This window comes from Bos indicus x Bos taurus, chromosome 11, assembly GCF_003369695.1.
Source record: "Bos indicus x Bos taurus breed Angus x Brahman F1 hybrid chromosome 11, Bos_hybrid_MaternalHap_v2.0, whole genome shotgun sequence".
Lineage (NCBI taxonomy): Eukaryota > Metazoa > Chordata > Mammalia > Artiodactyla > Bovidae > Bos > Bos indicus x Bos taurus.
Window position 1 is genome coordinate 27463816 of NC_040086.1, and position 1153433 is coordinate 28617248.

Genomic DNA, 1153433 nt, shown 5'->3' on the forward strand with positions numbered 1-1153433 from the left:
CATACCTCGTCTTGCTTGTTAATTCCACACAAATGGGTGTGTCTGCCTGTGAGACGAAAACTTTCCAGTGTTCCTTCCTCCTCCCTGTGACACACACAGGCACACAGGCAGCCCAGCCTGGTATGGTAGCAAGAGCAGCCCCGGGGTCAGATCCTGCTCTGTCATCTGCCTGCTAAATGAGCTTGGGTAAATTATGACACCCCTGCAAAACCAGCTGACTCATTTATAATGAGGAGCCAAGAACAACCTGCTTCACAGAGCAGTAGACAATTTACATGAAGTTTCAGGAACGCTAACAGTGAGTATTCATGAAGCCCAGCATCTAGCCTGTAGTCAGCATTTTAGTGAATCTTCTAGTCTCAAGGCTGGACATACTATAGCTCCACAAACACTCGTTGGCCTGCGGTCAGTTCTGCACATGTGTTAAACTGGGAGGCCATATCAAGTCACTAGACCTGTCCCCTCCAAGGCTACACCTTGCCTGATGGCCACACTTAGGACTGATGGGAGTGAAGCCCTTAAGGGCAAGGACTGCCTCTTCTCCCTCACACTTACCAGCAGCTGGTCTAACTCGGTACTTACAATGGGAGACACACCCCCCAGAAGTGACCCTGGCTGTCTAAAATCCTGTCCAGAAGAAAATTATTGAGAGAAAGCTGAAAAAGGAAAAGCTGCCCTCCAACATACCCAGAATCTTGCTGGAGATGGAAACGAACAGGGATGGAAACATGACAGCAGAAAAATACAGACCGTTTTGAAGTCTGCCCACCTGGGAGTCAAGCCACATTGAAAATCAATAAGGCATCAAGGCCGGGAGCACGGAAAGCGGACTGGATACCTGCTTAGGCCTCCTTTAAAGCAAGGAAACCTTTGAAGTTGCAGACGACCAATAAAAATACAGCTGGCATTTACAGCTTCGACTCCTCCTGCCTCTGCTTTTCACCAAGTACCTCAAGCTGCAGCCACAGTCACTCCAGGCTGGAATGTTGGCCCAGGACCACAGGGCCCATGCCGTTGACAAGGCCAGTGGCTCCTGGCATGCACTGGCTAAGGACTGGTGATTAACTCTAGGCATGCTGGCACTTTCCCAGGACAACCCTGGCTGGGGTTCTGCACACCAGATGCGGTGGCTGAGGTCCCCTTGGATTACTGTAGTAAGGTGAGTTCTGTCAGAAGCGGTCAGTCATGGCCAAGTTGAGTCCCGGGGAGGCTGCTGTTTGCATGGGATGCTTTCCATCCATTGCCTTGTTCTGTGCTCTCTCCTGAAGGCCTGTAACACGAGAAGGATGAACCTGAGGGAATGACTCCCTTCCACCTTACCTCAGAAGATGGAGGCATCCAAACAGCAGGTTTAAGCGATTAGTGAAAATGGCAACGGAAGTTATAATGAAAGGGCCCTAGAACCCAGCTCCCAGGCCAGCGCTGACGACTTAGGATGCTGCAGTTGGAGGCCCTTCTCACTTCTCTCATTTTAGGGAGCTCCGTAACTTCGCTGTCCTTTCAATAAGCACATAATGAGTTCTCAGAGCTCGAGGCTCATGGTCCAACCCAGGAGACAAAACTGAGAGACAGAAAATACCCAACAAAAAGACTGATAAAGGAGTCTTAGAATGAATGGAAGATAGTGTACCATACAAAGTATATGGGCAATGTCAGGCCTAATGACCAAGCTGAGTCAATAAACAGAGAACTATTAGGAAATTCATTAATCAAGGTCTTGTTTATACGCCTATTTGTCAACCAAACTATTTGTTTGACTTGTGGCCTCCCTGGTTTATTACGGTCATTTCTGTCATCAGCGGAGCCGGGCTGCAGGAATTTCACACATTGGCAGGGCCTGCAACTGTCTTCCTCTGTTGTCTTGGTTGCCTCCTCCAAGAACCAGAGCTCTCATCAGGGGCCGAGATCTGTCTTCAGTTAACAAATAGCTGCTCTTTGTAATCCAATGGCTCACCGGACCTTAATGAATTGATTTGCTAATCACTGTTTCCTGTTTCCAGAAGTTGACCTCTGAAGCACCCTCCTGCTCCTAGGGGAATGTCATCAGGAAGAAACTGCAGGCTGAAAAGCAACAGCAGGGTTGAGGGGACTAGCAGCTCTCAGAAGAACCTGCGGTCCTGCCCTACCTGGATGTGGTCTTACAAGGTCTCTCACTACCGCCTCCCTCTACCCCGTTCATTTCCTTCCTGCCGACTTGGCTCATGACTGCCCACCCCACCCCCAGCCCAGAGATCCAGCTCCTCTAGAAAGCCTCCCCGAGACCTTGAAAGCCAGAAAGGATTTTGTCCCGCCTCGGGCTTTCAAACTGTGTGTGTGTGTTAGTTGCTCAGTTCTGTCCGACTCTTTGTGGTCGTGTGGAATCCACCAGTCTCCTCTTTCCTTGGAATTCTCCAGGCAAGAATCCTGCAGTAGGTAGCCATTCCCTTCTCCAAGGGATCTTCCCGACCCAGGGATTAAACCCAAGTCTCCTGCATTGCAGGCAGATGCTTTACCATCTGAGGAACTAGGAAAACTCTCCAACCACTCAGTCCCAATGATTGTCTCTGCTCTGTTCTGTTGGCTCTGTTCCTATGCAGCTTTGCAAACTGCACTTCAGCTAGTAGCTACTGGGTAAGTTTTTGAGGGCAAGCCAACCTTAAGGGTTTCACAACTTTGCATCCTTTCTCCTTGGCCCGACTACCCAACACACACACACACACATAAAACGCGGACCAACAGAGAGTACCCTGCTCTGTTATGAAATGTAACTTTCATTAGGGGTTTTACTTCCCCCTAGACCCTAAGGTACCCCTGTTGAAGGCCCTGCCCACAAGCAAATAGAAAATGATAATCAACTTGGCAACCACTTCTCTACTTTCATCTCCTAAGCTGAACTAATTTCTGGGGTTTCCACCTCCTCTGAGCCAGTGCTTCCTGTTGAGGAAATAAATGTCAAATGATTTCACCATTCAGAGTGATGATCACAGTGGATTTCTGGGTAGCAAGCAGGCAGGGGAGGCCCCCTTTAAAAAGTAGACATCCTTGATTACTTTGAAGGGAAAAGGGTGAAGGGCTTTGAGGGGAGTGGGACGAAGGGTCAGATTTCTCCAGAATGACTCAGAGTAATACCTCCTCTCAGCAGCCACCCTATGAATTCTGACACATCTCAAAAAACAGGAGTCTGGAAAAAGCAGTCAGAATCTCTTACCTTCTGCAAAAAGCTACTGTGCACAGTCTGTCCCTTTGTAGTTTGAAGATTTTTTTTTTTTTTTTTAAATCAAACCATCTTGGAAAAATCAAAAAGCAGATGCACCCATAATTGAAGTTGGCAAGAGCAACAGAAACCTTGTTATAGGTGTTACAGGCCCTCATACCCCAATTAACCTGGGGGTGCGGGAGTGGAGGGGCTGTGGGTTTCTCTGCACAGACGTCTCGGGGGAGAGGCCCTGGTGGGCAGGAGATTTAGGTACCCTGAGATCCTTCTGGAAACTAAGGCCCAGGACCCTCGGCCAGTCCTGATGTAGAATCACTCTCCAGCATTGGGAAAGCCACATCCAGGGGAGTCCTGGCCCCGGGCTAGTCCTGGAGAAGTGGGGCTGCTATGCGGCTGCCAGCCCACCCGAGAGAGAGCAGGGAGCACCCACAGCCCCGACCCGGGGCCGAATTTTACTACCTGCCGTTTACCATTCTGACGGGAAAACAAATTTAAAACACCTGGGCATTTATGTCTCTGATGGGTCGAGTTGCACTGTTCCATTATATTAAATAATCCAGGCGGTGTGCTTCAAAGGCTGCCATCTCCAGGAGGGCGGGCTCGGGAAGAGCCTTGTGCGGGTTCAGAGGTGGAGGCTTGAGAGGGCCCAGGGTTTTCACCTGGGACGCAGGGCCCCTCCAGGCCACACCCTGGCCCTGCCGACACACCCCTGCCCCAGACTTGATGGCAAAATGGGATTCACTACACGTGATCCGGTCACACAGCTCCATAGGTCAAGCAGAGAGGAGGTTGGGGTCGATAGAACACTCAAAAGGCTAAGACTGGATGGCGAGAGCGGGTCAGAAGAAGCTACGGGAATGTTTAGGACACATTTGAGACTTGGGGCCCAACAGACCTCTGAGGCTGGGGCAGCCAAGAGCAGCACGGTGCTGGGGGTGGGGTGGGGCAGTGCTCTGGCACCCTCCAGAAAGGAGCCCTCAGTGTTGACACTGACAGTGGGTGGGGGGTCCAGGGCTTTCCCTGAGCTCAGGAGGTGAAGACCACCTGCCCGGGAACCACACAGATGCTTGAAGACTGAAATCAACAGACTGGTTTATGGGCTCACACAAAATCCTCCTTGGAAACTTCCAGAAAATACCAGAGGAGGGGTAGGGTTGGGCTGTGAGCTGCTCTGGGCCTGGACTGAGGGCTGTGAAGTTCCTCAGCATTTGTTGTCTGTCTGTGAAATGGAAATAAGGCCTCCTGCTCCCTCTACTCACAGCCCTACTCTGAGGAGCAGAAGGGTATTTCTGAAAGCGTATTGTACACCTAGGATGATACAACTGAAGGACTTACCTGGGGTTTAGAGGTTAAGACTCCACACTCACAATGCAGGGGGCACAGGTTCCATCCCTGGTTAGGGAGCTAAGATCCTGCATGCAGCACAGTGCGGTCAGAAAAGAAATGATACAGCTGAGTTCCTGTTAGTGCAGTTATGAACAGGGAGACTGAAGAACATCTCATAGCTGCAGCAGCAGGAAGAGAAAGGCTGGAGGAAGGGGTCTCACTCCCAACCTTTTTGCCGTCCAGCCCCCACCCTGTAGGGCCCACTCCCTCCTCCCTGTATCTTCTCCCAGCATCTCTGCATGTCATGACTCCTTCCAGTCTCTGGTGCCATCCAACTCAGCCACAGCATCAGGGTGTAGAGAAGCCACCACCATGACGTCTCATCTCTGTACAGCTAAAAGGTTTGCTAGAACAGGCGTGCTCTTCGGTTTCACAGCTGCTGTGTGGATATAATCAGCCCATACACACGTGCAGCAGAACACTTAGGAAGCTGCCTGCCTCGGACCAGGGCTTCAGAGGCCCAAGTCCCAGACCTGGTCTGCCTCCGTCTAACTGTGGCCTCCAGGGAACACATCACTTCACCTCCTCCATCTTGTTACTTTGCAAGTGAGTCCACAGGGCTGCAGTTCATGAAGCCTCCCAACCCCTTCCATGATTCTTGACCTTGGCGGCCCATGTGAGTCATCTGAGGGACTTCAAAATAGAGCTATTGCCTGGGCTCCACTCCCAGAAGTCCAGAAGTTTCTATGTAATAGGGCTGGGATGGAACCTCAGGAGATTGCATCGTGTAAGCACAGCTGGAGATACTTGCGCTACTTGCTGGGAGGATTTTATTTAAGCAACAGTTCAGTCTACGTGGAGTGACCGGGGGCCCGAACCCAGAAACCCTAAGAGGGAGCCCCTGGGAGTCTCATTTCCCCTCCCAGAAAAAAAACGCTTAAAAATTCAAAAAGCCCTGAAGGTGATTTCATGGGCTTCCCTGGTGGCTCAGGCAGTAAAGAATTTGCCTGCAATGTGGGAAACCCAGGTTTGATCCTTGGGTCAGGAACATTTCCTGGAGAAGGGAATGGCTTACCCACTCAGGTATTCTTGGCTGGAGAATTCCTGACAGAGAAGCCTAGTAGGCTATAGTCTATAGAGTCACAAAGTCAATGGAGTCAGACATGACTGAGTGATTAACACTTTCAAATGATGGTAAGAGGCCACCAGCTGTCCTACGTAGGTCTGTTAAAAGTAGGCCCAGCCATGGCCTCAGTGTTAGTTGAGTTCACTGGACACAGAAATACAGCACTGAACTACCTGGTCTCCTGGGTAGGATAGGTCTGTGCTGGAGAGACCCCCAAGATGAAGGGGCCCTTTGAACCCCCATGCCATCCAGGCAGCATCTGTGATCTCTGTGTGGTCAACCATCCCTCTAGGCCTCAAGGGAACCAAAGACCTGGGGGCCATAGTTTGCTCTCCCACCATGTAGAATGTCTTCTGAGCGGACATGAGAGAGACCCCAGAAAGTCACTGCTCTGTGGACTAGAAGGGGAAGGACTTGGGGAGCAGTGAAAAGTTCTCCATCAACGAGTTTAAAAGAAATCCTCTATTTATCTTCAAGGATACCAAATGACAGATGTTGGAGCTCAAAGCAGCCTCCAAGGAGCACCTACCTGCTGGCAGGAAAGTTCCTTATCCCTGTGTTACCTCTGCCGTAAAAACCCAGAGGAAGGGCTGATGATGCGTAGTCCATTGGTCTGCTCTAATGAAATAGAGTCATTTCTAGTTAACCAAACCCCACCTGAATGGGTGCAACTGACATGCTTGGAAAGACTTTCTTTCTGAAGTAATAAAAGTAACACTTTCCCTTGATTGCATGTTTGATTCTAATGTGCTCGCACAGAATGACACTTCACATCCTCTTTAGATAAGTGAGGCAGGTATCAATATTAATGTCACTGTTTTACAGACTAGGCACCTCATGTCTAAAGTGACAGGGCAAAAGCATTCTGTAAACCGGGTCTCCTGACTATCTGCCATGGACTCATCTCCATCTCATGTTGCTGATAGCAGTTCTCTCTTCAGCTACAACCAAGCTTATACCATTTGCTTGTTCAGGAATTTATTTTTAATTTAAAGGCATATGTTGTGTCCTCACTTATAAAGATGTAAAGAATGAAATAAAATTCTGTCTGAGGTATGTTCCCAGCTTTGCAAAGATGTGTATGCATTTGTCCCTCACATGAAATAAAATAACCAAAATAAGATAATATTATAGATATTAAGATATTATGGTCCATGGTTATCTATAGACAATGAGACTGTGGTTAACTTTCTTCCTTTTGCCTTTCTCTATATTTTAAGCCCTTTAAAACGAGCACATGTTGATTCTGAGAGTTTTGAAACAAGGTATTTTAGAAACGGAGTTTTGCTTTAGCAAACTGTGCAAGAGTAAGCTTCAGCTTGGCCCCCCTGGATCATCGTGAATTTCAAGATGGCACCTATCCAGTTGGGAATGACAATCCCCAAGGGAGGGCTTGTGGCTTAGCACCCCAAGCGAAGCCCCACATTTATGGCTGTTAGCCATTACAGTGGCTGATTTCTCAGGGATCACTCCAATTAGGGTCTTCTCCACGGCTTACAACACCGCCCTCTGACTTCAGACAGGGAGCATCTGTGGTACAGCTGGAGCAGCAGGGTTGGAAAATCAATCACTGCCCAACAACTGTGCGACTGATGGCCCATCAATCAGAAACACAAGGCATTCGCTCCATTTATAAGACACGTACATTCTGCAGCAAATCTGCAAATGCAATAAGCAGCCCCAGCGATGGAGAAACGGCAGCACCAGTCACTTTGGACTCACAGGGATCGCAGGCCAGCACCACCAGTAAAGCACGATTGGCTCTCCGAGCCCCTGCCATCCTCAGGGACCCTGAGTCCTTCTGGTACCCACAAGCAGGGCTGGCTTTGGGATTTTTATTGGCCCTGAAAGCTACTTGTGCTATAACTCTGTGGGAATGCATCAGTACTTGAATTTCTTTGAGATTTTCTAAAATGCCCATTTCCTCCTTCCTTTCTTTTCCCTTTGCCTTCCCTTTCTCCTTTTTTCCTTCTTTCTAACCTCCAAATGTTAAAGGAGAAATGTTTGTTCCCTAGATTATGGTCAGGTGATGACCAGATCTGTGGGACTTTAATACTCACCCACATATGAGCAGACTTCTGGGGTGAATTTACTTTCTTAGTAGCCAAAAGGCTTTGCCACAAGGCCCGTCTGTACAAGATATGACTCACATAGTATTTCTGAGGCCCTGGGTATATAGGTTCTGAATAAATATATGAATAAAACAATCCAAGTTCACGTGGAAAAGCACCAAAGCTGCGTCTCTTCCCTGCAGGACACCCTGATGCTGCCTGGTGATAGCTTCTTCACCAGCCCCTGGAGGAAGTTGTTGCACTTTGACTAAAGTTGTGGAAAGATAGTCCAGCCATTATCATTGGCCCCTACCAGGATCATTTAATACATTCCTCTTCGAATAATAATAATGAACATTATCTGCTGTTGTGTGCTCTGTAGATGATCTCATTTGACCCTAAAATTCTTGTGAAATAGTCATTATTCTTATTACAGATGAGGACTTTGAGATGGAACTAAGGGGAAGAATATTTCATGAGGATCTCTCAGTGATGTGCCTGGCACCATGCTAAGTGAAAGTGAAAGAGTTGTCCAGTCGTGTCTGACTCTTTGACACCCCATGGACTGTTCCAGAGGAACAGACCAGGTTCCTCTGTCCATGGAATTCTCCAGGCAAGAATACTGGGATGGGTTGCCATTCCCTTCTCCAGGGGATCTTCCCAACCCAGAGATTGAACCCCAATCTCCTGCATTGCAGGGAGACTCTGTACCATCTGAGCCACCAGAAGCACTTTTCAAATGTGAGATTATATATTTCTTAGGACAACCCTGAGCAGTGTGGCATGTATATATTATTAGCCCCACATTATAAATAAGGAATTAAGGCTTGAAAAAGACAAAGAATCAGAGAGGTTGTAAGACATGCCAAGGTTATAGGATTTAAATCCAGGACTTCTGACTGCAAATCCTCAAAGCTTTGGGACTACAGATTTTGAGCTAAAGTGTGGTAGAGGTGTGCAGGCTTCCCACGTGGCTCAGTGGTAAAGAATCTGCCTGCAATACATAAGACACGGGTTCGATCCCTAGATTGGGAAAATCCCCTTGGGAAGGAAATGGCAACCCACTCCAGTATTCTTTATTTATTTATTTTTAATAATTTTATTTATTTTTGGCTCTGCTGGGTCTTCACTGCTGCACGGGCTTTTCTCTAGTTGCAGGGAGTGGGGCCACTCTAGTTGTGGTGCACGGGCTTCTCAGTGCGGTGGCTTCTCTGCTTGGGGAGCACTGGCTCTAGGATGCTCAGGCTTCAGCAGTTGTGGCTCCCAGGCTCCAGAGCACAGGCTCAGAAGTTGTGGCTCATGGGCTTAGTAGCTCTGCAGCATGTGGGATCTTCTCAGATCAGGGATCAAATCCATGTCTCCTGCACTGACAGGCGGATTCTTTAACACTGAGCCACCAGAGAAGCCCCAACTCCAGTATTCTTGCCTTGGAAATCCCATGACCAGAGGAACCTGGTGGGTTATATAGTCCGTGGGGTGGCAGAGAGTTGGACGTGACTTAGCGACTGAACAACAATGGTAGGGACATAGCTCTTTAGGTCATTTGGTTAAGGAACCAAGGAATTCTTTTTAGCAACAGAGGGTTGGACCAGGAAAACCCTAGAGTGGTCCAGTCTGAAGTCCAAACTCACTCTGAGAAGAGTTCCCCATGACCCACCCTAGTCCATTTCACCATCAGGCTGGAATTTGGCATTCTGGGGATACCATAACTTGCATATGCTGCACCAGGCCATGTCTTCTTGGTCCCTGCCCAGATCCCAGAACTACAGGCTCTACTTGTTCCCCAGACGATGCTTCCTGAAGCCCCAGGATCCCCCACCTGCATTGTTTGGGGAAAGAAATGTTGAGCTGCCTTGCCCTCAGCTTTGGGGGCCTTTCTTTCCCTCTGTGAGCCCGGAGCACAGGCCATGGGCAGGAGTGAGTGCTACCGGGACTCCATTCCCCTTCTGAGAATTGTAACTGTCATATTACTACAGGGTCAGAAAACTCCAGGCAGCAGAACCAGACTGCCAAACCACAGCATGCCTTGGGGCAAGCTATGAAACAACAGAGCAGGCAGTGCGCTGAGAGCCTGGCTGGGTTAATGGTGTTCAGAAATAATAATTGTGGTGAGCAGTTATTGAGCATTCACATGTGCCAGGTGGGAGAGTGATTGAACTTTTCAGTATGGTTCCCAGGGGAGGCATGAGGCCCACTGGGAGGAAGATAAAGGGAGACAGATTTCAGGTTTTAAAGGGTAGAACACAGCCACACAGAGATTCAAAGGGCCGCCTTGAAGGCTCGAGGCTCCTCCTCACTTGAGTTGTTCGACCATAGTGTGGACAGTCCTTTGCTGTGATGTTGGAGACAGAATCATGGAATAAGGGAGCACCGGGTAAGATCTCCAGATTTTAACAGCCCTTCCAATACTGAGTTTTCTGCAATTCTGCTTCTGTGTTTTAGCCATGTGCCTCCTCTCTTCCATCCTTCAAACCAAGCATTCATTAATATTCTCCAGCTCTTCTGGGTAAACGCCACATCCCCAAAGCTCCGGGAGAGGCCAGGACATGAGGCCTTCTTTTCCTGTGTCCCCCCACAAAAGTTTAAGACTGTGCCCCACAGCTTCCCATCATCTTGGCATTAACTAGTTCATGCATGGAGGCCTCCCTGTACTCCAAACTATAGCAATGTTAGATACAACAGGCAATGAGAACATTACAAAGACCTAGTCTCAATAGCTCAAAATCAGATACATACCTCTGAGGACTTGAAAGCAAGTAGAAAGACAAGCTAGCAAACAGGCAGCAGCTTAGCTCTTGCAGGATAACAGGGTCCAAGAGGGCTGCAAGGAGGTCAATAGCTAGAGCCAAACTCAAGGTCTGAAACCGGGGGTCGGGGACACGGTGCAGCCTCACAGGCAGACAGGGGCCCAGCTGCCCACTAGCTCAGGACAGGAGAGCTGGGCCACAGACACCAGGGTCTAGACACACTGAGTCTAGACAGGATTCCTGGGACACTGTGTTGGGACCCTTCAAAACTGCTAAACAGAGGAAAGAGTGGAGAGAGAGAGAGAAAGAGAACTAAATTTCAAACGAGCTTGCAAACAAAACTCCCCAGACCTCAGAGAAAGAGGCTGAAAGATCAACAATCAGGAAATGAACTTACTCCAAATGAAATGAAAATAAAAGAGAAATCTGAAAGCAAAGTTTGAATAAGCATGTTTAGGGAAGGAGGTCGGAGAAGGCTCTGGCACCCCACTCCAGTACTCTTGCCTGGAAAATCCCATGGACGGAGGAGCCTGGTGGGCTGCCGTCCATGGGGTCGCTAAGAGTCGGCACGACTGAGCGACTTCACTTTCACTTTTCACTTTCATACATTGGAGAAGGAAACAACTCACTCCAGTGTTCTTGCCTGGAGAATCCCAGGGACAGAGGAGCCTGGTGGGCTGCTGTCTATGGGGTCCCACAGAGTAGGACACGACTGAAGTGACTTATCAGGGAAGGAGGTACAAGAAGAAAAATCAATGATAGTTTAAAATTTGTGAAACAGAGAAGAAATAAATTAAGAAGAGGGAGAGAAAAATAAGCAAAACTATAACCTTGGAATTAAAAATAAAGTTGATGAAATAAAAAATGTAAATTCTACATGGGATAAGGTTAAAGAGAGAACTAATAAATTAGAAGGTAGTACCAAATAGGAAATAGCAACCCTACTCCAGTATTCTTGCTGGAAAACTCCATAGACAGAGGAGACTGGTGGGCTGCAGTTCATAAAGTAGCAAAGAGTGAGACACGACTGAGCACACACCTAGGTAATTATTCAGAATGCAGCATAGAGAGAAAGAGAAGTTTTAGGTATGTATTATATACAATGCATATATACATATATACTGTTTAAGAGACATAGAGGATAGATTTACACATATATATATTTTAATTTTTATTTACTTATCTGGCAGCACCGGGTCTCAGCTGCAGCAAACTGGATGGGATCTTTAGTTGCAGCATGTGAGATCTAGCTCCTGACCAGGGATTGAATCGGGGGGCCCCCCGCATTGGGAGTGTGGGGTCTTAGCCTCTGGACAACCAGGGAAGTTACTCAAACATATATTTAATAGAAGCTCCATAAAAAAAGAATAAAATGAATAAGAGAAGGAACATTCAAAGACACGATGCTGGGAATTTCCCAGAATTGAAGAGATAAAACTCCTTGACTAAGAGTCATTCCTGAGTACAGATCAGGATCAAGAAAAACAACTTGACCTATCACCATGCAAATGCAAATCCTAGGAGAAGAGCGACATCATCAGAAGCTCCTGGAGCCTGCCAGGAGTTCTGCGTAGGCACACTCAGGGAAGGCCGGGCCTAGGAGTGCTAACTTCTTCCCTGGTCTCTGTAACAGGAGCCAGCTTGGTCCTCAACACCAAGCAGGAATGGCCACTGTCCTGCTCTCAGGTCCAGCCTGGTGCCCAGGGAAGCACCCACAAACTCATGGTCCTGGGGAAAGGGGGTCTGTCAGCTTCCTCCTGGGAAGCTTGCTTCCCAATCCAACAAGCTTTTTTTTTTTTTAATAAAATTTATTTATTTGTTTATTTGGCTGCACCAGATCTTAGTTACAGTATGCGGGATCTATTCCCTGACCAGGAATTGAATCCGGGCCCCCAGCATTTGGAAGTGTGGAGTCTTAGCCACTGGACCACCAGGGAAGTCCTGAACAATTTTTTTATAAAACCTCTGAGAGTCACAGGTAGCCCTCTCTGACATTTGCAATGAACATGGAGTCCAGAAAATTTCTCTGTCACTGAAATCATGTTTCTTTCCTGGTTCCCTAAGAAGTGTGTCTTTTGGAAGGCATTGGAGTCCTTCTTTCACTTTCACCAATTGCTGTTTTTCTTTACCTTGTGACTTTTGGTTTTTCCCACAGTATGTCACTCTGGAAAAAAGTGTGGAAATGGGGCTTTCACATGTTGGAGACAGAGAGCAAACTCTTGTTTGGAAAAAAAAATCTCCAACCTGGAGCCCTCAAGCCTGAGTCAAACTTTCCACGGAATCAAGATCCCTACTTGCAACTTGAGAGGTAAAATTAAGTTGTAATATTCCAGCAAATAGCTATTGCTACTCAGAATGCTACTCCTGGCTCCCTGGCTGCATCACAAACCGATGTGGAGGCAAATTTAATTACCTGTCAGGAACTAAATAAAAGGTTTGCTTCATCTAATACTCCCAGCGTGCAGGACAGCTATGAAAACAAGCCTGATGCTCAATCGATCTGCTGTTTACAGAGGCCCAAAGAGAAGCCGAGACACACAAGTGGGCTGCTTGAAGCTTCTGGAAATTTAAATATTCCTAATGCATTTGTCTACTGTTCCCTCTTCCTCAGCTATACTCAAAAAAAAAAAAAAAAAAAAGGAAAACAAACAAACCACTGGTCACACACAAGAACTCTTCAGATATTCCTTAAAAATATTCCATAACAATCCTTCTTTTTAAATGTCCAAGATGGCTAGTAAGGCAAGCCCCACTCCATTAGCTTATCCACACAAGAAGGCTCATCTCTCTCTGAGAGAAGCTTGTTTTCTGGGGTCCACTATCTATTCTTCAAGACTTTTAGGCTATCTTTTATTACCACCAGCATCGCCCATCAGTTGAGTCATAACAGAAAGAAACTTTGGCACCAGGACACTCTGGTGAGGTAGGTAGGCTAAGTTCACATCCGTTGCTCTAAACTTCAGTTTCCCCAAATGCAACTTGGAGAAAATTGATGCTGAAGCTGAAGCTCCAATACCTCGACCATGTGATGCGAATAGCCAACTTCCCTGATGCTGGGAAAGATTGAGGGCAGGAGGAGAAGAGGGTGGCAGAGGTTAGATAGCGTCACCGATTCAATGGACATGAACCTGAGCAAACTCTGGGAGACAGTGGAGGATAGAGGAGCCTGGCATGCTGCAGTCCATGGGGTTGCAAAGAGTTGGACACGACTTAGTGACTGAACAACATCAACAACAACTCTACTCCCAGGGTTGCAGCAAGCCTAAGTGTGATGACGAGGAAAAACCAGGGCCATCCCTGGAGGTGCTATGATTGTAGTTAATATGGATATTAATCACTGAGAAGCTGGATGACCAGAGGGCAGGGAGAGAGGAGAATCCATTTTCATGGAAGCTGGAGGTAGAGGTTGTGGGTAGCACCACTGAGAACAGAAGGAAGGGACAAGACAGAAGCAAGCACAGAGCGGAACCCATGGCATGAGCTGGGCAGGAGACAGCTGGTTCTGGGCATCACCAGGACTCTCCTCCAAGGCTCTGCAGAAAGCAGAGTCAGCCCATTACTGCTGTTTCAGGGGAGATGCTGAAGAGGCGCAAGGCAGCAGCTGGTTGGTAATAAAGGGCAACATCAGACCTGGGGAGCAAAGTTTCTATTTTTAAAAAGCGTTCCTGTCTAGGGCCAAAAGCCAGCAGAGCTGGGTTGTAGGGTCAGACTCTACATTGCCAGTCCCTAGAACACATTACTTTTAACTTCTCAGAGCCTTGGCTTCCTGATCTATAAAATAGATTCTGAACCGGTTCATGACTTTCTTTAGTGAAAATCATTCTGGAAACCATGATTGCACTTTGATGGGTTCTACCCCCTCTTCCCTAGGATCCTGGAGGACTTTGATGAGTAAACTGGGTTCAAAGTCCTCACTCTGGCCTTAGGAGGGATGTGAGAGAAAGGGGAGCCTGGAGCCACCCCAGAGGCAGTGCCAACCTGGGTCTGGCTCCTAAACCTCAGGTCACTGGTCAAGTGGGCACTTTTTTTTTTTTTTTTTTCCAATTTAAAGGCCCCAGGCCCTCGGCATGTGTGTCCTAGAAGCCATCTGTCCCCAGATCTGACACCCAGGCACTCCCCCGACCTCCAGCAGAGCTCTTGGGACCAGAGAGGCTTCGCGCCCTTTCTCCAGACGCCTTCCCCCTGCTTCCCTTCTTGTCCCAGACAAGTGCCAGGACTAGATGTAACTCCCCACCTCTACTGGTGCTTCTGTCACTGGAGGGGCCCCTGGGCTCTATCCATAGGGAGCACTTCCCCCAGGAGCAGCTTCTCAACCTCTGTGACCTCCACTCCTCCACCTGTGCCCCCGCAGCCCCCCACTGTGTTGGCTCTCAGCACCCAACAGGCAGGTGAAGCCCTGCGGCATGTCTTCAGCTGTCACTCTGTTAGAAGTAACTGGAGAGAGAGGCTCAGGTCAGCCCCACAGGTCTGCTGCCAGGCCTCCCTCCCCCACCCCCACCTACACAGGCACATGGGCACCCGACGGGGGATGGGGTATGTGGACGGCACTGGAAGCCCCACAGGCCACCAGAGTAGAGTCTCATCCCCAAAGCCCTCAAAGGGGCTGAGGACAGTCTTAGTCCTGACCTGGCCAAACTCAGGGAGGCCCAGGCTGACCTAGCACAGCTGACCGTCTAGTTAATGATGGAATAGATAACAGCTTTTAGAGATCCCCTAATTGCTTTATCCAAGAGCAGGGAAAAGAAAGCTGCTCCTGCCATTGCTTTAATGATGCATTATCAGGAAGGCACGGCATTTTAAATTTCTCTCCATGGTGTTTTCTTTTCTTTCCTAAGAGTGCTAATAAAATCTCTAACCCACGTGGCAGCCCCACTGCTCATCAACTATTAGCTGCCCTCAGGCTGCATCAGTCTGTTTATATTATAACTAAGGCTGAAATATGCTGCTTGCTCAGTGCAGGCTCCCTGGGGGCCAATGGGGGAGCATGGCCAGCCCCTCCCTGGTCCCTCCCACCCCAGTTTGGGGAAGCATGGCCCAACAGAGGCCTTGCCTGAAGCCAGCTCCTTTGGACAGTAACAAACCACTACAAGGATCTATGATCCATTCCTAGAATCCTGGTTTAATTATTTAAGAAGAGTGCTTTTGCTGCCCCCAAGCTCCACTCCCTGGAGCCTGAAGAATCATTGTTCAATGCTTATTACCACCAGGGCCCCCAGGCACCGTGTGCCAGAGACCTCATTTCAATATTTACCACTTAGATCACTTAAGGGCTGTCAGCTTTAATAACATTTTATCAATTGGATACTTATATTATTCACAGCTTCATAAAAGTAACAAGACCTGCCTTGGCATTTCAATCATAGCTGGGCTAATTTCAGTGACTGCTCAGGGATTTTGTTGTTATTAACGTTTAGATCTTACGTGACTGCTTCTCTTCCTGGATGCATAGTACATGAGTTGGCCGAGTGGTGGACAGTGGAGAGCAGGCTGCACGGACCTCTGCCCTGGGCATGTGGTCAGCAAAGGTAGGATCCAACATATCCACAGGTCAGGCTGAGATGTTTCCCCAGTTGTGTGACTCCTGCGTGGTGGGTAGGGTGACCCAGGGCTCTGTCGGTTGGGAACTCTGCTCGGCCTTGACTTGACGATCAGGCCCCCAATTCACCTTCTTCCTTCTGGCTCCTAGGCTGCAGACACTGTGGACTGTCCCCTGAGCCCCAGAAAGCAGCGTTCTCTTCCACAAGACTCAGTCTGGAAAGCTTCTGCTCTGTCCTCCACCTGCAGAACACTGAGCAGCCTTCCAGTCTCACCTCCAAGATCACCTCCACCATGAAGCCCACCCTGCTTCCCAAAAGCCTGCATCGTGGTGGCTGCTTGGAGGTGCTCTGGAGGCAGGCCGTGCCCATGAGTCCACTGTGCACCTTTGGACAAGTTCCTTAATTTCTCTGTGCCTCAGTCTGTTCATTTGTAATTTAGGGTTAGTGATACTTCATAGGATCACTATCAGGATTAATAGATGTGAAGTCCTTATAACAGGGCCCGGCACACAGTAAGCCAACTACTATTATTGTAGGTTTAGAGTGGCCTTCTGAACTTTCTACAGAGAAATTTGCCCCCTCTCCTCTGCGTACATACACCGCCACTTCTCTCTCGGGTGGCTGGTTGTCATTCACCGCTGAGCCCAGGAAGGCCCACTCAGAGAAGCTGTGACTCCCTTACTTTTGTGTGGTTGTTGTGGCTGACCAAGCAGAACTTGTACCTGGGGAGCCAGGCTTTCTCGCAAGGAGATGCTTCTCATTCTTATCTACTGCATGAAGACAGACTCTGTGGATCCCCCAAGAAAAAGCCTGTTTTTTGTAATAGAGACTTACAGGAAGTCAGTTTCTCACAAGTACTCCCAAGAAAAGGTTGTCACATCAGCAGGCCCCATGGGGCAACCTGTGCCCCTGGAGAGACAAGGAAGGGGAAGACTGGAGCCAGCTTCTCTGGTCCTTCCGCCAGGAAGATTACAGCCCGGCCTGCCACTCGTCCCCTGGCAGCCGGAGTTCTCCATACATACACAGATATTCCAGAACTGCCAGGTTCTATTTGTGCTCCAGAAACTATACAGGTTCTGCCAGTAAATTTCTCTATTCCTTGAAGCTTCTTTTTCTATTAGAAAGACATTAGATGCCTCCCAAGTTGGGGGAGGGCTCCAGGGTTTCCAGCCTCTCTGGGGCGGTGTGTGTGTGTGTGTGTGGGGGGGGGAGCTATGTGAAGTAAGACCTGTCCCTTTTGACACCCTGGGCTGCCTGGGTTCTGTCCTTCCAAATGTCCTAAATTGCAGGAGAAATCGCCCTGACAGACCCTCCCACTGACAGACGGTGTCTTTTGTTACAAACAGAGGTGTTGATCCTTCTCTAATCAACAGCTTAATTAGGTCTGCTGAGATGAAAGAGTCATTTTTCCTTGGGGAGTTAATATTTATAGACCACCCTCTCCCCAGCCCCTGCACTGGAGGTGTTAACAACTCGAGGGCTAAATCAAATAAAAATTATAAAACTTATTTCTCCACTGTACTAAAATCACTGGCAAACTCAGAACTCTCCAGACTATGGGCTGCCTACAGAGCAGCTTCGTTTGTGGCAGGAGAGCCCAGCAGAGGTTGGTGGCACATGGGAAGCACTTGTTGAATTTTGAGAGTGGAGAGCCAGCTGGATGGTTCTCTTCTCTAGGTGGAGTCACTAGGACACTGTGGTTAAGAGTCAGACAGACCTGAAATTGAATGCTCGTAGCCTGGCCACTCAGCTGTACGGTATTGGACAAGCTGCTTACCGTCTCTAAGTTTCAGGTTCCCTGGCTGTTAATTGGGACAATGATAATAATACTTAATTTATAGGGTTGTTACTCTGAAAGCCTGTAGCACGATTTTTGACGCATAGAAGCATCTTTGCACTGGCTGCTAGGAGCAGAGATCTGGGCAGCAGAGGGGGAGGTGACAATTAAACCTTAGAGTCTCTGTTTCTAAGGAAAGTCTCTGGGCAGCTTTTAAGCTCTCTCATTTCATAGACTTCTCAGTTCTGTTAAGAATGTATTAGGCTCCCTCATAAGGGAAAAGAAAATCAAAACCACAATGAAACACCATTTTATATCCACTAGGGTGGCAACAATAATAAAAAATCCAAAAAACAGAAAATAGCAACAGTTGGCTACAACATAGAAAAATTTAAGCCCTCATATATTGCTGGTGAGTATGTTTAATGGAGCAACTGCTGTGGAAAACAGTTCAGCATTCCTTAAAAAGTTACACATATAGTCACCATATGACACCATCCAGCAATTTCACTCCTGGACATATACCCAAAATAACTGAAAACAGATTCAAACAGATACTTGTACATCAATGTTCATAGCATCATTATTCACAATAGCCAAAAAGTGGAAACAACCTAAATATCTATCACCTGCTGAATGGAAAAACAAAAGGCAGTATGTCCAAACAGTGGAATAGTATTCAGTCATAAAAAATAATGAAATGTAATACGTGCTATAGCATGAAACTTAAAAATATTATGCTGAGTGAAAGAGGACAAAAGCTGGACAAAAAGGGCATGTATTGCATGATTCTATTTATATGAAATAGCCAGAATAGGGAACTCTGTAGAGACAGACAGTAGATTAGTGCTTGCTGTGGTTACCCACCTCCATCTCCCCACACACAGCTGTGGGGTGTAGGTAGACGGGTACAGGATTTCTTTATGGAGTGGTGTGAATGTTCTGGAATTAGTGATGATGGTTGTACATCACAGTATACACTGCTGCTGCTGCTGCTAAGTCGCTTCAGTCATGTCCAACTCTGTGTGACCCCAAAGACGGCAGCCCACCAGGCTCCCCCGTCCCTGGGATTCTCCAGGTAAGAACACTGGAGTGGGTTGCTATTTCCTTCTCCAATTCATGAAAGTGAAAAGTTAAAGTGAAGTCGCTCAGTCGTGTCTAGCGACCCCATGGACTGCAGCCCACCAGGCCTCTCCATCCATGGGATTTTCCAGGCAAGAGTACTAGAGTGGGGTGCCACTGCCTTCTCCAACAGTATATACTAGAGACTACTGAATGGTACAGTTTAAAGTAGTAAATTTCCTATGCTGTGAACTATATCTCAATTAAAAAAATAAAATAGAGACTGTATTGGGCGCCTAGTGGTCTTACTTTCAACACATCCATATATACATGTCCTGCAGGCAGCTTCCTTCATCACCTTGTTGTCTGAGACCAGAACCAACAACTATTTTAAAGGTTAAGCCTCTACAGTATAAAACTTTTACAAACACTTTACAATTTGAAAGCCAGCTTCCAATTTGATTCTTATGCCAGCCACGAAAAGGGGTATTATTTTCACTATTATAAAGATGTGGAAACTGAAATTCAGAAATATGAAGCAAAATGGCAGATGAATAATAAATAGAAAAGTTGGAACTGGAACTCAAGCCTTCAAAGTCCAACACCCTCTGTTTCCCCTACCGATCAAACACAAATTGACAGATGGTTCCCTCAGATCATAACAGTGAGCCGGTTCCCAACAGTGTTTGGATTACCTATGACTTCAGCCATCCACCTCACCTACGTGGGCAGCATTCCTGATTCTATCCGTTCCGGGCCCCCACAGCGCAGACTCTGCAGGTCAGAGAGCCTCACACACAGGAGCAGCTCACCCAATTGCCATCCCACCCAGGCAAAGAGTTTGTCACCCATCCAGCTGCCAGTGAGTGAGTGAGTGAAAGTCGCTCAGTTACTCTTTGCAACCGCATAGACTATACAACCATGGAATTCTCCAGGCCAGAATACTGGAGTGGATAGCCTTTCCATTCTCCATGGGATCTTCCCAACCCAGGGATCAAACCCAGGTCTCCCGCATTGCAAGCAGATTCTTTACCAGCTGAGCTACAGGGAAACCCAGCTGCCAGGTGCTTCCCTGAATGTCCCGCTGCATTTGACATTGACTGAGCACCAACAGGGGCAGTAAGGAAGTCCCTGTTTTTGGTTATTCTGTCTCCTTCCTTCCCTACATAAGTCTTACTCTATTTGGAAGAAGCCTTCTCCCGAAGTTCAGAGGCTTTTAGATACAGAGGTGAACCAGGTTTTGAGAGCATCATACCAGGGGGTCAGGAAGAAAAGGACAGATATGAAGGAACTGAGAAGGGTGAGGAAGGCTTTCTGTTCTGCACTATTGGGATGGGGAGTGAGCAAAAGGGAGAAAGGGGAAACCAAGGAATAGAGTGAAAAATGTGCAGATTGTGTGGAGGGACTCCTGAGGAGCCCAGCCTGCTTGGAGCAGAAAGGGCAGAGACAAGACTGGATAGCAGAGGGTAACTGGATTTAACCTACAAACAATAAATGCAGGAGAGGGTGTGGAGAAAAGGGAACCCTCCTGCACTGTTGGTGGGAATACATATTGATACAGCCACTATGGAGAACAGTGTGGAAATTCCTTAAAAAACTAGAAATAAAACTACCATATGACCCGACGATCCCACTACTAGGCATATACTCTGAGGACATCATAATTGAAAAGACACATGCAGCCCAATGTTCATCACAGCACTATTTACAATAGGGAAGATGTGGAAATAATCTAGATGTCCATTGACAGGTGAATGGATAAAGAAGTTGTGGTATGTATACACAATGGAATGTTAGCCATAAAAAGGAACACATTTAACTTAGTTCTAATGGAGTGGGTGAATCTAGAGTCTATTATACACAGTGAAGTAAGTCAGAAAGAGAAAGACAAATATCGTATTCAGTTCAGTTCAGTTCAGTCACTCAGTTGTGTCTGACTCTTTGAGACCCCATGGACTGCAGCACGCCAGGCGTCCCTGTCCATCACCAACTCCCAGAGCTTGTTCAAACTCATGTCCATGGAGTCAGTGATGCCATCCAACACATATATATGGAATCCAGAAAGATGGTACTGCTGAACGCATCTGCAGGGCAGCAATGGAGATGCAGACACAGAGAACAGACTCGTGGGCACAGCAGGGGAAGGACAAGGGGGACGATGGAGACAGCAGCACTGAGATGCACACATCACCGCATGCAAACAGATGGCCAGTGGGGAGTTACCACCCGAGGCAGGGAGCCCAAACCTGGTGCTCTGTGATCACCTAGAGGGGCAGAACAGCGTGGGAGGTGGGTGAGTGGCTCAAGAGGGAGGGGACATACACAAGACCTATGGCTGATTCATGCTGATGTATGGCAGAAACCCACACAATATGGTAGAGCAACTATCCTCCAATTTAAAATAAATGAATAAAGGGCCATGACCACCAGCATGAGGAGGAGGCCACTCCAGTAGGCAGTGGGGAGCTGTTGGAACTTCTCAAGTAGGGGCCTGACATGAGAGTTTATAAGTCTCCGTGGTATAAACTGTCCACATGGAAAAGTCATTAAAGAGAAAAACACTTGCTCATGGGCCTCTGATGGAGTTTCTGTGGGTGGCAAAAAGGCTTTAAAAAACCAAGTTGAAGATTACTTCTGGAGGAATAGAACCAATGGAGTGTAATACTTTTGAACAAAACTTCCTAATACCCGCTTTTTTATTTTACCTCCCAGAACCTCATTGGAATAGACACTGACTCCCTTTGGAATCAGTCAGATTTAATAGGTGCAAAGAGAATGGCCTCATCACTTTTTTCTGTAGTCACAATAAATTATTTCTTCTTAAGGCTGAATGTGACCTTGAAGTCGTTGATACTTCCACGTTGATATTTGTTCCATGCTGAAGCTGAAGCTGAGGTTCTAAAGTCACATCCTTGCTAAACTAGTATAGCCTTTGCCTGCACACCCACAGTGACAGGGCTGTCACTGTCTATTAGGTAACCTTCTCTAGCTTTAGAAATATCTGGCTTTTTAGAAACTATTTCTTTGGATAAAGTAAAAACCTGACTTCTTGTGGGCTCCTCTCACTGACCTCATTCCACCTCTCAGGGCCATTTAGAAACACATTTGCTCATCCTTCCACATGATGCCCTTCTATGTTTTAAGCCATCTATTAGATATGCAGATGATACCAATCTAATAGCAGAAAGCAAAGAGGAACCAAAGAGCCACCTGATGATGGTAAAAGAGGAGAGTGAAAAAGCTGGCTTAAAAGGCAACATTCAAAAAAACGAAGATCATGGCATCCGGTCCCATCCCTTCGTGGCAAACAGATGGGGGGAAAGTAGAAACAGTGACAGACTTTATTTTCTTGGTCTCGAAAATCATTGCAGATGGTGACTGCCACTACAAATAAAAGAGGCTTGCCCCTTGGAAGAAAAGCTATGACAAACATAGACAACATATTAAAAAGCAGAGACATCACTTTGCTGACAAAGATCTGTATAGTTAAAGCTATGGTTTTTCCAGTAGTCATGTACAGATGTAAGAGTTGGACCATAAAGAAGTCTGAGCGCTGAAGAATTGAGGCTTTCAAACTGTGGTGCTGGAGAAGACTCTTGAGTGTCCCTTGGACTGCAAGGAGATCAAATACCAGTCAATTGTAAAGGAAATCAACCCTGAATATTCATTGGAAGGGCGGATGTTGATGCTGAAGCTCCAATACTTTGGCTGCCTGAAGAGTTGACTCATTGGAAAAGACTCTGATGTTGGGAAGGATTGAGGACAAGAGGAGAAGTGCATGACAGAGAATGAGATAGTTGGATGGCATCACCAACTCAATGGACATGAGTCTGAGCAAACTCCAGGAGATAGTGAAGGCCAGGGAAGTCTGGCATGCTGCAGTTCCATGGGGTTGCAAAGACTCAGATACGACTTGGCAACTGAACAATAACAACAACAACAATTATATCCTCAGTACCTACTGGATGAGCCTTCTCTTTGTATTTCTTATGTGACACTGATTGGAAGCTCTAAGTCCTAGTTAGCTTGCTCTTTTTTTTTTTTTTTTTTTACATTTCACTTTCTAGAGAAGAAAAAATTCATATTTTGCATTTCTTCTGAGATACTTCTGAATTTCCCTTCCATGGCTCAGCATTGCATCGAAAACTTTACAGTAGGCATGGCTTTATCTCCTTCTCATCCTCCAAGTGTTACATCTCAGAGCAAGGCCATGCATGGATAGAGAGCCACAGTGGGACCTGGAAGCAGACCCATCAGCTGGGGTGTAGCAGGTTCTGGGAGGAAGTCAAGTACAACAGCAGAAGGTGATGTCTAAAGAGCATGGAGACAAATAGCAGCAGCCCTCAAGGAGTCAGTCCAAGAGGGAAGGTCTCAAGGAAAATGTCCCCACAGATCCAGTGATGGACATTCAGGAGCAAGTGATACCCCAAGAGCCAGGCAATAGTCTGCCTTAGGAAGGTTTTGTAACAAGTGGCCAAGCCTCAGGCCCAGGGCCCTAGTTTGGTGTAGGCAATCAGGACATAGGCACAGAGCCCCAGATCTTGGTCTGAGTGAGGGGCTTGTACTTGGCCAGGTGGTATGCCAGTTCTGATTCATTAGTAGAGAACCCTGGGGCACCATTTTGAACCAGATTCTGGTCCCCTGCTGCTGGTCTAGCCTCTTCTCTGCCCTTTTTGCTCCAGGCAGGTTGAGGTCCTCAGGATTCCCTCCACATACCCTGCACATTCTCCACTTCATTCCTTGTTTTTCTCTTCCTCCCATTCTCTTACTCCCCATCCCAACAACCTGGAATAGGAATCCCTCCTCACTAGCTCTTTTCAGCTTCACATCTAGCTTTTCTTCTTGACCCAGATAGCTGGATGCCCCAACACCTGACTCATCTAGATTCTAAGATACCATTCTAAGACTGCTTCCAAGAAGAGTCTCGTGGTTGTTTGCCAGTGTCACTTCAGACACAAGAGGCAAGAGGAGTGTCATTTCCAAACTAGCTACAAGGTCGTCTGCTAGACCTGGGGCCAGGGTAAAACGCAAAGGGCATCAGTTGGTACTTGACACTGTTGGCTCAGAGATTCTTCAATCCCTCCTGCTGACGAACGGGATCCAGGGAGTAGAGTGCAATATAGCTGAGCCTGCACAGGTCTGGGGAGAGAGAGTCTGCCGAGGCTGGGTGGACAGGCAGGCCCGACAGTCACAATCTTCAGGCCCCCAACACGAGGCTCTGGCCGTATAAATCCCCCAAATCATGCTGATTCTTGACTTTTCTCACTTTAAGTGGTAAAGTTATGCAATCAGAAAAGCATTCTGCAGAAGCAAATTTTACAGTGAATAAAAGGAGAATTCCTATTCTATGTTAAAAAAAAGGGGGGGGGATGTGGGGTGGAGAAGACAGTGAACGTGAAGGTGGAAATAGTAATAAAGAGATAGACTTCTATCATAGTAACGGGGCAAAATATGTGAAACTTACAAATATTTAAAAGTTTCACATCACTACTTGGAAGGTAATCCTGCATGTGAAACCTGTAAAAGAAACTGGCTGGATTTTCTCTGAATGATATTATTGTAAAAAATCCACATTGCTAATGAGGCACAGGAAAGTCAGAGGAGGCCACCAGGATGGACCATGGCAAAGGAGGAAGGGTGGCATATCCTGAGATGTTTGGAGCCTGTCAGGACATTTGAGTAGGATTTTATGCAAATCCAATCAGCTCCCAAATCGGATCACAATTATTTAACCCATTATCACTGGTCCAGAATAATGGCAGACACATTATTCTTACCAGTCCTCACTCTGTCAAGACGAGGAAAAAAAAATTCAAGTGTTTACTTTGATTATTATGCATCCTGTTATGAGCCCCATCGTCGCTAAGTGCATGGAGCACCTTTAACTAAAGAAACTAATTGCAAGCCACTTTCAATATCTCTCGTTTTTTAATTTAATGCCCTCAGAGAGATATAATTGGGCTGGAGGGAAGAATTTTCACTGAAGTCATGAATTTGCTATATAAATACAAACAAGAAAGAAAGCTAATACAGTAAGGGAATATGGGATTAATTTTGAAATTGTCTGATTAGTGGATTGCTGCCCATCAATAATTGCCTTATATTTTCCCAAGGCCCTCTCTTTATTAGAGTCTGGCACCGCATCTGCCCACAGTCTGTCAATCAGCCTGTGCAGCTGGGAGGGTCTGCAGAGAGACCGCAATTGGAAGCCTGCTGGGGCGCCTTGTTAGACAAAGCAATATATCCCAGACGTGAAAACACTGCCATCTCGACTCTGGCTGCTAACGTCTTTACACTCAATCCTCCCATGTTGGAGAAGGGACTCACTGTGATTAGGTTTGATTTTTAAAAAGGATAAGAAAAAGTCACAATTGTTTCTTTACCTGTGGTTTACATGCCTGGGCTCGGATAGAGTTTGAGGTCACAGAAGCCTTCCCCCTCACAGTAGTGGCTGAATTGCCTATAATGTCATTAAAAAGAGCTTGGCAACAGCTGGAATTTCTAAAGCAACACTGGTGTCATGAGACAACTAAACATGCTTCATACATTCAAAAATTATGAAAGATTATCACAAGGGTTACGAGCAAGTGTGCAGATGGTGGGTTTCTAACTTAATTAATGCTTAAAATCTGGAATGTTCCTCAAGCTCCCAGAACCCTTCCTGTCTATCCTCTCCAGGCCTGATGTTCCCAAGTTCTTAAAGACTCTTGATCAGAGAGAGATGAGGAGGGTCTGTTGACTGAACTCACCATAAACATCTTTTCAAACCACACAGACACACACACAAAGTTGCAGCCTGGCTAATGATATGTTTATGCCATGTCCATTTCCAGAAATATTTATGTCTATCTTGCCAGCAATCAGCCAAAATATACAAAAATGGATTTGCATGTAAGGATGCTTCGTTTGGAAGACAAAATATGATGATAATAGAACAAAGATGGTTCAGAGCATGCTCTTTTCTTGTTTTTTTCTTATCATCTACTGTTTTCCTTTTCTGTTTGGTAAACCGAGCATTTGTTTTAGATTGGGATTTTGTTCTTGTGAGGTAGAAAATACTGGGGCCAAGACTCCTACAGCACCCAGAAGGGTTTATTAGCTACTGAAGTGCAATTTCCTCTCAAAGTCCAGGTCCCTGCTTTGCCCTGTGGCCAAGACTAGCCTTGGCACCGTCCTCCACGAGGCAGTGTGGACCTCTAGGCCTGCCCCTCAGCACGTCGGCAGCCTGTGAGGCTCGGGGGCTGAGGTCTGGAGGACGGAACTGGAGCTCCTCCAGTCTGGCGTGATAGAAACACAGCTGGTACACTGAGGACTTGGAGGGTTTTCATTCGGAAACCTTGGAAATGCGTCAGCTCTCCTTCCCTCGAGGTTCCATTTGAGTCCCGGCCCGAGAGTTGCTCACGCCTCCCTCCCTCATGGCTGTGTCTCCTGCCCTGAGAGACTAGTAGGAGCAGGCTCACTGGCGCTGGCGCTTGGACGGCCAAAACCACCCCGGTGGGGCTTGCTGCCCAGGTCCACACTGCCCTGTGAGTTAGCAGGCCCGGGGCTGCTCTCAAGATGTCCGTCTCCTTCTGCCAGGTGTGAAGGCGAATTCCTACAGCAAAGTTGTGAGAAGTAAGAGAGAGAATAGAGTGGAAGCGATTTTTAAGCTGTAGTGTAGAGCTTTCTGCCCAAGTAAGGGGCTATTTTGCTATTAACAGTACTAGCATGGGAATTCCGTGGTGGTCCAGGGATTAGGACTCTGCTCTCACTGTTAAGGGCCTGGCTTCAATCCCTGGTTGGGAAGCTAAGGTCCCACAAGCTGTGTGGGACGGCCAAACAAATGACGACACCAGAGAAACTCTCATAACTGCTCGTGTGGCAGTACTGAGGCAGCTACCTTGGCTGCTTGCTGGGCTTCCGGGGGGCCACCAGCTCAGGCCACAGGGACACGGGGGCCTGGCTCACACCAGCAAACTTCCTGGGTCCTAGATGCAGCCCCGGAGAGAGGGGAGTGTCTTCTCTACCTCTGTTCCTCTTTTCCAATCTGCTGCCTCTCCAAGGCCCCTCAGATATTGGACCTCTTCTCACCCTAACCCCAAGGAAATCACAATCTCTTTTCCTTCTGAATCACGAGCCTCAGTAGAGTGAAGTAGTGGCAGGCCAAGTCTTCCTTTCAGGGCTTCAACTGGCTTCATGGACCACCACAGTGGTAATGGCTACTCCCCACATGCAGCCACCTTTTCTCTCAGGTTGATCTCATTGCCCCTTCAGAAGGTCTCAGCCTCTCATTTGTCTACCTTCTTACCTCACCTATGATACTTTCCTGATGTCCTCCAGTGGCCCAGACCTGTCCCGCTTTACAGCCCATCCATCACCTCATGGCTTTCAACTTCATCTCGCTCCATTTTTTCCGACCACACCAGCCCTTGACATCTCCTCCTCCTGGACTCCTGTGGCATTTGTGTTGGGTAGTTGCCACAGACGATGGTCAGTGGGCTTGTTCCATTCTCAAGTGTTGGGAGTCTCCTAGGTGTTCAGCACAGTGCCAGAGCTGAGCCACACCAGAACACATATCCTGATGTCATGTCTCATGCGATGTTTGTGATGTTCAACTGTCTGGCTTGATTTTAAGCTCCTGGAGAGCAGGAACCATATCCTACTCTGTATTTTGCAAATGTGCACAGTTATCTGTAAATAAACTTTGAGGGTCTTTGGAAAAGACCCTAATGCTGGGAAATATTGAAGGCAGGAGGAGAAGGGGAAGACAGAAGATGAGATGGTTGGATGGCATCACCGACTTGAGTTTGAGCAAGGACATGAGTTTGAGCAAGGACTTGAGTTTGAGCAAGGACATGAGTTTGAGCAAGCTCTGGGAGTTGGTGATGGACAGGGAAGCCTGGCGTGCTGCAGTCCATGGGGTCACAAAGAGTTGGACACGACTGAGCAACTGAACTGAACTGAACTGAAACTTTGAGTGAGTGACTCAGGGATAACCAGGTGCTACAGAGGTTCAAAGGGCAAGCTTGAACCACAGAGAAAACAAGGTCTAGAATATCAAAATAATGGTACTCCAGTTAAAATGACAATGTCCCTTGCCTCATAGATGGCCTGCCCCATAGTCTCCAAGCACATTGCATGACAGATGAAATTAAAAAGTCACACCATATTCGTATTCTTGCTCTAGAACAAAATAATCAACTCTGTGGTTCAGATGCAAAACGGGAAATTGGTTGATGCCCTTGGTTTCATGGTTCTTGGTCCAAAGGCAGGCTCCCCACTTGCAAATGAGGCCAAATAGCCACTTGAGACCTAGGGCTTTGGCCTAGAAGAGGTTGTCAGGACCTGGCCCAGAGCTAAATTCATGAGATACTCAAGGTCACTGTGGGACAGGAGCCTTAGTCACCAACACATAAGGCTTAGTTCTGGACTGGGAGGCCCAGGAAACCAAATGGAGACTTCCACAAAACTGCTAGACTGGGGTGATGAGCTCAGCAGTAGCTCTTCTTCCTCTTCCAAATTGACGAGTGCTGGATTGCCCCATGCTCAGTTCTTGGACCTCTACTCTTCTCCATCTACATCAATCTCTGAGTAACTCTATCCACTCCCATGGCCCTGATATGACCACTGTGCTGAGGATGCTGTATTTACATCTCCAGGTTTAAGCTCTTCCTGAGCTCCAGATACTCAGATTTCTGATAGCATCCCAAAGTTCCTATGTCCAAACATACCTCCTGATTCCTGCCCCAAACCAGCTCTGCCTCCTCCTCTATTCTCAGTAAATAGCATAACCACTCATCCAGCTGCTGAGACCCAAATCTAGGGGGTTTTGAGTTCATTTTCTCTCACACCTGACATGCCACTCCTCAGCAAGGTCTGTTGGCTTTATCTTCAGAAGAGATGCTGAGTTTGATGAGTTCTCACCACCTCAGCCCCTTGCACAGTACACGAAGCCAGCCAACATTTCTTGCCAGATTGCTGTAGCCATCTAGCTGGCCATCTTGCCGCTCCTTTGTTCTCTACTCTCTGTTCTCCACACAGCAGTCATGGTGGTGTTTTATAATCATAAATCAAAACATGTCGGTTCACTACCCAAAATCTCCTGGCTTTCCCTTAGACTTAAAATAAGATCTCAAATCCCTACCTGATGTGACCTTATTTCCTATCCAGCCCTTCTTGCACACTGGACTCCAGACATATGGGTTTCTTGCTCTTCCTTGAACTCAGCATCCTGTTTCCTGCCCCAGGACATTTCCACATCCTTAACGTCCTTCTCTGCAGCCATGAAATTCAAAGATGCTTACTCCTTGGAAGGAAAGTTATGACCAACCTAGATAGCATATTCAAAAGCAGAGACATTACTTTGCCAACAAAGGTTCATCTAGTCAAGGCTATGGTTTTTCCTGTGGTCATGTATGGATGTGAGAGTTGGACTGTGAAGAAGGCTGAGCGCCAAAGAATTGATGCTTTTGAACTGTGGTGTTGGAGAAGACTCTTGAGAGTCCCTTGGACTGCAAGGAGATCCAACCAGTCCATTCTGAAGGAGATCAGCCCTGGGATTTCTTTGGAAGGAATGATGCTAAAGCTGAAACTCCAGTCCTTTGGCCACCTCATGAGAAGAGTTGACTCATTGGAAAAGACTCTGATGCTGGGAGGGGTTGGGGGCAGGAGGAGAAGGGGACGACAGAGGATGAGATGGCTGGATGGCATCACTGACTCGAGGGACGTGAGTCTCAGTGAACTCCGGGAGTTGGTGATGGACAGGGAGGCCTGGCGTGCTGCGATTCATGGGGTCACAAAGAGTCGGACACGACTGAGCGACTGATCTGATCTGAACGTCCTTCTCTGGGATCTCTGTATAGCTCCGTGCCCCAATTCACTCTAGCCTCCACCCAAACGTCACCTTCCAAAAAACATCTATCCTGTCTACAGCCCCCATAGCCCCACATCCTTGCTGCTATTCATTTCCTTTCCTGCTTCATCAGTCTTCACATCAACAGTCTGAAACTATATATTTAGTTGTTGACACTGCCCCATTCAAGACCCATGAGGGTAGTGATTTCACTGCTTTTGTTCAGTTATAACCCCTGCGCCTGAATTGTACTTGGCACATTAAAGGCACTCAATGGATATTTGTTGAGTAAATAAGTGAATGGGTAAATAAATAATAGGTAATAAGCTAATATAACATTGTTACCCTAATTAGCATGTATACAGTAACTCTCAAGGAGTAATTTTTTAAAAAAAATGGGTTTCTTTGTGAGGGGAAAAAATGGTCCCAAAAGAAAGAAAAACACAGAGGGTGATGACCGGACAGATAGATTATAAAGAGAGCCTCTAGCTCCCCTAATAGAGTGAAACACAGATGGCAGAAGTTTGGAAAAGGATGTCATGGGGAGGTATGCCCACCGCCCTCCACCAGCACCCCCACTCTTGCCTTAAGAGCTCTCAACCATGACTGCTTTCATCCCAGCTTTCATTTAGCACAGCAGAATGAAGACCAGATTGGAACATCTGAACAAGATGTCACCAAAGGGCCAGGGGGACTGAAGGAAAGGCTTGGGTATATAGTGGGTGGGCACCAGGAGCTGTGAGGTCACAGAGAAGGAGGAAAGAGCTCCAGTTATGACATTTCGCCAGGGCCAGTCTCGCTTCCAGGATGGGCCTCTTTGAAAAAGGTAATATAAACTTCGGTTGGTTGAAGAAGCCCTTAGAAATGGATGTGGGAGTGTGCTTCTACTTTTACTTGTTCACTTCAGTCTCTCTCACCACCCATGCAAGCTGGTAGATTTTAATCCCAATTTTTCCAAAGCAAACACTGTGCTTGCAGGCAGGAGTTGAAATTAGGTCTGCAGGACCAGAAAGCTTTTGAAACACCTTGGGTCACCCTTCCACCAGAACCCACTGAACCAAGGTCCCTTCTCTTGCTGGCACCTCAAGAACATTGCATGAGTTGGCTTACATTCCATGGTCTTAAAGAATCTACAAACATGTGTGCTGGCTTGTTTTAAAACAAATGCTATCACCCTGATTCCCCAATGAGTCACACAAAAGTGGGCTGGGGAGGGGGGAGAGGGGAAGGGAAGGGGATGCATAGGGGACGGAAGGCTCTGAAGCAAAGCTACTCCCTAACGATAGGCCAAAACCTTGCTGGAAACATGACTGATGATGTGATAAGGGGTGCCCATGCCCTACCATAGTAAATGCAAAACAGGAATTGCAAGGTAACATTGCATATAAAGGACTAGGTAATGGACTGCATATTAAGAACACAGTTTCCATTTAGTCACTTGGAACAGAACAATCTGCAGCATAAAAGGAGAGGAAAATTTGGCAGGGCTCACTGTGAGCTGGTGAGGAGGCATGAGCGGAGAGAATTCCTAAAAGAGAACCTAACTTAATCAATCACTGGAAGCAGGAGACCAAAGGCTGCCTTCGGAAATAGATCAAAAGAGTTGTATGGGCCCAGGCGTGCACACACCGTATCAATCTCTGGCCCAAGCACGCGGGGCTCCAGGCATCACCTCGGAAGCATGCCCAGAGCAGCCTGGTTTTATTTGTAAATGCACAGGAAAAGCCTGAAACAATCCCAGAACAAGACTGGTGGGGCAGCGGCCAGGTGGGGTAGGAGTCAGGACCAATTGGAAATTTCCTCTGGTTCACTTTCTTACTGATTTCATTCCCATGGAACATACACCACATCCATCTTTAACCTGACAATTAGTGGGACCCCATCTAAGAGATGGGAAAGGGCCTGAGGCAAGAAAGACCAGACAGGCCTGGCTCACACCACAGACAGAGGACCCGCCTCTGCTTCCTGCATCCACATGAGCTGGACTCCAGTGACAGGCCATGCCTGTGACCCATCTCAGAGTTTCAGACTGGGCCCAGCGGCCAGCCTTTGTTCACCTAACATTCTGCACAGATAAGCGACCAGCTAGGTAGCTTTTATGTTTACACAAAAGGGATTAACTATGAACTTCATGGAGCAGGCAATGGCACCCCACTCCATACTCTTGCCTGGAAAATCCCATGGATGGAGGAGCCTGGTAGGCTGCAGTCCATGGGGTCGCTAGGAGTTGGACACGACTGAGCGACTTCACGTTTACTTTTCACTTTCCTGCATTGGAGAAGGAAATGGCAACCCACTCCAGTGTTCTTGCCTGGAGAATCCCAGGGACGGGGGAGCCTGGTGGGCTGCCGTCTATGGGGTCGCACAGAGTTGGACACGACTGAAGCGACTTAGCAGCAGCAGCAGCATGAACTTCACTGTCCATGTTTTCTTTTTTTAAAAATAGTCTGTTTATTAATATCCATTTGACTGTGCCAGCATTCAGTTGCAGGCTGCAAACTCTTAGTTGCATCTTGTGGGATAGAGTTCTCTGACCAGAGATCTATCTCCAGCCCCCTGCATTGGGAGCAAGGAGTCTCAGCCATTGGACCACAGGGAAGTGCCGGTTGTCTATTTTTTTTTTCTCACTTGAGGCCTGAAGGCCACAAAGTATAGTATGTCATGAATGGAGGACCCAGGTGAAGAAAGACTGATGGAGTGTTAACACTGTAGGGTGAATTATAACTCACCTAGTCCTGTACTGACAGATAGTTGGGTTGTCCCCTCACCCCACTTTTTCCCCCCTATTACAAATAATGTTGCAGTGAACATTCTTGTAACACAACTTGGTGAACTCTTGCAGGTATATCTGTAGGGTAAATTCTTAGCTCTGAAACTAGTCTTTGTTGCTGTTGTTCAATTGCTCAGTCATGTCTGACTCTTTGTGACCAAAATAGGTTGCAGCATGCCAGGCTTTCCTGTCCTTCACCATCTCCCTGAATTTGCTCAAACTCATGTCCATTGAGTCAGTGATGCCATCCAACCATCTCATCCTCTGTCATCCCCTTCTCCTCCTGCTTTCAGTCTTTCCCAGCATCAGGGTCTTTTCTAATGAGTTGGCTCTTCCTCATCAGGTGGCCAAAGTATTGGAGCTTCAGCTTCAGCATCAGTCCTTCCAATGAATATTCAGGACTGATTTCCTTCAGAATGGACTGGTTGGATCTCCTTGCAGTCCAAGGGAGTCCAAGAGTCTTCTCCAACACCACAGTTCAAAAGCATCAATTCTTCAGTGCTCAGCTTTCTTCACAGTCCAACTCTCACATCCATACATGACTACTGGAAAAACCATAATTTTGACAAATGGACCTTTGTTGGCAAAGTAATGTCTCTGCTTTTTAATATGCTGTCTAGGTTTGTCATAGCTTTTCTTACAAGGAGCAAGTATATTTTAATTTCATGGCCGCAGTCACCATCTTCAGTGATTTTGGAGCCCAATAAAGTCTGTCACTGTTTCCATTGTTTCCTATTTATTTGCCATGAAGTTATGGGACCGGGTGTCATAATCTTCATTTTTTTTAATGGTAAATTTTATTTATTTATTTTACTTTTTAAAATATAAATTTATTTTAATTGGAGGCTAATTACTTTATAATATTGTATTGGTTTTACCATACATCAACATGAATCCGCCACGGGTGCACACGTGTTCCCCATCCTGAACCCCCTCCCACCTCCCTCCCCATACCATCCCTCTGGATCATCCCAGTGCACTAGCCCCAAGCATCCTATCTCATGCATTGAACCTGGACTGGTGATTTGTTTCACATATGATAATTTACATGTTTCAATGCCATTCTCCCAAATCATCCCACCTTCTCCCTCTCCCACAGAGTCCAAAAGACTATTCTACACATCTGTGTCTCTTTTGCTGTCTTGCACACAGGGTTATCATTACCATCTTTCTAAATTCCATATATATGCGTTAGTATACTGTATTGGTGTTTTTCTTATTGGCTTACTTCACTCTGTATAGTAGGCTCCAGTTTCATCCATCTCATTAGAACTGATTCAAATGTATTCTTTTTAATGGCTGAGTAATACTCCATTGTGTATATGTACCACAGCTTTCTTATCCATTCGTCTGCTGATGGACATCTAGGTTGCTTCCATGTCCTGGCTATTGTAAACAGTGCTACGATGAACATTGGGGTACACGTGTCTCTTTCAATTCTGGTTTCCTCGGTGTGTATGCCCAGCAGTGGGATTGCTGGGTCATATGGCAGTTCTATTTCCAGTTTTTTAAGGAATCTCCACACTGTTCTCCATAGTGGCTGTACTAGTTTGTATTCCTACCAACAGTGTAGGAAGGTTCCCTTTTCTCCACACCCTCTCCAGCATTTATTGCTTGTAGACTTTTGGATCACAGTCATTCTGACTGGCATGAAATGGTACCTCATTGTGGTTTTGATTTGCATTTCTCTGATAATGAGTGATGTTAAGCATCTTTTCATGTGCTTGTTAGCCATCTGTATGTCTTTGGAGAAATGTCTGTTTAGTTCTTTGGCCCATTTTTTGATTGGGTCGCTTATTTTTCTGGAATTGAGCTGCAGGAGTTGCTTGTATATTTTTGAGATTAAAATTCTTTGTCAGTTGCTTCATTTGCTATTATTTTCTCCCATTCTGAAGGCTGCCTTTTCACCTTGCTAATAGTTTCCTTTGTTGTGCAGAAGCTTTTAATTTTAATTAGGTCCCATTTGTTTATTTTTGCTTTTATTTCCAATATTCTGGGAGGTGGGTCATAGAGGATCCTGGTGTGATAATCTTCATTTTTTGAATGTTGAGTTTTAAGCAGCTTTTTCACTCTCCTCTTTCACTTTCATCAAGAGGCTCTTTAGTTCCTCTTTGCTTTCTGCCACAAGGGTGATGTCATCTGCATATCCGAGGTTGTTTGATATTTCTCCTGGCAATCTTGATTCCAGCTTGTGCTTCATCCAGTCCAGCATTTCACATGATGTGTTCTGCATATAAGTTAAATAAGCAGAGTGACGATATACAGCCTCAACTTACTCCTTTCTCAATTCGGAACAAGTTTGTTGTCCCATGTCCAGTTCTAACTGTTGCTTCTTGACCTGCATACAGATTTCTCAGGAGGCAGGTAAGGTGATCTGATATTCCCATCTCTTTAAGAATTTTCCACAGTTTGTTGTGATCCACATGGTCAAAGGCTTTAGCACAGTCAATGAAGCAGAAATAGATGTTTTTCTGGAATTCCCTTGCTTTTTCTATGATTCAATGGATGATGGCAATTTGATCTCTCGTTCCTCTGTCTGTTCTAAATCCAGCCTGAACATTTGGAATTTCTCGGTTCACACACTGTTGAAGCCTAATTTGGAGAATTTTGAGTAATATTTTGCTAGTATGTGAGATGAGTGCAATTGTGAGGTGGTTTGAACATTCTTTGGCACTGCCCTTCTTTGGGATTGGAAATGCAAACTGACTTTTTCCAGTCCTGTGGCCATTGCTGAGTTTTCCAAATTTGTTGGCATATTTACTGCAGCACTTTCATAGCATCATCTTTTAGGATTTGAAATACCTCAGCTGGAATTCTATCACCTCCACTAGCTTTGTTTGTAGTGATGCTTCCTAAGGCCTGCTTGACTTTGCACTCCAAGATGTCTGGCTCTAGGTGAGTGATCACACTATTGTGGTTATCTGGGTCATGGAGATCTTTTTTGTATAGTTCTTCTGTGTATTCTTGCCACTTCTTAATAAATTCTGCTTCTGTTAGGTCCATACCATTTCTGTCCTTTATTGTGCCCATCTTTGCATGAAATGTTCCCTTAGTATCTCTGATTTTCTTGAAAAGATCTCTAGTCTTTCCCATTCTATTGTTTTCCTCTATTTCTTTGCACTGATCACTGAGGAAGGCTTTCTTATCTCTCTTTGCTATTCTTTGGTGATAGAATTCAGATGGGTATATCTTTCCTTTGCTCTTTTGCCTTTTGTTTCTCTTCATTTCTCAGCTATTTATAAGGCATCCTCAGACAACCATTTTGCCTTCTTTTTTCCCCTTGGGGATGGTTTTGGTTACCACCTTGTTCAAGCTGGATTTAGAACAGGCAGAGGAACGAGAGATCAAGGCATTAGAAACTGAGTATTTTGCCTCTGTTGGCATGTGCTGAATTCATTGTAGCTTGAAGCCATAGGAGAAATGACAATTCTTGTTTAATAATTTCCGCCCATAACTATTGTCAAGAATGCATTGCCTCTAAGAGCAAGGCTGTGAGAGTACACAAGGGACAAATTTATGAAAAGCTCTGGCTCTTATCTATCTTATCTATACCCAGTACTCTAAGAATTTTAGTATTAACATTTTTAAATGATGTATCAGATCAGATCAGTCGCTCAGTCGTGTCTGACTCTTTGTGACCCCATGAATCGCAGCACGCCAGGCCTTCCTGTCCATCACCAACTCCTGGAGTTCACTCAGACTCACGTCCATCGAGTCAGTGATGCCATCCAGCCACCTCGTCCTCTGTCTTCCCCTTCTCCTCCTGCCCCCAATCCCTCTCAGCATCAGAGTCTTTTCCAATGAGTCAGCTCTTTGCATGAGGTGGCCAAAGTACTGGAGTTTCAGCTTTAGCATCATTCCTTCCAAAGAAATCCCAGGGCTGATCTCCTTCAGAATGGACTGGTTGGATCTCCTTGCAGTCCAAGGGACTCTCAAGAGTCTTCTCCAACACCACAGTTCAAAAGCATCAATTCTTCTGCGTTCAGTCTTCTTCACAGTCCAACTCTCACATCCATACATGACCACACAAAAAACCATAGCCTTGACTAGACGAACCTTTGTTGGCAAAGTAATGTCTCTATGCTATCTAGGTTGGTCATAACTTTCCTTCCAAGGAGTAAGCGTCTTTTAATCTCATGGCTGCAGTCACCATCTGCAGTGATTTTGGAGCCCAGAAAAATAAAGTCTGACACTGTTTCCACTGTTTCCCCATCTATTTCCCATGAAGTGATGGGACCAGATGCCATGATCTTCCTTTTCTGAATGTTGAGCTTTAAGCCAACTTTTTCACTCTCCTCTTTCACTTTCATCAAGAGGCTTTTGAGTTCCTCTTCACTTTCTGCCATAAGGGTGGTGTCATCTGCATATCTGAGGTTATTGATATTTCTCCCGGCAATCTTGATTCCAGCTTGTGTTTCTTCCAGTCCAGCGTTTCTCATGATGTACTCTGCATATAAGTTAAATAAACAGGGTGACAATATACAGCCTTGACGAACTCCTTTTCCTATTTGGAACCAGTCTGGTGTTCCATGTCCAGTTCTAATTGTTACTTCCTGACCTGCATACAAATTTCTCAAGAAGCAGATCAGGTGGTCTGGTATTCCCATCTCTTTCAGAATTTTCCACAGTTTCTTGTGATCCACACAGTCAAAGGCTTTGGCATAGTCAATCAAGCAGAAATAGATGTTTTTCAGGAACTCTCTTGCTTTTTCCATGATCCAATGGATGTTGGCAATTTGATCTCTGGTTCCTCTGCCTTTTCTAAAACCAGCTTGAACATCAGGAAGTTCACGGTTCACATATTGCTGAAGCTTGGCTTGGAGAATTTTGAGCATTACTTTACTAGTGTGTGAGATGAGTGCAATTGTGCTGTAGTTTGAGCGTTCTTTGGCATTGCCTTTCTCTGGGATTGGGATGAAAACTGACCTTTTCCAGTCCTGTGGCCACTGCTGAGTTTTCCAAATTTGCTGGCATATTGAGTGCAGCACTTTCACAGCACCATCTTTCAGGATTTGGAATAGCTTAACTGGAATTCCATCACCTCCACTAGCTTTGTTCATAATGATGCTTTCTAAGGCCCACTTGACTTCACATTCCAGGATGTCTGCCTCTAGATGAGTGATCACACCATCGTGATTATCTGGGTCGTGAAGATCTTTTTTGTACAGTTCTTCTGTGTATTCTTGCCATCTCTTCTTAATACCTTCTGCTTCTGTTAGGTCCATACCATTTCTGTCCTTTATCAAGCTCATCTTTGCATGAAATGTTCCTTTGGTATCTCTGATTTTCTTGAAGAGATCTCTAGTCTTTCCCATTCTGTTGTTTTCCTCTATTTCTTTGCATTGATCGCTGAAGAAGGCTTTCTTATCTCTTTTTGCTATTCTTTGGAACTCTGCATTCAGATGTTTATCTTTTCTTTTCTCCTTTGCCTTTCGCTTCTCTTCTTTTCACAGCTATTTGTAAGGCTTCCCCAGACAGCCATTTTGCTTTTTTGCATTTCTTTTCTATGGGAATGGTCTTGATCCCTGTCTCCTGTACAATGTCACGAACCTCATTCCATAGTTCATCAGGCACTCTATCCATCAGATCCAGACCCTTAAGTCTATTTCTCACTTCCACTGTATAATCATAAGGGATTTGATTTAGGTCATACCTGAATGGTCTAGTGGTTTTCCCTACTTTCTTCAATTTAAGTCTGAATTTGGCAATAAGGAGTTCATGGTCTGAGCCACAGTCAGCTCCTGGTCTTGTTTTTGCTGACTGTATAGAGTCTGCCACAAATCTTTCTGAATTTCCACCTTTCTTGGTGATAGAATTGGGAGAGTATTCCCATTTAAGGCATGAATCATGCCTTAGTCCATATCAGATGCACTTCTGCATGATTTTGGGGAGGAGGAAGGGAAGCAGTCTACACTAATTTCCAATGTTTCCAGAAGGCTAGTGTTGCATCTAAAAATGAAATATACATCTAAGTTCGGGTCTCATGTTTTCTTGAACACTTATTTCAGACTGGTAGGGGAAACATTTTCATTAATTTTGCCAAAAGATGGTGGGATGCTATGAACTAATATTTGTTTATTAATCAATTATTCTTTTCACATAAAGTTATTAGATTTATATTACATATAATATATATTTTATATTTATTTTAATTTTTTTACATTCCTAGGACATTATAACAGGAATGTTATATTCTACTGTAAATAATATGTATAGCAACAATGATTAATAAACTTTTTATAAGTCCTTCACTTACTGATGGTCTAATACTTTCCTTTTGTTATTAATATTACTTTTCACAAAGTAATTTAAATTGCATCCTTCAAAATAGAATATCTATGAGAATGAAAACACAAGTCATACTGAGAGAAACATTTGCAAGACATATCTGATAAAGGACAGCCACCAAAATAGACAAAGAACACTTAAATTTCAGTAAGGAAACAACAATCCATTAAAAAAAGGGGCCACTGACACCTCACCAAAGAAAATACACAGATAGCAAATAAACATATGAAGAGATGCTTCACATAAATGCAAATTTAAAGAACAATGAAACACCACTACACACCACATACAATCGAAAACACTAACAACACAAAGCGGTGGCCAGGACACTAACAATACCAAATGTTGGCAATAGGAACTCTCATTTACGGCTGATGGAAATACAAAATATCACAGCTGTTTCAAAGACAGTTTACTTTGGTGGTTTCAAAACTAAACATACGCTTCCCACGAAATTCAGCAATCTCACTCCCTAGTCTTTACCTAAAAAACTTGAAAACTTATGTCCACACAAAAACCTGAACATGGGTATTTATGGTAAACGTAATCACAATTGCCAAAATTCGGAGACAACCAAGATGGTCCTTCAGTGGTGAATGGATAAATAAACTGACATATCCAGGCAATGGCATATTATTCAGCACAGAAAAAGAAATCAGCTATCAAGCTATGAAAAGACATGGAGTAAACTTAAATGCATATTACCAAGGGAAAGAAGTCAATCTAAAAAGGCTATATATTGTGTTTCCAACACTGCTGCAATCTAGAAAAGGTAAAACCAAGGAGACAATAAAACTGTCAGTGGTTGCCGAGGATTAGAGGTGAGGGTGAGATGAACTGACATAGCTTAGAAAGAGGCTGGATAGTTCTACACTGGTAGATACATGTCATTACACATTTGTCTAAACCCACAGAATGTACAATACCAAGAGTGAATCCTAATGTAAGCTGCAGACTTTGGGTGATCATGAAGTATCAATGTAGGTTTAACAATTTTAACAAATGTACCACTGTGGTGGGCGATGTTAATATTGGGGGACCTTATGCAAGTTTACGGAGAAGGATATATGGGAAGTCTCTGGACCTTCTGCTCAGTTTTGTTGTGAACTTCTTAAGTAATAAAGTTGATTAAAAAAAATAGAACATCTACCATTGTACAGGTGTAGGATAAAATGTTCCCAAAACATAAACTAGAACATAATATCCTGAACTTTATAAAACCAACTTTATTTAATTAGAGGTAATTCCTCCTTCTCATATTTTGATGTGATTTAATAATATCAAACACATAATTATAAACATGCTTCTTTTCAATCATTAAATAAATTACTAACTTCATCTCTAACATCTGTGAAGTATCCAACTCTGTCCACATTTTAAGACATTTTAGGATGTTCTAGAAAACTGAAATTCAGCATGATTATACTTTGTTCACAAAGGATTTATAATTTTCAATTTTGTCTTTCTTTTTTAAATCTCAGTTTAACAAATTTAAGCTATAAAAATGAGATTTATCTAAAAATTACAAGAATAAGTAACAAAAATTTCAAGTCTTAGAATGGCTCTTTTGGCAAAATTATGAGAAATTGAGAAAAAGAAAGATTTTAAAGATGAGGAAACAAAATTTTTTGCAAAGTGGGTGGTTTCTAATTCCTGGGTTTCAACAAAATTGAGGGAGGATCTAATCAACTTATCAGTGATAGACCATTAAAAATAATATTTGATTATATATTTGCATATAACTTGAAGGATTTCCAAGACCTGATTGATATTATAAAATAAAACTCCTTTTACCTCCATCTAGTTATTTATGTAAACATGGGTTCTCTGCTCTGACAGCTAAAAAAACTAAAAGGAGGAACAGAATTGATGCCAAGCCTGTCTCAGGCCTGACATTCTGAAAATGTCATACATGAGTATTTACCTGTGGTTACATGAACTAATAGAGAAATGCCTCACCAATATCATTATGTGATAACTTTCAAATAACTTTAATTAACATTTAGGAGACATACAGGTATAGGAAGTTAAAACAAATTAAGAAATGTTTATTGAGGTATACTTGACATATAACATTATTATTAGTTTCAGGTGTACAACATAATGATTTGGTATCTGTATATATTGTAAAATAATCACCACATAAGTCTTGTTAACACATGTGATTTTTATTGCAGAGTAATATGATAGGGTAATCAATAAAAAATTTTTAAAGTAATGATGTTACATTAAGATAAAGTTATATGGAAGAAATGGAAAGGAAATATAAGTTGAAGGTAAGAGGAAATGATGTACAGTATTTGACTACTAAAGAGAACTTACTCATGTATTTTGGTGTACATCAAAGCATTATGATATTTAGATCTGAATGGATAATTGAAAAGCTATCTATGTAGAGCTGGGTTGTAGTTCGCTGAATCTTGGTCTATACCTAAGGAAGTGATAGAGAAAATGTAAACAATGCAGATGAAACTTACAAATATGTCCTGTCTGTAGACATTACATTGTGAATAGCAAAAAAGGAGAAAACAACAACAAAAAACCCCAAATGAACTATTCTTAACAATATTCAAAAACTGCCATCCAATTCAGTAAAGATATCACACATGCCACACAATTGATGAATGAATGAAATGCCAACATGTCTTCACTGCTTCACTTCCATCTCACTTGTTAACATTAACAAAATATATTCTTCAACATCCACGTTGAAACTACACTTGCTGAGCCAGTTGTTAAATATTTATCAGCAGCATGCTCTATACTGAACTTAAATATGTGGTTCTTTAGTTCATCTCCTTTTGTTTGTAAAACAAATTTGGTCTTGAGGTAACTTCTGCCACCAGCCTATCCATTTTCCTCTTGTACTGTGCCCCAAGGATTTAGGTCTTACATTTCAGGATAAGTCCCTCAAATCTGAGAAACACACTTGGTAGTTTGCTCTGAAACCTGCAGGCACAAATCCTCTGCTTATCTCTGCATGCTCTCCTGCTTGAGCTCCACAGCTTTTTTGTTTCATCCAGACCAAAGAACCTCTGCCTTTTAATCAAGATACTTATATTTAAAGTAATTATTAATGTATTAGGGTTTACAACCACAATCTTACTATTTGTTTTCTATTTGTCTCATCTATTCTCTTTCACTCTTCTTTCTTGCATTTTTAAAAAAAGTTTACTCATAGTTTTTATAATTTCATTTCCTTTTTGATAAGCTGATTAATTATACATTATTTTACTATTCTTTTCATGGTTAAAGATTATAACATGCATCTTGATTTGCTAGAATCTAACAAATTTGTATTTTTACCAGTGCCAAGACTATGGAACACTTTATTTATGGTTTCAATATCACAGTAATGCTAGCCTCATAGAGGCTGAACCAAAATATCATGTAACATTTAATAATTGCAAATATATTTATTATAATTTACAGATTAGTTAACAGTTATATATACAAGATAATTTTATAAAGTCCCAACAAAAACTGGTTACATTTAAATCATTAGATCTGAAGAAGTCAATTTAAAAGTCTTCTAGTCCCCTAACTTCACCTTCCCTAAATTATAAAAAAAATCAAATCTGATAGTTTTGATTTCAAGTTAAAAATGATGAGATGGTGTTATCACATTTCAATACTCAGAAAAGGAAAATTTACTTGTCTGCACAAAGCCTTTCATGTGTTACATTATATATAAAGCACCATTCCAAGATTTTAAGTGTGTAAAATGTTCAATTAAAACTTCCAAGGATTTTGTTTCTAAGACTGAAGGTTTAACTTTGTTCTAACAACTAGGATCTGGACAAAACTGATAAGAATTATATTTCCCTTGTCCAGCTTTAAAATGGTCCCTTTGGTCCTTTCTCATTAATGTCTGATCACTTCTTTTAAAGGAGGGTAGTAAATGGAAGAATTCTTCAAGCTTTTACGTATTTGGTAGTGAGGTTGGAATCTCAAAGGAACAATTCTCCAAAATCCAGCAAATGTAAAGTGTTAATCGCTCAGTCATGTCTGACTCTTTGCGACCCCATGGACTGTAGCCAGCCAGGCTCATCTATCTGGCCATGGAATTCTCCAGGCAGGATACTGGAGTGGGTTGCCATTCCCTTCTCCAGTCAGAACTGGTAAAATTTCTTTTATTAAATGTTTGGTTAAGTTTCCCAGTAAAGCAATCTAGTCCTGGAGCTTTCTTTGTAGGAAGATTTTAAATCATAATTTAATGTCTTTAACAGATAAAGCATAATTCAATTTATCTATTTCTTCTTGAGTGAGCTTTGGTAGTTTGTGCTTTTCAAGAAATTTGTCTATTTCATCTGTTGTTGAACTGATCGGTATAAAGCTATTTTTTACTTGTATTGCTTTTAATATGATTAGGCTCTATAGTTACATTCCTGCTGTCATTCCTGATAATGGTTAACTTATGTTTTATTGTTGTTTTTGTTTTTCTGATCAGTCTGGGTAGAAGGTTATCCTTTTCTCTCTCAAAGAGTCAGTTTCTGGTTTCATTGACTTCATTATTTTTCTGTTTTCTAATTCATTGATTTTTGCTCTTGTGTACTACTGTCTTTCTTCTGCTTGTTTCCATTTGCTCTTCTGTTTTTTAATTTATAAAGGTTGAAGCTGAGATCATTGACAAGACTTGAAGGGCAAGGATTCCAAAAAGAATGGTGGTATATTCTGCAAAAATTTCCTTTCGCTGAATTTGCTGATCTTAGATGGCTTATGTACCACAGGGCAAAGACCAAAGGAAAGAGTGTTACCTAGGACCCTGGGAAGTCAATCAGATCCTTTGGCAATCCCTCAGACTGGGTGGCAGAAATTGTAGAGATCTGTGCCCACCAATGAGGAAGGGCCCTCATATTCTGCCCAGACTTCCACTCTAGGTGTATGGCTCAGTAGGAAATAGAGCAGTAGGCACAAAAGACTGAAACCTACCTTCAAATGAGCTCATCCCAGATTGGCTTAACACGATCTGTCTCTACTCTTACTGACTGCTAAATGGCAGGTTAGTCTTCTCTGATACATTAGCCAGGGCCTCAATTTATATATACAGTTTTCCCTTCTCATGTCTGGCATTCAATCAAAGAATTACCAGACATGCCATATGTCAGTTCAAATGTGCTATACACAATGTTTGCGGTCTTGGCTGACGTTTAAAAGTGAAAGTCTCTTAGTTGTGTCTGACTCTTTGCAACCCCATGGACTATACATGGAATTCTCCAGGCAGGAATACTGCAGTGGGTAGCCTTTCCCTTCTCCAGGGGATCTTCCCAACCTAGGGACTGAACCTAGGTCTCCCTTATTGCAGGCAGATTCTATACCAGCTGAGCCACAGGGAAGCCCAAGAATACTGGAGTGGAGAGCCTATCCCTTCTCCAGTGGATCTTCCTGACCCAGGAATCAAACTAAGGTCTCCTGCATTGCAGTCGGATTCTTTATCAACTGAGCTATCAGGGAAGCCAATTTAAGAAATTGGTTGACATTTAAGAAATTAAAAATAGAACTACTATGTGGCCCAGAAATTTTAGTTCTGAGTATTTATCTGAAAGAAATGAAAACAATAACTCAAAAAGATTTATGTACCACCATGTTCATTGCCAGTATTATTTGAATAGAAATAACTAAAGTGTCCATTGATGGATGAATGGATAAAGAAACTGGTATGTTCATATGTCTATGGAATATTATTGAAAATATTGCCATTTGCCACAATATGGTTGAAATTAGAGGGCATTATGCTAAGCAGACAGAGAAAGACAAATATTGTATGATCTCACTTGCATACGGAATCTAAAAACAAAAACAAAAAAGAAGCTCATAAAAGAAAGTAACTGTCCTATTAGACCCCAGAAAGGTTATCTTCATGAAGAAAATAGATTTTATTAAAAGGTAGTATGGTGAAGAAAATGAATGTTTTAAAGTTATGGTGAGGGACTTCCCTGGCAGTCCAGGGGTTAAGGTTTTGCTTTCCAATGGAAGGGGTGTGGGCTCGATCCCTGGTTAGTGAGCTAAGACTCCACATGCTTCTTGGCCAAAAATCAGAACAAAAAAAAACAACAGAAGTGATATTAACAAATTCAACAGAAAACTTTAGAAATGATCCACACCGAAAAGAATCTTAAAAAAATAAAGTTATAGTGAATGTACATATTGTATATGCTTCCCAGCTGGCTCAGTGGTAAAGAATCTGCCTGAGAATGCAGGAGACGCAGGTTTGATCCCTGGGTTGGGAAGATCCCCTGGAGGAGGAAATGGCAACCCTACTCTGGTATTCTTACCAGGAAAATCTCATGGATAGAAGAACCTGGCACACTACAGTCCATAGGGCTGCAAGAGTCAGACATGACTTAGCGACTAAGCACACACACTGGATATACCATAAATAATCTTTATATAATATATATATTGAAAAGAAAAAAAGAAAAGTAATTGAAAGCTTTGGGGGGTGCTGTACAAGAAATGTAGAGCAAAAAAAATACAAGGATACTTTTCTTAGAGTATCAAAAAGACAACTTGTTTGACATGATACTTGGAACATTTTCCTCTGTGAGTTAGTGGTATAGGATTATGCGTCTTTCTCTGAGGCTCCAATAACACTGTTTTACTCCATGGCTCACAATATTTATACAGTCCATAATAATTTAACCAATTTCTATTTTTTCCATTTTTAGAGTAGCTTACAGACAAAAAAAAGTACAGACACTTAATTACAGTTACAGAGAAGAATATAAATGCCATGAATCATAGTGTAGTAAAAATAATGGAATACTAGCAGATGTTGCTTGGCAACAGAGAGAACAGAGAAAAGAAAAACAGAGAAAAAAGGAAAAAGAATTGTAGATATGTTTATTTTCTTAGTTACAAAGTAAAGAATCAAAATATATATAGTCTAAAGTTGATGGACAAGAAATAGAGGTTTAAATATGTTTGAAAAATAAAAAGAACTTAATAATAAAATAATCAATCTCTCATTTTAAGATGGAACAATAAAGAAGTCTCTGACTGTGTTACAAGCTCAATGTGTGTGTCCCCCGCCTCCAAATTCATGTTGAAACCCTACTTCCCAATGGCCTTTGGGAGGTCATTAATGTTAGAAGAGGTTGTATGAGTGAAGCCCTCATGGATGCAATTACTCTTGTAAGAGTCATGAGAGCACTTGCTTCCTATCTCTTTGTACCATGTGAGGACGTAAGAAGACAGCAGTTTGCAATCCAGAAAAAGGTCCTCACTAGAACCCAATCATGCTGGCACCCTGATCTCAAAAAAAATTCCAGCCCCTAGAACTGTGAGATATAAGTTTCTGTTGTTTATAAGCCATCCAATGTATGCTGTTGCTTATAGAAGCTGGAGTTGACTAAGACTGAATCTGCTTTCTGAAACCAATCTGAAACAATAAGAATAAAAATGGAATAAACACTCCATTTAGGAAGAAATCAGGCAATACTTTTGCCCTAAACTTTAATATTTATAAAGAGGAGCTGCTGCCAAGTACGTGAAAATGTGACCAGAGAAAGAATCCCAAAAGACAATACCCATGGTTGCAGAGCTCAGGTAGAGTCAACAGTTTTCCAAGGCAAAAATCAAGTTCCTTGTTTGGGGAAAAAAAAAAAAGGCTGAGGTTTGCAAAATGGCTCTAGAATTCTCCATGATCTGTTTTGAAATCATACAGGCATGACATTCTGCAAAAACATTTTTTGAGGTAACAGAGAAGCCAAGGTTAATGAGTGGCCCTGAAGCTAGCAAGTCTAGTCATTAGAATTCTGTGAAGTCTGAATATACACTCGCACTCACAATAACGTCCATTAAACCCTGTACATGCTCTGAGTTGGGACAATGTTTTGTTGGTCCAGAGGTTGTTCAGAGCCTCTTACATCTCTCTCACATTTTTCTTCTCTATATAACTGGTCCAGAAAGGAAAAATGAGAACAAAAAAAAGGAACCAGGAAAGGTTTCATGACTCTCTGAAAATACTTTAAAATACTGAATTATACACTTCAAATGGTAAGTCATATTGTATGTGAATTGCATTTCAATAAAACTTTCGAAGAAGGAACCAGGAGACAAAATCATTGTAAGAAAAAGGCAAAGGAGAAAAGAAAAATTCAGCATTAATCAGATAAAAATTTATTGTGGAATACTTGAAAATTGTGACCCAAAACTTCTTTCAGATTCAAATAATTCTATGAAAAAGTGGACTACATGAATCAAAAATCCAAAGCACTGATTAAAGAACGGAAGAAAGAAATGATAAAGTTGACCTGAGTGAACCTAGGAAAGATATAGAGAAGTAATGACATACAGAAATGGAAATTGCAGGAAGGAAGAATACTTGTTGTTGCAAACAAGCTAAAGAAATGGAGGACAGGCTCAAGAAAACAGCAAAAGAAAAGGGAAAAAAAAATTTAAGGAATTACAGGAAAAAATACATTTAAGACAGATTGGATGTTCAGTTATGCATTCAGAAGACAGAACAATCAAGCACTCAAAAAATACTCAAAGTATAATTCAAGAAAATTATTCTGAAATAAAGGATTTGAATCTGTACCTTTAAACAAGCACATCATTTTCCAGGAAGAACCAACACTAGAACTAGAACACATCCTAATAAAGTTACTCAACTTCAAAGATAGGATCTTTCAGACAGAAAATCAAATCACCTCAAGGGGAAGAGATAGAAATCAAGCTGTTTCATACTTCTTTAAAGCAACATTCAACATTGTAGCAATTTACTGCCTCAGTATTCTCAGGAATCCTATGACCTAAGAACTTTAGTTCCAGCCAAAGTATAGTTTAGGCATAAAGATAACCTGCAGATGATTTCAAACATATAAATCCTCAAAGAGCATAGTTCCTATGAATCTTTCTTAAAAAAAAACTATGCCAAAAATTGTTTGTCAATTGAAAGACAAATGAAAAAAGTAAATAATTAAGCACTCAATTTAATGAGTTAGAAAAAAGAACAACACAGTAATCTTAACAACAACAAAAAGGAGATATTAGTAAAGGTAAAAGCAAGAATTAAAGACTAGAAAACTATAGAACAAATAAACAAATCTCGAGAAAGTTCCTCAAGAAAAAACAAAATGGTAAAAAATTTAGCAAAGCTAGTCAAACAATATAAATTAAAAAAGAAGCACATATATAGATATGAAAAATGAGTATAGAAAAATAAGCATAGATACTTAAATTTTAAAAATTATAAGAATATATTGTTCAGCTTCATGCAGATACCACAAATAGGGAAATATAAACTATTAAAACTGACCCCAATAAAGGAAGAAAGTTACAGATAGGTCAATTTTTAGAGAATTTTATAAGTGAATTCTATCAAATCTTTATGGAACATGTAATTTTAATATTATTTAATGGTTCCAGAGTATTAAAAGGAAAGTTTCAAAAATCGCTAAGTTGTGTCTGACCAACTCTTTGTGATTCCATGGACTGCAGCATGCCAGGCTTCCCTGTCTTTCTCCATCTCCCAGAGTTTGCTCAAATTTATGTCCACTGAGTTGGTGATGCTATCTAACCATCTTATCCTGTGCTGCCCTTTCCTCCGTTTGTCTTCAGTCTTTCCCAGCATTAGGGAATTTTCTAGTGAGTCATCTCTTTGAATCAGATGGCCAAGTATTGCAGCTTCAGCATCAATCTTTCCAGTGACTATTCAGGGTTGATTTCCTTTATGATTTCTTTTACAAATTCCTTTACGATTTCCTTGCAATCAAAGAGACTCTCAACAGTCTTCTCCAGCACCACAATTCAGAAGCATCAATTCTGTGGTGCTCAGCCCTCTTTATGGTCCAACTCTCACATCCATACATGACTATTGGAAAAACCATAGCTTTGACTAGAAAGACCTTCATCATCAAAGTGATGTCTCTGTTTTTGAATATGCTGTCTAGGTTTGTCAAAGCTTTTCTTCCAAGGAGCAAGTGTCTTTTAATTTCATGGCTGCAGTCACTGTTCGCAGTGATTTTGGAGCCCAGGAAAATAAAATCTGCCATGTCTTTTACTTTTCCCCCCTCTATCTGCCAAGAAGTGATGGAACCAGATACCATGATCTTTGTTTTCTTAACGTTGAGTTTTAACCCAGCTTTTTCATTCTCCTCTTTCACCCTCATCAAGAGGCTCTTTAGTTCCTTGCTTCACTTTCTACCATTAGAGTGGTATCATCTGCATATCTGAGGTTGTTGACATTTCTCCCGGCAGTCTTGATTCTGGTCTGTGTTTCCAGCCCAGCATTTCTCATGATGTACCCTGCATATAAGTTAAATGAACAGGGTGACAACATACAGCCTTGTCTTACTCCTTCCCCAATTTAGAACCAATCAGTTGTTCCACGTCTGGTTCTAACTGTTACTTCTTGTCCTGCATACAGGTTTCTCAGGAGACAGATAAGGTGGTATTCCCATTTCTTTAAGAATTTTCCACAGTTTGTTGTGATCCACACAGTCAAAGGCCTTAGAGTAGTGGATGAAGTAGATGTTTTTCTGGAATTCCCTTGCTTTCTCTATGATCCAGTGAATGTTGGCAATTTGATCTTTAGTTCCTGTCTTTTCTAAACCCAGCTTGTACATCTGGAAGTTCTCGATTCACATACTGCTGAAGTCTATCTTGAAGGATCTGGAGCATAACCTTACTAGCATGTGAAATGAGCACAACTGTGCAGTAGTTTGAACATTCTTTGGCATGGTCCTTTTTTGGGACTGGAGTGAAAACACCTTTTTCAGTCCTGTGGCCACTGCTGAGTGTTCCAAATTTGCTGACATATTGAGTGCAGCACTTTAACAGCATCATCTTTTAGGATTTGAAACAGCTCAACTGGAATTCCATCACCTCCACTAGATTTGTAGTAATAGAATCTAGTAGCACATAAATCAAATATACGTCATAATTAAGGAACACTCATACCAAAAATGCAAAGATGGATCAATATGAATGAATATATTAAGCAATACAGCTTAAACATGTATCAAAAGAGAAATACTATGTGAACATTCTTGCAGATGCTGAAAAGGTTATCTAATAACATTTCAATATCCCTTTCAATAAAAAAAATCTTATTAAAAGTAGTAATAGATGAATAGTTTGTTAACATGAAAAAATACACATATCATTAGAAATGCCAAAAACTATACAGTGAAACACTGAGTTGTAGTAAATTCAGAAACAAAACAAGAATGCATACTATGACCAGTATTATTTAACTTTGGCCAATACTAGCCAATGTCATTAGAGAAAAAGAGGGAAAATTACAAGGAAAAGGAAAGGGAAGGGAAGGAAAAGGAATAAAACACTATTCTTTGCAGGTGAGATAATATTATGGCAGAAAATCAACTTTAAAAATCATTACAAGATTTAGACAATTTAGTAAGGTAGCTGAGAGCAAAATTAAAACACGATCAATAATTTACCAATATATGAACAATCACCTAGAAAGTATTCAATTTACAAAAACAAGAACTACAAGAGAATACCTAGGAATAAATCTAAGAAATGTACAAGATTCACATGAAGAGAAAACGCCAGGGTCATGCACCTGTCAATGTTGCTTTAGCAGTGCGGTCAAGATGCCTAGTGGAAGTTGAAGCCGCACTTCCTGCGTGGCCCCTCCTGCCAGCTGCGTGCCTCAGATGACAGCAGCGCCCAGGTCAGCGCCCATAGCTCAGCCACCAGCAGCAGCTCCCCCCTCTGCCGCTGGTTCCCCTGCTGCTGTTCCCCAGCAGCCAGGTCTGATAGCCCAGATGGCTGTGGGTTCTGCCGTGGGCCACACTCTGCATCACGTCATCACTGGGGGCTTCAGTGGGGGAAGCAATGCTGAGCCTTCAAGCCCTGACATCACTTACCAGGAACCTCAGGGAACCCAGCTGCCATAGCTGCAGCAGAATGGCCCTTGCTTCTATGAGGTGAAACAGTTTTCGGAGTGTGCCCAGAGCCAAGGTGACCTTAAATTTTGTGACGGTTTCTGTGAGGTGCTGAAACAGTGCAGATTGGCCAATGCTTAAATAAGAAGTTCAAATTGAAGATATGAAAAATTACCTCTCGTGGCCATGTTGATTTAGCATTTAAAATATAATAATGAAGATGTTAAAACTCAACATTCAGAAAACGAAGATCATGGCATCTGGTCCCATCACTTCATGGGAAATAGATAGGCAAACAGTGGAAACAGTGTCAGACTTTATTTTTTTGGGCTCCAAAATCACTGCAGATGGTGACTGCAGCCATGAAATTAAAAGACGCTTACTCCTTGGAAGGAAAGCTATGACCAACCTAGATAGCATATTCAAAAGCAGAGATGTTACTTTGCCAACAAAGGTCCGTCTAGTCAAGGCTATGGTTTTTCCAGCGGTCATGTATGGATGTGAGAGTTAGACTGTGAAGAAAGCTGATTGCCGAAGAATTGATGCTTTTGAACTGTGGTGTTGGAGAAGACTCTTGCGAGTCCCTTGGACTGCAAGGAGATCCAACCAGTCCATTCTGAAGGAGATCAGTCCTGGGTGTTCTTTGGAAGGAATGATGCTAAAGCTGAAACTCCAGTACTTTGGCCACCTCATGTGAAGAGCTGACTCATTGGAAAAGACTCTGATGCTGGGAGGGATTGGGGGCAGGAGGAGAAGGGGACGACAGAGGATGAGATGGCTGGATGGCATCACCGACTTGATGCACATGAGTCTGGGTGAACTCTGGGAGTTGGTGATGGACAGGGGGGCCTGGCGTGCTGCGATTCATGGGGTCGCAAAGAGTCAGACACGCTGAGCGACTGAACTGAACTGAAAGTGTGACAGCACCCATTAAACCTCTCTTTAATCATTAATAGCTTTTGTGCTTCAGGACTGTGGTGGAAGAGGGTGTAGTCACTATATAGAAGTTCATTGAGATGGTATTGATTTTGGGGTTGGGCAGAAGAGGCGGTTGTGGTCTTGTAAACAGTGCTTTTCTGATGTTATTGTTTGTGAATTAATTAGAATAAAGCGATTTTCTTTCTAAAAAAAAGATTCACATGAAGAAAACTTTGAAGGACTTCAAAAGGTCATTAAAAAGTTCTTGAATAGATGGTAAGACACACTTAAATAATGGAAAATGATGGCAATCCTCTCTAAATAAATATATAAATTGAACTTTTTCAAGAAAAATACCAACATTAATATTTTGGGAATAAAGCTAGAAAACAGTAATGATAGAGACTAGCCCTTACCAGATATTGAAAAAAATCATGAACGTTATAGTAATGAAAACAGTTTAGTACATGAAGAGAATAGATATCCCAGGAGTAGATGCAAATAAATACTGGGATTAGTTTCTGATAAAGCTGGTATTTCAAATCAGTGGAGTAAAATGATATATTTAATAAATAGTATTAGGATAAGAGGGTAGCCATCTGGAAAATATGAAATTGGATTTGGTCTTTCACTTACAGAAATGTAACTTCTAAATAAGAGTATTAAAAAAAAAGGTAACAGAAATGATATACCTGAATTTGTAAAAATTTTCATTTTCTGTATGGCATGGCAAAAAATTTCAACATTTTTCACTTCCAAACATTCATTTGGTTATCAGACCTATTTGATCACTTTAAAAATATTTTTTCCTTATTCAAATGGTTTATATGTCCAACCTCATCTTTCATTTAACTATATTGAAAATATTTATTTTATAATCTGTATCTTATAATATTAATATGGGAAGACTCTTTTTTTCCCCCTGCTGTCTCTTATCACAGTGGTTTGTTTCTTATTTTTGTTTGGTTTTAAATTTTTGACTGTGACAGCTTATTCCTTGGACTTTTGAGGGAATTCTTCAGCGAAGACTTGCATTTAATTCCATGGATGCCAAGGGGCACAGTCATTTCAAACAATATTACATGATTTTGAGACCACTTGGTAGTATGAAACCAGTGCTAAACAGTATTTTTTTTTCTAATTCTCACTTTGATTGCTTCTTTGACAGTGAGTTATTTTTAAACTTCATTGTTTTTTGCTACCCTCGATTATTCTCCATGAGCATTCTGCAAGTGAACCTTTATAAGTACAACCTCACTCAGGTCTTGGTTAATCGCTTGCCTAGTATACTAGAAAAACCAGTATGTGTGGTCTACAGCACCGATGTCTCTGCACTTAGGGGAGAATGCTCTTTTTCCTTTGTGTGTGTATGTGTGTCTTTAAACTGTATGTAGTGGCATGTCTAATCCAGATCTTACAAAATTACTCCATAGAAAAATTTACAGACAAAATCTCCTAAGGAAGACATCAGTGATGAATTGAATCACCTGGTTTCACCTGAAAACAATGGAGTCCATTGAATCAAGGCAGTCAAACATGCCTCCTCCGAGGACACAGAATTGATTTGTTTAATTTCTGAAAGGTCATCTGCCCTGGGAAAGGGAAGGGGAATTCTGCATTCTCGTCCATGGTCTGTAACCTCATCCCTGACAGCTGCAGGGACACGTGCACGGGAGGACTCTCTCCTTCCCCTCCTCCCACCTCCTGCCTTGCATTCACACATAGCTGTGTGGCAATTTTCTTTTATCACCATGGCCTGGGATGGGCTTTACTTGCTAGGCATCATGTTCTCCACAGAGGCTTCCCATGGGAAAGTCTTTCTCAGGCCCGTCAAATCACCAGACCAGGCATTTTTTTCCATCGTGGGTTCATTCTTGGATTGACCTCAGTGCATCAAGTCTTGATGAGTGTACATATCCATGCTCAGCTCTGTCTGAGTCAGTGCCTTTTCACACTGTCTTAGACATTCCCAGCTCCACAAGGCAAAACACAAGGCAATAGAGCCCAAATCAAGCCAAAGCCAGGCTCCCATGAACCTGTACCTTGACTGCTGCAACTGCCTCCTAACTTATCTCCCTGATTTCTATCCCTGGGACCACCCCAATGCATTTATGCATGTCTGCAAGAGTAACTGTCCTCAAATTTAACTGTACATAATTAAATGACCACCATCACCTTTCCTCCACCAAGAATCTTCAGATGATCCTCTTTGCTTAGAAAATCAGGTACAAATGAAGAGTGTCAGGAATGATGGAGAAAAAGGTTAATATAACAAGCTCTATAAATAGTCTTTTGCTTTCTTCTTCCTGCCAGCAAATTTGGAAAACTCAGCAGTGGCCACAGGACTGGAAAAGGTCAGTTTTCATTCCAATCCCAAAGAAAGGCAATGCCAAAGAATGCTCAAACTACAGCACAATTGCACTCATCTCACATGCTAGTAAAGTAATGCTTAAAATTCTCCAAGCCAGGCTTCAGCAATACATGAACCGCGAACTTCCAGATATTCAAGCTGGTTTTAGAAAAGGCAGAGGAACCAGAGATCAAATTGCCAACATCCGCTGGATCATGGAAAAAGCAAGAGAGTTCCAGAAAAACATCTATCTCTGCTTTATTGACTATGCCAAAGCCTTTGACTGTATGGATCACAGCAAACTGTGGAAAATTCTGAAAGAGATGGGAATACCAGAACACCTGACCTGCCTCTTGAGAAACCTGTATGCAGGTCAGGAAGCAACAGTTAGAACTGGATATGGAACAACAGACTGGTTCCAAATAGGAAAAGGAGTTCGTCAAGGCTGTATATTGTCACCCTGTTTATTTAACTTATATGCAGAATACATCATGAGAAACGCTGGGCTGGAGGAAACACAAGCTGGAATCAAGATTGCTGGGAGAAATATCAATAACCTCAGATATACAGATGATATCACCCTGATGGCAGTAGGTGAAGAAGAACTAAAGAGCCTCTTGATGAAAGTGAAAGAGGAGAGTGCAAAAGTTGGCTTCAAGCTCAACATTCAGAAAACTAAGATCATGGCATCTGCTCCCATCACTTCATGGCAAATAGATAGGGAAACAATGGAAACAGTGGCTGACTTTATTTTTCTGGGCTCCAAAATCATTGCAGATGGTGACTGCAGCCATGAAATTAAAAGACGCTTACTTCTTGGAAGAAAAGTTATGACTAACCTAGACAGCATATTAAAAAGCAGAGACATTACTTTGCCAACAAAGGTCCATCTAGTCAAGGCTATGGTTTTTCCAGTCGTCATGTATGGATGTGAGAGTTCGACTATAAAGAAAGCTGAGCACCGAAGAATTGATGCTTTTGAACTGTGGTGTTGGAGAAGACTCTTGCGAGTCCCTTGGACTGCAAGGAGATCCAACCAGTCCATCCTAAAGGAGATCAGTCCTGGGTATTCATTGGAAGGACTGATGTTGAAGCTGAAACTCCAATACTTTGGCCACCTGATGCGAAGAGCTGACTCATCTGAAAAGACCCTGATGCTGGGAAAGATTGAGGGCAGGAGAAGCGGACAACAGAGGATGAGATGGTTGGATGGCATCACCGACTCGATGGACATGGGTTTGGGTGAACTCTGGGAGTTGGTGATGGACAGGGAGGGCTGGCGTGCTGCGGTTCATGGGGTGGCAAAGATTTGGACACAACTGAGCATGTCATTCATGCTCAGGACAGACTAAGCGACTGACCTGACTGACTGACTTGACTTCCTGTCCTTTCTTTTCTCAAATTCTTTAATAGACATAAAATTATATAAAGTAATAATTACTTATGCACTGTTGGGTTTGAAATATATATAGGTGTAACAGTAATATAATATGATAACAAGAATAAGTTCAAAAGTGGGGAGAGACAATAGAGTTATCAGGAGTAATGTTTCTGTCTCACTGGGAATAAATTCATTTCAAAGCAAAACCTTTTGATTAGGTGTACCTGGTAAGCCTAGAGAAACAATAAGCAAATAGCTCCAAAGAGTTCCAAGTAAAGAAAACTACAGACCAACATCTGTTATGAATACAGATGCAAAAATCCTCAACAAAATACTAGCAAACCAAACCCAAGAATATATAAAAAGGAGAATACCTTGTCTAAGTTTGCTAGGGTTGCCATAACAAAGCACCACAAACTGGGTGGCTTAAGCAACAAAAACTTCTTCTCTCTCAGTTCTGCAGGCTAGAAGTCTGAACTGATGCATTCGCAGGACTGGTTCCTTCAGGTTCCTGAGGTATCTGTTCGAGGCCTCTCTCCTACCTACTTTAGTTCCACGGTTTGTGGCAGTGTAACTCCAATTTTCAAATGATATTCTCCCCATGTGCATGTCTAGGTCCAAATCTCTCCTTTTTATAAGGACATCTGTCACATTAGATTAGGGTCCACTGTAATTCAGTATGAACTCATCTTTAATTATATCTACTGTGATCCTATTTGCAAATAAGGTCACATTCTGTGGTCCAGGGAGTTAGGACTTCCACATACACATTTTTCCAGGGACACAAGTCAACCTAAAACAAACCATGACCAAGTGAAACTTATCCCAGAAAAGCAAGACTTGTTTACCATTTAAAAATTAATTCATGTAATACACTATATTAATAAAACAACAATCTTCACGATAAAAATATTAAAGAAACAGGAATAGAAAGAAACTTCACCAATCACCAAATAAAAGAAACCTCACAACTAAATCATACTTAATAATAAAAGACTGAATACTTTCTTTTTCCTTAAGATCAGGAACAAGACAAGAATTTCATTGTCACTACCTCCATTCAACACTGTGCTAGAGGTTCTAGTCAGAATACTCAAGCAAGACAATTAGATAAAAGGAATTCAGATAGGAAAGGAATAGGTAAAACTTGCCTACATTCATAGATGGCATGACCTTATAATCTACCATCCTAACAAATTCACTAAAAAAACTATTGTAAGTAATAAATGAGTTCAGAACATTTGCAAAATAAAATCAATATAAAAAATCAATTGCATTTCTATACACTTACAGCAAACATTCAGAAAATGAATATGTATACGAAAGCAATTCCATTTATAATTGCATCAAAAAGAGTAAAATACTTAGGAATAAATTTAACAAAAAAAGTACAAAACTTAAACTCTGAAAACAACAAAACATTGTTGAAAGAACTTAAGAAGACCTAAGTAAATGGAAAGACATCTCTCCTGTGTTTCTGAATTGGAAGATGCTATACTGCTAAGATGCAATACTTCCCAAATTGATCTATGGATTCAATGCAATCCCTATCAACATCTCAACTGATTTCTCTACAAAACTGATAAGCTGATCCTAGTATCTTTACCAAATGCAAGAGATCCAGAATAGCCAGAACAACTGTGAAAAAGAACAGAGTTGGAAGACTCACAGGAAACAATTTCAAAATTGCTACAAAGCTGCAGTACTCAAGACTGTGTGGTATTGGCATAAGCATAGACATAAAGATCAATCAAACAGAATTTACCTACATGTCTATAGGACAGAACTCATGGTCAACTGATTACTGATAAGAGTGCCAAGATAATTAGATGGGGAAAACCATCTTTACAACAAAGAGTGCTAGGATAACTGGATATTCACATTCAAAAGAATCAATTGGACCTCTACCTCAGTCCATATACAAATTAACTCAAAATGGATCAAAGACCTCAGTGTAGGAGCTAAAATTACTAAACTCTTAGAAGAAAACATAGATGTAAATCTTTATGACTCTCAGGAAATGGTTTCTTTCTTCTTTAGAATTTTATTTGGCTGTGCCAGGTTTTAGTTGCAGCATGCGGGATCTTCACTGTGGCAGGAAGGCTCTGAGTTGTAGCATGCAAAATCTGGTTCCCTAGTCAGGGACTGAACCTGGGCCCCCTGCATTGGGAGTGTGGAGTCCCAACCACTGGACCACCAGAGAATTCACTAGCCAATGATTTATTGAATATGACAGCAAAAGCACAATCAGAGGAAAAAAATAAACTGGATATCATAACAATTTAAAAAAATGTGTTCTTCAAAGGATACTTTCAGGAAAAATTATTTAAAAGTCCAGAAGTTACGATAAAGTTTTTACAAATCATAGATCTGATAAAGGACTCATAGTGAGAATCCATAAAGAACTCCTACAATATAGAAAAAGTAGTCAAAGAGTCTGAACAGATGTTTCTTGAAAAAAGATATACAAATGAATAATAAACAGAAGAGATGCTCAATATTATTATCCAGGAGAGAAATGCAAATTAAAACCACATTGTGAAACCATCTCATACCCACTAGGATAGATATTATAACCCTTAAACATTGCTGGTGAGGATATAAAATGGGAAAGCCAGTTTGGAAAAAGGTTTGCCCAAAAGGTTAAACACAGTTACCATTTGCCCAGCAGTCCCACTGTTAGGTATATACCCTAGAGAAATAACAACAGGGGTACACAAAAAACTTGTATGTGAATATTCATGGCAAAAAGTGATAAACAATCCAATGCCCTTCAACTTATGAATGGATAAATAAAATGTGGTATATCCATACAGTAGAGTATCATTCAGCAATAAAAAAGAAATGAAGTACTGGTACATATTACAACGTGGATGAACTTTGAAAACAGTATGCTAAGTGAAAGAAGCCAGTCACAAAATGCCACATTTTATATTATTCCAATTATATGAAATGTCCAGAAAAAGCAAGTCCACATGGATAGGAGATCACTGGCTGCCTAGGGCTGAAGGTATGGAGCAACTACTAATGGGTACAAGGTTTCTTCTTAGGGTAATGAAAATAAATTCTAAAATTTATTACAGCGATGGTTACACATGGGGAACACATGTACACCCATGGCTGATTCATGTCAATGTATGGCAAAAACCACGACAACACTGTAAAGTAATTAGTCTCCAATTAAAATTAATTTATACAAAAAATTTATTACAGTGATAGTTGCAGAACTCTGTGAATATACTCAAAATCATTAATTTGTACCCTTTAAATAATGAATTATATCTCAATTAAGCTGTTACCAAAACCAAAAGCCAAACAAGAGCAAGGTAATGTTCCAAGAGACAAATATTTCATTGCAGACTATTTTCCTTGGTCCTGGCTCTGTTCACTGGGGCCAGCAGACTTTATTAGTGAAGAATTGGCCAAAGCCCAAAGAAACTCTCTTCATCTGTGCTTTGCCTTGAGCAATTTATTTTTAAATAACCCTTTGTCAAATTAGACATACGCAGTCTGGTTTTGCATATCCTCTCCTAGGGTTTTTGATGTTTTTATCTTGGGTGGGGCACTGAGGCTATGTTTTCCTTTTTAAAAGATGTGATGGGTTAAGAGCCAATTAATTGTCAGTTTTAGTTTTCTTGGCCCCTGACTCCTGTCCATTTGCAACTCCAACAGCTTCCAGTATCAATCACACAGGAGCCAAACTCTCCATGAGACACAGAGATTTTCCCACTGCTTGAATTTCTAATTTCTTCTTTAATGGACCTGCAGCTTCTGCTCAATGTTCCTAGAGATCTAGGTGGGAGGAAAGTAGTCTAACGGGACCTTGTAAACAATGAAGGAACAGAGGTTTTTGGCATCTAGGTTACTGGGTGCTGCTATAAATTGTGAAGCCAGGGCTGGGGAGGTTCTGGGGCTGGTTTGCTTGAGAGCTGGTTGGGGAGACTGGGATAGAGGTGAATTTCATATGTACAGAATAGCAGCAAGGGGTAAGAGAGGGAGAAGAAGGGGACAATGGATTCATGAGCTAGTGGATCATGTAAGCTAAGTTAGTTTGGAGGAACTTCAGTCCTAATGCTCTACAGGCTGTACTGGACCTGTTTATGAAGCTCCCAGACTCACTCACTTCCTCCTTAGTCAGAAACTCCATCAGAAGCACTGTTTGCAATGGTTCATACACTTATCATGAGACACAAGATATGCAGGTACTGATATGGAAAGATGTGTATGCTATATTGTTAAAAAATAGGACAACATATATATAATCTGACCCTGATTTTTAAAAAATCTTTATATATGGAGTGTATGTATAGAAAAAGGTTGAGGCTATACATAAATTATAAAAGGTGACTACATCTCAAATGACAACTTTTATATTTCATTATTTATACTTTTATACCATATGTATTTCCAACAAGGAAAAATAGAGATAAAAATAAAGTTATAATGACCAAAAATAACTTCAGATGTTTCCTATAGGTGTTACTACAGGTAAAGTGACCGTATGTATATCTTACTTAGTTGTTTTGGTTATTGAAGTAGCAAATTATACCAAATTTGACTCAGTTGGCCTTTTGACTTTTAGCTTCACAGAATCATTTTAACCCGGTGAAGCAAAGAATATGAACAAATGTTGGGTTTGACTTTGAATGGTGCCACCTTCTCCTTCAGGGCCAAGAGACTTAATCCTGGGAAGCAGGTGGGCAGATGTCCAAAGATCAAAGAACCAGCCACTGGGGTGGAGAAAGGCATTCAAAGGCTTGCTCCTTTCAAGAAATTTCCCGAGTTACTGCAGACCTGGCCATAAGGAGATGGAAAGTTTGTCACAAGTAGGCCATGTTAGGAAGCAGGGTGTCAGTCTTCTGTTACTTGACTGCTTTTGCAAAATACTGCAACACATCTGGAGACTTATACTTGGCCTAATTGCTTGGATAAAACAAGACCTGAAACAAAGCGAAGCTGGGCTATTCCAATGCTTTCTCTCCCTCCTTCACCCCATCTCTCTCTATACCACTGTATCTTTAGCTTTTTCTATAGGACTGAGCTACATAACATTTCAGACCTGTCACAATGGATGAGCTATAGAGTTGTGACAAATTCTCTGGTATTTGAGAGGTTTCCCTGTAGTACTGAGATTAATCATTTATTTCCTTTCTTCAGGGTTAGACTCTTAAAAACAACATTTAGTAGGGGCATACTAAATCTTTTAGATTCTTGATATGAGGTCAGAGAATAGCAGATCTTTTCTGGGGGTGGTTTTTAAATTAATTTCTAAAAAGGTAATTTTTAGTGCTGACAGGACAAGAGTCTGCTGATCCCACTCTCCCTCTAAATAATAAATGCAGCCATCATGCACAGAATCATCCTCACCATATAAAATGAGTGAGTGGGAAGAAATCTATATCTTTCTTCCTGTGAAATGGACTGCTCTGGCAGTGAGCCCAGTCATTCAGGAGTTCTCCATGATCTGTTATTTAAATCCAACTCATTATGACTGATTTTAGGCAGGAAGCCAAAATAAAAAGATCAACTATATATATTTTTGGTTTTTCCATCCTATCCTCTTTCCACCTTCAATTTTAACACAAGTGCTAACTCTGAGGTCAGGGTTAGATGTACAGACACCTCAACACAAGCACTCCATTAATCCAAAACCAAGCATTCCAAAAGGGTCTCGTGGCTTCAAATGCGATGGGATGACACTATATTCTGAAACAGACAGCAGCCAAGTTTAACTCCAAAATGCCCATGATATTAACTTGAAATATTCTTTGCTGCAGCTTAAATTCCAACTCCTCTAGGCTGCAGACATCATCAAGATACCATCCCCAGTACCTGGCACAGGGTCTCAAGCGAAGTACTCAACAAATTTGGGGTCTTTTGAATGGAAGCTTTAGGTCTATAGGGCCATATTTCCTATATTTTTTCTTGCATTCCACAAACATGGCTATTTAACCACTTCTTAAAGACCTTCTATGTTTGCTTGTTGTTCTTTAGAATTTTTATTTATGTTTAATTCATCTGCAACTAGTTCTTGTGTTAGTATGGTAGTATGATTTTGCCCCAACCTGAAATGCCACTTTTAACATATATAAATTCCCCTTGATTTTGAATTCTCTGTTTATCCCTCTCTTCTGTTTATCTATTCCTGTGCTAGTACCACACCATTTGAATGAAAGTTTTGGAGTATACTATCTGACAGGACAAATCCCCTGTATCATCCAACTCAATTACTTTTTAAAGATATTGATTTGACCTTTTTCACACTCTTCCAAATAATTTTAATTTTTAAAGCTTAAATAAACAAACATAAAAAGCAAAGGTAACTGAAATGACAAAGTTTGGCAAAAGTAGATATATCTATCTATCTAGATATGATAATTTTTTTTAATTTAATTTTATTTTTAAACTTTACATAATTGTATTAGTTTTGCCAAATATCAAAATGAATCCGCCACAGGTATACATGTGTTCCCCATCCTGAACCCTCCTCCCTCCTCCCTCCCCATACCATCCCTCTGGGTCGTCCCAGTGCACTAGCCCCAAGCATCCAGTATCGTGCATCGAACCTGGACTGGCATGATAATTTTTGAAGGACTGATCTTTCTACAGTATCATGTCTTCTAGTCTAGGGACATAATGTATTTTAATATGTAGTCAAGTTTTATAATTTTTCTGCATATTAATCTTGCACATTGTTAGATTATTTTTAGATATTTTATAGTGTGGTGTTATATAGGAACTGTTTATTTCATCATATTGTTTTACATGCTTAAGGAAAACTGGATTTTTCTAAATACTTACAGTTAACCATTTTATTGAACTCTCTTAGTAGCTATTTATTTATCTAATCAATCAACATTTGGTGAGTACTTAGCACAAGCCAGGCATTTTCCTACATAGAGGGGTAGGGACAGCACAAATCTTATGTTACGGAATGCATTTTGCTGTAAACCTCTGTTCACCCCCCAACAGCTGAAATAAATGTATGAAGGTTTTGTTTTTCTCACACAGCATTAAGTCCAGAGTAGGCAGTTAGTTCAAGGTTGCTTTAGTAACTCCATAATGACAAGACGGATTCAGGAACTTGCTATCTTTCTGTTCAGCAGTCGCTATCTAGCGCTGGAGATGTACTGTCTGGCCTCCAGCACCTCTACTTTCTATGTGCATTCCAAGCAGGAAGGAGGGCCAGGGCAAAGGATAAGGAAAGCATGATAGCTGAGCCTGACCTCCTCACTCTTTCTGGCCTTGTGTAGAACTCCAGCCCATGGCTTTTTCCCATACTCACTAGCCAGAGTTACCTCACATGACCACATTCACATTATTAGTCAGATTACTGCTCCCCTCAGATGAGAATTCCTTTAGTAAGGAAGAAGGGGAGAATTCTGAATATACATGTAGCAGGCTCTGCCCCTACAGAGACATTCAAATAACTTACAGCTGAGTGTCTTAAGATTTCCAGCAACCCAGCCCTTGGATCTCTCTCTGCTATTATTTCTATTCATTCCATTGGTGATCATATTCAGTCTCATGGCTATAAATACAGTTATATGCTGCTGCTGCTGCTAAGTCACTTCAGTCGTGACCCCACCGTGCAACCCCATAGACGGCGGCCCACCAGGCTCTGTGCGACCCCAGAGACGGCAGCCCACCAGGCTCCCCCATCCCTGGGATTCTCCAAGGAAGAACACTGGAGTGGGTTTCCATTTCCTTCTCCAGTGCATCAAACTGAAAAGTGAAAGTGCAGTCGCTCAGTCGTGTCTGACTCTTAGCAACCCCATGGACTGCAGACTTCCAGGCTCCTCTGTCCATGGGATTTTCCAGGCAAGAGTACTGGAGTGGGGTGCCATTGTTATATGCTGGTGACCACCAAATACACATGTCTATCCCAGCCTTCTCCCCTGAACTTCAGACTGAAATAGCCAACTACCTATTTGTTCTCTCCACTTAGATGTATAATGAGTATCTCAAATTTAACCTGTCCAAAATGAACTTCTTTGCTAAAACTTCCCTCCCATCTTAGTAGGTAATACTTTCATCCCTCTGGTTCCTGTCTGCCTCCCATCTTTATCCAAATATCCCAGGAAACCTTGTCTGACTCAATCTTCCCCTTCCAACTGTATTGGGAATCCTACCACTTCTCACCATGTCTAACACTAACATTCTGGTCCAGGTCACCATTATTTCCTACCTGCATTACTGCAACAGCCTCTGAAAATCATTATCCACATATAGAAGACCTTCCTCTTCTCTAATGAGCTTAGCCTTGTTCCCCTGCCTCTGCTACTTACTCCCAGGATCATTCCCTATGCATTGTTACAAAACTACCCCCAAAACCTCAATTTTTGAGTTAAACATCCAACTTTTCACAACTACTCTTTCCCAACCATTACACCCTCTATTAATTTCACTATTAACATTCCATCAGGACCTATAATCCATCATCAATCCCATTCTTTCTCACTGCTTCTCACTTTCCCCTCATATTCTTAATTTTCTTCTTCAGTTTAGTTTAGTTCAGTTCAGTCGCTCAGTCATGTCCGACTCTTTGCAACCACATGAATCGCAGCACGCTAGGCCTCCCTGTCTATCACCATCTCCCGGAGTTCACTCAAACTCACGTCCATCGAGTCAGTGATACCATCCAGCCATCTCATCCTCTGTTGTCCCCTTCTCCTCCTGCCCCCAATCCCTCTCAGCATCAGAGTCTTTTCCAATGAGTCAACTCTTTGCATGAGGTGGCCAAAGTACTGGAGTTTCAGCTTTAGCATCATTCCCTCCAAAGAACACCCAGGGCTGATCTCCTTCAGAATGGACTGGTTGGATCTCCTTGCAGTCCAAGGGACTCTCAGGAGTCTTCTCCAACACCACAGTTCAAAAGCATCAATTCTTCGGCACTCAGCGTTCTTCACAGTCCAACTCTCACATCCATACATGACCGCTGGAAAAACCATAGCCTTGACTAGACGGACCTTTGTTGGCAAAGTAATGTCTCTGCCTTTGAATATGCTATCTAGGTTGGTCATAACTTTCCTTTCAAGGAGTAAGCATCTTTTAATTTCATGGCTGCAGTCACCATCTGCAGTGACTTTGGAGCCCCCAAAAATAAAGTCTGACACTGTATGTCTCTTACTGGGCTTAAGTTCCATGGTCAATAATTTCTTTGTTCACATGACTTCAACCTTCTCGCCCTTCTGTTGTATTCACTTGGCAACCTCCCAAACCTGATTAGATCCATCCTTCTACCTAACCTGGACCTGTACCGCCTAGCTGATATAGCTAAAGAAATATAGAAGCAAACTAACTGATCCTATATTCAACTGATCACTAACCCAGTAGACCATCTAACACTGCTTGGAAATCATACTCTATTTCCCTGGGTTTTTTCATTTTTTTCTTACCTTTTCTTTTCTTCTCAAACTTTCAATTCCTTTCCCCTCTGAACTTCAGTCTCAGTCTTCTCTTGCATTTCAACGAGAAAATAGAAGTAATACAAAGAGATCTTCCATGAGCATCCATCATCATATCTTCCTAACTACATACATCTGTGCCCACATATTCAGTCTTCTCTATTTTATTATGGATGGACTCTTTGTATCCCTATCTTAAACCAATCATTTGTGCACTAGATCTATTCAATCTCATCCACCCAATGATCCCATTCCAGTAATTCTCCTCTTCATCTTCTGTATCAAATTTTACTGGATCTTTTCTATTTGTATATATTACTATTTCTTCTGTTTCTTTTTTTTTTTTTTAAGATACAATTCTCCCTTACTCCATTTTCCCCTTCCAGCCACTTTTCTATTTTTCCTTTACAGTGAAAACCCCTGAAAAATTATCTATATTCACTATGTCCAATCTAACTCCTCCTACACTCTCTCAAACCCATTCCAATAAGGCTTCCATCTCCACCATTTATCAGAAACAACTCTTGTTGAGGTCAACAAAACATCTGCCCCAGTTGACTAGTGGTCATTTTCACATTTCAGTTAAACCTCCCTGAAACATTTTCTAACTTCTCTGTAAAGATCAACTCATCTATTATATGCTGTCACTATTATATTGCTTATCATGCTTGTGATTTTATATTTTTATGTGATTCTTAATGAGTCTTTTTTCCTCAATAAACTTCAAGCTCCATAAAGGCAAGGATAATCTCTATTTTTCTGTAACAATTTTATGGTCAGTGTCTAGGACAATGCCTGGCACATAGGAGGCCATCAACACAATTTGAAAAAACAAGTGCTTTATTATCATCATCCCTGTTTTAAACTTGGGAAAAAGAAGGCCCAGAGAAGTAAAGGTACCAGCTTAAATGCACACGTAGATTATTGGTAGAACAGGAATTAGAACTAGTTGAATATACCGACCACCAAGCATCATGCTACATTATGGAGTTATGAAATAAATGAAATGTGCCCTCTTCTCCCAGAGCACTACCATGTTTGGGCTGAATAGGATAAATCATGAAACCTAGTTCAGTATCAAGTCCTCCTTGTGTCTCCAAGGGCTTAGCTACCAGGTCAACAGAGATGAGTCACACTGTTGACTACTCTGGTTCCTGTATTCAAAGTGCCCAGGGAGAAGGCCCTTTCCCTGAAAGCATTTGTTTAACCAAGTATGGTGATGGGTGTTAACCAAACTACTTGTGATCATTTTGCAATATATACAAATATCAGATCATTATGTTGTATGCTTGAAATTAATATAATGTCATATGACAACTATACCTCAAATTTTTAAAAAAAGCATTTGCTTGAAATTACATTGCAGGCTTCAGAATAAGACTCTTTGGGTGCATATCACTCATCGATGATCTACAAACTATGAATCAGGAAGAACACAGGGAGGAGTGAGCAGGAAGGCCAACTTAAAGTTACAACATTAAGATCCACTGTTAGTTGAAGACCAGTAAGAGAGAAAAAGCATTTCAGAAATGAAATCGTCAGGCAAACAGGAATTGCATTATATACTTTTAAAGAACCCACGGCATTAAGAAGATCTACGTAAACCAGCTGGAAGGCTGCAAATTTTGAGAAACATGAACCATTCGCAACTATCAATAAACATGCTGTGATTTACCACTTTGTAAGGGACTGTTAGTATTAAGGGCTTCCCTGGTAGCTCAGATGGTAAAGAATCTACAAAGATGATCATATGATTCATTATATAAAATGGGGCACTTTGGAAACAAAAAGAAGCACTATTTAAAATTATGCCAGGGCAATGACTGTCCCAGGTAAACAAGCAGGATTGGCCACCCTCTTTAGTAACCATCTACTCATTATGCATTAAAAAAATAAAAATAAAAACCAGGTACTTAATCTGTTATGTAAATGAGTCCTTCAGTGAAATCAACCACAGCAGCCAGAATGGACAAGATACCAGTCCAGTGTGGGCTCTGTTTAAATCATTTTTACCCTCTATGATCCTGCTAATATTTACCATCTCCACTGGGAAAAAAAAAAACAAACGAGAGTTAAGAGTCACTGGCTTTATCTAGTTTTTTTGTCCCTTTGCACCGGATATATTCAATCTATAGGAGGGGGCCATTTCTATCCCCATTTGGAGTTTAATATTTATGCTTATGAAAGAATATGCCTTTCTGTGATAAGTCAAACAAAATGTCATTCTTCGGATTTCTAGAGACTTCCATTTTCCCCAAAGGCACAGCTGGCTTATACAAAATTTGTATGAATATGTGCCATATTTACTTCGATCAAGACTGATTCTTAGATAATTCACTGAATTAACACAGCAAAAACAAGATCACTAACCACAACATTTTATTGTAGAGATCAATACACATATTCTGATAATTAATTTGAGCTATTCACTTAATGGTTATGAAAACATCAGGATCTGTTTAATTGGTATATTTTGGTTTGCTAGGCAAGAGAAAAATAACAAGTCGAATCCAAAGGGCCTGATTTTTTTTTTTTTAAAGTCTATAAAAAGAGAGGATTAAATACTGCCAGTTCTACTATCAAGAAACATTATACGATTTTTACGAAGATAACTCCACATAAGTCCAGCAAGGCGTGTTGGCAAGTAGAAGTGAAACAGTCTATTATACAAAATGCAAAAGGATTCAAAGATGAATTATAAAAAATAAAATTTTGGTCAGAAAATCATTACTACATGAAGCCACATAAAGGTGTCTGTGAGCTGCTTTTTTTAAAGGGAAAAGAAATCAAGCCATTAGCTCTCTATATTCAAAAGGAAAAATAAGGAAAATGTTTGGAAAATACTTCTGATATTAAGTGAGTTCTTTCTCATCTGCCATCCAGAGTGCACAAACATCTAACTTATTCTTGCCAACCTACAGAAGTGAGGGAATAAAACCACTGCCTGGCCATCAGTGGCACACTCACAACACCCGAATGAGATCCAGGGTAATCCTAGATCGGGGAATGTCAATGTTGAGTACTCGGACTTCCACTCTTTCTCCAGGGCCCAGTCCAAGACTCCTTCTCTTCTTCGTCTTAGAAAGTTTTGCTTCTGTTACATTTCGTATGGGAATCAGCCCTGATCTCCCCACTCCTATATCCACAAAAATTCCAAACAAGGTGGCATTCTCGACTTTGCCTGTAAGAACTGTCCCAACCTGCAGGTCTTCCAAGCAGACTATGCTTCTCTTGAAATCAGGTTTATCGAAATCTACAACAAAAGGGGAAAATGGACAGTGTGTATAAATAATGTAGACACAACATAATTTAATGAGTAAGTATTGTATACATATCAATTGTGTGCCCAGACCAGTATTAAGCATTGAGGGGAGACATAAAAGGAGCTGAAGATATATGCCTGCCTTCAGAGAAAAGGCATCCTAGTTGGAGAAACAGCATGTGCAAAGTAGGAACAATTCAAGAAAGTTTACTCAAACACTATCTTCTCCTCAAACTCTATCTTGCTAACCTGTGAACATTAGCACATACATAAGGGACTCAAAAGAGTATAGTGGCTTATTTTCTTCTTTATGAAGAGGAGATGAGAAAATACATTTGCTCAATGAATATGCAAGGCTAAATTACAAATATGGAGAAAATAAGATCCTTGTTGACAGAAGAATGGGAGTTTTCCTTCAAGTGACTGAATTCTCAAAATGTTTAAAGTGGGTAGAACATCCATAAATATTTAGTCAAATGTGAAATTTAAATGTTCTTTCTCACTTCTGCCCCCAAATTTTGAACTCAAGGATCAATTCCTATCCATTTTGAATAAATTTATCCAATCAAAAAGAATGGATTCTTGATTATCTATTGCTCAGAAACCCAGATGGGCCAGTACCTTATGTCCTTTCTCTTCTTTCAATTCAATTCATAAAACATTTATTAACTCCTATTAGCACTCTACCAGGTACTCAAGAAACAAAGATGAAGCACAGATCTCTACTCTTGAGTTTTTACAGCCTTCTTTCCCTTGTTCATGCCAGTGTACCGATACATTTCTCTGTTCATTAACACTACCCCCCACCAAAGACAGACACAAAGCCTGCTGAGGAATCATGGCTTAAGTTAAAACAAAACAAAAACAACAACAAATGTTTTATGATGGAGAAGGTTACAACTAGCAATTGAAACAGGGCTTTTGGATTATCTGTGGATTCCATTTACCCATGCTCCTCTTGGCCCCCTTTCCTAGGATTACTGAATGTTGATTCTAATAACAAAGAACACATTCTATGCTTGGATCTCCTTTTACTAAGACCTCATTTTCCCCTCCACCCATTCCATTTCCTTTTCCTCCACAGCTGTTGGCTTTATCCTGATTACTTGTTAAAACTATCCTTTACATTTGTATTAACAACTGGTCGTCTCTTGGTTCCCTTCCCCCAGCCTAACCATATTGAAATCAAGGTTTTCTTTTAAAAAATCCACTTAAAAAAAAAAAATCCACTTTTTACCTTTACAACAAAACAAAACCCCTCTTTAAACCTTAAATCTCATTTTCCTCATGAAAAAGAAATATGCTAACACTAGAATTGATTGTGTAGAATTCCATCTGATGTTCAGGTGTGAATTCCAAAAATAAAAAGCCCACTGAATACGCCATTACTCTCGGCAAGGACTGTGTCAAAGCAAAGGGAAACCAAGTTGTTGATCATGGTCAGAGGTAGGATGGTCTCTGAGGCCCCACAAGTATTGTTTTTATACTTAGAAACTCTCCCTCTTTCTTACAGAGGTCCAGCAGCTACAATCCCCAAGGGTTTCTGATCAGCTGCTTAATTTTGCATGGAAAATCAGAGTCAAGAACTACTTAACATAGCCCAGGCCACTGAGAAATTAGAAAAGCCTCCATGTACCAGGCAAACTTTAACACTTTGATTGCCAAGGCTACATACTCAGTCCCCTGTCACCAGGTTGCTTCGGATGAACACAATTATGGAAACTAACTGGCGACCAGAGTGTTAATAACATAGAGTTGATTATATCACCAGAAAAACAGAAGACAGGATGAGTATAAAGAAAGAATGAGGCAAGAAAGGAAGTAATTTTGAGAAAATGGAGGACAGAAAAGAGATGTAACATAAATGTAGAAACATTCAAAATACTATCTGCTCCTTTAAACATATGACTGTCTGCCTTTCTTCCTGATGATGCATTTAGTGTTAAAATGAAAGTTCTCAGACATCTAGAAACCTGTGACTTATGCTAGGGCAAAAGTCAGTTCCAAAGATATCTATTGGAAATTTCACTTGAAACAATGATAAATACTGCAGTAACTGGTAAGCTCAATTCAGAGCCCAGGTGTATGTTTCTGCTCAACTAGAGGCATCATCAGGTAAAGACCAACTTAGCTGTTGGTTGTTTAACTCAGCTTTGTAATCTGAGGGCTGATCTTTGCTCTGAGTCTACAGTGTAACTGAGATCATGGGAACAATCAACATCAAGACTGAAAAAACCAAGATGGACAAGAAAAGCCGGAACAGAGCATATTTGCCAACCTTCTAATGTAGTGGTTTTAGCACAGCACTCCCACCCTGCTTGAAAGCCACTGCTCACTGCTAGACAACACCTATGGAATTCACACCTAAGAATAACTGCAAAGGGCGAGGGATTTGTCCACGGAAGTATTCACTTTGGATGGACCACCCAGGAGGCTTCTACTCCTACATTTTTGGCATAGGTCTTACTGTATGTTTTATTTTATTTTTCTCCAACCTTGAAATTAATTTCAAATTTACACAGATATTGAGGGAATGGTACATTGAGCTTGACAGATGAACACAAATTCCCCCAGACCTTTTCAAAGAAACCACCTCAACACAGCATAACCCAGGATGAAATGAGCCAACCCCTAAACATGGTTATCATAAAAATGATGTGAGACAAGCACAGATTCATTTAAATCTCAGGGCTTCCTAGTCAAATTTCCTTGGGAAGTAGGTCATTTGATACCTTAATTCTTTCTCACCGGGTCATTGCTCTCAACAACTATGGCTCTTAAACTTCCTTCACCATCTACCTGTGCTGAAAGCCATGAGACTTTTAATTAGAAGGAAAATCAACAGAGAGAGAGAATCTTTTTTCTTCAGAGTGTTCACTGACACAGAATCCAGGAACTTGGAAGGCTGTAACTCAGAAAGAAGATTCACTTTAATTTGTGAACTGAATGCTTTACCTTGGACTTCTGACTCTAATGAGGTAAAAACAGTTACAAAAGGATTAGGAAAAATGTATGTCTCCATGAACATGCTAGCACATGCATGACGTGTTTAGTCTAATGTGATGGGAAATAAGCCTGGGAGGAAGAGTCTGGAGACCTGGCCTCAACTTCGGCTCTGGATACTTACTAGCTTCAATGACTTTGAAGGAAGGTTCCTGCGCTCTAGTTTTCTCATGGAGAGAAAGGCAGAACGAGGATCCTGTGGCGCAGGATCACTGTGGGCTACTCAAGTGAAAGGTATTCACATTCATCGTTTACCTGTTCGAAAGTCAAAGCTCTCGGGCTGGCTGAGACCATCTACGATGACCTGTAAGGTGTGTACTGTTGTTTGCAATCTTTCTGCAGTTTTCTCCATTCCTTCTTTTTCAAGGAATGAATTTATTTTTTGCTGCATTTCTGGCTTTCCAATCTCATACAGTGTCCCTCCAATGAATGACAAAAACCTGCAGAGGAAAAAAAAAAGAAGAACCCCCCCCACCACATATTAATAATATTACTTATTTTCCAGTCTACTTACATAAATCACCCCTATTCATCTCAGATCCATACATCAATCAATCAACTGGTCTCTACTGAAAATCTACCATGTGCCCCATGCCATAAAGTTGATCTGTCTTGGGAGAAAAAAGGAAGAGGATGATTTGAGGTTTTTGAGTTACTTTCCAAAGAAGCTCCTGCTCAGAATCAGCATCAGAAATGTTTTACAGTGCAATGTTCATTAGAGTTTAGTGCCAGATATATTTTCTAAATAAGGATACCTATATTTGCTTCATGTTTCTGCAAATTTCAGTTAGGAAAATGTTTTGCAGTTAAATTACCTATTAGGCAAACAATGAATTGCTGCTATCAAAATCCAGCAAAATACCCAACAAGGATTGCCAACTTTTGACAAACAAATCACTTTATCCATATGCCATATCTCTGTTCTTTACTTCTGTGTACCCATGGTGACAGTGTAACCTGTGCAAGCATATGCTCAATCTAAGAATTCTCCATCAACGGTTATGCCTCGCATGGACTAAATCATATCGAGTATATTAAGGATTCAGAAGTCAACAGAAAAAGGATGAGAGGATTATCAAAAAGTGACTTCTTCCCCAAATGGAAGCTCTGCAAGGAAGATCTCACTTACATAACCTTATGGTGAATATTACTTTATGTACTTAATATATTACATACCTGTAATATGTAGGGGACTATTTGCCTTTCTCAATTTCCCTTTGCTATGTTTACCATTCCCCATGTTTGTTTAGCTGCCTCTCAATTATTTAGCTTTGGAGTTCAGTAATGAGCTAATCAAGAAAAAAACAAAGGGTTAAAGATGAATTTCCCTTCAATCTCATCTGAATATTAAGTAAGCTATAGCTTACTTTCTTGATATTCCTTGGCTGTGTACTTTTCCACATCGTTAAGTTCAATTTCTTATGATTAATGGCTCTTTAAAAATGTCAACACAGTAATCAGATAGATAGCGATACTAATGCCCCCCAATCCTTTCCTCTAAGGATGTCTCTGGAATACAGGCAGGGGAAAAAGAAACTGTTGGGAGGCTTGTCTATGTTTAGAATTGGGATGTATCCTATTTGCTAGGTTACTGCATCACAAAAGGAATGCTTGTTATTTCCAGTCCTTTCCCCCCACTGTTGTGTTCACCTAGAGAAGGCCTCTGTAGTGATAATCTGGTAGTGACAGTCTGTTATCTAGGGGAGAAACTCTCTCATCTCTCATTTAACCATGGAATCTCTTTGAGTTCAAATGTGTAATCCTCCTACATTTCCAAAGTCATAATTTTGGTCAAAAACAGACTGATGAAAATACAACCTATTTTCTTTAATATATTTTCGTTAAGGGTCTCATGAAAGACTAAGGAGTTAGTGCTTGGGCTCCTTTTTTTTTCCTTTTAAATGAGCTTCCATCCCAACTGGTGGCAAGTGAGTTACACACTTTATGTCTGTGTGTCCATGGCTTCCTGGGCCCATGGACAGGCGGTGATATCTTTAGTGTTGATAGGTATCTGTTAGTAGCATATAACGGCCCTGGTGACAGGCAACAGCTGCTATAGCTCTGACTGACGGGGCAGATGACACATGGCAACCTCTGCCTGCAGCAAACTTCCTTGCACAACTTCCTAAATAATACCGGCCCTGCTGAGCAGACTTCCCTGGTATTTACCCTCTTGGCTTGATTGGTCTGCAACTGGCTATTCAGCAGAACATCTTTCAAATCCCCAAGATTCTGGCTTACAATCAACAATTAAAAGGCCAAAAAAGTATATTTGTGGGTTGAAGATTCATAATAAACTTGAATAGCATTTTATAATTAATAAAATAACTAAAAGAAACTTCCCAAAGTACTGGACATGTCTTGGCCTCAACAGCAAAAACACTGGCTCAGGAGGCCACTTGGAGACTTAAGGTTTTGTGTGCATGTGTATATAACTAACTGATACTCAAGTCACTTCAATATAAAGGATTCTGTTTATAGTGGCTGCAGATACACAAAGAATATTGGTCTATTTAACCTGGGTGCATATTTTATATATCATTTTCATCCTCACACACACAAGCCTGAGGGCACTGGTAATTAAAATCAATAAAAAAGCACCAAATTGTACTCCTAGCTAATGCTTCAGTATTGATCAACCCTATTTTTAAATGACTATGCAACAGAGTCAGATGCTTTTTTATTTTGAAAACTTTCTTAAAGTTACAACAGGGTTGCATAAAATGGAAACTAACAAACAAAAGGGAGACTATAAAATGAACTGGGAATAGCATTGCGTTTGACCTCTCTTTAATTTAATTTCAAAAATATTCAATTGTAAACCATAGGAAACAACGTTTTTTGCTCAGTAGCCACTTAATAAACATGTGTTCTTTAAATACACTAAGAATAACTTATTCTACATTATTCTGAATTTTTACTCTAGAATCAACTGTGATAAATAATATCAAACATACAGCTTCATTTTAGAAATAAGAAATACTCAACACAAAGTACCTTCTGGCTCAGAAGTATCATATAAAAACACAGTATACTTTATGAAGCTTAGAACTAGAATGTGAGTGAACGTGTTCTGAAAAAATAGTGCTTGATAGATGTTCTCATTTAATCTTGACAATAATCCTAAAAGGTAGGTATCACATCATACAGAAAGGAAACACCGAGCTTTCGGGAGGTTAAATAACCTGCCTATGGCCTCATAGCTATTGTCACTAACTGGAGTTTCAGGCTACACACATCAGTGTATGTCTGTTCATAACTGCAGTTATGTCAAAATTAAAGTGTTATATTTGGTTAAGATATAAGACAATACTTTGGGTAACATTTCACCAACACGATTTAATGGCAGATTAGTTTTAAATATTAGAGAGTTAACATTGATGAATCCAACAGAGAAATTATTATATAAACGTATTTAAGTAGAGAATTCTCTCAAAAGTTCATGGGTTATTAAAATCATAGTCTCATTTTCTTCACTGTCTCTGAAAGGCTTTTTCAGTTTGCTAAGGACTGCTGTCTGAGCTGCTGTTTCTATTTAATATGTAATTTCATCCATCTTACTTAAAGTCAGAAAGTAGCATAAATGCAACAAATAAGCACATCATGTTCTTTTAGCACACATCTGCACAAAGTTAAGACACAGACCTTGCAGCAGAGAGAGGCTGCTTGTTTTTCAAACAGAATGCTATATAAAACCTAAAATCGCTGATATCTTCAACAGAAACTTGTTACAAATGCAAGTTCTCCTCCTCAAAGAATAAGAAAAGTCTTTGTGATATTTTTCTTGAAGAATAAGAAATTCTCAAGATTCATTAGACTTCAGATATAGCCATTCAGTTTTATGTAATCATTTCCAGCATGGAGAGAGAAATTTAGGAGCCCAGGACTCATTACATTAAAGCAACATGATATCCCACAGAGCACAGAAAAATCATGGTGATGCAACTCCATCACTTTAAAAACAACTTAATATTAACATGTGCTTTGTGGGCTAAACACGTAAGAGTTAAGGCTCCACAAAGAATCATGCTGCAAGGGCAAAGTACTCCTAGTTGTCCATCCATGCAAGATACTTTTAAAAGAGACTTTCATACTTGTTTATTTTTATCCATTGGTTTTACTCAGTCTTAAAGTAATCATATCAATAAGCCAATAAATGCAAGAGCACAGTCATTTTAGAAAAAGTAGTTACAGATAAAGCAGACAGCATCATCTGTAATACAGACAGACATTTAACAATTTAAAATAAAAGAGGTAACCTGTCCTTCTTATCTGTGATTATGATTATAGAGCAAGTGGTAGGACACAAAAGAAAAGTTCAGTTTGTTATACTGAAACCCACAGATTCTATGTATTTAAAACCTATTGCTTTGTATTAAAGACAATGTAAATTCCAACATGGTAAAGGAGGGAAATCCACTACTCCTTTACGCTATTTATGGGAGCTGAACTCACCTAGATGAGCATGGAGCAGCACACTTTAGTTTTGCTTAGACCAGTGTGGCTTTACCACATCTGCTGTTTCAGTAGTCAAATCAAAGGGGTGGCAGTGTGAACTGCACTTTAATCATCATCAAAGAATCTTTTCAAATCTCTAACCTCTATTAAACCAAGAAACTGAACTGGGCCAGAATCCTTCAAAATCTTCACTGATGTAAAATCCACAAATAATGGTAAATTCAAGTAGAGGGCATTTACAGAGAAGCCCACACACAGAACAACCTACGGGGCTCAGAAGCTAGCAGGTATCTAGTGAAGGTAATACTGAAATGGTTTTTGTTAGCGTATCATCAACCACAGAAAGTTACAGCGAGTAATTTTTCATAAGAATGTAACAGCTTTTGAAAATTTATACACTGCAGATAAACTTTTGGAAAAATGCAACCCTTTCAGAAAGGGTAACCAAGGTTACTTCTGAAAACTCTTTGGGCAGCAGGGGGCACTTCTAGCGTCATTGCTTGGCACCATTTAGAGTGTCTCTGGAGTACTTCCTGCATCTAAACATACTCTTGGATCTGTAAGCAGCAGAAAAAAACAAGAGCCAAAAAGAAACTACCACAGATTAACGGATGCGGTCTGTCTTCCAAGAGACTTGGTATAAGCATCAGACTGTTAACCTGATTCTAACTTCTGAAAAACTTAGCAAATGTTTCCTCCTTTTTCAAAGGTCTATTACACGTGCATAGAGGCTGGATACTTGATGTATGCTGCAGTAATTGTGGGAGAAAATATCCTTAGAAAGCGGTTTTATTTTATTTTAGCAGTTTAGTAAAGGGAATGAATTTTGTTAAAAAAAGAAAACAGTTAAAGTGTGCTTATATAGACATCCTCTAAAAATCTGAGATTAGAATGATCTCTTTAGAAATAGCTGAAGAAGACATGCAGTTACAAAATACCTAAGATCAGAGAAATAGTAACCAATACCACAAAGAATAAGCAGCATTGATTTTTATGTAGGTTTTCCTATTTCAGAACCACAGTGTGATATACTGTGTAAGTATAATTAAAGCTATAATTTAAAAAACCTAATGTATATATACATACATCCAAGTGCACATGAAAATACAAACATGGAAAGGCATCATGTACTGAAAATGTTGTGATTACTGCTCTAAAGATTTCTAAAATCCTGTCTTAGAAATAAATTTATAAGTGACAAAGGAAAATCAGTTTTCTTACACTTGTTAAAACAATAATCCCCCATCAAAAAAAAAAAAGAAACAGGAAAAAACCCCAACAACCCAATTGCTCAGTTTGATCATCCTCTTTCCATTGAGCCTGTGTTGTTTTAAACACACTCATACACACACACACACACAACATCTTCAAATGATAAAGATTTGTTTAAATCAAGGCTCTTCAAAGGCATGAGACAAAATGCTGAAGTGAATTAAAAATAATTTAGAAAATCATTCAGTTTTCCTCAATAAATATTTATTTACTGTGGAAAAAGACTCTATGAAACATGATAACAGAGCCTTTGCCCTGAATGAGCTTAGTCTAATTTAAGTAATGACAGTATATCAGAATTAATTATCTTCTACTTATATCTGCTGTTTTAGAGGTAGGATTTTACATACAGACAAATATGTTGAAAGTGCTCAGTAAAGATGACTTCATTTAATTCTCTCATAAATTTACTGTGGATACAGATTTGCAGATAAAGAAATTTAAACTCATACAGATTAAGTGACCAGCCTAAAGTCACACAGCAGAGACCACAAGGCTGTAGCTAAGGTAAAATTCGTTATATACCATATCTTCATTAGCACTGCTTACTGTTTAACTCTGGGAGGTTTTCAATGTAGACAGAAGATTTAGGTCCCAGATAAAATCTGGCACAATAAGTACCACTGCCTGGGAGTAATTTATTATTATTTTTTAAACCAAATTCAAAGAAAAAGTTTGGCTCTTTTTGAGTTACTGAGTAAGAGTTGTATAAAATTAAGTTAGTGGTTTCAAAGACTGCAGACTCTCTACAGCTCAAAAGCACTGTGCTCAGAATTCATATAATTTAATTTACTGTCTGTAAAGCCATAACGTGGATTAGTGCCTGTGAATATTTGAAAGAGGAGGGCAAATTAAAAAGCAGTATTTTAAAAAACATATAGGCTCGTGATAGCAGAGCTGAAATGAAAAAGCTCTGGCACTACTAGGGGATAAACTCCATGTACTGGAATAAAGAACTTTCTTCCTTGGGAAATACCCTTTATACTATGAAATCCATCCTGTCTAGGAATCCTTCTTTCAAGAAATTTGAAAATGTTCAACACCTGCCCTTTCCATAAATCTCTCCAATTGTCCTCTGAATGGGCAGAGCCATTTTCATTCCATTTAACGGTTGGGCAATTGAGATCAAAGTAATTTGCTTATGGTCACACATAGAGTCAGAAGCCAGGCTAAGATTAAAATCCACAGTGAGAGTGGGGACAGGAAGGGGAGAAGGGAGATAATGGGAGACTAAATCAATACCTGACCGTTTCAGGCTCCAGACCGAGCGATCTAAACCTGAAGAGAGAGGAGAAGGGGAGAAGGAGAAGGGCAAATATGTTGGAAGATGGAACAGACAGAAGCAAGCACTATGGCTGGCTGGCAACTCCCTCTCATTGATTACAAGGTTTCTCCAGATATGCAGGAGAGAAAGCAGTGTTTTTTCAGTTCCAGGACCCAGTGTTAACATTAATTAACAATGTTAATTATATTATAATTTAACTATACCTGGATCACATAGTAAAACATTTTTTTCTCCTGGGCAACTTACAGTTGTAAATCAGCCCCACTCCCCTTTTATGACTCAAGTGGACAGCCCCTTCTTAATCACAACAAAAGTAACAGTGATGACTAGAGCAGTAATAACAGCTTACTGTCTCCCAGGTGCTAAGATTTCTATATACATTTAATCATGCCATCCCAACTTGTCATTGTTCAGTCGCTATGTTGTGTTCAACTCTTTGTGACTCCATGGACTGCAACAAGCTGGGCTCCTCTGTCTTCCACTATCTCCCAGAGTTTGATCAAATTCATGTCTAGTTAGTCAGTGATCTAACCGTCTCATCCTCTGTCGCACCTGTCTCCTTTCGGCTTCAATCTTTCCCAGCATCACCATCTGTTTCAATGAGTTGGTTCTTTGAATCAGACGGCCAAAGTATTGGAGCTTCAGCTGCAGCAAAAGTCCTTCCAGTGAATATTCAGGGTTGATTTCCTTTAGGATTGACTGGTTTGATCTCCTTGCAGTCCAAGGGACTCTCAAGAATCTTCTCCAGTACCACAATTCGAAAGCATCAATTCTTCAGTGCTCAATTTTCTTTATGGACCAACTTTCACATCTCCCATCCAAAGAGACAGGTAACATTATCCTCATTTAACAGATAAGAAAAATGACATATAGGGAGGTTGAATAACCTAGGCAGTCTGGCACTGCTCTGCCTCCAGAGTAAGCTAGCAGGAAGTTAGGTACTATCTTGGGTTCTTCAGCTTCCTATTTACCTCTGCCAGGCTTGCCCAAAACGTCATGTGGTGTGTGTTAGAACAGTGAGTAAGACATTAGACATGACAGTCAGTTCCTAAGTATCCACATCCTGGTCATCTGATTCTCTAGTGGGTAGAATCTCTTTCATCATCTTTCTCTTGTATGAAAGCACTTTCAAAAATATGATGAATGCTACTTCCTGGGAATTATAGTAAGCTATCTGGGTATTTAATTAGAGTACTAACAAGGGAAAAACAAACACCAAAAACTGCTTTCAGTAATCTGTCCTTTTTATGATCTTTGTATTTTAGGTTTGGTCTCTCTTTTGTGATGTTATGTCTCTTTATGAAAAGGCAATATAATACTGTCTAATCATAGCTCCATAGAAGAAGTTAATGTGCAGTAATTGATACACACCCTGAGACATCACTTATCAAAAGCCAGAAAAGATTCTGCCTTAATTTTCATGTCTGAATGCTGCCAACTCTTGTGAGGCAAGTCCAGAAAAATTTAAGATCTTTCAAACTTACAAATAACTTCTTAGGTCTGTTTACCTAATCTTCATTTATTTTACAGCATTTGTAGCTGGGTTTCTTTTCAGGCAAGTCTCCCACAAGGAAATATGTTTTTATCATTGTAAAAGTTAGTTGGCACGCAAATGCTGAATAAAGCTGTGGTGAATTTTAGATGTGGGAGGTGTGTCAGACATACTCATTAAACTAAGTGACTTACCCTCAGAAAATTACAAATCACCACAAGTCAGGGGCCTTCTGAGTTTGCTCACAGTTGAAACTATGAATACCAATGTTCTACTGCTGCCATTTTGTTTTGTTTTTTAAATAAAAACAACCTCAACTTCCTGTGTTACAGCTGCTTATTAGCTAGAAGGCTTCTTGCTGGGCAGAAAGCTGAAGTTGGAAAGAATGTGATAAAACCTCTGAAAGCAAGGCTAAAAAGAAAAAAAGAAAAAGGAGTTCGGAGGTGCTCAATCCTTGAACAGGAATGGGAAAGAAACAGAGATTGAGATGTGCTCAGTTGTTAAAGGTCTTCCGTATGGGCTGTCAAGCTCTCTGGTTTGACTTATGTTAGCTCCATGGCAGTGCACAAGGCAGGGTCTCCACAGGGACTCTCTACTCCTAGGCCCCCCAAGGGCTTTTAGCTCAGGAGCAATAGTTGGGATCCATTCCTTGTTGAGTTAATTCTACTTTTGTAGGCCTTTCTCTCATCAGCTTCACTGAGATATAATTGATATATAACACTGTATAAGTTTAAGGTATACAACTTAAACTTATAAGCTAAGGTGTACACCTGACACACTTATAATAGCAAAATGATTACCACCACAGCCTTAGTATAATACCCTCATCGTGTCACATAATTATCACTCCTTTTTGGGGATGGAACACTTAAGATCTACTATCTTAGCAACTTTCAAGTTTATAATAGAATATTAACTATAAATCATCATGCTGTACATTATATCTCCAGAACTTGTTCATCTTATAATTGGAAGTCTGTACCTTCTGATCAACTTCTGGTCTTAAAACCTAAGACAAGTTCCCCCCCGCCCATAAATAAAGAATAAATACTGCTTAGCTTTTGTACAGATTTCCTGTCCTCAAGAAAATATTTTGTGAGGTTAAATGATTATTCCTGTTCCAGACCTGAATTTTAAGTTGGTGGTTGTTTACTCTCTGAAAACATACTTCTCCACACTGATCCTAAGGGTCAGAAATAGGAATATTAGCAATAATAAAAGAAATATCACATTACTAATATAATAGTGCAGATACTGATGTAAATCATCCCTTGATACATGACTTTCCTATGGTGCCGTATGCCATATTCCTGCTAGAAACTAATCTTTTAAAAAATTTTCCCTGATGACCAAAACAGAAATAATTATTAACTACTAGCTAAAGCTTTATCAAAATGAGTGCTGAGTGACAATCCTGACATTAAATTTCCTGCCATTTTTCAAGTTAAATCAAGAACATAACAACTAACTTTCAAGCTTAGCTATCTGGAGTGAATCAAATTCTTAATGCAGCAGATTCTCTGGGAGAGTGCCAGGCCTCAGTGTGACGTGTACAAATCAGCATAATCTCAGCGCAAAGCACTGCCTCCTGGCACCTTATTTAAGAAAAAAGGGAAACTGGATACCTGCCTTTGGCTCTCCTGACCAACCAGAATGGCAGGACAGAACCCGAGGAGGTGTGGGGAAAGTGGCAACCCCTCCACAGACTGCTTCTGGGCTTCATTCTACTCACAGCAGTGATTGTATTCATGGCCTGCAACAGCCAACACGATGAAATCACTCACACTTGGAGACATCATGACAATTTCTGGATGATGGCAGAAAGTGGGAAATAACCCTCTCTCATGGTCAATGAAAAGAAGGAGCATTGAGACAGATGTTCTAGGAGGAAGTAAGATAAAAACGTGGTTGCTTCTTTTAGCTTTTAGGGAGTGAAGAATGGGAGACCAGAACGTTTCTAGTCTGTAAAATCTACGAAGTCCTGCACTCTAGACACAGTACTCTATGAAGGCATGGCATTCAACATGGGAAGGTCATAAACCCCCTTTGATCCACAAAGGATTCTAAAAGAAGCATTTACTCACCACAATGGCAGAAAGGATGACTGAGACCTTCTGGCAACAGTTTTGCTCACACAACTACACTGACCTCAGTCAGTTGAGACTGAAGAAAAAATATTTAAATTGGGGTAAAGCTAGACACTTCATTTTGCTCTATTAAAATCATCAACTCCTAAATATAATTAGTTCTGTTTCCTCAGTCTTCTCCTATATAGTCATCTTTCATTTTTTATTGCTGTCTTTTATTCTTTTACTAAATAAATAACGCCATGTCAATCTGTATCCTAAAGCCACACGATGAGGAGAAATCACTGAGTGGGGGGCCTGGTGATCCAAATTTAGTTCTTTAACTTCTCTCTTCCCCATAACCCTCCATTACAAGTTTCCACTTCATCTTCCAGTGTCTCTGGTATTATTTTTGTCATTCATATTTACAATTATTGTCTTTCATACCCTTCATTCAATCTGTCAGCAAATAATATTGACTCTTCTTTAAAAACATACCTAGATTCTGACAACTTCTCACCAACTCTTCCATCATCTTAGTCTCAATCATCACCAGCTTTCACCTGGATTGCTGTACTTAGTCTAACTGGTCTCCCTGTTTCAACCACGACTTATCATGTCCCCTTAATTTAGCAAACAATGGATCCTTTAAATGTACAAATAAGAGCATGCCACTCTTCAGCATAAAACAATGCTGTGGCTCCTGACTTCACAGAATTAAGGCCAAGTCCCTATAGTAGCCTCCAAATGCCCTTCTGACCATATCTCCTACTTTTCTCTCCCTCGCTCACTCTGCATTAGCCACCCTGGCTTCCGTGCTACTCCTTGACCTTGCCAGGCCAGCTCCCACATTAGGGCCTTTATACTGCCTGGTCCCTCTTCCTGGAACACTCTTCCCTCATATATCTGCATGCACAGCTAAATCCTTTACTTCCATCAAGACTTTGCTTAAATGTCACCTTGTCAATCTGGTCTACCCTGACTACTCTACTTAAATTTGCAAGTTCTTATCCATAACCCTGGTAATCCTGATTCCCATTACTCTGCTCTTCCCTTTTTTCCCCACTGTTCTTGTCACATTTATCACACGGTTTATTCATTATGCTTATTGTCTACTGTCTGTGACCTTGAGAGCAGGGACCTTTGAATGTAATCAAGATTGCAGAACAGTACCTGGAATATGGCAGGCACTCACTTGGAAGGTATGTGTTTAATGAATAAATGAATAATTTGTTAATTCTAGCTCTGATTAATGGAAAGACAGTTGTGCCATTAACCATTCATCATGGGACAAAAGGGGAAGACCAAGCCTTTTTGTTTATTTGTCTGCTTGTTTTTGTATAGGGCTAGTGAGGAGGACTGATGGGAGAAGAGGGAGTTATAAATGTAGGGAAAAAGAGGATACAAGTTGTACTTTTAGATATATTGAGTTTGAGTTGTTAAGATATTCCTGAGAAAATCTCTCACAGCCAAATGGAAAGGGAGAGCTAGAATTTAGAAGAAAGGCCTGGACTAGAGATGTGGAAATGCAGGACTGGAACTGGCAGTGGAGGGGTGAGAGATGAAGACAGTCATATGAGTGGATGCACTCAATCAGAGGAAGATAAAGAATAAAAGGAGAAGGTGAATAAGGCAAAAACCTGAAGAATATCTACATTGAGAGGGCCAGAGGAAGAAGAGAAGTCAGAGAGGATAGAATGTGAAAACAATCATGGAAGATCAGTAAGCTAATGGAGTCAAAAGTAGCAGAATAGATTAAGTGGTTTAAGGACAGAAAGAGACCACTTTTTGACAATTAGGAGGTTATTTGTTGAGAGAGTGATTCCAGAGTGGTAAGGACAGAAGCCAATCTACAAAAGCTGGGAGAAAACAAGCAGTGAAAATTAGAGGCAGATAATTCTTCTGAGACGTTTGGCAATGAAAAGAAGGAGCATTGAGACAGAAGTTCTAAGAGGAAATAAAAAAGTGGTTGCTTCTTTGAGCTTTTAGGGAGTGAAGAATGGGATACCAGATTAGCAATAGGTCTGTGGGGCAAAACAAAAGCAATAAATGATGGAGACATTAAGATACAAGAGACAGTCATAACATTTTATAAAGAGAAATAGAATCAGGAGATGGAAGGGTAGGTCAGGGAAGTGTGGGACAGAATGAGTAAAGATAGGGAGATAATCTCAGGAAAGTGGTTCTGAATTTTTTCAGTGAAGTAGGACACATCAGCTAAATGTGAGCAGATCCTGAAATAAGTAAAAGATTGAGAACAGAACGGGTTCAAAGGACTATTGAAATAAAATCTATCTGTGGCAATAGTAGATTTTTAATCCCATGTTCTTATACCTTCTCTAATATGGATTTTCTTACTATGCTTTTAAATTGACATTTATTGAAGACCTTGCATTATTCCTTACTCTTTCTCGCTTACTTAAAAACATTTTCTGGCAGAGGTGAGTACAATTCTAGGATGAATATGCTACTGCTGCTCTTCACCCACCTCTTCTCTTAAAATGATGGTGACCAAACATTGTTACTATCAAGCTGCTTATTTTGAAATGTACATGTTTCATTCTAAAAAAAAAAAAACATAACGAAAGGAATTATTTTGGGTGCAGTACTCAACGAAACATCGTATTTGCAGCATAACAGCATAAAATTCTGCATACTCTACATGAAGAATCCATTTTCTACAGAACCCTTAATAAAATAAAAAAGGCAAACTTTCCTTTATCAGAGGAATAATGTTTTCCCCAGAGGAAAGACAGAGTCTAATCTCATGTGATGATACAGAAGAATACCCAAAGACAGCATATTCCAGATACTTTTTTTTTTCCCTTAAGAAGCACACAAAACACAAGTCTTGTTATATTTTTGTGCTGAACACAGACTGTCTTTAAGGGTATGATTCCCTTAATTTGAAAGGCAATTATGATTACATTTAAATCTGGCTCCACACTAGCTTTTTAATTGTGAGCTCAGGTTTTGGAGTGTCATAGATCTGGTTCAAATCTTGGTTTCACCAGTTGAATTATCTTAGGCAATTTACTTCACCCATCTGGGACTTTGTATACTTAAAGAAGTGGTAATATTAATAGCACTAACCTTATACAATTGCTGTGGGGTTTAAACAAGTTGATGCTTCTAAAGTGCCTGGTAATGAGGATATACTCCATGAAGGTTTGTTTTTATTAACTATTCCTCAAATCTGACCTATGCTATGTTTTCCTATCTCCATCTCTTTTAAACATCTCTTTTCCTCCTTCTACTGGCTGAAACACCTAGCCCAAATGCCATCTCCTGCATGAAACCTTATAAGAAATTCCAATCTGGAAATGAAATCTTTCTCCTGTGAACAGGTTTGTGTTTCAAACTTAGCAAAAAGGGAACCCTCTTACACTGTTGGTGGGAATGCCAACTAGTACAGCCACTATGGAGAACAGTGTGGAGATTCCTTAAAAAACTGGAAATAGAACTGCCATACGACCCAGCAATCCCACTGCTGGGCACACACACCGAGGAAACCAGAACTGAAAGAGACACGTGTACCCCAATGTTCATCACAGCACTGTTTATAATAGCCAGGACATGGAAGCAACCTAGATGTCCATCAGCAGACAAATGGATAAGAAAGCTGTGGTACATATACACAATGGAATATTACTCAGCTATTAAAAAGAATACATTTGAATCAGTTCTAATGAGGTGGATGAAACTGGAGCCTATTATACAGAGTGAAGTAAGCCAGAAAGAAAAACATCAATACAGTATACTAACGCATATATATGGAATTTAGAAAGATGGTAATGATAACCCTGTATGTGAGACAGCAAAAGAGACAGAGATGTATAGAACAGTCTTTTGGACTCTGTGGGAGAGGGAGAGGGTGGGATGATTTGGGAGAATGGCACTGAAACATGTATATTATCATATGTGAAACGAATCGCCAGTCCAGGTTCAATGCATGGGACAGGGTGTTCAGGGCTGGTGCACTGGGATGACCCTGAGGGATGGTATGGGGAAGGAGGTAGGAGGAGGGTTTAGGATGGGGAACACATGTACACCCATGGCATATTCATGGCAATGTATGGCAAAACCACTACAATATTGTAATTAGCCTCCAATTAAAATGAATAAATTTATTTATAAAAAAAACCCCAAAGGGCTGTTAGCAATTACTGACTTCTGTCATGGGTATCTGTGACTAAGTTTCATCCTCCCTGTTTTGGTAGGCTCCCTGGGACCATAAACCACCTCTATTCATTTTTATATTCTTTAGGCCGTACCACGGCACTCTGTACATTCAAAGTGATGAATGAAATCATCAACAATAAAATTCATAAGAGTAAAAAAATGAAACTATAAAGAACATGAAGAAAATATGGGAACACTGAATTCATCTTAGAAATCACGTGTCTTAAGAAAAAGAATAATACAGTTACTTCATAAAAAATTAAACATTCATATTTCAAAACATATCTGCATTATAAACAGATACAAAATTAAACTAGAAAAAAATCTCAGCCCATATGAAACACTTTAATATTTAATAGAGAATCCCTATACATAAATACAACTTTTAAGTACTATAAATAATAAAAATAGTAAAAAAAAAAAAAAAAAAAACTAGACTTTTAAAAACCACTAAATGACTAACTTAGGTTACAAAATACCATGATCTCAGTTTTCTAAAATATGAATGTGAGAGAGAATATCATAAATACCAAAGTAAAAAGACTTAATGGCTTCACATTTTGGTGTATTTCTGGGAGTGACATCATGGTAGGGTAGCATTAAAGCTCTTTATGTTTCTACCATTTTCCTAATATAACTAAAAATGAAATTTACTGCAATGGAATTTACTTTCACAGGACTGAAATCAAACCACTGATGACCTAATCACATCTGTAATGAGCTTCTCCTCCCTGGGAAGACCCCTTTGTAACATCGTATGAAAAGTATGAACTACCTATGTTGAGTGATGTCTGTACTAAGTATAATCGAAAGTTAGAAACCGCTATCACAGTTCCAAAGTGGATAACGGGGATGGTAAGCAAATTTAGATAAATTACCATTTTTTCCTCTAGATTTTAAAGGTCAAGAGTGGAATTTCATGTAGAGAAATTTTCCATGAAAGAGTCCTCAAGTACTCTGCTTCTGAGAGACAAGGCTACTCCCAAAGAAAGCAGAGAGAAGGATGAAGTCACTGGTAAGGGCTTTTATGCTCCACGTGCAGAAACTAGCCTATGTAAAAGCTGGCAGAGAAGTCCTGTCTAATTTAGTCCTGTCTAAATTAAAGATTTCTCAGGTTTGAACATTGCTGGTGGCATTATAAATCAGTATGTTACTTGGCAATGTACATTAAGAGCCACATAAACTTTCAAACCCTTTGGCAGAGTAATTCCACTTCTAGGAATCCATCATAAGGAACCACTACTAGTATGACTATTAGCTTCCCAGGTGGCTTAGTGGTAAGAATCTGCCTGCCAATGCAGGAGCTGCAGGAGACTCAGGTTTGTTCCCTGAGTCAGGAAGATACTCTGGAGAGGAAATGGTAACCCATTCCAGTATTTTTGCCAGGATAATCCCATGGACAGAGGAGCCTGGTGAGTTACAGTCCATGGCACTGCAAAGAGTCGGACATGACTGAGGATGCACACACGAGTACTACTATTTCTAAACTACAGTCCAGTCATTAAATGGAATATTATTTAGCCTTTAAAAAGCAATATGCAGAAACCAAAAATGTGTGCTTATATTAGAAAGGAACTTGAAGAACATATAAACCACATTCGAACTACATCATGGAAACAAACAAAAGTGTATATTAAAAAAGATACTGGCTTGCATACAGCAAAATGCTAATTTGGAGATGACAACTCTTGCAAGAAGTCTATAAATCCATGTGCATATATGCATCTTCTCAAACAAACACTAAAAATACAATTACTGTGAGATCACAATTTTTTTAATATTAAAAAAATGAGAACCATGTGCTAGGATTAAGAATGGGACAAGGATGCCCATTCTGACCACTCCTATTCAATACAGTACTGAAAATTCTGGCTGTTGCAATAGGCAAGGAAGAGAAACGAAAAGCATGAAGATTAAAAAAAAAAGTAGTCTATTTATTTGCTGATAATGTAATTGTTTATATAGGAAGATTTAAAGAATCCACAAACACCTACTAAGATCTAGTAAATGAACTTATCAAGGTCACAGGATACAAAGTTACTATTAAAAAGCAATTTTGTCTTCACATATTAGCAGAAAACAATCAGCAACAAATTTTTAAAAATTCTACTTGCAATAGGGTTTAAAAGCATATTTAATAAAACATATGCAAGACCGCTACACTAGAAACTAAAAAACACTGTTGAGAGAAATGACAGAAGTTTTAAATAAATGGAAAGATAAAGTAAGTCCACTATCAAAAGACTCAATAAATATTATGAAGACATCAGTTGTTCCTAAATTCACCTATGGACTCAATATAAGCCCAATCAGAATCCTACCAGGTTTTGTTTTTTTTTTTTAATGTAAATTGACAAGTTCATTCTACAATTTATAGGAAAATCAAATCCTCTAGAATATTCAGAGCACTGTTGGAAAAACAAAGTCAGAGGTCTTACACTATCTGACTTCAAAATTCAGCATAAAATTATAGTAATCAAGATAGTATGGTACAGACAAAAAGATCAATGAAATAGAAGAGAGAGCTAGAAATAGATTCACACTTACAGAGTCTTCTATTTTAAACAAAGGCACAAAACAATGGGTAAAGAGAAATTGTGTTTTTGTTATTGTTTTTTAAAACGGTGCTGGAATAACTAAATGTTCACAATGAAGAAAGAAAGTGAACCTTGACCCCTAGTTCAAATCATATTAACTTCAGATATATCACTGAATGTAAAAGCTAAAATCATCAAGTTTTAAGAAGAAAACACTGAAGAATAGATTCATGACTTGAGATAGGCGAAAGATTCTTAGCACATACAAAGAAGTAACTTCATATGGAAGAAAAAATGGATAAATTAGACACCAAAATTTCAAAACTTCTGCACATTAATAAGAAAATAAAGAGGTAAGCCACAAACTAGGGCAAAATATTTGTGGAACATATATTTGACAAAGGACTAATAATATACAGAATATGTTTTTAAAATTCTCGTGACTCAATAATAAAAAAAACAACTCAATTAGAAAATGGCTAAATGATATGAACAGAGGGTTCACAGAAGAAGATATACAAATGGCTAAGAAGCACACAAGAAAGTGCTCAATGTCACCAGGGAAATGCAAATTAAAACCACAGAGATACTACCACAGACACAAATACACGAGAATGGCTAACATTAAAAAGACTAATACCAGATGATGGCAAAGAGAACTGTTAGCATTGTTGATGGAAGTTTAAAATGGTACAATTAATTACACTGGAGTACAGTCTAGAAATTTCTAAAAAAAAACTAAACACCTGATTTATGACCTAGCAAATCCTCTCCTAAGTATTTTTCCAAGGTAAGTGAAAATAATACATGTCAACAACAAAAATTATACAAGAATGTTCAAAGTGGCTTTACTCAAAATAGCCAAAAACTTGGAAATAGGCAAAGTTCCTTCAGTAAGGAGAATAAACTATGGAATAATCATACAATGGCACAATTATTTAGCAATAAAAAGGAACCAGATACTTGTTCATGTTAAAACATGAATTTAAAAAATCTCTAAATGTTGAAAGAAGCCTTACACAAAAAAGTACAACTGTATGATGTCATTCATATGAAGTTCAAGAAGAGGGAAACTAATCTTTGGTTGAAAAATGTGAACATGTGGTCAGCTCTGAGAGGCTAGGACAGGGATTATGTTAACAAGGATTATGCTAGAATATGGGATTCTATTAATCCCAGGGATTATCTGGGAAGGGGTACAAAGAAACATTTTAGGATGATGGTAACGTTTTTCATCTTGATAGAGGTTTGGGTTACCAGATGTAGGTATTTATTTGCCAAAATTCAGCTCTTATACACCTAAAATTTAAATGTATGTGAATTTTACCTCAAAAGACAAAAAGATCAAGAACTACTGAATTCTAGTTAATGATATACATGCCAAAGTATTAGCTAAAAGTGTGCTGATATCTGCAATTTTCTTTAAAATATATATAAAAAAGAAATGGACTAATGGACAAAAGATGGATAAGTGAAAACACGGGCATAACAAAATATTAATGCTAAAATCTAGGTGAGGGTATATTGGGATTCACTGTAAAAATTTTTTTCAACATTTCTCTATGCTTAAATTTTTTTATAATAAAATATTGGGAGAAAAAAGATATCACTGCTGATGTTGACAGAGTATTCTTTTTTTTGTATTTTCTAAGTTTTCTATAATGTTTATAGAAATTTCTAAAATGTTTACAATCTTAAACATTTTAAAAGAAATTAAATTACATTTCTTAAAATAATCAAACATAAATTATTTTAAAACAAGTTAAAAATCTTAGATTCAGTGAAAATTAAAATGTCCACTATTTTTCAACTGTTTAGTTCACTAGAAGTCTTAAGTACGTAGTTGTGTAGCAAGTCACTATTTTTGAACTAATTAAAAACCGTGAACTAATCAAATGTGGTATTAAATTTTTTTCTTTTAATGTCTAATTTTAAACTTTCCCTTGTACTCAAACCTTTCCCTGTGTTAATTAATGTATTCTCATTAAAAGTGTATCATTTCTTAGACTCTATAATAACTAAGCAGGGCAATATTTCTTATGAAATCTGAGAGCTGGCTGTTTACTGAAGGCCTTTATCTTTAGATAAGCATAAGCTTTAAGCCAGGTGCTAGTCATTTGTGTCTTGTTAATTTCCAAAACAAACAGAGGAGAGTGCCATGCAATTTCCATTACACACACTTCACCATTAGGACCAGGGTTTATTAGCTTGACACTGCTCCAGGAATAATGGTTTCATTCCTCACTGAAATAAAATAATGTGCCACACAACTCAGCAATGCGGAACTTCTCAAAAATGTTGTCATGTTAAACACGGTCATATTTTTAAAGTCTCCATTATGTCATAACAAAGGCCATTTGCTGTAGAGAACTCATTGTGAGCACAGAGAATTCCCACAGGGGCCCCAGACTTACCTCATTGCTGTGTCATACGATTCCGGGTGAATACAAGTTTGGTCCAAAGGATTTGGCTTTAGTACAACGTTCACTGTAGTTTTGCTCCTTTTCTTGCCTTGCTTCTCATTTGTGACCTCAACACCTGCTGAAGCTGTTACAGCAACTCCCTGAGTTTGGCCTGCAGATTCAGTTTGCTGACTACTGTAACCATTCAAAACAGAAAATAACAAACTTCTGTAAAGCAATTATCTTTTAATTAAAAAATAAAATAAAATAATACTATGTTTCTGTCATAAAAAAAAAAAAACACTATGGGGGGATGTGGGAGGGTTAAAGGGTGGGCAGAGGGTTAGAGTCTTTCATTAAAAATGAGCTTACTTCTCTGCCAAATAAATATACACAAACAGCCACCAGATTTTGACCATGCACTTCACAGACATTACCACTTATTTGTTTAAACCTATTAATAGGGCTTTCTGTTACTTAAAGCCCCAAACATTCTTAATTGATTCTGCCCGTGTAATTGGCATTCTAGGAGAGAACAGAGAAAAACAGACGAAAATAAATTAAATGAGGAGGAGAAAGAAAAGGTGATTTCTCAGAGCTGAAAAAAAACAGAAGCTCCAAAAAAAAAAACAAAAAAAACCCACAAGCTCCCCAAAGGAATCTACTGAGTATAAAACAGAATGAATGGGAAAAGAATGACTAGAAAAAGACTCACATTTGACTTATGACAGGGAAACTTTAGAATTTAAAAAATTAAGAGATAAAAATAAAACATTACTTTGAAAGGAACTAGAATCAAACTGGCATCAGTTTTCTCACTGACAAACACAGACACCGGAACATAGTGGAACAATATTTTAAGTCTGAGACAAAATGATTTTGAATCTAGAATTATATACCTAGGCAAACTACAGTCAAGTTAAAATCACTTTCAGACATGTAAGGACTGTGGTATAACCCATATAATATACTCTCTCTGAAAAGCAATTCTTGAGTATGAACTCCAGCAAAAACATTGAGTTCAAGAAAAATGATAATGTGGGCTATAAGAAACAGTGATGAGTACAGGAACCATAAAAATCACTAGGTTAAATAACTGTTCATGAATATTGTAAAAAATGTATAAAAAGAACAGTCTGAAACTAAAATCCCAGATTATCTCACCACAGGACACAGCATTGAAGGGAAGAAGGTTGGGAAGAGACCTTTGGTACTACTTTTCTCTAGGAGGAGTACAGAGACACCTATTAACTCCAGAGACCAATCCAAATCAAATTTAAAGATAATAACCAGAAGAACAGAAGAAAGATACAAAAGCTGAAATTACTAAGAGGAGATAAAGATGAGTAAGGAAGACAATCTGATTTCGGTGTTGGCCATATGGTGATGTTCATGTGTAGAGTCTTCTCTTGTGTTGTTGGAAGAGAGTGTTTGCTATGACCAGTGCATTCTCTTGGCAAAACTCTTTTAGCCTTTGCCCTGCTTCATTCTGTACTCAAAGGCCAAATTTGCCTGATATTCCAGGTGTTTCTTGACTTCCTATTTTTGCATTCCAGTCCCCTGTAATGAAAAGGACATCTTTTTGGGTGTTAGTTCTAAAAGGTCTTGTAGGTCTTCATAGAACTGTTCAACTTCAGCTTCTTCAGCATTACTGGTTGGGGCACAGACTTGGATTACTGTGATAATGAATGGTTTGCCTTAGAAACAAACAGAGATCATTCTGTCATTTTTTGAGTTGCATCCAAGTACTGCATTTTGGACTCTTTTGTTGACTATGATGGCTATCCCATTTCTTCTAAGGGATTCCTGCCCACAGTAATAGATATAATGGTTATCTGAGTTAAATTCAACCATTCCGGTCCACTTTAGTTCACCGATCCCTAAAATGTTGATGTACACTCTTGGCATCTCCTGTTTGACCACTTCCAATTTGCCTTGATTCATGGAACTAACATTCCAGGTTCCTATGCAATATTGCTCTTTACAGCATTGGACCTTGCTTCTATCACAAGTCACATCCACAACTGGGTGTTGTTTTTGCTTTGGCTCTGTCCCTTCATTCTTTCTGGAGTTATTTCTCCACTGACCTCCAGTAGCATATTGGGCAGCTACCGACCTGGGGAGTTCATCTTTCAGTGTCCTATCTTTTTGCCTTTTCATACTATTTATGGGGTTCTCAAGGCAAGAATATTGAAGGGGTTTGGCCATTCCCTTCTCCAGTGGATCACATTTTGTGAGAACTCTCCACCATGACCCGTCCATCTTGAGTGGCCCTACACGGCATGGCTTAGTTTCATTGAGTTAGACAAGGCTGTGGTCCATACGATCAGATTGGCTAGTTTTCTGTGATTGTGGTTTCAGTCTGTCTGCCCTCTGATGACCTCTCTTAGCACCTACTGTCTTACTGGGGTTTCCAAAGAATAGCAAGGAGAGATAATAAAGCTTTCCTCAGTGATCAGTGAAAAGAAATAGAGGAAAATAATAGAATGGGAAAGACTAGAGATCTCTTTAAGAAAATCAGAGATACCAAGGGAACTTTTCATGCAAAGATGGGCACAATAAAGGACAGAAATGGTATGGAACTAACAAAAGCAGAAGATATTAAAAAGAGATGGCAAGAATACACAGAAGAACTATACAAAAAAGATCTTCATGACCCAGATAATCATGATGGTGTGATCACTCACCTAGAGCTAGACATCCTGGAATGCAAACTCAAGTGGGCCTTAGGAAGCATCACTACGAACAAAGCTAGTGGAGGTGATGGAATTCCAGTCGAGCTATTTCAAATCTTGAAAGATGATGCTGTGAAAGTGCTGCACTCAATATGCCAACAAATTTGGAGAACTCAGCAGTGGCCACAGGACTGGAAAAGGTCAGTTTTCATTCCAATCCCAAAGAAAGGCAATGCCAAAGAATGCTCAAACTACTGCACAATTGCACTCATCTCACACGCTAGCAAAATAATGCTCAAAATTCTCCAAGCCAGGCTTCAGCAATACGAGAACCGTGAACTTCCAAATGTTCAAGCTGGATTTAGGAAAGGCAGAGGAACCAGAGTCAAATTGGCAACATACACTGGATCACTGAAAAAGCAAAAGAGTTCCAGAAAAACATCTATTTCTGCTTTACTGACTATGCCAAAGCCTTTGACTGTGTGGGTCACAATAAACTGTGGAAAATGCTGAAAAAGATGGGAATACCAGGCCACCTGACCTGTCTCTTGAGAAATCTGTATGCAGGTCAGGAAGCAACAGTTAGAACTGGACATGGAACAACAGACTGGTTCCAAATAGGAAAAGGAATACATCAAGGCTGTCTATTGTCACCCTGCTTATTTAACTTATATGCAGAGTGCATCATGAGAAATGCTGGGCTGGAGGAAGCACAAGCTAGAATCAAGACTGTTTATAATAGCCAGGACATGGAAGCAACCTAGATGTCCATCAGCAGACAAATGGATAAGAAAGCTGTGGTACATATACACAATGGAATATTACTCAGCCATTAAAAAGAATACATTTGAATCAGTTCTAATGAGGTGGATGAAACTGGAGCCTATTATACAGAGTGAAGTAAGCCAGAAAGAAAAACACCAATACAGTATACTAACGCATATATATGGAATTTAGAAAGATGGTAACAATAACCCTTGTATGCGAGACAGCAAAAGAGACACAGATGTATACAACAGTCTTTTGGACTCTGTGGGAGAGGGAGAGGGTGGGATGATTTGGGAGAATGGCATTGAAACATGTATAATATCATATAAGAAACGAATCGCCAGTCCAGGTTCAATGCAGGATGCTTGGGGCTGGTGCACTGGGATGACCCAGAGGGATGGTATGGGGAGGGAGGTGGGAGGGGGGTTCAGGATGGGGAGCACATGTACACCCGTGGCGGATTCATGTTGATGTATGGCAAAACCAGAAGCATAAAGCAGAGACATTACTTTGCCAACAAAGGTCCATCTAGTCAAGGCTATGGTTTTTCCTGTGGTCATGTATGGATGTGAGAGTTGGACTGTGAAGAAGGCTGAGCGCCAAAGAATTGATGCTTTTGAACTGTGGTGTTGGAGAAGACTCTTGAGAGTCCCTTGGACTGCAGGGAGATCCAACCAGTCCATTCTGAAGGAGATCAGCCCTGGGATTTCTTTGGAAGGAATGATGCTAAAGCTGAAACTCTAGTACTTTGGCCACCTCACGTGAAGAGTTGACTCATTGGAAAAGACTCTGATGCTGGGAGGTATTGGGGGCAAGAGGATAAGGGAACGACAGAGGATGAGATGGCTGGATGGCATCACTGACTTGATGGACGTGAGTCTGAGTGAACTCTGGGAGTTGGTGATGGACAGGGAGGCCTGGCGTGCTGCGATTCATGGGGTTGCAGAGTCGGACACGACTGAGCGACTGATCTGATCCGATCTGATGGTAAAATCAATAAAATACTGTAAAGTAATAAGCCTCCAATTAAAATAAATAAATTTAAATTAAAAAAATTTTTTTAAAGCACTAAAACTAAAAAAAATGTATGTAGAGAAAAATTTCTAAAAGGTGAAATACAAGTTGATAGTAAGCACAAATAAAACAAAATTATTAGCCAAAAAAAAAAAAAGACTGCCAGGAGAAATATCAATAACCTCAGATATGCAGATGACATCACCCTTATGGCAGAAAGTGAAGAACTAAAGAGCTTTTTGATGAAAGTGAAAGAGGAGAATGAAAAAGTTGGCTTAAATTCAGAAAACTAAGATCATGGCACCTGTTCCCATCACTTCATGGCAAACAGATGGGGAAACAGTGGAAACAGTGTCAGACATTATTTTTGGGGGCTCCAAAATCACTGCAGATGGTGACTGCAGCCATGAAATTAAAAGACACTCCTTGGAAGGAAAGTTATGACCAACCTAGATAGCATATTAAAAAGCAGAGACATTACTTTGTCAACAAAGGTTTGTCTAGTCAAGACTACCGGTTTTTCCAGTAGTCATGTATGGATGTGAGAGTTGGACTGTAAAGAATGCTGAGCACTGAAGAATCAATGCTTTTGAACTGTGGTGTTGGAGAAGACTCTTGAGAGTCCCTTGGACTGCAAGGAGATCCAACCAGTCCATGTAAAGCAGATCAGTCCTGGGTGTTCATTGGAAGGACTGATGCTGAAGCTGAAACTCCAATACTTTGGCCACCTGATGGGAAGAGCTGACTCATCTGAAAAGTCCCTGATGCTGGGAAAGATTGAGGGCAGGAGGAAAAGGGGACAACAGAGGATGAGATGGTTAGATGGCATCACCAACTCAATGGACATGAGTTTGGGTAAATTCCAGGAGTTGGTGATAGACAGGAAGCCAGGGCAGGCATGGGGTTGCAAAGAGTCGGACACGACTGAGCAACTGAACTGAAGTGAAGGAAGACAAGGAGAAAAACAGGAAGGAGCCCTGTTAACTGACAAATGTAACAAACTGCATGAAAAAAAAAGAATCAGGAGGCATGAAGAGAAAATATAAAAGATGGAAGTTCAAACATATCAATAAGCATAACTTTGAATGGATTAAGATTAAGCAAAAACAGAAAATCTATGAGTCATATAAAAAACTGAACATCATAGAAAGTTTGAAAATAAAAAATACCAAGCATATTCTGAAAAGGCAGATACGGCAACAACGTTAGCAAACAAAATAGATTTGAAAATAAAAGCACTCAATAAGATAGCAGTAGTCATTCTGAATAAATGCATGACCCATCAAGGAAATATAATAGTGGTGAATCTTCAAGTCCTTCATTACCAGTTGAAAACAACTACGGCTTTGAAATAACCCAAATGTTCAACAGAGCACTGATTAGATTAAATTACAGTCCATTTATAAATTAAATACTGTGCTGGCATATATAAAGAATGATATAAGTCAATAAGTAATATGTGGAAAGAGACCCAAGATATATTACTGAAACAAAACAAGTTTCAACTAGTTGTATACCATAAGTTGTTCTGTATGCATTTAAAAATAATAGACACATATATATAAGCTTATATAAGTATACATTTAGTTTTGGAAGCAATAATAAGAAACTATTTTGAAGGGACAAGTTGGGGTACACTTTTCACTTTATTCTTTTTTATACTGTTTGAATTTACTAACCAAGTGCTTTACTGGTTAATTAATCGATTCTTCCCACTATATGAAGTGTCACCTTTATCATAAATTAAATTCCCTCTGTGTTTTAGTGTATTGCAGACTCTATTCTGTTCTACCTATTTCTACATCAAACCCAAACTGTTTTAATTACTATGGCTTCAAAATATATTCTGCTTTTCAGAGGGGCTGGTTTTCCCTCAGTCTTTTCCAGAAAAAAATAAATGATTATAACTTTTGTGTCAGAAGAAAAAAATACACAATGAATGAATCAAGTAGTTCCAAAGCTGCTGCTGCTAAGTCGCGTCAGTCGCGTCCAACTCGGTGCGACCCCAGAGCAGCAAATGCATAAAAGCCAGTCTTTTATGACTACAAAATGCTAAGACGTTCACCCAATTTCTTTGCTTTTTGTGCTACCAGGATTAGAAAGCAAGAATTTAGCTCTTAGTTTACACATCTGCTAATTAATGCCTTGGCCCGTTTTCATTGAGGAAGAAGCAGGGAAACTCAATTATGCTGCCCCCCCCCCCTTTTTTTTTTTGGCCACACCCCCAAGGCATGCGGAACTCCACTGACCAGGAATGGACTTTGTGGCCCTTGGAGTAGCAGCACATTGTCTTAACCACTGGACCACCAGGGAAGTCCCTCAACTATGCTTAGGGGAACAGCTGTCACTCTGAAGTGGTCATTGCAAAGTCTTCTTTGTAGCCTCATCTTGTGCCAGTCCTTCCACTTGTGGTGCTCCGATCACATTGCCCTTAGCTTCTTTTCCTAAGTGCACCAAAGTGGTCCTGCCTCAGGCCGCTGCACACATACTGTCTGCTCTGCTTGAATGCCTTCCTTCTGATCCCTATGTGACTGGCTACTTCATTTCATTCAAAACTTGGCTCAAATAACTTTTCAGTAAATAACTCATATAAAGCAGTTTATTGCTCCCTAAGATACCATCATATTGCTTTGTTTTAATTTTTATAACACTTATCTGAAACTGTTTTACTAGTTTATTTATTGTCTGTCTCATTTATTAAAACTTAACTCCGTGAGGCCAGTGAATTTGTTCATTTGTTCACTGCTGTATTCCCAATGCCTAGTAAAGATTAAGATAGTCTACACATATTGAATGAAAGAATGAAGAAATGAACAGCTAGGATTTATGCCAGTGAGAAGGATGGGTAACAGTACAAAAGTAGCTTTATATTAGAAACGACAGTGTACACTTTAATAATCACCTGCAAAATGTTCGAATATAATCCTGGTTGACTCTGATGAAACCAGCACATTGTTGGAAAGATTTTGGACCCAGCCCTTTCACTTTCTTCAGCTGTTCTCGGTTGATGAATGGCCCATTTTTCTCACGCCATTCAATAATATTTTTGGCTCGGTTGGCATTGAGTCCAGCGATATGCCTAAAAAAATAAACAAAATGAGTAACGTGGCCAGTATAATTGTTCTAAGAGAACTGAAAGAAAAGATGGCATGTAAAGAAACATAAAAGCAATTGCAATTATATCTTTCATATGTCTCTAAGTTCAGTTAATCAAAGGTGGGTTATGTCAAAAAGACAAAGGGGAAACAGTTTTCCAAGAGGAGTGAAGGACAGTAGGAAGCAAAACAGTGACAAAACCAGGGCTGTCATAAAGATGCTGGCAAACTGGGGAACAGAGGTGTAAGAACACTACTTTTCCTACAGTATTTCTACACTAGTTACACTACTTGTATTTCTAAGGCAAGTAATAATTCTGCCTATTCCCAGTTAGCTTACAAAGTGATTCAGGAGCAGAAGTTACCATAGCTACAGTTGCGTTGTACTATCTTATTTTTTGTCAGCCTGTTCTCCTCAGTAAAGACTTAAACGGTGGAAAGGCACTTATCCATGATAAAAAATACTCTGTCATTAGGTAGTTGACTTGATGTTAATTAGAGAATCTGAATTCTATTATAGAATTCCATATATTGAATTATGGAATGTTTATTACTATGGTAGAAAGTTGCTCTTGTGTAGTTGCTAAGTTGTGTCTGACTCTTTGTGACCTCATGGACTGTGTAGCTTGCGAGGATCCTCTGTCCATGAGATTTCTCAGGCAAGAATTCTAGAGTAGGTTGCTATTTCCTTCTTCAGTGGATCTTCCCAATACAGGGATTGAACTTGCCTCTCCTGCTAGGCAGGTGGGTTCTCGACCATTGAGCCACCAGGGAGGCAACACCTTAAAATGCAAGGGATTATTTTCTGCTGTTCTAATTTCAAAGCAGAAGGATCTAGATTTTTTCCCAGAGGTCCAGAATTTCCAGACTTGTATAATAAATGTAAGATTAGGAACAAAAGAACAGCTCTTCTGTAACCCCAGGGGAAAAAACAGCATGTAAGTCATGATAATAGTATTAATATGATGAAGATTTTGATATGTAACTTGAGGAATCAAGGTAAAAATATGGTAACCATATACCGTGTTCCCTCAGAATTTATCTTCTGGTGATGGCCAGCTTTGACAGATGTAAGCAAGAGACTGAACTAGTGAAAAATATCTACCTATTTATTATGTGATGGGAAATGGCTCTTTTCCATGTTAACCTTATTTAAATTCTATTAGTGACTCAATGGAGAAGGCAATGTCATCCCACTCCAGTACTCTTGCCTGGAAAATCCCACGGGCGGAGAGGCCTGATAGGCTGTAGTCCATGGGGTTGCTAAGAGTTGTACACGACTGAGTGACTTCATTTTCACCTTTCACTTTCATGCATTGGAGAAGGAAATGGCAACCCACTCCAGTGCTCTTGCCTGGAGAATCACAGGGACGGGGGAGCCTGGTGGGCTGCCGTCTATGAGGTCACACAGTCGGACACGACTGAAATAACTTAGCAGCAGCAGCAGCAGTGACTCAACAGTTATCATATGCTCTTCACTTTAGATTTTCAGTATTAAAAATTATAATATATATGAATTGTTATGATTATTTTCTTAAATGATGTCTTCCTCCCTGGCTGATGACTTAAAGCAATGTATGAACTGATCAATTTTCTATACTTGGCAACTTCACACGTGTCCCCTTGTTCTAACTGAGTTTGGACAGTCAGTAAAGAAACTTAAGATTCTGTAATCTTCAGCCACAGACTTCCTGTCTCACCTTAACAAAACTTCTGAACAGATGTTAATATCCACTCCCACAAAACTGACACATTCTTCTACAACACTGTCCAGTGTTGCCTTGAGCAGAGTCTGAGATACATCGTGCTGAAAAGAAAGATCAAACATCAATCAAAAGTAAAGAATGTGGAATTCTTGGACTATTCCATTACTTTGCCTGTATTACAGGTAGCAGGCTAAGACACAGCAAAGTCAATTTGTTCATTTCTCTTAAACACTGTTTGCTGATGTAACTGACCTAAACTTTAGGAATCTGTGTTTCATACTCTCTACTTAAACACTTGAGTACAACAGCACCAGTATTTTTCCTTTAGCTTGCCATAAAAATTACCTCTCGAGTTCGTTAAAACACAGGTTGCTGGGCCCCACACCAAGAGTCTTTGATTCAGTAGGTCTGGGTTGGGGCCTGAGAATTTACATTCCAACAAGCTCTGCAGTACTGCTGCTGCTGGTTCTGGGAGCACACTGAGCCAATGCTGGTTACTATTATTGGCCCGCCACCTTGAAGTCTTGTCTTCACTTGCATGTGTATTATGACCCTTTGTTCTTAAGAGAAGAGTGAACAGGAAGGAGAACATGAATATTCAGTAAGTTTGACAGTAAACCGAACTCTCATATTTCATGAAATTGAAGAGCCTATTGCTTATAAGTCTTTTTTTCAAAAAAAAAAGAAAAAGAAAAAGATGTCCTTTTCATCATAGGGGACTGGAATGCAAAAGGAGGAAGTCAAGAGATACCTAGAATAATAGGCAAGTTTGGTCTTAGAGTACAAAAAGAAGCAGGGCAAAGGCTAACAGAGTTTTGCCAAAAGAACACACTGGTCACAGCAAACATCCTCTTCCAACAAGATAAAAGAAGACTCTACACATGGACATCACCAGATGGTCAATCCTGAAATCAGATTGATTATATTCTTTGCAGCCGAAGATGGAGAAGCTCTATACAGTCAGCAAAAGCAAGATCAGGAGCTGATTGTGGCTCAGATCATGAACTCTGTATTGTAAAATTCAGACTTAAATTGAAGAAAGTACGGAAAACCACTAGACCATTCAGGTATCATCTAAATCAAATCCCTTACGATTATACAGTGGAAGTGAGAAATAGATTCAAAGGATTAGACCTGATAGAAAGAGTGCCTGAAGAACTATGGATGGAGGTTTGTAACATTATACAGGCGGTGGTGATCAAGACCATCCCCAAGAAAAAGAAATGCAAAAAGGCAAAATGTCTGACCAGGCCTTACAAATAGCTGAGAAAAGAGAAGAAAAAGGCAAAGGAGAAAAGGAAAGATAAACCCATCGGAATGCAGAGTTGCAAAGAATAGCAAGGAGAGATAAGAAAGCCTTCCTCGGTGATCAATGCAAAGAAATAGAGGAAAACAATAGAATGGGAAAGACTAGAGATTTTTTCAAGAAAATGAGAGATACCATGGGAACATTTCATGCAAAGATAGGTACGATAAAGGACAGAAACGGTATGGACCTAATAGAAGCAGAAGATATTAAGAAGAGGTGGCAATAATATATAGAAAAACTATACAAAAAAGATCTTTATGACCCAGATAGCCACAATAGTGTGATCACTCCCCCAGAGCCAGACATCCTGGAGTGTGAAGTCAAGTGGGCCTTAGGAAGCATCACTATGAACAAAGCTAGTGGGGTGATGGAATTCCAGTTGAGCTATTTCAAATCCTAAAAGATGATGCTGTGAAAGTGCTGCACTCAATATGTCAGCAAATTTGGAAAGTTCAGCAGTGGCCACAGGACTGGAAAAGGTCAGTTTTCATTCTAATCCCAAAGAAAGGCAATGCCAAAAAATGTTCAAACTACCACACAACTGCACTCATCTCACATGCTAGCAAAGTGATGCTCAAAATTCTCCAAGCCAAGCTTCAATAGTACATGAACTGAGAACTTCCAGATGTTCAAGCTGGATCTAGAAAAGGCAGAGGAACCAGAAATCAAATTGCCAACATCCGCTGGATCACTGAAAAAGCAAGAGAGTTCCAGAAAAATAGCTATTTCTGCTTTATTGACTATGCCAAAGCCTCTGACTGTATGGATCACAATAAACTGTGGAAAATTTTTCAAGAGATGGGAATACCAGACCACCTGACCTGCCTCTTGAGAAATCTATATGCAGGTCAGGAAGCAACAGTTGGAACTGGACATGGAACAACAGACTGGTTCCAAATAGGAAAAGGAGTGTGTCAAGCCTGTCTATTGTCACCCTGCTTATTTAACTTATATGCAGAGTACGTCATGGGAAACGCTGGGCTGGAAGAAGCACAAGCTGGAATCAAGATTGCCGGGAGAAATATCAATAACCTCAGATATGCAGATGACACCACCCTTATGGCAGAAAGTGAAGAGGAACTCAAAAGCCTGTTAATGAAAGTGAAAGAGGAGAGTCAAAAAGTTGGTTTAAAGCTCAACATTCAGAAAACTAAGATCATGGTATCTGGTTCCATCACTTCATGGGAAATAGATGGGGAAACAGGGGAAACAGTGTCAGACTTTATTTTTTTGGGCTCCAAAATCACTACAGATGGGATTGCAGCCATGAAATTAAAAGACGCTTACTCCTTGGAAGGAAAGTTATGATCAACCTAGATAGCATATTCAAAAGCAGAGACATTACTTTGCCAACAAAGGTCCGTCTAGTCAAGGCTATAGTTTTTCCAGTGGTCATGTATGGATGTAAGAGTTGGACTGTGAAGAAAGCTGAGCACTGAAGAATTGATTTTTCACAGAAAGAGGTAATTGGAGGTGGTAAATAATCTTGGGCTTCCCTGGTGGCTCAGATGGTAGAGTCTGCCTGCAGTGCAGGAGACCTGGGTTCAATCCCTGGATTGGGAAGATCCCCTGGAGAGGGAAATGGCAAACCACTCCAGTATTCTTGCCTGGAAAATCCCATAGACAGAGGAGCCTGGTAGGCTGTAGTCCATGGGGTCGCAAAGAGTCGGACACAACTGAATGAACATGTCCATTGATAGAGGCAAGAATCATCAGTGAATTCTATACTCAAAGAGTATTGAAAATAATAGCTCCTCAATATAATACTTATCCTTACTGCTTATGATAAAATTAAACACTGTTTTTTATTTATATTTTTAAATTTAAAAGAATAGACTCAACAGTGTACCACATAGGCTCACCGTCTTCATGTGTTCTGGACTGGAACAAATTTATGAACATCTTATACTACCCATGAAATCTTTCTGAATGTTTTTATTTGAGGGTTAAAACCCCTTGTATATAAATATAAATAAAAAGCAGTGTTTAATTTTCAATTATGTTTTACTGTATAGAGTGACATATACATATATGCAAACACATGTGTGATGAGTATCTTGATCATGGTATAAAATATATTTCCTACTGTGTATCATGATCAAAAGGTATAAAAAGTAATGGGCTAAGCCAATATCACCAGTCTCATTCCACTTATCCAGTTACAGGAAATAAAATGTGAGGGTATATCTTCTGAGGCTTTCAGAAAGAGACATCCCTCTCAAATATAGACCCATGTCTTTTCTTCTTTTCATTCAAGTATGCCTCCTGCAGCTGGAGTAAGCATTATCTTATGTCACCAGGACTGGCTTGAGGATCAAGCTGTCTCCCTGAGTATGGCAGGTAACACATCTGCAAAGACTCTGGATCTTCCTGAAATCCTGTATTAACCAGTTCTGGATTTCCTGCCCACTCTGCCCCCGTCCCAACACACACAATGACCTTCTAGCAATGACATTTCCTTATTGTTTAATAAAAGAATAATAAATTTCCTTATTGTTCAAGTCACTTGGAGTTGGGATCTCTGATGTTTTTCTAGTTGAAGCAGTCATTTTATTTAGGGGCTTGAAGTCTAGTGGCAAGACTAAACAAACAAAAACAATGAACAATAACCATACTACCAAAGTCCTTGAGATTTTACTGTCAGGCACTGTTATAAGGCTTTTATAATACTATCTAATTTAATCCTCACAACAATTGTAAAAAGTTTGTGCATAATTTCACAGAATTTATTCTAAGGAAATAGCAAGACTATTGTTCAAAGGTATGTACGTATGTGTGTGTACAACCTAAAAATTCACCCAGAAGGTACTGATACAAATAAATGATGAAATAACCACAACATGAATTATTATGAAGTCATTACAAAGCATAAGGCAGAATAGCTATTTTTTTAAAAAGTCCTTTAAAAAAATTTTACAAGGCTAATGCTCTTAAAAAAAAAAAAAAAAAAAAAGGGTATGTCCAAGATAACAACATACTAGGTTGAAATACATTTTAAATCCCTCTAGCAGTTAGACTCATGTAATAAAAATTTTTGCTGTCATCTATAATCCTGGATTTTGCCTACATTCTTCCCCAACTATTTGCTTACAAAAGTACTAAAGAGTTAATAGTATTTTCTAAAAGTAAAAATCATATATGATTAGGGGAGGGAATACTGAACAGAGTTCCACATTGTCCTCATAATAGTGTCTTTGACATTAAATCAGAGGCATTGATATCTGTCATTCTAAAAACATTTTCTAAGCAACTACTATGTACCAGACACTGTGTTAGCTGTGCTCAGTATTGAAAGTATAGTAAAAACCATATGAATTTCAAGTCTTCAAGAAGCTCAGTTTACATCTGCTGAAAGCTGGGCTGTGACATACCACTCTACTGGTAGCCATGAGTATTAGAGGCAGGAGGATCCCAGGACTGATTGTGCTAATCGTCAAGGACTTGATGCCGCTCGCTGTGGCCTGCGGCTCCTGGGCCGGTAGCGCCGCTCTTGGTCGCGCTGACTCGTAGTGTGGAACCGCGGGTCACGGGTGCTCTTCTCCGGCCACAGATTAGCCAAGTGCCGCCGAGGCCATCGGCCCCGAGCCTCCGCCATGGACTTCGAGGACGATTATACACACTCTGCTTGCAGAAATACTTATCAGAGCTTTAATGGAATGGATCGTGATTATGGCCCTGGATCTTACAGAGGGATGGATCGTGACTATGGCCATGGATCCTATGGGGGTCAAAGATCCATGGACTCCTACTTAAACCAGTCATATGGCATGGACAATCACAGTGGTGGTGGTGGTGGGGGTAGCAGCCTATGAGTGATTTTGGAAGCATTCATAGACCTGGAATTGTTGTTGACTATCAAAATAAACCCACCAATGTGACATTTGCTGCTGCAAGAGGAATAAAGAGAAAAATGATATAACCATTTAATAAGCCTGGTGGAACCTTTATCAAGAAACCCAAGCTAGCAAAACCTGTGGAGAAGATGAGCCTCAGCAAATCACCCACAAAAACTGATCCTAAAAATGAAGAAGAAGAAAAGCGGCGAATTGAAGCTCGGAGAGAGAAACAAAGATGCAGAAGAGAAAAAAACAGCGAGAAATATGGAGATGGATACAGAATGGCATTCACATGTTCATTTTGTAAATTTTGAACATTTGAAGAAAAAGATATTGAACTCCATCTGGGAAGTCCTTCACATCAGGAAACATTAGATCATATTCAAAAACAAACCAAATTTGATAAAGTGGTTATGGAGTTTTTGCATGAATGTATGGTAAATAAATTCAAGAAAACATCTATTCGTAAGCAACAGACAAATAATCAAACAGAGGCAGTCAAAATAATAGAAAAGGATGTTATGGAAGGTGTTACTGCAGATGATCACATGATGAAAGTAGAGACTGTTCACTGCGGTGCTTGCAGTGTGTATATCCCTGCTTTACATAGCTCAGTTCAGCAGCACTTACAATCTCCTGATCATATCAAAGGAAAGCAGGCTTATAAGGAACAAATAAAAAGAGAGAGTGTCTTGACTGCTACAAGCATTTTAAATAATCTAATAGTGAAGGCACGATACGAACGTTTTATTAAGGGTGAGAATCCCTTTGAAATTCAAGATCATTCTCAAGATCAACAAATAGAAGGAGATGAGGAGGAAAAGGAAAAGATTGACGAACCTGTGGAAGAAGAGGAGGAAGAAGAGGAGGAAGTGGGGAAAGTAGAGGAAGCAGAGGAAGTAGGGGAAGGTAGAGGAGTGGAAGGAGTGGGGGATACAGAGGAAGGAGGGGATGTAGAAGGAGAGGGGGAAGTGGGGGCAGTGGGGGAAGGAGAGGGAGAAGGGGATGGGGTAGGGGAAGTAGAGGAAGAAGAAGCAAAGGAAGAGCCTGTCGGCTTTTCTGTTGAGCAAGCAGAAGAAAATTAAATATAAGGTATTAGTCAGTTTTAAAAGAAGCTTTAAATTTTGTCCCAATGTGGAAAAGGGTAAGAATTTCAGTAGTTTAAAATATAAGAGTTAACACCCATGTTGCATGCATTCCACACATTACAATTTGTTTTATATAATTTCTAAATGTTTGGCATTTGTTTAGTAAAATTAAGGTAAGACTATTTTAGTTTAGTTTTTATAGCTACCTAACTTAGTTTCAAGAAATTGAATTTTTAAGCTTAATTTTTATTACTTTATTGGTGTTGAGGATAACAGATGTGTATTGTTAGTATGTTTGTTCTAATCATTTGAACTTAAATGCTGCTCTTGGGAGTATATATTCAAGTGTGCATTAATGTATTGAATACTTACCCTAGAACAGATAAGTTAGGCAAGTATTTTGTGCTCTGTGTATTTTTTTACTGCATTGGACATTGAATATAGTAATTTGCGTTAAGATACGCTTAAAGGCTTTTTGTCACCATGTTTCCCTTTGCAGCAATAAAATGTTTTTTACAAAATTTCAAAAAAAAAAAAAAAAGGACTTGATGCCAGGAAAGATGAATTGTTCAATTTTTTTTTAAAGTTACCTTATTCTGAATTCCAGGGCAAGTTATTTCAATTTTATAAACAGACTGTTTCAAATTCAAAGAAATATTGTTTGGGTCATTAGAGTTTTACCTAAAATTTACAGGATTTTTAAAAAGGAATATAAGCAGTCATTTATACTCGTCAGCTTTTTTTGAGGTCAGAATCCACATTGTTATTATTGCTCTACCACAAACTTCTAAAGAATTGCTGATCTAAACTGCTCTTTTATTTTTTTTTTTAATTTGGTCCTAAGCACTAAAATTATCTCACAATTATTTCAAAAAATCCTCTCAGATGGAACACTGTCTGTAGACTACAGCAACAAAATTTCACTTTGCATATTCCATATACACTTTAGGTTTATTCCCAAGTGGTTTTCTGATGCACCATTCTTGAGTATTTTCTTTAGCAATTATCATTCACTCATGTCCCTTCTTGTTTCTTATTATTGTCAAAATGCAAAATGCACTTAGAAACTAAAAACGTAAAAACCTTTGCGGGAAAAGTCTAGCCAATTTCTAATAAGGCAAGTTCATTTCCTCATCTTACATCTACTTTTCTTTGGTTGACATGTGACAGTTTAAAAGTCATCCAGAAATGTGTGGGTTGAGTGACCCATAAAAGACAGAACTGACAGAAGAATGGAAAACATTTGAGAAAACAGAAAATGTGTATTTAACAGTAGTTCCTCCTACAATTCTTCGAATCTAGTATACAAGAGGTCTTTCTATACTTCCTTTAAAGACTAAGACAATGTTCAGCACCATAGAAATACTGTATGTAACACTGTTTTACTAAAAGTAAAAATCAGATACATTTAGGGGAGGGAATACTGAACAAAGTTCCATATTTTCCTCATCGTATCTTTTTAAAACCTTGTATGTTCTCTACTGGATCATACATATTTACATGTAACAGACAAATACTCTTGAAAAGTCTTGAAAAAGACTTTAAAAATATTTCTTCATAAGCAGATTCTTTTGAAAACAGATACTAAAACTAGCAGAACATCTTTGTTTTTTTAAATGAATAAACCATAGGTACAATGAACAACTCACTGTGCCTATGGGGCTCTGGGATTAAGATGGCAAAAGGCATTTCAGCACGGGAGGTACTTTTCTAAAAGATCTGGAAACAAATTAAAGAACAGCCAGTGGTTGTAATGGGAAAAAACAGCCTAGAAAGACATTCTCTATGTAAATCTTCGTCCTCTCATAAAGCATATGAAGAGTATGCTGGAGACTCCTTTACTGCTAACTCAGTATTTAGGCACCCAATTTGCATTAACTTATACCACTCAATTTAAAACCGTTTATTCGAGTTAACTTGACAGAAAGATCGCTAGGACAATGACTGTCTTCTCTGTTCTGCAGAAGACAAATGGAAACTAATTTTTAAACAAATCAACCTTCCACTCTGACTCTAGGGCTACAACAGCTCCACTCCTAAGGTTTGGATCTTCTGGGTCTCAAAGGAGTCCCCACACTTGTTCAGTGAGGTCTCCCCACTTCTGGACAACCAGAATTTCTGTTTCCAGGACACTGCATAATCTCTGAAATCTCCATTCAGCACAAAACTCCAGTACTTTTTATATGCTGGTCTTAAGGAGTCTTGGCCTAAATATGTGCACCTTAGTATCTGCTCAAAGACATTTTTGAGAAAAACAAACAAGACTACTACTTTTAGCTATAACAGAGTAATTGGTACCAGAGTACTTTTCCCACCATGAACAACTATAAAACTGGCTAAATACTTGGCTACATATACCCAGGGCACCAGGACAAGACTCTATAGACCAGGCAAAAAAAAGCAGCTGTCTGGGAGTTTGAGGCTATACAGAGATTTCTGTGACTGCAGAGCAGGGAGACATAGGAAGTCCTGCCTGTCACAGTAGGGAGACCTCACTGATCATCCAGGTATTTTGCTGATACCTCTGAATGGTCAGGCCTTAGAAATGGGACTATTCTAGTCCTAGGGTAAAGGTTACTCTACATCCATTTTAAAAAACTTTATAATAATCCTTTTCAGACTCATTCATTCTACCAAACATTTAAGGAAGAAATTGTACCAGTTCTCTATAATCTCTCCCAGAAGATAAAAATAGTTTTATTCATAATTGCCAAAACTTAGAAGCAACCAAGATGTTCTTCAGCAAGTGGATGAAGAAATAATCATGGTACAATCAGACAATGAAGTATTACTCAACACTGAAAATAAATGTGCTATTAAGCCATAGAAAGACAGGGAGGAAACTTAAATACATATTATTACATAAAAAGAAGTCAATTTAAAAGGGCTGCACACTGTTTGATTCCAACTCTATCACATTCTGGAAAAAGCAAAACTATAGAGACAATAAAAAAGATGAGTGGTTGCCTGGGGTCAGAGAGGAGGAAGCAGTCAGCACAGTTGAGAGTATCTTCAGGGTAATGAAACTATTCTGCAAGATACTACAATGCTGGATACGTGTCGTCATGCATGCGTGCTCAGTTACCTGGTTGTGAATGACTCTTTGCGACCCCATAGACTGTAGCCCACCAGGCTCCTCTGTCCATGGGATTTCCTAGGCAAGAGTACTGGAGCAGGTGGTCATTTCCTCCTCCAGGGGATCTTTCTGACCCAAGGATTGAACCCACATCTCCTGTGTCTCCTGCATTGGCAGGCGCATTCTTTACCATTGTGCCACCTGGGAAGCCCACGTGTCATTATATATTTGTCAAAATCCATAGAATGTACAACATATTTAGAGTAATTAGCCTTAATATAAACTAGGGGCTTCCCTGATGGCTCACTTGGTAAAGAATCTGCCTGTAATGCAGGAGATCCCAGTTCGATTCTTGGGTTGGGAAGATCCGCTAGAGAAGGTGCTAGGCTACGCACTCTAATATTCTTGGGCTTCCCTTGGGGTTCAGCTGATAAAGAATCTGCCTACAATGCGAAAGACCTGGGTTCAATCCCTGGGTTGGGAAGATCCCCTGGAATAAGGAAAGGCTACCCACTCCAGTATTCTGGCTTGGAGAATTCCATGGACTGTACAGTCCGTGGGGTCACAAAGAGTCAGACACAGCTGAGTGACTTTCACTTTAATATAAACTATGAACTTTGGGTGAAATGATGTGTCAGTATATTCACTGAATGTAACCTGTATCACCCTGGTGTGGAATGTTGATAGTGGAGCCAGTGGAGGAGGCAATTGTGCATACACAGGAGCAAGGGGTAATGGAAACTGTCTTTCCACTCAATTCTGTTAAAAAGACATAATAACCTTTATAAGATTCAATCTGATCTGATAATAAATTTACTGATTGCTAGAATAAAATTCTAGACTAGAGATCTCTTCAAGAAAATTAGAGATACCAAGAGAACATTTCATGCAAAGATGAGCACAATAAAGGACAGAAATGGTATGAACCTAACAGAAGCACAAGATATTAAGAAAAGGTGGCAAGAATACACAGAACTATACAAAAAAGATCTTCATGACCCAGATAATCACGATGGTGTGATCACTCACCTAGAGCCAGACATCCTAGAATGCGAAGTCAAGTGTGTCTTAGGAAGCATCACTATGAATGAACAAAGCTAGTGGAGGAGATGGAATTCCAGTGGAGCTATTTCAAATCCTGAAAGATGATGCTGTGAAAGTGCTGCACTCAATATGCCAGCAAATTTGGAAAACTCAGCAGTGGCCACAGGACTGGAAAAGGTCAGTTTTCATTCCAAACCCAAAGAAAGGCAATGCCAAAGAATGTTCAAACTACCTCACGATTGCACTCATCTCACAAGCTAGCAAAGTCATGCTCAAAATTCCCCAAGCCAGACTTCAACAGTACATGAATCATGAACTTTCAGATGTTCAAGCTGGATTTAGAAATGGCAGAGCAACCAGAGATCACACTGCCAACATCCACTGGATCGTCAAATAAGTAAGAGAGTTCCAGAAAAACCTCTATTTCTGCTTTATTAACTATGCCAAAGCCTTTGATTGTGTGGATCACAACAAACTGTGGAAAATTCTGAAAGAGATGGGAATACCAGACCACCTGACCTGCCTCTTGAGAAATCTGTATGCAGGTCAGGAAGCAACAGTTGGAACTGGACATGGAACAATAGACTGGTTCCAAATAGGAAAAGGAGTACGTCAGGGCTGTATATTGTCACCCTGCTTATTTAACTTATATGCAGAGTACATCATGAGAAACACTGGGCTGGAAGAAGCACAAGCTGGAATCAAGATTTCCGGAAGAAATATCAATAACCTCAGATATGCAGATGACACCACCCTTATGGCAGAAAGTGAAGAAGACCCAAAGAGCCTCTTGATGAAAGTGAAAGAGGAGAGTGAAAAAGTTGGTTTAAAGCTCAACATTCAGAAAACTAAGATCATGGTATCCGGTCCCATCACTTCATGGGAAATAGATGGGGAAACAGTGGAAATAGTGGCTGACTTTATTTTTTGGGGCTGTAAAGATCACTGCAGATGGTGACAGCAGCCATAAAATTAAAGGATGCTTGCTCTTTGGAAGAAAAGTTATGACCAACCTAGACAGTATATTAAAAAGCAGAGACATTACTTTGTCAACAAAGGTCCATCAGTCAAAGCTATAGTTTTTCCAGTAGTCATGTATGGATATGAGAGTTGGACTATAAAGAAAGCTGAGCACAGAAGAATTGATGCTTTTGAACTGTGGTGTTGGAGAAGACTCTTGAGAGTCCCTTGGACTACAAGATCAACCAGTCCATCCTAAAGGAATCAGCCCTGAATATTCACTGGAAGGACTGATTTGCTGAAGCTGAAACTCCAATATTTTCGCTAGCTGATGCGAAGAGCTGACTCATCTGAAAAGACCCTGATGCTGGGAAAGATTGAAGGTGGGAAAAGAAGGAGATGACAGAGGATGAGATGGTTGGATGGCATCACCAACTCAATGGACATGAGTCTGAGTAAACTCCAGGAGTTTGTGATGGACAGGGCAGCCTGGCATGCTGCAGTTCATGGGGTCGCAAAGAGTCGGACATGACTGAGTAACTGAACAGAACTGAGAATAAAATTCAATACTCTTTAAAAGAAGACAACAAAATCTGCAGCTCCAAAAACATAATATCCACGATGTCTACCATACAATAAAAAATAACTGGACACAGAAAGAAGCAGAGAAATATGACCCATATCAGAGTGAAAGTGTTGAACACTCAGTCAATAGAAACCAATTCAGAATAACCCAGATGTTGAATATAGCAGATAAGAACTTTAAAGTAGCTAAAACTTAAAGGAAAACATGATTATAAACGGACTGATGGGAAACAGCAGCAGAGAAATGGAAGCTGTAATAAATAACTAAATAGAAATTCCAGATCTGACAATACAGTACCTGAAATGAAAAATTTACTGGAAAGGTTTAACAGCAGCTTAGAGATGAGTAGAAGAAAGGGTCAGTGGTCATGAAAGTGTATTAGCTGATCAGTCGTGTCTGACTCTTTGAGACCCCATGGACTGTAGCTCACCAGGCTCCCCTGTCTATGGAATTCTCCAGCCAAGAATATTGGAGTGGGGTGCCATTCCTTTCTCCAGGGGACCTTCCCATCCCAGGGATCGAACCCAGGTCTCCTGCATTGTAGGCAGATTCCTCACCAACTGAGCCACCAGGCAATCAACCAATAGAAATCATCCTTTCTGAAGAACAGATATAAAACAGAGAGGGAGGAAAAAGCAGAGCCTTAGTGACCTGTGAGACAATATCAAATATCTAAATATGTGTATACAGAGAAAAAGAGCAAACAGGGATGATAAATATTTGAAAAAGTAGTGGCTAAAAACCCCTCAATATTTTCAAAATCATAATGCATACATCCAAGAAGCTCAGTGAACTCACTACCAACAGACCTAGACTACAGAAAACGTTAAAAGAAATTCTTCAGGCTAGAAAACACACATACACACGAGTATATGTGTATTCTAATCTACTTAAAAGACATATGACCATTTAAAGCAAAAATTATAGCACTGTACTTTGGGATTTATATATATGAAAACAATCACACAAATAACAGTAGAAAGCTGGTATAATATTAACTCTAAATAGACTGTGAAAAGGTGAGAATATAAATTGCAATCCCTAGAGTAACCATTAAGTAAAAAATGCAAGAAAGTCCAGGTGAAAAGTCCATAAAAGAATTAAAATGGAAAATTAAAAATTATTTGATTTTCTGCCAAAGTAAGGCAGAAAAGAAAAAACAGGATAGAAAAACAGATGGGGCAAACAGAAGAAACAGCAAAATTGTAGACCTTAATTCAACTCTATTAATACTTACATTAAATGTTAATAAGGTAAATGCTTCAATTAAAAGGCAAAGATTATCAATCAAGATATAGCTATATATTGTCCCAAAGAGGCAGAGTAAATATAAACAAATATGTTGGAATTAAAAGAATGGGGAAAAAATATCATGCAAACACTAAGACTGCAAAGACTAAAGTAGCTATATTAACAGCAGACAAAAAAAGATTTCAATGAAAGGAGAATTAACAGAGAAAATATGTATTACCTAACTACAAAGCTTCAAAACATTTGCAGGAATTCAACTAATAAACATTTATCTAAGGGAAACTTTTACAATATGCCTCCCCTCAAACCTTGTACACAAATATCTATAGCATTTTTATTCACTAATAGTCAAAAACGAGAAATAGTCTAGGCCATCAATAGGAGAAAGAATTTTTAAAATGCATAATTTCGTATAATGGATTACCATTCTGCAACAAAAAAAGAACAAACTGCTGATACATACAAAAACATTGATGAACTGAAAAAACTTGGATGCAATGAAATATGAATTATATGTCATTTATGTAAAATTTCAGAACAGACAAAACTAATGTGTGGTAGAAAAAAACAAGAACAGTGCTCTGTGTGTGGGAAGGGGCAGGAGTGAACTTTCTGGAATGATTGAAACATTCTACATCTTCATAGATGTGAGTTATGCATTTGTCAAAACTCATTGCAGTGTTATCATTCTGCCCTTTTCTATATGTAAATATACCTTAAAAAAAAAACTATAAATAAACAAAAACCCCATCTAAGTTTCTGAAACTGTTAGGCCAGATGATCATTTTAGGAGGGATCACTGATGCCCTTCATTACATATCTCTCTCAGGATTTATAACTCTAGGGCAGCTATCCAGGGTTTTTGGTTTTTGGAATCTGATAATAGACGTCCTCCCCAGATGGCTCACTTTTTAAACCCAAAAGCTAAGTCTTTTCTATATACAGTAATTTTCAAAGTCAGAATCATTCTCAGCATCACTTTGGTAGATCACATGGAAACTTAATGAAAAGAAGCATGTGGTTAAATGGCCCAAGTGTGCTAATTTGCTTCTTGTTTGGTTCTCCTTCCATAATTATCAACATAAGATACTGAAGAAGTTTCCCATGATGATTAAAATTTAAACAAAATGTATACTTCTTTATGAATCATGAAGCTAAAAAATAAGTCTTTTCATAAATCATAATTGTCCAGTGTTTAAATTTTAATCTAGCCAGGCTTTCATTCTGTCTTTAAGTAGGTGCTCCTATGTCCCCTAGTGGATACAGGTCGATACGGTGTAAGAAAGCCAAGTAATACTGGCTAAGTAAAGGTACATAAATCCTAAATGTCTGCCTTGCCCACAGACTTTTCCAAACCAGTGCCTTACACCATCTAATTTGCTGTAAACAAAGGAAAACATTAACACATCTAACTTAGGCCACACCTATCTGTTCCATGTGTGGTCACGTCTAGGGCCTGGGCTAGCACATACTCCTGGCTTATGACATATGCATGAACAAATGCATACCAATTAGCTAGACATTTTGACCTAACATAATACAAAGGACTCAACATTTCCACTATAAATCTCTATTTTTAGAAATTTATAGCTTAGTCATAAATGTGAACTTTAGAAAAATTTAGGGTGCAAAGATTAGCCACAAGAGGGAAATTTCCCTTCTAATAAATTAAAACACAGTGTGTAGAAAGTCTGATCTGAAACTATTGTGTATGTGGTGCATATACGAGAGAGGGCGAGAAATCCTTGTGCACAGAACTTTTGACAGCCCGGTGTTTAAACTAGGGGTGAGGTACAGGGGTTAGGGTTAAAAGGAGGTATTACTGCAAAGTAATAAAAAAAAGGTCTTTTTCCTCCTCAAATGGTAGAAACTAGGTTCCTTATGGATATTTCCAGTAGTAAGTTCTAAAGATATATTTTCTTTCCCCCAATACACATACATATATGTGGCCACACATGCAGCTAGACACAAATTGGCTTCCAGTCCATTAATATTACAGACAGTAAATTTTCCCCAATTACACCTGAGGCTGACACCACAAGCACAGGATCCACATTAATGGGTTTCCATAGGAGCTGAATATTAATATGTCAGGTAAGGTTCCCTTTTGTGTGCAAGTCTGCTGCCGCTACATGACTATGACAGCAGCAGGCTCCGGAGGTCAACGGAAAGTGAGATGGTTACTCCATACCTTGCCTCCTGCACTGGTGGGACTGAAGACAGGGATCCAAAATACTGCCCCCCAAAACACTCTTACCCCCATTTCCAATTTTATTTTTATCCACAATACTTATTATCATCTGCTTCACATAGGTTTGTTGCGTAAGTTAATAAAATATTTACGTCTTGTTTGCTGCTACATCTTAGTACATAGTAGGCGCTCAACTGTATCGCTGTTTTAATGTGTATTTCCTTGAAAACTGGTTTAATTGAGGATCTCGCTGTGTGTTTTCCATTTAGACTTTTCTCTGCACTCCCCCTTACTAACACTATGCTTCTTAGCACGTGGTAGATACTCAATAAATTAGAACTTGACAGGATAAAGGAAGGAACCCCAGAAACAAATTTGTACCAGTTTTGTTTTTGCATTCTTCTTACTGAAGTTGGAAATTTGGTTTAAGAGAAAGAGTTGCCTTAAAAGGAGGTATTAGTGACATGGAATTGGTTGAAGGCATTATAGTAATACAATTTAAATTCATATTATAGAATTTAGGACTTCCCTGGTGGCTCAGACAGTAAAGTGTCTTGCTTACAATGTGGGAGACCTGGGTTCGATCCCTGGGTTGGGAAGATCCTCTGGAGAAGGAAATGGCAACCCACTCTAGTACTCTTGCCTGGAAAATCCCATGGACAGAGGAGCGTGGTGGGCTAAGGAATCGATTAACAGTAAGCTCAGAAGGTGATATTTAAAAATGAAATCTAAGGTACCCTAACATAACATGTTAAGAATGACCATAGCCACAGGTTCTCTCACTTCAAGCCACCAAATACTCTGGCAAATAGTTTCTGGTAGGTTTCTAGGTTAATAAAGAGTACTGGTTAACTCAGACCTTACTCAGAGACTAATCTCTGATGCTTCTAATTCGAAAAGCTTAGGTATTTTCCTGGAAATTGAGTTAAACTTAAGTTTCTGTCATTTTGAACATGAGCTAAGTATAAGCATCCTTAAAAGAAGCCAAAGAACCTAGGAGATTTGGACCCAGAATGCAAAGAAACCCTCAGGAAGAAAGTCCTGATTTGCCAACTCCCAAGTCAAGACTTGTGAGACTCATTCATGGGATTCCATTTACCACAGACAATCTCATGGTCAACATGATTAGAAAATGATTAGGCACCTCTAGCAGAAAGGTCAAAAAGCAAACCTAGGTATGTACCTTGATACAACTAAACGTTATTTTTAGACATAATCTTTTCTTTAAGGCTCAATATAGTATAATGATTCATTTTCCCCAAATATCTCTATGAGTCATGGCAGAATTGGGCAAAATCAAAAATATTTGATGCATAGAGCAACTACACCATTCATGGACAAGGATTAGGTTACAGAGTTCAAGAAAATACAAATTAGAGAATCTGTAAGAGGGATACAGATGTTCCTAACTCCTCTTTACCAAGTAAAGAATTCTAGGGCATAAGAATTAAACACTGGTCCTTACAGGATCAACTATGCAAGCAAGACCCAAGTGCAAATAATTCATCTTATTCATTCCTCAAACCACCAAGGGGAATATTCTGTTAGAGTAAATCTCAGTTTGGAACTGACAGTTTATTTTAAATAAATTTGGGTTTTAGGGTGAATTAGCAACTCATTTCCATTTTAGTATGAAAGGATTTAATTTTTTTCTGATACTGAGAGGAAATGGGAGGAAAAGGTAGTCTAGCTGCCTTCTTTATGTACCTCCCTCTTATAATATTCTAAAAAAACTTCTTTCCTTCTCTTTGAGGCAGGAATGTCTTTTATTCATAAGAGGTTTGTAATGGGAGAAGGAAATGGCAACCCACTCCAGCGTTCTTGCCTAGAGAATCCCAGGGACGGGGGAGCCTGGTGGGCTGCCCTCTGTGGGGTCGTACAGAGTCAGACACGACTGCAGTGACTCAGCAGCAGCAGCAACAGGTTTATAATAAATGAATCAACCAAAGTCCTTCATTCCAATGGGAAGCAGTAGTAAGCTTCACTCCCTTTAATAGTCACTCTGACCTAGGTTACATTTAAAATCAGCTTGGCTCAGTCATGTAGCTCAGTTGCCTTCGACTCTTTGCGACCCCATGGACTTTGCCTGCCAGGCTCCTCTATCCATGGGATTTCCCAGGCAAGAATACTGGATCAGGTTGCCCTTTTCTTCAGGGGAATCTTCCCGACTCAGGGATTAAACCCGAGTCTCTTGCGTCTCTGGCATTGGCAGGCAGATTCTCTACGACTGAGCCACCTGGGAAGCCCCAAGAAAACCAGCACTTTTATCATTAACTGCTGTAGGAGACAGATGCTGAAGTGACCCCCATGATAGTCACCTCTTGGTGTTCACTCCTTGTGTAATTCCCTCACCCTGAGTGTGAGCAAGACCTGCCACTTGCTTCTAAGCTGTGGAATACAGCAAAGGTGAGAGGCACTCACTTCAGTGATTAGCTGAGGGTGTAGAGGAAAGGCAATTTTCCTAATGTCTTGATGAAGTAAGCAGTCACGCTGAAGAAGCCCATGTGACAAAGAACTATGAGTGATCTCCAGAATCTGACAGAGGGCTACAGCCAGCAGCTGGTAAAAAGCTGAGGTTCTCACTCAGTCAGGAAATGAACTCTGCCAACAACCTGAATGAGCTTGGAAGTGTCCTAAAGAGACTCAAAGCAAGCAAATAAGAAACTTTCTAATGCTTGTAAGAATTCACTCACTTATTCATTCATTCATTCAATAAATGTTACAAATATTTATTGTCTATTTTGTACCTGGCCTTATTCTAATTAATGAGAGTACAGCAGCAAACATATAGAATATACCATTAAATAAATGAATAAGAATGACAACTTGTGATAAATGTTATAAAGGAAATAAACAGAGAAACATGATAAAGGAATTAAAGGTGGCTACTGGGGTGACTGGGAATTGATTCTTCGAAAAAAATATATTAAAACTGACACTTGAGGAATGAGAAGGAGCCAGCCGTGGAAAGAGCTGGAGAGATTATTCTAGACTAGGAAAAAAAAAAGTGCAAAAGCCCTGAGGTGGGAACAAGCTACAGTGTTCATGAAACTGAAAGGAGGGCAGTGTGACCAGAGCTCAGTGGGGGTGAAAAAGCGGTCACCTGGAGAAGCAGACAAGGACTGCACAGGTCCCATGGCAAGGAGTTAGAATTTTATTGTTTTATTTTATTCTTCGGCTGGTGCTGAAGGTGAAGCGCCAATACTTCGGCCACCTGATGTGAAGAGCTGACTTACATTTAAAAAAAAGCATGATACAGAAAATGGATTGAAGAAAGACAGAAATGGAAATAGGGAGTCTTGATAAGAGACTTTTTTAGCAAATCAAGAGGGAGATGATGGTTGTCTAGAGTCAGGTGGTTGGAGTGAAAAGAGGTAGATGAAATTAGTAAAGCAAAAAAGGAAGAATCAAGGATTTTCATAAAAGTGATTTTTTCAAATAAGACTAGGATTTTGTTTTAAACTTGGGGGAGGCAAGGAGGTGAGTAGAGGGAGGCCAAGAGTTCTTTTCTAGACATGTTAAGTTTGAGAGGTCTGTTAGATTTCCAAATTGAGAGTTCAGGTTGGTCGGTAGATAAGTGGAGTTTGGAGTTTGGGGGACAGATCTGTGGTGGAGCATTCTAAGTACGAACCTCTTAGCATGCAAATGGGACGAAGATAATAAATACTGAAAACCTTGGGAGGGAGGCAGAGCTTAGGGACAAGAGCTGGCTGCATCAAGGAGCACAAGTGGAAATGGGCATACTGCGATTAGCTAAATAAACAAAAACCTAATGTGATTTTTTTGCAGTCCCCATGTGCAAATAATTCTGAAATGCACCTTTTAAAAAAAGAAGTAACTACCTACTTGTCTTGTAAGGAATGCTGCTGTCTCCAGAATCCTTTTAATGTACACCTAATAATTTTCATTGGATGAGGTGTGTAATCTTTAATGACAGGTATGGCATAAGTCAATGTCTGTGACAGGGTTGAATTTTCATAATTCAGGCAGTTGATACTACCACAAAGGGGCGAAATACAAAGTATTACAGAGAAGCTGTTAAAGTTCTTCAAAAGTCTTGTAAAAGAAAACTCATTTTATATAATAACACCAGAAAATATTGATATTGGGTGCTAATAGGTATCAGGAATTTTACAATGCTAACAATTCATCTTCACAATCCTGTGGCTGTTACGTTATATTGTTATTATTTCCATTTTACAAAAGAGGAAACAGACACAGAGAAGTTAAATACGTCGCCCAGTGTCACACAACCAGGGAACAGCTGAAGGCAGAGTCTTGAGTTGGAGCTCTAAACACGACGCCCCTGTTTCACGTAAGTAAAGCAGTATCAGTTGATCTAGCAATGCAAATTCCAGCTCTCCTGAAAAGAAAACCCACTGACTTCAACTATTTTATTTTTTAAGGAAAAGTTTCGTAACAATCTGGAACACATTTTTTTTTTGTTTACAAGATAATGCTTTCTCTTCACTTATAAGGCTTACTATGACTAAAAATAATCTGACAAAATAGACATGTTTTAAAAATTCTGTATTACACTGTTCTTATTACAAATCTTATGTAAATGGTAAGAGTGTCTATGCAATAACAGAAAAAAAAAAAAGATTTCTGAAGGAAGTACGTGGTAGCTTGCTTTGACAGGACACTTGTCTTTTCTATCATGAAACTATAATTTACTTTCTCCTGTTCCCTTTCCCTCTAATTTTTCTATCCCTCTGTCACTAAGAGGGATCCACTGCAGCATTTTACTTGACAGGCTGAAAATAGTTATGATTTGCCACCTAACCAGCTCAGCTATGAACGCCAGGTGCACTACTTTCTCAAAGAAAACCCCGACCATCTCCATCCCTACTTGGTTCTGTCACAGCGGCAGCACAGTAAGTACAGAGACTGGCACAGTATGCACGTGTCAGAGTCAGAAGAAAAGGATTATGTCCCTTCCACCGACAGTCCTCTTTCCTTTTCCTGGGTAACAATATTAATTCTGAGCAAGTTCCAACTTTGGTTGTAAACAACCGCATTTTCAAAAAGGGGAAAAGCAAAATTTGAAGATTACCCATCTTCCTTCTGTTGGCAAAGAGTGCAGGTGAAAAGATGTCCAAAGGTCTATCGGAATCTCACAATTTTAGAAATGGAAAGGTTTACAAGAGGTCATATATAGTACAACCAATCAATTCACAGATGAGAAAATCTAAACCCAGATAGGCTTTATCTGTTAATGTACTTTCTACCATGAAAAAGAACTACAACTTGAGTTTCCTCAGTTTGGTTTTTCTATAGCCACGTTTCAAAAGACAACATATTCAAGCAGACACTCGAGGACACAAAAGAAGGCAAAACCGAAAGCTACTAATTGAACACAATATGATGAAATAGAATGGCTCCCAAAATTCAGTTCATGACAGAGTTTTCAGTGGTCAATAACAAAACGAGACAAGGAACAGTGTGAAAGTTTTTCACCCAGATCAATTTATTCAATCTAAAAACTGTCCTTGACTATAGTATTATGACATTCCTACTATTTTGGTACTAAAATAGTCCTTATCGTACTAAAACAGTCCTTTCCTTCTTATTTGTGACAAGGAAAAAATGTGGAAACATGTCAGTTCTCCACAGCTCTACTACACTAGTTATCCGCTGATGTTGGTCAAATTACGCCAACACTTAGCAGCTTAAAGTAATGAACTTTTTATCTCACACAGTTTCTGAGGGTCTGGAGTCCAGGAGCAGCTTAGCTGGGCACTTCTCTCAGTGAGTCTCTGATGAGGCTGCAGTCAAGATGTCTGCTGGGACTGAAATCATCTGAAGGCCCGAGTGGGTTGAAGGATACGTTTCTAAGATGCTCACTCATTATTACTCTTGGCAGAAGGCCCAAGTTCCTTATATATTGTTGGCCAGAGGTCTCAGTTCCTCTCCATATGAGTATCTACCAGGGCTGCTCATGACATGGAAGTCGGCTTCCCCCGTAGGGAAGTGATCCAAGAGAACAAAAGCATCCAAGACAGAGCCACAGTGTCTTTCACGACAGTCTCAGGAGAGACATACCATTACTTCTGCCATACTGTACTGTCACAAAGGCCAGTACAATGAGGGAGGAGAATACATCAGAGTGTTAGTACTAAGAGGCAGGGATTATTGAGCACCATCCTGGAGACTGGCTGCCAGAACCATAAATGTTCTAAAAAATTATTTTACCAGTCTTTGAAACCAAAAACTGTAGGAAGGACATAAAAGTTAAATGATTATTGTTCTAGTTGTAAGTAAAACACTAGCTAGTTAGTGATGGATAAGTCACCTCATATTTTAGGCTTCGGTTTCCTTAGACTTAAGAAGGTTGGGTTTGACAGTCCTTAGCTACCTTTTGGTGCTTAACATACCACAACAGTTGTACAGTGGGAATGATGATGATGATGACTACAACAAATCTGATACGTTGCCCAAGGCCAGTAAGCTAATAAATGGGGAAGCCAAATTTTGAACTCAGGCAGCTGGACTGTGCGGTCTATCCTCTCCTAACCTTAGGAAACAAATGAGGATGAAAAGTAGTGAGGAAGACCAAGCAAGTCACGTAACATTTTGCTGCCTTACTTTCATCAACTGTAAAAAGGAAAGGATAAATACCATCCTATCCCTATTAAGTACTTCATAAATACTAATTACTCAAAGCTATGGTTTTTCCAGTGGTCATGTATGAATGTGAGAGTTGGACCATAAAGAAGGCCGAGTGCTGAAGAATTGATGCTTTTGAACTGTGGTGTTGGAGAAGACTCTTGAGAGTCCCTTGGACTGCGAGGAGATCCAACCAGTTCACCCTAAAGGAGATCAGTCCTGGGTGTTCATTGGAAGGACTGATGTTGAGGCTGAAACTCCAATACTTTGGTCACCTCATGCGAAGAGTTGACTCATTGGAAAAGACTGACGCTGGGAGGGATTGGGGGTAGGAGGAGAAGAGGATGACCGAGGATGAGATGGCTGGATGGCATCACTGACTCGATGGACGTAAGTCTGGGTGAACTCCGGGAGTTGGTGATGGACAGGGAGGCCTGGCGTGCTGGCCGTGGGGTTGCAAAGAGTCGGACACGACTGAGCGACTGAACTGAACTGAACTGAACTGAAGATAATGCAGAAACCTGTCTTATCAACTTGTAACAAAAAAATGCTTCTTGTAATGCAAAACTTACACTGTAAAATCATCATGCTTACAACTGCTGCGGTATCACTTTCAGATGACTTTGGTAACCAACATCCAACAGCCAGCAAACCTTGTGTGCAAGCTTAGAATGGGAAGTGGGGTAGATAATTTTTAACCTTGGTATTTTTCTTTCTTTTTCCTAAGAACTAGTTTTAATTTCACAGAGAAACTTCATAATAGCTTAGTTTTTAAAATAAATCTTTTATTTTGGTTAATATTTTTTTGAGAAAAACATCAAATACTATGCAAATAAATGGACCAAAGACCACACTATTCAACTATAATGGTTTTAAGACATTAAACTACAATGGTTTTAAGCTCTTTATCTTTCTCTTTTCAGTTAATAATAATAATATACATATGCTACTTGGAATCATATTCAGAATAATTTCAGTTATGTCTTTTCTGTATTTCCTCTGATTGTCTTCAGTTCCCCAAATACTAATGCTCCCCTGCACCAGAACTAGAAACCACTGGGGGAAATCCTTTGGTACCAATAAGAAACAAGGAAAATCTATGACTCTGTAATTGTTTCGCGTTCAGTAAAGGCAACTTTCTGGCATGAAAGCAAGGCCAGAAGTCAGTATTTGAGAAAAAAATGAAGTGAAAATTTTCACAAACCTTGCCAGAGGATGAACACAAAAAATAGGGCCAAAGGAACATTATCAAATTTGCTCTCCATTTTAGGAACTCAAGGAAGACAAAAAGCAATTCAGGAATAGTAAGACAATGTTTCCCCTGCTTTTAACTGTGACAGCAGGAAAAAGCATTTAATGTTTTAGGCATTCAAGAGTGACAACTGTCTTTCAGACAGTTGGAAAGAACTTGGAAAAACAGTTGTTGGAATAAATGGAATGTGTCTTGGCTTCTGTGGTCAAAATTTCTGGGACTCAGCTGAAACAAGATTCTGGCCTAAGACTTATATGGTTTTCATCACCCTATAAACATTAACATTATTGATGCGAACCTGTCACTTGAAATATTTTACCCATATCCTCAAGAAAAAGAATTTTCTTTTTACTCATTCATCTCTAGTGACAAATTTGTGGCACTTACAAATTTAAAAGGCTGTCAAAATCTAATAATGAAATCTTGGGGGGAGTCACGTGGGGACACAGATCAGAAAGAACCAAAATTAATTTCAGAGGATTTACTACATAGGTTAGGGGTCACAATGAGGTGAGTTTCTCCCTACAATGTGAAATACACAGAAGCAATACCTTCCTAGGAGTAAAGAAAAAGTAGAAAAGAAATTAGTGCTAGCCAAGCCATGGCATGAAGTTAGAAACACCTTATAAAGACCAACACATAGACGGCATAGAAAACCACATGTTGTCAGTGACTTAAATCCATGCCCAGACCCATGCTTCTCTTAACAATGGCTATTACTAACAGTCAGATATATCTTTCAATTATTGATAACTCACCTAGGAAGCTTTTCCCATCTCAACAGGGATTGAATTTAAAGGCTTGAGTTCTATAACGCTTTCCCAGGGAAGTGTAACAAAAATGGAAAGACAGTTCAAAAAGAAACAAAGCCAAGGCTTTTTCCTTTCCTGTGAAATACCTCCTATTAGAGAAAAGTTCAATTGGCTAAGAGAACATTATCCTCAAGGTGTCCTCTGGCAGAAGGGGGAAGTCTCAAGCTGATGCATTCACTCAGGGGACACAGTTGACGGTGACTTATGAGGTGCACTAACTCGGGGAGAACCTCTAGAGAGGCTCTGTCCTGGGATATGTCAGAGATCACATTGTATAAAGCCTGGGTGGGAAGAGTTAACACGCCATAGACTGATTCCAGCAGGCTGACTTCACACAAAAGGAGATGGCCTTCAGCACTGAGCATTGTGGGGAAAGTAGCCCAGTGTTTAAGATAATCCCGAAAGAAAGCTGGGGTGGTGAATTAGGCCACAACCTCAAAATGTCCCCAGTGCTGGAAATGCCAAGTCTAGAGTGCTCAGTCCTCTTTATCACACTGGGGATGGGCTAATGGTCCCCCAAACACAAATGCCAGCTAGCATAACAAGAGCAGAGACAAAAAGCTCTGCCACACTCCACCACGACTGAGGCTCCCCAGGCCTAGGAGGGGACCATCCACGCCTACTCTTCAAACCTAAAATCTCACAGCCTAGGGATGAGGGATCCTTTTCCCAAGCCTGAGTTTTCAGGTGTATGTTCTGGTCCTTTGAAATTCTTGTGTACAGTCCTCAGATGCAAGAGGCTAGAAGTAACAGATGCTGTTCAAAGGTCTGGTGGGTACGCTGGTCAGGTCATTAAGGTGAGTCTGCTGCACATTTGTTTTGGTTTCATAGGGTTACTGAAAAAAATTACCACAAACTGGGTGGCTTATACCAACAGAAGTTTATTCTCTCACAGTTGTGGAGCGCAGAGGTCCAAAACAAGATGCTGGCAACTTGTTCCCTCTGGAGACTCTGAGGGACACTGTGTTCCACGCCTCTCTCCTGGTTCCACTGCTGCCGGCGATCTTTGGCACTCCTTGGCTTGCAGCTGTATCACTTCACATTCTGTCTCCACCTTCACATGTTGTTCTCTCCATGTGTCTGTTTTCTCTTCTTACATGGACACCAGTCACTGGATTAGGGCCCACCCTAAGCCAGTTATGACCTCATCTTAACCAGTTATACCTACAAGGACCCTATTCCCAAATATGGTCACATTCTGAGGTCCTGGGTAGACATGAATTGTGAGGAGACACTACTCAACCCAGTATACTTTCAAATTCTCCACAAGCAGCATCCCAAATGTTTATTCCACCTTTCCAGCCAAATATTTACTCCACCTTTTCTTGTCAAAAAAGAAAAAATTGTAGGGTTCTTCACTAAGAAACTAAAAAGTTTGCTCTGAGGAAAAAGTCTTCTGAAGTGTGGCAGGTAGAGATTCCCAGTTTAAGAATAGCTATCTTCCCTTAAGAGATCTTGATAAAGCAAAATCTGCTAATAAATAAACTCGATTGCATATAGCAAAGACAGCATATTAAAAAGCAAAGACATCACTTGCTGACAAAGGTCCATTTAGTCAAAGTTATGGTTTTTCCAGTAGTCATGTACAGATGTGAGAGTTGGACCATTAAGAAGATGGAGTGCAGAATTGATGCTTTTGAGCTGTGGTGCTGGAGAAGATTCTTGACAGTCCTTTGGACTGCAAGGAGATCAAACCAGCCAATCCTAAAGGAAATCAACCCTGAATATTCATTGGAAGGATTGATGCTGAAGCTCAAGTTCCAATTCTTTGGCCACTTGATGAAAATAGCGACTCCTTGGAAAAGATTCTGATGCTAGGAAAGATTGAAGGCAGAAGGAGAAGAGGGTGGCAAAGGATAAGATGCTTAGATAGCATTGTTGACTCAATGGACATGAATTTGAGCAAACTCTGGGAGACAGTGAAGGACAGGGAAGCCTGGCATGCTTGCAGTCCATGGGGTAACAAAGACTCTGACACGACTTAGTGAGAACAGTAACAACGAACTCTTACATAGGAAGAGATTACCAAGATTCTCCGAAGAAACAGAGAGACGAAACAAATGAACAACAAAAAAAGCAGGAGAAACAGGGAAAGAGGGAAAATCTCTTTGGTCTGTATTTTTAGGAAAAGTAAAGAAAATATTACACCACCCCAAAAAGAACCCAAAATAAGAAAGTTGTATCATATAAAAGGGGAATTAGAGATCAAGAAACATTTCTTGGAAATGAAAAATGATTACCAAAATGAAATATTTAAAATAAAATGACTAGAAGATAAAATTGAGGGCTTCATCAGAGCAACAGCAATGACAAAAACCAAGAGCTGAAATTTTTAGAAATGAGAGACAGAGAGGTTCCATTTAAGGGGCTCATTTCTATCTTAATGGGATCAGAGAAAACAAAGAACAAGAAATCAAATCCCTTATGATTACACAGGGGATGACAAATAGATTCAAGGGATTAGATCTGGTAGACAGAGTACCTGAAGAGTTATGGGCTTAGGTTCGGAACACTGTACCTGAGGCAGTAACCAAAACCATCTCAAAGAAAAAGAAATGCAAGAAGGCAAAGTGGTTGTCTGAGGAGGCCTTACAAATAGCTGAGAAAAAAACAGAAGCAAAAGACAAAGGAGAAAGAGAAAGATATACCCAAATACAGAGCACAAGATATTTTCCTAGAGTCGAAGGAGACCTTCAGATTATAAAGGTACAAGAAGCATCCAGCCCACAGAATGAAAAAAACTGAGTCCTGTGTATACAAAGGAAGATGCAAAAAATCCTGCAGAGATGTAAAACACAGGTCACTCTCAAATAAATCAGATTCAGATCACCACCAGCATCACCAGATGACAGAAGACAATAGAATGGACGCAATACAATCTCTGAGAAAATATTATCTGCAACCACCTAAAATCCTGTATCTTGTGAAAATATTACTCAAGTGTCAAACATCTTTTCAACACACACTATTTCAGAACACTTCAGTTATCTATCAGCGGTAGGATTTTAATTAGTGCTTTTTCTTTTTTTTTCTCTAACTTTCCATGTACTACTACTATGATAAATGTATTCATCATCAAAGTTTTTATAAAATTATAATAAAATTATCAAGATATTTATAAATGTCTTTATCTTTATTATAAAAGTATTTACTTAATGAACACCCTTTCTTTAGAGTTTAAAGCAGAGGTTACTTCTACAATTTTCTTCCTATTCCTATCACTCATAAATAATTTTTTAAATTTATTTTTAATTGGAGAATAACTGCTTTACAATGTTGTGTTAGTTTCTGCTGTACAACAATGAAATCAGCTATAAGTACATATATATCCACTCCCTTTTGAGCCATGACACAATATATTTTCTAATTGGGATTCAGATATGACAGTTAAGTGACTTAACCCTCGTAAGATCATTATACATTCTGGAGATCATATTTTTTTTCTTCCATATAGAAACCAATTTTCTACCTCTAATCAGAATCTCTCAAATTGGTTTCTTTTGTCTAAAGAAAATTAAAGGTGAAACAAAATATATCTGAGATAATAGGCATTAAGTATACAGGACTATGAAAGTTGGATATCAAAGTATTTACCAGAGAGCTTTGTTTTTATATACTTAGATAGCGGAGGGGTTATGTTACGTTCCTGAGAATGTTATGTAACAGGAACTGAGCATATCAGAATTACATATTTCAAGTCAATACAGTTGTACAAAAGAAATAGGTATACTTATTCCTTAGTACAGAGAATAACATTTGTACCAAGTTTTCATGGTATAACACCAGTATTTCCTCTCTATATCTTAACACATAACGTATAATGACAAACTAAAAATGAATTAATGTGGTTTAATAAATTATTAACAATAACAGTAAAACCCCTTTCTCTTTTAGTCTGTAACATGCATAAACAAGAATGGCAATTATTACTGTAGAGTCCTCTTGTCAATAATCTAAGCATGGTTAAAGATTCGCCGTGACACTAAAACATAATTATGCATACAAGTTAACTATTAAGTTAACTTTAAGAGCACTGAGTTTGACTCTAAGTAGATTTAGCTTCAAATCTCACCTCTACTATGAACAGATTCTTAATCTCTTTGAGCTTCAATTGTTTCATCAATAAGATGGGGGAAAAATAGGACCCAGCCTTGTAGAACAGTGAAGACTAGATTATATGATTAAGTTTTACTCTAAGACTGGTACTAACGAGTCAACAAATAGTAACTATTACGATTAACATCATCTCCACTACTGCTATTATCATGTGTTGGGTGGGCAAAAACAAAAACCCAACACCGAAGTGGACCATTCTCCTAGCGACAGAAGTATTCAGATCAGGCACAAAGCTGTACAAATAAAACATCTGCATCTCAGAGGTCTGGGAGATTACACAAATGTATGAATCAGGCCAGGAATGAGAGATGGGGAGAGGCTGGTGGTACACTGGAGAGGTTTGTGCCCTCTCCTAAAGGCATACAAACAAATTATTTTAAAATTCCAGTGCTAGCCAAGCAAAAATCCTCTGCTGGTAGAATATGGCCTATGGGTGACTGCTTTTCACCTCCTGAACTAGGACCATTACTCAAGCTGCCCTGAATGAAATTAGAAAACAGGATTTCTAGATTTCACTGTGTCACTACTATTTTTTCCCCTAGTTTCTTGGTTATAAATCTGTTTTTGTCCCAGAGGATAAAAGTTACAGGTTTTAATTACAGCATATTAGGAAAGTACACAGGTGCATAAGGGAGAAGAAAATAATACACAATCTTATCATTCAGAAGCAACTCAACCTGTAGGGATTTTTCCTTCAACTTTTGCTAGGCAGATTTTTTTTTCCATGATACAAGTATGAATCCAGCTTTTTGACAGGATATTTGAACATTTTATTTAAGACTCGTAGAAACTTAATATTAAATAATCGTAAATTACTCAATTATATGGACACACTTAATCCAGTCTTTTTTTTAAATTGAACATTTTCTCTTTCTCAGTTCAATTATTATAGGTAGTACTATAATATGTTTATACATAAAATTTTAAATTAACTTGCTCCCCTGGGACACAATTCCTAAAAAAGGATTGGTCAAGACAAAATAGGACATTTTAAGGTCCTTTATACATAGTGTCGGTCTACACACTGCAACAGTTACAAAGGTTGACATGCAACCAAAAGGACAGTGGAATGCCTTTCTGGCTACCTGTTAACCAACCATAGATCTATGGGTATTCTTAACACTTACATCAAATTAAGTTACCAAAATTGTTCCTTTCACATCATCAAAATAGGGGACATGCATTTAAACTCTTATTTAAAAAGTGATTCTGAAATTAATGTCACTATGACTTCAATGTTATATTATTTTTACTAATCATGCATTAAAATGTATTGGCCCTCTGAAATCCTCTATATTGATACAAATGGATATGGTATGATTTTATTTCAATTATCTAAGTTATTGGGGGAGCAAAACCAGGGTGAGATATTGAAATTTAGGGACAGTATCAAAATTACCATTTTAGCCAATATTTTCCCTGAATATCAACTCTGAATTTCTTTTTCAGAGCTATAAGAATAAGTTAAAACACTGAGTCTTGTAACATACTCAGAGGGCATTCTGTCCAGCATTAGCTCACACTCTTGTGTATACGCTACAGAATGCAAAGTCTAGAATCGACCTAAAAGTAAAGCAGCAGCAACATGCCAGCTTCAGTTAATACAAAATGAATAATCATCCTAAGTCAGCTGTTTAATTAAATGTGCAATGGTATGAGTTGAGAATTGTGAAGATCGGTGCTTCAGAAAGTGGTCAGGATCTACAGTGATTATCTGTCTCAGCTCTCTACCTTAAGACAGACAGGTGAAACCAGGTATCATGTGTAGATGTTCAGAGTTAATACCTCCACATAACACAATAAATAGTGCCCTAAACTTCGGAAATAAAACCATTGTTTTACATTTCCCAGTAGATAGCACAGGACCACAAAAAACCCACAAGCTAAAGATACTAAGTTTCCTAATTTATCTCATAAAATTGTTATATGGAAATCAAATACAAGAACAACTAGGCATTTGAAAAACTAAAAATCATTGCCATTAGATGTTAAGAAATTGAGGTACTTCGAAGCACTAATAATCAGTTAACTATAATAAGATATGGAATTCAAAGTTCCTTAAGGGCAGGGATCATGTATTTTGTGACTCCTATGATTTATAGCATATTGCCCTTGAAACTGAAGGCAGAATATAATTATTTGATAAGTATATTAATAATATTAATAAGCTATATTTGTATAGTATCATACACAGAATATTTTTCACATTATTTTAACATAATGAATTAAATTGTTAAGTCCTGGTAGCAACATGTTTATAAACATATTAGGTCTTCCATACTGGGAGAAACAATTGCAATATTCCTAAAATTTTTGTGCTCTGTAACATTAATTGCAAAATAAGTTCTTCTCAATTAACATCATAAAGTAAAGCACTGTCCTGGTCCATTAGATGTTCAAGGGAAGGAACAAGGGAATGACTATACATGTCAATTAAAGCAATTACAGAACAGAAAGATGTTGGGATGAATATCCATCAAGTTAGTTTTAGAACATATAAGAAGCATCAGAGTTTTGGAGGGGGGAAAAAAGGCAAAAGTGCCCTATCTTGGCTGAGTAGCACTATTAAATTCAGATGCAGGGTTCTATTTAGTTTGGACAGGTCCCAGCCACAGAACAAAGTCAGTCTGTCTTAGTACCATAACTGAATTCTACAAGTTAACAGCTTTTCATGAAAAGCTGCCATTTCAAAATGTCAATCAAATCTGAGCATAAGTGGGAACTCCTGCAGAAATAACCAGCTGCAGGTTTGAAAAACATTTTTCACTGAAAGTGGAAACACAAAAGATGTTTGAATGGGATCTCTTTTCATTCCTGTAACAGTAGACGGCCATTTTCACAACATCAAGGACAGAAAACAGAGGACAAAATTGCAAATAATGTCTTGAAAGGACTATTTGCAGGGGTGATGACTGATGCAAGTTACAAATGACAGAATTATTGGCAAACGGGAACTCATTAATATGAAATTGTTTGCTTCTCATTAACTGATCACAGTCCCAGACTATTCTTTTAATTGCATCTAAATGATTATGCCATACAGAATGAAATGTAGCCTCAAGTTTTGACATTTATTTCAATTTCTTTACAGAAATTGATGAGGGTATTGCCTGACTTTCTGGGGGGAAAAATCCACCAATTGTAGTTTATGAACAAATAAAAAAGAAACATTATTTCACTTTTCAGAAAGTCAAAGATGGTAAAAAATATCATGCATAAATAATGCACCTTTCTTCCAAGGAAAATTCCCTTGTAAGCAATGATGCAATAAAGTGAAACTAAATAACAGAGTAATAAATATGATATACTATCAGAGTTTATGTAGAAAGGAATGGGACTTACTCAGGGAGATGAATATTAGAAAACAAGACTCTACAGAAGATCTGCCACCATGCTACATCTCCAGAGGCATGAGACAGCATAAAGATCAATCAGAAAATAACTTTTAAAGATTGTTTCACAATTTGAAGAAAGTTATACAATACAAATATCCTTTTTTACATCACACACTTCAACAAATCTTTTTTTTTTCCATTTGTTGGCAGCCAACAGAAGAATTTAAGTTCATAGTAATGATGATTCCTCTTAACACCAATGTAATTGTCTATCTATGCAGTAGAGATGCTATCAGTGCTGATTTCCTTTTATACAAATGAAAGGTAAAATTAAAAGTAGTGTAAAAGTCTCTATCCATATCTTGAGGTTCTATCACAATTTGGGGGGGCAAATCTCCCAACAGTTGAGATTTAGAGAACTTGTTTGAGCCTTGTTTATTTATTGTACCCATGTACCCTTATTTAATGTAACCTATATTGTCACTTAAATATAAAAACAAAAAAGTAATTTAGACATTAAGACTTTCCAACCTCAGATAAATGCTAAGAATTGTTCAAATCAAAAAGTGCTTTCATATGGCACAGGATAATTCATGGACAATAGAATCTGTCTTCTTTTACTTCATAAAAAAAGTTACTTCTCTTTCATTTTCAGAAATTCAGACTTTGTTTTTATTGACATAAAAATTAACACACAACTATCTCAAATGCAGATTTATTTAATTTTAGTAAGTATGGTCTTATTAACATAATTATCTCTAGCCCAAATTATGATTCTAGCCCAAATTGTGGTTTCACTCATATTTGTATACCTGGAAATTTCTCTTGGGCTCATACTCAACAAGAGCCAAGCCTCCAAATAAGCATCTAATAATATTTGTATAGAAAATTAAGCAGAGATATAAAGTCTCACTAATCTCTCTCAATCTTTCCAAAAGAGCTTCACTCATGTTCAGAATATACTATTCACATTCTCCATTTTAAAGAGAAAATACAAACTCTTTTATCCTAATTTGAGTAAATGAATTCAATTTTAATATATATATAAATACACGATAGTTAAGCCTTGGCTCAACAATACTTTCTGCTTTATTTTAAGAACTTTTCACTTAGTATGATAGCATTCATAGGTCTTCCTAAGAGAACATTCAATATTTAGTTCCAAATGCTTTTAATGCTTGTGTTCAAACAGCTGTATGAGGTTGTGGTGCTTATTTAAAAAAAAAAAAAAAAAAAAACTGTTGGGCGGGGGGAGGGCATGAGTTGGTTACCAGTTGTCACCCAAAGATAACAGTTACTTTTATTGGGGTATTACAAATGCAAATGGTTAATGTGGTATAAACTGTATACTAGATTTTAGTTAGAATGTCTAAAGCTATCACACGAGGCATTCATCTGCGTTCCCTGTTTATGGGAATGAAATATGTAGTCATTTGAAGTCCACAATATGTATACTGTGTTTGTAATAACTGCAGATTTTACAAGCACATTATTCTTTCCATTAGGATTAAAACCTCACCGAATAGCAATTTGTGAAAGAATTCTAGCAGGGCCCCGAGCCCAGAACTCTGACCTCTGATGAGATGCTTGGCAGCAACAAACTCTGGGTCTAGGCAAAACATCTGGTTTGAGTTAGACTTCCTGAAAAAATAGCCCCTGTACTGGGGAAACTGGTATTCACTCAGCTTTGTATATATTCTTTGACTGACTTCAACACTGCTATAGGAAAAAAGAGAGAGAGAGAAAGAAAAGACTTTGCCAGAATGCTTGTCAATCACGACAGACTCCTTGGTGGCCTCTCTAGAATTAAGCTCTTATTAGCTAGAACAGTCTTTCTTTCCATATTTCTTGGGTATCTCCCCCCACATTACAGCCTAATAGAATGTACAATAACTTCAAAATAAGTTCAGATTTTTGACTAGCAAACACAACAATACATTACTTTTAATCACTCAAGAGGAGGAATCTCTGGTTAATTTTGACTTATTCTATTTACATACATGGAGAGGAAAAAGGTAAGACAGTAGTGATTGAGGGTTCCTATAAATTTGGTAAATACTAAAACTGAAAAAAAATTAAATGGTTCTAATCAAGGTTCCTTTCTTCTAAAATGATAAACTTAAATGTAGTAAAATGTTTGGCTTCTCTGGTGGTTCAGCAGTAAAGAATCAGCCTGCAATCCAGGAGATGCGGAGACGTGGGTTTGATCCCTGGGTTGGGAAGATCCCCTGGAGGTGGAAATGGCAACCCACTCCAGTATTTCTGCCTGGAAAATCCCACGGACAGAGGAGCCTGGCGGGCTACAGTCCAAGGGGTTGCAAAAGAGTCGGACACGACTGAGTGACTAAAACAACAAAGTAGGACAACAACATTGAGTATTTATTGTGAAGAGGTTCTCTGAAGTTTTGCAAATTTAATAAAAACCACAATTCAAAAATGATTCTTCTGATAAACATTCTAGAGAAAAATGATCTGAATTAACATGAAACAACAATTTGACAACAGGGGACTATTTGAAAGCTCTCCGGCAAATTTTCATCTTCTGATTAGCAGGTCTAGTACAACAAATATGGGATGGAAATCCATTCACTGCAATTAACAGTTCACTTAAACTCGTTAAAAGGAGACCATTAAATTATTTCACATTCTTATACACACTATTTTTTAAAAAATATAATTGACTTATAACATTGTGCTAATTTTGTATACAGAAAGTATACATCCACTCTTTTTCTAGATTCTTTTCTCATACAGGCCATTACAGAGTACTGAGTAGAGGCTTTTGTGCTGTACAGTAGGCCCTCCTTTCTGGTTACATATTTTATATACAGTAGTGTGCACATGTCTTTTGAAGCACTGTTTTTATATATCAGACTGAAATTGACCCCAATCTATGTATGGTGCTAAAAAACAAAAGGCCAGCATCAGGTGAGTTGTTATAGCCAAAGGTTAATGTGTGGACCTAAACATAAAAGCAGGATATTCCAATGCAGTACTCTCTACCTTGACTGTGACTTGATTTGAGTCTCTAGTAAAAGCAAATATATAACCCAATTTATACCACTGTCAATGTATAAGATTAAGGTCATACGGGATTATAATTCAAAGTGTGATTTCAACTTTGAAGAGCCTGGGAGAGTTCTGTCAGTCTCAGAGGATGGTAAATTGACATTTTACCTTTCTATATATCATTTTAATTTAATTATTACCTTTGTGAACAAAAATACAAACTAATTTATATTTAGTCTTTGGGAGAATAGCGTGGGACAGAATGCAAACTAATAGTTGTACAAATTTACTTTAGGTACAAATTTACTTTTCTGCCCAGTGGCACTGCTAAAGACTCCACTGAACAGGAACACGTTGCTTCAACATGTATGAGCAGTCTGCAAACCGTACTTTTACCAAACTTCAGGAAGCTATTCATGAATAACTAAAGATTATTTATGCTCTGCTTAAACACTGAAAAAAAACTCTTATTGATCAAACTCAAACCAGAGTCTGCTCAACGCTCCTCAGGACCTCGTGAGACACATGTATGTGTCTGCGTACTTGTCACAAAGTACATGGTGTTTAATGCATGTCACAGCCCTCATTCAGCAAATTATAAACTTGGTACTATCTCCAAATGATACAATTTTTAAAAATTGATATTTCTACCACAAAGTCTGATCATTTCTGTTATAATCAGAATCAATAAAATAATCATGGAAAATAAAAAATTTTGCTTCTCCAAGCTCTGTTTCTTCAATCCATGATTCTTATACATTTTAACATGAAATGTTCCTTTGCCAACTTTGAGTAAAATACCATAGAGCTTAACTTCAGCACTTCCTTTCTCTACACCCTTGCAACCTTCTTTTGTACACACACCATACACACAATCCCTCTAATTTCTTAGTTCACTATGAACTGAAATGTTTCTTTGAGATACTCATTTTGATACAAAATAACAGTTAATAATGAACAAAAGCGGCAAACTTCTCATTTAAATTATTTTTGAGAGAATATGTCATAAAATTAAATATAGATTAATAATAGCAACTTACTGTAAACACATATTTACTTTTCCACTCAAAGCAAGGATAAACTAAAGCTATAGTGTTCATTTTAGAAAGAAGGAAGAAGCATTTTTAAAACTGTGTAAGCATGCGTGCAAAATTAAACATATTTATATACTGCAGAAATACAGTAATAAACTTAAGGATAAAGTTTTAAATATAATCATTACCTGGGATGCACATATAAATTATTTTTGAAAGTCTGCTTTTCCTTAAACCTGACCATGAAACAATTCGTATCTGAGTCAGAGCACAAACGTCAAGGCATATGACTTGACACCTGCAGGGTTTTGTCTGATGATAAAAGAGAAAGTTATTATCCTAATTCTGAAGGCCACTTTGAGAAACCCTCTGAAGCACAGGGAAGGGGATTCCTCTGTCATCCTCTTTATGACAGAAGTAACAAAGAAAACACTTTCCTCCTGACCAAACTTTGGAACACATGTAGTCCAATCCTGAAAGTAGAGATCTAAAAACTGCGTATGATAATGAATAGTAACAAAAACTAACACTGGCGATTTTCTATTCTGGTAGTACTTTTATACTGGAATTAAACAGCAATTTTCTTTCCAAAAGGCATAAAGAGCATTTCACTGCTAACCCCCTGCATTTTTTAAAGCTATGGCCACAAAGGCACATTTATAAAATAAGCCCCCACTTGTTAAAACTGTAACATTGCCACCATCACTAGAGTTTCACCTTAGTGACTTAAACAAATATAAATAAAGTAATAAACACTATATGTTTTATAGAGTTCTATGAACCAGAAAAAAAAAAAAAAAAAATCACCTTACAAAATAACCTCTTGGCAAATGCAAAAGAAAAGCTAAATTTGGTTTGCCCATATTTTCTGAGTTCCCAGAATATAAGAAGCAGCTAGGGGAAACTTATTTAACTGAAAGACTTTTGCTTTTTTCATTTTCCACATTAGCCTTTTTGGAAAGCAAGGGGAAAAAGTATTAAACAGGAAAGGATGAAAGAAGCAGAGAAGGGCAATTGATGCACTAAGAAGTAAATGGGAGTTTAAAACTAGGTATCTTTCATATTTTAGGTTTTAAGATGACCTTGATAGAAATCTTTTTACTGACTGAGGTTAAATGTTGAAAATGAGCTCTGTAAAAATCATACATGATGACTTACTATGCTGAGTGGTCAAAATGTTCGGTAAGTAAATAATTCATTTTGCTTTCCCATCATTAAGATATGGTAAAGCTCTTCATGTTACTGCTATCTGATGGCTGTAGTGTAAACTGTTTCATTCAGAACTGAGGAATAAAAATTTTTATGGCTACTGTCATATGAACAACTTAAAAATATATTGTTTCAGACTTGTTAATATACTAATGGAGATTTTATAGAGTTTAAATATAATTTTTGAGTCATCACCTGTATAACAGCAATAACAACAACACTTATTTTATAGAACTCCAAATTATATACAGTTGAGTAAATTTTAATTTGTTTTCATTTAAGGTCTTCTAAAGTTGAGACCAGCATGTTGAAGAAAAATATTAAACTATCTATAACGCTGTGTCAACATATGATGCTACCGGGAATGGTAAGTGAATTAATTTTCCAAGGAAAATTAATTACTTATGACTTACAGTTGTAAAAGCAAACAACGTAACACTGGATTAGGGCACATTTAATTTCTGTTTGTAGTAGCGATTAAATTAATTTTATATAATTCATGGTATGTAATGGAAAGCAGAACAAAAATGAAATTCTAGACAATGACTGACACAGAAAAATGTATATATTTATGAAGCCAATCCAAAAATAAAAGTCATGGATATTAATCACTGGATAATAAAACAGTAATTTTAATAGCTCTATAATAATGGATTTTTAGCACAGTTTTTGGGAAAGCTTTACTGAAAAAAGTCTAACAGAGAAACAAAAAACTGTAATAATAGCCTGTAACATCTCCTGAATCTCTCCCTCTCCCCATTAAAAAGGCAGTCAGAATAAAGTTTTGCACATCTTTTATTTATAATGATAACTTTTGTTCATTTAGATTTTGGCTACATGAAATATATCAGTTAAAATTAAATACATCAGTAAATAACTGGGGGATGAAGTTCTTAAAATTACAACTAAACTCTCTTCCCCTGATACCCAAAGAGCAAGGTGCTTCTAAAATGGATCATCTGTGATTCATTTAATTGAATTATGTACCTGAGTACTACTAAGACAACAGATTTTGGCTAACTAATAGGGCCCTAAGAATACATGTACAGCTGTACATATAAAAATATTCATCTTTATACCCCACCACATCCTACCTGTTCCAGTTAAGCTAGACATAACCTTTTAAATTTGGACTCCATGGTACAGCTCATGTATTAAAGAACTAAGTCTTGTCCTGATACAAATTGTAATTAAATAGTTTAAAGTAACTATTAGAGAATGAAATGAAAGAGTATAAATGCATCCAATTAACAGAAATAAAAACTAAATAAAAATAAATAATAAAAAAATAAAAAGAAATACATAAATATATTTTCCTTAAAATTTCACCTTTTTATAAATTTTAAAGTATTCCCTTTTGTAGTTGCACCATCTATCACAAAGATAGTATCCCACATTATCTTTAAAAATATATAGGTATATAGAGAAAAATTATTATTTATGTAATGCCTTTGAGAATGAAGAGAAAAAATTACTGAATATATTCTAAATTCCATTTTAATCTTAAATCTATCAAAGGAAGAAGAATTTGTGACATTACTTTAGAGTTAATGAAAATAAAAATTTGTGGCACCATAGTTTTTAAGGGATTTTTTTGGGGAAGTAACTCAGTACTGTGAAAAGATTTGTTAAGGAGAGACAATCTGCCATTCCTAGAGAAGCTGTGATTTATTCATGATTAGAAAATGTTTTTGCTCTATTTTGGAGAATAAAACTAAATAAAGCAATAGAAACCTCACCTTTCTGGCTTGTTTTCCTAAAACCCAGGGTTACTCTTATTTCAAAATGGACCTCACTCAGCATAATCCAGATTGAAAGGGGTTCGTTTGTAAAATGTCCTCGATATGTTCTCTTGAGGTAAGGGGCACATTCAGCCTTTTTTTTTCCCCAGCTAGTAAAACTATCCAAGGAGGCTGTAACATCACCTTGGACTCTCAGAAAATTTAACTTTCCTTCCATTCTTGGCTTCCACATTGGAACAGGGTTGTAAGAAGACAGAAAAAGAAAGAACAAAGGAACAAAAGTGTGTCCTTCTGCACGAAAAAGAAACCTATTGTGGTGCCCACATCAGTCCTGCCTCACACCACTCAGGAAAAGAGAGCAAAGGCAAGAAAGACAAGGAAGAAGAAAAGGGAAGGAAAAGCAGGGAAAGAAAGAAAGGGAAGGAAGGGGGAGAGAGAGAGAGGGAAAGGAGGAGGAAGGAAGAAAAGAATGAAAGAGAAAGACAGAAAGAAAAAAATGAGAGAATACAGAATCCTTTTCTGACTGGCAGTAGAGTCCACAAGACAGGGAAGTTACACTGAAACTCCCTCGTTAGAAGGCACACACAAAACACTCGACATTCTCTTAAGTCTGAAATGAATGTCAGAACTTTCCTCGAGCATCCTTCTTTTATTACAACCCACATCCATATTTCAGTAGAATCACTACAGGGGAATCACTAATTTTTTATCTAAACTATGACGTTTTGGCAAATGCTACACAACCAGCTATAAATCTACAAGCCTCAAATACTAAAGATCTGGTAATTATATGATGAGAAACAGCTTGATTATGGGTAAGGCAAGGCAGGCTGTCAACAAACAAACAGCTGTTTCTTATTGACAACCCATAACCAAATTGTGCATCCCAACCAACGGAGGAGTTTGTTTCTGTTGTTGCTGTTGTGTTTGTTTTTGACTATTCTCCCTTCTTCTCCTCCCACCTCCAAAACACTGAGTCAATTTAAACATTAGATGTGAACCACAACAGAAGAATCAGATACGCAAGGATAACAAGTAAAGCACTATAGACTTACAAAACATTCTCTAGGTAATAACTAACAGAAGTTTAAAGTGTACTTTCCAGTTCAACTTCAAATGCCTATCTGTCCCTGAGCAACACGTCCTGCCATTACTATTTACATGAGGCAGCTCAGGCAATGGGCCTGTTTCCTCATTCCTGGATCATGACCACAGCAACACCGCCACTCTGATTCTTTGTTCTGGAAGCCTTCCCCACAGATTCTTCTGTCCTCCCTTCTAGCAGAGGCCATGAACATGCTTATACCTGCCAGTGTGAAGTAAATGACCTCTAAGGTCTCCTGTGGCTTGAAATTTAATGATTCTGGGAATACTTGAGAAGATTTGAATAAATAACAGGAATAAACAGAACCTTAACATAAAAGATTTAAAAACAAACCCACCAGCATAAACGGAATCTGCTTACTTTTTATTTTTGGCTGTGTAGCTTGTAGTTCCCCAACCAGGAACTGAACCTATGCCCTCAGCAGTGCAAGTATGGAGTTCTAACCACTGAACCACCAAGGAATTCCCTGGAATCTGTTTGATGATTCCATCATATGAAATAAAATCACTTTCACATTACACCTTCAGGCATTTTCATATATATATATATATACACACACACACACACACTCCGTTTAACAGTCATTCAGAAACCATATAGGTAACCCGATTTTATTTTTCAACAAGGCATGAAAAAAAAAATTACTTTCCCAAAGTCACGAAGCAAATGCAGCTAAACCAAAATAAGACCACAGCTCCCTTTGGTGCCCTGGGGCTTTGTGTTCCACTTCAAAGAACCACATTGAAATGAGGAAAGGACCAGTAAGAATGTTTATGCAATTTCAGTTTAAGTTCCCTTTAAACACACCCTGAATTATAACCACCCAGCAGAAAGGAGGGGCATATGTCAATGAGCACAGTTACATGCCCCAGGTATGACTAAGTATTTTAATCTAGAATCCAAATTTCCTTTGCAGACTTAATGATAAACAGCATTTATCTACAAGAAAATAGCTCCTGTCTCCCTCTCAGTGTTTCACTTTATTTAAACCATGCCTTTATTCCCTGGTATCCCAGTTGGTGAAGAATCTGCCTGCAATGTGGGAGACGTGGGTTCAATCCCTGGGTTGAGAAGATCCCCTGGAGAAGGAAATGGCAACCCACTCCAGTAATCTTCCCTGGAGAATCCCCATGGACAGAGGAATATGGCAGGCTACAGTCCATGTGGTCGCAAGAGTCGGACATGACTTAGCAACTAAACCACCACTACCATCAAGCATAATGGGCTGGATGTCTGCCATGTTCTGCTGCCATCGTGGGGTCTATGTTCAGTTAATACTACTCTGGTAGCAAGCCCATGAATTCATTGTTTGGAAAACTCACGAAGTTGCTTAAATATATCAACACACATCTGAGTAGGTTTCAAATCATAAATGAGAGCAGAATCTTTTTTTTTTTGGTAAAGTCTGGTTGTATTTCACATCATATGAAGAGAGGGGACTTGAATAAGGGACAAGGGAACAGACTACCTCCTCCAAAAGCAGCCCACAGGAGGGTGGAAGGCAGACAAAGAAAGAGCTACATAAGCAAGAGGACACCACAGGAGAAAACACAGAGAAAGGCAGAGAAGAATGGAGGCCACACATTTGGAATCAAGGTTCCCCCATGCTTTTAAAATAACTGGTGTGTTCCACATTGGTTTGAGCAGGACATTTAGGAGGGGGAAAAAAGTCACAGACTTAAAGCCAATCCCGAAGAATAATTTTTAAATCTCAATCTTTTAAAAAGTAACCAAACCATGATGAAGGCAAATTCATGTGGTGTCAAATATAATGTCTCTTGAAATGTCCAAAACATGAATTCATTCTACTAGTGAGGATACCTGGAAGTTTTGAGGAGCCCAACCAATGTCACTAAAATTAAGTTTTGCCTACAATCCAATTCCTTTTAAAATTAAGTTCCTACCATAGTGTGGGACTGGATGGTCATTACTAATCACTGTGGCTGAACCAGTCTCAAAGTGCACACATTCTCACCAGGACTGACAGCGCATGATGACTAACAACATAACCAGGGGCACCAGTGCCCCCTCCCAGACCACCCTGTTTACATAAACCACAGGCCCGGACCTCCCTCCTCTACACTGCCTCTAAACTATACAAATAATGCTTCTCCTGGCTTTTGCCAACTCTCTGGGCAAGTGCTATGAGGGAATGACATAATTTTTACAGCAAATTGAAGGCTCTGAAGAGATATGTGGTGTGGCATTCCAAAGCAGCAGAGATAAAGCATAAAACTGATTGTCATCCTTACTTTCATAGTCTTGTAATACGCCAGGTACAAAATGCTTTAATGAATTCTATCAGTTAAGACTGACTGATTTCTGAATTTTTCTGTTTATAAGTGGTTGGTACTTGGCACATCTGGAAAAACGAAGGGGTCTTTCAAAAATACCACCAGGAAGATGACCTATTTTCCACCAGGTTCACATCACCAGATGATGCTGGATATGGCACAACTCCAGATAAAACAGCCTTTTCTTGGCCTCTCAGTGGCTGTTTATGAATATACAGCAAGTGCTTTATGCCCCTGCAAGCGCGTTAGGCGGACGGCTCTTCTTCTGGTTTCCTTCCATAGTGTGTGCACTTCTAGCTGGCAAGACATTCTCCCCTTCTCCCACAATCCACTCCTATTTCCAAATAAACGTTTGTCAGACACTATTTCACCTGAGATTAATTTTCTTTTCCACTATAGGATCTGTTTATAAATGCGCCCAACAAAAGGAAAGAACAGGTGCCTCACTTTTCCTTAACTCGCATCTGGTACCAGACAGTCATCCTCATTGTTGGAGGGTTTAGCAGACTGATTTACTCTATGGAGTTCTCCTCTGAACTACGTGTGGGCTACCTGGAAACCATAGAGATGTTACCCTCTTCCCTAATGCCCTAACACATAGCCCCTTCTCCCTCCTACCCCCTGCCCTTAACTTTTCAGTAAATACCCAAAATAAAGGAAAAATCTTCCAGTTTAAAATTGGGCAAAAACATTAGTGGGGGTGGGGGGGAGTGAGCCATTTTGTAGATAAACTTCATGCTCTGCTGTTGAAAGTTAAGGTCCACAAATCAAAAAGCAGTCATTTCTACAGAGCTAGGCTTTTCCACCACTCTCTCAGTGAATCACGCTGTGGTTAGTTGAAAGTGCTGTTCACATAATAAATTAACCACCTCATTTCCTTCATCACCAAAATATACATAGCACCCCCATACAGATTTGTTTTAATAAAAGTAATAAAGCAAGCCCAGAGGTTATGGCTGTTATGACATAATCACACCTCTGAGATTTAAAAACACTCACTTGCACATCATGCCTCAAAAAGTCTTTGCAAGCACCCCCCTCCAACAAAACTTAACTACACTCATACTCTCTGACCCCATTTATTTCAAATAAATAAGGAAACAAAAGCCTTGTATACAGCAGGAGAAAATTCTCCCTTTCAATTAGATATTTGAAAAGAAAATACATCTTTTTAAATAATACTGTATAATAAACAGCTTGGATAGCCTGATCTAGATTATTAAAGAAAATGTATCACCAGACTTAACAGTGCACAAAGAAGGCAGCCAACTAGCCTACTGTTTGCATGGTCAGTTATGTCCAGCTCTTTGTGACTCCATGGACACGGTAGGCTAGTGGACTGTATAGCATACCTTCTGTCCTTTCCAGCAAGAATACTGGAGTGGGTTGCCATTTTCTTCTCCAGGGGATCTTCCCAACCCAGGGATTGAACCCAGGTCTCCTGCACTGGCAGACAGATTCTTTATCACTGAGCCACCTGGGAAACTCAACTAGCCTACTTACTATCTCACTTCAAACCTAAGATAACTTCTAAAGTTACTTGTTCAAAAAGAAAAACAACACATGTATTTCCTTCTATGTAAGTGAGAAACAATCTTTATTTTTATATATATACAGGCAAATTAATTTTTCTTTTCTGTAATATTTAAAATTATGGAGAATAACCCAGGGGGGAAAAAACTTCTCACCAACATCTTTTTTCCTGAATACAGATGTTTCCCCTTAGAATGCCTTTCCACAGTCACCAGAAGAAAGGCACTGTAACACAACTGTCCACAGCATAAAAGATTTGGTGGACAAATGTGCCTGCCGTGAGTGAACTCATACCATAATTTAACAAGGCCAGTTTTCCTGTCTCTGTACTGCATTACAACCACTTTGCAGGCAGTTCATTTCTGATCTAAATTCTATCAAACTCACAGCCCTTTCTATAGGATCATGCATTTAATGCATATTATCACTGTGATGATGAAGCCTTCCCTTGAATTTAAAATATAACCTTACTAGTAATTAATTTACCAGTGCAATTCTTAAAGCCCATGATCAATATCTACCCTCAACACACATATTAGAGGAATGAGTTGATCAACATTCTTGAACAATATCAGATACTCAGAACATAGTTTTTAAATTCTCAGAACTGACTCTAATATTTACACATTTTATTTCTCCTCCCAATTGCTATAATTATTCAGCAAAATAGATAGTAATATGTACACGAATGCCGGAAGTAAACACTTTTTTGCAACACTCGTATTCCACTATTCTTTGTCTGTAGACTATCCATCCACACATAACCAATGTCAGGTCTAACCAGTATACTAAAAACTTCCTTAGACCTTTGTGGAAAATAAAGATGAAATTTTACAGAATTCCGTAAGCTTACATTTTAATAGATAATTTCACTTTAAAAGAAAGTCTATTCCAATGAATTTCATGACAACAAATTTTTTTTCATAAAGATATTATACTGTATTAATCAAAGATCCTCAGAAATACTGTTGTACTAATTTAACCACAAAGAACATTCCTATGTAAGTATGCCCTCTGATTGAAGTATTATTTTTATAGAAAAAGGGATGGCCTGTGTTGTCAAGGGGGAGAAAGGAATGAAGAGATACACGCTATGAAGAAACTCTGGTTCTTTCATTCTCAGCAATCCTTGACTTTCCACAGTCATTCTCACTCTAACCACATGGCTATTCTAATGCTTTCTGCTCCTAAATTCTCAAACACTTTTCCGAAAAAGAGATTCATTAAAATACTTGTAACCAGTATTTTTGGTTTACCACACAAAAATTTTAAGTGAGAGGCTATAAAAATTCAAGCTATGTTCACAACAAGTTAAATACAATAAATAAGCAACTATACTGATAATCTACCATTTGTTCATCCATTCAGCAAATACTTATTGCATATCTAGGTACTAGGTCCTGGGAGCCGTGGATAGAGGTGGAAACACCATGAGAGTTTACATTCCACTAGAGGAGAGATGGTAAACAAAAGAATACTGTGATTTCAGAAAACTTAAAGTTCTTTTTTGGGGCAAGGGTGAGGGGTATAAAACAGGAGGCTCCTACTTCACAGAGAAAATAAAACTAGTCTCTAGGCAGGGGCAAGCTCTCCCTGTTCTGCTCTCTTCACTTCTTCCCAGACACCCACCATCCCAGGAGGTTCTCTCTTCTGAACTCTGTCAATTTCCTTTCTTAGTCTATTTCTTAGTTTAAGCTGTGGGTGTCATCTCAGGCACTGAGCTTCCTTTCTCTCTGACATCTTCTACTTCTCTACTTCTACCTTCTTCCTATAACATTTAAACACATTTAAATTTCAACCTCCTTTGAAAACTCTTTTCTTTAAAGAACTGTATACACCTGTTTCGAAGTGCTCACCTTTCATTCAGTCCTGTCTACTTCTGATTTCTGCCTCCACCACTCCAGTGAAATTATTCTTGTTATGGTCACCATCAACATTTTTAAAAAACAAAATGTGAAAACATATTTTCAACTCTTAACCTACCTTTATTCTTTTCAGTGTTTTACAGTATGAATTTTTGCTTCTCAAATGCTCATCTCCCTTAGATACGCATGTCCTGATTTTCCTTCTACATTACAAATACTGTAACGTGCATTCAAAACACCTGGAAATCTTGTTAAAGTCAGATTCTGATTCAACCAATCAGGGTTAGGGCCCAAGAGACTTTTAGTAGGGCCTCGTGTTACTCAAATTGTAATTCTCAAACAGCACTGATATCACCTGGGAGATTTGCACAAACACAGAATCTCATGCTCCACCTTAGGCCAACTGAATCAGAATCTGCATTTTAATGAGACCTCATGAAGGTTTTTTTTTTTTTTTAACTGTATATTCAAGCTTGAGAAGCATTAGAGATCAGTGGTTCTCAAAGCTTAACCATTAAAACACAAATTCCAGTGCCCTACCCATTGATTTTGTGATCCTATATGTCTGGGAGGAGGTTACAAGAATATGCATTTCTAACAAGTTCTTAGATGATATTGATACTGCTGATCCAGGGGCTGTACTTTAAGAACCAATGGTTCTCAATCCGGCCTGTACATTAGAATCACCTGTGGAATTTTAAAAAGTTTGTTGATGTCTAGGGCTCACCCCAGACCAATTAAACTAAAATCTCTGGGGACATGGCCTAAAGGCTGGGATTTTTAAAAGCTCCCCTGCCTAATCTTAAGGTTTCTAATTTAGGTAATTTAGGAGCGTGTTGGTGAGAGGGGTAGTGGTGAAAAGAAAATAGTACAGGATGAATGCTAGTCATATTATGTAACATTATTACAACACATTATACTATAACTCCTTAAACATCTGTTCTACCCAACTCTGCCCTGTAAATAAACACTAGAAATTATAACAGTCTACAGGTTTGTCCTAGGCCATGTCTCAAATGATCATTTCAAATAATGGAACAAAACAATATTTAATTCTTAAAATTCAGAGAAGAATCCAGTATTTGCAAAGTGAAAAAAAAAAATCAAAGACAGTGTTAAAACTCTGCATTAAAAGAGTATTTGATTTGGTGCAAAATCAAGAGTCTTGAAGATAAAAATTTGAAAGAATAGTATGAAGAGAAATGTAGCCTAATAGGAAAGTATTTTCTCATTTTCACTGGGAAATTAAAACAGCTGTATTTTTCTGATTATATAAATCCTCACTGTAAAATACACACACACACACAAATGTATAAGGCAGAAATTAAAACCAACTGAAAGCCAAAGTTGCTGAGATAAAACACCTTTATCATTTGACCCAGCTTTCCTGCATCTTTTTATAAAATTTGACTTATTTAACAAAAGGTTGTAGAGTATATTATAAGGGACACCATGAGCCCACCAAACAACTTAAGAAACACGATATAAACAGAGTAGAAACTCCTGGTGCGCCTCTCCCAGTTCTCAATCCCCTCCCATCTCATGCCCCACTCACGGTAACTACTACCTGGGATTCCAGTGCCTATTTCAACGTTCTTACTGTATATATTGGTATTCACAAACAGTATGTAGTATTGTTTTTGATATTAAACATTTCTATATTGATCATAAACTACTAGACGTATTCTGCAACTGCCTTCTCTCTTAATGTATTTTATAAGGTTTATCCAAATTAATGTGGGTAGCTCTAACTGGGTCATCTTTGCTCCTATATAATATTCTGCTGCTGCTAAGTCGCTTCAGTCGTGTTCAACTCTCTGTGACACTATAGATGGCAGCCCACCAGGCTCCCCCATCCCTGGGATTCTCCAGGCAAGAATACTGGAGTCGGTTGCCGTTTCCTTCTCCAATGCATGAAAGTGAAAAGTGAAAGTGAAGTCGCTCAGTCGTGTCCGACTCTTAGAGACCCCATGGACTGTACCATCTGAGTATGCTACAGTTTATTTTTCTGTTTTTCTGAAGAAGGACATAACAAAAAGTTTCCAAATTTTTTAGTATTATAAATAGTGCTTCAGTGAGTTTCTTGCAAATGTCTTCTTGTGCACATTTAAGATAATTTTTCAAGGCTATGGATATCTAGCAACAAAACTGTTAAGCTGAAGAGAAGCCCCATCTCCCACTTTACTAGCTTCCAGTTGCTCTCCAAAGAGGTTATCAGTTTATACTTCTACAAATAAAGTGTAAAATTCCCAACGCTCCACATTGTTGAAAACATTTAAACTGTCAGATTAATTTTTGAAAACCAGAGAGGTTTCACATTGAAAACCATGTTGACTAGTAGTTTGCATTTCCCTAACTACTAGAGTAATAATTTTCTTCCTATCTTTATTTTACGTGTGTGTCTCTGCTTGTGTCAATTACCTGTTTATGTCCCTTGCCTATTTTTCTGTTGAACTGTTAAACTTTTTTTCTCTTAATTGTAGGAGATCTTTATAAATTATGGGCTCTTTATAGATTTTAAGTGATGCAAATACCTTCTCCCTGTCTGTGACTTTCTATGTAATATTTTCTGATTCAGAGATATTTTATATTCTAATACAATAGAACTTTCTATAATTGAACAAAAACAAGTAATTAATTGACCTTCTCTGGGAGTATGAATTTATATATTAGAATTTTCTAGTTATTCCTAAAGTTTTAAAATGTCTTTTCTGGGTGTGTTTTTTTCACTTCTGGAAGAATTATCCTTCCTATGTTGAAATACTAACTCTAGTATTCTATATATATATCTGTATATATTCTAATACAATAGCCACAAGGGATTCCCTGGTGGCTCAGAGGTTAAAGCGTCTGCCTGCAATGCAGATGAGGGTTCGATCCCTGAGCTGGGAAGATCCCCTGGAGAAGGAAATGGCAACCCACTCCAGTATTCTTGCCTGGGGAAGAGCCTGGTAGGCTACAATCCATGGGGTCGCAAAGAGTCGGACACGACAGAGTTACTTCACTTTCCAACAGAACTTAAAAATCTTTTTCTCTGTGGTAACCTTTAGTGTCTCACGTGTAATTTTTTTTCAGTCATTCATGATAAACCTAGTTTTAAACGCTGTGAAAATACTTTAAAGTTTTAGAAATCCTAACAGTGACTTTTGTGCTAATATATGAAATCAGAAAGTGAACTTAAAGTAGAAACTGAAATTGATCTAGTTTCACTGTCCAAGGTCAATGACAGACAAAATGTAAGTAAACAAAAGATAAAGGAAATTAGATATTTCATTGTTAATAATTCAAGGCACTATTTGTAACAGGTTTCTCAAATCACACTAACACCTCACATTTCTTTTAAAGATAAGTAATGGTGTTTTACTAGGGTGTGTGTATATGTACCTGGCTTATTACATCGGCAGTGATTTCCAACAATCTAAGAAAACTATAGTTAATATTTCAACATAGGAAGGACAATTCTTCCAGAAGTGAAAAAAACACACCCAGAAAAGAAATTTTAAAACTTTAAGTTTAGGAATAACTAGAAAATTCTAATATATAAATTCATACTCCCAGAGAAGGTCAATTAATTACTTGTTTTTGTTCAATTATAGAAACAGCTCTGTTATGGTAAAAAGTAAATGAAATACCTGAATTCCAAGACTAAATTTGAATTTCATGTATGAATACATGGTAAATCAGAGATTCAAGCAGAGCTAGTATCCTGGGATCTAAAGTTGAGGGACAGGATTGTGAAAACATTTGGCAAGAAACTCATTTATGTGAATAATGCCTAATTTGTAGAATAATTTCCTCTTATGTTTCTTTAACCTTTGTGTTTTATTGATTTCAAAATATTGATTTAATATTGCATAGAAGGCAAAAATCCAGGTCAAGTCATCTAAGTGGATATGCATGGGACAGACTTTTTTCTATATACCATGTTAAAGTAACACATCATTAATGGATTAAAATGTTTAAAATGATTTGGACAAATAATACAGGACAGGTGAGAATCCTTACTACCTTTTACATACGTACAGTAAAACATTTCATAATCCTTACAATATTAACTATAAAATAATTTTTTAACAGAGTAATGCCACAACCGAAGAGTGGGTTTTTTGGGGTCTTGTTTTGTTTCTCTCCAGAACTGATCCTATAGAAGGGGTGGGGAAGTAAAGTACAAATTCCCACCTTTGAGGTTTAACCATGAAAAATTTCAGCTGGGAAGATGATTTTTCTTTTACAATGACTCCTCATTATACATAATAATGAGGAATAAAGATGGCCTGGATAGAGAAAATCCACTAAGGATTTCAGAAACTCATTTTGGAAAACCATTTCACTCTCTAATAACATCAAATGATCTAACAGAGAGGCACAAAGGAGAAAAAGGGGACTGCCCTGTCTTTCCTACTTTACTGTGAATGCTCATGAACAAATACAGGTGTTAATGAGCATGAAAGTATCTAAAACATGATCCAAGGAAGAAATAAATAGCAAGTAAATCCGACATATTCAAGGTCTGCTCTCTTGATATGACAAGGCCAAACTAAACCATCATTCCCCATGTCCCACAGAACTCAAACAGAGCCAACCCAGCATCATCCTGCTCTCACCCTGGAGTGTTTTCTTGGGAGTAACACCAAGCCACTTTCCAGCAAAGTCTTCAGGGGTCAGTTAGGGATATGTTGTCATTCGACCACACTGGCTGCCTCTCTCTCCAGAAATAATGACAGGCATGTGTTTTTGAAATCAGCTCTCCCCATTTTCTAAGACAAGGATTGGAGTGCTGCCTTGAGCATTTTAGCTGTTATTAAACCAAAAGTATTTTAGTTTCTATTGAAATAATAATATTACAGCTTCTATTATTTCATATAACTATTTAACATTCTTTCTTTGAATAGCTTTCATTTCTAAAATCGACAATGTTTGTCCAGCTACTCATAATTTAAATCAGAATAAATACAAGTATTAAATTTACACTAAAAGCACTTATAGATCCCAGCTAAAAAGAAATCCAGTCCCATTTTGGTTGTACTGGAAGTCTATTTTATCAAGGCTTAAAATTAAGTGGTCCATTGACTGGGAAATGGAAATATTTATTTTACAACACATTTTTCCTAATATATAATCACTACAGAAAGTTCGAAAAAAGGTAAGAAAAAAAAAAAGAGAGAAAAATCCCTAATCACACCAACAAAGATATAAATATCAGTCAACAGCCAGTTACTTTTTTCCTTAAGTGTAAATGCACATCTCTAATTCTAAAACACAAATTGGTTTTATTCTGTATCAACAACTTTTTTGCAATTTAAAGATATGTTAGGAGCAATTTCTCATGGCATTAAGTCTGCCTGGAAAGCCTGAATTTTTAATGGCTGTATAATACTTCAACTGGGAGATGTGCCATAACTCATTTAACTCTTTTCCTATTGTAGTTGCTTCCGACATTGGTTGTAACGGCAAACTTGTATGTGAATCTTAGAAACAGTTTTTATTATTACATTAGAAGAGACTCCAAAAGAAAGAAATACCAGGTCAAAGCAATGTGTATTTTTAAAATGGATCATGATAGGTATTAACTATTTACTAGAAATAACAATTTATATAACACCTGCAGTGTTTATGAATGTTCATTTTACTGTATCTTTTTTATTTGCACAGATATTTATCACTTTATTACTACTTTACTCAATTATTAGGTTGAAATAAATATCTCTTTGTCTAATTTGGGTTTTTCTGATAGAGAAAATTTATATATATTTCATCCATATAAATGGTATGTAAAGTCTCCATAAAATTTTGTCAATGTTTTATAGGAACCAATAAATAAATGTATACAAATTATAAGAAAACACCAAATTCTAATAATAAAATATGTAGTTACCATATGTACATATATATTTGTGGCCAATAACTTCCCTACTTCATCATTTGGCTTTTTTTTTTTTTCATCATTTGGCTTTAAACTGTAACACAGAAAATCCACTCTAAGTATATATTCAAGAGAAATGAAAATACACATCTTAAAAATTTGTACACAGTTTTACTGTAAGTTCATATCTCTCTAGATACAAAGCCAGTAGACTAGATTTGGATGGATCCACTAAACAATGCTATCTCACCTAAGAACTGAATATCTAACAGTAATTTCTTGCTGCCTGCTAACCAATACCTATTTAGAATTAAAATAAAAATAAAATAGAAACTTGTACACAAATGTTCATAATAGCATTATTCATAAGAGCCCCAAAGTGGAATTAACCCAAATTTCCATGATCTGATAAATGTTTAAACGAAATGCGGTATATATACATACAATGAGGTACTATCACCCACAAAAAGAATGAAGTTCTGATACATGCTATAGCATGGATGAATCTTGAAAATATTATGTGAAAAGAAAGAAGTCAGTCACAAAAGACCACACACTGTATAATTAAATTTGTATGACATATCCAGAATAGACAAAGCAATAGAAACAGAAAATAAATTAGTAGTGGCCCAGGGCTGGGGACGGAAAAGGCAATGGCACCCCACTCCAGTACTCTTGCCTGGAAAACCTCATGGATGGAGGAGCCTGGTAGGCTGCAGTCCATGGGGTCGCTAAGTTGGACACGACTGAGCAACTTCACTTTCACTTTTCCCTTTCATGCGTTGGAGAAGGAAATGGCAACCCACTCCAGTGTTCTTGCCTGGAGAATCCCAGGGATGGGGGAGCCTGGTGGGCTGCCGTCTACGGGGTCGCACAGAGTCGGACACGACTGAAGTGACTTAGCAGCAGCAGCAGCAGGACTGGGGAAGGAGGGGGTGCTGGAGAGTGACTGCTAATGGTTTCTTTCAGGGTGATGAAAATGTTCAAAAATTAGACAGTGCTAACAGTTTCACAACCCTGTGAATATATGAAGCATCTTTGACATGTACACTTTAAGTGGATGAATTTATGTATGGTATATGATTATATCTCAGTAGAGTTGTTTTTAAAATATATGTCACTATACTGTGGTCTGTTAAAGCCCCCACCAAAAAAGTGAACTTGTCTCTTGTTCTAATTTTCAGAAGTGTTTAATACTGCATATTTTTCTGAAGCTATGCTGTTAGCATTCTATAATGCTCAGAGCAATTATATTTTCTTGGGATACTGTTCCACAATTAATATTAAATAACCCTTTTTGACCTTGACCTTTAATCTTAAATGCATTTTGCCTTAAATTCTATTTCATCTCACATGTTGATGTTGCTGACTTTTCATTTATGTGGAATATTTTTCTCCAAATTTGAAATATCAAGGTTGCTTTTTTCTTGAACACGTGTACACCCGTGGCGGATTCATGTTGATGTATGGCAAAACCAATACAATACTGTAATTAGCCTCCAATTAAAATAAATAAATTTATATTAAAAAAAAAAGAAGTACCTCTTGCACATAGAGGCTTCCCTGGTGGCTCAGTTGGTAAAGAATCTGCCTGTAATGAAGGAGACTGCTTGCAATGTAAGAGATCAGGTTTGATTTCTGGGTTGGGATGATCCCCTGGAGAAGGAAGTGGCAACCCACTCCATTCTTGCCTGGGAAATCCCATAGCCTGATGGTCTACAGTCCATGGGGTCGCAAGACTCGGACACACACATCTCGGTGCTATATTTTATTTGTAAAAGTCTGAGATCCTATTCATAGGCAAATTTAATGCTTTCACTTTTACCTATTAGTACACTTATTTCTGTCATCATATATTTTATTTATTTACTATACGTTCTTATTTTCTTTCCTCTACCTTTGGTTGGAATGTTAAACTTGATTTATTTTTTTACTCTCATGATTTATATTAAGTGTCCTATTTGTGGTTATTACTCATATATTTCAGATTATGTTTCTCTAAAAAAATTAAAGAGTTAATCTATATTTGAATCTTTTTCCTGAAAAAGAGTCCTAATATTCTATCTCTTTTCTTCTACTCTCCCGTATTTAGTTGATCTGCTCCTGACTAATTTAAGGATGAACCTTATAGTTAAAAAACTATGACTTAACAATACAAATACACTTTACTGGACATTTGTGTATTGTAAAGCTCTCTGCTGTTTCCTTACTTTGATACCACTTCCTCAAGACATGACCTCCCACTTTTTGGACCTCCAATCCCACACCCACCCTCCCACATTAGGCAGGAGAGCTAGCATAAATAATTCTTTCAAAGAAGGTCTGTAACAATCAGAGAAGCTGAATTATTACAGATCCAAAACTATTTTTATTTTATTTTCCTCTCACACTGAATTGCTGGTTTGCCTGCATACAGAATTACAGGTTCAACATAAATTTTTTCTCAACTTCAAAACTACTGCATTTCTATCTTCTATTACTTGTTTTAATCAATAATAGAGCTAATATCTACCTGATTTTTCCCTTTGTAGGTAAACTGTTTTTGCTCTCTGGAAGGTCTTAAGTCAGTTCCTCCTTATTACTAGCATTCTGAAAGTTCACAGGAAGGCATCTGAGTGTAGGTCGTTTGTCACTCTTTTATTTAGTATTCAGTAGGCCTTTTTAGAGAAGGCAATGGCACCCCACTCCAGTACTCTTGCTTGGAAAATCCCATGGACGGAGGAGACTGGTAAGCTGCAGTCCATGGGGTCGCTAAGAGTCAGACACAACTGAGCGACTTCACTTTCACTTTTCACTTTCATGCACTGGAGAAGGAAATGGCAACCCACTCCAGTGTTCTTGCCTGGAGAATCCCAGGGACGGGGGAGCCTGGTGGGCTGCTGTCTATGGGGTCACACAGAGTCTGGCACAACTGAAGTGACTTAGCAGCAGTAGCAGCAGGCCTTTTTAGAAGACTTGTCTATCTTCAGTTTGGAGAAATTTCATCCTATTATTTCTGGGATCATAACTCCCCTCCACTCTCGTTTATCTGAAGTTCTATTAGATGCATGTAGAAGCTTTAGATGGAAAAGGAAATGGCAAACCACTCCAGTATTCTTGCCTGGAGAATCCCATGGACAGAGGAGCCTGACAGGCCATGGTCCCACAGGGTAGCAGAGAGTCGGACATGACTGAACCAACTAAGCACAGAAACTTAAGAAGGCACTCTATATTGTACGACCTTTTGTTCATGCTTCCTACCTTTTTAAGACTACACCCTAAAGAATCTAACTCAATCTTCTACTTCATTAATTTGCTTCTAGCTGTGTCCACTCTATTTCACCTATGTGTTGTTTTTTCTTTTTTTAAATCTTAACAATTAGATTTTAAAATTCTTAGATTGGCTTAATTTCATTCTATTCCATGTTTGTTTTAGAAATGTAATAACCTTTCCTATGTTACCATGAATGTTAATCTGACTTATTTCAGAGTCTGTTGCCTGTTCATTGTTTCTTTGAGTATTGTTTATTTCTTAAGGTTGGAGCCTCGTTTTTCTATCATATGTTTTCCTCAAACATTTAGTGACTCTTGGCAACAAGGTCATTTCAGAGACTCTCTGTGTCTGTCTCTGTATAATGGTTCTGTTCACTACCATGAGCCTCAAGTAAAAAATGTGGGATATGATGCCAGGTGTCATGTACATGTTACAAGTTTGTCTTCCAGGAAGAAACTCCTTGAGCTTTTTGACAACCAAAGGCTACCTGAGGGATCACCAAGCCTCTCTGGCCTCTGTATTATACAGGCCTAGCCATTCTATATGTACCTCCTTACCTAATCCTGCAGACCTCTCCACTCTTTGAATATGACTCCGGTTAGTGAACACTACTCATCTATATATTTTGGGGGTGTGGCTCCACCATGCTTTATTTTTCTGTGGATGTGACTCATCAGGCTTAACATCTTTTAAGAATTCTTATAATTTCGATCCACTGGTGGGACCCTTTCTTGTTTTCCCAGACTATTATCTGTTGATTAACATAAGTGAGTATTTATATAAGTACAGACACATATGTACACTTTTTCTGTCCTCTTATGGAATTTGGAACATGCCAGCGGTGGTGGAAATGTAGTTAAAGAATAGCATGAGCTCAGCCTACTATCTTGATCACTTTCTCAGTGTCATTGTTTGCTCAAGGGTACTCTAGTGTTAACATGGCTATATCTCTAAATCTCAGACTCGTATATCCAACTCTGAGCTGATACCTTTTCTTGTATTTCTTACAGGCACCTCAAATTTAACATGTCCAAAACTGGATTACTCATCTTATCCTCACCAAATCTGCTCAGGTATCCTCATGACCCTTGCAACAAATTCTTCACAACTCCTTTTCACTCACATCACCAAATAGTCCCTACAAAATACATTTTATTTTTTTCCATTTCTACTGAGTGCCATTAACTTTGTCCCAGCCACCATTACCTTTCACCTAGAATAGTTAGTCAACGTTCAAAAATACAAATCAAATCATGTCATTCCTCTGCTTAAAACTCTTCCATTACTTCTCATTGCTGTTGGAATCAATTCCACAGTTTTTCCACATTAAACACTACTCTGAATCCAAATCTGGAGACAAGGTCCCTGCTATTTACTTAAAGACCTGATGCCAACAGGTTATTAGCCTCCTGGGTTATATAAGTTCCCCTTTCCTTTGTTCCACCATCTTGTTGAGGTATTCCATAACTTCACCTTAAATTAATATAACTTCTCTTAACTATGATGCCTGTATTATAAAACTGCTATAATAGGTATACTCTTTAGATACTAGGTATTTTATCTATCTGTAACTAGATCGTCCCTTTAGGAACCATCCTTGTTGAATGAACAAGTCCAGTTAAAGCTTTGGATGCCTCTTGGTTTAACTTACTATAAAATGGGAAAACTCCAGTTAAGTCCCATATATGACAGGTTAGTCCAGGCTTTGATAGTGTGAGCCTGGGTAAAAATCCTAACTACTCTTGGACATGGCTTCTTTTCCTGTCAAATGAGGAGGGTAGGGTTGGATGATCTCAAAGGTCTCTCTCTTCCATTTCTAGTGGTCACAGATCCTATGATGTAATCTAGTATTTCCTTAGAGAAAATACAGTACCTATCACTCAAATTTCATGAAAATTGTACAGAGGGTAATATTCTCCTTCAGGCCTAAGTAGAACTTTCACCAGAGAGAAAATAATTCAACTTGAGGTTTCTGGAGACCACTTAAACCAATATGGATTCATTTTACCCAGATTTACTGTCACCCTCAATTGCCTAAGGAATACAAACTCAAGAACTGAAAATACAATAGCAACAACAATAAGCACTATTACTACTATTATTGCTACTACTACACAGTAACAAAAATGAAAGCTTTTAGCTCATACTGGGAAATGACAAAAACAAACTATAATAATCTAATAGGAATGAAACAGGAAAAAAAAATAACAGTAAGTACCAAAGGCTTCTTCTGGAAAGATCAATAAAGATCAATAGTTCATATGGGTTTACCAAAAGAACCAACATACTCCGCTTTATCCACATCCCCTCCACTTTTATAAAAACGTTAAAAGGAGAGGCTCTTCAGACTTGCATCTAACATTTTAATAGTGTCTAAACTGATTATAACCAATTCTGAGTCTTGATCAAAATCATAAATACCAGTATAAAAAACTCACTCCTTCCTTAGTAATTTATAATACCTAACTATCGTTCTGCAAACTGTACAACCGTTGAAAATGGGAACTTATTCCCACTGACAATTACTATACCAAGGTTTGAGTACTGCTCTCTTTTTTTTTTGTTTTTAGTACTGCTCTCTTTATTGATGGATTTCATAAATTAAATGGCCCACATTGCTTTACCTGATACATTCCAACTCCGATGTGCTTTGGCTCAATTTTCACTAGCTCAGCTAATGGATCTTGTACACGCCTTGCTATGGAAACTGAAAAAACAGAATCAGAAAACAAGTATGGCTTAATGTGAAAAGCAGTATCCAGATAATTACTGTTTTAGTTTCTTATAATACCAGCAGTTATCCCTCTTTATTCTTCCCCCCAAAAGACCAACAGTTTAACCAAGTTTCAGTCTCCCCCCCACCCCATACAAAAAGTGAATGCAAAACTTCAGGATTGATTACGTCACCAAAACTCCTAGGCATTGCTAAGCTCAAATGCATTGAAAGGGTTATATATTTGAAAAACAAGTAAAACAGTTGCTGTATTTACACAATTACCTGTTCATTTGTTAAATACAGTATGCAAGGACACCTCACAATTTAAAGAACAAGTAGATATTGTTTTATTTCTAAATAACCCTGCATTACTATAAACATGATCCACATCTTTGCATTAAATATGCTTATTAAGACTACATCTTGATAATGATGACTAATGACAGAATCATATCTTACTGCAATCAGAGATCAAGTTAGCTGGCTAGTGAATATACTTGTATCGCCTTGAATATGACTGCAAGATTAGTCTGGGAAGTGATCTGCATGCTAACTGCTTGCTCCTAACACATGCACAGTCCTAATTACATCCCTTTCCTGACCATCACATCGCATTTTTAAGAGACTTGAGAGTTAACTTCAAATATTGCTTTACTTGTGTCATGATTTTTACTTAGTCATCATTTATTATTACCTTTTTTAAAACAAAATCTCATAACTAATTTAGCTTATAAGACAAATTTAGTTGGAAAAAAGAAATTTAATATGAATCTTTAGTTCAGTTCAGCTGCTCAGTTGTGTCTGACTCTTTGCAACCCCATGGACTGCAGCACACAAGGTTTCCCTGTCCATCACCAACTCCCAGAGCTTGCTCAAACTCATGTCCATTGTGTCGGTGATGCCATCCAACCATCTCTCATCCTCTGTCGTCCCCTTCTCCTCCGGCCTTCAATCTTTCCCAGCATCAGGGTCTTTTCAAATGAGTCAGCTCTTTACATCAGATGGCCAAAGTATTGGAGTTTCAGCTTCAGCATCAGTCCTTCCAATGAATATTCAGGAGTGATTTCCTTTAGGATGGACTGGTTTGATCTCTTTCCAGTCCAAGGAAGTCTCAAGAGTCTTCTCTAACACCACAGTTCAAAAGCATCAATTCTTCATCAATATGAATCTTAAGGATAATTAAGGCAACTCTTTTTTTCCCCCAAGTAGTATAGATGCATTGAGTGTTTACATATGAACAGGATTCATTTTCTAAACACATGAAAGTTAGTCAATGTCACCTACTCATATAGAAGGTTGGATAAAATATAAATTCATTAAGTGAAAACATTAAGGTCGTTAAAGGAAATTCCATGGCTGTTTTTGTGTTAAATTGTTGAAGGACTGATAAAAGAAGTCACCTCTTAGAAGTGACTATCAGATTCTCCTGATGTGTGCCACCTCTCATCAGAGATAAGATCCATTGTAAACATCAAGTTCACTGCACAGTCATTCAAGTCTTTTTCACATCTTTTACTAGTATTGCTAAGAGATAGTGACAACGGCAACTTGCAAAACAAGCTTAGAGAGCAATAAGTTGGTATCTTATAATCTGCCTATTTCTCCCACAGAAGAGATGGGAATTCCAAGGACTTCATATACACCTATCTTATCAAATTTCACATAAAGTTAATTAGTGCAAGCATGGAAGTATAAGTGGTTTCTTCTAATAACCACATTTATAGTTACCCATTGAAACACATGCCACCAGAGACATACCTGGTATTCTCTAAAAACAAAAAAGTGAGCCCTCCACATCTGTAAGTTTCACATTCACAGATTTTGCTATGGATCAAAAATGTTTGAAAAAAAATTCCAGAAAGTTCCAAAAAGTAAAACTTGAATTTTCCGCATTAGCAACTATTTACATTGGACTTACAACTGTTTACATAACATTTACATTGTATTAGGTATTACAAGTAATCTAGAGATGTTTTAAAGTATACGGGAGGATGTGCACAGCTTATATGTAAATATTACACTATTTTATATAAAGGACAAGAGCATTCTTGTGTTTTGGTACCTGAGAGGGGTTTCTGAAACCAATCTCCTAAGGCTACCAAGGGATAATTGTATTATTTCTTTATTCTAGCCTTTATATATATAATACAATAAGAATGATTTTCAAACATATACATACATTGCAAAATACTTTCAGATTAAAGAAACAACAGTAAACCAAGCTAAGGGAACAGGCATCAGAACATATGCTGCATAGGAAGGCAATATTAGAAGTTCAATAAAAGTATATCAATAATACATAAATCTTTCAAATCTACACCTTCAGGAGAACCCACATTATGAAAACCTAAAACTCAGAAAGTGGTTACAGCATTGTATGTAATTGGTAAGTGTGAGTAGATCCCATATTTTAACATTTCTGAGATACATAAAAGGATTTTCAACTGTTTTCTACTGGATTCCCTTCCAACAGTTCACTGCCAGTGTATCATTTGTTCATCCAAATATTGCTAAATATTAGCAACGATGGATTGAAAATGATGGTTTCTAGACGCCATTAATTCTACAATAAGTCCCAAGGGCTTCTGGAGTTACAGTGTACCCAGTAAACAACCCTTGACAAAGATCTAATATTTCTAGGATTGGCATTTCACTTTCAGATGCTGTTCGTTCTGTGAAGTATAAAAACCAAATATGGAAGAGACAGAGGCAGGAGGAGAAACACAGATGAATACTATTTAAAGTAGAATTTGAAAAGTAGTATGCTCAAGCTTTGAAGAGAAGATGGAGCTGTTTTTCTGCTGGCAGGATAACCAAGAGAAACGTTATGCAGCAAACAGTACTCATTTAATGATCAGGCTAACTACAGATTTCTGCAAGTTAGAGACAGAGAAGTAGTTCAGGCAAAAGGAGTCTAGTAGATTGCTGATTCAGAAAATGAAAACAGAGTAAGAGTCATGGCCCCAACCTTGCGGCACACTCATTTTGAGTTAGAAAGGAAAAGGAGGAAATGGTGGCAGAGGCAGAGGAGGAATGGTGAGGAAAGTATAGTAAAAGGAGTAAAAAAGACTTCTGGAACATGTTGAACACAGAGTCACCCTATGTCCCCGAGTTTTTACTTCTAGGTACATACTCAAAAGAAATGAAAATATCTGTCCAAATAAAATCTTGTACATGGATGCTCATAGCAGCATTACTCATAGTAGTCAAAAAGGTGAAAACAACCCAAATATTCAACAACTGATAAATGGATGAAAAAAACATGGTATACACCAGTATGGTGGTACATTATTTGGCAATAAAAAGGAATGGGGTACTGATAATACGCTACAGCATGGGTAAACTTTGAAAACACTATACTAAGTGAAAGAAGCCAGTTGGTCACAAAAGACCTCACGTTGTAATGACTCCATTTCTATGACATATCCAGAATAGACAAATCTGTACAGACAGAAAGAAGGTCAGTGTTTTCCAGAGACTGGGAAAAAGAGAGGAAGGGGTACAAACTGCTAATTGGTATGGGGTTTCTATTTGAGGCAATGAAAACGCTCTAAAATCGGATACCGGCAATAGTTACACAACTGACTATACTAAAAAATGATGACATAAACTTTAAAGGGTTAATTGTGTGCTATGTAAGCTGTATCTCAATGAAGTTGTTACATGTTTTTTAAATGCAGAATGTCCAAATGTATGGCAAATATTATCTATTTTTTCCCACATATGATGCCAACGCTTCTCTGTATCATAGTTACTATTCACCATTGTTCAGGAAATTCTAGTTAACACAATTGGAACAGAAAGAAGACACGATTACTGAAAAGACAGAAATTAGATTACTTATTATTATTTGCAGATGATGACTGTCTTCTTAGAAAACCCAACTAAGTCAACTGAAAAAAATATCACAACTAGTAAGATTTCAATCAGTTGGCTGGTTTCAAGACACCCACACAAAAACTGATGCTCCATCATATGCCATCAACAACCAATAAGAAATATCATGAAGGAGAATCCATTCACTGTCTCTGTGTGCATGTGTGTGTGTATTGCATGTAAGAAAAATAAAACATGCATAACCTGTGGAAGGGATCCCAGACTGAGTGAAGATTAGCATCCTAAAAGGTAAGCAACCAGAGCTACAGCCATGTGCAGTACCCCTGAAAGCAGCATTCTCCCCTCATTTATAAGCTGTCTTATATGCAAAGGATAAAAGGAAGTATATTGGTTTTGGTCTTTAGATCCATGAAACACCTAGAATCTTAAAGCTTCCAGAGCAAATAAATGTATTGCTTAGAAGACTGTACTAAACTGTGCTGTCTTTAAAATTTTCTTTATTCTGTTATCTGAGACTATAAAGTGGAAATTTTTCAAGTTCAAAACTCACTTCATTTTTGTACTTCTCCTTGCCATCAGACAGCAACAGAGGAAGACAGGTTAATCCCCATGCTGTCTTTTATTTCATTCAAGAACTCCAAATTAGAATTTTTTCACTGTAAAAAGCTGATTAAAATGTAACTGCAATGCTCTTAAAGCACATCTTGATCCTCTAATCAGTAATTACATTTTTCAATAAGGAGCTGACAAATCTGTTGACCTAATATAAATAATCTGTATCTTGATTGCAGCACTTGTGGTGACCTGACTAGCATAAGCTTTTAAAAATTCATAGATGGTATACCTAAAAAGGGTGAAATTATTTTATGTAAATATACCCTTAAATGAGTGAAGTATCTTTTCTCTAAGGATATCAAGCTTTTTCTTTATTTTTCTTCTTTCTACATAGTCTCTACTTCTTCCATGTAGTGCATACACTCCACCCCCTGCCTCATATTTTGGCATCTGTCTTTAACAGTATAAATTTTCCTTACATGTTAAGTGAACAACAACTTTCCATCAGAGGCAGGGTACTAAAAACCTGACTGTAAGTGCTTTGCTCAAAGGTGAGGTTTGTCAGTTGTGGGCTTCACTACAAGGTAATTTGGCCATTTCTCTGTGAAATCTCTGATCTCGGTTTCTATATGTATTTCCTCTTGTGTTGGTTGAATCCCCTAATTTCCTGCATGGAGGTTTTAGTTCTCTCTAAGGTATCTTAAAGCTCAACATTCAGAAAACTAAGATCATGGCATTCAGCCCCATCACCTCATGGCAAATAGATGGTGAAACAGTGGTAACAGCAGCTGACTTTATTTTTGGGGGCTCCAAAATCACTACAGATGGTGATTGCAGCCATGAAATTAAAAGACACTTACTCCTTGGAAGGAAAGTTATGACCAACCTAGACAGCATATTAAAAAGCAGAGACATTACTTTGACGACAAAGATCCGTCTAGTCAAGGCTATGGTTTTTCCAATAGTCATGTATGGATGTGAGAGTTGGACTGTAAAGAAAGCTGAGTGCTGAAGAATTGATGCTTTTGAACTGTGGTGTTGGAGAAGATTATTGAGAGTCCCTTGGACTGCAAGGAGATCCAACCAGTCTATCCTAAAGGAGATCAGTCCTGAGTAGTCATTGGAAGGACTGATGTTGAAGCTGAAACTCCAATACTTTGGCCTCCTGAGGTGAAGAGCTGACTCATCTGAAAAGACCCTGATGCTGGGAAAGATTGAAGGCAGGAGGAGAAGGGGACGACAGAGGATGAGATGGTTGGATGGCATCACTGACTTAATGGACATGAGTTTGGGCAAACTCCAGGAGTTGGTGATGGACAAGGAGGCCTGGCGTGCTGCAGTCCACAGGGTCGCAAAGAGTTGGACACGACTGAGCAACTAAACTGAACTGAACTGAAGGTATCTACAACATCAAGTTAATAATTATTTAATCCATTTTTTTAAATAGGTATTCCCACTCTTGTGTATAACCCATGTCTTCTGGTGCAGAAACCTATTTAACCCTCACTAGAGAGCAATTTTCCAGTCTTCTGCAAACGTCGAAGGAGAGTTACTCAGCTTTGTGGACTAGGTCTAATTCATTTTTTTTTAACTGATGTGAATTGCACATAACACAAACTTAACCATTTTAGGGTGTAACTTTCATTGGTATTTAGTACACTTACAATATTGTGCAAACCACCACCTCTATCAAGTTCCAAAATATTTTCATCACCCCCACAGGAAACCCCGAACACATTAAGCAGCCCCTCTTCACTGTCCCCTCTTCCCAGTCCTTGGCAACCACCATCCAGCTCTCTGTGTCTGCAGATTTGCCTATTCTGGACATTTCATATATATATATAAAATCATACAATATGTGACCATTTGTGCTCAGATTCTTTTGCTTAGCATGTTTTCAAGGTTCATCCATGTCATAGCATGTATCGTTACTTCATTCCTTCTTATGACTGAAAATATTACTTCATCATATGGACAAACCACATTTTGTCTATTCACCTGCTGATGAAGATTCAGCTACTGGACCAGTGCCAGTTTTTGGGTATTGTAAATAGTGCTGCTATGAGCATTTGTGTACACGTATTTGCTGAGTACCTGCTCTCAATTTTTTGAGTATATACCTGGAAATGGGATTGCTGGGTTATATGGTATTCTATGTTTAACTTGATCTCATTGTTTTTTAAAGAGACTTTTAATCCATCTTCTTATTTTAGACCCATTCTCAGCCCTCCCGAGATACTTCTAACAGTGCTTGGTGTAGTCCCTAAGTCCTCACGGTTTCTGTGATCTATTTCAGGTTAGTTCTGTTTTCAACAATGCTGTCTCAGTATTCCAATTTCTCAAGCTGGCTGAATCTCAGCTGATTTCCAGCTTCAAAACTATTGTTGCTATTTTCTCTTCCCTATTCTCCTTGTCCTAGTAGTTTATGCCTCCATTCTATCAAGTTGTTGTCATTTTAATGAGATTTCAGAAGAGAGTGAATGATATTTAAACTTCATTTTAAATCAGAAATCCAAAATAAACATTTTAATACCAACTATCTACCATTCTACTCATCCAATTTAAATCCTGTCCGTATAATAAATTTATTATGAGGGGAATGTAAGCATATATAAGGATAACTTCTGTTTTCAATAAGCTGATAAACTGGTCAAAAAGACATAGTAAGATAAAGGTAATTTTCTTACATATGTTTAACACTTGTAAGAATGGTGAGGTTCTCTTATATTTGATACAGTAAACTTATGGAGGGTTGAAAGGTAAAACCCACACCCATAGGTAGGTCTCAAATGAAGTGTAAAGTCATCCCCAGCATCAATCACTAGGAAAGAGAAAGACTCCCAGTCAGAAAACAGGAATTGAAAAGGAAGTGGGGCCCTAGAAAGTCAAGAGTAGAGACTCGCAGTTTCAACATTTGATTCCAGGACCAGACACCATGAAGACTCAAAATGTCTAGGTAGTATTTTGAGTTGATATGGATCAAAGTTGTTGCCAATGTGGAAACAAGCTAAGACAAAGAAAGAAGGCACATCTGCAGTGAATCACAAACTGAAGACACAGCTAGGTTTTGAAATCAGAGAGGACTATATACCAATTCCCTTTTTTATTATTTGCTATTTTAATAGTCTTATTAGAGCATTATAATTTTGTTCCCTAATAATACTGTGCAGTTATGTATCCACACAGGCCAGTAGTGGAAAGGAAATAGCAGCAAAGGGGAAGTTTGAGGGACTGCCACCACCTATGTAACATTTTTATCAAATACCCTGTTAGATGACTATCTTTCAGTCTCAACTTGGGAGGGAGGCTCTGAATTTTATTTTTTTGTAAAGTATTCCTTTATTTTAGAAGTTAATACACAAAATATTATGTACACACTTACTTGGCTATGTGGCCTCTTTAAGCCTTGGTCTCCTCATTTGTAAAGGGGGAGTAATAAATGACTCAGGGCAATTGTGAGGATTAAATAAAATAATCCTGGTAATGTATTTACCACAATGTTTCACATATATTAAGTGCTTAAAAAAGATCAGTGTTAGTAGCTCCCACTATAATTACCCTAGGTATTCCTCCTCTTAATATTTTATTACTATTTATATAAGGCAAGTATCAAAATAGAACATGTCAAGGAGGCAGAGACCCCATTGAGTTGGTGTGACAGGGAAAAATTTCACTGAAGAATTTGAGCTGGGATCTGAGTTTGAAGAGGAGATCATTATAGACAGGTGACTGTATCATAGAATGAACAACTGAAAGGAAACTACAAGTTCTTTTGGATTATAAAAGAAGTCTTTAACTTTAGATTAATGCAAAAATTTTCAAATACCTATCTCCAGGTATATATTTCAAGAACAGTCAATGAAATTTGATGAGAATCTTTAAGGGGAAAAAATTAAACAAGAAGTCTATTTCCCCTAATTTGGCATTTCCTAAAACTGGGGAGTTAAGATACACAAACTACTAAATATAAAATAAAGAACAAAGATATATTGTACAGCAATGGGAATTACAGCCATTATCTTTTAAGAACTTTTAATGAAGTATAATCTGTAAAAATACTGAATCACAATGCTGTACACCTAACAAATATAATACTGTAAATAAATGATACTTTGATTAATAATAAATCAGTAAACACACACACACAAGTCCTTTCTAACAAAGCAGTCTAAATATCCACCTATTACACAGAAAAATGCTCTGACCAGATCTATATTTTGCTTGTGATTCCAATTACTTTAATTAGATGTCTCAAAATATCTTAATTCCTTCATACACAAGATTTAAACTATTCCACAACACAGAAATCAGAGCAATTTTATACAACTAAAATCAAATCAGGCTGATTGAAACAATACACTAATGGCAATTCATATTAGCAAGACAAGAGAAACTGATCATTCAGCAAATATTTTGCAACAGACTCAAAGTCTGTAACTGTTTATGCATTTGCACTTTAAATATTTTTATGTTAACATATTACTTTTCTCCAACAAAAAGCTGTTAATAGTAATATTTCATAATAATAATGAGAGCTGAGAGTGTTTTACTGTACTACTAACTCTGCAGCATTTAATTTTACTAATAATGTTTTGGGCTAATTTTTCACCATACTCTAGAATACTGTGCAGTGTTCCTTAAAAGCAGTTTTCTTCCGCCTCTTTTCCATAATGCACAGTATTATTCCAATCAAATACTTTCTTTCTAATATGCCCGTAATACAGCTTCTAAAATTCCTTAGATATTTAAATATTTTGCTTGCTCCAAATTTAAGTCCAAAATACTAAAATCACACGCTTTTTGATGGTCCACAGTTTCTTACCTGCACTTCTCAAATTAGGGTCCAGTTCTGGCATCTCTTTGTTAGCTTCAGGGCTGACACTGTAGATCGATGCTCCTGCTTCACTGACGATACTGAGAAGAAAGAAAAGGGGAATATTATTTGCCAAACTTTCTGCCTGCCCAAAAAAAAAAAAAAAAATGAGTGAGAATAGGTATTATAAGAGAACTGAAGGGCAAAGCACTCTCTTTAAATTTCAATGGTATCTATACTATTTGATTATTCATTAATATAAGTGATTAAGCAATGTTTGTTTCTTCACATAGGAAATACACAGGCTTAAATCCATAATGAATTCATTCAGTTGTTTTCTGTCAGTAGTAATAAGAGAGAGTTTATAAATGAACACAATGGATACTCCTCCATGAGGCCAACAAAATTTTCAGAATACTTAGCTTCTCTGGTGCTTATAATCCATTTATGACTCTTGTCTGAATTAATCATTCTAAAGCATCTTGGAAAGCACAGACATGTATGTGGATACGTGCATATGTGGATACACACAAAAACTATTTCCATAAATGCTGCCCTGTTGTTGTTGTTTAGTCGCTAAGTCATGTCTGACTCGTGGCTCCATGGATTGTAGCTCACCATGCTCCTCCATCCATGGGATTTCCCATGCAAGATACTGGAGTTGGTTGCCATTTCCTTTTACAGAGGATCATACTGACCCAGGGATCGAACTTACGTCTCCTGCTTGGTAGGCAGATTCTTTACCGTTGAGCCACCTGGGAAGCCTTCACCATTATTATTACTTGGTTATAATTAACAACAACAATGTGAAAAGGAAGATCAGACACCCTACTTCTTTTCAGGAGGGTTTCAAGTCATCCTTTCAGTAAACTTGAAACATTATCACTTTAGGCAGATTTTAAATCATTTCTTGTTTCTTTAATCCAACCATCATACAACCTCTTTCTTTCTTCTCTGGCTCCATATACTTTACAAACCACACTGGCAGCACTCTGTTACAGATGACAGTTGTACAGAGGTTGGCATTTGTACAGTTTATCTAACATTTTAAAATGATGGGCTTTCTTTATGATATAATATATTAAAAATCATCTACTTTAAGTGTTTACAATACCTTTGGTTCTCTACCATGTGACTATCTAGGTGTCAAGATTCAAAAGTAGAAACATGGTTGGTGGTGCTTAATTTTTGATCTACTCTTAGGAACCTCTCCCTTTCTTGCTCTTCAGTAGTTACTTCAATTATGAGACAAGTTGAGCAGATAACTTCTAACATATTGCTCCACTGTAACCACTCAACAATGATAAGTAAAATGTGAAACAGTTAGTTTGCTACTCCAAAGAGTTCTTTGCAGAACTCCTAATTGAACTTTGATGATTATAAGCCTCTGAGACTTGAGAGGATTACTTGGGGCAACAAGAAGATTTATATATTTTTTGCAAACAAGATCTATTATTCCAAATTTCCTAACAGGGAAAATGAACACTCTTCAATTGGAAAGTGAGGCTGCTCATCTTGTTCCTCATCAAACTCTCATCAAGATATAGTAAGAGGTACATATTACATACAAAGCACAAAGCCAACCCCTTTATGTAACTGAGGATAAGAATATTCAGCCACCAGCTATGGAAAATTTAGTTTCAAACACAAATGAACACTCAGCCTAACAAAGTTCTTTTCCAAAAAAGAAAAAAACCCAGAGTATCCATGAAGTGCAGGCAGGACCAATTATTAAGAGAAAAGAGTATTTTAAAAAATCTTACCACAAATTTATATTCTGTCATTGCCAGAAGCCTCCAAAATTACCACTATTTGAGCAAAGGGAACTTAAACGGTAAATAAAAATTCCAATTAACTGTGGGCTTTAGCAATTGGGTACCTGAGAATTTTCTGGGTGATTCACTGTCTCTTGGAAGTTATAATTCTCAAAAGACTGAGGGAAACTGTTGCAAAGAAAAACACTCAGATAATAAATATTCCTCCAAATACCATACTGCCACTTCTTTTAAACAGAGGAATACAAAACAGATGTGACACGCTGCACCCAAAGATTTTAGATTAACATTAATATTAAATCAATACAAAATGTAGTAAATTTTATATGCTTTAGTTACTAGATAGCATGGGTCCAATAAACAGTTCAGTACTAAGCACAGATCAGGACGCTTAAATAATTAAATGAACAGAAAAACCTCAACACTGATTACTTCAATATAAAACATATAAGGATCTGAGAAGTGTATGTAGCAAGAATTAAATGAAATAAATCAAGCTGGGAGTGGTGATGATTTTTTCCAGGAGAAGCTGCTAAGAACAAAAGTTACAGCATTTGCCCTCTTCCTTTTTTTTCTTTCATATTTAGAGTTTAAGGATAGATATTATATGTGAGATTTTACAAGGTGCTCTGCTTATTAGGAAGTTTCCTAATAAACTATTAAAAATTATTCCAATTATCTCTAGCATATTTTGAGGAAAGCAAAAGTAAACTTTGCACAATATCCAGATATCTAACATTTAATATGTATCATATATCACAAAACAAATTTCACTCAGGTGTAAACTAATTAGGCTCATAATCTTAGCAATTTGATTATTTTATTTATTTTGCCATAAAACAGACAAGACTTTGAGCAAAATTTATAATTTTGGGGAAATTTAACTAACACAGTTCTATCTGAACTCAAAAGTTTTAAGATTATTACAGTACTTAAAATACCTTCAAATTGCTTGTTTTGACAAATGTGTAAATAAATAATACGGTATCTCAAACTTTAAATATACAAAACTACATTTCAGAAGTGTGCTAATTCTCTAGAATGAAACTGATCATTCTTAAAGCACTTTATCTAAATCAGCACTAGAGTCTTTCTAGGTCTTTTATTAAAAAATAAAATATATATATATAAACCACACTCATAACCTAAAAAACCAAGTGTAATGCCCATAATATAGATGCATTTACTTTTAAATTCTTTGAAAATGTTTTAAACAAAAAGTCTGCAAGTGAAAAACACTCATTTTTGTTATTGCAAGTAAAAGTCAATGCCGTTACATAAATCTGTAAAATAACATTTACAAAAATAAATATAATTTATTTTTAAAAATATATTTAGACCACAGAATTTATTTCTACACAGTTTATAAGTCTCTTCTACCAAGAAAAATTGTACATTGATGAATCTTTTAGAGCCACACTTGCAAGTATTTTTCTTACAGTGACTACTCATTCTGATAGTAAAAGAGTGGTAATTCCTTTTGCCAAATTGAGACGAAAGAATTACTTTTATGAGAGAGGAAAACTAGCTGTTTTTTTTTTTTTTTTTTTTTGTTACTGGGCTAATAGTTTTCATATTCATTTACAAGGTTGCTTGAAGCCTCAGTATGAGTCTCCTTCTCTCTTCTTATTTCCCAGATATGAAAATAGCTTTTCTGTTTTTCTTATTTTAAAATAAATCACATGCTTCCTATGTTAAAAAGAAAATTTAATTCAAAGTTAACCTACTTAAATGAAAACAAAATTTATATTTAGTAAGGTACCAAAAATCACCCAGGACATATTTGCTTAAACTAATAAAAGCTGATGTTTTCAATTTTTACAAAAGTATACTAGAATTTCTTAAATTTTATCAATATCTAGCAGTTTCCTTTTCCTCCCTCCTTCTGCCTACCAAAAAAAAAGGTACTAAAAAGTTCTGATGCTAAATGCATAGCTCATTTCACTAAAGTCTTAAAAATAATTTATCTAAAAGAAGTTCTTCTAAATTTTCAGACTGAGAAACATTTATATGAAAAGAAGGTAGGTAAATGACTTGACTTAAATTTCTTAACAAGTAAGACAAAGTGTCTAAAAAAGTTAATCATTTGCTTTGCTATGAGGTAATCTGTTCTGAAGTATGAAAGAATAGTTGTTTGTATTTTGGGGATAGGAGTCAAGGCCAAAAACTAAATCACCATAAATAAGGATTTACTGTTTAAAGAATACTTATTTTTTTTAAAATCAATTTTAAATTCCTTTATTTCGTGATGAATTGTCATTTCAGGGAGTCTCAAATGAGCAATATCTAGTCACTTTAAAAACTAAGGTGGGAATTCCCTGCGGGGTCCAGTGGTTAGAGGACTCTGTGCTTCCACTGCAAGGGGCACGGGTTCAATCCCTGGTCGAGGGAACTAAGATCCTTCAAGCCTTGCATGTAGCCAAAAAAAAAAAAAACTAAGGTAATCTGGTGATCCTAAGGATGCCAGGAAACAAGATCCCACACTGTTAAGGATGTTTAAACTGTAAAACTCTTTTCGGATGGTAACTTGAAAATAAAGATCAAGTCACAAAATAGCCATTCTTTCTGAACTGGCTAATATGTTTTTAGGAACTTATATGAAAGAAATTTTAATTTACACAAAAAAATAAATAGTGCTATTAATCATAGCACGGCTCTGAATGAAAGAACCTGAAATCAGAATGCCTATCATTAAAGGGTTCTTTAATGAAAAACTATACTGTCATCAGAGTATTGTTGTGAAGCATTAAGTGCAAAGGCTGGTTATAAAACTATGACATAAGACCAATTTTGATATTTTTAAAATATAGGTATATAAAAAGAAAAAAGAAACATTTATGGTAATGTTAACAGTGCTTAACTATCAGTTATTCCTTTAAATGAATTTTTGTTTCTTTAAATTTTCCTGCAATAACTATTTATTTGTAAAAATAAAAAGTTTATAAAATTCAAGTTTAAAATGACCATTGTTTATCTGGCCAGGAGATCTGGTATCACATAATATCCAACACTCTTTTTAACCAAATTTTCTTTGAAAATTATGGAAGTTATTTTGAACTTAAATGTGGGTAAACATCATTGGTTAGTAATAACCTCCAAACTTGACTCCTGTGAGACCTCAAACAATATGATATTGTTTTATAACATGAAAGACAAGTGACTAAAAAGAAAAGTCAAGAATAACTCTCAATTTGTACATACAGGTCAAAAAGCAAATGCATGATGAAAAATTTTACAATATACAATATATTATGTGTCTTTAAGTTATAACTTAGTCCTTGGCCTGTGAATCAATCTACCAAGTCAATTAATCCACCAAGTGAATCACCACAGCAAAATCAATTCACTATCTACCACAAAAAAGATGTGAGGTGACATGGTTATACACCAGGAAAGTAGTGTGTGGAAAAAACACACACTAAAGGCAAAATATGGTGAAACAGAAATAAAGCAGAAATACACAACCTCAAAATTACAAGGACACCGAAGGAATTTACCTGTAGGTATGTAACACTAGCACCATCTGGTGGAAGACCAGTTAGAAGCAATTCTCCAACTATCACAGTTTTTTTAGAAAATTTCTGAGTTATCTTTCAAAGAATGAGCATTTTCCAAAGAGAATGAGTCTAGCAACGGTAGAGTAATTACACAGAGGACCCATAATAAGCCTATGAGAACTTAAAATGTCTACCAAACAGAGGGTCAATGTACCCTGGGATGGACATCCCATCATATCCACAAAGCAGAATTTTAACCATACAGAATTCTCTGGGCTACTTTTCCTTCAGTGTCTCATATCATATCAGATGAACACCGTTAACCCACAAAAGAAACCTAAAAAGGACAAACCCAAATTAGCAACTTCCAAACAGAATTGTAATTTGGAATTTGGGGTTCCTCAAAGTACCAGCTACCTACTCTCCTGGCCTCTACACTCAACAATGGTACTCAGGCCACAGGAGAATCTAATTCTGGTTTATGTTTAAAATGACACTGAGCTGCTACAATGTACCGCAATGAGTCAAAACAATTACATTTAAATCACTTTTACGGCTGTCAGTGGGCCATTCACAGGTAAAGATGACAAACATCACTGGTACCTTCAAATGCCATCATGGGGAAAGCCAATCACCAAACTGAGGGACAAAGACACAGAGCTTCTCCCCATTTGTAGGTGGCTGGGCCCCTCTACCGAGGCAGAGCAGTTTCTGACAAAGAATGGAACCAGCAGAAACTATGGGTCTCTACCATTCTCCAGGGCAAGCGTTCCTTTCATTTTCTTTCTCCCTTCCCTTCACTGTCTTCTGTTTCCCTTGGAGAAGAAAAAAAAAAAAAAAAAAAAAGCCTCCTTGCCACCCCCTCTCCCCCCATCTACATTTGAGTCCAACATGAAGTTGATACAAGTAATGCAGGATACCACTAAATGAAGCTCATGGAAAAGACAGTCACAGGAGCAACCAAGCAGGAGGCCTGATGCTTAAGTGAGTTTACACTGGGCACATGGAGAAGAGCCCCACTGTACCAGGACTAGAAAAGCAGGCTCAGAGAACAGAACACTAACCATGGAATAGGCTGTTGTTTGCAGCAATACTGTAAACATTTCACATTCGCCACTAACAAGTTCCCAAAACTAAGCAGCCAAGGAAGAAACACTCATCTAATTTTACAATTAAACTGTGCTTTGGTCAACATTTTGAAATGTCCTGATTTAAAAAGCATGATGTTAACCTCCCTACCATCCTTACTGCCCAAACATAAAAAATGTGCTTCTCCTGATTCTTGCCGTTAACTTCAAAACTGTCAGATTTTAAGGCATTCAATTTGTATTTACTCATATAATAACAGATTATCTGTTTGTTTATTCTTGTTCAAATGTAATTCTACATTTAGATATAAATCTAAGAGTATTAATTAGCATTTTCTTACAAAGGGAGGTTTACTTTTTCTTTTTTATGCCTTTTATCTTTTTCAAGCTTAAATAGATCTTTGGGAATTCATCCACTAATAAAATATGTGGAATTCAGACTGCTATGGCATAGACTTTTTTCAGAATGTAACTTATTGCAAGATATATTATTCCTTTATTATCCATCCAATAACAGAAGTCAGAATGAGAATTACCAACTTAGAGGGTTATAATATTTTGCTAATAATAATGCTGAATAATACAATTGAATTATTAAAAGTTTTAAGAACAAAAAAAAAGGAGAGAAGCAAAGAGAAAAAGACAATGAGAAATAAAATAATTACAGAGAGAGACAGAAACTGAGATATACTTTACCAGCAGCTAATACCTCAGTTCTTTTTACTTATAGTTGAATAAAGTTTTGGAAAAAACAATGGTTTGTGCTACATTACCCGATATTCTCCCAAATGCTATTGCTGACAATCTCAGTGAACTCCACTAATAAATCATACACATTTTATCATTTTTAACACCATTACTCATTCCTCCTTTCCTTCCTTATGTTTGTTTCTACTTCAAACCCCCCACCCTGCCAACCCCTCCTTTCTTCTGACATGAACTTATACCTCTGCAGAAGTCATCCTACCCGCCGTTTAATGGTGACCTTATCCACAAACTTCACCTAACACATTCACCAACCAGCAGTCTCCAGTTTGAATCATAAGACCCTTTTCTGGGACAACCAAAAAACTTCAGAATTTCTTTTGGCCACCCAGATAAAGCTCAGGGGAAAAAAAAGAAAAAACATACAAACCCTGAAAGCACACGCCAAGTGTAAGATGACGACTCTAGATTAACTGCTTTTTCTAATCGTGCTTCTCAAAAGTCCACTGAACAGACAGAGGGAGAGAAGGAGTTATTCAGTTCAGCAGGCTGCTCCATTTACTTCTTTATCTATGGTCAGATCTTTACTTTTTGGGATCACTGCATATTTCTGGCTCCGCTATATTATACTGTGTAAATATTTAGGAGAAATAATTCCTTTCAAGGATCTAAACTTCCACTGTCGTTATGGCAAATGAACCTGTTTATGCTACGTTCGTTAAGTAACAGCAAGTCTACAAGAACACAGGGATTTACTAATATATGTGGTACACAAACATCACAATCATAAAGCTTCTCATAGGGGCATATCAAGAACATGAAAGGCCAGTTTATTTTTACTCCCACTGCCCTGTAATTTTCTTTAACTCTATTACAACAATCCTTAATTCAAACCTTTCCTACAGTTACAGTAACAGGGTAGACTGAATGTATGTAAAGCTGTACCCAAACTACCCACATCTCCATTTAACCTTCCTTGATTCTCATGTGGTTATCAAACTCAATGCTGCATCAGAGTCTGCTGAAGGTTGTTAAAGTACACACGTCCAGAGTTCTGGCTTTACTGGCATGGAGAATTTGCATTTCTAACAAGTTCACTGGTGATGCTGATGCTGCTGGGACCATACAGGTTTTAAACCTTTACTGAGGTATAATCTACATTTCATAAAGTTCACCCATCTTAAGTATATAATTCAATGCTGTATGACCATCACCAAAATCCAATTTCAGAATATTTCCATCCCCAAAAGATCCTTTGGTGCCCATTTGCAGTACTCATTCCCATCACCAATCCAAGGTATTCACTAATTTACTTTTTGTCTCTAGACATTCACCTGCCTGGACATGTCATATAAATGGAATCATAAAGTATGTGGCCTTTCTGTCTGGCTTCTTCACTTAGCATAATGCTTTTGAGATGCATTCATGCTGTAGCATCACTACTTCTTTTTTATTGCTAAATAGTATTCCACTGTTCTAGAAATACTGCATTTTGTTTATCCATTTATCACTTCAAAGAATTTGGGGTTGGTCCAAGTTTCTGATATTGTGAATAATGTTGCTATAAACATTTATTTACAAGTCTCTGTGTGGACATACATTTAATTTCTTTTGGACAGATTCCCAGGAGGGGAAATACTGGGTTGTAAATCCATGTTTAATTTTTAAGAAACTGCCTAGGTACAATGAATAAAGACTCCAGTTTGTTCATTTCCTAGACAATACTTGCTGTTGTCTGTCTTTTTTTACTGCAACTGTTGGAGAAGGAAATGGCACCCCACTCCAGTACTCTTTTCTGGAAAATCCCATGGATGGAGGAACCTGGTAGGCTGCAGTCCATGGGGTCGCTAAGAGTCAGACACGACTGAGCGACTTCACTTTCACTTTTCACTTTCCTGCATTGGAGAAGGAAATGGCAGCCCACTCCAGTGTTCTTGCCTGGAGAATCCCAGGGACGGGGGAGCCTGGTGGGCTGCCGTCTATGGGGTCGCACAGAGTCGGAAACGACTGAAGTGACTTAGCATATTCTAGTGGTCATGAAGTGCTATCTACTTGTAGCTTGTTTTACATTTATTAATTATTGATGATGCTGAACATTTATTCAATGTCTTTGTTGGCCTTTCCTAATCTTCTCTAGTGGAATATCTATTCAAATCTTTGCCCATTTTTAATCGGCTTGTCTCATCGTGTTCTTTGCCTATTCTAAGTACAAGTCCATCATCAGATACATAATTTGCAAATATTTTCTCCCAATTTTTGGCTTGTCTTTCCATTTCTCTAACGGTCTTTTGAAACATAAAAGTTTTAAATTCTAATAAAGTCTACGACTTTAAGAACCAGTGTTCTAAAGCCTCAGGGAGGCGTGCCAGGGCACGCGCTCAGCCGTTGCGCGGAGGAACGAGGCAGAGCCGCACAACCGCTGCCCGGTCTGCTCTCGGTCCATCCCGCCCACCTGTCTGCCCGCCCAGCCGCAAGGCCTCCTCCGCCATGGGAGTGCAGGTAGAGACCATCTCTCCTGGAGACGGGCGCACGTTCCCGAAGCACGGCCAGACCTGCGTGGTGCACTACACCGGGACGCTGGAAGATGGAAAGAAATTTGACTCCTCCCGGGACAGAAACAAACCCTTTAAGTTTGTGCTGGGCAAGAAGCAGGTGATCCGAGGCTGGGAAGAAGGGATTGCCCAAATGAGCATAGGTCAGAGAGCCAAGCTGACTGTCTCCCCAGACTACGCCTATGGTTCTAGAGGGCACCCAGGCATCATCCCACCAAATGCTACTCTCATCTTTGATGTGGAGCTTCTAAAACTGGAGTGACAGAAACGGCCTCCTCCCTGAAGTCCCTATTTTCCGATGTGCCATGGAAAGATATGGCACCTCCAGCTACCTACAAGTCTGTATGGAGCTTCTCCTGATGTTCCACTACTCTTCCTATAACCATCTTCCCTAGTTGAATGTGTTCTGTCACTAGCGTTGCTCTAGCACCTTCCTCCTCATATGTGTGCTGACGTGAACTAGTTGCCATAAACCTCAAGTTACTCATTTTAGTTTGTTTTTGTTTTGGGGTTAGGACTGAGTTTTAGTTCTTTGGCTCTAGGTTTTCAGTTAAGTATTAGTCAGGTATTAACAGCACAAGTAATGGATTAAGTTCAGAACAGGAACTGGTGTGTGGAGTGGGCGGGACAAGGATATTATTTAATTTTATCTTATTTTATTTTGGATGAAAGTTTTCTCTGTTATATATTAAACATTCTTACTGCTGCATTGCAAAGCCATAGAAGACCTGAGACGCTTTTCAGGGCCAAACTATTCTCCAAGTTGAGAGATGTCCTTGGGCTGAATTAAAAGCCCTGCTGCTGCTGCTAAGTCACTTCAGTCGTGTCCGACTCTGTGCGACCCCATAGACGGCAGCCCACCAGGCTCCCCCGTCCCTGGGATTCTCCAGGCAAGAACACTGGAGTGGGTCGCCATTTCCTTCACCAGTGCTTGATGCTGGCTTTTCTTTAAAAAAAAAAAAAAAAAAGCCTCAAAAAATTCAAAATAAATAGTAAACCCTTGAAAAATGTGAAAGCTTAATGGCTTCCATTCACATAAGCAATATGCAAATATCACTCACAGTATCTGCTTTTCTGTTTTGATTTAGCAAAGCCTATCACAACTATCACCCTAAACATATTTAATCTTTTTAGAAGAAAGGGAATAAAGAACTTGCAACTAGCTGGCTTTAATACATTATAGAATGAATAAATTCAGCTGCAGGTGGGCCTAGCTATCACCTGAGAACAGTGGATGGCATGCTGGCACTAAAGAACATGGACCTCTGTGTCAGTGTTTTCAGAGTCACTCATCAGTCAGTATATGCATTTTGATACCATTCTTAAGAATATAAGTATAACTCAAACAGAGGCTCTGTATCAACCTAGAGGGGTGGGATGGGGAGGGAGTTGGGAGGGAGATTCAAGTGGGAGGAGACATATGTATACCTATGGCTGATTCACGCTGAGGTTTGACAGAAAACAAAATTCTGTATCTGTAAAGCAATTATCCTTCAAGTAAAAAATAAAGAATATAAGAAATATGTCCACCTTACAAACTAGAAATAGAAGTAGAAATAAAGATAAATGGTGTACCATGGAAGATAGTATAGAAAAAGAGTGTATTATTTGAAAGAATACATTTATTTTGAGGTTTCTATTTTTATTCGTTTTTCATATCAGGGCATTTAAAATAATTCATATACAAGTACAGCCCTTTCTTTGTTGAATATTTACTGTACCTTGAATGAAGAAGAGTCAAAGATTGCAGCTAAAATTCAAATCTTATCTAGGATCATAACTTGCAAATGCATAAAACGTACTTCAGGAATATACAGGATACATTTGATTCGGGTAGAAGCAATATTAAGATGATTCATTTCAAGGGTAAAACCCAAATGACTACATGCTTACTTTATTTTTTTCCTTTTTTCTTGATAACTTTAAACTATCTTGTATTGGGGTATAGCCAATTAACAATGTTGTGGCAGTTTTCTAGGTGAACAGTGAAGGGACTCAGCCATACATATACGTGTATCCATTCTCCCCCAAACCCCTCTCCCACTGATTATCCATGTGCAAAAAGCAAATTGTAAGATAAACTTATATGAATAAGTTTACTATTTCTATAACCATGACCTAAGACACAGATTCTGTGATTTTATGGAAAAACTACAGCAATAAGAAGGATCCAGTTAAAAGATTAAAACCCATTTCAATTTGCAAAAGAATCCTTCTTTATATACTTCAAGCCAGTCTAGGACCCAAAGCAAGAAGCTTTGTATACTGAAGAACTCCTAGGCCTCTACTATAAAATGTTTTCAAATATTTATGTTCTAATTCATGGACCCTGTTCATAACACAAAAGCCATTAGTCCTCATTGCCTTTCAGTTGCTGGAGATGGATTTTATTATTTTATTAGTCTTCATAAATTACAATACAACGAATAAGTCTGATGGCCAATACTCATTCTCCTTTTTCAGTGAGCCACCCAGAGTCACTTAAGAAGCTGTCCAAAGAGATGTCAGAGAATACAGTTTCATAAGAGATCCACAGTCTCTCAAAATAGTCTGGCTCCTAATAAAAACTTACAAGGCATCTTATCCAACTACTTTACATTTTCTGTAATTCAAAATAACTACAGTCATTGGAACATCTTTCCCAAATTATACAAAATTAAGATATTACCATCTCTGCAACATTACTGAACTTGAGATCCTAGATAAAGATAAAGACATAAGAATCAACTAAAAATAAATTTTTAAAAAGAAATACAGAGCTTACTCAATAGCCAACAACCAATTATAATTTATTCATAAAATAGAAAGGTAAGAAAAAGCAAAATAATAAATTTTTTAAGCCTTCATTTTATAACAGTGTTCAAGCCCCTTCTTCAACCAGTTAGATTCCAGTTACTAGCAGGAACAAACTCAGCAGGTTACCCTACTTTTCCTCCTGTCCTTATTTACCAATCAGTCCTCTGATCTTAGAACATCAAGGCTCAATGGGGAAAAAAAAAAAAAAGGAAGCAGCAGCAGCAAGGACCTCAAACAGGAGGTCTTACTTTGACAGTTATCTGTGTGTCCATCTGTATGATAATATGATCGTAAGAGAAGCTCATCCTCTGAAATCTACAATTTCCTAGTGAGGTTCTTCATAACAATAAGGTGCAAGGAGAACTGCATCCCCTGCCCCCAACTCTCACCATTTATCCTGTGAAATCCAAAGGATAATCACTAAAACCTTTCCTTATACAAACAGCAAATTAATATCATGCATAATAGGTACAAAGGAGAACAAGAACACATAAACAACTTTGATGCTTTTTTTTACAAATCTGGGTGCCTCTCTCCAAACTAACAGAACTGTACTACTATAGCAATTCATCCATCTATGAACGAATGCCCTCAGCCTATTTCTGAGAAAGGGAAGAATGATCAGTTATATCTGTCTTCATCTTGTCTGAAAATCTTGACATTTTTCAGTAAGTAAAGGTTCCAAATGGCAGGTGTCAGAATGTCTTAGCCTCACATGTGGTGCTGGAAGGCAGGAAAAGCAGCAGCAGCATGTGGTCATGTCAGAGCAACACAGAAGCTGCCTAGGGAGCACATTCTGAAAAGAGCAAACCTCAGACTCGGTTAAATCAATCTAGTGCCAGATGCCACTCTCAGAACAAAGGTGCGGTGCCAAAGACTAGCTGCCCAGAGAAACATTCAACTCAAGGCTCTCACAAAAGGGAAAATAGCTGAGTGCAATGGCACCTGTCTATATCCTGTCTGATAATTTGGTCAAACCAGCTCCTTCAACGCAGAGGCAAAAAATGGTCAAAGAATTCTTTGCTTAGTCTACAAGTAAGTATTATTTCCTCAAAGCCATTTTCAGTTGATCTGAAATCAACAACATGAATCTCTTGCATTTCTGTAGTATTTATAGCTTTTTGTAAGTGCTTTAAGATCTAATTACTATAAGGAAGTCAGAATCCTAAGTATCCTCTTCATTTTACCTGTGGGGTTAGAAAGAACCAGAAGTAAATAAAATTAAATCAAGATCACCTGAAACTCAAACTCAAAAAGGAAAAACTAGTCTCTGGACTGTAAGGCCAGGCTTCTACCTACTTAAATACCACCCTCTGCCCACTTCTCACAGCCCAATCATCTTTTCACAGGTTTTTTCAATAACTAGAAAACTTTGGGGCCTTTTGAAAGTGTTTTTGTGAAAGTTAATCAGTAAGTATTTTTGTTCCCAGAGATTCACATATTGGCATGATGGTCTACTTTATTTCTCCTATCTCAGTCTAAGAAAAAGAAATGATTTCAAGGAAAACTCAAAGCAGGAGATACTGTACATTCGCAAGTGTTGGTCAACTGCACCCGACTCTTTGTGACCGGGCTCCTCTGTCCATGAGACTTTCCAGGCAAGGATACTGGAGTGGGCTGCCATTTCCTTCTCCAGGGGATCTTCCCAACCCAGGGATGCATAAGAATAGGTTATTTGTTTAGAAAGGAGCATTCACTGTCAAGTCATCTGGTTAGATACAACAGAAACTGAACAAATTGGGATCCATTCATATGAGTAGATCCATTCAAGGAGCCTAGTGTGCTGTAGACCATGGGGTCGCAAAGAGTCGGACATGACTGGGCAACTGAACAACAGATGAGTAGTACACAGTTAACAGTACAGCCATGGAAAAGAACATTCAGTATCATTTAGGTTTTTATATTCTACTGAAAAATACAAAGGGATCCCTGGGCCAAGGATTGATACCTCAAAACACCTGATTTCTTCCCATGCCTCAAAAGACAAAACACAAATAAGAACCAGGACTTCCTTGGATATTCAAGTTAAGTATTTTAAAATAAAATAGTGTCCAAGTGAGAACCTTTGGAAGCGTCCAGAACAAGCATGGTCTTCCAATTCTTGCACAAATTGGTTTCTTCCTCAACATTTCACTCCCTGTGGCTACATCACTGAAATGTATTTATTTGCTGTACCCTTTTAGTGCATATTTTCAAACTAAAATAATTCACCAGAGTCTACATTATCTTGTCTTGCCTTTTAAGCAACTATAGATACTATTCTTCAACTCTGTGCAGCTGGCTCAAGTAATTTCTTTGTAATTTTCAGATCTGAGGCCAATTAACATATATAGCACAGAAAGGATAAAAGTAAATATGAATTAACACAGACCTACAATCAAATAAGGACTAAGAGTACTCTCAGATACATATTCCTGCAGTCTGAAAATCAAATGAATAAAATTAATTATTAAATAAATGGAAATTTCCTAAATTAATTTCTTATTCACCACTTAGTCTGCAAATTTCTATAAAACAGGTCATTTTGATATGATCATTTTCCATGTCTGCTGTCTTTTTCCTACACACTTTGCTAACTTAATTGATTCCAGACTTTCCAGCATCTCATGTTTTTATGCTTTACTCATTGAAATAGAGGGATTTGTTTTTTTCATTAACATGGATAAAAACCAATTTGGGTTCATGTTTGGAATAACGATGAGTGTTGGTAAAAACAAAGTGTGATGCTGTTGTCAAGGAATGTTTATTGTTCAAAATCATGCAAATGATAAACAGACACATGAAACGGACAAGCTTTGTGCTGGCATCGAGTTTAGTATATATTTCAACTGAAATAAAAGCAGAACTAGGACAAACCAGAAACAGATATCTCATAATTTTCAACGTCACTGTAAAGAGTGATGCTAAGTCATCAGTTTTTTTCACTCCACTAAAAAGCAAGAGTATAAGCTAGGGTACTTAAATGTTAGCTGGTTAATGACACCAACTGCAACCTCTTTAATTAAGCCTATGCTTATTAAAGGCACTGAACATTCTCTTAAAATCTTCTGATCTCTTTTGGTATCCCTGGAAATTTAAAATCTTAATTGTTTTGGGCCTTCTTTTGGGCAAATGTATTTTATCTCTACACTGCTCAAAGCTAAAATGAAATCATAACTGGGGGTGGGGGGAGGATCCCAAAACTAACAAATGAAAAAACATAACCTCCTGGTCTAATCTTACCTAAAAGTAATGACATCTCCCCTATCCCTTCATAAAGTTTCCTGCTCCTAGTTCTTAAAACCTGGCCAGTAGATATTCATACAATTTTAAAAAAACAATATACTAAAGAAAGCTGGAAGGTTGTTCGGATACTTAGTCCTGCTGTAGCTTAATGGTATAAATTCTTGAAAATTAAAAACAAATATAAAGATAACACAAATAAAAAGAAAGCTAAAGCTGTGTTCTTGAGATTCCCAAAGGTAAGAAAGGAAAAGAAAGTTACAGCGGTCACTTAATATGTTCTTAACATCATGTGTAAAGAAAATCTCTGACATAATCTGATCCTGAAGAATTTAAACTACAGACTTCCTGATTCCCCAGTGCTGGCAATCACATCCAACAGTAACTATGCACAATGGCTGAAAGAACTTTTAAAATTATTTCATTTCTTCAAGTTTGTTTTAACTATGAAGTCTCCATTTCCAAAGTAAATTTTAAATGACTTGATGTTCTGAAAATGTATTTTATAACAAAGGGCTCCACTGAATTTTTCCTGATAATTTCTAGTTTACTAACTCAAGCGTAGGACAATTATTAGTAAAATTACAATCTCAATAGTAATATTAATGTTTCATATCACACACCTGGCATCATATTTCAACATTATTTTCATCTGAAAGTTAAAAAACAGAAAGATGTTAGAATACAAACCCAAGTATACCATGTTAGAGTACCTTTGAGTTTTTATTCCTAGAAGAAAACTGAATAGTGTTTGTTCTTTATGAGAAATTACAAACAATAAATTGTTAGATATCATAAATGATTTTACCAAAATAGATATAAAATCATAAATCTTCAAGAAAGAAATTATTTACAGTCATAGGCATTCTTACACAATGATATGAAAGATGCTTTTCTTCTTTTTCCCTTATTTAAATGAGAGGGAAAACAGAAGAGAGAAAAGGAGGGAAGGAAGGAGAGGGAAACAGACAAATGTTTTCAGGGAAGTGAGTGAGCAAGCACACACATACACATTTATGACTGGCAAATCCATTAAAACATTTTTTTCCCTCTTAAATATTTTTCACTTAATTAAGTAGGATACAAAGTAATAATGACTTGTAAAGAAGTAACAGAACATAACCAATTGACTCTGAGCAGGCTACTTCTCTGGAGAAGGCAATGGCACCCCACTCCAGTACTCTCGCCTGGAAAATCCCATGGTCGGAGGAGCCTGGAAGGCTGCAGTCCATGGGGTCGCTGAGGGTCAGACCTGACTGAGCGACTTCACTTTCACTTTTCACTTTCATGCATTGGAAAAGGAAATGGCAACCCACTCCAGTGTTCTTGCCTGGAGAATCCCAAGGACGGAGGAGCCTGGTGGGCTGCCATCTATGGGGTCGCACGGAGTCGGACACGACTGAAGTGACTTAGCAGCAGCAGCAGCAGCAGGCTACTTCTCCAAATTATCTACCCAACCCAATACCAAGGAGATACATTGATCAGTGAAATGAATGTATTTTCCTCACCTGGAATAAATAAATCACTACCATCATGAAGGTCCGTCTAGTCAAGGCTATGGTTTTTCCAGTGGTCATGTATGGATGTGAGAGTGGGACTGTGAAGAAAGCTGAGCGCCGAAGAATTGATGCTTTTGAACTGTGGTGTTGGAGAAGATTCTTGAGAGTCCCTTGGACTGCAAGGAGATCCAACCAGTCCATTCTAAAGGAGATCAGTCCTGGGTGTTCTTTGGAAGGAATGATGCTAAAGCTGAAACTCCAATACTTTGTCCACCTGATGTGAAGAGCTGACTCATTGGAAAAGACCCTGATGCTGGGAGGGATTGGGGGCAGGAGGAGAAGGGGATGACAGAGGATGAGATGGCTGGATGGCATCACCGACTCGATGGACATGAGACTGAGTGAACTCCGGGAGTTGGTGATGGACAGGAAGGCCTGGCGTGCTGAAATTCATGGGGTCGCAAAGAATCAGACACGACTGAGCGACTGAACTGAACTGAACTGAACCGTCATGAGCAAGTTCGAGAGTACCATTTCCAACTTTATCTACTGGTTAAAACACAAAACCGCACATATTAGAAACACACACACACAGAAGGAACAAAAAAAGCACTCTTTACTGTTCTATCACCTATTTCCCAGGTTTAGAAAGCAGGCTTCTCGCAGCAGATATTTTTCAAACACCCACTTCAGTTTCAATTTGGTCCTTAAAATATTCTCCAAAACACTTGGAGAAACATAGATTTCTAATTTTTCAGAAATAAACTACCATGCAGGCTTATGTATTGTGTATGCACTATTTGCTTCAGCTTTACTTCTCCGATTAAAAATGTAAATTCTTCATCATACAGAAAGAGATACAAACCAAGTAACTCATATCTGAAATTAGTCTCTTCCACTATTTTCAAAGGCCAAGGGAAATTTTTTTTAAAGAAACAACACTTCTGAGTTAGAAAGATGTAGACTATGACATAACTAAAGAGGCAAAAAAAACTTACATATTTTACACCTAAATTTATTGTCCCTATGGAATGTTGTGTTGTCACACAGATCAGTATTTATTGCATTACCCCCACATCCTAATATCTATAGAAAAGAGTCTTTCAACCATGTAGGAGTACTTTAGGTGAAGTTCCTATGAAAACACCTGCCAAAGATCTTGAACTATCATATGAAGTGGATCACAGGGTTTATAAAGTGCTGCAGACGTTCAAAGGCATTCCCTGCCCTGAGTATCACAATCACAGTGAGAGACTTCAAGCACATGCCTAAGTCGTTTCCCTGAATTGTTTCTTGTCAAATTAAAATCTCAAAAATTAGGCTATCAAATGCTGTCCCTGAGGACTCTAGCTCAACCCAAAGAGCAGCTACCAATTAGTAAAGTCGGGTCTTCTAAGGGGGAAAATTCTTCTTTTTCTATTGGTATCTGAAATTAGCAGGGCCCCCAACAAAAAGTTTCATCTCAGCAGTTAGTTTAAGTGCTACTGATAGCTATAATCACATGCAGGCTGCAATTTCTTTTGAAACGCTTTTCAAATGAACAAATACAAAGAAAAAAGAGAAACACAAGTGTTTTCATAGTGAATGACTGCCTAGGATGATAGAGGTATAAAAAGCCAAGGCTAGAGATCCAGATATACATGAGTATTGTGAACTAACAAACCAAAGTCAAATGAAATCCTTGCTCACTCTTTTGACAAGGTTAGTGCACTCATCCCTTAGCACAATATACAATTGAATTTCAGGTTGTAGAAGGTGCTTCAGGAAAATAAAACCCACCACAAATCATTTAATGTTTCTCTATTAAAATCCTCTAAGAAAAACATTTCCTGTTCACTTTTTTTCCCCCAAAGCTGCATATCTCTTAGAGACTGCCTTGGTGAAGCGTTCATTTGTTAGCGACATAAATGTGCAGATGTAATAGATGTTCTTTAGTAGCCAAATCATACTGTAATTTTTTCACCCAATATCCAGATGAATGTATATAGTGCAAGATGTATAATTTATCCACAGAAGAGAAAATCATATTCATGTGCTAGAAAGAGCTACTGGTTGCCCACGAACTTCCCCCAAAAGGTTCTAAAACTTGATTTCAAAGGACAAAAATACAAGCAACAAGCCAAACGTGCTCACAGAACATGACTATTTACATGAGGCATGCGTTTAAGTTGCCTAGGCTTACAGTTTGGCAAAAATCATTATATTACCTGTGGCTACTAAAGTAATTAAAAAGGTCAATTTGAACTGTGGCAAGAGACATTAAAAGCAAAATTTCAACACTATACATATATATTCCCATGTATACAATCCTTCTTCACTTTTCACAAAAACCCTCTTTGATTTCAATTATCAAGCATTTCCCAATGTTGCGGCTTTTAAAGCCTTCGTTCCCAGACACTACGTTTCTTGGCTTTGTGGCTCAAGTGATGACAAACAGATCATTTCCTATTCTCTCCACTTACCTCATCATCAACAAGACTGTTAGAATCCAGTTACGTTAAGAATTATTTTTAACAGCCACCTTCAATTACAAATGTTTGACATGATCACAGACTTCCAATGCTAATCCCCTTTCAAGTTGAAATACCCACAGAAGGGCCCTTTGAGACACACAGCATGGCTATTTGCTTTGCTTTGCCTTATCCTGCAAAGCTGCTGAAATACATTTGAATCCTTTCTCTCCTCCCCCATCACTATCATACATTTCTTATGCAAAGTTACGTGCAGACCCACATGTTTTTGTCTGACAAAGCAGTTTTCATGGATAATACGTTTTTCCTAAGTATACCTCTAAACCCAAAGGCTGTTTTTAAAGAAAAGAAACATTTCATGTAATTGACTCTCATTTCCCCAAGTTCCCTACCTACAGACTATCTACCTTAGTTTACATATATTTGTATGACCTGAGTATATTTAATTTCCAGAACTTTATTGCTAACCACTCGGTTTAGAAACTTTCAGTCTTGTATATTCAGGAAGAAAGTCCGCCACTTAACCCAATGTAAAGAAAACCTGAATCTATAAAGAATAAAACTATCAACAAACTAAATAATACTTATCTTAGTTGAGGAGAGTTTTTTAAATTTCAAAGAATACAATTTTCCAGCACACCAAATTCAGGCTTTTATACCAAAGGCACAAATCTAAGTCTCTACTATTTCCAAGTGACAACCAACTGGGATTGAACAGAAATCAATGTGTAGGTGGACTTACTAAAATCTGTTCTTAACTTGAATTTTCATAACTCAAATTCCGTTTTAAATGCAACAAGAGAGTTCATGAGCTAAAGGAACTATGAAGTGAATTTTTCACAGTGCAAAGAATTCACTGGTAAAGCAACTGAACATCTATTCAATTAGGAACTTTTAACTTCTGATTTTGTGTTTAGAGTTTGCAGAAGTAATACTTTTCTTTAAGCCTGTATCCTATCTGTGTTAATCATTGAAACACAGACCTCTATGTTCTACTATTACAACAAAGATAGCTCTATGCCCTTAAGCTACATCTAGTTTATGCTCCCAAGGGAACCGGGAAGAGGTGAACACATCCCACTAAAGACCAAGTGAAAAAAAAATTTTAAAGACCAAGTGAGAATACAGTAACCAATCACAAATTACCCTTGGAGTATACTCCTCAGTTAACAGGAAGCAAAATTAGAAAGTGAAGGGAATCAGGATATGTTACTACAAGATATGCCACTTTGACAGAGTAATTATTTTAAGCTGAAGGAGTGTGAGAAATGGAAAGACTCTCTGACCTTCCCTTTCTACCCTGAAGCAGGTCATAAGACTCCCATGTGAGAGGTGTTGTCCTTATACTTGGAGGAAAGAAGCAGCCTTATCTCCAAAGGTGATAGAATGTTGAGAGGAATTTAAAATCACAGACCCTACTGTTTCCCCCAGTTTACTAACCTTAGCTAAAATCCTTCATGCCTCCTGTTATATTTATTTCCCCAAAACTTTCTACTCTTCATCAAACCAAGTATAAAAATGCTCAGGCTTAACTGTTTCTTTGAATTTTTTTCTTTATGAAGGTTCCTGTGTCATGTAAAACATAATTAAATACACTTGTATGCTTTCTCTACTAATTTGTCAGTTTAATTTTCAAGCCCAGCTAGGGGCCTTAAGACAGTCAAGTAACCATCCCCCCTTCCCCCATTTGTTTTCTTCACAAAATAATACTTTTAAATTCTTACTAAGAGTCTTATTAACTCCTGTAACTTAATTCTTCACAAATTCCCAGTTGATGAAATCACATTCTATGACTCAGTGACCTACTGATAAAGCACATAAGCTGGGACAACCGATTTTGGAAAGGCAGCAGTGGGATAACCAGTGGTGCTAAATACAAACCTACCTTCACATGTACATGAGTATGAAGCTCAACAAAAATAAATATGAGAAATAAAAGTTATCTGGCAACTCGTCCATGAAAGAAAAAGAAAAAAGACTACTTTATGGCCACATATTATTTCCTAAAGTGCAAAAACATTCTTTGAAAACACATCCCAACACAGATAATTTAACTAGGACTTATAGTTTAGCTAACTTTCAAGGTGAAATTAGGCAGAAAAATAATTTTCTTAGATGCCTGCACAATCCATGACTGAAATGAAAACACAAACATGTCACACTCTGGACTCTTCTCAGCAAGAATAAAATGGAATGGGGGAGAGAGGGTGTTGGGACTGAGACATTCTAGCTCCGTCACTATGGAAATCAAAGAAGAGTCTGACTCTAGGTTTCCAGAGGAAGTATCTATTTTCTTCACAGTCTCTCTAGAACAAATGCTTTTCAAAGAGTTCAAATTCTCATTGAAACTACTTTAAAAAGTATTAACAACTTTCTAACACCTTCAAAATTATTAGCACAATTTCAAAGCATTTCAAACAAAATTCCAAGTCTGTCTTAGATTATGAACAGCTATAACGAACCGTATTTTTTAATTAAATATCCTTATTCCTTTAATCACTTCATGTCACTCTTTAATTTTAAAAAAATTCTAAATCTCATGAAAAAACATACCTCCAAGCAATGTAACACCTGGAAATCAGTAACTGTGATTTTTTTTTTTTAGTAAACCTTGTCTTGTCTTCTTTATTGCTTATCTTCTCTATTCTAAAAAAAATTCTCCTAATCAAGTACTCAGCCTTGATTTTAAACATAGGCAAAAGGAAAGGAAGAAAACAAATAAGCTCATTTGAAAGTGTCAGAACTTAATGTGTTCAGTTTGTAAAAAAGATTTGAGATAATACTGCTAAACACTGGCTGGCTTGTAAAAGCTGGCTTGAAACTCAACATTCAAAAAACGAAGATCATGGCATCCAGTCCCATCACTTCATGGCAAATCAGTGGGGAAACAATGGAAACAGTGACAGACTTTATTTTCTTGGGCTCCAAAATCACTGCAGACGGTGACTGCAGCCAAGAAATTAAGACACTTGCTCCCTGGAAGAAAAGCTAAGACAAATCTAGACATCGGATTAAAAAGCAGAGACATGACTTTGCCTACAAAGGTCTGTATAGTCAAAGCTATGGTTTTTCTAGTAGTCATGTATGGATGTGAGAGTTGGACCATAAAGAAGGCTGAGCGACAAAGAATTGATGCTTTTGAACTGTGGTGTTGGAGAAGATTCTTGAGAGTCCCTTGGACTGCAAGGAGATCCAACCAGTCCAGTCTGAAGGAGATCAGCCCTGGGATTTCTTTGGAAGGAATGATGCTAAAGCTGAAACTCCAGTACTTTGGCCACCTCATGTGAAGAGTTGACTCATTGGAAAAGACTCTGATGCTGGGAGGGATTGGGGGCAGGAGGAGAAGGGGACGACAGAGGATGAGATGGCTGGATGGTATCACTGACTCGATGGACGTGAGTCTGAGTGAACTCCGGGAGTTGGTGATGGACAGGGAGGCTTGGCGTGCTGTGATTCATGGGGTCGCAAAGAGTCGGACGTGACTGAGCGACTGAACTGAACTGAAAACTTATATTTATCTATAACACATCAAAAAGTAGGGGGAAAGATAGGTATTCATTAATGTTGGATTGTATAACATACACATATACAACACAGAGGTATCTGAGATCATGTTCACCAAAATAATAATCATGACCTTTTGATGGTGGAGTACAGATTATTTTCCACACTCTTTAGACTACTTTTTCTGCTCTTTAGACTACTCTGTACTGTTTGAACTGCTTACAGGAGTACATATTTACACACAAACACAAAAGTGTTCTTAATTTGTCAGTATTTAGTGTATAGGTATAGAAGACACCTTACAATTTCACAAAAAAAAAATGGTTAAAAAAAAAAACTAAAACATTTAAGAAAGAAGTCATACCAATTCTCTACACTCTCTCTTAGAGAACAGAAGAGGGAACACTCCCTAACTCATTCTATGAAGTCAGCATTACCCTACTACCAAAACCAAACAAAACACTACAAGATAGGAAAACAACAGTACCAGGATCTCTCAAGTACATAGATATAATGATCCTGAACAAAATATTAGCAAATAAAATCTAACAATGTACTTACATATTGAATAGGATATATCCCAGGAATGCAAGGCTGTTTAAACATTCAAAAAACAATTAATATAGTCCACCCATCAACATGCTATAAAAAATCATCACAGCAATAGATGCAGAAAAAGCATTCCACAAAAACCCAATACCCATTAATGATAAAAAGTCTCAGTAAATTAGGAATAGAAGGGAACGTCCTAAATTTGATGAACATTATCTACCATTAAAAAAAAAAAGCATAGCTAATATTATACTTCTTGGTGAGAAACTACAGGTTACCCACTAAGATTAGGAATAAGACAGGGATGTCCCTCTTACCACATTTTTTTCAACATCACACTGGGAGTTATATCTTACACAATGTGACAAGAAAAGAAAATGTACACAGGGTGGGAAAGAAGAAATAAAATTATCTTTGTTCACAGATGATATGAGTGGGAAGGAAGAAATAAAACTATCTTTGTTCACAGATAACATGATTATCTATGTAGAAAATCTGGAAAAAAAAAAAAAGAGCAAAAAAAAAAAAAAATCCTGGAACAAATAAGCAATTGTAACATGGTAGCAAGACACAAAGTTACTGCATAAAAGTCAATCGCTTTCTATAAACTAGCAATGAACATGTTAAATTAAAAACACAATACCATGGCAGGGAAGCAGGATCAATGGCAGAATGAGGAGGATATTGAGCTTAACCCTCCTTATGAACACATCAAAATTACAACCATATATAAAGCAACTGTCATTTAATATGACCTGGAGACTAACAGAACAGTTCTACAATTAAGGCTGTAAAGAATGAACCACACAGAGTCTGGTAAGAGGGGAGGAGAAGTGATCGAGTTGGGACTCACACCCGTAGCACGTGACCCAGGAGAGTGCGGAATATCACAGGCTCAAAGAGCCTCCCTGAGGAGTAAGATGTTCAAGCCACGTCGTAAGCACCCCAGCCCTGGGGTCCTACACCAGGCAAACAAAGCCCCTTAGTCCGGTTTGAAAACCAGCGGGGCTTTCCAAAGAGCTCTTTAAGAAACCAAAACTCAGCTCTGAAAGAGCGCTCACATTTCTCCCAGTCCCAGCACAGAGGCAGCAGACTAAAAACGGCCCGGTGTTCTGGTCAGCTTGTTGGGACGGCCCCAGGGTCCACACTGGGCTCCTGCTCCAGGTCCTCCTGCTCCGATGCTATCCCCTGTAAGGAAGAGACTGCCACTGCCACTGTACTACAGTAAGTAGTACACATATTTGGAGGGAACAGAGCTGACTCGAGCCACGGCCATGCTATGACCAGGGCAGAAGCAGTCATTGCTGGTGCACCCGGCCATGTCTGAGCACACGCTTGGGAACAGCAGAACCAGCTCAAGAGTGCAGCTCCAACCCCTCTACCTTCAACCCAGGCACGCACACAGGGGAAAAAGTTGAAATGGCTAGGCAGTAAAGTCCCAAGGCCTCAGGCCCTGGACACCCCCAACTGAGGCAGCATCATACTCCACCTGGGAGAAACTCAATCCCCTCAGGGCTCCTGCTCCATCCCAATGGGCCTGAAGCCTACCCGCCGTTGGGCAGTGACAGCCACTGAATACAGTGGAAGCCCTTGCACCTGGTTCTGTCACTGGCCCCTCCAACTCCAGCCCTTGCTCCTACCAAGGTGATGGCTGCCAGCACATCCCAGGGGAAGATGCAGCTGGTGCTCACTTCAGATCCAGCCTGCCCACTAAAGCCACAGGGCACACATACATTGCCAAGGAGAACTCCTGTACAAGAATACACCTTCCATACCTGGCTAGGTATCTGCTTCACCTAATTTCATAGAGTCAAGAAAGATAAACAAAATGTGAAGAGAGAGGAATATGTTTCAAATAAAAGAAGATGAAGAAAAAAAAAATAAAACCTAAAGAAACAGAGGTAATTAACCTGATAAAGAATTCAAAGCAATAGAAATAAGGATGGTAACTGAACTGGGGAAAAGAATAGATCAACATGATGAGAATTTTAACCAAGAACTAGAAAATACAAAAAAGAACAAGACAAAGTTTAAGAATACAAAAACTGAAATGAAAGATACACTAAAGGGAATTAATAGCAGATTAGGTGATACAGAAGAACACATAAGCTATCTGAAAGAGAATAATGGACATCACCCAAACAGAACACCAAAAAGAAAAACAAATGTTAAAAGATAAGAATAGTTTAAGAAACCTCTAAGACAACATCAAGCATACTAACATTTACATTATAGGGTCCCAGGAGAAGAGAGAAAAGGATAGAAGATGAGAATTTCAAACTTTCAAAATTTCAAACAGTTCAAAATTTCATGGAATTATGACTGAAAACTTCCCAAATCTAAAGAAGGGAAATGATATCCTGATATAGAAAGCAGAGTCTGAAACAAGATGAATCCAGTGACCCACACCAAAACATGTAACTAAAATGTCAAATGTTAAAGAGAGAATTCTAAAAGCAGCAAGAAAAAAAAAAGGAATCACATACAAGAGAACCATATAAGGTTATCAGCTGATTTTCAGCAGAAACTTTGCAGGCCAGAGCAAGCAGCATGACATATTCAAAGTGATGAAAGAAAAAACCCAACAATCTAGTATAGTCTCTATGCACCAAGGTTATCAGTGAGCAGGGTTTTAAAATCCTCCATTGTTAACTATATTAATATCAATTTCTCCCTTTTTATTGGTTAACATTTGCTGTATATATTTAGGTGCTCCTATATCAAGTACATATATGTTTATGAATGCTGTATCTTCTTCTTGTATCCATCCCTTTATCATTATAAAATGCCTTTCTTTATTACAGACTCTGTTCTAAAGGTTACTTTGTCTGACATGAGTATTGCTAAACAGCCTTCTTTTTGCACTGAATATCATTTTCCATCTTCTCACTTTCAATTTGTGTGTCTTTTGCTCTGAAGGGAGTCTCTTGTGGACTGCTTATAGCTGGGTTTTTGTTTTTTTTTTTCTACCCAATCAGCCACCCTTATATTCTGATTGGACAGACTCACAGATACAGAGAACCAGGTAGTGGTTACCAGGGGTGAGATGGGGGTAGGGAAAGGCAAAATAGGGGATGGGAATTAAGAGGTACAAACTACTAGGTATAAAATAAATTAATTACAAAGATGTAACATGAAGCACAGAGAAAAGAGCAAAACTTTTATAATTTTAACTGAAGTATAATCTATAAAAATACTGAATCATTATTTTGTACAATACTGAAAACAATATTGTAAGATAGATTTTAAAAAAATTATATTATCCAAAAACAAAATACTTAAGTATAAATTTAACAATACACACATAAGATTCATGTATAAGTGAGTAAAACTACAGAACTCTGATGAACAGAATCAGTGAACTAAATAAAAAGGGAGACAGTCCATGTTCATAGATCAGATCAGATCAGATGAGTCGCTCAGTCGTGTCCGACTCTGCGACCCCATGAATCACAGCACACCAGGCCTCCCGTGTTCACAGGTAAGAAGACACAATACTGTTAAGGTGTCACTTTTCCCCAGCATGATCTACAGATCTCAGCGTGTTATTTTATAGATATGAACAATCTACAGTTTACAGCTGACTCCTGAACAACATGGATTTGAACTGCACAGGTCCACTTATACACAGATTCTTCTTTTAAATAAATATACTGGAAAATATTTTGGAGATGTGCAACAATTTTAAAAAACTCAGCCTAGAAATCATTTAAAAATTAAGAAAAAGATACATCATGGATGCATAAAATATATGTACATACTAGTCTATTTCATCATTTATTACTATAAGATAAACAGAAGTCTTATGAAAAGTTAAAATGACACTTACAGACTGTATATGGTTTTATTCCTAGTCAAGAGAAATATTAAATCTTAATTGCAATAATACAGTACGACTGTAATAATTCCAGAGCCACCACCTGTTGCTACTATACTAAGAGTATCTGCTTAAAACACTGTGTGACGGTAATAATCATCATCATCTCTCTAATAAATTGTGTATCACAGTGAAAAGTGATCTCTTGTGGTTCTTGCATATTTTTCATTGTGTTTAGTACAATTCCATGAACCCTGAATAACACCACATAAGGTGTAACTAATGATGCTGGAAGTGCTCCAAGAAGCAGAGATGTCATGGCATTACAAGAGAAAGTTGAACTGCTTGATATGTACCATAGACTGAGGTCTGCAACTATGGCTGTCCATCACTTTAAGCAAGGTAAAGGAATCTAACATAAGGACCACTGTAAAAAAAGAAAAGCAAGTTTGTGAATCCATCAATGCAGCCATGCCAGCAAGCACAAAATCCTCACCCTTTTTGCAAAATACCTTTTTTATCTCATACTGGAAATGCAGCTTTTATGTCAGTGTGACTTGAGAAAAAGTGAAGTCATTATATGACAACTTAATGCAAAGGGGAGGTTAAAGATAGAATTTAATGCTAGCAAAGGATGATTTAATAATTTTAGAAAGAGGTTTGACTTAAAACATATTAAGATAACAGGAGAACTAGCTTCTGCCAACCAAGAAGCAGCAGACAAGCTTCTAAATGCCATTAAGAAAATTATTAAGGAGAAAGGATATCTGCATGAACAGATTTTTAATACAGACCAAAATGCCCTATTCTGGGGAGAAAATGCCACAAAGGACATTTATTAGTAAGGAAGAAAGGCAAGCACAAGACTAAAGGCAGGAAGGAATAGGCTAACTGTACTGTTCTATGCAACAAAACTGCCCTTATCTAAAAAGCAGCTAACCCCTGAGCCTTGAAGGGAAAAGATAAACACTAGCTGCCACTCTTTGGGTTCTACAAGAGGGCCAAGGCAACAAGTATCCTTTTTCTGAATTGATTCCATCAATCCTTTGTCCCCGAGGTCAGGAATATCTTGCCAGTAAGGGACTGCCTTTTAAGTTCTTTTGAAATTGGACAATGACCCTGGCCCCATGAGTTCAACACCAAAGAAGTCAAAGTGGTTTACTTGCCCCTAAACACATCTCTAATTCAGCCTCTAGATCAGGGGGTCCATTAGGACCTTTAAGGCTCATTACACACAGTATTCTATGGAAAGGATTGTCAACACTATGGAAGAGATCTCCAATAGAAAGATCATAAAAATCTGGGAAGGACGATACCACTGAAAATGACTTTGTTACAGAAAAATCCACAAAAGCCATCAGGTCTGAAACAGTAAATTCCTGCTGAAGAAAACTGTCCAGACATTGTGCATGACTTCACAGAATTTACAACACAGACAATCAAGGACATCATGAAAGATTGTGGATATGGCAAAAAAAAAAAAGTTTGGGGGTTAAGGGTTTCAAGATATGGATCCTGGAGAAATTCAAGAACAGACACCATACCAGGGTAATTAACAGAAGACTTGATGGAGGTGAGTACTTCTGACCCAGTGCCAAACGAGGAAGAAGATATAGAAGAAAACTAATTGACCTTATATAATCTGACATAAGGGTTCCAATTATTCAAGACTGCTTTGGGCTTCTTGTACAACATGGACCTTCTATGATACAGGGTCTGAAACTAAAGCAAACAATGGAAGAGGGACTGGTGCCATACAAAAACATTCTTAGAGAAATAAAAAAGCAAAAAGCAGAAATTACAATGTGTTTCTATAAAGTGACACTCAGTATGCCTGCCTCTCCTGCCTCCCCTTCCATCTCCTCCACCTCTTTGGCCTCTGCCATCCCTGAGAAAGCAAGACCAAGCCCTCCTCTTCTTCCTCTTCCTCCTCCTCCATCTATTCAACATGAAGACAACAAGGCTGAAGACCTTTATGATGATGATCCACTTCCGCTTCATGAAGAGTAAATAATAATTATGCCATACAGGGAAGAAACTTATCTGTTGTGTATGTGTGTGTCTGTGTGTGAAAATCTAGCAACTGTACAGCAAAAACTGTTTGTGACATTTTTGTGTCATCATCACCACCTAAGAATCCGCAATGTATAAAACACTGTGTGCAAGACTGTATTGAAGTGGAAAGCCTAAGCTTATATATGCATAAGGAGAGTGATATTTAATATAAAATTAATAATGTGTTAGTTTTCCTACTGTTTTATTACTTTGCTCTCACAGAATTTCATTACTGTATAGTGTGCCAGTCTTTCTCCTAATTGGAGAAATTGCGTATCAGCCCACAGTTACAGGTAAGTGGTTTAAAGAAATAAGTAACAGTATTTCTGATAAGGTATCATAAATATAATTGTATTGGTATGATGCAAAAATTTTATAACCATTCATTCATCAGTGCATAGGCCAGGCCACTGTGAAGCAATCGTATTGATTACACTAAACTACCATAAAGAAATCATATTGCTACTTCTTTATTGTCAATGCCTGAATCATTATACCTATAGATATGAATTTCTTTTTTACAACTTTTGACTTGATGTCTGCTGCTGCTGCTGCTGCAGCTGCTAAGTCGCTTCAGTCATGGCCGACTCTGTGCAACCCCATAGATGGCAGCCCACCAGGCTCCCCCGTCCCTGGGATTCTCTAGGCAAGAACGCTGGAATGGGTTGCCATTTCCTCCTCCAATGCATGAAAGTGAAGTCGCTCAGTCGTGTCTGACTCTTAGCGACCCCATGGACTGCAGCCTATCAGGCTCCTCGTCCATGGGATTTTCCAGGCAAGAATACTGGAATGGGGGGCCACTGCCTTCTCCGTTTGAGGTCTAGTGTTAGTAATACTAATTATATAACATTTCTAATATTTTATATCATATAAGATGATAATGATGTAGGTACTGATAGGTGATTCACCTTGGAAACAGATAACTTAGAGTATCAATAAATAAAGTACAGCACTATAAATGTACTTACTCCTCATTATTTTCTTAGCATTTTCTTTTCTCTAGCTTACTTTATTATAAGAATACAGTGTATAATACATACAGCACAGTTGATTGACACGTCAATTAACTGTTTATGCTAAGGCTTCTGGTCAACAGTAGGTTATTAATAGTTAAGTTTGCTGCTGCTGCTGCTAAGTTGCTTCAGTCTTGTCTGACTCTGTGCGACCTCACAGCCGGCAGCCCACCAGGCTCCTCTGTCCCTGGGATTCTCCAGGCAAGAACACTGGAGTGGGTTGCCATTTCCTTCTCCTACGCATGCATGCATGCTAAGTCGCTTCAGTTGTGTCTGACTCTGTGCAACCCTATGGACAGCAGCCCATCAGGCTTCTCTGTCCACAGGATTCTCTAGGCAAGAATACTGGAGTGGGTTGCTTTCCTTCTCCAAAAGTTAAGTTTAGGGGGAGTCAAAAGTTATACATGGGCTTTCTTTGTGGCTCAGCTGATAAAAAGTCCTCCTGCAATGTGGGAGACCTGGGTTTGGTCCCTGGGTTGGGAAGATCCCTTGGAGGAGGGCGTGGCAACCTATTCCAGTATTCCTGACTGGAGAATCCCCATGGACAGAGGAGCCTCATGGGCTTCAGTCCACGGGGTTGCAAAGAGTTGGACACGACTAAGCAACTAAGCATAGCACATAAAAGTTATACATGGATTTTCCACTTTGAGGGTGTGTTTGGTGCCCCTAGCCCCTATGTTATTCAAGGGTCAAGTGTATATGAAGAGGCAACCAACATAATACTGAAAGAGAAGATCAAAGTTGGAGGACTGATATTACATGACTTCAAGACTTACTATAAAGCTACAGTAATCAAGACAGTAAGGTGTTAGTGAAGAATAGACAAATAGGTCAATGAAACACAACAGAGAGCTCAGAAATAGGACCACATTAATATAGTCAACTTATCTTTGACAAAGGAACGGAGGCAATACTATGGAGTAAGGACAGTCTTTTCAACAAGTAGTGCTAGATAAACTAGACTTCCACATGCAAAAAAGTGAACCTAGACACAGATTCTACATCCTCACAAAATTAACTCAGAGTGGATCATAAACATAAAATATGAAACCGTAAAACTCCTATAAGAGAGATATAACCTTGGGTATGGATATATGACTTATTTAGATATAACACCAAAGGCACAATCCATTAAAGAAACAACTGAAAAGCTGGATTTCATTAAAATTTAAAATTTCTGCTCTGTGAAAAACAACGTCAGAGAATGAGAAGACAAGGTACAGACTGAGAGAAAATATTTACAAAAAACTATCTGATAAAGAATTTTTATCCAAAATAGGCAAAGAATTCTTAAAACCCAACAGGAAAACAAACAACTCTACTTAAAAATGAGCCAAAGAAATTACAGGCACTGTACCAAAGAAGGTACAGAAACGGCACTAAGCATCGGAAAAGATGCTCCAGGCCGCCAGGTCCTGCCTGCGGACCATGGTGACAGTGGGGCACTTCTCCAGGACCTCGCCTCAGACAGATGTTTTACCAATGGTACTGTATAGAAGGAGAAGTTCTGAGACTACTGTAAAAATAAGACTGATAACTGGAAGCAGGAGGCTTAAGTCCAAACCCTGACTCCAGGGAACATTAATTGACAGGAGCTCATCAAACGCCTCCATACCTACACTGAAACCAAGCACCACACAAGGGCCAACAAGTTCCAGGGCAAGACATACCAAGCAAATTCTCCAGCAACACAGGAACACAGCCCTGAGCTCCAATATACAGGCTGCCCAAAGTTACTCCAAAACCATAGACATCTCATAACTCATTACTGGACACTTCATTGCACTCCAGAGAGAAGAAATCCAGCTCCACCCACCAGAACACCGACACAAGCTTCCCTAACCAGGAAACCTGGACAAGCCACCTGTACAAACCCACACACAGCAAGGAAACGCCACAATAAAGAGAACTCCACAAACTGCCAGAATACAGAAAGGACACCCCAAACTCAGCAATATAAACAAGATGAAGAGACAGAGGAATAGCAAGCATGTAAAGGAATAGGATAAATGCCCACCAAATCAAACGAAAGAGGAAGAGATAGGGAATCTACCTGATAAAGAATTCCGAATAATGATAGTGAAATTGATCCGAAATCTTGAAATCAAAATGGAATCACAGATAGAGAGCCTGGAGACAAGGATTGAGAAGATGCAAGAAAGGTTTAACAAGGACCTAGAAGAAATAAAAAAGAGTCAATATATAATGAATAATGCAATAAATGAGATCAAAAACACTCTGGAGGCAACAAAGAGTAGAATAACAGAGGCAGAAGATAGGATTAGTGAATTAGAAGATAGAATGGTAGAAATAAATGAATCAGAGAGGATAAAAGAAAAATGAATTAAAAGAAATGAGGACAATCTCAGAGACCTCCAGGACAATATTAAATGCTACAACACTAGAATCATAGGAGTCCCAGAAGAAGAAGACCATGAGAAAATACTTGAGGAAATAATAGTTGAAAACTTCCCTAAAATGGGGAAGGAAATAATCACTCAAGTCCAAGAAACCCAGAGAGTCCCAAACAGGAGAAACCCCAGGCGAAACACTCCAAGACACATATTAATCAAATTAACAAAGATCAAACACAAAGAACAAATATTAAAAGGAGCAAGGGAAAAACAACAAATAACACACAAGGGAATTCCCATAAGGATAACAGCTGATCTTTCAATAGAAACTCTTCAAGCCAGGAGGGAATGGCAAGACATACTTAAAGTGATGAAAGAAAATAACCTACAGCCCAGATTATTGTACCCAGCAAGGATCTCATTCAAATATGAAGGAGAAATCAAAAGCTTTTCAGACAAGCAAAAGCTGAGAGAATTCAGCACCACCAAACAAGCTCTCCAACAAATACTAAAGGATATTCTCTAGACAGGAAACACAAAAAGGGTGTATAAATTCGAACCCAAAACAATAAAGTAAATGGCAAAGGGATCATATTTATCAATAATTACCTTAAATGTAAGTGGGGTGAATGCCCCAACCAAAAGACAAAGACTGGCTGAATGGATACAAAAACAAGACCCCTACATATGTTGTCAAAAGAGACCCACTTCAAAACAGGGGACACATACAGACTGAAAGTGAAGGGCTGGAAAAAGATTTTCCATGCAAATAGAGACCAAAAGAAAGCAGGAGTAGCAATACTCATATCAGATAAAACAGACTTTAAAACAAAGGCTGTGAAAAGAGACAAAGAAGGTCACTACATAATGATCAAAGGATCAATCCAAGAAGAAGATATAACAATTATAAATATATCTGCACCCAACATAGGAGCACCGCAATATGTAAGACAAATGCTAACAAGTATGAAAGGAGAAATTAACAATAACACAATAATAGTGGGAGACTTTCATACCCCACTCACACCTATGGATAGATCAACTAAACATAAAATTAACAAGGAAACACAAACTTTACACAATACAATAGACCAGTTAGACCTAATTGATATCTATAGGACATTTCATCCCAAAACAATGAATTTCACCTTTTTCTCAAGCGCACATGGAACCTTCTCCAGGATAGATCACATCCTGGGCCATAATAAATCTAGCCTTGGTAAATTCAAAAAAATAGTAATCATTCCAAGCATCTTTTCAGACCACAATGCAGTAAGATTAGATCTCAATTACAGGAGAAAAACTATTAAAAATTCCAACATATGGAGGCTGAACAACACGCTGCTGAATAACCAACAAATCACAGAAGAAATAAAAAAGAAATCAAAATTTGCATAGAAACGAATGAAAACGAAAACACAACAATCCAAAACCTGTGGGACGCTTTAAAAGCAGTCCTAAGGGGAAAGTTCATAGCAATACAGGCATACCTCAAGAAACAAGAAAAAAGTCAAATAAATAACCTAACTCTACACCTAAAGCAACTAGAAAAGGAAGAAATGAAGAACCCCAGGGTTAGTAGAAGGAAAGAAATCTTAAAAATTAGAGCAGAAATAAATGCAAAAGAAACAAAAGAGACCATAGCAAAAATCAACAAAGCCAAAAGCTGGTTCTTTGAAAGGATAAATAAAATTGACAAACCATTAGCCAGACTCATCAAGAAACAAAGGGAGAAAAATCAAATCAATAAAATTGGAAAGGAAAATGGAGAGATCACAACAGACAACACAGAAATACAAAGGATCATAAGAGACTACTATCAGCAATTATATGCCAATAAAATGGACAACGTGGAAGAAATGGACAAATTCTTAGAAAACTACAACTTTCCAAAACTGGACCAGGAAGAAATAGAAAATCTTAACAGACCCATCACAAGCACGGAAATTGAAACGGTAATCAGAAATCTTTCAGCAAACAAAGCCCAGGTCCAGACGGCTTCACAGCTGAATTCTACCAAAAATTTAGAGAAGAGCTAACACCTATCCTGCTCAAACTCTTCCAAAAAATTGCAGAGGAAGGTAAACTTCCAAACTCATTCTATGAGGCCACCATCACCCTAATACCAAAACCTGACAAAGATGCCACAAAAAAAGAAAACTACAGGCCAATATCACTGATGAACATAGATGCAAAAATCCATAACAAAATTCTAGCAATCAGAATCCAACAACACATTAAAAATATCATACACCATGACCAAGTGGGCTTTATCCCAGGGATGCAAGGATTCTTCAATATCCGCAAATCAGTCAATGTAATATACCACATTAACAAATTGAAAAATAAAAGCCATATGATTATTTCAATAGATGCAGAGAAAGCCTTTGACAAAAGCCAACATCCATTTATGATAAAAACTCTCCAGAAAGCAGGAATAGAAGGAACATACCTCAACATAATAAAAGCTATATATGACAAACCCACAGCAAACATTATCCTCAATGGTGAAAAACTGAAAGAATTTCCTCTAAAGTCAGGAACAAGACAAGGGTGCCCACTTTCACCATTACTATTCAACATAGTTTTGGAAGTTTTGGCCACAGCAATCAGAGCAGAAAAAGAAATAAAAGGAATCCAAATTGGAAAAGAAGTAAAACTCTCACTGTTTGCAGATGACATGATCCTCTACATAGAAAACCCTAAAGACTCCACCAGAAAATTACTAGAACTAATCAATGAATATGGTAAAGTTGCAGGATATAAAATCAACACACAGAAACCCCTTGCATTCCTATACACTAATAATGAGAAAATAGAGAAATTAAGGAAACAATTCCATTCACCATTGCAACGGAAAGAATAAAATACTTAGGAATATATCTACCTACAGAAACTAAAGACCTATATATAGAAAACTATAAAACACTGGTGAAAGAAATGAAAGAGGACACTAATAGATGGAGAAATATACCTTGTTCATGGATTGGAAGAATCAATATAGTGAAAATGAGTATACTATCCCAAAGCAATCTATAGATTCAATGCAACCCTATCAAGCTACCAACGGTATTCTTCACAGAGCTAGAACAAATAATTTCACAATTTGTATGGAAATACAAAAAACCTCAAATAGCCAAAGAAATCATGAGAAAGAAGAATGGAACTGGAGGAGTGAACCTACCTGACTTCAGGCTCTACTACAAAGCCACAGTCATCAAGGACAGTATGGTACTGGCACAAAGACAGAAATATAGACCAATGGAACAAAATAGAAAGCCCAGAGATAAATCCACACACATATGGACACCTTATCTTTGACAAAGGAGGCAAGAATATACATGGATTAAAGACAATCTCTTTAACAAGTGGTGCTGGGAAAACTGGTCAACCACTTGTAAAACAATGAAACTAGAACACTTTCTAACACCATACACAAAAATAAACTCAAAATGGATTAAAGATCTCAACGTAAGACCAGAAACTATAAAACTCCTAGAGGAGAACATAGGCAAAACACTCTCCGACATACATCACAGCAGGATCCTCTATGACCCACCTCCCAGAATATTGGAAATAAAAGCAAAAATAAACAAATGGGACCTAATTAAACTTAAAAGCTTCTGCACAACAAAGAAAATTATAAGCAAGGTGAAAAGACAGCTTTCAGAATGGGAGAAAATAATAGCAAATGAAGCAACTGACAAACAACTAATCTCAAAAATATACAAGCAACTCCTACAGCTCAATTCCAGAAAAATAAATGACCCAATCAAAAAATGGGCCAAAGAACTAAATAGACATTTCTCCAAAGAAGACATACAGATGGCTAACAAACACATGAAAAGATGCTCAACATCACTCATTATCAGAGAAATGCAAATCAAAACCACTATGAGGTACCATTAGCCAGTCAGAATGTCTGCGATCCAAAAGTCTACAAGCAATAAATGGTAGGAGAGGGTGTGGAGAAAAGGGAACCCTCTTACACTGTTGGTGGGAATGCAAACTAGTACAGCCTCTACGGAGAACAGTGTGGCAATTCCTTAAAAAACTGGAAATAGAACTGCCTTATGACCCAGCAATCCCACTGCTGGGCATACACGCTGAGGAAACCAGAATTGAAAGAGACACGTATACCCCAATGTTCATTGCAGCGCTGTTTATAATAGCCAGGACATGGAAGCAACCTAGATGTCCATCAGCAGTTGAATGGATAAGCTGTGGCACATATACACAATGGAATATTACTCAGCCATTAAAAAGAATACATTGAATCAGTTCTAATGAGGTGGATGAAACTGGAGCCTATTATACAGAGTGAAGTAAGCCAGAAAGAAAAACACCAATACACTATACTAACGCATATATATGAAATTTAGAAAGATGGTAACGATAACCCTGTATACGAGACAGCATAAGAGACCCTGTTGTATAGAACAATCTTTTGGACTCTGTGGGAGAGGGAGAGGGTGGGATGATTTGGGAGAATGGCATTGAAATATGTATAATATCATATAGGAAACGAGTCGCCAGTCCAGGTTCAATGCACGATACTGGATGCTTGGGGCTGGTGCACTGGGATGACCCAGAGGGATGGTATGGGGAGGGAGGAGGGAGGAGGGTTCAGGATGGGGAACACATGTATACCTGTGGCGGATTCATGTTGATATATGGCAAAACCAATACAATATTGTAAAGTTAAAAAAAAAAAAGTTAACATTAGTAAAATAGCATGAATCATTGAAGAAATGTTATTACAGTGGGAGATTTAAATGGAATTTTCATTAATTGACAAATAATAACTAGCAAAATAGTACGGAACAGCATAGTAACAAATATGATATAAAAAACCTGTAAAGAATTCCACTTTCAATAATTATTATTGTTCCTTATTTGCAAGCACATATGGAACATATACATGTAGTAGTTATGATGCAAATCTCAGCAATTTTATTGACAATTTATTATGCATATTGTATTCTTTAACTACCATGTAATTAAATTAGAAGTTAGTTTTCAAATAATGAATTAAAAAGCCAATATATTTGTAAATTAAAATAAAAATACTTAATTGAATTATATAATCTTGAATCATTAAATGAAAAAAAGAAAGAAAAGATGCTCCACATGATACATCATCAGTGAAAGGCAAATTAAAATGAGATTCCACTACATAAATGTAAGAATGGCCAAAATCTGAAATACCAACCACACCAAAAGCTGACAAGGATACAGAGAAATAGACAACTCTCATTGACTGTTGGGGGGAATGCAAAATGGGACAGAATTCTAGAAGATAGCTTGATGGTTTCTTATAAAACTAAATATACTGTTCCTGTACAATTCAGCCATCACGCTTCTTAGTGTTTACCCAAAGGAGTTAAAATTTATTATCCATACAAAAACCTACACACAGATGTTTACAGCAGCTTTATTCATAACTGCCCCAAACTTGGTAGCAACCAAGATATCTTTCAACAGGTGAAAACAAGTAAACTGTGGTACACCCAGACAATGGAATACTATTCAGTGCTAAAAAGAAATGCACTGTCAAACATAAACAGATACAAGGAAACTTCATGAGTAAGTGAAAGAATCCAATCTGAAAAAGCTACATACTATGTGATTACAATTAAGGGACATTCTGTAAAAGGCAAAATTATGGAGACAGTAAAAAGATCCGTGGTTGTCAGGGGTTGGGGAGAAGCAGGGAGAGATGAACAGGGAGAGCAGAAAGAACTTTTAAGGCAGGGAAACTACTCTGTATGATACCACAATGATGGATACAGGCCATTATGTATTTTATGTATTTGTCTAAATCCACAGACTATATACTACACCAAGAATGAAACCATAATGGGAATTCTGGACTTTGGTAATTATGATATATCAATTTAGGTTTATCAATTTTAACAAATATACACTCTCTTGGGAGATGTTAATAATTGGGGAAGTCTGTGTGGTGTGCAGGGGCAGGGAGAATAAAGGAAATCTGTCTCTTCTTCTCAATTTTGGTGTGAATCTAAAACTGCTCCCCAAGACAAACAAACAAACAAAAACTAGGTATTTCTACCATATGTCAATATGTGGTGTAAGGAATTTTAAAACTGCTCTGTACAGGAAGGTAATCTGTTAATGTAAATGCAAGGTAAGATAAGTTCTGGTTATACAGAATCCATACATTTAGTCAAGAATACACCCTGTGCTACACGCTGCCCTATATCCAGAGAAAACATCATAAACGGCCTCCCCGAAGTCCACAGAATTATATGTTAGTAAATATTTACTAATTGTTAAATTGAAAGAGTATATAACTCAATACCTAAAAACACATATACTGATACTCAGTCACAGAATACCATAGCAATAAAAAACCCACAAAATTTCCACCCCCCAAAATCAATAGCTGTCTATAAGAGTTATACTAATTCATACACACTACATCAAACACAGTATATGAAGATATCTATCTCACTACATACTCATCATCATTAACTATTTTATTTAAATTTAAAAATAAATTTAAACATTATCACGGAGAAGACTCTTGAGAGTCCCTTGGACTGCAAGGAGATCCAACCAGTCCATCCTAAAGGAGATCAGTCCTGGGTGTTCATTGGAAGGACTGATGTTGAAGCTGAAACTCCAAAACTTTGGCCACCTGATGCAAAGAGCTGACTCATTTGAAAAGACCCTGATACTGGGAGAGACTGAGGGCAGGAGGAGAAGGGGACGACAGAGGATGAGATGGTTGGATGGCATCACTGACTCAATGGACATGGGTCTGGGTGGACTCTGGGAGTTGGTGATGGACAGGGAGGCCTGGCGCGCTGTGGTTCATGGGGTCACAAGGAGTCGGACACGACTGAGCGACTGAACTGAACTGAAAACATATTCTTCCTATTGCTTTGCTATGCTTATTTTATCTTTTAAATAGCCTTTTTGGCATTTTCTATTGTATTCAGTGATCTCTATTCCTATTTTTTGAGTGCTTTGTAATATGTTTAATTTGAACGTAGCATTTCAATGTAGGAATCAACTTTTACATTAATGAAAGTTGTCATTTTAACAAATTGTGATAACAAGCAAGTCTAAAAAACAAGTAGGTTTCAGCAGGGCAACTAAAAGCAGGAAAGTGCTAAATCTCTCAGAAGAGATGACAGCTCTTTTAGGGCAAAGAGAAGCTGGTGTGACAAGCTTTGAGTAGGTCTAGTGAATTCATTGAGCAATAATTTCTCAGAAATTTCCCACTGACATTACATAAAAGTTAACCCTTGAACTAAGTCTTTGAATGCAGTTTTAAAAATAACTTGATCAATTTGATATTTTAACTTTTTATGTATATACAAAAGTAAAATATGGGAAAAAATGTAAGTCAAGGAAATTCAAAAAGCTACTGTGTATGTGATGATAAAGCACAATGTCATAATTGTCACTTTTTTCCTTAAAGGTACATAAAAAAACGGTGTGTCTTAAAAGTGATAACATCTTAAATTCATTAAAATACAATAATATATTTAGCCCCCACAATAACCCTACGAGTTAATAAGTATTATTATTGTGCATATCTTTACAGATAGGAAAACTGAAATGCAAATAAATCACCCAAGTATATAAAATAAAATATTAAAGTTAACCTGACTCTTCTGTGCAATACTGACCCTTCAAAGAATCTACTGAATATTTAAGTGATAATCCACAACACCTCCCAAGTTACTTTAGTCCTGCTACATGAGATTATTTTCAGCAGAATGAATAGGACAACAGTACTGTGTAGTAATTTCCAAGCAAGGCTGGCAGCACTTGTCAACCCAGGTATTTGTGATCAGAGTGAAAGAGCGAAGAAAGAATGGAGGGACAGGCAGAAGATTCAAAGCCCCAGGCCATGCCTCTCATTACCTGAATCCACAGTACCTTGTTTGGAAAACCACAGCTAAGGATAGGGTAGGTAGTAATCTTCCACTTTACCTTTTTACAACCTGCCCAGGGCTTTCTTAAGAATCAACTAAGGAAACATCTTCTTTACATTTTTGACACTCTATAAAGGAACAGTTTGGAAATGGACAGATTACAGAGTAATGACCCCAAATTTTTCTATACGAAGAACATAGTTGTATTCAAGCAAATAAATCATTTTAAACACAAATATCTCACTGATTATTTGTTTACATTAATGCGCCAATTTACAAACTGTCAAAGCGTGTGTTTTTTTTGTTTGTGTACCACTAAAAGAACTTATTTCCATTTCATTTTTCCTGAAGAGAAAGGACAGAGTTAGGTTTTCTCTATGAATTTCTCAATGTGAACTCTTGAAAATGAACAAGGTTGAAAAAAGAGGTAAGGAATGGATGAATCCTAGTTAAAACAGAGCACAGAAAAAGAAAATAAAAATTTTAGTTTTCTCAAAAACAGAAAAGTAAAATTATCAGTTGCTTCTAGAAACACAAAGGGAACAACTTTACCAAATTCTCATATTCAAGGGTGCTCAACTCTACAACGTGCATACCCCTCTGCCCTTCATCTCACCTCATTATCACACCTCTTTCAGACTAAAGCTTGGCTTCCACTGGCCCAGGGAAAGGAATGCCTTTACCAGAGCAAAAGCTGTGCTTCCAAGGATCTAGATGGCCATTTGGGTGTACAAGGTTATCTTTGATTAAGGTTTATTTTCATTGTGCTTTCCCTCCATTATACTTTTATTTCCTTAAATACATTCAAGATATGTACACTATATTCTTTATGTGATAATCCCAACAACTGCATGTTTGTTGATTCAAAAGCAGATCTGTTACTTCTGCTAACTTAGGCACATATATTATGTGATTTGTGTGTATTAATTTGCTCTGGAATTTTAGCTCTAAAAATCTTTGATGCCTGGGTTTAATGCATTTTCCCTTCAGAGAGGATGAAATCTGCCTTTGCTACATAGCAGAGGATGACCCTTCTAAATACTTAATCATTTAATCCCTGGAACATCCTTATAAAGTTGCTCTTCGTGTTTAAAAAAGATATATCTAAAACATAAGACACAGAAAGGACAGAAGTAAAAGAATGGAAAATTACATCCCAGGCAATTACTAATCAAAAGAAAGCATTTCCAGATGTCAGTTAAGGAGGGCCCCAAATCAACAGCAGCAGGTTCCGTGGCCCCAGTGGTACTTCTGGGCTATCACTGGGTTCAGTTAGGCCCATACCTGCAGAAGTGTATTTGTTCAAGTTATGAATCTGGCTTTATTGAAGAGTATCTGGAAGAGATACCCCTGGCAGCCAAGGATACCTTGTGAGAAAGTAGATTCACACCTGTTCACACTGACAAAGAGCAGTTTGCTTTCGGCATCTCTGATGACAGCTACAAAAGCACAGTTCTAGAATATATAAATAACTCCTACAAGTCAGTAACAAAAGACAGACAAGCTGATTGAAAGGATTAAGGCACCTGAATAGACTTTTCACCAAAGAAGAGACACAAACAGCCAATAAGCAAATGAAAAGGTGCTCAACACCATTAGTCACTGATGCTGCTAAGTCATTTCAGTCATGTCTGACTCTGTGTGACCTCATGGACTGCAGCCTACCAGGCTTCTCCATCCATGGGATTCTCCAGGCAAGAACACTGGAGTGGGTTGCCATTTCCTTCTCCAATGCATGAAAGTGGAAAGTGAAAGTGAAGTCGCTCAGTTGTGTCCGACTCAGCGACCCTATGGACTGCAGCCTACCAGGCTCCTCCATCCATGGGATTTTCCAGGCAACAGTACTGGAGTGGGTTGCCATTGCCTTCTTCCACCATTAGTCACGATGGAAATGCAAATCAAAACCACAATGAGGTATCACATCACACCCATTAGGAGTGCAATCATCAAAAAAATAAAAGAAGGAAAATAATGTGTTAGCAGAATCCTTGTGCACTGTTGATAGGAATGCAAAATGGTGCAGCCACTGTGGAAACCATTTTGTCAGTTTCTCAAAAGTTTAAACGTAAAATTACCATACTATCCAAAATACCTGAAGGCAGGGACTTCAGATATTTGTACACTGATGTTCACAGACACCATTATAAACAATAGCCAAAAGGCAGAAACAACCCACATGTCCATAACAGTTGAAAGAATAAACAAAAGGTACTATATACAAACAAGAGAAAATTATTCAGCCATATAAAGGAATTAGGTTTTGACATATGATACCACATGGATGGAGCCTGAAAATACTATGCTGATGAAAGAAAACAGACAGAGAAGGAAAAATATTATGTGAGTCCACTTATTTAAGGTATGTAGAATAGGCACATTCATAACAGAAAAAAGGTTACTAGGGGTGGGCAAAAAAGGTGGTAGGACAAATTCTTACTTAATGGGTACAAAGTTTTGGTTGTATATGATGAAAAAGTCTTGGATACAAATGGATAGTAGTGATTGTTACATGACATTGTGAATATATTTAATACTAATGATCACATACTTATGAGTGATTAAAATAAAAAATAACATGCTATGTATACTTTAGAACAGGAAAAACAAATTTAAAACAGCACTGGTGATAAATAAAAGTAAGTAAATAAAAACTAAAAGGATAGAAATAACACAAAGTATGTTCTACAATCAAAATAGAATAAAATTAGAAATGAGAAATAAATTTGGGAAATTCAAAAAAATATGGAAACTGAAAAATACACTAGTAATTAATTGATCAAAGAAAAAATCAAAAAGGAAATTAAAAATAGTCTGAATGAAAATAAAGGCAAACACCAAACTTTATCAGATAAAGCTGAAGGATTGCTTAGAGGAAAAACTACAGCTGTAAATGCTTATATTAAAAAAAAAAAAAGAAAAACTACAAATAAAAAAACTTAAAATGTCCACCCAAGACACTGGATAAAGAAGAGCAAACTAAACCCGAAACAAGCAGAAGGAAGAACATTAAAAAGAACATAAATCAATGAAACAGAGAAGAGAGAAACAATAGAGAAATTCAATGAAATAACAAATTAGTTTTTAGAAAACATCAACAAAATTGACAAACTGTGAGCTATACTAACCAAGGGGAAAAAGAGATGAATTAAATTAATAATGTTAGAAAAGAGGACATTACTACCGATGTTAAAACTATAAAAATAACTTTAAAGGAATAGTAAGAAAAATACCAATAAATTAGTTAATTTAGGTGAAATGGACAAATTCCCTGAAAAGACAAAAACTACTGAAAATGTATGACTGAATTTGATTATACCAAAAATTAAAAAAAAAAAAAAAGAACACCAATCCTCACAAACTTCTCCACATAGAAGAAGGAACACTTCCCAACTCATTCTATGGGGGCTGTAGTTGTACCCTGATACCAAAAGCAGACTAAGACAGCAACAATAAAATACAGACTAATATTTCTTACAAATATGGATGTATAAATTCTCAACAGCAAACCAAATTCAGAAACATATAAAAAGAATTATACACCAAGACCAAGTGAGACTTACCCCAAGAATGCAAAATTGGTTCAACATCCCAAAATTAATTAAAGTAATATGTCATATTAACAGAATAAAAAAAAATTCATATGATTACCTCAATAGTTAAAGGCAACTGACAAAATCCAACATCCATCCATGATAAAAAAAATTAACTAAAAAAAACATGAGGATTAGAAGGAACTTTCTCAACCAGATAAAGGGCACATAGAAAACAAAGCAAAGCAAAAAAACCCTCATAGTCAACATCACAGTTAATGATGAGAGACTAGATGCTTTTTCCTAAGAATGGGAACAAGATAAGGATTCTACTCTGGCCACTTCTATTCAACACTGAATTGGAGAATCTAGCTAGGGCAATTAGGCAAAAATAAGATTCACCCAGGTTGAAAAGAAAAAAATAGTACTATCTCAATTTATAGGTGGTATGATCTTATATACAGAAAATCCTAAGGAATACACTAAAAAACTGTTAGGACCAACTAATATGTTTGGCATGTTTGTAAGATACAAGATTACAAAAATTAGGCATGTTTCTATACACTTGAACAATCTGAAAATGAAATAAGAAAATTCCATTTACAATAGCATCAACAAGAATAAAATGTCTAATAATAAATTTAATAAAAGATAAAATTTTACTCTGAAAACTACAAAACACTGTTAAAAGAAATTAAAGATCTAAATAAATAGAAATATACCATATGATTGGAAGATTTATTGTTAAAATAATAAAACCTCAATAATCTCCAAACTGATCTACTCATTCAATACAGTCTATATCAGAATCTCAGCTGATTGCTTTGTAGAAATTGACAAACTGAACCTGAAATTCATATGAGATTGCAAGGGATCCTGAAGAGCCCAAACAATACTGAAAAAGAAGGACAAAGCAGAGGACTCACATTTCTTGATTTCAAAACTTATTATAAGTCAGTGATTATCAACATAATGTGACAAGTGGCACTAGGATACAGAAACAGATCAGTGAAAAAGAAGCCACAAGTAAACTCACACTTTTTTGGTCAACTGATTTTGATAAGGGTGCTAAGATCGTCCAACGGGGACTCTTACCATGTATAAAAAGACAGTTAACACATATAAAAGTTAACTCAAAATGGATCAAAGATCTGAATGGAAGAGCTAAAACTATAAAATTCTTAGAAGAGAACATATGAGTAAATCTTCATGACCTTGGATTTGGCTAAGGATTCTTACATATGACCTCAAAACATGAGGAACAAAAGAAAAGTAAGACAAACTGGATTTCAACAAGATTTAATATTTCTGTGCTTTACAGGTGATCATCAAGAAAATAAAAACACAATCCACAGAATGTATCTAAAACTTATAAAGAAGCCTTTAAACTCAATAATAAAAAGACAATGTAAATAAAAAATGAGCAAGGGATCTGAATAGATATGTATCCAAGGAATTTATACAAATGGCCAATATGTATACAAAAAGATGCTGGATGCCATTAGTCATCAAAGAAATGCAAACTGAAGCCACAGCAAAACACCACTCCATACCCACTAGAATATCCAGAACCAAAGAGTCTAATAAGTGTGGTGAGGTAGGAATGTAAAATGATACCAACACTTTGGAAAACATTCTGCAGTGCCTCAACCAATTAGAGTTACCACAGCAATGCTCCATATGTCTACACAAAAACTTATACATGAATGTTTATAGCAGCATTATTCATAATAGCCAAAGAGTATAAATAACCTACATATCCATCAACTGATGAACAGATAAACAAATCATAGTGTATTCATACAATGGAATATTATTCAGTCATAAAAAAGAACCACCATGTAAAAGTGAAAGTCACTCAGTCACTCTTTGAGACCCCATGGACTATACAGTCCATGGAATTCTCCAGGCCAGAATACCAGAGTGGGTAGCCTTTCCCTTCTCCAGGGGATCTTCCGAACCCAGGGATCAAACCCAGGTCTCCCGCACTGCAGATCGCTTCTTTACCAGCTAAGCCACAAGGGAAGCCCAATAACCATCTGATACATGTTACAACACGGATGAACCCGGAAAACACTGTACTAAAAAAGCAGACAGTTACCAAGACCATATATGCTATGATTTCATTCATATGCAATGTTCAAACCAGAGAAATCTACAGACACAAAGACAAAAGTAGATCAGTGGTTACTTACAGCTGGGAGGAGATGGATGGGGACTGATAGCTAAAGGAACAGGGTTCTTTTTGAGATGATGAAATGTTTTAAAATTGATAGTGGTAATCACTGTACATATCTGTGAATATACTAAAATCACTGAATTGTACACCTCAAATGGGTAAAGCATACGGTATGTAAATTACAGCTCAATAAAGGTGGTGTTTAAACAAGATAAATGAACTGAGACTGCCAAAACAAAAACCTGTTTTTTTAAGAACCCAAATGTCCACCAACTCTAAAACAGAAAAATATTGTATAATTAATGAATCATAGTTATATATATACATATACATACCAAAATGAATGAGTCTACAAAATAATCCTGAGTAAGAAAAGCTACTCACAGAAGAATACATGCAATAGGATTCTATTTCTATAAAGCAGCCATTATGCAAAATAGGAAGGGAGTTATTAACACAGAGTTCAGCAGAATTACTATTTCTGGAAGGAGTGATGAGAGGTGTATTGAAGAAGGGATAGACAGAGGGCTTCAAAATATTGATAATGTTATTTGTCTTCCAAGCTGAATGGTGAGGACACAGATCATGTACCCATTGTTTAAATTGTTTAAATTATATAGTTTCTTTTGTTTGTAGGGTGTATTTTCAAAATATTTTTCAATGTGTTGCTAACACTTGGGTCTAATCTGGAAAACATACCTTTTATTTTTGTATCCTCCTCAGCCCTTATAGAATTATGTATCCACATAAATATACATGTATACATACTCTCCATATACATATCTTCCAGGAGGGAAGGGTTCCCAGTTTTAAATCAGTTCACACTTTTAAATACCAACATAGGCAAAACACCAAACAAAGTACTCTTCTAGAAGCATGGATAGCAAAGTCTCCCTAGCCACAATTTGCCAAATAACAGTTACACAAGTAGAGCAGTATAAAGAACACTGTGCTTTCTGTGTCACAGCAGAAATACATAGAAAGTTTTATGAGAATATGAACGAAAGCAAGATTAATTCCAACTGCAGACACTTAAAGGGGTTCATGGAGGATGTGGCATCTCAGACAAGACCTGAGATATAGGTATTTTATCTCAGACATCTCATACTCATCTCAGACAAGCCCTTACTATAGCCCTGAAATTCAAGTAACCACAGAGGATGAGGAAAGTGTATTCCATAGAAAGAAAAGAGTATGAATAATAATAACTTATTATTATTAAAATATAATTTTTCTTATACATTTAGTAGTTACAATAAAAATGTCATTGCTGTTTAGTTGCTAGGTATTGTCTGACCCCTTTGAGCCCCACAGATGGCAGATAGACAAGCTCCTTTGTGCATGGGATTTCCCAGGTAAGAATACTCGAGTCGATTGCCATGCCCTCCTCCAGGGGATCTTCCCAACCCAGGGATCAAGGCTGTGTCTCCTGCATTGGCAGGCAAGTTCTTTACCACTGAGCCACCAGGGCAGCCCAATAAAAATAGCAGCAACTAATATTTACTGATTGGATACTATGAACCAAGCACTATTTTAAGTATTTTTAAATGTATTACTCCATTTAATCTTAACCAAAATCCTATGGTAGATACTACTATTATCTCCACTTTAGAGATAAAATAACTTGTCATTGTGGCAGTAAGAAATGAGGCTATAATTTGAATCTGGCTCCACAGCCTGTTCAACTACAAAAGCGGCAGAAAAAAAAAATCAAAATAAACCACACATGTTTAAAGAACAAATAGTCTAATTTACTTGGCATATAAGAATTATTGATAACTGAGGACACTTAGTAAGAAGAGAAAGGGCACTTAAGTGGAATCCACTGAAAACAGGAACCAAAATATTACTGTAAACAAACCAGATCAGAGGACTTAAATGAGGCTACCCTGCAAAAAAAGATACTGAAAATGGATATATTTAGCTTATATTTAATAAAATATAAATTATAACTATGCTAATTCTTATAATGAATCAACTGTGGATCATAATATCAAATTATATGAGGCCTTAATGAATGGCTGGAGAAGGAAATGGCAACTCACTCCAGTATCCTTGTCTGGAAAATCCCATGGACAGAGAAGCCTGGTGGGCTATAGTCCATGGGGTCCCAAAGAGTCAGGCACGACTGAGTAACACTTACTTAATAAATGGCATCAATGGCATAACAAAAAGATAACTGTGCAGACTCAGATTACAAATGCTTGAATGATCATGTCTTGGGTTGAAAGGGAGTATAAGAGATTTACATTGGGAAAGTAGTTTGAAGCCAGTTTATGACAGGCTTAAACTCTCAAAGGAAAAAGACTGGCAAACAGGAGACAATGAAAGGAAGAAATAGGAAAAAACAGTCCAGAGAGAGAATTGACAGGACTTGCTGACAGTCTGAATGGAGTATGTAGCAGAAACATAAATTAAAGATCACCAATTTTGTGACCAAGGAATTGCTAGACCATCAACAAAGGAAGAGCTAACAAAAGAACAACAACAACAAAAGACACATGAGGAAAACTGGCACCGGGAGCCAAAGCAAGGAGTTCAGTTTGGCTGAAACAGAGGGGAAACTCAGGAGACTGGCAGTCAGCCACTGAAATTTGAGTCCAGATCTCTGGAGAGAACCTGAAACTAAGGATGTAGATTTAAAACCCACAGATGCAAAAGGAGCTGCATAAGTAGATGGAGAAATTATCAAGGAAAAGATATACAGAAAAGATAAAGGGAATGAAAAAAATTGTTGGGCGTTATCTAAGAACAAGAGGTGCAAAGATGCAAAGAAAAGATGACTATCAAAAGTAGAAGTAAGACCATTCAAAAGCAGTGGGACAAATAACAGACTATGAAATTGAGGAGTACAGATGAGCTGGATCAAATATTAAATGGAATATTTCACTTCTATGTTATAACAACAACAAAAAAAGGGATGCTATTGCATATACCAAATTTTGGAGACAAATTTTCCCTGAAAATACTAAATTCTCAGAGAAATTAAGAAATCAGTCCCATTCACCACTGCAACAATATCTAGGATTAAATATCTAGGAATAAACTTACCTAAGGAGACAAAAGAACTGTACACAGAAAATTATAAGGCACTGATGAAAGAACTCAAGGACAATATAAACAGATAGAGAGATATTCCATGTTCCTGGGTAGGAAGAATCAATATTGAGAAAATGACTATACTACCAAACGCAATCTACAGATTCAATGCGATCCCTATCAAATTACCAAGACCATTCTTCACAGAACTAGAACAAAAAATTTCACAATTCATATGGAAACACAGAAGACCCCGAATACTCAAAGCAGTCTTGAGATAGAAGAATGGAGCTGGAGGAATCAACCTTCCCGACTTCAGATTATACTACAAAGCTATAGTCATCAAGACAGTATGGTATGGCACAAAAACAGAAATATAGACCAATGGAACAAGACAGAAAGCCCAGAAATAAACCCATGCACCTATGGGTATCTTATTTTTGACAAAGGAGGCAAGAATATATAATGGGGCAAAGACACCCTCTTCAATAAATGGTGCTGGGAAAACTGGACAACTGTATGTAAAAGAATGAAATTAGAACACTTCCTAACACCAAACACAAAGATAAACTTGAAATGGATTAAAGACCTAAATGTAAGACCAGAAACTATAAAACTCTTAGAAGAAAACATAGGCAGAACACTCCATGACATAAATCAAAGCAAGATCCTCTATGACCCATCTCCTAGAGTAATGGAAATAAAAACAAAAGTAAAGAAGTGGGACCTGATTAAACTTAAAAGCTTTTGCACAGCAAAGGAAACTATAAACAAGGTGAAAAGACAACCCTTGGAATGGGAGAAAACAATAGCAAATGAAACAACTGACAAGGATTAATTTCCAAAATATACAAGCAGCTCACACAACTCAATACCAGGAAAACAAACAACCTAATCAAAAAGTGGGGAAAAGACCTAAAGAGACATTTCTCCAAAGAAGACATACAGATGGCTAACAAACACATGAAAAGATGCTCAACATCACTCATTAATTAGAAAAATGCAAATCAAAACCACAATGAGATATCACCTCACACCAGTCAGAATGCTGCTGCTGCTAAGTCACTTCAGTCGTGTCCGACTCTGTGTGACCCCACAGACGGCAGCCCACCAGGCTCCTCCATTCCTAGGATTCTCCAGGCAAGAATATTGGAGTGGGCTGCCATTTCCTTCTCCAATGCATACATGCATGCTAAGTCGCTTCAGTCATGTCCGACTCTGTGCAACCCTATGGACAGCAGCCCACCAGGCTCCTCTGTCCACAGGATTCTCTAGGTAAGAATAATGGAGTGGGTTGCCATTTCCTTCTCCAATCAGTCAGAATGGCCATCATCAAAAAAGTCTACAAACAATAAATGCTGGAGAGGGTGTGGAGAAAAGGGAATGCTCTTGCACTGTTGGTGGGAATGTAAATTGATACAACCACTATGGAAGACGGTATGGAGATTCCTTAAAAAACTAGGAATAAAACCACCATATGATCCAGCAATCCCACTCCTAGGCGTATACCCTGAGGAAACCAGGGTTGAAAAAGACACATGTGTCCCATTGTTCATTGCAGCACTATTAACAACAGCTAGAACATGGAAGCAACCTAGATGCCCATCAACAAATGAATGGATAAAGAAGTTGTGGTACATACACACAATGGAATACATTCGGCCATAAAAAGGAACGTCTTTGAGTCAGTTCTGATGAGGTGGATGAACCTAGAACCTATTATACAGAGTGAAGTGAGTCAGAAAGAGAAAGATAACTGTTGTACTCTAACACACATACACGGAATCTAGAAGAATGGTACTGAAGAACTTATTTACAGGGTAGCAGTGGAGAAAGAGACATAGAGAATAGACTTATAGACATGGAGAGAGGGGAGAAGAAGGTGAGATGTATGGAAAGAGTAACATGGAAACTTATATTACCGTATGTAAAATAGATAGCCAATGGGAATTTGCTCAAACAGGGGCTCTGTATTAACCTAGAGGGGTGGGATGGAGAGGGAGATGGGAGGGAGGTTCAAAAGGGAGGGAATATATGTATACCTATGGCTGATTCATGTTGAGGTTTGACAGAAAACAACAAAATTCTGTAAAGCAATTATCCTTCAATAAAAAAATAAATTAAAAAAAGATATTAAATTAAACAGAACAAATTCAGTTTACATTTTTCCATCTAATAAAAACCTGTCACTAAGGAAAGGGAGCCAGAAGGAAGACAGCAAAGAAAAACATTAGTAAGAAAATGAAAGAGGATGAAGAAATCAAACCTGAAAAACCTAAGATACTTCAAAAGTCCAAGACATTCCTAAGAGATTCTCAGGTTAGCTTTCTCTGTATACTTCTCATAACTGCCCACCAAAAACCATGAATGAGAAAAATATCAAGTCCCAAATTGGAAAATTTGAGCAGAAGTTCTTAACATCCTATCTTTCTGCACCCAACAAAATTTTATTAAAACAGAAAAGAAGACCAATTTCCTGGTAAAAACTTTAATTATTAGTCTTTGCACTAAAGGCTAAGCTAACTAAAAGTAGCATTTCATATTTAGAATCAGACACAGAATCTCCCAAAAGGTTAAGAGGTAAGGGTCCTCTAATAAAGCAATAAAGATAAGAAAGAAATAGGTTCTTGTTTTATGACCAGTAAATTTTAATTCAAAATAAGTCTAAGTCCTGGAAGACAAGGAAATCACTGAATCCTAGACATTAGAGCATGTGGCCTGAAGAGAAAGGAACATCCTCCAAGTATTTCTCATTATACACTGAAGACACATTGTAGAGGCTTCTTCACATCTTTATCTTTCCTCAAAGTTTTTGCATTTTGCCCACACCAACATCTTAATTCTGAGCCAGAGACATCTACGATATATTACTGTCATTTAAAATAGCAAGTAGAATATGACAATGACAATGATGGCGACATCATGATTTAAACCACGGAACTGTCTGAATTTAAACCTGTTGGGAGTTGGGGGGATAGTCTCACTTCTTGTGGTCCCTTCTGTGGTTCATGAACCTTGTGTTGAAAGGAAAAATAAAAATACTTTGCAGAATAATAAAAATTTTGGGTAAATGAAGGAAATATAAGAGTCAGTCAAAAATATACTGATCAACTGCTAAGCTGGTGACTTGCAAGTTCAAACTGTTTATCACTAAGTAACTAATACACGTCACTTATAACCCTTCACTGTTGACTCTTATCAATCAAGCTTTACATTAACTTATAGCTAATAAGTTTGAATATTATGCAGCAATATTTAATAATAAGTGCAATAGTAGGGCCAAATCATGTGGTTTTTAACAATACTGTTCCTAAATCAGATAGGATACACAAAATCTCCAAAAAAGTCAAAAGCATTAGTTATTATGTCAATCAAAGGCCTCCACAACTCTGCCTCAGCAAAGCTAAAATGCTTGCAAAAAAAGATCCTGATGACTTTTTTTTAGGCAGCTGCACTGCTCCCAATTTCCTATGACTATGATGAATCATGTGAAATTATTAAAGGAACCTAGCTTGTATGCTGAAAAAGATGCTGTTAACCGTGAAGGGGGACGCATAAGAGGTTGAAGAAAGTTGTGCCATGAAAGGAAAGTCATACATCTTCCAGCTTTCATTCTACTACCTATTTCCTAATATCCATTTCTCTCCATCCCAAAAGTCACTCTTCCTAATGCCAGGGGTGAGCCATATATGGCTTACAGGAATGGCAGCAAGTTCTGCATTTCCCATATATCAACAAATGGGCAAGATAAACTTCCCCCACCTCATTCCTTAATCACAGATTCAAATGCCATACAAACTAAATACATTGCTCACTTTCAATACACACTTAGTAAACTATCTCCTTTCAGGAAACCTCTGTAGCTTGTTCTATATTGACAAAAATAGAACATCTGTTTGTCTATCTCAAGTATCTGCTTTCCTTATAAAGAAAAGGCCATTATCAAACACCTCTATGTCAATGGTAGTGCTGGTTTCTTATATTATAGGCAAAATGTTTTAGTACCAGGACCAGGTCTGGACTGAAATTTATTTTCCCACATAGGAGAATAAAAAGTTAGTTAAGCATGTAAGTGCAAACAAAAGAATTAAACAAAATTAAAGAATATCAAGAGAATATGCTATTTTTAAAGCATTCTAATACTACACAAATACATTTTGCATGTGTGCTCAGTCATGTCCAACTCTTCTACAACCCCACAGTCTGTAGCCCACCAGGGTCTTCTGTACATGGAATTTTCTAGGCAAGAATACTGGAGTGGGTTGCTATTTTCTTGTCCAACAAATACATTTTAACAGATACTAATTACAAAAAAAGTTATTACAATGGATTTTAAAAGACTTCCAAAAGTCAAGTTTATGTTAGTAAGTTGAAAATATGAATCTGAAAACAAGTAAATTTCATTTTATAAGACATTCTGTAACTCCTACTCTTTACTATTCAGATTAAGATGTTATTGTTTAGTTGCTTAGTCATGTCTGACTCTTTTGCAACCCCAAGGACTGTAGTCTGCCAGGCTCCTCTATCCATGGGATTTTCCATGGCAAGAATACTGGAGTGGGTCGCCACTTCCTTCTCCAGGATGAAAATTAAGATAATTCATGGTAAAGATGATAGGAACAGATCTACAGACAATCCTTGTAATTATTTTAAAAGCAAAAGGTTTTAAATATTTCTTCTTAAGTAAAAGAAACATCCAACAAATATTTGTGAAACAAGGAAGGAATCAGTTTCAAAACTGAGCTATAGGAAGTTCTACCCCATATATTCAGCCTAAAACAGAGACAATAAATAGACTCTAAAACACTGGATTACAGGAAAATAAATATTCCACAATACATATGGCAAGCTTCTTCTGAGTCCTATTTCCTTTGTTCTTAAGACTCAGTTTCCCACATTACTATGCTTAAAAACCTTTTCTCAGATAACTCAGTAAAGAATAAGCAGGCTGTGAAGTTAAACTAGTTAAAACAATCTCTGAATAAGATACTGACATTGCCTTTTATTCTTGCTTTCACAGAGGTCTGATGAATTCTCTTTGGTCACCTTCTTCAGTCTTCTTATAACCCAGATGAGCACCTAATCACTCGGATCATAAGCACCACACTGGACTAAACACTACCCAACCCGAAGGAAAACACAAAAACAAACCATCTCGGGTGGAGCACGGTTGAAAAAGAATATTTCCTTAACTTCTCATTTACTCTCTTCTCTAGCTAACCATTGCCACCCAACCACCACCAACTGCTACCATAACACACTCCACCCCACTCAAGACTTGAAACAACTGCTTTAAATTTCTTTTAGTGCAGCAAGCAATAGCTTGTAAAAGGATGCAAACCAGCTGAAACATTTGACAGACAGTGCTAAATACCAGGGAATTCCTATCAACCATTTTACTTTAAAAGGTACTTTGATGTTGGCTATCTTTCATGTACCTCTTTCATGGCACATTAATAAAGAAAACGGAGCTGAAGTAAATCAAGTCCCTAGGTCACATCTAGAATTACAGCACTGTAGATACCTGATGAAATACGGATTAATGCTGCATGAGTAGTGAATAAATAAAAGCTCTTCTACCCACCAATCAGGCAAGTTTTACAAGTGCTTCTGAACTTTATTCTGCAACTAGACCTGAGACATCTTTAATCCCCTATGCCCCTGAAACCTAATTATCATAATGTGAACCCAAATGTTAGGGTCCCTTCAAAATGCAAGTGCTGTGAAGCAGGAAAGTAATGGGAATTAAGCTGGGTGTAACCTTAGAAATGTACAGATGTGGAGAACTTGAAAGCGGCTATTTCAATAAGTTAGGAGAGCGTAACACAAAGATTTAGCCAGATAAAATACATTAGAATCAAAAGGTGCGCCCCTCAAAAAAAAAAAAAAAAAAGATTAAAACACAAGTAAGGTGGATTCAAAAACTACTGTTTACAAATAGCAATTTCTGGTCCCAGAATCTTCAAGTTCTATGTAACCAAATGAAACAGATCTCAACGACAAGGAATTCCAGTACTTTTTTCACCGTTTTAATGCAACTGAAATATGAAACAGAGCCATAATATTTCTGCATAACCCAAACAGTTCTAATTTAAAAAATTTAATGTTCCCAAATAATCAACTGAATATATTTTTTCAAGTACTGGTCAAATGTGGGGGACAACAGCAAGCTGTTTAATGCCAAAGAAAAGAAAAGCATGAATCAGAATAAGCCAGAGTTGACAATCTCAACATAAAACTTGTTCCATTAGTAACCTGTTGATAAGGCATTCACACATCTAATTTATTCTAGGAACTATGATCAAAAAGAAGAGTTAAAATTACATAATATAAACACATTCTTTTCATATTCACAATACACTGGTGTTCACTATAACACAGAATTCAGCATAAATCAGGCTCTAATCACAGAGATGGGTTATTTACAGTCCCAAAAGACCTACATTACAACACTATAATATGGTTGCTAACTTCACCAAATACATATTTTGAAAAATCAATGTAATTATTTTGTCTACCTATTTATAAGCATGAGAATCTTAAAAATATTTTTTCTACTCAACCATGTATCGATGACAAGTGTTTATCTGACGTATGCACTTCAAGAAATAACTGAACCATCTATATATAAAATTGAACTCCACTCTGCTTTCAAGATCACAGTAAAACACGAGCATATAAGAATAAAAGACTTTATGTACACAAACTAATAAGGGCAGAGAAAAAAATGTAAAACAATTGCTCAAAATAAGGCATTGTTCCTGCCATTTCTAAAGGTTATCTAAAACACTCAACATTCCAAAGTTCATCAATTCTTACATTAATGTTGAACATATTTAATTTACATTTTTGGTTGTTATAGCAAATACACTTGTCTAAACAGAACATCTGTTTTGGTTATAATACACTGTATCTTTGGCAAGAACCTACAGAAAAACTAACAAAAACAATCAAGACTCTTTATTGGATCTGGCAACAAAAGCAGATTTGTAACCAAAAACCTAGAGACATGAAATGACCATCACTGGGCTTGAAGCCAGTTCTAATCTAAGTCAATAAACAAAGATGTGCAAGAGTTAAGGGGAGGAGAGGGAAGCTGGGGTAATTCCTGCAGATACTTAAGTTGGACTTGGGAATACAGAAACACATGGATTACAAACTGCTAGACCATATTTTATTTTGATCAAAAACTGTCAAACTGAATCTAAAACCTAATAGTATTTTAAAACCACACACACAACATAATTATTCATTCCTTATGCCTCCCTTTCCAACATACCTCACTGAAATGGTCTCTCTATAAAGGTATATTTAAAAAAATATTTGGCCATTTCAACAACATGAACATAAATTATACTGGATGTACAGCAGTTTTATTTTTAAACTTACTCAATGTCACAAACATCCTAGAAAGTAAGCCTTATAAACAACAGTCTAGTGTTTATAATAGTCAAAGAAATGGAGGAAGAAATACCAGTAGGTGAAAGACAACAAAACCCTAGAATATCACAGCACATTTTCTCAAGCCATCACTGTACTCTGTCCATGGGATCTCCCAGGCAAGAATACTGCTGTGGGCTGCCATTTCCTTCTCCAGGGGATCTTCCCAACCCAAGGATCGAACCTGTATCTCTTGCATTGGCAGGTGGATTCTTTACCACTGAGCCACCAGGGAAGCCTTTCCTGTATCCTATCCTTTTATAGTAAACCAGTTGGGCGATTAAACTGTTTTCCTGAGTTCTTTGAGCCACTCTAGCAAATTAATCAAACCTGAGGAGGGTTTTCAGAGGTTGGGAACTCCAATCTACAGCTAGTTAGTCAGTCATAAATACAGGTGACAATCTGGGGGTGGGGAGGAGTTCACAGTCGTGTGGGACTGAGCCATTGGCCTATGGAATCTAAGCTATCTCTAGGTAGACAGTATCAGAACTGAACGGCAGGGCATTGAACTGGTGTCAGAGCACTGCCTGTCATATACAGGGGACTATACATGGGGAATTCCCCCAAACTTTGAAATTCGGTGAAGGAATTCAAAAGAACTCAACCCAGTACACAATACGTATGTGCAACTAAAACAAATATTCATGAAATAATACTTAGCCTTACTATATGAAATGACTCTATTTTCTATTGTTTCCTATTTAATTTTTTTAATGCTGCTAGGACCCACTACTGCCTTCACCTTCCACTAATGGGCTGCAATCTACAATTTGAAAAACATGGCCTTACAGAGCCGTATGACATGGAAAAGATGACAATAATGACACAAGTCTGGATAACACAGATAAACAAGGACATAAATTCATCATGCTTTATTTCAGCCTGGGTGGTTTCCTTAATGTATCTCATACATCACACCACACAAATAGAATTCCTATCACTAAAAGACAAGAGTATTTGTTATATCTATCTCTACCAAAAATGTCACTTCTTGTCCCTCTCTATCCACTTACCTTGCTTTTAATTCTCTATATAGAATTTATCACTAATTGACATAGTATATAAACACACACACACACACATATATGCACACACTTGTGCCTTTATCATCTGTTTTCCTCCCTAGAATAAAGGCTTCAAGAAGGCAGGTACCTTGTCTGTCTTGTTCATTGCTCTCACTCCCAGCACATAGTACTGCACCTGCCATACAGTTTGGGTAGGAACATACTTTGCTGATTGCATGAGAGCACCTCAGGTGGAAGGATCCCACTTGCCCCATGTCATGTGATGGGGCTTCACTAGGACCAACATGTGAATATAAGCAAAATAGATGCAAGAACAAGCATAGGAGAGAAAAAGAATAAAAAGGGGGAGAGCTGCACTAATCTGCTGATCCCCCTTTTAGAGTAAGCAAGGATATATGAGCCAGATAGGTCTGCAGGAGGAAGTGGGAGGTAAGCCTGAAAGAGATCCTGTTTAAGAGGTGTGTGTACACTCAGTCATGTCTGACTCTACGAACCCATGGACAATAGCCTGCCAGGCTCCTCTGTCCATGGGATTTCTCTCAGCAAGGATACTGGAGTGGATTGCCATTTCCTCCTCCAGGGGATCTTCCCTACCCAGGGATTGAACCTGTGTCTCCTGCATCAGCAGGCAGATCCTTTACCACTGTGCCACCTGGCAAACTTCTCTGCCCCAGAGGACTGAGTAGCAAAGGATATCAGAGAACAGCCTGCCTAAAGCCTGGGTCTAGAGAAGGAGAGACATAACCAGAGAAGATATATGCCAAGTCACAGGGATCGCAGTTCAAGGATCCTATTGGTGAAAATCTCAGAAAACAAAAACAAAAGTTTTTCAAAAACACCCCATAGAACAATGAATCAGCAACAGTAAAGGTGCCACTGAGAGGACTCTCTCCTCTAGAGTCTAGTCTAGAAGGGCTAGGCTTCTTTTCCCTATTATCAACTCTGAGAACTCAGCTTGGAGAAAATTCAGCTAGTGAATTAGAGAGGAAGAGAAAAATAACAAGAAGGGAAAAGGAAGAAAGTTATGGCTCCTGCAAAACCCATTAGTACAGCAGTATTTCCCAGAGTGACATGGAATTTAATTTATCTCAGGTTTGGAGCTTTGATTATTACACTAGAGAAGATATTATGATTGCTAAAATGAGACTACCCTAATGACTAAAAGGAAATGAAGAAGCTGAGATCTCTCCATTATTACAGGCAAGAATGAAAAGAACTACTCTAAACATGATTATGAAGCAAAAGAGAAATTAAAAGTTTTCTTCTTGCACTGTTTTGAGTCTATCTCATTCAATTAATCATCTACATATGATAAATATTTGTTGAATGAATGAATAAATAAAGTAAAATAACTATTAACAGAATAAAATATAATGAAATATTAATATCATTCTCTGAGTGGTGAATTACAAATTATTTTTATTTTCCTTCTATTTTCCTGGACTTTTCAAAATTCTTCCGAGCATACTTTTTTAAAAAGGCTAGTAAACTGACAGAGAACAATATCATGTACATATTTCATAAGCATTCATACCCAGAGGAAAAAGAACCAAATAGTTCTTAACCTAAAAGCATAAACTGAGGGAATTCCCTGGCAGTCCAGTGATTAGGGCTCGGCAATTTCTCTGCTGCAAGTGGCAAGGTCAAAAAAAAAGAAGTATAAATTGAGATGATTTTAAATGATCATCTTCTAAATCGCACACCAAATTTTAAATTTAAAGCAGACTAAAGACAGAAAATTAAGTAGTGACCATGTTGCCAGTAATAGTAATAAACTGGTTAGATGCATCAACAGTTTATTGAAAACAAATACAAACACTAGATATAATACATCTTCTTAAATGCATTAGCGAGTTGGCAAAAAAAAAAACCCAAAAAACTCTAGCCAAAAAAAAAAAAAAAAGGGGGAAGACAAAGAAGAACACAGGAACCTTGATTTCTGAAGCTTACTTTTACCTGAGGGCATTGCTGAACCAGGTGAATTTTATGGCCTCAGAGAGCTTCACAGAATTAGAGAAGAGCTTCACAGAATTAGAGAAGAGCTTCACAGAATTTGTCTTCACAGAAGACAAAACCCAGGGTCCACCTGGGTCTTAGATGGTATTAATAAATGATTCCTCCAACAACCCTCCCACATATAAAGCTGATATCAAAAAGTTTAAATCTGCAGTATATGGGTCAAAGTATACCCTGTACCCTAACCCCAAGATATTGCAATGACAATGGACTATCTCAGACCTTATCACAGGAGAAATCTCTGATGAGAATATGGAACCATAAGCCATCTCTTTCGTTTGCAGCCGAAATTCACACTCCTGGGTGGCCAGCAAAAAAAAATCAAGCTGAGAATTTAATTTAAATGATCCCAAACTGGTAGTGTCTACAGGAGCCTGACAGAAGGAAATACAAATCCTCTTTGAAGAGACTCAATCAATCCAGGCCTCAGTGAATTCCCACAGACAAAGTTCCATGAAAATAAGGAGTTTTCAATAAAAACTAACAGAACAAAAAAAGGAAACAAAGCAGAACCAGCAGTAACAACAGAAGGCAGAAATAGACTTGCAAGGATTTTAGATATTAGAATTATCACAGACTACAAAGTAACAATGCTAAGTATAATTAAGGAAGTAAAAGATAGGTTTAAAAATATATTTAGGAACAAGTGAAAAACTGTAAGATGATCAAGCAGATTTGAAAACAGTTTCTAGATATAAAAAAATAACTGAAATTAAAAATTAAACAGATGGATATCAAGTCTCTACAAATTACATTATAGAATCAACTCCCAAGCAAAATAAGGATGCCCATTAGCACAAACTGAAAGGCTGATTCTGCAATTTATGTATAAGTGCTGGGGACCTAGAATAGCCAAACAATTTTGAAAAAGAAGTATGAAGTTGAAGGGCCACACCATCTAATTTCATCACTTATTAAGCTATACAAATCAGCACTAGTAGTGTTAAAGATACAAAGATTAGTGTAAAGACATACAATTAAACAGACAGACTCTAGAAACAGATCCACACATATATGAGCAGCTGATTTTCAACAAAGATGCCAAAGCAATTCAGTGGGGAAAAGAAAATCTCTCAACAAAAGGTACTGGAATAATCCATAGCCATATAGGAAAAAAAGAACTCCTTACCGTATATAAAAATTAACTTTAAATGAATCACAGACCTAAACAAAATTAAAGCTATTTCTAAAACAAAACACACAGGAAAATCATGGTGACCTTAGTTTTTTCAAACATTACTTACATAAGACAAAAGACAAGAACCATACAAAACACCCTGATAAATCCAGCATCATCAAAACTTAAAACGTTTGCTTTTCCAAAGACCATGTTAAAAAATGAAGAGTGGAGACTGGAAGAAAATGTTTACAAAACATGTACTTATAGGCTCTGAACTCAGAATAAATATAAAAAAATATAAAATACTCTTAATAATAGGAAGAAAAATAATACAATTTTTTTAAATGGGAAAAAGATCTGGACAGATACTACATGAAGAAAATACATGGATGACAAATAAGCAAATGAAGATGCTCAACATCATTAATTGCTGGGGAATGTCCATTAAAACCACAATGAAATGTCACTACATATCCACTAGGCTGGCTGAATTTAAGACCCCCAGCCAAAGCAAGCAGATTGATAAGGATGTGGATAAGCTGGAACTCTGATACACTCCTGGTGGGCACGCAGAACAGTAAAAGCACCTCAGAATACATTGTGGCAGTTTCTTAGGTTAAACTATACCTACCATACCACATAGCCATTCCACTCCTACTTACATACCCAACATGAATGAAAGCATTTTGTCTACACAAAGACTTGAACAAGAACGTTCATACAGCTTTATCTGTAATAGCCAAATACCAGCAACAATTCAAATGTCCATCAACAAGTAAATGAACAAACTAATTATGATTTAATCATACAATAGAATATTCAGTAACAAAAAGAACTATTGACAAATATAACATCATGGATGAACCTCAAAATAATTACACTGTATGACTATATACTGTATGATTCCAATTACATACAAGTCTAAACAGTGCAAACTAATCTATAGCTACATAAAGCAAATCAGAGGTTACCTGGGGGAGGGAGGGTTCAGGGAAGGCAGGACGGATTACAGAGGAATATGAGGAAATTTGGGGGGTGGTGGGTATGTTCATTATTTTAATTGTGGTGACAGTTTCATGGGAGAACACATATGTCAAAACCTAGGAAACTGAAAAAAATTAAATATGTGCAGTTTATTATATGTCAATTCTCTCTCAATAAAGCTGAAAAAGTAACAAATAGGACTTCTAGAAGTGAAAAACTACAGCTTCTAGAAATGAAAATTCAATGGATGGGTCTGAAAGCTAAAGAAAAAGCTGGTGAATTGGAGAAAAGATCTGAAGAAAGCAACCAAAAAGCAGCTCAGAGAAATAAGAAATGGAAAATGAAAAGAGAGAAGTTAAAAAGCATGGAGGATAGAATGAGAAGGCTGAGTAGATGTAAACAGAATTTCAGAGGTAGAAGAGAGGGTAAAATGGGACAGAGGTAATATCTGAAAAGTGATGGCTGAGATTTTGAAGAACCAAAAAATATCACTCTACCTATTCAAGAGGCCCAGGAAATTTTAAGTATTAAAAGAACAAACAAAGAAAGCAGTATATAGAATGCTACCTAATAGCAAAAAGGAACAATAAAAATTTTGATATTTTATTTCTCATCAACATATATATACCCTTCTGACTGAGTTGTAAATAATAAATTTGAAAACAGAAATGTCCAGAAGAGCTCTCATTGGAAAAGACCCTGATGCTGGGAAAGATCAAGCACAGGAGGAGAAGGGGGCTACAGAGGACAAGATGATTGGACGGCATCACTAACTCAACGGACGTGAGTTTGAGCAAACTCTGGGAAATGGTGAAGGACAGGGAAACCTGGTGTGCTACAGTCCATGGGATTGCAAAGAGTCTGACACAACTGAGCAGCTGAACAACAACTGTCTCCTCAGCTCATTACAAACACCATACTAAATACGCCTACAAATAAACACTGAAATTGTGGTCAGATGTCTGTACTGACAGGCTTAAAACTAAAGATACATCAAATATAGTAAACAATCCAGCTGTCAAATGACAGGAAATGCCAAAAATATGATATAGCTAAACAAGAGATTAAGGGAAGGGAAAGTGACAGATATAAGGAAGGAGGGAAAAAGGAGAAAAATGACGGAAGGATAAAGAGAAAGGAGGGGTGCGGGGGAAGCAAAGGAGGAAATCAAGTGGTTCTGCTGTTTACAAAACCGCAGAGTTGGCAAACAGAGGCCTGAAGGGAAACTGGCATCCTTCCATATTCAAAACCACCCTGAGGTTATTTCACAGCCTTCTACTTTCTATTTCTGTTATCTAAGCTTATTGAAGTTCTCTCCTTAATTTTTGGTTTCTTAGAGAGTAAAGCTTCAAAGCAACCATACAAGTAACTGAGAGGATAATGAGGTTTTGTGACTTCAAAACAAAAAGTCAGAAGACAGAAAGAAAAGTTTCAAGCATGATACAAAACTCATAAGCCATAAAGAAAAAGATAAACACAAAGTTTGAAAACAAACAAAAAAAAAGATAAATAAATAAAATTCAGGACAAAAAAAAAGATAAATAAACTGGAGAAAATAAAATACGAAATTCTACATGAAATAAAGCTCAAATTACAAACACAAAGATGGGGAAGTGATTTGCAAGATTTGCAAAAACTGTAACAAACTAATCATTAATATAAAGACAATTTACAAATCTGAACAAGATGAACAATTAAGAACAAAATGAAAACTTTCAAAAGAAAAAAAAATGGACAAAGGACACAAACAAGCCACTCATACACAAAAAATACAGAAATAGGAAATGAATATATAAAATTATATTTGACCTCATTAATAATGGTGTGCTGTTCTAAGCACATTATACTACATATATAAACTCGTTTAACCTTCATGATAACTCTAAGATGGGTACTTTTATTATTTCATTTTATGCATGATGAAACTGAAATAGACAGATTTACTGGTATGAGAAAATGAAAATATACGAAGTAGGGGAAAGGTTATAACAAATACACAGTGATCAAAGTCATTTGTAAATTGCAGATTTTAGAATAGGAACACTAAGAGAAGGTGTGAATTAACAGCACTAAATTCTGTTTTCCATATTCTACTCCCAGGTTTAAAGGAGTCTCATATAGTGTTCAGAGAAGGCAATGGCACCCCACTCCAGTACTCTTGCCTAGAAAATCCCATGGATGGAGGAGCCTGGTGGGCTGCAGTCCATGGGGTCACTAAGAGCCGGACACGACTGAGCGACTTCACTTTCACTTTTCACTTTCCTGCACTGGAGAAGGAAATGGCAACCCACTCCAGTGTTCTTGCCTGGAGAATCCCAGGGATGGGGGAGCCTGGTGGGCTGCCGTCTATGGGGTCGCACAGAGTCAGATACGACTGAGGTGACTTAGCAGCAGTAGCAGCATATAGTGTTAACATTAATATTCAACAATTTAAGTTAGTAAATATTTATTGAGATGCATCTGTAAGTATAGAAATACACAATGTGAAGGAGGTAGAGACAAATAAAACATGGTACCCTGATTAAAGAAGGTATCAATGTAGGAGAAACCAGATACAATACATAAAAACATAAATGTTTCATAAGAAGCTAGTGATTTCTACCTTTCAATAAATTTCACCATTACTACATAAAAGGAAACATTTTTTTTAACAAAAGGAGAAAGAGGAATTAAAAAAAGAGAGAAAATAATCAAGTGTGACATTTTAAAATGAATGGGAATAAATACTCAGATATTAAAAAAATAAAGTGATATCTACTATGGGCCAGAGAATTGATCAAATCATTCTAGCACATACTTAAAACAAATGATACATGTAATACTGTGTAATTCCTTTTCACAAACACTTCCAACTTTAAACATGTGTGACAAACTAAGTTCCAACATGTTATAATCTACAACTTAATCCAGATTTTTTTTTTCCTTGATAACTGAGATTGAAGCTTTGGATGATTTTCTCCATAGAAGGTATAAGTGCCAGAGTTTATTTTAAGAGAAATGACTGAGACAGAAGCTGGATAGATGGGTCAGAATGCATGGGGTTTACAAGTTACAAGATGAATCATGCTGTATGGCAGAAAAATCAGGGCAAAAGTTGTTAGAAGAAATAGATAAGAAGGAACGTGCTGGTGGATTGTCAGGAAAAGTTTTTCAGGATAAATAAGTACCTGAAAGAATTATAGGAACGCCCATTAGATTATCTGTTCAGGAACATTAAAAATGACTGCCAGAGAAAGCTTGGAAATTTCAACTTAAATGTAGCTTGCAATGTCATTTCAAGGCACTGGATGAGAAAACATGGTTTCTTCATAAAGGTATGTTGAACTGGCAAAAGGATAACAAAATGAAATTGTGAACAGCTGATTTTCCTAAAGCTCACACTGTAAATTCTGATTATATATTTGCATCATTTGAGGGTTTCAAAAGCACATAATAAAATACTAGCAAATATACTCCAAAAGTACATTAAAAGAGTGATATACTATGACAAAGTTCACATTAGAACTGCAAAGATTGTTCAACTGTAGGAAACCTACTACTTTCAGAATTCAGCATATTGATCAAAAGAGAAAAAAAAAACCTCTTTAGAGAAAATCATGGCAAAATTCTGAAAAAGCATTAATGTTATCTTTTACTTTTGATTTTTTAAGTACAATAGGAATCTGTAGTTTTAAAACCCTCATAAATAAAGACTATTTCCTTTAAATGATTTTTAAAAATATATACAAAGGTAGTAACATACTTAAGGGAAATACTAGAAGCATTCTAATAAAACTAAAGGAGGGGGAAAAATCCCCTATCATTACTATTTAATAGCTTTTCAAAGATACTGCATGATACTATTAAAGAAGAGAAGAAAATAAAAAGGTTTACAACTAGAAAAAGAATTGATAAATTCAATACCTTTTATAAATGATATGATCATATACTCTCTTGAAATTCAAGAAAATGAATTGAAAAACTAATTATAAAGAATGAAAGAATTCTTTACTATGGTTGGGGAACAAAATTAACATCCTTTATAGAGATACAAAGTAATATAGTAAAGCAATTCTTAATACAACACAAAAAGAAATATTAAAGAAAGTTTTAATATTGAATATGGAAATAATTATAAAGAAAACTTCAAAATGTTATTACTGAAAGCAAAAGCATTCCCTATTTCTTTCCATTTTCTGATCTATTTACACATTTATTGCATTTTTAGTAGGCCAGGTATTAAAGCATTCCCCACTTTAATGATGAGGGAAGAGAAGACCAGAGAGGCGGAGTAAGCCTTCCAAACATGCATAACTAGCACATGGTGACAACAAAAGACAGACCCAGATTTTTCTGGCTCCAAAGCTCACCCTCTTTCTACTACGACACACTGCTGCAAGTTCAAGAAAGGGGAGAATCTCTAAGCAAATTCAGATAAAATCCAACAAGTCTTCAATATTTAATGTCTTTAATAAAGTTCTATTTACAATCACTATAAATGTATGCAAGATATTTATATCAAATTAATGTGAACAAGTTAAACAGAAATCAGAGAAGTTGTCAGAAAGAAACTGAATTAGCTATGTCAGGTCCTAGTCTTACGTTCTCAAAAGGACTGAGTATATGTGTGCAGTTCCCAGAATAGCGAAGATTCACAGTACTTCCTAGACTGACCTAACCAACATGGAGAGGGAAAAAAGCTAAGACAGACAATTCAACCTGATTCTATCCTGAATCATGATCCCATGTCACCTACAGATTGACCCTACCCTTCTAATCCCCTTTGGTTACCCTGAATTTGCTTTTCTAACATCGTGATTATACTCCTGGCATAGAAAAGTGAAAAATGCAGTGAACAGTCACTCAGTCGGTCCAACTCGTAGTGACCCCATAGACTGTAGTCTGCCAGGCTCCTCTGTCTATGGAATTCTCCAGGTAAGAATACTGGAGTGAGTAGCCATTCCCTTCTCCAGGGGATGTTCCCAACCCAGGGATTGAACCCAGGTCTCCTGCACTGCAGGCAGGTTCTTTACCATCTGAGCCACCAGGGCAGTCCCTTGGCATAAAGAATATACTACAATACAATTCCATGTACCAAGGAATACTACACTAAATAAAAGCCCCCATCTTTTGGCCTATCAGAATGGATCCTAGCATTCTTCTTCCTGTACTGGGTTTTGTTTTTGTTTTGTTGATCCTGATCACATACTTATTAGCTGAATTACATTTTTCAAAAAGCAGTGGGAGATGGCTTCTAACGTGTTTTCCCCTAGATATCATCCATTGTAACTATCTTCTCCCGTAGTATTCAACTCTAGGATTTAGCATTCAACCGTCCTTTGGAAAAGGGAAAGATGGCTATTTGAGGTTTAAAAGGAAAGTGAGGAAACAATGGTGAATGAAAGCAGAATTACTACAGATCCAGGAGCAGAACTACTACAGATCTAGGTCCTGCTAATCCAAAGCTATTTAGAAGTCAACTGTATGCCTTACAAGATGAAAGCGTGTGATGAAGAGACAAACGAGATAGGAACATCAGAAAAGTTATCAATTTTTAATACTTACCTTAGCTCTCAGTTCCGAAGACTAATAATTCATAGACATCAAATTGAAACACATACATTACCATATATAAAATGTAATAGCTAGCCAATGAGAATTTGCTGTATGACATAGGGAGCTTAAATCTGGTGCTCTGTGACAAACTAAAGGGGTGGGATGGGGTAGGAGGTAGGAAGGAGGTTCAAGAGGGATGGGACATAAGTATTTATGGTTAATCTATGTTGACATATGGCAGAAGACAATATAATACTGTAAAGCAATTATCCTTTAATTAAAAATAAATAAATTTAAAAAAAGAAAAACTTTTGCAGAAGAAGGCTAAGCTATCCACAATCTATAGCTGCTGGGCTTGGACACCGTTCTACTTAGTCACTAGTTAGCTACAGCCTCACACGATGTACAGCCTGAAAAATCCCATGAATCCAAGCCCTAAGTTGCTGCATCTGAAAGCCGTTTCAGGATACTGAAACTCAACTCGTTTCAGAAACTCAAATTTCTCCAAGAGACAGACACTTTACATTGTCCTGCAAAGCCCTTAAGAATGGGAAGAGGTGATACATGAGGACAAAAAGGTACACATCTTAAGAAAAAGAAGAATTCATCACTGAAGAACTTCAGAAGTTCCTTTGCCTCTCAAAAAAAAAAAAAAAAAGAAGAAGAAACATTCCTAACATCCTTACCAGTAAACGACATCCAGTGGTGCAAAGTAGTTGTTCATTATCAGGTCAGCAAAGTAAGCTTCTGTTTCCCGGCAGGCAGTTCCATTTCCAATCACCACTGTGCTGCAGCTTGAAGAAGAAACAGAATGAAAAAAAGGCATGAGATGATGAGATCAAGGCATGCTTATAAATCAATCAGGAGAAAATGGACAGAATGCACAAACAATATTATATGATGCTCGTATTGTCTCATATATCCAAGCAACCTCTCCACTATCTCACAAGGGCAGTGCAGACTTATGTAGAATAAAAGACACTGCCTCTGCACTTGGTATTATAGGAGGTCATGGAGAAATGTTTTATGATCACACAGTCTCAAAAACAGTTAGCTTTCTCCCCACCTAGAAGTAACCAAATTTAGGCAAGAATAAGTGAACACTTCAGTTCAGTCACTCAGTTGTGTCTGACTCTTTGCGTACCCCATAGGCTGCAGCACACCAGGCTTCCCTGTCCATCACTAACTCCCAGAGCTTGCTCAAATTCATGTCCATCGAGTCGGTGATGCCATCAAAACATCTCATCCTCTGTCATCCCCTTCTCCTGCCTTCAATCTTTCTCAGCATCAGCGTCTTTTCCAATGAGTCAGTTCTTTGCATCAGGTGGCCAAAATATTGGAACTTCAGTATTAGTACTTCCAATGAATATTCAGGACTGATTTCCCTTAGGATTGACTGGTTGGATCTCCTTGCAGTCCAAGGGACCCTCAGGAGTCTTCTCCAACACTGCAGTTCAAAAGCATCAATTCTTTAGCCCTCAACTTTCTTTATGGTCCAATTCTCACATCCATATGTAACTACTGGAAAAACTACAGCTTTGACTCTACAGACCTCTGTTGGCAAAGTAATGTTTCTGCTTTTTAATATGCTGTCTAGATTGGTCACAGCTTTTCTTCCAAGGAGCAAGCGTCTTTTAATTTCACACCTCCAGTTACCATCTGCAGTGATTCGGAGCCCAAGAAAAATAAAGTCTCTGTTTCCATTGCCTCCCCATCTATTTCCCATGAAGTGATGGGACCAGATGCTATGATCTCAGTTTTTTGAATGTTGAATTTTAAGCCAGCTTCGACTTTCCTCTTCGACTTTCATCAAGAGGCTCTTTAGTTCCTCTTCACTTTCTGCCACAAGGGTGGTGTCCTCTGCATATCTGAGGTTATTGATATTTCTCTCAGAAATCTTGATTCCAGCTTGTGCTTCATCCAGTCCGGCATTTCACAAGATGTACTCTACATACAAATTAAATAAGCAGGGTGACAATACACAGCTTTGACTACTCCTTTCCCAATTTGGAACCAGTCTGTAGTTCACATCTGTTTCTAAACTGTTGCTTCTTAACCTGCATGCAGATTTCTCAGGAGGCAGATCAGGTGGTCTGGTATTCCCATCTCTTTAAGAATTTTCCACAGTTTGTTATGATCCACACAGTCAAAGGTTTTGGCGTAGTATTTCTGGAATTCTCTTGCTTTTTCTATGGTCCAATGGATGTTGGCAATTTGATCTCTGGTTCCTGTGCCTTTTCTAAATCCAGCTTGAACATCTGCAAGTTTTCAGTTCACGTAATGTTGAAGCCTGGCTTGGAGAATTTTGAGCATTACCTGGCTAGCATGTGAGATGAGTGCAATTTGCAGTACTTTGAACATTCTTTTTGGCATTGCCTTTCTTTGGGATTGGAATGAAAACTGACCTTTACCGATGCTGAGTGTGGTCACTGCTGTGTTTTCCAAATTTGCTGGCGTATTGAGTGCAGCACTTTCACAGCATCATCTTTTAGGCTTTGGAATAGCTCAGCTGAAATTCCATTATTTCCACTAGTTTTGTTCATGGTGATTCTTCCTAAGGCCCACTTGACTTCACACTCCAGGATGTCTGGCTCTAGGTGAGTGATCATACCATCAGGGTTATCTGAGTCATTAAGACTTTTTTTTTTTTGTATAGTTATTCTGTGTATTTTTGCCACCTCTTGCTAATATCTTTTGCTTCTGATAGGTCCATAATGTTTCTATCCTTTATTGTGCCCATCTTTGCATAAAATGTAACTGAAATGTAATGTAACTGAATAAGAGAACATTCTAAGCCATAATAAAGAACTATGACTGAATTATGTGGTATGTTTTCAAGTAATTTCTGAAGCTTCCAACTACTGCCAAATCCATTCCTCAGATCTATAAAAAGAAAGAAAGAGAGGGAGGGAGAGAAGAAGGAAGGAAGGGGAGGAGGAAGAAGAGAAAGAGAAAGCCCAAACTGAAGAATTAAATGGTCACTTTTGCTTATATTGGACTTCCCTGGTGGCTCAGATGGTAAAGCATCTGTCTACAATGTGGGAGACCTGGGTTCGAGCCCTGGGTGGGGAAGATCCCCTGGAGAAGGAAATGGCAATCTACTCCAGTACTATTGCCTGGAAAATCCCATGGACAGAGAAGCTTGGTAGGCTACAGTCTGTGGGGTTGCAAAGAGTCAGACACGACTGAGCGACTTCACTTCACTTCACTTTGCTTATATTACCAACTTTGTTTAGTGAAGGCTGCAGAAGCGGGCAGCATTCCTCCAGTCTCCAAATAGCAAAGTTCTCCAGCAATTTGCCCCAGCATGGTTTAACATAGCTCCTTTCCTCATACCAAGGCACTTCCCTTAATACGCCACTCCAAATTAGGAACTTCAAAGGTTATCTCTGATTGGCTGAGCCACTAAAGTACTCAAAAGGTTACTTATTTTCATACTTGAAATTCAGCAAAAGCCTCTTTATTTTCTCTGCCTCTCGGAAGCCTTGTCCACAATGCAGGTATACCACGTCAGTATGAAGTATCTGACCTTAGGAAAAAATAAAACGAATAAGCCATTTTGTAAGAAATTACAAAACATAAAACACCACTGATTTGATTAAGCAAGTTGAAACTGAAAAGCAAACTGGTTTTTAGAAACGCAGTCTGAATCTTTCTTTATATATATTATACATATATGATTTCTTTTTAAAATTTATTTATTTTTAATTGGAAGATAATTGCTTCACAATATTATGCTGGTTTCTGCCATACATTAACTTGAATCAGCCATAGGTATACATACGTCCCCTCCCTCTTGAACCTTCCCTTCACCTCCCACCCAAACCCACCCCTCTAGGTTGTCCCAGAGCACAAGTTTGAGCTCCCTGCATCATTCAGCAAACTCCCACTGACTATCTGTTTTACACATGGTACATATGATTCCATGCTACTGTCTCAATATTCTTCAATCAGATACCGCCATAAGGACTCTGAAATTTTGTTACTTTCAGAGTTACTAGAACTCTATTGTGCTACACTAAATCTTTACTAACTGGATAATATACCATGATACCTAAAAGAGAAATGATTTTTAGTAACACTTAACATCAAAAATAGTAAAAGCTAACATTTATTTAAAATTTATTATATATCAGAGGGTTATAATACTACTCTATTTCTTCCTTTGAGTTATAGATACATAAATTTCTTGACCTTGTGTAAATTTTTTAGCTACATACTTGTTAACTATGACCTTTTCTGTACTAAACAATATTTTGGCCAGAAATACATTTTAAAATATGAGGGTAACTACCTAAAGAATAGAAGTGATGAGCTAAATGACCAACTTAGGAAGTTAGGAAAAGGACAGTAAAATAATCTCAAAGAAAGTGTAAGGAAGAAAATGATAAAAGTTAAAAAAGCAGAAATAAATGAAACAAAAAAGAAGAAAATTCATATAACAGAGAAGACCAATGAAGTTTAAAATTAAAAATCACCTGTTAAGAAAAATACATAAATTTAGCAATACCAACCAAGAAAAATAACGATGACATAAATAAATTATATTAGAAATGAATTTAGAAGATGCAGAGAGATTACTATAAAAACTTTGTTAATTTAAATTAGAATAAATTCCAGAAAAGTCTTAAAACAGACTGAAAATATATACGTGTATATGCATGTATGTATATATGCATAAAATTTTAAAAAGAACTATCCTATAAACAATACAAATACAGTAAAAGATAAAAGCCATATGAGAGCTCAACAAATACAGGAAAAAACACTGACAAAATACACTACCCATTTATTAATACTATAAAAAAGCATAATATACAAAAAGAACAACTGGGACAGCAAAATAAAAAACCCATGAATATATTTATAAAAAAATGTATCCCCACAAAACCCAAAAGATGAGCAGGTGGGAACAATGAACCAACAACCACCAAGGCGGATGTGTATCAGCATCTCTATCAGACAAGGCAGAGCGAAACAATGCAGAATCTCATGGACCTGAGATCGGAAAAAGCCTCAAAATATCAGAAGGTACTTCCCTGAAATTAAAACTGGTTCATTTCACACCAGGAAGTAAAACTGAAAAAGACTTCTGCATACTCTAATTTACAGATCAGTATAAACATTGCACAGTAAGTTCAGGAAGGACTGGAAAACTCTGATCTCTGAACTCTTGAAACTAATCCATAGGATATTCAAGACAAAATGTCACAGTGAGAAAAAAACTGTTCAGAATCGTATCCACACTGGGCTTCCCTAGTGGCTCAGGTAAAGAATCTGCCTGCAATGCAGGAGACCTGGGTTCGATCCCTAGGTTGGGAAGATCCTCTGGAGGAAGGCATAGCAATCCAGTCCAGTATTCTTGCCTGGAGAATCCTCACGGACAAAGGAGCCTGGTGGGCTACAGTCCTTGGGGTCACAAAGAGTGGGACACGACTGAGGACACAGCAAGGACAGTATGGCCGAAAGGGGCAAAAAAGTCTAGATAAAAGGGAAGAAAGCAAATTTTAACAAGTATAAGGCTATCTCTCTTTCGAAATAGATATAAAAGTTTTTCTTCCGAATAATTTGGAAAAAGTAGAAATGACAGTTCTAGAGATATGCAGCTACCCTAAACCAGCCTTCATTCCTAAAAGTTGAGTAAAACTCATTTTATGTAAAATTAAGAAAAGTATCACAGTCAAATTTCACATAAAATGATTATTTCTCAAATCAGGAAACAAAAATGATTAGGATATCCTTACAGAAAGGTGTGCCCCCAAACAGGGAAAAACTGTAACCTAATATATAAAAATACACAAAACAAAACAAAAAGATTATAGAAAATGAGAATAAAATAAATCATAACTAGGAAATGTCAGAAATAAGATGAAAGAATATAGGAATTAATTAAATGTGAAAGAAAAAGTTATTCCAGAAATGGAAAACTTAAACCAAAAAAAAAATAAGAAAAATGTAAATAATCAAAAAAAAAAAAAGGTGAAGAAGTTCACCATAGAACCATAACCCATTTTTTTATCAGTATCAAATGGAAATTCAAAACCTTAAAAACATAGTACCTTAAATAACTCAATGGATGGATTTAATAGCACATTAGACCCTAAACCACTTCAGTGTTCTTGCCTTGAGAACCCCATGAACAGTAGGAAAAGGCAAAATGATAGGACACTGAAAGAGAAACTTCCCAGGTCAGTAGGTGCCAATATGCTACTGGAGATGAGTGGAGAAATAACTCCAGAAAGAATGAAGGGATGGAGCCAAAGCAAAAACAACCCAGCTGTGGATATGACTGGTGATAGAAGCAAGGTCCGATGCTCTAAAGAGCAATATTGCATAGGAACCTGGAATGTCAGGTCCATGAATCAAGGCAAATTGGAAGTGGTCAAACAGGAGATGGCAAGAGTGAATGTCGACATTCTAGGACTCAGAGAACTGAAATGGACTGGAATGGGTGAATTTAACTCAGATGACCATTATATCTACTACTGCAGGCAGGAATCCCTTAGAAGAAATGGAGTGGCCATGATAGTCAACAAAAGAGTCCGAAATGCAGTACTTGGATGCAATCTCAAAAACAACAGAATGATCTCTGTTCATTTCTAAGGCAAACCATTCAGTATCACAGTAATCCAAGTCTATGCACCAACCAGTAACGCTGAAGAAGCTGAAGTTAAATGGTTCTATGAAGACCTACAAGACCTTTTAGAACTAACACCCAAAAAAGATGTCCTTTTCATTATAGGGGAATGGAATGCAAAAGTAGGAAGTCAAGAAACACCTGGAGTAACAGGCAAATTTGGCCTTGGAAAACAGAATGAAGCAGGGCAAAGACTAATAGAGTTTTGCCAAGAAAATGCACTGGTCATAACAAACACCCTCTTCCAACAACACAAGAGAAGACTCTATACATGGACATCACCAGATGGTCAACACTGAAATCAGATGATTATATTATTTGAAGCCAAAGATGGAGAAGCTCTATACAGTCAGCAAAAACAAGACCAGGAGCTGACTGTGGCTCACCATGAACTCCTTATTGCCAAATTCAGACTTAAATTGAAGAAAGTAGGGAAAACCACTAGACCATACAGGTATGACCTAAATCAAATCCCTTATGATTATACAGTGGAAATGAGAAATAGATTTAAGGGCCTAGATCTGATAGATAGAGTGCCTGATGAACTATGGAATGAAGTTCGTGACATTGTACAGGAGACAGGGATCAAGACCATCCCCATGGAAAAGAAATGCAAAAAAGCAAAATGGCTGTCTGGGGAGGCCTTACAAATAGCTGTGAAAAAAAGAGAAGCAAAAAGCAAAGGAGAAAAGAAAAGATATAAACATCTGAAGGCAGAGTTCCAAAGAATAGTAAGAAGAGATAAGAAAGCCTTCTTCAAGCGATCAATGCAAAGAAATAGAGGAAAACAACAGAATGGGAAAGACTAGGGATCACTTCAAGAAAATCAGAGATACCAAAGGAACATTTCATGCAAAGATGAGTTCGATAAAGGACAGAAATGGTATGGACCTAACAGAAGCAGAAGATATTAAGAAGAGATGACAAGAATACACGGAAGAACTGTACAAAAAAGATCTTCACGACCCAGATAATCACGATGGTGTGATCACTCACCTAGAGCCAGACATCCTGGAATGTGAAGTGAAGTGGGCCTTAGAAAGCATCACTATGAACAAAGCTAGTGGAGGTGATGGAATTCCAATTGAGCTATTCCAAATCCTGAAAGATGATGCTGTGAAAGTGCTGCACTCAATATGCCAGCAAATTTGGAAAACTCAGCAGTGGCCACAGGACTGGAAAAGGTCAGTTTTCATTCCAATCCCAAAGAAAGGCAATGCCGAAGAATGCTCTAACTACCACACAATTGCACTCATCTCACATGCTAGTAAAGTAATGCTCAAAATTCTCCAAGCCAGGCTTCAGCAATATGTGAACCGTGAGCTTCCTGATGTTCAAGCTGGTTTTAGAAAAGGCAGAGGAACCAGAGATCAAATTGCCAACATCCGCTGGATCACAGAAAAAGCAAGGGAGTTCCAGAAAAACATCTATTTCTGCTTGATTGACTATGCCAAAGCCTTTGACTGTGTGGATCACAATAAACTGTGGAAAATTCTTCAAGAGACGGGAAAACCAGACCACCTGATCTGCCTCTTGAGAAATTTGTATGCAGGACAGGAAGCAACAGTTAGAACTGGACATGGAACAATAGACTGGTTCCAAATAGGAAAAGGAGTTCGTCAAGGCTGTATATTGTCACCCTGTTTATTTAACTTATATGCAGAGTACATTATGAGAAACGCTGGACTGGAATAAACACAAACTGGAATCAAGATTGCTGGGAGAAATATCAATAACGTCAGATATGCAGATGACACCACCCTTATGGCAGAAAGTGAAGAGGAACTAAAAAGCCTCTTGATGAAAGTGAAAGAGGAGAGTGAAAAAGTTGGCTTACAGCTCAACATTCAGAAAACGAAGATCATAGCATCCAGTCCCACCATTTCATGGGAAATAGATGGGGAAACAGTGGAAACAGTTTCAGACTTTATTTTTCTGGGCTCCAAAATCACTGCAGATGGTGATTGCAGCCATGAAATTAAAAGACGCTTACTCCTTGGAAGGAAAATTATGACCAACCTAGATAGCATATTCAAAAGCAGAGACATTACTTTGCCAACAAAGGTCCGTCTAGTCATGGCTGTGGTTTTTTCCTGTGGTCACATATGGATGTGAGTTGGACTGTGAAGAAGGCTGAGTGCCGAAGAATTGATGCTTTTGAACTGTGGTGTTGGAGAAGATTCTTGAGAGTCCCTTGGACTGCAAGGAGATCCAACCAGTCCAGTCTGAAGGAGATCAGCCCTGGGATTTCTTTGGAAGGAATGATGCTAAAGCTGAAACTCCAGTACTTTGGCCACCTCATGCGAAGAGTTGACTCATTGGAAAAGACTCTGATGCTGGGAGGGATTGGGGGCAGGAGGAGAAGGGGACAACAGAGGATGAGATGGCTGGATGGCATCACTGACTCGATGGATGTGAGTCGCAGTGAACTCCGGGAGTTGGTGATGGACAGGAAGGCCTGGCGTGCTGCGATTCATGGGGTCATGAAGAGTCGGACACGACTAAGCGACTGATCTGATCTGATCTGATCTAGATATACCAGAATAAAGGATTAATTATTAAGACAGTCAGTGGAAAATAAAAGAATGGAAATAGAAGAAGAAATTGAATGATCTAAAATACGTGTAATTAGAATTCCAGAAAAAAGATTCAAGAAGTTCTACAAACCTCAAGCACAATTCATGTTCTCCCCTCAAAACAAACAATACACACACAAAGAACTATTAAGTATGTAAGAAAACTTTTGAAAACCAAAAAGAAAAAATTTTTTCGGTAGAGGAAAAAACTATTACCTTCAAAGAAACAATAATAAGATTTTTGGCTGATTTCTAAACAGAAACTATAGTAGTCAGAAAAGAAAAAAGACGTCTTTAAATTACTGGAAATAACTGCCAATCTTGAATTCTATACCCAGCAAAATATTTTTCAAATCTGAAGGCAAATCAGAAACTTGCAGTCAAGAAAAAAAAAATTGAGACAATTTTTCACTACCTGATCTACATTAAAAAGTAACAGGCTAGAGTTTTGGGAAGAAAGAAAATGATCTCAAATGGATACAGAAATGTAGAAAGAAAAGATAATAGAAAGGGCAAATAAATGAGTAAACAGGAAAAAAAAAATGCTGACTGGACAAAACAATAAAAATGACTTGTGGTATTTAAAATATATACAGTATTAAAATGCATCATAGAGGGAGGAGCTAAGATGGCGGAGGTGGACGGGGAGAACACTTTTTCCCCCCACAAATTCATCAAAAGAACATTTAAACCCTGAGTAAATTCCACAAAACAACTTCTGAATGCCGGCAGAGGACGTTAGGCACCCAGAAAAGCAACCCAAGTCTTCGAAAGGAGGTAGGAAAAAATATAAAAGACAAAAAAAGAGACAAAAGAGGGAGGGACGGAGTTCCATCCGGGGAAGGGAGTCTTAAAAAGAGAAAAGTTTCCAAACACCAGGAGTCCTTCTCACTGCCGAATCTGTGCCGAGCCTTGGAAGCACAGAGGGCAACATAACAGGGAGGAAAAATAAATAAACAATTAAAATCCGCACATTGTGAGCCCTCCGGTAACTCCCCCAGCGGAGAAGCAGAGCAGACGCCTGCATCCGCCATTAGCAAGCGGGGGCTGGGCAGGGAGGCGTGGCGCGGTCTGCTTTGCAAGGAACTGGCCTGAATACCCCGAGCGCTATCTGAGCGAAATAATTTGGGCTAGCAAACCAGACTGTGGGATATCTACCATGTGAAAAGCCAGCCCTAATCTAAGACACCGCCAGGCCCACGCGGAACAAAGGACTGAACAGAGACAGCCGGCGGCAGACCATCCCCCTCCGGTGATAGGCAGCCAGAGCTGGAAGGGGACAATCGCAGCCCCAGAGAGACATTATCTATAAAACTGTAAGCAGGCTTCTTTGCTAACTAAAACTTCTTGGGGGTCTGGACGGTCAACATCTGCCTGAGAAGGTGTGCCGGTGCACACCTAGATAACCGAGCAGGGCGGGGAGGCGATATGTCGCAGCAGTTGCGCACGCCAAACACCTCATCACCTGAGCCGCTCGGATCTGGGAAGGGCACAAAACGCGGGCACAAAACACAGGCCCAACCGAGAGTCTGCGCCTCTGAGGACTACCCGAGTGCCTGAACCTGAGCGGCTTGGACCTGGAAGTGCAGGCAGCCCAGGGCCGGCCACGGATGGTTCCCGGTGGAGCAACCTAGACCCTGAGCAGCGTGGGTAGGGAGGCCACACGCGCCATGAGAGGGGGCGGGGGGGCAGGGCAGACCCAGTGTGGCTGAGGCACTGTGAGCACATGCCAGTGTTATTTGTTTGCAGCATCCCTCCCTACCTCCCCTCAGCGCAACTGAACAAGTGAGCCTAAAAAAAAAAAAAAAAAAACTGTCCTCCACCATCCCCTTTGTGTCAGGGCGGAAACCACACACTGAAGAGACCAGCAAACAGAAGAAGCTATAACAGAGGGAATTGCCTTGGAATCTACAGGCAATAGATTAAAACCCTGTGGTTAGTACCAACTACATAGGAAGGGGCCTATAGATGTTGAGAAATATAAGTCAGACCCAGGAACTAGCAAAAATGAACTGAACCCGCAATACTCACAACAAAACCAGAGAAAGTCCTAGATATATTTTTACTATTTTTACAATCATTCTTTCTTTTTTTCTATTTTTAATTAAAAAAAATTTTTTTAAGTCCTCTATTATTCCTTTAATTTTCACTTTTATAACCGATTACTTTGCAAAAAAAAAAAGACCCCATTTTTTTTAAAGCAAACTTCATATATATATTTTTTATAATTTTTTTGACCTTATTTTTTTTTCTTCTTTTCTTTAACATTGTATTTTTGAAATTCCAAACTCTACTCTAGATTTTTAATTTTAGCTTTTTGGTATTTGTTATCAATTTTGTACCTATAGTTTTTTTTTTTTTTATAATTTCTGTGACCCTTTTTTATTTTCTCTTTTTCTTTTTCTCTGTTTCTTTCTCTTCTTCTTTTAAATAACATTGTATATCTGAAATTCCAAACTCTATTCTAGATTTTTAATTTATGCTTTTTGGTATTTGTTATCAATTTTGTACCTGTATTTTCTTTATAATTTATGCGACTTTGTTCTTGCTTGTTTTTTTTTTCTCACTCCTTCTTTTTCTTCTTCTTTTTTTAACATTGTATTTTTGAAATTCCAAACTCTACTCTAGATTTTTAACTTTTGCTTTTTGGTATTAGTTACCAATTTTGTACCTGTATTTTCTTTGTAATTTTCACGACCTTGTTTGTTTTTGTCTGTTCGTTTTTTTTCTCTTTCTTTTCCTTCTTCTTTTCTTTAACATCGTATTTTTGAAATTCCAAACTCTACTCTAGATTTTTAATTTTTGCTTTTATGTATTTGTTACCAATTTTGTACCTTTAAGAACCCAATCTTCAGTACCCATTTATCACTAGGGAGCGAGATTACTGGCTTAACTGCTGTCTCTCCCTTTGGACTCTCCTTTTTCTCCACCAGGTCGCCTGTGTCTCCTTCCTAACCCCTCTCTACTCTACCCAACTCTGTGAATTTCTGTGTGTTCCAGACAGTGGAGAACACTTAGGGAACTGATTACTGTCTGGATCTGTCTCCCTCCTTTTCATTCCCCCCTTTTATCCTCCTGGCCACCTCTGTCACCTTCCTCCTCCTTCTCTTCTCTGTATAACTCTGTGAACAACTCTGAGCGGTCCAGTTGTGGAGTGCACATAAGGAAGAGATTACTGGATAGCCCACTCTCTCCTCTATTGATTCCACCTCATCTCATTCGGGTCACCTCTAACTCCCTCCTCCCTCTTCTCTTCTTCATATAACACTGTGAACCTCTCTGGGTGACCGTCACGGTAGAGAAACTTTTCATCTTTAACGTAGATGTTTTATCAATGGTGCTATATAGAAGGAGAAGCTATGAAACTACTGTAAAAATAAGACTGATAACTGGAAGTAGGAGGTTTAAGTCCAAACCCTGACTCCAGGGAGCTCCTGACTCCAGGGAGCTCCTGACGCCAAGGAACATTAATTGACAGGAGCTCATCAAATGCCTCCATACCTGCACTGAAACGAAGCACCACACAAGGGCCAACAAGTTTCAGGGCAAGATATACCAAGCAAATTCTCCAGCAACAAGGAACACAGCCCTGAGCTCCAAAATACAGGCAGCTCAAAGTCACCCCAAAACCACAGACATCCCATAACTCATTACTGGACATTTCATCGCACTTCAGAGAGAAGAAATACAGCTCCACCCACCAGAACACCGACACAAGCTTCCCTAACCAAGAAACCTTGACAAGCCACCTGTACAAACCCACACAGAGCGAGGAAAGGACACAATAAAGAGAACTCCACAAACTGCCAGAATACAGAAAGGATACCCCAAACTCAGCAATTTAAACAAGATGAAGAGACAGGAATACCCAGCAGATAAAGGAACAGGATAAATGCCCACCAAATCAAAAGAAAGAGGAAGAGATAGGGAATCTACCTGATAAAGAATTCCGAATAATGATAGTGAAATTGACCCAAAATCTTGAAATCAAAATGGAATCACAGATGGATAGCCTGGAGACAAAGATTGAGAAGATGCAAGAAAGGTTTAACAAGGACCTACAAGAAATAAAAGAGAGTGAATATATAATGAATAATGCAATAAATGAAATTAAAAACACTCTGGAGGCAACAAATAATAGAATAACAGAGGCAGAAGATAGGATTAGTGAATTAGAAGATAGAATGGTAGAAATAAATGAATCAGAGAGGATAAAAGAAAAACGAATTAAAAGAAATGAGGATAATCTCAGAGACCTCCAGGACAATACTAAATGCTACAACATTCGAATCATAGGGGTCCCAGAAGAAGAAGACAAAAAGAAAGACCATGAGAAAATACTTGAGGAAATAATAGTTGAAAACTTCCCTAAAATGGGGAAGGAAATAATCACCCAAGTCCAAGAAACCCAGAGAGTCCCAAACAGGATAAACCCAAGTCAAAAAACCCCAAGATACATATTAATCAAATTAACAAAGATCAAACACAAAGAACAGATATTAAACGCAGCAAGGGAAAAACAACAAATAACACACAAGGGAATTCCCGTAAGGATAACAGCTGATCTTTCAATAGAAACTCTTCAAGCCAGGAGGGAATGGCAAGACATACTTAAAGTGATGAAAGAAAATAACCTACAGCCCAGATTACTGCACCCAGCAAGGATCTCATTCAAATATGAAGGAGAAATCAAAATCTTTTCAGACAAGCAAAAGCTGAGAGAATTCAGCACCACCAAACCAGCTCTCCAACAAATACTAAAGGATATTCTCTAGACAGGAAACACAAAAAGGGTGTATAAATTCAAACCCAAAACAATAAAGTAAATGGCAACGGGATCATACTTATCAGTAATTACCTTAAACGTATATGGGTTGAATGCCGCAACCAAAAGACAAAGACTGGCTGAATGGATACAAAAACAAGACCCCTACATATGTTGTCAAAAGAGACCCACCTCAAAACAGGGGACACATACAGACTGAAAGTGAAGGGCTGGAAAAAGATTTTCCATGCAAATAGGAACCAAAAGAAAGCAGGACTAGCAATACTTATATCAGATAAAATAGACTTTAAAACAAAGGCTGTGAAAAGAGACAAAGATGGTCACTACATAATGATCAACGGATCAATCCAAGAAGAAGATATAACAATTATAAATATATATGCACCCAACACCGGGAGTGCCACAATATGTAAGACAAATGCTAACAAGTATGAAAGGAGAAATTAACAATAACACAATAATAGTGGGAGACTTTAATACCCCACTCACACTTATGGATAGATCAACTAAACATAAAATTAACAAGGAAACACAAACTTTAAATGATACAATAGACCACTTAGACCTAATTGATATCTATAGGACATTTCATCCCAAAACAATGAATTTCACCTTTTTCTCAAGCGCACATGGAACCTTCTCCAGGATAGATCACATCCTGGGCCATAAATCTAGCCTTGGTAAATTCAAAAAAATAGAAATCATTCCAAGCATCTTTTCTGACCACAATGCAGTAAGATTAGATCTCAATTACAGGAGAAAAACTATTAAAAATTCCAACATATGGAGGCTGAACAACAAGCTGCTGAATAACCAACAAATCACAGAAGAAATCAAAAAAGAAATCAAAATTTGCATAGAAACGAATGAAAATGAAAATACAACAATCCAAAACCTATGGGACAATTTAAAAGCAGTCCTAAGGGGAAAATTCATAGCAATACAGGCATACCTCAAGAAACAAGAAAAAAGTCAAATAAATAACCTAACCCTACACCTAAAGCAACTAGAAAAGGAAGAAATGAAGAACCCCAGGGTTAGTAGAAGGAAAGAAATCTTAAAAATTAGAGCAGATATAAATGCAAAAGAAACAAAAGAGACCATAGCAAAAATCAACAAAGCCAAAAGCTGGTTCTTTGAAAGGATAAATAAAATTGACAAACCATTAGCCAGACTCATCAAGAAACAAAGGGAGAAAAATCAAATCAATAAAATTGGAAAGGAAAATGGAGAGATCACAACAGACAACATAGAAATACAAAGGATCATAAGAGACCACTATCAGCAATTATATGCCAATAAAATGGACAACGTGGAAGAAATGGACAAATTCTTAGAAAACTACAACTTTCCAAAACTCGACCAGGAAGAAATAGAAAATCTTAACAGACCCATCACAAGCACGGAAATTGAAACTGTAATCAAAAATCTTCCAGCAAACAAAAGCCCAGGTCCAGACGGCTTCACAGCTGAATTCTACCAAAAATTTAGAGAAGAGCTAACACCTATCCTGCTCAAACTCTTCCAGAAAATTGCAGAGGAAAGTAAACTTCCAAACTCATTCTATGAGGCCACCATCACCCTAATACCAAAACCTGATAAAGATGCCACAAAAAAAGAAAACTACAGGCCAATATCACTGATGAACATAGATGCAAAAATCCGTAACAAAATTCTAGCAATCAGAATCCAACAACACATTAAAAAGATCATACACCATGACCAAGTGGGCTTTATCCCAGGGATGCAAGGATTCTTCAATATCCGCAAATCAGTCAATGTAATACACCACATTAACAAATTGAAAAATAAAAACCATATGATTATCTCAATAGATGCAGAGAAAGCCTTTGACAAAATTCAACATCCATTTATGATAAAAACTCTCCAGAAAGCAGGAATAGAAGGAACATACCTCAACATAATAAAGGCTATATATGACAAACCCACAGCAAACATTATCCTCAATGGTGAAAAATTGAAAGCATTTCCTCTAAAGTCAGGAACAAAACAAGGTTGCCCACTTTCACCTTTACTATTTAACATAGTTTTGGAAGTTTTGGCCACAGCAGTCAGAGCAGAAAAAGAAATAAAAGGAATCCAAATTGGAAAAGAAGAAGTAAAACTCTCACTATTTGCAAATGACATGATCCTCTACACAGAAAACCCTAAAGACTCCACCAGAAAATTACTAGAACTAATCAATGATTATAGTAAAGTTGCAGGATATAAAATCAACACACAGAAATCCCTTGCATTCCTATACACTAACATGAGAAAACAGAAAGAGAAATTAAGGAAACAATTCCATTCACCATTGCAACGGAAAGAATAAAATACTTAGGAATATATCTACCTAAAGAAACTAAAGACCTATATATAGAAAACTATAAAACACTGGTGAAAGAAATCAAAGAGGACACTAATAGATGGAGAAATATACCTTGTTCATGGATTGGAAGAATCAATATAGTGAAAATGAGTATACTACCCAAAGCAATTTATAGATTCAATGTAATCCCCATCAAGCTACCAACGGTATTCTTCACAGAGCTAAAACAAATAATTTCACAATTTGTATGGAAATACAAAAAACCTCGAATAGCCAAAGCTATCTTGAGAAAGAAGAAGGGAACTGGAGGAATCAACCTACCTGACTTCAGGCTCTATTACAGAGCTACAGTTACCAAGACAGTATGGTACTGGCACAGAGACAGAAATATTGATCAATGGAACAAAATAGAAAGCCCAGAGATAAATCCACACACATATGGACACCTTATTTTTGACAAAGGAGGCAAGAATATACATTAGATTAAAGACAATCTCTTTAACAAGTGGTGCTGGGAAAACTGGTCAACCACTTGTAAAACAATGAAACTAGAACACTTTCTAACACCATACACAAAAATAAACTCAAAGTGGATTAAAGATCTCAACGTAAGACCAGAAACTATAAAACTCCTAGAGGAGAACATAGGCAAAACACTCTCCGACATACATCACAGCAGAACCCTCTATGACTCACCTCCCAGAATATTGGAAATAAAAGCAAAAATAAACAAATGGGACCTAATTAAACTTAAAAGCTTCTGCACAACAAAGGAAACTATTAGCAAGGTGAAAAGGCAGCCTTCAGAATGGGAGAAAATAATAGCAAATGAAGCAACTGACAAACAACTAATCTCAAAAATATACAAGCAACTCCTACAGCTCAACTCCAGAAAAATAAATGACCCAATCAAAAAATGGGCCAAAGAATTAAATAGACATTTCTCCAAAGAAGACATACAGATGGCTAACAAACACATGAAAAGATGCTCAACATCACTCATTATCAGAGAAATGCAAATCAAAATCACTATGAGGTACCATTTCACGCCAGTCAGAATGGCTGCGATCCAAAAGTCTACAAGCAATAAATGCTGGAGAGGGTGTGGAGAAAAGGGAACCCTCTTACACTGTTGGTGGGAATGCCAACTAGTACAGCCACTATGGAGAACAGTGTGGAGATTCCTTAAAAAACTGGAAATAGAACTGCCTTATGATCCAGCAATCCCACTGCTGGGCATACACACTGAGGAAACCAGAATTGAAAGAGACACGTGTACCCCAATGTTCATCGCAGCACTGTTTATAATAGCCAGAACATGGAAGCAACCTAGATGCCCATCAGCAGATGAATGGATAAGAAAGCTGTGGTACATATACACAATGGAGTATTACTCAGCCATTAAAAAGAATACATTTCAATCAGTTCTAACGAGGTGGATGAAACTGGAACCTATTATACAGAGTGAAGTAAGCTAGAAAGAAAAACACCAATACAGTATACTAACGCATACATATGGAATTTAGAAAGATGGTAACAATAACCCTGTGTACGAGACAGCAAAAGAGACACTGATGTATAGATCAGTCTTATGGAATCTGTGGGAGAGGGAGAGGGAGAGGGTGGGGAGATTTGGGAGAATGGCATTGAAACATGTATAATACCATGTATGAAACGAGTCGCCAGTCCAGGTTCAATGCACGATACTGGATGCTTGGGGCTGGCGCACTGGGACGACCCAGAGGGAGGGTATGGGGAGGGAGGAGGGAGGAGGGTTCAGGATGGGGAGCACGTGTATACCTGTGGTGGATTCATTTTGATGTTTGGCAAAACTAATACAATATTGTAAAGTTTAAAAATAAAATAAAATTAAAAAAAGAATAAATAAATAAAATGAGGCTCATAACTGAGCCTACTCCGTAAAAAAATAAAAAATAAAATAAAATGCATCAGGCATAAATGTATCACAACAAAATATTTTTCAAATATTTTGATGTGGGATAAATAAAGTTATTAATGTCTGAACCCAGTTAATCCTCAATATCTCCCTTGTGACCCAGTGAAGGGCATAAAAGTAAAAGTTGAGTGTTTAGGTCAACAAACAGGACAAATAGGAAGTATGATTCTAATTCCCATATCCCTTTTTGTGAGTAAACCATCTTCTATTCCTTGAAAATTAAGATTATTTCCACATTCTCATGAAATACATGAAGTGAAATTTATGACCAATGAACTTCTATACCAAAAAAATGAAATATATGCTTACTAGTTGGAGAAATTACAGCTAATTTGCAACCGTGCTTATAACCAGGATCCACTCCCATCAAGGTACGCCCTGGGACAGGGCTTGTTAAAAGGAGCTGACGAAGATTCCGTCCAAACATCATTACTGACTCCTTCTCTGCATCTGATGTTAGTTTGGCTCTTTAGAAACAGAAAAGGAGAAGAAAAAAGATAAAGTATTCAGTTTTTAGTTCATTCAAATTTTCGTCCAGAAAAAGAACACAATTTATTTTGTACAATTATTCCTCACTAGTGCATTCATTATAACAAAGTAACTTAATTGAAAAAAAAAATCACATACAAAATTGCATTGAGTCTCTTTTTGCTAATTTCAATAATACATGTACCACAAACAATTTTGTGGCATCAAACCTGCAGAGTTTGTCATACTGCCCTTCTTCTCCATCTGCTCTCCCTTATATAAGTAATCTACATGTACACAGATATTTATCTGTGTATATGATAGAGACAGAGTATATCAAGATTTGGACATTACATAGAATGTCAAATTGAAGTTTATCAGCTGATTAAAAATATAAACATATGATTAGTGATAAATTATTGAACCCAAGTAGCCTCCTCCATCAACTTAGTTTTATACCTTTCACCTAAATATCTCTCAATGCCATCTTCTCATTCTATTCCATCCCCTTTGGCGTTCTCACAGTGATGTGACATGATCACAGATACTAATATCAGTCCAGAACCATACCTCATATAAATAACTTTCCAATTTTATCCAGAGAAGCTTTTAAAAGTCAAATTTTAAAACTTTTTCTAGGATAAAAACATACATGTCTGTACTGGACTTAAGGGCTTCCCCAGTGGCTCAGCAGTAAAGAATTCGCCTGCAATGCAGGAGATCCAGGTTATATCCCTGGGTCGAGAAGATCCCTTGGAGGAGGGCAAGGCAACCCACTCCAGTAGTCTTGCCTGGAGAATCCCATGGACAGAGGAGCCTGGCGGGCTACAGTCAATAGCATCGCAAACAGTCAGACACGACTGAAGCTGAAGCAACTGAGCACATTGGACTTAAGAGGCATTTGGAAACTAAGTTTTACATCATTCATCTACTTAACAAAAGTTCTTAATGTATTATCTACTGAAATTCAAAAAGAATCTATAAGAAGTATCTCTTCTCTATTAGACAAGGTTAAAAAAAAAAAGTACATACCAATGGCCACAAAAACAAAAGCAATTCAGAGCACGGGTCAGTGTTGAGATAGAATTATCTACATATCTAAAGGCACACATAGCTAACTAAAGCTAACAAACATTTGTTTTGGGGGCTTAATTCAGTTTCTTAAGGCTTTTCCCCCATTTTGCCTAATATTTCAACATCATTCTCCCTGTATTTAGCCAAGCAACATGCAAATATCATTATAAGTATTTCTAAATCTTCACTTTTTATTTATTGAGTGAGCATCTGCATTCAGTCTTACATAAGGTACTGTGATCAGTGTGAGAGATACAAAACTGAAAAAAAAAAAACCCTGCCCTGGAGATCACTGTTGAGTGAAAGAAACAGAAAAATTCAACAGATGAGTACAATATACATGACAGGGATGGCTAAATTAGGAGAACTTCCTAAAAGAAATGTCTTCTCAGGTGAATCAAGAAGGATAAGTAATAGTTAAGCAAACAAAGGTAGGAAGAGTGGCTGAAGAGCATAGGAGAAAATATTACAGGCAATAGAAACAGCATATATAAAAGTTCATGGCTCATTTATAGAAAAAGCAAGTAATATCACACAAAAAAGTAAAAAGAAATATCAAGACAAAGGGCTGCAGAGGAAAGGTTTTTCTAAAGAGCTTGGATTTCATTCTGGAGACAAAGAAGATCCACTGAAGGATTTTAAGTTAGAAGAGTGTGAAATAATCAGATGGGAATTTTAGGACAGAAATGTGGAACATGTATTAGGAAATTCAAGACAGAGATCATCTATGACCCTAGTACAGTTATTCAGATAAGAAACAATGATATCCTGAACTAATCACAGATGTATTTTCTCCTAGTAAAGATGGAGATAAAGAGGAGCCAAAATCAAGATACAATAAAAGACAGTATAGAAGACAACATTTGATAATACTGATAATGTAGTCTCGATGAAAGAGGTATGCGTAAAAAAAGGAAACATGGATAACTGATCATGAAGTCAGGGAAAAAAAAATGTAGAAGCAGACTATGAATCTTAGTCAACTGAGTAAAGTAGCTGCAAAATAATACAGTCTATATGATCTCTTTTAACATGCACACATGAATGGAGAAAAAGTCTGGCAAACTAAGTAGTGGAAGTACGTGCTTTTTTTTTTCCTTTGTGTTTTACTCATTCTTTCAATTTTTCTACATTTGGACAAATTTCTTTTTAATTAGAGAATTAAAGTACTTCTCTTTAAGAAACAAATCTTAAGGGGTTTTCCCTCTCAACGCTGTTAAGGTAATCACAAGTGTTTCTACCAAGTGACACATCTGTAGACAATGTCTGCAAACCAACTTATGGACTGGAATTAAGATATATTTTTTTAACTACAGGCATTTTAGAAAAAGGGAAGGGAAGTGCTCTCGCTTGCCACTGCTAAAGTCAGAGAAGAATTATACATTAAATATCCCACACCAAACTGAATATATTAAATCTCAATGAGATCATTCTACAGGCAATAAAAATACTCACATCAAACATATACAAAAATGTCAAAAGCACCACTGGATGTTATAATGCAAATAAGAAAATGATAAATATATAGCAAAAAGGGAATTAAAATTTTAGTAAGATAATTTTTTTTTCTTCATTAAGAACAAAAGCCCTTTTTAAAACATTATATCCCAGCACTCAAAAGCAAGTTATGTTACTTCACAGACTTGAAATGAGATAGGGTTCCAAAAGAAACAATATATTTAAGGGATGTCTGGGCTAAAAAGGATGAATCAAGACAATGAACGACCTTGATAAAAAGAAGTTGGACAGAAAGGAGCTATATGTCCTTTTTAAAAGTATCTGCTCACTCCCTACTCTAATGCCTCCAAAGTCAGCGGTCAGGTCCAGGAAAGGAAAAAGAGACATACACAAAGGCTGCTATAAATTCTAGTGAGGCTGAAGAGATGGCTACAATTTCTAGTTTTTGGTGACTCTTGCTAAAACCTTTAAATAAGTCAGAATAAAGAAAATCTATAGCACAAAGGAAAGAATATATGAAGGCATGGCTGGTGTCTAAAGGCTAACTACCAAGATAAAGGTTAGAGAGAGAGGTAGAAGAAAGGGTTTTCACCTCCCAACATTTCTGTCCATCTCCTCCCCTACAGATAATTCAGTACCTCACCTCTTTTGCAGTTCTTTGTAAACCTTAGTTCTTCTGCTAGTCCATTTAGATGGTCACTTTAACAGTCTCATAATATTTGCTCATCACTGCTGATGATTATTCCTCCGAACAACTCCCATTTGGAGTTTAAAACATATATATTAGCTTTCTCTCATAGTAACATATTCCTCACGCACTCTACTGATTTCCTTATGCCTTTTTTGGCTCTCTTACCTCTGAAACTGCTGCCAACTAACTTCTCTATTAACTGCTTAGTTTGTTTCTCCCAAGCCAAATCTCTCATCAATAAAACCATTTGTTTGGCTTGGTTGTCAAACTGAAATACTGGTATTGCAGAACTGGAAGGGGTATACATTAAGTGGTCAAGATTTGAAAAGTATACTGTAATTAAGAGCTATGTTTTGTGATCTATGCATGTGAATGCCTCTACAGATTGAAATCTAGGCTTAAATTTAAGACTCTGTGATTCTGACTCACTTCTCTGGCTTGGTTAATGGATCGACAAATATTTACTGCACGCTTTTATGGGCCTATTACCATACGTAAAAGTAAACAGTACACAAAGTTAAATAACACAAGATGCATACCTGAACTCTCTACAAAGGAGAGGATAAATAAGGCGTTTAAAGGAATCATCCAGTGAGTTGTATAAGATCTTCATTAACTCTGGCCTTGCAAAGCCACGTGGTCTCCACCTGTAACAAAGAAAAGCCTATACTAACACTGATGAAACAAGAATAAGACCATAAAAGGGCTCCTGGAAGAGGAGGGGGAAGTGGAAAAGAAAAGGGGGGGAAGAAACTTTACTGAAGCCAAAGTAACATAATCTGTGAGGAGAGGCTGTGATGTCTGAAAATTATTACTATGACATCTGGAGTTCTTATTTTTAAAAACCTGGTAACCATGGTCACACACAAAACTTAAGGAAGGAAAAACCTATTCTGGGGAGAGTCCCCAAGGCATTATTAATAATGGCCAAAATTGTTAAGCTATAAGAAAGTCACAAAAATTACTGAAGCGCTGCTACAGACTGAATTATGTCCCTAAAATTAGTATGTTGAAACCCTAACCACTAAGTTGGATGGAGATGTGGCTGTTGAGAGATAATTAGGTTTAGATGAGGTCATGAAGGCAGGGTCTCCATGATGGGATTAGTGCCCACATAAGAAGAAACATCAGATACCTGCCTCTCCACAATGCCAGGTGAGGACATAATGAGAAGCAAGCCAAAAAGAGGGTTCCCATCAAAATCCACGTCAGCCTGACCTTGATCTTCGACCTCCAGCTTCCAGAACTGGGAGAAAATTTCTATTGTTTAAGCCACCCAGTCTATGGTATTTTGTTATGGCAGCTGAAGCTAAGACAAGCACTGTATCCTTCTTTCACTATTTCTTAATCTCTTCCTGTGGAGAAGGCAATGGCACCCCACTCCAGTACTCTTGCCTGGAAAATCCCATGGACGGAGGAGCCTGGAAGGCTGCAGTCCATGAAGTCGCTAAGAGTCGGACACGACCGAGCGACTTCACTTTCACTTTTCACTTTCACGCACTGGAGAAGGAAATGGCAACCCACTCCAGTGTTCTTGCCTAGAGAATCCCAGGGATGGGGGAGCCTGGTGGGCTGCCATCTATGGGGTCGCACAGAGTCGGACACGACTACAGAGACCTAGCAACAGCAGCAGCAGCAGCAATCTCTTCCTGAGAGTTAAAATAGATTGAGTAAAGGAGAAACTCTGTTTTTTTCATTGCCTCTTGTCATTCTTGAGTAGAACTCACTCTATTCCTGAGGTTGTACTGCTCTATTAGGCAGTATATCTGCACACATACTGATAAATATAAATATCAGAGAACCCATCATTAGTAGAAATTTGAGAAAGAATAGTAAGATAAAAACACAAGCTAAAAAGGACAAACAAATTCAGCCCTACCCCTTCTGTTTTCTCTACAACTACAGCATTTCTGCCTGCATCCTTCAACGGCTCTTGAATAGAAAAATACTAATATTTTATCAATCGTTCTTAATAAAACATTAATATACACTGTCATCTCCCTTACTTATCTCAGCTAGGAAATTAACTAAATTTCAGTGAACAAATATTTAAGCATTTATAATATGATACAAGAGCTTCCCTGGTGGCTCTGTGATAAAGAATCCACCTGCAATGCAGGAGACCTGGGTTTGATCCCTGGCTTGGGAAGATCCCTTAGAGAAAGGAATGGCTATCCACCCCAGTATTCTTGCCTGGAAAATTCCATGGACAGAGGAGCCTGGCAGGCTACAGTCCATGGGGTCACAAACGAACACAACTGAGCGTGCATAAAGACACACACACACACACACACACACACACGAAAGGCTACAGAACAACTAACTGAATCCCTTCCATAGAAGGGTATTACTTGAGTAGAATACAGTTTTGCTTCTTAATTTGAATGAATGCAATTTTATGTAGAACATATATCCTTCCTTCCATCCAAACCCTGTTTCTCCCTACTGTCACCTATTCCTGATGTCATGAGAGGTAAAAGAACTAAGATGTGAATTAAGGCACAGTTATTATTTTTATATTCTGTCGCTGTTATAGGCATACCTCAGAGATACTGTCAGTTAGATAGGTTCCAGACCACCACAATAAAGTATCACAATTAAGTGAGTTACATGACGTTTTTGATTTCCTAGAGCATATATAAGAGTAATGTTTATACTATACTGTAGTCTTTTAAGTGTGTAATACTGTTATGACGATGATTCTTCCTCTAACTCAACAGTTAAACATCTCTGAATAAATACTAAGAAGGGCAGCACTTTAATTAAAATCCCACAATACAAAAGACATGGTACATAAGATGTGTACAATGAAGCACACAGATTAAGACAGAGGTCACAAACCTCAGATTCCTACATGGGTCAAGAAAGTACTGTAAAACTGGGGCTCTGTTACAACCCAGAGGGGCAGGCAGGGGTGGGAGGTGGGAGGGAGGTTCAAGAGAGAAGGGACATAAGTACACCTATAGCTAATTCATGCTGCTGTATGGCAGAAATCAAACCAATATTGTAAAGCAATCATCCTTCAATTAAAAATAAAGAAATTAAAATTAAAAAAAAATTTTTTAAAGAAAGTACTATAAACAAATGAAAAAGACCCAGGGCTTACATGTGTGTTTTTGACAGAGACATGCTTTGCTAACCCCTTTAGACAAAGAAACATACTCCACTTTGGCAAAGAAATACACTCCCCCAATTTTGTATCTATAGATAAAGGTAGGCTCTCTCCATCTAGCTTTCATTTTCCCATATTTAAAAGAGAAATGGATATAGGGTACAGTTCCCTTTAAATCTACTACATGACAATCTACTACAGAATCACTTTAGTGTAGCATTTTCTCAAAGTGATATGACAAACATTTGGGGACAGAATGATTTACTATACGACTATCCCATGCACTGACACTAAAAGCTAATTTTAAAAAATAAAAAAGGCTAGTGGCCAGTAATTCATTCACTATTCATATGATATCTGATAAAATTTTGTCTCAATTATCCTTAATGAACAAAAGACTTCAAATATACTATACACAATATGTTTCTGTTAATTCATCTTTTTCAAAAAAGAAAAAATGCTCTTTAGAAAAGATTTGGAGAAGGCAATGGCAACCTACTCCAGTACTCTTGCCTGGAAAATCTCATGGGCGCAAGAGCCCGGCAGGCTGCAGTCCATGGGGTCACGAAGAGTCGGACACAACTGAGCGACTTCACTGTCATTTTTCACTTTCATGCATTGGAGAAGGAAATGGCAACCCACTCCACTGTTCTTGCCTGGAGAATCCCAGGGACGGGGGAGCCTGGTGGGCTGCTGTCTATGGGGTCGCACAGAGTCGGACATGACTGGAGCAATTTAGCAGCGGTAGCAGCAGCATAAAAGATTTATATGATACAGATTAAACTGAAAGTCCTTCTTCCCAGAAATAGCAATTATTAATAATTCTTACATACTTGCCAGACAGTTCCTATTTCAACACACACGTTTTATAAAAATGTAAAAAAGATACATATCTATCCATTGTTTATTTTTTAACACAACGGACATCTTTCCATATAGATCTCGATAAAGCATTTTTAAAATGAAAGAAAGAAATTCTGTAAAAACCTGTTTTGTATGCACCACTTGCAGAACTCTTTCTTTACTCCATCAGGAATGTTAACCTTGACAGTCAGTATCTTCAAATTTTCTCCACGGTTAATTGCCAGAATCTGAGTGCAAACATATAGAGTAAAGAATGATGATCCACAAAATACATAAATGATCAATTTAATCAGTCAACACTTGTGAAACAAATTGGGTGGTTACCCAGGTTACAGTTCTATCAGTTCATTTATTTATCAAGAATGTATTCAAAAACACTCATTTTTAAATACTTTTTTCCAAAATAAAATAGAGCTACAAAGCCTATGACAGTCACAGGAAGAGACTTCAGTGATCTAAAATCTCATTTCAGATTCTACTAACTCAAAGTTTTTGATCACCTAGAGCTCCAAATTACTGTAGATGGTGACTGCAGCCATGGAATTAAAAAGACACTTGCTCCTTGGAAGAAAAGCTATGACCAACCTAGACAGCATATTAAAAAGCAGAGACATTACTTTGCCAACAAAGGTCTGTCTAGTCAAAGTTACGGTTTTTTAAGTAGTCATGGATGGATGTGAGAGTTGGACTATAAAGAAAGCTGAGTGCCAAAGAATTGATGCTTTCAAACTGTGGTGTTGGAGAAGACTCTTTAGAGTCCCTTGGACTGCAAGGAGATCAAACCAGTCCATCCTAAAGGAAATCAGTCCTGAATATTCATTGGAAGGACTGATGCTGAAGCTGAAATTCCAGTACCTTGGCCACCTGATGCCAAGAATTGACTCACTGGAAGAGACCCTGATGCTGGGAAAGACTGAAAGTGGGAGGAAAAAGGGATGACAGAGGATGAGGTAATTGGATGGCATCACCAACTCAATGGACATGAGTTTGAGTAAGCTCCGGGAGTTGGTGATGGACAGGGAAACCTGGCGTGCTGCTGCAGTCCATGGGGTCGCAACGAGTTGGACATGACTGAGCAACTGAACTGAACTGAGAGCAGAGGTTCCTTACCTCTGGGATCTACTGCCTGATGATCTGCGATAGAGCTAATGTAATAATAACAGAAATACAGTACACAATAAATAGAAGTAATAGAAACAAAGCGCACTATAAATGTAAAGGGCTTAAATCACCCTGAAACCATCCACTCCACATCCTACCCCACCCCCACACCCCAAGCCTATAGAAAAATAATCTTCCACAAAACTGGTCCCTGGTGCCAGAAAGTTTGGGGACTGTAAACTAGGCTTAAAAGGATATACTTCCTTCATTTGTTAAAAGACATCACTAAGATAAATACAAATATGCAAAACTCTAAGTGGAATATTTAACAACTACTAATCATTACCATTTATTGAGCACTTACTAATTGTCAGGTCCATCTAAGCACTAAATATGTCACCTCATTTATCTTCAAAGCCACCAGTAATGCATGTGCTATCATCTTACTTTTATATGATAATTCTTCTAAAACTAACTTGTCCAAGACCAAAAAGCCAGCAAGTAGCAAAGGAGGAATTTAAATTCACATCAAGCTGTCTCTGCTTTTAATCAGTATATTAAAAGAATTAATTATTTTAAAACACATTAAAAACACTCCTCAAAAACAGCAAACAAAGCAAACCTAAAGCAAGCAGAAGGAAGAAAATAATAAACAATGGAAGGGAACTAAATAAAATACAGAATAGAGAACAACAAAAAATATCAACAAAACCAGAAGCTAGGTCTTGGAAAATATCAGCAAAATCAACAAGCCTTTCAATAGATGACCAAGGCAAAGAAGGAGACATTCCAATTATCAAAATCAGGAGTGAAAGGAGCCATTAATATGAATATTATAGAAATAAAAATAAAAGGGATCATAAGAGAATACTACAACTATATACCAAATTAGGTTAATCAAATGAACAAATTCCTAAAAAGACACCAACTTCCAAAATAGAACAAAAAAGAAACAGAAAATCCACAATGATCCCTAACAAGTAAAAAGATAGAATTAATAATTTTAAATTTTCCCACAAGGAAAAACCCAGGCTCCTATGGCTACACTGCTGAATTCCACTAAATATTTAAAGAAGAATCAATACCAATTCATCACAAACTCCTCGAAAAATACAATAGGAACAAAAAAAGCTTCCTGATTCTGTTTACCCTAATACCAAAACCAGACAAGAACACTGTAAGAAAAATGTAAAGACTGTTACTTCTTAGGAATATAGATGCAAACATTCTCAATAAAATACTAGTAATAGTAAACCAAACTCATAAACATACTTAAAAAATTATACATGAGGCTCAAAAGGGATTAATTCCAGGAATGCAAGGTTGATTTAATATCCAAAAAGCAGCTAGCATAATACATCATTAACAATAGAATAAAAAACAAAAATTACATGGTCGTGTCAATAAATGCAGAAGTAATAATTGAAAAAATTCCAGCACTTGTTCATGATAAAAAATACAGAGTAAACTAGGAACAGAAAGCAAACTCTTCAACATGATAAAGGTACATACAAAAACTCCACAGAAAACATAATATTTAACAGTAAAAGACTGGATGTTTTCTCTCTACGATTACAAGAGTGTCTCCTCTTGCACTTCTAGTCAACACTTTATTAAAGGTTCCATCCTGGAGAATTACCCAAGAAATAAAAGGCCTCTAGATTGAAAAGAACGAAGTAAAACTATCTCTATTTGCAGATAATATGCTCTTGCTTACACTAAATCCTAAGAAATTCACTATAAAACTATTTGAACTAATACAGTTCAGCAAGGTTGCAGGATAATCAGTTTCTACACACTAGCAATAAACATTAGGAAAATAATTTTTTTTAATTCTATTTACCATACCACCAGCAAGAATAAAATACTTAGGAATAAATTTAACAAAATACGTTTAAAACTTATACTCTTGAAAACTATAAACATTTTTTTTTTTAATTGAACCCAAATAAATGGAAAGACATCCCAGGTCCATGGACCAAAAGGCTTAATATTGCTAAATGGCAATAATCCCCAAATTAATTCATAAACTCAATATAAGCCCTATCAAATCCCAGTCGATTTTGTTGCAGAAATTGAACAAACTCCAAGATTCAAACAGAAATTAAAGGGACCCAGCATAAACAAGTCAATCTTGTTTAAAAAAAGAACAAACCTGGAGGACTGTTGCTTCTCAATTACAAACTACAGTAAACAACAGTGTGGCATTAAAGATAAACATACAGATCAACAGAATAGAACTGACAGTCCAGAAATAAATCTATACATCCACCATCAAGTGAATGTCAGTAACGGTGCTAAGACAGTTTAATGGGGAAAATAGCCTTTTTGGTAAGTGACGCTGGGACAATGGGTGGTCACATGCATAAGTATGAAGTTGGATTGTTTCCACACATCATACACAAAAATTAGCTCAAAATTGATCACACCCCTTGATATAAGACACTTAGAAGAAAATACATGAGAAAATACATAGTCTTAAGTTACATACAGCCTTAGGTAAAACACCACAAGCATAATCAACACAATAAAAAAACTACACAGATGACTTTAACAAGATTATACTCTCTAAACCTCATAGAATACTGTCAAGAAAGTGAAAAGAAAGCCCTCAGCAAAAAAATTTTTTAAAGTTTTGCAAATCATACATCATACAAAGGACTTACACCTGAACATACAACTCATAACTCAACAGTAAAAAGACAAAACCTAACTAAAAATATTCAAAAGGGCCACAGACATATTTTTCCAAAGATAATATAGTAATGTTCAATGGGTACATAAAAAGATGCTCAACATCAGTTTTTACTAGAGAAATGCAAATCAAAACCATAATGAGATATGACTTCATAATAAAATGGCCACAATAAAAAAGACAGGGAGTAAGTACGGATTAGGATATAAAGAAACAGAATCCTCATAAACTGTTGGTGGAAAGGTAAAATAGTGTAGCCACTTTGGACAACAATATGGCAGTTCTTCAAAAGGTTAAAGAAAGATACTATATAATTCAGCAATTTCACTGCTACATAAAAAAGGAAAAGTATATATCTTTTTGAAACTTTATATAAATTTTAAAAGTATTTTCAAGTAAAATGTTAAATACAGAACAAATTGTCAAAGTTTAAAAAACTATAGATACTTTAAAAACACTTTAAATATATTTGAGATATTTCTAAGGTAAACACTGGCAGAAATAATCACTTAAAAATAAATTTTTAATGCAAAATAAACTTTATTTGGGGCTGGACAAAACCTTCAATGTCTGCCAGCTCTCTAAAATAGTGAAAGGAACACTCAACAGTAAATAAAAGTTCTTTATCCAAAGATTTATAGATAATAAATTCATTCATGCAGAATACAATAATAGAGTAGAAGTTATTTAATCTTTATTTATTAAAATATAATACAAGGCCATTCTCACCTTTGCTCCAGAAAAGCACCTAATTCTGCTTTATTGACTATGCCAAAGCCTTTGACTGTGTGGATCACAACAAACTGTGGAAAATTCTGAAAGAGATGGGAATACCAGACCACCTGACCCGCCTCTTGAGAAACCTGTATGCAGGTCAGGAAGCAACAGTTAGAACTGGACATGGAACAGACTGGTTCCAAATCGGGAAAGGAGTACATCAAGGCTGTATATTGTCACCCTGCTTATTTAACTTATATGCAGAGTACATCATGAGAAACGCTGGACTGGAGGATTCCACTGAAGCTGGAATCAAGATTGCTGGGAGAAATATCAATAACCTCAGATACGCATATGACACTACCCTTATGACAGAAAGTAAAGAACAACTAAAGAGCCTCTTGATGAAAGTAAAAGAGGAGAGTGAAAAAGCTGGCTTAAAACTCAACATTCGGAAAACTAAGATCATGACACCCAGTCCCATCACTTCATGGCAAATAGAGAAACAATGGAAACAGTGAGAGACTATTTTGGGGGCTCCAAAATCACTGCAGATGGTGACTTCAGCGATGAAATTAAAAGACACTTGCTCCTTGGAAGAAAAGCTATGATCATTCTAGACAGCATATTAAAAAGCAGAACTCAAAATGGATTAAAGACATAAATGTAATACCAGAAACTATTAAACTCTTAGAAAAGAGAACATAGGCAGAACACTCAATGACATAAATCAAAGCAAGATCTTCTATGACTCACCTCCTAGAGTAATGGAAATAAAAACAAAAATAAACAAGTGGGACCTAATTAAACTTGAAAGCTTTAAAAGGTGAAGACAGCCCTCAAAATGGAGAAAATAATACCAAGGGAGACAACTGATAAAGAATTAATTTCCAAAACATACAAGCAGCTTATACAATTCAATACCAAAAAAACAACCCAATCAAAAGGTGGGAAAGAGACCTCAAGAGACATTCCTCCAAAGAAGACATACAGATGGCTAACAAGCACATGAAAAGATGCTCAACATCACTCACTGTCAGATAAATGCAAATCAGTAAAACCACCATATAACCTAGCAATCTCACTTCTAGGCATATACCCTAAGGAAATCAAAACTGAAAAAGATACACATACCCCAGTGTTCACTGCAGCTCTATCTACAATAGCTAGAACATGGAAGCAACCTAGATGTCCATTGTCAGAAAATGGATAAAGAAGCTGTGGTACATATATACAATGGAATACTACTCAGCCATAAAAAGGAACACATGTGAATCTGTTCTAATGAAGTGGACGAAACTAGAGCCCATTATACTTAGTGAAGTAAGTCAGAAAAAGAAATATAAATATCGTATACTGACACATATATATGGAATCTGAAGAGATGGCACTGATGAATATATTTTCAGGGTGGCAATGAAGAAATGGACATAGAGAACAGACCTATGGACAAAGTGGGAGGAGAGGAGGGAGAAGGGGAGATGTATGGAGAGAGTAACACAGAAATTTACAATACCATGTGTAAAACAGAGAGCCAAAGGGAATTTTCTGTAAGACTCAGGGAACTCAAACAGGGGCTCTGTGACAGGCTGAAGGGTGGGGTGGGAAGGGAGATGGGAGGGAGATCTGGAGGGAGGGGAAACGGGTATACCTATGGTGGATTCTTGTTGATGTATGACAGAAAACCACAAAATTCTGTAAAGCAATTATCCTTCAATTAAAAAAAATTTTTTTTTAAAGCAGAGACATTACTTTGCCAACAAAGGTCCATATAGTCAAAGCTATGGCTTCTTCAGTAGCCATGTATTGATGTGAGAGTTGAACTATAAAAAAAAAGCTGAGTGCCGAAGAATTGATGTCTTTGAACTGTGGTGTTGGAGAAGATTCTTGCGAATCCCTTGGACTGCAAGGAGATCCAACCAGTCTATCCTAAAGGAAATCAGTCCTGAATATTCACTGAAAGGACTGATGCTGAAGCTGAAACTCCAATACTTTGGCCACCTGATGCGAAGAACTGACTAATTTGAAAAGACCCTAATGCTGGGAAAGATTGAAGGCAGGAGAAGGGGAGGACAGAGGATGAGATGGTTGTATCACCGACTCAATGGACATGAATTTGAGCAAGCTCCAGGAGTTGGTGATGGACAGGGAAGCCTGGCATGCTGCAGTCCATGGGGTCGCAAAGAGTCGGACATGACTGAGTGGCTGAACAGAATTGAAAGATATACCAGAAGTACTGTAGATGACAGCAGCACTGAATGTAAAAGTGGTACTATTAAAAGGCACAGAAAGTGAGACATCAGTGAAAGAAGCTATTATTAAAAAAGAATAGGCTGAGTTACAAATCCATGTTGTGGAAAGGAGCACACTAAGGAACCAACGTACAAAAAAAACAAAAGAAAACAAGATGCAGCAAGAAGAAATAATGTCAATTTAGTAGACAGCTACAACAGCTCTTCCTACAGTATTTGGAGAAGGAGTTCCAGCCACTGTTGTTCCTTCATCACAGTCTGTCATCATTCTCCCTTGCTGCTGTATTCTGGGATGCTATATGCTTGGCTATCTATGTGGAGGCTGAAAAGCAGAGTTCAGAGTTGGGGACATGAGGCCTTAGCATCATAGGGATGGAAAAATCATCTTTCTGAGCTGGCATATCATCACTCTAGCCTCCAAGATAACTGAAAAATTCTCAAAACACAGGGCTGTTTTTCAAAACTGACATTACCCAAAACGCTCTACTTTCTCAGGTCTTAGTATTGTCACTTAGAAAAGTGTGTCAATCACAAATTTAAATGCAACAACAACTAACTCAGAATGTCACATGTGCTATGCATACTAGTTAAAATGCAGAAACCAAAATGTTTTTTGGCATTCAAAACAGAAGTATTATTCATATTTATTATTAACAGAATAAAACGATTTTTTCCAAAGTCGCAATAAAATTAAATCAAATGAAAGGAGACAATGTCTAACAGCCCAATAATTTCTGCAAATGGAATTTTAGTAGTTTAGTAACTGGTTTTGCTAAAAATTATTTTTCATTAGGCTGTATCAGTAGACAATAAGTAGGTAAGTAAAACTTCACTCTAACAATTTTTCCAATTATCAGAAGTATGCACTTTACCCCATGTGATACACTGTACACAAAAGTAAAAACAGACAACTTAGATATAACAGTGAAACACTTCAAAAGCTCAAGAGCAGGGACCATGTCACCTATATACCCTAAGAAGGAACAAATGCACAGTTAGTGTTCAAGAATGTTTGTAGCATAACTGAAGATTCTTTTTTGTTACACACACAAAAATAAAAAAAAAACATTTTCAAATGTATACCACCGTATAAGTTTTCAAAAATTTTAGTGATGATAATTAAACATCATTATGAAAAGTAATACATTCTAGTCTTTTTCATTCAGTTCAGTTCAGTCGTTCAGTCATGTCCGACTCTTTGCCACCCCATGAACCACAGCACGCCAGGCCTCCCTGTCCATCGTCAACTCCCGGAGTTCACTGAAACCCATGTTCACTGTGTCGGTCATGCCATCCAACCATCTCATCCTCTGCTGTCCCCTTCTCTTCCTGCCCTCAATCTTTCCCAGCATCAGGGTCTTTCCAAATAAGTCAGTTCTTCACATCAGGTAGCCAAAGTACTGGAGTTTCAGCTTCAACATCAGTCCCTCCAATGAACACCCAGGACTGATGTCCTTTAGGATGGACTGGTTGGATCTACCTACAGTCCAAGGGACTCTCAAGAGTCTTCTCCAACACCACAGTTCAAAAGCATCAATTCTTCCCAGCACTCAGCTTTCTTTACAGTGTAACTCTCACATCCATACATGACCACTGGAAAAACCATGGCCTTGACTAGATGGACCTTTGTTGACAAAGTAATGTCTCTGCTTTTTAATATGCTGTCTAGGTTGGTCATAACTTTCCTTCCAAGAAGTAAGTGTCTTTTAATTTCATGGCTGCAATCACCATCCACAGTAATTTTGGAGCCCAGAAAAATAAAGTCTGACACCGTTTCCACTGTTTCCCCATCTATTTCCCATGAAGTGATGGGACCAGATGCCATGATCTTCATTTTCTGAATGATGAGCTTTAAGCCAACTTTTTCACTCTCTTCTTTCACTTTCATCAAGAGGCTCTTTAGTTCCTCTTCACTTTCTGCCATAAGGGTGGTGTCATCTGCATATCTGAGGTTATTGATATTTCTCCCGGCAACCTTGACTCCAGCTTGTGCTTCTTCCAGCCCAGAATTTCTCATGATGTACTCTGCATAGAAGTTAAATAAGCAGGGTGACAATATACATCCTTGACATACTCCTTTTCCTATTTGGAACCATTCTGTTGTTCCATGTCCAGTTCTAACTGTTGCTTCCTGAGCTGTATACAGGTTTCTCAAGAGGCAGGTGAGGTGGTCTGCCATTCCCATCTCTTTTAGAATTTTCCACAGTTTATTGGGATCCACACAGTCAGGGGCTTTGGCATAGTCAATAAAGCAGAGATAGATGTTTTTCTGGAACTCTCTTGCTTTTTCCATGATCCAGCAGATGTTGGCAATTTGATCTCTGGTTCCTCTGCCTTTTCTAAAATCAGCTTGAACATCTGGAAGTTCACAGTTCACGTACTGCTGAAGCCTGGCTTGGAGAATTTTGAGCATTACTTTACTAGTGTGTGAGATGAGTGCAATTGTGCGGTAGTTTGAGCATTCTTTGCCTTTCTTTGGGATTGGAATGAAACTGACCTTTTCCAGTCCTATGGCCACTGTTGAGTTTTCCAAATTTGCTGGCACATTGATTTCAGCACTTTCACAGCATTATCTTTTAGCATTTGAAAAAGCTCAACTGGAATTCCATCGCTTCCACTAGCTTTGTTAGTAGTGATGCTTCCTAAGGCTCACCTGACTTCACATTCCAGGATGTCCGGCTCTATGTTAAGAGTGAGTGATCACACCTTCATGATTATCTGGGTCATGAAGATCTTTTTTGTACAGTTCTCTGTGTATTCTTGCCATCTTTTGTTAATATCTTCTGCTTCTGTTAGGTCTATACCATTTCTGTCCTTTATTGAGACCATCTTTGCATGAAATGTTCCCTTGGTATCTCTAATTTTCTTGAAGAGATCTCTAGTCTTTCCCATTCTGTTGTTTTCCTCTATTTCTTTTATTGATCCCTGAGGAAGGCTTTCTTATCTCTCCCTGTATTCTTTGGAACTCTGCATTCAAATGGGTATACTTTCCTTTTCTCTTTTGCTTTTTGCTTCCCTTCTTTTCACAGCTATTTGTAAGGCCTCCTCAGACAGCCATTTTGCTTTTTGCATTTCTTTTTCTTGGGGATGGTCTTGCTCCCTGTCTCCTGTACAATGTCTTTTTCATTATCTTCTCCTTATAATAGTAAAATTCAGAAAGGAGGACAAAATAAATTTTTTAAATGATTTCTTGAGGAATTCCAGGTTTAAAGAACATTGGCAGTGTCCTGATTCCAAATCGCCCTCATCCTTGTATAAACCAATAAAGTAAAGGAATAAACAACACAGGACCCACATCTTCAGTTCTTCTAGAAAACAGAAAATGAGACTGACATCTGATTTCCAAAAACAAACAAGCAAATGAAAACATGCGACGCAAGACAACAGAGAAACATATTTGACAAACATAAGGAAAGGAAATGCAAGGAAAAAATATACTGAGCCAAGCTGTCCTTCAAGTATCAAGGACAAAGGAAACAATTGTGACTGTGTCATAAAGTCAGAGAATACAGGTGAATCTCAGAGATACTGAAACAGATTCAGCTTCAGACTACTACAATAAAGCAACTATCACAATAAAGCAAGTCATATTTTTTGGTTACCCAGTGCATATAAAAGTTATATTATACTGTAGTCTAGGTATACAATAACAATATGTCTTAAAAGAAAAAAATGTACATACCTTAATTTAAAAGCGGCTATCACCAAAAAGAACACAAATAACAAATGTTGGCGAGGATATGGAATAGGGAACCCTGTACACAGTTGCTGGGAATGTAAATTGGTGCAGCCACTGGGGAAAACAGCATGGATGCAGCCACTGGGGAAAACAGCATGGAAGTTTCTCAAAAAACTAAAAGTAGAACTGTCATATGACCCAGGAATTCCACTGCTGAGTGTATATCCAAAACAAAAACACTAACTCAGAAAGATACATGCACCGCAATGTTCAAAGCCGAATTATTTACAATTGCCAAGATATGGAAGCAATTTAAGTGTCCTTCAACAGAAGAATGGATAAAGAAGATGTGGTATATATCAACACACACACACAGCCATAAAAAAGAAGAAAATTTTTGTCATATGTAACAACATGGATGAACAGGGAGGGTATTATGCTAAGTGAAATAGCCAGATAGAGAAGAAAAATATTATGATATCACTTATATGTGGAATATAGAAATACAACAAATTACAGAATACAGCAAAAAAAGATACACGGATACAGAGAACAAACTAGTGTACCAGTGGGGTGAGGGAATGGAGGAGAGGAAAAGATAGGGGAAAGGGATTAAGAGGTACAAACTAGGGACCTCCCTGGTGGTCTGCTGCTGCTGCTGCTTTTAAGTCGCTTCAGTTGTGTCTGACTCTGTGCGACCCCATAGACGGCAGCCCACCAGGCTCCCCCATCCCTGGGATTCTCCAGGCAAGAATACTGGAGTGGGTTGCCATTTCCTTGTCCAATGCATGAAAGTGAAAAGTGAAAGTGAAGTCGCTCAGTCGTGTCCGACTCTTAGCGACCCCATGGACTGCAGCCTACCCGGCTCCTCTGCCCATGGGATTTTCCAGGCAAGAGTACTGGAGTGGGGTGCCATTGCCTTCTCCACCTGGTGGTCGAGTAGTTAATAATTCACCTGCCAAAGCAGGGGACATGGGTTCAACTCCTGGTCCAGGAGGATCCCACGTGCCATGGAGCAACTAAGTCTGTGTGCCCAACTACTGAGCTAGGGCTCTAGAGCCCATCCTCCACAAGAGAAGTCACCACAGTGAGAAGTCCTCACACCACAACAAAGAGTAGCTCCTGCTCTCTACAACTAGAGAAAGCCTACATGCCACAACAAAGATGCAGAGCAGTCAAAAAATGAAATAAAAATAGACAATTTTTTTAAAGGGTTACAAACTATGTATAAAATAAGCTACAAGGATATACTATACAACACAGGAAATATAACCAATATTTTATAATGACTATAAATGGAGCATAAACCTTTAAAATTTGTGAATTGATATACGTAACCTGCCATTTATATAAAATTGTACAACTATATTTCAATAAATATTTTAGAAAAATTTTAAATACTTCATTGCTAAATAATGTTAATTATCATCTGAACCTTCAGCAAGTCATCATCTTTTTGTTAGTGGAGGGTCTTGCCTCAGTTTTGGTGGCTGCTGAATGATCTGGGTGGTGGCTGCAGAAGATTGGGGTGGCTATGACAATTTCTTAAAATAAGACAACAATGAAGTTTGCCACATCAATTGACCCTTCCTTTCTGGAACAATTTCTCTGTAACAGGCAAATGCTGACAGCATTTTACCCACAGTAGAACCTGGAATCAATCCCCTCAAAACCTGACACTGCTTTACCAACAAAGCTGATGTAACATTCTATTAATAAATCATTTGTTGCCATCTCAACAATCTTTCCAACATCTGTACCAGGAGCAGATTCCATCTCACAGAAACATCTTTCTTTGCTCATCCATAAAAAGTAACTCCTTGTCCATTAGTTAAGTCACAAGATGATAATTCTTTCACATCTTTAGGCTCTACTTCTAATTCTAGCTTTCTTGCTATTTGTATCATAGCTTCAGTTATTTCCTTCACTGAAGTCTTGAACCCTTAAAAGTCACCCATAAAGACTGAAATCAACTTCTTCCAAATTCCTATTAACATTGATACCATATCTCTTCCCACGAATCACAAATGGTCTTAATGGCATCTAGAATGGTGAATCCTTTCTTGTTGTCCAGTCCCTCAGTTGTGTCCAACTCTTTGAGACCCCATGGACTGCGGCACTCCAGGCTTTCCTGTCCTTCACCATCTCCTGGAGCTTGCTCAAACTCATGTCCATCGAGTCAGTGATGCCATCCAACCATCTCGTCCTTTGTTTGTTGTCCCCTTCTCCTCCTGCCTTCTATCTTTCCCAGCATCAGGGTCTTTTCCAGCTCTTCACATCAGGTGGCCAAAGTACTACTGGCGCTTCAGCTTCAGCATCAGTCCTTGCAATGAATATTCAGGGCTGATTTCCTTAGGGTTGACTGTTTTGATCTCCTTGCAGTCCAAGGGATTCTCAAGAGTCTTCTCCAACACCACAATAAGAAAGCATCAATTCTTCAGTGCTCAGCCTTCTTTGTGGTCCAACTCTTACATCCATACACAACTACTGGAAAAACCACAGCTTTGATTAGATGGACCTTTGTCAGCAAAGTGATGTCTCTGCTTTTTAATATGCTATCTAGGTTTGTCATAGCTTTTCTTGCACGGACCAAGCGTCTTCTAATTTCATGGCTCCAGTTACTGTCTGCAGTGATTTTGGAGCCCCCCAAAATGAAGTCTGTCACTGTTTCCATTGTTTTCCCATCTATTTGCCATGAAGTGATGGGACCAGATGCCATGATCTTCATTTTTTAATCTTTTCTAGAGGTTTTCAATTTACTTTGCCCAAATCCATCAGAGGATTTTCTATAGCACCTATAGTCTTCTGAAATGCATTTCATAAATAATAAGACTTGATAGTCAAAATTACTCCTTGCAGACTGGATGCTGTGTTAGGCATGAAAACAACATTAATCTCATTGTACATCTCCATCAGAACTCTTGGGTGACCAGGTGCATTGTGAATGAGCAATAATATTTTGAAAGGCATCTTTATTCCTGAGCAGTAGAACTCAACTGTAGGCTTAAAGTATTCAGCAAACCATGTTGTAAACAGATGTGCTGTTATCCTGGCTTTCTTTGTTGTTCCATTTATAGAGCATTGGTAAATGAACATTGGCTTCAATTTCAAGTCACCAGCTCCATTAGTCCCTAACAAGAGAGACTGTATCCTTTGAAGCTTTGAAGTCAGGCATTTTTTCCTCTCTAGCTATGAAAGTCCTAGATGGCATCTTCCTCAAGTATAAGGCTGTTTTTTGTCTATAATGAAAATCTGTTGCTTATTGTAGCTACCTTCATTAATTATCTTGTTAGATTTTCTGGATAACTTGTTGCAGCTTCTACATTAGCATGTGCTGTTTCACCATTTTTTTCCTTTTTTTGGTTGAGCTAAATAGCACAAAAGGTCTTATTTCACCAACCAGGACTCAATCCGTGCCCCCTGCAGTGGAAGCATGGAGTCCTAACCACTGCACCACCAGGGAAGTCCCCAGCTTGCACTTTTAAGTTATGAAGATTGCTTCTTTCCTTAAACCTCATGAACCAACCTCTGCTAGTTTCAAACTTTTCTTCTGCAGCCTCCTCAACTTTCAGCCTTCACAGAATTAAAGATAGCTTGGCCCGTGCAATGGCACCCCACTCCAGTACTTTTGCCTGGAAAATCCCATGGATGGAGGAGCCTGGTAGGCTACAGTCAATGGGGTCGCTAAGAGTCAGACACGACTGAGCGACTTCGTTTTCACTTTTCATTTTCATGCATTGGAGAAGGAAATGGCAACCCACTCCAGTGTTCTTGACTGGAGAATCCCAGGGACGGGGGAGCCTGGTGGGCTGCCGTCTATGGGATCACACAGAGTCGGACACGACTGAAGTGACTTAGCATAGCATAGCATAAGGAAGTGTTACTGCTGCTTTGATCTTCTACCTAGACCACTGAAAATTTCTCGATATCATCAAAAGGCTGCTTTTTATTCTTATCATTCTTTGTTCCTTAGAGTAGCACTTTCAGTTTCCTTCAAGAATGTATCCTTTGCATTGACAACGTGGCTGCCTATTTGGCACAAGAGGCTAGACAGTAGCCTATCTCAGCTTTTGGCTTATTTTTCTCACTAAACTTAATCATTTCTAGTTTTTGATTTAAAGTGAGAGATGTGCAACTCCTCCTTTCATTTGAACACTTACGGGCCACTGTAGGATAATTAAATGGCCTAATGTCAATATTATTGTATCTCAGGAAATAGTAAGATCCAAGGAAGAGACAGAAAGGAGAACAGCTGATTGGTGGAGCAGTCAGAACACACACAGTACTTATCAATTCAGTTTGCTGTCTTTTACAGGTGTGGTTGTGGCACCCCAAAACAATTACAATAGTAACATCTAAGATCACTGATCACAGATCACTATAACAAACACTTAAAACTTTGAAATATTGTGAGAATTATGAAAATGTGACAAAAGAGACATAAAGTCAGCAAGTGTTGGAAACTGGTGCCAACAGACTTGTATGACACACAGTTGTCACAAACCTTCAATCTGTAAACTAGGCAGTATTTGCAAAGCATAATAAAGCAAAGCACTATGGAATAAGGCATGCCTGTACTATACACATAAAATCTTCTTGAGAAAACATTAATATAAGAGCAGAGGCCAGCAAACTATGGCCCATGGACCAAATCCAATCCAACATCTGTTTTCACAAACAGAATTTTTTTAAAAACACAACTGTGCTCATTCCCTTACATACTATCTATGACTGCTTTCCTGCTACAGTGGCAGTTGCGAATTTGCAGGAAGAGCCATCCAGCCTACCAAGTTTAAAGTATTTTCTCTCTGGTCATTTACAGAAAAGTTTTGCCAACTCCATACTAGACTAGAGAATCAGCTTCAATCAGCTAAAGGAAGACTATAAATTTTTAGCAAAAGAACCAAGAGCAAGCATTTCATATAATTGAAAAGTTAAGATTAAAACAAGGGTGGAATCAATTTTCATTAAGAAAATACAAGTTGCAATCCTGATGTCAAAGTAGACTTCAAACTAAATAATATTAAACAAGATAACACTTTATAAGGCTAAAGTCACATGCTGGTTTTAGAACAGAACAGGGGAATACATGCTGTTAAATATGGTATCACCAAAGTGGCCGAGGAGGAAATTCTAAAATCCAAACCTTTACAGAAGTAACAAGCTGGCATAAAACGGTCAGATTCAATTTTTTCATAACTCTGAAATCCAATCAAAAACTTACAACAACCAGAGGAACACAAAAAGAAGAAAACTTATAACAGAGGAACACTAAAAGAAGAAAGAAGCTGCAGAATTTTTGTAAAACAGCACTTTTAACGTACCCACTTACCATCCTCCACTCTCCAGTTCAACAGTGGTGGTACTGATAAGAGCCTACTTTTCTGGTGCAGGTTGCTAGTACTAGAGGGAGCAATATGGACCTTATTCTTAAAGACTTGTGATTATGTGGTTCGGTCTGTTTCATGCTTCCTGAGGGTTTGGCTCAAGGACTTGCCCTTGTTTTGCCTGTCACAGAGCTTCCCCAGGGCATATGTCATTTCCTAGGTGGTATCTGTCCAAAGTATTTAAAGGCAATGTGTTAGCTGCAGTCTCAAAGGTAAAGGGACACTTGGGGATAAGGAATTATAATTAGAGCAACATCAGATAGACCAGAAAACTGGGAAAGGAAGAAGCCAGTAAATGAGACACTTGAGGGAAAGAGGCATTTTTAAATTTCTGCATATTTTAGGGAATCTTAGAGGTCATGTGTCTTGTCTAGTACTCAGGACTAGACAAGACACTTGCTCTGAGAAGACCTTAACCTTTCACTTCTGTCTGACCTTTGAGTTCCATGTAAAGAGGAAGTGAAGGCTAAGGTAGAGCTGTAAACACACTCACTAAACATTGATGAATGTCCCAATGAGAGCAAATACGCAGGATGGGGAGAGAGTTATTTGTTTTGGCTCCAGGGATTAAGTAAATCTCTGTCAAGTAACCAGATGTCAACTAAGCTAATGGACCATAGACTTCTGTGTATTCATGATAGAGAATACAGACTACAGAAACAATTTAGAATTCCCTAAACAAACCACAAAACAATAACAGCAATAAAAACAAATGCTGGGGAGGAGGAGAACCTGATTTTCAGTGTTGACAACTTATTAAAACTGCCAAGTTTTAACAACAAATTACAAGGCAGGCAAACGTTCACAGGAAAAAAGAAACTAATAGAAAACTGTCTCTGAGGAAGCTCAGACATTGGCATTAATAGACACACTTTAAATTGTCTAGTCAGAGCTATGGTTTTTCCAGTAATCATGTATGGATGTGAGAGTTGGACTATAAAGAAAGCTGAGCACCGAAGAATTAATGCTTCTGAACTGTGGTGTTGGAGAAGACTCTTGAGAGTCCCTTGGACTGCAAGGAGATCCAATCAGTCCATCCTAAAGAAGATCAGTCCTGAGTGTTCATTGGAGGGACTGATGCTGAAGCTGAAACTCCAATACTTTGGCCACCTGATGCGAAGTACTGACTAATTTGAAAACACCCTGATGCTGGGAAAGATTGAAGACAGGAGGAGAAGGGGACGACAGAGGATGAGATGGTTGGATGGCATCACTGACTTGATGGACATGAGTTTGGGTAAATTCCGGGAGTTGGTGATAGAGAGGGAGGTCTGGAGTGCTGCAGTCCATGGGGTTGGACACGACTGAGCAAGTGAACTGAACTGAACTGAACTGAAACTGTTATAAACATGCTCAGTTAAAGGAAATCTTAGACAGAGACCTAAAAGAAACCATGAGAATGCTGTCCCAACAAATACAGAGTATCAATAGAATTGGGAATCATAAAAAAGAACCAGAGAAATTCCTGAGCAAAGAAGTACAATGACTCAAATGAAAAATTTACTTAAGGGTTTTAATCGTCTATTTGAACAAGAAGAATCAACTTGGAAGATATGTCAACTGAGATTACACTCTGAGAAGAAAGAAAAGAAATGAACAGAGCCTAAGAGACTCGTGGGATACTCTAAAGCATGCCAACATACATTTAACAGGAAAACTCAGGAGAGAAAAGGGCTCAAAGAATATTTGAAAAAATAATGGCCATAATTTTCCCAATTTTGATGAAAAACATCTATATACACAACCAAGAATCACAACAAACTTCAAGAAGAATAAACTTGGAGATCCACAGCAAGACAAATTATAATCAAATTGTCAAAAGCTAAAGAGAATCTTGAATGAAGCAAGAAAAGTAATTCATCATATGTGAAGGCTCAGTAAGATTAACAGCTGATTTCTCATCAAAACCATGTATGTCAAAAGATAATAGAATGACATATTCAAAGTGCTGAAAGAAAAAACTGTCAACCAAGAATTCTACATTCACAAAAGCTGTTTTGCAAGATAAAAAAAAAAAACAAAAAACCTGGAGATTGGTTGCACAATAATGTCAATATACTTAACATTACTAAACTGTACCCTTAAAAACAGTTAAGATAGTAAAGCTTGTTATATGTATTTTGTCACAACTAAAAATCAATTTTAAAAATAAGGAGAAATTAAGATTTTTCCAGAAAAACAAAATCTGAGGGGGTTGACCCAACCTACATGAAACATAACAGGAAGTCCTCCAGGCTGAAATAAAATCTAGACAGTAACTCAAAAGCATACAAAGAAGTAAAGAACACTGGTAAAGATAGCTACACAGGTAAATATAAAAGTTAGTGTTATTGTATTATTGGTTTGTAATAAAAAAATTTTTTTCTACAAGTTTAAGCAACATTCCACATATAACCTATAACTACAATTAGGATAAGAATTAGTAAAATGAAAAATGAGATTAAAAGACACATATAATGACTATAATTTATATAACTAGGTGAGATTTCTCATACTTTATTCTAAATCAGGTATCTCTAATTTGTATTTCAAATGGAAAGGATCCAGAATTGAGCTCACATCCAGATCAAATCTTTTTCTGGGAAGGAAAGTCTAATAAGAAAGATCATCTGCCAGAGAGCCAAGATACCTAGTGTTATATTTTTAGCTCTGCTAATAATTCTCAGTATCATTTACTAACTTCTGTGGGTCTTGAGATTCCCATTTGTGAAATGCAGAGGATATAAGAAAATTATAAAAATTTATATGAAGGAAAAAATAGCTGATTGAAAATTCTTTAATTCCTTAGTAAAAAAAAGTAATAAATCTGAAGAATTATCATTATTACTACTACCCACATGAATAAGCAGTTTCCTTATTTACCTGATGATGTTGGATGTTTCTTATATTGCATGAGAAGTTTTGATAGAGCTGAAACTTATCAATATCTTTTTCATTTACTTTTTTTGAGGACACTTTTGCCAAAGATGACTGGATATGAATATATCTATCTTGGCACCTGTTCAGATACACAAGTATTCAACCACAAGTAGTTATTAACATGTATTTCAGTAAAGAAACACATTATACAGAAATAAGATTAGCAAAAAAGTAAACAAGAATTACCAAATAAGATTTTTTTATATATGATGCTCAACTATAAAAATGATATTGACCCATGAAAAAAGGACTCCTCATTTATTCACGCTAGCATAGGTCTAGCATACCTAGCATAGCACAAATCTATTTATATATCAACCCAGGCCTCCTATAAAACATCTAAATGAGTTGAGATACTACCTGCAGTTACCCAAGAGACCAATAATTCTGGCCTAGATATCATCCTTTCCTAACCGCTGAGTTAGGGAGTCAGAACCAATTTAAAGCTAAAAAGAGGGGAAACGATAATATGTCAGGACAGCTTCCAATGACAATTTAGAAATTGAACCAAATTTCAGCAGTATGATTACTTATAAAAACACACTTAAAAACCTGGGCAATTAATTCTTCTACTTCAACTCATTTCTATGAGGGCTACTGAGGAAACAGAAAATTTTTCTCCCTTATATCAACAAAAACCCTGATAAGCAACAGTAGTCAACTGGTTCATCTCCACCTTTGCTCTCCTCTGCACAGCTCACACAGCTAGAGATGTTAAGAGAGAGGAAGAACAGACCTCTGCAAAAAAAAAAAAAACAAAAACAAAAAAACTGTCTTTCGATATACAGAAGAAAAGGAAAGACAGAGTACCTAAAAATGGGGTTTTTAAATAATGTCTTTTTTTTTGGAGGCATAAGATCCATAAACCCAAGTAGTGTCTAGGTCAAAAGGTTTTACTTTCTTATAAATGGTGTGACACTATGGATAAGCTGCTCTCTCCATCACCTAAAATTCATTTTGAGGTCATCACATTTATCCATACCTGATATTACACATTTCCAAGGTAATCCAACCACTGGTAAATACTAGAAATGACATATTATAAAATTAAGTACATACATCACTATTTGCTGAAAAAGCAATGCAACCCACTCTAAATAGTTATGAATTGCTCTCTAGCATATACTGCATTATGCAGTGGTTTTTAAACCATGTTCCTCAGAGGCCTCTGCTGAGGTGCTTCAGAATAAGGAGGATGAACAGGCAGAGTTCCAGGATCCATGCCCAGAATTCAATCAAAACAACTTGACTTTTATCTGTTTCATGTACTCGGGTTCTGTTGTTTGAACAAAGAATTCTGCTACTAAAAAAATTTAAAAAAATTTTTAAGTCTGAAAGTACAGTTTTAATGAGCACTGGAATTAGCACTAACTGTGCAACCCTTAACAGCATGTGTCCACAGAGCAGAAAACTCTCCAAGAGTTACTCACAATTTCCGAATGAAGTCAAGTGTGTCTTTGTCTTTAGCAATCATGTCTGCTAAAATATGCTGCACTCCTGTTTCAATATCCTGGAGTGCGGAAAGCCCTTTAGGAGAAGGGTAAGAAGGAAAACAAAAGCAAGAACTAGAGATTGGTTTTTAAATCTATAATTAAATCACAATAAATTTTTTCCAGTCAAAATAAAACCTTAAACCGACAAATTTAAGACAGAAACGTATCATAGCAGTGACAAGCTTCCCTCAGCATTGAAAACAAGCCTCCAGAAACCGTAATACAGGGCCTTAACATACCATATAACCTAGTGGTAAAAAAATGCAAGTCTGGAGCCAGCTGCCTGGTCTAATCCTGGCTCTACCATCTACCAAATGTGTGCTGGGCAAGTTACTTGTCGTCTCTGTGCCTCAGACTCCTATAAAAACGGTAATAATAGTATCTACTTCATGAACTATTTACAAATATTAAGTGTGGTTATAGGAAATACATATGAATAGTCATACCCCAAGGTATACTACTTCATTCCAGTTATAAAAATTCTCCTTTACAAGGAATTTTATTAATATCCCAATTTTGTTTATGAGGCATTTATTCACATTTTCAATACCTATTTGAAATAGGTCTCAAATCTCAAATAAGCACAAAACAAGAGTCATTATGTGGCTGTTCATCTTACAGCTGAACTGTCTACTAATGGTATGTTAAGTTCTCTCCAAGTGCTTTCAGTTTGCTAATTTACAGCAGTGTGTCTTGCATATTATGGTCCCTGCAATATCAGCTTATATACCAAGAAATCATTTGCAATGCATTCCTTCATTTCTTTTGTCTTTATTGTTCTGTTTCCATTAAAGCTTTTTCTTGCATTAAAGCTTCAATTACACAAGCACGAGTATCATGTTTTTCTAAGAGCACAGATTTAATGAATAACAGGTAAAAAAGACAAAGAGAGCAGGACAGACTCACAGAATAATTAATAAAGAGGAAATAACTTGTTGGGTTGCATTATGATAACTGATCTTAACTAATGATGTAATTGCATTTATTTCAAGGAAATTTGGTAACTGAAATAGGTATCCTGTTTACATTTTAAGAGAATTTCCCTATGAGGCAATTTTCAGGAACAATCTTTGATAGGTGGAAGGCTATATATATAAGAACTTTGAACAGCTATGGCACATAGTAAGCAGTCAATAGATGTCTGCTCTGTGTTAGCTTTCTCGCTAGACCAGTCTTTATCCTAGAAAACGACTCACTATGCACTCATTCCTGGGGTCCAAAAGTACCTCAGAGTATCATCACTCAAAGTTTAAGGAGAGTACCAGGGTGAGAAGTCAGTAGTAAAAGGGGAACCTACAATGAGATCAATTAATGAGAGAGAACTGAAAGAGGAAATTATAGATTTGGCGATTAAAACAAAGAGTTTTTGAAAAGTTCACATTATTGAGGGAGATACAATTTGTAAACCTTATGAATTTAACGAACCATATGTAATTAAAATTATTCAAAAGCTCTAGAACAATGGATTGTATAGTCTAAGGACCCTAAAATAAAATTATACTACATACTTGCTAAAAATATAGATTCTAGACTGTGGCATTTTATTGTTTTACAGAGCATCCCAGATGATTCTGATACTCATTAAATCGTAAAGAAACCATTGGTAGGGAGGTGTTTTGAACCACCTCAGAGCCAGAGTGCTTAACAACAGGTAGAAACATTCAGCCATTCCAAAAGCTCATCCAAATTACAAACCCCCCATCTCAGTCCAACTAGGGAGAGAGAATTGAAGAGAGTCTTGTGTGTTTTGAAAAAGCACCTTGTCTCATCAGAGAGAATTGTTCATTGGGGCTTAATACAGCCAAGGATAACAAGAGTTCAAAAAGTTTAGCACCTCAGTAAAATCAGGAGAAAATAATGTCCAGAGAACCAGAAAATCATATCCCTTGCCTTGCAGTGAAAGCTTTACAGCCACATGCTCTTCAAACCTCCACAATTAAAAAACTGAACACTTCTCTTCAGCTTATCTGCACTAACACCACCTCATCTTACTTACAAAGGGGCAATTAGCTACTCCTCCTTGTACAGGGATATTCTGGATCTTCTAGGATGTAGTCCATTTGTAGCACAGGCTATCTTTCTGATTTGGACCAATTCTTGTTGGTCTGTGGTAATTAAAAGTGCCTCCTATGTTGAGAGGGTGGCGACACTGAAATATCTGGTTTCTGAAATACTTCTTTGAGGAATGATGGGAATAAAGAAAATACTTATTTAGAAAAACAGTAAGGAACAGAGAGTAATCATGAGGATGTATGTGGCATAAAGAAGGAAGAAACAGAAGGGAAAAACATTCCAAGCAAACTTTGAAAAGCAATTCAAAGTTGTTTAGAATTGATTACAATACTATGTTTGTGATTAGAGTAAAAGAAAAAGGGAGAAAAGCAAACAGAGAAGTTCTTGTATGTGTGCTAGATGGCTTCTGGGATGTGTAACTGTGCTGGGCCCAACCTACCCCATTATCAGAAGTATTACCTAGTGCTCATCATCAGATAGTGCATGAGCATCACCCCACAGGCCAATTAAAAGATATAAGGTTATCAAACATACTGAATAGGAATTCAGTATGTGTGTGAACTAAGGAAAACTTTGTACCAGAGGAGGTGAAGAGTAGAAGGAAAGGAAACAGACCAGAAGTTAAAAATAAAACAAACCATAAATCATTGTGCATCTAACATTTTGAAAGCTCCAACATTTGTAATAAAACATACCAACACTGGGCTCAGATAGTTTCCACTGTGGCTAACCTCAATGCTTGGTTAAATAGTTGCAGCTAACATTAAAATATTAAAGTTGCAACCATTTGAAAATATAACAGAAAATACACATTAAAAAATTAAACTTGAATTTTACTCATTTCAACCCATTTCTAAATTCAAATAATACAAATTTGCTTTTTCTTATCATTACTGCCCTTTTCAATACAGATATTAAGGTGGGTGTACTTGGGTATGAGCAGATATTCATATTTTCACAGACACACATACTCAATTTTTCCAACTGCAAATCTGTATTTGCCAGATTATTTTTTAAAAAAACACAGGTTTCAGTACGCTGCTTCTCTACAGTTTAGTACATCCTGCAGATTTTGTTATCAGAGACTGCCCCCTACAGACAATCTCCCAGCCTAAAGAACAGAAGGTCAAAAAGAACTAGAATGAGAGCAGTGATCCCTAGAGAATCAATCTCCCCATTCAATCCTGTCAGAGCACTCCCTGAAAAAAGCCCCCACTCTTACTTAAAAAGCTCTCACTTCAAGGCTCATTTTGACAATAAAACCAATACACCTTGACATGTATCATTTGTCACTTTCCTTGGGTTTTTCTTAGAAATCTCTCTCCTTTACCCCTTTCCTCTTTCATCCTTTCCTGTACATGTACACACACTGAGATAAGAAGATACACTTCAGAAAAAGACAAGCATTTTACTCATGGAGAGCAGAAGTGTGGGAGTAGGACTTTCTTTTACAATTCATGTCTGTCTGAATTGTTGAAATTCTTTCTAAAGAGAAGATATGACTTTTTAATTGTAAAATCTTTATAAGTTTTTAGAAATGGGATAAAGGTTTTAAAAGAATATAGGAATATCTGCATAATCTTGGATGCAAAGGGAATTCTTTAAAAAGAAAAAAAAGCAATTATCTTAAAAGAAAAGATTAATAAAATTGAAAAGATAAATAAATCAACTATGATAAAACTAAGACTCTATTTACCAAAAGATACCATAAACAAAGTGAAAAGAGAAGTTACAAGTTGGGAGGAAAGATCTGTAACACATATAACTCCGAGAGAGAATATCTAAAAAATACTCACAAATTAATAAGAAAAAAGAGAAACAACACAACAGAAAAATGAGCAAAAGACAAGAACAGGCACTTTATCAAAAAAGGAAAGCTAAATGGCTAAGAAAGAGATATACTGGGATTTGTTTTATTAGAATAATTTGCCCTTTATATGCTATACTATTCTATTGTATTACTTAATGAAACAATTTTTTAACCTAAGTTTTTAAATTAGAAAAGAAACAGGAGCGACCTTTTTAAACAATTAAGTACCTTTCACATTGGGTTTAATATAAGAGAGAAGACTCAGCTCCCCTGGGTTCTCCAGCAGTGTCCTGGCTGCTCCTTCTAATCCCAACTGCTTTGCTCTCTGGGCTTTGGTGCCTTTGCTCCCAGTTTTATATGGCGCTGACTAGGGTAAAAAGTCAGAAAGCATACCCAATCAATAAATTTTAAAAAGCAAAAGTTAAAATTAGGACACAAAATGAGAGGACATGCAAGAATGCTAAAGACATCCTCTTTTCAACTCTTTCTTCTTCCTTCAGAGAGGAATTAATACTAACAAAGAATACAAGATGTATAAAAACAGTTATTCCTTATCAAATGCTTTATACTTTCCTACATGCTTACAGTCAGCTATTTGCTTAGATTCATTCCCTTTACAAACTCAGTGCTTGGGCTGCAAGGACTACAAGTTCTCAACTCAAGCAAGCTCCTCTAAAACATGTCCACACACAATGCTTCTACTTCTGAGTACATGTTCACTACTCAACCCACCTCCACCTGGCTTCTCTTTCCATACACCTTGCTGAAAGTGGTATCACAAAGAGCCATAATGATCCCCTAATTACCAAATAAACATTTTTTAGTCCTTATCTTGCCAAAACTCCCTGCTATATTTAATTACTTAAGACCACTGATCATTACCTCCTTCTATGACTCTCTGCCTCAATCCTATGGGTACCTTATCTCCTGATTCTCTTCATACTTCTCTCACTATTCTTTCCACGTTTCCTTCTTAGGCTATCCCTTCCTCTATCCATGCTTCAAAAGTTAGTTTTTCTCAATGGTCTACCCTGACCTGCTTACCCTATGATCTTTCCTTGAGTGAAATCTTCCATTTTCATGGCTCCAAATACCAACTACATGCTGAAGACATTCACATCTGTGTCTCCAGCTTAGCACTCTCTCTCAAGCTTCTCACTTCTGTTACCTACTCTTTTTCCTTACTCGACTGGGAATTCCTTGAAGACAAGGATTATATATTAGTCATCTTTTTAAATCCAAGTGCCTAGCACACACACAAAAAGGTTTAAAAGATGTTTACTGAATAAAGAATATTTTGTTGAATTAAATAACGATGGTGGCTGATGACTCTGTGGCTTTTTATTTCTAGCTATTTTTTAACTATAAAAAGACACAAATTATAATATATTCAGGTAGGTATTACATTAAATAAAAAGGGTTCCTTACCACGTGTTCTAGTTCTTCAAAAGTCTTACAGTTCAGCAAAGCTTTTAACAGGCACTCAGACATCTTCCCCTCCTTTTTAATTTTTTGGATTGTACTATGAGCCTTCTTTGCAACAGCCCTGAAAATAAAAATTTTTGTAATATATAATAATATTGATATTATGGGCTTCCTTTTGGCTCAGCTGGTAAAAAATCTGCCCACGATGCTGGAGACCTGGGTTTGATATTATATTGATATATTATATTCTAACACTCAGATCTCATTTAAGTTTCACCAATTGTTCCTATAATGTCTTTGATACTGAATTCAGCTAAGAATGAATTTTATGTAATTGCTATGTGTCTACAATCTCCTTCAAGCTGAAATAGTATTTTAGTCTCTCCTTGGTTTTCAGAATCTTGATATTTTAGAATATATTATTATTAAAACCTCTCATCCTATTTTATTACCTGTTATTATTTATAACCTGTCTAATAATAGTACTGATAAAATAACAGGCAGAAAGTTAGAGAGATGATAATATTAATTAGTAAAAATGATTGATGGAAAAGAAAACTAAATCTACTTATGAAAAAAAACAAAAAAAACAAAACCCAAAGGCAGCAGATTCTAAGTTAAACAGGAAGAAATATGCAGTCCTTCGATCACACCTCTCTGTGTCTTTTACATTCCTGATAGCCCAAGACTGCTTTCAGAGACTGAAGTCTACCAGGATCACTTTGACAAAAGGCCAAGGAGCCACTAACTTGCATATAAGGGGGAGGCGAGGCATCTTCAGAAGAAGTTTACTGTCCATAACCATAGTCATTTTTTAATTCACTTTTTTAACAGGGACTCTCAGTAAGAAATATATTTTACCCTGCAACCCAATATATACACATATAATTTCATATTCATTAGGTTTGTGCAAAAGTAACTGGGGTTTTCAACCACGAATTTTAAATCATTTTAACTAGGCTCAAACACATCTTTATTAATCAAAATAGGAACCATTATAATCAACACATTTTTAACAATGAGAAATAAGCTTGCTCTTTTGTGCAGCATAAAAATCTGTGCTTTGGGATTTGACAAACTCAAAAAGCATTTTCTGTCTCCTGCTGGTTGTGGAAGCATTTTCCCTGCAAAAGTTGTCGAGATGCTTAAAGAAGTGGTAGTCGGTTCGTGAGAGGTTAGGTGAGTATGCTAAATGAGGCAAAACTTCGTAGCCAATTCATTCAACTTTTCAAGTGTTGCTTGTGCAACGTGCAGTCGGTTGTTGCTGCAGAGAAGAATGGGGTCCTTTCTGTTGACCAAAGCCAGCTGCAGGCATTGCAGTTTTTGGTGCATCTCACCAATTTGCTGAGCATATTTTGCAGATATAATGGTTTCACCGGGATTCAGAAAGCTGGAGAGGATGAAACACCACCAGACAGTGACCATGACCTTTTTTTGGTGCAAGTCTGGCTTTGGGAAGTGCTTTAGAGTTTCTTCTCAGTTCAACCACTGAGCTGGTCGTCACTGGTTGCCATATAAAATCCACTTCTCGTCACACGTCACAATCTGATCAAGAAATGGGTCACTGTTGTGCACAATAAGAGAAGAAGAGAAGACAACCCTTCAAAACAATGATTTTTTAAAATTTTTGGTCAGCTCATGAGGTACCCACATTATCAAGCGTTTTCACCTTTCCAATTTGCTTCAAATGCCAAATGACCATAGAATGGTCGACACTGAGCTCCTCGGCAATTTTCTCACGTAGTTTTAAGAGGATCAGCTTTGTTGGTCCTCTCAATTGGTCATCGTCAACTTCCAATGCTGGTCACCACACATCTCAGCTTCAAGGTTCTCATCTCCTTTGTGAAAGTTCTTGACCTACCAATGCGTGTGTACATGTTCGTTAGCAGTTACTGGGCCAAATGCATTCTGATGTTGTGAGTTATCTCCACTGCTTTATGACCCATTTTGAACTCAAATAAGAAAGTTGCTCAAGTTTGCTTTTTTCTAGCATCTTTTCCATAGTCCAAAATAAATATAAAATAAACAGTAAGTAATAAGTCATCAGCAAAAAAACATAAAGCGAGAAATGCACATTAAAAAGATGTATAGAACAGTCTTTTGGACTCTGTGGGAGAGGGAGAGAGTGGGATGATTTGGGAGAATGGCATTGAAATACGTATAATATCATATATGAAACGAGTCGCCAGTCCAGGTTCGATGCACGATACTGGATGCTTGGGGCTGGTGCACTGAGGCGACCCAAAGGGATGGTATGGGGAGGGAGGAGGGAGGAGGGTTCAGGATGGGGAACACATGTATACCTGTGGCAGATTCATTTCGATATTTGGCAAAACCAATACAATATTGTAAAGTTTAAAAATAAAATAAAAAAATAAAATAAAATAAATTTTTTAAAAAGGTGTATAACCATAACCACATTTATTAAGAATGTATTTCAATATCAAACAGCAAATTTCAACAATGCAAAAACCACAGTTACATTTGCACCAACCTAATAATAAAGTTATATAAACACATGATAGTTTCATCAAACAATATTTACCTTTATTACAGAAACTGCACTCATATTTCCTATTCTCTATTTCATTTTTGTTAAAGTGGTAATGACCCACTAAATTAGTTTCATTACTCATTGATGAGTAGCAGTTAACACATTGAAAACCATGCTCTAGTCATAGAAAAAGCTTAAGAAAAACAGATACCATACCTAATAACCAAAAAGAAATCTCTGTATGACATAAAAAGATCTTCTAAGTCACTACTAATCATTGCCACACTTACTAACAGAAATAATCCTCTACTAATATTTAATGTATTCCTTTATTAATAGATGTCTAGAAATTGAATTCTGTTGTAGCCAAAATGCTTTTTAGAGAAAAAGAAAATAATAATAATAGTAATCTTGACATAAAGCTCCTATCTGTCCCGCACTCAATAAAAAACTAATTGGTAGAATACTTTTAATATTTTTTAAGTTAACTATTCCTGCTTTTTTGTGACACTCTCCCCAATTCACACCCCTAAATCCTTAAATTTTCTTCATTACTTTGCCTTCAACCAAACAGAGAGCTTACTTCAGAATTTGTAAACTGCTGGACTTCTAGACGTGGCCTGTAGATGATTTTGCTTGACCTACAAAATTTTTTACATCAAAATTCAGATTACTGGTTTTTCAAAAATGGGAAGATCCAGCAATTTGAGTAGAGAAGACTGCATACTATGATCTGTTAGAGATGAGCAGTGGTTGGCCCTCTTAGGATCTGTCATCTCCGGTTTGCAGCCCTTTAAGCTTGATTATATTAGACTAGCCCTGGAAGATCTGACTCTGAAACCACTTGATTAAACTGTCATTTATATTTCTGGGTTGGCTAATTGATTCTGCTTCTCAGTGAACTATAACTTCCAACATATTAGCATTTGAATCCTCCTGGCACCAAAAGAAATTCCACAAAAGGGATAGAAATGTTAGTGAGATGCAAGTCCCTCCAAAATTATTAGGCTTGTTCTATTAATAAAAATAATCCTTGGCGCTTTTAGAATGGCTTGATGGTAAGATTATATCCAATTTAAACCAGATCCTTGTTAAAGAACACAGGTATCAACAACACAGCACCTGGCAGGTAGGATACATGTAGTAAATAAATGAATGGGGAAGAGTGTTTAAATAAACTCTACCGAATAATATAGTTAGATACTTATAGTCTCTGGTATGCTTATTTCTGAGTTCTTACAATAAGTCCACAGGAATAATATTTTTAAAGGGTGTTTTCCATTCTATAATCATAAACAAGTTACAATCCACTACCATTAAATTACTATATCCTTTAAAAGACTAGAAAAGGGAAATATACATTATTTCCTAGCAAACTTGATACTTTTAAAGAACTCTCCTTTTAATAGAGACTTTAAAGTTATTAAGAGGACAGTTTTACAAAAGCTATTGAAGATTTAGATGAAACTGTATTTTCCTGAGTTTCATGCTGGTAGTTCTAATTTTGCATTATGCAAAATCACTTCTATGAGAGAAGATGACATTCAAACTCATATTAATAATGCAAACCACCTTTTGTAGATTCATGCCCAAGCTATGCATGAACACATCAGCAGAGGGACTCTGAATACCTCTAAATAAGTAAAATGAAGTTGGCTTTCTCTTTTAGGAGGGGATTGACTATATTCAGATCACAATAAATCAAGAAAACAAAATATCAGCACTGTTAAAATATACTATCACTCTCTTTCTCACTGCTTCCACTCATCAGCTCACATACCCTCTTTCCCCTTACACAAAGCTCACCCCTGCCCAGGTTTCTTACCGTAGCTCCTCTAGAGTTTGTTGAACTTCTCTCAAGGAATCAGCATCAAGATTATTAATAAGCTCTCTTCGATAACGTATAATGAAGGGAATTGTGTTATCATCATTAAAGAGACGGATAATATTGGCACAAACCCAAAGTTCAATATCAGTTCTCTCAGATAAAACCTGCAAATTAAGCACATTAAGTGATTTAAAACCCTGAAAAGTAAACATATTATAATATATGGTTTAAAATATAATATCAAATAATGTTTTCCAGTCACTTAGAAACTAACTGCTGTGGTTTTTAAAAAAGAGAATTGCATGAAATATAGAATATATATTGATAACCACAGAATAGTCATTTCACTAATTCAATAAAACCCAATAAAAACCACTTTGTATCATCCAAATTCTACAGGGCTCAATGAGATACGTATTTTTAACCTTTCAGATTGGCATCAAAGATTAAAAAGTTGGTAACTCATTGTGTTGGCATAAATGATGGGAAAAGGCACTTTCAATTATTGCTAATGAGAAAGTACAATGCTATAACCTCTGGAGGAAGAACAATTGGCAGTATTTATCAAAATTTATAACGCATAAACTCTATGATCCAGCAGTTACACTCCTGGGAATTTTGTTCTGACATATTCATACTTCTGGAAAATGATACTTATTTACAGTGATATTTTTTTAAGAACTTTTTCTAGTCTGGTAGAAGTTAGCAAAAACCAGTCTACAATGGGGAACTGGTGAATAAATTATACACCCATGGAGAAGAATACCATGTAACTTACTCTTGTATAATCTGATATGGAATGAATTACAAGAACTTGGAACATGGCTTATTTGGGGGAAAGGTAATTGGTTGACTTAGAGCTAGGGCAGGAAGATCCTTCTGTGTCTTTGGCATTGTCTATGATTCCCATTTACCACATATTCAAAATAATTATTTTTTTAAAAAGTCTATAGGTCTCAGCAAAAGGTACATGTAAGCAGAAAAGTTCAGAGAAGTCAGCCTGGAGAACAGAAAAAATAAAATCCAATTTCAGTTACTGTTCTCAAAACCCAAGTGGATTTTTAAAGTAAAGCATGAAAGGCATATGTTTTATTATTATTTCAATCCTACTGCTCGAGATATGCCAAAAATTAAAGAAAAATTCAAAACTTAATTAAAGAACTGTCATTATCAACTTGTCAAAAAAATCAAGGCAATATATAAAACAGACTAAATTTCAAAACAACAGATGAAATAAATGGCTGAACTCCAGAGACTATTGAGGATACTTTCATTCCTCTGTTTACCTGAAATCCTTTAGGCCTACATCTTATTATGCACTCTGATGAATTAACACCAACTCTCTGGTGAGAAAGTCAGCTTCGTATCTCCAGCCCTTGCTCTCTTCCGCATGAGCTCTGGACTCATTTAAGTAAGCTACCTGATGTATTCTCTTGAAAACCTATTAGGCATCTCAAACTGCGTTCATAAAAGTATTGGTCTTCATTTCTTCCCCACAACCCAGACTGTCTTCTACTGTGCTTGCAGGCTTCCCAGGTAGCACAGTACTAAATAATCCACCTGCCAACGCAGGAGGTGCAAGAGACATGGGTTTGATCCCTGGGTCAGGAAGATCCCCTGGAGTAGGAAATGACAACCTGCTCCAGTATTCTTGCCTGGAAAATTCCATAGACAGAGAAGCCTGGCAGGCTGCAGTCTGTGGAGTCTCAAAGAGTCGGACACAACTGAGCAACTGAACTGAACTGATTCTCATTTTACAGGTATAAAAACTGATGCTCAAAGAAGTCAAGTAAATGGCCAAAAGTCCCACAAGCTATTTACTCCTCTTTGAAAATTTGATTTGTGGGCAAAGCAAGATGATATTCTTCAGGCAAAAGTACAAATTAATCAAGTTGTCTCACTTCTCTTCCTGAATCCCACTGCAGAGGAGACATGGTGCCGTCATGGTGTCCAAAACCCCTAACAAAATGGCCTTCTCTCCAAGTAGCCTGAGAATTTACTCTTCAAAGTCTATATTCCCACCTTCTCAGTTAAAAAAGAAAACTTCTGGGTATCAACAACTAAACTATTGCTTTAATAATCCAGGCAGCATCTGCAGTTTAAAATAACTTATATTTAAATTAAATAACACTTAAATGACTAGCACTGAGAGAAAAAACTTTTTATTCTTTCAAAAATCAAACCAGCAACTGGATACTCCCTTCTGAAATGCTCTCTATTACTGCTATTGACTTTATTACATCACTTATTTTACCACACAAATAAGTTTCCTAAAGACTGCAAAAGGAAAAACTATGTATGATGTTAGAAGTCAGAAGAGTGGTTTTAGGAAAGGGGACACAGGACTGAGAAGGGGTATAAAGAGATTCTAGGCTGCTGGTAACGTTCTGTTTCTTGATCTGGAAGCTTATTACACGTTTACATTTTTGAACACTCATGAGGTGTATACTTTAGTACAATTTTCTCCATATATATTTCAGAAAGTTTGTTTTAAGGCCCATAATAAATACCTCCAGCTAAATTATAAAAAACAAGGGTCAATCCAACTGTTTTTACTAAATTCCTCCTAACAAGTGACACATGCTTATGTGTAAAAGTGCTGTGAGAAAGTTAATTCAGAGACATTCGTCTCCTTCCCACTTCTTTCCCCTATTCTGTCACCCCGTGGTCTTCTTCACCCACATATTTCCACATCATCTCTTGCAAGAATGGGGAAAATGGCTAATAAGTAGGTTTTGCTCACTCTTCTCCCCTGATTTAGCAAACATTACTAATATATTGCATATGGCTCCTCTACTCCACCTCCCTCAAAATAGACTACATAATAGCAATCACCACTTCAGGGCATTTAATTTTCTCAAAAACTGCTTGTAGCTAGTCATCTCTTCAAATTCTTATAAAGGTTATGGTATTCACAATATATTTGCTTAATGATATAATATACTTTAACAAAAACTAATTTCTTAAGGCAACCACATATTTGCAGTTTGCAGAAAAGCAATGAAGTAGGCTGTTTCTCCCCGAGGAGTCTGGTGATCCCAGAACCTGATTAGGAAATAGATACAAAGTGTGTTTATAGGTAAAGTCCCTCCCCAGATGAGACAGTGATGCTCCTGAAAAAGTTATGGAACTTTAGAGTTGGAAAAAAAAAAAAACCTCGAAAGAAAAAAGTTAAGAGGATCAAGGTATCATGGTGGGCAGGGTCCATGGTCCTTAAAATGAAGGAAATATAAATAACATTTCCCTCATGTTCAAGACAATAATTCCTATACAGTTAATTTCCATCAACCATTCCTTACTAATGAGATACTTGTCAGAACTTCCCCAAAGAACTTGGGCAAACATTTCATTTTGTGGCAGTTAATATGTATACCACAGGCATTTCATTGAGGCTCACTCAAATGTTCAAAGCCTTCCTGATTGTCTTGCTGACTGACTTGGCACTGCTGACTCTCACTCTGCTCTTCCTGTTTCCCTTTAACACCTGCCACTATTCTCAACCATGTTTGGCAGATAAAATGATTCTCTCTCCTGCTAATGGAAAATAGTATAGGACAGGAAGTCCATATATATGACAAGATTTAAAAGTAATTCAAGATTAGACAAGGATGACTGTACCTGGTTAAATCTTTTAAAAACCCCAACAAGTAAGTCACACCTAAAGTTCCCCAGGCAATTTTCCTAAACCCATCTAGAAAATGCTGAGCTTACTAGTGGTCCTCAGGATGCTCAGAGAAGGTCGCAGCTGAGCCAACCACTTCTCCCAACTCACATGCAACGGAGTGGCACATTCTGAGAACAGGCTTGTTTGAGCTGCCAAAAATCACTATTAATATAAGGAGAAAAGATACTTAGAATTGAAAGGAAAGACAAGCACATTCATACTACCCAGATAATACGGTCAAAGGCCATAAAACAGTTCTAGACCTGAAAGCTTGCTTCCATTTCATATTCAAACATCTCATGGACATTCCTGCTACCGATTTACAGATGAAACTTTTACTCCTGGCTGCTCTTCTTCTGCCACTCACCCTATGGCAGCTGGGAACCTGTTCTCACTGTACGCTTTTCCCTCCTCACTAGCTAAAACTAATGGTAAATGAAGTGTGGGGCTATCATCTCCCACCTTTCATAAAGAAGTAGGGAAATCTGATCTGCTTTCTGATCTGCCAAGAGAAAACAACAACTCAAACAGAGAAGGGGTGAAAATGGGTGATCATGAAATCTCTGAAATAGAGAAAATTGAGAAAATGGCTTCCTCAAGTCCTCAGTTTTCCAATTTCTGGTTCAAGGCCTTAGGAGACTTGATCACGCTTTGTCCTTTGCATTCTTCGAAAGGCCCCTGCATCCTCTTTTCTGCTTAAGCTCATTAGAAGCAGGATTCTATTACCTGTAAACAACTGTCATAGGTAGGGTTATTTTCATTTCTTTCTTTTACACAGATTATGAGATATGGGTGTGAAGCAGAGTTTCATAGAATAACTAACCCCTGACTTCATTTTGCAAAACTTATTCCCATAGTTCAAGAGACTTCCTGTGCTTTGAAACCTTCCCCCTCCTTCCTACTCAGGGTCAACTACTAGAGGTAGATCTATGTCAACAGCAGAGATAGGCTGAAAAGTTAAGGAGAAGAGACGGGAAGTGGGACACACCCACCTGCCCCGGTAGGTCTGGTTTGGAACCAAGGGATGTGCATGTTAAGAAAGCCTTCAGGGTGAACCTGATGCAGGCTGTTTTAAATGTCTTTTAAAACATTTCCTTGTAGGCTTAAGTGAAAAAAAGAAAAAAAAGGCATAGAAAGGAGCCTAATTATGCAGTTTCTCAATTTTGGACTGTTCAGGAATGAGAAGAAGGCTATGAGGCAACATTCTATTCCTTAATGAGTCAGAGAGAAGAAAAATCATAATTAAAAGTTACGGGCAATGTTCAACTAGTAGGTAATAGAAAAGGCAGCATGGGTAAAAAGAACTTCCTTTGAAGAGAAAGGTAACACACAGACAATTCCAGACAGAGAAGTGGTATTTCCCAGCAGAGGCACTGGGCTCTAGAGCAGTATTTCCCAGCAGAGGAAGGAGCACTCGTCAGAATCACCATGCGTCAGACAATAAGGAGGGAGGTGATCCCCATCCACCCTGAGGGGTACTGCTATGATTAAGTCTGAAATGTTTACAGAGTGTGTGGGGGTGGACAAAACATTGGGAATCATTGCTTAATGAGTCACTCCTCAGGTCTTCTCTATCATCCTCAAAGCTAGTCAAAGAAACTGGAAGAAATATGATTTTTCCTGTAGTAATAAATATAATTATGGGAGCCCAAGTTGGAATTCAGATAGAAATTTCCTTTAAGAAGTTACTAGGCAGAGAAGGCAATAGCACCCCACTCCGGTACTCTTGCCTGGAGAATCCCATGGATGGAGGAGCCTGGTGGGCTATAGTCCATGGGGTCGCTAAGAGTTGGGCACAACTGAGCGACTTCACTTTCACTTTTCACTTTCATGCATTGGAGAAGGAAATGGCAACCCACTCCAGTACTCTTGCCTGGAGAATCCCAGGGATGGGGGAGCCTGGTGGGCTGCCGTCTATTGGGTCGCACAGAGTTGGACACAACTGAAGCGACTTAGCAGCAGCAGCAGCAACAGCAGCAGGCCTGGTTCATAGTGTATTACAACATTACACTAAGAGTTAAATAGATGTACTAACAGCCAATGACTTAATCACTTGCACTGCTTTTATGGGGAATTACAGTCCAAGGACAAAGCAAAAACGTACCAAGGAACTTAGGAGGGCCCAATCTGTTGAGGTGATCTGTCTACAGAATACATGTTCACTAGAACACCATGGAAAGAAATCTACTTTCTTGAGGTCACGGCTTTTAACTGAAGAATTAATGACAATAAGCTATAATACCAAACAACGTACCCAAGAGCCAAAGCCTACAGGAACCACTGGCAAAGTGACAAGGGAACTGAAAACTCCCAGGTCTTCCCTCACCCCATACCAGTCAAAAAGAATCAAACTGAAGTGACAGAATAAGGCTGTGCATACCTGTACTATGTCCCAGTTCATTTCCACCTCCTCAATATTACTGATATTTTCTGGAAGCCTGACAGGCTGCCCCTGAGGACATGTTTCCGTCTTCACTTTCTTCAAAGGGGGCTGACCACATGTAAAGTAGTCTTTGTTCTCCTCTTCCTTACACCCACCTTCCCACATGGCGCTAGTGGATGGTATCTCTGTGCTATTATTTCTGCTCTCTAAGCTGCTGGCTTTGTTGGCTTCTTCATCAGTTTTCAGCTTTTTAGTCCTCCGAGCTGAAGGTGACTGAGCTGAATTTTTCCGTTTTGTCTTTGCTGTTTTCAGAGTCTGCCCAGTCTCCAATTTGTTTTTGTCTTCTAAATCAACATCGGCAATAGCGATAGAGTTATTCTAGCAAACCACAAAGAGAACACATGAGAATTAGAAGATTAAAAAAACCAATGGACCTGGAATATTATTTAGCAATGAAAAGGCACAAATTATTCACATACACAGTAATTTGAAAGAATCTCAAGGAAATTGTTGAGTGGAGAGAAAAAGACAATCTCAAAAACTTACATACTGTACAGCTGTATTTATATAATATTCCTGGAAAAAATGAACGGTTACTTGGGGGGGGTCAGAGTTGGGGGTGGAAGTTGGGAGGGAGGTGGATATGGCTATAAAAGGTCAATACTAGGGATCCTTGTGGTGATGGAACTGTTCTGTGTGGTGGATACAGAGACCTACACATAGGGTAATCCTGCATAAAACTAAACACACATATACACACACATGCATACAAATGAATACAAATAAAACTGGAGAAATCTAAGTAAGATCACTGGGATTTTATCAATGTCAATATCCTGGTTGTGATATTTAACTATAGTTTTTCAAGATGTTACCATAGGGGGAAATTAGATAAAGGGTACATGATATCTTTCTGTATTATTTTTTACAACTGCATGTGAAATTACAATTATCTAGAAATAAAAGGTTTCATTTTTTTTTAATGAGTAAAGGGAAGGTATACACCTGGAAGAAAAAACAAGATTTAAAATCTGCAATCAAAAGTCAACGCTTTATGAGAGAAGAGTAACACAGGCTCATAAAACTCAACAGGCTACGCCTGCCACCCGTTTTGCTGAAAGAAAACATGGCAGGACAGCAAGAGTATCAGGCATTTTTTCTTCGTAGGAGTCTGCAGGGCAGTACACACAGGTGTCCAGGGGTTATTCTCTGGACCACCCACCTGCCGGGTGACAGCTCGGGAATGAAGCAAGGACATCTGGCACTTGTTTTGACACTAGAGTGGGAAATAAAATACAGACCTTGCCCCATGGAATTTTCAATTTCACAAGCTAGCCTGTTTTCAGTTACCTGAGTGAAGCAGATGGCACAAACTCGAACAAAAGAACTCCCAAATTAAATGTCAGTAAATATTCACTTTCCTCTCCTAGCAGATATTTTTTCCCAGAGTTACTGACTACTGAAAATACTAGAAACTACAAACCACACCCTCATCCTAACGCCCACCCATCACCACCTAACCTGGAAACTATATACATTAAATAGCCCTCTCAGTATTGCATTTGTAATTGGAACAAAATGGATAAGAACAGAGGTACAAAAATAGAATTTCCCCCGAAGTCCATAAGAGCTGATAATAACCTGATCAAATTAATTGACATAGCTAAAGAAGGAATATGTCAATCATACGAGAGTTCTCAGCCCCAGAGGAACAGAAAAAGGAGATCTGTAGAAAGCAAATATGATCAGCATTCTAGGTAATGCACAAAGAAGAGAAAAAGTCAGAAAACAGATTTTGATTAATTTGGTCCCAGTGGTAAGACTGGCGTCTTGTGAGATGGATACATCAAACTACCTTAGATTTATGCAGTTAAAACATTCAGTTCTTAGTGTGACAAGCAGAGCACCTTGACCACATTAGGTATTCAATAAACCCCAAAAATTTATCTAATTCTCTTAATCTGAGCCCATGATCATCAAGTAAATTTCTGATTATTATTTCTCTACTTACTTCAGCCTCCAATGAGAGACAGTGCTAGTTATAGGAACTTAACTCCTTGTGATGGTTTTATCAAAACTACGCATTATTAAACCAGCACTCTGGTCTTATACAGGCTTCCCTGATAGCTCAGTTGGTAAACAATCCACCTGCAATGAAGGAGACCCCGGTTTGATTCCTGGGTCGGGAAGATCTGCTGGCGAAGGGATAGGCTACCCACTCCAGTATTCTCGGGCTTGCTTTATGGTTCAGCTGGTAAAGAATCCACCTGTAATGCGGGAGACCTGGGTTTGATCCCTGGGTTGGGAAGATCCCCTGGAGAAGGAAAAGCTACCCACTCCAGTATTCTGGCTTGGAGAATTCCACGGACTGTATAGTCAACGGGGTCACAAAGAGTCGGACACGACTGAGCGACTTTCACTGGTCTTATATACTCTTACGACAATGGCTGGTATAAAAATATCAGAGATAGAATGGTTTCTGAAATGCTGAAAAAATTCACGTTCGTGACTTAGAAACCCAGTTCTATGACTTACTATCTGTGGTCCATGAGCAAGTCACTTAACATCTCTTGCCTTGGCTTTCTCGTCTATAAAACCAAGATAATTACAGCACCTGACTCAACAGGTTGTGAAGAATAAATAAGATCATACAAGTGGAGTGTTGAGCATGTTGCCTGGCTAATGATAAGTAATCAAATATCTGCTGATACCACCATCATTATCATGGCTACTACACCCAGACCGATTACTAGGAGAGAGAAAAGGAAGTAACTTGAAGAAATAAAGAAAAAGTAAAATGACTTAAAGCTGGGGAGTTCAAAATAAGAGAAAAACTAACAATCATAAATTAGATACTTAACAGTATCTTCAAGTACTGGAGTCTTCAAGTAAATTTTATCTAATGTTTATCAGTGTTTCTCACAGACACAAGATCCTTTCAAGAGATCTGCAAGTTCACAACTGTTTTCATAATAATGTCAAGGCACTTGACATTTCACTAATGGTACAAGAGCAATGGTAGCAAAAACCAAGATAGTGCACCAAGCCATACTAATAATCACTGCTCCCTTCACTGTCACACACTTGCAATAAAACAATTGTCAGTTTCACTTAAGAATGAATCAGTATAAGTTATTAATTTTTAAAATTTCAATCCCTGAAAACACACCTTTTTCGTATTTATGCTCTGTACTGAAATGTATGTAAAGCACAAATATTCACATAAGGAACTTCTGCTGCAGGCCAATGCATACTGATGTGCAGTGGTTGTCTCACAGTAAATCTGTGAACCAGTATTTTCCAAATGTTGTTGTTTAGTCGCTAAGTCGTATCCAACTCTTTGTGACCCCGTGGACTGTAGCCTGCCAGGCTCCTCTGTCCATGGGATTTCCCAGGCAAAAATGCTGGAGTGGGTTGCTATTTCCTTCTCCACAGGATCTTCCCAATGCAGGCACTGAACCCACATCTCCTGCACTGCCAGGCTGATTCTTTACCACTGAGCCACCAAGGAAGCCTCATCATTTGCCTAAAGACCAACACATAATGTTACAAGTTCATGCATGGGTAAAAGATCCATTCAAATAACACAGACCAACAGATTTTAATGTAATAGAATACAGTGTTGTTACAGATTCCACAAAGAAATCTTTTAGAAAGTACCACTTACTGAGTTTGGATATAGTATCAAATATCCACAATTATCTAAGACATTACAACATCACTTACTTTTCCAAATACATACCTGTGTAGAGGCCTTCTTTTTTATTTAAATTATCTTCTATCTTCTATACGTCAGACATTAAAGATAATTGCAAAAATGTAAAACAACATCATTCTTTCCATTAATTTTTGGTTGTTTTGAAAATATATACCTATTTTTCATTAAAACATGTTATTTGCATTAACACGAAATAGGTTTAATAGTATTTTTAATTAATCAATTATTTTCATTTTTAATTTCTAATATGGTACATATTTACAGATATAAACCACATAAGCAAAAGTCCCTTAGGGTCCTTAGTAAGTTCTAAGAGTGTAAAGAAGTCCAACGACCAAAAATTTTGAGAAAAGGTAAATCTAAGCATGTTAGGAGAAGGCAATGGCACCCCACTGCAGTACTCTTGCCTGGAAAATCCCATGGGCAGAGGAGCCTGGTAGGCTGCAGTCCATGGGGTCGCTAAGGGTTGGACACGACTGAGCGACTTCACTTTCACTTTTCACTTTCATGCATTGGAGAAGGAAATGGCAACTCACTCCAGTGTTCTTGCCTGGAGAATCCCAGGGACAGGGGAGCCTGGTGGGCTGTCGTCTCTGGGGTCGCAGAGTCGGACACGACTGAAGCGACTTAGCAGCAGCAGCAAGCATGTTTAGATCAAAATACAGATGAAAACCATATGGCAATATTGCTCCATTTTAAAGCTTCTAAGATTCTACAGCCTTCCCCAGTGACATACTCAAGCTTAACAAGCCATGAAAATATTTTTTCTCCTTTATTTAACTTGAATCTTTGACAGACTGAAAAATCATAGTACATTTTCTTTCGCCTTCATGGGTTTTTTAATCACTCATAACACTTCAAATGCTAATTAGGTAGCCTATGACTAAACCCAAAACTCCAGGAAGAATCTGACCATCCTTCTTTACACTGTCTCTGAAAGTTGTAAAGTGTCTAAATCAAAAAAGTGATTCATTATCTTTACCAGTTCAATCAGTCAGTAGGCCTTGGCCTTGACCCCCTTATGTTGTACTGTGTGAGCTTGACAGCTAACTGGAAAGGGATATGGAGTCAAGGGAAGGCTTCTTTAAAACTAGATGTAAAAGCATTTTTATACTCAGAAGCAATTTAGGAAGAAAAGCTGACAAGAAAAAAGAAAGGAGATTACAGAGGGAACAGAGACCCTACACAAGAGAGCATGAGATAATAAGCCCAAGAGGCAAACCCATCCTTGGTAGGAGGAATGACACTTACTCCACGGCAACAGGATAGAAGGTGAAAACAAATATGAGCAGATCATTATTTAATTGGTCATTATTATTTAATTGGTCTCAGCTTGGTCATGGGAAAATGAGAAATATCATATATTCTCAAATAAATAAAAGGCAATGGCATCAGCTGAGTGAGAGAAGGGAAAGGAAGTGAGGAAGTTTAAAGAGAAAAAAGTCGAAAATCAAACTTGCTGGAAAAAAACAGTAAGTCTACCAGGTATTTCTGATGCAAATCAAGGGTCTGAAGTTATGAATCTAATGTAAAACAAATCGGTTATGAATCTAATGTAAAACAAATCAAGTCACTGGTGAAGCTGTTTTCTGCTCAGTGCAGGCAGAAGCTATGGCTCACCTAGTGCCTTGGTTTAAGTCAGCCATGTAGGATCAAATAAAAGGAGGACTGGAAAAGGTCAGTTTTCATTCCAGTCCCAAAGAAGGGCAATGCAAAAGAATGCTCAAACTACTGCACAATTGCACTCAACTCACACGCAAGTAAAGTAATGCTCAAAATTCTCCAAGCCAGGCTTCAGCAATATGTGAACCGTGGACTTCCAGATGTTCAAGCTGGTTTTAGAAAAGGCAGAGGAACCAGAGATCAAATTGCCAACATCCGCTGGATCATGGAAAAAGCAAGAGAGTTCCAGAAAAACATCTATCTCTGCTTTATTGACTATGCCAAAGCCTTTGACTGTATGGATCACAATAAACTGTGGAAAATTCTGAAAGAGATGGGAATACCAGACCACCTGACCTGCCTCTTGAGAAATCTGTATGCAGGTCAAGAAGCAACAGTTAGAACTGGACATGGAACAACAGACTGGTTCCAAATAGGAAAAGGAGTACGTCAAGCCTGTATATTGTCACCCTGCTTATTTAACTTATATGCAGAGTACATCATGAGAAACACTGGGCTGGAAGAAGCACAAGCTGGAATCAAGATTGCCGGGAGAAATATCAATAACCTCAGATATGCAGATGACACCACCCTTATGGCAGAAAGTGAAGAGGAACTAAAAAGCCTCTTAATGAAAGTGAAAGAGGAGAGTGAAAAAGTTGGCTCAAAGCTCAACATTCAGAAAACTAAGATCATGGCATCGGGTCCCATCACTTCATGGGAAATAGATGGGGAAACAGTGGAAACAGTGTCAGACTTTTTTGCGGGGGAGGCTCCAAAATAACTGCAGATGGTGACTGCAGCCATGAAATTAAAAGACACTTCTTGGAAGGAAAGTTATGACCAACCTAGATAGCGTATTGAAAAGCAGAGACATTACTTTGCCAGCAAAGGTCCGTCTAGTCAAGGCTATGGTTTTTCCAGTAGTCATGTATGGATGTGAGAGTTGGACTGTGAAGAAAGCTGACTGCCGAAGAATTGATGCTTTTGAACCATGGTGTTGGAGAGGACTCTTGAGAGTCCCTTGGACTGCGAGGAGATCCAACCAGTCCATCCTAAAGGAGATCAGTCCTGGGTGTTCTTTGGAAGGAATGATGCTGAAGCTGAAACTCCAGTACTTTGGCCACCTCATGCGAAGAGTTGACTCATTGGAAAAGACTCTGATGCTGGGAGGGATTGGGGGCAGGAGGAGAAGGGGACGACAGAGGATGAGATGGCTGGATGGCATTACCGACTCGATGGACATGAGTTTGAGTGAACTCCGGGAGTTGGTGATGGACAGGGAGGCCTGGCGTGCTGCGATCCATGGGGTCGCAAAGAGTCAGACACGACTGAGTGACTGAACTGAACTGAACTGAAATAGTCTTACTATTTACTATTCAATAAAAAGTGATTATGTAATCTAGGTTAGATTAGGTAGGAAAAGAATGGGCTGATGGACAATGACAGAGCTCTAGAGTCAAAGGATTAGGTAGTGGATCTCAACTCTGACTATACATAACAATCACATGAGGAGCTTTAAAAAAGTAATACCACTGGTACCAAGCTCACCTCCAGAATTCTTCGGAAAAGGCATCTAGGCATTGGCATTTTTTTCAAGCTCCCTAGGCTGAGAACTGCTAAGAAGTTCTGAAGAAACGGCAAAACTGTGGCAGTGAGGGCATCTGAGCAAGTAGGGTAGTAAGACAGGAAACAGTGAACTGATGGCACAAAAGTGAGATAGACACAATAGAAATGTCAGAGGTAGCACAGCTTCTGGTCATGACAAGATTCAGGTTGAGATCATGAGCAGGGGAGTGAAGGCAGAGAAGAAAAAGTCACTGGAGGTGTGGAGGTTAAAGAACCAGGAACACAAGGTACTAGACGGCTCATCAAGTGGAGAGGGAAAGCACTGAGAAAAATTACAGAAGATGGCAGAGAGGAAGATATGAAGCTGCAGCTAAATTCTTCAAATGAAGAGGAATGGCCAGTGGAATGGCAAAGTATAGCAATATGGAAAGGAAGAGACTGAATAATGGATTTTGTCTACGATGCTTGCTAGCAACAGATTTTAAAATTATTAAGAGACTACCAATTCTAGCTCCACCCAAAATAGGGTTTTCAATTATTTTGTTCAGTGGTGGTTACACCAAGGTAAGACGAAAAACCAATGAAATGAAATCTTCTAAAATGCTCCATGTGTTTTGACTGAGCTAGAAAACTAGCTCAATATCTCTTGAGAGGCTTCCCATGTGAATTCTCTTTTTCCCTTAAAAAAAAATATACATACATCAAGCATAATGGAAAGGATCAAGAAGTCACCATGACAAGGGTTCTTAAGTTGTACGCTCTTAAAATAAACTTTAAAACTTAGAGGATGGGCATGTGCACGTGTTCCGGAAGAGAAAGTTCATAACTATAATCAAATTCTCAAAGGGTTAGTGACCCCAAAACAAAGAACCAGGCAACTAAGATGTATTTCCTAATTAGACAGCCAGGCTGCTTTTAAGTGCAGCTATGCCACCCTTAATAAAAGACCTCCAAACTCTTGTAACAAACAAGTCAATACTTTCTTCAGTTCAATTCAGTTCAGTTGCTGAGTTGGGTCCAACTCTTTGCGACCCCATGGACTGCAACATGCCAGGCCTCTCTGTCCATCACCAACATCTGGAGTTTACGCAAACACATGTCTATTGAGTTGGTGATGCCATCCAACCATCTCATTCTCTGTCTTACCCTTCTCCTCCTGCCTTCAATCTTTCCCAGTATTAGGGCGTTTTCAAAAGAGTCAGATCTTCATATCACGTGGCCAAAGCATTGGAGTTTCAGCTTCAGCATCAGTCCTTCCAATGAATATTTAGGACTGATTTCCTTTAGGATGGACTGGTTGGATCTCCTTGCTGTCCAAGGGACTCTCAAGAGTCTTCAACACCACAGTTCAAAAGCATCATTCTTTGGCGCACAACTTTCTTTATAGTCCAACTCTCACATCCATACATGACTACTGGAAAAACCATAGCTTTGACAAGATGGACCTTTTGTTGGCAAAGTAATGTCTCTGCTTTTTAACAAGCTGTCTAGGTTGGTCATAACTTTCCTTCCAAGAAGTAAGTGTCTTTTAATTTCATGGCTGCAGTCACCATCTGCAGTGATTCTGGAGCCCAAAAAAATAAAGTCTGTCACTGTTTCCACTGATTCCCCATCTATTTCCCATGAAGTGATGGGACCAGATGCCATGATGTTAGTTTTCTGAATGCTGAGTTTTAAGCCAACTTTTTCACTCTCCTCTTTCACTTTAATCAAGAAGCTCTTTAGTTCTTCTTCGCTTTCTGCCATAGTTCAGTTCAGTTCAGTCGCTCAGTCCGACTCTTTGTGACCCCATGAATCACAGCATGCCAGGCCTCCCTGTCCATCACCAACTCCCGGAGTTCACTCAAACTCACGTCCATTGAGTTGGTGATGCCATCCAGCCATCTCATCCTCTGTCGTCCCCTTCTCCTCCTGCCCCCAATTTCTCCCAGCATCGGAGTCTTTTCCAATGAGTCAACTCTTCGCATGAGGTGGCCAAAGTACTGGAGTTTCAGCTTTAGCATCATTCCTTCCAAAGAAATCCCAGGGCTGATCTCCTTCTAATCTGCATATCTGAGGTTATTGATATTTCTCCTGGCAATCTTGATTCCAACTTGTGCTTCATCCAGTCCAGCATTTCTCATGATGTACTCTGCATGTAAGTTAAATAATCAGGGTGACAATATACAGCCTTGACGTACTCCTTTTCCTATTTGGAACCAGTCTGTTGTTCCATGTCCAGTTCTAACTGTTGCTTCTTGACCTGCATACAGATTTCTCAGGAGGCAGGTAAAGTGGTCTGGTATTCCCATCTCTTTCAGAATTTTCCACAGTTTATTGTGATCCACATAGTCAAAGGCTTTGGCATAGTCAATAAAGCAGAAATAAATGTTTTTCTGGAACTCTCTTGCTTTTTCGATGATCCAATGGATGTTGCCAATTTGATCTCTGGTTCCTCTGCCTTTTCTAAATCCAGCTTGAAAATCTGGAAGTTCACAGTTCACGTACTGTTGACGCCTGGCTTGGAGAATTTTTAGTATTATTTTGCTAGCGTCTAAGATGAGTGTAATTGTGCGGTAGTTTGAGCATTCTTTGGCATTGCCTTTCTTTGGGATTGGAATGAAGACTGAGCTTTTCCAGTTGTGGCCACTACTGAGTTTCCCAAATTTGCTGGCATATTGAGTGCAGCACTTGCACGGCATCATCTTTTAGGATTTGGAATAGCTCAATTAGAATTCCATCACCTCCACTAGCTTTGTTCATAGTCGTGCTTCCTAAGGCCCACTTGACTTTGCATTCCAGGATGTCTGGCTCTAGGTGAGTAATCACACCATCGTGATTATCTGGGTCATGAAGATCTTTTTTGTATAGTTCTGTGTATTCTTGCTGTCTCTTCTTAATATCTTTTGTTTTTGTTAGGTTCATACCATTTCTGTCCTTTATTGTGCCCATCTTTGCATGAAAAGTTCCCTTGGTATCTTTAATTTTCTTGAAGAGATCTCTAGTCTTTCCCATTCTATTGTTTTCCTCTATTTCTTTGCATTGATCACTGAGGAAGGCTTTCTTATCTCTCTTTGCTATTCTTTAAAATTTTGCATTCAAATCGGTATATCTTTCCTTTTCTCCTTTGCCTTTCATTTCTTTTCATAGCTGTTTGTAAGGCCTGGTCAGACAACCATTTTGCCTTTTTCTATTTCTTTTTTTTTTTTCCTAATTTTATTTTATTTTTAAACTTTACATAATTGTATTAGTTTTGCCAAATATCAAAATGAATCTGTCACAGGTATACATGTGTTCCCCATCCTGAACCCTCCTCCCTCCTCCCTCCCCATACCATCCCTCTGGGTTGTCCCAGTGCACTAGCCCCAAGCATCCAGTATCGTGCATCGAACCTGGACTGGCAACTCGTTTCTTACATGATATTTTACATGTTTCAATGTCATTCTCCTAAATCTTCCCACCCTCTCCCTCTCCCACAGAGTCCATAAGACTGTCCATTTCTTTTTCTTGGGAATGGTCTTGGTCACTGCCTCCTATACAATGTCACAAACCTCCATCCATAGTTCTTCAGGCACTCTGTCTATCAGATCTAATCCCTTGGATCTATTTGTCACTTCTACTGTATATTTGTAAGGGATTTGATTTAGGTCAGACCTGAATGGTCTAGTGGTTTTCCCTGCTTCTTCAATTTAAGTCTGAATTTGGCAATAAGGAGTTCATGATCTGAGCCACAGTCAGCTCCTGGTCTTGTTTTTGCTCACTGTATACAGCATCTCCATCTTTGGCTGCTAAGAATATAATCAATCTGATTTTGGTATTGACCATCTAGTGATGCCCATGTGTACAGTCCTCTCTTGTGTTGTTGGAACAGGGTGTTTGCTGTGACCAGTGCGTTCTCTTGGCAAAACTCTGTTAGCCTTTGCCCTGCTTCATTCTGTACTCTAAAGCCAAATTTGCCTGTTACTCTAGGTGTTTCTCGACTTCCTACTTTTGCATTCCAGTCCCTTATAACAAAAAGGACATCTTTTTTGGGTGTTAGTTCTCGAAGGTCTTGTAGGTTTTCATAGAACTGTTCAACTTTAGCTTCTTCAGCATTATTGGTTGGGGCATAGACTTGGATTACTGTGATACTGAATGGTTTGCCTTAGAAACGGAGATCGTTCTGTTATTTTTGAGACTGTATCCAAGAACTGAATTTCAGAGTCTTGTTGACCATGATGGCTACTCCATTTCTTCTAAGAGATTCTTGCCCACAGTAGTAGATATCATGGTCATCTGAGTTAAATTCACCCATTCCAGTCGATTTTAGTTTGCTGATTCCCAAAATGTCGATGATCACTCTTGCCATCTCCTATTTGACCACTTCCAATTTGCCTTGATTCATGTGGGCTGCCGTCTATGGGGTCGCACAGAGCCAGACACGACTGAAGCGACTTAGCAGCAGCAGCAGCATGGACCTAACATTCCAGGTTTCCATGCAATTTTGCTCTTTACAGCATCGGACTTTACTTCCATCACCAGTCACATTCACAACTGGGTGTTGTGTTTGCTTTGGCTATGTCTCTTCATTCTTTCTGGAGTTAGTTCTCCATCAATCTCAGTAGCATACTGGGCACCTGCCGACCTGGAGAGTTTATCTTTCAGTGTCCTATCTTTTCACCTTTTCAGACTGTTCATGGAGTTCTCAAGACAAGAATACTGAAGCACTTTACCATTCCCTTCTCCAGTAGACCATGTTTTGTCAGAACTCTCCACCATGACCCATCTGTCTTGGGTGGCCCTACACAGCATGGCTCACAGTTTTATTGAGTTAGACAAGGCTGCAGTCCACGTCATCAGACTTGTCAGTTTTCTGTGATTGTGGTTTCTTAGCTATAGGTAAAACCTACTCACCTACCCACTAAAAGTGTGTTAGTGAAAAGTTTGCCTGTAAAGATGAAGAAACAGAGGTACTGGCTGATAGGAGAAAAGATCAACTAAATAACCTTCAATTATTCTTTTATTCTTTCACTGCATATTAAAAGTTTTGCATTTTAGAAATGCATAATTCTTTTGATATTGCAACAGAGCCTATAATTTATTGTTGTTGGTGTCTTTTAATCCAGATTGGTGCAGATACAGTGTTTGCTTATGGCAAGACAGACATATGTGCCAGGTAATAAATATTCTTCTTCCTCCAATGTGGTAGATCTGATGGTAAATACCATTAAGACCCCTGGCAGAGGAAACCATTGATCCGCAGTTTCTGCCATTTACCTGGTTTTTCCTAGTCCATATAAGGAGAAAGTAGCATCACTAATTAAGAAGACACTGCAGGGTGCTTGGCTGCAATAAACCTGTGCCCGCCCTCCAAAAAAAAAAAAAAAAAGACACTGCAGGGTTCCCTCTATCCAGCTAAGGTACCTACCAGCTCCTCCTTGACAGCCACGTCTTCCGAGCCATCACTGATCTGCAGCGTGTTCTTCACTCGTGGTACTCTCTTTGGTTTGGATACCTTGGAAACAGGTGGCTTACGGCTTCTGGGGACTTTCTTTTGGGGTTCCCAGGCACTGTCCTCCTTATCATCTTCAGAGGCAGATGATCTGAGAGTAAAACGACAGAAAAATTTTCGGGAAACAGAAGCCAAATGCTAAAGGTTTCTGAAAAAGAGACATACGCTTCTTGAAAAAAAAGAAGGTAGATGTTTAAAATAAAATGTAGTGATGTGAATACAGACTATGAACTGAACCAAGAAATTTGACCAGAAATACCCTCCAATACACTGTAAATCACAGGTCTCCCTTCATTTTCCTCTTACCTAACCAATATACACAACCATATACTCAAGACATAGAAAATCATTTATTACCTTAAGTAGTAAATAGTAAATGGGTCATGTCACACCATAGTCATGGTGAGGTTTTCCATTTTTAAACAATATCTAAAGACATTTTTGATTGTTACTACTTGGGTGGGGGAGGGGAAATATAACCAACTTGGGTGGGGGAGGGGAAATATAACCAACTAATTGTTACTACTTGGGTGGGGGAGGGTAGAGACCAGGGATGCTGCTAAAGATCCTACAAAGACAGTTCCCACATCAAAGAATTATCTGGTCAATAGTGCTGAAGTTGAGAAACTGCGCTCTAAATCAACATAAAAAACTCCTCTACTCCCATGGATCGTATATTCTAGTGTAAATATTATATTATATACTTAGTTGGTCACTTCCTCCTTGTTCAACAGTGTATCATCAACACCTAAACAGAGCCTGGAACACAACTCTGTTCAATAAATACAGTGAGTTCAATAGATATTTGTTGCATGAATGAATGAAGAAACAAAGCTTTCTTCCAAAAAAATGACTTCTGAAGTTAGTAAATGACAGAATGCATATCCTTAAAATATACATCATTCTCCCACGCCATGTAAAACAAGTATGCTTACAACTCAGAGAAGGAAGAGAATTCATCTTTGGGTATCACAGTCTGGACCTTTGCTTTTGCTCTTCTTGGCAATGATGACATCTGGAAGAAGAAATATAACATGAAATCATCATGATTTAAATCACTTGCATGACTGATAACTTATTTTGTCTACAAAATGATGTGCCATTGAACACTAACACTCCAATAGCTCTTCCGCTAGAAAATGCCATAGGAGGAAAAAAATGACAATCACTCACAAGCCTGAACACTTGTTTTCCCTTCTATGGCTGCCAATTATAAGGGCAGCTAACAGCCTTCCAATAATTTCAAAAGCCTGGTGAGCGTGGGCCATCTTTGGAAAAATGTAAGTCCTATAGGGTGAGAACTCTTAATTTTTTTCCCAGAATTATAGGCTTGCATATACTCGAAGTATTATTTGATAATTTATCAGACAGCAAATAATAAAGTCCTTTATTAAACTGTATCTCAAAGACAAGAAATGTCTTCCCTCTTCTTTATCTTCTTAAGAATACAGTTAATGCCAATCTACAAAGCTGACAGTCAATTACATGATGCTGACTGACTAAGCAGCCAGGTTGTTCCTAAAACAAGATAATTTAGTCCCTTATTATAAAATTTCACAATATTTAAGTAGGATAATAAATCACAAATCCCACTAAAAAGTATTTCACAAATTCAAAGGCCCAGCTCTAAATTAAAAAAAAAAAGAGTCAAACAGCCAGAGATGTCATACAATACACAAATTTTGCTTTAGCTGATAAATTTTACTACCTAAAGGATGTAGGTCAAACCTAAAAACTACAATGGACTCTAACACGCTTGTAAACCTTTCAACAAGTTCCTAAACCAAGCCTACATTATAATGCCTCTGTTCTAATTCCTGCTGGAAGAAGGAACACTTCCCAGAAATACCAAAGGGGTTGTCACAAAAAAAGGGAACACATCCTCCTGGCAGCTATCCCTCAACTCAGTACAGTGGGTACAGAAATACCGGACAGGAAAGCACCCAGAGGGAACCAGGAGAACAAAAGGAAGTAGACAGAAAATTCTTCCATCTTCTCCTTCACCCCCTTTTTGGAATTTTATGTTTCTCAAGGCCATCATTCCTTAAATAAGTGCTCCTTGATACTGATTATAAAGGAATGGATAACTTGTGATTTCTGTGTTGAATGTATTGTACCACAACAGAGAAACAGAGCGTATGATACGATGGCATTTCAAACCAGGACAGAAATGAATTATTCAATAAGTGGTATTACGACAACCAGCTATCCTCTGCAGGAAAACAAGTGTTTAATTCTTGCTTCCACACCATGAACTAACAATACATTCCACACTGATGATGTAAAGGTACCAAATTTTTTTAAAAAACTACAGTACTACAAAAATTAAAAAACACTATTTTCATAACTTTGAGTGGAGGTGGGAGAATAAAGCTTTTTCTAGGCATGACTCAAAATTCCAAAAGCCTAAAAGATTAGCAGATTTTACTATGTAAAAATTAAACCCCCAAGTCAGCAGTGGGAGCATTTCAGAACCAAACCAATTTTCTCTGCTGCTGCTGCTGCTAAGTCGCTTCAGTCGTGTCCGACTCTGTGCGACCCCACAGACGGCAGCCCACCAGGCTCCCCCGTCCCTGGGATTCTCCAGGCAACAGTACTGGAGTGGGTTGCCATTGCCTTCTCCGAATTTTCTCTGCAGTATCCTCCAAAAAAAGCACAGGACACGGTATCTGATACCTCAGAACTAAGGGTAAAGGGAGTACGAGCTGGGTATATGTTGTCTGAGGCAAAGGAATGTCTCTACAAGCTCTACTCTGCTTCATGAAATTAACAAACGCCCCTGGAAAAAGTCTGGAGGTTCCTTCTCCGGAGAAGGTAAAACAGAGTCTCTAAACTAGGGGATACCAAGTACAGCTGTTGGTAGGGGAACCATACAGAGATTTCCGGTCCCCTTCTCCCACTGTGCTCCCAAAAAAGCTGCCAGGCAGATTCCTACCATCTAGGGAGAAGTGTGTAAAGACTCTTCCTTGTGAATCTCACCCGCCCAAGAATAAAAAGCTAAAGATACTAAGCTCCCCACAAACAACCAATTCAGTGTGCCCTCAGGCACAGAGCTGAGGATGCAGCTGCTTCTGCCCGGGACAGGATCTGAGAGTCAAAAGGGCGCTTCCTCCCCCACCTCCATTCATTTGAGGTATGAAAACAAACTAGGTCTATCTACCCGGCTTCCCCACAACTGCGCTTATGTACTAAGTGCTGAAATTTGACTGAGAAAACGCGCCAGGTGACACGCAGCAGCTAGGACGGGTTTTCCGAGGGGGTAGGGTGTGGGATACTGCAGTCAGTACTATGTAATGAAACTCCTCACTTTAAAAACGGATGTTATTCCCCCAGTGATCGCTCAGAACTTTTTTAATGGTCCCAAAAATATCGGAGCCCGGGCACCTGGCTCCAGCGAGCCCGCAAGAAGCCCGCGAAGGCGGACGTTCGGCTCACCTTCCCGCCCGGCGTGTCTGAAGCTCCGTGAGTCTGTGTGCTAGACAACATCTTCCGGTTCCCGCCGGAAGTTTTTCAAACGCCGGAAGTCCCGCCTGGCTCCCCCCGGACTCGCCGCTTAGGCGCTCATCTCCCAGAATGGGGTGGAGCCACGCTGAACGGAGGCGGGGCTAGAACGAGGATCTCGTTGAAGCTCTGGGGTGGGACCCTTTCCAGGACTTGGGGCGGAGCTCGGACCCGGACCGGTCGGAGATGGGGCGCGAGGTGTTTGGAAAGGCCGACCCACCTTCCTGTTTTTCTTATTTTTCCTTCTCTTAATCCGCTTTGTTTTTATTTTCTTCTTTCCTCTTTTAAACTTTTTTCAATTATGTTTCTGTTGATTGCATTATTTGTAATTTGCAATGGAAAAATGAAAAACAATCAACCTTTAGCCTTTCTAACGTGAATGTTAAATATCGGTAATTAACTTTCCTAAGGGTGTTTCTTCGGAGAAGGCAATGGCACCCCACTCCAGTACTCTTGCCTGGAAAATCCCATGGACAGAGGAGCCTGGTAGGCTGCAGTCCATGGGGTTGCTAAGAGTCAGACACGACTGAGCGACTTCACTTGCACTTTTCAGTTTCATGCATTGGAGAAGGAAATGGCAACCCACTCCAGTGTTCTTGCCTGGAGAATCCCAAGGACCGGGGAGCCTGGTAGGCTGCCGTCCATGGGGTCGTACAGAGTCGGACACGACTGAAGTGACTTAGCAGCAGCAGCAGCAAGGGTGTTTCTTAAACCCGGAGATAAGGGTTTGCTATAACTTTAGAGGCATATCCAAATTTTCCCTCTTCTGATAAGCCTTCAAAGGTCCGTCAAGTCAAAGCCATGGTTTTTCCAGTAGTCATGTAAGGATGTGAGAGTTGGACTATAAACAAAGCTGCACACCAAAGAATTGATGCTTTTGAACTGTGGTGTTGGAGGAGACTCTTGAGAGTCCCTTGGGCTGCGAGGAGATCCAACCAGTCCATTCTAAAGGAAATCAGTTCTAAATATTCATTGGAAGGACTGATGCTGAAGCTGAAACTCCAATACTTTGGCCACCTGATGTGAAGAACTCACTTATTTGAAAACACCCTGATTCTGTTGCAGGAAGGCGGACCCCTTCCAGGACCCGAAACTGGGCACTTGTCTAACACTCGGAAATGAATTGTCTGAGGAGACACATGTGTTGACAAAGCAAGAGATTTTACTGGGAAAGGGCACTCCGGTGGAGAGCAGTAGGGTAAAGGAACCCAGGAGAACTGCTCTGCCACATGGGTCTCAGTCTCAGGTTTTATGGTGATGGGATTAGTTTCTGGGTGCTCTTTGGCCAATCATTCTAATTCAGAGTCTTTCCTGGTGGCACATGCATTGCTCAGCTAAGATGGATGCTAGTGAGAGGGATTCTGGGAAGTGGACGGACACACAGTGTCTCCTTTCAACGTTTCCCGAACTCTTCTGGTTGGTGGTGGCTTGCTGCTGGTGCTAAGTCGCTTCAGTCGTGTCGGACTCTGTGCGACCCCATAGACGGCAGCCCACCAGGCTCCCCCGTCCCTGGGATTCTCCAGGCAAGAACACTGGAGTGGGTTGCCATTTCCTTCTCCAATGCATCAAAGTGAAAAGTGAAAGTGAAGTCGCTCAGTCGTGTCCGACTCCTAGCGACCCCATGGACTGCAGCCCACCAGGCTCCTCCATCCATGGGATTTTTCCAGGCAAGAATACTGGAGTGGGGTGCCATTGCATTCTCCGGTGGTGGCTTACTAGTTCCGTATTCCTTATCAGGATCTCCTGTTATAAAACAACTCATGCAAATGGTTACTATGGTGTCTGGCCAGGGTGGGAGGTTTCAATCAGTGTGCTTCCCCTAACAATTCTGGGAAAGATTGAAGGCGGGAGGAGAAGGGGATGACAGAGGATGAGGTGGTTGGATGGCAACACCAGCTCAATGGACATGAGTTTGAGTAAACTCTGGGAGTTCGTGATGGACAGGAGGCCTGGCGTGTTGCAGTCCATGGGGTCGCAAAGAGTTGGACATGAGTGAGGAACTGAACTGAACTGAACGGATAAGCCCTCACAGGGTCCTTGAGGTTTATGGGAGGGTTTAGCCCTAGTGGGGCATTCCTGGTAGCTCAGATGCTGAAGAATCTGCCTGCAATCCAGGAGACCTAGGTTGGATCCCTGGTTTGGGAAGATCCTCTGGAGAAGGGAATGGCTACCCACTCCAGTATTCTTGTGGTGGGCTACAGTCCATGGGCTTGAAAAGAGTCAGACACTACTGAACAACTAACACACTTTAGATCTAGCAGCATTACTATCTTACTTAGGTGTCTTAGGCAGCTTAGGGGAGACACCTATCAAGATGGTAGAATGGTCAGTGAGAGCACCTCTTCCCACAAGTACATCAAAAATACATCTAGGAAAAGAAAAAATACACCTAGGATTCCCCTGGTGGTCCACTGGTTAAGAATCTGCCTGTGAATGCAGCAGACACAGGTTCAGTCCCTGACTGGTGAAGATTCCACATGCAGGTAAGCTGCGCTGCCACAACTACTGAAGTCCATACACTCCAGAGACTGTGCTCTGCAACAGGAGAAGTCACTGCAATGAGAAGCCTGTGCACATTAATGTGAGAGCAGCCACTGCTGGAGGCAACTAGAAATAGCCCATGCACAGCAACAAAAACCCAGCACAGCCAAAAATAAATAAGTGAAAAAAAAATTTTTTTTTAATGTGTATGTGTGTGCTCAGTCATGTCTGACACATTGTGACCCCATGGACCATAGTCAGGCTTTTCTGTCCATGGAATTTTCCAGGAAGGAGTACTGGAGTAGATTATCATTTCCTACTCCAGGGGATCTTCCTGACCAAGGGATCGAACCCACGTAGCTGCATTGGCCAACGAATTCTTTACCAGTGCACTATCTGGGAACCCCAAGTACATCTATAGCTGGAATAGTTCTCACAGAATACCTACTGACACAATAATTCAAACACCCAAAATTGAAAGAAAGATCTCCACGAGACCAGGTAGGACAAAAAGGGAAAAAAGAGAGGAATCCCAGGTACACTGCCAGGCACACCAATTTGGAAACTCAGTTTACTCAAGAACTTTCTTGTGTTCTGGGCAAATGCTTTATGTCTCTGGATTTTTTTTTCCCCACAGTCTACCTCTCTATCTCACTCCTTACCTGATAAGGTACCCTGCACATATGAGGGGTGAGTACTCATGAATTAATTTACTTGAAGCAAAGGCAGGTCCCAGTTATCTAACTTTCTTGGGCAAGAATAGAAAAATTCCTTTCATTTTTAGATTCTTGAAAAGTGCTGTGTGTTAAGTCCTGTTAACTTAGTATCCTAGGTGAGATGTCCTCCAGATCCATCAGCTTCATTTCCCTTCCCACAAAACACAAAAACAGCTCCTGCTGTTTATTTTGATGAGGCCAAGTATCTTAACCCCACTTCTATACTCTAAGCCCCACTTCTTTTTATAAACTGAATTTCAAAGCTATTATAAAGGCCTCCCCAGAAATTCTTATTTCATCTTACCTTGAATATATTTTCTCATAATTAGTCCTCAATAGAAATGAAAAATGACGTTTTTGGTTGTTGTTGTTGTGTTTTTTTACTAGGTGCATTAAGCTCTAAGTGCACAGAAAGAGCCCAAGACCTTAGACTGTAAAATTAGGGAAATAAGACTGCTGTTAGTCTAGATTAGAATTTAGCAAATCAAAACCCCACGGATTTGTCTTAGAAGACTCTAAGCAACCTCCCATGCTACTCACTGATTTCCAGCAACTCTAACATACTGAAGAGCTGAGCAAGCTTCAGATCCTTTGGGTGCTAAGTGAACATAATTTTTATTGGATAATTTTTGCAATGGGGAGTAAAAGAGGACTCTAACGTTATTCAGGCCCATTCTTCTATATCTAAGATCCTGGGCAATAAGGATCCATTTCTGAGATTGATTAGGGATTTTTTTTCTTAATTTGAAGCTCTAGGTTGCCTTTTACAATAGTTCCAGGAGATCTGGAACTCTGCTACAATTACGGTGGGTTCCACAATTTCTAATTTTAAAAGACTACTAGAGCACACATTACAGTTTAGATTTGGGGGAAGTGAAGCCAGGTCATAATCAACAACAACAATTTCCTATTTATTATTCACCTAATTTTGATACTGAATTGTGCTACACAGGTTTAAGGTAGGGGTAAATCAAGCTGAATCAATATTCTACAAAATCTTTGGACATAAGTTCTGCCCTGAAAGAATTTATAAACAAAACTGAGGACTATATATAGTCACAAGAGACTGCAGACAAGACAGTCTAGATTCAAGGGCTAGGTTGTGCGTGGCAGTAGCCACATAATCAGTGAGAACGAGAGTAGGGCTTGGCCCCACAGTGCTGGATCTTGACTCGCCTCTCCTCCACCAGGGATATTTGTCTTTCAGCTGGGAAAGAAAAAAGATTACTAAGCCAAAGTAAATAACCTGGTAAGGTTTTAGACATCAGTCATCAGCCATATGGGGCAAATAAAAGCTAGGGCAGAATCCTCGAAAATTAATGTAGGTGTTGACTTACTCCAAAGGCAAATAAGACAGTCCAGAACATATTTCCCTTGGAATTTTGCAAGAAAGCCACTTACACTAAAAGCTGTCAAGGGAAATTTGTAATCACTAAGTATAAACCAGACTCCACTGCAAAAACTGCCTTTTCTCTCTAGGACCCTGCCCAGTGTGTTGTTTAACTTTGGATCTTAAGTGCTGAATTCCAAGAAATTCATGGATTTAGAATCACAGCCTGGAATAATCTGAACACCCACCTGAGACTCATGCAGTAGAGTTTAGGAGTAATGAAAACATGTCTTGGATTTTCTTGGAGGTTATTTATTTTCTTGTTCCAAAGCAAATAGCTCATTGTATGATATTCATTGGTATGCATTACTGTAATAGTAATAACTTACAGTCATTCCTCATCTACTATGTTCCAGGCACTAAGTTTATACTTTTATATTATGTGTCTATTTTATTAACATATCAGCTCAATGAGATGTTGCTATTATCCTCTTTTTATAAAATAAGAAGGCCAAGGTATGGGTAGGTTACATAACTTTTCTAAAGTCATGTCAACTATTAAATTGCAGATCTGGAATTCAAACCCAGTGATCTGCCATACTCCTATCCAGTACTCTTCATTAAAGATATCCACATAGTACCACCAACTTGAAGCAAAGGTCTTTTCTTTCTCCATTATGGTGGCCAGTGTAAGACTCAGACTCTTTGAGATGCTCAAGAACCATTGAATCTCTAAATGCACTAAATAAATTACTATCTTCCCACCTAAAATAGAACAAAGCCATTCTCCCTATTAACTTCAAACTAATTTAAGTTCCATGAGAAAAAAATTTTTTAATATAGATGCAACGGTTTCACCCACTAAATTGTAAGATACTTGGATCTAAGTCCTGGAACTAAGTCTTAATCATTTTGGTCTCCCTTTCTCCATTTTCTCCCTCCACTGACACAAGGTCTAATGATATTGACAAATAATAGGTACTCAATAAAATAGTAGACTAGCTCTTGGTCTCAAGAATGTGCCTTGAATAAAAGAAAACCCTTCCTTGTACTAGAAAATTAGTCTAAAGTTCCTGCAACACTGAAAATGGGTTACCATTTTAAAAATCAGGTGTACTTTTGGATTTTGTTACTTAGAGCCAGTCACCCAACAAAGGCAAAAAAAAAGGGACTGTTTCAGGTTAGAGGATGTACAAATTGAAACTGAGCCTATTTCATAAATTTCTGTGTTGCTTCCTGCCCCTCCACGCTCCCACTGTCGGAAGTTCTCATTTCTAAACACTAAAACTAACGGGCTTCAGGACTTTCCTGGTGGTCCAGGAACTCCCAATGCAGGAGACCCGGCTTCCATCTCTAGTCAGGGAACTAGATCCCACACGCTGCAAATAAGAGTTCGTATGCCACAATGTAATCCCACAGGCTGCAACACAGACCCAGTGCAGTCCAAAAAATACCTAAATAAATATTTTAAAAGCAAAACAAAGCAGATTGGCTTCAATGAGCTTCTCCCAATAACTCAGTCAGGAACTTAGGAATTTCCTGCAAGATCTAAGAGATTGGGAAGCAGAGAGTGAACTGCCTCTGTTTCCCAGATGAGAAAGGAGTTTCTTGTCAGTGAGGTAGACTAGGCTGGTAGATAAGTTCCCAAATTTAGACTTCCCTGTTACTCTTTCATTCTGACTGGGAACAGCAGCATAGTTCCAGAGTGCTGGTCTGGTAATGAAGACATTGTTCTGGCCCAGAGTGAGATTGTCAGTCTTTCTTCTGTGTAAGAGAAATAAGGTTCAAGGGATTAAAATCCTGAGTTTTGAAAAAATATTAAATTGATCTTGAGAAGGCATCAGTTAAGCCTGAGGAAATTAATTGTACAGATTTTTCAAAGAAATGGTTATTCAGGCATCATTCATAAGAATTACATACATTTAAATTTATTTTACATGAAGAAAAATTGTGGGCTTTACTTATTACACTAGAATATAAATTTAATCTTTACCTGAAAACTGAATTTTGCAGTGTTTTGTTCACTTAATCTTTTACAAATCCTCAAAGTAATTTTTGTAATAAATGTAATTAAAAGCAACATTAAGAGGGAAAAAAGTCTGGATCATAGATAAAATACTGTATCTGTTGCATGGCCCACTGTTCCATCTTCACCTGCCTGGCAAATTCACCAGCTCAATCACTGACACTCAATCAGTTGCTTCCATGCACAGACAAATTGCAAATTTTTCTCCTGGTGAGTTTCTCATCTTCTAGTAGTGTCCAGAGACCATCTCAAAGACCTAAAATATCCATTGAATAGCCTGAAAGCCAAACATAGACACTCCAGAGAACTCTTTAGGATCCTAATGATGACGTGGCTGGTTGAGTTGTGGGGAAGGAATGAAAGGCAGGATAGTGGGCCCAGATTTATTTTGTTTTTCACCACAGGAAGCCATGTCTGAAAACTCTATACATCAGAACCAGTACTTGGTTTCCAGTACCTTGAGTTCATCCTGCAGCTTAATAGCTGGAACTATCCTGCAAGGTGCTTATTTGAAACATTCATTCAGAGTTTTAATACTGGAAGCTTCATAGATGAACTGAAATTGAAATTTAGAAAGCATCATGTGTCAGACCAGTCTATGTCCAAATTTGTATATTTTTGTTGTTGTTGTTTAGTTGCTGCTACTGCTGCTGCTGCTAAGTCGAATCAGTCGTGTCCGACTCTGTGCGACCCCATAGACGGCAGCCCACTAGGCTCCCCTGTTTCTGGGATTCTCCAGGCAAGAACACTGGAGTGGGTTGCCATTTCCTTCTCCAATGCATGAAAGTGAAAAGTAAAAGTGAAGTCGCTCAGTCATGTCGGACTCTGTGCGACCCCATAGACGGCAGCCCACCAGGCTCCTCCATCCATGCTAAGTTGTATCTAATGCTTTTTCGACCCCATGGACTATAGCCCGCCAGACTCCTCTGTCCGTGAAATTTCCCAAGTGAGAATACTGGAATGGGTTGCCATTTTCTTCTTCAGGGGATCTTCCCGACCCAGCTATGGGACTGGCACCTCCTGCATTAGCAGGCAGATTCTTTACTAATGAGCCACCAGGGGAGCCCTGTTTTTGTTTTTAAGTCAGATTTATTGAGTATAAGTTACATAGAGTAAAACTCAACTTTTAAATTTTGACAAACATATACATTCATGTAACCACCACTACAATCAAGATGTAAAATATTTCTATCACACACACAAATGTCCCTTGGTAGTTAACCTCCTTCCCCATGGCCAGCCCCCTGGGAACCAATGCTTGGTCTCTGTCCCAATAATTTCACTTTTCAGACTGTTATATAAGCTACTTCACACACTATGTAGTCACTTGAGTCTTTTTTTTTTTTCGCTTACTAGAAAAGTGGAAAAGACCCACTTACTGGGTCTTTGTTGCTGCATGCGGGTTTCTCTTGAAGCAGCAAGCGGGGGCTACTCTCTAGTTGCAGTGTACAGGCTCTAGAGTGCACAGGCTTCAGTGGTTGCAGCTCACAGACTCTAGAATGTGGGCTCAGAAGTTGTGGTGCGGGCTTAGCTGCCTCACTGCATGTGTGATCCTCCCTGACCAGGGATCGAACCTGTGTCCCCTGCATTGGCAGGAGGATTCTTAATCACTGGATCACCAAGGAAGCCCAATAGAAGGCATTTCAGATTAATCTATATTGTTGCATGTTTCGGTAGTTTGTTTCCTTCTATTGCCAGTGAGCATTCCATTGTGAGAATGTTTGTTTAGCCATTTGGCAACTGATGAAAAGGTGTTTTCTTTCCACGTTTTGGCTCTCATTAACAATGCTGCTATGAATACTCACATACAGGTTTTGTGTGGACATAGTTTTCATTTCTCTTGGTAAATAAATACCTAGGAACAGGATTGCTGAGTCACACAGTGAGTGTTTAGCTTTATAAGAAACTACTAAATTGCTTTCAAAAGTGGGTGTACCATTTTGCTCTCCCACCAGCAATGCATCAGAGTTCCAAATGCTCCACGTCTTCACAAGGATTTGATATTGTCAGGTTTGTCTGTTTGGTTGTTTTTTGGCCATTTAATAGGAGGACAGGGAAGCCCGGGGACAGGGAAGCCTGGTGGGCTGCCGTCTATGGGGTCGCACAGAGTCGGACACGACTGAAGCGACTTAGCAGCAGCAGCAGGTGTATAGGAGTATCTGATTTGAATTTTAATTTGCATTTCTTTAATGTCTAAATAACACTTATTGGTAATATGTTTATTTGCCACCTACATATCCTCTTTGATGAAATGTCTGTTCAAATATTTTGACATTTTCAAGTTGGATTTTTAATTATTAAATTATGAGTGTTCTTTACATATTGCAGATACTAGTCCCTGATTAAATATGACACTTAGCTTTAAGAGCTGTTATTGTAGGCAACTGCCATCATAATGGCACACAGAAAAATGATTGCTTCTCTGATTATGAAGAAAACTCTACCACAGCCAAGTGTTTTTCAAGAGACTAGCTAACAGATGGTATCAAAACCACCAGTCTTTTTACATACATAAAATTTCCTCAACCCACCATTACCACAGTCAGAAAACATTCTTTGTAGAAAAATGGCCTAACTTCACAGTGAAAGATGATCAAAGTATGAGCTTAAAATACTCTAAGTATTTGTTACCCTAAAGGAATGCTTTAAAATTGAGAAAATGCCACCCACGAGCTTTAGCAAATAATGTAAAAGTTAGCTAAACCATAATGTTCATACAACATAAGTGGGTGTTTTGTTTAGACTGGACCATGACCTGAGTATAAGAAAATACAGACAGTTTACTGAGAAACTCCTGTTGGATTCTGAAAGTTAGAGAGTTTAGCAGAAGTAGGTGTTCCATATATAAGGACCTTTCATAACTTTCTGAGTTTTTTGTTAGTTGGGAAACCCAGATTTATAGTTCTTATAACTTTTAGGCCTATTTCTAGAAACCATTAGCTAGTATTTCTCAAAATTTTATGCACATTAGAATCATGGGCAGAACTTTTTAAATAGTGATTCCCAGTCCTTGTGGTGGTGCTGAAGCAGATTCTTGAGAGTCCCTTGTACTGTAAGGAGAGCAGACCAGTCAATCCTAAAGGAAATCAACCCTGAATATTCACTGGGGGGACTGATGCTGAAGCTGAAGTTCCAAAACTTTGGCCACTAGATGAAAAGAGCTGACGCATTGGAAAAGACTTTGATGCTGGGAAAGATCAAAGGCAAAAAGAGAAGGGGGTAGCAGAGGGAGAGATGGCTAGATGGCATCATCGACTCAGTGGACATAAATTTGAGCAAACTCCAGGAGATAGTGAGGACAGAGGAGCCTGATGTGCTGCAGTCCATGGGGTCACAAAGTGTTAGACACAACTTAGCAACTGAACGATAACAACAATCTAGAACCTAAGATCCCAACTGAGTGAGTTTGCCTGATGAAGGTGTTTATACTGGCCTAATTCTCAACATGTTCTTAACATGAAAACTTAGAGGACTGAGCCATAGTAGTATACTTTCTAAATATAATGTTTTATGGTGCTTAACCTTAAACATGGCCATCCTAAAGGTGGCCAAATAGCTCCTGCTAGCCACACTGACTGTTGTGGTGTGTGTGTGACTGTTGTGATATGTGCTAAGTCACTTCAGTGGTGTCAGACTCTGGGCAACCCCATGGACTGTAGTCTGCCAGGTTCCTCTGTCCATGGAAATCTCCAGGCAAGAATACTGGAGTGAGTTGCCATGCCCTCCTCCAGGGGATCTTCCCTATCTAGAGATGGAACCTACATTTCTTAAGTCTCCTGCAACGGCAGGTGGGTTCTTTACCACTAGCGCCACCTGGGAAGCCTGACTATTGTGGTATAATTTATTAATTGAAAATAGCTTTCAAAAAAAAAAGAAAATAGCTTTCACTTAGGGATTGCTTAATATTTGTAAGGTATTCTAGCAATTACTTTATAAACTTTTTCATTTTGTTTTTAAAATAATTTTGAGGCAGTTGAACAATATATTTATTTCCATTTTAAGATGATAAAACTGAAACTTAGCACACTCACCCAAATTCACCCAAAATTATACAGCACTATTAAATAAATGTATCACAAACTAAAAAAAATTAGTTTTATGCCAACTAGCTTTATATCTACAACTAAACTCTTACATATTAGTTATCTATTGCTGCATAGCAAATTATCCAATAATTTTTTTTGTAAATGTTTTAAATAACCTCTTGGTAAATAAACTGGATGAACTGGAGTTCAGAAAGAGAGTCTAGATGAGTGAGAGTGCATATTCAAAGACTATATTTGTCAATCAAATTAAACTTCATGTTAAAAATAATGTTCCCAGACTATTTCATAACATAGCAAAAACTTCCAGTTAAAAGACAAGTTCTAGGAATGTAATGAACAACATAATGACTATAGTGAACAATATTATATTGTATATTTTAAAATGATTAAGAGTAGATATTAAAAATCCTCATTACAAGGAAATGTTTTATGTCAGTTGCTTGTTAAATAATTAACCTTATTAAAAAGTAAATTTATATAAAAGTAGGTCTGTCCTAATTCGAGCAAGTATTTTTTCTGTACCCCAGCACACAAACCACTGAAAATTGTTCCTTTTACTAATGGGCCTTTAAACTTTCTTCACCTTGCAGCAGCCTGTTGATTAGAGGGAACCACAAATGCCAGCAAGAACTGATGGTAATCACCCTGGAATCTGTCGTTATCCATGCCCAACCAGCACTAGCTAGTTGGATCCTATCTACATCAAACTGGAAAGCTCTGGCCCTGAAAATTCTTCCTCTATTCTGTATTGAACTTTTTTAGCTTTTTTTTTTAAATAGGCCTGATATCTCAACATAGCTCTGGTAGCTACTATTTGCCATCCAACATTGCTAGAATTGATTTTGCCTACTTGAGATTTAATACTACTTTTGTGTGTAGAAAACATTCAGAGTGGTCTGGGAAGTGGCTATTTGCATTTCTAAATATCATCATCAATCGGAATGAATCAGCAATGCTGGTTTAGTGACACGCATTACTGCTAGCATCTTAGAGTCATTCATTGCATCTGCCTCCTGGCTTATTTAGCAAACACCATGTATGAGCTATCATGGTAATTTAATGGTTGCCAAGTGCTTTGGTGCCAATTAAAATGTTTTTTTTTTTTTCCTTTCAAGATATTTCTCTCCTCCTCTCCCTAGATGCTGCTAGATGGTTCTGCTGAAAGTCAACATCTCATAAAAGCAGAGCATCTGATATACTTATGCTTTGCCTTATGGAACAATTTCATCAGTAGAAATGTGAAGGAAGCAATGAGAGGAACAGCTATAGTGAACTCAATTTTAACCAATAAAGATCTGGTTGGTGATTTGAAAGTGACAAAAAACTTGGGGAAAAGGGATGATGTCAGTTGGAGAGTGCCTGGCCAGGCTCAATGCTGAACTTGGGTTGAGAGTGGGATATATGATGGCACAGTCATGACTAGGAACAAACAAAACTGCACAAATCTGAACGAATGTAACGGTGGCAGGAGGACCCAAGTCCTGTTGCACTTTTAGAATTTGAATTATTGTTCAATTTTTCATTTATTAACATAATTATGGGATTCAAATATTGAAGGATACAAAAGGGAATGCAATAGATATCCTGTCACCTCTGCTCCCCAGTCACTTAGTTTTCCTCCCTTTGAGCAATATTTTTTTAACCAGTTTCTTACGAATTCTCCTAGAGAAACTTCTTTGCATGTGCAATTAAAAGAAATAATGTACTTTATCAAATGTACGATCCCATTGATTACAAAATGTACCATTATTATGCTTATATACTATATATATATATATATATATATATATATATATATATATATATATATAAAGTATGGAGCTTCCCTGGTGGCACTAGTTGTAAAGAATCTGCCTGCCAATGCAGGAGATACAGGAGATGTGAGTTTGATCCCTGCATCAGGGAGATCCTGTGGAGAAGAATATGGAAACCCATTCCAGTATTCTTGCCTGGAGAATCCCATGAAGGAGGAGCCTGGCAGGCTGCAGTCCATGGGGTTGCAGAGTTGGACACAGCTGAGCGGCTGAGCATAGCACAGCATACTATATATATATATATGTTATATGGTATTCTATATTATGTGGCATATATTATGCATACAGTATAATTATAGTATGTTATACTACTAGACAAGAAAAAAATTAAAAATCACTACCAAATAAATTACTATTTGCCATCAATACAATGAATTCTAATTTCAGAGACATCCAAAGTGTGAAAATACATGCATTTTAGAATCAATGAAATATGCGCTATATTTTTTTTCCAAATTTTACACAAAAGATTGTAGCCTATGTTTATGATTCTGTACTGTCTTGCTTCACTCAACAATATATCCTGGAGCTTATTTCATATCAGTACTTAAGGTATTTTCTCCTACTTTTTTATGTGGGAGAACTGTGAAAGAAGACTTTAACAAATATGTTTTAATATAGAAAGTGAAAAAGAAAGGAATAGGACATTCTTTGGGAAAGATAGTGAATAAACTGCAGATGACTGAAAGAAAACTCATAACAACCCTTATTTTGCTTGTTTTTTCTCCAAGGATAAAGATATTGGAAAGTTGGATAGGATAAACAAAGATAAACAAATTGGAAAGTTAAATGAAAAAGGACTCAAGTTTGCCATAAAAGTAAAAAAAAAAAAAAAAAAAGTAAGACAAAATCTAAATAATTTACAGGAGTTAAGGCATTTGAGCCTGAACAAATATAAACACAGTACTAAAAGAAACACATGGAGGTGATAAAATCATTTGGGGTAATTCTGTGAAATAATGAATGAAAGAAGAGGTGAATAAAGAAGCAGTAAAGGATTTTTACAAAAGGGGAAAATATGAGTTACAGGAAATATAGGCTAGTAAATTTTCCTATTCACAAGTTTTAAAATACACAATTAAAATATGATTTATTAGCACTTAAGTAAAAATTTCATGCGTGCTTAGTCGCTCAGTTGTGTCCGACTCTTTGCGGCCCCATGAACTGCAGCCCGCCAGACTCCTCCATCCATGGGGATTCATCAGGCAAGAATACTGGAGTCAGTTGCCATGCCCTCCTCCAGGGGATCTTCCCAACCCAGGGATCTAACCCAGGTCTCCCACACTGCAGGCAGATTCTTTACCATCTGAGCCATCAGGGAAGACCAAAAATGTCATACTTATTTTAAAATTAAAATTCTGGAGAGGGTGTGGAGAAAAGGGAACCCTCTTACACTGTTGGTGGGATTGCAAACTAGTATAGCCACTATGGAGAACAGTGTGGAGATTCATTAAAAAACTGGAAATAGAACTTTCTTATGACCCAGCAATCCCACTGCTGGGCATACACACTGAGGAAACCAGAATTGAAAGAGACACGTGTACCCCAATGTTCATCACAGCACTGTTTATAATAGCCAGGACATGGAAGCAACCTAGATGTCCATCAGCAGATGAATGGATAAGAAAGCTGTGGTACATATACACAATGGAGTATTACTCAGCCATTAAAAAGAATACATTTGAATCAGTTCTAATGAGGTGGATGAAACTGGAGCCTATTATACGGACTGAAGTAAGCCAGAAAGAAAAACACCAATACAGTATACTAATGCATATATATGGAATTTAGAAAGATGGTAACAATAGCCCTGTATACGAGACAGCAAAAGAGACACTGACGTATAGAACAGTCTTTTGGACTCTGTGGGAGAGAGAGAGGGTGGGGTGTTTTGGGAGAATGGCATTGAAATATGTATAATATCATATATGGAACGAGTCGCCAGTCCAGGTTTGATGCATGATATTGGATGCTTGGGGCTGGTGCACTGGGACGACCCAGAGGGATGGTATGGGGAGGGAGGAGGAAGGAGGGTTCAGGATGGGGAACACGTGTATACCTGTGGCAGATTCATGTTGATATATGGTAAAACCAATACAATATTGTAAAGTTAAAAAATAAAATTAAAAAAAAGGAAAAAAAAAAAGAGGTGATTAAAAAGAACCAGAAGAGATTCGCTGGAACTGTTATGCCACAGCTAGGTTGCGACTCTGGTGAGGGGGAAAGAACTGAAGAGAAGCTTGCTGTGCAAACAAACTAAACAATTGCCCTGCCAACAGTCAAGTGACTGTGCCCTACACCTCTGCTCTGAATGACATGAAGAGCAGCAAGGTGAAAAATGGAACAGGATTCAAGTCCTGCTGCTGACACTACCCTAACCTCAGAAAAGTCACTCATTTTATTTTTACTTATCTTAAATAAGACTTCATTTGTTAATTCCTAAATTTCTTTCTGTGAATTATTTTTTTCACTATAATCTGGTTATAACTATATTGTTGTTGTCTAATCACTAACTCGTGTCTGACTCTTTGCGACTCCATAGACTATAGCCCACCAGATTCCTCTCTCCATGGGATTTTCCGGGCAAGAATACTAGAGTGGGTGGCCATTCCCTTCCCCAGGGGATCTTCCTGACCCAGGGATCAAACTCATGTCTCCTGAATTGGCAGGCAGATTCTTTACTGCTGTGCTACCAGGGAAGCTATAACTATATTACAAAAAGCTATATATTATCATTATAATCTAGAAAATTTGTAAGATCAAGAGTTTGTTGCTGTAAGCAAAATGTCTGATGTCTTTCATGGTACCTTTGTGGAAATGATAAAGAAATGTGGGTTAGGTTCCCATCTAGTTCCAATTAAGCTAATGTTTCTACACAACAGGTTGGTTAATAAATCAAATAAAGACATAGGATTGGGAAAACCAGGGTTCAAAATCACCTCAAATTTCTGAAAAAGTACCTGAATTCAATAAAGGGAAATTTAATAAAGTTGATCCTGAACTCCTCTGTTTTGTTTTGTTTTTTGCTGTACCTGTTTGCATGTGGGATCTTAGTTCCCTGCCCAAGGACTGAACCCAAGCCCCCTGCATTGGAAGCATGTAATTTTAACCCCTGGACCACCAGGGAAGTACCTCCTCTATTTTGATTGTTAAAAAAAAATGTTATTTATGGTGTGGAGAAATTAGAACCTTCATATGTTGCTGGTAGAAATGTAAAAAATGGTGCAGATGCTGCGGAAAACAGTTCCTCAAAAATTTAAACATTAGACCTGCCATCAGTTCAGTTCAGTTCAGTCGCTCAGTCGTGTCCAACTCTTTGCGACTCCATGAATCGCAGCACTCCAGGCCTCCCTGTCCATCACCATCTCCCAGAGTTCACTCAAACTCACGTCCATCGAGTCAGTGATGCCATCCAGCCATCTCATTCTCTGTTGTCCCCTTTTCTTCCTGCCCCCAATCCCTCCCAGGATCAGAGTCTTTTCCAATGAGTCAACTCTTCACATGAGGTGGCCAAAGTACTGGAGTTTCAGCTTTAGCATCATTCCTTCCAAAGAAATCCCAGGACTGATCTCCTTTAGAATGGACTAGTTGGATCTCCTTGCAGCCCAAGGGACTCTCAAGAGTCTTCTCCAACACCACAATTCAAAAGCATCAATTCTTCGGTGCTCAGCTTTCTTCACAGTCCAACTCTCACATCCATACATGACCACTGGAAAAAACCATAGCCTTGACTAGACGGACCTTTGTTGGCAAAGTAATGTCTCTGCTTTTGAATATGCTATCTAGGTTGGTCATAACTTTTATTGACTATGGCAAAGACTTTGACTGTGTGGATCACAATAAACTGTGGAAAATTCTGAAAGAGATGGGAATACCAGACCACCTGACCTGCCTCTTGAGAAACCTATATGCAGGTCAGGAAACAACAGTTAGAACTGGACATGGAACAACAGACTGGTTCCAAATAGGAAAAGGAGTATGTCAAGGCTGTATATTGTCACCCTGCTTATTTAACTTATATGCAGAATACATCATGAGAAACACTGGGCTGGAAGAAGCACAAGCTGGAATCAAGATTGCTGGGAGAAATATCAATAACCTCAGATATGCAGATGACACCACCCTTATGGCAGAAAGTGAAGAGGAACTCAAAAGCCTCTTGATGAAAGTGAAAGAGGAGAGTGAAAAAGTTGGCTTAAAGCTCAACATTCAGAAAACGAAGATCATGGCATCTGGTCCCATCACTTCATGGGAAATAGATGGGGAAACAGTGGAAATAGTGTCAGACTTTATTTTGGGGGGCTCCAAAATCACTGCAGATGCTGACTGCAGCCATGAAATTAAAAAGACCTGCCATATGACCCAGCAATTCCATCCCTAGATATATACCCATGAGAAATGAAGACACGTGTTCATACAAAGACATGTACATTAAAGTTTATAGCAGCATTTGTAATAGCAGAAAAGGGAAACAACCCAATTGACTATCAGTTGACAAATAGGTGAGTAAAATATAGTATATCCAGACAATGGAATATTAATCAGCCATTAAAAGGAATGAAGTATTGATATATACTACAAGATCAGATCAGATCAGTCGCTCAGTCATGTCCGACTCTTTGTGACCCCATGAATTGCAGCACGCCAGGCCTCCCTGTCCACCACCAACTCCCTGAGTTCACTCAGACTCACATCCATCGAGTCAGTGATGCCATCCAGCCATCTCATCCTCTGTCGTCCCCTTCTCCTCTTGCCCCCAATCCCTCCCAGGATCAGAGTCTTTTCCAATGAGTCAACTCTTCACATGAGGTGGCCAAAGTACTGGAGTTTCAGCTTTAGCATCATTCCTTCCAAAGAAATCCCAGGGCTGATCTCCTTCAGAATGGACTGGATGGATCTCCTTGCAGTCCAAGGGACTCTCAAGAGTCTTGATGAACCTTAAAAACATTATCCTCAGGGCTGTGTCTTTATTTCCTAATTGGAGGAATCTATGAATAAATTAGGCAATCACTTAACAATTGATTTAGATCATGTGAATTCCTTTTTACTGCCAGAGAGGGTTAATTAGATCAGATTGTTTTGTGGCCTTTTCTAGACTTCTGTATCACTGACATTTTTTCCCCCTTTGTGTTCTTCTATCTTTTACTTTCATTATTTTCTTTTTAATCTCAAGAAGTGCATCCTTTTATCTATATTTTAATTTATACGAAAATTTTTTCCTTTTGTTGAATTAGAAAAGTTGACAATAAATATTTCTCCAACAACAACAACAAATTATCCTCAGTGAAAGAAGACAAACACAAAAGGCCACATATTGTATAAATGCATTTATATAAAATATCCAGAATAGGCAAATCCATAGAGACAAAAGGAGATTAATGATTGTCATGGGTAGGAATAGAGGCAATGAGAAATGACTGCTGAGAGGTATGAGGTTTCTTTGGGTGATAATGAAAATGTTCTGGAATTAGATCGTGATGATAGTTATGCAATCTTGTGAATAAACTACACACCACTGAGTTGTACATTTGAAAATGATAAATTGTATGGCATGTGAATTTTATCTTAATATAAAAAAATTAATTTAAAATGTATTTACAGAAAATCAATATGGCAGAATAGACTTCATAGTTTAATAAGATGAAAAGAAAACTGTAATTTTGAGTTGGCTATGACCTCTTAATTGACTGAAATGGCTGCTTAAGAAACTATGCCACCTTGAATTTTGTTAACACTTCCTGAGAATGTATTGGGAACTAGCCAAGCATTTCCAGGATCATCAGAACAATTCTGTAAATGGCTCCTGTTATCTTCATTTTACAGAAAATGAACCTGGAGGTTAAGTGACTTGCCAGAGAGCAATCAGGTAGGAAAGAGAGGGGCAGGCTTCCAGGGCCTACATACTTATGTATGTGACAACTGCACTGTACTTGTGTTAAGAAAAGATGAAAATTCAGATCAAGGGAGTGATAGCCTGACAGCCAACGACACTAATCATACTTCATCTTGGCCACTGTGGCCAGGTCTGAAAACCATGGTTTTAGGTTATGTGCACAAGCTCTTTGATGCTGCTCCCTTCAAAAGGTGAAGCCAAACTTCCCTCCTTGAGTGTGGGCTTTGCTTTGGAACTGGGTTCTATAGAATAAGAAGGAAATAATAGTGTGTGATTCTGATATTAGGACATAAAACCTATTATGTCCCTCTTGCTTTCTCTTTTGGATCAGTACCTCTAGAGGAAGCAAACTGCCATATGTTGAGGACACTCGAGCAGTCCTATGGAGAGGTCCACACAGTGAGGAGTTGAGCCTTTTAGGAACTCGGGCCTCCTGCCAAAAAGCAGCAATAACTTGCCAACCATGTGAATGGGCCTTCTTAGAAGCAGACCTTCCTGTCCCATTCCAACCTTCAGATGATTGACTCTTGATTGGGACCTTAAGAGAGACCCAGAGCCCAGAACCACCCCTAAGCTATTTGTGGATTCCTGACTTTTTGGAATGATGAAAATGTTCTAGAATTACATTGTAATGATGGTTGCACAACCTTTAGTGAATACATTAAAAATCCCTGAATTGTACACTCAGAAATGGTGTAAAATAATATACAGTTAAAGCTTCAAACAGCTAAGTTTTAGAGTCATTAGTTTCATAGCAATACATAACTTTAAGGGACACTGAAAAACCTAAATGTTTCCCAAAAAGGACAACCAGGAGGTCCCTAGGGTAAAAGCTCTATCATATGTGGAATGCACTTGAGGTATTTTTGTCTGGACTAGGGGAGTCTGATGAGGACTTGGCTTCTGTATGCAAATATCTTCCAGGAGGGTGACATCAGCATCAAGGCTGAATAAGATGCTCCCTCATCGTGTCCCCTCAACAGTAACAATTCAGTATCCATCCATGGACAAAAGTGCCTTGTGGGAGCTGTGGGATCCAGCGTCATGACAAGGGACCTGGGAGGAATTTTGCACACTTGTGCATCAAGTAATAAGCATATAGACCCCAAAGCGATGAATGGGCTCAACCTCTCTTGACCATGGACTGAGAGCCCCTGGAAAACATTATCTTAGACACACACCTATGGATGAGAGATCTTTTGTCGAAGTCCAGATTTCCAGAGGAGGTGTATCAGCAAGCAGTTGGAACAAAGTAAATGAGCTGGACACACTGGAAGAGGTTAGTAAAGACTGGAGGACATGAGTGTTACTTCAAATACCAAGATAACGATGCAGAACTTCACAGAACATGAAAAATCATGAAAACATGACACCACCACAAGCTCATGATAATTTTCCAGTAACTGACCCCAGTGATATGGAGATCTATTATTTTCCCAACAAAGTATTCAGAATAGCTGTCTTACGGAAGCTCAACAAAACTAAGAGCTGTTTTTCTGAAAAGATAAACAAAATTGACACATCTTTAGCAAGACTAAGAATAAAAGAAGATATTCAAATATATAATTCAAAAATAAAAGAAGAAACATTGCAGATGATATCACAGAAACATAAAGAATCCTAAGAGACTATGAATAATTATACATCACCAAACAGGACAATCTAGAAGAAATGGATAAACATATGATATGAACATATGATATAACACATTAACATAATGAAAGATAAACATTATATGATCATTTCAGTAGTTACCAAAGAAAGCATTTGACAAAATACAACCTCTTTCATGATAAAAGCTCTCAATAAATTGGGTATAGAAGGGATGTACCTCAACATAATAAAAGCCATGTGTGACAACCTCACAGCTAACATTATACTCAAAGGTAGAAGGCTGAAAGCTTTTCCTCTAAGGTTAGGTAAAAACCAAGGGTTCCCACTCTCACTGCTCCTATTCAACATGGTACTGGAAATATTAGCCAGGACAGTTAGCCAAGACAAAGAAATAAAAGGCATCCAAATAGAAAAGAAGTAAAATTTTCTCTGCAGATGTTCTGATCTTACATGTTCAGTTCAATTCAGTTCAGTCGCTCAGTCGTGTCGGACTCTGCAACCCCATGAATCACAGCACACCAGGACTCCCTGTCCATCACCAACTCCCGGACTTCACTCAAACTCACGTCCATCGAGTCAGTGATGCCATCCAGCCATCTCATCCTCTGTCGTCCCCTTCTCCTCCTGCCCCCAATCCCTCCCAGCATCAGAGTCTTTTCCAATGAGTCAACTCTTCGCATGAGGTGGCCAAAGTACTGGAGTTTCAGCTTTAGCATCATTCCTTCCAAAGAAATCCCAGGGCTGATCTCCTTCAGAATGGACTGGTTAGATCTCCTTGCAGTTCAAGGGACTCTCAAGAGTCTTCTCCAACACCACAGTTCAAAGCATCAATTCTTTGGCACTCAGCCTTCTTCACAGTCCAACTCTCACATCCATACATGACCACAGGAAAAACCATAGCCTTGACTAGATGGACCTTTGTTGGCAAAGTAATGTCTCTGCTTTTGAATATGCTATCTAGGTTGGTCATAACTTTCCTTCCAAGGAGTAAGAGTCTTTTAATTTCATGGCTGCAGTCACCATCTGCAGTGATTTTGGAGCCCCCCAAAATAAAGTCTGACACTATTTCCACTGTTTCCCCATCTATTTCCCATGAAGTGATGGGACCAGATGCCATGATCTTCGTTTTCTGAATGTTGAGTTTTAAGCCAACTTTTTCACTCTCCTCTTTCACTTTCATCAAGAGGCTTTTTAGTTCCTCTTCACTTTCTGCCATAAGGGTGGTGTCATCTGCATATCTGAGGTTATTGATATTTTCTCCTGGCAATCTTGATTCCAGCTTGTGCTTCTTCCAGCCCAGTATTTCTCATGATGTACTCTGCATATAAGTTAAATAAGCAGGGTGACAACATACAGCCTTGACGTACTCCTTTTCCTATTTGGAACCAGTCTGTTGTTCCATGTCCAGTTCTAACTGTTGCTTCCTGACCTGCATATAGGTTTCTCAAGAGGCAGGTCAGGTGGTCTGGTATTCCCATCTCTTTCAGAATTTTCCACAGATTATTGTGATCCACACAGTCAAAGGCTTTGGCATAGTCAAATCTTACGTGTAGAAAACCCTAAAGATGCCATCAAAAACCTGAGAACTAATCAGTGAGTTTAGTAAAGTTGTAAGATATAAAGAAATCAGTTGCACTTCTATATACTAACACTGAGAAATCTGGGGGAAAAAAAGAAAGAAACTTTTTATGCAGCCTATGAAGGAATGAGCAGCCTTTCTCTGTGTGACTCTGGCAGCCAAACAAACAAACAAACAAAAAAAGGTAGATGTGGATTACAATTCTTACTAGTGAAGCATTTGTTTACAGTCATAACTGATCCACATGAGCAGGGGACTCTTAAAGAGTTAACAGGAGGCTCCCACAAAATGTTTCTGTGTGGGTTCCCTCATGGGAACACGGGATATCTCCTTGGGGACATCTGAAAGCACCACCACCACCCCACTGTATAGAATCCTGTTTTAGGATATTTACTTGCAACTCAGAGTGGACCACAGCTCAGCTGTTAGTGTAAATGGGTATAAAGAGCTGTCTTCTCTACATCAAATCATAAGCTATTGGAGTTCAAGATCTCTGACCAGTGCTGAACGCTGGGCATGAGGAGATGGCTAAGGTGATACTTCACAATAGTATTATTTACTTCCGCACAGGCTTCTAGAGTTTTCAGTGTGCTTTTACATTGTTTGATCTCTCATTTAAGATCAACACTGCGAGTAGGTGGCAGGGATGACTCGCCTCTTTTGTACAGAGAAGGCACAAAACCATTAAGTGACTCACCCAGAAGCACACAGCTGGTAACTGGTCAGGCAGGGACTCAGAACCTGGATCCAGTCCAAGTTCTAAGAGAACTGTCACAAGGAAAGTTGAACTGCAGAGAAACAGATCCTGCTGGGCAGTGTTCAGGGGAGATTCGGTAAACTCTAAAGCTAAATAGAGCAAACAGACCAGTGAAGGAGAGACCAATGTTGCTGTGTGTTTCCAGAATGTTTTCAAGACTGTCTTCCACCTGCCTCTTCTAAACCAACCAAATTACCCGAAGGAACAAGTGTGTGGTTGCAGGAGTGAAAATCAGATAGTTGAACAGTTTCCTTTCCTGGAAAAGGGCAATAACCTCCTAAGTGAGATGAGTGTGAAAAGGAAGCATCATTTCCCAGACCGTGGGGTGCAAGAGGGAAATTGGTGACAATAATCAATAAATTTGACGGTTTAAAAACGTATATTCTTCATGGTAGGCTTAACCCCTTTTCTCTTACAAGTGTAGCTGGTGCTTACTGGGAAATTCCTTGTAAGAACTGGAGGGAAATGGAGACTCTGGCTCTGGTCCCAGTGACACTATCTGAAAGTTAAAAGCCCAGCTCAAACAGGGTGAATACACCTCTTCCAGGGCAGTGTGTTCTGCAGGCTGAGGGTAGGTGGATTGGAGCACCGGTGAAGTGGAAGAAGAGAAAGAAGTCAGTAGAATTGCCTCCTTTTTCAAATCGACTTTTGGTTCACTCTCCTGTTCACCAAACCTGGGTTGAAACAAGCTCCAAAGCCTGAGATAGGCAACTGCCCTTATTGTTTCATTTTTGAGTGACCCATGGTCCCGGGGTTTACTGAGCAGCTCAGGTCTCTAGAGCGCGATGTTAAAGCTCTGTCATTTCATATTCAATGTGGCATGTCTTCCTTAAGCAATGAGCCCAGCCACACTTCATCAGAGAGTTCATTGCTCCCTTCTGAACACATTCTGCTCTTACAGTGAAGGAAGTGACAGAGAAGCCAGCATCTAAGGCATCTCACACTCATTCTTTGCCCTCAGTCTTGAGCCTTTCCTGACTTCCACCGGGAGGCGGCATTTTCTTGTATGGAAAACAGGCATTGGAGCCAAACAGACCACCATATCCTGTTTCCATCACTTAGAAACAGTGTGACATCATTCCCCTCTGAGCATCAATTTCCCCATATGAAACTGGGAAAGATACTACTGCTTACCTCATGCAATGCTCATGAGGATTGAACGAGGTCATACATGTAAGCACCTAGCACGGGGCCAAGATCACAGGACCTGCACAATGCACGCGAGTGCCTTTGCTCTTAGCTTCCATTCCCAGCTGCCAGTACCTCCAACTATGTCAGTTAACTGGGCAGGTTCCCCCAAGAGGTGGGGTATGAATCTTCCAAATGTGTCCTTCTTGTAGAAACTGGAAGGCCCTTAGAGAGACAGGGCCCTCTGAGTGCTACCCCTCTTTATGAAGGAGGAAAGTTGGTACTGAACGATCTACCACTACATAGCTGACTCCCTTATGCCCAAGGGTGTGTGTGTGAAAGATAAACAGCCAAGATGAGGAACAATGTCTACAGCCAGGGTTGGAATGAAACATGTGACTAGAAGGAGTTCTGAATTCCTCTTCTTTTTCAAAACTTACCTTATCATTTATTTATTTATCTTGGTTGCACTGGGTCTTCACTGCTGCATGCACCCTTTCTGTCGTTGCTATGTGCAGGGGTCACTGTCTAGTTGCAGTGTGTGGACTTCTTATCGCAACGGCTTCGCATGTTGCAGAGAGCACAGGCTCTAGGCTCCTGGGCTTCAGCAGATACAGCTTGTGGGCTCTAGAGCTTGGGCTCAGTAGTTGTGGGCATGGGCTTAGTTCCGTGGCATGTGGGCTCTTCAAATCCATGTCCCTGCATTGGCAGGCAGAGTCCCACCCACTGGACCACCAGAGAAGTCCTGACTTCATCTCTGAGTATGGACTAGGGACAGGCTAACTGGCTCACTGAGGGTTGAGGCTGGGACTCTGAAGAAAGGTTGACTCTGGAGAGGCAGTGGATTCCTCTCCGTGACCTGCGGGCGTCCCTTCCTGGGTCTTGATTTCATTTAAAGGCCCAGGAAGTGTGTGCCACCTAGCTTGGTTTCCTGTGGCTACTGCAACAAATTACCATAAATCAGGAGGTTTCAAGCACCAGACATTTCACGCCCTCACAGTCTGGAGGCCAGAAGTATGAAATCAAGACAACCACAGTCCCTTATTCCCTCCGGAGGCTCTAGGGGGAGAATCCTTCCTTACCTATTCCAGCGTCCAGTGGTGTGAGCATCCTTTAGCTTTCTTGGCTTGTGACTTCATCACTCCAGTCTCTGCCTCTGTCTTCACATCACCTTCTCCTCTGTGTCAGTCAATCTCCCTCTGCTTCCCTTATAGAAGGGTATTTGTCATTGGCTTTAGGGTCTACCCAGATAATAGAGGATGATCTTCTTATCTCAAGATCTTTGACTTAATTACATTGCAATGACCATTCTTCCCAAATAAGGTAACAGTCACAGTTTTAAGAATCAAGTTCCAGAGATTAGGATGTAGACATATTAGGGGGCCACTATGTAACTCATTACACCACACGAACCCTTTTAGAGAGCTGCCCAACTAACTCACAACAATGTGAGTCCAAGTATTAATCCTTCTCAGGGTCTTTGCATTATAAATGTATTAATCTAAAAGAAATGGGCAATGATTAATTCAAAAGGAAAAATAATCACTAGCAGTAGTATTTCAGATACTATCAAAGAACTGTTTCTTTTCATCATTTTCTCCTCAGAAAGTGCCCCAGAAGATACCCCTCACTCCCAACTCTCACTGTATAGTTTTTTTGAACTTTAAAAAATAATTTTATTCATTCATTTTTAGCTGTTCAGTGATTACCTTTTCATTAAAAATAATTTTTTTTCTCTCTGTGTTTCATTTTGGGTTATTTCTATTGCTATGTCTTCAAATTCACTCAGTCTTTTCTTTTGCAATGTCTTCATTGCCATTAATTCCATCTGATGTGTTTTTCTCCTCAGATACTGTAGGTTATATCTCTACATGTTTGTCTTGTTCAGTTCAGTCCAGTTCAGTTGCTCAGTCATGTCCGACTCTTTGTGACCCCATGGAATGCAGCACACCAGGCTTCCCTGTCCATCATGAACTCCTGGAACCTACTCAAACTCATGTCCATCGAGCTGGTGATACCATCCAATCATCTCATCCTCTGTTGTCCCCTTCTCTTCTTGTCCTCGATCTTTCCCAGCATCAGGGTCTTTTCAAATGAGTCAGCTCTTCGCAACAGGTGGCCAAAGTATTGGAGTTTCAGCTTCAGCATCAGTTCTTCCAATGAATATTTAGGACTGATTTCCTTTAGGATGGACTGGTTGGATTTCCTTGCAGTCCAAGGGACTCTCAAGAGTCTTCTCCAACACCACAGTTCAAAAGCATCAATTCTTTGGCACTCAGTTTTCTTTACAGTCCAACTCTCACATCCATACATGACCACTGGTAAAATCATAGCTTTCACTAGATGGACCATTGTTGGCAAAGTAATGTCTCTGCTTTTTAATATGCTCCCTTGGTGGGTCATAACTTTTCTTCCAAGGAGTAAGCGTCTTTTAATTTCATGGCTGCAGTCACCATCTGCAGTGATTTTGGAGCCCCCCAAAATAAAGTCTATCACTGTTTCTGTTGTTTCCCCATCATTTGCCATGAACTGATGGGACTAGATGCCATGATCTTAGTTTTCTGAATGTTGACCTTTAAGCCAACTTTTTCACTCTCCTCTTTCACTTTCATCAAAAGGCTCTTTAGTTCTTCTCCGTAAGTGTGGTGTCATCTGAATATCTGAGGTTATTGATATTTCTTCCGGCAATCTTGATTCCAGCTTGTGCTTCATCCAGCTCAGCATTTCTCATGATGTACTCTGCATATAAGTTAAATAAGCAGGGTGACAATATACAGCCTTGACGAACTCCTTTCCTGATTTGGAACCAGGTTGTTGTTCCATGTCCAGTTCTAACTGTTGTTTCTTGACTTGCAAACAGATGTTTGTCTTGGGTCTTTTTAATATTCCTCTCTCTATTTAAGCTTTTGAATATACGGCATTCAGTTATAATAACCATTTTAATGTCTTCATCTGATAATGTAACATCTCTGCCAGTTCTGGATCAGGTTCAATTGATTTGTTTTTCTCCTCATCATGGAACATATTTCTTTGCTGCATTGCATACCTGGTAATTTTTTATTGGATGAACAATTGAAATTTCAGCAGAATTTTTGGCAGATATAGGCAAGCTGACTCTAAGATATATGTAGAAAGGCAAAGGACCTTTGAAAAAGAAAAACAAAAGTTAAAGGACTCACATTACTTACTTTTGAGACTTATCTATCCTAAAGCTAAGTGATTGAAACAATGTGGTACTGGTGAAAGTTTACACAGGTAGATCAACAGAACAAAATAACAGTCTTAGATCCTCATGAGTATGATCAATTTGTTTTTTAAGATAGATTGTTTTGTTAAGATAAAATTCACATAGCACAAAGTTTACCATTTAAATCATTTTAAAGTTTATAATTCATGATTAGTTGATTTTTAATGAAGGTTTGAAGGCAAGCCAGTGGATAAAGGACAGTCCTTTCATAAAATGAAACAAGAAGACATCCACTTACAAAAAAAGGAAAGAACTTCAATCAAGACATCAGAATATAATTTATAGGAAAATTAACTTCAAATGGATTATAGATCTGAATGTAAACCAAAAGGTATAAATTTTTATTTAAAATTATGTGAGAAAAAGTTAAGCAAAGAGTTCTTGAGAATGTGAAAGTGTTAGTCCCTTAGACGTGTCCAACTCTTTGTGACCCCTTGGAATGTAGCCCACCAGACTCCTCTGTCCATGGAATTCTCGAGGCAAGAATACTGGAGTGGGTTGCAGTTCCCTTCTCCAGAGGATCTTTCTGACATAGGGATCGAACCTGGGTCTCTCACATTGCAGGTAGATTCTTTACTTATGTCTGAAAAAAGAGAAAAAAAAATGATCCATAAAAGAAACACAAAGGAAAACTGGACATCACCAAATTAAAAGTTTTTGTTTGCAAAAGACATTGTTAAGAGAATTAAAAGGCAAGCTACAAACTGAGAGATAATATTAATAAATTATATATCCAACAAAGGACTTGCATTCAGAATATGTAAATAATTTTCAAAAATTAACAGTAAGAGAACAACAATCTAGTTTAAAAATAGGCAAAAGTGTTGAATAAACACTTCACCAAAGAAGATATATAGATGGATGATAAGCACATCGAAAATATGCTCAACACTGGGGTGGGAGGGAGAAATTAGGAGTTTGGGGTTAAAATATACACACTGCTATATATAGAGTACATAACCAGCAAGAATCTACTGTAAAGCACAGGGAACTATGTTCAATATCTTGTAATAACCTATAATGGAGAATAATCTAAATATATATATATATATGAATCATTTTGCTATACCTCTGAAACTAACACAACATTGTAAATCAATTATATTTTAATAAAAACTTTAAACAAAAAAAGATGCAGCTTCATTGGTCATTACGAAAACATAAATTAAAATCACAGATATTACTAGACACCTACTATTAGAATGACTAAAGTAAAACAACGACAAAACCCAACTGAAAATATAAAGTATTAGTTAGGATGCAGAACAACTGGAACCTTCATACATTGCTTATAGGAATGCAAAATGGCACAGACACTCTGAAAACAGTTTGACGCTTTCGTATAAAGTGAAGTATGTATTTACTATATAATCCACCCTTAAAAAATGAAAACTTATCTTCATACAAAAACAGATACATGAATGTTTATAGCAGCTTTATTCATAATTACCACACACACACACAAAAACCCCAAAACTGGAAACACTCTAAATGCCCTTCAGTGAATGAATGGCTAAGTAAAACATAGTCATCTATTCAATGACTCTCTACTCAACAATAAAAAGGAACAAATTATTGATATGGTCAACAACATGGATAAGCTCATTTTTCTAAGTGAATGAAACCAGTCTCCAAAGGTTCATATTATATGGTTCCATTTATATGCTAGTGCTGGTGCTAAGTCACTCTCAGTCATGTCTGACTCTTTGCAACCCCAAGGACTATAGCCCACCAGGCTCCTCTGTCCATGGGATTCTCCAGGCAAGAATACTGGAGGGGGTTGCCATGCCCTCCTCCAGGGGATCTTCCAGACCCAGGGATCAAACCCATGTCTCTTATGTCTCCTGCACCGGCAGGCGGGTTAAGGCAACACTATTAGGATGAAGACCTGATCGTGGGTTGAAAGAGGCTTCATGGGAAGCAGAAATTCAACAACGTTAAAACAAGGGAATGATGGTGATGATGGAACTGTTCTGTATTGATCAGGGCGGTGGTTGTACAAATCTATACATGTGTTAAACTCATAGAAGCATACACACAAAGAAGTACACTTCACTCTTTTAACATAAAAAAGAGGTTACAAATATTGAAGATGTTGTGCTCAAATGTTTAAAATGCTAAGGATGCACCAGCAAAAAAGTTTGGAACTGGTGCAGGCCCCTCATTTTCCAGTTGGGAAAACTGAGGCCAGAAGGCAAAAGTAACAGAAGTCCAAATACAAATCAACTACAGGGGTGGATTTTCTCTTGGGAAATATCTCTGATGCCTATCCCTTACTGCAGGCCCACCCAGGCAGGTTTAAATGGGCTTCTGTTTTTCTTCAAGCAGTTTCTAAATTCAGAGTTTTCTGTAAGAGACATCACTTTACCGACAAAGGTCCATATAGTCAAAGCTATGGTTTTTCCAGTAGTCACATATGGATGTGAGAATTGGACCATAAAGAAGGCTGAGTGCTGAATAATTGATGCTTTCAAACTGTGGTGCTGGAGAAGACTCTTGAGAGTCCCTTGGACAGCAAGGAGATCAAACCGGTCAATCCTAAAGGAAATCAACCTTGAATATTCATTGAAAGGACAGGAGCCGAAGCTGGAACTCCAATACTTTGGCCACCTGATGCAAACAGCAGACTCATTTGAAAATACATTGATTCTGGCAAAGGTTGAGGGCAGGAGGAGAATGGGGTGACAGAGGATGGGATGATTGTATGGCATCATTGACTCAACGGACATGAGTTTGAGCAAACTATGGGAGATACCGTAGGACAGAGAAGCCTAGTGTGCTGCAAGGAGGGGTCCCAAAGAGTCGGACACAACTTAGCAACTGAACAACAACAAAAATCAGAGTTTCCTGTAGGAGACAGAATAGAATCATGGTTATATGAAAAGTTAAAACAAAATCAATCTGAATGAAAAAATATATATACCTTGTTTTACAGAGCATGTAGTCATCACGAGCCTGGTTCCTGGTAGACAGACCTAAGAGGAAATGTTTGCAGGATGCCTGAGGTTGCAAAAACAAACACACAGATAGACTCTGGGCCACTTGTGTCTGAAACCTGGCTCTGCAACCTCCTAGCAGTGGGACCCTGGTTACATCGCTTAGTTTTTCTCCAGTTTACTTGCTTCATCTTAAAAATGCACCCTAATTTAATATGCTGCATTGCAGGTGGATTCTTCATCAACTGAGCTAACAGGGAAGCCAAATTTAAAGTGCTACTATGAGATAAAAAATTTTTTCACTAGTCATTATAATACAACATAGTATTCCCTTATCATGGGTTTTAAAATGTTAAAATGTAACTTTAAAACCATGTCTTAGAAGTGGAGAAAAATGGTAATACCTATTTCATTGGGTTGTTTTAATGATTTAAAGAGTTGTTATATGTTAATGCCTGGCTCAGAGTTCTCAACCAGTAGAGAAAGAACTATTATGATTATTAATATTGCTGCTATTGTTACTACTACTACCACTACATTAAGAAGTGAAGAGTGGGACTCACGATGCAATAAATGGTCACTTACCCCTCTCCTTCCACCCTGCCTTTTCACATGCCCTACCCTCTTTGCTGCTGAATTTTCAAGTTCTGGCACAAGCAAACTCAGAACGCATGGACTCACCAGAGGACAACATGAGAAACATTTACCACTTCTCCATTCTTGCTCGAGAGAAACCACAACGACACGCTCTGTTCCTCATTGGCGAGGGCAGTTCTTGCACTGGCATGTACCCTGGTTCTCACCAGATGAGGGAGTCAGAGTGGGAGCCTAAACGAATTGAGCAAGGTGTGTGTCAATTGTGCACTGATGGACAGGGGAGGGGAGGCCGTGTCCAGGGTGGCAGAAGGAGCATGCATCTGGTCTGCACTTTGAGCTCTGCCATCTGCCCCAGCTCACCCCGTGTTCCAGAAGCTCAGCTATGCAGGTAGCCCGACTCTGTTTCTCTGAGAGACACAGATAAATAATCACTACTTTCAGCCATCGAGGGTTCCAGTTGGGTTAAATGGCTGGAAAGCTCAACCGCAGCTACAAGTGGAAGCTGGTTAGCCGCATGATTTGTTTCCTTATTATTCGTATTTTTCTTCAAGTTCCTGAATATTTTCTGCAGTCCTCTGTCTTACTGTAGGGAGGAGCGGTAGATAAGAAGGGGTACTCCAGATCTGGCCTCAGGGCCATTCTTAGTGGAGTGCTGGGCCCAGGGCAAACCTCTGTGTGCCTGGACCCTTCACACCAAAACCCCACTATCCAGTGGCCAGGTCTGTCAGTGCTAGAGAGAGAAAGGATTTTATTATTTTTTTTTGTAATATTCCTTAGGGAGTCAGTCTGTAAAGGAATTTCCTGAGACCCATTCAGAGGCAGTTACTGTACCTGGCTGTAACACAATGCCCATTGTCATTCTATAAGGCGGTTGTTACAAACCCCTGTTACCTTTGAATCAAGCAGGGCCCACTGAAAGGCAGATCATTTGCCCAAGATCCTAGAACCAAGTCCCTGAGCTTCCAAATTGGACTCCACCCCACTCTGTATGGCTTCCCTTGTGACTCAGCTGGTAAAGAATCTGCCAGCTATGGGGGAGACCTCGGTTCAATCCCTGGGTTGGGAAGATCCCCTGGACAAGGGAAAGGCTATCCACTACAGTATTCTGGCCTGGAGAATTCCATGAATAGCATAGTCCATGGGGTTGCAAAGAGTTGGACACAACTGAACAACTTTCACACTTTCACTTTCCACTCTGTACTGTGCTGAAAGGACCAGCCAGCCTGCCCAGATTGCCCAGATGACAGGGCTGAGGGCTTTTAATGAGAACCCCTGGTCTGCCAAGCAATAACTAAGGATCCTTTCTTCCTTTCATCTTTTCACTTAACAAACATTTATTGAGAGTTTAGTCTTGTCCTGGACCTAGGAATACCACCAGGGAATCTGACACACAGTCCCCCAATCAGGGAGCTTGCAGAGTAATGGGAAAGATAGATATAAAAGCATCCTTAAAAATTCCAAGTACAGAATAGCCTTACAGCTGATGTTTGTGTCTGGTGACTTGCTCACCACCCCACAATTTCATCCCACACTGCACTGCAGCATCTCCAAGGTCAGCTAGAGGGAAGACCTTGACCAAGTTCACTTGGGGGTTGAGTGCATGCTCCCCCACCAGGAAACAGTAGGTGATGTCTCCCACCATGCCACAACATGCACTGAAGTTGAGGGAAACTTGGGCTGTTAATGGGCAGGGAGGGGGCCATTATTCCAGAAGGTGATAGCCTCTCTAGACACCAGCACACTGCTTTCTCCTGTTTCCTCACCTCTACTTTGAGTTGCACTTGCATCTCTTTCCCAAACTGCAGTGTCTTTGTAGCTCTTTTTAACACAAAAGAATGAGGTAAATGAAGAATGGATGAAATTTGCACATAGGTTAATCCAAATGGATCCTCCTAATCTCCAGTAAAGGGGGAAGAACCAAGTGGGAAATAGAACTCTTTGCTTACCAAAGAGACACACTCTCCTCATCCTAGACTGGTTCCCAGACTCCCTTGCAGTTAACACATGGCCACGTGACTAAGTCATAGCCAATGGGATGAGAGCAACCTGGCCTTTCTGGCTCCATGATCCTTCATGATCTTTTCTCTTTCTGGATGGGTCCATTGGCTACAATCCCCAGAGTGACTGCTGCAGCCTGGGAAGAACAGGGCCACCCCTCTGACCTGTTATCCTACTTACTACTGTTGGGTGAACAAAACATAAACATCTATTGTATTTGAGTTTTTGTACATTTGAGGGTATACCTGTGAGAGTAGTTAGCCTACCCTAATTTAAACAGAATTATATAATTATATTCAAACAGAATATAGCCCACAAGTCCTGCCACCTCCTGGAAGCCTGTCTGGATTTCTCCCTTCTTTCTACCACTTAGACCTCTATCAAAGGCTACCTTATGTTGCTTCTTAATCATTTCACAGGAACATACACTAAAAGTTAAACTAGGGACTCATGTCTTTCTTCTTTTTTAATTTTACGTCCTGCGTCACAAAGAGATGCTTAATGATTTTGGATTAAATTTTTTCTTCCCTCGGGCATTTAGTGGCATGTTCCTCCACCAGGAATGCCCTTTCTCTTTGATAAGGTAGCCCATGTCTGTGCTCACTTTCCATCTCTCTTCCTCCAAGGGGGCTTCCCTTACCACTCTAGGTCATAGTGATCTTCTCTTCTTTCAAGGTTTACAGTACCTTTGGTCACTCACCTGACATTTTCATCAAGAAAATATTTGCATTGTCTTAGCATTCTGCTTCAGATGGTAAAGAATCTGCCTACAATGTGGGAGACCTGGGTTCAATCCCTGGGTTGGGAAGATCCCCTGGAGGAGGGCATGGCAACCCACTCCAGTATTCTTGCCTGGAGAATCCCCACAGACAGAGGAGCCTGGCAGGCTACAGTTCGTGAGATCCCAGAGTCGGACACAACTGAGCGACTAAGCACAGCACAGCACAACATTTTTCAGGATAATTATTACATAATAATTCATTTAAGAGATAAGCAGAGGAAGAGAAGAACAAATGAAACTGAAGAGGAGAAGCCATGGAGGTAAGGAGAACATTTTGGAGAGCTCAGACACCATGGAAAGAGAGCATTTCCAGGGGAAGAGAGCATTTCAAGGAGGGAGGAGAAAACAGCATCCTATGCTGCCAAGAGAGTGGCCAAACCAGGTAGATTCCAAAACAAGGCTGGGCAGGGTAGAAACGACTGGAACCCTCCATGAGAGAGGGCTCAGTGACTCTCATGGCACAGGCTGAGGGAGTGGATTGTAAGGAAGTAGAGAATGTGAGAGTATGTGATGCTTAACTTTAGGGAGGGGGCAGAAGAAGTTTGAAAGGTAGCTGGAGAGAGATGTGAGGTTATGAAGAGTGCAACATATTTTTTAGGATGGGTGAGACTTATTGAGGGGAAAGAATGGTGGAGAAGGAGAGGAGCAAGGGGTGACCAGCAGCAGTCTCTGAAACAGAGGAGTGTGTAATAGATCCAACACAAGTTGGGGCTTGAGCTGGAGGGACTCGTTTCCATGACAACTGGTGGGATGGAGAAATGACACTCCTTCTTTCTCGCTACCTAAATGGTTTTGGGTTAAGTGGCAAAGTCAAGTCAGCCCCCAGGTGATGACATCTGTGTTTTTTTCATACAAGGAAACCAAGTTATGTGCTGGAATGAGGGGAGTAACCTCTGAGGGGACATCAATGATCTGCTGCTCCCAGTGTTTCCCATTATGGATGTGACTTTTCCTGTGTGGTTCCCTGGCCATTTCTCATGACCCTCACCTCAGCTTCAGGAACTGACTTGCTGTCTTAAGAAAAAAAGCAGGGTTGGTCTCTGGCCAGTCAGGAGGCCCTTTGAGTTCCTGCTCCTCAAAAATCTGGACCCCCATCGCCTTCATTTCTGTTCTTCCTGGACCTAACATGGGTTTAACTGGCAAACGGATGGCCTATTGCTCTAACGCAGCGATAGGAACAGAATTCTTTACTTTGAGAAGCCTAGTCCTTAAAAAAATTAAAAAAAAAGACAGCACAATATTCACAGCATCTTCATACAGCTAGTGACTGGATCTCTCCCCTGCTCCCGATGGGCATGTGGATAAAGCCAATGGTCACATACCATGTTGTCCTCCCCTTGACCTACCCCTTCCACTTTAAAAGATATCCTAGTGCTCCCAACACATGGAGCCCCGGCCCCGCGGATTCCGAGGAAGCAGAGGCGATCAAAGCGCCGGAGAAACCGGGCTGGGCACGCTTACTTCCGCCAGAGGGCGCTGTCGGCTCGCGGAGCCCGGCGCCGTAAATGCAGGCTCTGAGTTGCCACCGCGACCCGCCCAGCATCCCGGGGAATTCATCACTACAGTCCCTGGTTGCCTTGGTGCAGAGAGACCCAACCATGGCCAAGGACCTTATCTGGGTAAGGAGGGGTGAGGCTAACAAGATCTTGGGACAAATACTTGGAGAGTGCAAAGTTGTACCTACTATGTCCAAGATACTGGGGAGCAAGTATGGAGATGCTTGCTCCCCAAACTGCATCTCCAAACTTTAAGACTTTTTAGAGAAGGAACAGAGTTAAGACAGATACCAGACAGGAGACTGCAGTGCTGGCCTTGCAATGAGAAGTGAGGGGGGGGCGGAGTTCAGGGAGGAGAATTCATAGCTTCCGCTGGAGGAATAAGGTCTGAGTTCAGAGAGGGTTTGGGTATTGAAGGAGAGAAGGAATTGCCAATTATGCATTGCACATTGGTTGCAAAAGAACCTGTGAGCTTAACCAGCTCTCATTTTACATTTGTTATACCTATACATTTGTTATCCTTATCGGTGATGAGAGGCAATATTCCCTGCCATGGAGCCCCAAGTCCTTGATCCTGAAAAGTAAATTAGAAATTCAGTTCAGTTAAATCGCTCAGTCGTATCTGACTCTCTGCGACCCCATGGAGTGCAGCATGCCAGGCTTTCCTGCCTTTCACCAACTCTCAGAGCTTACTCAAACTCATGTCCATCAAGTCGGTGATGCCACCCAATCCTCTCATTCTCTGTCATCCCCTTCTTCTCCTGCCTTCAATCTTTCCCAGCATCAGGGTCTTTTCCAATGAGTTGGTTCTTCACATCAGGTGGCCAGAGTACTGGAGCTTCAGCTTCAGCATCAGTAGTTTCAATGAATATTCAGGACTGATTTCCTTTAGGAACGACTGGTTTGATCTCCCTGCAGTCCAAGGGACTCTCAAGAGTCTTCTCCAATACCAGGTGGAAATGGCTTAACCAAATGTCCAGAACATGTTAGTGATCTATAACCTAATCTGAACAGTCAGATCCATCATTCTGCTAATTGATAAAATATCCACAGGGAGCCTCAGGAAACAGCTGTTACACTTGATGCAGGTATCGTAAAATCATATGCTGAAAATACATCTGACTGCTGTTACCAGAGAAGATGTAAAAATAGAGAAGTTGAGGAATAATAGAGTCCTTTTGTTTTTAAGATGTGTCACCAAAACAACTTCAGGAAGAACTCTATCAATACTATAGTTCTCTGAGAATTACTGTTGTCTAAATGCTGTACCTCACCAAGGCCAGTTAAACTGCAAGTCAGTACGTTAAAACAGACTTGGACGTTAGGTTTATAGAAATTTTGTTTCCAAGGAATTAAAATGGGATTGGGGTTATTATCATTACATGCATTGCATTAGTTCCAGTATGACAATGTAGAAGAAGAGTGAACTTCAACTAGGAAGTTCAAGCATTTGTTCTGACCTCTAAGTAGTGTTTTGGTTATTACTATTATTTTTTAAAATTTTCTTGTGTGGCAAGGCAGTTAACCTCTCTAGGACTGAGATTCCTCATTTAATAGAAGAATTTAGTAAGAATTTAGAATATAGGCCAGGTGATCTCCCAAATCCTGCAGAGTAAAACAAACAAGTCTTCGTTCTGTTGAGTCCAAATGCTTCCTTAGTGCTGACTCGGATCTGAAGTCACTTGAAGGACCTGCAGGTTCTGAGAAGTTAGATGTATCAAGGGAAGAAGAACAGGAGCTTAGGTGGTTGCTAGTCTGGTAGTTGGATTCTCCAGTTACTGGAAGATTCTGTATGCAGTGACCCAGGGCCATTGGGTTGCAAATAGTCTTACTCTGATTGTGATGGTCATGTGCCCTTAAATGATCACAGAACTTTCTGACTGTGCCATTTATCTGCCATTTACCATGTGCTACCTTGAATTATCTCTGTGTACCTGTTATTTGAAGACAGTGTCTAAGGCAGTCTTCAGTGCTATTTGTCAAATATTCCAGGCTCCTCACCCTGCAGGTGGGAGAACTTCTCAACTCACTTGCATATGAGGAAAAGAGGCCATGTGCCTGGTTCTAGCCAACAACTAGTGAGCAGACATAGAGGTTAGCACTTCGAGTGGGCTATTTAATTGCCTAACACCCTCTCAGGGTTCTTTTGCTCTCTGCCTGTGACCAGCTAGGTCCCCAAAAGTGACTTTTCTGTTGGTCTACATGCAGGAGTGGGGAAGATGCTTATGTGGACAACCCTACCATGGACTTACAGCTGTGTGAGAAGAGATCTTTGTTAGTTTTAGACTTTGGGATTTGGGGACTGCTTATTACAGCAGCATGAACTGGCCCATCCCAACTAATAAAGTGTCATTATGTGTCATCATCTTTGTTTCTCCAGTGGTCTAAATGACTTGGTATTCAATACTGACTGCTGAATAAATGAATGACTACCTGAATTGATCTTCCTATCTCCCCAGCCAGAGCAGGAATCATCAAGGAGCGGGAGTATCTATTTGTCCTCCCTAGAGCAGTCGATCCTAAAGGAAATCAGTCCTGAATATTCATTGGAAGGACTGGTGCTGAAGCTGAAGCTCCAATACTCTGGACACCTGATGTGAAGAACTGACACATTGGAAAAGACCCTCATGCTGTGAAAGATTGAAGGCAGGAGGAGAAGGGGATGACAGAAGGGGCAGTGGTTGGATAGCATCACTGACTCGATGGACATGAGTTTGAGTAAGCTCTGGGAGTTGGTGATAGACAGGGAAGCCTGGCGTGCTGCAGTCCATAGCGTCTCAGAGTCAGACAAGACTGAGCGACTGAACTGAACTGCACTGAGAGCACCTGCCCCAGTATTCTGAACGTAGCAGTTCTCAGTAAAGATGGATGGATGAATTTATGGATTTCAGAGTCCCAAGATGCAGCCCAACATCAGAGCCAAAGACAATGTGGCATGTGATATTATTTTCCATATGGCACCTGAGGGAGTAGGGCTCAGGGTCATGGGAGCTGAGGAGGGAGGGATAGCAGGTCATTTCCCACCCATTATGCACTTTTAAGTTCTAGAGTTCCCTCTGATCCTTTCATCTCTTTGTAGAGTGTGACTGAAGCTTGTCTCTGAGTCACTGCAACAGAGTTCAGAGCAGAGACAGGGCCAACATAAGCAGACATGGCAGGCCAGACATGGGCCAGCAACAAGAGGGTGGGCCTAGGGTGGGACTAGAAGCTGGGCTGGAACTCAGGTGGGAGTTAGGCCAGGGCAGGGCCAACCAAACTCTACATGGTTTTCGTTTTGTTGTGCTCCTGCATATTCCCATCACAGGGCTCAGATGGTTGAATCTGCTCCACAGAGCACATGTGGAATCTATGAGAGACCCTAACCAGGCAGACCTTTGCAGAAGCCATTAACATCTCACGAATGGCGAAGACCAGCAGAGCAACAAGGCTGCGAATCTGAATGTGCTAGTCTAAGGTTTGGACACCCCTCCTTGATTCCTTCTACTCAGCTCAACAATATCCATAGACTGTTTCTTTTTTGATCAGATGGAGGGTAAAGTGTCCTCAGACTTGGATCTTCTGTCTCCCTGACATCCTGTGTTTGGGGTGAGTCTTTTGGAGGAAAATTACGGAAGAGAAAGTACCTATCCCTGAAAAATTGCTTTTTTAAAAGTATGAACTCCCATTATGCTGCTTCTCTACCTTAGAAGGATCAGTGTCGCTCAAGGAGGAAGTTCCAGCTTCCTTCTTAGGCTCTACAAGGCCTTAGTCCAACCTAGCTCACCTCCTCTCACCTGAAAGGCCAGGCACACCCGGTTCCTTACTCATCCCAAACAGCCATGCTCTTACCTACCTGAGCTCTCTACACTCTGTTCCTGTTGCCTCCAATGCCCTTTTCTCTCCTCTTTGCTTTTGAAGAAACTCCTGTTGAAAAGCCTAGGCCTGCTGGGTGATGCCTTCCCAGGCAACTTCAGGCGAAGTGTTGACTCTTCTTTCATGCACTCCCAGAGGCTGGTACAGCCCTCCATTTGCAACTTATCATACTGCCCTGGGGACTCTTGCTCCACCAGCCTTTTTTCACGAGCCTTAATTTAATCAATTTATTTTTAAATTTTTATTTTATATTTTTGGCTGTGCTGGGCCTTTGTTGCTGTGTGCAGGCTTTCTCTAGACGCAGTGGGTGGGGGCCACTCTTCATTGCAGCGTGCAGGCTTCTCATTATGGTGGCTTCTCGTATTGCAGAGCACAGACACTAGGCGCCCAGCTTCAGTATTCGTGGCAAGCAGGCTCAGTAGTTGTGGTGCATGGGCTTAGTTGCTCTGAGGCATGTGAGATCTTCTCGGACCAGGGATTAAACCCACGTTCCCCGCAGTGGCAGGTGGATTCTTAACCATTGCACCACCAGGAAAGTCCCTAAGATCCTTAATTTTAAAAGGAGTCACCGTCCTTATCAAACTCTTCTATCATTTTTTTTCTCTTCCTCTTCCTCTCCCAAAGATAACAAAACAACCAGGCCATAGTTGGATTCTAAAGGGTGTTTTGTAGTAGGCTCAGTTGCTAAGTTGTATCTGACTCTTGGCAATCCCATAGACTGTAGCCTGTGAAGGATGTTTTTAGTCCCCTGGTCCTGGACGCAGGAATCTGGTCGAAGGGCCCTCAGCCTGAGCTGAGGATTGGAGACTGATCACTTCCTCTTGGCAGAGAACTCGAATTCTGGTTCTGGTCTGGTCTGATTTCTGGTAGGGCCGAGTTCCAGTCCTCCCTTCTCTGGAGGCCCAGGGAAAAGTCCCATAACGCCTGGGTATCTGTAGGTGGCAGGAGACGTCTGTAAGGCCACCCCTTTCACCCTCCTCTCCCGCCTCCTCCCCCTTCTTCTTTCAACCTGGCTTCCTTTCCTCCCTTTGAAATCTTTGATGTTAGTACTTGGATCTGAAGTTCTGTGTCTCTATAGGAGGTTTTCTGAGAGACTGTATTCTTGTATTTAAGGGCTTCCCTGGTGGCACAGAGGTTAAAGCGTCTGCCTGCAATGTGGGAGACCTGGGTTTGATCCCTGGGTCAGGAAGATCCTCTGGAGAAGGAAATGGCAACCCACTCCAGTATTCTTGCCTGGAGAGTCCCGTGGACAGAGGAGCTTTGTGGGCTACAGTCCACGGGTCACAAAGAGTCGGACACGACTGAGTGACTTCACTTTCACTTTATACCTAGGGCTGTCCTGTCTTTCAGGACTATACAGGGGCCAAGAGAAGGATGAAGTAGGCAGTAATTATTGATTGGAATTTTACATTCTAAAACCTCTGCCCTGCAATGGCTTGTTTTTCTTTTCATATGAAATCTGGAGCAGTGGGTTATTTTAGATCCAACTGCCCACCCGCAGGTAAATTTAAAGGTTTTCCCCTAAACAGACTCACATCTGGCATCTCCATGGTGCCCCTAGAGGATATATATTTTCATTTAGCTAAGTTTGAGAGGTGAATGGTGAGAGATTGATTTAGAAATAAGGATATAATAATTGTCAGGAAATTAGCAATGTTTTTATATAGACAACCAATATTCTCCCTTTTTATTTAAATATTCTTCCAACACAAAACAGAAAGTTTGTTTGGCCAAGTCTTTGAGTTACCCCACCTTCCTCCACCCCCAGGCAGAAAGACTTGTAATTGAAAGGAAAGGTCACCCTGGGATTGGTCACATCTGAGGATTGTAGTACAATTTATTCACATGGTGCAACAAGAAGTCTGTTAAGAGGCAGATGCAGCCTTTCTGTATCCCTACCCCGGTCCAGGGAAATGGTATTAGAAACTTGTAGGTTATTGGTTTTAAGAATGCCTAGTCCCTGGGACAGCAACAGGCCTATTTAATAACACTGGGGTTCTTGCCTGGGGAGGAGGAGGGGGGACATAAGAAGATGCCAAAAGTTCAAATTTGGTGTGTCTTTATTTCTAAATATATTTCCTGTTACAAACATAGAAGAGGAGGGATTTTGACCACTGTCTTCAATCCTTGTACTTGTCTGTTTGCTGGTAAGATAGGACTCACTCAGAAAATAGTAGAGAAAAGGTATGAAACACTCAAGAATTCCTCCTTCATGAAATCTATGCTGTTCTCCAGTTCCTCACAGAGACGGGGCTGGGGCAAGGCAAAGGAAGCCCTTTTCTCCCGCACGAAATTTCAGGGGTGCCCAGAAACTCAGCAATATAAATACTATTTTAATGTAATATCTAAAACTATTTTAAAATGTGGATATTGTGTGCATCTTGGAACTCTACATTCATTTTTATTTTTTCAAAATATCATATTAAAATATTATTTATCTTGATGGCCAGTTTGTTGGTAGCCCTTCAATTCTGCCTCTTTGTCAGGCATCTTACGAATCTCTCTCTAGCTCTTGCTTGGCTTCCAAACGCATTTGTAGAAGATCAAGCCCATCACATGCCCCCTGAAGGGGGAAACATGCTTAATAAGAATAGAATGGTGGTAGAAGCGAGGAGGAAAAAGTTCTGATGATCAAAGAAATAAAGTTAACAGCGATGAGATATCCCACCTGTGCTTTGTCAAACTGACAAATTTTAAAATATGCCTCCAGCTGGTGGGAGTGGCCCTGGAAGGCAAAACTTTTACATCCAGACTTTTTCCATGGGAACGGGACTCTTCTGTCTCTGACTGTAGGCTGGCTCTCTCTACCCTGCTGCTCCGTCTAACTTGGAGGGCTGCGTGAAATTACTGGTAAGCTCGAGAGAGCGCAGTAGCTGGAGCCCTTCGGAGAGGATCTGCCCAGGACTTTTCTGATCATTTTTGCAACCTGTCTGCGGCACTTAGTACCCTGTCGTTCCAGGGGTCTGCCTCCTTCTGCGCCTTTAAGCCTTTTTAAGCCTCTAAGCCACAGACAATGATAACTTTCCTTTTTTTTTCCACTGAGAAAAAGTGATCGAGAGGTGGGTTTTAAACTTGGGCTAACCAGAGTCGAAAGATAAACACAGCTTACCACGATTCCTACAAACTCCCTGACTTAACTTGGCACGCGGGCGAGGGCCGAGGTTTTCTTTTTCCGTTTGCACAACACCCCACCCCCCGCCCCCCGGCTCGCAGGTTGCGGAGACGACCTCTTCCCAGGGCTGTCCTCCTGCAGTTCCAGGCAGGGCCGCGCCCCGGACCTCCGCGCTCTCCGCCCCGCCCTCCCAGGTTCGCGTCCCCAGGCGCCAGGCCGTCCCTCGCCTTCCCCGTCCCTGGCTCCCCGCGGAGGAAATTCTTCCCCAGCAGCCCAGGGCCCGCCTCACGTGATCAGCTGCCGCCGCGGCTTCCAGCGAGAGTTTAAAGGTTACGGAGGAAATTAACACGGACACAGCCCACAACCCCCAGTCCCCGCCGGAGGACGCGCCCCGTTTTCGCGCAGCTGGGACGGCCGCTGTCAGCGCGCTGATCAGAACCCTGTCCCCCCCCCAAAGGGCACAGGCAAAGTCTAGAGTAAATATGAAGTCACTTTGTAAAATATAAACAAACACACGAACCGAGCCGGGGTGTTACTAAGCTTTCTCTTGCCAACAAGTTCTCGCAGCCCGAGAAGTTTGGGACAGACCCCCAAAAGGGAGAGTGCCCCCAAAGAAAGGGAAGAAAGAATAAGTGTTTTAAAACTCACACAGAGCCTTGCACGCCCCTCCCTTCCCCCCTTCCCCCACCACCGCAGAGCAGAGCGTCTCCGGACAGAATGACAGACAGACCGACCAATACTCCCGCAAGCTGCCCTGGCCAGCCACGGTCAGAGTAGGGGTGGGGCCGAGGGAGGGTCTCGAGTCCTCTGCAGCAGCGCGACCCCTGCCACCTCTCCGCTCCCGGCTGTAAAAGACAGTGCTGGCCGCAGAGCCTGGAAAGATGCGTGGCCCTCTAGTCTCCTGCGGGAGACCACAGACCAGGTATCCACAGCCAGCGGACCCGCATCCCCCCGCCCCCAAGGCCGCCAATCCCCCGGGTCCCGCGCGGGGTCCCAGTCCCGCTCCCCCGCCGGCCGCCGCGACCCCGAAAGGCTCGCCAGTTCTCGACAGTCCTCTGCTGGGCTCACTTTTCCCGTATTGCTCCCCCAACCGGCAAAACTTTCTATTTCCCCAAACACCAGGGCGCGCGCGCGCGTGCGCGTGCACACACACACACACACACACTCACACACACACACACTCACACACACACACACACACACATACACACTGACGTCTTTTGCGCATTTCCTGCATTAGAGGGAGGGAGACTCGCTCGCACACCGACGGAGGGAGAAGAGACCGAGGGGGAGAGCGGGCGGGCAGCGAGCGAGCGGCAGCTGAAAGCCGGGACGCGGGGAGCGCGGCGGGCGGGCGCCGGCGCCCGGGAGGTGGGGCCGCGCCGAGTCGCAGTCCCGGCCCCGCCGCGCTGCGCACCGCCCGGTGCCGGCCTGCGCCCCAGCCGGAGCCGCGGCCACCCCGACTCTCGAGCCCGCGCGGATGTGAGATTCCCGACTCCTGGCGCCTCCCGATCGCCGACTGCGGCGCGGCGCGGCTTCGCCCAGGAGGAGGCGGCCGGGCTGGCCCTGTGGCTTGTGGATTTTTTTTTTTTTTTAAATTTGGCTCCGAGGAGGACCATTTCCTCTGGACATGCATCCCTCCGGGTAGACTGCACATCCCTGGGTCCATACCCCGCCCCGCGCGGTCAGAGGCAGGCGCTGGGTGTGCGAAGAGGATCCGGGTGGAAATCTGCGCCCCCGTTCTGGTCCCCGCCCCGTCTCACCGCCCCCTCCCCCTCCTGGAGTCGAAATTTCCCGGGGATTATGTTTCGGAAAGGTAGGTAAGCGCCCGGCTCGGCGCCCACTACCCGCAGCCCCGACCCGGAGAGCCAACGAGGCGACGAGACAGCCCCCGCGGCTTTTTCAGCGGAGCGGATAGCTCGTCTCCTCTTCTGGAGGTGCTGCTGGTGGGGGGGGCGGGGGGAGAGACTTCTCCAAACACGGACGTCCCCCAGCTCTCCCCCCTCCTTGTTTTCCGTTAGGAACCCGGCGAGGAAATACATGCACTGGCTGAGAATCGCCCGCGCCAGGGCGCAACACTACAAGGTGTAGGGAGAGTGTGGGGTGGGGCGAGAGGGGACCCAAGAGTCCCGTGCTCGGAGCGCCGCGGCGTCGGTTCTTCGTTCCTGCCCTCTGGGCGGACGGAGTGACCCCGGCCCCCACTCCCCGCCCCGACCATGGTAGTGTTCAATGGCCTTCTTAAGATCAAAATCTGCGAGGCCGTGAGCTTGAAACCCACAGCCTGGTCGCTGCGCCATGCGGTGGGACCCCGGCCGCAGACTTTCCTTCTCGACCCCTACATCGCCCTCAACGTGGACGACTCGCGCATCGGCCAAACGGCCACCAAGCAGAAGACCAACAGCCCGGCCTGGCACGACGAGTTCGTCACTGATGTGTGCAACGGGCGCAAGATCGAGTTGGCTGTCTTCCACGATGCCCCCATCGGCTACGATGACTTCGTGGCCAACTGCACCATCCAGTTTGAGGAGCTGCTGCAGAACGGGAGCCGTCACTTCGAGGACTGGGTGAGTTGGGCGCCTCCTGGTCCAGGAACCAGGCTGTGGGGTTCCAGGGGCAGAACTCACGACCTTGGCTTTGGTCGTGGGGCTCAGGGATTTAGTGCCATTTGGGGTGTGTGTGTGTGTCTCAATTACCTTGGGGAAGCACATTCCACTTAGTAGTTGGGGAGAAGTAGCTACTGGGGCATGGAAGATGAGTCTTGGAAAGAGGGTAAGGTCCTCTGCCCTGTCCAGACAGCGGGCGCTACAGGGACTTAGAAAGCTGGGAACCCCAAACTGCTGGTGCTGAAGCTTGGCGGAGAAGCCGGCTCCTTCCGCCAGGAGCGTGGTGGGCTGGTTGTGTGTGGGTGGGTTCCTCAGTCCTTGGAGAGGCACGTGGAGCCCTACACTGAAGGCTTCTTGCACGTTCTGGCTTTGTCCTGAGTAGCCGAGTGAGGAGCTGTTTTATTTTTCCCTCCTGGATGAAGCTGGCTCATTTCTATTCTGTTGTCTGGCAGTTAGCTTATCTTCTGACATGCGGAGAGAAAAATTTCTTCTCTAGTCCCCTCCAGGGTCCCAGAAACATGGGCCGAGCTGGGTTTGCCCAATGCATTGTCCATCCATCCGGAACTAGCACTGTATTCTACAAACGGTTCGGCTTGTGATTAATTGGCAGTCAGTGCTTTGAATCCGACTTAAAGTTACATGTTTCCCTGTTTTGATTCTCAAGACACTGTGCCATGAGATACTATTTTTGAGACCAAGTTAATTGATTACACTGTCAAAATATTAGGGGCTTGGTAATAGGCCTTGTGCACACACTCTAAACCAAATGCATTGAACCTTGGCACTCAGAGAAACAGGGAGAAGCAACCTTGTTTTAGCTCTTTTTTAGAGGGAAGGTGTTAAATTAGGAAATGATTTTCTTTATTTTTATATTTGTTACATGTTTCCAGGGAGAGCAGATGTGACTCTGGGTGTATATAGTTTTAGGGTTCTTTGGTCTACACAGAGAATACCTGATCCTCGTGGAGAGATGTTTAATTATTGAAAACAAATAACTTCATGATGTCCTATGGTCAAAGGTTGCACATGAATCACCTTGGCATATCACCTTACATATAAATACGTACATACATACATACATATATATATATATACCTACCCACATATATGTATATATACACACACTTTTTTTAAGGAGATGGAATCTTCTGGGAAAATAGGAAAAAGCTTTTCGTCTCCCCTTGATGCTCCTGGCTGTGATGTAGTCTGCCCGAAACCATGGTTACAGGGCTTACAAGGAAGCTCCAACAAACCACACCAAGTACAACCCTGGGAGATTTGTGGCTTACACTTTGGGAAGCAGGCAAACCTTTATGGAATCCCAAAGAACACAGTGTCATTCCATTCCATTCCAGTTCACCAATGGCCCTGGCCACTGCCCCCCTCCCACCACCGGAGTTCCCACTCATTTCCCATTTCCTGTCCACTGGCCTTCAGTCCTTTCACCCATGAAAGTGGTGCATCTCTGAGGGGGAGCTGAAGGGATAACTAATTTCAAAGCCAGATCTTAACACCAAAATCTGTGGTTTTCAAGTTGTTGTTTTAGGACAGGAAGGGGAAGAAAAAAATATGACTATGGTAGTGAGGAAATGAGGCTTTTTGCCGTGTATTCAGATGGAGTTGGACAGTGAGGCGGAGAGCAGGTAGGGTGAACAGCACGTCTGCTTTTCTCCACAAAACAGATGCTAGCTGGAGGGAAAGGTGTCTGAGTGTCTCTGATGATGCTTTGCCGGGGCCCACCCAAATCCTGGGTACATTGGCTCATGATCCTCACTTTGGAGCATGTCCAGTGAAGTGTGCACTGGACACTAGTCTTGGTCGTCTGTCACTCTCTGAGGTACTCAGATTCACATTGGACTTGGCCCTGGACCGGATCACTAGTGATAGGCAGTTTTCACAGCCAAGGATGCTGAGTCCCAGAGCAGCTAAGTGGGTTCCTGAGGTCACAAGACAAGCAGACGGGGCAGGGTTGGAAGGAGGGACCACAGCTCCTATTGCTCACAGCTTGCTCAGTGGAGAACTAGGCCCTCTGGTCTCCTAGTCTAAGTCTTCCTGCAGATTCATGTGCTGTGACCCTGATGTTTTTATTGTACATGATAATTTAAAGTGCTTTCAGAATCAGTGTCTCTTTTGCCTTATGCTATGCTATGCTAAGTCACTTCAGTCATGTCCGACTCTGTGCGACCCCGTAGACAGCAGCCTACCAGGCTCCCCCGTCCCTGGGATTCTCCAGGCAAGAATACTGGCATGGCTTGCCATTTCCTTCTCCAATGCATGAAAGTGAACAAGTGTGAATTAGGTGTTGGTAGATTAAAAAACTTGAGATACAGAAAGGCCAGAGTCACAGGATGGATGAATCAAGTAGTGGAGCTGGTTCTGTTGTCTGGAATTGTTTTCATGAGGATGGTCCGGCCGCACTGGTTCTTCCAACTGAGGGTGAGGACGTAGCAGCAGACGTGACTGGACTGTGGAAGCAGACAGGTTGTACCTGGGATGGCTAAGGTCACCTTTCCCATCCCTGTCAGCCAGGGGACACCCACAGAATCACACCTCTGGGTAGAATTTCCTGGGCTCCAGCCTCTGCGCTCTTCACCTGGCAGTAATGAAGAGGTGTGGCTGAGAAATCTGGCCTGGAGTAAGGAGATGCAGAGGGCATGCAACAGCCACCTTTCTCATCACTGTGGAACATTTCATTCAGCTGCGTGATGAATTCCCAGGTATTCACTGAGTTCTGTTTTGCACTCAGATCCAGCCAGGAACATTTAGCTCTTTGGGTAATCCAGGAGTGAAAGAGACCATGGGTTACTCTCAGGAGGCTTCATTTCACTAGGGAAATAACACTGAATACTCATAGACCCTTAAGTAGCAATTAGGCTCTAAATTAGTGGTACCTTAAGTATGTTACAGGAGTTCCAAAAGGGAGTATGCTGGGATGGCTGGAAGAGTCCAGAGGTTCCTGGAAGGAGACTTGAATTGGGGGTGAAACGATGGGTAACATTTAAAGAGGTGTTTATGGGAGAAGACAGTGTTCCATGGGCACAGACATGCTGGAGTAAAGGCGGAGCGTGCCTGGGTCAGAAACGCGTGGCTGAAACTGAGGGCGCCTGTCAGGAGAGGACCGAAGGTGAGGCTCCCCAAATTTAAGACTTTTATCTGAGTACTGCCAGTGCTATGATGGATTTACTTAATATTTTAAAACAGTAGCTCTTTGATTTCCCACTTAAGCCCCAGTATTTGTGAAATGACAGGTTTGGATATGGTAGTTACAGTTTTTCTTTATTGACATTAAACTAAACGTTTGTCTCTAAATGAAAATGAAAAGCTTACCTCAGGTGCCTCTTAAAATCATTAGTACTATGGGGGCTAATGATTCCACCCCTTGGAAACCGTGGGATAAAGTTTGGAAAATTGAGGTGTATTCTAGAATGTTTAAAACCAGACTGAGATTGTTATTCCCCAGACAATGAGAGACATACCTGTTATGGTGACAAAAGGGGTTGCTTTAGAGAAAGCTCATTGCATAGAGATGGGCAGATTTCACCTGTACTCAGAGCAGAATCCCATGAAACACAATTGCTGTAGCTCACTTCCCCAAAACTGTTAGAGGTGATAACTCTCCTCAGACTTCAGTGTGCAAGAGTCACTGGGTGGGGTCATTAAAAATCCAGGTCCTCCTGCCCCACTTTCAGAGCTTTCCATTCTGTTGTTTAGGACAGAATTCTCATTTAGAACAAGCTGTTCTGGAGATTCTGACCAGCCCATACCTTGAGAAACACTGAATTAGAATAGAAACTGCAGGCAGGGGAAGGCTTCAGATAATGAATATACCAAGATCTTGTGCATAGAAATGTCCTGAGATTTTTGAATAGATTTGTTTTTTAAAATTTAATTGTCTAATTTTTTAAAATTTATTTTTAATTGGAGGACAATTGTTTTGCGATATTGTATTGACTTCTGCCATACAACCACGTGAATCAGCCACAAGTACACATATGCCCCCTCCCCCTTGAACCTCCTCCCCACCCCTCTAAGCTGTTACAGCGCCGGCTTGAGATCCCTGTGCCCAAACAGCAGTTATCTATTTTACATATGGTAGACGCTGATGCTGGGAGGGATCGGGGGCAGGAGGAGAAGGGGACGACAGAGGATGAGATGGCTGGATGGCATCACTGACTCGATGGACTTGAGTTTGAGTGAACTCCAGGAGTTGGTGATGGACAGGGAGGCCTGGCCTGCTGCAATTCATGGGGTCGCAAAGAGTCAGACACGACTGAGCGACTGAACTGAACTGAGTGTATATATATCAGTGCTACTCTCTCAATTTGTAACCCCCTCTTCTTCACCCGTGAATAGACTTGTATAATTCCCAGTAGCTCAGTTGGTAAAGAATCTGCCTGCAATGAAGGAGACCCAGGTTTGACTCCTGCGTTGGGGAGATCCCCTGGAGAAGGAAACAGCAATCCACTCCAGTATTCTTGCCTGGCCCACCTGGATAAATGGATAAAGCAAGATTTGTAAGCAGGATTGGGTAAACTAGAAGCATTAGGATTCCTGAATGGATGCTGGTGGAGCAGCACTCGCATTTAGGACAGATGGTGGGGTACTAGGGGAGCAGGAGGATGGCAGAGAGGGCGGGTACAGCATGTGGGTTACAATTGTCTCGTCCTGTCACACTCTGGAGTCTGCTCGCTATATCCTTTGCTCAGTTCTCTCCTTCCTGTCCCCAGACTCTGAAGTTATCTTTGGTTGGTGTTGCTCCCATGCTTCATGCTACAGAAGAGGCCCTCATCACAGTGGCAATGACAGAAAGTCATTTTCTGACAGGTGGTTTGGTGGAGCACCTGAGGGCAGAGCTCTGGAGCCCGGCTGCTTGGGCTTGAATCTCATCTCTATTACCAACCACTTGTGAGACCTTTAGGGAGCCATTTAAACTGTGTTTCTGTTTCTGCCTCTGTAAGACGTGGGCAGTGGGACACGTTCCCACCTGTAATGCACCGGGCTTGTCCTGGGGATGGAAGGACCAGGTAAAGCACATCAGCCAAGGGCTCTGTGAATGTTTAACCACTGTAGCTATTGTTGTTATGTCCCCCTAAACCTACCATGGCTAGGCCCTAGAGAGGGGTCTTTATTGGTCTGAATATTATACAGGACCTAAGGAAGCCAGTTTTTCATAGCCTCCAAAATGTTTTTCATTCGGGGAGTCTCATTTGGCAAGGAATGGGGCACTCATGATTCTGTTTCATTTTTCCAAAGTAGCCCATTGACAGGGTCTCTCAAAACTATCCCAACCATGGAACGTCCATGGTGGTCCAGTCTTTAAGACTTCTGCTTCCAATGCAGGGGGTGTGGGTTTGATCCCTGGTTGGGGAGCTATATCTTACATGCCTCATAGCCAGAATACCAGAACATAAACAACAGGAGCGATATTGTAGCAAATTCTGTAGAGGCCATTAAAAATGGTCCACATGAAAAAAGAATCTTAAAAATTGAGGGGAGTAGTGAGAGGGTGAGATGTATAGAGAAAGTAGCATGGAAATTTACAATATGTAAAATAGATAGCCAATGGGAATTTGCTGTATGACTCAGGAAACTCAAACAGGGACTCTGACAATCTAGAAAGGTGGGATGGGGAGAGAGATGGGTGGGACGGGACATGGGTGTACCAATGGCTGATTCTTGTTGATGTTTGACAGAAAACCACAAGATTCTGTAAAGCAATTATCCTTCAATTAAAAAAATAAAGTGGCAAAAAAAAAAAAAAATTATCCCACCCTGCTGACACTGGGAGATAGGCTGATGCCCCTTTTGGAGAGGTTGGGTTCAGGGGGATGGGGTACCCCCTGGACCCCAAAGCCCTTGGGGAGAATCTTCCAATGCAGAAGCCAAGGAGAGGGGCCTAGTGGCCCAGATGCTATGCCCTGGACAGAGCCTGAGGACATACCCGTGTTCTGGTGAAATTACCCCAGGAAATTGCTCAGATCTGTTCTGGTACTGGCCTGAGCACATGTGGGTATAAACAGCTTAAAGGCCCATCTCTGTCTTCAGGGATTTTGTAAGGCAATCTCTCAGAGGATCTCTGAGACCTCTCTTATCATTTAGACAGAGTGAGGTGGGATTGTCCGGAAAGCAGTGTGGAAGGACTGGGAAGAGTCCACACCCACTTTGTGGGCACCTATGCCTTGAACTCTCCCAGCAACTGGGGCTCCAAGTATCTCCCTGCTGATTCCCTACTGACCTCTATATTGCTGTTGTTTTTGTTTAGTCGCTGATCTTGTCTGACTCTTTGTGACCCCGTAGACTGCAGCCCGCCAGGCTTCTCTGTCCATGGGACTTCCCAGGCAAGAATACTGGAGTGGGTTGCTATGCCCTCCTCTAGGGAATCTTCCCCACCCAGGGATCGAATCCACTTCCTGCATTGGGAGGTGGAGTCTTTACCATGGAGTCACCGGGAAAAGCCTATACTTAATATCTAAGGAAACATTGCTTCCCATGGTACGTAATTGGTTATTTAACAATGCAATTCTTGCCCCAGTGCTCCCACAGAACACTGTTTGACAGTGGGCCCTGAAGTTAAAGGGCCACGGGCCTCATATGCTGTCGGGCCTTGGCTGCTTGTCTGACCGGCAGCAGATTTAATGAATATTTGAGACCCTCAGCTCCCTAGCTCCTCAGTAGGCCTCTTGCCCTGAATCCATGAGCTCTAATTGCAGGATGCCTGGATCACTCACTAGCTGTATGTCTTTGGGCACGTGACTTACACTCTTGAAATCTGTTTCTTCCTTTGTACAATGGAAATATAATAGTTCTTACCTCTTAGGGTTGTTGTGAGACATAAGGGAATCTGTGTAAAGTTCTTAGCAAGGGGTCAGGCTACTGTATGTTCTAACAGTTTTATTAATATTTAATGGGTTGTGTGTATGTGTTCATAGTTTTAGAATCTTAAATCAGAACATATGGTCCAGTGAAAGATATTTTTCCCTTTGTATTTATATGAGAAGTCTCACATGGTCTAAAAATATACATATAAAATGTATTTATATGAGAAGTCTCACATTGTCTAAAAATAATGTTAACTTAGTTATACTTAACAATTGGCTTTTTGGAAATTTAATAATAGAATTACTTGAAATGAAATTGTTTTGGAAAGTCTAGAACTGTGGCTGCTGAAGTCAAAGGTTAAGTATTTATTGAAGTATATGATTAATTGGAAATAGGGATATTTGGGAGCTTCTGTTTTGGTTTTGCTGTACTGAATATTCTAGTTTCATGAATTTAAATACATTCCCAATGCTGTTGTCTCTTAAGTTCCTAATTCCATCCCATATCTGCTGTTGATATTCAGAACTCGTATAGGTGACTGCCTTCTTGTCATGGCCATTTGATTGTGTAAAGGGCATCTCAAACTCAATTATGCCCCAAATTGTATATGTGATGTCTCCTCTCCCCATTTTAAGCCTTTCATAATTTTCCTCATCTCAAGAAATAGCAATTCCACCCTTCCAATTGCCCAGGCCATTCCTGACACCTCGCATTCTCATCCACTCCATATGCAATCCCTCAGCAGTGTCTGTTTTCTCTGCCTTCAAAATAAGTCTCAAGTCTGATCATCTTTCCATACCTCTGCTGACGCTGCTCTGGCCTAAGTCCCAGCCGTCTCACACCAAGATTATTTCAACTTCTAACTGGCTCCCGCCCCCTACCCCAACTCTATCAGATCATGTCACTCTGCTCACAAACTTCTCAGGGTAAAAACCCAAGTCCTTATCACCATCTGTAAGGCCACCATGTCCAGGCCTCCGGTTACAACCTCTATGACCCCATCACCAAGTATTCCTCACCTGTTTGGTTCTCTCCCAGTCATATTCACCCACTTGCACCTGTACACTTACTGTGTTCTTTGCACCTGCTATTCCATCTTTCTAGAACATTCCTTCCTCAGATACACTCATAGTTTAAATCTTTACTCAAATATTATTGGTACAGTCTCAGTAAGGCCTTTTCTGGCAATCTCATCTAAACTTTTACCCTTCTCCTTGACACTTTATATGCTCTTTTCTTGCTTTATTTTTACTTTTTAGCTCTTATCTGTCTTATAAAGTATATATTTGCCTATCCTCATTGATTATCTCGAACACAAGAACAGAGGTTAGATAAATGCAGAGGTTGTTGTTCACCGCTCTGATCTTGGTACTCAATTCCTGGCACATTGTTGAATTAAAGAAAGCTTTTAATCAAACAAAGGTGTATTCCCCTAGCATCGACTGTGGTCTAGTGTTGTGGTAGACAGTGGGGGCTTGGGAAGACAAAGTGGTGGATAGTATCATTCCTGACTCTGATGAGCAGGAAATCTAGTTGGGAAGACCAGTAGGATAAGCAGGTGAGTGAATTCCTTAATCAATCTTTCTGTATGGTTGAAAGAAGTAAGGAAATGGTAGAAGAAAGGGATATTTTATTTTATAAAAATCTATGGGATCCTGGAAGGTGTTTTTATGAGAGAATGCTGTATTATTTCCATGAGGCAGTTTGCACCAAGCTGAAGCGTCTCCATCAGGTGTGAGGTTTCTTTTTTCTTTTTCAATTTTTTTCCTCAGCCTGCTGAAGTGTGTGTGTGTGAAATTTGCTCAGTTGTGTCTGACTCTTTGCAACTCCATGGACTGTAGTCCACCAGGCGCCTCTGTCCATGAGGATTCTCCAGGCAAGAATACTGGAGTGGGTTGCCATTCCCTTCTTCAGGGGATCTTCCCAACCCAGGACTCCTGCATTGCAGGAAGATTCTTTACCATCTGAGCCACCAGGGAAGCATAATTGACAAATAAAAATTGTATACTTTTAGCGTGTACAATATGATGGTTTACTGTGTGTGTATATATATATATATACACACACACACACACATTGTAAAAGCTCAAAGCATTATTTATTTATTTGAAGTATAGTTAATTTCCAATGTTGTATTAGTTTCAGGTGTACAGCAGATTTATTCAGTTTTATATATATTCTTTTTCAGATTCTTTTCCATTATAGGTTATTATAAGATATAGATATAATTTCTTGTGCTATACAGTAGGTCTTTGTCAAACCATTTTTACAAGTGGGAACTGTCACAAAAAAAATAAAGTTTCCAAATGCCAAATAACCATTACAGAGCAAAATGATGGTCTGAGGTTTCTGAAGGACGGAATTGTGTACCCTCTGGGTACTGAGGACCCCTGCAGAGTGCTGTGATAGGGGGAGAAAGAAAAGATCCACTTGTTCTCCCTTTGCAGAGTTTAAAATCAAGTTCAAATTCTCCTAAGGGCTTTAGAGACAACACCTTTTGTAATTGGCAGCAACGAGAAGAGAAGTGAAATTTTACGTTCCCGTGGTTGAACTCAGAGCTCATTGAAACACATGCAGACAAAGCTTCCAGAGTCTTCACTTGGAACTCTGGAGCAGGCCTGCAGTATTTTACATAAATAAAAGCTACATTTGGCAAAACATTGTGTTTCTCTCCAAGTCCCTCTGGGTATATACGGGCTTGTTAAGTAATTACAATCTATTATAATGCTAATCAGCAGGCTGCACCTGTTTGAAATCTAATTTTCTGGCAGTAACTCATGAAAAGTGGGCAGAAGTCTGCATTGTGCTGGGAGAACAGAGGGGACAGGGACAGACTATTGTCTTTGAACTTTGCCGACCTCTAAACAGAATGGAAATTCCGGACAGAGTTTGATTGATCTCTGTAGTATCTATTGCCTGGGAGGAGGAGGGTCACAAGCCTGTCACCAGATCCAAGTTCAGGAATGAAGACCTAGGGAGGGCCTCATCTCCCGTCCTGGTCCTGTCAACCTCACCTTGAAGTCTCAGACAGGTCACTTTCCTTTGCCCGCAAGGAATAAGCTCATTGAGCTATTGTCCCAAGTTCCGGATATAGTCAGATTCAAGAAGAATTTGGAAAAATCAAGGTGGGTGCACCTGTGATTAATTATTGAGGAAAAAATAGACTTGGAGCTTGCTTATGACCTTCTTGAATAAATGTGTTTGTTTTTTTCAGATGAGAGCACCTCTTGGTGCCCATTGTCTTTCAGATGTAAGTATCTTACATCTTAAGTATGTTAAGCAGGCGTCTTCCCCACCAGTCAGAATATGAGCCACTCAGAAGGAGCAGGCTAACGTACTCACTCATCTGTGGGTTGAGTAAAAGGCTGCCTATTTGGAGTCTCAAATAGACAGCGCTCTTTAATCAGGCTGACTTAGATTCTGCACCTCTTAGAAACTCATCTTCCAGTCCAGTACTGAAAAGAAAGATGGTGGAACTCACAAAAGATTCTAACCAGTGGACAAAGAGGAGTCTTTCTTCATTGTTCCAGCCATCCTTTCAGCCAGTTAGCGAATATTCATTGAATACTTTGAAGCTGATCCCTGATCTCATGGAGTATGTGATCTAGTAGAAGATACAATATTAATCAAAGAATAACATAAATATACTAGTATGGAAAGTTACAACTAAGAAGGAGAGTTGTTCACAAGCCTTTCAGAGTCTGGGGACACCTAAACCTCACCTCTTCAGGGTTGGATTGACTAACACCTTTTTCTTTCCCCGAGAAATTCACTGAATGGTGAGTCAGATGACTTCTATTACGCAGTAGCATTGGACCTTAGATTCCACATGTATGAGAGCAGGAGAGCGTAGGCTAGAGACTTTGTAAGGCCTCTGTAAACAATGGTCCTGACTTGGCTTTCTGCATTTGGGGCTTTGACTATGTTCAACTAGTGCAGGATAATATTTTATCTTTATTGTTTTCCATGAAGCTAACTCTCATCTCCTCTGAGAAACTGTCAGTGTCTGCTTTTTCCCCTTCTCATCTTTCTTTCTTGTTGTGATCAAAAGCACAAATGCATTTTGAAAGCTCACTTCTTTGCCTAGTGTTCAAGGCCCACAAAAACACATTGATTAATATTTTTAAAATGGAGCCCTCTCTCTGTATCCTTGAGCCATTTGAAAGATATTCTGTAAACAAATAAAGCAAGCAGAATTTATAGAATGCAGGGTCTATGAATCCATCTCTCTGCCTTCCAGACTGATGAGCCTTTAGGCCATTTTGGGAAGCTAATAGAATCATCAATCAGCTGGCAAGGATGGAGCATGTGATCGGCCAGTATTTGCTAGCGTGTTTTTCAAAACACTGGAGTCTTGTAATGTTTTCAGGTTGCTGTGATCAAAGAATTTGGGAAATGTTACAGAGTCAAATATACATGTTATTAGCACCATAGAACTAGTGTTTTGTGGACAAATTTGTAAAGCATTATAGTTAGAAAAAAGAAGGAATGGACTTTCGTCAAGTGGGTCATTTGGGGATTCAAAAGTAATACCCTTTTATGAAACAGTGAAGTCAAAGAACGGTGGGACTTTGAAGGAGAGAGGGAATCACTGTCGATTCTAATAGATGGCAGGCGCTTCTTGGCAAGATTTGGATCTAGTCCTCGTAGAAAATGGAATCTGAATAGATAGACAAGGGAGTCTCTCTAAGTTGAAAGAAGAGCATAAAGAATGTTAGGCCATTTCTAGCATTTTGGGTTATGAGGGAAGTCAAGAAATTAGTGAGATTAAAGTAAGAATGCAATCCAAAAATAATTGCTTCACTAAAAAAAATATACACACAAAACTCAAACAATGAGATAGCCAAAGAAAGGGAACAGTGCATAGAACCTGGTATTCATTCATTAATCTGTCCATCCATCTAGCCTGCCAGCCAACTAGCCAGCCAGCCATTCAACAAATACTAATATATGTTGAATACCTTCTATGTTCCAGGAATTTTGCTCAGAGCAAAGTGTTGACAAAATCTCTCATGATGTATTGAACTATTTATTATCAAGGAAATCTATCCAGAGGGCTAACCTCAATCTCTTATGCCATATTTCCAGTTAATTTTCTATTGTTTGTTTCTTGATAGACTTAATAGAGATGAAGAATAGCTTTGTAGCATCCTTCATGTAATTGAGTAGTGGCTTGTCCAAATTCATGAACGTTAAAAACTAGTGTAGTCTTTGGAGTCAGTCCATCCTAGACTGAATTCTAGTTTAATCAGTTTTGGCTGCATGCTATTGGGAAAATTATTTAACCTCTCTGTACCAGTCTCATTATCTATAAAAGGGAAATAACAGCTATCTTGTAGAGTTATTATAATATTAGATAAGTAATATAGTAGGTTTGGAGAAGGCAATGGCACCCCACTCCAGTACTCTTGCCTGGAAAATCCCATGGGCAGAGGAGCCTGGTAGGCTGCAGTCCATGGGGTCGTGAAGAGTCGAACACGACTGAAGTGACTTAGCAGCAGCGGGAGCAGCAGCATAGTAGATTAGCCAATAACTTCAGATTTTTTCATAACATCTTATGGAAAAACCTGACTGAACTTGTTAGCCAAACCAATAAAAGTACCCAACTTCTAGCAAATTTAAAAACATAATAGTTAATTATTATTGGTAAATATCTGCAATTAATATTTATTACCAGATACAGGTAAAATTGTGCTTCTGTCCTAAGATTTTGCTCAGTAATACTCAACTAAGGAGTCTTAAGCAAAACCTTTTTTCAATCCCTACTTCCCTCCCTCTCTGAAATGAGCTAGCAACAGGAATTTGAGGTTTGCTAATTCCATGTATGCAGAACTAGAACCCCACTCTTGGCCCTTCTTTAGGCGACCCCCTTGGTGGGAGTTGCAGTAACATAGATGACCTGCCCTTGGACTCTCTTTGGTCCTGATGGATGGACCTTCCCAACACATTGCTCCCTCTTGTATTTTTGCTTTTTCGGCCATGCCACACAGCATGTGGGATTTTAGTTCCCCAACCAGCGATCGAACCTGTACCCCCTGCATCCCTGCATTGGAAGGGCAGAGTCTTAGCCATTGGACCACCAGAGAAGTCCCCCTCTTACCTTTTTAAAAAGCAGAGACAGCATTGCATTTTGATCTGAACATCACCTCCTTAGCTTGTGGGCCTAATGTAGTAACTGAGTCTTGAAGGTTTTTTAACAGCCAGATTTGCTGTGGTCCAGGGCTCATCTCATGGCTCAGTTGGTAAAGAATCCACCTTCAATGCAGGAGACGTGGGTTCGATCCCTGGGTTGGGAAGACCTCCTGGAGAAAGGAAAGGCCACCTACTCCAGTATTCTGGCCTAGAGAATTCCATGCACTATACCGTCCATGGGGTCGCAAAGAATCTGACACGACTGAGCGACTTTCACTTTCAGGTGTACCCCCATTTCTCTGGGCCAAGGCAACTGCCTTCATTGCCCTACTGTGTGTCTCTTCTGTAAACCCAGCCTTCAGTGCAGTGCACACTGACTGCTCTGTTGTCCCAGCTCATAGGCAGCACCCAAAGCTTCTCCACTTAGAGAGTAGGACTTTGCTTTTGACCCAGACATTTTAGTTGCTGGGCTTCCCTTTTAACTCAGCGGGTAAAGAATCCACCTGCAACGCAGGACACCCCGGTTCAATTCCCGGGTCGGGAATATCCGGTGGAGAAAGGGATAGGCTACCCATTCCAGTATTCTTGGGCTTCCCTGGTGGCTCAGCTGGTAAAGAATCTGCCTGCAATGCGGGAGAACTGGGTTTGATCCCTGGGTTGGGAAGATCCCCTGGAGAAGGGAACAGCTACCCACTCCAATATTCTGACCTGGAGAATTCTTTGGACTGCATAGTCCATGGAGTCTGAAAGAGTCGGACACGACTGAGTGCCTTTCACTTACTTACTTACCAAGAGTAGAAGAATAGCCAGTCTTTTGAAAAGATTGTGTATATACTTATATACTTGTAAGGAACATTTACTTGTTAATTTTCTAAGACCCTGGTCTTTAAGCTCAGATTTCATTTTATATAACTTACATTGAAGTAACAAAACTGAATGAGGTAGATAGCTCATCTTCCCTTCTTTATGGATCAGTTTTCAGAAACTGCCTTTTTCTTCTCCTCAGTCAGAGAAGTCCTTTCCTTCCTTCAAGTCTTTCTTTAGACTTCACCCAGGAGCAGGAGGTCTGGTTCTTTTGTGGCTTTGTGACTTTGTGAAAATTCACTTAACAGCCTCAACCTTTAGTTGCCTAGTTTATGAAAAGCATTAATATTATTTTTCATCTTAGAGAAAACGATAGCATTTAAGTTCCAGGTGCCTGAGCACTAACTCATGATGATAGTGTTAGAACTGGTTTTGTATCTTTATTAGTCTGGGTCTCTGGAATCCAGAGGATTTGTGTGGGAGTTGTATAGTGGTACTAAATCCCCTTTCTGGGTGCTCAGAACCAAGGACAGTCTCCCTCCACCCCAGCAGCTTATAGGATAGAGTCCAGCCCCATTATCCTGCTAGACGTTAAAAGCCCTGCATGGTTCCCTCCCTCTCTCTGCCCCGTTTAATGGATCCCACATCCTCTGTGCTGGGAACTGCCTCCATGAGGGCTTGTTTCTGTCCTTCATGCCTGATGTTTTATGGTGCTCTGATCCCCCAAGTCTGTCTTCCTTGGTTAGTCTTACCACCCAGCGAAGTCTTGTCCTTTTGGGGGCATTGTTTCTAGAACTCTCCAGGCTACCTTTTGGCCTTTGGAATCCTGGTAACATTTTCCACTTGTGCCCCCCAGTTACAAGTATTGCTGTCTAGCGTTGACGATCCCATACTCCCTATGTTCTCTTACAGAGGTAGCTAAAGTCCCAGGGGAGAGGAAAAACACGTGCCATTTTGTGTTAATGTTTGGCATGTTGCCTTGAATATAATAGATACTTGCTGGGTCGGAACATTTTAACATTAAATACAGTAAGATTTACCTAAAAAAATAGATGCTCTTTAGATACTTGTTCTGAGTGTTCTGTCTCCTCCTGTGACAGAAAAGAATGTAATATTTAAAGAATAACACACACACATCTGCATGTGCTTTAAAAAAGAAAAAAGCAAGAGGGGGTGCTGGTACACTGGGAAGATTTTTATCTTTTACTTTTATTCAGCATTTAAAAAATTAATCAACTTTATTTTCTAGCGCAGTTTTGTTGCTGTTGTTTAGTCACTAAGTTGTGTCTGACTCTTTTGTGACCCCGTGGACTGTAGCCTGCCAGGCTCCTCTGTTCATGAGATTTCCCAGGCAAGAATACTGGAGTTGGTTGCCATTTCCTTCTCCAGAGGATCTTCCCGACCCAAGGATTGAACCCAAGTTTCCTGCTTGGCAGGCAGATTCTTTACCACTGAGCCACAGGGAAGCTCTGGAACAGTTTTAGGTTTATAGAAAAATTGGAAAGGCAGTACCGAGAGTCCCATAAAATCCCTCTGACCCCCAACCCCAAGTTTACCCTATTATTTTATATACATATTGACTTTAAGAAAAGGGGGAAAGATGCAACATAGCTACTGCACATTGAAGCAGGTGGTGTCATGGTTAAATGCAGAGGGTTTGCATTAGAGGGAGGTGGGTTCTAATCCTGGTTGTACCACTGAACCAGCTGTGAGACCTTTTGACAAATTGGGTAACCTGTCTGAGCCTTTGATGCTTCATCTGTAAAATAAACTCAGTAATATCTAATTGTGTTGTTTGGAATAAGTCATATAATGCATGGAAAGTGCTTAGAAAATTGCTTGTCACATGATAAGCACTTAAAAATGTTAGCTATTATTGTTATTCTAATTCTATTATAAAAAAATATACATTGTAGATTATGTGGCTTGGGACTTATGATGTTGTCAGAGTCCAGCTGATTTGATTCTGTTTGTTAGAGGGTGGCTTCCATGTGGGGCTGCTTTTTATATGAGGGTTATGTTCAAATAGATGGTAGTTTTCATTATAATGAGTGACAAGGAAAGTGACAGTGGTTTGCCAACTTTGTATTTGCTGTCTGCTTTCAAGCACTTAGAGACCAGCATACATTCACAAAATGCTGTATTCACAGTGGCTTATTTGTCCTTTATCAACTCAGCTCTGCCACTAATGAGCTGTGTGACCTTGGAGAAGAAATGTAACCTCTCTGAACTTCAGTTTCCTCTGCTGTCAAACAGGAATAGTCTTATTGCTCTGCTTGCCTTGTGCGGTTGAAAGACTCATTTACTCTACCTCTGAAAAGTGGAACTTGTCCCACATGAGTTAAGCAGTGATGAACTGCTTTGGAATTGGGGGAAGGATGTGGCATTTCATGGGAAATTTACAGACGGGATAACTGAGGATAGAGGTTGTCCCCTGGCAGGGACTAAAGTGGGTCTTATCTCCCCAAGTCCCTGATAACACTGAGTGGTAAGCAGCATTTGAGTTTCTGAGCCAAACAGTCTGCCTCACTCTCAAGTTGTTGGGGCTGAAGATTTAAAATTGATCTGCTGGCTCTGTTTCTAGGAAACAGGCGTCTTGGAAGCCCACCCCCACAAGCAAGAGAACATGTCTCCTTTTCTTTGCTTCCTTATCCCTTCTTGGCTCTTAAAATTTTTGTCTTTATCACTGCTTATCATATGACTGGGCACAGACAAACATAACGCCAACTATTTTAAGGGGAAAAGGGGAGGAAGACAGATAAGACAGTGATTCAGAAAGGATCAGCAAAGTGGAGTCACGTGGTCGTCCCCTGTGGGTAAGATGTGCAGCAGTTTTTAAGACTGAGAAGGCCTCCTGAGTGCCTGGAAAATAAATGAGGTGCGTCGAGAGTGCATTTTAAAGCCCTTCCCCGTTAGGAGAGATTCAGAGCCCAGACAGAGCACACGAACCACACGTGTGTGACCTACTGCCCTGCTCTGTGTGTGTGTGTGTGCTAGGTGCAGTGGGGACTCCAAAGAGAGGTCTTGGCACCTGCCCCCAGGAATAGGATAGGGAGAAGTAATGCCCACTTGAAAAGACTGATCACATAAGGTTCAGAGTGAAAGGAAACTGGATCTTGTCCTAACCATTTTGGTAGAGGTATAAATGAGTGAAGTTTTCTTTTTAGAGAGCTACCTGGCAGGTGGGATCTGTAAAAACAAAAATGTATATTACAAGATATAATCCAGGTAATGGGTATAATTGACTCCATTGATAGTTATCAATCATATGGATACATTACATTGACACTATTTGAGATCCAGATCATAGCTTGTCTCTGATGGCTGAAGGGGTAGCCCTGTGGGTGTGCATATATCCTTAAGACTGCTATACGTCTTCTCTGATGGGATTTGAATTTTAGGCAAGCGAGCATCATTTGACCCTTTCTAAACTTAAATTGATTAAAAACTTTGAGAACTTTTATCTGTCTTTCATAGGAGGATCTGTTTTTGTTTTTAATGGGAAAAGACATGAGATAAGAGGATAACACCTCTTGATGTTGTTGTCTAGTTGAGTTTTTCAAACTAAGGGTCAGGCCCCATCCATTGAGGTCATGAGATCACTTAGATGGCTCTTAAACAGTGATTTTAGAGTTGGAAATAGAACAATATCAAACTGATCAGAATGCATCACAGGCAGTAAAGGTAAATATTACTTTAGAAAACCTCTGCTTCAGTTTTATGTGAGTTTTATTTATATGATGACCTTAATTCTTACTGTGAAAGTAAGGCTGTGAAAGTCGCTCAGTTGTGTTTAACTCTTTGCAACCCTACGGATTGTAGCTTGCCAGTCTGCTCTGTCCATGGAATTCTCCAGCAAGAATACTGGAGTAAGTAGCCTATCCCTTTTCCAGGGGATCTTCCCGACCCAGGAATCGAACCGGGGTTTCCTGCACTATGAGCGAGTTCTTTACCAACTGAGCTACCAGAGAAGCCCAATTCTAACTGTGGGTCCTAGTAAAATTTTTTTTAAAAATTGAGAAACATTGGTCAAGAACACAATTTCTGATATAATAGACTTGCGATGAGTACCAATAAGAGGGAGATGAAAAGGAAAGAAGATAGGGTTCTCTCTATTCAATAAGCTTCCAGTTTTCTCACCTCCAAAATTCCATAAAGGTGGTGACTATTGAAGAATGGGATAGACTGCTTCTGAAAATCCTTCTTTACTGGTTCTCAGTGAACAAAAATTCACAACTATGTAGGATGCAAAAGTGACCTGATGAACTGAAATATCTTGTGTTCTCCAAGAGTTCCCATGTCCTGACACCCCGGCGAATGGCAGTCAGTATTAGATAGTGGTGCATCAGGGTTCATGACTTTGAACCATCTGGAGTTCAAGGTTAGAGAGCTCAGTTCGTGCCCTGTGACACGTGATGGGTTTCAGCCAGCACAGGACAGTTTTACACTTTTTGATCAGGAATGTAGGGTCTTGGGTAACACTGCATAAGGTTAATACATTTATTAAAAAAACTGTACTTTTCCTCTTGATTCTCCCATCAAACTTGTAGAGTAGTAAATACATGTTCTCCATCTTAATTTGACATTTGAGGAAAAGACCTAGGGAAGTTAAATGATGAATCGGAGGCTGGGGCAGATGAATGAGTACCTGGCTCTCTTGGTTTTTTTGGAGAAGGCTCTTTAGTGCACATGTGCAGGTATATTGTCTCCCAAACACACTGGTCTTGGAGGCCCAGGGCCTGGTTCAGAAGGTATTTATATCAATACCATTATACATTTTATTTATTTATTCATTAATTTATTTATTTGGCATGTGGTATGTTTGATCATTTTTTCGGCACATGGGATCTTTAGTTGTAACACGCGAGATCTTATTTGGGGCCTATGGGATCCAGTTCCCTGACTAGGGGTGGAACCCTTGCCTTGGGAGCTCAGAGTCTTAACCTCTGGACTACCAGGGAAGTCACCACCATTATACATCTTATACCATCATGTATTTATACACTGAAGCTCTATTCAAAAGGCATTTGAATGAATGAGAATTCCCTTCTACCTTCTTTTTCCCCCCTCTTCTTGCTTCACCACCTCCTCTCTTTCTTAGAAATGAGCAGATGGAGGAAAGGTTCATGGAACATTTTTCCTCTAATTGAAATTGTGCAAAAACTGCTCTTTAATAATAGATACCCACTTAATCCTTATGTGTAGATGGAAAACTGTAACATAAGTGATTTGATCAAGGTAAAAACTCCAGTAGAGACAGAGAAAATATGAGAAAACAGGTTTCCTGATTCCTATCAAGGTGATTGTATAGCTATACCACATTGGATCCAACCATCATCCACTACCAGGCTTCTATCACGTCATTATACATCTGTCCCGTTTACTGGTCATAAGTTAATGCCAGTACCACGTGTCTCAAACTTTTAGTAAGGGAGGTTGATTGATTTACTTATCTTTTCAATTTGTTCTTCAGCTGTTGACTGACGTAGATTACCATTTTGGTGAGCTGACCATTTGCCTAGCTCCCTGGAGTTGGTCTTTACATGTCAAGGGGATGTTAAAAACTGTAATGAGGGGTAATTGTAAAGAAAATGAGTCCCCTTTTTCTTCCTCTCACTTCCAGAATTCTCTAGAGTGTCAGGATACATTGACTTTATAATTCAGCTTGCTGTACTGTCAGGATCCTTCCTTTCAAGTTGGAGTAGGTTTTTCCAAACTATGTTCTACAGAATAGGAGAAGTTAATAGAATATATACATTCAAAAAAGGAATGCCATGTCAAGTAGATTTGGCAAACAATGGATTAAATAAAGCTGCAACATTTATTGTAGGACTTCCATTAATCTTCAGGATGGCAATGGAATGAATAGTGTTCCCAAACTCATTTGATTATGCACCACTCTTTTGGGGACAGTCCTTATATCTCTTAAAGTACTGTCATTTGGGAAGTACTAACTGAAATCTAGCCTCTATATTTAAAGCAAATATATATTTGGGGCTCTTGACCAAGGGAGACTGATATGGTGAGCAGGAAGGGATGGATCCTTATTAGTTTTTGTTGATCTTTTAATAAATAAGTCTAAACCTTTGTTTTTAAAAATGGAATCCCAAGTGTTATTTATAGGCCTCTGACCCTAAAGAAGGGAGAGAAGCTGAGGCTGGACAGTTGTTTTTACATGCAAAAAGGAGTGCAAATAGGGGTCTCATTCGTAGGATTTTCTACATGATATTCTAGTAGTTCATTCTTGTTCTGTCTTTAGACAGTGACATTTATAAAGCAGTCGCCAAGCTAATGTTATGGTTCCTGAGATTGTTCATATAGAATTACATGGGCTGAGACCAGAGGCCCATGGTTCCTCCTTCCTGACTCAGGTCAGGATAAATAGTATCCATTTAACTCTTGCTCCTCCTCTTCAGAAATCATTTGTCACTGGGTTATTGCTCCCGATTAACTCTATGGTGGAGGCATATTTTAATTTTTCATTTTCTTGTGCTTATTAGAAGAGATTGGGGGAAAGCTACATGCAAAGATCTGAGTGTGATCCTGGGAGCTGACCTGCAGTTAAAAAGCGTGAGGGAGGCAAAGATTGTTTCCAGGTTTTCATGTCTTTGAGGGTCCCTCCAAGGCTGGGGCCCAGTCAGGGTTCCTGGGTTCCTTTTAGCTGACAAAGCCATTTACACTGGGCTGTCCACACATAATGAGTTATACAGACTGCTGAGGAAGCAATCCTTCACCCAGAGGGTGACATCTTTGCCTCTGGAATTTTCAGATGTCAGTGATAGGTGAAGATGAGCTTTTTTGGCCAAGAGGAATCTTTCAAACCAGGGACTCACCTGTGACCAGGCTATTACTGAGACTATGTCAAGACTTCGTGTAAACCTTCAGCTGTGGATGAGGACCCAACTCACCTGTGCTGAATGGACATATTTCTAGATTACTTCACATTTGAAACGCTTGTCTCCCGTGTCTGTGAGGGATTAGTGCTTTTCCACTTTAAAGGAAAAACAGGCCATAAATGACAGGAATTTTATGGGACTGTCCAAAGCACAGACTGGAAGCCAAGGGAAAATAAAAGTCCAGCTTCTTTGTGGAAAATCAAATGGAAAAGAGAGATTGCTTCCTGACAAAAGGGAGGTTCTGCCTTGTGGGAGTGGAGGGATAAGAGACTTAGGAACTCCTCTTCTGGTGCCTCTGAGGAGTTTAGCAGAACTCTGGACCTCAAAACGATTTGAAGGCAAAGGGAAGCAGGTGTTTGAACTGTTTGGAAAGCGGGTGAGAGGAGTGATTATTTTTGGTAGCAAGATTTTTGTGTTTGGATCGTGCCTGTTATAGACCAGTATCTTAATTTACATGTGCCTTAGTAAGGCAAAGAATTCCCCAGGTCATTCATATACCTGCTTCTCATTCGAGGTTCATTAAGTATTGGAGAGGGAAAAGAAGGGGTGGCATGGAAGTTTTCTGAGGCTGGGAGTTTCTCTCCCAACCAGGGAGAAAGTGAACAGATCCTGCGGGCTTGACCTCCTTATAAATTACAGACAAACAGAATAGTCTAGAGTGCTGTATGTTGCAAAACAAAAGAGGACCGGTACGAGAAAGCACATCATATACCTACATAAAGCAGTGTCCTTTCTAGAAACTGTTTCCCAAACCAGGAAGACCCAACAAACCTAAGCCTTCAACTCGTCTCAGCTGAGCTTTTCTGACAGTGGCCACACATGACACTGTCTTTGCTTTCATGCCTTCATCTCATCTCAGGAGAGGTGGGGAGATTGTGACTCGTATTGGGTGGGGGATGGTAAATACAGTCGTTTCACTGTCATTTTTTGGTTTCAGAATTGGAGTGAATCTAAATGAATCATTACAGTTGCATTTAATAAATTCTCTTGGGTATTGGCTAATTTTAAACCGGTCTGACAAGTTTTAAGGTCCATGTGGTTTGGGGAAATTCACTGGTGCATTTCCTCATTTGGTCACCCCTTATTTCCCTCCAGCCTCGTTCCTTTACAGCAAGCTGATCTACTTGGCACCGTTATCTTTGCACATCTGAGGTTGAGAGGAGGGGAGGCTGGGGAGGGGCTGAGCTGAAGGTCATGCAAGAAGCATTCAGGCCTCTCTTGTGAGCCAGCACCGCTGGGAATTCCCCAGGGTCTCTGGGAGCTGGCCTTCAGCTCACAGAGGCCACCAGGTGAAAGACCACCACTTACCAGGAGGCTCCCACCTGGCAGATGGAGCTGGAGAGGGGGCAAAACTCTGATTGCGGAAATGAAAGTATCTCAGCATTTTGCTTTTCATCAAAGTCACTGCCTCCACTCCAGGCATGAGCAGCTTTAGCTGGCCTATCCACATTGACTTTCTCCCTTGGCTCTATTATCATGGTGGTTAATGGATGCCAGGTGTGTGGTTTTTTGTTTTTGTTTTTGTTTTTTTTTGGTGGGGGTGGTGAGAAATTATTTATTATCAGAGTGAGATCTTCTGGGCTATGGGGAAGTTCAGGGAGCCCCGAGACAGCTTCATTGGAGAGAATCATTACCAGAATCATCCCCAGTCTCAGGTTGTCCGCCTCTCCCCTCTCTTCTCTGCTGGATGTTCAGCCCTATGGATGTTTTATAGCTCACCTGAGCAGGTTCCCCCAGTAGCCTGGGTTTTGATAATCGTTTGCCTCACAGGGCAAGCAATACAGTGATTGAAATATTCCTGTGAAGATTTTTAAAAACCTAAACAAGAACAACAAAACCGTTTAAACCACTGAAACAATTTAACAGTGCACAGCCCTTTCCTTGCTTAACACATGCAGTTCAGAATGACATCCATGAAGACCATATTTTTACAGTAAGAGGATAACTCCATTCCAGGCCGGAGTGTGGACAGAGAGGATGGTTCTGCTTGAAGTAAATTCTGACCTACCCACCAAAGGAAAGCTGGGAAGTGGTGCTGGCAGGTGCGGATACCATCACCTTCTGCATTCTCTGTCCGACACCGACATTGTTCTATTGTGATGGAAGATTTGCTTTAATAAGGAGGGCAGTGAAAAGCTCAGTCCAGGTTCTCAGGAGGTTTCGAGTAAAGGCAGCATTTGCCCCTCCTTCTGTGGTCCGTCACTGCTAGCTGTTGAAGGAGGGAGGTGTCAAGCATCTCTGTTCTTTCCTTTTCTCTTCCTCATTTCTAGATCATTAGAACATTCACTTGTTCATTCAATAAATCATTAGAGAGCCCCTGCCTTGGGCCAGGCATCAAGCTAGGTCCTGGGGGTATCACTAGGGTCATGACTGATATATGTACGTTGACCTCTGAGGGCTTCTACTCAGATGGGGAACAGATAAGTAAATGGGCAGTTATGTAGTATGAACAGCACTGTGATGTTGGCTGTGGGGATACTTGAAAGGGACCTCAATCTAGATTGTGGGATAGGGGGAGGCTTTTGGGAGAAGGTCACATTTTAGCAGAGGCCTGAAATGAGAAACTGGAAACATGACTGTTGTGAGATGGACTGGCGGGTGGGAGTGGGTTGGAGGTGTGGGCTAGAGTAATGTTTTTTTGTCAGCTGGCCCCTCCCTCCACCACCCTCCCTCTCTTGCTGTCTCCGTCCCTCCCTTTCTCCCTCCTTCTCTCCCTTCTTTCCTTGAGAGTTAATCTTTGGGCCATGAGGAGCTGCATAGCAATTTGTGAGTTTGGATTCTATTCTGGGGTAACAGGGGAGACAGGGAAAGGGTTTTAAGCTGAGAAATAGCTTGACCAGATTTGATATTTATCACCCTGAAGAATGGACCAGAAAATTAGGGGACTGGGGTAGTTAGTTAGCATGTTAGAGATGCTGGTGGCTTGGAGTGGGAGCTGGCAGGGCTGCTAATGATTGGAGAGGGCAGAACTGGTGGTGGGTGGACTGTGGGGAGTGAGGGTGGCTAGGATCTAAGATGAACCTCACGTTTCTGACTTGAGCAGTGGCGTGGCTCTGGGTGATCTCTCCTGAGATGGGTAATTCAGAGGAACAGGTGTCTTTGTGGGTTTTTGATGGCTGCTTTAGATCTGCTTTGGGGAATTTCATTTCAGAATAGATAGGGCTGTTTAAGTAGTGAACATGAAGACAACTGAAAGGTCAATTCAGTGATGGAAAGTCTGAAGAGATAGTGGGAACTGAGGTGAGCATATCACTAACTTCTCCTGCCCTTTTCTCTGCCCCTACAATGTGACTATCAACCTGATTTTACAGGAGTCAGAAAAATCTTTTAGGACCAAATCAATCAAGGTGGTGGTTCATCCACTGATCCAGGAGAAAAGCTTTGCATCTTTGTTGTAATGAGGGAATTTCCACTTACTTGACTTTTCTGCCTTCCTTATCTGTTTTTAGTTTTCTTGGATTCTGTGTGTATGTAAATACTTCATATTGAAATTTTGGGTTTTTCTTTTTTTTGCTTAAACTTTTAGTATTCTGGCTCAGTCGTGTCCGACTCTTTGTGACCTCATGGACTGTAGTTCACCAGGCTTCTTTGTGTGTGGGATATTCCAGGCAAGAATACTGGAGTGGATTGCCATTCCCTTCTCCAGAGGATCTTCCCAACCCAGGGATTGAACCGGGGTCTCCTGCATTGCAGGCAGATTCTTTACCATTCTACCTGTGTTCAAATGCTTTCAGAATATACAATATAATTCTTTTGAATTATCTAGTGCAAAATGTTCTTAAAATGTCTTTTAAGTTAAAAAATAGAAGAAACCAAAGTTAAGATATTAAATTTTATTTTGGTGTCTGTTAGTAGTATGATGGATAATTTTGGTAGCATTATAGAGGGATCAGGTTTTAAAAATCTGTCCTATGTTGTCACGTTCTGCAGATTGCAAATACGTGCAACAACTCTTGCCAAATTAAAAAAAATGCACATGTTAGTTAAGGGGACCAGTTGTTTCTAAACTTTTCTGGTTTTAAGGGCATAGAATGAACTTGGGTAAATCAAGTGTTAAACAAGTATTAGATGAGGAAATTTTACAGTTGTGAAGTTAGAAGGCAAAAATGTTTATATTGAGGGAAATTCGGAGGGAACTCTTCTTCCAAGATAATTAAATTATTTACCATCCAGAAATTTATTCTGGAATGATCTGGAAATTTTTTTCATTTCTCTGAGTGTAAGCTCAGGCTCAGTGGATTCAGATCTCACAAATACAATGTCTTTTTAAATTTCAGAAGTCGTGTATCTGTGGGCATTTGTGAGACAGTGCAAGTAAATTGAATAGATACATATTTCAATTGTTTCTCATTCCATTGCTTGTTTCTCCTTCCATTATCTCATTATCAACAAGCTTCATCCTTGATGAAGCCTAGACAAGTAGAAAGTTTCTCATTTTGAAGTTTAGTTGTTTTCTAATTGGTCACGCTAAAGAAAGGCTTACATTGATTTTGAAAGACAAAACATGTCATTGTTTTTTTCACCCATGCCCAACTTCTACATGGCTGACTGGATATTGTTCAAATTTTCCAAAAGAGAAAAAGGAGAGAGAGAAACACCCTCATTTTGGGTCAGAAGCCAGTCATGGAAAATTTCATCCCAAAAGGATAATTTTTCATAAATATGCAAGCAGCAAATGGCAATGTGACTACAACAGAATCTGCCCCTGGATTTCCATAGACAGTCTCTTGCTGTAAACACTCAACCTCAGGCACACAGAAGCCTAAATATCCTTTTCCACTGGGATTGAGACTTGTTCCTCTGGGACCCAAGTTGGGGTAGGCACAGGCCCCAATTTTGTTTTTATTCCACATTAATTCATACATTTTTAGAGCATGTCTACTATGCAAAAGGTAGTTTTGCTAGGGAAAACTCTGCCCTCAGGATTTGCAATCCAGTTGGGAAAATAAAGTGCGCCTATATAAAAATCTAAGTCCATTTGTAGTAAGTGCCAAGCATGTGATTTCTGAGAGGCAGCATTGTCAATTTAAGAAGGTCAAGCTCATGGGTATATGGGCTGTAATAGTCGGGGAAGTCCTCCTGGGAGAAGTGGAACTCGAGTAATAGGTTGAAAGATGGGGTGGATGGAGGCACAGATGCGGTATTTCCATGAAGAAGCGGTGTGGGAAGCGGATGACCACCAAGAGCTGGGAGCCTAGAGCCTGCAGATGTGCGTGGGACGCTGCTATGGGTTTGTTGATTGACTTGGGTGGGTTCCTGCCCTTTTTACCTGGGTTCCTGCCACCTGGGGCAGAGAGGCCGGCTCAGCTCAGCTCTTTCAGGTCTGACCCAAGGACTATGTGGCATGAAGGGCAGAGGTCATGAGAAGTCTATTTTGCAAATCCAAGCTCCACCTCTTTCCTGCACTTCTATTTCATGTTATTAGATCTGGGAAGAGGTTGAGCATCTCTCCATGTTAATAGAGGTCTTTAAGAGAGATTGTAGTAAGTATTGAGAGAGAGAGGCAAAGAGCAAGAATTACAACAGGTGTGTGTTGCGATGAAGAGTGAGCTTACAGATTTGAAGCAAGCGTTCACAGATTTGATGATGGCTGTTCTAGAAACAATAAAAGTCACTAGACAAATAAGGAGGGGTGGGTTGATATTGGAACCGTAAATCTCTAGAGGCTGCCAGCTTTGTTGAGTTTGAATGTGAGTGCTAGCCATCACGGCAGACCTCACTGCAAGATTTTTTCTTTCCAAGTCAGGAGATCCTCGAGTGTTCAGGCTGATAGAAGAGGCTCTGTATACCCCTCTCTCCCCTCACTGGGAGGGAGAATGGAACAGGAGGCTCATACTTCTGATATCCCAGATACAAGCTAATATATGAATATAAGGATGTTCACCCTTGCCCTTTAGGCTCAAACCTGTTCCTTTGACTAATAGTTTTATGGTGCCCAGAGTTAACCATTAAAGTCAAGCTATTGACATGCACAGGACATGGAGACACAAGCTGGGAAAGTAAAATAAAGCAGGCTAATAGAGCACGGCCCACTTCTGCCATTAGAGCAGGACTCATGCACTCTCAGATACATACACACATCCGTAACTAAGGCACCTTGCTGTTGAGTGATTTTTCAGAATAGAAAAACCTTTGTACAAATGGCCATGTTGTAGAGATTTTCCAACAGTCTTCTACATTTCAGCTCATGAAAATAAACAAGATATAGTTGTCTCCAGGTGCTTATAACAAAAACCTGACTAGTACACATAAAGCAGAGTTTTGTCCTAGACGCTCTAAAGTTCTTATGTATCATATTTGTTCTTCACTCAACAAACCTTTATTGACTACCTACTGTATTCCAGGCACTATGTTAGAGGTTAGAGATTTTAAATCTCTGGTAACTTAGATAAGACAACCTATAAAATGTAATTTAAAGGCAGAGTATTTTCTTCCTATGGTTTTTATAACCACTGTTCATTTGTCTCATGATAGGAAATAATTGTGACTGAATATCTAGGGCTATGTAGTTATTTTAGATTTTAGCCCAGTGGTTTTTTAACTTGTCATTTAGAAATGGGTCCTGTTATATTTACCTGTAAACCAAGTCATGGAGTTTTCAGAGTGGCTGAGTGGGCGTTTATGTGCCTAACTGGAGGCCAATCAGATCTATTTTGGTTTCAGTGTTTATACTTAAGGTTAATGCCCCTTTAGACTGTTTGGGCAATTTCACCTGTATTATTATATGCCAAAATTTATTGAGTTGTGTTGGTTATCCCTCCATTGGCCTGGGGGCAACACCAGAAATGCCAGAAGCTAGGGTCGTTTCTTGGTGACACAACTGCCAGGCCCACGAGTGGACAGGAATGGGTAATGCCTATGGGAATCCAAACACCGAGACTCTGAAAGGAACACACACCCTGTGTTTAAAACAGCTGAGTGGCTGGGCTCCCCCTAAGTGGATGCAGTCAGCAGTCACTACTCCTGGACAATACACTCCAATAATGTGTGTTGTCTGGGTCACTCATTTGGCACTTACTACATCCTGTCTTGGGTTATTAGTAACCATTGCATGTATCTGGTGTTTTTTTCCTCCCCAGTTATACTACCCCATCATTGTGGATACAGGCTTTGCTCCTCATTCAAATCCCTAACCAGCGTTCTTTATGGGGAGCAAACTTGATGGTTGTTTTTATTATGAAATAGAAGTGTTTCATTTATTAAAATATAAGTATTTTTTCAAACAATTATAAATTGACTAATTGAACCTCTTTTAAAAACGAATTTCTTGAGGCATTGTTGACATATAATAAACTACATGTATACAGTTGATGCAGAGAAGGCAGTGGCACCCCACTCCAGTACTCTTGCCTGGAAAATCCCATGGGCGGAGGAGCCTGGTAGGCTGCAGTCCATGGGGTCGCTAGGAGTCGGACACGACTGAGCAACTTCACTTTCACTTTTCACTTTGATGCATTGGAGAAGGAAATGGCAACCCACTCCAGTGTTCTTGTCTGGAGGATCCCAGGGATGGGGGAGCATGGTGGGTTGCCGTCTATGGGGTCGCACAGAGTCGGACACGACTGAAGCGACTTAGCAGCAGCAGTGTACAGTTGATAAATGTACCATTTGATAAGTTTGGACTCCATAACCTGATTTTTTGTTTTTTTAAATTCAATGGGCACTGACTTTGTGTAGGTTGCTGATCTACAAGTGTGAGTTAGGAATTTTCAAAGTGACACTTATGTGGTGGTGAAGGGGTGATTTGGCTCCCAGATGACTTTCCTAGTGTAGTTTTCTGCCTTGGTGAGTTGAGCTTCTGGCACTCAGTGGACATGTGATAAATCTTCCTGATGGTCATGTGTGTATAGTTGTAAAGTCTTTATCCCTGTGCCTGCCCTTTAAAAAGCAATAGTTTCCATCTTTTATTTGCTTATTTTTTAATAGAGGATAGTTAAAAAAATTTTTTTCCCAACTGTATTGAGGTAAATTGACAAACAAAAACAGGGCTTCCCAGGTGGCACTGGTGATTAAAAAAAAAAAAAAAAAAACTTGCCCACCAATGCAGGAGATGTAAGAGACCCAGGCTTGATCCCTGGGTCAGGAAGATTCCCTGGAGTAGGAATGGCACCCTACTCCAGCATTCTTGCCTGGAAAATAGCTTGGGCAGAGGCACCTGGTGGGCTACAGTCCATGGGGCCACAAAGAGTCAGACACGATTGAGTGACTAAGCACATACACACATATTTAAAGCATACGAAAGGATGGTTCGATATATGTTGTGAAATGATCACCACAGTTAATTAATGTAACTGTCACCTCACATAGTTACTTTTTTATTTTTTAATGGAGGATAATTTATAATGCCCTCAGCAACTTAGGACATTTTGTCCTCTTGACAAATCCAGCAATGATTTTACTTCCTGAGTGCAGTGATGCTGGCTGGCCATCTTTGTGGGAAGATACAGCCAGAAAGTATGTGGGTATTCTTGTGGCTGCAGAATCTCTTAGTCTCTGCAGCCCTCTTTGATTTCCATAAGGGCTGAGCGAGTCCTGTAGGAGACTTGAGTGCCAGGGCAGGCCAGCTGAGTTTTAATTGATTCTAATTAGCACCCCCATAGACTGTAGCAGTTTGTTTTTTTTTTCCTTGAAGCAGTCAGCCATGTAGCATTAGGAAAGGTGACACATCTTTCTGTGGAAGCAAGGAAGAGGCAAAACTATTTTCAGGCTCTGTTTCTGCAAGTCCTACCTTTCTCAGGAATAGGGAGGAAGTGAGATAAGGAAAAGAAATACCTGAGGAGCAAGATGCTAGGAAATAGTCACTCTAAACCTAGCAGTGGGCTTAGTCAGCAGGACGAAGATGCTTCAGGTCTTTGCACTCAAGTACCTTCCAGTTGAGTTGGAAAGAATGAGAGATGAGATGTAATCAAGCCTTAATGTTTCTTGTGAGCTAGGGAAATGGTTCTTGGGAGCGGTATTTATGGACATTTCAGAAAGTGTTTTCTTACCTTGAACGAGTCATTAGAGCTGCTGCCAAAAGAATAAGTGTAAGAAAATGAACAGTGCACAGACAGTCCCCAGTACTCCCTCCCCTCTTAGCTGCACTCAACAGGGACCCAGTGCCTGCCTGTAAGAGTAGGTGCTCCTGTTTTCCCATCGCTTGGCCAGGCATATGGTTTCCATTGATGGGCAGCTCGATTTGCAGCCAGTTGTCAATCCCGTGTGGTGTTCTGGGGACAGAGGTAACGTGGGAAGCCAGAGCCCCCAGTCAACCAGAGGCCTTATTAGTCAGAAATTTCAGTCTTCCGTGCTATGCAGCACCATAAATGACTTCAGGGTACAGCTGGCTTGGTCTTTTGGGGCTGGGAGGGGTGGAAGGACGAGAAGTTACGCCAGTGCTGGACAACATTGTGAAGTGAGGCGGGATAGCTTCATTTCCCTCCCCTCCTTTCCATAATGCGATGATTTTGATGGTCACTTCATCAGAACTTGGTCTTAGACACATCTGCTGTCAACTGTTTAGAGCTCAGTATGACTGTACGTCTGTGCGTTCCCATTTTCAGGAAATTTGCCTTTGAACCTGGGTCCTTTTGGTGAACTGAGAGGCCTGGGCTTCAGGTGAAGGAATCATAAGGAGTTGAGGAATGGGCAGGCCTGCTTCTGAGATTTCATGTGGGAGAACAAGACCTGTCTCATGTGCACTCAGAAGACCACCACAGGCAAGCATCAGCCTGGGGTTTTCAAAGATTTGAGCTGGACCCACAGTAGGCAATACTTTCTGTCTTGTGACACAGGGTGCACAGATGAGGAGGAATAGATTAATACCTATCTTCACTCTGTGAGAGGTACCTGATCATTTTAATAACCTATGGATTAATTTAAATAATGTTGATTGGATCTACTAACCTGATTTCACAACCCACATGTGAGTTAATGGGCCAGGCCAGGCTGTGATCTGGGTTTTCTGTACCAGGGTGCATAGTCAGGGGATTGGTGGGGGCTAAACCTTGACTCTCGTTTCTCTTGCCTAGCAGGTGCCCGGACTTGGCACTGGGTCTCCCAGAAGAAGGGGTACATTATAGAATGTATTCATGAAGTGATCCATGTGCCCAAGACTTGTAAGCATGGTACTTGTGTGCTCCGCCCAGCACCATTTGTAATTTACAAATAAGATCTGTGTGGCTGGTAGTGTCCTGTCAGTGTTCACCTTGCAGAAGAGAAAGAAAGAGTAGAAAATTACAGGTCAGGAGACGCTAGATCCAGAGTGAGAAAGGATGCCAGATATGGCTCGGGCACTAGTGAGAGAAGAGTTGAGGGGGACTGGCTCTGGACCCCCCAGAGATACCAAAATTGGTGGGTGCTCAAGCCCCCTGTACAAAATGGTGAAGTATTTGCAGTATGTAATATGTTCATATCCTCCTGCATACTTCAAGTCTCACTAGATTACCTAATACAATATAAATTACATGTAAATAGTCATTAACACAATGTAAATGCTGTGTGTAGATGCTTTGGCAGCATGCAGCAAGTTCATGGTTTTCTTTTTGGAACTTTCTGGAATATTTTTTTTTAATGTTTTCTATCCACAGTTGGTTGAATCCTTAGATGTTAAATTCATGGATATGGAGGTTCCAACTGTATCTGCCCTCAGCTTCTTCCTCACATCCCCTTTGTTTTGTGATCTGGAAGGTGCTAAACCAAGACAAAGGGGAAGGAGCCCATATAATTTAGACACTGGTCACTGCTTCTTAGACTTCTCTGAAGGGAGGAGCTGCATTTCTGTCTGTGATGGAAAAATTAAATGTAATAAGGAAATAAGGAAAGAGCAATAAGGAAAAAATAAATGTAATAAAAAAATGAAAGTAAGCAATCCATTCAACAGATGTCTGTTGAAAACTTTCTCTGTACCAGAGACTGAATCAGATGCTACATTGTTTAGTTTCTTATATTCACCGTGGATTAACTTTTAAAAAAAATGAACCCATCTGCATGAGTGCCCTCATTTGAATTCTGTGATTTTTCTTCACTTGTAGCTAGTCACTAAGCATAAGTTTCCTGAAAATAGAAGAGACTCAACTACTGTTATTCAAATAATGACCGTTTTGCCAGGAGGGAGTGTTGGGGAGTTGATTAAAGCGAACAAAACCATTGCCAGGTTTCCTAGATTAACGAAAGGTTTTCCTTACCCCTGTGTCCTTGATAACACTATGGAAAACATAGAAGACTAAGAGGCATTTCTTTTGTGTCACTCAGAGTTTCTCATTCAGGAAATACTTATTGAATATGCACTGTGTCTCAGACACTGACTAGGCCCTTGGCATTATGCAGGATGGAGAAATCCCTGACCTCAGGGAGCAGAGTTGAGGGGAAGGTAAGGCTTACTCATGAGCAAGAAAGGGCCCTGAGATGCCCTTATATGGTGGTCACTAAGTGTCCCACTCAATGTGTACCATTTAGGAATAAGTGTGTCTGTATGTGATAGAAAACCTAAAAATACAGCGGCTTAAAGACACTAGGTTTTATTTTCTCAAAGGGTAGAAGTTTTGATCAGAACTGATGTGGTATTCCATGATGCTTTCAGGGACTCAGGCTTCACTCATCTTACACCTCTCCATCATCCCTAGTGTGTGGTCCTCATTCACATGGTCGTGTGGCTGCTAGAGCTCCAGCTATCACCTAGTCATTCCAGGAGAAAGAGAAGAAGGGCATACTTTCTCCTTTGTAAGGAAGCTTAGGAAATATATTCTTTATTCTAGCCAGTCAGGTGCACAGCTAAAATTCAGGAGGTTTATTACTAAAGAAGAAGGGGAGATGGTATCGAGCTAGGCAGCTAACAACATCTCAGGCACAGGGTACAGGGCTGAGGGAAAGCTTTGTAAAGGAGATGGGATGTGACTCAGGCTTTCATGGACTGGGTAGTATTTGAAGATTAGCTGACACTCTGTTCACAGTACACTAGACCCCTCTGCTGTGGCACATATAATAGAGCTTGTGAAGGTCCTGCCCTGGCAGCTTGGTTGCTACCTTTCCATTGATAGAGCCCTGACCACCTAGTAGCTTCAAGAGTCAAGTTGTAGCTTAGCAGGTTTTGATTATTATTGTTATTTTAAAATTAAGTATATTTGGCAAAACTAATACAATTATGTAAAGTTAAAAAATAAAATAAAATTAAAAAAAATAAAATTAAGTATAGGAGATTTTGTAGGAAATCATGCTTGGAAGTTTTTAGAATGGAATCTTAGTTACTTATTTTTTATTTATTTTTTTGTCATCCACAAAATATACACCTGACCCTATAAAGCATGGCAAATAAAGGGGAGGGAGGGGACTTCTCTGGAGGAGCCGAGGTTAAGACTCCAAGCTTCCACTGCAGGGGACAAGGGTTTGGTCCCTGGTTGGGGAACTAAGATCCAACATGCTGTGTGGAACAGCAAAAGGAAAAAAATAAACAAAGTTAAAAAAATAAATAAAGGGGAGGAGAAGACAAGCTGAAATCCAGAGACACTCAGCAGGGGCAGTGCTGTTGGATGGTCCTAGAGAAAAGCTTTTCCTTCTTCATAATTCCCTTGCTTCTGTTTCACCCACATCCCAGAGTAGAAACTGGCAATTTGATTTTCTCCCTTTTCCTTCTCCTCTAAGGTTTGCAGAATACGGACAAGCAGGATTACATGAGTTGTTAAGTGTCATGCTGCCAACAAATTAAGGATGTCTACTACCAATTGCCTGTATTAAAAGATTGTTCTGTAGGTACTAGCTGATGCACTTGGACAAGACAAAGTATACATATGGAAAGCAAGAGGTGGAATTATAATTATGTGCCTATGATATACTTATATATTAAGTGATAATGCTGTTTATTGGGCTTCCCTGATGGCTCAGTGGTAAAGAATCCACATGCAATGCAGGAGCTGCACAGAACATGGGTTTGATCCCTTCGTCAGGAAGATCCCCTGGAGGAGGATACAGCAACCCACTCCAGTATTCTTGCCTGGAGAATCCCATGGACAGAGGAGCCTGGCAGGCTACAATCAATAGGGTCACAAAGAGTTGGACACGTCTGAAGCAACTTAGCATGCGCACTCATGCTATTTATTATAAAAAATAAGAGAATGCAGTAAGGTAGTTTGACGTGAAATTAATATACAAAAAGGCTTTAGAGAAGAACAAACTTAAAAATAGTAGATAGAATAGAAGCAGACTCCATTTATAGCAAGGATATGTGAGAATAATTAAGATGAATTAGTTTTGTAGGATATTATGTGTTTTAAATATGTATATGTTATACATATTTAAATAGTATAATACTGACAATTGAATGGACAGGAAGATCAATAGTGTAGAATAGAATCCAGAACTAGATACCAATATTATATTAAAACTTTGTCTATAAATGAAGGTGGCATTATGTATCAGAAAATAAAATGATAGATTTTTCAACAAAACAGTTTGGGACAACTGGGTAGCCATCTGGAAAAACAAAAATTGGATCAATACCTCACTTCTTATGCCAACATGAATGCCAGATGGATAAAAATTTAAATATTAAAAGTAGTTGAAGACAGAAGTTTTAAAAAATCCTGTGGTAATATGGTCTTCCTGTGTATAATACAAACCCTAGAAATCATAAATTAAAAGATTGATATATTACATTTTAAAAGACTAAAAAAACTCATACCTCATGGAGGCTAGGTCCCTGATAGGTTCATGGACCATCAGAAAGTCAAGAAACAATGAACAGAGAATTACATATAAAACCCAAGTCCTAATATCCTTTAGAAAGAGCTCTAATAAATTAATAGATCAATAACATAATAAAAAATGGGGAAAAACAAGAATAGAATATTGACAGAAAAAAGAAATAAAAATGACTCATATAGAAAGATACTCAACCTGAAACAAAGTGTTTTTTTTTTTTTTTTAGACTATCTGAATGGTAGTTAAAAATTTTTTAACTAGCAGAATGATAAAAATTTATCTTTGAGGGTGAAGGGAACCAGACATTCATGCACAATAGCTGTGTAAATTGGAACAACTTCCATGGTGGGTGTTTTGATTAATCTGTATCAAAATGAAAAGTACATATTAACTCAATAATTCCACTTCCAGAAATGTTATCCTTCAGAAACATTTTTAGAAGATTCATCGCTACATCTCAATGTCATCATTGCTCTGTGTTTCATTTTGCTCATCTTTCAAGTGGCAATAAGGGCTTCTCAGGTGGCTCAGTAGGTAAAGAATCCACCTGCAGTGCAGGAGATGTGGGTTTGATCCCTGGATTGCCTAGAGGAAGGCATGGCAACCCACTCCAGTATTCTTGCTTGGAGAATCCCATGGACAGAGGAGCCTGGTGGGCAATACAGTCCATAGGATCACAGAAAGTCGGACACGACTGAAGAGACTGAGCACAAATGCATGCATGAGGTGGGAATAATAATTCTAGTTTCCTGATGCTTGCAATGGCTGGTATAAGAGTACCTTAGAAACAAGCGAGGCTGCCTGAAAGAAGAAGAAAGGTAGTCTTTAATTTTAAGACATCATTCTGGTGTTTCAGAAAAGGGGTCCTAATTATAAGGCAATTGCCCTGTGCTTTGAAATACCAGGGCTAAACTTACACCTGCTTTTCTACTCTGGCATCAAAAGTTGTGTTTGGATGCGCCTGGAAGGCTTTTGGAGGCCAGTGTGATGGGGGTGGCTGGTAGGCTTTTTGGCACAGGGCCCCAGGAGATGGAGCAGTGGGTCAGAGCACCCCTCACCACATCCAGTCTGGCCTTCTCATATGCCTCAAGATGGAAGATCTCCTAGGACCATCTTCCTGGGTCCAGCAGGTGGGGAGCCTTCAGATTTGGCATTATTTTAATACCAATGTTAATTTGACTCAGATAATGATGCAACCTGTTACACAGCCTATCTACATAATTTTAGGTAAGGAAATTGCTCAGGGAAGTCCCTGAGTAGTTGGAGGCCAGAAAGAAATATTTTCAAGTAATTAATGGGTGGACAGGTAAAGATTTTTGTTATTAAAAAAATAGAAAAGTCCTAGAATAGCATGTTATAGCTCATATTTTTCCAGAAAAGGGTATCAACAAGAAGAAGCTGATATTCATGGATGCAGACACTTTGGTTTTAATTCCTTTTCTTCTTTAAAATTGTAAAACTCCCTTGTTATAGTTCCTTGTTTTTTCCCCCCTTAACTCCCAGATAAGGCCTAATAAAATAACCATTCTGAGAGGCTAGAATTTATCAAGATGAAGAGAATTTAACTTGGATGAATACATTATGCATAAGAAATAGAGCCTCAGTTTGGGCTTTCTTAATGGCAAATGCCTAAACCACCAAATGATTGTGTTGGTTTTGTGGGTTTCTTGAAAGAGATCAAACATTTAACATCTCTCGGACTTGCATAATACTTCAGCTAGTGCATTGGTTAAGTCAAGAAAAATAAGGCAAGCAGAATGGGATTTCCAGTAGAGCTTCCTATCTGGGTTGGAAGAATACACTCTAATGATTTGTTATGATCACTTTATAAATGGCACCTATAGCAAATGCACCTTGGGCCTGGGGTCAAGTGCATCAGCTGAAAAGGCTGTCATATCCAAAGGCTTCTGAAATGCCTGCCTGAAGTATAATTCATTAGTTGAGCATCAACAACATAAGCGAATTGGTGATGACCTTTTGGGAGCTCATGTTTCAGAGCAGATCGTGCTGATGTGGCCAGAACCTAAGAACACAAGAGAAAATGAACCAAATGTTGCAGCACTGATGAGCCATCTGTGTGCTGTTTAAAGTAAACCTCATAAAGGAAAAACAGGGTGAAAGAAACCTAAATAAATTAGGGATCATTGCTTTGCTTTTCACGAAGGGAGAGATTTAAGCACAACTCTTGTAACACCTTGGGAATAGAATTTGATTACAAAAAAATTTAGATTTCAGATTCCCTGTTTTAAGCATGTCTTATGAATGAAATAAAGAACAGTGAGGCCTCATTTACCAGGGAGTAGATTTCAGGTCACTCTGGGAACCAGAACAGGCCCATGAATATGGAAATGCTATGGAAGAGCAGAAAGAACTGAAGGGCCAGAGGTCCAGCCTCAGCCACCCTCTGGCTCTTCTCTGGACCTGGGTTTCCTCATTGTTGAAATGCAGGCGTGAGACAGTTTTGAGATCTCTCTCCCTGTTAAAATTTTTTTTTAAATGTGCAATCTTTGTTTTATTTGTGTTTATTGTTGTTTAGTAGCTAAGTTGTATCCAACTCTTTTGTGACCCCATGGACTGTAACCCACCAGGCTCCTCTGTCCATGGGATTTCCAAGGCAAGAACACTGGAGTGAGTTGCCATTTCTTTCTCTAGAGGATCTTCCCAACTCAGGGATCAAACCCCACATTTCCTGCTTTGGCAGGCGGGTTCTTTACCACTGAGCCACCAGGGAAGCCCATTTGTGTTTATGCATTTATATATTTATAATATTTAAAAAAGGTTTAAAAAATGCACTTTGTAAAGAATTCAAACAGTAAAAAGGCAGATGGCAAAAAATGACCTTCCTCTTATCCCAGACTCCCATCTCAGTCTGCAGAGGCAGCCTTTATACTAGCTCCTTGTATATCCTTCCAGAAATATCTTTATAGGCATATTATGTATGTATCTTTTGAAAGTGAGATAATTGTCATGCACACTGTTCTGCTTCTTCCCTTTTTTGCTTAACAATTTTGAAAACTTTTTACTTTATACTTTTGGAAGTTGTAATTATAAGCTCGATCTATTTATTTTCCCTTGCAGACTGGGCAGTATGATAATCCATAGTTCGGTCATTAGTTGAACTAATGTCTTATTGATGAAGAGTCAGATTATATTCATAGATCTTTCCTTCAGCTCCCTATAGCTCTAAATTTCTATGACTTTTAACATCTTGGGGAAAGATATCTGGGTAAGAAGAAATACAGCTGTTACAAATCACATGTGCTGCTCCTCTTGGGAGATAAAAGCCCACCCGTTATCAGTCCTTGACCACAGTCACATATAGAATGACATGGCGGGTGAAACGCCAGTTCTTACATCATCGGAGGCAGGAGATGGAGGAAGCATGTGGTATCTCACAGGGTGGGCCTCCTGCACCGTCTTTTTTTCTTTTTTAATCTTTCTGCAGTGCTCCCTGGCATGTCGGATCTTAGTTCTCCTACCAGGGATGGAACCCACCCCCCCTGTATTGGCAGAGAGTGTCTTAACCACCGGACCAGGAGGGAAGTCCCTGCACCTTCATTTTTACCCAAGTGAGAACCTCTGTTCCTGTTGTGGGCTAGATTATTGGTAAAAGGGTGAATCAGATTGGAGACCAGAACTTCACTACCTTTTAAATGATGTATACCTGTTAGAGATTTTGCATATCAGAAAGTTAAAAGAATAATCTGTGGTTGCTGAAGAAGAGGTTCTTTGGCAAAGAGGGTTGAGCGGATAGAGTGGGAGCTGGAAATAAGGGAGTTCAGAGTTGGGGTTGATGGGGGTGGGGCAGGGTGATTTTTTTCTCTGTGTCTAATGATTAAGTGACAATACCTCTGCGCTCTCAGGGTTGGAGAGGAGACAGTGGAAAGGCAATTGTGGACAGCCCGGGTATTTACCAAAAAGCTTCAAAGTAGTCATCGTGGGAAAAGCCTGAACTATGTTGAACTTCCTTCTCTTATGGCTTGGTACTTGTTTTGTTTAAAATCACACATGAGGGGAGTACTAAGTTTTTAGGACTGAGGATCTAAAGGCCACACTCAGCGCTAAGAGGGAGCTTTAGGCAATCGGCAATCCGTGTCCCTCCGCCATGGCCAGGCTGGGCGGTTCTCCTTTCCAAGCTGGACGGTTTGCATTTGTGTGGCAGGATGAGGGGCGTGTTCTACAGCCGCCCCCACCCACCCCCGGACCTGATTTTCTCACAGGAGCAGGACTGCACACACCTGCTGTGTCTCCAGAGAGGTTGTGGGTTTTCACTGTGACTCACGAGTCTTATTTATGACCATCGCGCTGGTGGAGACAGACAGACAGAGTGACACAGGCTCAGAGAGTGATTCCCCTCTTTCCATTCAGAGATTTTTCTGGAACACCCCCAGCATGTTGGTTTTCAGCATTCAAGAAAGAGAAAAGAGAAAAACTCACTATTGGGCAAATTCAGCCACCTTCTCCCCACCCTGTTTATTCACAAAAGGCCTTTGGTTTAAGGGTCCACTTAGTTAATTCCAAGCATTTCGGTGTCAGCATGGACATCTTGGTAATTATGCTCCACTTCACTTTGTGTGTGAGGAGAGCCAGGGTCCTTATCAGCCTCCACTCCTCACACCCCTTTTAGTAAATCTTGTCTCTGCTGGCTGGTATTTGAGGTTGTTAGCTTAGTGAAACTGGGCTTCTGTGGTGGCTCAGTGTTAAAGAATCTGCCTGCCAATACAGGAGATGTGGGTTCCATCCCTGGGTTGGGAAGATCCCCTGGAGAAGGAAATGACAACCTATTCCAGTATTCTTGCCTGGGAAATCTCATAGACAGAGGAGCCTGGAGGCTACAGTCCATGGGGTTGTAAAAGAGTCGGACACAACTTAGTGACTGAACAATAGTAACAGTAACAACAAGCTTAGTGGAACAGGGCCCTGTGCTAATGAGTCCAAGGTCACAACTTCGCATAGAGGGAAGCCTTGCTCTCCCTTGCAGGACACCTGCCAGCTGCTTTGCCCATGTTTCCATCAGGTTCGGGGAGGCCATGAAGAGGGTACAGGTGGCTTAAACTCAGTCCATCTCTTTTTCTTTCTGGACACAAAATACAGAGCTGAGGTTCTTGTGATTGTGGATCAGTAATTCTGTCCTAGGAAGTGATGGTTTAAGTATGCATTTACATTCAAGTCTCAGGGATTAATGTTTGGAAAAATTTGCACTCATGGCCAGAGTTCTTCGATATGCCTGGTTCATTTTTGTTCATGAAGTTAATGAGTATCAAGGACTCTGTGGATACTGAGAGTTAAGACATAGTTCCCACCTATGTTAGTTTCCCAGGGCTGCTGGAACTAAGTGCCACAAACTGGGTGGCTTACAGCTGCAGAAGTGTGTTCTCTTGCTGTTCTGCAAGATACAAGTCTGAAGTCAGGGTGTTGGCAGGGTCAGGCTTCCTCTGAACCCTGGAGGGGACTCCCTCCTCTTCCAGCTTCTGGTAGCCCTGGGCCTTCCTTGGCTTGTGTCAGCAGAACTCCAAGCACTGGCTCTGTCTTTCCATGGCTGTCTCCCTCCCTCTGTTTTCTCTTCTTGTAAGGACAACAGTCATTGGAGAGAGGGCCCACCCTGCTGCTACTGCTGCTGCTGCTGCTGCTAAGTCACTTCAGTTGTGTCTGACTCTGTGCGACCCATAGACGGCCTCCCACCAGGCTCCCCCGTCCCTGGGATTCTCCAGGCAAGAACACTGGAGTGGGTTGCCATTTCCTTCTCCAATGCAGGAAAGTGAAAAGTGAAAGTGAAGTCGCTCAGACGTGTCTGACTCTTTGCGACCCCATGGACTGCAGCCCACCAGGCTCCTCCATCCATGGAATTTTCTAGGCAAGAGTACTGGAGTGGGGTGCCATTGCCTTCTCCGAGGGCCCACCCTAATGACCTCATTTTCACTTGATTACATCTGCAAAGGCTCTATTTCCAAATAAGGTCGCATTCACAGGTGTCAGGGCTTAGAACTTCAATATACCTTTCTGGGGACACAATTCAACCCATGACTCCACTTGTCCATAGGTATCTTTTAATTCATGGGGAAAAGTATTGGAAAAGGATGGTGACCTTAGTACTAAAAGAGACCTAAGCACTCTGTTGTAAGAGTCCAAGGAAGGTAACACACACATACACACACACTCCAATACCAAACATGCGACTATGGAATGATGCAGAATGGGTAAGTTACAAAGACTCTCTTGGAGAAGTTTTCCTGGGCATGTGGCCTTGAAGGATGGAGTTTAGTACTAGAGAAGCAGGCAGTGAAGGGGATTTCAAACTGAGTGTAAGCAAAGTTCTGAAAGCACCCTTGTTTCAACCTGGGAAGAAAGATGCTTCTGGCAGAAATGTGAGGGCAGGATTGGAGATCTGGAGGCTAGACGCCTAATGGGAGATTCTGTAGGAGCCTCAGGCTCACCAGAAGGCCTGAACTTGGAAATAGTTGTGGGGTGAGAAGTCAGGGACAGATTATAAGAACTGGGGTGAGGGTAGGGGCGTTGGTAGAAGGTAGCAATGGATGGTTACAGGGAGATGGTTAGGGGAAGAGATGGCTTTCAGTGTTCTGGTAGGGTTGACTGGAGGGAGGGTGATGCCTTTCAACAGGAGGGGGAGCTTAGGAATAAAGCACATTAGAAAAGGAAGGTAAATTTGTAAATATGTTGAGTTTGAGGTCCTTGCAGCTGTAGGTGGAGATGCTCAGCACCAATGTTAAAACTTGAGGCATTCTGGAAGAAGAGGTCCACGTTGGAAGCAAGAATGCCAGCATGCTGATTAGAACCATGGGGGTGGATGCAGTGACGTGGAGAGAGGGGACAGAGGCAGAGGAGCAGTGGGGCAAGGCCCATGCCTTGGGGAATGCCCAGGAGAGGGACAGGGTTAGGAGACAGTTGACAGGCAGAGAGTGGAGAGTTCAGAGTGGGCAGGGAACCCAGCAGGGCTTTGTCGGCCTCACACTAGCCGGGGAGATTGTCAGAGCTGACAGCGGATGTTCTGTCTGGAGACTGGGAGAAAATGCTCTCAGTGAGGTGATGAGGGGCAGGATCCAAGTTGTAGGAGGTTGAGGAGATGAACGGGAGATGTGGCAGGGAGGCAGCGAGGGTAGACTGTCCCTCTGGAAAAGGAGGGAAGGGTAGACGGTCACTTCTTGGCAGGATGAATCGAGAAGCCAGGTCACCCGAGGAAGCAGAGGAAAGAGAAGGAATAGTCAGGAAGATAGAAGAGAGGACCATTATTGGATGAGACGAGTTCTGGAAGAGATGGCAGGCTGTGGGGTGGGTAGCCAGGAAAGAAGTTTAACTGAGATTCTCAAGGGAATCACGTAAGATTCATTGTATGAATGCAGCATGAATCTCGTGGGGATTTTTAATTCATGAGGATCATTCGCAGCCCTCCCTGAAGACTAGAAACTGGACGAGTTGACCTGTGGACACACAATTTTGTGACTGTTGGCCTCTGCTGTGCCCTTCTGCCATGGAACTGCAAGCTCACACCAATTTCTGGAACCTTCCCCTGGAGAATGTATAGATTGAGGTCATTTTTTTGCCACACTGCATGGTATGCAGGATCTTAGTTCATCAACCAGGGATTGAACCTGCATCCCCTGTACTGGAAGCATGGAGTCTTAACCACTGGACTGTTGGGAAAGTCCTGAGATTTGTCCTTTTATGGCTGTTTCCAAAACTAAGGGATAGCTCTGCCATCCCAGATGGACTTTCTCTGACCTAAGGACTAAAGTGTCATCTGGGTATATAGAATGGCTATAGGAGAATGGTCTGGAAATAACTATTTCCCCTCTGTTAGTATCCAGGGGAACAATTATGTGTTTTTCCTCACCCTGCCTCTCCCTAGATTTCAACCTCTGGATCTGGATCTAGGGAATGGAGTGAAAGTAGAGGAGACGAGAGTTATATGAGAAATGCACGTGTGCTGGTTTTGTGGTTCTGAGGGGAGAGGCACGGTTGGTGTTGGCTGCAGTGGTTGAGAAAGGCTTCACGGAAACAAGAGTGGGACTTTGAATGACGGGGTGTTTGTATAGATAGATAAGAAATGCAGTAGCATCCTAGGTTGATGGGCAGTGTCCTGGAAACACCATGATGTGTCCATGAGACAAAGAGAAGACTGGCCAGACTGGACAGGATTATATCTGGGCGTGGATGTGATCAGGAGGGAGGCTGGAGTGTGGAGGGCTTTGAAAGAAAGGCTGAAGATTGTGGACTTCACGCTCAGAGTGAGTGGGAGCTACAGAAAGTTATGGAGCAGGGGTCACGTAGGCAAGTTGGTGTTTTGGAGACAGAATTGCCTCCTTTCTCCTTCAGTTTGGCTGTAGAGCTAACTTGCTCATGCAAGAGGCTTGGCCACATTCCCTGTCCTGGTGGAACTCACCTACAAGATGGGCACATCTTCCATTCTAACTGTTTCTTTTGCTCTGTTAGGAAACATCCCCCAGGAGCTTGGGTTTATTCTTTCAAAGGGCAAAATGCAAGTTACTGTATAGCTAGAGGGGAAAAACCTGTTTTTCAATTTTTCTCTTCTTCCTCCCCCTCCCCCAACATTGGTCTTTTGCCTCAGCCTTTGAGGATCTTGACATTTGGATTTTTCCTATCCCCATAATGAGTTTTCTAAAAGCTTCACCACTCCTAGAAGAGAATCCCAACCCAGACTGGAGGTGGAGAGGCCAATTGCATTCCAGTCTTTCTCTCCTTTCCTACAGGGAGATGGTATGTGTGTTAGATAAGTGTACCTCCACTGAACAAAATAGCTGCCCATCACAGAGCTCCTTGAAGAAATCCTAAAATAACAATAATAGAGCATGTCCCACACTTGTGGGAAGCAAGGGCTTTGTGGGGAAGGGGGTGGGGAGCAGAGAAAAGAAACAGATTTTAATGTCAGGCTGACAAGAGTTTATTATACACATCAGTGGTTAAAATAATTACTTTTTTAAATTATGAAAAAGGCTTTCTGGGGGCCCTGTTAAATATCAGCTGCAGTTCCTCACAGTAGAGTTGTTGGGGCCACAAAAGAGACACCTTGCTTTTTCAGATGCCTATGGGAATTTTGGCAGGAGGCAGCACAGAACGCCCCCTCTCTTCCTGCCCTCACATTTTGGATTTTGGTTGCAATGCTTTGTGTGTCTTCACTCTCCTGAGGGTTTCTTCAATTTCTCCATCTCCCATCTTGAGTTTGCTACTGCTTCTCCAAGTTCTCACTGCTCTCAGGAGAGAAGCCAGAGGGCCACAGGGCAGAGGAAGGTGCCACTTGGCATCCTTTTTCCTTTTCTTTGAAAAATTTAGGCCTTTTCTGGAATAACCAGTGTGACAGCACGCTGCTAAGACAGCCAGGGTGAGTGCAGACCTGAGACTCGGATCTCAGTTTTCCCTTCCAGCTAGTATGTTCTCACCGGAAGCTGAGAATGCCGATTGTCAGATTGTTCCACGCGGTGAAATCTGGCCATGAAGTGGCTTCTTGTTCAAGTATCAGGCCTTTCGTAACATTTTTAGATTCATCACAAAACTTGAAGAGCTCTAATAATTTAAAATCTTGACTTTGCAGGTAAGGACCAGGAAGTGGTTGCTCAGGATGTGGTTTGGTCACGTGACTGATCATGTGACCACTGCACCCTGGTCACAGATCTCCTGCTCTCCCCTTGGAAATCTGAACCCCATTTCCTTTTAATTCTGAACCTCCTTTCTCCCTTGGCTTCTGTACCTGCCAAAAAGGGCCATGCTTGGTGCACAGCTGGAGGCAAACTCTTTTATGACTGCTCTTCCCTTCATGTCCAGGGTGATACCGAGGATTATCCCCTGAGATCAAAGGTGGATTTTGCTCTAATGCTCAGGAAGATGCCTCTGTATAAAATGAAATGTTCTGGTGTAGCTTACAAGTGATTACTTTCTCCTTTCAAAGCCTGGGAGGTGGGGGTGGGAGTGTCACGATTGCTCTGTCCTCCTGGCTGCCCACCTGCTTGCATTCCGCTTGGCTTTGATCCTGAGGGTTTTGTTTTGTTTTTGTTTTTGAGGTTCAGAAAATTCTGGTCTGGCTCACATTCTTGCCCTTTCTGCCTCCTAATGGGGTTCTGATTCTCTATTGGCCTTGGTATTAATAAAAATATGGGTGTAAATCCATTTTCTTCATTTAACCAGGGCAGATAAGGACTTTCCCAGTCAAAAACAAAACCATATGCCAAAAACAAAGAGACAAAATGAAACCAACCAACCAAACAAAACCAGAGTGGAAATGACAACTGGAAGCTCCCAAAAAAAGCAAAGAGTTTGGGTCCAACATAGTACAGACTCCTGCTCTTTGCTCCATGTGGCCTGGCTGGCACATGGATGGGGCATCTCCAGTCTCTCTTTTTTTTCACTCCAGCCCTGGTTACATCACACCTTAGGCAGCTTCCTGCAGGTGCCAGCTTCACCTGGAGGTCCTGGGACCTCACCTACCTCCATTCTCAGGAGCTGACCGGAAGGAACTTCCTGTTTCCTAGCCCAGCCCTTCCCTTGAGGGTCCCATTTCCAGACTGAATGAATTTCCAGACCAGCCCAGCTGACCACCCCAATTGCCAGCAAGTTTTTTTTTTTTTTTGATGAACTAGCACCCAGATACTCCTGATGGTTGATAGAATTTGTCCCCAGTTTCTTTTAATTGTATATGTATTTGTTTTCTACATTGAAAGAAGCTGAGAACATTGAAACTCCTGAGCATTTCATTCTCAGCCACTGTGAATGGAGTGCAGCTTTTTGACAGAAGAAACAGACCAGTTTCCAAAGAGCTGTGAGCGTGTGTCATCTCCCTGTAGACTTATTTTTAATTTCCAGGCAGCTGCAGTTAGCGTGGACATCAAGCCTGTGCTGGCTTTATTTTCCCCAGATGCACCATTGGGTGCCACGTGCACATGTGGGCAGCCCACTCTCGTTTTGTGGGCAAGCTTCTGGCCAAGTGGTTACAATAGGATTTTGTGTGTGATTATCTACTTCACAGATATGCAGAAAGTACCTAGACTATGGGTGGATGAATTTGATGGAACCTTTTTTCTATCAGAATCCCAAATTGTTATTCGGATTTAGTAAAGTTTATATAATCTGGCTTGATATAAAACATAAATCTCCAGTTGGAGGCTGGGAGTGAAGGGAAGGGGCTGTTTGGAGGGAGTGTTCTCCCTCTCCTTCCTCCTCAAGTTGGCACAGGGATATGGCTCCCTGGAGGTGGGGGAGGTGGGTGACAGCTTTGATTTTGCCCAACATCTCTGCTAACGATGTGGTGCTCAAGTAAACAGCACGTTAATGGACTTCCCAGATATGTGAAATTCAGCAGCTGTTGCAAACAGCAGTGAGCACAGAAAAAAAAAAAAAAAAGAACTATAGAGGAAGAGAGCAGGGAAGAGGAAAGAGGGGAAAAGGAGGGGAGGGAGGTCAGCAATGTGAGCAGGAAACGACAAGGATGAGGTTCCGTCTTTCAGATCCAAATTCTTGTATCTGGGCATGATTGCAGATGCTCAGAGCTTAGGAACCCATCTGGAAAGTCCATCAATCTGAGAAAGTCCCTGAGGGCAACCAAGGGCAGCTGTGTGGCTGGGAGTCCTCTGGGTTTCTTAGGATCGGGTTGTGCACGTAGAGGTGAATAGAACAGGCATCATATTGGGAGGCATGCGTGCTTATACTCCTTTTGAAAGAATGAACATCCATGACCTTCAAAATTCACCATTAGTCTTGCAATAAGATTTATGTGTTGTCTAAGGAGTGGTAACAAATTATACCTTGTCAGTTAATTATAAGATCCTTTATAAACTGCCCCTCCATTTTATCTTTTTAGCTTCATCTATTTCTATTTTTACTGGATACCCTACACCACAGGCGAGTGGTGTGGTTTATTATTGCCATAACATCTTTTTCTTTCCCTTGGAAACTCTGCCTTATGACCCCTACCCCTTCCCACCCTCCTCCCTGTCTTATTGGCCTTTGCAAGCAAAAGAGTGAAAGTGAAAGTCGCTCAGTCGTGACCGACTCTTTGCGACCCCATGGGCAATACAGTCCATGGAATTTTCCAGGCCAGAATACTGGAGTCCAGGGGATCTTCCCAATCCAGGGATCAGACCCAGGTATCCTGTATTGCAGATGGATTCTTTACCAGCTGAGCCACCATGGAAGCCCAAGAATACTGGAGTGGGTAGCCTATCCCTTCTCGTGGATCTTCCTGACCCAGGAATTGAACCAGGGTCTCCTGCATTGCAAGCATATTCTTTACTAGCTGAGCTACCAGGGAAACCCTGGTAAGCAAAGGAGGGGCTTCCCCAAAGCCCCAGGGACTCACCCCCATAGTCCTTTTGCTCTTACCTCTGTTGGGGCATTCACTCCACTGTCTTTTCATTATTTGATTCCTTGTCTGTGTCTCTCTAGCATCTCTAAGATGCTGAAATATAGTAACAAGAGAGACCTCTGTTTTTTTTTCCCCCTCTATCAATCCCATTGTCTTAAGTTGTTCCTTTGATACTATAAGAACTGAAAAAGATTGGCTGAATCAGAGGTGGGGTGTGAATGAGTTATGAGTTATAGAGTGAGAGAGTGAAGCAACGACCAGGTGGTCTTCCTTAATGGTACCACGCAGAGACCTTTGGGCTGACGGGCTGCTGGTGGGGCTGCAGAACCAGGCCCCAAGCTGGATTCCTCTAGGCGTAGCTCTGCTGTCCTCATCAATACACAGGCCAAATTTCCTTCAGCCATAGTGACTTTTTTTTTCAATCCATTTTGGCTGTGTCGGGTCTTCCTTGCTACCTGCAGGCTTTCTCTAGTTGCAGTGGGCAGGGGCTCCTCTCTACTCACGGTATGCTGGGCTTCTCATTGTGATGGCCTCTCCTGTTGTGGAGCAAGGCTCTAGGGCTCAGAGGCTTCAGTAGTTGGGGGGCATGGGCTTAGTTGCCCTGTGGCACATGGAATCTTCCTGGACCAGGAATCCAACCCGTGTCCCCTGCATTGACAGGTCGACTGTTATCCACTGGACCACAAGAGGGGTCCCATGGTGACTTTTAAAAACCGATATCAAGGAGACCTGCCATGATTTTGACGGTCCTGGAGAATTTCAGAAGCAGATTGGTGTATGTAGTGCTCAGGGTTGAGCAGGCTGTTAAAAGTATGAAACTGATTCCTCAGAAGGTAGTGGCTTTGAGGAGATGTGTGTGGCTGCCAGCTGATGAGGAAGGCGTGAAGTGGAAACACCCTTTAGGCCCTGGAAAGCTCTAGTGCCAGTGTCACCTCATGTGTCTGGTGGGAGGGAAGACACTTGTTTTTCACACTGATGAGGGCTGGATGCAGGGTGGGGGGAGCTGTGGAGTCGAGAGGGCTGCCCTGGATGAGAGGCCTCTGGTTGTTCTCGGTGGTTGGCAGCCATAGGCTGGGCTGCAGTGGGGAGGCTGTCTGGGCCCAGCCTGTGAAGGAGGAAGGCTTAGGTCACAAGGCTAATGACTGCCCTCAGCTAACCAGGCTGCTTGGGGCTGGAGGTGAAATGGTTAACTGAGGTTTCTTTCCAAGGACAGAGGACTAAGTCTGAGGCCCCACTAAGAGCCAGGCGCTGTGCTAAGAGTCAGGAGTACAGCTGTGAGTGAAGCAGGGAGGTGCTCCAACTCAGATGGTGGGTAGAGACACCTATCAAATAATCCCCAAACAAATGGAAAATTGCAACAGCAATAAGGGCAATGAGGGAAGGAGAGATGGTATGAAGACATTTTGAAGTAGGAGATTTTGACTTGGGAGGTCAGAAAAGGCTGCCTGGGGTCAGGTGTTTGAGCTCCTTGGAGCAGTTGAGTAAAGACAGAAGAGAAGAGGTCTGAAGCTCAGGGAGCCGCAGGAGAAGCATGGTGCTGTCAGTCTGTGATGTGATGGACTTCTTCATGGTATTTGACTCTCTGCTTCTGCTGCCTGGAGATAATCTAGGACATGAAACTGAACCTTGCTCTGACCAGAACCTTGCAGGACCTTGAGGTCATCACTCTCTCATAGGTGGGTATTATGAGTTGAATTGTGTCCTCCCCACCCCAATAAAGATATGTTGCAGTCCTAACCCCTCGTATGTCAGAATACGACCTTTTTTGGAAGTAAGGTCCTCACAGAGGTAATCAACTTATGGTGAGGTTGTTTAGAGTGAGTTCCAACCCAATATGATTGGTGTCCTTATTAAAAAGAGGACAGTTGGACACAGAGGGAGACCCAGGGAGAAGTGGGCTACATGAGGATAGAGGCAGGGATTGGTGTGATGCTACCACAGCCAGGGAACATCTGGGGCTACCTGAAGCTGGGAGAGGCAGAGGAGGAGGGTGCATGGCTCTGCCAACACTTTTATGTCAGACTTGTAACTTCTAGAACTGCAAGAGAATATATTTTTGTTGTTTTAAGCCACCCAATGTGTGGTTCTTTGTTGTGGCAGCCCTAGGAAAATAGTATCGTAAGGGAGAAAGAAAAATGAAGGTTTGTGTTGGAGATTAATATATAATGCTATGTATTATTAATATTATTATATTAATAAAATATATAATGTAAAATGTTATATTCCAGGAACTATTGTTATCTTACAGGGTGGATTCCATTTTGCTTTTCAGGTTTGTGTGTGTGTGTGTGTCTGGGTGTGTGCACACACACACGTGCTTTGTGTTTCTTTTTGTAAAAACTGGAAGAACTAAAGTCAGATTGGGCTGCCTTGTAATCCAGTCTTTTTGATCATCAGAAAATTCGCACTGGAGAAAGGCCTTTTGAGTGCAGTGAATGTGGGAAATCAAATAGTAGATCGGGTCTGTTTGGTTATCAGAGAGTTCAGGCTGGAGAAGGGGCCTTATGATTGCAGCCAGTGAGGACAGCACTGGCGTTGGTGGGGGCTCAAGTGCAATCATCAGGTAGCAAATGGAGCATTTCTAGGGAGAAATTTGAGGCACAGAGAGGGTGTGTCTTCAAATTGTTACCTCCCAGCAATGGACAGGTATTTGGGATTCAGTGTCAGGTTGTCCATTTCAGGACAAGGGGAGTCTGGTCATTGTAATCCTCTTCCCTTTCCAACCCAGCTTTGGGAACTCAAAGAATGCCTAGTCCACCCTCTGTCCCTGCCCCGCTCCTCGAGAGTCCTGCTCATACACTGCACTTCATGCTCGGTGGTCACAGCTATGCACTGGGAAGCAACATTCCTGCTGTTCCTGTGAATGATCCCATTATCCTCCCGGTGATGCTCTGTTCCTGCCACCCCCATGCCACAGCACAGTGGGTTTAGGGCAGCCAAGAGTGGACAAGAGACTTGTATGATACTGTATGATATCTCTTATGTGCCATTTTAAAACAATACAAATGAATACGCATGCAAAACAAAAACAAACTCAGGTTTAGGGGCTTCACTGGTGGCTCACTGATAAAGAACCTGCCTGCCAATGCTGGAGATGTGGGTTCGATCCTGGGTCAGGATGATACCCTGGAGGAGGAAATGGCAACCCACTCGAATATTCTTGCCTGGAGAATACCATGGACAAGGGATCCTGGCAGGCTACAGTCCATGGGGTCGCAAAGAGTTGGACATGACTTAGCAACTACACAGATATGGATGGTAGCTACTATAGAGAATTTTTCACTTTGTTATGCTAAAAAAAATGCCCCGGTCAGTCCACCTATGGTCAGATCTCCAGCCCTTTATAAAAGGACAGAACTTTAAAATGCATCTGCCCTGGCAAGTAAGTCTCAATGACTTGCAGAGGCACTAAGGGGTAAATAATTCCTCAGATCTTTGGGGCACAGTTTTGATCTAGAGAGCGGGGAGTGCAGAGCTTGCTAGGGCAATAAAGGCCTTCACTGCAGAAGAGGCCATACCAGAAGGGTAACACAGTGAAGAGAGCAAGTGTTGTTCACCTCATTTTGGGTTAACCCAGGCATGGCCCCGGGTGAAGGCGGAATTCTTCTTATTGGTCCAGGCAGCTTCCCATTCCCACTTATATTCCAGGATGATAAAGACACATCTTTTACATGGGTGTTTTATTAAACACCTGGATTCTTAGAGACATCGATGGGTCTGGATTGTTTTCTTCCTTCCTTAGTATCTGAAATTTAGGAATCACCTCACAATATAAAATCACAAAGCAAACACAAAGATGAGCAAACCTGAAATGGGGAGTTATCCACTGCAGTCTGAATCAACCTGGTTTTAGTAGCTGGCGAGAAGGCTTTGGTGTTAGGTGGCCTGGGGCTGCAGTCCCAGCGCTTGGACGAGTGATTTCCCTTTGTCAGTGTTAATGTCCTCATCTGTAACGTAAGGATGGTAGTATATACACCACATATATAGTCCTTGTGCTGCTGATCAAATAAGAACATATGTAAGGTGTCTGCTGGTTGTCGCTGTATCTATTCCGAGCTGTGGGATTTATGCCTCCTGAAGGCTGATCTCTGGGATCTAGTTTTTCTTTTTTTTCTCCTTTTTTTTTTTTTTTGCAGTTTTGTTAAAGTATAATTGACAAAAATTGTACATACAGGTATTTCTTGACTTACGATGTGGTTGCATCTGATAAAACCATACTAAGTTGAAAGTATCAAGTTGAAATGCTTTTAATATACCTCACCTACCAAACATTGTAATTAGCCTTGCCATCCTTAAAGGTGCTCAGAACACTTACACTAGCCTGAAGTTGGGCAAAAGCATCTAACACAAAGCTTTGTTGCTCTTCAGTCACTAGGTCTTGTCTGACTCTTTGCGACCCCATGGACTACAGCACACCAGGCTTCCCTGTTCTTCTCTATCTCCAGGACTTTGCTCAGACTCATGTCCATTGAGTCTGTGATGCCATCCAACCATCTCATCCTCTGTCGTCCCCTTCTCCTCCTGCCCTCAGTCTTTCCCAGCATCAGAGTCTTTTCCAATAAGTTTGCTGTTTACACCAGATGGCCAGAGTATTGGAGCTTCAGCTTCAGCCTCAGTCTTTCCAATGAGTATTCAGGATTGACTTCCTTTAGGATTGACTCTCATGTCATCTGATGACTACTGTACTGAATGTGAAAAACAGAATGGCTGTCTGGGCAAAGAATGGTTGTGAGTTTCCTCCCCATGTGATTGAGTGGCTGACTGGGAGCTGCCACTTGCTTCCCTGCGCAAGATCACGAGAGAGTACACACTGCATACCGACAGCCTGGAAAAAGATCAAAATTCAAAGTACAGCATCTACTGAGTACATATTTACACCACCATAAAGTTGAAAAATTTTAAGTCAGGTCTGTCTGCATTTAGGTTATGCAATGTGATTTTTTTAAAGGTGTACAATGTAATGTTTTAATACACGTATACATTGTGGTCATTCTGAAATGACTGTGAAATGAGTACTGCAATCAAATTAATTAACATATTCCTCACCTCACATGTGCGTGCTAAGTTGCTTCAGTCGTGTCTGACTCTATGACCCTATGGACTGTAGCCTGGTAGGCTCCTCTGTCCATGGGATTCTCAAAGCAAGAATACTGGAGTGGGTTGCTGGAGTGCCCATCTGAAGATGGAGAGTGCCCATCTCCAGACCTCACATAGTCACTTTTTTTTTTTTTTTTATGGTGAGAGCACTTAAGATTTACTCTCTTATCTAATACCAAGTATATGGTACAGTGTTATTAACTCTAGTCACCATGTTGTATATTAGATCCCCAGCATTTATTGATCTTATAACTGGGAGTTTGTACCCTCTGACCAACATCCCCCTCTTTCTGCCAACCCACCCCCAGCCCTTGGCACCACGGTTTAACTCTCTGGTTCTATGAGTCTGACTTTTTTAGATTCCATATATGAGAGAGACCATACAGTATTTGTCTTTCTCTGGCTTATTTTGTTTAGCATAATGTCTAGCAGGTTCATCCTTGTTGTCGCAAATGGCAAGATTTCCTTCTTTTTTGTGTCTGAATAATATTCCATTATGTATATGTCTTCCTTATATACAGGGGATATGTCCCCAAACCCCCAGTGGGTACCCGAAACTTTAGAGAGTATCAAACCCTAGGTATACTGTTTTCTCGATACCTACATATCTATGATAGAGTTCAATTTATAATTAGGCACAGTAAGAGATTAACAACAATAACTAGTAATAAAATAGAATAATTACAGCAATGTGAAGTGAAGTGTCTGTCACTCAGTTGTGTCCACCTCTTTGCAACCCCATGGCAAGCTCCTCTGTCCATGAAATTTTCCAGGCAAGAATACTGGAGTGGGTAGCCAATCCCGTCTCCAGGGGATCTTCCTAACCCAGGGACTGAACCCATGTCTCCTGCACTGCAGGCAGATTCTTTACCATCTGAGCCATGAGGGAAGACCCAATTATAGCAATACACTGTAATAAAAGTTATATGAATGTAGTCTCTTTCTCAAAATTTCTTGAGCAAATTTAAGGCTTTTCCATCGGAAATAAACCATAACACACACTATGGCTATAGTTTTTGCAGTTTGAGGTGCTACAGCAAAACTAACACAAAATTTTTTTTTCTTCACAGTTTCACACAAATAGAAGTTTCATTCTTATCATAGGTGTTAGCAACCTCAGCATACGATGATTTTTCCTCATTAGTTAAGAACTTTCACCTTTTCACTTAAAGGAGGGCTTTATGACTTTCTTTGGCATATCTGAATTGTCAACATCATTATTCTTGTTGGCTCTGGGGCCATTATGAAGTAAAATAAGGGTGACTTGAACATAAGCACTGAGATACTGCCACAGTTGATCTGATAACCAAGACGGCTACTCAGTGACTAAGGGGCATGATCCACAGACAAATGGGCAGTATGGGGTAGGATAGCATGAGATTTTGTCATCCTATTCAGAATAGTGTGCAATTTAAAACTTATGACTTATTTATTTCTAGAATTTTCCATTTAATATTTTTGGAGCACAGATGACCACAGGTAACTGAAACTGCAGAAAGTGAAACCATGGCTAATGAGAGAATGCTGTTTTTTTTCTTTTTTTTTTAAATACACATATATAGTTGATGTATAATATTATATAAGTTATAGGTGTACATTATAGTGATTCATAAGTTTAAAAGTTATCGTGATTATAAAATATTAGCCATGTTCCCATGTTGTACAGTATATCCTTCTAGTTTATTTTATACACAATAGTTTGTACTTCTTAATCACCTACCCCTGTCTTTCTTTTACCCCCTTCCCTCTCCCCACTGGTAAACACCAGTTTGTTCTCTGCAGCAGTGAGTCTACTTCTTTTTTGTTATATTCACTGGTTTGTTGTAATTTTTAGATACCACATGTCAGTGATATCATACAGTATTTGTCTTTCTTTCTTTGACTTATTTCGTTAAAATCCCATGGACCGAGGAGCCTGGAAGGCTGCAGTCCATGGGGTCGCTGAGGGTCAGACACGACTGAGCGACTTCACTTTCACTTTTCACTTTCATGCATTGGAGAAGGAAATGGCAACCCACTCCAGTGTTCTTGCCTGGAGAATCCCAGGGACGGGGGAGCCTGGTGGGCTGCCATCTATGGGGTCGCACAGAGTCGGACACGACTGAAGTGACTTAGCTTAGCTTAGCTAATACCCTCTAAGTCCATTTATGTTGCTGAAAATAGCAGGTTTTATTCTTTTTATGGCTGAGTAGTACTCCATATATATATATATATATATATATATATATACACACACACACACACACACACACACACCACATCTTCTTTCTCCATTCATATGTTGATGGACACTTGATTGCTTCCATATCTTGGCAATTGTAAATAATGCTGCTGTGAATGTTGATGTGCTCATGTCTTTCCAGATTAGTGTTTTAGTTTTCTTTCATGTGTATACTCAGGAGTGGAATTGATGGGTCACATGATAGTTCTAGTTTTAGTTTTTTAAGGGACCTTCATGCTGTTTTCCATAGTGGTTGCATCAGTTTAGATCCCCACCAACAGTGTACAAGGCTTCTGTTTCCTCCACATCCTTGCCAACTTTTGTTGTGTTCTTTTTGATGACAACTATTCTGACAGGTGTGAGGTGATATCTAACTGTGGTTTTGATTTGTGTTTCCTTGATGATTAGTGCTGTTGAGCATCTTTTCATGTGCCTGTTGCCATCTGCCTTGTCTTCTTTGGGAAATTGTCTGTTGAGGTCTTCTTCCCATCTTTTAATCAGGTTGTTTGTTTTTTTGATGTTGAGTTATATGAGCTGTTTGTGTATTTTAGATATTAACCTCTTATCAATCATTTCATTTACATGTCATTTTTAAATCAATATCCTTTAATGGGTACTTGGGTTGTTTCCATATCTTGGCTATTTAAAGCACCTAGCTTTGTATCTGGTTCCATAAATATATATTGAATCACTAATGAATGAGATTTAGCCAATGTTCTACAACAGTGATTATACAAATTAGTATTATTATTTTTTAGTAGTAAAAATCCCTCTCCCCCCTTTTCCTAAGTAAAGCTCTAGGGTAACCCCTGCACAAACAGTAAATCCAAGAGGAGCTTCTCTTATTGAACGCAGACAAGGGCTACCTCTCTCTGTCCCCATTCCCTTTCCTTCATCCTCCCTTGGAAACACCCTAGAAGGAGCCATCTGAAAACCTTACACTGATGGAAGAATGGAAAACTCCACTACAATTGGAAAGGATTTTTGCTTGTTCAGGAAGTTGGTCCTTATTGCTAACTAAAAAATCTTAAAATTTAGCTGTCCTTAGTAAGGATGGAATGTGTGGCACCTCAGCATCTGTGTCATTCTTTTTTGCATTCCTGGTAAATATTGTTATGTCCCCCTAACTGAGTTAGAGACCACAACACCATTTCCTTTCCCCCTAAGTTGTATTCTCCAGCCCATAAATGAACAAATCAATTAGAAGCTCCTGGAGGGCAGGGCTCATGTGGAATCTTGTGAGTACCTCTTGCTTGAAGGACACACAGAGACCCGCTGTCTATGGAACTGATTCTTCTTTAGATTTTCTTTTATCATCCTAAATAGAAAGCTCCACTTGTGCTTGTGAAGATTCTTTCCTAGAACATTTATTTTGTTTTGTTTTTAAAAAGACAATAATTGGGCTTCTGTCACAATCTTTGGAAAACTATCTTTAACTCTGCAGCCTGTTCACTTGCAACAGAACATTCATATTCTTTCCTCCATATGTTCACAGAAGATAAAGCTAAAATAGCTTGAGTTATATTACAAGTATTAAAATGACAAATATGTCTCCAAATATCAAATGACTGGAATAGCACAGATTTAAATTCCACTTAGATTGGGAGGCATTATTACTGACAACAGTATTATTCCATCCATTCATCCACCCATCCAGCCAGCACTTACTGAGTATTTATTTGGTGCAGGTCCAGAGACTCATGGGTGATACAGACTTGGATTGAAAATGGCCAAGGAAATCATGGCAGGGAGCAGTGTTTAATACTTAAGATTATTAGCATTTTATCTCCACTTAATTTCTTTTATTGTTTTTAGAATTAAATATAGGAAAACCAACTATGTGTGTCTCTTCAGTGTAGTATATCTGAAGGCCACTACTGGATTACTATGTAGGAGATAGTTTTCTGGCTTATAGATGGTTCCACATCATTCGTTCCTCATCCCCTGAATATTCTGTACTTTTGGACCATGACTGTCTCTTTTCAGAGACTGGACTGTTGGAGAAGGATAGGAAAGGAGGGACAAGTCTTTAGATTTTGTTAGCAAATCCTAAAGTGATTTTTCTATGTAAAATGCTACTTGAGATCTTTGAGTTTTCCTGAGCCTGGCATTCTGATGTGAGGACATGACCTTTGCTACTTAAAGTACCCACTGGGAAGTACTCATTCTGCCAATTACAGGCACACCTTGTTTTATTGCACTTTGCTCTATTGCACCTCCCAGATAAATTTTTCTTTCTTTCTTTCTTTTTTTACAAATTGAAGATTTGTGGCAACCCTGCACTGAGCAAGTCTATGGGCGGCATTTTTCCAACAGCGTTTGCTCACTCCCTGTCTTTGTGTCACATTTCGGTAACTCTCACAATATTTCAAACTTTTTCATGATTATTAGTTTGTTACGGTGATCTGTGATCAGTGGTCTTTGATGTGACTGCTGTAATTGTTTTGGGGAGCCATGAACCATGTCCATATAAGACAGTGAACTTTATCAATAAATCTGTGTGTTCTGACTGCTCCACTGACTGGTTCTTCCCCTTGTCTTGCTCCCTCTTTTCAGGCCTCCTTATTCTCTGAGAATCTATTGTCAACAATATTGGCATTAGACCAATTAATAACCCTACAGTGACCTCCATATGTTTAAGTGAAAAGAAGAATTAATCAATATGGCAGATTTCATTATTACCTTATTTTAAGAAATTACCACAATCTCTCCAGCCTTCAGCCTCACCACTCTGATCAGTCAGAAGCCAGCAACATGGAGGTGAGATCCTCCACCAGCAAAATAACTATGAACCTCTGAAGGCTCAGATGGTGTTTAGCATTTTTTAATCATAAAGTGCTTTTAAATTAAGGTGTGGCCATTATTGTTTAGACATAATGCTATGACGATCAATAGTCTGCAATATAGAATAAACATAACTTTCATATGCAGTGGGAAACCAAAAAATTCGTGGGACTTTCTTTATTGCAGTATTTGCTTTATTGTGATAGGTTGGAACTGAACCTGCAGTGTCTCCGAGATCTGCGTGTACTACCTGGGTTATCTCATCCACTTCCTCTGAAGCATGGGTGGGTGTTGTGCTTCCAGCGTTGTAGAAGTTTTATTAAAATGAGATACCTGGTATTGTGTCTGGCAGGTGTGGATGCTCAGTAAATGTCAGTCTCTTCCTACTAATTTGTGAAAATACCAAACAAGATAATCAAATTTTAAGAAACTTTGATACCATGGTTCAGTGCCATGTTTTAAGATTCTGTTGTAACTCCTATAAAACTTGGCCTGGGAGGACCAGGGTTCAAGAGGGTGGTCTTGAACTTACCAACGGTAATATAACATGACCTTTCATCATTCATCATTCTCAGCCCCTCTTTTACTCCCATTTTACCATCTGTCAGGTGGGACCCAGGAGGGCTGGCTCTTTCGTAGCCCCAGGGAAGCCACGTGGTGCGGATGAAATCGTGGCATCAAGTATTTTGAGAAGTCTAAAGCTTACAAGCGCCTACAACTTGCTATCGTCACTATTTGGAGAGGTTGAAATGAAATTTGAGTCCCTCATTCACTGTTACTTTTGGAGGAGTATCTTTTCACGCCACATTTAATGCATACGTTGTCCCTGGATCTGTGGAGATTGGCCCCCTGTAACCCTAGGGACCTGAACTATTATTGCTATATTCACAGGACATAATTTTATGTGGGGTTGGGGGGAGTAGCAGCCTTTCTTTCGCCTTCTTAAAACCCTAAGTTGCAAAAAAAAATTGGCCCAGACTTTCCAAAATAAATTCACCTTTGAATCAAGTCCAGGAGTGGAAAATTTTAGCTGGAAACGATGGCTTGTCAGAAAACATAGGAGTGACTGCAAGCTTGGGCTTATGTACCCATCAGGGTAGGCTGGGTGTAATCTCAACATACCTTCCCCTTCCCCTGAGTCCTTCCCCTGAGTCTCACTGTATAGGTTACAGGCTCCACGGAAGGAGGAAGGCAGGGAAAAATGTCAAAATCTGTCTTTTTTCCCCTGTCAGATCAATCTCAAGGCTCTGGCTTCTGGACTGATGGGTGGCTTGCTTTCATTTTGTGGCTTTGATAGCATTCGACTCTAATTATTCCTCTCAGCTGACTACCCCTGACATGATGGTGGTATTGGTGGCTTTACCAGGCATAATTCCTATCCACGGAGTGTCAAAAGAAGGTGCTTATTTTCAGATCAAATGCTGCTGACCTGATTAAGCCTCCTGTCTTGCCTTGAAGCAGAGGATAATCAGTTTGTCTGGTTCAGTGGCTGGTGGGACCTGGGGCTTTTTGAAGATGGTTCTGAGATTGGATGCTGAGCCGGCCTATGTAACCATCAGATGTGTCAAGTTAGATGTACACTTTGGAGCTCCGTGTCTGGCTTCCTATGCTTTGTTCACTCTGTTCCATAGGATATTTTGCAGATAAAGGAATCTCTGGTCCTCCTTGAATTTGCCATTGTTTGAGGACCAGAAATTATTTCTTCCAGGGATTTCACCTGGACAGAAATGTGTCAAGGTGAAGGTTTAGGGGTGGAGTGGGTTAGGAGAAGAAGAAATGGAAGCCTGGGGACTTAGTGGGTAGGGTGGGGGAGGATTCTGAATTGATGCCAGGGTAGAAATGCCACAGGGCTGGTGGGGAGGCTAGGATTTAACAGCTGCTGTCATAGTTGGCAAGAAAAGTAGGCTATGAAGTGAAATATTACACAGAATTGCCCTAGACTCTCAATGGAAAACTTTTCCCCCGTTCAAACAGAGGAAATAAGTGCATGGTGATGGTAATGAGAAAATAAGCCGTGGAAAGTGTCCTGTTTTTCTTCATTCTCATCTTTCCCTTCTTTTCCCTCTCTGCCCTTGTTTTAGGCCTCATCCAATCTGTCAACCAGTCTGGAAAGGTATTTGGAAATCTGGGCTCAGCCCTGGCAGGAGTCAGCCTGGAATACAGAATGATCTTTGCTTTTGCTTTGAATGAACAGTTTGCAGGTGTCGGTTGCTGCCTCACTCCAGCAGTGTCTTCTCTTTTGTTCATTTCAAGATAGCATTTTACGCTGGCTGCAGGATAGGTGGGTGCCACCACCATGAATTAAATTCCAGCAGGAGGAGAATGGGGACCCCTGTCTTTTGTGTGTGAGAGGATCTGAGAACGCTGCAGGGAATTCATAGGGAAGAAATTTGATGATTGATAGCAAGAAATACCTTTGATCTGATCTGTATCTTTTAGTTGCCAAAGTGCTTCCCCATTCTGTACTCTTGTGAGGAAGAAACAGGCATATCAGGGTGGTTAAATATGCAGAAGATCCCCAACCAAGTAAGTGATGAGAGACAGAAACCTGTTTTGCCTTTCATGGGTCAGTGGAAAGTTGAGTCGGTTTTCCACTTTTGCTTGGGAAATAGCTCCTTTCCCCCAAGGACTGGGGTCCAGGCCAAGCGTAGAAGTCTGATTTTTTTTGACTGTGTATTCCTCACAGTTCAAAGATAAACAGTACCTGAGTCTGAGAGTTGGCTTCTATGCAGGGGAAGTGCCTCATGGATCACAGTTCACTCTTTCTCGTGCACATATTTCTTGATGAGAGCGTGTGTCCCAGAACACACCAGACCTATGTCTGGCACAGGTTCCTGCCTCAGGACCCATTTCTTAAATGTGGAGGCTGTTGCACTGCTTCAACTCGTTGAGATGGAGCCTTCTCCAGATTGTAATTGTTATCATACATCTGAATTTGCTGGAGAGGCAGGAAGGGTGAGTGGATAATAACACCTTATATTCCCATATAAAGTGTTATACTTTCCAGAGCCATTTACACGTTGATTATCTCATTCTAACTTCAGAACAGCTTTTATTATCTCCATTTGACAGATGGGGAAAAAAATGGAGACACAGAGAATCTGTCACTTGCTCAAGGTCATGAAGCCAGCTAATAGCCATGCTTCCTTTTTGATCTTTCCCCTCTGTTGGCCCCTTGGCTGGTGGTGGGGCTTGGTTTCTCCCCTGAAGTCAAGAGTGTTCTCACCGACGTTTTTCCTGGCCCCCTGCTTTTGAAATGCTTCACTGGGGGAGGAAGACTGCATCTCCTGGGGCTTCTCACGTCTGTGGGACACAGTGCATGATGAATATGAAATAAAATGGAAACAGCTCCTGCTTCCTTCCCACACAGATGAGGTGAGAGTCTGCCTCTGACGTGAGAGCTGGGAATGGGGGCGGGAGGTGGGGATGGCTCTGGCTGTCCCCTTCTCCTTGCTCCTCCCGCTCCCCTTGCAAAGTGGTTCAGGGAATCCCAGGCGTGAAGCTCTGGTGAGTCAGACCATAGTGTTCCTGCAAGACGGCTGGTGCCTGGCACCCCTGCAGGCCCCAGGCCTCCCTTCACCCAGACCTGTGTTCAGAAGACATATACATAAGGGAGGTTTGCTCAGTGACAGGCCACACGCGAGGAACGCTGCTGCACAGCCGCCACACAGTCCCTGTCCTCGATGAGTTCCTGGCCTGGTATAATCTGTTGCTGTCACTCCTTCCTGCATGTCATAGCCTGGGCATTGAGACCATTGGACTCCCGTTATTGTCACCTGGGCAGGGTAATTCGCCACTTTAAGCTGGGGCTCCAGACCAGGACTATCAAGTGCCACAGAGCAAAGATGTGACGATGATGACAGCAGGTGGCTTTTGTGTCCACCAAAGCCAGTTTCTTCCATTCCCTGGGCAAACACCCAGACTGCACCTCTCAGCTTCCCTTATGGATGGTGTGGCCAGGTGGCTGAATTCTGGCCAGTAGAAGATGGATGGAAGGGATAAGTGACTCTTCAAGGCTGGCCTGTGAAACCTCTGGGACCATGTCCCATGTGCCTTCCCCCTCTTTTGGCTTGAATCAGCCAGTTATGGTCATCGTCGGGACTTTGGGTTGAAGGTGTCAGAGTCACAAGGAGGAAGGAGCTGTGGTCTCCACACCCCACGTGGATGGGCGCACACGATGGGACTGAAGATTGCCTTGGGCCCCTGGAGATCTGGGTTTTCTCTTGTTTTCCTAATAAGCCAGTTTTATGAACAGAGTTGCTGGCTTGAGTCAGGAACACAGAATCAGTCTGGATGAGACAAGTGAGGCTGTGGAATTTCTTGGGCTGCTTCTTCTAGACTCGTGCTCGGGCCTGGAGCCACTACCAGTGTGAATATGTGGGTGGTGAGGACCTGTAGTCCCCACTTCCGAGAGAGAGGAAGTTGAGCCTGAGGCCTCTGAGGACTGCCAGAGCTTGGTGGCAGGTGCTGGTCTGGAATAATCTGGGCTGGGGCCAGTGCATGGCAGACCCTGCCAGGCCTGGGTGGCAGCTGCTTCAGCCTTGCCGAGACCTAGATGCTGGGCTCCCAGCCTCCCTGGGGCATGGCCAGCAGGCTGAGGTGGTCAAAGGTGCCCCAGATCCAACAGCCCTTGGCTCTTCCTCCTTTCCCACACCAGCCAGCTTGGACAAGGCCCTTCTCTAGCCCTCAGCATGATTCTTTTCCTGCCCAGTGGGCTGGGTGTGCACTAGATGATTTCGGATATTTCTGAGTGTGAATTTTGAAAGCTTTAGTGTAAACCATACCCCAGGAATTTGAAGAGTTCTGGGCCATGCCACTTCATCCTGGATTCCAATGCCCTGCCTTAGGATCGCTGCTGTGGCAGTAGCTGCAACTTTTCCCATGATGCCAGATCAGTAACTGCCAGCTTTTAAAATATCTACACTCTTTTTAAAAGAAACAGAAGCATCTCTTCCCCCTCTATGAACTTGGATATGATGGTGTCCTCAACTGTGAGAGGAGAGATGTCTCATGTTTCCCCAGCCTATTTATCTTAGTTAACAAGCATACACACAGCACTGCCTTGGTGTGATACACTGTTCTCAGAACCTTCTGTGTATTAACTCACTGAATCCTCATAACCTGATGAGACAGGTACTGTCATTATCCTCATATAACTAGGGGGAACGCTGAGGTCTAGAAAGATTAAGGAACATGCTCCAAGTCTCTTAGCTAGTAAGTGGTCAAGCTGGGATTTGAACCCAGGGAGTCTGGCTTTGAAGTCCACAGCCTGTGACATGCAACCCCTTTTATGGGCTCCTTCAAAGTCCCTCAGAGCCTGTAACCTGTGCTCATGGTGGTTTTGCCCTCTTGCTTCAGAATCACTGCCCTAAATGGCCTTGTCTTGGCTAAACCCCACCGAATATATTTTTTAGCTGTTTCCTTCTGTAAAGTTTCCCACATGTTTGCCTCCTTTGGAAGCCTATCCATAGACAAATGGTTACATGGCCAGGCCCCTGGCCAGGACTCCCAGTCCTGAGAAGTGACAGCAGAAGGCTCTGGACTCTGCGGCTCCAGCCTGGCCCAGAGTGTGCCCGGGGCCTGGGGCACTGCTGTCACTGGGATTTACAGCTGTTGCTAACGGACATCTAGTTTTTGCCAAGACCGATCCATGAAGCCCAGGCCTGACTGAGATGTCATTGCCATCCCCTTGTTCCCAGCACCGTGGCCTGCAGACCCTCACCCCCAAGGGAATTGGGGTGCTTTATTGCCCAGCTAACAGGCCTGACTTGTCTGCCAGGCTGAGTGGGGTTGCTGGGAGAGAGGGGGGAGCGTGTCTTCTCTCTTCTCTGCTTAACATTTGGTGGGAAAACCTATTCCAGCTTCTTGCCCACTGCTCTCAGCATTCAGCCTTCCTCCAGGTTGCTGCTCCCTTTGTTTCTCATACTTTGAGAATGAAGGGAGGGGGAGAGCAGTTAAAAGCAGTCTCACAGACCAGGATGTAGTTTGCATGTCTGCCGTGTACTATAATAGATATGTGACTTTGGGCACAGTGCTGGTTCTCTCTGCGTCTCAGTTTCTTTATCTGCAAAACAGGCACAAAGAGTGCCTACCTCCTAGAGTCATTTTGAGAACCAAAGTAATACACAGTGGCTGTAAGGTAACTTACCACAGGGCTGAGACATGGCAAGCAGAAGACAAAGAAGGGACTGGGGTCAGACTGCCTGGATCGAAATCACAGCTCCGTTACTTACTGCCTGTGTGACCTGGGGTCAGTCATTTAACGTCTCTCTGCCTCAATTTCCTCATTGGTAAAGTGGGGGTAATTAAAATCCTTATTTTACAGCATTGTTTTGAGGACTAAATGGACTAGTATTTGTAAAGTACTTAGAACAATGCCTCATACCTATCAAATGATATCTAAGAATTAAAAAAAAATTTTTTTTGGCCGTACCATGCAGCTTTCAGGACCATAGTTACGAGACAAGAGACTGAACTTGTGCCTCTGCAGAGGAAGTGCAGAGTCCTAGCCGCTGGACTGCCAGAGAATTCCCTAAGTATTTGTTAAATAAAATATATAAGTTCTCAATTTATGTTGGCTATCATTTTCATTCTATTTTAATTATTATTAACAACTTTATCATAGCCCCACAAGGAGGCAGGACAAATATTATTTCACTTTGCAGGTGAAAGGTTAAGTGAGAAGGGCAGATCTCCTGTTTAGCTCCCCCTCTGCCACTTGTCTGAACAATTACCTTTTCTCACTGAGCTGTTTCCCCAGGTTCTCCTGTGAACTGCTAGCCAAATCTATTTCTGCTGTTCTCCTGTTCAATGGCTCTAATGGAGGTGGCTCCTGTGAGTGGCCTTCAGAAGAGTCTTGTCTCCTTAGTGACTCCTGCGAGGCTCTTGGCCAGCTGGCCTTCTCTGCTCTCACTTTACATCTACAGTCCCTTCATGGTGTGTCACACTGCCATGGCCTGGGTACACTGTTCCCTCAGCCCAGAATGACCCTTCACTTCTTCTCCACCCATCGAAGCCCTCCTTCAAATTATAGGTCAAATGCCCCCTCCTCCTTGCTCCTAGAGAGTCAGGCTGTCCATCTCTGGGCTCCCAGCTGCACGGCTCTAGAATGCATTACAGATTTGTTTAAGAGACGGTCAACTTGTCCAGGCCACTTTCTTTCCTCGATGGGAAGGAACCATGTGTCATTTATCTTGGTATCCCCCCTTCCCCACATGCCTGCCTTCTTGATGCTGGGAGAACAGGTGACACTTGGTAAATACTCAGAGATCTTGAATGGAGGCACAATGATGAGAATGACAGCACTGCTGCCTTGCATCGCCAGTCTACATCATGATTTCAAGGCTCTCACACCTTTGCATTTTCACCCTAGCCCTAATCTGGTGCTGACTCACAGAGCTGTCTTCAGTAAGCTCGCTCATCTCCTGGGCCTCAGTTTCTCCACCTGTAAATGACCTGCAGTCATCCTTATCCCACGGATCTTATAGAAGTGAGTGCTTGCTTTTTGAAGAATGTGTTTGGGAGGGAGCTCTACACATACAGAGGGCATCATTGTTTTGCACATCTTGCCCTTGGCCTCTGTAGCCCATCGCCTGGCCAGATGGGAAGAGCTACAGGAGAGCACAAGCCTGAGGGTGACTGATAATGCGTGCCCTACATGGTTGTGTAATGCATGGTGGAAATGGAGACTCCTGTGTCGCTGCAGGGAGAAGTGTCCTCTTCTTGCGTTACTGATCACTGATTGTGAGGCTAGGCCCCCCCAGAGGAGCCATCCAGTACGCAGGTAAACCCTGTTGTAAGAAGACTCAGTAACCGAACATCCAAATCAGCACAACAGAGGGGGATCATTACTGTAATCAAAATGATTCTTCAAAAGAAAGGATCCATCAGCATTTCCTTAAGTAGGAACCCATGAATGTTTATGGGTTGAAAAATTAAAACGTACATAATAAAGAGCTTGGTAAGGAAAGGGGAAGGCAGAAGACCCTAAAGCTGTGACGTTAGTGTTCCATGTTGGGGTAATGAGAAGTGAAGATAAAACACCTCTGAGAAAGTGAGTCTCTCTGGAAATTGATCTGAATTTGCACACATTTTGTTTACAGGTACCTGTTTCAGAAGCAGGTCTGTGGTTTTAACAGAGGGACCCCAAACTATGTTCATTTCACAAAATGAGTTATTCTATAAAGCATTGATTTGTAAACGTTTCTTTTACTTTGGTTGCACTGCACAGCATGTATGATCTTAGTTCCCCAGACCAGGGATTGAGCTCTGCCCCCGGCATTGCAAGTGTGGAGCTTTAACCACTGGACCACCAGGGAAGTCCTGGTTTGCGAATTTTTGCATTTCTTGGAACAATAAAATGACTCCTCTCCCTCCACCTTTCTCCCCCGCTCCCCAAAGGGGAAAGCATCATGCTCGAGTTATGCTCTTTTAATTTTACCAAGCAATGATTTAAAAAATAAATTTACCATTGTAATTACTTCATAAACAGAGCATTTTCATTCAGTGATTGGATAAGCATTTATTGAGAGCTGGTATGCTCCAAATGCTGTGCTAAGTCGTGGCTGTTTAATGGCAAATGAGACAGAAATGGCCCCTGATCTAATGGGACTTAAAGTTGAGTGGGGGAGTGACATAAGAGAAGCCAGTAAATAAATAACACGTTCTAAGAAGGGGTTTGAAGAAACACAAGGGGCTAAGATTGAGGTGAAGAGAGGAGGTTGCCTTCCAGTACTATGGTCTGGGAGGGCCTCCCTGTGGAAGGGACAAAGAAACTGAGACACAGAGGGAGAGAAGGAGCTGGAAGTGGAATGGACGATGTGTTTCAGGCAGAGGAAACTGCATGTGCAAAGGCCCTGAGGTAGGAAAGGACTTTGTGGGTTCAAGATAGAAAATAAAAAAAATAAAGACAGGAGGACTTCCCTGGTGGTTCAGTGGTTAAGAATCCACCTACCAACGCAGGGGACACAGGTTCAATCCCTGGTCCGGGAAGATCCCACATGCACTGGGGCAACTAAGCCCATGCTCCACAACTGCTAAGCCCATGAGCTCTAGAGCCCTCAAGCTGCAACAAGGGAAACCGCCACAGTGAGAAGCCCAAGCGCAGAAACAAAGAGTAGCCTGCTCGCCACAACTAGAGAAAGGCCTCTCGCAGCTACAAAGACCCAACGTAGCCAAAAATAAAGAAATAAAAAATGAAAAAGTAAGACATATCACAGAATAAAGGACGGCTCTTTAAGTTAAATATATTCAATGTTATGAAAAACTCAAAACCATGTCTGGCTGTCTGTCTTTGTTCTCCCCTCCCTGCCTAGTTTTACTGTGGTCTAGTAAAAAGTTTTCTTGGCTAGCCACTGTTAAAGAGGTGATGTCCTTTCCAGGTGGGGAGTGCAGACTATATGGGGAGGAGCCTGGCAGAATCCAGGTTAAACTTAACAGATGACCTCCCTGACTCTGGGGATGGGCCTTGAGGCTGTTGAGTCTGTCCTGGAATCGCGTGGCATTCTTGGAGTCTAATTTCCGTGTCCCTAAAATCAAGGCAGACCTGAAGCACTGCCACGGAGAGTATTGATATCTGTCACATCTGTGAGTCAGCGGGTTGCTGCCTCATGGTCTGTGTGTTTGGGTGGCGCTGACTGACAACCACTAGGCAATTCACCTCTTGGCCTCAGGGTTTCCAGCCCTTTCAGCTTCCTTCCCAGGTTTTGTTGTTTTCCCTGAAACAGGTTGGAATTGTTCCCTGGCAGAAAAGGAGACTGGGCTTCACAGAGCTCTGAACTGAATGAAGAACTCATTCACTCCGTTAACAAATATTTTTGAGTGCTGACTGTATGCAGTCGTGTATGTGACTTCATTGGCCTCCCTTGATCTGCACTCTGTTGTCCTTTGCCGTGGACTTTCCCCGCGTATGGGCGGCCAGACGTAAGCTCTGCCAAGAGGAAGCTTCTCTTGACCATCTGTTCTGACTCCCTCAGCACCTGGTGCCCTTTGACACCGCCAGGAGGAATTGGAGAATCTTAAATTATGTCACCTGCTTTCAGATCCTCAGGGAAATCAATGTCCTTAAGTACATGGTTGATTTTCTCTCTGATCAATTCCAGGTCTTCCTCTTGGAGGAAAACCCTCACCTCCTGCTCCATCTATCCATTGTCCCTTGCTGTCATGGAGCTTCTGAGGAGTGAGGGGAGCCTACTGTCTCTCACAAAGACTTGGCATCTTCTGGAGTTTTCTAGGAGTGTCAGTCAACTGTCTCCATAGAAACAGACTAGTATATTCTAAGGAGTTGGCATCTCTTTCAGAAATAAAGTCTGAACGGTGAGGGGATGAAGATGGGATGGAGAAGGACTATACATAGATGGATTCTGAGTGCCCCCTGCTTTACTCAGACCACCTGGGCTTCACAGCTCTCGAAGGAAGGCCTTGTCACCATCCTGCAAAACAGGAAACTGTGTCTCAGGAAGTGAACCACATCTCCTCAGATCACTCAGCTTCTCTGTGGTGGAAGCAGGCTTTGAGCTGGGTCTCTTGGGTTCTGGAGCCCTTGCGTGTACATCACACCATGGTGCCTCCTTTCCTGAGCTGAGAGCTGTCACTGGTTCCTGATGAATAATGGCATTGTGTGTGTGTGTGTGTGTGTGTGTGTGTGTATGTGTATGCTGGGAGAGGGAGGAGGTTGCTTACTGTTTATCAACGTGGCCTAAGCCATCTTGTTCTCCTACTGCTAACTCTTGCCTTCTAGTTCCACTTTCCTTCCTTCTTGCTGTCTTTTCTCACCACATAAACTGCCTTTCTCTGCTGACTCAGTTATTTCCTCTTGCTCCTGTTTTTGAGACAGGTTGGGGTCTGATGGTTTGGGACAGGTCGGGCAGTGTTAGCTGAAGGCAAACTGAAGTCCATAAAGCCCGTCTTTATTGCCTGTCCTCCCTCTCTGCACTTTGTCCCTGGAGCCTCTCACCTCAAGGCACCCCTGAACCCCTCCCTGCTGGGAGGAGGTACAAGGGCCTCTCCTCTCAAGGCCGTGCCGCACATTCTTAGCAGAGTCCCACCTGTTCAAATCCAGTTTTCCGTTTTTAATCTGGAAAGTGCCTTTTGAAGCCTGCAAACCCTCCTTTCCCCTCCCTCCCTGTTTGTACTCATGTCTTATCCACCTTCAGCTGTTACATAGAGGCAGCATTAGAATCCTCAGGAAGGGTCGTTTCTCCAGTTTTCAAAGGTCAAGGCCAATGTCATGGTGATAGTTCAGCTGCCCCAACCTGTTCAAGGTCCTTGAGGGAACAGATGGGGCTCCCAGTGTGTCCTCCACCCGCCCCCAGCGCAGACTAGACCCAGAAGAGGATGACGGTGCTGCTTGAGGGAGGAGGAGCTTAATCCTCTGGTTTTCCATCCGGAGGGCAGCTTCTCTGGCTTCCGGTTCTGGGGGTGTCTGTGTCATTGGGCCCAGTGGTAAAGAATCTGCCTGCAACGAAGGAGTCACAGTAGATGAGGGTTTGATCTCTGGGTCGGGAAGATCCCCTGGAGGAGGGCATGGCAACCCACTCCAGTATTCTTGCCTGGAGAATCCCATGGACAGAGGAACCTGGCAGGCTACAGTCCATGCGGTCACAACGAATCAGATAGGACTGAAGCGACTTAGCACTTCCAGTGTCATTGGACTGGAAGGAGAGCAGGTCCTATGAGTTTGGGAGCAACCCTTAGACACCAGACACTGGAATCTCAGTCCATTCATCAACCATCTATCTAGCTATTTGTCATCTTTTTTTTTTTTTTTTTCTATTTGTCTTAGTTTGGAGCATTTTGCTTGTGTAAGAAAAGCAGTGTTGGGTTCCCCTTAAAGCGTAATGGTCTTTGTGCATACCTATAGGTCCCACGGAACACAGTATGTCCCTTCTGTCTGAGATCTTTAATCTGTCTCGACTTCAGGAGGAGGATCCTGAGTCTTGTTTCCTACTGTCTCGTGTTTTCAGTGGTGATGACACCGTTCAGTCTGCTGAAGTTGTCATGACTGACAGTCACATCTTTTGCTTCTTCCTCTGTGATGGGAAAGGAGGCAGCTGAGGGGCTCAGTACCCACTAGCTTGGCTGCTCCTACAAGCTGGTCATTACTTTTTTGAGCAAATGACATTCCAACTGTGTAAATGTGTCTGTTAACTAACTAACTAAGTGGAGGACAGGGCCGAGATGCCTGTTATCACAGGGTTGCTCTATGGTGACTGGCCTTTATGGCCTTTGTGCCCAGCTCCAGGTTGTATATATCGTGGACATTGAAGAAGAGGCTCCTTCTCTGCAGAGCCTGTAGAGGCTGATGGCTGATTGTCAACAACCCTTTTAGGGCAGTGTTCATTGTTTTGGCCAATTTACCAAGATTCTCAAACTTGCAAATCAAGGCTGTGGGTTTATAGGGTTCCCAGCTTTAGCACTACTGGCGTTTTAGATCAGACAACTCTTTATTGTGGGGGCTGTTCCGTGCATTATAGAATGTTTAGTGGCATTCCTGGCCTCTACCCACGAGATACTAATAAAATCTCATTGCAGGTTGTGACGACTAAAAATGTCTTCAGATATTACCAGATGCCTCCCACCCCCTGCCTCCAGGGCAGAACACCCCTAGCTGGGACCCACTAGGTTAGAACATGAGAGAAGTTCCAGGCATTTGGGGGAGCTAATGGTAACGGAGTGTTTACAATGGATATATAATGTCGGGATGCCAGTTCATCCTGTTACAAGAATTGGATGTTAGTCTAAAGTTTGAAAAAAGGGTTTATTAGCAACAGGTGGAGAAGACCTGAGGAATCCATTCCCACCAAAGGAAATCCTCACCAGCAGGCAGGCCTGAGCTGGGCACTGTCATCATATGCTTGGAGATGTCCCTCTTTCCTTGCTCTCTTTGTTGCCTCTCCCAGCCTCTTACTTTTTGAGCTTATGTTAAAGCATTGAATCAGATTGAAATCTATTCTAAGTGATTGACTTTTTTTAACTGGTGCATAGTCGCTTTACAGTGTTGTGTTATTTTCTGCTGTACAATGAAATGAATTAGCTGTATATACACACATATACCCTGTCCCTCTTGGACCTCCCCCCTGCCACACCCCACCCCATCCCACAGTCTGTGTCACCACAGAGCCCTGAGCTGAGCTCTCTGTGCTCAGGTTCCCACTAGCTAAGTGACTGACTTTTAAATTTTTGTGCTGATTCATTGTTGTGTTGATCTTACAGTTTCATTGTCAGAGGATAAACGGTGCTTCTTATTTTAAAGGTTTTTCTTAAGGAGGATATCAGTGGAAGTTGGAGTGCTGACATCCCTTTAAGTCATATCCCCAGGGTGTCCTGAGAACCATGGGAAGAGCTGTTAGGCATCTGCCCGTCTTTGTCTCATCAGCTCTTCCCACTCTTGGGAAAGCGGCACTGGGCGCTTGGAAAGTGTGTTCTGAGTGGATGGGTAGTGGATGAACGGATGGTGGGCTGCATTGGGAGGACAGGGCTCAGGGTTCTGTCTAACAGATATTTCAAGGTGTGGTACATCTGAAATATATGTGCGCAGTACATGGTTGTTATACACATGTAGCATGTGGTGATGGCTTGGAAGAAGTTTCCTCTTCCTCCTTTGCGCTTTAGATCAAACAAGTCATGGCCCCCTGGAAAACAATTAAAATACTCAAATTGCCTGTCCTGAGTACATACAGGGCTTATTTGCTGAAGTCCCTTCCCAGGGATCACAGTCCAAGGCGGTGGAATCTGAATTCACACAGTAACAGCATTCCTTGGCTGCTTCCTGTGTCTCTCTGATGGCACTGTGGGCTGTCTGCCAGAGAGTGAGTGAGGGAGTGGGGTTGGCGGGCTGAGAACTGTGATGAGGTGCTCTAGGTGAAGGAGACACACCCCCAAAGCTGGGAGCAGCCACTTCCTTTCTGGGAGTTCAGAGTAAGCGAAGTGATGCACCATCATTTCAGCCTGTTGGTTGTTTAGGGAACTAACTACCTGGAAAGCTGGCAGAGCTGGCATTCCTCCTAGGGATTTAAGGATACCCTGAAGACCTCCTCCCACCAGGAGCGGCTTGGGAAGAAACACTGGGGAACCATCTTCTATGAGTGAGTGAGAAGCTTATGATCCTGAGAGGTATCTGAGAAGGATGCTGAGAAAATGAAGTTCACATCTGAGATAGGAATCTGTGGCATTTGGGTGGATGATGTCTTCGGTAGGGCCCTGCCCACTAAGTGCCAATAATTCACACTCACTGAAAGCCAGTAGCCCTCTTTCCCCTCCCTTGTTTCCTAGTGTCACTCTGGGAAGGACATATTGTACCCCAATAAGAAGACCTCAACTTTGTGCATTGATTCATGCATCATTCACTCATTCACTCAATAAGTGTCGGTGATAGTTCATGCCATTTCTGTCTGTCATGGCAGCTCAGTTATGAAAAAAACTGCTCAGCCTCCTGCACACCAGCACCTTGCATGGAGCTCAGGATTGTTCCAGCTGTTTGTTCTCAGAAAAATCCTAAGTGGTATTGCTAGAGCAGGTAATTGGCTGTGGTTCACAGAAAGTTTGCTTACTCTGCATTTTTGGAATGAGGAAACTGAGGCTTTGTCACTTGCCCAAGGTCAGCCTGCTAGTTAAGAGGAAGAGCGAGGATTGGGACCCATTTTCACAGTTACACATTGCCTTGGGAAGCAAGACACACCCTCGGGGAAAGTTAAATAACAACAGGAGTTACATAACCCAGGACAGTAATGCAGGGGATGTCACGGGGCAGAGAGTGATGAAATGCGAGATGGCATGGAAAAACTAGTTGTCAGGGAGATTAGAGGGTGGAATTTTTCTTAGAGGTCTGGGTCATCTGGGGGATTGGGAGGAGGGTATGGAGTTTGAACTAGACCCTGAAGAATGGGTAGGGTCTGAAGGACAGAAAGCAACAGGGTTATACAGATGGGATGAGAGCTTCTTTCTTATGAACTAGTGGTTCTCAAACTTTTAGCTCTCAAGAGTAAAATTTAAATGATTTCAACTTAAGTATTTTAAAATTACTGAGGACTCCAGAGAGTTTTTCTGTTTTTGTGGGTTAGAACTGTCAATATTTACCACATGAAAATTAAAACCAATACACTTTAAAATTAATTTAAAAAAACTCATTACATGTTAACATAAAAGCACAGTTTTGTGAAATATTAACTACATTTTCCACAACAAAAATCTTAGCAGCATGACATTGTTTTACAGTTTTGCTAGTCTCTTCAATGACTGACTTAATAAAAGTCAGCTGGATTCTTCTATCTGTTTCTACGTTGTTGCTGTATCACATGTCACATCGTCCCTGGAAACTCCACTAGACACTCCTGAGAGTACAAGAGTGAAAGAGACCAAAAAGAATGTGTTTGTATTATTCCAAAGATAATTTTGACCTTGCACATCAACTGAAAAAGTCTCAGGAACCCTTGGTGCGTTCGTTGCTAAGTCATGTCTGACTCTCTTGCTACCGTGTGGACTGTAGCCTGCCAGGCTCCTCTGTCCATGGGATTTCCCAGGCAAGAATACTGGAGTGGGTTGCCCCCATGCCCTCCTCCAGGGGATCTACCAGACCTGGCATTGAACCCGCGTCTCTTATATCTCCTGCACTGACAGGTAGGTCCTTTCACTAATGCCACCTGGGAAGCCCCAGGTACCCTTAAGGATCCCCAGAACACACTTTGGTAACCACTGCAAGTAGGCAGAAGAGAGTGCTGAACTCAGGATGATGGTCTTGGTGGGTCTCCCCTGGGAAACAGGAAGAGGCCAGAAAGCACATGGGAAAACATCCTTTCACTTCCTGGAATGATTGCATGGTCTGACTCTTGAGTCTGAGTGTACTAACCAGGTGTGACTCAGTGCTGGTGACAGATTTGGCCTGTTTCCACTTGGAGTTCTAATCTCACCTTTTGTGTGTAACAAAGGCACCTCTTGGCTTTCTTCATAGAAGCCCAGGAATGCACTGTCGGTGGTGAGAAGCTAAGTTCATAGCATATCTTCTCCATTTCCTGACAGTGGGAAACAAGCCATGTATGAGAGGTGACTTGTACCCTCTTGGAGCTTTCAGGCCACATGGTTTACACATGTGGTTTCCCACTTTTGGAGATTCTTGGGAGAAAATACTGTGAATCCTCCCTGTTAAAATATGCAATATGGGGAGAGAGGTCCCTGTGAGCCCAGAACTCATTTCACATGTGTTTTCACGGTAGTCATTAGAAGGTACCTGCATGAGCTCCAGGAATCTTTCAGGGTCTGAGGTTTAAGTATTAATTTTCAACACAAATGTGCTTCTGGGCTTCTGGGCTCTAGGTGAAGTGTGCGTTGCTTATTGCTATCCTTTGGGAAGGGACTGTCCTTTTTCCTAACTGGTTTGCTCTGTGCTAAGTCGCTTCAGTCATGTCCGACTCTGTGCGACCCCATAGACGGCAGCCCACCAGGCTCCCCCGTCCCTGGGATTCTCCAGGCAAGAACACTGGAGTGGGTTGCCATTTCCTTCTCCAATGCATGAAAGTGAAAAGTGAAAGGGAAGTTGCTCAGTCGTGTCTAACTCCCAGCGACCCCATGGACTGTAGCCTACCAGGCTCCTCCATCCATGGGATTTTCCAGGCAAGAGTACTGGAGTGGGGTGCCATCGCCTTCTCCAGGTTTGCTCTGTGGTTGGTTACAATTTACCATTCACTTCTGCCCACTGTGAATTTTCTGCTATTGAGGACAGCTTACTGGTTTTGAGCTGAACATTCCAGCACATGTTCTTTTAATTTTCTCATGCTGTGATGACGTGGCCTATTCTTATATTCTTTTAGGAGATCCTGATTTTCGTTTTTGTTTTGTGAGCAGTTTAAACACTCTAGGATCTCCAGTTACCACTGCCTGGCTTCAGCTATTGGACAGTGTGCTGGGATCTCTACTGCCTAGTTTTGCTTCTCAGATCTATTTAGTTACACAAAATATTACTGATTTAATGAATCAAATACATCCTGGGAGCCTTTGGCTTCTGACAGTGGTGCCTTGTACTTCAGCCCTGTTTCCCCAGGTGACATGGGGAGTCCTTGTAGGGCGGCTGTAGGGCAGTGGAAAGGGAATTGCAACTGGATTCCAATGCTGATTTTCCTGTGTGTTGTCTGGGTGACCTTTGGCAAGTCACTTCACCTTCCTGAGCCTCACTTTCCTCATAGGAGACAGGTTTAAGAATGCATGTGAAGGCTTAGTATTGTCAAGCTCTATTCAGTTTAAAATTTGGCCTTATTTCTTATTGTTAATGGACCTGCCATTCATTGGGAGAATTTTCTAGGTAACGATGTATGCCTGGATGCATGTCATCGTACAGTTACTTACCTGCCTAAGGCGAAATTAATTTTCTATGACTGGACATGGTTGATCTTTATTAGGCTGGTAGTGCTATCTTCTCCTGAGAAGAGAGTTATGTGTATATTAAGAATGGTTTACTTACACATGTAGGCTCCGGTTATTTATTCAGTGTGTGCCAAGTGCAAGGTGAAATGGGAGATAAAATAAAACTGTTTGGAAGTCCTTTCATGAGCATGAGCTGTGTATCAAGGACAGAAAACAAGCAATGGCAGAATGCTTTGTATGTCCAGTGGAAGCTTGGCAGTAAATGTGAGCGGGTGTCTAATGGGGAAGATCACTGGTGCATTATTACCAGTGGTCCAGGAGGAGGGGGGAGGGGTGTTGAGCCCTGCCTTAGGGGATAAGAGGATTTGGATTGGGAGGGAGGGCATTCCCAGTAGCTTAGAGGATTTAGCCAAGCTTTTGTGCAACATCTGTCAGTCTGTCCAGATGCGTGGGTTGTCAGTTGAGCCATGATGATGCTGCTTCCTTGCCTTTACAGTGGTCTGTTCTCCTTGGCTCCATACTTTGAGCGTGCATTTTCACACTGTATTAGAACTCTGGGTAGCCAAGAAGGATGCACTATTGATGGTAAATCCCTGATTGCTCTAAACTAGGCTACTGCTGCTTCTGCTGCTAAGTCGCTTCAGTTGTGTCCGACTCTGTGCGACCCCACAGAAGGCAGCCCACCAGGCTCCCCCGTCCCTGGGATTCTCCAGGCAAGAACACTGGAGTGGGCTGCCATTTCCTTCTCCAATGCATGAAAGTGAAAAGTGAAAGTGAAGTCGCTCAGTCATGTCTGACTCTCAGCGACCCCATGGACTGCAGCCCACCAGGCTCCTCGGTCCATGGGATTTTCCAGGCAAGAGTACAGGAGTGGGGTGCCATTGCGGGAGGTGTATTATGTAAACACCATGCCTTGTGCTCTAAGTATATTTTTTTAAAGTGTGACTTCACATCCTTTCTGAAAGCCTTTTGTAGTCCATAAAGAAAGTGAGATGATGGATGAGAAGCTTTTCTATATAGATTAAAGGCACTTTGGGTTTTTGCTTCAAAGGGCAAAGAATCAAGGTTAGGGTAAAGAGACATCTCTCCCTCCTGATTTCCGGGGAAACAGTTTTTAACCAGGCCCTAATTGCCTGCTTGGTACCTAGAGGACCAGAAACTTCTCTAGATGCTGGTCTAGAAAACCCAAGAATAACACTGCAAACAGTTTCAGTTGTGGTTAACCAGTGGCACCCCACCCCCGCCACACCCCTCTCTCAACACTCCCACACCAGACACACTCACTCACTCTTCATGTGACCCTGTTATGCACGTAGCCCCCTTTGATGGCGGCAAGTGAGCTCTGGGATGGCATTTTATATTAGAATTGTAACGTTCACATTTTAGTCTTACCTCTTAGTCATAGACTTCTGGAATATCCAGCCTGGAAGAAACCTTAATGATAAGCCCCTTATTTGACAAACAGGGAACTGAAGAGTCCAGATTATCCAACTCAAGTTCAAGTCCTTCCTCACCAGTTCATGGTTTTTTTTTTTTTTTTTTTTCAGTATATGAGAAAGAAATCGCGACAACTATGACTTATCATGGCCCTGTATTAAGTGATTTTCATGCCTCACGTCATTTATTTCTTGTAATGACTGTGTGAGGGGGTATTATTGTCATTCCTCCTTTAAGGTTAGACAGGCCGAGTAAGTGGTTGGAGACTGATGTTAATGGATAGTGGTGCAGAGATGTGAACTCAAGATGCAATGACCCTAGAGCACTGGCTCTTAACCATCAGGCTGTGCTGCGCTGTTTCCCTGAGGTTTCCCCTCTGCTCTCACTTCTCTCCCACTTCTACCCCCTTCTTTCCCCTTCCCACCAGGGACCTCCTTCTCTACTATGGTACAAAGGTCTGTGACCGCCACGATGACTCGGGAGCCTGGGCCCCTTCTTTTTATGTATTTACTGTTGGTTGCACTGGGTCTTTGTCGCTGTATGTGGGCTTTCTCTAGTTGCGGTGAGCTGAAGCTCTCTTCATTGTGGTGAGCAGGCTTCTCATTGCGGTGCCTTCTCTTGTTGTGGATCAGGGGCTCTGGGTGCTTGGGCTTCCACAGTTGCAGCACTCAGGATCAGTAGCTGTGGCTCATGAACCCTCGAGCTCATGGACTTCAATAGTTGTGGTGCACAGGCTCAGTTGCTCTGAAGCATGTGGAATTTTCCCAGATCAAGGATCAGACCCATGGCCCCTGCATTGGTAGGCAGGTTCCTATCCATTGCTCCACTGGGATAGTCCCTCCACTCCTTCTTTTAGAGCCATTTCAAGGGCTCAGATTCCTCATCCCAGGGCACATAAAGGGACTGACACACATCACTGATACTAGGAATCCTGGTCTGATTGAGTGAGACAGTTAGGGCAGTGGAGGGCATAATGCAGTCCCTTATTGCCTTGGCTCTTTATTTTTAAGTAACATTATTTTAAAACATTTTTATTATTTGACTGTTTGTTTTGGCTGCATTGGGTCTAGTTGTGGCACTCAGGATCTTTTGCTGCAGCTCGCCGTCTCTCTAGTGGTGGTGCACAAGCACAGCAGTTGTAGGGCGTGGGCTTAGTTGCCCTGTGGCATGTGGGATCTTAGTTCCCTAACCAGGGATTGAACCCATGTTCCCTGCATTGGCAGGCAGATTCTTAACCACTGGAACACCACAGAAGTCCCTGCATTGGCTTGTGAAAGATTGAGCAAAATAGAGTAGAGAGAAAGTGGATGGAAGACTCCATGGAACTCACCCCAACTCAAGCACATGCCCTCCTAGCACGATCAGCTGCATCACTTTTATTATCAAAGAGTATGTTCCCAACGGGGACATAGTGACATAGATGTGGTTCCATGCTGGCTGAGGGGCTCCTGCCTGCATCTTCCACTGGATGCATCTGTGTCTCTCCCTCTCATTCTCTTTTCTGTCTTCCTTCTCCCTGTCATATATCAGTAGCCTGACAGATATTACTCAGGCCCCATAAGGTTATAATCAGTGACCTCTGGCTTATATGAATTTTTATACAGTATTGGAGGGAGTGGTATACTCAAGAATGCAGCAGTTTTTGAATCTTTACTAGAGATTTGAGGCTGTGCCAGAGGCTTCATCCTCTTTGGGGTCTATTTTTCAAGTTTGAGCAGAAAATAGTCCAAGGGATATTGATAGTCTAACTGGTAAGCCTGCATGCTGACTCTGATGCAGAGGTGGGGCTGAGAGATGCTCTGGTCATCCTTCACAGGGATAAGACTGGTACCTTCATCTTTCCCCAAGGTGGGTAGACTTGGCAGTGGCTTAGGAATCTACCAAAGTGGAGACAGGGTTCTAGACCCTTCTGTGTTCTTAGGAGAGAAACACATCCCTATGAAGGAGGTGTTTGGGCCACAGGTGTATTTTGCATTTTTTAAAGGATATAGGGTTATATTTTTATAGTTCAACAATACTGACCAGCACTGATGTTCGTGAGTCCCCTTGTTAACCTTGGATTAGAAAGGAGGGAGAAAATGGAAACCACACATCGAAAGAACAGCACTGGTAGTACAGTCGTGTTGCCCAGGGCATCAAACCTAAATTGCCGTTTGGGGCTTTACAAAGCACCACAGTTTTAATTGTCAATAACTTTGATCACTGCTAGTTTGTTTTCTGTCTTTTAAGAGATACTTCTCCCATGAAAAGGAAATCAACTTTGTATGTATGCCCAACAAATCATGGAAGGCAGAGAGTTATTATTTGTAAAATGTTTTAAAAATAAATTTTTACATTCATGGGCCATGAAAATGGTGTTCCCCAGATTTTTCTGAACCAAATCCCACTGGTGTGAAACCACATACAGAGACTGCTAATGACAATTTTGAGATGATGAAGGAAATAGGAATGTCGAAAATAGTGAAAGCTTGGGTGCTTTTGAATCAGGAAGAACTCTGAGGCAGAAGGTACATCCTGGGGATAGTCTAGGGATCGGTAAGGTGTTTCAGGGCCAGTTGATTACTGTGATTAGTTAGCACTATGCTTTGGTTTTTTTGGCTTCCCTGATGGCTCAGACGGTAAAGAATCTGCCTGCAATGCAGGAAACCTGGGTTCGGGAAGATCCCCTGTGGGCTTGGCAATCCACTCCAGTATTCTTGCTCGGAGAATTCCATGGACAGAGAAGCATGGTGGGTTATAGTCCATGGGGTTGCAAAGAGTCGGACACAACTGAGAGATTAACATACACATAAATGAAATTTATGTTTTCCCTGGGACAGACTGTTATTGAAGGAGAGGAGATAATATAGGGTTTCTGGTCATCTCAGGGCAGACAACAGGTCCCCCAGTTGGTAGGTAGGGCTCAGGTCTTAGAGAAATGTGGATTCCAGATGGCTCTGCCGGTCACCCTGTGGTCTCTCTCCATCTGCTGAGTCATGCGCTGCCTGAGGCCTGCAGAACCCTGCCTTCTCAGAACTCTGAGTTCTGAGTTCTGAGTCTCATGCCATCCAGTGTGTTAATAGTTCTTGGGGTGGTCTCAGCTTTGCAAGAAAATCTCCTTAAAGGCACTGCTATCCCCTACTTTTTATGGGCTTGTACCATAAAACAGAGGAGCCAGAGATCAAATTGCCAACATGCGTTGGATCATTGAAAAAGCTAGAGAGTTCCAGAAAAACATCTACTTGTGCTTTATTGACTATGCCAAAGCATTTAACTGTGTGGATCACAACAAACTGGAAAATTCTTAAAGAGATGGGAATACCAGACCACCTGATCTGCCTCCTGAGAAATCTATATGCAGGACAAGAAGCAACAGTTAGAACTGGACATGGAGCAACAGACTGGTTCCAAATCAGGAAAGGAGTATGTCAAGGCTGTATGTTGTCACCCTGCTTATTTAACATATATGCAGAGTACATCATGAGAAATGCTGGGCTGGATGAAGCACAAGCTGGAATCAAGATTGCCAGGAGAAATATCAATAGCCTCAGATATTCAGATGACACCACCCTTATGGCAGAAAGTGAAGAAGAACTAAAAAGCCTCTTGATGAAAGTGAAAGAGGACAGTGAAAAAGTTGGCTTAAAACTTAGCATTCAGAAAACTAAGATCATGGCATCAGGTCCTATCACTTCATGGCACATAGATGGGAAAACAATAGAAACAGTGTCAGACTTTATTTTTCTGGGCTCCAAAATCACTGCAGATGGTGACTGAAGCCATGAAATTAAAAGACGCTTATTCCTTGGAAGAAAAGTTATGACCAACCTAGACAGCATATTGAAAAGCAGAGACATTATTTTGCTGACAAAGGTCCATCTAGTCAAAGCTGTGGTTTTTCCAGTAGTTATGTATGGATGTGAGAGTTGGACTATAAAGAAAGCTGAGTGCTAAAGAATTGATGCTTTTGAACTGTGGTGTTGGAGAAGACTCTTGAGAGTCCCTTGGACTGCAAGGAGATCCAACCAGTCCCTCCTAAAGGAAATCAGTCCTGAATATTCATTGGAAGGATTGATGCTGAAGCTGAAACTCCAATACTTTGGCCACCTGATGTGAAGAACTGACTGAGTTGAAAAGACCCTGATGCTGGCAATAATTGAAGGCAGGAGGAGAAGGGGATGACAGAGGATGAGATGGTTGGATGGCATCACTGACTCAATGGACATGATTTTGACTAAGCTCTGGGAGTTGGTGATAGACAGGGAAGCCTGGTGTACTGCAGTCCATGGGTCACAAAGAGTCGGACACAACTGAGCGACTGAGCTTAACTGAACCATAAAACAGGAGCTCTCATATGACAGATGGCACAGTGTGGAATGTGCCATTGAGGCTGAGTAATCATGAATTGGTTAAAAAGTGCCCAGTTTCAGTTGTTTGGGTTGGAAGTACAGGCTGATGGAAAGCACTGGACGGAAGTTCAGTTCCACGTTGACAGTTGACCCTCATCTTAGGTAAGGAGTGCCATCCTGAAAGGCAGTGTGTTTCTGTGTGCAAGTGTGCAGTCACCCAGGTTGCGTGGCTTGGTCTTTGGAAGTAAGTGAGTGTCTGGGGAACAGCCAGCTCTTGGTGCACCTCTGGAGTCAGGCACATGGGAGAGGAGGGAAGTGCCCAGGTCCGTGCTCCCCTCTTCCTGGGAGCAGCAGGACTTTGGCCTGGGCCTCAGTGTCAAGATAACCCATGAGCCTCAACATTAGTGATGGATCGCAGGTGAACAGACCCCCTGGGCACCTGAAGCGTTCATCCTCCCAGCTGCTGGGTGGGATGATTGATGGCTCACAGTCACTACAGTCCCTTCTTCTGCAGGCTGTTGCCTTCAGAGGAGAGCCTTCTGGCCTCAGGTCTGCCCCTCCCTGGGGATAGCCCCATGAAATGACCTGCTTCTGGGAAGTCACAAGGCCTCGCCCCCTTTCCCCACTGTGGGACAACTCCGACTCTATAAGGCCATCCTCCCCACAGAGCTCCTTGAAGCCTGGCTGAGACCTTGGTGGCTGCGTCAGGGTCCAGGGGGCCCCATCCCACATCATCACTCCTTGCTCGGTGGTGGATGCTGAGAGTAGCCCCCAGTAAACCTCCTGCACACAAATCTCCATCTCAGAGTCTGCTTCCCAGGGACCCAACCTGTGACACTAGGCCAGGCCAGCCTCTGGCAGAAATGATTGCTGCAGATGTGGACAGATCACTGGATGTACATAAACTGCAACATGTGCTCTGTCATCCTGTGGGGTGGCCAGGGTCTGTGATAAGCCTGTCCACCATCATACTCTCCACTAGAGGTTGGTATCTCTGAGTTAAATATGCTCCTTGCTGCAGGCTCTCCTGTGGCTGTATACAGTCCTCGGGGACTGTCACCTCAACATGAGTTAATATCTCAGAGTGCTTTAGTCCCTACTAAGAGCAACCTAAGCTTCCCTAGTGGCTCAGCAGTAAAGAATTCGCCTGCAGTGCAGGACACAGCGGTTCAGTCCCTGGGTCAGGAAGATCCGCTGGTGGAGGAAATGGCAACCTGCTCCAGTATTCTTGCCTGGGAAATCCCATGGACAGAGAAGCCTGGCAGGCTGCAGTCCATGGAGTCAGTAAAGAATCGGACATGACTTAGTGACTGAATGACAACAACAAGAGCAACCTAAGGAAACTGTAAGACACGGAGGCAGTGCAGTTTGGCGCTAAGGACACCGACTTTGGATGGGGACTGTTTGGGTTTGCGCTTGAGCCCCTTTCCATAGTAGTTTCAGTGACCATGGGCAAGGCCTTTAACCTCTATGTATCCATCTTCATCGTCTGAAAAAGGGGGTTAATGATGGTATTCACCTCAGAGGGTTGTTCTGCAGATGAAGTGGAGTAGTGACTGAAGCGGGTGTGGAGGTGCTTGGCACACACCTGTGTAAGTGCTGGCTCTGGGAAGATTCATAGGAACGGAAAGGAGCTCAGGGGAGGTGGCCGGTGACAAAAAAGCAAAGTGTTCACCAAAGAGAAAAATAACTCTTAGAACATGACCGTTTTGTGCATTTTGTCTGAAGATGCACATGGGAATGAATGAGGAAGGTAGGCCATCCCCTTATCCTTGGAAGGATGGGGGCAAGGATAGGAGATGCTTCTGGTGAAAACGGAGGCTCAGATTCTCAAGCTGGGGGAAGGGGGACGTGGAAAAGGGAAGTAACACTAATTGGGCACCTACTATGCTAAGCCCTTCCATATATGTCCCATTTGGTCCTTACTGTATCCATTTGACATACATATGCTCATTCCTGTTTCATAGGTGAGAAACTGCGATTGTGGGAGATTAAGTTGCTTACCCCATACCAGAGAGCTGTTCTGTGACAGGCAGGTCTGTGTGACAGTGGGGCCACGTTCTTGTGATAGATCACACTGCCTAAGGCCTTTTGCTTCGGTGCTGTCACGTGCCAGGAACAGAGGGACATAGGAAGAAATCAGTTACCTACAGATAATTCAATCTGTTAGGCAAATCACACAGAGAAGCTACCTCCTCCAGGGTCCCCTGCCCTGGAGCCTGCCCCTTGCCCTGGAGCCTGCCCCTTGCCCTGGAGTCTGCCCCCTGCCCTGGAGTCTGCCCCTTGCCCTGGAGTCTGCCCCTTGCCCTGGAGTCTGCCCCCTGCCCTGGAGTCTGCCCCTTGCCCTGGAGCCTGCCCCTTGCCCTGGAGCCTGCCCCTTGCCCTGGAGTCTGCCCCCTGCCCTGGAGTCTGCCCCCTGCCCTGGAGTCTGCCCCTTGCCCTGGAGTCTGCCCCCTGCCCTGGAGTCTGCCCCTTGCCCTGACTTCTCTGATGCTGTAGGCATCACTCTTCGCTCTACAGCTCCTCTCACTTCCTACAGGGTGTCGTGGTCACCGAGGGGCTGTTCTCAGTGCCGTTTCACAGTCTAGTTTCTAGAGAATGTGAGAGGCTGAACCTCTTTCCTTCCAGTTCTCCACACATTGCCTTTCCCCTAGCATCTTCCATAGTATGCAGCAGCTCCATGGAAAGAATGAACGAGTAGGAACACTGGACAGTGAGAAGTGACTGGGCCTTGCAGCCTCAGGCATTTAGAATTCTGATAGAAACAAGGATCATTTTGGAGACGGGGAGTCAGGAACTTCTCTGAGGAGGTGATATTGGAGAATGGAAACAGTGAAGGGTTGGGTAGGGAAGACGGGGAGCTGTCGCCTTTGGGGGATGGGCAGTGGTCAGTTGTGGGCGCCTCTCCTGCTGTGGGCTGTCAGGACTGAACCTGGTGACCAGTGTCTCTCCTGCAGCACCGGGGGCTGGAGGTTCCCCCTGGGGCATGTGGCTATGCCAGCGCTGCCAACCTGAGACCAAACGTTCCTCCTACACAGCTGTCTTCAAGATGAAATCCTGATGGGAGGTGGGTGAGCAAGCGAGCATGAATTACCCCTGGCCCACGTCTTGGCTTGCTTATAGACTGCCTGCTGCTTGGTTAAGCTTTCTGTTATCTTTTAGATGAATCAGGAGCCCCCAAACACTCCTCAAAGAGTCATCCCCTCTCTCCCTTCTCGCCTTGTTGGAATTAAGGCCTGCCAGTCCTGGGCCACTATATATTCTTCCTTGGAACACTCATGCACTGCTTACCTGTCCACCTTCCACACGGGTGGGCTGAGAGGCAGGGTGGGAAGAAGTGTGTCTGTCCACATGGCTAGAAACTGAGGCCCAAAGTGGAGGCCCATTTGTCCAAGGCTCATGGCTCCTCTCAGCTGCCTGGCAGAGTCATACTGGTTCTCCTCTGATTTCTCGGCTCCTTTTCTGCCTCTTTCACAGGCACCTTTCCTTTCATCCCTAACACGTAGATGTTCCCCAGCATTTGCCACTACTGGTGCCACTATGGCCCCTTCTCCCCTGGGGCCATAAGCTGTAGAAAGTCAGGGCTGGGAGAGTCAAGTCCAGCCAGGTGCCCTCTGCTGATTCTCCCCACCATCCTCTCTTGAAGGCTCTCCATGTTCTGCTCGGGGACCCCATCTGCCCAACAGCTCTTCCTTTCCTCCCTCTGGGGCCCGAGGCATTTCCCATCTGCTAACTTGTCTGTATTTCCAAATGCTCCTTGGACATCTCAACCCAGGCATTACCCCAGCATCCCAAATTCAACAAATCCAGGAGTGCATTTAATAAACTTAACCTCCTTTCATGATGATAACCACACTTCCATTCTTCTGGTCTCCCTGGTTTGTGCCCTTTTTATTCTTCCTCCACCACCCCTACCTTATTCTCCCTCAATAGCTGTTTGAAAGTCCTGTCTGTTGGTTCTGAGAGCTTCTGGTACCCAAATCCTCTGGTCTGCAGTCCTGGGGTGGGCGAATGTGACTTACTGCCTGCACTCCTGGGCTTTCCTCCTAACTGGCCTCCCTGCTGCCAATCTCTCTCATCTCCATCTCAGCCTCCACACTATTACCAGATTTACAGTTTTAATTATGTTAATTAAAATCATTAATTAGCACAGTTTTAATTATGTTATTTTCCTGCTCAAATCTTTCAGGGTTCTCTCTTTGCTTTAGGATTAAATAATGACTTCTTGCCTAGCAACTAGAATCTTCTTTAGTATTTACTCAGTCTTTCTGACTTAATTCCTTTCTACCAGTGGATAAACTACACCTCAAGCAAAGGGCACATTTGCTGTTTTCTGAATGAGGTGGGAATTTCCTTCCTCTGTGCGTTCTTTTCAATGGCACCCCACTCCAGTGCTCTCGCCTGGAGAATCCCATGGACGGAGGAGCCTGGTGGGCTGCAGTCCATGGAGCGGCTAGGATTCGGACTCGACTGAGCGACTTCACTTTCACTTTTCACTTTCATGCACTGGAGGAGGAAATGGCAACCCACCCCAGTGTTCTTGCCTGGAGAATCCCAGGGACGGGGAGCCTGGTAGGCCGCCGTCTCTGGGGTCTCACAGAGTCGGACACAACTGAAGCGACTTAGCAGCAGCAGCAGTGCCTCCTTTTGCTTCTGCCCTTCCTTCTCTTCTCCACTGTTTGAAATCCCATCCCTTCTCAAATTACATGTCTTCAAGGATCTTACTCTAACTTTCCCAAGCCAAGCGAATTTCTTTGCTTTCCTTTGAATTGCCCTTGTGACAGAGACTGTGTCTCATTAACCCTTTTACGGCCACAGATCCTAGCCTTGTGCCTTGTTCTCAGGAAGCACTGGCTGAACTGTACTGGATTTGGGCATCTTAGGAAGAGATGGCCTCAGTCTCTTAGAAGGCCTAATTGATGCTGCGAGGTCTTGGATGTTTGGCTGTCATGTGTATGTATCCTAACAAATACTTTGCCTTAGGCCTTAGGGTTATTGGGAATTTGGATGTGATAGCTTTTTAAAGGCATAGGATTGGGAATCATGTTTCTAGCAGTTTAAAATAGATGAATTTTAATATCATGTGTCTGTGGCCCTGTCTCTGAGCAGGGAGCTTGCATATGCATTACTTTTATTAAGCAAATAAAGGAACTGTATTGGTTCAGTCTGGTCCAGGATAGATGGAAACAAAGCCAGATGGGGGTACTCACACATTGATTTAATCACATTGCTGTCTTGTCCTTCTAGGCTGCCATCTTCTGGCTGACTCTTTTCCCAGACGAGTTCTTTCTGTGTGGTGGCAGAAATGATTACCTGCAGTCCCAGGCTTATATTCAATTATTAATATTTTAGGAACCCACAGCATGATAAGAGGAGATGTCTTTCCAGCCGAAGTCCCTGGGAGGGTCTGTCCCTGAGTTCAGTACTGTGGCCAGGGAGATGTGGTACTCTGATGGGGTGGGTCTGGGCCCCAGTGGACAGAGAAGGACATTGTGACTCTTAGAAAGGCTAAGTGACTTACCCAAGATCACACAGTGCACTGAAGAGTGTGTCTTCTGACCACACTTTCTGTTCCTTGGATTACCCTCCCTTGTTCCTGGGCAGCTAGTGTCTTTTTATGTCTGTGTATGTGAGCTGTTTTTATTTTGGAGAAGAAAATGGCAACCCACCCTTACCTGGGAAATCCCAAGGACGGAGGAGCCTGGCGGGCTATAGTCTATAGGGTTGCAAAGAGTCAGACACAACTGAGCAACTATACAACAACAAATGTGAGCCCTTTCTATTTAGGGGTAGCCCTTAGCTGCCAAGGTTTGTATTTTGACGGTTCCTGCTTTCTTTTGTCTGGACCTTCTGGGGTCTATCTGAGGACTCAGCTAATGCCCAGTTCCTTCTAATTCTTTTTCTTCCTATCTTCTTTAAAAACCTGATATTGCACTCAAAAGGATTGTGTCGAGTGAAAGAAACCAGACTCAAAAGGCTACATACTGTATGATCCTGTGTATCTGGAAAAGGCACAACTACAGGTTTGGAAAACAGATGCCATGAATGGGGTAGGGGTTGGGGATTGCCTACAAAGGTGCATTGGGCAAGTTTTTTGAGGTAATAGACTGTTTTATATCTTGACTGTGGTGGTATTTACAAGACTGTATATATTTGTCAAAATTCATAGAACCATACACAAGAAAGGGTGAATTTTATAGCATGTAAATGATACTTTAATAAACAACAGAAAACTCCTGATCTTAGATGCTGTTCAAGCCTGAGTGACCATGAGATCTGCATCTTGATGAGCACCACATTTTAGGTTGTGATGAACTACATAGCTTTGAGATACCACCACAATTGAATAGCAAGAATGAAGACCCACAAAGTACTCAAGTCATTCAAGAATACTTACTCTCATTCCCTGAGAAGTGAACGAGCCTTCTCCGAGATGAGTGATTCAGTGGCTCTTCTGCTGCCGCCACCATCTGACTGACACAGGGAGTCTGTGTCCCAGCTCCCCTCTCTTTGACAGAGTCAGGGGTGGAGGCTTTCTAGGGAGTGGGGGGAATCTGGGATTGGTGCAGAGGGCTTAGGGCACAGTGTGGGTGACAGAGGCTGGTAGGTTGGGAGGCGGGTGGGAAAGTATGAGCATTCACAATGTTTAACGTCTACTCCCACCGCCCTCCCCCCTGCTCCTTCATCCTGGTCACTTAATTTTTTCTTTAGGATCCACTCAGATGCCTCCTCCCCTTCTCCATTGTGAGTCCTCCCCACATAGCCTTCCTGTCCTTGGCTCCAGGAGTCTCCCCCAGGGGACTGTCTCATGCCAGTCTGTTTTCCTTATTCTCCCAAACTCCTCCCCAGTCCCTTCTAGCTCATTTCAATACAGTTGGGGCATTTTGCTTTTTCATTCCTGTCTGATTATTCCCTTCTGCACCCCTAAGTGTTCTGATTTCTCCCTGCTCCACCACAACTCTACCGGGTACCCTCTCACACCACAGCTGTTCAAAGGGGCAGCACCATGAGGAGACACTATAGAATATACAAATGACATAGCGGCTTTTGAAGTTTTGGTAGCCTTCTGCTTCATAGAAGTCCCTACTGACAGGAAGTTAGAAACACATTCAATTGTAGAACCCTATCCCATTTTCTGATTGAAAGCATCTCATTAAAGATATACATAAGCTGTAAACATTTTTATTTTTTCTGAAATAATGCTTTTACCAAAAAAAAAAAAGTTGCCTACCAATTACAAACTAAAACAGAAACAGCTCTAATGGTGGAATTGAGGTATTAGGAAGCTGGCTTCAGCCATCCCAGTGGGATCCCTTCTATCTGTGTCTGTCAAGAAGTCACTGGTTCTGGAAGCAGTTTTGTGCTAAGATGCAGGTAAAAGCAGGGGTCAGAGTAAACCTTTGTGTGTTCAGCCTCTAAAGGAGATATATATATATATATATATATATATATGTTTATACTTATATATTTTTAGATGTGCAAGTCCTGTGCAGAAAAAATATTGTACAACTTTATTGAACAATGTAAGAGCTATATAAATGGAGAGACATACCATGATTTTGAATGGGAAAACATAAGGATAGAAATTCTCCCCAAATGAATCTGATAAGGCCAGTAATACAATTTTTTAATCAGACTCTAAACTCGTATATTTTTACGGCATTAGACAGTCTGAGTATAAAAGGGATATGGAAGCATAAAGGGCAAGAGGAGCCAAATAATTTCGAAGAACAGTGTGGGTGAACTCACCCTACCATATACCAAGATCTATACATACCCTGCTGCGTAAAGCAGTAGTTAATTAGCTGGTGTGGTCATGACCCATGTAACCAAATTAATGGAAAGGTCTGCCTTTTCACCCTTCTTTTCTAACTCCTCTTTGTGTCAAACTACATGCTGGCCACCCTGAACGATACATGCCAACGCTCATGCCTTGGGTATTCCAGTACTGTACCTAATGGATATTTTTGATGAGTTGGAAATCAGATTGAAATACATATTCTGGAAACAAGGTTGAACCTGAGACTCTAGTTGTAATAAAGCTCCTGAGAAACATTTCCTGGCAGTTGTTTATAGTTTGCTTTTAGCTAAACTGGTCTGACATGTCCAGCTTTAAGTTTCACAAAAATACTCAATCAGTTTTAGGGAGTGGGACAGGAGTTCGAGCCCATTAGGAATGAGCATCAGGGTATTCCTGGGGCAAATAGTGCCAGGAGAATGGGGCCTGGCTTTGGCAGAGAGAGAGCAGGGCCTCCTCTGGGGGAAGCCAGCACTGCTATGGTGGAATGAGGCCTGCTCTCCGGCTCTGACAAGGTGGGTCCCCGGCCAGTGTCTTCCAGTCAGGTTGAAGATCTTGCCAGTACAGCCCAGTAGATGGACTTGTGCATGTTTTGGGTTTGTGCCTGGGCTGGATGGCAACGCTGATGGGCTGTGGGCTGTGGTCTCAAAGGGCAGGTTCAGGAGGAAGCTCGATGCTAATACAGCCTATGCAGGATTAGCCGGGAAGGCTGCCAGCGTGACAGCCACTGCAGCCAGGGAGTGCAGCCAGGCTCTGCGCCTCCAGCACCAAGCTTGAGGCTGTGAGACATGAGGGTCTCCCAGTTAATCCCCCAAAGGATTGTTACCTCCTTGGCCTCCGACAGCAGCTGGGGGTGTGCTGTGCTGTAGCGATGTTGGAAAGACAGCCTGTGGTCAGAGTGCAGAGGACTCGTGTGCCCCAGCTTGCAGGTACTCCCCACCTCCTCTCAGAGATAGAAACAGGTGCCTTAAGGCCTGTATTGGGCCTGTGGCACTGACAGATCCGAGTGAACCTCTACACCTGCCTCCTTGAAAGAGGTATAAACTCAGGTGCCAGAAGGGGTCTGAGAGGGAGGAGACTGACAGCTGGAACCTGGTGACATAGCCAAGGCTGGTCTCAGAGAGACAGCCTTAGAGTTATCCATGAAAGAGGGTGGAGTTCAACAGTCTAAACAGTCTTGTATTTTTTCTCTTTATTAATGCTGGTTGTTTAGTTGTGTCCAATTCTTTTGTGATCCCATGGACTGTAGCCCACCAGGCTCCTCTGTCCGTGGAGTTTTCCAGGCAAGAATACTGGAGTGGGTTGCCATTTCCTTCTCCAGGGGATCTTCCTGACCCAGGGAATTGGACCTATCCATGTCCCTGCATTGCCAGGCAGATTCTTTATCACTGAGCTACCTGCGAAGTCTGGCCAGGTTAAAATTCCAAGAACTGGGGGTAAAGAGTCAGCCAAAGGCAAGTTGATGGAAGTCTTTCTCCTCTCCTGCTCTTCCCCACTCCTCACAGACAAGTCCAGGAGCCTTCCAGACTAGACTTTTCTGCCTTTGAAGTTGCTTTGGAGAAAGCAACCAGGAGAAGCTGATGTCGGAAGTTAGCTCATCCCTTCCTACTGAGCCAGTTCTGGTTTATCTTTCAGATCCCGCCCTGCCTGGCTGCAACTGCGTACATTTACTTATTCCTCACATCCGTATTGTGGGCGTGGGCATCCCCCCTCCCTTCTCCCCAGTTTCTTTTCAAAACCTTGCCCCAAGCATGAGGTCTTAGATTCTGTTTAGTCCAAGTAGCTTGAGCCAGCACACCCACATGAGCAGATTCTGCAGAGAGCTCGATTCCGGCCCTGGTTCCTACAGATGTTCTCTCAGCTTCTGGGCCATCAAAATAGGAAACTGGCCTGGCCAGAGATGGTCCGAGTGCCAGAATGACCTCATCGCTGGGCCCTGGTGAAGGGTGCGGAGACCTGAACGTACAGGAAGGAGCCTGACTCCTGAGAGCTAAGTTGATTGTGGATTTGGCCGTTGACTTTTTTTCAGATAGTGCATCTAATAAATAACGTATGGAAAGAGGCAGATAGTCCTGCGCTCAAGTCCTGAACCATCTCAAGCTGGGTAACCTTGGGTTGCTTGCTTAATGTTTCTGAGCTTAGTTTCCTCATCTGTAAAATGGGAATAGAGATACCAGCTGTGTTTTTTGATATGAGGAAAAATAGAGTATGATTTGTGATCCTCATGTTGTACCCTAGAAACTATATTTTTCAAAGTTCTCCAGGTGATTTTTGATGTGCTTTCTTGTTGAACCAAAGGGAATGAATTGCCCGGAGTAGAATTTTAGATGTTGCTGCAGGGTGAAGTGTAGTTGGCTAAAGAGGGAAGGTTTGCAGGGCAAGGACAACCGCTTTCTGGGGCTTCTGAAATCAGTCACTTCTTAGAATTGTCCTTGTCCGTTCTTCGAGGGTTTTGTAAACCACTCCATTCTGAGTATTCTGTCCGCTCCTGCAGGGATGGAGGCCGATGCTGGAGGGAATGGTAGGGCCGGGACAGGGGAGCCCTGGCGCCCAGCTGCCCTGTGTCTCACTGTGCTCTGCTGCCCCTCTCTGGCCCAGGCCTCAGAACTTGTGCTTAGAACAGCAGTCTTTGAGGCTTCCTTTCCCCATCTGCTCTCGTGTGTTTACCTTTCTCATCCCTGTTCTAAACAGTTTTTCTTTCTCATGCCCTATCCACATTCTTCACCCTGCCCTACGGGTATCTGACCTCTGGATCTTGCTGTAATTTGAGGAAGCTTTCTCATTTACACTAAGAGATGTGAAGGTTTTGTTTTTCTCTGTTTAGGGTGTGTATAGATAACTTCCCCCGAAGAGAAGTGGGTATGGCATTAAGAAAATTCTAATCTCACTTCTAATTCCTGTCAGTTTTGTTTCTGGTGGTTAATAGGATACCTGGGGGGTGGACATACCACCTGATTAGTCTCCCAGGGATCCCACGGATGTGGACCAGCCCCTTAGAATATCCCCAGTATCTGGACATAAGTGAGATGGGGAAACCAGAACGGTATTAGCATTCTTTCTGAGAATCAGAGTTTAAGTTTCTGTATTTTGGCTTGTTCTGGTCGGCATCTGATTTTTTCATCCACCTTGTCTCAATTCTCTCTAGCCCTGAGTCACTGGGCTAATTTAAGTGGATAGCCTAAGAAGTCATTATACTTCAAGCCACAAACCTATGGATTTTTACTCTATTAAGATGCATTATGCTTTATCTCTTTTGTAAATTAATTTCAGTGATTGTGTGCTCACGTGTGATAGTTAAGAGAAACCAGGCAGTGGAACTGAAGGAGATTAGGCAGCAATCCCAAGTATACCTGCCTCTCATTACTGAGAATTTCTCTTTCCAGCCCCTCAACTCTTTCTTTCTCTCAAGCTTTTGTTTGTAGGGAAAGCTGTCAGCTATATCCAGTTCCATGGCTTCAAATATCTCCTATATACAGACAGTTCTTAAAATTTTCCCTCTAAGGCTTAGACTTGTTTCTAAGACTCGTGTATCTGTCTGCCTAGGTATCCACTAGGCTTCTCACATTTCAGATGCCCAAACCTGAGCTCCTGGAATTTCTCCCCAAGTCAGCTCCTTCTGTAGTCTTTCCCATCCTCCATGTCAGGAAGAGTGAGTGCCTGGCATGCAGTTGGTGCTCACTAAATACTGATAGATATTTATAGACCAAAGAAGAAGAAAATGAAGAGTTCAAACCTTTGTGCTTGCAGTCAGGAATGGATGGATTCGTTCCAAACTCTCAGCTAATGAAGTGTGTATCACCAAGGGAGCTGTTCACCTCCCTACTGCAGCTTCTATCCCCTGAAATGTGGACGATGTTACCATCTGTTGTGGACGCACTGGAACATAATAAGAAAGTGGTGCTGGGTAAATGCTAGACATTGTATCACACACCTTTCCCAGAGCATTGGATGCCCCCCTTTTTTTCCTCCTTGCAGCATCACATGGACATTTAACCTGGTTTTTATTCAAGACTGCTTTACACATCTCTTTTGAAACCTGTCTGCCCAAGTGATTTCTCAACACAACTCCTTCTGTCTAAGGAGGCAGATTTTATCATCGTCTGGAGGAACATGTCATCACGTTGCTGCTCTGAAGTCTCCCCTCCCAATTCTAGATCTGGATAACCTCCTCTATCTCCGAGCCTTTCCAGACTCTCCCTACCATTTAAGGCTTCAGTTCCATCATTTGAGCCCCACCCTGCCCGACTCTGCAGCTGCACTGATGACTGGCTTCTCTGATTTCTCCAATACTGACCCACATTGCATGGTACCCTGACTCACACTGTATGCGTTTATCTTCTTTCCTAAAGATTGTAACCCCTTGAGGCCAGGACAATTTATTTCTCATTTGCTTTCATCTTTATAGTACACAGCATGAAATAACTGTGTACTTTTATTTTTGGCAAGTTAAAAAAAGTAATGGTAAAATACACATAATATAAAACTGACCATCTTAACTATTTTTAAGTGTACAGTTCAGTGGTATTAAATATATTCACACTGTTGGGCAACCATCACCACCTTCCATCTTTGCAGTTCTTTTCATCTTGTAAAACTGAAACTCTGTACCTGTTAAACAATAACTCTGCATTCTCTCCTATCCCAGCCCCTGACAACCACTATGATACTTTTTATCTTTATGCTTTTTTACTACCCTAAATATCTCATATAAGTGGAATCATACATTATTTGTCTTTTTGTGACTGGCTATTTCACTGAACATAAAATCCTCAAGGTTCATCCATGCTGTTGCATATGTCAGAATTTCCTACTTTTTTAAGTCTGAGTAATATTTCGTTGTATGTATGCACCACATTGAGTTTATCCATTCATTTATCAGAGGATACTTGGGTTGGTTCCACCTTTTGGCTCTTGTGAATAATGCTGCTGTGAACATGAGAGTACAAATCTCTCTTCGAGACCCTGCTTTCAGTTCTTGTGTGTATTTACCCAGAAGCCAAATTGCTGGATCATATGGTAATTCTACGTTTAACTTTCTGAGGAGCCGCCATACTGTTTTCCATAGTGGCTGGATCCTTTTATGTTACATTTACAACAATGCACAAGGGTTCCAATTTCTCCACATCCTTGCTAATACTTTGTTATTTTGATAGTAGCCACTGTTTACATTTCCCTAATGACTCGTGGGCCAGAACCCAGTTGGCACCATGGTAAAGAATCCACCTGCCAGTGCAGGAGGCTCGAGAGATGCAGGTTCAATCCCTGGGTTGGGAAGATCCCCTGAAGTACGAAATGGCAGCTTGCTCCAGTAGCCTTGTCTGATAAATTCCCTGGACAAAGGAGTCTGGCAGGCTACACAGTCCATGGGGTGGCAAAGAATCAGACACAACTGAGCGTGCACACACACACACACACACACACAAAACACAGAAAGACTAGTGATATTGAGTATCTTTTCATGTGCTTATTGACCATTTGTTTATCTTCTTTGGAGGACTTTCTGTTTACACACTTTGTCCAGTTTTTAATCTGGTGATTTCTTTGTTTTTGGTTGTTGAGTCCAAAGAAGAGTTCTTTACGTATTCTGGATACTAACCCCTTATCAAATATGTGATTTGCTACAACTGGGTAATTTTCACCAGGAACTCGTTGCTAATCGTTCACCCAGTATTCTACGGGTCTGCATTTCAAGGTCCTAAAATGCCAGCTGGCAGGTAATTTGAGAGAAGTCTTCTGACCTGTGCCAGACATTTCCCATTCTTGATCTCAGGCAGAACTCACAGCCATCCTGTAAGGAATGTAAGATCACTTTCAAGCTATAGATGAAGAGACTGAGGCTCAAAGAGGGCAAATAATTTACTCAAGGTGCTCTAACCTAGTGAGTGGCATAACTAGGTTGTGAAACCGTGCCTGCCTGCCTCCCCGCACCTCCTGTGCCTTCAGGCAGTGTGTGTGAGAGCATGCGAGAGAGCTTCACACATGTGTTGCTCATCTCTCGTGCTCTCTGGATTTCATTAAAGAAACCCCTGTGCCTGGCAAGCAAGCCACTGCCAGCACCCCTGACTCTGCAAAATGTTATCCCTCCTTACATTTGGGTCTCGGTGTGTCTCAAATCCCTGGTGTTCCTTTACCCAGCCTTCACTGAGAGGGCAGATCCTCTGGCTTTTCCAATCTGTTATCTCCCCTGTCCTGCTTCTAACCTAGGACTTCTCAGAGTTGCTCACATGCATTAATCAACTCTATTCGACAGGAAGTTAGTGCTGAGCAGGGGAGGCTTTGTGCTGGGACAGGGGGATGGGTGGGAAGACAGCCTCACCTAGACGCTGCAGGGGCTGGACTGGACAGCAAATATAACTCTGGAGCAAGGAGAGACATTGTGCCTTTGGAGGCTGAGTACGTGGTGCAGTGCACCCTGTCTGGATGCCAAAAACACAGAGGGAACACAGTTTTAATGTGTTCTGGAATCATCTTCCCTGACCCACTGTGGGAATGTGCTCAGAAAAGCCAACCTGTCAATGTCAGACTGAACAAAATATGTTCAGGAAGGAAATATGCTGCACACAGATTACACAGCATAGTCCAAAACTGAGAGGTGCAGTCTTTGGATTATGCAATTTTTAGCTCCCTGGGTCTCAGCTGAGTTGGGATTGAGTGTCCACCACAGAGTGTCATTGGCATGGGACTCAAAGCTTATAGGGTGCAGTTATGCTGCAGGACACAGACCAACCACTCAGCTGAACAACTGACAAAAATTAAGGCATGTCGTTGTTCTAAGAGGGTTTCACCAGTCTCCAAGAGGGATTCCACAGTTCCAGATATGGAATGGCATTCATAAGATGTGAACTGCATATTTTAGCACTTATAAAATTATAACCCACATAATGAGCACTTAACTACTTTATGAATGCAATCTCACATTATTTTTTTTTAATAAAAATCCTATGAAATACAGGTACTATTATTAGTGAGGCAAAGAATTCTCCAGACTCTCACAACTGGTAGATGATGGAACCCAGACTTGAACATGATTCTGCTTTGTTTCTAAAGTCTTTGCTTTCAAAGGCTGCACTAAACCACCTCTCCATCACATGTGCTCCTGGAAGCTAGGACATCAGTTGAAAAAAAGGAAGTCAGTAGAAATGCCTCTTACCTTTGCCCACACTTAACATTCTTCCAGAGTTATTTGTAGGTGTCAAAAATTGTGTTAAAAAATGAGGACTTTTGCGGGGGGCGGATAATATTTAAACTGTATTAAAAGGAAACTTTGTCTGCAGCTTGAGTTCTTTCAGCATGGCTCATGTTTCTTGGCTAAGCAGTGAATAATGTGTCAACTTCCACAATTTCCTTGTCCCTACACCCCAAGGGTTTTTCTTTCCGGTTAGGGTTCTTTTTTAAAGAACCCTTTTTGTGGTAAAATACACATGATATAGGAGATCCAACCAGTCCATTCTATAGGACATCAACTCTGGGTGTTCTTTGGAAGGAATCATGCTAAAGCTGAAACTCCAGTACTTTGGCCACCTCATGCAAAGAGTTGACTCATTGGAAAAGACTCTGATGCTGGGAGGGATTGGGGGCAGGAGGAGAAGGGGACGACAGAGGATGAGATGGCTGGATGGCATCACCGACTCTATGGACGTGAGTTTGGGTGAGCTCCGGGAGTTGGTGATGGACAGGGAGGCCTGGCGTGCTGCGATTCATGGGGTTGCAAAGAGTCGGACACGACTGAGCGACTGGAGTGGACTGAACTGAACATATGATATACAACATCCCATTAGTGACCTTTGGTAAAGTCACAGTGTTGTGCACCCATTAGCACTATGTGGTTCCAGAATATTTTCATCACCCCAGAAAGGAAGCCCTGTAGCCATTAAGCAGTCACTTCTCATTCCTCCCTCTTCCAGCTCTTGGCAAATAATCATCTGTTCTCTGCCTCTATAGATTTTCTGATTCTGGATATTTCATATAAATGGACACATATAATATGTGACCTTGTGTGTGTCCTGTCACTTTTACCACTCAGGATTCCTCCTTTCCACCCACCATTTGCAGCCCCACTGCCCTAGGAGGGGACTGTACCCTAGGTGGGTACAGCTTTGTAATCAGAGTGATTGAGCTGGGCAAGTTCCTTGACTTCTTTGAGCTGGTCAGGGTTGTCGGATTAAGTGAAATGATGCAGAGCTCCTTGTTCTCGATCTTAGACAAGTTATTCAACACTTCTTTGCCTCAGTTTTCTCTCCCTGTAAGATGGAGATGTATTAATATCTACATCATGGGCGATTCTGAGGAATAAATGAGGTGATACATGGAAGTGCACGGGACGCTTGCGTGTGGGAATGGCTTCATGTGTGTCAGTGTCACACGCTTGGTTGGTGGCATGGGTTGGGGAAGGCCTGACATCATTTGCTGAAATTATAATGGAGACCCCTCAGTGGCCTGTCTGCCTGCAGACCCAGCCTGAGTGTTGTCACCAGAGCCTCACTGGTCACTCAGTCTTTATCTCAGGAAACTTCCAAGACTCTCTACTACCTGGAGAGTTCAGATTCCTTAGCTTTGTGTTTAAGACCCTCTGCCTCTTGCTTCCTTCCTTTCTGGTTTCTCTTCCCATCCTTTTCCCCATGAACCCTTTCCCTGCTACCACACTGGACCATTCTCAGTTCACATGGGCTCTCTGAGCTTTCCAGCCTCTGTGCCTTTGCTCCTACTCTTCCCTCTTCTGAGAATGACCTTCCATCATCATCATCCGGCCATGCTCCTGTCTTCCTCTCATCTCTTTCATGCATCGTAATTGTGTGTACACTGCAGGGTTGTTCTGAGATCATCTGACATAGACATGACCAAGATGACACAAGGTATGTAATAATGTTAACTGAGATAAAGAGCACACGTGTGTGGGAGATATCCGTTAATTGTTCAGTTTCTGTTATCTTTGTATCATATCATTCTATGAGGACTGTTTGTATACACCTGCTTTCTAAGCGAGACAGCACATTCCTTGAGAATAGAGCCATATCTTATGTTTATATCCCCACTGGTGCCTAGATGGAAGTCTGCATATAGAGTTTCCATAATCATGTATTTAACTATTAAAATGAGAGATCTCTGTGGTTCTTCCCAACCCCTGTTTTCTTTAGTTGACAATGAAGTCAGAGCCAGTTGGGGAAACAGGCTGAGTTTGCTCTGACCATTCAGACTCCACCCTAGACCTCCTGCATCAGAAACTGCGGGGTGGAGCCCAGCAACCAGTGCTTTAACAAGCCTTCAGGTGATTCTGATGCCTTTTTAGCCTATGATATGAGGTGGACCCAGCATTACCCTGGTGCCTTTGGTACCCAGTGTTCCCATGTTGCCTCTGGGTTTCCAAGGACCGCCTTCCAGGGCTGCCCCAGCCAGACCCCCTTTTCCTGATCTAGGCCTTTCCCTCCTAACTTCCACACTTCAGAACATACTCATACTGTGTCCCTTTACTCGTCCAGGTTTTTGGTAGGCAAACGGTGAATTAGTCTGACACTGATTAATGTCACCTTGTTGAAGAGGGGCCAACTGTGCCACAGATTCATTGTGTGATCTTTAGCAAGCCCCTTCATCATTCTGATCCCAAACTGCTCTCAGGTGCTGCTCCAGGAGCTTCTTCCAGGAAGGAAGCTTGCCCGGTCCTGGGCTTCCTCACACCCTCCGTCTGTGCTTTTGTTTACTTTCTTCCCTGCGTGGAATACTTAATGGAGACATCTGGGTTTTATCATTGTCCTTGATTCTATCTTTTCATGCCTGTGTGTGTGTGTCTACATGTTTACATGTATACAGGTGGCTCTTTGTATCTACGGATTCCACATCCACATATTCAGTCAACCAGGATCCTCTACTGTGTTTCCAATCCGCCCTTGGTTGAATGTGTGGATGCGAAATCAGTGAATACAGAGGGAAGACTGTATTAGACCATTTTATACAATGGACTTGAGCATATGGGGTTTTGGTAATTGCTAGGTTCCTGGAGACAGTTTCCTGTAGACACCAAGGAACAACTATGTATGTATGTATATACATACATACCCACAACATATATATATGTATACAGTATATTTATAAATATATATATACACACAATATATATACATATACATATACAGTATTCTGTAGTTCAGTCACTCAGGTGTGTCCGACTCTTTGCGACCCATGGATAGCAGCATGCCAGGCTTCCCTGTCCTTCACCATCTCCCAGAGCTTGCTCAAACTTATGTTCATTGAGTCAGTGATGCCATCCAACCATCGCATCCTCTGTCATCCTCTTCTCCTCCTCCCTGCCTTCAGTCTTCCCAGCATCAGGGTCTTTTCTGATGAGTTAGTAGCCAAAGTATTGGAGTTTCAGCTTCAGTCCTTCCAGTGAATATTCAGGGTTGATTTCCTTTAGGATTGACTGGTTTGATCTCCTTGTAGTCCAAGTGACTTTCAAGAGTCTTCTCCAACACCACAGTTCAAAAGCATCAATTTTTCAGTTCTCAGCCGTCTTTATGGTCCAACTCTTACATCCATACCTGACTGCTGGAAAAACCATAGCATTGACTATACTGACCTTTGTTGGCAAAGTAATGTCTCTGCTTTTTAATATGCTGTCAACATTGGTCATAGCTTTGCTTCCAAGGAACAAGCATCTTTTAATTTCATAGCTGCATTCACTATCTGCAGTGATTTTGGAGCCCAGGAAAGTAGTCTGTCACTGTTCCCATTGTTTCCACATCTATTTGCCATGAAGTAATGGGACCAGATGCCATGATCTTTGTTTTTTGAATGCTGAGTTTTAAGCCAGCTTTTTCACTCTTCTTTTTCACCTTCATTAAGAGGCCCTTTAGTTCCTCTTCACTTCCTGCCATAAGGGTGGTGTCATCTGCATATCTGAGGTTATTGATATTTCTCCCAGCAGTGTTGATTCCAGCCCGTGCTTCATCCAGCCCAGCATTTCACATGATGTACTCTGCGTATAAGTTAAATAAGCAGGGTGACAATATACAGCCTTGGTGTACTCCTTTCCCAATTTGGAACCAGTCCATTGTTCCATGTCCAGTTCTAACTTTTGCTTCTTAACCTGCATACAGATTTTTCAGGAGGCAGGTCAGGTGGTCTGGTATTCCCATCTCTTAAAGAATTTTCTACAGTTTGTTGTGATCTACACAGTCAAAGGCTTTGGTGTATTCAATGAAGCAGAAATAGGTGTTTTTCTGGAATTTTCTTGCTTTTTCTATGATCCAATGGATGTTGGTAATTTAATCTCTGATTCCTCTGCCTTTTCTAAATCCAACTTGAACATGTGGAGGTTCTTAGTTCATGTACTGTTGAAACCTAGCTTGAAGAATTTTGAGCATTACTTTGCTAGCATGTGAAATGAGTGCAATTGTGTGGTAGTTTGAATGTTCTTTGGCATTGCCCTTCTTTGGGATTGGAATGAAAACTGACCTTTTCCAGTCCTGTGGCCACTGCTGAGTTTTCCAAATTTTCTGGCATATTTATACACAACATAGATACATATATATAATCTTTTATATATAAATTATAAGTAATTAGATTTATATAGATGTAAATGTATCTGTTATATATAATCTTCACTTAACATCATATACTGATTTCATTCCTCAGCATTTTCTCTTGTTTCTCTAATCACGTGTGAGAAATCAGGTCTCTGAAAGAGAGCCTTTGGCTTCTATTCTCCAATCCTCCACAGCATTTAGTACCAGGTTGTGCAGACAAAATGTGTTTAATTAACTTTTAAAAAATTACTGAAGCAACATGTATATACCTTAGAAGTTTTTGAAAACACAAAAAAGAAAGAAACCGTTCCTGTAATCCCACCCCTAATGCCACCACTCCTACCATTAAAAGAAGTTAATATCCTGTGTAATAACTGACATAATTAATGAGTGCTCTTATGTACTGAGTTGTTTGCTAAGTCTCCATCTGATTTAATGCATTGGTTTCCCTTGTGAGGCAGGTGTTATTATTATCCCCATTTTACAGACTAGGAAACTGAGGCACAAAGAAGTCAATTTATCTGAGGTCACAAGGCTTGTAAGTAGAGGAGCTGAGTTTGAAACTCAAGCACTTTGGCTTTAGAGTCTATACTAAACTCTGTGCAAAACTGCCCAGCCCCCTCCCCACAGCCTTTGAGATGTTCCTCTGTGTCCCCTTCTTCATGTTTAATGACACAAATCAGCACTGGGACTCAGGATTTTCCTTCTTCCATGCCCTCACTAGTTGTAAGGCCTCGTTGAGCCTCAGTTTCCTCACCTATAAAACTTGGAGCTGGCCTCAGCAATCTCTGTTATTCAGCTGGAACATTCTGTGATTTTATGAATTAAACACAGAAGCTGGGACTTGCTTTTCATGCGTGTCCTTCCCCACCTCCTCATCTGCACACCTGCAGGCCTGTTATCTTTCGTCCCTGTCCATACAGACAGGCAGTCGGGTCACCCTGACCCAGTACCTCCCCCCACTTCTGTGTGTCTGCAGAAGCTGCCAGCCAGCCCCAGCGCTGTCAGTGGGGTTTGCCCAGAGGTTGGGATTTAGTGGGTTATGTAAGCCATTTACAATCCGTTTTAATAGAGTGTGCATCCTTTGAACTGCAGATGGGACGCCCGCTGTTTATGGGGCTTCCTGGAGCACTGACTTGAGGGAAGCTCCTCAGGGTTTATAGGGCTTCCCCGGGTGCAGGCATTTAATTGGGCCTGTGTTGTTTTGCTTCTCCCCCACTACCAGCTTTCTGGCCCTGGTGGTGGCTGCAGAGCAGGGTTTGTCTGCACGTGCATGTCTCTGCTGTCTATACAACGGGTTCAGAGTAAGGCTGGGTCGACCTTGTACCACAGGTTAAATCACCACAGGTTAAATCCGAATCAGCTGAAGGCTTGTTACAGCGCTGGTTTCTGGGCCCCACCCCAGAGTTTCTGATTTAGGAGGTCTAGGGTGGAGCCTGATAATGTGCATTTCTAACAGGTTTCCAGGTGATGCTGAAGCTGCTGGTCCTAGGACTACACTTTGATAACCAACTGTACCGGAAGATTGAAAGTTTACATGAAAGCACTTAACTGAAACAGAAATGTTTCTGTCCATATTTTTAGGTAAACATTCTTCACTTATATTCACATACTAAAAAAGTAATTGAATATCTTCTTGATGTTGATAGTCATAATTATGAGTATTCATTATTGTGGTTGGCTATCATTTGGGATATCCAAGACCCTTTGGTGGTTGGTCCAGGCTATTTGAGTTGTTGGTTTGCATTTGACATTTTCCATCTCTTCCCTTGAGGTCTGGTGGTCTGCCTCACACTGGCTGCTGTGCCTGTAGAATTCTTCCCTGCCTGTTTTCTTTTTAAAAAACTTTCTTATTAAAACATTTGCACCTTTAAAAGTTGGAAAAGTAGAACAACAAACTTCCATTTACCCATCATCTAAATTTTTAGCATTTTTGCTTCATCTTGTTTTTGGTGGAAGTATTCTAAAGCCAAGCCCAGACATCATAACATTTCCCTCCCAGATATTTCCAACTGCATCTCTAAAAAATAAAGACACTTCTTGCATAACCACAAGACCATTATCACAACTCACAAACCCGATAGTAATGCCTCAATATCATCTAATGCTCAAACCATATTCAGGTTTTCCCCAATTGTTCCAGAAAGTCTTTCCTGTTGAATCAGGATGCAAAAAAGGTCTGTGTCCACATTGCCATTGACTAGTAGGTACTTTCCCCTTGGAATTTGCTATTTTGGTTGGGGGGTGGGGGTCAGGGGATCTTCAGGGGGTTGGGGATAGATAGCTGCTGTTGGTTACCAAAAGCTAATGAAGTACATCTAAAGTCAGGAAAGAGAATTTTGAGTTAGTTTGTGAGAAGAGTGCCTCCTCTTGCAGGGGCTTAGAGACGTCTCTGTCTTAGAAACAGATGCTCTTTTACTTTCCTCTATTTTCTTTGATCTGCAGAGGCAAGGAGGCCAGGCATGTGACGTCCAGATCCTTGAGTTGCTTTCATGTGGGAGTATGTATCTGTTAGAAGATGTTTATAAAGCAGCTCAGTTGCCCAGGGTCAGCAAGGGAGTCCTTGGCCCCAAGGCCTCTTGACTGTGGGTGTTCTAGAGTGTCTGGGATGTGTGTTTTATTCTCCACAGGCTTTTCTTTCTCCCTCTCTTAATAATCCAGCCTCCATCCAGGCTTTACGGGGAGAAGTATTCCTTGGAGTTCCAGGCTCTGGGAGCTCACACACACCTAGTCCCCTTGGGTGGCCTGGTTTCTTGCCAGAGGTATGATGAATAAATATTGATGTGCTGTGCCTGGCTCCCTCTCAGCCCTGCCTCCGTGCTTATTCTTCATGTAGGTGTTTCAAACATGTTACAGTTTCTAATTTAGCTTCCCAATCAAAATCAAAGGTCCCTTGCTACAATTTAAATGCCACAGTGTACCCGTGGCTGGGGCTGACGTGGATTGGAAAGCAGAGCTGTTCTGCGTCACACAGCATCATCTGTACCACCATATGGGCCACAGCATGGCGCAAAGAGGGGCTGCCAACTTCAAGCAGGGCTGAGGATAGGATCATGAGGCTGCCGGGAGGGGAGGGCCTTTCTGGACAGGGACCTGATTGTCAGGAGCTTCTGGGGGCTTTGGACTACTAGTTCAAGGTTCAGGACCAAGCAGCAACACTGTGACCCACAGTGCATGGAGATGCCCTAGGTGATCCACAAGGAGGGCCTGGAAGAGAGAGGAGAGAGCTTGACTGTTGGCCTCATTCCAGCTCCGCAGTTTTCTGTGCTGCCTCACCAATTCCCTGACAGCCCCCTCTGTGCATCTATCCAGCATGCTCCACCAGAACACCTACCACACTGGATTATAAAGGGCTATTGCCTCTTTCTTATCCTCCTCTGTACAGGAAGATCCTCAGGGCAGTGATGTTCACCATCTTGCTATTTAGCACACAGTGGCACTCAGTGATTATGCAGCAGATACATTACTGTAGCCCAGGAAATGGAGAGAAGGCGGGTATCTTTGTGGTGAGTTAGGTTAAGCACACAATACAAAAGCTCAGAAATGGTTCTGAAAGTCAATACATCTAACCTTCCCAAGAGAGGGTGCTTCATTCTACCGTGACTACTTCTGGCTGCTGTCTTCCTGGGACACTCTTGTCCACATCTTGTTCCTCACCTTTTCCTGCCTGGCAGACCACCACGATATTTGGCTTAAATGTCTTATGGCAGTTACCATGCTGCTTAGAAATATTTCAATTGTAACTATGTCTTATCCCTGACCTGTACTTAATGGTGCTTGAGGATAGCAATTACATTTGGTTTTTCTTTTCCTTCTTAGCCCTGGCACTGTGGTTTACACATACTAACAGGGACTCAAATCTAGTTGCCCAGTGAAATGAGAGACTATGTTTTGGGAGTGCCAAAGGAATGGCTCACACAGTGACTTTTTTTTTTTTTTTTAATTAGGGGAGGGAGAGCTCCTTGGGCAGTGGAGTCATCGGGAGAATCCTCCTATAGGGAGTGGGAACTGATTGGCACGTGGAGAATTAGGAAGGGTAAAGAGGAGCAGGAGGAAAAGGAGGAAGGGAGAGAATAGGTTTGGTGTTGGAAAGATCAGGGGAGACTTTGGATTTCCACTGCTGGGTGGAATAAAAAGGTGTGGCTAATTAGTTTGGAACCATCAGCTTCTGGGTGTTTACTAGACATACAGTGAACTGCCAAAAATTATATAGACTGACCACAGGGAAGGGTGGCTTCAAAATTCTTAAAGCATGATGCTCACTCCAAGTTCCTGGTGAGACTGATGGGGATGAGTCAGGTTGAAGCTGAGACATACATTTACTTATCAGATGGAGAGCCACCCTATTATTTAGGCTTTTGGATTTTGAAAAAAACAAACAAACAAACATGTCTTCAAATACCAGATAATGGAGCAGGATGAAAGAAGAGGGTAAAGAGGCTCCTGGCCCAGGGCTTTGATGGCTTAACTAGAAAAGAAATACTGAGGTGGGTTTGAGATGATGGAAAGATGTAAAGTTTCAGGTTTGGAAACCAGTTCAAGAGTTTCTTAAAAAGTTAAACCTAAACCTATCATATGATCCAGTCACTCCATTCATAGGTATTTTATTCAAGAGAAATGAAACATATGTGCATACAAGATCTTGTACAGGAACATTCATAGCAACTTTATTTGTAATACTCCCAAACTGAAAACAACTCAAATGTCCATCAAGAGATGAATGGATAATCTGATTGTGGTATGTCCATACAATGGAATACTATTGAGCAGTAAAGAAGAAATGGCTGATTCTCAAAATAATTATACTGGATGGAAAGAGCTAGATTAAGGAATACATCTTATAATACCATTCTTACAAAAGTCTTAAAAATGCAAAGTAATCTATAGTGACAGAAAGCAAAACAGCAGAAGGGGCAAGAGGAAGATATCATAGAGGTGGATGAAGAACCTTTTGGGGCTGCAGGATATGTTCATTATCTTGATTATAGTGACGGTTTTACAGGAATAGATATGTATGTCAAAACTTAAAGTTTACTCTTCAAAGGTATTCAATTTATTGTCTATTAGTTATACCTCAGTAAAGTCGCTACAAATAAATAAAAGTGGTGATTGAGAGTTTCATTGCAGTTCAATCAAACAATCCATAATTGCAAGCTTACCCATTCCTGAACTAGAATGGATTCATTTCAGTGAATCAATTATAAAGGAGGTAAATCAATCCTTTTTTCTTTATAAAGGAAAAAGGGACAATTTCAAAGAGGTTAGGGTGGCAAGGAAGGGCCACTGTTGAAATTGAGCACAATGAAGGGAAGCCCTGATGGAAGCTAATACTGGTGAAAACAAAAGGAACTGCCTTTGAGAGGTGTAAGGGAAAGCTCCCGGTGGGTGTAGGATCGAAGATGGACTTCACTGAAAGAGAATGTTGAAAGCACAGAGGTGCCAAATGAGAAAGCCCTAAAAGATAGAATCCACAAGCTGTGTTGAACTACAAAGGAGAGGCCATGTAGGTAAGGCCGAGGGTGTAGTTTGCTGCTGCTACTGCTAAGTCACTTCAGTCGTGTCCGACTCTGTGCGACCCCATTGATGGCAGCCCACCAGGCTCGCCCGTCCCTGGGATTCTCCAGGCAAGAACACTGGAGTGGGTTGCCATTTCCTTCTCCAATGCATGAAAGTGAAAAGTGAAAGTGAAGTCGCTCAGTCTTGTCCGACTCAGCGACCCCATGGACTGCAGCCCACCAGGCTCCTCCGTCCATGGGATTTTCCAGGCAAGACTACTGGAGTGGGGTGCCATTGCCTTCTCCAAGTGTGTAGTTTAAGAAGGGCTAATATCAAGAAGTAAGGCTGAATGGGCTGGTGGGCAAGGGCGTAGGTGATGGAACCAGACAGCCTGGCTATGTATCTTGAATGGACAACACTTAGAAACTGGGAAACCTTTGGACAAATTACCTAACTTCTCTGTGCCTCAGTTCTCTCATTTGAGAGATAGTCCAGATCTCATAGGATTACAGTGAATGTGAAATGAATTAATGTACAAGAAGTATTTGGAATCATGCCTGGCATATATTAAGTGCTTAATAAATGTTATTGTTACTGCTGTCGTCATCATCATTATCTGCTTTTGGGCAGGACTATGAATACTAACTTTTAGCCAATGCCTTCTTTTACTTAGTATGTTGTTTTTGAGGTTCATTTATGTTGTAGCATGTATCAAGAAAGCTTTGTTCCTTTTTATGGCTGAATACTTTTCCATCATAATGGGTATAATACAATAATACATTCTGTTCATCATTTCAGCAGTTTATGGACAGTTTGTGGAGTTCTTTCCACCTTTGAGCTATTATGAATAATACTGCTTTGAACATTTATGTACAAGTTTTTGCCCCCCTCCTTGTCTTTAAAGCTTGTACTTTTTGAGATTTAAGCATCTCCTGCCTCTTACACATTGTTTGAAATGACAAAGTGAATTCAGTCATTTAAAGGAAACTTAGAAAATAACAAACAAGGCTTATATTATATAGCATTGGGAATTATACTCAGTATTTTGTGATTACCTATAAGGGAAAAGAATCTGTAAGTATTGTAAATCAACTATACTTCAATTAAAAAATGGTAAACAACCTAATTTGGATGCTTTTAGTCAGCTTAAAATATACCATTTCAAAATTTAGAGAAAAGTGTTTTTCTAATTAAAAAAAATGAAATATGTAACAAAATTTAATTTCTAGTAAAATATGAAGAAATTAAGAAAATTAAAATATTTGCATAACTATAAAGACGATTCATGTACAACTAATACTGAAACTAATTTGTATAGGTAGTATTCTTGTAATAGAATTCATCCGAGTGCAGCCCTTAGCACGCTACCGTCACTGTGCACCATTGCCCCACACCCCGTTACCAGGCAACAGTTATCCCTGGACCTTTAGTGGTCCTGCTTTGCCCTTGGTTGGTGCTGCAGTGGCCCTGCCTTCAAGTAACCAACTGTCAATGAAAGACTTGTTAGTGGTCTTGCTGAGCTATTGGTTGGTACTGCAGTGGGCCCTGCCCACAAACCACCAGCTGTCAAAGAGCAACCCTTAATGAGGTAATTCAGCCAATGGTTGGTAGAATGGTGGTCTTCAGGTGGAAAGTGAGGTAAGAGGCATATCCCGGCCTGCTCTCTGGGGGCCCCTCAGTTTACCTGGTCTTGGACCAGCGGGTGATCTGGAGCACCCAGGTAACAGGCTGGGGGCTGTGTCCTGCACGGCTCCAGAGCCCTCATCAAGGTCGCCCACTGGCTGGGTCCAGGCCTCGAGGCGGTGGTGTACCTCTCCCCCATCTCTGTCTCTGCAGCCTAATAGCAGCGGCAGTCTGCTTGGGTCATAGACTGTGGGACCTGGCCTCCTCTGTTTGGGTGGCCTGAGGAGCCGGAGGGCTAGTTGGGTTGGGTGCCTGGCTCCCTCAGCAATGACTGCTGGGCAGGATCTGGGGACCTGACCCTGAGGGAGCTGCCAACTGAGATCTGCTTCCTCTCAGCCACAACCTGGCCCTTTCCTATCAGAACAGGGAATAACATTTGTTTGGTCAAGATTTACAGGAACATCCTTACCTGACCGTGACTTGACCTCAAGAACAAAGGATTTGACACCAAGTTTGCAACAGCTAACCACACCCCACCCTCACCTTTCCTACAAAAGGGCTTTACTGAAAGCTTTCAGGGGCATTTGGGGTTTTTATGGCATGAGCCACTCATTTCCTTGCATGGCCCTGTGATAAACATTTCTCTGTTCCAGACTCCAACGTTTTGGTATCATTTGGCCTCACTGTGTCAGGCACATGGACTTGCATTTCAGTAACATTTTCTGGCTGTTAGAAATTCAAGGTCTGTTCTTGATGAACTAGAGTTGAGTAAATTGAGCAAGGCATATTGCTACCTTCAATTTTCTTTATACTATCCTGGCAATGAAACAAATCAAAGACACATGTATGGTTCTAGAGATTGCATTATGAAATGATACAAATCTTGCTATCAATAATATAAAATTATATACTTAAATGATATGTTTTTGAAATAATTTCTGTGACATGTTAATTTTTTGTATTACCCCCCATTACAATGTTTGGACAAAGAAACTTAACAGAATTATTCCAACTATTGCATGATAACTTTATAAACAATTTCAGGCCAGTTTTCAAAATTGAAGGTTTTAAAGCAAATAAGCATATTTAAGCACTAAAAAAAAAAATGATATATAAATAAGGGAAACTTTGTGATTTTCCAAACTCTCCTTTTCCCATTGGATATGGTGCCCTTTCCTGCTTGGGCCCCACAGTGAGGGTCCCAGCTCTAGACACATGCAGGAGATGAATATTTTGGAATGAGACAGTGTCAGCCGGTGCCAGCTGAGCGGTACTTCCCCAAGTACCTCTTGGGGCGTAAAGTACATCCATTTACTCTGACATGAGCTGTTCCGTTTTGAAAGGGAGCGAACTCCTTCCGCAGAAGGAATGTGTTAGGCAGACGGGGCATGGAAATGGAGGGAGGCGCTGACACGTGTGTCAGAAGAGGGGCCAGCCAGATGGCTCTGATTTATCGTGTCAGGACCGGGTTGGAAGGAGCCCAGGCTGGCTGGGTGCTCGGTGCCTGGAGGCTTCCACGCTGCTAAGCCCTTGGGAGGCTGGGCCTCTGCCCTCGCACCTGAGCTTCCTGGGGAAGCAGGGGTGGCAGCGGCTGGGAGAAGGCCTGTTGTTACTCCTCAAGTTCAGCAATTAGCTTCTGCTCTTTCAGGGCAGGCCTCCTCTTTGCTGTAATCTGAAATGTCAGTTATCACACTCGTTTGATTTTTAAGTATAGAAGCGCCTTGGTTATGCTCTTAGGAGTAAGACAGAAATAGCTATTCAGTGTGGGTGAGTAATCTTCTAAAAGTATTCACAAGGATCATCTTTGCCATGGCATCATGTACTCTTCAAAGTCTGAGTGAATGTCAGGCGTTCAGCATTTTGAGTTAGGTGTGGGGAGGTGGATAATCTTAGGGAAATCCTGGGTTAAACCCCTCAGAATCTCTGAACTGGATGATCCACCAAGCACTTGATATTTTTTAGTCCTCAATGTGTGACTCTAGTTGGATTTTATGGGAGTTGCTAAAAAGTGCAGGACACAGCCCTTGAAGGTCCTAGCTTAGGTGCCAGTTAAGTGCACAGATAAGAGGCTGCGTTTATTTGAAAGCATTGCATGAAGGGGCTGTGAGAGCTGTTAGAATTTGGGCAGGAAGGTATCCCTGTTGACTGGGATGCTCATGGAATTTTTCCTAGAGGAGGCAGGGTGTAAAAAGGTGAAAATATTAGGGATAGAACGTTTTGCTTTTACTTGATCCTCACCCTGCCATTGTCTACGAAGGGTGAAAGCACCTTATACAAGAAAGTTAACAAACATAAATAGAAAATTAAGGCATGAAAAAGAAAGAAGTGGCTAATTTAGTTGCTCTGATGGAGCCCTACATTTGGTTTTGAGCGTCTTGGCAGCCAAGCCAAAATGAAAACCAGGTTAATTACATAGCTCTCTTGATCAGAAAGGGAAAAATCTACCAGCTCCTGAGGGGAGGCAAAATTCTTCCTGGCACATTTTCCCAAAATCATTTTTTCATGTAGGAGTTTATACAAAAGATTCAGGGATATAGTGGACATTGATCCATCAGCCACAAAAACCTTTAAGAATTGGGAGGATTGAATGCCAAGTTGTGACATGGTGAAGGTAATCAGGCCAGTGGCTAAGCTGGCAAGATCCAGGTATGTGATTTTTGGGGCTCTGACTTGATGCAAAAGGAACTTAGAATCATTTGCTGGAAGAGTAGACAGAAGAGAAATCCTGATGGAGCCTCTCCAGTGGAAATTCAGAGGGGAAGCCTCTTTGGTCTTGGTGAGATTATACCCAGGGAAAGAATGTGGATCCTGTCTCCCCAGGTTCCCACTGTCCAGCATATAATTACCCTGTCTGGGGATCAGATTTGGTGCTGAGTGTCCTGGCAGCCAGAGGCACAAAAGGAAACACACGTCTGATTCCAGAGTCTGGAGCTGGTCTTGTCTCTGTCACCAGCGACCCTTTAGTACACTATCCCTTGGTCTATGTTAATGGAGGCCTTAAAGTACCTATTCTTTACTCTGACACTTTTTCAAGCAGTTTGAAGTCTAGAAAGGGTAGTTTTACTTTGAAAAATGAATCCAAGATAGGTACAAGTTCAGAAGAGATTGCACACTAGTAGATTAGCTTTATAACTTTTCCTAATATCAAGAGCTGCCGTTTGTTAAGTGTTGACTGTCCCTAGCATTTTACCTACATTCTGTTTATGTCATCCTCAAAACAGTTTCCAGAAGTGTGTGCTGTTATTGTGTCCATCTTATTGGAGAGACTGGGGCTTGTGAAGATTTAGATGCTTGAGGAAGGTTGAGGAAGATTTCAGCTGGCCTTATTTTGGGATCTGGTGGATTGAGTCTTGGCTGCCTGTCCAATCCGTGGCCACAGATCTCTCCCTCTCCCATATCGTGCCTGTTGGGATTTTCAGTTTCAAGTTTGTCCTGGGCCTCCTGCTAGTCCCTGGCCATTTGTATGAGATAGGTACTTTCCTGCCTGATCCCGAAGATTTTTCTTCTGGGCCTCATGCTGCTATGTCTGTCCCTGGAGTCACACCCTTTTCCCCCTTTTCTACCTGAACCAGTTCTATCTCTGTCCCATCAGTCCCATAAAAGCTGCTGCTGCTTAGTCGATTCAGTTGTGTCCCACTCTGTGCGACCCCATAGACGGCAGCCCACCAGGCTCCCCCGTCCCTGGGATTCTCCAGGCAAGAACACTGGAGTGGGTTGCCATTTCCTTCTCCAATGCAGGAAAGTGAAAAGTGAAAGTGAAGTCGCTCAGTTGTGTCCGACTCTTAGTGACCCCATGGACTGCAGCCTACCAGGCTCCTCCATCCATGGGATTTTCCAGGCAAGAGTACTGGAGTGGGGTGCCATTGCCTTCTCCAATAAAAGCAGTATCCAGATCTTGTTTTTACAGCCTGTATTCCTTTCAGGACCTTCCAGTGAGTTCTTACTACCCATCAGGAATACTGCAGATAAGGGACTGAGGGGAGGGTCAAGCCAGCTCTTGTTTCCATTCCACCCTTCACTTGAGCTCCCCTGCTTGACTTTCTGCTCAGCCTCTCTCCAGGGGCATAGCTGCCGTGTACCATTGCCATTTTATCATATCAAAATACTTGAAAACTACACAAAGATTTTCATTCTCATGAATGGAGGAGGAACCAATTTTAATAAACTCTTTTACTTCTGAAAGATTTTGGATTCTTGCTGCCTTTGGACCTCTGGATCAGTATGTGTTTATTTCTATGCAAAGTGATTGTGTATTTGGGGATGATGCCAAGTTGCTCCCCCTGTACAGGGAAAGCTGGTGACCGGCTAAGTTGGGTTTCGGCTTAAATTCCTGCCCCTGCTCCGTCTCTCTTCGGCTCCTGTTGACCTCTGTCACTGGGAACAGGGTGAGATGAACTGAGTGGCCTCTTGGAACACCAGGATTGATTTTTATTGTTTGAAGCTTTTGAAGGACAGTATTATCAATGGGATCCACTTGTCCTCTTGTGTTTGGCTATCTCTGGAAGGGCTGGCCTAGGAAGACAAAGAAGGTGGATGTCAAAAAGATATATTGTATGGCAAAGTTACTTCATTAAATTCCACTTCCATGAAAATAAATACATAAATAGAAGATATAATCAGCTCTCACCTGGGACTTTATATCTGAAAGTACACTGATGACTTAATTTCTCCATCATTACAATAGCTGAAATTTAAGATAAGGTCTAAGTGCTTTAAGTGTATTACTTCTGTAATTTGCACAGCAACCAAACAGATACCTATCAGCCCATTTTACAGGTGAGATGAGAACCCCTGTGTTATAGGAGGCTTTCAGGCTGTTAGGCCCAGAGTAGTTTTAGAGCCCTTTAAGGCACTTTCTTGGAGAAGGCAATGGCACCCCACTCTAGTACTCTTGCCTGGAAAATCCCATGGATGGAGGAGCCTGGTAGGCTGCAGTCCGTGGGGTCGCAAAAGAATCGGACACGACTGAGCGACTTCAACTTTCACTTTTCACCTTCATGCATTGGAGAAGGAAGTGGCAACCCACTCCATTGTTCTTGCCTGGAGAATCCCAGGGATGGCGGAGCCTGGTGGGCCGCCGTCTATGGGGTCACACAGAGTCAGACATGACTGAAGTGACTTAGCAGCAGCAGCAGCAGCAGCAGCAAGGCGCTTCTTCTCTTTGGCCCCTGGAGATCTTGGATGTGCTTTGGCTTGGGTGTGTGGATGGGAGAGGTGTTTTCTCCTCAGATGAGACTCCCTAGCAGTACAAAACAGCAGAGATTTGTCTGGTAGAAGCTTATGCCAAAGGGTAGGGGCTGAAATGATTTCATATTATCCTTCACCCCCATCATTCGAACCCAGACTCAGTGGTATACAGCCAAGTAAGGGAAATGTCAAGTCTTTGGCCATGTCCCATCTCTCTCCCCTGATGTCCTCTAGAGATGACCATAGCTCTCACTGACTCCCCTTAGTCTCTCAAAGTCTGCTCATTTGGATTCTGTAATATCCAACCTAGGGCTTGATTCTCCAGCCTCACTTGGCAGCACTCCCTAATGTTGCTTCAGTCATTGGGGTCCCCCCAGACTCTTTTGCCACCCTCTGGTCCAGACTCGGTGAACCCCAGAGTCAGGAAAGACATAAGGGCCATGTAGTTTAGTCTGCTCAGTTCATCAGTGAGCAGAAAGGCCAGCTCTAGTGTGTCTTTTATGGCAGAGGGAAGAATTATACCCTTATTGAAAGAATCCCAAGCCAAAGTGAAAAGATTGGGAGCTTTGTGTATTGTTTCCTTTGATGGATGCTTTCCTGCATGCCTGGTATTTCTCCACTTAGATCTGAAATCTTTTACTGAATTGACTGTGTTCTTCCCCTACCCCTCCATACTGCTTATGTTCTAGATTGGTTTTGATTTTTAGTATCAAATCACAGACCCTCAGAGCTGGGAGGACTCTTTGAGGTCATGAAGTGTGATCCCTTCAGAGCAAATGCTATAGATGATTCTTTACAGAGTGCTCATTCTCAAGAAAGGCTTATGGGCACCCACCACTGGACTGAGGCCAGTGCTTCAATTATAATACCCCAGGAGTTCTTGTTATTGGTGACTTTTTGGAGGAACCTCCTCTTTGGAGGAAACAAGAGGCCTTCCACACCAAGAATAGTCATCTTTTTATCTTTTTTTTAAAAAAATGCTGACTTTCTTATTTTGAGTTTCTTAAAGTAGAGCCCACCAGTGTGCATGTCAATAGGTGAAACTGTGGACTCATGTAAATTACACTTGTGCAGTATTAGATGGGTTAAATTTTAATCTACTTGAGGAAATTTAAGCACATGTTTTACTAAGAGCCTGTAAATGCAGGTAGAAGATTTTAGTTCAAAGAAATAAATGATTATAGTTGACAATGATAGCCAAAATAGGACCTTATTTAAGGAATAATTAAGTGATAAACTAATTAATCTACCATCAACAGGGTTCATTCTTTAGGCCTGACCTGTATATGTATGCATGTATGAAAGTTAATATTTGCAGCTCAGATGAGTGTAGTGTGACAGTCAAGACCCTTAAACACAGGGAAATTCAGATCTAAAGCTGAGTGAAAGAGGTGGGTGTCAGCAAGTTTAAATTCTCCAATTTTTTTTTATCCATTTTCTGAAAACCTATAAAAATTGAGAACAATTCAGCTGTTCATTTAGAAGCTCACCTAGAAGTAAATTCAAATTATGTCCATGCCAGAGGCTAAAGGAAGGAGTTCTGTTATTTTTGGAGTGGAAAGAAATTGCCATCTGTTCTGTTGGAGATGAATTAGACTACATTAAAAAAAAGTTGAAATTGTGTATCAAAAATATCCATAATTCCTTCCTTTATTCTGTGTGATCTTGCCCTTGTATCGTGAAGAATGGGTTGACTTGAATACTTTAGAGAAAAAGGAACCTCTGGCATCTCTTGGTTCTTTTGCTGTCAGAAGCAGACATGCTGAAGAACCTGGGCCCCACTTGAGCCCCAGCCTTCTTCCCTGTGACCTTGGCCTGGGGTAGTTCTGGATGCCAGATCCTTAAAACCCACCCACCAACATGGACCTTGTTCTCAGCAAATCCTCAAGCCTGGATGGAGGAAATGTTTCACTCTTAATATGTTCTTAAGCCATGTATAACTTTCTGAGAAATTTAGCCATGTGCTTCTAATTAATTTGTACTTTATTCTTCAGTGTTTTTTTCTCTTCATTTTTTTTTTAAAGAGAAAAAGTCACATGATGAGTAAAGCATGGAGATTAAACTCTATGAAGAGGTTTATTGAAAACATAAACAATACGTTTATGGAAAGAAGTCTATGGGATAGGCAGGTTGGGTTCTCAGGTGTGACCTGTGGATGGAGTTCTGAGAAGATGCTTCATTTGCATCAAATTCACAGGGTACCAAGCTCCAACCTGGCTTCATTCTCAAACTCTACCCCTTCCTTACAGACCACTATGCTGTGTAGCAGTACCTTTTACAGTTTGTGGCTAAAGTCTTCATTCAATACCTGGTATTTCTCTCCACCATATTGTGGTCGTCCTCTTCTATTTCTTTTTCTCTCCTTTTCTCTCTCCCTTTCATTTGGGGGAAAGGGCTTATGAAAAGAGATCAAATATCTTGGCTGAAATTTTGATGGTGGAAATAGAACTCTGGACCATTGACCCCCACATCCCAGGCCCAAAGATGAGACCACCCAGCAGGATCCTGGGCTGCCCACGGAGCTGCTTCCAAGAACTGGACTCTTGGCAGACTTTGCCTTTCAGAACACAGAGCATTACTGCACGGAAGGGGATTTCCCCTTTTTCCTGCCACCCTCCCCGCTTCCACTTACAGCCAGAAGAGCCAGTCTTGACTGATTTAGGAAAAGAGAATTACGTTGGGTAAATGTAGGTAGCTGAAATAACCAAGAACCTTAATGTAGTGAACTTGCAAGTCCGGAGGTTGGTTCCAACCTGACATCACCACCCAACCACTGCCCTGCCCCCCACCCACCTATTTCCAAGTGGCAACTAGGAAACTTAGATGCTGGAGATGGGAGAAATTCTTTCAGGACTCTGGCAAGCATGGTAGTTCCCTTGTGTTGCTGGAAGGTACCCAAGTTTATCCATGTTTATGGGGATTTTCAGTGTTGAGCTGCGGTGGATAGAAGTGTGTAGTTCTGCAGGCTCCATAGTCAATTAAATTTCCTGCTCATCCCTAGACTTTCAGCCAAGACAATCAACTGGGAGAAGGAAAGAGGAGGTTGTTTATTAATCTGAAGGATTTACACCAGTGTTCTATTACCTTTTGGTTCAGGATGCTGTGTAGATCTCTGTTGATTCTGAGAGAAGAATTGAAAGGCCATTCTAGCACTTTCTCAGTTGAGTAAGAGAGAAAGCCCTGTGGCTTCCTTCAGGTTTGTCCCACTCTCTTTTTTTCCTGCAGTCTGCACACCTTCTAGTCTACTTTGAATAAAATCAGAGAAATTCCCAGAGAATTAATGGAGATACAGAGAGAGGCAGAGAAAAAGTGTTGAGAGAAGTTTGATAAACAAATCACAGTTAGCCAATAAAAAGCTTGGGGTGTAACTGTCTAACTCCTGATAATGAATCTTAACGGAGTTTTAGATGCCAGGATGGGCTGATGGATGGAGGGAGTTTTTTGAATGGCATATCCTGAGCCTCTTACATCATACTTCATAGAGGCACCTCTTCCATTTACATTCAGGTTCCTAGTGGTGGGACAATACGGAAGGTCTGACTTCTTGTGAGTAAATTTGCAAAAATAACATGGCCCTGTGGAGGAGGGCATAGCAACTCACTTCAGTATTCTTGCCTGGAGAAGCCTGTGGACAGAGTATCTTGGCTGGCTACAGTCCATAGGGTCACAAAGAATCAGACATAACTGAAGTGACTAAGCATGAACACTACTTTGGTCTTCATGCTTACCTTCCACGGAGATGTACTTTTTACTTGAATAGGATCTGCACAGATAATCACAAGAATAAGATGAAGGCAACAGTTTTCTCAAATACTTCCCTTCTGGAAGGAGTGTGGAATTATCTCTCCTTACTCAATACATTGATTCTCTTTGTTTTTTTTTTTAAAGGAAGAGGGAAGTAAAATGTCTGCCCAACATTGTCCCCTTTTCATTAGCCTCTTAATGGGCCATTTTAAGCACTTTCAGAATTTGGAAGAGTGCTGATGTCATGAATATGTATCATCTCAGCATCCTTGTATTTATCCCAAAGTCTTGATCTTCCTGCGTCTTCTCATTCTGAGAAGATTTCCTGCGTCTTCTCATTTACCTGCGTCTTCTCATTTACGTAGAAAGAGAGTATGTTATCAACCAAGTACCTATTACAGTGAGTTTATACAGGAAGACTCTAGCATAGCCTTTGTGATACTGAGGGCTATACATGTAGAATAATTTTCTAATTCAGCACACTCAAACTAGTGGACCATACTTTTTCTCTAAGTATTGCTCTCAGGTTCTATTAAGGATCAAAGAAACTGCCTTAAAGAAAATGTGCTTTCATTCTCAGCAGAAGTTCTGTTGACTTGCTAGCCACTTGGCATGGGCATCTGCTGGGAAGGATCCTTGAGTTGCATTCTTAACTGTATGATTTTACTGGAGGAAGACTTATTTTAGGAGTTAAGAAGATCTCTTATCCTACCCTTCCAGTTGTCACAGGTGTTTGCCTCTCAGAGCTAGAAACACTGAGGGTAGGAAACTTCTTTTGGGGAATAGTGGATTCATGCAGAAATAACCCAAAGAGCAAAATTTAGCATGGTACCAAGCAGAGGAGTTAAAATTCTGGGAGCCAAGCCTCCAAAAGCTTTCTGGAGAAAGGCTATTCCTTGAGCAGCCGTGCCAATGCCCTGGTGAGATGCAAAAATACTGGCCAGGCCCTGTGGATTGTTACCCAAACCCAGATGTCTACGGTCATGGATAAGGAAATCTGAGGAAGCTAAGCTTTTCACATTCTTTTCACTCAGATGCTTTCTTATGGGTCGAGACCACCTCTGAAGATGTTTGACAATTGTGTTGGTAGCAGAAAGTCAAAACAAGGACAGAACCTCTAAAAGCCATTACATTGCTAAATGGACATTGTGGGAGCGCTTTTTTCCTTGGTCCGGCCTGGCCTGATTCTAATTATCTGTAGAGACATCCGATTAACCCCAAATGACATGGTCTGTGTGTGAATCCCTTGGGGGATGAGTTTTGGAAGGAACCATATCGCATTTCATTAGCTGGATCCCTTCTTACAGGTGCTATCCAATTTGGTTGAGAAATGAAAGATGTTTCAGCATTTCCTCCCCTCTTTTTCTTCCACAAAAGCTTAAGCAACTGATAGTTGGCTTAAGGATGGGAGAATATGGCAGAGTTTGAAGGGGACAGTTCAGAGTTGGGAGATAATAGTAGATAATTCTTTTCCTTCTTACATGGACCCCCACCTGAATAATGCTCCAAACAGCTAAACAAGGGAATGGATATTGAACAAGAGAGTGGATACTGTTATCTCTGGATAACAATCTGGGTAACTTCCCTGTGTTATCCAATTCCTCTGTGTGTTTCCCATGCCAGGTGAAGGAAAGCCCACTCTTGCCTCTAGTTATCTGTCCCTTCTCCGAATATCAGCAGCAATTATGGTCATTACCACACAGCCTGGCACAAATCTTACACCCACGGACACTGTTTCTTATATCCAAATGGTGTGTGTGTGCCTTGTAGTAGAGTCAGGCACGACTGAGCGACTTCACCTTGACTTTTCACTTTCACGCATTGGAGAAGGAAATGGCAACCCGCTCCAGTGTTCTTGTCTGGAGAATCCCAGGGACGGGGGAGCCTGGTGGGCTGCCGTCTATGGGGTCACACAGAGTCGGACACGACTGAAGTGACTTAGCAGCAGCAGCAGGTTATTGGTGGCTTGGAACTCATTGGACATCTTTATACAACCACATTGCCAGGTTAGGACTTAGCTACCAATATTTATCTATCATCTGATTGTTCTCCTGAGGACACATTCATCTTGTCAAACCCTGGTTTCTGTGTCTAGCAGATTGTGGGCAATTTTGGCAGCAGAGCCGTGGGGCAAGATTTAAGTTATTTGTTCCTATTTATCAGTGAACTGGGCAATCCATCCACATTTACAATTCCCTAATCAGATTAGCTCATTTTTAATCATCTGGAGTCTGGCTGGGTTTGTGCTGTGTGGGAGCCAGCAAGCCCCAACTGTTGCACTGACTTCCTTTGTCGCTCCTGACGAAGGTCTTTTTATCCTCGCCCACCTTGTGCCTTCAAAACTATGAGTCAAGCTGCATTTCGAGGAGCTTTTTTTCTCCTTCCTCCTCACGGGTATTTTCTAGCTGCCATTTTCTTTTCCACCTCATTTGTTAGGTTTTATGGCTGCATATCATGATGCTTCTCCTTTAGCCCAGCTGGAAGGAGCGTGCACATGCATGTGTGTGTGTGTGTCCATCTGTATTTATGTGTATGTCTGTGTGGGTTTGTGTGGGTACTCAGGCACATGTATGTATATGTATATGCACGTGTATCTGTACACGCCTATTGGTACACACACATGTGTGGATTTTAGTGTGTGCATGTAAGTGTCATGTGTGCACATAGTCACACATATTTGCTGGTGAATAGCCCCTGCCTGACGAACATGGAATGAGTAGGATCTAGGGCCCCAACAAAATGAAGAAAAAAAATAGCTTTTTTTTTTCTTCCAAAGACTAGTTTATCTCTCACTGACATTAAGTTTGTTTAACAGTGCAGAATTGTGGAGGGATTCTGTTTCCTGAGTTTGTAAGTTATTCTCTTTTCTCTGGGCTTAAGCCAGCCTGCCGGATTTCTTTGGAAGGAATGATGCTAAAGCTGAAACTCCAGTACTTTGGCCACCTCATGCGAAGAGTTGACTCATTGGAAAAGACTCTGATGCTGGGAGGGATTGGGGGCAGGAGGAGAAGGGGACGATAGAGGATGAGATGGCTGGATGGCATCACGGACTTGATGGACGTGAGTCTCACTGAACTCCGGGAATTGGTGATGGACAGGGAGGCCTGGCGTGCTGCGATTCATGGGGTCGCAAAGAGTCGGACACGACTGAGCGACTGATCTGATCTCATCTGATCTGATGGTGTGCTTTGGTGTGCTTTGCTAGTTGGGGCCAACCACAGATCTAGGATCAATCATATATAGATTACCATGTGAATGGTTAGCCTTTGCTAAGTGCATACTTGGCTCCAAACCCTCAAATTCCAGCACCCTGGATAAAACTATAGGAGGAAAAGCAAGGGACAGATGGACAGAAGCATGTACACAGTCCCAGTCTCCATGGTTCCTTGCTCTTATCAGAGTGCAGCAGGCTTGTGCCTACCTCCTACTCAGTCACATCCTCACTCCTGGATGTCCAAGTAAATACTCACACATGATCGCCATCAAGGATATACAATTTTGCAAGAAGGAAGGCTAGGAAACACTGTCCCCTTATGCTCACAGGACTCCTGTCACTTCTCCTAGCTGGTTCTTGTATAGGGGACATGAAACGCTAGCTTCAGAGTGAGTTCCAATTCATTTTCAGGACGGCCCTCTTGGGCAGGCGATATTCTGATTCCCACCCACTTCTCTTCCCTGGGGTCAAGTGCAGAGCAGTCAGGCACAAGCTGGAATTACTATCCAGATGCATCTAGAAGGTGGAAATTCTGCTTCCTCTGTCTGGAAAACACAACCCTGGCTGTGGCTTTTTTATTTTAGGGACATGATGTCGCTCTTCTGTTTCCAAAGTAAGAGTATTACCCCCAAATTCGTGAAGATTGTAGTGTTTGAATTCTGTTCAGTCACAGAGATGGTAACACTGAAGGTAGAGTCTGAGATGTCAGGTGTATGCTGTCCCTTCTGCAGTGCAGCAAGAGTATGAATTTCTGTTTTCTCAGCAGCCTGAATTTCTTTTTAGCTTTATACCTTCCCAGGAGGACCAGACTGGCACAGCCATGGTCCCACCCCCAAACCCACAAAAACACCCTGTGATTTAGGCAGGCGGCGGCTATGGTTATCTTTACTTCATAGGTGGATGATGAAATTGAGACAGTGAGAAGCCCGGGGACCATGATGCCAGCCCTATAACCGCACTCTCCCTCTTGACCTGTGGGTTGCTAGCACTGGCCCCATCCGCAGCCAATTATTTCTTCCTTCCTAAAAATCCAGGCTGCTTCTTGCCATTTGAAGACAATGAAATCCTTAACCATGGGTGAAAAAGACCAATGAAATCAAAACAAACAAGGGCTTTTTTTTTTTTACACTTTTCTTAGGAAGTCATTAAGGAATTATTGAGCTGATTAATGTGGGTGGAAAATATTTAAGTTTGGTCATTGTTTGGGCTGGCCAGTTTGGCTGCATTAGGAATTGACGTCGAAACCACTATACTGCTCTCTCTGGGCAGTCCTCTTAGTTCTGGAGTACTACAGGACTGGATCAGGCCACCCCTAAATTCAGGGATGAGGAGGGGTCGCTGAAATATTTAGGGGGCCCTTGGTGAATAGGGAGCATGGGAATGGGAGAGGATGGTCATTTTAGACTTTCCCAGGCTGACATCCTGTCTTGTCCTGTATTGGCCAAGATGGAGATGACCTAGAAGATCTGAAGTGAAAGGGAAAACAAAGGGAAGGACTCAGGAAGAAGGCAAAGCAAAAGGAACAAGTGGAATCTGTTTATATAGGGCTTGCATTAAGCAGATCCTTTTCCTGGCAGATGCTGCTGTTCACAGTGGGCTGGGGAAGAGCCTCGCAGACAGCAAATGAGAGGTTGTTCTCCCCGATGCTGCCGCCTCCCTGCCCAGCGAGCAGGCAGAGATAGGGAACCTGCCGGCCCCCAGGTTGACCTCTCCCTGCAGCTGCCAGCTCCTCAGAGACACAGGCACAATGCTGCTGTGTGTGCTCTGCCGCCCAGGTTTCTCCTCCTCGTGCGAGCCGCCCTTTGTGACGTGGACTGAATCCTGGCCATCTTCCTCTTCCTCCTCCTTTGTCTTTTCTCAGAACTTTTGTTCCGGTTTTGCACTTGCCTGAGACACAGAGGAAGTGGGGTGGTCCTATTGGGGTGATTCTGGAAATGGGTGTGTGGGGGGAGCTGCCCATCACCAGGGATAGGCAGGCTGTGTCCCTTCCTCTCTGGATGCCCCCAGCCTACTTCTGCCCCTGCTGAAAACCTTCCCAAGAGTCTCAGATCTTACACAGGCTGCTGGGGGTGGAGAGGAAGAGAGTGGAGCTAGAACCACATGTATAAACTCCAGCCGCCTGACTGGGATGCTCGGTCATTGCCTTGAGGGGCCAACCACTGCCCACTCCTCTCTGAAAGCATGATGTAGATGGCCAGAGAGGGCAGGAAGGGAGGGCAATCCCTCCTTGTCTCATTTCATTCTCTCAACTGTTCTTGGAAATGTGTTTCCGTTTGACAGAGGAGGAAACTGAGGCCCAGAGAGACTGAGTGACTTCTTCAACCAGGTAAAGCAGTAGAGTCAGAATTAGCTCCCAGACATGCTGGTGCCTAAGTTAGAGCTGGAGTGCAAAAGAAAAGCCAGGGCAGTAAAAGTAACTGAAGGAGAAAGGGAAACAAAGAGACTTATGGGAAAGAGAAAAGGGAGCTGGTGGAACCAGGAGCCTGTTAGGACTCTTAGTGAGTGATGTTCCCCTGTCTGCCTCCAAGGGTCACAGCAAGAAGGAAATGCAGTAGACTCATATCCCAGTAAATGCAGATTTTGTTCACTTGCCCAATTGTTTCTTGACCATTTCCACTTATCAGTTTAAAAAAAAGCTTATTGACTATCTTCTGGTCACCTTGCCTAGCCCTGGGCTGTCTGGGACACTTGAAATAGAGGAGAGAGAGGCTCTTCCTTCAGGGAGTTCGCAGCCTGTGCCAGACCAACATGCCCCAAAGCGCTAAGTGGTGGAGCCAAAGGTTGTTGATGAGGAAACGTGATTTGAGCATCTGCTGTGTGGTCAGCTCCATTCAGGCCCAAGCTGCGGGTTCTGAGGAACAGACTCTGAATGGGAAAGGCCATCATGGAGGGTGTCTCAGGGGCAGGAGCTTGAGCTGGAGAATGGGCTTTCTCCTGTCCTCACGGGGAAAGGCACTGGAGAAATGTAAAGTGGGCAGTGCTGGGGCCATACCAGAGATGGCCCTCTGCACCTGTGACAGCCTACTGGGTACCCTATTTGTTGGGTGTTGAGAATCAAGCTTGTTTCAATTTGGGTGGTGATGGCAGGTGGCTGGTGTGATGTCTGGGCTGAATACCAAGGCTTTCTAGAAACAGGGAGCTTTGTCATTCCTGGGAAGGCAAAAGCCCTGCCCAAAGGTCTCCCCTGGCTCTTCTGTCCCTTCCCCTTCAGGCTTCCTTGGGTATTGGCTGTCTGGCCCCTGGAAGGGGTTTCCTTTCCAGGCTATCAAAGTCCAAGAAACTACCTTAGCTCCTGTGACCCACAGCCAGGCAGAGAGGCTATGTCACTGTCCCTAGGATGCTCCCAGGAAAAGGGTTGCAGGAGCATGGGGTGAGGTGGGAGTGGTAGGTGGGCAGGGGAGACCCAGATCTAGGTTTGCTCCTAGGCAGCTGTGTGGCTTGGCTGAAGACGACAGTGATGAAAGTAGCGATAGTCACTACTCCTGTGCCCAGACTGTGTAGTACATCACAGACACGACCCAGCTGATCTTCCTAGTGGCTGTGTGAAGGGGGTGCCGTCATCACCCTCCTCCTGCAAATGAGGAAATGGAAGCTCATGGAACTCTTAGGCACTGAGAGGCAGAGTTGGGACTCATGCTCTCTCTTCATGACTCCAGATGTGCTGCCCTAGTGGTTAGGACGCACCACCTCCTTACCTATTAGCCCAGGCCTCTCTTTTTTCTCAAGGTAAGGATTTGAATGAACTGATTGCTTGGGCCTCTCTGGGCATCGTCATTCTAGAATTTTTAGGGAAGGATGCCCTCAAGTAGGCAAAGGCAAATGGCCTTGGGAATGATGGTGCTTCTGAAATGATGAGAAGACCCAAGTTGCTGAGCCCCTTTTTGCTCCATAGCAGCCTAAGGCCAGTTTCCCAGTTCTTTCTCCCCTGGTTGCCCTGAGCACTCCTGCCCTGCTGGGAGCACTCACGGACCCAGAGCCACCCGTCTCTGGAGAAAGTGCATTGGGGCGGAAGTGCACTGAGGCACTCCCCCCGCACCTAACAGGCTGGTCCTTAGCACCATCCCCACTGGGAGTGCTCCTCACCAGTCAGAGCTGTCTGCTGCTGTCAGCTGCAGCTGCTGCTGACTGCCACATCAGGTTAGAAATAGAAACCCCCTGCTGGGCCCCCAGCCCTCCCCTCCTGCTGCTGCTGCTCATCTGGGGGCCCCCTGTGCTGTCTCAGTTGGTGAGACCTCTCTCAGAGGAGCAGGGAACTGGAAGAAGTCAGGGATGTGTCCGCCTTGGAGCTCCAGGGCCAGCCCTGCTGGTCCGGGCCTGTGACTAACTCACAGCCTCCAGGCCTCCCCTCTCTCAGCAGCTGCTTCTCAAGCTTTTGGAAGGTGATTTGATGCTGGCCTGGCAGGGTGGCTCACCGTGCCACTGGCGGCTTCCAGCCTTGTGCTTGTGAAGGGCCTGTCTGAATACGTGTTGAACTTGAGTTATGAACACAGAACCGGGCAGGATCCCAGCAGGGCTACCAAGGCACCCTCAGCTTTAGAGGCTGAGTGCTGCGTTTTCTTTCTTTTTACTGAATCCCTTTCCTTCCCATCTGTGTTTTTTTCTCCATGATATCAAAGCACGTGGTTTTCTGCCTTGGCAGCAGTCGATGTTAGGAGTCAGGTGTGTGTTTTTGTGTGACCCTCCAGAGCAGGGCAAAGGGAAGAGTGGTCTATCCCAGAGTTGTTCTGGAGCCACAGGTCTTGGGAGACAGACAGGCCTTGGCGTCTGGGACTATCTTCTCTACATCTTTGCCTGCTGACAGATGATCCCAGCTGAAAGGTCTGGTTACCCTGACTTTGACCCATTCCTGGAGGGCCAAGTCAGTACACCCTTCCCCACGTGCCTCTGAGCAGCAGCCTTGCTCCTCCCATTCTGAAGGCTGTCCCTGAGTTCAGGGCATCATGCTGACCCGAGGAAGCACAGCGACATGGTCCCAGCAGGGTGTGGTGAAGGAAGTTGTTTTTATTCATGGTAAACAGGATAGTAAAATAACAATAGCAGTGTAGATGCTTCTCAGTTATTTACCAGTGGATTCGTCTGCATTCTGGATAATCCACAGCTTTCTCTTCCCAAGGTGGGATTGGTTCCTAAGGGGGATTAGCAGTAAAGAAGGAACTAAGCTTTATTAAGACTGTACTATGTGCCAGGCATTGTGACAGGCACCGAAACCACATCTGTTCTTGTCATTGTCCCTTAAGCCTCATTTGTCCCTGTTTTATCCCGTTTGCTCGGGAGGAACTAAGTCTTGTGGACTTTAAATAAGTTGCTTATGGTCACGTGGTTAAAAAGCGTCCTAGCTGGTTTCCTGACTTGCTTCAGGGATTGTATCTTCCTACCCTATGAGTGTGTGGGGGTGTGTGTGTGTGTGTTTGTGTGTGTGTGTGAGGGCAGACACATGGAAAGATGGACTCCTTGAGGAACCCCCTCCCCACCCATCCTCAGCCTCATGCTTCATGCAGTACATTTGAAGCTCCTGAAATCCTTCCACCAGCAAGAATTTGCTCTTCCCACCATGAGTTTCCAGAGGCATTTAAATTGAAGTAGCCCTACACATTTCCAGATAGTTATTGTTTTCTACTGATTTTTATACTTCCCTGGAATATGGAAAGGGGATGCTGAGACTATTACAGAATGGAAAATTCAAGGTCAAAGAAGGAAAAAAAACCCAGGATCTGACCCCTGTTTTGCATTTCCACCCCCTGTTCTGAGCCCCCGCCATCTCCTGCCAGGGTCATCGACCCTAGTGGCCTCTTCATTGTTATCTCTGCATCTACCTTTGCTGTTCCAGCCCACATGGTCTTCACATTATGTTATTCCTCTGCTTGGAATTCCATGATGGGTCTTCATCATGGGTGAAAACCCCAATCCTTCTAACAGCCTACGAGTCTCTGCATGTTCTGTATATACCCTACCCCTACCTCTCTGGTTTCACTTTATGTTTTTGTCTCCCAGCTCATTCTCCTGGCCTTTGTGCTGGTCCTAGAACAGACCTTTCCTGTTTGCACTGGCCATCACTCTGCCTGGATCACTTCTGATATCAGAACCTCTCCCTTCAATTCTTGGCTCCAATGACCGGGCAAAACGGGGGGCAATCCTGAGTACTCAACTTAAAACTGCTACCTCCTTCTCCACCCTGATCCCGCTTATCCTACTTTTTTTTTGTCCAGAGCACTTATCACATTCTAAAATGTCCTACAGTTTACTTTCTTTACTGTTAATATGTAGACTTCCCAGGAGCAATGACCTCTTTCCCTCTTCTATTCACTGATAGATCTTAATCATCTAGAACAGTACCTGGGCACATAGTAGGCACTTTAATAAATATTTGATGAATGTATGAAGTCACATATCAGGTTAGTCTGGAACTCATGACTAGAGTAAACCCCACCAGTAAAACTCGTGTTTTACTCCCAAGATAAGGATTTCCCCCAAGTGTTTTGTATTAGAACGATTCTATTTTTTTGAGATAAATAAAAACTCAACCTAGGCATAGAAGGCAGAAGAGTACCAACATGTACCATGCATGAGACATGTGCCAGGTACTGCGTATGTTATTATCTGCCAGGTGCTATGTATATATTATCTCACACATCTGTACATCTCTTCCAGGAGGACAGTGACACTCACAGAAGATAAAAAACGTGCCCATGGCCACAGCTACTCACTGTTTAACCTCAGCTCTGTCTGCCTCAGAGCCTCTTTCCTCTTCTTTCCTGGAGAAAGCAGCACTGATAATCTAGCTCTCTGGGCCTCATGTTCCTGCCAGCTGTTCAGAGAATCAGACTTGATGCTGAGCCCACCTCTCTGGGTCCTGCCCCTCTCCCCCAGTATCCTGTGGACTGGTCCCTGTCATGCTCTTCCTTTCTTGAGGGGTCTTGGGTAGCCAGGACTGTATCCATATGTAGTCCTGGTCATCATGCAGACCTCAGTCATCAGGTCCTAGTGCTTGGCCATGAGTCAGCTAAAGCAAGCCAGGAGGTGGCAAAAAAGCAATGGCGGAGTTTGGCTACTCACTGAAGAGCACATTGGTGGCTGATTTCTGGGGCCTGGGCGCCACTGCAGCCCTCCTCTCTCCAGCTGAGGTTGATTGTAGGTTCCCTGAAGGAGGCCTGCAGGGAAGTGTGATCTAGACCCACTTGCGACTTGCGACTTGCATTCTTGTCCCCCTGCAGTCTCCTCGCCAGTCCTCCAGGCTGGGGTTCTGAGCTTTTGAAAACCAACTTGGAAAAGGTTTGAAAGCCATCCAGGATAGGCATGCTGTGTCATGCACCTGTCTATTTCAGGAGGACTCACCATCTAGATCATGTTGGGGGCTGCGAGAGACACAGTGAGAAGTGAAGTCATTCTTCTCACTCAAGAAGTTTCTGGTCTACTCATGGAGGTTAGATATGCATACTATATAAAGTAACTAACGTGATAAATCCACAAATGAGAAATGTAAATATGATCTATAAATTGTATGCTGTGAGTGCTTCTTCAGTTGGTAGTCTGGAAGTGAAAAACACTATATAACCTATAACCATAATGTGTTCCTAACGTGGAGAATGAAGTGTGGAAATACAGCAGAGAGTTAGTCCCGGCACAGTGAGGGGCACACGTCGCTGTAGGTTTTTGTGACAGAGGTAGCATCATCTTTGAACATGGAAGGGCCAGACACCCCAGGCTAGGCCTTGGGTTATAGTAGCTCATATTCATTGGAAAAAGATATCCATTTTGTCCAAAATGGCCATAAAAAACCTTGCTGTTGGCTACTGAGAGGACGATAATTAGGAACACTGAACGCACCTTGCAGAACATTGAGTTCCAATGAAGTGAAGGCTTTGGCAGTTTCCATGGAAACAGGGAGGCTTCACTTGGGTTTCATGTGGTAACTTAAGGGCATTTCCTCTCTGCCTACTCTACGGCACCAGGGGACCCAAGCTGCTTCTCTTTCCCCAACCTCAGAATCTCATGGACTGTGGAGAAAGTTTGAAGGGTTATAATAGAGCCTAGTAGGATTGAACTAGTTCTTGGAGCTTTTGGATTTCATTTATCACTGGCGTGTTATAGAATTACAATTGTGCTTTCTCATATTTTAGTTAGACAGTGGATTCGGCACTTACTATGGTAGTAAAGAGTGAAACTCTGAGAAGAGACAATCTGATGATGACCCCACCCCTGCTTAAGGCCTGGTTCCAACCTCCTCCACTCAACCCTTTTTCTAGAGACACTGTTTCCTGGCCACCAGCTCCGCCATACTTAGACTCTTCTTACTTTCTGAGCCATTCCTTTGGCGTTTTCCTTGAGGTCAGGGATCAGACATTATACGAGGCATTCATCCTCACACACCCTCAATAAATGCCGGCCGATTTGAGAGGAACAAAAACTGCCTTTGCCCCCTGAGGAGAATGAATAACCAGGAGCTTGCAGATTGGAGGACAAAGAGCAGCTTTCTCAGGGCATCCCACCAAACTGACCAAGCCTAGATTTTCATCCTCATAATCTGGCTGGATTTTCCTCAGGGGACTTCAGTCTTAACTCCACCACCAGGCTTGATATTTTCCAGTAGGTGGTCTGCTTGCAAACGTATTTACTTTGACTTGAGCCATGCCTGTGTGAGAACACTTAATTCAGATGATCTCATCAAAACCACACATGAGGCTTTAATGATGCTGCTCTGTCTGCCGCTCCTCATCCTCCACCCCACCCCCCGTGGCACTCTGATCTTATTTAAAGAAGTCCAAGGATGGTTCCAGTGCCTTGGAGAAAACTGCTGGAGGAGGCCAGCCTCTTGTGGCCTTTTTTCATAGATGACTGTTTCTGGTTCTTTTCTGGACCATAATTCTCCTCCCAAGAGCTCAGAATGCTAACCCTTTCCAACCGATCGAGTGTCTTGCTTATGAGAAAAATCCCAGCCTTAATATGAAATTGTTCATCGGGTTAGAAATGTATTAGAAATTAAACTGTAGAAATTAAAAATTGCAATTTCATTTTATCATCTTATTTTGTAAGGAGCCTTTAGGAGCAGCATGGCCTAGGGAGAAGTGTGCAGGTCTTGGGACCATGGGGCCTCTGGGTGCTACAGACTCATTCTGTTTCTTGAGCTGGTCACTGGTCACACAGTGCCATCACCTTGTGCACTTTTCTGTAAATATATTCCACTTCTTAATCCAACAGTAAGAAGAGAAAATAAGCAAGAGGACAACAAGCACAAATTTAGCACCGTGCCCCCTTTGGGTAGGGGATGGCAGGAGGAGGGCAGTGGGGGCCGTGCATGGGCAGCTTTGAGCCTCCTTTCCAGTGTTTGCTTTGGATATTAGGTTCCTTAGAATTCTTCGCCATAACTCACACATATAAAGACCCTTTTATAGATATCAAGAATTAAATATTAAACTACATGGGGTTTAGAGAAAAGATCTTACAGGTTTTATGGTGAAACAGACCAGGTTTGACTCTTGTCTTGCCACTTACTGGTTTGGGGGTCTTGAATGAATAGCAAAAGCTTCCAGACTCTCAGTTTGCCCATCTACAAAATAAGGATTGCAATCCACAACCAAGAATCCAGTTACATTTAGGCTGTGTAGGGAGCCTAAAACATAAGGAAGTATAGGGAGCATAAAACAATAGAAGCTAACCTAGTTAAAACGGAATGGGTTGGGAGTGGGGTTGTCATGGAAGATCCTTGAGAAGGTTATGTTGGAGGTAGTTGTTGATACTGGGCTAGTTTTAAGTACACAAAATCAGTACCTGAATTTCTCTCCCCTCATATTCATACGCTAGATATGTCCTGTGGCAAGTGAGGAATGAGGATTCCAGAGAAGCGTGGAACTTCAAACCCACAGTGGATTTCAGAGGACATTACATAACCCTCTGTCTCCTGCCCTCACTCTTCCTTGATTTCGCCAGTGAAGAAAATGAAGTTCAAGAACTAATGTGACTTGCCCAGGCCCAGCTGATGCACAGCAGGACCTGGACTGGAACACACACCTCTCTTGGCTCTGTTACTTGCCGGACACAGTTCCAGTGCTTTACATGCCTGATATTTAATCTTTATTAACATCTCCATGTACTAGAGCTGCTTCCCTGGTGGCTTAGATGGTAGAGAGTCTGCCTGCAATGTGGGAGACAGGGATTCAATCCCTGGGTCAGGAAGATCCCCTGGAGAAGAAAATGGCAACCCACTCCAGTATGCTTGCCTGGGAAATCCCATGGACGGAGGAGCCTGGCAGGACAGTGTCTATGGGGTCACAAAGGGTCAGACACGACTGAGCGACTAACACACTATATACTGTCTGTGATATTATTTCTTGTTTACAGATGAGGAAACTGATCTCCAGAGAGTTTAACCGCCCTCCGCCCCGCCCCAAGGTCACACAGCTAGCTCAGGAGAGAGGATTTGAACCTAGCCTGACTGCAGAGACTACCCCATCTCCACATTCCTAATTACTACCCTATACTCCCTCCTACCAGAATCTCAATTTGCAGTATTTCTGCTACCTTGACATTTTTCCTACCCTCACAGAGCTGCTGTCTTTTCTGAGAGAAAAGATGGCTTCAGTACAACACAGATGAGAAAGCCCAGCTGAGGGAAGGGTTGGCTGAGGAAGTAGCCTGTCAGTTCACCTCTTGGGATTCATTTGCTTCATTAGTGAAGTAATGTTCTCTGAAGTGCACTGGCTGGTAGGTCACTGGCTGGACTTCAGACCAATAGCTGATGACTGTCACCAGGCAGAGGAGTTCAGACTTGGTTTTGATCGGTTCTGGGTGGTGGTGGGGGTCAGTATAAGGTTCTAGGCAGTGGGACATGAAGAATGAAAACCTGAGAGGCTTTTTTCTTCCAACCATGTTTCTCTGGAGACTGATCTCCCAAGAGGACACACCTGGTCACTGAGGTCCACAGGGGAACTTATTGCCTTTGGTTGCATTCAAGTTCCTCTTCAGATGAGGAAGGTTGAGTCAGGATTTGGACTTCTAGGAAGCTCTCACTCTCAACTAGAGTTCTGTCTTTGCAATGGTACCTCCACTTCTGCTCATCATCCCCTCTACTGCCCCTCCCCCCAGTATTCCTAACATTCCTACCCACCCCTACCAAGGGATCCTGGATGGGGTTTCATCATTGGTCCTGACGGATATTCTTCTAAGTCGGTGCATTTTCTTCTGCTAACCTCTGTTTCAGTACTATGGGGACATTCATAGGGAAATGTTCTTCTTAGAGGAATGTTTTCCCCTTCGGATGGCCCTCCTTCTATTTGCATAACAGCAAGAAAACACTACTGCCACCTAGTGGGACTTCAGAGTGTGACCTTCAGCGCTCCTCCTCCTGACCCCAGCACATTATTTCTGTTATTAAAATTTTAGCCAAGGAGCAGTTCTGAGTAGTGTTCTTTCCCGTGTATGGATCCAAGTGTATTTACAGGTCCCCTTTCCATTCTCCTAAAGCTTGCAGCTGTGTCTCAGAGGCTTTGTTTTGTTACACAAAACAGAGCCTTTGAAACAGGTGCAGGGGGCTCAATCTACTTTCCCGTGGCTGATCTTTACAGCAGTCCAGTGAGGTAGGTACCTGAATGCCCACGGACAAATGAGGAAATCAAGGTTCAGAAAGGTTAAGTCGCTTAACTGTGTAGTAGGCCTCCTAGGTCGTATGTGCCTCATGGCTTGTTTTCCTCTGTAAGTGTACTGACTATACACAAGTGGCAAAGTGCTGTCAGGTCCTGGCCATCTTGCAGAGAGGGCGGCCCTTGAGCCCTGAGGTAGTCCAGCTCAGGGCTCGGATTTGAAAGTCTGAATGGGAGGAGAACGTTTGGTGAATGAGGGCACAGGAGGGGCACTGCGAGGGGGCTGTCCCTAGGCAAGGAATGGCAGCCAGTCTAGAGCCGAGCCTTGTGTCCTGGATGGAGGTCCAGAGTACAGAGCCCTTGAGAGCTAGGCTGGGGGCTCCAGGGAGGCACTGTGTCCACTCCCACACTGCACCTGTACATTGAGAAGTAGGACGTATTTGATGGAAGAAACTGAAACAGTGCAGAAGCATGTAAAGTAAAAAAAAGAGTATCTCCCTCTAGTTCCATCCTCCCCACAAAACAGAATTGATAAAAGCTTGGTGTATATGATTTCATGAGATTTCCTATGTTTATAAACTTATATAGACAAATATGCCCATTCATATACACATAAATTAATACATGTGTATGTAGTATGAGTTATTTTAAATTGGATTATTTTAACTACAGTTTTAAAATCTTATTAAAAACTCTATATTATCCCATGGGAATATTACTCATTACTGTAACTCATTTTTTTAGCATTTTGAAAGACTTTTACAATGGAAGAATTTAAATGTATATAAAAAAGCAGTATAATGAATGCACTCTGCCAGCTTCAATATTTGTCAATGTATGGCCAATCTTGTTTTACTTCTCCCTCTCTCCAAAGTTTCCTTACAACTGGATTATTTTATTTTATATTTTAATTTCTGTAAATACTAATAACAGTCTTTTGTTACTTACATTCCTATAATAGTAATAGCAACATATTTCGCAAAGAGTCGGACACAACTGAGCGACTGAACTGAACTGTACTTACATATATTTTATTCAAGGACCTCAAAGTCATTGTATCAAACAATGTGGTGTTGGAAGCCCAAGATTCCACAGCATATTAACTCTACTTAATATATAGATTCCCAGCAACAGACCCAAAGTAAATGGCTCAAAGAGACAAGCCTACTTTTCTTGTGGTTTGTAATTTTTTGAATCTCAAAATTTACCACTTGTATCCCACCATACCTACAACACTGAGTCCAGGTAAAAATGATTTTTACATGTTAGGAATAAAATGAGGACCAAATGGACAATTTATCTTTTTTTGTAGTTTAGCCATCCATCTTTGAAAAGCACATGGTGGAATGCCAGAAGTGGCTTTTTAATAATGTAACTTTACACATTATTGATTTATGATAATCATGGCCAGGATACCTTTGGGTAGAAGAGAACATTTTACACTGGAATGACATATATTAAATATGATGGAGTCATATCTTTGAGCACACATACATTTAACACAAAAGCAGAAGTGCATCAATTCACTGAAGGTCAGACTTTTAGTCTTTAAAGGAACAGAGCTTTCTGTTTCCTTTCTATTTCTAAGGTAGAGGGTTTAACTCTATCTTAGAGTTTAACTGAAAGACGCAATTTAATATAGTTTAAAACGAGTTTCTGTGGAATCCACAGACAAGTCAGGGCCACTGGAGTGGCGCTAAGGTCAGTGTGATAAGCCCACTGCATGAGAGGAAGGGATCCCTGAGTTGCTCAGCTCTTGACTCAGGGCACAAAGCACAGCTTTTCTTGGTCAGGGACCCAGGGTGTGTATTCTGAGCATTTTATTTCTTATACACATTTCCAACACTATTTGAAAAGCAATTTATTTTTAGATAATATGGTCAAGGTTTCTATCTTTCAGTCCAATATGGAGCTAAATTAGCTCTTCTTGTGTCCTTCTTTACTTTGGAGGAGATATAATATACATTTATGTTTGCCAGAAGTTCATTAGCCTGAAAAACATTGATGATATGAGGGTTTTAGTATAATCTTCTGGGTGCAAATGTATAGCTTACTCATAGCCTATTAATGACATTTTATGCCCTTACTGTGCCCACATATGAAGATAGAGACTGAAGCCAGAGAGATGCTGTCTTAGCTTTGGTTAACCTGAATTATTTTGAAGAATTTTCCAGACATCATACATTTCATCTGTAAATATGTCTGTATCTACCTCAAAAGACAAGAGCACTTAAAAAAAGTAATCAAGATGCCATTACCACATTAAAGAAAATATGAACTCCTTTATATCATCAAATATCTAGTCAATGTTCAAATTTTTCCAATTGTCTTATAAACTTTTTAGGAGCTAATGTGTTTGCATCATGATTCAAACAAGGTCCATATATTGCATTTGGTTGATTTTTTTAAAGTCTCTTTCCATTCATAGATTTCTATTATCTTCTTTTCCTTTTTTGGTTTTTGCTATGTATTTGTTGAAGAAATGGGGCTTCCTTGGTGGCTCAGTGATAAAGAATCCACCTGCCAATCCAGGAGACACAGGTTGGATCCCTGGGTTTGGGAAGATCCCCTGGAGAATGAAATGGATTTGCCCTGTAAAGTTTCCTGCATTCTGAATTCTGCTGATTATATCCCCAAGGTGTCTTTTAACCTGTTCCTCTGTTTCTATATTTCTTTAAAAAAATTTTTTTTAATTTTAATTGGAGGCTAATTACTTTACAATATTGTGGTGGTTTTTGCCATACATTCACATGAATCTACATTTCTTAATGTGGCAAAAGGGCTGGAGCTCCTTAGGTAGGGAAATGACCAGGAGCAAGAGTGGTGGCTTCAGGAAAGAAGGGCCTCCCGAGCTCAACCCCTTGTTTTGCTCTCCCTAGATGCAGGTGGGAGACAAAGGGCAAGGGTGCCCCCGAACTTCTGTAGGGTTGGCTTCCAGGATGCTCAGTTGCTGGCAGGGGTGTGGTTTGCATTTCATCAGCACCTTCCATGGGGGGCATCTGGGGCCATCAGATCGCATCACCTGACTGGCAGCTGGCTCTCAGATGATAGAGTAAACCACCCATCATCTATGGAAGTTTATGGCTTCCTCCACCCATGGTTTTACCCTGGCTTTCTTCCCTTCTTCCTATATGTAGTAGGTCACCACTTAAATGCACACACACATACACATAAACACATACACACACACCACCATAAACACAAATTTCTTTCCTCTTCTCAACCCGATCATCCAGTTGACACTGCTGAGCCACTGAGGACAGCTTAACTGTCTCAGCTTAGAGCTGGGAAAAATCTGGAAGTGTTTGCAGACATTGCTTGTGCTCTTGAAATGCTTTACACATCACATCACAAACTCCTACAGAAGAATCACTTAATTTAGAAATTAAATGACAATCCCTGAATCCTGCTTCCCACCTCATCCCCAGAAGCCCATCTTTAGCCACATTTTTCTTTGTTTTTTGGGGGCAACACCACACAGCATGTGGGATCTTAGTTCTTCGACCAGGAGTTGAGCCCCTGCCCCCTGCAGTGGAAGCATGGCCTATTAACCACTGGACTGCCAAGGAAGTCCCTAGCCACATTTTTCTTAAATGATCATTCCCAGCTTTTTAATACCTTTGATCAGCTTCCCCTCCCTCTACCATTGAAATCAACTCCTTTTCTTAAAGATAGTTTGTTTGTTATTTTCTATTCATCAAAGGCATGGGACCAGAGCAGCTCACCACCAGCAGTTAATATGGGGCTTTCACAATGACATAGTATTAAAGCAACTAAACTTGACTGGAGAACCCTGGACCGGGTTATCTGGTCCAGGGTTCTGCCTGATCCATCCCCTTCCAAGTCCCTTCACTTAAAAGGAAAATATCATCTGAGTCTTAGATGGGTTATATCATCCCTCAGAATCAATAGGTAATAAGTAAGATGAGGTTTGGGGCTAGGCTTTGATTACATCTGAGCGTTACCAAAAGCCTTATATTTTGTTAGGTTTACCCACAAGGTAAGGGCTTCACAGGTGGTGCTAGTGGTAAAGAATCTGCCTGCAGTGCAGGAGACCCAGGTTCGATCCCTGAGTTGAAAAGATCCTCTGGAGGAGGAAATGGCAACCCACTCCAGTATTCTTGCCTGGAGAATCCTGTGGACATAGGAGCCTGGCGGGCTACAGTCCACAGGATTGCAAAGAGTGGAACATGACTGAAGTGACTTAGCACAGCATGGGACCCGTAAGGTAAAGTCCATAGTAAAGGACATCTTTCATATATGCAGCTTATGAACTGGGGATTATTTAAATATGCCATAGAAACTTTTTTTTCCCTGACCTCATCACATGGCATGTGGAACCTTAGCCACAACTGGAGAAAGCCCACACAGCAACAAAAACCCAGCACACAGAAAAATAAATAAGGAAATAAATAATTTAAAAAAAAAAGAAAACACATGCCAACCTGCGGGTGAAGGTTTGCTGTTTTCCCTCTCTGTATGTGTGTGTCTGTGTTTGTGTGTGTGAGCATGTGTACACATATTCAATCCCTGTGGCCAGGGATTGAACCCACGTCTCCTGCATTAGAAGCATGGAGTCTTAACCACTGGACTGCCAGGGAAGTCCCACTGTAGAAACTCTTTGAGCTGAGTTAAGGGAGGGATACTGCCTTGAATAGGTTACCAGTGCTTCACCAGGCCTCTTCTTATTGTCTTTTTGTTCTTATCCTTCTTCTGAGTCTAGCGTGACAAGCACTCACAGGCTCAGCTGCCCACTCCCTGGGAATCTGTGCTGATTTGGGGGACTGTCTTCACATCCTTGCATGGTGGCAGTGTGTTTTAATGAAACAAGACCAAGACAGACTTAGGTTCAAGTTCTGAGTCCCTCCTTGGTAGCAGTGTGGTATCTGAGCAAGGCATTTAGGTCATGAACCTCAGTTTTTTATCTCTAAAATGGGCTGACAGTCCCAATCCCAGGACTGGTGTGGCCATTCCAGGCTGTACACCTCCAGTCCTTGTCATATACCACATGCTTAATAAATGGTTGCCATTGTAACTGTGGAGAGGCAGAGATGAATCCAGCCTTCGGGGAAGTGGGGATGAGAGAGATCAAAGATAGAAGGCCAGTGTTTTCAGGATAATGTATGCTTTTGTTTGACCCTGAGATTTGGGAAAGATGGTTGTTTTTTATGAACTACCCACTTTTTCCTTCACAAGCTAAAGACTGAATTGAGATAATCAGCTCTTTGTCATATAACCTCTTGAGTTATTTTGTTTGATTACATGTGTACTCATATGTACACATGCTCACACACACACACACACACACACACACAGAGGGAAAACTCAGCAAACCTTCACCTGCAGGTTGGCATGTGATTTCTTTTTTTTTTTCAATTTCTTTCTGTCTCTCCTTTTTGGTGGGCTGGGTCTTTGTTACCGTGCGGGCTTCCTCCAGCTGTGGCAAGCGGGGGCTGCCCTCCAGTGGCGGTGCACGGGCTGCTCATTGCCGTGGCTTCTCTTGTTGCCAAGTGCGGGCTCAGTGGTTGTGGCACATGGGCTTAGTTGCCCCGTGGGATGTGGAATCCTCCTGGACCAAAGATTGGAACTATGTCCCCTGTATTGGCAGGTGGACTCTTAACCACTGGACCTCCAGGCGAACCCCTGGCATGTGATTTCTGGCAACTTGTTAGCCATGGTTTTCTCAGGTCTGAATCCAGAAAGCAAACTAGATAGGAAACAGTTCATAAGAAGTATGCCCTCGGTTGACCTACTTGGGTACTTCCTCTTTATTATTTCATTACTTTTTGTCCCGGCAAATTTTGCTCTTACAGTTTCAAGATAATCAATTTATTTTCATGCGCCTTCCCCATCCAAATTGGATTACAAATATAAATAGCCGTATGCTGGCCCTGGCGGCCAGCTTGTGCTCCCAGGCTGGTGGTTGGCAGCCTGGGTCCTCAGGCAGCCTGGGCTGTTTGTTTATTTTCAATTGAAACTGTAAGTGCTGGAATGTCTTCCCCCTCCTTCACACACAGCCATGTCAACACCCCCTTTGTTCCTTGGTCGCAGAGGACAAATACTTGGGGTTTTCAGTAGTTGTGGTAAGAATGCCAGTTTCCTCAGCATCATCCTGCTGGTTGCTGTCCTGTGGTTAGCCTTTTTATTTAAAACATTTTCTAATCATTACATGCATTTTTGCACACATTTGCTGCACCCTGAAATCTGCACCCTGAAGTTTACCTTACTGTGGGTTTTCCTTCCAGGCATAGGAAAACACCACGGTGTAATATTATAAGGGAAACAGGACAAGGACCCAGGTCAGGAATTGTGGTTTCCTTTCCTGAGGTTCAGCTTGGCCCTCATTGGGAATTTACCTCTATCTGCATTTATTTCACTTTGTGTCATCTTTGATTGTTTGGAAGTAGTTTTCTTGCTGTTTATTCCCACCTCCAGAGACAGGTAGAATTAACAGAACTCAAGTTAGGCTCTGGAGCTGGAACACCATTTTCCTTGGTCTTCTAGATGTAAGGATGTTCAGTAACCCATCCTGTTCTGTATTCATAGATGGGATGTCTCTTGGAGTGGTCCAGAACCACTGGCATTATCTTCCAGGAGCTTGGGAAGGTACAGACTCTTGAGCTCTATTCAGACTTGTAAAGTCTGAGCTTCTAAGAATGGGACCCAGGATCTGTGATAAAAATTGACAGAAACAATGTTGGTCTGCATATAAAATGCCATCATTGAAGATATGGGGCTGCCACCATTTCTTTCTTTCTTTACCTTTAAGGCTATAACTTTGAATCTGTGGGCTTCCCTTATAGCTCAGTTGGTAAAGAATCAGCCTGCAATGCAGGAGACCCTGGTTTGATTCCTGGGTTGGGAAGATCTGCTGGAGAAGGGATAGGCTACTCACTCCAGTATTCTTGGGCTTCCCTGGTGGCTCAGCTGGTAAAGAATCTGCCCGCAATGTGGGAGACCTGGGTTCAATCCCTGGGTTGGCAAGATCCCCTGGAGAGGGGAAGGGCTACCCACTCCAGTATTCTGTCCTGGAGAATTCCATGGACTGTATAGTCCATGAGGTTGCAAAGAGTCGGACAAGACTGAGTGACTTTCATTTTCACTTTGAATCTGTAGGCAGTCACTTATACCTTCATTCACATGATTACCTCTATCTCTACTATCTTTTCTTTGATGCCAAGATAATTCTGCCCTTGCCTTTAAGGAGCTTAGGGTCTAGTTGAAGAGATAAGGTGTGTTCATATTAAAAGATAGGTAACAACAGAAGGCAAGGAAGGCTAAGTGCAAATGTGCAACATAAACTTGATTTTACAGGAGAGGAGAATTACTGGCCTTGTGTGGGGTCCTGAGGAAGGGTGGTACGGGGCAAGAGGTAGGCCGGAGGTCCCTCAGAAGGAGCCATGTGAACAGCAGACCCACACTGGGGATGAGGGGCACATGTGGGTGGGAAGGAGCACTGAGCCTGACCAAAGGAGGAGGAAGAATTGGCTGATTGTGAAGGAATGCTGGTCTAGGAGAAGACTTTTTATGGGGAGCTTAAAAAATAATCAGATTAGTTGAGATTTAGGCAGATCAATGCTATAATCAGCATCATGTTGGGATTTGCAAAGTCAGAGCCCAATTTCCTAATTTGGCATCTTCCCCTTTTGTTAGTTCAGGGTGCCCCGAATTGTAGGTCTCATTCCATTGGAAGCTCTGGAGAAGACTGTAGATAAAGGCAGGGTGTTCCATGACTGAAAAAATTCTTTTTATTATGAAAAGTTTCAAACACATACAAAAGAATAACATTATCTAATAAACTTATTGAACAATGAAAAAGCCATCAACATGAAGTTCAAGAATAGAAAAAACTAATTTATGAGGATGGAAATGAAAATGGTAGTTGCCTCTGGTCATCAGGAGAGATTGAGTGAAAGGGCATGAGAGAACTTTCTGGAATAATGATAATGTTTTTTGCCTTAACTGGGCCATTGGTGACATGGTGTATCCATTTGTAAAACAGCCAACTGTACACTTAACACCTGGGCATTGCACTGCATATAATTCTAACTCCAAAAAATAATTATTCTTCTTTTCTCCTAATGTTTTTTCAGTCCTTCTGATCGTATCAAGGAAACCTGATCATATCTGATCAGGTTGGGGCCAGTGTGTCAGTGATGCATGTGTGCTGAGTCTCTTCAGTCATGTCTGTTTCTGGGCAACCCTATCCATGGAATTCTCCAGGCAAGAATACTGGAGTGGGCTGCCATGCCCTCCTCCAGGGGATCTTCCAGACCCAGGGGTCAAAGCTACATCTCTTGTGTCTCCTGCCTTGGCAGGCAGTTTTTTTTTTACCACTGGCACCACCTGAGAAGCCCCTGGAGTGTCAGTTTAGTTCAGTTCGGTCACTCAGTCGTGTCTGACTCTTTGAGACCCATGGACTGCAGTACACCAGGCTTCCCTGTCCATCACCAACTCCCAGAGTTTACTCAAACTCAAGTCCATCATGTCGGTGATGCCATTCGACCATCTCATCCTCTGTCATTCCCTTCTCCGCTCGCCTTTAATCTTTCCCAGAATCAAGGTCTTTTCAAATGAGTCAGTTCTTCACCTCAGGTGACCCAAGTATTGGAGTTTCAGCTTCAGCATCAGTTCTTCCAATGAACACCCAGGACTGATCTCCTTTAGGATGGACTGGTTGGATCTCCTTGCTGTCCAAGGGACTCTCAAGGGTCTTCTCCAACACCACAGTTCAAAAGCATCAATTTTTCAGCGCTCAGCTTTCTTTGTAGTCTAACTCTCATATCCATACATGACTACTGGAAAAACCAAAGCTTTGACTGGATGGACCTTTGTTGGCAAAGTAATGTGTCTGCTTTTTTAATATGCTGTCTAGGCTGGTCATAGCTTTTCTTCCAAAAAGCAAACGTCTTTTAATTTCATGGCTGCATTCACCATCTGCAATGATTTTGGAACCCAAGAAAATAAAGTCTGTCACTATTTCCATTGTTTCCCCATCTATGTGCCATGAAGTGGTGGGACCTGATGCCAGGATCTTAGTTTTCTGAATGTTGCGATTTAAGCAAAAATTTTCACTTTCCTCTTTCACTTTCATCAAGAGGCTCTTTCGTTCTTCGCTTTCTGCCATAAGGTTGGTGCCATCTGCATATCTGAGGTTATTGATATTTCTTCCGGCAATCTGGATTCCAGCTTGTGCTTCATCTAGCCCGGTATTTCATGTGATGTACTCTGCATATAAGTTAAATAAGCTGGGTGACAATATACAGCCTTGACATACTCCTTTCCTGATTTGGAACAACTCTGTTGTTTCATGTCCAGTTCTAACTGTTGCTTCTTGATCTGCATAAAGATTTCTCAGGAGGCAGGTAAGGTGGTCTGGTATTCCCATCTCTTTAAGAATTTTCCACAGTTTGTTGTGATCCACATAGTCAAAGGTTTGGCATAGTCAATAAAGCTAAAGTAGGTGTTTTTCTGGAAGTCTCTTGCTTTTTCAATGATCCAGTGGATGCTGGCAATTTGATCTCTGGTTCTTCTGCCTTTTCTAAATCCAGCTTGAACATCTGGAAGTTCATGGTTCATGTACTATTGAAGCCTGGCTTGGAGAATTTTGAGCATTACTTTGCTAGCCTGTGAGATAAGTGCAATTATGCAGTAGTTTGAACATTCTTTGGCATTGCCTTTCTTTGGGATTGGAATGAAAACTGACTTTTTCCAGTCCTGTGACCACTGCTGAGTTTTCCAGATTTGCTGGCATGTTGAGTGCAGCACTTTCACAGCATCATCTTTTAGGATCTGAAATAGCTCAACTGGAATTCCATCATCTCCACTGGCTTTGTTTGTAGTGATGCTTCCTAAGGCCCACTTGACTTTGCATTCCAGGATGTCTGGCTCTAGGTGAATGATCACACCATCATGGTTATGTGGGTCATGAAGATCTTTTTTGTATAGTTCTTCTGTGTATTCTTGCCACCTCTTCTTAAAATCTTCAGCTTCTGTTAGGTCCATACCATTTCTGTCCTTCATTGTGCCCATCTTTGTATGAAATGTTCCCTTGGTATCTCTGATTTTCTTGAAGAGATCTCTAGTCTTTCTCATTCTATTATTTTCCTCCACTTCTTTGCATTGATCACTGAGGAAAGCTTTCTTATTTCTCCTTGCTATTCTTTGGAACTCTGCATTCAGATGGGTCTATCTTTCCTTTTCTCCTTTGCTTTTAGTTTCTCTTCTTTTCTCAGCTATTTGTAAGGCTTAGTCAGACAACCATTTTGCCTTATTGCATCTCTTTTTCTTGGGGATGGTCTTGTTCACTGCCTCCTGTATAATGTCATGAACCTCCATCCATAGTTCTTCAGGCACTCTGTCTGTCAGATCTAATCCCTTGAGTTTATTTGTCACTTCCACTTTGTAATTATAAGGTATTTGATTTAGGTCAAACCTGAATGGTCTGGTGGTTTTCCTACTTTCTTCAACTGAAGTCTGAATTTGGCAATAAGGAGTTCATGATCTGAGCCAGTCAGTTCCCACTCTTGTTTTTGCTGACTGTATAGAACTTCTCTATCTTTGGCTGCTAAGAATATAATCAATCTGATTTCAGTGTTGACCATCTGGTGATGTCCATGTCCATGTCTTCTCTTGTGTTGTTGGAAGAGGGTGTTTGCTATGACCAGTGCGTTCTCTTGGCAAAACTCTGTTATTCTTTGACCTGCTTTGTTTTGTATTCCAAGGCCAAATTTGCCTGTTACTCCAGGTAGCTCTTGACTTCCTACTTTTGCATTCCAGTCCCCTATAATGAAGAGGACATCTATTTTGGATGTTAGTTCTAGAAGGTCTTGTAGGTCTTCATAGAACCATTCAACTTCAGCTTCTTCAGCATTACTGGTTGGGGCGTAGACTTGGATTACTATGATATTGAATGGTTTGCCTTGGAAACAAACAGAGATCATTCTGCTGTTTTTGAGATTGCATCCAAGTACTGCATTTTGGACTCCTTTGTTGACTATGATGACCACTCCATTTCTTCAAGGGATTCTTGCCCATAGTAGTAGATATAATGGTCATCTGAGTTAAATCCACCCATTCCAGTCCAAAAGTTCACTGATGCCTAAAATGTTTACGTTCACTCTTGCCATCTCCTGTTTGACCACTTCCAATTTGCCGTGATTCATGGACCTAACATTCCAGGGTCCTATGCAATCTTGCTCTTTACAGTACTGGACTTTACTTCCATCACCTGTTACATCCACACCTGAGTGTTGTTTTTGCTTTGGATCCGTCTCTTCATTCTTTCTGGTGTTATTTCTCCACTGATCTCCAGTAGCATATTGGGCACCTACCGACCTGGGGATTTCATCTTTCAGTGTCATACCTTTTTGCCTTTTCATACTGTTCATGGGGTTCTCAAGGCAAGAATACTGAAGTGGTTTGCCATTCCCTTCTCCAGTGAAACACATTTTGCCAGAACTCTTTGCCATGACCTGTCTGTCTTGGGTGGCCCTACACAGCATGGCTCATAGTTTCATTGTCAGTAACACCTCTGTAATATTTATCTCCCTTTGAAAACTTAGGAAATCCTTGGAAGAATATTGTTTTGTGTTCATTGCATAAAAAATAATTATTTATAGCCAATGATACTAGTCTTCCTAAGTAGTATGATAATGCTGTTCTTCAGAAGTAAAATATTTAAGAAAAAGAGGTAAGTGGTAAGGATAGAGTGTGAAAACCATGGGCGGAGGTGACTGGCAGACATTTGAGGACCACTGATGGGATGGGAAGTCACAGTGTCAGGGCCCCCTTGCTGGGCAGATGGGAGGGGTCTTACTGAAAAGTGCTCTATTCTTATTCAGTGTCACTCAGACATTACTTGTTGAGTTTGATTTTGTTTTCAGAACTCCAGGTGTTATTTCCTGCAGAGCCAGTGGCATGGAGAGACAGCCATTGACATCAGGGGGTTGGGGAATCTATCGGAACCTGGAGGAACAGCAGATGTCAGTGGTTCAACCAGAAACAAAACTCTGACCTCTGCTTCCCAAGCTGCACCTGGTAGCTGGCAGTAGCTGGGAGTCCTGGCCATGCTGTCTGTTGGAATAATGAATATAGAGACAGTGTCATGAAGTTTCCTTGAACCATCTCCCTGCTTACCTGTGACTGTGCCCAGTACCTTCTAGGGATCGGCTGCAGGGGCAGGAACAGGTTATGGCCTAGCTGCCTTGGTGCTGCCCAGGGACTGAGAGTCTTACAGCCCTGCTGGGTCATTGTAGGGCCAAGTAGATACCATTTCTCTCCAGCAAGCTGAGGCCTCCACTGACACCTGCTGGGATCTTTGTTGAAATAAATAATGTACAGGGAACATGGCTTGTGGTCCTCCAGTGACTTATTTATGCCCTGTGCTGCTCCTGTCCTCTGGATTCCAGGGAGTCCAGGCTCGCTAGGACTGCCCAGTGTCCCTGTGTATCTGGCCATATGGTAGAATTCATCCTACATCCCTGGGGGTGGAGGGGGATCACAGTGAAGAAACAGTTCAAGTGACAGGTGCTGTTTAACCACCTTCCAGGGCTTCCTAGAAAACTGTCGCATGAGTGAAGTGTGTCCCTACCACATCTTCTGTCTGTACACCATCATCACTCCCCACTCTGTCTCTCTCTGCCTACTGCTTGTATCTCCTTTTAGCCATTTTATTTTTAGATTTCATCTGCTCATGACCCACTTCACTGCAGTAAGACTAGGTAGATCCAAGGAGGCTGCTTCCAGGAATGGGACAGGTCTTCAGGGCATGATCTGGGTAATCTTGGGTGCTGGAGGTTCAATGTTGAAGGCAGAGTATTTAGTGTGAGAAGTCAGAGGTGGGGGCTGTGGCAAGTGTCTAACTTCATTATTAGTAGCAGCAAACCTTCTCGGGGGGTTACCATGTGCCAGGTGGGCTTGAAGTGTTTTGTGCACCCTCTAGGCCTCCTAATCTTCCAACAATCCAGCAAGGCAGCCACTGCCATTGCCTCTGCTTTACAGGTGTGGAAACTAAGGGCTCAGGCAGCTTAAGTCACTTGAACAAAATGACGTTGTGATTGTAGAGTAGGATTCAAGCCCAGGCATTCTGGTTTCTGAGCCTCATAAGTAACCATGAAGCAATTTTACCTCAAACTCATCTGTTCATAGTAATCACTTGAGGCTTTGGTTCACGTGATAAAACCCAGGTGATTTCAACAGGAACTAGGACCCCATGGGTTTTGGAACCTGCCCATCCAATAGAGGCAGGCCTTTAGTGAATTACCCACTCATGGGTTTAGAAAATTCTGCCAGGTCATTTGGAAGTGAGGTGTGTCTCCCCCTAGCTGGGAGGAGTCCGGCTATGGTTTGTACACTTTGCTGGGAGCAAGGGTGCTGGCGGGCACTTCTTGATGTCTGTATGCTAATAAACGTAGACTTAGGAGCTGGTCAAAATGAGATTCAAGACACAAGAGCTCGATTAGCAGACACAGATAGGCCTGAGGATAGATGTGGGGAGCAAATAAAAAGCCTAGTAGAATAAAATGTTAAGAGGGGGTTCTCAGCTGTACCAGAATAGCAGCTGGGGGCTCCACACTAGCAATCAACACTGGGCAGTGCTGGCCACAGAGCAGGACTGAGCCCCTGGGTAGGGGTCTGGGGTGGGGGGCCTGGAAGTCCCTGCCAAATGGCTTCCTAACTGAGTGTTTCATGGAATTTTGATGAGAGGGAGTAGTAACAAGACTTTAGCTACCAAGAGTCCTTCGGTCATGGGTGCCCCATTTTATCTTTGTAATATATTTGTGTTCCATATTTCATTGTTGGGGGTGGGGAGGATGTGAAAACCAGGGCCTTACTGTATAAACAGAAATGGGCTGATGAATTAGCTAAGTGGTTGGGATTTGGGTATTCTCCATCCCAGGACTTTGCATTTAAAAGAACTGTCTGAATTGTGGTTAGTGTGGACATTCTCAGCAAGGAATGGCAGGCATGGAGACCCTGTGCATTGGGGCTACATTTAATGGGAGGCCCACCTAGAGCAATCAGGTTCTACCAGCCAGGAAGGATGCCCCAGGGCTCAGCTGTGCCTGTTTTCAGTGAAAGCTCGGAGGACTGTGTCTGTGCCCTGGTACCTAGAAAGCCCAAGCATCAGGAGCATCCATGACCATTTCCCTGTCTCAGATATCACTGTCTCCTGACTCCCATAGGGAGGCAGATCTCTTCTTGGTCAAGCTGAAGCTCTTTCTGCTAAAAGGTCTCCTACAGAAGTCTGTGGCTATCTGGGAGCTTCAGGAAATGAGTCATTCCGGGTGGCAGCAATTAACAAATAGCTCAAGTTACCCCTTCTATCATACTTGCTGTTTATTATTACTATTTTTGAGAGAAGTCATCACCTATATTTCAGCTTCTATAGCCAGGTTATCATGAGCATAATTTAACTTGTTCTGAGTGACTCTGGACTATTCTTAGGATTATCAGTGATGTAGCCCCTTGATGTCCACAGTGTCCTTTCATTAATGAACCCTGACTTTCATGCTTTTTTTTGTGCTGTGTCTACTGATTTCAGTTTTTCTGTCTCTTCCCTATTAGCACTCACTTCTCACTGCAGTCAGGGGACCCGCTGCTAATAGTCTCTCTCCTCTTTACTACCTGCCCCCTCTATCACTTCTAATTTGTGTGATTCTAATCTGCTGTTGGTTTAGAAACCAGATAAATGATTTTGTTTCAACAGTGTGTGAAATGAAATGAACAAACTGCCCATGAGGACCCAAGGGATACTCAGCCTGAAAGGGATATATGTGGGCATCATGACATCAAATTCGGTTGTTCACTCAGATGCCTTTATTACTTATTTCCTATTTAAGGTAGGCAAACCATTGCTGTTCTTTGGATTTTTAGACCTGGAGAAATGTCTGAAGATAGATTTCCTATCTATCTTTGTGTGTTTAAGGATAACTGAATCAGAGAGGTGCAGTGACTTAGACTAGTGGTCCTCAACCATGACTGAATTCTCAAATAATTTTCAAATATCGAGGCTCAGCCCCATCCTGTACTAATTCAGGATCATTGGGGAGGTGAGTCCCAGCCATTGATGTTTTAAAATTTTTTCTTCGGATTCTAATATGCAACCAAGATGAAGAACCACTGACTTAAATTTCTGCAAAAGCATCACACCAAAGACCCGTGTTCCCCTAAGACCGGTCTGCCCATGAGAACCACCTGGAGGAGGCAGGAACAATTGAGGGTACCCCTACTGCCAGATATTTCTAATGAGCAGTCAGGGTTGAGAATCACTGCTTTAAGATATTTTGCCAGCAATACTGCTGTTTATAAATCTGTGTTTTCTAAAAGGCTTGGATATCTTTTTTTTTTAATGTATCAGTGTCTTTCTGAAGGCAGAGACAACTTTGTCTTTAGATTAGCTTTACAAATCGAACACCCAAATGGTGCATTTGCTCATATTAGAGGGACAGGAAGGAAAGGAGAACTTTGATCAACCACCCGGGGTGCCACAGATTTGTCTCTGATGTTGCAAGTGGAAATCCCAAGAGCAGCCGTGAATTACAGATCTGGCAGGGCTCCCAAGTCATTGGGGGATCAGCCTTTGTGATGGCCGCTTTGTAACTAGGTCTTCAGAGTTTTCTCCTGTGTATGTGTATATTTGCAAAAGTACACATATCCATAAATGACAGCATCATCCTTCAGGCTTCAGTTCAGATGTGCAGCTGAATGAGGAATGCTAAAGAGATAAATCAGTGCAACAAAATTCTCCAGTGTTGCTGGAGAGCAGTGGTTTAAACCAGGCTTCAGTGGGAAGGATCCTGTGAATCTGTGTGAGGGGGCCAGAATGTGAGAAAACTTGCAGGATGTGCTGAGAAAAAACACACACGTGTGTGTTCCAATCTCGCAGTTTTTGATTCTCAGATTCACTATTGAGCTTGTGATATATTTAGCCCTGTTATCAGTGCCTAGAACAGGTTTTCAAGGCTTGTAGGATGTATCTATTAAAATAACCTATGTGACTGAGCCGCTTCTCACTATATCATTGTTGTTCCACTGAAACACAATGAGAGGAAATGGGACTCCAGGAAATGGCCATTATATCAGGGGATCCAAAGCAGCACAGGGCCACTCCAGTATTTACACACATTCTGGCCATTGTGCTTGCAACCTTGGGTAACCTTCTACTTTTTTCTGTTCCTTTGGAATCTTCTGCAGACTTTGAAGGCTGTCATGCTTGAGGAGGGATGTACTAAGCTTTGGGCATTGGCAAATTGATTTGTGAACACACTTTGTATCTCTTTCTGTGCCTTCCTTGGACGTTTTCAAGGTTGCTGATTTTTTAGCCAAACAGCTGACTTTTGTGGCCCAGATGGTAGTGATCATGGTTGGGGGGTGGGGGTGGGAAAGGGATTAGGGGACAATCCCAGAAAACATGAGACTTGTAGTAGATTCAAGACCTCTATAAAAGCATCTATTAAAAAACAAATATGTATTTGACTATATCCATATAGTGAAAGCTGTGGTTTCTCCAGTAGTCATGTATAGATGTGAGGGTTGGACCATAAAGAAGGCTGAGTGCCCAAAGATTTGATGCTTTCAAATTGTGGTGCTGAAGAAGACTCTTGAGAGTCCCTTGGACAGCAAGATCAAACTAGTTAATCCTAAAGGAAATCAACCTTGAATATTCATTGGAAGGACTGATGCTAAAGCTGAAGCTCCAATACTCTGGCCACCTCATGTGAAGAACCAACTCATTGGAAAAGACGTGGATGCTGGGAAAGACTGAAGGCGAAAGGAGAAGAGGGGTGCAGAGGCTGAAGTGGTTAGATAGCATTGCCTGCTTAATGGACACGAGTCTGAGCAAACTCCAGGAGACAGTGAAGGACAGGAAAGCCTGGTGTGTTGTAGTCCATGAGGTCAGAAAGAGTTGGGCATGACTTAATGACTGAACAACAGCAACAATAAAAGCATCTTGGCCTTCTGAGGAGGCCAAGTCAACCTCTCTCCCCTTTTGTCATCTACAGTCAGCTCAATTTGTTGACAAGGGGATGTTTATAAATTGGCTTATAGAAGTGCCCATGACCTATTATGGGAATGGCTGGGGTAGGTCACGGTGGCCTACACTCTGCTGGTCCCCATCCCTCGTTCCCTCCAGATCTGTTCTCTCTTTCCATTTTAGTAGATATTGGACTTTCCGATAAAGAGGATCCTGCTACTGAAAGACTGAAATCTACCACTTGGAATAACTCGCCCTAGACGTAGAAAAGACCGTAGGAGCTATAAGTCTGGCTCTCAGGCTTCCAATGGGGGAAATGCCACAACGGAGCAGCTGGAGGAACCAGTTCAGAGCCCTTTGCCCAGTGGAGCCCATATAGCAGCCTGTCAGCCCAGTCTTGAGCCCAAGAGGTCCTGCTTCCTTCTTTCAGGCACCCCTTTGGGTCATTAGGATCCACATACACAGTATTTGTATAATGCCCTAATTTCTCTAAGTCCTTTATTTCTTTAATTTCTTTCTTGAAGAATGGAGTCAATTAAGTAACCAAATAGAAACTCCCCAAGTACCTGCTGAATTAAATCCTGAGAGCTAATTTAACTCCCCATCTTTATGGGTAGCTTTGCAGAGCAGTTGTTCTGTCCTTGAAGGCAGCCTGGTCTAGGCGTGAGGTACCTGTGCTCAGGTCCGTCCTTGCTGATATCAGAGCAGTGCTAAAAGTCAGGTGCTTATGGCCAGTGCCAATTCCAGCAGAGCATCCTGGTTGAGAGCATAGACTCCCACCCCAGCTGTCTGGATGGGAATCCTGGCTCTCATACGAACCCACTGGAGGACCTTTCTGGGTCTTAGTTTTCTCATCCATAAAATGAAGACAAGGGTGCCTACCCCATAGGGGTTATAAATGACCACAGACTGGAAGGGGCTCAGTTGACTCACTATAAGGACTCAGTAATATGTGTTATTGTCAGTAGCACTTCCCTTCACTATCCTAAACACAAAGCTAGAGAAACACCCCCTCACATCTCTTCACCTCTATTTAGCTTATTCCACCAGAGAGTGGACTAGACTACCCACGTGCGTGTCCCACTTCCACCACTTGCTCGCTGTGTTACCTTGGGAAATTTCCTTAACCTCTCTGTGCCTAGGCTTTCCACTTGTAAAACGGGGTTATCTTCCAATAATCCCATAATTCTTTTTAGGATTGCATGAGATAACACTTATTAAAATAGTAGGTGGTATAATTTACCTTTCCTTGTTCCAGAATAGATTTAGAATAGGTCACCGAAGAGGTATTCAATACCTAAAATGTACTTGAAAGCTCTTTGCTGACTGTGAGAGAGCTATGAGAGATCCTTCCTCTTTGTTGTTTGGATGAGCAGTGAAGAAGTGCAACTCTGAATCCCATTGGCTCTTGGTCTATTTCCTGGGCTTCTGCTCTTCTTTCTCGTTTGATCTCTTTGGTCCATTGCGAGCCTGTGTTCTGTGTTTGGTTAGACAGCCCTGGGGAAGGGAAGCAAGCTGAGAGAGGAAGAAGGAAGAAGAAATTTTATCTCAACTTCCCCCAAGCCTTGCTCCTTGGGCACCCTGAGAGGTGTGTTCTTTCTCTGGTTTCTGTGCCACAGAATTCCTGATCAATAGCTTCAGGCTGTTTTCCTCCAGCAGTGTGGGGTTTGTGTCAAAAAGCAACTCTTACAAGGCTGCCTCCACTTACTGATTTTCTGCCTGGTGCTCTTCCTTTTACTTCTGAATAAGTATATGTGGGGCAGCTAGCCAATGCCAGGTGTGTGGTTCTGTTTCCACAGCTCTGATCAATGCCAACGACTGTGCGTTTTGGTTGAGGCCATCAGGAACCATCAATAATAGCAACAATTGTTTAAATTTCCCCACAGATACAGTTGGCCCCCAGTATCCATAGGATCGGTATCTGTGGGTTCTGCATCTACCGATTTACCCAACTGCAGACTGGAAGCACAGTGCACGGCCTACAGTTGATTGAATCTGCAGATGTGGGACCCATGGATGTGCAGCCTGAGGGTACACAGGGCTGATGATGGGATTCGAGCAGGTGTGAGTTGTGCTGTCCCCTGGGTGAGGCAGGGATGGGTCCTGGGACCAACTCCCTTGATGGATACTGAGGGAACACTGGGTTTGCATCCAGGATTTGGGCTCAGCCAAAACCTGTGCAGGCGCCTGTGAAGGATGAGGACTTGTGAACAGTCTTGCTTAACAGCCAGGCAAAAAGGGTGCTGAGTCATGGCTGTAAATCATTGGGTTTTTGCCTGCTTCAGATTGGTTATTGGTGCATTAACAGAAACTGATAGATTTAGATAAAACCCACAGTAATCCCACACCTCAGTTCCTGAATCCCAAAGAACATGATTCTAACTGTTGCTGAAATTTTGCCTCATTATTGAGGGGCAGCAGCCCTGGGACCCTGGCTGGAGACCCAGGGAGCCGCAGATGTTTCAACTTGCTGCAAATGGAATTGTTGACCAGTCGATACAGAACGCTTCCTCAAGTGTGGCATCATTGATTTATGAATTATGGCCCTTTTAAACTCTGCTTGCCTTCTCGGATATTGACGTTTTAAAAAGTGATTTCTCGTGTGGATCCTTTTCAGAAACATACACAGGGATCAAGATTAGTGCTTATGCCAGAATAAATGGAGTGAAGCACTCTGGGCTGATGTTTCCTTTGAATAATGAATTATTCAGGGAATGGTTTTTGTTTTTTAAAATGGCAGATGCATTGCCAGCATAGACAGGAAGGGATTCCACTTGGGGTTGGGTTTCTTCTTATCTTTTAGGGAAGGGTTAATCAGCCCAAAAGAAGTTAGAAGCTCATCTTTCCAGCTCCTGCCTTATTCTAGCATAGTCCCTGGTACAAAGCTTTTCTGTGGTTCAAAGTGCCTGGGGAAGAACCTGGGTCTTGCTGTTACTAGAAATCTTAGGAAGAGTGTGACAATTGCCCAACAACACCGTCCCTGAGGGGAGAAGTGTGACTGATCTCTGATAGTTCACAGCTTTGTTCATTCCCTTCTGCTGGTCTCTGACTTCCTGTCTTCCTCATGTGGTGCCAGTTTTGGGTGGCTGGAGTGCCACCATCGTTCTTCATTTCTAATCTAGTGACCATAACTAGAGCTGTTGTGTTCTGCTCACATGCTATGTGCTTGGTCACTGTGTTGGGTGGTGCAGCATCAGTTAATTCTCATGGAACCACATGGGGGGAGAGGCTGTTATTGCCCTATTTCTTTTTCAAGAAATTGAACCTCAAAGAAGAAATTTCAAGGTTACAGAGGTAATGAGAGCAGAGAAATTCAGATCCAGCTTTTATAGTTGGTTTGTTGTCATTGCTTTCCAAACTCTTCTCTTTATTCTGTTCTACCTACCCTTCCAAGACTGCTGCCAGCTGAGGAGCCTGCTTCCACCTTCTTGGGGAGGTGAGGTCAGTCCCTCTCTCTCCCCTCCAGGTCCTACCCCACTGAGGTTTCCATAGACCTCAGCCCCGTGCTTGTGAGCCAGCCAGGCCCCTGGCCTCAGCATTCCCAGTCCTGCTTGGGCAGGTGTGTCTGCCTCAGGGACTAGAGCTTGCACCTGGAGCTTCTACTCTTGAGGCATCTTGGCACTGGCCTTTTCTGACCTCAGGCTTCTTAACCCCAGTCTTCCACCTCTTCCTGCACACCTGTGGCTCTCCCTTGAACCTTGAATGCTTGAACATTTTCAATTTACCCAGCCTGTTATCTGCTACTTGGCTGCACCGGGTTCCCTGCCTGGCTTGAACTTCAGAACCACACACCCTGGCTCTTTGGGCTCTGATTTTCTCCCCAGGGGCTTCCGGGCAACCAGCCCCTGTGCTCTGAGCCCTTTTTCACTTGATTGTCTGCCAGCACCACCCAGGGGGCCAGGAGCAGAGCAGAGCTGGGCAGCGCCCTTGGACTCCATGCATCTATCCACTGCAGATTTATGCTTTTCTTTGTTTATGATCTCCACTGATGCATGACAGTACTTTAAAATTTTTTCTTATTACAAACAATTTCAGGCATTCAGGAAAGTTGAAAAAAATAAGGAAACACAGTTCGTTTTCTCTAAGGAGTTCTCCCATCCTCATCTCCCTTCACTCCAGTCTTATTTGCATTTTTTTGAACGCCATTATTCTTCATACCTCCGTGCCTTTGCCCCTGATGTTCCTTCAGTGTGGAATGCCTTCCCTGCTCAACTTGCATGACTCCAGCTAATTCTTAGACCTCTCCTCCAGGGTCTCCATCCCAACCCCTGCCTCAGGTTAGTCACCCCTCTCTATGTTCATAAAATGCCCAGGTGCAGTTAGTGTAATTGCTTGATAACACAGGCTCTGGAACCAGGCTGTGTGGATTCAAATCCTAGCTTCCTTACTACATGGGATCTTGGGAAGTTAATTCTCTATGCTCATGTCCTGGTGTATAAACAAGATGATAAAGAGTTAATATATATTATGCACTGAAAGCAATGTCTGGTATACATACATAAGTGTTGGCTATTACTGATTTCTTATGATAGCACTTAATATTTACCAAACTGAAATGATCACTGACCTTGAACTTGAGAGGAGGCATTGCTTTAACTTGGGCAGTCTAATTCCTGGCGAGTCAACTTAACATTTCTGGCCTCAGCTTTTCCATTTGCTAAATGGGGTCACTACAATATCTACTTCACTGGTGGCTGGGGAGATAAAATGAGTAAATAGTGGTAGAGTGCTGACAATAGTGCCTGGTGTGCCTAGATCAATAGGCCAAGCCATTGTTATTAGCTGTTGTGTGTTTTGCCCAGGCTCTGGTCAAGAATTGTAGAGCTGGAAAGGTCATGAGGGTTTTTTTTTTTTTTTTTTTTAACTTTACAAATAAAAATAATAAAGTAGCTAAGAAAAAATTATTCAGGGTCACATAGCTCTATTCGCTATTTATTTGAGATATAACAATGCAGGAGAGAGTGTGCCTAGGAGGGTCCAAGGTGTTTCAGACACCAAAGACTTGCAGAGAGGGGAGAGGGGAGAGAGTGGAGTGTGTGATATTTTCACTGTTAGCTCCTTTGTGAAACAGGCTGGGGTGGGTGTTCTTAGCCTCATTGTCCATGTGGAGAAAGCTCCTCTACACCCTTGCTAGCCGACATCACACAGCTGGCCACTAGTGAAGGTCAAGACCTGGTCATCTTACTCCTTCTGCCACATTACTCAGTCTTCTTTGAGCGAAACCCAGACAGCTGGCCAGGTGGGTGGGGGAGGGAGAGCCATGGATCCCTACATTCTTATTGGAGTGACTCAGCTCTCCATGACTGGGATTGACAGCTTGCCTCAACAGTCCCGTTTACACCTGTGGACCCAGTTAAGTGATGCATAGCACACTTGTTGATTCTCACAAGTGTCTTTTCCAGAGCTTGGGGGCCATATCTTATGCCTTATTTGTAACTTCCCAGTAGGCTTCTTCTAGGCCCAGGGCTGAAATCACCGTCCTTCTCAATTTATTCCCTGTGCAAACCAGTTGAGCCTGTTGATGGCTTTAGAAGGTGGTGGGGCCCCTCAGAGAGACTGAGCATTTGAACAGGCCCTGCACCTGGGCCCTTCAGAGGGTCTCATATCTGGAGCAGAGCCCTGTTGGAACAGACAGCTGGGACTCTGTACACTCAGGAGGGGCTGCCTTGCAATTCACTGTCCTGTGGAACTGGAACTGCCATGGTGCCTTTGGTGTTCTGCTTTTAGCGTAAGTGCTGCCATGCTGTACCTTGGCGGAGGGGGTCTAGGCCTCTGTATGTGGCTTTGGTATCTGGCTGGATTTTAGCTGGAAGGAGAATGCAAATTGTCAAGACAGCAAAACCACGTGCTGGGCTTACTGAGCCCCTGGATTTGTGGGGGGTGGGGGGAAAAAGACAGGGATATAGCCTCGTTCCCACTTCCTGATCTTCATTTCCATGAAGAAGTCTCGGAGGTGTATAATGTGATAAACCTGGGAGCCAGCTCCTTGGTATCCTTGGTGAGGCCAAGTTTAATGAAGTTTCCAGGGCCATTTCTCTATGTACTCTGTCCCAGCTGGAGATCAAGGAGCAGAGCAGCAGAGTCATTTGTGCAAATGAAGTGCATGGCTGAAACTACTGTTGCTCTGAGTTAGGTTAAATGAGATTGTAAAAGGCAGATGGGAAATAGGAATAAAAGAATTAAAGACTATGAAAGGGGAATTTAGATTATGAAACAAGTAATACAAGCTAGATTTTACCATGTCCATTTTTCAGAGGTGGAAACTGAGGTTGCCAGAAATTAAGTCATCTAGCTAGTAAGTATTGAGCTGCGATTTGAACTTGAAGGTCCATGCTCTTACTGCTGAGACACGCTGCTTCCTGCTTAGACTCATACACACACTGCCCCCAGTCTTACATGGGACCAGCTGCATACCATGTATCTAAATATTTAAACAAATTACTGTTAAATATAGTCTAGCTTCCTAGCTTGATAAATATACCTGCAGAATAACAAAATTTAAAAATGTGTAAAGCCAGAGTTTTATATGATTGAAAGTTATTAGTAAAATGTCAAGTTCGGCTTGCATGTTTCATGGGAATATTTTTCTGCCTAATTTTCATCGTTTTGATCAGTAATTAAGTCTTGACTCTTTACTAAATCAAGAATTTGTAATATTCTGTTTCAAGTTGTATGTAGGCCATGCTCAACAGTATCTTTTTTCTTTCAGTGTTTTCAGTTTTTAAAAATGTAACATTTTCCTTCATTACTGGTTTTCTATTCTTTTTTTCTTTTCTCCAAGCTCCACTTTCTTTTCTGTTTCTACTGTGATCTCATACTCTGTGATCTAAAGAATTATAGAGTAAATTATAATGATATTCAACTTGATTATATTTTTAATATAAAAATAAAACTTGATTATATACTTGATTATAGTATAAAACTTGATTATTTTTTAATCATCTATATAAATTGGAATAAATTAAAATTTTTAAAATTATTTTCAAAAAATTATTTTTCTTCCAAAATATTCAAAATTATCCATGAAATGAAAAGGCAAAAATGTCAGTATAATTAGTGACTATTAAATGTTAAAGTACTTAAGGTTAAAATTTTAATTTGTCTTTAAAAAGAAATTAAATCACATTAAATGTTTTTATAAAAATAATAGTATTCACAATGTTAGGATTCTAATCCATTTAGTTGTCAGTATACAGTCAGTATCACTTTTCTCTTGCTATGTCTAGACCTGATTCTACACACATTTAAGAGTAATGTGAATTGATATTCCAAAATGTTCCTCAGCTGCCATTGTAACCACCAATTCCACACAAATTCATGAGTATCTTTTGAACTAGGAGTTGGGATGCAAAGAGAAGTGAGAAAGTGATTGCTTAACACTGATGAAAAATATACTTGGTTATGCAAGACTCTATTGCATTCAATTATATGAAAGAAAGACTTGTTCAAATTAATTAGTTTGCTGCTTCTCTTAGGAATTTAGATTTCCCGAATCTCCCCCCTCTCCAAAGCCAGATTGGTCTCCATGTCTGAAGCAGCACAAGCCACACATCCTCCTGGCATTTGGTTTTGAGCACCTGGGCCAGGAGATGTGGGGGAAACATATCCTTTGGGCCTGAATTACGCTGAGAGTGAAGTTTAGGGTTATGTGTCACGCTGCTCTGTACTGTGCATTGGAGCAATAGGAGCACCCTTAGCAACGGGTGCTTTTAAAATAAACTTTTGTATGTTGTGATACGCATGGCTGTCTAAGCAGGGCTGGGCCAGGGCTGCCCAGCACAGGCAGGATCGGGAGCTGGTGTTGCATCTCCAGGCTACAGCTGAGGGAGGGAAGCCCTTAGCATCTGGATATCTGGACTTCTCATTCATAAGGTGAGGAAAGCCAGGGTGGAGTAGTACGTCCCCGCTGGTGGCCCTGGGGAGGGGGAGTACAGGTATGTGGGTAGTTCCCTCCAGGCTTGCCAAGCCAGCAGGGATTTCCTACCTAGTTCACTTGGCTATTATATAATGTTGAGGAGATACAGTTGCGGGAGGTGGGGTCAGGGTGAGGAGAGGCAAATTGCACCAGTCTGGGTGATAAATTATGTATGAAGCTGTGTTGTAAACTCTGCTCAGTTCAGGCACAGGCCATTAGGTAAGGTGGGGCTTGGGTATTTTCAGGAGATAGGAAGGAACAGAAGAGGCAAGTGTGAGCACTGTGGGATATCAGCTCTGAGAACATGGGAAGCCTGGCCTGAATCCCATTGTCCAGGTAGGAGCACTTCCCCAGAGCCCCACCCTAGGTGCCCACTCCAGAGAGCAGTCAGGTTGCCTGTGTCTTTGGCCCTGGCCCCAGGCCAGGCCCGGGGTGGCCAGAGTCCCACAGACCCACAGCCCCTGGTTGGTACTTAAGGAGCTTTTAATGGGGAGTTGGCTGCTGGCTCTGGCAACAGGCACTGAGAACCTAGTCTTGGACTCAGGTTCAAGAGTAGCCTCCATTGCCCAGGACTAAAGACTGGAGAGAAGGACAAGGGAGAACCACGATTTGGCAGAACTGGCTGCCGGGCAGGGGTCAAGGCCATGCTTTTTAGCCCCATGGGAAGTTTCATCCTATGGAGTTCGAGGCAGAACAAAACACCCATCATTAAAACTGGGGATGGAGCTTGAAGCTGAGCTAGTAAATCTGGCTTCCCCCCTGCCTTCTGAATACTTACTGTTTGTCTCCTGTGCAACATGCACTGTGCTATCCATTCACACACAGGTATGAATGAGCCAGGGTCCCAGCTCCTTCCCACCAAGTGATTCAGATCCACCCTAACAGGTAGACGGAAGAGATCATTACAGTACACAGACACCAATGCTGACTTATGTCAGAGAAGATTCCGCAGCAAGTCTCAGTAGATGGATAAAAATTAGCCGGTAAAGGGATTTCACGAAGGGAGAACAGCACAAGCAAGGTGGGTGATGTTGGACTGCTCTAGGATCTCCATGGCATGAAAGGGGGTTGGGTGGAACATTCTAAAGTGTTTCAGCTTCCCTGGAGGATTTACTCCATTTGGTTAGAATTGTGCCTTAATACATTTTAATTTGTTTGTCATTGTGAAAATTAAGCCAGAAGACAGCCTCATCCTCAGTGGGAGGTAGGTTGTCAAGGGCCTTGTAACAGTCTTACTCTGTTGCGATTTTCAAAACACACTCACATTAATGGCAGTCGTTCATCTAACCTCATACATCATCGTTTTTAAGATGAACCATTATTTTATCTATCATTAAGAAAAAAATAATGTTGTCAATTAAAGTATAACAGACATTTGTACAATGTATCTGGAATTCATAGATGCTAAGGCACAAAACTGCATCTCAGATGCAATAAAACATCATATTGCTTTTAAACCTAAGCCTAGATGGTAGATATTATCATCCACATTTTGCAGAAAAGGCAAGAAGGAGAGGCGCTAGACTGACCCCAGTCCCAGGTCTGGTACTGGCAGCAAAGCTGGGACCCTGACTCAGTTTCCAGACCAGTTCCAAGCACCATCCTAGGACTCACAGTAGCCTCCCTCTCTCAACTTGCCTGGTGACTGCCAAGAGATACGAGGGAAGGGCGTCCTCTCTGGGACCTCACTTCCTTTCCTCTAGAATCTCCACTCTCACTGTGCCCCCCAGGCCTTCCACAGGCCCTTCTCCAGGAGCTCACAAACGGCACCCTTTATCTCCCCACCATCAGCCCTGACACCTCTCCATCCCAGTGAACATGCCCTGCTTCCCGTTCTTACCACCTTTGTCTGGATTCTAGAAGAGCCCTTGAATTGGTTCCCTCCTCCAGTCTTTCCCTCTCCAAATGCATCCCTGACAAATTCATTTCAAAATCCAAGCTCTAATGAGGCACTAAAAACGGCCACTCTTCAGCTTCAAATCCTTCCATCGTGGTCTCTGAGATCAATGAGCAGACACCTGAACCTAGCAAGCTGGGCCCCCAGGTGTGGCTGACCTACTCCAGCCTCCATGATGGTAGGATGAAAATACACACCATCTAGGCTCAGGTTTAAAAGCAATATGATGTTTTATTGCATCTGAGATGCAGTTTTGTGCCTTAGCATCTATAAATTCCAGATACATTGTACAAATGTCTGTTATACTTTAATTGGCAACATTATTTTTCTTTCTTAATGATAAAATAATAGTTCGTCTTAAAAATGATGATGTATGAGGTTAGATGAACAACTGCCATTAATGTGAGTGTGTTTTGAAAATCTCAACAGAGTAAGAGTGTTACAAGGCCTTTGACAACCTACCTCCCACTGAGGATGAGGCTGTCTTCTGACTTAATCTTCACACGATAAACAAATTAAAATGTATTAAGGCACAATTCTAAACAAATGGAGTAAACCTCCAGGGAATCTGAAACACTTCATAATACTTCACCCAGCCCCCTTTCATGGCAGCAGATTTGATAAATCTCTAAAAGCAGAAAGCTTTGTGAATACACAGGGGCTTGCCTTGTGTTCCTTCCATAAAGATCCAGCTCAGTGGTTCTCAAACTTCAAGGTGAATTAAGTTCATTGGACACAAACATAAGCAATACACAGTATACACACTTTATGGTGTGGGTGATTTAAGATTTTCTAGGACAATTTTGATTTAGGTCATACCTGAATGGTCTAGTGGTTTTTCCTACTTCCTTCAATTTACGTCTGAATTTGGCAACAAGGAGTTCATGATCTGAGCCACAGTCAGCTCCCGGTCTTGTTTTTGCTGACTGTATAGAACTTCTCCATCTTTGGCTGCTAAGAATATAATCAATCTGATTTCAGTGTTGACCATCTGGTGATGTCCATGTGTAGAGTCTTCTCTTGTGTTGTTGGAAGAGGGTGTTTGCTATGACCAGTGCGTTCTCTTGGCAAAACTGTTAGTCTTTGACTTGCTTTGTTTTGTACTCCAAGGCCAAATTTGCCTGTTACTCCAGGTAGCTCTTGACTTCCTACTTTTGCATTCCAGTCCCCTATAATGAAAAGGACATCTTTTTTGGGGTGTTAGTTCTAGAAGGTCTTGTAGGTCTCCATAGAACCATTCAACTTCAGCTTCTTCAGCATTACTGGTTGGGGCATAGACTTGGATTACTGTGTATTGAATGGTTTGCCTTGGAAACAAACAGAAATCATTCTGTCGTTTTTGAGGTTGCATCCAAGTACTGCATTTTGGACTCTTGTTGACTATGATGACTACTCCATTTCTTCTAAGGGATTCTTGCCCATAGTAGTAGATATAATGGTCATCTGAGTTAAATCCACCCATTCCAGTCCATTTTAGTTCACTGATTCCTAAAATGTTTACATTCACTCTTGCCATCTCTTGTTTGACCACTTCCAATTTGCCTTGATTCATGGACCTAACATTCCAGGTTCCTATGCAATATTGCTCTTTACAGCATCGGACTTTGCTTCTGTCACCAGTCACATCCACAACTGGGTGGTGTTTTTGCTTTGGCTCCGTCTCTTCATTCTTTCTGGAGTTATTTCTCCACTCTTCTCCAGTAGCATATTGGGCACCTACCAACCTGGGGATTTCATCTTTCAGTGTCCTATCTTTGTGCCTTTTCATACTGTTCATGGGGTTCTCAAGGCAAGAATACTGAAGTGGTTTGCAATTCCCTTCTCCAGTGGACCACATTTTGTCAGAACTCTCCATCATGACCCATCCATTGTGGATGGTCCTACATGGCATGGCTCATAGTTTCATTGAGTTAGACAAGGCTGTAGTCCCTGTGATCAGATTGATTAGTTTTCTGTGACTTTGCTTTTCAGTCTGTCTGCCCTCTGATAGATAGATAGATAGAGAAGGATAAGAGGCTTATGGAAGCTTCCTGATGGGAGAGACAGACTGAGGGGGAAACTGAATCTTGTTCTGATGGGTGGGGTCATGCACAGTAAATCTTTAATCCAATTTTCTGTTGATGGGTGGAGCTGTGTTCCCTCCCTGCTATTTACCTGGTGCCAAACTATGGTGGGCTTCCCTGATAGCTCAGCTGGTAAAGAATCCACCTGCAATGCGGGAGACCTGGGTTCGATCCCTGGGTTGGGAAGATCCCCTGGAGAAGGGAAAGCCTACCCACTCCAGTATTTTGGCCTGGAGAATTCCATGGACTGTATAGTCTACGGGGTCACAAAGAGTCGGACACAACTGAGTGACTTTCACTCCCAAACTATGGTGGAGGAAATGAAGATAATGGTGACCTCCTTCAAAAGGAGGTGACCTCCTCCATGTGTATATTGCTACACTCAGTGCCCCCAACCCTGCAGCAGGCCACCAACGACCCACGCCTCCACTGGAGACTTCTGGACATTCTTGGGCAAGTCTGGGTCAGTCTCCTGTGGGGTCACTGCTCCTTTCTCATGGGTCCTGGTGCACATAAGGTTGTGTTTGTGCCCTTCAAGAGTCTTTTTCCCAGTCCTGTGTAAGTTCTGGGAGCTCTGTGGTGGGGCTAATGGTGCCCTCCTCCAAGAGGGCTCATGCCATACCCAAGTCTGCCACATCCAGAGCCCCTGCCCCTGCGGCAGTCCACTGCTGACCCCGTACCTCCACAGGAGAGGCTCAAACAAGGTTTTGTCCCAGTCTCTGTGGGGTCTCTGGGTCCTGGTGTGCACAAGGTTTGTTTGAGCCCTCTGAGTGTCTCTGGCAGGAATGGGGTTTGATTCGAAACATGAATTTGCCCCTCCTACTGTCTTGCTGGAAGTGAAGTGAAGTTGCTTAGTTGTGTCCAACTCTTTGCAACCCCATGGACCATAGCCTACCAGGCTTCTCCATCCATGAGATTTTCCAAGCAAGAGTACTGCAGTGGGTTGCCATTTCCTTCTCCAGAGGATCTTCCCAACCCAGGGATTGAACCCAGGTCTCCCACATTGTAGGCAGACGCTTTACCATCTGAGCCACTAGGGAAGTCCTTACTGTCTTTCTGGGGCTTCTCTCAATCCCTTATGATTATACTGTAGAAGAGATAAATGAAAGGGGTTAGATCTGATAGACAGAGTGCCTGAAGAACTATGGATGGAGGTTCATGACATTGTACAGGAGACAAGGATCAAGACCATCCCCAAGAAAAAGAAATGCAAAAAAGCAAAATGGCTTTCCAAGGAGGGCTTACAAATAGCTGTGAAGAGAAGAGAAGCAAAAAGGAAAGATATACCAATTTGAATGCAGAGTTCCAAAGAAAAGCAAGGAGAAATAAGAAAGCCTTCCTCAGTGATCAGTGCAAAGAAATAGAGGAAAACAGAAAGCGAAAGACTAGAGATCTCATCAAGAAAATTAGAGATACCAAGGGAACATTTCATGCAAAGATGGGCACAATGAAGGACAGAAATGGTATGGACCTAACAGAAGCAGAAGATATTAAGAAGAGGTGGCAAGAATACACAGAAGAACTGTACAAAAAAGATCTTCATGACCCAGATAATCACAATGGTGTGATCACTCACCTAGAGCCAGACATCCTGGAATGTGAAGCCAAGCGGGCCTTAGGAAGCATCACTATGAACAAAGCTAGTGGAGGTGATGGAATTCTAGTTGAGCTCTTTCAAATCCTGAAAGATGATGCTGTGGAAATGTTGCACTCGATATGCCAGCAAATCTGGAAAACTCAGCAGTGGCCACAGGACTGGAAAAGGTCAATTTTCATTCTAATCCCAAAGAAAGGCAATGCGAAAAAATGCTCAAACTACCGCACAATTGCACTCATTTAGTAAAGTAATGCTCAAAATTCTCCAACCCAGTCTTCAACAATACATGAATTGTGAACTTCCAGATGTTCAAGCTGGTTTTAGAAAAGGCAGAGGAACCAGACATCAAATTGTCCACATCTGTTTGATCATAGAAAAAGCAAGAGAGTTCCAGAAAAACATCTATTTCTGCTTTATTGACTATGCCAAAGCCTTTGACTGTGTGAATAACAACAAACTGGAAAATTCTTAAAGAGATAGGAATACCAGACCACCTGACCTACCTCTTGAGAAATCTGAATGCAGGTCAGGAAGCAGCAGTTAGAACTGGACATGGAACAACAGACTGGTTCCAAAGTGGGAAAGGAGTATGTCAAGGCTGTATATTGTCACCCTGCTTATTTAACTTATATCCAGAGTACATCATGAGAAATGCTGGGCTGGATGAAGCAGAAGCTAGAATCAAGATTGCTGGGAGAAATATCAATAACCTCAGATATGCAGATGACACCACCCTTATGGCAGAAAGTGAAGAAGAACTGAAGAGCCTCTTGATGAAAGTGAAAGAGGAGAGTGAAAAAATTGGCTTAAAACTCAACATTCAGAAAACTAAGATCATGGCATCTGGTCCCATCACTTCATGGCAAATAGATGGGGAACCAGTGGAAACAGTGTCAGACTTTATTTTGGGGGCTCCAAACTCACTGCAGATGGTGACTGCAGCCATGAAATTAAAAAATGCCTACTCCTTGGAAGGAAAGTTATGACCAACCTAGATAGCATATTAAAAAGCAGAGATATCACTTTGTCAACAAAGGTCCATCTTGTCAAGGCTATGGTTTTTCCAGTGGTCATGTATGAATGAGAGAGTTGGACTATAAAGAAAGCTGAGCACAAATGAATTGATGCTTTTGAACTGTGGTGTTAGAGAAGACTCTTGAGAGTCCCTTGGACTGCAAGGAGGTCCAACCAGTCCATCTTAAAGGAGATCAGTCCTGGGTGTTCATTGGAAGGACTGATGCTGAAGCTGAAACTCCAATACTTTGGCCACCTCATGCAAAGAGTTGACTCATTGGAAAAGACCCTGATGCTGGGAGGGATTGGGGGCAGGAGGGGAAGGGGACAACAGAGGATGAGATGGCTGGATGCCATCACTGACTCGATGGACATGAGTTTGAGTAGACTCTGGAAGTTCGTGATGGACAGGGATGCCTGGCTTGCTGCAATTCATGGGGTCGCAAAGAGTCGGACACGACTGAGTGACTGAACTGAACTGAACTGAGTACAAGTCCTGGAGAAAAGGGAGAGTGTTTAGAAGCAAAAGAACAAGATTTGGTGTAGGCCCAGGTGTCAGAATTGTAAAGATGATGTGGCCCTTTAGCTTGGACCACTTTGCAATACAAAATAAGTCATCTGAAATGAAATCCCAGGTCAGAAATGTTGGATGGCACTTCGGCATCTGTGCAGGACTGTAGGACCTGGCACTAACCCCGAATCGTCAAGTTTCAGTATGTCTTCCCCACTGGGATTTTGTCCCATGGGCAGTGTGCCTTTGGCCATGAGTTATCGTCACAAGGTGGCCTGTGGCTATGTTTTTCCCACTGGTGTGGTCAGAGAGAAGGGTTTGCTAGAATCCCTTTGGCCCTGCTTATAACATTTGACTTAAGAGAGTAGTCATTGGGAGACTTGTAACTTTAATCTCTCTCTGCTTCCAGCTATAAACTGGCCTTTAGTATTTGTTGATGGCTTAGATTTGGACAGTCCTGGACTTGCCACCATCCTTAGCAGTTATGAGTGCTGGCTCAGCCACTGTGGGCTACACTGAATTAAGGCCAATAGAATAAATGTTTAGTAAATTGTTTCTGAAGTGTTTTAGTAACGAAGTGCTTCCCCCCAAAATATTGTATACACTATAAATTTAGTTACTTTTAAACAATGTATTTTGCTTTTTGAAGGGCAGTCCCATAAAATTATGTCTAAACTTGCAGAGATTCTGCAGGGAGTATGTTGTTTAAATGAACAAAGTTTGAAGTCAGTTTTCTCGGTCCTTGTCTTCACCCCATCCTGGGAGAGGGGCTTTGATCACAAGTTTCAGCCCAGCCTCAGATTCACTCACTTCTCCATTACTGGATGGAGGAGGTGGGAGAGAGTGGGCACGGGGAGGTCCCAGTGTGCTGTCTGTGGCTGATTCATCTTTGTTTCTGCTGACATACCATTCAGTTCAATGTCTTGCTTGCCATCAGTGCTCAGTGTATGACCCACATGAGAGCTTTATGAAAGAGCTGTATCCAGTACAGCAAGCTTAGTGCAGTATAGCTAAAGCAAAGAGCTGTTAGGGAAAACAGCAGAGTGGGTCTCAACCCTGGCTAAGCATCAGCATAATCTGGAGCAGCATTAAAACCTACAGATGCTCAGGCCCCAACCCAGACCTGGTGACCCGAAGCTGGAGGAAAGGACCTGGGCGTATTGCATCCAGGTCAGTTCAGTTCAGTCACTCAGTCATATCTGACCCTTTGTGACACCATGGACTGCAGCATGCCAGGCCGCCCTGTCCATCACCAACAACTGGACTTTGCTCAAACTCACGTCCATCAAGTCAGTGATGCCATCCAACCATCTCATCTTCTGTCATCCCCTTCTCCTGCTGCCTTCAATCTTTCCCAGCATCAGGGTTTTTCCAAATGAGTCAGTTCTTCGCACCAGGTGGCCAAAGCATTGGAGTTTCAGCTTCAGCATCAGTCCTTCCAATGAACATTCAGGACTGATCTCCTTTAGGATGGACTGGTTGGATCTCCTTGCAGTCCAAGGGCTCTCAAGAGTCTTATCAACATGACAGTTCAAAAACATCAATTCTTTGGCACTCAGCTTTCTTGATATTGTCCAACTCTCACATCCATACATGACTACTGGAAAACCATAGCTTTGACTAGATGGACCTTTGTTGGCAAAGTAATGTCTCTGCTTTTTTAATATGCTGTCTAGGTCAGTCATACCTTTTCTTCCAAGGAGTAAGTGTCTTAATTTCATGGCTGCATTCACCATTTGCAATAATTTTGGAGCCCAAGAAAATAAAGTCTATCACTGTTTCCATTGTTTCCCCATCTATTTGCCATGAAGTGATGGGACCAGATGCCACAATCTTAGTTTTTTGAATGTTGAGTTTTAAGCCAACTTTTTCACTCTCCTCTTTCACTTTCATCAAGAAGCTCTTTACTTTCTGCCCTAAGAGTGGTATCACCTGCATCGGTGAGGTTATTCATAATTCTTTCAACAGTCTTGATTCCAGCTTGTACTTCATCCAACCCAGCATTTCACATGATGTACTCTTATATAAGTTAAATAAGCAGGGTGGCTATAAATATACAGCTTTGATGTACTCCTTTCCCAATTTGGAACCAGTCTGTTGTTCCATGTCCTGTTCTAACTGTTGCTTCTTGACCTGCATACAGATTTCTCAGGAGACAGGTAAGGTGGTCTGGTATTCCCATCTCTTTCAGAATTTTCCACAGTTTGTTGTGATCCACACAGTCAAAGGTTTTAGCCTAGTCAATGAAGCAGAAGTAGACGTTTTTCTGGAATTCTCTTGCTTTTTCTATGATCCTGGATATTGGCAATTTGATCTCTGGTTCCTCTGCCTTTTCTAAATCCAGCTTGAACATCTGGAAGTTCATGGTTCATGTACTGTTGAAGCCTGGCTTGGAGAATTTTGAGCATTACGTTGCTAGTGTGTGAGATGAGTGAAATTGTGGTGTAGTTTGAATATTCTTTGACATTGCCTTTCTTTGGGATTAGAATGAAAATTGACCTTTTCCAGTCCTGTGACCACTGCTGAGTTTTCCAGATTTGCTGGCATGTTTAGTGCAGCACTTTCACAGCATCATCTTTCAGGATTTGAAATAGCTCAACTGGAATTCCATCACCTCCACTGGCTTTGTTTGTACTTATGCTTCCTAAGGCCCACTTGACTTTGCATTCCAGGATGTCTGGCTCTAGGAGAGTGATCATACCATTGTGGTTATGTGGGTCATGAGGATCTTTTTTGTGTAGTTCTTCTGTGTATTCTTGCCACCTCTTCTTAAAATCTTCAGCTTCTGTTAGGTCCATACCATTTCTGTCCTTTATTGTGCCCATCTTTGTATGAAATGTTACCTTTGTATCTCTAATTTTCTTGAAGAGCTCTCTAGTCTTTCCCTTTCTATTGTTTTCCTCTATTTCTTTGCATTGATCACTGATGAAGGCTTTCTTATCTCTCCTTGCTATTCTTTCCAAAGAATTGCATCCAGGTAGCTTCAGGATATTCTAATGGTCTTTCAGTACTTTATCCTGATTAGTAATAACTTCTCCTACACCAAGTTGCTGAAGGCTGTGGATAGGGGAAGAGCTGGGGAAACCTAAAGCTCTATGGACTTCGGAGTTGGTCAATGCAGTGGTGGAGGGGGACAGTGGTTCCATTTGGAAAGCAATTAAGCTCTCACATTGAGAGAAAAGATGGCTCTTCTGCCTCCCTATCCACCCAATGAATATGGAGACCCAGGGTCTTAAATCTCTGGCAGGAGGCTCCATTGTGTGGGTGTCTGGATGTCAGAAATCAGAGATTAGGGCAAATCAGCTCAGGAAGTCTGACTAGGAATCAGATTTGGTTGTTTCAAAAGGTGTTGATATTTGTTTGCTTCATTGGGAGATTTTTTATTAAGCCTTTAAATTCTGTGTTCAGTTAACGTCATCAATTGTGTTTTTTTTTTCCTTTAATTTTATATTTTTTTGAGTACTTACTGTATGTTCCCAGATCTGCTGCCTAAATCCTTCTAGAATTAGGTTAAATATTTGGAAGCAAAGGAGAAGAGAAAACAAAAGAAAAGTCAAGGACCTAATAATTAGACCAGCTAAGCCATAAATTGGAGAAGGCAATGGCAGCCCACTCCAGTACTTTTGCCTGGGAAATCCCATGGACGGAGGAGCCTGGTGGGCTTCTGTCTATGGAGCCGCTAAGAGTCGGACACGACTGAGAGACTTCACTTTCACTTTTCACTTTCATGCATTGGAGAAGGAACTGGCAACCCACTCCAGTGTTCTTGCCTGGAGAATCCCAGGGACAGAGGAGCCTTGTGGGCTTCCGTCTATGGTGTCGCACAGAGTCGGACATGACTGACATGACTTAGCAGCAGCAGCAAGCCATAAATATCTCTATTTCCTTTTTAGATACTCTTTTGAGCATTTTGACAATTGATATTTATCCAAATCTTTATAGGAATCCTATGAATTAGACCTTGTTTTTATGATCATTATTTTATAGATAAAAAAAAGGAAGCACAGAGAGGGTAAGTAATTTGCTCAAGATCACACATAGATTCAAATCCAGGCTAGCTGCATGGTTGTAAGCTCTTCACCACTAAGCATACGGCCTCTTAATAAGAATTTAGAGCCTGATGGGGAAAAGTGACCCAATTTGAGATAAGTCCTTCTTTCTCGGCTGGGTTCAGCTTCCATGCCGACTCCGCCCACCATGCTGCTGTTTACTTGCCTCTTCCCTTTCCTCATCTGTCTTCCTGGGCCATGACTTCTGGAGGACAGGACCTGGTCTCAAAAGAACAGACCTTGTAATTAAAGCTCCTCAAAGAACTTTCACTTATCTAAAACCTGTGCTAAGTTTTTGCATGCACTATCTTCTTGCTCCTATCACACCATTCCTGTGTCACATGGAAAGAAATGACCCTTAGCAAAGCCAAGGAACTTGCCCAAGGTCACACCACCATCCAGTGTGTCCACGCCAATGCCCGTGGGCTCCCATGTCCCACTCCATCAGTATTTCCTAAACTGAGTTCAAGGGCTTTTAGCAGACGAAGTGAGGCTGGGGCTCTCATTCCAAGATTCATGGGGAAAATTCTTTTACCACATGTACATCATTGGGAAAGTATATTCTAGGTGTTTTGCTCTGGGGACCTTGGCGAGGTCATCAGGTCATCAACCAGACGAGTCCACATGTGTGAGAAAGCTTGGGGACTGAAGAGCACCCAACACATATACAGTTATTACTCTGTGATTGGCACATCAGTGGGACTGCTCCATCAACCATGCTCAAGCATGTCCATCTCTCCCTCAGCTCATGTCCACTTCCCCTTCCTGCTGCATCTCTGTGAACAGTAGTTTTAGGAAATGTAGGCTAGCGGGCCAAAGAATGCTCAAACTACTGCACAATTGCACTCATCTCACAGACTAGCAAAGTAATGCTCAAAATTCTCCAAGCCAGGCTTCAACAGTATGTGAACCATGAACTTCCAGATGTTCAAGCTGGATTTAAAAAAGACAGAGGAACCAGAGATCAAATTGCCAACAGCCGTTGGATCATCTAAAAAGCAAGAGAATACCAGAAAAGCATCTACTTCTGCTTTATTGACTATGCCAAAGCCTTTGACTGTGTGAATAACAACAAACTGTGAAAAATTCTTAAAGTGATGGGAATACTAGACCACCTGACCTGCCTCTTGAGAAATCTGTATGCATGTCAGGAAACAGCAGTTAGAACTGGACATAGAACAATGGACTAGTTCCAAATTGGGAAAGGAGTACATCAAGGCTGTATATTGTCACCCTGCTTATTTAACTTATATGCAGAGTACATCATGTGAAATGCTGGGCTGGATGAAGCAGAAGCTGGAATCAAGATTGCTGGGAGAAATATCAATAACCTCAGATATGCAGATGACACAACCTTTATGGCAGAAAGTGAAGAAGAACTAAAGAGCCTCTTGATGAAAGTGAAAGAGGAGAGTGAAAAAGTTGGCTTAAAGCTCAACAATCCAGAAAACTAAGATCATGGCATCCGGTCCCATCACTTCATGGGAAATAGATGGGGAAACAGTGGAAACAGGGACAGACTTTACATTTTTGGGCTCCAAAATCAGTGCAGTTGGTGACTGCAGCCATGAAATTAAAAGGTGCTTGTTCCTTGGAAGAAAAGCTATGACCAACCTAGACAGCATATTAAAAAGCAGAGACATTACTTTGCTGACAAAGGTCAATCTACGAAGCTATGGTTTTTCCGGTAATCATGTATGGATGTGAGAGTTGGACTATAAAGAAAGCTAAGCCCCGAAGAATTGATGCTTTTGACCTGTGGTGTTGGAGAAGACTCTTGAGAGTCCCTTGGACTGCAAGGAGATCCAGCCAGGCCATCCTAAAGGAAATCAGTCCTGAATATTCATTGGAAGGACTGATGCTGAAGCTGAAATTCCAATACTTCAACCACCTGATGGGAAGAACTGACTCATTTGAAAAGACCTTGATGCTGGGAAAGATTGAAAACAGGAGGGAAAGGGGACGACAGAGGATGAGATGGTTGGATGGCATTACTGGCTCGATGGACATGAGTTTGAGTAAGCTCTGGGAGTTGGTGATGAACAGGGAAGCTTGGCGTGCTGCAGTCCATGGGGTTGCAAAGAGTTGGACACAACTGAGCAACTGATCTGAACTGAACTGAGGGTAGCTGGAGCAGAACTCAGGACATCTAGTTGTCTTCTATCACTGGATTCGCCATTCACTCATTTATTAAGTTATGGTAAAATACACATAAAATTTACTGTCTTAACCATTTTTAAGCATACAGTTCAGTGGCATTAAGTATGTTCCTATCATTGTACAGTTATCACCACCATTACCTCCAGAACTCTTCATTGTCCCCAAAGGAAACTCTTTTTTTTTTTTTTTTCATAGCACAAGGATCTCTTTATTGTGACGCTCAGTGGAAAACATCTGTAAACCAGCTCACTGTAGTGGTGACAGCTGCAATCATGCTAAGGCACTTTCATTATATAAAAAAAGGGTGGGGGTGGGAGTTCTGTCCACTCCTTTGTGACAGCAACTGGGACCTGAATTCAGAGCTTTTTAGGCCTATGTAGCTTTAATATATCTTCATGATTTCTTGAGTTTGTTTCCTTAAAAAAAAAAAAAATGCCTTCTTTGCCATAAGTAAGTCTAAATGCAGCATATACAAAATAGTTAGGAATACAAGGAAATTCAGCCACCAGTGTAGACCAGTGTAGGACAAGCTATTCTCTTCTAGACGTGCTTCTGAAGGAAAGGCAGTGATAAAGACTGGGAGTTTTATCACTAATTACAGTGAGAGGGAGAAAAGACAACAATGTTTTCTTTTTCTTTTAAAAATGTCTGTGCAGACGGCAGCGTCTTGAGTTATACTGAGTCAACAGTGCTGATCAACTACCCTCGGGCCCCAGTCCTGGCCCTTTCCACTGCTCTGGCTGTCAGACTCGGGACAAGTCCATTAACCATTAAATATATTTGGTCCCCAAGAGTGTTGGGAGAGGCCACTGCTGGCCTTTCCAGCTTGGCCCCTAGGCCCTGCCTGCTCGGCCCAACAGCCCCGCTGCGGCAGGGATGGGCCAAGGAGGGGAAGGGGTCATCATTGCACTTGAGACATTTGAGAAGCAACTCTGTACTCATTAAATACTGACTCTCATTTCCCCTCCCTCCAGCACCTAGAAACCACCATGACTCTATGAATTTGAGTACCCAAGTACCTTGTATAATTGGAATCACTGTATTTTTCCTTTTGTGACTGGCTTGTTTGACTCAGATGACTTGATTGTTCTCAGGTTGAGTGCAGATGAGGGTGGACCTGAGGGAGGCAAAGAGAGTGTGCCAGGAGAGACCATGTGTGTATATCAGGGGACTAAGGAGAGAGGTTGGTGAAGCCCTGAAATCCCAGGAGCTTTTGCAGAGGGATGGGGGCTTTACACTCAGAACTTCTGAGAGGCTGGTTTAGAAGTTGAGTCCTTATGCACATTTTGCCTAGAGATCCCCTGTAGACAGTCCTCACTGAGGCTGATGAGATAGGGCTGAAGCAGCATCTAAGAGCTCTCTGCAGGTCTGGGTGGATGGAGCAGAACAGGCCACAGGGTGCAGGCTTGGCATGGGCTGGGGAGGAGGTAGACCTTTGTTCTGCATACTGAGTCCATCTTTTATCAGATGTGATCTTGAGCCAGCCACTTACCTGGTCACAGCCTCAGGATTTTCATCTGTAAAATGAGAACGATAATCCCTACCTTGCAATAATGTACATAAAGTATGAAGCATTGTGTCTGGCATGTAGGTGTTCACAAATAGTAACACTGGAATGATCCCAGCTGGGCTTCTTACACTCACTTGGCATTTTTAAAGAAAGTGAAATCTTCAACCAAACCATGTTTTCTGGTTTCTGCTTATGGCACAGAATCATGACTGCTAATTTCTGTTTAAAGCAACGTGTTTCACACAGAAATGAGAAGTGGGAGTGTGGTAGAGGTGATAGGTAGTGGTTGATGTCTACTGATCCCATTTCTATAAAAACAGACAATAGAAAAGGGCAGAAAGCTATTCATAGAAATGGAAAAGAGCAGGGTGCAAATTTAACAAAGCACCACTCCCGTTCCATCTTTCCCCCGGGGAAAGACCTTCTGGAGCTCCCAGCTGTTCAGGATTCATGGCCCTCTACAGTCTGGTCAAGTGGTTCTCAAAAGTATGGTCCTTGAACCACACCTGATACCTTGTTAGAAGTGCAAATCCTGAGGTTCCACCCCAGAAGTCCTAAATCAGAAACCCTGGGGGTGGAGCCCAGCAAGCTACACTTCAACAAACCCTTTAGTATACACACAAGTTTGAGGACCAATGCTCCAGCCCCCACCTCTGTTTCTTCTTTTTCTTCCCTGTATTTAATACAAACTCTGCTCCAGCCGGCCTAGTCACCCTTCTGAAAATACAGGGGACATTTCTACTCTCGCTCCCTCACTGTAACACCCCCTGCACCTGAAATGCTCTTTCTTTTACTGAATTGGGGTCTTATCCATCCTACAAGGCTGCCCTCATAACTCAGCTTACCCAGAGTACTCTGGGTCACCCCAGCGCATGGTCACTCCCTCTCTGATCATTTATAACTTTTAGGATCCCACCTGCTTACCACAGCTTTTATCACCAGTTAACTTCTCTGGAAGTTGATTCAGTCCGAAACTTGAGTTGTAGGTGCTTGGCTGGCAAGGAGTGAGCCTTCCAGGTCTTTCTTTCCTTTTCAACTTTCAATGTGTGCTTTACCCTGATGAGTACCTACTTGATCAAAGGACATTTGTAGGCTTGGAAGTTTGATAAAAGGAACTGTAGAAAATTGTCAGGGGAATACTGTTCCTGTCATCTTTGATGGTACATCGATATCAACACTAACCATGATAAGAAAGTGTTATTCCCTGTACGCCTGGCTTTTCACATTAGAGGAACTCAGCACAACAGGTGTTGCTGGAGAGCTGATTAAACAATTATCACCTCTCCCGGTTTCCTGTTTGTGTACAGTCTCTAGACTGTAGAGGACATCAAAGTCATGAGTTCTGCCAGCCCTTCCTCTGCCACTGAGCTAGCGGCCAAGGAACTACCAGGATTGGAAGCCCCCACAGCCTGGGAGTGGGGGTGGATGTGAAGATTGTCTCTGTACCTGGCCCTGCTGGGCTAAAGATGCTCTCAAGGCTGCTGAGACTGTGTCTTGTTTTAGGCAGAATATTGTATATACTTTTAGGCCTGGGAATCATCTAGTGCCATCTCTGCTGAGTTATCTGAGACCCAGTGAAGGAAGGCTCACTAAGAGCAGAGCTGGAAGGGGTGCTTCTTCCCTGATCCTAGCTTAGTGCTTTATCTCCAGCTGTACTTGGGATGGGCACGTGTAGAAATGTTGTTTGGGATCTCTTTGTATATCCTGCGTCCTACCCACTGGCAGGCCAGTATTTCTAAATCACGACTGTACCTTGGCTCAGAATCTAGCACCAAATGGTACTCATCCATCCAGGTGACTTGTTCCCTCTGTGACTTTTGTGGGTATGAGATTTTGAGTGAACTTGTTGTAAGGCTGGGACCTTGGACTGGGGGTGTATCCTGGGCTGCTGGGAATGGCTGAGACATTTCCTACCCTCTGTCCTGAAATTCTACAGGCCTTCACATAGGTGCCTATAGTTTTCTGATCTAAATCTTCTCAGGAGTAAGATGGGGTCTAAATCAGTAAGTTTATGTTAGAATCTGGACAATTGAGAAAATTGTGCTGATTTGTTATCCTGTAGCAAGACTGGTAATTAAATGTCATTCAAAGTTCTTTTTGATACTAATGACCACTTAGACTGTGACCTTAAGAAGCATTTTGAGTAAGGGCTCTGGGGGGATTGATTAATAATGTCTGTCAAGACAGTCTAAAGTAAAATTTGCAGCTGCACAAAGATGAAATCATGACATATTCTATTAGTAAAAATTTCTCTTAGAAGTCATTTCATTGTTAGGTTCACTCTAACAGAAAACTCTGAATAATAGTCACTGAAGATAGACATGTGTTATTCTTGCACATAAAAGTCTAGATGAAGTCTAAAATAGGTGGAGTACTTCCAGGTCTTGGACCTGGGCTCTTTTTGTTGTTCTTAATCTCATTGTCCAAGATGGAACCATCTGTATTCCAAGCAGCAGGATGAAGTAAAGGATTATTAAAAGATAATTTTTAAAGATAAAATCATAGCTGTCATGCAAATGTAAAAATAAAAGCATTGTAAATATTTTGTTTAACTCAATGAGGGGGCTAGTAAGATGTCATAGTTGATTTAAAGGAGAACTGAACATACACATATATAGGCCACCAAGAGTGCTGAAATGAGCTTATAATTAGATGCAAATTTGGGTCAATATTTACTGCAATATCAACTTCATTTCTACTGACATAATTTGTATTTTTATGAATGGAAATCATTTATATTATTGACAGTATTCTACCACTCACAGAGTTGTAAAGTGGCTCAAAGACAACCTAAGTCTGATATAATACAGAAGTGGGCCCTGGACAGGACACCAGTAACTATTTTTGTTCATTTCACAAATTTTCCTGGTGAGATAAAGATGAAGCAAGTAAAGGGAGTACATCTGCTTTCTCACAAGAGAAGTTCCTAAAAACTACCAAATAATGTATTTGCTTACATTCATGGCCAGAATTTGCTCACATGGCCATACTTATTTGTAAGAGAGGTTGGGAACTGTGGCCTTTATAAAATTCTCTTGTATGGAAGAAAGGGACCACAGATATTGGGGGAGACCTGGCAGCCTCGACGCAGCCATGATCTATGGTTATTGCAGCATTGTTCTTAATAGCAGACAGTTGGAGGCAACTAAAGATCCATCAGATAATTTGTAGTATGTCCATACAATGAAATATTATGTAACCATTAAAAGGAAGGAGCTGTGTAACTACAGATGTAAAGATCTCTAAGATAGATTGTTCAGTGAAAAAAACGCATGCAGAAAAGTGTGCATAACAGTCTACAATCTGAGTTGGAAAAATGTATGGATACGCTTTTAAATACATAAATTCTCACTGAAAAGAATAAAGGAAAACCAATACAATATTGTAAAGTAATTAGCATCCAATTAAAAAAAAAAAAAAAGTAACAGTTTCTGGGTAACTGAGGGCCAGAGGGAAAAAGGATGCTGATTTTTCATTATGATTGTTTTTTCTGGTACTTTCTAAACCTGAACAGTGTTCATGTATTATCTATTGTCAATGAAATAAAAATATAATCTATTGTCATATATGGCTTGAGGAAAAAATGGCCATCATGTGTGGCTTGTAGGTAAGCTTTCCGAATTGTTACAGTAGGATCATATGGAAAAAAGAGAAGGGCTTGGAGAAGATGGGCCCTGGAATCAAAACCCATGATACAGAGATTTTTAACTGCATAGCCTTTTGTGATTCTTGAATTCTGAATCACTGGGATTTAATATTATTTTAAAATGTTGATACTATTTTTTAAAATAAAAAAATTAAGTCTTTTGACTGCCATCAGTTCAGTTCAGTTCAGTCGCTCAGTCGTGTCCAACTCTGCGACCCCATGAATCGCAGCACGCCAGGCCTCCCTGTCCATCACCAACTCCCGGAGTTCACTCAGACTCACGTCCATCGAGTTGGTGATACCATCCAGCCATCTCATCCTCTGTCGTCCCCTTCTCCTGCCCCCAATCCCTCCCAGCATCAGAGTCTTTTCCAATGAGTCAACTCTTTGCATGAGGTGGCCAAAGTACTGGAGTTTCAGCTTTAGCATCATTCCTTCCAAAGAAATCCCAGGGCTGATCTCCTTCAGAATGGACTGGTTGGCTCTCCTTGCAGTCCAAGGGACTCTCAAGAGTCTTCTCCAACACCACAGTTCAAAAGCATCAATTCTTCAGCACTCAGCCTTCTTCACAGTCCAACCCTCACATCCATACATGACCACAGGAAAAACCATAGCCTTGACTAGATGAACCTTTGTTGGCAAAGTAATGTCTCTGCTTGACTGCCATCAGTGCTATTTAAAATGTTTTAAATAACATTTTAAAGTTGTAATAGCTGGGACTTCCCTCATGGTTCAGGGTTATGAATCTATGCTCCCACTGCAATTGGCATGGGTTTGACCCCTGGTTGGGGAATTAAGATCCCAATGCTGCTTGGTGTGGCCAAAAAAAAATTAAAAAATAAAATTATGATAGCTGTTACAGATATCTCCACACTTATGCACATCTTCTCGTATTTCTCTTTCTTGATCTCTAGCCCCATCCCCCAGCCCCAGTCATATCCATAGCCACATTTTCCTGTCTGAGGGATTCCATTACAGGGCAAATCTCCTGACAGTGTTTGTAGTCATTTCTTCCCAAGGTGGGAAGAAGAGTGAACCAAGAGGTAGGAAGCCTGGGTTTTAGCCTTAACCTCAGCTTCAACCCTGAAAAGCTATGTGACTTTGGGTGAGTCATGCCACCTCTCTGAGTAAAAATTCCGCCTCTGAAAAAGAGGCTTGCATGCACTTATTCTACTTACCTTCCAAGAATATCCTCAGATTTGTGTTTGGGGGAGAGGTGATCTGTTGACACTTGAAAAAAATGTAAAGCATTGTTCAAATGCAAAGGATTATTATTACCCACTGAGAGAAGAAGCCATGGATCTCAGACCACATACAGGAAATTTTATCATAGGCAGCAGAGAGGCTAGCTGAAACATGAAACTGAAGAGTGAACTGAGGAACTGTCTGCCAGTAAAGCCAGTATTTATGGAGCACTGGTGTGTGTCAGCCCTGTGCCAAGGACCGCAGGGCATGAGGCGATGCACTGCGATGGTGAAGGGCTCCGACTCCAGGACTGCTGGCTCTCCTCCCATCTGCTGGATAATCCCAGGCTGCTGACTTAGCCTCTCTGTTTCTCAGTGTCCTCTGCTGTACAGTGAGGGTAATATTAGTGCCCATCACATAGGCTTGTTTTGAGGAGCAAATGAATTAGTAGATGCAAAACACATAACAAGCATGCCTGGAACGTGGGCAGTGCAATGAAATGATAGCAGTAGTACCTCAGCAAGTGATCGTCATGAAGTGTGCTGTGTCTTTTGAAGTCCCCAGCACAGGGCCTGGAGCCCACAGGTGGCCTCACAGGAGGCGAGGTGGTGGGGATGAAGACACAGAAGTGTTAGTAGCATTGTCCTCTGCTCTCGTGTGACTTATAATCTAGGGGTGGAAAGATACATGTGAAACAACACACACTAGCAAAATAACAATATACCAGGTGAGTGTTTCAGTGTCCAGTGGGCATATTAAGGTCGAGGTGCTCTGGCAGGGTGACAAGTACCTTAAGGAGAGTTCTTAGTTTGGTTGCAAAAAACACGGACAATTGGAAGAAAATGGCTATTGGAAATTCCATTTCTGGGTTTCCTGGCTCCACTTGCAGCCCAGGAATGAACCTTGTTGGGGATGGAGTTAATAAGCTCTGGCATCTAGTTCCAGGCTGCAAAACTTCAGGGAATTTGTTATTGTCTCATTCAGCACCATGATCCCCAGCCAGGAGGCCACTGCACCTTCCCTGAGGCATCTCTCTGAGGTCCTGGGCTGGGCTCCCAGGCTTCTCTCTGCCAGGACCTTAGGGCTGGCCAGTCATGGGTCATTTTTTAAAAGGACCTAAAAGTGACCCCCTGGCTGCGTGAGCAGGAGGAGGTTCACAGGGTTAATGGCTTTGGAGCGTGCAGATGGCTCTCACTGGTGACTCTTGGGCACAAAGCAAGTGCAGGTGCTAATGAGGACAGGGTTTGTCCCTGAGCAGAGGGCGGGTGGGGAAGGGAGGGGCAGTTTTATTCTTTTTTCCCCTGTGTCCAACTCCCTGCTAAATGGATGTGGGGACATGAAGGGACCTCAGGAGCCTTTCTTTCCGTGTCATAGAAGGGAAAATTTGGCCTCAGGGAGGTGCAAGGTGGTCATCCGGAAACTCAGGCCCAGCACTCAAGGCCAGAGCACAGCAAAGGGTGGGGGTAGGAGCAGGCAGAGCAGGGTCCAGATTATGGTCTGTCAGGAGCTTTCCTCTGTAAGTAGAAATAACTCTGTAGAGTGTATGTCAGGAATCTTTGCGATGGTGTAAAGTACCTGATATGGCACATAGCCCATGCACCCCAGAATGTTTGCATTGGTTCTCTACTGTTAGGGCATAAATATAGGTGAGTTTAAGTGCATATCTGTGAAATCTTAGCCTCCAAGAGCATGTACAATAACTCAAAAATGAGTATAGTTTCAGTGAATTCAACACAAACCATTTAAATTGACACTTAACAGGAAACAGAGCACCTAGGGTCAGCAGAATAATCAGAAAAGGCCCTTCCCAGCCCCTGTCCCCAGATTAATTTGAGAAAAAGATGAGATATAAGTGAGTCGATTGCAGATTAGCAAGGGGTAACAACCCCTCCCAGCAATCGATGACCCGGTTTGTGGTAGGTGGCTGGGAACCCAAGTGTGACTTTGCTGACAGATTAAGAAGAATCTTGAAGCCAGAGCTAGAGATTGGAAATGGAAAACTGATTGGTTTTGATCAAATTCAACCAGCCAGGAAGGACAGAGCCGGCAGACCAGAGTAACCGGTGGCCCCTGGCCCCCAGCCCTGCACCCAAGGGCTGCCAGGTAACTCTGCAGAAGTGCTCTCATGAGAAGGCAAGCTTTCCAGGGGATAGCTGGGGAGGTCAGAGCCCTGCCTCTGTTCAGATCTCCAGTTTCATTCCTGGCACTGCTGCAGGGGTCTGAGTTTACTCCTCCTCCAGTGGGAATTTAGGTATCTTTCATGCTGAAAACCAGGAAGACAGAACTCATAGACAAAATATGTAGTTGTATGTGCAAAAGGAGAGATGGATAATCCTGCATCCCCACTAGTTTGAAAGGAAATGTCCAGTCCCAATTCTCCTGGGGTCTGGGCTGCTTGAGGGTGCGAGCCAGGCATCTTGATTCTTTCAGGCCTCAGGCACATTCAGGAGGGACTTTGGCGCCAAGAATATTTGGTGCAACAGAGTTGCTGAAATATCCTAGCCCTGGACAGTGTCTTGCGGGCGCTTTATACTCTCTGGAAGGAGGAGTGGAGAGGGAGGAGGGGGTGGAGGGAGGAGAGTTTCGAAGCACCTCAGCCACAAGCCATGCTTGTTTGGATGGCTCCTGAAGAGAAGAGACCCAAGAAGGGTTGTGGGGAACACCATCCCATGTCCCAGGCTTGGAGGCTGTGGCAGTATGACTTCACCACAAGTGAACCTACAAGGGCATTGGGTTAGGTTCTAATTTCCTTTCAGGTTTAAAGCTCCATGCTCCTGATTTGAAATGGTTCGATTTGCACCCACTTAGAACAAGGGATCACAAGTCTGTGCTTCCCTCCTGCTTCATGTACTCAAGCATGCCCCTCTCCCCCAGAGGAGAATTACCCAGTGGTATAATTTAGTTCCCAAGCCAGAACCTCATTACCATTTAAGAAGGCTCTAATCTCATAAGAGGATTATGCAGGAAATTTGATACAGCAGTTTCCCTCCCCCACTCCCACCCCTTTCTCTTCATTCTTTGGTGGTTCAGGGTCAAAAATATAATTTGTACACACACGCGCACACACACACACACACAGTGTTTAACAAGAAATGCCTTTGGTAAAGTGCTGATTCTAGAGCCAAAAAGAAGCTGTGTGTTCTTTGAATTGTGACCATAGCAGGCGGACTGTGATCCTAGGTGTTTTGAATCCTCTGCCCCAGATCCATCCCCTCCCTGGACACAAGTCTTAAGGAATCCTCTTTTTTTTTTTGGAATCCTCTTCTTACTTTGTATTTCATTGCCTCCTTTCAGCTTTCCAACCCTGGATCTCTGTCGTTTTCTTCCTGGGTTCCCTCCATGGGCCAAAAAGCATGTCCTAATCGATTAGTCACTTCAGAGGGGAGGTGGCCTAAGTGAATTAAAATCATCAGGTAAATAACCTGAAGTTTACAGTCAGCGTCTCCAACCCCCATGCAGGGAGATTGTTTTATTGATAGAGTACTCCTGCAAATATACCACTTTCTGTGTTTCATTTATAAGAAAGAACTAGGAGGTATGGTTAAGGAATGCCATAGAATTAGAGTAGAAAATCAGCACTCCTGGTTGTTACTACTATTAGAACTTGTGCCTCTGTCACCTTCTGGTTAGATGATCTTGGGTAAATCATCCTCAAGTTTCAATTTCTCTTCTGAAAACATGGGAGTGATGGTATCCACCGCACCTGGATGCTCACAGTCTCAGTGATATAAAAGTCTTAACATGGGCACCTCCATGAGTCTGGCAATTAAGGCAGGACACATCCTGGATGGAGATGGGTCTCTCGTTTAACCATTTTCTCTTGGCCCATGAGGAGTACTGAAAAGGCACATCTTTATTTATATTTGTATTTATTCATCTGTATGCCTCTTATCACAACTACCGAAATTCCTACTACTGTCACGGCCTGACACTGCATAATCTGGAGGTTTGCTGTGTGGCCTTCTCTGATGAGTATATGATCTCTGGATTCTACTTTCAAGGCCCCATTTCCCTCTTCCCTGAGTCCCAGACTGACCTGTGAATGGGGAAGGACAATTTGCCCTACATGACCAGGCTGAATGGAATTTGCTGACTATCCTCTGGACTTCAGTGAGGTTTCATGTTTTTGGGCACCCTGGGGACCTAGGAAATCATTCGGTGATTTTTCCTGGGGATGAGACCAGGTGCACTTTCTCCAGCATGTAGCACACAGGTATAAAACTTGGGACCTCATTATTGCTCACACCTAGAGGCGTACTTGACTTTCTGTGTCAACCAGACAGAAGCAGTTCAGTGCTCGTCTGACTCCAACCTTCTTGTGAAACTTCTGGCTTTTGATTGTTTTGTTTTCAATTAATCTTTCTTTTCCTTATTTGTAAGCTCCTGCCATTTGATTATTATAATTATTTTTTAAGTGCCAGGACTTCGTTTTTGGCATGCTCTTGCTTTCCCCTCTGTCATATCATCCTCAACCCTGCTCTGGCCTCTGGCTCCTCCCATGCTGCACTGCCTCCCCCTCCCCTGCATCAGATGTCCCTTCCCTGCCTTCTCATGTTCCCCTTGCCTCCCTGGCCCTCCTCTGAGCCTCCATTTCCTAAGTGGTAGAGGGTGAACTACCTAGGTCAGAAGAAGGGGATAAGGGTAATTCACTTCAGAGTTGTTACACTTGAAAATGTTTCTGAGAATGAAATAAGGATACCACCACTGTTGATGAAGATGTAAGAATTTATTCAGATGCTGCAAACAGGAGTGCAGCTGACGAAATCTTTCGGGAGGGCAATATGGCAAAAAATATCAAGAACTTTAAAACCATGCAGTTCTCTTGACCCAGCAATTCCACTTCTAAGAATGGTAAGAATGATCATAGATATGTATAAAGGGTGTTCTTTTTAGTGTTATTTAAATTACTGAAACACTAGAAAATAAGTATCCCCAGTTGGAGTATATTGTGGGTACACAGATATTAGTCAAGTTCAACAGGTGATTAAAACTTGGCTCATCCATACCGTGGAAGACTATGTAATCATGATATTAGAAAACATAATGAATAAAATGCGAAGATTTTCAAGATATATAAGTGGTAACATTTGCAGGTTATGTTTTATGTTTGGTTTGGTGACTCAGCAGACTCTGCCTGGGTTTGAACCCAGGCTCTGCTACTTAAAAGCTATGTGACCTTGGGCATGTTTCTTAAATTCTCTGAGTTTCAGTTTCCTCATCTGTAAAATGGAGGATGAATGGTACCTACTCAGGGGTTGTTGAGAGGATTATATGACTAAAATCATGTGGTTGATCCCATACCTGGCATATAGTAAGTATTTGTTATGTTTGCTATTATTAAAAAATCACTCATACATACATATACATACAAACATATGTATAAATACACATGCAAACGGCTATGAAAGGCTGGAAGAAATGCATTGCAAATTATTTATGGGTTGTGAGATTATGGTAATTTTTTAAAATTTCTCTTTTTTACAGTTACTACTGTGAACTTTTGTAATAACTATTACTAAAAATCCAGAATGGAGGAAAATGATTATTCTGTAAGGAAATTATTCAAGTGACAGAATCTCTGTAGGGTGTGTTTGTGTGTGTGTGTGTGTGTGTGTTTTGGGTAGGTATATGCCCCAGGGGAGGGACAGGCCTCCCTCTGGCATTCCTCTCTGCCAACAGCTGCAACCCTACCCTTTTGAATAATAGCAGTATGTAGCTAACTTCTTCGGAGAAGGCAATGGTACCCCACTCCAGTACTCTTGCCTGGAAAATCCCATGGACGGAGGAGCCTGGTAGGCTGCAGTCCATGGGGTCGCTAAGAGTCGGACGCAACTGAGCGACTTCACTTTCACTTTTCACTTTCATACATTGAAGAAGAAAATGGTAACCCACTCCAGTGCTCTTGCCTGGAGAATCCAGGGACAGGGGAGCCTGGTGGGTTGCCGTCTATGGGGTTGCACAGAGTAGGACACGACTGAAGCGACTCAGCAGGAGCAGCAGCAGCTAACTTCTTATTGGGTGTTGCAGGTTATGTAATAGGACTATACGTTTGCGGAGCACCAAATTTCAAATATCTTTATCTTTTAAATTCCTCAGATAACCCTCAAACTGTGCTGCTCTTGAGGCTTAACTTGGTTTAGTCGCTTGTCTGACACCACCCAGTTAACAAAGGAGAAGCCAGGAATGGAGTCCTTGAGTCTTAAGGAAAGGGCAGTGTTTGCTCTACCTGCCCTCCGAGGGCCAGGAGAAGGGGCCCCTGATGCCTGCCTGCTCTCAGGGTTCTGGACAAACAAGAGGCAGGGTTTCATCTCTCTGTGGTAGGAATCAGGAGAGGCTCAGTTTCCTTGGACTTTCTCCTTGTTAACCCTGAAGTCCTACAGAGTTTAAATGAGTTTGGTCTTTCGAGTATGAGAAGAAAAAAGTCAGGCATTGATTTGGTGCCTTTATTCCTTTGGGTGCAGTAGGAATTTCACAATCACTTTGCATAATCAGCTGGTCCATAAAGTGAAAGTGAAAGTGAAGTCTCTCAGTCGTGTCTGACTCTTTGCGACCCTGTGGACTGTAGCCTACCAGACTCCTCTGTCCATGGGATTCTCCAGGCAAGAATACTGGAGTAGGTTGCCATTTCCTTTTCCAGGGGATCCTCACTGGAGTGGATTGCCATTTCCTTCTCCAGGGGATCTTCCCGACTCAGGGATCGAACACCGGGTCTCCCGCATTGAGGCAGATGCTTAAACCTCTGAGCCACCAAGGAAGCCGGTAACCTTTATTGTCTGCTACATAGAAATTAGGTTCTGTTTTTATTTTTTGGCATTCATGGGACATGTTTTTGTTACATCAAAGTGGTCATTCCAAATGTTTGGGATTAAAGGCGTAAACAAAAATCAATCCTGTGACTTGTAGATTTCTATCTCTTTGGCTTCAGAAGATGGATAGATAGTCTGGCTGCTCCACACCCCCTTTTGGGTTTGAACGTTGACTTTCATCTATCTGAGCCTTAAGGATAACATTTATGAGATCAACACCCCAACGGAAGTTTTAGCAAAGAATGAATAAACTACGCTGGGTCTCAGTCACCGTAACAGATGTTTGTCAGAAAGGACAGCACTCTGGTAGGCACGTCTCAGAAACTATGTTATGAAATGAATCTAAAGGGTTCATCTCACGCTTTGGGGTTCAACTTTTTACCCTGCTTTCATCCTCAATTTTTCCCATCTGCCTTATCTCCTTCCTGGACCAGCTCCTGGAGCCGACAGTTTGAATTCAGGACAGAAGTCTCAATGGGCCTCTGGCTTTGGTGGAGATCTACCACTGAAATTTTAAGACGAGGAGGCAGAGACTTGTTTTTGATCTTTTTAATGCCTTGCTTTCTCCTCTTCCCTGCTTTAGCACTCACCATGACTGTTTCTGAAACACATGTAATGATAAAAACCTGTATAAACATTCTTGAATTTGCCACCAAGTGGATCCAGTAGCTTGTAAGAAATTTGGGGTGTTGGCTGAGGAAAGGAAGCAAGTGAGAGCAGAGAGCAGTTCACTTTGATGATTTGCATGCTTGAATGGATGTTTAATGTTTGAGATGGTCACGGAGGTGAAAAAAAGAGGTGGGGGGAAAAAGGATTTGGAGTATAGTGTCCAGTGACAGGAAGATCTGTGCTGAGGCATTTGCTTTCCTGCCCAAATAAAGCAAAGGAGAGGAAGTAATAATAATAACCATAATGATGCTATTAATGATAAGAATACATTTTTACTCTGTCAGACATAGTTTCTATGTATTTTATATAAGTTAAGAACAATGCTATGAGGTAAGTACTGCTGCTATCCCTAGTCTGCAGATTGAGAATGAGGAATGATTGACTGCCCAAGGTCACTCTGCTGTTTCGTGGAGGTGGTGCTCAGGAAGCCTGCTCCCGGATCCACTTTCTGCCCTATGTTGTATGGCTTTTCCTCTTAAGAACTCACCTGGCCCAGAGCACTGTTCTTTCCTCTGGGATGGTCAGGGAGAACACCACTCTTATGAGTCTAGGTAGAAGTTAATTCCAGAGGACACGCTGTCAGTTACAGCCCTGGAGATGTGACTGCTCTGTGCTTCCGAGCCTACGGTTTCAGAGATGGTTCTTTTCTTCCTGCTCACTGTCTGCCAATCTGGCTGGTTGTTAGCACGTGGTTTTCCCTGTTCCTGGGCTAGGGATGAGAGTAGGTGATGGAAAGGCAGCGTACACATAGAATGGATGGGATGTGGGAGGCGGGAGGATGGAGATTAGTTCTGGGTGACACTGTATAGCAGGCTGGTTTGTGAAATTGTTTACCTCAGAGCCTTGAGAGTCACCAGCAAAAGCTTTGAAAACCATGTTGGTGAGCTGAGAAGTGTGGCATATAAAGCAAGTCCTAATTCATTTTTCCTGTAAAACTTCAGACCTAGCTCTCTGGGTAAATGGAGAGCAATAGTAAGACTGCAGGGAAGCGATAGCACAAGGACATAATTGCATCAAGACAGGTGTGGGCCATGTCGTTGCACAGCCAGGTCTTCATGATGTATGGATCTGGGGTGGCTGCTTCTTTGAAAAGGCAGCCCACCAGGCTCCCCTGTCCCTGGGAGTTTAATGGGGGTTGGAAGTGATCACTGGCTTGGGAAGTGCAGATGGAAGTTGGATGTAGCACTTCTATGAGATGAGCTCACCAGCAAAATAAAGGAGGATGTTTTCAGGGGGTTGGAGCCAAGGCTGAATCCTCAGTGGGATCCTCCAACTGAAAGTAATGGAAGCATCAGGGAGTCTCAATTTTTCTGGATATCACATCATTTAAAATCCAGGTTTACTGAGCACTTTTTTCCCAGTGGGGAGAGGGGACTCAGAATATAGGAGAGGACCTGCCCTTGATGGACCTATGTTGAGAGGGAGAGCAGTTTTGGGTGGAGAAAGGCCTGAAAGTTTAGATTTTACTTGTACTTTTGGCAGGGGGTGATTTGGAAGGGACAAAGTGTGCTGAAGAAGGGAGGGTAGAACGCAAAAGACTGGGTACAGTAGGAGGACAATATGGCTGAAGCATAAGGGGGTGGGAGAAAGAGCTGGGAATTCCAGTTGGGGCCGAGTTTTAAAGAATATTAAATGCCAGCAAGAGAAGTTGTGACTTGTGGCAATAGGAATTACAGAATTGAAGATTTTAACTTTGTTATTTGAAACTGAGGTGCCTAGGGGTCCTCCTGTCCTTAAGTCTTTTTTCAGAATCTAAAGGCTAAATTTTGGGTTTTCAAAGTGAGAGCTTCATTCAGTCTCTTTATTTGTTGAGTTCTTGATTATTCTAAACATTCTGGTTTACGCATGACTGTGGCAGGTCTCTTCCATGCCCCTATGGGAGTTCACGGTTAAGACAGTTAAGGCTCTGACAGATTGTTCTGGGTCGTGTGGATGTTAGTGGCAGAGGCCAGGGTTAGAAACTTGGCCGAGGCTCTTCTCCCCCATGACAAAGAGCTGAAATCCTCACTATCAGAGAGCTCGTTTAACAGATCACCTTACATAGGACTGCACAAAGCTAGGATCTCTGAGCCTCAGGGGTTGGGGGAGTCCAGCTTAGGCTAGGGAAGTCAGGGAGACTCTGTGTTCAGGACTTTTAAAGCTTTTAGAACAAGTTCAGTCGCTAAGTTGTATCTGACTCTCTGTGACCCCATGGACTGAGGCACGCCAGGCTTTCCTGTCCTTCACTATCTCCTGGGGTTTGCTCAAACTCATGGCCATTGAATCAGTGATGCTATCCAACCATATCATCCTCTGTCATCCCCTCCATAGTATTGGAGCTTCAGCCTCATCATCAGTCTTTCCAATGAGTATTCAGAGTTGATTTCCTTCAGGACTGACTGGTTTGATCTCCTTGCTGTCCAAGGGACTCTCAAGAGTCTTCTACAGCACCACAATTTGAATTCATCCATTCTTTGGGCACTCGGCCTACTTTATGGTCCAACTCTCACATCCATACATGACAACTGGAAAAACCATAGCATGGACCTTTGTCAGCAAAGTCTCTGCTTTTTAACAAACTGTCTAGGTTTGCCATAGATTTTCTTCCAAGGAGTAAACATCTTTTAATTTGGGGGCTGCAGTCACCATCCACAGTGATTTTGGAGCCCAAGAAAAGAAAATCTGTCACTGTTTCCACTTTTTCCCATTCTTTTTGCCATGAAGTGATAGGACCAGATCCCATGATCTTTGTTTTTTGAATGTTGAGTTTTAAGCCAGCTTTTTCCTCTTTCACCTTCATCAAGAGGTTCTTTATTAGTTCCTCTTTGCTTTCTGCCGTAAGGTTAGTACCATCTTCATATCTGAGTTTATTAATATTTCTCCCCGCAATCTTGATTCTAGCTTGTGATTCATCCAGTCCAGCATTTTGCATGATGTACTCTGCATATGAGATAAGTAATCTGAGGAACAATGTATAGCCTTGACATACTCCTTTCCCAATTTTGAACCAGTCAGTTGTTCCATGTAAGATTCTAACTGTTGCTTCTTGACCTGGTTACAGGTTTCTCAAGAGACTGGTGAGGTGATCTGGTATTCCCATCTCTTTAACAAGTTTTCCACACTTTGTGATCCACACAAAGACTTTCACATAGTCAACAAAACAGAAGTAGATGTTTGTCTGGAATTCTCTTGCTTTCTCTATGATCCAGTGAATGTTGACAATTTGGCCTCTGATTCCTCTGCCTTTTGTAAACCTAGCTTGTACATTTGGAAGTTCTCGGTTCATGTATTGTTGACGCCTAGCTTGAAGGATTTTGAGTATTACCTTGCTAACATGTGAAATGAGCACAATTTTATGGTAGTTTGAACATTCTTTGGCATTGCCTTTCTTTAGGATTGGAGTGAAAACTGACCTTTTCCAGTCCTGTGGCCACTGCTGTTTTCCAAATTTGCTGGAATATTGAGTGCAGCACTTTAACAGCATCATCTTTTAGGATTTTAAGTAACTCAGCTGAAATTCCTTCATCTCCGCTAACTTTGTGTGTAGTGATGCTTCCTAAGGTCCACTTGACTTCACACTCTAGGATGTCTGGCTCTAGGTGAGTGACAACACCATCATGGTTATCTAGGTGATTAATACCATTCTTGTATAGTTCTTCAGTGTATTCTTGCCACCTCTTCTTAGTATCTTCTGCTTCTGTTAGATCCTTGTCCCTTTTTTCTGTCCATCTTTGCATGAAATGTTCCCTTGGTATATCCAATTTTCTTGAAGAGATCTCTAGTCTGTCCCATTCTATTGTTTTCCTCTATTTATTTGCATTTTTCATTTAAGAAGGCTTTCTGGGCTAATTCCCCCCTTTAGGCTCCCCCCTACTAACCCATGCCCTATGGTAACCTCATAGGCTGTAGGCACACAACCTTTTTGTACTATTTAGAGACTGGTTGACAATGCAATACTGTAAAGCAATTATCCTTCAATTACAAATAAATTTTAAAAGAAGCTGGTTAATATATGGAAAGGTGGTATAGCTTTTTAAAAACATATTTATTTATTTATTTATTGGCTGCCCTGGGTCTTAGTTGCCACATGCAGGATCGAATTCCCAAGCCAGGGATTGAACCTGGACCCCCTGCATTGATAGCTTGGAGTCTTAACCACTAGACCACCAGGGAAGTTCCAGGAGGTATATCATTTAAAAATTATTGTCTGTTTGTGTCTAGAGTCATTTTACTCAACATTGAATACCTAGAAATTGAAGTGATTACCTCTTCTAAGTTAGGTTCAGCTCAGTTCAGCTCAGTCCAGTTCAGTCGCTCAGTCATGTCTGACTCTTTGTGGCCCCATGAACCGCAGCACGCCAGGCCTCCCTGTCCATCACCAACTCCCGGAGTCCACCCAAACCCATGTCCATCAAGTCAGTGATGCCATCCAATCATCTCATCCTTTGTCGTCCCCTTCTCCTCCTGTCCTCAATCTTTCCCAGCATCAGGGTCTTCAAATGAGTCAGCTCTTCTCATCAGGTGGCCAAAGTATTGGAGTTTCAGCTTCAACATCAGTCCTTCCAGTGAACACCCAGGACTGATATCCTTTAGGATGGCCTGGTTGGATCTCCTTGTAGTCCAAGGGACTCTCAAGAGTCTTCTCCAACACCACAGTTCAAAAGCATCAATTCTTCAGCACTCAGCTTTCTTTACAGCCCAACTGTCACATCCATACATGACCACTGGAAAAACCATAGCCTTGACTAGACGGACCTTTGTTGGCAAAGTAATGTCTCTGCTTTTGAATATGCTGTCTAGGTTGGTCATAACTTTCCTTCCAAGGAGTAAGCGTCGTTTAATTTCATGGCTGCATTCACCATCCTCAGTGATTTTGGAGCCCAGAAAAATAAAGTCAGCCACTGTTTGCACTGTTTCCTCATCTATTTCCCATGAAGTGATGGGACCAGACGCCATGATCTTCGTTTTCTGAATGTTGAGCTTTAAGCCAACTTTTTCACTCTCCTCTTTCACTTTCATCAAGAGGCTCTTTAGTTCTTCTTCACTTTCTGCCTTAAGGGTGGTTTCGTCTGCATATCTGAGGTTATTGATATTTCTCCCAGCAATCTTGATTCCAGCTTGTGATTCCTCCAGCCCAGTGTTTCTCATGATGTACTCTGCATATAAGTTAAATTAGCAGGGTGACAATATACAGCCTTGACTTACTCCTTTTCCTATTTGAAACCAGTCTGTTGTTCCATGTCCTGTTCTAACTGTTGCTTCCTGACCTGCATATAGGTTTCTCAAGAGGCAGGTCAGGTGGTCTGGTATTCCCATCTCTTTCAGAATTTTCCACAATTTATTGTGATCCACACAGTCAAAGGCTTTGAGATAGTCAATACAGCAGAAATAGATGTTTTCCTGGAACTCTTTTGCTTTTTACATGATCCAGCAGATGTTGGCAATTTGATTTCTGGTTCCTCTGCCTTTTCTAAAACCAGCTTGAACATCTGGAAGTTCACGATTCATGTATTGCTGAAGCCTGGCTTGGAGAATTTTGAGCATTACTTTCCTAGCATGTGAGATGAGTGCAATTGTGCGGTAGTTTGAGCATTCTTTGGCATTGCCTTTCTTTGGGATTGGAATGAAAACTGACCTTTTCCAGTCCTGTGGCCACTGCTGAGTTTTCCAAATTTGCTGGCATATTGAGTGCAGCACTTTCACAGCGTCATCTTTCAGGATTTGAAATAGCTCAACTGGAATTCCATCACCTCCACTAGCTTTGTTCGTAGTGATGCTTCCTAAGGCCCACTTGGCTTCATATTCCAGGATGTCTGGCTCTAGGTGAGTGATCACACCATTATGATTATCTGGGTCATGAAGATCTTTTTTGTACAGTTCTTCTGTGTATTCTTGCCATCTCTTCTTAATATCTTCTGCTTCTATTAGGTCCCTACCATTTCTGTCCTTTATTGAGCCCATCTTTGCATGAAATGTTCCCTTGGTATCTCTAATTTTCTTGAAGAGATCTCTAAGTTACAGACGCTAAAGGAAAAGATGGAGCATCACAGCGTGGAGTGGAAGCAAACAGCAAACACGTGTTTATTGAAGAACTTCTTTGTGGGATGTTTTCTAAATCTAGAAGTCGAGGGATGGGGGTGGGTTTGGGGAAGGAAGAATATAGGATGAAGTACCTTGAAAAAGTACTTTTGAGGACTGGTGATACAAGTGAGAAGACAGTTCCTGGCCATTTAAACAATGCTCCATGCCAAAGGAGTGACTCGGATGGAAGATGCTGGAGGAGGCGGGAGGAGACAGACGAGACCCCGGGAAGGGAAGCATTAGACCCCAGTGTAAGGCACGCCTGGGAAGCTTGCAGGGTGCTTATGTGAGCCTGGCTGCAGCGCTGGGCATTTGCAGTGGGAAATAAGGACTAAGAGGAGCACAGGGACAGTTTAGAAGAAGTGGGCTGCCATCTTGAGGAGTTGAATGTCACCCCGTGGGCAAGGGGCGTTTTGGTGAAAGTGGCATCATGATGACAACTGTATTGTAAACGGGTCGTGACTCCAGTAGGGTAGATTAGTGCTGAGAATGAGGAAGATCTAGGTTATCAGGCATATTTTATGAGGACTGGCACCAAGTGTGGGCATGGAACCAAAGGGTAGGCACAGAAGATTATGAAGAAGGATTCAGGGGCTCAGTGACTGATGAGATTGGAGGGGCAGAGTGTGGGAGGATCTGGGATGGCTCCAGGTGAAGGGCCTGGGAGAACAGGCTGCAGAATAGTCTGGTGGTTGTCCAGGGCCCTCTCTTTCCAAGTTCTTTGTATGTATCTTTTCAGAAGGTATTGTGTTAAGTCAGTATATATAAGTTTTGTGCATATGAAATATGAGTGTATACAAAGGCACAGAGAGACAGGAAAGAAGATGTTCCTGTCATCTCCAGAAGGGAGAAGAGGAATTTTGTAGTTTGGGGAAGGCCGATGGCATTTTAGGGGCTTCCTCGATGGCTCAGCCAGTAAAGAATCCACCTGCAGTGCAGGAGATGCGGGTTCGATTTCTGAGTCAGGAAGATTCCCTGGAGGAGGGTGTTACAACCCATCCCAGGATTCTTGCCTGGAGAATCCCCATGGACAGAGGAGCCAGGTGGGCTATGGTCCATGGGGTCACAGAGTTGGACACAACTGAAACGTGCATACGCATGTGCGCACACACGCACATACACACATGTGTGCACACATGTGTGCACACACACACACACGCACACACATGGCATTTTTAGAGCAGCTGGTTTCCAGAGGATGAAACTTGAGCCAGCTCTGGAGAGAAGTGCTGTGGCTCTTGGGAAAAATGAGAAGGCAGCCAAAATCGCGAACCCACAAGTGGCCCCAGTAGATAGAGTTGTAGGTAAGCATTGCCGGAGCTCCCCACCTCCTGCCTGCATGGTTGGGGTTGTCTGTGGATGAGTTTGTTGTTGGAAGTGGACAGTAACTGCCAAGGATCCCCGACTTGCATGGCTGCTTTCTTCTTTTTTCCTGGGGTTGGACACCCTATAAGGACTCTGGGCAGTAGAGAGCTTTGTGCCAAGGGAGGCTTTGCACCTTCGACTTGGTTAATTCAGGTGGCTTGGCCACTGAGGTGGTGGTAGGGGTGCAGGTGGGGATGCCATGGGTTTAGAGTTACAAATCAATGCCATTCACTGAATGAGTTGCACAACCAGGGCCTAAATCTTTCTCATAAGACTAACTTCTTTTTTTTTGGCTTGGTTAAGAGCATTTGTTTTTTAATGTTCTCTTTGTGAAGCGAGTTACCTCTTTTAATTTTGGCAGTGATTCCCTTATACAGAACATAAGCTCATGTTAATAATTGTACTATCCCCTAGGACAGGGGTCCCCAACCTCTGGGATCTAGTGCCTGATGATCTGAGGTGGAGCTGATACAATAATAATAGGAATAAAGTGCACAATAAATGTAATGTGCTTGAATCATCCCTAAACCATCCCCACTGCCCCCAGCCATGGACGTGGTCCCTGGTGCCAAAAAGGTCGGGACCTCTGTCCTCTGTGAGGTCCTATGACTGATACTGAATGGCCCAAACAAAGCTTAACACCAGGTAAGTGAAGTTTTTCTTCACTCTTCTGATTGAATCCTGGTAGGATTGAATCCTATAACTGACATGCGTTCCTGCCACCCTACCCCAGTTGCTTGGGGAGACAAAGATGAATGGGAAGCTGTTCTGGAAGAGCCCAGTTTCCTGCTGTGGTGGCTCCCAGTCATCAAGCCCTGTAGCCCAGGTAGCATGGCAGAGAGTGAAGTGATCTCCATTAGGTCTCTGAGCATTGGAGTGAATTCCAGGTCTTTAATTCTTAAGGCTTGAGAAGTTGGCCCGACAATCACATCCTTCCCACTGCCTCAGATAACACACCTGGGGATGCCAGGTTTGTCACCTGCTTTTTGGATGACAAAAAGTGGGAATTTGTTGGAAAATTATTCACTCCAAGTGGCTGAGCTATTGAAATCACTTTCTCAGGGAGGCTTTGGCAAGCTTTGGGTCCCCTTGAGTTAAGAAACCTGTGATTCACCCATAGCTTTGTGAACGAAAGAATCAGAGTAACTTGATTTCAAGAAACAAGTGGTGAATTTTCTCATATTTAGGTAATTGGGTACTAGGGTCTGTGTTACACTCCAGGAGTTTCATTCACAGTGATGAAGTCATAGGGGTGAAGGTAACAAAAAGGCAGCCATGAGTGGGCCCTGGCAGCACCTCCCCACCCACCCTGCCAGCCCCTGCTGCTTGCTCTGATGCTCCTTGCAGGCTTCCAGGGGGGCATCTTCCATCTGTGACAGGGAACTTCAGGTTTTCTATCCCTTCTTCTGGCTGCATTCTGTTTCTTTCCCAGTTTGTTCCCTGAGCCCAGTTCTACCTCTGAGGGCTCACCCAGCTCTGTCGGCAGTTTCAGAGGCATCTGAGATATGTGTGTTCTGGGCAGCTGTTTCTGTTCTTATGCTGGTAGAGTGTTTATACAAGATGCCAGCCAAAGGGTCACAGCCCCGGGGATGAGTGAGGGTAGGGCATCTGGCCTGGCTAACATGGCACAAGCTTTGCACTATCAGGGTAGATGCCCATCAGATCACTGGCTTTTCCTGGCACTGCCAAGGGGTTAGCAGGCTTACTGCATACTCTGGAAGCTGCCACAGCCTCAGTCCCTGCAGAAGGCTGACTTTGCACTCTGGCTCACTACCGGGGCACAGCCTAGTGTGGTCATATGAAAGCTTACTGGGTTTGGTGGTGGTGAGGTAATCTTGAGGCAATCAAAGTAAATGAGGGATAATTTGCAGGCTTCAGCAGGACAGTCACATTGTTAACACAATTAGTTCCATTAATGCTCCCTAATCATCTAAGATAAACAGACGGCCTTTGAAGTCAGGGAAAATATCTCTATGAAGTAAGGAAAGGATGAAGTGATCAGCTTCTTTTTTCTTCAAAGCACTTATCAATGTGAATCCTGACCAAAACATTAAAAACACCCACCGCCTACCGTGTATGCATGAGGGGATCAGGGAAAGGGCTTGGGGAGTCTCTTCAGAGGAGGTGGGGCAAAGACCAGATGGACAGCTATGGCTTGGGTTTAATCATCCTGTGTCTGCAGTAGGGCATTGGGTTAGATTGGTTGAGACAGGAAGTGGGAAAGACTTGGGTTAAATGAGGTACCCTGCTCCCCAGATAAGGTCTTTAAGAAAGGCTAGGATGAGCTGTGGACCACAAGCCCAGGTGGGATATTGAAGTTCTCTACTTCCCCCCTCCCTTCCTCTTTTCCTCTTTTCTTCCCTTCTCCTTTTCCTCTTCTTTATCTCTTTATCTCAAATACATATAGAAGTAGACAGCATAGAATAATGGATTCTCTTCTATGCACCAGCCAGTTTCAACAGTCATCATAACCAATGACCAATTTTCCAATCATATTTAATTATCAGCACCCCCTGCTCTATGGGGGATTTTTCTTACTCATTGAATGTTGCTCATCTATTTATGAATGATGGGGCTCCTGGAATTTCTGGTAGAGATTTCTTGTCTCTTTTTCTTTTTTTTTTTCCTTCCTTGGAAGTTGAATGGGCCAACAATTTAGGTCAATATAGAGGTTTTCCTAAGAAGCTGCATCTGGGGCAAGAAAAGTGGGTGAAGGAGGTGGAGTCACGGGGCCTGCAAAGGCAACAGAACCTGGGTCCACTGGTGGGCTAGATGCACTGGTGAGTGGAAACACCTTTTCATTTTTATTTTTAATTGCTGACAGTTTAACTTATCTCCAGCTGAGCTGCCCGCTCTAGACCATTTGTACACAAGAATAAACATGGGAATAACAGCTTCCGTAACAGTAGCTATGTCAGCCTCAACTTTACCTGGCTGTGATTCTAAATCTTCCTAACCTTTTCCTGTGTCTTGCCTCAGAACACATGAGTGTTCCCCTGTGGGGATCTTGCTTGTCTGCAGTCCAAGAGAGCACATTGCTCAGGGGATTCCGGCACCCAGCATCTTGCTCCATTGTTTTCTTGCAACAGGCCTGGGAGTGCGGTGCCCATTGCAACTCCTCTTCCACTATGTCCTGACTGAATTTGGAGTCAGGGTGTTTAATGGTCAGGGGAGGGATATTCAATCTGTTAGAGAAACAGCAGCAGGCAGATAGGCTTCCCAGAAACAGGAAATGCCTTTGTGCTAACTTCAAGCATTATTTCAATTTTTCTACATTTTTTTCCTCACCACATGAACCCCATGCGTGTGTGCTTGCTCAGCCACTCAGTTGTGTCTGACTCTTTTATGGCCCCATGGACTGTGGCCCTCCAGTCTCCTCTGTCCATGGGATTATCCTGGCAAGAATACTGGAGTGGGTTGCCATTTCCCCCTACAGGGGATCTTCCTGACCCAGGGATTGAACTCTTATCTCCTGTGTTTCCTGCATTGGCAGGTAGGTTCTTTACCACTGAGCCACCTGTGAGGCCCCCGACATGAACCCCATCTTGTAACAGATACAGCAAGTTCAGTGATACATGAAGTCAACATCACATCAGGCTTTTAAAAAAATTACTGTGTATGGGGGTGTAGGGGTGGGGCGGGGACGGTGGATAGAAAGAGTTTTGGCCTTCTCTTCTGAAGACACAGAGAAAGCTAAAAATCAAGGCCTAAAAATCTGCCACAAGTCTGGGATGAATGTGCATGTTTGGTGTGGTGGTTTGGAGGAAGGAAGAATGAAATCAAAGCAGAGTCCACCTGGGGCAGGCGAGGCGGGCCTCTGTGTGGAGGTCTCTCAGGCATCTGGGCTGGTCCCTCTCATCTTCCCAATCGCTCTGTTCTTATGGCCCAATCTACAGATCCTCATCCCTTATCCAGCCCTTTCAAGGCCCGGATTTATTTAGAAATTCAGAATTTTGTGTTTTCTAGAATTTATTCTGTATATTCCATAATAACCCCAGCAGATTCTGGGGCAGTCCTTTATGATTGAACAAATTAATATTTCTATAACACAATTGTATAGATTTTCACACTAAGTGGAATAAGCAGAGACAATAAATAGCCATGTGTCAGCTTGGGTCAAGGTTTGTGGCAAAGGATTTTGACTCAAATTTCAAAAAAGTCTAATTTTTAGAGCATTTTGGATATCAGATTGTGGGTCAGGGGTTTTAGCTCTGTACTGCCTCTCTGCTAGGGACTTCTGAATTCAGATCTTAAGCTTGGACTTTCCCTCACCCTTGGCTGTCTCAGAGGTGTCTCCAGCCATACCTGTCCAACCTCTGCTCCGGATGTCCACTCCTGCCCTGCCTCCTTCCTGGTCCTCTCCTGCTTGGCCAAGGACAGCTTCATGTTTTGCTCAGGCCCCACAACTCCATGCTAGCCTCGAGCCCTCTCTTTATCTCAGGCACTGCATCTAATCCATTAGGAATCCTTTTGGCTCCACCTTCAAAATATGTTCAGAAACTGACCACTTCCCCTCACCTCCACTATCCCATCCCTTCCTAGTCATGCTGTCATCTTCCCTGGACTATTATGATAGCCTCCAACTCTCAACTGGATTATCATGACAGCCTCTGAGTTGGCCTTCCTGCTTCCTGTCTCGCCCCCAAGGTTTATTCTCCCCAATAGCCAGAGTGATCCTGTCAAAGTGCAAGTCACAGCACATCACTGCTCTGCTCAGACTTGCCTCTGGCTTCCCATCTCACTCGGCGACAAAGCCCAGCCCTCACCACACCCCCGCCTCTGGGACCTTGTCTCTGGTGACCTTCCTCACCCTGCTCCTGTCTCCCCATCTCCCACCCTGGCGAAGGCCAGGTCCTCTCCCACCTCCCAGCCTTTGCACTTGCTCTTCCCTCTGCTCGTTACACTCCTGCTTTCCTCCTAGAAATCTGCAGGCCTGACTCCTTGAATGTCAAGAAGGCCTTTCTTTTTTTTTAAGAAGGTCTTTCTTGATGACCTTAGATAAATGGACACTCAGTCACTAAACCCAAATTTTTTACTCGCCTTTTGACAAATAAAACACGAAATACTCTGAAGGGAAACCAACAAAAGGTTTAACAGGTTAGAAAAGATCTATTAACTGAAACTTGTTTTCTGTTACATATACTCTGGGCAGTGAACAAAGCACTGACTATTCTAAGGATAGACTTAAAATTTTTGAACTTTATTTTCCTTTGATGCCTTTGAAAATCTAAGGACTTTTTTGTGCTTGGACTTTTTGTGTGCTCTCTTCTACTTATTTCAATCCCTGCCTCTGTTAATTAGTGATTGAAGATAGCCCTACAGTATCCTCACAAAGTGGATGGAGTTGAGAGCGCCTCTCGTATGGTCTGTAATACAATATACATGTGATATAGGTCTTTTCTATACTTGTCCAAAATATATGGAGATCTGATGTCCACAAGAGAAAGTCACAGGTTCAGAACTATTCCAGCATTCAAAGTTTGGACAACTTTCTGATCCCCTTTGCTATGAACTTCAGGAAATATCTTTCCTTCTAGTTCAGATGTTGGTGGGACTTCAGCACATGCATGTCTGATTTGTGAGTCCAACTGTATTTGCCTGTTCATTTTACAAGGCCTGCAACTTCATAAATGTGTAGAAAACAAGTAGAATTTTAAGGAGAGTTGCTCATTTTTAGAGAAGAAATAGTTCCTGCTTTCATGTATTCTTTGTATCTGAAAACCAACATAATCATTTCTTTATAGCAAAAGCCCAGTTGAACATTCACACATGCTTGTTAGGTTACATGTTAAGGTAGGCTTTATCCCCCAAAACTAGAAATTGTATCAAACTTATTTTATCTTCTTTACTATTTTGGCACAAAATCTAAAAATTTTTTAAATTTAATGTTTTCCTTCAAAATTAAACAGAGCCAACTGATTAATATCTAATTGAGGATAAGATTTTACTGATGTTGACCTGCCTATTAAATTCCATTTTCCTCTGTATTACGTGTTTGAGGTCTATGCTTGGTTTTTTTAGAACCAGCATTTTACATTTTTTATAAATTTTCTTTAAAAAATTATAGGACAGTGAGGACAAATGAGAGAATATATTCCTAAGAATGCCTGTAAAAACAAAGATAGTGATACCACGTGGCTAGATGTTAGCCCAGTATGGTTATATCATAGCAGAAGTGTTTTCATCATTACCTGGTTGACAAAGTCTATGCTGGTAGGAAAGTTTGTTACATGGAAGGTAGTTTAAAAGTTAACTGTATATAAGGTATAAAAATGTGGGCCACATCATCCCACAAAAATGGAGGAAGGGTATCATCATAGTATAAAGAAGGAGATTTAATCAAAGCAAACGATTTTGAAACTAGTACATTCTATTTGGCTGAGCTACTGAAGCTTCTCTTAAGATGTTCTAACTGTCCCCAAATGAGGAATATGCCTAGCTACTAACCCCTTGTAACTAGTGATTAGGATTGAGTAGTGCTGTGAAACATTTGACCAGAAAATTATGCTTTTTTAGAAGCATGTCGAGTGAACATAATTTGTCCCATTTTTACCTTGCACCTTAAGGAATTCTTAAGGAAGCCTGGTGGCTCAGAGGTTAAAGTGTCTGCCTGGAATGTGGGAGACCCGGGTTTGATCCCTGGGTCAGGAAGATCCCCTGGAGAAGGAAATGGCAACCCACTCCAGTACTCTTGCCTGGAGAATCCCAAGGAGGTGGGAGCCTGGTAGGCTACAGTCCTTAGGGTCGCAAAGAGTCAGACACGACTGAATGACTTCACTTAAGGAATTCTGCAATGAAAACTGGGATAACTGAGTGTCTTTATTTTCAGCTATAGATAATTTATTGAGATGTCTGAGTGGATTGCTTGACCTTACTCTGCCTCAGTTTCCTTACCTGTAAATGAGGGGACTGAGCCACACAGTGTCATTCAAGCAACAAGTTTATTGTTTGACTTTTTAAATCACAAAAGTTATAGTAGAAAGTAGAAGAAAAGACGAAGTTTAGAAAGCTATGAATATACACAAAGAAAAATCACACATTATTTCACTCTCTGTGGATAACATTTTATTTTTTAAAAATTGGGTCATAATATACCTATTCCTCTGTCATTTCATTTTCTTTCCATTTTTAATACCATATTTTGCATATCTTTCCATGCCATTAAGTATAATTCTACAAGTTTTTTTTTTTTTTACAATGACATGGTATCTAATGATTTGAATATGCTACAATTTATTTAAATAGTTTGCTATTATTGGACAATTAGTTTCTAATTTTATACTCTTCAAAATGTTGTAATAATGATCCTTGTATTTAAATCTTCTTGCACATGTGTGATTTGGGATAAATTCCCAGAAATGGAATTGCTACGTCAAAGGATATAATGGCAAACTGCCCTACAAATTTTGTGCCAATTTGCACTTCATTAGCAGTGTATAAGGGGGTCTATTTCTCCTCTGCTCTTGGATAATATCATTTAAGATGATATGTCTTTGGAATTTTCATTCAAGGTGGCCTTGGAGCAAATACGTTGATTGCTTTGCCTTCTCAAGGTCCCAATTAAATAATAGAAAAGTAAAATGATGGGAGATACAATTTTATAACAATAAGTGAGAGAAAGATGCCATCAACAAACTATTTCAGTGAATTTCTGGGAAAAGAAAGGAGAAGGCAGGTGGCAACCATGGGACGGAATAGAGATATAAAGGAGCCACAGCTCAGAACATGTGTGGAAGGGTACCAGAGCCCCGCCTAGAGCTAGCTGTTCTGCAGAACCCTCAGGGAGCTCAGGCATGGAGACTCAGTCACCCCAGAGGCAGAAGTGAGATGTGCAGCTGAAAGCAAGTGACTGTTTGAAGGTCTATATGTGGAATATGCCAAATAATAGGAATTTCATGGAGAAAATGAAGAAGTCAATAGCAAAGGACACATAGAAGAACCTATCCCACAAATTCAATAAATCCAAAGAACAAGCACAATGAATCAAAAAAAAAAAAAAAAAAAGATACCTTGCACATATCATGGAATTTCAGAACTCTGAGGATAGAAAAGAGATCCTAAAACTTCCACAATGCAGACTACTAACCACACATTACTAATCATGGCGTGAGATCCTGAAACTTCCAGAGAGTGAAGACAAAACAATGTCACCTACTAAACAAAAGCAACCAGGCTGATATTAGAGTTCACTGGCAATATCAATGTTAGAAAAAAAGTTCTGATAATGATTTTTTTTTTTTACCTAGAACTCTATATCTAACCTCTAATAATGATTTTTTTTTTTTTTTACCTAGAACTCTATATCTAACCTCTAAACTATCAATCATGTGTGAACACAGGCATGCAAGGTCTTAGAAAGATGGCTTTCTATGCATTCTTAATCAATATATCAATCAGAATGTACTTTACTGGCAAAAACAAGGGAATAACTCAGAACGAGGAAGATGATGGATTCCAGCAACAGTGACTGCATGCAGTAGAGCGGTGAAAATGAATCATGGTACTACAACTGTGCAGGAGACCAGAGAGCAGTCAGCCCAGATTAGGGAAAAATGGACAGTGAAGGTCACCAGAAGTGCAGACCCTTAAAAAAGGGAACCCAGGGGAAACTTAAGGATCTGAGAAAGGCAATTGGTAGAGTGGGAAAAAAAAAAAAAAGCAATCCATTTGAATTTGATGCCAGGTATATTCTTTATTCGGAGAAGACAATGGCACCCCACTCCAGTATTCTTGCCTGAAAAATCCCATGGATGGAGGAACCTGGTAGGCTGCAGTCCATGGGGTCGCTGAGAGTCGGACACGACTGAGCGACTTCACTTTCACTTTTCACTTTCATGTACTGGAGAAGGAAATGGCAACCCACTCCAGTGTTCTTGCCTGGAGAATCCAAGGGACAGAGGAGCCTGGTAGGAGGCCGTCTATGGTGTTGCACAGGGTCGGACACGACTGAAGCGACTTAGCAGCAGTAGCAGAGCCTATTATGTTGGAGAAGGAAATGGCAACCCACTCCAGTATTCTTGCCTGGAGAATCCCAAGGATGGGGGAACCTGGTGGGCTGCCAGATGTCTATGGGGTCGCACAGAGTCGGACACTACTGAAGCGACTTAGCAGCAGCAGCAGCATAGTCTTCATTGAGTGATATATGGGGTGTCACATTGGACTCATAGAAAAGAAAGTATATGTGATATCATTTACAAAGTTATAATTTTACATAAATACTATTACTTCATTTTCAAGTGTTGAAACCAACATATACACAAAACATGGAACTCAACTACAGTTAGAAAAGAAAATCAGTATTGTTAACATTGATGTGTGCATACTTAGTGACTCAGTCGTGTCCAGCTCTTTGTGACTCTATGGACTGCAGCCCACGTGGCTTCTCTGTCCATGGGATTTTCCAGGCAAGAATACTGGAGTAGATTGCCATTTGCTCCTCCAGGGATCGAAGCCGTGTCTCTTGTGTTGGCTTCTTTCCCACTGAGCCACCTGGGACGCCTGTCCACACTGATAGTCGAACAGTAAACATGTGAAGGATAGGGGTGGGGCTGGAAGGATTCATGGTCTCCAGTTAGAATGTGGAAGGTCAAGGGACATGGTCTATAGTTGATGAAACGAGAAATTGACATTTAGATTGCTTTTTTGCAGTTGTAGAGAAGAATAGAGAAGGAATTGAGAATTGCAGTGTGTAATTATTTTGTAGAGGGAGGAAAGTGAAGTGAGGTGGTGAGTAAACTAAATCCTCATCTATCACAGCAGCAAGGCAAGAGCGAATGTCTAAAATAAGAAATCCGGAAATTGAGGTATAAACATATTATTTAAGGACACTGTAGTGAGGGCTAGAAAAACCCAAATAGAAATTATTAAAATTGGCTCCCTCTGGGGAGTATGGGGCAAGAGACTGCTGCCTCTTATTGTAAGTTCACATGTAGCTTTGATTTTTAAAAACTGAACACATCATGGTACTTAATTTTGTTTATATTTTAATAAACAAATAGCTCAAGAATACATAGCCCCAAAGAAACTTTGACTAATTTGATAGGCAAAAGAAAAAAAATTTTACCCTTAGTTAAATTTGCATTACTTTGCTTATTTGAACCAAGTGTTTTCAAAGTAGCTTATAAATCTTAGCTTTCATGCCTCTGTGATTTTTATAAAACCCTTCTTTTCCTCATCAGGCATGGTTCCAACTATATGACGCAAGTGAAGTCGCTCAGTCGTGTCCGATTCTTTGCGACCCCATGGACTGTAGCCCACCAGGCTTCTCCGTCAATGGGATTTTCCAGGCAAGAGTACTGGAGTGGGTTGCCATTTCCTTCTCCAGGGGATCTTCCTGACCTCGGGATTGAACCCAGATCTCCCGCATTGTAGGCAGGCACACACTTTACCCTCTAAGCCACCAGGGAAGTCACTTAATGATGCTATAATGCAAAGCAGTGGCAAATAGGACTTGTTATACAGAAAATCTCAATACAGCAATATTTCTAGGAGGGCATTTACTCCCTGAAACTGGGCATCCTGCCCTGTGTTTGTGTTTTATAGTCCAAACCTCCTAGTGGTTTTGCTGTGGGATTGGTGTTCCTTCAACTATGAACTCCAAGAGCAATGAAAAAGCTTTACTTTCATTATTCTTGTTCCCAAGAAGCAACTCTGCCTTCATGCACACAGCATGGGCTCCATGAACAGCTCACAATGTGTTCTTTCTCCAAGATCTCCTTGAGTCCTTACCTTTGATTGGGCCCAAGGTAACAGGAGCATTGGATAGGGAGTTGGAGAGCCCTGCCTTAATGCAGGCTCCCCTTCTTCAAGCTATGAGGTTGTGGGCAAGCCACTGAAGTCCCTGAATCTGTTTTCTCATTCCTGAAATGGTTAAGATAAGACTCTCTCTCATCCAGATAACATTTGTGAAGTGCTCAGTAAAGGGTGTTTATTAGACTTGTGATTATTAGCATGAATAAAAGAGTCTCTCTTTTTGAGATTCTCAAAGTGTTAAATAACAGTTATAATGTCTTAGGTTTTGAAGGGAGTCAGGAACTGAACACCTTTGTGAGCCATTGGTGAAGGTCCTACTAAGTTGTGATATTATAGAGACAGAAAGGTTCCTGGCCTGGAGATAAATTTTCTGGTTGCACAATCTTGAGCTCCTTACTGGGGCTTGGCTCTGTTCTATGTGGATCCGTTGAATTCCAGGTGGAGTCTCTACTGATTCCCTGCCATGTGCCCAGTCCTGGATCAAGGCTGCCATGTGCCCAGTCCTGGATCAAGAACTGTGGACCCCTCCTCCCCCTAAAAGGGACATGTGACTCTTCCCCAGAGGGTCTCAAAGTCTAGGCAAGCAATAACCCTAACGACTTGACAGCTGACATTGAGAGGATTCTAGCAGTGTGTCAGGCCCAACTCCAAGTGCTTTACCCTCTCATTTGATCCTCACAACACTCCGAAACAGGTTGCACTGACATTCTAAATGTGTAGGTGAAGAAATTGAAGCAGGGGCCACACAGCTTGTGACAGGCAGAGCTGGGGTTAGGCCAGCTTCAGAGCCTTGACACTCATTCACTGTGATTGGCTTAGTGTGAAAATCAGGAAACATGGAATAAAACACATGGATACAAGTATATGCAGTGAGAGAGAGCATTGTAAAGCAAAATGCAAAGTGCAGATGGGTGGTGAGTATTTTTCACTTCAAAATACTGGGGGTAAGTGGTTGCATTTCCTACTGTTTGCATTCAGCATCTGCTCATGGTTTACACATACACTGTCATCCCTGAAAGAAGAGAGGAAGATGACACCCTGACCTGGCGATACTTTGTAAGCCATCGCACCCGCTTGGCATTAGATTTGGCATTTTGGGATGTTTTTTCAGCTCAGGAAAGCATCTATATACACAGACTTATTTGTTTTTAGCCACCTCTGTCATCAGAGGGAGCCAGCTCTCTGGGTCTATTTCTGAGCCTGTTGAAAAGAGGAAGCAGGTGCTAGCTGAGTTGACTCCGTTTTTGTGGCTGGTGGGGAGCTGGAATCTGTAACAGGCCTCCAGTTCAGCCAACAGGGCTTCCACACGGAGATGCTGGCTGCTGCTCTCTTGGTATCTAGGACCTGGTTACGGCGGATGGGCAAGCAATGTGTCAGCCAGTTTTGAGGGGCGTTTATATAAGATGTGTCTGGGAACGGAAGCAAGCTACTCTCCGGGGGACTGGAGGTTAGAAATGGGTAGTGAAAAAAGGTGTTGACTTAAATATTGTGACAAGTTCACACAAGGACACGGTTTTTTTCAGTTGGAGTAAAATTGCTTTACAATGCGGTGTTAGTTTCTGCTGTACAAATTGTGAATCAGCCATGTGTATACATATATCCTCTCCTCCTCAAGCCTCCCTCCTATCCCCCATCTCTCCCCTCTAAACCATCACAGAGCACTGAGCTGCACTCCTGTGCTATACAGTCGCTTCCTGCTAGCTAGCTATTTCACACTTGGCGGTATATATATATATCAATGCTACTCTCTCAACTGGTCCCACCCTCCCCTTGCCCCACTGTGTCCACAGGTCTGTACTCTAGGTCTGCATCTCTATTCCTGCCCTGCAAACAGGTTAGGAACATGATTTTAAAAGTCAAATGGTTCAAAAGACCATAGAGTAAGGAATAATGCTCCTTTTCTGATTTCTGGCCCCTCAATACTATAGTTTCTATCCCTGTTGATTAAGACTCTTTCTAGAGAGAATCTCTGCCTAACGAGTATGAGTGTGTGTGTGTTTGTATACCCATATGATCACCCATTTTATTCACATGATAGCCTGGCATAATATACCCATTACACTATATTTTTTCCCACTTACTATAACCCAGAGAAAATTTCATATAGGTCAATACATTTAGATCTTTTCCTTCTTTTTATAGGGCTTGCATAGTCACCTACTGAATGATTTCCCATGATTTATTCAAGTGTCTCCTGATCATGGATATTTAGGTCCTTGAGGTCATTAAAAGCCATTCTAGAACATTTGGCCTATTTTTTTGTTTTGTTTTGTTTTGCATATGAGGAAATTGAGATCCACACACAGAAAGGCAGGTTTAAATAATTCAGCAGAGAACCTACATTTTGGATGTTTTTCTTGCTTTTACTGTATTTTGATCACAGAAAGACAAGAGAAGGTGGCTGTGAGTGTTTTGCACACGTGGGTGGGTGTGTGAATATATGCCTACACAGGTAGGTGTACATTATGTTGGGTGACAGATGTGTTCTTGAAAAACTCTGAATGAACCCTTTTATTTTTAAAAATGGAATATGAAATTTTAAATGCCCTGAGGGTGGGAAGATGATTTATTATTTAAAGAAAAATTGTAGAGCAATCCTTATGTGAAATGATGTCTTCTCTTTTTTCCTTTTTTGAAAACGACTTTATTGAGGTATAATTTACATGCAAGAAAACGCATCCATTTTAAGTGTGTGGCTTGATGTGGTTTAACAAATGTATGCATTCATGTCACCACCACCTAATCAACATACAGAAAAGTTTCATCTTCCCCAAAAGTTCTTCTGTGCCTCTTTTTAAAAAAATTGAATATTTACTTTACCATTGTAAAATACAAAACTCAAAATCATTCAGTCATCCTCTATGCCTCATTGAATCCAGTTCTCATTTCCACCGCCAGGAGATCACTGACAGTCTTTTTGTCATGATAGATTCGTTTTGCCTATTCTAGAACATTATGTAAATTGAATCATATAGTATGTGCTCTTTTGTATTTGGCTTCTTTCCCGTAGCATTCGGTTTGTTGTGTGTACCAGGAGTTCATGCTTCACTGCTGAGTAAAAGTCTATCGGATGGATGCGGCCTGGTTTACTTATTCATTGATCTGTTCTTGGACATTTGGGTTGTTTCCAGCATTTGATTCTTATGAATGAGGCCACTAGGAACATTCGTGTACAGGTTGATGGCTTCCCAATGCAGAAGACATCAGTTCAATCCATGGGTTGGGAAGATTCCCTGGAGTGGGGAATATTGGAGTGGGAAATGGCCACCCACTCCAGTATTCTTGCCTGGAAAATTCCATGGGCAGCAGAGTCTGGCAGGCTACAGTCCATGGGGTCGCAAAGGGTCAGACATGACAGAGCACGCATGTACATGGTTATGTGATGGCTTCCCAAGTAAATAATCTCCATAATTCAGTTGTACAGATCCTCTTTTCATCCACTGCGCCAACATTTATAAATATTATTAAATCCCTCCAGTGGGCTGGACAGGCAGAATTTTGCCCTGCAGGATATACACGAAAGTCTGCATAATATCTTTGCACTTCCACGGAAGGTGTTTGAGATAGAAGCCATCCTCTTTTCCCCTTATTTCATGAATGTAAGTACTGTTGGAAGCCTGTGAACCGAGTGGAACTCTTAAAAATATTTAATTACATGTGTAACCTCTGCTTTTTAACCAGCCGGTGCTCTCTACCCATCAAGCTAGCAGCAAACTCCTCTAATGAAGAGTCTTTAGTTTAATTGGCTGCTAACTCCAAAATCAGCACCCAGCAGCTGCTTGAGAGCAGCCATTGCGGTCTCCACGTTTACTGCCTTCCAGAAGCAGTGGTTAGCAGGCAGGCCACTTGCTGCGTGAAGATCTCCTGCTAGGTCTGGCTTGCCTCTTCCATGCCCAGTGCCTCTGGGGATGGTAGTGTGCCCAGGGGGTCTCCGGGGAGAAGAGCCAGCAGTAAAGAGAATGCAGGCCTTGGGAAGTGGGTCCTCTGCCTCAGAAAGAAACCCTGAGTCTTCTCCCTCCTTCTTCCTCCCACTTCCTCCTCCCTCACTCCCCACCCTCCTTCAGGAAATACAAGAAACAGTCTATTATCTAGGACTTAATTGGTGTAACAGGGGCGGTGCAGCCTCCTTCTCCTTCCTGGAGTCATCTTTTTCTGACCCACTCTCTCCCTTTTGCTTCTTTCCAGGCCCTAGTGCCTAACAACAGATGGAAAAGGAAATGAAACTCAGATGGGGCCTCTGTGACCCTTGTGGGCTGCTCTGAGGAGAGGTTTGCCTCGAGGTCTTCAGTGAAAGTGGAGCCTATGGTTAGGAGGAAGTTTGACTATGAATTTTTTACCTCCTTTGTCTTAAGCCCCACTGCCCCCAAACGTAGGCATGCACAGTGCACGCAGCAGTGACAGCTAAAGCGGCTGCGTGGGTGGGGTGCTAGCCCAGTGGTCAGAGTTCTTGCTGGACAGGTGTGGTGTGGTGGGAGGAATAGAGGTTGCTGAGAGTTGGGAGCTGAGGGGGCAGGTTCTGACTCTGCCCTCATCCCTGACTGTTCAGCTCCAGAGGACTGGTCCCCAGAGACCACTGTGTGAACACTGCCCCTGCAGCTGTGTGTGCTCTCACTAGCCTGATTATCTTCCTTAACTTCAGTTTTCTCATCCTTACAATGTTGCTAATAATACTTGTTACCTTACAGGTTAATTGTGAGGGATCAATGAATAATGCTTGTGAAGAACTTTGTGAAGGGTCAGGCACCATCCAAAAGAGTACCTGCAGGTCTTTTTGCTTTTCAGAGATGGCTTTTTGCTGGTTTCGATGGTTTGAGCTCTTTCGCTGTTGCTTTGTACCGAATTTGCAGGAATGGAGATCTTGTTTATGCCCAGACCTTCCCCAAGTCAGGGAAGCAGAGGATAGACGAGGTATTCAGGTCAGTTGTACCTGAGAAGGACACCCACAGAGGACAGCCAGAGGCTGCCCATTCTGGGCTGGATGGGGCTTGAGATGGAACCCTATCAAAGTCATCTCTGCTGGGTGCTCAAGGCAGCAGCACTGTGTGGGAATCCCACTGAAAGTTTTCTGAACCCAAGTTTTTCCATCTGAAAAGTGGGGAATATGTGTGGGAGATTGTCGTTGTTGTTTAGTTGCTCAATTGTGTCTGACTCTTTGCAACTCCGTGGACTGTAGCACCCAGGCTCCTCTATCCATGGGATTCTTCAGGCAAGAATACTGGAGTGGGTTGCCATTCCCTTCTCCAGGGGATCTTCCTGACCCAGGGCTCAAGCCTGGGCCTCCTGCATTGCAGGCAGATTCTTTACCATCTGAGCCACTAGGGAAGCCCTCACAAGAGATTAGGTGAACTAATTCAGGTAAAAAACTCAATACAGTGTCCCAGGCCTAGTAGAGACAATATGTGGTCATCCTCCACTTCTTATCTCAATCACCTCATGACCCTCTGATGAACAGGGGCTATAGCCAGTTTTTGCCCCTGGGTTTCCTGCTAGGGGAGGGTGCAACATTCTCACCTTGGTTCTACGTCTGATAACTCAAAGCACTGTAAAATCATCAGATGTACTGGAATACATAAAATAACATCAACTTTGGGCAAGAAAATGCTTTGTAGCGGGGGTGGGGGGTGGACAGAGAGTTTGATATGGTGGAAAGAACATCACATCGGATTAAGTAGCAAATTTAAATACTTGACTTTTGAATAACAACTGTCATCGGGCTCAGTCACTAAGCTGTGTCTGACTGTTTTGTGACCCCCATGGACTCTAGCCCACCAGGCTCCTCTGTCCATGGAATTTCCAAGGCAAGAATAGTGGAGTGGGTTGCCATTTCTTCCTCCAGGGGATCTTCCTGACCTAGGGATCAAACCCGAGTCTCCTGCATCTCTTGCATTGGTAGCTAGATTCTTTACCACTGAGCCACCTGGGAAGCCTTTAATAACAATAGCAGCAACAATTACTGAGTGTTCTGGGCCAGGCACCCTGCTGTGCACTGTACATAGGTTTTGCATTTTATGTCAGGACAGCCCGTCACAGGACCTGTTATTGCTCCATATCACTGAGGAGCGCTCTGAAGCTTAGAGGAGCTAGTTTCTTGCTTCAGGCCGGAGAGCCAGCAAATTCACTCTTAACCACTATATACTGAGTAGCTCCTAAGTGCCAAGGGCTTTGTATGTGCGTCTTGTGGAATTTTCACAGCAACCTGTTTCACAGATGAAGAGATAGAGGTTGAGGTTCGAAGAGAATACATAATTGACTGACCTGTAAGTGACAAAACTGGGATTCAGTCCTGATCTGACTCTAAAGGTTGTGTTTATCTCCCCCTCGGTTCTACTGCTTTGCTTCTGGCCTCAGCTGAAGGTTGAAACAGAATCATAGTCAAAAACGGAGATAGTATCAGGGAAAGTGTATCAAATAAAAGCATGAGATTCAAGGCGATTTGACAAATGGGGTTGCCTCTGGAGAACTGGGAGGAACCTGAAGCCTGTGAGAAGGAACTATGAGAAGGGGATGGTTGGGCGGCGGGAGGAGGCCTGCTTTTATGTAGTGCCAGTTGCCTGGTGGTGATGCTGGCTTTCAGGTTGCAGGGGTTTTGCAGGGCTGGGCACCTACATTGCTTCATTATCCGCACCACGTAATTGTGAGCAGAATTTGTGATTAAGCTAATTTGGCCATGAAGTTGCAACGCATTCCACCCCTTTTTATACCAGATAACCCTTCCAGTCATCCACGTCGAAGTCACACCACTCTGGATGGATTCTCAGAGCCTCCTCACTCAGCTTGCTTGGGGCTCAGCCAGCACTCCGCGGCCATCTGCCCAGGCTGCAAAGCTCTTTGTTGCTCTTGGCATGTTTAATAGCTTAATTTCTATTTTTCTGTTTAGAAATGCAGTTCATCGGCATTGAAGCAGCAGTGGGTGCTAAAATGGTTTCTGATTGCTATCTTGAATGTTAATATCCTAATACATTTTATCATCAATGACCTGTTCCCCCTTGACACAAGCTCTCGCTCCCCTTTTGCAAAGATAGGCATGCAGCCTGCCTTCCGATAGGCCACGCGGCCCATCTCATTCCTTTGCTGTCTCCCTCCCTGCTTTTCTCAGATACCATTGTACTTTGCCAATGAAATCCACAGTCGTGGGAAATCTTTGACTTGGAGGATATGAGAAAGTGTTTCATTTTGCCGGCAGGGTTTAATAGGAATGATCTAATCTCTAAGAGGCATACATTATTTAAATTCCATGCTTTTGGACAAGGGGGCCCCTGAGACTTTTGAACTGTGGCAGGGACGGGATTTTGGTTGGATTCTGTTCAGTGGAGTCGACTGATGGTTTTCCTGTTTGTAACTCGCTGCAGGGGCCAGGTTATGCTTGTGGCAGGGGACAGTACTAGTGGTAAGAACGCTGGAGAACATTTTCTTTATCCAAAAACCTGAAATCATGGGCTCTTGGGGCAGAAGGGGTGCAGAGAGTCATCTCCTGGCATCATCAGTGTGGTATTTGGCTCCCATTTGGACCCCGAACTCAAGATCTCAAGCTCAGTGAGTGGCCCCTGTGGAGCTACCTGAGAGCTTTCTGCCTCCCTCCCTCCCTGCCCTGAGAATGTGCCTAAAAGAGCACAGGGGCCTCATCTGGGGCAGGGAGGGGCATCAAAGACCCCTGTGGGTGGAACTGAAATTCTGAGGGAAACTGTCAGCCCTCTCAACCACTGAAAGGCTGAGTCAGGAAAGAAAGTGGGGCTCACACATGGCTCAGGGAATGTGGATTAGGAGTGGAGCAAGATGTTGGGGGCAGGGACCCAAACAGCATTAGTTCACCATGAGTTTTTACCTCATAGAGAGTCTCCGGTGCTCCGGGTATAGCTACCTCTTCTTCCCCTCGTGCCTCTTTGGAATATCATTTTAGTACAAATGACCTACCTTCCTTCCTGCCTAAGGAAGGGGCTTGAAGGAGTCAATAATCCCAGAATAGGCTCTGGGACACAGAGCCTTTCCCCACTTCTGCAGAGGTTTATTGGGTGTGTCTCCTGACCAGCAGACAGTAAGGTAAACACTGGGGGTGCAAATAGGATTGTCATAGTCTCTGTCAGGCTGACGATAGAGACATACTGACAATGTATTATAGCTTGATAGGGGCCGTGATTGAGATCTGTGTGTGTACTATGAGAACACAAGTGAGGAGTAATTCATTCTGACTTGGGAATATCTGGAAAAGCTTCAGAAAGGAGGCAATAACTGATCTTGACCTTGGAGGAGGAGGAGGTGTTCACCAGGCTGACCCTTCCTAAGTAGTACTTGCTAAATATGTGCCTGCTCTTTGCTGTACCATGGACAAAAAAGGGAGGGGCTAGTAGTTCCTTCCCTCAAGAGACTCACAGCTTGTTGAGGAGTCCAGCCTGGCACGACTGAGCCAACTGGAACTCTGCACAGGCAGATGGAAGGCGGGGGTGGCTACCAGGGTTACTTGGTGATCCAGGGTTTCCGGAGTCGCTACTCTCATGGAGAACACACTCTCTGTAAGGACAGCTCAGACCTCGGAAGGATATTGACTACAAGAGGCCCAGCTCCTCTGACCTTGCTCATCAGCCTGTTTCTGTATAGAAGTAGCTTGCTGGATTGGGAGGTGGGGAGCGAGGGTATGAGGGTGGGTGGAGGTTGGTGGTGAGAATTTAGTAGGATTGGCTTTTTCCTAACCCTGGTAGAGGCTGGGGTTTGCTAAACACAGGTGCCAGCACACCCTTGAGCATGGGGTCCTTCAGTCCTGCACGAGCACCACTCACATGCCCAGCCTTTGCCTATGATGTTGCCTTCATCTGGAATGCCTTCCCTTTCTTGCCCAGGCTGCTCTTTTATACTGATTTCAGGTTCACCAGAATACTTTATATCAGTTAATTTCTGTTCCTCATCATTAAGCTGGGTTTGGCATTGTTCTCTGTTGTTTGTTTGTTTTTTAACTTCCCAATGAGATTATAAACACCTTGAGAGTGGGAATAATGTCTTTTGCTTTTTTTTTTAATCTCCCATGAGCAATTTGTGTCATATAAAGGATAGGGGCTTCTGGAGACAGTCTTGGCATTGAATCTCAGCATTGCCATTTACCCTGGAATGGTGAAGTCAGTTTCCTTACCTGTGAAATGAGATAACACAGTTTGTTAACCTTGATTTTGTCAGCATTTGGGCTGGATAATCCTTTGTTGTGGGGGCTGTCCTGTCTGCTGCAGGATGTTTAGTAGCATCCCTGGCCTCCACCTGCTAGATGCCAGTAGCACCACTCCCTCTTCAGTCACGACAATCAAAAACGTCTCCAGATATTTTTGTGTCCCCCCCATAAGTGTTCCTTGTGTCAAGTGTCCCCGTGCAATTCCTGGTGTCACGTTTTGCTTGTGCAGCAAAACTGCTTCCAGGTGGGGACCCATGGGATGGCGCTGCCTGTTGGGGATGTAGCAAACCTCATCATTAGTGCATCTGGAACATAGTAGACATTCCATAAATGCTGATTCTCCCTCATGCCTAATTCACCCAGCACTCTCCATGTTGTAGGTTGATGGATTGAATGGAGCTGTGACTCTAGGTTTTAGCAGTTTGGGTTGGAAGTGTCATGAACTCTCAGGTTGCCCCCATGATGCACTAACAGAGTTACTGTCATTTTCTTAATTGCAGATTGATCTGGAGCCAGAAGGAAGAGTGTATGTGATCATTGATCTCTCGGGGTCGTCAGGTGAAGGTAGGAGAGTGTGACCTCTCGTCATTGTTCTCGTCCATTGACCCTTTTGTCTTTTGGTCTCTCCCTTCCATCTTTGGCTGGGACATATTACAGCGACATGTAATTAATTGGCACCGTTTAGAGGAAAAGGTTATTTTGAAGATGTTTACGCCTATGTACCAAAAGAGACCAGCCATGCCACCTGTTAGCTCTGGTGGACCTGAGGGAAGATTTTCGTCTTACAGAGTCAGACCAGTAAAGCAGGCATTCCCAGGCGCAGATGCCCAGGCAGGCTTTGGAGGGGTGGCTGCCTCTCCTGGGAAGCTCGCATGGGGTTTGTGTGTGTGCAGTGGGACGGAAGTAAAACCAGTTGGTCTAAGGGTAGTCAGAAATGAAATAAATGAGGTATCAAATTTCGGATTCCTATTTCTTTAGAGCTTTAATAGAAATGTTACTTCTATAAAGAGGGATAAATGAGGAGTTTGGGATAAACATATGCACTTGAGAACAGGGAGGTGGTGGCAGACTTGGGCTCTAAGGAGGTTGGGAATTAGGACTGAAACTTAGTTATAGGGACCATCTTTCCTCTCCTCTTCTCTATGAGGGCTGGGGACAGAACGGTTGGCTCTAATGTCACTGCAGAAAGATGGGATGAGCAAGGCAGGTTCCTCTTGGCAATGAGAAAAGATGGGGATTAGAGGCTGTGGTTCAAAGGGAAAGGCACAGCTCCTGGCTGGAAGACTTGGGCCTTTTACAGCATCTCCCTGGAATACTGGGGATTATAAGCCAAAGCCACAACCCCAAAATTTTAGGGAAAAAGCTCTAGTTTAAGATTCTGTAATGGAGGGGGGATTATGCAAGGAAATTCAAAGGAGCTGGTCAAAAGATGCACTTGACAGGTGTGCCTGGTGATTTTTATTTGACTGTTAACACCTGATTTCAACAGGTGTTCAGAATAATTCAGTAATTGTGCGTATATGGAGCTCATAATAGAAGTCAGTCCTCTTACAATAGATTTCAATTATTTGGCATAGGTTTAAAACTTTAAACATTCTTCCAAAATTGGTCTCTTTATTTTCTGCTCTTTATTGCAATTATATTTTGGCATTTCCAACTTTCCTTCTCTACTGTCAGCTCTGAACAGCCCAGAATAGAAAACTATTGTAGAAGATTTGAAGATTTAACAATATTTAGTATGAAATATTCAAGATGTGCAAAAAAATAATAAAATGGGATTAAGAAATAAAGCACCCAGTAAGGTAAAGCCTTGTGTTATTTAAACATAATGACTGATCCCAAATTTACCATACTTCACAGTATTACAGTGGTCTCCTGGTTGGAAATATGGGTGAAACATTTGATGGGAAAAATCAATCCCCCTTTTCCCTTACATAATTCTACATGCAACAGGATAATTAATTAAATATGTACTTCCTGTGCCAATATGCTGGGCAATCAGTGGGAGGCTTGGTTATTTTTCCTTTGAAAAAATTAATGACTTGCAAATTATAGAAGATGTCCTTTTTTTACATTAGCGGGAAAGGATATGGACAAATGAATGAATAAATAAATCAGAGGCAATTGGTTTTTTCTTCTTGCTTCTACAGCTTATTGCATGTGAATGACCAAAGCAGTTTTCACTGGACTGAATTCTTAGTCTATTTTTTTTTTATCTCTTTCATCTAAAGAAAACAGGGTTTACTTTGGAAATGCTGACACATGCCAGACTCAGTAAAGTGCTAGCATGTGTTGCTCTGAAGAAAAGGAGAAGTTTTCTCCTCTTTTTTCTTGCTGTTCCTGGATTTGGAATTCTTTCTCTGGATAGTGGGAGAGACTTCCAGCAATCTCTTCCTAGAAGCTGATCTTGGTGCGTTCCGTTTGTGTTCTGCGCGTCTGTTCTCCCAGTCCTGGTCTGGGATGTTGAGGACTCGTGGTCCAAAGGTAGTTTCATTTTTGGAACGGTTGGGAGGGTGAGAAGAGGAACGGAGAATAAGTAGCCCCAACGTTTGCTACCTTGATTGCATGGTAAGCGTGCAGGGAAAAACAGGTTTGTCACACCCAGACTGTGGACATTCATTGATTCTTATTTAAGTCCTTCTCTTTAGCGAAAATTCCTGACTCTGTATTCTGAGAAAAGGTGAAAAAGAGAGCTGCAATGAGGCACAGCTGACATTTTCACTGCTCTATTATTCTGCCATCAAGCATCCCTTCAGCTTGCCTATTTCAAGTGCTCCAGTCAGTCCCATCAATGGAAAAAAAGATATTCATAGCAATCGCACAAACTTTACACCACATGCAAATAGCAAAGAGCTCAGGGAAAGATGTGGGGGTGAGGCTGTGTGAATACACCCCCTTCTCCTGGGATGTGCCAAAGGATTCTTTTTTCTTGCTAACACACTGTGGAAAGCCTGGACATTTACGTCTGCTAGAGCTGGAATTAATGTGATTTCTAACTGTCTAATAAAATTCCATTGCTTGCATGTCCTGTGTAGTTCATCATAATGGGATTTGACTGGTATGAGCTTTAGCTAAACCAGGCGACCTAACCTCAGACATATGGGGTCGGGCTGGATAACAGTTAAGGTCATTTCTGGTCATGCAGTTTTGATCTTTGGTATAATTTGAATAGACATCTATCAGAGCTCAAGCTGAAAGCTGGCTAATATCTATAACCAGTAGAAGGGGTTGACAGGTACTGTGCCAAGGACTTTACCTACATTATCCCATGCAGTAAACGTTCTCAGAATGTTTTCTGTGTTGCTCTAGACTTGGGTGCCTCTTGTGCATTAGTTGCTCAGTCGTGTCCAACTCTTTGCAACCTCATGGACTGTAGCCCATCAGGTTCCTCTGTCCATGGGACTCTCCGGGCAGGAATGCTGGAGTGGGTTGCCATTACTTCCTCTAGGAGATCTTCCCGACCCAGGGATCCAACCCACGTCTTCTGTGTCTCCTGTATTGCAGGCAGATTCTTTACCCACTGGATCATTGGAGAAGCACCGGGTGCCTCTTAGTGTTTGCTTTTATCATAGGTAATGACCATGACGGAGAAGGCGATGGCACCCCACTCCAGTACTCTTGCCTGGAAAATCCCATGGACGGAGGAGCCTGATAGGCTGCAGTCCATGGGGTCGCACAGAGTCAGACACGACTGAAGCGACTTAGCAGCAGCAGCAGCAGCAATGATCATGGGGCTTCCTGGTAAATACAGCACTACAGACTCACCAGATACTTAAATCAGAGCATAATAAGCCTAGGCAACAGAAGCATAAAAAACAATGTATGTAATTCTCGATTGTGCAAATAATTATTTCCTGTTGTAGACATTAGTTAATATTTTTCCCTTTGTTGTGATGTGATTTGTATATTATTTCTATTCTTTATAGTAATATGATAATGAGCCATTATTTGCAGACTCCCAGAGGAGGGGCAATCAGGGTCTGACCTAGAGATTTCTAGGCTCTTCTTCTCCCACCTTCCATCCAGGTGTCATGTTCACCCAGGAGAGTTTTTCAGAGTTTAGACAATAATATAAAGGACAGGAAGTGGATCTCAGTATCTCAGTGGTATGTTTGGGTCCCCAAACTGTTTCTCCAATAAAATGCTGAAGATAAAAGCAATTGGAAAGATTTTTGCAACACATCTGTCATAAATACTGCAGTTAGATCAGGTTGGGAAATTAATACAAATTGTGGAAGTAGAAGATGAAGAGGTGGGTGAAAAAGCAAGCCCTGTCTTCTTTTTTCTGTTGCCACAGGCTTCAGAAAGCAGTCAGTCTCCTCTCTGGGAGAGGAGAGGAGAGAGTAAAAAGAGAGAGCCTTAGAAAGACATCAGTCAGTGGACCGGTGGACTGCACTGACTGATGGAGTCCTAACTCCTAGCTCCAGTGTTTCCTAGCTTAGAACTTCAGATTTCTCAGCCATCAATGAGGCTAATAGGATGTATAGTAGGTTTTGATACTGTGATAGGACTGCTTTAAGGACAGAGTACTCACATGAAGGGGCTGCTCTATAATACCTTCAAGGCCCTGGAGACCTGAAGGCAGAGAGGTGAGCAACACTCTAACCCAGTGCTCCGGAAGGAGCAGCAGGCAAGGTATCCAGGGAAACAGTTTGAGGGCAAGTTTCTGACTCTGGGGCATGGCATAAGCAAAAGGTCCAAGAATACAGCAAGGTGCCAAAGAGGAAATTCATAGAATAATATCCGTATCTTTCAGGGGCTATGAGATTGCTTTTTGCAGAGTTTGGACTTTCCCATAGTTTTGTCCCATTTTCTTTCTCTTTCGTCACCACCCTTTGCCCACTGAAGTATTCCCCAGAAGAACATTCATTAGCTTGTCTGTGTCTTGTCTCCCTTAATGCTAAAAATGTCTGTTTTCCTAAGCCTGGGCTTGTACCTTCTCTGCTCAGTGCAGACAGAACATGTGGTCCCCACACTCTCATCAGCCCTGGGTAAAAAGCCTGCATATATTCGAAGATGGTTATTAAATCTCTCTTCTTCAGGTTGAATCAATCAAATTCCTTAACCTTTCTGAATAGAGAGTTTAGAAATCTTATCTCATCTTTGCAGCTCTCTTCTAGACTTTTTTCAAGTTGCACAGACTGGTAGACATGATCAAACATGCTTTGCTTCTTTCTAAGATGATAATGTGTGTAGAGCAAGTACACACATCTCCTGGCGGGAGATGGCGACATTGAGAGGTCAAGTGCCCAAGGCCGAACAGTTGATCACAAGGCCCTGTTGGTGCCGATTCCCGGCTATGATTCAGGGCCCTGCCTGCATTTAGGGCCCCAATAATGAGTCCCCCCATGCCTATGTGGCAAACACCTCCTCACTGCTTTTAACAATTTAGTTCTTTTCTTCAGGAAGCTTTTTATAGAAAGAGGAAGGTAAAGTTTTTAGTTTTGAATCCAAAGATGACCCAAAGAATCCCTTTCATAAATAAGCAGATCTTTTTCCCACTGAAATGAAATGAAAACTTGCATGGTCCCAGTTTAGAAACGGTCAGCTCCTTTTCAGGCTGTCTGTAAGGTGTATCCATAACTAAGTCTTGGTCAGACTCAAATCCCAGCAGATTAATCATCTTTCTTACCTGGTGTCCATGGCAGGCATTAGAACGCTGCCTTCAGGGTTGAAAGAGAGAGGCAGGCTTTCCTCTCGACACTCTGCCACTGGTGCTTTTTATCTAGATAACATCTTTCCGATTCCAGAGTCCCACTGAATCTTTAGCTAATAAGAATTGTACTGTTTTCCTTAGAATTTCTTCATTTTTTAATCCAGTGCCTTCTGATGATCAGATCATTAAGCAGAACCATTCATTCAGATGAAGAGTATTCACTAATGCATTTTAGTAAATACGCCAAGTTTGGTGTCCATGCTGAATTTGAGGACTGGGAAGTGGAAAGTGAGAAATGGTGTTTGTAAGAGCACATGGCCCTTGCCTTCAAGGGGCTTGCAATTCCATTAGGAATCCAAGACACCTGCAGGACAAAAGCATTAGAGAACAAATGCAAGGTAATATCACGTGGAGTGCTTAATTGGTGTTACCAGGAGTTCTCCAAACGGGAATAAGTTGAAGCTTTAGAATAACCCAGAGAAACTCGAGAAAGAAGCAAAGCTTGAAGGCTGAAAAGGAAAAGTTAGGTATACCAGATTGACAAGGAAGAAGTGGGAAGACCATTCTGCGTAGAGAGCATCATGTCATCATTATCAAAGACAGCTTTGAAGCTCTTTGTTTTGGTAAGGCAGAATCAGTTAGTCAGTTCAGTCACTCAGTTGTGTCTGACTCTTTGTGACCCCATGAATCACAGCACGCCAGGCCTCCCTGTCCATCACCAACTCCAGGATTTCACTCAAATTCATGTCCATCAAGTTGGTGATGCCATCCAGCCATCTCATCTTCTGTCGTCCCCTTCTCCTCCTGCCCCCAATCCTTCCCAGCATCAGAGTCTTTTCCAAGAAGTCAGCTCTTCGCATGAGGTGGCCAAAGTACTGGAGTTTCAGCTTTAGCATCATTCCTTCCAAAGAAATCCCAGGGCTGATCTCCTTTAGAATGGACTGGTTGGATCTCCTTGCAGTCCAAGGGACTCTCAAGAGTCTTCTCCAACACCACAGTTCAAAAGCATCAATTCTTCAGCACTCAGCTTTCTTCACAGTCCAACTCTCACATCCATATATGACCACTGGAAAAACCATAGCCTTGACTAGACGGACCTTTGTTGGCAAAGTAATGTCTCTGCTTTTGAATGTGCTATCTAAGTTGGTCATAACTTTCCTTCCAAGGAGTAAGCATGTTTTAATTTCATGGCTGCAGTCACCATCCTCAGTGATTTTGGAGCCCAAAAAAATGAAGTCTGACACTGTTTCCACTGTTTCCCCATCTATTTTCCATGAAGTGATGGGACCAGATGCCATGATCTTCATTTTCAAAATGTTGAGCTTTAAGCCAACTTTTTCACTCTCCTCTTTCACTTTCATCAAGAGGCTTTTGAGTTCCTCTTCACTTTCTGCCATAAGGGTGGTGTCATCTGCATATCTGAGGTCTTTGATATTTCTCCCGGCAATCTTGATTCCAGCTTGTGCTTCCTCCAGCCCAGCGTTTCTCATGATGTACTCTGCATATAAGTTAAATTAGCAGGGTGGCAATATACAGCCTTGACGTACTCCTTTTCCTATTTGGAACCAGTCTGTTGTTCCATGTCCAGCAGGATAGACACTACAAATTAAATAGATGCCATTTGTATTCTCAAGGAGCTTCCAAACAAAGACAGTGTGGCAGATAGAAATTTTCAAACAAGGAAATAAAATAAATGATTAAGCTGTGTTTGAAGATTGAGGGCAGTTCTTTCTGGATGTGTCTTCATGGTCAAGGCCTCTCACTCACCTTGGCCACTAAGGAGGAGGAATGTTCTAGGCCAAGTATGGCGAAGTCTGGGTTATGGCAGAGAGTACATTTTTAAGCACAGGCCTTGGGTGATTTGAAGGACAAGACCACTACAGGCATCTCTTTGTGGTCTTTTCTTTGTGGTCTTCTGTGGTCTTTTCAGCAATCTCATGGAGTCCCATGGTAAGCCTGCTACCACCCTAAGCCTTCTCCTTCTCTCCAGCCTATCTGGCTGGTGTCCCTGCATCAAGCCCTGACACTCTCATCCTTTTCAAGTTCTGTTCAGTCTCTAATGAGAAACATTGCTTTATATGTTAAAGGGACCCCTTACCCACCCAAAAAAGGGACTTCAAAGTCAGGCACTGCTCCAAGGAGCTGATGGGTCTCCCTCCTGTGAGGTGCCTCTGGCAATAAGGTCATGATCCTGCTCACCCCACAGGGTCCCCAGATATTCGTGGACAAGTTGGATTCTCCAGTAGCATGTGGAGAACAGAAAATAGCCTCAGCATTTGATAAGAGTGAATATTAACCAAAGCCAGATGTTCAAAACCATTATTCTTGCAATGTGTACCTCGCCCCACCCCCTCTCCCACATATTCACTTGCTATTGCAACTCAAGACTCAGGGAATGAGCCTATTAATTTCCAGATTTTTGGCTCCCTCCTTTGTCCTGATGGAATAAATGCTTGTTCCTGGAAGTGGCCATATGTACCAGATGAGACAGGGAGAGTCAGCTTGAAAGCAGTGAGGACCAAACTCCCACTAAGGGGTTTATAATGTCACAAAGAGAGACAATGCTAAAATGCTTGATGAGAAATAAGCCAAGAAACCCTCATTTCCTTCCAAACAGGCTCGAGATGCACAGCAGTTCCTCTGAAATGAATCATCCACAGTTAACAACACCAAATGCCAACCATTAGCAGATGAGAAACAGAATTGAATCCTGAGTGTGTGGAGAGCAGAGCTCTTTAGGATCACTACCAAAGCCTCCTTCCTCTCGGCCATTATGGGAGCGTAGATGTGCATTTTCTATTTTCTATTGACTTGTGCGCCTGTTTTACTAATGAAGTAATTGAAGGAGGAATAGTCATGTTGAATAAATAAGTTTAATAGAAAGAATAGGTTTATAATAGATCCTTAGTCAAGAAGCAAGCGCCGGGTATCCTGGTGTGGCCTCCTATTCTGTCTTTGTTGTCTTGCTAGACATCAGTTCTGTGTCTTACAAAGAAGATCGTTTCGGGAAATTCATGTTTGCAGCTCAAATCATACTGGGTCAGAGTGGCTTATAATTTAATCATTTACTGCTGTTGATGTCCTTGTGATTTGGCTTAAAACAAAAGGGTATTTCCATTCATCTAACTTAATTTAGAGAGTTGTCTTTCAGGACCAATTACTTTATTCTTTTATCCAGTTGAAATTGGCCAGTGCTGACAGTTTTATTGATTTTTCTTATTACCTAGCTTCATTGAAACATTCACATTCTCACAATCAAGTGCATTTACCATCTTATTCAAGCTGCTTACACTGGGCCTTTTATCTTCCTCCTGTGTTATAAACCTTTGGTGTGAGCTTTTGGAGGCCTGGGAAGGTGTGTTTTTTTGTGCACATACATATAGCTAAGAACGAATGTCTGTGAATCTCCTATCTCACCTTCTTCCTCAGTGGCCCTCATTTGAAGCGTCCCTTATTTACTTATCTAAAAAATGTTAGGCCCTAGGAGTATAGAGTTAATGAAGATGGTCCCTGCTCTAGGGCATCTGTACTCTTAAACAATAAGGCAAACACTACACCAGTAAGCACCATGATGTGTTTGATTGTTTGGGTAAGCTACTGGGAGAACAGGGTATAGTGGGACTGCTCTTTCTGGAGTTTTCAGTCAATAAATGACAACCTCCAGTACTTCCACATGCTCTCGTCAGCTCCATGGCAACCCTAAAACGCAGGTAATAACAGTTATCCTCTTTTCTTGGTTGAGGAGACAGAGCCACTGTCCACTGAAGGCACATCCAATCAGAAGACATAATAAAGGCAGAGTAGTACTCAGAGAAGGCGATGGCACCCCAGTCCAGTACTCTTGCCTGGAAAACCCCATGGGCGGAGGAGCCTAGTAGGCTGCAGTCTATGGGGTCGAGAAGAGTCAGACACGACTGAGAGACTTCACTTTCACTTTTCACTTTTCTGCATTGGAGAAGGAAGTGGCAACCCACTCCAGTGTTCTTGCCTGGAGAATCCCAGGGATGGGGGATTCTCCATGGTGGGCTGCCGTCTCAGGGGTCTCACAGAGTCAGACACAACTGAAGCGACTTAGCAGCAGCAGCAGCAGCAGTACTTGATTTAGGGCTTCCCAGGTGGCTCTAGTGGTAAAGAACCTGCCTGCCAATGCAGGAGATGAAAGAGATGCGGGTTCAGTCCCTGGGTTGGGAAGATCCACTGGAGGAGGGCATGGCAACCCACTCCAGAGTTCTTTCTTGGAGAATCCCATGGACAGAGGAGCCTGGTGGGCTACAGTCCATAGGGTTGCAAAGAGTCAGACACGACTGAAGCAACTTAGCACACATGCATGCGTGAACTGATTTCCAAAATGTGAACTTTTCGGGCATACGTATGACTTACACACTAATTCATTCAACATAGCACTATTTGGGCACCTTTGGCAGTTACTCTTCTCAGTACCAGGGACACAGAAAGTGTGTTAGTCGCTCAGTCGTGTCCAGGTCTTTCTGACCTCATGGACTTAGCTCTTCAGGCTCCTGTGTCCATGGGATTCTCCAGGCCAGACTATGAGAGTGGATTGCTATTCCCTTCTCCAGGGGATCTTCCGGATTCAGGGATCAACCCCTGGTCTCCCACAGTGCAGGCAGATTCTTTACCCTCTGAGCCACCAGGGAAGCCCTACACCAGGGACTGAGAAGTGAATAGTGAAAACAGAAATCCTTGCCCCTAGGCACCTTCTAATGGACATGCTTGGGGGGGTGTGGGCTGTCTTTGCATGATATACCACATGCTGGGAACCAGAGTTGTCTCTGGGGAAGGGAAAGGGTGAAATCAGAAAAGGGGGAACCATTTTTGTCAATGTCTGTAATCTTGGTTTTCTTTCTCATGTGATGTGCATGAGCTGTTAAACAATTAGAAAATTTGAAACAGAAAAATTAGGTAGAAATGTTTCCATTCCCATATACAAAAAGCCTTTGACTTGCCCATGAACACAGGCTGCGGCAGGTTTCAGAAGACCTAGGTAGAGAGGAATGACCTGCTTAATCCACAGCATGAATGTCTAAGGGCAGCGAGCTCAGAAATAACGCATGACACCCACTTCATGTCACTCAAGACATCTCTGATCTGGAGTTGGGATATGCTGAAATTAAGGATGCTGTCAGCATGTGCCTGTCTCCAAGGACCATGTGCTTCTGACATGTAGAGGCAGGTGGACCAAGTAGCCAGACTCCATGGAACATGTGATGGATGAATGATGCTCACAGAGCGTTCATTCCGGGAAGCTGCTGGCCTCTTCATGCCCACTCCTGCTGCTGAGAGGCTGCTCACCTCTGAACGGACAGTCCTGTGCAGGTATTTTTAGTAGCACTAGGCAGCGCTCTCCAGAGTTTAGGGCCAGCTGCTGCTTGTTCCAAGTTTAGTCATCTCCACGGTCCCTTCTGCCTAGCACATTGGCTGCCAGTGGGTTATTCATACTCTACAGACACTCAAGTTTGCCCATTTCCTGAAAATTAATAGTGATGTAGTTTAGAGAACTGTTTTCTGCAGCAGGAACTCATGGCTTCGACTAATAGCCAGGTGTAAATTCTTTGGCAGCTGTCAGAAAGAATGAAGTTAGAAGTTAAGTCCACTTTCAGGTGTATCTCTGTGTTACTGGGACTAGGATTTCATAGACACCTGCACTTTAGCTTTTGTTCCACAATTAGTTAATTACTGGATATACTTCTGATTCAACAGATGTATATGGAGAGTCTGTTGCTTGCCTGGCACCTTGCCAAGAGCTGGAGAAACCAAGATGTAAAAGATGTAGGTCTTGCCCTCGAGGAACTCCCAAGCTAGGGTGTGTCTGGCCACAAGGCAGCTGCGTCACTTGGACCTCCATGGCTTCCTTGGTATACAAAGAGAGAGAGAAATGGGACTAATGACCCTATGGCCCTCTGCAGGGCTGAATTAAAACCAAGATAAGTTTGCTCAGAGCTGGGCACCTAGGAGGAGGAAGGGAGAGAGGACAAAAATTTTTAAGCCAAATCTCTGTACAGAGATTATTTTAAAGCCTAAATGGATCTGCTGTTTCATTATCCCTATTTTACAGATGGAAAAATTGAGGCTTAAGGAGTTTTAAGACCGTGAATCCCTTGGATCCTGTAAAGATGCAGATTCAATTCAGTGGGCCTGGGGTGGGGCCTGAGTTGCTGCATTTCTCATTAGGTCCTAGGAGATGCCCCTGCCACGCGTCCTTGGACAACACTTTGAATAGTGAGAGACTCTTAAGACCTGTGATTTCCTCTCTGAACCAGTTTCTGTAGGATTGAAAATTAAGAGAGAAATCTGCTTTTTTCTTCCCCAACTTCCAATCATTTTGCCCTCAAAATCAAGAACTTTCGATCCTTTTTTGTTTAGTATCTTTCCCCCCACCTTGTCCTTTCTTCTGGAAAAAGGCTGGAAGGGCACTTGACATATTCTTAGGGAGGTAGGCAATTCCCTGGGCCCTGGTATTCGAGTCCCAGCTTTAATCACCTGCAGAAGGTCAAAATGGATAGCATCGGTGTTCTTTAGCTAGGAGAACAGGCACCAATTTATACCACGAAAACAAAAAGCAACCAGTCAGGATATTGGATTTTTTGTTTTTGTATTTGCTTGTCTATAAATACCCTCAAGTATTGAGTGGTGCTTGAATTTGACCCCACTGTGCTAATTTTCTCCCGGTTCCTGGGGCTTTAATTAAAGTAACTCACCCAGGGACCTTGCTAGAACTTACCTCTCTGTGATCCTCCTCTGAGGCAGGCAAGTTGCACCTGCCTTTAATGGAGGTGGAAATGCAGGGGGAATTCTTTTAGGTGCTGGGTACACAGTAGGGGCGTAATTTTTAACTTGTCACACAAATGAATGTGTGCCTAAATGAAATAACAGGACAAAGTGTCACTTTAAAAGGAAACTGTAGAGATAAACAAGGTGTTTGGTCTGACCTTGCTTTGGATAATCGGCTATTTCGTATTCCAGTATACAGTCAATTTCACGGGTGGGAGTGAACCTGAATGGCTAAACTGTGCCTGGTACTTCTTAGGGGTGCTCTGAGGCCACCTCAGGGCCTCCACGCACACCAAGTCCCCAGTTATAATATCCTGTCCCCTCCCTTTTAATTCAACTACTTCTCTGTTCTTTCAAAATTTGATTTCAAGTTTGCCTCCTCCTGGGGACCTTCCCACGCCAGCTGGCCCACTCCAACCCACCGGTTCACACACTGTTTTTGCTCCCACACTCTTCAGTGTCTTTCCATACAAGCATGTACTCAGATATTTATATTGTATCTATAACTAGAGTCCTGGTTGTACCCTGCCTACCCCAGTGAGCCACAAATTGTCCAAGGGCAGAGGCTTCTGGAACACAGGCTTCGAGCTGAGAGCCGGCTCAGTGCACGTGAGGCTCCTGGCTGGCCCTGTGACACAGCAGTGCTGAGCCCAGGGCGCTGTCCTGCCATCTGGACTACACAAAGCCAGACTGGCAACAAGGGCCATTTCTGTAGTTGGACCTTTTTGTCTGTTGAGGACTCAGATCACCCAAGGCCGTTGTGAGACTAGCTATCGTGGCGGCTCCAAGCAAGTCTGCAGGAGTCTTCATCATCACAGGGCCTCCTCATGCTGGGCACATGGCCCCTGGTTAGTTATACTGCATTCAGCATAAACAGCTCTATGATGAAGTGTAGTGTGAGCAACCCCTTTACTGAAATCAGAAGCTTGGAGTCTGTTTCTGGCCCTGCTTCTAACCAGTCAGTTCAAAGTGACGAATTGTTACATGTTTCTGGCTCTTAACTGGATTGTATCAAAGGCATTAAGATGCTGTGATTCAGTGAATGCTTGGGATTTTGGATTCCCAGATTGAAGACTTTCTGAATACAGGTATGGGTCATTGACAGTGTTTCCTCATCTCTCTCTATACTTGACACCAAGGAGCAAGACTCAATCATTCCTCAATGAAGCATGGGATCCTGAGTAGTCGGTGAGATGTGATTGGGTATCTTAAGAAGTTAAAGTGTAGTGAAGAGGAATAGGGGAAAGACTTATCCTGTGGCTCTTGGGCAGCTCAGGGACCAGAGGGGTAGCAGTTACAGGGAGGAACTTTAAGCTTCGTTTAGTAACTACTCATTAGCAGTTAAGTACATTTCAGCAGTAAATAGGGAGCTCTCCATCTCTGTAGGTATTCAAATAGAAACTGAGTGAGCATTTAAAAAAAGTTGTAGAAAAGATTTCTGTCTTTTAAAAATATATATTTATTTTTAATTGATTGATGATTGGTTTACTATCTTGGTTTGATTTCTGTCCTACATCAACATGAATTAACCATAGGTGTACTTATGTCCCCTCCCTCTTGAATCTCCTACCTCCTGCCCATTCCCACCCTTCTAGGTTATCACAGAGCCCCAGTTTGAAGATCAGATTATCTGTAACATAGCTGGTGGTTTTGATGCCATCACATAGCCAGCTCTTTCTTCCCCCCAAAGAAAAGAAAAGATCAACCCTTTTAGAAAGATGAAATCATAAGCGTTATTAACCTTCTCATGCATGAAGGACCAATAGCCAGGTTTGCAGTCCCCTAATTTTGTGCATGATACCTTACTTAAAAAAAACAAACAAACATATCTGAAGGGCAAAGAATTGAAAGTCTGAATAACTGAGTTAAATGTTATGATAGGAGATTCCATTCCCGGAAAACAAAAGTATATTATAAAATTCTCTCATCATGTCCCATTGTGTAGGCACAATTTTTTAGTAATAATTCCAGCATCTTATTATTTTTTCTTTTCTCATTTGGTCACCTGGGCAGCCTGTCAACCTCCTTAAATGCTAGAAGGGTACAGCTGAGGCTACATAGGACCCTTTGTTGCCCCCGAGGACCCTTTGCTGATTTTGCTGTATTCTCTAAAGAAGAAAAGATGTATCTTATCACAAGAGCCAGTCTTTTCCCTTTTTCCTTATCCATCATTCCTAACAAAAAGGGGCAGGAGCAATAAAATATTCAGTAAATGCACAAATGCTTCTCTAGACTCTAAGCCGGCCAGGACTGTGTCTGTTTTGGCCTCTGTTGTCCTTTTGTGGTCTCAGTGCCAGTGAACAGGGGTGCTTAGGAAATGCTTGTTCCTGGCATTAGTGAGTGACTGCCGTCCAGGTGTACGTGGCAAATGTGTGGAGGGGGTTCCAGGTCTCTGCAGGCAGAGAGCACTGTTGTGAAATGTCATTGCTGTCTGATGGCAGCTGTCTCTGTTTGGCCAGTGTATTGTTTGAAGGCGAAACATGTGAAAGTTAAGAACTGCCTGTAATGGGGGTGAGGGGTCACCGGGGCCATCGGCAGTGTGCCTGGAGCATGGAAAACAGACTTCACCTGCTTAATTATAGATGCCATCTCGCTGCCGACCTCTCCCTGGCTGTAATTATGGCCCTTGTAGCCACTCTACTGCCATGCCAACTAGAATCACCTAGCTCTGCCTGAAGAGGGACCTATTTTGCTTTTATTTTTAATTTTTTAAAGCAGAAGTCAAACCAGTGTCCTTAGGATTTAACACTCATTTCTTATACTTCGTGAGGCCTTCACCAGGCTTCCTTGCCTTAGAAAACCAACAAGTGATAATGTTTTTGTTGGACATAAGAAAAAAATATCCTCTGTCATTTTCCCTTAAATCAATCTGTCTTTTAGGATTAATTTAAATCAATCTTACCCTCCCTCCTTTCCACTATGGTCATATGTACCTATGAGCCAAATTTAAAAAAGAAGAACATTTCCGGTACCTTTGCAGCCTCTGGGGCCCTTCACTGACCTTGTCTTTGCCTTTATTTCCCCAAAGATAACTATTTGGTTTTGGCCAAAAAGCTCTTTTGGGTTTTTCTGTAACATCTTTTTGGCCAACCCAATACTATTCTGAATTTTGTGCTAAATTTTTTTTTTTTTTTGCATTTTTAATGATTTTTACCACCTATGTGCTTATTTCCTTAAATAATATATTGTTTTGTCTTCTCTACTTTTTAGTTTTATTTAAATAGTACCATTCTATATATTCTTTCGGAGAAGGCACTGGCACCCCACTCTTGCCTGGAAAATCCCATGGACGGAGGAGCCTGGTAGATGATTTATCCATATTGATGTGACTATAGTTCATGTTATCCCATTTATTAATAGCAAAATTCATTTATCCATTCTCCTATTCGTGCACATCTGGGTTATTTTCAAGTTTTTGCTGTTCTGGGGCACATTGCACCTATAATTTCTTTCGATTATGTACTTCGGTGTGGAGCTGATAGTTCAAAAGGTCTTTGTATGTCCAATAGGTAATGATAAGTTATTTACTAGGTAATGATGAATTGTTTTCCAAAGTGACTGTAGCAATGGATGCTACCACCAGACCTAAATATACTTGTTTGCAATTTCCAGTTACTTTATATCTTCACAAATACTTGGTGTTATCAAACTTTTAAATTTCTGCTAGTGTGGTGGGTGGTATGTCATTATACTTTAAATTTGTGTTTCTCTGACTGTTAATGAAATTGAGAATCTTTTCATGTACCTACAGGTTTTTGATCTTTCCTGAGAAATATCTATTCATTCCTTTGGTGCATTTTTCTATTATGCTTCTGGCCTGTTTCTTACTGTTTCAGAGGCAGTTATGTTTGTTGCAAATGTGTGTGTGTGCTCTGTCGCTTAGTTGTGTCTGACTCTTTGCAACACAATGGACTGTAGCCTGCCAGGCTCCTCTGTCCATGGGATTCTCCAGGCAAGAGTACTGGAGTGGGTTCCATTTCCTTCTCCAGGGGATCTTCCTGACCTAGGGGTCAAACCTGCATCTCTCGCATCTCCTGCATTGGCAGGTGGATTCTTGACCATTGCACCCCCTGCGAAGCAAATATCTCCCCCTACTTTGTGGCTGATCTTTTCAGTTTCTCTGTGGCCAGCTGATAAATGAAAATCCAAAGAATGAAACTTACTGGACCTTGAAACAACTCATTTTTCACATCTGTGCTTCTGTTTCTGCTTGGGTAAATGAGCACAATGATGCATCCCTACAGTGAGTGATGGCAAAATGTGTTGACATTCATGAAAGCACATTTTGAAAGTAAAACACCATACATGCTTACAAAAAGTCTAGTTTTCTTTTTACATTATCCTACTGCCTCCATTTTTACACCAAAACATACTCTCTGGGAATATATTTTGTTTGTTTGTTTGTTTTGAGCTGTTTTTTAAGTTGCACTTGGTGCCTTTTGAAATTATAATTTGTTTGTCCACTTGTTATGTTTGTCCCTCTAGAAAGTATACTCCAGAGGGCAAGAATTTTATCTTGTTCATCATTGCATGTCTAACAACTTGGAATAGTACCTGGCACGTAGTAGGTGCTCAGAAAATATTTGTTCAGTGAATAACTAAGCCAGTGGTGTTAGTAGTAGTCATGATATCATTGCTATGTAATCATCCAAATGCTGTATTCAAGATTTGCTTCCTATTCAAATAACTTTCAAACTGATGCAGCATATTGTTCAGTGTATCCCTGGCCTTTTCCTTTCCAGAGAGGGTGGGTGGAGCCAGAGAAAAAGAATTGTGCCCTGGGGATCTGAGAGCTCAGTTTTTAGACTTGTAACTGGGGCCCCCTGATGGGCTGGCACTTCTGTGAGGGCAGATTTCTAGGGTGAGACCAGCATTTCCCAAGCTATTTTTTTTCCCTCCTTCTGCATGGTCACTGTCAAATTTGCTGCTTTTACAAACCCAACTGGCTTTTGCTTTGTTGCTGTGGAAACCAGAGCTGGTAGTTTGGGGGGAATGTGTGTGCTTGAGAGGGCTGGGGGAGGGTGTGTCGTGGAAGTGGTGGAGAACCAGAGCTGGGTGGCGGCCATGGACATGGAGTGAGTGAGGACAGCAGGAACAGTCAGAAAGCTCTGGGAAGGCCCTGCCCACTTGGGCAGTGACTCTTCAGAGAGCTTTTGATTTCGCATGGTGCACACTTGGGGAACAGGCAACTCTTTGTAGATCTGCAGGGCTCCCCTGGCTCCAGTCCAGCCCTTCAGTGGAACATCTGGAAAGCCTTGGCCCCTCCCTGTGCCAAAGCCGCTGAGCCCTGGAGACAGAGATCAATGACCTCTTCTTGGCTGCTCCTTAACCCGTGTCCTGGACAAGCATTTTTTTTTTTTTTGAAGGGGGTGGGCAGGAACCAGTGAGTAATACAGGTCTTTGATGCCAAGTCTTGTGGGTTGTCGCAGAAAGACTTTCATTTCTGCTAAGAGTGGGAGCAGAGCAAGGGTCTGGGTAGGGAAAGCAATGAGGATTTGGCTTTTCAGGAAATCAGAGCCCAAGTGGGGAGCCCTGCTTCCTACTCACTGGTTTTCTGGTTGAGAAAGCAGCAAGCTGAGCTATTGCCTAATGTTAATACTGGGAATGATTGAAGGCAGATGGAGAAGGGGATGACAGAGGATGAGATGGTTGGATGGTATCACTGACTCAATGGACATGATTTTAAGTAAGCTCTGGGAGTTGGTGATAGACAGGGAAGACTGGCATACTGCAGTCTATGGGATTGCAGAGTCGGACACGACTGAGCGGCTGAACTAAACTGAACTGAACTGAATGCTCCTTGGTGGTGGGGCTGATATTAGGGTGGATGTCGGCTTGAGGCAAGAGACTGATTTGGTTCTCACTCCCGAAGGCAACTTTGCAACTTTGGGTGTTAATTCTGAAAAAGCATAGGGTGATTTTTTTTTAATTAATATGTATGTAATTTATCACTTACTGGGTTGTGGCAAAGACAGTGAAAAGAATTTATGATATATAATAGATTGGAGTAAATATGCCATGTAGTTACCTGTTCTTCAGTAATGTTTTATAACCCATGTGTTAGGTTGCACATTTAATATTTATCATAAAAAAATACATGTACACACAACAGAAAAAAATATAGGAAGAGTAGAAATGCCCTCAAACCCAGCCCTCAATAAATGGCCTCTTCCTACTCAAGGTCAGGTGCCCAAGATCAGTTTACCTTCAGTGTCATTAAAATAAGATCTCCTTTATTCTTTTTTTATTACATATGGTAGGTATTCAGTAAGTGCCACTTAAACTGTTGATAGGGATGTAATTAGAATTTCCCTTGACCCAGAAGTCCAGTTGCAGGTTTATCCCATGGGCAAACCTGCTCAGGTAATGTAGAGACAAATCAGCAGATCTGGAACAGAGAAATGTAGGAAAACAAGGTAAATATCTGAGCTAAGGAGCATTTTGTACCTTCGGAGAAGGCAATGGCACCCCACTCCAGTACTCTTGCCTGGAAAATCCGTGGACTGAGGAGCCTGGTAGGCTGCAGTCTGGGGTCGCTAAGAGTCGGACATGACTGAGCAACTTCACTTTCACTTTTCACTTTCATGCATTGGAGAAGGAAATGGCAACCCACTCCAGTATTGTTGCCTGGAGAATCCCAGGGACAGAGGAGCCTAATGGGCTGCTGTCTATGGGGTTGCACAGAGTCGGACACGACTGAAGCGACTTAGCATAGCATAGCATAATGGAATAGTAAGCAGCCATTACAAATTTTTAGGCTGATTATGCATATTAATGGGGAAATATTTTCAAAATAAATGGCTAAATTAATAAAGTAAGTTGGAATCATATGTGTAATGTCATTTGTGCTACAAGAAACACACATACATACATACACGCTAGGTCTGTGTACACACAAAATTTTACCTCTGAGTAATGGGAAGGGGACCAAGAGACTTTCTGTTCCCTTCATACCTTTTAACTCATTGACGTTTTTGCCTTGAGCTTATAAATATTTTAAATCTGTTCATCTGAATTCCTCATTACGTTGCCTCCTACTGTACATAACTACCTCCTCTTTCCCCCAACAGTCTGTTCCTCTCTCTCCCTTCCAGTTCTCAGCACCTGCATAGAACGTGCTGCACCGTCCCTGGCAGGATTTGCTCTCTTCTCTGAAACCCACAGAACTCCTTGGTCATACAACTCAGCCATGCATTAGGCCTCTCTGAGGTTGTTCTCTGCTTTGTTTTGTGGTGTCAACTACCTTCAGCCAGACTGTCAGGAGGGAAGACTGTACCGAGTACAAGAAGGCATCAGGTACGACCCCTCTGGGCAGTCTGAGAGGCAGAGCCTGGCTTGTTTGGCTTCCTGTGTCCCTGGAGCTGGACTCTGAGTCAATGACTTTATGGCTTCTTCCCAAGGGCTGCAGTGCTAGGAAACATAGTCCCAGGTCATCCCACTGGTGGTGTGAATAAGGGTGCAAGGCTCAGGGCATTGGTTGGTGCTCGGACTCACAGCAGGCAGCTTATTAGCAAAGTTAACTCTGTTCTGCCCCAGGCCTGAGTGGGCCTGCGTGGCACCAGTACTCACGCATGTACATGCATGCTCACATACACAAGTGTGATCATAATCATTTGTTTGGTTGCTCCCGGACTCCTAGCTCAACAGATGCTCCATCGGCACTGGAAGCTCAGGTACCCTCCTGCCGCACATCTGAGCATTCTGACTGAGAACTATTTTGAAAAACAACCTTTCTGGTTCTCTAGTCTAGTCCCTGGTACCAAAGCCTCCATAGACCCCTCTCTGGAGTTTGTTGGGACCCTGCTAGAGGGAAAGGAAGCAGCTGGGGACAGTATATGGCTTTGAGGGGCTGTGAAGCTGTGGGAAAAGGCAGCCAGATGGATGGTTTGTTCTATCAATGTGGGTTTGGGGTTCTGGAAAGGAGGGTATACTGAATTAGGCTCCCCATTTCCTGACATCCCAGCCCCCTACTGACTACTTTGGAAGAATTTGACTCAGAATGGAAGCTCTCAGGGCCACCCACCAAGTTGCCTCTGTAATGTGCCTCTTGCTACTTCCTACCTAAAGATAGGACCCCTAAAAGAGCTGTGTTGTGTTCTCCAGGCCTGCTTTCCAGGTCAAGGAAGGCGTCCTCAGCCTCAAGCCTGTTGGCTGAGAGGCCTTGAATCCTCTGACATAGAGTGCAGTGTTTTCTGTATTTCCTGGATGTGCATTTTAAGAGCAGAAGGTTTATAGCTTTGCTCCAGTGTCAGAAGAATTTGGGATCTCAAAAAACTTCTCAGGAATCGCTCTGGGGAACAGTCTTGGGTCCTGCCATGCTTCTCTAGTGTAATCTTTCTTCTTGTCTCTGCCCTCATCCCCTAGATACAAATCCTTCATGCAAAAGGTTGTTCTTAGCAATCATTTTCCCCTTGAAAGAAATGTAAAACATTGTAATAGAAATATTTCTAAAATGTAAACTTAGTTGCCTCCTTAAGGAGAATGTACTGAACACAACTGACATGTTTAGTATTTTGGACATTTTTATAAACACCAATTATTGGGCTGTTTTCTGAGGACCCCAGGTGGCGTTGTTTTTAATTCCTCCCCACCAGTCCCACTTACGTGTCCAGTGTCATAGGTCATAAAGAGAGATCGTAATTGATGTGTACTTGCTTGCCTGGGAGCCTGAGGATGGCTTCAGCTTCTCTGTGGAAGTGAATTGCTGTGTATATATTCACTACTTGCTGCTTGGGCAATACAGAGTTGTGTTCTAGACTCCATAGTAGTCGATCTTGAATCCAAGCATGTATCAGTGTTGCCAGAAGGACTGGTTCATGTGCAAGCAGCCTGCTGGGCCCTAGCCCTAGTGTCTCTATGTCTGGGGTGAAGCCAAATAATTTATATTCCTAGTAAGTCCTGCACTTTGAGAACCACTATTTAAAAATAGCCCTTATCAAGTTAAATGTGCATACTAGTCACCTGGGGAAGCTGGTCAAAATGTAATTTCTGATTCAGAAGGTCTGGGGTGTGCCTGGGATTCTGCTGTTTTAACTGGCGCCCAGGTGATGGCTGATACTGTTAATCTGTGGAGCCCTCTTTCTATAGAAAGATATTAAAGCAGTGGATCTGCATTCTGACTACACATTCAAATCACGTGAAGAGCTTATGGAAGAATGAGGGAGGGGGAGGGAAAGAAAAAAGTTTTATCTTCAGACAGAAAACCCTGAATTTCTGGAGGTGAAGCCTGGGCCCGGATCCCCAAGTAACTAGATGTGCACTCAAGGTTGAGAACCTTGTTCTCAAGGTTGTGAAGTTGCTGAAAGTCTGTCTTCTAAGTAAATAGTGTCATAGTATTGACTATTTGATGGGCTAGTCATTGGCTTCCAACTGTGGTTTCACTTTGGAATCATCTGGAAAGCTTTAAAAGATATTGATCAGTTCAGTTCAGTCGCTCAGTTGTGTCCGACTCTTTGCAACCCCATGAATCACAGCACGCCAGGCCTCCCTGTCCATCACCAACTCCCAGAGTTCACCCAAACTCATGTCCATCGAGTCAGTGATGCCATCCAGCCATCTCATCCTCTTTCGTCCCCTTCTCCTCCTGCCCCCAATCCCTCCTAGCATCAGAGTCTTTTCCAATGAGTCAACTCTTCGCATGAGGTGGCCAAAGTATTGGTTTCAGCTTTAGCATCAGTCCTTCCAATGAACACCCAGGACTGATCTCCTTTAGAATGGACTGGTTGGATCTCCTTGTAGTCCAAGGGATTCTATATTGATACATGGATGGAATAATATGATGTTTGGGATTTGCTTCAGAAAAACATGGTGGGAACAGAACTGGCTGAGAATATTGATCTGTGCTCTCCAGTGTGTAGCCGTCAGCCACCTGTGGCTATTTAGATCGAAATTAATTAAAAATTTTTAAAAACTGAAAATGCAGTTCCTCTGTGACCCCAGGCACATTTCAAGTACTCATTAGTCACATGTGGCTAGCAGCTATATTGGGCAACGTGGATGTGGAACATTTCCATCACTGCAGAAAATTCTACTGGGCAGGGCTGGTGTATGAAATGAGATTGGCCAGAGCTGAAGCTGGGTGATTGGTCACTTGGGGGTTCACCATCCTTTTTTGTCTACTTTTATATATCTTTACTTTTTTTGGTAAAATGTTTTTAAAAAGATGCCCAGGCATTAGGAGTACGCAGGCATCAGTGGGATTTTGGTGGCTCCCCAGGTGACTCCAAGGTTGAACCAGGGTTAAAGTCTCCTGGGCTAATTCAACAGATAGGCTTAAGAATGATTAGAGCTGTGTTCCTGACCTGCCTGATCTTCACTCCATTGTTTGCTACGTGCTTTTCTTCCTCTCAACTGGTTAATGAGGGTGGAGAGGTATTTGTCCTGCTTTCCTCTCAGACATAGTAAAATCTAGAGAGAGTATTGAAAAGACTTTGAAAAATGTCAGCCACTGACTATACCTAAGAGGTATGTTGTTTTTCCATGTTCCAAGTCTTGGAGTGGAGTGAGGCCTTGGAGTAGTGTTGCCAGATAATGCAAAGAAAAATAAAGGGTACCTAGTTCAATTTGCGGAGAAGGCAGGCACCCCACTCCAGTACTCTTGCCTGGAAAATCCCATGGATGGAGGACCTGGTAGGCTGCAGTCCATGGGGTTGCTAAGAGTCAGATACGACTGAGTGACTTCACTTTCACTTTTCACCTTCCTGCATTGGAGAAGGAAATGGCAACCTACTCCAGTGTTCTTGCCTGGAGAATCCCAGAGACGGGGGATCCTGGTGGGCTGCCGTCTATGGGGTCGCACAGAGTTGGACACGACTGAAGTGACTTAGCAGCAGCAGCCTCTTCTCCCTGAGCCATGGTGATTCAATGAGGAAAAGCATGTTGAATACCGGGTGCATAGTAAGATTCAGTGGTTATAAAGACCCTAGATCTTCAAGGAGAATAAACCCAGGGAACCAGTGGCCCTTGGGAGGAGCAGGCTTCCCAGAAGACAGTGAGGTGTGGTGCTCGGTTCCCAGAAGCATTTGGGCAGACAGTGGGGGCTGGCTGGCAGGGACACTCTGGAAGGGACTTCTCAGAGAGTGGCATGCTCCAGGGACCTCCAGATACTTCTCGTCTTTAAAGAATCAGAGGTATCCTGTTTCTTCAGAGGGACTGCAGTTGGATGTGGAACGATAAAGTGGGCACCTCAGTTAGACACCTGTATGAGAAGAGACCCTCTTTCTCAGACCCCCATGTAGCTGGTCTGGGCTGTGGGCATCACCCCACCCCCTGCCCCCGTCCCTGTGAGGAGAACCTTATTTGTGTATGGCTCTGGCTTAAAGGAGATCAGTCCTGGGTGTTCTTTGGAAGGAATGATGCTGAGGCTGAAACTCCAGTACTTTGGCCACCTCATGTGAAGAGTTGACTCATTGGAAAAGACTCTGATGCTGGGAGGGATTGGGGGCAGGAGGAGAAGGGGACGACAGAGGATGAGATGGATGGATGGCATCACCGATTCGATGGACGTGAGTTTGAGTGAACTCCGGGAGTTGGTGATGGACAGGGAGGCCTGGTGTGCTGCGATTCATGGGGTCGCAAAGAGTCGGACACGACTGAGCAACTGAACTAAACTGAACTGAACTGGCTTAAAGAGCATTTTATGCCCTCCCTGGTGGGACAGATGGAAGTTCCAGCAGGTTTACATGTGCACCCACAGCTGGGACCCAGTGTCTTTGTGTGAAGGTGCATTTAAATGGCCCAAATCCTTTACCTGTTAAACTCCCTGTGAGACCTGTGGTTAGATAATCCAGCACTGAGGGAAAAAATGATAAATAATTGCTCTGTTGCTTTGTGCTGCTTCTCTTGATAGAAATTGTGTTTTCTCAGCAGCAAGGGTGATAAAACCATCTTAGAGGAGGAGTTGGTTTTTTCCTGACTTTTGGAGAGCAAATGATTCTGAAACATCTCTGTAGGAGGTTAAACGGAATTCAGGTAAACAGCTGAACAGTTTACATGGGATTAATTAAAAAAAAAAAAAAAAAACAACGAGACAAAACTCTCCTAGTGGGTACTTTCCTTTGCAGAGATGAGAGTGCAAAGTAGTGGCTCTGAAAGGCAGGTCAGTGGTGAAGAGCATACTTTTCTATGGTCCCCTGCAGAGACTGTGCCCAGAGATGGGACACAGGCCTCTTCCACACCTGGTGGAATCATCCCCTTAGATGCTGAGATGTTTTCTATCTGAGTCTGATGACCAAGTGGAGAAGGTACAACTGGAGGACCTCAGACCAGCCAGACAGTGACCCACAGAGCTCCTCCCTCATTCCACAAATGTACTGAACACCTACTGTGTGCCAGGCACTGGGGCAGACACCGAGGCTGCCATATGGACAAAACGCACAGAAATCTGTGCCCTCGTGGCTCTCCTGCTGGGGAAGACAGATCATAGACCTTTAAGATAAGGAATTGTTATATCATTGTCACTGTTAGGGAGAAAGTTAGCAGAAAAGGGGGATATGAACTGTAGGGGATATGAACTGTAGGGGTTGAAAGGGGGATATGAACTGTAGGGGTTGAGGACTCTGAGATATTAGGGAACCAGGGATAACTTTGAGTAAAGACCTGAAGGAAATGAGGGAATGAGCCATGCAGAAATGAAAGAATATTCTGGGCAGAGAAAACAGCAAGTGCAGAGGTCCTGCTGGTGTGGAAATGCGACTGGAGCTGAGAGGATAGGGAGGCAAAGGGCAGAAAGCAGGTCAGAGAGGTGGCAGGGAGCCAGCCCAGACGTGCAGGGCTGGTCACAGATAGGACACTGGCCTTTGCTCTCAAGAAAGGCGGGGCCCCCAGAGGGTTCTGAGGAGAGGAGTGGCCAGTCTGGGTTTTAGGAGGCTCATTCAGGCTACTGCCTAAAAGTGGACAGTGGAGGGGTCTATTAGGAGCCACTGCCATGAACCAGGCCAGCAGTGAGATGGCAGTGACCTGAATTGTGGTGGTTGGATAATAAGAAGTTGGATTTTGGATATACCTGAGCAGGTAAGTTGAGAATTTTATTGATTTGTTTGAAGTAAGTTGTGAAATAAAGGGAGAAATCAGGGATGACTTCAAGATCTTTGGTCTGAGCAGTTGGAAGGATGGAGTTGGCATTAACTGACGGGGTAAGACTGCGAGGGGTGGGGTTTCAGAGCTCTGTGCTGGTCATATTTAATTTGAGATGTCTGGGAGTTATTGAGGGTGGAGGTCAAGCAGGCAGCTGCATGGTTGGCTCTGACATTTGGGGGAGAAGACTAGGCTGGAGACATAAATTGCTGCATCCTAAGCATGTGGGTGGTCTATGGAGCTGTGAGTCTGGAGGAGAGCATGGCACCTGGAGAGCTGGAAGGGTCCTTAGTGGCTGCCTGGTTCAAAGTTGTCTTCTTCTCAAGGGAAACTCAATCACCTGGAAGTAACATGTTATACCCAGGGTTATAGTCAGTTGGAAGTTGGAAAATCTGGATTAGAACCTGGGTCTTTTAAGCATCATCGACTTGATGGACATGAGTTTGAGCAGGCTCCAAGAGTTGGTGATGGAGAGTCCATGGGGTCACAAAGAGTTGGACACAACTGAGCGACTGAACTGAACTGCTAAAATAGGAGTTCCCAACTGCTGAGATCTAATGCCTGATGATCTGAGGTGGAGCTGATGTAATAATAATAGAAATAAAGTGCACAATAAATGTAATTGAATCATCCTAAAACCATCCCCACCCCCTTCTGTCCCTGGAAAAAATGTCTTCCATGAAACCAGTCCCTGGTGCCAAAAAGGTTGTGGACCACTGTGCTAAGGTCCACCCAGCTCTACCTCTTTACAGGGTTTTTGGCTGGAGCTGTAGAACCAGCAGTGATTGGAGTTGGACTACAGGAGGCAGCCCTCCTACTTATGACACACCCCACTGTCTTCATGTGGGATGGCCATCCCTCAGTCTCCCAACCTAATCCCTAGAGTGTTGCTCCGGGCTGCTGAGCTGGTGAAAAGATGAGACTGGAAAGCATTAGAAGTTCCTGACAACTCAACATCACGCAGCATCCAAGGGCAACACCATGGACTAACCTTATTGAACAGGGTGGGGACAGGTTTGTGTTGCTAATCTCAGATAATATCTTGTTCAAGATACGGGCTACCTATTAATTACACATAGTAGGACCACGTGTTAGATTCGAACAAATGAATCAGAAACACAGATATGTTACGACCATAGCTAGTTTGAGGAGCTTGGCCCCAGCATGACACCTGCTGAGGAAAGCAGTCCGTGGCTGTTGGATGGAAGTTCAGAATCTTGTGTGCCTTTTCTGTTGTCTAGGGCTCAGGGTGTCCCTTTTGCCAAATGAAAGTCAGCAGTTTATCTTTGCTCTCGAGGCATCTCAGCTTCTTTCTCCCTCCTCCTGGAGGGCCTTTGGCTCCACTGTGCTGTCTCCCTGGAGACTCCATGCCACTCAGTTCCCTGTTCATCAGTCGTCCTTGAGAGCAGTTCTCCCAACACCTTGCTGTCTTAGCATGACCCCAGCATTGTGCACTACAGCACACCTGTTACCCACAAGAAATGAGTCTCTCACCTTGGCATTTCAAGGGAGGAGATATATTTTGGCTTTGGTCTAGAGGGAAGCACTAAGCTATTTTAGAAAGGAGTTGGGAAAGAGAGAGACCTTGGACAGATGACACTGTTAACCTTTCTGCACCTTAACCCTTCCCTCTATAAATGGGGCAATAATCTGCAACTCAGAGCAATATTGGGAGGTTAGATAAAATCGTGGTATAAGTGCCTAGTAGAGGAATTGTTGCTAAAGAGATTGTTAATAAAAGTTCTATCAAATCACACCATGTGGATAACTTCTTCCTTAGGATCCAGACTTGTTCCAATCTTCCATCTCTCAAACTGTTTCCTCTGGGACCCTTCTTTCCCTTTCCCTCCCTTTTCTGCCTATAAGATATTTTGGTCAAAATGCTGGATCCCAAGGTTCTGGACAGGTTGCCATGTAGTATCTTCACCCACAACTCCAGAGGGCTTCCTTCCTGCTGATGACCAAAGGAAGAAGCTGGAGGGGCTTTGGTGATTGCGTTTTCTTGCCCTGAACTTGTACCTGTCCTCTCGCCTCCCACCCTACTATCTTCAAGGCTGAATGGAGGAAAAGGCTCCTCAGCCTAGAGGGGGCTGTCAGCAATCAGATATGAACTCCCTCCAGTTGGGCAAAGCCTCCTGGAGCTGTCTTTCCCACTTGTCACTTGCGTGTGAGATGGTTGCCAATTACCACTTTTCCAGGACTCCCTGCTTTCTTTCTTTTAACTCTGATTTGGGTCTTTGGAAGAGACAGATTGGACAGGGCGTGGCCACAGGGTGTGTCAAATATCAAACTTGGGGGCCTCACTTGTTTTTAAGTGACAGGTTCTAAATTTCCAATGATTAATATGCAGCTGGTAGCTTATCGTTCTCAACACTGCATTCCACTGTTTACAGAGACGAAGGATTCCTGCTTTCTGCTCCCTGCTGGCCCTGGATCTCAGATTTCAGAATATACCACTGAACAGATGGCAACTGGGGATATTTGGGAATTAAGTGCCTCATTCTGTTTGTCCGATTCTGGCCCATTTTAATTTGAGGATATAGCTTAAATCTATTTGGCCTATGTTTCCAGTATCCTGTTTTTCTTATTTCAGTGAGAGGATATATATATATTATATATATATAATATATATACACATAGATATATGAATTAACTATGAAATATATGTGTGTACATATATGTGTGTGTATGGAGAGAGAGAACATATCTCTAACAGGTGCACATGGTCTTTATGGCAACCCACTCCAGTAATCTTGCCTGGAGAATTCCATGGACAGAGGAGCCTGGCAGACTACAGTCCATGGGGTTGCAAAGTCAGGCATGACTGAGCAACTATCACTCACAGATACTGCAAGATATAGCATGTGGATGACAGAGGCTTGAGAGATGGGAATGTACAGGCCTTTGACCAACTCCTCCAGGTGAGACCTAGAGCAGAAATGGTACAGCAGAGTCTGGGAGGAAAGAAAAAAAAACAAAAGTAGATTTCCTTATCTGTTGAGTCCAAGGTTCAACCACCGATATTTGTGGTACAATTCAGCATTTTCATCCATTGCCTCAAGGTGCTATGATTTAAAGCCTGCTGATTCTGTGTTCACAACTGTGTTAAAGACTCTTCAAGTTGGAGGTTGGTTCTGGTATTGCTTGCTAAGGAGGATGTTGGCACACCAGAACCCAGCTCTGGAGGAAGCAAGAGAGGTGTCCAGAGGCTCTGATGGAGGAGGGTTGATAAAAGAGATACCTTGCATGTATCAAGCCCCTCAAGTCAGGTATCTCCATGGGAATGGTGGTTATATAAATATAGGTTCACTGTGTTCTGTATTGATCAGAAAAACAGTAAAGACAAGTGGGGTAAGGTCATGATAAAGATTTCCCACAACTAAACTGGCTGCTTTGTGGAGGTGGTAAGCTCTCATCACCCTAAGTGTTCCTACAGATGTTGGCTTACATTCTGCCTTAAAGGGATTCCAGCAATCCCTGGGAGGTTGAACTAAATGGGTTTGCAAACTCATTGTGCTGACATTTTTATTTGTGACCTGTTATGAAGGTACCCTCCTCCAGCGTTTGCTTCTGCAGGTGCCTAGTATCTCAGTCCAACTTAAGCCAAATGTCGGGCTTCAGTCTCTGTGTTAGTCCACCCAGGCTGCTATTTCTGTCTTAGTCTGTTTGGGCTGCTCTAAGAAATACCATAGGCTGGGTTGCTTATAAACAACAGACATTTATTTTCTTACAGTTCTGGAGGCTGGGAAGTGAAAGATCAAGGTGCTAGCATATTCAGTGTTTGCTAAGAGCCTTCTTCTTGGTTCTTTTGCTGTGTTCTCACATGGTAGAAAGGGCAAGGGATCTCTCTGAGATCTCTTTTATAAGGGCACTAATCTCATTCATGACAGTTGCACCTTTATGACTGAATCACCTCCTAAGTCCTCACCTCCACATGCCATCACTCTGGGCTTAGGATTTAATATTTGAATTTTGGTGGAGCGGGGGAACAGCACAAATGTGCAGTCTATAACTGTCTCCCCAGTTTCATAGATCTATATGAGGATTTATTTCCAGTCATACCTTTATTCTAAGGCTTGGGATCTTTTGGATCGTAGCATATTGAGGGTGAGAGTCTGTCATTTGAACCTCTTCTTTGAGCATGCCCTAATCTTTTATTTTTGTCCTCCTGATCTTGAAAAATCTTCTAAATTTTCATTTTCCAGGATTCACAAATGCCCAAAGTGCCTCCCTGTGTTCCTATTTTTCTTCTATTTCCCTAGCTATTTACTACTATCTTGTCTACACTTTTAATACTTCAGAGAAGAATTTTAACAATTTTATGCAGCATTTTTGGTTGTTATTTTTAGTGGCACATTTGGTTCAAATAATGTAGTCTGATTGCCAGAACTGGAGATCTCACTTTGAATGCCACATCTTGGGTTGAGACTTGGCTGAGCCCAGTCTTAATTAGGACTCCTTGTTATACACTTTCATAACCCTGGCTTTTTCCTTCATGACATTTATCTCAATTTATAACTTTATGATTAAAGACTGTTTACTGCCCCTATGGCTATGTGAGGTCAGGAAGTATATGTGGAGAAGTGCCTAGCACAGCAGCTAGTTCTCAGTAGGAGCACAATGAATATCTTGTCCCTTGAAAAATAAATGCAGCAGAGTACTTGTTGATAAGTAAGTAGGTACTGGCTAGATGCAAAGGACTAGGGTGGTTTAAATGCAGTTTTGCAAAGAAGCACACAACTTGTCCCATTTTTATAGGTCAGCATGTATGAACTAGATATTAAGGGCTTACAACAGCTTTTTCAAGATTTCAAGGTGCGTTTGCCTTCATGCACTGCAGCTTCCATCTTAATGTGTTCACCTTCCCCTGCTCTGTGCTGTATCTGTTGGAAGAAGCTGAACTGATAGGTAAAACATGCTGTGTTTCAAGTTTGTCCTATACGTACTGAAAGACCAAGGATGAAGTCAGTGTTGTAATCTAGGTATACATGTTGAAAAAGGTCTAGGTGTGTATATTTTCGATTGATAGAATTCCCAGGCCTTCTAATTCTTGATAATATATAGTACAGATACCCTTTAAGTACCTAAGTCAGAAATTCATGAATGTAATTATTGTTATTGCAATTTAAAAATCTTTTAGTCACAGTGCTTAGTCGGTCTTCAGTAAATGTGCATTAAGTAGCTATAATTAATAATAATAGCAAGTCTTATATGGCACTTACTGCATTCCTGTAATTATTTTAGCCATGTTATGTATAGCGATTCATGTAATCATTTCAGTAGCACTATATGGTGGGTCCTGTTATCATCCCTGTTTTTACAGATGAGGACACTGAGGCCTGAAGTGATGGAATAACTAGGTCACACAGTGGGAGGCAGAGCCAAGATTTCAACACAGCCCTCCTGGTTCTAATGTCTGTGTTCTTAATCTTAAATGCTGTCCTGTTGCAGGAACAAGATTGAGTGATAAGTGTTTTTTCCAGGCTACCCAGGGCTACGTGCAGCTGTGCAGGTCAACCAGAAGCTTGGTGTTAGCTTGCAGACCTCTGAGTGGAGGGAGTTCCATGCATCATTCTCCCACAGCCTCCATAGGGACCGTTCTCTGCCTTCTGTTGGATTTATGAATTATTTCTAGAAAGCTGTGTGCCAGATTTGACTGGCGAAGGGAAACGTGTTTTCATGGAAAGACAAAAAACCAAACATAAGGAAATAGCTTTTACAGCTTAGAGATGAGATTGCTCTATTATATCGGTTTCTTCTCTTTGGTGACTTGTCTCACCTACTTTCTTCCTATTTCATGGTGATATACTTGATAACATGTGGAGACCAGGCTCTGAATTTCAGGGAGAGACTGTCCTGTTGGTTTACCTCCTTGTAGAAGCTGTGAAGGGGAGCCTCGGGGTTGATGTGACCCCTTACCCGATGCTCTCAATCACACAGTGGTCTGAGGCATTGACTTCCTGGGAGTTGCTTCATTGGTCAGTTATCTTGTGCTGTCGGGTCAGCTGCTGGGATTGAAGAATACAAAGAGATGTTAGGGTCTTGCTTTCAAGGATTCGGGGGAATATGATGTTTGGAACGTTATCATTGCAGGATAACATGTTGATTGGTCTCCTCTCAAATGCTTTCTCTTTGGTATTTGGAGGGCATTTTTCTTTCCAGAATTACCTAGAGAATTGGCCTAATTCTCAATGACTCCCTGACCCTGAGGACCTGTCTGCAAATGGAGGAGAAGGATGAAGAAGAAAGTGAATAGAAAGAGTTGGCCTGACAAACTGGAATTGTTGATTCCTGCGTGCACCTTTCGGTCTGTGCTGGACTTTTGTTTTTAAATCTTCACATGGCCCCTCTAAGTCCATTGATTCCAGGGTAGGTCTGGCTTCTGTCATTGCGGCCAGCAGAATGACCCTGTGTGGACACAGGCAGGCTCCATTCAGAAGGGCTTAGAACTTGTAAATAGACTGGCCACTGCTTGGAAGTGTAAAGGTTTTCCATTGGTTCATTTGGCAATACTGGTCTAAAACCACACTTTATAGCAGTGTGTGGTGGGGACCAGTCACTGCTGACATATTTGGCTCTCTGGGCTTTAAATCTTAGTGGAGTTAAAACAAAAATCCACACATATTCAAATTCATATTTTAATACTGTTCTTAGGTATTTGCCCTCCAGCCAGCGTCGTGTGTGTCCACTGCACTTGAGCCCTGCCATGTGAGGCTACCCTCAACAGATTGCTCCTGAACAGAGCCAAGTATGGATTTTGATTTTGTAGAGATTAACTGATCATTGAGTTTGCATTGATTGAAAGCTGCAGAGCATTACAGAGTGGACTCTGAGGGCTCTGCAGGGATGACTGTTGGCTGGCCTCCCGTGGGATGTGGGTGAGTCCCCGAGGCTTGTTACCTCCATCCCTGGCTCCTGTGGGAGCCAGTCCTTGGTGGAAGGCTTCTGGGGCAAGGTACCGTGCCCCGCCCACCCCCGCCCCGCCCCATGCTAGGGCTGTATCTGCTCTTCAGATCAGCTCTTCCTCCCTGCTTGGTCCTGTGGGGTGTTGCTTTGTCTAGGTGGGAGGAGTTAAATTTACACTGTGTGTGTTTTTTTTTTCCCCCACATATTTATAGTTATTCTTGTGTAAGCCCTGAAAGTGAGCTTTCACACCCACAGAGCTACTCCACTGCCCCAGTGCAGATGGCATCAGAAGCTCCTGAGAAAGGAGTTGTCCTCTTCCCTGCTGGGAGGAAGGGCAGGCTGGGCTGGCAAGTCCACTTTGCACAGCTAGTGTGGGGACAGGGTGATGTCACAGCACAGCCAGGGGCTGGGCAGGAGATGGTCCACGCCAAGCCCTGAGAGGTGCTCAGGCTCAAACTTTGGGGAAAGGGCCTGGGAATCTTTCCTTGAAAATTGCTTTTCTAGTTGTCAGTGTCTGCAGAGCTGAGGGTTTAGTTTTGTTTTTTAATCTTTTCTGCAGAGCAGCTTGGAATCTGCAAGGCTGCTCAAGGCCTTCTGGGGCACAGGAGGTGTGTTTTGGAAAATGCCTTGAGAGTGGGTGGCTCTGTGGACTGCCCATGGGCCCTTGTTCCCACCGCAGTTTCTTGTATGTGTGTTTTTGCAAACTGTCACAAATCAAGACTTGTGTGAACATCGGGAGGCCTGAAACCAGCACTGTATTAGGTGGAGGGGACAGCCTAGAGAGGTGGCCTGGAATAGCAGCCAAGAAGTAGAGTGAGAGGATTTCTGGATTCAAGTCCTGTGTGTCACAGGCAGGTTACTTGGCCTTTCTGATTTCAGTTTCCTCTTTGGTGAAATAGAATATTATTTACTCATTTGTTGAAAGGGTGCCTGTGATAGTGTCTCCTCTTTATTGGTGGAGAGACTCAGAAGTGGCCTGACCAACATGCACGGTATGAAGACAGGATAGTGGTCAGGAGGGAGGCCTGGGATCAAGTCCAGTTGCCTTCGCTACAGCCTCAGTGGCCCCTGGCAGGACCCTTAGCCTCCAGAACCTTTGTTTTATAGAAGTAAAATGGAAGTAGTTGCAGTCTCGGGAGTGCCTTGTCTTGATATCTTTGACAATGTTACAGGAATAAAGGGAGGCAGTCCATGCCTTATAAACTGTAAGAAATCTTACAGCTATGAAACATTTCTACCTTTACAGTTTCTTGGTGATGAGCAGGGCTGACACCGAGCTTTCCAAAGTTCCTGGCCTGTGAGCTCTTGAAGTGATGTATTCATAGCTAGTTTTTCTAATTAAAAAAATAACATTCGTGGTGAAAATTCTACTAGGACAGAAGAGTGTGGAGTGTAGAGTGAAAGACACGCCTCCCCAATCAGTTCTATTCCCCAGAGATGACTTCTGTTTACTTCTTGGATAACCTTCCAGTAATTACCTGGACACGTGGATACATATAATGGGCACTTATATCCATACATATGCTGCATGTAATCAGTTCTATATGCATCATAATTTCTTTCACCAGGAGCCCAAATGATGGAGATCCAGGTCGTTTCTGGCGTTTCAGTTATAGATGCCATGCCACAGTGAGCAGAGAGATGCTTCTGTCTAGATGCCCCTGGATTTAAAACAAATGTTGAAAGCCAGTGCCTAGCGGCTCAAAGCTTTCAGAATTATCTCTTTTGCACTTGGCAGACTCTCTCCTCAAAAAGAATTATGTTGTTAATACTGTGGTTTTCCACTACTCCACCCAGTTAAATTTAATCACACCATGTGACTTCCAAATAAAATGATGTGTGTGTCTGGAGGGAAGGGACCTGACAAAGCTTCCCTTTTTTTAGATCCTAGAGAATACAGCAAAGCTGTCTTTCGAAGGCCCTGCTTTCAGAGCCCTCCTGCCTGGGATGTTTGTATTTGCAGCTCACTCTTTACTGTCCATGGGGAAAGCTGTTGCCATTAATTGGGTTTGGAAAGGGTAGCTATGTGTATTTTCAAATATGTCTTCCTACACACAAAAAAAGGGCAGCCAACTTTATTTTAAAAAGCAGCTAACCTACATGAATTCGTACATCTCTTTGCTGTTTCGGTAGTGCAACACTAGACTATAACCAACTTTTTTCCCCTGTTGTTGATGACAAATGGGGTTTAGTTCTCTAGTTAAAGCAAGCACTTCAGACATCCTAAAGTGAATGTTTAGGCATTAGAGTAACTCCTCTGATTTCATGGTGCAGTGTGAAGTGGTTTTTCCTATGGCTAAAAGAAAATCGGCAGATCTGTGGGGTTTGGGTGTTTATATTGCCATTTTCCCAAAATGTTATGCATCGGACAATTTAGAAAGCTAAATTTTAAATGCATTGCATGCATGCCAAGTCACTTCAGTCGTGTCCAACTCTGTGTGACCCCATAGATGGCAGTCCACCAGGCTCCTCCATCCCTGGGATTCTCCAGGCAAGAATACTGGAGTGGGTTGCCATTTCCTTCTCCAATGCATGCATGCATGCTAAGTTGCTTCAGTCGTGTCTGACTCTGTGTGACCCCACAGACTAGGGAGCCTTAAATAAATCTTGTGGAGTTACGTATTTTGTTTTGTTTTAATGAGGGCATTTGTGTTCTATAAATCCGAGAATCAGGTGTGGAAGGGATGTTGACCCCAGCCCTCTTCAGGACCTGAATCCTCCCCTCAGGGCTCCCAGATCAGTGGGCTCTCCCTCCTCCCTCACCCATCCTCTTCTTCCTCCTCTTTGAGAGGCCTGCTTGGGCCTCTCGCCACAGACCCAGCTCTTGCTGATAGGTGTAACCCTAACATTGCCTGACCCATGGGCTCCGGGCCCCACATGCTGGCAGTCCTCTGTTCTGGGCCCTGGAATGCATGGTGTGTTGATTACAGAACTGTCCACAGTCCCAGGACCTCGGGCTGTTGGTGACTCTCATTCCCCTCCTGTGCTTATCCCAGTTCCTAACCACTCCCCCTCTGCACGTTGAGAGCTCTGAGCTTCTCCCTCTGGTCTGGCTGCTGCCTTCTTTCCTGCCTGTTTAGACCATTTCTTCCTGAGAACCCCTGCCTTATGGCTGTCTGTTAACTTAGAGCAGTGCTTAGAGATTGTGTCAAGAGGGTTTGCTTCCAAGGGACATGGCATTTTAAGGCTAGCAGTGAAACTAGCCTGACACATTGATTTCCTGTGGTGTCAGAAAACTAAAGAAATAGGAGAGATGCTTGCTTAAAAACAAAAACAACAACAGCAGCAACAACAAAAACTCAGAACTATGCGGATATAGGAAATCTTCCAGACATTTGCAGGATGGCATAAAAGGACAACTGACATGAAATCAATAACCCTGCAATGAGTCTTGATAGTCCTGTTGAAGTGAAATGATTCTTAAAAACCTTTTCTGTGCTTGGCTATAACCTAAAGCAAGCATTTCATTTTCAGCGCTCTGATTTTTTTTATGAAGCTCATAAAACTTTGTCTCTAAATGCAGTGTGCTACAATGTTATGTATTAAAGATTTAACAAGTTTGTTTTAAAGTATGGAAAGAAGGTCATTATTCTTTTCTTGGTTATGATTTCTGGATGCTAGTGGCAATATTAATTAGTAGTAGTAAGTGCCATCCTTTTAATAGAATTCATTTTTCCCTCTCAAAGACCTTTCAGGTCTACTCTCTTCCTTCTTATGAGCTAAATGATGTCACTGTCCCCACCTGGCAGAACTGAGGTCTGCTGTTCAGAGTTTAAGTAACATGGGTTGGAATTAGAAGTTTAAATGACATGGGTTTGTCTAGTTTCTTCCTGTAAACTCTTCTGTCTGGATTTTACATGCTTTCTATGTACAGTGGCAGAAAGCGAAGAAGAACTAAGGAGCCTCTTGATGAAAGTAAAAGAAGAGAGTGAAAAATTTCACTTAAAACTCAACAGTCAGAAAACTAAGATCATGGCGTCCGGTCCATCATGTCATGGCAAATAGATGGGGAAACAATGGAAACAGTGAGAGACTTTATTTTGGGGGGCTGCAAAATCCCTGGAGATGGTGACTGCAGCCATGAAATTAAGAGACACTTGCTCCTTGGAAGAAAAGCTATGACAAACCTAGACAACATATTAAAAAGCAGAGACATTACTTTGCCAACAAAGGTCAAAGTTATGGTTTTTCCAGTAATCATGTATGGATGTGAGAGTTGGACTGTAAAGAAAGCTGAGTGCCAAAAAATTGATGCTTTTAAACTGTGGTGTTGGAGAAGACTCTTGAGAGTCCCTTGGACTGCAAGGAGATCCAACCAGTCCATCTTAAAGAAATCAGTCCCTAATATGCATTGGAAGGACTGATGTTGAAGCCAAAACGCCAATACTTTGGCCACCTGATGCGAAGAACTGATTCATTGGAAAAGACCCTGATGCTGGGAGGGATTGGGGGCAGGAGGAGAAGGGGACGACAGAGGATGAGATGGTTGGATGGCATCACCGACTCGATGGACATGAGTTTGAGTAAGCTCTGGGAGTTGGTGTTGGACAGGGAAGCCTGGCATGCTGCAGTCCATGGGGTCACAAAGAGTTGGACACGAATGAGCTACTGAACTGAACTGATATACAGTTGCTGCTCTAGAAGGAGTTTGGCATCCTTACTGCTTGGCAAGCAGACATCTATGTTGATCTGACCCAAGATGCATATGCTTGGCTGCAGAAAGCCAGCTCTGCAGGTTTCCCTCATTTGCTACAGTCTGCCATTTGGGAGGCTCCCACCTGGAATGTGGACAGTGATTCAGTTTGGAATCCCATTGCCTTCAAGATGAGACTGAGAGGCTAGGCCACCCTTTCTGGGACACCACTTGAGTTGGAGAGTAGGTCGAGATCCAGTCACAGAAAGCAAAATCCACTCTAGCAAACTTCAGGAGGAAGGGACTCATTATAGAGAATGAAATGTCTTGAAAACTGATGGAGAGTTCGAAAACACAGCTAGGTCTAGTAGAAGCTTCAGAAATGGGTGTCTCAAAGTCATGCCAAGGAACTGGAGCACCAAGAAAGCGGCTGCCTCTTTAACAATCAGCAAGCAGCTTCTCCACAACCATGTTGGGATGGCCAGGATGGAGAGGCTCCCATGACCAGAACCATGCTGTGCTGCTATGATCCAGACGTGGAAGCGGGTGTCCAGTTCTGCCTCCTGACACCCATGAAGCTGGCACCTTGGCTAAAACTGTCACAGAAGAACCAGGTGCCTCCTGGACTTTGCTTGCTTAGGAAAGAAAAGAGCAGCAACCACAGAAGTATGATCTCTGCCTCATGTTTCTTTCCAAATTTTGCAAAAGTACATATGAGTGGCCAAACCTAACTCACACCTGGAACCTTCACTGTAAGGAATATGAGGATGTGCAGGGACACATCAGAAATTCTTGAAAACCAGTCCTTCATATCCTCTAGGCCCAGTTGTTAGTAGAAGTAGACCTTAATTTTCAGAGTCAGCTGAAGAGCACAGAACGAGGTTATAGCTAGAGCATGGAATGGTTGGGAATCTTTTTGGGGTTGTGTGTTGATGACAGCAGCAAATAATAGTAATAATAAGCAGCAAAGAGTTAAGAGTAGCAAAAGGCCATGGGTTTGCCCTCTGGCTTCTGCTTAGCTTTTTTGGGACTGTTTAGCTATAATTGCAGCATCTCAAGGGGGAGTTCTAGAGAACTCCACTCTCACTGGATGTTATTAGGGAAAATGAGATGATAAAAATATACATGTCTCAATTGCAGAGTCTTTACCATGCTCATGTGTGTGTGAATCTCCCAATGGGGATACAGCATGCAGGGGTTCCTCAAACTTACTTGGCCACAGGGAAGCCCCACTTTTACAAGATGCAGAAGTACTATTTCTCAATATATGTGAGAAATGCTATTTTAAAGAGGAAGTCAAGGAACACCTTTGAGAAAATAGTTTGTTTTACTTCCAAGGAATTGAGCTTTCCAATGACCTTCATAGGGCACATCACAGACCATTGACATGATAGGGCTTTTTAAAGGGAGGATGGCACGCTGCCCTTCAAGAAGGACCAAAAAACCCTGCCCAGGGAAGTGAGCCTGTGTGGACAGAGAGGGTTCGCTTAGGAATCCAGATGGCCTGAGAGTCATCCTTAGACCCCTAAGGAGGAAGCTTTGTAATCACTAGTAGAGGTTACAACAATAATAAAATATTAATGAGTTGTGGACCACATCTCCTGTGTGTTGATCTGTTAAAGAAACAGAAAATGAATTGCATTTATTTTAAGGGAAACAAGGGCAGCACGACAGGAGAATCAGAGCCTCTGGTGAGGGTGTCCTGAGTGGAGGAGGGGCCTGTGGGGGGCGTGAGGGCAGGAGACTTCTGTGTGAGTGACTTCAGTGTGCAGTGAGGCAGGGCATGAAATGCATGAAGACAGGAGAAGGAGGATTCCTGCTTAGGAGGATTTACAGCCATGACAAAGGCCTAGAGATAGTGATGAGAATTGGACCAGTAGTTAACACCTTTCAGAAATTAGATGTTGCAGAAGAAGGAAAAGAAGACAACTTCAGAGGTGAACTTAGAGTTTATAGTGCATGGTTCATTGATTTTATTTTTTAAAAACTTTTACTGGAGTTTAGTGATTTACTATGTTTTAGTTTCAGGTGTACTGCAAAGTGAATCAGTAATGTTGTTGTTCAGTCGCTAAGTTGGGTCCGATTCTTTGTGACCCCATGTACTACAGCATGCCAGGCCTCCCCGTCCCTTACCATCTCCTGGAGTTTGCCCAAGTTCATGTCCATTGAATCAATGATGCAATCCAGCCATCTCATCCTCTTCTCCTTTTGCCTTCAATCTTTAATATGGTAATGCATATACATATATCCACTCTTTTTTTTTGGATTCTTTTCCCAATAAGGCCATTACAGAGTATTGAGTAGAATTCTCTGTGCTATACAGTAGGTCCTTATTAGTTATCTATACATTCATCAAATTTAATTTTCTACCTCAACCATCTAACAAAGAATTTGTAGCATGTGTGTGTGTCATTCTCAAGCAAATCTTTTTGAACGTTGAGTTTAAGCATTGGGAAAATGCTGGCAGTTTGATAAAGCACTCAAATCGGGGTGTGCACCTCTTATTAACACTAGGAAGGCAAGCAGACATGCCTTAAGTGGATTTATGTGCAGCCTTCCTGGGAACCAGGAAATGGGAGTTAGACGATTAAATTAGTTTGCTGAAAGGTGGAAGTTATGACTGTACAGAATCACAAGCATGTTTCTGACTCCCTAAGTTTTTCCATGTTCTGATTGACTGAACCTGAAGTTATGCTCTGGCTAGAACTAAAGAGCCTCTTAATGAAAGTGAAAGAGGAGAGTGAAAAAGTTGGCTTAAAGCTCAACATTCAGAAAATGAAGATCATGGCATCTGGTCCCATCACTTCATGGCAAATAGATGGGGAAACAGTGGAAACAGTGGCTGACTTTATTTTTCTGGGCTCCAAAATCACTGCAGATGGTGATTGCAGCCATGAAATTAAAGGACGCTTACTCCTTGGAAGGAAAGTTATGACCAACCTAGATAGCATATTGAAAAGCAGAGACATTACTTTGCCAACAAAGGTCTGTCTAGTCAAGGCTATGGTTTTTCCTGTGGTCATGTATGGATGTGAGAGTTGGACTATAAAGAAAGCTGAGCACAGACGAACTGATGCTTTTGAGCTGTGGTGTTGGAGAAGACTCTTGAGAGTCCCTTGGACTACAAGGAGATCCAACCAGTCCATCCTAAAGGAGATCAGTCCTGGGTATTCATTGGAAGGACTGATGTTGAAGCTGAAACTCCAATACTTTGGCCACCTGATGCAAAGAGCTGACTCATTTGAAAAGACCCTGATGCTGGGAAAGATTGAGGACAGGAGGAGAAGGGGACGACAGAGGATGAGATGGTTGGATGGCATCATCGACTTGATGGACATGGTTTTGGGTGGACTCTGGGAGTTGGTGATGGACAGGGAGGCCTTGCGTGCTGTGGTTCATGGGGTCACAAAGAGTCAGACATGACTAAGCGACTGAACTGAACTCAACTGATCAGTGTCCTGTGTATATGAAGGCATTTCATAGTGTCAACCACTTGTCCTCCTCCAGTTCCCGTCCAGAACAGGATAGGGGTGGGAACACAAGAGCTGTGCAGTGGAGGGCATCACCCCACCACCACCACCACCACTACTGTGCTCTTTGGGTTCAAATCCCTTTGTACTGATTCCCTTACTGAAGTGCCTTTTGTTTTCTCTGTAAATACTTTATTAAATGGAGGTTTCACATCATTAAATCCCAGATTTTTCTAAAAACATGGAATTCAGTGCTTCCTATTTGTCCTAAGCAATTACCACAGAGTCACCAGAGATTTCAATCCCCTCTCCATCGGTTCTTCAGTTCTCAAGGATAATCTGTTGTTGTTGTTCAGTTGCTAAGTTGTGTCCAACTCTTTGTGACCTCATGAACTGCAGTACGCCAGGCTTCCCTGTCCTTCACTATCTCCTGGAATTTGGTCAAACTCACGTCCATAGAGTCAGTGATGCCATCCAGCCATCTTATCCTCTGTCCTCCCCTTCTCCTCCTGCCCTCAGTCTTTCCCAGTATCAGGGTCTTTTCCAATAAGTCTGCTCTTCGCATCAGGTGGCCAAAGTACTGGAACTTCAGCTTCAGCATCAGTCCTTCTAATGAATATTTACCGTTTATTTCCTTCAGGATTGACTGATTTGATCTCCTTGCTGTCCAAGGGACTCTCAAAGAGCCTTCTACAGCACCACAGTTTGAAAGCATCAATTCCTTGGTGCTCAGTCTTCTTTATGGTCTAACTCACACATCCATACATGACTACTGGAAAAACAATAGATCTGACTATACGGACCTTTGTTGGCAAAGTGATGTCTCTGCTTTTAAATATGCTATCTAGGTTTGTCATAGCTTTCCTTCCAAGAAGCAAGCATCTTTAAATTTTGTGGCTCCAGTCACCACTGCAGTGATTTTAGAGCCCAAGAAAAGAAAATCAATCACTGTTTCCACTGTTTTCCCCCTTCTATTTGCCATGGAGCAGTGGGACCAGATGCCATGATCTTAGTTTTGTGAATGTTGAGTTTTAAGCCAGCCTTTTCACTCTCCTCTTTCACCCTCCTCAAGATGCTTTTTAGTTCCTCTTCACTTTCTGCCAGTAGAGTAGTATCATCTGTATATCTGAGGCTTTTATTTTTCTTGGCAACCTTGTTTCCAGCTTATATTCATCCAGCCCGGCATTTTGCATGATGTCCTCTGCATATAAGTTAAATAAACAGAGTGACAGTATACAAGTTTGTCATACTCCTTTCCCAATTTTGATCCAGTCCGTTGTCCCATGTCCAGTTCTAACTGTTGCTTCTTGATCTGTGTACAGGTTTCTTAGGCAATAGATAAGGTGCTCTGTTATTCCCATCTTTTTAAGAATTTTCCACAGTTTGTTGTGATCCACACAGTCAAAGGCTTTATTAGCCTAGTCAATGAAGCAGAAGTAGATCTTTTTCTGGAATTCCTTTGCTTTATGATTCAGTGAATGTTGGCAACTTTATATCTGGGTCCTCTGCCTTTTCTAAATCCAGCTTGTGAAGCCTCACTTGAAGGATTTTGAGCATTACCTTGCTAGCATGTGAAATGAGTACAATTGTACTGTAGTTTGAACATTCTTTGGCATTGCCCTTGTTTGGGATTGGAATGAAAACTGATCTTTTCCAAAGATAATCTTAAATGACTATTAAATTTTTGATAGTTATTATTTAATATTTAAAGTTCTAATTATAGGAAATTTTAGTATCAAAATAGAATAGTATAATAAATCCCCATGTGCCTCTTCCTAGCTTAAGAGTTTAATGCTCATGCCTGGCCAGCCTTGTTTCCTCTTCCCCATTATAACAAAAAAATTGTAAAAATATTTTTATGTTATTCTACCCTTTTTATTTCTCTATTTCTCAATATTTTTACATAATCTTCTAATCACTGCAGCAGTAAGGACTTTTAACTCACATGAGGGGCTTTTCAGATTTTGCCTCGAATATGCAAGTTCAGTTCAGTCACTTAGTCGTGTCCGACTCTTTGTGACCCCATGGACTGCAGCATGCCAGGCTTCCCTGTCCATCACCAACTCCCAGAGCCTACTCAAACTCATGTCCATTGTGTCGGTGATGCCATCCAACCATTTCATCCTCTGTCGTCCCCTTCTCCTCCTGCCTTCAATCTTTCCCAGTATCAGGGTCTTGTTCAGTGAATTGGTTCTTCGCATCAGGTGGCCAAAGTATTGGCCATGAACCCCATGAACAGTATGAAAAGGCAAAAAGTTATGAATATGCAAAATGCAATCCAAATGGGTCTACAGGCATAAACAGAGCGGCTCCCCTGCCCAAGGTGGTGTGATTGGTATGGGGGTGAGGAGTGGCAGTGAGGCAACAGATGTGCTCATATTCCGGAGAAGCTGTGGGCTCTGCTCTCATAACCCTTGCAGTCCAGTCCTCGGAATGCAGGCACAGGTTATGTGCCTGATAAGCATCTCTGTTCAGACATGCTAGCGTGGCTCAGCAGAGCAAGGGGCTGTGTGGTCTGAAGGTTTAGGGTGGTCACCATCAAGTTTCAAAGTCCCTGTGGGACTGTCTGATTGGTGGAGTAGGTCACGTACCCGAACAGTGGCTACCCAGGGACGGGGAGGCAAGAAGTGGGGATATGGCTCCTTTAGCTTCTCTGGAAGACATGGGCTCCGCCTTATAGCAAGAAGCATGTCATGGGGGGATGTGGTCTTCCCAGATATAAAGGGGTTTTAAATGCTAAGCACCCAAAAAAGATAAGGGTTCACTTTAAACATCCCCATTATCTTGGACTGTTTCCCTCCATTGTTTCCAGTCTTCTTTTTCCTTGAAAAACCCTTTGCATCTATTGCTCCCGGCTTCCTATCCCCATGGCAACTGCGAGCGCCCAGGTGGCACAGAGCATCTCCTGTGCAGGTTTCCAGCTTTTAGTCACTCCCACCTCCAGTTCTTCCTACACAGGCTGCTGCCGCTGCTTTCATCACCACTGAAACAGCACGGTGGCTCAGAAAACCTTTGATATCCTCCTGTTGCCTGGAAGACAAAGGCTAACTTTTACATTGGTCCTGGCTTCCACAAGTAGACATCTGGTCTCCATTTCCAGCCTTATCTGTCATTCCAGAAACTCTCGTCTCTGGCTGAGCAGGTCCCCAAGCACACGCTGTGCCTCGCCAGCTCCATGCATTGCTCATCGGTAGTTCTGTTGTCCAGAGGCCTTCCCCTCTGCTAACAGAAAGCCTGTTCTGCTCACATTCTGCTGACCTTCCTGGAGAGAGGTGACTGCTTTCCTTCACTCCAGTGGCATGTGTATGCTTTGCTCCAAGGCCCTTTCAGCCCTCACATCTGTCCGCGTAGGCCCTTGAACTCACTGTGCAGCAAACTGCACCTGTGTGCTTCTCTCTTGTGCCAGCACAGGGCTGGGCGTACAGGAGCTCACTAGATACTTGAGGTTTTCCTTTTCCATAGGACGAGAGAACAGGGAGGAAAATTAGAAATGGGGAAAGTTAAATGCTGTGCTTATTCGCTCAGCCATGTCTGACTCTGTGACCCCATGGACTGTAGCCCGCCAGGCTCCTCTATCCATGGGGATTCCCCAGGCAAGAATACTGGAGTGGGTTGCCATGTCCTCCTCCAGGGGATCTTCCCAACCCAGGGATCGAATCCAGGTCTCCCACATTGTGGGCGGATTCTTTACCATCTGAGTCACCAGGGAAACCCTAAATGCAAAATACAGAGAGAAATGCTTATGTCAGAAGTTTAGGTCAGCAGGCTGAGGACTTGAGAATGGAGGCCAGCCAGTGTGGGAGGCTAGTTTGGGAAGATGGGGTGGTTGGTTAGGTGTTTGTGATATAAAAAATGGCAACCCACTTGAAGCAACTTAGCAGCAGCAGCAGCAGCATAAACCAGATGGAGACTCTTTGGTTCTATTCTCCTGGGTGTATGAGTGCCCGCCTGGTTTAAAAGGATGCTCTGGAGATGCTAACAGTCCAACAGCAAGGATTTCTGGAGACTAGAGCATGTATCTGTATAAATAGACGTAAGAGTGCAGGAGCACCCTTGGCTGCTGATGAGGTCTGGATTTCCTAGCTCTCATGGATGGCAGATGGACTGTCCTCACAGTTTGCACTGCATGGTACTTTGATGTGTATCTTTGTGCTCTTTGTAGAAAGAGGGAGCAGAAATGCATAATAGTCAATGATGTACCCCTTGGGGCTTCTCTTGGCCAATGACTTCTCGAGGGCAGCATCCCAAGGTGGCTCAGGGCATTACTGTGAAAGTCAGCCCAGGCCTCCTGCCCATTAAAACCATCAGCCTTGCTCAGCTGTTCAGAGAAATGTTGCAAGGGGCCCCCAGTTTGGGCTGACTGTGCCTCTCTGCAGGGTTCACAGAACTCTGAATGCTGTTATAGATTCAACTACAGAAGAATGAGAAGAGAAAGTTGGCAAGGTGAACTGCCCAGCTGAACACCTGGAGGCAGTTTGGTGGAAACAAAGAAGGAAGTGACCTGTGCCTTGAGAAGCTGTATGGAGAGTTGCTGAGAGAAGGAAATGCCCATGAAGATGACTGCTGTCTGGTGCGATCAGCATGTAGGGTACTTGGAGGAGAGGCTGGTCATTGGGATCAGCCTCTCTCTCCCTTATCACAGCCTGACTCATGTCCCACTGGGGGTTTCCCCAAGCGCCACCACCTCCCACTGCAAGTGCCACCCTTGCTCAGACACACATCGATCCTGCTGCAAAGACTCGCTTGAAGTGTAAGTTGTTTTCCTACAGCTAGGCTGGCTGTCCGAGCCCAGGGCTTGTTCATTCTCTGTAGGCCCTCGGGTCCTTAGCAGTGCCCCCACCAGCAGTGGGAGACCTCCAGAGGGTCTGGGGCTGTAAGGCCATAATCCTTCCTTCCTGCTTCTTGGTGAAAGACTTCTAAGTCTGCTCATTCGTAAAATGGATACAAACGTATCTCAGATTAAACGTAACATGTGATGTCCCTGGACATAGCTGGCCTTCAGTATCCAGCAAGCTCTGTCTGGATGACCACCCTCCCACACCCTGCAGTCCCTCCGTATTGCCGCACAAGATGGGTAGGTAATAGTTGTTTCATTAACACGTCTGTGGATTAAAGATGCTGAGGGTTGTCATATCAGTTCTGAAGGTCTCTTTTAGAGCTCTGCTTTTAACCTGCAAGCACTCACAACTAGAACTACTGAGGGAAAGCCTGGAACTTGTCTTCTTTAGCGTGATTAAGGAAACAGGTTGTTTGATAAAGATTAAGGCAACTAATTACTTTGCTGAGCAGTGAATATCTGGCTAATGCCTGATAGAGACATCTTAACAGAGAGGAAGTTAAACATCCAGTAACAGTAACAGTAAAAATGAAGAGGGGAAACCTAAGGGGACAAAAATAGATGAATGCCATAGAGCGAGAAAGTGTTATAATAATACTGAAGGATCTTCTAAGTGGAGGCAGCCTGGCAGTATTTCAGGGAGGGCAGATTTCTGCAAGTTACTTAGTATGTTTGAGTTTCACAGAGTTGATGTCAAGATGGGATTAAAATTTTTTTAAATCAGTTTTATTGCAATATACTGTACATATAATAAAATTTAGCAATTTTAGGTGTAAATTTGAGTTTTGACAAATGTATACAATCCTCTAGCCACCACCACAATTATGATATCAACATTACCATCATTCTCAAAGTTCCCTTATGTCTTCCTTGGCAGTCAATTCCCTCATTTCACCTCTGGCCAGTGACAGTTACTTATCTGCCTGATGAATCTAAAACTTTACATTTTCTAAGATTTCATAAAAATGGCATCATAGAGAACATGTTCTCTTGTGGCTGGTTTTTGTCACTTATGAAGTCTTTTAGGAATCATTCTTGTTGGATGTAATCTGCTCCATTTGATGAAGATGGGACTTGACAGTGTATATGAAACATTTTGTGTTGCCTGGTACACAGTACTCCCCTTCCATTTCCCCCTAAAGTAGAAAAAATGTTCATTTTAAAAAGTGATCTCTGTGTCATCTTTTCTTCCATTTCTACCTGGGTAAACTAGGGACTTAGGCAGACAGAGGTGCTCGTTGAGGATGTTAGTTGTAAAGATTTCGCTACATGCCAAACAGATAGTTGGCTGAGAAATAAGTTTTTTCCAGAGTAAATGGTGTTGATCAGGTACATTTTCACAAACTGGTTTCTGTTTTTTTTCACTCATGGTCACTAAGTGTGCTTCCCTGGAACATGCTGCTGCTGCTGCTAAGTCGCTTCAGTCATGTCCGACTCTGTGCGACCCCATAGACGGCAGCCCACCAGGCTCCCCCATCCCTGGGATTCTCCAGGCAGTAACACTGGAGTGGGTTGCCATTTCCTTCTCCAATGCATGAAAGTGAAAAGTGAAAGTGAAGTCGCTCAGTCGTGTCCGACTCCCAGCGACCCCATGGACTGCAGCCCACCAGGCTCCTCTGTCCGTGGGATTTTCCAGGCAAGGGTACTGGAGTGGGGTGCCATTGCCTTCTCCATCCCTGGAACATAGACAGCTGTAATAACAGTATCTCCCAGCAGTGGTGAGCCTGACACTCATAAACTATTAACTTTTCAATGAATAGAAGAGGGACTTTCTCAAAAGAAAAAAAAAAAAGGCCTTTGCTGTGCAGAGGTCTGGTTGTCACTTTGCATCCCAATGTCCCTTGTATGGACTCTGGATTGTGGGGATAAATGGTACAGCCAACTAAAGCAAGGCAGCCGTGTGATGATTTTAAAGGGACTAACAGGACACCAGGAGAAGCCTAATTCATTCTTTACTTCTCTAATTTGGCTAGGGGGAAAATGCTTTTAGGAGCTTATGCAAAGCTATCGCGTTTTATTCATTTGGTTGAAGTCACTCTTGAGGTATTCAGGGTTGATGATGCCAGCTTTTCATGTCCGCTGAGTCGAATTTGATCAAGCCCTTCTGTATGCTGTGTTAGGGACTGGGGAAATCAAGAGGAAGAGGGCATGGTGCCCAAACCAGTTTGTTAGGAACGCAGGGGTCATCTCAGCAAGGTGAGATCTCTCAGGTGTAGAGGAAGGAGACCCTCTTGGGGCCAAGAGGGAGGAGACACTAATATAGAATGGTGAGGCATGGATCAGGGGATCCAAAGGAGTGGGGGTGTGGGCTGTGGCTCACTGAGGAAGGTGAAGGAGGATGCTTCAGGGGAATCCCAGCTCTTTATAATTCTTGTCCTGAACGTGCCTAAACCCGGGTGGTCATCCACATAGGGGGATGGGTGTGGGAGGATCTGGGTTCTGAGTCTCACTTCCAACCTGGTTTTGTTACCTTGTCCAAGTCACTTAACCTCTTTGAGGAACACATAGCTCTTTGTAGGTTGGTTCAATGGTCCTGGCCATCCCCACTCTGCTTATAGGTGGTCTACACAGGCTCCGGGGGAGCCTGACTTTAAGTGGCCATGAGAAAAAGAGCTTTTTGCTCTACCCTGTTTTCTGGAAGTTGTATCTCTCAGTCCTTCTACAAGGACAATATGACTACCTCAATGCACCGTACCAGGAGATGGTGCCACATTTTCCACAACTGCATTTGATGCCTTTCATGGCAAAGCCAATCTCTGTCTTCTTTCCTGGTTTGTCAGGCTGAAGAAAGAGGAGTCAAAGTCAGTTCTGTGGTGACTTAGATGGAGGGAACTTCGCAAGATGGTGCATAGCTTGAGAGGAAAGCTCCTTCACCCACCCAAGTATCTTTCTGTTGGTCTGCCAGCTGCTGGCAACTACATCACTAAAGATTCAATTCTTTGAGTTAAGAATTGGTTTTTAATTGGTTGGCCAGAGTTTATCCAAGAGGGACAATAAATAATAAACTGCTGGGAAGATATAAATCTTTTCCAGTCTTTGGTATAATCTGTTAGTGTGCCTGGCACTCATTTAAGAAGTATATACCTTTTTTTATTCAGCAGTTCCACATGTATCAATTTATGCAAAGGACACAGCCAACAAGCCCACAGAAGACACATGGACAGTTTCCCACTGCAGCCTCATTCATGCTAATTGGTAATAGCTAAATCACTTATTAAAAAAAATTGGTTAAATACATTTTGATATAATTAATAAAATACTATGTGACTATTCAAAATACTGTTGAAATTTTAACTTTAATGACTTGAAATAGAATTCAGTATTGTTGAATGACAAAAAGATTCTAAGTAATATGAGCTCATTTTTGTAAGAAAAATAAAGACCACCAATACACACACACACAAGTAGGAAACATGAAAAGTTATATCAAAATGATAAAATTAGTTATGTAAATAAGACTATGAGTAATTTTTAAAGTTCTTATATATATTTAAAATTTTAATTAAGCATAGATTAGTGGTATAAAAATAAAGTTTTTTTAAAGGTAAACTTTCTTTAAGTATATATATTTCCTAAGTGGTAGAAAACTGTCTTAGGTTCCTGTTGAGGCATAACAGATGACCCCACAGATTTAGTTGCTTTATAAAATAAATGTTTGCTTTCAGTTTCTGTGGGTCAAGAATTCAGGAGAAGCTTAACTTTGTGGTTCTGGCTCAAGGACTCTCATGAGATTCCAGTCAATCTTCTGACTGGTACTGAAGTTATCTAAAGGTTTCCAAAATGATTCTCTCATACAACTGTTGGCAGGTGGCCTCAGTCTTGCTACCTGAGTCTTTCCATAGAGCTGTTGAGTGTCCTCACATTATGGCAGCTGGCTTCCTCCACAGTGATTGGAGAGAGCAAGGAAGATGCCACAGTGACCACTAGCTCATATGAACTAGTCTCTGAAATTACGCATCATCACTTCACCTTTTTATTCCTTAGAGGCACGTTACTTAGTCCAGTCCAAGCTCAAAGAGGTGAATTAAGCTTCACCTCTTGGAGAGAGGAGTATGCATGAATTTGTAGACATATTTTAATACACCACAAACACATGAAATCACTTGCAATCATTAACATATCAGCATGATTAGAATCTGTCCATTAGGAGCCATCTTTCCTCTCAGTGGGTAATTGAGAACAGCCCTAAAGGGGTGAGAGTTTTGGCTTTGAGATTAATATGTGCTTGGTAATGTTTAAGGAACAGAAAGACACTCACAGAAAGAGAACTGGGTTTTTGGAGCCTGGAGACTTCATTCTACAGCATATTGCTCACGTACCTTTGGTAAATCAGATGACTGAAAACCACTCTCCTTGGTTTTCCTATTAGGTTGTGCTGGGGGTCAAATAAACTAATGCAGTTGAGAGCCCAATGGAAACTGTAAAGCGGTAAAGGAAGCCGACTCTTGCTGACCCTATTACCTCCACTATTGTTGTTGAAAAGGGGTACCCATGTGGGAGTCGGAGGAGTAGGACACAGACATGGGTTAGCAGTGGTCCCCAACCTTTTAGGCACCAGGACCACTTCTGTGGAACAATTTTTCCAAGGACTGAGGGTTGGGGGAGTTTCTGGATGATTCAAACATACTACATTTATTGTGGACTTTATTTCTGTTATTATTACATCAGCTCTACCTCAGATCATCAGGCATTAGATCCTGGAGGTTGGGAACCCTTGGTTTAGGGAATAGAGAAAGGGAATTGAAAGCCATTCTACCCAGATTATTATTCCCTATGGCTGGCTCCAGGGCCGGGTAGAGAAAGCTTATTTTACACATGAACCCACATGACGATTATAGGGATTTCTGTGAAGGACTGCTCTCTTGGGGCTTCACAGGACACAAAGCCTACTCCATGAGATCTTGTCAGGGCTAGAATATATCAGGAAGACAACATTCTCCCATCTCTGGGATCAGAAAAGTCCGCACTCTTCTAGATTGGTGTCGTGTGTTCATTTATTGTTTTAAGAACTATGTATTCATTCCCATCTGGGTGACAATCCCTATGCTAAGGGCCAGGGAGATACAGTTAAATTGGCCACAGCTTTTTTCTCCCCAATATCCAAATCCAGTGGGAAAGGCTGATGTGCAAACATTTTGAAAAGTGAAAGACTGAGCCTTGGCTGGTGGCCTCATTCCCCAAGCCTGGATTTGAGTTTCAGGAAATAGTTTTCTCAGATGGCCTTATTCTTTCAGAGGTCACATAGCTCTGAAAATTTTATGTCTTTGGAGATTAAACCCTTTTCCCTCCACTGATGTTTATAGGCTCTTGGAGTGTTGGGCAAAGATAAAGCCAGGCAATTGCATTCAGATGGCTGTAATTTCCACTCCTCATTCCTTCCAAGTCTTAATGGCCAACACCACACAGTTTCCAAAGTCCCTTTTATGCACTTCCAGAAGTGGCAGGGCCTATAGTTAGTGCTGCACAGAGCAGTTCCTGCCTGAGATTCCACTTGCTGTCAGCTGGGGCTGTTTGCAGAAAACGTTAATACCAGTATGGGGAGAAAGCTACCTAGCAGTTGGTTCTCTTTACTTGCTTATATTTCTAGGGGGAGGTGGCTTCCAAATATTCAGAAATAATCCTTGTGCTGTTAGCCCAGGCTGAACTGTGAAAGGTAAATTATTTAGTTGTTCATGACCTCTGTGCATTGGGTAGTAACCCAAGTGAAAAGTTTTTTCTCATTAGATCCATTCATCTATAATGGACATAAACGGAAACTGTTGCTTCAGATAAAAATGTAATTAGCAAAGAGAAACAAAAAAAACACAACCCAAAGAAACAAACAAACAAAAAATAACAAATGTTGAAGAAGACGTAGAGAAATTGGAACCTTGTGCTCTACTGGCAGGGATGTGCAATAGTGCAGCCATTGTGGAAAACAGTATGGCAGTTCCTCAAAAAATTAAACATAGAATTACCATATGATTAAGAAATTCTGCTATTGGGTATATATTCCAAAAATCTGAAAGCAAGGACTCAAATATTTGTGTGCCAATGTTCAGTGAAATATTATTTATGATAGCCAAAAGGTGGAAACAACTCAGATGCCCATTGATAGATGAATGGATTAACAAAATGTGGTGTATCCACGCAATGGAATTCTGACACACGGTACAACACGGTCAACTCACATGATTCCACTGATATGAGGTCCTAGAGTAGTCAAATCCATAGAGACAAAGTAGAATAACAATTGCTAGAAGATTGCTGGGAGAAATATCAATAACCTCAGATAGGCGATGACACCACCCTTATGGCAGAAAGTGAAGAGGAACTCAAAAGCCTCTTGATGAAAGTGAAAGAGGAGAGTGAAAAAGTTGGCTTAAAGCTCAACATTCAGAAAACTAAGATCATGGCATCTGGTCCCATCACTTCATGGGAAATAGATGGGGAAACAGTGGAAACAGTGTCAGACTTTATTTTTCTGGGCTCCAAAATCACTACAGATGGTGATTGCATCCATGAAATTGAAAGACGCTTACTCCTTGGAAGGAAAGTTATGACCAACCTAGATAGCATATTCAAAAGCAGAGACATTACTTTGCCAACAAAGGTCCGTCTAGTCAAGGCCATGGTTTTTCCTGTGGTCGTGTATGAATATGAAAGTTGGACTGTGAAGAAAGCTGAGCGCCAAAGAATTGATGCTTTTGAACTGTGGTGTTGGAGAAGACTCCTGAGAGTCCCTTGGACTGCAAGGAGATCCAACCAGTCCATCCTAAAGGAGACCAGTCCTAGGTGTTCTTTGGAAGAACTGATGCTAAAGCTGAAACTCCAATACTTTGGCCACCTCATGCGAAGAGTTGACTCATTGGAAAAGACTCTGATGCTGAGAGGGATTGGGGGCAGGAGGAGGAGGGGACGACAGAGAATGAGATGGCTGGATGGCATCACTGACTCGATGGACATGAGTCTGGGTGAACTCCGGGAGTTGGTGATGGACAGGGAGGCCTGGCGTGCTGCTTTCCATGGGGTCGCAAAGAGTCGGACACGACTGAGTAACTGAACTGAGGAGGTTGCGGGGTGGAGAGGCTGAGGGCGTTCAGTGCTTAATGGCACAGAGTTTCAGTTTGGGAATATGAAAGTCCTGGAAATGGATGGTAGTGAGAGTTGAACAGCCATCACCAGCCCTGAAAGAGGCTCCAGGGATTTAGCATTGGGCCAGGCAGAGGACATGAGTACAAAGGTGATCTCTTACATTGTTTTCTACTGATGGGGGATGGACAGTAAACATTAAACTGATGAGGAAGGTGATACAGGTACTATAAAGACTTTAGGAAATGTAAAATCAGGAATGTGGTAGAAAACTGTATTATACCTGTGCATGGAGTGGGATGTTCTTTAGCTGGTGTGGCTCAGGAAGGACTCTGAGGAGTTGACACTTTGAGTAAGTTCTGAATGATGAGGAGTGATTTGATCAAATCTTAACTGAATATGTTTGGACCCCATTTTACCTGAAATCTCATTGAAATTTCCAAGATATAGAAATGTCTACAAAATCCAAATCTTATTAATTGTGCTTGCAAAGCATGAGCGTCTGTGTTGCGTATTCTTAATTGATTGCTTGGGGACCGAGAGGGGAACAAACAAGGCATTAGCAGTCTAGAATGTTAAAGTGTTTCCTACTGACTACCAAGTGCTCAGACCTGGCAGTATTTTCACCCAGGAAATGTTAGCCAGTTGCATATTTTTCTGGGAACTGAATCCAATGAAGTTTGCCATGAGCCTTCTTGGAAAGCCCTTTGTGCATTTTAGAAAATAATTGATTTACAAAAATTGGCTTATAACTGATATTTTTATCACTTGTTATCATTCAAAAGGAGATTCTGTTTCACCTTGGAAACTAGGGCTATTTATTTAAAGCTTTGAGTGTGGAATTTTTTTTTTTGTAATTGGCTTGAGATGGAAAGAAATATGCTTCTGGGACAATGAAGTGTGTGTACAGTTGATTTGTATGATGTGTTTAGATTTCCAATTATGTGTTTTAGAGACTCCTCTGTTGTTGCCCAGATTTTTCTTTTTAAGAAATCTCAGGGTAAAGATGAAAGCTCCCTGAAGACTATGGATATACAGTGGAATTGTTAGAAGTCTGCATCACACAGGCCTTGATTTGTGATGGAGTTCACAGCACAATGTCTGTAAAACCCTGAAGCCCCTCCCGGCCCGTTAAATAAAAGAGTCCTGTGACTTCAGCATTGGAGAGCAGGTCATTTTGCAATCTGTTCCTTATCAGAGTACATGGCTATCTGTGCCTTAGGATAATGAAATGGTATTCCCCAGGACAGAAGAATTGAAATCATTTGAATTTCAAGGCTGTAGATGACATATCATTCTTGGATATTTTGATCTATGAAATTTTCCCTAACTGGGAAATCATTTCAGTGTCATGGAAATCTCTGGTCTTTTCAGGTCTTTCCCTCCTCCACTGGTTTGGGTTGGGGTTGGGTTGTTTGCTGGGCAGTGGTTACTGATGCCAGGGTGTGCACAATGCATGGCTCAGAAGGCAACTCTGGGATTAACTTTTCATCTTTAATGGTGCCTGAGAGAAGTCAGCTCCTGATTCTTTTAGGAGAGCCATCCTTTGTTTTTGAAATCAGCCATGATTAGAACATGGGTACATGAATAGACACGCTTCTGTCAAAAACGATTTAACAAAGGCCTATTGGGTGCTTGGCCCATCTTGAAATAGGGGCTGTTGTGAAGCAGGAGAAGTGTCAGCCCAAGTAGCTTCAAGCCTGGTTGAGGAGCCAACAAATAAAGAAACAGAATCAGAAAACAGTAGCAGAAGAATCAAATCAGCATACCTGGATTAACGTCTTGAGGACATGGGCTGTGTGAATTGATGTGCTGGGATTAGTTGCTGAACAAAAAGTCAGAGAAACAAAGAAGGAAGTGGTCAGTGTGACTGGAGAGACCAGGAGGTCAAGGAGGCTTTGTTGAACAGGTGGAGTTTCGGTGGGCTTTGAAAGAAGACCGTGATGGAACAGTCTGGGATCAGGGCCAGGAACACTTCTGAAGAACTCAAACTCAGAACCTAAACCAGGGCATAGGGAAAAATACTGTCTAAAGGGTTGGTTGTGTTTGAGAAACATTCATCAGCTTCTAGCATCCCAATTGTTACCTGTAGGGTTAATAGGGATTAGATGGGGGAGGTGGCAGCCTTTGCGATCTGTGGTCAGATGAGTTTGGTTCATGTTGGAATAAGCAGCTCAGAGTTTCCCCCACAAGATTCCTCAAGCCTTTCATATGCTCATGTTCGCAGTGACTTTCCCAGCTGGCCATAGGCAGTATGCAGTTTCCTGCTTATTCAACCACAGAACCATTTTTTTTTTTCCCCCAGGAGGATCCTACAGGAATAGAGTTCCAAAGAATATAATTGAGTTGGGGAAACACTAGCCTAAATGATTTTATTTCAGTATGTTTTTTAGTGCAAGTCACTAGCAATAGAGTCATATCTTCAGTGGTCTGAAAGCCCAAGGGTATTGACTAGAAAGAAGTTAGAAGGACTTCATTTAAAGAAACCAGCGAATGAGTGGTCCTCCAAGAGAGCCCAGCCTACAGTAAAATACCACGGGGCTCTCTAAATTCAGAAGTTATTTGATATATTGAGACACTTAACGTAAGCTTTAAAAACTACTGTTTTTGTTAACGTCATTCCTTTTCTTCTCTTGCAATATGAGAAATGATTTTGCATCAGCAATACAACCCCACCATGGGGACAGAACCCTGGGTCATGGTAGCTGGGGCCGTGAGTGAAGGAAAAACTCCAAGAGCTGGCAGGATTGGGGTTGTAGAAAAAGTACAGGCTGTCTAGTCACATTGAACTTCACACTAGCTCTGCATAATTTTAAAGATGAGTATATCCCAAATATTGTACTGGACATACTAACACAAAAAAAGTATTCATTGTTTATCTGAAATTGAAATTTAACTGGATATCCTGTGCTTTTGTTTTCTAAATCTGACACCCTTGCACGGGATGTCTGGGAAATCTAGACATGTGGACCAGAAAGTGACTTAAAATGCAAAGGCAAAGTAGCAAGAATCTGCTCCAAGTTTTGGAGACCTTGGAGCCTCCTCCTGGGAGATGAATTACTACATCCTCAAGCTCCCTCTCTCCTGTTCCCTTTTATTACATCTCCCACAGTTTGGGAGATTTTATACATGAGAGGTTGCAGCCTGGAAGGTATTTTATTTGGCTCACACACTTTTAAAAACAAACAAATGTAAGGTCCAAAACTTTTCCTTTGGGTAAAAAAAAAATTAGCATAGATTTTCAGCTCCTTTGGAAAATGCAAAAAGTATATAGTTTCGTAGAATGAAGCGAGTTGTGTCTGAACCTCAAACTCTTGAAACCACAAAGACAACAAATTCCCTGCCTGCAATGAACATGGTAGGGGTGGGCCCAGTATAGTCCAGGGCAAACCTCGGGGTAGAGGAGAAGAGAAGGTAGGGTTACTGAATGCACCTATCCTCCAATTGTGGAATTTTAAATGTAATTGAGGACACTGAATTCTCACATGTGAAAATAAAGCAATGGTTTGGAAATGTGTTTTTGTATTGACTCTAGATGAGATCAAAGTTTTGTGAGGGAGAGATGGGCTTATTTGGTGTACGGGAGGCTCTGTGTGTTCATTTCTCTGCCAAGAAGTGAAATGTCTTAGCTCCGCACTCCAGATCAGTCGCTCAGTCGTGTCCGACTCTTTGCGACCCCATGAATTGCAGCACACCAGGCCTCCCTGTCCATCACCAACTCCAGGAGTTCACTCAGACTCACGTCCATCGAGTCAGTGATGCCATCCAGCCATCTCATCCTCTGTCGTCCCCTTCTCCTCCTGCCCCCAATCCCTCCCAGCATCAGAGTCTTTTCCAATGAGTCAATTCTTCGCATGAGGTGGCCAAAATACTGGAGTTTCAGCTTTAGCATCATTCCTTCCAGAGAAATCCCAGGGCTGATCTCCTTCAGAATGGACTGGTTGGATCTCCTTGTAGTCCAAGGGACTCTCAAGAGTCTCCTCCAATACCACAGTTCAAAAGCATCAATTCTTCGGCGCTCAGCTTTCTTCACAGTCCAACTCTCACATCCATACATGACCACTGGAAAAACCATAGCCTTGACTAGATGGACCTTTGTTGGCAAAGTAATGTCTCTGCTTTTGAATATGCTATCTAGGTTGGTCATAACTTTCCTTCCAAGGAGTAAGCGTCTTTCAATTTCATGGCTGCAGTCACCATCTGTAGTGATTTTGGAGCCCAGAAAAATGAAGTCTGACACTGTTTCCACTGTTTCCCCATCTATTTCCCATGAAGTGATGGGACCGGATGCCATAATCTTTGTTTTCTGAATGTTGAGCTTTAAGCCAACTTTTTCACTCTCCTCTTTCACTTTCATCAAGAGGCTTTTGAGTTCCTCTTCACTTTCTGCCATAAGGGTGATGTCATCTGCATATCTGAGGTTATTGATATTTCTCCCAGCAATCTTGATTCCAGCTTGTGCTTCTTCCAGCCCAGCATTTCTCATGATGTACTCTGCATATAAGTTAAATAAACAGGGTGACAATATATAGCCTTGACGAACTCCTTTTCTTATTTGGAACCAGTCTGTTGTTCCATGTCCAGTTCTAACGGTTGCTTCCTGACCTGCATACAAATTTCTCAAGAGGCAGATCAGGTGGTCTGGTATTCCCATCTCTTTCAGAATTTTCCACAGTTTCTTGTGATCCACACAGTCAAAGGCTTTGGCATAGTCAATAAAGCAGAAATAGATGTTTTTCTGGAACTCTCTTGCTTTTTCCATGATCCAGCGGATGTTGGCAATTGATGACTACTAAATGGTCAGGGCTTACCAGCAGACTCTGCTCGGGATCTTATCAGGAGGAAAAAGAATCTAGCTAATCTCTTTGTGGAAAAAGTCTCCCCATGACCCACTGGGAGGCCAGACTGCCTGTCCCATCAGCATTCTTCGTTTCTGTGACTCAGCCCCCCGCTCTGTGCCTCAGAAGCTCACCTTTCCCCCAGCCCTGCGTGAGACAGGCTTCTGAGAGCAGGGACTTGGGAGGAACAATGGAGCGGCCCCTGTGCTGTGCATAGGTGTCCCCAGGCCTAGGCGAAGAGTCAGGGATGCTGTGGAGCTGGGCTGTGGGGGCTGTGTTTGAGGGCCAGGGCTTGGTGCTGCTGCTGATCATTGTACAGACACTGGCAGGGACTCTAAGGTGCCTCTGCTAGCATTTGTGACCCAGAGGATTGCTGGCTGCCCCCAGAGTAAACCACACCATGGGTGCTTACTGTATCCTATGGCAACAGTAGCTCCTTGTTAATTCAGTGATGCTGGGGGCTGACAGCATTACAGGCTACTTCACATTGGCTGGGCAAAACCCCAGGTCATGAGCATACTTGATTTATGGCCAAACCCGGGAACCTCTTTGCTTCCTCTCCATCATCCCTGCTACCCTTCCCCCACCCCCCATTTGGAATTTGGTAGTGAGTGGAGAGGGAAGCTCCAATAAAATGTTCGTCCAGAGGTCAAGCAGAACCCTGAATAATGAGTCCATTAGACTCCACAATCAATATCCAGCTTCTAAACATTATGTATATTGATGAGCTGATTGCTAGGAGACTAGTGCTGAGGGAATTGGAATCCATTTTACTGGGGCCAAATTGGTTGTTGATGGGCTATAGTAGACTGTGACTTTAACAATCAGCTAAAAATGTCCTGTCATCCAGTAAAAGACAGCTTCAGCACGTTGGAACCTGAGTGCTTTCCTGAAAGCCCTGAAAGCCAGGCAAGGCCGGGCCTTCACTGGGCCCTGCATCACGGCCCTGCAGGCTCTTCCTAAGAGATAGATGGGATGACGGGGGCTCTCGAGGAAGCCCCCACTGGTGCTGGGATGAACAAAGGGAGACAGGCAGGTAGGGTGGAGGCAAGGGGGTAAACCTTTCAGCTGTGATACGAAAGCACTGACCTTTTCCGAAGGGTGCATGAGGCCTGGCTCTTGGCCCTCGTGGTCCCTGTTTACACAGCCTGACCTGCACTGCTGACCCAGCTCTGTTCTTGGGACATGCAGGTCACAGAGTGAAATGCAGTTCCCACAATGGGAAGGAGTTCCCTTTACGGTCTTTTTGTCTAAGAGGCTCAGTGTTGGAAGGCTGTGTTTGTGAACAGTGTGATGCTCAAGTGTGCATGTACCTATGGGTGTGTTTGTGGAGGGGGAGGGCTGCTTTCACTGAAGCAATTCAGCCTTCCTTCCCCACCCACACATCCAAGGTATGGTACATGACATGGTTTACTGGAACATACTGGAATCTAATATAAATTCTCCTTGTAATGAGCTGGGCTAAAGAGGAACCAGAGATCAAATTGCCAACATTTCGTTGGATCATAGAAAAAGCAAGAGAATTCCAGAAAAACATCTACTTCTGCTTCATTGACTAGGCTAAAACCTTTGACTGTGTGGATCACAATGAACTGGAAAATTCTTAAAAAGATAGGAATACCAGACCACCTTACTTGCCTCCTGAAAAACCTGTTTGCAGGTTAAGAAGCAACAATTAGAATGGGACATGAAACATAGGACTGGATCAAAATTGGGAAAGGAATACATAAAGACTGTATATTGTCACCCTGCTTACTTAACTTTGGAGAAGGAAATGGCAACCCACTCCAGTAATCTTGCCTGGAAAATTCCATGGACAGAGGAGCCTGGCAGGTTACAGTCCATGGGGTTGCAAAGAGTCAGGCATGACTGAGCAACTATCACTTATTTAACTTATATGCAGTGTACATCATGCAGAATGCCAGGCTGGATGAAGCACAAGCTGGAATCAAGACTGCCGGGAGAAATATCAATAACCTCAGATATGCAGATGACACTACTCTTATGGCAGAAAATGAAGAGGAACTAAAGAGTCTCTTGATGAAGGTGAAAGAGGAGAGTGAAAAAGCTGGCTTAAAACTCGACATTCAAAAAACAAAGATCATGGCATCCGATCTCATCACTTCATGGCAAATAGGTGGGGAAACAACAGAAACAGTGAGAGACTTTATTTCTTGGGCTCCAAAATCACTGCAGATGGTGACTGCAGCCATGAAATTAAAAGACGCTTGTTCCTTGGAAGAAAAGCTATGACAAACCTAGACAACATATTAAAAAGCAGAGACATTACTTTGCCTACAAAGGTCTGTATAATCGAAGTTATGGCTTTTCCAATAGTCATGTGCGGATGTGAGAGTTGGACCATAAAGAAGGCTGAGCATCAATCAAAGAATTGATGCTTTCAAACTGTGGTGTTGGAGAAGACTCTTGAGAATCCCTTGGACTGCAAGAAGATTAAACCAGTCAATCCTAAAAGAAATCAATCCTGAATATTCATTGGAAGGACTGATGCTGAAGTTGAAACTCCAATACTTTGGCCACCTGATGCGAAGAACTGACTCAATGGAAAAGACCCTGTTGCTGGGAAAGATTAAAGGCAGGAGGAGAAGGGGACAACAGAGGTTGGATGGCCTCACCTCCTTGATGGACATGAGTTTGAGCAAGCTCCGGGAGATGGTGAAGGACAGGGAATCCTGGCGTGCTGCAGTTCATGTGGTCACAGTCCATGTGGTCAGAGTCAGATACAAACGACTAAACAACAAAAGCTGGTCACTAAGTCCAAGTTGAAGAGTCTTGAGCTCCTGGTCTGTTGAGCATCCTTCCTGCTCATTTGGGCCACTGCTGAGCATAGAAATGCCAAGTCGGGGGTTCTAGTGCTGTTCAACAGACATAGTCTGGGCCAGGTCACTGCCAAGTTTTGGAGAACAGGTTTTTGGAGGCAGGAAGTCGCAGGTATTTAGGTTAATTAAACCCTTACAGCTCTCCAGCTGGAGAACTGCTCTGAGATACTCTGGAGATTTGCAATTGTGCATTTACTAAAGCAAAGCCTAAACACACCCAAAATTAAAACAAGTTGAGCCTCTTCTCCCTGTGGTGCAGTGCTCGGCCTGGCGCAGTTTAATTTGGGTCGGGGGAAGGTTAGTGTTTCCTATATTCCCTCTGAATATCTGTCATCTGATTCTGAGCACAGGCCTGGCTGGTGTGATCCTGGTTATGTGTGGGGCAGTTTCCTCTGACTCTGCATGGTGCCGCATCCCTCCACATGTTTCCCGGTTAAGGGGCAGTGGGAGCAGAGGCTGTGATCTGCTGCTTTTGGCCCTCCACCTTCTCTCAGGTGGGAGCTCTGGGCATCTGTGTTCCAACAGTTTCTGAGATTCCTGACTGAGTGAGCAAGGCCTGCTGAGACTGGGGCAGAGGGGCAGCACTGTTGGAGATTGGTCCCATGCCACCCTACTCCAACTGGGCTGAGCCAATGTTTGGCAGGGGGTCTGCCTGCAAGGAAAATTTACTTTCTTCTGGAGAGATTTTTCTCTCCTCCTTTGTGCCTGTCAGAGTATCTTTCCTTTTGTGTGACAGATACTCATGTTGGCAGCAGGCAGCTGAGGCAGAGATCCATCTCTTTAGTAATCTTCTGAAGGTTTTAAACATTCATAGAAGTTTGCAGATATGTTGGGTGTGGGGCATATGCTTAGTTGCTACTGGGTTTAGTGTTAGGTAAGGCAATGGCACCCCACTCCAGTACTCCAGCCTGGAAAATCCCGTGGATGGAGGAGCCTGGTAGGCTGCAGTCCATGGGGTCGCTGGGAGTCAGACACGACTGAGCGACTTCACTTTCACTTTTCACTTTCATGCATTGGAGAAGGAAATGGCAACCTACTCCAGTGTTCTTGCCTGGAGAATCCCAGGGACGGGGGAGCCTGGTGGGCTGTTGTCCATGGGGTCGCACAGAGTCAGACACGACTGAAGCGACTTAGCAACAGCAGCAGTAGTGATTATAGGCAGAGAAGGCAATGGAACCCCACTCCAGTACTCTTGCCTGGAAAATCCCATGGACAGAGGAGCCTGGTGGGCTGCTGTCTGTGGGGTCGCACAGAGTCGGACACGACTGAGCAACTTCACTTTCACTTTCTTTCTGCCTGCAAGGCAGCACTGGGCTCTTACTCATCAGTCCAGGCCCAGAGGTCCTGGCTGGGGCCCTGGGTGAATAAGGGGTACAGATGGCATCCTTCTCACAGCCCCTGCAGGCACTGCTGTGGGTGGTGCCCCTGGTGGGCTCCAGAACAAGGGAGGGGAGGGTTAAGTGTGGTGAAGAGGGGAGAAAGAGGGTCATCAGGGTCTGAAGAGCAAAGGTTAAAATCCCTGAAGTGATTCGATCAGCAATGGAGGAGAGAGCCTGGAAGAGAGGAAAATTGAGTCTTAAATATCATGGAGCATCTGACTGGGAGAGAGTGAATGGGTTTTAAGTGCACTAGCAGTTGGCAAAGGGAGAAATCAATTGGCCCCTTGTTGAGCGACTTTCAGAAATTAGAGGCAGGCCAATTGGATATTGAGGAAATATTTGAAGGGACTGGGTGATGTTTGGGTTCGGAGGCTAAGAATGTCTTTGAGGCCCTTCTGTGTTTTCTGAAGAGCTTCAGGGGCTACTCTCCTGCAGAATTAGGAAAGAATTGGACTAGACTGGGTTTATCCCTGGTGGGAAGATAGCCATATTAGAAGGCATTCCCCTGAGGGCTTCCCCAATTGTCTTGCTAGGTGTTTTCCTGCTGTGGAGGTGGCCCTCGAGGGTGTGGCTGACTTGTCACGCACACATCTCCTGTTTTCCTCCATAGTTAGTCTGCAAGACCTTGATTGCTCCACAGACTGTTCTATCCTAAAGAAAGAGGAATAGCCTAGAGCAAGTGGGAGGCTTGGTTCCAAGGCCCAGAACTGCCCTGGGCCTCCTCTCCCAAGCCAAGCAGAGCAGATCCGAGCCTGCTCTTGTCCCAGCATCCCTTTTGCACTTCCCCACATGGGTGACCATCAACAAACTCCTTGCCTCTCTGGGTCCCTGTGCCTTGTCCTAAACCGGACACACCAGCAGTATATGCTTCTAGCCTTGTGCCAGTTGGGTGGGTTAGGATTTATAAAGTGCTGAGATCAGTGCCTGGTGTCTATATTAGTAAAGAAAACCTTGTCCAGAATGATCTCTCATGTCACTCCGTTTTTCCCTTCTTATAATTCTGTTTCATGTTCTCAACCCTCTAAGTGAGAAGGGTAATTATAACCTTATTTGGGAGATAGGAAAAGCACAGGGAGATGTTGGATACATTTTCTGAGTGCAGATGGTTGGTTAATGGATGGAAAAACCAAGAACTCAAGAACTTGGTTCAGAAAGGGAAAGAATTGCATTCAAGTTGAGTGGCCCTGACTATCTCTCCATGTCCCTTCAGTTTCCCCTCCACTTTCCAGTCGTGTCCTTGGCCACAGGGGCCTGCTTCCCAGACACAGGAAGAAGATGGTAAAGCAAATCCTAGGCATTGGGAAGAAACCAGTCCTGAGGAGGCAGCCAGGCCCCGGGCTGTGGGAGCAGGCTGGCTGCTGTGCAGCCTGTGGGAGGAGGATGGGGGAGGGCTCGAGGGTCTCGGCTTGAAGGCTCAGAGTGCAGTCTGCTTCTGAGTGCTAAGGAAGTGTAACCGGAAGTGGCCACTCCAGCCATTCAGTGCCCTTTGGACAAAGGCCTAGCAACTGGAAAGGCGCATTTCCCACAGCGCCAAAGGGGCTGACCCGCAGGTTGGCCTGCATGGAGAGAAGGAGAGAGCTTCCTCTGAAGGGGCTCGTCCAGCCTGTCGGCTTCTTGCTGAAAACTGACATGGTCTGCATGGGGATCCTACTCCTTACCAGACAATGTGCGGCCTCATCAGGATTAAGGCAGGTGGAAACAGTTCAGCAGATACCCCGCCAGGGAGTCTCGCCCTTGTCACCACCACCCCACTCCCTGGCTCGTGGGTTACCAGAACGGCACTTCCTCAAATGCTCAGTGCACAAAAGTAACCTGGGCATCGCAGACCGGTGCAGAGTCTGACTCAGTGGGTCAGGGCATGACTGCGATGCCGTGTGTCTGCTCAGCGGCCAGTCCTGCTGAGGCTGCTATTCAGGGACCCTGTGTGAGAAGTGAGGATCTAGAAGGCATGCTGCTGGGCCTGGATGTCTTTCCCGTTGAGAGCGCTGTGCACAGGCTCTATTTTCCTTCTCACGCTCACAAGTGTCTCAGCACCAGCCAGATGGGAGCAAGCCTGAGGGAGGCTAATGAGATCCCACCTGGGCAAAGTGGAGGACCTCCCTGAGTGAGCATTGCTCTGCTTTCCCCGTGAGGAATGAACTATCCTCCAGGGTCCGCAAAACCCTGGAGAGAGGGGAGCAGGCAGGCTGTGGCTCCCTCCTCGTCCTCTGAGCCCTGCGGTCATCTGTTCAGGCAGCTTTCTACTTAACACTCTGATTTCTGTGTCTAATCGATTGGCTCCTCTTTGTGCCCCATGAAAATGCATGACTGAGTTTTGACCTTGAAGCCAGCAGGCCATGCAGGCAGGCTTCTGTCTCTCACTGGCTCTTTGAACTTAGAAAAAGGTGAGGGAAGAAAAACAGCAAACTGCTTTGCCAAAAAATTGTTGTCATTAGTAATGCAACCTCTTTGCATTAAGTCCTATAATTATTAATGATATAATAACACCACTCCCTTCCACTTGTAGATTATATTATGTTTACAAAGTGTGTTCACTGTCATTGTCTTAGTTGATGGTCACACTGCCATTATGAGATGAAAGAAGATTATTGTCCCCAGGAAACTGAGGCTCACAGTGGCTTAGGAGCTTGCCGAAGGTCACGGTAGCAGTGGCTAACAGGACTGGGATGCACTCACATCTTATTGGAGTGATATTGACAGGTCCATAGACTTGCTGACACTGTAGGTCATAATTTTGCCTCATACAAAACATTGTGATTCCATGTTAAGGAAGACTGTCAAGGTGTCATCAACCTGTAGCTGGGTGTTAACACTGTGCCTAAAATGATCCTAAAGTGCATAGCTGAGAAGGCTCTGAAGTTTAAAAAGTATTAAAATAGAAACTAGAGCAAATAAAATCAGCAAAAAACAAATAAAACTGTAGGGAAATAAGCTTGAAAACATGTTTTAAATTATTCAACCTCTCCTTCCCTTCTCCTTTCTCTCGCTTTCTCTCTCTGTCTTCACACACACACACACGCACACACACACGTGTGCTTAGCTTTCCTGGCAGGGTTAACCATCCACAGTGAAGTATTTAGAAAAACCACCCAGGTAGGTAGGAGTCAGTCAGTCGTGCAGTGCTTGTTGGAGTCATTCCTGGAATGTCCCCTCTGCATCACCATACCTGTGTCCTTCCTTCAGGCAGGTATTCCAAGCCACTGCCCATGACAAGGCCAAACACGTGGACAACCACAACTTAATTTCCCCCAAACCTTCTTTAGGTCCTTATTCCTCCAGGGTTGCCATGGAGACAGCCTACTGCCTCCTCCCTCAAATAGAAGTGGAATCTCACTTCTGCTTCTGTGCAAGGTAGAAGCGATAGGGCAGCATTTCTGTCAACGACCCTTTCCAGTAAATTCCCCCCACCTGCCTCCACCCAGTCAAGTGCCCAGGAATGTGTGAGCGGGGCACCCAAACTCACGCTGAAGGGCACTTGAAAAATAAAACGCCCGAGATTAATCACTTCTAAGTTCCATGTGTAGTTAATGATTCTAGGAATGCCACTGCTAAGTTGCTGTTTTTAATAAAATGTAGCCAAGCACAACTGGAGCCTCCCCACAAAGTAGTCTCTGAAGACTGTTGTCATCATGAACTGGCTGTTCTGGAGTCTCGGGGGCTGTGTGCTTAGTCCTGGTCTGGGAACAACTGGGAAGTGGGAGGAGGTGGCAGTGAGGAATCTGGAGAGCGCAGAAGCAGGGGTCCCAGCGTGCCCTCAGGTCCTAGCGCTGCCTTGGGATTCCGGTCACTGGGTGGGCAGGGACACAGGCTGCTGGGCATGGATGTGGCTGCAGGTCAGATCTTAACTCTCCCACTTATCAGCTCAGGATCTTTGGGGGAGTTTCTTGATATCTCAGAGCCCCAACTTCTTTCTCCTTCCTCAGGAAGGCAGTTATAAGCATCACATGACCCGGTGTGTGTTGAAGAGCCTAGCATGAAGCAGGTGCTCAGTGGATACTAGTTTAGTCCTCTCCTCATCACTACCCCAACTAATGAGAATGGGCCAGGGTGGAGGAGCTGGGGAGGAACATCCCGAGGCTGGGCAAGAGCAAAGTCAGTACTTGGGGGTCAGAGCTGTGAGTGTGGACAGGGCAGTGAGCAGATGCTGGACAGAGCCCCAAGCTGCATGCCCAGCACAGCAGCGGGCCATGTAGGGAGTGTATACTGAAGGCAGCTTGTTGAGGGTCACGCTGTGAAGGGAAATGAAGGTTAGGGATGGAGACTAAGGCAAGAAGTGATGTCACAAAATGAAAAAACACTGAAACTGCTCTTCACAGGTGAAGATTCTCTGGGTTGGAGAGCTGGGCTGACGACTGTAGGCTGCTCACATCTGTGTGCCATGGCTCAGACTTAAGGAAAGGCTTGCATCGTCCACCTCAGTGTCCCAAGAGATATTGACCACTGGCATTTTCAGCCTAAAGGAGTTTTTCTTTATGAATTTCCTTGGACTGGAATCCAAGGAAAATGCTTCTCAATCAACGTGAAGAAGGCATGGGTCATTTAAAACCAAGTAAGCAAAATCTGCCTTTTCCCATAAACGCCATCTCCAGCCCCCCACTTCCCCAACATTTCTCAGAACATGACTGGTTGAGGAAAGGAGCTGTAGAGTGGCTGATGCCTGCCCAGCACCGGAGGCGAGTATCGCCTGTCCATATGCACCATGGTGTGTGCCCGGAGTGTGGACATCTCTCGGGATGATGGGTCAGCAGATCCCAAATGTGGCCTGACGGACTGGGACTCTCCATGTCTAAGAGGCCATGCCCCTGTGCTGCGCATGGTCTCATTTCCCCTAAACCCTGGAGACCTGAAGAGAAGTTGCTTTGCAGGAGTATTCTTTGCAAGCTCTGCCTGGAGGCAAAGAATGGATTAATGAGATGACCACTTAGAGCCTCTGTCAGCCTGTTTCCTGAGACTTCAGAAATCCTCCAGGCCGAAGGATGACTGAAACAACGAGGTGCAGTAGTTACAGATGAGAGTGTTGACAGATGGGAGAAAAGTAGAGAATTTCTGGCTTGCCAGGCAGCCAGGAGAGTGCTGCCCGAACCTTTCGGTAACTGAGTTTAAGGGCGTGAGTGTGCGTGGGGGGCTTTCTCTCTCCCCCAGACAGAGCTTCTGGGGGGAGAGGGAGGTCCACATATGGTCGTTGTGGTTTACTTGCACAGTCGCTTAGTTGTGTCCAGGTCTTTTGTGACCCCGTGGATTGTAGCCCTCCAGGCTTCTTTGTCCATGGGATTTTCCAGGCAAGATACTGGAAGGGACTGCCATTTCCTTCTCCAGGGGATCTTCCTGACCCAGGGATCCTGAACTCTGTGTCTCTTGCATTGCAGGCTAAGCCACCTGGGAAGTCCCACATATTGGTCACAGTATTAGAATAATAGTAGTAACAAAACCTTGCATTTTCCAAAGTACTTTTGTATTGTTGGATATTTACAGTACTCTGAAAGATAGGGAGGGTGTGATCCTGGATCAGAGAGCAGATGACAGGTCAATGTCCTGCCGGGAGCCATACAACTAGTTCCTGACAGATGGAGGGCCTGTAATCCATGCCTCCTCAGTTTCAGGGCAATGATACTTCCTTCTGAGTGAGCTCCAGGTGGTGGAGGAGAAGGGAGAAATAGGGAAGATGTCACACAGGGCCACCACCCTGGACCTGCTCTGCTTCAGCTGGGTGGAGGAGGGGCTCCGCCTTAGGAGTGTAGACGGGGCCTGGTGGACAGGTGCCACATGCTGCAGGACCCTGGCTTCAAAGGCTGAGTCTAAGCCATTGTAGGGAGAAGGTGTGTGAAGCTCCTGGGAGTAGGGATAATTCAAGAGGCCGAGGGCAGCCTCTCTGGGGCAGAGGCTTTGCGAGCGGCACAGAGTGGCCTCAGAAATGTAGCTTAGAGGAATCTCTTGGCAGAAATCACCACTTGAGCATCCAGGATCCCTTCTTGGCCCCTGGCTTCAGCCAGATAGAACTTGAAGGCTTCTAACATAGAGTAGATTTCAAAGGAAAAGCTTTGAAGGGAAAAGAGTCTGTGAGAGGAAAGGTTTGGAAATGACAGAATAGAGTTTGGAAGTAACAGAATTAGGCTGACTTCGCTGAGGAATCTGAAAAGGACCCCTACGGACGTCTGCTGTCTGCTTCCTGGAAGCCTTCTGGGGGTCACCAGTCAACCCGTGCCAGAGCCCGGAATGAGTGTCCTGGTGAAGTTCAAGCCCACATTTCACTGGGCCACACTGGGGATACAGCAGTGACATGATGGCATTGTTGAAATGTACAGGATTGGTGTTTAGGAGCCGCTGACCTCAATGAGACAGCTAGATATGTATCTTCATCATAGTTGTCTTGTCTGCCCCCAGATGCAGGCAGAAGAAGTAAAACAGAGCCTGTGAACACACTGTGTAAGTGAAGTCCAGTCAGAAATCAGCAGGGGTGCTGCTGAGATGGAGTTCCTTTCATTCAACGAGGTGAAGGTCTTGGCTCCTGCTCCAGACTCAGTAGAACATTGGAGTTCCGATGTTCCCAGGATTAAGTGATTCTTGTTGAGAGCTGCTTATAGTCTTTGAGGACCAGCCTACTCTCACCAGTCCCAGCTTTCAGGACTTGTGGTTGAAAGACCTACTTCAGCGTCAGTATTTTTTTTTCTATCTACCTATCCATTTCCTCACTCATCCACCCACTCACTCACTCGACAGCTCAAATGTACTGAGTGAGCACAGCCCGACTTCTAGCGGTATAACCTGCAGGCATTACCCCTGCCATCCAGGTGTTCTGTGTATAGTCAAGGAGAGGAACCAGATGTGTAAAGGTTATAGTGTCATTCAGCATGTATCTCTCATCCATGATGGTTCCAGGACTTTCCTCATAATGCCAGCCAGCCAAAACTTGAGTATCTATTCCTCAAGTCCTAGAAAAACAAGGATTTCTCCCCTTGCCCCATTTTTTTGGGGGGGGTGCAGAATTTATGGAGATTTAATTTGTGGTCTACGAACTTAATGGAAGTACTTTTCTTCTTGAGTGGAAACTATTAACAATGCCAAGAGCTGTTAGTGGACACAGTTTTCTCTGCACGTGTAGCAAAGTGTAATTCACATTCTGGTTCCTGAAATAACTTATTGGTGACTTAAATTATAGATATGCATATTGCATCATGCTCGGTGCTATAAGGACATTAAGGCATTTGCTACATGATGTTAGGGAGATAATACATTCATATGTGAATTCAAAAAATAATGGTGCTAGCCCAGTGGAGGGTAAGTACCCGAGTGCCTAGACTGGCTAATAAGATGAGTGGATGGTAGAGCCTGGAGCTACCTATGGGAACACAGGAGGAAGTGACAAGTTCTGTCTGGACGCATGGAGTTGGATATGTCTTGGAGACATTGTAATCAGAGGGCTAGGGGCTCTCTGAATCTGTGGCTGGGAGGAGTGCTCCAGGCTATAGATCTTGATTTGGGGATTAGCATTTGGAGGATGTAATGCCATGGTGGTCACGGAAGAATGTGTAGGAAGAATCCAACAGAAAGCCAAGGACGGGGACCTGAAGAAACCCCAAATGCATGGAATGGACAGAGGGAGACTGATCAGAGGAGTGAGTGTGAGATAGTAGAATGAGGTGGGGGCTGGTCCCCAAACCAAAGAGCATTTTGAGAACAGAGAGGGTTGTTAACAGTTTCATGTATTCAAGAGTGATCAAAGTGAACAGTGGTTGTTGGATCCTTGGGGAGAACAGTCTCAAGAAGAAGTCAAGGGCAGAGGTCAGAGTGCACTAGAAAAGAGGGGCAGTGGAGGAGTGGAAAGTGCAGGGAGATCCTACTTTCAGGACTGTAAGGGCAGCAGAGAGCATGGGTTAGAGCTTTCACTATCCCCCCAGCCTCAGCCTAAAGGTGGGGGTTGTTATTTTCTGTTTACAGAGGAGACTGAGTTCAAAGAAGTAAAATAACTTGCCCTTCTCTACATTACTATTATAAACAGAAAACCCCCCTCTACCCCAATAAAAGTTATTATTTAAAAATGTTTCCAAAACATTTGCATGAAAGAAAGTGGCAGGGTAGGGATGCAGATCCTAATATACCTGACTCCAAAATCAAGGTCTTTGCTAGTCAAAGTGGTGGTTCAGGGGCCAGTAACATGGGCATCACCTGGGACCTAGTTAGAAATGCAGATTCTCAGCTTGCACCCAGACCAACTCAGACTCTGCATCTTAACAAGATCCAGGTGCTACACATGCATATGTGAGAAGCATCACTAGGGCTTTCTGCTATACCATGTTTAGTAATCTAGGTATCAGGTAAGGAGGATCCATGAAAGCAAGTTGACATAAAAGCAAAGAAATGGGTGGGAGAGACATGCAACTCCCATCTTTCCCTGTAGTGGCACAAGACATCTGCATGTCCTTAGGTGAGCTCAAGCTCTTCACCATGAAGGGTAGCCACTGGCCGGTAAGGCCGTCCAGTGAGCCTAGGAGGGGCCTCCTTCACCATGGGATGATAGAGCACACTGGACTCTGGGCAAGCTTTGCTACATTTTTAATTAACAGCCATTTTCTTCGCATAATGCAAATGCAAAGGAAGAAAACATCTTTTCAGTCACTAACATAATTAAGCTGCATAGATTAGCTTGATCTTTGCTGCCTCTCCAAAGCTCTCCAAGGGAAGATAACTCATGTACATGGAGATTTGCTCAGATGTTTTTGCTTCTCAAGGATTCAGTAACTGCCTACCTGTGATGTTTTTTAATGACAGTAACCACCTCTTTGACTACTTGTTTTTGAATGAGTGCTGCCTTCAAGGTTCTCTTTGGTCCCTTCTCATCTGTACCTAAAACAACCAGACCACATGCCAAATGCCAAGAGAATCTAAACCCATGTTTTCTTCTTCCTGTGGGCACACTTTCTTTTTCTCACCTTTCTCTTCTGTTTCTTGAAATTTATATAGTGTTTTCTTGAGTTGATCATAAAATGAATTAAGCGAATCTTAACCCACATTTTATAAAAATATACAAAATGAAATAGAAAATATCAAAGTGCCTCATGTGTAATAGGGGCAACAATTGTTTGTGAAACTTCTGTTTTCGTTATGTAAATGTGCATATCCCCAGTTTCTGTGCAAAGATGATTTCCATACTGTGAGTTATGGTTGAAAGGTATGAGAGCCACTGATCCATTTCAGTGGTTCCCTATTTAGAGAATCACTGAAACATACAATGTTTTTTAAATTACCCATTTCCAGGCCTGTTTCCACCCATTGGTTTCAGGAATCTGTATTTGAAAGCATTTTTAGAAATTGCAACCATCAACAATATTTTAGATCTGCTGGCCTGGTTCAAACTCCCACCCCAAGGAGGATTCCCATTAATATTATTTCTGCAGGTGACATCCAAACCTCTGGGTGCCAGTACTCTCTCCCTTTTCACACCAATCATGTGTATGAGGGTCTCCGTTTGTGAGCACACCTCCCCACAGAATAGCACGTAGCCCAGGCCTTGTGGGACTCGGCTTCTCATAAGAAGCGTCTCCTGGAAGCGGACCCAGAGCCTGCTTGTGCACAGCTTTCACCCTTGCCGGCTTTGGTCAATCCCCTGGAGCTCTACAGAGCACATCTGTCATGTCCTCCACACTGACAGCCCTTCAGAGACGAAAGAGCAGCTTTTATTTTCTTCTACAGCTTCTTTCTCTCAAACGAAGCAGTTCTAGGGTCTTAAAACGTCCTTTGTCGGTTATGGTGGCAACTCTGTTCCTCATCCAGCTTTAGTATCTCTGAACTACTCTTTTGTCAAAAGGAGAACACAGTTCACTGAACACAGTGTAAACAGCGCTGTGAGCCAGGAGTTCCACTGCTCTTAGAACCAGTGACATGACCCTGGGCAAGCCGTCTCGTCTCTCCAGTCCTGGGTTTCTTGTTTGTGTAGTGAGGCTGCTTGATTAAATGACCCACTTTCTAAAGTTCTGGTTTTAGCCTGCACTGGGAAGAACTGGGAGGAGAGCATGTGGCTCTCAACAACAAATATGATGCTCGTTTCACGTTGAAGTTGACGAGCCATAATCTGATTAGAAATCTTTTGAGAGTCCGTACAGTCTCTCATTGATGGTGAATTAATTGTGTGTTGCTTTTATTGGCTTGGCATACATGGAAAGGAATGAATACCATGCATTTCTCTCCAGAAGCACCCAGCTCTTGGGGATTACACATGTATACCCAACAGAGAACCCTTTCTTGGGCTTCCCGCCTCAAATTTCTATTTTCCCTTATTATCAGCCCCTGAAAAAGTATCCTTCTGCTAGAATTTGCCATAATGTGCTTTAGACTGAAGAGATTATTGTCTTTCCCTTGCCCCAAAGTTTTGGGCAAAATAATTTAAAGTACTGGAGGAGTTGGGCTGCTTGTCCTTTCAGCCTAGTGAGAGTCTTCATTTTTTTTTGTTTTGTTTTGTTTGTTTTGTTTTAAAAATAATTATATTAAAAAAAAAAAATGTCCAGCCAGAGCATCTGTTTTTGTTGGCCTCTAACTAAGCACATCTTAGGGATCCATGGCATGAATTTGCAAGAAGGAAGGTTTTAAATATTAATAAGACTGGGAATTGGCTCTTTTGTATGAGCATTTTAGAATTCACTAAAGCTCCAGTGAACCCTGAAGAACTTGGCTTCTTGTCATTAGAGAGTGAGGTTCCCAGGGGGCCTTTCTAGGAGCAAGTACTTGCCACCTGAAGAGTGAACAGAGGACAAATGAAAGGCATTTGAGCCTCTTAGGGATGGATATAGACTTTCAAGCCTCCCTGAAGTTTTACCAAACCCGTATAATCTTTTCTGAGTTTGCAGATTAGCAAGTGGTGGCTTTGTTTTGGTGTGACTCAGTTATGTCTAACCTTGGTCTCAATAGGAAATGGCAAGAGATGTGAGTGGACTACAGAAATCTGCGAGCACCCAGAGAGTATGGCCACCACACCCCACCTGCCATGGTAACTTCTATAGCATCTAAACCCCCTTAAAACAGAATTGTCATCAGCTAGGAAGAAGCAGGGACAATTTCTGAATTTGTCTAAGGGAGCTTACCATTTACAGTGAAGAGGGCAGAATTTGGAAGGCATAGTTCTGGGACTTACGTGAGAGGACATGGTTATGTTGAGAAGGAGCTCTCCGGATGCCAAGGACCCAGGTGGGATCAGGTCGTTTTTATGTTGGTCTTGGCTATCGATACTTATTTTTTCTTTAAAGTTGTCTAGGGTGTAGAGTTCTTAGGACAAGAGAGAGCAATAGACTCCTTTGTATTGAAGAAATTTCCTACTTTAGAAAGGTAAGCCTGGAGGAATATTGTTTTATTTGGGCAATTTTCACATCCTCTCACACTGAGGATTTTTTTAGCCAAATAGAGAATCTTAGATGCTCTATTCTTTTAAAGAAGCATAATATCCAAACACAGTAAAGCCTCATTAAAAAGTGTCTATTATTCAAAAATTGACTTAATATTACAGAAATATTTCACATGCTAGATGTAAAAGGGGTAAGTGATGCATTTCCTTCTCTATCATGAGTGGAAAGTTTCTGAGGGCTTTAGATTTATCTCTGAATGTCTAGTCTCTAACAGGGCTTTACTCTTAACTTTTTCAAAATTATAACTCATTTACTTTTAGTTAAACTTTGATCTTTGTATCAGTGATTATCAACAACACTTTTGAGGTTAAGTCTCTACTATTCAACTAACATTTTTCAAGGACAGTGGAAGAAAATATGACCAGAATCGAGAAGCACTGAGACTTGTTTAAGGGTCAAGGTCAAGGTAACTGTTACTGTTGATGTTATTAAGGCTTATGCTTGCAAAACTCAGACTTGGATGACAATCATAAAAGACCACGTAGGATTAAAGACCAGCAAAGAGCTCAGACAATAAATGCAATTGGAGGAGGGAAAAGTCACCATATAAATCATTTTAAGGTTTCTATAGTTGCTTTAAAACCAGATGATTCAAATTCAGCTCAAAATCCCTGAAGCTTTCATGGCAATATGTAGTAAACCAATCTGTCCACCAGCTGGAAAGTCACGGCACTTGTAGGAATCATTTTCCATGGACCAGGCTTATTGCCAGCTCGAGTCCTTCATGGTGGGCAGGGGAAACTGGGGGGAGAGGTGAGTACAGGAGGGTGGCAGGGGCTGAAGTTGACAAGTAGGGAGGAGAGGAGAAGCCAAGACCTCAGAGCCTGGCCATGAGCTCATCTGTGTTTTGCAGACTGTCATACAAAACATCTTGGAGGTTGGAAGTTTTCACAACTCATTTTACGGCTCAAGTTATGTTCCCTTTTCTTGTCAATCATTGTCTTCAAGGGGTTTCCCATTTAAATGAGAATATGGTGGGGGAGGCAGAGCTGAAAAGCTGAACAACAAGGCAAGATGTATGATATGAACACACACACACCTCCGCCCCACCCACCAGAGGAAGTACTTCAGAATACATAGTGTTCTGTTTGGATGGTGGAGTTTTGAATAATTTTTCTTTCATTCTGGTTCAATTTGCCAGATTTTCTTTAATAATCTTGTATAGTGTTTATGACGAAAAGAATATTAAAAGGTAGCTATTCAAGAGATGTCACAACAGATGAAAACAAACGCCAGGGGAGGTGACACGGACAGTGTGTGGACCAAGGATACTGGGAGGCAGCTGTGCATGGGAAGTGCAGGCTGGGCAGAAAGGGTGGAGGCCGGAGAGCAGAGCTGCTTCAACGGAGTGGAGGTGCCCACCCGGGCAGAACTGCAGGATATGGCAGTGCCCAGAGTGTCACAGTTGAGCTGGACAGGCACCCAAAGAGCATGTCGGAACAGTTAGGCCTGGAGCCAGCCCATTTTGGCTTGATAAGGCAGTTTATGTAAATCAAGGTTGTTACGTGGAAACAGCTGGTTTCACTTTAGTTTAATAGAAAACAAGAGGACATCAAGGTGGGGAGACAAGAGGGGAGGTGGGTGGACAGAGAGAGGATGAGTTGGGCTCATGGGATGGGGCGGTGCAGGCAGGCAGCCTGACCAGGGAGTGAAGGCAGGTGGACAGGTGTCAGCATCAGTTTAGCTGAGAGGACCAGGTTGGGGGCAGGCTGAGCTGGATCCTTCAGGCCTGGCTTGGCCTGAGAGATCCCCTTCCTTTCCAAAGCTTGTGATCTGCACATTACATGGCCATGGAGACCACAGGAAAGCCCGTGTTTGTGAAGGCGTTTGCCTCCACCCTCCTGTCTCGCTTGATTTGATACTTTTCCACTCAAGTGTGTATGGATGCTCCATTTCTGGCTTAAAATGGGGGACCTTCTTTCTCTGGGGAGCCCATGCCTCTCCTTCTGTCCCTGTTTCCTGGGTAAGCCGGCACCCAGGGGTGCTCAGTGAGGTCGGGTTCATGCTTTGGATAATGCTGGGAAAATCTGGGGTGGGCAAGGCCACCAGGAGACACAGGCCATGGAAGAGTAAGGAGGCAGCTCAAGAGAATGTAGGCTGTTGTCAGGAGCCACCTTTCTTTTTCCAAATCCAGGCCTCCTGAGACTAGTGTGGGGAGAAAAGCCCACAGTAAACAGCCTGTAGACATTTGTCTCAGTATGCGTGGGGGCCTTCTGACAAAGAAAAGCAGAGGAAATAAATGAGAGAACTTCTCCAAAAGAGGTAAACAAACACATGTGTGGAGTTCTCAATGCTCAGGCAAGCATAAGTGCTCCCAGTAGATGTGGAAAGGAGGCGAAGGGAGGACTCTGTGCAGTGGAAGAGGAAGGACTCGGACTCAGGACCTGGCTCCGTGCATCCTGACCCTGCTGGGTGCCAGGTGACCTCGGGCTGGCTGGTGCGTCTCCTGTGTCTTCGTTTCCAGGTGCAGGCACGTGGACCCAGCCAGTGCAGACACAACCCTGCCATGTTAATCTCCTGCAGCCCTGAGGCTGCCAGGGCAAGAACTAGTAGTTCCCTGGAAGGTAAGGACGCAGCTTTCCTCTTCAGTGGTCAAGCAGGACAGCGCAACTCACAGGCAAGGTTCCCTTTGACAAGAGGAGAACTTTGCTTCTGAGATTTCATGGAGGAGAGTGAATCGACATTAGCTTGAGGCTAAACATTTAGAAGATGAGTATACACTAAGGCCTCAGCTTGAGACTTTCTAACTGTTTGATAATTAACCAAAGAGGGGAATGTAAAATGGTGCGGCTGTTTTGGAAAACATTCTCAAACGATTATACGTAGAGTTACCATGTGATCCAGCAGTTCCACTCCTAAGTATAATCCCAAGAGAAACGAGAATATACATTCACATAAAAACTTCTAATGTTCACAGTAACATTCTTCATAATAGTAAGAAAAGAAAAGAAAAACAACAGATTACTCAAATGTTCCAACAACTGAGAAATAAAATGTGAAATAGTCATCCAAGGGAATATTATGGAGCTGTAAGAAGGAATGAAGTATTGATACACACAACACCATGGATGAACCTTGAAAATAGTGTGTGTAAATAAAAGAAACCAGATGCAGAAGACCATATGTTACATGATTTTGCTCACATGGAATGTCCTGAGTAAGGAGGTCTATAGATACAGAAAGCAGCCTGGTGGTTGCCTGGGCTAGAGGTGGGGAATGGGAGGGTTAAGGGGGAAATTGCCATGGTAGTCCTAGTGGCCAGAACCCCTGGACCCATTGTGAGCAGCTCCATTCAGTTACCTCTGTGTGCTGATCAAATATCATCACTTTTCACACACCTCGTTCTATAAAAAAGGAGGAGTTACAGAACACCACCAGGCCACAGCCCTTCTGTGAGACCTTTGAGGGGAGACCTAGGGTTGTCTTCATTCTGATATCTTCTCCTGGAGTGATGTCCACTAGCTTACAGAAAGCACTCGACATATATTTATTGTCTGGGGAATGAGTTAATTTGCATATATAATAAATGGAGCAGTTAACTGATGTCTGTATTTTGATATTTGGTTTGGTAGTGGGCATAGAAGGAGAAGGCAATGGCACCCCACTCCAGTACTCTTGCCTGGAAAATCCCATGGACAGAGGAGCCTGGTGGGCTGCAGTCCATGGGTTTGCTAAGAGTTGGACACGACTGAGTGACTTCACTTTCACTTTTCACTTTCATGCATTGGAGAAGGCAATGGCAACCCACTCCAGTGTTCTTGCCTGGAGAATCCCAGAGACGGGGAAGCCTGGTGGGCTGCCATCTCTGGGGTCGCACAGAGTCGGACACTACTGAAGTGACTTAGCAGCAGCAGCAGCAGCAGTGGGCATAGAATTATCATAAAATATTTATCCATCTATGCCCTTACATGGAGGAAATGACTAAGATTCAAATGAGATTAGAGGAGGGCAGGTGCTCTGAGATCTATAAAACAAACTCTTTCTACATCAGGGACTTCTTCCTCTTTGGGACTTGATTTTCTTCAGGGTACCCCATGGTGTGAATGCAGTTGCTAATGAGCTGATGTTCCTTTGGGAGGTCAAATTGAAGATCTGGGGTGGAGATGGCATGAGCGTCTCTCTGTTGACATCAGTTTGAGGTTGTGTCTGATCCTGGGGGATTGCTGTGGCCTGAATAATAAAAATCCATGGAATTGCTTCAGGACACAGACCAGTTACGACCTACTGCAAAGCTCCTGTCCCTGAGGAACCCTCGCATCAGTGTGAATTGCTTTTCCTGTACTTTGCATTGCCCAGCTTTCAGGCTGGAGGTGAGTAGACTGGGCAATAAGAGAAAGAGTCTCATCTGTCAGTTCCCTTGCCCTGCAGCTTCCCTGCACCTGCTTACTGCTTTGTGTTGTTTGATATATTGACCTCTTCTCTACCCAGTGTAGTTCCTTCCTAGGGTAGCTATATTAATATACTGGCCCCATGGAATGGCAAAAATTCCTCCAGACATACAGTTTTCTCATCTGATGTTCACAACAGCCCAGGGATAAGCAGGGCAAGTACAATTATCTCTCTTTTATGGCTGAGGCTTGTGAAGCACTTTATTTATTTATTTTTTTCCTGTTCTTGAGTTGGTTAGTGGTAGAACCGCTCACCAGCCCATATATCTAGGTCTGAAATTACCATATGCTCTCTGATCCTGGATTCTTATTTCTGTCCCTCAGAGCATCTGGTAGAACTCAAGCTCCATAAAAACCTGTCAAATCATGATTTTAAGAATCTCTGTTAGCTTTCCTATTATATTTAGTGTGATTCAGTGGAAAAGAGCTGAGATAGAGGTCCCCAAATTCTTTGTATTGGCTGAGCTCCTAGCTGACCATGAACCTTTCTGAAGCCAAGGCCCCTCAGAGCCTTAAGGGGCATAGCATCTAGAGAGGAAAATAGAATGCTTCAGCCCCCCACCCCCAGGGGGTTAACTGCCCTCCCTGTACCTCATTTTTAATTGCCCCTCTTCTGTCTGGACACCCTGCCACCAACTCCCTTCTCATCAACCATCTTCGTTAAATGCCTTCCTCCCGGGCTGCCCTCACCCCAAGCCCATGTGGCTGGTCTCTGCCTGACAGCTGGCTGCCCAGGGTGACTCCAGCTCATATCTGTGCTTCCTACCAGGCCACAGCCGCTCTTTAATAGAGACATGCAGGCTGATCCTCCTGCTTGTGTCGCTAAGCAGCTGACTTTTGGTTGCCTGGAGATTATCATGGAGCCAAGACCGCACAGTGGAAATGTGTGTCTCATTCTGCGCTAGGATGTTCTTGGGCACCTAAGAAACACCAATCCTTTCTTTTGCAACTCTGATTTTACATTAAATCTCTGGAACTTTAGGCTACATCCGTCACATGTTAGTTATGAAGATAATAAGCACACAAAAGATCATGTTCTGATATCTCGGGTTTATAGGGATTGGCAATTCTTTAGGATGCAAGAGGCGGGAAAGTACCACACACCTTCTGTAAAGCAGGATAAAGAGAAGGAACACACCTTGAGCCTTTGTGCTTATAATAGAGGGGTGGGGGAGACGGCGTTTTTGAACTTTCCCCTTTATTTGTATGGGGAGCAATAATTGGAGGAGTAGGCCTTGCTGAGAGGAGACCATTTCAGAAAGTCCCTGGGGGAGAGACTTTGGCACTAAAGTTTTTTAGGAAACGCAGAGATTATAGGTGCCTGGATCCCTGGACTGATGGTATGACACAGTTTACCTCTTCTTGAGGTTTTTTTCAGTGTTCAGATTCAGAGATAGAAGTGCTGGATGAATTGGGAGGATTTAACGTGTAGTGTTACTCTTGCCTGGGGTCACACAGAGTCAGATACTAGTGAAGTGACTTAGCAGCAGCAGCAACCTGTAGTGTGTGCACGTGCCCAGAAAAGTGGCCAGGAGGAGCCACTGAGAGCCCTCCACCCCACCCCGAGCTTACAGCATGGCATCTCTGGAGGTCTGGGGAGAAGATGCCATGGGGGACCAAGGGTTGGTAGGATCTATGACTCTGGCCTGCAATTAGTCATTTTTGACACTGGCCTTGGAGGTAGAGCAGCTGAAGCCCAGAGCCTCCTCCAGCTTTGCTTTGTTTTGAGCTGCACTGGGGCTTCATTGCTCCTGTGGCTGTTCTGTAGTTGTGACGAGCAGGGGCTACTCTTGGGTTGTGGTGCTCAGGCTTCTCGCTGCAGCGGCTTCTCTTGTTGTGGAGCGTGGGCTCCAGGGCTCACGGGCTTCAGTAGTTGTGGCACAAGGGCTTGGTTGCTCCTCGGCATGTGGGATCTTCCCAGACCAGGGCTGGAACCCGTGTCTCCTGCATTGGCAGATGGATTCTTTACCACTGAGCCACCAGGGAAGCCCCCCTCATCCAGTTTTCATCAGCCAGCCAAGTGTGTTTTTCACCAGTGTGTATTCCCAGCCCCATTTCAGAATCAGTGGTAGACATACGAGCACAAGACACATGCTTTCTGCTCCCAGACCAGTTGAGAAGACATGTGAAATACCCTGTGATGGTGTACAGTTAAGCACTGACTTTTGTAGCATAGACTTTATGAGGTAGGAACACAGAGCAGGGAGCTCACCCTCAGGATTTGAGGGGCTCAGAAGGCTCCATGAGACATGGGAGCTGGCCACGAAGGATGGATTTGTATGATCAGAGGGGAAGTGAGGGAGGAAATTCCAGGCAGGAGGAACCTGGTAAGCAAAGGTACGGTGGTTGGAATGAGCTTGGAATGAGGTAGGGATGTGTGGGAACTAGCTCACCTGAGCTGAATGTTCTCAGGGCAGTGGGAGGGGGTTATTGGAAGCATCAAGAAGAGTAGCATGGATAAATTAATATGTAAACATGAGTTTGCTACGTCCTGGCTCCTTGGAGATGTTGAGGGGGGTGTGAACATTCCCCCCACAAGCCTTGATTCCCGAAAAACAAAGGGACCCAACCCACTGGACTGCATTCTCCTTTCTCTCCTGGGACTTAAGTCTATAGAAACTTCCATGGAGCCTCTCCTTGTAGGTGGAAAAAGGCAGTGGAGTTGACTTTCATGCCTGGCCATTTAGTTGGTAAGTAATTGGTTTCTTGATCATTGTAGCAAAAGGAAAACAAATGTACTTCTGTTTGGGGATAGCTAAAGCAAATATGTCCACTGCCAGAAGAAAGAAATCCTCATGCCAAACTTGAGGCTTTCTTCACCAGACCAATTGTTTTTGAATAGGAAGGACTGAAAGCAAGGGAGACATTAAGGAAACCGTGATTGCTGGGGTCAGTTGGAAGGAAGCATTCTTCCCTGTAATGGGTGTTCTATGGAGACAGAATGGCAGAGAGGCTGGGAGTGCAGCCTCCCGCCCAGATTGGACTGGGTTGTGCCACTTCCCAGCATCAGGGGACCTTGGGCTGGTTGTTTAACTCACTAGGGAAAAATGCTAGTACTCACCCCAACCCTCTTCACAGAGTAGTTGTAATACAGGGTTGAACACACACATGGAGGGTTTGGAAGTGTGCTTGACAAATAGTATGCACTCAAGTAAATGTTAGTTAGAAATGCCATTTTATTACTGACCTCAAACACAGCACTGAGAAAAATGGGTGTTTCATCCTGTATCAGTTGCAGCAAAGAGTTCCACAGAAAGTGATTGATGGGAGATGGGAGATGGGAGGCTGAATGCAGAGCGTGGACTGAGGGCAGACATGGTGGACAGCATAGGCCAGGGACCAAAGCCAGGCCTGGCCTGGGCTGTGCAGAAACCAGCAGAGCCCTGGATGCCTCAGCCAGCTGGGGTGTAGACAGCTCTGAGCACAGAGGATAAGGGACCAACCTGAGGGCCATGGCAGCCAGGGCTGAGCAGCCAGAGTTCTTGGGTTGCCCAGTAAATGGAAACTGAGAACACTGAAGACCAAGACAGATAATGCTGGGCAGGTGTCTCTCGGGTGTGCAACATTGCCCCAAGGGTGAGCTTGCTAAAATCCTGAAAGAGAAAGGACCATCTGGAGCCTGATATCAGGCAACTAGGACCTCAGGGCTATTCTTTAAGATGTCCAGTTTCTCATTTTTGAGACTTCTGACTTGTACTGAAGGGTGGGGTTTTTATCCTTTCTTGTAGACACATTGTCCTGCTAACTTATTTCACCTGACCTTGTTAAGCATGGGGCCTCCCCTGTAGCTCAATTGGTAAAGAATCTGCCTGCAATGCAGGAGACCTGGGTTCGATTCCTGGGGTGTAGACACCCCAGGAAGATGCCCTGGAAAAGGAAAGAGCAACCCACTCTAGTAGTCTTGCCTGGAGAATCCCAGAATCCCAGAGGAGCCTGGCAGGCTACTGTCCATGGGGTCGCAAGAGTCAGACATGACTGAGCGACTTTCACTTCACTTCACTTGTTAAGCATCCTGCCTTTCTATCATCAGTTATTATCAGCAAGTATTCACTGTGTTCCTTAGATACAGCCAGCTCAGCAATGAACCCAAGGAATAATTCTGGAGTGCAAGCTCAGGGAACTCACAGGCTGGTCAAGGATCACTTAGTCTGAGGTTACTTTTCTCAAGAGTTAAGATCTGTGATGTTGATGAGAGAAAGCCACTGTCAATCATTGAGGACTGGAAAAACCTGTGCCAACTTCCAGCCAAGGTGGGACTTCGTCATGGATGTCAGGGTCTTCATAAGCAGACAGAATGATGGGGTAGACATTCTTGACCCCCAAGTAGGGGTACCCTGAGAGTGGGGTTCAGTGGGGAGGGTGGTCAAGGCTAATTTAAGTGAGTAGGATCAGATTCGGAGAATTCAGTGGGCAGAATATTAGGTACCTCATTGCCATCCACTTTGGGTTGGAAATTTCTAGAAGAGCATTTTACCAGTTTCTCCTACATTCCAGGGGCTTCCCCGATGACTGAGTGGGTAAAGAATCTGCCTGCAATGCAAGAGACACAGGAGATGTGGGTCCAACCCCTGGGTTGGGAAGATCCTTGGAGAAGAAAATGGCAACCCACTCCAGTATTCTTGCTTGAAAAAATCCCATGGACAAAGGAGCCTGGCAGGCCATAGTCCAAGGAGTCGCAGAGAGTCAGACACAACTGGGCACACCTACACCCCAAGAATCTAGGGACTTGAATCTCACAGACCGGTACAGTATAAATAACTCAGAAATTTTGAGAAATGTCAGGGTTGACAGGCATGAATTTTCAGTCAACTGCTCAGCAAGCAGCCGACTAAGTTGCTGGGGCTTGCAATGATATGCATGGGAACTCAGTTGGCTAATTTTGAATTCTCCTTTCTTCAGAGCCCTGGCCAAGGATGTGTGGGGAAGAAGTGTTTCTCCTTGTTTCAGGGCAACTGATGTACATAACCACTTTCTTCAAAGCCTGACACACATTTCTATTGCATATTAAGTCGGGAAGGAGTTAGTGAATTCAACGAGTTAAATGAGTACCTACATCCTAAGGATCGTTTGTGTGTCATGATGATGGTCATGGGAGTTGCGGTGATGTTGGCAGTAGTTGTGGTGGTGGCGGTAGTGATCATGACGGTGATGGCAGTGGTGATAATGGTGGTAGTGATGGTGAGAGCAGTAATATGGTGATGATGGTGATCATGCTGGTGGTAGGAGTTATGATGATGAGGAAGGTGGTGATAATGATAGTAATGATGATGGTGCTGATTATGGCAATGCTGGGGATGGTGATAGTCATGCTGGAGGTAATGCTTATGACAGTAGTTGTTGGAGTGGTGGTGACAGTCTTGGGGATGAAGAGGTGGAAACCTTGTATTACATAGTTATGGCAGATTAGATAGCTCTTTTGTACAGGTAATTTTGCTTGAGCCTAAAGCAAAACTGTGAGGTAGGCAGAGCAGTTATTGTTGTACCAGTTGAAAGACACGGGCTGGGATTCAGAGAGTTTTTTAAAGTCAGGGTTGTTTTGTCTGTTTTACGTCACTATGTCTCTTTCCAATGAGTGTCAATGAGTAGTATTGACAGTTACAGACAGAAGTGTTAAGGAAGGGTTTCTGTGGGCCAGAGCCACTAGAAAGGGTTACTGGAAACAGAATTTGAACTTAGAAGTTTCAGCTGAAAAGTAGGACACAGGAGAGTCATAGGTGTTACAAAGTTTATATGTGTACATGTAAGTGTATACATTCAAGAAAAAGGAGATTAGAGAGTAAAGATATAATTGGTGAGCTAACAAATCTTGTTGGATTTCTCTGGAGATTGGAACCTGGAGAAGAGAAGGAAGTTAATATTCATTGACCGCTGTTCAATGTGCCAGGCTCCAAGCTTTTAATCTGTCTTTTCAAAAATGTGTTCTTTTATATATATATTATTTAAATTTAATCCTCATGTGAAGCAGATATTGTTTTCATTTTACACATTGAAAACTGATGGGTAAACAAAATAAATACTTTCCCCAGTGCCACCAAGAAAAGCCACATGAATTCAGACCTCTCTGACCCAAGGATCCTAACTTTCTACATGGTGTGTAGCTGCTGGTCCAAAGGTATGCTACTGATTCTACAGTCCGGACTGAGGGGCATTGGAGAAGGGGTTTCATTTCCAGAACCTCGAATCAGCAGGAGGTCACTTGATTTTCACAGATGCTGATATTCTTTCCTGCATTGGATTTGAATATTTATATGTTTACCTATTTAATATCTTCTCATTAAATAGGTAAACATATAATTGCCACTCTTGGTATAGGCTGAGGAAGAATACAGTTTTTTTTTTTCTTTAGCTCTGGAACAACTTCTGTATAGTGACTCTGTAAAGTCTTTGATCCAAGGCTTCATTCAGAGGTGCAACTTCCATGATATCTATTGCCCGTTACATGTCCTGAAGGAGGAGGATGGATGGATGGATGAGCTGAAAGATCTCAATGGATGTGGAGACTTACCTTTGAGCCAGGACCTGTCTAGCTTTTCTGTGTTCTCTGGGGACACTAAAGTCATACCCCAGCACCACACCCCTTGACTTCTAGGGTATCCTCTCTTCTCCTCTCCAGGCTCTGGTTTCTAGAGGAGCTTGTCCTATACTGTGATCCCTGGGAGGAGATGGCTTAGCCCTAGTGCCCTCTGCAAATTTAACTCAGGGTGTGTAATCATGGATTACATGTCAGACTCATAGCAATAATGCATTACATTTGAATGTAACCTTGTACTTTTCTGTACATGTTCATTGTTCCATTTTAGTCCTTCCACAACCTCGTGTATAAAAGTGATGTAGATATTTTTAGCACATGATCCTGACCCCAAGAGAGGTGAAGCACCTTCCCTAGAATGACAAGAGCTGAGGGCAGGGTTTTCTCAGGCCCACTTCATGCTTTTTCCTGCCACCCACTGACAGTGCTGATGAGCTTTTATTTTTCCTAGAAAGGCCTGCAACCCATGCATAGAATTATAGAGGATTATTCTGCATATTATTATTCGGACAGAGCCCGCGGTGTACTCGGGACCTGAGGCCGGCCTCCTCTAAGCCTGGTTTAGAGGCAGTCGAGGAGACCTGTCTGTGAGATCCTGGCCCCATCTGTCTGAGCCAGGCTTCTTCATGCTCATTGTGGGCGGAGCAGCCCTTTCTAACGTGTTGCCGTTTAGTTCAGAATTGTGCGTTCTTGCTGCTTCCCCTTTTAGAAGGGCTGGATTTAGCCCTGGCATGCCAAATACAAACCCTCACTTCATCTCCAGAGCTCTTTCCGTCCACCCCTCCTCGGGCAGGCTATTTACAGACTTGTCATCCCACCACGCGGGTCAATCCACCAGTGAAATGAAAGGAAGGAGAGGCCCTGAGCCAACAAATTTGGGCAGATGAGACTTATATAACACGTGCTAAAAATATGCAGCTAATTGGAATGGAAAAGTGAAAAATGAGTCGTGCCTGAGTCTGAGACACCAGAGAATGATGGGGAAGCAGTTTCTCCCAGCGGAAGATGCACATATAGAAACCTTTTTACTCTGTGCATACGTACTCTCCTTGCGGTTTTTCAACCATGTTCAATTCCCACTCATACCCCCATGGAACTAAATTCGGGCAGGTGATACCAAGACTAAGGGAGCATCAAGCCAAAAAAAAAGAAAAGATGCAGAGAGCTTCTGCCCCTGCAGAGCAGAAGGAGGTGGTATCTGGGGGTGTGGCCAGATGTTAAGATGGTAAGTAGAGCTCCCACTTCTGACTGCTTCTAAAACCAAACAGAAGACTCATCTTATCAAACGGTTCTTTCTGCCCTGAAAATTGTTTAACATTAGTGATTTTTCCAGAACTGAAGAAAATACTGCTTTCTTCCAGCTCCATCCTCATCTGCCTCCCCCTACCCTCCAGATCCTCTCTCTGTCAATTATCTCCTCTCTTTCTCTTGCATTGTTTATTGCTTTTTCTCTTGGCTTCTTCCCCTCTACCTACAATATGCTCTGTTCTCCCTTATCATGCCTTATTTGTGTGACTGGGGCTTCTCTGGTTGCTCAGCTGGTAAAGAATCCGCCAGCAATGCAGGAAACCTCAGTTTGATTCCTGGGTTGGGAAGATCCCCTGGAGAAGGGAAAGGCTACCCACTCCAGTATTCTGGCCTGGAGAATTCCATGGACTGTTCAGTCCATGGGATTGCAAAGAGTTGGGCATGACTGAGCAGCCTTCACTTTCACTTTCATTGTGTGTGTGATTAGTGATTAGGCTGTGCATTTCATATAGAGCACAAGCACCCTGAGGGAGAGGTCTTGGTCTAACTTATGCCTGGGTTTGGGTAAACTCCAGGAGTTGGTGATGGACAGGGAGGTCTGGCATGCTACGGTTCATGGGGTCGCAAGGAGTCGGACACGACTGAGCGACTGAACTGAGTTCTAAGTCTGGTCCAAAGTGAGCACCCAGTAATTTGTTGAGTAAATCAGTCATTCAGTGGATCAATGAATGGGCAAACCAAAGGAGACATGTTATGGTTTCTGAAAAGTACCATGTGAAAGATACGAACCCTGCTCTTCCTATTCTGGTCTGGTAATGGTCTCTTTGGCAGTCAGACTGCACTTCTTTGCAGCTCATCAGTCACCTCATGACTGTTCTGTGTGACAATCCACAGTGAGGGCACGAGGACTCTAAAGATAGCTGAGTTAGATGTAGTGTTTGGAGAGCACATGGTTGATAAAAGATTTGCAGGTGACCTGGTACTACTCATCAGTTTTAAAATGAGGGAATGGAGGCTTAGCGAGTTCAGAAAATTTGGCCAAAAGAACACAGTTTGTGAGTGGCAGATCCAGGCCAGTGCCTGCTGGCTCATGTTGGATGCTCAGTAAATCTTACAAATAATCATAGAGTTAGTCTTTAGAACCTGATTTCAACTCCTTCCCCAGATACCACCATGCCCCTTACTGGGGAGAATGGGAACATTCATTGAACTGTATGCCCAGTGGCCTCCCCGATACACAGGCAGATCCAGGTAAGGCTCTTGCTGCCCACCTTCCAATCTGAATGCCTGTCTTCTCTCTGCAGAGGGGATACCAGTTACTCTGTAATGAACTCTGCTGCCTTGTCATTGGGAGCCAATCACCATCACTCACGTAATTTATTCCACCTAGAATCTACTTCATCTATCTTTGGTTGATTCAAAAATTTGTGCCTGCCTAGGTCTGAGTCATGTTGAGAGGACAACCCCATAGACTCCCACTGTTGGGGTGTCCTGGGCAGCCCTGCTTTCTTCATCCTATGGCTTGGGATTCAGGTCCTCCTTGGAGTCTATGAAATGGTCCAGGGTCTTCCCATTAAATTCCCCTTTGTGCAGAAGCAGCTTCTTTTAGTCTCTGTTACTTGTGAATGAAAGAACCTGAACTGATCCAGTATTGGAGCAGGAAGGAAGCAGGGTATCCAGTTCCTTCCTCACTTTTTAGGTAGGAGAACTGAGGGCCAAAGAGGGGAGTTCGGTGGTCCCCCCATCTCACAGGCAGAGGATGACAGAGACTGGATAGGATCTTTGTCCCTGGACTCCCCATGCCCCAGTCCACGGTGTCCCCCTCTGTGGGATCCCAGCACCTGCTCCTCCAACAGTAGGGGGCTCTCAGTGGGTGCTGGGTCAGGAAAAGGAAAGAGCTTGATGGAGAAAAAGATAACACTAAGTGTGGCATCAGTACATTTGTACTCAGAAATTTGTAAGGCTTTTTATAACCAGCCCCTGCCCTAACGAGTGTATCAAATTATTCACGAGTTATGGGCCTTCATCAAGACTGGAACTGTAAAATCATACAAGTGGCATCTGATTCATGAAAAAAAAAAAAAAAGTGTAGCTGCAAAAGGGATTCCTGGAGATAGGTCAGAAAGGCGTGATATAGAGTGCCCCTACCCCAGGAGCCACCTTCTGGAAGATTGGAGGAAATGTAGGACGAGGAAGGATCCAGATTCCACCTGCTTAAGATCAGAAGTCTACACAGACTTTGGGAGAAGACAACTACCGTACTTGCGTGTATGCTGCTAGGCACATAATTGTGTCCTAGATCCCCCACTTCCTCAGCTTTATCTCATATAATTTATCTCATCCTTATACCAACGTTATAAGGGCACAACTCTCCTCACTTAGAGGTTGTAAAGCAGAGGTCATGGATATTATATAAACCTGCCCAATATCTGTCATGCTTCAAAGCCAAAGCTCTTAGTTTATTATGAAGTTGCCCCTGGATAGACAATCTAACATTTCTAGTTCCCTGCATTAGCAGACAACGCATTTAATTCATTATATCATTGTTACGTAATTCTAGTGTTGTATATTAATTAATATATATATTAATACTGAACGAGTGGTCTTTGTTCTTGTGGGACGCCTAACCCTGTGCTAGGTTCTGGTTGATTTCAGAGAATCAGCACCAGAGTCTCTGCTTTCAGGGAGCTTATAGTTAAGATGAACACTCACCAGACCTTTACATAACAAAATGAGACACCGTGTGATTAGACGCTAGGATGAATGACACAGGTGGTAAATGCCCTAACAGCACCTTCTGGTGCCATCAGCTTGTTGACCTAAATTTTCCCCACTCCTGAATGACTCCCTGATGGTGAATTACATTCTAGTTGAAGCCAGGTACATTATTTTGCTCCACCAGTGTTTCATTAGGTCTTGACTTTCCCACATTCTTGTGTCCTAAATATTCCATAATTGAATACTTTCAGTTCAGTCACTAAGTCGTGTCCGACTCTTTGCAACCCCATGGACTGCAGCATGCCAGGCTTTCCTGTCCATCACCAACTCCCGTAGCTTGCTCAAACTCACGTACAACAAGTCAGTGATGCCATCCAACCATCTCATCCTCTGTCGTCCCCTTCTCCTCCTGCCTTCAGTCTTTCCCAATATCAGGGTCTTTTCCAGTGAGTCACTTCTTCACATCAGGTGGCCAAAGTATTGGAGTTTCAGCTTCAGCATCAGTCCTTCCAACAACTATTCAGGACTGATATCCTTTAGGATAGACTGGTTTGATCTCCTTGCAGTCCAAGGGACTCTCAAGAATCTTCTCCAACACCACACTTCAAAAGCATCAATTCTTTGGTGCTCAGCTTTCTTTACAGTCCAACTCTCACAACCATGCTTGACTTCTGGAAAAACCATAGCTTTGACTAGATGGACCTTTGTCAGCAAAATAATGTCTCTGCTTTTTAATATGCTGTCTAGGTTAGTCATAGTTTTTCTTCTAAGGAGGAAGCATCTTTTAATTTCATGGCTGCGATCACCATCTGTAGTGATTTTGGAGCCCAAGAAAATAAAAGTCTGTCACTGTTTCCACTGTTTCCCTATCTATTTTCCATGAAGTGATGGGACCAGATGCCATGATCTTCGTGTTTTGAATGTTGTTGTAAGCCAACATTTTTACTCTTCTCTTTCACTTTCACTTTCATCAAGAGGCTCTTTAGTTCTTCTTCACTTTCTGCCTTAAGGGTGGTTACATCTGCATATCTGAGGTTATTGATATTTCTCCTGGCAATGTTGATTCCAGCTTGTGTTTCATCCAACCCAGCATTTCGTATGATGTACTCTGCACAGAAGTTAAATAAGCAGGGTGACAATATACAGCCCTGACATATTCCTTTCCCAATTTGGAACCAGTCTGCTGTTCCATGTCCGGTTCTAACTGTTGCTTCTTGACCTGCATACAGGTTTCTCAGGAGGCAGGTCAGGTGGTCTGGTATTCCCATCTCTTTAAGAATTTTCCACAGTTTGTTGTGATCCACACAGTCAAAGGTTTGGCATAGTCAATGAAGCAAAAGTAGGTATTTTTTTCTGGAACTCTCTTGCTTTTTCTATGATCCAACAGATGTTGGCAATTTGATCTCTGGTTCCTCTGCCTTTTCTAAATCCAGCTTGAACACCTGGAAGTTCACAGTTCGTGTACTGTTGAAGCCTGGCTTGGAGAATTTTGAGCATTACTTTGTTAGCATTTGAGATGAATGCAATTGTGCTGTAGTTTGAACATCCTTTGGTATTGCCATTCTTTGGGATTGAATGAAAACTGACCTTTTCCAGTTCTGTGGCCACTGCTGAGTTTTCCAAATTTGCTGGCATATTGAGTGCAGCACTTTCACAGCACCATCTTCTAGGATTTGAACTGACTGCTTCATTATATGCAGTGCTACATGTGTCTGATTTTGTAATTTTATGTCAACTTTTAAAGTGACTATACACACAGAAAAATGCCTAGCGCATAAGTGTACAGCTCAGTGAATTTTCACAAAGTGAATACACCAAGTGATCAGCATCCAGATGAAGAAACAGAATATGACCAGCCTCCCGATGCCTTTTCCTGTCATTGTCCTCCTTCTCCCCCCATGTTGACTTCCAAGGGCATAGAATAGTTTTACTTGGTTTTGAACTTTAAAAAGGTGGATTCATATGATATGAAGTTATCCTGGAACAACATGGGTTTGCACTTCATGGGTCCACTTATATGTATTTTTTATTTTTTTCCAATAAATACTACAGTACCACTGATCTACTGGGCTTCCCTGGTAGCTCAGCTGGTAAAGAATTAGCCTGCAGTGCAGGAGACCCTGGTTCGATTCCTGGGTAAGGAAGATCCTCTGGAGAAAGGAAAGACTACCCACTCCAGTATTCTGGCCTGGAGAATCCCATGGACTATAGGGGTCACAAAGAGTCGGACACAACTGAGCAACTTTCACTTTCACTGATCTACAGTTGGTTAAACTTGTGAATGTGGAACCATGGATAACGGAGAGTTTTGAGCATCCTCAGATTTTGGTATCTGCCTGGGTCCTGGAACCAATCACCTCTGCTGATACCAAATGATGACTGTACACTCTTTTGTATCTGGTTTCTTTCATTCAGCATTCTGTTTATGAGATTCATCCCTGCTGTTGTGTATTGTTGTTTAGTCATGAAGTTGTGTCTGACTCTTTACAACCCATGGATTGCAGCACGCTAGGCTTCCCTGTCCTTCCCTGTTTCCCTGAGTTTGCTCAAACTCATGTCCATTGAGTCAGTGATGTTGCCTAACCATCTCATCCTCTGCTGCACTCTTCCCCTTTTGCCTTCAATCTTTCTGAGAGTCAGGATCTTTTCCAATGAGTTGGCTCTTCACATCAGGTGGCCAAAGTATTGAAGCTTCAGCATCAGTCCTACCAATGAGTATTCGGGGTTGATTTCCCTCAGGATTGACTGGTTTGATCTCTTGCAGTCCAAGGGTCTCTCAAGAGCCTTCTCTAGCACCACAGTTCGAAAGTATCAGTCCTTCGGTGCTCAGCCTTCTTTGTGGTTCATCTGTTGTGTGTAGTTTGCTCATTTTCATTGCCATGGAATTGTGGGAATATCTATCTGTTCTACCATTGATGGGCACGTGGTCATTTCCAGTTTAGAAGCAATGTAAATAATGCTGCTGTGAACATTCTAGTTTGCATCTTTTGGTGAACAAATGTACACAGTGGTGTTGCATGCATACCTAGGAGTAGGACTGCTGAGTCATGCGGTGGCCACTGTCAACTTGAGTAGATTCTGTCAGTGTCCCCAGATGGCTGTACCAACTTACTCTGCCACCAACAGCGTATGAAGAGTTCTAGTTGCTCCATGACTCTGCCAAAGTTGCTATTGTTAACACATCCCTAATCCACTTTCAGCATTTCTAGTGGATGTGTTTCATTGTAATTTTTCTTCTTTTTTTATTGTGGTAAAACATACATAGCATTTAGATTTACCATTTTGACCATTTTATAGTGTACAGTTCATCAGCTTTGAGTACATTTACGCTTTTGTGCAATCATCACCACTATTCAACTCCAGAACTTTCCTCGTTTTACAGATTGGCACTTTGTACCCGTTAAACACCAAGTCTTCATTTCCTGGGCCTTCACGGCTGACAAACACCACTCTGCTCTCTCTCTCTCTGTGAATCTGACTACTCTAAGTACCTCACGTAAGTGAAATTGTACAATATTTATCCTTCTGTGACAGGTATATTTTACTTGCATAATGTTCTCAAGCTCATCCATGTTATAGCATGTGTCAGAAATTCCTTTATTTTTAAGACTGAATGGTATTCCACTGTATATATGTACCATATCTGTTGATCCATTCATCTTTTGATTTTATTCTGATTTTAGCTTATATTTCTTACAATTTTGTGTTTCTCTTGAGCACCTTTTATATGATCAGTAGCTGTTTGGATATCCTCCTTTAAAAGTACCTACTCAAGTCTTTTGCCCATTTTTCTATTGGATTGTCAGCCTTTTTCTTTTTAATTTGTGGGAGACCTTTATATATTCCAGAGCTGAGTCTTTGTTGAATGTATGAATTCCAAGTCCCTTCCTCTAATCTGTTGCTTGCCTTTTCAGTCCTTAAGAATATATTTTGGTGAATAGAAGCCCTCAGTGAGGTAGTCCAATTTATCCAATATTTTTCCTTTACGGATAACACTTTTGTGTGTGTCCTATTCAAGAAACTGCTGTCTACCTGAAGATTATGGTATATCCATCTTCGTTTTCTTCCAAAAACTGTATTGTTTTCCTTTTCATGTAATGTGTCTGCCTTTTCAGTTAGTAATAATTTTCAATCCTAGGGAAACAGGGATTTGCGTGTACTCCTAGGATGTGGGCAGCACTGTAGTGAAACCGAATTAACCCAGGCAAGTGGTAGCCAGCTCAGTGACTGATAAAAGCCTACACTGGTGAAGGTATTCCTTGCTTGGACATCAGATGTGCTTCTGAAGAGTTGCATGTCTATCTAGCAAATTTGCCCATGTTATAAATGCCAAGTCTGCAGCTTTTCAGACCTTTTCACCAAAGGTTAGGAGGTATTCTCTTAAACCACTTCCCCTCTACAGAGTTGCCAAACTCACTCTGCCTCCCATTCCTTCTGACACCCAAGAGCACACTTTTGAAGACTCTCATTAGTGGCTCAGCGGCCGGCCTCCATCCTTTCAGTTGTATACTAATCAAAAGTCATTTGTGTTTGTTGTTTTTCTTCTAATTACATAATTTTGATCCAATCACAGTTAATCTAATGAAATTAGAGCATGAAAAGAAAACGTTTCTATGAAAACTAAGCTGAATGTACTAGAAAGAGTCACTGAAGATCAATTGCTAATAAAATCTGTTGAATTATGCGTGGGAGGGAAAAACAGTAGGATCCTGAAGTGGGGAAAGGGACAGATAATAAAACTTTAAAGAGATTCTCAGTTCATATTGACAGTCTGTTGTTCCACCTCCACATCCCACCCCCAGAGCCCCCCACCCCCCAAGACTCTCCTTTGGGGGTATTCATCTACTCCCTCCGGCGGCGGGTCAGGTGGTTATTTTATGAGTGGATTTCATTTATTAATTCAGTTCTTTTCACCCCGCCCGCTCCCGGGGTGTAACAACAATAACCAGTGCCCCAGGCCACGGTGCTGGGAAAGTGCTTAGAAGACAGGGGAAACCTTTTGGCACCCACGCGGTTCTGAAACACCCGGGAGCAATCAGCCTGAGTCACTGCCTTGGCGGAAGTGGGCCAAGCAAGGAATTAGCCAGTAGGTTTCTCTGCTCACCGATGTCCTCCTCCACCGTTGTTTCTTTCCGGAGAGGAAGCCTGTGGGAAGCTCAGATCATTCGTTGACTCGCGCGCCCCCGTGTGGCTATGGTGGGCGGTTGGAAAAATGCGACCAGATTTTCCTTTGCCCAAGGCCAGAGAAGGCAGCAGGCAGCCTCTGATCCACCTTGAAACAAGTATTTTCCATAATCTTCAATTGCTTATTTCTGTTATTTTTTCAAAAATTATTTGTACATTTTAATTACAGTAGTTAATTTAGTGAACATGTTGATTCTTACGGAAAATTATGTGATTTTATTAAAATCATGACTTGGTCATAATATTGTCAAGGTGAGCTTTGTTTTTTAGAGCTTTTAAATTGAAGTATAGTTGATTTACAATGTTGTGTTAGTTTCAGGCTACTATTGCTGTTATTTTTAAACGTTATTTTTATTGCTGTTATTAAGTTAAGCATCCTATGGCCTTATTCAACTCAAGTTACAAGGCATGGTTTATGGAGCCCACAGATTTTCTGCAGGTGTAATCAGTGCCCCCTCCCAGCTCTGGGAGACTTCCTCCAACCACAGCCTCTTACTGGTACATGTTTTTAATCAAAAGGAATAGAAACAAAAGCTGTAGCTCTGACTGTCCTTTTTCTACTTTCAGGCTATTAATAATCAGTGGGGCTGAGCTAGCGAATTTCCAGCATGGAGACCTGGGCCTAGCACAGGTACAAGGCTTCTGGTGCTTGTATTTTGAATCCTACAGGTGCTTGGACTTTCTTTTCTGGATCCTTTGGGCAGTGATACGAAAGAGGAGATGTGCTCCCTACAGCAGGGTTCTCCAGCCTCCAGGATCTAATATCTGAGGTGGAGCTGATGTAATAATAATAGAAATAAAGTGCTCAATAAATGCAATGCACTTGAATCATCCCGAAACCATCTACCACCCTGCTCCGCCCTGCCCCCAGTCCATGGAAAAATTGTCTTCCATGAAATTGATCCCTGGTGCCAAAAAGGTTGGGGACTGATGCCCTAAGGGATGAGCAATGTGATTCCCTTTGGGAAGAAAAGATCCAAATTCCATTCACTTTTTAAAATCTGCCTTATTTTTTTTTTCTTTTGTGTGTAAGTTTATAGTAGTAATTCAATAAAAACAGCTGGGGGTGGGCAGTAGATGCTCTTGGTGCCCCAGCACAGCCCTATTCCTTGGTCCACCACTGAGGTCACCTGCAGAATACCGAGAAACATCCCACGTGTCTCTGCCTGAGGTGATCCAAACCACAGTCTTATGGAATAAGGGCTAACACTCGATGGTCCCCTGTTTTAGGTGGTTTGATTTTAGGAAAAATGCTCTTAGGTACACATCACTCCTTGAGTGCCTACTGTGTGCCTGATGCTTTAAAATGATTATTTTGTAAAGGTCACATGGACTTTGGAAATAGATGTTACTAACTCTTACGTGGAGATGAGAAAACAGCCTTAGCAAAAGGCTGCAGGATCTGGAGCAGAAAACAGGTCTCACTGGGCCCTGTCCTCCCCCAACCCTTGCCAGCTTCCCCATGGTGACAGTGAGCTCCAGCCATGTCCCTCCTAGGGCTCCAGCCCCCAGATTCTCACTGTCTCCCTCCCTCCTCACCTCTACTCTCTCTCCTCCTCACCTCCCAACCCCCATCTCCGCCCTATTCCTCTAGTGTCATCAGGAGCCAGTGTGGCCCTAGGAGTGAAGAGTTGGAACCTCATATGATAACCATCCACTCAGGAGGAAACAGGAGCTTTGCCTATCTCAGGACAGGCTGAGAGGGAGATTTTCAGCCCCTTGGAGAGGATTACAATGGTAGACACCATTGTAGGTGGCTTGGCCAAAGAAGGTGCTGTCTGGCAATTCAGTGCATCCTGTGGGCTCTTGAGAACCAGGATGAGTAGTTTATCCTCCAAGAAAGGACACAGTTGAGACTGAGAGGTGGTGCTATTCACAATGACTCTGGGAAAACAGGCAAATTCCAGGACCCTCCTGGGTGAAGTGGAAGCTGTGTTCTCCCTTTCTGCTCCATATACCTGTCCTGAGTTTCCCATGTTTTTATGATTGGCCTCTGCATCCCTTTTTAATATTTTGGTACCTTCCCCTCTCACCATTGTCAATCCTTACAAAAGCCATTTATTCAGGGAGCAAACTTTCTGGCCTTCAGTTTTCATTCTTTTCTAACTTAGGACCCCCTTCTCTTTTACCTAAACTTAGCCATTTCTTGATTATTTGACCATAAATTCATTGTGTCGTGCTTTATTCAGCAACTTTTGGAACAAAAGGAACAAATGTACACGTTTGCTTAAACTGCTTAAATGTATGTATACAAAATCATGACACTTTTCTTTCTCACTCGTTTACTATCTCAGAAACATCAGCCCCATGCATGATATATGATGTTGTAAACCTCCAGGGGCAGAGACCAGTCCTCTTGCCCAGCTAGGCGTGGTGGGCATTGCATGGACCGCTGCTTGTAGCTCTGCTCTTAGAGTTCTGTGGCTGAGTCAGCACTCAGGAATCCAGCGCAGTAGGCTAATTCCCCACTGGCTCCAACCTCATCCAATCCCAGGGAGATCCAGCCCAGAGCATCCTGCCAGGGTGGAGGAGGTGCTGGCCTGTCACTTACCAAGTGATTTCTTCTCCTGGAAAATGTCAAAAAAAAAAAAAAAAGGCAAGTGAAAACAGACCTCTATACATCATATTCCTCTGAGCCTCCTTCTTACGGTCACTGTGGGTCCTTAGTAAAAGAAATGGGTATTAGTCTGAAGAAAGAGCAATGTGATGGAAATGTGAAATGTTATTATTAAACATCCTAAGGTTTATCTTGGTAGCACCCCAGTAGTGACAAACAGGAGACAGGCTTGTTAAAGCCAGTACCACTGCCATCCTCAGGACTCACCATTTACATTCCCTCATTAGCAGCCCTAATATCAGGTGGTCAGGCCCTGGAGCTGACCTTTTTGCTGCTCTGTCATCATTTTATACCCTCCTGTCCTGGAGACTAGCATCTGAGCACTCTTTCATTAGATTACTAACGCTTTCAGAGACATTTCCAACTCTGTGTCATTAAGAGAAAAATGCATTGACTGAAAAAAAAAAAAGTGTTTTACTTAAGTGATTCCAGCAGCCGTTAGCTAATGCACTGTTAAGTCATGCTTGCTGTAAATTGTTGTGGGTATCTGCTGTCATTTCTGAGATGTGGGTGTAACCCATCCCCTCACCATGCTGGGCTGGCAAGTACATTCAGAAAACAGGCACCCACACACCCACTTGCCCCCTGTATAACCTCAAAGAGTCTCCTTGCTCAGTTGATTTCCTGTTCTGGAGCTCACCTCTGCATCTTCCTGGCTGCTGCCTTTTGTCCCTCTCGTAATGGCTCCTAGAAACTGGCATCAGCAGTGCAAATTGGAGATTGTCTTCATGTGCAGATGAACGTAGACTCCATTTCCAGCCCATCTCCTGGCATTTGCTTTGAATAATCCAATGTTAGCCCTCATCGCGGAGAAGGCAATGGCACCCAACTCCAGTACTCTTGCCTGGAAAATCCCATGGACGGAGGAGCCTGGTAGGCTGCAGTCCATGGGGTCGCTAAGAGTCGGACACGACTGAGCGACTTCACTTCCACTTTTCACTTTCATGCATTGGAGAAGGAAATGGCAACCCACTCCAGTGTTCTTGCCTGGAGAATCCCAGGGACGGGGGAGCCTGGCGGGCTGCTGTCTATGGGGTCGCACAGAGTCGGAAACGACTGAAGCGACTTAGCAGCAGCAGCAGCCCTCATCAGGAGGTATGTAAGAGTGTGAGTGTGTGAGTGTATGTGTGTGTATCTAGGGGAGAGGTAAGAAGTCGGATTAGGGGTCATATGGTTTAGGGGCATGGCATCTGAAGTAGAACCTGCTTACAGCTCATACTCGGACCATGTGCGCCGCTAGGAAATAGGAAACAAACAAGAGCACTTCCATTTGCATCTATTTTCTTACCTAAGAAACAAAAGAATGATTTCATTTTAATACTCAGCATATAGACTGCCAGTACTACCTGTTTATAATCTATAAGAAAATAAACCTATATGTCAGAAAGTTTTTACCTATACTTACAGTCAAAAATACTTGGAAACCTTTGGCTTAGTCAATCCAAATAGATCCAAGGAATGGAAGAAGCAGAGAGCATGTTAATCAGAGCAAAAGTGAATGTGTCCAGGGCCATGTACAAATACTTGTACATGCACACTCATGCACTCACCAAAGATATACACATAGGATACCTGTGTCCACTCACACATGTAATCACACTCACCTGACACCTGATTGTATTGACACACACACATTACTCATATTTACTACACCAACATACCACATGCATATCATACATACACACCTACCTTCACTTACTGCTCACTCCTGCACACATTCGCTACCAATTGCATTCATTCAAAAACACAGACACTCCCATGCTTGCCCCCAATTCACATGCACATACAAACACACCACATGGTCTCAAACACAAGTCACCTTTTGACTAATAAACTTACTAGACACCTGTTCCCAAGGGTAAGCAGTAGCATGATTCACCCCTTGAAGATGCACTACTGGCCACTTGCTGTCTGACTTAACCCCTTTTGATGGCTGGCATCAGACCTGAGCCTTTGGAAGTCAGTGTCCAGTGTGTACACTGAAACTTTGCGACCGGGATATCTTCTGCACACTCAACACCATCAGTGTAGTCATCTGCAGATCAGGTGACATGAGGGCAGGTGAGAGGCAAAGACATGGTCTCCAGCCTTGAGACGCTTAATATCTGGATTGGGAGATACTACAGACCTGTATCAACTAGGCACTGACAGCTGTTTATGACGGAGCAGCATTTGAGGGAAAGGAGGGACAGAGGTCAGTGGGAGGAGTTTGAGGAAGAAGTAGGACTTCTGCTGGGCCTTGAAGGGTGGTTGAATTAAAAAGGGAGAGAGAAGGGAGGATTCAGCCAGCACAGTTCTATCTGTAAGGGGCTGAGGATCAGGGGAGCTTACATCACTTTTTCTGGAGTAGCCCCCTGGTCATCAGGCAGTTCAAGCATGCACTGGGGGAGCCTAGAGGGATTTCAAGGGATGGAAAGTTACTGAGCTAGACAAGCTTTAAGATTCACTTGAGCCCTGGGCCTTTGTGATATGACAGCCTTTCCTGGCACACTCTGGCTAAGAAAGTGATAAATTTACTGATTATGGGGAGAGTATTCTTGGGGATGAAAGACCCCATTGCTGGAGGGGTTGAAACCTCTTCTACAGTGATTAAAACAAGAGGTTCAGGCAAGAGGCTGCTGTGGTTAGCTGGAAGTTCTGGCTCAGTGGGGTCTGTCTTTCCAAATAGCTATCGAAGCAAACTCTTAGAAACCAAACCTAATTGCTATTTTGAATTTGTCACTTCTTCTTGTGGCATGACACCCTAGCTTAGTCCGTGGAGTGTGAGCACTCTTGCTTAGAGAGAGAAATATAGGAAAGAAAATGCCTGTTTTTAATCAATTCAGTCACTCAGTTGTGTCTGACTCTTTGTGACCCCATGAATTGCAGCACGCCAGGCCTCCCTGTCCATCACCAACTCCCGGAGTTCACTCAGACTCACATCCATCGAGTCAGTGATGCCATCCAGCCATCTCATCCTCTGTCGTCCCCTTCTCCTCCTGCCCTCAGTCCCTCCCAGCATCAGAGTCTTTTCCAATGTGTCAACTCTTTGCATGAGGTGGCCAAAGTACTGGAGTTTCAGCTTTAGCATCATTCCTTCCAAAGAAATCCCAGGGCTGATCTCCTTCAGAATGGACTGGTTGGCTCTCCTTGCAGTCCAAGGGACTCTCAAGAGTCTTCTCCAACACCACAGTTCAAAAGCATCAATTCTTTGGCACTCAGCATTCTTCACAGTTCAACTCTCACATCCATACGTGACCACTGGAAAAACCATAGCCTTGACTAGACGGACCTTTGTTGGCAAAGTAATGTCTCTGCTTTTGAATATGCTATCTAGGTTGGTCATAACTTTCCTTCCAAGGAGTAAGCCTCTTTTAATTTCATGGCTGCAGTCACCATCTGCAGTGATTTTGGAGCCCAGAAAAATAAAGTCTGACACTGTTTCCCCATCTATTTCCCATGAAGTGATGGGACCAGATGCCATGATCTTCATTTTCTGAATGTTGAGCTTTAAGCCAACTTTTTCACTCTCCTCTTTCACCTTCATCAAGAGGCTTTTGAGTTCCTCTTCACTTTCTGCCATAAGGGTCGTGTCATCTGCATATCTGAGGTTATTGACGTTTCTCCCAGCAATCTTGATTCCAGCTTGTGCTTCGTCCAGCCCAGCGTTTCTCATGATGTACTCTGCATATAAGTTAGATAAGCAGGGTGACAATATACAGACTTGACGTACTCCTTTTCCTATTTGGAACCAGTCTGTTGTTCCATGTCCAGTTCTAACTGTTGCTTCCTGACCTGCATATAGGTTTCTCAAGAGGCAGGTCAGGTGGTCTGGTATTCCCATCTCTTTCAGAATTTTCCACAGTTTATTGTGATTCACACAGTTAAAGGCTTTGGCATAGTCAATAAAGGAGAAATAGATGTTTTTTTGGAACTCTCTTGCTTTTTCGATGATCCAGCGGTTGTTGGCAATTTGGTCTCTGGTTCCTCTGCCTTTCCTAAAACCAGCTAATACAGGCATTAAAAACAAATATTTTTTTACTTTTTATTTTCATCTGAGGCAAATCCAATAAGGATTCTATTTCTATCTGTTAAGCATTGACAGAATGAATCGTTGTGTTAGTTAAGTTCCAAAGACACCTATTAAAGAACATTTTGGCCAAAGACAGTGCCTATCTGAGTATACCCTGAGATGCCTAGAAAAGATCTACATGTGGTGGGATGGTAACCATGATAACATCATTTGGTTGATGGTTTCCAAATTGTACAGGTGAGAATAAAATAACAATTTAGGCAACATTTCCTTCTTAGAATCCATTTAGGTGCCATAACTGAGTCTTATGTACATTTTGTGTATATGTCATATACGGAGGAACAGGCAGCCTTTGTGATGTGAAAGCTCCTGAAACAGTTCTCAGGAGGGGACTGACGGGGACTGGCACAGGCCATGAGCTTAGTAAACCATGTTGGCCTGATGATGAGGTCCTCTTAGAAAGGCTTAGAACGTGAGTAGATTATGGATTCCCTTCTTCCCTGTGCTTTGGGAAGCATGCTGTTTTCTGATTCTACAATTAATTCTTGGGCAAGTCATTCAATCTCCTTGAGATTCAATTTTTTGACAATAAAATGCATTGTATGTATTATTATACACACATAATTAAATGAGTGTATTGATGTCAAAACTCTCTGTCAACTTCAGTCTTGATTAAACATTATTTAAATAATAAATACTGCATGTGCTTATAGGAAAAGACTGAATAATATGGAGGAGTGCTTTAGAGAGTGAAATAAAAGTTGTCTGACCTCTCAGTTCCCCTCCCTGGAAGCCTGCTGCCGTCCCTTTCTTTTTTTATAGATTTTGGTCATGTCTGATTCTTTGTGACCCCATGGACTGTAACCCACCAGGTTCCTCTGTCCATGGAATTCTCCAGGCAAGAATACTGGAGTAGGTAGTGATCAAAGTGCTACACAAATACTTGAAATGATTTATTTCAGATAATCTTTCATCTTTTGTAGTATTTTGTAAATTGACAAATCATTTTAGCCAAAGAGAATAATTGCATCCCATGAGCTAGGACACAGCAATGAAGATTCAGGAGGATTTAAGAGCTCATTGTAGGTAATTTTCTACTTGTCTACTTTTATTATAAGAGGACAATTCCTGTGTTAAAGGACATCATTCAGTTTCTCCTAAATTTAACACTCCTTTATTTATTCCTCCACTTTTTTTAAAAAAGGGAATTTTTGCACTTACCATGTAGAAAGTACTTAACCAGCCTATGAAAGATTAAAAGGACCATAATCATCTATATATATATATAGAACAGGGTATATGGGCATTAAGAAGGCTGTGAGTAGAAGTCGCAGGAATTGTCCATGGACCCTGCTAGCCAGGGGTTTCCCGGGAGGACGTGGCATTTGACGTGGTGCTTGCAGATGAGTTACAACTGAGACATACAAGATGAGAACTAGTTTTCCTATAAAAACTGAAAATCTGTGAAATTACACAGATCAGAATTTCTTCTTTCCAGAGTTCTTTTTTATTTCTTACATGCTTTTGAGTTCCATTGTCCCAAATACTCTTGAGGAGGACCCAGGAAGATAAAGTTCTCACCAGATGACACAAGCGTATAAAAATGTGTCAGCTGAGTTACACTCTCTTGGCATAAACCCAGCCTTCATACCTGCTTTCCTGGGTCCTCTTCATGAAGAGTCCATGTTTGCAGAGGGCACCAGATAGGTGCTCTAGAGGCTGTGTCTGTGTTAAGTCAACAAGGGAGAATTTGGAGTCCCCATGCAATGAAACTGCCCTGTCTAGATCACGGACAGAACTAAGTTGCTGGAGCCAGGAAAGACATAAAAGAGCATTCAGTCCACAAGAGCATCGTTTTACAGAGTTTGGAGACTCGGGCATAGAGCAGTGATGTGATTTACTCCAAGGCAGTGAGATGTGGGGAGAAAACTGAGTCAGGTGTGGGAAGAACCTTGGTGTCAGGGGTCAGTTCCAGTGCTCAGTCACCGTGACCCGCCCCCCTCCCCCCAACAAAGAGCCATTGCTTGTAGATTCTTGCCCAGATTCATTGACACCACAGCCTTTAGAACTGAATCACTGAGCTGGTGATTCAGTTCTACCCACCCCCATTCTGCCTCACTGTTCTAGTTCCATTTACTCCTTTTAGGCTTCTTGGTTGCTATTTTGTTTTGTATCTTATGGATGGCCACAGGCATCAGGCTGTGGGGGAAGGGCATGTCTCCCCAGGGGGCATTCCTGATGTGTGAGCTGTGCATGGGACTCCTTGCAACCAGTACAGAAAAGACAGCTCAGCTCAGGGTGGTGGCTGCACTGGTGTAAAAGTTTGTAAGAACATGCTGACTTGACGCTTAGGATCTCTGCATTCTACTTTATGTAAATGAATACTTAATTACAAAAGAAAAAAGCCACGCAAATGGCTTCACTTGTAAATCCTTGGATATTAGGTGGGTAAATTCTGCCTACGAAGCCACTTAGGGGTAGATACAGAAGTGGCACTCGGTAAAGTGAGGATGCTGGTCTTCTGCTTCCAGCCATCCCTCTCATTGCCCTTTCCCTCTCCAGGAATGGTTTTTCCAATTCCTGCTGCACTTCCAGCCCCCTATATACTTCCCATGGGCCTCCAGCTGCCCTAGGTTGGTCCCATCGGGCAGGGAAATGACTACCACACCAGAGCACTAAGTGTAGGGTGTGTTCTGGGAGAACTCTAGTCCCAGAGGAGGACTGGGAGGCCCACACTGCCCAGCTGTCACTGGTTGAGCATGTACTGTGTCCCAGGCCCTGTGCCCAAAAGAACAACTTGCTCACAGTAGAACATAAGCTACTGACATGGTGAAGGGCTTTTCTTCTCCTTCAAGGAGACCACATGAATGGCCACTTATACCTATGAGTGTGGCCAACTGGATGGCAGTGATGATAAGCGCAGAGATGAACTGAATTCAGTACTCTGCACATATAAGTCATTAGTAAGCACAAAACAAGTAGGGCTGCTCTTAGCCCCCCATCTGCATGGCCACGGTGGATTGTGAAGTTGACAGAGGCCCTCCTGGAGTATAGGGTGTTGAGTGAATATCAACCAAAGTGACCAGAGTTTGCAGAGCCCTTCTGCAAAGGAGCCCTGTGTCTCTCACCTTCTTGCCCACCGCTGGACCCCACACCCTCAGGACCCTTGATCAGACCGTCTCTGGCTGTGAGTCATACACGGTCACTGTGTGGCTGACCATGCAGTAAGGCCGCTTGGCCTGCTTGTCTTCTCATTTGTCTTCTGGCTCGCTTTACCTGAATCTATTTTCCATTTTAATTTTATGGAAATGAATTTTAAGTTACCCAACTCAGAACCCTGGGACATGCTGGCTCAGCTCTTCCCAGGGTTTGCAGGGACAGCTGTCACGTCTGTTCACTTGAGCGGAGAGAAGGCAAGGGACTAGAGAACAGAGCTGTCTAATCCCAGGAACAGCAGCCTCAAGCTCTTGTTAAAAGAAGAAGGTCAACAATGGTGAGAGACGGGGGAGTCATCCTGCCAGCTCGGTGCCCCTTAATCTTTTTGAGATCCACGCCAGTGCCCTGGGAAATATCCAGTCATAAGTTGTAAGAGGTTCTTACTGGAGTGCTGTGGAGGAGAAGATGAATTAAAGGTCAGTAGAACAGATTGTGATAAAGGTAGCACTGTGATTTGTGGGATTCATCCCCCTTTGCTTGCTGCATGGAATTTCCCAGGAGAGAAAGTCCAAATGAAGGAGGGTCTGTGACCACCCTCTTGAGTAGTTCAGAATGCTGCCCCGGGCACACCTTGGCTCTCACCACCCCTCAGGGGCAACATTCGCACACCATGGATGACAAAGTGAACTTGTGTTGATTATGCAGTGGCCAGGTGCTCCAGGACCTTTACTCTGCTGTGGATTCAGCAAATAGTCGGTGCCACCCTCAGAACTGGAGAGGTAGGCTTTGGAATCAGACTTGGGTTCTCAGCCGGCTTTGTCACTTTCTGTTGTATCGTGGTTGTACCTCTATGAGTTTTGGTCTTCTCATCTGAAAATTAGGGTAGTAGTGGTACTTTCCTTGTAAGTGGTTGTGAGGATTACTGATAATATACGCAACCACCTATCACCATGCTTGGTGCATAATCAATGGTGCCTGCTCTTATGACAAGGACTGAATTATTTCCGTCGTCCTAGCTATTTGCATTGCCTGACTTCTGTAGTCCCTCAGTCAGGTTCAGTCTATAGGATCCAAGGGACAGCATCCTCTTAGTTCTGCTTCCCCCTGTCCTTCTCTGGCTTCAAATTCCTGGTTGAGTATCCCCAGCTCTACCTTGACTGGGCTTTCTGCAGTGGAGAGCTACTCTGACTCCATAGTCAAGTCCATGGTCTGGCCTCCTGCTCAGTGTCCCAGGACTTTCCATGTACCCGGACCTGCCCTCGACTAGTCCTGTGCCACTCCTCCTGTGGCTGGATCTTCCTTGGGAAGCTGGTTGCCTGTAAGCCCCTCTGCCTGTCCTCTGTCCTGGAATCTCCTTCCTAACTTCCTCCTGTCCAGCACCTCCTACCTGTGCTAAGCCCTTCCCTCCTTGCCCCACTGCCCCTGATCCCAGTTCCTTCTCTCTTTTCCCAGATTGCACCAGATGTCAGTTCTCCCCTCTAGAGACTCTGATCCTTGGATCCAGACCTCCAGTCTGCCCTGTCCTACCCAACAGCCAAGTCCCAGTTATGATCCAGAAGACCTAGACTCTATAAGACATTCACTCCCCCCAAGGTCATCAATCAGCCCCCAAAGTAATTCATGTTAGAATAGGGTAGAAGGAAGACTCTCCAAACCTCTCTCTGTTGTTCTTATTGTAAAGATGTGTATGCCTACTAAGTCGCTTCAGTCGTGTCTGACTCTTTGTGACCGCATGGACTGTAGCCCGCCAGGCTCCTCTGTCCATGAGATTCTCCAGGCAAGAATACTGGAGTGGGTTGCCATGCTCTCCTCCAGGGTATTGTAAAGATAGGACCACAGAAATAAAGTATGGCATATCCATTCAATGGGATATTATTTGGCAATAAAAAGAAATAATGTACCAATACATGCTATGATATGGATGAACCTTAAAAATATTATGGTAAGTGAAAGCAGCCAGACACAAAAGGCCACATTTAGTATGATTCTATTTATATGACATGTCCAGAATAGGCTAGAGACAGAAATTTCATTAGTGATTGCCAGGGGAAGAGGGAGGGAAATGCAGAATGCCTGCTAAAGGGTATGGTTTACCCTTCAATATCTGTAAAGGCTCTGTGTGCCTGTGTGCCAGCAAGCATTCATTCTGAATGTGACATTATCACATGGGGTTTCTTTTTGTCATGATGAAAATGTCCTAAGATTATCTGTAGAGATGGTAGCACACCTGTGAATATACTAAATACCATTGATGACCTGCTTCAAGTAGGTCAGTGGTATCAGTTCAGCTCAGTTCAGTCGCTCAGTCGTGTCCGACTCTTTGTGACCCAATGAATTGCAGCACGCCAGGCCTCCCTGTCCATCACCAACTCCCGGAGTTCACTCAGACTCATGTCCATCGAGTCAGTGATGCCATCCAGCCATCTCATTCTCTGTCGTCCCCTCCTCCTCCTGCCCCCAATCCCTCCCAGCATCAGAGTCTTTTCCAATGAGTCAGCTCTTCACATGAGGTGGCCAAAGTACTGGAGTTTTAGCTTTAGCATCAGTCCTTCCAAAGAACACCCAGGGCTGATCTCCTTCAGAATGGACTGGTTGGATCTCCTTGCAGTCCAAGGGACTCTCAAGAGTCTTCTCCAGCACCACAGTTCAAAAGCATCAATTCTTTGGCGTTCAGCTTTCTTGACATAGTGACCCACAATACGGGGACATTCTGTCCCCATAAAGCTGTTACCAAAAAAGATAGTTAAGGAATAAATGTTAAAAGGTTAAAATAATGTTGATAATACAATGCTAGCATAGCTGTTTTAATTTTTATCTATCTTTGGTTCTTCAGCTACTTGAAAACATCTTTTTTGTTTTTTTTTCAGATAGCTATTATGATTAAATTTTTTTTTTAAATTTTATTTTATTTTTAAACTTTACAAATTGTATTAGTTTTGCCAAATATCAAAACATCTTTTTATGTGATTATAGCTTCAGTGTACTTTTTCCATGTTCTTTTTAGCAAACATTTGTCCATTTTATTATGTAGTCTTTATAATTATTATTTGTATTCTATCAGTTTGAAATCTCATTTAATTATTTTCCAGTTGGTAGGCATTTATGTTTCTAGATTTGTTGTGGCAGTGGTGGCATTCATAATTCCAGATCTGTTGTGGCGGTAGTGATTATGAGAGTGTTTCTATAGAACTAAAAATATCTTTAGGATTATTTCTCTGGAGATGGACTATTCAGTCAACATTCCTTTCAATGAGATTTCTGTTCCTTTTCTAGTCTGTTTTACCCAATAAAACTTGGAGATGTAAAAATGGCTGAGAAGCAGGAGAAAGTCAGAGCACAGTGGGCATGTGAGGTCGGCAGTGTTCCTCTGAGCAGTAATGAAACTCCCTTCCCACCCGCACCCTAGACACTGTTCAGGCATTGCTCACATGTAAGTGTCTATTTGTGCACCTTACTCCCAGGCTAGTAACTCCAGCCTGGGCAACAGTTCATCTGTCAATTGTATCTGGTTCAAAGTTGCACTGTGCAGGACAGTCACAAGTGTTCCTGTGTTACATCTCCAAATTCAGTGGACTGAGTTCAAGTCCTTGAGGTATAATAATGTCACATTCAGAATGAATGCTTGCTGGCACGTGGGCACACAGAAGCTTTACAGATATTGGAGATACTTCAAACACACATGAAAAAGCAGGAATAATTTAGTGGCAACCTCATTACCACTAGTTTGCAAGTATAAAAATGTAGCATTTTCTTCAGAGCTTTTTCACTGTTAGAGACAAGAGACACAGTTGGAATTTCCTTGAGAAGAGATTTCTGCTCCTCCTCTTTCCCAGAGGTAGCCCATTCATGTGTATGCATGTATGTTCTGTATAAAAGACATATGTGTGTGTCCATAAATGTTTTGTAAATTTGATTTTATATAAATGGTATCATTCTGTACATTTTCTTTTGTAATATATATATATTTAATATAAATTTATTTTAATTGGAGGTTAATTACTTTACAATATTGTATTGGTTTTGCCATACATCAACATGAATCTGCCACAGGTATAAACGTACTCCCCATCCTGAACGCCTCCTCCCTCCTCCCTCCCCTTACCATCCCTCTGGGTCATCCCAGTGCACCAGCCCCAAGCATCCTGTATCCTGCATTGAACCTGGACTGGCGATTCGTTTCATATATGATATTATACATGTTTCAATGCCATTCTCCCAAATCATCCCACCCTCTCCCTCTCCCACAGAGTCCAAAAGACTGTTCTATACATCTGTGTCTCTTTTGCTGTCTCGCATACAGGGTTATCGTTACCATCTTTCTAAATTCCATATATACGTGTTAGTATACTGTATTGGTGTTTTTCTTTCTGGCTTACTTCACTCTGTATAATAGGCTCCAGTTTCATCCACCTCATTAGAACTGATTCAAATGTATTCTTTTTAATGGCTGAGTAATATTCCATTGTGTATATGTACCACGGCTTTCTTATCCATTTGTCTGCTGACGGACATCTAGGTTGCTTCCATGTCCTGGCTATTATAAACAGTGCTGAGATGAACATTGGGGTACACATGTCTCTTTCAATTCTGGTCTCCTCAGTGTGTATGCCCAGCAGTGGGATTGCTGGGTCATAAGGCAGTTCTATTTCCAGTTTTTTAAGGAATCTCCACACTGTTCTCCATAGTGGCTGTACTAATTTGCATTCCCACCAACAGTGTAAGAGGGTTCCCTTTTCTCCACACCCTCTCCAGCATTTATTGCTTGTAGACTTTTGGATCACAGCCATTCTGACTGGCGTGAAATGGTACCTCATTATGGTTTTGATTTGCATTTCTCTGATAATGAGTGATGTTGAGCATCTTTTCATGTGTTTGTTAGCCATCTGTATGTCTTCTTTGGAGAAATGTCTATTTAATTCTTTGGCCCATTTTTTGATTGGATTGTTTATTTTTCTGGAATTGAGCTGCAGGAGTTGCTTGTATATTTTTGAGATTAGAATGAGAGAAAATATTAGCAAATGAAGCAACTGACAAACAACTAATCTCAAAAATATACAAGCAACTTTTGTAATATTTTTTAAGGGAATATGTTTTGAATATTTGTGTTAACATATCTAGTTCACTCATTTTAACTACCAGATGATAGTTCTTGTATGACAGTATCAAAGTTTTTATTCATTGACTTATTGGTAAGATATTCAAGCTGTTTTTAGGTGTTTGTTTGTTTTTTAACTACCACAGTGTTCCAGTGACCATCTTTGTGTGAATTTCTTTGACATATGTGTGCAAATTTCCCTAGGGTATATACTTTGGCTTCCTAGGTGGCTCAGTGGTAAAGAACCTACCTGCCAATGCAGGAGATGCAGGAGACACAGGTTCGATCCCTGGATCATGAAGATCCCCTGGAGAAGGGAATGGCAACCCATTCTAGTATTCTTCCCTGAAAAATCCCATGGACAGAGGAGCCTGGTGGACTGCAGTCCATGGGGTCACAAAGAGTTGGACATGACTGAGCCACTGAGCACACACATGTACTTAGGAAAGAACTGCTAAGTTGTAGGATATGTACATTATCAGCTTAGCTCATTATTGCCAGATTATTCTTCATGGTTATATTAATTTGCACCACCTTGGGACAGTATATAGAGTTTGCTTCTTTACCTCTTCTTCGAAACTTAGGAACGTCAGAGTTTTAATTTTAGCCAACCAATAAATAAGACATGGTACCTCATTGTTGTTTTAATCTGAATTTCCCTGATTATCTGTAAGGTTAAGGATTCTGTAATGGACAGCTGTATGTCTCCTGAGAAGAAACTATTCATATCCTTTGCTATTATTTTTTTTTCTGACTGTTGGTCATCTTTTTCTTGATGGTAGAAGTTTTTGATGCATACTCAACTACCAAATCTGAGTCTATTATGTGTGGCAAATATCTTCTCAACGTGTCCATGGCTTGTCATTATAATTTATTTCTGGTGTCTTCTTGCAGTTTTAGGTTTTAATATGATTATATTTTTATCATAAGTTTGTGCTTTTTGCATTCTGAATAAATCCTTCTCTGTGGCTGTTCTGGGCCTTAGTTGCGGCACTCAGGATCTTTAGTTGCATTGAGGGATCTAGCTATGTGACCAGGGATGGAATCCAGGTCCCCTGCATTGGAGGTATGACGTCTTAGCCACTGGACCACCTATAGGAAGTCCCTATTTTCCTATTTTTAAAATAAAACATTGATCCCTGGATCGTGAAGCTCCTCTGGAGAAGGAGATGGCAAGCCACTCCAGGATTTATGGCTGGAGAATCCCATGGACAGAGGAGCCTTGCAGGCTACAGTCCATGGGGTTGCAAAGAGTTGGGCATGACTGAGGCAACTTAGCACACACAGACGAAGCTTCAGATTGTGATTGTTCTCTGGGGATAGGAGCTCCGGCTGGGTAGGTGGGAAATAGCTTTCAAAGTCATCACCAGGCTTTCTTCTGGACTCCGCCCCAGTTTCTCCAGGGACCACCAGATGCCTGATTTGATGACGCCCCAGGCCAAGTGTCTAATGAGCAATGGAGTAAAGAAGATTACTGCAAGCACGCGGAGGGCTGAGAGAGATGCATGCTGAGGGGTGGGATGCAGATCGGCACAGCGTCTGCCCCAAGCACGTGGAGGGCTGAGTGAGACGCATGCTGAGGGGGTGGGATGCAGATCGGCACAGCGTCTGCCCCATCTTCATGGTTTACACTCCTGTTGGCCTCAGGTGTCAGGTGGTCAGAGATGAGTAGCAGCTGAAGGGGAAGTGGGAGGACTGGCATTCCGTAAATACGCTTGAGAACTCAGCTCCCCCGATTAAATGTCCTCAGACTACCGGGCTAATCTTGGGGGCTATCTTTGCCCACTGGGTGGCCCCCGATTGTCTGCCTGGGACCATGTTCACTTGGGCCACTGTGACAGAAGGCCCTAAATGGTGTTCCTGCTCTTCTTCTGACCCTTGATCATGATTGTAAATTATTCTCCAATCCATCCTCAACTAATACTCAGACGATGGCTCTCATCTGTGTTCTCCAAACCTGTCATGTTGTCTGTGCTGTGCCCGTGGCCCTAGATTCACCAGGGAGCTGATTGAAATTACAAGTTTGTAAGCGTCACTCAGTGGGACTGGGGAGTGGTTCAGGATTCTATGGCTGTACCAGCTTCACAGGTCACTCCAATAAGCATCCAGGTTTGGAGAACTACTCCTCTTTGTAACTTTAACATAGGACTCTAGGGAGGAACAGGTCATCTAGGAAACAGTTTCATGAAGACTGATCAGTAACTAATGTTTCCAGTCACAGTCATCTCTCTAGATATTGCGTTGGCCGGAACTTTCATTCGGATTTTTCCATAACCTCTTATGGAAAAATCCGAAAGAATGTTTTAGTCAACCAAATATGTCCCTCTGCCTTGCAAGTCTTTGGGCTTCCATAAATCCTCCTTTACCCTGACTTCCTCGCTGAAACTGGGTGATATTTATGTGTATATGATCTCCACACTTAAGCCACACCTCCCGTGGGCCCAGAAGGGTATATAGCCTTTTTGTCATGGGACCTCCCAGCCCCTCGACTTTGATTTTAACCACAAGATTTGTGCTTTCTCGCCCTTAGGTTTAAAGGTCCTGCTCTCACCAGGGCCAGGCTAGACCGTGCAGCGCCTAACACAGTGGGGTAGGGGAAGCAGTGAGGTAACACAAGCCTGTGCTGGGGTTGGGTGTAGCCAAGGCCAAATACTTCGTGTAGGTGCAACCTGCATAACTGCACACGGAGAGCTTGGTTCTCCTGCAGCTCATCCTCCACGTTTGTGCCAAGCTGAATCAAAGCACTAACTGAGTGGTTCTGAGACCATAACATTTGATAACCTCAGATGATCCAGACTCTTCAAAGAAGCCCCAAATCCTAAAATGCCAGAGCTGAAGAGAGCTTTAGAAACCAGCTAGTCCAATATTTCTGACATAGCAATAAGCAAGCTAAAGCCCAGAAAAGGAAAGATACTCTGTCAACGGCACACAGCTGGCTGGTGGTGAGCAGAAGGAAGGACCTCAGTGCCCAGCCCACAGTGATTCTCTTTATTTCATTGCACTGTGCAGCTCCTGGGCCTTTGTAGCACAGGCAAGTCATCACTCTTCTGTTCTGCATATGCAAGTGGCTCAACACGCAGAGCACAGTAAAGTTTTAATCAGTATAACACCCCTCCTTTTGCTGCAAATATTCTGAAGGAGTAGAGGCTACAGCAGAATTTATTATAATACACCCCAAACCTCTTAAGGGTTCAAATTAAGGGAACATAAAACAACCTCTATTTTACATCAAAATTGCTATGTTAAAATTTAGCTTTACCAAACAGTTGAATTAAGTACAATTATTAGCATTACCCAAGAAATTAAGTCACTCTTCAAAGGCACTCACCACAGGAGCACTCAATGTACATTTAAAATTGGGTTTGATTGATGGAATCCACTGATACACAGCTTTCCAGGAACAGAACTTTTGTAGAAAAAGTAAGAACACTGAAAGTGCTTTGTTTAAGCCATGCCCCACAACATGAAGGTTCTGTTAGATAACCAGTTCCTGCTTTAAGGAGCCTATAAACTAACAGGACAAAAACACAGTAGCCAAATAAACCTGTAGATTTCAGGATGAGAGTTTGTTTTACTTGGGAAGCTGAGTTCACCCTGAAAACTGGACAGGAAGATCAAGTCAGCTGCCTTTTTTTTTTTTTTTTTTTTTGACATCTCTGAGTGATGTTTGAGAGGATGAAATTCTCAAATAATTGAGGGCTCCAAAATAACCCTCCACCACCTCTCCTCAAACTTAAACATTTGTGTTCAGTTGCCTGGGAGAGACTCAGCTCTGATACCTCTTTTTCCCCTTTGCCATGGGGTCCAACCTCATGTCTACTGAACACTCAGGTGATGTTGTTATAACACCTGGAAAATCTCAGAAGCTGAAGGGACCTGAAAACACACAGCTATCCATGTAACATGGGAGAATCTGAGGCCAAGGCTAGCGAAATGACTCACCTGGAGTCACGTATATGGTTAGTGGCAGAACCAAGACTTTTTTTATTATTTATTTTTATTTGGCTGTGCCAGATCTTAGTTGTGGTATGCAGGAGCTTCAGTCTTTGTTGTGGCATGCAAACACTTGGTTTTGGCATGCAGGATCTAGTTTCTTGACCAGAGATCAAACCCAGGCCCCCTGACCAGGGAGGAGCATGGAGTTTGGAGCATGGAGTCTTAGCCACTGGCTACCAGGAAAGTCCTCAGAAGCAAGACTTTATCCTCCATCACCAGACTTTCAGTTCAGGGCACTTTTCAATTAGGATGTAACATCTCCCCCTCTCCATCCCTCCCCTGCCTTCTCTCTTCTTCTTGGAATACCTCCCTTCACTACCCAATTCTGAGTCATGGCCCCCAAAACAAACATTGAACCCAAACACTTATTCAGTGTCACTGGCAGCTGCTGAGTCACATGCCTCTGGCTTGATCAATGCCCTGTCCCCCTGGGCCTCTCCTGATTTTTAATGGCCCTACCACCTACCCTTACTGTCTTCACTCTGGCTTCTTCACTCTGGCTGCACATTAGAATCCCCTGGTGGCTTTAAAGTGCCAGTGCCTGGGCCCCACCTGCTGAGATTGTGAATCAGTTGTCTGGGGTAAGCTGTGAGCACCAGCAAATCTCAGGCCTCTCCAGGTGAGTCTGAGGGTGCGTGTCATTCAGGATTAGGTCTAGTTATTTTTGTGTACCTGCTGACCCTTATTTGCCAGCCAATGTGGGTGCAGCATATTTAGGTAGGTAAATGGATTCCCCGTAGCTTTCTACTTTCCTAATAAGGCACAGAAGCTGTACCACTCCCCCTGTGATCTTACCTAGTGCCTTTGCCTTTTTGGAAAAATGAAAGGGACATATTGAAATGCCATTTTCTGTAACTTTTGGTTTGGGGAATAAAACGAATCTCTTGCTTGTGGAAATGCTCTTATCACCAGGTGCAGGTCAAGGAAAGGAATAACACAGGCTTCTTTTGGGCCAAGAAGCCTAGATCTAGTTCACCAGTGGTTCTCAGCTTTGATTCCCAGTTATGATCACCTGGGAAACTTAAAAAAAAAACATCCCCTGTGGAGGGCCAGTCCCCATTTAGATGGGAGTCTCTGAGGGTGGGGCCAAGGCCTCTATGTGTTTTAAAGGTGAACCCTTCCCAGGGTCTCTCTCTGAAAGAACATAGGAAGAAGCTAATCATATGGACTTCCCTGTATCTCAGGTGGTAAAGAATCTGCCTGTAAAGCAGGAGACCCAGGTTCAATCTGTGGGTCAGGAAGATCCCCTGGCAAAGGAAATGGCAACTCATTCCAATATTCTTGCCTAGAGAATTCCATGGACAGAGGAGCCTAGTGGGTTACAGTCCATGGGGTCACAAAGAGTTGGACTCACCTGAGCAACTAACTCCTTGGAAGGAAGGTTATGACTAACCTAGATAGCATATTCAAAAGCAGAGACATTACTTTGCCAGCAAAAGTCCGTCTAGTCAACGCTATGGTTTTTCCAGTGGTCATGTATGGATGTGAGAGTTGGACTGTGAAGAAAGCTGAGTGCCGAAGAATTGATGCTTTTGAACTGTGGTGCTGGAGAAGACTCTTGAGAGTCCCTTGGATTGCAGGGAGATCCAACCAGTCCATTCTGAAGGAGATCAGTCCTGGATATTCTTTGGAAGGACTGATGCTAAAGCTGAAATTCCAGTACTTTGTCCACCTCATGCGAAGAGTTGACTCATTGGAAAAGACTGATGCTGGGAGGGATTGGGGGCAGGAGGAAAAGGGGACGACACAGGATGAGATGGTTGGATGGCATCACTGACTCAATGGATGTGAGTCTGAGTGAACTCCGGGAGATGGTGATGGACAGGGAGGCCTGGCATGCTGCGGTTCACGGGGTGGCGAAGAGTCGGTCACGACTGAGCGACTGAACTGAACTAAACTGAGAAACTAACACACAATCATACATGAGGGTTTACCAAAGGGGAGAGGGAAGGAGAAATGAGGAGGATGGATTTAAAAGATACAAACTACATCATGTAAGTAGACAACAAGGATTTACTCCACAGCACAGGGAATTATACTCAATATCTTGTAGTTGCCTATAGTGGAATATAATCTGCCCCCCAAAATCACCATGCTGTATACCTGAAACGAACATTGTAAATCAATAATACTTCAATTAAAAAATCGCCTTGGGAGCCTCCCTCCCTGGAGCCACCTGAGGCTGTCTTGATGAAAGGATGGTTCAGAGCACTGATGGATTAAAGAAGTCTCTGTTGCTCCTCTTTTCTCTGGGGCTATTTCCTATCTCTCAGTCCAGAATTCGCTGCTGATTCTGGTGACTCACAGGACCATAGATAGATTCGGATAGTCTTTGATTCTTAAAGTGCCCTCTCTTGATGGCCCAGCAGCATCAGCGTCACCTGGGAGTTTGTTAGAAATGCATGGTCTCAGGTCTCAACCCAGAGCTCCTGAATAGAAACCCAGGTGGGGCCAGCAACTGGTTCGCTTTAACAAACCTCCCAGAATTCTGAGGCAGGCTATAGTTTGAGAACCACTGGCCTAGTGGTTTTGTTTTATATTCACTGGTATAGTAGCATTTGCATGTCTATTTTATTTTGTCTACCTGCGCATAATACCTAAACGTGTACCTTTAGGCTATAACTAGAAAGGGCTGGACTTGGGCAAAATCATGAGCTTGGATGATGATCTTGTCAACTTTCCGAACCTTTTCAATGCTCCCTTCACTTTGAAGGGGGCCTCAGAGGGTCACAGGGTCTTCCTGCAGCCCCAGTGATTCTGGGCAGGGACAAAAACAATTCTTCAACTCACCCACACACATGACTCTGTGATATTATTGAATAAAGTTTATATATCCAAATGAAATGAAGGCTGATGGTGTCCTTATCACTAAAAATTCAATACAGAGTCAAAAGAATTTAAATGTCATTTGGAATATTTCTGAAGAAAAAAATAATTTTCTTATCAGTATTGCATTTTCCATTTGCGGTTTACCATAAACTAAGCAAAGAACAAATAATGAAATGTAACTTGAGACTCAGAATATGATGGCAGTAACCCAGCATGATGTTCTTCTTGCATCACTGTTCTGCAGGATTAAAAGACTAATTAAATTGACCTATCTAATTTAAACACAAGCATGCATGAAAATTGGAAACATCTGTAGAGGGGGTCTATTAACTCAAGATGCTTGGCCAAAGACTTCTAGAGGAAAACAATGTATAGAATTCATTTCATTATTGTCAAAAAAAAAAGAATGCAATCCTCATTTTAATGTGCTGTTTTGAAAGGAATTGAGTACAGTGGAAACAATTACACATCAAGAAATGCATGTACTTACTGTGCTATTGTGGGTCCTTTAGGGATTGTTAAATTGTCTAGAACCAAGGATGGATTTTATTTTATGAAAAGACATTTTAATCACCTTGTATGCAAAGGAAGAATTTACGAGGATTTTGAGCTGTGAGCAGATGAATTGCAATGTGTTTAATACCACATTGCTTCCCTTGCCTGCTGTGGTTGATTCCTCAGCATTTCATTCAATTAGTGATAGTTTGAACTAGGCAGGAGAGGTGTTGGAGGTGATGGTTGGGGAGATGGATTCAAGAGAAGTCTTAAGAGCTCCTACTTCTAAAGTAGCTAGCAATGCAGTTGAGGGAACAATGAGAACACTACATCAAACCCTCAGTGTATAATTAATTGTTTAATGGGTGAATATCAAAGTGAATGGTAAAGACCCCAAGTCCTAAGATGCTGTTCTGGCAAGGAAAGTTTCATGGAAGATTTAGGTCTATAAGGGTGGGGAAGATTGAGATTAGAAGAGGGGAGAAAGCTCTGTCCTAGGCAGGAGGGCTGATGAAATTAGAAGCTTGGGAGGAATAAGTGTGACTTCCGTGGGGCGGCAGTCAGGAGATCCACCTGGTTCGCGTAGTCAGAGCAGGGAAGGCAGGGACAGAGAGGACCTGGTTTGTACTTGACCCCCCAGCTTTCTTTAGACTCAGGTTTGCAATCTGTTCTGCTCCCTTGAGGTCTTAGTCGTAAAGGCTGGTTAAATGCTTCAGGCAGATGTGCTCTAAACCATCCTCCAGGCAGTTCTTCGTAGCTCTAGCAGCTGTTGACACAGGGCTGAAGCTTTCATAGACCTTTCCTAATTAGTCCCCTCTGCCCTGCCACTTTTTTATAAATTAAGGTATTGCGTGCGTGTGTGCTAAGTCGCTTCAGTCATGTCTGACTATTTGCGACCCCTTGGACTATACCCTGGCAGTATCCTCTGTCCGTGGGATTTTCCAGGCAGAAATACTAGAGTGGGTTGCCATTATGTACAGTAAAATTCGCTTGTTCTAGTGTATTGTTTTGTGGGTTTTGACAAATACATAAGTCGGGTAACCTCTACCGTGATCAAAATATAGAACAGTTTCACCACCTTTCAAAGTTCTCACATTATCTTTCCGTTTCATAGTGAAACTTTTTGCTCACCGCCCTCCCCACCCCCACCCCCCAAAGCACCTGGCAACCACTGATCCCTTTTCACCACCTATAGTTTTGCCCTTTCTAGAATGTCATTTGGATGGGACATACAGTATTTAGCCTTTTGGGCTTGACTTTTTTTTTTTTTTCCCCTTGATGTGTTACGTTTGACATTCGTTCATGTTGATGATTGTATCAATAATTCCTTCCTTTGCTGAATAGAATTCCACTGTATGGATGTAAACCAATTTGTTTAGTCGTCCCCCAGTTCAAGTATTTATGGATTATTTCCAGTTTTTGATGATTACAAATAAAGCTGCTAAAGATATTCAAATATAGGTTTTTGTGTGAATATAAGTTTTCATTTCATTTGAGTAGATACCTAGGGATGGGACCGCTGGATCGTGCATGGTAAGCATATATTTGATTTGATAAGAAACTGAAGTGTTTTCCGAAGTGGAGAAACTATTTTGTTTTCACACCAGTAATGAAAGTTCCAGTTAGTTTGCATCCTCAGCAGCTCTTGATATTTTCAAGTTTTAGGTTATTGTTGTTGTTATTTTAATATTTTGTCATTCTAACAGGAATATCGTGGTTTCACTGTGGTTTTAATTTCCATTTTCCTAAAACTAATGTTCAGCATCTTTTCATGCTTAATTACTATCCATATATCTTTTTTGGTGAGCTGTCTTTCAAATATTTGGCTCATTTAAAAAATTGGTTTGTTTCCTTATAAGTGAGTTTTGAGAGTTCTATAAATTCTAAATATTAGTGCTTTACCAGCTATGTATTTTGCAAATATTTTCCCTCATTTTGTGACTTATCTTTTTATTCTATTAACAATGTCTTTTAGATAGCAGTTATTAATCTTCAATGTCTTTTAAATAGCAGTTATTAATCTTGATGTTCAGTTTATCCATCTTTTATGAACTGTACTTTCAGTCATAGCCAGTAAAGCTCTATCTAATTCGAGGTCATGAAAACTTTCTCCAATGTTTAGGTTTCACATGTTTTTCTATTATCTATTCTGAGGTAATTTTTGTACAAGATGAAAGGTATGAAATATGTAAGTCACTAAGTTGTGTCCGACTCTTTGAGACTCCATGGCCGATAGCCCGCCAGACTCCTCTGTCCCTGGAATTCTCCAGGCAAGAAAACTGGAGTGGGTAGCCATTCCCCTCTGCAGGGGATCTTCCCAACCCAGAGATCAAACTTGGGTCTCCTGCATTTCAGGCAGATTCTTTACCATCTGAGCCACCTGGGAAGTCCCAGACTTATTTTTTGCATATGGATATTCAATTATTCCAGCATCACGTGTTGAAAAGACTATAATTTCTCCTTTGAATTGCCTTTCTCCCTTGTTGAAAATCGATTTTAGATATATATGTGGGCTGATTTCTGGATTCCGTTCTGGTCCGTTAATCTAGTTGTCTGTTTTTTTGTTGTAATGGTGGAAGGGATGGTCTTTCTAGTTTTTTCTCCATCCTAAGCCAGGCCCTAATTTATTTTGAAAAAATAAGTGCATCACTCTTAGTTGATTCAGGTAAGGAATAATGTGGTCCAGACTGTTCTCAGAATTTGGTCCTGGATCAGCAACATTAGGATCACCTGTGAACTTGTCCGAAATGAAATTCTCAGCCCCTCCCCAAACTTGCTGGATTAGAAACTGGAAATGGGTCCAGCAGTGTATGTTTCATCAAGCCCTCCAAACACTTCTGGTGCCTGGTGGAGTTTGAGACTATGCAAAGGAGAAGACTTCAACATTCAGGTTGTTTAGAAGAAAAGAGTGATGGAATTGTGTTAATGGACTTAATTTAGGGTCTTCTGTTTTCTAATTCAGATTTGATGAGAAACTGTGGCTATTTTCTGACAATGACCATTGACTGGCTCTTATCTGAAAGAAAGAAGGACCTTTTTTCCATTTATTCTGGCCTTTAAAACATTTTTCTGAACTCCTTTGCCATGATACTCCAACATCAAACTCCTCCCCTTGAGGAGTGAGAAGCCATTTCTGATACCTAGAGAGCTTTCTCTGGTAGCTCAGCTGGTAAATAATCCACCTGCCATCCAGGAGACTCCTGTTCAATTCCTGAGTAGAAAAGATCCCCTGGAGAAGGGATAGGCTACCTACTCCAGTATTCATGGGCTTTCTAGGTGGCTCAGATGGTAAAGAATCCACCTGCAATATTGGGAGACCTGGGTTCAATCCTTGAGTTGGGAAGATCCCCTGGAGGAGGGATAGCAACCTACTCCAGTATTCTTGTCTGGAGAATCCCCACGGAGAGGACCTGGAGGACTATAGCCCATGGGATTGTAAAGAGTTGGACACAACTGAGTGACTAAGCACAGAGAGGCTTTCAAGCAGAGCATCAACATGAGAGAGAGCCAAGTCAGGAGTCTAATAGGTGTACAATTCAGGTTGATAGGTTGAGAATCAACCAGAAGTTCTAGTTAATGATTTACCAAGTTACAGGTCACTTTCACCCAGAAATCAAATAGCTGTCCCCTTGAGCTGCAAATAAGGTGGGGAGGACATTGTAAGAGCTTATAAAAAGCCCCAAGTTTCCCCAGTACCAGAAGAAAATTGTTTCGCTGTTACACCCATTCGGCAGTAAATGCAATAAGAGCTCTCCTTTTCAATGAATTGTTTGGGCCAGGCTGCTCAGCAGAGAGGCCAGAGTAGCTCCAGAATAAAGGAAGGATGCCTTGTCTCTTCAACACTGCAGTCTTTTTTTCTCATGAAGGTGATTTGAAGGAGCCAACAGTATAATGCTATAGCATCATTTTAATCCTTCTACCTTAAACACACACACTATTTTAGCTTCTCACTTCTAATTTTCTAGATTTGGTCTGGGCCTTTGCTTACTGTTCTTTTTGGAGACAGAGGATAATGTTTATTTAAAAAAAACAACAGGGTTAACTTTCATCTTTGTAGCTTCAGGAGTGAAGAGGGCACTGACCTGAAGAAAAGGAAAAAGTGACTTTTCCTTCAAGGCCCAGTGTTCCAGCTGACCACAGGCTGGCTTGGGGCAGGTTTAGGGAACACCTTGACCTAAAGCTTTCTTCCCTCCTTGGCTTGAGCAGATGGAAACTTTTTGTTCTGGGAGGTTGTGGCCTGTGTGATGAATATATCTGTTTCTGCATCATACCTCATGTCTCCTCCTGCCTTTCACGGTTCTGTAGGAAATGCCTGGAAGTGGTACAAATCAGCCAAGTGTGTGTTATGGTCGCATTCCTGTTTCTCCCCTGAGCTCCCCCAGCCTGTGAGCTGTGTGATGAGAGTGCTACCTCTCTATGAGTTTTCATTTTCCGCTGCTTTAGACGTCTGGTTTCCAAAACAGCTTTCAGAACTTCTCATCAAACCCTACATTCACGTGAAGGAAATGGGCCTCTTTCCTTCCAGTCTGCTATTAATTTTTTCACACAGTTTTTTCATTTACAGCATTAGAGGAGCAAAGTTCATTTTTTAGAAAATGTATAAGCTACTTGTTAGAATAATAGAAACAGCAAGCTTGAATTTCTTGAGTGTTTTTTTTTCCCGGTTTCTATACAGGCAGAAAAGGGTAGAAAATGGTCATTTTGTGTTATTTAATGTGTGTAGTATGGGGGGGAAGCGTGAACTTTGGAGGAAGACAATCCTTAGTACAAAATCAGGTTCTACCACTTAGTAAGATGTATGCCTGGGTGAGTCACCTAGATTTATTTAGCCCCAGTTTCCTCATTTGCATAATGGGGAGAATAATACCGATCTTGTAGGCTCTCTTCAAGAAGCAAAGATATGTTTTAATCACACACTGTATGGTAAATGGTACCTATTATTTCTATTACTAGGTTTGTTTACAAATGGAATTTGTCTCTTACTTTGGAATGTAAAATTTCCAAAATTTATCTCCTAACACCACTCTCCCTGCAGGTTCTACATGATTTTTTTCTACCTTCCCAGTACAACGTATAAAAAAGAATCTGAAATTCATCCACACTAAACTCATAATGGCCCTCCCAGAGGATCTGTGTTTTAACAGGGCTTAAAGCCTCAAGCTTAAGATAAAAGCTGACACAGTGGAGCTCAAAGTAGCAGGGATCATTTGCTTTTTTAGGACGCCACTATCTCTGAATTCCCAGCTCTCAGGAGCCAGGTCAGCCTAACTCACCTTTTCATAGGCACTAGGATCCATGTGATCATGCTTTTAATATTACCAGTGTTTGTTTTCCTTTGTCTCTCTCCAGAGGAGGGATAAATGTATAACTCAGAGGCCTGGTACCTAGCACCCTGAGGCACTCAGTAAATATTGGCCAAGTGAATGAACAATTGTCACAGCGAAAACATTTTTCTTCCAATGTTTACCCTAAGTCTCTTCCTGCTTGGTTTATCTATTACCTCCTGAATTATAGATATCTATTTCTGAGTAACAAATTATCATAAATTTATCAGCTTAAAACAATAAGAAATAGTATTATCCCATACTGTTCTGTGGGTTAGGAATTCGGGAGCAGCTTTAGCTGGATGGTTCTAACCCATAGTCTCTCGTGAGGTTGCAGTCAGGATTGTTGGCTAGGGCTCTGGCTGACCAAAAAAGCTCAACTGGGGCTGGAGGATCCAGTTCCAAGATGGCTGACACTCATGGCTCATGAGTCAGTGTGACTGACAGAGGAGGTCTCTCCCAGTCAGTTTCCGCCAAAATGGACCTCTGCATAAGGCTGCTTGTGTGCTAGGACACAGAAGCTGGCTTTCCAAGAGAGAGCCAAGAGTGAGCAAGGTGGAAGCTGCAGTGTCTTTTATGACCTAGCCTCAGCAGTCCCCTTTGTCATTTCTGCAAAGTCTCTTTGGTTCTACAAGTCAGCAGGGCAACTCTAGTTGTGTAGGAGGGGCCTGCACAGAGTCCCAGGAGGCACGGATCCATGAGGGTCATCTTGGAGATTGGCCACCACACCTCTCATTCAATCCTTTCTTTTTTTCTCCCAGAAAATGAAGTTTCAAATCTTTGCTCTAGAAGAATTTCACTTGTCTTCTCTTGGACATCTCACACCTGCTAGGGATAGCCAGTCTCACAAGCACGGCTAAGATGTGGCAGAGATGTGCTTTGGCTGGAGCAGTGTTCATCCACTACTCAGGATTCTTGAGATTCTTAAGACTGTGGTAGATCTTAACCTTAGCTTAACCTTTGTTGACTAACCCTGTTAACGCTTAAACCAAGACCTCCTGAAAGGGCAGGCAGGTGACTACACTGTGTCCAGGGCCCAGATTTCCAGATTAGGAAAGTGCCCTCTTTTCTAAGTAAAGACATGGCTCTGGGCTGCCCTGAGGTTGTAAGGTCTAGGATGGGAGCTGGGTTTTTCAGAGAGAAATTGATTTATAGTAGCTGTAAGTATCGAAGAAGGCAATGGCACCCCACTCCAGTAGTCTTGCCTGGAAAATCACATGGACGGAGGAGCCTGGAAGGCTGCAGTCCATGGAGTTGCTGAGGGTCGGACACGACTGGGCGACTTCACTTTCACTTTTCACTTTCATGCATTGGAGAAGGAAATGGCAACCCACTCCAGTGTTCTTGCCTGGAGAATCCCAGGGACGGGGGAGCCTGGTGGGCTGCCGTCTCTGGGGTCGCACAGAGTTGGACACGACTGAAGTGACTTAGCTTAGCTTAGCTGTAAGTATCAATACTTCTTCCCGAGAGTCCTGGTGACCAAGAATGTATATCTGCAAGAAGCTTGCTGTCTGTGACTGGTAATATTTCCCTCTGGACAGAGATAACTTACTCATTGGGGAATTCGATCTCCTCTTGTACTTCGTTAGCACTAAGACCCAAGCTGACTGGATCTCCCTTAAGCATTTGAGGCCTTAGAATATTTCCTTAGTCTCATTAAACTGGAAATTTAAAAAATTTCCCTTGCCCCTACCCCCATCTTTTGTTCTTGATTTTCTGTGTATAGGAGTTTCTAGATATGAGACTCCAAATTTAGCAGATGTCTCTGTTGTTTTGTAGGGCTATTAGAAATACATTTTCCTTCTCATATAGTGGCTGTTCTTTCTACAACGTTCTCCTATCACTATGGATGACAACTTATGGAGAGACAGGAGTTTCCGAGGCCCTAAGAAGCAATCCTGGGAATGTCATTGGTTTTTCCAGACTGCAGTGTCCCCTGTATTGAAAGAGATGCCAGCAGCGGGGCGTTGGGGGGAGGGGGGTGTCACACCATGTGTGTGTGTGTGTGTGTGTGTGTGTGTGTAATCAGAGAGCCTGTGAGCCTTGAAGGGGCACAGGGCTGGATTCTGGCTTTGTTTTCACTTGTTAAAAGCATTATTGTTTTTGACCTCCTAATCCCTCTTTCTACATACAGAGTTGTGATCACTATCTCAGTGGAACATAAAACTTATCAGAAAAAGTTTAAGCAAGTTTTTGAAGCCAAGAGGAAAGATATAAGTTCTACGGGCACTATGCTCTTGATTGTTGTTCACTGGCTAAGTTGTGTCTGACTCTTTGCAACCCCATGGACTGCCGCACGCCAGGCTTCTCTGCCCTACACTATCTCCTGGAGTTTGCTCAAACTCATGTCCATTGAGTCAATGATGCCATCCAACCATCTTATCCTCTGTCATCCCCTTCTCCTCCTGCCCTCAATCTTTTGCAGCATGAGGGATTTTTCCAGTGAGTTAGCTCTTTACATCAGGTGGCCAAAGTATTGCAGCTTCAGCTTCAGCATCAGCCCTTTCAATGACTATACGGAGTTGCTTTTTTTTAGGATTGATTGGTTTGATCTTATGGCTGCCCAAGGGCTGATAGCCCTGATAGCTGTTTCTATAGGATGATCTAGGGTTTTTTTAACCTCTGGTAAGCTTCCTAAAGAAGGTCCATCCTCCCAATACCCTGCTCTGGAAACTAGCTGGGAGGGAGGGTGGAAGGAAGGTCAGTGTGGAGGAAGGTATGCAGAGAGTAAGACAAACTCATCTGCTTTCTGGGAAGGTGTGGGGTTCATTTGGCCAATCACCAGCCTGGACTTCATGACTTAATAATCATCCTTACTTCTTTTTATCTTCTTGAGCCAGCTCCTTTGTCTTAACAAGTCTTTCATTGCCTGTTATTTTTTTGCTTTTATCTTCTGACTCCCTGAAACTTGACTTCTCTCTCAGGTAGTCTGATAAATACCCACCTGGCCATCTTCCTTGGAATCCTGCTCAGGACCTAAGATCTCTCTGGGAAAAGCTATGGTTTTTCTTTTTAATTTTAACTTTAAAGTATTAGCAACAGTATGGAACTACCTTAGCAATCAGAGGAGTTTGGGGAAAATAAACAGGTGAGTCTGTCGTGGTAATTTGGGTAACTGTGCATATACTTAGTTGAGGAGGTCTGTGGAGGCTGGGATGAGATGGTAAAGGGACCACTTGATATTAAAGGGTGTGATTTTTAGCTCACTTGGCTTGAACCTTTCTGAATCCTGCCTGCCACTGACTGGATGTTATGGAATAGCTGATAGCAACAGTACTGATGGATGAGGGTTTTTCAGTAAATAATTCCATAACCTTTTCGGCCTGCCTGCCTTGGCATTAAGAGGCTTGTAATGTATTTGGAAAGGGGGCTGTCAGCCTTCACTTGGCATTGACACCCCCCCCTGTTCATGCTGGGAATGGACAGACGTCCTGCTAGGCCTTCTGCCGCTGCTCTCCCACAGGCATTTTTTAATAGAGCATTTTAGAAACGTGAACCATGGACATGACATCATGGACATGAGGTCCTCAGGGCTCAGATGCCCAGTAATTCAGCAACAGCTCAGTTTCCTGTGATATGAATCACAGGACCATCACTGGCACCAGTGAGGACTCTGGCCCCACCCTTGGCTGGTGCCCCACTTGGCTGATTTCCCAGGATGAGAAGGCTCTGAGCATTTAGCAGGTCTGCCTGAAGGGATTTTGCTCTGCGGTTTTTCTCCTGGCAAGCAGTGACTTTTCCTGGGTCCCAGAAGCATGTGGCAGTTCCAGTGTAACTCCAGGGTTTAATTTTGCATGGATAGAGGAGGGAGGGAATGAATAAATGCGGATAGGCAGGAAGCAAGGGGACTTCCTACTTAAGGATGATCATTATTCTCCAGTGGTTCTCCATGTCCCCATGTATACCGGAGCCTGGGTGGTGGGACTGGGGGGCTGCCCCCCCTTCTCTGCCTCAGTGACCATCCAGTTGTCCTACCACCACTGTGTCTGACCTCAGTTTACCCTAGTGCTACTCTCTCTACCCTGTCAAGTGTCTACATTTTTCACTTTTTTTTTTCCTAACAAAGCACAAACTAGCTTAAGCTTTATTTTAATTAAGTGGACAAGAGCTTATGCCCTGCCATGAATACAGAACAGGTCATTCAGAAAGGAAAGATGAGGAAGAAGAAAATGATTTGTAGTAAGTTTGAGATGCTAATCTTGAAATGCTACCAGTGCTCTTCTGATTAGATTACACAGAATAACATATGCGGACAATTCAAAACCTCTCCTCCTAGACGTTTCTGCTTCACGTCTTGTGGTTCTCTGGGAAGACATGGATAGTTCAGACTAATCTCTCTCGGGGAATTAATTGCTGTTTCCTCTTTCCTGTTTTGAACAGAAATTTTCTTTAATGTATTGTGTGAGTACAACATGTAGAACATAGCCTTTGGTATCACGTAAATATTTACTTAATCATTAAAACTCACTGTCATGTAGCATTTATTTCAACTTGAAAATATTATAAGCTATTTTCCTCATGGAAAATAAAATGAAAAGGCACTGCTCCTTTGATTTTCAATGCCTAGGTTTTTTTCATTTTGTTTTGTTTCCGTTGATCTTGCATTTTTCACAGTAAGTCCATAAAGTTAAACCAGAGATTTATTGAGTAAACTCCTCAGATACTGAGTGGGAAAAATTCCATCTAGTCTCTTCAGGGGCTTTCCCCACCCCCGAGTCATAACCACTGTTGCCTGGACAATGACGGCAATTCCTTGCTTTGTTAGTGGAGACCCACCTATTGAGGATCAAATTCAAAATATCTGAGAAGAATAATTTAGAGAGTGGCTATGGACCGTCCATTATGGCTAAGAGTCTGTGCCCAGAATACTGCCTGGCATCCAATATCCACCTAATAAACATTTTTTAGAATGTACAATTTTTAACCCGTTGGAAAGTCTCGATGTGTTTTTCTGTTTATGTTGTTTGAGGATATTTATCCTTTTCTCTTTCTCATTTTATACAAATATACACTATAGACATGTTTCTTAGTTCTCTTTTTCTACATATTGTTTCTTGGTAGACTTGGCATGTCTGCTTTTTGAAACCACTGCATTAAATTCCATTATGTGTGTGCTTGTGAATTAATCAGTCCCTTTTGATTTTCTAAGTGTCTAGTTGAGAGTGGGATGAGCGTGTGGAGAGGTGAATGGGCAGCAGCCAGCAAGAGACTTCCATACACAAAGTTGGGTACTGGGGACTCAAGCTATTCTGCCATCCTTGTGAGGTGGATGGGTCAGGGTGGGAATTCTTGAATTTGACACTCACTGTTAGCTGTGTGACCTTGAACAAATTACTTAACCTTTTGAGCCCTTGGTTTCTTCATTTGCAAGTTGAGGATAATAGCACCTCATGATGTTAGATCTAAGTTGCTTACAGTATCTTGTGTATATGTAATAACACCTCGTGTATTTTTAAGTGCACTTTATGGATGTGTAACAGTGTCTCACATATAAAATAGCCCCTCATGGATACAAAATACTTGGAATGGTGCTCACCATATGACAGGGGCCCATACATGGTAGCTGTTATTTTTCAGCTTCTGAATCATCCAAGATTTGACAGTTATTTAGATAAAACTATCAGGATGTTTGAGTTGTTTTCTTTGTGTTGTGAAATAATCTGCCTTGAAAACTGGATTCACTCTTTGCTTGGCTTCTGAGACAAGCCTTCTGAGGACAATCCCAGCCTTTTCTCAAACTGGTCACATTTCTTACTGCTCTTGTCCTAGAGCTGAGTCAGTGTTTTTACCCAGCCCAGTCTTCCCAGGACTCCACTCTGGAGGTGGAGTGTGCTCCTCCAAAGCCCCTGATGCATGGGGTGGGAGGAGACGGAGCCGACCCCCTTTTATTCACAGTGGCAGGGCTGAACTGTCTGGAGGCAGTCGGACCCCAGCCAGGGGAGGTTTTGTAGTGGGATGGGTGAGAGTATTCCACTTTCCCTCAATCAGAACTGTCACGTTGGCACCTGGGGCAGAGAACATGCCAGCCTGGTGTTTAGACAGAGCGCTGCAGTACTATTCCTGATGGATAAGAAAACAGACACCTGAAGAGATTAAATGACTTGTTCTAGGTTATAACGCAAGTCTGGGGTAAAGGCAACATTTGTCCAATCTCCCAGCACCTAGTTCAACCATAGTGGTAGAAAGAGAAGGTCAAAAGAAGGAGGTGAGAAGAGATCAAGAAGACCACCCATGGGACACTTGCTTGTGGAGAAGACCCCTATGTGCACTCAAAATCAAGAGTAGGTAATTGATTGAGGGATCGCCTGCAGTGAGGAATGACAGTGGTGCCCAGAGGTGGCCAGTCAAGCAAATTGGTCCTTCTGACTGGTCCAGGCTCCAAGGTCAGGGGTCTTGGGCGAGCTGGAACTTTGGGCTTGGCAGTCCTTATTACACATGCCCTTGAAGGAAGTGCCAGCATCTGGGGATTCATAACCATCAGCCTATTAGGAATTCCCTGCTAGATATTCTTTCACTGAGAGGCATTCAAAGAGCACTGAGTTTAAGGATGCCAGTTCAGTCCTGTCACTTGAGCCCCCTTTTTATGCAGGAGGACATGAGATGAGGTGAGGGAGGTGCTGATGAAGCAATGGGACCTTCAATAATCAGACAGACCAGAAGAGGTAGCAGAGGGTTTGGTGCCAGGGGCTGCCTCTCCCTGTGATTGTGAGTGTCCTTCTGGCCTAGACTGAGAAGTCTCAGCCCAAGGAAAAGGGGCCAGGTGAGGCTGACCAACAAAGAAGAACTGTGAGGTGTGGGTTCTTTGTGCTTCTTCTGCCACTTGCCTGCAGCCTGTCAGAGATTCTTCTGAGCTTTGGGGCTGTAAGATACTCATTGGTATAGAAGACCCTAGGAATTTGAGCTTATAGGCAAATCACAGCCAGCAGAAAACACTCTTGGAATGTTGTTAGAGATTAAGGTTACCGAAGATCTCATAGCTACTTCACAGGGTGTCTCCTTAGCTTCATGCCTTTGTGAATTCTTGTTGTTATATCTGAGCAGCCAAGATCTTCATTTACACAGAAAGTTTCACAAGTTATCCAACTTTGTGTTGGCCTCTCCCTGACTTGGGTCATCCCTTCTGCTGTGTGGTAGATGCAGATGCAGCCATAAAACAAAAGATTTATGTAGGCAGAAAGGAAAGGAAAGGAAAGAAAGAAAGGGAAACCAGTGCTGGTTTCACCTTGTGGGCTGTGGCAAATGAGCCATCAGCCTAGGTGGGCATGGCTGAGGACATCCAGTGAAGGGATGTGAAGAGCATGCCTCGGCGCAAGTCACAGATGTCGGGGCAATCGGGGTGACCCAGCCCAGAACCACAGGCAGCTGGGGAAGCTGATAAAACGTATCTTGTCTCTCCTGATCTCCAGGCCAACAGCTGCTGCCCTTTCCTCCTCATTCATGCCATGTAGTCCCCACTCCTGCAACGTGAGTGACCCTCCCATTACCTCATGCTGTAGGTGGAAAGAACTGCTATTAAAAATCATTAAAGGACTTCTCTGGGAGTCTAGCTGTTAAGACTCCAAGCTTCCGATGTAGGGGGTGTGGTTGATTCCTGGTTGGGGAACTGAGATCCCGTATGCTGTGCACTGCAGCCAAAAAGAAACCATGTATTAAAAATCTCATTAAAGAGTATTAGAGAACATTTTTCAAATATACAAATATATAATCCCATCATCCTAGTTTAACACAATAATTCTTTCATGTTACCTTCAACCTGTAAATATGTTTGTGTTTCTGTGCCTCCTGTTTTCACAGTTTTAGATCACGTTTCCCCATGTTCCTGCATAGTCTTCTCTCAACATTTTAAAATTGATATAGATGTAGTATAATTCATTAGACCATTCTCCTAATGTGAGATATCAAGTTGTTTCTGTTTGAAGGCTGATTAGACATGCCTTGGGGAACATGTATAAGTTATAAGTGTATAACTTTTAGTTTCTGTTGAATTATTGACTTAGAGTTACTTACTAAGGAATTGCCTAATCAGAGGATATGAATCTCTTTGTGATGTTTGCCATGTACTGTAATATTGCTTCTGAAAATATTATGCGACATTGCCTCTAGCAGTGAATGAATAAATCAGTTTAATAGCAGCCTTCCAAACAGCTGATAATTCCATTTTAAAACAAATTTGTTTCCTTATTAGGCATTAAATGGTATGTCAATGATAGGTCAAGAGAGCTCTGTATTTTAAGAATTCCTAGTAAGAATGAATATTTTATATTTCTCCTCCTAAAAATTTTATATTTATGTCATTTACATTCTTAGCTACAACTAAAGATTTATTGATATGTACACCTCCGTGGTATGTTTGCCATTGAGTTGGAAACTAGTCAAACGGGAACAAACAAATCCAGGCTGTAGAATGCTCCACAAGACAACATCCTATATTTTCCATAACTTTGTCATAAGAAGGAAATAAGTCAAGAAAATTGTTCTTTATTAAGAGATTAAAGAGACATGGCAAGCAGATAACTTCCTTGAGCTCTAACTAGCTCCTGGATTAAACATTTAAAAACAACAGCAACAATAAAGGACATTTAGGGGACAGTTGGGTTTTCCAGGTGGCGCTGGTGGTAAAGAACACCGCTGCCAGTGCAGGAGATAGAAGAGACGCGGGTTCGATCCTTGGGTCTGGAAGGTCCCCTGGAGGAGGGCATGGCAACCCACTCCAGTATTCTTGCCTGGAGAGTCCCATGGCCAGAGGAGCCTGGTGGGCCACAGTCCATAGGGTAGGAAACAGACACAACTGAAGTGACTTAGCACACACACACGTGCAGGGGACAATCAGGGAGATTTAAATATGAACTGTCTATTGGATAGTTATAGCAATGTTAAATTTCTTGACTTTGATATTGTGATTATGTCAGAGAATGTTTTTATTCTTAGGAGATAAACCCTGAAGTATTTAGGGGTGAAGTGTTGCTTCAAACGGTTCAGAAAAACTATATATCATATCTTCATCTTATATAATAATATATTGCTATTAATATAATTATAATTATGTCATAATGTAGTTATGTTAATGCCACTAATATATCATGCTGTATTATATATGGATATATAATGAATTATGCGTGATATTTGATATATATTGCTATTATATTGCACACATACATGTACATATATGCTTGCATTTATAGTCTATTCTTCCACTCTTGCACCATGCACCCTCTCTTACCCATACAGGTGTCTGTGCTCCTGCATGCACGTGCCATGCATTACCCACTACCCCATGGAAGTTGCATTTTAATAGAGAGAGACCCTTCACATCAGGGGAAATGTTGAAGGTGATCCATTTCTAGCAGTTTCTCTAGGCCCAACAAGGAGATTCTATGGGGCTGAGGAGCCCTGTAGCTCCCCTGTCCAAAGATGTGTGGAAGGCAGGTGTTATCATCAGCCAGGAGTCCCATCCCCTTTCTCATGCAGCCTCGTGTGCAAACCTCCTTGGAACACAAAGTTGATTTACCTGTTCCTTCTGTTGCCTTTAGTCTCCCCATATATTGAACATAGAAGCTGACTTTTAACAGGCCATGCACAATGTGCTCTGGAGCAGGATAACAGAACATTTTGGAGAAGTTAGATCAGACAGACCCGACCTTAGCATGGGGTTATCCTTGGCTCTCTTTCTAACCTGCACCCAAGACCCTCCCATCCCCCCCCACGCCCCCCCACCTCCCACCCCCTACAAATTTTATACAGCTTTTCTCACAGCATCAGTGCAGCCCACAAACAGGTTTTCAAAAGTAAGTGGGGTTTGGCAGAAACCAACACAATTTTGTAAAGCAATTATTCTTTAATTAAAGAATAAGTAAATTTTAAAAAAGCAAGTGGAGTTAAATTAACTGGGTGCTGCATTTATCTATTAAATCAGTTAAACACAGTTTAGAATGTCCAGTTTGGTTACTGTGGTCATTTCTATAAAAAGTTGAGAAATAAGGCCCTCGGGGACCCCTATAACCCCCCATATGGCAGCACTTCTTTGAGAAAACTAGATTAAAGTCCTCACCATTTTGACTGAAAACACAATGTCCAGAATCAAGATGACTATAAAATCTGAGGACTTTGTAAATCAAATTGCATTTTAAATGCATTAGAGCGTACTGTTGATATGTATTCCATGGTAACACCTTCTGTGAAAGAATTTGACGGATGCTTTTGTACAAAGAGAATTCCGCTCCCCTGGCCTGAGCTACCCCAAGGCTGAGTTTGGGGAGTTTGGATTTTTTGTCCATCAGGTTTGTAGCAACTAAGGACTATTGAAAAGATTTGTTTTTTTAAATACCACATTTTTCCAGCTTCTAAAAATAGAATTTTCTAAATACACTGAAAAGTATGAAGCAGAAATGAAAGTCACCTCTAATTTCACAACTGAGTGATGATTGTCATATTTATGCATGCGTGTGCATATGTAGGCATCTCTAATTAGAAGCAGGACCTTTCCTTGAGAATTTGCTCATCTGGGTCTTACCCCCTAGGTTGTAGAAAGTAGGAGGTGGTGCGGGCTTTCTATACCCAGAAGGTAATCAGTGTCAGAGACTTTGTGAAACAATAGGCACCAGTTAAAAAGGAAACCCCTTCAGGTTGGGGGGTATGAAGCAGGAGGTCCACAGGCAGACCCCCTTCTGGGTCATCCAGGGGCAGTCCTGAGAACACAGCCTGGGAGCCCTGCGAGCAGCCTCCAGTCAGCAGTTCTGCACATTTGCTTGGAGGCTGCTTCCCTCTGAAAGCACATGCTGGACGTTTGCTCCACATTGTTCTTTTCCTCCTTCAGTTTGATGTTCTGCCCACCCTACCTTCTCTGGACTGACAAGATGCTCTTGGATTAAACAGATGTTTGACTGACACATGTGGCCACCGCTGCAGGGAACCTTGTGTTCAGAGAGGTCCATGAGGGGCGAAGTTGACTCCCCTCAGGACTGACACTGTTAGGCTGGGGAGATGGGTGCCGGCTGGTGCAAGGGGGCTTGTTGGGGGGTGGAGCCTTCCCAGTGTATTTTTACCCACCTTCCAGGGCTGCTTGAGAGTGTCAAGAGCCTGGCAGGAGACCCTTAGCCTGCCTTCTCTGTGCTAGGGGAAGCCTCAGGCAGCCCAGCTCTTCCCTAATGAGAGCCACCAGGTAAGAGCTTTGGAGACTTGCTGTAGGCAGAGTGGACTGTCCCTCGGAGCAACAGGTGGCCAGCGGAGCAGGGACCTCTCTCTCCCTCTCCGGCATAGAATCTGGGCTCTACCACTGTGTGTGTTAGTCACTCAGTCGTGTCCGACTCTTTGCGACCCCACGAACTATAGCCTGCCAGGCTTCTCTGTCCATGGAATTCTCCAGGCAAGAACACTGGAGTGGATTGCCATTCCCCTCTCTAGGGCTCTACCACTAGATAGCTGTATTAACAGAAAAGGTTACTTGAGCTCTTCATTCTTCAGTTTGCAAATCCAAGAAATGGGGGTAATAGCAGTACCCTTCAGCTGGGGTTGTGATGCTTCAATGAGTTATCACACATAATGCATTTAGCATGGCACCTACCAGAGTGCATAGCTAAGGTGGCTCAGATGGCAAAGAATCTGCCTGCAATGCGGGAAACCCAGGTTCGATCTCTGGGTCAGGAAGATCCCCTGGAGAAGGAAGTAGCAATCCCCTCCAGTATTCTTGCCTGGAGAATACCATGGACAAAGGAACCTGGTGGGCTACAGTCTGTGGGGTCACAAAGAGTTGGACACAACTGAGTGACTAACACTTACCAGAGTGTAAGCCCTTGACAGACGTCAGCTAGTATTGTCACTGTGTTAGTCTGCTCAGGCTTTAACAAAATACCATAGAATACAGGCTTAGACAGCAGAAAGTTACTTTTCACAGTTCTGGAGGCTGAAAGTTTGAAATCAAGATCTCGGTGTTCTGGTGAGGATTCTCTGCTTGGCTGGTTTACAACCACCTTCTCGTTGTACCCTCTCATGGCAGAGAGCAGGCGGGCTCAGGTCTTTTCCTCTTCTTATAAGAGCACTAATCCCATTATGCGGGTACACCCTCATGCCTACATTTAATCTTTATTACCTCCTAAAGGCCCCCCAACTATCACATTGGGGATTAGGGCATTAATGTATATATTGGGATGTGTGGTGGCACATTCAGTACTTAATGGTCATTATTATTTTTATTGTCCCTTTGCAGGGTGTTCTTAGGTTTGGGACAGTCTTTGAAAGGGAGGGAAGGAAGAAGTGGGGAATATCTTTCTGTCTCCAGTAGGTCTTAAAGCCCATGGTGGTGGGTCTTGAACCTTCTGGAAACTGTCTGCTTTCACAGTGTTCTATTTCCCTCTCCTTTTAACCTTTAGGGAAAGGCTTTTTTTTCTTTTTTGCTTTACTCTAGGTAAGAGGGAAGAGGAAGAAAAGTCAAGTTTATTAGGCAGCTACTTCTCTGAGCTTGGCATCTGGGTGGGGAGGGAAGTCACGCCGTTGACTCCAAACCACACGCCTTAGGGCCATCACCATCATCCCCACTGACAGAGGACAGTGCCTGCAGAGGCTCCAGATGAGGAACACAAGCAGTCCTAGGTCCCTTCTCAGGAGGTTCAGTAGATTTGAACCTGAGCCTCCGACCCCACACCCTTGCAACATGTAGTGGGTGTGGGGAGGAGTAAAGCGGCCACACCTGGAGCAGGAGTAGGGTTGGGATGGATGCTGAATGCAGCTGTTGTGGGAAAGTGCATAGTCTGGGCCTTGCAGTCACGTGGTGCGTACTCACTGGAGCAAGTAGTGAGGCTCTTTAGACCCCTGAATTCCTCCACCAGCGGAGGCTGCCCCCACACAACCTCCAGATCTCCCGGGCTGGAGTAGCTTTCCCACGGAAGGTTATTTTCAAGGGATGCTAACCCATACTGTATTTTCTTCTGTGCTCTTGTCCCTCCTCAGCCCCTAAAGACAATGAAGAACGTGTGTTTCGGGAGCGCATGCGGCCCAGGAAGCGGCAGGGGGCTGTCAGGCGCAGGGTCCACCAGGTCAACGGCCACAAGTTCATGGCTACGTACCTTCGGCAGCCCACCTACTGCTCCCACTGCCGAGATTTCATCTGGTAAGGTCCTCTTTTCTGGAAACCTCTCAGTTAGACTTCTCGGCAGCGAGAGGTGGGGGGAATGGGTCAGGAGATTGGACACTTTATGTAAAAAATGCTTATGTGCTTTAATTCTTTATCTGACTACAGAAGACTTTTCTGCAAGGCTGAGTGGTGCTTGGGGGGCTAGATGGGAAGAAGAAACTATGCTTCCTGGTTCCTATATATGGAGATATGTAGGATCATATTATATCTCATATTTAATGAGTTGGGATTTTATAACCAATAATGGTATTGTGGGTTTTTTTTAAAGAACTCTTAACTTTTAGAGAGGGAATCTGGATTATTTACCAACAGAATGATGGATTTCTTAGATTTGTTTTAAAAAAATAACTGGAAGGAGGGGTGAGGGGCTAGGGGTAGAGATGAAACAAGGCTGGCCATGAATTTATCATTGTTGGAGCTACTCACAGGTACCTGAGGGTCTACTATATTCATCTCTCTATTTTTTTATACATTTAAATGTTTCCATAGAAAGCTTAAAAATATTCCATTGCCAATATTTATAATACAAAGCAGTTCTTAGTAACTGTCATAACATTGGTGCTGATAGGATGCTGAGATTTCAGAAAAGAGAGATGCATTGGCTGGAGTACTCAGGGAAGGCTTCCTGGAGGAGGTGGCAATTCTCTTTTTATAATGACTAGGATTTTGATAGGCAGAAACAGGTAAGTAGTAGGCCTTTTGGGGAGGTGGAGAAGGACAAGGAATACTGGCCTTGGGGATTAGAGGGAGACTTTTGATGAATACCTACCTTGTGTCAGGGTCTCTCTTTGGCTCTGGAAATCTCTAAATCTTCCCAGCATCCTATGAGCTATGTATTATGAACACCATTCCACTAACAACAATACTGAGGCTCAGAAATGAGACCAGCCTATGGCCCTCCAGCTAGGATATGTCAGAGACCTGATTCCACCCTGGTGCGCACAACTAATGGCTCATGCTCAGCCTTCCTAGCCCCTCTCTTAGCTCTCTGGAACTGATGTGGAGCTCGCATGTTGGCAGTCCCATGGAGGAGAGTGAGCAAGGCCATACTGCAGCATCAGTGGAGAAGGAGAATGTTCAAATTGCACTCTGAGGACCCCCTGGATTCCCATGGTGTCCAGGAACACCTTGTCTCACCCTTGTGGTGTTCTGAAACTAGTCACAGAGGCTGGCATGGACATCCAAGGTGACACAGCTTAGAGCAAAGTCAACCTGATTAAAGCAGAAATAACGCCCAGCTCCATCCACAGACACATCTTATTCCTGGGACTGACAGGCGTCTGACCTGTATCTCTGTATTTTGGTCAAGAACTGGGGAACAGGTTCTGAAAGCTTACCTTAGAGATTCAGGTCTCCTCTAAGCCCATGGCCAATACGACTGAACTCTGGGTTCCCTTAGCTGTAGCCCCAGTGACTTCTGGCTCCTTTTACTGGACTGGGCACTGCAGGGAGCTGACCAGTTGGTGGTGGTGTCCTGAGGACAGGTTGGCTGGATTGTCCTGTGTCCAGGCTAACCCTAAACCTGCCTTAGGGGACCCTATGCTGGCCATGGAAGGAATCTGTGATGTTGGCCTTTACCCAAATGGTAGATTGAACTCCCAGTCCTGGCCGCACTCTGCCCTATAAACCTTGACTTCTCCTGGAATGCTCAGGAAATATGCTTGCCAGCGAGAATCCTTCTCCACAACTGTCTGCAAAGAAGGGCACGCTCAATGACTTGAGGCCCATGGAGAGCAAGCAGGGTCTCTGGGGCTTTCCAGAACACAGCTGGGCCGCTGGAGTGGCTGTTTGTATAGGAAACTGAGCCCTAACACTGACCAAACCTTGCACCCATTCCAAGCGCTGGGGCTGTTCTTGATGGCCTTCAGAAGGAGTCATTTTAAGGCACCCTTCAAGTGGGAGTGAGATTACTACCCCACTGCTGAGTGGACTCCACTCAGCATTTGGTACGCTGTGGGCGGTGGCCAGAATGGGGTGGCTTTGTGTGGCTTTTGACCTACTGGAATTCATTTTCTTAAAGAGCTGTTTTCTTCTTTTCAGGGGTGTCATAGGAAAGCAGGGATACCAATGTCAAGGTAAGAGGGTGTTGTATGAAGTAAATCCCTGGGAACCATGGGTCAATTCAGATCACGACTGCCCGTGGAAACAGGGGCTGGGTTGGATGAGACTCAGAGCTCTGTAGGCCCCCCATGGTCACGCTCTCTCTCTGCAAAGCGAGACTCCGATTTTCTTTTGTCCCTGCCTGGCCACCGCTCCACCATAGCTGTGTGGGAGTAGATGTATAGGAGTGCCTGTGGGGCCCACTATCTGCAGGTGGCCCGGGGGCTCAGCCTTTTGGTGCAATGTTTTCGTTGTGCCTTTTTCTTTCCCCATGAGATGAAAAGCTTCAGGAAGATGCCCTTTGGAGGCCCGCCGTGTCCTGAACCGGGTTCTGTGTGTTCTGTAGGCTCCCCACTCTCCAGCTCCCTGAAGAAGCTTCCTGCCCTGCTTGTTTTATTCTGTCTCACTCATGGTCCTTGCTGCTTCTTTCTCTCTCCCTCTCTTTTTTATTTTTATCTCTTCTGTATCATCATTAGCTCTTAAAGATTTAACAGTTGCTTGAAAGTATGAGAGGGTTTGTTTATTCCCCAGTTAATTGACGACAAATGCAAGGTTAAGTTATCTAGAACTGGAGGGTGGTATGTGATGAGGTCATGCTGAGACTTCTCTGTGGTTGGAACTGGGAGACCAGCCACTAGTTGACTTGAGCCTCACCCCTGGGGGACTGGGGTAGCTTCTGTGGGACGTGGCTGTGTCCTGGAGGTAATGTGTGAACAAAGAGTTTACACATGTGACAGTTCTTAGATTCCTGGCATCACCTACTGTCCACACTGGCCCATGACACTACAGACAGAGTGTCAGCCATTTCTTGGGGAAGTATTACATACAATGAAAAATTTTAAATTTGGCACAAAAGGTATATCCAGATCAAGGAGCTAGAGAACTTCTAAGTCACAGAACACCCACTCACGTGCTGCTGGCCTCCCTACCTCCCCAGCCAGCCCTGGTGGGACCTTGAATGGAACACAGGGAGCAGCAGCACCCTGGGTTGACAGTGCTTCACAACTGGGCGATTGTTTCCTGATGCTGGCATAGAGAAGCAAGAAAATTGATCGGTACTCCCGGAACTAGAGAAAACTGCTGATGCCCTTTGGATATAAATGGTCCATTCTTCTCCAGAGCATTTAGGAAACCCTAATGGCTCTGATGGCAGAGTGCTTTGAAGTGATTGCATAAAGGGCTTCAGGTAGGGCATTACAATAAGACTCTGCATTGGAGACAGAAGGGGCAGGGCTCCCCTCGCTCCTCCACAGAGACCTCATTGAATCGCGGGATGGAACCTTTCTTCCCCTGCTTGTCGCTCAGCTCTCTCATGTTTTGCTGTTTGCAGTCTGCACTTGCGTGGTCCACAAGAGATGCCATGAGCTCATAATTACGAAGTGTGCTGGATTAAAGAAACAGGAAACTCCCGACGAGGTAAATATTTATAACATTGAAATTCTGGGCTTTCTTCCCTGCCATCCCCACCCTCCACTGCCTCCTCTGTGGTCCCCAAGAAAAACCTTATCTCTCTGAGGTCCTGTTGCTTTCTTCATTGTGTTGATCAAAAATGAAGGGAGTTGTCCACAGCCTTCCGGCATGAGGTACAATCTACAGAATGAGTGCAGCTCAAAGTCGGGCTTGTGGGTGTAGATATGATGCCAAGGGTTGTATGGTCCCCAAAAGAAAGCCCAGAGGAAAATTTGAGTTATTTTATGTCATTATCTCATCGAAGCAGTGAAAGGACTCACTGACATGTCAAGGGCTCCACACAGCTCATAAAGAGTGAGAGACAGCACACGCAAGCAGGAGCCTTATCTTTATGAGGTGATGGAGGAATGGAGTGGGATTAGCAAATCTAAGAAACACTTAAGAGGCTGGAAGAACCACAGTAATAACAATAGCTGACATTCATTGGGTACTTACTGTGCCCTGATTTAAGCACTTTATCATATATTATTTAAAGCCGTAACAACCTTAATGAGATCTATCTTCATTTTCCAACAAAGAGAATAGAAGCATAGAGAGGTCAAATTAACTTGCCTTAAGCCTCACATCCTAGTATGTGAAAATGCCAGCCAGTCTGTTCCAGAGTCTGAGTCCTTGACCACTGTACTGTGTTCTCCTCATCTTAGAAACTTGTGTCAAATTGACTGTTACAAAAGTTGTTAGGGGTAAAGAAGCAAGAATATTTGACTTGAAGCCAGGTTTCTCTTAACTGAGTAATTGAGAGAAGAGTGGATCCACTAACAGAGGTAAAAAAACCTCTTAGAGAAAATGACAGGTGTGAATGCGAGTAGAGGAGTTATCTGTGTTCACGATAGTTGATTTCAAAGACATACTTTTAATTATTGGTGAAATAAATAAATATCATATAATCATAGGCCATTAGGGCGAGAGAGACCCTGGACGGGATTATAATCAGTTAGGTTTATAATCAGGCTTCCAAAAGGAGGCCCTTCTATTTTTAAGAAGCAGGGTCTTCTACCTGCTTCTTAAAAACAATTCAACAAAGTGACACCTTGACACCCAAAGCATTTTCCATCTTTATGGAAAGCATTTCCATCTCCTTTTGATTTCACACCATCTCTGGAAAGCAGGAAGTCACGAGGCTTAGACTGAGTATCCCATGTCCCTGGAAAGCAGACAGCCCAAAGCACCAAAGTCGTTTACTGAGGTTCTACAGTCATGGTAGGAAATCGCAAGTCACTGTCCCCTGGCTCTCCTGACTCCTGTTGTAGGATCGTAACCATAAGTATGCTGTTACTCTCATTAGTTTCTTAAGTAAATGAAAGAAAAAGGTAACTTCCTTGCTGTGTGTCTGTCTGTCTTCTTAGGGACATTTTATTGAGCACTTCCTGTATGCCAGATGATTGCTCCATGACCCACAGAAACAAAGAGGAATACATGATTCCTGCTCTTAAGGAGCTCATAGGTGAAGTTGCTCAGTCGTGTCCGACTCTTTGCGACCCCACAGACTGTAGCCTACCAGGCTCTTCCATCCGTGGGATTTTCCAGGCAAGAGTACTGGAGTGGGTTGCCATTTCCTTCTCCAGAGGACCTTCCCAACCCAGGGATTGAACCCAGGTCTCCCGCATTGTAGGCAGATGCTTTACCATCTGAGCCACCAGGGAAGTCTAAGGAGCTCATAAGTCTCAATAAGTTTTTAAAAGATGATCTCATAAGTTTTATCAATTGTGAACCTCTGCAGATGTTTAAACTTCTTTCACACCTCCTTGGAAGGAGACCCTATGACTTCATGCCATGCAGGCTAGAGTGTTGAGATTTGAAATGCACAGAACCCAGCTTAATCTGTGACCTAGTCTTTCTGATTGTATTTTCTGGCATATTGAGCACTGAAAAAGAAGTTACCAATGAGGCGTGTTCCCAAACTTGGTACATGTCCCAAGGGAGATTAATTGCCAGGGATTGATTGGGTTTCTTAGTGTAGTGGAATTGGTTGCCTGTCCTGCTGCTCCCTGAAGCCAGTCTCTTTTAATTATATTCCTGGCCCATTGGGGTGATGACTGTGCCCTCTGCTGGGCACAGCCCTCGGGGGACGAACCTTCAATTTCATTCTTTTGTGTAACCACCTGCAGTGTGAGGCATGTATACACTCATCATACATATACACCCCACACTCACATGGCTCTAAACACCAAGCATGTAATGCCCTCCCGTTAAAAGGGGGCTCTGCCAACGGGCTCCCTGGAACTTTTGGCCACAAGCACTTGGCTGATGGCCTCATCCTGTCTGTGTCTCTGTGCTCACACTTAGGACTCTTGCCGTTCCCCAACTAACCAAGAATGCTCTCTCTCTGTGTTATCTTCCTTCCTTCTCTTCCTCTTTGGCTTTTAATAGGAAGATTCTCTCTCTCCCTTTTCTCCCTCCCCGAGTCCTTGCTGTTGGTCTTCCTCACCCCTCTGATGCTGTATCTTCCTCTGAGTGCTGTGTGCGTCTGAACTGTACCTGTGCTGCCCTCCTGGATACTCGCAGGCTCTCTGACCCTGCAGCCCAGTCTTGTGTGTTTGTCATCATTCTCACTCACCATCGTCTGATACTTCAGAGTCCTTAGTGGCTGCAGCTGAGGGTCACACAGCTCTCCTGCCCCCACAGACCTCCTAGTCACCTGGGATGCTTCCCTACCTCTTACCTTGGTTGTCACCACATCCCTCTGGGGCCAGTCCTGGGAGACCACGACTCTCCTCTTAGTATCGACCCAGCATGTCTTCAGTACGTACAGTAATATGTTTCCTGCCTCTTCTGCCCCCAGGGTCTCATTGATCCCACAGTCCTGTCCCCTAATGACAACTCTTCAAGGCCAAAATGTGAGGTGCAGATTGAGTGCTATGTGCCATGGGATTTGGAGGTCTGGAGTCCCGGATGGGACTGGTAGGGGATCAGAGGCCACAGAGAAAGTGGGGTCAGGGCCCTGGGAGGAAGGCTGTCTTCACCATGTTCCCAGAGAGGCTTCAGAGCAAGGAGCTTGGCTTTGACCCTGTGATTTGCCGTCCCTGCAGGTGGGCTCCCAGCGGTTCAGTGTCAACATGCCTCACAAGTTCGGGATCCACAACTACAAGGTCCCCACCTTCTGCGACCACTGTGGCTCCTTGCTCTGGGGCCTCTTGCGGCAGGGTCTGCAGTGCAAAGGTAAGGCGCTGGGTCCTGCTCCCCCACTCCCCTTGCACCTGAGCCCCTCTGTCCCTCCACTTAAAGAATCTTTCTTCTTGGAGCCTCGAGAGTGCTTTCCAGGGCTGACCAAAGGCCTGGGCCCAAGCCCTTGCTAAGCTGTTGTTAGTTACTCTGAGCATTTGCCAGACAGTCTCTGTGCAGAGGCCTTCCAGCGGACTCCATAGAGGGAATCAGAAGAGAGAAAGTGTGACTCCACCTTTTAAGATAGTGAACAAGCTGGGACCACAAGATGAGTCTGAAAAAGTCCAGGAAAAAATTAAGGAAAAGATACACTGGAGTAGAAGGGAAGAAAAGTTTTTGGAGTTAGACTGTGAAATAAGTCACAGACATTTTTTCTGTCACCATCCGTGGTTCATAGTTTACTTTCAGAAAAACGCCTTCTAAAATGCTGTCACGTGAGACAGATTGCTCCTTCACAGACCTGTGATGGATGTTATATTATCCCTCTGGCCCCCATGAGGAAATAGGCTCAGAGACTAATTTAACCTCTTCATGTAGCTCGTGAGCAGAGGTAGGGTTTGAACCTTGACCTCTGGGTCTGAGTTTCCTCCTTTATTTCCTGCTGTTCTGCCTTTGAATTGACTTCTGCTCAAATGTGTGTACTAAGGGACACAGGTAATACCACATAATATGGGGAGGTGAGTTCACACTCTGGGGTCCAGTGTCACAAGCTAGTCTAACTTGCTCACAGAGTTGGACAACCATGAACTATTGGCTAGGAATACCTCACAGACACTATTTAAAAACAAGTTTTTATTATTTTATTAAATATTAAAATTTTATTAAGTAAATTTAAGCTTAAAAATGAAAAGGTATTAAACTATGAAATTAGTTTGTTATAAAAACAGTATTTTATTATTACTGAATGCATCATTAATAAATTCCCATTGTGGAAAAATTAGAGAAAGAGATAAAGTATAAGAAGGAAACTGAAGCTGTGAACCGATTGGTCACTGAAAGGATCCCAGTGAGAGATTGGAAATAAGGTATTGGCTGTAGTGGGAACAGAGAAGGAAAATAACCTAGGAGGTGTTGATGAGTGATTTATTGTCTGTAGGGATCAGATCCAGCTGGGAGGATGGTGACACCACTTGCTGAGACAGGGAACCCATGAGGGAGGGCAGGGCTGGAGGCAGAGATGGTGGAGTTGAGCTGGGGACGTGTTAACTTTGAGACGCCAGTAGAAAGTACATGAAGCTGTCTGACTGTTGGAAATTCTCAGTGACACTCGGGAAAGACGTCTAGATGGAGCATTTAGATTTGGATTTGTCAATGTTTGAGTAGTAGTTAGCCTATAAAGTAGATATCACCCCCAGGATAAGTACCTTGAGTGAAGAAAGAAGAAGACACCTTGGGAGTCTGGGGATGAGGTAGGGTATCAGCATCCTAGGATGCGTGTGCAGAGGAACTGCACGCTCTGAGGGAAGGGCCTCGTAGATAGGAGGGAAAGCAGCACGGAGTGGAATCATAGAAGCCGAAAGAACTGAGAGTACTTTTTAAAAAATTTAAAAAGGGAGTGATGGATAGTGCCAAATGCTTCCAAAAAGTTATTTAAAGTAAAAAGTACAACATGGGAAAATAGAACTACCATATGATCCAGCAACTCCACTTCTGGCTATTTTCCTGAAGAAATAGAAACACTAATTTGAAAAGATACACATACCCACTGTGTTCACTGCAACATTATTTACAATAGCCAAGATATGGAAGCAACCTAAGTATCCATCAACAGATGGATGGGTAAAGAAGAGGTGTTGTGTGCACACACACACTCACACATGCGTGTGTGCAGTGGAGTAGTACTCAGCCATAAAAATTAATTAAATCTTGACATTGGTGACAACATGAGTAGACCTAGAGGTATTATGCTTAGTTAAATAAGTCAGACAGGGAAAGACAAATCGTGCATAGAATCTTCTTGTTGTTGCTATTGTTGTTCAGTTGCTAAGTTGTGTCCCACTCTTTGTGACCCCGTGGACTGCTGCACACCAGGTTTCCCTGTCCTTAACTATCTCCCTGAGCTTGCTCAAATTTATGTCCATTGAGTCAGTGATGCTATCTAACCATCTCATCCTCTGCTGTCCTCTTCTCCTTTTGGCTTCAATCTTTTCCAGCATCAAGGTCTTTTCCAGGGAGTCGGCTCTTCACATCGGGTGGCCAAAGTATTGGAGCTTCAGCTTCAGCATCAGTCCTTCCAATGAATATTCAGGGTTGATTTCTTTAGGATTGACTGGTTAGATCTCCTTGCAGTCCAAGGGACTTTCAAGAGTCTTCTCCAGCACCACAATACATAAAACAGAAACAGACTCATAGATATAGAGAACAAACAGGTGGTTGCTGGAGGGTAGGTGAATGGGGGATGAGGGAGATTAAGAGGTACACACTTCCAGTTACAAAATAAAAGTTACAGAGATGAAATGTACAACATGGGGCATAGACTGAATAATACTGTAGTATCTTTGTATGGTGACAGATGGTAACTAGACTTATTGTGGTGCTCATTTTGTAATGTATAGAAATATTGAATCGTTATGTTTGTGCACCTGGAACCAGCATGGCATTGTAGGTCAGTTATGCTTCAATAAAACTGAAAAAAAAAGGTGGAACATGGAGTTGGATTTAACAATGAGGAGATCACTAGTGCACTCAGCAGGAGCTGTCTTGGTAGGGATGCTCACCCAAGTGCAGAGGCTGGAGTGAAAACAGAAGGTGAAGTATTTTCAGGATATTTTATATAATCACAAAAAAGACAGTGGAAAAAGAGACCATTAGTGAGCCAGGAGAGATAGGGAATTGTTGATAGAACAGGGGTGGAGAGATGGATACCCCTCCTCCTGGTGAAGGGAAAGACTCAAAGCCAGGCCTGGGTATGGATACATGTCCTGTGTCAGGGAAGGGAGTCTAGGAGGAGATGACTGGCAGAATGGTCATTTAAGTTCTGAATCTTTTGAGGGCACTGCAGTTAAAAATAAGTTCCTTTTTTAATTAAGTTTTTAAAGGAAACTCCTTACTGTTCTCCATAGTGGCTGTATTAATTTACATTCCTACCTACAGTGTAAGAGGATTCCCTGGTCTCCCACCCTCTCCAGCATTTATGTATAAAATAGATCACTAAGGAGAACTACTTTATAGCACAGGGAACACTGCTTGAAACTCTGTGGTGACCTAAATGGGAAGGAAATCCAAAAAAGAGGGGATATATGTATACGGCTTCCGGTAGCTCAGACTGTAAAGAGTCTGCCTGCAATGCAGGAGACTCAGGTTCGATCCCTGGGTTGGGAAGATCCCCTGGAGAAGGGAATGGCCACCCACTCCAGTATTCTTGCCTGGGAAATCCCATGGACAGAGGAGCCTGGCGGGCTACAGTCCATGGGTTTGCAAAGAGTTGGACACAACTGAGTGACTAACACACACGCTTATGTATGGCTAATTCACTTTGCTGCACAACGTTGCAAGCAGGGCATTGTAAAGCAACTATGCTCCAACAATAATTAAAAAAAAAAAAAGGTCAGCAGATAAAAGACAACCCCAGACTGTAGCACTTCTAACATGAGAGCAGAAAAGTCTTTTTAATTACTCTGTTTCTGATGTTGATAATAAAGATTAGGTAGTGATGACATTAATTAGAGTGTTACCAGTGATGAAAGACAATAAATAGCACGCCATTTCATTTTATTAGCTAACCCTTGTTAATATCCCCAACTTTGATCAATACAGACATTGGCCAGGCTTCTGAGTTACGGGGTGGGGCAGCAGTGGGGAGTGAGTTCCCTTACTTCTGAAATAGGAGATCCTTTTCAGAGTTGAGGTGAGAAGTAAGGGGGGTGTGGAAGGCGCAAGGAGGGTTGGAAATAGCTGTCGTAAGAAGTGAGGACGAACAGGACGGGAGGAAGCGCTGGTCGCTGACACATCTTAGGTTCTGTGTGAGCTTCCCAGATGTCGTTTCCCTTTCTAGAATTCCAGCACATGACCTGAAAGAAACAGGGCCTGTCCAAAATCCTTTTTGCCATTAAGTGACATGGAAACAAAAAGAAGAGAAAGAAAGCAGTGCAGCAGGAGTCTCGAATGCTTTCAGCAGAGGAGTGATGCGCTCTTGGAGAGTGGTGTAGTGCTTGCCAGGAAGCAGCGCGCCTGCTTTGGATGGGACTCCGATGAGACCATGTCTGGTTTTAAGTAACTCTATTAATTATTGATCTATCTAGGGAATCTAAATGAAGACACCATCATCTCATAAATATTGATAACTTAAAGAGGCAGCCCAGACACCCAGATGTGGCTGCCAGAGCTGTGGGTCCCTGGATGACCCCGGGAGAAGGCAGGGCCAGGGAACCGTGTGTTCAGCTCTGTTTTGGCAGGAAGCACCCTAAGCCTGCTCAAGTAAAGGATGGGGAGAATGAAGCTGCCTCAAGTGAGGATTCCTGGTCATTGGAGCCAGTGGGACATGAGAGGAACAGGCTACACAGAGATGAGAAGGTAGAGGCCATTCAGAACTTAGGGCCCCAACAGAGGCTTACAGATACTCCTGTCCTGTCCTCTGTTACCATGGCTTGGCCTTTTCCCTCTTGCTTCTTTTCTCCTTCTGCTGTGCTTTTCTCTCTCATTTTTTAGATTCACAGTAAAACTGAGCAGAAGATACAGAGATTTCCTGTATATAGCCTGCCCCCACATATACCCAGCCTCTCCCAGCATCAACATCTCCCCCACCAGAGAGATGCATTTGTTAAACAGTTGCTGAGCTTACACTGACATATCACAATCGCCCAATGTCCATAATTTACATTAATTTCACTCTTGGTGTTGGGCACTCTGCGGGTTTTGACATGTATAATGACATGCATCTACCCTTACAGTATCCTACAGAGTGGTTTCACTGCCCCCCAACCCCCTGTGTTTTCTTCTCGCTTTTTATCCTTTTTCAACCTCAAGTCTTTTTGTCCCTGCAGGCCCCTTATCCTGTGGAGAGGGTGATGGCCAGAAGAGGCTGGGAGGGTCCTAGGCAGGGGCCCCTCTTATCTGGGTCTAAGTCTGGTTCCACTCCTTTGATTGCTAAGAAAAAGAAATCAAAAATTACTGACCTGCCTGGGGTCTCAGAGCAAGTCCCCAGGAAGCTGGAGTTAAACCCAGGCAGCTGGCTCCTGCACTGCCTCTGGTCTGTGATCCACACCCTCTCCTGTCTATGGAGACTCCATCAGGTCTTCACCTTTGTTGAATCAGGCTGGCTTGGCCTCCTGGGCTGGAGCCCCCATCCCCTGGTCATGGTGGGATACAAGCCAGTTGACCTGCTGGTCTATAGCTTCAGCTTTGTTGCCCATCCCACTCCTGGGGATAAAACGTTTAGGTATTTTCAATGAAATGGGGTTTTCTCAAGCTTGCATCTATAGAGAAGGATCCATGAGATGGTCCTGGTCACTCTCCCTTCAGCCTGAAGTTGCCTGAGCCACACGGGTTCAAGGGTGGTGGATATACTCTTCCAGAGACTGTCCCTCTGTCAGCCAGGGAGAGAGAGCATTATTACCCCCTTTTACTGGCGGGGATGGAGACCAGTGCACACAGAGGGGTACGACCAGGGACCCGTGGGAACCCACCACCGCCCTCAAGGCTGCCTCCTCCCTCCCGCAGCCCAGAGGGGCCAGACGCCTGGAGAGTGCTCAGAGGCTGTGTTTGAGGAACTGAGCTCCTTTATCAGGGTAGAAAGACACCAGCACTAAGGCAGGATGTTTCATTGCTGTCTTTTTTCTTTTGGTCACCTAGCAGGGTCCTAGCTTCTCAACCAGGGATTGAACCTGTGCCTTTGGCAGTGAAAGTGCAGAGTCCTAACCGCTGGACCACCGGGGGACTTCCTCCTGTCCTTTATCTTACGACTTAAGTGCTGGCACAGGTGCGCTGTACCTCTCTATAGACTCATTGAGGGTCTGTCTGAGCACCTCAGCCACTAGTAGCCTGTGCAAAAATTAGCTTCAGATGTTCAAATACTAGCATCACTGAGGCATTTGCTCTTTTTGTTCTTCATTTTAAGTCTACTGCTTCCTTAACCTGACCTTCATCTGCACAGTGAATGCCTCCAGAGTCCTCTCACATGTGCTTTATTTCTCCATTGACTTATGGAGTCAGTTTCCCCAGAGGTAAAGACTCCCAATACCTTATGATTTTTGTTTCCTTCTCTAAAGAAGATGTGGGGTTCTCACCTGCCCTGGCCACCCGCCCCGCTCCCCACTTCTCTTCTGCCTGTGAGCTTACATGTCTCCAGCACAGCTGCCTTGACATCACCCAGCATCTGGGTCAGTTTAACAGAAAGCCAGACCTCTTTACACAATTCAGTCTGCCCTGCAGCACCTGCAGCAGCCCTGGCTTCCCTGTCCTCCTCTGGGGTGAGCCCCCTGCTCCTGCCTGTCCACCCTGACTGCAGCTCTGTGCCAAGGTAGGGAATGACGTACAGTTGGAAAAGGCCTGGCCTGGAAAGTCCTGAAGAGTCTCCTTCCTGGCTTCTTGACTCTCTCTGAGATCCTATCCTAATAGCAGCTGTGAGCCGAGGCTGCTTTTGTGGACTAAGGGGGAGAGAGTCACTCCCGTTCCTGCAGGTAATACAGATCAGGCCATCTATTTGGGGCAAACCCCCTAGGCAGAGAGCTGGAAGCAGTGAAGATCCCAGATTAGGAGTCTGGGAAACTGATCTGTGCTGGTTCTGCCACTGCTTGGGCTGGGTAGTTGCAGGGAGGCCCCCTGGCTAGGCGACCCTGGGCTTCCTTTTAACTCCAACTGCGTGCCCACCTTCTGAGAATCATAATGAAAGTGATGAAAAGTGGCATAGGAGCTACAAAGATAGGAAGCAGGGAAGGTTTTCTCTCTCCCTTCCCTTCCTTTCTTCCTTCCTTCCATTAAAAAAATGGATATTAAAAAAAAAACAAAAACAGTAAAGTTATGAAAAAGGATTTATATTCTCATCAGTTTTGAAAATATCAGCCCTTTACTATTATTTTTTAACAAACAGTTTCCTTGTCATCTCCAGATTTGCTGGAGAAGGAATGGGTTACCCACTCCAGTATTCTTGAGCTTCCCTTATGGCTCAGCTGGTAAAGAATCCGTCTGCAGTGCAGGAGACCTGGGTTCGATCCCTGGGTTGGGAAGATCCCCTGGAGAGGGGAAAGGCTACCCACTCCAGTATTCTGGCCTGGAGAATTCCATGGACTGTATAGCCCATGGGGTCACAAAGAGCTGGACACAACTGAGTGACTTTCACTTTTCCTTGTCATATCTTCAACTTTTATTTGTATTTTTAGAGTTAAAAAAACACAAATAATACACAAATAATTCTATGAAAGATTCTAGCAAGACTTAAGTATATGTATAAAAATATGAAAGTCCGTTATATTCTCTTACCATGTCTGTTTCCAGCCCTAACCTCTGCTAACAATTTGCTGGGATCCTTTTAAGCCTTTTTGTGTACATCTGCTACTCCCATTCTTGTCTCCTGCCCAGGACTCTGTATGCATCAAGCACTCTCCCATCCCTGCCAACCTCCATGACACAAACACACAACTTCCTGCTCACAGTTGTGTGTGTTTTGCCCCTGAGCATGATGTGGCTGGCTGTAACCTGTTATGCTATCAAACCACTGCTCTGGCTCACCCACAAGGGCCATATGACTCTCATGTAGAGATTTCTGGAGGACACTTAGGCCTGCCCATCTGCCTTTGTCACTGTTCTCTCTCAAGGTCTTCTGCCTGCTTTGGGAGGATTCCAAACAGCCTAACCCACCCCACTGCAACACCAGCTTTAATCTCAGCTATGGAAAGGGTGGAAACATGGGAGCCAGAATGCAGGTCAGCATGCCCCAGCCCCTGTCTGTCCTGAGGGCAGCACCACCTATAGCGCAGAGTAGGAGCTCAGCGAATGTGTGATGAGACACTGGGCAGAAGCAGAATCATAATCTTCCTTTTTGAAGAGCCCCAGCAGTGCAGCTCGGAGTAGGCAATGGCACCCCACTCCAGTACTCTTGCCTGCAAAATCCCATGGACGGAGGAGCCTGGTAGGCTGCAGTCCATGGGGTCGCTAAGAGTCGGACACAACTGAGCGACTTCACTTCACTTTTCACTTTCATACATTGGAGAAGAAAATAGCAACCCACTCCAGTGTTCTTGCCTGGAGAATCCCAGGGATGGGGGAGCCTGGTGGGCTGCCATCTATGGGGTCGCACAGAGTTGGACACAACTGAAGTGACTTAGCAGCAGCAGCAGCAGTGCAGCTCATCCCGGTGAAGCGGTTGAAAAATGAACAATATGAAGCAGCCTAGATTGGGAATCCTCAGGGAACTGGCGCTGGGTGCTCACCAGTCCAGATGAGGGAGAGAAGGGGGTGATTCAACTGGTTTGTCTGCCTTGCATTACCATAAATGAGCTTCACGTTTCTTTGGTTCTAACATTTACTTTCTCTTCCTGACCTGCGGCCTCCAGATGTTACTTCCAGCTTCCAGGAACCCGACTGTGGCTGCTTAAATTATGTCAAGTTCTCTTCTCTCAGCCAGCTTTGCCCTCGTGTTTCCAGACTTTTCAAAGCTCTTTCGAAGTCGCTTTTTCATGTGGTTCATGTTAACTGACATGTCACTGGGTTTGTTTTTTTTTTAACCTTACATATTAAGACAACTACAAAATTCTCCCAAAGAAATAACAGAATTTTTTTAAATGAAAAATGAAGTCCCCAAAGATCTTTCTTGTTTTGCTGACCAGTCAACCTGAGCAAATTTGTTTCATTAGGATGGACAGGTCTGGTGTTACAACACCAGAGGGCGCCAGCGGCTAAATCACATAGATAAACGACCCATGCTACGAAATCGTCTCTCTTCATGCGGTTGCTTCATTCTTGTCTATTCTGTCACCTCAAGAAGAGACAGAAGAGAACTTGTATGAGATGGGATGGGTGGACATGTGCAGATGAGCTGAGCTGAGTGTCAGAGGGTAGTTTTGCTAAGGGCAGTGGGACAGAGAATTCAGAGTGCTGTTGCCTGGAGTCTGGCATGGGTCTGAGGATTTTTGAGCATTTTTAGTAATAAATCAATGCATGCGGCACCATGGCCAGGCTGTGGTGGAGCTTTCTTTTTGTTTATATTGCATGAGAAAGCTCCCCTCCCATCAGCACACATGCTTCCCCACCCCCATATTCCTGCCTTTGGCTCTGAGGGCATCTTCAGCCACGTAATTCATGTGAGCTCTTCAAGCCTGGGTTGGAGATGAAAGAGAGTAGGGTCAGTGCTATCCCTCCTCCAGGTCAGTGGTCAGGTAGTCTAGAACCCTTAGGTGTGGTCATCCTGCCTGGTTTTATTTCAGAAAGTCTGTGTGTGTGTATGTGTGTTAATAGACTTTAGCTTTTGGAATAGTTTTAGGTTCAGAGCAAACTTGAAGAGCAAGTACAAAGATTTCTGGCATACCCTCCTACCCCCTCCCACAGACAGCCTTCCTCACTATCAGTATCCACACCAGAGTGATACATTTGTTAAATCAATGGACTTGCATTGACGCATCATTATCCCTCAGTTTACATTAGGGATCACTCTTCGTACTGGACATCCTGTGGGTTTGGACAAATGTACAACATGCTGTATCCATCCTTATAGTATTTATACACAGTAGTTTCACTGTCCTGAAAATCCTCTGTGCTTTGGCTACTTATTCTTCCCTGCCTCCCCTGCAGCCACTGACAACCCCTGATCCTTTTACAGCTCCACAGTTTTGCTTTTCTGTCGTGGAGGAGCATGTCATGTAGTAAGAGCTACATACAATGTATAGGTTTTTTTTCAGGTTGGCTTCTTTCACTTAGTAATATGCAATTAAAGTTCTTTCATATCTTTTCATGGTTTAATAGCTAATGTACTTTTAGTACTGGCAAATATTCAGTTATATGCATGTACCACAATTTAGCTGTTCAGCTACTGAAGGACATCTTAGTTGCTCTGAAGTTTTCATAATTATGAATAAAGTTGTTGTACACATCCATGTGCTGGTTTTTGTGTAGACCTACATTTTAAACTCATTTGAGTAAATACCAGGAGTGTGATTTTAATGTCTTCTTGGAGAATTGTTCCCTTATTGTGCCCTTTGATATCTCTGATAAGTTTCCTTGCTCTGAAGTCTACTCTATCAGAAATTAATGTAGCTATTCCTGCTTTCTTTTAGTTAGCATTAGCATGGTGTATCTTTCTCCATACATTAATTTTAGTCTATATGTATCTTACATATTTAAAGTGTGTTTATTCTAGATAATATGTACTGGGTTTCTTTTTTGATCCACCCTGACAATCTCTGTCTTCTACTTAATGTATTTAGACCACTGACATTTAAAGTGGTTTTCAATATATTTGGATTAATAATCATCTTTTTTTGTTATTGTTTTCCATTTGATGCCCTCGCTCTTTGTTTCTATTTTTGTCTTTCACATTTTCCCACCTTTTGTGGTTTTAACTGAACAATTTATAAGATTCCATTTTTTCTCTTAGCATATCCATTCTTCTGTTGTTTTTTAAAACTTATTTTCATGGTTGCCCTAGAGTTTGCAATATACATTTACAACTAATCCAAGTCCACTTTCAAATAACGCTCTAATACTTCACAGATAGTGCAAGTATCGCATGTGGGCTAAGTTGCTTTAGTCATGTCCGACTCTCTGCAACCCCATGGACTGTAGCCCGCCAGGTTCCTCTGTCCATGGGATTCTCCAGGTAAGAGTAGTGGAGTGGGTTGCCATTTCCTCCTTCAGGGGATCTGCCTGACCCAGGGATCGAAACAGCATCTCTTATGCCTCCTGCATTGGCAGGCGGGTTCTTTACTACTAGTGCCACCTGGGCAGCCCCAGGTGCAAGTATTAATACCTTATAATAACAAAGAAATTCTTATTCTTCTGTCCTACTCCTCATATCATTGCTGTCATTCATTTCACTTATACGTAAGCATGTATTTTCTATACATATGATGCATATAAGCATAATAATCGAAAACATTGTTGCTGTTGTTATCTTGAAAAATTATCTGTGAGATCAAGTAAGAACTTAAAAAATAAAAGTTTGTATTTTACCATCCCTTATTCTTTCTCTGATGCTCTTCCTTTCTTTGTGTAGATCTGAGTTTCTGACGACTGAAGGATGCTATCAGCCATTTTCCTTCTTCCTGAAGAGCTTCTTTTAACACTTCTTGCAAGGCAGGTCTATTGGCTATAAAGTTCCTCAGTTTTTATTTGTCTGAGGACGTCTTTATTTCTCCTTCACTTTTGAAGGATAATTTCACAGGGAACAGAATTCTGCATCTTTTCCCCCTCTCAATACAGTAAGTCCCCTACATATGAACCTTGAGGTCGCTAACTTTCAAAAATGTGAAGGAGTGTACCCGTGACCAGTCACGTAAGTTAGTCACATGCCTGGGTGCATTGCCACGTGTGTGCTTCCTCTGTAAGTGTTGTGCTTTGGTGTACTGTATAGAGTACAGCAGTGCAGTGACTGTATTTCAAGCCCAGGATGTCTAGGAGCAAGTGTGAAAGCAGTGTTAATGTGACTGTCACTGCTAAGAATCACCAGCTGTTGTACTTCACTACTATACTTTTCAAGGTTCTATAGCACTACAAGAGTACGAGGTACTGTGCTGTAAGAATAAAAATGTTTTATTTTTATATTTTTTATAAGCAAATATTATAAATCTATTACAGTACAGTGTTACATAGCCAGTTGTGTTAGTTGAGTACCTAGGCTAACTTTTTGGACTTAATTGGATTTATGAACATGGTTTTGGAAGAGAGCTAGTTCATATGAAGGGGATTTATTATACTTTAAATATTTCACTCTACTGTCTTTTGCTTATGTGGTTTCTGAGAAGTCAGATGTAGTGCTTGTCTTTGCTTCCCTTTGGGTAAGGTGTTATTTCCTTCTGACTTCTTTCAAGACTATTTTTCTTTATCTTTGATTTTCTGCAGCTTGTATATGATATGCCTAAATGTCGCTTGATATTGGTTTTGTTCTTTTTCATTTATCCTGTTCTTTCCTGTCATTTGTTGGTGTTCTCTAAGCTTCCTGGGTCTGTAGTTTGGTATCTGAATTTACTTTGAGGGCATTCTCAGTCATTTTTACTTCAAATATTTTTTTTGTTCATTTTTCCCTTTTTTTTTTTCCTCCTGCTAGTATTCCCATACACGTTACACCTTTTGCAACTGTTCCGTATTTCTTAGATATTCTATATCTTTTTTTCCAGTATTTCTCCTTTTGTTTTTCTGTTTTAAAATTTTCTATTGACACATACCCTTAGCATATTAATCATAGTTGTTTTAAATTCTTGGCTTGGTTATTCCAGCAACCCTGCCATGTCTGAGTCTGGTTCTGCTTCTTGCCCTGTCTCTTCAAACTGGTTTTTTGCCTTTTAATATGCCTCATATGTGTGTGTGTGAGAGAAGGATAGTCAGACATGACATGTAAGTAACAGGAACAGCAGTAATAGGCCTTTAGTAACACGGTGCTAAGGTGTTGGGGGAGGGGAAGCATTCTGTAGTCCTGAGATGAGATCTCAGTCTTTCTGTGAACCTGTTTCTCTGAACTATGAACTGTATACATGTTTCTCAGGGTTTCCCCCACCTTATATAGGACAAGATAGCTAACACAGGTTGGAGTTGGGTATTTTCCTTCCCCTAGGTTGCTTAGTATCTGATAAAGCTACAGTAGTTTAATCTCTGATGAAATAGCTTCTTCTTAGAGCCAGCATTGTTAAGAACAGGGAGCTCTGCTGTATTTCAAAGTTCCTTCCCTCTCTCCATGTGATCAGCGTGTGGGATTTCTTTCTCCAATATTCCCTGTGAGAGCATGGTCAAACGACTAGAGGTAGAACTCACGAAAGTGGGGGGACCCTATGACGGGGTCAGCCTAGAGTCTTTGACAGATCGTCCACTCTGGGACCCCAGCGGCTCACCATTTAGTGGTGCTTGTCCTCTGGGCTGCTGCTTGGGAGTTTCTGTTCCACTAAGTCATGATTCATATCTGTCTCTCCCACAGGGCAGCAGTTTGCCCTGTGATGTTCCTTCTCTGTTAAATCTCAAGAAGACTTGTTGATTTTCTAGTTTGTTCAGCTTTTTACTCATTAGGACAGAGCAACAAGGTCCAAGCTCCTCACATACTGGACTGGAGACCAAAACAGTTTATGTTTTCACCTTGGATGTCCTGCACCAAGGTCAGCTTAAGTGATGCAGATGAAACAAAAAACAAAATTCAAGCATGGCCTTTGTTCCTTTGAATCCAGATTTTGGATTTGAAAGGGACCTTGGAGGTCACCTTATTCAGGCTCCTCATTTTTAGAGGTGAGCTTCTTTAGAGGCTGTCTACTGTGAGTATTCCTCTCTCAGGAACATTCCCACATTACAGCAGAGAAATATAGTGGACTGTATTCAGGGGGCCCATTCGGGTTCAGCATCCAGATGAACTTTCTTCAGAGAAACCAATTAAATTCTACGGTCAGTGTTCTGCTCCCTGAAAGGAAATTTCAGTGTGATTTTTATTTATCCATAGCCTGATTATCTCCGTGAGGTGGTTGATTTTAGATCTGTGTGAGGGGACGCTGGGTGATTTTTTTATTTTTCTTTTTTTGTCTTCCTGTATTTTCCAAATTCTAACAAATGAACGTGTGTTCCTTTTACAATCAGAGCACAATAAGGTAACATTTTAGGCCATGACCCTTTGGAAGCCTCTCCTCCGTGTCTCCTTACAGTCTGCAAGATGAACGTTCACCGGCGCTGTGAGACCAACGTGGCTCCCAACTGTGGCGTGGATGCCAGGGGTATCGCTAAAGTATTGGCTGACCTGGGTGTTACTCCAGACAAGATCACCAATAGTGGCCAGAGGAGGAAAAAGGTAAGTGGTTCTTGGGTGATGTTTCTGAAGCTCCGTGTGAGCCAGCATCTCCGTGCTGATTTCCTGAGAGTCCCTTGGAATATAATTCTGAGACTGCTGGGTTGACACACTGGACTTGAAACAACATGTGCTTAAAAGAAAACAAAGAAGGAAAAGGCATGCAGGTAACACAGAAGTCTCCTTCAATTCCAGAGGTGAGGAAAAGCCAAGCAAGTCTCAAGTGTTGTGTTTCTTAGGGGTACATCACCTTCGAGGTGAGGATTCTGGAATTCCCTCCAGAAAATATTCAATTCTAGACAAGGAAGTAGCCTTATCTGCCTCCAAAACTGGCATGACAGCAATGTTCACATTTGAACTTTGCCTCTGGTATCACTATAATGAGGATAAATGGATGAAGAGCTGGAAATACATTCTTTTCTAGGGAGCAAGCCAAGAAGATTTGTGATAGTGCTGGCACTTGGCTGCCCGAGGAATATTGTTAATGTCCCACGACATGAAACATCTGGGCCTGTCTTTGGTGACCAAAGCCCTGTCTCTATCTGTGTGACATTCCGAATGTCAGTAGGAAAAGATCCGTTTGCTAAAATGTTATTTTGGTGAGTCAGGGCCCACAGATGTAAACAGAGCTAAAGATATCTCTAGCATTTTGTTTGAAGGCTTGTCCTAGCCTTGGCTCCTAGCCTAAAAAATGTAAGAGGGCTCTGAAAGAGTAAGTTAATGAAAAAATGGGAACCATGTTAACTGGGCAAGAAATCCTGGTAGGGTGGTATGGGCAAGTGGCTCTCATTGCCCAGTGCATACATACATACATACATACATACATACATACATACATATATATATATATATATATATATTTTTTTTTTTTTTTTTTTTTTTACTAAAAAACAAGCCTGACAATGGGTGCCTCGACAGTATTAGCTCCTAAATGTTGTCCCTAAATTTTCCCTTGAAATACTTTCTGAAGGGCTTTGTGTTTCCCTTCTTGTTCTAGAAGCTGCCCATACCTTTTCCCTGCTGCCTCTCAGAGGAGGCTTTTCCCTTGAATGGGAAGGTCTGGGTTGTTTCCATCTTCTTAAGCATTTTCTTCCTTACTTTTTGAATAAACAAAGTTATTTTGTAAGGTTTAGAGGAAAAAACACCCTCTCCTCCTGACTAACGTGAGATTTTGTGCTTCTGGTGGCTCTTCTCAGCTCTTGACAGTCCCACTGGTGGAAGCAGGACCCAGGACATTGAAGCTACAAGCAGAATGTCAGCACCCTTAATGCTGAGGCCTTGCCCAGAAGGCAGGTTGGACAAACACCTGTGATGACAGTGCTGAACACACGTGTGTGTAGGATCTACAGAGAGTCCTGTTCAGCAGACACGACTGTGCCTTGCCTGAAGTAAACTGGTTTTAGCAAAGGCAGAGGAACCAGAGATCAAATTACCAACATCCACTGGATCATTGAAAAAGCAAGAGAGTTCCAGAAAAACATCTATTTCTGCTTGATTGACTATGCCAAAGCCTTTGACTGTGTGGATCGCAATAAACTGTGGAAAATTCTGAAAGAGAAGGGAATACCAGACCACCTGACCTGCCTCTTGAGAAACCTGTATGCAGGTCAGGAAGCAACAGTTAGAACTGGACATGGAACAACAGACTGGTTCCAAATAGGAAAAGGAGTGCGTCAAGGCTGTATATTGTCACCCTGCTTATTTAACTTATATGCAGAGTATATCATGAGAAATGCTGGGCTGGAGGAAGCACAAGCTGGAATCAAGATTGCTGGGAGAAACATCAATAACCTCAGATATGCAGATGACACCACCCTTATGGCAGAAAGTGAAGAGGAACTAAAAAGCCTCTTGATGAAAGTGAAGAGGAGAGTGAAAAAGTTGGCTTAAAGCTCAACATTCAGCAAACTAAGATCATGGCATCCAGTCCCATCACTTTATGGCAAACAGATGGGGAAACAGTGGAAACAGTGTTAGACTTTATTTTGGGGGGCTCCAAAATCACTGCAGATGGTGATTGCAGCCATGAAATTAAAAGAAGCTTACTCCTTGGAAGGAAAGTTATGACCAACCTAGACAGCATATTAAAAAGCAGAGACATTACTTTGTCAACAAAGTTTCGTCTAGTCAAGGCTATGGTTTTTCCAGTAGTCATGTATGGATGTGAGAGTTGGACTATAAAGAAAGCTGAGTGCTGAAGAATTGATGCTTTTGAACTGTGGTGTTGGAGAAGACTCTTGAGAGTCTCCATCTGCAAGGAGATCCAACCAGTCCATCCTAAAGGAGAACACCTAAAGTCCTGGGTGTTCATTGGAAGGACTGATGTTGAAGCTGTAACTCCAATACTCTGGCCACCTGATGCAAAGAGCTGACTCATGTGAAAAGACCCTGCTGCTGGGAAAGATTGGGGGCAGGAGGAGAAAGGGACGACAGAGGATGAGATGGTTGGATGGCATCATTGACTCAATGGACATGGGTTTGGGTGGACTCCAGGAGTTGGTGATGGACAGGGAGGCCTGGCGTGCTGCAGTTCATGGGGTCGCAAAGAGTCGGACACGACCGAGCGACTGAACTGAGAAGTAAACTGAGTTGGAATCTTTTCTGTCATGGAACGTTTCAGAGAAAACTCAACACCTGCCCCCTCCCCTGTATTTATATGGCCTGTAATGAGAGTAACCAGGCATTGTCTATCTGTCTTGCATTTGGGAGATCCTGGTGCTAAGAAACCAACATGGAGAAAATAAGGAAGGAGCAGAGTCAGAGACTAAGAGACTTCAGTCCTGACAGTTTTATTGCTGTGTTGCTTCTCATGCAAAAGCTGGAAAAAGTCAAGCAAACCAAGTAGTACCTTTAGTTAGTACGAGAGGATGGGAGACAAGTGCCCTTGGCCAGAAGCTGAGGGAGCTTCTACGTGGGAGCATCAGGCTTTCTGGAGCCTGAGTTACCTTCATAGTGCCCCTTGCAAGCAGCCGATCATCCAGAAATGACGTGTGTGCACAGTGGGTAGATCAAGAGTAAAGGGGAACAGAGTGCTTGTGATCTCTTGAGTGCAAACTTCTGCCCTTAATGGGAACTTAGTATGAATATACCAGCATCTATGCCAAGAAATAGACTTCATGGAGGATGTCCTGCTAAAAATTTCCTGATTGCCGACAAATATCGATACATCTGAGAATGCTGGTTGAGCTTCTGTTGTGTGCATCACTCTGTGAGATCCCAGGGGCAATACAAATACCAGATAGGCTCTTAACCTTCAGAGAACCTACAGTCTACCTGAGCAGAGATCCCAAGTTAAATAAAGCTGAACACGGTAGGGAATAAATACCAAGCAGCTGTCAAGTTTGCTCTGGATGAGATAACTATCATTGCTTGGGTAGGCAAGAGAAGTTTCATGGAAGGGGTAAGGTTGAGCTGACGTCACTTGTTTGCTTTCCTTTCATTGACAAAGGAAACCTTGAGTCTCTTGCTTTCAGATGATCAATTCAGCAAGAGCTACTGTGCACCAGGGTCTGCTACCACCCCTGGCGTCGCATCCTGATGCCTTTGACTTTAGGGAAACTCCCCATCTCCTTTCTGACCCCTTTCTCCCCTCGTTCTCTCCCATTCTCTAGCTCATTGCTGGTGCTGAGTCCCCGCAGCCTGCTTCTGGAAGCTCACCGTCTGAGGAAGATCGATCCAAGTCGGCCCCCACCTCGCCCTGTGACCAGGGTGAGGCCCTCAGATTTGCTTCTTTACCTCTGAGCTGTGTCCTTGGAAGGGCCAAGGAGTCCAAGGCTTGAGAGTGTGGCACTGAATGGCTCCGCCACCCTGGCATCACTCCCAGGCAGGGTAGAAGTGAGAGAGATGGAGAGCTGCGGTTCTTTTTCTCTCGCCTATCTTCCAGCTTCCACGTGCAGGAGAGGCAGAGAGCGCAGCCCTTCTCTCACCACCCTGCCCAGCTCTGCTCCCAGCCCCCTCAGCACCGCTCAGTTGAGTTGAATCTGACTTCCTTCCTCCCTGAACTTCACCATCATACCCAAAAGTTGAAATCAGGGCAGGAGTCTGGAGATGGGTGGGTGGGGATAGGAAGGTGAAGCTGGCAGAGCCTGCGAGAAGCCAGCTCCACACCTGACTCCCCTCTAGAGCTCAGCTCAGGATGTCTCCTTCTCCATCAAAATATGCTGGAAGTTATCAAAGGTTTCTGAATTCTGCAAGTATCCAAGGATGCCAAGACTGAGGAGGGATGTATACACTTTAGACCTTCCCCTCTGGTAACCAGAACCAGATCTCACTGGGAAGGGATGTTTGTATCTGCAGAACAGGGATAATCATTAACAAGTGAGAACAATAGTGCCTTGATGTTCTATAGCCCCTTTTGTCTTCCTTATCCTCATTCTACACTCAAGCCAACTCTCTGTCTACGCTCCCTTACTGTCCCCAGGTTACAGGGTGAGAAGTGTAAGGCAGAGAGTTAAAAAGTTTTGTCCAAAGGTCAGGAACTAAGTCAGTGGTAAGGGTGAGATGTCACCCCTTATGGCCTAGGGACCCCATTCTCAGAAGCCTTGCCATAGAACCCTCTGTGGAGGTCATCACTGCAACCCAGCCCTTCTTCCCCAGAAGTAAATAAAACAACCGCAGGGGGTATGCCAGTCCTGAGGTCACAAAATTATTGATCTGAGTCCCTCTTCATGCTTCTCTGATTAACTTTCTGCACCTTTATACTCTGCTTCCTTTCAAAAGAGGTTTGAGCCCTTCGTAAATAATCCAGTGGTTCCCCGGGGCCTCCAAACAAGCAGTTGCTGTCCCTGTCCAATGTGGGCATTTTCAGGTTTTGCTTTTTTAAGGCTGAGAGCTCCTTTGAGAGCTTCAAGGGGACAGAGTCATATGATAAAAAAACCCCAGGCAAGCATGAGGCAACTGGATTTGTAGGCCTGGTTCCTGCCCAGCCTGCTGTCCCACCTCGGCAGGACACCATGCCCCTCAGGACCTCTCTGTCCCCCGTCCATGAAGGTACAGTATTTCCCAGCCGTATTGTGAGGACAAATAGATGTGAAAACCTTCTTAGCAAGACAGTGCATTATCACCAAACTGAAATAAGGCACAATTCCTCTTCTCTCTGTTGTAAGAACACATAGAAAGATATTTTCTTCAAGTTTTAATATCCCCAGCATCCAAGTTCTGTCTTCCAAAATTTGTTTAATAACTTGCTTGCAAGTTATGAGCAGAAGCTGTATGCTGAGAGCAAAAGTTATACTTAGTTAAGAGTAAGTGATAGAAAACCGCGGCGCTGGCACGGACATATCTGTAGACTTGGAAGCTGTCCTCACCTCTCCCTTGCACTCTGTCCCGGCACATCTCAGAGAAGTCACGCCTGCAGATCGTGGAGCCTTCACAGGTCTCAGTCCTTCTGTAAAGGAGCCAAAATTGTCTTTATGTCAAGCAGCAGCGGATCAATCCTGCTTGATTCTGATTCCCAAAGGTTAATAGTTCGTGTTTCCCTCCTGTGATCCCAGTTATTCACAAGCATCTTTTAAAATTGGATTACCCTCGAGATGTCCACTTCTCCACAAAGGAGCGTATGTCTTGGTGAATGTATAGCTGACAACAAAGTTTTCTCAAATAGAAAAGGTCAAAGGGTCACCCAGCATTATCATCCCCAGGTTAATTCAGGTCACATACTCTGCAGCAGCACAAGGCTGTGTCATAGTTATGAAACTGCTGAGGAATTCCTGCCCCATCTGAGATAAATTTGCAACATGTCACCCTTGGGACATAATTCTTTTGTTAATGATAAGCCCACTGCTCATTCAGTTAAATAACTTTATGGAAGATGGGTATTTAGAATAAACCCAGCAATAAAGCCAAGTAAAGTCCCTTAGAAGGTAAAGGCTTCTTAGTCCCGGTTATTGAAATAATTACCTCACTAGTAATTACTGTGACAGCGGTTTTCCATTAGCCATTGTTTTAATTTTCAAAGGAAACTTGAAGGATCCCTATTGCCTTTGGGAGGCCAGAATTCTTGCACTACACCTAGAACAATGCAACAGGCTACCAGCTGAAGGGGGCTTACAGAGAGGTGGCCCCGTCCCAGAATAAAAGGCAGATCTGAAGGAGAGGATTGGCGGGGACCATGTTGTTCTCGTTGTGTTCCTAGGCTTTGCTGTACATTAATTAGGTGCCAGTGAAAGTGTGCAGAGCAAATGAAGGAACTTACAGGAATGCGTCGCTGCATCTGTTGCTGTGAAAAACCAGAGGGAGGGTTGAGAGTCATGGTGCAGGGGGGAACATTCTGAATATCAGATCCTAACAGGAAGGGCTTGTGAGGTGCGCACTAATGCAATATCTTGTCACTCTTGGTCCTAGAAATAAAAGAACTTGAAAACAACATCCGGAAGGCCTTGTCATTTGACAATCGAGGGGAGGAGCACAGGGCGGCATCATCCACCGATGGTCAGCTGGCAAGCCTGGGTGAAAATGGTGAAGTCCGGCAAGGCCAGGCCAAGCGCTTGGGCCTGGATGAGTTCAACTTCATCAAGGTGTTGGGCAAAGGCAGCTTCGGCAAGGTCTGTGGCACGCAGGGGCAGAACTGCTGGTCTGATCCAAAATTAAGTGATGAACATTTCAGCTGGTCTGGTTATGTTTTCCTTCCTGGTTGAGTGACAATGGCCTGAGGCCAAGCAGACAGGAGCCAGGGTTCTGCTGCTCACGGGCTGCAGGACTACAGGATAGTCATTCCACCTCTCTGGGATTCAGTTTTTCTCATTTGTCCAATAGGAACAGGAACCAAGGGAGAGAGCAAGTGAGAAAGCACTCTGAGCAGTTTAAATTGCTTTATGTGTGCTTGGCCTCCCATTATCAGTAATAGTCATGAGAGCTTTCTTCCTTTCAGAGATCCATCTGAAATTCTGTTTTTTTAATTCATTACAAAAATTTTGGAAATTAATTCTAGCATCTCTGCCCTGAGTGAACTTGAGGCCCAAAGGAAATCTTAGAGTGTATTACTTTATAAATTAGATGTTATTTTAAGTGACTTTTCTGGCACTGACTAAATGTCTTTTTTATCCTCCGCCTGTGGCGAGAGAATGGACACAGTCATCTCAGGTCTTTGATCAGGGGCCACTGCCCTCGGAGCCCTTCCCCTCTCCTGCTCCCCTGAGCCCAACACAGTGATCTGGGGCATGGGTGCAGTGTGCCCATTAAAGCCTTCATGTGACCAGCCAGCATTCTGAAGGTGGGATGAGATGGACGAAATAACTCCAGTTTATTTTTTATTTTATTTTTTTTAAATTTTATTTTATTTTTAAACTTTACATAATTGTATTAGTTTTGCCAAATGGGAACCTAGGAAACTGGTTAACATTTCAGCTTAGACCCATGATTATTCCCTGCTTATCACAAAGCCATGGCTGGGATCAATGGGAGTCACCTTTCTAGGACCTCCTAGAGCAAGGTGGCCATGCTCTGGAGCCAGGTACCTGGCTCTGGGAGCTCCTGGGGATCCCATGCCCTCATGCATCCTGGACTTTTGCAGGCTAAGCTATAGACCTGCTCCACTTCTCTCCAAAGGAAGTGGCTTTCTGGTTCCCAGCCATCTTACCTGTCACATTTCATCCTGAGACTGTGGGTGGCATTGACTTAATAGCAAAAGTCATGGGTGGGATTGACTCTAATAGCAAAGGCTGAAGCAATCAAATTCTTCAGAGACTGGTTATGTAAGAAGCAGACCCCAGTCCTCTGATGAGGCATAACTCTGGAATGTAAGCAGGACCTGGTTTAATTCTGAGCAAGATTCAAGGGGAAAGAAACAGGTTCAGAGGCTCCAGGTTTCCACAGGATGTAAGCAGGATGCGAACCTCGATGACTTGGGAGCATTTGGGTTGCTTCTTCAGAAAAATTGCTGCCAAAGTTTGAGCCAGTTTTAAAGACTTTGTATTTTATGTGGGTGACAAACGTCTTCAGGGTAACATCCTGAATGCCCTCATTAAGCTTCTGAGTTACTGCTCTTTAGCTCTGATGACTGAAATACTGTATTTACAAGTTATTTAATGGGAGAAAATCTTGTCACATTTGTAGGGAAATGAGTGCAAAAATATCAAATGATAGGAAAACTTCAAGAAAATAGAGCTGTTAATTCACTCGCTGGAGAAGGAATCACATTCCCAGCTTTAAAGCTGTAGAAGAAATCATAAAGGTAAACAAGGACAGATTCAACTACAAAAAGATAGAGGACCTTGTTCAATAGAAAAAATAACAGAAAATCATATGGCAGGCTTAGAAAAACCTTTGCAGAAATTAACAGTAACTTTATATACCAAGCTCATAAGGATTCCTAAAGAATATAGTAGTATACAACAGTGGATAACTGGACACAGGGCAATAATTTGCACAAAAAGAAATACAGTTAGAAAACGAACATTTTTAGTTTCATTACAAGTTAAAACGGCATTGAGGAAACATTTCACACTCATTACATAAACAAGGGTTTTTATGTGAAAGCACCAACATTAGTGAATATACGTGAAACTAAAGCCCTTCTACATTACTAGTGGCAGATTATATAGTATAGCCTTTTTGAAAGTCAGGAAATGTACACATCTAACCCTATAATTCACTTTGAAGATTTTCTATAGCCTTTTCTATAGCCTTAAGGCTATGATCTAAAAGAAGGAAAAGTTATATGTATAAAGCACCTGAAGCAATTTATTTATATAATACTTAATAATTGGATAAAACTACTTTGAAATACATGGTTAAATAAACTGTTATACTTGAGTATCAGCAACTATGATATGATGGAGACTATACAGAAAAATGCTTATGAAATAACGTTCAGCTAAAAAAATCTATGCTATACTGGCTGCACTCATTGCAAGTATGACAAATTATATGAACATATGAAATAATTATTAATATGTTCATATAATTTGTTTAACAAATGTGCATTGAACTTTTCTTTGCCTGGACACAGTGCTAGAGATTAAAAATAAATAAATTATAGAAGCTGTATTGGGATGGATAGTCTTTACATTTTAAATACTACAATACTGTTTAAAGTTAAAGATAAAATGAGTTAGTTTTTTAAGCATTTGGTATTGACTTGGGTTTCTTTTAATCTCTTATATATATAGACTTACAGGGGTGGTTTTGGTTAATTACAGGTCATGTTGGCGGAGCTCAAAGGCAAAGATGAAGTCTATGCTGTGAAGGTCCTAAAGAAGGATGTCATCCTTCAGGATGATGATGTAGACTGCACGATGACAGAGAAGCGGATTTTGGCTCTGGCTCGAAAACATCCGTACCTAACCCAACTCTATTGCTGCTTCCAGACCAAGGTATGTTTAAGAGGAAGCTGGTGGACTGCCATCTGAGGGTTGTGCTGGAGGATACTCTAGTATTTTGACTGTCAGATAAAATTTTAAAAATCAATCATAGATCCCCTACATTCTTTTCTCAAAGACCTTGTAAAATGGAATGGATTTTACCCTTGAAAAGATCGGGGAATATTTGAACAGCATTCTCCTTTTTAAGAGTAAGGGATTTTCCACTCTAAGGCTGTACTTGTGAAGGAATGAGAGGGTGATAGAAGTCTTTATGAATGTAGCTGGACAAAGAAAGTCAAATGAATGACCCTGGTGTTTGCTCCTTAGAGAAAACAGCAGGCATGGTTTATCCTTGCTCTGCTCCTAACTTTTTGTCACTTGGCAAATCACTTAAGCTTGTTGTTGCCCTCAGATCAAATGAAAATAGAATAAAGGCTACCTGAACTGTGTCTAATCTGTGCACCATCATCTGAGGTGAAGGATGTGAACAAGCACTAAAAGTGCCTTATGGGAAATTCTCTGGTGGTCCAGGGGTTAGGGCTTGGATCTTTCACCACCGTGGCCAGGGGTTCAGTCCCCGCTCAGGGAATTAAGATCCTGCAAGCCACGTGGAATGGTCAAAAAAAAAAAAAAAAAATCCATCATGAATCACAAATTTAAGGTAGCATTTTAAAATTACCATGGAGGTGTCTAGAGACCAGAAGGTGGCAGTAAAGAAATGAAAATAATCTGTAAGCACCTTATGGAGTCAGTCATGAAGTCAGCTTTCCTCTTTTCTCCACCTGAGAATAATTCGGAATTAATGAGAAACTTATCCTGTATTTCTTTATCTTCCACGGTGCCTATCAAGGGCCTCACACATAGTAGCTGGTTACTCTCAGAGATGGAGGGGTGGGAGATTTTTTTTTAATTCTCTCCTCTACTCTTCTTTTTGCACCAATGTGAAAATCAGATTTCAGAGAAGTAAGTCTTTGACCCACAGACACTTGGTATTGGCAGTTGAGCTACCATCTCATCTCTGGGACTTCCAGTTTAGTGGGGGCTGCTCTGATACCATGTTGTGTTACCCCATCTTCCCCTACCCATAGCAGCTGCGCCTTATCTCTTGCTATCTGAGCTGGTTTCCTAGCAGGAAACCAGCTTGCTTTCTTTGGACATATTGCCAAGAGGTCCGACATCCCGAGAGAGGTCCAGTCTAGCTGTAGGGACCTGTACGTGGTAGACCTGGGGAGCCTCAGCAGAGGCTCTGCTTCCTTGCAGTGTTGGTGAATGAGGGGTGGGATTGATGTCTTTAGGGGCAGCAGTTTTCTTCTCTGTGCATTTAGAATATCAAGGCTAGGGTCCTTATTATGTGACTGCTCTTGAAGCAGAAAACGGTATCTAATGATACCATGGGTTTCCTTTGTGGCAGAACAGTGACCAGATGACATGGAAATTGGTGTCTGAGTGGCCAGAGGGTAAGGTTGGGAGAGAAGGGGCTTTTCTCTGTAGTTCAGAGATTTTTCTTAGGCCAATGTCAGGTGGCCACAGTTACGGGAGCAATTCCCAAACCATGCAGTTGACCATGGCGCAACTCACTTAACATGACAGATAGTATGTTCATCTAATTTTTCTAAAGCAAATCATAGCTTAATCTTACTGAAGGACCTTAGCCTACTAGTGAAAAAAATCTTAGGAGGAATCATTGAATAAGCTCCCAGCTTAACAGTTAGAAAATGTGGCTTTTCCTATGGCAACCAGTCATCATGATTTTAAAGAATAACTGATGTTCACCTGACTCTGAGGTAGGTTCTGGGTGTGGAGTTATCAGCAAAAAGGAAGGTGATTGTCAAGTGGAGGACTTTACTCAACAAAGCATGAGGGGGTTATACTACCTTCCACAGCAAACAGCCTTGAGTAGTTACATTCTGGGTGGAGGTGTTCAAGCCAGGAGAACTCAGAGGAGGGGGTGATCCTTAGAGTCCAGAGGTGAGGAAGGAGTTGGATCCAGGCCCTGCAGTGGGGAGGGCAGGAGCAGGACTTGGGTGGGAACGGAACTGACTTCAGTGGCCATAGTACAGCACAGCTTTAGTTTCGCTTTTCCTGAAAAGAAAGGAGGGTGTTTCTGAGCCTTCGTAAACTTGTTTTTGACTAAGTCTCAAACACATGATTAAGGAACACAAGACCTGTTTACAATCCTATTAAGATTTCTTTCATTCTTGCTTAATTATGACACAGAGAGCAGAAATAGTGTTAAGTCGGGTTTAATTATTTTTAGGTGAGCCTTTATTGTTTGGTATGTAGAAGAAACAGCCCCTACGAAAGCATTCCTTTGAGAAGCTCCTGAGAGACTGCACATGGCTTCAGGCCATGCACTACACAGATTGCCTGACAGGACTTGGAAGTGTGTAGGGTCCCAGGTCTGGTGACCAATGGCAACGATTGTGTAAACCCTCTGGCGCCAATTGTGACGTCAGGTCTGGTTACCACAGCCCACTAAATGACCAAGTTATGCTTAAAGACTGTTGTGGCCTCTTCTGTGCCAAGCCCACCTGTCCTTGACTCCTGTGCTCTGATCATTCTCCATGGGATCTAGAAGGAAAAAAGCAAATGAAATGGCTCCAGTGCTTGTGAGAAAAGGCAGAAAGCCCTCAAGCCAGTAACTTCAGTTTCAATCAAAGTCAATCAACTCACACCAGTATGTTTGACTGGAATTCTCCCTATGCTCTTTGAGATGCTAGAATCACCTGAAACAGCTGGAAAAATCTACAAAACTGTATTTAATTGTGTAGCAAACATATAGTATGAAAAGGAGGTAAAAAGACTTCCTACTCCAGTTGAGATAGAGTAGCCTCATTTCTCTCAGGCCCTCCCTCTTACAACTAAAAAAACACAAAATTCCTGGGCATAATTCTTACTTTATAAAGGCATTATGCTCTTCAAGATTAACATCAGTTCAGTTCAGTCGCTCAGTCATGTCCGACTCTTTGCAACCCCATAGACTGCAGCATGCCAGGCTTCCCTGGCCATCACCAACTCCTGAAGCCTGCTCAAACTCATGTCCATTGAGTCAGTGATGTCATCCAACCATCTTATCCTCTGTCATCCCCTACTCCTCCTGCCTTCAGTCTTTCCCAGCATCAGGGTCTTTTCAAATGAATCAGTTCTTCACATCAGGTGGCCAAAGTATTGGAGCTTCAGCTTCAGCATCAGTCCTTCCAATGAATATTCAGGACTGATTTCCTTTAGAATGGACTGGTTTGATTTCCTTGCAGTCCAAGGGACTCTCCAGGGTCTTTTCTAACACTACAGTTCAAAAGTATCAATTCTTCAGTGCTCAGCTTTCTTTATGGTCCAACTCTCACATCTATACATGACTACTGGAAAAACCATAGCTTTGAGTAGATGGACATTTGTCAGAAAAGTAATGTCTCTGCTTTTTAATATGCTGTCTAGGTTTGCCATAGCTTTTCTTCCAAGGCGCAAGTGTCTTTTAATTTCATGGCTGCAGTCGCCACCTGCAGAGATTTTGGAGCCCAAGAAAATAAAATCTGTCACTGTTTCCATTGTTTCCCCATCTATTTCCCATGAAGTGATGGGACAGGATGCCATGATCTTAGTTTTCTGAATGTTGAGTTTTAAGCCAGCTTTTTCACTCTTTAACTTTCATTAAGAGGTTCTTTAATTCCTCTTTGCTTTCTGTCATAAGGGTGGTGTCATCTGCATATCTGAGGTTATTGATATTTCTCCCGACAATCTTGATTCCAGCTTGTGCTTCATCCAGCCTGACATTTAACATGATGTACTCTGCATAGAAGTTAAATAAGTAGGGTGACAATATACAGTCTTGACGTACTCCTTTCCCAATTTGGAACCAGTCCATTGTTCCATGTCTGGTTCTAACTGTTGCTTCTTGACTTGCATACAGATTTCTCAGGAGGCAGGTAAGGTGGTTTGGTATTCCCATCTCTTGAAGAATTTTCTACAGTTTGTTGTGATCCACACAGTCAAAGATTTTGGCATAGTCAATAAAGCAGAAGTAGATGTTTTTCTGGAACTCTCTTGCTTTTTCTATGATCCAACAGATGTTGGCAATTTGTTCTCTGGCTCCTCTGCCTTTTCTAAAACTACCTTGAATATCTGGAAGTTCTTGGTTCATGTACTGTTGAAACCTCGCTCGGAGAATTTTGAGCATTACTTTGCTAGCATGTGAGATGAGTGCAATTGTGCAGTAGTTTGAGCATTTTTTGGCATTTTCTTTCTTTGGGATCAGAATGAAAACTGACCTTTTCCAGTCCTGTGGCCACTACTAAGTTTTCCAAATTTGCTGGCATATTGAGTGCAGCACTTTCACAGCATCATTTTTTAGGATTTGAAATAGCTCAGGTGGAATTCCATCACCTCCACTAGCTTTGTTCGTAGTGATGCTTCCTAAAGCCACTTGACTTCAGACTCCAGGACGTCTGTCTCTAGGTGAGTGATCACAGCATCCTCGTTATCTGGGCCATTAAGATCTTTTTTGTATAGTTCTTCTGTGTATTCTTGCCACATCTTCTTAATATCTTCTGCTTCTGTTAGGTCCATACTTTTTCTGTCCTTTATTGTGCCCATCTTTGCATGAAATGTTCTCTTGGTATCTCTAATTTTCTTGAAGAGATCTCTGGTCTTCCCCATTCTATTGTTTTCCTCTGTCTCTCTGCATTGATCACTGAGGAAGGCTTTCTTATCTCTCATTGTTGTTCTTTGGAATTCTGCTTTCAAGTGGGTATATCTTCCCTTTTCTCCTTTGCCTTTAGCTTCTCTTCTTTTCTCAGCTATTTGTAAGGCCTCCTCACACAACCATTTTGCCTTTTTGCATTTCTTTGATATAGCTGTAAAGAATTATAAGCATTGTACTAGCTGTTGATATGGATGAAAAACTAAAATTTTCATATTCTAAATTTATTTTTAATGGTTGATATTAGATTAACAGCACATTTAATATTTTCATACACACAGTAATTTCTTGCTTAGAAAATATATGGCTTCCCTGGTGGCTCAGTCAATAAAGAATCTGCCTGCAATGCAGGAGACCTGGGTTCAATCCCTGAGTTGGGAAGATCCCCTGGAGGGGGGCATAGCAACCCACTGCAGTAAAGCCTATAATTAATTCAGTGAATGTACAAGTATTTATTGGGCATCTGTTGTATGCTAGACATTACTGAGGCTACACAACTCAAAACATACTAACTCTGAATGCTTAAAGATTGCTGTTTAGTGGGGAGATAGATAAGCAGCAAGTGATACTCTACAGCACAGTAACTCTTCTAGTGGAGCTCTGTAGGTGATTCATTTGAAGCTCTGCCAAAGGCTACTGGGAAGGCTTCCTGGAAGAGGTGGCACTTAACTTGGACCTTTAAGCAAGGGTAGCATTTGTAAAGAGGATGATGGAAAAGAGATGCTTATGAAGACTAGAACTGATCTCCTACTCTCATTTTCATGGTGATTTTTCCAACACTAGAACTCCTACCTCAGTGTGTGTCCTGCTTTTTCCAAGGAAATGTTGATGCTTAACAACTGCAGTGAAGGAGAGGAAGAAAGGGAGGATGTTGGGGAAATGAAGAGGGAGGTTCCTGCATCCGCAGAATCAGATGTTCATTGGTAGAGAGGGGAAGGCAATACTGGGGGCCTACTTCTTTGGGCTCTAAAAGTTATGGGCTACTTAATGTCAGGGCTTAGGAGGAGGCATGATTTCAGGAATTGCCTCTTCTGCCTTCCCTCATCCATGGAAGGCTGAGGATGGGAGAGCCAATGAGGGGTAGGCTTGTTTTTGCTTTTGTTTTTCTGGTTATTAGAAAGAAAATTCTCAGGCATTTTGAGCTGCTGACTATGATCTCCCTTGTGAAATCATCCCTTCCAGCAAAATCTGACGAGTAAATTTGTCATGATTTTTTTCTCATTCAAAATAAGAGTTTCTACGTAATTGTCCCCATCCCTGATCCTTTGGCATTTCCTGCCAGGCCTGGGAAGAAAACTCATGGAGGGCTTGGTCAGTGTGAGTTGCTAAGAAGGAAACAGAGGGTGAACTAAAGAATCTCCCTCATCCAATCTCCCTAGCTGCCCTGGGGGAAATGCAGGATGGAAAAATCCTTAAAAAGCAACTGGAGATATTTTTTAAATGAGTTTTAATAAGCTGTGTGAGCAGGGGGTGAAAACTGCTGGGAAAGGAGTGTTGATGATGCAGGGGGAAAATTGTGGTTTCAAGGAACTCGGATGTCTCTTATGACTGTCAATTCTGAAGAGCAACAAACACTAAAACAAAAAGCAGAGTAAGAATTAGGCCACTGGTAGATTTTCTTTTTAAAGAGGTGACTATGTCAAATTAAAGTTAAAAGAGCTGAGAATGAAGCATGGGTCTCTTTTGTACTAGAGCATGCCTTCCGGGGCAGTGTGGTATCGGAGTGCCTGATGAGGCTTTGATAGGATTGACAAGGGTCTGGCAAGAGTATGTTGAGAGGTTCAATACCGTGCGATGGTCTGTGGGTCAGGCAGACACCTGGGAATCAATATATTTGCCAATAAAAGAGACAGCCTCCATAGTTTCTAACAGATTTCAGTGAAATGAGGTCTACAGTAGAGGGTACAGGCTTAGCGTTGGCAGAGCCCATTGCCAAAGTGATGAGACTCCAGCAAACTCTCTTTACTTCTGAAGACCATCCTGTCCTAGAGCAAGCTGGTCAATGGAGCCATGGCTTTTAATCAGCCAACAAAACGTCTTCAGTGAGGGCCTGCGGTGTGCACATCACTATGGGGCCTTACAAGACTTTGTGATAGGTCTTCTGTCAGAGTCGTGGGTTATAGTTCTGTTCACTTGAAGCCTGTGGAGGGCTGGTGGGGACTGAGGAGGCGGTGGGGAGGAGGGGGAGGAGAGAAAGGATGAGTGTGTGTGTGTGATGGGGAGGGGTATGTCTATGTGCAGCAGACCAGGGCTGCCCACCCCAGGGAGGGAGAGATCACAGATTTCATAAGCAAGGCTTCACGGAGGTAACATACAGGAGGCATTCTGCATGATGAAAGGAAAGGCTGTAGAGTCCCTTATGGCTCACGCCCCCCCTGGGGCAGAGAGATACCTGGGTGTGTGTATGTGTGAATGTGATGTAATGTACGGGTAATCCAAGATGCCGCTGCCTCAGGCAGCTTCCTTGTTCCAAGGAATCTTTGCATTTAAGTGGGACAGTCACTTTTGCCTTCATTTCTTTTAGCTCGGCCATCCTACACATTTGTGATGACATCTCTGTGAGATAAGTAAGGTCCCTTCCTTCTATGGATGAGGAAACTGAGGCCCAGAGAAGTCGCACAAGTCTGTACTGGAACCCAGCCTGGCATCCGGGTGTCCTGTGACTCTCGTTGTTCACCTGCTGTTACTCTGTCTCCAACACCTCCCTCCTATCCAAGTTCCCTACCTCACATATCCGCACCTCCCAGCCCCTCCCCATTCCCCATACGCTGCCCCACACAGGAGAAAGGTCTCAGAGGGACAGCTCTGTTTTACCTAGATTCAGTGAGATTGGAATTAAAACAAAAAAAATGCCCCTTAAGCTGGTGAGAGTAGCTGAATCTTGCAGCTTGTTTCTGGAAACGTTTCTGTTTTCTGCAACTGTGAGAGAGGAGAGAGGAGGAATGGGGGATGGGTGCAGAACATATACAAAATGGGCTGGAGCAGGACGCGGCCCTCACGCCTGCCCATTCAGTCACTATTCATTGAGCATCTACTAGGTACCCTGGGTATCATGCCGTGGGCATCATGGAGCACCTTGCCACCTGCCCAGAGATTTAGTAGTAAATTCACTGCTTTGTTCTCCTGCAAAAACCAGTGGCCTTAGCCTTTAAAAAATAATAGTAAGGTATTTCCCTGGCAGTCCAGGGAAGACTCCATGCTTCCACTTCAGGGTGCTCAGGTTTGATCCCAGGTCAGGGAACCAACATGCTACATACTGTGTAATAATAATTATCATTATTATTATTTATGACAAAGAATATTTGTTAATTGTAGAAATTTTGATAAATTTATAGAAGAACAGAAAGAATTGTTCTAATGACTACTAACATTTTGGTGTATATATTTCCAGTTTTAAAGTACAAATCTGTTTATACACATATTTTTAAAATTGAAGTCATATTTTCAATTGTCTCACCAAATGTATTCTGAAGCTATTTCTGTTGTCACTAAATATTCTTTAACCAAATGATTTCTAAAGTTCACAGTATCCGAGGGCTTCCCGTAGAGAAATCCTTAATCTGGGGGCTTGCAGGTCACCAGTAAATGCTTGGCTTCCCGGGGAGCTGATGTTAGTGGTAAGTGAACCATCAAGCACTGCCCAGCAATGCCCAAAGAGAGCATTCACCTCCATGCAGCAGAACGGCCTCCTTCTGTTTATGTTTCTCTCTTTCTGTAACATAAATTGAGTACAACTTGCAGAACCTTTGACACTGGCATCTTGTAGAACGAGATTTAAATTCCTTTGACGTCATATACAATGTATATATGTTTGTTAGTAGATGTTTTTTCACTAGTGTGGAGTATGTTTACCCCCCTCCTACATGATTTGCTTATTCTGCCAAGCTGTAGTTTCTGACTTAGGTTTTGTGGACGTGCCTGAGGAGTTTCTGTGTATGGGTGTGCGCGCATTCACACACGTGTGCACACACACACACACCTGAACACACAGACCCTGGGTGTGCTGTGAAGAGAGGGCCTACATGTTCCTCTTGCTATCCACCCGGAGAAGTTGTACCTTCAGCTGCTTCTCACGTTAGTATTCCAAGTAAGATACCATTTGGAGAAAGGAGTATACTTTGGGGGAAAAAAAAAGTGTAAAGCCACTGCAACTTCTGCTGACAGTTTGGAGTAAGTCTTGATGATTCTTACCTATCTGTGTAGAATCAGGTTTATATACACAGATATCATTTCTTGAAGATTTCCATTATATATGTCCTTACATTATTAAAATGGGCATGTTCCTGGAACTTAGGCAGAGATAGAATTTTGGAAGTAGATTCAAAATTTATTATACATTTCTTTTATTCTCCGTGAGTGCTGTCTCTAGTTTGGTTGGATCATTAATAGAAACCACTTTGGCTCGCTGAGGAAGGTTTTCCACCATAGAAAGAGTAAGATAGAGGAGTGTAGCTGGGTTATAACATTACTCCAATGACATGCAAGTTGACCATGAAAATCTGTTCTGTACTAGAACCTTATTAGGTGCCATTGGGAGATAACAGGAACTAGGACTCTTACGTTCAAGGACAGAGGATAAAATAGACATAAGCAGTAACTTAGAATAGAGGTAGTATGTGATAAAGAGAAAAGAAAACCTTACTGAGCACCTATTAAGTGGCAAGGCTTGTGCGAGAACCAACTTCTTTAATTTTACCCAAGTCTCATGGAGTATAGGTATTGTCCTTTCTCTGGGGAGGGGAAGAAGCTGAGACTAGGGGAGCCTTAGCCATTTGGCCAGGGTCATAGTTTAGTGGTGGAGCTGGAATTCAGACCAACCATCCCCACCCTTGCCTCCTATGGGAGAGAAGGACTACTAGGGATGAGGAATGTGCTCTGTGGGGAGTTCGCAGGAATTCCTTCAGGGAGCTTGAGGAGCAGGACACAGCAAGTTTGAGGGAGGGAGGAGTTTGACCCCAAATTTAGGGTGAGTGATGATGTGTTGTGTTGGAAAAACGGGCTCACTTTGGGAGGGTATGAGAAAGACCACTTCATAAGGAGAGTTTGGCTAAGCTCTGGAGTTCTTAAAGTGTGAAACAAGGAGCTTGAACTTATTCTGAAAGTAAAGGATTCTTTGAAGGTTTTATAGGCAGTGATGACTTAAGAAGCAAGTGGGGCAGCTCTGTGTGGTTTGGATTAAAGGGGAAAATAAAAAGTATCTACCTGTGTGGAGGTTGCTTCAAGAGCCTGCGAGTCAGGAGGTGGAGGAGAACTCCTGAAGGAAGAATTGCTATAGGCTGTTCAGTTTCCTCTCTGCATCCAGGAAGGTGGGCCTGCTTGAGAAGGAAGTGGAGCACTGCGTTTAATCCTCTGGCAAATATCAATTGTACAACCCCAGGCTGGTTAGCAAGAACTTAGGTTGCAGCCAGTTGGGTTAAGTGACCTATACACTTCTAAGGTGTCATTTGCCCACAGTTCAATGGGTTCATAATGTTTGAATTTAAATGAAAAGTTTCAGCTTGAACTCTAAAACCAGAGGTATAAGTTATCTAACCCATTCACCAAACAAAGCTGGTTTTCTCATTGGTTGATGTCAGACCTGCCATCTCCCCTCATCTATTGGATTTCAGAATTTATTATTATTATTTTTGTGTGTGTGCCTATTTTTAGATCCAAGTTGAATTTTGATAGTGGACTGTTGTTTTCTATGTGGGGCATTTTGTGAAGAAGCTTCTACCCAGTCTATTTGAGATTACTCAGCTTAAGCAATGGGCTTTCTTTATAATTTCTATTTGTTTTTGCTGTGCTGGATCTTTGCTGCTGCTTGGGCTTTCTGTAATTGCAGGAGCAACTTTCTCGTGTTACACGGGCTTCTCATTGTGGTGGCTCTCTTGCTGTGTGTGATCTAGGTGTGTGAGCTTCAGCTGTTATGGCTTGTGGGCTCAGTAGTTGTAGCTCCTGGGCTGTAGAGCACGGGCTCAATAGTGGTGATGCACAGGCTTACTTGCTCTGTGCCATGTGGGATCTTCCCGGATCGGGGATCAAACCCTTATCTCCTGCATTGGCAGGCAGATTCTTTACCACTGGTCTACCAGGGAAGCCCAGCAATAGGATTTTCTCATTTAACCTGAACTTTTTCTTCCAATGGTCTCAGGTACTTCAGATAACCCTGCTGGACCTTGATTCTTTGAAGGTTTTACCAGTGGGTGGCTATGTCCCATTTGGCTATTTGTGTTCATTGTGCCCTCTTCATTGGTAAGGAACATGGGTTCCAGGAAAGAGGGCTTTGTGAGGAAAGACACTCTGGTTCTAGCTCTGAGTCCTGGCGCTGATGCTTGACTGAGATGTTTCTCTGGGCATTGACTTCCTCACTCATAATAAAAGATTGGGGAAGGACACAAAGAGAGGAGATGACATTATCTTCAGTAAAAGATTCCTAAATCTGATTCTAAAGATCTGTGAAAACTCAACTCATTGAGAACCATACATGGGACCATTACTAACTAACTTGCTGATGCATGAGCGAGAAAAGAACAACAATAAAATCATATGAAAAATGCTCTATTTAATGTTCATTTTTCAAAGTTCAATTCAGTAAATGATCCTCCCTTGATCAATGCCTTTATGTTCACAAGACTATTGTTTTGCATCACGGTTCTGAATTCAAACTCATTTTCAATGACTAATGGTCCCGCATCAGGAGATCTACCATGAGGTGTTACAATTGTCTTATAAAAACACAGCACAGTTTCTAGCACACAGCAGGCAGTATAAATTTTAGCCTCTGTCTTATCCACTTCTGTCTTGTTCAGTTAACAGTTTCAATATGCTTTATATAGGTAAGTCCTCCACCCCCAAGCTGGACTGAGAGCTTTGCCACATTTCTGTTAGCCTGTTAGCCACTCAGTCATGTCCAACTCTTGCGACCCCATAGACAATAACCTACCAGGCTCTCCAGACAAGTTAGCCTATAGGGATGACCTTTTCTGACCAGCTGGCTAAATGTTCACAAAACAGAATTGAGAAACCATTGTTGGTAGATTTGAACCCCCTTATGAACCTAGCTTCATAAGGATAAAATATACATTATCTGTCCCCTAAGCTGAGTCCAGATGTCCTTAACTGCAGCTATGACCCAACCTCTTAACCTGTCTAGTCATCCCACAAGTGTTTCAGGAGGGCATCGAGCAAAAGATTACCAAGAGCCATCTCTTCTCCCAAATGTCTATGCCCAACTAGAGGATGAAAGCTTTGTTATATCATTTTTATTTCTCAATTGTAAAATCTAGTCAATTTAGAAGTGTAACTACTTAACATGAAGAACACATCTTCGATTGTGTGTCCCTAGAAGTCAGGTAGCTTGTCCTTCTGACTGTCTGACCCACTGCTTGAGCTGTGGTAGTACAAGTGGGTCACCTTGACATTGGCTTCCATGTGGTTTCTCTGAGTGCTTTTATTTATCCAAAAGAGTCCAGTGAATTCTTGCTGGATCTTTTGTCTCCTTCTTGCCACTGGGAGAGAGGGGGAGATGTATGTCACATATTAGGGCTGACTCCCCAGTATGAAAGAAAAGGTTCCTGGTTCCAGTAAAGAACATCTTAGAACTGCTCCCTGGTGGTTTCACTTTGGAGGCTGCCATCCTAATTCAAGAAATGAGAGAGAGAGATGGGTCATCCTTGGATCAATAATAACATCACCTTCCATTTCAGGGTCATCCTTGGATCAATAATAACAAAAAGAACAACTTATATTATTGTTGCTATTGTTTAGTAGTACTTGTTAAATGCCAGGTTTAATGTCAAGCATTTTACATGTACTAACTTGTTTAATCTTCACATCAACCTTCTAGGTAGGAGGTCCTAGAGAGGTCCCAAAGAGAGGTCACATAGCTGGAAGTGGCAGACCCAGGCAGTTGGCTTCCAGAAACTTCATTTTGTCCTAGTTCCCAGGGGATATTAGGCTCCTGAGGATTAATGATCACAAACCAAAATCTCAAGAGACCAAGGTATAAATAAAACAGCAGTTGGTTATCTTATAGTGAAGTGATCAGACTATTTATGTCTATTACCCAGGGTCTCTGAAATAACTCTTGCTGGGAGGGGTATTATTTTAGGCAATCCAAATTGTATTCAGAAAGCAAGAGGAGGAAAAACAGGCCCTCTTCCTCCTATTATGAGGACTCTTTTCTTTCAGAGGCAATTGGAAGCTGAACCATCCACTTTTTGAATCCTTCAGAGCATTTTATTTTACTGTGACAATCCAAAGAGAATGCCAGGAGAGATCATAGACAAAAAGAATTCTCTTAGTTGACTCCTGAAGTGTGGCAGAAGGTACACATTAACTCCTTTGTTGGGTCAATAGGATATTCACTTGGAATTCATCAGCAGTATGTAATCCATTTTGTCTGGACCACTTGTGTGCAGGTTGCTAGGGAACTAAGCTCTTTACCCAGCCCTGGCTCTTAGAGCTGAAGCCTTCTGGCTCTACAGATAGGTTTGGGCCAGACCCACTGATAGTGAATTGGATGATGATAGGGACTGTGGCCTTAGCTCATCCTGCAAAAGGCACAGCATAGTAACAGTCTGAGGATGAGAGTGGTTGGAGAAGCTGATGTCTTTGTTCTCTGTGTTTCTTTCACCATTTATCCAACCCATGCCAATTTTGTTTTTCAAGTAATGACTTAAATTCAACCTCCTTTATCAAGCACTAATTTATGAAGGCTTTCTGGATGTACCAACTGCTGCTGCTAAGTCGCTTCAGTCGTGTCCAACCCTGTGCAACCCCATAGACGGCAGCCCACCAGGCTCCCCCGTCCCTGGGATTCTCCAGGCAAGAACACTGGAGTGGGTTGCCATTTCCTTCTCCAATGCATGAAAGTGAAAAGTGAAAGGGAAGTTGCTCAGTCGTGTCCGACTCTTAGCGACCCCATGGACTGCAGCCTACCAGGCTCCTCCATCCATGGGATTTTCCAGGCAAGAGTACTGGAGTGGGGTGCCATTGCCTTCTCCGGGATGTACCAACATTAACACTAAAACCACACAAATGCAACCAAAGGAAACACATTGCCATCCATTTTGAAATATTCCCATGATCTCATTCACCTGGAGTTTTTCTACTTTTCAGGGAGTTAATTGGAGATATGGGAAAGATTTCCTGATGTATATAAATCGAAAGGGAATGTAACAAAGAAGTACAAGTAGGTTCACTAGAAGAAAACTTGAAAATAAAATACGCTTAAAAAAGTAATCATCATAAATGCAGGTGTGATTTGTTCATCTTGCAAAAGCCAACTACTTTCATAAAATGTTTTTGAAAGAATTCACTAGGAAAAAGCCTTGGGTTGGCAAGACGCACTTGGTTTGCTGGGTGGAGTGGCTGAAGGGTCGAGGTATTGGGCAGAGTCACTGAGACCTGAAGTGTTGAAAATGGTAGCAGGGGAGGAGCAGTACAGGGAGAGGAAGACACAGGGAAGGTATCCCATCAGCCAGGGAACAAGTGTCCTGCTTTAGTAAACAGTAGACAGCCAGTATTTCCCCAGTACCTGGTATGTCTTTTGCTTCTTACTAGGTGTACCAGTGACGGAAAAAGACACAGCCTTTATCCCAAGAATTTCTTGTCTATCTAGGAAGGTAAGACGAGCACAGATGAGCCAGAAGAAAATGAAATATTCTGTGTAAAATTGAGTGGTGCAGAAATCAGCTTAGAATGTCAGAGGAAGAAGTGCTGTGAGTGGGCTGGAGGAGTGCACACACTCCTGCAAGTGCGAGGGACACTCACACATGAAGGACTTTGTCACAGGAGTAAGAACCCTGGATCCCATCCGTCTTTGAGGAGCACAGTGGTGATAGTCTGTTAGCACCTTTGGGATGGGCTCCATGTGGTCTCATCATTTTGTGTCAAGGAGCAAGACCTGTCTGAGGCAATTGTGCTTGTTTACTTCGTTTGGATCCTTCCCTCCAGTCACCTGTCTCAGTGCTGATCTCTGCAGCTTTAAACCACATTAGCCTCTGGAGGGATGGGAGGCGGATGGGATCAGCCCATCACCGTGGGAACTGAAGAGAGCCCAGTGTCCTCGGCACTGGGTAAACACAGGAAGTCAGCAGCTCGTGGATGCCACGGGCAGAAACAAACAGGGTCCTCCAAAAACTTAAACGATAGATGGATGCTTCCAGCCCCCGAACCATGTGACTCCTGGGCATCCACATCCCCTGAAAGGCAGCTTCTCTTTAGCTCTTTGAGCTACTTCTTAATTCCTGGATCTTGAAGACATTAAGTTCAGCCCCAAATACATACATTCAGATGCTCCGTCCTCATCTGTAGGAAGTGGCCCTAATACTCTATAAGATTATGAGTAAAAATCCCATTTGATCCAAATAGACATTTTTGTGGGAGCAAAAAGTATTAAGTTGGAGGGCTTTGTCAAAATCTACATAAATTTTTCAAAGGTTAAGGTAATGATGTGAAACTTAAAATCCCAATTCCCATAAAAATGGACGTTTAGACTTCATAGGTAAGGAAAGACGAGTAGAGAAGAGTGTGAGCAGTTGGACAAAACTGGAAGAAACATAGAAAACTGCAAAAAAATATGAGGAATATGGAACTTAAAGGGAAAATACCTCCTTTTGGAGGATGATTATCATTTGGAAGGTTTGAATGCATTTCTTCCATCTTTAAATCTACCAAAAATGTCACTCTAATATATGGAAATAGTATTTGAATACAGAAGGTGAGGGACTGGCCACAGCTTACTAAAATATGGCAGACAGTTTACATCCAAGGAAACAGAATGAATCAGTTCAGTTGCTGTCATGATATTTTAGGGATGTCTTTTAAAAGAAAGGGCACTTTTAAAAACTAAGATCTCAACCAGAAGAGCTGGTGATGACAAAGAAGGAAACACAGACCAAAGATGTAAGTTAGTCCCAGAAAGAGCTATGCAGCATAACTGCATTTATATAAAGTCCCCAAATAGGAAACATTAAACAATGTATTGTTTAGAGATAAACGCAGAGGTGATGAAACTATAAAGAAAAACAGTTTAAGGCAATAATTACCAGGAAGGTCTACCTGGTGATTACTCCTGGTGGGAAGTGGAGGAGGGGATGTGATCAGAGAGGGTTAAAACAGCTTCTGAAGGCCAGCAACCACCTCCTATCCCTGATGGCTCAGTGGGTAAAGAATCTGCCTGCAATGCAGGAGACACAGGTTCGACCCCTGGGTGGGGAAAATCCCCTGGAGAAGGAAATGGCAATGCACTCCAGCTTTCTTGCCTGAAAAATCCCATGGACAGAGGAGACTGGCGGGCTACAATCCATGGGGTCCCAAAGAGTTGGACATGACTGAGCATACACACATCATGACTAAAAGGAAGTTTGTTTTGATTATTCTTTAAAATATATATTTTATATATTCTTCTGTAGGTATATAATAAAAGGGAAGAGAGGAGAACAAGATCATGAAAAAGATCTTAACTGCTGTAGATATTAGCATTCTAAATGACGATATTGCCTCAAAAAAAATTCTCACTGTAGTAAAAATGAGCTTGAGGACAATGTCTGCGTATCGTTATTTTGCCACCAAAGTCTCGTTTTTCCTGTTGTCTTTGGCAGTGAGGTCTGTCTCAAGGACAGGAAGTGCAGCCACTAGTCCCATGGTCTGTTTAACTCAAAGGATAAAGCATAGACCCTATCTCCTTCCCAAGACCAAGGCCAAGAGGGGGCTGAAGTCTCGAGGTTATCTGCAGAAACACTGGCCCGTCTTCAGCCCAGACTAGGACCTCCGCTTCCCAGGTTGAGAATTCTCAGGGAGTAACCCAACCCAGCCTCACCTTTTCAGCACGCAGCTCTGCTTAGGGGAGAAATCCCTCCGAGTCTCCACTACTTTGGTGCTTTTCAACATTCTAAAATCTTGTTTTATAGCCAAGAAGATGTCATCAGACATTTCATTGGTGAGTAATGAAAACCATAGAAATCTTTATTTTCTCTCTACAAAATTATATTATAAATGAACTGCTTTGCAGTTATATGAACCAAACATGTTCTCTCCAGATCCTGCCATATGCTCTGTGGGGGACATGCCCCTTCCCGTGCCTCCTTCCCCCATACCCTCCACTGGTGGAAATTAGCTTTCCTTGCTGCCATTACCAGCGCCGAAGATTTATAGAATGTTTTCTGTAAGCCCAAAATAATAGCAGCTGATATTTTTACAGCATTTACTATGTACCATTTTTAAAGCTCTTGACATATTTTGATTAATCTAATCCTTGCAAGGGCCTTATAGGGTAGACGTATCCTGAGACACAGAGAGGTAAAGCACCTTCTGCAAAAATCACACAGCTAGTAAATAGCTGAGCTGGGACCTGGACCCAAGCAGTGTCCACCCCGTTGTGCTAGTGCTCAGCATGCTGTGCTGCCTCAGCTAAGACGTTAACCACTTTCAGGTGTGACTGGCTCACCACATTTCTTGCAGTTTTATCATCCCCCCTCCCCATTTTATGGATAGGCATACTGAGGTTTGGAATTTAATTTCACAAAGGGTTGGTGATGGGACCAATGAAGAGCTTCTTTATTCACTGTCCCCACACCCACTCCTTCGCCTGCACCCCTCACACCAACCCCCACCCATCTCCCTGTGAAATGGAAAGTCTTCCCTTTTCCCCAGTCCCAGGGTGCGTGGCCGCTGCAGCAGAAGGAAAGAGCAGATCCTGGAGTGAGAGCATGAGCAAGCCAGTTCATGTGTTGCTAATTGCTTAAACATCATGGAGTTTGTCTTATTATGGTTTTTTTTTTTTTTTTTTTGTGGGAAAGCTTTTTATACAATGCTGGCTGACTCCTGAGCCTTAAAGTAAACAACTACATCATCCTGTACAGAGAGTCAGGAAAAAGGAAACTGTAAGAAAATATCAAACTCCTCCAGCTCACTCTCTTTTTTAAAAAATGTAAGTGAAGGAAATAATGTTTAGGGGGATTTACTGGGGTCCGTGTAACAGAAGGCTCTGTGATTAACGGCCCCCTTCCCAAACTACATATTTGAGTAAATGCCTCCCATACCATGCTTTTTTTCTCAATGCCTTTGCTGTAATGTAAGGAAGACAGTCCACCCAGAAACCATGGCTCAAAGATTTTATAAACCCATTAGAAAGTTAAACTACCTCCCATCAGGGAGTGGTGAAAAGTCCTCACTTGTAAAGCTGCTGGGTGGCTGAGTGGGTGGATGGAGCTGACAGCTCTTTGTGGTCCTTGAATCCTGGGGATGGAACATGTATGTTTACTTGTCTCCATCATCTAAGAACGTGGACAATGTGCTTGCCACTGAGATTACAGCACTCAAGAACCTTCCAGATAAGGATACAGTCAGAGGCACAGCAGACTCAAAGAGAAAACCCCGGTGCTCCAGCCATGAACCTCCTTGTCAGTGGCTGAATCCTTTAAACCCACACTGGGCCTCTCTGGAGGGTCTTCCTGGTTGCCTGTCTGACTTTAGCTTTTCCTGTCACCCCAGAATCACTCAGGGCAGTGATATGTGACAGTGAGGGTTACTAGAAGGGCAGAAGATACAGTTACCCAAATCACCCGTGCGTGGGCTTTTCTGACAAGTGTCCGTGCCAAAGGTTGTGAAGTGCTGTCCCTTCTCTTCCATCACTGTTACTCCTCAAAAGTGGTTGCATCTTTCAGAGGTGATTAGGGGATGTAGAAGATCTAAAGCTACTGCCTTTCGGATTGCCAGAATGAATGTTTCCTAGGGTTGCTGCTGTAGTAACCCTTTTCTGTAGCACACTGTAATTATGTCCCAGCAAAAAGGAATTACCCACTTAAATGAACTTGCCCCTTTCATCTCCCAGTCCACCCCTGGTTTCTGCTGGTCCCGCATGATGTGGGATAGTCCCTGTCTTCCTGCTGTCCAAACCCTAGGATCCCTGCTGTCTTTGTCTTCCATAGATCAAGTAAGTCTCTTTTCCCCGAGAGTAGCAGTTTTCATTTTGTGTTTCCTTTTTCGCTAGGTAGGAACTTCCTGGGGTGTGTATCTTACACTTGTCCTCGCATTCCTTACCTGTAGGGCATCCTGTTGTGCAGCTTTTCTTGTGATGTAGTAAGCTCTGTGTGTGTAGGAATGGACATTTCAGCAGACTTGCCGTAAACACTATTTTGAGTAGTAACAGGAACAACAGATTTTAGTGGGGTAGCCATTCTGATTTTTATTAGAAATGGACCCCTCCTGGAAGGAATTTTACAAACACAAGGAAAGAGCTTCCCCACTTTGCCACCCTCTTCTGGGACTTTGGGCCCTGCCAGTGGCCTGTAGAATAAAATGTCCTCTGCTGGATCTCAGTCAGCTCCTCAGTTTCACTGCCCACTTTCTGGATGCTGCCGGGCAGATCCCTGCCTTCCACCTGTTCCCCTAGCTTGGGGTGCCGAAGCCCCACTTCTCTGGTTAACCAGATCTCCAGCTGCTGCACTCACATCCCATGTCCTCTGTGAATCCTTCGGTTCATTCAAACCCCTTTAGTGTTTATTAATGACTCTTCTCACTTGGCACCCAGAATATACAGCGTGACTAGCCCGACTAACCTCTCCAAGCCAATTATAAATATCTAAGGCCAACACAAAGGCTTTTCTACCGGTGTGTGCCCATTTGCATGTATGTGTGTGTGCATGCGTGTGCACGCATGCATATGTATGTATAGCAGAATCCCACTTAGGGAGAATAAGTGCTCAGTAAAGGCATGCTGTGGCAAGGATGGTAGTGACAGCTAGTGTGATTAAGCCCAGCAGGAATCATTTGGGGAATTAAAATCAGCTGATTTGTGTCTTGCAGCTAATCCATCATTCTCCCCCTTTCAGCATATGGCTGTAGAATCCTGAATAGGATTCTGTTATATTCCAGTCACATTGCTCCTCACAGCTCCTACTAATTGACTGCAATTAGCATGGGAGAGAATCCAAACTTTTTTGTTTTTTTAACCACCTCTCACCTTAGACACCCTCATCTCTCAGCCTATTAGAGACAGGGCATCTCACAACAACCATTTAGTTTCCAGAGACCTATTATTTTGTCTGATTTTTTAAAAACTTACACCAGATATTGAGAAAGCTCACAAATCTTGATTTCCTCCTCCACAAAGCAGAAGTACCTCCACATCCTTGGGTTCCACATCCATGGATTCAGCCAACCACAGATGGAAAATATTTGGAAAAAATTTCCAAAAAGGAAAACTTGAATTTGCTATGCCCATAATGATTTACATAGCATTTACATTGTATTAGGTATCATAAGTAATCCAGAGACGATCTTCCCTGAAGGTTGAGTGGTTAAGAACCACCTTTCAATGCTGGGGAGCCGGGTTAGATCCCTGCTTGGGAAACTAAGACCCCACGTGCTTAGGAGCAACTAAGCCTGCACACCACAGCTGCCAAGATTGCTCACTCTGGAGCCTTTGTGCCACAAGCAGAGTCCTTGTACCACAGCAAAAATCCCAATGACGCAGCAAAGATCCTGTGTGTGCCGCAACTGAGACCAGACGCAGCCAAATAAATAAATGTTTTAAAAATGCAGGAGTTTGTGTGTAGGTCATATGTAAATCCTTCACCGTTTTATATAAGGGACTTGAGCATTGGCAGGTTTTGGTATCTATGCAGTCCTAGAACCAATCCCCTTTGAATGCCGAGGGACAACTATAGTAGTGCTCCCCTCCACGGGCTTCCAGGAGAGCTTAGTGATAACATGCATGCCTCCAGCACAGTGCCTGGCAGGTAGCGCACAGGCAATCTCACATTGCTTCCTGGGGTCCTTTGTGCGTCATTGCCTCCCTTTATCTCCACAGAACCTACTAGATAGGCTGGGTACTGGTGTATTTTCCTTTGATAGATGAGGAAACAGGCACAGGTCAGTGAGAGAAATCGCCTGGGGCCTGTGATTCATGAAGAGCCAGGACTGGATCTGAGGGCTCGCCCGGCCCGCTTCGCTCCAGTGCTCCTTTTCCTGGCGACGTTCCTTGTGGGGGTGGCAGGAGAGAGGACGGCCTTTGCCTATGGAAGGAACTCCCACCCTTGGCTTGTGCTGAGGAAACTACCATTTGTCTCTAAAAGTGAGCCTGAGTGTGTCTGGGGGACTCACCCTTGTATGGTCAGGCTACCTCCTTACCCCCAGCCTTCCTGAACTTTCACCTCTGCTTGTGGCCAGCAATAAGATTCATTAAAGGTTAAAATATTGTGTATTTGTCTTGCATCCCAGTTATCCTGGAAAGTTCCAGATGACTTGGGAGATTTTATAGGTTTCGCTGAAAAACACCCAGGCAATGATGGGTGTTGACGCTCAGAGGTCCACTGGCTAAGCAAGGGGTGATTTTTGAAAAAGGCTTGTAACCCTAGAAGCTCCTAGTCAGGAGGCTAAGAGAAAAGGATGAAGCGTTTTAATCCTCTCTATAGTCTCCTAATTAAGTGACTCTCATTAGTCATGGGTAAAGTTTCTCTCCCAAGGTGTGTGCTTTTTGCGATATTAATGAAATTTCAGGTTTCCCAGCTCAGGCTTTCACAGCTGTGGCCTACCAGTGCTTTCGGCGGTGAGAAAGAAATCCTTTGCCAAGAATTCGTCATGTAATGAAAACAGGAAAGTATGGAAAATGAAGCAGTTATCATCAGTGCTGCTGCTAAAGGTCACAGTTTCATTTACAGAACTGGAGCTATCCAGCTGGAAGAGAAAGGCCCATTCTCGTCTGCAGGCAGCATGAAGGTGTAGAAGCGAGGATCAGGTGGCCTCCACTCACGGTGCGGTGCGGCGGTCCACATGTAGTATTACGGAGACCAGTCATTTCTGGGAAGATTACAGAGGAGAAAAGGTGAAGCAGACATTAGTTATGGACTTAGGCAGGTCACTTTTAGCACCAGGAATGACAACATATCACCACACAGGCGTTTGGAAGCAAGACAGAGACCAGGAGCTATTACCCCTCGTTACTTTCATTAGGCATGGTGGTGGGAAGTCCCCCCAGAGTGAGAGGTCTCCTTGGTCTCTCTGGGGCAGAACCCCGCGCCCTGTGTTATGAGTGCTGCCAGACAGACCCTGCTGTGTGAGTGGATTAGTGCACCACCCTTATGGCAGAGGTCTCAACACTAGGGTGCATGCATCTCCCAGGGAGCTGGTTAAATGGCAGATGGTAGGGCCCCCTACCCGTGGGTCTAGATTACTTGGATCAGCATTTTTTTAATGCAAGATGGTTGCTGACAGCACTTGAAGAAACACTGCCTGGTAGTGGCATGGCCACCTATTTTTAGAGAACTGGCTTTAAAATTAATCACTAAGTGACTGCCCCAGGCACTGTCCTAGGCCTGTTGGGATTTGCAGAAGATTCATACACTGTGAGTCTTATCCTTCAGAAGAGCATATTGGGAATGGAGTGGGCAGAGCAGGATTGGCCAGAATTAGGTGCCAGACCATTGTTGGGGTTCCAGGAGGGCTGGAGAGTCAGGGTCTGCTAGGCAGAGCTGATGGGGCTCTGCCGGGCCTGGAAGACTGGAGCATTTGCACAGATGGCTCAAAGGGAAAGAGAGCATTTCTGATGGGGGGCTACCAGTGTGTAGGCAGCCTTGAGCTTGTTACATTACCAGCCTGAAAGCCTGTGTCTCCATTTCAAGAAAGTCATAGGTTCAGTGGGCATTGGCCAAGGCTCCCTGAAACCTGGTGTTAGTGAGCCTGGAACAGGCACCAGGTCTGAGCAGCAGCCCAACCCGCCATCAGCAGGTGAGGACTTAGCCCAAACCATGCTGGAAATGACAACACTCTAAGGTTTTTAAGACTTTGCTCAGAAATAGAGGGTATTTGGGTCACCATAGACTGTGGTCTATGGGAGTTCTGAGCCTCAGTATTTATACCTTGATGTTTGTGTGGAAAGTGTGTTCTGGATTTCAAAGCACTCAATTCTATGTGATCCTGTGGTGGGACTTAACGGGACTATCACATCTTTTAAAGGATAAGAAAACAGGTGGGTTGTTCTTGAAATTCTCACAGATATATGGGGTGGAATTGAGTCTCTTGTACAGGCCCTGTGACCACCCCCTCAGCTGAGTTTATCCTGCTGCCCCACTGAGAAAAGTTGCATGAGAGGATTTAGAGCTCTTAGAGGCATTTTTCAGTCGCTGTCTCTTTAAAGTGTGTGTGTGTGTGTGTGTGTGTGTATAATTTCCTGTCTTATTAGCCTTCAAGATCCATCTAAAATGTCTCTTTGTGCACAAATAGCTGTGTTATCTGGGACCCCCCTGCCCAATCCTGTCCTTCTGAACATAGTCCAATTTCTTCATCTTTTCACTTATTAAGATTGTTAAACTATGGTACTATGTCCCCTCTGCTGCTTTATATGGTAATTATGTCTGTGATAGTGTTTCCCATTATGCTAGACTATAAAAACCTTGAGGTGTAAGGAGTTAGGTAATAGTCATACTTTTTTCTTTTTTCCCCTGCTTTAACTCTTAGGGTCATAATGGATAAAAAATACTTGTCTCACATTTATTAACCCTTCAGTGTGAACTTACTGATTGATTTCAGTTTGCCTAATCATAAGAATCCAGTTCAGTTCAGTCGCTCAGTTGTGTCCGATTCTTTGCAACCCCATGAACCACAGCATACCAGGCCTCCCTGTCCATCACCAACTCCCAGAGTTTACCCAAATTCATGTCTGTTGAGTCAGTGATGCCATCCAACCATCTCATCCTCCGTCGTCCCCTTCTTCTCCTGCCCTCAATTTTACCCAGCATCAAGGTCTTCTCAAATGAGTCAGCTCTTCGCATCAGGTGACCCAAGTATTGGAGTTTCAGCTTCAACATCAGTCCTTCCAATGAACACCCAGGACTGATCTCCTTTAGGATGGACTGGTTGGATTTCCTTGCAATCCAAGGGAGTCTCAAGAGTCTTCTCCAACACCACAGTTCAAAAGCATCAATTCTTCGGGACTCAGCTATTTTTATAGTCCAACTCTCACATCCACACATGACTACTGGAAAAACCATAGCCTTGACTAGATGGACTTTTGTTGACAAAGTAATGTCTCTGCTTTTTAATATGCTGTCTAGGTTGGTCATAACTTTCCTTCCAAGGAGTAAGCGTCTTTTAATTTCATGGCTGCAGTCACCATCTGCAGTGATTTTGGAACCCAAAAAAATAAAGTCTGCCACTGTTTCCACTGTTTCCCCATCTGTTTGCCATAAAGTGATGGGACTGGATGCCTGATCTTAGTTTTCTGAATGTTGAGCTTGAAGCCAACTTTTTCACTCTCCTCTTTCATTTTCATCAAGAGGTTCTTTAGTTCTTCTTCATTTTCTGCCATAAGAGTAGTGTCATCTGCATATCTGAGGTTATTGATATTTCTCCAGGCAATCTTGATTCCAGCTTGTGCTTCCTCTACCCCAGGCATTTCTCATGATGTACTCTGCATATAAGTTAAACAAGCAGGGTGACAATATACAGCCTTGACACACTCCTTTTCCTATTTGGAACCAGTCTGTTGTTCCATGTCCAGTTCTAACTGTTGCTTCCTGACCTGCATATAGGTTTCTCAAGAGGCAGGTCAGGTGGTCTGGTATTCCCGTCTCTTTCAGAGTTTTCCACAGTTTATTGTGATCCACACAGTCAAAGGCTTTGGCATAGTCAGTCAAGCAGAAATAGATGTTTTTCTGAAACTCTCTTTCTTTTTCAATGATCCAGCAGATGTTGGCAATTTCATCTCTGATTCCTCTGCCTTTTCTAAAACCAGCTTGAACATCTGGAAGTTCACGTATTGCTGAAGCCTGGCTTGGAGAATTTTGATCATTGAATTACAATATTTATATTGATTGATTCAGTTTTCTAAGGCTATGCAACAGATCACCTCAAAACTTAGTGGCTTTTAAAACTAAATTATTCCTCGTATTCTATGGGCCAGAAACTTGGGAAACTGGACTAGGCGGCTTTTCTGCTCCAAGTGGCATCAGTTGGTGTCCCTTGTTTGGCTGTATTCAGCTGGTGGCTGGGCTGGGCTGGAAGGTGCCAGGAGGCATCACCCATGTATCTGGTACTCATCCTCCAGTGACTGAGCCCAGGCTTCTTTCCAGCATGGTGGCTGGCTGCCCCCAGAGAGTTCCAGATGCTGCCAGGCCTCTTAACAGGTAGACCCAGACCTGGCATAGTTAGTATCACTTCTTTGTATCCAGTTGTCCAAAGTAAGCCACAAGGCCAGCCCAGGCTCAAGGGGAGGGAAGCAGATTTTGTCTTTTGATAGGAGGAGCATGCCCCTCATGGAAGGAGTACCAATGGGGCCATCTTTGGAGACTACCGCAGTCATAAGGGTGATTAATATTGAGCTTTCACTTTTGTTGGGTACTGGCCAAGTATCTTTATGCTTTTTATCATTTAATCCTCACACAGTTCTAAGAAGAAGGTGCTATTACCATTTCCTTTTTATATTAAATAAAGAAACTGAGGCTTGAAAAAATTAAGTAACTTTCCCAAAGTGACACAGCTCTCCTTTGAGAGGAGTGGACTTGAGACAAGGTAATCTAATTTAGAACCTCTTCTTGGCAAAGAGAAACCTTGACGAAACTTGCAGACAAACTCTGAATTCTTTTACATGCATGTCTTTACATTACTTGCTGTGGGAAGTCAAAAAGAATAAGCCACATCTGGGAAATAAGACTGAAATATACAAGATAATTTATGTATTGAATAATAATATAAGCTAATAAGTAATATGATAAATAGGATGGGCCCTGCAGTAAATGATGGAGGAGTTTGGAAAAATGGAAAGTGCAGCTGTCTTGAAGGAGGTAGGAGATGGGTCCTTTGGATGAGCTGGTGATCCTTAGGAATATTTCTGGGACTAGGAATTAGCATGAGCCCTAGCAGGAAGGCCAGAAGAGACTGGTGCTCACCAATGGAGCCAGCAGATGGAGAATAGACTGGGTCCTGACCCCACAGAGCTGGGAGGGCCAATCAAGGAGTTCAGACTTCCTAACGCAGCCTAGAAGGGTCCTCTTGTTATGAATAATCAGATATTTTGGCTGGAGAGAATCCCTCCAGGCTGGTTCTTGACAGCTAGGACTGTGGTTGTCCATTTCTGCTTACCCTAGAGGAGCCCAGTGCCAGTCAGAGAAGTACACTCGGTTAATATACATGAAAGAATGTACCTCAGAGATCTTCCATCCAACTTCCATGTTCAGAGATGGGGAAATCCAAGTTCAGAGACCAAGTGATTTGCCCCATGTGACAGCCAAGACAACAACAGAAGTCCTCTGAATTCCAGGGTGTTTGGCAGCCTACATGGAGGTTAAGATTTTGGGCTCTGGAGTCAGACCATCTGTTTCTAATGAGGTAAATACCCTTGAGCAAGTTTCTTCACCTCTCCATGCTGGAGTTTCTTCATTTGGAAAGTGGAGATATTAGTACCTACTGCATAGAGGTGTAGATGAAGTACCTTGGATAAAGCACTGAGAACAGCGCCAGTCTATGGTGAATATCAGTGAATGATAGTAGTTATAAAAAAGCCTTCCTGAGTGATCAGTGCAAAGAAATAGAGGAAAACAATAGAATGGGAAAGAGTAGAGAGATCTCTTCGAGAAAATTAGAGATACCAAGGGAACATTTCAAAGATGGGCACAATAAAAGAAAAAGTATGGACCTAACAGAAGCAGAAGATATCAAGAACAGGTGGCGAGAATGCATAGAAGAACTATACAAAAAGATATTAGTGACCCAGATAATAACCATGGTGTGATCACTCACCTAGAGCCAGACATCCTGGAGTGTGAAGTCAAGTGGGCCTTAGGAAGTATCACTACGAACAAAGCTAGTGGAGGTGATGGAATTCCAGCTGAACTATTTCAAATCCTAAAAGATGATGCTGTGAAAGTGCCAATATGCCAGCAAATATGGAAAACTCAGCAGTGGCCACAGGACTGGAAAAAGTCAGTTTTCATTCCAATTCCAAAGAGGCAATGCCAAAGAATGCTCAAACTACCGCACAATTGTACTAATCTCACATGCTAGCAAAATAATGCTCAAAATTCTCCAAGCTAGGCTTCAACAATCCGTGAACCAAGAACTTCCAGATATTAAGCTGGAATTAGAAAGGCAGAGGAACCAGAGATCAAATTGCCAACATCTGCTGGATTATAGAAAAAGCAAGAGAGTTCCAGAAGAACGTCTACTTCTACTTCATTGACTATGCTAAAGCCTTTGACTGTGTGGATCACAACAAACTGTGGAAAATTCTTCAAGAGATGGCAATACCAGACCACCTGACCTTCCTCTTGAGAAATCTGTATGCAGGTCAAGAAGTAGCAGTTGGAACTGGACATGGAACAACAGACTGGTTCCAAATAGGAAAAGGAGTACGTCAAGGCTGTATATTGTCACCCTGCTTATTTAACTTATATGCAGAGTACATTATGTGAAATGCCAGACCAGATGAAGCACAAGCTGGAATCAAGATTGCTGGGAGAAATATCAATAACCTCAGATATGCAGATGGCACTACCCTTACGACAGAAAGCGAAGAGGAACTAAAGAGCCTCTTGATGAAAGTGAAAGAGGAAAGTGAAAAAACTGGCTTAAAATTCAACATTCAAAAAAGTAAGATCATGGCATCTGGCCCCTTCACTTCATGGCAAATAGATGGAAAAACAATGGAAACAGTGAGAGACTTTATTTTCTTGGGCTCCGAAAACACTGCAGGTTGTGACTGCACCCATGAAATTAAAAGACACTTACTCCTTGGAAGAAAAGCTATGACCAACCTAGACAGCATATTAAAAAGCAGAAACATTACTGACAAAGGTCCATTTAGTCAAAGCTGTAGTTTTTCCATTAGTCCTGTATGGATGTGAGAGTTGGACCATAAAGAAAGCTGAGCACCCAAGAATTTATGCTTTTGAGCTGTGGTGCTGGAGAAGACTCTTAAGAGTCCCTTGGACTGCAAGGAGAGCCAATCAGTCCATCTTAAAGGAAATCAGTCCTGAATATTCATTGGAAGGACTGATGCTGAAACTGAAACTTCAATACTTTGGCTGCCTGATGAGAAGAACTGACTCATTGGAAAAGACCCTGATGCTGGGAAAGATTGAAGGTGAGTAGAGAACGGGATGATAGAGGATGAGATGGTTGGATGGCATCACCAACTTGATGGACGTGAATTTGAGCAGACTCCAGGAATTAGTGATGGATAGGGAAGCCTGGCATGCTGCAGTCCATGGAGTCGCAAAGAGTTGGACATGACTGAGCGACTGAAAACTGACTGGGGGCTTTCCCTGCTTCTTTAAGGAGGGATCTGTGTGTTTATGTATGTGGTATTTTGTTCTTCCTTGGTCAGTGTGTCTCCCATCACAGGTCTTAGTTCTGAGCACATTATCTATAGGTTTCTGGGAACTGCTCCATCAAATGTCAAGAAATAACAGCTGCTTCCTCTCCACAGACCTCCCCTGGTCCTTCTCACATCTGGAGCGGCTCCACCACAGCTCAGTCTCATAACCTGCACCCCCCCACCCCTTCCCCGATGGTCTTGGGAGAACTCTGAGGCCATGGGCTGAGAGAGGCAGCCTGGCTAGAACCCAGACCAAGATTCCCATCCAGACTCAGCTGCATAACCACAGGGGATCCTTTGGCAAGTAAACTGCTCTGACTTACCTTAGAGCATTTTGGGGAAGATTAGAGACACTGTTCTAGCATAGTGCCAGGCACATATTAGAAACTCATAGTCACTTGATTAATCCCTGGTGGCACAAACTGAGATTTGCAACTTCAGGGGCTACTGTCTCATTGGCACACACACTGCCTGGACATTGGAGTGACCACACAGTGGCATCACTACATGTCTCTGCAGGTCTTGGTTCTGGGAAGGGAACCATGAATCTGGATTTTATCCAAAGAGCTAGTCTCAGAAGCAGCCTGTGATCACCTGAGTTGTCCTTCTAGAGCCAAAGCTCTCACCTATCCTCTTGTCTCAGACGGGGTTTCCTTTCCTCTGACCAACAAAATCAGGACCGCAAAATCAGGGGTCACAGCAGAGAGTGCCTCCATTGGTCAGCCCTTCCAGGTCCCCACCCACACCTCACAAGCCCACACTTGAGGGCTTCTTTTTAGTACCTCTGTAGAAACATCAGAATTGAGGCTGAACTGAAAGCCCAGAGACTTCTCTGTGGCCCTAAGGACCTGAGGTCCTTTCTCACAGAGAGCAAATGAGGTCCAGATCTCCCAGGTGGCAGGAAGCACAGAGGTACCAAGTGCCAGGGCTCAGTATGACTGTCCACGCCTCTTACTGAGGCTCCCTTTATAGAAAGATGCAAACTAACCTGAGAAGTTCCCTCTTAACTTTTCAGGGCTGCCAGGCAGGAATTCGTCCTTGAACCAAGTGTCAAGTGGATGATTCTATGGTTCTCTTATGAGAAGAGACTGCAAGACTGTAATGTTGGAGACAGTGTAATAACAGGACACTTGGTCTTTGTTCGCTGTCCTGCTCCAGTACCTCCCTTCTTCCGACCAAGTTGTGCCCTCCCAGCCTTGGGGAAGGAGCATGTGAAATGAATAGACCAACAGGGGTCTGAGCACAAGGACAGAATAATACTGTCATTTATAACAAATATCTGTTGAGCATTTATGCTGGTATATATATAAAGGGTAAAGGGTAAATGTAAATTACATGTATATGATATGTCTGTATATGATATATACCATATATATATGATAAATACACAGAACAAATGGCCTAGCACTATGCTAAGCAAAAGGGCTATAATACTATAAATTCATTCATTCCTTTAGCACCTGTTTCTTATGTCACTACTATATACAAGGCACTGAGTGTTGGGAATCCAGCAGTGAACAAATCTGCTGGAAATCTGTGCCCTCGTAGAACTTAACGTTCAAAGGGGTAGAGGGGAACGACAATAAACAGGTTAAAAAACCCACAATGTCAGGTGGTGATAAGACAAAAACAAAGCAAGAAACAAGAGCAAGGGCAGGTGAAGTAGAGTTCTGAGAAAGGGGATTTGTTTGTCTCTTGTAATCTGGGATATTCACAGAAGCCTTTCTCATAAATTACAGTAACAATTGATCAGCACTGTTAAAGTGTGAGCCATTTACCTGGGGGAGGAGTGTTCTAAACAGAGGGAGTAGCCAGTGCAAACACCCTGAGCAGGAGTGTGCCTAGTATTCCCAAAGAACATTGAGGAAGCCAGCGTGGCTGGAGCAGAGTGAGCTAAGGACAGGATAGGAGGAGATGGGCCAGAGGGAAGGGAGGCACTCCCCTGACCATCCTAGAAAAGAAAGAACGTAGTCTTGTAAAAGCTTAGATAATGGGACAAGGTAGAATGTGGTGAGGACAGACTAAGGGGCCCGGTGATTTTAAAACAGAAGAGTGTCTTCTCTGGATGGGGGCAGTCAAGGAAGGCCCCCCGATGGGAGCCAGGACTTGAACTGCTAAGAGGAAGGACAGTGCAACCAGGTGGAGGCTGATTCTGGCAGCAGAAATGTGAGGGATGCTCAGATAGTCTGCATAGGGACCTAGTGAAGATAAGGCCAGACACAAAGGTGAAGGCTGTGTTTAGAGGGCCTTGGATGGCTGACGGGAAAGTTGTGAAAAATCACTAGAAGCCTGTCTATCCCACTTTCCGTACCCCCATGCAGACAGCCTGGCCCAGGCCAATGGTGGTGCCAGCTCGCAAAACTTCCTAAACCCAGCCTGTTCTTGTCTCCCTGCCTCGGGTTCATCCCTTTCCTGCTGACTCATACTTTCCTGTATCCGTTCCAGTGATGACTATGGCTCTGCCAGGGGCACAAACCAGGTCCCCTTCCACCCACAGTCACCCTCCCTGGACATTAGTCTTTGAGTTCTGCCGTAATTCTCTTTCTGTCTTGCTGGAACTGCTGGATTCCCACAGGCAGCGGGGGTGGATAGCTATTCCTATGAAGTGTTACTCAGTTTCTGAATTAAAAAGGCATGTGAGAGTTGAAGATAAGGATCCCCCATTCCCCACAAGTCAGGCTTAACCGTGAGCAAACCTTACCTCTTTTCATCCATCACTAGTGACCTGGGTATGAGAAAAGCAGGAAGGTGTTGTCGCCATATGACATGGCAAAAAGGGATTAGCCGCTAATGCCATTTGGTTTAGAGATGCATTGTTGCATAAAATACTCTGAAGGAGTTCAAATGTCCCCCAGGCTAATGCTTACATCCTCAGATTGGTAACACTATAGCTGAGTATTGTTTTACTTGCCATTTTTCAAAAGAAGGAGAAAAATACTCAAGCCATTATTCAGTTGAATAATAATACATTTGAAGGAAACAACCACAACTCTCAAACCCTACTTCTGTGGGCAGGATGTGGTGGGGCTATTGTTCCCTCCGAGGCCACCTTTCCACCTAGAGAAACTGGTCTGGGTCATGATCAGATTATAGGGAATATTAGGAGGCTTTGAGGATTTGGAGAGAAAGTCTTAAAGATGGCAGCCTAGCTCTAGCAAAAAGGATAGGATCACTGACCAAAGCCAGACACTCGTGACCTCTATTTTTGGTGCTGGTTGACTTTGAGCACATTGTTGAAACTCCTTGAACCTTAGTGTTCTCATCTCAAAAAAAAAAAAAATAAGTGGGCAGGTGTTAGCAACTCTGTGGAGGTAATCATCTTGTAGTATGAAAGTGTATTTAATCAACAGGTAGTATGCAGTGTTTTAAGGTAATTACATCTCAGTAAAGCTGGCAAATAAATGAGGTTAGGGTGGTAATGACCATCTCCTAGAGTTGTTTCAAGGTTTGGGTGTGAAAAAGTCTGGGACAGTGACTGAAATAATTCAGCTAGGACTCAGGAAGAAGGGTAGTTGGGTGTGGTACTGATTGGCTAGAGGCCCTTCCTCTATATTTATCTTCTTTATAAGCCAATTATACTTTTGATGTAATTCTGAGGAAAAAAGTTGAGGCTACATAGCATTTAAAATTCTTAAAAAAAAAAAAAAAAAAAGGCATACTGGCAGTGATTGCCAAATTATTGAAGTTCCCAGATGAAGGAGTGAATGTTGGGTCTTGGCAAAGTGGCTTGGGGAATTTCTGAGTGTGAAATCTGAATAAAGAAATCTAAACTAGGGGGGAAAAACCGTTTCTCCAGATCTTATCACTGTATAATGAAGAGCTGTATAAAAACTATTTGTCCCGACTGCATGTTTACTTACCAATGAGCAGGATATCTTGGAGGCCAAAAGTTCAAACTACTGTTAGCTCCCAAGTGTTATGTGAACTTAAAATGAACCAGCTTCAAAAGTGGCTCGAAAAGTACTCTGACCCACAAATGTTCCCACCTCCCACGTGTTCCCCAACACTTGCCACGGTCCTGGGGAGCTGGGTGTTAAATATCTGGAAAGATGAAATGAAGGCATGGTGATAATGCTCTCCCTCCCCAGTACAGCCTCTACTCTCAACACTTTTTCCAGATACTTCCTTGGAAGTCAAGTTCTTGTTCCATTACATCAAGCTTCCAGGCTTAGCCATAGTTTATAATGATAAACAAAGCTCTGCCAACTCCAAACAGTGAATTGATAAAAATAGATGATTTATTTTGATTTGTTTTTTAAATGCTAGCATAGTTTTTTGAATTTTCATACTCTTTGCTGTAGTGACTATGATGTCTTCAAGTTAGGACCTAGTCTTACTGATGGGCGTTTGAAGTGTTAGCATGATTCCTGGCTTATAGTACGGATTCCATGCGTAATTTTTGTAGTAGGCATCATATATACTGTTAACATGTCGTTTAGTGATAGTAAGATCGATCATGGCCATGTCCCATCTCTGTTTTAACTGGCTGTGTGATTTTGGTCAAATGACTTAACTTCTCTGTGCTTCAATTTCTTCATCAGCAACATGAAGATAACAGAAACTAATAAGGCTACTTTTGAGGATTCAATGGGTGAATAATGTGAAATCTTCAGTAAACTATATAACGCATATAATTTGCTGTGATATTTATTATGGTTCTCTTCAGCTTTTCCATTTCTTGCTCTCCTACCTTCTACCAGTTTCTCTGTGCCTCTCACACCTTCCTTCTGTGAGAGTTCCAGGGAACTTGGAAACCAGTTGTCAGTTTTGCCACCGCTTTCTTTTCACAATTGCACTTGCCTCATCAGAGCCTTATGTCCTCACACAGATGTTCCTAAAAACTGTTGTTAAATAAACAACAGACTTACTAATCAGTATCATGTAAGAAACGAGTCGTCAGTCCAGGTTCGATGCATGATACTGGATGCTTGGGGCTGGTGCACTGGGACAACCCAGAGGGAGGGTATGGGGAGGGAGGAGGGAGGAGGGTTCAGGATGGGGAACACAGGTATACCTGTGGCGGATTCATTTCGATATTTGGCAAAACTAATACAATATTGTAAAGTTTAAAAATAAAATAAAATTTAAAAAAAAAAAAAGAGAGAGAGAGAACTGAGATCTCCGAATTCTTCCATTGGGCTTACAGCACTTCTTAGAAGCTAATAGACGTTAAAGATGTCCATCCCAAGGGGAATTTTACCCCAAGATACCCACAAACCCAGAAATGATACCCATGCTCTCCCCGGCCTGCTTAGCTAGGCAGTAGGAAAAAAGTCCTTCTCCTCAAATAAACCTCGATCTAGGCCATCCCTTTTATCTTTACTGACCATGTTTCTCTGACTGCATTATGGGTTTATGTTAATAATTGAAAAAAAAAAAAAAAAACTAATTTTGCTCCTGGGGTCTAAGCTGAACCTTTGGATTAGTTCAGCCTTCCTCTTCCAGAAGACTGCTCTGCCTAGTATTCCTTAAAGTGTCTCTTTTCTTATTTATTCAAGAAATAGTTAAGGATGACAATGCTGACATTTGATAAAGCTGCCTTGATTAGGCCCCAAGCCTCAGCTTGCTAATTCACCACTGTTCTGGGAGAAAGATGTCTGTGGTTTCTACTGCCATCTCCTCTCATTGAGGCAGTTCTCTGTGGGTCTCCATGGCGACTTAGATTTGTTCATCCTCCGTTTGAATTGGTTGTGTTTCCCAGCTATTATGCTTGCAGGCCTGTTCTGTTTCTGGAATTGCCATTTTTTACCTACTGAGGGTAGGACATTTGATCTTAGCTGGTATCTGAGAACTAAGTTTGACTTCTTAGCCATGGCTGGAAGCTCCCTGAAGGCAAGTCCTGTGTCTTGGGCATCTAAGCCGTACACAGGGTCTGGCTTCCATGGGTGACCAGGGAACATTAATTAAATTGAACTGAACCAGGCCTTGAAGGATGTTGAGAATTTAGCTTGAAGGACTGGAGAGCTGGGGCCTTCTAGGGAGAGGTTTCTACAGGAAAGAAGAGACAGGTTGGGAAGCAGGAATTACAAGGGGCAAACTGTAATTGGACTGCAATTTATTTACATATGAGAGTAATGGGAGGGCAGATGGCCATTTGCTTTGAATACCTTAGAACAGTGTTGTCTATTCTGGCTTCAGGTTAGAATCACATGGGCTGCATTAGAGCCATACACCCACCTGGCCTCACCCTAGTTCAGTTAAAATTGAATCCCTGTGGATGAGGCCTGGGGACTCTGAGAACCACTGACTCTGACTTAGGGCTCCTAGGGACACTTTGCAGGCTGTGGTGAGAGCCCCACACCAGGAGGCCTCTGTTACTATAAATTGCTAATGGTCGTGGGGAAATGGCAGAATCGGTCTCTAAGTCTTCCAAACTGGAGTTTAGAATTCTAGAGTGACTCTAGAAAGAATTGGGTAAAAAATCAGTGAAAGAGATCTGTTGATGACACAGCAAAATCGGTAATGACTAGTTAAAATCAGGGCAGCCAGTGCTACAGACTTCTGAAGACCCCACTGCCCCTGCTCTCCTGTCATCGTAACCCTTGCACTCTGAACATGATTGATTTCTGAATGCTTTCGAACTGATGAATCTCAAGTTTAAGTGTAGTTCAAATGTCACCCTATATCTGCTGCTGCTGCTAAGTCACTTCAGTTGTGTCCGACTCTGTGCGACCCCATAGACGGCAGCCCACCAGGCTCCCCCGTCCCTGGGATTCTCCAGGCAAGAACACTGGAGTGGGTTGCCATTTCCTTCTCCAATGCATGAAAGTGAAAAGTGAAAGTGAAGTCGCTCAGTCGTGTCCGACTCTTAGCCACCGCATGGACTGCAGCCCACCAGGCTCTTCAGTCCACAGGATTTTCCAGGCAAGAGTCCTGGAGTGGGGTGCCGTTGCCTTCTCCGCACCCTATATCTAGGTCACAGCAAAAGTCACTATAAGTCCCAGGAATGAGAAGTTTTCCAGTTAATTAGGGTGCTGTTTATATTTGCAGTATTCAAAATAAATCATTCTGTTTGTCATATCCTGACTTTTCAAAAATCATTTCTGTTCATGAGTAAGTGACAGAAGGTGTTCATTTCCTAAGTAAGTTAAGGTTTTCCAGGTGTTCAAGTTCATGGCAAGAACTCAGTCTCAAGTGTGTCTTATGTTGGTACCAGTCATTGAGCCGTGAAGTGAAGTGAAGAAGTGAAGAGAAGTCGCTCAGTCGTGTCTGACTCTTTGTGACCCCATGGACTGTAGCCCACCAGGCTCCTCAGTCCATGGGATTTTCCAGGCATGAATACTGGAGTGGGTTGCCATTTCCTGCTCCAGGGGATGTTCCCAACCCAGGGATAGAACCCAGGTCTCCCACATTGTAGGCAGACTCTTTACCGTTCAAATAGCCATAGGACTAGCAAATAATCACCCTTGATTATGGAGTCCTGGGTACACCTATGTCCTGTGTGAGAATTTTAAAGCAATATTGAAACAAAATGCATCTCATGGAAGGATGCACTCATCTGTCTTTTCTTCCATAAGTTATCTCCTGATGCTTGGGCTTTTATTAAGTTGCATAGATTTAATACAGCACACATGCCCCTTTGGAAGAACATACTGGATTTTAAAAGAAAATCACATAAGCATGTTTCTCCTTACACTTGTCCAAATTCAGGTCACATTCACCCTTGCTTCTAGAAGAAAGGCTGAAAACTACAATGAGAAAGTTGCAGCATTTGCAGGAATTATAGGAATCTTGACACACAGTCTCGGACAAGCAAATACTGGCTTGAGTAACCATGAAGGCAGTGACTTTTTTACTGAGCTAATTGCCAAGTCACAAATAAGAGCTTTTCTGCTTAAAGAGGAATGAACAACAGAGTACCAAAGGGTTTTCTTGTGAATACTTTTCTATGTGCATCATAGCAAAGTAGAGATCAGTTTACATTACATTGTTTAGTTAAATTCAGAGTTCTTTGAGCTGGAGGAATTTCACTTAAAACTGCACCACACTCCCAACAATTTCATGTTGGAAAAGCAAGGTTCCATTTTTTTTTTCTTTTTGTAAATTTATTTTTTAATTGGAGGAAAATTGCTTTACAATGTTGTGTTAGTTTCTGCTGTTCAGCAAAGCAAATCAGCCACAACTCTACCTACATCCGTCCTTCCTGAGCCTCTCTCCCCTCCCCCAGCTGCCACTCTAGGTCATCAGGAGCACCAGGCTGGGCCCCCTGTGTTGTGTAGCAACTTCCCCCCAGCGGTCTGTCTTACACGTGATGGTGTATAGGTGTCAGTGCTGCTTTCGCCATTCATCCCCCGCTCTCCTTCCCATCCCTGCATCCACAAGTCCAGTCTCTACATTTGTGTCTCCATTTTTAACACTTTAGCTTGAAGACTCTCATTTTCTACATTGAAGACATTGTAAGACATTGAACTTCTCTGCGCTGATTGTTACCAAAATGTATGACTTCTATAACATAGGTTGTGATACAGTTTGATGTGACAGTCTCCTTTCCAGGAATTGTATTTTTGTTTATTTATTTATTAATATATGAACTATAGCTAAACTCCAGAAGCTGACTGCTGGGAATACCAGCCAGTTAACATTAACATTATTGAAAATAGTAGGTTAGTGTGAAAGGAGAGTCCAAATTGATCAGTTTGCTGTTTATTAAGGGCCTGTGCCTGCTGGTTTTTTATAGCGTGTGGATCTCATTGATTCCCCAGTTAAGAAGCTTCCATGGCTGACCTATATTGTCTCTCTGAATTTCCCATTCCTGTTCATATTTTCCCTCCAATGTCCTAGCCACAAAAGCATAATGTTGCCCCCTTTTATTGTTACTGAGGTGAGAAAAAAAGTTTTTCCCATTCATTTACTACCCAGATGAGTGGAATTTTTTCAGAAGGAACCTTGGTAAGAAGAGCAAACAAAAGTAAATGGGAGAGGTTAGAGTCTAAGATTCTGTTCCAAATTTAAATACGGTCTAGCCACAGAGTAGAATGGCCAGCCAGGCTTAAGTGGTGCAAATGCCAGTCTGTGATTCTTCTTCCCTTTGCCTCTGGAGAACCAGGGCCAAAGCCTCCCTGTCCACTTGAAGCCCATGGTATGTCCACCTCTTGGTCCTTCTGTTTCATTTCAACCAGTGGCCTGAGCCCTGAGCACAGTACAGTCGAGTAGCCAGTGGGAGGAGCAATCTCCTCCAGGCCTTTCCATGGGAGCTTTCTCTCCATCTTATAAAATCTCAGAGGCAAGGGCAGGGGCTCATTTCCCACAGCCCAGCTGTAAAACCCTCTCCTGGTTCTCCCAGATAAATCAGTCTGGTGACTTCAGCCTGACTCTGGGCCTCTTCATGTATATTCCTATTCACAGGCACTGCCCTGGTCAGCATTTTGATTTTCATACGTCGCTCGATCCATGCTGTTGTTTTGTGCATAGAATTTTTAATAGAAGTAAAGCATAGAAAACTTTCAGAAACCATATTGTCCTGTCTGTAGTTCCTACCTTTTCAAGCCTTTTAAAATCATGGTGATTTCCTAAGAGACTCTTTTTGTTTTATAATTTCATTCTAAACTCACAACTTCCCATCCAACTTAAACATTTGAAGTGGGAAAACTCTGTGGTGGGGCCTTTGGGAAAACAGTTTTTGAAAGGTGTTGTGTAAATATGGGATTATTACTCCTCCTTGTGCCAAAATCATGTCAAATAAAACAGTTTCAGATCTGTACTTTTACTGACCCAAAGCCCTCTTTCATCACAATTATGTCCTTAATCTGTTCTAGGATCACTGCCATAATCTTATCACTCTAATTATAGCCCCCAAAAATGTGAAATATGTTATATAACTCAGAGCTTGTTTGGACTTCTTATAGCCATGCTTATACGGCAGAAAAACAAAACAAAACAAAAAAACAACTTTCAGTTCACCCGTGAAGGGGAAGAGTGAGGTAATTATTCAAATTTTTTAAAAGTAATGTTAGAAATGCCCAATCGATATCTTTTTGTAATATATTGCCTTAAATTTTTTTTAAATCAATGGGCAGTTACATAGTACACTCCTAGAGATGTGTGGGTCTGAAGGCAATTGCTGCCTCTAATTATTATGGTAAGTAATCCATGAGACAGTGAAAACAGGCACCTCTCCAGTTGGTGGGGAACAGAAGGAAGAATTTGGGTAGAGCGATTGGGACCATGGAGGGGCCAACCTCCATGGAGACAATGGTGGGGCCATAGATCCCACTGTGAGCAGAGGCTGCATTGCTGGATGACAAAGCAGAAATGTCTTTGCTCCATCTGCTTCCCCTGGCTGGAGGAGCAGGTGTGAACCCATCAGCAGGTCCAGAGTGCCATCTTTGAGTGGTTGCTCCGCAGCTGTGTGTCCTCGTGGGTGTATGGCACAATGTAATGGTTTTGTCATTCTCATGGAGGGGTTCCAGCATCTTTCCTTGCAAAATACTCAGGCCAATGGCTGTGCTAGTTTTCCCCCCAGCCCCCTCCCCCAGCATCTGCTAGTCCCTAGACTGTTGTTACATCTCAGAGAAGGCCAGCAATGGTCTTAACCAATCTCACATGGTTCTCAGGGCTCTGATTCCAGAGTGACAGCTCAATTTTTGGCTGGAGCCATTCCTTGTAATAAATGCTATCGTATAAGCTGTGACACAGTCCCGTTTTGTTTTGGCCATGCGCCGTGACTTGTGGGTTCTTAGCTCCCCAACCAAGTATGGAATCCCGAGCCCTCGGCAGTGAAAGTACGAAGTCCAAAACTCTGGACCACCAGGGAATTCCCTGTCGTAGTCCCTTGTCTGATGCCAGCCAGTGCTCAGAATTTTCTCCTCGTGGTCTTTCCCTGGAGTGGAGGGGATTGCTGATTTAGCATGTGGTTATTCAGTTTAGTATTTATGTCTTGCAGTGTTTTCAGCGCAAAGTCCTGTAGAAACCTGGAATGCCCAGCAGCTCCTGACAGCAGTAGGAATGCCGTAGAGTCATCATATACAAAAACTTTCGTTTATGCTCATTCGTTGATTATGAATGTGATTGGCAAATAAATTAGGACAAATGAGCCATGGAGCTGCTCACACTTAGGGGTTCTCAGCTCCTCCCTGCCTCAAACAAGGGGATCTCCTCAGGTGGAGGGGGGGTGGGGAGTCATGGCTCTACACCGAGCAGTTCTAGTGGATGTTAGATCCTGTGCTTGTATTTGATTATCCTATGGTGTACTGTATTGAGTATGTTGTATGTTTGTACTATTTTATTTTACAGAACAGTATGCACAAAATCACATTTCCTGTATACTACAGGTTAGTTAAAGCAGCATTTTTTTCAAACTCCAGGTTGTGTTTTTGACTAGTAGGTCATGAAATTCACTTAGTGTGTTTCTATGAACATTTTTTCTTTAATGGAAAAAAATAGGATAGAAAATATGAGAGTACAGCCGAATCTTCTGCAGGTAGTAAAGATAAGAGTTGTATTGGGAAACAATTTCAGTTACTGGTTTCTATGTATATGTGGGTTTTGACCTACAGTGTGGGTCCCTGCCAGGGGGAACTGAGTCAGCAGGTGAGGGACCAAAATAGCATACCTAGAGGGCAAGGGCAACTCCTGGAAGGAGGTCTGACTCACAGAGGGTTTCCCCGCTGTCACAGGAAGATGGTATCTGATGGTAAATCCCAGCCTAGCAAGCGGTAGCTGGGATTCCATCCTGGTGGAGTTCGTGGGGTGAGGGCCCAGGGCAGATGCTATTCATAAAAGATCAGCTTCCATCCTGTGTTCCAGGCAAATTGGCTACTCAAAGCTTGGCCGATACCAGACTCCCATCTCCAGGCTGGCTTGGCATTCTCCAGCACCCCTGTGTGGGCCCTGGGCCTTGTCTGGCCTCCAGGGCTAAATGTGACTATTTGTCAGCAATACGTGGTAACACTGAGCTCCATGGGGCAGTGTTTCTCAAAAAACAGCCCTAAGAACTTTGGCTTCACATCAGTGTCATCTGCTGAAGCAGAACCTCTGGGCTGAGTCCCAGGTGATTTTGTTAATAACAAATCTTCCAGAAGAGTCTCCTGCATATGAAAGTTTGAGAATCTCAGCTTTAGGATTTCTTTAATATACACATCACATTGAAAGATGGAAAAACCTAAGCCTGGAGAGTTATTTTTTAATATGGCTTAATTTCAGGTTCTTCTTCTTGGTCAGGGATTTTACATACCTGGTTGAAAACTTAAAAGGGGGCGAAAAAGTCAACTGTTTATCCAACAGCAGCCTCAGGATAGCTCTCCTCTGAAGGCCAATATCTTGGCACAACCCCTTCGGGAATCCTCCTGAAAATACCCTCTGATAAACACGGAGTTGGATGGGATTCAAGAGGTATTCCACATTCTCTGTTTATTTCTATGATGAGTGAACATCGTTGAAAGAGCCCTATATCCATTTTCATCTGTTAATCACCAAGAAGCTCTTAAAAACTCTTCCTGGGTCTGACACTGAGCATTCTGCCCCTTTCCTCAACTCAGCATGGAAGGGCCATGCTCAGCCTTGTTCTCTTGTCCCTTATCCTGTAGTGAATTCTTCCTAGGTCAGGAGAGATGTATCTGATATCCAAGGTCTCTTTGAAGGAGAGCTCCTGTGGCTTTTTTTTTTTTTTCCTGGAGACTCGGCCTACCTGGCCATATTTATCCCCAGTTAGAGAAGTTTAAAGGCACAGGATTAAGAGGAAGCCAGGCCATGCAAGCCATGGGCTCTCCTTGAGCTGGGCCACATCTGATAACTCTTTGCTGAGCTGTTTTCTAAAAACTCACCAAAGAAAGAGTACAGAAATCTCATTTCTAGTTGGCCAAGGGAACCCAGGGCACTTGACTTTGATGAGATCTCATTCATTTCAGTTCAGTCACTCAGTCATGTCTGACTCTTTGTGACCCCATGAACTGCAGCACATCAGGCCTCCCTATCCATCACCAACTGCCAGAGTCTACCCAAACCCATGTCCATTGAGTTAGTGATGCCATCCAACCATCTCATCCTCTGTAGTCAGGATCAGGGTCTTTTCACATGAGTCAGCTCGTCGCATCAGGTGGCCAAAGTACTGGAGTTTCAGCTTCAGCATCAGTCCTTCCAATGAACACCCAGGACTGATCTCCTTTAGGATGGACTAGTTGGATCTCTTTGCAGTCCAAGGGACTCTCAAGAGTCTTCTCCAACACCACAGTTCAAAAGCATCAATTCTTCAGCACTCAGCTTTCTTTATAGTCCAATTCTCACATCCATATATGACTACTGGAAAAACCATAGCCTTGACTAGACGAACCTTTGTTGACAAAGTAATGTCTCTGCTTTTTAATATGCTATCTAGGTTGGTCATAACTTTCCTTCCAAGGAGTAAGCATCTTTTAATTTCATGGCTGCAGTCACCATCTGCAGTGATTTTGGAGCCCAGAAAAATAAAGTCTGACACTGTTTCCACTGATTCCCCATCTATTTGCCATGAAGTGATGGGACCGGATGCCATGATCTTAGTTTTCTGAATGTTGAGCTTGAAGCCAACTTTTTCACTCTCCTCTTTCACTTTCATCAAGAGGCTTTTGAGTTCCTCTTCACTTTCTGCCATAAGGGTGGTGTCATCTGCATATCTGAGGTTATTGATATTTCTCCTGGCAGTCTTGATTCGAGCTTGTGCTTCTTCCAGCCCAGCATTTCTCATGATGTACTCTGCATAGAAGTTAAATAAGCAGAGTGACAATATACAGCCTTGACGTATTCCTTTTCCTATTTGGAACCAGTCTGTTGTTCCGTGTCCAGTTCTAACTGTTGCTTCCTGACCTGCATACAGATTCCTCAAGAGGCAGGTCAGGTGGCCTGGTATTCCCATCTCCTTCAGAATTTTCCACAGTTTATTGTGATCCACACAGTCAAAGGCTTTGGCATAGTCAATCAAGCAGAAATAGATGTTTTTCTGGAACTCTCTTGCTTTGTCCATGATCCAGCGGATGTTGGCAATTTGATCTCTTGTTCCTCTGCCTTTTCTAAAACCAGCTTAAACATCTGGAAGTTCACAGTTCATGTATTGCTGAAGCCTGGCTTGGAGAATTTTGAGCATTACTTTACTAGCGTGTGAGATGAGTGCAATTGTGTGGTACTTTGAGCATTCTTTGGCATTGCTTTTTTTTGGGATTGGAGTGAAAACTGACCTTTTTCAGTCCCGTGGCCACTGCTGAGTTTTCCAAATTTGCTGGCATATTGAGTGCAGCACTTTCACAGCATCATCTTTCAGGATTTGAAGTAGCTCAACTGGAATTCCATCACCTCCACTAGCTTTGTTTGTAGTGATGCTTCCTAAGGCCCACTTGACTCCACATTCCAGGTTATCTGGCAAGGGGCCGATAAATACAATTAACCTGGTGATGCAGGTGGACTTTTATAGAGCAGTGAAGACTCGTGGCTGGAACAAGAAGGTAAAGTACATGTCTAAGAAGATGTGGTCCTGGGAGGTCACCTCCCCATCTGCAAGCCCCAGAGCTCACAGTGCTGTGTCACCCACACATGGAGGGGTTTTGTGGCTGCATTATGGATAATGTACTGAGTTAGAGACTGTGTAGAGCTCAGGCCATTAATCCCATTTTAGATGTTAGATATTGGAGAAGCTGTGCATTTCGAAACACTGAAGTGGCTCAGGACAAAACCTCAGCAATGTCTGTTGTTTCACTTGTTTAGAGCTTCAAATCAGAGCAGTTCCCTTTCTCTCTTTCTCTTACTTAATTAATTAGCTCATTTATTTTTAAGTGAGAAAGCTGAATAACTCAAAAGCAAAAACTTGGGGGAAATTTTTTGTCAGAGACTCTATCATGGCCTAAAAAAAAAATCTCATCAGAATATCTCCATTTTGACTGCTGACATTTGACCTGCATACAGGATGTTTTCTCTCAAATACCAAACAAATCCTAGACAATTTAATCTGAAAAGTGAATATTAAAATGCAATTCTCTCTTTTGGTTTCACCCAGACCAGCGAGGTGACTCATTAAATGTAAAAAGTGTTTTGAAAATTAGAAGGCCGCATACTTATGTTAACTATTATCAGCTGTCATAAAATCAGTGTCTCTTAATTTAGAATTAAGAATTCTAAATTGAATGGGCAAGAATTCCACAGATAAGCCCACCTGCCCACTGCAGCAGGGTTTACTGACTTGCTTAAGGGCACATGAGGAAAATGAGGAAGAGGAAGATTAAGTTCTGTGTTCTCTTTTTTCTGACTAGCTGTAGGATAGCTAGATGATGATCCTTTTGTGCCTCAGTTCCCTCATCTGTGAAATGGGTTCAACATTCCTTGCCTATTCCATTCAAGGCTGTCCTGAGGTTTAAACAGCAGCATTTGGAAAAGCCCTATGGGTATTCATGAAATGGAAAGCTCCCACCTTGTGTTCTTTTAATATTTTATAATCTCCCGTCCACTTTTTCACTTCCTCATCTTCAACAGGGACCCACGTGGGGCTCACCGCACTGTGTCCCACCAGCACCTCTCTCCTTGCACCTCCCCCTAGGCAGCTGGCTTTCTGATGAAGGAGCACAGAGGGATGGGCAGGTTTGCCCAGCACAGATGTCTGCCCAGTCATCCTTGATCACTTTTTTCCTAATGCTTGGCCTTTTCAGGGAGAGTCGGGTGATTGGCCCTGCATGGGGGTTTTGGTATCAGTGAAGGAAACCAGCGTCTGACAGGTGAGCTTTTCCATTTGATAGGAAATACGTTGTGCTTTCCCCACCTGGGCAAATCGGCCAATCCTGCAAGACCCAACTCAGTATGACTCTTGCCCTCTTTCTCCTCCTTCCAGAGAGAATGCACTCTCCCTTTCCATACCTCCACATGGCAAAGGCCGGACCTATGGCCGTGGGTTATATGACTTTCTAAAGATGCTTCACTGTATGAGTTTAGGAGGAGGAATTCAACAAAGGTTCTAAAAACTGTTTGGTTGGCTTGTCCCTGTAGTCTGTCATCCCAGGGCCTTCCGTGGAATCCCCTGATGGAGATGACTTGACCTTTATGTCAGAGTCAGACAGACAGAAGGACACAACAAGGCTCTTTCTTTCTCCTCTGGATCTAGCTTGGGGCAGAGTTGTCTGTCCAAGCCCATCTTTCCTGGAGTTTAACTGACCCCACTCCTTGCTCTGTTTAGTGGTCTCCAGGACTGCAGAGTTTCTGCTGAGAAGCTTCCCAAGCGGTCACTAGTTCCCAACGAGGGAAGACTGTGATGGAAGCCCCCACCCCTGGATCATACTGCTCTGGTTTCCTTCCAACCTTGCCAGTGCACACAGCCCAGCTCTCTGTCAGGCCTCCAGATCCTTTAAGCCTCTATTGACTCAGAGTGGTCTGAGATAGAGTGAAATGGGAGAGTATGCACCAGATTGGGGCAGAGCCCTTTACACACACATTTTGCAGTAAACTGTAAGCCCAGATCAGAGTCCAGGCCATGAGGAGCCAGGCTGGTTTAAGCCTGAGTGGTTTCCAAGAAGCCCTCTGGTCAGTAGGAGCATCGGTGAGTTTTATGCCTACTGCAGGGAATACCTTCTGGTCTCCTTGTCACTGTTGGGACAGTACCCTCACCTGATTCCATGTAGGTCACCAAGGGTGCAGGGGCCTTGCCTCCATTTTTCTGTGAGCTCTTATAAATCCTACCTGTCCTAGAACATGTGTCTAGATCTCCTCTCATTGGTTTCCCTCTTGCCTTGTGCCATTTAGCTCTTGAGGATGTAGCATTTTATGTTCCATGAGTTCTGATTCCCCATCATGCCTAGAAGACCTCCGGGTCAGACCCAGGCCCTGGTGTCTGCTGACTCCAGCACAGAGCTGGCTCCCATGAAAGGGGCCATGAAGCGCAGTCCTCAGGGCCGGAGCTGGAGGCTGGAGGATAAAAACGAAGCCCCTGCCTGATGGGGAAATGCAGAGCCCTTGCTGGGGTCCCTGGGGCCTGGCACTTTCTCCACTGGCCTCCCAGTGCCTCCTCTGCCGCCCTGTTCCTGAGGTGGCTCAGGTGAGCTCACAGCCAGGGATGCACAGCCCGAAATCCACAATGCCACTTCCCTTCCATCCTGTTTACCTTTCACAAGAAAAGACCCAAAGCAGGAAGGCTTAACACAAGCACTGCCACCGGGACTCTAGCACTGGCCGTTTCTTATGGCCTTTTGTGATTGTCGAGTTTACGAAATCTAAGTCACCAGTCCTCCTTCTAATCCCCGAGCCGTGAGAAGCTATTGGAGTGTTTGCTGTCCCTGCATGCCTGTCCCAGGGCACACCTCAGCTCTGGTGTCCCACCCATCAAAAGGTGTCTAATTTCTGTAATCATCTCCGAGTCTAATGGCTTTCAACCACATGGGTTGCAGCCGAGAGAAAACATCATTTCTGGTCATTTGGTTTCCTTTCCTGCCTTCCCCACCTCCTCTGTCTCTCCCTGCCCCTCCCGTGGGAGCTGATGGATTATAAAATGTTAGGTGTGACCTTGGGGTTGGGGGAGGAACAAAGGCTTCAGCTTCCCCCTCCCTCCCACTTCCCCAGCGAGGGCCCCTTGATGAGGTTCCAAAGGTAATGGGGCAATTTCAGGACACAGCCACCAGGGCCCGGAAAAACATAACTTGGTAGATATTTGGTTTTTTCCAGCCATGTCCCAGGAGTAATTGGGAGGCACACTGGCATATTTTGTGTGTGTCTTCTCCCTTTCTCTTTATATCAAAGCTTCACTATTTTCTAGGAAAAAGCAAAAAACAAAACCAACCAACAAAAAATCACAGTGATTTTTCTCAATGCCCACCACAGACAGAGGCATCTCCTGTGCTGCCCTCTGAGAAGCCCCACAAAGGCCCTGGTTCTTATTTATCCTCTTCTGCCTCCCCTGCACTTCCACCCGGTGCCCACAGGGGGCGGAAGGGAGGGGCAGCTTGTGTGTCACGCTGGGTTGGATGTTATTGTCTGAGGCGAGCCCACAAAGACGTGTGGAGATGGTTTCAAGTCCTCCCACCGGAACTACGCTGGTGACAGCTTCTCTTTGTTACTGCAGTTCTCAAAACACTTTCAGCTCATGTCATTTGATCCTCAGATCTGACCTTCCCAACGAGGGTACCAGGAGTGGGTTGGAGACGGGCTGTGACGTGGCTCTGCCTGTCAGCTCCGGGGACAGCGCTGGGGCAGCCCTGGGTGCTGCGACCCTGGGCTGCTGAGTCCTGGTGGTGGGGAGCTGTCCCCATCCCTCCGTGTGTCACACACGTGCTATCACAGCCTCCCTGAGCCGAGATCATAATGGTTGGGAGGCCACAGGCAGGGCAGGAGTCTTCATCTCACTTTTACAGATGAGAAAACTGAGGTCCAGAGATGTGATGTGTCACAGCTAATCCCCTGAGTGTGAGGCACTGTCCTTGCCATTCTTCCCACCAGCCGTGGATTTTAAGGTGGCTCTGATATTTGAAGTCATGCTACATATCACTTTCTTAGGGGCTGTTCTATCTCTCTGGTGCTTTAACTTTTGTAGGCATTGTGTTTTTTTTTTTTGTTTTTTTTTTTTCAGGCATCACTGAAGTAAAGTGAGAGACAAACACTCAGGGATGATTTCCAGTGCAGAAAGAGAGAGAAAAGAGAATAGCTATATAATCTAAGGAGCTGTTAGTGTCAGCATGATCCCCTCTTCCCTTTGGTCATTGAGTATATCAAAGGTTTGAGCCTCTTTTGAGAAGGCAGTGTGTACAGATAACATGATCCTGTATGTAGAAAATGTTAATGAACACACACACACACACACACATACACAAAGAACCTACTAGAACTAATAAATGACTAGAGGAGGGCCATAGGATGTGAGATCAATATATAAAAAACAGTTGTCTTTCTATATACTAGCAGTGAGCAATCCACAAGTGAAATTTAAGAAAAGAGTTCCATTCACAGTGACATCAGAAAGAATTAAATGCTTAGGAATAAATTTAACCAAAGGAGCTGGGGACTTATATACTAAAAAATACAAAACATTATTGAGAGAAGTTAAGGAAAATATAAATAAAGGTAGAAACAGTTCATGTCTATGGATTAAAAGACTCGGTATCGTTAAAATGGCATCTCTTCCCTAATTGGTCTACATATGCAACACACTTCCTATCAAAATCCCAGCAGACCTCTGCAGATATTGACAGTCTGAACTTAAAATTTGTATGGAAATACAAAGGACTTCAAATAGCCAAAGCAATCTTGAAAAAGAAGAGTAAAATGGGAAGATACATGTTTCCTGTTCTCAAAAGTTCCTCTAAAGCTACAGTAATCAAAACAGCATGGCCCTAGCCTAAAAACAGACACACATGTGAATGCAGCAGAACTGAGGACTCAGAAACAAGCCTTTACATGACTGGTTTTCGACAGTAGTGACAAGACCATTGAATGGAGAAAAGAAGATGTTGTCTTTCCAACAGATGATGAACATTTAGATTGTTTTCCAACACCATACTCGAAAATGAAGTCAAAGTGAACCCTTCAACAAGAGCTGCTTCTCACACGACTTCCTGTGAAGTTACAAGGATGAGAATGTCAAAGGCTGGGAGCACCAGCACAAGAGACATCGGTAGGAATGTAAGAGTATATTTTTGTCAAGAGCTTCAGTGATTTCAAAGAGGTAACTGCAGGTGGGAGGAAAAAAGACAGTGACAGCATGGTGAGAAGTCAGTCCTCCTCTGAGGAGGAAGAATCTTTCTGTCAGTCTTCAGACTCCACTAATCATTTGCAGCCTAAGAAATCTGGGCTCAATAAGGGACCTCACCAGGTTCTAAGGGACCTTACTTTTAAATATAAAACAGCTACTTTTTATTTCAAGTTCTTCTTATTTCCTATGTGTAGGTCTCCCCATCCCCTACCCAACGTCCTGGTGAAGTTGGAAAAGAGTTACCATTATCTTCATTTTAGCTAACAGTTCTCTCAGGCTTGCCGTGCGCCAAGCTCGGCTCCCAGCACTCCATAGATTATTAAGACACTGAATTCTCACAACAGCCCTAGGAGGTAAATCCTGTTATCATTCCTAGTTTTCAGATGAGGAAATTGAGGCCAAAGTGGTTTTGTGACTCACAGCTAGCCAGATGCAGAGCTGGGAGACAGATTCCGGCAGTGTGATTAGGGGACCAACTCCTCCACACCCAGTGCCGCCTCTTACCACTCGAGTTTGGTAATTGAGGAAATTGTAGTGCAGGAATGGTAAGTGGTGGTTTGGGATTGAACAGCAAGTGCTATGTCGCTTGATCTAGAGTTTTTTTTCTGCATCATGTGCTCACCCTATCCTCCACTAAGAACACAGAGCCCCCAGAGGTGAGGTGTTAGGTTGACAGGAATTACAGAATGAAAATCTTCATTCGTGCATTCAACCTTTAGGGCAACTCCTGTCCCAGTTTAGAATCTCTGCATTTTCAACCATGCACAGAATCCTGGGGTTCAAAGACTTCTCTTAGAAATCCTCTAGTTTGGTCTCTCCATCAGGGCTAAAACTTCATCAACAGCTCTTCTGCAGCTTCTTCTTGCGCATTTTCTACAGTAGGAAACCCATTACCTTGTAACTAACTGTCAGTCATTTGAGATACCTACTAGCTAGAAAATTCTCTTTTTGGAGCCCTGGTTGGTATTGGCATTGCTGTGACTCTCATTCTCAGTTTTGGTTCTGCCCTCTGGAACAATGCTCAGTGCGTCTAATTTTACATGCCAGTCCTTTGTACAGTTAAAAGCAGGACTCAGGAGTCCGATCACCTGGGTTTGAGTCCTAACTCTGACACAAACATGCTCTGTAACCTTAGGCCTTAGTTTCTTCATCTGTAAGATGGAAACAAGCTGTTTAGAGGAGGCATCAGATAAGCCTCATCTGCAGGAGTTCAATAGATTGTTCAATATTACTATATTTAGAAACAATAATTATATCCTTTCTCAGTCTTACTTCTTCACTATCAGTATCCTGATTCTTTAACCTATTCTTAAACTTTATCTCTTGACTTTCAGGCCAGTCACTTTTAGGTCTTGCTCTTCTGGGTGTACTTTATCTTCAAATATCTGTCCCCGAAAACTGAAGCCAGAACCAAGCTCAGTGACCCCTGAGCCACCTGACCATACCCACTTGTGAGCAGAGCATAGAGTCCCTTTTGGATGGGGCTAGTTTGTCTTCTGATAAAGCTGTGTTTCATGAGTAGTATCTGGAGGGATTGCATCCTGCCTCCCTCAAATCACCTCTTTCCTTTTTCAAAAGGTATTGTATTAAGACAGAAATTGGCAGCAATTAGTAAATTTAGGTGTTTCCAGGTTTTAGAGAAGGCAATGGCAACCTACTCCAGTACTCTTGCCTAGAAAATCCCATGGACGGAGGAGCCTGGTAGGCTGCAGTCCATGGGGTTGCTAAGAGTCGGACACGACTGAGCAACTTCACTTTGACTTTTCACTTTCATGCATTGGAGAAGGAAATGGCAACCCACTCCAGTATTCTTGCCTGGAGAATCCCAGGGACGGCGGAGCCTGGTGGGCTGCTGTCTATGGGATCGCACAAAGTCGGACACGACTGAAGTGACTTAGCATCAGGTTTTAGATCCTTCCCTTTTGAATTACTATTCATTAGAAACTTTACTATGCATTATGAGTAACTATCTCTTTACCTAAAAATAAATATTGGATACTAGTCAAGCCTGGAGTTAGATTTTGTCCTCATCATACCATCCTTTCAGTGGGTGGTGACCAGGCTGAAATCACCTCCTCACATTCTTAAAGGTGGCTTTCAACCTTTTCAGTTTTAGTGGTGGAATCACAATGAGAAAAACCACATATATAAAACACATGAACGCACTTATGCTCTGGCTGAAACTTGGGACTTTTTAATCCCAAGCTGTTTTAATCAGTGTTGCTACAAGGGATCACCTCGAAACTTGGAGGCTCAGCTGCTTGGTTCTGGCTCAGGGAAGTCAGGATGTGGTTGGAACAGTGCGGGTGACAGAGAGCTGAAGTACCTGGGGGCCCTGAGAATCAGAAGAGCAATGGCTTATCAAAAGATCTGAGGATACATATCTGTGTTAGGGGCATTCACAGTGCTCTTGTTGTAATAGCTGAAACTCAGGAGAAGCAAAAGGCTACTCACCAGCTGACTGACAGATAAATGTAATAGATTCAGACCTCAGGAGTTGCCTCTGATCTATTGCCTTTCCTCTGCTCCTTCTTTGCCCTCGCTTAGAGCCTTGCAACAGTCAAATAATGAGTGAATTCTTTTTTTTTTTTTTTTCCAATGCTTTGCAGTTCCAGCTAGAAGGAACTTCAGATGCCATGTAGTTCAATTCCCTTAAGGTTTACTGGCCTGGAGCTCATACAGATGGGAGACGTGGCTGGAGGGAGGGCCAGGTTTTGCAGCTTCTGCAGGGAGCAGGTGACTTCAACTTTCTCTTCTGACAGGACACAGATGTCCTGGGCTAAGTGGCCTTCAGTGGGTCAAGAGAAGAGGAGTCATCTCTGGAAAGCTGGACCAGGACTGGCTGGGGTCCAGGCGCTCATTGTGTGGGGATGCAATGAAATGTTTCCAGAGGAACTAGCTCATTGTTTAGGATGCTAAATATTTGTTTGATCAAATCAAACTTCAACTGAAGAAGCCAAAGGATCTGAATTTTAAGTCCCACAAACCTGACTTGGAGGGAGTAGGGAAGAGGGGGTGAGAGTTGTTTCCAGTCAGAAAACTGTGGGAAAGATGCTAATGCAGGACACTGCATGTCATGTGGTGAAAGGGAACTTGTGCCCCCACTGCAGCAAGACAGACGGAGGCGCTGCCAGTTTTCCAGATGTTCCAACAGCTTTACCACTTGCCATGAGTTCAATCACATGGAAGGAGTCTTTATTCTATTATTTGAAATGATACCTTTAAATGAAATAAAATAGTATTGATGCCTATTTTCCTGCACTTTGTTTTTCTTTGGCCACTAAGGTTCTCTTTTACGACTTTTTGGGCATAGTGACCTCCGTCTGTAAATCATTCCATCAACCAGGGTGATCCTTGTCATTCAGCTTCTTCAAGGAAGCATGGCTGTAAGTGATCAGTTGGTTCTTATGGAGTGACTGACGCAGAATCTGATTCATAAAAAATACCATCTTCAAGACTGTTGGGATTCATCTTGCTTCTGCAGGGATTAGTGATTTTGCTAATGGTTCCTGGTCAATGGGAGAGGCATTTCATCATTTTGGTTATCCTCTGCTGTGCCTCTGCATCTTAATATTCTCTAAGCTCAGTGTCTGGTTTGGGCCATCTGCCCACCACTTGTGATGTGATCCTTTAAGACAGTATCTGAATTACTTTCTAAATAAACTAAAATTCAAGAGATGTTGGACATTTCAGAGATGAGTCAGCAAGTATTTCTTGTTGCTAAACTGACATTTCCAACTTGCTTTATGCCAAGGCCACGTGTTTGCACTATTCCCACGTATATGGTAAAAATGAAGACTAAATAAAATTTAAAACTCTGAAGGACTAAGGAAAATAGGAATTGAATTAATTGAACTTGAATTATTCTGTATTTTACTAACTTCAGAGAATATTTTTGGCTTTGAATTGTGTGCTTTTAAATGTTAGGAGGAGAGAGATTTTGCTGTGTATCTTTTCTCTAAAGAACACACTACATCTTTCAATTTAGCAATGCATTTTCAGCCCCCAACTCTCCCAGAATTGGGCTTAACAAAATGAATGACCGAGGAAGCAAGTTCATGTATGATCATTACACATAAAATCAGACAGCCCTTCCCTTCCATACATACTGCCTGGACAGTCCAAGAACCTGCATGACTCTGTCCATGGTTTCACGATCCCTGCTGTAGATGAGACTTTGGGTGCCAAGCAGCAGAGGGTAAGTCTCAGAGCTCTACCACCCCTCTGCAGCCCATGGACACACAGAGACAGAGAGAGCCAGCATCCTGGGGAAATGGGCCAGACCAGTGAAGGCAAACAGTACCCACACTGTGCAGCACAAGCTTTTCAAAGCAGTCCTTCCCTCCAGTGCTGCCGAGTTACAGTGGGCCAATGGGAGCCGGGCTCTGGAAGAGTGCTGTATGCTTCTAAGATGTTCAACCCTGCTCACATTGAAGGTATCTGCATCTGTGTGTCCAGCTCAGTGTCCAAAAGAATACTCAGTCTAGTCCTGTCCATCTTGTGTTCAGATTTTAATTTTTTTCTGTAATTGTGTCCTATTTGTTCTAAGTTTTTCTATAAATGTTTTAGCATTATTCTCTGGTTCAGATAACCAGTTCTCTCTGGTACATTGTTCTGCTGAGGTCAGTGTCCTGGAGCTGTGGTTTCAGGCTGTTTATAATAAGGGAATGAAACCTGCAGAGCAGAGGACTCTATAAAACTATACAAGAGGAAGCCCCTTTTATTCAAGGGCGCCATGGGACTTGGCTGCCTGGTGGCTGGCCCCTAGTGAACCTCCTTGACATCTAAAATTCCTGGAGGAGAGTTTTAAATCCTCTCTTTTAGTTGTTGGGGGAAATTGGGACTGGAAGTCAGAGTTTCCTGGATATTAGCATCACACTTACTTTCTCAAGCACTTTTTCAGTATCTTCCTCTCATTTAACGCATGAACAAAATATTTCTCACTCTTCTGCTAGGTATAAAGCACTGCATCAGGTGCTGGAGATGAGTGAGATAGACACAGCTCCTGCCCTCAGCAAGAGGGCAGGATTTTAGCATTTCAGGAACAAAATCTGACCCAGTGTGCCACTAGTCGATGTGTTTTGGTGACGGGGCCTCCCTGTAGGTGCTGCCTCATGGAATGTGTCTTGCCTGATCTATCTGGTCAGCCTCCTCAAGCCAAGTGTTTCCCTTAGGAAGCCGCAAGAAGCCCAGCAAGGCAAGAAAGTCTTGCTGTGACTCTCAAACTCTCCCTGGGAAGTAGGGACTGGACACAAACTATGAGGAATAAGAGGTAAATAGGAAAATTGGACCGAATGAGGGCTGAGGTTCTCTGTATTGTAATAACGTTCAGTTTTATTTTGGATTGACTACATCTTCCCTCACTTTAACACTCATATTCTTTTAGCTAGGAGTTGAAAGATAAAAATTCGGTTCATTAATGAAAGTTTTCCTACATTTAAAACAATGGCATACAATCCTTCAAACATGTGTCTCATTTAACTAATGTTTTCTTGGAAATCAGAAAGCAGAGAGGTAAAACTCATCTTTTTCCCTCCCCCGCCCTCCCTCTATGATCCAGTTGCCGAGTAGCTTGCAGTTAACTGCTTTTGCCACTAGAGGGTGATCATAGTCAGAAAAGTAGAGCTGAGACGTCAATACTCAACCAGGGGAAATTGATGAAATAGCAACTGGTTATGTTTGATGGATCCAGGGCCAGAAAGAGCAAACTGAAGACAAAATGCTTTCAGCTTAGCTGAATGAGAGAATTTCTGATATTCCAGAAGAAGAGATTTTGGAATTGCCATATACTTTTTTTATGAGCAAGATCCTGAAGTTAGGCAGTAAAGAATGGACAGAAAGTCAGGGGCAGAGCAGTGCTTTTCTTTTAAAAATAGATACATAGAAGCATGTGTTTGTTTGTTCCTACTTGGTGTTTTTGTTTTACTTCTAAATTGAGAACAGCTGAAATAATTTCTAAATTGTTCTGGACTTTTGAGCACAGACTCCCAGACAGTTTCTGTGGTCTGGGCCTTCAAAAACCCACCTGATGAGAGATGAAGCCCCATCTTCCGAAAGAGCTATTTGAGGCTCTCTGAAGCAGCTAAAGCTTGTTTGTTTTTCCTTGCATTTGAAAATGGAAGTCAAGCATGCTCCTGGGACACAGGATTCTGCCACTGTGACTATCTTGAAAGGGGCAGGAAAGGATTTGCACAGTTTTGCCAGACAGAGCAGTAACAATCTCCGTTCCTAGTGACTTCTAAATTGGAGTGGCATTTTCCTATCAAACTCATTTGAGAAACAAATTATCCAATAACTCAGGAAGAGGGTGAAAGATTCATTTCTGATGACTTCACAGAATCCTAGTTTCTCCCTGAACCCCAAGAGACTGGAATGGGGTTTTAGTCCTCAAACTTGTTAATTTTTATGTATGTAAGAATGGCTAACTGCCTTTAAGATACAGTGTTATTCCTCTGATATCCCCAAATCGTCTAAATGTATTTATAAAAGAAGTTCACATGAATTTCAGTTAATGATGTGTTTCTTAATACTGACTGATAGGTAACCCAAGTTAATTAGATTTCCTGACACTGATGGTTTCTTTAAAACATGGTATTAAATGATAATGGAAAGGACAGTCTTGGCAACAAGTGCTTAACCAGTTGCTGGAGGGATTTAGATGATCAGCAGCAGCCTGCAGCAATTAGATAGAAAGAAGAACTAGGGAGGTTCAAGGAAACATTTTCTAAGGCTGACTATATTCTGATTGGGGTGACAAGCTGTGGGAACTGGAAAGGGCCTCCTGGCTTAAAACCTGGTGGCACATAAACTACTACAAGGGGCATAATTTTTTTTTTTTTTTAATTCTCTTGGGTTCTCTCTTTGGGCTCCTTAGTACTATAAAAATTGTGGGGGGTACAGATGGGGGGAGGGCTGTTGCTGACAGCATGCAGATGTCCTTCTTCATTTCTAACCAGAGTGTGAAGGAGAAGGTGTTGACTTTCTAACTTGCAAGGTCATGCTCTTAACTGATTTTTACCCTTGCGTATTCTTGACCCTTCAAAATATTTTTACTTCCTCCACACTTCAGAGCTAGGATCATAGAGGGTCTGATAATAGTTCTCCAAACTTCTTATATTCAGATGGGTAAAGGAGTGGGCGGTTGATATAATTTATCATTTATTTAAACCTAAAAGCCTCCTATTAAGAGGGGAAAAGGAAAGAGGGAAGCACCTGTTTAAGACCTGTGCCTTCAAAGAATGCTGTTTATCTAGTATCCACAGAGCAAGGAATGTGTCTACGGGTGAACTAAACTCCTCCAAAAATCTCAATAAGAAAGTGTTTGGGGTTTGTCATAGCTTCTCACATACTCTTGAAATAGTCTCTTTCCCAACAAGCAAAAGTAGACGTCATATCACGCACAGACTTTCTCTGATTCCATCAACAGCACTTCTATCTTACTGTCTGTCACAATCCGAAAAAAAAAAAAGGAGCACAGCAGTTTTGGTAAATAATTTGTTATTATTCCCATCTAGATAGCCAGCTCTTATTTGTGGGTGAGGACCATAGTTCAGATAAGATCTGTTGTAATCTGAAGAAATTACTGTTCAGACGTTAGAAGAACCCTTTTTAACCTTCTTATTCTATAATTAGCTACTTCTGACATGTGTTGGCTTTATCTTAATGATCAAGATCTGATGTCACTAGAGGTTAGAAACACATATGAAAAAGAAAATTTTAATATTTTCCAATTGGAAAATTATCCTGAAATATTTGCATTATATTTCCAAGCCATAAATGATCACAGGTGCTTTGAGTCATGGTGCTGATTCCAAGAAAGTGTTTGCGCAACTTTAGAAAATAGAACAGACCAGTTGATTCATGCTTTAGCTGATGGTATTGTCCCCTGGGAAGCTGAAGCACCCTTGCGTTATGCACATGGGGCTGATGGAGTGCTGCTGCTTAATTTGTCTTAACTCTTTTTTTTGAGACTGTGTTGCATGCCACCCCTCCACCCCAGAAGCCATTTGCAAAGATCCAGCAGCAACCCTCCAGAGATTACTGTTTCACAGACATTCCAAAGGGCTGGATGGCGCTAGCTCAGCCATTTTAACCTTGGCATTTCCCTTAAGAGAATATATCAGTAACAGACTGTGATCTAGAGGAAGAATGTGGAAGTGGTAAGGGGCTTTAGGGATCTTCAGGGAGAAGAGATAGCCCAGTGCCATATTGAGTGAAGGGGAAGCATTCATAAACTTCCTTTCCTGTGTCTTGCTGTTTCCCCTGATTCTGCCAGCACGCCCACCTGAGTGCTGGCTTGGCTTAAGTCAGCCCAAAGGAAATGTTAAAGTAATAAGAGTCACCTACCTTTATTTAGATCTTGCTTTCCTGCCCTTCCATTCTTTTCCCCCAAATTTATGAGTGAAAACAGATAAGGAGAAGTTGAAGTGGCCAAGGCTGTAGGTTGCATCTTAATTTTGAGATCTCTGGGAAAGAGGAACCACCTATTCCAATTGAGAATCCTAAGCTTATATTCATTTAACAACTCTATGATACCCAGTACAATTTGTTCAAATAAATCGTGAAAATAAGTTATGTCTAGTGCTCAGGGCATAGTTTGTGAACCGGTTTGTCATCTCTCGTGAACTTTCCATTTGGGTGATCAGAACAGGGCAGAAGTTTCTCACTGTGCTGTTAGGCTGCCGGCAACTGTCGTCGTTGGTTGACCCTGGGTGGTAGGTACGTGGGAACTTGGTTGAAGGCTTCACAGAGAAGAGGAGAGCTAGTCCTATGGTGAGGCCTGCCTGTGGGTTGGTGGAATGAAAGTGAAAGTTGCTCAGTCATGTTTGACTCTTTGCAGTTGGACAGTCAGACTCTATAGTCTCTTTGTGACCTCATGGACTGTACAGTCCGTGGAATTCTCCAGGCCAGAATACTGGAGTAGGTAGCCTTTCCCTTCTCCAGGGGATCTTCCCAACCCAGGGATCAAACCCAGGTCTCCCGCACTGCAGGTGGATTCTTTACCAGCTGAGCCATAAGGGAAGCTCAAGAATACTGGAGTAGGTAACCCATTCCTTCTCCAGCAAATCTTCCTGACCTGGGAATCAAACCGGGGTCTCCTGCATTGCAGGTGGATTCTTTACCAGCTGAGCTACCAGAGAAGCCCATGGGTTGGTAGAGAGTTCTTGCTAATGAATATTTTGTCAGTGCTTCTGTTTTAACCAAGTTGGCAGCGTTTTCTATTATCCACACAGATACACAGCAAAAGAAAACTAATGTGGGCAATTAGAATTGGTAGTAAATCTGAAATATACAGAATGTATTCAAAAAGATGACAGGAGTTAGAACTGCTCACAGGTGGTTGCCAGGCAGTTTCCTCAGAACCTTCCATGATAAAGTGATAAGGTTAATTATAATCAGCACACTTCCCAAATGGATGGGTACTATCAATGTGCTTTAAAATGTGCTCTTAAATTAATCAGAAAAGTTTGTTACAGTTGAGCATTTGACTTGGCTATGAATTGGCTAAGCAGTGTATTTCTTTATAAAAATATATTTCCAGTTTGTTCCTGTTCAGACTACCAGAGTCTCATATTTGAGCAAATGCCAGACTGATGACATGTACGAGATAGTGAGGCCTTGTCCATCAAAATATTTTGGTGCAGTGGTTTCACGAGAAAAGAATGGTTTTAAGTAGTGCTTTGGAGCCTGAGAAACAGTTTCAGCCATGCCTGGGAGGCAGAGGTGAGAGGGTATCTCTCAGCCCAAGGGAGCAAACTCTGTGCTGTTTTAAAGTCTTTTTCACTTTAACTACATGTTCAGGTACTCAGATGTTGACCCAGCCTAGGTGGTAAAAAATGGAATCTCATGTTTAATTTCAAGGGTAGACACCATCTTGGAATTTGGGAACAATTTATCTGTTGGGCTGTCTTGCATCTAGTAAGTGCTAAAAAAAAATTATCTGCCAGAGGTTAGTTGGTTTTATGAAATGAATGTACCAAACTTCCAGTTAGTTTAGCAGAGCCTGGAAGCCCAAAGTTGCGGGATTGCCCATCCTTATGGAGGCAGTTCACTTTAAAATAGTCCCTTAGCTCTCCTCCCACTTGGTAAACCAAGAATCTGATGCAACAGAGAGGAACAGTAAAAGTCATGCAAATCTGGAAATATACCCCTTTTCCAAGCATTTGTTTAGAGTTTCCTGGCATTGGATTGTTTATAAGTCAGTATTGCAAGAGAATGCACATTTTCACATAATTCTGTGGTTGAAAACAGTTTCCTCACCAGCTCACTGATTATTTCTCTAAGGAGTTAGTCAGAAGGCAATTGAAAAAAATTTTTTGTTGTCCATGTGAGACTCTGGTGGTTTGCTTGTACTTTGCATCACTGGGGGTGGATTTCCCCTGAGGAATTCTTAAAAGCAGGGTCATGAATGGGTATAAACCTAGGCTGGCTTGTATCCAGGATGGAGAGAAATATTCCGCTGGGGTGAGCCACTTAGTTAATCAGCCATCTAACTCCTGAACATGCCTGCTCAGTTAGTCCAATAAAGGATTTAAGAAAAGACCTCAGGGGCCACTCTGAGAAGCAAGACCATGAAATGGTTTTGAATCGGCTTGTCTAGAGTAATGCCACTGACCCATTTTAGTAATTTGGGCAATCCTACCTAAGTAAAACCAAAATTAAATACATTGATTGGAAAATCTAACCAGTCATTATTAATCAAATGACTATTATATGCAAGGTATAATTCCTGCTCTCAAGGACTGAGAAAGCCCAGTTTAAGAAGTAGGATTAAAGAAAAAAAAAAAAAACTGAGTTAAATAACCCTCTTTGCCTTAATAATGTAAATCTATGGTATAAGGTTATAATGTACAGGGTATGACTAGTCATCACACGGGTGGTTTAAATACTGCCATGAATTCACAGGAGGAAGAGTTTTCTAAATACTGTCTTCACTGGAAAAGGCATCACCAAGGAAGAAGAGAATAGAAAGTATTTGACAGGTGGAGAGGAGGAACTTGGAGCAGAGTTGCCAGGATTGTTCAGAAGTGAACAGGAAAAATGAGTGGTTGCCATATGAAAAAAAAAATCAACTCAAGTAGGAAGCAGTGCTGTGCACGCGTGACTCTTACAACCCCATGAACTGTAGCCTGCCAGGCTTCTCCATCCATGGGATTTTTCAGGCAAGAATACTGGAATGGGTTGCCATTTCCTCCTCCAGGAGATCTTCCTGACCCAGGGATCAAACCCACATCTCCTGTGTCTCCTGCATTGCAGGCAGATTCTTTATCCACTAAGCCATCAGGGACACCCAGGGAGTAGTGAGATAGGCTGAAATTTTTAGATTACCACCAGACTACGGGCAGTTCTAACCTGAAGTAGTCAAAGTGGGATCAGTCAAAGTGTGATTCCTAGACTAGCAGCACTGCATCTCCTGGGAACTTGTTAGAAATGCTGAATCTCATGTTCCAACCTAGACCTACAGACTCAGTATTTTTGGATGTGTGGTTCAGGAATCTGGATTGTTTTTTGTTGTTTTTTTTAAAGTGTCCAGTTGACTCTTGTGCATATTAAAGTTTGAAAAGCATGACTACTGGCAATTTGGGTTTTATTCCAAATGATTGAAGGCTCTTGAATGGAGAAGTAGCATGTTTTTCAGTGGGGAAACAAGTCAGTGCCTTTTACATGGAAGACATCCTCCCTTATAATCCTCCCTTACCTACTGCTTACCAAGATGAAATCTCTCCAAATCCAAGTCACATAATTGGTACAGTCATGTAACTGTTCTTTGGAGTGGTTTCTGAAGGCTGAGTCTAGATCTTGTCAATGTAATGGTATGATATGCATCTATTGTATTTTATATAAGTTGGGATTTTTTAAAAGTGTGTGCTTTACAAGAACTATATGAATCAGCAACAATAACAAATTTATATGGTGCTTTATAGGTTAAAACATAATACTCATTCATATATTTCTGACCATTTAAAAAATTCCGACTATCTTGAATCAGGTTGTTTATCTGGCATTTATCAGGAAATTCAGATTTCCATGTTACAAAGGTAATATGAGCTCTTGTAAATCAGTAAACCTTTTTGATAGAAAATTTTTTCCAGACTTTATCATTATATTATCATTAATACTAGTAGGACGGGGGAGCCTGGTGGGCTGCCATCTATGGGGTCGCACAGAGTCAGACACGACTGAAGCGACTTAGCAGCAGCAGCAGCAGCAGCAGGAATACTATATAATAAAATTAGCACGTATTTTTAAGTGTTGGTAGAGTTTTGAATGTTACTTTTACTTGGTGACTTTGATATAATAATACCTTCAAGGCTGAAAGAAGTTAGGACTGTTGTTCCCGCTTTAAATAGCCCCAGGCTGGCAATTTTTTGATCAATTCTATCAGTCTCTTTTATCTTTATTTCCCACCCTGAGAAGACTCTTGAGAGTCCCTTGGACTGCAAGGAGATCCAACCAGTCCATCCTAAAGGAGATCAATCCTGAATATCCATTGGAAGGACTGATGCTGAAGTTGAAATTCCAATACTTTGGCCACCTGATGCGAAGAACTGACTCCTTGGAAAAGACCCTGATGCTGGGAAAGATTGAAGGTGGGAGGAAAAGGGGACGACAGAGAATGAGATGGTTGGATGGCATCACTGACTCTATGGACATGAGTTTGAGTAAGCTCCAGGAGTTAGTGATGGACAGGGAGGCCTGCAGTGCTGTGGTCCATGGGGTCGCAAAGAGCCAGACGCTACTGAGTGACTGAACTGACTGACTGACTACTCCAATAAGCTAGGAAGAATGGAGTTTTCTTAAGGTTAAAATCCTAACCTTAATTTTGCCAGCAGAGTCATAGAGTAGCCCTTGGCCCATGGACTTGAGGGTGGTGGTAGCTTCTACTGTCATGGATACTGTGGGTCTTGGCACCAGGGTTTTCCCTTGCCTGCTCAGGGGACGTTTTCCCCCTGCAGTTTCACAGGTGGAGTTTGTGGTGGTGTTTGTCAGATGGTGGAGTTTTTCAGAGAGCAGACCATTGCATAGAAGGCTTGACGCTGTATTCACTTAGATTTCATGTTGACTCTAAAGATGTCTAGGGTCCCAGAGAGAGGAACAGATCCCTGTCATGCTCCTTCAAAAATCAGCAGTTTGTGTCCTAGAGATTCAAGACCACCTCTGTAAACACACAATGAGCAAAGGCTTAAGGTGCAGACCTTAAACACAGAGTCTCTAACCCTAGCCACATATTTTTTGATATATAAAATGGGAGCTCTACTGTCAGCTTTAATGAATGATGCTGAGGGTTACTCCTGGTGTAACAGAAAGAGCCCAAGCTTTGGGACAGACAGATCCGGGTTCAAATTCTAGCTGTCATACTTACCAGCTCGGTGGCCTCAGTCAAGTTAACTTACTCCTCTGAGCCTCTCTATCTCTGTGGAAAATGGATATTAACACCAGCTTTCAAGACTGCTGCGTCGGTGGAAAAGTAGCTTCATATATAGTGGGTACTCATTATAGCCCTTGTCACTTTCCACTTGTTCATTGTGTCCTCACATTAACCTTAGATTGTAGTTTTCTAAGAAAAACAAAAAGGCCGAGATAGCTCTGATGCTTCAAACAGCTAGACTTCCTCAGCGTTCCTTAAGTCTACCAAATGCATCCCACCTCTGTGCCTTCATGGTTCTCCTGCGCCTGGAAAGCCCAAGCTCTGCTTGGTTTGATTCCCTTCCCCTTTTAAGTCCCAGTTCTTCCATGGAGATTTCCTTCACTATTTTCTTCATCACAAATCCACAAATAATAAAATACCCTCCTGTGGTGTTAACCCTTATTTCATTAGAGTTTCTCATTCTTCCAACTAGATTGTAGCCTTTTTGAAAGGTTTCTATACCTACAAGATGAATGGACTGATTTGAAATAACATTCATCACCAAGCCATATACAGCCGCCAAATCGAGTCTCATGAATGAAAAATTGAAACTAATGTTTTCCTGAGCATTTTTTTGGGGGCCAAGAACCCATGCTACGGATAATCTATTATAATTTTCCAGGAAGTAGCTGCTATTGAATCTTGATTTTATAGGTGTGGAAACCAACACTCCTGATTGTCCAAGTTCATATAGCCAGTGAGTAGAGGAGCTAGGATTTAAACACAAGCAGTCTGGGTCCAGGGGCTGAGTTTGGACCATGGCACCACGCAGGTGAGAATGTGGGTGGAGAAGGCTATCAGAACATTCAAAAACACCCACAGACAGAATTCTACAAATGGGGACCGATTACAGCCAAGTTATAAGCCTTTCAGTTGAGGTTCTCTATGTCATTTTTTCTCATTTGTGTCATTTAACAAATCATTTAGATCACGAATTTCTACAGTTAGAGAAACCAGCCTCCTCTCTGAATCGTCAGCCCTTGGTTCGTGTAAGAGCTATGACTCAGCCCTGAAACTCACTTGCTTTGTCTATTTCACCACCTTTCCAGGTCATTAAGAACAAAAGGTCTGTGAACAGATTAAACACAGGCTGTTTTTGTTCTGCTTCTACAAGCACCTACGCCTGTTGAACGCAGACTCATAGATTTTTTAAAAAAACAACACATGCTGGAATCCCACACCTTCTTACAATAGCGTAGCTGAGGTTAAACAGTTCCTTGGAGAGGCCCCTGTGCTATTACACCAAATACTTACAAGTTTATTTCACCACACTGCCTGGGGTTCAGAGTAAACCTGGGTGAAGGTACGGAGATCAAAGAATTTAACAATCAAAAACCTCTATTCACGCTCTATCTGTCATCTAATGAAAGCATTAGTGAAGTGGTATGGAAATCCTCTCCAGCCAGCCTACAGCCACCAGCCTGGCCGCTTAATATTTAAAACAATGTGACCAAGTGTTCAGAATCCACAGGATTGAGTTGTATGGTAATGTTAGTGTATTATTTCCAAGTTGCCAATTTTCCCCAGCTTAGCACATTTTCATTCCGGCTTTATTAAAGGAGTCAGAACATGCAAGGAGATTTAGCACAGTGGTGATGTCAGCAGAGCCTCCTTGCCATTGTGACATGGTTTATTTGGTTCGGGGCAGCCATGCATATGAATCCAACAAAGTGTCTCTAGGACCGAAAGTCAAACCAAGCGGGACCAATAAAAAGGAAAAGACAAGAAATACAATTATGTCGTGAAACCACAGCTCTTTAACTGTGGGTGGGAATTTCAGGCCCTTGATTTGATTTCATATGGCCCCATAGTTACAAAACCATGGTATAGCGTAGTATCAGCTATGTAATAGGTGCTTTATTATGACATTAGTGGAGTGGGTGGATGAGCCCAGCATGGTGTGGAGCATTGTAAGAACACAGCCAGTTGCAGGAGACATGACCCCAGTCATTCCAGAAGATTCCTCCTGTTGTGGAAAGCCATTGTTTTCCTAAGAGTACCTGTCTGTCAGAGTCCTGGGCTGGAGGAAGACTAGAAGCCACTGGTCCAAGAATTTATACTCTGGTTGGACTTAACAGTACATAAAATTCTCACAAAAAGATACAGAACCAAATGCAGTGAAATCACCTAATCTTGATGTCACAAGCCAGGGCAGTTGTCCAATCCAGTGGTTCCCAAACCTCACTGAGCATTAGGAGCTACCTGGGGAATTTAAAATGAAGTGGACATTCCCAGGGCCCAGCCAGAATTAGAAACTCTGATCAAGGGTCCTGGAAATATGTATGCTTTAAAATGCTCTCAGGGGATTCTGTGGCTTGGCTAGCTCACTTGACCAGTCCCCTCGATGAACAAGGAGGGTTTCTGTTAACAACCCTGCAAAGTGATGAGCCACCCACGGCTGACATCCTCAGGTTGGAAGGAACTTACTGCAGAACAAGGCAGCAGGACCCAGGCAGAAGATGGGGGTTCTCTAAAGCGTTTCCTCAAAGTGAAAGTTGCTCAGTCCTGTCTCTTTGTGACCTCATGGACTTACAGTCCATGGAATTCTCCAGGCCAGAATACTGGAATGGGTAGCCTTTCCCTTCTCCAACGGATCTTCCCAACCCAGGGGTTGAACCCAGGTCTCCTGCATTGCAGGTGGATTCTTTAGCAGCTGAGCCACAAGGGAAGCCCAAGAATACTGGAGTGGGTAGCCTATCCCTTCTCCAGGGGATCTTCCCAACCCAGGAATCTAACCAGGGTCTCCTGCATTGCAGGCTGATTCTTTACCAACTGAGCTATCCTAGACTTTGATAAAAGGGCCTTTGTTTATCTTCTACCCATTTTCTTAGTTAGTCTGCAGTAACACAGGTTGTCATTACCAAGATGGCAGTCCTGCAATTGGTTACCAACATGTCAATCCTTCAAGTATTTGAAGAGGGTTCCTCTCCAGTTTGCTCCTTTGTCTGATACCTGATGCATTTGTTCATTCATTCATTCAGTTCAGACTGTCAGCATCCTCTAAGAGTGGGTTTCTTGAGGCTGAGCATTGCCACCTCCTTCAGCTACTTCTTACAGATCTCGGCTTCTTCACCCCCTCCTGTTTGCCTTCCTCTGGATGAACTCTAGTTTGTCAGTGTCAAAGATGGTGCTCAGAATGGGACACCACACTGACCATGTGATCTGATGAGCGGAGTCCAGCAGGAGCCACAGGAGCAGTTGCTGCTTGTGCCCTGCTTCTTCTAAAGAGTGTTGCATGAGAATAACCAAAAACTCAAACCGATGCAGACAGAAAGCTCTGGAGCCCAGACCAGGAAGGGGAAAGGTTGGTGTTGGCTGAGCACGTCCTCGTGAATGGGTAAGCTTTGGAATGAAGGAGAGTGCCATCCTTCCGGTGTTCCAAGTGGAGAAATAATGTTTCATTGGGAACCCGGATATTTGCTGCATTGACCACATTGTGCGTGTGTTATCTGGTCTGCAGGCTAAGTGGAGGCTCTCACCACATCGTTGCCCCCTGATCCTAGTGTAGGATCAGCTCTGACTGCTACACCGAGCTAGAGGTGCAAGAGGCAGCTTTCCTTTCTTCTCTGTTTGGTGGGCTCAACCTAAATATTTCCATCTAAGCAGGTTATGGTTCCTTTCCACAACTGAAGAGAAATAGTTATGTACCTTCTCTCCTCAGGGTCAGCTACCTGGTATTTGCGTATGTTTAAAACTGTCACATGATCTTTGCATATTCTTTGGGAAACAAAAAGTAAGAAAAGAGAAACTATTGTGACAGCTGGTTGTAACATTAACTGGTCAGTTGTGTCATACAGGTAAAATTGGAATAACATTTCTTTGATTACTTTTTTGCTGAATAGACTGGTCATCTAATCCCCTGATTGGTTAGCAGGATTTCATTCTAAATAGAATTAAGCAAATAAGAAAAGAAACAAAGAACAATAGGAAAGAAAATAGCAACACCAATTGCAGCCATAACAGGATTCGAGGCTTGGCCTCACCCAGGACTGCAGACTTATTGACAATAGTAGACGCGTGAGCCTCCTGGAAATCAGACCTCACATGTGACCTCTGTAGGTGCTTCTTTCTGTATTGGACACAGGAAGTAATAAGGTGACATCTGAAGCTTCCAAAAATCAGAGTAGCAGCTATATTTGTTGTTATTGTTGTTTAGTTGCTAAGTTGTGTCCGACTCTTTGTGACCCCATAGATTGTACCCCACCAGGCCCCTCTGCCCATGGGATTTCCCCAGCAAGAATACTGGAGTGGGTTGCCATTTCCTTCTCTGGGCGATCTTCCTGACCTCGGGATCAAACTTGTGTCTCCTGCATTAGCAGGTGGATTCTTTACTGAGCCACCAGGGAAGCCAATGGCAGCCCACTCCAGTACTCTTGCCTGGAAAATCCCATGGACAGAAGAGCCTGGTGGGCTGCAGTCCATGGGGTCGCTAGAGGTCAGACACGACTGAGCAACTTTACTTTCACTTTTCACTTTCATGCATCGGAGAAGGAAATGGCAACCCACTCCAGTATTCTTGCCCGGAGGATCCCAGGGACAGGGGAGCCTGATGGGCTGCTGTCTGTGGGGTCGCACGGAGTCGGACACGACTGACGCGACTTAGCAGCAGCAGGGAAGCCCAGCAACTACATGAGCTGCTTCAGTTCTGCCTGGGCTCCATCTCTAGCATGTGAGCTGGAGACCAGAGACACTCATTTAGTTCCTCTCTACCAGCTAGACATACATCGAGCCTAGAGAGGATGTGGAGACACCAGAAAAAGGCATCTTGAGCCCCAGCTGTTGGGTCTTACATCCTGCTGGAGACACAGGAAGGTATATTCTGGGGCAGTCAGAGTTTGATGCAATCACATACCAGATTGGGAAGAGAAGCCTGAGTTCATGAAAAGAGCATTGATAAAAGACAAGACTACATGTGGGCCTTGGCTGGATGGGAAGATGGGCTTAGAACAAGAATACTTTCATTCCTGTGCTTAAAAACACAAAGAGTGTTCTTTCAGTTCTTAACTTCAGCTGCTGACTGCTGGTGACAATGGACTCCAGTGAGCAACCAATGTTTTCTTTCTTTTTAAACTGGCTCTTGGTATCATTAAAGAGAGATCTGGCCTGCCCAGAATGGGCAGACTAGATTCTAGGTGGGTAGCAGGGACACGTGAAATCTCTGCAAGATGACCAGGCTGCTAAGTTGGGCAAATGAGTCAGGGGAGAGTTTCCTGATGCTCTGCTGCTTTCCTGGAGTCCAGGTCAACAGCCAGTGACAGAGGATGACAGCCAGAAGCCACCCCCAGGAGCAGCACTTCATGGAGAAAGCAGTTCTTGGGTGAAGAACCAGGAGAAAGCCTGGTGCTCTGAGGTGATGCTGACACTCTGGTGATGTGATGGAATAAAAGGAAGAGCCTCGGGAAAACCACACCATTGTCCATTTCATCGTCATGTTCCCCATCTAAACCCCTCTGACCCTGTCATTTTCAAAGAGAAAAATGAACAGCAAGTCATTATGCCTACTTACCTTCAGATGTTGCTCTTATTCATAGCACAAGGTCACTCTAGGGTTATCATCGTTGAAATGTAGCCTATTTGGGGGCTGTCCTGTATGTCCCGTCACATCATGTGATAGAAACTTCATTTTCCTAAGATATTGACCACTCTATGAAAGCGACCGTATGAAAGGCAAGTGTCCTCTGACGTACTGATCCCAAAGCCCTCCGCTTTTCCTGGCCTTCACACACAGATGGGAGTGCCTGGGGCAGGATGACAGTAACTTGAAGTTGTTCCCTGGCTTAAGTGTAATAATCCCTCTAATCAGATGCAGGAAATGTTTCTTTTGAGCTTAATTGAATGAGTCCGTTTGGTATAGCTTTTAGGTCACTTTAAACTTGGGGTGTCCTATATACTTCAAATAAGTAGAGTTTAAAGCAGTTGGAAACAAGTATCAGATGGACATGAATGAAGTTTATACCTTCTCAACTAGCAGGCTTCTGTGTGGAAGTTTTGCTGTTTGGCTAATTCTGATTAGGTTAATACTTTCCCCCAAGAAAATACTTCTCCCTTTTTATCCAAAGAAGGGTAGACTCTACCCCTCTGTAGCCTATAGAAGATTGTTATAAGAAACAGCAATGTGAAAACCCATTCTGTATTTTCAGTACCACTCTTGGCATTGATGGACTTGACCATGGCTGTAGGAATTTGGTTGAGATAAATCTAAATTTGGGGAAAGACTGCAACAGGGTCGTTATTCTAGAGTAAGGCCTTGCACAATGGGAGAAAGCTGAGAAGTACTGAGAATGTGTGAAAATTAATTTTTTAAACATGTTTCAGGTGATATTATTGTTGCATAAAAAATTTGCATAATCAATCATAATTATTATTCAGATAAGATGCTCATTCTCTGTTAGTTGGCAGGTAAGTCTTCAGTGAGAGGAAAGATCCTTTCTTTTTATTCTCCATCTCTCTCTCACCTACCTCAGTGGACGGTCTATGACACCGATTAAACAAGGCTCTGCCTCTAGTCTGCATATTGTATGTCTGCCTGAGAGCTGGAGAATCCCACTCGTGAGTGTCTGGTTTTAGTTTATTGTAATGATGGCTGTGCTTTCTTGATGAGGAAATAAAATTGATTTATAGATTAGTTTAATAGTTAAGTTTCCCAAGGTGATTGGATCTTTCCTTTCTTTTGACCCAAGCAGTATAATAGAGAAGAACGATTGCTTGCTGTTCTTTCTCAAAGATAATAAAACGGTTTATACAGTGGAAATAAAGAAGAGATGGGATAATAACTTCAAGCAATCTTCCATCAATCCATCATGAACTCTACTTTTAGAACAGTTTTTAAATCAGCTTTAGTTATGCCATTTTATAACTCAGAAGATTTCTAGAGTTCTTTATTTCTCGCCTGTGTTTTCAGAACCATCTCTCTTCCTGCCCCCACCCAGTCTGTCTCCTTCATACCCACATCTGAGTTTTTTCACTGCCTCATTCCTCCCCTCCTCACCCCCACATACAGTGATCACTTTTCCTTACCTCTGCCCTTCATGAAGTATGTGCTTCTAACTTGCCAGGCCCTCTACTCCTCCCACCTGCCGTTCAAGACCTCAACTGTGGTCTTTCACATAATTTAGATTTGTCTCAACCAAATCCCAAGGCAGTGGCCATTTCCATCAATACCAGTTGTATTGTGGAAAATAAAATACAGAAAGAGTTTTCTTACGGCCTTTTCTTAAAATGATCTTTTGTAAGTGCTGAGGCCTGGATGATAGACATTTCTTCTCTAAGGGCCTAAGAAGCTAAGGGCGCAGATACATAGGTTTCACGTCTGATTTGATACAAGACGGTTTAGCGCATAATGACAGAGCATTTTATGTTGCTTTGTATGATTTCTTGTGTTCAGTTCCTAGTGCCTAGAAACCAAACCCATGGCTCATATCATCTTCCATATCCCCCAGTCACCTACCCTAGGTCTGGGCACCCAGGACAGACCTGCTGAGTTGATAGGTTATAAGATGGAGACATGGACAGGAAAAGGAGATGCTGCAAGTGAGAAGTCAGGCTCCCTGATTCCCTTAGATGTGGCGCGTTAGAGAAATCATTCATTCTGTCACTGGTGCATCAAAGGCGGACTGTTCCAAGTCCTGTCTTTTGTTGGGCAGTCATGTGAAATTGATTTAAAAGCGATAGAATCTTTGCACATGTAAACAGCTAACAAACTGTGGTGAATGTGTGTCCAAACAGATCCAGTTGGCAGTACACGCAGTGCTGCTGAGAGGAAGCCTCTGGCTATCCATCACACCTTGAAAGATGAACAGGGCGGGCCAGATTTTCCCTTCTAAGTTAGGAAAGGTTAGCACTCTGGGAAAATGGAGCCCAAAGGGAATTTCAAGCACATGGCGTGGCCCTTCCAGCTTGCAGGTCGTTATTACCCTAAATGGCCATGACATATAATCTCTTTCCTGATTTTATTAGTTTACCTACTATCACAAGACCATAACTTTTTAGACATTCAGGTGTGACTAAAGGAGGAGGAGATAGAATAAGGTTTTTAACATCTTTGATTACCTCAGAAAAGTATTTGCTTACTTTACCAGGAAGTTGGGTTTTTTGTTTTGTTGTGTTTTCTACCCATGCCAAGAGGGGATTAATGAATGAGTGGCTGCTGGGTTTGCCAGCTTTCTTTTGATTTGAGTTTATGTAATTAAGCAGTTCCCAGAATGACTTCAGGTTCTCACTCTGCATCAAAACATGCTTCTCAAATGGTTTAGGTGTGGAGACCAGAAATAATCCAGACTCACTGAATGGGGGGAGGAGGAGTGAAAAGCTTCTCTTGCTTTAATAGCAGTCCCTCCTGTGTCAAAAGGGTTGACCGTGCTTTGGAGCCATGCACATTGAGCTGTATTGAGTAGAAAAGTAAGTTAAAACTGAAGTTCAAATGGCCTAAAGTTAGAATAACTCGAAATGAGGTTAATGATAGAAATAACATGGGGAAATCAACTCTGTTTACGATTGAACTTCTAGCAAACAGAGTCTTCTCCATGGTGGGCACTCAAGACTTCATGCATTCACCAAAGACACCCTAGGAACCCACTGTGTTTCAGGCTCCATTCTAGTTGCTGGGGATATACTGAGAAGCTAATGAGAACCCGTCCCTTAAGGTGCTAACATGGAGTGAATGTTGGATGAGCAGATTTTTATTGAGCTAGTAGTGGCCATGGCATTGCTGGGAAGTCTAAGGTTATGTTCCTCAAGGAACTGGCCATCTCATGGGGAGGTGAAATCATCTAGCCATGGAACCAAAGAACTGTTTAAAGCTGTCCCAAACACTGGGTGCTGAGACAGACCCCTTGGGGGTGAAATGGTCAGATTGGGCGCTCATGGGCGCTTTCTATAGGCAGGAGGCTCGCTGCAGTGGGCTGACTCATCTTGAAGCCTTTAATTCCCTAAGCAGTAAGAGACTGCAGATATAAATATCAGAGCCTCTTTTGATTTTGTTTCTCTTATAGCCCCCTGAGCTGTTTAGTTATTCTATCCACATGATGCTTGTTTTAAAGGGAATTAGAGGCACTTTTCTTTGGGGTTAGGCTAATTCCCTTAAAAACCAACAGGGCAGAGTTACCAACAGTGTTTACCCTCATGAAGTATACAGACTACTGAGAGAGAAAGACATAAATCAGTGACACAAATCAACCCCCCACTGGAGAGTGTTGCATGTAAGAGGAGGTTTTGACCTGGTCAGAAAAGTCAGGGACAGCTTCCTAGAAGAAAAGATGGCTGCACTGAAATCTGAAGGATGAGGAGGAGTTAATTAGGTGAAAGGTCAGGGAGACACAGGCCAAGCAGAGGGAGCAGCATGAGCAAAGGCCCTGTGGCAGCAGGGAGTTTCTGATTGAGGCGAAGGGAACAGCTGGGAGTGAAATGACTGAGAATTAGATAGGGCCAGATCACACTGGCCATGAGGCATATTAGGGAGTGTTCTACTTATTCCAAGAGTAATATGAAACCTTTGAAAAAATCAGTAGAATGAGGAAAGGAAGGCGCATACACTGTAATAAGATTTTCATTTCAGCAGGTAACTCTGCCCACAGTGTGGTCAGTGTTTGGTGTGGGGACTGGAATCAGTGTAGGGAGCACCAGTGAGAAGGCACCTGCAAGAATTTCAACCAGAGATGACAACTGCTTGGGCCAGAATGGCGGCCACAGTGGTGGCAGCAACAGAAGGAAGCAGGCAAATGTAACAGGTACAAAGGTAATAAGTGCAAAGGTACAAAAAGTAAAAGCAGTAAGGACTTGGTGATGGATAAGAGGGATAAAGAGGAGGCGGGCATTGCGAATGGCTTTTCAGGCTTCTGACTTACACACTTGGCTGGATGGTGAAGCCCTGCCCCGAGACAGGCACCCTGGATGAGGACCAGTTTGCCAGGGGAAGATTATGAAGCAGTTTTGAACATGTTGGGATTGAGTGCCTTTGAGGCATCAGAGAGAGACGACAGAAACACAGCTGGGTAAATGGGTTCCCGGATTGGAGGAGAGGCCTAGGATGGAGGGAGATGTTTGTGAGTCATCAGTGTCAAGGTGCATTAGACACCATGGGTGTGGATGAGATCACTCAGCGAGTACAGAAAGGGGAGGAGAGCGGAGGGCGTCCAACCCCGCCTCGTGGGATTCCGACACCTAATGGCTGGGGAAAGGAGAAGCCTACAAAAGCGGGCACAACAAACCTGCCAGCACCACAGGGAGAATAGCAGCTGAAAGCCAAGGAAAGCAAGCATTTGTTGGGAGAGGAGGTCATCAGGGAAAAATAATGCTGAAAGGGTAGGGAAAATGAAGACTCAATAATGACAATAATAACTGTCATACCACTAGCTATAATACTATAGAAATAATCATTGATAGTCTTTATGGAGCCCCAGTTATGAACCAGGCACTTTAACATATAATTTAATCCTCATAAGAATTTTGTAAGGCAGGTCCTGTTTTCGTTCTCATTTTCACAGTAGAGAGCACTGAGCACAGGGAGCTGAAGTCATTTGCCTGAGGTCACACAGCCAGTGAGTGAAGAAATCAGGGTAGAGGCTCTGCTTTCTCACTCCATGGCCCCTGTCCTTAAATGCCTTGTGGGGAGTAAAAAGCAGCCAGGGAGGCAGGGTGGGGAGGTGAGATTTAGAAATTTGGATTCTTTCAAACAAAGGCAAGAAAATGTTCCATGATTGCTAAAGCCCAAGTCCAAGTTGGTGACCAGGAACTGGTATTGCAGCAGCTGTTTCTGATGATGGTTCAGCTAGATTAGGGTAGTGTTGAATGCATGACAAGGCTATATTTGCCATGGGAAAGCCTTGCTCCAAGTGCTGTAGGGCTGCTGCTGCCTGCCAAGTCGCTTCAGTCGTGTCTGACTCTGTGCGACCCCATGGACTGCAGCCCACCAGGCTTCCCTGTCCCTGGGATTCTCCAGGCAAGAACACTAGAGTGCGTGGCCATTTCCTTCTCCAATGCATGAAAGTGAAAAGTGAAAGTGAAGTCGCTCAGTCGTGTCTGACTCTTAGCGACCCCATGGACTGCAGCCTACCAGGCTCCTCCGTCCATGGGATTTTCCAGGCAAGAGTACTGGAGTGGGGTGCCATTGCCTTCTCCATGCTCTAGGGCATTGGTTCTCAAAGTGAGAGCTCCAGGCCAGCAGCCTATCATACCTGGGAACTAAGAGATGCAGATTCTCAGGCTCCAGTCGAGACCTTCTGAATCAGAAACTCTGTAGGACAGAAGGAGCAGAGGAGGAATCCAATGTTCTAATAAACCTCTGTGAGATTCTGATGCACAAGTTTGAGAACCTTGTTCTTGGGACACCCTTGAAAAAGAGGAAAACCCTAATAACATATGATCCATGTATCTTACCTTGGCATCAACCAGATGGGAGAGTGTTTCTTAATCCTGGCTGCCCACTGTAATCACATGAGGAGCTTTGAGAACTACGATAGCTGGAGTCCACCCTCAGAAATTCTGGTTTCATTGGGTTGGCACTGGCCTGATCATTGAAATAAGGATTTGAATGGGGAATAGATGATCGAATGAACACTCATCATCAAATGATCATTGAATAGATGATTGAATAGATGATCTGAACACTTCTGAGTACCCAGTTGGACCTGGGGGAGAAAATAAGCCAGGCTTTGAAGGGGAAGGTCAAGACAAATGGAAGAGAAGCTAGATCTTAGGCTCTTTGTGAATAGCAGTAAAGCTTGAATAATTCTGGAGGTTGTGGTGGGGACAGAAGGTAGTCTGAATTTATAATTCTTAAGGGTGACTTAGTTTAAAAGAGATGCCAGTTATAAAGTAGATGTGTGGTCAAGGCTGCTCCATGAATAATATATTATTGTGATTTTTCAGTTCAGTTCAGTTCAGTCACTCGGTCGTGTCTGACTCTTTGTGATCCCATGGACTGCAGCACACCAGGATTCCCTGCCCATCACCTACTCCCGGAGTTTACTCAAATTCATGTCCATTGAGTCAGTGATGCCATCCAACCATCTCATCCTCTGTCTTCCCCTTATCCTCCCACCTTCAATCTTTCCCAGCATCAGGGTCCTTTCAAATGAGTCAGTTCTTCACATTAGCTGGCCAAAGTATTGGAGTTTCAACTTTAGCATTTGTCCTTCCAATGAATGTTCAGGACTGATTTCCTTTAGGATGGACTGGTTGGATCTCCTTGCAGTCCAAGGGACTCTCAAGAGTCTTCTCCAACACCACAGTTCAAAAGCATCAATTCTTTGACACTCAGCTTTCTTTATAGTCCAATTCTCACATCCATACATACACTGGAAAAACCATAGCTTTGACTAGATGGACCTTTTTTGCAAAGTAATGTCTGCTTTTTAATAAGGGGTCTAGGTTGGTCATAACTTTTCTTCCAAGGAGCAAGCGTCTTTTAATAATGTCATGGCTGTAGTCACCATCTGCAGTGATTTTGGAGCCCCCCAAAGGAAAGTCTGTCACTGTTTCCACTGCTTCCCCATCTATTTGCCATGAAGTGATGCAACTGGATGCCATGATCTTAGTCTTCTGAATGTTGAGTTTTAAGCCAACTTTTTGACTCTCCTCTTTCACTTTTATCAAGAGACTCTTTAGTTCCTCTTGTCTTTCTCCCATAAGAGTGGTGTCATCTGCATATCTGAGATTATTGATATTTCTCCCGGAAATCTTGATTCCACCTTGTGCTTCATCCAGTCCAACATTTCTCATGATGTACTCTGCATATAAGTTAAATAAGCAGGGTGACAATATACAGCCTTGATGTACTCCTTTTCCTATTTGGAACCAGTCTGTTCCATGTCCAGTTCTAACTGTTGCTTTTTGACCTGCATACAGATTTCTCAGGAGGCAGGTCAGGTCTGGTATTCCTATCTCATGAAGAATTTTCCACAGTCTGTTGTGATCCACACCATCAAAGGCTTTGGTGTAGTCAATAAAGCAGAAGCAGATGTTTTTCTGGAATTCTCTTGCTTTTTTGATGATCCAATGGATGCTGGCAATTTGATCTCTGGTTCCTCTGCTTTTTCTAAAACCAGCTTGAACATCTGGAAGTTCACGGTTCACATACTGTTGAAGCCTGGCTTGGAGAATTTTGAGCATCACTTTGCTAATATGTGAGATGAGTGCAATTGTGTGGTAGTTTGAGCATTCTTTGGCATTGCCTTTCTTTGGGATTGCAATGAAAACTGACCTTTTCCAGTCCTGTGGCCACTGCTGAGTCTTCCAAATTTGCTGGCATATTGAGGGCAGTACTTTCACAGCATCATCTTTTAGGATTTGAAATAGCTCAACTGGAATTCCTTCATCTCTACTAGCTTTGTTTGTAGCAATGCTGCCCAAGGGCCACTTGACTATGCATTCCAGGATGTCTGGCTCTAGGTGAGTGATTACACCATCGTGATTATCTGGGTCGTAAAGATCTTTTTTTGTATAGTTCTTCTGTGTATTCTTGCCACTTCTTCTTAATATTTTCTGCTTCTGTTAGGTCCATACCATTTCTGTCCTTTACTGTGCCCATCTTTGCATGAAAAGTTCCCTTGGTATCTCTAATTTTCTTGAAGAGATCTTTAGTTTTTCCCATTCTGTTGTTTTCCTGTATTTCTTTGCATTGATCACCGAGGAAGGTTTTTTTTTTTTTTATCTCTCCTTGCTATTCTTTGGAACTCTGCATTCAAATGGGTGTATCTTCCTTTTCCTCCTTTGCCTTCGCTTCTCTTCTTTTCACAGCTATTTGTAAGGCCTCCTCAGACAATTTTGCCTTTTTGCATTTCTTTTTCTTGCGCATGGTCTTGATCACTGCCTCCTGTACAATGTCATGAACCTCTGTCCATAGTTCTTCAGGCACTCTGTCTATCAGATCTAATCCCTTGAATCTATTTTTCACTTCCACTGTATAATCATAAGGGATTTGATTTAGGTCATACCTGGATGGTCTAGTGGTTTTCCCTACTTTCTTCAATTTAAGTTTGAATTTGGCAATAAGGAGTTCATGATCTGAGCCACAGTCAGCTCTGGGTCTTGTTTTTGCTGACTGTATAGAGCTTCTCCATCTTTGGCTGCAAAGAATAGAATCAATCTGATTTTGGTGTTTACCAGCTGGTGATGTCCATGTGTAGAGTCTTCTCTTGTGTTTTTGGAAGAGGATGTTTGCTATCACCAGTGAGTTTTCTTGGCAGAACTCTATTAGCCTTTGCTAATTGTGATTTTTACTCAGTCTTAATTGAAATGATTCTACTAATTTTAATGAAAGATAATATGCTGACATCCACCTAGCAGCTTTGCTGAGACTATGTCTATATGTTAAGAATTTACTCTGACCCTCTGGCCTCTCCAGCCTCACTGCTTCCTCTTTGCTCCATGGACCTTCCTCCCTGGCTGACCTGGTCAGTTCACCGGTCCCCAAGCACTGTCCCTCTGTTCCCATGTCCTGGTATTTGTTGGTGCCTCCCCCATCTCCTCCTCCTCTCAGGGAGGGCCTGTCTCCTTCTGGAATCCTCCATGGACCCCCAGTTCAAAGAGTCTCCCTTTGTCCTAATCCTTTTAGCACCAAATATCTTTAAGGCACTCTGGTCCTATTTAGTTTTCATCATTCTACACATTTCCCGTCTCTGCCCCTGGATCATAAGCCTTATGGTTAAGACTTATAACCCCACCCTGCAACATTCAGGACAGTGATGGCTTACAACTTTTTGCCTCCTGCCCAGCATAGCACCCCACACTCTACAGGCTCAGGAAATAGTAGTCAGGAAACTATACAAAAAGTAAATTTCAGTCTGTCTTCTTCCCACATCATCATGATGTGCAGATAAGAAGGCACCACCCCCGATGAGATGTGATTATGGTTTGGCCATTCTTGAGGGCAAAATCCATAAGAAGCACATCAAGGTGGAGATCCCAGAGGGAGCATCCTCCAAAGTGAGACGTGGCCCTTCCACGGGCGGGGCTCTCACCATCTCATCAGTCTGTGTTGTTTTGTATTAGGTTCCAGTACTGCCTTAGCAAATCACCACTAACTTGGTGGTTTAAAATAACAGAAATCTCTCCTCTCACATTTCTGGAGGTCAGACGTCTGAGACCAGTGTCACTGAGCCAGAGTCCAAGTGCGGATGGAGGCATGCTCCCTCCAGAAGCTCTAGGACAGACCCTTCCCTGCCTCTTCCAGCTTCTGGCGGCTCCACCTTCTGACAGCACCACCTTCCTTGGCTTGTGGCAACTTCATTATAATCTCTGCTTCCTTGGTCACACTGCTTTCTCCTCCCTTCTCAAATCTCCCTCTACCTTCATTTTATAAGGACATTTGTGACTGCATTTAAGGCCCATCCTGGTGATCCAAAATAATCTCCCCAACTCAAGATCCTTAACTTCATCACAACTGTTGAGTTCTTTTTTGCCATCTCAGGTAACATTTACACATTAAGGGATTAGGACTGGGATATCTTTGGGGCAGCCATGATGTAACCTACCACACAGACAAAAGTAACTGGAGCCTCCAAAGGGACAGAGACTTGTCCAAGGTCACACTTCAAGGTTGTAACAGAAATTAGGCAGAGATCCAGGTCTTCTTTCTGTCAATCTTAGACTCCTCCCACTAGACCATGCTGGTTCCTGTGAAAGACAAAGATCTTAGAATAGCACTTCATACCCTGATTCCTTGTCTTCTCTCTAGAACATGTGCTACCAGAATTCCCCCACCTGTGCACCCTGCCCCTTGCTTGAGTCCTGGTTCTGTTACTTGGAACTCACTGTACATTCGCTGGCCTGTGTGGGCAGCTGCAGTGGACTCGCTAAATGGCATTTTCTCCTCTCCATTCAGGACCGCCTCTTTTTTGTCATGGAGTATGTGAATGGTGGGGACCTCATGTTCCAGATTCAGCGCTCCCGAAAATTCGATGAGCCTCGTTCCCGGTTCTATGCTGCAGAGGTTACATCAGCTCTCATGTTCCTCCACCAACATGGAGTCATCTACAGGTACCTCTCCTCACCTCCTCTCTTCCCCAAAAGCGAAAAAATAGAGAGTTCTCTGGATGCTTGAACTGACTTTGGCTTCCACCCAACTGGTCTCTTAGCAACTCGCTTTAAATTAGTTGTTTGTTTCAGTTTGCTTACAGAAGGCTTTTTGGGGGGCTGTTTATCACTGTAAATGTTAATATTTGAATAGCCCCGGGAGATCTGATCCACTGTTTGTGCCAGTTTTGATTGAAAGCTTAAGCAGGACGTTTTAAAGGCCCAGTGCCAAGTAACCTTGGGGTGACCTTCATTTCTCTCCCGCCCCCCCACCCCCCACCCCGCCACCCCAACCCTCTTCCTTGAACATCAGGGCATTCTCTGTACTTCTTCCTTCTGTGCCATGAACTTCCTCCCCTTCCCAACCTCTTGCCACTTCCTGAGTTTGTTTGGCTTAGTTGTCTCCAGCAGATAGAATCAGAGAAGGAGGAGTTCCTTGGGGGGTCTCAGGGTTTATGATCTAGGAGGGAAGAGGGGAGGGGACCTAGACAGTATCTCACAGGAAGTGACTCTCTGCAGATCATCCAGTCCCTTGCTACTGCCTTGTCCCCCTTCCAAGAAAACATGGAACACACACACACACACACACACACACACACACACACACAAATTTTCCAGTAAGAGAGCAGTACTAAAGCAGGCTCTTCTGTGAGGTCAGGAATTCTGGGAGGAGTAAATATTTATAATTAGCAACAAGGACACTAAAGTTCCTTCAGGTTTTTTTCAATGATTGTCAATTTCTTTAGAATTTGCTTCCTCCTTTTTCCTTCAATTGGGTTGAAGAATAGCTGGCTTGATTCAACCCAAAACTAATCCCTCACCAGAACTTCACTGGCCCCGCTCCTGGGAGCAATGCCCTGACTAAAAAAAAAAAAATGTTCTCCAAGGGGTTCTGAAACCAACCCTCAGCTTCTTTAATTCCCTCTGCTCAAAATAGTCAGTGGCTCCCTATGGCCTGCATAACAAAGCCCATACTTTCTAGCCTGCTGTTATGGTCCTCCACGTCACAAGTCCACACATTTGTTTCCTATTACTGCATAACAAATACCACAAATGTGGTGCTTAAAGCATTGATTATTTCACAGTTCCCACAGGGCAGAAGTCTAGGCACAGCATACCTGGGTCTCTCTGCTGTGATCAAGATGTCAGCCAGGCTGACTTTCTTGTTGAAGTTTGAGCTCCTCTTCCAGGCTCACATGGTTATGGGCAGAATTCATTTCCTTACAAATGGAGAATACACGTGGCTTCTTCCTGGTCAGCAGGAGTGAAAACCTTTCCTGCTTTGAGTCTCTAACTTCAGGGAGGCCTGGACCCTCTTTGAAAAGGATCGCTTGATTAGATTGGGCCCACCTAGGCTAATCTCCCTTTTAACTCAAAGTCAAATCATTTAGGGAGCTTAATTATGCCTGCAAATCCCTTGGCCCTTGCCCTATGATGTCTTATAATTGTGAGTGATATCACATTCCTTTTCACATTGTTTTGGTTGGAGGTAAGTCACAGTTTCTCCACCATACACAAGGGGAAAGGGTTATGGGATTATACCAGAGTGTGAAACATTGGGGGTCACCTTAGGTTATATCTACTACAGCCCAGTACACCTCACTTCCCATGATCTCTTGAACCTACCAAGGTTCTTGCATGTGTGTGTCTAAGTCATTCAATTGTGGCTGACTCTGTGCGACGCTATGGGCTGCAGCCTGTCAGGCTCCTCTCTCCATGGGATTCTCCAGGCAAGAATATTTGAGTGGGTTGCCATGCCGTACTCCAGGGGATCCTTCTGACCTAGGAATCGAACCTGAATCTCTTACATATCCTGCATTGGCAAGCAGGTTCTTTACCACTAGCACCACCTGGGAACCCAAGGTTCTTAGCTTGCCTCAAGCTCATCTGACAATTCCCTACTTTCTTGTTCTTCTGTCCTGCTCTTTCCAGCCCAGAAGCCTGATGCAATACTGCCTGCCTGCTAGAAGCCTGGTCCCACCAGCCAGAGCAAGTCTCTCCATGCACCACTTTATTTGTAATTTGGGAATGTCACACCCTCTCCCTTAGGACCGTGGCAGCTTCTTTATGAACCCTTTGACCTTCTTATTTTACATCCTCATATTATCTTGCACATAGTAGATGAACAAGAAATGACCCTTGGCTTCAGTTTAAATTCCTAATCTCTGCCTCCAAAGCAGCTTGCCAACTAGTTAGAGATACTGGCATTAGATATGTGAAAATATCACCCATACTACAAGACAGTGCACTCTTAGGAGCCAGTGACTAGAAGAATTGTCATTCACTGAGATATCATCCCTATCCACTCCCTATCAGAGTGGGTATAATCACCCACAGTTTACCAGCAGAGATTCAGAGATTCCCCTTAAATAGTGGGTGGGCCAAAAGATTTGTTCCGGTTTTTCCATAACATCTTACAGAAAAACCCGAACAAGCTTTTTGGCCAACCCAATAATTTGCCCAAGGCCATATTCGGTAAGTAACAGACTTAGGAAGTGTAACTGATCAGCAGGCTCCTGCTATACATCATGACACTTGTCCATACTCTTTACTAGTCATTCCTGGTACTCCAAAACTTGACTTTTCCTTACATTTCTAGTTTCTTTTCCTTTCTGCTTGCCTAGGTGAATACTTGCCTCTCACCTCACCTGTGAACACTTCTCTGTTCTAGACTTGTCCCCTCTTTCTCTCCTTTCTACTTCCCTGGCCATTTCTCCTTAATCTCTATATAACATGGCCTGATCCTTCTCCCCTTCAACCCCCATCCTCTAAATACTGTTTTTTTCCAGGGCCTTCATCCCTAAATACTCTCCCTGAGCAATTTCAGCAGTTGCCTGTCTCCAAATGACACCTGTGTGCCCGAGACTCCCATATCACTGTCTCCAGCCCCCAGTTCTCTCCAGATCCCTGCACAAGACTACTCTCTCCAAATGATCTCCAAGGCTTTCTACCTTCTTTCCCAGGTAGTTTGCAAGAGTTTACTGACCTGAGTCCCCACTGCCTCTTGCGTTTCTCCCTCCTATCTTGTCTACCTCCCTCTCCAGCGCAGCCCAGTGTTCTTTCCAAGTACAGGCTGATGGTCACATGGTGCCCTTCTTAGCATCTTTCTACCTTTACTAGATAAAGCACAGCCCCTTTTGCTGGCCATCAGAATCCATCAGCCCTGGCCCTGGTGCTGCTGTGCACGGCTGCGTGACTTGGGCATGGCACGGGAGGGAGGGGCCCAGGTGGTGAGTAGGAGCTGGCACCCAGGTCTGCTCTGCTAGTGCATCTGGTTTCAGCCCGAGGAAGAGATGCTTTTTCCACCTAGAGGAGACCCCTTTTTTGTTTCTCACAAAGATACCATGCATGCTAAAAGGGCCCTGGTGGTCCCCAGTGATCTTTTGATCCTCATCACTATTCCCCCAACTGTGTAGCCCACTGTCTGTGCCCTCCAGATGAGACCATTCTCCCCCAGATGCCCTTCTCTTTCATTTCTCCAAGTCTCTGTCTCCACCGTACCTAGAATTCCCTTGTTCGCAATCTGTATCTTGCTCAGTGAGGGGCTCCTAAGTCACATCCATAGTCTGACTGTCTAAGGGTCCCTGGTTTAAAAAAAAAAAAAAAAGGTAGATTCCAGAATACTAAATGAGGGGACTAGATCAGGATATAGATGGGGAAAGAATGGCCGTGAGTTGATGATTGCTGAGACTGGGTGTTGGGTACACAGGGGTTCACTATTATGTCTGCTTTTGTGAATGTTTTAAATTTGCCATAATAATCATAATTTTTTTCTTAAAGAATAGCAATTCCAGGGTAACATTCCTAGACTCTTTGATTCATTAGGTCTGGTATGGGATTCAGGAATCTTTACTTTCTTAAAGAATTGACGTGGGGACCACAGGTATAGAAAAGTTCTGTTCTGCCTTCAGGACTGTGTAAGATGCCCCTGCTCTGGAAGCCTACCCTGACCACTCAGCCTGTCATGGGGATCATGCCTCCTTTGGGCGACAGCATCTCTCTGTTTCAAACCAGTTCCCTTTGTCAGCCTTGTATTTTTACTTAAGATACCTATTCTGTGATTGAGAACTCCATGCAGGCGCACTTACCTGGCCGGCCTAGGTTATTATGCTGCTTGTAGTAAGTGTTCACTCAATACTTGTTTTCATCTCTAATGTTCCAGAACCCTGCAGTCCGGCTGGGTTGCGACCTCATCAGTTCAGTTTAGTTCAATCCCTCAGTCATGTCCAACTCTTTGCAACCCCATGGACTGCAGCACGCCAGGCCTCCCTGTCCATCACCAACTCCCAGAGTTTACCCAAACTCATGTCCATTGAATTGGTGATGCCATCCAACCATCTCATCCTTTGTCACCCTCTTCTCCTTCTGCCTTCAATCTTTCCCAGCATCAGGGTCTTTTAAAATGAGTCAGCTCTTTGCATCAGGTGGCCAAAGTATTGATCTTGTCAGAAACTTATCTTTTTTACATGTTCTCTCAAATAATCAGCTTTAGGTTTCCTGATCAGTTTTGCCACATTCTTTTCTTCTACTTAATTCCTCTCCCTCCTTTCTGTTTACATGTCTTCCAGTGCCTAAGACTTCAGTCTGCTCTTTTTCTAATTCTTGGGGGTGGTGATTATTTTGTGTTCAGTATTTCCCAGCATCAGGGTCTTTTCAAATGAGTCAGTTCTTTGCATCAGGTGGCCAAAGTATTGGAGTTTCAGCCTCAACGTCAGTCCTTCCAATGAACACCCAGGACTGATCTCCTTTAGGATGAACTGATTGGACCTCCTTGCAGTCCAAGGGACTCTCAAGAGTCTTCTCCAACACCACAGTTCAAAAGCATCAATTCTTCAGGGCTCAGCTTTCTTTATAGTCCAACTCTCACATCCATACATGACCACTGGAAAAACCATAGCGTTGACTAGACGAACCTTTGTTGGCAAAGTAATGTCTCTGCTTTTTAATATGCTGTATAGGTTGGTCATAACTTTCCTTCCAAGGAGTAAACATCTTTTAATTTCATGGCTGCAATCACCATCTGCTACCTCTTACCTGTACACTTTTGAAAGTCTGTGTTGGAAGCATCTGTTGGAACACACAGTTTTTCTTCCTTGACCCTGAATTGCCCCATTCCTGCATGTTTCTCATTTCATAGATGAATTAGGACCACGTGATCTCTTTCCCATGCTCCTTTGTTTGAAGCTGCCAGCACAAGGGCTGCATGATGCATGTGTCTGCCTGTTCGCCTGTGAAGCCCAGATGGCAACCATATTTTGGTGCAAGGGTTTATCTGGGAGATTGGCAAGACTAAATTTTGCAGGAAGAACCTCATTGCCAAAGTTGAAGTAGAATTTTCCAGCCTTCCTGCTGGAAGTTATACACAAACTAATTAGTGGCTAATTGGCCAGGGTTCCGGAACTAAGGGAAGAAGTTGTTCCTCTGGCCAAGGGCTCACACTAGAAGGTGAGTCCAGGCTGACAGGCAGGCTACTTTCCTCCGGGTCTCTCTAGTCAGGTTCCCCACGTGGGTGGCACAGGGCACTGTCTCTGTTTCCTCTGCTCAGCATTCCTAGGAACTCTCTGTGTGCTGCGGTTGGAGCAGGTGTTAGCTCACTGTGGGTCCACACATCCTAACTATGCCTTTTGAACATTTCTTCTCCTCCCTTATGCCTTCACACACACCATGATGGGGGAAGTTTTGAGTGGCAGACTTTCTTCTGAAATTTGATGTAGGGAACTTTCTCCTATGGTGCACCATGCTCGGAGCTTATCTGTTTTCCTCTGAGCTGCTCAGGACAGCAGCTGAGTCTCAGGATACTCATCTGTCCATGGGACAAGGAAGCGAGAGGATGGGATCCACCTCAGACACAGAGGGCAGTGGAGGCCCTGGGAAGAGAACCAGGGGCTTGGCAGACAGGAAGGCATCTTCTTCCACAGTCATAGTTACCGCAGCAGAGGGTGGTAAAGAACATGGCTTCTGCCCCTCTGGCCAAGTGTCTTAACACTAGAAGAATGAATTCTTTCCTTTGTTTTTATAAAGCTAAATTCCCCGTTTTTTTAAATTACAGAAGTAATAGTCATAGGAAAAATCAAAATTTAAACAGAAAAGTAAAATCAGTTCTCTCTTCACCAACCTCATAACCATCCAGGGCAAAACAGATGAAGAGTTGCTAGAGAATCCTTCAAAAAAATCTTGAGCAAGTGATTGGATCTCTTTATGAGTGGCTTCCATGTGAGGTTCAGATAATACCTGCCTTGACTCCTCTCTAAGGTAGTTGAGTGTGGTCGTGACAAGTTGAACTGTACAAATAAAAGTGAAGGATATGAAAAGAAGGGGAAATGATGAGGAATTTATGTCAGGTATCATTGATGATTAACTTTAGTCACATTGAGCACTAAAATTTGGTCTTCAACCAGCAGGAGTGGAAATTATGTTATAAAGCTCTCCTGCTCCTTTAATTCTCCAAGATTGTCAATCCTCAGTGAGTCATCACCATCACCCCCCAAGAGTTGGTCTATGTCTGATGCCAGAACTGAGAGGCCATAGCGGACAGGAGGCGAGAAAAGGGCATTTCTGCTTTGGCCCTGTCTAGGTCACTCTACTTAAGAGGTGCTTAGAAAAGGTTTTCGTGTTGATGATGATGTTTATAAAAGTCAGTGAAGAACTAAGAGCAGGGAACAAAGATTTAATTCAGACTCAGATAAGCCTGAGTGTGAAATGTCTAGTCCTCTCCAGGGCTGGGGGATGAAGCCCAAAAGGAGGAACTTGGGAAGGATTTCCCTAGGAAGAGCTGGAGACAGAGGTCTCTGACTGTGCCCTCCAAGCCAGGCCCACCCAGGAAATGCAGACAGAGTTGTGATGCGCTCTGTAGTCTTGCCTTCCTGGTGGTCTATGGGGGAGATTGTGGGGAAAATCTCATGCGGATCTTTGTCCCCACTGAGCACTGTTCTCAGCTGTCAACATTCTCCCACCCATTGTAGAAAATGATACTTTAATGCTTTAGTGTAAAACTGCTAAGGATCTAAGGGTTGAGTATGTAATGAGATGATATCAGTTCCCATGGCAGGAATCATGGTGTGAATATTAGATCAAGGGGAACCTCAGAGGCTATCTCATCCAACTCCATTTTATAGATACAGAACTTGGAAACCGAAAGCAGGCAGTAACTTACTCAAGTTTACACAGTGAGGTGTTATAAAGCTTAGATGTTATTTTAATCAGAGATATACATAAAGATTCAAATAGTTCTACCAGGTACTTAAAGAAATGAAAATCTGTTTTCTGCCCTTCCTCCCCAACAATTTCCCCTTCCACAAAGATACCCGCTTGCAATTCTTTTAGCTTGCTGCTGCTGCTACTGCTGCTGCTGCTGCTGCTGAAGTCGCTTCAGTCGTGTTTGACTCTGTGAGACCCCATAGACGGCAGCCCACCAGGTTCCCCCGTCCCTGGGATTCTCCAGGCAAGAACACTGAATTGGGTTGCCATTTCCTTCTCCAATGCATGAAAGTGAAAAGTGAAAGTGAAGTCACTCAGTCGTGTCCGACTCCTAGCGACCCCATGGACTGCAGCCTATCAGGCTCCTCTGTCCATGGGATTTTCCAGGCAAGAGTACTGGAGTGGGGTGCCATCGCCTTCTCCGTCTTTTAGCTTATGCTTCTAGTATTTCTAAATAAAAGGGTTTTTTCCTTTCTTTTAGCTGATTGGATTCTGGTATATGCAAAGTGATTCAAAGTGGCCAAATATATATATTTGGTCTTTTCCATATTCTTTTCTATCGTGCTTTATTACAGGATATTAAATATACTTCCCTGTGCTTTACAGTAGGACATTGTTGTTTATATATTATAAATATAGTAGTTTGTATCTGCTAATCCCAAACTCCTGATTTATCCTATCTTCAACCCCTTTCCCCTTTGGTAACCATAAGTTTGTTTTCTGTCTGTGAGTCTACTTCTGTTTCATAAATGAATTCATTAGTATCATAATTTATATTTCACATATAAGTGATGTCATATGATATTTGTCTTTCTCTGTATGGCTTACTTCACTTAGTCTGATAATCTGTAGTCCATCCTTGGAGATTTTCCAAGGGCCAGGTCTTAGAAGACTGAGAAGGAAGGAAGAAGGGATCTCCCCAATCCCTCCCCAGCCTCTGTTTTGTATGAACATTAGCTACACTGGAAACATACTGAAAGAAGATGAGACTCTAAATATTAGACCTTCCAGTTATTAACATAGCCTTTAACCAGAGACCTTCCTCTCAGGAAACACCTACCTGTGGCCATGGCAGAAAAGGTTTCCAAGGATCAAGGCAGGCTATCATTCTCCAAACTAGACCCAAAATACATATATCCATCCAATTACTCTATTTTTAGTTCTATACCCTGGTGCCTGCACTCTCCCTGATTCCACCCTGGTCCTTGAGACTATCTGTTTCTCTTCTCCAGAGAGTAAGTCTCTGAGGCAGAGAAGGGGGTGTGCAGAGTAAGAAGAGAATCTGAGTGTATAGTTGCTTTTCAACCAGATCTTTATCTACATCACCCTCATCTCCAGAGGTAACAGTTATTGTAAATTCCTGAGCTTTGTTAGAGCAGGAAATGGGAGATTCTACAGCATAAATTTAATTGTCCTTTACTTATCCCATTGCTGGCTCAGGATGCAGCTCTTTCTCAGGTCTACTGAGCCATTCCCACTCACCCCTTTGCTTTTCTGCTTCCAAAATTACATTGCTGGTCTTTCTTCTGTTGTTTCCCCCATCTTTGTGTGTTTACGCCTTTGTGTGTAATTTGGGGAAGGAGAAAAAATAATTTGTGAGCATTCAAGCTACCTATTTATCTAGAAGTGAAAAATAATAACAGATATAATAACTATCGCAGCAGTAGCAGCAGCAGCAACAACAACGATAGCTGCTGCTGCTGCTGCTGCTGCTGCTGCTACTAAGTCGCTTCAGTCGTATCCGACTCTGTGCGACCCCATAGACAGCAGCCCACCAGGCTTCCCCACCCCTGGAATTCTCCAGGCAAGAACACTGGAGTGGGTTGCCATTTCCTTCTCCAATGCATGAAAGTAAAAGAGTGAAAGTGAAGTCCCTCAGTCGTGTCCGACTCTTAGCGACCCCATGAACTGCAGCCCACCAGTCTCCTCTGTCCATGGGATTTTCCAGGCAAGAGTACAGGAGTGGGGTGCCATTGCCTTCTCCAACAACGATAGCAAGACACTCATTTTAGGCTTCGTTACCAGCCAGACTCTATTCTGAGCACTTTGCACCCATTTACTCATTTAGTCATCACACAGTAACCCTAGTGGTAGATACAGCTATTATTCATGGGCTTTATGGTATTTCCAAAGAAGGAGATCCTGCCAGATCTCACGCTGCTGCCACCGCTGTCAGGTCATCCTGTCCCAGTGCTGCCTCAAGTGGGAAGCAAAGTTGTGTGCTGGAGACAGCGCTGAGCTGGAGTCAGAGAGCTGGGGCTGGATCCCGCATATGCTGCATCTTTGTTGTGTTTTCCTGAGCAGAACACTTAAACTGTTTGAAGTGTATCTTCCTCACTGTACCATGGGAATTGGAATGAGAACTTCCCTGGACTGTTTGGAGAATTACATCAGAAAACATTTTTCAGAAGTGCTGGGCACAGTCCTTGGCACCTAGGAAGCTCTATAAATATTGGTTGGATGAAGGGGAGAGTGGAGGGTTATGGAGTCAGAGGATGTTATGGACTGAATTGTGTCCCCTCCAAATTCATGTGTTGAAGTCTTAATTCCTAGTACCTCAGAATGTGGCTGTACTTGGAGATAGGGTCTTTAAAGAGGTAAAAGGTAAAATAAGGTCATAAGGATGACCCCTAATCCAGTATGACCAGTGTTTTAATAAGATTAGGACACAGAAATATATGGAGGGAGACCGTGAAGACCCTAGGAGAAAATCCATTTATAGGCTGAAGAGAGATCTCAGAAGAAACCAATCCTCAAGCTGGGGCCTCCAGAAGTGGAAGAAATATGTTTCTGTTGTTCCCAACAGAGTGTGTGCTTGGCTCTGGCAGCCCTAGCAAACCAATACAGAGAACCCAGGGTGCAGTCCCAGCACTGACACCAACCGTGTAGCCCTGGGCAAATGGCCACAGTTTCCTGTAAAATGGAAACTGATAAAAATGGAGCTCCTAATAAATATCAAAATAAGATGGCCAGGCCTGCCGTTCTGGCATAAATTGAAAGCTTTAAATAAACTGATAGACCTAGAAAGGACTCTGTAAGTTGTTTGGGACCCAGTGAGGCATGGGGAGGTGCCAGTATCCCGGCAGTGATGACACCCTGTCATCAGCGTGGTGGACATGTGAGGCTTGCCCCTGTGCAGAGCCCAACTAAGGGCCCAACAGGACAGGGCTTAGGTCTCAGAGTCAGGCAGTATTTCAGGGGAGGGAGCCTTTCCTTGGCATTATTTCAGTACTACAAGCACCTAGGGACCATAGGGCAGGATGAGTGAGTGCTGAGAAACTCATGAGAAAGTGGCCAGCAGGACTGGAACACCCGGGGTATGCCTGCATTGGAACACTACCGAGTCTACTTTCTGTACCTCAGCCTCCTTGATGGGCTCCCTTGGCACCTACCATCTTCACAAGCTCCTACACCCACCCCCTGTTCCTTACACGATCTGCTTCAACAAAAAAGCTGACTTCAAAAATGTGCATCTTGGTAATGAGACTTATTTCATCCCTCTACCGTGTTGTATAATTGAAGGGCTTGTCCTCCTGATAAAGGAATATTAAGTATGATTGTGGAGTTTTCAGGGATAGTCACTTTTTGGTGAGTTTAGGTTTACTTAGAGACGGGACTGTCTTCACCCCGATCTCCTTTCATACAGTGTCACCTGCTGATGACCGTGTGGGGTGAAGTCGTTATGATATGATAAAGGAGAGAGGAAGAGTGAATGGAGACAGAGCTGGCTGGGACAAAAGCCAAGTTTACATTCCTCTGAGGAAGCCACGTTATTGCTGACCAGATCAGAAGTAGAATTCTGACTCCATTGACATTGGACGTTCAGAGCAAACAGGAAGTTTGGAACCAGAGGGAAATTCCTGATTAAATGCATCTGAGTGTTTCAACATAGTGGTGTGTGAGAGAAAATGATCAGAGAGCTATCTACTACTTTTGTGTCTCTCACGATACTCACCACAGAGCTGAGGACCCAATGTAGTGGTTAAGGACTGCTGGCTCAAATTCTGTCTCCATTGCTTATTAGATATATGATCTTAGGCAGCTAACTTCTCTAACTCTGTTTCTTCATCTGTAAAATGGAGATATTACCTCCCACAAAGAGAGATTGTGAGAATCAAATACATGTTAATAGGTGTAAAGTCATTATGATTGTGTGATTGTGTCAGTTACAGTGTAAACACTGAGTACTCACTGCTGGTATTGGCATTGTTATTCTATTTCACAAGTGGTTGAGTAGACAATTGGTAAGTTTCACCTAGTATCTTGCTAGCTGGTGAAGTGATGAAAACATCTTGCCAGGTTAGAGTCTCCCAAACAAAGGCTACTTTGAGGACCTGGGTTCTGTCTTACGAAGCACAATTCAGTATCTGTAGCTTTTATGGCCATGCAGTGGTCTATAGAATGTAGACATCCTTGAACATGTGTTATCAATGTATTCAACAGTAGAACTTGAATTCTCCTAGGCTTAGTTTGATGATTTTGTTTCTTCAATGCCTTTGGCTAATGATTGCACTGCAAAAAAAAAAAAAAAAAAGGGAATTGTTTTAGCAAACAATGGATAGTTCTGCCACGTGGTACATAGAGTCTACGCAGACATTTGAGTGGATCCCAAGGTCTCAGTGGGCCCTGGATGGGTCCAAGATGACTCAAGCTGGTTGGGGGCGATGGGGTGTTTCTTCAGCCCTCGGAAGCATTAGGGGCCACATTTAATTAGCTTTGCTTCTCATTTTGGTTGTGTGGTAACAGGCTGATGGATTAATCCTGGTGGTTGTTGCCATCTTCTCTCTCCTTGCTTCTGGTTCCCTTCTCCCACCATTCCTGCACATTAATTGTCATAAAGCGGAGTTGGGGCATTTTCTTGCTCAGAAGTCTGCAGTGACTCCGTGTTATCTCAGGATAATGCCCAGACACTTCTGCCTCTTACCTGAAGCCATCCCCAAGCTGACCCTTTCGCTAGCTCATTCTCCAGGCTTTGCACACAGTTCTGTTCCTACCTACCCTGCCTTCCCAAGTTCTTCTCCCACCAGACTCCCCTGTGGAGCTCTGCTTTTACCTGGCAGGTGTCCTCACCAACACAGCCACACATACTGTGCATTTATCACCCAGATCCCAAACATTGACTCCTGTCTTTACCTAGGAATACCCTCACTTTTCCTAGAATACCAGATTTTCTTCTTCACTTTTTCTTTTTTTCTCTTTCCCATCCTTTAAGATTCAGCTTCAGTTTATTTTCCCCTGGCCCCTTCAAGCAAAGTTAGTCCTTTCTTCCTCTCATTAACACTGCATCTGTTCCATTATATTCTAGTTTTTCTCACATTGTACTGAAACTATTTCTTGATTGAATGATCTTATAGAGTTTCTGCAGGTTATGCTGAACTTATGATTTAGCCCAATTGCCCATGAGTTCATGGCTCAACCTATTCAAATGTATCAAGCAGGACACCTCCAGTGAGGTAGGGCGACTTTCTAAATATATTTGGTCCCAGGGATGCAAAACTTTCTAACGGACTTCTTGCTAGACCCACATTTCCCTGGGTTTCCCTTCTGTGTGCACTGCCCCATTCCATGGTCTTTTTGTTTTTCACAATGTCTGGTCAATGAAGTGCTACGGTAGAAAGAACATGAGGCCAGGAATTGGGCCAGAACTCTAATAAAGCTTTGCCTCAGTTGAGTGACCTCAGGCAAATTACTGCTTCTCTCTGGACCTCAGCTCCCTACACAGTGGCTGCTTTGGAGGGTCTTGCTCTGTGCGCCTAGATCCTAAGGTTGTTGTTCTGGGAATTCCAACAGATTCTGAAAATAAATCTCTAAAAATGGCATCTACAGATACCTCAGTGAGTCTCCAGAGGTAACTGAATTTAAGTAGCAAGAGTGTCTGGCGCCTGCCGGAGAGGTTAGAGGTCCTAGAACATGAGACTTCATACCCACGTACTCCTGTGCTTTGCACTCTGAGTATCAGATGACAATCTGTGAATCTGCCCTCTAATGTATCCATAGATCCCCCCTCTTAAAACAAGTAGCTCCAGAGGCCGTAACCACTATATGGGTAGGAGTTCAGTCTGAGAATCAGGGCTGCTTGCTTAGAAAGTCATGGTCATATCAGGATTGAACATCTCACACCCCATGTCTCCAAACCCTCTCTGAAATGGGGCATCTCTCAGATGAAATGTACTCCATTGTTGGAAATCTGCTGATGCAAAAGCATTCTTCCAAAAGGGATTTTGGTTTGAGTTTGTACCTTTTCTGGAAGAGCACTGCTCTGTTGTTAAGAGAGCTGTGACCTACTCATTTATTCAGTCAACAATGATTGTGAAGCCTCCTTAGTGTATCAGGAGTTGTATTGGTGTATTCATGCAGATACCATGAAAAGAGAAAGACACACATTCTCTGCCCTCCTAGCCCTTAAGTTTGGGTGGGGATGCCAGACAATAAAATGGACAATAACAATTTAAAAAAACTGATGAGGATGGTGATCCGGAGAGGATAGGGTGCCAGAAACTACATGGCAGAGATGGCTTGGCTGGATGAAGAAAACCAAGGAAGGTTTTCTCGGGGTAGTGATCTCTTCCAGGAGGGCCCCTATCGAGTCAGTAGGAGTTGGCCAGAGTAAGAGGTCATAGGAGAGTGGACCACAGAGTGGGAACAGGATGTATGAAGGCTTGGGTGGGCAGGGCACCAGAAGTGTCTCTGGGTCTAAGGAATTTCTACAGGCCTGCTTCTCAAAACACAAAGGGAATCTTGGTGAGCAATGAGACCTGAGGGGAGGGCATGGACCCACCCCATCCTGAGGGGCATAGAATGACTGTCTGAAGTCACATGAATTCACACTGATGTGCTGTTTGGTTGTGTTATATGTGGGAATTACGGAAGAGGGGCTGACTATATAATAGAATTTCAGAGATGTGAGTAAACTTGAAGGTCAACTACTCCAGCTCCATCTTTTATAGGTGAATAAACTGAAAGTCAGGGATGTGGTGTGACTTGTCCAAAGTCATTCAATCTCTTGGTAATGTAGTACGAACCATGAGTGGGAACTCTGGTGTTTTTTGATAGTATGGGCTGATAAATGACTCCAAATAAACAAGCAGAAATACCTGATTTGCAGTTGATTTCCATAGTGTAAATATTTCCTCTGGGGTGGGGTGGATTTCAAGCTACCCGCATTTCACAATCAGCTCACAAAGCTCTTGAAAATTTAGCAATCTGATTTGTGAGCTGGTGCCAAAGGGGAAAGGGGCTTCCCTGGGGGCTCAGCAGTAAAGAATCTGCCTGCCAATGCAGGAGACTCAGATTCAATCTCTGGGTCTGAAAGATCCTCTGGAGAAGGAAATGGCAGCTCACTCCAGTATTCTTGCCTGGAAAACTCCGTGGACAGGGGAGCCTGGTGGGCTACAGTACAGGGGATCCCAAAGAGTCGGACAAGACTTAGTGACTAAACCACCAAAGAGGGAGAGCTATGAGCATCTCTTCCCAACTAACTCCATGGTCAGTGACATTTTATTAGTAGGTTGATATCACCTATGGTGGGAGTATTTGTACTATGGAAATCATCAACTGCTACAGATCAAAGCTTATTTCCTCTGGAGAACTGTTTCTACATATTTATCAGTACCCTGCTATAAAATGAAATCTATAGATTAAGTTGGGCAGCACTGTTCAAGTCAACTATATCCTTGTTGGTTTCCTGTCTGCTTGATGTATCACTAAAAGAAGGTATTTGTGCATTTCTCCTTTCAGTTCAATCTTTTTTCTAACAGTTTTGTTGCAATTTAATTTACATACCATACAGTTCACCCACTGAAAGTATACAAATACGTTTTTAATATATTCCCACAATTGTGCAACTCTCACCAAAGTATTTTCATTCCTCCAAAAAAAGCTCCATGTTTTTTACCCATCATCCCCCGGTCCTCCCCTATCCTCTCCCCCAGCCCTAGGCAGTCGACTTTCTCTGAAGATTTTCCTACTCTGGACATTGCATATAAATGGAATCATACAGTATGCAGTGTTTTGTAACTGGCTTTTATATATATATATATATAGAGAGAGAGAGAGAGAGAGAGAGAGAGCGAGCATATTTTCAAGGTTTATACATATTGTAGCATGTTTCAGTCCTTCATTCCTTTTTATGGCTGAATAAGAGGAACTAAAAAGCCTCTTGATGAAAGTGAAAGAGGAGAGTGAAAAAGTTGGCTTAAAGCTTAACATTCAGAAAATGAGGATCATGGCATGTGGTCCCATCACTTCATGGCAAATAGATGGGGAAACAGTGGAAACAGTGTCAGACTTTATTTTGGGGGGCTCCAAAATCACTGCAGATGGTGACTGCAGCCATGAGGTTAAAAGATGCTTACACCTTGGAAGGAAAGTTATGACCAACCTAGATAGCATATTCAAAAGCAGAGACATTACTTTGCCAACAAAGGTCCATCTAGTCAAGGCTATGGTTTTTCCAGTGGTCATGTATGGATGTGAGAGTTGGACTGTGAAGACAGCTGAGAGCCAAAGAATTGATGCTTTTGAACTGTGGTGTTGGAGAAGACTCTTGAGAGTCCCTTGGACTGCAAGGAGATCCAACCTAGTCCATTCTGAAGGAGATCAGCCCTGGGATTTCTTTGGAAGGACTGATGCTAAAGCTGAAACTCCAGTACTTTGGCCACCTCAAGAGAAGAGTTGACTCATTGGAAAAGACTCTGATGCTGGGAGGGACTGGGGGCAGGAGGAGAAGGGGACGACAGAGGATGAGATGGCTGGATAGCATCACCGACTCGATGGGCGTGAGTCTGAGTGAACTCCGAGAGTTGGTGATGGACAGGGAGGCCTGGCGTGCTGCAGTTCATCGGGTTGCGAAGAGTCAGACACGACTGAGCGACTGAACTGAACTGAACTGAATGTTATGTTGTATTGGTATACCACATTTTGTTTATTCATTTATCAATTGATAGGCCCTTGGGTTGTCCACCTGCTGCTATTAATACTGCTCTCCAAGTCATTGAGTGGACATACGTTTCCATTTATCTAACCTAGGAATAGAATTGCTGGGTCAAATGGTGTAAGTTTTTGAAGGACTGTCAAACTGTTTTCCAAAGTGTCTGCACCATTGTGCATTCCCACCAGCAACAAGTGAAGGTTCTAGTTTCTTCCCATCCTCACCAACACTTACCATTGTCTCTCTTTTTTGATGACATATCCCACTGGTTGTGGTGTATATCTAACTGTGGTTCTGAGTTCTATCAGTTTTTACCTCTATTTAGATATTCTGTTGTTCAGTACATTCATGTTTAGGATCGTTAGGTCATCCTGAAGAATTGATGCCATTATTATATAATGTACCTTATTCCTGATAATTTCTCATATTGTGAAGTCTGCTTTGTCTGAAATCAATATAGATAGCTCAGCTTTCTTATGATTAATGTCAGCATGGTATTGCTTTCTCTATCCTTTCACTTTTAATCTATCTGAATCTTTATTATTTAATGTGTGTTTCTTATAGACAACACATAGTTGGGTCCTGTTTGTTGTTTCTTAATCCACTCTGACAATCTGTCTTTTAATTGATGTATTTAGACCATTCACACATGAAGTGATTATTGATAGAGTAGGATTGATATCTATCATTTTAATGATTTTTTATTAATTACATTTGTTTTTTGTTTCCCCTTGCCCCTGCTGTTGCTTTTTTTTTTAATTAAAAAGAAAAATTGCCAATTGTAATTGTAAGATGCACCTTAAATTCAAAATTATTAAAATGTAAAAAAAAAAGTGTGTTCTAGAATTTATGAACCATAGTCATAGTACTGCTCCCCCATAAGGAGGTTGTGGGGCTTAAATAGGGCTGTGCATCAAAGTACTTAGTGCAGTGTTCGGTATGGCAGTGGGCAGTGACTATTAACCATTATCATAATTACTGTATTAGTCCTATCCAGTTACTCTCTGATCCCAAAGCTGACCTGGACACCCCAGTTCTACCACTGCATCACAGTTGAGAATAACTACCCTAAATACGTAAGCATATGGTCCCGGATTGAGTTTTTTTGTGGTCACTTACTGTAAATATGTTCTCTTGGCCTGTTTGTTCTGTAGTCCATATTTAAATACAAAACTCTGAGATCGGATAGTGCTGTATTTGAATCCCAGATTCATCACTTACAGAGAAATGACCTTGAGAAATGTATTAACCTCTCTCAGTCTCAGTTTCCTTATGTGTGAAATGTTTATATCAATACCTTCCTTGCAGAATATGGTTAGGACACAGCAAGTGCCCAAATCATAGCTATTATGTTTATCAGTTGTCATCCTATCAATTTCTCTAAATTAGAGCTTACTGTGCCTCAGTATCCCTTTCTGAGCTGAAAACTCTAGGCAGGACCTGATGGGTACAGAGAATTTAAACATTAGCAGGGGAAATGCCCTGAACCATAGGGACCAATCTCTCCAGGTAGATTTGGCAGTGAGGAAAGGGGCTACTTCCTAACATTTCTCACATTCGGGGTTCCCTCTTAGCCCTGGAGAGGGTCTGCTCTAGGGCTAAAAGAGATCCTAATTGATCCAGGCAGCAGGGGCCACATGAGGGCAGCCATCCTTCTCACATCCATCATAAAGCAGTGACTCCTGATAGAACACTAGCTGCATATTCATTGGTTCTGTTGCGGGGGCGCTAGATAGGTGATTGTGCTTAAACTCTGCAGCTTTCTCCTCAGGAATATTCTAGATAATGCGAATTATTCATTTTCCTTTACTTCCTTATTCATTTGTCTCCTGTATTTTTGTTTTCTGAATCCAGTTTGGGTTTAATGGGAATGAATTACCACCTCTCTCTTCACTCCTCAGTTAAATTCAGTTCAGTCGCTCAGTCATGTCTGACTTTTTGCAGCCCCATGGACTGCAGCACACCAGGCCTCCCTGTCCATCACCAACTCCTGGAGTTCACTCAAACTCACATCCATCGAGTCGGTGATGCCATCCAACCATCTCATCCTCTGTCATCCCCTTCTCCTCCTGCCTTCAGTCTTTCCCAGCATCAGGGTCTTTTCCAGTGAGTCAGTTCTTCACATCAGGTGGCCAAAGTATTGGCACTTCAGCACCAGTCCTTCCAATGAATGTTCAGGACCGATTTCCTTTAGGATTAACTGGTTTGATCTCCTTGCAGTCCAAGGGACTCTCAAGAGTCTTCTCCAACACCACAGTTCAAAATCATCAATTCTGCGCTCAGCCTTCTTTATGGTCCAACTCTCATATCCATACATGACTCCTGGAAAAACCATAGCTTTGAGTAGACAGACCTTTTACATCTTTAGAGTCTGAATAACACCAGGCTGGGCCTTTGGACCCAGATGAGCAGGGGACATCCATTGACAGAAGAATCCTACAGTGCTCGGCTCTGTTTCATGGTGGTGGAGAATATGTCAGCATCAAACTAAATATGAGAAGAGCTAGGTCTGCCTAGAGGAAATTTCTCTGTCAGTATAGTTTTCTCTGGTTGGGAACTTTTGTTCATGACTTTTCTAAGTCAAGGCTGCAACCTTTCCAGAGGCTGGGCATCACCTGGCCAATATAGCTGGAAACAACAGTGCCCTTCTAGAGTTACAATTTCTAGAAAAATCTAAAATTCTTAACCTCGAGAGAGGTTAAGCTGTACTTAACAAGTTATGTACTTTGCTGTACTTTATGATTCAGTGGGAATTTTGTGATATACTGACATGAATTAAAAAAAGGGGGGGCAGGAATTAGAGCAATTATCTGGATCATCCAAACCAAGAAAAGGGCAGGATTTGGAGAAAAAGGATTTCAGGCCTCAATAATATATATTTGGGTATCCCTTTTCACAAGAGATAGAAGATCCCAGGAAATCCTGTCCTATTGCCAGGGGCTGCTGAGGAGAGGCAGGGGCAGTTCCACAAAGTTTCCAACATTTCGTGAGTTTGCCTCCATATGAATGGCACCCCTGGAGTGCCATTTCTCCATCCTATGTCCCTCCTGGACCACAGTGGAAATCAAGCATCAGTCTAAGCCCTGGAAGGGGTCAGGGGAACTTATTTCACAAGTTATCCACTACCCAAAGCAGAACAAAGTTTTCAGCCTGTCACCTTGGACTTTGCAAGCTTCCACAAATAGGACCTGTTCCCAGACTCTGCTTTCCATCTTTTCCAGGTTCCTGTGAGATAGTGGAAGTGTGTCCTATTGGTGAGAGTCTGAAAACCTAACTTATTTTTTTGCACAAAAAAATCCACATCTCATTAGACCCCCAAGCCCCAGTGAAAAATGTCCACCCAGTGTGTCTTATCCAGAAACCTGAGCCGCTGAGCCCATGGCTAGAAGAATAAACCAAGGGGTGTAAGGAATCCAGAAGCCCCACTTTCCTACAGATGTCATGGAATTCTCCAGTGCGGACCTTTTATTGTCAAAGGTGCATTTGTGTGCATACAGCAGGGTACCAGCCATCAGAGATACACCTTTGCCTGCAGGAGGCCAGATTTAGGAGCTGTCTGTGTGAAGCAGTGCTGGCTTCATAGCTCCTGAGTTCTATTTGTGTGTTTGTCTGAATTACAAATCAGTGTTTTGGGTGGAAGCAAGATGCACAGCTATATTTAGAACCCACTTAGAATCAGACACAGGCTCCTTTGCCCCTCTGTAATTACCACCTCATTATAGCTTGTACCCTAGGGAATGCAGCTTAGCTCTTTCCCATCATTTGCCTTCTTTCCTTTTATCTTTGTGTATATTGTTGTTCAGTCGCCCAGTCATGTCGGACTCTTTGCAACCCGGTGGACTGCAGCGTGTCAGGCCTCCCTGTCCCTCACTGTCTCCCGAAGTTTGCCCAAGGTCATGTCCATTGCATGAATGATGTCACCCAGCCATCTTTGTGTATAAGGCTCTATTTTTGTTTTGTTTTTCATTATAAGACTAAAAATTTCTCACAATGAGGAACCAAAGGCCTAAAGTTACAGAAAGAAAAAACTTGCTTTATAATATTACAGGGCCAGGAAGATTAGGGTAAGATTTCCCAAAGGTGAATGAGCATTTATTTGTACAGTGGCTTATGGGATTTCAGACTGTGCTAAGGAGGTAGAGCTTGCTCAGTCTAGAAAGGTTTCACTTTTGTTCGTATGTCTCCAAATTTAAATTGTTAGCAGTTGGAGGTCTGGGAACATGACCTTTCCTCCTTTTGGGTCCTCCAAGCTACCCAGAAAGGGCTGTATATGAGGTAAGCCAGTTTAAGAAGGTTATCTCTGTTCTGCAGGTGGGCACGTTCCTGCACATAGAGATTGTCAAATGAGCGATGCCTTTTAGAACTTCTCAGAGAACAGTGTGCCTACATGAATATGAATTGCAACCACAACCCACAGGAGAAGTCTTGAATCCTAATCTAAAACATCCAGAGTAATAAGCAACTCAGTAACTGTTGCCTGGATGCTTTCATCCTAGTTTCAAATAAAATAAGACGATGATGAAAACTGTGAGACCAGACTGGTGAGCTGTTGGTGACCCAGTACTGTTAACACCTTGGAACAATTATGAAATAAGAAAGTTGGGATATTCTGATGGTATTCTCCCCACCCACATCTGCTCTTAGCAGAAACCAATGGAAGAAAACAAAAACAGTCATTCAAAAGGATACATGTACCCCAGGTTTCATAGCAGCATTATTTTCCATAGAACTTCCAGATGTTTAAGTGGGTTTTAGAAAAGGCAGAGGAACCAGAGATCAAATTGCCAACATCCTCTGGATCATCAAAAAAGCAAGAGAGTTCCAGAAAAACATCTATTTCTGCTTTATTGACTATGCCAAAGCCTTTGACTGTGTGGATCACAATCAACTGTGGAAAATTCTGAAAGAGATGGGAATACTAGACCACCTGACCTGCCTCTTGAAAAACCTATATGCAGGTCAGGAAGCAACAGTTAGAACTGGACATGGAACAACAGACTGGTTCCAAATAGGAAAAGGAGTACGTCAAGGCTGTATATTGTCACCCTGCTTATTTAACTTCTATGCAGAGTACATCATGAGAAACGCTGGGCTGGAAGAAGCACACGCTGGAATCAAGATTGCCGGGAGAAATATCAATAACCTCAGATATACAGATGACACCACCCTTATGGCAGAAAGTAAAGAGGAACTAAAAAGCGTCTTGATGAAAGTGAAAGAGGAGAGTGAAAAAATTAGCTTAAAGCTCAACATTCAGAAAATGAAGATCATGGCATCTGGTCCCATCACTTCATGGCAAATAGATGGGGAAACAGTGGAAACAGTGTCAGACTTTATTTTTGGGGCTCCAAAATCACTGCAGATGGTGATTGCAGCCATGAAATTAAAAGACATTTACTCCTTGGAGGGAAAGTTATGACCAACCTAGATAGCATATTGAAAAGCAGAGACATTACTTTGTCAACAAAGGTCCATCTAGTCGAGGTTATGGTTTTTCCAGTAGTCATGTATGGATGTGAGAGTTGGACTGTGAAGAAAGCTGAGCACCGAAGAATTGATGCCTTTGAACTGTGGTGTTGGAGAAGACTCTTGAGAGTCCCTTGGACTGCAAGGAGATCCAACCAGTCCATTCTAAAGGAGATCAGTCCTGGGTGTTCATTGGAAGGACTAATGCTGAAGCTAAAACTCCAGTACTTTGGCCACCTCATGCGAAGAGTTGACTCATTGGAAAAGACCCTGATGCTGGGAGGGATTGGGGGCAGGAGGAGAAGGGGACAACAGAGGATGAGATGGCTGGATGGCATCACCAACTCGATGGACATGAGTTTGGGTAGACTCTGGGAGTTGGTGATGGACAAGGAAGCCTGGTGTGCTGTGATTTATGGAGTCACAAAGAGTCGGACAAGACTGAGCGACTGAACTGAACTGAACTGAAAATATGGAAGCAACCTAAGTGTCCATTGACAGAGCATGGATAAAGAAGATGTGGTATATATATACAATGGAATACTACTCTATTTACGCTATAGAAAATACTGAAATTTTGCCATTGGCAACAACGTGGGTGAACCTGGAGAGTATTATGCTTAGTGAAATAAGTCAGACAGAGAAAGACATACTGTGTGTTACCACTTGTATGTGGAATCTAAAAAGTAAATGAATACATATAACAAAAAAGAAGTCAAGTGAACCATTTTACTGATGATCTGTGCTAATAATAATGACCCTAACCCACAGCCTTCACGTGCCTACCAGACAGGTTTATGCTCCATATGTTTGTCCCCACTCTGCCCTGTGCTTGGCCAGTGACCATAATTTAACCATCAAGATTAGTAATTTAATAAACATGAACATCCTATACTAAAATTAAAGGAAGAAAAACAAGTAGCAAAGAGGATGTACTTCGGTAGTTAGATTTGAAGAGGGAAAAACAAAACTGTGGGTAGCAGAAAGACCTTTCACTTAGAGAATCTAAAGAATTTCTGGTGGTTTTTCTTGCTATTGCTTAAAAGGAAGCCAGCAGTAAAGAAAATTGTAGGTCAAATTTCATAGAAGAAGGAACATGAAACAAAGGATTTTATCTTTATTAGCTAAGGACCCAATTTAATGTTTGAAGGAAAGTGGAAAAATAAAAAAACCAACAATGGACTGTCCAAAGGGACTATGGAACCCTGTCAAATTAGCTCCTCCAGAAAGCATGTGAGGGCATCAGGGGCTGGGAGTTTCTCAATTCTGCCATAAGGAAACAGACTGATTTTTTTCTAAGCAAACAGAGCAGAGTTTACACATCCAAATGAGTGTTATCATCTGCTTTAAAAGAGTCCTCCTGGGAGACTTTATTCTCAGGGCAAAAATATTGCTTTTCCTCTGAATATTTTTATACCCCTCTCTAGATTTTACTTTGAATATCTCTTTTGTGTCTCATAGTCCTCCTTTGGAAGTAAATCTGGTTTCTGAACATCATTTTGTAGCAAAAATAATGTGTGCCCATGACAGAAAAGCCCTGATTTTTCTGATTGGCTGTGAAATGATGGATTCTGACAGACCTTCTACATAAGGTCCAGGAAGCAAGGGGACAGCAGCAGCAAGCTCAGCAGTCCTTTCCCAGTAGCCTCCAGGGACCCCAACGTGCATCAGCCTGGCTGGGTGATAATATACCTATGAACCAGACACATCTGGGGTTATGAGATCCTGGCTCTACATGCTGGCCAATTCTTTTTCCCTTCTGACCTTCAGTGTCCTCACTGAAATCCTGGGATGTGTTGGTTTAGTTGCTAAGTTGTGTCCGACTCTTGAAATCCCATGGACTGTAGCCTGCCAGGCTGCTCTGTCCGTGGGATTTCCCAGGCAAGAATACTGGAGTGGAAATACTGGGATAGTGTATGATTATCGTGACTATGAAGTGAAGTGTAATCCTTGAAAAACACATAAGACGGGCTTTATAATTATTTATTGTTATTATTATTCACTTATAATACCTTAATGTGGAGCCAAGTACATGGTAAGTAATCACTAAATATTAGTCAGTTGGTTACAAGGTTGATTCTAAATGTGTCAAGTTTGACTTGAAAGTACTTTCAAGCGTGGGGTCATCTAAGGTAACTGCAGAAAGGCTAGGAGAACATCTCTAATCCTTAATCCCATAAAACTATTCCAGAATGGCTTTTATTTACCTTGAAGGTCCACCCCAGCTCTAATAGTCTGTGAAATTGACTATTACATCAGATATTGGAATTAACATGAACAATAAGAAAAAGTGTTAAATAGCATGGATAATTGAAGAATAAACTGTCAGAGAGTCAAGTAACTTTATAGGTACAGCTTAAGGGAAAATATCTTGAATAACCACCTTAGCCCACTTTTGTGGAATTGTCAACGGGAAAGACTCCTCTGTGGCCTCGTCACTTAAGACGATGAAGTAATTTGTTTAACCTGGGCATGAGAGGCATTGCCAAGAAGAAAACCTACCTGAAACTCCACAAACAAAGAAGAGTGGGCACTTGGGATGGGGAAAGAGTGCCAAGGTTGGCCAGAGAGCTTTTCGCCTTTTTATAATGCTTTCAGGTTGGTGAAGAAGGTTTTCATAGCTTTTCAGAAGATTTGAAAGAGAGAACAGATACTGGCCATTATGTTGCCATGTTGACTGCATGTTAACTGCAAAATCCAGTGTATGTATGGTATTATAAGCAAGATATTAAAATTATGGCAGGAAAGGCAGAGACACAGTAGAGTACCCCATTCATAGAAATCCTTGAAGTAACAAGAAAAATGGCGACGAGACTGTTTAATTATTACTACATTATAACAGACTTCACTAAGGAGGCTCCTAATGCAATCTTGTAACCACAGAACACAAATCAGGAAGAGAGTGACTTAAAGCCAAAGAGATATAGGGTGAGGCGTGTAAAGGAAGACCTTTTTTACCTTCTTGAGGGTAAAACATGAGAATGAAAATCCTAGTGATGGACACGAGTGATGGGCCTGGAGGTTTAGGCACTGGCCTGTCCAAAGGTAGGCCTGGAGCATGGGCCCCAGGGAGCCTGGTAACTTCTGAGAAAGCAGATTTGTGACCTAGGACCCTCTCATTTTAGCAACGTGATTGAACCCCAGTCTGGGACAGATGCTTCTTGGGATGCTGGAGACTACCTGGGGTGGAACTGCAGGAGGAGAGTGAATAGGGCTTTTTCTTTCACCAGGACCCATGGAATCAACACAATAAAATTAACAGGGTTAAGTAGGCAGATTTGTGGGTTTGGAGGCATAATTGGTCCTATTTTTCTCTAGTCTTGACCTAACTGGAGTTCACTGGGTATGTAATGGAAAAAAAACAACCAGCTTGATATAAAAATACAGGAAATGCCTGCAATCACTGCTGATTACAGTAGCAGCTTTCCTTCTGTTATTTTTGTGAAGGAAAAAAAAAAAAACAGGATTTGTTAGGTTTGGTTTTGCCTTTTTTTTCCCTTTCCTAAATGGTAGAAACAATTTAGCCTATTCTTTTTAGGGCATTCTTTACTCTAGCTAAATGATGTCATTTAATCTTTATAAATAAGGGATGGGATGGGTCAAAGAAGACATTCAAATTCTATCTTTAATATAACTCCTGTAAATATAAAATATATTCAAATGGTTCCAAATATGGTTTATTGGTCCTGGGGGCTCATGTTTTCCGAATTTCCTCCAATTCCTAATCTCTCTAGGCTGAACAGGAAGAACCAAGCTTTTAGCATACTGCCTGGTTTTACAGTGAGGTTTATATTAGTTCTAGGAGAGGTAATACTGTTTCCAGTGATTTCTTTTCCCAGAAACCATCACTTTTTAGCAAGTTGAAGACTCCTGCAATGAGACCTTCTGAGCCAATGGACTGAGAGACACACAATGTCCCATCAGCAGAGAGAGCGCTGGGCTCTCATCAACCGGGGGCTATCAGGCCGCAGCCCACCCAGTGTGTTAGTGGAAGTCAGCTAGCAAATCTTGATTTTGGCTTCAGGGTTCTCAATTTCTGTTGCTGGAATTTGGATCAAATAGGTGAAATTTGTAGTTACAATGTGTTTTAAAGCACCACCAAGAAATTTGTGGATTCCCTGGCCTTCAGCTGGGAGGACTCTGGGAGCTTGCAGATGGGAAACTCACTGGGCGCTGCACGGAACATGCTGGAATCTGCAGGTAGAGCCATGAGGCCCCTTTGTTCCTGAGGCTCCAAGAAGTGTTGTCATTCTAGATAATGGAGCAAGAAACTCGGTTCCTTATTAGCATAGCACTAAGGAGGATTTGATTCTACTTAAAAAGAAGGATTTGACTCTTACACAGCAGCCCTGTTTGGGGAAAAGGCGATGAAATCAGGCTGGGAACACAGTCATTGGCTATAGTTTCTTTGCCCCTGCTGAGATTAGAGTGGGTGATCCCTGATGCTCCTCTGGCACAAAGACTCTCAGTGGTACTGACAGTCTGGAGTTAGTTTTGGTTGTGCGGCTGAAAAGGGGGTGCTGTTGCTGGTGTGGCTAGAGGCAGAGGCTGCTGCTGAACGTCCTGTGATGCACTCACAGGGCCGCCCCCGCAGCAAACTGTCCAGCCCGAGATGTGAGTAGCACAAGGAAGATAAACCCTGCCCCAGCTCCAGAGCTCTGCGATTATGCAACCCTAAAGCTTGGAGAGGTCATGAGTTAACAGGACCCTTGTTTTGGCTGCTAAGGCTTATGCAGTTTAGGTGGGGTACAGCCAGAACTGCAGACTTTTCAGACCTTGAAGAAACCAGATCAGGCTTTTTGAATCCTTTTGAAGACAGAAGAAGACATTTTCTCTCCTTTTTTCCACTCAGCAAGGTTCTACAATTTAACTTCTTAGACTATATTGGATATTCTTTCAAAGGGTACCATCCATATTAGAAAAACCAAAGGTTGTTGGGTTGGGGATGTTTTTCTTTTTTGATAAATATCAAATCAAGATATAGTTAATCTATCCATATTGTAAAAACTAGAATAGCCTAAATATGATCTTCTATTCTTATTAATTTCCCACCTCTGTGATCTTCTATATGTTTCCCATAAACATGTGGCAATATCCATTTCCAGACGAAAACCACTCCTCTCCAGATAAATTTTATTTCAAACAAAACACATTTTTTCAAAAGTCATTTTGCCATCAACTCGATCTAACCGGAACACCTTCATCTTACCCCACCCTTTCAGTGTCTTTTATGGGGAAGTTTATGCCAGCAATGGTTTGGTGTTCTAGGGATTAAAAGGATTAAGAACACACAGACAGACAATTTTCATTTCCACTTTGGTGCACCCATCGTAAAGTAAACATTGCATGGTTTATGGCCTCTTGGGACCAGACTGTCTTGAACATTTTATGGCATGAGGGGGGCCCCACCCTACATGCTGAAAGAAGTTTCCCAGGTCTGTTCTCTCTGACACCAAGGTGCCCAGGGCATGCTCTCCCCATCTTTGACACCCACTTGTGGATGCCTGCAAACACCTGCCCAGTCTGTACCACACAGCACAATGGACTCTGAGATAGTATAGGTGCCCATGGGGAACTTATAGGACCTGAAATTGTGTCGGGCTTGTAGGGGATGGCTAGAGAATGTCAATCAATTTGTTGATGTGAAATTCTGGGATGATGGTCAGGCTTATCAATTTCAGTACAAGGATCATATAGCAGTGGGTGTTTGGCACACGTCATGAGGCATATTCAGACTAAAGTCAGACCAGCATGCAATCTCTGAACACATACAACCTGTCCTCATACACCTGATCACATACCAAAAATGGTGCTCGTAGGTGCCTTGGAACAGGAGTTAGGCTCTGATCATAGAAGGAAGAGCACAATTCTTTCTGATCAGTCAGCTCATTCATGGACTAGGCCTCTCCCAAACTGGGTTTGTGGGTTACTTAAGAGCAAAAGAGACCAGAGAAACATTTATGCCTGCCCCCATTTTATCCCCCCCTTCTTTCCTCCCTCCCTCCCTCTTCACCTCCCTTCCTCCCACCTCCCTCCTTTCCTTCCTAGTTCTTTTTTCTTACTGAGGTATAATAGGCCTATAGCAAAATATGCATTTCCCAGATGTTAACGAATTTTTACATAATTGTACACCTATGTAACCCAGACTGAGATAGAGACTGTTTCTTGCAGCCCAGCAGGCTGATGCCTCCTCAGTCAGTACCATCCTTATCCTAGGGGTTACTACCATTCTGACCATAAGTAAGTTTTATATTTAGGTCTCTTTAAAACTGACCTTAGTGCTAAAATAATCTACATAACCTTCATTGTCTCCCTCTGATATTGCCCAAGTCTGGGTCGATCTTGCCCAAGTCTGGGTTGGTACGTGAAGCTCCTCATATTGAAAATTATTAATAATGATTATTGAGAAATTAAATCATGCCCAGCAATAAGTGTTTTTCCATCTGTTCTTTCATTTAACCCCTGGGAACACAGCCTGTGAGGTAGATAGCATTGTCCCTATTTTACAGATGAAGAAACTGAGACTTCAAGTTGTAACAGGAAACAAGAGGTTCCAGAACCAGGAAGTGGGGGAGCAGCATTGGAACCTGGTTCCTTTGACACCACAGGCTATATTCCTTAGCACTATGCCAACAAGCATGTTCCTCCATTATACTTAGAAGACCTAGCAAAGCCAAATTATTTTTCCTATAAAATTGAGTTCAATACTCCCTAGTAAAAGTGGAGGAGAGATTCTAGAAAACTTTACCAGACCGTCTTGCTGTTGGTCATTGTGGCAGTATTTACTGCCCAGTGGTCATAGCCTGAAACCTCTCTTGTAATGTATGTTTAAGTTTAAGAAATATGTTTACTCAAGTTCACTAGCAAAAATGTGCAAATACAAGGAAAGGAAAAGCTTTACAAAGGAAAACACTTGAGCCCCCACCCCCTTTTTTTTTGGTCAACACACTGCTCATAGGAAACTCAGAGTGAAAAGATAAGCAAGTCACACCCTTTAATGTCTCAAACTATTACCTCTCAGTTGTGGAAGTTACTGGGGAGTAGTGAGACTAGAATAAGGTTCAATGAGAGAATGAAGATAAAAGATTTGGAGAGAGTCAAAAGCAAGACCCAAAAAGAAAAGAATTATTTCTCTTGGGGGAATGAACAATTTCTCTCTTGTTTACTATTTGGCCACCTGATGCAAAGAACTGACTCATTAGAAAAGACTCTGATGCTGGGAAAGATTGAAGGCAGGAGGAGAAGGGGATGACAGAGGATGAGATGGTTGGATAGCATCACCGACTCAATAGACTTGAATTTGAGCAAGCTCCGGGAGTTGGTGATGGACAGGGAAGCCTGGCGTGCTGCAATCTATGGGGTCGCAAAGAATCAGACATGACTGACCAACTGAACTGAACTTACTGTTTAGGATCCTGAAGAGTTGTTTTGTATCACAGAGATCAAAAGCACATATATTGGTTTTTACATTACATTATGTTTCCCCTTAGGTGGTGAGGATTAGCACCTTTTCAAGCACAGAGTAATGAGGTTCCCAGTAATGAATGAAGAGATTTATGAGGTACATACTGATGCAAGGGGAAGCAAGCTCAAGGCATGGCTGATTTCAAGCAACTGATAGCAGTCAAGTGATTTCTCTGAGTCTCCTAGTTAGACATGTGGTTTTTAAATGCTGTGTGCTCAGTCACTCAGTCATGTCCGAATTTTTGCAACCCCGTGGACTGCAGCCAGTCAGGCTCCTCTATCCTTGGGCAGTCTCCAAGCAAGAATGCTGGGGTGGGTTGCCATGCCCTTCTCCAGGGTATCTTCCCAACCCAGGGAGCGAACCCACGTCTCCCGTATTGCAGGCAGATTCTTTATCGACTGAGCCACTAGGGAAGCCTGATTTTTAAATGTTTGCTTGTAAATGAAGATATGAGGGCACTATTTTTATTTCTAATTACAGTGGCATTGCTGCCACGAGGAGTATGAATAGACAATCATCTGGGAAGAATTTCCTCTTAAGGAACGTGCTGTTTCTTCAGTCCTGTCCAACTCTTTGCAACCCCATAGACTGTAGCCCGCCAGGCTCCTCTGTCCATAGGATTCTCCAGGCAAGAATACTGGAGTGGGTTGCCATTGCCTGCTCCACCTCTTAAGGAATAGTTCAATTTAATCAGCTGATATTAGTAGACTCAAGTCCCCCCTCCTCTGTGAAACCTTATTTGACCAGTACCCTTGACACTACCCTATAATTCTATGTTCACTCCCCAATTGGATGTCCCTATTTGTATTAAAAAAAAAAAAAAAAAAGACCATGTAAATCCATGGCTCTACATTTATGTTAGGGCCTCTGGGTGGAGGAAAGAGGTCATATTCTGGGTCCTTAGTACCTCATTCATTGATCTAACTTTGATAGACTTAAACACTTTAAAGACTGGGAACAAGTCTTATCTCTCTCTGATCTTCCATTATATCTAACAAAGATCTTTACATAGTCCTTGTGGTGAATGATAAGGATAATTGTGTTGTATGTTTATATAATGTCAGATGACCCTGAACAATTAAAAATATTTCTCCACTAGCAGCCTCCACGTAATTGGTAAATATGGTGAGTCTCAAAAAGAACTCCTTAAACACAGTTAAATCTTTTCTAGAAAAAATGTCACACTTGGATTCTCTCACTGGGGCACAAATAAGACACTTTGGTAATGATTTGTTTTGCCCACTTTAGCCATTAATTGCCCAATATGGACACGACTGAGTGGCTTCGCTTTCGCTTCTCTCTGTAGCAATTTCTCGAATTCTACTTCGCTGACTTTAGTCATACGCTATGCTAAGTCACTTCAGTCGTGTCCGACTCTGTGTGACCCCATAGATGGCAGCCCACCAGGCTCCCCCGTCCCTGGGATTCTCCAGGCAAGAACACCAGAGTGGGTTGCCATTTCCTTCTCCAATGCATGAAAGTGAAAAGAGAAAGTGAAGTCGCTCAGTCACGTCCGACCCTTAGTGACCCCATGGACTGCAGCCTACCAGGCTCCTCCGTCCATGGGATTTTCCAGGCAAGAGTACTGGAGTGGGGTGCCATTGCCTTCTCCTTTTCGTCATATATATGTATACAAACTTTAGAAAATTCGAATTCAGTTGATTTGCATTCATATTTATCTAAATATTAGTAGAAATGTCTTTGGAAAATGAGTGGATGTTCTGTACACAGTTCACACATTCCATAGAACTCAGTGATCCATATTCTAACAGAAAGGAAAAACTAGCATGGTCCCCAGTGACTTTGGGGTTGCATTTTAGGTAGCAATGATTGGGTTTACTAGTTTGAGTTAATGAGAATTTATCTGGAAGAAAGGAATCTTTTCTGAAGTTTGTATATTGGTCCAGAGTTTGGCTCTTACCATGCAGAACTTAAAGAGAGTAGGAGAGACAGAAGTCAGTTTCCTGGATAGGGTTAAGTATATCATCAAGAGGGAAATGAATTAGTCATTCACTTCATCTAGCCAAAGTAACTGGTGAAATTTTTCAACTTTTTAGTCTCTTTAAGTAATTTCCTTCTACTAAGTTCACACATGCCAATAAACACATACCAAAAATAAAAAAAATTAACAAGTGAAGGTCCTTAGTAGGTACATAAGTAAGCGCCCTCTGAGAAAAACAAATGTTTCAGCCTATGACAATGAGTCATTCCTAATTCACATTAGGATTAAATAAGCATGAAAATCAACGTCCATTCCGTACATAATTACTGCCATAATAAACTGGAGTGTGAATCAAGATCCAGTTGTACGTGTCTCCATTGTATCTAAGTGAAATACTTGTTTAAAATGGTTAAAAATTATTCAAGGCAAGTTAATCTGTACAAACATCAGGGCAAATGTAAGCAACAGGATTGGGACTGCCAAGCCATGGCACTAATAGCCCAACAGGTTGGTTCTTGTAGAGTGCGTCTACTAGGCAGGGTTATTTTATCAGCTTAGCATCCAAGCTGTGGCACAGACAACACTAAGTTTCCAGAAGAAAGTTACCTCATGGATCTTTCTTTAGTAAGTGCTCCCAAGTGCCGCCTGTCTTGGAAGCTGACCCCCTTCAGCCCACAGAGCTCTCTCTGGGTTTCCTCTGAGCACCTCTGTTCATTTTTATGAAGTCAGCCATTACACTTTTAGTAGGTGCTGAATATATCTATCCCAGGCACAGTGAGAGGTCCTGTGGGGATGAAGTGGTGAACTCGACTGGGTCGCTTCATCCCCTCCTTGTGCCCAGTGGGGGAGATAGACAAACAGGCATTCACATTTCCTTGTCATGAATAGTATGGTGGGGGAAGTCCAGATACCTTGGCACTTCTTAGGAGGAGCACTGAACATAACTGGAGGAGCTCATAAAAGTTTCTTACAGGAAATGCTGGGAGGTGACCAGTGAGGAGTGAGGAAGAGTGTTCTAGGCAGAGGACAGTTTCTGCAAAAACCTAAACATGAGCACTTACTATTTATACCTTTTATTTCATGCTTCTTGATACTTGACTCTGTATTTCCCATTGTAGTGTTGGAGTAGAAGCTTTTTTTTCCCAGCAGAAACTTTCTTTAGTATCCTTGGGTCTCCCCAAGAGTTTGGCAACTGTGAGTTTCCTTCCCACTTGCCTGGAGGGTGAACAGTGGTGCCCCAGGTTCTCAGGGAAGCTGGGAGGGAAGAGCGGGGAGCACAGGGGAAGCAGACCCTATGCCTAGGGGCCGGGCAGCACTCAGGACAGACGGGGTGAGACGAGGAGCCCTGGGCGGTGAAGACGCGCTTCGCTCAGTGACATTTTCCTTAAGGCCCAGCATTAATAGGCTTACCCGAGATGAGCTCTTTTGAAACATGGGTGTTGTCCTTGAGCTTTAAAAACTAGAGTCTATTTGTGCTATTTTAAGCTTCCAGACCCTTAGCCTAGGAGTTGAAGGGCAAAGTATGGAAAAAAGCAAGGATTTGGGGCCAGAAAAACCTACAGATTTGGGCCTTCCCAGTAGCTCTGCTGCTTTAGTTTTGATTCTTTATTTAGCTTTCAGGTTTGTTCAGTTCAAACTCGTTGATCCTTGCCCTTAAACAATTCATCATTGATATTTTCTTCACAGATTGCTAAAACCCTGGATTCCTCATCTCTTAATACAGTGTCCTACAGGAGGATTCCTCTAGGTTTTTATAATATGCTTAATGTTTTTTCTTATTTTTAAGATGGAGTAGAAACAGCTGTATAGACCCTTTTTTTTTTTTTTTTTTTAAGGGAGAGAGCCTTAAACCAGCATCTGATCCTAACCTCTAAGCTGCTGGGTCATGTCAACATACACTGAGTAGCTGTTATTTGCCTCAGCCTTCTCTTAGAGCATGAAGACCAATGCAGTTGGTATTGCTGGTCCTCACTGTTCTTCTCAATATCGGTCTCAGCTCCCAACCAGCACTGGGCACAGAGTAAGTGGTCAACAGTTTTTCGTGAATGTATGGTGACTAGCAGGCCCTCTCCACTCTCAAAATCATTGGCTTGGATCCTGAGATAGTTCAAGTTTGTAAGCCTTTGACAATGAGCAGCTGTCATCACAAGCAACCCGTGTGAGTGAGGGGTATTTAGATTGGCCTGGGACTGGGAGGGGGTTAGTCAAGGGTCTTAATAGTAAGCACAGCTCTGGCTAACTTGTACAGAAAAGGAATTTGTTGGACAGAGATAGAGTAGATCATAGACACAACAGGCAAGCTGGAAAATCAAGGGGAAAATGGGCAGGGACCAAGGAGGCTGGATACACCCATGTCTCTTAAACTTGACCATGGCACACCGCAGTCTGAACAGCTCACAGGCCCTTCATGCCTCATGCCTCAAAAGTCCTAGAAGTATCAAAATGGACATGCCTGAATGTCTCATGCCCTTCCACAACTCACACCCAAGGTACCCACCCCCTCCTCCCATAACAAAGTCAACTAGAGTGGAAAATTAAGGCAAAATCTAAGCAACATAGCCCACATTCTACAATTCCTATTTATATTTTCTCATTCTGGTTTTCCCTTCTGTCGGTGGTGGTGGTGGTTTGCCACTGTGTTGCTCTTTTACAGTGTCACTTAGAATGTAGTAAGTCTAAAAAATCCAACAGACTTTCAAATCTGTTTCTCTGGCAGATAGGCATTTTTTGGTTGGTTAGAGAGGAGTAAGAAACTAGTGGTTTGAATGATCATGTTTGGAAATTGCTCATGAAAAGGAATTAAAACTGATCTTTGTCAAGTACCCACTCTGCGCCAGGAACCATAATGAATTCTTCACATATGATCTCATTTAAGCATCACATTAAGCCTTTGGCATGAGTATTGTTACCCCATTTTACAGGTGAGGGGCCTGCAGCTCTGTGAGCATCAGTCTCTGTCTTTACATTATTCTTGATAATAATTCAGTCAGAGTAATCTTTAAACTCACATCTGTGAAACATCACAGTCTCCTGCTTGGTCTCTGGTTCTCTGCCTTACTAATCCTCCCATGGCATCACAGAGAGTCTCTGTTTTGGTGAACATCCCCTAATCCTTATGTCATGACCTTTAGCCAGTTTTCCAAGGGCCCCAAATCTAGACTGCTTTTGACCATTAAAAATAAGATTGACAAGCCAATGAAGTGTCATTATTTAGAAATCAGCTGGATGACCACACACTAAAAGACCTTCTGGTCTGAAAATTTGGGTGGGTGATCTTGGAGTGACAGCACCAGAGAACAACCAGGCTGTCGGGGTTAATGACCTCTCTTGGCACTTGCACTGGGGCAGGCATTGTGGGCCTGGGGAGGATGTGGATGGTGGAGCAGATGTGGGTCCTTCTTTGGGCAGCTTATAGCTTCTCAGGAAGTCCTTCAGTGCCAAGGTCTCTACCATCCAGTGTAGACACATGTGGACTGTGTGGTTAGGAGCTCGCTCTGCAAGGTGCAGGCCTTCGTTCCTACCTCGACACTAACCATAGGCTTCTAGACAAGCTGTTCACCCTCTCAAGGTCTCAGTTTTGCCATCCATAAAACAGGAGTGATGTTAATCCCATTTCAGAGAATTTGGGGGAGAATTTGATGAGATCTTCTACATGAGGTGCAGCACGGTGGCTTTAGGATTTTCTCCTGGCTCCACCTACAGGTGGCAGAAGCCAAATCTTAGAATTCTGTCTCTTGGAAGTCATCTCACAAAGGCCCACGCACTTAGAAGGTGCTCAATAAATGCTTGTCGCTTAATGGAAAAGAAACAAGGACATGGACCAGAGTTCATCCCAGGCAAAATATTGATAGCACTTTCATTTCTTAACATGTTATTTATTGTTATATTAATTGATTATCAATTTCCATATTAGAATGTAAACTCCATGAGGGCAGGGAATTTGTTTCATCCATAATGAGAGCAGTACATGTCACACAGTAGCTGTTCAGTAAATATTTGAATGCATGAATAAATGGTCTTTCCTATGAAAGGGAAATAAGTTGACTAGAAACCTGTGGGCAGTCTCTGCCCTGTAACCTCCTAGCCCTAGGCAGACCGTCCCACTGTCCCACGGAGACTCCAGCCAACTTGGGTTCCTGCTGGCAGCCACCCACAGGAAGCTGCCTGTGCTTGCCCCTTGGCCCCAGCCAGCCAGCTCACCTGTGAGGCCCAGGGCAGAGCTTTTCAGGTTGGCAACTGCTTAGTCTGACGTCATAAAACTCACTGAGAATTGCTGCCATTTGGGTTTATGATTTTCATTGTTTTATAGTTTATACTTGTGCCCTGTGGTGATTTTCCATTAAATCAGAACATTTATGTTTCAAAAAAGAGCTGATGTGGTTGTGGAGATATATATCTATCTATCTATATATATAGATAGATAGATATATATCTTAAAAGCTGATCGCTGGCAATTAAAAACTGACAGTTATCAGCAGATTAGGAAATTAGCATTTGTTTAATAACATTCTATTTGAAGCTCTTAGTGCCTGAAATTTTTTTTTAGCCTGATAAGGTGGCAGATTTTACATTTGTATATACTGAAGGCTTCAAGTGTAATTGTTGTTTCTACCCCTGTTAGCATAAACCAGTAGGTAAAAATAAGTTGCAAAATTGGGAAGGAACCAATGACAGAGTATAGTCTAAGAAGTTAACTAAAACTTCTATTGATTTTATGTAAAACATATCCTATAGGTACATGTATTATACTATATATACATAAAATAATTATATAGAATATGAATATATATATACAAATTATTATACTAAATATTCATTATATATATTAATCATAATAGATGCTTTATTACAGACATACTTTGTGTAATAGGCAACATACAACTCCCAACATCTCTCTATATTTGGTATGTATTAATCCTACAGTATATTATATATATGTACAGTTCAGTTGACCCTTGAACAGCACAGGGATTAGAGGAACCAAGCAAAAAGTTCATGCAAAAAGTTATACATGCAAGCTTCATGTATAAACTTCATGCAAAAAACTTCATGTATAAGTTACAATCAACCCTTCATACTCATGGTTCCATATTCACAGATTTAACCAACTGTGGAGTGTTCAGTACGTCTTTATAGGAAATAAAACCATCAGATTGACTTGGTTTGATCTCCTTGCAGTCCAAGGGACTCGTAAGAGTCTTCTACAATACCACATTTCAAAGCATCGATTCTTTGGCACTCAGCCTTCTTTATGGTCCAACTCTCACATCCATATATGACTACTGGAAAAACCATAGCTTTGACTAGATGGACCTTTGTCAGCAAAGTAATGCCTCTGATTTTTAATATGCTGTCTATGTTGGTCATAGCTTTTCTTCCAAGGAGCAAGCATCTTTTAATTTCATGGCTGCAGTCACCACCTGCAGTGATTCTGGAGCCCAAGAAAAGAAAGTCTGTCACTATTTCCATTGTTTCCCCATCTATTTGCCATGAAGTGATGGGACCAGATGCCATGATCTTAGTTTTTTGAATGTTGAGTTTTAAGCCAGCTTTTTCACTCTCTTCTTTCACTTTCATCGAGAGCCTCCTCAATTCCTTTTAACTTTCTGCCATAAGGGTGGTGTCATCTGCATATCTGAGGTTATTGATATTTCTGCCGGCAGTCTTGATTCCAGCTTGTGCTTCATCCAGCCCCGCATTTCGCATCATGTACTCTGCATATAAGATGAATAACCAAGGTGACAATATACAGTCTTGATGTATTCCTTTCCCAGTTTGGAACCAGTCCATTGTTCCATGTCCGGTTTTAACTGTTGCTTCTTGGCCTGCATACAGATTTCTCAGGAAGAGGTAAGGTGGTCTGGTATTCCCATCTCTTAAAGAATTTTCCACAGTTTGTTGTGATCCACATAGTCAAAGGCTTTGGCATAGTCAATGAAGCAGAAGTAAATATTTTTATGAAACTCTCTTGCTTTTTCTGTGATCCAGCGGATGTTGGCAATTTGATCTCTAGTTCCTCTGCCTTTTCTAAATCCAGCTTGAACATCTGGAAGTTCAAGTTTCCCATACTGTTGAAGCCTCACTTGGAGAATTGTGAGCATTACTTTGCTAGCATATGAGATGAGTGCAATTGTGCAGTAGTTTGAACATTCTTTGGCATTGCCTTTCTTTGGGATTGGAATGAAAACTGACTTTTTCCAGTCCCGTGGCCACTACTGAATTTTCCAAATTTGCTGGCATATTGAGTACAGCACTTTCACAGCATCATCTTTTAGGACTTGAAATATCTCAGCTGGAATTCTATCACATCCACTAGCTTTGTCTGTAGTGATGCTTCCTAAGGCCCAGTTGGCTTTGGATTCCAGGATACCTGGCTCTAAGTGAGTGATCACACCATAGCGGTGTTTTGGGTCGTTAAGATCTTTTTTGTATAGTTCTTCCATGTATTCTTGCCACCTTTTCTTAATATCTTCTGCTTCTATTAGGTCTATACCATTTCTGTTCTTTTTATGTTCCCCTCTTTGCATGAAATGTTCCCTTGGTAGCTCTAATTTTCTTGAAGAGATCTTTAGTTTTTCCCATTCAATTGTTTTCCTCTATTTCTTAGCATTGATCATTTAGGAAGGCTTTCTTACCTCTCCTTGCTATTCTTTGGAACTCTATATTCAGATGGGTCTCATCCATATCTATGCCCAAACAACCTGCTCTACTGTGAGGATATGTTCAGCTGGTGATTGCCGGCCAAGTCACTCTGAATTTTAACTGAATGACATCACTAAAATCCAAATTCTGCTTCAAGAATGATCCTATGGTTTAAAAAAGGAAAAAAAAAAAAAGGCAGCTGACTCAGGCTGGATTCAGAGGTGGGATAAAGAGGCGGCCACTAGGAGAGTGCTGGAGGGAACCTCCGCCCCCTCCAGGCAGAATTTGGAAAGTGGTATTGCACCATCTCCTCCACTAACTCTCCAGTCTTCTGACAAGTCTATGGAGGTTCCTGAGGGAAGTTGCATATATCAAGCTGCAAATGCCCATCTTAGCTTAATGACACTTAACAGATTTGCAAGTCATCAGAAGGACTTGTCGTTTAGGGGAGAGTAATTTTTCAAGGTAAGGGAGTGAAAAATATACCCTGAGTGCAGTTGCCCGCTCCAGTGGAGCAGTAGGTAGGGAGTGCCAGGGAGGGCAGCCAGAGGGCTGTGAGGCTGGTGGAGTAGAGAGAGGGACCCAGGAAACTGGACTGTTGTTGGGCTACTCCTCCACTCACGATGAGGAGGAGGAGGGAAAGCTGCTAGGTCCTTCTCGGTTAGAGCCTGGAAGCCTCCTGGAGAACATGGAGATCCAGTGTGTTTTCTCTGAATGAAAGTTCTTCCTATGTGGACACTAGGTTGTCTTATGCAGGGACATATCTCCCAGTGTCACTTGCAGAATTGTTACTTTATTTTTTTTTCCTGAGTGAAATTTTGGAAATTCCTTCTCTTTTTCCCTTTGACAGGTTTGACATTTTCTTTTCTTTACTAACACTATTCACCAGGCCACCCCTGGCACATGATACCTCTGTTGATTTGGCAAGTCATTTCTTAAAATATATAATTTATTATTAGTGTGTGCTAAGTTAATGGCAACCCACTTCAGTGTTCTTGCTTGGAGAATCCCAGGGACGGGGGAGCCTGGTGGGCTGCCATCTTTGGGGTCACACAGAGTCGGACACGACTGAAGTGACTTAGCAGCAGCAGCAAGTTACTTTAGTCTGTTCAACTCTTTGTGACCCTATGGACTGTAGCCTGCCAGGCTCCTCTGTCCATGGGATTCTCTAGGCAAGAGTACTGGAAAGGGTTAGAATACTAGAGTAGGTTATTGTTAGTAGTATTATCATTACTATTATTATTATTTCTGAATTGGAGTCACAAAGCATAAAGAGAAAATATCATAAATATAAATAAAGGTAAGCAATGTATCTCCCTGGGCCTAAGTTGGATAGAAAGAACTTGGAGCCGCTGGATCACCAAACTTGAGGCCCCCAGCAGCATGCCAGTGACTGACTAGGCCCTTTGGTAGACTGTCCCTCCTCCTTGGGCTTCCTGGACATTAAGCGTCCTGAGCTTCCTCTCTGGTTGTTTGGTTGCAAGTCCCACCCATTAAATGCTGGGCTTGCTCACAGACCAATCTTAGCTTTCTTCTCTTCTCACACTATACTATCTATCTTCTCAGAATATCCCACCCATACTCATTCATTCTCCAGCCCAAACCTTCCTATATCACCACCTGGTCAGCATGTTCAGTTAGATGTTGCCAAGGTATCTCAGACTTGCACTATGCAAGTTGAACTACTGGTCAACCCCTGCCCTCATTCCACAACCTGGACCTCCCCAGTATATATATAGTAGGTGCCTCATATATATTTATCAAGTGGAGCACTCTTCAGTGCTCCAGCACTCCCAGCTCTAATTGTCTTTGTTTCATAAACTTTGCCAGATTATGTCCTCCCTGATAAAAGAGAGGAAGCTTTTTGACCTGCCTCGTCCTCATGGACCTGTGCATCCCCCTTAGCCCAAGGCCACAAACACACGTGTGGCATGAACACAGCAGGTACCCGTCCCTAGCAGCCTGTATGCCTACACATGCGCGTACACCTACACCTCTAATCAGCTGAAAAGCACCACTCGGTCTCAAAGCAAATACCTTCTGTGGCCAAATTAAACAAATATAAATATACAACTTCTTTTTTTAAGAATAATAAAATCTGTTTTCTGTCCCTTCAGAGGTCAGTCCATTTTCAGCTCCCTGGCCTTGCCGGAGGCCTCTGACATCCTCCAAGTAACTTGGGTGACCCCCGCTTTGCAGGAAGACGTGCTTGCCCTACATCCTCCTCAACTTGTTGGAGTTGCATTTGCGTTTTCTCAGCTCTTTATCTGGGCTGGGCTGACCTGTGAGGGACTGATCACTCTCTGAGCACGTGGCTCCTTGCGTAGCTGGACATGGAAGCCATACACTCACAATATGGCAATTTCTCATCCTGACAAGAGTTTGAAGAGTGGTTTTCTGGCCTTCCTGTCCGGGAATTCTGGGCCCTGACTAGGCTTCCATAGTCCACTTCCGCCAGACTCCAGGCATACCCCCAGAAAGGGTGCTCTTGGTCCTTTGGCTGGAGTAGCCCTTTCTATGATGACAGAGTGCTGGCTGGGTTCTGAGCTGCAAATCGCTGGGCCCAAAACAGACAAGACCAGCAGCCCTTGCCTTCTAAGGACAGTGATGGTATCCTGTTTGTCCCTCTGGTATAGAACTTACCATCCCAAGTATTCTGGACTCATGTCCACTTGTGTCTTGAAGACAGAGCTTTCCTTGAGGAGAGGGACTGTGTCCTCTCTCAGTATCCTCGGGGCCTACCTCTAAAGCAGACCCTGAGTGGCCTCTCAGTAAATAGTCTGAAGCATTATGTAGTAGGGCCAAGTAGGCAATGGATGTATTAGGAGTTGTTGTCATGCCACTGAGTAGACTGTCCTTAGAATGGGCTTAATATGGATCCTGCCCATTATATGGATCCAGACACTCAACAAACATTGAAGGCCAGGCATTTTGAAGGCTCTAGGCACAAGTTGCAGACACAAAGACATCATTCTCGTGGATCTCATGTGAGGGAAACTGTAAACTCAAGGACATAAACAAGCAAAGTAATTGCAAATTGTAATCATCGTTGCAAAGGAAATGACCAGGGTGACTGAAAATAAAGGAAGGGGAGGGGCAAGAGGTGATGGGATGCTTTACACAGGGTGGCCAAGAAAGGCATCTTTGAGAAAAGGGGATGGAGACCAGAATGCCAAGGAGCCTATTCTCTAGGGAGAGGAAACAGCCATGTGGGATAGGTCTCGAGGCGGGAAAGTGCTCAGTGAGCTTGAGGAGCTGCCACGCAAACCCTGTGGCTGGACAAAGGGGAAACGGGCACCAAACGAGGCAGGGAAGGGCCAGCCCCAAGGCCAGAGTAAGGCTCTTAGGTGTCATTCTGACTGCCATGGAAGCTGTTGGCATCAACAAAGGATTCTTCCTGCATGAAACCAGAGAATGGACTGGAAGGCGTAAGAGAACATTAGATTCAGCTGCCTCTGGGGGTTTTGGCCTTAGTTTTAGTATTTTTTTAAAGAACAATATATCTTAGTAGTTGCATATATTATCTGAAAATAGGATCATCTGACTGGAGGAGCCATGATCCACAAAATTCATTTCTCTATGCATTCCTTTCTTCATTCCTCTGACCAACAGGTTTTGAGAAGCTAGGATGCTTCCGGCACTGGAGGGATTCCCAGGCCCTGCCCCCATGGAGTGGGGCATTGTGGAAGACAGATACTCCTAGTGGGGCCTGTGCCAAGACATTGAGGCAGGAGGCAGTCTCAAACATCTAGGAAACTACCCACAGGCCCCACGTTTGGATTTCGAGGGGATATGTTGAGGGATGAGGCTAAAAGGCCAGGCTGGTGGAGACCACACAGCATCTCGCACACCATGTTAGAAAGCGAGTTCATGGGGTGCCCTTGAAGAACGCAAGTAGTATGAGAGAGTGGTCAGATTTACATTTTGTATCAAAATGTCTGCTGGCAAAGGTTTGCTCAGGAGTAGAAAGGGAAACATGTGGTGTCCAACAGCCAGGATTGCAAGTTCAAGCTTGGTGTGTTCCAGCTGCCTTAGCTTCCCAGGATCTTAGAGGAAAGGTCCTAGGGGATTAATGTATCCAGTCTTTGTACCTCATAGTTGAGGACAGTAAAGCTCAGAAGAGCAGCTTGCTGGAAGTCACCATTGTCCTTGGTCCTGGTCTGTACACTGAACCCCAGATAGCCATTTCAAAGCCAAGTTGATTGGTGACTAAGTGTTAAGTGTCAGGTCAGGGCAGCCCATCTTCCTTGCCTATTTCCCATCAGTGGAGGTCAGGATATTATCCGTGAGTATTAAGGATAAGAATTTGCTTTCATTACTGTGGGTGAAAAAAAAAAAAAAGTAATTGGAGAATCATGCGATCAGACAAGTGATTCGACAGTGATTCCAAGTCTTAATGCCCAGGTAAAGCCCCAGGCTGTTTATTTTGGCCATGAACAGGGATGCTCTTTAACACTTCAAGTTTCCAGTTGTCTGCTGTCTTCAGACAGGGGGTCTTCTATTTGGTCCAAACTGCAGTGTGTAGCTTATCAGTTACATCTTATAACCATGTTGCCATGAGTCAACAGCAACCACCACCCCAAAAGCAAAAATTGTGTTTTCAATCCCACAAAAGGGCACAAGCGTGGTACAGCACTTTTTTTCCCTCCCCAGATGACACAGCAAAGTGGGATTGAGAAGTGGGAGTTGATGTCAGGCAGCACCAGCTCTGTCACTCTCCACCTCTGGGTTCTGGACCAGGTCAGTGACATCTGAGACCCTTCTTCCTCCTCCTTAAGAAGGAGAGAATAACAATCTGACCAGATTCATAGACTATTTGTGAGATTAAATGAGATAATGTGTGTAAAAGATGTACCACTGAGCCTGGGCATACAAAAGCATCTGAAAAAAAAAAAAATGGTGGTTATGACTTGGTTCCTAAATGAATGAACTTTTTCCTATGACTTGGAGAAAGATTTCTCTGCAGACTGGCCCAGAGTGAAATATTATTAACTCTCAGAGAGTGGAGATTTTTTTTTAATCATTTACCTTGATTCTGAGAGCAAATTATGCTTTTCTGTTTGATGGAGAGGCAGGAGGTGCAGTCTGCTAGGCTTCTCATGTGCCATCTCGTCTGGCATAGGGTCGTACTTGAGTGCCGTGGTCTCCCTGGGAGAAATGGGAGGTGGCTGCAGCAGAGAAAGCAGGGAGAAAGGATGACAGCTGGTCACCAGCATTTGCTGCCATCTTGAGGGGAGTCTGCATTGAAGGGGCAAATGGTCTTTCTGTTGAGCTTATTATTAAGTTTATGAAAGTGTTTGACGTCATCTGCGAGAAGAGCCTGGATTCCCATCTGATTAACCACAGTCATTTGCAAGTCTCCACTACTTGCCCAAAAACAAGCAGAGTTTCTTCATAACCTCCCCCTGAGGGCCTGTTCTCTGGTGATCCAAATACTTGGCATCCCAAGAAGTAATCTTTTGCATCTCTTATCTTCACATAAATGGAAGAATTTACTGTCGTTTCTGTGGCACTCAGGCCTGAGCTTTGTGGAATTAGCCTGCTGGTGGGGTGCGCATACCAGGAAGTGAGGGTACTAAAATAAATGGAGCCAGGGTGAAGGAGACAGGCACATATGGGTCTCTTCCTTTAGGGCGCGTTTTCAAGTCAAGAAAAACAATTTTTTTTTTTTACTCTTTTCTGATGGGTGCCAACCCTTTGCTAAATGCTCTGTGGTTTACAGAAGAGTTTCTTGGCCTTTATTCCTGGGAAACCTAACCATCAAATTGAAAGTGAAGTCCCTCAGTCGAGTCCGACTCTTTGCGACCTCATGGACTGTAGCCTATCAGGCTCCTCTGTCCATGGGATTTTCCAGGCAAGAGTGCTGGAGTGGATTCCTTTTCCAGGGGATCTTCCCAACCAAGGAATCGAATCCGGGTCTCCCGCATTGCCGGCAGACGCTTTACCGTCTGAGCCACCAGGGAAGCCCCATCAAATTGGGGCACTATAATTTTACAAATGGCAAAGAATGAAATTTTCAGTCTAGATGGTGCTGTGGGAGGAAAGAGGGCTGTACCCAACTTCTGAAGTGCCAACCCCAACTCATGTCACTAAGCTTTGCGCCCCCCAGGTTCTTTATCTGTAAATAGGGGGTGGTGCTACCCACTGCCTAGGGCTGTTGTGATGAGTAAGAAAGATAAGGCGTGTGGTAGCTTTAAGGATGTGTAAGCCCAGAGCTTAGGAACAGGTTACAGCTGTGAACCACAACCACCCTGTGGGCCCCACTCCCAGCTGCGGAGATCCCAGGTCCTGAGCAGTTTGCTAACTAAGGGTCTGGGCACTGTCACAGCAGTCCTGATTAGAAACACCTGTGTTGCCCCACCCCACACCGCCCCTCTCAGTCCCTACCTTCTTCCCATTGTTTTCTCCCCTGGGGCTGTAGGTGTTCCCATCAGGTGTCATTCCTCAGGCCCAGGGGAAAGGAATCTGTGATTTTTCTCTCTGGGCTGGACTGAAAATTTCGGTCTCTGTCCCCTTTAAGTGTCAGCTGTTGCTTTCTCTCATACGTTACAGTTGCATAGGCTTCTATTTTTCATCCCACAGTGTCTCTCTCTGTGGCTTATACACAGTAGAATGTGCACGTTGGTTGCTTTGTCATGTCCAACATTTTGCGACCCCATGGACTGCAGCCCATGAGGCTCCTCTATACCCAATACGAGGTAATAAGTATTTTTCAAAAATTCTAGTGACTTGCCCTTACATGGCAAGTGGGTTTTAAGCAATGACTGTTTGAGATCCCCGTAGAGTACTGGGGCAACTACAGTGTCTCAGGCATTGTGCCTGAGCTTTCACGTTGGTTACATCATTCAGTCATGGTAGTGTTCTGCTTATTTTACAGAAAAGAGCACTGAGTCCTAAAGATATTTTGGACTAGTCCAACACCATCCAACTAAAAAGTAGCCTAGTTAGGATTTAGATACAGAGCTGTCTCACTGTCTATCAGGAAGTGACAAGTGGGGGTACCTCCCCAGCATCTTGGGTCACAACACAGAGGCATCCGCAATTTCTTTGGCCATTAGGTGCATAAACAGCCATGGGGAGGGCGGGTAGGGGTGTACAATTCTAAGAAACCAAATTATGTATTTCAAACTGTCGTGGATACATTTCTAGAAATATCAACAGTTGATTCCATGTCATGCTAAAAGTATACTTTTGTTAAAAGTAAAAGTATAATTCGACCTACTGCTAATCTCGCCCCATTTCTAACAGATGTGGTAGAAAGACCTCACTTCTCAGCATAAGAGCATTTCTTCCCCAGCTCACAGCAAACTCACTGTAGGGACCTTTGCTTTCATTCAAAGGTCCCTTTCCCTTTTTTCAACACAATAAGCTAGTATAGTTGATCAGAGAAGAAAAGTTAGGGTTTTTTTCCCCTCCTTAAACCAACTGCTAGGCCTCCCTGCCATCCCCATAGGTTTTACAGAATTTTTTTAAGTTATGTTGTTTAGAGAATTTCCTTTCTTGCTGTCTTTGAAATTTCTGGAAGAGAGATATGCTCCTTCCCCAAGGGAGCCTTGGTCTTACCATCCTGCCTCTAAATCAGCCCATCCCTGTCAGCCACTATGACCTCTCAGACTCTGTAGTCCCCTTCTCACCACAAAGCCTTCCTTTCCCAGCCCAAAGGATCTGGGCCCAAGCAGCAGATAGAGATTTTCAGCTCACAGATGGGTCTTGTATTTGGCATAAGGTGGTCACGGGCAGCTGTGTGGAGTTAGCATAGCATTGCTTCTCACCAACCTGTGGCCTTGGGCAAGTAACTCACCTTTTCTAAGCATTCATTTCTTCATACATTTAAAAAGGTGGTTGTTGATGCCAGATGTCAGCAGGGTTGTTGTGGTCAGGGTTCTTATCTCCCAGGATGAAATGGCAGAGGATTCCATAGGCAGATGCACCCTTTCCTGGTAGCCAGAGCACGGCTCCCAAATCCCGCTTTGGCTTCATGCTCTGGGTCAGGCCATCTTGGAGCTTTTGATCATTGTTTAAGACTTAAATTTAAGGAGCAGTTGTCCACCAGACAGCCTGCAAGGAGATGTTTAACAATGTCTAGAGCCATTTTTGGTTGTTACGAATTGGTGGGTGGGGGTTGCTAAGAGCATCTAATGTGTAGAGATGGGGATGCTACCAAACACCCTACAACGCACAGGACAGCCCTCCCACAACAAAGAATTATCCAGCATCAAATGCCAATCCAATGTGCCAAGGGTGAGAAACCCTGGACCAGAGGGACAGTATGTGACCTGCTCCCTAACTCTCCCTCCAGCCCCTACACAGCCCATTTGGATCTCTAGCAGCTGGGGGACAAATGGAGCCTCCATGGAAGTTCTCACAAATCCTCCATCTAGTAGGGAAATACAGGAAGATAGCCTTCATCCAGGTGCCACATGACAAGTGTATTCTGCCTGAGGAGGAAATTCTAGGAGCACCCCCCTAAAATCAGGAACTACCAAAAGTGCTCACTATCACCATTATTCTTTAGCATTGTTCTCAAGGTTCTAGTCAATACAACCAGATGGAAGAAATAGGTTAGAAATAGAATCACTGAAAAGGAAGAGATAAAAATAATCACTAATACAGATGATTTGGAAAAGCCAGGAGAATCAACTGGAGAACTCCTTTACAAAAACAAAAGTTCAGTATAGCGTCAGAGCACAGAATGGCTGGCAGAAATCAATAGTTAGTACAAACATGTGTAACTTGATAGAAAATATAATGGAAGACAAGACTGTATACAATAGAAATGTAAAATGTAAAATAGTAACTTGGGTTATTTAGAAGTAGATTCAGTTTGCAATTAACATGTAAAATCCAGACAACAGTGCTTTAAATAAAATATAAGTTTTTCTTTTTCATGTGAATGTTATTTGGAAGTATAGGTAGTCCAGTGACCATTCCTGGGGCAGGGTCCTTATCTTCAGGGTTGAAGGTGGCTGCTAGGATCCAGGCATTACATCCACATTCAAGTAATAGGCTAGAGGAAGAAACGAAAGAGAAGAGTAAGGCTCTTCCTTTCAAGGAGACTTTCACACATCTGATTGGCTAGAACCTAGTCACATAACCATGCCCAGCTCTAAAGAAGGCTATAAATCCTAGTTTATAGCTGCATCGCTGTGTGCTTGGCTTAAAAGAAATCAACATTCTTTCACTATGGCAGAGAGTGAGAGTGAATATTGGGACCACGGGCAGGCTGCCATGAAATGTAACAAAAAGGTTAAAAGATCTACGAGAGAGAACTTTAAAATGCTCCGACAGGACACAGACGAGACTTGAACAAATGGAAAGACAAACAATGATATTGAATTGGAAGACTCAACATCACAGAAAGATCAATTCTCCCTGAGTTAATTTATAACTTTAAACATGTTTCCAATAAAAACATCACTAAGAATTTTTTTTTAAACTAGACAGATGATTCTAAAGTTCAAATGGAAAAATAAATAAGCAAGAGTAGCCAGGAACTTTTGAAAAAGGAGAAGGAGGGGACCAGCCCTACTGTCAATTAAAATATATTTTAAACCTACAATAATTTAAAAAGTGTGGTACAGATCAACGTTATAGAGTGAAGAGTAAAGGAATAAATCCAAATATATATGGACATTTAATACCAGTATTTGATAAAGGTAGTTTTTCAATTAATGAGGAAAAGATGAACTATTTAACATATGGGATTAGGACACTTTACTAGAAGTCTGAAAACAAAGTTGGATCTATACTCCCCACGTTTTATCAAGATAAATTCCAAGCATATCACGGACTTATCTTTATATAATGAAAGCATAAAAGTACTAGTGAAAACCCTTGGGAGAATGCTTTTATAACTTTGAAATAGGTAGAACAAAGCCTTTCAAATGAAAACATAAACTCTAAAACCTATAAAATTAAACATCAGTTCACTTACATCAAAAATAATATTGGCCTGGCAAGAACTGGCATAAGCAATGTCAAAGTCAAAGAATAACCTGGGACAAGCATTTGCAGTTCTTAGCCCACACAAAGGTTGTTTCCTAATACAGAAAGAACTCCTGACAATCAACAAAAAACACACACCACAAAAGGAAAATGGGTAACAGACAATTCACGGAGAAAAAAAAATACAGATCACTTTTAAACCTAGGAAAATTGCTCAAACGTACAGAGACACCTAAGGATATATACTGAAGTACTGTTTTTACCTATCAGACTACCAGAAACCTGATAACACACCACGGTAGCAAGCAGGAACAATCACCTACGCTTCTGGAAGTATAAATTGTTCAACCTCCAAGGAGAGCAGTTTGACAACATTCATCAAAGTCTACATTTTTGTACTATTAAACTCAAATTTCTAGGATATATGCACAATTACCTTCATATATGTAAAGATTTCATATGTACAAGCTAAGTCACAGCAGCGCTATTTATAATAGCACAATATTAGAAGCATCTTAAACAGGCTCCCCCAAAATATGATGGAGTATTATGCAACCATAGAAAAGAATTTGGAGGCTCTTCATGTACCAAGACAGAAAGATTTCCAGTATATCCAGTAAATAAGTAAAAGACACAAGGTACAAATGAGTGCATATAACAAGCTCCCAGTTAGTTAAAGGGGGGAAATGAATGTGTATTCACATTTTCTTATTTACATCTAAAGTGTGACCAAGAGGATGCACAAGGAATAAGTTAAAAGCAATTGCCTGTAGCGGGGAAGGGACAGAGGCAGAGGGGAGAATGTTTCCTATACGCCCTTTACACATGAATACATGAATGTATTACCTATTGAAAAAGATTGAGTGAAACTATTACTAGATCAGCTTAATAAAGGCCAGTCACATTGGCTCATATATAGGGAAAGGGATGTTGCTGTATTTGTTTCCATTATTAAAAGAAAAAAAAACCTATTCCTTAAACCAAAGGATCAATGATTTCGAACTGTGGTGTTGGAAAAGACTCTTGAGAGTCCCCTAGACTGCAAGGAGATCAAACCAGTCAATCCTAAAAAAAAATCAACCCTGAATACTCATTGGAAGGACTGATGCTCAAGCTCCAGTACTTTGGTCACCTGATGCAAAGAGCTGACTCATTGGAAAAGACCCTGATGCTGGGAAAGATTGAAGGCAGAAGGAGAAGAGGGTGACATAGGATGAGATGGTTGGATGGCATCACCAATTCAATGGACAGGAACTTGGGCAAACTCTGGGAGATAGTGAGAAAGAGGGAGGCCTGGCATCCTGCAGTACCTAGAGTGGCAAAGAGTTAAACATAGCAACTGAACAACAACCCCATAAACAATGTTCCAGTCCTCAAAAGTGCCCTGACCTTGTATTTGGGGATTGAATAGAGAAGGATTCATGTCTAGGCAGGAGCCCCTCTTTGCAAAGCTGTCAGTCCACAAGTTTGGCAAGTACCTACTCCTTGCTCATCCATGACCCAAGGGCCAGGGGAAATTTCTCTCAAAAGGAAAAGTTCAGTCACTCTCCCATGCAAACTGGACTGCAGAGAAGGCAAGGCTGGGAAAGGACTGTTTCTGACCCCGCTAATTGGGGAAGCTTAGACATCCCTAGAAAGAGGCAGCACTAAAAGCCCAGAGGAGAGAAATCCTGGGGCAGGAAGAGCAAGTAGAAAGGCAGGGAACAGCAATGCGGTTGGAGAAGGGAGGGAGACCACGAGGGGACCACTCTTCAACCGGCTGCGCAGCAAGCAGAATTTCAAGGCTGCCCCCTTCCCCCAGCAGTCTTCATCCCCGCCCCTCCTCTCTCTTTCTCCACCTGAGCAACCCTGGCCCTGGGCTTTCCTGAGCACTGCCATCCCCTGAAACCCCACCTGGGAACTCACTGAGAGCCTGAGACAGGACATGTTTGGTCCCTGTGGTATTTTTCTTTTTACTGAGACTAGAAGACCCCCCAGAGAAATACAGTTCCACTAAGGGTGATGGCACCCCACTCCAGGACTCTTGCCTGGAAAATCCCATGGATGGAGGAGCCTGGAAGGCTGCAGTCCATGGGGTCACTGAGGGTCGGACAAGACTGAAGTAACTCAGCAGCAGCAAGGGCCTTTCAGGCACCCAGGGGTCTTTCAAGCTATGCTAATCTTTCCTGTTACAAAGGAAAGGAACATAAATCATGAAGTCTTCCCTGGGACTTGGTTTCGTGTGGGGAGTTGAAGTTTAGATAAATATAGACGGTGGAGGGGGAATCTGAGGAATATGTCAGGCACCAGTGACAAGAGCAGGAAGAGATGCTTTGGCCTGGGGCCTCCCTTCACCACAGCAGAGGGGCAGCTGCCAGCAAAATGTGCCCCGCCCTGGGGGCCACCCTGGCCTTCATCAGGAGTGGCTTCTGTCTCCTAGAAGCAGAGGGGCAGAGAGCCCAGGGATGATGTGCGCCTGGGCCAGGGCAAGGGAGGGCAGAGAAGAATGGGAGACAGGGAGGAACTGAAGGTTCACCTTCTCTTACTCTGAGTAGGAGCCCCAAGCAGAAGGAAAGGCTGAGCCTGATGGACCGGAAATGCTGAGTCCCGATTTTCAGAATGAGGGCAAGGTTCAGGCTGGCTCAGAAGCTACTGAATCTATTCCATTCACATAGAAGCAAACGAGTCTTTCCTGTGACGTAACGAACATTTTCAAAGAGAGCGCTTTGATCAATGGCGTGCGGGGCTCCTTTTAAATTTGGGGTTGGTGGCTGGCATTGAAAATCTGTCACTGAGAAGGCCAGAAGGTGGGGGAGTGTCATACCCAGAGGCAGTGGTGCCCACCTTCAGGTTCTAGTTCCATCAGCACCCTGTCACCTTACAGAAATCACTTACCTCTTCCGTCTTCCCTTGGTTAGTTTCTGCCACTGTCATGCAGAGAGTGCTTTTCCTAATTGTCGGTTGTTCAGAATAGGACTGTGGTTTGTCGATGACCAGGTGTGCTTCCTGCAGGCTTTGGTTATTAGCAGCCTGAGTGTTGCCATGGTGATCATGGTGGGCAGGAGTGGGTCTTAGAAGGCAGCTCCAGTCTAGAGAGCAAGTAGGGGCCCTAACTCGGTGGAGCTATGGAGTCAGCCACTCGCATGTTTGCAGGACTCCCAGCTCCCGCTCTGTTGCCTCATGTGTAAAGTTGTTGAAGATGGGCTACTTTGACACACCACAGTAGTCCTTCCCACCAGCGCATGAGATTACAGACCTGCACAGGACCTAACGCCTGTAGTGACTATCACCCAGGCTACCTGAGCCCAGGTCGTGTTCCTCTCGTCATTTCCCACCCTCATTGCCCCAGCTAGAACCCAGCCTTGACCACACACAGTGGCCAGAGAGGGGACTTGGTGAGCCCTGGTCCCAGGGGCTCGGCTGATCAGATCCACTCTTCTTTCTGTAGTTCCCAGGCATTTGCTTAGAGCAGCACATTTTATGTGCTTTCTTTTTTCTCAAGAAGTCCCAGCTGTACGAGGAAATGGGGCCACGGGTGCAAGACAGGCCAGCCTTAGAGTGCTTCCTGCTGCACCTTTGCACTCAGGCCTGGATTCCTGACGGTGGCTGGAGTTCAAGTCCAGACGCCAGCAGGCCTGTGAGAAAGGTCCCTCTTGCTCTGTGTGCTGTGGAATCAGCTGTCTTTGCAAGACCCCCCACCCCCACCCCAGAGTGACTGCTGAGAGAGACCCAGGGTGAGGACCTCCATCTGGATCTTTCTATGAGACAGGTCTAGAATTTGCAGACTTTCCTGGTAAGGGATTTATCACCCAGAATCCTAGATTATATGCGAGGTCTTACGTGGAACCCCAAACTGTAGAACTGGCCATGTGGGAGCCGCACTGGCTGAGGCCTGAGAACCACCCAGCTTTATGGGTCCGGGGAATTGCAGCTTGTGTGCCTTCTTTCCTGCACTCAGCCCCTTCCCCCCCTCAGCCTGCTTGCCCCCAGGAGGCTGATCTTGCAAATGCTTCCTGCTTGTGCAGGCTGGGCTTCAGTTATCCTCAGCCCTTCACCATGAATGTCAACTTCCTTCTTCCTGGTATCCTAGGCTCCTGATGGTTGTTTTCAACATGCCTGTCCTGCCTCACTATATCCTGGGACCCAGGTCTCTGGTCTCCTCATCGCCTTTTGCATCTATCATGCTGGCCCTCCCCTCCCTCTCACCTTTTCTCTTCATGTTCTGTCCTTTCTCTTGAGAGTCAGTTTCCTGGAAGCCCTCCCTACCTACACCAGCCATCAGTGATCTCCCCACTGAAAACAATAACTCACATAGTGCCTTGTAAAGTAGCACTTGGTTCTTACGTGTTTTATCTGCTTCCCTGGCTCCAGTATGTCATTCTTGTCCTTCCAGCTGATTCCTATGACTAACACATGATCTGAATAACACAAATTTCCACATATAGTAGGGCTTCAATGAATAGCTGCTGACTTTTTTAAACCAAAGAGGGTTTAGACATTCCTGAGGTTACAGAAATTCCTCCCTCATGTTGGAGTAAATGGGGTCATCTTTGGGGGGGTGGCCATGTGGGTGAGAGCCCTGGACTGTGGTCGGTTTTTGGCAGGTAAAGCCTCCTTGAAGACTTCCCTTTCTGTAGCAGATTTCCCTGAGATGTGCATATCTCTCCAACTAGAAAGGTCATATTGGGATAAGTGAAGCATTAATCATGTGGTTCTGCCCTGTCTTATAGGGATTTGAAACTGGACAATATCCTTTTGGATGCAGAAGGTCATTGCAAGCTGGCTGACTTTGGGATGTGCAAGGAAGGGATTCTGAATGGTGTGACGACCACCACTTTCTGCGGGACACCCGACTACATCGCTCCCGAGGTAAGACCATGAAGATAAGGGGCTACATCCTCCCACTGCCAGTGCTGAGGCCTGAGTTCATCCTCATGTGTTGGGGTCATCTAGCAGTGCTGGGTGAAGGCTCTGGAAAACCAGGATGAATTCCAGGGAGGAGGGAAAAAAGGAAAGGTAAAAGGCATATCAATTTCTCCATAAGGAAGTGGTGGTGATGAGGAGAGAACGGTGAACTGAGAATAACAGGCCTTTCCCTGAAGCTAGCCAGGCCCTCACTGAGCATCCCATCTCATCCCAGTCCAGAAGCATCACGAAGCTAGGACCAAGCAATGTTTGTTGACTTGTATTATTGTTTTTACTTTTCTTAAGGTAGTACTGGGTTTTATTTTTTAATTATTTATTTTTGTTGGCTGTCCTGGATCTTGGTGGCTGCACAGGCTTTTCTCTAGTTGCAGGGAGCAGGGGCTCTCTCTGGCTGTGATGTGTGCCCCTCATTGTGATGGCTTCCTCATCACAGAGCACAGGTTCTAGGGCACGTGAGCTCCAGTAGTTGCAGTTCCTGGGCTCCAGAGCACAGGCTCAGTAGTTGTGGCACGTAAGCTTAGTTGCTTCATGGCATGTGGGATCCTCCCCAGTCAGGGATTTAACCTGTGTCTCCTGCATTTATAGGAGGATTCTTTACCATTGATCCACCAGGAAAGTTCTATTTTCACTTTTTAGTAACCAGAGCAAAGGAGCACCATTGATAAAGGCGGAGTTTAGCTATACAGCTTCAATTGCCTACAGTAAAACCAAAAATTAGCTGCCGTTTCTAATGTATCATGGATTCTGCATACCAGGCACACAAGGTTGATCAGGAAGAGGAGCGCATCTGAGCCTCGTTTTAATGGAGATCAGAGATGTTCACTGTGAGCCTCACCAATGGGTTGCCTTTTATGAAAGTTGCTTAGATATTTTGTTCATCATAATATGTTTTCTTTGCTCTGAGTTTTCTCCAGGTCAGTCTGCCCAGACTGAGAGATACCTGGTGTGGAATGATTCAGATTTAAGACATGGTCTGTCACAGATATTTAATAAAAATGGTCTCAAGGGTTCTGAAACATGTGAGGTAAGAAGGAAGTACTAGTCCCCTTAAGCATTGTCCATGGTGAGTAGGAGTTAGCACAGCCAGATTTCATTTCCTTCCAGTGGGCACTGTTCGAGCACCTGCTAGACAGAAAGTGGTGTGAGGATGAAAAATGACTGAGACCCTGGTGGCTCTCCTAAAAGGCCTTTGTGTCTCGAGAGAGTGACAGCTAGTTCAGCAGAATAAACAGGTACACAAGATGGTAACCTCAGGACTCAGGGAAGGTTTCTTAGGGCACCTGGTGGATGAATTGAGTTGCAGAGAGTCAGCAGGATTTCCTTTGGTGGTATGCAGTTGCGGAGGTGGGGAGGGGTGGGCATTCCCGAAAACAACAGGAAGGGTTGGGGTGGGTGTGGGGTTGGGGAGGAGATTCTGTGTCCCTGGGCTCTGAATCCTTTAAGGCAGAGACTTTGTTTCTAATCTCTGGCAGACAAATCAGTCTCTTAGTAATGGTTTGTTGAATGAATAAATAAATAAATAGGAACTTGTAATACTCCAACATGAGCAAAGCCTGGAGGATGAGAACATTCTTGGCCTTTTTTAGAAAGGAAGATGGTATGGCCAGAACAGAGGATTTCTTAGTGCTCTTAGTAATGAGCAAGATTAGGAAAAAGGACCAAGGAAAGGGGCCTTTATTCTATAGGATCTGTGGATCCACGGAAGTTTTCCCAGTGGAGGGAGGGGCATCATCAGACCTGTCCCAGAAAGAAGACAGGCAACAGGAATGTATATCAGAAGCTAGAGGGCCAGAGAAGATTGGTTGAGGGTTTTTACAGCCCAGATAAGACACAGGGAGGCCTGAGGAGGTCCGCAGAGTGAGGATGGTAATAGGTAAAGTCTCACTGGAACTTCTATCTTCTAAAAGAGTAGAGATTTCAGACTGCCTCTACTAGTAAGTTCTTTTAGTGGAAACATTAGGAGTTTAACCTTCAAGGAGAAATGGAAAGCAAGGGCTCTCAGTTGAGACCTGTTTTTCCACCACCATCCTCATTCACTCTTTGTCATCAGAATGGTTGGTACTAGGCCCTCGGTGAATTGATGTCAGAGTCAAAGGCTTGACTGCTTAGTGTAGTAGTCAAGGACCCAGCCCAAGACAAACATTCACTTTATGATGAACAGAACACCCACACGACTTTGATGAAAGGCAACCCGTTGGCAAAACTCACAATGGATAGCTGTGGTTTCTGTTTTATCGTGGGACCCAGACACTGAGCCTTCTTGCTCTGCGCTGTGTCTACTATGCAGCACCACCACTCTGTGTGAAATGCCAAGTGATTCCTGGCCCTACTGTAGGCAAATTATAGCTGATGAGGGCATTGCTACCTTTATCAAAGGGTCACTGAGAAGGTTAAATGAAATTATGCCACTAAGGCATTTAGCCCAGTGCCCAGACCACAGTAAGTATTGGGTCAACAGTGGCTCCATCACAGTCATCATGGTTGTTGGGTCATGCAGTGGGGTGGGCAAAGCACAGTACTAAGAGTTGAGAATCCAGGCTGGACTTAACCACTAAAGCCCCCATGTGACCTTCACCAAGTCACAAAATATTTTTGACCCTCAGATTCTTCATCTTTCAAGTGGGAATGATAATTCCTGCCCTAGCCGCCTCATCAAGCGTTTTGAGAATCTAATGCGATTAGAGCATGGAAATGCTTCAGAAAGCATAAGCCTATATCCAAATAGGAGGGGTTGTGAGGTGCCTGGCTAACCCTGAAACCAGAGACACCTTCTGAGGCACTGACTCTACCCTGAGGCTTCTCTTTCCACCACATGCCCCTGGCTGACCTCCATGACAACCCCTCCCCTATCTCCTCACCTGCTCCCCAGACAATGGTGGCCAGCCCTGGGAAGTGCCTGGCGTCATTAGGCCCAATGCCTGTTCTTCTCCCCCAGCTCTGACCCATCTAGGGGTTGGCTGCCATGCCAGGTACCCTCCCAGGGCATGTGAAGACTTGCCTTCTCACCAGCTCCATCCATGACAAGGTGATTGGAAGCAGATAATTAGGGTCAAACCTGAGGAGGATTTTATCAAAGATGCCACCCCAAACAGGAAGCCTTGGGAGGCGCCTGGGGAAAGGTGGGCAGTGCAGCTCTGGTGGTTTCCTTAGCACCATCCTGTCTGAGCACACACGGGGTCACCTGGAAGCTACCTCCCCACCACACCCAGCTGTACCAGCCCTGCCCTGAGGTTAGCGGGTAGCTACCTTAGCACCAGGGTCCCCAGAGCCCAGGAGAGAAGGGAGCATGCCCTGGAAGACACACACAGTGGTCACACCTGGCAGCCAGTCTCCCTGAGTGTTGCAAACAGGCTAGTCACAAGTAGATCCAGAAAACTGCTAAAGCCCCTATCCTCTGGTGGCTTATGGATGCCCTGGGGAGACAGTTGACCATGAAAAAAAAAAAATAGCTAAAATCATGATAGTATGTGGAAAGTGCCTGTCAAATCTTAAGGCCAGAGGTCTTAGGGTGCCAGAGGTCTTAGGGTGCCAGAGACTAGGAGAAAGGTTGGAGAAATCCAGGAAATCTTTTTGGAGGAAAGCTTTTGGTGATAACCATGACCTTGAAGGTGGTACCACAGTGAGCCAGGCTGGGGCTCTGGGTCTTTCAAGGTTGAGGGAGGCTCAGACTTTGGCTTTGGCACCGAGCAGCTTTACTGGCTTCTCAGTGGAGCCTATATCTTTGACCTTTCAGATACCATGTACTGACCACTGGACTAAGACATCAAAGGTCCTAACCAAGCAGATTACCAGCCCCAAATAATTTAAAGTTGGCTGCATTTGCTCACATTCCTTTTCATTCTAAGTTCTAAAGAGTCCTAAAATGTGCATTTTTTTTTTTTTTTTTTTTTACTGTTGTCAAAATGCTTCTCCCACCTTTTGATTTAATCCCAAGCAGTCTGCAACCTTGAGAAGGGCATTTTGAGCAGACCTCAGACCAGATACCTGAGTTCAACCTCGTCTTCTGTCTGGTAATCTGAGAACTGAGCTGGAGCTTCATTCTGAAATAGGTGACCTGAGAAGTTACCTGCCTGGGGTGACCCGCAGGCTGGATGACCATTGCCATTTGGGGAGGTGTCTTTAGAATACACCCATTTGAGGATGTGCACTCCAGTCGTGCTCCTCCTCCCTTCACTTTTTGGAATTCTTTATAGAATGATAGCACTGAGAGCAATTAGAGATGACCTCTCACCTGCCCCGCTGTCTCTGGGCAGCACCTCGCCTGGTCCTACTGACTGATAAGAAGAAAATATCACTGTGGAGTGGGAACATCACTTCCTTAGCAGTGGGGACAACCCAGCATTCTTTCTGCTCTGACCTGCTACATACTATACACACATGGAGATGAAACCTTGTAGAAGTAAGATTAGATTTAGTACCACCTTGCAATTATATAGAGCTTTGTATTTGCAGTAGGCTTTCGGAATCTTCTATCTTAATTAATCTTGTGAGGTTAAGCTGAGGATCTGAGCCTCATTGATAAATGAGGAAGTCAACTGTCTGGCTTGAGATCACCCAGAAATGTAATGCCAAACTTGGGGTGAAATTAGGTACCTCCTGGTTTATCTTCTGTCTCTAGCACCTGGCCAGCACTGCAGAAAAATTAGGAGGGGGAATTTACTTGCTTTCCCAAAAGTTCTGCAGCTTCTCGACTCAGAGTTCCTCTCCTGCACTGACATTCTGATTCTGTTTGTAAAACTTGAGTCCTCACACACCATTCTGCAGGAAGCTGATGTCAGCGTGTCTTCAGCATCATGTGCTAAGTGCATTAACCTGAGCGAGTCTGACTCCATATACTTGGAGGAAGAGGCAGGGAGAACATAGATAAGAGAAGTGGCAAATCCTTATTTGGAGGATTTGTCAAAGAAAAATGCAAAGACAAAATGCACCAGACAACCAGGATTTGATTTGAGCTCTTGGAATAGGGAGAATTTTCTGGAATGCCTGAAATAAAAACAAGGGAGTCCACTCAATATGCAAGGATCACTGACAAAACAAACCCACGTGTTAAGCTAATTAAAATCTATACCTCTTTGGTTTTCTCAGTGTGAAACTAACAAGCAATAAGTGAAATAATATGGTAAGAAATTGATGGAGTTTATTATATGTTTGAGCACAAAATTGTGAGCTAATTATAATGAATATACCACAAAGCAGATTAGTGTCATGTTTAACAATATTTAGTAATGGATAAAACAAACTTTGAACTTAGTCAAATCTGAAGTAAGATTGGAATGAGTGCATAAATCTGGCTTTATTTCCTGCAAGTCACTTAATTAAAAGTTTAATTTTTTCACCAGTAAATTAGGAAAAAGAAAATAATCTATGTAAAAGCTGTTATAAAGGTAAAATAGCACTCAATCACTTTTTTAAGGGGTTCTGGGGCTTTATAAAGGAAGGAAAATGATTTGTCAGAAGGCCTTAGGAGAGTCATGAAGAATAATAGAAATGGGTCTTTTCTCAGAATATGCAAGAGCATAGTGGTCCTTTATGATTAGAACACAAATGGGTGGGGAGATTTATTAACTGTAGTTTCTTTTCCAAGAGCCCAGGGCTCCGTGAATTCAGCGTTGTCACTATCTAGAGAGGACTGAGGTTCTGATCACCCTTTTTTATTGAGGGGAGACCTAAATTTGCTGCACTCACTGTGATTTTAGTGTCGAGAATATGCACAATTTTTTCACCTGGCCCTCCATGCAAGTCAGGAACTTCATCTGGTACTCAAGCAAAGAAGCTGTAATTTGTTCCCACTGGAAAGCAGACTGTGGGTGTTGACTCTGGAAACCTGGCCCCTACACTGTGCCTCCCAAACTCAATTTTCACTCAACTAGCTGATTTAGAACCCAAATTTTTATAAGGCAGCCCTACTCTATGGAAGAACAAGCTGGAAATAGAAACCCAGGTCTTCGCAAGGCCACTTGTGGTGCAGGCGTGGCCTCGGGGAGGTAGCCTGCAGGGGGGCCCTGATGTTGCCCATCTCCCAAACAGATCCTGCAGGAGTTGGAGTACGGCCCCTCAGTGGACTGGTGGGCCCTGGGGGTACTGATGTACGAGATGATGGCCGGGCAGCCCCCCTTCGAGGCTGACAACGAGGACGATTTGTTTGAGTCCATCCTCCATGACGACGTGCTCTACCCGGTCTGGCTCAGCAAGGAGGCGGTCAGCATCCTGAAAGCTGTGAGTCATCGGCCCTTGCCCTCTTTCTGCTCCCCAGCCTTCCGCCTGCCCCCACCCCTTTCCCCATCCCACCTCTGCCCAACAGAAGGGGTGAAGGGCAGTCACCACTGGGAGTTCAGGTGTACTACAGGGGCTGCTGTTGAGAAATCGAGCCCAGGGCAGATTGCTCTTCTTGTGGTCAAGGGGCACCACATCTGCATTCCCAGAGGAAAGCTCTGTGCACTTGTGTATCCTCCAGAGCTGCAGAGGGGGAGAACCAACCCCGGTGGTGCTGGGGTCACCCCTACTGCTCACATTCTGGGGGTAGCACCCCCTTTCCTGATCTGCCACCCATGCCTGTCTACCTCTGGGGCTTGCAACGGGGAAGAGAGAAAGGTAGGGAGGGGGAGACGCTGTACACCTGTGTCGACAACAGCGACACTGATCAGAAAAGATGTGTCCTCTCAAGATCCCTGTGACCACAATGGACTCAGATGTAATAGACTTTCCCACGCCGCAAAATAGTCCCTTACAGATGATAATGCTTAGTACTTGCTCAGTACAACCATGGCTACAACATTGAGATACTTGTACTATGGCAAGTAAATGAAGTTATCTGTCCCCCTGGGAATGCTCAGGGAGGTGAGGTGCAGGGAATGTAAATAGACCAGTTTACCTGGGGAGGGTCACCCCACTGGGTTGAGGCCATGACAGCCCAGGAACCCTGACTTCTGTTCCTGGCTCCTCTCACCCATCAGAACACCCCAAAGTTCAGAGTCAGCATGCCACAGCCCCAAAATTGGCCATATCAAAATACCTGCTCTATCATGGTTTATTTTTCTTGTTTTCCAAGTCAAGTCCCAATATTTACCTAATTGTATATATACAGAAATATTACATCACTATCATAAATGGAAAATCAGTATCACTTACATAATTGATTAACATAAATCATCCTATAAAAATAGTAAAAAGGCCTAAAATCATTTCACAGGTGTCTGGAGGGGACTCGTACCATGTTTTGGAAAATGCTACATCAGAACATGTTGCTTCTTTCTGCAGTTCATTGTTTCCTTCCTCTTCCCTTCTTTCTCTCATCTTCCTTCCTTCCCTGCCTCCCACATCTATTTCTCTTCCTCTCCCTCCCTCCAATTCCTTGATCAATGAACAACTGTCTGTTGAGTGCTTTCCTATGTGCATTGCGCAGTGTTTTCCTCTAGCATTGTGCTAGACGCTGCGTGAGTGTAACAGCCATCATTCTTGCCTTGTGGAGCCTGTGATCCAGCAGGAGAAGGTGGGGAATAAGTTAAAAAACACATCCATAGGTGGTCACAATTGGGCTACGAGCAGTGAAGGAAGCAAAGAGAATATGTTCACTCACTCATTTATTCCACACCTATTTATTGGGCACTTGGATGTGCCAGACACTATGCCAGGCGCTGGCAAAAGAAGACCCTGTAGCACCTGAGGCAGCTAGGATGCCCCCAGCAGAGCTGATCACTCACCCTGGGCCCCGGACACCAACCTGACACACCTTCCAGTGAGCACCCCGCCGGTACCCTAGATGGGCCGTTTCATTATGAATGATCAGAGCAGAGGTCTTCACCTAGGGATGACTTTGCCCTTTCCCCTCCCGGCCCCCCACACTTCCATCATCCCCCAGAGACATCTGGCAATGTCTGGAGATATTTTAGTTGTCTCAACTTGGAGGGGAGGGGTGCTATTGGCATCTAGTGGGTGAAGTCAGAGATGCAACTAAACACCCTGCACTGTGCAGCTAAGAAGTATCCAGTCCAACTGTCATCAGCACAGAGGAAACGTCAACCTGCAGAGGTTGAGAAGAAGGAGGTTGTGCCTGTGTCAGCTGGTTGGTGAGGGCGAAATGTCTGGGAAAAGACGAGACTCTGGCTCGGGGTCAGCTTCCTGAGACGCTAAAACCTGTGTGTTTATCCATGGCCCTGATACTTCCCCTCCCAGAAGTGGGAGGACAGGAAGAGCTGAGGAAGCAAGGAGAAGTCTTCTACTCCCTTGGCCTTGGAACACTTCACTTCCTCACATTGTCGCTTGATTCTAGGGCCAGGCCAGGTTTTCCATGACTCTGGCCACTGAGCCGTGTCTCTTGAGGGCTGCTGCCTACGTGCAGAACTCTCCAGAAGCCTTTGCACCATAGAGGTATGCAGTGCACCACCTGTGCAACAGTGAGCAGCGGTCCTGCTTCCTCCCTTTCCCAGCCCCGTGCCCCGAGGGCCAGCCTTCAACCCGCGGTTCTCTCATCTCAATGTACTGAGTGCATCCTGGGAGCCAGGCACTGAGCCATCCGGCCCAGCATCCGCTGGGAAGATAGGACTGATGCCTATATCATAGAGCTCACCATGGAGAAAAAAGTTTAGACAAATTATAATTTAAATAAATGAGAAGCATCTACCCAGTACCCCTCCACCCTCTTATCTCTGCCCAGGTAAGATTCTTTGGTTTCAGCAGTGCCAGGCAGGAGTCAGTAGGAAGTTCTTGCTACCCAGAAAACCCTCCCTTGCTGAAGCCTGAAATGCCATCATTATAGACTTATCCTATACTTTGTGCTCTTCTTCTCAGTCTTCACCGCATGAGACATAACCTCAGCCTCTGACACACACGCAGACACACACCACTACCTTTATTTTGGTTGGCTGTCAGAAATGTTTCCACCTACCAGCACTGAGTTTTTTTCAAGGTTATATTTTTATACATCTGCTCAATTAAATTCACATTTGCCATCAGGACTGACTCATTTAGTAGCAATAGTAATTTCACTTGGATGTGTGAGTTCACAAGACACCAGCCAAAAAGTACAAAACACACCAATGTGGTTTTTACAGACAAGCATTGAGAAGCAAAAGCCTTTATTTTTCTTGTTTTTTATCTGTTAATCTATGTTGGGTTTTGTGCTAGCAATTACAAATTCAAATAAAAAATTTTTTTTTAGTAGGAGGGCCTACATTCAGGAAAAGGAAAAGGGAGGAAGTGCCTTTGAAAACTGACCTTAACATGAATATCTGGTCTTCTTTCCTTACCTCCAAAAGGGCTGTTGACCTCTTAGTATGAGGTTGTCAGACTTCAGTCTCCCTGATGAGAAGAGTTAAGAATCTGAGGGAAAATCAGAGGGTTAGAAAAAGTCTAAGTTCCTAATCTTGACTTGATACCTCGCTGGCTGTTTGACTTTGGCCAAGGTAATTAACTTCTCTGAGCCTCAACTACCTCACTTGTAAAGTAGGGATCGTGTTAGTCCCTCAGAAGGCTGCATTGCATGGAATGAGTCAGTCTTATGCATATGACATGTGTGGAGCGGTGGCCGGTGGATAGTTAGTCCTACTTAAGGATGAAAGAGTACCCTGAGGGGCCAAGCTCCTGAAAGCACAGAAAGTGGGCTTGGGAGGTGACGCCAAAGATTCTGCCTTGGCTGAGCTCCACCTTCCCCTCAGTGCCTGTGCCTGCCGGGCCTCTGTTCCTGATTCTCTCTCTGTCTTCATCCCCCCAGTTCATGACCAAGAACCCCCACAAGCGCCTGGGCTGCGTGGCGGCGCAGAACGGTGAGGATGCCATCAAGCAACACCCGTTCTTCAAGGAGATCGACTGGCTGCTCCTGGAGCAGAAGAAGATCAAGCCGCCTTTCAAACCTCGCATTGTAAGTAGGCCTGTAGCTTGTACACACTGAGGGTGGATCTGGCATCCGTGCACAGAGATGAGGGTCTGGGCACATTTCACAACCAAGATGACAAGGGCAGAAGGTCACCAAGAGACACCCTAAAAGAATTTCGTTGACCCTGGGGGTTTACTGTCAAAGATACATAACCAATAGCTGTAACCAAGATGATGACTTACATGGGACACAGAGGAACCTTTTATACTTTAATCAAATTTTATTTATCTTGACCAAAATTGTAGGCAATACTGATTTTCTATGTGTGGTAGAGATACAAAGTTTCTTTATAAATAAACATTTTTTTAATGAGTCCATTTAAAGAAAAATATTAACTCAGTGATAGTCGCAGTCATTGTTTGGAGCTAGCACAGAGCCTGAGGCTGAGACTCAGAGGTGGACATTTGAAGAGGACTGTCCCCAGAGCGGCCCGTGGAGCCCAGCTATGTGAGATGCCATTTCTTTAGACCTCGTCTCTGCCTTCTTTGACCCACTCTCCCTTCTGCCTTGTCTCCAGCCTCAGCACACACTTCTTCCAGGTCGTTTCGCCTGTTGTGACCATGCCAGTCAGAGGAAGGTGCAATCATTGAGTTTGAAGCTCAGAGGTTAGAAAGAGGAATAGGCCTGTCGAGTCCAGGCTTGACTCAGACAGCAGAGACCACGTTGTGGCAGTGACCTGCCTCTGGAAGGGAAAAGGGTCAGAGGTGCTTTCCTTAAAGTTAGAGAGTGGGTGCGTGTAAGCATGCGTGTGCATGTGCGTGTACACATATCCATGTGTGTGTGTGTGTGTGTAAGGGGAAACTCTTAGTTCTCTTGCATCCTAGCCTCATGAAGCAATCATTTAGATGAAACTTTGGGTAACCAGCTGGCTGGTGTCCTGGGAGTGAAGAGGGGCTGTGTAAGGAAGTTACAGGGCAGAGCCCTGACTCCTTCTCCATCACTTCCATGTATAAAAAAGACCCTCCTGTGCCTTGGGAATCATCAGAGAGGAAATCCACTATATTCCAGGAGGTTTTCTGGGGGGCATTGGTTGACAGTGCAGGGATCTTAGAAATATTTCACATTGGGTGTAAGATTCAGCTGAAGGATGTGATCCAGGCCTCAGCCAGACAAGAGCATGCAGGTGGAAGGTCCCTGGACATAGTCCCGTCACCATTCTTTGTTTGCTTCCTTCTAGAGTTTTTATGATTTTCTCTGGCTGACACACAGCTTGGAACAGGCTAAGTTCAGGTGTACCTTCTTTCTTTGTTAACATCACCCACAGCTCTGGGGCCTGCTGTTCTAAGCCTGTGATGTGAGCTTGGAACAGGGCTTATGGCACATGCCAACCTGCCTAAAGGCTGGCCCCACCCCATCCCTAGGGTCTCTGCAGGTGGTCTTTTAGGACAAGATGAACTGACAAGTTTCCCCAGACAAAATGAGGCGTTCAGGAGACCAGAGGCCAGGCAGAGGAGGAGAAACTTATTTTAGGTTTAATCTAAGTTGATCAAACCCAAAGAAAATTGGGAAGTAGACCTGAGTAAGGAATCTAGGCCCAATAAAGAGGAGCCCAGGATGAGCACAGGGCCCAGTCAAACAGTGCAGGTCTGCAGAATGACTTAAACTGCAGTCTAGAGGCCAGGTCAACAGAAGGACTTGATGCTAGGCTTGCACAGGGGCAGGGCTGGAGGAGCAGCCCCTCCTGGGGGTGCAGGCTGGCAGCGACAAGCCCCAGGGGACCATCATCAGCAAGGGGTGTGAAAGGAACGGGGGTCTGGCTGGGGCAAAGGCAGGGAATCTTTGCAGAGAGCCCACGGGGAAGCACGGAATTCAGGAAGCTCTTTGTGGTAAAAGCACAAGGAAGCTTTAAAGGATGAATTCATGGAGCAGAATCTTTCTCTGGAGTGGTCTGGTGGCCGACTCGCTCGGATCCAGTGGAGGCAATTGCTCTGAGATGGCCAAAGAAGCCCCAAGGAGTGCTGGTCTCCAGGAGCTCTTCCCAAAGCCCCAGCAGTTCCTGGGGCTTCCACCCTCCAGTCTGAACTCTGAGCACAGTGAAAGTGCACACCTGAGAGCAGGGACACTTGGAGCAGTCCCTGGCTTCCCCAGAGAGAGGTGAGGGCAGGAAGGACAGATGTGCAGTTTCTATGGCCCACAGGATGGGCAAGGATACAGACGGGTGGGGTGGGGGGCATGAACCAGAAGGCTGAGCTGTAGCCTTCTGCTAGCTGTAGCCCTGGCCCTGGCAAGGGGTGTGGGTGCTGGGTGCTCCTGTGGACAGGGGGTGACGGCTCCCCAGGAATCAGCAGTAGAAGTCCATCCTGGGTCAGGGGTTCTTTCTATCCACATAGAATGCAAGAACTCGGTGCTTCCTTTCCCTGGGCCTTTCGACAGCCCCAACCTGGACCAGAGGGCAGGACTCTGCTTGCTTCCTTCACTGAAGGGCTCAAGTAGGCTTCTGGGGGCCATCCAGGAGCTCCCACTAAGTTCACAACTGTTTAGCATTCCTAAAGACTGAGTCATCATTGCCTTGGAAATGATCCTCTGGGCACGTTCCTGCTCGCCCCTCACAGGCTTCCAGAGTCACTCTCAACACTGTTGGGGGTCAGGAGAGGGCATTTATTTGGTTGGTTTGAATTCAGTTTGAAGGAAGAAATTAGAACATCATCTGAAGGAAGGATAAAAAAGGAAACTTATATTGTATGAGAGGTATTTCTGGTCACGTTTGGAGCTGAGTGATATTGATCCTTACTAAGTTCTCAGCTATAGGGCAGTCAAGATATATTCAAGTTATTTAGATCTCTGATCACAATTACATCCTTGTGACAAGAGATTTCTCTCCAGAGAAATATTAAAATCAGGAAAGAACAGTCTTCATCTAGTTAGCATGTTGAAAAGGTGTCCCAAATCTGTCCCTTGATTGAAAACTCTTCTCTGAAAAATGTTAATGGCATCATCCTGAGTCATCTGTGGGCTGTGTAATAGAAACAAGTTTTAAGTTGAATTAAAGCCCACTGCGATGACGGATATACTGTATCTCATCTCTGAAAGCCCTAGTTGGACCAGTGTGGAAACTCACACAGGTGTTTATAAGCCATCACCCGCTCTAACCATCCCAGGATTCTCCCTGGGGGTGTGGAGGCCTGCCTGGCTCAGATGCCAGCAGTGAGCAGGGCTCTGTGTTCCAAAAGCTGCGTCAGTATAAGCCACAGACAGCCACACATGAGAAGTCATTGGGGAGACCCTGGGAAGCTGAAGTGTGTCCCCATAGATGTCATCTTTTGCTCATGGGACAGGGAGTTCCAACACAAGACAAGCTCTCCTTGGGCTTCAGGTGTCACATAAATTAAGGACACACCAGATGCCTTCCAAGGAGAACCGCGGAAGAATGGTTTTGACAGAGAGAGGAAGAAAAACTGGATTGACACTGGGAACAAGTAGCCAAGGTGGCAGATCACAAGCAGCGAAGGACAGTGTGAGTTTCTTAGATCTTAGGAACAAACTCCAAGTCAAAGGGAAAAAGCCACTGTGAGAAGGGAGGGGGCAAGTCTGTGATCAAGCATCTCCAGCTATGCACCTTGGAGGTGGCCTAGCGAAGACACTGGGCACATTGTGTTCCAGAAGCAAGGAAAGCTATGTACGGACTCCCCACCTCATCAGGCTGAAGATCTCCAGGGTGTTCAGTCAAGGGCCTGGGGCTCCAGAGAGAACTCCGGGGCTCCTCTGTTCTGGGCCTGCTCTACTTGCTCCCTGCCCATGCCCTGCTGATGTCACACCAGGATGCCACCAGTCCCCAGAAGCCTGCTGAAGAGCTGCTTTCCACTGCTGTGCTGGCCCTACTGAATCTGAGCCCCCTGAGCAGTTGGCAGTGGTGAGGTGGGGCGGGGCAGGCATCCTGCCTGTCTGATTCAGGAAGGACTTGGTTTTGCCTGGTAGTGGGTGCTGGGGGAACAGACCTGGGGAGGTCCTGTCTTCCAGTCTAGGAGTTATGCAGTGACAAAGCGTGGCAGCCTGTGTTCCAGGGTTCCTAACCATCCCCACTGCCCCACACAGAGGCCCTACACACGGGTGGGCGCAGCAAACTGCGCTCTGCCCATGCTGGCTCAGCTGGAGGCTGGGGTCCCCGGGTCACCCGCACAAGGGCTGAGGATATGGCAGGAGAGCAGCTTCCAGAACTGGTTTCCATCCCCTCCATAGGAAGCCTCGCCCCTCTAAAGATACCACCGAGGAGATTGTCCAGATTCGTAGCTGGAATTTGGCCTCTGGTCAGGTTCCATCACAGACTTCGATTGGCTGCTATTCCCTTCAGGCCTTTGCCTTCCTGAGATGTTTGCTGAGCTGAGATTTCTGCTCCCTGGCGCCTGAACCTCCCTGTCTAAACCCTGCCCTGACTCACCAGCTGTCAGTATTTCCTGGGTTTCCTCCCTTCAGGTTTTCACCCCTTTGCGCTAACCCCACCCTAGGACATTTTTCAGTGGCCTTTGCTTCTGCGTGGAGCTTTCCTTCTCCTCTTTCCTCCCAACTATCTTATCTTGTATATCCTCCCTCCTCCACTTTCCTTTTTATGCTCCTCCCGTCCACCCTTTCTCCACTCCCATACTCTACTGATGTTGTACAAGCGATGTGCCATTAACACCGAACTGGAGACTTGGTGCCATCATGCACTCAAATCAGTTTTTCTGATTAGAAAGCTTCTGGTTGGAAGCAGGCGGCTTGCTTCCAACCACGGGCATACAGCAGTGGGTGGGTGGGGGAATAGAAAAGCCAGCAAAGCTGGATCTGTGACCTTTGATGCTGGAAAAACTCTCCAATATGGAATTCACCATCTGTCTTCCTGGGGATTTGGTTCCAAGACAGTGGCATCATTTGCTGCCACTAAAAGCAGCCTTTTAGCTTTTGTGTTCCTAGTGGGCTTGCCTTCCTTGGGGACCGTAGGGGCCAGGAGTGATGTGTTTGGTGTGATTGGAGGGCATCACCTGACCTTGTAGATCTTGGAGGTATTTTGCTCACTCCTAGCACTCCTCCTGCGTACTCCCACCCTGCCCCCCAAAAGCAGGAGGCTCTGAGATTATAGCGCTGAAATGGGGGGGAAGCCAGTGGAGGAGGGAAAGGTCTGCCTTCCCAACATCCCACCTGTCCTCAGTGAAAGCCAAAAACAATGAGGGAAATGCCAGCCAAGTAAACTCTTTGTGTACATGTTCTCTCTTTTCAAGTTTGCTTCAGTGTGAATGTCCCTCTTTAAGGTAAGGCCTCCAGAATGGGGAGTCTCTCCAGGTAGGTGAGCCCTCAGGCCTGGTGACACGGAGGCCCCTTTCAACCTCATGATCTGTTCCATCCAGCCATCCACACTGCATGGCGGGACCCTCAAGGGAGGCCCTTCCTGCATGCTCCTGCATGACCAGGCTGTGCTGAGAGAAAACTGGGAAGTGGGCCTGAGACCCTCACACCCTCACCAACTCAGCGGCCAGAGGAGGAGCCCTGCTGAACAGACAACCCTTTCACTAAAGCCAGCCCACCAGCTGAAGACCTCCTGAAAGCGTGAATCTTGAAGACAGAGCCCTAGAGACCGTGAGAGGCTGTCCTCATCTTCCACATGGCAGGCAGGACGGGGGCCCAGTTAGTCCCCACAGACATATGAGGACAGCCCACTGGCCTATGTCCATGCCAGAGTGACAACCCTAGCCTCCAAGAAGCTGCAGAGTTCCTCCAAGAACCAGGATGCTGGCCAGGGCGGAGGGCATGGAAAAAGTCCAGGATCCTGTTTTTGGTAGTTGGCCCAGGTGGTGGCATGGTGCAGTGGACAGGGCACTGGCTGTCACCCCAGAGGGACTTGGGCGGGAATAAAATTGCTGTCATAGGATAGCCATATGAACCTAGGAATTCACCTCTAGCCTTCTTGAACCCTGACCTCCTTATCTGTATAATGGGCTTGAGAATACCCGCTCACAGAATTACTACAGGATTAGCTTACAAACCTCAGATGCTTTGCGTACTATAGATTCTCGATAAATTTTAGTTCCTGTCTCTCTCCATTCATTACCCCCAACCCAGCCTGTTATAGCCTTTCTTCCTCTTATCCCAAGATTCCAAGAATCAAGAGTTCAGGATTGCAAGAGGTAGTGTGATATTAATATTTGAAGGCTGAGATGTGGAATCAGATACAACCAGGTTCCGATTGGGGCTGTCAGATCTTGAGAAAGTCATCTCATTTCTCTGAACTTCTGCTGATCCGTGAAACAGGGATGATAAAATCTGCCATACTGGATTGCTGTCAGGAGGGAAAAACCTGGTGATGTGAAGTGGTTAGGACAGTCCTTGATATGCAGGGGGTGCTGGGGCTGGTGCTGATACTGATGGTGGTGGAGACAGTGGGGCGTCTAAGCTGAGGGAGGCAATTCTGGACCAGATTTCTGATCTACAGTGGTGGCGGAGCCAGGCATTCAGATGAAGGGTAACACCTTGTGTGCAGGGGCGCAGCCATCCATCGCAAGCAGAAAGGCATCTAAAGACTGGCAGAGAACACAGTTTAGACTCTGCCGGAGAGCCTCCTGAGGCTTAATGCTGGCGTAGCCACTGGTCTGAGCTGGGGGAGTTCTTAGAAGGAGGAGCCACCCTGGACACCAGTATTCAAGCCCTTTGCCCCTTGGAATATCCCAAGGTTCCCCACCTTTTATTCAGTGGATTTGCCCATGACCTCTACTGTTCCTGCCGTCAGCCAGCCTTTACTGTGCCTTTGCTGAGCACGGCTGTATAACTTTCAGTGTCCCAGCCCTAAAATGGTAGCAGTCACAGCTTCCCAAGTATTTCTAAGCTAAACAGCCTCACTGGGGTGTCTTTGACTCTGCACAGTAAATTTCTCTCAGAGAATTCTGATTGCAGGATCATCCCTGTGTCCAGGGACTGGAGGGCCCATGTATGTATCACTCTGGTCCTTCCAGCCCCCCACCCCAGGGGAAGGCATTTCCATAAGCTCTAAAGTTTTTATTTATGACTTGATAGCTGTTATATGGGCATTCATCTTCGTAGATTCACCAAATTAGTGCACATTGAATTTAGTCTCCTTCCACCCCATGAGCACTTAAGATAACACATACGCATCTCATCTGGGAGCATGGGACCTAGTAGGCTGTTCCTGACTGAAGTGGGGAAGGGCAGAAGCGTCAGGGAAGGTTCTCGAGAGTTGCTGGATCTTGGCAGAGAAAGCCAGGAAGGGTTAGGAAGAGAGAGCTACCTAGGAGAAGGCATGACAGGGAAAAGAGAAGGGCAGGATTCAGAGTGGCTCTTCTAGCCAGTGTTTCGTGGGTGTGTGCTTTGTGTCCTGTGGGATGCCCTGGGTGCGGGGAATGTAAACATAGAAGAAAAGAACCCCCTAGGAACATGGAACACTTTCATGTCACCGTGTGACGTAAGGAGCCGAGATAGCAGGAGGAGATACTGAACACGGAATCCCTGAGGGCTACAAAAAGTGAAAACAGTGAAAGAGAAGTCGCTCAGTCATGTCCGACTCTTTGATACCCCATGGACTGCAGCCTACCACGCTCCTCCGTCCATGGGATTTTCCAGGCAAGAGTACTGGAGTGGGTTGCCATTGCCTTCTTCAGAGGATCTTCCCAATCCAGGGATCGAACCAGGGTCTCCTGCATCGTAGGCAGATGCTTTACCATTTGAGCCACCACAACAGGATAAAATCCAGGATTTAATTTTGGGATCAGAGTCTTGAGGTTTAGAAGACAGCCTCCTCCCCGATCAGGCCTGTGTGGGTCACAGGAGCCACTTCCCACCCACCATCTTGTAGATGGTCCCATCTGGGGTGGCACGTAGGTGGATGAACAGTACCCACCTGCCCATCTCTGCAGACAAGGCTTCAGGTCGTCCTGCAGCCAGGGGTGGAGGCACAGTGGTCAAAGCCTGGGTAACATGCGTCTAAGTAACAGCAGAACATTAAGCTTTTCTCATGGATGGGCTCTGTCTTCCAGCCCTCAAGCTGGCATTTGCTAAAACATTATCCTAGAGTTCTGGGGCCTAGCAAACACACATTGGGTTTGTAAAGGTTTCTTAAGTTTGCACATCAGCCTCAGTCTCTTTAAAATGAGAAGGCCTGGATCACCGACCTGCATCTTTCCAAGCCTGAGTGTTATTTGGGCTCCTCCTTTCTGGGACCTACTCCACCCCTAAAGAAGTTTCCCTGGAGCACAGAGCTTGGGTGTCAGTGGAGTATTTCAGGTGGGTGAGCCCAGCTAGGCATGGAGGAGGGGCCAAAATAATGGGGACAGTGAGATATGATCATTGCCTGAAGCAAGGAGATGGACAGATAAGCCTGGAGTGGGGATTGTCAGCTGAGGTGACCTGGAAAATAAACCAGATCTTGACTGGGCACTTCAGCCACTCCTTCCTCCTCCCCATAAGTAGCTGGCACCTCACTATTGCTGGAAACAACAGGATTGGTGGTCCTCCTAGAGAGACATTACAGATTCAGGCTACAGGTACCCAGGTGCCTGGGACGTGGGTGTTCCACCAGATGACTCAAAATACCATCACCCCCAAAGCAGGGGATTCCAGAACTTAGCCTCCGCTGTGTATCACAGGCAGTGAGCTAAACAGAAGTCACTGGACAGGGCTGGGTCCAGGTCCCCACTGTGAGAGTCTGTGAAACCCTGCACAAGACACTGAGTCTCTCTGCTCCTTCCCTTAAAGTGAGGGACTTGCGTGGTCCCTACAATTTCTCCCAGCTCCAGCTACTCCATGTAAACATGCTCTATGCAGGCAGGGATGTGTGTGGTTTTTAAATTTTATTATAACCGCATTTACAGAGCCTAAAAGTCACCTGTTTAAAGTATCCATTTTGATGTGTTTTAACAAATGGATGCACCCATGTAACCACTTGTACATGAATGTATGAACATCTCTGTGTCCGAGCAGTTCCCAGATGCCTTCGCTACCAGCAGCCCTCAATCTGCTTTCTGTCTCTGGAGAGGAGACTTCTCTTTGTCCTTGAGTCTCACGTACATGGAGTCATGTTGTATGTACTCTCTTATGTCTGGCTTCTTTCACCCAGCATCAAGTGTGTGAGATTCATATGTTTAACTTTTCATTATGGAAAATTCCAAGCATGCACAAAAGAAGCAAGAAAAGTAGAATCCCCGTGTGCCCATCACCCTACAGCGACGATTAGCAAGCTCTGGGTCAGGTGTTAGGGGAGGAATGTGCTTCCGTTTCTTTCACAGCTGTGTTCTTAGCAAAAACTCCTGGCACAGAGTAGGGATTCAGTATGCCTGTGTGGGATGAATGAATGAAGCTCTAGAAGTGTTTTTTCCAGAGAATGTTTCTCTCCCAGTTCCATCTCTAAATTCTCGTCTCACTTTTTATGGCCTAAGATCTGTTCCAGTGTGCACCTAGGAATTTGGGGTGATAAGATCCTGCATTAGGAAACCTGAAATTTTTGAATGGTAAGAGAAGGTGGGTGACCTCATCTTGACTTGAGAGGCATCTATTAGAGTGTTTACAGTTGCCATTTTAAAGCCAGTAGGCAGAGCCCTAATACCTTCTCTTCCCCCTGGGCCAAGAGAACTTGATCTCCATCCAGGACATCTTCATAAATATGGGGAGAAAAGATGGGTCATTGGAAGATCAGGGTTTTTGCCAGGACCTACTGGAAAGTTTCTTCGTGTACCAAAAAGCATCCCTAGAGTAGCTAAACTCAACAGCTGTCAATGATGACACTGCTTTGAAAAGTAAATGATGAATGAAAAAGGGCTCCACAGTTAGAGGCAGAGCGGGGCTGGCTTTGCCACTGTGTCTGCCCACTTGCAGTGGGAGCAGCCACGGGTCCTGCTGCTGCACGCCCTGCCGCATGGGGCCAGCTCACTGCAGAGCCTGGCCCGGGGGCTCAGGCTCAGGGCAGGCCATGGCAGGTAGCATGCTGTCTCCTCCTCAGACTTTTTATTCCTGGGTATCGACCTTGTATTTCCTACATGTTTTCAGTTCCAGACACCCTGCTGGGTGCCCCTTTACCCGACTTCTGGATCTTCCCCTCAGTGGGTTGTAAAATCAATTTAGAAGGTTAAGGCAGAAAACATTTTTAATGAAGACTAGGATCGGGTTGACTAGGGTAGGGTACAGTAGAAAAGAACTAAACAGCAAGACTAGAACACAGACTGAATCACGCAGAGTGAAGGTAAAGTGTACAAGCTGCGTCTTTACTTGGGGGTGGTGGAGTGAGGTGATGTTCACTAGGTTACACAGAAAATGTATTTCTACTCTTGGTCATAATGAAGAATTTCAAAGGACTGTGCTCCTCTTCACCCTTCATGTCGAAGAAATGACCCCAAAGGGTCTAGTGGGGATGGTAGCCTCACGCACTATGAGAGACTCAGAGCAGAAGGCAATTTTTGCTTATTGGTTGGTTGGTTGGTTGGTTTTTAATGCAGCAACAACACTATTGGTGAGAGCCAGTGACTGCCCACCGGGCTGGGCTCAGAGCCTCAGCCTCTTGCACAGGTGACCACAGTGGTGCCTCTCAGTGGGAGGCAGGACGACACACTCCAGCCACACAGCCCGGAGTCAGAACAGGCTGAACCTAATCCCGGCTCCCCCACCTTGCACACCTTGGGCAAGCTGTGTGCTGGTCTCCAGTGGCCGTTGCGGCAGCACTGTCTCCCCGTAGGGTAGGTGTGAGGTCAAACAAATCAGACAGGTAAGCTTTGTGATACAGCCTAGAGAAGGCTCCGTTGCTGTGCTTTATTATGTTGTCCACATGGAGGGACTGGGCCATGCCAAGCTCTGTGCTGGTGCTGGAAATGCATGACAGACACCCAAGCCAAATGTCCAGCCTGTGGAGGAGACAGTTAACAAATAAGTCATTTCTTAGCCCTGGTTACAAAGAGGGCTGGGAAAGAGGGGCACAGGGAGGTGTCAGGTATGTGAGGGGGACCAGCCTGGGTTGGACACAATTCCTTACGAAGGGACATTTCTTTCCCACATTAGCAGCTCATAGATCCTTCTTGTTAGCAGCAGAATGGAGGCCTCCTGGGCTCAGGGATGATTTCAAGCCCCTTTGCAGTATTTGAGAGGGAAACAGACACTCCTGTCCTCTCATGTCTGGTCTTGGAGAGGGGCAGGCTCCCCAGTGTGAGAAGAGCTCTCCCTCTGGGCCATCACCTGGGCACTCAGCAGGATCCACTGCTTGTGAGCCGGTTACCACTAGTGACGGATGGTGTAGGTGTCCCACCATGCCCCGAGACCCTGCCTGCCTCGCCAGGGAGCCAAGATTCTTGGGGCACTTGGAGACACCTCTAGGCCACTGAAAACTCCAATCTGAATCTCGTCAAGGGCCAGTGAGCTCTGTACAGACAATGCAGACATGAGCAGTGTATAACCACATGAGCCAAAATGAATCCTGGCTGAAATGTATGCTCTGTATTTTCACTACCAACTTTTAAAGGCAAATAGTCACAGCCAACAGTGTGCCCACATGTGGACCTGGGCAAACCTGTGAGGTTGGAAGGCTGTGAGGGTTTCAGGAGTCAGGTGTCAGCACCGCTCCCAGAATTGCCCAGGAATGTCTCCTTCCCTAAAAGAAATAGAGAAATACTGTGACTGTGGTTCCACCTGGTCTTGCAACAGCCTTGGATACATAGTCTGTGTCGGGACTTTTCCCAGCTGTTTTCATAGGGAGCCTTCACGTGGAGCTCCAAGAGGCCAAAGGCAACACCCTATGTTGGAGCCTCCATGGTACAAGGGCCTAGAGCAAGTGGAGACATTTCCAGTCCTGAAACTGCTTCTCAGGGTTTTCTTCTCTCTGTGGTTCCTCAGAGAGTTATTCCACAGAGAATTTCAGGCCTTGTATGAGGGGAAGCTTTTCAATCTGTGGTTCTTAACTTAGCAGTGAAGTCAGCACCCCTTCCAGAACCTGCTACAATGAACTCCTCCAGGAAAACCCAAATATGCCCATCTACACAACATGCATTACTGTATTTTAGGAGGTTCATGGAAGCCCTGAGGTCCCTTCTCTAGCACAGCAGTCAGCAAACTCTGGCCCACTGGCCAGATCCAACCACTGACTCTTTCTGCACAACCCTCAGACTATGAATGGGCTTTACGTTTTTCTTCAGCGGTTGAGGAAGAATGCTGGGTGACACTTGGCCATTATAAGAAGTTCAAATGTCTGTGTCCATAAATAAAGTGTTCCTGGGACGCAGCCACGCCTGGTCACTACTGACACCTCGTCTAGGGCCACTTCTGAGACACACAGCAGAGGCGGGTGGGTGTGACAGAGGCCCCACGGCCCACACAGCCTAAAATAGTCACTAACTGGCCCCTCACAGAAAATGTGCCACTCATGCCCTGGGAGCGGGAACCCAGGTCAAGAAGTCTTGCTTGAAATACCTTACTTTAAATGATTGAGCCATGGAATTTATAGGTAGAAGCAGCTTTGAAAGTCACCTCAACAAACTCCCCACTTGATCAAGGACCACGTTCCCTGCTTCTGTGGGAGCAAGGGGTACAGGGAGTTGTGTCTTGGGGGCCCCTTTCAAGCTTCTGTAGGTTTCCAAACTGGCCCCTGACTTCCAAATAACCTTCAAGTAGTTGTCCCATAATTTTGTTTTAAAAGCACCGTAGCAAGTGTTCCAAGTTTGGTAACAACTTCTTTATAACGGGGATAACTGCCCTTCCCTGTAAAGGAGAGCACAGAGGACTGAGTCTGTTGTTGTTCAGTTGCCAAGTCATGTCCACGCTTTGTGACCTCGTGGACTGCAGCACGCGAGGCTTCCCTCTCCTTCACTATCTCCCGGAGTTTGCTCAAATTCGTGTCCATTGTGTTAGTGATGCTATCTAGCCCTCTCATCCTCTGCCACCTTCTTCTCCTTTTTAACTTCAGTCTTTCCTAGCATCAGGGTCTTTTCCAATGAGTCAACTCTTCACATAAGATGGCCAAAGTATTCGAACTTCAGCATTAGTCTATAGACTGAGTCTATACACCCCTATAAACCCCCAGTTTATAGACAAATTGTAGTTGGCTAAACTCCTTTGATCACTGAGGTATTAGCTAGGTGTGAGGGAGGAAGTTAGTGGTAGCTGATAGGAGTTTCCCATGCAACTCTTCAAATAGAATTTGTAAAAAATGTGGATTTATTTTTTTATAGTCTGGCAAACAATAATGAGAGGGGGAAATGGTTGAATTCCATCGTGCAGTGGGTTTGATAGAATTCAACTGTAGTTGGTTGTTCAGAGTGCCTGATGGTCTGAGAGACTTCGTCCACTAAAAAAATAATAATACATTTATATATTTAAAATCGATACTCAGCAAGGACCTACTGTGTAACACAGGGAACTCTGCTCAATGTTAGGTGGCAGCCTGGATGGGAGAGGAGTTTGGGGGGAGATTGGATACATGTATAAGTATGGCTGAGTTGCTCTGCTGCTCACCTGAAACTATCACAACATTATTACTCGACTATACTCCAATATAAAATAAAAAATTTAAATAAAAAAGTAAAAAATGCATTTAAATAATTTATATTCACTCAGGAGTGAAGCCACTTTCCCTCAGACAAAGTTTAGATGAGGCTGTGGACCAGATTATGGGGGTGGAGGCATTTGACCTGGCACTTGGGTGGCTCCTCATTTCTGTGTGCCAGCCACAGAGGTCAGCATGCTGCCATGACTGTCTCCAGTGGACCAGAGAATGGCCAGGGACCAAGTGGCTTCCTACTTTTAAATGCCATGAAGCTAATCATTTGTGCTTAAAAAGCAAATGGGTCTTGATCTTCTCTTCCCCTAAAAGGTGGAAACAACTTTACTAAATAGAGGTCACAAACTGGAGGACTGTTCAACCCATTCAGCCAGGCTACTCTATTTTTTAATCGACTTAGTTGGCAAAAATTAGGAAATCCAGCATTAAAATGTATCTGGGTCATTTGTTGGGAATTCAGAACCTGGAAAGGGAGGGTCTGTGTTCTTGAAGGCAGCATCAGCGGGTGAGGCATGCACTGCACACCTTCCCCTGTCTCTACAGCTCCCTGTGGACACACACACCCCTGCTCATTACAGAGAACAGGATAGATGATGTCACAGCCAGCAGTGCTGGAAGTAAAATTCATCTTCTTTCTTCCTTTTTGTTTTTCTTATCTCACTTTATTCCAGAAAGTTTAAAGATAGCCCACCAGGATGTATAAAAGCACATACTGTAAATGGAAATGCAGTGAAAATGAGGAAAAACCAACAAGGGTCGGAAGGCAATAAAAGATTCAGGAAGGTCCTTTAGGGTGGGCCACACTTCCGGCTCTTAGCTTTTGAGAGTAGACTGGTGAGTTCTAGTGTTTGGATTATGTAGGAAATGAACGCACGCTGGTTGCCCTAGTAAAACGATGATTATTCTATGACGTGAGATCAAGGATCATCCAAAAAATGATGCTGTTTGTTCTCCTCATACTGTTGGATCAATATTGACAAAGAAGCATTACTAATAATTTATATTTACTCTCTGCTGGGTACCGTTCTCATCACTTAAAAGCATTATTTCACTTATCCTTATAACAAGTATATGAGGACTACTAATATCCCCATTTTACAGATGAGGAAATGGAGGTACAAGGGAGACTGCATGATTTACCAAAGACCATAAAGTTTAACATGCATGCTAACTCACTAGGTTATTCTGCCTCTCAGAGGGCAATATCTAAAGAGACTAGTGTGGCTTGCCGGTAGACTCTTATGTGTCCCGATTTTATAAAGAGCAATCAATATAAACTAAGTGAGAAATAGCATGGAATTGAGAAGGAATGCTAGTATATTGTGTGACCTTGAGGGGAAGCTGAATCAGAACAGTTAGGCCCCTAAATAGGCTTTCCGACAACAAAGTAGTCTTTTGAAACTAAGAAAAAGAAGAAAGAAAGATCCACTGATCTTTATACAGAGGGGCTTGGCCAGGATGCACATCAGAATCATTCACAGAGCTTAAAAAAAGAAAAACAAAAAAACCAGGTCTGGGCCCCACCCCTGGACATTCCAGTTCACGAGATAGGAGTTGAAACCCAGGTGTCCATAGAGATGCCTGTTTGTTTCTGATGCACCGGCAGGGTGGAGAAAACAAGGACAAATAACAAGGCTGTTATTTTGCTTCTAATTTTTCCCAAAGAGAAATATCTTCATTGTACAAAGATTAGGGCAGAAACCACTGTTAGGTGAACTGAAACCCATGTGAAGTAGATTAATGAATTATATCTAATGAAGTCAGATGGGAGCTATAACTCACCCAGGCCAGATCCTAGAGCAGTTACACTGAATCTCTGGGATGGGGGTAGCATTACTTTCATTTAAAGTTCCCTGGTGGTTCTGTTATGCAGCTGAGGTTAAAAGCCATCTCAGAGGCCCAGGTGAGTTATCTCTCAGGTTGGCAAAGAATTAACCATGCCCACTGTTTGGTGGTTGGGATTTGACAGAATAGAGCAGTGGTACCAAATGATGGGAGATGGGCAAACAGGCTCCCAGTATTCAAAAAGAGAGAAAATGACATTTGGGATACTCTGAGATGGATGTGATTAAAGCAGATTTCTACGAGGTTTTATGAGAAGATGGTTTGTGGACACTTAGGGGAAAATGATAATTGCTGGGAGCCAGTTAACTTCATTTCCAGACTAATAGATCAGACAAATGCTGCAGGCATTGTCTATCTTTATTCCAGCAAAACAGTTGAAACTCTCTGATATCATCTTCCTGAACCAGATGGAAAAAGTGACCATGGCTGGTTGATTAACAATGAATTTAACAACCATACCCGCAAAGTGTGTTGGTGAGACTGGTTCTGTCAGCTTTATGAGAGGGCTGCTTGTAGAGGGCAGGTCACAGGGTTCTGAGCCTGAACTTACCTTATGCAATATTTTTATATGCATCTTGATAGAGAGAGGGGAGGCATGGCAGTCAGATTTTAGGTTGACAAAAAGCTGAAGGAGGGGGCTTCCCTGGCAGTCCAGTGGTTAAGACTTCACCTTCTAGGTGAAGGGGGTAGGGGTTCGATCCCTGGTGGAGGAGCTAAGATCCCATAGGCCTTGCAGCCAAAAAAAGCAAAACATGGAACAGAAACAATATTGCAGCAAATTCAGTAAAGACTTTAAAAATGGTCCCGGTCAAAACAACTTAAAGCGGAAGGATATGGCAGATGAGTTAGATGACAGAATTAAAATGACATTCATATAATACTTTCTAAAGGAAACTCTAGTTTACATGAGGTTTACTTTTATGCTGTCATGCAATCAGCAAGCTCGGTAGATTTATTATCCCCAGTTCAGTTCAGTTCAGTCGCTCAGTCGTGTCCGACTCTTTGCGACCCCATGAATCGCAGCACGCCAGGCCTCCCTGTCCATCAACAACTCCTGGAGTTCACTCAGACTCACGTCCATCGAGTCAGTGATGGCATCCAGCCATCTCATCCTCTGTCATCCCCTTCTCCTCCTGCCCTCAATCCATCCCAGCATCAGAGTCTTTTCCAATGAGTCAACTCTTCGCATGAGGTGGCCAAAGTACTGGAGTTTCAGCTTTAGCATCATTCCTTCCAAAGAACACCCAGGACTGATCTTCAGAATGGACTAGGTTGGATCTCCTTGCAGTCCAAGGGACTCTCAAGAGTCTTCTCCAACACCACAGTTCAAAAGCATCAATTCTTCGGGGCTCAGCTTTCTTTACAGTCCGACTCTCACATCCATACATGACTACTGGAAAAACCATAGCCTTGACTAGACGGACCTTTGTTGGCAAAGTAATGTCTCTGCTTTTCAATATGCTATCTAGCTTGGTCATAACCTTCCTTCCATGAAGTAAGTGTCTTTTAATTTCATGGCTGCAGTCACCATCTGCAGTGATTTTGGAGCCCCAAAAAATAAAGTCTGACACTGTTTCCACTGTTTCCCCATCTATTTGCCATGAAGTGATGCGACCAGTTGCCATAATCTTCATTTTCTGAATGTTGAGTTTTAAGCCAACTTTTTCACTCTCCTCTTTCACTTTCATCAAGAGGCTCTTTAGTTCCTTTTCACTTTCTGCCATAAGGGTGGTGTCATCTGAATATCTGAGGTTATTGATATTTCTCCCGGCAATCTTGATTCCAGCGTGTGCTTCTTCCAGCCCAGCGTTTCTCATGATGTACTCTGCATATAAGTTAAATAAACAGGGTGATAATATACAGCCTTGACGTACTCCTTTTCCTATTTGGAACCAGTCTGTTGTTCCATGTCCAGTTACAACTGTTACTTCCTGACCTGCATATAGGTTTCTCAAGCGGCAGGTCAGGTGGTCTGGTATTCCCATCTCTTTCAGAATTTTCCACAGTTTATTGTGATCCACACAGTCAAAGGCTTTGGCATAGTCAATAAAGCAGAAATAGATGTTTTTCTGGAACTCTCTTGCTTTTTCGATGATCCAGCACTTTCTTGGTAAAGAAACTGAGATCCAGAAAAGTGAATCACAGAATCGTTATTTGTGGTAATCTTAAGAGGAAATCAAGGTTAAATATCAAGGGTGACATTCAGATGTGAAAAATCTATTTCAGAAGATTGGGGTTTGTGTTAGTTTCCAGGGGCTACCGTGAAGTACCACACACTGGTGGCTTACAGCAACAGAAATGTTATCGTTCTGGGTGAGAAGTCTTTGATCTAGGCGCCTGCAGATCAGGTTTCCCCCTGAAACCTGCAGGGGAAGGAAGACTTCCTTGCCTCTGTCAGCTTCTGGTGGCGCCAGATGTCCCTTGGCTTGTGGCCACATCCCTCCACTCTTCACATGCGTTCTCCCAGTGTCTCTTCATCAGGTCCTCCCGCTGTACATGTCTGAGCTCTGTGTCCAAATTTCCCCTTCTTATAAGGACACCAGTCATGCTGAATTAGGCCCTACCCTGATGACCTCATCTCAATTGGATTACATTTTCAAAGACTTTATTTCCAAATAAGGCTGAGGTGCTGGTGCTTAGAATTTCAACATAGCTTTTGAGGGAGACACAGTTCAAGTCATTCAAGGTTAGACTGGATTGGTAAAGCTGTCAGAGCATCACTGTGTTATCACAGTTACTCCATAAGTGATAAATCACTGACACTATCTTAGACAGTGGTTTGAGGGTTTCCACCAAGTAGAAACTGGCTGCCCTTAGCATTGCTCAGAACACAGAGACAAGGATCAAGCCATCAGTTCTGGCCACCACACTCTAAGAAGGAAATGGATTAAAGGATGGTAGAGCACCTCCCTGGCAAGATAGGTGCTGTGAAAGGTTCCACTGGCAGCCCTCTGTGTGTCTTACTCTGTTTTCTATAAGGAAAATCAGGAAAGGGATAGAAGAATATGTTGAGAGAAATTTCTAGGCAAATGATAGTTAACTTGAATTTGTGTCCCAACTCTATTTTTGTCAGGCAAGACACTATGCAGTTTTACATTCCTATTTCATCTAACTTCACAGGTGAACATGTGTATAAAGATATGCATATATACTCTGAAAATATATGGGCTTAATTAATACTGACTCAATGGACATGGGTTTGGGTGGACTCTGGGAGTTGGTAATGGACAGGGCGGCCTGGCGTGCTGCAGTTCATGGGGTCGCAAAGAGTCGGACACAACTGAGCGACTGAACTGAACTGAACTAAATACATATACATATGTATATCTAAAGATCTAGTTAATTGATATTGAGCAAGCATTCTAATTATTTATATGTTTCCTTTTTCTTTGAGGATATTTAAAAGAAGAAAATAGAGCTTAGATAAGCATATTGACATTTCAAAGAAAATAGAGCTTAGATAAGCATACTGGGACACTGCAAAGCTAGGAGGCATTTTGAGTTTGACTTTTATGGTGAGTAAAAGGATTTTGAGCAAATGAATATGAAGGGATTGCTGTGTGACCTGCTTTGCAGCAGGTACCTTGAGGGATATGAAAGGAAAATGTGACACACATAAAAATATTAGGAGGAGGGGGAAAAAATGCATGTTCCAGAAAGTGTTGCAGGGACTGGGAAAGGAGGGTGAGCTGGAGGGAGGCTGGAGGCTGGGAGACTCAAGAGGGAGCTGGAACCTGAAAGCTGGGTTCTTGGACACCACATTGAGACGACGCGTCTCCCCAGGAATAGTCTGTCTCCCAGGCTCTTGTTGCACTCATGGGCCAGGCCCCTGGCTTGTGGTCACTCTATTGCCCATGTGCCCTTGCTGTCATGCCAGGCAGAGATGAAGAGGTGGTCTGGGACCAGCACGGTGCCTATAGCCCCATGCCCCGGCCTGTAAGACCAGGGAGTTTTCTCAGCACTTTAGAACAAAGTCATCTGTTATCTCCTCATAATCAGATGAAGACAGAAGCAGAAATCACTGGCTTCTCTGAAAGCTTGTGTTTATGATTTCAGTTCAGTGAGGGCTCTGAAAGAACTGCGCCAGCCAGACAGGAAGCAAGCATGCAGGCAGCCTGCCCCATCCGCACAGCTGGTTGAGCCTCCGGCCCTCCACGGCCTCAGGGTGATTTAACAGACAGGTCACCAGCTTTGCCTCTCAGATGCGATTTCTCAGAAGACTCTAGAGTGACCTATAACTCTGTCTCCATAAGCACTGCCTCACTCCCCCACTGCAGATGCGAGAAGTGTGCTCTCCCCCAGGTCAGCCCTAGACCTCTCAGATCCAAGACCTGACTTCTGAAGGAAGCCAAAGGGAAGAGGAGTGTTGTTTTCCCCTGACACCAATAGCGGGGGTTAGGGACATAGCCACAAAATCCCCAAACTTCTCTTAGCCTATCTGTCTCGATGGGATTTGCCCAAACCCTGGTTCATTCCATTTCTGTCTCATACCAGCAACTGAAGAACTTTAGTGGCCCAGGCTGGCTGCTGATGGCAGAAGACACCCTACTAACCAGGCCTATACCGGCCGCTTTCTCAGGGCCCTGTGGAGCTGCCATGGGCAAGGGCACCCTGCTCGGGGCTCTTTGTGAGTCAGTCCTCAGCCTTCTCTAAACAAAAACACCCACTGGCACAAGAGTGCCTCAGGTCCAGATCACTTCAGTGGCTTTAGATAAAGTGGTAGCAAGAGACACGCACTCAATGTTTCTTCTCGGTTATTTATTGAGCGCTCACTATGTGCCAGGCAGTGCACCAGCCTGGGGATGGAACATTGAGTTCAACCTGATCCCTGCCCCCAGGAGCTCACAGGTTAATCACAAAAGGAGGTGGACACCCAGGGTGGCAAGTGCTGTGATAAAAGTTAGAGGAGATGACAGGACCCCAAGAAGAGACCTGGAGAGACAGAAGTTTTCCTGAAGGCAGGATATCTAAGCCAAGATGGAAAAGGTGAGCAGAAGTCAGCTAGGTGACGAGGACACGGGGCAGAAGTTAAAGAGGGGAGAGGGTGCTCCAGGCAGAGGACTGGCTGATCAAAGGCTCGGTTGCAGGAAGAAGCCAGTGCATCCAAAAAACTTCACAGTTCCCTAGGGCCTAGGAGATAAAACTGGATAAGTGAGCAGGGACCAGATCCCAGAGGGCCTTGGAAGTGATTAAGAAACTGGTGCTTTTTCCGAGAGCAGTAGGGCACTGTTGGAAGAATCTCAGTGGCTAGAGGAAGACCAGGATGTCCAGGCAGGCCCTGGCTCAGCACTAGTTCAGAATTTGAAAGCACACAGAGAAGTGTGAGCTCAGGCCCTGCACTCCAAAGCTCATGGTGCCCATGGGCTGCGCTGGAGATCCAGCCATGCTGAGCGTGAGGCATGCCCAAGGCAGCCCTGCACTCCAAAGCTCATGGCACTCATGGGCTGCGCTGGAGATCCAGCCACGCTGAGCATGAAGCATGCCCAAGGCAGCCCTGCACTCCAAAGCTCATGGCGCCCATGGGCTACGCTGGAGATCCAGCCACGCTGAGCGTGAGCCATGCCCAAGGCACGTGGTGCTAAGACTAAGAGGGTAGGAGCTCACATTTATTGGGTACCCACTGTGTGTCAGGATTTGCACTGAGGCGCCGCACATCTGGCATCTAATTCAGTCCTCAAGGCTATTGTAGGGCTCCTGGGACCACCCCCATTTTACAGATGAAAGACCCAGGCTCAAAGAGGTTTCCTTCACAATGTCATCAAACCAGGAAAGGGACGGTACCAAGATGGGAGGTCAGCCAGTGCTTTCTCCTCCTCCATGTGGTGTCCCCTCCATGTGGTCCAGAGGGTGTGGGAAGGGCTTCATGGAGGAGACAACGTGTGAAGAGTTAGATGACTGTTCCCTGTCCCAGTGTCGCCTCTCAGGCTGTGTGGTGGGGGCTGAGTCAGGTGTGTAGACATGAAGGGAGGCAAATGGGATGACTGAAGATCCAGGTAAACAGGGACTTTGTCCGTCAGAACCCTGGAGATGAGTCCTGTACCTGCTCTTTAAGGGAACAGCAGCTTTCCAATGAGTGAAACCAGTGAGTAAAGGATATAGTTCCCAGTCCTCTAAATGTGAGGATGTGAGGCTGCCTACATGCTATTAACATGGGATGGGTTTCCTCAGAAATACTTGCTCTGGAAAACCTCCCAAGCCTCTAAGGTTAATTAATTGTCAGAAACTGTAAGTTATATGAATGGAAATGAATAACTGACAAGGATCTAAGATGTCTCCAAGGGAAATAAGGCCTGGACCAGGTAGCATAAGGGGTGCATGAGCCAAGTAGGTTCTTCCATAGAGTTCTTGAAGAATGGCATACTCGCGCGCATGCCACCAATGATTCTGGTTCCCCTGGAAAGCCCAGAGCTGAGCTTGATTGCTCCCCAAGCCAGCTCACCATGCACCTGGAAAAAGATGTCCCTAGCTGTGTTGACTGAGCCTGGTTCCCTGGTAGGCAGTCAGCAAGTTGGGACTTTCAGACGTCCTATGAAACGTAGCTCCATCACTATACTCAGTTGACCTCAGAAAATGAAACCAGTTTCCATGACTAGTGGACTCAAATGATTGAAAGGTGAAGCACAAGAAATTAAACAGGGGAGTCAATGCCAAAGCCTTTACAAATGTCCCGAGGTTCCCTATACACCAGCCCCCCTCCTCCATTAGTGACCAGTGCAGAGGAGGCTGGAAGGAGGGGATCCTGCCCCTGAAAGGTCCTGGATATAGCCCACCATCAGTGGTGCTCAAACTGAGTTTCCCTTCTGCCCTATTCTCTGCCAGTCCTCCTCACCAGCTCCCTCTCCTTCTGCCCCCACTGGGATGATACTTGGTGCTTCCCGTGCTGCCGTCGCCTTCTTCCCCATCCTGCTCCTCCCCCAGCACCATGGGCCACATGCTGTTACCCCTCTTCAATCAAAGTAAACCCCTCGCTCCTGTGATAGAGACCTTTGGGAGAGGAGTCTTCACACCCTCTCCCCAGGCAGCTGCCCTCCTGTGCCCCACATGCATCACTGTGGAGATGGGCTTTGTGGTTCCCCTGTGAAGTCTCTCTCCATGCAGGGCCCCCTTTTCCTTTTGCTCTGTACACACTGGAGATGGAGAACATGTCATCCTCTTTTGCCTGGAGCCAGCCCTCCTGTAGGAATGGCTGAGCCACCCCTCAGTTTTCTCATCTCAGGGGCGGCACACACCCGCTTCTGCTGCAAGTACTGTTTCCGTCCCTGTGGCTTTCCTCTGTCCTCTTTCTGTCCCCCCCTCCAAGGCCTCTGAGCCCTACTGAGCTCTGATGGCTCAAGGCCGGAGAGAAGGTGCCAAGCAGGATGGATGGGGGCGCAGTATGGGAAAGATTAGCTCATCTCTTCTCCGTGGTGTCTGTCTGATTCTGACCTCAATCTGGGACAGTTTGAAAACAGACTCCCCTGCCAAGTTCACCTCACTGTGTACCACTCTCTCCCTGATCCACAGCCCTCTCCCACCACACTGGCTTACTAGCAAGGCTTTCTGGCTTTACTTCAGCCTAGAAGCTTGACCTAAAGGTCTCCTGGTTGCATTTGAGCCTGCCCATGTTTTCCCATGTCTCCAGTGTCCAGCTCTCCAAATATTCTGCACCATGAGAAGCATCATGCTGAGAGCTGGACTTGAGTCTGGCCTCACTCTGAACTCAGTTGGGTGACTCTGGGCAAGTGATGAAACCTCTGTGAGCCACAGTTTCCACATCTGTAAAATCAGGATAATAACACCTGCCTGTTCCAAAGATCAATAAGCAAATGAACATGAAGATGCTCTGTAAGGTGGCACTTTCCAAACCACATTCTGCAGACCTTCGCTCCCAGGACAGATATTGAGAAACTATTTAGGGAAAGAAAAAAAAAAAAAAGGACTTCCTTGGCAGTCCGCAGTTAAGACTTCACCTTCCAATACAGGGGGTATGGGTTCGACCCCTGGTCTGGGAGCCAGGATCCACATGCCTTATGGCCAAAAACCCAAAACATAAAACAGAAACAATACAGTAACAAATTCAATAAAGACTTCAAGAATGGTCCACATCAAAAAAAGAATCTAAGAGAATCTTTAAATAAAATGGTCCACATATATATATATATATGTATATGTGTGTGTGTGTGTATATATATATAAAAATATATAGTCTGAGGAAGTTTGAGGAAGACTGACCTTAATCAAATCAGCCAGGTCTTCTTGACTGCAGGGTGTCCACCACATCCTTTCGTTTGCTGACATGCATGATGACTCTCCCAGAGCAGAGTACAAAATATAGCTTTGTCTCAAGACTACTTTTTTACACAGACTATCACTAAATTTTTAGGTAACTGATTTCCATAGAACATAGCATATGTTAATATTTATTCTACAAATAATAATAGTCACCACAAGAGTTATTCCATCATCCAGGGCACGAATCCTGGATAATGCCAATTAATCAATGTCTGAAAAAATATTGCCGGAGCTCCTTCAGTCATCTCAGTATTGTGCTGTGGATGGCAGGGGAGAGGGAACTTGGTGCTGAGGGTCTGTCAGTCAGACTCCACCCTTATTTCCCGCCATCCCCATGCTGCACTCTGTCACAAACAGATTGACCAACCCATTGTCGTGTATACACATCTTTCGTGTTCCCAATCTCCTGCCTTTTTCCCATCTTTCTCTCTGCCAAGGTGCCTTCTTCCCATCTCTACCAACATGATGGTAATTCATTCTTCAAGTCTCAGCCAGGTCCCACTATTCTGTGAAAGTTTTTCTCACCATTGCAGTGTGTGCTAGAAAGGAATACTGACCCCAACCCAGCAGGGAGCCCCCAGAGGCAGAGAATTATTCTTACTTCCTGATTTTCTCCAAAACCCAGAGTTTGTTTGATCACTGCCCTCCACCCCTTCACAGACCATAAGCGCAATTTTGGCAACTTGAGCTTCCAACTAGGTATGGGTCCTTCTGACCTAGAGAGTCAGTGGTGGGCTTGCTGATGTATTCACTCATTCAGTAGGTGCTTAGTTTAGGGGACTGCTAGGAACCCAAGGTTGAGTCAGACAAGGATTCTGCCTTTAAGGAGCTCATGGACAGGACAGAAGCATTAACAATTCACTGCAAGTCAGTGTCTTGAGTGTAATAATAGAAATAATGTGGGAGCACAAAATAGGATTCAGGATGATAGCAGATGAGGATCAAGGCAGGCTTCCCAGAAGATGGTCCCAACCCCTACTCCACGCATCCCCCTACATACAGAGAAGACGTCATCTAGAGGAGACATGGTAAGGTGATGGGGGTGGTGATGGTTACCTTTATGGAAGAAGGACCACTGGAGAGCTCATAGAAGGGCAATTCAAGTTCATTCCCTGGATCACAGAAAGGGAGGACTCAGTGGAGCCAGAGGGTTAGGGCAGATGCTAAAAGGGAAAACGCCCGAACATGCACACACACACAGTCTATGGGAATCCCACTTCCTTGCTTTTCCATCATACCTCTCACCCCTTCTTCCTTCTCACTTGACCTCATTCTTCCTTTCCAAGTCCTCCGTCACCTCTCGGTCCTGGGGCCATTCATCGTTACCTCATTGAAACAGCTCAATGTCTGCTCTCAGTAGCTAGAGGTCTGCTTTGGCAAGAGGCTGGTCAGCTCGATGCCCACTCCCTGTGGGGGGCCTTGGGGAGGAAGGTCAGCCTAGAATCAGCGCTTTCTCTTATCTCCCCACAGAAAACCAAAAGAGACGTCAATAATTTTGACCAAGACTTTACCCGGGAAGAGCCAGTACTCACACTCGTGGACGAAGCGATTGTGAAGCAGATCAACCAGGAGGAATTCAAAGGCTTCTCCTACTTTGGTGAAGACCTGATGCCCTGAGCAGCCGCTCCCAGTGAAGTTTGGTGATGCTGCAAGCAGGGGCGCGGGAAGATTCCTATTTTCCCATCAGATGGTCTTGAACTACTTCTCCCCAGAGCCCAGTCCCTTGTCCACCCTCTATTTATTGCATTCCCTCACCCCGGGGCCAGCTCCTCCCCACTTCCACCTGATGACCAGAAGGCACTCTTGATTCTCGTCTCACCAGTACTGCAGAATTGTGCAGGTTCAGCAGTTCACTGGACCCACTGCTGAGTTTGGTCTGTTGGCAAGCCTGGCTTTGCTCCTTGGGGGCTTCTGGTAAGGAAGGAACTTCAAGTCTTTTACTGCAAAGAAAAGAAGGAAGAAAAAAAGCAAGCAAGACTCTGGCTCTGTTTTTGAACATAGAGTCCTGACAATTCTTGCTTCTCCTCACTCCAGTCCCCCACCCACCACCTGCCACCCTCTGCCATTCTATCCAGAAGAGAAGAGACTGGTGCTTCTTCAGCCCAAGGGTGAGCGCCCTCTAGGCGTGCCCAGGAAGGAGTGAGGTTGGAAGACACCCTGATCGGCTCCCTGTGTTGGTTTGCTCTGGAATGGCTCGTCGTCATTTGCTTTGGTTTTAGATTTGGGGCATGCCAAAGTTGTATAAGCATGTATCTTGTGGAAGAAATCGCTCTCCATAGAAAAAGAAATTTGATTTGAACTCTATTAACATTTCAAAAATAGATTATCAAATTTGCTTTCTAATTGGCCAAAAGAAATAAATTCCATTGTTAATACAGGTAGATATTAAAGGGCTAATATACAATGAGAAAATCATCATCCACGGTGTATGCTCTTAATGCTTTCGTGGCACCTGGGGGCTCGGAATTGAGAGAAAAGGAAACTAGTAGAGCTCTTTGTTGTTCAAGTTCTGCCTGAACTCCATGGCTACCCCACAGAGTGGTCAAGACCCTGGGTTCTAGCAAAACTCAGCTCCCAGATTCTCTCTCCAGTTTCATCCTGAATCCCCAGCATCAACTGTATTTATTTTCTGCAGCAGTGTGTGATTTTTGCGCACTTCTACCAAATGATAGTACTACTGTGTTGTGGTTTTTAAACATTAAACATGTAAAGTTAAATATAAAATATCTGCTTTTGGAACAAGCAGCATGAGGCTAAACATGGGTTATGTAGAGGGTATCAGGAGATTGAAGAGCGACTTATTGGAACACTGACAGGGTGGCAAGATGTTCTCAGAGTGCTGTTTCTGTGTGACATGCAAGGGCAACTCATGTGGACACTATTTAATGGATGTGATGTTACCTCCTGTAGATATGCTACCAGTGTTACGTTCTTTGATTTCCAAGGATTCTCTGTGGCTTTGTGTGTTATGTTTCCCGGAGGTCGTTGGATTATCTATTTCACTGAACTGACTTAGCAGGGAATGGAATCTATTCCAACGATTGCACGTGGATTTCCCAGCTGCCCCTGAATATATATACTTGTGAGTGGCAAAGTGGCACTAATGAAGCTTTTTGCCTTTTGTACATTTGAGATTTTTTGTATATAGTGTTTGCTGCAAGGCCTGTGGAATTAATTCATTGAATTTAGAGGTATCAACTGCTGCATGTTCAGGCATATTATAAACTTTAGTCTATGAAAGAATAATTATAATAATGTCCAGGTGCAATACTCTGTAAGCGTATTGGTTCAAGTTACCGAGAGATAAGGTGTGTTTCCTTCTTTCTTTCTTTTTCTGGGAGGCGGGGGGCGGGAGGAGGGATGGTCTTCATATTGTTTATTTCATTTTGGTTTATTTTAAAAGATGTAAACATGTATTAAGCTATATTAAATCTCACATATAGTTCTCCTGTGCTCTATTATGTCCTGATAGAGATGGGGAAGAGAAAGGAATGTTCTGGATGGTTGTTTCAAAGTTTGGACGGTGACTAGCTCAAGCCCATACAGAGCTGGTGTCCATATTTGCATCTGGCTAGTCGTGGCCTTGGTTACTAGTGATGACATTCACTTCTCTTTTGTTTTGATTTTTGAAAAAAACTCAGGTGTAATTATTATCTGTTCTTGTTATAATTTCAAATATTATGCTATATCAACTTGTGTGTTCAGCATACCAGTGAAGAGATGAAGAACAGTAGATTAATTTAATTTATCTTCGGTAACTTGACATAGTAAGGGGAGACTATCTTCCGGAGTTGAGGACAAGCACAGAAACATCTTCATGGTGGCGTCATCTCATTTTTTAGGAAAACATGACAATACTGCCCATCTTACTCACGAGTCACTATGCTCTCTGTTTTCTTCTCTGCTTCCTTCACCCTGATGATTGAACGACCAAGCACGCTCTTAAACTGTCATGCCGAACGGCCTTGTCCAAAATGTTCCCATGTCAGCAGGGGTTGGGCCCTTCCTGCAGGACAACTGGCATTTTTGTTGGAAGACAAATAATAATACATTCTACCCAACAGCTCCAAGCAGTCACTCAAGCAGGTTGCCTGGCTCAGAGATGCCCCCTTCCAGGCCCCAGAGCTGGGCTGACTGGGATGCCTCCTGCTTGAAAGCTGGTCAAGTTCTCACACAGGCAGATTCAAATCCTATGTAGTCTATAGAATAGAGCTTGTTTGTTCCTTGAATACTCATTGTTTCATTTCGGTTTTCACAAGAGTTTGGAAGCAGACGCACTATTACATTTCTGCGGATTCTTTCTAATCTTTCCAACTAGCTTGCTCACTCTTTTTTATTTTTTTTGAGACAAAAAAGGAGGGGAGTGTAAAAAAAATGCCAAAAAAATATATGAAGGATAGCTGTTCTCCTGTATTCTCTCATTATGGACTTTGTGAAGTGGAAACAATTTTTTTTTCCTCCAAAGGTGAAAAAAATGCATTCTTACATTAAAAAAAAAGAAGGCTAAAAATTACCTCTTTTTAAATTATGTGCAAAGTAATTCTGGCTAAATATAAAATGTATTCAACTTTAGGGATTTTTTTTTGTATTGTGATACTTTATTTGTACATTTTTTTCTTTTTGGGATGTAATTTTAATCTCTTGCCATTCATTAGTGTTATTTCATTGTAAACATTATTGTGCCAAATGTACTGTATTCAAAAGGATGTGAATGTGTATTGTTTCAGAACCTAATAAATACAATGACGTTAAATCTTATTTCCGGGTCCTATTGAGTATTTTATCTCCTGGGCTCCATTTTATCTCCTTGGTGAGTGGCAAGGTGGCACTAATGAAGTTTATTGCCTTTTGGACTTTAGTGATTCCAAATTCCCAAACCTAGACAAGGTTTCAACTTTTCTCTTATCCTTTGAAGATGCACAAATGTGCAAATGACCATATGTGCATCCTGCCCTTGCCCACCCCTGTCTGGCCCCTGCATTCAGGGACTGCCAACCAGAAGTGTGGAGGGGGCCTGAGCACACTGGATGCGCCAGCCCTGGGCTGCCTGGGCATGAAGCTGCCTTGGAGTGCTGGGAGATGGCCAAGCAGCACCGAAAGCACTTCATTCTCAGCTTTCTAGAGAAGAAAAGACTAGATCTTCTTGCAACCCATTCAGGCCTCTTCAAGACTCAGTTTTGAGGACCAGCTGCTCAGAACTTCAGACCTTAGGAATCCAAGAAGCTCCCACGAGGCTGGAAACCTCCCATGACTTAGGTATATTATCCTGAAGGTACTCACCTCTCAGTCCCTTCCCCCTCCACCACCAGCAACCTCATCTGCCTACCTGAAGATGTAAGCATGGACCTCCAGACCCACTCCAAGAAGGTTATTCAGTTCAGTTCAGTCTCTCAGTCGTGTCCAAATCTTTGCAACCCCATGGACTGCAGCATGCCAGGCCTCCCTGTCCATCGCCAACTCTCAGAGTTTACTCAAACTCATGTCCATTGAGTCGGTGATGCCATCCAACCATCTCATCCTCTGTCATCCCCTTCTCCTCCTGCCTTCACTCTTTCCCAGAATTGGGGTCTTTTCTGATGAGTCAGTTCTTCACATCAGGTGGCCAAAGTTTTGGAGTTCCAGCTTCAGCATCAGTCCTTCCAATGAATATTCAGGACTGATTTCCTTTAGGATGGACTGGTTGGATCTCCTTGCAGTCCAAGGGACTCTCAAAAGTCTTCTCCAACACCACAGTTCAAAGGCATCAATTCTTTGGTGCTCAGCTTTCTTTATAGTCCAACTCTCACATCCATACATGACTACTGGAAAAACCATAGCTTTAACTAGACGGACCTTCATTGCCAAAGTAATGTCTCTGCTTTTTAATATGCTGTCTAGGTTGGTCATAACTTTTCTTGCAAGGAGCAAGTGAAGCAAGGAGAAGGTTGTATTTATCACCATTTTCCTCTCTGATTCAGACAGCTGTTTCTAGGTAAATGACCATCCTAGGAGAAACAAGCTTCCCACCAGCATGTCTGAGTTTAAATAAAAAGAAAATCAAATTAAAAGATCTTGTTCTTAGAAGGTCAGAAGACATCTCCAAGCATTTTACTGAATGAAATATGACCAGTCTACACATCCCTTGCCTAGTGGTCCAGAAGAGACAGCTCCAGAGTCCTGGAGATGAGGAAATTCATTCTCCCCAAATCCATGTGCTCGATAAATCACCTTGAAGCTATAAAAAATGTCAATTGCTGATCAGAGTACCTGGTTTAGAACCTCTTCCCTCAATTCCAACTATGTTCTAGAAGAGGAAGTCAAGCAATGCCATGCCTATTCCAGGAAAACCATGGCCACTGGTCCCTGGCAAGGGCTAGGTGGCTCCAGAGCTGCTTCAAGAAAGCCTATCCGTGTGACTTTGCCCCTGAACTGAGAAACAACAGGTCTAACAGATTTCTCGCAGAGAGAATCTATGGGAAGACTAGTCCTTCTCTATTTCCATGGACCTGAGTACAGTCCAGTGCTTGGATTACCAGGGGCCTGAAGATCTCCATGCAGTAAAATTACTAAACCACAAAGTGTGTGTTGTCATAGTGCTTACAGTAGCAGAGAGATGGAAAGGAAAACAGCACAGAAGCCACATCATGAAGTCGGGTTTTCAATTTAGAGTTCTTCAGCCTAGATAATGATACGACTTGGGTGGTATGTTTGAAACTAGACCTGAAGGATGAGGAGCTGTTCTAATCAGGAATACACCCTCTGGGGACCAGCTGATTGGATAAATAGACAGTGTTTATTTAGAAGGTACTACAAGTGCTTCTTTCCCATTCTGTTGTTTTCCTTTATTTCTTTGCATTGATCACTGAAGAAGGCTTTCTTATCTCTTCTTGCTATTCTTTGGAACTCTGCATTCAGATGTTTATATCTTTCCTTTTCTCCTTTGCTTTTTGTTCTCTTCTTTTCACAGCTATTTGTAAGGCCTCCCCAGACAGCCATTTTGCTTTTTTGCATTTCTTTTCCATGGGGATGGTCTTGATCCCTGTCTCCTGTACAATGTCATGAACCTCATTGCATAGTTCATCAGGCACTCTATCTATCAGATCTAGGCCTTAAATCTATTTCTCACTTCCACTGTATAATCATAAGGGATTTGATTTAGGTCATACCTGAATGGTCTAGTGGTTTTTCCTACTTTCTTCAATTTAAGTCTGAATTTGGCAATAAGGAGTTCATGGTCTGAGCCACAGTCAGTTCCCGGTCTTGTTTTTGCTGACTGTATAGAGCTTCTCTGTCTTTGGCTGCAAAGAATATAATCAATCTGATTTCGGTGTTGACCATCTGGTGATGTCCATGTATAGAGTCTTCTCTTGTGTTGTTGGAAGAGGGTGTTTGATATGACCAGTGCATTTTCTTGGCAAAACTCTATCAGTCTTTGCCCTGCTTCATTCCGTATTCCAAAGCCAAATTTGCCTGTTACTCCAGGTGTTTCTTGACTTCCTACTTTTCCATTCCAGTCCCCTATAATGAAAAGGACATCTTTTTTCGGTGTTAGTTCTAAAAGGTCTTGTAGGTCTTTATAGAACCATTCAACTTCAGCTTCTTCAGCATTACTGGTTGGGGCATAGACTTGGATTATTGTGATATTGAATGGTTTGCCTTGGAAACGAACAGAGATCATTCTGTCGTTTTTGAGATTGCATCCAAGTACTGCATTTCGGACTCTTTTGTTGACCATGATGGCCAGTCCATTTCTTCTGAGGGATTCCTGCCTGCAGTAGTAGATATAATGGTCATCTGAGTTAAATTCACCCATTCCAGTCCATTTCAGTTGGCTGATTCCTAGAATGTCGACATTCACTCTTACTATCTCTTGTTTGACCACTTCCAATTTGCCTTGATTCATGGACCTGACATTCCAGGTTGCTTGCTCTTTACAGCATTGGACCTTGCTTCTATCACCAGTCACATCCACAGCTGGGTATTGGTTTTGCTTTGGCTCCATCCCTTCATTCTTTCTGGAGTTATTTCTCCACTGATCTCCAGTAGCATATTGGGCACCTACTGACCTGGGGAGTTTCTCTTTCAGTATCCTATCATTTTGCCTTTTCATACTGTTCATGGGGTTCTCAAGGCAAGAATACTGAAGTGGTTTGCCATTCCCTTCTCCAGTGGACCACATTCTGTCAAATCTCTCCACCATGACCTGTCCATCTTGGGTTGCCCCACGGGCATGGCTTAGTTTCATTGAGTTAGACAAGGCTGTGGTCCTAGTGTGATTAGATTGACTAGTTTTCTGTGAGTATGGTTTCAGTGTTTGCCCTCTGATGCCCTCTTGCAACACCTACCATCTTACTTGGGTTTCTCTTATCTTGGGCGTGGGGTATCTCTTCATGGCTGCTCCAGCAAAGCACAGCCATTGCTCCTTACCTTGGACGAGGGGTATCTCCTCCCCGCCGCCCTTCCTGACCTTCAATGTGGGATAGCTCCTCTAGGCCCTCCTGTGCCTGCACAGCCACGGCTCCTTGGATGTGGGGTTGGTCTTCCCAGCCACTGCCCCTGGCCTCAGGTGTGGGGTTGCTCCTCCCAGCCGCCGCCCTTGGCCTCGGGTGTTGGGGCGTGGGGTAGCTCCTCCCACCTGCCGCCCTAAAGGACAGAAATGGTATGGACCTAACAGAAGCAGAAGATATTAAGAAGAGATGGCAAGAATACAGAGAAGAACTATACAAAAAAGATCTTCACGACCCAGATAATCACGATGGTATGACCACTGACCTAGAGCCAGACATCTTGGAATGTGAAGTCAAGTGGGCCTTAGAAAGCATCACTACGAACAAAGCTAGTGGAGGTGATGGAATTCCAGTTAAGCTATTGCAAATCCTGAAAGATGATGCTGTGAAAGTGCTGCACTCAATATGTCAGCAAATTTGGAAAACTCAGCAGTGGCCACAGGACTGGAAAAGGTCCGTTTTCTTTCTTTTTTTTTTTATATATTTTTTTTAACCATCATCTCGGTTTTTTGTTTTTTTTTTAATTTAATAATTTTAAAACATGTGTTCCCCATCCTGAACCCTCCTCCCTCCTCCCTCTCCATACCATCCCTCTGGTCCGTTTCATTCCAATGAAAAGGTCCGTTTTCATTCCAATCCCAAAGAAAGGCAATGCCAAAGAATGCTCAAACTACCACACAATTGCACTCATCTCACACGCTAGTAAAGCAGTGCTGAAAATTCTCCAAGCCAGGCTTCAGCAATATGTGAACTGTGAACTTTCTGATGTTCAAGCTGGTTTTAGAAAGGGCAGATGAACCAGAGATCATATTGCCAACATCTGCTGGATCATGGAAAAAGCAAGAGAGTTCCAGAAAAGCATCTATTTTTGCTTTATTGACTATGCCAAAGCCTTTGACTGTGTGGATCACAATAAACTGTGGAAAATTCTGAAAGAGATGGGAATACCAGACCGCCTGACCTGCCTCTTGAGAAACCTATATGCAGGTCAGGAAGCAACAGTTAGAACTGGACATGGAACAACAGACTGGTTCCAAATAGGAAAAGGAGTTCGTCAAGGCTGTATATTGTCACCCTGTTTATTTAACTTATATGCAGAGTACATCATGAGAAACACTGGACTAGAAGAAACACAAGCTGGAATCAAGATTGCCGGGAGAAATATCAATAACCTCAGATATGCAGATGACACCACCCTTATGGCAGAAAGTGAAGAGGAACTAAAAAGCCTCTTGATGAAAGTGAAAGTGGAGAGTGAAAAAGTTGGCTTAAAGCTTAACTTTCAGAAAATGAAGATCATGGCATCCGGTCCCACCACTCCATGGGAAATAGATGGGGAAACAGTGGAAAGAGTGTCAGACTTTATTTTTCTGGTCTCCAAAATCACTGCAGATGGTGACTGCAGCCATGAAATAAGACGCTTACTCCTTGGAAGGAAAGTTATGACCAACCTAGATAGCATATTGAAAAGCAGAGACATTACTTTGCCAACAAAGGTTCATCTAGTCAAGGCTATAGTTTTTCCTGTGGTCATGTATGGATGTGAGAGTTGGACTGTGAAGAAGGCTGAGCACCGAAGAATTGATGCTTTTGAACTGTGGTGTTGGAGCAGACTCTTGAGAGTCCCTTGGACTGCAAGGAGATCCAACCAGTCCATTCTGAAGGAGATCAGCCCTGGGATTTCTTTGGAAGGAATGATGCTAAAGCTGAAACTCCAGTACTTTGGCCACCTCATGCGAAGAGTTGACTCATTGGAAAAGACTCTGATGCTGGGAGGGATTGGGGGCAGGAGGAGAAGGGGACGACAGAGGATGAGATGGCTGGATGGCATCATTGACGTGATGGCATGATGGCATCATGATGGACGTGAGTCTGAGTGAACTCCAGGAGCTGGTGATGGACAGAGGGGCCTGGCGTGCTGCGATTCATGGGGTCGCAAAGAGTCGGACACAACTGAGCAACTGATCTGATCTTACAAGTGCTTCTTTACTATGGACAGAGGAGCCTGGCAAGCTACAGTCCATGGGGTCACAAGAGTTGAACAGGACTTAGCAACTAAACCACCACCACCACAAGTGCTTCAGCTCTTTTTCATCTCCCATCAACTCCTGGGGGTTTTGTTATTAGCATAAAGAATGCTAGGGAAGATTCTCAAGGAAACCAGTAGCTTGTTAATTAGCATAAAGGGTGTCAGAAAGATGACATCGGTGGTGTTTGAGATAAGTACATTGGCAAATATATTTTAAGACAAATACCCATTTTTTTAAAAAAAATCAGGATATAAGAAACTAGAGGGTCTTTAATTTCCTCAGTGATTAGAGAAACGCAAATTTAAATCAAACTGCAATACCACTTCACATCCACCAGAATGACTAACCTAAAAAGGCAGACTTATCAAGTTTCACTAAGGATGTGGAGCAATTGGAGTTTTAATGTCTCAGATTTGAGTATAAAGTGGTACAACTACCTTGAAAAACTTTGGCTGTATCTATTGAAGCAAATATGTATACCCTTGACTTAATAGAAAATTTACCAGCTGGATAAATAAATTGTGGAATTTTATATTAACACAATAGAACACTAGATAGACATGCGAATGGATGATTTACAACTACAGACAACAACGTAGATGAAGCTCACAACATAGTGTTGGGCTTGAGAAGTCAGGCATGGTGCGGACTGTGATTCCAGTTACACAAAGTACGAAATAGTCTGTGCTGCTAGAAATCAAGCTAGTGGTTGCCCTTAGGGGAGGAGAGGCAATGGCTAGGAGGCAGCATGAAAGGGTTTCTGGAGAGGCGGTTTCGTTTTGTTTTCATTTTTGTTTTGTTTATTTAATTGGAGTATAGTTGCTTTACAATGTTGTGTTGGTTTCTGCTGTACAACGAAGTGAGTCAGCTTTATGTATACATATATCGCCTCCCGCTTGGACCTCCTTCCTGCCCACCAACCCGCTCCATCATCCTGCCCCTCTAGATCATCAGGGAGCTGAGCTCCCTGTGCTATGCAGCAGGTTCCCACGATCTGTTTTAAACAAGGTAGTGTATATATGTCAATCCCAATCTCCCATTTCTTCCCCTCCCCTCTTCCTTGTCCCCCTTGTCCAAATGTCTGTGCCTCTATTCCTACCCTGCCAATAGGTGCATCTGTACCATTTTTCTGGAGAAGGTGATGGCACACCACTCCAGTACTCTTGCCTGGAAAACCCCATGGATGGAGGAGCCTGGTGGGCTGCAGTCCATGGGGTCGCTGAGGGTCGGACACAACTGAACAACTTCCCTTTCACTTTTCACTTTCATGCATTGGAGAAGGAAATGGCAACCCACTCCAGTGATCTTGCCTAGAGAATCCCAGGGACGGCGGAGCCTGGTGGGCTGCCGTCTACGGGGTCGCACAGAGTTGAACACGACTGAAGCAACTTAGCAGCAGCAGCAGCAGCAGCAGTACCATTTTTCTAGATTCCATATATCTGCATTAATATGTGATGTTTCTCTCTTTCTGACTTACTTCACTCTGTATGACAGTCTCTAGATACATCCACATCTCTACAAATGGCACAGTTCTGTTCCTCTTTATGGCTGAATAATAATCCATTGTATGTATGTACTACATCGTCTTTATCCATTCATCTGTCGATGGACATATAGTTTGTTTCCATGTCCTGGCTATTGGACATGGGGTGCATGTATCTTTTTGAACTATGGTTTTCTCAGAGTATATGCCCAGGAGTGGAATTGCTGGGTAATAGCGTAGTTCTATTTTTAGTTTAAGTTGGACACGACTGAGCGACTTCACTTTCACTTTTCACTTTCATGCATTGGAGAAGGAAATGGCAACCCACTCCAGTGTTCTTGCCTGGAGAATCCCAGGGATGGGAGAGCCTGGTGGGCTGCCGTCTTTGGGGTCGCACCGAGTCGGACACGACTGAAGCGACTTAGCAGCAGCGGCAGCAGCAGCAAGGTATCTCTATACCGTTCTCCATAGTGGCTATATTAATATACATTCCCACCAACAGTGCAAGGGAGTTCCTTTTTCTCCACACGCTCTCCAGCATTTATTGTTTGTTGATTTTTTGATGATGGCCATTCTGACCAGTATGAGGTGATACCTCATTGTGGTTTGGATCTGCATTTCTCTGATAATTAGCAATGTTGAGCATCTTTTTGTATGCCTCTTGGCCATCTGCATGTCTTCCTTGCAGAAATGTCTATTTAGGTCTTCTGCCCGTTTTTTAATTGGGTCATTTGGGTTTTTTTCCCCTGATATTGAGCTACATGAGCTATTTGTATATTTTGGAGATTAATCCCTTGTCATTTGCTTCATTTGCAAATATTCTCTCCCATTCTGTGGGTCTTTCTGTCTTATGGTTTCCTTTGCTGGACAAAAACTTTTAAGTTTAATTAGGTCCTATTTGTTTATTTTTGTTTTTATTTTCATTACCCTAGAAGGTGAGTCAAAAAAGATCTTACTTTGATTTATGTCAAAGAATGTTTTTCCTATGTTTTCCTCTAAGAGCTTTATAGTGTGTGGTCTTACGTTTAGGTCTTTAAATGCATTTTGAGTTGGTTTTTGTATATGGTGTTAGGAAGTATTCTAATTTAATTCTTTTACATGTAACTGTTTTGGCAGCACTGTGTCTTTTGTCCACTGTATATTCTCACCTCCTTGATCGTAGATGAGGTGCCCATACGTGCATAGGTTTACCTCTGGGCTTTCTACCCTGTTCCGTTGACCTATGTTTCTGTTTCTGCTCCAATATCATACAGCCTTGATGACTGTAACTTGGTCATGTAGTCCAAAGTTAAGGAGTCTGATTCCGCCAGCTCCATTTTTCTTTCTCAAGTTTACTTTGGCTATCTGGAGTCTTTTGTGTTTCCATTCAAACTGTAAAATTTTTGTTCTAATTCTGTAGGAGAAAAAATGCCATTGAAAATTTGATAGGGATTGCATTGAATCTGTAGATTGCTTTGGTTAGTATAGACAGTTTCACAATAATGATTCTTCCAATCCAAGAACATGATATATCTATCTCCATCTGTTTGTGTCATCTTTAATTTCTTTCATCATTATCTATGGCCAACTTCCGATGGCCAACCACTACACTCACCTTCAAGGCTGTCTTGTCTCCTTTGCAAAACTTCTTAAATCTCCAGTGTACTGTACGTTTGTTAGCAGTTCCTGGGCTAAATGCGTTGTTGATGTTGAGAGTTGTTTCTGCTGCTTTACGACCCATTTTGAACTCAAATAAATTGCTTAAATTTTATTTTTATCTAAGTCATTTCTATAGTCTAAAATAAATTTAAAATAAGCAGCAAGTAATGTCATTAGCAAAAAAAAAACCATGAAATGAGAAATGCACATTAAAGTGATGTATAACATAACCACATTTATTTAAGAATGTGTTCCAATACCAAGAGGCAAATTTTAACGATGTAAAACTGTAATTACTTTTGCACCAACCTAATATTACAGTGAGAAATAATGAGGCTCAAGATCTACTGGAAACGGAATCTTCTGCCATCTTGGACCCAGTTACATCTAACCAGTTTATGTCATGTCCTTGATGGCTAGATCATTCTTTTCAAGGTCATCCCCTGCCCCCTTCCCTCCTGTGTCGTTGCTACTACTACCTTCTTCTACCCACATCTTCGTATTCCTTCAGTGCCCTCTCATCACTGCCTCTTCATGGCTTCGGGCTGTGGCAGGTGCCCCAGGAGTGCTGAGGGGCAAGATGTGATAATGAGGGGAACACAAATCAGAGAGAAGAAGGAAAGGTCGCTCCTGTCTCTCCCTAGTTGCCCTTCCCCAGGATGCAGGAGAAGTGCGGTAGCCCTCACGTTATTTCTCAGCAGAAGATTGTCAAGGTCATGGAATCCTATAAAGTGTGATGCTCTCTGCAGGCGGTACTGTCTCTGAGAGGGCCCAGCCCTCACCTTGAATAAAGGCTCCTTGTCTTTGTGTAGGATGAGGGAGTTCAGCTTTCACTGCCTGCTCTCTTGAGGTCAGGTAGACACTGCCTGGGGGTTGAGATCAGGCCAGCCTCGGTTCTAGGACCGGTATGCTGAGGAAACAGTTGTAATCCTCACTACTTCTCAGGCCTTCTGCACTTTAGGGCAGCCTCCCTGGTGGCTTAGCGGTAAAAACTCTGCCTGCAATGCAGGAGACATGGGTTAGATGTCTGGGTCAGGAAGATTCCCTGGAGAAGGAAATGGCAATCCACTCCAGTATTCTGGCTTGAGAAATCCCATGGACAGGGGAGCCTGGCAGGCTACAGTCCGCAGGGTTGCAAGAGTCAGACTTAACTACTAAACCACCAGCACCACCACCCCCTTGGGCTGTTGTGAGGGGCTCTGAAAGGTCCCTTTCTAGGCACAAATTATAGATTCTCATTCTTCATGCTTTATTCTTTCGGTTATTATTCGTTTAAGAGTAACATGTATTACCGTCTTTGTTTCAGACATTCTGCTAAGTATTTCACACAAGTCATTTATTTAAAGCTCACAAAAATCACATGGAATAGATATTCCAGTTATCCTCATTTTATAGATGAGGAAACTGAGGCTCATAAACTATATATGAAAGGTTTTAGTCCTTAAAATTCCATGAAACTCTTGTATTCTTATGCCCATTCTACATAAAATCAATTGCCCAGATTCTCAGCTCCAGTAAAAGCTGCTTCAACAGGATGTAGTATTAACACACAGGACAGACGACAGAAATATTCACTCATTTAGTCCATACATTTATTCCTCAGTTGTTCATAGAATTCCTACTATATGCCTGCCATTCATCTAGACAGCAGTAAACAGACAAAAATCTGCACCCTTACGGAGTTTATGTAGAAGTGGGGTATTGACAGACAGTAAGCAATAAACATGACCATTAAGTGAAGTACATAATGTGTTAGAAGATCCAGGCCACCCCTAAGATTTGAAGCAAGGGTACAAATGGAGGTCCAGACCAGAGAGCTAAAGATTTTTTGTTATAAATCAAGCTATTGTTAAAGAATATGGTCTAGCCTTATCCCTTGACAAGGACACCATCATAACAACCTGGAAAGCCAGCTGGAGAGTGGGAAGGGAGAATGAACAGGCAGACAGACTCATAAAGGAAGAGAAAGACCAGGAGGGAAGAGAGGGCAGTGGCCAAGGTGAGGCAGCTCACTGCTCAGGTGAGTTGTAGACCTCAGCATGGCCCTCGCCCTGGCAACGTGAGTCAGTGACTCCATGCTCCCAGCCATGTCAGCTATGTAAGGAGGTCCCACCCCTGAGTGCCCATCCCAGTGGGCACTGTTCACTAAAGGTGATGTCCATGAACTATCACAGCACACGGACAAGGGCTGAACTGGGTAGTCCCCCCACCTTGTAGCCCTCCCATTTATTCAACACCAGTTCCTCCCCCAGAGCTCAGTCCCACCATGGGGGTGGGATCAAAGGACCTTGTCCTGGCCAATACTTCCTTCAGAATCATGGTCCATACTAATGCCCTTCCCTAATGGCCCTGCTTTGCACTCCACCCATGGCAGTGCTTGGGGGTGTTTAATCTGTCTCTCATGTGGATGTTGGGGTGAGGTGGGGGCTCAAGGTTGATCCCTGGCAGAGGAAGAACAGAGTCCTCCAGCCTGGTGAGGATAAATGCTGCCACAGGCAAAGGGAGGTGTGGCCAAGCAGGAGAATCTGTTCTCCCAAATCACCCAATCAGTACCCAACAGACAATGAAAGAACCGAGAGCGGGGCGAGTAACTAGAGACCAGGATGTGCCTGCAGTAGAAGGGTGGAGAGACTCTGGGGTGGAGTCAGCAGCAGCTGCTGGGTGCACTGTTATGGCAGAAACGGAGCTGATGAGATTGCTGTGGGCATAGATGTACTTCTGTTCTCTTGCCCAGGTACCCCTCTGCCCTCTGTGCTCTGATGGAGGGAAGGAGACTGGATGCCAATGTGCCTGCCTTGGGCCAGCTGGGCACCATTCCACTGGCAAGGTGGTCATTTGGTTCCCCGTCTGAGAAATGAGGGCTCTGAAGTGCTGCAAAGTCAGGAAATTCTCCAAGCTGCACAGGCAGCCCCTAGCAGATCTAGGATGCAACCCTGTGATTTACATCTGCCTCTAGTCAGGGACAAAGACGTCTCTCCCCACTGTGCCCTGGTCCTTGTCCCGACACAGGTCCCGCATGCTTTTGGCTTCTTTTTTCTGGAGAAATTTCACATCCTTGTGAAATGATACAATTTGTCTGATATAATTAGACTGCGTTGCTCACTCTAAAAACTATGAATGTGAGCACCGAGGAAGGCATGGCTAGGGCATCAGGCAGAGGCACCTGGGGACTCTTACCGCTCTCCTTTCCCACCTTTCTGGCTGTGCCGCCTCCTAGCAGAGTCCTGAGAGCTGGTCCTCAAGCCCAGCAAAGCCTGCATCCTCCACCCTCAGACACCCCTCCCATCACCAAAAAAAGAAACCATCCCTATGGACTATTCTAAGCAGGAAGCTGAGTTTTCAGTTCACTGGAAAACAGGAAATGCCTCCAGGGGCCTGAAGTCTCTTTATTCCCTGCGCCCTTCATGCAGGGTCTACGTCCCAAGCCAGCTGCTGAGGACGACGCCCTAAAAGTAATGTTAGTCGCTCAGTCATGTCCAGCTCTTTGCGACCCCATGGACTGCAGCCTGCCAGGCTTCTCTATCCATGGGATTCTCCAGGCAAGAATACTGGAATGGGTTACCATTCCCTTCTCCAGGGATCAAACCTGAGTCTCCTGCATTGCAGGCAGATTCTTTATCATCTGAGCCACCAGGGAAGCCCTAAAAGCAAGGTCACCTTAAACCCCATCCCCAAGAATGCGATCCTTGGTGCTACTCAGAACCTCTCTCTACTCCTGGGGCCAGAGCTGACTTCACCCATTGCTCAGGACAGTGGACATTCTGGGTCAGGTGATAGACATGCTGCGGGAAGCACCACAGAGACTCATCAGCTTTGCAAGGGGCAAGTACTGACCGTGGATGGTGTTCTCAGCTCAGCCAAAGACTGACCTCTCACACCCACCAGATGGAACTCTAAACCCCATCAGAGAGAAGCTGACCCCCAACAAAGCCTGACTTCCTAGTCCTTCCTAAGTTGACTGGCCCATCCTGCTCCAGACTGACTCTCTAACCTTGACTTATCAGAAACTAGCCTTTATACTCACCACAGCCAAGCTTTCTAACCCCGAGCACAGACCTAACTCAAATGTTTGCCCACCTCCTCATCCATTCGCAGTCACCACTGAGCTTCTGTGGATTGCCATGTACTGCAAGCCCAGCCCAGTCCTCACAGACGTACAGCCTGGAGGAGGGAAGCACCCCACAAGAACTTTGATCAGATTGTGGGTGGGGGAGAAGGGAGGCTTATCTGAAGCCCCAGCACTGTCTCCAGTTTGCTGGGTCTTCTGCCTTCCTCTGCAGTGGGCCGATGTGCCTAGACGGTGTGGGAGATGCCAGTCCTCGGTGCACATGCCGGCGATGGAAGCCTCGACCACCCTGGGTGTCCAGGACATGAGGCATCGTCGTTAGCGCTGGTGTTACTCTTGGGAATGGGAAAGTCAGCCTCAGGGACATGTCAGCTATCAGGCACTTTCCTTTCTGCCTGCTAGATGAGAGCTCAAGGAATCCCTCCTCCATTTGAACATCTGCTTCCACTCTAGACTGTGTGGCCCTGATTGGATGCCTGCTTCAGCTTTTCTGTCTGTAAAACCAGCTGTGATACTAGCAGAAACTTTGGAGGCAGATGGATGGGCCTGTATGAACCTGTGGTGATTCAGATGGAAGACTTTTCACTGATTGGAAAACAAGGATTCTGGCCGTCTTTGTTAACCTAAATGTTAATAGGAAATAGGATAATTTGTGAGTAGGAACCCAGGGCCAGGCACAGTTTGCTTTCCCCAAAGGGCACTGGGTTGGGGGAGTGGGGGGTAGAATGTGGATGCTTACAGAGGGTACAGGCTATTACCTAAAAATTTATCCCCACCTGCCATCAGATCCCTCATGCTGTGCCCACTGCCTCAAAGTCTGCTATGAAGGAGCAGCATCAAGAACAGATGCTATGCGCCCATCACTTGCACATCACCAGTCGCTGGTCACCTGCACGGGGCCTACCCCCTTTACCAGCCCCCTTCCTTACATCAGCGGAGAGCAGGAGCCTGTACGAAGGGCAGATGCTGACTGAGAGAGTCAAACCAGAGCAGCTGAAGGCATCGGGTCTAGAGTAGCAGTACCAAAGGGAGGGCTGTGGACTCCTGGGGGTCTCCAAGATTGTTTTGTGGAAGTTGTTAGTTATCTCTTGCTTTGTCATGAATTACCCTAAATCTCAGCAGCTTAAAACAACAAACATTTATTACCTCACAGTAGCTCACAATAAGTCAGGAATCTGGGCATGACTTAGCTGGATGCCTCCCATTCAGGTTTCACAGGCTCTGGTCGAGGTGGCAGCTGGGGCTGCAGTCTCATCTGACAGTCCAGCCGGGGGTGGACCCACCTCCAAGCTCAAGGCCATGGTTGTTGGAAGGATTTAGTTTGTTATTAGTGGCCTCAGTTCTTCACCGAATTTTGTCCAGAGGTATCTCTCTGTTCCTTGCCAGATGCGGCTTTCTATCCTGCAGCTTAGAGCTGACTTCCCTGAGAGCAAGGGAGCAACAGAGGCCTCCTCAGGATGCAAACCACAGTCTTTCTGTGTCTTAATCTTCCGAGTGAGCTGCATCACATTTTGCCATACCTCTTGTACCACTCACTTCCTTGGAGGTGAATCATCAGATCTAGCCCACACCCAAGGGGATGGATTGCACAGGGTATGAAGATCAGGATGTGGGGAGGATGCCCTGGGAGACACTTTAGAGGCTCCAAACACAGGGCATCCACAAAGAATCTCTTTCCAACTATCTATCTCTGGAATACTTGGCTTTCTTCTTATGCTTCAACCAAAATGTGTCATAAGAGATTTCATGCAGGAGCACATATCCAGCTGTCCCATATTAAGCTCACAGTAAAGAGACTCATCGGAGAAGGCAATGGCACCCCACTCCAGCACTCTTGCCTGGAAAATCCCTTGGACGGAGGAGCCTGGTGGGCCGCAGTCCATGGGGTAACTAAGAGTCGGACAAGACTCAACGACTTCACTTTCACTTTTCACTTTCATGCATTGGAGAAGGAAATGGCAACCCACTCCAGTGTTCTTGCCTGGAGAATCCCAGGGACGGGGGAGCCTCATGGGCTGCCGTCCATGGGGTCGCATGGAGTCGGACTCGACTGAAGCGACTTAGCAGCAGCAGAGAGACTCATGGGGCTTCCTGGGTGGCTCAGTGGTTAAAAAACCTGCCTGCCAATGCAGGAGACAAGGGTTCAATCTCTGTGTCAGAAAGATCCACTGGAGAAGGAAATAGCAGCCCACTTCAGTGTTCTTGCCTAGGAAATCCCATGGACAGAGGAGCCTGGCAAGCTGCAGTCAATGGGGTTACAAAAGACCTGGATACAACTAAGTAACTAAAACAACAACAACAGAGATTTGTACAAATAGAAAACAATGCCACTATATTGATAGATATAATACACATTAATAAAAGTTCTTTGGGGTCCTTGTAATTTTTAAGAGTATAAAAAGGATATGAGATCAAAAAGTTTGAGAACTACAGCGCTAGGATATTTCTCAAGAAGGGCTGCCCTGGGTGGGGAGGGGGTGGAGGATGCACTGCGAGAAGCCTTTCAGCCAAACACCATCAGAAGCCTGGACACCTGAAACAGGAGTGGTTAAAGACTTCTATGCAGAGTACATCATGAAAAACGCTGGGCTGAAAGAAGCACAAGCTGGAATCAAGATTGCCGGGAGAAATATCAATAACCTCAGATATGCAGATGACACCACCCTTATGGCAGAAAGTGAAAAGGAACTAAAAAGCCTCTTGATGAAAGTGAAAGTGGAGAGTGAAAAAGTTGGCTTAAAGCTCAACATTCAGAAAATTAAGATCATGGCATCTAGTCCCATCACTTCATGGGAAATAGATGGGGAAACAGTGGAAAGAGTGTCAGACTTTATTTTGGGGGGCTCCAAAATCACTGCAGATGGTGACTGCAGCCATGAAATTTAAAGACACTTACTTCATAGAAGGAAAGTTATGACCAACCTGGATATCATATTGAAAAGCAGAGACATTACTTTGCCAACAAAGGTCCGTCTAGTCAAGGCTATGGATTTTCCTGTGGTCATGTATAGATGTGAGAGTTGGACTATAAAGAAAGCTGAGCACCGAAGAACTGATGCTTTTGAACTGTGGTGTTGGAGAAAACTCTTGAGAGTCCCTTGGACTGCAAGGAGATCCAACCAGTCCATTCTGAAGGAGATCAGCCCTGGGATTTCTTTGGAAGGAATGATGCTAAAGCTGAAACTCCAGTACTTTGGCCACCTCATGCGAAGAGTTGACTCATTGGAAAAGACTCTGATGCTGGGAGGGATTGGGGGCAGGAGGAGAAGGGGACGACAGAGGATGAGATGGCTGGATGGCATCACTGACTAGATGGATGTGAGTCTGAGTGAACTCCAGGAGTTGGTGATGGACAGGGAGGCCTGGTGTGCTGCGATTCATGGGGCCACAAAAGAGTCAGAAATGACTGAGCGACTGAACTGAACTGAAAGACAGCAAGTTCGAGGAAGGGCCTACCATCTCACTTTCACTTTCTTTACAGTTCTACACACAATACATCTGTGAGAGTTTGCCCTTTCTGCCTCTATGTGCATAGACAGGTTCCCCATGCACAAGCATTTGTCCACATGAGCACACATATGGACGTGCATGCACCGGCAGATCTGGGGGAACATGTGTAAAAGTTGTTGTGTGTGTGCACATAGCTGCATGCATGTGCCTGTTTAAGCAGAGGTGTTCCTGGGGCCCCTGGGAGTGGACAGGGCCTGGCCAGCAGGCCCGAGGTCACCCTGCGAAAGGAGAAGGGTGGGCGGAAGATTGGGTGGCACGACCACCACCACTGCGGCTGTATGTCCCTGGAATGCCCTCTGCCCTCAGCCTCTGCTCTCAGCACGACTCTCAAATATTTTCATCTTCTATGGGAACTTCCTGATCAGCTTCCTGTTGTTCTTGGAATTTTCTTTTTCAATTTTTTTTTAATGTCGTAATTCTTTAATCTGCCTTTTTACTTTGCTTGGAGAGGCTGTGTGGCCTCAGTTGCCTCTGAGAATGGGATAAAATATCCTGCCAGGGCAGAGCAGGTGCTTGGCTAGAGTTAGAGGCGCCCAGGAATTGGGCCCGGGGAATCAGTTTCTCTTTCCTTCAAGATAAATGAATCCTTCTAGCCCTCCCCTCACCCCTGTTAGTTTTGTAGAAGGTGTTCAGGGCAAGGGGCAGTGGAAGGGAAGGAGGCCTGAGGGGAGTGGGATCAGCCTCCCCTAGATTTGCCTCTTGGGCACAAGGATCAAGTTGAGCTAATTATTTTGACTCTTTGCAACCCCAGGGACTGTAGCCCACCAGGCTCCTTTGTCCATGGGGATTCTCCAGGCAAGAATACTGGAGTGGGTTTCCATGCCCTCCTCCAGGGGATCTTCCCAACCCAGGGATCAAACCCAGGTCTCCCACATTGTAGGTGGATTCTTTACCACCTGAGCCACCAGGGAAGCCCAAGAATACTGGAGTGGGTAGTCTATCCCTTCTCAAGGGGATCTTCCCGACCCAGGAATCAACCCGGGGTCTCCTGCATTGCAGGCTGATTCTTTACCAGCTGAGCTACCAGGGAAGCCCTAAGAAACTTAGACATGAGAGAAGCTCTAAAAACAGAACAGAGGTAATTGTTCTGTGGGGAGATTTACATTTGCAAAGGAAAGCTGCCTTTGTGAGGCTGTCCCTCTCAGGACTGAGAGAGAGCTTCTACAGAGAAAGCTTCCGCCACCTGAGAGACAGACTTAGTTTTCCTTACGTTTCCCCCGTCACCCTCCGGGGCTGCCTCCCCCGCCTAGCAGCCCCAGGCCCCTATCCCTGGCCTTAACTCAGGGTGGTATATAAGCCTCTTGCAGCCCCTCTTGTGGGGCTCCTTGCGTCGGAACCAGCATAATTAAAGCTGTGTTTTTCCTCCTGTCAATCTGTCTTACGTCAATGTCATTCTTAGACGAGTCACAGAGCCCAGAAGGGTAGAAGGGAAAAGATTCCCTCCCCGGCAGCCTCGGGGCAGGCTTCTCTGGGGGTCAGGGAGGGCCCAGCTAGGGCAGGATTCCCAGTGACTCAGCAGTTCTGCCCTCCATCTACCTATCCCACCACCTCCGAAGCTGCAGAAGGGAATACAGCTGACAAAGAATTCAGATAGCTGCCCGGGCAACCTCAGCTTGGCCCAGCAAGGCCCCAGCCTCATGCCCGGGTGGCCCCTCCCCCAGTGGAGGGGCCTCTACACAGCCTGGTGCCTGTGCCCTTGCTGGCCCTCTGCTCACGCCCGTCATTTCCCAGCCACCCTCCACTGCATCAGGGTCTTGTTTTAAGTTGCCCTTAAAGGGCCCCTGGGAAGCCTTCCCTGGCACAGGCCAAGGGGGGAGCTTTGTCCACAATGCACCTGTTCCTCAGGGACCCCCTCCTCGGGACTCCCATTACCTGCCCCAGGAGCCAGTCCAGGGGTTGAGCTATTGTGCTCTGACCCCCTGGATCTCCTGTGTGCTCCACTGGGTCTCCAGAGGCCCAGCGGCCCTCCCCAGGCCTGCTCCTCCAGCACAGCGCCCTGGGTTCTGAACCTATTTCTTTTTCCTCCTTACTTTTCCTCTAGATGTTCCCAGGGCAGGTTCCAGCCTGGTTTTCTCGCTGTTACTTGCCCAAGCTGTAACTTGCCAAGTTGTGAGCTGGCACAACTGGTCCTGACTAAGGATTTGTTTTTCTTATTGTTGTTTACTCTCCCATTGCATTGATTCAACAAACTCGCCTGTATTTAACTGATAATGGCTGATGTACTCCCCCCTACAACCCCAGAGAGATGACTGTTTTAGCTGGAGATAAAACCTAACAAAGGAATACACCTGACTGTGGGATTTCAGGCACCTTGGGGGAGAGGGGGTGGTGTGCAGGGGCTGCCTCTTTCACCCCTGCTTAACTATGAGAGATCAAAGCCAGGCCACTCCACTTTTCTTGCCTGCCTGGAAAGGGAAACCTGCCTTCTTCACCAGTTAGTGACCCAAGAGGATCCCACACAAATTTTCCTTTCCAAGTATCATTCAAATAACAATGTGGATTTTCAGGTTCCACCCCTCAACCTGTGAAGTCAGACCTGAGGGTTTTCAAGGTGATCTGGTGCACAACCAGGGCTGTGAAACTGTCCTCCTATGAACAGGGGGTCCTGGTTTCTAGCTGGGTGACTGCTGTGGAAGTCACCCCATAAATGCTCAAAGAACTGAATGAGAGGCAGGGAGGTACACTGCAAGGGGTGCATGTTCTGAGCTCTGCGCCTTTCTATGGGACACGGCATGTTTCTTACATTGGCCAAGTAGAGACACTTACCCCTGCCTGGCAGGATTGCTGGGACGGCAGAGATGCCAAACGTTCCTAGGATGGTCCTTCACAGGACACAGCGGCGCCCCTGAGGACAGTGTGCAAAGAGAAACCTCTTGGCCTGCCTTCAGGACCTAGGAGGACCAGCATCTGCCATTTCTTAGCGCCTACCCTCCCCAACTCTGGCCTGAGAGAGATCCTTGAAATTGTTATTTACATAACCCACCAAGACTGCTCCTCTAGGCCCATCCCCAGCGAGCAGCATTCTTGGAATCTATTGTTTGTGAGCAGGGATAAGAGGACAGAACTCCACTTGCTGGGGAAACCATCCCCTCTAGAGCTTGTCTCTGCCTGGGATGTCCAAAAACAGCCAGCCCAGACACTTTTGCCCCTGAGGCTGCTGCCCTCTGAAGCCACTGCAGCCTGTAGAGGTGGTTTGGGCTGTGAGCCTATGACCCACACCCACCTCAAGGGACTTTCCCTTCCTCCCTACTGTCCCGTTCTGGACCCACTGAGGGATGGGCCTCCCCAAACCAGCTCAACTTCTGTCATCTACCTTCATTTGTATGGATAAAGCTCTCATCACCACAGGCTTCCAACCTCCCAAGCCAAGGAGCCAAGATAGAAATCTAAAATGTTTTTTCTTAGGAATTCCCTGATGGTCCAATGGTTAAGACTCCATACTTTCACTGTATGGTGCATGGGTTCAATCCCTGCTCAATAATTAAGATCCTGCACGCTGCATGGTAAGGCCAGGTAAACTACATAAATTAATTAAAAGGTATACTGAAAGTGCAAGTCGCTCAGTTGTGTCTGATTCTTTGCGACCCCATGGACTATACAGTCCATGGAATTCTCCAGGCCAGGATACTGAAGTGGGTAACCTTTCCCTTCTCCAGGAGATCTTCCCAACCCAGGGATTGAACCCAGGTCTCCCACATTGCAGGTGGATTCTTTACCAGCTGAGCCACAAGGGAAGCCCAAAAATACTGGAGTGGGTAGCCTATCCCTTCTCCATACTAAAACTATTTAAAAAAATAAAATGCTTTCTTTTGTCCTAGTCCTCCCTAAGACTAATCCCTGCTTACGTCAGCCATCACCAGAGTCCTCAAACCTTCCTGCATTATTTACAACTGGGCCCAGTTTCATCCAATCCTCTGCTAATCCTTCCTTCTGCAGCCTACCCATTGGACCCCCACCACCTCAACCCCACCTTTAGAAACCTCCGCTATGCTTTCGACCTCTGTACCGTTAGTCCTTCCCAGAATGCTGCCTGGCCCCTGCAGCCCTCTCAAGTGGACGCAGGTTTCCTTCAGTCGAGAATGGGGGTGGGTGTTTTCCTTGCCCTCCACTGACATTCCCAAGCCTTTTTATTCCTTCCTTCAAAATCTCAGCTTCTGTGACAGTGAATTCGTCTTGACATATTATCTGCCACCATTGTCCTTCTGCAGACCTCCCAGCTATTCCCTTCATTCACTGAATATTCTTATTCCTGGCTGTTTCTCATACCTGCCCTCATTCTAAGAGGTTTTAACATCCATGTGGCCACCACATCTAACATGCTGACCTCCCCATTCCCTGTCCCCCTTGCCTCCAACTCCAATTTGCTTCTACTCCAGCTCAGCCACTACCCCCACCGTTATGGTCACCCCATTCCTATTCAATACCAGCAACTACAGCACTTCTGAAACTCAACTACAAGCCTCACACCCCCACCACAACCTTCTAGCCCTAGGTCCACCTACTTTTATATCCCCTCAAGGAATCTTTGACTTCCAATCCACTGACCCCATCATTTCTCCATTATTATTCTTCTGTTATCTTCACATTCCTCTCTATCTGGCTTAGATTCTTGTCTAGCAAAATCCCAAACTTGGTTAAATTCAACAGTGTCACTGAGCTTACCCCTGGGCAGCTAAAAATTGGTTGAGAAAAATCACAGACTCTCAAAGAAAAAGTGAAAGTGTTAGTTGCTCAGTCATGTCTGACTCTTTGTGACCCCATGGACTGTAGCCCATCAGGCCCCTCTGTCCATGGAATTCTCCAGGCAAGAATACTGGAGTGGGTAGTCATTCCTTTCTCTAGGGGATCTTTCCTTCTCCAGAGGATCAACCTGGGTCTCCTGCATTGCACATGGATTCTTTACTGTCTGAGCCACCAGGGAAGCTTCACAGGTTTCTCTTTATTTCATGACTGCAAACACAGTAAACATTTAACTCTTCCTGGAAATCTTTGGATGGTTTGCTCTCTCACTCCAGAAAATGATTAATTACCTTCCCCTCTCACCAAATACGTGAACCGTGAACTTCCTGATGTTCAAGCTGGTTTTAGAAAAGGCAGAGGAACCAGAGATCAAATTGCCAACATCCGCTGGATCATGGAAAAAGGAAGAGAGTTCCAGAAAAACATCTATTTCTGCTGTATTGACTATGCCAAAGCCTTTGACTGTGTGGATCACAATAAACTGTGGAAAATTCTGAAAGAGATGGGAATACCAGACCACCTGACCTGCCTCTTGAGAAATCTGTATGCAGGTCAGGAAGCAACAGTTAGAACTGGACATGGAACAGCAGACTGGTTCCAAACAGGAAAAGGAGTACGTCAAGGCTGTATATTATCACCCTGCTTGTTTAACTTCTATGCAGAGTACATCATGAGAAACGCTGAACTGGAAGAAACACAAGCTGGAATCAAGATTGCTGGGAGAAATATCAATAACCTCAGATATGCAGATGACACCACCCTTATGGCAGAAAGTGAAGAGGAACTAAAAAGCCTCTTGATGAAAGTGAAAGTGGAGAGTGAAAAAGTTGGCTTAAAGCTCAACATTCAGAAAATTAAGATCATGGCATACGGTCCTGTCACTTCATGGGAAATAGATGGGGAAACAGTGGAAAGAGTGTCAGACTTTATTTTTCTGGGCTCTAAAATCACTGCAGATGGTGACTGCAGCCATGAAATTAAAAGACGCTTACTCCTTGGAAGGAAAGTTATGTCCAACCTAGATAGCATATTGAAAAGCAGAGACATTACTTTGCCAACAAAGGTCCGTCTAGTCAAGGCTATGGATTTTCCTGTGGTCATGGGTGGATGTGAGAATTGGACTGTGAAGAAGGCTGAGCAATGAAGAATTGATGCTTTTGAACTGTTGTGTTGGAGAAGACTCTTGAGACATCCAACCAGACCATTCTGAAGGAGATCAGCCCTGGGTGTTCTTTGGAGGGAATGATGCTGAAGCTGAAACTCCAGTACTTTGGCCACCTCATGCGAAGAGTTGACTCATTGGAAAAGACTCTGATGCTGGGAGGGGTTGGAGGCAGGAGGAGAAGGGGACGACAGAGGATGAGATGGCTGGATGGCATCACTGACTAACTCAATGGACGTAAGTCTGAGTGGACTCTGGGAGTTGGTGACGGACAGGGAGGCCTGGCATGCTGCGATTCATGGGGTCGCAAAGAGTTGGACATGACTGAGCGACTGAACTGAACTGATAGCTTCCATATTAAGTATAATGATTGCCATAGGTTTTTGAAAGCTGTCTCTATTCATATTACTTTCTAATAGCCGTTTGTTATGAGGTCTTGTTTGTTTGTTTGTTTTCCCAGGAGTGAGTGTTGAATTTAGTTAAATATGTTTCCTATATTGACTGATAGAACTATGGTATATAGTGACCATAGACAAATGAGTAAGAAATAACTGTAAATCACTGGGACTTGAGTAATTTGTTGCACAGCACTATCACAGCAAAATCTGACTAATGTCTTGGTAAAATAGATTGGGTAGTTTTTCTTTTCTTTCTGTCATCTGAAACAAGTTGTATGTTTTCTTATCTTTGAAACAAAGCTTCCTTATAAAGCCACCTTAGTCTGGTATCTTTTGAGAGAAGGAGGCTTTGGTTACTGATTTACCTTCTTTTAGTCTCATTGGCTTATTTATTTATTTTTAAAATGTTCTTCATGAATCAATTATTACCATTTATTTTGTTTTAGAAATGTATTCAAGTTTTCAAATTTTAGCATTTTCTAGTCTTTATGGCAGAAAGTGAAGAGGAACCAAAAAGCCTCTTGATGAAAGTGAAAATGGAGAGTGAAAAAGTTGGCTTCAAGCTCAACATTCAGAAAATGAAGATCATGGCATCCGGTCCCACCACTTCATGGGAAATAGATGGGGAAACAGTGGAAACAGTGTCAGACTTTACTTTTCTGGGCTCCAAAATCACTGCAGATGGTGACTGCAGCCATGAAATTAAAAGATGCTTACTCCTTGGAAGGAAAGTTATGACCAATCTAGATAGCATATTCAAAAGCAGAGACATTACTTTGCCAACAAAGGTCCGTCTAGTCAAGGCTATGGTTTTTCCTGTGGTCATGTATGGATGTGAGAGTTGGACTGTGAATAAGGCTGAGCGCTGAAGAATTGATGCTTTTGAACTGTGGTGTTGGAGAAGACTCTTGAGAGTCCCTTGGACTGCAAGGAGATCCAACCAGTCCATTCTAAAGGAGATCAGCCCTGGGATTTCTTTGGAAGGAATGATGCTAAAGCTGAAACTCCAGTACTTTGGCCACCTCATGCGAAGAGTTGACTCATTGGAAAAGACTCTGATGCTGGGAGGGATTGGGGGCAGGAGGAGAAGGGGACGACAGAGGATGAGATTGGCTGGATGGCATCACTGACTCGATGGACGTGAGTCTGAGTGAACTCGGGGAGTTGGTGATGGACAGGGAGGCCTGGCGTGCTGCGATTCATGGGGTCACAAAGAGTCGGACACGACTGAGCGACTGATCTGATCTGATCTGAGTCTTTCTAATACGGGCATTCCATACTATAAATTTCCCTCAAAGCAATGTTTTCACTGCATCACAAATTTTGATATCTGGGTTTCTATTTTCTTTGAGTTGAAAATATTTTAAAATTTCCCTTGTGATTTCTTCTTTCACTCCTGTGTTATTTAAAGGTGTGTTGTTTACTCTCTATGTGTTTGGGGATTTTCCAGTTTTCTTTCTGTTGTTGATTTCTAGTTTAATTCCATTGTGGTATGAGAATAGACATTACATGATTTCCATTCTTTTCAGTTTGGTGGTGACGGTTTAGTAGCTAAGTCGTGTCCAACTCTTGTGACCCCATGGACTGTAGCCTGCCAGGCTTCTCTGTCCATGGGGATTCTCCAGGCAAGAATACTGGAGTGGGTTCCCATTTCCTTCTCCAGGGGATCTTCCCGACCCAGGAGTTGAACCCAGGTCTCCTGCTTTGCAGGCAGACTCTGAAAGGTTGTTGCTGAGCCATGAAAAACGCCTTTCAATTTGTTAACTTGTGCTATATGATGCAGAACATGATCCACTTTAGTCAATGTTCCATGTGAGCTTGAGAAGACTGTACATTCTATCGCTGGATAAAGTACTCTATAGATGTCAATTAACATCCAGTTAATTGGTGGTGTTGTTGAGATTAATTACATTCTTACTGATTTTCTGCCGGCTGATTTTGTCCATTTCTGACAGAGAGATGTCAAAATCTTCAACTACAATAGTGGAGTCCCCCATTTCTCTTTTCCATTCTATTAATTTTTGCCTTACATCATTTGTTGCTCTGTTTTTAGATGCATACATAATAAGGATTGTTATTTATGTTTTCTTAGAGAGCTGACCACTTTATCATTATGTAATGCGCTTCCTTATCCCTGATAACTTTCCTTGTTTTGACGTGTGCTCTGTCTGAACTTAATACAGCTACTCCTGCTTGCTTCTGATTAGTATTAGCATAGTATATTTTTCTCCATTCATTTATTATTAATCTATAGGAATCATTGTATTTTTTAAATGGATTTAAATTTTTTTAATTTAATTTTAAATTAATTTTAAACTAAAATTTAAATTAAATTTTAATTAAATTTAAAAAAATTTAAATTTAAATTTTTTTTGGCAACATAGAGTTGATTCATATTGTTTTGATCCACTCTGACAATCTGTTTTAATTGATGCATTTATATCATTAATGTTCAAAGTGAATACTGATATAGTTGGCTTAATAGCTATCATATTTGTTACTATTTTCTATTTGTTGCCTTTGTTCCCATTTTAGTCTGCTATTCATTTTCTACCTTTTGTGCTTTTAATTGAGCATTTTATATTATTTTATTTTCTCTCCCTTTTTACCATGTCCTTTTGTGTATGTGTGCTTTTTTTTTACTGGTTACCCTAGAGTTTGCAATATATTAATACATTTAAATAATTTTCCACTTTTTAAATAACACTATACTGCTCCAGAAGTAATATGAGAACCATATTTTAACAAAGTAGTCTTATTTCCTCCTCCCCATCCCTTGTATCATTGCTGTTATTCATTTCATATATTAATATATATATTATACGTGCATGCTAAGTCACTTCAGTCCTGTCTGACTCTTTGCAACTCTCTGGACCATAGCCCACCAGGCTCCTCTGTCCATGGGAGTCTCCAGGCAGGAACACTGGAGTGTGTCTCCATGCCCTACCTTAGGATATTATACATTTGTTGTTGTTGTTCAGTCACTCAGTGGTGTCCAGCTGTTTACAACCCCATGGACTGCAGCACGCCAGGCTTCCCTGTCCACCATCTCCCAGATGCTCAAACTCATGTCCATTGAATCAGTGGTGCCATCCAACCATCTCGTCCTCTGTCATCCCCTTCTCCTCCTGCCCTTAATCTTTCCCAGCATCAGAGTAATTTTCCAATGAGTTGGCTCTTTGCATCAGGTGGCCAGAATACCGTAGCTTCAACTTCAGCATCAGTCCTTCCAATGAATATTCAGGGTTGATTTCCTTTAAGATTGGTTGGTTTGATCTCCTTGCAGTCTAAGGGACTCTCAAGAGTCTTCTCCAGCACCACAGTTCAGTATTACACATATGTATATATATAATTGCTTTTATTTTTAACAAAGTGTTATCTGTTAGTTTAGTTAAGAATGAAAAAAATAGAAGCTTTTTAATATTTTACTTTCACCTATCCCTTCTTCAGTGTACTTCCATTATGTAAATCAGAGTTTCTAATCTTTAAATTTTTCTCTGTTATTTACAATGAAAACCTCGTTGAACTCTTGGAGGTAAAATTTATAAAACCGTGAGACCATCCCATGACTGAATCCCCCTGGATTTTTTTAACCCTCAAATCTGTCTGCAGAGCCTCTAGCAATTTGTTAGTTACAGTTTTCCTACTCCAGTGTTGGGTCTCACAGTGCTGGGTTTCTATTCTTAAGTCTTTATTCTAGTCAGCAGAGATTCCCTGTATTCACCTGTCCATCCCTCTAATCTGCTGGCAGTGATTTTGCCTGTGTCCTCATCCCTCTTATGGATCTAATAATTGGTTATTCAGTTTGTTCAGCTTTTTATTTGTTGTTAGCATTCAGTGGCAATTTCCAAGCCCCTTACATGCAGAATAGGAAACCACAAGTGGCAATCTCTATTTTTAAAAGTTTTTTGTATAGATGAGGCATTTATAAAGCTTACAAGTCAAAAGGTATAAGAGTTACATAATAAGAATTCCCCTCTGATAATGGAGTAGGTGTCTACAATCTACCCTCCTGCTGAGAACAGCTGAAGAAGCAAGATAATATTTTTTTTAAAACTATCTTAGAAACATCAAAGAATTTGACAAATACTAAAGAATTGTTGGGAGACAAGGACAACCCAGAGAGTTAGACAAGCTACTTTAAGCCGTGTTTGCCTTGAGATAATATACCTGGGTAAATAGCTCTATAGAGATGACCCAAAATCCTAGTTGCTTCATGGAGCCAGGAGAAGGGGACAAAAGTCAGAGCCAAGAGCTTATCAGAAGTTATCAGATGCTCTGGTTAAAGCAGTGCTCACTATGTCTTCAGAGTGGAATAAACCAGAAATAAATCAGCTCTGGCACCAAGTTGCAGCCTCCTTCCCATAGTCTGGAGGATAGCGTATCTCAGCTCTTTAACTTGGATTAAGATGGTCCTTGACAGGAGCAACAAGCAAAGATCCCTTGTAGCGGAGGGGAGCATTATTCTAGGAGTAAAACTATTTCCTCAAAATAATTTTTACATGTAGTCTACAAGTGTTTGATAAAAAATAACAAGGTATACAAGGAAACAAGTGAGTAAAAACTTACAGAAACAACAGACAACAGAAATAAACTATCTCAAGAAGTTAGGGGGAAATATGGTAAAATAACACAATAAATGTAAAAGAGAGAAAGAATAATATCAGTTGTTGTGTAGTCGCTAAGTCGTGACTGACTCTTTTGTGACTCCATGGACTGTAGCCTGCCAGGCTCCTCTGTTCATGGGATTTCCCAGTCAAGAATACTGCCATTTCCTTCTCCCAGGGATCTTACCAACCCAGGGATCAAACTCACATCTCTTGCATGGGTAGGCAGTTTCTTTACCAATGAGCCACCAGGGAATCAGAGCAGGAATTAATGAAATAGAAAACAATTACGCAAAAGAGAAGAATTAAAAACTTAAAAGTGGTTCTTTGGAAAGATTAATAAAGTTAGTAAACCTCTAGCTAGGCCAATCAAGAGGAAAAGAAAAAAAGCATACATAACAAATATTATAAATTAAAAAGGGCACATCATTACATATACTGTAGACGTTATAAAGGCTTCCAAGGTGGCGCTAGTGGTAAAGAAGCAGCCTGCCAATACAGGAGATGTAAGAGACATGGGTTCGATCCCTGGACTGGGAAGATTCTCCTGGCATAGGAAATGGCAACCCACTCCAGTATTCTTGCCTGAAGAATCCCATGAACAGAGGAGCATGACGGGGTCGCAGAGTCAGACATGACTGAAGCCACTTAGCACAGAGTACATATAATAAAACACATATCAAATATATAGATACAATATCAAGTGATTTGGGTTATGCTAGTAATGTGAGATCGATTTAACAGAGTTTTTCAGCCTGGGCACTACTGCCATTTGGAGCTGGATAAATCTTTGTTGTGGAGTACCAACCTGTTCACCATAGAATGTTTAGCAGCAGCACCGGCCTACAGTCACTACTACATATTAGCAGCAGCAGCAGCACCCACATTTCTGACAAGCAAAAATGGCTCCAGACATCGCCAAACGTGCCCTGTAACGTTGTCCATGGTTGAGAACATTACAGAATTAATATAATTCATAATATTAATAATTATAAGCCAAACATAATTTTTATAGATGCAGAAAAAAACTTGTTAAAAAGAAACATCAGTTATGATTTTTTAAAAAACACTTAAATGAGGCAGGAAAGAGGCAGATACAGCACTGAAAAGACATAGATCTCCCTCTGTCTGTTTCTTTTAAACAAAAATAAACACATTGGTTCAGGTACCTGGGAGGTTCCAGAGCTGATATAACATTTGTATGTAAAAGAGTTAGACACAACTTAGCGACTGAACAGAAATGACAACAAATACAATGCTAGATTCCACACTTCCAGCAGTTCAGTAAGACACTGCCTCTCTACTGACTCTTCTTTGTTCTATTGACTTCATTTTCAAGCAGGCTCTCTCCACAGTTTGGGGTGAATACCAGCAACTCCAAGCTTTGACCTTCTGTGGGTTGAGTCATCATTCACTATGCAATAGTTCCAGCAAAGTCCTGGCCATGAGTCTCATTGATCAGATCTGACTCATCTTTTGAGCTGGAGTCAGGGGAGGAGGAAAGGCCTCTAACCCCTACAGATGATTCCCCAGAGAATCTTCCTTTCATCAGAAGAGGAAATGCTGAACAAGTGAAACAATCAGTTCAGTTCAGTCGCTCAGTCATGTCCGACTCTTTGTGACCCCATGAATCGCAGAACGCCAGACGTCCCTGTCCATCACCAACTCCCGGCGTTTACTCAAACTCATGTCCATCGAGTTGATGATGCCATCCAACCATCTCATCCTCTGTTGTCCCCTTCTCCTCCTGCCCTCAATCTTTCCCAACATCAGGGTCTTTTCAAATGAGTCAGCTCTTCGCATCAGGTGGCCAAAGTGTTGGAGTTTCAGCTTCAACATTAGTCTTTCCAATGAACACCCAGGACTGATCTCCTTCAGAATGGACTGGTTGGATCTCCTTGCAGTCCAAGGGACTCTCAAGAGTCTTTCCAACACCACAGTTCAAAAGCATCAATTCTTCGGCGCTCAGCTTTCTTTGTAGTCCAACTCTCACACCCATATATGACCACTGGAAAAACCATAGCTTTGACTAGACGGACCTTTGTTGACAAAGTAATGTCTCTGCTTTTTAATATGCTGTCTAGTTTGGTCATAACTTTCCTTCCAAGGAGTAAGTGTCTTTTAATTTCATGGCTGCAATCACCATCTGCAGTGATTTTGGAGCCCAAAAAAATAAAGTCATCCACTGTTTCCACTGTTTCCCCACCTATTTCCCATGAAGTGATGGAACCAGATGCCATGATCTTAGTTTTCTGAACCAGATGCCATGATCTTAGTTTTCTGAGCTTTAAGCCAACTTTTTCACTCTCCTCTTTCACTTTCATCAAGAGGCTCTTTAGTACTTCTTCACTTTCTGCCATAAGGGTGGTGTCATCTGCATACCTGAGGTTATTGATATTTCTCCTGGCAATCTTGCTTCCAGCTTGTACTTCTTCTAGCCCAGCGTTTCTCATGATGTACTCTGCATATAAGTTAAATAAGCAGGGTGACAATATACAGCCTTGACGAACTCCTTTTCCTATTTGGAACAAGTCTGTTGTTCCATGTCCAGTTCTAACTGTTGCTTCCTGACCTGCATACAGGTTTCTCAAGAGGCAGGTCAGGTGGTCTGGTATTCCCATCTCTTTCAGAATTTTCCACAGTTTATTGTGATCCACATAGTCAAAGGCTTTGGCATAGTCAATAAAGCAGAAATAGACGTTTTTCTGGAACTCTTTTGCTTTTTTGATGATCCAGCAGATGTTGGCAATTTGATCTCTGGTTCCTCTGCCTTTTCTAAAGCCTTGTGAAGCAATAGATATTCAATACTGAGAATTTTCAGACTTTATATCATGAATGAGAACTGCCTAGTTTATACAGCCATGAGTTCAGGAACTGAATGGTTCTGACTCTGGGTTTCTCATGAGGTTCAGCTGAATGTTGCCCGGGGTTGTGGTTTTCATAAGGTTTGACTATAGCTGGAGAATCTGCTTCCAAGGTGGCTCCCTGATAGGATGGATAAGCAAGCTTGTGATCTTTGTTGGCTGAAGATTTCAGTTCCTCACTATGTGAGCCTCTTCACAGGTTAGCTTGACTCTCTTCTTGAGATGATTTTCACTAAGCAAGTAATCCAAGATATCAAGGAAAACGTCTTTCATGATTAGCTCTGGATATCATCTATCATCACTTCTCTAACATCCAGCAGGTCACACATGTCATCCTTTTCAACTTTGGAGGGACTACACAAGAGCATGAATACCAAGAGATGATGATCAATGAGAAAGGGCAAAAAATAATCAAATAAATAATAGAAGAAAATTCCAAAGATGAGAAACTCATGAGATTCTAGATTAAAGGGCTCTTCAAGTTTGTAACACATTGGCTTTAAAGAGACCCTTGTCATGAAATTTCCAACCACAACATCAAAGAGAAAATCTCACAAGATTCTGGAAAGGAAGAAAAAAGTATGTCACATATAAACATTTAGAAACAGAATGACTTCAAAATCCACAACCTCAAACTTGTTAGACAAATTATAATGATATCATGTTTTAAAATTCTATTAAAATATTTTAAACATAGAATTTTATATCCAAGACAAACCATCAATCAAGTTTTTGTGTAGAACAGAGACATTTTTAGATATCCAAGCTTAAAAAATTGTCTCCCACACACCCTTTCTCAGAAACTTTGGGAAAACAGAAGATCCAGGAAACAAGGGATTCAATACAAGGAAGAGGAGAAGGAAATCCCCAAAATGATGGAGAAAGGAATTCCAAGAACAACAGCTATGTGCCAAGTCCAGAGGGCAAAGAGAACTTCTGACTTGAACAGATCAGAAAACTTAGAATATTATTCCATGAAAATATTCAGTCTATAGACCTCAAAATGTGTTTGAACACAGTAATAAGAGATTTACACAGCTGGAAGAGAGTTTGAAGTTGAGTTTATAAAAAAGTAAAATAATAGGAAAATAAAAGAAGTATTAATTCCAGAGAAAAGAAAATACTATGTAAAGAAAGATAAAGCAATCAAAGTTTACTATATGTCTCAACTGGAACTGGCATTTAAAAGTCACAGAGAATGTAAACACAGAATAGTGATCAAAACAAATTATGATGTAACTGTATTGGGAGGAGAAAAGAATGAAAAGTGTGATGATCGGACAGGCCAGGGGTTAAAAAAAAATGCTAAATCCTCATCTTCCATTGTGGGAAATCAATACCTAGAACTGGAAAATCAATAAACAGCAGTATTAGAAATGTGGGCGTAAATACCAAATGAATCAACTAAATTTGTTTGAGACTAGTTGCCTCTAGGAAGCAGCAATTTGTGGAAGGTATGGGGTATAGGTGCTAACTTTCATAATAAATTTTGTATAACTAGTGTAATCTTCCAAATATGTTCATGTAAATTTAGTCAAAATAAAACTAAATAGAAAGGATTCTGAGAAGATGACAGAGTAGGGAGCACCAGGAATCTGTCTCCCCACCTGGACAATAATTGCACAGGCAGAATCTGCCTAAGGCAACTATTTTGGAACTCTGGAGTCTATTGAAGGCATACAACTTCCAGGAAAAAGTTGAACATTAAATTGCTGTTATCCCTAGGCTTGGAAGATCCCCTGTAGTAGTGCATGGCAACCCACTCCAGTACTCTTGCCTGGAGAATCCCACGGACAGAGGAGCCTGGTGGGCTATGGTCCATAGGATCACAAAGAGTCGAACACAACTGAAGTAACTTAGCACAGCATGCATAAATTGTTAATTTCAGTCAAGTTCAACTCTTATGGCTGGTGCAGTGACCTGTCCCCCACCCTCAGTCCTAAGGCAGGCAGCAGAGCACGTATTCCAGAAGAGACCTACATACAGTTTGTGAGAACCAGTGTGAGAAAAAAAGACCCCGTCCTCCAAGTATCACAGTTCTGTGTCCCATAGTTGACTGCTGCTTCTGATCATAGAAATGCAGACGAAGAGGCTGCCAGCCATTGTTGCTGCATCTCCCCCATAAGTTGCAAGTCCCTCTTCCTCCTATTGAAATGACTTCCAAAAAACTTAAAGGGCTGATGTATTCTTTTACCTCCCTTCCATTTTTCTCTTTTCCCCTTTTGTAAGCCAGAGATGTTAAAGACTATCATATTAAAAAGCAACTTTGTAAATGGGGAAAGTTAGACAGTGACCACACATGCTCAGATGAGGTGAAGGCTCAAAAGAGAACTGAAAGGACCTTAAGCTTATACCTAAGGCAGATCCCTGGCACACAGTCAGCCTTCAATAGTTAAAAAAAATAAACAAATAAATAATAATAATAATAAACAGCAAACTCTAGGGAAGAGAGATAATCTGATTTCCAGGCTTATCACATTATTAGATTCAAATGTCCAATTTTCAGCAACAACAACAAAAGCAAAGGCATACAAAGAAATAGAAAAATATAGCCTGTTCAAAGGGAGAATCAACAGACACCATACCTGAGAAAGACTTGAAGGCAGACCTACTAGACAAAGACTTTAAAACAACCAACTTAAAGATACTTAAGGAACTGAAGGAACATTTGAAGAAAGTTAGGAAAACAATGTATGAGCAAAATGGAAATATCAATAGAGAGAGAAAAGCTAAAAAGGGTTTCTTTAAAATATGGACTTAGTTGCTGGTCTTGAGATGAAGTCTTAGGACACAAAATGTTTAAGACACTGTTATTGGGGCATAGGATTAGATTCCTCTCTGGGTATAAGGACCTTAAGGTAAGACAAGTCTTGGAAGACTAGTCCTGAGGCACCTGTGCCTGGGTCCCTACCCTTAAAGCTGTTGCAAAAGGTTCCAGGGGATGAGTTGCAGTGCATGAAGTCATAGAAGCCACCATAGGTGCATTCCTCCATCTGCCAACAGCAGGACTCCCTGAAGTCAGTGACAGGAGACAGCAGGCATGCCCAGTCTATCCATTGACCCAGTGGTTATTGAGTTCAGCCACTGCCCAGGTTGTTGCATCCGTTTTGTGCCAGAGTTTGACATAGATATTTCTTGCAAGATGGTCCCTCAGATTGTCACTGAACTTCCTTCAGTTCAGTTCAGTCACTCAGTCATATCCGACTCTTTGCGACCCCATGAATTGCAGCACGTCAGGCCTCCCTGTCCATCACCAACTCCCGGAGTTCAATCAGACTCACGTCCATCGAGTGAGTCAGTGATGCCATCCAGCCATCTCATCCTCTGTCATCCCCTTCTCCTGCTACCCCCAATCCCTCCCAGCATCAGAGTCTTTTCCAATGAGTCAACTCTTCACATGAGGTGGCCAAAGTACTGGAGTTTCAGCTTTAGCATCATCCCTTCCAAAGAAATCCCAGGGCTGATCTCCTTCAGAATGGACTAGGTTGGATCTCCTTGCAGTCCAAGGGACTCTCAAGAGTCTTCTCCAACAGCTTTTGTTTATCAAGGAATGTCTTGATTTCTCCTTCACTTTTGAAGGTCGGTTTTGTTGGATATAGGAGTCTTGGTTGACAGGATGGGTGGAAACACCCTTAACATTCAAAGAGATACATAAATATAAAAGGGAGAAAAGATAAAACCAAGAAAGGAAAACAGACAAAGAGTATGAATAGACAATGCAGAAAAAATAAATGTAACCCTCAACAGATATATGAAGAAATGGTCTATCCCATCCGTAATTTAAATGAATGCAAATTAAAGCAATGCCTGGTGATTTTTGCAGCATATTAGTACAGAACTTTCAAAAATGTACTAATTATTGGTGAGGTGGGGGCAGATTAGCAGTAGGTGGGAAGGAAAATTGGGGCAGACTTTGTTTAAGGCCAACTTGGAAATATCTATAAAAATGTACAATGCACCCACTCTTTGAGCATCTCCTCTCCTAGGAGTTTATTATTCATATATGGACATAAGTACACATTCTATATTCAGAAGTCTTCATTGGAAATCATGCAAATGTCTCTCAGAATAGGACTAGTATGACAAATAATGATACCTCCTTCTCATGGTGTCTTAGTCTATTCGAGCTGCCTAAGAGAATACCGTAGACTGGGTGGTTTATGAGAAACAAATTTATTTTCACAAGTTTGAAGACTGAGCAGTCCAAAATCAAGGCACTGGCAGATTTGGAGTCTGGTGAGAGCCTGCTTCCTGGTTCCTAGACAGAGGTCTTCTTTCTGGGTCTTCACATAGTAGAAGGGACAAGGGACTTGTCCCATTTAAGTTTCCACCCTCATTACCTGATCACCTCACAAAGGCCCCGCGTCCAAATATCATCACATTGGGGATTAGGTCTCAACGTGTGAATTTTTGGAGGGTCATAAACATTCAGTTTATATAAGCATATGCAATACTCTGCACCATTAAAAAGAGAGACTGCTCTGTGTGTGTTCATACCAAAGAGGGCAGGATACCTTGATACAACAAAAGTTTCTTAGATTATTTATAATGTGAGTCTATTGTATGACAAATGGAGAGAAGTAATGTTTGTGATGATCTGGCACCTACTTGATAGTCATTAGAAAGTACTTAGCTACTTTCCCTAATGTAAACGATCAAATTAAACAATGATTGTGATTCAAAACAAAACACAACATTTGTTTGATAATGAGGCGCAATGGCCTGCCGAGGTCATGTCTACTCTTGACTTTACATTTTTCTGTGATTTACAACAGCTTTGTTGTTCTCATTCATCAACTTGATAATGATTAAATAGGATATACTTGAACTTAAAAATTAATTCCTGTAACCTTCTCACGTGCTTTTAGATGTTATGCATGTTGTACCTATTAGGCTTTTTTTTAAAAAAACAAGCTTTCTTTTTCAAAAGTATATAATCCTTAACAACAACAATTGAAAAAGCCCTAGAAATTAATATCCCCCATTTCATTCCCCAGCTGGCCTGGATTTCCCTGACCCAATAAGACCTCAGCAGATTTATCCTGGACTAGAATTCAGGAGACCTGGGCGCCAGTCCTGGCTCAGCTCCTCACTAGTTGGATGACCTTGAGTAAATCCTTTTGCCTTTCTTAGTTCTTTTCCTCAGCAGTCACAAGGGGCACAGTACCTTTCCTATCTACCACGTGGGATTATTTTGAGGAATAAATGAAGTAATCAGTATATAACTCATAATCTGTAAAGTCTACAAAAGTGAAAGGGCTTTTATTTTGATAATGAGAAGGATCCTTTTAGAAGTTAAGTATTTCTGTTCTCTGGTTTTCTCAGAAAGAAGGGAAGCCTGGGTATTTATTCAATAAAACTTGAATGCCTTTCTGGACTGGGTAACATGCCAAGGGCTGGTGATCCAAAGTCGAATGTGATGCAATTCTTGCTCTCAAAGAATTCAGAGTTTGGTAGAGGATGCAGCTAATAATTGCAATAAAATGTGAGAAATGCAATAGAATGGTTGTAGATGAGGAGTGATGGTACAGCTATCTCTGATTGGGAAGGCATCACTGAAAAGGTGATATTTGGTTTGAATCTTAACATGTGTGTGTGCTAAGTCACTTCAGTCATGTCTAACTCTTTGCCACCCTATGGACTGTAGCCCACCAGGCTCTTCTGTCCATTGGATTCTCCAGACAAGAATACTGGAGTGGGTTCCCATGCCCTACTCCAGGGGATCTTCCTGACCCAGGGATCAAACCCACATCTCTTACATCTCCTGCACTGGCAGGTGGGTTCTTTACCACTGGCGCCACCTGGAAGCCTCAGTGAACACAAGTCTGTCAACTGAACAATTGACCTGTTGCCTGGTTGAACCCAGGCAATGACCAACCTTGGACCAATTTCTCGCCTATCTTTACCAAATTTTTCCTGTGCTGTTATAGTACACATTTCTGTCACATTAGGTACATTGAATACCTCACAGTTTACAGAATTCTGAAATGCTGTGGGTATAAAACCAGAGATTATGTGTATGCTCAAAATAGTCCTACAGTTATTAATGAATTCAATATTCTGTTTATACTAGTTAGGGTTTGTTGGGCTTTTTAGATAACACGATTAATTTACCAGTCAATACTGATAATCACTATCAAGCTGATATTTTATGATTATTTTCATTCTCCCCACCGCCCACCCCACCCCCCAACAAATCAGAAACTTGCTCTCACCTGCCCATCCTATTGGAAAAATAGTTGTGAAAAGATACTAACCATGGTTTGGTGTGTTTCCCTCAAAGGAATACATGTACTGGAGTTCTAGAAGGTGGTGGAGTACCTATGCACAAAGGAATCACAATGTTTTAGCTTCAGAGCTTACATTAGGGGAAGTACTGAAGGACTTCGTATTGGCCACCAAGTCATGCAAGATCATTAGAAATTACTTTTCCTCATTGTCATAACAGCCCTGTTTCCCCTCTTATTATCAGTGAGAGAACAGAATCACCTGACTAGTTAGTGGCAGAATCAAATTCAAACTCCAGGCTATGATCTTGTACACTCATTTACAGCTCGGTTTTCACAGCAATGCTGGGAAGTGGGCAAGAAGGAACATTACCCCTAGTTAGGATGGGAAATTTGGACTTGGAAAACTTTGCCAGGTACCCCACAGCCAGACTTCCGGGATTGGCTCTGGCTCTGTTAGGGGCTGTTACCTGAAGGTCAAGGTCAAAGCCCTCACTGGCAGCCGAAGAATTTTTCTGGGGTAGGGCTCTCTCCCTGGCATTCTCAAATCTCATCTCTGGAAGCAGCTGCCCACTGGGCCTTGGCGTCAGGTCTACCCTGGCTGGGCTGGGGACCCTGGCTGTGTTGGAAAGTTCTTGGGAAGGAGATACCTCTCCTTGTCTGAGTGTCTTAAGGTGGGCTGACGGCTGTTTACCAGGTACATTCTTCCAGCTTTTGTTCATGAAATGACAGGGACACTGGAGAAAAGTGTGTGCTCTTGGCCTGAGACGTGTCTGGGGTGATAGAGAAGAGCTTCCTCTGTGATGGGCTGCTTGGGTTCACTCACTGAGAATGGACCCTTTGTGGGGTTGCAGAGAGGAGTAACTGAGGAGCTAGAACAGTGCTTAGCCAGGATGATGTTGCCTCTGAACACACATCACCCCATGACCTCCTTCAGTGTGCTCCTCAGACCCACTGATTCTTTTGTCCTCTCTCCAGCCGTCTTTCTTCATCTCTGCCTCTTTCCTTCTGTCTCTGTATATCTGTCTGTGCTGGCTTTCTCTTCCTCCTTCCCTCCATGCTTACCCCACACCATCCTTCTCCCTCCCCTTCCTCTGCCTTCTTCTCTTTCTATCCTCAACCTTTTACCTTGTCTCCTGCTTTGCCTGCCTCATGCAGACCTACACACATTCAGGATTCCTTGTTCTCCCTGAGGAGGCTCTTTAATCACTTCTGTTAAAAAGTAGGTGAGTTGCACTCTTCAGACATTAAGGAAGAAAAAAAAAAATCAGTCATCTTAATTTAACCTTTTTTTCGGCCCACTGGCCTGTGGCTGGAGCAAAAATAGGTCTCCCCGCTTCTGGCACATACACACCACCCAACCCAAGCTGTAAGCCAGCCCAGTTGGCAGATACACTGCGGGGGCCAGAATCCTGTTACCCAACTAAGGGCTGGTGCCAGAGCTCCAAGCCCAGTCAGGCCTCCCAGCCAAGGCCGTGCATCAGTCTAAGGCCTGAGGGGGGTTGGGGGCACCAGGGTTCTTGCCCATCTGGCCCTCGGGTTGTGGCGGGTGCTGGTCAGCTGCCTCCTGCCCTTCCTCAGGGGCTGCAGGAGGGGTTCGGCTGGAACCCAGCCCTGCCTGAGTTTGTCACCACATCGGGTGACACCTTACAGCCGGGGCCAAGCTGTCTGGTTAATGCCCAGCCTAGCACCATTAAATTTATTGGACTAACATTTGAATGAGGATTTAGAGTTACATAATGTTCTTACCTCATAACGACCTAGTAGAGGAGATTTTATTGAGTCTTTATAATGACCAAACTGAGGCTCATAGAGGTTAAGTTATTCAGTTAAGGATGTAGTTGGTACTTGGGACTCTGGAATTTCTTATCCCAGTGTCCTCAGAACAGGTTCCAGAGCCTAAACTGGCAACTTTCCCAGGCTCTTCTCCTTGGAGGGACTATCCCAGGGGTGGATACCATCTCTAGTCTCCAGGCTGGTCACAGGGCAGGAGTTTGCTGGCTGTTGTACCCACACAGGCGTGAGGTCCTCTGCAATGCAAGACATTGCTAGGAGTGGAGAAAAGATGAGAATGGACTGGGGCCCGGGACTGGGGCCTCATCCGCCAGAATCATCACCTTCATTCAGGCCTGAACTCCCAGGAATCTGAAAGTTGTCAATTTGAACCTGGCCTTCCAGATCACTGTGAATGTGCATGTGTGGGGTTAGGAGGATGAAACAGATTTCACTTAATAGTGTGCTGACTCAATTTATACCTGAAATATTGAGATATACATGAACTAGGCTGACACTAGACTTAGAGGCTCTGGGCCCATAAATGTTGCAGATGAGCCTGGTGAGCACATTTTATCTGTGTTTATTGCTGGCTGGGATGTCCTCTTGTGTGAAGTTCCTGTTCAAGCCTGTTGCCCATTTTTTTATGGGGTCCTCTCAATCACATTTGGATGTCTTGGTGCCTCTACCCTTCAGGAAATTCCTTATCTAGACCCAAGAGGAAGGGCAGAGTTCTAGATAGCATCACTCAGCTTATGGCTTCATCTCATCCCACCCAAGAGGCTGGTCATGCTTTGCAGTTGAAAAGATGCTTGTCGCACCTGCCAGTTTTCAGTGTCCTGACCTGAATCTCCACCCTGAGCTCACCGGAATGTCATATAAGCTCCTTCAGCTTTATCCAGTCTCTCTCCCAAACCCGTTCCTCCTCATGTTTCTATACCCAGGGGTCTTTGACTGTATTCTCTTACCCCCAAACCCCATCTACCTATCACCAAATCAGATCAGTTTCACCTCTATAAGGTCTCTGAAGACCATTCATGGTGCTCTGCCCCACAGCCACCACCCAGATCCTGTTTCAGCCCATCTCTCCTGGATCCAGAGAGAGCCTCTCAACCTCCGTTCCCTCCTCCAGCCTTGCCCTGCTCTATCCCACTCTCCATACTGCTTCCTAAACAGCTCAAAATATATTCCATGTGCCCCACTGCCTGTAAACTAGAACTCCAGCTTCTCAGCCTGCTCTCCAAGGGGACTGATTCATTATGGAGTTTGGTGCACAGAGCAGATGGTCTCCTGCAGCAGGTGTGGGGAGGCAGGTGAGGATGGCAATGCAAACCTCAACCGTGTGGCTAGACCTGGAAAAAGCCAGGAAGAGCCTCCAAGAAAGACCACAGTGGACAGCAGTCAGGGCTTGGAGGCTGCAGTACGATCTAGGGGCTCAGAACTCGGGCCACTGCGTTCAGCTCTTGCACTCAGCTTGCCACGGGACATGCACTCTTTCTCTTCCCTCTCTGCCCTTTTCCTTTTACTCTCATCACAAACTAATAATCTTTCTTTCTCTTTCTCTACTTTAACATCCACCACCAGGGCACAGGGCAAGGATCTACTGACCCAAGCAGTCCCAGTATTCTTTGGGCAGAGAGTTCTTGCCAGACCATTATGTGGACAGGACTTGGAGCAGATACCTGGCCTGATCCAATCAACTGAGAGCAGGGAGATGGGGGTCCCAAGATGAACTGTTCTCCTCATTGTGGGGTGGACCGGTGGGCTTCCTGAGGTCTGGCCTGCCCCATTCATCAGTCAGACCCAGACCTACCATCTTCAGAGGTTCAGATATTTGAGATCTCATGGTGCCCTTCCAACCTTTCTCATCTTTGCTCACTCTGGTGCCCTCACTAGGTACACTCAGCTCTCGTGACTCCAATCCTTGATACTCAGCCCTACCTTCCCATCTCTGCTTTTTCTAAACCCCTTAGGCCCCAATGGACACCCTATAGTGGGCCTCTGTTGCTAGTTGCTTATAACATCTTGACTTCCTTCTTTCTTTTATTATTGTGAGTTGTAACCTGTCTGTCTCTAAAGTTTGGTTATAAACACCTTGAAAATGAAGATTCTATTATCCATCTTTGTATATAGTCCAAGTGCTTATAGTAAGCTTCCAGTTAAACACTTTGTTGGATAAATAAATGAATAAACAGTCTGGATAAGCCAGCATAGCAGATGATCCCCCAATTTTTTCCCCCATGATGCATCTCACAAATTTTTTGCAATACCAAGAACAGATCTTAAAATCCTGGGGGTCAACCCCTACCGCACCCCTGCCTGCAGCATTTGACCCTGTCCCAGCTCCTCCTCAGCCAGACCCAGAGTCCTTCCCTCTGTCCACACAGTGGGCAGGCTGCGGTGAGGGCAGCATGGGCCACCCAGGAGCCTGTGTGGTCATGGGCCCTGCGTGGAGGGCCTCCCAGGGCAGCCCGGGATGTGGCTAGACGGCTGCTGGGCCCGGGCGGGCTGGGAGGCGTGGACAGCACCAGCGTGCTCTCCCTCACGTCCTTGAAGCTTCCCCTGTCCTCTGACTCAGCTCCAGCCTCTCAATTCGTGGATGAATGCCCTGGTCCTAGACAGAGAGCCGATTCAGCCCAGCAGGCTTCTGGAGGGCTCCCAGGAGGGGGAGGCCCAGAAAATGGCTGGGGGGCAGTGAAGTTAGAGTGACGGCCAGTTCACTCCAGCTGCAGGCTCAGGGCACGTTCTTTTCTGCCCCTCTCCCACCCCACATTCTTCTGGTGCCCTCATAGGTGCCCAGCTCTGCGGGGCAAACAGGAGCCTGGAGCAGACCCTTTGAGGCTAGCTTCCAGTGTCCAGCACTCCCCTGACCTGTCCCATCACTTTCCCCACATCTGGGTTTGTGTATGTTTGTGAAGGTATGCTTGTGTATGCTTTCTGCCAGCAGATGCAGGTGACATCTCTACCTGGGCAGGGGTCTGTCCACCCTCCCCTGAAGCTGCCACACAGAGAACTGCACAGCAAGTTGAGCCCCTTAGTGGACTCAGCCCCGTATCAAAACTTGATATCATCTGATAAATTAACATGCAATAAAATGCATATCTCAGTTTGACAATTTGGGTGCAACTACCATCCAAATTGTGCAATATATCCATCTCTTTCAACCACTTTCTGATTTCTGTCACCATAAATCAGCTTGTAGTTTTAATTACTTTTAAATCTGCATCAGAGGAGATCTCACCAGACTCTGTGTTGTGTGAATGTAGAAGCTGCTAAGCAGCACCCAGTTCTAAGGCTAAGGGGCCCATGGCTCCTCCCACCCTCCTTCCGGGCATTCCACACTCCACACCTGCCCTGGGCACTGTATGACAGGATGGCAGCATCCAGAAACAGTGCAAGGAAAGAAAGCAGGACTTGGAACCAGAGGATCTGGGCAAAGGCCCTGGGTTTTTGCGATGTGATTGGGGCAGGCAATCACTCTTTTGGAGTCTTGGAATCTTTAGCTATACAATGGGGACAGTCATGGTTCCCCCCCCCCCCGACCCCCCACCTCCGGCCCCCGACATCCCCAGGGCCTCTGGGAGGACTGAAGCCAATATTGTAGTCAACTTTATAGATGGAAGCAGGGCATCCAACAACTAGTTGCCTGACCCAATAACTAACGTGTACTGAACTCTCTTGGGTGCCAGACACCATGCTAACATCTTCCTTTAACCCTCAAGCAGGGGTGGGCACTACTTATTATCCTCATTCTACAAACAGGAAAACTGGGGCTCAGAGGAATTCAAAGACCAGCTCCAAGCCAAGATATTCTCTCATCTTGTGAGAACAAGATGGAGTTACATTTGCCTGTAGGCAGCTGTTCCAGGCTCTTGATCCTCTCTACCAGTCTTCCTCCCAGATAAACCCATTAATTGACAAAAAAATGAGCTAAGGCTTAGTTTGTAAACAAAGATGGGCAATGCAAATGCTACTCATTATCTTTCCTATCAACAGGTTTAGAGAGCCAGAGAATCAGATGGCAGTCCTCAGGCCTCACCCCACCCCCACCCCAACCTGGTTGGTCTGCCCTCATAAATTTCAGAATCTTGACTCCTGCCTCTTCTCCTTGGACCCACAGATTATTGCATTTCTGCTTCAGAGACAGAAAGTCCTTCTTCACGTCTAACTTCAGTCTTGGCTGCTATAGCATAGCCAGCATCAAGTTCAGCTAACCTTATGCAAACAGTGGGCTTTCTTCCCTGTAGGGCACCCCAGAGTGCTAAGGCCTGAGGTGGGCAGGTGGCCACAGTTCCCTCCAATCCTAAGCATGCGAGTCCTAGGGCTTTTGTGGGGATGAAGGAGTAAATAGGAGGGATAGAGGGATCTAGGGGGTTTCTGAGCTGCGTCCTCTTCTGCTCTTCTCAGCTCCCGCAGAGGCCCCTGTGTCTGGCTCCTTCTTTGGGGAATCCTTAGCTTCGCCTTGTATCCTTGTGGCATTTCTGTAAGGCTTGTCAGAGGAGGGGTTTGGGAGACAGGAGAGCAGTGGGTCCGGCAGAGTCCTTTGGGAGAAAGGCCTTGCACTCGAGAGTTAAGTTCAGGGATACAGGCCTGCTGGTTCACTGCTTGACCTTGATTGGGCTGAGGCCTGTCTTCTCTGCAGCCAGGGGAGATAATATTACTGCCTCCCAGGGCTTCTCGGAGGCTCAGATGATACCAAGATGCAGAAAGGACTTGGCAAAGCAGAAGCTGAAGTTCAGCCCAAGGGATTGTTTGAGACTCACTATGTTGCAGGGAAGGGCCTGGACTCACTCAAGGGAGCTCAAGGCCAAAGGCCTGGCTCACAGACTGCCTCGTAAGCTTCCCATGGACCCCTATGAGAGAAGGACAGTCAACCTGCCCCCTTTCCCCCACCCACTCAAACCAGAGGACCCCAGGCTATGCTGTCCATGGGCCTCTTTTGGTGCCAATGAGTGCCTGTTTGCACTCTGGGGTGAGGCAGAGGCCTCTCTGTGATGGCAGGGAGGTTCTGTGTGATAGCCTGGACTTCTGGGAGTCTCCGTATGTGTGTCCCGCCGTGTGGGCTTGTGTGGATCAGTGTCTGTGTATATGCCCACGTCATAGGGCATCTGTTTCTCAGAGAATTGTCTAGGATTTACTGTGCCTGTTATATGGAAATGGGGTCCCTTGGTCTCTAGGCATCTGGAGACCAACACATCTGTGTTGTGAATGGGGGTATGGTGTCTTCGGGGCCCCAAAGCCACCCATGGCTCCCTGTTCCTCAATGCAAATGTTAGCCTGGTGTTCAAGATCCTCCACATCTGGCACACAGAGGCCTCTCTCGAACAATTGTCCACTCTTACTGGGCACAGAGTGAAAGAGGAGAGTGAAAAAGTTGGCTTAAAGCTCAACATTCAGAAAATGAAGATCATGGCATCTGGTCCCATTACTTCATGGGAAATAGATGGGGAAACAATGGAAACAGTGTCAGACTTTATTTTTTTGGGCTCCAAAATCACTACAGATGGTGATTGCAGCTATGAAATTAAAAGGTGCTTACTCCTTGGAAGGAAAGTTATGACCAACCTAGATAGCATATTCAAAACCAGAGACATTACTTTGCCAACAAAGGTTCATCTAGTCAAGGCTATGGTTTTTCCAGTGGTCATGTATGGATGTGAGAGTTGGACTGTGAAGAAAGCTGAGCACCAAAGAACTGATGCTTTTGAACTGTGGTGTTGGAGAAGACTCTTGAGAGTCCCTTGGACTGCAAGGAGATCCAACCAGTCCATTCTAAAGGAGATCAGCCCTGGGTGTTCTTTGGAAGGAATGATGCTAAAGCTGAAACTCCAGTACTTTGGCCACCTCATGCAAAGAGTTGACTCATTGGAAAAGACTCTGATGCTGGGAGGGATTGGGGGCAAGAGGAGAAGGGGACGACAGAGGATGAGATGGCTGGGTGGCATCACCGACTCGATGGACGTGAGTCTGAGTGAACTCCAGGAGTTGGTGATGGACAGGGAGGCCTGGTGTGCTGCGATTCATGGGGTCGCAAAGAGTCAGAAACGACTGAGCGAATGAACTGAACTGAACTGAACTGGACACAGATGTGGGAGAGGTAGTGCTGAAACTCCAGAGATGAGTGTGCATCTCTGCACTGCTTGGGTGCACATGTAACACCAACATGGCCCTCTGAAGCCTTGTGGACCTCTCTGTAGCTGCGTCTGGGAGGGAGGGATATGTATGTGGAGTATCAGCCTGGATTCATGTGTACCCACAACACCCACAGCCCTGACAGCCATTTCCTCGCCATCCTGCAAGTCCCTCTGGGTGGCTTTCTCTGCTGACCTGATTGTTCACCTTCCCAACTGGACCCTATGCTCTGTTAAGTCTTTCCTCAGCAGAACAGGGTGGAGCTGAGCCTCAGGAGTGAGTGAGCCAAAGCTGGGCACAGCCTTCCTCCTAATCTGCTTTTCTCTTCTCTGGAAGGAAGAACTGGGCCCCTCTGGCATCAACATGGACCAGGGGAGTGGGTACAGCTGTTACATGGAAGGTCTAGGCTCCCTTTGCCTAGGAGTCTCTGGGAGACCCCAGCCAGATGCCTAACCCCTCCTGAAGACTTACCCACACGGAACACGATGGACTTGTTTGTTCTTTACTAGGTGAGTCCTGCCTCTGCACTTTTGCTCAAACCACTCCGGTGATGTGCTTTCCCATCCTTCAAGACCGAGGGCCACCTGTGCTATAAATAGCAGCAGCGGCGGCCCGCTATGGAGCGCTCACCTGGCACCACCATGGTGGAAGCGTGACTTGCATTCATTGTGGTCCTTGGTATTTAGATACTTCTCATTATACATAATCTCACTGAAGCCTCATGATGGTGTGGTGAAGCAGGCATTAGTAACATCCCAGCTTTTAATATAAGGAAACCAAGGTTCAGGAATGAACTAACCCAAGGTCACACCGCCTCACCAGCTGACTGAGACCGTCAGACTGGACCCTCAGACTCCCATGCTCATAACCTCAGGTCAGCCTCTGACCTCTGCAGCCCACTGTTAGTCCTCCCTACTCTGAGCTCCTGGTGTCCTCGTGGGCACAGTGGCCATCTGAGCTTATACCCTCAGCTGCTGTCTTTAAAATATATGCATTTTTTTTTTAACATTGTACCTACTTCCCTGACTAGATTGTATGTTTCTGAGGACACGGATTGTGTCCTTTTATCCCTGTGTTTCTCCAGCTCCTCATGCCTGCAAGACGCTGTTGATGGTGGTCGTGATGATAATGATAATGGTGAGTGACCTTTCCAGCCTGTCTCCTGGACTGGAGCCTCTCCCTTACTCAGGGTAATAGTGACGGTTTTGTGATTTCCTCCTTTGTGTGACGTGGAAGAACTGTGTTCCTCATAGGAGCGTTTTTTGGTTTGAAAGGAGAAGCTCTGGGCATCTGGTGCCTCTGGCCTGGGTATCTCAAAGGGCTCTTACAGCCCTGGGGACAGTGGCAGAGACGGCATCTTGCTCCCTCCCCCCGGGAGCCTGCATTCTGGCTGGTCCCCCACCATTGACAGCCCCTCCCTCCAACCCCAGGGGCTCTGCAGGCTTGGGTGGGGAGGAAGTAGGAAGGAAGAGGGCCTCCTCTCCTCCCCCTGCCCCTCTGCCTCTGCAGCTCTGGTGCAAAACTATGTGGTCCTTCCAGTAGGTTCAGAAATCCCAACCCCACAGAGGCATGGACTAGGTGGAGCTGATCCCCTGCAGGCAGCCTAGCCAGATGGTCTGGACCTGGCAGCTGCCTTGGAGGTGGCTGTGATGTCTCAGCTCACGTGAAATCAGAGTCCTACCTTCTGAGAAGACCAGGGGTGGGGGCTGTGTGGCTGTGTTATCCACTGACCGATGACACAGGAAGTACTTGCCCCTGGAGGGGAAATCTCTGAGATGCATTTCCAGGTCCGTGGATAGAAAGGCAACACATACCCAGCCTGCTCACACAAGGAAAGGGGTAATATGTTCAGAAAGCAGTGCTGGACACCCCTGGTGCCGTATTGCGTTCAGGAGAGAAGAGGGGGTCTGGGAAGGCAGTTTGTTAAGAGGAGAGGGATGGCAGTTTAGGAGGGAGAGGCTCAGAGGAGCTGGCAGGTTCTCCTCGGTGGGAGGGACAACCCGGCCAGTGGGATGATACTGCACACACTAGTCTATAACTGGTGGGCTCGACTGCCCCCAGCATGTAGAGAGGATGCCAATACCCAGAATTAACTCCAATACTGATACTGCGTTTTCTCAATGTGCAAACTTGGGGTAGTTAGTTACTTCTCTGAGGCTCTGTTTCCTTATCTGTAAGACAGCAGTGAAAACACTAACCTTTGAAGGTTGTTGACTTTTTGTTTCGTCATTCTTTGGACTGAGACAGTATTCTCAAGGGGATGTCTATTCTTTCTCTAATTTGAATGAGATGGAGAACAGTACTGTTTGGATTCCCTGACTTCTGTCAAAAAATATTCCCATGGGCTCCACCCAGTGTTGGGTGTCCTGAAGGAAGCAGGGCCTTCAGAATGGTCAGGCCTACCTAGAAATACAAAGGTTGGCTCTGGGAAGATAAGATTGTGCCTTGGCACAGTCCAGGGCCATGTGGACTAACTGCATGGCCCAGATAGCAGGGGCTGCAGCATCTTGTCACAGGGGCACGATCAAGGTCTAGATTAGCCAGGAGATACTTGCAGTAGAAGTTGGCACTTGAATGAAGTTTTGATTGGTCAAGATTCCACTCATGTTCCCTATAGGTGACTTTTTCTGCTTATCTTTTGATTTTTATGTTAGTATATTAGTTATCTATTGTTTAACAAGCAATGCCAAAATGTAGTGGCTTGAATTCTACAGTGGTTTAGCTGGGTCATTCTGGCTCTGAGTTCTCATGAAATTGACATGGACTATTTCCAGTTTTTTAAGGAATCTCCACGCTGTTCTCCATAGTGGCTATACTAGTTTGCATTCCCACCAACAGTGTAAGAGGGTTTCCTTTTCTCCACACCCTCTCCAGCATTTATTGCTTGTAGACTTTTGGATCGCAGCCATTCTGACTGGCGTGAAATGGTACCGCATAGTGGTTTTGATTTGCATTTCTCTGATAATGAATGATGTTGAGCATCTTTTCATGTGTTTGTTAGCCATCTGTATGTCTTCTTTGGAGAAATGTCTATTTAGTTCTTTGGCCCATTTTTTGATTGGGTCATTTATTTTCTGCCTTATGACCCAGCAATCCCACTGCTGGGCATACACACTGAGGAAACCAGAATTGAAAGAGACACGTGTACCCCAGTGTTCATAGCAGCACTGTTTATAATAGCCAGGACATGGAAGCAACCTATATGTCCATCAGCAGATGAATGGATAAGAAAGCTGTGGTACATACACATAATGGAATATTACTCAGCCATTAAAAAGAATACATTTGAATCAGTTCTAATAAGGTGGATGAAACTGGAGCCTATTATACAGAGTGAAGTAAGCCAGAAAGAAAAACACCAATACATTATTCTGCTGCTGCTGCTAAGTCGCTTCAGTCATGTCCGACTCTGTGCAACCCCAGAGGCAGCAGCCCACCAGGCTCCCCTGTCCCTGGGATTCTCCAGGCAAGAACACTGGAGTGGGTTGCCATTTCCTTCTCCAATGCATGAAAGTGAAAAGTGAAAGTGAAATGGCTCAGTTGTGTCCGACTCGTAGCGACCCCATGGACTGCAGCCTACCAGGCTCCTCCATCCATGGGATTTTCCAGGCAAGAGTACTGGAGTGGGGTGCCATTGCCTTCTCCAATACAATATACTAACGCATATATATGGAATTTAGAAAGATGGTAACAAGTACTCTGTATACAAGGCAGCAAAAGAGACACTGATGTACAGAACAGTCTTTTGAACTCTGTGGGAGAGGGAGAGGGTGGGATAATTTGGGAGAATGGCATTGAAACATGTATAATATCATATATGAAACGAGTCGCCAGTCCAGGTTCAATGCATGATAGTGGATGCTTGGGGCTGGTACACTGGGACAACCCAGAGGGATGGTACAGGGAGGGAAGAGGGAGGAGGGTTCAGGATGGAGAACACGTGTATACCTGTGGTGGATTCATGTTGATATATGGCAAAACCAATACAATATTGTAAAGTTTAAAAATTAAAAAAAAAAAAAGAAATTGACATGGACTGCACTCTGACCTGAAGGTTTGATGGGGCTGGAGGATCCACTTCCAAGTTCACTGCCATGGCTATTGGCAGGAGGATTCCATTCTGCACCTGCCATTAGCCTGAGGCCTCAGTTCCTTACTATTTGTGCCTTTGAGGGTCCTCACAATGTGGTGGCTGGCTTCCCACAAAGAGAGTGGTCCAAGGAGGAGAGAGCAAGGAGGAAACTGCACTGCCTTTGGTCCTGACGTTACACACCTTCATGTCCGCTGTTCTGTTCATTAGCAGCCAATCTCTAGGAGCAGCCAGCACTTAAGGGGGAATTAGACTTCACCTAGGGAAGGGAGGAATATCAAAGAATTGGTGAAAGTACTTTAAATCTACCAGTTATGGGCATTTTTCTTTTCTTGGTTTTATCTTTTTAAAATTTGTTTATTTTAATTGGAGGATAATTACTTTCCAATATTGTGATGGTTTTTGCCATACATCAGTATGAATCCGCCATAGGCATACATTTGTCCCCTCTATCCTGTACTCCCCTCCCATCTCCCTCCCCATCCCATCCCTCCAGGTTGTCACAGAGCACTGGCTTTGGGTGCTCTGCATCTTATGTCAAACTCCCAATGGCTATCTATTTTAATATGGTAATGTATATATTTCAATGCTATTCTCTCAAATCATCATCTCACCCTCTCCTTCTCCCACTGGGTCCAAAAGTCTGTTCTTTCCAATATTCAATTCCATGGATTTTATATATTCATAAAGTTGTGCAACTATCACCACTACCTAATTCCAGAACATTTCATTGCCAAAAAAAGAAATCCTATATGCGTTAGCAATCATCCTCATCCTTCCCCATCCCCGCAGGTCCCTAGCGAGCACTGATCTACTTCTGTCTCTATGAATTTACGTCTAATGATATGGTTGCTTCTAACAAATAACCTTCCTTTCCTTCCCCCCACATTAGGTAATCGTCCTAACAAGTAACCTTTCTTTCCTTACCCCCACAGTAAATAATAGTCCTGAATCCTACATTCTTCATTCCTTTGTAGTCTTTTAGAAGAGTCTTACTGTATCTATTTAATTCCTAAAATGGCATTTTTTTTAATTGTAACTTTATGAAAAGTCATGCTGCATGTGATTTGGAGGAACTTACTTTTTTAATTTGATATCATATTGCTGATTTTTATTCATATCGTTGTCTGTCACTGCAGTTTCTTTATTTTAACCCCTACGTGAAAATATACTACAATATAATCTTCTCTGAGTAGATGGACATTTGGGTTGTTTCCAAGTTTTTGCTATTGTGAATAGAACTGCTATGAATACTCTTGCACATGTTTCCTGAGTACATGTTGAGTGAGTGAAAATCTAGGGCATAGGTTATGTCAGTTTTCAACCTGAGGAAATAACGCAAGACTGTTTTCAAAAATGAGTTCACCAGTATGTTGCCAGTTGATTAGGCGCAAAATAGAATTACACTATAGTCTTGATTTGTGCTTTCCCAGCCACCAGTGATGTTGAGCATCTCTTCATGTGTTTATTGGCCATTTATACCTCTTTTCTACAAAATCTCTGTTCATGTGTTTTATCCAAATTTCTATGAGGTTTACTGGGTCCATCATCTTATTTTAAATGGTTGTGTTGTATATATATATAAATATATTCTTAATATAATATTAATGCTTGTCAGTTGTGTATATGGCAAATACCTTCTTCCATTTACAACTTGTCTTTTTACTCTCTTCAGGTCATCTCTTGAAAAATAGAAATTCTTAATTTTAGTGTAATCAAACTGATTCATTTCTCATATTTTAGCCTATGTTTTTTGTGTTTTAAGAATCCTTCCCTACCCAAGGTATAAAACATACTCACATATATTTTCTGCTAAGCATTTAAAGTCTTCAATTCACATGAGTTATAAAGAAGGGATCTGATTTCATCTATTCTGACTATAGTACATGTTTTTCCAGTTTCATTAATTGATGAGCCCTCTTTCCCTATCAGTTGGATGTATGAGCTCTGTCATTTACCAGAGTCCCATGCTGCATGGATCTGTTTCCGAGCTCTCTGTTCTATCTCCTTGGTCAGTCTCTCCAACCTTGGACCACAGATGAACCGCACTGTCCTAGCTCAGCTAGTAAAGAATCCGCCTGCAATGCGGGAGACATGGGTCCAATCCCTGGGTTGGAAAGATCGCCTAGAGAAGGGAAAGGCTACCCACTCCAATATTCCGGCCTAAAGAATTCCATGGACTGTATAGGCCATGGAGTCACAAACAGTCGGACGCAACTGAGCGACTTGCACACACATCCACGATAGGTTTGAAATAAGTCCTGATGTTCAGTAAAGTAATTCTCTCCCTGATTATCTTCTTCAACATATCTCTGGCTATTCTTGGCCCTATAGTTTCCAAATAAATTCCAAATATAATTATTTTGTCAAATTCCACAAAAATCTACAAATGGACTTTCAATGAAATTATATTTAATTTATAGATCAAATTGGGAAGAATTGACATCTTCATGTTAATCAGCTTTCCTGTCAGTAAATAGTATTTTTCCATTCATTTATGGTTTTTAAATATCTCTTAATATTATTTCCCTGGTCTTTAATATTATTTTAACCAGCATTTTATGAGGACCTTTATTTAGACAAATAAGTACGCAGTATTATTTTTAGGTTTATTCTTGAATACTTGATAATTTTTAATGCTATTATGAATGATACCTTCCTTTCAATTGCATTTTCTAGTTATTTGCTGTTAGTATATAGAAATGCAACTGACTTTTCAGTATTACTTTTATATCCAGGCACCTTGATTGACTTTCTAGGCTTTTATAATTTTGGTCTTTAATAATTTTGCTGCTCGTGAATAGATTTAAGCCTTTCCTTTCCTTTTTTTTTTTTTTTTTTTGTTTGTTTGGCCCTTCCTAGGTCCTCTTGCCTGGAAAATCCTGTGGACTGAAGAGCCTGGTAGGCTGCAGTCCATGGGGTCGCTACGAGTCGGACACGACTGAGCGACTTCACTTTCACTTTTCACTTTCATGCATTGGAGAAGGAAATGGCAACCCACTCCAGTGTTCTTGCCTGGAGAATCCCAGGGACAGGGGAGCCTGGTGGGCTGCCGTCTATGGGGTCGCAGAGAGTCGGACATGACTGAAGCGACTTAGCAGCAGCAGCAGGTCCTTTTAATCTGAGGTTTCTCAGTTCTTCTTTTGTTATTTTAAGTTTCACGTTATATATTTCTATTATTTTACAAAGTATTTTCTCTATCCCTATTTATACCTCTGTCTTTCTGATAACTTTTACTATTCAGCTCTTAGAATTTTCACATCTAAAATTTCTATCTCCTAAACTTGCTTTGCATATTTTCTATTTCTTTCCTTTTCCTGTTTGAGCTTTTTTTTTTTTCTAATTTCATTTTCTAGTTTGTGAAGTCATTTCTCAATTGTAACCATCCTGTTATTTATCCATCTATTGTGTTCTTTAGTTTAAACATTGTATGTTGATGACTAATATTTCTACTTGGTTCCTTTTTAATGAGATCTTTAAATGGCCAGCTATTTTGTCTAGGGTTCATTTTTTCCTTGGGGTATTGGCTACTATGTCAGGCAATAATTATGAGGGTGGGCCAGACACTAGACCAGGAAAGTTTCAAAAGGCTCAGGGGATGGCCAGTGAATAAACCTTAAGGTGGAGAGAGCTTCAGGCACCAGGAAACCACAATTCCCTATCCATTAGCTGTAGAAGACCTGGTGCCTACGGTCCATGATACTTTTGAGGGCCCACAAAAATGTGTTATTTTTAATGTGGCTCAGGTGGTAAAGAATCTGCCTGCAATGTGGGAGACCTGAGTTCAATCCCTGGATCAGGAAGAGCCCCTGGAGAAGGGCATGGCAACCCATTCCAGTATTCTTCCCTGGGAAATCCCAGGACAGAGGAGCCTGACAGGCTACAGTCCATGGGGTCACAAAGAGTCAGACATGACTGAGCGACTAACACTTTCACACACTTTAATATAAAGAAAAAAATGAATGCAATAATAATGACTGTAATATTGAATCTGGTCTGGATTATGTTCATCTTTATATTAATGTGGTCATCAAATAATTTTTACTATATTTTATGAAGGAAGGGTACCCAGGACCCACTAAAGTCTTAATGCAGCTCCATCTCCCATCTGTAAAACATAGTTAATCACTGTTTATTCTACAAACAATTCTCAGGTGAGGTGTGACTTTCACTCTCCCCTCCAGCCCCAGAGCCAGAAGTGCATTAGGAAAAGACACATTAGGAGGAGACCAGCTCTGGGTTGGAAGGAGATGGGATGAGAAAGAAGGCCAGCTGGTCTACACTTGGTTTTGTCAGCTCCTTCAAGCCCATGGCTCCTGCTTTGCCCTGATTTCACCCCTGTGGTAGAGGCACAGGGAAAGACCCTGTCTGATTCAAGGAAATGGTGGTAGAGAAGCCATAGCAGACAGCCAACTGTTCTGGTTCTGTTTGGTCTTCCCACGGAGTGCTAGAAGCCGGAGTGCTTGCAGCCTCAGGCCTAAGTCACCACCAGACACAACAAATAAAAATAGCTCCTATCATCCCAGGGGGTTGTCACTGTTTTCTGTCTCAGAGTTCCTCCTGGGTTGATCTTGGAGGAAGGGAATCAGCAGTGGTAACATACAAATATTACTTTGTCACTCAGCTGGCTGAAGATCACTCAGTGGTTTCTCATTGGGCCTCGGATTCCTAACTTGACTCCTTTAGGAGAAGAGAGAATTAATTACAACCTCCATGTCTACCCTCTGCCTAGCTCTCCTCTGAGAAGAGTTACCAATCTGAATGCCTAAAGTGGAGAACTCTCCGGCAGAGCATTCGGAAGCGAGCCTGTCAGGCAGGCTAGAGAACCTTCAGAGGAGTTTGTAGGTTAAAACACTCTTGTCACACCCAAGAGTTTTTATTGATTGGAGCTCTAGGTTAACTCCTTCTCCGAAAGAGGTGGTGGGGGACAGCCCCCCGTAAAGTCAGAAATGTAGGTGAGAGCACAAAGTAGTAAAGTAGGCAGGCTCTGGTTATGGGGGTGGATGCTCGAGGAGTTCCAGGGGGACTCCTGAGGCTCGATCCCGCCTTTGCGTATGTCGAGCCTCCTTCCTCATGACCTTTGTCACGGGCGGAGTACCTCACTCTGGCCCCCAACAGAGAACTACTGATTTATCTGCATAGAGAAGAGGGCAGAGGTGCTGTGCATACATGGGTTGTGTGTGCCTGCTTTTGGGTCTTTTCCCCATCCAGCTGGGTAGGGAAGTTGACTTCCAATTGGCCGTATATTACTCTACAGATCTGGGTGATTTCCTTCCCTTGGTCCTTGACTTCATCCATACAGCCCCAGAAAACAGAGTTGGTGAGCTTACAAACTTTGGATTTGGATGTGGGGAGAAGTAAAAAGTCTTTTTCAGCTTAGAGTCTAAGTTTCACGCTTCAATCCAGCTTTTTTGGTTTGTTTTTCCAGCACTATTGATGATTACGAGTTGTACATATTTAAAGTGTACAATTTGATGGTTTTCTATACATATACTTAGTGAAATATCCACAACAATCAAACTAATTAACATACCCATCACCCATTTGGTTACCCTTATTTTGTGGTGAGAACCCTTAAAATTTACCCTCAGCAATTTCAAGTACACAGCACAATGTTAACTATAGTCACAATGTTGTACATTAGAGCTCTAGAATTTACTCATCTTGCATAACTAAACTTTGTAGCCCTGACCAACATCTCTGCATTTCCTTTGTCCCCTAGCCCCTGGTGGCCACCATTCTACTCTTTCTATGACTTGGACGATTTAGATTCCACATATAAGTGAGATCATGCAATATTTGTCTTTTTGCATTTGGCTTGTTTCACTTAGCATAATGTCCTCCAGGGCCATTCATGTTGTTGCAAATGGCAAGATTTTGTTCTTTTTTAAGACTGAATACCATTTCATCAAGTACCTATACTTATATATATGTGTGTAGGTACTTCTCTTTCTTTGTCCATTCATCAATTAGTGTACATTCAGTTGCTTCCATATCTGGGTTACTGAAAATAATGCTTCAGTGAACTTGGGGATGCAGGTATCTCTGAGATCCTGAATCCATTTCATTTGGATATATATTTCTGTATATACTCCAGAAGTGGAATTGTTGGATCACATGGTTGTTCTATTTTTAATTTTTTGAGGAACTTCCATACTGTTTTTCATAGTGGCTGTACCAGTTTACGGTCCCCAAATTTGTGTGCCAGGGTTTCCTTTTCTCCACCTCGTCACCAACACTTGTCATCTTTCATCTTTCTGATAACAGTCATCCTAACAGGAGTGAGGTGATCTCTCCTATGGTTTTGATTTGCGTTTCCCTAATGATTAGTGAAGTTGTACACTTTTTCAAATACCTGTTGGCCATCTGTATGTCATCTTTGGAAAAGTCTGTTCAGATTCTTTGCCCACTTGTTCTCGGTGTCTTAGAATATGCTGCATTTTATAACTTTTCTAGGAGAAACCATTTATGGATTCTATTAAGTAGCTTTAATTAAATGAACTTTCAAAAAATTCAACTGAGCCTTTGTTCTTCACTGGTATAGCTTATAATTGTCATTTTAATGCTTGTTTGGCTCTTGTTCATTCCAATGGAAACTTTCTGGAGCTGAAAGGAGGAGAGGAGAAATGATAAACAGGGTCGAATTCTGATTTTCCAGGATTCCTGACCACAGTGTCATCAGATGCCGATAGCACCTCTTTGCTCTTGATGGTGAAGGTTGACCAGCCCATCTGTGAATTGGATCCTGCTCCACTATGGCAGTCTGTTCCCTATTTCACTACAGCCTGTGGCTTCCTAACATACTGCTCCTATAGAGTATCCCTCAAATTTAGCAGGGTGCCTGACACTTGGCATATATGTGGAATGTGTGTGTGTGTGTGTGTGTGTGTGTGTGTGTGCATGTTAGTGGCTCAGTCTTGTCCAACTTTTTGCGATCCCATGGACTGTAGCCCACCAGGCTCCACTGTCCATGGGATTCTCCAGGCAAGAATACTAGAGTAGGTTGCCATTCCCTCCTCCAAGGGATCTTCCCAACCCAGAGATCAAACCTGGGTCTCCCCCACTGCAGGCAGATTCTTTAACATCTGAGCCACCAGGAAAGCCAACAGATAAAAATTAAACATGTATTGTCACCCCCATTTCCTGGATGTAACTCAGAGAAGCTAAGTAATTTACCCAAAGTCACACAGATGTCGGATGACATCAGGTTGGCCTGATTCCCAGTCCCTCCTCTCCACAGGGCCAGGCAGAGAGCTGCCTCCCTTGGCACGGCCCCATTTGCATCCCAAGAAGGAAACTTAGGCTCATGGAGGTTACTCACCCCAGTGCTGACAGCTTGCTCAGCTCGTCCACTTATCTGTCATCTATCTTCCTTACCAGTGGAGATACTGTGGGCATAGTTCTTCTTAAATTAAGCATAAGATGAAATCATTTATTTAAAGCCTTTTACCTGTCCATGTCCCCAGGAAAGTTCTTTATGAAGTGATTTCTCACATTTTCCAAGTGACGCAGTTAGTTTGATGGGTGATGTGCCAGGGAAAGTTTGAGAAAGGGGAGAGAGAGACAGAGTGCTCAGAAAGGGCAACCGGGTAACTGAAAAGGAGAGCCCAGTACACAAGGCTTGCGGGTAGAGAGAGTGTCCAAGCCTATGGTGAAGGCCTTCTGTCCCCAAAGAGCCCCTGGGAGTTAGCCCAAGTGCCCTCGTTAGAAAGTATGCCCTTTTGAGCTTTTCCCTTTTGAGCACTGATTTCCCACAAGAGAAAAAGCATCTGCTCTTTGCTATGGCAGGAGGGCCTCAGGGTCCTGAATTCTCAGAGCCCTGGGAAGCGAGCTGGAGAAGCCTAGAAAGAAGAAGGAGGATGAAGGTAACTCTAGAGGCCAGACTGCATTCATCAGAGTGTTAAGGAGGCTGGGTCCCTGGGAGGGAGAAAGCCTCCCTAGAGTAGGATTCAAGGCCTGAGATAGTGACAGGGCCCAAAGAACCAAAAAAGAAATGGCCAAGACCTCAGCACCACTGCTATCAAAACTTTGAGAAACCCCACAAAAGAGTGAGGAGGATTTGTGAAAAGAGGCCAGGGGGTTGGGAATGAAGAACTGGGCTGGCTATCACTGGCCTCTATGGCCTCAGAGTTCCCATGTCAGATGAGATTTTGATCTGATTGCTCTCAGGCTCTTCAGGTACTGGGTAGGATTTTCTGCCTGGGTTGAAGCTTCCTGATGATGACTGACTTGACCTCCAACAATACCCGTTATACTACCGGGCATGGATCATACACAGAGTTCCTGAGGCCCAGGCTCTGCCAGGGTCTCAGTGTAGACAAGACTTTTTCTTTCACACCCCAGAGTTTGGAGTAGGCTGGCCACTCCAGCAAGATCAAGATCATTGGCTTTGAATTAGGGCACCTGGACCCTAATACCAGCTTCCTGTGTGACCTCAGTCAAGTCAACACTTCTGGGCTTTAACTGTAAAATGAGGAAAATAGTATTTACCTTTTCAACCCCATGGAAGTGAAGTAAAGTGAAGTCGCTCAGTCGTGTCAGACTCTTTGTGACCCCATGGACTGTAGCCTACCAAGTTCCACCGTCCATGGGATTTTCCAGGCAAGAATACTGCAGTGGGTTGCCACTTCCTTCTCCAGGAGATCTTCCCGACCCAGGGATTGAACCCAGGTCTCCCGTATTATAGACAGACACTTTACCGTCTGAGCCATGGAGGTTGAGATATTTGAATAGCATATAACTGTGAAGGGACTTGGAAGACTAAAAAGAGAAGGCATGTGATCAGCACTGATATTGGTCAGTATCATCAGCATCATCGTGATACAGCTGTGAAGAAAAGACCATATTACCTCAGAAGAACAGGCACTCAGTTTTGTGAATGAAGAGGTGTTTTCTGTATATTAATTTAAAAGTATACTATTTCCTTTCAAGAAAGAGATCACTGCAGACTGACCATACAAGGTACTGGTCAGAAATACTGCCCACTGCAGGGAAGCCTAGGTACTCATCCTGAGAGTTTCCCATCTAGGGGGTCATCGGGCTTGGTGCCATGTGATATTCCTTTTGGCTACAGCCAAAAGGACAAGAAATAAGTGTAGCAACCCTAGGCTGGCACAGCAGTAAGTATAAATTTATGCCCCACAGAGATGCAATGCACAACACTTGTAAGTCTATCTCCCATCTTTAAGATCTTCCCTCCAGCCCACAACCCTGCTCAGCCATGGCCTCATTCTTCTGCTCTACTTTATTTCAAAACACCTTGCAAGAGCTGTCTAAACTTGCTGTCTCCTGTAAGGAAGAGATCATGTCCTCTTATCAAAACAGGTATAGAGAATACATATCTCAACCTAATAAAGGCCATTTATGACAAACGGGTGACTAACATCATATTCAATGATGAAAAACCAAGAGGTTTTCCTTCAAAATCAAGAACAATACAGAGGGGCCCACTCTCGCCACTTCTATTTAACATAATATTGGAAGTCCTAGCTGTAAAAATCAGGTAAGAAAGAGAAATGGAAGGCATCCAAAATGGGAAGAAGTAAACCTGTAATAATTTGCTGATGATATGAGAGTTTATATAGAAAGCCCTGAAGTTTCCACCAAAAAAAACCTGTTAGAACTAATAAATGAAATCAGGAAAGATGCAGGAACAAGATTAATATACAGATATCTGTTGCTTTTCTATACATTGATAATGAACTACCAGAGGAAGAAAGCAGAAAACAATCTCATTTAAAATCACATAAAAAAGAGTAAAATACCTAGGAATAAACTCCTTATTTCTTAAACTCATTCCAGTTCAACTGTTGCTCCCATACTTCCGTTCTTGAAGAACCCACCAGTGGCCACTGTGTTGCACAGTGAATGGTCAGTTCTCAGTCCTCATCTTCCTCCACCTCCCAACAGCTTGTGACACAGGGGGTCATTCTTCCTGAGCTATTTCTCCTTTTGATGTCCAAAACCACTCTTTCTTGGTTCATGTCCAACTTCACTGGTTGCTCCTTCTTGATCTCTTTTGTAGGATCTCCTTCATTTTCTTGATTTTTGAATGTTGAAAGATCCCAGGGTTTAACTCTCAGTGTTTCCTCTTCACCCTCTATATTTGCTCTCTAGCTGAGCTCATTCAGTCCCATAATCAACCATGAATATACTGATAATCCCAAATATATACTTCAGTCCACACCTTCCCCCTAAAGTAAAAGTGAACATCGCTCAGTCACGTCCAACTCTTTGCAACCCCATGGGCTATACAGTCCATAGAATTCTCCAGGCCAGAACACTGGAGTGGGTAGCCTTTCCCTTTTCCAGGGGATTTTCCCAACCCAGGGATCGAACCCAGGTTTGCCACATTGCAGGTGGATTCTTTACCAACTGAGCCACCAGGGAAGCCCATCTCCCTAAATGCTACTCATATATTCAACCCCCATCCAGAGTATCCACTTGAATAGCATCCAAACTAAATATGTTCAAAACCAAACTTCTGACATTCCTTCATTCCCTCTCTTGAGTATTTTTCTATCCTAGCAACTTTATTCTTTCAGTTACTCAAGTTAAAACCTTGCAATCATCCTTGGTTCTTCTCTCCGTCTCACCTGTACCTATAATCCATCAGCAACTCTTGACAACTCTACCTGGCCACATTGTACCCATCACAGCCAGAACCCTGACCCAGGTCACTCAGAGACCTGCAGCAGCCACCCCATTGCCCTCCTTGCTGCATCCCTGTCCCCACCCTCCACTCCTTGCAAACACACTTCACTGTCTCCCCAGTCCAGGAACTTTGCATTGTAACTACTCTTTCGATTGCCTGGAAAACTTCTCTTGCTGTCTTCAGATCTCACCTTGAAGTTCACCTTGTCAGAGAGGTTCTCCCTTACTGCTCTATGAAACTTGGCACCACCTCCCACTCTCTCTCCCTTTAAGTGCTTTATTCGCCTCTGCACGTAGCACTATCTGACATTTGATACATATATATGTGTATGTGTTGTGGGAATGTGTGTTTAATTTTTTTTTTTTTGTCTTCCCCCACTAAAATGTAAACACCCTGAACACAGGGACTTTGTGTATTTTGCCTACTGCTATATCTCTGGTGCCTAGAAAGAGTCTGGTTCAGAGTAGGTATTTAATAAATATTTGTCAAATTAACGAGTTAGGAAAGGGTTAGAACCAATTAGATTCCTTCCTGGAAGTCTGCCCTGGAAGGCTGAGAAAGTCAATACAGTCAGTGGACAGAGAATGACCCCATCACTGTCATGATGGAATTTGACAGAAGGAGCTTCAGCATCCTTGCTAAGGAGATGGTTAAATGACCATGTCACTACAGCTGTGTTATATCCTAAACAATGAAATATTTTCCAATGGATGGTTCAGACTTCTGAGATTTGACTGTTTGGTACATTTGAGGTCATTTCCTGCTAGGTTTTTTGAAAAGCCTAAATGTGTCTCCTCTCTTTGCAAATAGAAGGAACTAACATACAGAGAAGGAAAAGGCAACCCACTCCAGTGTTCTTGCCTGGAGAATCCCAGGGATGGGGGAGCCTGGTAGGCTGCCGTCTGTGGGGTTGCACAGAGTCGGACACGACTGAAGCGACTTAGCAGCAGCAGCAACTTACAGAGGGCGCTTCCCTGGTGGCTTGGTTGTAAAGAATCTATCTGCAATGCAAGAGAGTTGGTTCAATCCCTGGGTCAGGAAGATCCCCTGGAGAAGGAAATGGCTCCCCACTCCAGTATTCTTGCCTGGGAAATCCCATGGACAGAGGAGCCTGGTGGGCTATAGTCCATGGGGTCACAAAAGAGTTGAACATGACTTAGTGACTAAACAGCAAAAGACACAGAGAGGTATAGACCCATCCTCATGCCAAGTCTAAAAATTCAGTATTAAGTTTAAAATTACTTGCCTGCTTGATTTCTTGACCAACCCTCAACTTGTACCAGGTTTCAAGGAATCAGAAGCAACATGATAATGTTGTCTCAAAATGTTTATGTTACAGATAGCATCATTTCAAATACATTTTTCTTTACATCTCTGATCATATCCTATGGCTTTTGTCCTAACAACGGAATGATTGAGTTCCGTTGTTAGGACAACGAATCCCGATTATGCCCAAGTGTGAACCAGATGTTTGGGGTTTTTTTCCCCCATCTTGAAATATTCCTCAGAAAAGAAGGTATCACTTATTGTCAGGTGCTTATGAATACTTATTAGCATCACTCTTTAAATTATTTTTAATAGCAAACAGTCATTGGAAGAAGATCCCTAAGTCTCCTGCTTCTCAAGCCTGGTTGGAGACTTCGTGGAGTTTAAGAAAATCCTGAAGATCGGTCCCACCTGAGACCGATCATAACAGAATCTTGGGAAGGGGTGGTGCTAGGCACTGGTCTTTTTTAAAAGCTTCCCAGTTGTTTCTGTGAGCGGCTAGGGCTGAGTGTCTCGGGCTGAGTGTCTCTGCCCTTGAAATGACCTCAATCCTTGCTAATTTTGTATACTTATGAACGTCACCACTCAGAGTCAGTGTCCAAGGAGCTAAAAAAACTGAAGTTGGATTTTGTCATTTTTCTTGCGGGCATGTCTCTTCTTATCCACCCATGCTCAGGAAACTAGCAAGTTCAGTCACACTGAGGTGTCAGTGACTGATAGCAATCAAGCGTTAGTTAGCCTGTTGGCAGGACAGCCCTTGTGAGTTGGGGGCCTTCTGTATCCACCCAGGTAGTGGTTGCCTCTCCTAAGTCTGGATTCCTGAGGAGTACTCTAGCCCCTCCAGCCAGAAAAACAGGGCATTTCAGGGCCATAACCAGCTTTGGGCCTGGGAGCAGGGCAGTGTCCCTTTAATTTGCTGCTGAAATTGGGCAGCAGCTGAGATCAGGACCTTTTGAAATATTTATCTGCTTGTTATTTATCTGGGCAGGGTGCGGGGGAGAGGAGAGGTCCTGGGAACTATGCCCAGAGCCAGAAAGAGTACAGGGAAAACTGTGCTAAATTTGTTTTAATAACTTTTACTGTACTTTTTTAAATTATAAAAGTAACAAATGCTTACTAAAGGAAACTTGGATATGCAGTAAAGTATAGAGGAGAAAATAAATAACCCATAACCCCAGAGCTATGCAGTGTTAAGAGTTTGGCATATGTCCATATAGACCTCTTTTTTAAGCACATACACGTGTGCTGCGTGTAATTATATATAGTGTTGCATCCTGTTCTCTTTCCTTTAACATTATATCATGAGCACATTTCTATGTCATCAAAAATTCTTTCAAGACATAATTTGGAACAGATCCACAACATTCCTTCAATGGCTGTCCACAATTTATTTAACTGATGTCCCATTGTTGGATATTTAGGTTATTTCCAAGTTTTCATCTTAATGAAGAATAATGAGGCTAGCAACTGTCCACAGATCTGCTCACATTTCGGATAAATGTTTAGTGTTATCTTTGACCAGGAAGTCAACACGGTATGGAGAAAAGCACAGGATTTTTTCTTTTCATTTTTGAAGACAAATTTACATAACATAAAAGTACTTTTATGGAGTACTCTACACATAGGAGTACTAAACACAGATTTTAATTCTTGTATGCCTAGAGTACATAAACACAAATTTACATAGCCATTTTAACCATTTCAAAGTGTGGAATTCAGTGGTTTTTAGTACAGGCACGTGTTCTGTGGCTATCACCACTACCTAATTCCAGAATATTCTCAACACTCTGTACCCATTACTCAGCCACTTCCCATCCCCACTCCTCCCAATCTCTACAACCACTAATCTGCTTTCTGCCAGTATGGATTAAAGCACACTATCCTAGTACTCAGGAATGCCATGATTCAAACCCTGATTCACCCACTGACTAGCCTTGAGACTGTAAGGAGTTTACTTACTCTTGTTCATCCTCAGAATCAGGCCTCAGACCAGGCATCTGATTACAGCTGTACCATTGTCTCTGTTTGTATTCCCAAGATACCTGCAGAAGTGCTAAATAAACCAAAGATGGCACTCTCAAAATTTCACTCCGCAGACTACCTATTAGTTACAAGGGGGAAAGGTCACCTTACATGGAGAAACCTGGTTGAAACCACCTTAACAACACGGTCAAGCTTGGCATCACTAAGCGTGGGACAGACTGACATCATGTGCCTCTTGGTGTGATATAGTGGAAAGGGCATCCAGTGGCATCCAGGTAGGATTCTTGCCCAAAATGTCTGACCTTCTGCTCGCAAGGGTACATAATCAGACAAACCCAGAGACAATCTCCAAACAGCTGACCTTGGATCCTTCTCCACTGTCCTGTCATGAACAGAGAAGGCAGGGAACTTGTTGACTAAAGGACACTAAAAATGTGTGTGAGTCTAGATTAGATTGTGGATTAAGAAAAAAAGGAGTCATAAAGGGTATTATGATAACTGGGGAAGTTTGAATATGGACCATATGTTAGATAATATTATATGTAATTTCTTGAATGTGAAATCATATTATGGTTATATAGGAATATATCCTGTTCTTAGAAGATTCCTGCTGTAGTATCTAGAGTTGAAGGATCATATGGTTGCAATTTACTCTCAAACATTTAGTAAATTAGAAAGTGTGTATGTATGTAAAGTGAAAGAAAGCAAAATAAAACAAATGTAAAGTGCTAGCAACAGGTGGGTCTACACACTAGCAATAGGTGGGTCTTGGTGAAGTATTCATCTTATTCTTCTCTCGGCTTTCCTGGATTTAGAAATTTTCCAACATAGTAAAATTAGGAAAAATAGAAAAGAATTGAATCTACTCCACATAAATGTACATTAATGAACTTTACAGTGTTTTTTAAAAAATTTAGCTAGTATTTATTTTATTTTAAAATATTTACTTACTGATTTGGCTGAGCTGGGTCTTAGTTGCGTCATGTAGTAGTTCCCTGACCAGGGATGGAACCGGGGCATCCAGCAATGAGAGCACAGAATCTTAGCCACTGGACCACCAGGGAAAGTCCCTGAGCCAGCATTTAAATACTGAGGAATTTCACTTAAAATTTTTACTTCCAGTTTCTTTCAGAAAACTATCAGATCTGGTCACACTAAACCCGTATTCTCAACAAGGCAGCAATTGGTGCTGCTGAGTGGCTTCTTTCTATTTTAAAGGGCCTCCCCACTCCAAGGATGCATGCCTGGGCTCTCACACTCCCTGGCATTGACCAGGAAAGCCTCAATGATGGGGAATTTGCACACCAAGCTATATAAGGAGGAAGGAAGGGGTTCTGAACCAGAAACCCTCAGAAACTTATAGAGCCGGTTGGGTTGCCAACACAACCAGTCAAACCAAGAGGCCCCTAACAGCATAACCATGGCCCTCCTCCCAAATAAATGGTTCATGGAAGATGGGCACTGACCCTCCTTCTTCAGACTGGAGGCCCTCTCAGGACCCTGTCTTCATCAGATGAGGAGCTTTCATGACAGCAGAGACATAGGCTTCTGCCTTATATTATTTCTAGAGAAATGAGATGGTTGGATGGCATCACCGACTCAATGGACATGAATTTGAGTAAACTCTGGGAGTTGGTGGTGGACAGAGAGGCCTGGAGTGCTGCAGGCCATGGGGTCGCAAAAAGTCAGACACAACTGAGCGACTGAACTGAACTGAGAAAAACAAGGGCATGCAACCATGACGGCAGGCACGCAACTAACATTTTAGGAATCTCAACCATACCAACATCCATAATGACTACTCCTAATAAAAATTTTGCTCAGAAGTCTGTGAATTATTGGTAGCCAACCTATCACCATGGTGCCCATCATCTTGGCCAACCAATCACAGATCAAAGCAGGCTAGGGCAAGAGCTACACCTCATGTCCCCACAGATGATTATGATACTTAATTGGTTAAAATGAATCTAATTAGGAGACATATACATGCCTCCCATGACATCATCATAATAGGATAATGTCCTTGACACTGGTGGAAGTGAAAGAAAACCCCAATGCTGGTCTCAGCTTCACCACTGACTCACTCTACAAGGTCGGGTGAGGCTCTTACCCACTCTGAGCCTCACATGCCTCATCGATCAATTGGAGATAATTACCCCCTGCCTTGTCTATTTCACAAGGGTGTTGTGACAAGAGAATTAGAGAATAGGTAGGATGGTTTTGAAAAATACAGAGGAGTACTGAAATGTATTCATTTACTATTTGGAGAATATTTTGTAAACATTTCCCCCTAGAGACATTGTCCCCACTCCAAGATCATCTCATTCTTTTTTTTTCTCTTTTTACCCCCATTCTCTCCTTACTCCAAACTTTTTTTCGCCCCAAACTGGAGGTTCCTTAAACTTTCAGGAATTCCGGCTTTCTTTTAAGGCTCTAGCCCCAAGATATGTATAGATGAGGCCAGGATGCTTGAGGATCAGGCCTTCCACAGGAGCAGGGATGGGCCTGCCAGGACTCTGCCATGGACTGGACACCAAGTAGGAGAATATTACATGTTTGCTGACTGAATGAGTGAGTGACTCAGGGATGTAGGTGGGCCCTGCCTGAGTTAGGGAAGGAAGGAGACAGGAAAGAAACCAGCAGTCACACTCTGCATAGCAGAATGGCATAAAGAGCAGAGAGGAAGGATCTGGATTTGGGGCTGAAGGACAGAGAGACTTTCCACTCTGTTGTGTGGAGAAGCCTCTGGTTTGAGCAACTTCCCTCTCTCACACCTGCTGACCTGAGAGCCAGCTGGGCATTGTAGAGTGGGTTCATTATGGTCTGTAATCAGGCTGTTAAGCCTCACACCTGCCCTGTGTCCTGATAGGCGGGGCCTCTGCAGCCACCACTCTTGAATTCCCTGGGTGCCATAAAAAGAAGTTTCACCTTCAGTTCAGTTCAGTCGCTCAGCTGTGTCTGACTCTCTGCGACCCCATGAATCGCAGCACGACGGGCCTCCCTGTCCCTCCCCAACTCCCGGAGTTCACTCAGACTCACGTCCATCAAGTCAGTGATGCCATCCAGCCATCTCATCCTCTGTCGTCCCCTTCTCCTCCTGCCCCCAATCCCTCCCAGCATAAGAGTCTTTTCCAATGAGTCAACTCTTTGCATGAGGTGGCCAGAGTACTGGAGTTTCAGCTTTAGCATCACCTTAAAGGTACCCAATTTCACTCTTGGAGTTTGTTTGAAATTTCTTTGGCAAGGGAAAGATGTGGACAGGAAAAAAGACTGCCAAAGCCCTCAAAGCACTCCAGGGACAAGAAAAGGGAAAGGAAACAGATGAGACAATGAGTGGCTAGCATGGGGCTGGGGGTGGCACCAGGCACTGCGGGTGCTGAAAGAGGCCCTCCTAACCCAGCTACCCACCTTGCTCCCAGGTACACAGGGTTTCCTGCAGCAGCAGAGAAGCGGGATAGAGCATTAGACAGTGGTCGTTTGACATCAGCTTTTATAAGGAATTTTTTGCTTGTGTGTAAGCACACAGCTGTGATGAGAGTAATTTTATTTTTAAGTTGTTATTCCTAAAGCCTAGTCTTTTTTAATTTTTAAAGAATTTTATTGAAGCACGGTTGATTTACAATGTTGTGTTATTTCCTACTGTATAGCCAAGTGACTCAGTTACACACATATATATTCTTTTTCATATTCTTTTCTATTATGGCTTATCACGAGATACTGAATATAGTCCCCTGTGCTATACCATAGGACTTTGTTGTTTATCTATCGTATGTATAATATTTTACATCTGCTAATCCCAAATACCCAATATTTCTCTCCCCCACTGCCCCTCCCTCTTGACAAGCACAAGACAGTTCTCCATGTCTGAGAATCTGTTTTTGTTTCACAGATAAATTCATTTGTGTCGTACTTTAAATTCCACATGTCTAAATCTTAAGTGCTTCAAAACAAGTAAAGAATTGGGAAGACATAGTAGAAAATGCAGGCTATGTTGGTATGCATGCAGAATTACAAAATAAGTTCTTTACTCCTCAAATAGTTATCATTCTCCCTTCTCCACCTGATGGAATCACTTCTCTGAGGCAACACTATAGCACCTATTCTGCTGTTCATGTGTGACACGGGTCTCTTTCTTTTTGTATTAGTTATTTCCTTCATTTGACAAGTGTTTGTTTACTGAGGACTTACCATTTGCCAGGCACTGTTCTGTTGCCTAGGTATACATTATGAACAAAACAGATATAGCTTATATTCTAGTGGGAAAGGACCAGGCAAAGAAAGAAAGAAGGAAAGAAAGCATCCTGTACTTATAACATGTGTCGGATGGTGGTATGTACCCTGGAGAAATGCAAAGTTGGAAAGGGGAGTAAAAATGTGTGTGCATGGAGGACAGGGGCCAGGGCTAGGGGCCTCAGTGTGGATGGGCTCGAGAAAGCCCTGAGGAGGTTGCAGAGGGAGCCACATGGCCATTAGGAGAAAGAATAGTCCAGGCAAAGGCAACCACAAGTACAAAGCCTCCAAAGCAGGAAAAGCCAGTAGGAATATTGGGGTCCAGTGTGACTGGAGTGGAGTGGGATAGGTTAGTAAGAGATGAGGTTAGCGTGGCCATAGGGAACCACATTGTGCAGAGCCCCAGAGGCCACTGTAGGAACATTGGCTTTTATTTTTTAGAGGGGGAGTGGCTATATCTGACTCCATTTTAACAAGGTCCTTTGTGCCCAAGAGAGACTGTAGAGTGCAAAAGGAGAGATGACAGCCATTTGGACCAAAGTACTTGTGTTGTAGCTGGTGAGACAAGGTCAGCTACTGGAGAAGTTCCAAAGTAAAGCCCTCAGATCTTGAGGATGAACATGGATTTTTGTTTGTTTGTTTGTTTTTAAAAAAAAAAAAAGAAGAAGAAGAATGAAGTTGAGGATGACTCCAAAGCTTTAGGACTGGGTGACTGGAAAAGCGGGGTCATCATGAAGTGAGGGGAAAGACAAGAAGGGCTGGCAAGAGTTGAGAAAGAGGAGGAGTTTGGCTTCCATCTATTAGACATCCAGGTGGGGATGTCAGATAGGCAGTTGGATATGTGAGTGCAGTTTTGGGAAGTGGTCCAGGCCAAAGACTTAAATTTGAGAGTTATCAAATTTGTATGTGTTTGGGTGGTTCCATCAGGGCCAAAACTACATCTTATTAATGTTTGAACCCCCATCTAACCTAGGGGTGGCTTGCCTACCTGTAGTAGAGACCCAGTATATATTTATATTAATAAACTATGTGGTTGTATTTGTCTGTGAAAATAAAGTCAAGATTAATTGAACTGTGAAAACAGTGGCACCCCATCCTGCACATTTAATGGCAAAAACCCAAGATCTAGAAGGAGCTGATCCAGACTTGAGTCCTGGTAATCTCAGCCCAGTGACTTGGTCTCTCCAAGCCAGTTTTCTCATTTATAAAGTGGAGGCAATCCTAGTGGCTAGTTACCTTGAAGGGTGGTTATGAAGATTAGAGCTCATGAGTATGAAATGCATAAGCATGGTACAGACGGGAGTTAGTTGCGAAAATCAGACAGGGATTGATAAAGACATGGGACTGTTTCTCAGGTGTGTTGCTGTTTCCCTGTTTACCCGAAGGACTTTGAATAGGGACCCCAGAAACTGAGGTTCAGAATGCAATGGGCTGGTCTCTGCCTGGCTCCATAATCCTCACTGCCGAAATTCAACACCATTAAATTAAAACCATTATGAGATACCACCACACATTAAACTAAAACAAGACAAAAACAGAACATGTAAACACCCATAAACCCTGATTCATGCTAAGTACTGGTGAGACTTTGGAACAATTGAAACCCTCACGTATTTCTAGTGGGAATGCAAACGACACAACCACTTTGAAAAACAGTTTGGCAGTCTCTTATAAAGTCAAACATATATGATGCAAATATCCTTCTCCTGGGTATTTACTCAAGAGAAACAAAACTTATCATGTAAAAAAATCTGTCTGTGGATACTCATAGCAGCTTTATTCATAATTGCCCCAAACTGGAAAAACCCAGATGTCCTGGTGAATGAACGAACTATAAAAAGAACAAAGTATTGATTCAAACAATAATATGGATGAATCTTAAATGTATTTTATAAGTGAAAGAAGCCAGAACCAAGAGGCTCCATATGGTATGATTCTGTTTACATGACATTCCAGAAAAGGCAAAATGACAGGAAGTGAAGTGAAGTGAAAGTCACTCAGTCGTGTCTGACTCTCTGCGACCCCATGGACTGTAGTCTACCACACTCCTCCGTCCATGGGATTTTCCAGGCAAGGGTACTGGAGTGGGTTGCAATTTCCTTCTCCAGAGGATCTTCCTGACCCAGGGATCAAACCCAGATCTTCCACATTGTAGGCAGACGCTTTACCATCTGAGCCACCAAGGAAATCCTGGGTCAGGAAATGACAGGGGCAGAGGATAAATCAGTGGCTTCCAGAGGTTGGGAGGAGTTGATGGCAGAAGTTGATGAGAGAATTTGGAGGTGATGGGATTGTTCTGTATCATGCGTTTGTGGTAATGGATACACTGCTCTATGCATTTTTCAAAACCCACAGCACAGAATGTTATAAAAAGTGAATTTTACAGCATCTAAATTAAGAAAAAACCAACCAGGATGTGGGGCAAACTCAAAATGAAATACAAATTGTAACAAGTGATGTAACAATATTACAAATGAATGACATCAGCACACTGAAGGGAGTGGAGAAGAAAAGAACTAACCTACATAATTTTGGAAATAGTTCTTTGGCTATCATAAGCCTGAAGAAAAAATAAACTACACAAAGTAATGTGGTTAGCAAATTTGTTTCTCACAGAGGTCTGCATTAGCAATTCTGAAAATGGATATACTTGGGTCGAACAAGTAAGTAAACACATTATAGATAAGGAAAGCCTGTGCTCTCACTGTCAGAGAAGAGGTTACAAACAGGGGAGGGGAAGGCCCAAATGAACTCTGTGGTGTGGGACTGGATTCAGAGGTATCAGCACAAACACTTGTTTTTCTGGTATAATACATATAACATAACATTTACCATTTTTATCATTTTTAAGTGTAAGATTCAGTGACATTAACTACATTTACAATGTCGTGCAACCATAACCACGATCCATTTCCAGAACTTTTTCTTCATCCCAAACAGAAATGCTGTAACATGAAATAATTCTCCATCCCCCACTCCCTCCAGTCCCTGTTAATCTCGATTATATGGATAAGACTGTTCTAGGTGCCTCCCGTTAGTGGAATCATACAGTATTTGTTCTTCTGGGTCTTGTTTATTTCACTCAGCATATTGCTTTTTAAGTTCATCCTTGTTGTAGCATTTATCAGAATTTCATTTCTTTTCAAGGCTGAATTATGTTCCATTATCTGTTTGTATCACATCTGGTTGATCCATTCATTTGTTGATGGGCACTTGTGTTTTTTAAATACATGTACAAATAGATACAGAAAAAAACAGAGGACAATGTGTATCCCTATATTAGTATATATACATTTATTTCCAGTCTCTCAGCTGAGAGGGCCTCGAAGTGAGGACGCTCTAGCAGCAGGGAACATACCTGATGCCCATTCTCCCGTCAAAGGAGTCAGGCCTCTTTGAAGAAACTGTTGACTCCAGGCCTGGGGCAGGGAAAATGCAAGATGAGCCTGAAGCATCTTGTGGAGTCAAAGAGCAAGGAAATGCTTTCCAAATGTTGGGAGCACGTCTGTTTTTGGTTTTGCTTTTAAGGGTGGAGCGCATAGGAACTTCAGGTAGCACCTGAAGAAACTTCCAGGAGCCAGAGCCGAGCAATTTGGGAAATTAAATAAATAAATAAATAATGCTAGATTATCACCACATACTAGGCATGAATTTGCTCTGATTGAAATAAATAATCAAATATAAATAAATGGAAATGAAAAGATAGCCCCTCCTTTTGGAAGAATTCCAAATAATAAATGTAGAAAGAATGAAGGAAAGAGAAAAGTCACCATTAGAACATCACAGTAATAACTACTGCAGGTAGGATCCACACAGATGCTAACATCAGTGGGCAAGAGTTCCAGGAGAAAGTGGACATTTGCATAAAGCGTCTGCCTGTAATGCAGGAGACCCAGGTTCGATCCCTGGGTCTGGAAGATCCCCTGGAGAAGGAAATGGCAACCCATTACGGTATTCTTGCCTGGAGAATTCCGTGGATTGAGGAGCCTGGTAGGCTACAGTCCACGGAGTCACAAAGAGTCGGACACAACTGAGCGACTTCACTTCACTTAAGAGTGTCTCTCCCAAGATATTTATCATTTACAGAGGGAAAAATCATAGCTTGACAGTAGGACAACCCCACCTAAGTAACTGGTCAATGTGAACATTACCAGGAGTAAAATGTATGGATCTGACAGAGCCCCTTGATAGGTTACGTGGAAAAGGGCATATTGGTGTCTCTGCCAAAAATGTATGACTAATCTAAACATCAAAATATCTCATGCAAACTCAAATTGTGGGAAATTCTACAAAATGTCCCTGTCATGAAAGACTAAGAAAGACAGAAACTGTCATAGACTGGGCACGGAGATGAAGGAATCAGGATGAGTAAATGCTATGTGAGGTTCTAGACTAGATCCCAGGAGAGAAAAAGCATTTTAGTGGAAAAAGCTAGTGAAAATCCAACTAAAGTCTGTAATTCAGCTGTGGGTATTGTATCCCTGTTATCTTAGTTGTGATAGCTCCTGCGATTGTGTGAAATAGTAGCATTAGGAGAAACTGAGAGAAGGGAATATGGGAACTCTGTGTACTATTTTTGCAACTTTTCTGTCAGTCTGAATTTTTTTCAATGTAAAATATTTTCTTAGAAGAACTTAAAGTTCTACTGCTTTCTATATGTTTAAAAATATACCTAATGCATTAGTAGAGTGATACAAATGTATTAGTATAGATGAATGATGATAACACATTGGTGGTGTGTATGCCAACTTATTTAACTGATTGGAATTTGTGGTTAAAGAGATATGAAGACCACTGTTCTTCAACCTGAGGCAAAGAGATGGTGGATACCTAGAGTAGTCAAAACCACAGAGAGATAAAGTAGAATGGTCGTTGCCAGGGGTAGAAGGAGGGAGATGGGGAGTTTAATGGGTTCAGAGGTTCCGTTATGCAAAATGAAAAGAGTTCCAGAAATGATGGTGTGATCATGATGATGCTGATGGTCACACAAAAACCTGAATGAACTTCATGCCACCAAACCAGATGCTTAAAAATGGCAAAGACAGTACATTTTACATAACGTATATTTTGCCACACTCAAAACCAAAACAAGGACTGCAGAGTTTATCATTCGGTTCTGCAATGTCTTGCTCCTACATATTTCTTGCAAGTTAGGCTCCTCTTCCCAGCAGGGCTTCACGTGATCAGCATCTGGAGCATAGCTTGTTTTGAGAGACAGAACCACGGGACTGGGTATTAGTTCATGCTTAATCCACAGATAGGGATGGACAGCTGGGAAAGGTCAGAGTGCAGAAAGGAAAATTCTGTTCACTTGGGGAGAACTATTAACAAGGTTCCATTGAACGTTATCTTAATCTCTCAGAGATGAGACAAGCCTGCCCTCATATCCTTGAGGCCTGGTTCCTCGGGGTTCAGGAGTAACTTGGGAGATGCACACTCATCTTCCATCTTCCATCCCCACCTCCCTGAGGGGCTGGCCCGGTTACTCGTGTCCCTTGGTTCTATGGAATCTTCTCACGGGGTTCATGCTCACCCCATCTGTATCTACATACACACCTATCTGTATAGGCAAGGTTACTCTGTGATAATAAACAGTGGTTTATTAAGCCTCAGTGGTTTAAGACACCAGATGTTCATTTCTTGCTCACTCTGTGAATTTAGCACAGGTTGACCGGGGCTCTTCTCTGTGCCATGGTCCCTCTGGGATCCAGGCTGATACCGTTGTCATTACTGGGAACTCTGTGGTGACCATGGATGCTGACTCTTACAGCCTTTGCCTGGAAATGATCCAGGTCACTTCTGCTCACATTTCTTTGTCTAAAGCATGTGGGATGGCCCAGCATTACTTAAAAATCCTCCTTCAGGGAAGAATAATTTAGTTTATCACACTCACCGAGACCCCCAGTGCTTCCCTCACCTCTAGAGGAAGAGATCTGGGTGCTGGCGAGAACCCCATCCCAGCCCTGTACACTGTACCCCACTGAAAGAACATTAGTGCCTCCACTTTCTGCAGCTGAGGCCACAAAAACCAATTAAAGGAGCTTGTTTGGGGTTTGAAATTGGTCCCCTCCATGCCTGTTCATTTCCTATTCCACTCCCACAATCCAGGCTGCATCGGTCCAGAGGCCTGCAAGGGTCCCACCCTCTCCTTCTGAGAGCAGATTCATGGTCATTGATGAGGAGTACATATGACTTGCCTACAGGGGTCACAGTGTGACTCACTGGCTTCCCAGAAGCTAATCGGCCAACTGGTGATGGGAGATGTACCAGCCTATTTTCCCCTCTTCCCCTACTGGGAATCAGTAGCCATAATCCTGGAAGATAAGGAGAATTCCTATCACTTGTTTGTACTTTAAAGAGCAATAGTCCCACTGAATTTTATTTTTGAATAATGTAATGTAATTTTTATTCAAGATTGCTCCCTTAGGAACAGATAAAGAAAGATGTGGGAGGGTGTAGTGAGTGGATCCATGTGCGTGCCTGATTTCTGTGGCTTAGCTTGATTTCACCTTAAGATAATTTAACATTACTTTCTATACAAATTCACAGCATTCCTAAAATAGCCAATTCCCACTGTGTGTTTAAACTACTTATTGTTTTCCAAAAATCTGATTTAACACTCAACTTTTCGGGAGCATTGTCTCTTTATAAAGCAAAGCCTTGCTGTGCTTATGTTTCTCAGCAAATTCCTAGAACTAGAGACAATATGGAAATGGAGAGTCTTTGATACAACAATTGGAATATTTGTGACTCACCCAAAACTTGCTTCCCTTTCCAGATGGGGAATTTCTAGTAGGGAGGAAACAGATTCGTTCATTTGTTTAACAAATACCGTTTCACTGAGTGGCTTCTAAGAGGGGAATACTCTAAGTAGTGTAGAAGATGCAGGGAGAGGTTAGCACCTTTTACTCCCTGTCAAGAGTTTACAATGTAGCCATAAGATCATATTCATTTGCTTGACATTCTCTGGTGTATCTTTCCGCCCAAAGACCAGGAGACATTTCTCCTCACAGAGGTCAGTCCTCTGGCCCTGCTCCACATGTCCCTGGCTGAAACCACCACATGGCCAACTTCAGACTTATTCTAGCAGACAAATCCCTGGGTGCATAAAAGCTGCAGTTGCTGCTCCAGCCCTGCAAACAATCCCTTCTCTTTCCCTCCCTGGCACACCTCCCCTCAGAAGTCATCCTTAAAAGATCAGATCAGATCAGATCAGATCAGTCACTCAGTCGTGTCTGACTCTTTGCGACCCCATGAATTACAGCCCGCCAGGCCTCCCTGTCCATCACCAACTCCCCGAGTTCACCCAGACTCACGTCCATCGAGTCAGTGATGCCATCCAGCTATCTCATCCTCTGTCGTCCCCTTCTCCTCCTGCCCCCAATCCCTCCCAGCATCAGAGTCTTTTCCAATGAGTCAACTCTTCGCATGAGGTGGCCAAAGTACTGGAGTTTCAGCTTTAGCATCATTCCTTCCAAAGAAATCCCAGGGCTGATCTCCTTCAGAATGGACTGGTTGGATCTCCTTGCAGTCCAAAGGACTCTCAAGAGTCTTCTCCTACACCACAGTTCAAAAGCATCAATTCTTCGGCACTCAGCCTTCTTCACAGTCCAACTCTCACATCCATACGTGACCACAGGAAAACCCATAGCCTTGACTAGACGGACCTTTGTTGGCAAAGTAATGTCTCTGCTTTTGAATATGCTATCTAGGTTGGTCATAACTTTCCTTCCAAGGAGTAAGCGTCTTTTAATTTCATGGCTGCAGTCACCATCTGCAGTGATTTTGGAGCCCAGAAAAATAAAGTCTGCCACTGTTTCCACTGTTTCCCCATCTATTTCCCATGAAGTGATGGGACCGGATGCCATGATCTTCGTTTTCTGAATGTTGAGCTTTAAGCCAACTTTTTCCCTCTCCACATTCACTTTCATCAAGAGGCTTTTGAGTTCCTCCTCACTTTCTGCCATAAGACATACCACTCCCTTCACCTACCCTGTGGCCTCTGGGAAGCAGCCCTGGCCCCAGGGGAGGCAAACCAATCTGACACAGGGAGCATTGGAGCTTGTGGGCTTCTCTATTGGCTTAAGTTAATCCTTTGTCATTGTTTGGCATTAATGTCTTATTAAATCAAGATGGGCCGTAATTGGCCCGTGAGTGCTGGTAAAGGTAATGTCTTTGCAGAGCTGAGCAGAATCATGTGTGTTCTGGGTACACAAGCCAGCACCTTGGTTTGCCTGGGCATGATGGTGGCCGTGGTAGCTGCGAGCAGCTGTCAGGACCTGGGAGCTCTGATCAGATGTGCTGTCAGGCAGGTGGGACTGTTGTGATGAAGGAAAGCTACTACAAAGGACAGTCCCCTCTCAAGGGTGAAAGCACTTGTTGCCCCAAAGGGCAGATAATTCTAATCCTCACAGGGAAGATCAATACACTGGAATTTCTCTAAACCTGACCTGCCATTTGGTTTCAAGATCATGTGTGTGAAACAGTTTTGCAAAGGGGTTGGGAAAACTACCGTGACTTCTTGGAGGTTGACATAAGGGCCAAGGCTTTTGCAAGGACCCTTGGGGAGAAGGTTATCTTAGAATGTTAGTGGCAGTGTACACACGAGCAGGGTCTGGTCCAGCAGAAAGCAGTTGTGACGGGGGCAGAGGTGCAGGTCAGGCAAATTAGCCAACTTGGGACTTTTCTAGGATTGTTTTTTTTCTCTCCCTGGTAGATTATTCCTCCCAGCATAAACACACCTGTGGTTCATTTGGAATTTTAAGGGGTGCTCTAACTAGTGTAGTCTCCTGCCTCTGCAACAGGATGTCATTTATGCTGTATGAGCTTTTTGTTTGTTTGTTCCCAAGCTTTTCCATTGATCAGGGCCGCCCTTTATTTGCTCACCTTCTTTAGACTGTCCCCCTGCAGAAATGTTCCTCCTTCCTCCGTTTCTGCACCTTGTTCATGTCTGCATTCCAACAGACAGCATCGTATGGTAGTGGGGAACGTAGGAGGCAGGACCTTGAACCTCTTGTCTGTCCCAGACCCAAGCGTGGTGCCTGTTATAAGTGGATGCTCACAAAATGCGGCGGAATTAAATTGAATGCTCTGACCCTGTTCTGCTCAGGAGACTTTTTGGCCTCCCTCAACTCCTTTCCAACTTCTTCAGCCAATTCTTAACCAAAATGTTTTATCCTGCATCTCAACCCTCTTTTCTTAGAAATAAATGACTAGTTCTCTGTATTCTCCAGGCTTGATCCCCACCTATCAGCCCTCCCCACACAAAGGAACTGTGTGAATAGAGAGAAGAACTTGGAAGGGGGGAAGGTAATGGAGCTGACATTTCCCCCTTCATCTGCTGATGGGGAACTTGGATGGGGAATACATGGGTGTTATATATGGACCTCCTCAAGCCTCATCAAGCCCAGAAAGAAACCACCCAGGCATTTTCAAGAAGTGTCTCATGCCCTAGAGGCATTTGGTAAGTTAGGTGCCCAGAGCCTAGTACCCTATTTTAATGAGTAGCTGTTTGGGTCTTTAAATCCCTTCCCTGTTGTTCTGTGTCCCTAGGGCTTCCTGACAGGTATGACGCCTGGCTGGCCCATGGAACTGCACTGTGCCCAACCCAGCGTAATTATCTTCAAACTGAGTCAGCAGGCAACCCAGATTAAAAACCATGGCTCCTGACTCAGGCCCTCATTCACTTACCCACAGTCTTTCTGAAGATGGAGTGGTTAGGGGAAGAGAAACAGTTAGGTGCCACCAGGGAGCTGGACTAAACTCTAAGTGAGGCCAGAAGGATGATGTGTCTCAGGAAGAAAGTCAAGGCCCTCAGCACTCATTTTTCCTTTTCCTTTGGAGTCTCCCCCATGCCCCCTGCTTCCCCTTAGCCCCCACACAACTCTCTTCTCTGGCCCAGTTCCCTGGAGATCAAGAGTACTGGCTAATACCTGCAGTTCACAACAATCACTTCAGCTGAATTCTGTGCCCAACCCCTAAAATGAGGCCATATGAAGGGCCATCTGAACATAAATGGAACATGTATTTCAAGGATTCTGATCATACTAAATTGTCCATTTTTTTTTTTAATTAATTGGGGAGGATTCCTTAGCCTTCTGTTGTCCTGAGGAGTTGAAACTTGACAACTTTCATGGAGAGTAATTTGATGAATACTCTTGTAAATAAGTCCTGAAATTTCTGAGTCCAATGTGGGTTGCAAATTAAACAATTCTAGGAGGTCACTCTATCTTTAACCAACCCAGCTGACCAGGAAATAAATAGCTCTGAGTGATTTTATAGCTTGGTTTATCTTAAGCCATCATTTCCATGGCTAGTGAGTGGATTGATCATTTAACAATCTTTTGGAATTTCAGAGTACTCTGGGAGCATCATTCACATTGCACAGACCTGGTCGATCAGAGAATAGGAGAATGTATGGGAGGAACCAGGGCATTTAGCCTAGAGAAAGTAAGACTGTGTCTATAAATATGGGAACGGATGCCTTGTGGATAAAGGCCAGATTTAGTACACCCCAGAGAGCAGAATTTTGTCTGGTGGGTGGAGGTAGTGAGTGTCCAGGGGGGAAGTTTGAAGGAAGGCTACATATGCATTAGTTAGATGAGGTTTTTATGTCCCCATGAGGGTTGGCTACCAAGTCACTTCCCATCTGTTATGGACTGAATGTTTATGTCCCCCCAAATTCATATGTGGATGCCCTAATTTCCAATATGATGGTATTAGGAGGTAAGGCCTTTGGGAGGTAATTAGGTTTAGAGCAGTCATGATGGCAGAGCCCCCATAATAGGATTAGTGCCATTATTAGTGACATTTTTAGTGCCATTATAGACGAGCAGGGGATACCAGAGCTGCTTCTGTCTGCCATGAAGCAAGAAAGTGGCTGTTCACAAGCCAGAAAGTTGGCCTCCATCAGGAACTGAATCAGCCAGCACCTTGGCCTTAGACTTCCCAGCCTCCACTTCCCAGCCTCCACTTCTGTTGTTTAAGCCACACTCTCTATGATATTGTGCTACAGCAGCCGAAACTGACAAAGAAACCACCAGAGAGGCATTGACCTCATGGAGATTCAAGAGATGGGGTTGACTATGGCTGATTCATGTTGATGCATAGCAAAAAACAATACAATATTGTAAAGCAATTGTCCTTCAATTAAAGATAAATAAATCTGTAAAAAAAAAAAAAGAGAGAGAGATGGGATTAAGTCTACACCAACCTTATGAGATCCCATGAGATGCTCAGAACATGATTAAAAAACAAACAAACAAACAAAAGAAAAGATTTCTCCCTCACAAAAGCAGGAAAAAACCTATGGTTTGTACGTTCATTGGATGGTGGATAAACAGGAATCTGCACATTTTTCATGTGTTTTCTTGGGGCCTGGAGGGTGCTATTTAGGGCTGCTTGGATTCAGTGTGTCCTAGGAGTCCATGAGCACCCTCATAAATCCCCACTCAGAGATTCCAGCAACAGAAACAGACCTGACTTACCAGGTGACTCTGGCTGGACCCCTCCTGGCAGAGTCCGCCTCTGAGGTGGCATTTTCTGTTCAGCCAACTCCTCTGTCCTCTAATTCATGTGGCAACAATTGACCTCTAGCTCAGAGGCAGAAAATAAAACACGCAAGAAGCCAAGAAAGTAAGCCTGCCCTTTCTGTGGGAACAACAGGGCAGTTCCCTGTGTGGGGAGATTTGGGAGACCTCCCACCCTCCACCCTTCCTATACCTTGGGCCCCTCACAAATCTCTTTTCTACACGCAAAACTGTCTGAGGCAGGGTGGGCGGGGATGGGGGTGGGGGGCGTGACCTTGATCTCCCAATTGGTGAAACAGCCCTGCCAAGACTGGAATCCAGGACATTCATTAATTCAGCAAACCTCGAAGGAGTCATCAGGGAAAAGAAAATATGGATCTTGTTGCTCGTCTTTGTGTTTTCTTTATTTTGAATCTTGAGATATTTTAAAGTTACAGAAAAGTGAAAAGAATTATATAAGCAGCTCCCATATTAAGCTAATATTTTTTTCACCTTTGCATCCAATCATTTTATTCTGTAAAGAATATCATTTCAGATAGAGCTGAGTGCCCTTGTATTCACACCCCAAGTCTCTTCTTACATTTGTGTTTAATTTATGAACATTTCAATTTTTCTAAATTAAAATAATGTAATTCTAAAGTTACAAAAGGGGACCGGACCGGAACACGGAGCTATTTCCAGGGCTTGGGGCCCTATGTAAGAAGTCCCTGGGGTCCGGGAGAAACCTGCGGAGGGGTGTTCCCAGCTGCTGAGGAGGCGATGTGGGTGCCCCAAGTTCATTCTCCTTCTCTGGGCGGGATCAGGAGGAGGCCCCGAGGCGGGGCCCCCTTCCTTGAAAGCCCCGCCCAGGCTTATGCAGCCGCGGCCTTCCTGCGAGCCATTGTGCCCGAGCTGGGACCCGCTGGGCCAGCATGTCGGGGGTGGAGGGGCTTTTCCGGGACGCAAGACTGGGCAGCCTGGCAGGGCGGCCCCGCCAAGGAAGCCTTGATTCTCCGAGTGGCACGTTCTCCTCGGGCCCTGCCAAGTGCCCCGCTGGGCCGGGGTGGGGGTCGGCGCCACGCTGGGGTGCAAACCACGCTGGGGGTTTGCCTTGGAAACCCGGGTGCACTCACTTCTTGGCCCCTTCCTTCCTTACATCTTTCTCCTAATCATCACAGCTGTTCTTATTGCCAAGTTCTGTGTTGCGCACTGGGATTGCATGGTTTCTGCCTTCACTCATTCGTTCCCTCATTCACTGATTCCACATACAGTTACGGAGCAGGAGCGTGCGCCGGCACCGTTCTAGGTACTGTACTGGGATAAGCCTGGGAACGAAGTAAGTGAAGATCTTTGCCTCCTGGAGCTTGTATTCTAGCAAACAGACAACAACAACAAAATAGATGTGATAAACAAGTATATTGTGGGAGCGATGATGAGCGCTGTAAAAGAGTAGAGGGGGTGGAGAAATCAATAATAGGGGAGGGGCCCTCCCTGTCTTCCCTTCTCCCTCCCCGTACACAGTTCTAATCCACATCCCTGTCTTCACACTTTGACCTGGGATGTCTTCTGACTCATCACCTTGTCTCCATCTCCTATCAGGTTCCTACCCTCTCCTGCTAGTGTTAGCATCATGTTTTCTTGGAAACTTCTGTTTTCCAAGTCACTTCACTGCAAGAAGAACATTCTAAGTGGAAAGCAGACAGTGCAAAGTCTGCAGTGGGAGTCTGCCTGGCAGGACAGGAGTTATACAGAGAGGGTTTTGTCCCTCAGCCACCTGGGCCTTCCCTGGACTCCAGAGCTCAGCTGGAGGGGAAAAAAATCTCCCAGAGGCAGGTCCAAGAACAGGTGGCCACATCTGTGCTCCAGTGGCTTCCCTGGATCTACAGAATAACCCTGATGTACTTGTTGGGATGCCTGTGGTTATTCTCTATTCCTGAACCTTGTTCCTCTCTCCGATCCCTTATACTTTCACTGCGGCCTGCAGCTGACCCATGACTGGCAGTTCCCCAGATATACTGTCCTGGCTGCTTCCAGACTGGGCACATGGGCATCTCCTGGAATGTGATCCACTTTCCTCCTACCTATGTCCACCTCACAAGCCCTTCCCCTTCCTTCAAGAATCTATTCAACATCACCTGCTCCATGATGGAGACTTTTCTTAAACTTCCCATTGCCTGTTCCAGCCCCATCTTCTGCTTATGTGACACCTGGCACAGACCTTGACTGGCAGGTGTCTGGCTGCCTTGCAGTTATAGCCTGTCTCACTCACCTCTGTATCCTCAGCATTCAGCACCTGCCTGGCACGGAGTGGGTGCTCATGAACCATGTTGACTGGTTGAATGAGCAGTGCTTGGCTGCTGTGGTCATCTCCTGAGAGGCCCCAGGGGGCCTGAGTTAAATATGCCCTTGGATATTGAACAGACTGTAGTCACAGCTGCAGACTTCTGAGAAACTCGGATTTCCTGTGGGTGAGGGACTGGCAGGAGAAAGGCCCTCATTTCAATCATAGAAAATGGCTGGCTGAAGAGTATTGTTGTCCCAGAGAATAGAAGAGGCCACCCCTCTCCTTGACTCCATTTCTGCCCTGGGTACCAGTCTATGGCTAGCCACACAACTCCTGGAAACCCTGGTCAAAAATGTGCTTCCTCTGCGGCCGCTGGGGACTCTTGAGTCCTCCTGGGGCAGTGCATTTACAAAGGGAGCAGGGGACTGGCTGTCCTGCCGTCCCTCAGCCCTAAAGGCCTGCCAGCCTTCCCTTGAACGTCCCCGTCCTTCCCGTCTCCCTCCCACGTCCACAGTCCTAACCCACACCCTGCCTTCACACTGTGGCCTGGGATGTCTTCTGGCTCACCGCCTTGTCTCCACCTTCTATCAGTTCCTACCCTCTGCCTCCAGTGTTAGAATCATCTGTAGAAACTTCTGCTTTCCAAGTCACCGCTTATTGTCCAAGGACAAAGTCCAGACACCCATACTGGTTTCCCGGGCCTTCTGAAAATTGACCCCAATGCCCCTGAGCACACTTCTTCCTCTTCCTCTTCACCAACCTCCGGCCGACAGTCTGCTCACAGCCACTCCTCTCAAGAGCGTCCCAGCTCTGGGCCTTCTTGTCCTGAAGGCCCAGTCTCTCCTCCCTTCCAGTGCTGTACACATTCTTCCAGCTTACTCAACCCACCTCTGAGCCCTGTATTACTTACGCTCTCTATCTCTAGTCACTCAGTAACCAATTAGACGGTCGACCTTGAGAGCTCTGAGGGTCCTGTCAGTTGTGCAGTTCAATTATGACCATATGTGTTTGCTGATATTCCACAAGTTTGTCTCATTAGTTCTTCATTTTTAGAGCAAGAGATTTGAAGACCAGACCTTTGCCTTTGTCAGTGTGTATCTTCTAGGATATAGTAGTCCCTGGCACATGGTAGGAAATTTATTATGGGTTTGCTGATGGCAAGTTTCCAGACCCCTATCCCCAGATATGCCTGTCTTCAGTAGTTCCCTGCTTAACTGCCATATGTGGGGGCTGTCATACATATGCCTTCTGAAGGGAAGCTGATAAATATATGCATACTGGGGGATTAGAGACTTAACATATTTGTCCCCAGAGGGAATCTGTATTGTGAGAAGTACCTGCAAAGAGCACTACTGACCTGTTGTTTAGCTCTACTGATGGAACACCATTATCAGCGAGAGGAAAGGTTGGCATGGGAACCTTTTTTAGAGCCATTTGACCATACGCTTTTCCCCTTAGCTTCTTTACCTGGGTGTTCTGCCAGTTCTAGACTGGAGACTAGAAAGAGGAGAAAGGAACTATCCATTTTCAAGGAAATTCCCCTCTCACACCTTGACTCCATGCAAACCTGACCTCGGTAGATGTCACCCCTGAGAAGAGACCTCATGTGTGGGTCATGAGGGTGGAGGGAAGCAGGTGTTATTCCTGTTCCTCTGTCTCGGGTCTGCAAGGCTGCCTGGAGCTCCTTGCAAGGCAGGAAGAGGTGGGCCAACAAACTACGGGGGAGACAAATGTTACTCAAGCAAAAGAGATGAGACAGGCTGCCAAAGGCACATAGGGTGCAGAATTAGAGAGATGGGTGTGGGCATATGGGGAGAAGGAGGGATGAACTCACATTGATTGAGCACCTCTTGGGTGCCAGGCACTGTGCTAGTCACATTCATGTCCATTACCTCATCTAATCTTCCCAGAGATCTTGTAACATAATTGTCAGTAGCTGCATTCTCCAACATAGGAGTTTATTTCCTCTCACACCCTTTCTCCATTGTTAGTTTTCCTGTTTTTTGTTTTTTTTTTTTCTTTTCTGGTCATAAAGTAATTAGTGTTCATTATAGACCTGATATATGAAAATAATAAAGTACAAGAAAGGAAAAAAATCATCTGTCATCTAATAATAAAAATATAATTATTAGCATTTATGTGTGTATATTTGTTTTTAAAATTCATTTTAAACATGTGATATCACATGTATATAATATTTTCTATTCTTTTTTAATAACCTGTATAGCAAAAATATTTTCATGTCATTAAAATTCTTTAAAATCATCTGTATTGCCCTCACTGCTGCTACTGCTGCTAAGTCGCTTCAGTCGTGTCCAACTCTGTGCGACCCCATAGATGGCAGCCCACCAGGCTCCCCGTCCCTGGGATTCTCCAGGCAAGAACACTGGAGTGGGTTGCCATTTCCTTCTCCAACAGTGCCCCATTATAAGGATAAACAGCTAGACTAGCTTTTTAGCTTTTCCCCAACTACTAGACATCTGTTTTCCTATCTTTTGAAATTACAAATAATAGTTCTATAACATCATGTACCAATATCTTTCTCTGATTTCTGTTTATTTTTCAGGATAGGTTGAAGAAGAGAAGTTACTGGGACAAACTGCATAATTGTGACTTTTAAATTTACTTTCTGATTTTAAAAGTAACAGTTGCTTATTGTAAAAAAATATAGAACACACTAAAAAAAAAAGAAAATAATATCATCCAAAGCCTTTCAAATTGCTATTATAACATTTTGGTGTGACTGTTTCTCGGTCTTTTTTTCCAATGACATACATACATAAGTGTAAATAAATATAGCTGCATAAAGTTGGTATTACACAGCTTACACAATGCTATATTTTACTTATGAGCATTATATAATCATTATAATTATTTTTTAAAATACTATTTTTAATAGCTGTGCAATTTCACTTTAAAATGCGCTATACAAATGTAAGCATTCTTTTACAAATGGCCATTTAGATTTGTTTTCAAAAACTTCCTATTAATAACTCTGAGATGAATATCTAAACATCTGTGAATATTCATCTTTGACCTCATTTCTGGTATGTCCTCCAAATAGATTCCTACAAGTGAAATTACTAGGTCAAAATGTACCAGCCTTGTCAAAGCTGTTTGTATGTATTGCTAAACTGTATTCCAAAAGCATTGCTAATAATCAGGCAGAGAGTGTCCATCTTCACATGTCTTTGCAATATTAATTTAGATTGAAACTGCGGTAGCTTTTCATGAGCAAAATATGCTTCGCTTGTTTAATTTTCACATTTATGATTAATGATATTTAACATATTTTGAAATGTTTGTTCAGTTCAGTTCAGTCGCTCAGTCGTGTCCAACTCTTTGCGACCCCATGAATCTCAGCACGCCAGGCCTCCCTGTCCATCACCAACTCCCGGAGTTCACTCAGACTCATGTCCATCGAGTCAGTGACGCCATCCAGCCATCTCATCATCTGTCATCCCCTTCTCCTCCTGCCCCCAATCCCTCCCAGCATCGGAGTCTTTTCCAATGAGTCAACTCTTTGCATGAGGTGGCCAAAGTACTGGAGTTTCAGCTTTAGCATCATTCCTTCCAAAGAAATCCCAGGGCAGATCTCCTTCAGAATGGACTGGTTGGATCTCCTTGCAGTCCAAGGGACTCTCAAGAGTTTTCTCCAACACCACAATTCAAAAGCATCAATTCTTCGGCGCTCAGCCTTCTTCACAGTCCAACTCTCACATCCATACATGACCACTGGAAAAACCATAGCCTTGACTAGACGAACCTTTGTTAGCAAAGTAACGTCTCTGCTTTTAAACATGCTATCTAGGTTGGTCATAACTTTCCTTCCAAGGAGTAAGCGCCTTTTAATTTCATGGCTGCAGTCACCATCTGCAGTGATTTTGGAGCCCCCAAAAATAAAGTCTGACACTGTTTCCCCATCTATTTCCCATGAAGTGATGGGACCAGATGCCATGATCTTCATTTTCTGAATGTTGAGCTTTAAGCCAACTTTTTCACTCTCCACTTTCACTGTCATCAAGAGGCTTTTTAGTTCCTCTTCACTTTCTGCCATAAGGGTGGTGTCATCTGCATATCTGAGGTTATTGATATTTCTCCTGGCAATCTTGATTCCAGCTTTTGTTTCTTCCAGTCCAGCGTTTCTCATGATGTACTCTGCATAGAAGTTAAATAAGCAGGGTAACAATATACAGCCTTGACGTACTCCTTTTCCTGTTTGGAACCAGTTTGTCGTTCCATGTCCAGTTCTAACTGTTGCTTCCTGACCTGCATACAGATTTCTCAAGAGGCAGGTCAGGTGGTCTGGTATTTCCATCTCTTTCAGAATTTTCCACAGTTTATTGTGATCCACATAGTCAAAGGCTTTGGCATAGTCAATAAAGCAGAAATAGATGTTTTTCTGGAACTCTCTTGCTTTTTCCATGATCCAGCAGATGTTGGTAATTTGATCTCTGGTTCCTCTGCCTTTTCTAAAACCAGCTTGAACATCAGGAAGTTCACGGTTCACATATTGCTGAAGCCTGGCTTGGAGAATTTTGAGAATTACTTTACTAGCGTGTGAGATGAGTGCAATTGTGCGGTAGTTTGAGCATTCTTTGGCATTGCCTTTCTTTGGGATTGGAATGAAAACTGACCTTTTCCAGTCCTGTGGCCACTGCTGAGTTTTCCAAATTTGCTGGCATATTGAGTGCAGCAGTTTCACAGCATCATCTTTCAGGATTTGAAATAGCTCAACTGGAATTCATTTTTTTGAGAATCATCTGCTCATGAGCCTATCCGCTTATTGTTTTTGTCTTTGCATATTTCTTGTTGTTTTAGATGAAATCTCTATATTTTCAGGATATTAATTGTATGTCCATTATATTCATTCATAAAGAATTTTCCAAATAAAGAAAAATATATGTCCATTTTTACAGATGAGTATACCAAAACTCAACAAGGAAAATGAATTATCCCAATGTCACTCAACCAGTAGGTGGTTAAGTTGGGATTCTAACACAGATCTTTCTGACTCCACAACTCTGGATCAGAAAAAAAAGAAGAAGAAGAAGAAGAGGAAAGGAAATGGTAACAGTAAGTGTGGAAGCCTTAATAGTGGAACTTGAGTATGTTCTGATGGATGAGTATAAGTCAGTTGTTGGAGGGGATGGGGACACATATGGAGGAGGAGGAGGAATAAAGTGCCAGGGGAATTGGAAGCCAGGAAGGAGCCTGGCCTGGTGCCAGCTGTGCACTTTTCCATTCATTGCCTCCAAGCTGAGGGACGTGTGCCTAGCTTCCCTTCTTCCTTCATAACCCTCCCGAGGATTCCTCCGGTGTTTACCTATATCCTCTTCAAATCCATGCACATCAGCATAGCCTTTGGTTTGTCCTTACCTGTACATTCCCAAAGCTCTGAGGGTCCCCTTGTTATCTCTTCAAATGATACTTAGAGATGGATATTTAGATGGCCTTGGAGGCAACATCCTCAGCAGAGACCAGAATCTGAGGACTTCTTTGATCCTCTTTTCCTACCTAGTTGCATTTATTCCAACCCACATTTTTATTGATGTTGGCTGATTGGCAGGAAAAGAAAGGGAAAGAGGAGATAAAAGAAGGAAAAAGAAAGAAGACTGGATTGTTGGTCTCCTTAGGATGGGTGCACATGGACTCCCATCCCCTGGGAGGGAACAGATATAAAAACAATAAATAAACATAGTAATTGAATCTTGCATCCTGGGATCAGACAGATGCCCTATAGAGTGAGGTTAGAAGCAGAGAAGGAGGAGAAGAAGGAAGAAAAGGAGGGTCCCCTTGTTACTTGCCTTCTCCTCTCTCATGGCTCCATCTGGACCCATCCTTAGTGAGTTTGAAATGCTTAAATTTTATCTTGGCAGTCAACCACACTCTGGGAACTGGATAGAAGCTTGAAGATTTTGAAGCTTTTGTGAAGGCAAGGGTGGAAGGGTAGAGAGGTCACAGTATGTCTGGTAGTGGGGACAGAATTGTGAGGTTCTGTAAGATCTATGGAAAAGGATGAAGAGCACCAGAAACTATTATTATACAGGATAGGTACTTTAAGAGAACAATCTTCCAGTTCTTAATTCCTTTAAAAGACAGTTGTCTAAAGCAACAACAAGAATGTATCATGGGGCTTATAACAATATCCTCAAGGAATAAAATATATGAGAGCAGTAGAGCAGGGAAAGAGGGTGGTAAAAGAGAATGATACTGGTTTAAATTCTTATATGTGATAAGGAGGGACTTTCCGATAGCTCAGATGGTAAAGAATCTGCCTGCAACGCAGGTGACCTGGGTTTGATCCCTGGGTCAGGAAGATCCCCTGGAGAAGGAAATGGCAACCCATTCCAGTATTCTTGCCTGGGAAACCCCATAGACAGAGGCGCCTGGCAGGCCACAGTTCATGAGGTTGCAAGGAGTCAGACATAACAAAGCAACTAACACACACACATACATGATAAGGATGCATATTGTAATCCCTAGATACTTCAAGAATAAAAGAGGGTTAACTAAAAAGCCAAAAAAGGAATAAGATGGAATATTAAGTAATAGTTGATCTGAAAGAGAACAAGGGAAATGAAAAAGAAACCAAGAGGCCAAGTAGAAAATAAATGGTAGCACATATTAATTGTAATGTATTATCCAGAAAGGGAAGAAATTAAATGGTCTCTAAGGTCCTTCCCAGCTTTTGGAGTCTCTGATTTTAGCTGATGTCTCCATGTCAGCATCCATTTATGCTGGATGGTTGGCATAGTTAGTTAAGGTTACTTATATTCAGGTGATGATTAAGGGCAGGGTTAAATTTAGAGATGTTACTTCTACAAGGCAGGCCTGGGGTTAAGGCTGATTTAGAGTTGGAGTCTGCTTGGAGTTACTGCTGGATTTGGTTTGTTGATCAGACCTGTAGGGTGGGAGAGGACTGGGGTTCAGGAAGATTAGATTGGGTGGGGAGGGGCTGATCCAGCAAGCCTCCTGCAATCTCTCACAGCAGATCTTCATGTTATTCAAAGCATTATACTTTCTCATAGTTAATAACCTCTTCCTTCCAGAACTTTTTTTCTCTAGGACTTTTTCTTCTCTTTCTTTTATGAATGCAGTATAACATCGGTTGATTAAAACAACCTTTCTTGATTACCTTCTGTGTATCAGGCACCAAGCTAGGTGCTGGGAAGGCAGCATGAACAAGACAAAGCCCCTGACTCCACCAGGCTGATATTCTGCTGGTGGGAGACAAGAAACAAACTTGACTCCAGAGAGCAGAACCAGGCCGGGTCAGAGTGGTCTGGAAGTCTGGAAGGATCCTGTGATGGATGGGGGAAGGGGCAGCAAGGCAGAGCTCTGGACACGGGCGGAGAGAAGGCAGTGCGGTGCGAGAGGTGGGCAGGAAAGGAGCTTGGAGAAGCAGCAGCAGCTCTTCCTAGTAAACTCCCAGGTTGTATTCTACTTCTGATGGAAGCCCCTGGAGGTTGGAAACCAGGGATTGAGTGGTCTTGTTTGAGATCTAAAAGATAACATGGTTTGCTGGGCGAAGAATAGCCTGGAGCAGTGACAAGAGAAAACCAAACAAAATGAAACAAAGGGCCGAGAGATAGGAGCCCTGGATTTCTCAGCATGCTGTGCTCCACGCTGGCTACTTCACTTAGTCTCTCTCCCCTGCTGTCTATGAAATGCCAGTAGTGATATCTATGCTATTTATGCCATCGTGACATAAAGATGGTGCTAGATCATTTTAAAAGTTACTTTTATGCCTAGGAGTAGATTGCTGGATCATATACTAGTTTTATTTTTTTTGTTTTTTAAGGAAAGTTATGACCAACCTAGATAGCATATTGAAAAGCAGAGAAAATGCCTCCACCATTCTGGAGGCAGAAGGAGGCAAGGGTGCGAAGGGATACCTCATTGTAGTTTTGATGTGCATTCCAGAGAAAACCATAATTCCAAAAAAATACATGCACCCAATGTTCACTGCAGTACTATTTACCATAGCCAAGAAAAGAAGCAACCTAAATATCCATCAACAGAGGAATGGATAAAGAAGATTTGGTACATACATACAATGGACTATCACTCAGCCATAAAGAACAAAAGTATGCCATTTGCAGAGATGTGGATACACCTATAGACTGTTATACAGAGTGAAGTCAGAAAGAGAAAAACAAATATCATATATTAACACATATTTTTGGAACCTAGAAAAATGGTACAGGTGAACCTATTTGCAAAGCAGAAAACAGAGACACTGACATTGAGAAAAACATATGGACACCAAGTGGGGAAAAGCCGGGTGGGGAATGAACTGGGAGATTGGGATTGACATAAACACACTACTATGTAAAGAATAGATAGCTAATGAGAACTAACTGTATAGCAGGGGGAACTCTACTCAGTGCTCTGTGGTAGCCTAAATGGGAAGGAAATCCAAAAGAGTGGGGATATATAGATATACATGTAGATCTGATTCATTTACCGTACAGTAGAAACCAACACACTTGGGACTGATGATCAGCTTGCAGTCACTGCTGAAACGCTCCATTTTTTCCTCTAAGGCAATTTCCCCTTAAGGAGAAGAGGGATAAGAATCTGGTACTGGCTTCTTCCTCACGAAGCAGAAGCAACAGAAACCCCTTAGGAAGTGTTAGTAGTGTTGTTGCTTTTACTGAAGAGTTACTTCTGTTGTCGGTGGATTGGGAAAAGACCTGTGACACATCAAGAAAGATCTTAGTGCTCCTCCGGTGTGTCACCCAGCCCTGCAGGCTGAGTTTGAATGAAAGCGCATTTAAACACACACACACACACACACACACTCACAAGTGCACAGAGTGAAAAACAAACAAATGCAAGAAGCCGGCCTCTATCTGCACGTACACTTTGGGTAGTAGGTAGGTAATTTTTGTGCCTAAGCATTGTCTATGTATTAAAGTTCACTTGATCTTCAAACATCCCTCCCAGTGGGTATCATCATCTCAGTTTTACACATGAGGAAACCGGTAATGGATTTGTCCAAGGATATCAGCTGAGTTGCAGAGCTGGGAGTCTGCCCAGGTCAGCCTGATTCCAAGGCCTTGTGTGCCCCAGTCCTAGGGCTTGCAATCCTAAAGCATCAGTGTCTTGCTCTCCATCAGTCTTTCCATGACAGCCAGTGATCCAGACATCCTGGGAACCTGTCAGGCCAGAGATGATTGAGGACAAGCTCAGAACCCTTGGGACTGGTTTGTCATTCAATCCACCAAGAGGCAAATAATCAGCCAGCAAGTATTGAGGGCCTGGGTGAGAGGCCTGGCAGGGGAGGCAGAAGGTGTGCAAGCCTGAGAATAATTCAAGAGCAAGACGCAGCCACATCTATGCCCAGTGGAGGGGCCATGCCACCCATTGAGGAAGGCACTGACCAGAGGCTGAGGGTGAGGCAGGGTGCCACACCCTCAGGCAGGGTGCCAAAGGCCCTGATGGCTTCCCTTCCAGGGCCTGGGACTCCTTCTGGGGCATAGAGGAGGCCAGGAAAGGGCCACTGGGAGTGCCTGGCACCCACCTCTCAGCTTTGCCCAAGTGAGCCAGACCCAGACCCCGGACTCATTGTCCATTTTCCCTACAGAGCCATCCTCTGCATTTCCAGCTCCCAGCTGATAACTGGCTGAGGGACTGAGGCTGCCCCCAGCCTGGATGCAGGAACTGAACTAGGAGAAGGGATTCCTTTCTGTGTGAGGGGAGGTCCCCCAGGAACAGAGAAACTCAGTGGGAAGGCTGTGTGGGGCCAGCGTAGGGCCCTTGAATGTGTGGGGCTGGACTACTGGCTGCTCTGGGGTGACAAGGTGACAGGGTGTGGGGCTAGCTGAGACCGAAAGCGGGGAGGGAGGCAGAAAAACCTGCCCTTCCTGTCAGGTGGGCCTCCCTGCCTGGCTCCCTCCCTCTTTCTCAACACTATTTTAAAAATGTAACCAGAGGCTTCCCTTGTCCCTACCCACCTGCTCCTGACAGGTGCAGGGAATTCACCTAAACACCCCTACATTAATGAGTGGGGAGGGGGACAGTGGGCCCCCCTCCTGAAGTAGGCCACTTTAGCAAGCAAAGGGCAGGGGAGAGGTGTCTTTCCTGACTCTGAAAAGCAAATGCCTCTTCATTTTAATAGAAACTGATTTAAAATAATCTGATTTTAAATGATATCAAATAGAAAAAATGCCACTTCATTGTAATTTTCTAGTAAAAATTTAAAATAATCTGATTTTTTTAAAAATTATATCAAATAGAAACTACATTTTTAAATGTACAGAATGTGTAGCGTACAAGACTTAGGTTTTGTCTGAGCTGAATATTTAATTTACAGTGTTGTGTTACTTTCAGGTGTACAGCAAAGTGATTCAGTTTGGGATCCGTTTGTCCTGACAGCTTCTCTTAAATTCAGTAGAAACTTCTGGAGAAAAAAGATACATTCATTAGGAAAGAAAAACAGGGAAATAGAAAGGGAGGCGTGGAAAGAAGAAGCGAAGTAGGCACACAAGGGCCGGTGGGGGATGGGATTGCCCCAGGCAAGAAATTTAGTGAAAATTTGCAGGGCCGGGGACTCCCTCTAAATCCACTCCTCCCAGCTCTAGGGATTTCCTCATGCTACTTCACCTAAATAACTGGACTGTGGGGGAAGCATTCGATTTGCTTCAACCCTATTTAATCCCCAAGATGCTATGGCCTTCACAGCCACCCATCTGTACTTTCAAGGACACACCTACAGACCAAGATCCCCTCCAACATCAAGGCTGTAATAGTTGGCTCCTTATTTAGAGGGGGAATATGCAGGAGATTCTAAAATCCACAGGAATTTTGCTCTGATGCTAATGCCGATTGCACAAAGTTTCAGTATAAAGAGGGCATGAAGGTTTTGTAAAAATTGAGCTGAACAAGAAAGGTAAACTGTTCTTACGAGGCACTGGGAGAAATCACTTAGGAACCTGAGCCAGGGGCTGCCCAGGGCAAGGCACCCATGTTCCATTCCACAGATGCTCCTAGAATTTGCAGAGAAATACTCACCACTGTACATTGTACAGGTAAAGTCAGCGTGGAATTGTCTTTGGGTCTTTCCAGGACAAGCCTAATTCTGGCCTTAATTATTATACCTCAGGCAGATGAACTTTTCTTTGTAATGCTCTCGTACACAATGAACTCTGGGCTCTCTGCCTTGGAGTCATTTACTTAGAACTTTACTATCAGCATATTTCTAGGTCAGAAGGCATCTCTCTACCATAAATTACTGTCTGATGGAGAGACTCTTTAATTTAGCCTAAGATAGAATAAATAAGAGGGCTAATCTGCTATGATAAAAAATGAACAATTAAGATAGAGCTTGCCAAGCCCCATTGTCTAAAAGTTTTGAAACATCCATGCCTCCTCTTCATTCTATTCAGGTAGATCATTGAGCATGTTGATCATAGCTGGGCTTGTGACCCCAACTCATGCACCAGAGGCTACTAGCCTCTGAGCGAAACCAAGAGAAATCCTCAGAGTTTAAAATCTTAAGTATTTATAGGCACATTCTCAGCATTACATCTCTGGTTTTCTTCAAAGAGAAAAGACAGAGGTATGCAGTGGAGAAAAATAAAACGTTAAAAATGAGGTTTGTATGGAAACTTATATCTTGGCTTGGCACCTGGGGAGGTACGTGTGCATGTATATGTGGTACATGTGAGCACATTTAGGAACACATTCATGAGTGCTTTAGAAGGTGCCCCTGAAACCCTCCTCTCTAACACCAACTCTGCAGAAGGATGCAGCTCCAGACCCTAGAATTACACAGGTAGAAAAGGTCTTTGCACCGCCACTGCAAATCATAAAGGGGCAAACATTTCCCCCATTCTTTGTACATTAATATGTTTCCTAATCAAACTCCTGCAGTACCCAGATCCCTTCAGTGCCATGTGTGCATGCCAAGTCGCTTTAGTCATGTCTGACTCTGTTCTGTCCATGGGATTCTCCAGGCAAGAATACTAGGGTGGGTTGCCATGACTTTTTCCAGGGGATCTTCCCAACCCAGGTACCAAATCCAGGTCTCCTGCATTGCAGGCAGATTCTTTACCATCTGAGTCACTAGGGAAGCCCCTTCAGTACCATGAGACTATCCTCACTTAGCTTAGGCCCAAGCCTTGATTGTTTCTTGCTACCACTTCTTAAATCTGCAGGGAGTTTGCTGGGGACACGTGATGATGACTTGGAAGGAAAGCCATTTCTGAGGCTGTGTGGCCCTTCCCTCCCATTCTCCTTTTCTGAGACTGAAACCTAGAGAGTGGGCCAGATGTGACTAGAATTTCCCTCCATTTCTAAGCTCCCTCGTCGATGTTGCTGGGTGCCCTGTTGTCTGCCACAGGAGTGCACTGAGGATGCCAGGATGATAAGGAGATCAAGGGGAGGTGAGACATGAAGATGCTGGAGACCAACTCCTGTCAAACCGCCCTTCCTCAGAGCATCTGCCTAGACAAGATGCCCAAAGCAGTTCTCTTCCCATGTAGGAAACGGAAGCCCTAAAAGTATAGTCTATGGCTGGACCCTAAGCAACCCAGAGATAGTCTCACACCTCTGCCAGCCTAGGCTAATGAGTCAGAAACCATCATGTAATTCAGTGATGCACAGAGTATTCAAACAGCAGAGCTTAAAGGAACTCTAAATATCTAGCCCTCTCGCTTTAAAGAAAAGGAAACTGAGGCCCAGAGATAGAAAGCCAATTTCTTTGATTTTCTCTGGTCATCGCAGCTATTTCTGTCTTTGTTATCTTTGTGCATTTGCTGGATTTTCCCCTAATAGTCCCCTCCAATTGCAGCCCTCATGGCTTCTTCAGCTGACTACTCGTCATCTTCCCATAGTTTCTTCCTCCAGCAGCACCTTCACTTTTTCTGCTGGGATCTCCTTGAAGAAGTATATTTGGACAGGATCCTCTCTAAAATCCTAGACAGGTAAGCCTATGGATTCCAATTTGGTAAATATTGCACAATATCTGTAAACATTGTACAGACCTAGTGACCACTGCCCAGATTCCCCTTAGAAATGAAGGGCATCCTCCCCCAGGCACTGGTGCCCATGATCAGATATCTTCCCCGGGAGCGGCCAGAATCAATGGTTGATCAGCACAGAGGTACACAGGCCTATCCCCTCCAACACAACTCTGAAGGGCTGTTCCAGCTTCAGAACTTCCTCGGGGGATTGGGCGAGGTCTTTGTTGAGATTCCACTTCTTCTTCTGTCCAATCCAGCTTAATTCCTGTTCCTCCCACTGGTGCTAATTCCAAGAGTGCTCCTTATTAAACCTCCCTGCACACTCATCTCCCCCTCAAGTTGGCTTCTGGGGAATCCAACGTGCTACAGGCACCATCATCATGATGTAGACGAGAGGGAGTAACTTCAGAACCTCGTCCTCCCCCTAACAGCATCACGCCACTTCAGTCAGCCTCTTACCCATAGGTGTTCCTCAAGCTCCAGGGGACAGGCATCAACCTCAGGACATGGTCACTTGTAAGCCCCAGTCACCAGACCTGGAGTGGTTGGGAGGGTTCTCCCTTCCTCCATGGCCTGGGAAGGGGGGGACTCCATGACTTTGACAACTCTGCCCTCAAGACCAAATGTCTAGTCCTTGCCTATATCCATCCACACACTCCCTGAGGTAAGCACTGGCTAAATCCTGCAAAACCATCTTCAAAAATCTCTTTCTCCAGTTGTGTATCTTGGAAAAAAGGATAGTTGGTTCCTCTTGTCTTGGGACTGAACTCAGTTGACACTGAACTAGAAAAAGTCCCATTTAACACATGGTTACAGACCTTACTTTATTTTTAACAAACCAAACCCACACTACAGGAGTCAGGAGGGTATCTCTGACCCTTGTTCTGTATCCTTCTTAATTGTCCAGGCTCCAGGGTAGTGCTGTTTAGGGCCCAGTATCATCATTTTTAGTGACATTAGCACCTTCACTTCTGCTTGTGCCTTTTTCTCTCTAAGGTGGGGCTGGTGTGTCCTTTCTATGGACCATTCTTCCCGCATGTGTGTGATTTTACCACCTCGCAATGGCACCCACCAGCCTGGCAGATGGGCCAGTCTAAGTGGTGCTTCTCGGGGCCCTAGCTTTCTTATTAATACACAGCTGAGACTCTAGCTTTTCCTACTTTTTCACTCACTCTTTGCACTGTCTCACCCTCCATCACCAAACTCTTTTAACACTCATTGTTTAGACTCTGATTTTCCTCTCAATTCTTATATTAAAAAATTTTAAGAATATATATGTTGTATATATCAATTTAAAAACAGTTTAGGGGAGAAAATAGGAACATTACCACATTAAACTATTCTTACTGCTTTCAGAAGTCTTAAAAAGAGAGTAAAGGTGTGTCATTATCTGGAAATGTGGGGTATACACAAATAGAAACTGGATACATGGTAGCCATGGGCCAATGATTCCTTCACTGTTAGTTGAAGGACTAATAAGTGTGATGGACAGACAAGACCTTTCATGGAAAAAACCTCATCCCTAGACCTAAAAATGGAAGCCATTAGTCTCAATAGTTATTGATTATCCAGGTTGAGGCATAGGGAAAGCTGGGATTCTTGATTTTATATATATATATATATATATTTTTTTTTTTTTTTCTTAACCACTCTATACAGCAGATGGGAATCTTAGTTCTCTTACCAGAGATCAAACCCACATCCCCTGCACTGGAAGCGGAGTTTTGACTACTGGACTGTCAGGGAAGTCCCGAGGCTGTGGTTCTTTAAAACTGGATCCTTCTTATCAATAAGCACTTAGGAATTCAAAAAAGCTTGATCCTTTCCTTAATAAAAATTACAGAACTCTTTGAAAGATGACAAATTCTGGATTAAGGGTGTCAAGAATCACAACATTTAATAGTAGATATAGCATATGTCTATGTGAACCATCCCGCAGCTCTGGCCTGAATCCAGATGTGGGGGATTGGAGGGGGGGGTATGGTTTACTGGTGCTGAAGTTCAGTGATGGGAAGTATGAGAATAGATTTTGTAAAGTCACAACTTAAGAGCTGGTTTCTTTTGGAGGGAGTAACGTGCAAGTGTTCCTTGTTATTTCAAGTGTTATTTCCATAGGGGAGGAGTCATAGCCTCTATGATTGCCCTTCCTCCCATCTCTGCTCCCAAATCTGCAGCCTCTCCCACCCCTAAAACAACTAAATATCCAGACAAGGGCCAGATGGGTCATCCTTGAGATAACATACCTGGTAGCACCAGGACTCATGCAGGGACTTGCATGACTCTGACAGCCTCTCTTACCTCACTCTAGTTTCAGCCCTGATGTGTGATAATGCGCTGAAAGTCGTAAAATACAAAAGAAACAGCCCTGCCTTCTAATATCTCTTCTTCTGGGAAGACATATTCCAACATAATTTCCAACCACATCCTGGACCATACTATTACTTTAACAGATTACTGAGGTCTTATTTCTGCCATCTGCACACAGCATACCAGGTGCCAGCTAACTACCAAGGTTGTAACTTAACTCCTTTTCTCTATCCCATCCTCCTAGGGCTATGCTCTATAGAGGAGAGGAAGCCAGAGACCCAGTCTTGGAACTAGTTAAAACAAGATGGGTGTTTCCCTGCTGCTGCAGCCTTTGTCACCAAGCAGTTCAGTCTGGAGTAAGGAGAAGGTGGCAAGATTTGTTAGGAGCTGGGCAGTTTGCTCCCATTTTAAGCAGCTTGGGAGCTTTGCCTAGTAGTGCCCTCTGCTGCCCTCTGTGGCCAAAACTTCAAGGTCTCTAGACACTGAGGGAGAAGGCAATGGCACCCCACTCCAGTACTCTTGCCTGGAAAATCCCATGGACGGAGGAGCCTGGTGCGCTGCAGTCTGTGGGGTCGCTATGAGTCGGACACAACTGAGCGACTTCACTTTCACTTTTCACTTTCGTGCACTGGAGAAGGAAATGGCAACCCACTCCAGTGTTCTTGCCTGGAGAATCCCAGGGACAGGGGAGCCTGGTGGGCTGCCGTCTATGGGGTCGCAGAGAGTCAGACACGACTGATGTGACTTAGCAGCAGCAGCAGCAGCAGAGACATTGAATCTGGGGCTCTCTCTCTCCCTGCCATCATCTTATGAAGCTTTTCTCCTTTAGTTCTCCATAGGCTTTAAAAGTAAAATGGGACACTCTAGCCACAAGCCTGCATCTGGTTTACATTCTCAGCTCCTTCCTGCAAAGGTTGTTGAACTGAATCCTGGAAGAAATCTTAAGAGGTCATTGGGTCCCTCAGCTCTGCTTTAAGCAAGACTGGCTGCAACCCTTCTGGGAATTATATAGGCTTTGGCAAATCTCATACTCCAAAATCCTAGGTTCTTCAATGTTACTCACTGGAATTTCCACAAAATCTGCATAATTGTTTATCTTAGCTTGGGACCTTTCACTTAGAGGGCAAAAATCCTGATTAGAAAGATGGGCAGGCTGGCCATGAGAAGGATCTGTTAATATGGTTGATGTGTTCTTATCTGATGCTTTACCTTTCCTCTTCTTTTTTTTAACATAAGTTAATTTCATAAGCTCAACCTTGTTGAAATGTTCTCTTTGGGTTGGAGGTGTCACTTTGCTACTGGCAAGCACAGCTGAAGACTTAGAGATTTCTCCTTGCTCTGGGAATGCAAGGCTTTGGGCACCTGAAAGTCATCAAAGTACCTGTTTCTTTTCCCACTCCAGTCCCAAGTGAGGTGAATAAGCTTACTGCTAATTAATGGAGAACTGTGTCTCACCAATCCTTTGGCTGGAGAAGCCCAATATGAAATTAACTAGTTCTGAAAACCCACCGAAGAATTGATGCTTTTGAACTGTGGTGTTGGAGAAGACTCTTGAGAGTCCCTTGGACTGCAAGGAGATCCAACCAGTCCATCCTAAAGGAAATCAGTCCTGGGTGTTCATTGGAAGGACTGATGCTGAAGCTGAAACTCCAATACTTTGGCCACCTGATGCAAAGAGCTGACTCATTTGAAAAGACCCTGATGTTGGGAAAGATTGAAGGCAGGAGGAAAAGGGGATGACAGAGGATGAGATGGTTGGATGGCATCACCGACTCAATGGACATGGGTTTGGGTAAACTCCAGGAATTGGTGATGGACAGGGAGGCCTGGCGAGTTGCAAAGAGTTGGACACGACTGAGCGACTGAACTGAACTGAACTTAAAACCCACCAACACCAAGAAAAGGTTCCCTAGAGGGATTTGCAATTTTTTGTTTGAATTTCCTAACTTCGGGCCTGATATCTGATTTCAAAGTCTGTGTGCACAGTACTCAGCAACCCTAGGAAAATGAGAAAATACGCCTGTTTCCCCAGTTCTCTGCTGGTTTTTACACCTATGCCTATTCCGCTTTCCAGTCCCTTCCAAAATCTCCTGAAAAGTACTCCCACCCCTCTTACAGGTTGCCAGGGGGAAAACACATTTATTTTGTATTTTGGTGGTGACACGAACTTATACCAAACTCTTCTTATGTATCTTATTTCTTGATATTTCCTTTTTGTATTATGTTTTAAAAAACATAAACACCCCCTTGACCATTTTAAGCATACAATTCAGTATTGTTAATATGTTCACATTGTTCATCGTCTAGAACTTTTTCATCCTGCAAAACTAAAACTCTATGCATATTAAACATGAATCCCTCACACCACCCTCTTCTGGTTTGTTTCTTCTATGAATCTGACTAGTTTAGAAACTTCAAGAGTGGAATCACACAGCATTTGCCTTTGTGTGACTGGCTTATTTCACTTAGCCTAACAATACTGAAGGTGCCTTACAGCAGATTATTTTTGTATAAAATGTGGGGAAGCTAAGGGGGGAAAGGAACAGCAAGGCTTAGGGTCCCAGGGTGGACCAATTCCGCCACCCTTGCTTTCTCTTCTCTTCAGCTCACACCTGTGAAGCCCGTGCGCCCGTCTCAAATGAGCTTCAAAGATTAAAATCCTCCCGGTCCCTTCCAGAAATATCCCTGCTGGATCGCTGCCATGTAGGTAGGGAATAGGGTGGGATTCTTGGGAGAGCAGTCAGCGGCAGCACAGAGCAGAGGATCCCCAGCGGGTGCGGGTCCCTGGCAGCGCCGAAAGAGCAGCAGGAAAACCTTGGGCTCTGACGGCCCCTGGACCTCTGATCTCCCTACACCTGCAGTCTTTTCGTTACCAGGGATTCAACTGGACCGCGGAGATACCTTGGGCAGCCCTGAAATTATGCGATTTGAGGACACGCTGTCAACTCTTATCCCGAGATCACGCCGTAGAGCCAGACTGCTTCTCCAGTTCTGAACTGGCCCGGACCCGGGCGGTGGTGGCCAGGTGTTGGGAGCTGGGCAAGGCAAGCCAGACCGCCCGAAGGACCTTCGATCAGGCATCCCCTCCAGCTCGGCGCAACCCCGCAGGCAACAGACGTGCCAGGTGAAGGAAGAGAAGAGCAGAGGCAACAGTAATTCAGTTTCACTGCACTGTTTCCCCAGATCCGACAGGCACAAGTGATTGGTCTCCCTGCCTCTCTCTTTCGGGGCTGCTAAGCTAGCTGCGTTCTGCCGGAAAAACACATCGCCCAGACCGAGCGCAGCGTTTGGAGACCTCGGAATTACCCCCCGACCTGGGCCCGATAGCACAGGCAGCAGGGCGAGGGACACGGGAGCGCGGCATCGCCGAGTGGCTCTATGAAGCGCGGGACCCTGGGCGCTCGCGGTTGAGCCCGGGTCCCAAGGACAGGGCAGAGGTGGGAGGACCCGGGCTTACGGGAGCACAGCCGCTCCTGCAAGCACCCCCCGCAAACCCAGTCCTCGCTGCCGCTTAGCCCCATCAAGGTGCGCCTCCTCGGTGCGGAGTCCCACCTACCTCCCGCCACCCCGCTGACCTCATAAACAACTTCGCTAACCGCAGAGGGCGGAGGCGGGGCGGGCGGGCCGCTGCTGAGCCGACCGCGGGGGCAGCGGGGCGGGCCGGGGTCAGGGCACAGGCTGCGGCCGCGCCTCCCGATTGGCCGGGACGCCGTGGGCTGCCCCAGCGCGCGGCGCGGGCGGGGCGGGGCGGACGGGGGCGGGGCCTGCCTGCCTGCGCGTGCCCGCCCCCCGGCCCCCGCCCGCTGCGTCCGCGCCCCTCGCGCCCTCCCCACCCCCGCCGGCCGCCGGAGTTTTTAAAGTGGGCTGACCGCCCCGCGAGCCCGACATTCGGGAGCGGCCCGACGCACAGCACCGGCGCCTGCCGCCTCCCGCCCCAGCTTTCCTGAGGCGGCCGTACAATCCTCGGCAGTGTCCTGAGACTGTATGGTCATCTCAGCCTCCGCGTCTGCCCGGCCCCGGACTCAGCCAACTCCAGTCGTTTTCAAGCTACTTCTTGTATTTTGAAAACCCAGAAAAGGGACTCCTGACTCCTTTTCGAAGGAAAAAGAAACTTCAGCCCCCTGCTCTCTGCCCACCGCCCCCCACTTTTTTTTTTTTTTTTTTTTTTTGCGTTTGACAGCGTCCTTCCACTCCTTTCCCGACCCCGCCTCCCGGTACAGGTTCCTCCCCGTCACCGTTCTCCACCCCCCCTCCCCCGCACCAAGCCTGCCGCCCGCAACTTCCACCTGACCGTGCGGACGCTCGGGACCTGCGAGCACCTGGCACCTTTCACATCGGCGTGGGCCTCGAGGAGTGGGCTAGGGCCACAGCGAAAGTAGCGGCTGCAGCCCGCGCCGGCCCTGGAGCTCAGGTGCTCGGAGCCTCAAAGGGCCCCAGCGACAATGACAGCTGACAAGGAGAAGAAAAGGTAAGCGGGCGTCCGAGCCGGTAGGGGAGTTGGTCCGGGGTGCGGGTGGCGGGGCTCCGCGGGACCGCCGCTGGGAGAAGAGCGCCGAGGGGACTTTGAGGACCCAGGGACGATTTGGAAGGTTTGGCAGGGGAGCGCAGGTGTCCAGGCTGGCGACGCGCCGCTCCGGCTTCGCGGTCGAGAGTTCTGTGGCCCGAAGGAGTCGGGAATCTGAGCGGACAACGAAGCCAGGAAATAGCCCTAGAGGTCGGAGGTGCTCTCGAGGTACCTTCCAAAATCCACCCCTCTCCAAACCCCGCACCAAACTCACGCGGCCAGCGTGTTGAAACGTTTCTTGGTTGACTCGCTCAAATCAACTTTCGACTTTCTCACGGCCCACTTGAGGGGCAGCATCCACTCTTTTCTTCGGGACCCGTGGGGTCCTTCTAAATGAACTCTGCCCGCTCTGCCTCCCGGAACTGGCAAGGGGCCGGAGGCAGAATGCAGCGCTGGGACGGGCCCCGGCAGAGCTGCCAGGGCTCAGCGAAGGGACCCACTCCAGGGCTCCAGACCCCACGGAAGCTGGAAGAAGTCCCTTTCCTGATCCCGCAGCTTGCCTCGGCGGGAGAGTGGGTAGTGGGCCCGGCTGCCTCGCGAAAGCAGCTGTCTTCGCGTGTGGGGAGGGGATGGCGACACCCGGCACTCCCGGCAGGTCCCGGTGTCTCTCTCCCAAGAGGACAGAGAAGGGCAGCCACGATATGCCCGCCTGCCCTCGCCAGCCTCTCGGCACTGGGTGAGAGGCAACGGAGGCCAACTCTCACTGCCCTCCTGCCCTCTCCCGGCGAGGGTGAGAGCGCACGGCGTGGCGCTCAGACGTGGGAACCACCTTGCCTCCTGCCATCGCGCGCGGCTTGCAGCCTGGCTCCCCTTTCCTCTCAACCTCCACTCGTGCCGCCCCAGCGGGCTGGAGCTCTCCGCCCAGTATTCGACGGTGGCTGGCGGGGCTGGAGTGCGGGGAACTGTAATCGAACGCGTGCTGGGCCGGCTGAAGGAGTTGAGCCTCCGGAGATCAGCTGCTGGGGGGTTGTACGGTGGTTCGGAGATGAGGAACCCAGCCGCGATGGGCGAGCGTGACCGGCTTCGAACCTGGGAGCCCGAAGAGCTCAGTGCTTGGGTCGATTTACTCGTGTTCCGACTTCGGGACCGGAGCCAGAAACCGTGTATCCGCTGGTCGAAAGCGGCGGTTCCCACCTCGGGGCACCGATAAGGGTTTGATAAACAGGAGCAAATCGCGCCCTTTCTGGCAGAGCGCCCGGGCCCTTCGCTCCCGGATTGCCAGGAGTGGAGGGGAGAAGGGGAGGGGATTGAGCCTAACTCCGAGTTTACGGCCGCAGCTGCCCCTCCCGCGTCACTGCGGCACCCCCAGGCCTGAGATGGCTAACGAAGTCTTGCCTCGGTCGATCTGGGCTCCCCGGAGACCGCAGCGGGCGCGCGCCCCGGGAGGCCTCGAAGCACCCCTGGAGTCTTCTGTCTTTGAAGGGCAGCGAAGCAGGGAAGGGACTTTTAAGATTCCAACGCATTTTGCAAGCCCAGTATAGCCTGCCAATAACAATGATTGAACAATCAAAATGCAAAGTTATAGTCAGCTCCTCTGCGCGCACACTGGGCTCCGGACCCGGTGAGGGAACTTATTGTACATTTTACAACTGTGATGCCTATCGGCGAATGTTGCAATCGCGGAGGTGGGGCCTGAAGGTAGTCTTGACAGATGTGTGAAGCGTCAGTTTCTCCCGCGCGGCTGTGCACGGGTTCTGTGCTGTTACATATGTTAATTGTTTCAAGAAACTTGGGAGCAGAGGAGAAATTATTTCGACATACCTAACTGTAGTGCCTCTTTTGTTAGAGATAGAGGGAGCCAGAATCGGAGCTGGAAAAAAGTTGGGTAATCAGGCTCTGAATTATTCGCAAGAGCAGCAGGTTTCAGAACCACTGTGGGGATTGCCTATGAGATGTCCAGGAGGCCAGAGCCGGTGGCCCTGCCTGTCTGCTTTGCGACTGGCCTTGGTTTTTATGTCGCAGACCGGCAGGGCAAACATTTGTGTCCCTCACCATCCGGAGTCCTGTGAGAGGCTGTCCAATTCATGTTGGGCTAAGTGTTTTGAGACATATTTACTTTTCTAGTCTGGCTCTGTTTGCTGGGGGCAGGCTCCTTGAAGGACCAAGGTATAATTAAAATATGTGAACCAGTGCATTGGAAGTTGGTGTGTCATGTAAGTGGTGATCCTTAGCTTTGACAAAGTGCTTCACAAGTTCCGTATGAGGCTTTCAGGTTAGGATTCTGTGTATAGATTCTTAAAATGTGATTCTTCTGGTTCAGCAGAGTCTCTTCTTCCCCCAAATGCAAGATGCACGGAACATTCACAGTGTTCCTTCTAACAACAGGCGTTCAAGAAGTGGGCAGGATTGTTTTGTTCCAGAACATTCATGCGTCGATGGAGATGTTAATGTTTAATAATAAAGAGTTTACTTTCTAAACGTTTGGCTGGCCTTGACAGAGGGTTTCAAAGTGTGCTCTTTTAGTGGTAGTGGGCATTCGTGCTGACATCAGAGATGGCCAGATGCTTGCTAAGGTGCTGCACTCACTTTTTGCACTCACCTGTCAGGAGTGAAGTGAAGGTCTCTTTAATCAGGATTCCTGGACTGTGAAGAGCTAGAAAATGTCTGGGCTACTCACTTCCTAATCAGACAATTTTTGAGTCCCTTCCCTGAAAGAGAAAACAGTCTGGAAGTTCTGACGTACATGGGGATTGGAGAGTGGTTTGGATAAATGTAAATCAGATCCTTGGATGCTCAGGGATCAAAGTCCATTCCCAAAGCTAGACAGCTCAAAGCTCCTTCCCAGAAGGCTTCTATTGCTTAGTGTGGGGCCTCCATGGAAAGAGGATCAGAAATCTCCTCTCCTGTCCCTGGGTGTAGTTGTTCCTCTGCTAAAGTAAAATCAAGTCCACCTCTTATTCAAATCTAAAGGCAAAAATATTGCTGGGCAGTTTTTCTCAATGTAAATATGTTTTCTATAAACATCCCTTTAACATTTGATCTCTCTTTCCAATTGCATTACTGGATGTAATAAATTGATGTAACACAGTACAGGTTCCCGTGAATAAAATTTAACTCACACAGCTTTTGTGAAGTTCTAAAGAATGCTGTGACTACAGGTTTTTTCAGTATTGCTGATGGGAATCTTACAGTTTTATGCAAGGACTGTTCCCCAGTGGAGAAGATTGCTTTGTGAAGTAGAGAACTACCTGTCAGTGGAGACATCCAAGAGGCTGTACTGAATACGCTGGCAGTTTCACTAGGAGTGAAAACCATGAGACAAAACTGTTTAATTCACTTCAAACGTAAATCAGTCAGTCTGTCTCTCTCTTTCTCTCTCTCTCTCTGTGTAGGGTAATCCTCAATGTTTTAGGAATCTATTCTGTAAAATGTTTACAAATAGAACAGAACCAATTAGATAATTCTTAGTACTCCAGGATTTTAGCCCAATACATTTGAAAATATTTGCTGTCATTAGTTATCTTAAGATTTAGGCTTTTCCACCTCTCAGGAAATCTCTCCAGTAGTACTGTTTTTTTCCCGCCTCAGTTCTGGCCCATACCAACATGACTTTTTTGTTTTAGCCTAATGAATCTTCCCTTTTGCTTTTGGTACTGACCTTCATTTGTAGTTCATAGCAGGTAGGGCTTTTGCCAATATTGTGAAGTTAACAGTGTTTGCTCCCAGGATTCCCAGTACCCTTTATCCTCACTCTCCCAGTACTAATATCTAGTGTCCTCATGAAATTAGCTCTGCTTTTCATACCATGATATAAACCAATATGAAAGCGAATGTGTATGGAACACCTACTCCCTCTCTGGATAAAATGTGGAGGAGACATTAAGGAATAAGGGATGTGGTCTTGGTCTTCAAGTTGTTTAGTTTGTTTGGGGGGAGGGAAGGACATACAAGGAAGCTTACCTAAAAATATAGGTAGCTTGCAGCTTGCTTGTCACTTTTCTATTGAGATAAAATCTTTTGAAGCTAAAGAAGTTCTTAATCACATATAAGCATAATTATTTAAAAGTATTGTGTGTGTTTGGGAGTGGGAGAATGGGTTCCTAGTTTTCCCTGGAATCACACAGGAGAGGCCCTGATAGCAGCATAAAGACTGGCTCTGAGCGAGTCAGTCAGTGTCAGGAGTGATGAGAAGTAGAGGGTTCAAGAGCATCCCTGGGGTATTCTCCGACACCATAGTCAGAAGGGCCCCCAGAGTTGAATGTTTGCTATTCTTTGCACACTTGCTTTGGTGAGGGGCATGAAGGGAGGCACCTAGTAGGGGTCTGGGAGTGATGGGGTGGAGATTCTGGTCCCATTAAGGGTAATCGTGGAGACAGCCTAGACTCTAGGAAGACCAGGAAGGGACAGGGAGCTTCTTAATCTGGGCTTTGTGAGTGGGCTTCAGAGGGTGGTCTGTGAGTCTCTGAATGGCTGCTAGTGTTAGGGATATAAGTATTGTTCCCCACAAGGGAAGTCAGTTCAGCACTGATAGCCTTTCATAAGTTCTGTGATCTGGAGAAGGTGAGCCCTTGCTCTTGAATGTCTGATTTGGTGACTGCCCTACCTTTCAGGATCTTACTGTTCAGGTCTCAGAGAGGTCCACATTTCACCGCCAGTGTTTCTCCCTGTCTTGGAGATGGGGGAGGAGGTTGGCATGTGCATCTAGTTAAAATTCTGTAGTGTGGCTTAACCTTACCTGTGCCCACCTGTCTGTCCACCCACACGTCTGCCCTCGGTAACGGGGGGGCGAGTGGGCAGCTCAGTGCCCTGCACAGGCTTACTTCTCATGTGGCTCATTTTGTTACTGCTTCTTAAAATGGCCATGAAATTTTATCTTCACATTTTCCACCATCCTCAAACAGTTACTGGAGGTCTTTTTACATACTAGGAATCTGTGTGTCCTTAATATTAATTATATCTGCAGTAGGACAAAACAAACAAAAAAAACCCTCAGTCTTGTTTGTGTAGGCACCATCCTCAGAACTTTCCGTGCACGAGCTCTTTTAATCCTCATAAGCATCCATAAGATAAGCCCTGTTATTATCCCCATTTCCCTGATGGGAGAGCTGAAGCATAGAAAGGCGAGATGCCAAAGGTCAAATAGGTAGTATGGCCTATGGCCGAGGCTCAGATTCAAATGGGGCAAAATGCCTTCGGAGCCTTTACTCTTAACCAGTGATCCACACCACCTTACCTTACCTAAGATGTCTATAAATACCATTCCGGACCTGTGGCAAGTACTCTATAAATGATAACTGCTTTTGCTGTTGTATTTATAACTATTATAATTACTTTTCTCTTTCGTGACTCATCACTTGTTTTGACCCTGACATGCAGACAACGATTGAAGATCTGAAGGGCAGGCTTGGAAGCCCTGGAAGCTCTTTATTTTTCATTGGTTTTCCTCTGTGCTGTGTGGGGTTTTCTCCAGTTGCAAGGACCGGGAGCTGCTCTCTACTTGCAGTGCACAGGCTTCTCATTGCTTCTCTTGTTGTGGAGCACAGGCTCTAGGGAAAGCGGGTTTCACTAGTTGCAGCAGGCAGGCTCAGTAGTTTTGGCTTCTGGGTTCTAGAACACAGGCTCAATAGTTGTGGCACACAGGCCCAGGCTGCTCCAGGGCATGTGGGATCTTCCTGGACCAGAGATTGAACCGTGTCCCCTGCATTGGCAGGCAGATTCTTAACCACTAGACCACCAGGGAAGCCCTCCATGTCCCACTCTTAACAGGTGGCAGTAATTCAGTAATTACTGTAACCTTCGGACTCGATTGTGCAGAAGAACCTGTTAGAAGCTCTTCCTCCATAACTTTTGAAGAGCCATCTCCAAATCAAGATGCACAAAACAGCTTCTGGCTCTACTGATCTTTTGAAATTGTAATCACAGGAAGGAGAGAATGGAGGGGAGAATAAAGAATAGCTATGATCATTGCAATACTAGTACGGTACATCTTTATAGGGCCCTTTCTCTGATGAGTCCTAAGCTTTCACAGTCATCACACCATTGGCCTCTGCACTGTGAACTTTGAAGGGCTTCTTGAGTTTTCCCAGGGCTCTAAAACACAATTGCATGAACATATATCACTAAGGAGAGAGGCAAGCCATGTTGGCAGTTGCACATCATTGTGTGTATGGTGGCCATGCAAGGCGTGCCATTCACAGCATCTATGATTTTCAGGTAGAAATGAAATGAAATGTTAGTCACTCAGTCATGTCCAACTCTTGTGACTCCATGGACTGTAGCCCACTAGGCTCCTCTGTCCATGGAATTCTCCAGACAAGAATACTGGAATGCGGTGCCAAGTGCCATGCCCTTCTCTAGGGGATTTTCCCCACCCAGGGATCAAACTCAGGTCTCCCGCATTGCAGGCAAGTTCTTTACCATCTGAGCCAACAGGGAAGCTCTTTCAGGTAGAGATTGGGTGCAATCTGTCACCAATAGTCCGGTCTCAAGAAGAGTGACAGGGCCCTATGAGCCCTCTGGACTCAAGACAGGTGTGGAATGGACTAGAATGTTACCTACTTCTAAGTGGTCTTTTTTAATTTCCCCGAATTTTTTAAGACTACCAGTTAGCAAAAAAAAAAAAAAAAAAAAAGACTACCAGTTAGCTTGACCACCTTAGACTGTTTCCAGAGATCACTTGTACATCAGAAAAACTTATCTGTCATGACCATCAGAACCTTTGCATGTTCCTAGGAGGCACATTCCGTGTCCCTCCCCGCCACTTGGAAAAATTCTTCGGTTTTAAAGTTACAAGTAACTTCTATGTGAGATAATGACTCTGGGAAGCAGTTCCTTTTCTCATGTGGAAAGCTATTTCAGAAAAGAAGATACGTCAGTAAGGAAAACAACTCTATTAAATATGTATATATTGATTTTGCCATGCCCCTGTCTGGTTTACTTTCCCAATTCTACAAAACCAAGGAAGTGGATTGTTAGAAATCTCTCCTTATATTTCTCCAGTGACTTTCTGCATCCCATCTCCATGGTACCATCCAATTAAAAAAAAAAAAAAAATCAAACCTGAGAGGTTAGTGCTAGGAATCATAACAGATTAATGATTTTATCAGAGGAGACTATGCACTAAAATACATGAGTGAGGAAATGAGTCCATTTTCTGCAGTCACAGTAGTAATGTTGGAGGTTAACTAACCCTGCTTGTGGTGCTGGTTGCTCTCAATTGCTGGGGATGCAGCCAATATGAGAGTCTTTTAGAAGTTCATCGATTCTGTAACAGCTTTAGTTGACTCTTCTGGTCTCACTTTCAGTCTGAGTCTCCTTGCTTATGACCTATCACTGTGTGGAATCAGTGGTTCCCTATAAATAAGGGGACACATGGCCTCAATCTATTCCAAAGCATTTTATACATACTTTAAAAATACATCAAAGTGTATGTTTGGTTTTGGTGGGGGGGGGGTTATGTAATAATCATTGAAATCACTATGCTGGGTATCTAGTCGGACAGTTCTCTCTCTCTCTCAATGCTGTATTTGTATTAACAAACGTGTGTTTTCACCTCTCTTCTCAGCTATTTGTAAGGCATCCTCAGACAACCACTTTGAATTGTTGCATTGCTTTTTCTTGGGGATGGTTTTGGTCACCACCTCCTGTACAAAGTTGCAAACCTGCATCCATAGTTCTTCAGGTACTCTGTCTACCAGATATAACTCCTTAAGTCGATTTGTCACTGCCACTGTATAATCACAATGGATTTGATTTAGATCATATCTGAATGGCCTAGTAGTTTTCCCTGCATTCATCAATTTAAGATGTGTGTTTTACTCTTGATAAAAAAAGAAAGATTTCGTATTGTTACCACTTTGAATAAGATTTGTTCTGACTGCCTCTGTGTAGAGGGCAGAGAGAAAGAAGGGCAACACATTATCCTAATTTTGTGTTTGACAAATTGAGCTGTGAAAAGAAGAAAGCCATACCATCTGCAGTGAAAGCTAGAGCTGGACCCGGGTGTCCCCTTGGGCTCCTGTTACAAGGTAGTTAAGCATGAGCACAAAGGGGGCGACTCAAACTTCAGGGCTAACCACTCTCATTACTAATGAGTAATTACAGCAAATATTTACAGGCCTCCTTCCTACCTTTACGACTTCCTGTTGCTGAAGCACTTTGGAGTATTGAGAAAGATCCTGGAAAGTACGTCATACCCAGTTGCAGGAAAGAATGTCTTTAACTTTAAGTGCACGCACTCTGTTTATGAATTCCATGTGGAAACAACAGAAAATTGTGCTTGGGAGGGTCTGTTCAAGGGCCCATTCTTCAGAACTTGAAAACAAAATTTGAAAAATCAATTCTGGACGGTCAAATGTATGGAGAGTGGAACACGTGATGTTTCTGCAGAATGTTCTAGAAAGAATAGGAGTGTGCAAGCAAAGCACAAGTCGCTTGATAACTACTTTTTAAAGAACATGTGACCTCTGCACTGTTTTTCTGAATGAAGATAATCAAGCTTAATTAAGTACATCACAGTATGTAAAGTATGCCATGTGGGGAATTCAGGAAGCTAGAAGAATATCATTCACTCCATCAGGATTTCAGAATAAACCACAATAAGGCCTCCTTCCTCTGTACTTGGTTTAAGAAGCACTCCAGTGAAATTGCTCTCTTCGGTGTCTGTAAACTACATACCCTTGTGTTTCTCTCCTGTGTTTCCAAGAGTTCTCAGATGCTATTTTAGAATGGCAGCCTTCACTCCAGCACTGGCTGAGGTTGATGAAGCTAATTTTGGTGCCCAGGGTAGAGAGAGAGAAGTCCTCTCTGGAGCTGAAAGGGCTTTCTGGTGCCTGGGTTCAAGAGCTGCATGGTGTTACTGGACACACCACGTTTCACCTTTAGAACCTTTATTTGTGTGCTTGCACAACACGTGTTTATCCAGATATTAAGATAAGAGAAGTATGAAGGTCACATTTCGCGGGCGACAAGGAAACTTCTATAAAAGTAACCGTATCGCCATGCTGCAGGAGTCTGTCTTTTCTTTTGTACCAAGGATTTAGGGGAATTAGTGGTGGGTGGGGCCTGAGAGCCAGTCCCTTCACAGTATTCTGGCTTCCTTGCCTGTGCTGTGCATGTCCTGGCGCAGCTGACATGTCTCTCCCATTTGGCCAGGCCCTTTGAAGTGGTCAGGATGTCAGAGGGAAATCTTGGTCCACTGTGTGGCTGCCCCACTTTCTCGAACTTTCTGGTAGTCTCTGGAAATTAGCCCCTGCCCCCATGCATTTCCCTGCTATGTGACTGGCTGGGAGGGAGCCTGGCTGCTCAGATACAATAGCTTTCCTAGCCTCTCAGAACAGGTTTGCATGGTGCTGCTACTGCCCTATTTTAGGCAGGGTTGTCATGTCCTTGGAGCACAGAGTCTTTAGCGGGGCGGGGGAGTTCCTTTTGTGGATTTGCATGTTTCTCTTACAGATTTCCAAGGATTAGCCGACACACTCAAAGCCTGAATGCGGAAATGGATCCTTGGTCCAGTTTTCTTCCCAAGGGCAGTCCACACAGCATTGGGAGTTCATCTCACTGACAAAAAGGGACCCCACTTCAGCCAAGCACCCCATTCACCATCACCCAGTGAGCCTCCTGAGCCCCAAATGTGCCAGTCTCCTCCTTGTACCCTAAGGACTTTCTCACCCCATGTCATGGGTCTCCCTCCCACCTCTATTCCTTCAGCCCAGTCTCTCCATCTCAGATGTTCTCCCCATTTCTGTCTCTACTTGAGTATCTTCCTCTTTCCTAATGTGAGGCCGAGTCCCCCAGGTCTCCCCCTCCACTCCTTTCTAGCTCTTGGTTGCTTTCTCCAGAGAGCCTGCCTGATTATATTTCCTTGTTATCTAATGACATTTCATGTGGTCTTGTCTTTCCAGCAACATTGCATGTTGCTGGAGGGCAAGGATGTCTGATTTTCTTATGTGCCTTGTAAACATCTTGCACATTTTGAGTCCCTAAAATCATGCTTAATTTAAAAAAACATACAGTTGCTTTATCGATGTCTCTTGGGTCACTTGGAAAGCCTGCCTCTTGGACTGTGCTTTTCTTGTTCATGTAGATTTGAGCCCTTTTTAAATTTTCCTTGACAAGAGAAAAAAGAGAAAGGAAAAAACAAACAAACAAACAAACAGAAGACCATAGACAGATGTGGTTGACTCATGATTTTACATCAAATGCAAGCATTAGGCAAGTATTGTGAAGTCAGGGCTTCACTTTAAGAATGCCCAATACACCAAGGTAAAGTGCAAGCCAAACAGCAAAGTACTTCAGGTGAAAGTTTAAAATGGTCAGGTGGGAACGGGTGTGTAGGGGAGGACCCATTCTCTGTTAGAAATCATCTTCCCTACGGAGCCTTCCTGATTTGCAGCACGGTGGTTCCCCCTGCATTCCCATGGCCCTTAGTCTGAATGGTGCAGCACACTGGCTCCCCTGCATTCCCATGGCCCTTAGTCTAAATGGTGCAGCACACTGGCTCCCCCTGCATTTACATGGCCTTTAGTCTGTATCATGCTGCTGGGATGATGCTGTTACAGCTTGCTTTTCTGTGTGTGTGTGTGTGTGTGTGTGTGTGTCTGTATGTGTGTCTGTGTCTGTCTCTGATTACCACTTAGGGAGTAAGCCCTTCAGGAACAGAAGCCCTGTTAACTTTTTCTGTTCTCAGCACTCAAAACAGAGGCCCACACTTGGTGCCCAGGATTTGCTTGTAGACTCAGTAACTTGATCTTATGTTATGAACTTTGGGCTTAGTGCAGAGGGTTAGCGATTTAGGCAGAAACCTTTGTTCAGATCAACCTACCCATCCTCCTGGAACCCCCACCATGCGTGTAGTAAAGTCTGGGGGGCTACTGTCATCATCGCTGTGTACAAACATTCTAAGTTACCTACTAAATTCAGGTGCTGTGCCGTGCAGTGAGGTTTCAGAGAGGCTTTAGATGGACCTTGCACTCAGGGGGCTTGGAGTCTAGTTGGTGAGTCAGAGAATTCCTAAACTGATTTGTTTAAAATCATGCAAGATGGTTGATGTTAAAGGTTGTCCTCACCCCATCTTTACGATGTTGCTGTCTTGTTATGAAGTTAAAAAGAGCTCAGACAAAACACTGAGCAAACTGGAAGATTGATAGTAATTGAGTGTGAATAAGGGTAAGTAGATCTTGTGTACTGTGAATAGTTGGAGGTTTAAGGGAGGAGCATTAAGAGCTAGGTCTTGAAGATTAGGTAGAATTTAGATAAGCAGATGGGTTTTGGGCATTCCAGTGGGGTGAACAGCTGGAGTTAAATGAGGAGGTAGGAATAATTAGGGTGTACAGAGCAGTACTGGTGAATCGGCTCCTTCCAGAACTGAATCTGGAGCTGTATAAACGTATGGGAGAAAGGGGTCAGGCCCAGGCTGGTGCTGAGAAGTTGAGGACACCATGATAGCTTAGTCATGACGTGATGGACTTAGGGCTGCCTTGGGGCCACAAGAGCAGTGCCTGCTTCTCTTGGGTTATTTGAACCTAAGGAAGATGCCCAGGGCACACCTATTATCTTCCAGTTGACTCTAGCATAAGCACCAAAGGGTGGGTGGATGGTACCATGGTTATCCTTTGTAAGAATGACCTCAGAGACTGAAAATGCCCTCTGCATCTCAGGAAATCAGTCATCTGCAAATGTGCCCAGCTTGCTCTAGAATATATTTCTTTTTGGACTGTACCATGCCTGAGGGTAACAAATGCCTCCTGGGGTCCAGAGTGGGAGACCAGAAGGGGACAACTTGCTGTGTTCTAAATAGCTTCCATCAGGCTCTGTGGATGAGTGTGTGATGGCTCATCTCACGTTCTCATTTTGATGGTGAAGCCTGCTTCCCCCTAATAATTTGATGGGGGCTTTCATCCTCTCCCTTCTTGCCCTTTGTCATCATAGATTCTAGGTTTCTGAGTCTGGTCACTGTGAAAGGCTATTCAGTGCTCCACTGTTTGTAGAGAGAGGCATCCATGCTTTTTGGCAGTTTGTACCAATCACTGGGAGTTGTGTCCTTTGCACAAAGAGGCAGCTGAGCTATTCCTTGGCCTACTCCTTTCCTGTTATGTGGCTATACCATTCCCTAAAACCTGAACTCTGGTGTTCTTGGACAGGTGTAGTCAAAGAACATCTTTTGGAGTCACCTGGTGGGGTAGCTGGGGTTCTTCCCTCCCCCTCCACTGTGGGTCTGAGCAGCCCAGGAAGGGCCCCCTCTGGAGCCAGGTGGACAGAGCCTTTATCCTCCAGGCCCGCAGGTGGCGGGGAACCACGGACCCCAGGGCAGGCAGCCCAGACACAGGGGCTGTCTGGGGGCTTGGGCAGTCCCTGGGAAGCAGCCTCAAGGAACGTCCAAAGACACCCCACAGCCCAGGAGGTGACGTTTACCCTAATCTAGCTAGAGCTAGAATTTGAGTCTAGCATCTGCCTCCCACAGCTCCAGACAGGCCTCCGGAGGGGAAAGGAGGGAGATCTAAGCTGGCTAATCTGCAATGACACTGTCACCATGCCTACTCCTCTCTGGGGTTTTCTTTTTTTTTTTTTTTCTTTCCAAACTAAAATTACCTTTAAAAATGACAGTTTTTGCCACTGTTAAACTCCAAGCAAGCTGTTTTCCCACTTGGGTCATTTTGGTGACAGGTCATGGGCACACGTGGTACTGGTGTGGTCATGGCAGCTGCTGGCCAGCGTGGGGTCTTGGAAAATCCTGGTGACCAGAGTGCCCCGGCAGCAAGGAGTCTGAGATGACCACGAAAGTCGATTCTTTCTTTCCCAGACCATCCACTTGTGCACATTTGAACCATTTTCCATGCTCAGATAAACACAAGCCTTGAGATTCTGGGTCACCTGTATGGATCTAGATGTCACGAGGGGAATGACGTCACTTAATTCTCCTGGAGTTAGATCTTCTGGGTCCAGGCAGAGGATGTGTTTATTTTGGAAAGGGACAAACTTTCACCCACTTGAATTCCTTTGCCTCCAAAATTAGTGTCAGGGGATGACCACAAGCATTCCATATTTCTTACCCTTTGTCTTGCCAAACAGATTGTAAATGCCCCCAGGGCCGCCTTTGACTTCTTCTGTGTCCCTGACAAAGCTGACCTCCACAGGAGGTTCAGAGGAGCTCTCAGAAACCTCTAGGACTGAGAGACTGTTCTAGATCTTTTCTGACTTGTGTGACCTAGGAAGGTAATGTTTCCCATACCTAAGTGGGGGTTACACACATTACCTGCTTTCTAAGAGTACTATTATTATAAGTTTGAAATGAGCTAGGATTTCAATAAAACCATGCCTTTTATTTTTTAATTAAAAAAAAAAATGTATTTTTTGTCTGTGATGCACAGCTTGCAGGATCTTAATTCCCCAAGCAGGGATCGAACCCATCCTCCCTGCAGTGGAAGTACAGTCTTAACTGCTGGACCTCCAGGGAATTCCCTAAAACCATGCATTGTAAAAGTGTTTTAATAAGCATTTGTAAAAATAGATAGCTGGTGAGAAATTGCTACATAACACAGCCTGGTACTCTGTGCTGACCCAGAGGAGTAGGATGGGGGTGGAGAGGGAGGCACAAGAGGGCGATGATGTGGGTATAATTATGGCTGATTTGTGTTGTTGTACAGCAGAAACTAACACAACATCACAAAGCAATTTTCCCTCAATAAAAAATACTTTTAAAAAAGACAAATTAAAAAGCATATTTTTTATGCTTTGAAAGTCATTTTTGCAATGATTATCTCAATAGAAAGACCTTTGAAAAGTATAACGTACAGACCATTAAGGTATTAACAAGCACAGCATTATAATCACTTGGCACATCACTGCCTGTTGGAGTGATTTGACTGCAACTGAGAGGGAGTCTTAGCCGACTCTAAGTGGAGGTCTCTCACTTGCTCTCAAGCCTATCAAGGGCTTTTAACTGCCCTCACCCGCAGCTGTCCCCAAGATTATGGGCTCTTGCCAAGAGTGATTTCCACATTTGAGTTGTATTTCTCCCATATCCTGAGATGTGAGAAAATCTGATAGCATCAAGAGACTAAGGAACCTTCCAGGACTCCTGAAAAATGGTCTGACCCTGGGTATGCCTCTTTCCCTGCCTGGCCTGTTCTCCCCTCATCTGTGAAGATGAGGGTCCAGGGTCTAGGGCTGCTGCCATCCTGATGCAGTGGGAATTTGCCCTTTGATTCAGCACCCTCAGATCTCTAGACCTACAGGGCTATGTCTGCGCCACCTCTGCTTGGGTCCCACTTGTTGCTCTGTGTCTTACAAGTAATACCTAATTGTAGGCCCACGGTGGCTCAGACAGTAAAGAATCCACTTGCAGTGCAGGAGACCTGGGTTCGATCCCTGGGTTGGGAAGATTCCCTGGAGAAGGGAATGGCAACCCACTCCAGCATTCTTGCCTGGAGAATCCCTATGGACAGAGGAGCCTGGTGGGCTACAGTCCATGGGTCACAAAGAGTCGGACATGACGAAGGAACTAAGCACAGCATAGCACAGAAGGGACCAAGTGCTGCAGCCAAGGTGTTTAAAAGGTCAGGCAGCCTGCTAGGAGAGATACAGAAGTAGGGACCCGTTGATGCCTTGGGATGCCTATGATCCTGGTCTTACCAGTAGTGGGAAGAGGCTTTGGATGTGAAGAGTCTGGCTGTGTCACATAGTGACCATGAAACTTGGCAGGGCATTCGCTCCAGCCTCAGATCTGTCACCTGCCCCGTCCCTGACACCTCTCGTGCCTGAGCTGGCCCTTCCTTCAGCCCCGTTTTGAGGTGGACAGCTGTCAGGGCCTTAGGGCTCAGCTTAAATATCACGTCCTCAGGGAAGCCTCCCCTGAGCCCCTCAGCTGACCTCCAGCCCTCTTCTCTCTCTCTTTTTCTGAAAGACAGCACTCCCCGCATGCTGTCATTCACTTGTCTGTCTGTTCTCTGTTGCTCCCCACTAGTTTGCAAGGTCCTTGAGGGCAGGGCCATTCTGTCTTCTTTGCCACCATATCTTTAGTGTTTGGGGGCGGTGCTGGACACCTATAAGGAGCTCCTTAAATATTTGTTAAGTGAAATAATTACTTCAGCGTTGCTGGGTCTTTGGCCTCAACCTGGCATCATTTCTTACATTTGTTCAGTGCTCAGTTTTTTTCCCCAAAGCTTGTGATGAAGTAGTTGTCATTCTCATCATACAGGTGAAACAACAAAGACACAAAAATGTGGTTGCAAAGCCAGAGTGCAGAAGAGCCCATGTGAGCAGAACCTTCTCTCCCCTGGCTGGTGCTGCCTCTCTGGGCACCTTATTTTTCTGTCATGGTGATGTTATTGTTTGTCTTATTTGGCAATGTTTACACCAGAGAAGTAGGGGCCATTGTGTGTTGGTGGCGACTGGAAATACACAAGAGAGTCCCAGGAGAATGCCACTGTCGGTGCTCACCACAATTAGCAATTGTCGGGCCAGGGGCAGTAACTGGGTGGGTGGTGTCCCCTGTGTGGCTGGTTTTATGTGTTAAAATACCACTGTCTGCTTCTGACAGAGGCAAGGGAGAGTAGGGGAGTGGAGATTAGGGAGACTGGGAGGAGCCTAGGACCTCAGTCCCATTTCTCTCCGGTCTTGTCTATCCTACCACTTAAATCTAGGCCCTTTCTGCTTGGGAAATGTCCTGTTGTATGTCTAGTGAAATTCCTGTGGCCTAGTGGAAAGAGGAGTGCTAACCAGCTGGGTGACCTCTGAGCCTCAGTTTCTCCATCTTTAAAATGGGCCAGTAGGTGGGACCCAGTTCCATTGTGAAGTGAAATCCAGGTGGAGCCTGGTCCCAACTCCTGTTTCCAGGTGCCTCCTTAGGGAGGGAAAAAGGGAGGTTAAAGGTGATCAGAGAGGGTTTTGAAGAAAGCCTCTCCAGTTCCCTTGTAATTTCCCCCTCTCCAAGAGGAGGTTCTATTAAAGTGGAGAGGGCCAGAGCCTTGAGAGTCAGTCCTGGGCATGGCATGATGCCAGAGAGCAGGTTCTGGACTCACTTCATTGGCAGCAATAGGGCCCTCCTCCTTAAGGAGGAAGTGGGTTTAGATGGGACAGTGTTTCTACATTCTATCCCACAGTTTCTACAAAAGGGAGCAGTCGTGTTACCAGGTAAGGCCATGTCTCATCTCCTAATCCCAGGGCAGAGCGGGGCAGGCTTCTGGGGTGAATGAGAGCACCTGTAACAAGAGACACAGCATTCCTACACCCTCTTTGAGCCCCGTTTCTTCATCTGTCAGATAGCTGCTATAACCCCTGCTCTGCCAATTGGATTGGGGCTTGGAAAATATAAACTACTGCAAAAGAAGGGGTTATTACTTCTGTGATTTGTGTGTGTGTGTAAATAAACATATCTGGCGTACTCAGGGTTGATACTGACGTGAGATGAGGGACATACGCTACCTGAAGCTACTGAGTCCCTTAGCCTGAGGCAGTGAGAGAGAGGACTGAGTCGGAAAGCTGGTGGCCTTGAGAGGAACAGGCCTGGAAATTGCTGAATGGAGTCATGCTGTATTTGGGGGGAGTAGTGGGGAGAGTGATGTGGGACAGAAGTGAGTCATGGTGCATGAGTGCTGGGGAGTCACCTTGAACTTGGGCCAAGAAGTAGAAATATGGAGACTTAGGTTTATCTGCCTTACATCAGGTACATCAAGTTCTGGATGGCCGCCCACTGGCTGGAGACCTGAGGTGGACGGCTCTCCCTTGCCGCCCTGGGAAGGCTTTCTGCTGGCTTCAGCCCTGCTGAGCAAAGTCCGCTTGTTCACTGGAGTTCACACAGACTCCTTGCCAGGCCTGCCCAGAATCCTGTCTCCTCTGACTTCCTGTGCTCTTGCATAATATTTCCTTGCTTCTTGAATGGCTGCCCCCAGTGCGGGGGCAGCTCCCTGACACTGCTGGATGGACAGCAGGATGTGGAGGGAGGATGGGGATGTGCAGACATACCCAGGGGTGCCCGGGCTCCAAGGGAGGAAGGCAGTGTTCCCCAAAATGTTTAGAAGGAGATTTTAGCTTTAGGGTAGTTAGGGAGACTGGGACACACAGACACACACCCCAGACCCTATAAGTTGTTTCTTCTGTAAAATTATTATTAAACTAGTTGTTTCCTTCTGATTATAAAAAGTATATATGTTCCCTGTAAAAAGTCATAGTACAGGAAGGCATCAAGATGAAAATAAAAATCACCTAAATTCCACCTTCCAGAGATAATGACTAAACACTTTGGTGAACATATTTTCTTCAATACAGTAACTTATGGACATGTAATTGCAAATATGATCATACTATATACAGTTGTAGAAAATGGATTTCTCATACAGCAAAGTATCAATATTCTCTCTTGCTATCACAGTGCATAGATTTAATACAGCTTCCACTTACAGATGTATCATAATACAACACCGATTCATTGACATGTCCAGGTTCAGAAAACAAGCTGTAACCAGCCCAGAGATGTTCACAGACTTGGAAAACAGCATCTCTTGTATACGCCTGACAAATGTGTTAGCTCTAGTGTCCCAGAAATAACTACAAATTAAAAGGTTTTGTACCCATGTAGGCCTTTCTCTAGGCTTAGAATAATTCCCGTGATTACATAGAAGAGGCTGGGGCACTGAGTGCTGTCAGGGCTGGGCTGGGTGTCCCTTGGGTAAGATCGTCTCCCCATGTGGCCTGTATGTCTGCCCTGAACCAGGAGCCACTAGCTAGAAGAGCAAGTTTTTCTTCAGTGGTGTTGTTCCTGGGCCCAAGATGCCAAATAAATGTCATGTAAAATTTTAATTGATTATTCCCTCCTGAAATTTTGTAACCCTGTTTGTATCTTTTTACAAGATACCCTTCTTTACACAGTAGTGTGTTCATAGTATTAAACTTTAGTGCATATACAGTATCTTTCAGATTGGTGAAGATAAAAGTAAAATAATTTTTAGCTGGAGTAGATGCTATCAATACAATGTTTCTGTCTCTTGCCTAAAAGCTGTACAGTACATAGGAACCTTCAAGTTGCAGTTTCAAAGATGCAAACGTCAGGCATGAGTGAAATTGCAGTGTACCCTCCATCTGCTGTTGCCCACGGTCCTTCAGCTATATCGTCTCCCAGCTCTTCCTCCTCCTCCAGTCAGTGACTCTTCATGCCTGTTCACTCAATGCCAGGCCCTGTGTGCCAGCTGTTGTACTTCTTGCTGTACTTTTCAAGGTAGTGTACTGTAGGATCAAAAATGTTTTATTTCTTTATGTGTTTTTTTATGTATTATGTGTGAAAAAAGTATCATAAACCTTTTACAATACAGCACTATGTAGCCAGTTGTGTCATTAGTAGTTGGGTACCTAGGCTAAACTTAGTTGGTCTTATGAACAAATTGAATTTAGCAATATACTCTCAGAATGGAACTCATTCACATTGGAGGGAGCTTACTGTACATGTTTAAGAGTTGTAATGAGCTGTTTCTCTTCCATTGCTGATTGTGGTTGGAAGTGTGTCATAGATTTACAGCAGACTTTAACATAATATGACTCCTGTTCATTTGGGAATCCGTTGTCTATACAGCATTTGCTTGTTCCCTGTGAATCATTTTTAAACTGGATTGGATACTTCTTTGATTTACCAATGAGTTTTTAGTATGAGGCTAGGCTCATTGACTGTGGTTGGTAATTGCTTGTTAGATTTACTTTCGAGTCAGGACAAATTGTTTCCTAGAGCTCTCTGTTTCAGACCTTTCTTCTAAATCAAAAGGCTTGATACTACTAGTCAATTTAAACACATTTACTTAAAAGGTTTCAGGCCTTCTTGAAAACAAAAGTTTGCAACAAAATTTAGCACCAGTAGAATCCAAGTATCTTACCTGATTTTGTTTATAGTTGTCCACTCTTCAGGCACAGTCTATTACAACAATTTGCATAATTATAATCTCACCTTCAGTTTATTCACCCTTTCTCAATAATTACATCTAAACTGTTATTGCATCAAATTCTTTGTCTGTACTTCTTTAGGATGGGGATAAGAGTTAGAGGAAATAATATGTTGGTCTGCCTTGCAACATTTTCAATATGTGGACATTTAGCAAACTGATTTTATCATTGCTCCCTTTCTTCGTTCCCTGATTTGGTGGGGCAGGGAGGAGGGGGTCTTTGTCATGTGTGCACATTTGGGAAGTGGTCAGGGACAACAGGATAGAACTAGTCCTCAGAATTATGAAGCAGGACTTTGTTGAAGTTGATACTCCTGTACAATGAACATGGAGCAGCCGTTGGCATGGCAACCCCTACGTGGAAAAGAGCACGACGCTTGCAGATGACTTTTGCAGTACTCAGTGTTAATCTGATAAATGGCTTTTTTAATAGTAGTTTGTGGGCTAATGGAAAGGTTGAATCAAACCTTCATTAATGGGAAGAAGGATGGGCATTTTGAAGCCTCTGAGTGAACACATCGGAAAGCCACAGCCAATTCTCCATTTTCAGCTGTGTCTCTTTTTCACATCAAATATTCTCATAGCATAGCAAGCCAAAGTAAATTGAGAATTCTATTTGTCTTGAAAGGGTGTTGCTGCCATGATCAGTTTAGATTTTCAAGCATGCAGAGGTTTTGGAGTCCTTTTTATTTAGGGCATTTACCTTGATCAGAGTTTAGGAGGACTGTAAAAGGTTTGCATCGTGATGTTCCTTTTGTGGTCATGATGGGATAAAGCTGGTTAAGTACTTTTTTTTATTGTAAAAATTTACCATTTTAACCATTTCTTAAGTGTACAATTCACTGGCATTAGGCATACTCACATGTTGGGTATGGGCAGCCATCACCTCTCTCTCTCTCCATCTCTTGAACTTTTCTATCATCCCAAGTTGAAAAGTCTCTATCCATTGAACAAGAACTCCCATTTCTCCCTCTCTCAAGCCACTAGTAACCACCATTCTATTTTTCTCTATGAATTTGATTACAATAAGTATCTCATAAGTGAAATCATTCAATATTTATCCTTTTTTGTCTTGCTTATTTCACTTAGCCTATATAGTGTTTTCCAATTTCATTCATGTTGTTGCATGTGTTAGAATTTCATTGCTTTTTAAGGCTGAATAATATTACATTATATATGAGTGAGTGAGTGAAGTCGTTCAGTCGTGTCCAACTCTTTGCAACCCCATGGACAGTAGCCTACCAGGCTTCTCCATCCATGGGATTTTCCAGGCAAGAGTACTGGAGTGGGTTGCCATTTCCTTCTCCAGGGGATCTTCCCAACCCAGGGATCGAACCCGGGTCTCCTGCATTGCAGACAGATAGTTTATCGCCTGAGCCACCAGGGAATATATATATATATACACACACACACACACACACACATATATGCATTTATATTTACATATACATATTTAGTGAACTAAAAGGGACTGGAATGGGCAAACTTAATTTAGATGACCATTATATCTACTACTGTGGGCAAGAATCCCTTAGAAGAAGTGGCGTAGTCAACAAAAGAGTCCGAAATGCAGTACTTGGGTGCAATCTCAAAAATGACAGAATGACTCAAAATGGTTGTCTGAGGAGGCCTTACAAATAGCTGAGAAAAGTAGAGAAGCAAGAAAGGCAAAGGAGAAAAGGAAAGATAAACCCATCTGAATGCAGAGTTCCAAACAATAGCAAGGAGAGATAAGAAAGCCTTCCTCAGTGATCAATGTAAAGAAATAGAGGAAAACAATAGAATGGGGAAGACTAGAGATCTCTTCAAGAAAATTAGAGATACCAAGGGAAAATTTCATGCGAAGATGGTCAATAAAGGACAGAAATGGTATGGACCTAAAAGAAGCAGAAGATATTAAGAAGAGGTGGCAAGAATACATAGAAGAACTATACAAGAAAGATCTTAATGACCCAGAAAACCACAATAGAGCCAGACATCCTGGAATGCGAAGTCAAGTGGGCCTTAGGAAGCACCATTACGAACAAAGCTAGTAGAGGTCTTGGAATTCCAGTTGAGCTATTTCAAATCCTAAAAGATGATGCTGTTAAAGTGCTGCACTCAGTATGCCAGCAAATGTGTAAAATTCAGCAGTGGCCACAGGACTGGAAAAGGTCAGTTTTCATTCCAATCCCGAAGAAGGGCAATGCCAAAAAATGTTCAAACTACCACACAATGCACTCATCTCACACGTTAGCAAAGTAATGCTCAAAATTCTCCAAGCCAGGCTTCAACAATACATGAACTGTGAACTTTCAGGTGTTCAAGCTCGATTTCAAAAAGGCAGAGGAACCAGAGATCAAATTGGCAACATCCTCTGGATCATCGAAAAAACAAGAGAATTCCAGAAAAACATCTACTTCTGCTTCATTGATTATGACAAAGCCTTTTACTATGTAGATCACAACAAACTGTGGAAAATTCTTCAAAAGATGGGAATACCAGACCACCTTACCTGCCTCCTGAAAAATATGTATGCAGGTCAAGAAGCAACAGTTAGAACCAGACATGGAACAACAGACTGCTTCCAAATTGGGAAAGGAGTACATCAAGGCTGTATATTGTCACCCTGCTTATTTAACTTATATGCGGAGAATATCATGCAAAACGCCAGGCTGGATGAAGCACAAGCTGGAATCAAGATGGCCAGGAGAAATATCAATAACCTCAGATATGCAGATGACACCATCGTTATGGCAGAAAGTGAAGGAGAACTAAAGAGCCTCTTGATGAAAGTGAATGAGGAGAGTGAAAAAGTTGGCTTAAAACTCAACATTCAAAAAACTAAGATCATGGCATCTGGTCCCATCACTCCATGGCAAATAGATGGAGAAACAATGGAAACAGTGACAGACTTTCTTTTCTTGGGCTCCAAAATCACTGCAGATGGTGATTGCAGCCATGAAATTAAAAGACGCTTGCTCCTTGGAAGAAAAACTATGACCAACCTAGACAGCATATTAAAAAGCAGGGATATTACTTTGCTGACAAAGGTCCCGTCTAGTCAAAGCTATGGTTTTTCCAGTAGTCATGTATGGATGTGAGACTTGGACTCTAAAGAAAGCTGAGCACCAAAGAATTGATGCTTTTGAACTGTGGTACTAGAGAAGACTCTTGAGAGTCCCTTGGACTACAAGGAAATCAAACCAGTCCATCCTAAAGGAAATCAGTACTGAATATTCATTGGAAGGACTGATGCTGAAGCTGAAACTCCAATACTCTGGCCAGCTGATATGAAGAACTGACTCATTGGAAAAGACCCTGATGCTGGGAAAGATTGAAGGCAGGAGGAGAAGGGGACGAGATGGTTGGATGGCATCACCGACTCAATGGACATGAGTCTGAGCAAGCTCCGGGAGTTGGTGATGGACAGGGAGGCCTGGTGTGCTGTAGTCCATGGGGTCGCAAAGAGTCAGACACAACTGAGCAACTTAACTGATTTATATATATATATATATATATATATATATAAAAAATACACACACACACACCACATTTAGCTTATTCTTCTGTAAGTGGACATTTGGTTTTTTTTTCTGTCTTCAGCTATTGTGAATAATGCTGCTAGGAACATGGGCATAAAATATCTGTTTGAGTCCCTGCTTCAGTTCTTTAGGGTATACACCTTGGAGTGCAGTTGCTGGATTGTGTGGTCTTCCCCAGTGGTGCTTGTGGTAAAGAACCCGCCTGCCAATGCAGGAGTCACAAGAGATGCGGATTCGATCCCTGGGTTGGGAAGATCCCCTTGAGTAGGAAATGGCAACCCACTGTGATATTCTTGCCTGGAGAATCCCATAGACAGAAAGGCTGGGGGACTACAGTCCATAGGGTCACAGAATGTCAAACAGGACTGAAACAACTTAGCATGCACACACATGGTAATTTCATGTTTAATATTTTACAGACCTGCCTTAGTGTCTTCTGTAACAGCTGTACCATTTTACATTCCCGCCAGCAAAACACAAGGGTTCCAGCATTTCCACATCCTCACCATTTTTTGTTGTTGTTTTCACATAAAAGCCATCCTCATGCAGCTCTTATAGACTGTGAGTTGTCAGCCCACCCCCACCCCTACCCAGCGTGTAAGCTCCTCAAGGGGCAAGAACCACATTTTCTCCGTGTCATGTACATTTTCTGAGGTGCTTGGCAGCACTCTGTACCCTGTGGAGTACTCAGTACCTTTTGTTTGATGTAGCTGACAAGACCTAAAGATAATCCCTTAAAAAATCTACCATTAAAGTGTAGCAAAACTGAAAAAAAAAAAAAAAAAAAAGCCATCCTCATGGATGCAAGGTGGTATTTCACTGTGGTTCTAATCTGCATTTCCCTAATGATTTTCAGTTTGTCTTTACAAATGCATTGCCACACACACAACGGACTGTGGGGGTGGAAATCACCACACCATTGTTTATACTTGTGAGGCAAGTGAGACTGTCAGTGTGGTAATGCTTGTTGGGAGTGAGAGGTGAAAGGGAGGGGAGCGTTGTGCGAGTATTACATGTAGTATAGCCGCCTCAGTAGACCTGTTGTCAAAGTCTGTACTGGGGGACAAGTGAAGCAATTTTAAAATAGAGGCCCTTGACACCTGAAGCTGATAAAAAAAAAATTGTAAGTCACTTATACTTCAAAAAAGAAAAAACCTAAAAACAGGGCTTTGGGGTGAAGTAATGTCATCTCTTTGGATGAGGTTTAACTAAGACAGGCCTGCTGTGTGATCTTTCCTGCTTTACTGTGTTGTATAGACATAAGTAGCCCTCATCCCTGAGAATAATCATTGTTGTCATCAGCTCCAGAGACCTGAGCCCATCCTCCTTCCTTTCCCTGGGGAGGAAATCCCCCAGACATCTTGCCACAGGCTTGCTTAGTTCTTTGAACCACCCCACTGTCTAATTACTCCACCTGAAACAACATACACACCCCCTGCTCTTCCCTACCCGCTAAGTTCTTGTGTTGGCAGCTTGTATTTTGACAAGAAAGGGAAAGGACATAGAATGTATAGAGTACCTGTGGTAAGCTGGCCACTTTGCTGGTCAGTGCGTAAGATGAAAGACCTGACTTCTGTCCTTAAAAAAACTGTTATAGGTCTTATAATTTAACATGGACTTCTACAACAGGGCTTCCAAACTTTAACAGGCTTCAGAACCACTAGGAGGGCTCATTAAAATTCAGATTGCTTCATCCCCAGAATTTCTTATTCAGGAGGGCTGGGTGGGGCCTGAGATTCTGCCTTGCTAACAAGTTTCCAGATGATAACTGATGCTGCTAGCCAGAGGACCACACTTTGAGGATAACTGCTTTACATGGACCCTATGAAATAGGAATTATTCCCATTTACAGATGAAGAGGTGAATTGTAGAGAGGCAAAGTGACTGGCCTCAGGTCCTACAGACAGAGTGCCAAAGCCTGGATTTGAAGCAGGGGGCCCTCACTCCAAAGCCTCTGCTGTGTTGATATAATTCCCATTGTATCAAGAGTGGTAGGTGCACAGCCCTTGAGCATCCCTCATTTAATCTACCCCTAGGGATAGGCAGTATTAATCGATCACAGGACCTCTGAACCCAGAGGTGGCTTTGGAATCCTTTCTACTCTGCTCCTGATAGCTAGGCCTACCCATTTCCCTGGGAACTGAAATGAGTCATTCTTGTACCAATGAATGCATCCTCTCAAAAAGAGAAACAGTACCCAAAAGTGGTCTGTTTACTTTGAAAAAGAGCCCTTGCCTGAGCTCAAGTCTGCTCTGCCTAGGAGGGAAGTGGTTGGTGGATTGGGAACTCTGGGAAGTATAGCGGTCCCAGAGTATGCCGGGACCTTGTGGGCCATCAGCTAGTCTTTGTTTGGCATCCAGGCAAGGCAGGATCCTTGACTAGGGGCCCTTACCAAGTTTAAAACCTAGATGAAGTCAATAAGGAGTTTTTGTAAGCTGCCATTATTTGTCTAATTTACATCTACTATTTGTTATTCTAAAAAGGAGTTATTCCAGTATTTGGCAGTAAGTTTAGTGATGAATAGAAAATAGTGCTCAATAAATAATTAAGAAAGGCAAAGTAGGTGCCAGAGGCAGTTGCATCCTTACTTGATGAGATCTTTTAGTAAATGGACAGGAGGAATGAATAAGATTGAGCAGGATAACATCTTGAATTTACATAGCTCCTCTAGGGCTTCCAAAGACATCCACAGACTTCTATCTTCTGCATTTCTGTGAAATAAGAGAGTGGTGGAAAACTGATTAAACTGATCAATCAAGGGAATAATTAATTTTCCCTCTGAAAATTGTGAATTATTTGAGGCATTGCCATTGTTATAGCCCTTGGATACATTTTTTTCCCAAAGGGAGTCAATGGATGCCAAAGAAGAGTTTTACAAAGGTCAGGCATCTTCTAAACTTTATATGTGAGTGACCAAAGGAAGCTGCTTGTTTGAGGTGTGATTCCTGTCTTCTAGAATAATCCATCACTATCTTTCCTGTTTCTGCCAGCCCAGACAATGTCTGACCCACATCACTACCAACATCAAATATTTAGTCTGTTGCTAGTGTGTGTACAGGGAGATCTCTTGTCTCACCTGCTGTTTTTTAAAAGTAAGGGTGAGATTAATTATGTTTTTATGTGTTTTGAATGTGCTACAGTACTTAGCAAGACCTGTATGTAGCAGATATTCAACACACATTCATCATTTAAAAATACTACAGATCTTCTCCCAAAAATCTTTTGGGAAAAGAATGTAATGTTCATAAGTGTACATAAAAGATGAGCTTATATGTGCATCTACCCTCTATATCCAAAACAAGAGGGAGCAGGTGTCTGGGCATTTGTGTGTATGCATGTTTAAGTGATTTGCATTTCATATCTGAATTGGGCACATGATTGTGTTGAGAGGTGGATTAGAGATGAAGTGGCAGGGCTGAAAAGTACATCAGTAGGGAAGGTGTATGTTGGAAATGGGGAAAAATAACCCTGAGAACAGATTTGTCCAGGGCTGTCTCTGGCCAAACCAGTACGCAGTGACAGGGAGTATTTATATTTATTGCCTTGAAGGGTGTTCCTGACTCTTGCCTTCTGGATTGTTTTGAGAGGAAAGACTATGGTTTTTAGCATCCACACCTTTGTATAGAAAACTCAACTCTCTCTGCACATTCCTGATACCTGTGTTTCTCCATGAGCATGTGTATAGTCATGCTCTTTTTTTTTTCTTTTTAAATGATACTTTCTGTATCATTATCTGTAGCCCAACTGGTGAAAGGAAGAAGGAATATTTCATCCAACATTGTGTTGGAAAGAAAGCTTTCCAAGATGCTCCATGTGTATTTTTTAACTCTCTTTACTTTTTGGCCGCCGTGGATCTTAGCTGCGGCGTGTAAGATCTTTCATTGCAGGCATGTGGACTCTCTAGTTGCAGCATGTGGGCTCAGTAGTTGTGGTGCGTGGGTTTAGTTGCTCCACGGCATATGGGATCTTAGTTTCCCAACCAGGAATTGAAACCACACCCCTTGCGTTGGAAGACGAATTCTTAACCATTGGACCGCAGAGAAGTCCCTCTGTGGGTCTCTTATGAAACCATTAATGGGATTGAAAGTTAGTCTCATGTATCACACAAGGATTACTCAATTGGCCATTGAAAGCCGTTACCATGGCCAAGCAGATCAAATGAAATAGATTAGTAAGTACAGGTTATTTAATAGTTAAAAAACTTGAACATAGGGCCTCCAGAGGGGAAAAGGAGGTTCTTTCATGATGTCTGTCCGCTGTCCTGGCTGAATAGTATATACACCCTGAGAAATCCACGTTGGTTTGGGAATTAACATATAGACATTGTGCTCAAAAAAAGGTATGGCATCATCTTTGCCCACTTTGGTTGTGACGATGCCTGTGGTGGGCAAGACTGGGATTGGTTAGAATGAAAAATGTCCATCTTTGGGAAGCTTCTTAATGCCAATGGGGCTTTCTATGTAGTTCAGTCGGTAATGCATCTGCCCACCATGTGGGAGACCTGGGTTCAATTCCTGCGTTGAGAAGTTCCCCTGGAGAAGGAAATGGCAGCCCACTCTGGTATTCTTGCCTGGAGAATCCCGTGGACAGAAGAGCCTAGCAGGCTACAGTTAATGGGATCGCAAGAGTCGGACACGACTTAGCGCTATCTTTCTTTAATGCCAAGGTTTTTCCAGAGTAAATTTTTAAAGTCGTGTATTAAATCCAACTACATAAGTGGGGAACTAACTGCACCTTATAAAAGGCTTAACATGCAGGCAGACCCCTCTTTTGGAGGCTTTTTTGTTAGATGTCAAGGGTGAATGTGAAGTTGTGTCCGACTCTGTGACCCCATGGACTGTAGCCTACCAGGCTCCTCCATCCATGGGATTCTCCAGGCACAAATACTGGAGTGGGTTGCCATTTCCTTCTCCAGGAGATCTTTCCCACCTAGGGATTGAACCCGGGTCTCCCGCATTGTAGACAGACGCTTTACCACCTGAGCCACCAGGGAAATCTAAAACTCATTATTTCTGCTCTGCTCTGGAAATGGATTTAACTGGAGCCGAGCCAGTCTCACAGTCTGCATGAGCCATACTTCCCTCCTGTTAGAGTGGGTAGAGACTTTAGCTGTACTGTTGGATTGGAAAATTCCCGTTGATAGAGAAGTTGTTTACTATTTTAGGTATGTTCTGTAGCTTGTTTGACATTGAAAGAGAAGATGAATGATCCAGTTAATCTATTTAGGGTCAGTGAACCCTTCCAGATGGAGCAGAGAAGCCCCCTAAGGACAGGCCCCTGGGAAAAGCCTACTTCCCTACCAGAAAGCAGAGAGAAGAAGGTGGCTTCTTTGACCTGTTGCTGCCCAGTGATCAGTGCCTCTGGATGTTGTAAGTCAGAGTCTTAAATGAAAAAGGGTTTTAAAAGTAAACATCGTGTTGGGTTGGCCAAGAAGTTCATATGGAAAAACCCAGATGAACTTCTTGGCCAACCCAATATTATATTAGAATATTTCTGGGGTTTTTTTTTTTGACATTTTTAGATAATTATTTGAGGAGGGGTCCTATTTTGCTCCATCTGTTGGAGGTATTTTCTTGTGGCAAGCGACTGGGAGAGGCACCGAGGGTGTGCTTCCTTCATGGTAATGCGCTCATAGTCTTGATGTAAGAATGTCTAATAGGCAGGTGAAGGATGACATGATTCACTTGGGTGGTACCCTCCTGGTAGTCCATCTAAGAATCCAGGTGAATCAGGTCAATAGAGGGTGACTGTGTAGTCACTGGTCAGCCTTTCCATCTCTCAGCAAGAGCATCCTGGTCTGTGGACCAGTGGCATCAGGAAGGTGTTGGAGGATAAGTTCCGTAACTGTTTTCTCTGTTTGGCCTCCTGTTACAGAAAAACTCCATCAGGATGTCCACCTTCACTTCCAGAATGTCTTACTTATAGTTATCCATAGCCACTGCATGGGTGAAAAGCAAAATACTATTATCATCATCATTTTCAGAATTTGTGTTAGGGCCTTGGACTTTTAAAACAAGGACACCAAATATAGAAGAAACAGAAAAAAGCTCTGTACAAGGTTAATGAAAGCCTCTCATCTCCATCCCATTTTAATCCTGAAGAGAGAAAATAGCTGAGCTGTAGTGATTATTTCCGGCTAAGAAAATTATAAAATTGGGGCTCAGTTAGTCTTCATAAGGGGCAGCCTTGGAATAGCATGGATGCTATTTTGAATATTTGAGAAAAGAGTGACATTCAATGAGAAATGGGAATGACTCTGCGCTGCTGGGATGGGGCAGCTCCCTGCAGGCACTGGTGGCCCCTGGGGATAGCCCAGTTTCCTCTCCTGTGTGGGTTTGGGAAACCCTTGAGTCCAGTAGTCATTGCTGGATTGACTCCCACCCGCCGCAGCTCCCAGGAGAAGCTCGGAGGAGTGGAAAGAGCCCAGAAGTGGCGAATATGCTTTTCACAGTGGCTTCCAGTCCCATCGGTCTAGTATCAGGGAAATAAGACTTCTTGGAGAGGTTTAACTTCAGTCATGGGCCAGGATGAAGTTTTCTGTACAGAGTTAAAAGGATAAGGGAATAAAAACCATGAATAGGCTGCAGAAAGGAGTGGCTGGGTCACCTGCCTGGGGTCAGGGGTTGGTATAAACCTCCCACAGGACTTCATAGTTGTGCAACAACTGGGCAACATTTGGCCAGGGTGGAGAGGGCTTGGCAAAGGTATTTGCACTCCTAATAGATTCCTATCTTCTCCATGAAAGCAAGTATTAAAGTTCTGCTAAGCTTTTTAAGAGGAAGAAATCAATTGCTTTATCTAGTCTAGCACACTTTAGTTGCATTTTCTTAGAGTTTTAATCAACAAACATCCACTGTAGCGAAGGCTGGAGACCCCAGAGGATCAAGGGAGAAGAAGACATCTCGGTTTCTACCCATGGGAGCTACAGTCTAGTGGGGACGGGGCATGGAGAGGACAAGCATACAGATGATTGCAGCCAAGGCAGGAGATGGTGAATGCCATGAGGGGAAGTGGGGGGAGTGGTTTTAGGGCTTCTGTAGAGGAGAAGCGGGGTAGAGTGGTGTTAACAGAGTAGTCCTGGAGCCACACAGCCTTCATTCAGGCCCTGGTCTGCCCTTATTTATTGAGACATTTGGGATAAGTTCTTAAATACTCTGTGCCTCTGTTTCCTTGACTGCAAACTGAGAGTCATTCTAGTACTATGTCAGAGGGTATGTTTTAATGTTCATAAAGTTGGTTTTAGCTCCAAGACCAGAAATGGAGGGACTGTGCTGACCTTGAGTTAGTGACTGACAACCTCCAGGCCTCAGTTTCCTCATTTGAACTGGATCAGACTGAATAAATGCTAATATTTTAGTTATTCTAAAATTCTACTATTCTGTGATTTTATATGAAGAGCTTTCTAGGTATCCATTACTGTGCTAAGCACGGTGGGAAAGAGAAAAGGTAATAATCCTCAAGAAGCCATAATCTATGTAAGGAGAGGACATAAATGTTCAGGATAGTACTGGAGAATTAGAGAATATTAGAAATTAAAAACTTGGTTATATGGGTGTAACAGAATAGAAATGGAGAGTTTAGAGCAAACCAAAATAGTCAAGAGATTCCACAGCAACCATCAATTCAATCTGTAGAACCACAGAGACTATAGACAAGAGCTCAGCCTTGTTTATCAAATCCAAGAATTCTGAAGCTTGAAACACTGCTTCATATTTATGTTAAATAAACAAGTTAAATTGCTTAATATTTGAGTTAAAGTTGAACTGTAGAAAAACAACAATTGGGACTTCCCTGGCAGTTTAGTGATTAAGATTTCTTCCAATGCAAGGGGGTACAGATTCAATCTCTAGTTGGGGAGCTAAGATGCCACATGCCTCATGGCCAAAAAACCAAAACAGAAACAGTATTGCAACAAATTCAGTAAAGACTTTAAAAATGGTCCACATCAAAAAAAGAAATTACCTATTTAGGATTTAGATGGAATAAGACCTGTAAAACTCCTTGCTCAAAGGAAAACTATGTTCTGAAACTGTGAAGAGGCTCACACTGATTTTCCATGTATTCCTGGTTGGTCATTGTGGTAGAACATAGTTCTGGTAGAACACTGGGTCAGTTCATCGGACTCCTCCGCTCTTAACAGCCGGGGCATCCCAATGGTGTTCTCAGCCCCTCCTCTAGAGGGCAGCACACAGAGGTGGCCCTGCAGAGCTCTCCAGCCACAGCTTTGGTGAGGCTTAGTATTCCTCAAGCTTCCTTATCAAAGATGAGTTCTGCTCCTAAGGTTCCTCCCTCCATGCCTTGGAGACTCTAGGTCCACTCTCTCCAACAGTGTTTAAACTTAGGTTTTGAGGAAACTGCCTCCTGCGGCCCTACTTTCTCGTAGTTTCTTAAGGTGGATATGCAGACCAGACCATTAGTGACCCTGGCCTGCACAGGTGACAGGAAACTTAAAATACTTGGCATATTGATGGTGCCAGAAGACTGATAAAGACAGCAAGGTTACCCCGTCCAGGAAACTAGGGGCACCTCCTGCTGGAAGGCTTCAGCTGGGGGCTTGAGCGGACCTGGGAGGATGAGTAGAGGCCAGGTCAGGTCAGCAGATACGGTGGGTGGAGATACCAGGTACGTCCATTCCCCCACAGTGACCCCTCCCCCACTGCTCCTCGCTAAGCAAACATGGGAGGTGGCAAAGCCAGTTAGATGCGCGGAAAGGAAGCCAGATAGAAAGGACAGAGGAGACACAAACATGAACACCCCCCCAGCCAACAACTGGTCACTGAGAATCCCTGCTCATCACCCAAGTGGTCAGGGACGGCCTGGCTTGATAGGCCAGTTCGGGGCATCCTGGCTTCAGATGAGCAGACCACAAATCCTCACGACACATCTGTACATTTCGTTTATATAGCACCCTCTGTGAAGGCACAAGGATGTATCCTATTTGCCATCAAAACACACCTCAACATAGGCACCCACCAAGGTAGAGAGGACAGATGGGGTCAGGAGGTCTAGAAGGGTGGAAGGGGCGGTGACTTGCTGTTATAACCCTTCAGAGAAAACCAGAGATGAGAACGGTTCAGAAGTCAGGTCTGCCTTCCAGGCTGCACCCCGGGCACCTTTCTTCTCTCCCCAGTTGTACCCTTGTCTCATTCCCCATTCCCCCCTCCTTTCCTTTCATAAAAAAAGTTATTTTTTCCCCAAATAAGCAAGATGGAATCAAACTTTGCAACCTCCAAATGTATGAAATAAACATTATTCCTAATGAGCCTCTGGGAAAGTGCTCACCTTTGAACTTGGCCAAGGATTATGGGGGAAAGAAAATGTCGTAAGAACTCGATAGAGTGTTGGAGTTTCCTGGATTTTTTTCAGTCAAGTTACATATTACATTTCTTTTCCTTAATAAGGGCACTTCCAGAAATCATTCCTGGATGATTAGGCCGTGTCCAAAAGCGGAGACCTACAGTTGGCTACTGACACTGGTTTGGGGATTGTCATCTGGGTGCTAGACAACAGCAGAGGGGGAGACGTGGTTTCCAGAATGTGCTGACTTTCCTAGGACTCAGCCTCTCCACTCTGGGTCCTTTCCAGGCAGGAGCAGAGCATGTAGGCTGTCCCAGGGTGAGGAAAGGGGAGGCCTGGAGCAGAACAGGAAGATGATCAAGAGAACTTGATGGCCGAAAGGTAATAGGGCCAAGGAGGCCTCCTGCTAAGATGAGCTGTTTTCCCTGAGACCTTGCCTGTTCACTGGCCTGCGCTCCTCTCTATTTTTGTCTCCAAGAAGGAATAATAAGATGTCTGTTAAACTTTCCCAAAGAGAAAACACTGTTGGCTATCTCTATAACCTCTACTTGCCTCACGTGGATTATCAGACATTTTCATTTCCTTAGCTCTTCTTTCCTCACAGCCAAGAAGCTCGTCACTAGACATCAAGATGAATCATTCACAGGAGGACTTAAATCCAACTAGGAAAGTGTAACTGCTCAACACATTTTGCTTGAGGTCCTGGAACATTTGTGACGCCTGGGTTTGTTGTAACATGTAGAAGACTTGGTGACATTTTGTTTCCTTGAAACTTTTCCTCCAAGTTTCCATCTTCAGGCTTTAATCATGACAGAGGCCATCAGCTCTGTGCTCCCCTGTCCCTGTGATGGCAGGAAGTGCCCTGCACACCCCCAGTCCCACAGAGGATCTGCAGGACCAGGGCTTCATGGCACCCAGCAGCGTGGATGTCGGTTGCTGATTCATGGAGAGGCTGCCTTTCTCTGACCGCTCCCCAGCCCCTGCACATGGGGAAGTTTAGTGCACAGCCCTTAAATTGAAAGTGCCCAATGTACAGGCTGCCTCCTGTCCTACACCTGTTTACTGCAGCTTGTCTTTTAAAATAAGCCATCCTGCCAAGAGCAGGTTCCCCTGGTGGCTTTGAGGTTTGTCAAGGTTCTCTAGAATCGACAACTTAGCAGTGACCTCACAAGTCTTGGCTCTGGCGAGGCAAGGTCTTTGCGCCAGAACAGGGTCAGCACCCATGGAGATAATCACCTCTTGTAATATCCACACAATCATCTCATTGTCAAAGCACTAGGAATGCGAAAATAGAAGAAATGCCACAACAGGGTTGCCCCTTGGTTCCGCTAACCCAGGCTTCTGCTTCTTACTGAGGGCACCTTGGGACACCTCGGGAGGGACAGTCCCCCCATTCTGGGTTGACCCCAATTGGTTAAGGCCTGTGTTCCCAAACCTGAGTTGAGCCCTCTTTACCAGGCCTGGTTCTGGTCCATCTTGTCGGGAACCCCTTCACCCCTTCTTTGTCCTGGCTTACTCCCGTTTGTCCTTACTGTCTCCTTGAGAAGCCTTCCATAGGTCTCCCTTTCTCCTCACCTAGGTCAGGGCACCCTCTGTGCTCCCAGAGCTCTGTTTACTGACTTCAGCAGCAACAGAGTCAACCCTACACGTCAGGCATGATTCTAAGCGTGCTGCTCATATGTAACACTTACTCTGCCCAGGAGTCCAGGAGGCAGGGACTTTGAGATGAACTGTTTTTACAAGACACGGGTTTAGAGAAACCTCAGTGACTTGCCCCGGGTCACAGAGGAAACATCTGCGCCCCCAAGCCCAGGCTGTCTGGCTGGCTGTCTGGCCCTAGGCCCTGACCTACTTGTCCGGCTCCCTCACTAGACCATCAGCAAACTGCGGGCAGGAACCCATCTTTCCCTCCTGTATCCCCCAGGGCCTGGCGCTGAGCAGGCACTCAGTAAATGTTGACTCAATGAAAACAAAAGCTCACCAAACATAAATGCCAAATGGGATTTAAATTCCAAAGAGCCACCCTTCTTAACAGAAGGCTAAAATGCAAAGGAGTCCTTGCTCTCTGAGCTCAGTGATAGTGCTTTTCAGAACCCTGGTTGCCTCAGGACTTCTCCTATGTGCCAGAGTTATACAGTTAGGTGGGTGTAGGGCAGGCAGGTTTCTCACAATCTCAAAGGCGATCAGAAGTCACTCCAATGAAACCAGAGCTGCATCTGGCATTTTTTTAAATAATTAGCAGAAACTAGTAAGCAGAGACCCAGCAAAGAGCATTTCTTACTTGATTCTGGAGAAATGAATCTTCTCCTCCAATGTGGCAGCAGGATTTGAAATGTCCCAGGCCTGCAATGCAGGAGACCCTGGTTCAATTCCTGGTTCAGTAAGACCCCCTCTGGAGAAGGGATATGCTACACACTCCAGTATTCTTGGGCTTCCCTGGTGGCTCAGACCGTAAAGAATCTGCCTGCAATGCGGGAGACCTGGGTTCAATCCCTAGGTTGGGAAGATTCCCCCGGAGGAGGAAATGGCAACCTACTCCCGTATTCTTGCCCAGAGAATTCCCATGGACAGAGGAGCCTGGCGGACTGCAGTCCATGGGGTCGCAGAGAGTCGGACACGACTGAGGGACTCAGCACAGGCACAGCTGAGAGAAGCCATGAGAGTTACCAGGACTATATAGCCACTCAGGTCTCCCACACACAGCTAATCTTCTAAATGGTTTAATCAAACCCAGTGTGGCCTCTGAGGCTACAGGGACTTGGGGCTGTTTTTTCCTTGGGCTTAAAGTCTTTTCTCGGCTGCTGACTCACATGTTAATGATTGCTTCCCACAAAGTGGAATTAACAGTGCTGCTCCACTCGCTTGCCTGGGTGTTACATGATGCTACAGTCAGGGGACCTTCGTCCCAAACACAGAAACCAGCCTTTGCTTCAGAGTCGCTGGGGTAAAGGCTGCTGGGGGCACTCTGCTCGGCCCAGGATACCAAGGGTTAACCTCCCAGTCTTTTGACCAAAATCTCCTGAAAAGTGGTGTAGGCAGGAGTTTCAGTTCCCTGTCACCTGTCAGCATTAAAGGGCAGAACTGGTGTTTCACAGAAATAATATTGACTTGTTTCTCTTTGACTGCTAGGCTGGATAATGAAGTAAAAATGACATTATCTCTAATTAAAGTGATTTGCAGAAATCACTTGTAGAATCTCAGTACCAGAGATTTGCCATTAGCAGGTTAGCCAGATAAGAGGAGCAGCTGGGTTCTGTTAACCCCTTCTAGTCTGGGGTGTGTGTGTATGTCGGGGGTGGGTATGTTAGGGGGCAGGGTTGAGGTTAGGGGACTAGATTTTTAAAGATTGAAGTGTGGGCTAATGGTTTATTCCAAAGTGTAGGTCATTCTCCAACCCTTCTTGCTTGCCTTTAAGGTTGTATTGGGTTTTTAATGGGGTTTTTTTCCCCCCTCTTAGGGTTTTTGTGTTTAGTAGCGTTTTTTCCTTTTTCTTTTTTTTTTTTGGCTTGGCCAATTTTCTCACCTCTATTTTACATCACCGAAGGGGTGGAACCCTGGCCAAGCTCCAGCATCCTCCGTGCCAGAAATCTGACTCCCGAAAGGGCATGTCCACATGTGACACGAGGCCTTTGGGTGATGGTGGTGTTGGCAACAGATCACTCTGTTGTCTCTGGGAGGTGGGGTCAGAGGCAGAAGCCTCCCTGGGCTCATCTGGAGGGTAGGCAAGAGGAGGGAGGGGAGGGGCAGGGGGGCAAGGAAGGAGCGGGCTGCCCTTGTCCAGGCTTGTTCACCGGTGTTAGTGAAAGCTGCCTGGCATCTGGCACACTGAACATGATGTGGACACGGGCATAGCCAGCAGCTTCATATGAAAACGTCCCGAGGGTATGAGGATCTGGTCCCCAGGAACAAGGAGTCACTGGATGTTAAGTAACCGGGTGATGAATGCAGCCACCCTCACACCTCTTTATTAACCCACTTTCTACCCGGAAAGCAGCAGAGCATTGTAGCTCTGCCGTCCTAATCCCACTGCTGGGGGATCACACCGATTTAGCCTTCACTCCAGCTTGCCATACCATATCTGAAAGAGCTGGACGAAACTGTCATTTTTGGGGTAAGAGGCAGCCCCAGCGTCTGATACATGAACTCTTGACATTTTGTCCTCAGAGAAGATCCTTAAGACAGGGAATACTAAGGTGATGCTCACTTATAGTTAAGTGAAACAACACAACTCTCCGGTTGCTCAGGGCCGGCAGGAGAGGGGAAATCAGTGTGGACTGGGTAGTGTGGCCAGGAAAACCTGTGGATCTGATGGGCCTGTGTTGGTTCTGAAAGTACAGGGTTTGGAATGTAGGAAAGGAGGGATCGCATTTCAGATAAGGAAAAAGACCTTGAGGGGCATCCACAGCTTGAACGTCATGGTGAGGGCAGTAGGGAGCTGCCCTTGTTTTTTTAAATAGGGGAATGACATGCTGAAATAGCTTGGGGAAAACAGGGGTGGGCTGGTGTGCCGGTCCTCTCTCTGAGATCTGGTTGAAAGTGTATTCTTGATCCGTGGTCAACGAGGTGAGAGGCAAGGGAAAACAGCTAGAGGATGGGGGCTAAAGTCTGAAAACAAATGCAACACCGCTGGAGCCCGAGGAGGCGTGCGACCTTGCTCAAGTTTGTTTTCTGTCCCATGGGCAGTGTCTGAGTAACTGTTCAGCAAGAATGCCTTGCCGAAGTCTCTGTGGGCTGGACCGAGGCTCCTGCTCGTGGTGGCCCAAGGGTTGCTGCCATATTTAGAACTCTTAACAAAGGGACTTGTTTCCCCTGGCTCTGCTCCCAAGGAAGAAGGGTTCTCATATTTGCTGTCCACTGTGGCAGAAGCACAACCAGAAGAAGAGGGGTCCAGGCTGGTTCTATACTGCCCACCGCCCGCTAGGTCAACCGCTAACTGGTCAGTCGGGCCGGCGGTTACCGACTCAGCAGCTTTATTATCGTTGACAGCCCTCCTCTGTGCTTGGCCGCTCAGCCCTGTGTGCTGAGTGAAGTTATTCTCCCCATTTGGGCTTTTCCCGTCTTGCACCCACCTCCAGTATGTCTCCTGACCCCTGGCATCCCTGCTCACTCCCCAGCAGTATCTTTGTTCTTACCCCGCCTGCCCTCATGATTACCTCCCTGTTATCTGCTCCTCCTTCGAATTCCCCCTTTGGTGACAGGCTCTCCCCATGTTGTCCAGCTTTACATACTTTCTCCACTCAAACTCCCATGGCATCTGCTGACCCCCAGGCCGTTCCTTCAGGACTTGACTCTTCACTTCTCTACAAGCTCCCTGAGGTCAGGTGTGGTCATTCCATCTTTCATTCTATTGCTCACAGCCCCGGCACATGAAAAGCGATTTACAAATACTTACTGAATGAGTGGAGAGAAAAAGTGGTTGCTGGTGGGGAGGGGGGGCGGGCACACAACGTATTTCCCAAATTACTCAATATTATCACTTGAGAGCATGATAGTAATGTGAGGAAGACTCTTTGGCATTTCCCATGGTTTTTGATGACTTCTGTACAAAAAAATGGAATGTAGCTTCCTAAACGTGCATGAATATCTATCTCACTTCACATCATAGTATGAGGAGGCAGAAATGAACAAAGCAGGGACTTAACGTGACCATGTAAACAGGCTGAAAATTGTGGTTCTAAAGGAGAGAAAGGATCTTGAGTTCTTTCTGGGTTCCTTTCTCTGTCTTTCCTTTTTTTTTTTTTTGTCTTTGCTTTCTCCGTTCTATAAACAGGGAGGCTAGAAGGGGTATGGAATAGGAGGAGGAATGAGAGAACCTGTGCCTCCCCCCACCCCAACCCTTGCTGTTCTGAAATACTTTAAATACCAGGCACCGCAAGTTCTGGTGTCAAATTGGGATTAGTAAAGCAGATCCTGTGGATATTCCACTATTAACGTATGATCAGGCATCAGTTCTGATTAGAAGTCTGAACAAATGTTTCTTTCTTTGAAATTGAAGTGTCTAAAATAAAGAGCAGAGAACCAACCCTTAAAATCATGTTCTGTACTTGAGTTCTCCCTGACCACTGTCTGTTCCAGTTTGGGGCTTTTTAAGTTTTTTTTCCAGCCAGAATGTCTGACGACACTGCCAGGGGAATTTCTGCCCCCTCCTTCCTGAATATACCCAGCGCTGGCCCCTGAGGCGGCCCAGTTCTGTTTTCTCATGACACAGTGATTATTTTTGGCATTGTGCATATTTTCTCTAATGTTATTACCTCCCCCGCTGCCCCTACTCTCCCCCCTCCTTGGTTGCCTTTTGAGGAGCAATCATTTGGGCAGTTTGGTGTAGAGCAGGGGGTTAATTTTAGTTCTGTGTAGTGAGAAGGGAAGTAGAGGGGCAAGAGGACTTCTCCTTTGCTTCCTCTGCAGCACCCCAGCCGCCCGCCCCCCAACCATGGTGTCAGTGCAGAGGTCCTGGCCCCCCAGCTCATGAAAGAGCCTGCTTTTAGCAGGCTCTGGGCTCCCCATTCATCCCCTCTGCCGGCAAGATTTGAGGGACTGTCTCGAGGTGACGCTGGGGGCCGCACCTCAGGGATGGCATCTTAATGACTTGACTTGGCTGGCGTTAGAGCAGCCCCATTCAGAGCGAGTTCACTCCCTGTGCAGTTGGCTCACTCGGTCTCTGATCATAGATGTTCTCTTGTTCACACTGCATGAGGAAATGGAGATTTCCAAGTGGGAAGCAGCCTTCCCAGTGCTTTAACTCTTCCCTTAAGGGGAAAGGAGTCTCGGAGAACAAAACACAGTCTAGGCTGGCCCAGCTGCAGCTCCCGGGAGAGGAGCAAGGCCCAGGACTGGGGACGGAGGCCAAGACAGCCAGGATCACTTTCTTTTCCTCCCTGAGAGGCAAAGGAGATGAGTAAAGGGCACACTTGAATTGTCCTTAAAGTCGAGTAGCAGATATTTAATTTGTCTGCTGTGGTCCAAGGTTCCCTGAAGGATACACTGAAGTAGATGATGTTGTGTCTGTGCCCCACCCCAAGGCACTTTCTTGCAGTCTAGTTATAGCAGCAGGAGATTTGTGTAGAAAAGCCAGCAAGACTGGGAAACCTTTAAGGAGGGCCAGTGAGAAATGTGGGTGAGAGGTGCCTTGGAGGAGGGAGTGAGAGTGGCCGGGCAAGTGTCTGGGGAAGTAGGGCTGGAACTGCCCCCCAAGGGATGGAGTTTTAAGAGACAAGAAGGGATGAGATGATAGTGGTGAAGATGTGAAGGAGGAGAGGGACTCCAAAGTAGGGCTTGATGAAATCCTATCAAGAAACAGAAGAAGTCAGATGCTTCCTGGCAGAAGAGGAGACCTAACTTGTTAGACTTTAGGTGACTATGGATGGATAAGGATGGCATCTCTGGGGAGCACTGACCCAGCCAGACGTTGGTATCTCCCTCACGTCCTTGATCTCCAGGCCTCATGTGTCCTTGGGTCTCTTTCTATTTAAACTGTGGACGTGGACAGTAGAATTAGCATCGTCTGGGAGGCGGTTAGAAATATAGAACCTCAGACCCCAGCCCAGACCTGTGAGTCAGAAGCTGCTTTGTAACAGGGTCCTGGGGTGCTTTGTAGGCAGAGGCAGGTTTGAGAAGTGCTGGTCTGTGTGACTCCACGGGCGGCTGTCAGCAGCACTGGTTTAGACCTCAACTCTGATTCAAAGAGTTGGGGAAACACACAAACATCTTGAAGTGTCTCTGCACTGGGGCTCTTCTTAGATGGAAATCTTTTATTCTAATTAAGAATTGGATTCGAATTTTCATGAATGATCTAGAACAGTGAGCAATTTTGAAGAATTCACAGAATGGAAACCATTTAAGTGGTTTTTATCTAATGTCTCCAGTTCCTACTACTCTGTACTGTTTATGCTTTGGAGCACACCAGAGGAGCAGATGGTGGGATCCTTTCCCTCCAGAATGGTTGTTCTAGTGAGGAGACAAAGGCTACAGAAGTGAAGTGAGTGGAGGACAAGTCAGGGCCTGATGATGCAATGCAGGGTCTCTGAACTGGGAGGTGGAGAGGTCAGCATAAGTGAGGCCTTCCTGGAAAAAACGGACCTGGGGAGGTCCTGCCGGATGAGTGCGATTAGACAAACCGAGGGATGAAGACCATGTCCTCCAGAAAGGTGTGGGGAATAGAAGAGAGGGGCTAGGTCTTAGCCTCTATGGGGACAGTAAGCTGCTTCCCACTCCCTCCAGGGTAAGTGCTTGCCTCCTGCTGGGGAATCATTTTACATCTGGGGCAGGGCTTTTTTTTTTTTTTTTTCTTTATCCCTCTGCTGTGCAATTTCTCTATCAGTTCCCTTAGTTGAAGGCAGTGTTGTAGGAACAGGATGGCCGCCTAGGCAGAATGGCTGGAGCCAAACCACAGATTGTGCTGTTGGAAGCTTGTGGGATTCAGAGGAAGTAGGCTGCTGACAGAGAGAAGCCCTAGGGAAAACCCTTGATCAGATCTGGTACCAGCTTGGGTGTGGGGCAACACCCTCACGCCCAGGGAAGTGGCACCAAGGAAAAGCATTTATCAAGAGTGGAATGTGTAACCTGTGTGTGTGTAGAAAGCCAGGGAAAGTGTTAGTTGCTCAGTTGTGTTTGACTCTTTGCAACCCCGTGGGCTGTAGCCTACGAGGCTTCTCTGTCCATGGGATTTCCCAGGCAAGTATACTGGAGTGGGTTGCCATTTCCTTCTCCAAGGGATCTTTCCAACCCAGGGATTGAACCCAGGGCTCCCACATTATAGGCAGATAGATTCTTTACCATCTGAGCCACCAGGGAAGCCCTAGTCTTTTCTGATGTCTATAGATGCTGATAGCAAAGTAGGAACTTTTTTTCTTTGTGAAACAGACATCTCCAAGCAGAGAAAGGGGATCCTACTGGGCCTGGTTGGTTATTGTGGGACTGGTGAGACTGACCTAAGACAAGAGGGTGAATGTGATGTTCCCTCTGCTGCATCCCAACCAAGACTCATCACATTAAATATGCTTAGAGGGCTTCACCCCCAATACAGCTAAACCTTCTGAACCCGTGAGAGGGATCTGCCTGTGAGCATTTTGGGGAAGGTTGCCCGATTGCCATCAACAGTATGGGATTTGGGGTCAAATGGTAGGTTTGAGTGCTGGCTCCATTGCTGGGTGACACAGGGCACGTCACGAACATCCCTGGAGTCTGTTTCCTCATGTGTGAAATGGGGTGATACAGGCCTACCTCATCAGATTGTGTCAGGATTAAATCAGAGGCGGTGCGGTGAGAGTTCTTTAGCAAGGGACAAGTGTTGCATGTGGTCCTTTCTTAGCTGCAGCAGCAGCAGCAGCCCCTCAGCTTGCTGGGATTAACTAGTCCCCCAGCTGGAGTCTGCACGGTGCGGTAGGGCAGGCAGGAGTGGGCATCGGAGGCTGGAGAGACCAGTAGGGAGCCAGGTGGCTGCTCACTTTCCTCCTCTTTATGGGGAGTCTTCTCTCTCGGTGCATGGGACATGATGTGATCAGGGCAGACAGAAATAACACCTTATTTTTACGCTGGAGCTGAGTTCCTACTGACCAACAGGAGTGGCCATCTTTGCAGAACTGGATTCTCCAGTTTCAGTTCCAATTAGTCATCTCTCTTCAGATGTTTTAACCTGGGCATGGCATGAGGGAAAGAGGAAGCCTGAGAGAGCTGGTCAGAGGACAGGGAAAGTTGCTGAGACAGTATGCACATCCTGCTGTGCTTCTCTGGCTGTCTCCCTGTGGTAGCACCTCCTCTGGGGCTCTGCATTCAGTAATGGCAGCTGTGGTCTGAAGATGCTGCTCCCAAACTCATCTCTTCAACTTCCACATGTGATCATGGTGAGAAAGTCATGGGGAGCTGGCAGCAAGCTGGATATGTGTCATCCTATATCATATAAAAATGTATAAATTAAAAGGCAACACCTGATAGAAAGGTAGTTATGATAGTGTTATTTATAACAGCTAGAAACTAGAAGCCATACTCTGATCAACAGTGCAGCACATTGTGATCCACCCATACAGTATGACATTGCTGGCTGTTAGGAGTATCTTTAGAGAGTTCTCTAAAATGTGATAAATGTTAAGTAACAAGCCATGTATCCAATGAGATCTCAATTTTTTTCTCTGTACTTTTTGTGTTTTCAAAATTGCCTGCACTAAATGTGCAATACCCTTCCACCAAAGCCTTTTTAAAAAGTGTTATCTTAAACTAGGTTATGCGATGGTAATGCATAATGAAGGTCTGTTTCCAATTGTGTGAACCATCAAGTGCTTCTTGGCAATGGGCTCTGTTATGTGTCCTGGAAAAAGTCAGAGCTCAGGGGTTTGGTTCCAGCTCCGCACATTCCAGTACCTTTCTGAGCCTCTATTTTCCTCATCTCTAAAATGGGAATAACAGTACTTGCTCTTTGTGCCCTGCTGGGTAAGATTTACAGATTAATGTATAAAGTGTGCTGTAATCTGTAACGAGTGATACAAATGCAATGTATTGAGCAGAGAACGACACTAAGTCCTGGGCTTGGTGAAGCTCAGCATAGAGCCAGCTCGTCACTGTTACTCCTGGGCACGCATGCTTTTCCCCGCTGGGCTAGGGACTGCACATGTCCTCAGATGACGTGAGGAGCTGGGTTATCTGGAGCCCCAGATGGGCTGTACCTACGGAGCTGCCCAGTAATTGGGTCTGCTGCTCTCTTCCCCAAGGCTGCCTGGGGCCTAGGAGGCCACCAGATAAGCATCTCCAGTGGGCCCTGAGCAGATCTGACCATTAGAGGGCCATGTTGGGTGGGCCCCAGACATTACTGTCAGTGCTGAATGCAGTCCAGGCCCTGTCTCCCCAGGCACAGACCATCTGAGGGGTCAGGCAGCCTGGGGGCTTAGCCTCAAGACAGGGGTGGTGGGGAGGTTGAGAAGTAAGATGCTTCCAGGATCCCTCCTTAAGGGCAGGCCTCTGTTGCCTCTCCAGCCCTCCTCTCTTCTTTGTATCCCTTCTTTCAGGGCTTTTGATGCCCCAGTCTGTAGTATTAGTCTAATCTCCCAGTTGGCCTGTGCTCTCTTTCAGGGCAGAGGCCAGTCCTCTCCCCAAGGCATGCATATTGCAGAGTGAATAGTGCCTTCCACCCTTGTCAAGTTCTGTCTGATCTGCCCAGTTTCTACTGAATTTGCTCGTTTAATTTCTTCTGTTTCACCTGGATAATTTTGATGCCTTTTCCTTTCCTATATAATATATAACTTATGTAATAGAGTCCCCTATACTTCACTACTGCCTCTAGGCAAACATCAGAACACATCCAGAAAGTTGGCCACACCACCCTCTTCTAAAGCATTTTTGCCACTCCTTTGGAACTGCCTTCAGAGCCAAAGACCATTCTTTTCAATGCCTTCAATTGTGGCAAGGCCTTATCTTTGAGGGCATATTTTATTCTTTCAAACAACTGAGATCCATCTACAGCCAAGTCTGTGACTAAAAGGGGTGGCTAAACAGGATAATACTGTTTGCAATTTGAAATCAAGTTAGTTCTCTGAAGTATTATGATGGATTTGTGTGGCTCTGAGGTCCTTTCTAAAAGACCTCCCAAAATACTTAGTGCAGTGATCATTTAGGGCTTCCTAGGTAGCTCAATGATAAATAATTCACCTTCCAATGCAGGATACGTGGGTTCGATCCGTGGGTTGGGAAGATCCCCTGGAGGAGGAAATGGCAACCCACTCCAGTATTCTTGCCCGGAAAATCCCATGGACAGAGGAGTCTGGTGGGCTACAGTCCATGGAGTCACAAAGAGTGGGACATGACTCAGCAACTAAACAGCAACAACAAATGGCCATTTCACTAGAATAAAGTTTGTGCCTTCTCCCCAGGTGGCTGTATTGGAGGGTTGTTGGCTTGTATGTAGCCTCGATTTAAATCTGTCTCCTTATTTTCACCTCCCTCTTTCTGTCAGTTATACCTCTGGGGCACTGATGGTCACATGAGCTCCTAGATAAAATAACTTTGGTTTACGATGGTGACCTCAGATTTGTTGTACATAATGAGGGTGGACACAGTCCATGATAGGAGAAGAGATGTGGTTAGGTTTAAGTACGTCTGCATTTATTTCAGTCCTCCAAAGACCCGTGATCACAGACTCAGAAATCTGTTAATAGACCCTCCAAGTGATTCTCCTGCAGGCTAAAGTTGAGATCCACCGTTCTACAAAACTGGGACCAGTGTCGCTGCATAATGTAAGGATCAGAGGAGAATGTTTATGAAATGCACCTAGCCTCTGTGCTCAATAAATATCAGTTCCCTTTTTTCTTCCACCAAAAAAAAAAAAAGCTTTTTTATTTTTAAAGCACACTGCTTTGCAGTGGTGGTTTCCCAGCCCTAGCTGCAGAGGAGAATCACAGGGGAAGCTTTAAAACCCCAGATGCCAGGTCAGGCATCCATTTTTTGAGGCTTCTCTGGTGATTGCCATGAGCAGCCAAGATTGAGTGGCACCAGCTTTGGTTCTGCTCTGATTTAATCCACGAAGCTGTCAACCCCTCTGTGTAGGGCAGCCACTCCTGGGTGGGATCCTGATTGCTGGGATCTGGAGCACATTCCTCCCTTCAGGCACCCCTCGTGCAGTGCAGCCTCAGTGAAGGGACACCCTCCCTGTTGCATTTGACCTTTGTTTCATCCCTTTACAGCCTCCTGCAAATTGGTACCAGCTTAGAATTTCACCACCAGCCAACAGACTGATTCAAGCCGGCTCAATTAGTTTCAGTCTCTCTCTCCCTAACCTGCTAAAAATCCATTCTGCTTCTAAGCCATCTAACCTTACAGGGAACAGGTATATTGTTTTGACACCCTGATGGCCTACAGGCATTAGTCATGGGAACCCTAATCACACTAAAGGTCAGGAGACTATGGCTAATTAAACAACCAACCCCCTTGGTGTAGAGGGTGACATCTCAGGGGCCCCAGGCCAGGCTAATAATGGTTCCATTACTGACTTAAGTAGGGATCCCTAAGCCAGCCTTAGAGCAATGACTCCAAAATTAGAGACTTTCTAAGATAATGAAGCTCTGGGCAAAGAGGTTTCTCCCTGTTTAACCTGTAGCATGCATCTGCTGAAGCTTTAGGACAGTCATTTTTGTTTTATCTTTTGACTGGCTGCCTGGTTGTTTCCCTTAGTTGAGATAGAATGTTTCAGAATTTGAGATTTTAACTTGGAAAGAATATACATTTGTGTATATGAAAATGTCCCCCCAAAGTGAGAGACGCCGCTTGGTCTCCAGCTGCAGCGTGAAGAGAGACATTCATATAGGCTGAACCTGCGGCTTCTACGGAGCAGCACAGAGCCGCACGGAGCTGCTTCTGATGGCCCTGCACCAGACTCTCAGCCCTGAGTGATGCAGCCTGCATCCTGCCCCAATTCCCCTTCTTCCTACTCACACCCCTTTTGAGCTCTGGCCACCTGATGCGAAGAGTTGACTCCTTGGAGAAGACCCTGAGGCTGGGAAAGATTAAAGACAGGAGGAGAAGGAGGCACCAGAGGATGAGATGGTTGGATGACGTCACTGACTCAGTGGACGTGAATTTAAGAAAACTGTGGGAGATAGTGAAGGACAAGGAGGCCTGGTGATCTGCAGTCCAGGGATCACAGTGAGTCAGAACAACAACTGGTTCTTAATCCTACTCCTAAGCTTCCAGCTCTTTTCCCAAGGTGAGTGGGATGCTCACCTAAGGCAGCCTCTCCTCCCACCCCACCAAGGAATCTTTATGTCAGTGTCTCTTTTCCATCGTCCCCGCCCCTCCTTCCTGTAGTGTACATGGACATCCAGTTGGTGGGAAAATACCTAACACAGCCTGGTCCATATTGAAAGTAGACAGAAAATAGCAGCTTCCTTGCTGCCAGTGGACAAACATTGACCTTGAACCCAGAACTAGGTTTGAGACCATGTTTTTAGCAAGTCACTTCATCTGTCTACATCTCCCACTTCTTCATCTATTAAATGGGGATGATGATTTCTATTTCTCAGGGATTTTATGAGACTCACGTGAGATAACATGTAAAAAAAAAAAAGTGCTGTCTGCACCCCTCAAATACTGTGAGGTACCGCCGTTTGTCCTTCTGGGATCAGCTGGAGCCTCCCTGGCGAGCCTGCCTTGACCTTGCTTGGGGCCACCAGCTTGTCTCTCATCTGAACCACCTGTTGTGCTTTTTGTCTGTACTTATTTGTCTGGTTAACAGGGATGTTTCAAGTTGGCACCCCAATCAGACTGCATATTCCTTGAGAACAAGGAATGTGCACCTCAGCCACAAGGTCCAGAACGGAGCTCAGTGAATACTTCTGGGTCTGCATAAGGACACAGTCAACCAGGGCCATGTTCAAATTATATATTCCATATACCGCATATTGTACAGGACCACCCCACGGTCACAGGAAGGCCACCAAGAAGGATAAGAAGAGGGACTTTGTAGAAAGATAAACTGGAGTGAGAAATACATTTCTGATGATCTGGAAAACTTAGATAAAATATATTTTTACCAAAAAATAAATAAACCAGAGAATTGTAACATGGCATGTCTAGAATTATCATTAAAAAATAAAAATTCTGGTCTTTGCAGTGAATTCTAGGACCCATCTAGGGAGAGAAAATAAGGCATATGTACTTTAGGACATGAAGCCTCGTTGACCTAAGGACCAGCAACATGACCCAACAAACTGGTCAAAATCAGCCTGACCAACAAATGAAACTGCAGCCCTGACACGTGGTGACTTGGTGACCAGCAGCTGTAGGGCCAAAGTCTGACTGCGACTAGTGCTCAGGTTAGCCTGGCAGTGGGATCATTAATATCAGCCATGGTGGAGAGCTTTCTAGTACTCCCATCCCTTCTATGCTTGTCTCACTTGATCCTGACAAAGAAGACAGGAGAAGGCTCCCGTTTCACAGATGAGGCCATTGGGGTACTATCTCAACATCAGATAGCAAGATAATGGGTTGCCAGTGTATTAAAACCAGTATTAATACAAGTGTATTAACCAGTGTATTAAAACCAGTCCTCCTAACTCCCTGTCCCTTGGTCTGTTGACTTGAGAGGCCCAGCCTGTGGTTGATGGGGTGAGGTCAACGGGGTGCGTCAGTTGGGTCAAGGCAGGTCTTACTTCACATTTAGCTGTATTTCTTCGTGTTGCTAATTCAGTGATGGCAGTGCTACACGTCTGTCTGTTTTTCCAAGAGTCAACATTAGACAGCTATCTCTGGGCTGTGTCGAGGTTACCTAGATAATCCAATTAAAGTCATGCTGGTCCCAGAGCACTACTGTAAAAACAAGGTACCTGAAGCGGAGCTCAGACATTTAAACCGAGAGTCTCTGTGAGATTCTCAACCTTTCTTTTTCTCAATGTTAAGACGTTGCTGTTTATTTTTGCTAAAGCCACTATCTCCTACCATTAAGCAATAGAAAGAGTGTGTTTTGGCCTGAGAAGAGATGGGTTCTAGTCCTAGCCCAGCTGCTAATTAGCTGAACTGTCCTAGGTTAGTAACTTAACCTGACAGGGCCTCAGTTTCCAGATCTGTGAAATGGGGACAACAGCAGTGCCTGCCTTGCCCATCTCACATGCAGGTGGTGAGGATGGAATTAGACAGTGAGCACCTACGTGTCTCAGGACTTCTAGGTATCTGCTCCCTGACTGTACCGTCTCCAGGGGCTTATACAGGCACTAGCTTGTGACCTTGAGAAGTTAAATATGATGTCTGGGTCTCAGTTCCCACATGTGTAAATTATGCTCACAATGCCTCCCATAATTGTCCCATTAAGAGGATTATAATGAGGTACTATATGTAAGGTTCTCAGTGCAGCATCCAGCACAAAAGTGTCAGTAAACATTTGTGCAGCCAAGGGAACATCATCAGATCAGTCGCTCAGTCGTGTCCGACTCTTCGAGACCCCATGAATTGCAGCACGCCAGGCCTCCCTGTCCATCACCGACTCCCAGAGTTTACTCAGACTCACGTCCATCGAGTCAGTGATGCCATCCAGCCATCTCATCCTCTGTCGTCCCCTTCTCCTCCTGCCCCCAATCCCTCCCAGCATCAGAGTCTTTTCCAATGAGTCAACTCTTCGAAGGCAGTGGCCAAAGTACTGGAGTTTCAGCTTTAGCATCATTCCTTCCAAAGAAATCCCAGGGCAGATCTCCTTCGGAATGGACTGGTTGGATCTCCTTGCAGTCCAAGAGACTCTCAAGAGTCTTCTCCAACACCACAGTTCAAAAGCATCAATTCTTCAGTGCTCAGCCTTCTTCACAGTCCAACTCTCACATCCATACATGACCACAGGGAAAATCCATAGCCTTGACTAGACACACCTTTGTTGGCAAAGTAATATCTCTGCTTTTAAACATGCTATCTAGGTTGGTCATAACTTTCCTTCCAAGGAGTAAGCGTCTTTTAATTTCATGGCTGCAGTCACCATCTGCAGTGATTTTGGAGCCCAGAAAAATAAAGTCTGACACTGTTTCCCCATCTATTTCCCATGAAGTGATGAGACCGGATGCCATGATCTGAGTTTTCTAAATGTTGAGCTTTAAGCCAACTTTTTCACTCTCCACTTTCACTTTCATCATGAGGCTCTTTAGTTCCTCTTCATTTTCTGCCATAAGGGTGGTGTCATCTGCATATCTGAGGTTATTGATATTTCTCCCAGCAATCTTGATTCCAGCTTGTGTTTCTTCCAGTCCAGCGTTTCTCATGATGTACTCTGCATAGAAGTTAAATAAGCAGGGTGAAGGGAACATAGTAGGAGCCAAATCTCAAAGGCCATTGCCGGACAGAGCGCCAACTCCAGACAGCCTTTTCCTTCCCTGGCTCTTCCTCTCTGTCTGCTCTTCCACTTCAAGGAAAGGGTGATGGGAAAGGGAAGCACTGTGTATGCAGATCTTGGCATGAAGGTCACAGCCTGTGCTGGTGTCTGTTTCACTCAGGATGCCTTCTCTTGTTACTGTTGTTGTTTAGTCACTAAGTAGTGTCCAATGCTTTTTGTGACCCCATGGACTGTAGCCCACCAGGTCCCTCTGTCCATGGGATTTTCCAGGCAAGAATGCTGGAGTGGGTTGCCATTTCCTTCTCCAGGGGATCTTCCCAACCCAGGGATCAAACCTGCATCTCCTACATTGGCAGGCGGATTCTTTACCACTGAGCCACCAGGAAAGCCCAGGCTTTCTCTAGAGGCTTCTAATGGCTGATCACGTGTTGATGATGCTTTTTTCAGAAAGCGTGAACATAGGTGCTGGAGAGTGGACTCAATGTCCTAAAGACACCGGCTCTGCTTTACCTGCTGTCATGACACACAGGTGCGATGGGTACAGTCACAGCATCCTGCCTCTTTCCCACCCTCCCTTCCTGGTCCAGAACACCTGCAAACCTTGACCAACCGCTTGTGCTCCACAATCAGAGGTCAGGATTTAAAGGCAACTGGGAGGGACTAGTATACAAACTGCCACTACCGGCTGGAGCGAAAGCAGAATGATCCTACGGGCAGGCTCTGAGGGATGGGTGTGAGGATGGGCGGGGCACAGGGCCCGGAGCTGTAACAGCTGAAAGTCATCGGGGGTGGGGTGGGGGTGGTGGGCGCAGAGGAAGCAGGTTTGGTAAAGGAAACAGAAAAGGGAGATAGGGCAAGAAAAACAATCCCACCCATTTCACAGTTTTTCAGAAGGTTCTTCCAGACCATCGAGAGCTGTTGGAGTTTCTTCTTGCATTCTGAATCTACAATGCTTAATCCATCCAAGGAGCGCTGGGTGTTCTGGTTTTTTTTTTTTTAAATAAAGCATGTTGTAAAGTCAAAACAGTGCCTCTGCCCCAAATCTTGAGGGGTTTGAGAGATGGCATCCCCAAATCTTGAGGGGTTTGAGAGATGGTGTGTCAACATTTGGGGAATCCCAAAAATACTGATTTTTTTTTTTTTCTGTCCAGATAACAGGCTGCAAAGCCAAACAAAAAGAGAAGTAACCTTTGGTTTTAGAACTCTCAGGAGAAAGGATAGACAGAGCAAGTCGGAGCTGGTTGGTTGAGGCCTTGAGAGCTATGAGCGTCATTGGACACTTGTTTATTAAACAAGCAATATAGGTACTTTATAGAAACATAAGAAAATATGAATAAGCACTTAAAAAATCTCCTCACCTCACTGACCTGACACTATGAACGTTTTTGAAGATAGGGAGACAGGACATCGTTGGTGGGTAAGAGCCTAGAGTTTGGGGCCCAGATGCCTGGTGTAGGGTCCCACTTCCCTACCTAGAGGCTGTCTTAGAGGCTGCAGGTGAATTAACGGCCGTCCCCCCTTATCCGTGGTTTCACTTTCTGTGATTTCAGTTCCGCAGAGTCAATCCCAGGATGAAAATATTGAATGGAAAATTCTAGAAATAATTCGTAAGTTTTCCGTCTCATGCCATTCTGAGAAGCATGATGAAATCTCCTGCCGTCCCACCCAGGACGTGAATCATTCCTTTGTCCGGTGTGTTTGTGCCGTATATGCTACCTGCCCATTCGTCCAGGGAAAAACAGTACTTGTAGGGTTCCTGGACTGTCGGTGCATTCAGGCGTCCACTGGGGATCTCGGAATGAATCTCCGCGAATAAAGGAGGGACTACAATACTTAGCCTCCATCGACCCATTTCCTCATCTGTAAATTAGGGATAATAATAACTACTTCCAAGGTTAGTTGTGAGAATTAAAGGAGCCAGTGCAGTAGTGATTAACACCATCCCTGGAATATAGTAAGCACCATACACAGGGCAGCTGTAAGAATAATAGTCGTTAGTATTTTATTATATTTCTAGATTTTTCCTGTATAAGAGGTGTTATGTATAAAACATATATTTCCATGAAAATAGGATTCTGCTGTACTCTTTTGTAACATTTTTGCTCTCATGCTCATCTCTTCATGGACAAATTTGTTATTACTATTAGCTAACACTGCTTTACCATCAGGATAGCCCTGGCACTAAAGATTTTCCACGTGTTATCACATGTCAGTCCTCAACATTAACTCTGTGGGGCAAGTACTGTATTATCATTTTACCAATGAGAAAACTGAGGCTAATCAGTTTAAATAATATAAATGTACAGAGCTGGCAAGTGGACCTCTCTCCTGCATGAAGGGAGATGAGGCTGACTGGAAGCCTCTGCTGGTAGATCAGAGAGGAATCGTGTCTGTGCTTGGTCCTTTTTAACCCTTGGCAGGTGTGTGCTTGGGACATCAGACGGATAGGTGTCCGTCTGGTTGACTGCTCCTGGGCTCTAGTGGCATTTTCAATTTTTGTGATGGAAATCACTGATATGAAATGGAATCTAAGGTCCAGTACTGGGCTTAGTTGTTTAAGCATTTTTTCCAGAAGCAGTTCTTCATCTTGCTCTCCAGAGGCTTTGACACAGCCATCTAAGCCACTGGCCACAGCTTCCTCACACTTCCCTCTTTGTCCTGGGCGCTCACCTCAGTCCCCAGATAGCCCTGGGCATTGCCAGTGGATTGACTCAACCAGCAAGTCTTTGCTCAGACTTCACCCACTGGAAGCCCTGGTGTGGACTCCATGGCGTGCGGGATGGGAGGGCGGCTGAGAAGACACGAGATCCACAAAGGCAGAGCTCTTTGTCACCTGTGGCTCAGGTGACCGATGTGAGCCCACATCAGCCCAGCGGGCGAGTGTGGCCATGCCTTGGATGGGGGAGTCCTGAGGGTGTGATGACCGGGGGTGTGGTGGGATGGCAGTGATGTTCTGGAGACTAACCCCTGTCTCTCAATGTAGGAGCAGCTCTGAGAGGAGGAAGGAGAAGTCCCGAGATGCAGCCAGGTGCCGGCGGAGCAAGGAAACAGAGGTCTTCTATGAGCTGGCGCACGAGCTGCCCCTGCCGCACAGCGTGAGCTCGCACCTGGACAAGGCCTCCATCATGCGGCTGGCCATCAGCTTCCTGCGCACGCACAAGCTCCTGTCCTCTGGTGAGGCCGCGAACCCTGGGCCCCCTCCCTCTGTCCCCCCACCCCAACCCCCGTGTTCTCACATGCAGGAGCCAGAGCTGAAAGGCCACGGGCACAGAGCAGGGGTTTTCCTCCTCAGGAACCCCCACTCTGCACACCTTCCACCCACAGCAACGCCATCCTTAGCGTTTAGTTTTCTTTTATTGCACCTCTTTCCAGCAGTGGCCTTGGCGGTGATTACAATCATGGGTTGAAGCCCTTGGCAGCTGAGGGGACACAGAGGGCTGGGAGAGCGAGAGCCGCTGCTGCTGGCTCCCAGTTGCCATGCCCTCGGCTGGCAGATCCACTCTCCAGTCCAGGTTGGATGAATCCTTTAGGGAACATCTTAGTGTTTGTCCGCCGGCCACCTTCTCCAGAAGGCAGAGGTGTGCCCATGTGACCCTTCCCTCTTACTAGCCAGGATGCCAGGCAGGTTATTCAGTGTCTGTGCCCTTAGTTTCCTCATCCGTAAAAGGAGTTAGAATACTTATTGCTCAGGGTGTCTTTAAGAATAAACTGAGATAATGTCTGTGAAGCACAGGCCCAGCCACACTGGGGAGCCCCAGACAGATAACCATCTCCCCTCAGAACCCACAAATTCTCACCTTCCCTGCTATCTCTGCAAGTCTCAAGGTCATGAAACTTTTTTCCCGCTCAGAGTTCATCTTCTTCAGAATACCATTTCCTGTTAGTCCAGACCAGGAGGAGGAGGCCTGGGGCTTCTGCCAATATCAGATCTGACAGACAGATAGTCAGTCAGTCCTTTCTAGTCTGCCAGTTTTGTAAGGGAACTGGGCACGGGGCTGCGCCCCTCTGTGCCCACTGCCCCCACCCAGCCGTGGCACCGTCAGTAGCCTCGTCTGAGGTGGTGAGCAGAGCGGGGCGGCAGGGGGAGTTCTCTCGTGCTTGGTTTTCAGTTTTCCCGAGTGAGCCATGTACCTTGGAGCAGGGTGGACTCTGCCATCCTGTTATGCAGTGGCTATTCTGGGAAGGAAACCCAGAACAGAGGGAATCCAGTGTGAGGCGGGGAGGCCGGAGCGCCATGTGCTATTCTGGGCCCAGGAGCACAGGAAGGATATGGGGGGAAGACTCAGAAAATAGGATGACAGCGCAGTGGGTAAATCTAAAGCATCTCAGAAAAGAGCAGACAGGAGGGAGAGAACCCAGGGTGAAATCTTGCTCTCAAAATACTTTGAAAGAAACAGTGCAAGGCACTGGCAGGCGTGGTGTCATAGATGCTGCAGAGAAAGGGAACCATGGACTGACGTCCAAGAAAGGCCTGGAGATGCCATCGCAGGGCGTGGGTGTACCTGTTTCCTTTAAAGAAGCATGTCCTCTAGGACAGGTGAGGGCCGTGTCTGGCCATGTTGGAGTCATCTTTCCATTTGCACAGAACAGGGGGTGGAGGACTTAAGGACTAGACAGAGACCCCTTCCCCACACCCAGAAGCATCTCGTCTTTCCTGTTCCAGTACTTGAAATTCCACACTGAGACACAAAATGAAATTCCACTTTTAGACGCTGATTTCTTGGGGTTCATCACTACTTTCACCACCATCACCCCTGTTCCTCCACCAACAGGGGTCCCCAAAAGGAGTAATACATTAATCCTGAGACAGCTTTCTGACTAAATTTGGGCTTGGAGGATGTTTCTGCTCATTTCACAGATGATTAGAAGTGAGGCACAGAAAAGTTAACTTTGCTGCAAAGGCACACATTTAGCACCTGGAGTTCAAGTCCTTTTGAATCCAGTGGAACAGAGACACGGAGGGCAGGAGCATTCTGCAGACTTGGTCGTCATCACCTGAAGATGTGGATGGGGCCTGGTGATTGAGGAGAAAGGGGGTCTTCCTTGGTGGGGAACCAAAGTTAAACGGAGGCATCGGGGGCTGGCCCTGAGCAGTGGGGTCTGTAGGGGAGGTCCTTACACACTCAGTGGCTGTTTTTACCCTGCTCTTGGTGCACGGCCTTGGGTTTCCAAGCTCTCCCGTGCATAGCCACCCCACCCCATCAGTGGTTCAGGGTTGGCTTGGACAGGACATGTATCAGAGGCTCTGAGCATGTCTGCCTGCAAATGTGCTGGCGAGAGCCCCCTGTGGGCCAGACACACCTGGGGAGATGGGACCAGAGTGGCCACAGCAAGACCTCACATATCCCTGCCCAGGGCCTGTTGCAAGTTGTGGACACAAAGTGCCTGCCCTCTGGCTGGGCTTTTCCCCGGGCCCACTGGAGCACTCAGCGTGCTGGCTCTGGTCCTCTCGGTCCGGAGGAAAGAAATGACAGAAAAGGATAAAAAGTGTCCACATTTGGTCATCTGATCTGGGTGTCCTTGAAGGAGCAGTTCTCATGAAACATGCATCACCTGAGGGAGGAGGTGATGGATGGCTCTCTCTGCCCCTCTTCCACGTTGCTGCCACACACTCTTTAGACCAGTTATTGACGTTGTTTTTAGAAATTGTATGCGAGACAATCTTAATCATATTTTGCTTGTTTAAAACATGCAGCGCAACGAAAAGATGTACAGGATTTGTGGGCAGTTAGACCTGCCCTAGAACCTCAGTCAGGCTGCCTTCCTTCTCTGCAGCCTTGTGAAAACCTCCTTACCACCCTCCAGCTCACTTTCTCCGCTGCACAAAGTGGCTGCCAGTACTCACTTGCAGTGCCGTCCAAGGATGTTGGTTGTTAAAATCCTTATCCTCTTGCTGCCATGTATTAGGCTCTCGATAAGTTACAGCCTAGCGATAAAACCAACTATGATCAAGTAAATAGATTTATAAGTATAGGTTTTTTGGGGGAAATGATGTAAATGAAAACCCAGTGTAAACCCTTACGGTCCTTTTACTACCTTCTAGCAATTTCTAGCAAAATGCAGAGTTGCCAAGCCTTCCTAAGTCAAAATAAACCACAGATCCATGATGGAAGCATTTCTAACAAAGGTGAGCGTCGATGTTGGCTCCCTTTATGATAGGAAATAGCTGGTTGCATACCTCAGAGTTCAAAAGGCTAAAAAAGACCAGGTTTTGCTTTAGAGAAGTTTCTTCTTTACTTAGTAACACGTTTCCCTTTGATTTTCACAGTAGGCTGTTCTGTGTGGGAATGTTGGAGAGGAAACCTCAGCGCTGAGAAATTCAGGCTGGGAGTCTCGGCGGCCGATTGAGATTTGTATCACAGGAAGCAAACTGAAACAATAGCTTTATGATATTAGCTTCCACGCTGGGCTGAGAACAGAACACATTCTGACGGGAACATCAGTGGAAATACCACTTGATTGTCTTAAATCCTCTTTCAAGAGGAGCCCCACAAACTGTACCCAAATGAGGGTCACTCCTGCATTTGAAGGGCCTTCAACAGCAGTAAATATGCAAAACTGGCTTTTCACTATGAAATTGATTTTTGACTCCCCCCACACACACTCGTGAGGAAAAAATCAAATTCATTTAACACAAGAGCTAGAGATCAATGTGAAGTAAGATTTCTAAGACAAATGTCAGGTTTATGATTAATTCATTGACAGTTGCTTAGTGAAGACATCACTCTTAATAAGAGATGATGATTTCCTCCTCTCTAGACTACCAAGGGAAAGGCATTAAAATGTGGGACAAGTGATTTTAGCTTTTTACCATGACCTTCTCGTGCAGGAAAAAGTGAGAGCAGAGGTAAAATTGGGGAGGCAGCTACGGTTTCTGGTGCCTTCTTTTGCCCCTCTTTCAGACTTCTTTTCCCAGGCTTTCATCCCTACTTTCTTTCTGTCTCACCCCCTATCCCACCCACCCTCCAAACCAAGGCCTCTTTCTGTCCTGTTGGAGAAGAGCTGAATGGTTGATTCATGCCAGGATCTTGATCGCTGAGAGCCCCTAGTGTACAGTCTCTTCTAGAGATACTTTGTTCAGATCATTCCCTTAGCTTAAAGTTGATAAGTCTGGTCCGTCAGCAGGTCTTTGCTGCCCAGCCCTGTGCCGTATGTTATGAGGGGTCATATAGAGAGGTAAGACAGGACAGTAAGTCATGTACGGGACAGAGAAATGTATTTCTAATGGTGGACTTTCAAGGCCCTTTGGGAGGCCCACAGGTCAGATAAAACACAGTGCCCTCTACCAAAGATGCGAGGGTAACCCCAGCCTACTACCTGGTGATGGTAGCGTTTACAGGTAGGGCTGATGGCCAGGTAAGCCATTCAAAAATAGTTTCCTCATGGCTTGACTGGGCTGCTTTTGCAGTCAGCACATCCAGGGCCCAGTGGTGTCATGGGTCTCTGGGCCCAGGAGAGCCCGAGGAGAAGAATCAGTGTAAAAGGGAAGCCCCTTCGATAATAACTAAGGAGTGACTGCCCGCCAAGCACATATGCCCCAGGAGGATCACATCAGAGTGGTTTGGGGACCAGTCAGAACACTTGGAACTTCTCAGAGTAGGAACAAAGGGAAAATAACCTTGGCAACCTTCGCAGCAGCACCTGTAATGGCCTGTCTGGCCCCAGGGGCCCGGTCAGGAGCGTCTGCCCCACCACTGCCTGCTCACCCCAGATGCCCAGCTCCTGCTGCCCCCCAACCCCCCGCCCCAGGTCCAACCCCACCCAGGCCGTGCTGCCTGAAGGAAATGCGCGGTGCTCCGGAAAAAGTGCTCCGAAACCTCAGCCCGCGCATATCCTGGCTGTGGGGAGTCATCAAAGTCTGTTTACCGGGGCTATTTTTAGCTTGAAAGAATCTTGTTGTGCTCTCGGGTGCAGCGTACTGAGTCTCTGCAGAGTGCCTCTGATCTGCATGACCCGCTCCTCTTCTTGGGGGTCAGACCCTGAAGGGTCCTGGGAAGCAAGTAACTGAGACCCGGAGCCCAGGGCTATTTAAAGAGTCCACTGAGGGTTTATCAAGCACCTACTGTGTGCTCGTCTTCATTGGGCACCCAGGGTTTCTTCCGGATTGTTGTGCAACTTTACGGCGGCTTATCTGTCTCTTCCCCACTGGTCTGTAGATTCCTCTGGGGAAAGGATGCTCTTACACCTGACTTTCCCGAGGACAGGGCTGAGCACCCAGTAAGTGACACTTGCTGACAGATGGCCTGACTTCGTGCCCAGCATAGGGCAGACATGTGGCAGGAGTGTGATAGCTGCATTGTGGGCGAGTGAATTGTCTGTGTGCCCAGCACTGAGTCAGAGATTAGTGATCCCCTCAGGAGGCCTGATGCTCCCACGAGAGAGGAAAAGGGGAAAGGCAGGGTCATCTTCAGCCAGGTGATGTGCCTGGGGCCCCAGCCCCTCGGGTAAAGTGCTCCCTCCGGCCCCGCAGCTTCAACCCTCAGCTCCAAGCTGACAGCAAGCTGGCCAGGTTCCGTCCGAAGTCCCCAGGAGGATAGGCAGGTGCTGCGGGAGCAAATGGTTCCACAGAGGAAAGAGGCCCCGTTGTTTCCAGGTCCCCGCGGGGCTGGCCTGCTGGCTTCCTGGTCCCCCAGCCATTGTGACTTTAGTCCCAAGATGCTCTGTTTCCATTCGTGGGCTCTGTGTGCCCCTCTCCCTCCCTCCTGGAGTCCAGCTGGCCAGCTGTTGCAGCCAATTTCACCACCTCCTGGAAGCAAGTGTACTGGGCACGGATGGAAACCAGTTTGGCTGTGCTGGAACTGTTAAAAACAGGAAACTTTAAGCAGAACAATTTCCTCTGGGCCTAGCTAACCCAAATCAGGTTGTCTTGGGATGACTCCAGATTTTGAAGTCAGTGTTGCCACTGAGATCAAAGAAATTGAAGAGAAGAAAAATCTTCTCACTAGGCCAGGAATCACAGGACTGGCCTCTGCTGTCTGGAGAAGGCGCTCACCTGTCTGGTGTGATTTTTAACAGTGCTGAAAATCTCTCCTTATGTCCCCCAAATAGGTCACCACTTGCCAAAACATGTTGATTTTCCCAGCATTGCTAAGCCACTTCAGTCGTGTCCGACTCTCTGCGATCCCATAGATGGCAGCCCACCAGGCTCCCCCATCCCTGGGTTTCTCCAGGCAAGAACACTGGAGTGGGTTGCCATTTACTTCTCCAATGCCATTTACTTCTCCAAAGTGAAAAGTGAAAGTGAAGTCGGTCAGTCGTGTCTGACTCTTAGCGACCCCATGGACCAGGCTTCTCCATCCATGAGATTTTCCAGGCAAGAGTACTAGAGTGGGGTGCCATTGCCTTCTCTGTTTCCCAGCATTAGGGTGTCTTATAGGACTTTAAGTTAAGGCAGTGATGGTCTCCACCTGTGGTCACCAGCATTCACATCATATGAGAATTTGTTAGAAAAGCAGATTCTCAGCCCCCAACCTGCATGCGTGCATGCTCGCTCAGTCGTGTCTGACTCTGTGACCCCATTGACTGTAGCCCACAGGACTCCTCTGTCCATGGGATATCCCAGGCAAGAATACTAAAATGGGTTGCCATTTCCTCCTTCAGGGGATCTTCCCAACTCAAGGACTGAACCTGTGTCTCCTGCATTGGCAGGGGGATTCTTTACCACTGAGCCACCTGGGAAGCCCTGCCCCCAACCTGAGACCTACTGGATCAGGAACGCTGGGCACAGGGTCCATCCAGGGCTGGCTCTATGACTCTGTGACTCTGCGGTCCCATGGGGACTTCCACCATTAGAAGGGCCCTGGGCATGGTTTGATGTTTCAGTGTGAGATCCCACATTTTCACTTTGCTCTGGTCTCAGAAATCCTTGTTTTAGCAAGTCCTGCAGTGGTCCTGGTGCTTGCTCCATTTTGACAGCACTAGGTAAAGTCGTGGTCTCTTCTGAAGCCCCTGTTTAAATTTAAGTGTTAACCAGGAGTGTGAACATTGGCCACGGCACCACCCACACCTAGAACTTTGCTTCATTATCATCAGTTCAGCTAACCAGTTGGTTGGCAGGGACCCTAAGCAGGGATCAGGTATGGGCATGTGTATGGCAAAAAGGCCATTCCCAGTCTCCCATCCCATAGGCTAGCTGCCTGAATCAGGGTATGAAGAGGAAAGAATTTCCCTCATTTTGTTCTACCATTTTAGCAAAACAGAGGGAAGTCACTAGGATAACACTCTGTATGGCCCAGCTCTTGGCTCTGAAGGGTGGCCTGTCCCTGGACAGCATCAGTGACCCCGGCACATTCACTGATGCTGTGTCCTGAAGGTGCCTGGTCCCCAGGGATGCCACTGAAGCCCCTTGGTAGGAACATCTCCTAATTTGGATTTGTTCTTCTGGAGGAATAACAGTGTATGGCCCAGAGCTTAAATTTAGTGGCTGAAGGGAAAAGAGAACCAAATAAATCCAGTGCCCTTGCAGGAAGGCCCTTGAACTTGATTGCACAGCATCCACATGTCTCTTGCCAAGTGGCCCATAAATTCAGTTGCATTTTATATTCCCTCCAATAGTCTGTTTGAATGACTTCTTTTTTAGTTAAGTGAATATTAACTTTCGTGACAAATTATTCTATGATCCTCTTGTTCTGTAAATTAAGGTAAGCATACTTGGCTTGATGTTTGTAGTTTTTATAAGTAAATGTATGTTTGGAGTTAAATAATGAGCTAGGAGAACCAGGGCTGAACTAAAGTCTGTGGTCTGAGCAATAACAACCAAGGGTCTGGGGCCTGAGAGCTTTATTCGCTGGGGCCAGAGTTGAGGCTATATTTTGCAGACAGCAGAGGTCTACTTGATAGGCCAGGGCCCCCCAGAGTGGTTGGGGAGTGGATGCCTTCCTCGGTTGCCCCTAGCAACCACCTCCACAGCCTGCCACTAACACAGCAGCCTCCTCCTGTGGCTTCACACCTCTGATCCTCACTGTCTCCAAATCACCTTGCGTGCCATTGCCGGACAAATCTCCCCAAAGCAATGGTCTGAGATGCCGCTCCTCCAGGCCACTGGACTCATGAACCCAGTCGATGAGCCTGGGGCACAGACCCTCCTTCTTCTGCCGGGTGGACCTGTTCTCATCCCCAGAGAGTTCCTTCCAGGCTCTGCCTCCTCCGTGCTTTCCAGTGTCTGCCCAAGCCAGTAGGCCCAGAAAGCCCTACTTTCATTTAACAGAGTGAGATACTTGATCTTCATGAGTCTCTTCAAATGCCTTTCTTTCAACAGTTGTCTCTGACCACTTCAAAGTGACCCCCTCTTCCTGTGAACCCTTCAGCACTGACTGTCTATATTCCTCTTAGGCACCCACCTCTGTCACCCTGAATTTTTTACTTAGATTTGTGGCTTAGTGTACCACCCAGCCCCCATTCAGGTTCTGAGCAATTTGAAGACACTGACAGTGTTGTAGAAGGAGCCAGAGAGGGAGAGAATTCATGCTAGTTGGCATGTTTTAGGCATTCTCCATACTTACCTAACCCTTACAAGAGGTGGGCATTATTATCTCCGTTTAGCTGACGAGGAAACTGATATTCAACGAGGTTTTCACTTACTCTTTGTTATGTCAGTTAGAGCCATAACCTAATAGGAGGAATAGAGTCAGTGGTTATTTGACTCCAAAACCGATGAATGGTTAGGAGTGTGCCTTCTGGATTCATCTGCCTGAGTCCACAACCTTTATAACCTTGGGCAAATGACTTAATCTCTCTGGGCCTCATCTGTAAGATAAGACAAAAAACAGTAGGACCTACCCCACAGGTGTTTTGAAGATTACATAGCATTCTCAGTGATAGGCTGATATGCTGTCATTGCTCAACATCCATTAGGGAAAATGACTGTCCCGACGACTCCTGTAACTGCCTTGACATCGGTGACCCACAAGTACAGTGCCGCAACTGTACTGCCTGTGAAGCCCCTAGCAGGGTGTCCTCCGTGCAGTGGTGCTCATCAGATGCCTGCTCCTTGGGCATGTGACAGACACTTAGGTGGTTGGCAGTATGTGTTTCCAGAAAAATCCATCTGATGTCTTTGAGCTATCCCTGGAAGACACCCATGCACACCAGTCACATCTGCTTTAACCCCACATTGATGCAAACTGTTCAACCCCATCCCCTGTCTTTCCAGTTTGCTCTGAAAATGAATCTGAAGCCGACGCTGACCAGCAGATGGACAACTTGTATCTGAAAGCCTTGGAGGGTTTCATTGCCGTGGTGACCCAAGATGGTGACATGATCTTTCTGTCGGAGAACATCAGCAAGTTCATGGGACTCACACAGGTGACACCCTCCTCGGGCTCCTTCAGAAAGGGAAAATGTTTCCATTTGGGGGTAGAAATTAGTGGAAGATTCTGATCACCTCCCTCCTGACCTTTCCCTGTATGCACCCACCCTCCTCCTCTCTGATCTCAAGCCTCAAACCTTAGAAATAACGTAGAGCCCCTGGCACTGGGCTAGCATTGCCAGTGGCCATCCTGGCGGACAGCTCTGCCAGCTGGATTGCAGGCCCACCCTTGTCAGCCAAGTCTGTCATGACCTCTGTTACACCTGTGTGTCTATGGATCTGCCGAGTGGAATATGAGAAGGTCTGACTCAGCCTCCTCCCTCTCTCCAAACCTGAAAGGGGACTCAGCCTCCTCTTGGAGACTTCTTTAGTGTCAGGAATAATGATCCCAGCCTTGTTTTTTGAAACAGGTAGAGTTAACAGGACACAGTATCTTTGACTTCACTCATCCCTGTGACCATGAGGAGATCCGTGAGAACTTGAGCCTCAAAAATGGTAAGGTGTTCTTCGGTGTGTTTTTTTTCTTCTTAACACCACGTGGGGAAGGGACCTGCCTCCCCTTTGTGTACTAATGTAGGATGGATAGATCATGGCCATCATGATCCAGAAAAAACAGACACCCATAGAAAATCCAGCAGGACTTTGGAGATGAGATCAAGGGCCCTGGAAGGACCTCGTACTCAGAATTATCTTTTGCTGGCTCTTGTGGTGCCTGAGATCACACTCCTAGGGCATTCCTGTGGGTTAGGACACCATCTCCAGGAGGTTTCATCACCTGAGTGTCCAGCATCTTTTCCGAATGACACCATCCTAACCAATAAGCTTGTCTGTGCCAAAATGTTCATGGGTACTGTTGCAGCTGTCCGTGTGGTGGTTGTGTAACAGACTGCCCAAGCATAGTGGGTTAAACAGTCCTTTTATTGTCTCTCATGATTCGGTGGGTTCTATGGGTGGTTCTTATGCTCCATGTGATGTCGGGGGCTTACCCACACCTCTGGGACCTTGTGGCGTAGCTAGAGGCTGGAGCTCTCTCTCACTCCATAAGGTATCGGAGCCTCTTCCTCTCCACATGGTCTCTCCAGGGTAGCCAGACTTCTTATACTTATATTCTTAGCTCCCTTGTGGGGAGCTCAGGACTCCCCAAAAGTGCAAAAGTAGAAGCTGCCAGGCCCTCTGAAGGCTTAGTCCTGGAACTGGTACAGCGCCACTCTTGGGTTACAGTGAGTTACAGACCTGGCCCGTTCACTGTGGGAGGGGCTGTACCAGGCCCTGAATGCTGTGAGACGTGGCTCACTGGGGCCACCTTTAGAGACTAGCTACCACCGGAGCCAAGGAAGGAGTCTGGTCCCCGGGTGATAAAAAATGGAACAGGCGGCTTTGATGGAGAAAGTCTGAAAGGTGGTGTGCACCGCACTCTACCTGCGGGGGCTCCAGCAGGTGCCAGTGGATGGAAGGGCCCATACAAGCAGAAAGCACTTTTCAGGGACAGTCGGAGCTGGCTGCTTCATCTCTTGTAACTGGGGACAGTCGCACAAAAGCTCTAATGAGCATATTGTCAAGTGGACTGAAGCTTTAAGAAAAAGGGAACTCAATGGCTTTCAAGGTCCCTTCTGAACCTGAGAGTCAGTCTCTGCCCTGCACAGATTGTACCGAGTCTAACATCCCTTTCTACAGCTCTCACCTGTCACTGACATGGAGCGTGTACTATCCAACCTGAATGACAGAGGCAAGGTGGCCGTATGAAGCCTACAAGGTTCTGCTCTTGTTGTCACACATGCTGAAAAAGCATACATTTCATTAGCCTACTTCTAGCCTTGTTACCACCTGAGCCTGCAGAATGCAGGATTCCCGCCTCCTCCCCCGAGCCCCACCACCCCCTCCTCCTGCAGCCCCTCTGCTCTCCCTCCTGAAGGCCACCTGGCTCTGGTCAGGCGCAGGCTGGGGAGCTCTCAGGGCTGCTCACTGTCTTCTCTGTGTTGCTGAGAAAGTCTTGTTTAGTTCTGTGAGAAAAAGGCTGCCAGGCCTTCTGAATCCCTTCCTAAAACAGGCACTGGAAGCCTGAGAAAACCCCAAAGTCTCTTATTTCTTCTCTACCCTGGAAACCCTTGGGTTCTTGGTCTCAGTTCAACCTCTGACCTTGCCTCAGTCTGATCATACAACTTGAACCAAGTCCCTTCATCACTCTGTTCCTGGGAATCTTTCTCTTCAAAGTGACAGTGTTGGGCCAGGCAAAGTCCAGGACCTTTCGCTCTCCAGGGCTGTGACTCAGCATGACGCTACTCTGTTGATCTGCGTAGAATGTTGGGTCTCTCGGTCCCTGTGTTGAGGACTTGGGATCAAAATCAGTGAATCAGCAAAGGCTTTGAAGGTGCCGACCTGAGTGGACTCGTGATCTATAAGCAAAGGGTTAGTGTGAGCACCCAGAGGCAGATAAGGCTGTGAGGCTGCTTGTGGAAAGCTTTGAAGGCCGGCAATTGAGCCTTGAACTTCATCCTGTAGACAGAGGGGGCTGTTGGAAGTTTTTGAGCAGAGATGGGGTAATCTGATTGGAGCTGTGTGGAGAGAGATTAACCAAATGACAGGATGGGGAAAATCCTGATGTTAACACGTTAGGAGGCCACAACCATAACCCATGCCACAGCCACAGATGGGTCCCTCCCGCCCACTGCTGCACAGCACCTGAGCTGGGCCTGGTGGTGCGTCTGGACCCCAAGAGACAAGAACGTCTCATGACGTGCAAACGCCACCTATGGAAGCTAGAATTGTGCAAGACATCATTGAGTATGGGAGAGATGATTCTGTGATTGTGATGGGGAGGAATACCCTCTCATAAGAAAAAGAAAAAAATTCACTATCTGGCCTGTTACTTAGTGGGCTCTCTTTTGATGTTTATGACAGATTAAAAAGTGCCACAATTCATTTGACACAGTGATTTGGGGCTGTGTCACTCAAGTCACTGACCCCTGGGGGTTTCAGTCCTGAGGCTATGCCCAGAGAGAGGGTGTGACTATTAGAAACAAGGCTCTGGGTTGTTCTGAGATGCTGGGTAGCAGGGCAGGAGTGTACCTTGGAAGGTCCCGAATGGCAGAATTTAGACATGGACAGGGGGACACCTCGGGGGTTTACTGCATTCATCACTTTTTTTTTTTTTTTCCAGTGGGAGAAGTTCTGAGTGGGCAGGTTATTTGGAGACCATAAGGAAGGAAGCAATCTTGTTTGTCTTGGTGATTTATTTAATTCTGGCCGAGAAGGGATATGATCCATACTGAGTTAATCCTCAAGGTGAACTTGCTCACTACAGGAGACTTGGACCAGCAGTGTTCCATGAGCCTTGACCTGTGTCACTCTGGGAAGGGAGCGCATGGTGTGGGATCCTGAACACAGCCACTGTGGGTTAACAGTAGGGCACTGGAGGGACAGGAATGGGGGAAAGACAGGAGCATCTAAGGGAAATTTCCCACCTGAGAGGCTAATCCCCTTGGAGCGATTGCGATCTTGCTTGGATGGTCCTTTTGGGATTCCTTCTATGGGGCCCACCCAGGGGAGAGGTTTGCTGAGATCATGGCCGATGGTCACTCATCACCTGACCACTCTGCAGTGTGAGGTGCAGCGGGAAATAAAACAGTGGAATAGCCCCGACCCTTCAGGAGCTCACCCTGCAGGGGAGACAGGCTGGAGATGAGGGAGCCTTGATCCACAGCCAGACAGCACAGAGCACTCAGGGCAGTTCCTCAGATCACACACAGACACACACACAGACCACACACACGGACACACACACACACACAGCCCTGAAAAACTTCCCCGCTTCTGACTACAAACAGAACTAACTTCAGCTGGCTCCACTACCCTTCTCCATCCAGGCTCTGGTTTTGGGAAGAAAAGCAAAGACATGTCCACAGAGCGGGACTTCTTCATGAGGATGAAGTGCACGGTCACCAACAGAGGCCGCACAGTCAACCTCAAGTCAGCCACCTGGAAGGTAGGGCGTCAGGCCTGGGTCTGGAGTCCCGGGGTGCCCCCCCCCCGCCCCTCCCCCGGCCCCATGTCTGACCCTCCGCGGCTGGTCTCCAGGTCTTGCACTGCACGGGCCAGGTGAAGGTCTACAACAACTGCCCCCCTCACAGCAGTCTCTGCGGCTGCAAGGAGCCGCTGCTGTCCTGCCTCATCATCATGTGTGAGCCGATCCAGCACCCATCCCACATGGACATCCCACTGGACAGCAAGACCTTCCTGAGCCGCCACAGTATGGACATGAAGTTCACCTACTGCGACGACAGGTGGGGCCTGGCGGGGAGTGTGTGTGCGCATGCGCGTGTGGTTGTGCCTGTGGTCAGGGGCAGGTCTGCGGCAGACACGTTGTATTGTTGGGGGCAGGTCACAGTTTCATCCCACCAGTGCTGCCAAGGGTCATACTGGACCCCGTTGTCACCCCAGAGCTGTTCTAGATCTCCAAGCCTCTCTCCACTCCGCTCGCCGGGAAAAGAGGGTCTAGAGGTCTCCATCAGCACACCCAGGGCCAAGGCCCGCTGGGAGCCTGGAAGCTGCCCTGCAGGCACGTGACTCCTGTGTGTTCTCTTCCATTAGTGAGCTCTTTCCTCAGCCTCCTCTGCTCCTCCTATGCCACCTCCATTCCAGCCAATGTCCATCCCCGGTTGGAAGGCTTTTTGATGATGGGAACTAAGCCAGACTCCAATCCCTGAAGCCAGGCCCAGTTGGAAAATTGTCTTACCGGAGAGTGTAGTGGTTAAGAACCTTAATGCAGTGAGATGGCCTAAGTTCCAGTCCAATAGGAAGTGTTCAGTGTTAGCTGTGATCCCCACCCTAAATTATTTCTTTATTAAAGTAGTTGAAAGAGTACCCAAGGCCATATATATAATCCATGTCATTCTAGTTTTACCTCGAGGTGAGGATCGAAACAGGAAGGGAAAAGGTTTGAGTTGTCATGGGAGGGGCAGGAAGAACAGCTTTGACTCCTCCCCACTGCCTGGCCTCTGCCCTCCCCTCTGTGCCCAGACATTGGAAGCATGGGTGGATCAGGAGGTGGAAGAAGCAAGGATGCCATGGGCAATGGCTGCCATCAGGGAGGGAGGGACAGGCCAGGGGCTGGGCTGGGCCAGGCAGGCCCGGCTCAAGGAGATGCCACTGCTGCCCGCCATCTAGTGCATGATGGGATGTGCCCTTGGGAATCTCCCCACCTGACTCCAGCTTTCAGCAGTGTCCATAGTCACCACGTTTGTCCAGAGTCATAGTTCTTGGGGAAACTCTTTGCTGCTCCAGCCATTCCACTCTCACCTTCTAGCTTTCTCCAGAAACCCTGAGATCGCAGCTTCCCCTTCTCTAAAATCCACACTTACCCCACCTGTATCGCAGAATCACTGTAAGATGAGTGATGGCCATGGAAGTGCTTTGAAAAGCACAAACCCCCTAACTGATGAGAGGCTTTTTGTTCCTGCTGGCATCTTGCTCCCTGTCCTTGTCCTCCCCTGAAGCTTGTCTCCCTGTTAAACTCAAGGGGCCGAAACCACTTCTGGAGATATGTAGAGGCTGGGGGCCTGGAAGGAGAGCCTACCAGCAGGAAGCCACAGAACCCAGGAGGGAGCTCCTGTTCAGCAACCCCCAGGCCCACCCACCTTTCTCTCCTCTGCTGGGTGTCCCAGGGGTGCAGGTTTCTTCATGGATGGGGCTCTGCTTTCCAAGCTCTGCTGAGTCTGTCTCCCCTGATTCTGGACTCACCTGGTGTTTGCTGCTACCACTCCTTAGAACTGGACTCCAGGGCAGATTTAAGAACTCTGGTGAAAATGCCCTTGAGTCATTCCTGTCCCCTTCTGACCACCATAGTGCTGGATTCAAGGCTGTTGCATGTAATGGGTGGTTCGAGATGTAGAAAGAAGTGCTCTAACCTCATAGGGAGAAAATATCCCATATGAAGACTATGTCCTGGCACTTTGTCACAGCCAGCAGTTATTATGGTTATTCATGTTGTCATTATTGTGATATGAGGATAATTACAGAGAAAGACTATTGCAAAGGCAGGCACCCAAGAAATCCATGCTGTGTGAGGTTATTTATCAGATGCAGTCTTTGTATTCAAAGGACCATTCTGGGCAGAAGATACAGTTTTGTAATGTGCACAGCCCTAATGTGACCCCAGAAGCACTGGGAAAACCCTACTGTCCTAGAAAATAACTTCTCATCCCTAGATAACAGGAAAGAAGAAATTTTTAAGTGTTAAGACTTTGCTCCTTGTTAAAGTGAAGGGAAAATTCCTCTGGAAAGAGTAATTTGAAGTTATTCCTCACTCTTTACCATGTTTTGAATGAATTTTCAGATCATTTCCTGAAAGCATCTAATCCTTTGGATGAAAGGAAGAAGGGGAAATAACATGAGGAATTGGGGGGCTAAGAGTGTGGAAGACCCTCCTCCCAGAAAGGAGAGGGACCCTGCACTGACTTCTTAGTTTGCTTCAGGTCTGGTAGACAGAGTTGATCCTGACTTGAAGGAACCTGTGATTTAGGGCTTTGTGACTCAGAGTGTGGAGGGGGATATTACTTGTAAGGTTTGCTGGATATAGTGCACTTTCAGCAAAATCTTGTCTTTCAAAAACCTAATTACATGGCCCAAACTCTGAATTCAATGGTGCTGGAGAGATGGATGCAGAGCCGTTTAAAGACACAGAAGGCTGTGCCACACAGAAGTTGTGTTTAACGGATTAGGAGATTAGTTCACAAGGGCACAGACATGGCTTAGACAGTTTATAAAGTGACTGTTTTAAGTCCTTAACACCTATGTGTTACTTCTCAATTGCTTTGATAAGGACTAGGATTTTTTCGTTTGGGTAGCTTATCTTGTTTTTACTTTTTGTATTGGGATGGGGAAAGGTATACACACATTCATGTTTGCTATCTCACAGGTATGCACACACGTGCGCGCGCAGACACAGACACAGACAGACAGACACACACACACACACACACACACACACACACACACACTACTCTTCCAAGATCAGTGCTTCAAAATCCAGCACATAACGTATCATAGTAGGGGGACCAATTCATTTTAATCAGGGAATTCACTAGGTTTAATGACATCTGGCACACATGAGGGGCTGTGATTTCCCACAAAGGGATTCTTTTTCCATTGGGAAAGTTAGAAAGAATCTGGTGAAAATGTAAGGCAATTAGAACCCACAGAATCACTTCTGAGGTTGTTTGGTACTTTTTCTTAGTTGTATTGAGACCACAGACATAATCAAACAAATGAAAAAAAGAGGATCATGGAGAAAAAGAGAAGGGAGAAGACAGGAAGCAGGGAGGTGAGAAGTAAAATAGAAAAAAGAGTAATCTTACTTAACTCTCAGGTTTCCAAAATCAGTTGAACCAGAAGCAACTTGTCCTGAAAGATCTAAAATTGAATAAAGGAATGCAGATGGCTCAAAATGCATTCATCCTGCTCCTCTTAATAGAGAGTCAAGACCATACTCAAGTCCTGTATTATCTGAAACAGCAAATATTGTTAGAAGAGAATTCTATAACAGTTTATGTCAGTCACATTTATTTGTATATACAATCAATTGCTCTCAATGGAAGCAGTAAAACTGAGCAGAAAGTTTAAAGAAGAATATCCTGATTATCAGTGTAATGAATTTGTCTCCATTCACAATTCATATAGTTTCCTAAAATGAGCAGCCAATTAATGAAGTGTTATTTATTGAACATCTACCATGTATCTAACTCAGTGCCATAGACTGATTCTATCAAAGAAGGAAAGAGATGATTCTTGATCTCCAAGGGTCTGGAGTTGGAGACATGAGCAACTTAATGAACCATTCACCCAAAAGGAAGACAAAAGTTGTTCCCAAGTAATTTAACTTCAAGATGGGGTCGTTCTTAAATTCACATGGAGGCGCCATCTAGTGGAAAAAGAAAATAACAGAAAGAAGCCAAGTCATCAGGGAGAGCAGGGCAAATCTGTAATACACAAAATCCAGCTGTGACTTTGTGTGTTTTATGAGTCTTTTTGTATCTTAGAAATAAATTATAAAAGAAAATTATGTGCATAAGAGAAGTATGAGTGGGGGGGAGTTATCATAACAGTAAAATTTTCAGATTAACAAAGAGGGTCATGTAATTTTTAAAAATAAAGAATCTGAAGGCAACCCCTTTTTGTCACTGAATCAGGGCAACATAGGATGTAATAATATCATAAGTTACAGTTTAGTGAATGCAGATGCCTACATTTCAAATTCTGTGGGTCAGATTTATGATTAACTCTTTTTCTACGATGAAGTTGGGAATGGTAATGATAAAAGTAAGGGATAGTTGAGAATCTTTAGGAGACTGTCAGTAAAATTATAGAGAACCATGAGATGCAAAACACACATAAAAACACCTGAAAAGTGATAGTATTAATGCCCAAGAAGAAAATAGACTGACTTTGGGCAAATTAATAGTAAAAGATTATATACTTTAATTGCATACTGAAATACATTTAACAAATTATTTTACTTCTTTTTTTTTAGAGGATAGGTAGCATCTTTAAATGCAAAGTGATCTTTTAGCTTAATATGTTACATATTTTTAGTTTCATATTAGCCTTTCTCTACCGATCTTATGTAGCAGAGTATATATAATGTGTTTTTAAGTCCCGGAGTTTAGAAGACACTTGAAATGTTCTTGTGCATCTGCGTCTCTTCCAAACAATGTTCTGAAATCAGTCCTAAGAAAGACTGAGCGTGTTTATGAGAAATGCTTGTATATCATCCTGTCTAATCTGTTCAAAATATTCCTTGGAAGAAGCAGTTCTTTGGAATTGATTTCAAGTGTGATAGACCTCACAATTCAAAAGTTATTCATCTGCATGATTTGCCTCTCTCTTGCTACAATCCAAGGCAACTTTCCCCTTCCTGCTTGTGGGTTTCAAGGTAATGTAAGGCGGTTTCGGCATTTGGTGGCACTTAGAGTCGGTCCAGGGTTGAACCAGGCTACCCCCCTATGCACACTATGTATATATTCACCCCACCAGTAACACATAACACTGACAGGATGCAAATTAATTATCTATTAACTGCAGAGCCAGCTGGATATTCACTTAACCATGTCCTATTGGAGGGAAGCACAAGGCAAAAGTGTTGTTTAAAGCAAAGAAGATCTGGATTGAAATACATTAAAACAAACGCCATTGAAATCTGTGGTGGTGAATAGTCTGGTTATTATTAAGGAAATGCAGTTTCAAAGCTAAAAAAAAAAAAAGCACATACAGAAACCAAAATGAGGTGAGCCCAGTGTTACTTTGGAGAGGCCATGGCCAGAGGAGGGAAGGAAAGAAAGCAGGCCTGAATAGAAGGATGGTTTTATTAGCAAAGGCATTCTTTCAAAAACAAATAGGTGGTTATGAAGTACTTAAAACTTTCATCCTCTCAAATAGTTTAAATACTCTTCTAACCATCTTGTTTACATGATTAATTTACTGAGCAAATTCTGTGCCCGTGTACGGAATGAGTAACAACTGCAGCCAGACCTTGTTTGACTCCAGGTGCAGCGTGTGAAGCAGGGAGCGAAGCAGGGAGCTCGCTGCCCCGTTCGTTACTCGTGGGCGGCCGAGCCGGCTCAGGCCCGCACTGACTCTCTTCTGCCTACAAGGCCACACGGCCCTGACCCTGCTGCCGCGGGAGAGTCCATGTCTTCCTAGCACTCAGCCGCGGCTGGTCCACGTGGAAAGGGCCTCGCAGCGTGAAGGGTAGAGAGCAATGAATGACCAGTAACTGTCATTTTATGCTGTGAGGCAAACCCGACTCTGAAATCCAGAGAGCCTAGCCTTCTGACCCACATATTAACTTGGGGCGACACTAACTTCAGGTTTTAACTGCCTTTCTTTCCCTCTCCATTTTCTAGTTTCTTTTTTTCTCTCTTCCTCCTGCCTCTCCTGTGGCTGCCTGTCAATGTCTGTGTCCCTCTCCTGGCCTCATCCTCAATCCGGTTCTATTCCTACTTTATTATTAAAAAGGAACCTCTGTGCTTTTTTACTTCTGAAGTCTGGTGAATTAAGCCCCTTTACATGTCCCTCTTCTCTGCAAACAGAACAGCCATACTGAATTGACTTTTGAAATTTATGGGGTGACCCCAAAATGACTTTCTCCCCCCCTCCAGAGAGTCAGGGACCTTTAATTAGAGAGAAAAAAAAAAATAGTTCCCCTGCCTCTGGTGAAGAGAGCAGATGAAATGTTATCACAGCCCAGCTCTGGAGACTTCCCTGGGACAGAGGGAAATGAGCAGGGAGGGCCCTTGTGTGCCGCGGAGGCCGACCCTATAAACAAACCGGGTTCGTTAGCCTCCCCGCTGGCGTCGGTGTGCCTGCCGAAGGAGGGCAACGACCATTAGCTTTGAGTTGGGGTTTCCTGGTTTTGTGAAGTTCAACCACTCGAATGTTCTTCAATTGTGTTTGGGGTATGTGTATTTCCCAGTTTTTATAGTCGTCTGTTTAAAGGCATGAAGAAGGAGACGTTAAATATTTATTTTAGTTGACAAGATAAATGAAGGCTGCTACTGGGAAGAGAGCTGGCAATCCTGAAGCTAAGCCCTTGTTTGTCCACTTCCAAAACATGCCATTGTGTCCTCTGAATGGATAGTATACTAATTAGATCAGAAAATATTTTATTTGGGGTTGATTATAATAAACATTTACTTTGAGAGTTTTAAAGATTCTAATCTTGAAAGAAAGTGTAGTCTCTTTATGGAGGAGAATCAGACTTTCCCAGAACAGCCTCATTTTTGAGGGTCTCTAGGAAATCTACAACTAGTGCACGCACGGAAGTAGTTTCTGTGGCAAACTGGTGAGCCTGTAAACAGCCAACCCACTGTCAGCACAGCCTACTGGTGCGATTCTGACTCCCAGGCTACGCCTAAAAGACATGGAACCCATCAGAAAAGCTACTTGGGTGGAAGAAAGGAAGCACCAGCTCTGTTCAACCATCTCCTCGTTCTCCCTGAATCTCCACTCCGGCTAACGTGCCATTGGCAGTCCCAGGGTTGAGCCACTGAGGAACATGTCTGTTGGTGATGAAATCAAAGATCTCTCTGCTCAGGGCCAAGTGAGGGGACAGGTCCTCCCCATCTGAAACCAGTTGGCTGGTGCAAGTGAACTGCTGAAATCTCACCAGAGAAATCTCTGCTGGCCTAAATCAGCTGAGACCTAAGCATCTCAGCTCTGGTCTGTTGCCCATTGTTTGACAAAGCCTTTCACCCCCAGGTCTCACTTAGGCAGAGAATTTGCCTCTTCTCTGCCCAGTTCAACACCAGACACACCTTAGGGAATGGAGGAAGGATGGACTGAATACCATGAGGGCTGCGCTGAAGGCTGTGTGTGTGCACCGTCGTGCACTAAGATAGGTGATTGTGTTCTAGGAAGAAAAATGGATTGTTAGTGCTTGGGATCCTTAATAGTGCTGAGTTAGACAGGGCTCTGACTGTACCTTAGGCCCCCAAAGAAAATCAGTCCGTTGGTCAGCTACTCTGGCATTTACTGAGCACTCGTCGCGGAGGCCAAAGGAGAATGTGGTTCCTGAATTCAGGGTTGGCAGCCTAGGATGTGGAAAGAAGAATACATAATTCCTTGTGACACTGTGTTCGCTGATTAGGCTTAAGACGGGGGACTTGGAGACAGCTCGGTGAACAAGATGCAGTCTTGAACTGGCCCTGTCATCATCAGGGCTCAGAGAAAGAAGGCCCTGAGGCTCTGCAGCAAGCCTAGCTTTGCCAGCAATGGAAACTGGGAGGAAAGGGATATACCAGGGCAGGAGATATGGCATGCTGCCGATCAGCTGCAAATTAAACTGCTTGGAAGGTGGAGATAAGACTCTGGGGGAACTTAGAAGTTAGGCAGAGTTTATTTCCTCTGGATGTGGCTGGTGATAGGTAAGCTGGAGATGCTTATTATAGAGAGGAGTGACAGAACAGAAATAATATTCTAGGATGATTTAGTCTGACCTATACAAAACCCACATGGAGAGGGGGAGAGGAGTAGAGACAGGAGACCAAGGAGTTACAGCTTCTGCTTTCATCTCCAGCGTGGACAGGTGACCGGGCCAGGCCCCAGAAGCCATGTGTTCCAAAACAGAGCTTGTAATGATGAGGAGATAGCATCGCTTCTAGCTCGTGATAGGCTAAGTAAACAAGACAGCAAGCCCATTAGAAAAAACGTAAGAGAACAAAGATTATGAGAAATATGTTTAGGTATGACGTGGGGAAGCAGCTTATCTGGTGGTTCTTGGGTAGGGCTTTGTTTATTTTAATGATTCCTGTGCGGAGCAGAGGGTTCTTAGAAGGGTACCTGATTCTTCATGATTCTCCACGTCTGCCTTTTCTCTGCCCTCTTCCCATCAAAAGCAGACACTGTACAGCGCCCAGCCAAGCCCTGTCATTTCAGAGCTGCCTATTTATCAGAGTGTTAATGAAGGGGCACGTTTCTAGAGCTATGATTTCGTATTTGTTCCTCTCGGCACCTTATGCCCTCCCCCCTTTCCTTGAGGTGGGGAGGGACAAATTGGAGAACCCATAATGGCACACCTGATGTCTAAGAGGTATCAGGTCACCAGGCAGGACCTGAGGGGTGAAGACTTGAGCACAGACCAGCCTCTGCTGCCCGGGTTCCTCTTGCCCTGTGGTTAACACACATGGAAAGGCCACCTCTGGGCTTTTCTAACTCAGGATCACGTAATTTTCACTTTTCATTTATAATGACTTCTACTAGAATAAGCTTGAATAATCAGGAGGTTCCCATTTTTATTCTTGCTCTGTGCCCAGACACTTGTGTAGACATCAAGTAAATTGTCTGCTGTCTCTGCATCTCTGCTTACTTGTCTACAAAAACTAGGAGTTAGGGGGCTGATGAGAGCCCCTTCCAGTGGTCACTGGAGAATATGCATGTGTGCTTGTCTGGGGGTGAGAGTTAGGGAACCCTTAGATAGGTGTTTTTCCTTCCTCTCCAAACACAATTCAGGAAAGGCAGGAAGAGTGAGCTTCAGTAGACCCATAGTTGCAAGTTGATCACCATACTTTTGTTTGTTTGGATGAATGGTATGACCAGGAAGTTTGGAATGTGTTTCCTTGAATGTGTGCATTTGACTTACATTCTGGATATAGGTCCTTGCACCCCGTTCATATTCATATGATCTCCCCACCTTGCTTTTTTTTTTTTTCAATTTAGAATCACAGAACTGGTTGGTTACCACCCTGAAGAGCTGCTTGGCCGCTCAGCCTATGAGTTCTACCATGCACTGGACTCAGAGAACATGACCAAAAGCCACCAGAACTGTAAGTTCCAGGAGTACCCCCATACATCTGTGGAATCTGGCCTTGAGTGAAATGTGACTGGTGAGAAGGAAGAAAATCCAATCACTTTCGTCACAGGGCCCACCGTCTTGTGCGGCATACAAGACTCATGTCCTCAGGAAAGCTAGAAAACCAGAATTGCCACCAGCCTATATGGCATGTTGATGCAAATAGGATAAGGGGACACACCAACACCGCAAGGCATATAGCCTAGAGAATGGAGGGTGGGCTGAATCTCATTCCCCCCTTACCACCTCCACTGGGCACATTTCTGCAGTTAACAGATTGCAGAAACGTATGGAACAGCCCCATAGAGCGTGGTCAACTTGGGTAATATGCTTTAGATGCAAGTACACCATTCAGAGAAGAAGAGGGCTGGGACAGTTCGGGAAAAGAGAGGACAGGGCACTTGAGTTGAGCCTTGAAGGATGGGGACATTGGGCTAAGCAGAGGTGGGGCTTGTACAGTGCCAGCTTACTGGATTAGTCGAGATGGGCCATGGTTTTAAGAGCGTGCTTGCTGAATCAAGAGAACTCAGTTGGATGAGAATGTCCAGGCAACCCAATAATGGCATGTGGAAATTGTGCCTTGTAGCTTACAAAAAAAAAAACCTGAATTATGAAAGGATTCTAGAGCAGGGTTGTCCAAAAGAACTTTTTGGAGTGGAAATGTTCTTCCTCTGCAGAGTCATGGGTGACCTTTGCTGTATTTGAAATATGTGTAATGCAACTGAAGAACTGAATTTTTAAATTATAGTTTTAATCAACTTTAAGTAGCCACACTTGGCTTATGGATACCATATTAGACAGAGCCGTTCTACTGCATTTCAGTTGACTTTAATCCCAATGAAGTCTTCTCATTTGCAAATGATCCAAGACAATTTTCTTGAATCCATACAGCCCATCAACATGCAAGACTATGGGTTTATAACCCTGTACTTGGCCTGTGCTGTGCTGTGCTTAGTCGCTCAGTCATGTCAACTCTTTGTGACGCTATGGACTGTAGCCTGCCAGGCTCCTCTGTCCATGGGGATTCTCCAAGAAAGAATACTGGAGTGGGTTGCCATACCCTCCTCACTTGGCCTACTAGGGGAAATAGAAATTTATAGGATTGATCCCTACCCTAAAGGATCTCATATCTGAGGGAGAAGGAGGGCTATGTGTTCTCTGGGAGCCAGCTGGCCGGTACCTTCAGCCTCAGTATCTAGCGTAGTGTTTGGTACTGTATAGGCACTAAGTGAATGATAAACTCAAGGACAAAAACTATATTCTGGAAAGAATGCTTCAAAAAAGTGCCCCCAGTGCAGATGGAGGTGCTGAGAGGATTACAGAAGGACTTAAAATGGGTTAGTCTGAGAAGATTCCCAATGGTCCTGCTGGTCTTGGACTCCAGGGATTAGAGTGGCTTGAAGCAGCAATGAAGAAAATGGAAATACAGCTATTTCCCCATTGTTCCTAAATCCATCCATCTATCCCAAGGTTAGGACAGCTGAGGTTCAGAGCAGCTAACAGATCAGCAGCCCATAAACTGTACAGAAGCACAGTTACTCTTCTCTCAAGCAGTAAGATCTTCTCTAATTGGTTTCTGTGCTTCATCCTCATGGCTTTAGGGTTCAATCTGACAGTGCAGCAGGGCCCCTAATGATATCTCAAAGATGTTTCTCACTGTGGTCTCTGGCAAAAAAAAAAAAAAGTCCAAAATCCAGATTCCACATTCAGGGACACAGGGATGGGGGTGGGAGGTGGATGTGTCATGGACGTGACCCAGCCCTAACCTGCCCCAGCTTTGAAACTGTGGGATGTGGCACCAGCCTCCTCTCTGGGATTCCCCATGCTTTTCTGATCCATAGCAGTTCCAGCTCCCTAAGTCGTCCTGATACTGGGACTGGGATTCCCACTGATTCCCCAGTGCCTGGCTTTCTGGTTCCCTCCTTTAGATGTAAAACTGGGGAAAAGCCTAACCTTCCTTCTCAGCCAAGGGTGCATCATCAAAGTAGGGACACTAGCAAATGTTTCTGAGAGTTCTTACAGGACAGCATTGGACTGAATCTTCTGGGGTTGGAAGGGGGAGGAAGCTACTGTCCAAAAGAACAAAAACGATGACTTCTCAGTAGGCCTATGAAAGGGTTTTTTACCTTCTCTTAGAAAATCTTTGATCCTTAAAAAAGATCTGGGGTAAAATATTGTCATACTAATTTAGTTTTCTGCTGAATCCAAGGGCAATATGGTACTTTTTATTGACTTTGTGTTTTTAAGCAATAGGCACACTTAAAGATAATTCACAGACCAAATATAAATCACAGGTTCCCTTCTTTCCCTGATGGAGCCAAGCAAAGCAGCTCTGAGTTTGGAGGCCTCTACCCAGTCAGCCTGAACCCACAAAAGGAAATCTGCATGGGTTGCCTGGAAATGGGGTTAATGCCAGCTAAACAGAAGAAACTATTTCTGTCTCTCTTTCCCCCTTCTTTTTTTAATACTCTTTATTTTATATTGGCGTATAGCCAATTAATAATGTTGTGATAGTTTCAGGTGGACAGCAAAGAGACTCAGCCATACATATACATGTATCCATTCTCCCCACAAACTCCCCTCCCATCCAGGCTGCCACATAACTGAGTAGAGTTCCATGTGCCAGACAGTTCTTTTCCTTTCTTTCAATCTTTCCATCTCTCTCAATCGGTTTCTCTGTGTTTGTCCGACTCTCTCTCTGTCTCTTTCTCTCTCTCTCTCTCTCTCTCATTGAGTTATGCAGAAAGTTGCACCACAGACCCATGCTCATACTATGGAATAGTTGGGGGCCCAGGCTTGAGGCTGGTCCAGGGTTACACACCAGCATCCCGAATTTAGGCATGTATGTGTATCTTAGCCTGTGAAGGTTTACCATTGAAATTGCTGGGGAAGTTCAGGCCTCAAACCAGATTTAGATAATTGAAAGCCATCATTTGCAAATGGATTAGTAGTTTATACATTTGTTACCCTTGGAGGGTAAGGGTTTGGGGGAGGGGGGCTGGTTTTTCTTTGTTGTGTGAGGACAGTATGTGCTCTTAGGAAAACTAGATTAAGGCCATAAAAAGCCTATCTACCAAGTAGCAGGCCCCTCACCCAGGCTGGCATTAACAAGCAGATGATTAGAAAGCTGGTGTAATTACGTGCTACTGACAGAGCAGGCCCTCGCCTGCAGTCGCTAGAAATGCAGTTAAAAACCTTCGCTCACTGCACTGTTTAATCAAAAAGAATAAGAGCCCTGAATCTTGTCTGCATTAAGAACAAGTTAATAAGTTAATAAATAAGTTCACTCCAGGCACTTGAAATTGTGCAAGAATCATGTCGCTAGAGCAGGGGAGCCTCAGTGGGGCAGATCAAGGGAGATGAGGGGAGACAAAGTTATTTCTTTGGCCAAGGGGTCCCTGATGATTTAGGACAGCAGCAACCACCAATTCAGTCTTCCCACTGAAGTGCCGCCCAGGGGAATGTAGGAGGAGGGCACCATGCTGCGGGCCACAAGGCTGTCTCATAGCCCAGACTATTGTCCTGCGTGATGTAAAGCAGGTCACAATCCCTCTGGCCTTAGTTTCCTCATGTTAAAAAAAAAAAAAAAAATGATATCTGTCTTCCCTACAGCACAGGATTTTATTTAAAAGATTAGACAAGGCCGATATAACCACTTTGGAAAATAACTTGGCAGTATCTAAGAAAGGAAAGGTGTCCGTACCATAAGACCTGCCCACCGCACCCCTACGCTACACCTACACTGTATGTCCATACAAAGATTTGTACATTAATGTTTATAGCACCTTTATTCATCATAACCAAAAACTGAAAACAAACATCCACTGAAAGGTGAATGGATAAATAATGGTATCTCTGTGCAGTGGAACATTACTCAGCAATTAAAGGGGGCAAGCCAGAAACATCTACAACAACATGAGGATTCTGGGAAACACGCTACGTACAAAGAAGGCAGATGCAAAAGAGCACGTGCTCTTGTATGATTCCACTTCCATGCAAATGGAGAGAAGATGATTTCAATATATCGTTAACAGAAAACAGATCGGTGGTTGCCTGGGACTGGGGTGGAGCAATGGGGATTGACTGTTAAGAGCTATAAGAAATTCGGGAGGTTGGATAAAGGAAAGTTCTTTGATTGTAGTGACTGTTACAAGGGCCTGTACATTCATCAAAACATGTATGCTTAAAATGGGTGCATTTTCTATTGGTGGTAATTGCACAAGTGGTAAAAAACCTGCCTGTGAATGCAGAAGACATAAGAGACTCAGGTTTGGTCCCTGGGTCATGTAGATCCCCTGGAGGAGGGCATGGCAACCCACTCCAGTATCCTTGTCTAGAGAACCCCATGGACAGAGGAGTCTGGCAGGCTATGGTCCATAGGGTCGCAAAGAATCAAACACAACTGAAGCAATTTAGCACACAAAGTTGATTTTTTTAAAAAGTACAAACCAAACCAAAAAAAACTCAGATTAGGGGTCTTCAGTTTGGACTACAGTCCTGTACTAGTTCCACTGAGGGGGCCTTTCAGCAAATCACTCAGTATTTCTAAGCCCCTCTGCCCCACAGTTACTAACATGTAGCACGCCAGGCCTCCCTGTCCATCACCAACTCCTGGAGTCCACCCAAACCCATGTCCATTGAATCAGTGATGCCATCCAACCATCTCATCCTCTGTCGTCCCCTTCTCCTCCTGCCCTCAATCTTTCCCAGCATCAGGGTCTTTTCCAATGAGTCGGCTCTTCGCATCAGGTGGGCAAAGTAATGGAGTTTCAGCCTCAACATTAGTCCTTCCAATGAACACCCACAACTGTTCTCCTTTAGGATGGACTGGTTGGATCTCCTTGCAGTCCAAGGGACTCTCAAGAGTCTTCTCCAACACCACAGTTCAAAAGCATCAATTCTTCGGTGCTCAGCATTCTTTATAGTTCAACCCTCACATCCATACATGACCACTGGAAAAACCATAGCCTTGACTAGACGGACCTTTGTTGGCAAAGTAATGTCTCTGCTTTTGAATATGCTATCTAGGTTGGTCATAACTTCCCTTCCAAGGAGTAAGCGTCTTTTAATTTCATGGCTGCAGTCACCATCTGCAGTGATTTTGAAGCCCAGAAAAATAAAGTCAGCCACTATTTCCACTGTTTCCCCATCTATATGCTGTGAAGTGATGGGACTGGATGCCATGATCTTCGTTTTTTTTTTGTTTTTTTTTTTTATTATTAAACTTTACATAATTGTATTAGTTTTGCCAAATATCAAAATGAGTCTGCCACAGGTATACATGTGTTCCCCATCCTGAACCCTCCTCCCTCCTCCCTCCCCATACCATCCCTCTGGGTCGTCCCAGTGCACTAGCCCCAAGCATCCAGTATCGTGCGTCGAACCTGGACTGGCAACTTGTTTCTTACATGATATCTTACATGTTTCAATGTCATTCTCCCAAATCTTCCCACCCTCTCCCTCTCCCACAGAGTCCATAAGATGGTAACAATAACCTGGTGTACGAGACAGCAAAAGAGACACTGATGTATAGAACAGTCTTATGATCTTCGTTTTCTGAATGTTGAGCTTTAAGCCAACTTTTTCACTCTCCTCTTTCACTTTCATCAAGAGGCTCTTTAGTTCCTCTTCACTTTCTGCCATAAGGGTGGTGTCATCTGCATATCTGAGGTTATCGGTATTTCTCCCGGCAATCTTGATTCCAGCTTGTGCTTCCTCCAGCCCAGCGTTTCTCATGATGTACTCTGCATATAAATTAAATAAGCAGGGTGACAAGATACAGCCTTGACGTACTCCTTTTCCTATTTGGAACCAGTCTGTTGTTCCATGTCCAGTTCTGACTCTTGCTACCTGACCTGCATACAGGTTTCTCAACAGGCAGGTCAGGTGGTCTGGTATGCCCATCTCTTTCAGAATTTTCCACAGTTTATTGTGATCCACATAGTCAAAGGCTTTGGCATAGTCAATAAAGCAGAAACAGATTTTCTGGAACTCTCTTGCTTTTTCCATGATCCAGTGGATGTTGGCAGTTTCATCTCTGGTTCCTCTGCCTTTTCATTACTGTTAATTATTATCACTACCCCATTTTGCAGATGAAGAAACCAAAACCCAGATTTCCTAATCCTGCTGGCATGTCTCATCTTAGTTCTGTATGATTTGGGGGTTTCTGAGCTGGGATTCAAAAGAATGAATTCCCCAGGAATGAAAGTAAGTGGGCAATTCAGAAAACTATCAGAAATCCTAACATTAGCAAACTTTCATTTGAAGGGACTTGTTGATTCCTTTTTAATGGGAACAGTCAGAGCATTCTAGACTGGGGAAGAAAACCATCTTGGGATGCAGGGTCCATTCTCCAGTGTTTTTATGGAGAAAAGCAAATGTTAAATGAACATTTAGAAAATTCTGGGAGAGGAAAGAAGTCATATGCAGGTAGCCTAGCTGGGCAGCTGGGAGGCCAAGTGCAGAGGACTCACAGGCTTTGAAGAGGCTGTGTGTGGAGGTGGCTGGGGGCCCAGTACTGCCTCAGCCCCCACTGGGAGCCTGGGAGGCTTGTTTATGCCTTTGCTCTGGGTCCCAAACCTTCTGTGGCCCTAAAGGTGGCGGGTCTGACCAATGACTTGAAACAATCAGGATATCTGTTTTGCTTTGTTTTGTTTTAAACTGCCTTTATTCACAAGCAGAGTGTTGATGGTGGGTCTGCTACCAGGGGCTGCCGAGAACAGGCATTCTCCACGCTGCCTGCAGGTTCCCCTCACCTGCAGTGTGGGGCAGAGAAGGCGCTCTTGCACCCTGGGTGCATGCATGGATTTGGCTGGTGCCCCGTGGAGCGGCTTCCTCTCGTTGACCTTGAGGGGAAAAAAGGGCAGGTGTGTTCTTGGTTTCTGCTCACAGCTGAGCCGGTGTGAGCTGACCTGTCAAGGGTTGGCCATGGCCACTCCCTCACAGCCAGCCTAGGGACATCAGCTAACCTCTCTGGACCACCTTCCCCATGTTTAACATGAAGTGTTGGGCAAGACGCTCTCAGCGCCCTTCCAGCTCATCCTTCCACATCTTTTCCCATACACTGCCCTCGCCTCCCTGACCTCAGGCCCCGTTTCTCCTCCCCTAGTGTGCACCAAGGGTCAGGTGGTGAGCGGCCAGTACCGGATGCTTGCCAAGCACGGGGGCTATGTGTGGCTGGAGACACAGGGGACGGTGATCTACAACCCTCGCAACCTGCAGCCCCAGTGCATCATGTGTGTGAACTACGTCCTGAGGTGAGCGTGCGAGGGCTGGGGGCCGCAAGGCTGGGGGTAGGGTGTTCCTGAGGCTGACAGTGCAGCCCAGGGACACCAGGCTCCTCAGAACCCGGGCACCACATCTTAGAGTCCTTGGCGGTGGGCATCCTGGGGACGATGGGACATTGGGATTTGCCTTTGACGGCGCTTTTCCTGCCCCTTGCCTCTCGTCTGTCATCTGTCATGCCTCCACCCTATGTGAGGGAGACAACTAGAACATAGATGAAGCCTAACCTGTTTTCTGAATGAGGATCAAGGGAAGAGAACTGCTCATACTTTTGGGGAGAAGAGGTAACACCCTAGCTATGTAGAACTTGAGAAGACAGCTGGAGAAAGGCAGTGCTGGGGTGAAACAAAGGCAGAAGCCTTCAGGTCTGTGCACACCACACAGTCCATGTACAACATAAAAGCAGCATCCAAGACAGATACATACTGTGAGGCGCTCTTGGCATCGCTAGGCTCCAGGACTCCAAACCACCACTGTGCAGTTCTTTACAAAATGCTAACACCCTGTCCATACCCATGGTTTTATCTGAGAGGCTCAGCTGTCAGGGTTGCAGTGTGTCTGGGAGAGCCAAAGGGTTCTGATGGAAAATGTGGAGGGTCTGAAGCTCCCTCTCATCTCAACAGTGAAATTGAGAAGAACGACGTGGTGTTCTCCATGGATCAGACAGAGTCACCGTTTAAGCCGCACCTGCTGACCATGAACAGCATCTTTGATAACAGTGGCAAGGTGGCTGTGTCTGAGAAGAGCAACTTCCTATTCACCAAGCTGAAGGAGGAGCCCGAGGAGCTGGCCCAGCTGGCACCTACCGCGGGAGATACCATCATTTCTCTGGATTTCGGTGGGTGCATCTTAGCTAGGCTGAGGCTATCAAACTCTCTTTGGGTGGGAGGATTTCCCTTAAGCAGAGCTGCCGTGTGCCTTCTCTGAGTCTTGCTAATCATCCATTAGTGTGGCCAGACCCTGTGCTGTGCACATACACTCACCATGGCTCAGGACTGCCGTATATCTGATCTCTCAAGGCACTGATCCGGGTGGGGTCTGGTCGATTCTGCATCATGGGCAGTAGGAGTCTGAGAGGAGAGGTCTCAGGGATCTGCTCTGCAGCCATGGGCGTATTTTTGCAGAGTGGGCAGATCTCCACCTTGAAAGACAGATTGTGTGTTGGGGCAAAAGGCTGCTATATTGAAATAATGTTGGGAAAAATCATCCCAGAAACTTGGATGGAGAAACAGATTTGGGCCCAGCAGTAAGTCCTTACATGCACGTCTTTAAACGTTTACCTGTCCCCTGGGGATGCGAGTCCTGGTGGCCCCAGCAGGGTTTCCAGCTCTTGACCCTTGCTGTGTACCTGCGAAGCCCCTTCCTCCCTATGTGGCAACTGACCACCATCACCCCAAGCCTTACTGTGGCCACTCAAGGAATAGCTACACCTCCCTGTACTTGCTCTGAACTGGCTTGGCCTTGCTAGACATGTTCTTGAGAAGCCACAGGGGAATTGTGACTGCAGAGAGTCACAGAGGGCAAACCTGGGCCAAGGAGTCATGCAGCGTCCCAGTTTTGTGGCAATAACAAGGTAACTTGCCCAGTTCTCATAACCTTCTCCTCTGCATTCTAGATTACCCTTCAGGGAAGAGAGGCAACTGATACATTTAATCTCTGAAAGTTAGCGGCTCCAAGAGGGTGTTCCCATTAAACAGAGTCTGTACATTGAAGCAGAGCCTCGGTTGAAGGCCTCTTTAACCCAACTGAGCCTCAGTGCACCAGGGCCTAGCCCAGGTGCACTGCAGACCCTTTTAGGAACTCTTGTGCATCCTTCGGGCTTCCTCTGTCCTGGCAGTGAGCCCGGTGGTTGTGGGTGCTAACCAAGCCAGGCCCTGTCTCCACAGGGACCCCGAACTTTGAGGAGTCCTCAGCCTATGGCAAGGGCATCCTGCCCCCAGGCCAGCAGTGGACCGGAGAGGTGAAGAGCCACGGCACCCACAGTGAGGCCGGGAGCCTGCCCGCCTTCACTGTGCCCCAGGCGGCCGCCCTGGGGAACAGCACCCCCAGTGCCAGCAGCAGCAGCAGCTGCTCCACGGTGAGTCCCCCGCCTTGGGTTGAGGTCATGGAGAGGGTGAGCTCCTCTGGCTGCTGCCGGATGGCTGAGTGGACAGGCCAGGCCCCAATGCTGTGCTCCTCTTCCTCGGGTTTCCTGCAGACCCCAAGGGTGGCCATGAGACTTGCCTGCCACATATTAGATGCTTGCTGTTGGCACTCCACCCCCATCTACAGAATAAGGTCCTTGGAGACAGGGGCTAAGTCACTCAGAGCTGTGAGCCCTGAGCTCAGTCTCCATGCAGGACAGTAACCATCCTGCTGGGTGCAAAGAGCCTGGCCAGCCATGCCTCTGTCTGGCTTGTTCTTCAAGACAGCCTCATTTTATGGTGAGGAGACTGAGCTTAGAGAGTTTCACATGGCTCATATGGAGTGGCCTCTCTACAAATCCTGTTCCATGGACTGGAGTTGACTCTGTGGGTTCAGAGATGTATTTCTCCTTCCACCTTGGACTTCTGGGGAAAGCAGTGCCACAGCCTTAACTTGGTCACCTTCCTTCCTGGCCCCTAGCCCAGTAGCCCTGGAGACTATTACACATCTCTAGATGACAATCTGAAGATTGAAGCAATCGAGAAGCTCTTTGCCATGGACACAGAGGCGAAGGACCAGTGTGGCACCCAGGTATGTAGCCATGGAGAAGATTGGGATGGTGCACCAGGCCCACCAGCTGCTGCCGGTGAAGGCTTACGTCCATGCTCTGCAGCCTCGGCCCTTTGTTGCAAAGACTAGTGGGAAAGCTTGGCCAACGCCATGGTCCCTTAACTGGGTGAGAGTGCAGGGAAATGGAGCCTGTGGTCACCTGCTCCTCCCACTTCTGCCCTCTGCTTTACCCGTGTCAAATCCAGCTCTTTTTACCTCTCCATATATTTATATCCTACTAACTTGGATATTTATTAGAGCTCAGAATGCCAAAACTACAACTGAACGTTTCTTTAACGAGCTCTGCATTTAAAAAGCATGTCCAGATGCATAAGACTTTTCTAGGCACAGGGAACAATTCCCTTTACAAACATTTTCATTTTAGGATTCTTTGAAATAACGTATGTTAAACACATTTTAAAATGACATCTGACAAATTTTTATTTACATATAACTTTTCAGAAACATATTACATAAGGCCAAACAGTCTTGTAAAACCTGTGTAAACAGGCTAGGGTGTGGGTGGATGGTAAGTATGTCACAAAACCCAAAGGAAATGTATTAATCCCTATTTGTCTTACTCTGGGTTATTCATCCAAATTTCTGCCTTGCCTCCTCAGTTTGTGTCTTTATTCTGCAATCTTTCCCTACTTCAACCCTGCACTTTCTTCTCTGAACTCTAAGATTTATTCCTTGAAAAGAGAAAGTGGGTAACTGGCTGCTGCTTCTCTTTAACCGTTTCATGTCATTGTAACCATTAATAAGCTACCTCCCCCAGCGAGGGGTGAAATGTTTGTTTTGCTGCATCTGCTTGTGAGAATTCCCTATGGTGCCCATACAGGGAACCTGGGGGCCATCTCTGAGTCCTTGTTGATCTGAATGAAGGTCCCACAGAGAGCACTGGGCCACGGTTACCCTACGAGCTGTCCACAGATACACCCTGGGCACGGGCGGGAGATGAGGACAAAGCTGCCCTTGGCCCCCAGGAGCCATCGTGCTCATCAGAGTAGGCAGGAAGGAAGAGGTGGGGTTGACACCAGTGGGGTGTGTGGAAGAATGACTGAGTGGAAGGAGACGCGCAGGAAGGCTGGTAGCACTTGTCAGAAGACCTTCCACACTTTGAAGACACATCTGTGTTTTCCTCTCTTGGGCCCCCAAGACCTTGGCGCTGCCAGGCTGTGCAGGAGGAATGCCTCGGGCGGGAGCGGGGGTATGAGGGGCTAAGATGAGACAGCGTCCACTGCTGAGCTGCTTTGCCCCTGCTCTGTGTCTTCTAGACTGACTTTAACGAGCTGGATTTGGAGACCCTGGCACCTTACATCCCCATGGACGGAGAGGACTTCCAGCTTAGCCCCATCTGCCCTGAGGAGAGCCTCCTGCCGGAGACCCCCCAGTCGGCCCCCCAGCACTGCTTCAGCACCATGTCAAACATCTTCCAGCCACTGGCTCCGATGGCCTCTCACAGCACCTTCCTCCTGGACAAGTATCAGCAGCAGCTGGAAAGCAAGAAGACGGAGCCTGAGCAGCGGCGTGTGTCCTTCGCCTTCTTTGACGGTGGGAGCAGGGTGTCCCTGCTGCAGTGCTGTGGTCAGACCTACACCCCCCTCTCCTCCATGGGGGGCATTTCCAACACCCAGTGGCCCCCTGACCCACCACTACAGCTGGGGCCCACGAAGTGGCCTGGTGAAGACCGGCACGCAGAGGCCGTGGGGGCAGCGCCCCTGGGGCTCCCCCCCGCCACACCCCATCTCGCCATGCTCAAGAAGAGGTCAGTGACGGAGATGCTGGGCTGCTTCAGCTAAGGCTGTGCAGTATGGGGGAGGAGGTACAGACAGGTGCCCACTAGGGGCAGGTATGGGGCTCCAAAAGGCCCCTGGCCCCATCCCCAGTTTCCATCCGACAGAGGTGCGATATGCCGCTTAGCCTTCTCTCAACTCTGAGAGCTTGGGCTTTAGGGGACTCGCCCTAAGATATGTGAGGCCTCGCGTGGGACACATTTTATCAGAGCTGGAGACCAAGAGAGGCCTGTAGACAGGGAAAGAAGTGGCTTCCTGAACTACCTCCTAGAGTGCTTTTTTATTCAGAGTTCATTATCTGAGCCACAGACCGCCCACACACACAACACGGAGGGACATTTCCTCATTCGAGCGTGGAAGCCCAGTTGAGGAAAGTGAAAAGATGCCCCTGCCTTCCGCCTGACTGGCTGCTGGAGCCCAGCACTGCCCTCCCCGTCCTGCCTCCTCCCAGCATCTGCCAGTATCCACCACCCCACAAGGCCCTTCCAACCCCTGGGAGCTCCCCTGGCTGTCCCATGGTTGGAACAGACTTCAAGTTCCCAGGGCCCATTGGTTAGGCTTCCCTGAGGCCCTTGCCTTTTACAGGGCATCCTCCCTTGTCCCTGGTGGGGAGCAGTCCAAGCAGAGCAGGGGAGATGGGGCAGAAGCGGCCCTCGAAAGACAGCTGTCACCGAGCTGGGCAGCCACAAACCAGGCCAGGACCAAAGGCCGCCGGGGGCCAGCCCGGCAGACGGGCACGTGTCGGGGGAGGTGCAGACAGCTGAGCCATCAGTGTCCACCAGGCAGAGCGCACTGAGAACAGGGAGAGCTCCAGCCCAGGCCCTCGCCCCCTCCTCCAGGACTCGGCCCTGGGGGAGACTGCCCTCCGGGGAGGACCCTGGGCCCGTGGCGCCCCAGACTCTCTCACGCCCTCTCTCTCTGGCTTGGCAGGTCTGCCAAGGGCTTCGGGCCTCAGGGTCCAGACGTGATGAGCCCAGCCATGATTGCCCTCTCCAACAAGCTGAAGCTGAAGCGACAGCTGGAGTACGAGGAGCAAGCCTTCCAAGACATGAGTGGGGTGAGCCATCTCCTGGGGGCATTGCCGCAGGTTCTCCATAGCCCTGGGGAAGGCTGGGTGGGAGCCGGGGCTGAATGTAGAGACCCGGGCTGACAGGGAGGGTCTCTCAGAGCAAGCAGGGCCCGCCTCACCCCAGCGCAGTTTGGGACTGGGTTCTCTGGCCTCTCCCTCTATGTCTGCACTTCCACATGCAGGGGGATCCGCCAGGCAGCAGCACCTCGCATTTGATGTGGAAAAGAATGAAGAGTCTCAGGGGTGGTGGGACCTGCTCTTTGATGCCGGACAAGCTGCCAAATGCAAATGTCCCTAATGGTGAGCACAGTCCTGGTCCGTGGCCGGGGGGGGGGGGGGGGGGGGGGGGGAGAGGGCATTTGCCGGTGGAGCAAGGGGTTTAGCTCCGGGCCCACCCTGGTTCTTCTCTCTCTCACCACCTGAGGGTGACATGGTCAGAAATCTCTGGGTTCCTCCTGTGGAGGAAGAGGGATGCTGGGGGTGTCACAGTCTGTCCCATCAGTCTGACATTGGCCTTTTCAGATGAGTTCATCCAGAATCCCGTGAGGGGTAGGAGCCAGCCCCTGAGACACTTATCACCACCACAGCCTCCGTCTGCCACGAGCCCGGGGGAGCCCACCAAGAGTGGGTTCCCCGCTCAGTGTTACGCCCCCCAGTACCAGGACTACAGCCTACCCGCGGCTCACAAGATGTCAGGTGGGTGCACTCAGGAACAGGCGTGCTGTGCCAGGGCCTGGGCGTTGTGGGAGGGTGGGAGCCAGGGGATGGAGAAGGTGGCAAATCTCAGCACAAGGATGAACTTGCTCATGCAAGGCAGCTGCCTTGAGAGGGGTGAGCCCTCCTCTCCCCAGGGGACCACAAAGAGACTGGAAGTCCACCTGTCCACAGGGCTGTAGAAGGAGCCCTCCAGTGACTAGGTGACACCCAGGGCTATACCCTGTAAGAGCCCCAGAGCCTATGCCTTTTGCTCAGTTCTTCGTGTTACTGTAATGCCTGATGCAGTGACCTACTGGGGCATCATGCTGAGATGAGGACGCACTGCTGGGAGGACAGGCACGCTTGCCCTCGGAGGGGATCTTGCTTTCTAGGAGGACTGGCCACCCAATGCCTGCCTCTTACCCACCTTAGTCTATCAGCATCCTATGTAATATGTTATCACAAAAAGGTTGCTATGTAAACAGGAATGTAATTCATACTTTGGGTGAAACATACCAAACTCCTGCCCCAAAAGAGGGTCATTTCCTCAGCACTATGGTTTGAGACAGACTGCTGTTCAGTGCTTCAGAGTCCAGGCTTTAGAGTCACAAGATAGTCCTGGGCTTACATTTCAGCTTTGCTCCTTACCTACCTTAGGTTGGAGTAGTAGCCTGCACATTTAATTTAGAGGCCTGCATGCAAAGTGTGGGCTTCCCTGCTGGCTCTGTGGGTAAAGAATCCACCTGCTAATGCAGGAGACTCAGGTTGGATCCCTGGGTCAGGAAGATCCCCTGAAAAAAGGAATATCAAACTATTCCAGTATTCTTGCCTGGGAAATCCCATGGACAGAGGAGCCTGGTGGGCTACAGTCCATGGGTTGGCAAGGACTCACCATGCCCACACCTGTGCAAAGTGTATATGTTCATGTATATGTTTGCATGAAGTGGTAGTCAGCATTATTATCCCTGCTGTGAACCTAGGAAACTCATTCTTTTCAGGGGAAAATAATTTTTTTTTAAATTTAGGTCGGTTCTGAGGGTGAGTAAAAGAAGAGGGGATTAGAAAAGGATGATGAGCAAGTACCCCTTTCTACTGTGGGGCTGCAGCCAGCCATGAAACACACCCAGTCCACAGGAGAGCAAGGATGAGTGGGGGAGGCAGGCATGGACCCTAGGAAGTGGCTGAGATGAGGACTGAAGGAAGAGAGGGCCCGGGGGCTGAGATGTTTCACGTAAGTCAGGAAGGGAAGCAGGGATTCACATCACTGGGGCCAGTGAAGGGCTTCTGGGTCTGCCTCCAGGCACCCAGGCCCTCTCTTCCCTGGAGGTGGGAGGTGGGAGGTGGGCTGGGAATGTCCCCTTATCTTCCTTCTCAGCAGGAGAGGAGCAGCCAAGGGTGGGGATCCTGAAACTGAAGTCAGGCCTTTGAAGGACCTGTGTGTGTGTGTGTGCACGTATGTATGTACGTGCCCATGTGCTTGTGGCACATGTGTATGATATGAGTGCATGTAGATGTGTGTGCAAGTGTGTGCAGACACCAGCTGGTTCAGAATTCCATTTCTCTGCTCGGCCTTCCCTCCAGCTGCCAGTGCACGGGGGGCAGGCTCAGTCAGCAACTCTGAGCCTTGCCCAGGCACTGGCTCATGCCTCCACCTCCCAGGCCAGGAAGCCTTCGTGGGGACTCCTTCCACCCGCCCCCCCCCACCCTCTGAGCCCTTCCCGGTCCTATCTGCATTGTGCACTCTGTCCCTGCCTTGGGTCTCAGCCCCTCACCTGATGAGAGAGGCAGACGGGCTATCTGCTGGGTCCCTGCTCCGAGCACGGGGTAGGTGACTAGGGAAAGACAACACTGAAGAGTGAAATGAGGGCTGCCCCACTGTGCCCCGGAGTCAGGAAAACTGGAAGCGCCTCCTGCTCTGTGAACCCGCTGCGTCCCTGCTAGCCTTTTAGGGAACAGACCCTCCCCACACGGTTGATGCAGGGCTTTTAAACGACAGCACTCTCTCTCTGTTCAGGCATGGCAAGCCGGCTGCTCGGACCCTCGTTTGAGCCCTACCTGCTGCCGGAACTGACCAGATATGACTGTGAGGTGAACGTGCCTGTTCCGGGAACCTCCACGCTCCTCCAAGGAGGGGATCTCCTCCGAGCCCTGGACCAGGCCACCTGAGCCAGGGCCGCCCGCCAATAGGCACCCTTCCCACGCCGTCCCACCAGCTTCACGTTCTCCGTCTGTTTTTTGCAACTAGGTATTTCTAACACCACACTTTTTACAAGATATACTCACCTGGCAAACTTGTCCAGGTCACCGAGTAGTGGCCTTTTTCTGAAGATGCTCACTTTATTATCCATATTTTTAAAATATAATTGTTTTACCTATGTTTTGCTCTGTCAATGGAAATGTTCTTAAATTTTATAAGATTTTTCTTTCCCCAAATCCTAATTTATAATATTCATGGGTCTCTCTCACACACAAACAATATTCATATTAACAAGTTTGGTGTATGTGTGTTCTCCTTTCGGGAAAGCTTTGGCTTCATTTAACTAAAACTAGATTTTGTTGTTGTTGCCAAAGAGAAACAAAATAATCTTGCTTTCTAAGCTTGATTTTTGGCCTCTCTCAGCCCTTTCTTTTTTAAAACTAATCACTGTATTGTAAATGTCCATCTTTTTTTTTTTTTTTTTTAAGCCAACTCTCTGCTCTAATTTTGATATGACTTTTGGGGGTAAAAAAAGAAATGAAATGTGAAGGGTAAACTCCATTGTGTGTGGTTATCTATGAAAGTTGCACAGTACGGCTTTTCTTAAACTGGTGTTTTTCCCCTGCATTTGGTGGATTTTTTTTTAATTATTATTCAAAAGCATAACTGAGTTTTTTAAGAAAAAAATTTATATCTGGGTTAAGTGTTTATCATATATATGGGTACTTTGTAATATCAGAAACGGAAATGGAATCCTGCTCACAAAATCACTTTAAAATCTTTTTTAAGCTGTTTGATCTTCTTTTTCCTGATGTTGCTGACACTGCAGAATTGTACAGAACTCCCACGGGCCTGTACTAACCTTGCTCAAGGTCTCTCGCTGTTGGCTTTTTGCTTTCGGGATATGCCATAGGCGTGACAAATAATCCAGAAAGTGGAATCATTAAGTGGGAGCATTGCGAGCTGTCTTCTCCTTGTGTTCTATATGTATTTTGTATGTATGTATGTATGTATTATTATTACTGCCAAGAGGGTCTGATGGCACGTCAGGGGTCGGGGTGGGACGATCTAAGGGAGGGGAAGTGCTTTAACTCTTTTTAAGATTTTGTTGCCAGCCCTTCAAGTGCACTGAGCTATGTGACTCTAATGGTCTTTCATGTGGCACATTTGGATACTTCCAGAACTACCATGTGGTGGTTTAGATGGGAATTCACGATACGGTGCAGATTCAGAAACAGTACAGTGATCCAGTGCACGTCCCGCTCACCACCTTGGAGCCCATGGAGTTGAACCGGGGGTGGGGTGAAGGTGTAGAAAGGGGGCCCTTGGTCCTGACCAGCCTCATCCTCATGCCCCTTCCCAATGGGGCCAGGCCCTCAGATCACCCTGCAATGTCAAGGTGCAGCAAGCGGACCTCCGGGGATGGCCCCTGGGCCTCCTTGAGGTCTGTCTGTTCCCAGAAGTGACGTATAGAGGTAGGAGGCACTGCAAACAGTCTCCTAAAAGTGCCTTGTAACTCCCCAGTAAGAGGGACAGTATCACTTGTTTCAGAATACTAGCCACATGGAACTCTTCCATCATGGGTACAACGACCAAGTTTCTAGAAACACACAAAGCAAAACACAGCAAACCGAGAATCTGGTAAGCCTGGATGAACTTACTGCCCAAAACAAAACAAAATTTAAGTTTCACAAGAAAAAATTACCTAGTCACTGTGTCGCCCAAATTGTCCTTTAGCACCGCAGCCTGCCTTACGCACAGTGGGCGGCACAACCTGAAGGGCTACTGACGTGTAAGCGCTGGTGTTTGATTTTCTGTTTGCCTCAGCATTAAGGGCATTTTACCCTTGCAGTTTTACTAAAACACTCTGAAAAAATATTCCAAGCTTCATATTAACCTTATCTATCAACATAATGATTTCGTGAACATTATTATTTTGTCAAATTCCTACTGACAATGTTATTACTATATGGGAGCTTAACTTTATAAGGAAATGTATTTTGACACTGATATCTTATTAAAGTATTCTGATCCTACCACTGCTGGTGGCTTTTGTTTTTGGTGGATTGATCATGGGCTGCACCATTATAAAGTCAACTATTGAGTAGTTTACAGAAAATGAACACGGGCACTGATCTTTGGGAGACAACTGACAGGAAGCTGGATGAAGGAAAAAGAGGCTATTATTAAACCTTTCCAACTGTCTAAGACCAGGAAGCCATGCTACATCATCCATACTTCTGCAGGTGTTGTTCTCTCTGCCACAGGCCCCTTTTTCTGTATTCTAGGAGGGCACCAAGAAAAGAAGTCATGGTCCCTGCCTTCAGAAAATTACGGGAAGGATTTTGAGAAATAAAAAAATTTTTTAATGCAGGTGGCTTAGGAGTAGGTGGCTTCCCTGCTAAAGAATCTGCCTGCAATGCAGGAGACCTGGGTTTGATCCCTGGGTCAAGAAGATCCCCTGGAGAAGAAAATGACAATCCACTCCATTATTCCTGCCTGGAAAATCCCACAGACAGAGGAGCCTGGCGGGTACACTCTGCACTCACGCAGTCATTTCAGTGTGTCCGACTGTTTGCGACCCTGTGGACTGTAGCCCACCAGGCTCCTCTGTCCATGGGATTCTCCAGGCAAGAATACTGGAGTGGGTTGCCACTTCCTACTCCAAGGGATCTTCCCGACCCAGGGATCTAACCTGCATCTCTCATGTCTCCTGCATTGGCAGGTGGGTTCTTTACCACTGTGGGGTCGCAGAGAAACACAACTGAGCGACTAACACTCAGGAGTAGGTGTGTGCCTACGTGGCCAGGTGTGCAGGAGCAGCAGCCTGCAAGAATTAACAATAGATCAGCCACTGGGGTTCCTCCTGACTCTAAATACATTCTCCTCCAGGCATGCAAAACTCACCTTCCCAGAGCTTACCTTGCCTAACAGCCTCCAGATAAGAAGTCCCTCTTTTGAGGGGTGGGGACATGCAGACCCAAAGCTGAGGAAGGAGGCAGCCCCTCTTGGTGAAAAAGGGCCAGCCCTGGCTCCCTGTGATCTGAGTAGGGCAGAATTTACCCTCTCCTGAAGCATGGTCTCTAATGAAGATTTCAAACTGGAGTTGAGAGGTGAAGTGTGGGTTTCACTAGAGATACAGTGCAGGCCCATTTCCTTCACAACATACAAGATTCAACCCTCTGTAGCCCTGTTCTCCTCAGTCCCTGCCCACCCTCTGCTTTATGTGAAAAAGAACTTTTATTCTTTTTGGCCACATTGCAAGACACATGGGATCTTAAGTTTTCCCAATCAGGGATTGAACCCATGCCTCCAGCATTGGAAGCACAGAATCTTTTTTTTTTTTTTTGAGGGGGAGGGGGCTGCGGGTTAACCAGGTTCTTCCTGTCTTGAGGCAGTGGTGTCCCCATTAAGACAGCAGTACTGGATGTACTAGTCCCAGATGGACTCAAGGTGCTAAAATCGGCCTGGAAATGATGTAGCCCAAACTTGTCATCTATTTTTTCAACCTCTTCATTCTAGAGATGAGAACACTGAGGCCCAGGGAGACAAAGGGACTTGCCTGCTGTCACATGTGAGTGAACAGCAGGGCTGGGAGCAGAACCCAGGCCAGCATCACAGGGACTGAGGCCAACTTCACCACACGCGAAGGGGACCACGTCCTTGCCCCATGACATCAGGTCTCAATCTCTCAGCCAGTGCACAGGCCCTTCCCACCCACAGCCCTTCCCTCTGCCATCTCACAGTCCCCGGCCTCTGTCTCCCCCGCAGGGCACTTTCAGTTCCTCTAAAATGATCACTATCACAGCATCACCCCATTTCTTCAAATTATTCCTTTGAGCTCAGTGGCCCTTGGAGGAACTGCTTGGCCTCTGTGATCTCAGTGAAAACTAAACCACCTCCTTCATTTCTAGACTGAAGCTTCCTTGGCCTCCCAGACCCCAGGAAAAAAGGGTTTTGAAGTACTTCTCTACCCACACCCTACCACACACACAGCAGTTTTTTTTTTTTTTTTAATGATACTTATTTGGTAAAGTCATGGTCTCTCCAAGAGTTTACCAGCTAGTAGAGGAAACCACCCTGGCTAACTCAGACTCCTGTATGCCTGGGTATGAGGAAGCCCACGGCCCACAGTTTCCCAGGCAGTCCTAGTCACAGACATCACATCTCAACACCCTCCCCCTCAGTGTGCTTGTACACACTGAACCCCCATCTCGGGTTCAGAAAACAAGAATCTTACAGATACAAATGAGCCTTCAGTTGCTTTAGGGTGAATCCTCGGTCCTGGGGAAGTTCAGAGGAGGCCAGGACAGATCAGTGTGGACCCGAGAAATGGAGAATCCCCCCAATCAGACCTGGGAAGAAAAAGGATGCAGAGGAAGGTGGGGGATCATTCTAGGAGATGTGGATGGGTACGGGGGACAAAGGCACAAAGTCAGAATGAGCAGTACATTCAGGAAACCCTGGGAGCAGGTGGCACCAGGGACTGGGATGGAAGGAGGATAGGAAGTGGGGGTGGGGGGCAGCCTGGCCACTCCCAGCACCCGTCTGGAGTCACACAGACCTGGATTCAAACCCTGCCTCTCATGCTTCTAGCCAAGTAACCTTGGGGAAGCCCCTTCATGTCCGATAGCCTGTGTCTGCTTTCCTGTGAAAGGAGTGTGATAACAGTTCCTACCTTGTAGGGGTGAGGCTGGAGATATGGATTTGGGGGTTGCCCGTAGGGTAACTACTTAAATCCCTGAGACTGGATGCACTATACCTGGGAGGTAAGAGCATAGAGCAAACAATAGAGCCTTAAGATAGAGCCCTAACCATGGCAGTGCTGGTAGAAGTCTGGGAGAGGAGGGGACAGCAGGGAGGCTGGTGGAGTAGCAACACGTAGGAAAAAAAAAAATAATAAGATTTCAGGGATTCCCTGGTGGCTCAGTGGTAAAGAATCCACGTGTCAGTGCAGGAGACACAGGTTCAATCCCTGGTCCAAGAGGATCCCACATGCAGCGCAGCAACTAAGCCCATATGCCACAACTATTGAACCCATGCACCGTGACTACAGAAGCCCGATCACCCTAGAAGCCCGTGCTCCACAAGAGACACCACCGCGATAAGAAGCCAGCACGTTGCAATTAGAGAGTAACCCTCACTCACCACAACTAGAATAAAGCCCACACAGCAACCAAGACCCAGCACAGCCAAAAATGAATGAATGAATTAAAAAAAAAACCAGGATTCCAGTATTCCAAATGCCAAGAGAAGACAGTTTTTTTCAACAAGTAGGAATAGTTAACTGGGTCTCACACTTAACTGAAAGGTCAGGCAAAATGAGAAGGAAAAAAATGACTCTGGGGTTTGGCAATACGGAGATCATCATTGACCTTGACCTACTGTATAGCACAGTATTACTATACTAGGGAACTCTACCCAATATTCTGTGATTGCTTATATGAGAAAAGAATCTAAAAAAAGGAATGGATATATGTAAATATATAAAATGAATCATTTCGCTATACACTTGAAATTAACACAACATTGTAAATCAACTATCCTCCAATAAAATTAAAGTATAAAAACTAATAAACAACAAAGGCCTACTGAACAGCACAGAGAACTATTTTCAATACCCTTTGATAAACCACCATGGAAAAGAATATGAAAAAGAATGTATATATATGTATATATATATAACTGAATACTTTGCTGTGCAGCAGAAATTAGTACATTGTAAATCAGCTATACATCAATAAAATAAATTTTAAAAAAATTTCCCTGTGAAGGGAAGCAGAGAAATGGAGTGGAGTTGGCAGAAGGGGTCAGGGGAAGTTTTTCTTAAACACTTAATGAACTTTTATTTTAGAATCATTTTAGATTTACAGAAAAATTGCAAGAATATTAGAGTTCCTGCACTGAGTTACCTCTGTCGCTAACTTTTCTATGGCACTTTTATTATAACTAAGGAACCAATATTGGTATTATGTTTCTTATTATATAGAATCTATATTTTATTCAGACTTCTTTAGCTTTTACCTTTTATTCCTATTCCAGGATCCCATCCAAGAGACCACGTTCTATCTAATTGTCATGCGTCCTTCAGCTTCCCTAGACTGACAGCTTCATGGTGGTGGTGGTTTAGTCGCTAAGTCATGTCCAACTCTTGCGACCCCATGGGCTGTAGCCCACCAGGCTCCTCTGTCCATGGGATTCTCCAGGCAAGAATACTGGAGTGGATTGCCATTTCCTTCTCCAGGGGATCTTCCCGACCCAGGAATCCAACCCAGGTCTCCTGCATTGCAGGCAGATTCTTTACCGACTGAGCTATGAGGGAAGTCCTCATATGAGGACTCATACGAGCTATGAGGGAAGACAGCTTCATGGTCCACCATAATCCCATCATAAGTCCACGGCCCATTATTCAGACCTTCTGTGTTGTTGATGACCTTGACAGTTTCGAGGAGTGCTAGTCAGATATTCTTACAGAATAGCATGCTTCAATGTGGATTTGTCTGATGCTTTTCTCATGGTTAGAGAGAGGTTGTGGGTTTGAGGGAGGAAGACCACAAGGGGCCATTGTCATCACCTCATATCAAGAGCAACATACTCTCAATGTGACTTATCACTGTTGATGTTAATCTTGATCACTCAGCTGAGATCACGTTTGTCGGAGTGCTCCACTGCAAAATTACTGATTTTTTAGGGGCAGTTTTTTAAAGATGAGCTATATTAGGGAATGTTTGTGTTGTGATGGCAGAAAGGAATGTTTCTAAGAAACTGACTATTATGATAGACCATGAAAATGAAACTGTGTGAGAAGGGAAGAAAAAATATGAAGAGGTTGATGGCCAGTGGAAAAAAAGCAGGCTCAGTGAATTAGAGGTCCTAATGAGGTCAAAGAGAAGTCAAAGTGAGGTGTAGAGAAAAGGAATCATGCAGACAGTCATTGTCAGAGGAGAGGAAACTTAAAATTGGGGCATCATATATACTTACACATGACCCAGCAATACTACTTCTAAGTATTTATCTTAAAGAAATGAAATTTTTAAATTTACACACAAAAAAATCTGCCCACAAATATTTAGAGCAGTATTATTTGTATTCACCACAAACTAGAAACAACCCAAATGTCCTTCAACAGAAGTATGGATTTAAAAAAAAACAATTGTACTTCATTGATAGCATAGAATACCACTCAGCAATCAAAAGTTAACATGTTTGATTCAGGTAGCAACATGCATGAATTGCAAAAGTATTGTGTTGAGTAAAAGAAGGCAGTATCAAAAGATTCATTCTATGTAATTCCATTTATATGACATTCTGGAAAAGGCAAAAATAAAGGAACAGAGAAGAGATCACTGGTCGCCAGGGGCTAAGGGTGGGAGAAGTCTGAATATAAAGGGAGAGCACAGGGATTCTTTGGAGTACGGAACTGTTCGGTAGCCTGTCCATAGTGATCATTACAAGAATTCATGCATGTGCAAGAGCCACAGAACTGTACATCAGAAAGAAAAACATTACGGTATGTAAATTTCTTTTGAAAATAAAAGCAAAATTTGAGATTTCAGAGGCAGCTGAAATAACACAGCAGAGAAGGTGAGAGGAAGTAGGGAGACAGGATGTTGTCAGGGTCATGAGGTGGGTGTTATGGAGACACTGCTCGTAAAGGTAAAGGAGAGACACGCACTGAGAACTGAACCACCGGAGGCCGAGGTTGACGGCTGAGGAGAAGCAAACGTCCAGTCACATGAGCAGAGGGAGAGGGAGGAGAAGGGGCTGTGGGAGGGGGACAGGGTTAGGGTTAGCTGAGAGCCAGGCTCCAGTTCAAGAGGAAACTGATGATGCGTTCAGAGAAGTGGCACCCAGGTGGTGGTTAATGTCAGACAGAGCTCCAGAGACTGCATGAGAGGAACAGGGTGGGAGGGTGGGAGATGGGGAAATGATAGATGTGCCCAACCCCTGGGGACAAGAGCCTGGGGATGGCACGTAGCCTGGAAGCCTTGGTCGGCCACTGGTGACTGAGGTTCAGGGAGTGGGAGAGATTGTGTATTCTCCTGAGGCCTCTTGGAGAGTCACACGGGCAGGCTGGGGGCCAACCCCTCCTGCAGCCTTGGGGAGGCACACAGCTTCTCCACCACGTCCATGGAGGTTTCTAGGCTCTACTTATCTCCTGCAGAACCCAGGGACCATCATATGAGTGCACTCACTGAACGTAAGGTGGGCTTGCTGCTTTCTGAGTCAGGTGTGAGGGTGCAGGGGGCGGCTCCCTCCCTCCCTGCCTGTTGGGACCTTGGTTTTGAACCCTGTGGGTGTGCCCAGCACTTGCAGGAACAAAGACAGTGCGGTCGGAGGACCCAGTGGCCTGAAACAAAGTGATGTTTTCCCGTCCTCATTAGCCTGGTGGAGGCGAGGGCAGCTGAGCATGAACATTGACATCATTTGGGGGCCTTGCTTAAAGGCCAAGGCAGGGCTCCAGCTAAAGATTCAAATCTGGACGAGAGCAATCAGACGGGCAGGCAGGTTGGCCAGGATGGGTGTGGGGAATCCAGGACATGCGTGTCCACTCCTGCTGTGGCTTCAAACATGGAGTGGCTGCTGTGCTAACCAAGGTGGCCTCTGCCATGGGGAGATTATGCCCACCATCCCACTCACCAAGGAGCTGTGACTGAGGCACCAGCATTGCTGAGCTGATAGTTCCATAATAGCGTGAGCTAGATGCAACCCTAATATATCCTGTCCCTCTCTGGGCACCATACTCTAATAGAGATACACATAAACAAGAATTTGTTCAAACGAGGACCACTAAAATTGTGATAGGACTTGCAACCACAGCACAACTGACTGGAGAAGTTGGGACAGTTTGTCCTAGAGACTTTGAGAGAGCTCAAATGACCGCCTTCAAATATCTGGAGAAGAGTTTTTCTGGATGGCCCCCTAGTATCGTTATTAGTTAAAGTATACATTTTATTCAAATTTCCTTGATTTTCACCTAATGTCCTTTTCTCCCCATCCAAGAAACGACATTATATTTAACCATTGTATCTGCTTAGGCTCCCCTGGCCTGTGACAATTTCTCCAGCTGACTTCTTTTTGATGACCTTGACAGTTTTGAGCAATACTGTTTTTTTAGCAATAGAGAACTAGGCCTGTAGACTCAGAAAAACAGCAGCTCAACGCAAGTATACTCAAGAGTAAACCTCACTCCACTTATAATGTGTCAGCTTTTGTTTGCTCAGTATAACAGGAAGTACCATTTACTTCGCTCACACAAGAGAGCTATTTAGAGGATAATGCCATCTAAGTATATCTGGTGAAGATAAAGAAAAATCTTAATTTCACACCTTTGTTCAGGTCTGGCCATCGGATCACGAAGGTGGCTCATGAAACCTAGGACAGGCAGAGGGGGACCAGAGCTGCACCTTAAGTCTAGTCTTCTGTCTGTGCAGAATAAAGTGCAAGTTATGTTGAACTTAAATACTTAAAACATTTTTCTTCATATGGACTTAAAGCGTATGGTCTCTTCAGAAGTACTGCTTCTCTTTGGGAGATACTGGGGAGTCACATCTGAAGTCAGTGAGTAAAGTAAAAACCACCAGAGTCAAAATACCCTCAAGAACCTCTATGGAAGGTGTGACTGTGCTGGAAACCAGCACCCCACCTCTGAACCCAGCACAGCCACTTTCCTCTCCAGGGTCAGTCAGAACAAGTGTGGTTTCTCTGGATGAGCACCAGATGAAATAGCTTGGCTTCCAGCTCAGGGCCATGTTGTAAAGACAAGACACATCTTTAAATGAAGCTCACACTTTGAGAAGGGTGTGGTGACAGACTCCTTGAGGAAAGATCCGATCCACAACTCCTTCCTCACCCTATCCTAGGGGCACGTGGTCATTTCTTGGAACTGGTCAATGGGCATAGTTACCCACCTTCGGGGGCAGATTCAGATTTTGAGAGACCTGTTAATTGTAGGTAACCTTGACATGATATGATAAAAATGACACTTTGCCTTTGTGGTTCTTTCTCTCAAAAATTTACAGCACCAATTAATCACATAGAAACATCAGACAAATCGAGGGACACTCTACAAAATACCTCACCAGTATTGCTCAAAACTGTCAAGGTCATCAAAAATCAGTCGACTGGAGAAACTGTCACAGCCCAGGGGAGCCTAAGCAGATACAATGATTAAATATAATGTGGTTTCTCGGATGGGGAAAAAAGAACATTAGGTAAAAATCAAGGAAATCTGAAAAAAGTATATACTTTAGCTAATAATGGTATTTCAGAATTGGTTCATTAATAGGAAGAAATACACCACACTAATGTAAGATGCCAGGAATAGGGGGAAGTAGGTACAGGGCAGATGGTAATTCTCTGTGTTATCTTTACAATTTTTCTATAAGCCTGAAACTATTCTTAAAAATATTTAATTAAAAATGATGGCAGATATAAACAGAGAAATACAGGAGGAAAGGAGAAGCAAAGGATAAATGAGTAAATCTAAGTGAATAGTGACTGTTAAAATAGTAATAATGATAATATATTGTGTGGTTTTAAATAAATGTGAAATTACTGTGCATGAGAGCAATGGTACAAGAGGTGGGAAAAGGTAAATGTAGTAAAATGATGTTTTGTTTCTGCGGTGCCCAGCAATTAAGGGGCCAAAGTACTGATTCATGTTAGATTTTAATAAGTCAAAGATGTGTGTTTTAAAGTAATGTGTAACAAGCTAAAAGGACAGGAAAATGAGATCTTTTTTTTTTAATCTGATTATCCCAAAAGAAGATGAAAAAAGAGGAAAATGAACATAGGATAAGTGGGATAAACAGAAAACAAATAAGATGCGAGGTTTAACTCTAAATATACCAGTGATTACAGAAAATATACGTAGGTGAAATATTTCAAATAAATGTAAAAGGCCAGGCTGGATTTAAAAAATAAATATAAGCTGCTTTTAGGAAACATGACTTCTGAATAAGAATACAGATGGGAGAATGTAAAAGGAAGAAAAACAGGACAAACACTAAACAAACAGTTGTTACAGCATACTAATGTCAGCTAGGGACACTGTAAGAAAGAAGCATTACTGAACAAGGAGGGGCAGTTCATAACAATAAAATGCCACTGGAAGATAACTATATATCTGTATACACCTAAGAAGCCTAAGAAATTGATACCAATACAAGGAAAAGTAGAAAACTATTATCATAATTGGGGATTTTAACGCATCTCTCTCCGTGACTGATAGAACAAGCAGAAAAAAACTAAAGACAACCCAGAAAACAGAAGACAATATTTGTAAATTATATGTTTGATAAGGGACTAATTTCAGCATATATGAAAGACATTTATAATTCAATAATTGAGAGGAAAATAATCCAATTTAAAATGGGCAAAATTTTAGGCATTTCTCCAAAGAAGATACACAAATGAAACTAAGCATAGGAAAAAGATGCCCAGGGTCAGCAGTGATTAGGGAAATGCAAATAAAAACCATGAAATATCACTTCATACACCTCTAGGATGGCTAAAATCTAAAACACAGACAAGTGTTGATAAATATGTGGAGAAATTGTAACCCTCATACATTTCTGGTGGAAATGTAAAATGATACAGCCCCTCACAAAACAATCTGGCAGTTCCTCAAAAATTTAAACATAGAATTACCATATGACTCTGCAACCCCAGGCCTAGGTATATACCCAAGAAAACTGAAAATGTTCACGGAAAAACTTCTAAACAAATGTTTATAGCAGCATTCATTATTCATAACAGCCAAAAAAATACAAACAACCCAAACATCCATCAGCTGATGAATACATAAACAATACCTGTGTAATGGAATATTATTCAGCCATATAAAGTAACGAAGTACTAATATGTGCCACAGCATGGAAACACCATGCTGGGTGAAAGATGCCAAAGCAAAAGGCCACAACTTAGGCAAAAGGATTCAACTTATAAGAAATATTCAGAAGAGATAAATCCATAGATATGAAAATTAGTGGTTACTAAGGGCTGGAAGAAGGAAAAAATAGGGAAGGTTTCTTTTGGGGATGATGAAACATTCTGAAATTAGATAGTGGTAATGGTTGCACAATTTTGTTAATATACTAAAAACCACTGAATTGTATACTTTAAAGGGTAAATATTACGGTTTGTGAATTATATATCAATAAGAAAGTAGATAAGGGTATAAAAGATTGACGTATACAGCTAAGAAGCCCTCATTGACATATGCAGAACTCTTAAGTGTACACAGGGAATTTACTAAAATTAGTCATGTACTAGAAGTCACAGTATTAGTACTAAGCAAGCCTTACACATTTCAAAGGTTTAAAATGACTCAGAGTATATTCCTGACCACACTGAAATTAAACTAGAAATCAATAACCAGTAAATGAGACACAGAAAGACAAATATTACATTTAACATTGCTTGTCTGTGGAATCTTAAAACAGGTACAAATGAACTTATCTACAAAACAGTAGAGTCGTGGATGTAGAGAACAAACTTATGATTGCCAGGGGATAAGGAGGGGTGGGGAGGCAAATAGGGAGATTGGCAATGACAGATCCGCACTATTATATAAAATAGACAACTAATAAGAGCCTGCAGTGTAGCACAGGGAACTCTGTTCAATACTCTGTTATGGCCCATATGGGAAAAGAATTTTTTTAAAAAGAATGGATATATGCATAACTGCTGCAGTTTGCATACACCTGAAACTAACACAACATTGTAAATCAACTATACTCCAATCAAATTTTTCTGAAAAAAATTAACATACTTAAAAAGAGAAGTCTATAACCAAATGTAAGCTTATGAATCACATGTTGAATTTTAAGCAGTACACTTCTGAATTACTCACATGTCAAAAAAAATTCACATGAAGTTAGACTATATTTTGAATATTAATGAAAGCAATGTGTCAAAGCTTCTGGGATTCAGTTACAGCCATGCTTACAGAGAAATTTATAGCCTTTTTAGATTACATTCAGAGAAGGCAATGGCACCCCACTCCAGTACTCTTGCCTGGAAAATCCCATGGACAGAGGAGCCTGGTAGGCTGCAGTCCATGGGGTCATGAAGAGTCAGATACGACTGAGCGACTTCCTTTTCACTTTTCTCTTTCATGCATCAGAGAAGGAAATGGCAACCCACTCCAGTGTTCTTGCCTGGAGAATCCCAGGTTCGGGGGACCCTGATGGGCTTCTGTCTATGGGGTCGCACAGAGTCGGACACGACTGAAGCGACGTAGCAGCAGTAGCAGCAGATTACATTAGAACAGAAGAAAGGATGAAAACCAATGACATAAGTATTAATATCAAGAATTTAGGCAACAAATGGTAAATTAAACCTAACAGAAAAAAATGAAGAAAAATATGAGAGGAAACACTAGCTGAAAACAAATGTAAAAGTGAAAAAAATAAACAAAGCTAATGTATTAATCTTTGAAAAGATTGACAAAATTTACAAATACATTACAAGATGTATCAGGCAAAAGAGATAGTAGATATAAATTTCTAATATCAAAAAATAAAAGATTATAAAGGGATATGAGAAAAAACTTTACCATCAAGCCAGATGAAAGAGACTAACTTCTTGAAAACTCAAAATCACTGACATGAGAAGAAATAGAAAATATGAATGATTCCATATTTATTAATGAAATCAAATCCTTAAATAAAACTTTCCCACTAAGAAATCTTCAGGCCCAGATGGCTTCACCATTAAATTCTTCCAGATGTTTGAGGAAAATCACCCTTTCTCAAACACATTTAGAAAATAGAGGGGACACTTTGAACTCATTTCTGATGCCAACATATCCTTGATACCAATGCATAGCAAACATTTAACAAAAAGAAAACTTATAGGAGACCACTGTCTCTCAAAAACATCAAATCAAATATCTTCAACAAAATATTGCCCAAACAAGAACACATGGGAAGGAAACTGCATTGTGAGCAGGTAGGTTTATTACAGGAACACAAAGCTAATTTAACACTGAAAAACTGATTCGTGTAACTTAACATTTTAACTGAATAAAGAAAAACTCAATAGATGCATAAAAGATATTTAATAAAGTTTCAAATGCATTATTGGGGGGAAAAGGAATTCAGCACCCTAGGAATACAGAGTAGCTTCCTCAATCTGATAAAGGGTTTTGATTAAAAGACTTAAAAATATTATATTTAATGGTGAAATTAATACCAAAAGCTTTTCCCCCAGGACAAACAAGATGAAAGAGGTCAATTACCATCATATATATTCAACAGTATATTTGAGAACCAAACCAGCATAATCAAGAAGAAAAAGAGAGGCTTCCCTGGTGGCTCAATGATAACCACGATGGTGTGATCACTCACCTAGAGCCAGACATCTTGGAGTATGAAGTCAAATGGGCCTTAGGAAGTGTCACTATGAACAAAGCTAGTGGAGGTGATGGAATTCCAGCTGAGCTATTTCAAATTGTAAAAGATGATGCTGTGAAAGTGCTGCACTCAATATGCCAGCAAATACGGAAAACTCAGCAGTGGCCACAGGACTGTTAAGGTTGGTTTGCATTCCAATCCCAAAGAAGGGCAATGCCAAAGAATGCTCAAACTACTGCACAATTGCACTCATCTCACATGCTAGCAAAGTTATGCTCAAAATTCTCCAAGCTAGGCTTCAACAGTATGTGAACTGAGAACTTCCATATATTCAAGCTGGATTTATAAAAGGCAGAGGAACCAAAGATCAAATTGCCAATATCTACTGGATCATAGAAAAACCAAGATAATTCCAGAAAAACATCTACTTTCTGCTTCATTGATTGCGCTAAAGGCTTTGACTGTGTGGATCTCAACAAACTGGAAAATTCTTAAAGAGACAGGAATACCAGACCACCTTATTGCCTCCTGAGAAATCTGTCTGCAGGTTAAGAAGCAACAGTTAGAACTGGACATAGAACAACCAACTGGTTCCAAATTGGGAAAGGAGTATGTCAGGTCTGTATATTGTCACCCTGCTTATTTAACTTTTATGCAGAGTACATCATGCGAAATGCTGGGCTGGATGAAGCACAAGCTGAAATCAAGATTGCCGGGAGAAATATTAATAACCTCAGGTATGCAGATGCCACCACCCTAATGGCAGAAAGTAAAGAGGAACTAAAGAGCCTCTTGATGATGATGAAAGAGGAGAGTGAAAAAGCTGGCTAAAACTCAACATTCAGAAATGAAGATCATGGCATCTGGTCCTATCACTCCATGGCAAATAGATGGGGAAACAATGGAAACAGTGACAGACTATTTTCTTGGGCTCCAAAATTACCGCAGATGGTGATGGAGTCATAACATTAAAAGATGCTTGCTCCTTGGGAAAAAAAGCTACGACAAACCTAGACTACGTATTAAAAAGCAGAGACAGTACTTTGCCAACAAATGTCCATATAGTCAAAACTATGGTTTTCCATTAGTCATGTATGAATGTGAGAGTTGGACCATAAAGAAAGCAGAGTGTCGAAAAATTGATGCTTTTGAACTGTGGTGTTGGAGAAGACTCTTGAGAGTCCCTTGGACTGAAAGAAGATCAAACCGGTCAATCCTAAAGGGAACCAATCCTGAATATTCATTAGAAGGACTGATGCTGACACTGAAGCTCCAATACTCTGGCCACCTGATATGAAGAGCTGACTCATTGGACAAGATTCTGATGCTGAGAAAGATTGAGGGCAGGAGGAGAAGGGGACGACAGAGGACGAGATGGTTGGATGGCATCACTGATTCAATGGACAGGAGTTTGAGCAAGTGGCTGGGACAGTGAAGAACAGGGAGGCCTGGCATGCTGCAGTCCATGGGGTTGCAAAAAGTCGGACACTACTGAGCAACTGAACGACAACTGCTGGCTCGGTGGTAAAGAATCTGCCTGCCAATGCAGGACACACCAGTTCAAACCCTGGGGCGGGAAGATTCTACATGCCGCAGAGCAACTAAGCCCATGCTCCACAATTATTGAGCCTGTGCTCTACAGCCTGGGAGCCAGAACTACTAAACCCGTATATGTTTATATTTAGCTGCTTGGTCATGTCCAAATCTTTGTGACCCCATGAACTATAGCCTGCCAGGCTCCTCTGTCTATGGAATTCTCCAGGCAAGCATACTGGAGTGAGTAGCCATTCCCTTCTCCAGGGGATCGTCCCAATCCAGGAATTGAACCCAGGTCTCCTGCATTGCAGGGAGATTCTTTACTAACTGAGCCCATGCGCCACAACTATTGAAGCCTGCTCACTCTAGAAGCCCCTGCTCTACAACAAAAGAAGTCACCATGATGAGAAGCCTGTGCAGTACAGTTAGAGAGTAACCTCCACTCACCCCAACTAGAGAAAAGCCCATGCAGTGACAAAGTACCAGCACAGCCAAAATAAATCAATAGATAAATAAAATTATTAAAAAAGAAAAAGAAAAGTTATGAGGATTAGGAAGAAAAAACAGAAGAAAACCTTATAACTATTTACAGTCTACATGATTGTATAAATAAAAATGCAAATATATCTCTAGATAAACCATTATGGTTTATTAGTGAATTCAGCAAGATTACAGAAGTCAACAGTATATATACAAAAATCAACTATTCTTATTTATCAAAAAATAACTGGAAAATTATATTTTTAAATGGTAATATGAGCTAAATCAATTAAAAACAAAATGTCCATGAACAGATATAAAAGATGTACATGAGTGCTAAATACAAAACTTCAAGAAATATTGAAAAAAATAAAATACTTAAATAAATTAAGGGTTATCTCATGTTCATGGATTGGAAGAGTCAATATATCTAAGATGTCAATTTTCATCAAATTTAGTTATATATCAAATGCAATCCCAATGAAAATACTAGAATTTAGTGTGTGTATGTGTTTGTAGTCTAAAAAACATATTTTGAAATTTATGTGGAAATGCTAAGACCAAAAGTATCCAAAAACAATACTGAAGAACAAAATTGGAAGACTTATATTATCTGATATCAAAACTTATTTTAAAATGACAAAAAATTATGACAGTATGGTATGATGTAAGGACATACAAATAGACCAATAAAACAGAAAAGACAGTCCAGAAATTGACTCACTCATATCTAGACACTCACTCCATGATGTAAGTTAACACTGCAGACCAAAGAGGAAATAACGGTCTTTTCAACAAATGTACTAAGTTAATAAGACATCCATAGGGGCAGGGGGGAATTACATTCTTAACTCCTACTTCACACCAAATTTAAAATTTTCATAGAATATAGATTTAAATGTAGAAGATAAATAAAGCTTCTAGAAGGTAATATAGGAGAATATCTTTATGACCTCAAAGTAGGCAAGACATCTTGTCCATGAAAAGGCCATCCAGAGTGGGAGCCAATATCTGCAATATTTACATCCGACCCAAACACTCATGTCTTGGATACAGAAAGAACTCCTCAAATCAATTTTGCAAACAATAAAAAAATGAACGAAAGACTTGGATAGACACTTCACAAATGTTTTCATGGCCAATGAAAATATAAAATGGAGCTCAAATTCAGGAGAATGAAATAAAAACCCTAATGAGAAACCACTTACACACCCACCACAATAGCTAAAGTTGAAAAAAGCTGTCAACACTAAGCTCTGGAGAGGACATGAAGCAACTGCCATTCTCATACAATACTGGTGGAAGTAAATAAACCAGAGTGCAGTAAAAAAAAAAAAAATAGTATATTTAACTTTCTGTCATATTTTAAGGCATAAGCTAGGTGCTAACAAGATAAAAAGGTCTGCCTTTACCAGCCATTCCCCCAAATCTCAGCATAACTAAATTGGAAAGAGATACTGCTTTGCCCAGCTGAGCTGAAGCCCAAGATGGCTCTCTTGGCTGACTGTTGGTGAATTGATACAGCCACCTAGGGGAGCCGAATGTAAGTATACTCTTCAACTGTTCTCATAGAATTACCCAGGAGAAAGAAGTTAATTTGTCCTGCAAGACAGGTTTAAGAATATACATAGCAGCATGATTCCCCATGGCCCCAGACTAAAATAACCCAAATATCATTCCCAAATATAAGAAAGAGCAAATAAGTTGTAGTAAGGGGCTTCCCTGGTAGCTCAGCTGGTAAAGAATCTCCTGCAATGCAGGAGACTCTGATTCGATTCCTGGGTCAGGAAGATTCCCTGGAGAAAGGATAGGCTACCCACTCCAGTATTCTTGGGCTTCCCTGGTGGCTAAGTCGGTAAAGAATCTGCCTGCAATGTGGGAGACCTGGGTTTGATCCCTGGGTTGGGAAGATCCCCTGGAGATGAGAATGGCAACCCACTCCAGTATTCTTGCCTGGAGAATCCCATAGATAGAGGAGCCTGGCGGGCTGCAGTCCATGGGGTCACAAAGAGTCGGACACGACTGAGCAACTAAGCACAATATATTTAAAATATGGAATACGGTACAGCGATGAAATGAACGACCACCACATGCAGGAACATGGATGAACTTCACAAATGCTGGGTGTTAGAAACCAGAAGGAATGGATTACAGAGTGTACGATTCCATGCAAAAGTTTGGTAAAGGTAAAACCAACCTATGGTATTAAAAGTTAGATATTGATCACCTTTGGGCAGAACACTAGTAAACAAAAAAGCACAAGAGTGGGGCTTTCTGGGATGGCACTAATGTTCTCTTTCTGAGCTTGAAAGCAGTTTCACTTTGGGATAATTAACTATACAGTTACAATTTGTGTGCTTTTCTACATTAACTTTATACCTCAATAAAGTTTTATTACCTGGATATTGGGTAAATATTATTGGTACAGGCATGTGGGAAGATGAGCACTCTGTACTGTGAATGGAGTAGAAGTTGTAAATATCTTTGAAAGGTAATCTGATCATATCTATACACAGTGAAATGCCATATTTATCTTTTGAACCAATAATTCTACTTTCAGTGTTTTTACAGTTACACTTCCACTTGTGCACAAAGATACATGTCCAAGGATATTTACTGCAGCAATATTTTCAGGCCTACAGATCAGGGGTTGGAAAATGTTTGGAGAAATTATGGGGCATCTAAATAGTAGCATTTCAGCATTAGAAACAAATGACTGTCAACCCAACCCAGCCCACATCCTCAGGTCTCATTCTAGATTTATATATGCTGGAATGCCCCTTGAAGACATATGAAGAACTGGCAGGGGTGGTCACCTCTGTGACCCGGCACGACGAGACAGAACCCTGGGGGTGGGAGGAGAAGTACCCTATCATACCATCTGAATTTTGTATCATGTCAGAATCTAAACTCTATCCAAATGAATGTGGCACCGGCCTCACGATGGCATCCAGGAGTAACAGCACCATAGCGTGCCTCAAAGGGCAGGCTTTCAGAGGCCATCAGGTCCACTTCCTCATCATGCAGATGAGAACAAGACACTCATGGTCTGCATTCCTTCAGAATGGAAAATACATGCTCCGGGAGGCCACGTCACCCTTCCACCTGTGTGCAGATGAAGCTGTCAGATAGCAGCTAAGGCCTCCGGAAATACGTACAGGAAAAGCAGGTTTTCTGGGGCAGGGTGCAAGTGACAAGGCAAGGAGGGAAGGCCATCACCAAGGGTCCTGCGTGGCACCCTAGGCAGGGCAGAGACAGGGGACACAGGAGAGAACTACTGGTAACGTTTTGCTTTGAAATAGGCTTGATACAGAAGAGCTGGTTGTATGCCCAGTCACTTCTTTTAACTGAATCTTAGTTTTCACAGCTATTCATTCAACCATCCGTCAACCATCAATCTTGCTGCATGCCTACTAGGCACACTGCTCTGGGCTAGGCGTGAGGAATACAAGCATAAGCACAGGTCTGCAATGATTGTGGGTTTAGCACATAATAACCCAGCTCACAGATAAACTGTGATGTTCTATTGAGTTGACCCCTGACAAAGCTATATTTTTAATACTGTTGTAGTTCAATGAAATGTGAAAGTAGTGTTAAAGCATATTTTCCTCCTTTGTGCTCATTTAAGATATCTTTTTAATCATCTCTAAATTTTACTGTATCAGTGAAGTACAAAAAACTGCACATATTTAAAGTACACAAATGAATTGGTTTTGACATACGCCTACAAACCATCACCACAATCAAGACCGTGAAAGTTTCTATCACCCCAAAAGTTTCCTTGTGCCCCTTATAACCCCTCCCTTCTTAGGGAGTTTGGGATGGACACACTGCTATATTTAAAATGGATAACCAAATGTATACCACATGGAACTCAGCTCAATGTTATGCTGAGTCCCTTCGCTGTTTACCTGAAACTATTACAGCATTGTTCACTGGCTATACACAGTACAAAATAAAAAGTTTTATATATATATAAAATCCCTCCCTTCTTCCATCCCTGTTCCCAGGCAACACCACTGTTGTAGAGAAAGTCCTTTTGGAAATATGAAACACAGTTATTACTTTTCTATGTTCTCAGGCCAGTCCTGTTAGGTCTGGGGTGAAGGAGGATGAAGAAATACTAGGAAATGGGCATAAGTGTGCAGGTAACACAGGTCCATGGAATTATGAGACCTGAAGGGCAAACAGCTGCAGCAACGTATTGGTATTTCGCCCTCGCAGCAAACTTAAGGGAAAGGTGTCATCACTCTCCTTTATGAATGAGGACACAGGCCCCAGTGTGGTTGAGGAGCTGGTCCAAGGTCCTCCAGGCAGTAAGGGGCAAAGCTGGAGCTCAGTGGCCTGGGTGCAAAGCCCACATGGCTCACTGAGTGCTTTCCCTCCAGCTACCACCAGAAATGGGCTGAACTTGCCCCGAGGGCCCCACTTGGGCCCCAGGGGTGGCCTGTCTGCCTGTGCACTGAGCCCTCCTTTGTGTCCTCCGGGTTTCTTGGCACCACTCCCACCCTTCTCGTTGTCAGCTAGGGAGCCAGCAGGCCCAGGGGCTGAGAACACTGACTTCCCAGCGAACCTGTGGCCCAGCCTAATCTCTGATCATGCCCAGCTGTGACCAGAGAGCCCCTCCATCTTAAGGACACCTCCAGGGAAATCCCCAAGGTTCAAGACTCTGGAAGAGAGCCTTATTAGGGACATTTTAGTAACATCTAAAGCCAATACAGCAACATGAACCTAAACTTTTTGCATCTGAAAAAATACAAAGTAATGTGCAAATGCTCTATTCTCTGCCTGACCCCTTACAGGATCCTCTGCGATCTGAGAGTCAAACAGGGGCTGAGGGGTGCTGAGGAAGTCAGGGATGGGGTGGGGATCAAGGTACAGGGAGGACAGATGAGGTACAAACAGAGGGAGAGATGACTGAGAGAGGGACATATTATTTGGTAACAAAAACAACCAGTCACTTCACATTTGGACACAGCCATTTGGATGTATCCACAACCTATTTTTTCCCAGGTGGTGCTAGTGGTAAAAAAATAAAATAAAATAACCCAGTTGCCAATGCAGGAGAAGTAAGAGACATGGGTTCGATCCCTGGTCAGGAAGATCTCCTGGAGGAGGGCAGAGCAACCTACTCCAGTATTCTTGCCTGGAGAATGATATGGACAGAGGAGCCTGGTGGGCTACTATCCATTGGGTTGCACAGTCACACATGACTGAAGCGACTTAGCATACATGCACAACCAAAATGACTCTATTTAGGACCCAAGAGAGCACTCAAGCCTTCTCTGAGCTTCAGCTTCCACAGGAAGCATGGGGTAGAGGCTGCAGGGAGCATCTGAGAAAAAAACACATGTTTAAGGATGGGAGGCTTCCTGGAGGAAGGGCTGAAGCTCACAGACCTCACTTCTTCCCAGGAGCTGAGAGACAAAGGGCAAGGTGGGCATTCCACTGACAGAACAAACTGAAGAGACGTGTCTAAAATCTTGAGTGACTGGCATCCGAGCCACCAGATTTCCTGGGCAATGGACACCTGGGGTGGGCAAACCAACTGTTGACTCAGTTTCCGCCTTGCACACAGGGCATGAGTCAGCTCCTAGAGGCTCGGTGAGGATGGCATGGGACTAATTAGTGTGAAGGGTGCCCAGCCCAGTGCCTGGCACACAGGAGGAACTTGTTCAGTCTCAGCGCCATGTTGTCAGCACCCCCAGAAACACAGACTCTCAGACTGACGGAAGCTTCTGGGTGCTGTGGGAACTTTATATTGGCTTCAAAATGCCTTGCCTGGGCCCTGATGCACAGTTCTGGTTTCAGAATGAATACTTTGCAAGAAAGACATTTCCTTTATTCTGTATATGGATTCCTTGATTACAGTCATGTGGAAGCAGACTGGCCCCCTAACTTCTGCACATGGATTCCTTACTACTCTGTCATTTGGACTGGGGAGAAGGGGGCTGTGGCAGCAGAGGGAGGTCCTTACAGGACCCACTGCTGCTCTGTGCCTCCTGCCCCCAGCCCCCATCTCCATTCTGTCCCGCTTCCTGCTTGGCATGATCTGACCCAAGTCCTCCAAGTCTCCTTCTCCCAAAACAGAGAGAACCAGGGCTTCCCTCGAGTCTGCTGGCTCCCTGTGACTCCTGGGCCATCAGCAGACCTAACTAAGAGCTGACCACACGCACCAGGGCCTTGGACAGGGGAAGGAACACTCTGAGCAAAAGAAGAGAGAGAAAGTAGGTGAGGAGGCAAGTCCCAAATAAGTTTTGGAAAGCAAGGGCCAAACTTTGGTGAAAACGAGAAGGCATCTCATCAAAATCCCAGAGGTGGTACTTTACTTATGGCTCTTCGGTGTTTATTTAATAATATGTAGTGGGCACTCCAGAGAAGGCAATGGCACCCCACTCCAGTACTCTTGCCTGGAAAATCCCATGGACGGAGGAGCCTGGTAGGCTGCAGTCCATGGGGTCACGAAGAGTCAGACACGACTGAGTGACTTCACTTTCACTTTTCACTTTCATGCATTGGAGAAGGAAATGGCAACCCACTCCAGTGTTCTTGCCTGGAGAATCCCAGGGACGGGGGAGCCTGGTGGGCTGCCGTCTATGGGGTAGCACAGAGTCGGACACGACTGAAGCGACTTAGCAGCAGCAGCAGCCGTGGGCACTCACCAAGTGCCCAGGACGGTGGGCAACAGGGATGTGGAACTGAACAGAGCATGGTCTTGCTCTTCAGAGGCTCACAGGAAAGCACTGTGAACGCTGTGACAAAGGAACAGCAGTTGCCTAACTGAGCCAGGAGAGGCCGGTGGGGGGCGGGGGCGGGGCTCCCATGCAGGGCAGTGCCATGAGGATCAGGAAGGTGTACAGCGGTCAGGCCCGGGTTCTGGGGCTGGCTGCATGGGATTACACTCAGCTTCTCGCAGTTACTAGTTCTGTGAGCTCAGGCAATTTATTAACCTCTCTCTGACTCAGTTTCCTCATTCTGGAAATAGCATCTACTTCATAAGGTTGTTGAAAAGATGAAACAAATTAATACATGTAAAGCATGTTTAGAACAGTGTCTACTATTAGATTCTATAAATGTATTTATTAATATGATTGTGAAAAAGCAGGCACTCTGCAGATGAGGAAGAGCACGGGGAGGTGCTCCAGGCAGCGGAACCCACAGGAAGAGGCAGAAGTGTGGACGCACGGGCTGGGCTGGCATGCCTGCTACCGGGGAGCATGTGCTGAAATGAAGCCAGGAAGGTGGGAAAGGGCCAGAAGCTGCCAGGCTGTGCACACCTTGGAGGGTGGACATGGCCTTGGAGCTGACAGAGAGTGACTGGGGGTTGTGTCACAAGGCCACGAGACTGGAAGAAGTGAGATTGGAGGTAAGAGGCCCAGCTGGCAGCCCAGTGGGAGAAAGGAGAGGTGAAGAGGTCTGAAACCAAAATGGTGGCAGCAGGAACAGAGGGGAGGTGAGTCACCGGGACCTGGAGGTGACTGAATGCAGGAGGACAGGCTGAGGCCGAGATGCCTCGTGTAACCTGGAGCCAACCATCAGGACGAGGAAGACAGCAGCAAGGGTGGGCTTGAGGGGAAGGTGAAGAGGAGAAACAACAATAAGAGGTGCTAGGAAGTGAACTAGGAGCTGCGGATGAATTACTTCATTTAATCCTCACGTGGACACTTGGAGAAAGTACTGTTATCACCTCATTTACAGCTGAGAAAACCGAGGCACAGAGCGATTGAAAACTTGTTTCAGAGCCATGGTGTGTCCCTCAGGGCCTGCAGTCCTACTCCTCGGCTCCATGCTGACCTTGAGACGCTGGCTATATGTCCACTGCTTAGCAGGGAGGCATGGGTTGGGAGCTAGCGGTCACCAGAGCTGTTGGGGGATATGATGGTCTGGAGTGAATGAGAATGAAGGAGAAGAACAGCATAGGCTGAATGTGGGGAGAGGGGCCTCTGACATGCCAGGGGTCCTGGGGGAATCAGTTGAGCCCAGAAGCTTCTCAGGAAGAGCCAGCAAGCATCCTTCTCTCCCTTCACCCCAGCCCACAGGAAGGGAATCCAGACCAAGGACTGGGCCTCTTGCCCTGCCATCTTCGCCACAACCCACAGAGAACATGGGCGGGCCTGGCCCTCTCCCAGTGCCTGGAGCGGGTTGCATAACCGCTCTGAGCCCGGTGAGGCCAGGACAGCACTACCTTCCTCCCTGAGAGGCACTGGAAACAGAAAGCTGAAAGGATCAGGCTCCACTTTTGGAGACAAAACTGAGTCTTCTAAGTGGAAGTACGCCAGCCCTCTCTGGGCTTCTGCAAGCAGAGGGCTGCAGACAGGGCTGAGGCTCTGTTGACGAAAGCATCTCAAAATGTTTACCTCAGCCCCAATAGCTGCTGGCCCCGGTCCTGTCTGGGTGTGTCATGGGCCCAGGTGAGGTCACACACATACACACCCTACTCCCTCCCCAGGAGCCAGCTCCCTGAGTCACCTCAACCCCAGCCAAATTCACGTGAAGTTCCTGGCATTTCTCTCCACGGCACAGCAGGTTATCTAGCTAAGAGCTGTCCGTTAAGAAGAGTCTCACCTGGTTCAAAAATTCACATAATGAGCTTCTAAAATTACATAGGGGTGCTCCAAGTTCTGAGATTCCTGCAGCACTTTCACCTTGGGGAAAAGGAGATGGTAAGAAAGAAGGAAGAACTATCCCACACCTGTTAGAATGGCTATCATCAAAAAAGACAAGTAACCAACAAATACAGAGTGTTGGCAAGGATGCAGAGAAAAGGGAGACCTGCACACTGCTGGCTGGGAATGTAAACTGGTGCAGCCACTATGGAAAACAGTATGGAGGTTCCTCAAAAAATTACTAATAGAACTACCATGCTGCTGCTAAGTCACTTCAGTCGTGTCTGACTCTGTGAGACCCCATAGACGGCAGCCCACCAGGCTCCGCCGTCCCTGGGATTCTACAGGCAAGAACACTGGAGTGGGTTGCCATTGCCTTCTCCAATGCATGAAGTGAAAAGTGAAAGTGAAGTCGTGTCCAACTCTTAGTGACCCCATGGACTGCAGCCTACCAGGCTCCTCCGTCCATGGGATTTTCCAGGCAAGAGTACTGGAGTGGGGTGCCGTTGCCTTCTCCGAGAACTACCATAGGATCCAGCAATTTCACTTCTTGGTATTTACCCAAAGAAAACACACACTGATTCAAAGAGACACACACATCCCAGTGTTCACTGCAGCATTATTTACAATAGTCAAAATATGGAAGCAACATAAGGGTCTAATGATAGATGAATGAACAAAAAATGTGATATGTATATACCCATAAAAAGTGAAACTTCGCCATTTACAACAACATGAATGAATATACAGTGTATTACGCTAAGTGAAGTAAGTCAGAGAAAGACAAATACCACACTTCACTTATATATGGAATCTTAAAAAACAAAATGAAACAGATTCATAGATACAGAAATTCATAGATTCAGAGATACAGAGAACAGGTGGTTGGGGATGGCAGGTGGGAAGGATGCGAGATAGATAAAGGGAATTAAGAGGTACAAACCTCCAGTTACAAAATAAATAAACCACGGACATATAATATAGAGTCTAAGGACTATCTGGAGGAAGAAACGGCAACCCACTCCAGTACTCTTGCCCAGAATCCCATAGACAGAGGAGCCTGGCGGGCTACAGTCCATAGAGTCACTAAGAGTTGGACACGACTGAAATGACTTAGCACACACACGTAAGTGCCATGGTAAATAATACGGTAACTTTGGATGGGGACAGATGGTTCCTAGACCTATAGTGGTGTCATCTCATGATGTATGCAAATGTCAAGCCACTATGGAGTACACCTGAAACCAACATAACACTGGACACCAACTATTCAATGTATTTCCATTTTTAGAAAAAGAGAGAGGAAAGGAGAAGGAGTGAGAGTCAAAAGGAGGAGAAATTGCCCCCACCCTCCATTGCCACCCTTTCCCTACTTCCACTCACACACAGCACCAATGTTTGGCCCCCAAAGTGGTGACAGCAGAGAGAGAAAAAACAGAGAAGTGGGGATCATAGAACACAGAATACGTGTCCTCAAAGGGACCTGATGCGTCATTCATTCATCCCACCCTCTTGTTTTGCAGATGAGGAATCTATGTGTCCCATGACAAGCTAGGCACAGGATCCAGGCCTTCAGTGTCCTCTCAGCGTTCTTGTCCCTGCAGCACACAGGCTCCAGAGAAGAAGGACTGGAAGGGGCTTCGATAGCCCTGAGCCTAACCCCACATCTGCCTTCAGACCTGTCCCAGAGCCACATCCACCCTTCTCCCCTACTCTCCACGGGCCTCACAGCACTGCCTGTGCCCTTGTTTCCCTCGTCTCCAAGTTTTAGGGGTCACTGTCAGCCCCACATGTCATCAGCAGCCACTGACTGTCACAGAGAACTGGAAAAATCTGGACTGGCCCAGGTTGCCAGAGCTGCCTGGACAGTGAAGCCACTGCACTGTCTAGACAGAGTATACACCTTCCTGTCCCGACAAGCACCCGGACAGCCCGTGAATGTCCTGGGAGCACCTGCTTTGTGACCAGCGTGGCAGACCAAGAAATCATACATTTGGGCAGCTAATTTCTCCAAGGTCTTCTTTCTGCCAAGCACACAAATGAATAGCCCAAAATGGGCAGGAAGAAATAAAGCCCAGAGTTCTCATGCTCCTGATTGAAAACATAAAAATAAAATAAATATACCCACTGTGCACATAACAAATAGACCAACCCTTACTCTCCAGCCAAATATTGATATTTCCTTTAAGTTTTTGGCTCAAACAGCCACAACTTGGGTAGGGAGAGACTTGTGGTTATTGGCCAAAAGCTGTTCGAAGTCATATATGGCCATTAAAATTAGGACTTTCAAACAGAAGTTACAAATTTAGAATGACTTTCTGAGCCCAAAAGTTATTTTGACATTTCATAAAATAAATCATCGGACCAACACGTCACCACATTATGTTGATGAGTGTCCAAAATAGTTTTACTATCTTTAGTATTTTGCTGTTATTTTTGATTGATTTGTAACTACATAATTTATATATAATTAAGCCAAAAATTATTTATATGTATATAAATATTTATTTATATTTTATTAGGATTTTTAATATTTATTTATTAATGGCTGTGCTGGGTCTTCATTGCTACACACGGGCTTTCTCTAGCTGCAGCAAGCAGGGGGTTCTCTTCATTACAGTGCCCGGACCTACTGTGATGGCTTCTCTTGTGGAGCACAGGCTCTAGGCACACGGGCTTCAGTAGTTGTGGCTTGCAGGCTCTAGACTTCAGGCTCAGCAATCACGGCATACAGGCTTACTCTCCCCAAGGCATGTGGAACCTCCCCAGATCAGGGATGGAATCCATGTTCCCTGCACTGGCAGGCAGATTCTTAACACTGGACCACCAGGGAAGTTCCTCTATTTAGGATTTTTAAGTAGCTGGTATAAACAGACAAGAATGGACCAGCTGTAGTCATATATATGGCAGGCAATACAAATTCTCCTTTAACTGAATGTTAACAGGATTCATCTCCCAAGAAGCTTAGTCTGAATTGGGTAGACTAAGCAAAATAAAAGCTAATATATTTGTCTGCCGATGGACATCTAGGTTACATCCATTGGCAGACAAATGGATAAGAAAGTTGTGGTACATATACACAATGGAATATTACTCAGCTATTAAAAAGAACACATTTGACTCAGTTCTAATGAAACTGGAGCCTATTATACAGAGTGAAGTAAGTCAGAAAGAAAAATACCAATACAGTATATATTAATGCAAATATATGGAATTTAGAAAGATGATAACGATGACCCTATATGCGAGACAGCAAAGAGACAGATATAAAGAACAGACTTTTGGACTCTGGGAGAAGGCGAGGGTGGGATGATTTGAGAGAATAGCATTGAAACATGTATATTACCATATGTGAAATAGATGACTAGTCCAAGTTCAAGGCATGAAACAGGGGACTCAAAGCCAGTGCACTGGGACAACCCTGAGGGGTGGGATGGGGAAGGAGGTGGGAGGGAGTTCAGGAGGGGGATATACATGTACACCCATGGCTGATTCATGTCAATGTATGGCAAAAACCACCACAATATTGTAAAGTAATTAGCCTTCAATTAAAGTTAATTAATTAAAAAAATTTTTTTAAGTAAACAACCAAAAAAAGAAAAAAGAAAGCTAATATAGCACAGGTCCAATAGCTTTAAAGTTGCCAGCTCAATAACTCAGACGGATCTTTCTTCAGTCATGGCTAGCAGCTCAGCCCAATCCCATAACTGATTTCTGTCCAGAATCAAATGCCAACAGCCTTTTTTTTTTTTTTTAAACATTCTGAACTGACCTCCCCACAAGGTGTGGTAATCGAGGTCTAAAATGAAAAAGCTATACCTGCCACCTGCCTGCATCCGTTGTAAAACGTTGAACAGAGGAGCCCCAGTTTATAATTCACTGCACAAAAAACTGACATTTGTTTTAGGAGCAATGCTCAGTCAGCTGGTTTGTATGAGCTGAGGTCGAGAGTTGCAGTTTCTAACAGGGACAGAGCAGCACCAGATAGAACCGCCTGCAGAGACATACAGAAAGGAGAGACTGGGGCAGCCCTGAGATGACTCGCGTGGAGAGTTTCCTGGACAGAGAAGCCTGGCAGGCTGCAGTCCACGGGGCTGCAACGAGTAAGACGCAACTGAGCCACTAACACACAACGCATGATTAAATCTGTCACTCTTTCACTAGAATGTAGTTTCAGAAAGGCGAGCAGTCTCGTATGACTTGTTCACTGCTGTATTCCCAGTACCTAGAACACGGCCTGCCTCACAGTAGGCAATAAATCAACACTGAATGAATAAAGGCATATTAAGAAGCCCAGTTGGATTTTTTGTACCTACAGTGTTAGAACCAAAGAGGATTTTAAAAGAGGCTTAGGACTTCCTTGGCAGTCCAGTGGTTAAGACTCCGTGCCGCCACTGCAAGGGGTGCAGGTGCAATCCCTGATCAGGGAACTAAGATCCATGCCACATGGTGGGGCCAAATAAATAAATAAAATAGGCTTTCGCTCAAATTACCATGTGTCATTTAGAGTATTGGGCTAAGTTTGGGACAGTTCACTGTAAAAGTAGAAAGGCAATATCCACTGAGTTCAAAAGAGTGTGGTTAGTGTTTTTGAGGCCTCAAAATCCAGTTGAGCTGTTTCTGGCCAAGATGGAGTAATACAAACTAAATATACTCTCCCAACTTCCACAACAACAACAACAAAAAAAACTGGGCAAAAACAACAACAACAATTTTTAGACACTGGATACCAGACAGTGCAGGGCAGGGATCCCTGGGAGACAGGAAACAAAGTGAATCCCATTATTGCCCCAGCTTACTGCCTAAAGCGCATTTTCAAGCCACAGAGTGGGGTGGGAAACCCAGGCAGAGTCTGGTAGACTTTCTGAGAATCTGAGGAGACAGAGCTGGGAATCTGGGAAGCCTAAAACAGGTAGAGTTCACAAGGCAGAGGAGAGAGCTATATGGAGGCTGGGGAGACATGCAAAGATCTGCAGAGGGTCCCGCCTTGAGTCTTCAGCAGGGAACAAATCCATGCATTCATACTGAGGCTAAGGAAAGAACTACTCAAAAAATAGAGGGAAAATAATCACTTGAGCTTGCTGCTGCTGCTGCTGCAGTCGCTTCAGTTGTGTCTGACTCTGTGTGACCCCACAGATGGCAGCCCACCAGGCTCCCCCGTCCCTGGGATTCTCCAGGCAAGAACACTGGAGTGGGTTGCCATTTCCTTCTCCAAAGCATGAAAGTGAAAAGTGAAAGTGAAGTCGCTCAGTCGTGTCCGACTCGTAGCGACCCCATGGACTACAGCCCACCAGGCTCCTCCGTCCTTGGGATTTTCCAGACAAGAGTACTGGAGTAGGGTGCCATTGCCTTCTCCCACTTGAGCTTACACAGGGCTAAGAGTATTTTGTATTCCCATCAGCTAGAATAAAAACCTTATAATTTACAATATATAAGGTAGCAGACTCAGAAGGGTTTTTGTTTGTTTTTTAGTTGCTAAGTCATGTCTGACTCTTTTGCGACCCCATGGACAGTAGCCCACCAGGCTCCTCTGTCCATATGATTTCCCAGGCAAGAATACTACAGTAGGTTGCCATTTTCTTCTCCAAGGGATGTTTCCAACCCAGGAATCGAACCTAAGTCTCCTGCATTGGCAGGCAAACTCTTTACCGCTGCGCCACCAGGGAAGCCCCACTCAGGAGGGTATTGCCTCAGTAATGTACATTAGTTTAGTCTAGCCTAGACTAGAGGTTATGATATTGCCACCTAACTCAAAGCAAGCATAAGTGGTATTGAACTCTTTCCAAATAGTTTAATTACATTCCAGTCCAATATTCAAGAATACTTGTTGGAATACAAGAATATCCAGCACCCATAAAGCAAAATTCATAATGCCTGAGATCCAATTAAAAAAAATCAGCAGGTATGCAAAGAAACAGGAAAGTATGACTCATACATGGGGAAATATCAGTAAAAACATATGACTATAACAAAAATTAAAGTTAGTAGACAAAAACATTAAGATAGTTAGTATAACTATATATCATATGTCCAAGAAGGTAGAGGAAAGATTGGGTATGATAAGTAGAGACATGGAAAATGTAAAAAAAAAAAATCAAACTCGAAACATGAAAAATTCAAAGTCTGAAATAAAAATAAACACTGGATAGACTTAACAGAAAAAACTACACATTGCCAAAGAAAAGATTTGTGAACTTAAAGACAGAGCAACAGAAAGTACCCAAAATGAAACAGAAGAAAAGACTGGGAGAAAACAAAGACACAGAGGCTCAGTGAACTGAGTGAATAAAACACACAACTGGAGAGGCAGAGGGAGCTCAGAAATACTATTTGAAAAAACAATGGCCAAAGCTCTCCCAAAACAATGCAAACCACAAACCCAGAGATTCAGACTCCACAAACCCCAAGCAAAAGAAAAATGAAGAACGCTATACCAAGAATATCATAATTAAATTACTTAAGGCCAGCAATAAAGAGAACATCTGAAAATCAGGCAGACAAAAAACAGACACACTATATAAACACAAACAAAGATAGAGACCACGCAGAAGTTTCATCAGAAACAATGGCAGCTAGAAATCAGTGGACTAAAATCTTTACAATACTGACGGGGAAAAAAAAAGATCAACCTAGCAATCTAGACCCAACAAAAACCTTTTAAAAACCAACACTCACACACAAGACTTTTTCAGAAATATAACAGCTGAAAGAATTATTGAGCAGTAAATCTTCATTATGAAAAAAATGTTAAAGGAAGTATTTTAGGCAGAAGAAAAATGATACCAAACAGAGAAATAAAGAAAGGAGTAATATGTAAGTAAACATTTAAAATTTTATTTTCTTAGATTTAGAGTCTCTAAAACATAAATAAAAATTAAAACAAAAGTAACAACAATGTGTTATGAGGTTTACAACGCACGTAGAATTAAAATGTGTGACAACAGTACAAAGGCCAGGAGGAGGGAAATGGAAATGCGGTAAGTTTTTATCCTATCCATAAAGCAGTGTAATATAACTTGAAGGTGTACTGTAATAGGCATATATACACTATAAACCTTAAAACCACAAAATAAAAAAATTATAACTATAATCTAACAAAGAAAACAGAATAAAAAATAAGCAATAAATCTAAAAGATGGTAGACGAGGAGGAAAAGGAAGACAGAACAAATGGAGCAAAGATAAATAACAAGAGAGCCAAACCATATTATTAATAACATTAAAAGTAAATGGTCTACATATGATCCAGTAATCCCACTTCTGGGCATATATCCAGCATGCTCAGTGATGTCTGACTCTTTGCAACCCCATGGAGACTGTAGCCTGCAAGACTCCTCTGTCCATGGAATTTTCCAGGCAAGAATACTGGAATCAGTTGCCATTTCCTACTCCAGGGAATCTTCTAGATCTAGGGGATCAAACTCGTGTCTCCTGTGTCTCCTGCATTGGCAAGCAGATTCTTTATCACCAAGCTACCTGAGAAGCCCATATATCCATAGATATATATATATATATATATATATATATATATATATATATATATATATATATCCGGATGTATATATATACACACACACACACAAAGAGAACCATAAATTGAAAGATACATGCACCCTAATATTCATTGCAGCACTATTTACAATACCAAAGACATGGAAGCAACCTAAATGTTGATCAACAGAGGAATGGATAAAGAAAATACTGTGCATATTATACAATGGAATGTTACTCAGCCATAAAAAAGGATAAATAATGCCATTTGCAGCAACACGGATGGACCCAGAGACTGTCCTACTGAGTGAAGCAAGTCACACAGAGAGAGAAAAACATCATATGATATCACTTTTACGTGGACTCTAAAAAAAAAAAAAAGGCTGCAAATGAACTTATCTACAAAACAGAAATAGAGTTACAGATGTAGAAACTAAACTTGTGGTTACCATGGGCATAAATGTGGGAGAGGGATAAACTGGAAGACTGGGATTAACACATGCACACTACCATATAAAGATATATATAATAAGGACCTACTGTAAAAAAACAGGGAACTCTACTCAATACTCTGTAATGGCCTATTGGGGAAAGACTCTAAAAAAGAGTAGACACATGAATATCAGAGTCATTTTGCTGTACACCCGAAATGACACAACATTGTAAATAAACTATAGTCCAATAAAAATTATTTTTAAAAGTAAATGTCTAAAACTTTTAACCCTTTAAGGTCGGAGAAGGCAATGGCAACCCACTCCAGTACTCTCGCCTGGAAAATCCCATGGACAGAGGAGCCTGGTAGGCTGCAGTCCATGGGATCGCGAAGAGTCAGACACAACTGAGCGACCTCACTTCCACTTTTCACTTTCATGCATTGGAGAAGGAAATGGCAACCCACTCCAGTGTTCTTGCCTGGAGAATCCCAGGGACGGGGGAGCCTGGTGGGCTGCCCTCTATGGGGTTGCACAGAGTTGGACACGACTGAAGCAACTTAGCAGCAGCAGCAGCAGCTCATAAATGAAGATGCAAACATTCTTTTAAAAACGTTCAGCAAACTGAGTCCAATGGTGCATATAAAGGGTAACAACATGATGACCAAAGAATCGCCTGATTTAACACACTGAAAAGAATAACCATAATATAAGTAACACAGAAAAAGCATTTGGTAAAATTAAACATCCATTCCTGATTTTAAAACTCTAAGCAAACCAGTAGTAGAAGAGATCATCTTTCAACTGACAAAGGGCATCTACATCTTTAAAAAAGGAAAAAAAAAAAAAAACACACAGCTAACATCTTAGCAATTGCTTTACAATGTTATTGCTTTACAGTGTTAGTTTCTGCTGTACAACAACATGAGTCAGCTATAAGTGTGTGTGTGTGTGTGTGTGTGTGTGCGTGTGTGTGTGTATCTCCTCTCCCTCTTGGACCTTCCTCCCACGACCCTCATTCCACCCCTCTAGGTCATCACATAACACCAAGCTAAGCTCCCTGTGTTACACAATAGCTTCCCAGTAGCTATCAGTTTTATACATGGTAGTGTATATATGTCAGTGCTATTTGCTCAATTCGTTCCACCTTCTCTTTCCCCAGCCATTTCCCCAATGGACTTTCTACAAGTCCATTCTGTACATCTGTATCTCCATTCCTGCCCTGCAAATAGGTTCACAAGTATCCTTTTTCTAAAGTCTATATATATGCTTTAATATATGATATTTGTTTTTCTCTTTCTCACTTACTTCATTCTGTATAGCAGACTCTAGGTTCAACTATAAATGACCCAGTTTCATTCCTTTTCAATGACTGAGTAATATTCCATTGTATATATGTACCACATCTTCTTTATCTATCCATCTGTTGAGAGACTTAGGTTGCTTTCATGTCCTGGATATTGTTAATAGTGTTGCAGTGAACATTGGTGTACATGTGTCTTTTTGAATTATGGTTCTCTCAGGGTATATCCCTTGTGGCTCAGCTGGTAAAGAATCCACCTGCAATGCAGGAGACCTGGGTTTGATCCCTCGTTGGGAAGATGCCCTGGAGAAGGAAAAGGCTACCCACTCCAGTATTCTGGCCTGGAGAATACTGGGGTCACAAAAAGTCAGACATGACTGAGTGACTTTCACTTTCAGAGTATATGCCCAGCAGTGGGATTTCTGGGTCATATGGTAGTTTTATTCCTAGTTTCTTAAGAATTCTCCATACTGTTCTCCATAGTGGCTTATCAATTTACATTCCCACCAACAGTGCAGTACAATCCTACCTCAAGAAACAAGAAAAATCTCAAATCAACAACATAACCTTACACCTCGGAGAAGGCAATAGCACCCCAGTCCAGTACTCTTGCCTGGAAAATCCCACGGACAGAGGAGCCTGGCAGGCTGCAGTCCATGGGGTCTCGAAGAGTCAGACATGACTGAGCGACTTCCCTTTCACTTTTCACTTTCATGCATTGGAGAAGGCAATGGCAACCCACTCCAGTGTTCTTGCCTGGAGGATCCCAGGGATGGGGCAGCCTGGTGGGCTGCCGTCTATGGGGTCGCACAGAGTCGGACACGACTGAAGTGACTTAGCAACTTAGCAACAACAACCTTATACCTAAAGCAATTAGAGGAAGAAGAACAACAACAACAAAACTCCAAAGTGAAAAGGAAAGAAATCATAAAGAACAGAGCAGGAATAAATGAAAAAGAAGTGAAGAAAACAATAGCAAAGATCAGTGAAACTAAAAGCTGGTTCTCTGAGAAGATAAAGAAAACTGGTAAACCTTTAGCCAGACTCATCAAGAAAAAAAGGGAAAGGACTCAAATCAGTAAAATCAGAAATGAAAAAGTGGAACTTACAACTGACACCACAGAAATACAAAGGATCCTAAGATACTGCTATAAGAAACTATATGCCAAGAAAGTGGACAACCTGAAAGAAATGGACGAATTCTTAGAAAAGTACAACCTTCCAAGACTGAACCAGGAGGAAATTGAAAATAGTAACAAACCAGTCACAAACACTAAAATCAAAACTGTGATAAAAGATCTTCCAACAAACAAAAGCCCAGGGCCAGATGGCTTCACAGGCAAATTTTATCCCACATTTAGAGAAGAGCTAATTTCTATCCTTCTCAAACTCTTTCAAAAAACTGCAGAGGGAGGAAGACTCCCAAATTCATTGTACAAGGCCACCATCACCCTGATACCAAAACCAGACAAAGATATCACACAAAAAAGGAAAACTACAGGCCAATATGACTGATTAACATAGATACAAAAATTCTAGCAAACAGAATCCAACATATTAAAAGGATCATACACCATGATCAAGTGGAGTTTAACCTAGGGGTGCAAGGATTCTTCAATACATGCAAATCAATCATTACAATACACCATATTAACGAACTGAAGGATAAAAACCATATGATAATCTCAATTGATTCAGGAAAAGCTTTCCACAAAATTCAACATACATTTATGATTAAAAAAAAAAAACTGTACAGAAAGTGGGCAAAGACGGAACTACCTCAACATAATAAAGGCTATATTTGACAAACCCACGGCAAACAGGATTCTCAGTGGTGGAAAACGGAAAACATTTCCTTCAAGATCAGGAACAAGACAAGGGTGCCCACTCTCACCACTATTATTCAACATGGTTCTGAAAGTCCTAGCCACAGCAATCACAGCTAACATTTTAACAGCAAAACATTGAATACTTTCCCCCTAAGAATATAAGTAATGTAAAAGGCAGTGTTCTCACCACTTCTAATCAACATTTTACTAGACTTTTAGCCACTGTAATAAGGCAACGACAACCACAACAACAATAGAAAAAAGCTTCCAAAGTGCAAAGGAGGACATAAAACTGTCTTTATTCACAGATGACATAATTATCTGTGTCGGAAATCCTTCAAAGTCAACCCAAAAGCTAGTAGTAGTAACAAAGGAATTTAGCAAGATTGTAGGAAAGAAGTCAGTTGTATTATACTTTTACGTATTAAGGTATAAATAATTACAAAGTTTTTAAAATATTTTAATACATCAAAAATATGAAATACTTAGAAAGATATTTGACAAAAGATGCTTATGACCTATACCCTAAAGACTAAGCAATGTGTTGACATGCTGAAAGAAAAATAGAGAAAACCTAAATAAGCAGATATGTTCATAAATAGAAGACTCACTATTTGTTAGATGCCATTTCTACCAAATTGGTATGTAGAGTCAATGCAATTCCAAAAATCCCAGCTTGCTTTTTTTTACAGAATTTGATTCTAAAAATCAAATGGTGATACAAATGATCTTGAAAACTAGGAACAAAGTTGGAAGAACTACATGAGATGATTTTAGGACATCATTAAGCTACAGCAATAAAGAAGTTATGAAAAAAAAAAGTACTAATAATCAAGACAGTGTAAAGATAGAAAAATAGACCAGTGGGACAAAATAAGAGTCCATAAATGGATCCATACAGATATGGTCAGTTGACTTTTGACAAAAATGCAAAGGTAATTTAGTCGAGAAAGGATATCTTCAACAACTGGTGCTGTAACAATTGGCTATCCATATGCAGAAAAAGCAGATTTCCACCCAACACACGCACACACAATTTATTAAAGAGTGCATGGTCACTTCTGTCACTTAGGATCTGCTGCTTGGCACCAACACAATGCATAATTTAAACATCCACTGTCGTGACTAACATCATTCAGGCTCTCAGAGAATTCCTTCCACGCATCAGATGACCAGGAAGATTTATAGGCTTTGCCACTGCCAATATGAAAGATGCATACTCCTTTATAGTGAAAGGAAGATTTAAGTAACAAAGCACTTAGGCTAAAGGAAACACAAATTAATTTGTCAAACCCTAACTTGTCAAACCCTAACTCTCAGGATGAATTCAATGGATTCTTGCATTAAATTTATTAATATTATCTTCCAGTAGCACTGAGTGTACATTTTCTTGCTTCTTTTATATTCTGACTAGCAGTTCTGGAAGTACTCACAAATTACTAAAGACTTCACAATAGGTAATCACAATGGCCTAGGAGCATTTTACAATTTTAAGCCATTCATATTATTCTCAAATTTGTATATATGTGGGGCTAGATGCTATATGCACAAAATGTAATTCTGAGTTTTCCGTTGAGCAACTAGATCAACATCACATATTAGAAACGTATATATATTAATAAAAATTTAGTGTCCTAAACAAACTGTAAAATACTTCAATATAATAAACAATTTTTAAATTGCTTAAAATTTAAAATATTGATAGTTCAATTATTCTCTGTATTTTATTTTTTATCTTTAGTAAAGAATTTAGCATAGTTCAGAAAAAATAAGTAACTTTTTAAACACATATATTAAAGGTAATTTTAATTTTTAATATTAGCTATAATTTTTGGTGAAAATATATTCAATTTTATATTTATATATATGGACACATATTTCATTTAAATGCATTAAATTTTCATGTTTTAAATCTTTGAGAATGTGTAGAAGTGGAGATCATGCTAAAAATAGAAAACTAGAACTCAGGAAAGGAAAAAAAACTGAAAAGAAAAAAGTCATAGAAAAATAGTCAAAGTGAGGGTCTGCTTAAGGTTCTAAATAACAGAAGCAATGAAACTAAATAAACATCTGTCAAATGATCCAAAACAGAATGAGAAAAAGACATTAGAATTTACTTAATGAAGTCTTACATTTTTTATCAAGATAGTAAAAATGAGCAAGAAAATGATTCTTCTCAAATCTACAATCTAAACACATCAGATGAGCCTTTTGCAACAAAAAAAGATTTGATTGCTGTTCAAAACAATGACAATGAAAAGAACTGATCAGAACTGATCAGAATTCACAACTCAGAAGCAACAAATTAAACTCTAGCCTTACCAATTAAAAGGGAAAAAGTTGCATTCATAAATCTGGGATATTAGCTGTGAAAGAAGAACCCTCTATAGCTTTACTGTATTTACTGGACAATGATTCTAGGAAATGGTACTCATCTTCTCACAGCAACAGAATACTTCTCACAAAGCACAATCTGATATAAACTGAGGTCTACAGTTTCCCACTGGAAAAACATGGTAGAAGATTAATTTTTAATACCAAAATTATTTCAAACAGACAAAAAATTACATAACTACCATTTTACAATCAATATTCAAGGTCAGATTGACTATAAAAGTACTTGTGACTGGAAAGACTTAGGTTCTTGGTTAATAGAAAATAAAATTTATTTTGTACACGAAATGTGTACGTATAATTACTAAAACTTTTTAAAAGGTTGAATAAACAACAAACTAAGGAAAATTTTTAGGTTTAGCAGAAATGACTTTGAAACTTGCTACTAGAGTGACTCTTAGAGATAGTCCATGGAATTATCCGGGCCAGAATACTGGAGTGGGTAGCTTTTCCCTTCTCCAGGGGACCTTCCCAACCCAGGGATTGAACCCAGGTCTCCCACATTGCAGGCAGATTCTTTACCAGCTGAGCCACAAGGGAAACTCACTGGAGAAGGGAATGGCAAACCACTTCAGTATTCTTGCCTTGAGAACCCCATGAACAGCATGAAAAGGCAAAAAGATAGGACACTGAAAGATGAACTTCCCAGGTAGGTAGGTGCCCAATATGCTACTGCTGATCAGTGGAGAAATAACTCCAGAAAGAATGAAGGGATGGAGCCAAAGCAAAAACAGCACCCAGTTGTGGACGGGACTGGTGATAGAAACAAGGTTCGACGCTGTACAGAGCAATATTATAGGAAGCTGGAATGTTAGCTCCATGAATCAAGGCAAATTGGAAGTGGTCAAACAGGAGATGGCAAGAGTAAACATCAACATTCTAGGAATCAGTGAACTAAGATGGACTGGAATGGGTGAATTTAACTCAGATGACTGTTATCTCTACTACTGTGGGCAGGAATCCCTGAGAATAAATGCAATAGCCATCATAGTAAACGAGAGTCCAAAATGCAATACTTGGATGCAATCTCAAAAACGACAGAATGATCTCTGTTCATTTACAAGGCAAACCATTCAATATCATGGTAATCCAAGTCTATGCCCCGATCAGTAATGCTGAAGAAGCTGAAGTTGAACATTTCTATGAAGACCTACAAGACCTTCTAGAACTAACACCCAAAAAAGATGTCCTTTTTCATTATAGGGGACTGGAATGCAAAAGTAGGAAGTCAAGAAACACCTACAGTAACAGGCAAATTTGGCCTTGGAATATGGAATGACGCAGGGCAAAGGCTAATAGAGTTCTGCCAAGAGAATGCACTGGTCATAGCAAACACCCTCTTCCAACAACACAAGAGAAGACTCTACACATGGACATCTCCAGATGGTCAACACCGAAATCAGACTGATTATATTCTTTGCAGCCAAAGATGGAGAAGCTCTATACAGTCAGCAAAAACAAGACTGGGAGCTGACTGTGGCTCAGATCATGAACTCCTTATTGCCAAATTCAGACTGAAATTGAAGAAAGTGGAGAAAACCACTAGACCATTCAGGTGTGACCTAAATCAAATCTCATATGACTATACAGTGGAAGTGAGAAATAGATTTAAGGGACTAGATCTGATAGAGTGCCTGATGAACTATGCTGGAGGTTCATGACACTGTACAGGAGACAGGATTCAAGACCATCCCCAAGAAAAACAAATTCAAAAAAGCAAAATCGCTGTCTGAGGAGGCCTTACAAATAGCTGTGAAAAGAAGAGAAGCGAAAAGCAAAGGAGAAAAGGAAAGATATACCCTTTGCAGAGTTCCAAAGAATAGCAAGGAGAGAAAAGAAAGCCTTCCTCAGCAATCAATGCAAAGAAATAGAGGAAAACAATAGAATGGGCAAGACTAGAGATCTCTTCAAGAAAATTAGAGATACCAAGGCAACTTTTCATGCAAAGATGGGTTCAATAAAGGACAGAAATGGTATGGACCAAACAGAGACAGAAGATATTAAGAAGCGGTGGCAAGAATACACAGAAGAACAAAAAAGATCTTCACAACCCAGATAATCACGATGGTGTGATCACTCACCTAGAGCCAGACATCTTGGAATGTGAAGTCAAGTGGGCCTTAGGAAGCATCACTACAAACAAAGCTAGTGGAGGTGATGGAATTCCAGTTGAGCTATTGCAAATCCTGAAAGCTGATGCTGTGAAAGTGTTGCACTCAATATGCCAACAAATTTGGAAAACAAAGCAGTGGCCATAGGACTGGAAAAGGTCAGCTTTCATTCCAGTCCCTAAAAAAGGCAATGCCAAAGAATGCTCAAACTACCACACAATTGCACTCATCTCACATGCTATTAAAGTAATGCTCAAAATTCTCCAATCCAGGCTTCAGCAATACATGAACCATGAACTTCCACATGTTCAAGCTGGTTTTAGAAAAAGCAAAGGAACCAGAGATCAAATTGCCAACATCCGCTGGATCATCAAAAAGGCAAGAGAGGTCCAGAAAAACATCTATTTCTGTTTTATCGACTATGCCAAAGCCTTTGACTATGTGGGTCACAATAAACTGTGGAAAATTCTGAAAGAGATGGGAATACCAGACCACCTGACCTGCCTCTTGAGAAACCTGTATGCAGGTCAGGAAGCAACAGTTAGAACTGGACATGGAACAACAGACTGGTTCCAAATAGGAAAATAAGTATGTCAAGGCTGTATATTGTCACCCTGCTTATTTAACTTAAGTGCAGAGTACATCATGAGAAACGCTAGGCTGGAGGAAGCACAAGCTGGAATCAAGATGGCTGGGAGAAATATCAATAACCTCAGATATGCAGATGATACCACTCTTATGGCAGAAAGTGAAGAAGAACTAAAGAGCCTCTTGATGAAAGTGAAAGAGGAGAGTGAAACAGTTGGCTTAAAGCTCAACATTCAGAAAACTAAGACCATGGCATCCGGTCCCATCACTTCATGGGAAATAGATGGGGAAACAGTGGAAACAGTGGCTGACTTTATTTTGGGGGCTCCAAAATCACTGCAGATGGTGATTGAAGCCATGAAATTAAAAGATGCTTACTCCTTGGAAGGAAAGTTATGACCAACCTAGATAGCATATTCAAAAGCAGAGACATTACTTTGGCAACAAAGGTCCATCTAGTCAAGGTTATGGTTTTTCCAGTGGTCATGTATGGATGTGAGAGTTGGACTATAAAGAAAGCTGAGCACCGAAGGATTGATGCTTTGAACTGTGGTGTTGGAGAAGACTCTGAGAGTCCCTTGGACTGCAAGGAGATCCAACCTGTCCATCCTAAAGGAGATCAGTCCTGGGTGTTCATTGGTAGGATTGATTTTGAAGCTGCAACTCCAATACTTTGGCCACCTGACGTGAAGAGCTGACTCATTTGAAAAGACCCTGATGCTGGGAAAGATTGAGGGCAGGAGAAGGGGATTTTATAGGATGAGACGATTGGATGGCATCACCAACTCAATGGACATGGGTTTGGGTGGACTCTGGGAGTTGGTGATGGACACGGAGGCCTGGCATGCTACAGTTCATGGGGTCACAGAGAGTCGGACACAACTGAGTGACTGAAATGAACTGAACTACAGTGACAAGATATATGAGAGATTTTTAAAAGAAACGATCACTGTCTAAGATGAAGAAATCAAAATAAGATGATTATGTTAATAAAGTTTTTATACATAAAATAAATGCATATAATAAAACTGAGGCTTACTTTATTCAACTAGACTATAACAAACACAAAAGTTACATTTAACAATCTTTAATTTATACAGTTGAGCTAACAGAAGAAAGAAACCAGGAATGAGTTTTCACCTGTCATGAAAAGTATCGATTTTGCCTCAGGGGAAAGAACTACAGAAATTGCTTTCAATGAAGGAACTTATTTAAAAGAACGTCAGAGGCAAGCCGATGATAATGGAACTAGTGTGACTGGTAAATAAAAAGACATATAAGCCAGAATCTTGGTCTAACACCTAGAAGCGTTCTTTGTGCCAACATAGAGTATATGGTTGGAATTTGTTTCTAGGAGAAACAGGTCTAACTGTGCCAATAAATAACGATACTTTTTGGTAAAATCCAAAGACTATACACAGCATTATACATGGAGAGTCTTGATAAAACACAGATCAAATTTGACGTCGTGGTAACAACAGGACATGTGATGGAAACACAAACTAAACATTCTTAGAAGCTGCTGTTCTGTGCTTAGTTGCTCGGTCAGGCCCAACTCTTTGCAACGCTATGGACTGTAGCCCACCAGGCCCCTCTGTCCATGGGGATTCTCCAGGCAAGGATACTGGAGTGGGTTGCCATACTCTCCTCCAGGGGATCTTCCCAACCCAGGGATTGAATCCAGGTCTCGTGCATTGCAGACGGTTTCTTTACTATCTGAGCCACCAAGAAAGCCCAAGAATACTGGAGTGGGTAGTCTGTCCCTTCTCCAGGGGATCTTTCCAACCCAGGAATTGAACCGGGGTCTCCTGCATTGCAGGCAGATTCTTTACCAGCTGAGCTACCAGGGAAGCCCGTTCTTAGAATAAGTATAGTTAATTTAGACAAGATAATAAATACACTAGGTGAGTTAAGTAAAACAACACAAGACCTTCAAATAAAGAGTACGTTGTGGTCTCTGATGGAAGATGATTTTAATTTGCAAACCCACAGTTAGTTGGCATAAACTTTTACTTGCTATTAATACTGCAGATAAACTTACCAAAAAACCAGGCAGACCAACATTTGCCTGTTTTACTTTTAAAAAGAAAGGATTAAAAACTCTTAAAAATTTGTAGTGAAAATGATTTTTCAGTCAAAAGAATAAGAATATAAGAATATGTAAAAATGTGACACTCCAATAAGTTATGAGAAATCTAAATAATAAAACTATTTGCACTAATATGAAGAAAGCATTCACATACAAATACGCTCCCAAATAATTTTTACAATTTATCTTCTGACAATTATAGTTCAAAATATAATCTTGATTGAAAGAAATTTTTTAAAAAATGAGCAACCAATGCTGCTTTCAGGTTTTTTAGGTAAAGTCTAAGCATTGAAAAGTGTGAGAAAAGAAGATCTTACATACCGTAGGGATTCAGATATTGCTTTAGTTTATAATTATAAGGATTTCTTTAATGAAATAAAAATACATCACTATATTTCTGCAGTAACAAGTTATATTAAACAACCCCATTACAATGATTGTACTTATATGCAAATTATTATTCATTCCAAATTGAATTAATGCTATAGGTAGCTCATTGAAAATTTCAGTTGCTACTGCCTCAGCAGAGAGAAGCTTCTCCAGTTAAAATTAATTTTAAAGATTGAGAACTATAAAGGTTCAAGAAAGGGTGTCTAATTTGGCATTACTGTCAAACACAATTATGTGAAAGCCTTGCCTATAACTCCATAATTATTAATTTTATTTAAAACAAGAAAAATGCTTAATCAAAACATTATTAGAACACCCAGATACATCTAATAAAAACTAAATTCAATTGTCTTTGATCTTTTACCAACTCAAACCCTAAAAACCACAGCTTTCACATAGTTTTCAATTTTATTGTTGTACAGTTTTACTTGTTAAGGGGCAATATATGGTGTTATTTTAAATATATATTGTAAACATTTGCAATGTAAGCCTTCATTTGTACTCTTGCCCTAGACTCCACAAATGCTTGGGATGGGTATTTGCAACAGAAAAGATAAATATAACCAAAAGCTGAGTCTTTGAAAATACTAATAAAACTGATAAATCCTGGTGACATTACTGAAGTAAAAAAAGAAACTTCAAATACCTAATATTATGAATAAAAAGGGGGCATTAAAAGGGGAGCATCATCACTGATTCTGTATGTACTGTAAAAATTATAAAAGATACTCTGAACAACTTAAACCAAGACATTTGAAGATCTGGATGAAATGGACAAATTCCTAGAAAAATAGGAAACTGAAAAAACTGACATCAAAACTGACCAAAAAACAAAATAGAAAATCTAATGAGTCATTTTACTATTAAAGAAATATAATCTATAAACCACCTCACAAGGAAATTATAAGCCTAAATGCTTACAAGTGAATTCTACCAAACATTTAATGAAGATGTATACAAACTCTTTCATAGACCCAAAAGAGAGGGCAAGCTTCAAAACTGATTCTATAAGATCAGCATCACCTTGATACCAAAACCTGACGTTTTGGATGTTTTAAGGAAGGAAAATGATAGGCCAATCTCACTATGAACATAGATGAAAATTTCCTATATAAAATATTAGCAGCGTTCCCTGGTGGTCCAGTGGTGAACAGGCCGCCTGCCCAATGCAGGGGCCCAATCCCTGGTCCAGAAAGATTCCTCATGCTGTGGGGCAACTAACCCTGTCCACCACAACTACTGATCCCATGTGCCACAACTCCTGAAGCCTGTGTACTCTAGAGCCTGTGCTTCACAATAAAGACAAGCCAGGCAACTAGAAGCCTGCACACTGCAACCAGAAAGTAGCCCCTGCTCGCACAACTTGAGAAAGCCCACTGGCATCAAAGACCCAGCACAGCCAAAAATACAAATAACCAAAACTTTAAAAATATATATTAGTAAACTGAATCTAGAATCCAGTGGTATACAAAAAGATAAATTATAAGCAAATTGATTTTGTTTCAGGACTATGAAGTTGATTAATTAATATAATTTGTCACTTTAATAACATAAAAGGAGAAAAATAATATAACTATAACCGTAGATACTATCATGAAAAAGTATTTGATAAAATTTAACATCAATTTCTACATGATTGAAAAAAAAAAAAAAAACCACCTTCTAAGTGACCAAGAATAGAAGAGAACTTCTCTAATCTGAGAGAGGTTATCTGAAAAAACTAAAAATAAAACTCTATAGCAAACACTATAATTAATAGGGAAACATTTAACGCTTTCCCTCTAACACCAGAAATGAGACAAGTTTTCACATTATTGCTACTTGTATCCATTATAGTATTGGAGGTACTCAACAAGTACATAAGCCAGTCAGAACTGGAAAGCAAGAAGTACATGTTATTTGAGGATGATATAGGGCTTCCCTGGTGGCTCAGTGGTAAAGAATCCACCTGGAATAAAGGAGATGCAGGTTCAATCCCTGGGTCAGGAAGATCCCCTGGAGGAGGGCATGGCAACCCACTCCAGTGTTCTTGCCTGGAGAATCCCATGGACAGGGGAGCCTGGTGCACTACAGTCCATGGGTCGCAAAGAGTCGGACACGACTGAAGCAACTGAGCACGTAGATGATATAAACCCTGTACGTGAAAATATACAGACATATAATTACAATTAATAAGTGAATTAGGCAAGACTGCTGCTACAAGTTTAATAAACAATTTTTATTACATTTCTATATACAAGCAAGAAACAGAAAATTTAAATTGAAAAAAAAAAATACCATTAGAACTTCCCCCGTAGTCCAATGGCTAAGATTCCGTGTTCCCAATGCAGGGGGCCCAGGTTCAATCCCTTGTCAGGGAGTTAAATCCCACATGCTTCAGCTGAAGATCTCGCATGCTGCTACTTAGACACCTCACAGCCAAACAAAAAAAAATTTTTTTAATCACTTATAATAGCAAAAAGACGTATCAAATAACTAGGACTTAATCTAACAGAAGTTCTGCAAGACCTTCACATAGAATAACATAAAACATTACTGACAAAAAGTAAAGATGAAAACAAATGAAAGACTTTACAATGTTCACGGATAGGAAGACAATATTTTAAAGATGTCATCATTTCTCCCAATATTGATCTATAGAGTTAATACAATTCCAATCAAAATCCCAACAGCCTTATAGCAAATATAGACAACTCTTTCTAGAAGTCTGACTGTGTAGAGAGATTAACAAATAGGGTGATAGCTGGGAAAGGCCATGGGATCAAGAAAGGATATTTTTTTTAGGATGGGAGAGACTTAAAAATGAGAAATGGTTGATTGGTGCAAGGGATGAGACCCAAGCCAGGTAGAAAGAATGGCTTTAGAAAGAAAAGTGAGCATCTCATCTATAAAAATGTGTAGACTGAAGCAACAGGTGGTTATAAATATATGTTAGTTTATAGATTTTATATGGGAATTGAAGAGAGTTCCCAAATGACAACATCAATTTTCTTAGCAACATAGGAGATATTGAGAAGTGAAATGGAAGTTTGTAACAGTAAAGGATTTAAATTGTCCTTGGAGAATGTGAGAAGAACAGTTGACAAGAGAGACATGGTATAATTGCTGACCAGTCCCAAGTATGTATTTGATGTTGGAAAGCATGAACATACAGAGATAGCTGACGGTAAAACCAAGGTGGGATGGGGTTTTAAGATACTAGCAAGAGGGATCCTGAAATGGCAGGAAATGGTATCTAAGCTGGATAAGGTAGGACAGGAAGAATGGAGGCGCTAAGGAGCTGGGAGATAGGAAAGGGATTGGTGGAAAGTGAATGTCCCAAGGAAAACCTTATCTTCATCTTTCTCATCTAATTCTGTACCTTTCTATAGCTTGGCTCACTCAGAGGCAGTGGGGATCTTGAAGTGATGTGATAAACTCGCCCAGCGACACCAGTCAGGAGTAGAAATGCCTCCTCAAGAATGCTGTTCCTATCAATTAGGATATTTTCAGCTCCAAGCAACAGGAACCTTGACTAATAATGCCTTATAATAAGATCAAACACAGAGCAAACTGCAAGATTGGCGTATTCAGAGGCTCAGCAGTTCCACGGAGGGCCCCAGTCCTTTCCACCTCTCCATTCTATCCTGTTCTCAGAGGACTTCTCCTTGGGGCACCACATGGCCGTGTGTCTCGGTCAACTTTAAATTTACAGTGCCTGATACAAAGCAGGTTCTCTAAGTGTCCTTGTAAAATGAATGAATGGGTTTATTTCCTGGTTTTTCATAAACATACAAGTCCAATCAGCCTGACAGTGTAAGGATTTTAATACTGGACTTGACTCACATCCTTGGGAGTATCTATATGCTAAGATGACCAACTCTGAGAGCTGTCTAAACCTGGACAAACCACTGTCCTGTGGTTCTGGGTCACAATGAAGCTTGGGAGGATGACAAATTAGTTGCTTGAAAGAGTTCTCCATTCAAGCCTCCTACTAGCTGGGCGTCTACTTTAAGCACCAGCCCCAGCCTGCAGCTCCCCGGGAGCTCTCCCCTCTCGTGTTATGAAGCATACATATTGCAACATCCTCTTCTGTTTTTATGCCTTGTCTACCCACTGATAATGTAGGTCATCTGAACAGAGGGGTTGTGGCTTGTACATTACTTCATATTTTACACACCTTATTAACTTTTGCATTTGAGTGTGGACTCTCCAACTATCTCCCTGGTCACCTTAAACAAAGTCACTACACACCCCTTCATGGATCACAGCCTTGCCATGGTGAAAGGGCTTGTGTAACTCAGTGAAGCTAGGAGCCATGCCAGGCTGGGCCACCCAAGACAGACAGGTCATACCAAAGAGTTCTGACAAAACATGGTCTACTGGAGAAAGAAACGGCAACCCACTCCAGTATTTTTGCCTGGAGAACCCCATGAACAGCATGAAAAGGCAAAGATATGATGCCTGTAGATGAGACCCACAAGTCAGAAGGTATCTAACATGCTACTGGGGAAGAGCGAAAGGCAATTACTAATAGCTTCAGTAAGAATGAAGCGGCTGAGACAAAGTGGGAACAACACTCATTTGTAGATATGTCTGGTGGTAAAAGCAAAGTTTGATGCTGTAAAGAATAATTTTGCATAGGAACCTGGAATGTTAGTTCCATGAATCAGGGTAAATTGCACAAGCAGGAGATAGTAACATTGAACACTAACATTTTAGGAATCAGTGAACTAAAATGGACAGGAATGAGAAAATTTAATTCAGATGACCATTATATCCACTACTGTGGGCAAGAATCCCTTAGAAGAAATGGAGTAGCCTTCATAATCAGCAAGAGTCTCTGAAATGCAATACTTGGGTACAATTAAAAAAAAAAAAACAACAGAATAATCTCAGTCTGATTCCAAAGCAAACCATTCAACATCACAGTAATTCAAGTCTATGCCCCAACCACTGGTGCTGAAGAAGCTGAAGTTGATTGGCTCCATGAAGACCTACAACACTTTCTAGAACTAACACACAAAAAAAGATGCCCTTTCATCATAGGGGATTGGAATGCAAAAGTAGGAAGTCAAGAGATATAGCTAGAATAAAAGGTACGTTTGGCCTTGGAGTACAAAATGAAGCAAGGCAAAGTTTAACAGAATTTTGTCAAGAGAACACACTTGTCATAGAAAACACTCTTTTCCAACAACACAAGAGATGGTTCTACGCATGTACATCACCAGATGGTCAATACCAAAATCAGATTGATTATGTCCTTTGCAGCCAAAGATGGAGAAGCTCTATACAGTTAGCAGAAACAAGGCCTAGAGCTGACTGTGGCTCAGACCATGAGCTCCTTATTGCAAAATTCAGGCTTAAATTGAAGAAAGTAGGGAAAACCACTAGACCATTCAGGTATGACCTAAATTAAATCCCTTATGATTATACAGTAGAGGTGACAAATAGATTCAGGGGATTAGATCTGGTAGACAGAGTGCCTGAAAAACCAGGAACAGAGGTTTGTAACATTGTATAGGAGGCAGTGAACAAAACCATCCCAAAGAAAAAGAAATGCAAGAAAGCAAAGTGGTTCCTGAGACAAGAAGAGAAGCAAAAGGCAAGGGATAAAGGGAAAGATATACCCAAATGAATACAGAGTACCAGAGAATAGCAAGGAGAGATAAGAAGATTTTCTTAAATGAGCGGTGAAAAGAAATAGAAGGAAAGAACAGAATAGGGAAGACTAGAGATCTCTTCAAGAAAATCGGAGATATCAAGTAAAGATTTCATGCAAGGATGGGCTCGATAAAGGATAGAAATGGTAATGATCTAACAGAAGCAGAAGAGATTAAGAACAGGTGGCAAGAACACACAGAAGAACTATACAAGAAAGATCTTAATGACCTGCATAACCATGATGGTGTGGTCACCCATCTAGAGTCAGACATCCTAGAGTGTGAAGCCAAGTAGGCCTTAGGAAGCATCACTACAAACATAGTGGAGGTGATGGAATTCTACCTAAGCTATTTCAAATCTTAAAAGATGATACTGTGAAAGTGCTGCACTCAATATGTCAGCAAATTTGGAAAACTCAGCAGTGGCCACAGGACTGAAAAGATCCGTTTTCATCCCAATCCCTAAGAAGGGCAATGCCAAAGAATGTTCAAACCACCATACAATTATACTCATTTCACATGCTAGCAAGGTAATGCTCAAAATTCTTCAAGCTAGGTTTTAGTAGTATGTGAACTGAGAATTTCCAGATGTACCAGCTGGGTTTCAAAGAGACAGAAGAACCAGACATCAAATTACCAACATCTGTTGGATCATGGAGAAAGCAAGGAAGTTCCAGGAAAACATCTACTTCTGCTTCATTGACTACCTAAAGCCTTTGACTGTGTGGATCACAACAAACTGTGGAAAATTCTTAAAGAGATGGGAATACCAGACCACCTTACCTGTCTCTTAAACCTGTATGTCAGAACCAGACATGGAACAACTGACTAGTTCAAAATTGGGAAAGGAGTATGACAAGGCTACATCATACGAAATGTCAGGCTGGATGAATCAGGAGCTGGAATCAAGACTGCTGGAAGAAATATCAACAACCTCAGATATGCAGATGATGCATATCTATCAGACGTACTTTAATGGCAGAAAGTAAAGAAAAACCAAAGAGTCTCTTGATGAGGGTAAAAGAGGAGCATGAAAAAGCTGGCTTGAAACTCAACATTAACAAAACTAAAATCATCATCCAGTCCCATCATTTCATGACAAATAGAATGGGAAAAAGTGGAAACAGGGACAGATTTTATTTTCTTGGGCTCCAAAATCACTGAGGACAGTGACTGCAGCCATGAAACTAAAAGACACTTGCTCCATGAAAGTAAAGCTATGACCAACCTAGAAAGCATATTAAAAAGCAGAGACATTACCTTGCCGACAAAGGTCCATCTAGTCAAGGATATGGTTTTTCCAGTATTCATGTATGGATGTGAGAGTTGGACCATAAAGAAAGCTGAGCACTGAAGAACTGATGCTTTTGAGCTGTGGTGTTGGAGAAGACTCTTGAGAGTCCCATGGACTGCAAGGAGATCCAACCAGTCAATCCTAAAAGAAATCAACCCTGAATATTCACTGGAAGGACTGTTGCTGAAGCTCCAATACTTTGGCCACCTGATGAGAGAGTCAACTCACTGGAAAAGACCCTGATGCTGGGAAAAAAATAAAGACCAAAAGAGAAGGAGGTGGCAAAGAATGAGATGTTTAGCATCACCAACTCAATGGACATGAATCTGAGCAAACTCTGGGAGATAATGGAGGACAGAGAAACCTAGTGTGCTGTAGTTCATGGAATCACAAAGAGTTGGACACGACTTAGTAACTGAACAATGACAACAACACACAACAATTTACAAAATATTCTCTAAGGTTCCGTCTAGCTCTCAACAACCCCTTGGTTGTTTTTGAAATGTTTTTGTGGCTCTTAGAAAAGATATAATGAAAAAAAATTTTTTTGCCAAACAGCACAGTTTCAATTGTTGATAGAAAAGATTACAGCAAACTCAAGGAGAAAATAATGATAAACTAATCATTGGAAAAGACTCTGATGCTGGGAGGGATTGGGGGCAAGAGGAGAAGGGGACGACAGAGGATGAGATGGCTGGATGGCATCACCAACTCGATGGACGTGAGTCTGAGTGAACTCCAGGAGTTGGAGACAGACAGGGAGACCTGGTGTGCTGCAATTCATGGGGTCACAGAGTCGGACACGATTGAGCAACTGAACTGAACTGAACTGAATGGCAAGGGAGGGAGGGAAAAAAACAGAAGCAGGGAGAGTTCTCAAACCATGGTAATAAGGGTCATTAACTTGGCAACTCCATGGGATGTTGTCTGCAGAAATGGGAACCAGTGAGGGTCACTAAACATTCCTGGAACAGAAACTCCAAGAATAGGACTACCAAATTGTGTGGGCTAGTAGGGAACACATCACTGCAAAGTGAACTGCCCTTTGTCCAACAGAAATTTAAGATGACACACACATAATTTTAAATTTTCGAATAACCACATTACACAAAATGTAAACAGGTTAAATTAATTTTAATGTTTTAGTTCATCCAATATACAAAAATATTATTATTTAAACATGTAGTAAAATTGTTTAAACTACCGATGAATGGATAAATAAAATGTGGTATACATACAAATGGAATATTACTTAGCCATAAAAAAGAATGAAATAATATCATCTTCTGCAATATGGAAGGACCTAGAGATTATCATATAAAGTGAAGCAAGTCAGACAGAAAAAGACAAATACATGATTTGCTTATATGTGGAATTTTTAAAAAGTACAAATGAATTTATTTCCAAAACAGAAATAGACTCACAGACACAGAAAACAAACTTAAGAGTTACCAAAGGGGAGGGGGAGAGAGGGATACATTAGGAGTTTGGGATTAAAATATACACACTACTATGTATAAAAAAAGATAACCAACAAACACCTACTGTATAGCAAACTGTACTCAATGTCTTGTAATAACCTATAATGGAAAAGAATCTGAAAAAGTGTATATGTGTGTGTGTACGCTCTGTTACTCAGCCATGTCCAACTCTTTGCAACCCCATGAACTGTAGTTCACTAGGCTCCTCTGTCCATGGAATTTTCCAGGCAAGAATACTGGCGTAGTTCACCATTTCCTGCTCCAGGGGATCTTCCCAATCTAAGGTTCAAACCCATGTCTCTTGCATCTCTTGCATTGGCAGGTGGATTCTTTACCACTGGGCCACCTGGGAAGTAATTCATATATAACTGAATTACTTTGCTGCACACTTGAAACACAACTTCGTAAATTACTTCAATTAAGAAAAATGTAACTATTAAAATGGTATTTTACATTTTTTTTTTATACTAAGTCTTTGAAACATCAGTGTGTATTTTACACTTACAACACATCTCAGTTTGCATTAGCCCTATATAAAGTGCTCAACAGCCGTATGAACAGCCCAGGTCGAAATGACATGGATACTGGGATGCAAGAGTTCCGCTGTAGTTTAAATTTCAGAAACTGTTCTCAAAGGTCTCTTTTCTCATGGAATTGACATTCTTATGAGACAGGATATGAACAGGCTTCTTTTAAGTTTCAGATGGTGACAAGTGCTGTGAAAAGAGGAAAATAAGGTGACTCTCTAGAAAGCAACTGGGAAGAAAATTGTGGAGATAACTTAAAAAAAAAATGATCAGAAGGTTAGAAGGACTTTCTGAGAAGATGAAATTTGAGCAGAGATCTGAAACGCAAGGAGGAGCCAATCAAGAGAAGACTCAAGGGTTAGGCATTCCAGGTTAAGTGCCCTGGGGTCAGGATGAGCTTATCTGGGCTTGAGAAACTGAAAGAGGGCCCATGTGGCAGGAGTGTGGGAATGAAGGGGACAGTGATGAAGAAGAATTTAGAAAGGCAGGCAGCTATGAGACCACATAAAGCAGCAGTTCTCAACTCTGGCTGCAAAGATACAATCTAGAAAATACTCCTGCCCGGGCCCTCATCTTCTCACTCTGCTTCAGTTGGTCTGTGGAAAGCTGGGGCATCAGTATGTTTAAACACACTCCAGGTGATTCAAAAGCTTAAGCAGGGTTGACAGCCACTGAGGTACAGAGCTGCAGACCCCAGTCCAAGGTCTGAATTAATTCTAAATGCTGGGGAGGCACTGAAGGGTCTGGGGAAAGGTGCAGCGTGATCCAATTATCTTTTACGGCTGATGTTTTGTGAAACATGGACTGTGGGGAGGATGACAGCAGAAAGAAGGGGTGCTGGCAGGGAGCCCACTGGACAATGATGGCACAGGAGAGCAGGATGCACACAGGGAGGAAAATCGCTCATCTAATAACTTAGCCGGGAGGCAAGAGCTAGGAGGAGGAGCTCCTCAGAAAGGTGGCGCTTACTTTGAATATTCCTAATACATTTGTGAAGTGGGCTTATTTGGCAAGATCTTTTTATGTTCCCTTGAAATCTAATCTGTGTTTGGGCCCCAGAGTTGGTCTTACCCCAGCACTGTTGGTGCCTCCTGTTCACCACCCCCTGCCAGCTTTTATGACCCTCTCTCCGCTGCATTTGAATGGCTCAGGAGTAAGCGGATGATGGATGTTGGATCAATAAGGAAACATCCTCACAGAGACGGAGAGACAGGGAGGCTGCCATGCTCAGGCACCTTAGTGCCATCAACTGCTGCATTCCCTGCACAAAGGGTGAGAGCCCGCCACGGATGCATGGAAAGCAGCACAGGGAAGCCTCCTAGTGGCCTTTGCAGTCCCTCTTTCTGGCTGTTTCTAAGGACCAGACATATGCCTGTCCTTTCTAAAGCTGTGGGAGTGACCCTTTATGAGGTGACATTCACACAACATAGAATTAACCACTATAAAGTACATGCTTTAGTGGCATTTAGCGCATTCGCAATGTTGTGTAAACAGAATCATACGACGTGTGACTTTTGTCTCTGGCTTCTTCCATACAGCATAAAGTCTTAAAGGTTCATCCACATAGTGTGTATCAGAGTCTTTCCTCCTTGTGGCTGAATAACATTCCATTATATGTATATACCACTTTTGGCTTGTCCATTCATCCATTAAAGGACATCTGAGTTATGTCCACCTTGCGGCTATTGTGAGTAGTGCTGCTATAAACGTACGTACACGTTTTTGTCTGAGCCTCTGTTCTCCATTTTGAGGCCCACACACCTAAGAGTCAAATTTCTGGGTCACAGGGCAATTTTTTCCAACTTCAAGGAATACTACGAATAGTAGTATTTTATTTTTGCCTAAGGTTTTACACATTGGCTGCTGCTGCCGCTGCTAAGTCGCTTCAGTCGTGTCCGACTCTGTGCGACCCCATAGACGGCAGCCCACCAGGCTCCGCTGTCCCTGGGATTCTCCAGGCAAGAACACTGGAGTGGGTTGCCATTTCCTTCTCCAATGCATGAAAGGGAAAAGTGAAAGTGAAGTTGCTCAGTCATGTCAGAATCTCTACGACCCCATGGACTTTACACATTGGAGGTGGGCACAAATTAGGAGTTTAAAACTAACAGATACATACTACTATATATAAAAATAGGCTCTCCTGGTGGTTCAGTCAGTAAAGAACCTGCCTGCAATGGAGGAGACCCAGGTTTGATCCCTGGGTTGGAAAGATCCCCTGGAGAAGGAAATGGCAACCCACTCCAGTATTCTAGCCTGGGAAATCCCATGGACAGAGGAACCTGGCGGGCTACAGTCCATAGCAAGAGTAGGACACTACTTAGCAACTAAACCACATATATAAATAGATAATACCGAGGACCTACTGTATAGACAGGGAACTATATTCAATATCTTATAATAACCCCAAATGGAAAATAACCTAAAAAGTAACTCAATTACTCTGCTTTACATGCATGTGTATGTGTTAAGTCGCTTCAGTCGTGTCAGACTCTTTGTGACCCTGTGGACTGTAGCCCACCAGGCTCCTCTGTCCATAGGATCTTCCTGGCAAGAATATTGAAGTGGGTTGCCATGCTTTCCTCCAAGGGAATCTTCCGGACCCAGGGATCGAACCCACATCTCTTGACACGTCATGTATCGGCAGGCAGATTCTGTACCACTAGTGCCACCTGGGGAGCCACTTTACTGTATACCTGACGCACGGTAAATCAACTGCACTCCAATTTGGAAAAAAGTTGTACACGCTGTGTTTCTGTCACCTCCATCAAGAATACTGCTGTGGACTCCCCTGGTGGTTCAGTTAGAAATCTGCCTCTCAGTGCAGGGGACACAAGTTCGATCCGTGGTCTGGGAATTAAGATCCCACATGCCGCATGGCAACTACTGAACCCGTGTGCTTCAAAGCCATACACCTAGAGACTGTGCTCCACGACAAGAGAAGCCACCGCAAGGAGAAACCCACACACTGCAACCGGAGAGCAGCCCTCGCTTGCTGCAACTAGAGAAAGCCCACATGCATCAATGAACACCCAGTACTGCCAAAAAATAAATTTTTTTAATTATGCAGAGGAATATAGTTTAAAAAAATAATACTGCTATTATGGGCTCAAATCAGATTTCTGGTCCATTTAGCCACCCATCAATTCCTTTACAAATGCTTAGTCCAAACACCCCCACGGCAACAGCAAAACAGGATGCAGGGCCACTCCTGTCACCGTGTCCTGACTCTACCTGTGCCCCATCCTCCCTGCCCTCCTTCACCCCCTCACCGTTTGCTCCTAAGCACCCTCCTGCTACCCTCAGTGCTGGCTTGGGCTCCTCATTCGTCCTGGCTCCTCCTTGTCCCCATTAACCAACACACTCATTAACCACAAGCCTCCTTGTCTTCCCCTCTACCTCCAGAGCTCTCACCTGCAGTCATCCTAAGTCCCTATAAGGCTTTCTACCCCTAACCCTATGGGCCCCAGTACTCCCAGCCTCCTGGGTACACCCACAGCCTTTTTTATAGGTTTCCACCCAGCTCAGCCATCAGTCTTGTCGTTTCTGCCTACCACTCCTATAATTTCAGGTATCAGACAGTAATCTCTGCCACCCCTTTCTCTGATGGCCCCCACAGCCTCCAGGTGCAGGCACTGGGGAAGCAGGTACAGATGGTCAAAATGAAGCAACAACCTCTATGATGCAATGAACCTCCACCTCTGTGGGAAGCACAAATCTCCTGTGTGATCCCGGTACATTCCTTCCCCTCTCCAGCCTTCATAAAACAAGTGACTACTTCATAGGGAGAGGTATTCTGAGCATCCAAGGCGATAATGGACAATGACAGTTAATAGTTTCTTTGAACATAACAACCCTGCAAGGTATGGATTGTTATACTGATTTTACAAAGAGGCCATCAGGGCTGAGAGATTGAGAAACTCACTGAGGTCAACATGCTATCAGTGCTAATGTTGGGTTTTGATCCAGACCAGTTTGACTCCAAATTCTAGATTCCTTTCTTCACATGAAGCTGAAATTGCATTGAAATTACAACATATTAGACTCTGTATTAGCAAGAGGTCAGGGAAACAATTACATTCATTAATTGTACCTCATAGGGGAGATTGGTAGGATTCTTTAGAAAAGCAACTTGGCAGTAAGTATCAAAGCCCTACAAGTGTTCCCACCTCCTGATCTTGATGAATTTATTCTCAGGAAAAAAATTGTATAAAATAAGAAGGTACAGTATAAAGTATTTATCTCTGCATTATTTGTATCATCAATAAATTGGGGGTAATCTAAATGTCCAAACACAAAAGTTGATTAAGAAAATTACCGTTTCGAACTTCGCTGGTGTGCCAGCAGTTAAGAATCTGCCTGCCAATGCAGGGAACATGGGTTCGATCCCTGGTCCAAGAAGATCCCACATGCCACAGGACAACTAAGCCCATGCTGGACAAGAGAGGCCACCGCAATCAGACGCCTGAGCACCGTAACTAGAGAGCAGCCCCTGTTCGGGCTTCCCAGGCAGCTCAGCTGGTAAAGAATCGCCTGCAATGCAGGAGACCCCAGTTCAATTCCTGGGTCAGGAAGATCCCCTGGAGGAGGGCATGGCAACCCACTCCAGTACCCTTGCCTGGAGAATCTCCATGGACAGAGAATCCTGGCAGGCTACAGTCCATGGGGTCGCAAAGAGTTGGACACGGTTTAGCGAAAAGCACAGCACAGTACAACCCCACAGTTCACAACCTCTAGTTTACCATAACTAGAACAAGCCCACATGCAGCAGCAAAGACCCAGCACAGTCAAAATCAAATCAAAAAAAAAAAAAAAAATTACAGTGTTAAGTCAAAGGAGTCTTACACAGCAATAGACCTCAAGTCGAGACAATTTTGCCCCTGCAAATAACATTTGGCAGTGTCTGAAGACATTTTCTGTTGTCTGAGCTGGGGATGGAGGATGAATTCCATGTGATCTAATGAGAAGAGGCCAGAGATCCTGCTAAACATGCTATGATGAATAACACAGGCCCCAAAATGTCAATCATGCTGAGAAACAGAAATTTAATGTTATGAATATGAAGACCTTACAATTTCATGTTAAGAGCAAAAGTAGAATTCTAAATTTGAGCTATACTATGATTATAACCATGGAAAACTATCCTGCATATTAAAGGAACACTAGGTGAAAACAAAACAGAAAAAAAAATACATTGTTAAAGAGTTTTTGAAGAGAAACCCAGTGTAATGTTTTTTTTACACTAAACAAAAATTGGAAAAACTTGAAGGACAACTTGCTTCAGATAATGAGCTACAATTGTTATTTCCAGATCTAACATTGTACCCTGCACATTTTTCTGCTCAGTAAATACTTTTGGAAAGAAGAAAGGAATTTTTTTTTAAACAAAAGCTATGTTAACAGATCTGGAACAGAAGTGGCATTTTTAGAAAATCATCCAAATGTCATATCCACCACACAGATCAGTACTCCTGATAAAAAGGACAGAAATCAAACTGAAACTAGCTTATTCCAGCAAAGAAGTATGTTGGGGAAAAAGTTTGTAATGAACCAGGCATTAGGTCAGATGGATTCAAGAGCTCAAACAGGGCTGCCTTCAAGCTGGTATGTACTGTACTCTCTGACTCTCAAACTACCACCACACACTCACTCTCTAAAGGTGACCCTTATTCTCTACTGCATACAGCCCCCTCAAGCAGATGGGTAACAGAAAGAGGCACAGGTGGCTCTAGACTTAACACCATTTCCTGCCAGAAAACGACTACACCTGCAGATGGACACACGTTGCCTTATGTGATGCTCCCAGCAGGACCAAGTACCTAGGAGCAATCGGTGGTAAAAGGTGTCATTGCTCCCAACTCTCGGCTCCCTTTCTTGAAACATGATCACACATCTCACCATTGCCATGTGGCTTAAGCGCTTTCCTACAGGTGGGGTTCACATTGTCACCTATGTCAGGGTGGCCTGTGTCACTTTCTTGAGTCAACGGGATGTGAATGGAAATGACAGAAGAAAAGCTTTAGGGACAACAAGAGTTTCTCCCAGTTTCCCTGCTCTTTCTTTCAGCCATGGTTCACCTCAAATGAGGGCTTTGCCTTTGGCTGGGGTCCCTGATGAGAAGGCAGAGGGAGCAGAGCCATAGCTGACCTGGAGTGTTCATGACATGGAAACAAATCTGTTTTCTAAGCCACTGAGGTTTGGAGGTTACTTGTTACCACCACAAAACTGGTTAAAACAGAGCCCCACAATTAGAAGGAACAGCAGGAGGAACAGGAAGTGTAGAACAGGAGAGAAGGAAGAGAAACTTTTGAGTACCCAATGGTGCTCAGAATCATGTGAATGTTTGTGAGAGATGAAAGACCAAGGCTAGGAGGTCTATGCTGTTCTCTGCTGCTGCTGCTACTGCTGCTAAGTCGCTTCAGTCGTGTCTGACTCTGTGTGACCCCACAGACAGCAGCCCACCAGGCTCCCCTGTTCCTGGGATTCTCCAGGCAAGAACACTGGAGTGGGTTGCCATTTCCTTCTCCAATGCATGAAAGTGAAAAGTGAAAGTGAAGTCGCTCAGTCGTCCAACTCTTAGCGACCCCATGGACTGCAACCTACCAAGCTCCTCCGTCCATGGGATTTTCCAGGCAAGAGTACTGGAGTTGGGTGCAATCGCCTCCTCCGGTGCTGTTCTCTAGAAGCTTACAATCTAGTTGGAGTGGAACCATGGACGAATGAAACGGCCTAACTACAGGGAGAGCAGAATTTAAGGGCCAAGCTCCAGGCCTAAGGCTGCCATAATTCCAGGTGTGAAGCGGCAACTGTTAGTGGTGTGGACAGAATGCCAAGGACTCAGGTGAGCCCTGAAGGATGGATAGCACTTGGGGGAGACTGCTATTGGCTGAGAAAAGGGTAGAGAGCATGAGGAGTGAGGACACATCAAGAGGACAGGCCATGGCTGAGGAAGACATCCTCGGCTTGAGGAGTCCATGACTTCTCCTAGGGGTCATCCCAGGTACATCCCCAATTCTCATCAAGATTTTACAGAGCTCACTGGCCCTCCTCTCTGTTTGTGGGTGAAATAAAGATAGAGATCTGTAAAATCAGATACAAGCAGGGCCCCAGAGGTACATGGAACTCTGGAGGCTGTGTCATGCTGTGGGGTGGGGGGAGCGGGTGGTGAGGGGTGTTCAGAACAGCTGCTGGTCTTCTAAGAGGCCAGACAGGCTGGGAACGTAGGGTCTTGATAAAAGATGTGTTTGGCTTTGTTTGTGACCACAATCTCCACCCAGTATGACTGCATTTCTGGTCACCGAGCCCCATCTTCCATTTCTGGAACATCTGCCATGACGTCCTGAGAAAAGTAAACCCTGTGGCTGGAAGGTATTGCATGGAGCCAGTGAGAGAGGACAGTTTTGCAGAATTAAGATGCAAACAGATGCTGACCTTTGTTCTCTAAGGAAAATACCTCCCCTTTGCTTTTTCCTCTGGAATTTTCCACATACCATGCTGACCTTCATCGAGGGAGAGGAGGCTTTTACAAATTTAGACCTGCCCTGATCTGCTTATAAAGGGATTTGTGCCAGTTATATGTATCCATATGGTATAACTAGAGTTTGGTTTCAATGAGAAGACTGAATTGAAGAGAAAATAAAGCAGACAAACGAGAGAAAAGCAGGGAGTAAGACAGAATGCTTGAGCAAAGTCCAGGAGATAGTGAAAGACAGGGAAGCTTGGTATGCTGCAGTCCATGGGGTCGCAAAGAGTCGGGCACGACTTAGCGAATGAACAAGACACAATGCTAAGCAGAGAGACACAAATTTGATAGTATGCTTCCCAGGGCAAATACACGGAGGGTAATACTGGTTACAAGTCTGCTGGTTTCTAAAAGGTAAAAATAGGTCCCCAGATGAAATACAGCTCGTACTGATACTAAAACCAGGGAGTATTTTCTTCGGGCCCCAAAGTAGTGCGTTGGAAGGAACTCCACCTGCAACAATGACCCACAGCGAATACAATAGCAGGCTTCAAGGGGCTCTTCTTCAGTATAGACTAATGTGTGTGTGCTAAGCCGCTTCAGTCGTGCCCAGCTCTTTGTGACTCTCTGGAATACAGCCCACCAGGCTCCTCTGTCCATGGGATTCTCCAGGCAAGAATGCTGGAGTAGATTGCCATGCCCTCCTCCAGGGATCTTTCCAACCCAGGGATTGAATCCACATCTCGTTACATTTCCTGTGTTGGCAGGTGGGTTCTTTACCACTAGCACCATCTGGGAAGCCCACAGACTAATGGCCCAAATGGACGAATAGACAAATTTCAACTCCTCAAAATGAACTGCTTGAATGACCAAGACACCGCAGTCCAAGTCTGCCCCCATCGGGTGATATCCTTTGGCTCTAGGATAATATTTAGAATATAGAGAAACAGATGAATGGCTTATCCTTCAAGTCATCCTCCTTGAACATTATTTCTTTAAAACAAGCTTCTGATAAGAATAGAGCTGCAGAGTTTGGAGTTATCAAGGCAAAAGTCTGAGGTTTAAGATAATCCATTGTTCCCATTAAGGGAAGACTGAATATGCTTTGGCCACAAACCAAGTGGAAGGTGGGGCCAATGTCCTCTTTTGCCAAGTTAAGGAGCCTAATCAGGACTGGAGCCAGCATGAAAATCCACTGAACCTCCATCTAGAAGGGGGCCAAGAAAAGCAGCAAAGTTTCCCACAGGAATTAGTTCTACATCTTCTCCAACCTGTGGCAAAGTCCCAAGAGCTGTACATCATAGAAATCAGCCACTGGCAAGTTAGCCTAGAAAATGTTCAAAGCAGCCATTACCTACTGGCCATTAAGTCCACAAAACATTTAATAAAATGCCCAGGGTGCTTAGAATCTTAATACAAGTTCACAGCTTTAAAAAAAAAAACAAAAAAAAAACACTGCATTGAGCCAAAAAAATGAGTTACATGCTGTTATCTTTACAAGTCACAAAATGAGAGGGCTAGCGTAAGAAAGAGGGAGAAGAGCACACCAATGTTAAAAGAGAAAGAAAGAAAAGGTTTGGATATCACTGTGCATTATTGTCTTTGAAAATAGATACTTGTCCCCACAAAGTCTTCTGATGACGTGAAAAGAAAGTTCTAAGGAATTTCGATTTGTTTGACCCGCTCCCACTGTCCACAGCTCACTCAGCTCACCCAGTAAACCCTGAGGGTCTGTTTCACTTTTTCCTTCCCACACAAGCATCACACTGACAGTGTGGCCTTTCCAAACCACCACTGGAAACTTCAACTGAATTGATCATATATCAGGCCAATCTTGATGCCAGAAACCTGTGATATTGTCCCTGCCAGGAATGACAACCCTCATCTGCCAAGCTGGACTCATTGCCTGGGCAAGTGAAGGGACAAAATTTTCACTTCACTCCATCTGGAGCAACAAATTCAGGACACAATTGAAACTAGCCTTAAGCGTCTTAAGAGGGAAGGATTAGTTTATACACTTATCTGATTCTCATTGATACCTAGTATTGTGTACACAGTGGGAGCTCAATAATTGCTCTCATTCGATGAATACTTAATTTATTCCAGGTGCTGTGCTTGAAGCTTTACATAATTTATTTCAAGCAAACACTTTGTCATTCATTTTAACAATTCTCCTAGAAAGATATCATTGTCCCCATTTTAAAGATGGGGAAACAGAGGCTTTGACAAATCCACTGACTCATCCAAGACAGTACAGTTAATAAGCAGCAGAGTGGACTTTGATCCCAAGACTGCCCAAACCTAAAGCCTAAGATCTTTCCACTCCACCATGAAGCCTCCCTAAAAGCATATCATGAAAGCTACAAGCTCCTCCAATGACTGCTAAGCCCATAGTGGAAGTCAGAGGTAGGCAAAACTTGGGTAAATACCACATAAACCTTCTAACAGTTACAAAACCCAGCAACAGGATAGGTCATGAGACAGTGAATGCTTCCTCACAGAAACAACTTTCTTTCTGAGATAATATAGAGGGAATTGAAACTCTGAAAAGCTGGACTAGATGATCTCAATATATGCGGGGTGCGGAGTAGGGGCGGAGACAAAACAAAAACAAAGACTGCAAGTCTGATTCTGAGAAATGAGGTCAAAGTTAAATTCCAGGTCCTTTCATAAGGACCTAATAAATGAGACATTCTGTTTCAAGAGATAGAGATGAAAAAGACAATCCCCAGTATGGAAAAAAGGTTATAATTTGAGCTGGGTATCAGAAGAAAAACTGAATTTCAGAAAATGGGAGTGGAGGAAAGTTGAATATTATGCCTAGTTCCAAATGAAGAGAACAGAATGTTCAAACACAAGATGTGAGAAAGTATAGAACATGTTTTGGGAAGTAGAGGGTACATCAAGAAAGTAGTGGGAGAGAGGAACAGAAAGGTACATAAGGCCAGATAATAGAAGGCTTCAAATGACTAAGGAATGTGGATTTTAGTTGACTGCACTTGAGAGCCATTGACGCTTTTGAACAGGGGAGTGATTTACTCATGGCTGTGACTTAAACAGCTTAATCTGAATCCTCAACAAATATAAGCAAACAGAATCCAACAACATATTAAAAAAAAAATCAGTGTAACCCACAACATCAATAGGCTAAAAAAGAAAAACATATGATCATATTAATTGATTCATAAAAAGCTTTTGACAAAATCTAACATCCATCCATGGTAAGAACCCTCAGCAAACAGGAAAAGAAGGGAACTTCATCTGCATAATAAAGAACATCTACAAATAACTACAGCTAACATATTTAATGGTGAGATGTGGGTGGTTTTCCCCCTAAGATCAGGAACAAGGCAAAGATGTCTACTCTCACCATTCTTCTTCACAAGCATACTGGAAGTCCTAGCTACTGCAATAAGACAAGAAAAGGAAATAAAATGTATACTGATGAGAAAGGAAGGAATGAAACTCTTTGTTCATACATGGCATGATTACCTATGTAAACAGATTGATCTGGCACCCAGTATAGGAAGGATCCTACTTTGGTGGAATAATTTTGAATCAAGAAAGTAGAACTAATGTCTTTTTTTTTTTTTAACCTGAGCAAAATGTTTATTATAACATTCTTTACAAAGGCCAAAAGCTAGGGGAGAAACAGCCAACCCTTAAGGGTTGAATCACACAGATGCTACATCAAACAGTGGAATAGGATATAGCCATTTAGAGTCAACAAGGTAGAGACATTTTTCTCTGTCTCCATATTTTTAGATTTTTCTACAACTGAAATGCATTATTTTTTGCAAAATACATAATACATAAATAACAAAAAGTAGGATAAAATAAATTGGGGGTGTTTCAAAAATTAAACTCCTGTAGAAGAAAAGATCAACTGTTTATACACTGTTCTGTGACAAACAAAATTAGAATTTTAATGCATTTATTTTGCTTCTTTTCACATAGATAACCTTTTCACATAAATAAAGAGCAGCTTTTTATGTTTTTATTGTTTAATTTTTATTTCATATTGGAATATAGTTGATTTATAATGTTGTATTAGTTCCAGGTTTAAACAAAGTGATTCAGTTATACTTATATCCATTTTTTTTTTCAGGCTCTTTTCCCATATAGGTCATTACAGAATACTGAGTAGAGTTCCCTGTGCTACATAGCAGGCCTTCATTAATAATATGTTTTATATATCAGTTCAGTTCACTTCAGTCGCTCAGTCGTGTCCGACTCAGCGACCCCATGAATCACAGCCCGCCAGGTCTCCCTGTCCATCACCAACTCCTGGAGTTCACCCAAACTCATGTTTATCAAGTTGGTAATGCCATTCAGCCATCTCATCCTCTGTCATCCCCTTCTCCTCCTGCCCCCAATCCCTCCCAGCATCAGGGTCTTTTCCAATGAGTCAACTCTTTGCATGAGGTGGCCAAAGTACTGGAGTTTCAGCATCAGTCCTTCCAATGAACACCCAGGACTGATCTCCTTTAGGATAGACTGGTTGGATCTCCTTGCAGTCCAAGGGACTCTCAAGAGTCTTCTCCAACACCACAGTTCAAAAGCATCAATTCTTTGGCACTCAGCTTTCTTCACAGTCCAACTCTCACATCCATACATGACCACTGGAAAAACCATAGCCTTGACTAGACGGACCTTTGTTGCCAAATATCTCTGCTTTTGAATATGCTATCTAGGTTGGTCATAACTTTCCTTCCAAGGAGTAAGCGTCTTTTAATTTCATGGCTGCAATCACCATCTGCAGTGATTTTGGAGCCCCCCAAAATAAAGTCTGACACTGTTTCCCCATCTATTTCCCATGAAGTGATGGGACCGGATGCCATGGTCTTCATTTTCTGAATGTTGAGCTTTAAGCCAACTTTTTCACTCTCCTCTTTCACTTTCTTCAAGAGGCTTTTGAGTTCCTCCTCACTTTCTGCCATAAGGGCGGTGTCATTTGCATATCTGAGGTTATTGATATTTCTCCCGGCAATCTTAATTCCAACTTGTGCTTCTTCCAGCCCAGCGTTTCTCATGATGTACTCTGCATATAAGTTAAATAAGCAGAGTGACAATATACAGCCTTGACGTACTCCTTTTCCTATTTGGAACCAGTCTGTTGTTCCATGTCCAGTTCTAACTGTTGCTTCCTGACCCACATATAGGTTTCTCAAGAGGGAGGTCAGGTGGTCTGGTATTCCCATCTCTTGAAGAATTTTCCACAGTTTATTGTGGTCCACACAGTCAAAGGCCTTGGCATAGTCAATAAAGCAGAAATATATGTTTTTCTGGAACTCTCTTGCTTTTTCCATGATCCAGCGGATGTTGGCATTTTGATCTCTGGTTCCTCTGCCTTTTCTAAAACCAGCTTGAACATCTGGAAGTTCACGGTTCACTTATTGCTGAAGCCTGGCTTGGAGAATTTTGAGCATTACTTTCCTAGCGTGTGATATGAATGCAATTGTGTGGTAGTTTGAGCATTCTTTGCCATTGCCTTTCTTTGGGATTGGAATGAAAACTGACCTTTTCCAGTCCTGTGGCCACAGCTGAGTCTTCCAAATTTGCTGGCATATTGAGTGCAGCACTTTCACAGCATCATCTTTCAGGATTTGGAATAGCTCCACTGGAATTCCATCACCTCCACTAGCTTTGTTCGTAGTGATGCTTTCTAAGACCCACTTGACTTCACATTCCAGGATGTCTGGCTCTAGGTCAGTGATCACACCATTGTGATTATCTGGGTTGTGATATTTTTTGTACAGTTCTTCTGTGTATTCCTGCCACCTCTTCTTAATATCTTTTGCTTCTGTTAGGTCCATACCATTTCTGTCCTTTATCGAGCCCATCTTTGCATAAAATGTTCCCTTGGTATCTCTAATTTTCTTGAAGGGATCTCTAGTCTTTCCCATTCTGTTGTTTTCCTCTCTTTCTTTGCATTGATCACTGAGGAAGGCTGTCTTATCTCTCCATGCTACTCTTTGGAACTCTGCATTCAAATGGGAACACCTTTCCTTTTCTCCTTTGCTTTTTGCCTCTCTTCTTTTCACAGCTATTTGTAAGGCCTCCTCAGACAGCCATTTTGCTTTTTTGCATTTCTTTCCATGGGGATGGTGTCTTGACCCCTGTCTCCTGTACAATGTCATGAACCTCCATCCATAGTTAATCAGGCACTCTATCAGATCTAGTCCCTTAAATCTTATTTCTCACTTCCACTGTATAATCATAAGGGATTTGATTTAGGTCATACCTGAATGGTCTAGTGGTTTTTCCTACTTTCTTCAATTTAAGTCTGAATTTGGCAATAGGAGTTCATGATCTGAGCCACAGTCAGCTCCTGGTCTTGTTTTTGCTGACTGTAGAGAGCTTCTCCATCTTTATATATAGTAGTATGTATATGTTACCCAAACTCCTAACTCTGCCCCCCTACCTTTCCCCTTTGAAAACCATAAATTTGTTTTTGAAATCTATGAGCCTGTTTGTTCTGTAAATAAGTTCATTTTATCATTTTTTAGATTAGAGTGGAACTAATTTCTTAAGCTCATGCTGGAGTAGAGACTTCCCAGAGGCCACATTAAAAACAAGCAACCACCACCATATTCCCAATTTAAATAGCAAACTTGAACTGCATTAATATTGATGCTAAGGCACTTAGAAATTTCACTAGATGCCACGTATCAAGTCATCTGTCTGTTTAGGCCAGCTCAGTAGCACTGTCCCTCTCCTCCTCCACCCTGGAAATAAACTTCTTGTTCTGGAGGGTAAGGCATGATGCAATAGCTGTATAGTATACTAATAAGCTGCTTTATAAGGGTAGTGTATTAAAATCTATCTCATCTTTTTCTCCATCTTCTTCCAGGCTCAACCCAAGCAATTAGAGTAACATTAGAAACAAAAATGGCCACAATACAATCCAAAATTTCCGTATTTCTGTGATGGCTTGCAAGTGACTATGTCTTTCTGTAACTATCAAACTGGACAGAAAACTTGAGAACAATTAAATCAATGAGAATGTCGTTGACAATGTGTACAATTCAATACAGTATAAAAGGAAATTTAAGTATTAAAGTGGTGAAAGAGAAAAAGCAGGAGTCAGATGGGCAAACCAGACTTTTGAGTTTTGCACTGTTACCACCAGCCGTGTGACAAGCAAGTTTC

General features: G+C 42.9%; 3 protein-coding genes and 3 pseudogenes across 10 annotated transcripts; 5 read left to right on the top strand and 1 right to left on the bottom strand.

The window, feature by feature from the left end:
- The first annotated feature begins 49493 nt into the window (after positions 1 to 49493).
- LOC113900723 lies at positions 49494 to 50795 on the top strand (annotated as a pseudogene).
- A 16189-nt stretch (positions 50796 to 66984) lies between these two features.
- On the bottom strand, positions 66985 to 311553 carry SRBD1 (S1 RNA binding domain 1). Of its 3 annotated transcripts, XM_027555167.1 has the most exons (22): positions 311483 to 311535; positions 308983 to 309062; positions 307964 to 308138; positions 298798 to 299154; positions 295626 to 296006; positions 289579 to 289745; positions 285263 to 285380; positions 284063 to 284201; positions 279949 to 280045; positions 278462 to 278597; positions 259892 to 259995; positions 256332 to 256439; positions 252411 to 252568; positions 237252 to 237342; positions 234500 to 234607; positions 166142 to 166233; positions 156836 to 156918; positions 99834 to 99940; positions 97941 to 98117; positions 90594 to 90776; positions 71143 to 71327; positions 67077 to 67875 (listed from the first exon to the last, which is right to left on the bottom strand). In XM_027555167.1, exons 4-22 carry the CDS (start codon positions 299092 to 299094, stop codon positions 67586 to 67588), a joined length of 3021 nt encoding a protein of 1006 aa, XP_027410968.1. In that variant the 5' UTR covers positions 299095 to 299154; positions 307964 to 308138; positions 308983 to 309062; positions 311483 to 311535; the 3' UTR covers positions 67077 to 67585. The 3 variants fall into 3 exon arrangements, with proteins under 3 accessions (XP_027410966.1, XP_027410968.1, XP_027410967.1); XM_027555165.1 differs by lacking the exon at positions 298798 to 299154 and having other exon boundaries at positions 66985 to 67875; positions 311483 to 311553; XM_027555166.1 differs by lacking the exon at positions 298798 to 299154 and having other exon boundaries at positions 90594 to 90773; positions 311483 to 311553.
- On the top strand, positions 104598 to 106254 carry LOC113901165 (annotated as a pseudogene).
- Positions 175541 to 176240, top strand: LOC113901166 (annotated as a pseudogene). The gene has a single exon (XR_003513341.1). The product of XR_003513341.1 is annotated as a peptidyl-prolyl cis-trans isomerase FKBP1A pseudogene (transcript).
- Positions 311554 to 353663: 42110 nt separating the features above from the next.
- On the top strand, positions 353664 to 896166 carry PRKCE (protein kinase C epsilon). Of its 4 annotated transcripts, none has more exons than XM_027555170.1 (17): positions 353664 to 353873; positions 354973 to 355515; positions 565409 to 565472; positions 656057 to 656170; positions 698325 to 698484; positions 700549 to 700583; positions 701939 to 702024; positions 705108 to 705237; positions 719004 to 719146; positions 722755 to 722851; positions 725486 to 725685; positions 728281 to 728454; positions 805290 to 805444; positions 857776 to 857914; positions 863999 to 864187; positions 867681 to 867827; positions 892879 to 896166. In XM_027555170.1, the coding sequence occupies exons 2-17, from the start codon at positions 355168 to 355170 to the stop codon at positions 893023 to 893025; spliced, it is 2328 nt and encodes a 775-aa protein (XP_027410971.1). In that variant the 5' UTR covers positions 353664 to 353873; positions 354973 to 355167; the 3' UTR covers positions 893026 to 896166. The 4 variants fall into 4 exon arrangements, with proteins under 4 accessions (XP_027410971.1, XP_027410973.1, XP_027410969.1 ...); XM_027555172.1 differs by lacking the exons at positions 353664 to 353873; positions 892879 to 896166 and adding exons at positions 354336 to 354767; positions 873035 to 873064; XM_027555168.1 differs by lacking the exon at positions 353664 to 353873 and adding an exon at positions 354337 to 354767.
- A 99528-nt stretch (positions 896167 to 995694) lies between these two features.
- EPAS1 (endothelial PAS domain protein 1) lies at positions 995695 to 1088307 on the top strand. Of its 2 annotated transcripts, none has more exons than XM_027555173.1 (16): positions 995695 to 996284; positions 1047831 to 1048024; positions 1057002 to 1057153; positions 1057568 to 1057652; positions 1061021 to 1061139; positions 1061232 to 1061437; positions 1070364 to 1070470; positions 1077605 to 1077752; positions 1078404 to 1078618; positions 1079667 to 1079857; positions 1080385 to 1080495; positions 1081791 to 1082281; positions 1083240 to 1083366; positions 1083561 to 1083678; positions 1083901 to 1084074; positions 1086089 to 1088307. In XM_027555173.1, the coding sequence occupies exons 1-16, from the start codon at positions 996259 to 996261 to the stop codon at positions 1086238 to 1086240; spliced, it is 2616 nt and encodes an 871-aa protein (XP_027410974.1). In that variant the 5' UTR covers positions 995695 to 996258; the 3' UTR covers positions 1086241 to 1088307. The 2 variants fall into 2 exon arrangements, with proteins under 2 accessions (XP_027410974.1, XP_027410975.1); XM_027555174.1 differs by having other exon boundaries at positions 995698 to 996284; positions 1047834 to 1048024.
- The last annotated feature ends 65126 nt before the right edge of the window (positions 1088308 to 1153433 follow it).

Bases quoted from the DNA above. Each gene is read 5' to 3' on its own strand.
- PRKCE (XM_027555170.1), top strand. From the start codon at position 355,168: ATGGTAGTGTTCAATGGCCTTCTTAAGATCAAAATCTGCGAGGCCGTG. The intron at 656,171-698,324 runs GTAAGTGAAATT...GTCCCTCCTCAG, and splicing joins GACTACTCTAAGTACCTCAC to CCCCTAAAGACAATGAAGAA. The intron at 805,445-857,775 runs GTACCTCTCCTC...CCTGTCTTATAG, and splicing joins CAACATGGAGTCATCTACAG to GGATTTGAAACTGGACAATA.
- SRBD1 (XM_027555165.1), bottom strand. From the start codon at position 311,533: ATGTTGTCTAGCACACAGACTCACGGAGCTTCAGACACGCCGGGCGGG. The intron at 289,746-295,625 runs GTATGCACAGCC...CTTAATTTGCAG, and splicing joins TGAACTGGGACATAGTACAG to GTTTTATCTGAGAGAACTGA. The intron at 256,440-259,891 runs GTTTTTACAGAA...TCTTTGTTACAG, and splicing joins AAGTGGTGCATACAAAACAG to GTGGAGACCACGTGGCTTTG.
- EPAS1 (XM_027555173.1), top strand. From the start codon at position 996,259: ATGACAGCTGACAAGGAGAAGAAAAG. The intron at 1,079,858-1,080,384 runs GTGAGTCCCCCG...CCTGGCCCCTAG, and splicing joins GCAGCAGCAGCTGCTCCACG to CCCAGTAGCCCTGGAGACTA. The intron at 1,083,367-1,083,560 runs GTGAGCCATCTC...TTCCACATGCAG, and splicing joins CCTTCCAAGACATGAGTGGG to GGGGATCCGCCAGGCAGCAG.